General features: G+C 40.9%; 7 protein-coding genes, 2 long non-coding RNA genes and 2 pseudogenes across 39 annotated transcripts; 7 read left to right on the top strand and 4 right to left on the bottom strand.

The window, feature by feature from the left end:
• Positions 1-235,906: 235,906 nt before the first annotated feature.
• Positions 235,907-281,295, top strand: PODXL (podocalyxin like; the record flags this gene model as incomplete). Its single annotated transcript, XM_081283315.1, has 8 exons — positions 235,907-236,630; positions 273,642-274,229; positions 275,873-276,141; positions 276,413-276,484; positions 277,911-278,061; positions 278,292-278,353; positions 278,529-278,696; positions 279,961-281,295. The coding sequence occupies 8 exons, from the start codon at positions 235,907-235,909 to the stop codon at positions 280,153-280,155; spliced, it is 2,229 nt and encodes a 742-aa protein (XP_081139441.1). The 3' UTR covers positions 280,156-281,295.
• Positions 281,296-295,226: 13,931 nt separating this feature from the next.
• Positions 295,227-457,954, bottom strand: MKLN1 (muskelin 1). 2 transcript variants are annotated; one of them, XM_081283892.1, is made up of 19 exons: positions 457,696-457,954; positions 423,607-423,676; positions 414,559-414,701; positions 413,158-413,246; positions 406,253-406,362; positions 404,357-404,549; positions 385,595-385,669; positions 385,243-385,320; positions 381,992-382,057; positions 365,808-365,920; positions 353,655-353,867; positions 346,577-346,798; positions 344,110-344,239; positions 322,927-323,074; positions 319,770-319,884; positions 316,937-317,076; positions 312,124-312,226; positions 304,403-304,457; positions 295,227-295,576 (listed from the first exon to the last, which is right to left on the bottom strand). In XM_081283892.1, the coding sequence occupies exons 1-19, from the start codon at positions 457,791-457,793 to the stop codon at positions 295,455-295,457; spliced, it is 2,283 nt and encodes a 760-aa protein (XP_081140018.1). In that variant the 5' UTR covers positions 457,794-457,954; the 3' UTR covers positions 295,227-295,454. The 2 variants fall into 2 exon arrangements, with proteins under 2 accessions (XP_081140018.1, XP_081140019.1); XM_081283893.1 differs by lacking the exon at positions 385,595-385,669 and having other exon boundaries at positions 457,696-457,951.
• On the bottom strand, positions 339,908-341,084 carry LOC308645318 (succinate--CoA ligase [ADP/GDP-forming] subunit alpha, mitochondrial-like; annotated as a pseudogene). The gene is made up of 2 exons: positions 341,080-341,084; positions 339,908-340,707 (listed from the first exon to the last, which is right to left on the bottom strand). The product of its transcript is annotated as a succinate--CoA ligase [ADP/GDP-forming] subunit alpha, mitochondrial-like (transcript).
• On the top strand, positions 434,932-435,501 carry LOC308645014 (immediate early response 3-interacting protein 1-like; annotated as a pseudogene). The gene has a single exon. The product of its transcript is annotated as an immediate early response 3-interacting protein 1-like (transcript).
• A 3,385-nt stretch (positions 457,955-461,339) lies between the features above and the next one.
• On the bottom strand, positions 461,340-621,410 carry LOC308643752 (uncharacterized protein). 27 transcript variants are annotated; one of them, XM_081283914.1, is made up of 6 exons: positions 620,868-621,410; positions 602,403-602,508; positions 593,823-593,947; positions 476,412-476,577; positions 472,384-472,488; positions 461,340-462,034 (listed from the first exon to the last, which is right to left on the bottom strand). In XM_081283914.1, exons 1-3 carry the CDS (start codon positions 621,068-621,070, stop codon positions 593,903-593,905), a joined length of 354 nt encoding a protein of 117 aa, XP_081140040.1. In that variant the 5' UTR covers positions 621,071-621,410; the 3' UTR covers positions 461,340-462,034; positions 472,384-472,488; positions 476,412-476,577; positions 593,823-593,902. The 27 variants fall into 27 exon arrangements, 26 of the variants coding, with proteins under 26 accessions (XP_081140040.1, XP_081140039.1, XP_081140028.1 ...); XM_081283915.1 differs by lacking the exon at positions 472,384-472,488 and having other exon boundaries at positions 461,341-461,662; positions 461,937-462,034; XM_081283916.1 differs by lacking the exons at positions 461,340-462,034; positions 472,384-472,488; positions 476,412-476,577 and adding exons at positions 514,707-514,891; positions 568,128-568,218; positions 571,056-571,123.
• LOC308643753 lies at positions 480,982-503,449 on the top strand. The gene is made up of 3 exons (XR_014020803.1): positions 480,982-481,147; positions 502,355-502,491; positions 503,328-503,449. It is a non-coding gene; the product is annotated as an uncharacterized lncRNA (long non-coding RNA).
• Positions 621,411-621,505: 95 nt separating the features above from the next.
• LOC308643213 lies at positions 621,506-777,180 on the top strand. Its single transcript, XR_014020730.1, has 6 exons — positions 621,506-623,340; positions 651,228-651,330; positions 673,141-673,249; positions 721,405-721,461; positions 742,925-743,024; positions 776,986-777,180. It is a non-coding gene; the product is annotated as an uncharacterized lncRNA (long non-coding RNA).
• Positions 777,181-910,908: 133,728 nt separating this feature from the next.
• Positions 910,909-912,552, top strand: KLF14 (KLF transcription factor 14). Its single transcript, XM_081287687.1, has one exon. The coding sequence runs from the start codon at positions 911,116-911,118 to the stop codon at positions 912,097-912,099; it is 984 nt and encodes a 327-aa protein (XP_081143813.1). The 5' UTR covers positions 910,909-911,115; the 3' UTR covers positions 912,100-912,552.
• A 22,256-nt stretch (positions 912,553-934,808) lies between these two features.
• On the top strand, positions 934,809-971,932 carry TSGA13 (testis specific 13; the record flags this gene model as incomplete). Its single annotated transcript, XM_081283314.1, has 8 exons — positions 934,809-934,906; positions 961,015-961,093; positions 963,051-963,122; positions 964,053-964,259; positions 968,661-968,803; positions 969,638-969,765; positions 971,513-971,678; positions 971,770-971,932. The coding sequence occupies 8 exons, from the start codon at positions 934,809-934,811 to the stop codon at positions 971,930-971,932; spliced, it is 1,056 nt and encodes a 351-aa protein (XP_081139440.1).
• Positions 971,933-971,955: 23 nt separating this feature from the next.
• On the top strand, positions 971,956-1,101,549 carry COPG2 (COPI coat complex subunit gamma 2). Its single transcript, XM_081283661.1, has 24 exons — positions 971,956-972,089; positions 973,189-973,241; positions 973,813-973,893; positions 978,067-978,138; positions 981,146-981,225; positions 1,009,820-1,009,895; positions 1,012,010-1,012,102; positions 1,012,995-1,013,081; positions 1,014,924-1,015,081; positions 1,035,623-1,035,756; positions 1,036,651-1,036,718; positions 1,037,752-1,037,940; positions 1,044,584-1,044,679; positions 1,045,180-1,045,423; positions 1,047,755-1,047,830; positions 1,048,781-1,048,884; positions 1,049,443-1,049,568; positions 1,050,950-1,051,012; positions 1,051,484-1,051,623; positions 1,053,280-1,053,451; positions 1,098,820-1,098,917; positions 1,099,745-1,099,883; positions 1,100,172-1,100,270; positions 1,100,727-1,101,549. The coding sequence occupies exons 1-24, from the start codon at positions 972,053-972,055 to the stop codon at positions 1,100,855-1,100,857; spliced, it is 2,616 nt and encodes an 871-aa protein (XP_081139787.1). The 5' UTR covers positions 971,956-972,052; the 3' UTR covers positions 1,100,858-1,101,549.
• A 635-nt stretch (positions 1,101,550-1,102,184) lies between these two features.
• MEST (mesoderm specific transcript) lies at positions 1,102,185-1,119,173 on the bottom strand. Of its 2 annotated transcripts, none has more exons than XM_081287329.1 (12): positions 1,119,051-1,119,173; positions 1,110,710-1,110,864; positions 1,109,065-1,109,144; positions 1,108,571-1,108,648; positions 1,108,314-1,108,450; positions 1,108,075-1,108,133; positions 1,106,847-1,106,887; positions 1,105,999-1,106,069; positions 1,105,648-1,105,749; positions 1,104,266-1,104,342; positions 1,103,458-1,103,521; positions 1,102,185-1,102,563 (listed from the first exon to the last, which is right to left on the bottom strand). In XM_081287329.1, exons 2-12 carry the CDS (start codon positions 1,110,861-1,110,863, stop codon positions 1,102,446-1,102,448), a joined length of 981 nt encoding a protein of 326 aa, XP_081143455.1. In that variant the 5' UTR covers position 1,110,864; positions 1,119,051-1,119,173; the 3' UTR covers positions 1,102,185-1,102,445. The 2 variants fall into 2 exon arrangements, with proteins under 2 accessions (XP_081143455.1, XP_081143454.1); XM_081287328.1 differs by lacking the exon at positions 1,119,051-1,119,173 and adding an exon at positions 1,113,701-1,114,015.
• Between the last annotated feature and the right edge of the window lie 34,260 nt (positions 1,119,174-1,153,433).

Below are 1,153,433 nucleotides of genomic sequence, written 5' to 3'. Positions count from 1 at the left end.
TCCCCTTGTTTTTTTCCACATAATTAAGATCCGTAATGAATTGACCAATAGTTACCTTTTTGTAGGAGAAAATTTAAGAAACTCGTACATTTCTACTTCGCTCCAATAATTCGTGTGCTAGATAATTCCGATTCTGCCGGCCAAACTGCACCATTCATATAGAGAAGGCTGGTGTTTTGGATATTTGGACATTTTGCCACTTATTTCATTCCATACATTATATCACTTCACTAGTTCACACGATGCAAACAGCTCCTGGTGGCAGATATTGCTATCATTATTTGTTAAAAAATAAGGTAAAAGAAGTTGCTGAAATTTGTGATAGTAAGGAGATAATAAAAAGAGCAAACATTTTATTGAAAGTAAGTCCTGTAGGAAGTATTTTTTTCAAGCCTAAACTCATTTAATCTTTAAAACAATCTTCCATTTGTATTATTCTAATGTTTTTTTATTTTTTTATTGGTTGTTCAAAACATTACAAAGCTCTTGACATATCATGTTTCATACATTAGATTCAAGTTGGTTATGAACTCCCAATTTTACCCCATGTACAGATTGCACAATCACATCGGTTACACATCCACATTTTTACATAATGCCCTATTAGTAACTGTTGTATTCTGCTACCTTTCCAATCCTCTACTATCCCCCTTCCCCTCCCCTCCCATCTTCTCTCTCTACCCCATCTACTGTAATTCATTTCTCTCCTTGTTTATTTTCCCGTTCCCCTCACAACCTCTTATGTGAAATTTTGTATAACAATGAGGGTCTCCCTCCATTACTATGTAATTTCCCTTTTCTCTCCCTTTCCCTCCCACCTAATGTATCTGTTTAATGTTGATCTTTTCTTCCTGCTCTTCCTCCCTGCTCTGTTCTTAGTTGTTCTCATTATATCAAAGAAGACATTTGGTATTTGTTTTTTAGGGATTGGCTAGCTTCACTAAGCATAATCTGCTCTAGTGCCATCCATTTCCCTGCAAATTCCATGATTTTGTTATTTTTTAGTGCTGCGTAATATTCCATGGTGTATAAATGCCACATTTTTTTATCCATTCATCTATTGAAGGGCATCTGGGTTGGTTCCACAGTCTAGCAATTGTGAATTGTGCTGCTATGAACATCGATGTGGCAGTATCCCTGTAGTACGCTCTTTTAAGGTCTTCAGGGAATAGTCCGAGAAGGGCAATAGCTGGGTCGAATGGTAGTTCCATTCCCAGCTTTCCCAGGAATCTCCATACTGCTTTCCAAATTGGCCGCACCAGTTTGCAGCCCCACCAGCAATGTGCAAGAGTACCCTTTTCTCCACATCCTCGCTAACACTTGTTGTTGTTTGACTTCATAATGGCTGCCAATCTTACTGGAGTGAGATGGTATCTTAGGGTGGTTTTGATTTGCATTTCTCTGACTGCTAGAGATGGTGAGCATTTTTTCATGTACTTGTTGATTGATTCTATGTCCTCCTCTGAGAAGTGTCTGTTCAGGTCCTTGGCCCATTTGTTGATTGGGTTATTTGTTTTCGTATTGTTTAATTTTTTGAGTTCTTTGTATACTCTGGATATTAGGGCTCTATCTGAAGTGTGAGGAGTAAAAATTTGTTCCCAGGATGTAGGCTCCCTATTTACCTCTCTTATTGTTTCTCTTGCTGAGAAAAAACTTTTCAGTTTAAGTAAGTCCCATTTGTTGATTCTTGTTATTAACTCTTGTGCTATGGGTGTCCTATTAAGGAATTTGGAGCCCGACCCCACAATATGTAGATCGTAGCCAACTTTTTCTTCTATCAGACGCAGAGTCTCTGATTTGATATCTAGCTCCTTGATCCACTTTGAGTTAACTTTTGTGCATGGCGAGAGGAGGGGATTCAGTCTCATTTTGTTGCATATGGATTTCCAGATTTCCCAGCACCATTTGTTGAAGATGCTATCCTTCCTCCATTGCATGCTTTTAGCCCCTTTATCAAATATAAGATAGTTGTAGCTTTGTGGATTAGTCTCTGTGTCCTCTATTCTGTTCTAATGTTTTTTTAAAAAGTGGGGACATACAGCTTAGAAACAGGAAGCTAAGGCTCAATATTACATCACCTCCATGCAGAGAGGTAAGTCCAGGGGATGGATGTGAAAATGGCTCTCATATATCTTTGACATCAGTTCTGCATCAGGGCAGGGTGGGAGCCCAGACTTGTAGCCTGAGACCCCTGTTTCTAACTTCTCTGTGCCTTTTAGGTCCTAGTGGGAACAATCTATCTGGTAGTACAAATGATATTTTCAAAGAGATGCCAAACAAAATTGTTTTCAAAGCAAAAGCATTTGCAAAGTATTTTGGGCATAGCCCTCCTGTCACTCCGAGGGCCTGTGGGAGGGGGCAGTGGTGGGGCCCAGGTGGAGTCTGGGCAGTGATTATGCAAAGTCAAGGATACTTAGCAAGAAGACTGGCTTCCAGTGCCATGGGTGCCTTTCAGGGGCCCACTGGGGTCTGCATCCCCAGTTACCTCACCTGTCCAGTAGCTGCCGCACCAGCCAATCAGAGAACACGTGTGGACCTGACCCCTGGGGAACACACTGAGAGCCGATTTTACAGTTAGCCAACATCTTCTGCGGAGGAATGGGAGGCGCGAGCATCTTTACACTTGAAGGATGAGACCCTGACACTAGGCACTAATGACGCCAGGTGAAAACTCAGGCTCAGGCAGAGCATCTAGGATGGCTCTTCCGTGGGGCTCCCTGGCCCTCCACTTTGGGGTCTCTTGATCTCATGTCCCCTTATTGTTTCTATGTCAAAACACTTTATGTGGCTTTTGCCAAATGAAATATGTTTTATCATCCTAGTGGTACGCAAATTTAAATAGAAAGTTGGGAAATAGGGAGAAGAAAGCCAGCACTTTTCACCTAGACGGCTGGCCTGGGTGCTGTAAGTGGGGTTTATAGGGCACATGTGTAGGCAGAGGATAAACAGTCTGTGACTCTGACTGCCTCATGCTGGAAGGGGGCATGCCAGGGGTGGGAGCTGGCTCCACAGAGACTCTCCGGATGGAGACCTCATTCCTGCAAGGTGCCAAAACGTTGGGTCCGTGGCAACAGCAGTCACCCCTGGGTGGGATGGAACATCCGCTTTTTCAATTTCTTCTCTGTCTGGCAGAAAAGTTCTTTGGCCTAAAGATCAAGAGCCAGATGTCACCTGCCGCCAAGGCTACCACTGGTGACCATGACAGAGTGCACAGAACAAGGGTGACCCACCACTAAAGCTGAACACAGCTTCTCCTCTCTTCCTCCACCCTTACGCACCAAGACATAAGCCTGTTCACGCACCTGAAAGTGCGACTGAGGAGGAGACCTTGGCTCTCTGGCCTGGGCACTACGAGCTCCCGGGACACTGGGGATCAGAATCAGGATTTCTCCAAGATCCCCAAAAAGCCACCGCTTGCCAACGCAGGTCGCCCGGGAGCAGAAGCAAAGCATGAGAGAGCAGAGGGACACTGACAAGTTAATGGCAGAGCTCTCCCTGGCACTGCGACACACACCCACTCGCTACGTCCCCTCCCCCCAGGGCCTCTTGCTAATGAGAACAGATTTATAAGGCTGCTCCTGGGAGAGAGCTCTCAGCTGTCAACCTGGCGTCCCCGCCCCCAGGTTCTCAATGGGGCCTGTTGCCAGGGCCAAGAGGCAGGGATGCACTTGCTCCCCCTACAGGCAGAGCTGGCTAAGGGCCAGGTGGGTGCCGAATTCTGGGGACACCAGGACTTCCCCACTCAGAAGGAGTGAAACAAGCCCTTTGACAAGCTTCACACAAGTCACTGCCGACAGTCCTGTCCCTGGCAAACCACAGTCCTGTGAGGTGAGGGCCAGGTTCCATACAAGAGCTCCTCAAGATGGCACCAGGGAGCAAGCTCAGCTCAACCCTCCACTTGCCCCCACTCAAAGTCACACCATCTGTCCAGCTGGAAACCAGGAAGGGTGATGTTTCTCATCTGTCTCCAGAACACAGCTTTTTAAGTTGACGTTGAAGCTACAATCATGTATCCAAGAGAAATCTGGTGAAAATCGCTTCCATTTGAACTCATTTAGATGGCTGAGTCTCTTTTGGCACTGAAAACTCGTAGGCCTCCATAAAATGATGAAGTCAAAGCCAACTAGTGTCCGCAGCACCCGGGGTCAGTGCTGGACCATCCCCACCTGCCCCGCCCCACCGCCCACTTCCTTCCCAGGGGGTCCTGCCTCAGCCTCAGCCCCAAACAGCAAATTCAATGTTGAGCTCACAGCGGCTGCTCTGAAGGTGGTGGCGGCTGTTTTCCTAGGATGGAAAGAAAGGGATGATTGATGTCTGGGTGTATATTTCCCTGGGAGGAGTTGGGGAGGCCCCCTGGAGCCCTCCCCTGGGGCAGAGGTGGCAGGCAGAGCAGAGTGTTGAGAAAAGGCAGGCAATCGACAGGATGAGCAGACAGGTCACCTGTGATTGGCTGCCTAGCGCCTCCTCCCTGACCTCCACCCAGGCCTGCCTCGACCTATCTCCAAACCTCACCTACTCAGACGCTCAATATAGACATGTCACCTGCATCGCTCACCTGCCACAGCCCTCTTTCAAATTAGGTCAGTTTTCTTGCCCACTATCAACTTTGCAGTAAGTGCTTCTGTCTGAGAAGACCACGTTCCTGAAATGTTACCTCATTTTACCTCCTGGCCAAAGAGAAACTTGGAAAGGGAGGGAGGGAGGGAGGGAAGGAAGGAAGGAAGGGAGGGAGGGAGGGAGGGAGGAAATAGCAAAACAAAGCAACTTTACAGAGGCAGAATTAGAATCCAGGTCTCGAAACTCCAGCCTTCTGTGCTTCCCAGGGCCAGCCATGCACTGTCCACTCTTGTGCTCCCCTGTGTCCCTTCACCTCCATCTTCCTCTTTCAGAAGTCCAGAGGTGGCCAAAGTTGTGCCCAGATGCCTCTACGCAGTGCCCATCTATTTGTGATGACCTGATGACTTGCTGCAAGCCGTTCACAACTACGACCATAGGCTCTAATAACAGTTAGTTAAAACTTGTGAATTGTTGATTTCTGGAATTTTCCATTTAATATATTCATAACACAGCTGACCCTAAGTAACTGAAACTCCAGAAATTAGAACCACCCTTCAGGAGGGGACACTCTAGTTCTGCCTGACACTCGGAGGTCAACTTCCCAGCCTGGAAGAACCAGCACTTCAGTTAGGAGACTGGGCAAAAACTTGTCCACCAAGGGACAGGACTGGTAGATGATGGGCCAGAAGCCTGGGCACAGTGACCATAGAAAGAACCTTCTGCCACCAGCTGGACAGGGGATCCCATCAGGCTGTGCATCCCTGCCTGCACCCCTCTGCCCACCCTACACAGCCAGCGGTCCCACCTGGCTCTGCTCACACATCCTCTGGCTGCAAGACTTTGTTCAACAATTTGGGGGCAGCGGAAGTGCCAAAGAGCTCGCAGGTTCTGAGCAGCCCTCACTGGAGGCATAAGAGTCTCACTGAGATGCACTTCTGAGGCATCAGCCCACAGCCTCTCAGGGGGTCAGGGGGATGGAGCCTGGTGCCTGGGGCCCTGGCCATTCATCAACTGCCTCGCTGCCCCTGGGGGTGAGCTACACCTGAGCATGAGGCTTTTTCTGTGAAGCTCAGAGTGCCTCGTGATCCCTCTAAGAGGGTCACCCCCACTCCGTGAGGACAGAAGCTCGAGGGCCTTCCGTGGACTGAGGAGCTAGGATCCCGGGGCTGGGGGTGGGGGTGCTGGGGATTCTGCACACCGTCTGCCGCCTCTCCCCACTCCCACCTCCACCCCTCAACCTAATACCGCGATCCCTTACTGATATTAAAAACTGACAAGCAATTTTGCCACCGGCACCAGCATTTTAATATTGAAAGGTTGTGAAATCTAATAAGAGCTACAAGGAGGTTGATGGGGGTGGCATTATCTCCCCCCCCCCTCTTCCAGCTTCAATAGAACTGGGATTCAATAAGCAAATGTGACAGAATGTGTAATTTCCCCTTGATCCGCCCTGGCCAGGCATTTCCTGTTTAATAACCTTAAGCCAGCGAGCCCCCTCTCCCGAAGCGACCCCTCCCAGAACATCTCTCCTCTCCATCTTATCGGAATAATCCTTCATTTGAACGCAGCTCAGACTGGCACTTTGGTGGCACCTTATCGCCGCTTGAAGACACAAAGGGAGCAAGCTGAAATATTATTTTTTCCCTTAGTGGAAAGGTGTTAATGAGATCTTCCTGCCATCGCCCTGCCTGAGACGGCAGGGGATCCCCGATTCCAGCCATTCTGCTCAAATCCCAGCTTTAAAACCTGTTCCTTAAAAGGGGGGGATTCCTGGCCCAGCCCCAGGCAAGAGGGCGCCAAGAGGGAAGACGTCCAGCTGGACATTGACGGCAGTGGGAGGAGCCTCAGCCTGGCCTGGGAGCCTGGGCTCAACATGTCCCTGCCAGCCACAACCAAAGGCACATGTGACAGTGACAGCCCGGGCTCCTTCCTTGCATGCCTAGATTGCTGGAGCAGGAGGGACAGCAGAGCACTCTGGGAGGGTGCTGGGGCGTGCGATGAGCACAAAACAAGAGGCGTCCTATGGCCCATCCTGGTAACCTGTCCAGCCTCAGAGTGGGGTCCCCACCTGGGAAGGACCAGGTGGCACTTCCTGAGGAGCTGGGCCCTTGCAGGCATGGAGTGAAATCTTTAGGCCTGTTTCTGTTTACCAAAGGGCGTTTTCTAGTCCTCCAAAAAGAGATTTCTCTAGAAGCTGAGCACAGAATAAGAAAAGCATTGCCACACATTAACAGTCTTTGCTGATAATGCAAACATGGACACAGAGTGAGCACCTCCTGTGCGCTCCAGGTGCACACTAGGACTGCATATGCATTATGCTCCTCGCCCCTCACCGCCCCCTATGAAGCAGTTACAGTACTATTAGCCCCACTTCGTGCATCACCGAGTGGACAAGTGGAGGCTCAGAGTGATCTGATGCTTACTCAGGTGATAAAGGGAAGGGGCTCAAAACCTGATGCTCCAATTCCAAAGCCTGTGTTCCTAACAGCTAGGCGGAGAAGGACCAGCATTGCCCTCAAGCATTCCCAGGTTGGGACCTGGACAAAGAGGAGACCAGACACTGCAAGAATGGCCAGGCAGCTGCTTCTCTGGAAGCATGCGCAGGGAGGAGAAAGAGGCACGCGGTTGGTGACAAGAAGGTGAGGTTAGAACAATTAGGAGTTTGTGCTGTGGAGGTTGTTTGGGGCAGGAGGACCCTGAGCCTGGGGCTGAGGACCTGTAAGAAGACACAGCGCCTGCACTTAGGTCCTACGGAAGCAGGAAGGAGGGGTTAAGGGGACACCTGTCAGGATACAGCCTGGGATGGAGGGGGGGAGGAAGGAGCCTGCCTGAGTGTGGCTCTAGAGTCACTCACGGAGGCAGAACACTGATGCCTGACTTCCACCCCTGCTCGCAAGTTTTTTTCTCCTTTGTCCTCTATGGGCACTCCCCTCCCTGGGCCACAACCCCCCTTGTTAGACGTGGCCACCTCTTCCTTCTTCTCTCCCAGAGAACTCCATGCATCCAAGTCCCTAAAGTCCCACCAGCTTCTCCCCTGTCCTGGTAGCTCATGTGAAAGAAGCAGTCACAAAATGTTACAGCAGGGGACACTTCAGGGGTCTTTTTAAGGAGAAGACATTGAAACACTAGGCTTTGGTTTTTGTCAGGCAAAAAGGAATGCAGTAGGCTGAGAGAGTCGGTTGAGGGAAGCGCCTGGGTGATGAGCTTGGACTATTCGGGAAATGGCTGGGGCTTCTCAGGTGGCCAAGGTGTGTTGAAACAACTGGGAACACGGAAGGGGAAGGCTGGAAGGGAAGGCTGGTCCTCCCTGCCCATGCTCTTGAATGCCACCCAAGAGAGTAAAGCACTGGGATCTAATGAGCTGTGGGGGATGGGGAATCTCTGTTGGCTTTTAAAGCTGTCAAGGTCTCTGGAGCACTGGTCAGAGGAGACAGCTCTGACCACCACCTGGTGCTCTGTCCACCTCTGCTGTGGAGTGTGGTCGTTTGGGGCAAGCACTGCAGTCAGTCTGGCTGCTTTTACATCTGGGCCCTACTGTTCACTAGCTGTGCATGCTGCTTAACCTCTCGGTGCCTCAGTTAATTTACGAGAAGAACTCCCAATCGTGTTCAGCAGATACTAAGTGCATTAGTAGTCAGCAGAATCTTAATCACCCCATAGAGGACAGCTGAGCACCAGGCCATCCGAGCACCAAGACGCCAGATTTTATTATAATGGCAGTAATCACTACCTTCTAATGAGCACTTGAATCACTATAAGCACACTCTACTAGCTCCTTCAGATACATTAATTCCTTTAATCCCTGCAACTCTTGGGAGTAGTTATTATTATCCCCATTATATGGATGATGAAATTGAGGTTTAGAAAGATTAAGTAATCTTCTTTCTGTCACAGAGCTTAAAGCAGGAGGACTAAGACGTAAACCAAGTCCTGTGTGACCCAGAACCTGGGTTCAGAGCTCCCACAAAGCCCCACTTCTCCCTAGGATTGCAAGCTCTCTGGAGGGCTTGGGGTCTCCATGTGGACTCTGCTACCAGGGAGAGAATCACAGACCACAGAATCGCTCACCTCCTTCACAGTCACATTTCTCACTTGCATTAATAAATGAGCATTTGGGTTTGCAAGTCAGTCTCTTATGACCTGGGTTGGGGGTATGGTTCAGGGCCATAGCTGCACATTCGATTTACATTTTTAAAATCCCAATACTCAAGCCCCTCTCAGGACCAATTAAATCCAAATCTCAGGGACTGTGACCCAAGCATCAATATATTTTATAGCTCCCCAAGGCATGATAATGCATACCAAGGTCATGAACGCTGGTTTAGGGTGAACCCAAAAGGCTGCATCTAACAGATTCCTGCAAAATTAAGCACCTGATCCTGCAATATCCTGAGATTTGAAACCTGGTCACGATGGCCAGGTATACACTGGAGTTGACAACAGTATCGCCTCCCAGTTCGGGGGGCGGGGGGGACAGAGTGGGGGACAGAGGGAATGAGCACTAGGCTCACAACCAAGGCTGTGCCTCCCCAGCAGAGATAAGCCTGGGCTGTCCCTCCAGCCAGCAAGCCCTGTCACAGCATCAGGCCCTGTTCAGCCTCCCTGACTCGGACCATGCACTCGAATCTGGACATTTGGCTATGATTCACAAAATGAGGACTAGAGCTTTGCCTGGGATGTAATAAGTGGAATAAAATGTTATGGGTCTCCCTGTGGAGAATGGCAGGAGGAGAAGGCTGAGGGCAAATGGGTAGCAGCTCTGGGGTCTGTCCCCAGTGCTAGATAGAACGTTTAAACTAGAATCCTCTGAAGAATCTGGCAATCAGCAAAATTAGCATTCAAACTGCCTCCTTCAGACATCCGCTTCAGCAGCCAAGCACCCATCAGGGGCCGCCGGCTCTTATTCCTGCAATAAATGCGTAGGAAAGTGTGCTGCTACCAAACCTCTCGGGAGGCCGGGAGGGAGGGGAGAGCTGCCTGGCGATGTGGTTCAGGGAGCAGAAGGGTCCTGGAGAGAGTGACAGGCAGAGGGCAGCAGACTATGCAGAAGCCCAGGACCCGCGTCAACGCCCATGGAGGACCAGGGTGAGAAACTGAGACAGCCGCTCTCCGCTGAGATGCCACAGGAAGCTGGGCCTGAGTCAACTCTGGGAGCATCGGCTCCTTCTGGAAAGTAGGAAGAGAAGAGCTGCCACCCAAAAGAAAATGCTGCCGCGGTGCCACATGCAGTTGTCACCTCTTGTCACTAGTGATCAAGACAGCCCCCAGCCACCACATTCCCCTTGGCTTCAATGAACTGGGGATGGAATTTTTCCTGTCTTCGACCCTGAGCTCTCTTAGTGCATGTATGTTAGCAAACTCGCAGCCGTAGAGTCTCCCTCTGTCCCCCCACGATGGTAATGGCCCAGCCCCTGTCCCATTTCACCCCCCAGGAATACCTTTCTCAAGGGCCTGGGAGCCTTCCTGATGGTCTTCCTGCAATCAGGAAGGGCAGGAACCTACCTTCCATAGGGACAATTAGCAAACACAGATAGCCCTTAACATATAGATGCCCCATGAGATTGTGGCTCCCTGAAACCTCGCGATGATACCTAGGAAACACTGGAGGTTACACCTTTCATGGTCCATGTTCTACACAGAAGGTGGATTTTAGAATAAACATTCCCTCAAGTTGTTCCACCTGGGTTTGCAACAGAGCTCCAATACCCCCTGGGCCCTGCAGCTTGCCCCTCAACCCGTTAGATGGGAAGCCCCCAAGCCTTCCAGACGGCTGAAGCCCATCCTACTCCCTTTCTGAGTCTCTGTGGGAACGTGGTGGTGACGGTGAGGAGCAAACACCCCTCACTGACCTGACAGCCCTGTCTTCACAGCTTCTGGAAACATGCTTTGCTTCCACATCACCCCCGTTTTGTGTCCTTTCTGTTTTAGTACCATCTATGCTGGACCACAGCCAAGGATGACCTCAGAATTCCTCTCTCTCTGCAGCAGGAGGGAAAGCATTCTCCTTTCCCCAGTCCCACTACTGAAACCTCTAGCACAGTTTCTCAGATCCCAAAGGAAGCATTCCTTTGCATTTATGCTAGTTCTCTCTCCCTTCCAGGGTCAATTCAAACACAGTGTCATTATATCCAGGACTCGGGTCTTTTCTTTGGCTTTGGCCAGCCCACCACTACCAATTCCTTCCTTCCTTCCTCGTGATCTTCCCACTCCCACCCCAGGGATCCCACTGACCCTCCCTGAAATCTAGTTCTCTTTCAGGGTCTCTCCAGTCCACCAACAGAATCAGTGTAACTAGAGGCAAAATAGAGAGGGTCCCAGCAGTAGGGGCTGCTGCACCTCAAAGCCTCAGCGTCAGCCCCACAAATACTGGACTTAACCTGTGGCTCATGTTCACGCCAGAGGAAGTGATTTTCAAGGCCAGTTTACAGATTCTGGTCACATGACCTCCTTACCAAGTTGCTTTCAGCCAATTACTGCACATGACCACTGTCCCTCCTGAGATTGAAGTTTTCTCCATCCAGGAGTCCAACTGAATTAAAAAAAACTTACTTTATTAATATGTTTAATAAGAAGGTAAGAGACTAATAGTTATTAAATTTGCAAACTTTATTTCGCACTTCCAGTGTTTCAGCCACTGCATGCTAAACCCCATTTATCTCATTTAATATATTCAAAACATATGGAAAAGAAAACTAGAACTTAGAGAACTTGAGCTATCTGCCCAAGTTCGCACCATTTAGTCCTAAGACATGAAGCCAGAGCACCTGAACTCCTCTTTGCGCTGTGCCACCTCCTCACCATGACGCTTTGGGACTCCCTGCCCCTGGATTTAATTTCTCTCTCCCACCCAAACCCAAACACAACTTCTTGGTACATTTTCGTGAGCTCTTTATGCTGGGAGAAACAGCAGCTTCTGAAAGACTCCCTGTTTAGCTGGGGATTCACCAAACAGCAGACCACCGTTCTATGGTTGGTATTTTGTCAGTGTGTTGTGACCAAACCATTTATGCCAACTGTTTACCTCTGTGACCACATGGCCTGGATGTTCCAGACTAACCTTAATTTCAATATTGTCACCTATTTTTTTACATAAGCCACAGTAGATTAGAGAAATGGTAACATAGTCACCTCCAATAAGAGACCGCCCCCCTCTGCTTTTTGCATTCAAAAGGATGCAAATCCTTTGTCAGATTTCTCTTCAAAATTCCCTGGGCTCTGCAGACACAGCTGGGGTCTCATGTGCAAGCCCTCTTTCCTGATGAGGTAGTTTGAGCTCACTTGCTCGTGGCTGGGGCTAATTTACACTTTAGCAAAGTGATTGTGCCACATGGTGTAATCACCACAGCTGAGGCTGAGCCTCCGCAGTCACAGCGCTGGTGTTTAATTAGCCTCCATATACCTATTGACTGCCGCCATGGTCATGAGCCAGTCCTACCCATGATGGACTTCTGGTGGTAGTACTACTCTTTGACAGCAGCCTGATTTTCTCCCCTAGAGAACAGGCAGCAGATTGTCATAAAGCACTGGAGCAAGTCCTTCCCACTGCTGTGCCATGGCACGGAGCCCTGCATAAACCTGCCTGGATCACACAGACTGGAGGCCCCACTGGGGCCTGGAACACATGTGGCCAGGCATTCTGTTGGTCCTGGAGTTTATAGACCGCCCAGACCCTCGCCCGCCCGCCCATCCCCACACATGTGTTTACATAACCCTCCTCTGGGCCACGTCCAAGACATGCCAAAAGTATCCTTGGCCAGGGGCCACAGAGGCCAGAGTTTCAAGTGACTGATTCCCAACTGAAAGCAGGTGGAAGGCAGAGATTTACAACCTCTAACGACCAGTATCTTCCCTCCAGGTGGCCTCACGGCCACTGAGCCCTTAACTGATGTTGCCAGCTACCTAAAAGCTGTCTCCTTCTGTTAGACAGAGAATGATGCTCATGACGTGGGGTGGAGTAGGAAGGAGGGTCTGCCCTCTCCAATAACTCAGCATTTGGATCCATTTGAGATCTTCTGACTCTTTGATTTCAAGTGAAAGGAAGTTTGTATTAAAAATATATCCACACAGGTCAAAGCATTAAGTAAAAGTCCAAGTGTCCCTGCATGGGGGATGAAGGGGAAAACTAGCCAGCATCCAAGCTCTCCGAGCAAGAGCTGCAGACCTGAGGAGACAGGGGGCAGGGCAGGCAAACCGTCTGGCGAGACAGCAGATTGAAGCAGGCATGACTTTATTTGGCCACCGCTGATCCATCGCACAATTTCAAGTATGTCCGTCTTCTGCACACCCGTTGACCTGCATGGCCAGCTAGTGGAGCAAGACCACTACAAGCTGTCAGCAATGAGCCGCGGGTAATGAAGGCCAGACCAGAAGGTGAGCAGTATGGTCGGAAACCCAGAGAGCCACAGCAAGATGTCAAAGGCAAGTCTATGTGGCAGAGTGGAGTTCAGGGCCTGGTCATGGTCAGACCCCAAGGGAGCCAAACAAGAGAAGCCAAAATCCAGTGAGGGTGTGAGAGTCAAAGCCGGATCATTCCAGGTCAGATTGGCAGGAGCCAGCAGGAAATGAAAAGTACAGAGAAGAATCCAGAGACAGCCCAAGGAAGTTCCCCGAGGACGTGGGGGTAGTCCCTCTGCTCCTCATTAATAAGCTTTTAAATGTGTCTAATGTACATTCTTTGATTTGTAGATATTTCTGAAAAAAACAAGCATTGTGGTTTTGTATGCATGTATTCTCAATTGCAATAAATAGCATTGTGCCATAGATCTCCCTCAGCCAGCGCTTGGTGGTTACTATGTGTCTATCCTGTCCTCTGTGCCCAACTACTGCATGGGGCAAGTGTCCACCACCCTGCAGCATGGACCTCTCTGGTGAAGGTAACTGAGATTGCCACCAACCCGCCCCACCCACCCACAAAACAACAGGGTATGAGCATCCTCGCACACACCGCTATCAACTATGGTAGAATTTCCTGGAAATGTGCCCAGGAGGAAAATAGACAGGTCCTAAGGGAAATGTGTTCTTAATGACCTAATCGTGTGCGATGGGTCTGCAAAAGGGCTCACCACCAGCAGGGCAAGGCGGTTCCTGTGGCGGATGTGCTGGTCAAATTTTTGTCACTGTAACCAAAACATCTGACAAGAGCCACCTAGAGGAGGAGACGATTTGTTTTGGCTCATGGTTTCAGAGGTTCAGTCCCTGGTCAACCGACTCCATTTCTCTGGGCCCAGGATAAGGCAGACCATCATGGCAGAAGGGTGCCGTGGAGGAAAGAAAGCTGCTCAGGTGGCCAGGAAGCAGATCAGGAAAGGGGCTACAGGGAAAATGAGGGCTCCCAGGACACGTCCCCCCATGACCCACTTCTCCTGTCACACTAAACCTACCTCCAGTTACCACCCAGTTAGTCCATTCAAACTGGGATGTACTGATCCGGTTACAGCTCTCAGAATCCAATCATGTCACTTATAAATATTCCTGCATTGACACAGGAGCTTTGGGGGACACTTTATGTCCAAACCGTAATAACAGCCAAGGGTTCTCTTTTGAAGATCTGAAGCTCTGCTCCTTTCCGTTCATCTCCATCTATACCAGGCACCTAATAGCAATCAGACAGAAGCCCAAATACGAGTGGTGCTCAACTTCTTCCCCAGGTAAGTATTCTGCAAGAATGTGTATGTTTGTAAAATGCTTCTAGATGTTTCCTGTTCATTTCAAAGCACAAAATAACTAAGGTGTATGAGTTAGTCAGTTTCCTGTCACTATGACAAAGTATCTGAGAAAATCAACTTAGGAGAGAAAATATTTTGGAGATTCATTGCTTTAGGCCTATGGCAAGGCAGAACATCATGGTGAAAAAGTGTGGGAGGGGACAGCTGCTCAACACATGGCCACTAAGAGGAAGGGAGAGAGAAAGAGGCTGAAGACAAGTGCAATCCCCATGGACACATCCCCAAGGACCCACTCCTTCAATTAGGTCCCATCTCCCTCAATTCCCACCACCTCCCAATAGTCCATTCAGCTAGGAATCCACCAGTGGATTAATAATCCATTGATGAAATCAGAGCTCTTGGATCCAATCACTTCCCAAAAGCCCTACTTCTGAACGCTGCTGTATTGAGGACCAAGCCTTCAACACATGCGCCTGTGAGGGACATTCCAAATCCAAACAATAACAGCCTATTGTTAGGCAATGTGTTTTCAGCTGGTCCCAAGCTCTTTGGCCCACAAGGTCCCATTACCAACATCCATAGACACCCACAATACAGTGATGGCTCCAAAATCGGCTTTGCATCAACTATGACTTTGCTAGTCCAGTAAGATTCTGAGCCAATACTCTGTGCCCTACGTTCATGCTTCACTCGGCATGTTCTGATGTGGTTTTTGGTAGTGAGTTATCTATTCATATCTCTCTTACCCACCTTTGATATTTTCACTGGATCATTCTACTCTCTTCTAATTCAATACATTTAACGTGTATGTGAATAATGGCAATATATAGAGATATGACTCAGCCTCTGCTGCCCAGACCTTGAGGCATAAAACTATACCTTGAATCTATAGTCCAGGGACACTAGCTCTTTGTCTCTTCTCTTTTTATTTTCCCGCTTCTTGATTGCATTTCCTCCTGTCTAAAAGTGACCCCCATCCTGCCTAAAGGTGAAGACCAGTGTTCCTCATTTCTTTTCATGTAATTATTCTCTCACCAGAAATCAGATCGTTCCCAACAGCCATTTTTCCCATTTTACATAGGAATGGGATTGTTAGCTAAATTATAATAACCCCGTGAGGCCTGCATTTCCTAGCTTTCTTGCAGGTGGGTCTGGCCTTCGATGAAAATCCTTATACAACCTTCTTTGTCACCATCTTATCACTGGCTGGAAAAGGGGTGTGACCATGAGAGCTGGAGTGCCGACTTGGATCATGACATGGAAACCTAGTGAGGATGACAGAAACCATGTGGCTGGATCGTGGGTCTCTGATGATTATTGAGCTGATAGAGAGCCCAGGACTGCTGACCAGCCTTCCAAATGGGAAAAAAAATAAACTTCTTTCTTGAGTACACCACAAAAGTGTGTATTAGCCTAGCTAATGCATATATGTTCCAGGGCCCAGAAAGGTTTACTGTAGTAAATATTTCAGGCTTGTAAGGCCATAGTATCTCTGTCAACTATTCACCTCTGCCCCTGCCCCGGTAGCACAAAAGCAGCTATAGATAATATGTAATCAAATGGGTGTGGCTGTGTTTTTAAAAGACTGTATTTACAAAAATAGGCATTCTTTGGGTTGGATTTGGCCCATACACTACAGTTTGCCACTGCTCATGAACAGTATGGATTTACCTGTTTTTAAACATTATGTAAATAGTTTCACACTCTAGGTATACTTCTGCTACTTGATTTCTTTGATCAACTTTATGTTTTTGAAAAATAAAATACTTGGGACTCAATCTAACAAAAGAGGTTAAAAAAAAAGACCTCTACAATGAAAACTACAGAACACTAAAGAAAGAAATTGAAGCAGGCCTTAGACAATGGAAAAATCTCCAATGTTATTAGAGAGGCAGAATCAATACTTGCCAAAACGGCCGTACTACCAAAAGTGCTATACAGATTTAATGCAATTTCAATTAAAATTCCAGTGATATTCTTCATAGAAATAGAAAAGGCAATCATGAAATTTATTTGGAAAAATATGAGGCCCAGAATAGCCAAAGCAATCCTTAGTGAGAAAAACAAAGCAGGAGGCATCACAATATCAGATCTTCAATTCTACTACAGAGCTGTAGTAACAAAAACAGCATGGTATTGAGCTATAGTAACAAAAACAGACATGAAGACACGGAACAGAACAGAAGAAACAGAGACAAACCCATGAATACATCTCATACTATCTCATACTTGACAAAGGCACCATAAACACACATTGGAGAAAAGATAGCCTCCTCAAACAAATGGTGCTGGGAAAACTGGAAATCCGTATGTTGCAGAATGAGATTTATCCCCCATCTCTCACCCTGCACAAAATGCAACTCAAAATGAATCAAGGACCTAGGCATCAGACCAAGAGACCTTGTGCCTACTAGAAGAAAATGTAAGCCCAAATCTCCATCATGTCAGCTTAGGAACCAAATTACTCAACATGACCCCTAAAGTGCAAGAAGAAAAGCCAAGAATCTGTAAATGGGGCAGTATCAATTACAAAACTTTGATACAAAGGAAACAATCAAGAACATGAAGAGAGAGCCTACAGAATGGGAGAAAATATCTCCCACCTGCACCTCATTTAGAGCATTAATCTTCAAGATATATAAAGAACTCAAAACAACTTAACCCTCAAGAACCAATAACCCAATCAATAAATGGGCAAAGGAATTGAACAGACATTACACAGAAGAAGAGATACAGACAATCAATTAATATATGAAAAAATGTTCAACATCTCTAGCAGTTAGAGACAATGCAAATTAAAACTACACTCAGATTTCATCTCATTCCAGTCAAAATGGCAATCATCAAGAATACAAGTAACAACAAATGTCGACTAGGATTTAGGGAAAAGGTACACTCAAAAATATATACTTTTTTGCATAAAAAAGTGGGAATGCAAATTGGTGCAACCACACTGGAAAGCAGTATGAAGATTCTTCAAAAAACTAGGAATAGAGCCACCATTTGACCCAGTTATTCCACTCCTCATCTATAACCAAAGGACTTAAAATCAGCATACTATAGTGGCACAGCCACATCAATGTTTATAGCAGCTCAATTCACAAGAGCTGAACTATAGAACCAACCTAGGTGCCCTTCAACAGATGAAGGAATGAAGAGAAACATATATATATATATATATGCAATGGAATATTACTCAGCCACAGAAAAAAAGAGTGACTTTATGACATCTGGATGGATCTGGACATTATCATGCTAAGTGAAATAAGCCAATCTCCAAAAAACAAGGGCAGAATGTTCTCTCTGATATGCGGATGCTAACACACGATACGGTGAGAGAGAAAGACGTTCAGTAGAATAGACAACAAAGGAAAACAAAGGGAACAGAGTGGGGATGGGAACAGGGAAGACAGTAGAATGGATCAACATCACTTTCCTATGTACACACATGAATATACCACAGTGAACCTTCCCATTATGTACAACCTCAAGACTGGGATCCCAATTAGAACAAGGTGTATTCCCATGTTTGTGTACATATGTGCCACAGCCCGGCTGGCTGGGCAAACTAGCCAGGGGGTGACGAGCAACTTGTGTACATTGATACAGCAGGAGTGGGAGCCATTTATTGTAGGACAGGAGGGGTATATATACATTCCACACAGCTTATCTTAATTAACATAAACTCGATACAGCAGTCAACCAATAAGGAATCTCCACACTTAATGGCTCGCTGGCATTACTTCACAAACCACTCCCTCTGCAAAATGCCAGGCTCCATCCTGACTTGTTTACAGACTCTAACACATGTGTCAAAGTATACTGTATTTTCATGAATGTCTAAAAAGAACCAATAAAAATTTTTAAAAAAACATTATGTTTTTGAGATTTTTTCATCTTAGGCATGTGGATTTAGTTCAACCATTTCCATCACAAGAAGCCACAGCATGGAATGAGTATTTCACAACTTATTTTCTTTCACTTGATAGTCTTTCAGGTTGAAATAATTATGTTGAAGGTCTTCCCTGTTATTTCTAATTATTAATTTTCACAAGCAATGTCACAATTCATACTTAATGTAAATGCCTCCTGATGCATGTGTGAGAGTCTCTAGAATTCACACCTGGGAATGAAGTGACTGTGTACACACAGAGTGCATTTCCATCTTTACTAGCTGTTTCCAACTTTCTCTTCATGATGATATCAAAGAAAACGTCCAGTGTGTGATGGTTTCCCTTAGTCTACAATCTTACCAGTACTTGCTATTACCAGTCCATCTGGTGGGTCAGAAACATATCTCACTGTGACTTTAGTTTGCATTTACCTGTTTCCTAAGAGGCTGAGCATCACCAATGACACGAATAACTTCTCATACATTCCCTGGCCATTGTTATCTCCTTTTTTGTAAAACTCCCTGGTTTAATATCCCTTATGTCTTTTCCTCTTGGATTATTTACATTTTTCTCTTATTTTAAATACTAATTATTTATATTTCATAAACTGTAAAAACATCTTTTCCAATTATGAAACTTGACTTTCGACTCATACTTTGATGGATGAATGTATTTGATTTTAATATTGAAAAATCTATCAGAGTCCTCACATTGGCTACTGCTTTGGGCACCTGGTGTAAGAAAGCGTTCCCACTTCCAAGGTCACAAAGGCATTCTCTGATGCTTTCCTGGAACATTTTGAATCTTGGCTTTTCATGTCTAGGTCTTCAACACCTTAGAATCAATTTTAGGAGAGGTTTGGAAGAGAGTTTCTTCCTCTCTGGATTGCCGAGTATCCCCACGCTCTGCCTCAATAGCTCTGCATTCCTGAGAGAGGAGCAAAGAAACTTGTCACCTGTCAAATTCCCACATATTCATAGTTTTATTTCTGGAATGTCTTTCCTGTTCCTTTTATCTTTCTCTGTGCCGGTCCCAGACTGTCCTATTCCTCATAGCTTTAAGGGAAGTCTTTATTTCTGATCCATTCCCCTGATTATTATTATTTCTCCCCAACCAGGATATTTTGGGTCCTTCCTTTGTTGTCCCAAATAAAATTTACTATCATTTCATCAGTTTCTGTGAAAAAAAAATTATTGGGATTTTTGCCTTGAATTGCATCCAATTTATGGATTTGTCTGGAGATGATGGATATCTCTACAATACTAAGTATTCTTAACCACCGTGTCTCTTACAGTCCCACAGCACCAGATGAGAATAATTTGGGGCAAATTTATGGCCAATGCAGGGATGGTTGATGAGTGGTTCTGTGTCAATGCAGACAAAAGTCTCCACCGCCCGGATACACGTTTCTGTCCTTGGCCCTGTCCTTTTCAAAATCTCTCTCAATCAATTATTCAGATGTCACTAACTTGGTAGGGAGAGCCCATGCCAGAGATGATGTAATCAAAATTCAGAGTAGTCCAGTGAGCCTGGCCAAAACCAAAAAGATAAAACGGAACAAGTGTGACAGCCCAGCCCGGCAGCAGGACCGAAATCCACTTGTGCAGATGCAGAATGGCTGCAGAGAAAGTACCGATTTGGCAGCAATTTATACAAAATGGATTTTGTGGCCCAACTGAGGCTGCTACGCAGCCATTGGTCACAACCCCAATATGCAGCGAGGCGATGATGTGGCTGTTTAAAGAGCTCAAGCAATCATAGGAAGGTACAATATCCAGGTCGTGTGGATCGCTCTGGGGTAATCCGCCACTTTCGCCGTGCGTGCTTCATCTTTGCAGCCCCGCCACCCATCTCTCGGGGCTTCTGAAGGTGGATAAACACAGTGGTGAGCGATGTGGAATGCTCTCCACCGAGATCTGAATAAAGATGTGCCCAGGCTGCCACTGCTCTCCTGGCAAAGGAACGACGTGAAGGCCACAGCTGTCCCGCCCACTCAGGGGAAGACGGACTCACCAAGCGAGTCCCAGCAATGCACCGATGGGTCAGGCAGCGGGAGTGAAGCCCGCAGAAGGGGTGCGAGCAGATCACTGCCCAGGGCAGGAGCGGGCAGGACACCTACAGTGGGGGGAGCCCTGCGTGGGGAGTGGCCATGGCTGTAAGCTCAGACCCCCCTTCGGATGGGCACAGCCTCAGCTTCCTCCATCAAGACACCAGGAAGGAACAGAAACAGGCGCCCGCAGGCACTCAGAGGAGGGCACACGGCAGGTTTGCCCAGGCTAGGAAGGATCTCATCACCTCTATTTTTTTTTTAAGTCTTTATTTGTTCTTTTTTTTAGTCACATGACAGTAGAATGTGTTTTGACATACTGTATATATATGGAGATATGGAGTATAACTTCACATTCTGGTGATTGTACATGACGTAGAGTTACACAGGTCGTATATTCATATATGAACATAGGAAAGCTAGTCCAATTCATTCTACTGTCCTTCCTATTCCTACTCCTTTCCTATTCCCTCACTTCATTCCCCTTTGTCTAATCCAGTGAACGTCTATACTTCCCTAGCCCACTGCGGTGCTTATCATGTGTTAGCATCTGCATATCATAGAGAACATTTGACCTTTGGCTTTTGGGGATTGGCTTATTTCACTTAGCATGATAGTCTCCAGTTCCATCCATTTCTTTATGGCTGAGTAATATTCCATTGTGTAACTATAACACATTTTCTTTATCCCTTCATCTGTTGAAGGGTACCTAGGTTGGTTCTATAGCTTGAATATTGTGAATTGGGCTGCTATAAACATTGATGTGTCTGCATCACTATAGTTGGTTGATTTTAAGTCCTTTGGGTATAAAACCAAGAAGTAAGATAACTGGGTCAAATGGTGTTTCCATTTTTACTTTTTTGAAGAATCTCCATACTGCTTTCCAGAGTGGTTGCACCAATTTGCAATCCCACTGGTAATATGAGTGTACATTTTTTCCCCACATCCTCACCAACATTTATTGCTACTTGTATTCTTGATTGTTGCCATTCTGACTGGAGTGAGATGAAATCTAAGTGTTGTTTTAATTTGCATTTCTCTAATTGCTAGGGACGTTGAGCATTTTTTTATCTATTGGTTTACCATCTGTATCTCTTCTTCTGTGAAATGTCTATTCAGTTCCTTTGCCCAGTTTTGATTGGGTTGTTTTTTGGTGTTAAGTTTTTTTGAGTTCTTTATACATGTTGGGGATTAATGCTCTATCTGAGCTGCAGGTGGCTAAGATTTTCTCCCGTTCTGTAGGCTCTCTCTTCATGTTCTTGATTGTTTCCTTTGCTGTGAAGAAGCTTATTCGTTGATGATATCCCATTTAGTGATTCGTGATTTTACTTCTTGCACTTAGAAGTCTTGTTGAGGAATTTGGTTCCTAAGCCACCATGATGGAGATTTGGGCCTACTGTTTCTTCTAGTAGACACAGGGCCTCTGGTGTGATGCCTCGGTCATCGCCTCTTTTATTGAGACGAATGAAGTCATTTATGAAATATTTCAAACATTTTTAAAAAAAGATAGAGATAACAAAACAAATACCACCTATCCACCATGGAGAACTAACAATTTCTACGATTTTCCATGTTTGCTTAAAGTTTATTAAAAGAAAAAGACATTATAGGGATGGTGAAATTGACCGTACCTCTCCTATCCCACTTCCTACTAGAGACAGTTCTCCTGAAGTTGCATATATTCCTTTCATCTGTGTATTTGAGTCTTGCAACACACTTCCACAAAAAAATATAGTATAACTCTATGTTTTTAAAATAGATAAAAATGGCTTGATGCTTTTATAATACTCTGCAACTTGTTTACTAAGAAAACTATTACAAATAAGGCTGAAGCTGTCATTGCTGAACCCATCCTCTTGTCCACATATGACTGCTTCAGAATAAACCGTTCAAAGTAGCAAAGTCACGCACCATAAATGTCACTAGATTCTGCCTCACTGGTCATACTCCCCAGCATTATCAGAGAGTTCCCATTACTCCACACTGTTGCTGATACTTGGCATTATCAAACCTTTAGTTTTTGATGAATTGATAGGCATGAAATGACATTTCACTGTGGTATTTGAGGGGGTTGCATTTAGATACTAGTAAAATTAAATGAGAAAATTCTATATATATAGAATTATTTTCCTGTGAATTGCTTTATCTTTGTCCTTTGGTCATGTTTGGAGACGTGTCTGTAGTTGGTATGGAATTGTGTAATTGTTGATACACTCTGGATATTTATTCTCAATGGTCAGACACGGGCCAGTTATCTTCTACCTGTGACTGCTTTTGCTCTCTAGCTCTACGCTGACATTTTCTCCATTTATGCCTACCCAGTCCTCCCATGTCATCTGCAATAGTTGCTGTCACTAAGAAGGCATGGCTTTACCAGACGCATCCTCTGGCAGGTGGTTGCTTTTTTTCTTTGGCATGAAACTTGCAATTCCAGGAACTTCCATGGGGGGTGCTCATGTGTACCGTCTGGGAGTTAGGTTTAAAACTGAATCAGTTTTCATCTATTTAAGACATTACATTCTTAAACAATTAAGAATGTGAAGAAAGAACCCTGCAGAACAGGAAGAAATCTTTGCTAGCTACTCTTCTGATAGAGGATTAATACCCAGAATACATAAAGAATTCAAAAAGCACCAAAAAAAAATCATAACTCAATAAATGGGCAAATGAGTGGAATAGACACTTCTCAAAAGAAGTCCAAATGGTCGACAAATATATGAAAAAAATGTTCAACATCTTTAGCAATTAGGGAAATGCACATCAAAATTACTCTGAGGTTTCATCTCCCTCCAGTTAGACTGGCAGCTGTCAGGGATACAAACAACAACAAATGCTAGAAAGGATGTCGGGGGGAAAGGCATACTTTAACAATGTTGGTAGGATTGTGAATTATGGAAACCAATAAGGAGGTTCCTCAAAAGACTAGGCATGGAACCCTCATATGACCCAGCTATAATACTCCTCCACATTTATCCTAAAAAATTACAGTCAGCATGCTGTGGTGGTACATGCATCCCCATGTTTATAGCAACACAATTCCCAAGCACCAAGTTATTGAGCTGGCCGAGGTGTCCATCAGTGGATGAAGAGATAAAGAATGTGATGCATACACACCAGGGAGTTTTATTCAGCCATAAATAATGTCATTTGCTGGTAAATGAATGGAACTGGAGAACATCATGTTCTCAGAAAGACAAGGGGTCAAGTGTTTTCTCCCATCTGTGGAAAGGAGAAAGGAAAGAAGAAAAAAAAAAGGATGAATGGATCTCATGAAAACATGAAGGAAAACCAGTAGAGCCGAGGAAGGGAGCAGGATGAGGGGGGAGGGGAGGGAAGGGGGAGGTGCTGGAGAAAGATTGACCACATTATACTGTTAGGTCGTGTGCATGTATGAATATGTAACAACCAGTCCCACTGTTACGTATAATTATGATGCACCCATAAAGGGGGGAAATGAGGGGCTGGGGACATGGCTCAAGTGGTAGCGTGCTCCCTTAGCATACATGAGGCACTGGGTTCGATTCTCAGCACCACATAAAAAAAAATAAAACAAAGATACTTTTTAAAAAGGGGGGGATTGTTAGAGTCTGTAAACAAGTCAAGATGGCGCCTGGCATTTTGCCAGAGGGAGTGGTTTGTGAAGTAATGCCAGCAAGCCATTATGTGTGGAGATTCCTTATTGGTTGACTGCTATATCTAGTTTATGTTAATTAAGATAAGCTGTGTGTAATGTATAAATACCCCTCCTGTCCTACAATAAACGGCTCCCACTCCTGCTGTATCAATCTACACAAGTTGCTCGTCACCCCCCGGTTATTTTGCTGCAGCCGGACTGTGGCAGGGGATGACATGTCATTTCCTGTTTAAACATCAAAAATCTAATTAGGAGCAAATATTAAAAAATAGGACACCAAAATACAAGTCACTAACATTACTGACAACCCTGAGAAAAGCAATTGTTGATTCTATCTCCAGTTCTTTTTAATATGAATAACCTTGATTCATGCCAGCATTCCGTGCTCAGCAAGACAGACAGAGTGCCACCTAAGGCTGCCATCACACAAGCTAGGCTGATTTCTGGTCACCAGGGCTTTCTGGAGGAAGGGAGGGAAGAAGTCAAAGCCAGGAATTATGAGCTTGCTTCAATATCGTAAGACTGTTTCCATTCCTGCTTGGAGCTCATCCTGTCACTGTACAGAAACGCCTGTTGCAAAACTCAGCGGGTCCAGGAAGCTGCTGGTCATTGCACTCTGCAATTGGCCCACTGTGATGGCTGCTCCCCAGCTCCTGCTTCCCCCACTCCCGGAGGCCCAAGAGCATATTGAAATCATTCATCACTCTTTGGTGTCATTTGTTGGCAATCTCTGTCCTGGATCACAGGATTTTTTTGTTGTTGTTGTTCCAGGGATTAAACCCAGGGGTCCTTAACCTCTGAGCCATATCCCCTGCTCATTTTAATTTTTATTTTGAGACAGGATCTCGCTAAGTTTGCTCAGGGACTCAGTAAGTTGCTGAGGCCGGCTTTGAACGTGATCCTCCTTCCTTAGTCTCCTGAGCCACCAGAATGACAGGCATGCACCACCACGACCGGCTGGAACCACAAGGTTCTGGTGAGCACAAGTAGGTAGCTTGACCAGAGGCAAGTATGCAGGAATATCAGCAGAGTGCCAGGAGACAGGAGAAGCTTCCCCGATCAGCTACCATATTGTTTCCCACTTGGTACAGGGTGAGACAGGCTCCTTTGATGTTTTTCACATTCTTCATATGCGGGGTTTTTATGTTATCCAGACATTTTTTAAAAGATCCATGTCTCGGAATATTATTCACTCTTAAAAAAGGAAGGAAATTCTGACCCCTACTACAACATGGACAAACCTTGAGGACATTCTGCTAAGTGAAATAAGCCAGGGACAAAAGAACAGCAAGACTCCACAGGTCTGAGGTACTTCACAGAGATGGACAGTGGAAATGTGGCTGCCAGGAGTAGGGGAGGGAGAAGTAGGAAGCCATTTCTTGAGTATGGAGTTTCAGTTTTGCAAGAAGAAAGAGGTCTCTGGAGACGGCGGGTGAGGGTTGTGCAACAGTGTGAATGTATGTAATGCTACTGAAACTGTTCCCTTAAAGATGGTTACCAAAAAAACCTTATGTTACATATATTTTGCCACAATTTTTAAAGCCTGTTTCTTTGGTGGCTTCTCCAGGAAAGCCTTGCACCAGGAACATGATACTCCAGATTCTCACCAAGACATTTTTATCAGTCCTTACAGGTGTTTCCACATCATTAATTTACTTAACCCTCACAATGACCTTGCAAGATCAATATTTCAGTCAGATTAATAGGTCAGGAAACTGAGACTCAGTGACATTTTGAAACTTTCTGGTTGGAAACAAAATTAGAGGGATCCAGATCTCTAACTCCATGGAAAAGTCATTCCCATTTGTTGTTCTCTGCATTTATTTACCAACCTGGAGATCTGCAATCGAATCCTACAGGCTCAGACTCAGAGGAAGTGTTCCAGAAGCTTCTACAACATCAACAGCCGACCATACGTATTCATGTGTCACCACGGGTCAAGGAGTGTGACTGTGATAGGAAAAAATGACCACTTCACATATAGGGAGTGAAAACCCATGAACTATCCAACACCAAAGAAGTAGAGAGGTTTACCTGTAGCGCTCTGATAATGGGAACTAAATTAATCCAGCCATTATGGGAAACAGTATGGAGGGCCCTCAAAACTTAAAAATAGAACCACCACACGATCCAGTGATCCCAGGTATAGGATATATATCCAAGGGAAATGACATTAGGATCTTATAGAGATATCTGCTCTCCTATGTTCATTGTAGCACTATTCAAAATAACCAAGATATAAAAAATCAACCTGAATGTCCACCCACCCATGGATGAATGAGTATGTAGTACAGGAGATATATATATACATATACATATACACACACATACACATACATATATATATATATTTATATACACACACACATATATAGATATATAGATAGATACACACAATGGAATGTTATTCAGCCTTTAAAAAGAAGAAAATCCTGCTATTTGTAAAAACATGGATGAATGTAGAGGATATCATGCTCAATGACATAAACCACGGAAAGATAAAAACCGCATGATGTCACTTACATGTGGAATTAAAAAGACATAGAAGCAGAGAGTGGAGTGGTGTAGCTGCCAGGGACAGGGGAAGAGGGAGACTTGAGGGATGTTTCTCCATGGGCACAGAGCTCCAAGTGTGCTGATGAATATGTTCAGACGTACAGGACAGTGCCTGTGGTCAGCACGCTGTATTGTATACTCGAAATGTGCCAAGAGGATAAATCTTAAGTGTCTCCACCACAAAAAAAGAAAAAAAAAGTAACTACTTGTGGCGATGACTATGGACACAGCAATTAGCAGGACTGTGGTGATTTTGCATATATTTGCATATATTTCATATATACGTTTCAAGAATATCATGTTGTAAACCTTAAATATACACAATTTCTTAAATCAATCCTTCCTAAATGAAGCTGAGAAAAGAAGGCAGCACAGTCATTCTCAACACAGGCCACCAAGTCACAGCAGAACCGGCCTCCGAGTTGGTTGCCATTGGCAACGTAATGCAATTCAGTCCCTATGTCCTTGGCATATGGGTGGTTTGCTGTCCTCGGGCTTCATAGCCTGAGGCATCTTGCAGGGACCACAGCTCGTACAGAGAGGACAGTCTGCAGTCTGTCCTCTGGGGGTGCACCCCCCATCCGTGGCCATTTGAGCTTCGGGACAGGGAGCTCTGGGGCAGCGCCCTTCACCAAGGAAGCGGAAGGAAGAGAGACTGGAGAGGGAAAGGAAACAGCAGCCGTGAGCCAACAGTTGACGCTGGAACGAAGAGAGAGTGTGTGGCTTGAGAAGGATTCTTCTGGGGCCAACAATCTGACAGAATTCCAGAGGCCTCTGTTGCTGATATTAGGAGGTCATACCGTCACACCCAGCATCTCTGCCTGGTCACTGCCCACCGCCACCCTCACTGTTTACAGAGAGGTGGCAACTGGCAGGAAATTCTAGTTCTTGTTGTTGTTGTTGTTGTTGATGGTCTTTCCATTAATATTATAGTTTGCTCTAAAGAAATAATACAACCCCCTGGCCCTCCTTCTTCCCCTGGGATCTGTCTCCACTTCTCCATTTCCTGCTCTTGCTACCTCTTCTGTTTGCCTCCCTCATCTCCTGGACCTGAGGGAGAACCGCAGGGACAGAAGCATGAGCTGGAGGGGCAGGCGGTAGATGTCCCCACAGAGCAACAGAGGAGCTGGCTCAGCCTGACGGCCTCCTTCCAGCCTCCTCGGGAGCCGTCCTGAGTGGGAAGAAGTCAAGCTTTGCATTTCCAGTTAAACCCTGTGCCTTCACGTCCAAAGCGCGTCTGCACGAGTCTCACTCAACGGCTAAACACGTAAAGTCAGAAAAAGTTAAAACAAAGAATGACCCATCCCCCGCAAAACAGGGCTATTTCAATCGACAAGGAAATGCCTCTTCAGGCTCTCTAGATCTTTCCGTGAGGTCTCACACTTAGCTTGGACAGACGAGGTTCACGCACATAAAATGCATTCTAGTCACCATATTATGAAGGAGTTGTGTCCGTCAGGATCCAACCAGGGACCTCGGGTAAGTCGCTTCACCTCTCTGACGCTCAGTTTCCCTCCACCCTGCCCAGGTCACAGGAGATCATGGGTCTCTTCAAAAGCCACTGGAAAGGCGACCTGAGGAGCTTGGCCTTTACTTCTGAGGCCCGCGTCCCCTGCATCCCACCAGGCCCTGTTTAGGACATGCGTCACACGTCCCTGAGCCCCTTCTGTGTGGGTCTGGGCTAGACGGGGTCAGAGGGAAGTGGGGGGGAGGTGGAAGATGCCCAGCACAACTGAGCTCTGCAGAGGCACAGCAAGGTCAGTGTCTATAAAGAACGCACGAGAGGCGTGGGGTGCCGCACCCTCCAATACCAGCTCTGCTGTTCCCGTGTCCCGCCTGTTCCCCTCAGCTTCCTGTTGTGCTCCAATGACAATAACTACACAGCCTTTGAAGCTGGTCAGGACGAACCTCAGGGGGCAGCTTTGAAGCCAGGGTGCCAAGACAGGATGACGCTGACAAAGGCAAGTTGAAGCCTGGCTGGCAGGACCCAGGGGGCCGGGCGCCTCTGCAAACTGGTCCTTAGGGTTCCAGAACAGGACAGTGCAGGAGTCCCCGCCCCATGGCAGGCACACCTGAGAGCTGTCACTGGACCCTCAGAAAATGACTTTTGAACATTCCTTTCCAGCCAGAGGCCCCCGGGGGGGGGGGGAGCAGAGACCTTGTTCTGCACTGTAAAGGGCCACCTCACGCCACACCAAGCCACCTGCACCGCTTCAGGAATGCCTGAGGCTGGTCCACAGGGGGCTGCTGTCACTCAGATCAACCAGTTGGTTATTTTTGTTTGTGTCAAACAAGATTCCTGGACATGCCCTTTTCCTAGACAAAGAGGCATCAGAATCTCTCCCTCCTCGGGATGGAAGGGATCTTCTGGGGTCATCTAAGTGTCCTCCTCCCTGAACCTCGGTTCAAATGACTGCAGAACTGAAGCCTCCAGCCTGGGCCTGCTGGCATGCTCAGCCAGGACTGAGAAGGAAAGCAGGTTACCCTCCTGCCCCAGGAAGGAGGCCAGTTCTTTGCCTCACCTGCCAATCACAACAATAACAGCAGCCAGCGCTGAGGGAGCCTCTATCTAAGCTGTGCCATGATGTCTTCTGATTGCTTTTCCTTTCATGCATTAACTACCTAATTCTCACCCTGGTCTTCCTAGAGGTTCCTATGTCAGAAGTGAGAATACGGCTCCAGAATATTTATATTGTATCTTTTCTTAGAAGATTCTACCATCAAGACGCCCATGAGAAGACAGTTCCAAGCTTTCAGCTAGATGGAAAGGCTGACCTAGGTGAGGCCTGACGGGTGGAGGCTCTGGGGGTGTGCTTAGTCCCTAGCACCCCCTATATACTGTGGGCAGAAGCCCACTCTACCCATCTTGCCCACCCAGGGGTAAAAGGATTGCAATGATCACAGGTACCAGGTCATGAGATCAGGACAGGCGTGTATCTTGTGTTGAATCCAACCTAAACTGCCCCAGATTAAGGCCTGATGCCTATAAAAAGTCTGCTTCTGGCCTGCACTTGACCCACAGGAACACAATGCTTCCTCAAGGTGAATTTAAACCTAGCTTTTTTGGGTTTCTGCTGTTCTCTGCTCCATCAAGCTAAAAGAGCTGGCTAGAATGTTGCACATCCACAGAGGCCAAGCCAGCACCCAGCCTGCTGGCCCATGGCCTGGCCAGGGGTAGCTGGGTTGGCTCTAGGCATCCTGAGCAGGGCAACAGGTAGCTGGGCAGGCCTGGAAGTTGCCGTGCATCCAAAGCAGAGAAGGGATTTGTAGTTCTAGCCTGAGGGCTCAGGTGTGTGCGCTGGGCAGTTCCAGGAGCAGGGGATTAGTATGGCCCTGCTCTCTGCGCCTGTGGGCACAGCAGCCAGCTGTGGCCACAGATGCACACACAGAGACCTGAGGGATTCTGTTGCTGTTTTCATTGTTTGAAGGGACAACATCAAAGGTCTGCTGTCCAGACCCTCGCTGCCTGACCAGCTGATGGGCTGCCCCTGTGGGTTGAAAGAGCTTCACAGGAAAAAGACTAGGTGACCTGTGATCAGGTACTTGGAGAAACAGGTTCTTAAACTTTCTAGCAACATTACAAAATCCTCAGTGGGGTTTGTTTAAATATGCTCTGCCTGGGCCATTCTCAGAGGCTTGAATTCAGTAGATCTGGAGAAACACCTCCCTGGACATTTGTATGTTCATAGACATCCCAGGGAATTCTGCAGCACACAGCCTGGAGACCTGACTTTGAGAAGTAGCCTGGCCAGGGAAGCACAGAGTCTTCGCTCCTCAAAGAGTGGTCCTCGCACATACAGTATCTGCTCAGGCCCTGGCCCAACTCTATTGAATCTGAATCTTCAACTTAGTAAGATCCCCAGGTGATCCCTGTGCACATTGCAAGTTAAGAAGCCCTGCTCTGGAATAGTTCTCAAACTGGCACAAACTGGCAGAACCTGAGGTCCTGTCAAAGCACAGAGCACTGGGCCCTACTTCCAGGGCTTTGGATCCAGAAGGTCTGAGTTGGGGCAGGAGAATGTATGCTTCTTACAATTTCTCAAGAGATGCCGATGTTGCCGCTGGTTTGGGAACCCTGCTTTAAGAACCACTATGCTAGTCTAGAGCAACTTTTCTCTGCCCTGATGTCCATGGTCAGCATCCAGGGAACTTTAAAAACCACTGCTTGGGTCCCCCCTAGAGGCTGTGGTTTCACAGGTCTGGGACTAGCCTGGGCATCTGGAGGTCTAGAAGCTCCCCAGTTGATTTTAATGTAGAGACAAGATCGACAGCCATTGTTCCAGAGCCCAGACAACCCAGACAAAAAAATTCAGCTGATGGCCTAAGAAACGTCACTTGGACTCTTCAACCTTAAATTCCTACAAATCAAAGTTTCGAGAATTCTTAACTGTCTGGGTTCCTATGGAAATTAATGGTATAATGAAAGTAAAGTAAAGCAAAAAGTGCATTGTAGTTACTTAATTCCTATCCTACCAACTTCCCCCTGACACTGAGGAGCCTCTAACAACTGCCCTGAACCCCAGATTCCATCAACACATGCTCCTTAAGTCAGGCCTGCTGTGCTCCAGCACCTTCCCAGGAATTGGGAATACGAATGCAGAAGGGCAGACCTGATCCCTTAAAGACCTTGAGTTATTCAAGGAGTTTAAACTCCACTAGAAGAGGAAGGGGGAAAGGTTCACACCTGAAATTAAAATGTAAACGATCCCATGAAGGAAACAAGAGGCCGATCACTGGTCTTGGAAGGCCTTCCTTTTGCCTGATCTCCGACGGAAAGAAAGGGTCTCTCTGCCTTAGTGGCACCCTTTGATGGCAGACATAAGGACCCTTTAGCATAGAATCGGTCTCCCAGGCTAGATGCAATCAATCATCTCCTGATGGTGGCCGTGGAAAAGGTCGATGCTATAACACAGACGAGTCTGGGCAGAAAATTCTGACGCTTTATGAGGGATGGCAGTCACAGGCTACAGAGCAGAGCTAGTGCGGAAAGGACCACCTTCCTGGCCAAAGCTCGGAAGCCACTGAAGCCGCAGTCTTGAGGACACAGCAGATGCACCAAGGGCTGATGACACCGCCGAGGTCCACGAGGGGCCAAGACCCACTTGAAGCCTCAGCACAAGGTCACAACCTTGCTTCTCCAAGGTGACAACAAGCAGTCCCAAGCCATCGGGATTTCCCTTTCAGTCTGTCTACTCAAGTCCATTTATTTAAATCCTCAAATCCAGTCATGTTCCTAGCAAATACTGAGAAGCGAAAGCCCAGGACCCGTTCAGAAGGCACTGATACAGTCTACAGAGACAATGAGACCAAAGGCGGAGACAGACCCCAGCCTCGGCCAGTAGTCAAGAAAAACAAGCACTGCAACGTGCTCATCCTGAAACTCCACATGCCAAGAACCAGGCAGCCTCAAACACGCTCCCGCTGGGAGCCCAGATCCTCCAAACTCCACAGGCAGAGGCGGACTCACACATGAGGAACCCCAAAGTTGGGTGACTTGTCAGAAGTCCCACAGCCAACCCCACAGTGGTCCCCAACTTCCCTTCCACCTGTGTTGGGCTCTTTATACTGCCGTGTCCTCCTGCTGAGGTGGGGAACCTGTGGGTGGGTCCCTCCAGTCCATGTTGTAGGGCATGCTCACCGTCCAGCAGCTCTGGAAGGCTGCAGCTGCCCCTCTCCCACCCACAGTCTGACTGGAGAAGGGCCTCAGCCATCTACCCATGGAAGTAGTGGCTGGGGATGGCTCAGAGATTTAATCTACACTCTTCAGTGGGTCCCCAACAAGATGTCAGCAGGGAGTCTTTCTCCATGTCTGTGTCTCAGAGGCCTGTGGGCCAGCCTTCTGTGTGTTTGTCCAAGTTCACTCCTCTGACCCTATTTTAACTCCATATATCTAAATAAGAAAACTGACTTGGAGTGAGCGCTCATCATCCACCAAGTGCCTTAAAAAAAATCTCATTTAATTTCATCTTTGCAACAACCTTTTACGGTAGATATAACGATGGCTTTTTCCCCCATGAGGAAACCAGGGCTCAGAGAGGTCAGGTGACCAGCCCAAGCTAGTCCACCTAGAAAGCATTTGAATTTCAGGGTCAGGCCCTACAGTAGTCTTTGTTAATCGGCATACCACATTGACCCTCCTTCCTGAGTGGCTCTTCGCTGACCTCACCTGGAAGTTTCTGCAACACTGTGTACCAGAGAGGCAGAGGTCACCCCAAGGGCACATCCTACCCTCTTAGGTAAACCTGATCTTTTGAGCACCCCAGCCTTGCCTGAGATCCATGTTGGTTTATCATCATTCCTGGCCTAGACATATAGCTACCAACACCAGTAAGTCACATTTCCTGACATATCCAGTTGGATTTTTGTAAAGGCATCATAACAAAGCAGCTCTGCTAAGCCTTCCATGAAGGTGTAAATTGCTAATCTGATTTGAATGTGTCACTGGTTTGCTTGGGTCCCATCAAAAGGTTTTGATACAAAGAATAATAAATAAAAGTTTCTGATATGGAGCTCTTCTCATATTTAAGCTTGAAATGAATTCTTCGTTGACTGTTGTCAGAGCCAATTTCTGTGTTTTTAAAATGGGGCAGCAAGCAAGACAAGGACAAGACAGAAATGAACCAATAAAAACAGGAACAGGGATTAATTAAGGTCCTAGAGTTTGCCACAGAACAGCGACAAAGGGAGATGGTAATAGCGTTTCTTCCAAGAAAGACAAGTTAGGTTTTTTATATATATATATATATATATATATATATATATATATATATATATATAAGTTTCTGGAAAATAATTTAATTTTGACACCATCTCCACAAATCAACTGGGCTTATCTTTCTTCCATGGAGAGTAAAGATTGCCCTTTTTCTGGACAGAGGGGAATCTCATTTCCCCTCTCCTTATCATTTATTAGAAATCAAAATATTGTTTCAAATGGATGTGTTTAATATTTCAGACTATGTAATGTGTCCAGCACAGAAGGGCAGTCACTGGAGGCAAGCAACAGGGTTAGAGAGGAGACGAGCGAGATCCTGAATTCCATGACCGAAGATTTCTCGCCCATCTGTTCCTGCCTGTCCTGTGAGGCCTGGCCACTCCCTCATTCTTGCCCTCCCCTAGTCTATAGTCCAGATATGTCCCCACAGCGACATCCACTGTTGACAGCAAATTCCTTTTTCCAAATGACTTTGGACATCTAGAAACTAAAATGTGTCCCAAATGAAAACACCACCCCACACCATAGGTAGAAAAGTCTAACAAGGAAAAAAAAGTAAGACCCAGGTCATGTCTATTAGCAACATGGTCCAAATTAGCAGTTGGTTTTTCCTCTGGGTCTTTTCTATATCACAGAGGTCCCCATTACCACCACCTTCTCTCCTCTCTTCTCTTCTCTCCTCTTCTCTAAATTTCTGGGGATATATCACTTCCTAGACTCAAGCTCCCCATTTCTTTCTGGGTATTTAAAATTCCTGATGGAGCTGACCTACCTATTATGTCCCACGGGTAGCTATCCCCCTTGAATACCTGATGAACCCCAAATACCTAACATTCCTGACTCTGAGACAGGTAAAATGTAATCCCTCCACTTTATCAAGTTGGCAAGTTTGAAATTCAGTGCGTCAAGTTTACCTTTAATGAGGGACACCTCCACTAACCCAGATGACAGAATCAGCAAGAGAGATAGTGACAATACAGCTAACTCAATTACCAAGTGTTCTGGACGTGTGAAGTACTATGCGAATGCTAAGTAATAATGTTATGGCTTCATCTGAAAGATGTGCGTATCACCCAGGAGCATCAGTAAGTCAGTAACATAATTTGCAATAAGTCATCATTAATTAACGCTAAATTACCAGGCCCTTCCTGGGGAAGCAGCATATTAAACTGACATCAGTATGTGAAGAGTTCATTATGGTTAATGCGATGAGAACACAGACTGAAGGACTTAACCGTGGATTAGAAGGTGTTTATGTCCAAACACCTCAATGTGGGCTCCGCAGTTGCCATACTCCAGCGAAGATATTAGCTTATTGCTAAGGAGGATCATGGGAGACTTGGAGATTCAGGAGGAGGCTCCCCCAGCAAGAGATAATGAGGTATTTGAAGACCTGAGAGCTAGCTCTCACTCACCCCTTCTCCTGTTCCTTCCCCTTTCCACGCTACTTCCACCAGAGCCTGGTGGAAAGAAATGGACACCATGAGCCAAGAGGGGCCGGTGGCAATGGTCACCTAGGGCAGAGGGGAGGGCCAGGCTCACCCAGTGAGCAAGACAGGAATGGGTATGGGGTGGGGGTGGATAGGGCAGTGGAGGCCTGAGGTGAGTGTTTTGCTCCCCTATCTCCCCCTTCCCCACCCACTACTGTCATAAAGACTTAGCCGTGTTGCAAGTTATCACTGCAAACATAAACATGAAATGACCCAACATAAATGTGTGAGGCACAGGATGGTAAATTAACATTGGCAAAACTAATATCATCACTAATGGGTACATACATTATAAAAATGAAATGGAAGTCCCCACACAGTGCAGATGCTGATTCTCCAACACACGTACTTCAGTTGCCCCAAGACTCATTGCAATGAAGGGACAAGAACTTCTGAACCAGAGGCATCAGAATGCCACAAGCTGTCTCTACAGCCTTCTGTTCTCCAAAGCAAGAGGACGGAGAGGCAAACGCACTTATTCCCAAGTCTTTACTTGGAGGAACACTTCTTCTGTTACTAACAAAACATGAGTGAAGCCATGAAGTCTTGGTGTGAGGGGTCATTGGCTTTCCTGCATTCAACCTTCAGCAAAAGTGAGTGCTGCACAAGCATTCGGGACAGTGAGCACAACCAAAGGACTTCCCCTCAAGGCATTCTCTGCAAGTAGAGACACAGTGGAGTAGACAGACAATCAAATGGTTACAAAATAGGAGGAACTGAGGAGTTCACAAGCTGTGCACAGCAGGCAGCGGTATTTGGGGTAAAAATGGGAGTTCATAACCCACTTGATTCTAATGTATGAAATATGATATGTCAAGAGCTTTGTAATGTTGTGAACACCAATAAAAAAAAAAAATAAACAAGAAAGGAAGGAGGCTGGGAGGCCTCTCAGAAAGGTACAAGGGGCTGAAGATCATCTGGGAGTCAAGGTTAAGGTCATTCCAAGCAAAGAGCACAACCAAAGCAGAGACACAAGGGTACATTTCCTTCTCTACTTGGAGGAAGAAGCCCTTCCTATCACCAGCCTGTCCCCTCCAGCCAGCAAAGACTTGATGAGGGTGACATCAGATCAGAGCCCCAGCCAACCCTTTGCTCTCATTGGATGGGGAGACTAAAAAGTCACCTGTCCTAAAACTGAAATTTCAAGTGTTAAGCCTTCTCTTTAGAAGCCATTAATCCAGAGAAGTGAGCAGAAAAAGGCATGTGGGGAGGGAGCCGGGAAAGAAATAAGCACACAGAGAAGAATAGACCCCCCACCCCACTGGGACTTTGGCTGGGCACTCGTGCACAAGAGGCACTGGAGGGTCCTGGGTAGAAATGGGCTACCCTGCACCCTGGCACATGGTGCCCACTCCAGTGGCGATCTCTGCCCCCCCCCATGTTAAACACTGTCACCTGAAAGAAGTCAGAGGCCTGCAGCAAACTGATTGGATTAGGGACACAGGGGCTGGGTTCACCCAAAGATCTTCACAGCTACTCATCAGCTTTTCATAAAGATAAAATCTCTGAAGCACTAGCCTCTTCTCTGGAGAAAGACGTGAGATAAATACAAGGCATTGTTCACAAAGGTGTCTTTCTTCTTTATCATAGAGCTATGGGAAAGGAATTGCTTTCCCAAGCCATGAGGGAGCTGCAGTCCTATCTCAACAGGTAACCTTGAAAGTCAGACACAATAGCGGTCCCTTTTCTCAATTTACTTTCTTCCCTTTCCCACCATCCCTCCAAAAGCACACTTATCCATTCACAGCCTCTTTCAGGTAATGGTACCAAGGAGGATGCCTCCTTTGCAAACACCGAAGCTGCTGGCTGGGCTGGACCCTGCCCTGTCCTGTCAGCTCAGCGTTGCCTGTTCTTCCATGAGGACCAGCCTCCAGGACAAAGGTTCCATACAGCAATCTAAGGAATTCTGCTTTTGAAAGAACAAAGGAAAATCCCTCTTGTATTGCAGACTTTCTTTACAATTCTTTCTGTGAGGACAGAATGCTTACATCAATAAAACTGGGCTTCAACATTTCAGATGTGTATTGTCATCGGCATGTAGTCCTACAGGACATGGAGGAATTCTGAACCGAAATATCTGGCATGAGGAAGATGCACAAGAGGAAGGCATTTGATCCATCATCTTTGTGGAAACTGAGGCAAAGAAGCAGGGCCAATCTGCACTCAAGCGGGACTTGAGTGCAAATGTTTTCTTGGTTGATGCTCAGAAAATGTTTAGAAAAACTTCTTTAGACAAAAGCAGCAAGAACCTATTGTCTCTGAGCATATGATCCCTGTCTATGCCCTGACTCCCCAGCAAAAGAAATCCCCGATCCATGTGTGGAATCTTCAAGGGGATACAGGACATTTGGAAGTCCTGGTTCATCGAGAGCTCTAAACATGGAATTTGGGGTGGCTGAATGAATGGAATGCTCTTCAGACCTCTGAACCCTGACTGTGCCTCCAGTGAGACTGAGACATAGCAGTCTCTCATCCTAATCTTTCATTCCAGGGATGTTCCAGAAGAATGAGGCATCCCCTGCAGTCCACACCAGTGCTCTGGGTACTGGCAAAGGGGCTTGGAGTTGAAAATGATGCTAGAATCACCGTACACTCTCTCCACACTTCAGTATTGTTGCACAGGTGGAAACAGCCCATTGCTCTCTGGAGTTCTCCAGAATTAAGTTGTTCTCGTCTGCATCTTGCACATCAATGCAAGCGCTATATGAAGCTAACTTTCTATCTAGCTGGCCATGCAGGAGACATGGGACACTGTTCTTAAACTTGCCCTTCTGCAGAGGAGACTGGTACTTTGACCTATCCAAGTTCTCCAGGATAGCTCCTTGGGTCACATCATCTCCTAAAATTCATTTTGAAGTGAGCCTAGGTTCTGTGTTTCAACAAAAGTATTGTTTAGGAGACTGTGTATTTGCTATCTATAGCTGTGTAACAAAGTATCCCCTAACTCAGAGGTTTAATTAAAGCAACAGACTCTGAGAACCTCCCAGTTTCTGTGCATCAGGAATCCATCCCCTAGGGGTGGATTCCCTGGTGGCTTCTGCCTCAGTATGGCTCACAGGATACAATCAAGGTGCCACCAGGCTGCAGTCAACTCGAGGTTCAACTGGGGAATATCTGCTGCCCAAGGGGATTCACTTGGATGTTGGCAGGATTTGCCAACATCATGATGTTGAATCATGATGCTGCTGGTCAGAGACCTCCCCCACCCTCTTGCCATATGGGCCTCTCTATAGGGCAGTTTGCAAGATGGTACTTTTTCTATTAGAGTGAGCAAGTGAGAGAGGTCAAAGAAGTCTTTGGAAAGCCTCTGTCTTTTGGAAACTAACCCAGAAGTGACATCCCATTACTTTTGTTATGGTATATTCATTAGAAGTCAAAGTAGATCCAGCTCACCCTTAACAGGAGGGGATTACACAAGGCCCTGAGTCCAGGGAGGTAGGCCGTTATGGGGCTATTTTGAAAGGTGTTTCCTACAGACTCCAGAAGTTTTTCAGATTTCAGATTCTGGAATATTTGCATTGACTTTTCCTGTTGAGTTTCCCCAATCCAAAAATCCAAAATCTGAAACATTTTGAGTATCAAGTTTCAGATTTTAGAGCTTTGAGGATTTTTTTTTGGATTAGGGATGCTCAACCTGTACCTTCTTCACTTACATGTCTTTATCCTGAGGTTTGGCAAAACCACCACCACCACCCTGACCAGACTCCCTCTGCCCTTGCGGTGGTCCTCCACCACCACTGAGCTGTGCCTACAGGGCAAGACCAGGTGGTCAGGTTCCATACATGACCTCCCTTCAAACCGCATCCGCCAGGAAATCTGACCAAAGCTGGGCCCATCCGATTCCTCTTCAGGTAATGGGTCATTTAGTTGTGCCAAATGAAACTGAGTGGTAACGGAGAAGTGAGGACGGAGTTAACACAAGGTACTGAGCAAACCAATGCTCAGGAGGACGCTACAAGCCAGCAGAAACTAGGCCCCGGGCAAAACTCATAGAATAGTTTACAGGACTCTCCCAGCCCATCTGCAAGAGAAAAAAAAAAAAAAAAAAAAAAAGAGGTATTAAAGAGAGACACAAGGACAAGAGACCATAAGGCCTGAGACAGACTCAAAATCACATACAAACTTCCCTAAGTTTTGCTTCTTTTTATTGCCTCCCCTGATCCAGTCTCCATCCTCTCTTTGAGCCAGCCTTAGGTGGGGGTCGTTTCTTTGCAGTGAACCCCCTGACTCAGACAAATTTCCCCCAGCTGTTTCTTCTTCTGGCAAATGTTCAATATCAGTTCAATTTCACACCAGAAAGTGGCCTTTGAGAGGTGAAGTAATGTGCCCATTCTCAGCCAAGCACATTTTGGTTCAAAGCGTGGATGTGAAGTGATTCCTTTCAGCAGGCCTGTGTGGAGACGGAGGTCGTTGTCTTCCCCATGAATCAAAGGGAAAGTGACTCACCCTAAGTCAAACTGCCCCATGGTCATGAAACCAGAACCAGAAGGCCAATATGCTCGGCCCTCTCAACCCCCAGGAACTTACCCTGTAAAATCACATGTCACACATTCACACAAACATGCACACACACCTGCAAAGACACGCACGGTCACACACACACACCCAACTAACTAGGAGAACGAGGCCTCAGTAAACAGCAAGTGCGCTTCACTCCTCGCAACACGTCACAAGACAACATGTACCCCTTGAGCCGACTCCCATGTGGATTTGGTTTTCAGAGCACATTTCTTAAGCACTCAACAGTCTGTCAATGGAGAAACCGACTCACAGAGTAGTGTACAGGACTCCCCCAGGCAGTTCACGTAAATATTGCAAACAGCAGGTTTATGCTGCCAACTCACTGCAGAAACGCAGAAGAATGAGAGTCAACAAGCTCTCTTCCCAGAGGAAATCAGACCACAAACATAGAGTGAGTGTAGCTGGGATATGCTCCCTCCATAAAGCAACCTGAAAAAAAATATGGGTTTTTTTTTTCCAGATACATAATGGTTTTTTAAATTACAAAGGTAATACGTGCTCACCGTGGAGAATTCTAAAATACAAAAAAAAAAAAAAAAAAGATTCAGAGGAGAAAATAAAGCTACGTATAAATGCTACCACCCGAAGGCAATTAAGGTTTGTATTCAATGTGTTTCCTTCTAGTCTTTTTTCCATACATGTATGCATATAGGTAGCCATATGAGACATATATATAGTGTATCCACATGGAAAAAAGTTTTTCTTTCTTTTTTTTTGGCACCGGGGATTGAACCCAGGTGCACTTTGCCACTGAGCCACATCCCCAGCCCCTTTTTATATTTTAATTAGAAGCAGGATTTCTTTTTTTTTTTTAAAGAGAGAGTGAGAGAGGGGAGAGAGAGAGAGAGAGAGAGAGAGAGAGAGAGAGAGAGAGAGAGAGAGAATTTTTAATATTTATTTTTCAGTTCTCAGCGGACACAACATCTTTGTTGGTATGTGGTGCTGAGGCTCGAACCCGGGCCGCACGCATGCCAGGTGAGCGCGCTACCGCTTAAGCCACATCCCCAGCCCAAGAAGCAGGATTTCACTGAGTTGCTTAGGGCCTCACTAAATTGCAGAGGCTGGCTTTAAAATCTGTATCCTCCTGCCTCAGCCTCCTGAGCCTCTGGGATCACAGGTGCATGCCACCACACTCAGCAAGACTAGTCATTTTTATACACACAAATATACATCTGTATCTTTTATGAAATTATAATATCAGGTTTTGGGTTGTTTTATATATATATATATATATATATATATATATATATATATATATATATATATTTTTTTTTTTTTTTAGTTTTCGGCGGACACAACATCTTTGTTTGTATGTGGTGCTGAGGATCGAACCCGGGCCGCACGCAGGCCAGGCAAGCACGCTACCGCTTGAGCCACATCCCCAGTCCCTTGGGTTGCTTTTTTTACTTAATATTATATTGCATGAAAGACACAGAGAAATTACTAATGAGTCAATATTTCTTCTTGGTAACATAAAAATATTCTAAAATTAGACTAGGTCAGTGGTGGTACAACTCTAAGTAGACAAAAAAGTGAACTACACATTTTCAGCAGGTAAACTTTATGGCATATAAATTATATGTCAATAAAAGTATAAAAAATATGTCAATGCAATACTATTCTATCAGCATACGAATAGCTATGTAGTAGTAAAAACAAAAGCAAACCAAAAACTGATTTTAAAAAACTCTAGCCATTCCAAATACTAACATGGAGCAACTCATACTCTAATAGGGATACAAAATGGTGCTGCCATTTTGGAACAGTTTGGTTGTTTTCCTACAAAGTTAAGCAAACACCTACTGTACTACCTGACAATTCCAATCCTAGGTGTTTGCCCTAAAGAAATGAATGTATATGTCTAAACAAAAACCTGTACACAGTATCCATAGCAACTTTATTCAAGTTAACCTAAAACTTAGCATCATAGTGTCAACATCAATGTCCATCAACCAGAAAATAGATAAATTCAATGGAATACTACATAGCAATAAAAAGGAATTATTAATACAGGCAACAACACAGATGAACCTAAAAACCATTAGGCAGAGTAAAGAAGTTATACAGAAAAGACAAAATACTATATTGTTCCACTGAAATGAAATTCATAGGTGAAAATATTAGAAAAGAGAAATCCAATCTATTGCAAGAGAAATTGGATCAGTGGTTGCCTGGGCCTGAATAAGGAACAGAAACTAAGTGCAAAGAGACATGAGAGAATTCTGGAGAATGATAGAAATGCTCTGTCTCGTGATTGTGGTGGTAATTACATGGCTGTGTGCATCATTCTAAACTCATCAAGTTGTACATGTAAAATTGTTCAATTTTGTTACACGTAAATTACACCTCAGTGAAAGTCTTAAATGGGGAAATCGCATCGCCCTGTGTGCTTGAAGTAGGAGCATTTTTTGCATGTCAATTGTTTCTCAAAACAGTTGAGTTTTTAAAATGGAAAAAAAATATATACTACATTATGTTCCTTTTCACGGGTCATTAAATAACTTTCAAAAGTATCTTAAATTGAATATTATACAGTGAAACTACTCAATGTCATAGATGAGCCACAATTTAATTAGCTGGTGCATTACGGCTGAATACTTAAGTCATTTTCCTTCTTTTTCCCTTTCTCTCTTTCTTCTTCTTTTTTTTTTTTTTCACTTAAAAACAACACAACAAACATCTGTATGTCAAACTTCGTCTAAGTTTTACAAACCTAAAGAAACAATGGAGTTCAAGGGCAGAAATGTTTCCTAGGTTCTGGATACATTCTTGGCCAGGTTGATTTTCTTCACCTGCAAAGGGCAGGAGTGAAATAGGGTTGGTTCCTTTCTCTGCAGTGCCTGCCTCTACTAATGAAGAGAAGCACTTCTTGTGGTCTCCCCACAGAAGGAACATGAGCTAAAGGGAGCCTGGGTTCCTGTCTGGCCCCATCACTTGCTGTGTCACCTCCAGTCATTAACAGTAGTACCCCTTGTCTAAGGGGGTATGTTCCAGGACCCCAGCAGTTGCCTGAAACCATTTTTTTCCTATTCATACATATCAGTGATAAGGTTTAACTTATAAATTAAGCAGAGTAAGAGAGTAACAGCTATAATAATAAAATAAAACAACTATAGCAATATACTGTGATAAAGTTAGATAAATGTACTTTATCTCTCGACTTATCTTACTTTACTGGACTTACGTCCTCTGGTGGTGAGGTGAGATAACCCAGTGCCTATATGGTGGGATGAAGTGCAGTGGGTGACAGGAATGTATATTAGGCTACTGTGACCTTCTGACAACAGTAAACTTTTTCAAATTGATAGCATTTTCCATTTGATAGTTTTGGACTGCTGCTGGCTGTGGGTAACTGAAACCTCAAAAAGCAAAACTAAGATAATCGGGTGGGCTACTACACTGTTCATTTAATCTCCAGAATCCAAGTGGCCATGTGTGGTAGCCAAATATTTTTTAGATGGGGCAGAAAAGGCACTAACCATAAAATAAACAATTGATATCTGAAAAATGTTCAAGACTCGAATTTGTCAAAAGACATGATTGAGAGGAAAGACAGACCATACGCTGGAAGAAGTTACTCACAAAACGTATTCAACTGCACACTTATATCTAGAATTATTTTTTAAAGTAAGAAAAAAAAAATAAAGCAGACAAGAGACTTGAACATGCACTTTGTACACACACACACGTATTCATGTGAGCAAGAAATGGTACAAATGTACTCAATATCATTAAATGTACTCAATATCACTAGTCAAATGAGAAACACAAGTTAACACCAGGAGACATCACTACACATCCAACAGGATGGCTGCACCGTAAAAGGCTGTCAACAACGGCGTGTAGGTAGCAGCAACTGGATCGCTCTTATGTGGCAGGTGGGGTGTAAAATGATATAATCTCTTTGAAAAACTGGAAGTGCCTACTGAAGTTAAATTGGACTCAGCAATTCTACTCCTTGGTATGTACCCTGGGAAAACTCCCATGCAAGAAATCTCATAGCAATTTTATTCATTGTAGCTAAAACCTTAAAAATTCAAATGTCTATCAACAATGGCCCAACGTACTTTTTGGTCTCTGCTCTGATTCTGTTCCTCCTGCCTCCCAAGCCACATGCACTTGCTCTCTGAAGGTGTAATGGTTAACTTGAATTGTCAGCTTGATGATTAAGAGGTTTCTGGGTGTGTCAATGAGGGTGTGCCTAGGAATGTGCTGAGGGCCATTGCCAAGTAGGAATGACGCATCGAAATTTCCTTGTCAGTGTACCCCATGTTAAATGGATTTCGCTGTTGACATTGCATGTAACGTGACCTTGCTCAAGGACCAAGGCGGATCCGGGTTTAGAGCTGATCAGGTTTGAGGAAGTATCCCGGTCCTTGGGTTTAAGGCGTTCCCGGTTTAAGACAATAGGGGTTTTAGGGAAGTTGGAGGTTGAAGATTATTGCTGCTGGGATTAGGGTGTTCCTGCTGCTTGTTCCCGTTGAGTTCTCGTGAGATTCAAATGGGATTTTGGAAAAAAGCCTCGTGGAGTAGGTGAATTGGGCGGCAGCAGAACTTGGATTTCCCCAGAACGTGTGTAGAGGCCAGTGTGAGTTCGGGAATAAAGAATTGCTGTTTGAATCTACAAGGTGTGTGGTGGCTCCTGATCTTGTGCCCAGCCCAGACATTGGCAGGAATGATTGGCATATGGGATAGCCAACTGAAGTGGAGACCTTCCCTAAGCATAGGCAGCACTGTCCAATAAGATAGTGGCTTGGATGGAATAAAAGTTTTTAAGAACAAGGAAGAAGCAGCAAATGCAAGCTTAATTCTTCTTGAATGGGTTCTTGATTGCTGCTGCCATCACCTGAGGACATCAGAGGCTTCACTTCTTAACTTTTCCAAAGTGCACTCTGCCAGTGATTCTCCAGAGATATCCAGAAGCTTTTGGTTTAGGACTGGGGTAGCACTGTTGCTCCCTCTTGTTCTGAGGCTTCAGATGCTTGGACTGCGTAGCTACTGGTTCCTCCAGATGTCCAGCCTGCAGACGGCCATTGTGGACTATACAGCTTCTGATTGAGTAAGCTATCTAATGAATCGCCTTTTGATGACCATACTTCCTATTGATTCTGCTCCTCTAGAGAACCCTGACTGATTCAGCAAGATTAGATGATTTGCATGCTACCCCAGCCTTCCTGCCCTCACCTCCCCTGTGGTTGTGGGAACTCTACCTATTCTTTGAGGTCTGCAATGTGCACAAAGCCTGCCCTCATTAGAATCCATCATCCAAAGGACTTATGCATCCCTCTTGACCTTGACCTTGAGTGGCAGCTGTTTGCATCTGTGTATGTCTGTCTCCTTGTGTAAACTTGCTCTTTGTGAACCACAACTAGATACCATTTCCCACCATACTCCTCCCTTCTACCATGGTCCCTGTCACAAGTCAGTGCTCAATAACTGGATATGGGATTGGATTTTCTGAATCTGTCATTTAAAAAAAAAAGGAATGAAGGAGGAGGGGTGTGTATAGAGACCTGAGTGGATAAGAGAACAAAGAGCAAAAGCAGAAAATGCTTAGGAAATGCATCTCCCTCTTCTTGAGACAATTTCATAATCAAAAGGGAGAAAGGCTGCCAGTGCTTTCCTGGCTCTGGTGTTCCTGCGAGACGAGGTGACAGGGAGCAGAAGCCAATGGTGAGACAAGAGTGTGGAGGACAGGCAGGGGCACCCGTCTCCCTAACTCTGGCTCAGAGGCACTGGGGCACTTTGCTGAGTGAGGATCCTGCTACCAGCCCTGAGTGGCTGGCTTGTTCCCCTGCACCCAGGGGCCCGGCAATCAGCTCTTAAAAATCAGCAGAAGAAAGCAGAAAGACAAATCCTCCCATGGTTCTGCCTCCCCTGGCAGAAAAAAAAATGATGGCGATAAAAGGAAGAAGAATGGAAAGGTAAAGCCAATCTGAATCTGGATAAAACGCCCACGAGGCCTGAGACTTCCAGGTGATGGAGAGTCGGCAACCACCACACCAGTCTCCCTGGGAGGGGTTACAAAGTGAGAATAAAGAGGGGAGGGAATCGAATGGCTTTTTATAGCCCCTAATATCTCTTCTGACAGCAGCGAGCACAGCTTCCCAGGGCCGGGACACCGGGAAGATGAATGGATTTGTCTTCCTGTTAAATACCATTACCTGGAGTGCTGGGGAGGATGAAGAATGGGCTGCAGACTCACATTTGGGGCTCCATCTCTTTTCCCCTAATTAAGTAAAAAAAGCTACAAAAACAACTCCCAGCAGCCTCCGCCAGCCATCCCCACCAACCTCAGGGGGAAACAGGTGGCCCACACATTGATGAAGATCACCTCCCGGCACCATGCCCAGCACCCAACCAGCCCTGACCGGCCCAAGTCCAGCCCTCACGGGCCCAAGTCCAGCCCTGACCAGCCCAAGTCCAGCCCCAGCCCATCAGCGCAGCCTGGCCCACCCTAGGTCAATAACCTACTTCAAGATCCGCTAAGTCACCTGTAGGAGCCTATCGTCTTAAAAACCCAATAGCACTTTCCATGAAGAGGAATCACAGAGTTTGCTCTCTCCACAGGTACAAATGACTCCACTTGTTGAAGGAACTCAGGTGCTTTTGTGATCTGAGCCACACACACAATCACAACAAAGGAAAAAAAAGTAAATAAAATTGCTAGTGGTCTAACTTCTAACTTAGGAATAAATTTAGCAGTGTATGTAAGATCTCTACACTGAAAAACAAAAACAGCTGTGAAAAATGTAGAGGTACCTGGTGTCCAGTAATAGAACCAACAGGTGAACTTAGCAAGATAAAATACAAAGTTAATGTACAAAAATCAATTGTGTTCTTGTATGGTAATAGCAAATAATTATAAAAAGAAATTTTAAAATAATTTCATCTCCAGTGGCACCAAAACCATAAAACACTAGCAAAAACAAACAAACAAAACACTAGTGAAGTTGTCTAAGTCCCCCACGCAGACAACTATAAAACATTGTTGAAACATTACATGAGACCTGAACAGATAGAGTCCTTGTTCAGTATAGAACTCAGCACCGCCAAGATATTGATTCTTCCCAAACTCATCTATAGTATCAATGTAATTCCAATCAGAATCCCAGCCGGCTTCCTTTGTGGAAATTGGCTGATTCAGTATGGATCTGAAACATCACTCAAAGACCCATGTGTTAACAGTGTGGCACCATTGTGAGGTGGTGCACCTTTAAGAGGAGGGGCCTAGCAGGGCCTTCAGGTCCCTGAGACAGGCCCTAGAAGGGGATAATGAGACCCCAGCCCCTCCCTTTCCTTGTCTTTCACACCAGGGCCTTGAGGTGAATAGTTCTGCTCCGCCAGGGTGAGCTGCCTCAACCTAGGCCCGAAGCCAGAGGTCACTTGATCATGAATGGAAAGCCCCCAAACTGAAAGCCAAGAGGAAATTTTTCTCCTTAAAAGTTGACTTAGGGTCTGCTATAGTGACAGAAAACTGACTGACACACTGGCAAAGTGATTCTAAAATTCATATGGAAATTCAAAGGATTTCAAATAACTAAACTAATTTGAGTGGGGGATGCAATTTAAAGGATTTACAGTAAGGGATTTCAAGACTTGCCCTACAGCTACTATGATCAAGGCTGCGTTCATTAGTGTAAGAATAGCTACAAAGATCAATAGACCAGAATAGAAAGTTCAGAAATAGAACCACATATGTATGACCAATCGATTTGCTACAAAGGTGACAACATGATTCAATAGAGAAAATATAGTCTTTTCATATATGTGCTGGGAAAAATCGGATCGCCATATGGAAAGAAAACGATGAACCTTGGCCTCTCCCTCACACTGTACACTAACATTGACTTGAAATTGATTATGGACCCAAATGTAAATCCTCAACGATGAAATTTTAGAAGAATGCACAGGATAAAATCTTTACAGTTTGGAACAGACGGAGATTTCTTAGGACACAGAGAGCATGCGTGAATCTCAAAAGAAAAAATTGATAAATGGAACATCATCAAAATATTAAACTTCTGCTCTTTGAAAGTCATTATTAAAACATGAGAAGGCGAGCCACAGACTAGGAGAAGAAATTTGTAATATATGTATGATATATATATATATATAAATATAAATGTGAATGTAAATATAAATGTATTCCAAATATTCATCAAGAATATGAAGAACTATTAGCCACTCCACAATGTATACTACATCAAAACACCATGCTGTACATCATAGACACATGATTTTTCTTTGTCAATTTTTTAAAAAATGTTAAAGTATATGAAGAACTCTTAGAGCTCAATAATAGTAAAGAGTTCAATTTTTAAAAGGTAAATCACAAAAGAAAATATATGAATTGAAATAAACACATTAAAAGGTTCTCAGTATGATTAGTTATCAGAGAAATGCATATTAAAACCGAAATGAAGCACCACTACACACTAGAATACCTAAAATTAAACAGCTTGAAAATACCAACTTGGTGAGATGTGGAGCAACTGGTACCCTCAGACGTTGCTTGCAAGAATGTGAAGTAGATGCTGAACCACTGTGGAAAATAATGAGGCAGCTTCTTATAAAGTTAAACATGTGCTTTATTATATGAACTATCAAGTCCATTACTAAGTATTTACTCAAAAGAACTAACGTTCTATGTTCCCACTAAGTCTACATGATTATTTAAGCAGCATATTTATAATTGCTAAAAACTGGAAATAACCCATGTGTCCAAAAACAGGTAAACTAGCAAACACATTTTGTCATATTCTATATGACAAATAATGTTCCGTAATAAAAAGGAAGAAACAGAGACTCATGACACCACAAATTGCAAAAGCATCTTGCTGTGCAAAAGAATCATCGCACAACTTCATTTATATGGAATCCTAGCAAAGGATGACAGAAAGCAGGTTAGTTTCCTGGAGAGGGACTGAAAGAATGTTCTGGGGTGGTGCCAATGTTCTGCCTCGATTGTAGTGGTGATGGTTACATGGGTGTAAAAACTCTTCCAATCACATAATTTAGAGTGTACACTGTATTTTAAGGGGTGGGGTCTAGTGAGAGGTCATAGGCCATCGAGTGGCTGCCCTTGCAAGGGATATTGGGATCACAGACCCTCCTCTTCCTTTGTGTTTCTCACCCAGCCGTGAGGTGAACTGGCCTCCTCCTGGATGCACTCCTGTATGCTGTTGTTATCACAGGCCAAAGGCCATGGGACCAATGGGTCATGGATTGAAACCTCCAAAACTGTGAATCAAAGTAGACCTTTCCTCTTTTTAAGTTTATTTATTTCAGGTATTCATTACAGTAACAGAAAGCTAACTAACATATATGTAAATTATACCTCGATGAAATCGATTTTAAAATGCTGACATGTAAGTTCCAGTCCCACAGGTAATTGGTTTAAGAAGCATCTTGGGCATCCAAGATTTTTTTTTTTTTAATTTCCCCAAAGATCCCAAAATAGTGTCGACATACTGTCAAAATTGAGAACTACCACTCCAGGGGCTAAAGAGAAAAATGAATGACCTAGTGACCTGGAACACCAATGGAGGGTTATTGGCTCTTTGGTGTGAGCACAAGCCAATACCGAAGTCACAAGCCACCCACACAGTAGTGTGTGCACTACTGTTCTGAGGAGCCTTTGGTTTACTGCTGGTTCACAGACACTCTCCACAGAGCCAGGTCAGGCTAAGATATGGTGGTCATTACATATGCTACTTCACCACTGATCCCAGGATCCCGGAAGATGGTGCCTCTACAGACTGCTGATCTTACCTAGCAAGGAACCCAGGGAAGAGTCACTCCAGCATCCTGGCTGAAGGTGTGCATGCAGGCCGTGGGGCCCAAATGTGGCACCAAATACACAGGCTGGCCAGAGGGCCTCCAAGGGCCATCTGGTGATGCACTGTAGGTCTCCAAGGAAGAAGACCCTATTCTTCTGGTGCTAGGTAAAGAGAGACCTGTTCAGAGTGTAGCTAAGAAACTCAGCATGAATTCTTTTTCTCTTTGATCTCTCCAGTATGACAATTCACCCACGTGGTGACATGGCCAGAGCTCTTTCCCCACCCTCTTGGGAGGCCACTCAGCAATGGGCCACTGCCGATCTACCACAGTGTCCCTCCCACACCCCAAAATGAGATACCTGCCTCTCGGGATGCCCGGGTTAGACTTGGGTGGTTCTTGACCAAATAAAGTCACTGAATTGGCAACACTGAGCCCCGAACACTATGAAGACATAAAAGCTATTTGAATATTAAAAACTATTTGTCTCAAGGATCTGAGTTGCCTCGGGGGCGGTAAGGAATGGACGTATCCTGTGACATCCAAGAGACAGAGGGAAGCAGGGAACACAGACCACGGCACCCACAGCAAGCACGTGCGCATCTCCCCTGCGAGCCTGGCCTCCATGGGTGGGTCCTTTCCTCTCCTAGGACAAAACTCACCCTCTCTAGCACGGAACTCTAATGCCTCAAGTTGGCCGTGCTCCCTTCTGGCCGTGCGACCTCGGCCCACGCTAAACCACTCCCGGGCTCCCTCCACCACACCCTTCCTCCTCCACAGAACATCATCATCCCTCCCCTTGGCTCTTCTGGGTCACCGTGAGATGCAACTCAGGGAGCACCTCCTCGGTGAAGTCCCCCCCACTCACAGCCCTAAGTCAGGTGCTCCCTCCCCTCAGGTAAGTGATCCCAGCCCCCTCTACACATCGGCCTCTCCCCACCTCCCCCCACAGCCTGCTGCCTCCCCAGGGGTAATCACTGGGCCTGTCAATCATCTGTCATTCACCCAGTTACTTTTCAACAGCACTTAGGACAGACATGGGCCAAGCGCTGCTGTATACTCTCCAGACAGAGAAGAGTGGGGCCCTGCTTCCCTGGAGCCTCTGTGCTTTGGAGGGGACAGAGACAGATAGCAAAGTACCTAGATTCAAGCAAGTTCCTCAAAATCTCAGGAAGTGTGTGCACTGTGTTGAATGTCATTTACAAAAGGGGACGTGACAGAGGTGGCTGTGCGTTAACTTTGGAGTGGGTGGTTACGGAAGGCCCCTCTGAACAGGTGACAATTGAACAGGTGTAAACATAGGAATCTCACTCACACACACACACACACACACACACACTTCCCTTGGGAGAACAGGGGAAGAGCTTTCCAATTAGAACTCTTGGTGCAAAGGACCTGCTATGGACAGAGTTTTTCCCAAAATCTGTATGTTGAAGTCCCAGCCTGGCTATAATTGACATAAGGAGGTGATTAAGGTTAAATGGGTTATAAAATAAGAAGGAGGACATGGTGAGAAGCTGATGTTTGCAAGCCCAGAAGATGACTCTCACCAGAAGCTGAATTGGCCAGCACCTGGATCTTGGATGTAGTCTCCAGAATGGTAAGAAACAAAGGTCTGTTGTTTAAGCCACCCAGTGCCTGGCCTTTTGTTATGTGACCCTAGCTGACTAATGCAGGCCTAAAGACGAAAGATCTAGAACACAGTAAGTGCTCAATTTTTTTAAAAAAATGCCTAGCATGTGTGAGGCACTGGGTTCAATTCTCAGTACCACATATAAATAAATGAATAAAACAAAAATCCATCAACAACTAAAAAATATTGTTTTAAAAAAAATGCTTGAATATATGGCAAAAATAAATAAATAAGCTTTTTGCCGAAGTCTTTATCCAGGGCCCTTGATGAGTCAAAACCTAAGTAGCATCCCATTCTCTGAGTTTAAAATGGTGAATACTGGCCAGTTCTTTCCCCCTATCTTTATCACCAGATAGAAATGTGTCTAAGCCAAGCACAAGGGCACATGCCTGTAATCCCAGTGGCTTGGGAGGCTGAGGCAGGAGGGTTGCATGTTCAAAGGCAGCCTCGGCAACTTAGTGAGGCTCTAAGCAACTTAGTGAGACCCTGTCTCAAAATTTTAAAAAAGTGGAAAAGGCTGTGTGGTTCAGTGGTAAAGCTCCCCTAGGTTCAATTTAAAAAAAAAAAAGAAAAGAAAAGAAAAATTTTCTTACATAGCTATCAGACTCAGTTCAAAAATATTTTTAAATGACAATAGTAATGCCATCATGCCATTTGTCTTTCCAAAATACTGTCATATTACTATCTCATTTGAACTTCCCAGGAAACATACAAAATAGATATAGCAGGTAACCCAGGTAATGTATTAAAACATTATATGTAAAAGTTCTTTGAAATTGGACACTTGTTGAGCCACTTCTAAGGAAAACTGGCTCAGACCTGCTTGGGACCCTGCTAAACAGCAGTCTTAGCAATAGAGATTCATCCCCCCCGACCTCCCCTCCCCATCTGTGCATGATTGGAACAGGGATGGTCACCTGACCCAATGACAGCCAATCCATAGCTGCACAGTGGTCTTTCAGCAGCCTGGAGGGAAATTCTGTTCAACAGAGTCAAGACAGATTTATCAAAATTCTGGGTCTTAGAAGTTTGCGTTTAAAAAAAAAAAAAAAAGATTCTGGAAGCATAAATCGGCAGTCACTCTGGGAAGAACGTCTACTCAAATTTTAAAATGCACATCATCCATGACACAACAGGATTCTCCTTGATATTCACCCTAAAGAAATATACATCACAAAAAGACATATCTGAGGATATATTGAAACCAAATATTACAGTGTTGTCTGGTGGAGTTTCCAATATAGGTGGGTGCCATACATTTGTAGGTAGATGTAATATATATCACAACAATCACAAAATGGAAAGGGTAAAGGAATTCATATGTTTGTAAAGTCTCTGCATTTTACTTGATGTAGTGAAATCTAAATCCTAAAATATGTGTGTATAAAATTCCTAGAACAACCATGAAAAAAATAGAAAGATAAAGAAAAAATTAAATTGACATGGAGTACTAAAATAAATAAATACCCAAGGAAATCAAAATAAAGCAGGAAAAATAAAATAGGAACAAAACTAAAAGAGAATGAATAAAAAATAATAATAAAATGGTGGACCTAAACCCTAGCATTTCAACAATTACATGAAAAACAAGTGGTCTAGGGCTGGGTTGTGGCTCAGTGGTAGAGAGCTTGCCTTGCACATGCAAGGCACTGGGTTCAATCCTCACACCACATAAAAACAAATAAATAAAATAAAGGCACTGTGTCCATCTATAACTAATATAGATAGATAGATAGACAGGCAGACAGGCAAGTGGTCTAAACACAAACTAAAAGAGTTTAACAGACTAGACAACAACAAGGTCAAACTACACATTGCCTACAAGAAACCCATTTTGAAAACAAGCACATAGATAGATCCAAAAGTAAAAAACGTACCGTGCGAGCACCAATCTAAAGAAAGTTATCAAAGTCAACTTTCGGAAAGGATTATCACCCAGCACAATGAGTGGGGCTATGAAATTACAAAATGAGGTAGCTAGTTTCCCAAAAGTCTAGGGGAATGAGGATGGAAGGATGAGCACCCAAGGAGTCCCCCAAAAGACCCATGTCAATGACACAAGGAGATAAGAGCAAAGAAAACCAGCCCGAGTGGCAAAGTGGAGGGTAGGGAGGGCTGGAGCTGTCAGCTCTGTGCCTGACTGTGGTGTGCTGTCTCTCTGGCTCAAATTATAGACTGAAAATAGAGTGGGGAATTGGCTAAGAAAAGGCAATGTGAATTACCCCCTCATAAGAGAAGGTACTCTGCCAATAGCAAGTGCTCAGGGCCATTATCCAGCAAATACTCCACCTGGGTCTCCCTGAAACCAATTGGTTACAAGCCAATCCCAGAATTTTTTAAGTACATAGCCTGAAATATCATCTAGCCCAAACCCTTCATCTTAGAGATGAGAATCCCAAGGGCCAGAGCTGGTGAAAAGAAAAACCTGTTCTAGAAAACAATACTCCATTACTGCTAAACTCGAAAGCACAGCTTCTTTTACAAGAAGACTTCATGAGATTGGAGGAGGAAGAAAGTCAGAGACTAAATACTGTTTTCACCACGCAGAGCTGAATTGTTCACAAGCATATCAAATAGAATCCTGCTTCTATTTGACATTTGACAGCGAGGCTAAGGTGAGGGTGAATGTATAGGGAACCAGCACCCCAGGGTGGTGCCCACTGCATGTTAACCCCTGGGATTATTGGCATTTAAGTGCTCATTCTGTACCGACATCTGAGTTATGCAAGAAGCATAACTCGGGGTCCCTGCCCTCAGGAATCTCATGGTCAAGTTGGAAAGACAGGCAATAAAATCCAGGACATTGAGGGAACTATGTGGAACTGCTAAGGTACATGATCAGATGGTCAGATTGACCTAAGAAATTCTAGACGGGCACACTGAGGAGGAGAGGGGGTGGCCGTGCAATCTGAAAAGGGGCAGTGGTTATTGCCAGAGTTGGAGGAAATGTTCCAAGAGCTGAACCCTTCCAAGAGCAGTGGAGAGGACAGAAAAGAGGATCTGAGACACGCCGACATGAAGGACTTCATAACTGGGTGGGGAAAGGGAGCAATACACATGAGTCCCAGGTTTCCAGTTCAGCTTCTTCACTAGCTCCACACACCAAGTCAAAGAATGTAGGAAGTGGACGTGAAGGAAAGAGAAAGAGTCTGACTGTAAACATTTAGTCTCAGATGCCTACAGGGCATATGGGGGAGACATAGAACAAACTAGGAGGGGTCCAGAGCTGAAGGGGGAGATCTGGCAGGGGAAAAAATAAAGAAAAAGAAAAGCTTTGGTAGCAAGACACATGGGTTCCCTGGAGGAGACTGGTTTGAGCAAGAAGGAGGGAAAGCTTAGGGAGAACCCCCATTTTATTTTAAGGGCAGCAGGGAAGAGGCCTCAGTAAGGGAGATTTGATTCTGACTGGCCACTGGTGTACCCTAGGTAGGCTAACATTTAGTCAAAATTATCAGACAGTGGGCTGAGTAACAGGACCCTTGGGGTCCAAGCCTTTTAGGAGAACACCAAACTCAAATTTCTTTGTTGACTTCTGTAAAGGGAAAAAAATTCAGAAGTTCAACTCTTCTGTGCCTGAGGATTTCATGAGCACAAATCAAGTCTTACAAAGCTTCTTGGAGAAGGGTCGATACGCAATGAATTCGGGTGATCCAGGGAGACATGAGCCCAGAGGACCCAAACTGTCTACATTTGAGTACAAGGCACAGGAGGCTTCTTAACATAGAAATGTCTTTCCTTCAACTCAGGATCAATACTCACTTCCCCCCGTGGACCCAATTTCTGTGTATTTTTATTAAAAAGGAAGAAAACATAGCCCTAAAAGTCATGGTTCACCTAAGCATAAGCTTGAAGCTTTCAGAACCGTGAGTAGGAAATTACAGCCTCACACATCTTTGGACTCAATTATCATGGCCTAAGTAGTGAAATAAGATACCACCCAAGGGCCTCGAAAGTACTGCAGGAATCAAAGTATGCTCCACTGTCCTTGAAATCAGGGAGCAACTTCGTTAAAAGTTTTGAGGAAAGGACAAGCGGGCTATTTTTCAAATGAATGGCAGGACCTCTCTTCTGAACAACTCAATTAAGAGTCAGGAAAAGGGAATGGCAAGGACAGTGCAAGAAACCCTCATTGGTCTGGATCTAGGTCCTTGATGATGCTGGGAAATACCGCCATGCACACATCACCAATGATGGCTCCGTCAGAAATTCCAGCAGCTGCAATGAGGCAGAACAGATGCATGCTCTGGGCATCCAAAAAGAAAACTAACAATAATGATAACCTCACAAGTTACAGATCTGGAGTTCTGCTTTCAAGGAATAATATATGGAGATGATCATTCCACTAAAAAAAAATAATAATAATATGCATGGCAGATAGCTGGCCAGGCAGACATTGACATGGATGTGCTGTAGGCTTATATATTTATTTGCAAATTACAATGTAATAGAAATGGACATCATACTTTGCATTTATATAGCAACTGTTTCTCCAAGGACCTCAAAGGATTCTTCAGCCATTACTGGATTCATCGTTGTTACATGCTTGTAAAATGAAGGAGAGGTAAAGATTACTCATCCCATTTTATTAAAGAGGAAGCAGAAGCCCCACGGGAATGTGTGAATTGGCCAAGGGTATATTGTGACTCATTTATTTTCTCAAAACCATGTAGGGACTGAAATTAGTCCCAAATTGTACTTATACTTGCTAATTTTTACCTATAGACTTTTGAAAGGGAAATGATTCTGCCTGCCAGGCTTGTGTTTATATTTGGACCATCACATGGATGGTGCTGAGGGAAGGGTATGACCTGGGGAAGAGGAGAGGGTAGCAAGCGCTCAGCATTCCACCTTGCCTTCCACAGGCGACTGCTGGCCGCGTTCTTATGCACAAACTCAGAGCTCCTAACAGCATGCAGCATCAGACACGGCTCTGTGTTAGTAGTGGCCACTAATGACCATCCACCAGGCACACTCTTAATCTGTACTTTTTATACATTGTGCCATGTCTCTTACAACTATTCTGTGACCTGGGCATTATTTCCCTGTAAAAGTAAGAGACAGGCTCACAGAGCCTGGATGACTTGTCCATGGTCATGTGCCTAACCAGCTTAGGCTCAGGATTTGAATGTATGGAAGTGCACTTCCACCATGCCCTGCCCATGACTTCACCCCACACACAGTGGGGATTCTAGATGTATAACCTAGAGAACTGGAAGGAAACTGGAGCTTCTCACCCCAAAAATTATCCCTAAGTGAGGTCATGCAGAATCATCACACAATGTATAGATACCTCAAAATACACAAAATTTTATCTGTTAATTTAAAAACTAAATTAGTAATAGAAAAGGGCAGGAAGCACTCCGGATCCACACATGCACATTCCAAATGGCAGCCGGGGAGCGTGCTGCTATAGACATCTTTCCACTTTCCCTGGGCAGACCTGTGGGGTATGGCCCACCCTGGCCACTCTCATTGCCGGAATGGCTGGAGTGTTCCTAGTGCCAGATTCACACCTTGCATCTGACCCAGGCTTATGCTAGTGGCAGAGCCAGTGGAGCTGCATGAGCAGGGGACAGACAGGAGGGGAGATAAGGACACAGAAGCTGGCCCCATGCAGTCTTCTGCTCACCTAACATTACCAATCGGCACCTGGGTTCCCACCATGACTAGGGCAGGAGAGTCTGAATCCCCTCACGTCCTTCCTGGAGAGAGGAACCTGAGGCTCAGATTTGTCTGAAGTTCCCATAGGAAATCCAGAAATGCAAAAGCAGCCCTGAAGTTTTCTCTAATTTTGAGTTTGGTCACTAGCATGTGATATTGCACAGCTGTAGAGGAGTCATCCCTTCTACACAGAGGGTAGAAAACAGAGGACACCATCTTCAGTGGGACCTACTCTGCTCTGAGTGCTGTAAATATGACGCTTCATGCATACCCACAGCTCTGAGGTGCTGCCCCATTCTCCAGGTAAGCAGCACAGCTAACATGGAATAAAGCCTGCATACAAACACGGATCTCTGGGCCTGCTGCCCATTCATGAAGCCTCACCAGCCCCAAAGAGTTTGATGGATTGTTATTCTGATGATGTCATCCTCATGTCAGCAGGGGGCTTCTGGTCCTTCAAGAGGGGAGGGAGATGAATCATAATTGCAGACAGGGCCAAGTGCTGGGGTGCCCTCTGCCCAAGGCACTGCAGTCACTGGGGCTGGGGCTGAGATGTAGCCCCAACATCACTGTGATGCTCAGGTTTTGCTTTGCACAGAACAGCTCCATCCACAAATGCAAGTCACAGGTGTGATATTAGATCTCACATGAGCCAGGATGCAAGCCACATGTGTAACCTTCAAGTTTCTGGTGGGTTATATAACATTAGGAAGAAGAAACAGGTGACGTTAATTATAATAATGTTTTTACTTAAGTGGATATATCCAATAAATTATCTGGCTGCAGTGGTGCATGCCTACAATCCCAGCAGCTCGGGAGGCTGAGGCAGGAGGATCACGAGTTCAAAGCTAGCCTGAGCAATAGTGAGGCACTAAGCAACTCAATGAGACCAGTCTCTAAATAAAATACAAAATAAAGGGCCCTTATTTTGGTTGATTGCCCCTGAGTTCAATCCCCAGTACAAATATATTTATATTTGTATATATATAAATTATCATTTCTACATATAATCAATATAAAAAATATTAAGGAGATGTCAAGGGCCCTTTTTTTTAAACTAGGTCTTTTGAAACCCTGAGTGTATTTTCTACTTACAACATATCTGCACTTGGACGAGCCTCATTGTAAGTGCTTAATTGCCATAGATGGTTGGCTAATGGCTACCATATTGGATGGTGTGGGTCCAGAAGGATGGATGGATGGAGACTTGGAAAGATGAGAGTCCTGACTCAGCCAACCACCAGGTGACAATGTAGTGGTTGAGTCTGGACAGCAGAAGCAGGCTTACTTGGCTTTGGGTTTCATTTCATCATGGAGCAAGTTTCTTCGCCTCTGTTGCCTCCGTTTCCTCATTTATAAAAGGGAGATAATACAATGACCATTGGTAGGATTTCATGAGGATAAAATGAGAACAGTACAGGGTATGAGGTCAGCAACAAAAAGGCATTTGTTCCTGCTGTTATTATTACTATTATGTCCACTATGACTCGCTTTCCTTCTCTGCAAAATAAGAATGTTGCAAACATGATTATCAAGATCACTTCTTTCTCTGTTGTTTAGTGGAAAACTGGGGAAAGTCCAACTTCCGTGCTTTATGTTAGGCCGGGGCATTAGTAGTGAAGCACTGCAAGTTTTGCTTTACACAGAGCAGGGCCCCAACTCCAGCCCATTTCCATTAGGGGTGGCTTGCACGATGTTGCTATGACTGGTTGGGAGTGGGGCAGGCAGAAGGACTTGCCTGGTTTGCCCTCAGCATTAGAAACTCCTTCCCTGCCTCTTGGGCTCAGGCCAACTTGCTCCCTCAATAATCTCCACATTCTCACAGTTGTGCTCCATAGGCACACACCAAGTCCCCAATTATAATCCACCTCCCTCCATTGAATCTCTGAGCTAGAAGAAATCTGAGCCTGGCTTGCATTTGCAGCAAATCCTTCCCTTTCCAAGTGCCTCCAGCACAAGCCAATAGAAAATCCCCCCACCCCCTTCCCACCCAGGGATGACAACCCAGTGGCTTTGCACACCAGCCGTCCTTGGAGCCAAAGGTGAATAGAAAAAGTCAAAAGGCCAAATGCATGAAAATTGTAAATGAAGGGCCCCTGATCTCAGCAACAACTATTCCAGGGCTGCAGCTCAGAGAGTCCTAGCTGTCTGGCTTCTTTCCTCTTGATGCCAAACTGACAAGTTGTAGAAAATCGAAGAAGAGACAGCCTAGTGGGTCAGATGCCTCGTCTCCAGGGAGGCTGGCGCAGGACAGTGCATCTCCAAGTCATCTCCAGAGATGGCTCCAATCCTCTTGTAATGACTCAAAACCTGCAGTCAGTGCTACTTCTCTTAGAGAGAAGGATTCTGCAGGCTAATATGTCTCAGTGCCTGAAATTCTTCCTCCCCAGGATACCAAACAGAAGGATGACAGGGCTGCTCATCTTGAAACAGAAGAACAAAACCACAGCCCCTCCTGCCAAGCAGCAGCTCCCTCCCAGCTGTTCATGTCAATTTGCCAAGAGCTGCATTCACTCACATCAGCAAGCCCGTTCCAAGAGCCCACCCTGCAAAGAGAGAGGCCTCCAATTAATCTCCTGCAAAGAATTGGAAGCCGCAGGCCCATTCATGAGAAAGGATTCCAGACCAGTCACGGGGCAATCATAAGAGAGCACCACCCCAAGCCCCCAAGGAGATCCACACAGACCCTGTTGGCCACTTTCAGCACCAGATACTGACCCTTCTGCCTCCTCTAGGCTGAATAACCCTGAAACAGTTCAATATCCTCACCTGATGAAGTGCTGTTGCAGACTCAATGTTTGTGTCCTTCCAAAATCTATCTATTGAACCCCTACCCACCCATACTGTGACGGTACTAGGAGGTAGGCCTTTGGGAGGTGATTAGAATTAGATGAGGTCACAAGGGTGGAGCCCTCATGAATAGGATTAGTGCCCTTGTAAGAGGCAGGAGACAGCTTGCTTCTGCTCCCTGTTCTCTGCCATGTGAGGAGACAATGAGAAGTTGGCAGTCTGCCAAGAAGAGGACCCTCAACAGAGCCCACCCATGATGGCACCCTGACCTTGAACTTCCAGCCTCTAGTACTGTGAGAAATTAGCTGTTTATAAGCCACCTGGGTTACCATGTTCTGTGACAGCAGCCTGACTGAATGAGATGTTCCCCTCAGTGCTCACTGCTAAGGGACCTCATCCTCCCTTTGTGACACTGAGAGTTGTGTGGCCCCTGTGCTTCCTCCACAAAGAACTTCAGAATCCCCCAGTTTTTTTTAAAAAAAAATAGTTGTAGATGGACACAATACCTTTATTTTCTTTATTTTTATGTGGTGCTGAGGATCGAACCCAGTGCCTCACGCGTGTAAGGCAAGTGATCTCCCACTGAGCCACAACCCCAGCCCAGAATCCCCCAATTTAATCAAAGGGGCTGGTCCTGCACTCACAGAGTGAAGTTGCTGCCCACCATGTATGTGCCCCAGTCAGCACCCCCAGCTGACACCCATCCTCTCTACCCAGTCCCCACCCCCAGGAGAGCCAGAGTGACAGGCAGGACCCTGAAAAACGAGAAGTCTTCTTTCCTGCAGTAAACAGCATCACCCTGACCCAGGCAAGTCCCCAGGGGGGTCTCTGCCTGCCCTAGGAAGGTCTGACCAAGAAAATTTCTGTACTGCAAGAAGAACAAGAATTTTTCACTCTGAAACCACCTGTGGTCCCCAGTTTCAGTGCCTCTCTAGGCCCGTTCCTTCTGCTCATTAGTTAAATGTGCCAACACAAGGAGAGAAATCAAGGTCTGCTTAGCTTTCCCCACCGGCCCTGTCAACCGTGTGGAAGAAGACCCCTCCTGCCGCCAGGCTCAGGAAATGGGCCCAGAGGGCCACAGAGCAGCTCCAGCCCGTAAATGTATTTACACAGCACAGTGCCCGTCGGCAGCAGCCCACCTCTCCAGAGTGCCCTGGGGAAGTTTTATCACCTGGGAGGGCTTGTGCCAGGGTTCCCAGCACTTGTCCCTCCTTGATCGTTGAATAGACAGATTGGCTGTGTGGAGAGGCGGCCTCCCCCAGTGAGTCATCTCAGTGGCTGACAGAAGGTTCTCCAGCCGGCAGGAGCGGGCTGGGGCGGGCAGCCCGCAGAACTGCCTCGACACCCACCGCAGCACTCCTGGCTGGGCTCCGCCTCCAGCTAACGGATCTGCTCCTCTCCAGATGGAGGGAGAGACCAGGGTCCTCTTACAGCATCTTTGACAAGGGCAATCGTCAGGAAGGTCGGGGAATCAGGCAAGAGGGAGTTATGTCAAGGTCAAGGTCCAACAGGCAGGATGTCATTAAAAGGACCAGGTATTCCAGAGTTTCAGAGCTGAAATGGGAGTTCAGAGACCATCCAGTCCTACCACCCACTGCACAGAGGAAACTGAGGTCCAAAGGACGACAGAGCCGTGAAGAACAAGGGCTCGGGATCAGCCTGAACTTGGCTGTTGCTCCTGCTCTACAATTTCCTTGCTCTATAGCCTTGGACTTAATCCCCAGGAGTTTATTTTCTCATCTCTAAGGGGTGTGTGTGTGTGTGTGTGTGTGTCTGTCTGTCTGTCTGTCTGTCTGTCTCTACATATAACCTATCCCCTATAATTGGTGGTTTGTAAGGCTTACATGAGATTGCAAAGTAAATAAAGCACTTAACACCTGCTTGAGCCAGGGAGGGTACAGGGGAGGGTGGAGATAAGGTGGCTAATGAGTACAGGATGCAACTGGATATAAAGAATAACTTCTAATGTTGTACAGCACAGAAGGATAACTATGGTTGACAACAATTAATTGAATATTTCAAAACAGCTAGTAGAGAGGACTTTGGGTGTTCCCAACCCAAAGAAATCGAACATGTCTCAGGTGATAGATATACCAATTACCCTGATTGGATCATTATACATTTTGAACATGTATTGTAATGTCATGCTGCACCCCGTAAATATGTATAATTACTATGTGTTGATTAAAGTTCCTAGATCAGTGGTCACATTCAGGTGGTTAAAACAGCCTTTAAAGCTAAATCACTTTCTCAATCAGGAATTTCATGCCTCTAAGAAAAATGGTGGCTTAAAGAAATTAGGGTTGTACCTTCTCATAAATAAAACCAAATGTAAACAGAATAGCATTGGTAAAGGGGGCCCCATGAACCCAGACCCTTATTTTTCTGCCATCCCAAGCTCTTCACTTTCATCCTCAAGGTCCCGAGATAACTGCTGAGGCTCCGGCCTTCAGGATGAAATGGAGAGGGAGGGGACTATGGGACATTCCTTTGAGTACTGTCAGCCCTTTTAAAAAGATTTTCTGGAAGCCTATTCTATTACTTTTGCTTATAATTAGATGTTCCTGGTTGCAAAGAAATCTGGACAATGCCTGATAAAGCCGGAGTTTTGTTAACAAAGAAAGGGACAGTGGATATTACAAGGATCATGAACAATCTCAGCTTTTCAGCCTCACTCTCGGAGAGATCTGCTTTCCATCCAGAGTCCCCATATGTTCCCTATCTCTGCCTGTGGCTGCCCAAAGGTCTCAGTCTGGCCCACGACCAATGTCTTATTGTCCTGAGGCATCTGGCCCATGCCTTGTTGATCACTGCTGACAAGGACTTTGGAAACCAAGGAGGGCACACTTCAGGCGAGCGCTTAGTCACCCACAGCTTCCCCCGGCACCTGAGAGTTTACAGGCTGAACCCCTTTCGCTTCTCTTAGAGCCGAGCTGAACAAAACAGTGGTCATTTGTAAATCAATCTTTCGGTCAACTTGTCTCTTCTGTCTCTTCTGCTCCAAGTCCTCCAACCACTCTGGTTCTCTCCTAGGAAAACTTCCCAAGGGTCCTCTTCAGCTCTGCTCCCCTCCACTCACTGGCCACATCAGCCTCAAGTATGCCACAAATGCTCCAACTCAGGGCCTTTGCATTTGCCACTCTCTTGCCTGGAAGGCTCTATCTCTCAGGTACCCGAATCACTGTTCCATCAGCTCCTGCAAGGCTTTGTTTAAATGCCAGGTGCTTGGTGAGGGCACACTGACCACTGTGTTTAAAACTGTAACCACCTTGGCATTCCCAAAACTGACACCCTCCCACACCATTCTTCACCTTGTAACTGACGATCCACTTTATCCCCTTACTGTGTTTGATGCATTGAGATGCTTTTGATCCCTATTTATGCCTATATATCGATGTGTAGGAGGCAGGTGGGTCCCTCAGCTTCGTTCACAGCTGCAATCTTAGCAACTGCAACTGAGTCTGACCACACAGTGAGGGCTTAATAAATATTTGCTAAGAAATGCACATGTTAGCACAGATCTGCCTTGGGACAAGTTACACTCTTCAATTGGGACAGGCAGTTGATAAGAAAGGAACAGATAAAGAAGCTGGAGGAACCAGCAATAAACACAGAAAAGTCAGGTCAAGAAAATGAGCATTCTGAGAGAAGAAACGCAAAATCCAGGATCCCAGCTAGATAGTTCTCAAGCGTTCTTTAGACAAGTGGCAACACACCATTTGCTGGATGACGAAACCAAGTCCTAGGAGTGGCCAGTCCAGTGTCTCCTATGATCCTCCTAAATGACTCCAAGTTATAAACCTTAGCTCTAGGGGCTGGGGTTGTGGCTCAGCGGTAGAGCGCTCGCCTCGCATGTGCGAAACCCTGGGCTCGATCCTCAGCACCACATACAAATGTGATCCTGCAACCTGTACACGTGGAAAAATGAGAATTCATACCCTATTTGAATCAAATGTATGATATGTCAAGCTCATTGTATTGTCATGAGCAACTAATAAAAAATAAATAAACAAGTGAAATAAAGGTGTTGTGTCCAACTACAACTAGAAAAGAATTTTTTTAAAATAAATAAATAAATAATAATAATAAATAAACCTTAGCTCTCGTCCCATAGTCTAAATGGAAGCAGACCTATCTTCCAAACTGGCCGCTAACTGTTGGTTTTCCTCTGCTTTCAACTTTTTTTTTTTAAAGAGAGAGAGAGAGAGAGAGAGAGAATTTTTTAATATTTATTTTTTAGTTTTCGGTTTCTTTTATTTTTATGTGATGCTGAGGATTGAACCCAGCACCCCCGCACATGCCAGGTGAGAGCGCTACCACTTGAGCCACATCCCCAGCCCCTGATTTCAACTTTCTGCTGACAGTGATTTTCCTCCTGAGCCCCTCCCACTATGCACCTTTCACAAGCCCTTTGCCAAATCAGACCTCTGTGCTGTCAAAAGAAAAATAGACTCAACATGAAAGCAAATGTCCCTTTCCATTCGTGTCCTCTGCACCCACATCAAAGGGGTTGAAGAAATCAATTCTCCATCTCTAACTCAGTTAGAAATGTTTCTTCCCCCTCTCCTGCTGAATAATTAGGAAGTGATTTTGAAAATGCGCTGCAAAGAAAGCAGTCTTTCCCCCTTCTCACTTCCAGCCATGAAAATACACACTGCCAGAGCCTGATTAATGTTAAATATGACCTTTTGCAAAGTTCCTTGGCAGGTTAATTTATGATCCTTCCAGATTCGAACGTACCAGGCAGTGGCTGTTTATGTGTTTGATGAAGTATTCTTTGTCTAGAGTTGATATGTTTTACCAGAACTTCTGCAGCTCACACCCCATTTCTCTCTCTTGCTCTTTCAATCTCTTTGACTGTAACTTTGTGCTCGGGTATTTAATCAATCTTACCGGGAAGAGAACATGAATATATTTATGAATTCTCGGTCCCTAAGTTGTCATGCGCACTGTATTAGCTTATTACTGTATCTCCAAGATAATTCTTCCCTCTCATCTCCCTACACCTGTGCTTTAGAGTTCAGGGAGATCTCAGCTCAACCAAAATTACTTTTAATGTTTGGTTTGCTACAAAAGCTGCTTTGAGGGTTTCTGTAGAACAGGTGTATCTTTCTCTTTGCATCCTTATCGCCTTGCCCTTTGTTCTTCCCGTCTCAGAAAGAGAAATCCAGGGAGCTCGACTTGAGCCCCAAGAGGTTGTTTCAACCCAAGAATATAACTAAGCTTTAATGAGGAAGTCGATACAGTCCTGGAGGAGAGGCCCACCATCGTGCATCGGGCACACAGGGGACTGGGGAGGAGTGCACCCCTGTAAGGTGTGTCATGGAAGACAACCATTATATTACATGGAAGTTCCAGGATCTTAGAGATTTAGGTCTCCATTTTCCAGAACCTAGAATAGTACTTAGATCACAGTAGGGATTTGTGAATCCTCTATCAGGGGTCTAGAGGCCAGAGCTTGCATCCAGAAGGTGGTCTTTAGGTTTTGATCATGAAGACTGGGTGCCTTCTGGAATCTCCTCAATGGTTGCTCCCTGCAGAGCAGTTCTAGGAGTGAAAACACCTTTCTCGACCCTGCAGCTTGCTCTACGCCATCACACCTGGCGTGCGCATCTCTGAATGCATTGGGAACAGTTTTTCCTTCAACAGTGAAGGGCAGGAAGGGGCTGGCTACCAGAGCCCAGCAAAACCTCACTGAGCCGCATCGGGGACCCAGCAGAAGCAAGAGAAGAGGGCTCGGTGAGGAAGAGGAGGAGAGCCAGGGAACTAGGAGGCCTCTCCGGAAACGTTCAGCAGCCTGGAGAAAGAGATGGCTGAGTCTGTCCACGGTGAGGTCATCCAGGTAGGCAGAGCAGGAGAGCAGGGGAACAAAAGAAGGGACCCAGCCAGACCCAGCAGGAGCCAGGCTGTGCACAGAAGCAGGGAACCCAGGGCTGTGTGCCCTCGGCTACCGAGGGGTCTGCAAGTTCTATTCTGTATCGGGGAAGATATAAATCACTGATGAGGTGTTTTATTTTCCAGCCATTTGGGCACGGATTTTGTACATGCCCACTCTCCTCGTCCTCCCAAGGAGAGAAGTGAATGGAGGCAGGCGGAGCTTCCGTTCATATGACACACCTGTGGAGGCCACTTACCCAGCATGACAGTTACATTCCAGGACTTCAGAGCGGTGAGCCTCACTTGCGAGACAAAGAGACAGATGTCACCTCCATGGCGTGATCTGAAGGACAAAGGGAAAGCTGAGGAGCCTCCCTACCCCAGGCCTTCTGTCAGCCCAACACAGTGCCTCAAACTCCCCTATTATTCACCGCTTCGGTTTTCTGTGCGGAAACACTAACAAAGTGCAAGTGTAGCTGAAGGAGGTCGTGCAGCTGAAGCAGGACAAAGAACTGAGAGTCACCCCAAGCTGGGTTCAGACCCAGCCCTGACTCTACAACAGTGTGATGCCTGGCAAATTACCCAGCATCCCAAGGACTCCGTGGACTTATTTATAAAAATGTGAACACTGCCAACTCGGGAGGGTTATTGTAAGAGGGCAGCCATGTCTACAGCAACCAGCACAGAGACTGACACATACCGGGGATCCAAGAAACATTCACCCTCTTTATGAAAAAACTGGTGACGGTAGCAAAAATATAGACAAGAGTCAAGGGCCACAGGTCCTGGTCTGTGCTGTTCTACTAATGAGCTGTGTGACCTTGTTAAGGTCATTTTACTTGCTGGGCTTTATTTTCCAGTGGGGGTGGAACTGGAATCATTCAGCTACTATTACTGAGCTCCTACTATGTGCCAGGTGCTGTTTTCATGGGGTGAATAAATTGATAAATGTGTGTGTGAAATAGTGATAACAGGCAGATTAATTATAATCTGGTCTTATGATGGAGATATCCTGGGTGACTACTTCAGTGGAGAAATTAGGAGACCTGTGGGTAGAGGTGAATTTTATACCAAGACCTCCAATGACAAGAAGGGGCCAGCTATCTGAAGATCAAGGGGAGATGCTGGGCAGGCAGAGGAAACAGAAAATGCAGAGGCAGCCTTAGAAGAAAGGTGGCTTGTGAAGTCTTTTCGAGGTCCAGCCGTCTTCCTCTTGTGTTCTCTGCGGTCTGGATGGGACTTTTGTGGATGGCACTGGGGTAAGTCAAATGGCAGTTCTTTTAAGGGCTGATTACTGTCACAGAGAGCTGGACAGGGATGCACTTGGACTGGTTCTACCAGGGTCCAACTCAGCAAGGGAAGATCATAACCATGACTGGAAGAGAAATAGAACTAAAAGAACAAAGAAATGTTTGGGTGGTGGACGCAAAGGGATACCGTGGAGACTGGAGCCAGCTTCCTTTCAGAACACCAGCAGGCCCTGATCACAGGACCCAGAGGAACAATGATGGAGGCTACTGCTTGGATAGCTGGATGCTTTTTTTGAATGTTCTTCACTGAAGCTGCAGAAAGGTGAAACTAAGTGGGGAAGACACTCCCAGATGAACCTAGGAGTGAGGGTCTAGGCCAGGAATGTTCTGATCTCAGAGGACACAATAGAGACATTCATTCATTCATTCACTTGCTCATTCACTGATTCAACAAATATTCATTGAGGATCCCTCTTCTAGGCCTGTTCTCATTCATAGGACTATGTCACTAAAAAATTCAAACAAAATCCCCTAGAAAAATGCTTCTCTTCTGATAGGGGATACAAACAGGTACTGAGAGGTCAAGGTCTATAACCTGGACAAGTTTGGACCCTTTAATTTGCTCTCAATATTGAGTGCCCAATCTGTCTGGTGTGAGGTTGTTGGCACTATGTGACCCCCACCTAAGCGTGCAAACACATAATGACAGACTTATGGGGAGTTTCACAGCCCCCAAAGCGCTGATCTCGCATCCTCACACCACCCAGCAAGCTCACAAAAAAATGGTGAAGGAGAACCCAGGTCACCTGGCAGAGCAGCAGCTTCTAGTTACATTGTTTTGTTACTTGGTCGGACAGATATTGTCATGTGTTGAAGTTACCAATACAAACCTTTGTGTTCCAAGCAAGGACTATGAAGAGGCAGCCGTGGAGAGCATTTACTCTTCTGACGTGTGGTAGCAGTTATTTCCAGGAACCTGGGCAGCATCCGGTGTTCCTGGTGTCTACAAAGCATGACAGTGGCAGTGCCTGGTGACAGCAGCAAAATGCCTTCACTGCCTTAGTTTTGTGTATGATTTGGAAGATTGTTCCCCGGCAGGTCCTCCTGAAAATACTCTGAACCTCCCCAGATTCATTTTAATAAATTCAATTTTGCTTAAATTAACCAGATTTGGTTTCTGTTGCTTAAAACTAAGAACCATGACTGTTGGGCTTACTACATCCTTTCTTCCCCTTTACCAGAAGGATAGAGAAGGTTTTCTACAGCTCCAAAAAAAAAAAAATATATTGGTGGCTTAAAACAACAGTGGTTTCTTTCTTGATCACACTTTGTGCCTACTGTAGGTTGCCTGAAATTTCCTGAGACAAGTTTTTAAATACTTTGAACTAAATAAAAATGAAAACACAACTTATCAAAATTTGTGGATGCCATCAGGGCTTGGAGGGGAAATTATAATAGCAAATGCATATACGAGAAAAAAAGAAAGATCTAAAATCAGACATCTAAGCTTCTATCTTAGAGAATTAAAGAAAAGAGAGTCACAGAAACCTAAAGGTGCATAATAAAAGAAATAATAAAATGAGAGCAGAAATCAGTACAATTGAAAACAGGAAATCAATTAAAAAAAAAAAAAACAAAACCAAAATCTGGTTCTTTCAAAACAAATTTTTAAAATGATAAACGTACATTCAAGCTATAAATGACTAATACCAGAAATGAAAGATGAGTGGCGCACAGTGGCACAGACCTGTAATCACAGCTACTTGGGAGGCTGAGGCAGAAGAATTGCTAGTTTGAGGCCAGCCTTGGGCAATTTAGTGAAACCCTGTCTCAAATGTTTTTTGTTGTTGTTGATTGTTTGTTTTTCAAAGGCTGGGGATGTATCTTAGTGGTAGAGTGCTCACCTAGTATGTGTGAGGCCCTGGGTTCAATCTTCAATACTAAAAATAATAAAAAATGAAATAAATAGAAAAGAGGAGCCATATCTATGGATTCTATGGGCATTAAAAGCATAATAAAGGAATATTATGAAAAATCCTATGTCTACAAATTTGATAACTTATATGAAGTGGAATAATCCTTTGACAGATATAAACTAGTAAAACTCACATGGGGAGAAATGGATCACAGGAACAGGCCTACATCTACTGAAGAAATTGAATTAGTAGCCTTCCAAAAGAAAACACCAGGTCCAGATGGTTTCATTAGTGAATTTTACTAAGCATTTAAGGAGGAAATGATGCCAATTCTCTATAATTTCTTCCAGAAAACTGAAGCAGAGGGAACATCTCTTAACTCATTCCATGAGCTCATCATTGTCCTGATACCAGAAACAGATAAAGACATTACAAGAAAGAAAAGGAAAAACTTCAGACCATATTACTCATAAACACAGAGACAAAAACTTCAGCAAAATGTTGACAAATCAAATTCAACAAGATGGGGAAAGAATCATATGCCTGATCAAATGAGATTTACTCCAGGTATGCAAGGTTGATTCAACATTTGAAAATTAGTTCACACAATCCATGACCTCAACAAGCTAAAAAAGAACAATATAACATACATTCATATCAACAGATACAGAAAAAGTTTGATAAAATTTATTCATGATTTTTTTTAATTCCTCCTCAAAATAGAAACAGAAGGAAACATCTTTACTATTCTTGATATAGAAATTCTACAAACTCCAACAGCTAATATTATATTTAATAATGAGAAAGTAGATGATTTCCCCAAATCAAGAACAAAGATAGAAGTTCTTCTATCACCATTCTATTCACCATCATACTGGAAGTCCTAGATAATGCAATAAGACAAGAAAATTATATAAAATTAAAACATATAGAGGGAATAAAATAAAATTTCTTTGTCTGTAAATGACTTGGTTGTTTATGTTTAAAATCTCTTTAAAAAAAAAAACTTCCTGGAACTTTACACTGCTAACAAGTTTGCAGGATACAAGTCTAATATCCAAAAAATAAATTGCTTTCCTATATGCCTGCACTGAACAATTAGAATATGAAATTTAAGACACAAAATTATCTATACAAGTAACAAAATCTGAAATATTTAAGTATAAATCTACCAAAAATTTGAAATCCTATATGAGGAAAACTATACAACTCTCATGAAAGAGTCAAAGATATAAATAAATATAAATTCCATGTTCATGAATAGGAAGACTCAACATCATTAAGATGCCAAAACTGAACGAGGCTATAGCTCAGTTTGTAGAGTGCTTATCTTTTTTTTTTTTTTTAAAGAGAGAGGAGAGGGGGGGGAGAGAGAGAGAGAGAGAATGTATTTATTTATTTTAGTTTTTTTCGGCAGACACAACATCTCTGTTTGTACGTGGTGCTGAGGATCGAACCCGGGCCGCACGCATGCTAGGTGAGCGCACTACCGCTTGCGCCACATCCCCAGCCCTAGAGTGCTTATCTTGCATGCACAAGGCCCTGGGTTTAATCCCCAGCACCACCAAAAAAAAAAAAAAGTCAAAACTACCAACTTGATCTATAGATCTATGGACTAGATTCATAGTGAGTTATTTACTGTATGTCAACAAATGATTCTTAAGTTTATATGAGGGCTGGGGCTGGGGCTAAGTGGCTCAAGAGCACTTGCTTTGCATGTGTGAGGCACTGGGTTCAATTCTCAGCACCACATATAAATAAATGAATAAAATAAAGGCCTATGAACAACTAAAAAAATATTTTTTTAAAAAAGTTTATATGAAAAAGCCAAAGACAGAGAATAGCCAAAAATATACTGAAGAAGGAAATTTAAAAAAAAAAAAAACTGTTACCTGACTTCAAGACCATGAAGGTTCAAAAGTCAAGACAGCATAGCATTGGAGAAAGAACAGAGAAATGAAACACTGAAGAATCCAAAATAGATCCACACAACATACACCACCTATCTTTGACAAAGCAGCAAAGGAAATTCAGTGAAGAAATGACAGTCTTTTCAACAATGGTACAGGAATTATTAGACATCTCTATGCAAACAAACGAATCTAGGCTCCCTCAATACAGACTTTCTTTCTACTTCTCATAAAAAAAAAAAATTAACTCAAAATGGATCACAGGCATAAATTTAAACTTATAAACTTCTAGAAGACAATGTAGAAGAAAATTTCTAGGACATTGGGTTTGAAGATGAGTTTCAGCTACAATACCAAAAGTCTAATACTCGAAAAGATTAATAAGTGGAACTTATTTAAAATTAAAACTTCTTCTCTGCAAAAAGGTACTACTAAGAAAATGAAAAGACAAGCCACAGACTGGGAGAATATACTAACAAAACACATATTTGATAAAGGTCTTGTATCCAAAGTAGAAAAAAAACTCAAAATTCAATAATAAGAAAATGAACAAGCAAATCACCAAAGAAATTATACAGGTGGCAAATCAGCATATGAAAAACGTTCAAAGGCATATGTCACTAGAGAATTACAAATTAAAACAATGAGCTACTACTACATACCTACTAGAATGGCTAATTTAGAAAGAAAAAGCAAATATCACAAGGATGCATAATAGTAGGAACCTTCATTCATTACTATCAGGAAACCAAAATGGTCTGACCATTCTGAATGACAGTGTGGCAGTTTCTTACAAAGTTAAACACAGTCTTCCCATGAAATCTAGCAATCACACTCCTGAGCATTTATACAACTGAGTTGAAAACTTAAGCCCATATAAAACCTGCACACAGACGTTTACCACAGCTCTACTCATATTAGCCAAATGCTGGAAGCAGCCAAGATGTCCTCAGTAGGTGAATGGATAAGCAAACCATATTCTACACAACGGAATTTTGTTCAGGACAAAAAGAAATGAACTCTTGACTCATGAAAATACTTGAAAAAAACTTAAATGCATATTGCTGAGTGAAAGAAGCTAGTCTTAAAAGGCTATGTACATTCTATATGATTTCAACAAGATGACATTCTGGAAAAGGAAAATCTACAGACATTAAAAAGGTTAGCAGACTAGGCGTGGTGGAGCATGCCTGTAATCCCCACTACTCGGGACTGAGGCAAGAGGATTGCAAGTTCAAGGCCAGCCTCAGAAACTTAGTGAGATCCTGTCTGAAAATAAAAAAAAAAAAGATAGGGCTGAGGAGATAGTTCAGTGGTACAGCACTTGCCTCTCACGCATGAGGTCCTAAGGTCAATCCCCAATACCATAAAAAAGGATAAATAGGTGAAGCACAAAGAGTATTTCTAAATCAGTGAACTACATGGGACTGTAATGATGGATACATGACATGTATTTATAAAAATCCAAAGAACTATACAGGAACAAAAGTTAATAATAATGTGTCAATATAATGTCATTAATTGTAACAAATACACCACACTAATGCATAAAGTTAATGACAGGAGAAACTGGGCAGGGATATAGCTCAGCTGGTAGAGTGCTTGCCCCGCATGCACAAGGCCCTGGTTCAATCCTCAGCACCACTAATAATAATAATAATAATAATAGAGGAGCTGCCAGTGGGGAAGATATATGGAAACGCTGAACTATCTGCTCAATTCTACAAATCTACAACTGTGATAAAAATAATAAAGTTCAGAAATTTTTTTAAAAATTGGTGGCTTAAAACAATGGCTTCTTTCTTGCTCACACTAATGTCCACATCAGACCAGTTGCTTTTTCCTCATTCATAGAGGGGGGATAAAATGATGATACTGTTGAAATCAATTCCTGAATGTAGACATGTTTGAGGAAGTCCTGTCTTTGGACTTATTAGTTATACAGAGGAGTCCGTTCTTTTTGTGCTTAAGCTGGTTTGAGTTAGATTTCTGTCACATGCAAATCAAGAAGATGAAAGGTCCCCGTCTTGAATATCCTCAGTCGGTGTAAGATGAAGTGTAGAAAACCACACAATGGCTCTCAAAGAAGATGAACCATATGATCCCCAGTGCCACACACAAACAAAAGAAAGAATGAATGAAAAAAAAAAAAGATGCACCACAAGCTCACATTTCACTAAAAGCCAGTCATCCAGCCACACCTACCTAAGGGAGTGGGAATGAAATTCTATCATGTAGCCAGAGAAAGAAAAATCAGAATAGCAATCATTAGTCCTAATGACTACCACCCCTGCTTCCTGGCCCAACATCATCACCAAGGCGTGCGTGCACATGCACACACATGCGCAGACACACACACACACAAGGGAAACTGTTGTGCCAGCAGGTAGACAAACATGGCGGCTGCTCCCAGACAGAGGCTCTGCGAGCCCACTAACGCCTGTCAGTGACACTGTTATGCCTCAAGCAAGCTCCACCTGCTTAATTGCATCTTCCCTCTGAAATCCCTCCTGAAAAACCTAGTTCTTTTATGAAATTCTCCCTTGGCTTCATACTCTCGGTATCAATTTACAAGAAGGAAAGAGTCCAGAGAGCAACAGAAGGAAGGCTGAGAAAAGTGTGTTTCAAAAAGGCTTTGTAGGTGACGAAGATCAAGGACCTCAGTATCAGCTTTCCCTCCTCTGAGCATTGCTCAGCCAGCAGCTTGACCTGTCCCTTCACTGGCAGCCACAAAAGCAGATGGCAGGCTACAAAAGGACACGCTAGTTGTAAAGAATTATAAAGTCATGTTCTGTTGATGGTGGCCAAGAATGCCTTAAGCATTCTAAAGCTGAGATAAGGGAAAGAAAAGGTATTACTAAGGACTACTTGATTTGCATGTGACAGAAATTTCACTCCAACCAGCTTAAGCATAAAAAGAATGGGCTTTTCTGTGTAACCAAGAAGTCCAAAGACAGGCTCCTTCAAACATGTCTGCATTCAGGAATTGATTCAACAGTACCAACAGATTCTCTCTCACTCCTGCACACGTTCTCTCTCTTCTGTCTCTGTTTCCTCTCTCTCACTCTCTCTGACTTTGTTTTTCTGCACTGATTTTATTCTAAGGTAATTATCCCCTAGATAGCTTATGAAATTGGCTCAGTGAGTTAGATTGATCCCACACTTTCAGGAAGTTCAGCCTTTCAGAAAGAGAGACAGAAACACAAAGGCAGAGAAAGAAATACCTCAGCTACTTCCAGCAAGGGTCAGAAGAATGCTGAGCATTCCACTCCTTGGTATTTATCCAAAAGAACTGAAATCATTACAGCAGCACAAGCCACAATAGCCAACTTTTAGATCCAATTCAGGTGCCCATCAACAGATGAATGGATAAAGAAAATGTGGTATTATATACCAGTGGAGTTTTATTCAGCCATTAAAAAAAAGAATGAAATTATGGCATTTGCTGGTAAATGGATGGAACTGGAGAATACCATGCTAAGTGAAATAAGCCAGATTCAGAAAGTCTAGGGTCAAATGTCTTCTCTCATCTGCAGAAACTAGAGCAAAATAAGGGGGAGGGAGTGGGAAAAGATTCCGCAAAAATAGGGAGAGATCAGTGGAACAGAGGAAGGGGATAAAGGGTAGGATGGAGGATGGAGAAAGGAGGAAATGCAGAATGAAACTGACCAAGATTGTGCTTTGTACATATATGAATATTCCACAGCTAATGTTGCCTTTATGTATATCTATAAAGCACTAATTTGAAAAATAATAAATAAGTTGAAGGAAGACCAGTAGAACAAAGGAAGGGGAACAGGGAGGGAGGAGGGGGGGACGAGAGGAAACACTCAAGACGGAAATGGAACAAATCATATTCCATGCCTGTATGCTTATGTTGAAATGAACCCCACTATCTCGTGGAACTATAATGCACTCATAAAAACATGTTTATAAAACAGATGCTGAAGATCCTAATTGATTAGGGACAAGTGACAGTTCTTGAGCCAATCGCCATGATCCCACTGGATCAATGTGGAGTAGGCCTCTTGTTACAGAAGATGTTTGTTTCCAGAGGAGAAGAAAAGGAGAAGAGAGCTACAGCTTCCAGAGCTGGCCGTTAAAGGCGGAGAGGGTCAAGCAAAGGCACAGATACCCACACGCTTATGCAGCCCTTCCATCCTCAGACTGCCCCTCTTGGACATGAGCCTGGGTGGTTCCAGAACTGTCTAAGAAAGAAGGCAGAGCAGCTGGGGTTGTGGATCAGTGGCAGAGCGCTTGCCTAGCCTGTGTGAGGCACCGGGTTCAATACTCAGCACTGCATAAAAAGAAACAAAGAAAAATAAAGGCTGCTGTCTCTCTACCACTACCAAAGAAAAATTTAAAAAACAAAACAAAACAAAAGGATGAAGGCAGAATTACTCCTCCAGAGCTGCCCCCCCTGTGGCCGTCCTCCATGGAGATGAGATTTGCCTGAAGACACTCTTCCAGCACCTTCCAGGCTGAATACTCCCTTTGTAATATGCTGTTTTAGTCAATTGTTGTTTTTTGTTGTTGTTGTTGTTTGTTGTTGTTTTTTTGTTGTTGTTGTTGTTGTTGTTTTGGGTTTTGGGGGGTTTTTTTGCCATCGTGGCCACAAGACCTGACAAGAACAATTTGTAGATGAGGAAAAGTTTATTTGGTGCTCACAATTTCAGAAGCCTCAGTCCACACCTGACTACCACCATTGCTCTTTGAGGGGTGAGGCAGAACATTGAGGTCAACGGTGTGACAGAGGAAAGTGGCTCAGGATGTGGTAAGCAGAGCGAGCTGCACAAAGGCAAGTCCCCTTCGACCAGCCTCCTCCAGCCATATCCTACAGGCACCGCCCAGTTAATTCCTATCAGCAGGTTAATGCACTGATTAGGTTAAAGCTCTTATAACTCACTCATTTCACCTCTAAACTTTTTTGCATGGTCTCCAACAAGAACTTTTGGGGGACACCACATATCTAAACCATAATATATGCACGCCCACCTGTGTCCCATGAGTATGGTGAGAAAAATGCTGGTCTGGGTTTTTCTTTGCCTTTCACCACGTAGCACAGAAATGGCATTCAGCCAGAACTGGATAAACTCCTGGATCTAGGGATTCATGGATGGGCAGAATAAGAAGCTTCCAAGGAAGTACAAGATACTTTCCAGGACATTTTTATTTTGTCTAGCATGATTAGAAAATGTCTTAATATAAAAGAACAGATTTACAAATATAAGCCATGACAAGAATAGATTAACCATGTATGATTTAAATCAGATAGTGATTAGAGGGTGCCACGTACAAAATTTTAAACAAAGACAGGCTCCCACAGTTATGGAGTGCACTTAGAGACAGCTTTTGCTTCTTGTCATTTGTGCTCAAATCTTATTCATCATCAGTAATGTGATCCTCAAAGACAAGGGGCACATGGTGGCCCTCGGAGAGCAGCTTGGATTGGAAGGGTGCTTTGACTAGTGCAGAGAAACAAACCCTATGGCTTTAATTCCTGCCCACAGAAAAGTCCACGGTTCCCTGGCCACCAAGACTTCACTCATCTCCACTGTCCTCCATCTGGGGATTCGTGATACCTCCTCTTGCACGGAGTCAAAGTCCCTCCCACCCTTCCTCCTCTGACATATGCAGACTACACATTAGCATGGTAATGTCTCATGCCATTAGTGAGTAACGTGCTGAATAATTAGGCTATGAAAATCTAACGGCAGGGATTTTTGTTTTATTAGCAATTTTCCATCCTATTGTGTTAATTTCATCTCCTGTCAGCCAGCTTTCTAAGTAAACAATGATCACAGGCAGACATCATTTCCCAGCACATTGTGCTGCTCTGGGTGACTTAACAGACCAGAAAATGGCTTCAGTTGCCTTTTGTCTTGCAGCCTCTGCATTCTGTGGATGTCACATACATCTAGTCCCTGGTTTCTTGTGACCCTGTCATATTCATTTCCTCTTTGCCTGGATCTTTCCCTGTCTGTTCTCAGTCAATGTCCACATTCTTTCGGCCCCTCCTTCTCTTTCTGGCCTCTCCTCTCCCACACCTCTGCCTGCCCACCTACAACCACACTGCACTGTTCAAAATTATTCACTTCGGATTATAACGCTCATTCTCGCCTTCCCAGGCCCCTATTCACTTCCCCACCCACCCATCCTCCTCAGTTCATCGGCATTCCTTCCCATTTGACCATCTCCAGATCACTCCTTCCTCCCCCTCCTTCCACCTCTCATTCTTCCTAGCTCCTTAAGAGCTGACTCTCAGCCTCTTACCCTCACCTCCCCACCCCCAAACATACACACACACACACACACACACACACACACACACAATTCATTCTCTGATTCCTGCTTGCTGAGATTCCTGGATGACAGATGATTAATACTGGGCCCAGTTTTGTTGGAAAGTTTAATGCTAAAAAAGAAAGAAAGTTTAATGCTTTTTCTGTGATATCTCCACAGTCATCAAACATCGGCAAGTTTCTCCCAGAGATGAGAAAAAATTTCTTGTTACTTAATATATTATTGTTGTCCAAGTTACAAAAGCTGCTGCCAAGACCTGGAGAAAGATAGCAATGGATTTTACCAGTATCACCTCATGGGACAAATGTGGTTAGGGAAGAGGCCTGATTGGTGGCCCTTCTTCTGTTCTGCTCCTTTCTCTTGGACTCCAGGAGAGCACAATTTGGTTCCTCCAAGGAAGAATAATGTTTACTGGTTCTACTCAAATATCCAGGACAAAGGACTAAAATAATGACGTAATATCTTCTTCCAAAAAGAAAAGGATATAGCCAAATGCCAATAACTCAAGCACAAAATCTATGCATCCATAACCTGACAAGCTGTCATCTGGAGCAGCAGTTTAGGACAAGCCAAAGCAATTCATAGTTTTCATAATTAACCCACAAAATGCAACACAATTACCCTCCCTTCTAAGAGACACAAATATTGTCACTGATTCTTACCCACCCTTGCCTCCTCATCATTCAGTCACATTTCCACACCCCATTCTCTATCTATAATGCCTAACTCCTATACGGCTATTTTACATCTTTTAAAAAATCAATTGTTTAACACATGAGATTTTAGCCTAGCAAAAAACTATCATGGTTCTGATCAATAAGAGCTCCAGGAAAGACTATAAGAAGCTTTTGAAAAGCACCAAGACTCAAAAAACAATCTGAAATTTTTGCAAATTGGTCATACACCCATAACAACACAGTAAGAAGCACAAAAGAAATGGAGAATAACTTCTGTGACCTCAAGAAAATGTGAATCGCATAGTGGAATGGGAATAGGTAACAATTAGATTGTGGGAAATAAGCTCAGTATAAATTTGCACTTTAAAAGAGAAATAGTTAATGTAGCTTTGTGATGTCCAAGATGATTCAAAGCAGGTTTTGAACATTTTGGGGTGGGAAAACTAGACAACCAAAGCAAAAAGGTGACAGTGTGAAAGGTCTAGGATCACACCTTCTTCCTGTCTGCTTTTTGCTGTGTGTCCTTACTGATATTACACACACGCATGCAAGCTAACTGCGGCACTAGCAAAAATCACCCATCACAGACAACTTGACCTTGCCTTCCGAGCATCAGCATTCAGCACCATGGCCAGCGCCTGAGGCAGCTGGAGAGAGACCCGGAAGAGGCTTCCAGGAAAACATAATCCTTCTCTCCATCCTCAGTCATGGGGTACTTATTTCTTTCTCTTGTTTCTGATGCTTCTTCCCTCTGGGTTCACTCAGGACCACTGTGTCTAGGTGTCCATAAAGATCAATTAGGTTCTAGTAACATATTCACGGATTATTTGAGAAGGAAGAAAAGGAAAAGCAGGCCCCTGCTGTGTGCATGCACATAGCTCTCTCCCCGTCAAAGAAGCCAAATGCATTTGACAAATACCATAAACTCCTTCCCACATCCTGCCATTTGCTGACTGAGAAAAGGCCCTGCAGTCAAGCTCTCTGGGATAAGCTCTGCCACACAGTAACTGTATAACCATGGGCCAGTCATTAGCAAAATAGGAATGAAAATACTAGCTGCCTCATTGATTTTGTTATTATCGTTACTATCATACTGCTACCCGGACACACTGGAGGCCTTGCTATGGCTTGAACAGACTCCTGACTCCAAAGTTTTGCTGTTTCCTATGCTTACAAGCTTGTTCTCAAAATAGCCACATGGCTGGCTTCCTGGCCCCCTTCACCTACAGCTCCCTGATTACACCCTGAGGCTTCTCCATCTCCCCTGCTCCCTACCTACCATTCTCACTTGACTATTCTTCCTCAAATACATACCATCCAAGGTGCTAAAGAGTATCTTTGTGTTTTTATCTTCTCTTTCTCCTCTTAGAATGTAAGTTCCATGAGGGAATTAACTGTTTTGTTCACTTGTATTGCCATTCCATGCACCTGGGATATAATCTAGGTGCTCAAAAACACTGGCTGAAAATAGCATTATTATTACTATTATCAAAATGATTGTTCAGGGATGGTTTTCTCTTTTTGTAAAAACAGAAACAGAAAAAAATGTGATCCACCTCTAAAATGCAAGCTGACAGAACAGAAATGATGAATTGAGTCAATCCTTTAATCTATTTTACAACAGCCCATGTGGATGTGGTATAGGGAGCCACAGTCTGAGAAGGTCCCAGTACTGGATAACAGTTCTTCATCTTCTGTGCTCCACCCAGAGAAGGCTGCCGAAGACTGGCAAAGCTCTGGTTCAGTGGGTACCCCCAGAGGCACACTTAGGAATTCTGACTCACATGGGCCTTCCTGGCCTCAGACCTTTGATGTGGGGGCTCGGCCAAGGCTAGACAGGGATCAGACTGAGAAATCCATGCCACCAGGGTTAGATAAATCAGATTCATCTCAGTCCCCCCTCCAACAAAGCATCTCCACGAACCACCCTGCTCCTGAACCTCATGCTCCCCTCCTGCCCTCCTGAGACCCATACTCTGCCCAGAGCCATGTGTGAGGCACAAGGTAGGGAGCATTCCTACCTTGTGCTCTCCACATTGATAACCTGCATTTCCAAATCAGCCAGAGTTCCTAATCTAACCTGTTTATGTAAGTCTTTATCTTGGAGCCAGGAATAAGGGAGAAGATGAGCCTGACTTCCTCATGTGCAGAAATGCCTAAGCCCAGGATGAGGTCACACTAAAACCTTTTGGGCCAAGACTGTCCCAATGAAGAATGGACTCTCTGGAGGATAGAAAATTGCAAACTTGGGTTGGCAAAGCCCATCGGGGGAAGTTATTTTCTCCAAACACTGAGCCTTGGGGGTTAAATAAGAATACTCAGGACAAGGCAGGTTAAGGAATAAATGAGAAATTGGAAATTCTGGTTCTGCTACAAGATGGCCTTTGAAACTAGCCCCAGTCCATCAAAAGTGAATCCTGTGAGGGACAGAGTCACAAACCAGGTCACTACACCCATGGCAGGTGGAAGAGAGAGGACAGATCACCCTTAGGAGCTAGTCCTGACTCCTCCTGTGTTGCACCATGTACATCTTCATATTTATCTTCTTTGCCTTCTACTCGACTATGAAGAGAGTCACAGAAGCACAGAGACTCATGTGAAAGAAACCTTAGAGGCCAAACAGCTCAGGCGCCATCCAATACAAGTCTGCCTATCTCTCTGTTGTCCACTTCTCCCTGCTAAGCATGTGTCCATCCAGGGTCATCCAAATATGGTATGAACCTGTTTGCATTTATGATTAGCAGAAAGGCTGTTGATCCATATTCTAAAAGCAATAAAGCCAAAGTGAGGGCCTGGCATATCCAAGATCTGGCTGATAGATCTGCTCTCACTTCTCCAGGAAAGACTAAAAACAATATATGGCCACCCAGCCTCTCCCAGAGAATCCTGGAGACATACTGTGTTCCAGTAGACTATTGATGTCTTTTTTTTTTTAGATGTTGATGGACCTTTACTTTATTCATTTATTTATATGTGGTACTCACACATTCTAGGCAAGCACTCTACCACTGAGCCACAACCCAGTCCCAGACTATTGATGTCTTTTAATCTTGCTTTTAAGTTTTGCTTCTCCAAAGATACTAATACTAAGCAGAGTCACCTCTGATTTTAGCTCATCACTTCTAACCATGCACATGGGAACCTAGAAAAGTCATTGCTCAAAGGATTGTGTGGCAGGCATAGAAAAGAAGTAGTCAATGATTAAAGCCCAGTCCTTTCTTCATCGGGGCCTGCATCACTGCAGATGCATCTAATGCCCATGTACATGCTCTTTGGTACTCACCTAGGGTAGGGCCATGTCTGTTCAAAGTCACTAAAGTAAATCATGGTGGATCCTTCACAAATACTCAGTGGAGACAATATGCAAGAATCCAAGAGGCAGGGCTTCGCAGTCAGACTTGGCAAACTGTGGAGAAGCCATAGCTGTGGCTGATTTCCACCTGGGTCATGGGGGAAGAGTGTGGGCCACCAGAGTTGCTTCAACGACCCTCATAAAGACAGTCAATGAGCACAGGCATCACTTTAGCAGCCACCTTGTAGAAGAGCCATCTGTTGAGCATCAGACTTTTTATCCACCTTTCCCTACAGCATGCTAAGAGCCCTGGTGACATGGAGCCTCTCAAAGGAGACCTAAATTCAAGCTCCCATTACATTACGGAATTTCAGTGGAGGAGCAATGGCTTGGGATAGAGACACCTCATTTAGCCATTAACAGGCGATGATCTAATCTGAAAAATGGGGGAGGGGGAATGCCAGGTCCCCGCATGGCAGGGACAATAAATGAAATCATGCGTTCTCAGCCATCAGAACTCCCAGAAGAAAGTATAAAATGCATGCCAGGTGGTGTTATTAATGACAGAGTCAAGTGCTTCCTAAAGTCTGCATTTACTACAAGAAGGTAATGGTTAACTGTTTCATCTTCTCAGACTACACTATGCAGATCATCCTAGCATTAAAGGAATGACCTGCTGCTCTCGTCTTTATCTGGATTTCACCTTTGCATGGGCTTACTGATGACAGGAGATGCTGCTCAGAGAGTTAGCTCCAAGAATATTAATTAACTTCCTTATTTGGTGATGCTCATTTCGCGCTCTCTCTCTCTCTCTCTCTCTCTCTCTCTCTCTCTCTCTTCTCTCTCTCTCTCTCCATCCCCCACTCTCTCTCCTTTGTTGTTGAGACAGGCTACAAGTCTTCAAAAGCTGTTTCCCCAACAGCCACAGCACCACAGCAGCAGTAGGCCACAGCAGCCTCAAGAGCCGCAAAAGAGGCAGCCGAGAGCGGAGCTTCCAGAGCTTTCCTTCTCCTCATCTCGGGAAGCTGGGGAAGCTGCGCCAAGTGCTGGCGAAGGGGCTGGCTGCTCCAGAATCTCAGTTCTTCTCCAGGAGCCTGGCACTGGGGACAGCAGTTGCCATGAGCACACACACCAAACAGGGTGGCTTCCAGCTGGCAGGGAGAGCTGTATTCTTAGTGCTGTTGGGAGGAGCTGAGGAAGGAAGGAAGGACCAGAGCCAGCTCTGGCTAGAACTGAGACACAGCCGGGATACGAGTGGGGGATCTCAAAGCCATAAGGCAGCACCATGGAGTTGGACACCATCTCTAGCAAGGAAATCCATCTGTCCTTGAGACTCTGGGAGGGAGAATCCTTTCCTGAAGGTCACAGGGAGATGGAAAGGAAAGGCCAACTTTCCAAAGGACTCCGGCTCTGCGTCAGAGAGCTGGAAAAACAGCCAGCCTGTAAATCAGCACAAGACGGCAGAGCCAACAGATTCAGCCCTCTGGGCACCGCCAACCTGAGCCACACTTCTGGACAGGCATACGACCAATTTTACAGGTCCTCATGGTACAGAACATTTGGATACTGCATTAATATTTAGAACAGCCTTCTAGAAAAGGTTTTGAGTCTTGGTAGCTTTACCCAAAATTGCAGATCCTACTACCAGTGAGACATCTATCAGTGCAAACTTCAACCATGTCCCTGGGACACTGAGATGTCCCCTAACCCAAACCTGTTCTGGATTCCTCCTCTCCCCTCTCCCAGTAGACACTATTAAATGTCTGAGATGGGGTCCCAGAATAAGGCACAGGAAGAGAAGGGGGAAAGTATCTCTGATAAACAACCAGGAAGCCAAGGCAGGCAGAGCTGGAGAGGGAGGAACCTGGAGCCATACCACTTAGGTGCAAGAGCTGGCTCTTAGGTCCACCAGCACTGTCATCTCAGCCATGCGGAGGAGCTCAGGTGAGAGAGCAGGCAGAGGGCTCTGCATGGTACCTGGCCATGACTATTCCGTAAAAACATCACTCAGTACACCGGCGGGGAAGGCATGGCACTTCCACAGGACAGGTAGAGGCCTGGGGGCAAGGCACTATTTTAAACTGCAGGAGATACAGGGGACAAATCCATCCACTCAGCAATATTCCTGCAAAGAAATGTCTCTGGGAATGCACAGCCCCTATTGACTTGGGGGCTCTCACTCTAGCTGAAATGTGCCTTTTCTTTTTTTAAGTCCCTGAATCCTGGGCCAGAGGCCCCTCCTGTTCCCATAAGCTCCTGGCTCCTTGGTGGAAATCAGACTCTTCAGAAAAGCAGGCAAAAGAGGCAGGAAGGTCTTCCCTCCACCCCCGCCCCCAGTGCCCGCCGCTCGCGGCTCCTCCTTCCCCAGCTCCCTCAGGTCCCCGCGACACCTGTTGGGGTGAGAGCCAAGTGTGCGCTCGCGCCCTCGCGGCGCCGCCCCTCCCTGCAGCCCGGGATCTCCCTCCTGCGCGCGTCCCGCACCTGTATTCCTGTATTTGTTAATCAAGCCGCGGAGGACGCAGTAATTGCCCGGCAGAAAACACGGGTGCAGATGTTAGGGAGCGCCGGGGCAAAAGCACTAAATGAGATTCTTGTTTTCCAAACAGAGCCCGAGATTTAATTACAGCCTTTCCAAGTGCTTATTAAAAACCCTTATTTTTTTTTCCTTATTGTTTTCCTGCATGGCGCATATTGAATCAGCCGCTGCTGTTGTCTTGTTTGGGAGCGTTCATAAAAAGAACCGATGTGGAAAATTGCAAACACAGATTGTACCCAAACAGTCTCTTCTCCCTTTGCTTTCTCCCTCTTCTTTCTTCCCGCTGAATAACAATCACCGCTGAGCGCAGCCAGCGCACATCCGGGCTCTTTCCTAAGAGCTGGAGGGGGACTTTGGGGCGCCCCGAGACCATCCTTCCACCCGCGGGAGAAACTGCACAGAGGCCCCGCCGAGAGCAGGAACGTGGTCCTGTGGGAAGCGGGAGGGGACAGGTGCGCCCTGGACCTAGAGCCAGGCCATCCGGGCCACCCTCCCGCGGCAGGTGAGACCCCTGACCCAGAGAGGTGAAGTGATGGAGCCCGATTAAGCCGATTCTGTCCCCATGGGGAAGGCTCCGGGAATTCTCCACTAAACCACCCGGCCCCTCTTGATGAGTCTGCACCAGTGTCCACAAAGACCTTCGGGCTCTTCTTTTAAACCCATAAAGTTCTTCATTCGAAAAACGTGGTGTGCTTCCCCGTGCTTCTCAAATGGTACGCCCTCTGTTGAGGACCAGCTGTAGTCCCTACAAGTACCGTCACTGCTTCCAGGGGACCAGGGCCAGGGCCACACACAGAAAGGTGCCTCCCAGGGATGGAATATATGATTGCCGGCCTACCTCTGAATGATGCCACTATTAGAAAAGAAGCCTGTTTCCCAGGCTTTTCTCTTAAAGTTTCCACGGAACAAAGTCCTCAGGACACGCGGGGGTGGGAAAGATTAGAGCATCCCCAGGGCCCCACCAGAGCCCCCTCCTCAGGAGCCATCCTGGCCACCTTCTCCTGCTTCCTCCGCGTGAATCTGGAACAAGTTTTAAGCAAGAAGCAGCTCCTCTCCCTGGGTCATCTGTCCTCCTGCTGCCCTTGTGACAGGAATGGCGGGAGAAGGTGGCGATTAGTGCCAATTTAGGAAAGTGGTTCAAGCACGGAGAAGTTTCTCATCAATGTTTAAAACTCTGTTCTATCCCTCGGTTGCCTGCTCCTCATAATCCAGCAGCAGCAGCGTCCCCCCATCATCTCACATTGCCCTTAAGTGGGGACTTGGAGCCACCAGAGCCCCGATGGAACTCAACACCTGCCACTCTTATCTCAGGTCCCTCCCAGAGGAGCAGTCACCTCTGCTTAACTAAGGGGTCCATGTGACCCCCGAGGAGAACTCTTGGTTGCTCCCAACCTTCATTTTTTCTCTGTCCTTCAAATTCTATTCTTTGATGTTGCACAAGGCTGGGAGTTGGGGAGAAGGAATTACAGGAAGACAAGACAGTGGGTAGATTCCTTCATGACCCTCCCATCGGCAGGAGAACCCAAGGGAGGTGACAGCCCCACCACACCAGCCTGCAGGGTACCTTACCCCTTCTGGGCTGGGCACATGCATAGGGGCAAGCCAAGTGTGGCAAGACCGGTAAAAACCAGAAAGAGCTGGTATTTCTGCAGAGATTCTCCAGGTCTAATCTCCCCAGCGGCATGATAAAGACAATGTAAATCAGCAGCTTAGAACCACAAATTAAAAAAGCAGAACTGATGAGAAAAGTCTTGAAAGAATGTTCAGATCAATTCTCAGGGTCACCAATCTATCTCTAGAGAGTATGACACTGCCCATCCCTTCTGGCGGCTCAGCTCAGGATTCACACAATCTATGTCTGGTGCCGGATTTGGAGACTAGAACTCGAAGACACCCTCTTTCTCCAGAGGTGGGCAGCAGGGCAGCCTTTGTTGGTTGTGGCTGGATGTTGGGGTTCATGATCTTGCCACCAGTTTCAAGGGCATGAGGCATGATGGTGACAATGGAGACAACCATCATGGCAGCACTTTCCTGGCCTGGTGGTCTGTGACTCCTTGTTTCTGGCTCTTGCATTGATATTGTAAAGACCTAATTCTTTATATAAAATCCCTTTCTCCCTAAAAGATAGTGGTTTCTGTTCCCTACTGTAAACCCTGACTGATACAAAGGTACCCACTTTACAGATGAAATGCAAAAAATAGTTAAATAACTTGTCCAAGGTCCCACAGCAACTTAGAAGTCAGAGCTGGAGCCAGAATCAACTTTCCTCGCTGCAACCCAGAGCTCTTCAGTGAAAGAGGGGAAAACAACTTAACACTTAAATCCCCTTCTCCATCCCCCCACACCCTGCCCTCCCTGCCCCGGCTCAGCAGGTGTGTGTACATGTGAGTGTGTGTGTAAAGATACGGGCATAACCATATGGGCACCCTGACGGAGTGCTGTGCACCTCGATATTGAGGGGAAGTCCAGTGGCTCAGCTGCCACCTCTGTGCTGTGGCTCTATTAAAGATCTCTCAGGGAACAAGCTTTCATTTCATGGATGATTCAGAATCTCCGTTCAGAGGAAATTGATGTTTTGCCAGGCATTTTTCCACATGAGAGATGGTCAGAACTCACCGTCAAAGCAGATAGAGACAATGTAAGTCAGCAGCTTAGAACCACAAATTTTAAAAAAGCAGAACTGATGAGAAAGGTCTTGAAAGGTGATACAGCTACAACCTGTGTCCAGAGGGGAAGCTGCTAATAGCCTGTGGCTGGGCCCCCCGGAGAGCTCCACCAGCCGGCCAAGACCCACTCCAGGCCTGTGGCCCGTCAGCTGGCTGCAGTGAGCTCTGGGCTGGGTTTCCCAACAGGTCTCTCCTTGGGGCTCCTGAAGTTTCACCCAGGCCTTTGGCTTGACCAGAGATTCTTTCTGAAAATAGAAATTTCAGTCCACTCTTAGGGACAGGGCAATGGCCACTAGAACAGCAACAGCAGAGGGTCTATGAAAAAGGGAGAGGAAGGGAATTAGATTCCACAGCGGGGCACTGTATTTGACGTTCGGAGAGGACCTGTTATTTCCTCCCTCCCCACATCTCCTTCCCTGAATCTAACTCCTTGCTTATAAGAATCAATCTGTTCTGCTCTTGAATGTCCCCAGCCCTCCCAGCCTCAGGGGCCTTCTCTCAGCCCAAAGGAGCCTTCCACTTAATCCCTCCCGCATCCTGTCTCCATACCCCACAGCTAGGTCAGCCACACGGTCATTTGTCCCCAAAGCCAATCTACAGACCAGAGCTATCCATAGAGACATTTGCATCAGACTTTAGCCAAACCAAAAAAAAAAAGAAAGAAAGAAAGAAAGAAAAATCAGAATAATGCAGAAATGCATGTGTGTGTGTGTGTGTGTGTGTGTGTGTGTGTTGGTGTGATGTGAATCTATGTAAGGTTTCCAACTGACCTTTCTTGGGAAATTTTTCCTTTGTTCTGATATTTTTCCCTTCGTGGGAATAGTTCCTTCTTCCTGTAAAATAATCTTTCTTTTATGAATTGACAATAATAGTCACGTTGTTACTGTTTTAAGGTGGGAGACAGTTGTTTCTTTTCCTTTTCTTTGTTAATCTTATCATTCCACCAAAGAAGTCAACTCCCTCTTGTCGGCCCGGTGCTGGTTTTTCTTCTTTCTGGTCTACCCAGTGTGTGCACCTACAAGTCTACCCCTCTTCCCTCACCTTTGCAGGTTCTGCCAGTGGATCTCTGAGTTCTCAGGTAGTTGGAAATGACTCTACAAAAGCTGTTCACACGCCCCAAGTGCAAGATGCCATAGGCCACTCTTCATTCAACCCCTTTCAGGGTCAGCAAGAGCTCCAGGGGGACACCAGGAACACCTCCAAAGGCAGTTTAAAGAAAGTCTCTGGTGCTTTCTTCACCCTCATGGCCACCTTCCTAGGCCCACCGCCAGCCTTTGATGGCCTCTAGGGAACCCCCAGATATCTCTGAGGCTGATAGTTTAGGGACCACATGACAGCCAGCAGCCCATAGTGAGTCTCTCTGCAAGTTAGAAAAACGTATCCTGAGAGTGTCCAGAGCCCTGCAGATGCCCCACCTTCCACAGAATGAAGTTTGTGCTCCAACTTCCACTGACTTCCCAAACATGCACTAAACAGCTAGGCATTTATTTGAGGAAGAACATTCCAGATAGGAGGACCAGCAAGAGCAAAGGCCCAAAGCCAAGTGAGCTGGGAAGAGCAGCAGGATGTGAGGTCTGAGGGCCAAGGAAGGTGGTGGCTGTTCCCTGGGATGGGGCCCAATGGAAGGACTTAGGCAAAGAGATTACATGACCTGAATTACATATTAAAACATCACTGCAGCTCTGTGTTGAAAACAGTCTCAGGGGAAGACAGGAACCCTGGAAGGGCATGCAGTCACCAGGCCAGAGATGAGTATGACTGACGTGGCCAGGTGAGTGGAAAAGATGGGGGGGAAGCAGTCAGAACCTGGATATTTTGGAGGGAAAGCTGATGATTGAGTGTGAAGACTAAGGATTCTGGGAAGACTCAAAGATGACTGGCCTAAGCAATGGAGAGATGGAGTAGCCATGTATTGCCGAGAGGAAATTGCAGGACACACTGGTTTGGAACGGAAGGTGCAGAATTGGTTGGGTTATGTGCACTCTGGGATGGATGCCTTTAGACACCACAGTGAAGGTGTCAGTCAGTTGGATAAAAATAAACAACTGATGAAATAAAGGAGTGGTCAGCGTGGAGATGTACTTAAAGCCATGAGACTAAAGGAGGTCCCCCCAAGGAAGTAAGCACAGAGAGGTGATGTTGGGAGCAACATCATGTGCTGTCTCTCAGGGAACAACATGGATGATTCAAAATCCCCATTCAGAGGAAATTGATGTTTTGCCTTCCCCAAGGAAGTGAGTACAGAGAGGTTGATGTTGGGAGCAAAACCTGCCATGGCTGGAAGTCAGGAAGATAAGGAGGACCCAAAAAGGGTCTGAAAAGGAGGTTCACCAAATTCTACTGCCAGGCCAACGTGGGGAGGGGACCTGGCCACTGGGCTAGGCTAATACTCTGCCATTTTTCTGCTGTGTGGTCTTGGATGAGTTCATGCTGCTCTCTAGGCACCATGTCCTCTGTTTGTCAAATGGGGATGACATGGTACTCACCTCACTGGGTGGTGAGGATGAACTCTTATGTTGAAAATAGAAAATAATGTCAAGTTTCTGTCACCGTGCCTGGTACATGAGATACTCAGCAAATGGCAGCCAGGAGCAATGTTAGATCTTGGCTTCTCTCCCTTCTCTTTTTCACAGGGAGGAAACGAAGGGGGCAGGCTCCCTATGGATGACTTTCAGCCACTTCTGCTCCTATTCCTCAGGCTTTGGAACATTGTTCCAGAGCCTTCCCACTGGAGTGTCCCCAGAGCCCTTCACAGGATCTAAGGACCAAAGGAAAGGCAAGGACTCTAAGGCTGCAGGGGAATTTCAGCCAGGCCCCGGAGTTCACCTACACAGGTGACTGCTGGAGCAGGGTAGTTGAGAGGAACTGAGGCAGGTGTGCAGGCCGGATTGAAGGGGCCAGGAGGAGACAGGGGCTCCTGCACTCTGACCTATTTGTTACTAGGGAGTAGCAGATGACTAAAACACCCTGGAGAGCTGAGGGCCCAGTGTGTCTTGAGGACGTGATCCTCATGAGGGTGTGATTGGGGCCAGCACCAGGTGCCCCGTCTCCAGTGCCAATGCTCCATCTCCCTTCGGGCTGCTTGCTGCCCGCCCTGTGTCTTCAGCACCCTCCTCCCCTTGGGACCTCGGAGCTCATCCAACAAGGCTACTGTGTGCATCCCCAGGTGGGACCCTTAGGGGAAGACAGGAACACTGGAAGGGCATGCAGGCACACTCCTTGGTGACTTACACTCCGGTTTCCATGGTCAGCCCAACCCTCCCGATGGCTCCCGCAGCCAGAGCTCAGACCTGCCCCTCCAGGGCTGCCTGGCCTCACTGCCCTGCCTCACAGGGAGACGTTGCTGGGCATATGGCAGCAACCCCTTTTCAGCTCCAGGTCACTCACAAACCCCTTTGCTCACCACAGCGTCTCTGCCTTTATCACTTCTAATCTGCCAGGCCAAAGCCGAACTTGCTTTGGGTTGCCATGGCAACGCTCATCCCAATCACGTCTATCTTGACCCTGGCACTAAGAGACGGGGTCTGTGCTCATAAATCTTTGGGGATGGGAGGGCACCCACAAGGCTGGTAGGTACACTGGACACAGCGCTGCCATCATGGTGGAGGGGCTCCTGCTCTGTGGGGGCTCTTTGCTTTCCCTATAATACACCCCTGGAGGAACAGGCCATTCTCAACTCTGCCTGCTTCTCTTTGGGGCTGTCTGCCACTCACTCCACCCGACCACCAGATTCTCTCCCCTGGACTCTGGCAGACAGGACCAGAGAACAGTGAAGCAGCCTCCCCACTGGTCTGCCTGACATTCTGTGAGCGGGAAACAGACTGTATCTGCCCCTGCTGGAGGCTCACCAGGCACCCATTGTCTTCAGGTCCTCTCCTGGTGCCCTTCAAGATCTTGTCCAGCCACCTCTTCAGTACCATCTAGTCCTTTCTCCCTGACCCTCACACCTGCCTGCCCTCCATGATCCCGTGCTCCTGAGCTTCCTAGAATTCCCCAACATGCCAGATGTCCTCCCCTCTGAGCCTTTGCACATGCAATTCCCTCTGTCTAGATTGCTCATCTCCTCCGTCTAGCTGCCGGGTTTGGCTCAGTTATCACTTCTTCCGTGGTAGCCCCCAATCTGGGAGCCCCTGTGCTCTCCCCTTTATCCTCCCTCTCCTTGAGGCCATATCATCAACTGTCTGCTGACCTGCCCCTTTTGAGCTTCCTGAAGGCAAGGCAACTGCTTCTGTTCACCTTTGTACCCCTAACACTAAGCCCCTCCCAGGACACCAGAGCTAAGGAACTCAGGTGGGAAGGAAGGAAGAAAGGAAGAGGAACATGGGAGAGGAATCTGCATCTGTGAGACTCCTTATACCATTTCAATTACAGAAAGTTAATATAAGAGACTCCAAATGGCTTGGCTTATAGAATACCAACCAACGCCTCAAAGGGGAAAATAATAGGCATGAAATACTTCCCACATTCTTAAGGAAGCTGCCAGAAATTTATGAGAAGGCCCCATCTCCAGTGACGAAGCTCCATCCCCCACCTAGCGTCTACACAGAAGACAACAGAAAAGTCAAGATCTTTTCCAGAAATACAGGGATATAGGTCTGGGGCTGAGGGGTGCTGTGGGTTTTTCCTCCATTCCATCATGGGGAGGAGAGGAAGATGCCCATCTAAACTGAGTCTGGTGAACATCTGTAGAGGCAAAAGGTCCCTGTGAAAGGACATGCGGATCTCAGCCAGTCCAGCAGCAGGCCAGCTGGGCGTGCCCCAGCTCTGCTAGACAGCGTGCCCCAGTCCCCGGCCTCCAGGCACTGACAGCAGAGAGGGAAATCCTGCAGCATGGAGAGCAGCCCACACCCAGGACCACGTCCAGAGAGGCCCCAGGAAAGGCAGGAGTATGGATGGGATGTGGGATGGGATGCGAGATCCACCTGCACTAGACCTGACTTCTTTTTTAGTTTCTGGAAACGGCTGGGAAGCAAGGACTCTTGTCTGAGGTGTCACCAGGGGATGGCAAGGGAAACCCCTCCTAGCATCTTCCTATCCCTCTCCACCAGGCTGTTCAATAAACAGATTCTATCAGGAGAGAGGGATCTGGGAATCCTCTGGGTCTGGAGGAAAAAAGGGGCTGGGAAGCATGAATCATCAAAAAGTTCTTCTCGGGATCTGGAGATGAGCTTTTTGGCCCCTGCAAAGCCCTGGGGAAACCTCCTCCCTCCTTCTCCCTGCCCCATCACCTGCCACCCACGGAAACACTGTTTTGATGATACTGTGCCAGTCCTCGGGGTGGAGATTCCACATTGAAGTCAGGCATCCACTTGCGGAATCCACAACAGTGCTACTTCCATAGGATCAAAGATACAAATGGGTGCAACATCCGGCTAGGAGGTTTTCCTCCATTATTCATTAAAATGTGTGCTTTGGCATCCTAAAGGCACAGCATGCTCCCCAAACTACTTTGACTTAGCCAGCACACATGGCACCCCAGTCCCACTCAGCTTTGGACAGGAACACAGCTCACACCTCTGAATCCTGAAATCGAATTTCTGCCCCCGCCAGGAAGCCCAGGCAGCCTCACGACAAACCCAATCCAAGAGGAAAACTTAATTCCTTTTTGATTCTTAAAATGATCTGTTTTCCTCTCTTCCCCCTTTCCTGCCTCCAGCACCTTCTAAATATTTATGACGTCACGACTCTGACATTCCTCCCGGGACCCCTTTAATAAATATACTGAGGGGGAAGCCTCTGCTTGAATATTAAATATTAAATCTATTAGATATATAATCCTCCTAACTGAGTTGAATCTAGTTCTAGGCATTAGATTAGGAGAAACAGGAAAGGTAGACAAGGGATCCCAAAAGCCCAGAGAGCTCCTAGAGCTGGGCCATTTTTAAATTCTAGCTGCTGCATCCTCTGTTGCTTGGGACATTCAGGCTGATAGTATCTTTGGGACCAAAGCCAGGCAGCCAGGGAGGATGGAGGCAGGATTTCCTCCTTCCTGGCTGATCCCCCACACAGGGGCCAGACTCTGCTCTCACAGCCCAGCCACAGAAGAGGGACCCCCAGCAGCTAGGCCAGGCCTTACACCCCCAGCCCTGAGGCAAGGCCCCCTTCCCCAGAGTCAAGGCACCTCACCACAGAGCCACCCCTGCACACCCATTCTCTATGTGACTTCCCACCAAGTGCTCCTCAGGTGTCTGCAGAGGCAGGCGGCAGTGTTTTATGATGGAACTTGTCCAGAGCATCTTACTGACTTACGGCCTCCTCCTTCCTGGCCTGTTAAACACCCCTGCAAGCCATGTCCCTCCCATGGCATCCCGTCCTGCCCCTCACACATCCCTCGGGGGCCTGTGTCATCTACCCTGGTCTCTAGAATCAAGGGCTAGGTCCCCACATTTATTCACTCACCCAGGAGGTGCTGGTCCCTAGGACATGGGAGTCACCTTTCCATTCCAGAAGAAACACCGGAATGAAGAAGGTCGTGCCCTCTGAATGCTGGAGGTAACAGTGACCTCTCAGTGGAGAGGAAGGTGACATGTTACTTCAGGGCTGGAGACACTAGCCTCCTTCATGAACCACAGGCTGAAAGAGGAGGGACAGAGGTGGCTGGCAGGTGTAGAGAGACCCAGCTAATGTCCACGAGCCAAAGTCCTCACAGGTAGACACAGTGCGCTTGTCACTTCAGCCAGAGTCCCCTGACAGGAGAGATGATTAAAGAGGACCCATGACCCTGACCCCAGCAGTAAGGCCATTCTTGTTGGCTAGAGACTAAAGCAAATAAATGAGGAAGAAGAGAAGCTTAACATTTGTGGGGACCAGAGACCCCTACCATTGGCAGAGCCAGAGCCAGAGTACAGATCAGGGTTCACATAAAGTACCCTGGCCTGGAGCCACCTCTTCTTGTCCCTTCCCTGCCTCTTTACACACCCTGCAGGGTCCTTGCACACCTGTGAGCAGACACACCAGTCTTCACACCCAACCCCTACCCTCGCCTCTCCCAAACAGCTGGGTGTCACACTCAGGACAGGGCAGGGCCAGGCCTGACGTGCGTGACGAATCCTGGTGTCTTGGTTACGTGGAACGTAGTTGAGAAAGAGACTTCACTGTGTGGGGAGGGTCCTGGTGACGGGGACAGCATGAGCTGAAGGGGTTCAGAGCAAGGGCCAGGAGAAGGGAGGAGAGATTTCTAGGTTCTGGGAAAGTGGTACGGAGTCTGCAGACAAAGGGCCTGGAGACATTCGAGCTGAGGGATGAGCCTTGACCAGAGGACACAATCCACTCCCTCAGGGTGAAGTAAATCCCGCTCCGGGAAGCGTCACAAGGCGGAGTGGAGACACAGAAGGGACAAAAGTAGTGTCCTTCTCCTGTCTTGCAGAGCTTTCATCATGGCTGACTTTGTCAGGAGAAGCCCTGGCCACCTGTGCCCTCCTCAGACTCGGTGGGGCCTGGCAGCTGCTCTCCTGCTCATCCCTGAGAAGTGCTGCCTGCAGATGGTGGCCCTCGCTGGTAAGGTGAGAGTCACCTGCCTGTGGCCCTTTGTGTGAAGGGAAAAGGCAGAAAAGTGCCCTGAATCCCATTTGGAGAAAGAGAGCAAAAGAAGGGTGGGGGGCATCTAGGAGACAGAGAAGGAGTGGCTCGGCTGCCTCTGCTATGGGGAGGTGGGACGGAGCGAGCCTAGGTGGTCCTTGCTGCTCCGAGCCAGGTCAGGGGCAGTGCTGCTGAGCTCAGAGTTACGCCCAGGGATGGAGGACTGATGCTCTTCCAGGGGCGAGGGAGTGCAGGGGGAGCCCCATTTGGATTTGAACTTGAAACTGATGAAAAATGCCAGCTTCTCAGCCCAGGGAGGAAGGGGACTGGCCTGGTCTGCTCCTCCCAGAGCTGAGGCTCCCCTGCACAAGACACACCTGGAGAAGAGAGGCCCCAGCAGTGTGATCACAGCACCGCTTTACAAATGCACCTGGGAAAACCTGGAAGGAAACACCAAGTGTTCACCATGGCTATTTTCAGGTCCTGGAATGGGGTGATTTTTCATTTTCTTTTTAAAATTGAACAGATCTTCCCTCCTCAGCTCTCGCTCCCCCTTAATTACTTTAGTACTCTTAAGAGTCTGCTTGCTATGGGGCCTGCAGCCTGCAGGCCCTTGGCGCATTTGAAGAGACCAGTTTGAAAGCACATTATCAACAGCTTTCTGCGAGAGTCAGGAGAGGGAGACCGCAGGCTGTGACCGCAGACAGCAGCTCCAGACAGGCCCCTGGGAGAAAGAAACTGGTGGGTGAACCTGGGGTCAGCTGGTCAATGCCTTCAGAGCTACTCCCCCTAGCTGGAGAGAGCAGGTGGAAATTTCACCAGGAAAGGCAACATTTGCCAAGGTGGGGAGGAGCTAAGGAGGCCAAGAAGGCAAAGCATCAATTGTAAGAGATCTCACTTGACAAGAGGGTCCTCTGTCTAGGAAGGTGGGGACAGGAAGGGTGCAGAATGAAAGGGGCATATGGGGGAGACTGGGGTACACCAGGGCCCGATGGAGATGAAGCAGTAGCCCTGGGGAGGGAGGCAGCGTAGAGGCAGGGGAGGCCCAGAGCCAAGCTGAGCCTTTCTCAAGCTCATCCGTCAGGGATGAGCTGACTGAAGCCAGGAGCTGGCAAAGACACCCCAGCCCTCTGGCGTGTCCCCTGGTCTGCACCCATTGTGTTTGCTGATGTTCTCTGGGAATCACATTTTGGACTCCTGAGCTGGAAAGGATGAGGATAACAGGATTACAACACTTCCTATCCCTTCAGCACGTTCACACAGAATCACAGTGGGAAGGTAAGCACCCTAAGAGCCGTCTCTGAGCAACAGAGTCCCCTGCCCCTACAGCATCTTCCGAGGGACATATAACCTGCCATCTTCAAAAGCAGTGGCCTCTGCAATCATTATGCAGGGCTCCTGACTCCTCTCAGCAGCCCCTCCCTCATCCCCTAACTCTACCAGAAGTGATCTGACTTGATTTACTAGGACCTGGGCTTTCATGTAGGGTTTTAGGACCAAATCTCTATACAAGAATTAAATACAGCATATATGCGTGGGCTATATATTCAATGTGTTTCTTCCGACAGAATCTGGCAGGACAGTGCACAGATTGGCACTCTGGCTAGCTGGATTTCAGCTAATGTTTGCAGGAGAAGGCATGGCATGGGCAGGCCTATTTGGCTACCTAATTAGGAAACTAGGTGCTGGGAAATGGGTCTGTGGTCTCTTAGTGCCTGACAGTAAATATCACATCCACTTGCATTGGTTCCAGAGCCCCTCTGAAGCCCCAAGTGTAAATATTCAGACAAAGACATGATAAACCACAGCTCCCAGGAATCCATCTGTCTCTGAGTTAGACCTGCCTCCCCACACCCACTCCCTATACCAGGCACAGAGGAAACTCAGTCTCATTTGCTCCAACTCTCACCTCTAAAGTCTGCCACCTCCCCTGCCCCTCTTTCCATCCCACCATCTGCCACTTGCTGCTTCTTGGTCTGCCTGGAGCTGCACAGTGTAGTCAATACCAGCTTATGCGGAAACTGCCTGAAGGTCTTCATATCCTGCACATCCCAGAGAGGAGGTATGGAGGCAGGGTTGGATCTGGCAGTTATAACTCGATTTCCTCCTGAATGTCCACTCAAGAGATTCCCTTGGTTGGCAATTCAGTCAGCCCGGGCAGAGCCTCATACCAGAGGCCCTGGGCTGAAGCCCTGGTGGTGCTGGAGTGGCAGGAGTTACACGAGTTCCCATTTCCCAGGGCTGATCACAGTCTGCAATGCCCTTCTTCTGGGCATGCAAACTCCTAAAGTAACAAGGGGAGGGGTTACTTTAATGTAATCATACTGCATCCAGAAGTGTCCAACTCCATTATGGAATAAAAGTGTCCACATGCAGACTTGACCCAGGACAGAAGTCACCAAAATAGGAGGAAATGGCCCGGATAAACACCTGATTTTTGTCCTACATGCCAACATTAGTTTAGAGGTGAGCAAAGCTTTGATATTCACAAAATCTGAAGCAGCCTTTTCTGGATAAGCACTCTAATCGAAAGTCTGCTTGAGAACAATCCATAAATTGCTTTATTTATTTTTTTAATCTTTAGATGGCTTTATTTATTGTTGTTCAGAAGGGAGTGCAGGCTTGAGAGAACAATTTGTGTGCCCTAGATGCATTTAGTTTTTCCTTTTCACCAATTATTGGTGCTTTATATCTATGTATGGGAAATAGAGAAGTATGGCATGTACCTGGCCTTCACTATTTTTAGTTTTCAAACACATCAGTCAAGACTTTTTTTCAGCAACTATCCAAACTAGAGATTGGACACCATGTAGATTCTCCCTTAAAAAAAATGATTGATTTTCATTTCCAACAAGGTGGCAGATAAGATAGCCAGAGAAACTCCTGTTACCAAATGTTTGGCAATAGTGGGTAAAGACAGCCAGCATCCTTTAAATGCATCTCAGAAGGAAGCAAGGGAAAATCCACAGAGGAAATATAATAATAAAGAGGACGCTTAAAACCAGAGTGGCATGTGGTACCATGGAGCATGGGCTGGTCTCAATTTTAAAAAAATTAAAGAAACCTGGGGTTGCAGCTCCGTGGTGGAGTGCTTGCCAGAAGCCCTATGTCCAATCCCCAGCACTGCCAAAATGAAAAATTTTTTAAATTAAAGCAAAAGAGAAAATCGAGAACAGAAAAAAAAATAGAGAAAATCAGTGAAACAAAAACTTGGTTCTTTAAAAAAAATTAATAAAAGTGATCCATTTCCAGCTGTACAGAACAAAGGAAAAGAGATAACCCATGACTTGTAGGTGTAGGGAATAAAAAAAACTACAAACCACTGAATGAAACCTGAAGACTGTTATGTCTGTGCTTTTAATGAATCCCTGGTTTAAAACCTTTCAACAAAGAAAACTCCAGACCCAGATGGCTTCAGGGGCAATTTTTCCAAACAGCAAAGAAGAAATAATACCAATTCCACACAAAATCTCCAAGAACTTACAAGAGGAAATAACTCCCAACTCATTTTATAAAGGCCACCATTACCGGTGCACAAAATCAGACAAAAACACTGTAAGAAAAGAATATTACAAATCAGTCTGCTTCATGAATATAACTTCAAAAATCTCTAGCAAAATACTGACATGTCAGATCCAAAATTATCAAGGATAATTCATCATCCCTGAGTGAGTTTATCTCAGAAATGCAAGGGTAGTTCAATTACTCAAAATTAGTCCTTGTGATTCACCATATTAACAGGCTAAATCATCTCAATAAAAAATATAAAAAGGCCTTTGACAAAATTCAACATCGATTCCTGATGAAAAATAAAGCTCTTAGCAAACTAAGAATAGAAAGGAACTTTCTCAAGCTGATAAACAGCATCACCCAAACTCTATAACCAGCAGAATAATGAAGACTTCATGACATCATATTTAATGGTAAAAGAGAAAATGTTTTTCTGCTTAGACTGGGAATAAGGCAAAGGTTTCTACTCTCACCACTCCTGTACAAGCTCACACTGGAGGCCCCAGAAGTGCAAAAGGAAAAGAAATAAAAAGCACACCGATTTTAGAGGAAGAAATGTCTCTCTCTATTAACAATATGACTGGTGTTCTTGACAAAACAAAATCTACCAAAAGAGCTACTGGAAATAATAAGTGAGTTTATCAAGATTGCAGAACGCAAGGTCAGTACACAATATCAATTTATTTGTATATACTACCAATGAAAATTAGAAATTGAATTTTCAAAATGTCATTTACAAGCATACAAAAACACATGAAATACTTAGGTATAATCTTATAAAGTATGCACACAATCAGTATGCTAATCTCCATTAAATACACTTGGAAGAAAATAAATAAATAGAAGAGATGTCATGAACATAGATTGGAAGACTCGATAATAGTCTAGTGATTTAATATAATTCCAATAAAAATCCCAGCATATTTTTTGAATAAATCGACAACTGATTCTCAAATTTATAAGGAAAGGCAAAGGAACTACAATACCAGAAAAAAATCTAGAAAAGAGAAACAAAGGGTGAAGACTCGCTCAGCCTGATTTCCACACATGCCATGAGGTTTTTAGAGTCGAGTCCGTGTGGTTTCAAAGAAAAGATAAATCTACTGATCAATGGAACCCATAGGAAGCCCATAAATACCTACACATATATGGTAAATAGATTTCAACTAAAAGGCCAACATAATTCAATGGAAAGGAAATGATGGTTTCAATAAATGATACTGGAACAAATTTATATCCATATGCAAAAAAAAAAAAGAACCACAATCTATACCTTACATCATATATAAAAACCAACTCAAAATCAATAATGGCCATAAATGTAAAAGCTGTAAGTGTCAAACTAGAAGAAAACACAGGAGAAGATCTTTATGAGCTCAGATTAGGCAGCAATTTCCCAGTGACTACACCAAAAACACCACCCTTGAGAAGACACTGATAAGTCACCTTAACAAAATTTAAATTAATTTTTGTCTATGAGAGACACCATTAAGAGAGTGAAAACACAAGCCATGTGCTGGGAGAGACTATTTGCCAGTCACTTATCTGAAAAATATGAAGTTCTTTATATGAAGAATTTTATATGAAGAATATATTTTCAAAACTCCGTAATAATCAACCCAATTTTTTAACCCAATTGTTTTTTAATACACAAAAAGATTTAAATATACATTTCACCAAAGAAGATATGCCATTGGCAGGTAAGCATGTGCTCAACATCATTAGTCACTAGGAAAATGTAAATTAAAACCAAAAAGACATACACTGCACACGTATTCTAATGGCAAAAAGACAGACAACAAAAATAAAAGCCAAATATAGACATTTGGAACAACAGTTAGGCATTTTCTTATAAAGTTAAACATACTCTTACTGTGTAGCAATCCCACTACTATGTGTTTACTTAGATGAAATGAAAACCTGTGTTTACAAAAACAACAAAGAAAACCTGCATATGAATATTTAAAGCAATTTTGTTCATAGTATCCAAAACCTAGAATCTCACCAGGCATGGTAATTCCAGCTCCTCAGAAGCCTGAGCCTGTGAATTTGAGATCAGTCTGGGTAAATGTAGCAAGATCCCATCTCCAAAAAAGTAAATAAATTTAAAAACCTAGAATGTGCCCAAATGTCTTTATCCACTAATGAGCAAAATGTGACAATTCCATACCATGATAAAACAATATGACTCAGTAATAAAAAGGAATGAACCAGTAACACACAACCATCTCCAATGTATTACATTAAGTGACAGGAGCCAGATTCCATTTAGATGACATTTTCAAAAATACAAGTATAGGGACTATATTAGTTCTTCCCTTGCTATAATAAAATAACTGAAGCAGGGTAACTTAGGCGGGGGGAAGAGGTTTAGTTAGCACACAGTTTTGGAGAGGAGACTTCAAGTCCAAACAGCATGGTACTAGGTCTGGTGAGGGGTCCCTTGTCTGCAACAAGTCATGGCAGATGCCGTCCTTGTGAGAGTGAGTATAAGAGGAAGAGGTCACATAAGAAACACGATGCCGGAGGCCAGGGAGGGGCCAGTCTTGCTCTTCTATACAATTATTCTCACAAGAACTCCCTGGGGTCCCCTGAGAGCTACATTAAGCCTTCCACGAATATTGCTCCCAATGACTTCCCTAAACCCCACCTTTTAAAGGGACCCCTCACCTCTGGGGCAAATTTCCAACACATGAACCTTTAGGGGACAAACCACACCCAAATCACAGCAAGGACAAAAAAAAAAAAAAGAATCAGTGGTTGCTACGGATTAGGGGAAGCTTTGACTTCTAAGAGGCTCAGGGGAACTGTGATGAATTAATTCTACATTTTGATTGTGGTGGTGGCTACATGTGCATCTGTCCAAATGCAGAACTTAAACTAAAAAGCATGTTTTTTACTATATGTACAGTGATACCCTAATTATTCAAATAGAAACTATGAAAATGGTACTAACCATTGGAAAAGATATGTAGCCTTGCTCAAAAAAGACAACTGTACACTACACCACCCTAAATTTAGTTTCTCACCTCTCAGGTTGTCAGAACCCCCCAAGTATGACAACACGGCCTGTGGAGAGGCCATAGAGAACAGGCATTCTCGTGTATTGCTAGTGAGAGCAAAACTGTGCACTCTCATGGAGGTTGCTTTGTCAATAATCAGGAAAATTACATATTATTTATCCTTTAACTCAGAAGTCATTATTTTGTACATTTGAAAGGGGCATTGGTTAAAAAACTACAGAGTTCTATTCATTGTAACAATCTTTATAATAGCAAAATCCTAGAAGCACGTCAACTCTCCATCAGCAAAGAACTGGTTGAATACTCTTGTATCTTCACAAGTGAACTATTATGCAACTGCAAAAAAGGTATGGTCCTATCTAGTGATGTCCAAGACACATCGCTACGTGGGACATATCAGGTAGAGAAAAACAAGTATGGTATGCTAAACTTTAAGGCAAGAGGTTATAAACATTCATGTTCCCTATATTAAAAATAAATAATAGAAAGACATGACATAAAAATATTTCACCTATTTCCCATAAAGGGAGAATTGAAAGATGGTAAAGGAAACATGAATAGAAGCCAGACTTTACTGAACATGTGGAACTAGGTCAATATTTTGCCTTAGAAAATTATAAATAATTCCTAAAATATCAAAAGCTGATTTACATAAATAAACCTCATCTAGCTTAATCTGTGCCGTCTATTAGCAGCAAAAGCACAAAGGAATTCCCCAAGTGAATTAACTGAACAACCCTGAGAGGACATATAGACCCCAAAAAAGTGAGGGGCAGGGTGGGGGGCCAGAAAATCCTAAACTATTTTGTATTTATTGTGGAAAAATCAAATAAGAAACGTTGAAACCAAGGATCATGGGGTGGAAGACTCCAGGGGGCTGCGTAAGTCTGTAACCCTGAGTTTAACGGGAAAGACCAACATGAACTCACCATCTCTCCTTCCTCACAGAGTTCCTAGCTGGGTCCCCCAGAAAGGCTTAGAAACACGACTAATCCAGAAGCAAAGAGCACCCTGGCACCTGGAGTGCGGCATTCGAACGCTGTTGATCACTAGAGGAAACCGGGACTCCTCCAAGTGGCTGTTCGCAGTTAAGGCAGGACACGTCACCAGCTGGACAGGAGGCTTTTCATATGAGAAAGGAAGGACGCCAGAAAGGACTCAGGGGCCAACCTCAGAAGGCCACACTGGCCAAGGGGGAGCAGCCTATGCACAAGCCAGGAGGACACGGTGATGGGCGGAACCACAGAGACTTTAGGTACGTGCACAGGATTCCCTGCACTTTGGTGTTTCTGTCACCTGTCACCTGCGGAGGATGCCACAGAATCCAACTACTGTTTTGAAAGGTGATCAAAGGGGAAGAATCAAGCATTTATCTTACCTTACTGTGATTTAGGAAAACCAGATGGGTAAAGCGGGGACGTTTCTCTTCAGAGAGGCAACCCTGCTGATCAGTGAGGAAGACACAGTGGGATCGAGATGAACTCACATTTTGTAGCACCCAGTGAATAATATTCACATTTTGTAGCACCCAAGGGAATAATCACTAATTTCAGAAAATATCATAAAAAGAAAAGTCAGAAAAATAGGTGCTCTGTGCTTTCAATGGAGACAGGAAGGATCACCCATGAGTGTTGTTTTTGTTTTGTTTTGTTGGGTTGTTTTGTACCAGGGATTGAAGCCAGGGACACTTAACCACTCAGCTGCATCCTCAGACCCTTTTATTTTTGTTTATTTTGAGACAGATGCCCTAAGTTGCTGAGGCTGGCTTATGAGCTTGGGATCCTCCTGCCTCAGCCTCCCAAGCAGCTGGGATTACAGGCAAGTACCTCAGCGCCCAGCTCCACCAGGTGTCCTTGACAGGAACTTCTAATAGAAGCAAGCTCCAGACCTAACCACTAACTTACAGGTGATGTAGGAAACTGAGGAACATGGTAAGTGACATAATTACAATGAAATCAGCAAAGTCCAGACTATGAGAAGTTAGAAGAAGAATATGAAAAGAAGAAGGGGGAAAACAAGAAACTAAAAGAGATGTAAGGGACGTATGAATGAATTGCAGTTAGTCAATCTATTAAATTTTGATTCAAATGAAGAAAGTATAGAGAGAAAGAAAATTTTGGAAACTAAGTAGTGATAATTTAATAAATTTTTAAATTTATTAATAATGGTGTAATCATGGTGTTGTGGTCGTACGTTTTAAAGTGAATTCTTACCTTAGAGATGCATCCTGAAATATTAAAAAGAAAATTACATATTTTTATATAATCTAGAAGAATAGAGAAATAGGGATAAATATATCAATAAAACATGATAGCCAGGTTGAGTATGAATGTGGATCTATGGGACTTTATCATATTATTAAAAAATAAAAGTCATGCTCAATCAATCTATAAGAAGTTAAGAAAAGAGAAAAAGCAGAACAGGTAGAGAAAATGCAGCACAAACTATAGAAATACATGTAAATCCATATGTGTGAGTAATTATAATAAATTTAGATGAACTACATACTCCAGGTAAAAACCAAATATTATCAGACAGGAGTTTTTAAAAACCCAATTATGGGGACTAGGGTTGTGGCTTAATGGCAGAGTGCTTGCCTAGCATGTGTGAGGCTCTGGGTTCGATTCTTAGCACCACATATAATAAAGATGATTGACAACTTAAAAATATTTTTAAAAGACAATTATGATCTGTTTTCTATATATGCATCAAAAAATTACATAAATATCAAAAGGAAAAGGAATGGGAATTACATATCACACCAACGTTTACCAAAAGAAAACTACTATGGTTATACTGATACTGGGCAAAGCAAATTTTATGATGAACAAATTTTTAGTAAGTAAGTAGTTTCCTTCATAATATAAAAAGTATAATGAGCGGGCCATGATGGTACACACCTGTAAATCCCAGCACAAGAAGATGAGACAGGAGGACCACTGAGCTCCTGATTCAAGACCAGCCTGGGCAACAGAGTAAGACCCCATCTCAAACTGACCCAGAAGGACATAGAAAATTTAAACAGATCAATTTCAAGCAATGAGACTGAAGATGCCATCAAAGACCTACCAACAAAGAAAAGTCCAAGACGGGTTAGATTCTCAACTGAGTTCTATCAGACCTTCAAAGAACCAAGTCCAATCCTCCTCAAACTATTCCATGAAATAGAAAAGGAGGGCACCTTCTAAATTTATTCTATGAAGCTAGTATCATCCGGATTCCAAAACTAAAGACATATCCAGAAAAGAAAACTTCAGACCAATATCCCTGATGAACATAGATGTAAAAATTCTTAATAAAATACTGGCAAATCTCATATAAAAACACATTTAAAAGATATTGCAACATGATCAAGTGGGTTTCATTCCAGGAATGAAATAAATAAGTGCAATTCACCACATCAATAGACTTAAAGACCAGAATCACAAGGTTATCTCAATAGATGCAGAAAGAGCATTTGACAAAACGCAGCATCCATTCATGTTCAAAACGCTAGAAAAACTAGGTATAGAAGAATATACCCAAATATTTTAAAAGCAATATATGTTAAACCCAAGGCCAACATGGAGAAAAATGGAAAACATTCCCTCTTAAAACTGGAACAAGACAGGGATGCCCCCTTTAACCACTTTTATTTAACACAGCCCTAGAAACCCTAGCCAGAGCAATTAAGCAAGAGAAAGAAATTAATGGGATATGAGTAGGAAAAGAAGAGCTCAAATTACCATATTTGTTGATAGCATGATTCTATATTTAGAAGATCCAAAAAACTCCAACATAAAACTTCTAGAACTCATAAACATATTCAGCAAAGTAGCATGATATCAAATTAATACCCATAAATCAATTGCATCCCTATATACCAATGATAAATCAGCTGAAAGAGAAATTAAGAAAACTACCCCAATCACCATAGCCTTAAAAAATAAAATATCTGGGAATCAATATAACAAGAGAGGCAAGAGACCTTAACTTATACTACAGAGCTATAGTAACAAAAACAGCATGGTATTGGCACCAAAACAGACAGGAAGACCAATGAAAGAGAATAGAAGACACAGAGACAAGCCCACATAAACACAGCTTTCTTATACTAGACAAAGGAGCATAAGTAAACATTGGAGAAAAGAGCCTCTTCAACAAATGCTGGGAAAACTAGAAATCTATATGTAGCAGAATGCAATTTAACCCCAGTCTCTCACGCTGCACAAAACTGAACTCAAAGTGGATCAATGATTTAAAATTGATCACTTTTAAATCAATTAAATTGATTTAACTGACTTAAATCAATTTAATTTGAGACTCTGTACCTACTAGAAGAAAATGTAGGCCCAACTCTCCATCATGTTGCTGAGGAACCGATTTCCTCAACAAGACTCCTAAAGAGCAAGAAGTAAAATCAAGAATCAATAAATGGAACAGCATCAAACTAAAAAGCTTCTTCATGGCAAAGGGAACCATCAAGAGCCTGAAGAGAGGAAATCTTTGCCACCCACACCTCGGTTAGAGCAGTAATCTCCAGGATATATACAGAACTCAAAAAACTCAACACACAGGGCTGGGGCTGGGGCTCAGTGGGGGAGTGCTGGCCTCACATGTGTGAGGTCCTGGGTTTGACCCTCAGCACCACATAAAAATAAATAAACAAAAAAAATCAAGAAATGGGCAAAGGAACTGAACAAACACTTCACAGAAGAAGAGATACAAGTTGTCAACAAATATGTGAAAAATGTTCAGCATCTCTAGAAATTGGAGAAATGCAAATCAAAACTACACTGAGATTTTTATCTCACTGCAGTCAGAATGGCAACCATCAAGAATACAAGTAACAATAAATGTTGGTGAGGATCTGGGGAAAAGGTTCATTCATACATTGCTGATGGGACTACAAATTGGTGCAACCACTATGGGAAGCAGTATGAAAATTCTTCCAAAAACTAGGAATGGAACCACCATTTGACCCAGTTATCTCACTCCTCAGTATATACCCAAAGAACTTAAAACTACAGTGATGCAGTCACATCAATGTTTATAGCAGCTCAATTCACAATAGCTAAACTATGGAACCAACCTGGGTACCCTTCAACAGATGAATGGATAAAGAAAATGTGGCATATATACACAATGGAATATTACTCAGCCATAAAAAAGAATGACTATGACATTTGTCATAAAATGGATGAATCTGGAGACTATCATGCTAAGTGAAATAAGCCAATCCCCAACAAACAAAGTTCAAATGTTCCCTCTGATATGTGGATGCTTACACACAACAATGTGGGTGGGAGGGAGATAGAAGTTCTTTGGACTAGCAAAAGGCAATGAAGAGAAGGGATGTGGACAGGAATGGGAAAGGCAGTAGAATGAATCTGACCTAAGTTTCCTGGGTACATATATAACACACCACAGTGGGCGAGGGAAGATGGCGGCGATGGGAGTGCATCACCCCAGTGAGCCACGTCACTGTGCGGGAGAAAGACGAGGTGAAACGGCTGAAGGCTACCTTGTTGGGAATTTCCAGTGAAATTGAGGTGCTCCAGAATCTAGAGGACAGATTTCCATCGCGCGGGATTCGGCTGCAGGGGCTCGGTCGCGGGCGATTTCTCCGCACGGAGGGTAGCAGAGCCTGGTCGGCGGACCGCCCCGTGGATGGAGTCTGGGGCGCGCGCTGGGCAGCAGCGAGGTACCGGAGCGGGAGTACAGCGATGCAGATTCTGGGGGCTCCTGCCAGCGGTGCAATGGCCGTGCTTAGTGCTGAGTTCTGGCTTTGAGACAGAGGAGAGAAGCGGTCCAGTTCGATTCTCGACACCGGTCGGACCACGGAGGAGGACAGCAGCCGCCATCTTGGAGAGCGGATGTAATCATCCCTGTTTTCTACTGATCTCAGCTCATTCAACTACAGAACAGTACAGAACAGGTGATTTCAGGCTGGTATTTGCCTGCGTCTCGCAGACAGATCGCTCAGGCTCGGGACTGGAGAACCTGAGGAGAATACTCCTCGGGGCTCGCTCCTGGCAAGGCATGCACCGGGCTTTGAGCGGCGGGATTCTGGTTCCCCGGGCTGCTTTGGCCCAGGGCTGGGGAACCTGCAGGGACTGTGTGCTGAGGCCAGCTCCAAGTGGAACGTGCGCTGAGGGGCGGCTGGGCTCTGACTCCCGGAACAGTTTTGGCCCGGGGCTGGGGAGCCCGCAGGGACTGCGTCTTTGACCCTGCTCCTAGCGGAGCGTGCACCGAGCTGGGAGAGTTTGGAGCGGCCGGGCTCGGGCTCCCGGGGCTGCTTTGGCCTGGGGCTGGGGAACCCGCGGGGGTCGCTCTGTGGAGCCTGCTCCTAGGAGAGCGTGGCCGGGATCGGAGAGGCCAGGTTCTGGCTCCCGAAGCTGCTTTGGCCCAGGGCTGGGGAACCTGTGGGGACTGCTTCTCGGTCCAGGTCCTGCTGGGTGCTGTGGGGGCCTGGGGGGCAGAGTGGAGCTGCCACCTGAGCCCAGAGCAGGCCAAGTGACCCACCGGCGTGGTATCACGACACCCCAACTGCAGCTGGGGCCGAGGAGAGTAGCCGCCCACGCCTGGAACAGGACCAGCGACCCGACGGCGCGGTAGCCAACTCACCCCATTTGGAGTGGGGGCTGTGCAGAGCCGCCGTCTGAGCCTGCAAGGTAGGCAGACCTGCGACCCACTGGCAGGACAGGCCCGGCAGCCTGCCAGTGTGGTGGACAAGAAGCATCGAGGCAGTAACATCACACTGGTTGGAGTGGGGGTGGAGCAGAGCCGCCGCCCATGTCCGGAAAAGGCCCAGCGACCCGTTGGAGAGGCAGTCAGGTACCCCCACTGGGAGTGGGGGCTGAGCAGAACTGCCGCCCGAGCCCTCAAGGTAGGCAGAACTGCGACCCACCGGCGGAACAGGCTTAGAGGCCGACCAGCATGGTAGGCGCGTCACACCAATTGGAGTAGGGGCGGAGCAGAGCTGCCGCCCACATCCGGATCAGGACCAACGACCCGAGGGCGTGGTAGTTACGTCACCACAATTGGAGTGGGGGCAGAGCAGAGCCGGCACCCGCACCCGCAGGGTGGGCAGACCTGCGACCAACCAGCGTGGTAGATAGATCACCCTAATTAGAGGAGGAACACAGCCACTACCCACCCTGCAAGAGAGATCTCCCAACTATACAAGAGCAATATAAATAAATAGGGGGAAAATTTCAAAAACACAACAGTTTCACCAAGCAGAAAGAAACGCGAGCAGTATGAAAAGACAAGGAAAGAAAGGACCACAAGCAATGCAGGTCAACTCAACTTTAGAAGAGGTAATAGCTGCAACAGATGGAATGTCAGATAAAGAGTTCAGGATATACATGCTTCAGATGATCTGGAGTCTCAAAAAAGACATGAGACAGCAAAATCAGACAATGAAAGATCACTTTGACAAGGAACTACATAAACAAATCCAGGAAGTAAAAGATCAATTTCACAGGGACATAGAGGTAATAAAAAACAAACAAATAGAAATCCTAGAAATGCAGGAAGCAATAAACCAACTTAAAAACTCAATTGAGAATACTACCAGCAGAGTAGATCACTTAGAAGATAAAACATCAGACAATGAAGACAAACTATTTCAACTTGAAAAGAACATAGACAGCTCAGCAAATCTGCTAAGAAACCATGAGCAGAACATCCAAGAAATATGGGATAACATTAAAAGACCAAACTTAAGAGTCACTGGGATACAGGAAGGCACAGAGCTCCAAACCAAAGGAATACACAATCTATTCAATGAAATAATACGAGAAAACTTCCCAGACCTGAAGAATGAAACAGAATCCCAAATCCTAGAAGCCTACAGGACGCCGAATGTGCAAAATCATAAGAGATCCACACCTAGACACATTATAATGAAGATGCCCAACATACAGAATAAGGAGAGAATTTTAAAAGCTACAAGAGAAAGGAAGCAGATTACATTTAGGGGTAAACCAATCAGGATAACAGCTGATCTCTCAACACAGACTCTGAAAGCTAGAAGATCCTGGAATAACATATTTCAAACACTGAAAGAAAATGGGTTCCAACCAAGAATCATGTATCCGGCGAAATTAAGCTTCAGGATGGAAGATGAAATTAAAACCTTCCACGATAAACAAAAGTTAAAAGAATTCGCAGCTAGAAAACCATCTCTTCAAAAAATCCTTGGCAAAATATTACAGGAAGAGAAAATCAAAAATAACATTGAAAACCAACAGTGGGAGGTAAGACAGTAAAGGGGGGAAAGTAATCAAAGAGGAAAACAAATCAGGTTTAGTAATATTAATAAACAAATATGGCTGGAGGAACAAACCATATCTCAATAATAACCCTAAATGTTAATGGCTTAAACTCACCAATTAAGAGACACAGGCTAGTTGAATGGATCACAAAACAAGACCCAACAATATGCTGCCTACAGGAGACGCATTTGATAGGAAAAGATATACATAGACTGAAGGTGAAAGGTTGGGAAAAATCATTCCACTCATATGGACTGCGGAAACAAGCAGGAGTGTCCATACTCATATCTAATAAAATAGATTTCAAGCCAAAGTTAATCAAAAGGGATAAAGAGGGACACTGCATACTGCTCAAGGGAACCATACACCAACAAGACATAACAATCATAAATATATATGCCCCAAACAATGGTGCAGCTACGTTCATCAAGCAAACTCTTCTCAAGTACAAGAGTCTAATAGACCACCATACAATAATCATGGGAGACTTCAACACACCTCTCTCACCACTGGACAGATCATCCAAACAAAAGTTAAATAAGGAAACTATAGAACTCAATAACACAATTAACAACCTAGACTTAATTGACATATATAGAATATACCACCCAACATCAAGTAGTTACACTTTTTTCTCAGCAGCACATGGATCCTTCTCAAAAATAGATCATATATTATGTCACAGGGCGACTCTTAGACAATATAAAGGAGTAGAGATAATACCATGCATCTTATCTGATCATAATGGAATGAAACTGAAAATCAACGATAAAAGAAGGAAGGAAAAATCATGCATCACTTGGAGAATGAACAATAGGTTACTGAATGATCAATGGGTTATAGAAGACATTAAGGAGGAAATTAAAAACTTCTTAGAGTTAAATGAAAACACAGACACAACATATCGGAATCTATGGGACACATTGAAAGCAGTTCTAAGAGGAAAATTCATTGCTTGGAGTTCATTCCTTAAAAAAAAAGAAAAAACCAACAAATAAATGATCTCATACTTCATCTCAAAATCCTAGAAAAAGAAGAGCAAAACAACAGCAAAAGAAGTAGAAGGCAAGAAATAATTAAAATCAGAGCTGAAATCAATGAAATTGAAACAAAAGAAACTATTGAAAAAATTAACAAAACTAAAAGTTGGTTCTTTGAAAAAATAAATAAAATCGACAGACCCTTAGCCATGCTAACGAAGAGAAGAAGAGAGAGAACCCAAATTACTAGCATACGGGATGAAAAAGGCAATATCACAACAGACACTTCAGAAATACAGAAGATAATCAGAAATTATTTTGAATCCTTATACTCCAATAAAATAGAAGATAGTGAAGGCATCGATAAATTTCTTAAGTCATATGATCTGCCCAGATTGAGTCAGGAAGATATAGACAACCTAAACAGACCAATAACAATAGAGGAAATAGAAGAAACCATCAAAAGACTACCAACTAAGAAAAGCCCAGGACCGGATGGGTATACAGCAGAGTTTTACAAAACCTTTAAAGAGGAACTAACACCAATACTTTTCAAGCTATTTCAGGAAATAGAAAAAGAGAGAGAACTTCCAAATACATTCTATGAGGCCAACATCACCCTGATGCCTAAACCAGACAGAGACACTTCAAAGAAAGAAAACTACAGACCAATATCTCTAATGAACCTAGATGCAAAAATCCTCAATAAAATTCTGGCGAATCGGATTCAAAAACATATCAAAAAAATTATACACCATGATCAAGTAGGATTCATCCCTGGGATGCAAGGCTGGTTCAATATACGGAAATCAATAAATGTTATTCACCACATCAATAGACTTAAAAATAAGAACCATATGATCATCTCGATAGATGCAGAAAAAGCATTCAACAAAGTACAGCATCCCTTTATGTTCAAAACTCTAGAAAAATTAGGGATAACAGGATCATACTTCAACATTGTAAAAGCAATCTATGATAAGCCACAGGCCAGCATCATTCTGAATGGAGAAAAATTGAAGGCATTCCCTCTAAGATCTGGTACAAGACAGGGATGCCCTCTCTCACCACTTCTGTTCAACATAGTCCTCGAAACACTGGCCAGAGCAATTAGACAGACGAAAGAAATTAAAGGCATAAAAATAGGAAAAGAAGAACTTAAATTATCACTATTTGCAGATGATATGATTCTATACCTAACAGACCCAAAAGGGTCTACAAAGAAACTATTAGAGCTAATAAATGAATTCAGCAGGATATAAAATCAACATGCATAAATCAAATGCATTCCTGTATATCAGCAACAAATCCTCTGAAACAGAAATGAGGACAACTACTCCATTCACAATATCCCCCCAAAAAATAAAATACTTGGGAATCAACCTAACAAAAGAGGTGAAAGACCTATACAATGAAAACTACAGAACCCTAAAGAGAGATATAGAAGAAGACCTCAGAAGATGGAAAAATATACCCTGTTCATGGATAGGCAGAACTAACATCATCAAAATGGCGATATTACCAAAAGTTCTCTATAGGTTTAATGCAATGCCAATCAAAATCCCAATGGCATTTCTTGTAGAAATAGATAAAACAATCATGAAATTCATATGGAATAATAAAAGACCCAGAATAGCAAAAACAATACTAAGCAGGAAGTGCGAATCAGGCGGTATAGTGATACCAGACTTCAAACTATATTACAGAGCAATAGTAACAAAAACAGCATGGTACTGGTACCAAAACAGGCGGGTGGACCAATGGTACAGAATAGAGGACACAGTAACCAATCCACAAAACTACAACTATCTTATATTTGATAAAGGGGCTAAAAGCATGCAATGGAGGAAGGATAGCATCTTCAACAAATGGTGCTGGGAAAACTGGAAATCCATCTGCATCAAAATGAAACTGAATCCCTTTCTCTCACCATGCACAAAAGTTAACTCAAAATGGATCAAGGAGCTTGATATTAAATCAGAGACACGGCGTCTGATAGAAGAAAAAGTTGGCTATGATCTACATACTGTGGGGTCGGGCTCCAAATTCCTCAATAGGACACCCATAGCGCAAGAGTTAACAACTAGAATCAACAAATGGGACTTACTCAAACTAAAAAGTTTTTTCTCAGCAAAAGAAACAATAAGAGAGATAAACAGGGAGCCTACATCCTGGGAACAAATCTTTACTCCACACACTTCAGATAGAGCCCTAATATCCAGAGTATACAAAGAACTCAAAAAATTAGACAATAAGATAACAAATAACCCAATCAACAAATGGGCAAAGGACCTGAACAGACACTTCTCAGAGGAGGACATACAATCAATCAATAAGTACATGAAAAAATGCTCACCATCGCTAGCAGTCAGAGAAATGCAAATCAAAACCACCCTAAGATACCATCTCACTCCAGTAAGATTGGCAGCCATTATGAAGTCCAACAACAACAAGTGCTGGAGAGGATGCGGGGAAAAGGGTACACTTGTTCATTGTTGGTGGGACTGCAAATTGGTGCAGCCAATTTGGAAAGCAGTATGGAGATTTCTTGGAAAGCTGGGAATGGAACCACCATTTGACCCAGCTATTCCCCTTCTCGGTCTATTCCCTAAAGACCTAATAAGAGCATGCTACAGGGACACTGCTACATCGATGTGATGTTCATAGCAGCACAATTCACGATAGCAAGATTGTGGAACCAACCTAGATGCCCTTCAATAGATGAATGGATAAAAAAAATGTGGCATTTATACACAATGGAGTATTACTCTGCTTTAAAAAATGACAAAATCATAGAATTTGGAGGGAAACGGATGGCATTAGAGCAGATTATGCTAAGCGAAGCTAGCCAATCCTTAAAAAACAAATGCCAAATGACTGCTTTGATATAAGGGGAGTAACCAAGGACAGGGTAGGGACGAAGAGCTTGAGAAGAAGATTAACATTAAACAGGGATGAGAGGTGGGAGGGAAAGGGAGTGAGAAGGGAAATCGCATGGAAATGGAAGGTGATCCTCAGGGTTTTACAAAATTACATATAAGAGGAAATGAGGGGTAAGAGAAGAATAATACAAGTGGAAGAAATGATTTACAGTAGAGGGGGTAGAGAGAGAAAAGGGTAGGGGAGGGGAGGGGAAGGGGGATAGTAGAGAATAGGATAGACAGCAGAATACATCAGTCACTAGAATGGCAATATGTAAATCAATGGAAGTGTAACTGATGTGATACAGCAATCTGTATACGGGGTAAAAATGGGAGTTCATAATCCACTTGAATCAAACTGTGAAATATGATATATTAAGAACTATGTAATGTTTTGAACGACCAACAATTTAAAAAAAATAACACACCACAGTGAATCTCCCCTCATGTACAACCTCAAGACAGGGATCCTAACTGAAATAAGATATGCTCCACGTCAAAATAGGCTCTACTGTCAGGTATAACTAAAAAGAACAAATAAAAATGCAAAAATAAAAGACATTAGAAAGAACACAGCCTGGCAATTCCTTAAAAGTTACCCATGAATTTATAACCCATCAGTTTCTCTCCTAAGAATCTCCCCAAGAGACTAAACACATATGTCCACAAAAAGTCTTATACAAAAATGTTAATAGCGGCATTCTTCATAGTAGCCCCAAACTGGAAACCATCAGTGTCCACCTATTGGTGAACAGATAAGTCAATGTATATATGCACATAATGGGATGGAATGCTATTCAAAATAAAACAGAATGACGTTCAGAAAGGTCCAACTCATTAGAGAACTATAGCAGATTTAAATTCATAGGTACCTAACAACACGCCCACAAAACATAAAAACAAATTTGATAGAACCAAAAACTAAAAATAAACAATTACATGAACAGTGGGGATTTGTAACATTTATCTCAGAAACTTAAAATGAGCCAATAAATCAGTAATAATATAGAATAGTTGGAAAATTAAAATTAACAAACTTAGCCTGATGAGTATAGATGGAAAAGTAAGTATAAGATACAACTATTTTCACACATATAAAATTGGCCACATTGTGGTTATAAGGAAGAGTTCTATAAGCCTCAAAATCTGAGATAACATGGCACGTGTCCATGAGTGGAATGTGATTAAGCTAGAAGTCAATTAAAAACAAAGATAACTAGAAAAATCCCAAATGCATGGAAATTAAGAAACATGGTTCTAAATAACCCACAGGTCAAAAAAGAAACTATAACATCAATTTACAAATATATTCAAACTAATTAATTTGAAATGAAAATATGTTTGCAATGAGAACATACACATCAAAACTTCCACTAACCAGAGGAAAAATTCTAGTAGTAAATGCATATGTTAGACAAGCAAAGAGGATAAAAGCTTTATAACCACAAAACTGAATGCCTAAACAAACACATACTTTTTAGTAAAACTTAAAAACGCTGACCCAAGAAAAATGGAGTACAGAATCATGAAAGTAATTGAATCAGTGGTTACTGGTTTCATCAGGGGCAGGAGAATCCCCGGGCCAGACTGTTTTGCAAACATATTCTACCAAAACCATAAGAAATGATTTCATACTGTTTTAGTGAAGAGAAAAAGAAAGCTCATCAACTTATGAGACTTCCAAAAATGTGATTCAGACTATGATAGAAAGAGAAATATTTTCAGTCAACCTCATTTATGCAAATACATGATAAATGTGAAATAAAATTTTAACAAACTGAATAAAATAATGTGTAAAGTCACAATACATCAAATCCATGTGAGATTTACCCACAAGAGCAAGGGAAGGTCAAAAACCAGAATATCTACTAATGCCGTAAATCACATTAACTACATGATCAACTTAATAGTGACAGAAAACCTTTTGCTTAAAAAAGCAATAGAGTTATCAAATTAAAAATAAGTGACATCTTAATAGCATCAAAAACCTTACAAAAGATCATACTTAGAGTAAAATAAATTTTTATTTTTCAGTCAGGCAAAGTGCTGCACACCTGTACTCCCAGCAACTTGGGAGGCTGAGATAGGAGCAGTGCAAGTTCAAGGTCAGCCTCAGTGACTTAGCAAGATCCCATCTCAACATAAAAAGTGTGGGGGGGGGAGTCCAGGGGAGGGGTCTGAGGATGTAGCTCAGTAGTTGAGCACCCCTGGGATCAATGCCCCAAAATGTAAAAAAAAAAAAAAAAAAAAAAAAGCATTTTTCAAATCAGGAACAAGGTGAAGATACCACTTTCTTGCTTCCACTCAGCATTTTACTAAAAGTAAAAACTGTAATTGTTCACAAATAATATGATTTCCACATAAAACAGTAATGACCATTTTTAATAATTAATAAGAAAATTCAGCAAAGGTAGGGGATATAAAATCATTATATAGAAATGAACCATAATCCTGTATGTCAGCATCAAATAGAGCAATTTAGATACACTTGACAGTAGAACATAAAGCATCTGCAGCTGGGTGCGTGTCTATAGCACCTGACCAGCAGGTCTCAGCAGGCTGAGGCAGGGTCATTGGCCCAGAAGATGGAGGCCAGCCTGGAGAGCATAGCAATACCCTGTCTCAGGGGGAAAAAGAAAAGCTATAAAGTAAGACTAAATCTAAAGATAAGTGCACAAGACCTTTATGAATATGATATTAAACACTTCTTAATGCCATCAAAGATGACCTAAAGACATTGTAAAATGGTTATTGTTAAAGAACAGGAAGACTCAAAATCATAAAGATATCAATTTTCCCCAAACTATAGCATAATAAAGTGGAATTCTAATCAAAAATCCCAAAAGGATTTTTTTTCATAGAAATTGACAATTCTATGGGAAACTAAATGACCAAGAAGAGCCAAGACAATGTGAGAAAGAGAATTGAGGTAGCTAGGCTTGCCTTGCCTGAAATCAACACTATTAATAAGTATGTAGTAATCAAAACAAGGTAGTATTAGCATGAAAAGAGACGATTAGATTAATCAGAATAAGGAGTCCCAGAGAACCATGTATATAAAAATAACTTGACTTATGACAGAGGTGAACTTGCAGCTCTTAGGACTAAGGATATAATACACAGTGAACAGAACTATAGTGCCGAGATGATTATTGACGTGGAGATGTAATCTATTTGGTCCCAATCTTATATTATACACAAAATATCAATTGCAAATGAATTAAGACCTATAAATGAAAAGCAAAACTTAAAGACTTTTAGACATATTTGAAATGTATGAAAATATAATATTTAGGCAGGAAATAAAGTTCTCGGCAAGACATAAAAAGCACAAACTATCAAAGAAAACACTGACAATTTCAACCAGATTAAAATTGAAATGTTTTGGACATCAAAGGCTCCATAAACATGATGACCCCACAAGACACAGCCTTACCGAGGTTATTCATAATGCACATAAACAATACCGAAATTGTATCTATATTATAGGAAGAACTTCTGCAAAGAATGAAACAAACCACCCAATAGAAAAATGGGTAAAGAAGGTGAATAGGAAGTCATTAAAGAATATACCAAAATGTTCAAAAGAATGTATTTTAAGTGCTCAAAAATTACCAAAGACAGGGAATGCAAATTCAAACTACAATATAGTTCCATTTCATACCCATTTGATTGGCAACAATTTTGATATTACCAGATCCTGGCAGCCACGTGGCACAATAGTTCTCATATGGTGTCAAGAGAACCACTTTGGAGAACTTTTGGACAATACCTAATAGTGCTGAAGGTGCATGTGACCCATCACCTAGCAACTCCACCCCAAGACACAGCCCTCCAGAATTTCCACACATGGTCCAGGAGATGACTGTTGCAGCATTGGGTATAAAGGTGGAAAACTGGAAATATATAAATGTTCATCAAGGAAGTAGATAATTGTGGCAAATTGATTCAATAGACTACTAAACCACCATGAAAATGACTAAAGCTATACATAGATCCATTTGACAAATCTCAAAAACATAATTCTGTAAAAAAAAAAAAGGCAAATTATAGAAGGATAAGCACAGCTTGATAGCACAATCCTATTTAAATAGTTTTAAAATATGCAAAATAATACTATACATTATTTAAAGATGCATATGCTTATAGTGGGATATATATATATATATATATATATATATATATACACACACACACACACACACACACACACACACACAGACACACACACATGTATGTATAAATGATTAACACCAAAACCAAGATAGTGGTTTATCAGAGAAGTAGAGAAAGAGGAATGTGACCCGGGCGGTGAAGGAGTTGTACACAGGGAGATTTGTGATCTTTTTCTCCTATGCTGGCTGGGCACAGGGTGTATTCTGTATTCTCTGTCTTCTGAGGATGGCTGAAATGTTTTTCAGCTCTGCTTTTTTATTTTGAAATAATGACTGATTCATGAAATTGCCAACATGGTATAGACATGTTCCCTGTATCCTTCACCCAGTTTCCCCAGTGAGTACATGTTACATGATGACTGTGATACAATATCAAAACAAGTACTTGGCATTACAGCTCTGAATCCATTTACCATAGGTGTGGACGGATGTGACCTTTGCTGCAATCAAGGTATCAAACTTGCTTGGCGCAGTGGTGCACGCCTAGAACCCCAGCAGCTCAAGAGGCTAAGACAGGAGGATTGCAGGTTCAAAGCCAGCCTCAGCAACTGCGAGGTGCTAAGCAACTCAGTGAGACCCTGTCTCTAAATAAAATACAAAATAGGGCTGGAGATGTGGCTCAGTGGTTGATTGCCCCTGAATTCAATCCCTGGTACAAAAAAAAAAAAAAAAAAAGATATCAAACTATTCCATAACCACAAGCCTCCCTCATGCTACTCCAATAGAGTCACCCCTGACCTTCCCCACCCCCACCATCCCTAGCCCTGGAAACCACTAATGTTCTCCAATGCTACGCTTTTGTCACTTTAAAATGTTATACAAAGGCCAGGTACAGTGGCCCACACCTATAATCACAGCGGCTCAGGAGGCAGAGGCAGGAGGATCAAGAGTTCAAAGCCAGCTTCAGCAATTTAGCGAGGCCCTCAGCAACTCAGTGAGACTGTCTCTAAATAAAATACAGAATAGGGGTAGGATGTGGCTCAGTGATCAAGTGCCCCTGAACTCAATTCCCAGTATCCCCCCAAAAATGTTGTACAAATATCATCATACAATATGTAAACTTTTGAGGTGGGACTTTTTTCACTTAAAACAATGTCCTTGAGGTCTCCCCAAGTTGTTTCATGTGTGAATAGTTCCTTTTCCTTTCTGAATAATAGTCCATGGAGGGGCTGGGGATGTGGCTCAAGCGGTAGCGCGCTGGCCTGGTATGCGTGCAGCCCGGGTTCGATCCTCAGCACCACATACCAACAAAGATGTTGTATCCGCCGAGAACTAAAAAAAAATAATAATAAACATTAAAAATTCTCTCTCTCTCTCTCTCTCTCTCTCTCTTTAAAAAAAAATAGTCCATGGAATGTATTACCACATATTGCTTCACTGATTTATTCTAGAACATTTTGGCTGTTTACACTTTGGGACTGTTACCAACAACACGGCTGTGTAATCATACTAAGATGGTTGGGGTGGACGTGACTTTTTCTATTTCTCTAGATAAATGCTTAGGAGTGATTCTACAGAGTTACATGGTAAGTGTATTTTTTTTAACTGACAAACTATTTTCCAGAGTGGCTAGATCATTTTACTTTCCTACCAGGAATATAGAGACATATGGATTCTCCACATCCTCAACAGTATTTGGCATTGCTGATATTTTTGTTATTTAAATTTTTAGCTGTTCTGATGGATGTGTAATAATAGCTCATCTTGGTTTTAATTGTATTGTAAAGGTCGGGCGAGCGTCCGGAGGAAGAGACCACCAAGAGACTGTCTCATGCAACAGCAAGGGGTTTATTGGGGGTCCGGCATGCTGGGGCTCAGAGCTCACTTGAATAGAGCAAAGAGCCCCGAGTACAGCTTAAGCAGAGCTTATATACTTTCCTTGGAGAGGGCAGGGAGGGAAGTTCATTGACGGGTCAGGGCGAGTGGGCGGTTTGCGTGCAACCGGGTAAGAGAGTACATTCTGCAGTTTGGCAGTTGGGGACAGCACATTCTGGGAACAAGATTAGCAAACAGTTCTCAAGATTATTAACCTTTCAGCATACCCCTGACAACGATGATTTTGAACATTTTTTTCATGTGCTTACTTGCTATCAGGATTCTCTGATAAAATTTCTTTTTTTCCAAATATTTATTTTTTTAAGGTGGACACAATATCTTTATTTTATTTTTATATGGTGCTGAGGATCGGACCCAATGCCTCACGTATGCTAGGTGAGTACTCTACCACAGAGCCACAACCCCAGCCCCCTCTGATGAAATTTCACTCCATGTCTTTTGACAGTTTTCTTGTCTTGGTGTTTTTTTGGTTTTGGTTTTTTTTTAATGTTGAGTTTGGGAGTTCTTTATATAGTCTAAATATGAGTTCTTTGTCAGATATGTGGCTTGCAAATACTTTCTACCAATCTATAACTTGTGTTTTCATTCCCTTAGCAGCATCTTATACAGTGCAAAAGATTTTTTATTTAGATGAAGTTCAATTTATTGATTTTTTTTCTTTTTAGATAGCGATTTTCATGTCATATCTAACAAATATCTATCTCTAGGTCCTTTATTTTCTTCTAAAATGTTTACAAGCTTATAGTTTAAATTTAAATCTATAATCTTTTTAGCTAATATTTGCAGTAGTGTTGTGAGGTTAAGTCAAGGCATCTTTGGTTTGGGGTTTTGGAGTCTGGGTTTGGATTTTTATATTTATCTATTTATTTTGCTTACGGCTATTCAGTTGCTCCAACATTTTTGTTGAAAAAAACTTGAACTTCCTCTATTGAATTATTTCTGTGCTTTTTTTCAAAAACCAGTTGGCATGCAGATTTTAAAAAGAAAGAAATTAAACTGTCTCTGCTTGCAAAGGACATGATCATCTATGCATAAAATTTCAGGAAATCTATAACAAAATCCCCTAGAACTAGTAAATGAGTTCAGCAAGGTTGCAGGACACAGATCAACCTGCCAAAGTCCGTTACAATTCTATCTTTTAGCAATGAGCTCGCGAAAACCAAAAATAAAATTATAATACCACATACAATCACTCAAAAATAAATGAAATACTTCAGCATAAATCTAAAACAAAAACCAGTGTGTACAGGACTCGCATATTGAAAACTGCAAAACACTAATGAAACAAATCAATGATCTAATTTAAGTGGAGACACATACTGTGTTCATTGATTGGAAGACTCAACATAGTAAAGATGTCAATTTTCCTCAAATGGATACACAGTTTTAATGAAATTACTACCAAAATATCAATGTATTACAATTTTTTAAGTGTCTTATATCAACCAGTTTTTACTGACTTCAGCTGAAAGGGAGTGCACGCCTGTGTGTGTGTGTGTGTGTGTGTGGTGTGTGTGTGCATATGTATGCGTGTGTAAGCATCAGCTTAAGCCTCACTTTACTAGAATGAGATTCAGCCCATGATTGTGCTTAGATATTCATGGGAAGAAAACACATTGAAAATCTCCTCTTTCCAATTCAGTTCAGCTTGTGTGAAACACAAAGTAGAATCCCACATGAAATAAAGAAGATTGTAAGACTTTGATATGTCACATCTATGCTACTTCTCCTTCCTTCTTCCTCGCCTGAGACCCACGTGGGAGATACATCTCTCCCTTGTAGCTTGTCTCTGCAGGAAGCATGAGGTCCTCAGTAAATTTCACAACTGTCTCTCTGCCTGGTCACTTTATACCATGACTTTCTTCTGGACCCTGCAAAGCTGAGAGAGCCAGCATCTACGAGGGTCATTTGAAATCCATATCCTCCTCATCCCTGCATCTTGCCCAGCCAGAAATGCCATTTATTAGGGGGGGGGGGGTTGCTCTTTTTAGTTAGTTACATGGAGTGTCACTTCCCATTCTCGTGGGTGTACATGATGGGGAGTTACACTGGTCATGTATTCATATATGAACATAGAAAAGTGATGTCCGATTCATTCTACTGTCTTTCCGGTTCCCATCCCCCCTCCCTTTCCCCCATTCCCTCTGTTCAAACCAATGAACTTCCACTCCTTCCTCCCTACCCTGCACCCCCACCTACTGGTGAGTCAGCATCTGAATATGAGAGAGAACCTTCAGCCTTTGGTTTGAGGGACTGGCTTATTTCACTTAGCGTGATAGTATCCAGTTCCATCCATTTACCAGAAAATGCCGTAATTCATTCTTCTTTATGGCTGAGTAATAGTCCATCATGTGTCTATGCACCCCCCATTTATTCTTTTATCTTCTTCAAATGGCTGTTCTCTGCCTCCACCCTCCCCCCAGCACACAAGTGTCCTGCTCCCATTATGGAGTATTCATTAATATTCACCACGGGTACCCTCATGGGCATCCTCTTTACCCACCGATATGTCTAGACTTCCATGAATATCAGCACTGAGAAATGCAGATTAAAAACCAGTTGTGAGGGGCTGGGGATGTGGCTCAAGCGGTAGCGCGCTCGCCTGGCATGCGTGCGGCCCGGGTTCGATCCTCAGCACCACATACCAACAAAGATGTTGTGTCCGCCGAGAACTAAAAAAATAAATATTAAAAATTATCTCTCTCTCTCTCTCTCTCTCTCTCTCTCTCTCTCTCTCTCTCCTCTCTCACTCTCTCTTTAAAAAAAAAAAACCAGTTGTGAGTCAACCGGAAGGACAGAGAGCTCTGAAGTGGCGCTCCATGTGACTGGGTGGAGGGGGCCATCTGGAGCGTTTTGAGACTGGGGAACCATTTACAGGTTGGTGAGACAAACGATCCTATGAGAAAGTCAAATCCACTAAGCAACTGCTGTTAGTGGTGCTTAGGAGTTTTGTTGGTTGACATCGATATAGAATTCACTGGACTTCATTGCTCATATTCCAATCCAGAGGTCTGATGCTGCATAAATACAGCCATGGTTAGACTCACCGAGTCCTGCTACTCCGCTAACGTCAAGGCATCTCGAAATGCTAGGCATCTGACGTGGCCAAGATGTGGCCAAGACGTGGCCAAGACACAGGTTTGCGCTCCGCTTCCCGCGGTGCCCAGGGAGCACTGTAACAGGTCCATGGGTACTTACGGCCTGAGCACCCTCCAAGGGCCTGGTGCTGACCAAACACGTTGGTAGATAAAGTCAACCAAGGGGGGGCCTCTGCTCTCCACGATCTCCTAATCTGACGGTGAGTACGAGGTGCCTAGAAATGGATCCACTCCCCACGGTTTTCCCCAGAACCTAAGGTGACCGTTGCTGACACGTCAGTGAAGCCCCGTGCAGTCAGGGAAAGGAGGACTGGAGGGTGAGACCAGCTCAAGTTCAGGGTCAGGCCGCCTCAGGCCAGCGATCTTGCCTCTCCCTGCTTCAGGCTCTTTGAGACCAAAGACGGTACCAACCTCAGGACTGTCGAGGAGGAAAAAGAAATAACGCTTGCACATGCCTGGAACAGAGATGTACAACAAACAGAATAACTCGCTGTCTCGGACAGTCAGCACTCAGGGAGACGGACCCCCATGGTCCCCTTGACTCTCCTTCCTCCCATGTCCCTGGGCTTCCATCCCGGATATTTCCCTTCTATCTAAAGAATATATATATATTTTTAGTAGTATTACCTTTAGGATACGTCTGCTAGTGAAAAATTCTGGTTCTGGGCCAGGCCTGGTGGTGCCTGCCTGTAATCCCAGCGGCTCAGGAGGCTGAGGCAGGAGGATCGCGAGTTCAAACCCAGCCTCAGCAAAAGCAAAGTGCTAAGCAACTCAGTCTCTAAATAAAATACAAAATAGGGATGGGGCTCAGGGGTCGAGTGCCCCTGAGTTCTATTCCTTTTAACAAAGAGAAAAGAAAAAAATTCTGGTTTTGTTTGCCAAAAATATGTTTTATCTATTTATTTTTGGGTAGTGATGGGGAGAGAGCCCAGGGCCTTGCTGAGCAGTTTCCCTGCCACTGAGTTACATCCCCAGCCCATTTTATTTATTAATTTAAGTTTATCCCATTTCATTTAGTTTAAAACAGGATCTCGCTTAGTTGCCCAGGCTGGCCTCAAACTTCAATCCTCCTGCTGCAACCTGGGGTTGTAGGCGTGGGCCACTGTCTCCGGCCTCACCTCCACTTTGGAAGGATCTCTCCAGCGGGTGGGGTTCTAGTTGGCGAATTATTTTCTTTTAGCACTTGGAAGATAGCATCACATTGTCTTTGGCTTCCAACATGTCTGACAGGAAGTCAGCTGTTGGTTTTCTTAGTTATTTAAAAGGCTTGTGTCTTTCCCCTCTTGGATTCGTTTAATTCTTTTCTTCCTATATTTCATTTCTGGACCATTTACAGTGAGGGGCTTAGATATGGGGTTTTACTTATATATGGGGTTTTGTGTTTATTTACCCTTCCTGAGGTTCGTGGCGCTTCTTGAACTCATGACTTTTTGGTTTTCATAACTTTTTCAAAATTTTTGCTCATGACGTCTTCAGAAAGTGTTTTTACCCCATGATCTTTCTCCTCTCCTTCTGGGACTCCCATTAAGTATGTTTTTATTGTTGTTGCTGCTGGTGGTTTTGTGGTCCTGGGGATCAAATCCAGGGTCTAGCATATGCTAGGCAAGCAATCGGCCACTGAGCTACATCCCCAACTCTTCATTTTACTTTGAACAGGTTCTCACTGAATTCCTGAGGCTGGCCTCAAATTTGTGATCCTCCTGACTCAGCCTCCCAAGTAGCTGGGATTTGTATGCTTTTCTGAATTTTACTTATTTTCCCCCTTGCTTTAGTCTGGATATTTTCTTCAACTGTTTTCAGCTCACTATTTTATTCAAGCATATCAAATCCGCTCCACTGTGCTACATTTTTCAGTTTATTATTTTCCACCCTCTTGTTCATTTAGCTTCTGACTCTCTACTGAAATTCTCTACCTTGTCATCTAATTTCCTGAATATGTTTGTTCATTTGTTTTTATTTTAAAGTCCATTGCAGATCATTCTAAGGTCTGAACCTATTATGGGATTGTTTTAATACATTTCTGGTCTCGTCTCTGGAGGTGACTCACATACCCAATGACAATCCCCTCATTTTCCAAACTTGGTCCTTAACTCCACCCCTTTCTCTGAATGTAGTTATCTTCATCCCTTTCCCTACCAAGCGACGTTCTTATAGAAATTTATCAAGTTTAGATCAGGGTTCTTTAATCACAGAATTACGATGCTATGCTACTCCTTAGAGCATCCAAAATGGCATCGGAGAACCCGTCGATCCTCGTCTTTCTACCCTGCCCCTCGCACCTTCCCCAGTGCGGCAAAGGTGAACCACTTACCGTCGCCTGTTGCCTTACACTTGACCAGCTGTGGCCCTGTCTACCCGAGTGTACACTTTGCACTTATTTCAGGAAGTCCAATGTCCCTTTTCCCATGTGCACCTATCCAAGTCCTATCAACTAAGTCCCAGATTCAATGACATCCCCCAAGTAACTTTAATCCCATTTCCCCTGAATGCCACGGCCTTTCACCTGGATCTTATTTGCATCTGGCTCCTATTTTCACCTGCAGCTGCTGGTGGTGGCCACGGGCAGCCACTGCTTCTGCCACGGAGGGATCCCTTCTCCCTCCATTGGCGTGGTCATCAGCTCAACTGACTTTCCACTCAGGAACCACCTGGGCCCCCGACAGACTAGCCTCAGCGTCATACTGGACCGTAGGGGACGGTCAGGAGGGAGGGGTGTGAGAGCACAGCTTGTCTGAACCTCAAACCCAGCAGAGGCTCCTGCTCACTTAGAGCAGCCTGCAGCGCTCTGTGTAGGTCCGGTCCTCCCCTCACCTGCCTCTGATCCCCTCCCTGCTGTTCTTCCTCCTCCCTCCATGCAACACAGGCCACTCTGGGGTTCCTCCGCAGCCGGGCGGAATCCCACGCGCATGGCCTTCCTCTGTCTCCAGGACCAGCCTTTCCCCATCCAGTGGACTAACAGGTGGGGACTCGCAGGAGCCCCCGTGCAAACCTCACTTGCCTGGCGAGGCTCTCACAGAAAGGGCAACACCACAGGCCCAGGGCCCCGTGCCCTTCTTCCAGTCTCCCCCTCCTGTTTCCAAACCACTTCTTTCTCTTCGTGGAATCTACATTCACTCATTCGCACATCTACTTCTGTACACATCTAGTGCACAATGCACTGGAGTCCAGGCTCTGCAAGGGCAAAGGCCTCTGTCTGCTTTGCTCACTGGTCTCTCTCCAGCCCAGGACAGTCTCTGGCTCGGGGCAGGACTGCACAGGCCTACACTGACTGTCACATCACCTTGGATCATCGCAGTGTCCCTGCACCCAGCCTTCACTGGGTGCTCAGAAGATACTGATGTTCATCCAGGGGGGATGCTGCATGCAAGTTCCAACTTTGGGGGCTGCCACGGGCCTGGATCACGTCCGCTGTGATGGGCAGGGACACCTACACCCACACTGCAGCTTCCCTGCTCTCCGCGTCTCTTGAAGAGAAATTCTATTAACCAGGCAAAGAAATCAAGTCAGGGAAATGTGAACTTCCACCGGACCCTGGGAAATTGAGATTGAGCAGAAGAGAAACTCTAGGCAAAATAAATCTGTGGAAATGCAATAAAATAAATCGAGAGCCGTAGTAAATCAGAAGCTCAGTGTGGGTCAAATGGCTTCCTGATGTCAAAATGTAAATGCTGACCCGAACGCCCGCCCTGCAGCCGCAGCTCACTTCCTGTCCATTACTCCACAGTACCCTCAAAACAATTTTAAGAAACAATCATTCCCACCTGAGAAGATGAGGGACTGATACTGAGGGAGAGGATATAAACAAGGCCCCAGAGCCGTTGGTGAGGCCAGAGCTCAGAAATCAGGAGCCACAGGACACTTTCTCCTGATGGGTATTTGAAGTCCAGGGGTGTCCAAGGGTTTCCATAGAGCAGAAAGGGGATTCCAGGCCACGGCAGAGATGTGAGGTATCTCCCTAACTCATCAATCCTTTTCTTTCTTTTTGTCTTTTTGCTGTGTGTGTGTGTGTGTGTGTGTGTGTGTGTGTTTTGTTTGTGTTTGAATTCTGGAACTGAGGATTGAACCCAATGGCACTTTACCATTGAGCCACCTCCCTGATTCTTTTTCTTTTTATTTTGAGACAGAGTCTAAAGTTGCTGAGGCTGTCCTTGAACTTGCAATCCTCCTGCCTCAGCCTCCTGAGTCGCTGAGATTACAGATGTGCTTCACCACACCCAGCCCAAAGCATCAATTCTATTCCAAGGTTCATAGAAAGAAATAATACTATTTTCACATGAAAGCAAATATAAGCTTTATATAAAGCACATTAATTACTAAGATAAGAAAATTTGGCTTAACACACAATTCTATATTTACAAAAGTCAACTTAGGGCTGGGGTTGTAGCCTAGTGGCAGAGCGCTTGCCTAGCACACTGAGGCACTGGGTTCAATTCTCAGCACCAGGCTGGGGATGTGGCTCAAGCGGTAGCGCGCTCGCCTGGCATGCGTGCGGCCCGGGTTCGATCCTCAGCACCACATACCAACAAAGATGTTGTGCCCGCCGAGAACTAAAAAATAAATATTAAAAAAATTCTCTCTCTCTCTTTAAAAAAAAAAGACTTTAAAAAAAATTCTCAGCACCACATATAAATAACTAAAATAAGGGTCCATTGACAACTAAAAAATATTTTTTAAAAAAAAGTCATCTTAGAGGTCTGTAATTCACTTCTACCACCAAACCAGCTGTGTGGCTTTGGAGGAATTACTTGACTTCTCTGAGCCAAATTTTTCTCACCCCTACCACAGGGTAATAATGCCTGTCTGATAGGGTCATTTTTATGAAGATTAAATTGAAATACAGACAAGAAGCCCTGAAAACAGCCCAACGCAAGAAAAAAAGAGTAAGAAAACATTCATATTTTATCATAACTGGGTTGGAAGATTTTTTTAAACATATGGAAAGCAAGAAGCAATCGTTTCATTAACGTCCCCAAACTCCTAATGTGTCCAATTTAAAGTTTCACTTGAGAAGCAAGACCTGGAAAAGATTTAGAGGATAGAAATTGCAAAGATGATTAGGGATTAACGAGTAGGATGCCTGAGGAAAGGTTAAAGAAAAAAAACACTGGATTTTCTTTGAGCTTTATGAGGAACGGCACTGAGAAACAAGCTGCTCTCAAGAAAGAGGAGGGATGGGCTGGTGTCCTCCCACCAGGGCCAGACAAGGAGCCAGGCTGACTAGGCCAGGAGGGGTGAGTGGATCAGGGCGACTGTTGGAAATCACAGAACCCAGGAGAGGAGAGTGGAAGCCGTGGGCCTGGACATGTCCTCAGGTTCCTAAAACCCAGGGACAGACCCCTGGATGACGACGAGCTGGTCTCTTAGCAGAAAGCTTGGCCATCCACGTGGCCATCCGTGTGGCCAGCAGCAGCCTGGCTGATGAGTGGAAACCGCCCGTCATCCCTCGGCTCAGCCTGCCGCACACCTACATTCCTGCTGAACTTATTAGCTCCCCTGAACTACTCAAGGCTCCACCAGACAACAGCTGCCACCTGGGTGGAGGTGTTACCCACTGAGCCTTCACCAATCGCTGCTCCTCCTCCTCTTCTCTCTCTCTCCCCTCCAACCCAGGGTGCTGTACCACCAGCTCCCTGCCTCAGCCCTTTTCATTTTCTGGTTTTGCGACAGGGTCTCACCCAGTTGCCCAGGCTGACCTTGAACTTGCAATCCTCCCGCTTCCGCCTGCTGCTTAGCTGGGATTACAGGGTGCACCACGCCCAGCTGGGTCATTAAGAGTCTTTAATACTCCGCCCTGTGTTCCTCCAGCTCCTGTCAATCAGTAGAATTTCGGGAAAGGAATACAGAACAATTATGTCATGAAAATAAGAGCAGAGAAAGGCGGAGATGCTGCGGGGCTGAGGATCCCAGGGCAGACGCTTGGCTGCCAGGACCTGGCTAGTGGCCTTGGAGAGAGCTCAGCTAAAGCAAGAGAGAAGGAGGACCAAAGCCATTGCCCACAGTCCTCTGCTCCTCTGCCCCAGCCCTCAAGCAGGACTCCTTGAACGCAGGGCCTAGTCTTCACGATTTTATGCCCAGGTCCTCACAGGCCCATGGTCAGGGACGCTCCACACCTACACACCCGCAGACCCACCCACGTACAGGCTGCTGTCACCATCTGCAGGGCACTGGAGCTAGAGCTGTGACCTCAAGGTCTCCGGGGACCTGCTTCAGGGCTGCCAATGCCAAATCCAAAAACTCTCCGGTCCCCCCCTGCAGACTGCAACTGACTGGTCCTCTCTCAAGGCCCCTCCTGGCACGTCCCCAGCTTAGTCATGTCCCAGTATTTCCACTGCCATTTCTCCAGTGTGTATCCTGTTCCTGTCTTCCTCCCTCTCCCAGGTCTGACCTGTCCCTTCTGCCTTGTCCCCCCATCTGCCTTCCTTCCCGTCTGGCTCTGTCCTCTTCATCCTTGCTCTATGCCACCATGCTGTCCCCAGTAGTACTCTTCTGTCCTCTGGCTCCGTCCTGCTCTCCCCTCACCATCTAGCCATGCATCTAGAACCATAGCCGGTTCTCATTAGGAAGAGAGGAGCCAGATTACTCATGGGGCCCCAAAATGTGATGTCAGTCCTCCTCTCTCTCTCAAACAAAATTAGAGAGAGAGAAAGAGAGAACCTGGTTCATAGTAGGTGCTCAATAAATGTGTGAACACACCTTCAACCAATGAGTGAGGAGATGAATGCTTCTGAATGAATGACTTAGTATCAGTGGTACTGGGTCTCAGTCACTCTACCGCCCTCATGCCAGAATATTCTGCAACATAGAGCATTTCTCAGGTCTGAGTAAACATGGTTCAATCCCTGCCTTCAGGGGAGAGGAATCCTGTGAGAGAGCTCACCATCATGCCTGGGACGCCAGAGTGATGTGCAAGGCTCAACACAGGACTGCCTCTTGTTCCAGACAGGGGAGAGGAGAACGAGCTGCCTCCTACCTTGAGACCCTTGCCCCTTCAAAATTCCTCCAGGCAAACCCAATAGAGAACCCTAAGATCCAGGTCATACTGTCCCCTCCGCGTGTCAGAAGATGCTGGAAACCCTGGGCTGAGTCCTTTGCAGTAGTAAGAATCATCCTGCCACACCCCCCTGCGAGGCCCCACATGTGGAGCCAGGGAATCATCCCTTGGAGTGGGAACCCGAACCCGCCTTCAACCTCAACTCAGTGGCTCTTAGTCCTGTCCCAGAAATCTCTCCAGAAAGGACAGAGGCAGAGCACGGTAGCAGGGCTTCCAGGAGTCAGTCCAGCGGGGCCAAGGCATCTGCCAGAGTGGAGCTTGAGCACGATGGAGGGGGCTGTGCGAGAACCAGGAGAGGCCCAGGTCAGGACCAGAAGCCCTGACCACCTGGGCTCAGCAGAGGGCCTGGAGCGCTGGAGCGCCCGTCCAGGTGGGATCCACCTGCGCACTCTCCATCCCCAACTCGAGACTCAGCTCAGCCTTATCCAGGACCCTGCAGCCACAGAGCAGAGTGCAACCCAAGCAGCTCCGGAGGGTGACGTGGACCTCATGATTATTTAGCATCACTCAGGACAGCCCCCCTTCAACCTCTGCTCCTCCAGGAAATCAGCACATGGAGCCAGCCTGCTTCTCAGGGTGGCCCTGCCACATCAGGCCCATGGCTAATCCATCGCCCACTGCACAGGTCATTAAGACATTCTCGACCTGCCTGCCACACGCCATACACACTCTGCGGTGGCCCCCCTGGCCCAGACCAGAGCTGGGGCCTGGAAGCACCAGGGAGGAACCGAGGCATGAGGTGCTACTGCCCCCTGCTGGCAGCTCCCAGAATGTTCCAAGCTGATGTCAAAGGTAAGAAAGAACCTGCCAGAAGGGCAGGGTCCCCTTCTCCACTTTTCAAAGGGGAATAAATATCATTGACAGCTCTCTCTGGGGCAGTGGGACAGGCCACACTCAGAAGGACTGTTGGAGAAGAGGAAAGGAGAGAAGGGAGCTCCCAGCTCATCTGAATAACCCCACCACCTGCACCGACCTTCACACAGAACAAAGCGTGATCACAGACAACCCGCCTCACCTGGATGGCCCTGAGAGGCTGGGCAGGTGTGGCTTCTTCCATTTGCAGATGAGAGTGTAGAAGTCCAGATAATTGACACCCCTCATCCCCAGCCACACCGCCAGATGCAGAAGGAACACAGCACACGTGCCTGACTTGTCCGGGACCCTGACATGTGACATGAAACAGGCATTTCTAGGCTGGTGAGATGCACCCCAGAACCTGTACCTTATGAGAGCTTGTCCTGACGAGAGCTCCCTCCACCCCTACCCCAGACCCCGCACATCCCCTGGTGACGGGCAGGTGCCATCTAGAAGAGAATGGCCTGTGCTCTCTGGAGCCGACTGAGAAGCACAGAGATGACAGATCCTAGAAAACAGGCCTCTCAGAGCCCAGAGGATCCTCTCAGAGGGGCAGGCAGACCCCCTTAGGATGCCCAACTGGGCTCCCGCTGTGGCAAGCTAGTTTGGGCGATTGCTTGCAGGATGTGTTCTTCTGTCATTTCCCAGCAAGTGACCAGCATGGCCATCACCACGAAGGACAGAGGTCCTTAGATGAAGGCAGCCAGATCCTCTGGGCTCACCATGGGCTGGACTTCCTCTTTTCTTATGGAACCTCTTCCTCTTCCTCCCCAGGGCCAAATCATCCCCAGGCCACTGCCCTGACCTTTATCTGGCTTCTTCTGCCCCATCCTCCCTCGTTTGGTCTGGTTTCCTCCAGCCCTGCCCTGACCACTGTCAAGTGCTGCCATCCTCCTCTGCAGCCATGCCAGGGTCAAGGGCAGGACTGCACTGATGGGCAGAAGCGAGCCCGCCTCTCCTCCCTGAGAGTCAGCCACAGGAGAACACGGTGCATCCGCTGCTCTGGACCAGGGAGCAGGTGACAAATGGGCAACTTACGCTTCCTCTGGATTTTTTTTCTTTTTAATGCTTAGAGAAGAGAGGAGGAATATTTATTAGTGCGGAAATGAGACTCTTCGGAGCCTCTGAACGCCCCCACACGTCTGCTCTCCAGGAAGAAGAGAGACAAGTGAAGGAACTCAAGACCCTGTGAGCTAGAGAGCAATCTCAGGAAATACGATGTGCAGCCAAGCAGGGGCACCAACCAACTGCTCCTGCCAGCTGGAAAGGGGAGCTCCCCGAGGGAAAGGAGGCCCAGCTCCCAACCCCACCCTCAGCCTGCAGCTCGTGGGCTCAGTCTAGCGCTGGTCCTCCCGGGCCAGCCAAGGTCTCCCACCCTGACCTCTCTCTGCTTCCATGAGGCCAGTGAGACTATGGCATCTGGGGAATGGGCTCGTCAGACCCTAGAAATGCTTCCAGTAGGAGGCATCACCTTGTGGAGAGCACTGGGGTCTTTACCCACCACCCCTGGGCACCACAGCTGGGGACAGGTCAGGCCTGGACAGCTTTGAGATTCAGACTCACCGTGGCTCACTCCCTCATTTACAGGCCCAACCTCCCACCATGTGCCAAACAGTGCTCAACCCCAGGGGGTGGGAAGATGAGGAAGACACACACACACACACCCATCATCGCTGAACCTGCCTGCCTGACAGGGGTGATCAATGCCAAAACGTCACATGTCTGTGTCAGTTGCCTCATAAAAAGGACCTTTATGCCCTGATGTCACCACAGGTTCCCAACAGCCCTGGGTAACAGCCGGTTTTCGATTTTCCACTTCATGGAATAGGAAATGGAATCTCAGAGAGATGCCCAGTCAGAGCCGCACCCCAAGACTCCTGCCCACCACTGAAGGCGAAGGCAGGTCCTTCAGATACCTCCAGGGGTGGGTTTGATTGGTCCCCGTGGCAGAGACAGGGCCACTGGCAGGGTCCTCGGATGTGGTGGGGCCAGGTTGAGTGACTTCCCTCACAGACCAGCTGTCCTCTCGCAAGAGTGCCACAAGGGAGGGGACCCGTGATCCCCACTGCTGAACCGTGAAGCGAAGGGGGGCAGTGAGGCAGCCTGAACTAGAAGTCAGAGCCAGGGTCCTTCCTGGTGCCCTGGGGCAACCCTGTCCCACCACTTCTGCCGTGCTCTGTGTAGCACAGGGGCTTGGGAACATCTGTGCAGAGTCTTTCTTGGGGAGAACAGGAAGACTCAGGCCTAACTTTGCCTTCCCAGTCCTACCTGATGGCCCAGCCTCCTGGACAACACAGCCTCATGTGTGGGTCTCTCCTGCCCTCTGGTGGACAGACTTCAGCAGTGCAACCCAAAAGCACAAGTCACCTCCTCGTCCCCTACACTACCCCTTTAATATCTGTTCTTTTTCCCACAGATGCTGTATCTGGACCTGATTCCGCCAGGGCCAGACTAATGGTGGAAAGGGGGTTTTCTCTGCAGCCTCGTGCCCTCTCCCCTCATCTCCTCCCTCCGACCAGGAGCACCTCCTTTCTGACCCCAGTATTCAGGGAGTACCTCCCTACCATCTGGCTCCCTCGCTGTGGCTGGCACCCTGACCCAGATGCTGCTAGGCCTCCCCTGCACCTGACCCCTTCTTCCCAGGTACCCTGGCCAGGTCCTCATCACTGTCTGCCTGCCAGGCTGGTCTCACCCACTGAAGGCTTTGACCTCAAGGAAAGGCCAGAGACCCAGCTGTGGCCACCAGTCCCAAGGCTCTGGGGTGCCTGTTTCTGAGCCTCTGCTTCTCTGAGCCTGTTTGATTCGCTTCCTGGGTCTGGCTCAGCCACCTTCAATCTAATTGACGTTCACCGACACCCCTGCTTTAACAGAGGGGTTACCAGGAACGGCAAGCGTAACAGAGACGCCACAGATCAGTCCAGCAGGAAGGTGGACATGGGTAAAAAGCACCAGGGAGTTGCAGATGTTGAACCGGCACACCCTGAGGACAGGGCCTGAGGCCCCCCAGGATGTCTTCATGGGAGAGTGTCCAGATCCCGGCTGAGGACGAGCCAGCTCTCCCGAGAGGAGCCGCAGGGGAGGCTGGCCCTAGGGACTGCCACTCACCGAGCACTGTCTTTACCTACTGACTCTCACCCTTGTCCTACCCCGAAATTAAACCATGATCCCCTTTTGATGGATGGCCCCATCTCAGAGCAACAGAGCAGCCGACCTGGGTCCCACGGCCACAGTGATTTGAACCTGGTTCTGTCCTTGGTGCCATATTCCGCGCTTCTCCAGCGGACCCCAGAGGCCCCAGAAGCACGTGGGGCCGGACGGGGCGGCGCACCCAGGGGTGGGCGTCTCCAGGCAGCCGGAGGCGGGGCTGAGTGGGCGTGGCTTTGGGGGGCGGGACCTGCTCTTTCAGAATGAGGCAGCAGACAGATGGGGAGGGACAGATGGGGTAGTGCCCAGATGTTCCAAAAAGCCCTTTTTCCGTCTTAGTTCGTGGTCATCCAGGAAAAATGATAATAATCTACATTTACCAAGTGGTATGGTTGGTCCCCTCCAAAACTCAGGTGTTGAGATGTAATGGCCTCCTGGAGGGCAGGAATGGGCAGGGCCTTTGGAGCTGACTAGGCCACGTGGGTCCCTCCTCTGCAAGGGATTAAGGCCTGTGTAGAGACCCCAAGCATCTTTCAAAGAGTTCACCCTTCTGTCTTCTACTATGTGGGGACACTCTCGGTCCTCCCCAGAGGACACAGCATAAAGGTACCAGCTTGGAAGTAGAGAGCCCTCACCAGACAATGGAACCTGCCAGAACCTTGTTCTTACACTTCTCAGCCTCCAGAACTGTGAGAAATAAATCTTTATACATTGCCCAGTCTCTGGTATTTTGTTGTTGTTGTTGTTGTTTAAGTTGGACACATTATTTATTTATTTTTATGTGGTGCTGAGGATTGAACCCAGGGCCTCCCACGTGCTAGGTGAGCGCTCTACTGCTGAGCCACAACCCCAGCCCTCGGGTATTTTGTTATAGCAGCACAAATGGACTAAGACGCCAGCCTTCCTCACTGAGAGATGTGGCTAGCCATAGGTGAGTAGAAGCTACAGGTGATCTTTGTAAAGGAAGGAAAACACCTTCCCTTCCCTCCTTCCATCTCCTCCTCCTGGCTGGACTGTAGGAGAGGTGGTGAGATGGATGGCGTCTTGCAAACACTGCAGCAGAGCTGAGCATCCCCACAGAGCATGAGGAAGAAGGACCAGCATCACCTTAGGTGGACAGCAGAATGGAAGTATTTGAAGTATTTGAGTCACAATGTCCTTTCATTTTTCTCTGGCATTTCACTTCCAGATCTGATTTTTTTCCTTGTTCATCTACCTTCATATACCAAAAAAACATATTTTATTGAGAGACAGGGTCTCACTGAGTTGCTTAGCACCTCACTTTTGCTGAGGCTGGCTTTGAACTCACGATCCTCCTGCCTCAGCCTCCCCAGCCGCTGGGATGACAGGCGTGCACTATGCCTGGCATCATCTACCTTTCTTTGTGATTTTTCTTTTTTCCCAAAATGGTCCCTCTGCCAAGTTCACCTCTACCTCCATCACTCACCCCGCCTTCAGGGGGCACCTGCACCACAGCAAGCTTCCTGACTCCCTGAGCTGGGTTAGGTCCCCATCCTCTGAACCTTTCCAGCACCCATGTTCCCTTCTGTCCCAACGTTCGGCACACGACGGGTACCCAAGAAACACAGCTGTGCAGAGTTTCTCCTTTATCCCTGCTCCCCAAAACCATCTCCTGGCTCCCCCTCCCGCTGCCTCCCCCCCGCCCGGTCCCACCCATCTGAGTTGCAGCAGGAAGACAAAATAAAAGCCAACGAGCCAGCATGGAGAAATGAGACTCCCAGGAACGCGGGGCAGCCTCGGCAGCCCTCCTGGCCGTGCTCTGAGTCCCAAAGCGCCTTTATCATGAGGGAACAGGTTTGTGTAATCTCACTCCCCATTTGGGCAGAAGAGCATGCAGCGAGCCTTCCCGAGGATGTTTAACTTGAACCGTTCCATCCCTTAAACTTCAGGACTCCATTTCAGAAATGATGCAGCTCCAGATGAAAGAAGACAAATGCTGCTATTTTATCAAGAGAAAGTTATGAAACACCACGCACGTCCCATCTCCATATACCTCTTCCTCCTAATGCAGCAAAATGATACCTTTATCGCCATTCAATCAAAGGCTCGCTCAGTCGGCCCAGGGAGATGGGGCTGCAGCCGTAATCATCCATGATTCTGGCAACCCCTCACACCGATCCATCGCACGGCATCGCCATTACAGACTCATGAAAGCCTTCCTCCATCTCACTCCCCGTCATTATCGGCCACAACAGATATTTATTGACTGCCTGTTTCACGCAGGACATTTTGCTAAGTACAGGAAAAGGAAACTGGAAGAGAGATATCCCGAAGATTTTGAAAGCGGGGAGATCTGTACCTGAGCAGTCAGCGATCTGCCTTTGAAATGAGTCATGGAGAGAAAGAAGACAAATGCACAGGCTTTTATAATGAAAGTGGTCCGGAGAGTGAGATTGTTCTGTGTGCAATTTTTGCCAAATGCAAGAAAATGATACCATCATAATTCAACTGCACCGGAACCAAGTGAATATGGGAAGACAAAATCTTCCACAGAACATCTTTTCTGATGTTCTTATCTGATGCTTGCCCGGTTCTGCTGTTATGGTTTGGATCTTAAAGGTCCCCCAAAAGCTTGTGTGTTAAAAGTTTGGTACCCAGTCTATGGCACTATTGGGAGGTGGTGAAACCTTTAGGAGGTGGAGCCTAGTGGGAGAAAGTTAGGTCATTGGAGGTGTGCCCTTGGAGGGGATATTTGGACACCACCACCCTGCCCTTTCCTCTCTCTCTCTCTCTTTCTCTCTCTCTCTCTCTCTCTCTCTCTCTCTCTCTCTCTCTCTCTCTCTTTCTCTCTCTCTCTTCCTCCTTCCCAACCACCAGGATGTGCACAACTATTCCTCCACCCACTCCCCACCATGATGTTCTGCCTCACCAGAGGTCCTAAACTGTCAATCCAAATTAGCCTTTCTTCCTTATAAGCTGATTATCTCAGGTGTTTTGTCATAGCAACAGAAAGCTAACTAGCACACCTGCCAATACAAACAAACTAAGTATTTCCACAATCTTGTTCTCTGGTTCTGAAATGTGCACATTGAATCTCTAAGTGTTTTGAAGTTCAGAAGGTCTGCATAGGGCTCCTTAATGCCAAAATTTGTTACACAAAAAGTGAAAACAAATGTAATGGTGTTAAGGGGGAAAAAATAATTGTATGAGCACAAAACTCCCATGGCGTTTGTTTTTTTTTAATGCATTCAGAAAAATGATGGAAACATGGTCGTCATCCTGCAAATGCTCACTGAGTCACAGCAGGAATGTGAAGCCCCTATCAGTCATTTAAAATCTCTTTCCGCCGTCAAACCACTTAGCATAATTATTAGCAAGATATTAAAATTTACATGATTTTACTCATTTGTGCAAGGAAAATTTCTCCGTGTTTTGAATTGGGGGGTTTATATATCTGACACACACCGTTTCTTTATCAAGTATCTGTGCAGTTGTTTTTGTTTAATGCGGAGAAGGTGGGTGTCTATCCCTACTTAGAATGCAGAGCCTGAAAGCCACCAAAAACCAATTTCTTCTTTCTGAAAGATGAGAAGATTGAGGCCCAGGAAGGGGCACAGCCTGCACAGCCACAAAATATGATGCAAAGGGAGGATTTTATAAATGCGACCCTGAGACCTCACCCTGAGCTTCCCGGGCATTGAGCCAGCTTCAAGGAGTCCCCTCCCCAACTTCTCCACCAAGAAGTGCTGCACCCAAGCCCGGCTTCTCATGGCCAGTGGGTCTCCCGCTCCTGACCCCACGCCTATGCAGACGGTTACTGCTTCTCATGGGCCAAGGTCTCTGGGTGTTGAAGCAGGTATTTCCAGAAACTTTTTGGTACAGCTGGTGCTGAAAGCCACACTGCCCAGGGCCAGGCAGACTCCCCTTGCCTGTCACCAGACTGTCCTTACACTGATCCCACAAAGAGGCAGATCCTTCCCCATGTGGAGAAGGCCCTACCATGGGGACTGAAGCCACACTGCACATCCACAGAGTGCATGTCCCTCTTAGCAGAAACAGTAGGATAGGCAGCATCTGTACATTTTCTTTTTGTTAGCTTTGTATGTTTCCTTTTCCCACTCCCATCTCATAAAAGAACTCTATGTCTTAACCCATACTATGTGGCAATGTAGAATACGTACTGAGCTCAGTGGGTGGGCATCCAAGTGGGACCTCCCTGTGTGGCTGTAGTGACCATGACACGACACTTCTCATAGAGCCAGTTGGCAGCAGTAGTTGGGAAGGAGTTCCAGACTCCCAATCTGCCATGCTATTATAACTTACTATGTGTAGGCACATGTCACAGTTCTGGATACAGAGCCTAGAGGAAGTTATTATTTAACATTTGAAGCTCCTTAATGGGGAACACTCACAACAGGGCTAGTGTTTGAAATACTCTCATGGAAACCCAGCTTAAGAGGCAGCTGCATACAAGCTTTCCCACCAACTTGATTTCTGATCAACACGACAACTTTTGTTAATTAGTGTAATGGATGTTAGAAAATATTTTCACTGCTGAAGTGAGTGCAGTTTCAAGATGCATGTGTTGGATAAACATATTTGCAAACATTCTCATCCAAGTGTAAGTGGGCTGGGAGAAGCCACCAAAGCCAGTAGCCAGGTCCTCTGAAATGACACCCCTGTTCTTAGGCTCCACCCGGTGCTTACAGAGGAGGATCATCACCTGATCCCAACTAGAAGGTTAAGGTTATCTCCTGCTCAGGTTTCTTCATGCACTCAAGTATGCCAAGTGCTTAATTCAAGAGGCAAGGAGCTGGGACATCGTGGAGTTCACATGAGTGGCTTTTATGACCCTTACTGGGTCTGTCTGCTGATAAACTTTTGTGCATATAACAGAATTCATTTTGGAATTTACTTTCATTGGAACATATCATGAGGTATGTTTAGCAAGGGTCAGGGGAGAAGCCTATGTCCTTCACCTATGTCTATATAAGTGGCTGACATTAAGCAGAACTTCTGAGTGACCTAATGGCTTGACTAATTTGCAATACCATTTCTTGCTCTTTCCACTAAACAATCCTGCTCCCCTAGACTATCAGGCATCATCCCCCTTAATGAACAGAGTCAGGATTCAAAATCATTTTAACAAGCTAGAACATGGACTTCAGGCATCCAAATGGAATTTCACAGAGGTAAATGTGAAGTCCCATAGTGAAGGTCACAATATCAATTACAAAATTATAGGGTAGGAGGAAAGAGCGGGTTTGCAGCAGACTTGCATCAGAATCTCTCCGCACGCGGTTTAACAGATACACAGTCAACAGTGAGGATGCCCAGGAAAAACTATTAAGTGTTCAGATGACATCTACAGATCAAGGGAGAGAGTAATTTCACAGCATCCTGCCCTGGTCAAACCATATCTGGAATGTGATGATAAATTCTGGGTTCCATATTTTAAAAGTCATTTTGACAAATGAGATTATATCCAGAGGAGAATGACCAAAACGATAAGGATTCCTAAAATTATAAATCCCATTTAAACAAAAAAAACTCGTGTTCAATCCCAACACTGGAAAAAAAAAAAAAACAACTTGTTACGATTTATCCTGAAGAAAAGACAGCAAAGAGAAAATATATTTGAACACCAAATAGCTAAGGAATTATTATATGAAAATGTTTTGTAGACTAGGGAGTAAAATATTGTCTAACAGACTAGAGAATGAGAAATACTGATAAGTGTGTCCAGCAATGGGAAGTCTCGGCTATGAGATCATTGCTCCCCTGTGGAGCAGGTTTTGCCATTACTATCATCACTATCACCATCATCACCACCATCATCACCAAAACCACCACCATTATCAACAACAACCCCATGGTCATCATCACCACCACCATCATCATCACCATCATCACCACCATCATCACCATCATCACCACTATCATCACCACCATCATCATCACCACCATCATCACCAAAACCACCACCATTATCAACAACAACCCCATGGTCATCATCACCACCACCATCATCATCACCATCATCATCACCACCATCATCACCATCATCACCACTATCATCACCACCATCATCATCACCACTACCATCAACAACACCATCATCCCATCACCACCATCATTATCACCACCATCATCACCAAAACCACCACCATCAATACCACCACCACCACCACCACCACCATCACTGTCAACATCAACATCACCACCATCATCACCATCATCACCAAAACCACCACCATCATCAACACCACCACCATCACCACCACCACCATCACTGTCAACATCAACATCACCACCATCATCACCATCATCACCAAAACCACCACCATCATCAACACCACCACCACCACCACCACCACCATCACTGTCAACATCAACATCACCACCATCATCACCATCATCACCAAAACCACCACCATCATCAACACCACCACCATCATCAACACCACCACCATCATCATCCCATCACCATCACCACCACCACCATCACTGTCAACATCAACATCACCACCATCATCACCATCATCACCAAAACCACCACCATCATCAACACCACCACCACCACCACCACCACCATCACTGTCAACATCAACATCACCACCATCATCACCATCATCACCAAAACCACCACCATCATCAACACCACCACCACCACCACCACCACCACCATCACTGTCAACATCAACATCACCACCATCATCATCATCATCACCACCAAAGACAGCAATATTAAGACTAAGACTTAATAGTTAACTAATTCACCCATTGCATGTTGTTCATTTCTTTCAAAAGGAGAAAAATCCATTTCCAACAATAGCATTCTATTATTTTCAATTACCCAAGAAGTTTTTTCTCTTCTTTTCTTGACTGGAATGAAACAAAGGTGAGCCAGGGGTGCACCCTGAGGCCTTCTCCTGCTTCTGCATTGTAGCACTTGGTCTAAGATATTGCTTTTGATATGAGACTAACTAACAAAGTGCCCAATCTTACATTGTCAGTCTCGTGATGTAGGGCAAGTTACTTGGCCCCTCCGATCTTTACCTTCTCACCTGTAAATCAGGGTTTATGAAAATAATTTCCTCACAGAGTTGATAGGTGGATTAGCTGAGCTAAGGCACACATACCATCTCTAAGGTGCTGACACACAGTAAACTCAATAAACACCAGCCAATCACTGCCCTCCTCTAACATAAGGAGCACTGAGGTCACAGTACAGGATAAGGTTCTGACCCACATGGACTCAGATATAAAGATTCCTCTTCCAGAAAGCTGACCTCAAACAAATGACTGAGGGTCTAAAACGTTTGCAGATGGTGCACAGGACAGATGGCCTCTAGGGAAACAAAAGAAAAACACCTTTTCTCACCCTTGCAGAACCTCACTGTGCTGCATTATCCCTACATGCAGAAACCCAGGACACCAAACCAAAGAGCAATTTTGAACCACTGGTTTTCATGATGACAAAATACAGGATTCCATTTCCTCTTTGCAGGTCATGGGATTGCTCAATTCTTTGCTTCTCACAAAATCAGAGGGGTCCCTAATCAAGTTGTTAACTGATAGGTTGCTGAAAGTAATTTCTGATGGATCCTGATGCAATTTTAGGCTAAGTTAAGTAAGTTAGAAGAAAGCTAAAGAATTGAGTAACAGGTAGAATCAAGTTCCTATGCTTTTATTTATGTGAACAAAGTCATCCAGTACCTACATCTATAAAAATAAAAAATAAGAGCCAAATATAGATCAAATCCTGTCTCATTCATGCAGTAAGCAATATTGGCCCATGGGTACCTGACCCAATGCATCAGTCTTATCCATCTTATAAAATGATTTATTTCCATTTTCAAATTACTTTTCAAAATTTATATTATTTCAATTGATAGCATATTAATAATAATTGCAAAAACAACTCAATCTGGAAGAAATGTGTTCAACTTTTAGGGATTTATGATCACAGGAAATAAAATTTAATTCTATAAACATGTTTGTATTGCTATGAAGTAGGAGAGGGTGATCAATAAAACACTTTCAAAGGCAAAATATTACATCAGAGCAAAACTAGTTAGGAAGAAGTAGTGCAGAAAAATGAGTTAGAAGAGAAAAATGATGACAAGTTTCAAACTTTAAAGAAGTTGCATATGCATTTTTTTAAATGAATGGTGGTAGAGATGTGTGTTAGTCAGCTTTGCGTTACTGTGACAAAATACTTGAAAAAAAAAACTTAGGGGAGGAAAGATTTGTTTTTTTATTTTGGGAGGTTTTTTATTGTTGTTTTTATTTTGTTTTGGCTTGTGGTTTCAGAGATTTCAGTCCATAATCGGCTGGTTCCATTGTTTTGGGCCTGAGATGTGATCAGAACATCATGGAGGAAGGGAATGGTGGAGGAGAGCTGCTCACCTCCTGGGAGCCAGGAGGTGAGCAGCTCATCAATTATGGATCCATCAGTTATGGATCCATTGATGGATTAATCCACTCATGAGGTCAGAGCCCTCCTGATCCAAGGACTACACCAAAATCCCCACCTTTAACCACTGCTACACTGGGGACCTTCACCACATGAGTCCTTAGGAGACAGTCCAGATCCAAACCATAACAAAGGAAATCATTAAGAAATTTAGATTACATTGAACATATCTCTAAAGGGGATATAACCATTTTTTAAAATTTTTTAATTAATTAATTTGGGGGGGGGCTGTTGATGTACTTTTATTTTTATTTATTTATACGGGGTGCTGAGGATCAAACCCAGTGCTTCACGCATGCTGGGCAAGCGCTGGGCCACAGAGCCACAACCTCAGCCCCATTCTCTTTTTAAATGAAAATATTTCAACTATGTTGAGAACGATCTTCTGCAATTCTTTCAACTTATTTTGAAAATATTTTTAAGACATATTACAAGACATAAATGTTTTCCAAAATTCTTTCAATTGAAAGAAGGTAAAAAACGACTGAGATGACAACCATCTCTTTCAAAGAGACTATCTACAAATGCGCACAATCCATTCTGCTGCTCCCATGCCTTCTCCCCCTTTCACACGAGTATAATTTCTAGTCAGTAAAAAAGGAGTGTTTGGAAAACTAGATTCCAACAAGATGGAGATAAAAATAACCTAAATAATACTGAAAAAAACTAACAAAAAAAATTTTAATGATATTTAAATGATATAACTAGTTGAGCTCATAAGGAAAAAAAAAAAAGGGAGAAATTCCCAAGTGCCGGGAACAAGAGAGAAAAGAAATCCAAGATGCAGTTTTGGAGCCATGCCAAAGCTGCCCAGGGAGGCTGAGGAACCTCATCGGCCCCTCACATCTGAGCTGCTGGTCTCAGTGCCCAGCAGCTTCTTCTCCCCAAGTGTAGGAAATGAGACTTCGTAAAGTGAGGAGTTGGCACTAAGATCCCCGTGCAAGGGCAGAACTCTCAAAGAGACCTAACCTCAATAAAAGGATGGATTCAAAAAATGCATTTGCTGGTACAGGGAGACCACAGGAAAACTTACCTGTTCCGTCTGGTTTACCAGAGACATCTCCCCTGAGAATTCTAGACACCGAGTCTATGACTCACAAGCATTGGGGGTTTGGGATTGTACTACCTGTGAATCTGGGGATCCCAAGAAGAGAAATGAACATAAAACTGATCCTGTGGCAAGAAAGGACAGGGAGGGTAGGAAGCAGAACTACCCGGGAGTAACCTGCACAAGATCCCCAGGTAAAGCCCACCAAAGAGAAGAGATCAAAATCCACATCTCTCAAAACCAGAGCAAAAGGTAGCAGACAAAACAAACAAGGGTATTAGAACCCCAAAAATTGGAAATACAAGAAAAATTGATAGACTATAAAATAAGAATAATTAAGCACCAGGCATGGTGGCTGTAATCCCAGTGACTCAAGAGGCTGAGGCAGGAGGATCGAAAATTCAAAGTCAGCCTCAGCAACTTAGCAAGGCCCTAAGCAACTTAGCAAGACCCTGTTTCTAAATTTTACATTATATATACATATATATATATATATATATATATAAACACACACCTGTGTATTTGGAAAAAAATATATATATAAAATAAAGAAATAAAAGTAGAAAGGGAATACACTCTTTGAAAGAAGAATGAGCTGTTTTATGGAAAGATCCAAAGAAAACTTTTCTTAGGGATTAAACCCAAGGGTGCTTAACACTAAGCCATATCCCAAGCCCTATTTTTTTTAATTTTTTTTTTATTTTTTTCTTTATTTTTTTTATTGGTTGTTCACAACATTACAAAGCTCTTGACATATCATATTTCATACATTAGATTGAAGGGGGTTATGAACCCCCAATTTTACCCCAAATGCAGATTGCAGAATCACGTCGGTTACACATCCACAATTTTACATAATGCCCTATTAGTAATTGTTGTATTCTGCTACCTTTCCTATCCCCTACTATCCCCCCTCCCCTCCCCTCCCATCTTCTCTCTCTACCCCATCTACTGTAATTCATTTCTCTCCTTGTTTATTTTCCCATTCCCCTCACAACCTCTTATATGTAATTTTGTATGGCAATGAGGGTCTCCCTTCATTTCCATGCAATTTCCCTTTTCTGTCCCTTTCCCTCCCATCTCATGTCTCTGTTTAATGTTAATCTTTTCTTCCTGCTCTTCCTCCCTGCTCTGTTCATAGTTGCTCTCATTATATCAAAGAAGACATTTGGTATTTGTTTTTTAGGGATTGGCTAGCTTCACTAAGCATAATCTGCTCTAGTGCCATCCATTTCCCTCCAAATTCTATGATTTTGTCATTTTTTATTGCTGCATAGTACTCCATTGTGTATAGATGCCACATTTTTTTTTATCCATTCATCTATTGAAGGGCATCTGGGTTGGTTCCACAGTCTAGCTATTGTGAATTGTGCTGCTATGAACATCGATGTGGCAGTATCCCTGTAGCATGCTCTTTTAAGGTCTTCAGGGAATAGTCTGAGAAGGGCAATAGCAGAGTCAAATGGTGGTTCCATTCCCAGCTTTCCCAGGAATCTCCAAACTGCTTTCCAAATTGGCCGCACCAATTTGCAGTCCCACCAGCAATGTACAAGTGTACCCTTTTCTCCACATCCTCGCCAGCACTTGTTGTTGTTGGACTTCATAATGGCTGCCAATCTTACTGGAGTGAGATGGTATCTTAGGGTGGTTTTGATTTGCATTTCTCTGACTGCTAGAGATGGTGAGCATTTTTTCATGTACTTGTTGAATGATTGTATATCCTCCTCTGAGAAGTGTCTGTTCAGGTCCTTGGCCCATTTGTTGATTGGGTTATTTGTTATCTTATTGTCTAATTTTTTGAGTTCTTTGTATACTCTGGATATTAGGGCTCTATCTGAAGTGTGAGGAGTAAAAATTTGTTCCCAGGATGTAGGCTCCCTATTTACCTCTCTTATTGTTTCTCTTGCTGAGAAAAAACTTTTTAGCTTAAGTAAGTCCCATTTGTTGATTCTTGTTATTAACTCTTGTGCTATGGGTGTCCTATTAAGGAATTTGGAGCCCGACCCCACAATATGTAGATCATAGCCAACTTTTTCTTCTTTCAGACACAGAGTCTCTGATTTGATATCAAGCTCCTTGATCCATTTTGAGTTAACTTTTGTGCATGGCGAGAGAAAGGGATTCAGTTTCATTTTGTTGCATATGGATTTTCAGTTTTTCCAACATCATTTGTTGAAGATGCTATCCTTCCTCCATTGCATGCTTTTAGCCCCTTTATCAAATATAAGATAGATGTAACTTTGTGGATTAGTCTCTGTGTCCTCTATTCTATACCATTGGTCCACCCGCCTGTTTTGGTACCAGTACCATGCTGTTTTTGCTACTATTGCTCTGTAGTATAGTTTGAAGTCTGGTATTGCTATACCGCCTGATTCACACTTCCTGTTTAGAATTGCTTTTGCTATTCTGGGTCTTTTATTTTTCCATATGAATTTCATGATTGGTTTATCTATTTCTACAAGAAATGCCGTTGGGATTTTGATTGGCATTGCATTAAACCTATAGAGAACTTTTGGTAATATCGCCATTTTGATGATGTTAGTTCTGCCTATCCATGAACAGGGTATATTTTTCCATCTTCTAAGATCTTCTTCTACTTCTCTCTTTAGGGTTCTGTAGTTTTCATTGTACAAATCTTTCACCTCTTTTGTTAGGTTGATTCCCAAGTATTTTATTTTTTTTGAGGATATTGTGAATGGAGTGTTTTTCCTCATTTCCGTTTCAAAAGTTTTGTCGCTGATATACAGAAATGCCTTTGATTTATGCGTGTTGATTTTATATCCTGCCACTTTGCTGAATTCATTTATTAGTTCTAGTAGTTTCTTTGTAGACCCTTTTGGGTCTTCTAGGTATAGAATCATGTCATCTGCAAATAGTGATAATTTAAGATCTTCTTTTCCTATTTTTATGCCTTTAATTTCTTTCGTCTAATTGCTCTGGCCAGTGTTTCGAGAACTATATTGAATAGAAGTGGTGATAGAGGGCATCCCTGTCTTGTTCCAGATTTTAGAGGGAATGCCTTTAACTTTTGTCCATTCAGAATGATGCTAGCCTGAGGCTTAGCATAGATAGCTTTTACAATGTCAAGATAAGTTCCTGTTATCCCTAGTTTTTCTAGAGTTTTGAACATAAAGGGATGCTGTACTTTGTCGAATGCTTTCTCTGCGTCTATCGAGGTGATCATATGGTTCTTATCTTTAAGTCTATTGATGTGGTGAATAACATTTATTGATTTCCATATATTGAACCATCCTTGCATCCCAGGGATGAATCCTACTTGATCATGGTGCACAATTTTTTTGATGTGTTTTTGTATTCGATTCGCCAGAATTTTATTGAGGATTTTTGCATCTAGGTTCATTAGAGATATTGGTCTGTAGTTTTTTTTCTTTGAGGTGTCTTTGTCTGGTTTCGGAATCAGGGTGATGTTGGCCTCATAGAATGAATTTGGAAGAGCTCCCTCTTTTTCTATTTCCTGAAATAACTTGAAAAGTATTGGTATTAATTCTTCTTTAAAGGTTTTGTAAAACTCTGCTGTATACCCATCCGGTCCTGGGCTTTTCTTGGTTGGTAGTCTTTTGATGGCTTCTTCAATTTCATCCATTGATATTGGTCTGTTCAAATTGTGTGTGTCCTCCTGACTCAGTCTGGGCAAATGATATGACTTAAGAAATTTATCGATGTCTTCACTATCTTCTATTTTATTGGAATATAGGTTTTCAAAATAATTTCTAATTGTCTTCTGTATTTCTGTAGCATCTGTTGTGATATTGCCTTTTTCATCCCGTATGTTAGTAATTTGAGTTCTCTCTCTTCTTCTCTTCGTTAGCATGGCTAAGGGCCTGTCGATCTTATTTATTTTTTCAAAGAACCAACTTTTAGTTTTTTCAATTTTTTCAATGGTTTTTTTGTTTCAATTTCGTTGATTTCTGCTCTAATTTTAATTATTTCTTGTCTTCTACTACATTTGCTGTTGTTTTGCTCTTCCTTTTCTAGGGTTTTGAAGTGTAGTGTGAGTTCATTTATTTGTTGGTTTTTTCTTTTTTTGAGGAAAGAACTCCAAGAAATGAATTTCCCTCTTAAAACTGCTTTCATTGTGTCCCATAGATTCCGGTATGTTATGTCTGTATTGTCATTTGTCTCTATGAATTTTTTTATCTCCTCCTTTATGTCTTCTGTAACCCATTGATCATTCAGTAACATATTGTTCATTTTCCATGTGATGTAGGATTTTTCCTTCCTTCTTTTATCATTGATTTCTAGTTTCATTCCATTATGATGAGATAAAATGCAAGGTATTATCTCCACCCCTTTATATTTACTGAGGGTTGCCCTATGGCATAATATATGGTCTATTTTTGAGAAGGATCCATGTGCTGCTGAGAAAAAAGTATATCCATTTGATGATGGTTGATATATTCTATATATGTCAGTTAAGTCTAGGTTATTGATTGTCATATTGAGTTCTATAGTTTCTTTATTCAACTTTTGTTTGGAGGATCTGTCCAATGGTGAGAGAGGTGTGTTGAAGTCACCCACAATTATTGTGTTGTGGTCTATTTGATTCTTGAACTTGAGGAGAATTTGTTTTATGAATGTCGCAGCACCATTATTTGGTGCATAAATATTGATAATTGTTATGTCTTGTTGGTGAATGGTTCCTTTTAACAGTATATAATGTCCTTCTTTATCCCTTTTGATTAACTTAGTCTTGAAGTCAATTTTATTTGATATGAGGATGGCCACCCCTGCTTGCTTACGAGGACTGTGTGCATGGTATATTTTTTCCCATCCTTTCACCTTCAGCCTGTGTATGTCTTTTCCAATCAGATGTGTCTCCTGGAGGCAGCATATTGTTGGATTTGTTTTTTTAATCCATGATACCAGCCTATGTCGCTTTATTGGAGAGTTTAAGCCATTAACATTCAGAGTTACTATTGATATATGGTTTGTACTTCCAGCCATGTTTGATTGTTTATCCTTTTTTAAAAAAATTTAGTTTGTTTCTCCATGATTATCTTTCCCCTCGCCCTCTGTCTTTACCGAGGCACTTCCTACTGATGGTTTTGGTTATTGTTTTTCATTTCTTCCTCGTGTAGTGTTTTGCTCAAAATGCTTTGCAATGCTGGTTTTCTGGCTGCAAATTCTTTTAACTTTTGTTTATCATGAAAGATTTTTATTTCGTTGTCATACCTGAAGCTTAATTTTGCTGGATACAGAATTCTTGGTTGGCATCCATTGTCTTTCAGTGTTTGAAATACATTGTTCCATGACCTTCTTGCTTTCAGTGTCTGATGAAAAATCCGTTGTTAACCTTATTGGTTTACCCCTGAATGTAATCTGTCTCCTTTCTCTTGTAGCTTTTAATATTTTCTCTTTGTTCTATATATTGGATATCTTCATAACAATGTGTCTTGGCGTTGGTCTACTGTGATTTTGTGTGCTCGGTGTCCTGTATGCATCTTCAATTTGTATATATGTTTCCTTTTTTATTTCTGGAAAGTTTTCTGTAATTATTTCATTCAGCAGGTTACTCATTCCCTTGGTTTGAATCTCTGTACCTTCTTCTATCCCGACGACTCGTAAGTTTGGCTTTTTTATGTTATCCCATAACTCTTGGATGTTTTTCTCATGATTTTTTACCAGCCTTTCTGAGTTGGCTAGACTCTTTTCAAGATGATATATTTTGTCTTCATTATCTGACGTTCTGGCTTCTACTTGCTCCACTCTGTTAGTGATACTCTCAATTGAGTTTTTAATTTGGTTTATCGTTTCCTTCATTTCTAGAATTATTGTTTGATTATTTTTTATAATCTCTATCTCCTGATAAAGATGCTTAACTTCTTCTTTTATCTGTTTATGTAATTCATTCTCAATGTGTTCTTTGGCTGCTTGAATTTGCTGTCTTGTATCCTCTTTAAGGTTCCATTCCATCTGTCTAAGGTGTTCCTTGAGTTCTTTATATGACCATTTTTCTGATGACTCTAGGTCCTCCTGAATATTTAGGCTGTCCTGCATTGTTTGTACTCCTTTTCTTCCTTGCTTTTTGAAGCTGCTCATGTTACTTCTTGTTCTGTTTGACTGATGAGTTACTGTTTACTCCTATAAATTTATTAGATGCTTGGGAGGAAAGGTATTAGAAGGGAAGGGAAGAAGTCACTAAAGAGAATGAGAGTAAGCAGGTAGAATTCAAGGAAGGGGGGATAAGATAATTGAAAAGAAATTAAAAGACAAAAGAAGAAAAAAATAGGAAATAAAAAAAGAAAAAAATTTTTAAAAAATTAATAAAAAAATTAAAATTAAAATTAGAAGAAAAAAAATTTTAAAAAATTGTAAAACAAAATTTAAAAAAACAACAAGAAAGAAAAATGAAAATGAAAGAAAAACCCAAATCAAAAAAAAAGAGAAAAGAAAAAAAAACTAATAAATGCAGTCTTAGAGTTTGATTAACTTCTCTTCCAGTAGGTGGCGCTGTGCCCAGCAGGCCAAGTTTCTCCTGTCAATACGCGGGAACCAATCACTGTGCAGCAGCTCCTCCCAGACTGGGCGAGTCTCCAATCCTGAGTGTCTAGGGCCTCCTCTTGTGTCTAGTCACTTCCCACTTTTCCTCTAGCCAGGCCCCTCTCACCACAATACTGGCTACACGCCAGGTCTGCTGCTCCTGGGAGCCCTGTTTTCATGAACGACTGGGCACACTCTTCCAGTTTGCCATTCCCTCAGACCCTAAGTTTGTAGAGCTTGGGGCTGAGAATCCTCAGCGAATTTTACTTGCCCTCCGGTAGCCAGGCCCGTGGTAGCTGGTGTAAGAGACCTCAGTTGTCAGCACTGGTGGGAGCGGTAGCCGGGAGTTCCGCGCCGCGGGTCCCACGCCATGTCTGATTCCCTCGGTCTGGCTATCACGCTCACAGGAGAGCTGGGAGGGGCCCTTACGGGAGAGCTGGGAGGGGCCCTTAAGGTTTCCCGGATGTGTGGAGAGGGAAGGCTAGGGAATTACACACCTGTACCCGCAGGTTTCAATGAGGTTATCTCCTCCGCCGCAGTCTGATGACGTCAGTTCTCTGCCATGGTGGTATCTCTTGCAAATGGCGACAGTTCGTTTCCCTTTGCCGGGTGACCAATGCAACGGGTGGGTCCTGACTGTCTCTCCCAAGCCCGGTTTCAAACCTGTGGCCACTACCTATGAAGGCTCGGTAGGCATTTACCTCCGTAGGATGAGAAGGGCTGACCAGTTGTTTCAGCCCGATGGATTAGTGCTGAGTCACAGCTGTTTGTCTGCGGGAAGCAGGCGAATGGGAACTTGAATTCAGCCGATCCGGGCTCAGAGTGTGTTCTGAGAGGCCCAGACTGTTCGCCCCAGATCCACGTCAGCTCAGCATTGCCTAGTGATCCTGAGCAAACAGATTTAGGTTGTTTATGACTCCCTATGCCTGCACAGCTGAAGAGGTCAGAGACTTGATCTCTCTGCGCCCGCCGCCATGTTGGAATCCTCAGTCTTGGATTCCCAAGCCCTATTTTGTATATTATTTAGAGACAGGGTCTCACTGAGTTGCTTAGGGCCTCATTAAATTGCTGAGGCTGGCTTTGAACTCATGATTCTCCTGCTTAAGCCTCCCAAGTTGCTGGGATTACAGGCGTGTGCCGCCATGCCCAGCTACCCAAAGAAAACTCAAACCCAAATAATGAGTGATGCCTTTATGCTACCTTGTCTTGCACCTATTAGGACAAGCAGCCAGACAGGATCCCCAGAAGGTTTAGAGAACATGCAACCAGTTGCTGCAAGCCTAGTTGACTATCTAAAGTTTGCCCCCACAGGGCATAGTGGTGCCCACCTGTAATCCCAGGAGGCTGAAGCAGGAGGATCACAAGTTCAAAGCCAGCCTCAGAAACACTTAGCAAGGTCCTAAGCAACTTCATGAGATCCTGTCTCAAAATAAAAAATAAAAAAGGGCTAGAGCTGCAGCTCTGTGGTTAGAAGCCCAGCTCTGGCTTCAGAGAGACCTTGGACCTTGGCTCTGCTACTTGCTGCTCATGTGACCTCAGGTAAATGACTTAGCCACTCCAAACCCCAGGTGCTTCATCTATAAAACAAGATAATGAAAGATACCCCTAGGGATTCCTCTGAGGAGTAAATGAGATGGTACCCAGAAAATACCTGGCACAGTGGTAGCAGGAGCTTGATAAATGTTACCTCCCTTCACTTTGCCTCTTCCCCACGAGCAGGTACAAGTGAAGATTTGAAGAATGGACCAATGATGCTGCAGAAAAAAGTTTTGTACCGAGAGGAAACAGAGACCGCAGGAGGACTGGGCCAGGCGGATCAAAGAAAGAGCAGGAGCAGCACTGGAGAAACACTTAGCCCATTATCTCAAGGCAGTGGGGGTCTTGGGAGTTCCAGGGACTCCCCCTCCCCTTCTGCTCAGCCTTTATTCCACTCAGGTGTGACTGTCTGTTTTTCTGTGAACTGTGCCAATGCCAGTCCCGTAAGAAGCTCTTGGCTCCATCCCTGCTGGGGCCGTCCTTGCCAGAATCCTGAGCCCTGGCTGCACAGGCACTTGATGAAGGACGCAGGCGGGAGGTCCTTCTTTGTTCTCATAGTTCAAGTACAGCGGCTGCCTTGGCTGACCTGACCTCGACCCTGTCTGGCTGGACCTGGGAACTCACTCACTGTCTCCATGTCCACTGGCCTCTCTATTGGATTTCAGACCTGCTTGGCTTGCAGGCTTTATCCTATCTGCCTAGAGTCTCACTTCTGGTTCTTCCTAAGTGGATCTATCTATCCAATGCCTCCCGAGCCCTGGGATAACAAGTGGCAAGGCAGGCCAACTAGAATCCAACAGTGGCTGCCTTAGGTTAGAAGGACCAACACAAAGCCCATAAGGAACAATGATTCTGGAGGGCACTTTGGCAATATCAAGTAAAGCCAAAGACGTGCACACCCATCACCCACAAGATCTCTCCATATCCAACTAGGACAGTCAGACTGCAGTTAAGAACAACTCACGACGATCAGTAGCCTAAGACAATGCCCAGGCATGGTGGCACATGCCTGCAATCCCAGCTACTTAGGAGGTTGGAGTAGGAGGATCACAATTTTGAGGCCAGCCTGGGCAACTTAGCAAGACCTTGTACCGAAATAAAATAAAAAGGGGTGGGGATATAGCTCAGTGGTAGAGCACTTGCCTAGCATGTGCAAGGTCCTGGGTTCAATCCCTACTATTGCAAAAAAGAAAGAAAGAAAAATAACTGGCTAAGGCAGCAAAGGTCTATTTCTACCTCGGGCTACCTATCCCAGCTCTGCTGGGCTCTGTTTCATGGGTCCTCCCTCAGGGAGCCTCCTCATCTGCAACCTCGGCCGTCACTGAAGCATGGAGAAGGGAAGGGGTGAGCTGCCCACAGGCTCTTGGGGGCTTCAAATGCTTATACTGGCCAAAGCAAGTACATCGTACGTACTGGGGGGGATGCTTCTCTCTTCAAGGAGGAAGGGAACATCAAGCTTAGGCACTCACCTTGGGTTGCCCAGACCACTGACAAATGGGTGTTGGGGAAATGACCCCTACTCCCAGGGAAAGGGACAGTACCCATGCTCAGTTAACTGTATGGTACCCTCCCCCAGCAGAGGATACCCAAATATCCTATGAGCCTCAAGTTCCTTAAAAAAAATCAGGAAAAGCCAGCACCCCAAATCCAGACTGCTCAACACCAAGCATACGGTCTTCCTTTCTAAGAAAATCACTCTGATGCTTTCCTACAAAGAGGGGAACTGCAACATGAAGGAGCCTTCCACTGAATGACCCCAGGTCTCTCCAAGAGGAAGAGCCCTTGCCCTGCATCTCCGTCTTGCTGAGCTAGCTCTTGTGAGTCCCCTCCTCCCTCTCTCCCTCCCCCTCTCTCCTCTCCTCTCCTCTCCTCCCCTCCCCTCCCCTCCCCTCCCCTCCCCTCCCCTCCCCTCCTCTTCTCCTCCTCCTCCTCCTCCTCCTCCTCCTCCTCCTCCTCCTCCTCCTCCTCCTCCTCCTCCTCCTCTTCTTCTTCTTCTTCTTCTTCTTCTTCTTCTTCTTCTTCTTCTCTCTCTCTCTCTCTCTCTCTCTCTCTCTCTCTCTCTCTCTCTCTCTCTCTCTCTCTTTTAAGTAATGCCTGTTTCTTTAGGCATGTCTTGGGAGGTTGTAAAATTCACTCAACCCCTGGCATTACCAATATCAGCCCTGAGGAGCCACTGAGCCCAAGAGCCAGAGCTAGAAAGAGGAGAAGCAGAAATACTGGTGAATGATGCTAAAGATACCCACAGTCTATCCTCATCCAAAACCCAGTATTTGATTGACTCTCCTTCCTGCATACAAAATATACTCCACCTTTCTCCAAGGGAGACAGCCCAAGAGGCCCAAGCCAGCACAACACCAAGCTCAATGCCCAAGATCTTCTCTTTGACACAGTAATTTCTAAAGAGAGTGATGGGTAGTTATCTCTACATGGGGTGTCCCTGTATCAGGACACTGAAAAGACAAATTATCTTCTCCAGCATTCTGATATTTAATAAGGAAACCCAGAATAGGAAAACAGCACACACATACAAAAAAAATACTCCCATTCAGAAGAAAAAACAATGGGACATGGTAGGTATTCATCCATAGCAAATCCAAAATCACATTCTCCCCCAGAGAATAGATCCTGATTCCACCTCTAGAAGGCTCTCTGTGGCCTGACCTTACCCTTCAAGAGATCTCTTTTTTCTGTAATCTTCCTTGGCCAAAACCAAACTGGACAGCAGAGATGCAATATCCTTGCAGGTCAAGCATAATTCCTAGAGGACCCAGGATTTGCTCTAATCAAAGTCTAGATCAGGCCGGGGTGACAGCCTTTTACCATTGGATTCCAAGGAACACCAAGTGTCAAGTTTCTTTACACATAAATCTCCCTTTCACTGTATTTCTTTACTTTTTTGCTACCAACTCTGGATGTAACTGAAGGCATTGTGGTCCATACTCTATATTTCATTTATCCTGATGCATCTCATCTAACTGAATTAATCCAGATCTTTGCCAAAAGATACCTTCACACATCTGGAGATGTTTGAAGTGGTCCTCACTTTCACAGCCTGCAGTTAATCTAGGCTTAAAAACTGAGTTTTAATCAGCTTCTGTCTCCACCAAGCATTCTCAATTTTATCTTTTACTCTTTGGGGATGAGAAGCATTTGCTTCTTCCAGGCCCAAAAGGGTTGCACATTGCCCACCCTTTTCTGAACTCATCTCCTTCTTATAATACCTCGGTTAAAAGAAGCTAACAGACTCAATCAATATTCCACTTTACAACCTCTTCCCCTAAACCTACAAGTTCATTAGGTTAATGATGAACCTCCCAAATTCCTAAAAGTGCATTTTTACAAAATGTTCCTCCCCTGCTTAACGTGGGTACCCATTTCTCCACCTTCAGGCCATTCCCCGGGCACGTCCCACAGCTCCTGTGGCCCCACTACCATAGTCAGGCATTCAGTCATGGAGTCCCCTCCTTAGTACTGATCTTTGTTCTAGACAGACCACAAACGTTATGCTGACTTAACAAAGTAACCTACATCTAAGGGGTTAAAATCAGGGTCAGTCTCAGGGTGTTAAGGGGTTCAGCTCCACACTGCTCTCATCCCAGAGCAGTTGGCAGAGCCTCACAATCTGGAATGAGGCTGGTCATAGGGCAGAAGGAAGGAGCAGGGGGATCACACACTAGGTCTTCAAAGTATGCACACATGATGGCGTGTGCCACCGCACTTACATTAGCCACAAAAAGCTACCTAGCTAGGTCTAAATTCAAGGGAACAGTCAATGTGACTGAGTCTGTGCCCAGCAGGAAGAGAGATGGAAATATCATCACCAATGATTACTCCACTGTAGATTTGCAACTTAGAGAGCCTCCCGTGTTTGTGAACAGAAAGACTCACTACAAACTTCATGCATAGTTTTTAACAGCCAAAAGGAGCAGGGGACAACCTACCTGGACGTTATTGGGAGAATGGATGTTTTAAATTGTGTTATGTTCACATAATGAAATATTTTTTTACCAGATAAATGAAAAACTAAAGCTACAAGCATCAATGTGGCCAAAGCTTTAAAATATTAACATTGAGCTGGGCATGGTGGCACATGCCGGTAATCCTAGCAGTTTGGGAGAGTGAGGCAGGAGGATTGTGAGTTCAAATCCAGCCTCAGAAACTCAGCAAGACCCTAAGCAACTTAATGAGACCCTGTTTCTAAATAAAATATGAAAAGGGCTGGGGATATGGATCAGTGGTTAAGGGCCTGTGGGTTCAATCCCCGTACCAAAAAAAAAGACATATGTATATATGGAAGAGAGATGGAAATACACACACACAAACACACACACACACACACACACACACACACACACACACATTCACGTTGAGTAAACAGGGCCATTTGCAGAATACAATATGATGCTATTTATGTAAATTTTTAAACATGTGTGGCATTCTTACATACTGTTTATGAGGATATCTGTAACTTGAGGTGAACAAGCAGGACTCGTGGGTGTAATCAGAAAGCAGTTTTATTGTTCCCTATTAATGTTTCTTCAAGCTTATTTGGTTAAGCATGTTCATCCCTTGCCCCAGAATGAATTTGAGGCAGCTCTAGTCAATAGATAATGTTCTCCACTCAATTAATAATGTCTTCGTGTAATCATCATAATTTTAAATTGTATTTGGTTACTCCTTTATCAGCCCATTATTGCCATAATAGCAGTACGTGATCCACCTCCCTTGAGCTCAGTGGCACACAGAAATATGCATCAACTTCCAGCTTAGGAGTCCGGGATCAGCAGGTGGCTTGGTGGTGCAGGTTGAGCATGGCTACAACATTCATCTTGAAGAAGCTGTTTACTGGGTCATATTCCCTTGGTGAGGGCAGAATAGGAAAGGAAAGTCCCCAGTGCAAGCACATTGCAAGCCTCCATTCTCAGGACATCAGCCCACAGCCTATTGCAAGTGCCCAATGCCACAGGGCAGGGAAGTGTACTCCACCATCTTGGGTAGGGAGAAGAGGAAATGTCCACAAAATCAAAAGCCACTCTCCCACTGCACACCCAGGTCAGCCACAGAAGCCATCTAGTGGAAGAGGCTGGGTTCTCCCTCCTTCTCTACCTCCTCAAAGGAGGGAGAAGAAGAGAAAGGAGCGTGAGAATTCCTATATGACCAGTAGTGGCGCCACAGTCTCTGGGCCATGAATGGTCACTCTGGGCCAGTGGACACTTCCTGGTTGACCAAGGTCTTCAGGGATCTGCAGAGTTCCAATGTCCTGATGTTAGCCAATGCTCGCCCTGTCTGTCTGGACCCCAAGCATCTGAAAGGACAGGCAGCCCCCCATGAAACCACTTCTTCCTACCTCCACCTTCAAAGCACCTGGTCTGCCAGTGACCACCCTTTAGATCTCTCCAGTGAGGATCTGACTCCAGCCCCAAGAGGAAAGGATGCCCCACAAGACTCATGCTAGTGAAGCCAAACCCTTGTCCCTGAGCTGCAGAAGGGCAGCACTGGCCAGCCAGAAAGCCATTCACAGCCCACCATGCCAGAGGGCCTGAGGCAGGGCAGGCCAGCACTGAGGTGAACCAAGGTGCACTGACCTGTCATCCCCAGCAGCCCTCTCAGGGCCAGTGTGTGTCCCAGCTACAGAAGCCCACTCCACCCAGTGCAGGAACCGGAACCCCCAGCATCCAGGATCCCAAGACCTCAACCTGTCGCTTCCCCACCAGTAGGGGGGGGAAAGAGAAGTGGGGCAGAATGAATGGAACTGCAGGGCTGACCAATAGCGTTAGTACTTTCCCAAACTCTAATTAGCATAAATTTCAACCAATAGCATTCGCCCCAGTACCATATAAACCCCTAGACCAGAAACTCCTCTTGGGTGCCTCTTGCCCTGGGGGAGGATTCAATAAATCCTGCTCACACTCACTCATCCTTATCGGTGGATTTCATTCTGTGCATTCATGAGAAAACCCAAAAAGAAGAAATTGGCTGCAACACTCGAGGGCATAGCCCACCATTAAGACCTGAAATACATCCCAGGGCTGCAGAGGCCTGCAGACCCCACCTGCCAGCAGATGTTTCACTGGAAGCTAGGCCCCTCCCAGCCCTCCCTTTGGAGAATGGTGCATGTGACTTGGAGCTCAATAGCAACGTGAGCTTTATGCGACCATGTTTGTAAGCCTCGTTTAGTCCCTTTCCCCTGGCTAAGGCTTCTGCAGCCAGTCCTCCTCTGTAAGTCCCCCACAGGCTTCACACCTCATCTATTGCCTGAGGGCCTCAGTGGCAGCGCCTGACCTACTACACAGACACACAGACCTATTTGGATTTGTGCAATAAAAACAGGAGCATGAAAGAAACACTCCCGCTTCAGGATGGTTGCTATGCCCCTGTGGAGGGAAAAGGTGAGGAAAAGGGCTCGGGAGAGGTAATGACTGAACCTAGGACCTCACGCAGGCTCAGCACACACTCTACCACCGATCTCCTCCCCGGCTCCAGGATGGTAACTTTTCTGTGTCGACTTGGCTGGGCCGCCGTACACGTTTCATTAAACATTATTCGTATGTTTTTACAAAGGAACTTTTATATAGGATTAATGTTTTAATCACTAGGCTTTGAGTAAAGCACACTTGTGGGCAAGCCTCATCCAATCAGTTGAAGGCCTGAAAAGAATAAAGACTGACCTGCCCCAACCAAGAGGGAATTCTACCAACATACTGCCTTTGACCTTGAAATGCAATTTGCTTTATGATATTTGGTGGGGAAGCAATAGGTTGAGGTCTTGGATTCTGGTTCACTGGTCGCCAGCCTGCTGGTCCATTCTGAAGAATCTGAATTTACCAGCTTTCACAATTGCATGAGCCAATTCTTTGAGATGGGTGATAGATATATAGGTAGGTAAGTAGGCAAGTAGGCAGATAGATAGATATACAAACACACACACACATACACACACACACACACACACACACACACACACACACACACAGTTTTTTCTGTCTGTCTGGGAACCTTGACTAATACAAGGATTTAGCAAGGGAAGGTCAAAGTAGAGCACGAAGGCTATCAGGGTATCATAGTGTATACAAGTTATCATTTTCTTTTTTCTATTAAAACCTACAAAGGCAGTTCCTGACTTTTGCCACCGTGCATTTTATCCTGAAGTCAGGTTATGTTGCTCTTGGCCAATGACAGCTTTGAGACAAATGCATTCCTGGAAATGACATTGTAAATCCAATTGTCATAAAGCAAACTGGGCTTCCCCATGGAAACAATGACAATAATAGGAATAACACCCTGCACTTGCATACAACTTTGAGCTCCAAAAGCACTTTCATATATACGGTTGCATTTTATCCTGGGAGGTTGGCAATATATACTCTTCATTGTACAGAAGAAATCAAGGCTCAGAGAAGCACTTTGGTAGGGTCATACAGCTCAAAAGGGACAGACCAGGCATAGTGGTGCATGACTGTAATTCCAGCAACTCAGGAGATTGAGGCAGAGGATCACAAGTTCGAGGCCAGACTCAGCAAAACTTACGCCCTAAGCAAATTAGTGACCACCTGTCTCAAAATATAAAGGACTAGGGATATAGTCCAGTGGTAAAGTACCCCTGGGTTCAATCCCCAGTGAAAAATAATTAAATAAATAAATAAGGGACCAAGCCAGGACTCACTCCTTAAACATACAAGGTCTCAGTGTCAATCAAACAATGCACACAATGGAATACACAGCCAAATGCAAAGATTGCAGAACTCCAAGCCTCCACAATTGTTTAAAAATTAAAATAAATTTATAAAACTTTGCTCCTAAGTCACATAAGAGCAAATGAGCATATTGATTACTCAAGAGAATCTTGAACTATAAAGCGGATGTATAATACATAAGTAACCAGCTGAACCCACCACAAGCCACTTAATAAACCCGTTTCACTGTGCCACCACCCACCCCAAACACTTAATGAGCAGTCATTTACTCCACTGAGAGAAACACAACATTGCCTGGGGAACTCCCCAATCTATGCACCTCTCTAGCCCTTTATAAGCCCTTTCTAGCCCCTTGCATTCCTTTGATATTCCTGAAAACAAAATTCAAACTCATAATTTGATGAGTTGAGATGCCCTCCCATCTGGGGCAGGGTGCCACCCAAAGGAGCTTTCCACCTTGCCAGAAAACATGACCACGGCCTCCATCTACTCTCCCCATCTCTGCAGGCTGTTTTGCTGACCCTAGGAGACCTGCTTGCCCTCCTCTCTCTCCTCTCCCCCATCCTTTTTACATCTCTTTAGATTCAGCCAGGACCCAAGCTCTGTAAGGGTGCTGTCCCTGCTGGACTGGAAATGAAGCAGGTCTTTGGGGGCACAGCACTGGATCCACCTTGCCCTCATGGTGTCCCGCTTTGTCCCACCTCCTTGTAGGCTTCACTCTACCTCCATTTTGGAGGAAATGGCTGTGGTCATTTCTAGCTCATTCTTCTGGCTCCCCAAGACTGGGATGTGGGGATGCCCCCGCCTACCCAAGTCTGCAGTGGCCCTTGGCTAGCATGTGGCTTCCTCCACAGAGCACCAGCCAACTGGACAAGAACACTAAGACATCAGCGCTCCTGCTCCCTGGAGCTGTCCAGGCTTACTGACCCTTGGCTCTGGACAGCCCCCTGGAGCAAAGTGCCCGTGGGTGATAACCCGTCAGCACCCCTCACACCATCCCTTACCCTCACTCCCTGTGACATCAAAGAATGTTCCGCATCAATCCAGGAGCGAGGGAAGGCACCTTCTGCCCCATATAGCATGTCTCGAATCAAAAAGCTAGGCGGAGACTCAGCGCAGCAGCTGGAGGGGAGGAGAGGGGACTCGAGTGGAGGGAGCTACAGAAAACGGAAAAAAAAAGTAGCCGCACAAAATTCAGATGTAAACCACCAGCCCCTACCCAGGTTCAAGGGCACGAGGAACAGGGCTGCCTGGCCTCTCAAGCAGCCTCAGATTTTTATCCTTGAGGTCCACATGAATATCCCACATATTAAGAGAAGAATCAAGGAACTTAGTAACTAGTGCAGAGGATCACCTGGTGATCTCCCTGAGCCCCTGAGCTGTGAGGGTTCATTGCACGGGTCTGGGATTGGTCTAACCTGCACTTCCGAAATCAGCTATGCATGCAGAAAACTGACCCCAGCCAAGTCAGGACGTGTACTGACTACTAGTGTTGCTTGTAACCACACCCCTTAGGAGTCCTGGGGTGTTTCATGCCAGCTGATCAGCATTGTGCATGGGGAGCAATGATATACCTGGCCTCAGATAGATGTTCAAAGTTAGTATCTCTATAAGGAAATAAAACTCCAGATCAGTATTTCTCAAAGTGTACCGGGGGAATCCTTACACAGCGCAGCATTAAGCAAAGCCTCAGTCTTCACTACAGAGTTTTCAAAAATAAACAAAACCCCATCCCACAGTCTAAATTAACTGGTCTGGGGGTAGCCAGGGCCTGTGGATTTTCAGATCTCCCTAGGTGATTATGCAAGCAAGATGAATTCACCAGCATGAAAGCTTTATGACCCTTAAGCATACTGCCTCAAGAATAATGTAACCAACCTGTCATTCAGCCTAACACATCCCCAGTTTCAAAACTCAAATTTCCACCAGAGCACACACCTGTGACCCCAGCTGCCCAGGAGGCAGAGGCAAGAGGATTCCAAGTTCAAGGCCAGCCTGAGCAATTTAGGGAGACCCTGTTCTCAAAAAATAAAAAGGGCTGGGGATGGGCTCAGTGGTAGAACACCCCTGGGTTCAATACCTGGTACCACACACACCAAAAAAATAAAAATAAAAAACAAATAATAACCCTCGAAATCCCAAGTTCCAGGATTCTCCTCACTTATGGGAAACCAGAACTGTAAGTTACCCAAGTACAAAATGACACCTACATGCAATTAAAGATCAACAGGATACAAATGTGCTGTGTTAGGAACAAAGCAAAGGGCGGAGCATAATGGCTCCCAGGTGGGACACACACCCCCATCCTCCCCATCAGGGTTTCTCCAGTTGCTTCCACCAAGAGGGTTCCAGGGAATCACAGGTCTGCTGCAGGGCGGTGGCTGCCCCCACCCGCCAGCTCTAGTCCTGATTTCCTGGTAATTCAGAAAGCATTTCCAGGTTGGCCCAAAGTTTCTATTTCCTGCTCCCCTCCCACACTATTTTTAGGTCCAGCCGACATTTCCTGCCTTGGCCTGCCCCACCCACCTCATGTCTCTCCCATCCTCTGCTATTAGGGTGCATGTAGGGTGATCCTGAAGTCCCTGGTTCCCCCTGTCACAGTCTCTGGTGTCTGGGGAAGAGTTTAGCCCCCGCAGGTGGCACAGCTGCACCCAGCTCAGCTCCAACTTACTGTGTCCACAGACTTAGTTGCTTTCATTGTTTCCCTTATGAGCTTTAAAATAGTCTACGCCCATTTCCCTGGGACTGGCAGTACCAAGCTCCCTGTGTCTATATGCATAAGCCAGCTCTGCAGCCTTGAAGGCAGATATGTCCAAGGTGGCAGTGCGTGTCCAAGGTGGCAGTGCGTGGCCGTTGCTACGACTCGCCCAGCTTGACAGCAGAGCTTCAGGCCTGAAGGGCCATTGGTAGGCTCCATCTGAGGAGCTTTTTGGTTTGTTGTAGTGCGGGGGATTGAACCCAGGACTTCATGCCACTGAGCAGTACCCAGGCCTCTGTTTTGCAAACTCCTCCTGTCATTAAATCTTATAGTAATTTTTATATATGTACACACACACACACACACACACACACACACACACACACACGAGTTTATTTGTCAAAGCTGATAAATAAAGGCCATTGAAAAACCAGCCCCTACCTCAGAGCAAAGCCTGTCCAAGGAAGGGGGCGTGACCCTTGTCCTTGGAAAGACCCACAGAGCACCCCTAGGCACATACCCACCCTGCTGAGTTGTTTATCTACAAATAACAGGAGAGATCTGCAAAGTCAGGTGTCCATGACTCAGTCAGGCTAGGTGAGGACCCATAGCAACCCCCTAGCAGCCACCAATCAGCATGAGACAGGGAAATACCTGGGATGTCAGATGACCCTCCCAGTAGTTTATGGTGGTTGATAACGTGTTGGGAAACCATGTAGTTCAGCACGTACATGCCTCGTGGATTAAATCAATCAGTTCAAACAAATCCCCCTCTTGTAGTAACCAATCACCCCTACCCAACTTGTTCCCACCAGTGAATGTGCTAATTAGAGTTGTTGTTTGATTTTCCTGCGGTGTGTGATGATTTGCTAAGAGATGCTATGATGTATGTGGGGGTCCCTGCCTTCCCCAAAGAATGTATAAAACTGCTGCAAACCCTGGGCTCGGGGCCTCTCAGCGTCACCAGTTGCTGTGTGTGCGCGTGGAGGACCGAGCTAGCTCACAATAAGCACCTCTTTGCTGCTTACATCGATCTGGATCTCTGGTGGTCTTTTGGGGGTCCCAAATTCGAGCATAACAGCCATCTCTCTATAGATGAAGAGAGGCCTCCAGTAATCTAATTAGATGGCAATAATCTCTTTTTCTCAAGTAAGAAAGCTGAAGCTCAGAGAAAAACGTACCCCAAGACACACAGAGGAGAGTCATCTCTACGTCAACATTTCCCAGACTTTTCGCTTTCATAATTGCCCTCTAAAGGAGACTTTTTAGATATTTTTTCCGTAATATTCCCTCCATCAAGAAACTGCAATGCCACAGATAAACAGTATATCTGTGTATGGACTGGATGTGTATCTGTGCTCCTAAATAAAGAGTAAGATTTTCCACTCTTCAAGGACCAATTTCAGCTAGGTGTGGTCGCACATGATCATTACCCCAGCAATGCGAGGCCGAGGCAGGAGGATCGCAGGTTCCAAGCCAGCCTGGGAAACTTAGAGAGACTCTGTCTCAAAAATAAAGAAATAAATAAAAAGGGCTGGGGATGGGGCATTTGGAATTAATGGTTATGAATTGATAATATAAATTACTTTGAGCTAATGTTCCAGAACTTATTTGTTCAAATACTGCCATAGAGTTGCCTTGTTTCCCAAGATGAGTCTTTCATTGATGTTGGCCTATTGATTCATCTTCCTGGTGAGTGATTGAGACAGTGTGACTGAGAAGTGACTGAAAATCCCCAGAGGACACAGAGGGACCCAGTCACTGTGAGCTGTTCTAGCCATAACGACAGGGAAAGAAAGATATGATGAGGTCCCTAAACGTGGCTTTCTGAGTAAACAGCTATGGCCCCCATAGTGCCAGAGAATGAAGCTGCCCCTGGCAGGACCTCCAGGGTCTGTGTGGAGGGCCCTTAAGTGACAGCCATGAAAACCTGGTCCACAAACTAGACACGTGGAAGTGTGGTCCCCCAACCCCAGGCCAATCAGCAGCAGTGCCTGGTTACTTTGAGAGCCAGTCAGCTCCATGAAGCCATCAGTCGGTCACCTTGAAATCTGTTGCCTTCTCTCCACTCACCGGTCCTCTAGAGAAGGACCACAGACCTGGTCTTCAGGAGTATATGGAAATGTGATGCCCAGGTCCAGCCCCAACCTACTGAATTAACTTCTCAGAATATCGGGATGTGCATCTCACACCGATGGGTCAGATGAGACCTGCATTTGTGTAGCCCTGAGCCACCGTGAGGGACCAGAGTCCCTGCCACAGCCTTGTGGAGCATTTGTCCTGAGATGACCTCAGCCACCGGGGGTTGGGGTGGGGGGGGACTATGAGTTTTAGTCACCTCTTGGTCCCCAGCGCAGAGCACAGTGCGCAGAGCACAGGCCTGGAGCACGCTGAGCCTTCAGTTTGTGTTGACTGTACCAGCAACTGAGTGTGAATACGTGAACGGGTCACCAAGTGAGCAGGAGAGCCACCAAAGAGAGGGCCAGCTCTTTGGGGAGGAGGGATCGGTTGTTAAAACCAGCGTGTCCCTGCACAGCATACCCGAGACTGGTCAGGGTTTGCCTGGATTTTTTGGTAAAAATGCACAACCTGGTTTTGTTAGTTTTCCATAATCCCTTTGTGCGTTTGTTTTTAAAATTCTATTAGAAAAATGAAGCTGTTGGATATTGTGAAATACAAACATCTCACCTGTCACCCCATCACAGCTCCCAGGTTCTGTCGGGATGGAAACTGTCTGGAATCCTGGAGGGATTATTCCACGAAGTGCCACCTGACTTGAAACGTGTGGCACACTGACACTGACACTCCCACAGGGCCAGCCAGCCACCAAGTTCTCTCACAGACCCTCTCCTCGTCCAGGTCACCCCCGCAGCTGCCCTCGGAGGTGGGCTGCCCAGGAGGTGTGGCACCCATTATGGCCAAGAAGTTTGGGGAAACCCAGGGAGAAACTGGCACCCTTGGTGCAGAAGAGGAGGGGACGAGGTGGAGACGAGGGGCTGAGGGGCACAGGGACAGAAGGAGGAGGAAACAGGAGAGGACTCACTCCTGGAAGAGGTACCCCACCACAGCTGGGGATGAAACACCAGTCACCCTGCCACTCATGGCCACCAGGTGGCAGGCCCAGGCAACCTGACCTCACCGTTGTACTCAGGAATAGCAGCCCCAAGGACAACCAGGGACAGAGGCCTCACTGAAAAGGTGGGAACAGGCTGAGTCGGACACCCCACAACACACTTAATACACCATACAACACACACACACATACCCAAAACACACAACACACAGTGTCCTAAACACACCACGCACACTGCACCATCCACATACCCAACAGGACACAGAACACACCACACACACATGGCCTATGCCCCCTCCACCATTTGGGGGTCCACTTGCTTTCCCTTTCCAGATCACCTGTCTTTCATTCCCCGCCCTTTTTTTCCTGAGTATCTACAGCTTCCGTGCTTCTCTGCACCATCTTTCCCTGTCCCTGCCCCCTCTCCTCAGAGGGACACACCAAACCTCCCCAACAGGGCACTTTCTGCTTCACCAAGTGCTCGCTCACTTGCTCTCCCATCCAACGGCCTCAACACTCCTGCCACACAAATATTACCCTCCTTTTCTGATGAGGAGGCAGAGTCCCTGCCCTTGCAAGGTTGAGGCCCCCGTAGGCTCCTGGCCACAGCTGCCTGGTGCCATGGAGACAGGCGAGTGGCATTCCCAGAGGAGGTTTGACCGACAGGCAAAGGGGGTCCATCTAAGACAGCAGGCGACCCAAGACACAGTGTGGATCCTGAGGTTCAGCCTCTCTCCGGCTGATGCTCCCTTCCAGGGAAGCCCTCGGATCATAGGGCTGGGGACAGCTTCTCCTGGCCTTGAGCGTGCCTCTCTTAGGCTCAGCCTCCCGCCCAGTGCAGGGACTAGGGTGAGAGAAGCAAGGTGCTTGGGAACAAATATATAGGGCAGTCCCTCTCAGGGCAGGCCCTGGGCACCTCCCCGGGGCCTGCAGGACCTCTCCAGGCTGCGCTTCCCTCCTCCCCCAGGATCCTGAGAACCCCACTCCTCATCTGAAAAGCGGGGCTCCAAAACCTCACTCCATTGATGTGATCATGGAAGGAGATAACCCAGAGTTTCCCTAAATTTTTTTATTTAATTGGTTTTATTTTTTTAAATACATGACAGCGGAATGCATCACAATTCTTATTACACATAGAGAGCACAATTTTTCATATCTCTGTTTGTATATAAAGTAGGTTGACACCCAATTCGTGTCTTCACACATGTATTTTGGATAATGATGTCCTAACTTTTTTTAGATACAAAATGTGTCGCTGAGGGCTGGAGTTGTGGCTCAGTGGTAGAGCACTTGCCCAGCATGCACTGGGTTCAATTCCCAGCACCCATATAAATAAGTGAATAAAATAAAGTTCAAAATCCAAAAACAATATTTTTAAAAATGTGTCATTGACTCTTATTATATTTATTTTTTCAAATGTTTATTATTAAAGCTATAAGCACGCCAGCACGGTGGCCCACACCTGTAATCCCAGCGACTTTGGAGGCTGAGATGGGGGGATCCTGAGTTCCAAGCCAGCCTCAGCAATGTTGAGGCACTAAGCAACTCAGTGAGACCCTGTCTCTAAATAAAATACAAAATAGGCCTGGGGATGTGGCTCAGTGGTTGAGTGTCACTGAGTTAAATCCTGCCCCCATACCAAAAGAAAAGCTATAAGCACAAATTATGCATAAATGGCAAAGGCAGAAGCAGACCCAGGGATCAGCAAGTGGCAGAGTCAATCCGGTCCAACACTGGGTGTGGCTCCTTTTTGGGGAGGGAAATAGCTGCCGGCTAGGCAGCAGATCTGGGTTACTGGGCTTCATTTAGGGTTGAACGGGAGAGTACTGCAGTTCTTTGTACTGGGGCAGGCTGATCCGTCTGGGTGGGACAGGAATGTGAATAGGGAATTTCCTGGGGTTTGTTGGGGGTCAGGTGCCAGTCAGGTGTGAGTTCCTTTTGTGTTCCTTCCCTCTGCTTGAGGCCATGGCTTTTATATGACAGAAGCTTCAATTTCACCCGGACAAGGCAGAAGACTAGCAGGTGGGGAACAGCTGCAGATAGGGGAAATGTCTTTGCACTTATTCTCCATATCCTTCAAAAGTAGAGCAGGTTAGGGGCTGGGGGTGTAGCTCAGGAGTAGAGCACCTGTCTAGCTTGTTGAGATCCAGGTTTCATTACCAGCAACACACACACACACACACACACACACACACACACACACAGCAGTAGGTTCATAGCTAATCCTTTGTTCAAAAGCAATATCAAGACAAACATGAAGGGTGATCGGGGAGACAGGGAAGAGCCACAAAAACCCTACTCTAAGGGTCCTAAAAGTGTAAGACCTTCCTAATAATTAATATTCAGTACTAAAGACAATGAAGTCCTCCTTGGCATTCAGTGGATGCCAAGGGGGATCCAGTAAGGGCCAGTGGGATCAGGACCAGAACCAAGCTGGATGCTCCACAGATCCAAGAATGAATTAAAATTACAAAATAAATAAATAAATAAATCCAAGCATGATGGTCCCTGCATATAATCCCTGTGACTCAGGAGGCTGGGATCACAAGTCTGAGGCCAGTCTCAGTAACTTGGTGAAATCCTCTCTCAAAATAAAAAATAAAAAGGGCTATGGGATGTCGCTCAGTGGTAAAGTACCCCTGAGGTTCAATCCCTAGTATCACAAAAAAAAAAAGAAGGGGAGAAGAAGGTGAAAATGGTAAATTTGATGGTATGTGGGGTTTACTGCAATGAAAAGTCTGTTAATTTTTTTCTTTTTTTTAAGAGAGAGTGAGAGAGGAGAGAGAGAGAGAGAGAGAGAGAGAGAGAGAGAGAGAGAGAGAGAGAGAATTTTTAATATTTATTTTTTAGTTCTCGGCCGACACAACATCTTTGTTGGTATGTGGTGCTGAGGATCGAACCCGGGCCGCACGCATGCCAGGCGAGCGCGCTACCGCTTGAGCCACATCCCCAGCCCGAAAAGTCTGTTATTAATACATAAATGAATCCAAGTGAATGGTGGCCTGAGAGGGTGCTGGGTTGGAAATCTGCAAGGGTGCGGCTGGAAACAGCCTCTCCTCCCTCCCCAAGGTTTCACCCAGCTGAGACCAGGTTTCCACAAACAACCACACCAGCCTCAAAGGCAAAGGGAAGTCACAAAGAGCCAAGTGGAGGAGGTGGAAGGGAGTCTGTTTACATGCTGGTTGGGAGAATTTATGAGTCCGAGGTCCATTCCGGGAGTTGAGTTGAAGGTCGTTTTGAGCATCAGCTGAGTGATTTCTTCCAAGGCACCTCAAACACAGTCCAGCTCCCAAACTGCAGGGACCAGCCCTGCATGGGGTGCACCCTGGTGGAACAACCTCTGGAGCCCTTGCTCCCAGCCCATGCTAGCCAGAGGCACACAACCAGGGCTCCATGACACTCTTGCAGCTCAAGAACCCCTTGGTAGCATCCGCCCAGGCAGCATCAAAGACAGGTGCCAGAAGCCACCATTCAGATGTGAGCATCTTCATCTGGAAGTCAGGGTACCAAGTTCCCTGGCAAGGTGGGACCAGGTGCATCCACCAATAAGACCAGAGGTGAGGGACAGAGCCTAGGCACAGAGCCTAGGCCTGAGCTTGGAGAAGCTAGTGTGTCCTGACTTGGCTAGGGATGGAGGCAGAGCCTCCAACGTTGTGAGGATATGCTGCTTGAGCTCATGACATATGGCAGGCACTTTTATTCAGTCCTCATAGCCACCCTAAAGGAGGTGCTAATTGCTCCATCCCATGGAAACAGAGGCTCCCAGATGTGGACTATCCACTCACAAGGCCAAGGAGATCTACCTCTGAGACCTACCCCACTGCCTCCCACTTGAGCATTCAGCTACAAGGACCAAGTCCCAGCATGGTGACAACTTGCCAGACATGGTAACATCTCACCAGATCAGCTCACTCCTAAAGAGCGAATCTCCCAAACCAACCCTCCGCATAGAAAGTGTTAATGTGAGGGTCTCAACCCAGCCGCCAACACCTGTCCCCAACTCCTTGCATTTCCCAACCACCACCAGCTTCCACCAGTCCTGGCCCTTCCATTCCATCTACGTGAACTTTTGTTAACTTTCGATTCTAAATAGACTTTTCCTTCCTGCCTTGCTAGCCTCAGATCACCCCAGGCTTGGGGAAAAATTGACCTCACACTTTGCATCCTTGCCTGTTGGACCCTTCCTTCTGCTCCAGCTCTGAGTTTTCTGCAGTTCTTTCTCTTTTCTCCTTATCAGCCCTGAGGATTGTTTTATAATCTTCGTCAGAATATTCCTACCAAGATCAGATCTAGCCTCCTCAATCTCTTATATTCACAAAAGAAAGACAAAAACCAATCACACAACCACTACCAACAGAATGGGCGGTTGCGGAGCCTGGGAGCACCCCCGGGGGATGGACAGATGGACGTGGAGCCTTCTAATTCCAGAGGTGGGCTTGGGAAGGGGGAGAGACATTCCTGGGTTGGGGGCAGGGAGTTTAGGGTTATCTGGAGCTGATTGCACTTAAAAGTGCTTGCTTCACTTCAAAGGCACTTTTAGTGCTAGTGTTGGGGTTCTGGCCATCAGCGCCTGTCCCTCGGGCAGCAGTAAAACTGTGAGAAGGAACAGAAGCAGGCCCGCCCACCTCTCTGGGTCCCAGGCACAGAGTCAGGCTGTCAGGGAAGATTCCAGAGCTATTTACAGTCCTGCCTGTGAATCTTGTCTTTTTCCAGGTAGCCTCTTTTGCAGCAAAGGGACAGGTAGTGCCCAGTCCTCACGGAGTGGTGAGAACTCTGGGACAACCTGGTCTCTTTGCACCTTTCACAGCCCCCCACCATATTTCCTCCCTTAATTTAGGGTTCCTGCGAGTCCCCGGCTGCAGGGGACAGTACTGGTTCAAGGGGCCTCTGGGAAGATCCAGTGTCCAACAGGGAGACCAGAGTCAATGAAGAACTCTGCACACACCTCCTGAAGGGTCTGGGCTTTGGGCTGAGTCTTAAGAAGAAATTAGGAAAAGGACTTTAGTGAGCACTCCCACCAGGGGTTCTGCTGTGCACAGGGGCATTTTCCCCCTCGGAGCCCCCTGGTGAGGTAGAGGTTCCACCACTGTCCAAATTAGGAATGTGACTCCACATCAGTAATCATGAGGGAAATGCAAACCAAAACCACAATTGGAGCAGGGCACAGTGTTCCATGCCTGTCATCTCTGTCATCTACAGGGACTCAGGAGGCTGAGGCAGGAGGATCACAAATTCAAGGCCAGGTGGGCAACTGAGCCAGAGCCTTTCTCAAAATAAAACAGAAAGGACTGGGGTTGTGGCTCAGTGATAGAGCATCCTTGGGTTTAACCCCCATTACCCCCTCAAAAAACGAAGGAAAAAACCCACAATGGGCTGTCACCCCACACTCAGCAACAACAAAAAAATAATAATAAGTCTTGGCAAAGATGTGGCCAAATTGGAACTCTAGTGCACTGTTGGTAGGATGGTAAGATGGCACAGCGACTGCGAGAAGTACAGTGTTTCCTCAAAAACCTAAAAATTGCGAAAATATACATGGCTGCATATGTCTATGTGCCAGATTATGCGTTATTATATATATATGTATACACACACACACATATGTGTGTGTGTGTGTGTGTATTTGTGAGGGGCAGTGCTGGGGGTTGAACCCAGGACTTTGAGCACATTAGGTAAATGCTCTACCATGGAGCTACACCCCCAGTCCAAGAGTGAATTTAAAAAAAATAAAATAGAAATAAAACTACAGTAGGTTCAGCAATTTCACTTCTGGGTAATACCCAAAAGAATTTAAAGTAGGGACCTCAAGAAATACATATATATTCATGTTCATATATCATATTCATAATAGCTGAATAATTCATAGATGAGAAGCAACCCAAATACCTATTGACAGACAAATGAAAAATCAAAATGTGGGGATGTGGTTCATTGGTAGAGCGTGCTTAGCACATGTAAAGCCCTACATTCGATCCTCAGCACTAAAAAAAAAAAGAAAAAAGAAAAAAAAAATCCAGGAAAAAAAAAGTGGTATTTGCATATGATGGAATCTTATTCAGTCTTTAGAGGGAAGGAAATTCTCATATATGCTGCAACATGGATGAGCCTTGAAGACATTATGCTGTGAAATAAGCCAGCTACAAAAGATAAATACCATGCGATCGTACTTACACGAGTTACCTAGAAGAGTCACATTCATAGAGACTTAAGAATGCTGCCGGCGGCTCGTGGGATGGAGGAATGGGAGGCATTATTTAAAGGGTAGGGAGTTTGAGTTTTGCAAGATGAAAGGAGTTCTGGAAATGGACAGGGGCGATGGTTGCCCAGCAACGTGAATATACTTAAAGCCACTGAACTGTACACATAAAAATGAGTAAGATGGTAATTTTTTATGTCATGTGTATTGTATCATGATTTAATTTTTTTTTTTCAATGAGGAAAGTAAAGTAACCAGAATTAAGAGACTCTCCAATGCCAGGACTGAGAGTTGAACTCAGATCTACCTGGGGCCAAAACCTGTGCTCTTTACCACCCAAATCCCTAGAGCTGATGGCTCCTATGGGTCACCTACATTCCATGGCTCGTGCCCCTGATAACACAAACACACTTTCCCTAAAGACTTAAGGTTCAGCAGGTGTCCAGGACATAGCACCATCGACCAGCACCCATGTTCCAGTTCCATGCTGGGCATGAGGGTACAGTGATGACCAAGACAGGCTGGATCCCCACCCTCAAGGCACTTGTACTCTGTGAAGGTGAGACAGATAATAACTACCCAAACTAATATCCAAGAGACAGACAGGGAGTGATAAGATCTCTTAAGGACACAACCCATTAATGGGAAGAAACAGAACAGAGAGTTGGAGAGCAGTGGGTGACTTTAGCTGGAATTGCCAGCGGGGTGGGGGGGGGCCTTCCTGAGGAGGGGACACCTCAGCTGGGTCCTACAGGTTGAGGTTGAGGAGGCAGCATCACCGGGCAGGTGGGTATTGCAAACAGAGGACACAGTTCACACCAAACCTGGAGCCACAAATAAGCCCTAGGAGTTCCGAGAGGTGGCCAGGATGGGCTGGCCAGAGGAGGGGGGGAGCGACAGGCTGAGGAAGGGACAGAGGTAGAGAGGCAGGTAGGCTGGGTGCACCAGGGTCCTAGCAGGACTTGCTGAACGGCCTGGATTTTTCTGTTCCTTTGTTTGGGTTTGGGGGTTGGGGGAGGGGTTGTTTGTTGTTTGGGATGGGGATTGAATCCAAGGGAACTAAGCCACATCCCCAGCCATATATATAGCTATGTCTACGTCTCTGTCTCTGTCTATATTATCTATATAAAATTTATTTATTTTTTTAAGACAGGGTCTTGATGACTTGCTTAGGGTCTCACGAAGTTGCCGAGGCTGACTTTGAACTTGTGATCCTCCTGCCACAGCCTCCCCAGCTGCTGATATTACAAGCATGTGCCCCAGCACCAGGCTCAGCCTGGGTTCTCTAAAGCCAATAGGCAACAGCTGGAGGGGTTTGAGCAGGGGGTAATGTGACTCAATTTTTGCTTTAGAAATAACTCAAGTGTGGGGGTCTTAACCTATCCTTGGGATGCCACTAAGCCTCTCCTCTAACCACGGGGCTCAGGGCTCAGATAGGACCTCCCAGAGCGTCCTGAATCAAGTCCTCATGGCCTGTGAAACACGTGCACTGCACCCAGATCTTCTGCGCATCTGCTTTGTGGACGCAGGCTGATGCTGCCACAGGGACACCCTTGGGAAGAAGGGGCCTTGGAGACAGCAGCCCCTCCCCAGGAGCTGAGACAGGCTCTGCCCTGTGCTGCCGCCAGGGCTGGCCCTGCCTGCCCCCAGCCTCCGAATCCTGTTGGAATGTGGAATAGTCAGTGGGAAGGAGTGTCCCAGATTGCTTGTCTCTGAGAAATGACGACTGAAGAGGTCATGGCAGGAATTTCCCCACAATACAAGGTGTTTTCCCTAAAACGTGGAGTATTTTTAGCCTCCTAAGCAGCTCAGGATTGCCAGGAGCTGTTCACCTGAGACGGCTCAGTACAGAGACAGATGAGAACAGATGACAAGGCTCTAATCAGCTCAACCATGAAGACAGCCCCAGGTGTTCCGATTCCCCAGGGTGGCAGCCCAGGGTCCCTGGGGCCCCCACATCCACAGGAAGGAGCCGGTGTTCCCAGAATCTGACAGCCTCCTGGTTAGTGCACCTGCCATCCCTGAGGTCTTTTAGCACCTTCTGAACTCTATCAACTGCACTTCCTCCATCTGTCCCACGCCAGACTGGATGGGGAGAAGTAGGGTGTCCTGGTCCACAGGGCATCCAGTTCAGGACCTCTGGTTTCAGTCAGGCAGTGCTGACTCTGAGTGTGCTGCTCACCCCCTCTTCTCCAAGCTCAGTGCTCCCTGCCTCTGGGATACCGTCACTCGGACCCCTGGCCCTCCTGCTATCTCTGTTCTCTGAGTCCTGTAATGGCCACCACTTAAAAGTCAGGGGACTGCAGGTTCTGTCCTCACCCTCTGCCTGTCTCACCCACACCCACCTCTCTGCTGGTGGAGCCCAGCTGCAGTCCCCCAGGCCAGACCTAGTTCCCAGGCCCCAGGTTAAACAGGCCACGTGACCTCATGACTCTCCTTACAAACCAGATAGACTGACTCCAAAGTAATGATTTCCTTCCCCAAACTGGCTCCCTCTCCTGGGTTTCCTCTCTGTCACTCAGCAGCCACACGCCCAGCGTCTCTGCCTCTGCCTCTGCTCCCCTTGTGGGTTGGGTCTTGAGATGCTGGCAGTTCCAAAGTCAGCGGGCCTCTCCCCTCTGTCCTCTCCTCTGGCCCCTGGCCACAATGGCTGTCACTCAGGTTGGCATCATCTGTTGCCAGGGTGACCCACCGTGCATCTCCAATGTCTCCCGGACCCCCAAGGCCACCTCACACGGGCCACCAGAGATGTGTTTCCCAGTCGTGGGTCTGATCAGGTTCCTGTCTTCCTCTCCAGCCTTCCCTGGTTCCCTGGGGCCTTCAAGCCTTTCTAGCCTGACCTCATCCACCTCTAGGCCTCCGTGGCACCCACTCTCCAAAGCGTCTCCCCCTTCAGCAATCCCACTTGGCTCTCCTAGAAACGTGCCATGCACATTTGGGGCACTTTTTGCCCTGCCAATCCTGCAAATGCCCATTACTATACAGACCAGGGGCCTGTGCCAACCTGTACCACCACCCGGCGCCAGCTGTGCTGATGGAGGGGACTTCCTCCTTCTCCACTTGTATCTCACCTGGGCACTCCAGGTTCCCCCCCAGGGCTGCGCCAGCCTCTGATTGTGGACACCCATGCCACCTGTTTCTAAGGTGCCAATGTTTCTCTTTCCAAGACAGAGAGCACCGCCTGGCTAGAGAGGAGGCTGGGGAACGGGCCGCTGGAATTCCAGGGCTCCTGACCAAAACCATTTGACATCACTCCCCGAGCTGTACCAGGAACGGGGCGCCTATGAGAATGCTTGCTTCTCTAAACAGCCGAGTCCTGGGAGTCCTGGGTACAAGGCAGCTCCAGCCGCAGCCCCCGGCCGGGAGCCCCGGAGAGCTCCAGGCTTGGCCTTTATCATCCTGTCAGGCCAGCACCACCACTGGACCCCCAGAAGGAGAGGCCCGGAGGTGAGGGGATGATGGAGTGCTTTCTCTGCCGCTCAGGCAATTAAGAAGAAGTTAAAAGGGCCATTGTGTTATTCCACTTATGAGAGGAATGTGGCCTGGGGCCCTGGTTCCGTACCTGCTCTCAGCAGCTCTGGTTTTGCTCCCCTTGATAAGGAGGCTGGGGGTGTGGGGAGGTCTCCTGGGAGGCTTACCCTGAGCTGCCCGCAGGGGCCACAGCAAGAAATTCGGCAGGTTCACGGGGCCCTTCCCGTCTGGGGCTCCCACAGCAGGGCCCCAGGCTCCCTTGCAGGCCCCATCCTGCCTGCTCTGTTTATTCCCCATCCTCCAGGATGTGACCGAGCCCACCCCAGCCTCCACCTGGGCAGTGTGTACGTGAGGTCTGACAGACTGCCACGGCGGCAGCAGGGCCCATGCCAGAGCCGCCTAGAGGCCCAGGCCTGGGTACACGCTGGAGGGCTCTGAGGAGAGAACCTCATGCCCTGTCAGCGGACACCCCAAATTCCTCGCTTGGACGTGCATTCCTTCAACTTAAACCACGCATCTCCCAAAGTCCTCATGCTCCTTCTACTGCCCTCCTGCCAGGTGGCCACATGTCCCTTCCAAGGGCTGTTTCCCACCCTGGAATATTTGAGTCCTGGCCCAGAGAGGGCCATGGCTGCAGTAAGAAGCACAGCTGGGGCTGGCTCCTTTGGGCCAGGTGGTCCTGTGGGAAGGTCAGTAGCCCCAGGATCAGGAGCCAATGGGGCTGAGCTGTGTCAACTTGAGCAGGTCACTTGCTCTCTCAAGGCCTGTTTCCCTGACTCTAAGATGAGGAGGAAGGATCAGATGGCCGCCCAGCTCTGGCCCACTCAGCGGTGCATTTCCTGACCCTCTGGGACAAGGAAGAGGCCCAGGCCAGCACACCCTGGGGTGGACTAAACACAGCTCCCCGTCAGGGCACGGTGCACGCATATACTCCCAGTTACTCCAGGTGGCTGAGGCAGAAGGTTCTCAAAATTGAAGCCAGCCTGAGCAACTTAGTGAGATCTTATATCAAAATAAAACATAAAAATAGGCTGGACTGGGGATGTAGCTCTGTAAAGCACCCCTGGTTTCAATCACCAGTACAAAAAGAAAGAAAAGAAATGACTTCTCCAGTTCCACCTCAACTCATACCTTGTCTGCAGGAAATGTCCAATCATTTTTTTTTTTTTTTCTTGTGCTTTCACGAAGACTCTTAAAACCTAGTTTGGGGGCTTGACCCTACCTGTAGAATCCAGGGCACAGATGTGCTGCCTCTTAACCAGACAAGTATTTTCTTAAATCTTTCCACACAGGAATAGCTGGGATCTCTATCATGACTAGCCTGTTCTCCAAATTCCAGGACCCAGTAGAAAGCTCAGAGATAGGTTAGGAACAAGGAAGAAAGCATTAGCTGAGCAATCCCTGCTCTCAGAGACAGCTTCAGTCAGTTATGGAACATGATCACAAAAGTATTAGATAAACCCTTCAACAGATGAATGGATAAAGAAAATGTGGCATATACACAACGGAATATTACTCAGCCATAAAGAAGAATGAAAATATGGCATTTGCCAGTAAATAGATAGAACTGGAGACTCTCATGCTAAGTGAAATAAGCCAATCCCCCCAAAACCAAAGGTTAAATGTTCTCTCTGATATGTGAATGATAACAATAAGGTGGTGGTGAGAGGGGATAGAAATTCATTGGATTAGATAAAGGGAAATAAAGGGAAGGAAAGTGGGATAGGGAACAGGAAAGACAGTAGAATGAATTGGACATAACTTTCCTCTGTTCATATATTAATACGTGTACAATTGCATGAATGGGATCCTAAATAGGATGTTATACCCAAGAATGTATAATATGTCAAAATACACTCTACTATCATGTATATCTAAAAAGAACAAATAAAATTTTTTTTAATTAAAAAAAAGTTTTTAGATAAAGTCTCTCCATAGTGGACACTAAGAGCAAGGAGCAATTTGTCTCTAAATCCTTGATCTTGAAGGCTGACATCCAGGGGATGATCACCCCCAAACCCAGGGTGTTGGTTAGAAGAGACAAAGCCCACGTAGCCCAGCAGACCTCAGACCCTCACTGGTGGGACATCTAACATCCTCACGACACCCGAGACCTCCTGCCCGCCGCAGCCAGAAATTCCTTCCTGCAGATAGCCTTGACCGCCCTCCAGATGCTTTTTGCCTGGACCTCACTGCCCAAGTGCAGAGGGAGGTATTTTTTAATTTAGCTGCTTTCTGTTTCTTTGTTCTTCCCTGGGCCTCATTATCTTGAGCTGTCTTTAATAACTGAGCAGGCCTGGAACGTTCCTCCTCTGCTTCTCCCACACAGGCTTTTGCCACCCCCATGTCACGGAGGAGGACAACTGAAGTCCAGGGCTGGCGCTGGCCTGGGTCTCTCCCTCTAGAGCTGCTGGCTCACAGCCCCAGGGCGGAACCCGAGAAGAGGGCCCTGGAGCCTCCAAGAAAGGAGATTTGAGCAGAAAAGATGGAGGTCGGTCCACCAATGCTCCTACCCGACTCAGGACACACTCATGTGCACACACGTACATCCATGAGTCCTCCACCTGGGATGCCTAAGTCATGGTGCCATGAGTTGTTAGATGGTGAGGGTCTCGGGGTGAGGGCGTCCTAGGTTTACAATACAGAAAACCACTACAGAATATTCCAGATCTCCAAAATGCTTAAACCACCAGGTTTCCTGTCACTCCAGGGGGGATGAGAGGAGTTTGGGGTAGTTAAGGCCACAGATGTGAGCGCTGCACTGGACAGAGACACCAATCGGGAAGCCACGCCCCCACTGAGAGGCCCACAACCATACGCTATAGACGCTGAGCTCAGCTAGAGCATCGCCAGGTGTCCCATAGGAGGTGGCACCAAGCCCAGTGTTAGACTCCGAGTGATTCTGAGCCATCTCCTCAGGGGGACCCAGGAGCACCAGCCAGGTACCCACTGCACCCACTGCCACCAGGAGCAGAGGACAGCAGCCAAAGCACAAGACACCTAGCAAGGACTTCAGAGTACAGCAACATTCTAGTGACGCCACAGCCCCCAGAGCCAGGTGGCCTGGGTTCAAAGTCCAGCTCTGCCACTTAACAAGCAATGTAACCTCTCCTCACCTCCATTTTGTCATCTATAAAATCGAATAACATTTTCCACCGATTATAAGATGCTCAGTGTTTTCTGTTTGGGTTTTAACATTTTAACACATCTCACATCATCTTAAAATCATTGGCTCAGAGGCTGCAAAGACATGGTTGTCATCACGTATGCATGCAAATCAATAGTTGAAGAATCAGGGGTCTGGGAGCCAAGTACAAGGGCACGTGCCTGTAATCTCAGTGACTCTGGAGGCTGAGGCAGGAGGATCTCAGTTATCCTTCCTTCCCATTCCCTGCCCTCACTTGTCTTCTTCCTCCTCTTCTTTCTCCTCTTCCTCCCTTCTTTTCTGTACTTGTGATTGAGCCCAGTGCCTCACACATACGAGGAAAGAGCTGCATCCCCAGTCCTTTCCAGTTTTTTTGTTTGTTTTTGTTTGTTTGTTTGAGACAGAGTCTAAGTTGCCCAGCCTGGCCTCAAACTTGCAGCCCTGCCTTAGGCTCCCAGATCACTGGGATTACAAGTACAAAATACCACATCTGCATTAGAAGAACTCTTTCACTAAATATAAAATAGAAGCTCTAATTGACAAGAAAACATTGTGTTCTCATTTTCCTTTCTTAATATTACAGAAATGTGACTCTTACCATTGGTGGCATCTTCAAGTCAGTGACATGGGGCTATAACCACATAAACCTCATAAGCATGTTTGGAGGTCAAATGAGTTCATATTTATGAAGTTCTTAGGATGGTCCTGGAACATAATGATTCCAATATTCATGCTGCCAAGATTCATGGAGTAAATAAATGAAACCTGCTTTGTTCTTTAGAAACGTTCCTGGCAGGGCTGTGCGCTCAAGGAGTCGTCTGTGGGGGCACAGGGCTGGAGACCCTGGAGAGGGCTGGCAGAGAGGCAAGGAGAGCACCAGTCAGCCGTGGCCATGTGGATGGGTAGAAGCACTGGGCAGACTGGCAAGTTTGGGAAGGGCCTGTCACATGTGTGTTACAGGTGTACTGTGTGTCGAGGAGGCGGAGTGAGAACACCAGAGGTTTCTTCTGGCTGGGGCCGTGGACCGCTGCTCTCACCTGATGGGAGATGCAGAGAAGCAGGAATGGAAAAGTGAGCAAAGATCTCTGGGTGGGACATGTCTTCTGTGGGAGAGCCAGGTGGAAATACCTGTCAAGAAAGTAGAAATGAAGGTTCAGAGCCCAACAGAGGTTTCCAAGACTGTGGAAAGAATGGAGGAAGGGAGGGAGAGAGGGAAGGAAGAAGGCAGGGAGCTGACCGGGTGGGTGCCTGCCCATGACACATGCCTTACGTCATCCTGAGCTCTCACCTCACTCTTTGGAATATTTGAGTTATTTGTACGTGTCAGTCTTCCCCCATAAACGGTGAGCCAAGGACAGGGAAATTCAGTGCCCAGCCCAGAACCCAGCAGCACTAGCTACTCCATGAATTTTGTTGGATGAATGTGTCCCCCTGAGGAGCTACACCCTTCAGGGGCAGAAGCCTTGCCTCCTGGCTCGTTAACTCTTCGCAGTGCTCCTTAGTCTATGCCCTGTGACAACAGAACAAACCTGACTGGGAACCAAAATGGATCAGGGGGAAAGATGCAGGCTTCAGTGTTCAACTGGATGAGAAGAGAAAGAGAGATACTAAAGAGGACACGAGAAAACGACACAAGGAGACAGATGAACATGGAAGATAGAGGAGGGAGAAAAAGAACATTCCGAGGGGCAGCCGTGAGACCTCGTTTTTTGGTTTTTTTTAGTACAGAGGATTAAACCCAGGGGTGCTCTACCAATGAGCCGCATTCCCAGACCTTTCATTTCTATTTTGACAAAGAATTTCACTAAATTGCCCAGGCTGGGCCTTGACCTTGTGATCCTCCTGCCTCAGCCTCCCAAGTAGTACCACCACACCCAGCCAGCTGTGAGATCTGATGGCTACCCCCTGCTTCCTTTTCAGTGTTCCCACCCTTATGATTTACACAAATCACTTCCCACCCAGGAAACCTCACCCACTCAGCTTTCCCAGTTCAAGTTTTTCTCACCCCAAGCATTGTCTAAAGGAATGAGGAAAAAGCCCCAGGATCTTCTTCTAGCCGGGTCTGCTTGACCTCTCTGTGGCTGGATGATCCAGAGCCACGCTCTCCTCACCTCGCTGGGTGGGCTTCAGCTTCCTGTCCCCTTTGCCTCAGGTTCTCTCTGTTGGCACCTGGGCCTCCCCTCAGCTCTCCAGGAGAGCTGGCTGCACGCCAGGAATCTGCCTCCCTCCGAGATGCTTCCTGAGCACTTTCCCTGGTCTTGTTATTTGAGACTTTCTCCCCAACTGGGTCGTCTCTGTCTTTCGCAGAGCTGGGGATTGAACCCAGGGCCTTGCACGCGCTAGGCAAGCACTCTACCTCGGAGCTACACTTTTTCTGTTTTTGTTTTTAATTTTGAGACAGGGTCTCACCAAGATGGCTTTGAACTTGCCGTCTTTCTGCCTCAGCCTCCCGTGTCTCTGTCTTTTGGACCGGTTCCCCTTCTTCTCCCTCCTCCCTCCAGGCTGCAGGAGCCAGGGCTCTGCTGTGGGTCTTTTCCCAGGGTCTTTCCTGACTGTCCTGCTCCCCCCCCCACCCATGACCTGCAGCCCTGGATGTCACTCCCTGAATGTTCCCGTGGTCATGTCATTGTTCTGAGTGAGTCACTGTCCAGTTCAAGGAGAAAGGCTGAAAGGGAAGTTTGGGACCACTCCCTGTTGCACACCAGCCACCAGGACAGGCTTTCTGAGGGGCCCCTACTCGGAGGGGACTTGTCCAACCCTATCCTGAGGCCCTGCACTCAAGTTGAGAAAATGGACAGAAAGAGAGGCAACCCAGAGCCCAGGAACCGAGAGTCCTGATATTTACAGAGGAGAACTGGGAGTGGCCTCTGATCCAAGGAAAGCAAAAGAAGACAGGCTGGACGAGGTCAGAGAAGTGACATCCCACCCTGTCCACACCCCCACCCTTTCCAAGGACACCCTGGAATGAATTGGGGCAGACTGTGGTCACCGTGTGCTGACCCTCCCATCCAAAGCCCATCAAAGAGATGTTGAGCGTGTTCTCAGCCAGCGCCCACCCCTGGCCTGGCCTGGGGGTCGCCCAGAGGCGTCCCACCCTCCACTGTACAGGGAGACTCCATGGCAGGTCCCACTACCCCTCCTTGGTCTTCCCTTTCCCTGGCCAGCTGCAAGGGGACAAATCACATTATCTCATCAGAGCTGAAAAGGGGGAACTGAGACCGAACGATGAAGGGGCTGTGAGGAGGTCCTGGGGAGACCACAGAAAGCGGGAACCTGAACAACCCAGGGCTGCGACGGGAAAACAGTGGTACTTGGCAACTGCGAGAGTCCCCAGAGACCAAAGCCTTAGTAAGAAGACCCTGAAGCAGAATTAGGCTGGACGGTCCACCGACAGACAGAGAAGCCAGAGGCTGGAAACTGAAGTTTTGCAGGGTGGCCGAGGGGAACGGGGTGAGTGGGGAGTCTAGGGAACAAAACCCCCAAAAGACCCTGAGCTGCATGCCAGGAATCCTAGGAGGAGAAGGCGGGCATCTGGCATGTAACAACTCCAACATGCTTGCTGTCGGATAATGAGTGGCATCTGAGTTACCCAAGCTGCAGTGATTCGGAGGTGACAACCCTGGGGAAGGCCCTGAAGAAACGGAAAAAAAAAAGAAAGAAAGAAAAGGCACAGATTTTGGAGATGGGGTTTCCCTGGTGTGGAGGGGCACAGGAAGGAGGCAGTGTGTGATTGGGGCTTAGGGTGATAAATACAGGGGAAATTGACTTTTGATCTCCTGGGCATATGTCTTGTTGCTTGGTTTATTCAACTGTCAAATCCCCCAGTCCACCCAGGCTGGTCATGAGTGCCCCCAAGGTGCCTGCTCTGGAGGGTGGAGATATTCTTTTGTTCATCCTCTTTCTAGCATTATGATAATGTGAAATATGTAACTGGGGCATGGGTCCCCTCCTTCAGAACAGCTGTTCGCCAGCATACCATCTCCATAATTGTCAACTGGGTTTGCCACTGGGTTACAGAGTGCCAGGTCCCAAGAAATGTTTGTTGCATCAAAATGACTTGAATAAGCATCAATTTAATGAGGGGAAATTTTAGGCTGTTTAGTTAAGCAACTGGCTTGACTTAGGGACAGAGGTGACTTTCTTCTCCCTGAATTCTTGTCCTAATGAGGGCTCTCGGCTGGCACAGGGAGCTTGGAGCACCATCACGAGGCGGCTCTGCCCGCAGCTGCCTGCTGCTTCTTGCACACAGGCACATGGGGGAGCTGGTCCTAAAGCTGGGGCCAGCCCAAGGGGAGTAGCTGAGCCCTGCTGTGTTTTCAGAACTCAAGATTGCCTCTGGCGTCAGCAAATAGCACCACAAAGTCAAATCAGAAAGCAGGGACTACACAAATAAATAAAAAGAAACCAGCGACAGCTGCCTGCCATCACCCTAATTAAAAAAAAATACACAACTCACCACGGTCAGCATTCTACGGTTCCCTGGTTCCCCCTCCACACAGGCAGGTCACCAGCCACCTGCACGGGCAGGAAGGTCACAGCTGGGGAGTATAGCCCAGAGCCCAGAGGGGTTCTCAGGGTTGCGTGCGTGTGCCCCTGCAAGCGTGTGTGTGTGTGTGTGTGTGTGTGTGTGTGTGACCTATATGACCCCAGATCAACTGCTTAACCTGCACACACACACACACACACACACACACACACACACACACACTCCCCAGCTACTCTGGTCTCCCTGATTTCTTACGAGCTGGTCTCTACACTGGGACTCCCAGATGTGCTGTTCTTCACATCCAAAAAACAGTCCAGCCTCACGTTTTCACTGCTCACTCTTTCCCTCTTTCACCTTTTGCCCCCTACCTCTCTGTAGAATGGCCTTCTCTCCAGCCAGGCTCCATGGCACATGCCTATAGGCTCAGTGGCGAATGCCTGTCATCCCAGTGGCACAAGAGGCTGAGGCAGGAGGATCGCAAGTTCCAGACAGCCTCAGCAACGTAGCAAGGCATAAGAAACTGAGACTCTGTCTCTAAAATACAAAAAAACGGCTGGGGATGTGGTTCACTGGTTGAGTGCCCCTGAGTTCAATCCTTGGCACCTTAAAAAAAAATTAAAAAACACAGCTTTGTGCCATGGGCCCCCTTCTAGCCCCTTGTTGTATTTTAGTTGTCTTCAAAGCACCCATCTCTACATGAAGTTTGTTTTTTGTTTGTAGAGCTGGGGATGAAACCCAAGGCTTCACACATGCTAGGCAAGTGCTCTGAACTACACCCCCAGGCCTAAATCAGATCATTTTCCCTTGTTTTTACTTATTTGTTATCTGTTCCTGCCCCACCCCCTCCCCACCTCTGGCCCTGACCCTGAACATTTACCCACAGTCTGAGAAGCGGATAGTCTTTCTCCCTGTCATCTCCTGAACTGCAGGAACCACAGGTGGCACATAGGAAGCTTTCAATCAGGAGCTCCTGAGTGAATGAAATGTGAGTCCTTCCACACCAAGGTGACCCATGAGACTTACTATTAGAATCTGGGCTGCTTGGGCCCACATATTTATAATCCCAGCAACTCGGGAGGTTGAGGGGAAAGGATGACAAGTTCAAGGCCAGCCTCGGCAACCTGGTGAGACCTTGACTCAAAAATTAAAAAAGGATGAGGATGTCTCTCAGTGGTAGAGTGCCCTGGATTCACCCCCAGACCACAGAGGGAGGAAACAACAACAAAAAAAAAGCTGCTTTTTTCCTGTAAAGGATGTGGGGCGAGGAGTGTTCCTGGTCACTCTTGTGACAAGGACACCTACCAGTCTGGCTCCCTTGTGCCAGGCCCTCTGCTAAGGTCTCTGCATGTATTACATTGTTCGTTCTTTATGACGGCCTTAAGCAATAGGTATTTTTATCTCCACTTAACAGACAGAAACCAGGGCTTAGAGAGGGAACTTCAAATTCCCAACTTCATGGAGCTTATCCATGATGCAGTCAGGCTGAAATTCTGATCCAGTTGACTCCAAAGTTCAAGGAAGCTTTTCACTGGGTCAAAACGAGAGCGACTGAACCGTCCCTACTTAAAGCCTGCCCCTGCCCCTGTTTGCCCTGTCCCTGCTCCTTGGGGACTGTCAGCTGCCCGGGGAGGGCACATTTGCCAGTCTCCCACCCATGGCCTGAGAGTGCTAGAGGAGCTTGACTCCTGGCCCAGCAACCCCACCTCCCACCAGCTCCACCCCAGGGCCATTGGGAGGCAGTGAGCAAGAAGAACAGCGAGATGGGAGAAAGTTGCCCAGGTTGGGGGGTCCCGTGACCTCCTTTCTAAGTCCTGCCTGCCCGAGGGCTCTGGCTCAGAGCCTTGGCTTTCCCTGAACCTGATAGGCATCTCCTGGAGCTATCTCAGCCACACAAGGAAATGTCAGCCCAGCACAGCTGGATTCCCTAGGCCCAGGCTGCAGCCCAGGACAATGGGGCGGGGTTTCCGGCAGGGGGACGCAGCAAGAAGGGAGGCAGGCCTGGCTGGCAGTGGAAGGTAGAGAGACCAGGGAGTCAGAGGGACGCCAGGCTCCAGGACACCTAGCTGTTGACTCACCGCTTGTGTCAGGGGCAAGTCACTTCCCCTGAGGGTATCTTTACCTCCTCCTCAAAGGGACAGACCCATCCCACACCCACCCCTGGAGGACTCAGAGGAGATAGGCAAGGGCTAGGGCACAGAAGGCTAGCTCAGAACAAAGGGCCCTTTAAGAAAGACAGGTTTGGCAGCCGTAGGAAGTGTCCCCAGTGCAGAGCTTGTGGATGTCACCTCACCTTAGCCTTGCCCACATTCTTATTGCTCCCACTTTGTAGATGAGGACTCTAATGACCCACAGGGCCAAATGATCTTTCCCAAGCACATCTGGGCCACAGTTCACTGTCCAGCCATCCTACGTCCACTCCCAATGCCCTCAACACAACCAGAGACCAAAGTCCTCCAGGAACCTTCCCAAGAGCAGAGCGGGTAGTTCTAGTGCCAATAAGGATGGCTTCTGCCCATCTAGGCCACTTACAACATGAGCACATAGATATGTGTGGCAACACAGATTCGTATGGTCCTTCCTAACCCTGATGATACACTTCCTGCTTTATGTCACCCCTAGTTTCTGGGGCCCTTCAGTGACCAGAACCACCTCACCTCACACAGCCCATTACGTGGATGAGGACCACAAAGAAATCAGGAGATGAGTTCTGCTACTCACTGGCAGTGTGATCTCCACTGTCTGATGGTGGGGAACCTGCTGGCCCTTTAGGGAGTCTTTGCAGCCCCCCAGGAGCCCTCCCTGCTGAGCACAAGCAGCTGGTGCTGAGCTGATTGAAGACCAATCATTCAAGAGCGCCCTCCAGGAGTGTGAAGAAGGGTGCATGGGGCGTCGATACCCACTCAACACAGTCCTGCCGGGAACATTCAGGCAGAACCAGTGGCCAGAGAAGGTGGTCCCCATTCTGCCTCCTGAGCAGACACAGGACACAGAAGCTTGAGCTGGAAACCAAGGCCGAATCATGCGAGGGTCCAATCTGTCCAAACATGAGTTACACCATCCAGTTCTTTCCCCTCTTCAAGTGCAATCTCCTTAACCGTGCAATTTATCTTAGAACCTTGTACTAAATTTAGTGGCCAAAGCAGCTCAGTAAAGCCCACAGAAACTCTGGGACAACAGCAGAAGGAACAAGATGACCTCCTTTGTAAGAGAACATCAAGTTGCAGGGCGTCTTCTCCAAAGGACCTCCATGGGGACCAGTTTCAAGGGTGGCTGTTGATACTGGACGTTCAAGTTTGAACAGGACATGCGACAGTACCCAGACCAAAGGTCCAATTGATTTCTCGAAGTGTAATGCTGGGACCCCAGCAGATCCTATGAGGTTCCTGTCAACTCTATTTTTGTCACCATCTCTGGGAAAACTGACTGAATTTCCTTTTATTTGGAACCAAGCCCAACTCTGAAGTTGGGTGGATGTAGCCACATTTCCGCACCCAAGTTTCCGTAGGTTTGAAAACAAGGCTGGGTGTTGCAGAGAACAGCTGTGCTAACAAGTACGGCTCTTATCTGTCCAGGCCTAGTCCTGCCGGGGTGTCCTGGAGAGCCAGGGCAGTGACTGAAGAGTAGCCAGCCACACCCTGTGGGGTTGCAGGGGGCTGGGCAGAGAGTATGAGCCAAAGGCACACTGGAGCTGGCTCATCAGATAAGGAGCTCTGAGGAAACCCTTAAAGGACCAGAAGAGTTGGTTCACCAGTGTGAGGGACTCTCCTTCAAACTGCTTCCAGAATCTTCTGCAGAAACACTAGCCTGAGGATCCTGAACTACCTCCTTCCTCAGCATGCCAGAATCCAGTGTCCAAACTCACAGATATTGGGTGGATGTCACACTCAAGCCTGCACCCATCTCCATCCAGGTTCTCTTGCCAACTTTGAAATCAACTGGAAGACCTCAGAGAGGCATTTCCACACCCAGACACCCAGTGCAGCCTAAGACCATTCATACTCTTCCTTTGCCAATACCAGGATCTTTCTGCACCATGGCCTCAACGACTCTCAGCTCTGATTACGCACAGTCATCCAGGGACGCTGAGACAATCTTACTGCCACGAGCTTACCCCGAAGATTCCAATTCAACAGGTGTGGGATGCCACCCAGACCTTGGTATTCTTTCAAATATACAGACTGGGCTGATAACTCCCGCTGCAGAGTGTGGACACCAATGTGGAGCCAGCAATTCCTAATGCTCAGGGCTGGAAGGTTGGAATGGGTCGCCCAGGAAGGAAATGGAACAATCCCCTCAAGCCGCCATCTTTAAAGTCAAAGCAATCAACAAGGGAAGTGCCTCATTGGACAGAGGCTGCTGGCTCAGCAGAAGGAACTGGTCACAAAACAGAATTGTCCTCCCTTGAGAGCAGCAATTATGACCTCTAGGCTGGGGGATTTTCAAGGTACAGCCCAGGCAACGATTATTCAGAGCAGATCCTTGACCATCAGGACAGGTGCTAGCCAGACTGGGAGGGACCTGCTGAAGGTTCCCAGCTTCTGTGGCTCCTGTACTCATCCTTGGAAAGTCAGTCCCACAGTCGCCATTCAAATGCTCCACAAAGGTATTTTATAATTTCTAAATTTTCCTTTAAGACTATAAAAGTAGTATTTGCTCATGGTAGGAAATCTAAGAGGGCACAAAAATGGAACCCAAATCCTTCCCAATCCACCATCCAGAGACAAAATCCCCGCAAACATACACACCAAGTGCCTCCCTCTACCCTCCTTCCCAGGAGGCTCAGGCATGTGTCCCTGCCAGGTTCCTCCTTTGAGGAGCACTCTGTCCCACACACAGTCAGGGGACCCAAAACCTCTCCAGCTCTCTTTGTCACTGAGGGGAGTAGGAAGGGACGAGAACCTTGGTTCTGTTTGAAGAGAGACAGCGAGTGACCAGGATGGCCTGGGACCTAGAAACAGCAGACCCAGTGGTCAGCAAACACTCCTGGAGGGTCCCTCGGGGTAAGAAACAAGGTTCACCAGTCACCCTGGTCCCTGTCATTGAGGACTTCACTGTATAGGGAAAGACACCAGACAGACTTCCACCAGCTACTGAGACTAAATGAGTTAATAAATGTAATGTGCTCGAACAGCATAACACCTCGTATGTTCTAAGTGCCTGCTGATAATTTTATGTTTATTACATAAGACCTTTGGCATATTGGTGCCAAGGAGTGATAAAGATCAAAAGGGCTATTTATTCAAAGAGAGGAAAATTTGTCTGGGTTTTGGTGGTCAGGGTGATTTCCTGGATCCTGGGAATGGACCAACCTGATAGTCTATCAGACCAACTATCAGACCTCTTGTGGCTCACCTCTTCTGTATGTGGGGAGGGATGCAGTGAGGGGCCTTGTGCCCCCCTGGGACATGCAGGCAGCCACTGCTCAGCAGAATCCCTGAGCTCTGTTCTGGTTCCACTTGCTAGATGAGAACTGCCATCTGCAAGCTGAGGGGCTTCCCAAGGAGGCCATGGGGAAGATCTGGGAAAGGCCCCATCGCCTGGGAGTCCGGAGTGGTTTTCAAAGTCTGAATAAGGAGCAGGAAGGGAAGAGGAGGCTTGGCAGCCTGGTCTAAAGAACAAGGAAGCAGCAGAGAGCCGAGAGGTCTGGTGGGTAGGGAAGTCTGAGGCCCTGTGTTGCTGGGTGATTGAGGTGTGGCCTGAACCTCCCTTCCATACGTCCACAGGCTTCCAGGAAGATCCACATTTCCATTCAGGGCTCAGGGGTCAGCTTGCATTTAGAGGCTATGACGAAGTGCTGGCAGGCCCCCAAGCCTGGCACAGGACAGGCACAGAGGTCCCCACCAGGAGTAGCTCTTATTCGGGTTCTTGGACGTTGCTCTTGATCTTCATTTCAGGCCAAGCTGACTCCAGGAGATAATCCACTGAGGCAGCAGACCTGGAAGGGACCTGGTGGGATGCCGAGCATCAGGAGCTGTGCACAGGCCTCACAAGACAAATAGAAACACTGCCTGCCTGCTACTCTCTCCACTGACAGTGCATTCTGGGAAGAGCGCGTGAGAGGTGGGCCCACAAGCCGTTCCTTTGATCCATCCTTATCTACCCCAAAGGGGTGTGAGGCCCAGGGCTCCCGGCTCAGCCTCCTTCCTTGACGGGGCCAGGCCTATAATTCATACAGCCGTCCTCCCACTTGAGGGGGGCTTTGGTGGTAAAGTCCTGGTCCCAGCCCGTACCAGCCGCACCTTCCTCCAGACCCTGGGGATTAGGGTGTGGGGGCACTTGCATTCCTTTGACCACCTCACCTCCCACGGGCTGCCTGTAGGGGCCTCTCAGCCTTCTGTGGACCAGGCCCAGGGGTACCAAGGAAAGCTGTTCAGCTTGAGAAATGGGAAGTGAGTCGGGTTCTGCCAGACACCTGGGCCCGTCTCTCAGACAAGCCCCTTCTCCTGGTGTCCACCCCTCACTGCCCTGTGAATCCACCCCAGGGCTTGCAGCCAGGAAGCACCCTCCTCAGTGTCTGGCAACCCTGGCCAAGCCCCACAGGAAAAAAGGAGCCAGACAGCAGCAGCGGAGGGACAGTCACCGTCACCTACTGTCCTGGCCCCAACAAGCTTCTGTTTTCACTACTCTTAAAAGGTCCTCGGCCCAGACAAGAGCAGCCACAAGCTCTTTGAGGGTCTTTAGTCCCTACATCCAAAGGCTTAGCATAGGTCTCTGTTGAGAAGCATCTGCAAGGAAGGGACACTTCTGAGCTGGACACTGTGGCGCACACCTGTAATCCCAGCGGCTTGGGAGGCTGAGGCAGGAGGAGCACAAATTCAAAGCCAGCCTCAATTAAAAGTGCGGCACTAAGCAACACAGTGAGACCTTGTTTCTAAATAAAATATAAAATAAGGCTGGGGATGGGGATCAATGGTCAAGTGCCCCTGAGTTCAATCCCTGGTACTCCCTCCTCACACAAAAAAGGGGGGGACCCTTCTGGAAGGCTCCTCTCTCCCCAAGACTGTTTCCCTCCACCACCCCAATACTAGGGACTGAACCCAGTGGCTCCCTAATACTGAGCCAAATCCCCAGCCCTTTTTATTTTTAATTTTGAGGCTGGTTCTCACTAAGTTGCCCAGGCTGACCTGGAACTTGCCATCTCCTGTCTCAGTCTCCTGAGTGGCTAGGATGACAGACGACCACACCTGTAAGACTGACCTATGTCTTTTATCCTTGGCAGAATTGGATACTATCCTGGGACCGGAGAAAAGCTGGGAGTTAGAATCTCTACATCTTAGCCATTCTACTCTGCATCTGCTGCCTGTACTGCACCTGTGAGTTGACACCCACCGCAGAGGTGGTGAAGGAAGGTGGGCTGGGCCCTCAGCTGGGCCAGTGCACACCACTCTGTTGGAGCCTCCCTGGGCCAGCTCTACAAACAGCTGTCTCCCTTGAAGTGCTTCCAGTAAACATTTCCTCTCTGCGGGGATAAACAATGGGTCCCATAACATCAAGGGACCAACCAGTGCTTAAAGACAGGGAGGACTATTTAGGGGACCCTCTGAATTTGGTATCAGTAACGTCAACTCTCACTTTCGCAATGACCTTGAGAAGTGAGGAGAGCAGGCATTGCTGCCTCTGTTTCATAACTGAGAAGACTGAGGCTAAGAAGAGCCCTGTGGCTCCTCCCAGATTTCACACAGTGTGTGACAGCCAGATGAACCTCTAGTCCTGGCTCTTCGACGTGAATTGCACACACTAGGGAGGAAAAGTGGTCTAGCTCTATTCTCTCCTCTGGCATCTCCTGGAGGCAGGACAGAGGAGATTGTGGAACCCCAAGGATGGAGACGCACCCTAGCAGTCCGCCTCTCCCATGACAACCAGCCATTATTCCTCTCATCACATGTATGTTAAGGACCTACCTTGTCCCAAGTATTGTGTTAAGAGCAGGAGGTAGAGATACAGTTACATTCCAGTGGGAAGAGAGGACATGAAACAACTATTGAAAATAAGGCCCAGGGCCAGGGATATAGCTCAGTTGGTAGAGTGCTTGCCTCATGTGCACAAACCCCTGGGTTCAATCCCCAGCACCACAAAAATAAATAAAATAATAATAATAATAATAATGCCCAAGCTATGTGAGCCTGGTCTAGAAACCAGGGAAGAACTGCTAGAAGAATCCATCTAGATAACAAGATAACAAGAATAAACACTCTGGGGCTGGGGTTGTGGCTCAGTGGTAGAACACTCGCCTCTCATGTGCAAGGCCCTGAGTTCGATCCTCAGCACCATATTATAAATAAAAAATAAAGGTATTATGTCCAACTACAACTAAAAAAAATTTTAAATTTTTTTTAAAATCTTGTCTTTAAAAAAAGGGGGGGGGGCGGCTGGGGATGTGGCTCAAGCGCGCTCGCCTGGCATGCGTGCAGCCCGGGTTCGATCCTCAGCACCACATACAAAAACAAAGACGTTGTGTCCGCCGAAAACTAAAAAATAAATATTAAAAAAAAAAAGAATAAACACTCCAAATGGACAGGATGTGAGCAGGCAGGATGTGAGAGGGGTCTACATAGAGAATTGAAAGTGATTGGGCTGGGAACAGATAGCTCAGCCTTGCCATGCCCAGTGTGTAACAATCTCCCCCAAATGAGCAGATCCTAAGTTGAATCTTTCAATTTCTAAACAAGTTCCTACTTCCAGTTAAATTTAGCTAACCTAGTAAACCTTTTCATATGGAAATTCTAGATCCAGTGGCCATCTCTCTGAGGCTAACCATTCTGCCTAAAGTCCACCATCCCTCCTTCTGCCGCATACTCTCCCAGACTAGGTCTACCTCTGTCTTCCTCTACTCTGCAAGTCCAAGATTCGACCATCATGAGCATCCCATCTGGTTCTCACCCTTGTGGCTCCGTCAAGCCAACCAACCTCCTGGTTCCCTTCCCTTTCCATGCCAATCATATACCTGCTGCTCTCAGATTGGTTCTTAGCTCCACCCTGTCTGCTCTGTTCTGCTTTGTGCTGCAGGAGAATGATTCGGGCAAGCTCTGTTCCCCAGCTCTAGTGCAAACTGGCTTCCCAAACAGAGCTGTCCCATAAAGTTGGGGAACAGGAGAGAGCAAGCAGGGCCTCTCTTCCCCATCCTGTGGCTTTGGGTGGGCTCTCCAGCAAGAGCTTCGTGGCCTTCATATTTGCAGTTCCTGTCTGCCAGCCTTTGCTGCAATCCTGGTGGACATCTTTTACGATGCCAGGTCCTAAGGGCAGTTCCTGTGCATGGTCATTGGATCACCATCTCTTCCCTTGTTCCTGCAATCTCAAGGACAGTGGCCACCTTCCATGAAGCTACTCTGGGTTGCTGACCTCTGACCTTTCGAAATCCTACCAGTTTTGAAATTGGCTGCCTGAATTATGCTCCCTCAGTTGCAGTGGTTCTGGTACGATTTGGTCTCAGGATTTCAGGACTCCTTTACAATCTTAAATTTTATTAAAGGCCAGGCTTGATGGTGCAAGCCTGTTATCCCAGCTACTCTGAAGCCTGAGGCAGGAAGCTCACAAGTTCAAGGCCAGCTTCAGCAACTTAGTGAGATTCTCAGCAATTTAGCAAGACCCTGTTTGAAAATTAAAAAATGAAGCTGAGCACATGCCTGTAATTCCAATGGCTTGGGAGGCTGAGGCAGGAGGATCACGAGTTCAAAGCCAGCCTCAGCAACTATAAGGTGCTAAGCAACTCAGTGAATCCTGTCTATAAATAAAATATAAAAAATATATGAAATATATATATATAGGCCTGGGGATGTGGCTCAGTGGCTGAGTGACCCTGGTTCAATCCCTGGGCCTGCCCCCCCCAAAAAAATAACAAGGACTGGAAGCTTAATTCAGCAATGGAGAATATACTTAGCATGCACAAGGACCTGGGTTTGATTCTGAGCATCTAAAACTAAAGATAAATAGATAGATAAATAAGTACGTAAATAAATAAATAAATACACACTAGATGCAAACCTATTAATATATTTTAATTAAATGCATGTTATGCATATTTCATTAAATATAATGCATTAGGTTAATAAATCGGATATTTTACTAAATAATTACATTATAACAAAAATATATTTATGGGAAGAATGGTATTATTTTACCTGCCTGGAAATCTCTTTATTGTCTGGGTTAGTAAAAGACACCTGCTTCTCTTATCTGCTCTGTGTTCAATCTGCTGTGATACATTATTGTGCTTGAAGAATAGGAGAGAAATCAGGCTTTGCAGATTTGTGTAAAAGAAGAGCATTTTAATAACCATTTCCGATAATTCTGACTGTTCCTCTTTGATACCGCACCAAGACTCAACAAGTAGTCAGTTCTTAATGGAAGCTTGTAATCTGAGACAATGCCATTTCCCCCACCCGCACCCTGTGGTGCTGGAGAATGAACCTAGGGCTCTTCCCCTGCTAGACAAGCACTCCACCACCCCAGCTATACCCCCAGCCCTGTACCTATCAGTGAACTTGTGTGTGTGTGTGTGTGTGTGTGTGCTGGGGATGGAAATCAGGGGTGCTCTACCACTGAGTACAAATCTATACCCCAGCCCTTTTTTTCTCTTTTTTTTTTTTAAGACAGGGATTCACTAGATCGCCAAGGCTGGCTTTGAACTTGGGATTCCACTGCCTCCACCTCCTAAGTCACTAGGGTTCCAGGCATGGGCTGCTGCGCCTAGTGTCAGGGAATTTTTTTATACTCTGTCCCAGTGAAATATAAACTCATCTCCTGCTGGAGGCTCCCACTGGCAGAACCCAACCAGAATCCAGAGGGAAGCCCATTCAAACAGCTCATAGAAGAAGAAAGTTTTGTAGGAAGTAGTTTCCAAAATGTCAGAATGCTCTGAGGCCAGTGTCCCAGCATAAATCAATGCAATGGGGATGTCCTTGTATTCTTCATCCTTGAAAGTTTGTGTTTGTGTTTTGTTTTGTTTTGTTTTCCTTGCTAGGTATTGAACCCAGGGCCTCCCCTGAGCCAGGCAAGAGCTCATCACTGAGTTACATCCCAACCTCCTTCTCTTATATTTGAAATGGATCTTTTTATCTATGCATAATTTTGTGATCTTGTACATTAATGTTTTTAAAAAATATTGGTTCATTGAATTATAAAAATGTCTCACAATATCAAAAGCAACATGTATTACCCATCAACACCAATCTTATCAGAAAAGTCTTTCCATATTGGGCAGCCATCAAAAACATGGCAGATTCAAGTTTTGCAAAATTTCAATTTCTGTTTAAAGCTGAAATGTTGATAGGCAACAACAAAAAAAATCACCCATGTTCTCTCCTTAAGTCAACCATCATACTCCATGTTACTTGTTTACTTATTTATTTACTTACTTATTTTGCAGTGTGAGGAGCAAACCCAGGGCCTTGAATGTGCTAGGCAAGCACTCTGCCCCTGAGCTACACTTATATACTACAAGTTTATGCCTACTTCCTGCTTTATCATATGGAAAAATAAAAAGAATCATGGGTTAAGACTTAATACAATAGCTGGGTACAGTGGCTCCCAGCTGTCCTTGTTAAACTGAACTATGCTACCTCTTATGGGTCCCCCGAGCCCTCCCCACCTGTTGTGAGTTGTCCCTTTATTAAACTCTCCTCAGTCACCTCCTTTATGGCTCCACTGTTTTCTTGCAGGGACCCTGACTTGCCATCTCCCAACCTCACTGCCCAGGCTGTCATCTGACCTCCTGGTCACTCCTTCCCTGTCAGAGGCTCTTCACCTCCTTCAGGGGGGCCACCAGCTTTACAAAAAGTCCACTCCCGCTTTCTTCACTCTTTTTCTTAGTCACTTCCCTTCCTCCACACTTCCCTTGAGCTTTGATGGACACATAAGGAGGATGGGGAGAGTGGGTAGGTAGGCAGGAGATAGATTGATAGATAAGGCAGGAGGTAGAATGATAAGGCAGGAGGTAGATTGATAGATAGGGCATATAAAGCACCATCCTATTTTCAAAATTTGTATTAAGCAATTTTTTTTTCGATACTGGGGATAAAACCTAGGGCTGCGTGTACAAGACAGGTGCTCTACCACCCAGCTACATCTCCAACAGGTGCCCGCGTGCACACACACACAAAAATATATAAAAAATACTTTAATGAATACCCATGTATGAATGACTGCACTTAGTAAAGAGGACATCACCAACACAATTGAGGATCCTTTTTGTGTGTGGTGCTGGGGATTGAACCCAGGGCCTTGTGCGTGCAAGGCAAGCACTCCACCAACTGAGCTATCTCTCTAGCCCCTTCATATATTTTTAATATGTATGTACACATCCTAAAAAAAAAAAAAACTATTTTTATGTTTACTATTTTTTAAATTTTGCTAATTTTCTTTTTTAAAATTTGTTCTTTTTTGTTACACATAGTAGCAGGATATATTTTGACATATCATACACAGATGGAGCATTACTTCCCATATTTGAGGTTGTACATTGTGGAGTTTCACTGGTCGTGTATTCACATAAGAACATAGGAAAGTTATGTCCGATTCATTCTACTGTCTTTCTTATTCCCATCCCCTCTCCCTTCCCTTCATTCCCCTTTGTCTAGTCCAGTGAATTTCTATTCTTCCCTCCCCTGATTGTGCTAATTTTCTTGCCAAATTAGGTGACCCATGCTATAGTAATGAGCCATAAATATGAGTCATCTACCAATAAATGTCAGGTGGTTCTACTTTCAGGCTTTTCCCTACATGTGAGCCTGTCATGTTACACGTGTGCTTCCAAAGTCACTGTCACATCCCAATGATCAGAACACTAATGGTCCAGACCTAGAGAGTAGGATGTAGTCTTTCCATATACCTAGGTAGAAAAAAGTGAAGCAAGATTGTGGGGTCTCTGCCTGTCCCGTGCCTAAACATTCCCTGTAACACGTGAGGCTCTTTGCTCACTAAGGACATGCCCCTGTTTAGTACCCCTCTTCTGATGAGCACTGAACACATTTCCAGAACAGTCTTCCATTGATATCCATGGGGGTGGCTTCCAGAACCTTCCAGTCCACAACAGATACCAACATCATACCTGAGCACATCTTCCCATGTACCTGTACTTTATTTTATGTATTTATTACTTTTTGTGCATGATGCTGGGGATGGAACCCAGGGCCTACAACATACAAGCAAGCACTCTACCACTGATCTACACCCCCAGCCCTATCTGGACTTCAGATCACCTTTAAATTACTTAATTTACTTAAATAACCTAATACAACATAAATGCAAAGTAAATAGTTTTCATCCTGTGTTGTTTAGGGAATAACAACAACAACAAAAAAATGTCTGTCTATAATCAGTACTAATACAATTATTTTTTCTAAATGTTTTTGATCTGTGTTTGGTTGAATCCAAGGATACAGGACCTGCTGATTGCAGGGCCAACTGTCCCAGGACTCCCAGAGGAAAAGCTCATTCTGCCACTTCATGCTCCAGCGTGACCAGAGCTGAGGAGCAGCTTTCCTTCCCTGAAACCTCTGAATTTTGCAATATCTTTCCAATCCCCTGAAGACAGTAGGGACTATTGTTGAACTTCGTGTCTGGACTTTATTCAAGGATACAAACTTTGACCTTTAAATGGTAGATGCTCTTTGACTACAGAACAGAATCAAGGGAGAGTGGGAAAGACAGAAAGTAGGGCAGGCACAGCCCTGGACTATTCTGGGAGCCAGGACTGAGGTGCTGTAACTTGAGAAGTTGAGATGTAACCCAGTGGCTGTAAGCCTGGGTGACTGAGTCAGGGTCTTATTAGCTGAGTGGTCTCCATCTGAATAATGAGGACTTCCTCTAGGTCTATAAAATAGTTGATGGGAAGTATTTGGACAAAACTCACTGTGTGGCAAAAGATGAACAAGTGCAAGTTATTTTAGTTGTTAATTCTGTTCTATTGTTATCTCAATGGTGTTGTTCCTTTGGTTTGAGGATTTTTTGTTCCAGTGCTCGGGATCAAACCCACCACCTAACATCCAAGTGCTCTACCACTGAGATGCATCTGCAGCTCTGTTGTCCCTTATGTTTTGTACAGTGATGTATCACAAGAGCCTTAGAAAGCCTCTGACACAGAGTAGAATAGGGACTCAGTAAACGTGTCCAAGAATAAACAAATCAGTGATTTCTCCGCTCTGCAATGGACAGCAAGGTGATCTTCTTCCCCTCTGTGGGTCTCAGTCAGTTCCTCTGTATTACAAGAACAAGGACACAGGGTGGCATCATCCCTCCCAGGACCAATCGCCATGTCACACAGGGGCTCTGGCCACAGAAAGGTGGAACTGGGAGACAGAGACAGAAATGAACTCAGCACTCTGGACCGAAGGAGCGCAGGCATTGGTGAAGCAGGACCCAGGAGAGAAGGCCAAGGGCCAGGCAAAGGGCCAGCGGGTCTCCACTTGCTGAAGGCGGAGCCGGGGATCAGGGCTGTCAAGACCTTATACCTCAAAACCTTCCTCTGCCTGCCCTGTCTCCCCTGAGGGGCGAAGACTAGGTTGGGGAACTGCAGAGGGTTCCCCCAGCCTCAGGTGCCCAGGGAACGTCCAAACCCAGAGCACCCTCAGCTGGAGTGTGAGACTGAAGGTTTGGCCTCTCGGGCACTCCTCCATGCTGATCTGCTCAGCTGGCAATGAGTGAGCCAGCCTCTTCCCTCATTCCGCCCCAGGGGAGGAGGCCAGCACACACATAAGAAAAAACCTGATCAGTTTCTGGTTTTTCTAAGTACTGCAGAGAAAAACAGAGCCGGGGGCTGGGTAGATGGGTGGTTAAAGGAGACCCTCTTCTTCCATGTTGTCTTCTTCTGCCTGAAGGTGCAGGCACGGACAGCTGAGCAGAAAGCTTTGCTATAGGCCAGGCAGAGAGCAGAGGAAAGCGGGCAGGAAGGAAAGAGGAGAGAGAGTTCCCAGAGTAGAACAGCCTGCAGAGGCTGGGGGTGGGGTCCTGCCCTCCTTAGTTGGGTGGTTAAGGAACAGGAAGCTGCTGGTGGCCAGGGCCCCAGCCCTGTCAGCTACTTGGTGGAGTCCTCCTCTAGGACCCCAGTCTCCTCTCCATGCGGCTCCTCTGCCCCAAGCTTGTGAGACCTGGGCAGAGGCCTGGGCCCAGGGGAGGCCTCTGCAGGAGGGAGATGGATGCCCCAGGAATTACAGCAAACTATGGAGCCCCGAGATGGCCTGGTTGGGGTATCTATCTCTGGAGAAAGACTGAAACACAGCAGCACTCTCCCTGGAAACCAAGGGCCCCCAAGGTGAGGCCAATGTCATTCTGAAGGGTGGGCCATACGAGGCCTCAGGACAGCTCCCAGCTCCCCTGGGCCTTCTTCAACAAGCTTAGGAACAATCCAAGCTCCAGGGAGCCTAGTGTCACCATGGGCTGTTGACAGCAACTGTGCCCAGGAGCAGACACTGAGGAGGGCTTCCCCAGGGCTGCCAAGGGACAGGAGAGCTTGGATGGGGTGGGTCGAGCGACACTAAGAAGTCAGGCCTGAGGTGGGGGTGCCAAACCTCTCCGGCCCAGAAAGTCACCACTCAGCCTCTCCCTTATAACATCCAAGTCAACGTTTTAGTCCCCGCTCCTCATGAAGTCTTGCCTCATGCTCTCACCTGGGTGGGGCTGATTTGCTCATTGATCAGCACTGATTGAACCTTCCATGTAGCAGCCCATACAAAAATAAATAAAACAAAACAGTCCTTCCGTGGAGGGGATCAGATCACATTCCCGGGAGCTGATGGGAGGTAAGCATGGAGAGCGTGGGGCGTGCATGCATGTGCGTGTTATGTTCATCGACACATACCACACAGGCAAGCATATGTATGTATACATACATGCACATCCCATGCCCCGGGGAAATCCTTTTGTCCCAAGTCCACCAGGACAGTTGACCATTCTACAAGAAAACACAATGGGAAATGGGCAGAGTGGCACACACCTGTAGTCCCAGTGGCTCAGGAGGCTGAGGCAGGAGGATTGCAAGTTCAAAGCCAGCCTTAGCAACTTAGTGAGATTTATAACAGCCGCAGATCTTGGGGGAAACTATCTCTTCTGTCAACCTAGCAAGACCCTGTCTCAAAATAAAACACAAAAAGGGTTAGGGATGTGGCTCAATGGTTAAGTGCCCCACCCCCCAAAAAAGCCACCAGGGGTCTGGTCAATTCATTGATAACCACCTTGGTGAGGTGACAGTTGGCTGTAGGTAGATAAGAGAGTCATCTATGGGCAAGGGAAACCCTTTTCCTCTGGAAGGCACTATACCCACCATATTCCCCAGCAAATAAATAAACCCACCATCTCCCCGTGTGCAATGTCACCCCTTGGTCAACCCTGGACAGTTCCTTGTCTATCTGCGGCTCTTCCTCATGCTCAATGACCCTTTAAAGGGACACACACTGGGATTCTGTCCCCTTCCACAGGCAGAGGCACCTGTTACACACCCTTCTCTCCCAACCTCAGCCCCATGGAGTTGTGCTTTGCCGATGGCTTCAACCTTCTGCCTTTAACATGCCCCTGTCCACTACCCCCTCCATGCCCACAGCGACCCCTTCTCTCACTTACTGTACCCCTGTACAGCCTTGAATGTCCCTGGGGTGGGGGACATCAGGCTTTATCCATGCACAATGTGACTCTCAGTATCTTCCCTTCAAGAAGAGACCTCTGAGCCCCCACCCCCTGCCAAGGAAGGGTCAGGAGGAGCAACAATGTTGTTCTACCAATGCCACGGGTCCGCCAAAGCCCGCGTCTGCCTGCAAGCCACCAGTCACGCTCAATGCCATCTCTGTTGTGAGATGCCTCGTGAAAAGCCCTTGTGTTGTGGCTCCCAGCTCCAATAAGGGCTTCAGTACAAGGTCTCCATTCATGCCAGGCTCACCCTTCTTGGCCACACAGGCCACCCCTGCTCCCTGAGGACAGCTGCCTGGGTGTGGGGTGAATCTTCCTCCTTTGGTGTCCATGAAGGCCAAGCCCATGCTGACTGAATTCCCTTCCTCTGACCCAAGTCACCTTCTGGGAAATCCTGACACCAGTTCAAAGCACAAGGGCCAGGCAGCCCATGACAGCCACAGGTCTTTGGGGAAACTATTTATCTCTTCTGTCATTATCCAAGGTCCTGGCTTCCATGATGTGTCAAGACAGGACACTCACGCAAACAAAGCATGTTTTCTTCTGATAAGCTGAAAGGGGTGGCGGGGAGAGCTGTCTTAAAGATATCTGTGTCTAAGGACAGAATGGAGTGGCAGTTCTGAGGATGGGGGTAGCTGGTAAGGACCTTGTCAGTATGGAGAGCTAGATGATGGGCTTTTTGATGCCCAGGCCTCTCAGAAAGTTCTGTGCTGTTCATCAGACCTTTCATTTCTCAAGCAACAGAACAAAGCCCTTATTCTTACACCTGAACATGCAGCAGCAGCATCTGGAGGGCTTACTTACACACAGATTGCTGGGCCCACCCCAAAGCTAGTTTACTAGGAGCCAGAGAGAGGCTGGAAATCTGCATTCCTAACAGATGCTATGGATACCACCCGTCAGGGGACCTCACTTTGAGGACCCCTGGAATAGGGTCTCCCCTGACCTCAAGGAGCCTACACGTGGTTTGAGTTACAAATCAATACAAGCCTGAGATATATTCAACAGTTTCAAAGCAAAAACTCCCACTGAATGTGTGGGGAGCAGTGAAGTGGACCAAGGTGTCTGATTGCCTCATGGTTGTGGTGTGCTTGCACTAGGATTCTCCTGTACCAAAGGATAGGTTAACACTGCCCAGTTGCTGTGCAACACCAGCCCGTGGTCACTTTGTGCAGAAGTGCAGAGTTATCAGTTTTTGACCATGAATCTCAGACACTGGCTCTCAGGGATACAGGATTCTGAGCATAGCAAGATAACTATAATGTCTCGACAGCGCCATGAACTTCAAGCCTGCCTGTTTTGCAGAAATGTTCCCACAAATAGCCAGACATGTTGGTGTGGGCCTGTAATCGCCGCAGCTCCGGAGGCTGAGAGAGGAGATTGCGAGGAGTTCAAAGCCAGCCTCAGCAATGGTGAGGCACTAAGTAACTCAATGAGACCCTGTCTCTAAATAAAATACAAAATAGGGCTGGGGATGTGGCTCAGTGGTTGAGTGCCCCTGAATTCAATCCCCAGTACCAAAAAAGAAAAAGAAAAAGAAATTGTCCCACAAATAACTTTTTTTTTTTTTGGGGGGGCAGGTATCAGGAATTGAACTCACTAAGCCACATCCCCAGACCTATTTTGTATTTTATTTAAAAACAGAGTCTGGGGGGACAGGGATTGTGGCTCAGGGGTAGAGTACTCGCCTAGCACGTGTGAGGCCCTGGGTTCAATCCTCAACACCACATAAAAAATAAATAAATGAAATAAAGGTATTGTATCCAACTATAAAAAAAATAAAATAAAATAGCTAAAAAAAAAAAAACACAGAGTCTTAGTGCTTAGTGCCTTGCTTTTGCTGACGCTGGCTTTGAACTTGTGACCCTCTTGCCTCAGCCTCCCAAGCCACTGGGATAACAGGCATGCACCACTGCACCCATATAATAAATAACCTTTTGATGATAAAACCTATATAATAAACATACTGAGACAGCACTGGGTCATTGTTCTCAATTCAATTTCAGAATTCAGTTTCCCACCTGATCCCAACTTTCTCTCTCCATGTTTGTGTGTTTTTCTTAATCCCCCATCGACCCTTGCCTGCTTCTGAATTAATGGCTGTGTAGGTTGCAGCCTGAATTCATTAGAACAGAGAAGATTAAGGACAAAAGAGAGAGACAGCAGAGCATGGTGGTGCGCATGCCTGTCATCCCAGCAACTTGGGAGGCTGAGGCCAGAAGATCACAAGTTCAAAGCCAGCCTCAGCAACAGCGAGGCACTAAGCAACTCAGTGAGACCCTGTCTCTAGATAAAATACAAAATAGGGCTGGGGATGTGGCTCAGTGGTCAAGAGTTCCTGAGTTCAATCCTCAGTACTCCCCCCAACCCCCCCCCCAAAAAAAAAGAGAGAAAGAGAGAAGACGTTTTGTCTTGGGTGCCTACCACAATCCTGTCATTATCTCACTAGATCATAAATCACAGGCATTTTGCAGATGAGAAGAAAGAGGCTCAAAGGTCCCTCACTTGCCCAAGGGTTAGCAACTAACAAGAAGCACGGGGTTCTGAGTCCAGATGAGCCTGACACCAAGAGGGGGAAGGTTGGTCAGAGAAGCTTCCTAGAGCAAAAGCCACGCACGCTGGATGAGGAAAGTGGGAGTGAGGGAGGAACATAGGTTTGTGAGATGTCCCGTTGAAATGGGACGGGGAGGGCTGGGGATGTGGCTCAAGCGGTAGTGCGCTCACTTGGCATGCGTGGGGCCCAAGTTCGATCCTCAGTACTACAAACAAAGATGTTGTGTCCGCCGATAAGTAAAAAATAAATGTTAAAAGAGTTGTTGTTTAAAAAAAAAAAAAAGAAAAGAAATGGGACGGGGAGAAGGAACAAATGAGAGACATGGCACCTGACAGTCACGTTGAAGGGCGGTGAGGGGCTGGGGCAGAGCCTGGGAGCAAGCAGGGGCACCATGCTGCTGTGGAGCCAGACACGGGGGGGGGGCCTGAGGGTCCAACTGCGGGTTCTGGAGTTGGCAATGGCGGGACTAAACCCGTGCTTCAGGGAAGGTACTCTGTCAGCCGCGAGGTGCTCAGGCGGAGGCAATGGGGGTCGCTGCCTGGAGCAGCTCTGGGTTGTCCCAGATCCCAGATCCTGCTGAGACAGGAGGGGAGGGGAGTTAAACAGACAGGCAAAGCCAGGGCCAAGGGACGCCTGCCCAGACTGCCAGGAGCCAGTGTCCCTGTTTCCCAGGATGTCTCAAAGGGAGGAGCCCACCCAGTTGCTTTCTTCATTCCTTCTTATTTTTTTTTTTCTTCCTGGTGCTGGGGATTGAACCCAGGGCCTTGTGCATGTGAGGCAAGCACTCTACCAACTGAGCTATATCCCCAGCCATGCTGGCTTCATTCCTAATGAAACAATGAAAGTTCACTTTCTCTTTTCTTTCTTTGTTCTTTTTTTCCTTTCCTTTTCTTTTCTTTCTTTCTTTCTTTCTTTCTTTATTTATTTATTGGTACTGGGGTTTGAACATAGGGGCGCATAACCACTGAGCCACATCCCCAGCCCTTTTTTTTCATATTTTATTTAGAGACAGGGTCTCACTGAGTTGCTAAGTGCCTCATTAAGTTGCTGAAGCTGGCTTTGAACTCGCCATCCTCCTACCTCGTCCTCCCAAGCTGCTGGGATGACAGAGGTGGGCCACCACACCAGCTTCCTTTGTGCTCAAAGGCACCTGTGTCTTCTATTTTATTTATTTATTTATTTATTGCTTATTATTATTTAATGGTGCTGGGGATCAAACCCAGGGCCTTGTGCATGCAAGGCAAGCACTCTAGTACTGAGCTTCATCCCCAGCCCCTATTTTATTTTTAAATATTTATTTTTTAGTTGCAGTTGGACACAATACCTTTATTTTATTTACTTATTTTTATGTGGTGCTGAGGGTCGAACCCAGGGCCTCCCCTGTGCTGGGCAAGCACTCTACTGCTGAGCCACAACTCCAGCCCTTATTATTTTTTCTTTATTTTGAGACAGAGTCTTGAAGTTGCTTAGGATCTCACTAAATTGCTGAGGCTGGCCTGATTCGCTGAGATTATAGGCATGCACCATTACGCCTCCCTTTTCTTTAGCTTCCAATGGAAAAGGAGAAAAAAAAGAATTCTGAGACAAAGGAGGTTCCTCTTAAAGGCCTTCCTCAGAGAGTGCGTGTTCCCCCTGCCCGGGAGGGGCTGGGTGCTTCTCCACCTGCCACCCACTGCCTGTTGTTGCGGAGGTAAGCCAGCAAGAATGCCTTCTGCTCATGCAAAGGTCCCTGCCAGGGACCGGAAGAGCCACGCACATGGCCCCATAGACCACTGGGTTCATAGAAGTATCTCCTTACACAAAGACAAGTACAGGGGCTGAACAGGGAGGTTCCTAATTTCGTTCCTCTACAGATACAAGCTTTTATCAAGGGGGCAGCAGGCCAGGACAGGCAGAGAAGAAAGCCACCATTCCCATCTGCAGCGCCTGTGGAGCAAGGCCAGAGGCTGGGGGAGATGCTGTTTGAAGGAGGCACTTTGGAAATTCCTGACATTTTTGTCCTTTGTCTTTGGGCATTGAAATGGAGACCTGCTTCTCTCAGCTGAGAGTTCCCGCGTATCTCCTTTGCATTCAAAAGGAAGATCCCAGCAAAGCCCTGGGATTGAGGGGGGGGGGGGCTCCTTCTTCATCTCAATGACAAACTGAGCTGTTTGGAGGGTGGAGGGTGGCAGGGACTTAGGCTGCTTTTTTTTTCCTCCCCATTCTCGCATTCTCCTCTGTCCTCTGGCCCAAAGTCCTTAGGGATGTAAATACGATGCCCCTTTTGAGAAGAGCTGCCCTTGGCCCTCCCTGGGTTGGGAAGAGCTCCAAGGCACCTGTGTGCAGGTGGGGGGTCCAGGACACCTGGGCCTGAGGGCTCTGCAAGGCTCCTAGCCAACCCTGTGGGCCTCAAGCTGCGCTCTTTCTATCTCCCAATGCAGACAGGGGAGTGTGGCCCGTCCTCCCACTTCCTGTCACAGGAGTAAGGCCACAGAAGGCAACATGATCTCAGCAGGTTCGGTGTAAGCATGTTAATAAGGGCACCATGACTGAGTTCCATCAAGAGGTGAGCCAGGCACTGGGGATGTAGTTCAGTGGTGCAGCATGTGCTGTGATGTGTGAGGCCTGGGCTATAAACTCAGCACCTCAAAAATAAAGAGAGAAATATGTAAATAAATAAAAATAAAGAGGTTGCCCAGAATTCCCCTTTGCCCAGAAATTGCAGACTTCACACCCTGTCTGTCCAGCAAGGCTTTCGCAGCTGTTACGAATTCCAATCCCTCTGTTTCCAATTTGAGATATGGGTCCTTCTGCGGCCCCCAGGAATAGCTTGCCCCTCTCCCACCACATGCCACCTTGCACCCAAACCAACTGATTCACAAAACCTCCAAGATGAGGCCCTATTCCTCTGTCTGTGGACTTTATCGCTTCAAGGCCCTTCCTGCTCTGGGCCTCCAGATCACCTACACTCTGAAGGCCAGGTGTTTTCCCTTTTTTGTTGGGGGGGGGGTGGGGGTGGGTACTGAGGGTTGAACCCAGGGGCGCTTAACCCTTGAGCCACATCCCCAGCCCTTTTTATTTTGAGATGAGTTCTCATTAAGTTGCTTAGGGCCTCACTAAATTGCTGAAGCTGTCCTTGAATTCACAATCCTCCTGTCTGGGCCTCCCTGAGTTGCTGGGATTACAGGCAGGTGCCGAGATGCCCAGCTTCCATTGTATTTAGTAGTACTGAGAAGGGGGTCCCCTGAGTCACCCTGTCCCCTTTGTCACCGAAGTGAAGTCTTCCTTAGTCAAAAGGAAGAAAAATATCCTACGGCAAAAGAAGCAAAAATTTGTTGACAGTTCCTCAATACCTTCTCACAAACCCCCTCAAAGACCCTTGTAACTAGGTTTTGTCCCTATCCCAGCTCTGGAACCCTCCAAGAGGTAGAAAGAAAACTGACCTAAGTTAAAGGGCAGTGGCCTTGGCAAATGAGTTGCCAGGGCACCAGTCACTTATTGCAGGGCCTCTGGGGAGTCCTCGGGAGTCCTGCAGGAGAATGTGGGCAGCATACTTGTGTCCTACGCTGCTGGCCTGGAGGGAACCCCAGAGGTATTCAGGGCCAGCCCTTCTGTTTCAGAGGAGAAAAGTGATGCTCAGACTGGCCACTTCTCCAGTCCCTCAGGGACTCCTGCTTTTTTGGTGCTAGTTTTTGGTTTTTAAGTTAAAGGGACATGATTTCCTATATAAAGAGATTATATTGCCGGGCATGGTGGCGCACACCTGTAATCCCAGGGGCTCAGGGGGCTGAGACAGGAGGATGGTGAGTTCAAAGGCAGCCTCAGCAATGGCAAGGCGCTTAGCAACTCAGTGAGACCCTGTCTCTATAGAATACAAAATAGGACTGGGGATGGGGCTCAGTGGTTGAGTGCCTCAGAGTTCAATCCCCAGTTCAAGAGAGAGAGAATTGATTCCCCCAGCCACAGCACCTCCTCTCCTCCCCTGAGATGAACAGGGGAACTGTGAGGTAGCCTGGCCCAGGAGCTGCTAAGTACCTAAGACAAATTCTTCCAGATGCAACACAGAAGGGAGCCCTGTGGTCATCAGTGAGAGAAGGGATGGTTCAGTAAGTAGAGCAGAGACACAGGGGCGGAGCCGCATGGTAAGAGGCGTGTGTGTTGTCTTGCTGACAAGAAGTCGATTCCAGGGAGTGGACAGCCCCGGGACCTCTCTCACTGTGCGCCTTGGACCCCCAGTCTCTGGGCATTCAGGTGCACCCTGGGTTTCCATGGCACTCCTTACCAGGCCTCTGTATGAATCCCTGGAAGTCCTCCTCTCCCCCAAACCACACCCCATTCTCCCTGAGTCCAGCTCTTGCATGACCTCTGCTCCTCATGGCTGAGCAGCTTTCCCCCGTGGCCCTGGGAAGATGACCCTACTTTCCAGAGCCCATTCTTATGTGTTCTCCACAGAGGCCAGGATTGTGCTCAGCAGGATCTCTGTGAGGTGGGGGCCAGCGAGGCGGTTTAGGTCAATTCACCACATACAGCTGGGGGACATCAGCAAGAGGCTTTCCTCTACCATCACACCCTCCCCAGTCCTTCCCATGAGGGTGAGCCTTTCCTCTTCCCCACGCAGAAGGACCCTGAACCTCTCTGTCCTTGGGAAGCAAGGATCTTTTAGCCAGCTTTACTGCTGCGACTAAAGGACCCAACTAGAAAAACGGTGGAGGAGGAAAAGTTTATTTGAGGGTTCACAGTTTCAGAGGTCTCCATCCACAGACAGCAGACTCTACTCCTTGGGGCTGGAGGTGAGGCTGAACATCATGGTGGAAGAGTGGGGCAGAGGGAAGCAGCTCACATGATAATCAGGAAGGAGAGAGAGAAGGAGAGACAGAGAGAGAGAGAGACAGAGAGAGAGAGGTCTCCACACTCTGTACCCCAAAGCCACGCCCCCAATGCCCACCTCCTCCATCCACACCCCTCCTGCCTTCAGTTACCACTCAATTAATCCCATCCGGTGATTCATTCACTGATTGGGTTCAGGCTCTGGTAACCCAATCATTCCTTCTCTAAACCTTCTTGCATTTTCTCACACGTGAGCTTTTGGGGGATACCTCACCTCCAAACCATAACCAAGGATCATCCGTCCATAACCACCTGATATTTTGGGGAGGGTCCCCTGAGTCCCCTCCACCCAATGTGCTCTGCTCTGGCGGGCCCATCAGTAGAAGGAGAATGAAATCGGAGAAGAATGTGTGGAAGTTTGGGGCTTTCATCTCTTAAACAAATGGCAAATTCCTCCCGGCTGCCGTGGCTGGAATTAAACAATGATGTGTTCAGGGAGACTCTGAGGCGTTACCTTAGCAACACCCAGGCTGTTTCAGGCAAGATCTAGTTAAAGAGGAAAGAGAATAAAAATAATCGAGGGACAGGTCTGGACGGGGTCCAGGAATGAGGGTCTTTTGGCCGAATGTGTGTGTTTTGTGCTCTGATGTGTTTGCGGCCTTCTTTGGTCTGTTTCCTCTCGCTCCCCCAGTGCGTCCACGTCTCCACATCAGGAGGTTGGCTCACTGGAATACTAATGGACGCTGAGAAAAGAGAGGGGACATCACAGCTGGGACCACCTAAGTGGGACGTGATGCACAATTTTGTGCATCACTTGGTTGGTTCTTGAAATCACAAAGGTAAAGGAGGACCTGGCAAGTGAGAAGGGCTTGCCATTCTCCACGTGGTGACCGATGTGAGGGCCTCCCGCAGGGCAGAGGTCTGCAAGGGAGAGACCCCTCAGGCCCTTTGCTACCCACAGCATGGCCCCAGGGCCAACAGTTAAGGCCTCTCCTGGGAGCTTGAAAGACATGCAGCATGTCAGGCCAGGTGTGGTGGCACTCACCTGGAATCCCAGGCAGAAGGATCACAAGTTCAAGGCCAGCCTCAGCAATTTAGCAAGGCCCTAAGAAATCAAAATGGAAAATAAAAAAAGGGCCAGGGATGTGGTCAGTGGTTAAGCGCCCCTGGGTTCTATCCCTGGTGCACACACAAAAAAAGAAAATGCCTCTTGGCTCCTGCCTTCACAGGTTGAGGCCTGGGGAAGTGCTGTCAGAGAGGAAAAAAGCTGGACTCCTTTGCTAGAGGGGCCGGAACAAGTTTGGCTTCAGAAATCTGAAGTGGGGGTGTCAGTAGGGATGGTTCCTTCGTTGGGGCTCAGGGAGAGAATCTGCTCCGCACCCCTGTCCTAGTTCCTGGCCGCTCAGCATTCCTGGGCTGAGACACCCACACTCCAGTGTCTCCTCCATCATCACGTGGCCTTCTCCCTGTGTCTGTGTCCATGTTTCTGTCTTCTTCTATAAAGATATGAGTCATTGGGATAGGACCTTTTGCTAATGACCTTGTCTTAAGTTGATGACATCCATGAAGATTCTATTTCCAAGTAAGGTCATATTTGCAGGTAGAAGGGGAAGGGTTAAGACTGGAATATACCTTTTTGGAGAATGCGGGGGGGGGGGGGAGCACATTCTAACCCACAACAGTATCTAATGTCACCTCCTTTCATTATCAGCACCCTCATTATCATCATCATCATCACAGAGAATCAATGTTAAAAAGCAAACACATCAAGAACCCATCCTTAAGCAAACTGGATCATTTTATTTTGGTATGGGATTCTGCCACCTTACTTTGATAGTCCGCTTTGACACTAGAGAGGTGTTGACAGATTTGCAGGAACTAAAAGGGACAGAGACAAGGTCTAAACCACAGGCATAGCCAGGTACTGTGGTAGACACCCATAATCTCAAACTATTTGGGAGACTGAAAAAGAAGGATCACAAATTGGAGGCCAACCTCAGTAACTTGGCATCATGTAGGAGTTTGTGTTTGGGATTGGGGTCCCTGATGACTTCATGGCTCCCTCTGCCACCTTTCCTGCCTCTACACCTGTCTCCTCTCTATTATTTCTTTACAAGATCCTGTCTCCAAATAAAAACTCTTAAGAAGGGCTGGGGTAGTAGCTCAGTGGTAAAGCACGTGCCTGGAATTTGCAAAGCCCTGGGTTCAATCCCTAGAACACAAAAAAACAGAACCTACAGATATGCAGGCCTCACCAGAGTTCTGGACAAAATGCAGGCCTGGGGCAGAGCTGCATCCTCTCTCTCTCTCTCTCTCTCTCTCTCTCTCTCTCTCTCTGGGAATGGGGGAGTACTCAACCACTGAGTCAGATCCCCAGCCCTACTTGTTGGATTTTTATTTAGATACAGGGTCTCACTGAGTTGTTTAGGGCCTTGCTTTTGCGGAGGCTGGGTTTGAACTCACGATCCTCCTGCCTCAGCCTCCAAGCTGCTGATTACAGGCGTGCCCCAAGTGCCCAGCTCTTTCATTCTTTTTACTCTTTTGTGGAACTGAGGATTGAATCAAGTGGGCTCTACCACTGAGCTACATCCCTGTACCTTTTAAACTTGTTTAACTCTGGCACAAGGGTCTCTTGCTAAGTTGTCCAATCTGTGATCTCCCTGCCTCAGCCTTCCAAGTCCCTGGGATTTCATGTGTGCGCCACTCCACCCATCCAGAAGGCATCTTCTTCTGCTCGACAAGCAAGAAATGCCCTTTAACTTTATCCAATAGTGGTCCTGAGGCTACCATGTGAGGGCTGGGCCCAATCCAGTGCCCTGTCATGCCCCCTGGGCTGTAGAAATGACTCACACACAGGACTGACCACCTGCACATCCATCCCACAGCGGCCCGCTTCCTAGGATGCAGGGGGAGAGGGAGGGCTGGTGTCACAGGACTCACCCATCTGAGATCAGAGCCGCAGTCATCGCCACATCTGCATCCCATGGGCTTAGAGATGCCACTGTGTGTGTATCCTAACATGAAACTGGACACAACCCAAGTATGTATCCTACATGTTACCCAGAAGTTCAGTTTGAGTTGTCAGATGTCACCGCCATAATGACACTTTCCCTGAAGCCCACATCCCTCCCTGCTTTATTTTTCTCACACTATCCATAATGCTCCTGCTTATCGGCTTAATGACTTGTCTATTTCCTGTCTCCTTTAACAGGATGTGAATTCTGGTACCCACAACAGAGCCGTGTCCATGACAAGACCTCAGGGAACAATGGGGAGGCTGGGGGTGCAGCTCACTCGTATCACCAAGGTTCAATCCCCAGCACTGCAACACACACACACACACACACACACACACACACACACACACCAGAAAATAAGGAAAGAATAAAAAAAAAAAAAATCACAGCATAGCCGAGCATGCTGGAGCACACCTATAATCCCAGTGGCTCTGGAGGCTGAGGCAGGAGGATCACAAGTTCAAAGCCAGCCTCAGCAAAAGTGAGGCACTAAGCAACTCAGTGAGATAAATAAAATACAAAATAGGACTGGGTATGTGGCTCAGTGGCCTAGTGCCCCTGAAGTCAATCCCTGGGTACCCCCCAGACCAAAAAAAAAAACACCACAACATATTCACATAATAAAATGTTTAGCAGCCATTGAGAAGAATGAGTTGAGTGTATGTGGAATACCTACTTGGAAGGGTGGCCATATTTCTGAGGCAAGGGAGAATTTTTTTTTTTTAATACCAGGGTTTGCACCCAGAAGCAATTTGAAGAGGAATGGAGATTGTATGGTTCTTTCTTTGAAAAAATAGATACTCAAATACACATGGGATTTTGTGTGAGTATACATGTCAATATATATGTAGATGTGTATGTATGTAAATGAGTGTATGTGGAGAGAAAGAGAGAGAGAGAGGACAAATCTATACAGCTGCCTGTTCACCTCCTACATCTTGGAGGAGGAGCCAGGAGTCAGGCCCTGGCCATGCTTAAGGCCAACACAAGGCCTGGAACTTGCAGACAGATAATCAAAGTCAGAAGAGGGCTATGCAGGAGGGAGAACAAGAATCAGTTCTGCTCTCTGGCCCTGGCTCCAGGGATCCCCTTTTCTTCATGCCGGCTGCTGTCGAGTTGCACAGGCCTGGGTGGGGTGCAGCTTCAGGAAGCCACAGGGAGAGCAGCCCTTCTCTGCCTCCGGATTTTGCAGCTCTTATAAGGAAGTGATGACAAAGGGGTGAGAGAGTAGATCTGGTGGGTCGTCCTCATCCCGTCAGACACCAGGCTTTATCTTCCTGTCCTCCATGTGCATGACGAAGGTGACACACCCCATAACAGAACCAGGGTGGGGTGAAGGGACTCCATATGCCTCTCCCAACACAAAGAATAAGCGGGCATCTCTGGCCTCCAGGGAGCTGCAGTGTGACAGGGGCTTTTTTAAGACCAGCACTGGCCCTGCACCCACTGTGGAAGGACATGCCCCTCCCTGCTATAGCCCTCCCCTCTGGTGCCCCAAACAAGGCGGCCACTCTCCTGAGGCCCTGTCACAAGTTTCCACACCTGGCCAAACTGCTCATCCTTAGGCGAGTGTGGCTTTCCCACCTCTGACCAGCTGGGAAAGAACCCCTGAGAGAGAAACCTGGGCCCAGGCCCTTCATTTGGGCACATGGTCCCAAAGAGCAGGAGTAGGGGACTGCATAGAGGGGTAGGAAAGGAGGGCAAGCCAACCCCAAGCCAGTCCAAGGATGCATTTTCTGGCCACTAGCTGCTTTGAGCAGCTAGGGCTGGTGTTCTCTGAGGAGGAGGGAGAATAGGGCTCAGAATCATCCTGGGAAGAGGTTGGCGTCTGTTGTCCAGCTCCCACCAGCATTGGCCAAGGGTTATCCCCACCGCCATCTGTGAATGTCCAGATGCCCATCCTCATCACAGAGGGCCCCCGGCGCAGAAGGCTCCAGCTGTTTCCTCTGCCTGAAGCCAGGTGTGGTGGCACGTGCCTGTAATTCCAGTGACTCAGAGGGCTGAGGCAGGAGGATCACAAGTTCCAGGCCAGCCTCAGCAACTTCACAGGACCCTATCTTGAAATAAGGAATTAAAAGGTTCTGGGGATGCAGCTCAGTGGTAGAGCACCCCTGATTTCAATCCCAGTATTAAAAAAAAAAAAGCCCTCTGCCAGACCCAGGGATCTCCCCAGTTCAGCCCGTATGAAGGCAGCTCTGGGGCCTCCTACTCTCCAGCTGGGTTCTGGTTTTTAACTCTGCTGCCCTGAGTCCCTAATCTCCTAACCTCACTGTTCCCACCCAAAAGTTGTTAGAGCAGGTGCAAGCCAGGATGCAAGGCCATGGTAGCCACAGAGCACCCACCCTGATGCCTGGGGCCTAAAGATCTCCATGAAATGCAGCCGTTGTTATTATCAGAACGGTGCTTCTTCCCAGTGCTGGGCTCTGTGTGTGGGAAGGAAACCAAAGTGTCCCCTGCCAGCGCCAGCTGTCTGCCTGAGAGGTGAGCCAAACACGTGGGAAGAGAAACTTCAGGAGACCAAGTGTGGTACACCAGGTAGGGCCTCGGCCCCTCCTGCTCTCACCCAGTTTTGCCCAGAGGTCATCTGAAAGCACCCACCCTCTGCTGCCCCTGCAGCACACTAGCTCTGCCCCAGGGCTCCCCTGTGAAGAGGAGGGTCCTCTGGGCATTCACACATGGGATGGGACAATGCCTGGCCAATGCGGGATGGAGTTGGTGCTGTTCCCTTCCACTCTTCCCAGGATGATTGTGAGATCCATTTTCAGAGAATCCACGCCCTGGCTGCTCAAAGCAGCAAGTGGCCTGAAAACTCATCCTTGAATCGGCTCAGGGATGGCTCACCCTCTTTTTCCATCACTCAGACAGTCCCCTGCTCCTGCTCTGTGGAATCACTTGCCCAGATGAACTGCCTGGGTCCAGGTCCATCCAGCTCTCAGGAGTTCTTTTCCGGTAGGAGTGAGGCTAAGGGCACTGCAGAGACTCAGGGTCTGAACTGCCTTTGCCACTGGCCAGGCCCGTGAGCTGGGTCAAAGGCCTCATCTCATCTCATCTCATCTCATCTCATCTCATCTCATCTCATCTCATCTCATCTCATCTCATCTCATCAGAGGGTTGTTGTGAAAGTCAGCTGAAGAGATCCTGGGCAAATATGGTCAGCACAAGCCTAGAGCCAGACTCCTCCTGACTCTTCAACTCATTACCTGTGTGACCCTGGAGAAGTTGCTCAACCTGCCTGCATCTCTGCTTCCTCCTGGTATCAAGGGTACAGGAAGAGCAATCCCTCACAGCACCGTTATGAGGAGGATCATGTGAGTTAATGCAGGCAGTATCTAAAACAGTCTCTGCCTGCTATGCCCATGTCTGCAGAGCTCTATACAGAATATCTGTCACTTTGGAAAATAAACAGGCAAAAATGTAAAGCTAATACAAGAAAATGCAGGCCAGGCTTGGGAGCCTGAGGCAGGAAGATTGGGAGTTCAAAGCCAGCCTCAGCCACTTAGTGAAGCTCTTAAGTAACTCACTGAGACTCTTGTCTCAAAAAAAAAAAAAAAATTAGAAAGGGCTGGGCATGTAGTTTAGTGGTTAAGCGCCCTGGGTTCAATCCCCAGTACCAAAGAAAAAGAAAAAAAATGTAAGAGAATATTTTGTGTGGCTTAGGAATTAGAAGGCAGCTTAAAACTTCAAAAGCAGGGGCTGAGGTTGTGGCTCAGTGGTAGACCACTCGCCTGGCACATGTGAGGCACTGGATTCGATCCTCAGCACCACATAAAAATAAAGATATTGTGTCCATCTACAACTAAATATATATATTTTAAATATATATATATATTTATTTACATATTTATACATAAATATAATATGTTATATTTATATATAAATACATATATAATATATATATATTTTTAAAATATATATATATTTTTAAAAAAACCTTTAAAAGTTCGAATAGGTACTAAAAAAAAAAAAAACCTTCGAAAGCGCTTGCCATTGTTTAAAAGACTGAGTGTCAGGCTGGGTTTATAGCTCAATGGTGGCATGCCATTCCAGCATTCCTGAAGCCCTGGGTTTGAGCCCCAGCACTGCAATAAATTAAACATTAATTAATTAATTAATTAATTAAAGGATTTATTGCCAGTGAAGGATACGGTGAACAAAATTAGTAGCTAGATATGAAATGGGAGAAGCCGGATCTAAAACCAATGTAAAATTTATTCTACTATTTCATATATTTTAATATCTAGAATATACAATGGACTCTAAGATATCCACAAGTAGAGGATCCTAACCCAACAGAAAAGGGGGAAAAGATGGAATAGATTGGCACAGTGTGAGGTGCACCCCTGTAGTCCCAGCTGCTCAGGAGGCTGAGGCAGGGAGATCGCAAGTTTGAGGCCAACCTGGGCAACTTAGTGAGACCCTGTCTCAAACAAAAATAAAAAGGTCCAGGATGAAGCTGCGTAGTTAAATGCCCCTGGGTTCAATTCCCAGTCCTGGGGCTGGGGGAGATGAGTCTAGATTAGACAGCTATGGAGAGCATGTGAGGACGGCTCAGAGGCCATAAGCCAGAGAAATGCATGCTGGGGACACTAGTGGCATATCCCTTCTGGGCATTCTGTGACAGTCCTCAGGCTTCACGGAGCTTTTTGGCTGCTGAGTATCAAGAAACGCTCTCCCAGGTCCATGGGGCCCTGGGCCTGGATGCTCACTGCAGCTTTTCCCTGGTGGGGTCTGGAGTTGGAGGCCAGTGCTCTTTGAGGGGTTTCGTAGATTCAACCTCTGACCCTGAGTCTAAAAACTGCTTTTAAATATTTGCTGTAATTATTGTAGTCTAATCAGGGGAAAATAAAAACCCAATAAAAACTGTAAGGACATGGTGACACAAGAAGGAACAGAGAAGTCGTGACGGGGGTGGGGGTGTGGTTCAGCCTGGAGCAGGTGAGTGGCACAGGCCTTGGGAAGGTCAGGACTGAGGTGAGGTCCTGAGGGAATGATGGGAAATGCCCACAGCAGCCACGACCTGAGGTGAGGCCTGTCCTCAGAGTGAAACTCCCCAACTGTCCCAGACAAGCCCCTAGGAGAGGTCAGAGCTGCGCCAGGCCCCTGCCCCTGCTCCCTGGGAGTGTGGGCTGTGGTAGCACAGCACCCAGCCACACCCGAGCCCCCTGGGCTCACCCTGGGATGGATGGGGGTGCACACGGTGTACAGGAAGCTTGGAGAGGCGAGCCAGGGGAGGACCAGGGCAGGGAGTTGGCCAGCAAAGGAGTCTGGGAGCAGCCTTCCAAGACAGAGTCTCTTTTTAAGGTGGAGAGGATGGGCAGGGCCTCCCCAGAGAGCAAGTCAAGCAAATGGAGACCCAGACACAGGAAACACACGGCCTGCCTGAGGGGACAGGCAGGTCCCTGCACAGAGGCGGCTATGCAGGCTGTGATGGCCTGAGGTGTGGGGACCAAGATCTGAGGGAACCTGGTCCCCAGGTGTTCTGGGCTGGCCAGAGAGGCCAGCTCCACTTCCAAGAGAGACACAGGTAGGAGCTGGGTCCAAAGCCTGAGACGCCTAGGGCTCTGCTCCACTTATACAGCAGACACACAACACACCACGAAACACACAACACACCCACACAACACACAACACATGATACTCAACATACACCACACACAACACACCACAAAACACACAACACACACAACACACAAAAACAAGATACTCAACATACACCATACACCACATCCAGTACACCACACCCTACACACAACATACACCACACACTAACCCCACATACCACACACACACACTCTGACCCACACACACCTGCACACACATCACCTGTAACATACGCCCCTACCTGCCCCACCCGTGAGACACCTGAAAGAGCAAAACACAAAAGCCTCCGGGCTTTGGTGCCATTCTTGGGCATTCAGACCCCAAATAAGGTGCAGGGCTCCCCGAGTAGGGTGACTTGAGGGAACTCTGGTCTTCATCGTCCACTGGGTCACAGGACTCCGGCCAGCCATGCCTGGGCAGGCGCACACACTGCTCCTCCCCAGGGCCTGCTCCACCCCTTCCCACCCTCCCTCTGAGGCACTTCAGCACCTTCCTGTCCCCAAGGGTCCCTCTCTGCCTTCCTCAGGGATAAGGCAGGTTATCTGTGTGTCTGCTGGCTGGGCCTCTTTATCTTCTTAAGCTTTCTTCCTGAAATAGCCTGGGGTCATCTGAACTGTGGCGTGGAGGGCCTGCCTGGCGGCCAGCCCGCTTCAGGGACAGTGCCAGCTGTCCTGAAGGTCCTTCTCCTTTAAGACAGATCCAGGGGCTGGGGATAGAGTTGGTAGGGTGCTCGCCTCACATGCACATGGCCCTGGGTTCAATCCCCAGCACCACACACACACACACACACACACACTCACACACACACACAAGGTCCAGAATCCAAGCTGCAGACCTCCTGGAGAGGCCCCGGCAGCCCCCTCCTGGGGCTCCCCTGTTCACCAGAGCCTTCGCATCCTGACAAGGTCTCCCTGCAGCACCACTGCCAAGCCCAGGCCTTCTGCTTCCAGGTGGACTCCTCAGAGGAGTCCTCTGACAGCCTTTATCCTGGGCTCTGGGGTTCTTGGCCTCTACGCACGGCAGCCAGAGTAGACTTCAGCTGTCATTTCACCTGGCGCTTCCCTGCTCAAGAATGTTCCATGGCTCCCTGCTTCTGGCTGCATCAAGTCTGAACACGTTCATCTGGCACCTCCATTTCAACATCACATCCCACGACTCTTACAGATACGGCCCCTGGGAGCTCCCACACAAGCCTGCTCTTTGGGGCCTCCACGCTTCATCAAGACGTCTCCCTTCAACTCCCAGTTTTGTTAGACCTCCTCCATGCCTGCTGGTGGTCATTCATTTATTTATTTATTTTGATATCAGAGATTGAACCCAGAGGTGCCTCACCACCGAGCTATATCCCCAGCTCTTTTTATTTTGTATGTATTTATTTACTTGCTTACTTACTTATTTATTTTTGTGGTGCTGGGGATTGAACCCAGGACCTTATGCATCCTACACAGGTAGGAGCTGGGTCCAAAGCCTGAGACGCCTAGGGCTCTGCTCCACTTATACAGCAGACACACAACACACCACGAAACACACAACACACCCACACAACACACAACACATGATACTCAACATACACCACACACAACACACCACAAAACACACAACACACCACAAAACACACAACACACAAAACACAAGATACTCAACATACACCGTACACCACATCCAGTACACCACACACTAACCCCACATACCACACACACATTCTGACCCACACACACCTGCGCACACATCACCTGTAACATACGCCCAAGGCAAGTACTCTACCAACTGAGTTATATTCCCAGCCTTTTTTTTTTTTTTTTGAGACAGTGTCTCACTAAGTTGTCAAGGCTGGCCTGGAACTTATTGATCCTCCTGCCTCGGCCTTCTGGGTCACTGGGATGACAGGTGTGTGCCACTGTGCCCGGTTTTTTCAGCCGGCATTAACTGAGCACTTACTATAGATCAGGCAAATTCGGCAGACCAGCCCCCCCTTTGAGATGCATAGCAAACTTCTGCCACTCACGCGGTCACATCCTGGGTCTATGGTCCTCCAACTGTGTCATAAGCTGCCTGAGGGCAAGGACTTTCTTACATCTGCCTTGCTCCTCAGGGCAGAGCTCCTGGATGTGTGAAATTCACAAACACAAACCACAGCCATGATGTTCATTTGTGTTTGGAAGACCAACACAGGACTGCCAGCTTTTGTTTTATCAGACAAATACCTTCTTTAATCACCCCGTTGTTGCCATGTGCAACCATGTTTAACAGTAAGAAAGGAGGAGGAGGAGAGTCCCATATTAGAGGACAACTCTATGCTGAATAAAACTCAGCAGTATGGAAAATTCACATTTTTCTTTTTCTTCATTTCAGAACCTGATCTTAGAGTAAAAGGACCATCCTTTCAGTGGAATAAATTTAGCAAGATGAAAAATTCATCATGGTCTCCTTTTCTTCTGTTCATGGAGGACAGGTGACCATCTATCAAAGTCCATCCCAGAGTTTGGGCACCCTGTCTACAGCCTTGGCCGGGGCTGAGCGCAGCCCAGGCAAGAGGAGTGGTTGGTAGATCCATTGTTCAGTCATTGGCTGGAGCAGTTGTCTGGACTCTCCTCTGGCGGCCTCAAGCCCGTGGCCTCACCTCGAATATGCCTGGTACTTGCAGTAGGCGATCCCTATAGGCCACATCTATAGGGATGGAAGTGGCCTTAGATAGCTCTCCTGATTCCGTGCAGCTGGGAGCCGCATTCCATAGGCCTGCAGATGGTGGTGACTGACTGCATCCAACTTTTGCACAGCGGCATCCTTGGACTCAGAGGTGGCAGGTCGCACAGGACAGATCCCTTGGCACCATGGCTTACGATTCCTGGGGCATCAGGGCCCATCCGGGGGCCGCCTCTTGCCTCCCTGGCTGAGCACAACTCTGCAGAGCAGAAGTCCAACCTAAGTTTCCACTGCTTAGCCCTGGAGCCCTCCAGCCACTTCCATAAAAAGTCACTGCTGCTACGCGGAGAGAGAGGGAGAATTTTTCCAAAGGATGTATGTGCGCATTGTTGGGAGCAGCAAGCATTTCGGTGAACTCCGGGTCACGACACAGCCTGACAAATGGCAGGAAGTTGGGGACTTGGGCCTGACATTTTTTTGCACAAAGGCCCCATAGCACAGCCAGGTGAGCTGAACCCTGGGATGGACGCATGGGCCACCACCCGGCACTTCCTGCCCTTTGTTGGCCCATGTGACAGCCTTTCTTTTGTGCCTGGCTCCTGTTCTTTATTTATGGAGAGGAGCAGCTCAATATAGAAACGGGTGGGCCCAGGAGCCGGCAGCAGGATGTGGGAATGCAGACTGGCAGGATGCCCACCAGGGGCAGGACTGCCGAATTAAAATAATGTGGCCATATACACTCAATAAAAGCCCGTATGTTATTTATATACCTGCTCAGTTTTCCACCCGGCTCCTCTGGCTCGCTCTGGGGAATCCATTTGCCTGGACAGTAGCCCTGCTAGGGACCTACCACCCTGGGGTGCTTGTGACCTCTGCCTTTGCCTGTGAGTCTGGTCTGCCTGCCAGATGCTCAGAGCCCGTGTTCACCTTGAAGGAGGGAGCTGCTTCTTTCCACACAGGAACACCTTTGTTGTAGCTTCTGGATAACCAGTGTGTGTGTGTGTGGGGGGGGTGGCAATGGTGCACGAAAGATCACTTTACATCCCCAATCCTCTCTCTATTCCACTTATGGTGGAATTCTTTCCACAAGGAAGGAATCACACCTATCCCTATTGTCTCAGATAAAAGATGCCGTACAGAATCTGAGCTTGTGTTCGAAACTTAGGGTCTCGGCTCTGAGTCCTGTGTGGAGTAGAAGGATGATCCCTGATCAGAGAGGTCCAAGAGACCTGGGCTCCAGACCTCTCCTGCCTAGCAAGCTATCCAGCCTGAAGCAAGGCCCTCCACCTCTCTAGCTGCAGAGGTTGGCCTGACGACACAGTGTTCATCTCAATGTTCATCTTCTGCAGCTCCACGATTTGTTTAGGACCATGTGGCGGTCATACAGGCATGTCAATACAAAAATTATTGAGGAACATAAGGCCATTTGTCCCAAAAGCTTAAGCCGTGGCTGACTTCTTAAGTTCTCATTTCTGTGTTTGGTAGATTCTCTTTTATCCTATCCTTTTTCCTCTTTGTGGTATTGGGGGTTGAACCTAGGACTTTGCATCTGTTAAGCATGTGCTCTACCAACCCCTACCTTCTTTTAAGCTAATTTTAGATCATTAATTATGGCCTCATCTGTAGTGGCAACATTTTTTCTTTCCAGTGTGTGACTTTTGAATCCAAGGAGGATAACCACTGAGCCACAACCCCAGCCCTTTTCATGTTTTGAGACAGGTTCTCCCTAAGTTGCTTAGGGCCTTGCTAAGTTGTTGAGGCTGGCTGGCTTTGAACTTGTGATCCTCCTGCCTTAGCCTCCTCAGTCACTGGATTATAGGCTTGCACCACCACGCGCAGCTCAGTTTGTGACTTCTTAATCTACTCAAACTATGTGCAGGGCTGGGGTTGTGGCTCAGCGGTAGAGCACTCGCCTAGCACATGCAAGGCCCTGGGTTGGATCCTCAACACCACATAAAAATAAATAAATAAAATAAAGGTATTGTGTCCAACTACAACTAAAATATAAAATATTAAAAAAGAAAACTATGTGCAGAGTAAATGGTCCAAAGGACACAAGTGCACAGTTTATGTGTATCCTGTGTCATTTTTTGGACTAGTTAATGACTTTTTCCCTACCTAGTTCTTTTTTTTTAAAAAAAAGAGAGAGTGAGAGAGAGAGAGAGAGAGAGAGAGAGAGAGAGAATTTTTAATATTTATTTTTTCGGTTCTCGGCGGACACAACATCTTTGTTGGTATGTGGTGCTGAGGATCGAACCCGGGCCGCACGCATGCCAGGCGAGCGCGCTACCGCTTGAGCCACATCCCCAGCCCCCCCCCCCACCTAGTTCTTGCCCTTATTCTACAGAGATAAAGTTGTCTGAACCATGAGGTACTGTTCTAACTTTTTTACGTAGTTCTGTTAGGCCTTCAAGGAACACAGTAAGGCTAATAAATTACTGTTAGATAGGTTACCCTCACCTTCTACTCAAAAATTCACCTAAAGCCGGGCACAGTGGCACATACTTGTAATCCCAGAAACTCCGGAGGCTGAGACTGAGGCAGGAGGATTGCAAATTGGAGTCCAGCTTGGTCCACTGTGCAAGATCCTCAGTGATTTAGCAAGACCCTGTCTCAAAATAAAAGGTAAAAAGGACGGGATGCAGCTCGGTGGTAAAGTGCCACTGGGTTCAATCCCCAGTACCAAAAAATCACCTAAATAAAATTCTGCCTCATTCAAGTTTATCTGGGAGTTAAGCTGTGAGGTGTGAAGCTGGACAAGCCTATATGCTCATTTCATTTAACAAAATCCCTCTCCTCCCCATTCTTCCTATGAAACACAGTCTCCCCTCCTGTCCTCCCAACCTGCCTCCCGCCCCTACGGGAGCTCCAACCCTGAAGGAAAGAGATGAAGTATTAATTACACGTCACCTATCCTCAGAGTACAATTTGGAAGTCCAAGACCTTTTGAGAGGCCACACAGAGGCATTCCGGGGAGAAAATGCTCAGAAGAGGAGGATAATTAACATTTGCACCAACTTGGAAATTCACACAGGACTTAACACACAGTGATAAGCCAGGTATTCCATGATGGTCCCTTTGAAATTCCGTTGCCTACAGATATAGGCCAAAGACCATGACAGCACAAGGCATTCATTATGCATGTGTTTGTGGGGATGCTACTGTAAACAACCCACTGAGCCACCAGTCACATAAAAATACAGCACAGACAATTATGGATAGTGCGTAACACTTGATAACGACAGCACATGCCTGGGCTCTGGCTGCGTATTTACTGTATTATGCTTTTGCTGTTGTTGCTGCTGGGGATGGAACCTGGGCCAGGCAAGCGCTCTGCTGCGGAGCCACATGCCCAGCCTATACTATACTTTTTATTGTTATTTTACTTATAAAATAAACTTATATAAAATTTATATACTACTTATAAAAATAAAATTACTGTGAAATGGTATGCTCTTATCCTCTACTTATAAAAATAAAATTACTGTGAAATGGTATGCTCTTATGCCTAAAGCAGCCTCCCACACATTTACTTATTTATTTATGAGTTACAGGTGAACACAATATCTTTATTTTATTTTCGTGTGGTGCTAAGGATCGAACCCAGTGCCTCCCGCATGCCAGGCGAGCGCTTCACCTCAGAGCCACAACCCCAGCCAGTCTCCTGCATCTTGTGCTTACTGTATCTCCTAATTGCACCAGGAATCATCTAGATTTCTATAAGTCACTTCTATGATGAAGTTGCCTTAAGCATGTGTTTCTTAGAACTTTCTTAGGTGACCCATGACTGTCCTGTGTTTCACTTAACCAACTCCCCGAACCTGAGACGGTATTGCCCGCACTTGGAGGGCCTAGTAGGGCTGGGTTTCCATCCAGGATGCAGGTTTCATCCCAAAGCTTTTCTCAATGCATCCAACTCTCTACTGGAGAGGCTGCGGGAAGCCAGAAGGGGAGAGTTGGTGTCGGGGGCCATCCGTTTCCAAGGGGGCGAGGACAGAGTTTTCTTTGAGTGGTGGTGGGGGGATGAGGAGGCAGGAGAGCACAACCATAAGGTCCCAAGGAAGACCTGAGCTTCCTCATTAGAATAAGGGGGTTTGAAACCAGGTGTGGTGGCGCACGCCTGTAATCCCAGCAGCTCAGGAGGCTGAGGCAGGATCACAAGTTCAAAGCCAGCCTCAGCAATTTAGGGAGACCCTGTCTCAAAACATAAAAAGGGCTGGGGAGCCAGGTGTGGTGGCGCATGCCTGTAATCCCAGCGGCTCTGGAGGCTGAGGCAGGAGGATTGTGAGTTCAAAGCCAGCTTCAGCAAAAGCGAGGCACTAAGTAACTCAGTGAGATCCTGACTCTAAATAAAAATATATAAGGTAGGGCTGAGGATGTCAGTGGTCGAGTGCTCCCGAGTTCAATCCCTGGTACCCTTCCGAAAAGGTGGGGTGGCTAGGGATGTGGCTCAGTGGTTAAGAATTCGTGGGTTCAGAGGCTGGGATTGTGGCTCAGTGGTAGAGCAAACACGTGAGGGCCCTGGCTCTGCTCCTCAGCACCACATAAAAATAAATAAATGAAATAAAGGCATTGTAGCCAACTACAACTAAAAAATAATATAAATAAAGTTAAAAAGAAAAAAAAGAATTCTTGGGTTCAATCCCTGATGCGAAGAAGAAGAAGAAGGAGAAGAAGGAGAAGAAGGAGAAGAAGGAGAAGAAGAAGAAGAGGAGGAGGAAGAGAGGAGGAGGAGGAGGAGGAGGAGGAGGAGGAGGAGGAGGAGGAGGAGGAGGAGGAGAAGAAGGAGAAGAAGAAGGAGAAGAAGAAGGAGAAGGAGAAGGAGGAGGAGGAGGAGGAGGAGGAGGAGGAGGAGGAGGAGGAGGAGGAGGAGGAGGAGGAGGAGGAGGAGGAGGAGGGAGATTGTGGTGGATTTCAGGTCACATATTGCCATCAGAGTGCCCTGGGGGAAACCTGGGATGTGGGTTAGAGACTTGCCCTGGGCCATGGTGTTCTAGTCAGCTATTTATCTCACTGCTGTGACTACAGGACCCAACCAGAACAACTGTAGAGGAGGAAAGGCTTATTCAGGGGCTCATGGGTTCAGAGGTCTCAGTCCATAGACAGCGGACTCTATTTCTCCGGGCTCAAGGTGAGGCAGAACGTCATGGTGGAGGAGTGTGGTGGTGGGAAGCAGCTCACATCATGATCAGAAAGCAGAGAGAGACTTGCCAGATGTAAAATGCATGTCCAAAGCCACGTTCCCGATTCCCACCTCCTCTGGCCACTCGCTGCCACTTCAGTTACAGCTCAGTTAATCCCCAAAGGCATTAATCCACTGATGAGGTTAAGGCTCTCCCAACCTAATAATTTCCCCTCTGAACCTTCTCATTGTCTCACAGATGAGCTTTTGGGGGACACCACATTTAAAATCGTGACACATGAGCTCTGGCAGCCTAAACTTGTGTGTTTTCATTTGTGTTTTGTGATGCTGGGGATGGAACCCAGGCCCTTCTTCACGCTGGGCAAGCGCTCCACCCTGAACTTCACCCCAACCCCAGCCTTCAACTATTGACCTTGGCGATATTTAAACTCTGTGAGCTTCTTGTCAGTTCCCTTCATTGTAAAAAAGGAGACTGAAACTACAACAATAACAACCCAGCCACAGCCACAAGGTCTCAAGGTCAATGTGGAGATCAAGTGAGTTCGTGCATGTGCGCGGGCTCTTATGACTTACACCGTGATAGCTGAGCAGGCTTTCACTCGAGTTACAGATGTTTTTACTCCATTCCATGACGCCCTGGGTGTTCACTGATTACTCAGGTAGGCCCTGAGGACCCAGTGATGAAAGAAACGGAAAGCCACAAATGGTGCTTGTCCTCACAGGACAGATCTGCTTCCATTCCCCTGGTCCCTGTGTTAGTGCAGCAGGTTGGGACAGCTCTTTAAGCATTGTGTCATTATTTGCATAGCTGTTAGTCTAAGAATTAAGTGGCTTGGTTTACATGACACATCAGACACATAATAATGTCTGTCACGCTTAGCTCTTTCTCCAAAAGTGCCCTCAAGGTCACACTGATTTCTGAACAAGAAGACCTAGTCACTGGCTAAATTACTCTATCTGCTCAGTGCAGAAGCCTAAGATGCTTCCAGACTCCTTCCCCATGGGGCTCTGGATGTCACAGCAATCGTCCCGTCTCAGCCCGGAACATGCTTTGTGTTCTGCTTCCCCAAATAGACCGCAGGCTCCTGGGAGGGAGGGACTGACACAGCCAGTGGTGCCACTGGAAGGGTCAGGCAAACTGTCCACTCTCACCAAGTCGCTGAGGGATCCTTCCCAGCTTTAGGTCCTTTGGCTTCCTTTCTGGCCTGTCACTGACCTATGGAAGGGTCAGGAAGTGCCTCACACTCAAGGTTCAGGAAGCATCATTTAATAGCAGAAGGAACCAAACAAACCCAGCCCAAAGACTAGCCTGAACTGTATTTCCCTCCCTCCCTGAGTCGCAGGGCCACACCCAACACCTGTGAGCCACTCACCAACCCTCTGCCCGTCTCTGGGTTCTAGCCCCAGCTGACACCTCTACAGGCACCATGTTCTGGGCAGGCCACCTAACGGTGTGCCATGGTCCCTCAGGCCCCTGCAACGATGGCCCCGCTGGGTGCTGTTGATGTCAATATCTGCAGGGTCACTTGCTGACCACGTCCAGCTACTGCAGCCTGGTCACAAAGGTCGATCGCTGGTTCACCCCCAGTAGAGATGTCACAGAGGCATCTCTTTGTTCCTATTTTCTCCATGATCCAGTCCCCTTCCTACAGGAGCTAGCCCAGAGGACAGCCTTGGAAACAGATCCTGTCTGGCCTCAGCACTGAATCTGCTCTGACCTGGGCCTGTTCTAGGACATCAGTGAAGTGCCTGATTCTTTTGTCCCTTAGGAAGAATCTGCTGCCTGAGCTGCCTGAGCAGGTGCAGGCCTCCCCCTCTGGTAAGCACAACCTCTTTGCAAACCGGCAGGGCCCCAGCTTATGCACAGAGCCACATGGAGTCTCCGAGTGTTTTGATCTGGCCCTCTCAGGCCTAAAGGTGCATGGATGGGCTGCATGAACCTTCAGCCATGGGACCACCTGGGCTATGTTTTCTACTTTCAAACTTGCTCTTCCTGGTGGAAGATTCATTCAACCAATCTTCAACCATTCCCGAGTCCCAAACCTTACCCTCAATTCTGAGGACAAGCCAGACTTCATCCCTGGCCACCACAGCACTGAAGTTTACATGGGAGTGAGAGGGGCAGATAACAGAGTGTATAAATTATAACCAGACAGTTTCAGGCAGTAAAATGCTACAATGAGAACAGAGCCTGACGCTCTGTCCAAGGATGCATGGGGGACTCTGTCAATGTCCTCCTGGAGGCCTCTCCAAAGAGGTGAGATCTGAGGACCACAGGGTCAGTCATGGAATGGGGACAGCAGAGACTCCGAGGGCAGAATAGCAGTCAGAGGAGACTGGTGGCACTTGGGCAAGCAATCGAGAACGGACCTCTGTCTGTCCTGTCCCTAGGCAGCAGGAAAGGGTGAAGGGAAGTGGAGTCAGTCCTTGCTCTGGAAGGAATTCTTTCTGGAGCCCAAACCGTTCTCATCTCCACCAGCAACACAAACTTGCTGTCCTCTCTTTGAGTCTCTTGTGCACAGCTCACACCTCATGCATGCTGATCCTACTGCTCATGTGCCCTTCCACGCACCCCTCTGCCCTGGCAAACGTCTACTTAATCACTAAGATCCAGCTCAAAACCTTCCTCCTCTGAGAAGCCTCGGATAGCTCCTGCCTGTTCTGCATGGCACTTTTGCTTCAAGTGACATTTGAGTGGGCCCTGGAGGCAGACCCTACCCTGATTCCAATCCAAGAGCTGTGTGCCTTGGCGTATTAGTTTCCCAGGGCTGCTATAACTAAGTACCTCACACTGGGTGGCTTGTTTTGTTTTGTTGGTACTGGGGATTGAACTTAGGTCCACTTAACCACTGAGCCACATCCCCAGCCCACCCCCTTTTTAATACCTTTATTTATTTAATATATTTTAAATTTATTTAAATAAACACCTTTATATATTTAAATAATAAATACCTTTATTTTATTTATTTATTTATATGCAGTGCTGAGGATCTAACCCAGAGCCTCTCATTGCTGAGCAAGTGCTCTACTACTAAGCCACAACCTCAGCCCCATCCCCAGCCCTTTTTATGTTATATTTTGAGACAGGGTCTCACTTTTTTGCTTAGGGCTTCACTAAATTGCTGAGACTGGCTTTGAACTCTGGATCCTCCTGCCTCAGCCTCCCAAGTTGCTGGATTACAGTTGTGTGTCACCATGCCCTGCTCTAGGTGGCTTTCAACAATAGAAACTGATGGTCTCCCAGTTCTGGAGGCTGGAAATCTGTAATCAGGCTGTGGGCCATGTGGAATCTTTCTTGGGACTCAGGGAGAATCTTTTAGGTGCCTCTCTCTGGCTGTGGTGGCCAGCAATCCTTGGCATTCATTGGTTTGTCGACTTGGTGCTCCAATCTCTGCCTTCATTTCCGAATGGCCATCTTCCCTTGAGAGACTCAGTATCCTCACATGGCACTGCCCTCTGTCTTGAATCCTTGGTGACAGGGTTGGAACCCAGGGCCTCACACGTGATAGGCAAGTGCTCTATCACTGAGCTACAACTCCAGACCTCAAACTTTCTTGGATAAGTTTGTTTGTTTGATGGTTTGGTTTTTGGTGCTGGGATTGAATCCAGGTCCCCCACATGCTAAGCATGGGCTCTACCACTGAACCACACATCACCTGCCCCTCACAATTTTAGAGGTCTTTCTTTCTTTCTTTTTCTTTCTTTCTTTCTCTCTTTCTTTCTTTCTTTCTTTCTTTCTTTCTTTCTTTCTTTCTTTCTTTCTTTCTTTTCTTCCTCCCTCCCTCCCTCCCTCCCTCCCTTCCTTCCTTCCTTCCTTCCTTCCTGGAATAAGTTCTTAATGAGCTTTGGGCTCCTAATGTCTATCAATTTTTGTGAAATTATTAAGTCAAAATTGCCTCCAGGGGCCAGGGATGTGGCTCAGTGGTAGAGCACTCTCCGAGCATGCGGGAGGCTCGGGGTTCTGGTCCCCAGCACAAAGAAAAAAGGCCTCTGCAATCATTATCTCAAAATATCTCAAATTATCATATATTTTAAAAAAACCTTCCTAAAGTATATGGAGAGCAGAAAGAATTACTGTTAATGAATCTTTTAATTAATGATTATCATAAGTGATATATCAGGGAACATTTACGAGACAGCAATGCTGTGCTACATATTCATTTTATGGTTCATATGTGCCTTTTCCAGGGTAATCAGTGTGATTTGTACATTTTTAAGAGCTTCAGAGCATATGTTTATTATTTTAAGTGATTATGAAGGCTTATAGTTCTTTGCCCTTATAGCTCTCCAGTCACATCTGGATATTTTGATGTCAAGCTCTTATTTCAGAATGAAAGCTCCAACTACAGCATCATTTTTATGGAGACAATATGATCTGCTTTACGACGACTTACTTTCTGATTAGTTTCCCGGGCAGGAAATGGAGAAGAGCCGTTAATTCTTTTGTGTGTGTGTGTGTGTGTGTGTGTGTGTGTGTGTGGTGCTGGGGATTGAACCCAGGGCCTTGTGCATGCAGGGCAAGCACCCTACCAACTGAGCTGTATCCCCAGCCCAAAGAGCAATTAATTCTTAAAAAATTACTTTCACCCCCTCCTCTCTCTTCCTTCCCTATTCTCCACCGGATCCCAGGCATCCCCAGCTAAAGACCAAAATGGACCTGTCTCAACACATCCTGAACAGAGCTCCTTGCAGAGAGGGCTCCAGCTTTCTGAGATATTCATCTTGGAGGCCCAATTCCTAACAGATATTGTGCACATGATAAGCTCATTAAGTAGTAGATTTTAATTGATGGGCTGTTATATTATTGAATATCCTCATCCAAAGTCCACACATAAAAAATATATAAATATTTTGCATATATATACACACGTGTGTGTGTGTGTGTGTGTGTGTGTGTGTGTGTGTGTGTAGGCTTATGCATAGAGTATCTGGATACAAAAAACACTAAGAACATTAGTTGCCTATGGGGTGGGGAATGAGTGGCTAAGGGATATGATAAGAAGGAGATCAGTCATTATACTTCGCTTTTTGCAGTAGGTTTGAACCCAGGGGATCTCTACCACTGAGCTATGTGCCCAGCCCTTTTTATGTTTTATTTTGAGACAGGGTCTCACTAAGTTGCCAAGGCTAGCCTCGAACTTCCAATCCTTCTGCCCTCGCCTCCCGTGTTGCTGGGATTACACGTATGCACCACTGCACCTGTATTACTTGTACTTTTTGGATGACGTGACTTATTATCTATTCCAAAATTTGTTTGAAGTTGCTCTTCCTCCCCAGTCAACATCTAGATATGCATATTTTTGCCCTTACAATTACGTAGCTTCATAAAGCTTAGGTTTTGTCGTGCTTCAAGTCATGCATATGTAATTTCCCAGTTAGATCTTAAACGTCTAAAAAAGCCTGATATCACACTTTTCATTCACTCTACCCTCCCAACTATGCATGAAGCTCATCCTGGTCCCCAGAACTGCCTGTGGCTGAATCCAGCGCCTTAGTGTTCGCAGTGATTTCAATCAGCAAACATTCATGCAACTGCTTCTGGGAGCCGGGGAGCCAGCCACGGACATAAAGCAGAAGCATCCTCTACTTCAGGAGAAGGGGCATCAGTGTGGCTGCCACCATTTATCAGAGCTCGGCAGGAACCCGAGGTGATATGAACAGAGCTCCGAAGGGCGGGAAAATGCAGACTACTGGCTTTGCAATTGGGGCACTTTTAAGCCAGCCTTCAAAAACGCAGAGGGTGCCCAGCAAGAAAGGACTTCCACCTGAAGGGCACAGCTCTTCAAGCAGCCATGGCAGCGTGCTTCAGAGTGGGCTGTTGACTGTGTGGCTTTTGAAGGCTAACTCTGCCTCTCCCTGGGTGACTTGGGGCACATTATTTAACCTGATAGGATCTGGCTTTCTTATCTGTAAGTTAGGAAGACAATAGTTACTTCTTCATAGGTTTGTTGTGAAAATTAAATGAGATAATAGTGCCACGCAATTCAGTGAGCAAACGTAGCCATTATTAGATCATAGATTATCACCTGATGCATTGGGGAAAAAAAAACATCTGCGAGGATTGAGTCCAAGGGTAGAAATTTCACAGACAACTCCAGGCTAGCTAACTTTCTGTAGCCCCAGGAGTACTGTGAAGGGCTGGGGATGTAGCTCAGCGGCAGAGTGCTTGTCTCCCATAATCAAAGCCCTGGGTTCAAGCCCCAGTACTGTAGAAAAGAAAGAAAGAGAGGGAAGGAAGGAAAGAGGGAAAGAAACAGGGAATAGTTCTGGCAAAAGCTTGGGTATGCTCTTCTTCTGTCACTCCTAAGAAAGCTGACCTGTAATCCTAGCGGCTCGGAAGGCTGAGGCAGGAGGATTGCAAGTTCGAAGCCAACCTCAGCAACAGCAAGGCACTAAGCAACTCAGTGAGACCCTGCCTCTAAATAAAATACAAAATAGGGCTGGGGATGTGGCTCAGTGGTTGAGTGCCCCTGAGTTCAATCCCCAGCACATACACATACCCCCAAAAAGAAGGCTGTCACCTTGACTTAGGTCATCCCATGCACTCAGTGTGTTAATATGCTACAGTGTCCAAGTGAAACTTCACTGCCTTTGGTGGATTTTTGGCAAGACCCCATCTAGAAAGAAGGAAGGAAGGAAGGAAGGAAGGAGAGAGACGGAGGAAGAGAGGGAAGAAAAGTAAAGAAAAGAAGGGAGGAAAATGCTGGTGGGTCATGCAAGGAAGCTGAGCTCAGGGGTGGTCCACATGGCGGTGTCCTGGGGACTGGGAATGTCCAGGGCGCTGGGCAGAAGGAGGAAGCCTGGAGCCTTATTTCTAGGTAGAAAGCAACAGGCTGGGGCAGCATATCAACAGTAGCACAGACAGGACAGTCTTGATCCTGTAGTAGTCAGCTGCTGTTAGAAAAGCCAAGGCCCCTTCTGTCACCAGATGATCAAGGGGAGCGGGGCAGGGGAGGTGCAAGGAGATATCTTAATTAGCATGGGACCCAGGGTTACTTCTAAAGAGTCTGAACTATTTTACCCAGTAAATTTGCAGCCTGAACAGAAGAATTTGGGTGTAAGAACTCCTTGGAAGAGCTTAGATCCCTCCCAAGAGGTGAAAGAGTGCTTGCTTCCCAAGGAAACAGGGAGAGGAACGGACCCTGCATCTCAGTCCTTTCGCCCTCCTATACCCATTACCGTCTCTGTCTAGGGTGTCATGGGTAAAAGGCTCAGAGCAAAGAGCATGGAGAAGGTGCCTATAAACCCTCCCTCCCCCAAGGTCTGAAAGTTGAAAGAACAGCATCTTGAAGAGCTCTGGGCTGTAAGAGGCAGTGTCCATCCCTGGAGTTGGAATGCTTTGCCCTGGTCAGTATTAGAGAGCTACCTGCATCGAATCCACAAGAGACTGCAATGAAATAGTAACAGTCATATGAACAAATCTGATAGCTGCAAAGAAAGTTGGGTTTTTCAAATGCTTCAATAGTTTTACCTGAAGAGTTTGGTCTTGTGTTTCAAAAAGGAGTTAGGACAGATATTCTTTCCCTCCTTTCACAGATAGGGAACTAACACTTGAAGAGTTCCTGCTATCATAAGCAGGCAGATTGTGGAGCAGAGTACAAACACAACCTTTTTTTTTTTTTTTTTTTCTCTGCAATGCTTGAGACAGTATCCAGGGCCTTGTGCATGCCAGGCAAGTGCTTTACCACTGATCTACCCTGTCAGCCAAAAATGCAATTGGTTGGGGGTGGGTAATAGGGATTGAACTCAGGGGCACTCGACCACTGAGCCACAATCCCCAGCCTATTTTGTATTTTATTTAGAGACAGAGTCTCTAAATAAAATTGCTTAGCACCTCTCTTTTGTTGAAGCTGGCTTTGAAATTGTGATCCTCCTGCCTCAGTCTCCCAAGCTGCTGGGATTACAGGCATGCACCGCCATGCCGGGCAATTCAAAACACAATTTTTTCTTTTCTTCCTTTTTTTAGAGAGAGAGAGAGAGAGAGAGAGAGAGAGAGAGAGAGAGAGAGAGAGAATTTTTTTTAATATTTATTTTTTAGTTCTTGGCGGACACAACATCTTTGTTTGAATGGGGTGCTGAGGATGGAACCCGCGCCGCCCGCATGCCAGGCGAGCGCGCTATTGCTTGAGCCACATCCCCAGCCCATAAAACACAATTTTTTCCTTCTTAAATTATCTCTGGAGATTGCTCCATTTTTCCAGCCAGTATTTCCTGAGCACATACTAAAGCCAGGCACTGTGGTCGGGATGGAGGCAGGAACACAGACATGGCGGTGACCTTTTGTTTTGAGTGCAGTAGGGAGGACCGTATTGCACATACAGAGAGATAGATCTAGAAACGCATGCACCAGTCACGCTCTGAAGGAAGAGAAGGGGCTGTCCTGGGAGACCCCTTAAGCTGTAGGCTTCTCTAAGTCCGTGATCTTTCTTTCTTTCTTTGCATCCAATTCAGGGGCTTGCACGTGCTAGGTAAGCACTTTACCACTGAGCTCCAGCTCCAGCCCAATCAGTGATTTTGTTCAAACTCCTGAGCTATACAATTGTGAGGATTCTTTCCAATTTGAGAATTTTATAGTTCCTACTTGATCTCTGCAAAAATCAGGGAGTTCGCCCCCCCACACCCCCACACTGCTAAAGGCTGGCCTCTCCCAGCTGTGTCCCTGTGTCTTTCTGGTGAAGACAGGCAGCTCCCACCACTCAGCTGTGTGCCTCCGGAGTGCAATTGTTATCAAAACGCCCCTGTGACACGGGGAGGAACAATGCTTCAGAGGTTCATGAAGTCATGGGAACGTCCCCTGCTAAATCTGAACCTCCAGTTGCTGTTAATTGTCCCTATCTGGCCAGTGTGTTTACCTTTGAGGGTCTGCAGCCCTGTCCCCTGGGGCTCCTGGCAGGACTGCTGGGTGTTACTCCTTCTGAAGGCAGGAAGAACACCTGAACTACTGACTTTCCCCACGTACCCAAAGCTTCCCCAATGGAAAGTGTATACCCCAAGACGGAAGTAATAATGGGGCTACCTAAAACCTGGGTGTTGTTCACCAAACTACCAGGAAGGTGAATACAAATCTTTAACAATTACCAACCAAGTAAGACAGTTTAGAAAACCCCCCGGAAAGGCGAACAATAGCATGAAGACGTGGGGGTGCTGTGGTAATTTCTGATTTTTTTAAAAAATAGTTTTTTAGTTGTAGTTGGACACAATACCTTTATTTTATTTTATTTATTTATATGTGGTGCTGAGGATTAAACCCAGTGCCTCACACATGCTAGGCGAGCGCCCTACCACTGAGCCCCAGCCTCAGCCCGAAGCAATTTCTGATTTTTACTGGTGGAGGAAATAGCCTGTATCTGTGAAGGGTCCTGTGATTCAAAGCCAATTTTTTGCACTTTCTAACTTGGATGCAAGGCATGGTCTCCTGTGCATTGTGTGAAGCAGGTTAAGTAACGGCCAACTGTGAGGCTGAGCCATGGCCACTTTTATTTGGGTTGGGTGGGTTTTGTTGGGGATACAGGGTAGGGCTGGTGTGACTGTGTGCAAGGGAGGGGTGTGAAGGTCGGCTTCATCTGCATCCTATATTGTCTGCTCCCAGGGACAGACATTTCATCTTTTAACTGTTTATGAGACATAGTAGCCAAACAGTGGTACAATGAACATCAGTGTGCAGTTACAACACTTTCATTCACTCTTTGAATGGGAGTGGCTTAGAAGTCAGGCTGGAGGGGGTGAATCCTGACTCTGCTGGGTGATCTCAGGCACTTTCCCACGAGTGCCTCAATGCCCTATCAGTAAATCAGGATTAATGGTAGCACCTACTTCATGGAACTGTTGTGAAGATTAAACGGGGCTGTGTTTTCATCTGGCTTGGTGCTGGCACCCATGGTGAGGATCAATAAACTCCAGCTATTATTCACAATGTGATTAATAAGGAATGAACACTTAAAGAGTTTCCTGAAGCCCAAAGCAAGTGGATAGCTGAGCAAAGACTAGAAACACAACTACTTATTTATTCATTCATTTTTGCAGGGTTGGGGACCAGACCCTGGTGCGTGCCGTGGTTAAAACGTTTCCCCAAATTTCATGGATGGAAACCTAATCCCCAATGCAGCATATCCCCAGTGTTGAGAGATGAGACTCTGGGAGGTGATTAGTCAGGAGGGCCCTGCCATCATGAATGGATGAATGAGTTATCTTGTTGTCAAGTTGAGCTCTCTCTAGCATGCCTGCTCCGTGTTGCCCTGTGATGCCCTCTGCCATGCAATGGTGCAGCAAGAGACCTTCAACAGAAGCCCAGATGTCAGCACCTTTGCTCTGAAACATTCCAGCCTCCAAAACTAGGAACCAGATAAAATTGTATCCTTTATAAGTTACCCAGTCTCAGGGATTCAGATATAGCAACAGAAAATGGACAAAGTCACAAGTATTTAACTATCCAGAACTTATGTACCAGATGCTGTGTTAAGTATTAAATGCACATGAAATCAAGTGAGATTCTGCAGGATGCAGTGGTGCAGGCCTATAATTCCAGTGACTTGGGAGGCTGAGGCAGGAAGATCACAAGTTTGAGGCTAGCCTCAGTAACTTAGTGAAGCCTTAAGCAACTTAGTAAACCCTATCTTTTGTTTTGAATATTTATTTTTTAGTTGTAGTTGGACGCAATACCTTTATTTATTTATTTATTTATTTATTTTTATGTGGTGCTAAGGATCGAACCCAGGGCCTCGCACATACGAGGCAAGCGCTCTACTTCTGAGCCACAACCCCAGCACCAGTAAACCCTGTCTTAAAAATAAAAAATAAAAAATAAAAAGCAGACTGGGAATGTAGTTCAGTGGTAAAGAGCCTCTGGGCATTTATAGGGTATTTATAGTACCAAATAAATAAAGTAAGTGAGGTCCTTGCCTTCAAAGGAAGAACTAGAAGTCTGTAACAAAACATGTGAAGTCAGACAGTGGATTAAGTCACTAATAAAAGGCAAGGGTTACTCAGGTAGGAAATGGTTATTTCTGGCCTGAGGGGCAGAGGCCAGATCAGAACTGTCTACACCATAACTGCACCTTTGAATGGACTGGCATCTGCAAAGACTTGAGAATAAATCTCAAAGATCAGAGTTGAGACTCAAAGGCCACCTACCAGGCAATGGGAGGGAAGAGGGAAAGGTTAATTGGGGCTAGAACTTGGAAGGCCTTGAGCACCACATTAGGGAATCTGGGCAAGAGGAAAGTTGAAGAGTTGAAGAGTTTGAGCAGGTAATGAATACGGTCACTTCTGAATCTGAGGCCAACACTCTGGTGGGTTGGTGGCAGGTGAAGGGAAGGCAGGAGAGGAGAGAGGTGCAGGTGCAAGCACCAGGCACCGCCCAGAGTTCAAAGGGCAGCGGGACACGGCTCTTCCTCGAGGTGCTCAGAGCTTGTCTGAAGATGCAGCATCCCCACATCAACATCCAAGGAGGAAGCCACATGACAAAGTCACATCCACGTTCGGGTGCATGCCAGGGAAGTAAGGTTTTCCCTTCCTCGTCTGTATAACCAGGTAATGGTAACACATTTCCCTTTCTGGATTTATGAGAATTCCATCAAGTGAAGAAGTGAGGTGCTGCCATCCTGCCCAGGGTACAGGTGAAGCTTGACTCAGCACCACGTGGGTGCAGGCTCTGGCCTGGTCAGCATCCAGGGTGAAAGCAGCTAAAGGCAGGCCGTTTCATTCCTCTGCATGAGCACAGCAATGGGAAGGTGGCCCTGGGCTCAGAGAGTCTAGGGAGCAGGCTGGAGTGGACCATGGGGGCTGAGCCAGGCTCAGGCTTCTTTCGTTTCAACCCTGTGATTCCATCTCCACAGTGCACCTCTTTTGCTCCTGCTATCTAGACCGGGCCCCTGAGTATGCCGCACGGCCTCAGTGTCAACACGTTTGAAGTTGGACTCATCATGTTCTCCACGTTTCTTTTCCTCATCTCCGTCTCAGTTAATGCCATTCCCTCTCACACCCAACCTCGGCACTCAGATAATGCCCCCAGCCACCCATGCTGGAAGCCTGGACCCCTGAAGCACCTGTCTGCCTCAACACACCTCACACACTGTGCCCACTGTGCACATCCTTCTGCCCTCCAAATACCTCTCACATCAGCCCCTTCTCTCCTCTCCTGCCACCACTGCCCAAGTTCAAGGCCTTCAGGACTGCTGCCCTTGCTCACCTCCATTCTCTGGTCCCGAAGTCCACTGCAACTAGAATGATCTTGATCACATGGAAAGCGGGCTTTGCCCCTCCCTCTTTACAACTCTTTGGGGATTCCGGTCTTCAAGATCCTGCCTCCATGCACCTCTCCAGGCTCATTTCCCATTGATGTCACACCACCTGTGCTCGGATTAGGAAAAAATCTCTGCTGATCTCAACTCTTTGCTTTTCCCTGTGGCTCCACTTGCCTGGATGCCTTCCCATTCATTCTCTCTTCCCTTGGTGAAGTCCTCATCTTCCTCAGAGACCCATGTCCCTCCTCCAGGAGCCTTTGCTGATGGGTGGTCTTGCTCTCTGCTACCTGTGTGTCTGCCTGCACCATGGATCACAGCCCCTACCAAAAGCTAGCCATGTGTGTGTACGGGTGTTGCTTCTCCCTAGAGGTAGAGGCTACACTGCCTGTGTTTGCATTCTCAGTGTGGTGCTCAGACTTGGCATACTCTGACTGTGAGGGTAGATGTGCCTGAATAATAATGACATAGGGCATGACGTGGGGGGAGGTGTCCAGATCAGACTCCAGTTGATCTTCGTAGAATCACATAACTCAGCAGTCAGATAAAGCCCAATCTTGTTGATAAAATTCAAATACTTCTTCATCTATTCAGCTTTTTGTGTACTAAGCACCCTCTTGGGGTCAGTGACCTGCTGGGCACTAGATTCCAAGGCAAACAAAACACTGCTCTGGCCCTCAGAGAACTCCTATGCCAATGATTAGAAAGCCAAGGTAAGACCATCCCCTAGGGCTGGGAATATAGCTCAGTGACAGCACTTGCCTAGTGCTCAATCCCCAGCACAACAAAAGCAAAAGCATCCCTGACTTCTTATGAGTTAGGAGTTGATACATTGTCTTCTGGAGGGCTAAATGTGTGCACTTAACTTTTATTAGGGATGTGGTAGGGAAGGGAGGCTCTGTCTCACCCCAGTTGTTGTGATGGGGCATCAAAAGTTATTCAGGATGAGGTCAGCAACATCACCAAATTACACTTGTAGTCATGAGTCATGACCTCTAACACTGCATGCCAGAGATGATGGAAAACTATTTAAAGCCTTGTGCCATAGGTTCCTGTGTAACGTCTCCCATTCACACTTGCATCCAGTATCTATATCTTATATATGATGTGCTTCTGGGTGATCTGAGAAAGTAAAAGATAACCAGGAGGACCCCATGTAAGAAGTATTAAGTCTACTCAGGGAGTTAACACATGTATACAAATAACCGAAATGCAACAAATCCCAGAAAGATTGTGGAATAGCATCTATAAAGGGCTTTTTATTTCAACTACAAATTCTTGTTCTGGGCCAGCAAGCTCATTAGTTGGAGCACACTGTTAAATGGGGCCAGTGGCACAAGCCAATTACCTGGGGACAGCTCTGCTCACCGACCACAGGTGAACTCTAAAGCCAGACTGCCTCTTTCCTGAAGCTCTGTTGTACCGAAGCTGGGAGGCCTTTATGATCCCAGGGACGGTCCAGCACAGTTCTGACAACCTTGTCTTCAGATGCGGAGAGTAAGTAGCTCATTTACTGAGTCCAGATATCTGCTCATCTGGTCGTGAGACCAACCCTTAATAGTGTGTGGATTTTAAATGTTCCAAGTTTTGCAAAGTTAATGTGATCGTTTTTAGAGTTGATTCACCAGTGTAAAAACATTGCTTAAATCAGAGAGTATACGATTTAAAAAAAAAATTAAATCTTAGTTTTAAAAACGTATTGTTTGGTTTCAGATGAGAAGCGAGCCTTTTGTTGGCACGAATGTCAGAGGAACAACACTAAAAAAACATCAGATAACACACACACACACACACACACCCTAGGGTATTCAGAGGGAACACCCTTTGTCTTCCCCAGGTTTCCCATATGTGGCGTGGAAAATGGGGCCAGAACGATCCTGCAGAAACTTCCTGATGAAAACAGCCGGTCAGCCCTTCTCAAGCTTGAGGCCCAGTGCCGCCGAACCCCAGCCGGGGCTCCTGCGCTTCCTTAGTAGATCCATGGACTCGGGGCCCTGCGGGCAGCGGTTGCGCGCCATCGAATTGAGTAGCTTACAGAGTCCGTGGGACGCGGCCGGGTCTGGGATGGGCGGGGGGAATCCCCCCATTAGGCTCCGTCTGGCAGAGAGACTCGGGATTAGCAACCCAGGAGTCACGTGAGACAAATTTACGCCTTCCCCGATTCCAGTGTTAATCCCCCCTCCCCCTGCAGCTCTTCATCCGGGCGACACTGTAGTGCCTACTTTGCAGCAGGTTACTAGGTTTGCACCCCCCAAAGCAGTATTTTTGTTTTTTAAATGCAGCTGTGTGTGTGTGGGGGGGGTAGGGTGACGTTGGGGAAGCGGGTGGCTTCTTTGTTCTTTCGCTGGGTAAACTCGCCTTTATAGAATTCTCCAACTCCCACTCCCTATCCCCGAGTTTGCCAATTTCTCTCATCCTCACGGTGAACACGAGCTGCTTGTAGCTTTGAGGGTTTCCGTGTTCCTGGCCCTGGGCTAAGCGCTTTTCCTGCATTATCATATTTAAATCTCTTGGAGGTAGGTGTTATCATCCCTAGTTTTTGGATGAAGAGAATAAGTTGGCACACCTAGGGTTGAGCCCAAGTTTGGTTTGACTCCAAAGCCCTAAGTCTCTATTACTGCTTTTTAATTTTTTTTCCGAATTTTTTTTAGTTATTCATGGGCACAATATCTTTATTTTGTTTATTTATTTTTATGTGGTGCTAAGGATCGAACCCAGTGCCTCACATTTGTGAGGCAAGCGCTCTACCACTGAGCCACAACCCCAGCCCCTATTACTGCTTTTTTTTTTAAATACAGCAAGAATAACTTAAGTCTTATTGAGTAATTATTACATGACAGGTACCGTACAAAGCATTTCCCCAAACTACTCTCAGAGGCAGTCTGCCACTTTACCAGTTATGTGATCCGGAACAAATTTCTTAGCTTCTTTTTGACTCAATTTCCCTGTCTTAAAATTAAAGCTTAAAATAGGGCTGTTGTGAGAACAAGTGAATTAACGAATATAAGCACTTAGAACACAGATTGGCATATATTAGTCCCTAAAAATCTTGCCTTTTAAAAAACCATCACCCATTTCACAGGGAGGAACACTGGCTTGGAGAGATTAAGCAATAAATTGATCCAGATTGCCGGGTGCGCATCCTGCACCACACATCTGCTCAGAGGTCGTGCGGGATCGGGCCGCCTGCAGGTGAATTCCACCTGCCTAGTGGAAGACGCTCTTCCTGGGCGTAGCTGCAGCATGTGCCACTGCACGCGATGCCACTAGCTCACACTGAGGGCTGGGGGTCTGCCTCGCTTAAGACTTCCTGGGGTCCGGGAGGTGTGGGAGATCCCATTAGGTCCCTCCAAAAACTGCTCAGGATATCCCAGCGTCGGGGCAGGCTGCCCAGCGGGAACTCCCCGGCAGTACCGCACCCCCCACCCCCACGCGCTCGCGCACACGCACACACACGCACCCTCTGGCTACGGGCCGCCCGCCCGCGCTCCCCCTCCCGCTGCGCTCCAGGGCGGAGTTTCCTCCTCTGCTCATTGTTCGCGGCCCAGCGCCCGCCCAGCCACCGCCCCGCCCGGCCCCGCTGCGGCTTGCTGGCGCGCTCCTGGGGGAGGGGGCAGAGGCCGGCGCGGACGGGACCGGGCGGGAGTCGCCGCAGCCGCCGGCGGAGCAGCAAACGCTCAGACACCGCCCGGACGCAGCCGCCGCTGCTCCTCTACCGCTGGCTCTGCGCCCCAACCCGGCTCTGCGGCAGGGAGGAGGGGCCGCCGGAGCACGACTCCAGAGTGCGGGGCCACCGCCAGGCCTTGGGAGCCACCACCAGGCCTCCCAGAGCGGCGCCCACGTTCCAGACGCACAGACCCAGCGCCAACCCCGCAACCACCTGCTTCGGGCCCGGAGGCGAGGGCACGATGCGCTCCGCGCTGGCGCTTTCCGCGCTGCTTCTGCTGCTGCTTCTGCCGCCGGCGTCGCTCTCCCAGAATGACAGTGAGTAGCCAGCCCAGGCTCCGCTGAGACCCGTGCAGGGCTCCTACTCCCCCGGCCCGGCAGGGCTACAGGGAAACCCGCTGCGCCGCGTGGTCCGACCCCGAGCAGCCACTGTGCGCCCGGGCCACACGCAGAGCCTGACCTTGCAACATCCACGCCCCCTCCAAACCCAGAACGCCTCAGATGCCTTGAGCGTGGATTAGCTCAGCCTTTCCTGGAGCGGGCGTTGGAGCGTGCAGTGGCAAAACGGGCGCCCCGAAGCTGAATGGGTTTACGGGGAAGAGAAGGGAAACTTTGGGCATAGCGAGGCTCCACGCTACCGCGGGACCCTCAGGGTCGGATTACGCTTCCTTCTTGTGTTGGAGCGGGTAAGGGACAGAATTGGCAGTCGTTGATTCTAGGCAAAGCGGCTTGCTAAGCATTCACGAGGAAGTCCCTAAAGCAGGTGATAAGCTTCCAGTATGGGCCCACGCGGGCGGTGGCTTTCTGGCTCACGGATTTCTTCGGGTGTGCAGGCTCGACCCACCTGAGCCCTTGTTGGAGCTGGTAGAAGAGAGTAAGTGGACCTTCCACAGTCCCAGAATCACTGGTCTGAATGGGGACCTTGCCGCCCTGTTGCCAAAGGAACAGATCCCTTCTCAGTGCATAGCCAGAGTGGTGGGACTCCCTCTAGCCCCTTTGTGAAAACAGGAACTTCTCTCCTGAAAGAGGATTGAGCTGCTCTTACATACACCTTAGAGATTGTACAGGCTTATATGAAAGAGAGAATTGCATCTCAGGGACACCCCCACTGTGTTACTTCTAAAAGCAAAGTGTTACTTTCTTTTGGAGAGACAACAATGGCTGCAAACCCAACCATAGCAGGTGTCCCAAAGCCCCTGCAAATGGCCACAGACTCAGTCCAAGAGAAAGGCAGGGTTCATATTATTGTCACCTTAGCACTTGTTTGCAGGGAGAAAGAGTGGAAAGCAGACAGGATGACTTTGGTGACAGTCCATACAGGGAAGGGACTCTGCTGCTGCAGGTGCTTGCGTTTGGGACTAGATTCGGTGGAGGGACAATGAGATGGCAGTACAATGTTTCCTCAGCATCTCAGCAAACCTTGGAGGTGCGGGAGGGCTGGCATTCACATCATGCAGGCTTCCAGTGGTTGGATGGCTTTGGACTCTAGCCTGGTCTGAAATGGAAGGCCACCCCCAATCGGATAGGGTATATGCCCCTGCAGGAGGGGGCACATTGTGAGGAATTTTTAGGATGGCTGTCTCTGCAGATTTGCACAACCCTCAGGGTTGAGGAGTTGCTGGAGGGTGTTGGTTCCCCTTAGCCCTGTTCTTGAGGTAGTCGCTTGCAACCCTGTCGGAGGAGGGAGGCTTTTAGCACTACCTTAAAGCCAGATAGCTTAGTTCATGGTGCTTCTGAGCTAAGACCCCCACTGTTCTTTCTTGAAGAGGGAGATGCTTCAGATTATACTGCCACAAACCCTCCCCAAGCCCAGGATAGAGGTGAGCCATGGTGGGAGCTTGATATGTACACACAAAAATGCCCATAACCCCCACACCCCACCACAAACACTGCCATGTTTATTTTCAGTGTGCCTGGCTTTTCCCAGCCCTGGGTGCTCAGTCCCCCCAATGCCATTATTACAGTGTGAGGTGCTTGAGCAGTGCACAGTGGCAGGGGGGCTGCTGCTGCTGCCGTCGCCAATGTGCACACCAGGGAGCTGGGGAGGCTCCATCAGGCTGTTTTCAGTGAACTGGCATGAGCCCTGGAATTCTGTGATTTGATGCAAAACAACTGGTTTACAGTGGTGAGTCTCCTAACTAAGCTTGTCTCTCAAGCTTACCTTCCCATACAGGTGGATCATGGGGTCTCCAAGGTAAACAGCATTAAGCCCTGGGCCTTTTGCTTTGATATCCTCTTGATGTTGCAAGTCATACCTCCAAACCTGAGTTTTCTTATATGTGAGATAGAATAAAAATGGAAGGGATCTCGTTTCCCCATTATAAGGTTTCTGGGCTTCCGTGTTCTCCAAGCTGCTGAAAGAACAGCCTGATGAAACACCCACACTCTGATAGGCGTTTGATGGGTAAATTCTGGGCACAAGAAAGGGGTCAGACTTAGGGTCAGATGACCTATGTGGTTGTGGATAGTGAACCTCTTTGAGTCTCAGTTTCCTCCTGTAAAGTGACTGCAGACCTGCCTCGCATTTGCCCTGTCGGTGACAACCTGGACAGATTTGGCTCTGTGCTCAGCTCCTGGGCAGCAAAAGTAGTGATGATTAATAAAGTCTGATTATTGAGCGCTGATCAGTTTGAGGCACCTCAAGCATCAGGATTCTGCTGATTGTGGGTGTAGTCTGTACACAGTGAGAGAAACAGAAGCCCAGTGGAGGAGAGGGAGACCCCTGGGAAAGAGGGGTAAGATTGCCTGTCGGGACCCCTGGGGAAGAAGGGAAGGTTTTCTTTTTCTTTGTTTTGTTTTTTTTTTAACTTATTTTTTTTTAATGTGGTGCTGAGGATCGAACCCAGTGCCTCACACATGCTAGGCAAGAGCCTGGGGGTACGTAGCCACTGAGCCACATCATCAGCCTTTTTAAACAGTTTCTTTCTTTCTTTCTTTTTCTTTTCTTTTTTTTTTTTTTTTAAGAGACAGCTGAATTGCTTAGGGCCTCCATAAGTTGCTGAGGTTGACTTTGAACTTGGCAATCCTCCTTCCTCAGCCTCCTGGGATTACAGGCCACCATGCCCAGTGAGGAGGGAAAGTTTTCATATAGGGATTTTGATGTAAACAGCGCTAACCTGAGCTGGGAGACATCCTCCCAGGCTGACGGAGGGGAAATTAATTGTAGGATGTGGGGGAGATGCAGGTTAGGAGGGAATATGATGGGAAATCTTAAGGTGGGGTCAGTGAACTTCAGGAGGGCTTTGGGGAGAATTGAACTGTCAGAGCTGGAGAGAAGGTTCCATGGGATGAGGTGGCGGGAGGTGCACTGAGTGGGAGAGGGGTCAGGCAGGAGTGAGCAGACCTGGGTCAGGCCAGGCCGTAGGGGAGAGCGTCAGAAAGACACTGGCACCAGGTGGCAGTGTGGCTAGATCTAGAGGGGAAGGCCAGCAGCCACGCATCCCAGGAAGGGTCCCTAGGGGTCACCCTGGGCCTAGATCAGGCAATCCACAGGTGTGGGGAGAACCCTGCAGGCTGCTCCCGCGCCTGCCTTTCTCTGAGGAATCCACTTTGAAGCCACTGATTCTGATGCCTCTGCCCTCAGGAAGCTGAGAGGAGAAGGAGGAAGGGGCCCTCTGGGGTTAGAGTTGGCCTGGGCGGGAGGGCGGGAGGGCTGGGGGTGTCCTAGATGGAACTGCACGGTGTTCCATGGTGTTCCATGGTCCTCAAGGGTGGGGTCAGCTCCGTGTTCGTCTCCACCGACTTGGGAGTTTTTCGTGTTGGATTGTTGGACTGCCCCCAGCCCCTGGCTTCGGCTCTTGCAAGGGGCGCCCCGGCCAGCTTGAGTCCTGGGCGGTGGAACCTGGCAGGTGGGCTCCTTCTGCAGGAGCCAGAGTTGGCAGGAGCAGCTGCTGGGCACCAGGGCTTGTGGGCTTGGAACTGGGGCTGCCGTGACAGGGTGGCTGCGAGAAGGACAGTTCAGTGCTTCGCTCAGAACCCCAGACTCCAGGCAGGAGGTCTGAGGAGCCCTGTCTACAGCTCAGGCCCTTCTCGGGAAGGGGAGGTCAATGCCCTTTACCCCTCGGGAAAGTGGCCGTTCCGGCCTCAGGGCCCTCTTCAGGTCTGGGGAATGCCAGGTTGCGCTCTAGTTGGAGTGGAAGTGGCTCCCATAGAAGTGGACAAAGAGGCTGTTCCCTGCCCCTCACACGCCAGCCTGAGCCTGAGCCCCCTGGGGACTCTGCAGACCTGGGGCCAAAAGCTCTTTCCTCAGCTCCAGTCGTTTCCTATTTGTGCCCACGGGGTGTGAGGCAAGGCAAGGAGCTCGGCTGGTGGGGCTTCCTGTCACGTCCTGTTCCCTGGAACGCCATGGATTTGGACAGATCTCTCTTTTATCATGTGTCCCATACCCTTGTTGGGCCGTTAGAAGATCAGAAGAAGTAGCAGATCTGGGATGCTGACACTCAGGGGCCGCCTAAGACAAAGGTATTCTCTCTGTAAGAAAAGCCTTCGGGAAAATCTACATCACAGATCTATTTCGAGGAGCCTCTTCATATTTGCAGTAGGATTTCCCATAAGATTCCTCCCCGCAGCAGCCTGCTGGCTGTTCAGAATGGAAGCCAGTTGGCAAAGGGTGATTTCCGGACCATTTCTAAATGGGCCTGACAGCCATAGGGCACAGAGCTCTCGAGCTGCGGAGCCTTCTGGAAGTCATCTGCTGTAACCTGCTCCTTTTCCAGTTGAGGTAGAACAAGCCAGCAAAGTGGGTCACTTGCCCAGAGTTCCTGGTGGCTCCCAGATGTGTGTGTACAGGTGTGGGCAGCTGTCTAACTAGACACGGAGCCTGTCTCAGGGCCAGTCCTCTCCTGGGAGAATCGCAGTAATGAGGAAATTTCTAGATTGTGCAAATCTTTCCCCACCCCTCCACCATCATGGTAAACTGAGGCTTGGGGCCACCGGGTTAGAGCTAAGCTCCCCAAGAGCTCCTGGCTGCTGTGCCTTGTGACTGAGTCTCTCTCTCCCATCGAGGCCTGTAAGCCTGCAGTGTCCACAGTGCCTGCAGTAAGTAGGTGGTCAGGAACTGCTAGGGGATAATCAGCACACAAATACAGAGCCACCTGCAAGTTCAGGAGCAGCCCCTGCTCTCGCGTTCCACATCCCCAGCTCTTAGGTGGTCTCAGCCTTGACCCCACCCTGTACCACCACAGCAGTGGCCAGACAGAACCCCCCGCAGCTGGAGTTGGCCTCTGGGCCACCAGTCCTTTCTCTCCTCCCTGTGTTCCCACCCCTCTCCCTGACACATACTACCACCACCCTCTCTTCCTTTGTAGCCTTATTCCCCTCAGGTCAGCCACCTCGCACTTCCCTAGGGCCAGGGCATGGGGTGGCACCCCGTCCGCCAATTGTCATGGCCGGAAGGCTGCGTGCCTCAGCCCAGGGGAGGAGAATTCTGAGGAGTGGCTGAGTGTGGCTTGCATTCAGGCCTGGTTTGGGGTGCAGGGAGCCCTCCCAGAACCAGGTCCCTGGAGACCTGGGCCAACACGTCTGATCTCTAACCTTCCAGCTGCTTGACCTTGGTTGGGATAGATGGGACAGTGGTGGCAAGGCCAGGCCTAATGAGGGGGCACTTGTGATTGGCTCCGCGTGAGGTCACAGCCACCTGGCTGAAATGCACAAGAGCTTGGTCTGAGACACCAGGTCCCACAGTCTCCATCCAGCCTGATTCCCATGTCAGCCTGCTCGGCAGGATGATGGAGGAGCCCCTGTGCACTCGCCTGGGCTGGCACCAGGTTGCCATTGCATACGTATCTCTCACCGCCCAGTCCAGAGGGGGAAGCTGAGCACAGACCTGGGCTTGCATACCCCATACCACCAGCTGTTCTCCCAGGTGTCCACAGGGCTTCCTCTTTTCTACCTCTGCTTGAAGGCCACTTTCTCAGAAAAGCCTTCCAGGGCCGCTTTGCGGAAAACTCTTCCCTCCACACACCCTGTGTCTGTACTCTGCTTTATTTTCTCCCTAGCTACTTTTACCTGATGTCTGTGCATTTCTTTCTGTTTCCCCTACCGGCCCCCTGCCCGCCATTAGACTGTAGATTCCACGGGGGCAGGAACTTCTTTTCTTGACCTGACTCTAGATGAAGAGAGGAGGTGGCAAGCAGGGCTGCCCCTGGGTCTCAAGAGGAATGGGTGGTGGGCATGAAAGCATGCAGGAGACTCCTGGCAGAAGGAGGGCTATGGATTGTGCAGCAGGCTCAGGCTTAGGGTCCCTCAGTGGAGTATTAGGGCTGCTGTTTACTAGGACTTGATTTGGCTGCTTATAGTAATTAAAAACCAGCAGGAGGGGGGGCTGGGGTTGTGGCTCAGTGGTAGAGTGCTTGCCTAGCATGCATGAGGCACTGGGTTCAATCCTCAGCACCACATAAAAATAAAGATATTATGTCCACCTAAAAATAAAAAATAGTTAAAAAAATAAGCAGTGGATTAAACAAGACAGAAGTTACATTTCTCATGTAATGGGAGTTCAGAGGGCTGATATGGTGCTTCTGCATGATTAACATAAAGCCTCATGGCCCAGAATGGCTTCTGGGGTCCTATCTCAGGAAAAAGGGAGGAACAAGAAGGCTGCAGCTCCCTCTTGGAGGGTTTCTCCTAAAAACCACACACAAGTTAGGTTTTGTTGAACAGAAATTAGTTACATGTCCACATCTAGCTGCAAGGGAAGCAGGAAAGAGAACTTTCCTTAGAGTAATTTTTTATTTCAGGTACCTAAATACCTCACCAAAAATCAATGGCTCAGTTAGAAAGGAACATCAGACAGTGGATATTGGAGTGGATGATTGGCAAACGCTACCACAGAGCTGGTCCCTGAACACTTTGGGCTTCTGGCTGCCCTCAGTCCTCCCGTGGTAGCCAGGTCAACTCCACCCCTGCAGGAGGGTAACAGTGAGCAGCCTCCTCCATGGGCTGAGGCCCGCTTTGGTTGAGCTCTGCCCAGCTTTGCCCAGTATTCAGGCTCTGGCCTCGTGGCACTGAGGAGGCAGAACCTGGATTCTCCCTCTTGGTCCCTCAGCCCTGAGCTCCAGCCAGGGCCCTGGGGACTCCCCATGAGCCAGGCCTTGCCCAGGGCAGGCACTGAACAACTTAGGTTTCCCCGTGGGCCTCTGGGTAGGGAAGAAATGTCCCTGAGTCCCATATTCTCCTCTTACCCTCATGTGGGCCAGGTCAGGGCCCAGGGAGACACCTTCTGAGGAGTTGGGTCTCTGCACCCTTGGTGAGAGCCGCTGGGAGCAGGTGACTTTACCTCCTGGTGAAGGTGTATTGTGGAGGTGCCACTGAGACCTTGGGGTGCACTCTTGGGGGCAGTGTAAGAGTAGGACAGTTCAGGGGCAGGGTTCATGTCCACCCACTGGGTGCAGCCCTACCCTTCCCTGTTCTGAATTGTGCGTCTCCATGAAGAGTACCTTTGAGAAAAAAGTGCTACTGTCAAAAAGAAGAGAAGAGCCAGGCACAGTGGCCCACACCTGTAATCCCAGCAGCTCTGGAGGCTGAGGAGGCTGAGGAGGATCGTGAGTTCAAAACCAGCCTCAGCAAAAGCGAGGTTCTAAGCCATGGTGGAGTATCCCCTGTGACCTTGAAGGCTCAGGCTTTCTCCTTTGAGGTCCTTTACCATTTGGTTACTGCTCCATGGCCAGTCACTTGGGGGACCGGTAATTGCAGACCTAAGTCCCTGATGAGGGCAGCCAGGCTGTGCTCCCACCTCTCCCAGTCCCCACACCAGTGCATCTCACCCAGCTCTAGGGGGCGCTGCTCTCCGCTTTGGGCATTGAGTCACGAGGCTTTCCCAGCCTGCGCCCCTTTCCTACAGTCCTGAGGTTGTGCCATCACATGGTTCACTATTGTCTCACATTCCGTGGCCCTCCCCCCGCTGGACCAGTGCTCCCATAATGCCTCTGAGCTCCTCTGGCCAGGCCTGCTGCACACCTTGACCTGCTCAAAGGTCCAGGTATCTCCCTCTCCCTTCCTCCAAGCAGCTTCCTTCCTGGCAACGACTGACTCCACCTGGACTAAGGCACCAGATCCCCAGTGATGTCAAGGAGCCAGTCGGAGGCGGAACAGTGAAGGGGGACGGTGGCTCTTCTGCAGCCAGCTCCACAGTTTCCTCTTCAGGGAGGGGGCGGCCAGGGAGGAGGTACCTGAAACTACAATCTAATGTGGACCAGGGAAAGGAGTAGTTACTTACAGAGAAGTGGGAGGGAGCTAGGAAGGGAAGGTGGGAAGTATTCACAGATCTGCACAAACCTGGGGGGGACCTTGCTCTATGCCTTGGTTTACCCAAATAGTCAGATTTTGTGCTTTTGGGGTCTTTTTGTTTTTGATGCAGGAGATTGAACCCAGGGGCACTTTACCATTGAGCTGCATCCTTGCTTCTTTTTATATTTTATTTTGACACAGGGTCTTGCAAAGTAGCTGAAACTGGCCCTGAACTTGCTGCCTTAGCCTCCCAAGTCACTGGGATTACAGGTGTGTGATGCTGCACCCAACCCATATGGGCTTTTTTTTTTTAATTTTTTTTTTTTTAGTTGTCAATGGACCTTTATTTATTTATATGTGGTGCTGAGAATCAAACCCAGTGCCTCACACATGCTAGGCAAGCGCTCTGCCACTGAGCCACAACCCCAGCCCCCATATGGGTTTCTGGCTTTACTTTTATGCTCTGTAAAGCAAGTTGCATACCCAGCTGTCCAAGAAGAACAGTAGTACTCCTCAGGATTTTCATAGGCTCTCCATGAATGATTGATACATGAGTAAAAAATTGTTATCCAAATAAAAGGAAACAGATCCAAGAGTTTGGAAATGCCCTCTGCTCTTCCCCTTCTTGGAAGGCCAGTGCACATTGAGGTCTTCTATGCCCTGAGATGCCCCTGAGTAGGGCTGTTGCTACCTTTAACCTGGGGCTTGAGGCCCAACAGTGGTGCTGGTTTGCAGAGAGCCAGTATTAAAATGTTCTCCAATTCACTTTAACCAGGGGGCCACGCGTGTTTCTCTAGATGGTAGATTAACATCCTGGTTTTTATTTGTTTTGTCCTTTTGGTACCAGGGGTTAAACCCAGGGGTGCTCTAGCACTGAGCCACATCCTCTCCTTGTTTTGGGTACTGGGGATTGAACTCAGGGTCACTTAACCACTGAGCCACATCCCCAGCCCTATTTTCTCTCTTTTTTGTGTGTGGGGGATGGGTTCTGGGGATTGACTGAGGCACTCAACCACTGAGCCACATCCACATCCCAGCTCTATTTTGTATTTTATTTAGAAATAGGGTCTCACTGAGTTGCTTAGTGCCTCACTTTTGCTGAGACTGGCTTTGAACTTGTGATCCTCCTGCCTCAGCCTTCCAAGGCACTGGGATTAGGCACTGGGATTACAAGCATGTGCCACCATATTTGGCTTCTCCAGCTCTTTTTATGGTTTATTTTGAGACAGGGCCTCCCTACATTTCTGAGGCTGGCTTCAAACTCCTGCCTCAGCCTCCTGAGCCTCTGGGATTACAGGTGTGCACCACCATGCCTGGCTATTAATGTCCTCTGGACCACCATTGTGAAGCCCTGGTGCCCCCAGGACATTTGGGGGGAAATGCCCACATGAGGGAAGAGTGACCAACTGCCCCAGTTTGCCCAGGGCTAACAGGCTAAAACACAGACAGCCCTGTGTCACTGACCACACTGAAAAAGCATCCACTGGAAACTCACACCAAGGATGTGTCTGGGTGGGGTGGCCAAGTGAGACCCTGTTGAAATGAAAATGAAACCTCAGAGGGTCTTTTGGGAATGTATAGGAATCCCCATGGGAGGTTGTGGCCACTAGAAGTACTAGAGTCCAGTGACATTCAAGGCCTGTGGTCCCCTCATGGCTGTTAACGATGGTGTTTCTTCTCAGACAGAAGTTGGAGGTATTATTTAAAAAATTGTGGCTCTGAGTGAATGTGCTTTTGACGTTTGATCTCTGTGGTTCGTTGGTTGCTTCTTTCCTGTTGTGCCTCTGTCCCCTGCTGCTGTTGGAGTTCCTGACCCTGACAGCTTCTGTTTTAAATTCAGTCTGAGTCCCATCATCCTGCCATCTGCCTGCTGCCCCAGGAGCCTGGAGCAGTGGATTGCTGCAGACGCTGTCACCCTGCCCTGGCCCTGCCGCAGTCGCTCCATAGCCTGCTCAGCAGGGCTGACCGAGCAAAGACCCAAGGAACGCATGCATCTCACCGCCTCGAGGCTGTCCTAGTTCTGGGAGCCGCACGGTGGCTGCAGGGAGCCACCAGTTTGCATGCGCAGTCTGGCTGCAGTGAACACATGGGCACCCCTCCCCAGGTGGGACAGGAGTGAGGGGGGTCTCTTGCTTAGCTAGGTACAGCCCTGCATCCCAGCCCTAGGGAGCGCTGCTGAGTGACTCTGGGCAAATGCAGTGGCCCTGTACTGTCACCTGCACCCATTCCCCAGGCCTGTGCTGTCGCCTGCACTCTTGCTCCGTGGCCCAACTTAGAGCCCTCCATGAAGTAGCTTCTCATTTTGAGGGCACCTGATTTTATCTTTCCCCTGATCCTGGGAGAACTTGGAAATCGGATCCTGTCCACAGAATCACACCCGTGAATTCCACAGGCGCTTGAAGGCAGTTGTGTCCACACACCAGCCATCATTGCTCCTGGGGTCCCCTGGTATCCTGGCTTAGGGTGTGAGGTGGGGTGTGGGGACTGGCGGCAGTACTGGGGACGAAACGCAGGAGGGTCCATGCCAGCTGGGGTTTGAACTGCGGAGAAGGGAGACAAAGAAAATAGGTTTGCAGAAGGAGGTGGTCCCTTTGAACATGCTGGGTCAGAGGCCTCCTCTGCGGGCCTGTTTCCTCCTCTGTGGACGGGGTTCACAGATGGAGGTAACCTGGGAGGGGACACCTAGGAGGAGACAGTGCTGATGCTCTAGGCTCTTAGGGGTGGCTGGAGGGGAAGCTGTCCTCGAGGCAGTTGCCTGCTGGGGACAGCCAGGGGTACCCTGAGGTCCTGAATGACGTGGGAGGGCATGTGTCCCTGCCCCATGGTGTGCTCTCTCCTCTTCGTCTCCCTCTGTGTCCAGTGGCCAGGAGAAGAGGCAGGAGCGGAAGGCGGGTGTCCGTGGGCATTGTGCCCCAGAGCACAGCCACATTGAGGGTGGACATAGAGGCCAAGGAAGGGTGACCTAGCACTGACCCTCCATTGCCGTCTCTCCCTTATCTGGGTGGGATCAGTGATGCCAAGGGTCCCCTAGTTCTGGATGGAGAGGAAAGTCCCCCCCCCCCCCACTTGGTACCACACTCAGCAGTCTACATCTCTAGCCTTTGACATTTTTTCTTTCTTTCTTATACTAGAGACTAAACCCAGGGACACCTTGCCACTGAACTGCATCCTTAGTCCTCTGTATTTTTTTATTTTGAAACAATATGTGGCTAAGATGCTGAGGCTGGCCTTGAACTTGGAATCCTACTCCAGCCTCCCAAGTTCAGGTGTGTCCCGCCATACCCTTGCCTGTGGCCTTGAAGGAAGAGGGAGCATATTCAGCCACTGGATCCTGGGCGCTGGGAGTCAACCGCAGCATGGCCCTGCGCTCTCTGTAGCTCCGTGCCTGGCTCTGTCCCCTCCTCCCCCATCCTGAGGCATTGGTATCAGCTCTTCTACCCGGGTGTCTTCGAGCCTCTTGTCACTGTACCACAAGGACCAGGCTTAAGAGAAACAAAGGCAGGCTCCCTGGACCATGGTCTCCGGAGTCCTGTGGGGCTGGCCTGCTGCAGCTGAGGGGGGGTCTCGCTGAGGTACTGTTGCCACCTTTCAGATGGGACTCCAGGGCAGGAAGATGATGGGGACTTACTACGTACCGAGGGTCACCTCTCAGGGTTCTATGTAGGCTCCGTCCACTTTAGTTTCCCCTGCATGCTCTGGACCTGGGAGTGGCCAAAGGGAGAAGAGAAAGAAGCTGCTGCCCTCCCTCCTGCACCCAGTAGGAGTCTCAGGTCTGCTTTCAGAAATAGTCTCACGTGACCTAAGCTCGCCTGCCCCTTCCCTGACCGCCAAGCTAAGAGGGGTTTTCCCAGTGTCTGGAGAAAGACACACGTGTCATGAGCCTCCTGGACCACTTTTAGGTCATGAGTGTGAAGCTCTTTGGACACCTGGCTCCACCCAGGGCTGGCCTGGGACTCTTGATTCACTTCCTAGGTGGAGCCCATAGGAAGCCGGCTTCCTTGGCTGGCCCTGGCTCCCAAACAGGGTGAGACTGGGCTTTGTTTAAAAGGAACCTGCCTTTAACTTTCCTGGAGATGGGGGAGCCGGTCCTCCATTGTTTGGTTATATCCATTCACTTGGTTTGTTTGTTCTTTTTAAGCAACACCTCCGCCCCCATCTGTCCCTCCCCATCAGACCTCTGTTCCCCCAGAGCAGGCCCCAAACTCCACTGGAGTCACCAAAGAAAGCCAGATTTTGTGCACCCTGGGGGGCGGGCAGCCATGTTTTCTTCACCTACTGGGAACAGGGGGAGCTGGGGTCATGGAGTTTGGGCTTTATTTTTCTTACTTTGCCGAGTAAACGGGGTGATAGCGGTAGAGCTAGATGAGTCCCCAGCCTACCCTGAGCACACAGGTATTTAGCCTGGGGAACATCCCCCCACCCCACTGTGGATTATCCTGCAGTAAGGACACAGGTGTTATTTTGTTGGAAGGAGTATTGGGGATTGAACTCGGGGGCACTCAACCACTGAGGCACATCCCCAGCCCTTTATTTAGAAACAGGGTCTCCCTGAGTTGCTCAGTGCCTTGCTGTTGCTGAGGCTGGCTTTGAACTCGCGATCCTCCTGCCTCAGCCTCCTGAGCGGCTGGGATTACAGGCGTGCGCCCCCATGCCTGGAGACACAGGTGTTATTGCTGGAAGGAGAGACTGCTCTCCAGGATAGAACACACAGAGTTTGGAAATTTGGAAAGCCATACTTGGTGGCCGTGACCTTTGGCTTCCACCAGGTGGGAGCTGGCCATTCCCTGGGAAACTCACGGGCTCCAGTTCACACAGCTCTTTCCTAGAGGCCACTCTGGGTTTGGACAGCGACTATCCCACAGCCGTGAGTGTGGGGATTTCCCTCTGGTCCCTGGCCCTTGTTTGCTTCAGGCCCACAGTGGAGGCTGGCCTCTAGAGGTTTCCTGGGGCTGCTGAGAAAACTACACATCTGCCTCCTTTCATGGCTGCAGGAGGCGGGAGGTGGCGTGGGAATGACAGTGTGCTCCCTCAGAAAAATATTTACCAAGGTTGTTTTTGAACTTACTGCAAAGGGAAGAGCCCAGTGCCAAATGTGTGCGCGCCATGGCTCTGGAAGTGTGTGTGTGTGCCCGAGGTCGCAGAGCAGGCGCCCCTGGGAGGAGGGCTGCCTGCCCAGCCACGGTGCGGGGAGGGAGGAAGTGGCGCACTAGACAGCCTAGAGGTCCCCTCCTCCACAGCAGTGGGATCGTCACCTCCAAACCCAGAGTGGCCCCTGGGAACAAGAGAGAAGGTTCTGTGGAAGTGGAGCCTGTGAATTTCCCAGGGGATGGATTACAGTCCGCCTCCCTGACCTGGGCTATGGGGTCCCCCCTGGTCTACTCACCTGTGTCCCCAGTCCAGGTCTCCCGTCTGCACAAGGAATGTAGTAAAGACACCTCCTCACAGGGAGGGACTTGGCTCAGGGTCTGGGCCAATGTGGGAAGCCTCTGTCAAGTTGAAGAGTGCCAGTGATGGAGGTAGATATTTAACGGGTAAATGCATAGGAAATTCCAGTGTGTGAGCAAGAGCACATTGACACCTCTGCCCTGTGCTCCCAGAGTGGTCATAAGTGTAACAAGACAAACAGGTGGCCAGTGAAACTGACCTGAAGACAGGGCGAAGGGCACTCTGTCACCTCCCCCTGGTGCTGTCCTGTTGTCCTGACCTTTGTCCGGCAGCCTGTCTTGGCAGGTGAGGGGAGCTGGGGCAGCTGGCCACCAGCCTGCCCCTGCCCGCCTGCTGGCAGTGGGTTGGCTGCTCCTGGGCGCCCTGCCCGGCCAGACAGATCAGGATTCACATGGTCTGCAGCAGGCGGAGGGATTAGGAGGCCCTGGAAGGGTATTGTTTTAAGGAGGTGAGTCCACTCCTTCCAACTCAGGAAGACCCAGCCCCTTCCCTGGGCAGGCATTCCGTCAGCCCCTGGACAAAGCCTTGGGGACTCGGCCCCCACCTTTTGTTGGGACCATCCATGACAGGCATGGGCACAGGATGGGAGCAGAGGCGGGGAAAGGAGCCAGAGGAGGCAGGGTGAACTCAGCCCCAGGTAGCAGCAGGGCCCGAGCCTTTGATGGCACAATTGACAGAATTCCAAGCTCTCCTCTTGCCTCTCCTCCTCCAGCCTCAGAATTACACTAGTGAGCAATGCAAGGAATGTCTTTAGCAGCTTCCTGCTCAGGGGCTCAGGGGTGGGACTGAGGGTGGGGTTTGCCCCCTGTCGTACATTACTCTGTCACAGGGTCTGAGGGGAACAGGATGGGGAGGCATTGCCAGTCCTGGGCCTCTGATTATTTTCTAGAAGGCATGCAAAGGTCCAGGAGCCCCACCCCTTTCTGCAGTATGTGAAACTAGGCCTGCTGAGCTGGAGGGGTGGCCTGCTGGAGAGCAGTCCCTGGCCCCAGAGTGCTCTGCTGTACCTGTCACCAGAGTGACGGATGCCCTCCAGGAAGTGGGTCTGACACACAGAGCAGATGGAGCTGCCTGTGCAGGGATGGCCTGGGACCCTGGGTGAGGCCGACTGGAGCTGGAGCGCAGTGTGCACTGGACCAGGCTCCCGCCCCATCTCACCCCACGCTCTGCAGGACCACAGCACCGGGCCCTGCCCAGCCTTGACACTGACCTCTTTGAAGTACACATAGATGTTCCCCAAAGTCAGAGTCTGCAAGGCTTATGGCAGCCCTATTCATAATGGCCCTAAATTAAAAGCCACCCAGATGCCCATCAGCAGTGGAATGCTTCCCAGTGACATGTTCACAGAGGAGAATGCTGTACTGAGCACGAGCAGGCCCCAAGTGGAGAAGAACCAGTCACGCTGGGTGCAGACCACACTGGGTGGTTGAAACCAGAGCCAGAGGACTGAAGAAGACCAGGCTGTCCTTGATACAGAACTTAAAAACAGACAGAACTAACGTGCTGCTTTGTATCAGAATAGTGATTATCCTGGGGGATGGAGCGGGAACCTGGGGTGGGCTTCTGAGGTACACTCCCTGTTTTGCTATGATGTGCACTGTGTTCTGAATGTCAATGAAATGGTTTTGGTTTTTGTTTCTATGAAGTGGGTGGGCTGGGGAGGTGGCTCCGTGGTAGAACACTTGCCTGCCATCCTCAGCACGGATGGATGGATGGATGGATGGATGGGAAGGGGATGTTCTCCCAGGACCTCCGTGAACTTGTGGAGGCAGCAGATGCTCAATACGCACCATCAGGCTCCAGCCTGGTAGCTCAGGTGAGCTGCTGTGGGGACCAAAAGCAGGGACCCACTGAGGAGCAGGGAAGAGAAGAGCAAGCTGGGTGCTCTGACCTGGCTGCTGTGAGCCCCCGGCCCCGACACCAGCTGGCACTGGGCATTTCTGCGAGGCATCTGTTGGCACCGTCCCTGGAACACACTTATTGGCATCCACTGAGACTGGGTGCTGTGCAGGTTCCCAGGATATTAGGGGGCTGGTCACAGTCTCCTCTGCATCCCAAATCCTGAGCAGTGACCTCTATGCACAGAGGGGAGGGCACCTCTGTAAGATCTCCATCTTGCCATGGTCACTGCTAATGTCTCTTACTGGAAGTGGAATGTTTAGATTCGTGAACATATTTTTGCCTTTTAATTTGTTTTTGAACAGGTAACCATTTGGGGTGTTGTTTCCTTTGTTGGTGACATATTGTCTGCCATTTGTTGTCATGTGGCTGGGCTTCTCATGATAGGCTAGTAGGAGTGGCACTTGTTGCAGCTGGATAGAAATAGGCTTCTAGCCCCAGACCCCGGAGGGATCTTATATATCAAAGGTTAGCAGACGCCTGTAATCCCAGCGGCTCAGGAGGCTGAGGCAGGAGGATCTCAAGTTCAAAGCCAGCCTCAGCAATGGTGAGGTGCTAAGCAACTCCGTGAAGTGAGACCCTGTCTCTAAATAAAATACAAAATAGGGCTGGGGATGTGGCTCGGTGGTTGAGTGTCCCTGAGTTCAATCCCTGGCACCCCCCTCATATACCGCACCCTCAAAAAAAGTTAGTAGATGATTGAATGCTTGGCTGCCTGTATTTGTGAATAAAGTTTTATTGGGACAGTACCTCACCTGACAGTGATTGCCCTTGGGCTTGCAATGGCAAAGTTGAGCAGCTTAGACGAGCTAGTAAACAGACCAACAGAACAGTTTGCCAGTGCTTGTTGTACCTTACTGTGTCACGTTGTCACTGAGGGGGTAGTTCCTCGCCCACACAATGCAGGTGCAGAGGCAAAAAAGCCATTCACTGAGGCTGGTGCCCCAAAGTGACCCGATTGCCTACTTGCTGGGTGTTGAATAGGTCAGATGACCTTTCTTCACCTTGGTTTCTTTACTTTTTTTGTGGTCCAGTATTCATAACATAAAATGTACCATTTGACTTCTCTTTTAGGTGACAGTGCAGTAAGCAGCTCCCAGCCATCGCCAGCACCCACCTGCAAACCTTCCACCTGCTCAACAGGAAGGTCGCCCCCCCTCACACACGGCCCACCCCTTCCTCTAGCCCCAGGGACTCCTCACTTTCAAAATGGCGTCGCGTCACATACCTCCTGTCATTTTCAGAGTTAAGTGAGGTACTAGACAGAAGTACCTGGCCCTTCGGGATGGTCAGTATATTTTATTTATTTAATGCCTTAATGCCTTGCTTTTGCTGAGGCTGGTTTTGAACTTGCCATCCTCCTGCCTCAGCCTCCCGAGCAGCTGGGATTACAGGAGTGTGCCACTGCGCCCGGCCTATTTTAATACATTTTAGTTCCCTGTCTTCCCTGGAGTCACTTATCAGAGTCTCATCAACATCCACACTGCTTAAGAGGGGTGCGGGTGGTAGGTGGGGGGTTGGGGGAAGAGGCAGAAGAGAGTGAGTTCCGGTTCTCTGAACTGGAAGCCCAGGCCTAAGAGAGGTGCATCCAGGAAAGGCTGAGCTGCTCACTCCTGCTCCGTTCTGCCACCTACCCACGTGGCCCTGACCCAGGAGCTGGGAGCCCAGCTCTGACAGACGGAGGCCCAGCTGACTAGCCCTTCCCTGCCAGGCCTGGGGTCTGGGTGGTGGTGGGGGGCAGGAAGGCCTTCCCTGCCGACCCCTCCCTCTCCCCTGGCTTCTGAGGTGGGGAGGACGGACTTCCTGGAGCCAGGCCCCACCCAGGCCTCGGTTTCCTCTTCTTTCTGCCAGCAGATTCAGCCTCAGTCCCTGGTCTCAGTCTTTCGTGGACCACGCCCCCTGGGGCTGCCATCTTTTCTCCCTCAAATCAGTCAGGCTTCTCCTGAAACCTGGAAGGGAAGAGCCCAGGGGGTCTGCACAAGCCTGGTCCTCCTTGCCCTGGCCAAGGCCTGTGCGGGGGTGAGCTTCCAGGAGTGGGGCTCCTGTTCCAGAGCCGGGGGTGGGGGCTGGGGAGTGGAGGTGCCTCGCCCCCTCTCCCTTGGGCACCGCTCTGCAGGGAGTGGCCCACGTTAGCTGAGCACCTGCTGTGCTCCAGGTGCTCACAGGTATGAGTGGGCTGCTATGGGGACACCCCTGCCCACTTGGACAGCTGAGGAGGCAGGATGGAGGTTAAGACCCTTGTAGTAAATTGAGACACCTGCCTGGCCACCCCGTTAGTGGTGGGCTTGAAGCCGTGGTTGGGTTCTTCCCTGCTGTCCTCACTATTTTTGTGGAGATGAGGCAGGGACATGTGGCAGATTGGAGCCGGGGCACTTCAGGTCCCTGTGCCTCCACTCCCAGGTGCAGAGGACAGGGAAGCAGGAGGAATGGCGGCCTGAGGAGGAAGCAGTGTTGTGAACCAGGGCCTGCAGGTGAAGGGTGCCTTCGCGTCACTCAGCTGTCCCCACTCAGCAGTGGCATTCGGGATGTAGGTGGACAGGGCCCTGCCCTGGGGAGTTGGTGCCTGGCCGGCCAGCTGAAACTTACTGATGGGACAAACAGTTCCAGATCTCAAGAACGCCTGGGACTAGCCCCCTGAGGGGGCTGCTCGGGGAGGTGGGCCGAAGGGTGTGGTCCAATACACAGTGGACAACGGGAAGGGACAGGGCGGAGCAGGGCCAGAACCCCTGGCCACATGTGTCTACCTGACACTCAGCCTGGGTGGGGCTGATGAGGGCGGACTGGGGACCCGTCCCTCCCCAGACAGTGGAAGCTGCCCTTTTGATGGGCTCTACCCAGGACCCCCCTGCTGTAGCGAGCTCAGGTTTTGTTACAATACAACAAAATACTGTATCAAATAACTAGAGAACAGAATTTTTCTAGTCAGTTTGGAGACTGGAAGTTGATCACTGTGATGGGTTCTGGTGAGGGCCTGCCTCCTGGATTAGAAATGGCTGTCTTCTTGCTGTGACGTCACCTGACAAAGACAAAGTTCTTCCTCTTCTTAAAGGATATTAATCTCATCATGGGGTCCCACCTTCAAGGCCTCCACTAAACCTCATCACCTTCTGCAGGCCCCTCTTCCTAACTCCATCACTTTAGGGTAAGGGCTGTGACATAATTTGGAGGGAGGACATATTCAATTTGTCATACCCCTTATGCCAAGGAAATTGAGCAGGCCCATCTTTGGGCCTTTAGCCCAAGCTGGGGGCCATTTAAATAGTTACAGAGAGGCCAGGCGCTGAGATGCAGACCTGAAGTCCCAGCAACTTGGGAGGCCGAGGCAGGAGGATCACAAGTTTAAGGCCACCCTCAGCAACTTGGGGAGACCCCGTTTCAAAAATAAAAAAAAAAAAGAGCTGGGATGTAGCTTAGTGGTGAGTATCCTTGAGTTTAATCCCTAATACTTAAAAAAAAAAAAAAAAAAAAAACGGTATAGAGAGCCACACCAGGGGCAGTGTCCCATGTCCCCATTTTCCACATGGAGACCTATGGCACACCAGAGAAGCTGTCCAGAGAAGGCAGAAGAGAGACGTGCTGGGGGGATCACACAGTTCTGTTGTCTGAAAGCCTTCATGGTGACTGATGGCAGCCACAGGAAACTAATGCAAGGACCCACAAGGCAGAGAGGATCCAAGTGCCACCACCCAGGCTCAGTGCAGCCTGGGAGATGGCCAGAGCTGGGTGGCAGAAGTGAGGTGACTCAGTTCCAGGTTCCCGGCCCCCCACTCTGACTTCTCTCCCAGGGGGTCCTCTGCCGGTGCTGTTTCCCCAGACCAGAGCCCACCTCGTCGCACCAGGAGGACCTGCAGGCGGTGGGGGTGGGAGCTGGAGGCCGGGAGGGGGCCAGCCAGCTTTCTTAAAGCCCACAGATGAGTGGTTCTAGGAAGCGGATATAGGACTAATGGGATCCCCAGAGCAGAAACCTGGAACACACAGATTCTGAGGAGAGGATCTGCACTGGGCTGGAGGGGAGTCCAGAAAGACCTTTGGTAGGAGGAACTGAGTTATTTTGGTCATTTTTTTCATCACTGTGACCAAAAGACCCAACAAGAACCACAGAGTAGAAAAAGCTTATTTGGCGCTCACAGTTGCAGAGGGCTCAGTCTATGGATGGCCGCCTCCATGACCCTGGACCCAAGGCGAGGCAGAACATCTTGGCAGAAGAGGGTGGTGGAGGAAAGAGACTAAGCCAGGCTCCCCTGGATCAAAGTGTATACCCCAAAGAGACCAGTAAATGCCCCGGAACTTGCCTCCTCCAGCCGCGACCTATCTGCCTAGTTACCACCCAGTTAATACCTACCAGCAGATTTTAAATCATTTCACCTCTAAGCTTCCTTGCATTGCATCACACATGAGCTTTGGGAGGCACTTCATATCTAAATTATAACACGAGCTCCGTTCAGCAGAGAGGGAGTGGTGGGGAAGGAAGGAAGGCCAGACTGTGTGGAGACAGGGGTGCTAAAGACCCCCCTGAGGGGTGCTGACTTAAATAATAAAACCTGAGACGGGTAGACCACGTCTTTCAGAATGAAGGTAGGGGAGTGTGTGTGTGTGTGTGTGTGTGTGTGTGTGTGTGTGTGTGTGTTTGGCTGCACACAGTGGGAAATGGAGCCCTGGTGTACTGGCCTGGAGAAGGTGCTAGGCGGGCCTGCAGTGAGCCTGGGCCCCTCTCCCAGGCCATTCTTCTCTGCTGTCTTTGTCAGCTGCCACCCAGAACCTGGCAATAAAGAATGGGCCCTGGAGAACTGGGAAGGGCGCAACTTGGCCGAGCCTGGGACAGCATCACACCGTGTCTTTCCGATGACAGGAGCTCTGGGGAGGAAGGGGCTCACCAAGCAGGTGACCTGCTGGAACAAAATGTGTTGAGGTTGGGCAGTCCTCGGAAAAGGCTTTGCCTGAAGCCCCCGAGAGGTCCCTGAGCAAGCCTTCCGCAGTGGCTGTGTGGGGTGGCTCCGAGGTGGCAGCAGAAGCAGACTTACGAGTATGAATCATGGGTCAGGAAGTGCAACCACATCTTGCGGGTCCTTAAATACCATAGCCCACTTCACAGACAGTTTCCAGGTGCTGTGCCTAGGGCCTCAGGGGCTGAGGCAGATCAGGACCAGAAGGCTTGAGTCCCTCTCTCCCGTCTGTGTGCTCCCCTTGATCATACCCATCCTGAAGGACAGCAGCTGGAATCGCACTCTCTACTCTTGAAGTTTGAGGGTGCCACTTCCACGGAGATGACAGCTGGGGTGATGAGCTGGGCGTGAGGGAGGAAGGAGAGGCAGATACGAGTGTCCAGGCCTGGACCTCCCGTCCCCTTGCCTTCCTGCCTGCCTTCCACACACCCTCTTCCTGGGGCATTCTTTCGAGTTTCCTTTCCTGCTATTAATAGTCGAGAGTCAGTCCCAGGTCTGGAAATGGCCAGGGAGAGGAGGAAGCAGCCCTCATGGAGGGTTTAAGCAGTGCTCACCTCTCTCTGGAGAGGAGGCCGAGTCGGCCTTCTCCTCCACTTCCATCCTCCACCCTGCTGGAGGAACTGGCACACGGCTGGCTTGGCCTTCAGGACACAGTGTCTGTGTCAGTGTCATTTCCTCCCCGTGGGTGTCTGCGATTCTCCTGCTGAGCGGTTCATGTCGTCTTTCTCATTCTCAGTGACTTCAGGACCCACTGGGGTAAATGGTGGGATGCCCCAGCCTCTGTTTCTGGACTCATCCCATCTCTACTTCCCCAGCCACTCCCTTGTTGAACTTCATCGCCACCCCAGGCCGCACCACTTCTGAAATGGAGCGCTGAGAACTCTGTTCCTAGGTCACCGCTGCCCGCAGACCAACACTGGCCGGCGCACCATGCCTCAGCTTCTTCACTGCTGGGACTAGAAGACCCGACCAGCACAGTAACAGGGGAGGAAAAGTTTGAGGGGCCTGTGGTTTCAGAGGTCTCGGTCCATAGAAGGCTGGCTCCATTCTTAGGTACAGCAGAAGAGTGTGGTGATCAGCAGGCAGAGGGAGACTGCACTTCCCAGATACAAATATATACGCCCCCAATGCCCCCTCCTCTGCCACACCCTGCTTCCCTTCAGTTACCACTCAGTTAATCCCCATCAGAGATTAATTAACTGATTGGACTGAGTCTCTCACAACCCAATCTTTTCTCCTCTGAATCTTCTTGCATTGTCTCCCATGTGAGCTTTTGGAGGACACCACATCCAAACCATAGCACAGTCATCCCTAGTCATCCTTTGGTGTCTGCTGGAGACTGGCTCCAGGACCTTCCCCTTCTCACCACCCCACAGATACCCAGATCCACAGGTGCTTGAGCCCCCTGTATAAAATGGCCCAGTATTTGCATATCATACTTTAAATCATCTCTAGATTGCCTGCACTACCTAATGCAATATCAATGTTATGTAAATAGTTGTTATAGTATATTGTTTAGGGAATAATGACAAAGCCTGTGCATGTTTAGTACAGACACAGATTTTTATTTAAAAAAAATTTTTTTTTCCCCCAGTACTGGGGATTGAACACTGGAGCACTCTAATACTGAGCTACATCCCACCCTTTTAATTTCTTATTTTAAATCTTTTTTTTTTTTAAAGAGAGAGTGAGAGAGGAGAGAATTTTTTTTTTTATATTTATTTTTTAGTTCTCGGCGGACACAACATCTTTGTTTGTATGTGATGCTGAGGATCGAACCCGGGCCGCACGCATGCCAGGCGAGCGCATTACCGCTTGAGCCACATCCCCAGCCCCTTAATTTCTTATTTTAAGACACACCCTCGACTGGGGATGTAGCTCAATTGGTAGAGTGCTTGCCTTGCATGCACAAGGCCCTGGGTTCAATCCCAGCACCACGCCCCTCCCCTCCCCCGCAAAAAAAGATGACCTCAAATTGTGATCCTCCTGCCTCAGCCTCCTAGTAGCCTGGATTACAGGAATGCAACAATGCACCTGGCTCTCTTTTTCAAATAGTTCTAATCTGGTAGTGTAATCTGCAGATGTGAAACGTGTGGATACAGAGGGCGGACTTTGTACTCATATCACAATGCTTGAGCTCAAGATGGCCAGTCTGCCAGGCATGGTGGTGCACACCTGTAATCTGAGCTGCTCAGGGGGCTGAGTCAGGAGGTTCATGAGTTCAAAGCCAGCCTCAACAATTTAGTGAGGTCCTAAGGGATTAGTGAAACCCTGTCTCTAAATAAAATACAAAAGGGTAGGGATGTGCATAGTGGTTGAGTGCCCCTGAATTCAATCCCCAGTATCAAAAAGAGAGAGAGAGAGAGAGAGATGGCCAGCCTGTGGCCTTTCTCAGTCTATGACCTTTATTTTCCTCTAGAGCCATCCTGTATTTCCTAGTATGTCATCATAATCCACGTCTGACAGATATCCCCAAGCCCTCGCACCTCTCCTGCCGTCACGCTCACCTACAAAGCCCAGGGGAGCCAGCACCTCCATCTTCCATCCTCTGCCAGAGGAGACTCGCACAGTCTGGCTAATTGGATTTAAATTCATGATACCATGCCTCCACCTGGCACGGAATGCCACCTGGCACTGCAGTTTTATTCCTCAAGTGTGGTCCTCTGACCAGCAGCATCAGAGTCGTCTGGGAACTCGTTAGAAGTGCAGGTTCTCGTGTTCTGTTCTAGACTGGCTGACCCAGAAACTTTGGGGCTATACTATTTTCCAAGTGTGTGTACCAATTTATACCTCTCCATGGTTTTGCTGCTGCTTGTCTGACTTTAATATTTTTTACCATTCTGTTGGGTTTGAAATGATCATTCCTTCTTATTTTGCATTTCCCTGGTTACTAACATTTTTTTTTTAAGAGAGAGTGAGAGAGGAGAGAGAGAGAGAGAGAGAGAGAGAGAGAGAGAGAGAGAGAGAGAGAATTTTTAATATTTATTTTTTAGTTCTCGGCGGACACAACATCTTTGTTGGTATGTGGTGCTGAGGATCGAACCCGGGCCGCACGCATGCCAGGCGAGCGCGCTACCGCTTGAGCCACATCCCCGGCCCGTTACTAACATTTTTTGATGTTCATGGGCTATTTGTACCATTCCTCCCCGCCTATGAGTACTTGTTTAATTCTTCTGCTTTGCTTGTGTTACTGGGGATTGAACCCAGGGGGCCTTCTACCCCTGAGCTACCTCCCCAGCTCTTTTATTCTGTTGCTTAAATTGTTCCGGGTTTGGTCGCTGGGAGCTCTTTCAGGTGTGCCCCTTTTCCAGAATTGTGTCCTATGTCTTTTGAACTTGACTGCTTCTTGGGGTCTTGTTGTTTTGTTGTTTAGCAGTTTCTCACTTTCTGGCATTATCAGATATTCCGGCTCATCTTGCATCTTCCCCATGTCTACTGAAAAAAATTTCCCCTGGGGATTTGCTGAGACTCAAGCCATTTCTCCAGGGAGCCCTACTTATTTTATTGGAGAATGGTACTAGAAAAAAATCTGGGCACTTTGTGTGCTCTGTGCTGCTTGTTGATCACTGCTTCTAGATGCTCTCTGTGGACAGAGCTAGGAAGTACACGTTTTGGTACTCCACTGTAAGTACCCACATTGCTTTATTTCTGTCTCTCCATCTGTATGTAAGTTAAAACATGAGGCAGTACTGGCATCCTACTGTCATCATTCTTAGGTATCCTGGGTTCAGAAGCCTCCTCCCCGTCCCCTTGCTTATTTGTAGTCCATAAAGGTGGTGTTTTGACTGAATACTGTAACATAAAGATAAATAGCGACAAAATTGTTTCTCTCAAGGATAGGGGTTACAATTTCCCCAAGGATATGGGTTACAATTTCGTCTCAACCTCATGTGTACTGTAGGGTTGAATGTGAGGTATCTCCCAAAAGCTCACGTGTGAGACAATGCAAGACTTTTCAGAGTTGAATTGGTTAGGTTGTGAGAGTCTTAACCCAATCAGTGAATTAATCTTCTGATGGGGATTAACTGAGTGGTGACTGCAGGCTGGTAGGTGTGGCAGAGGAGCTGGGCTTTGGGGGTGTGGCATTGGGGTATATATATTTTATATCTGGCGAGTGGAGTCTCCCTGTGCTAGTGATCATCATGTGAGCCACTTCCCTCTGCCAACCCCCCCCCCCCGCCCCGCCATAATGTTCATCCTTACCTTGAGCCTGAGAAATGGAGTCAGCTATCTGTGGATTGCGGACTTTAAAACCATGAGTCCCTAAATAAACTTTTCCTCCCCTACAATTGTTCCGGTTGTGTCTTTTAGTCACAGCAGTGAAAAAACTGACTAAAACAAATGCATAATTAAACAAATACAGAAAACATGAGCCAGGTTTCTCATTATTGGAGGAAAAACTTACACACCTGCTACCCTGCCCTCCGGTGAGTTTATGTCCTACGTTGTGTGTAAACTTACTTTCTGAGTCTCCACTACATCCTGGAATTTCCTGAAGATCTCAATTGAGTCTTTTTCTAACTTTGTGTTAAGTGAAGCTAACTCTATAGGATTTATGATTCTGTGGGTTTTAACAAAGGTAGACCTGTGTCTATCATCCTAGTATGATGCATAGCAATTCCATTGTCTTAATAATAACCTTGTGTGGAGGGGTGGAGTTCCTCTCCCCCATCCCTTCACCTCTGGTAACCACGGATCTGTTTTCTAGTCCTATGTTTTTAACTTTTCTATAATATCATAAAATGGAATCAAATTACTACGTAGCCTCCCTGGCTTCTTTCACTTAGCAAAATACATAAATTTCCAGTTGATCTATGCTGCTATGAACAAAGATCGTTCCTTGTTCCTGTTGGTTACTTGTTGAATGGACATACCAGTTTCCTTATCCATTCACTTGTTGAAGGACATCTTGGTGGTTTCCAGTTTTGAGTGATTATAAATAATACTGCGATAGACATGTACACTTATGTTTTTTTGTGACCACAAGTTTTTATTTCTTTTCCTAGAATGGAACTGCTGGGTCACGTGGTAAACATATGCTTAACTTAAAAGGAAGCACTAGGCTGTTGGCAAAGCACTGTGCTAGCTGGCAATCCGAGCAGCCTTGTTTGAGAGTTCCTGATGTGCATTTGCTACTGCCCATTTGATTTTAGCTATTCTAATAGTTATATAATGGTATTGCATCGTAGTTTTAATTTTCATTTGCCTAATGACTGAAGATGTTGAGCATCCTCAACATCATGTTTGTCATCTGAATATTTTTGGCAAATTTTCCTTGTAGATCTTTTGCCCGTTAAAATTTTTTTCTTTTTTTTAATTGTTGAGTTCTTTATTTTTGCAATGCTAGGAGTTGAACCCAGGATGAGATACCACTGAACTATACCCCAGCCCTTTTGAGACAAAGTCTCACTGAGTTGCTGAGTCTGGCCGGGAACTTGCCATCCTCCTGTCTCAGCCTCCCAAGTAGCGGGGATTATAGGTAGGTGTCACAGCACCAGGCTTTCGTTGAGTTTTAAGAAAAAATTTCCCCCTCTGGAATTGGCCAGGACTTCAGTATAATGTTCAATAGCAGTGAGAGAGGGTATCCTTGTCTTTCCCCCAAACTTCAGGGCAAGACACTCATCTTTCAATAAGTGTGACACTGGCTGTAGGTCTACTTGGACACATCATTTGTTGGGTAAGGGAAGTTCTTTTCCATTGCTGGTTTTTATTTTTATTTTTATTTTTTTGTGTGGTGCTGGGGACTGAACCCAGGGCCTTGTGCTTGCAAGGCAAACACTCTACCAACTGAGCTGTATCCCCAACCCTGGTTTTTATTTCTTAAACATGAGTAAGAGAATGTTTATTTTCAAGTTCTGAACTGTCCTTGAGATGAACATCCCTTGGTCGTGATATACTGTCTTTTTTATATAGTGCCGGATTTGATTAATCATCAGGGAAACGAGAATTAACACTATAGTGAAGAACAACTTCATGTCCACTAACATGGCCATAATTAAAAGGGCAGATGAAATTGTTGGTGAAGAGGCAAGAAAACTGGACCCACAGAACACTGGTGGTTGCCACATCAAATGTGCAGCCACAGTGCAAAATAGTTTGGCAGTTCTTCAAAATGCTAAACACAGAGTTACCTTATGACTTAGCACTTCCACTCCTAGGTCTATATCCAAGAGAAACAAAAACATACGTCTGTGTAAAAACCCGTACACAAATACTCATAGCAACATTATTCAGAATAGCTTAAATGTTGAAATAACCCAAATGTTCATCAAATGTAGGCGATCCATATAGTGGAATATCATTCAGAGGATTGTGACACAGGCGACAACATGAGAGAACTTTGAAAATAAAAGGCAGAAGGAAAGCTTGCAGATAAACTGTCAGAAGACCCCATACTGTGTGATAACATGTACATGACGTGTCCAGGACAGGCAGATCTTTAGACGGAAGGTCCATCAGTGGTTGCCCACGGCAACCAGAGGCACTTTTCTTCTGCTGTGTCTTTAGTGTGGGTTTTTATTGATCTAGTCCGGGGTTGTGCTTGATGTCTGCTGTTGCTATAGAAACTTCAGTGCACCCCACAAAGTGCTTCAGTAACACCGCCCTTCTCTCTGCCTGGCTGTGGGTCTTTTTTGATGGTCCCCTGAGAGTCTCCCTTCTCTGGCTGCCCCCAGCAGTATCCGTTGTTACACACACTTGCTGGCGTTGTGGAGCAGGGGAGGGACATTCTCTGATGTTCTGATTAAGAGTCACTTAGGCACTGGTCACTTGCTGCTTGAGGGCATGGCCTTCACCAGCCTTCCTGCCTCTTCCCTCCATGTTCTGCTTAGCACATGACCCTTCAAGGGCTTTGTCACTGTTCCTTTCTCATCCCCGGCTCAGAGGGCTTCCACCTGAAAGCCGCTTCTCACCCTACCCTGCGCTTCTCAAAGGATATGGGCCTGCCTGGAGTTTCAGCAATGGCTTCCTTCCTTTTTGGGGGGACTGGGGATTGAATTCAGGGTCACTTAATCACTGAGCCACATCCCCAGCCTGCTTTATATTTTATATTTTCTTTAGAGACAGGATCTCGCTAAGTTGCTGAGGTTGGCTTTGAACTCACAGTCCTCCTGCCTCAGCCTCCCAAGCCACTGGGATCACAGGTGTGCACCACTGCGCCCGGTTGTTGGCTTCCTTCTCACGACCTGCTGGAAACCTTTTGATGTGCATGCTCCTAGAGCTTTGCACTTCCACAAGCCTGTGCCCAGCCTTTAGCTATTCATGTAAAAATTTACCTGGAGCTGGGGCGTTAGCTTGATGGCAGAGCCCTTAACATGCACGAGGTCTTGAGATCCGTTCCCAGCATCGCCGTGAGCGAAGGAACAAATGGAAAAATATTTTAGCTGGCTGTCCCTGGGTAAGCAAATGCTCTGGCCAGTTTTTCCTGAAGTCGCCCCCTGCCTCCAGTTTTCAGTGTAGAATTTTCCCTCATGACCTGAGTTCTCCAATGGGCTGAGGAAGAGTCATGATTCTTTTTTGGTTTCTCAGTCTTTTTTTTGTTGTAGGAATAAGAGTGAAGTTTTTTTTGTTGTTGTTGTTCCAGATCTCTCTTCTATTATTATTATTATTATTTTAGTACCTGGGATTAATCCCAGGACCTCATACATGCTAGGCAAGTACTTTGTGTTTTTTATTTTGAGACAGGGTCTTGCTAAATTGCCAAGGCTGGCCTCAAAACTAGCACTCCTCCTGCCTCAGCCTCCTGAGTAGCCGGGATTACAGATGGTAAGACCACACCTTGCTCGGCATCTCTGCTCTTGTTAGCTGAAACCTTACGTCCTGTGATTTCTTTTGGTGAACACAAGTTGTTAACTTCGATGAAGCCATCAGTCTCTTTCTTTGGCTTGTACTGTTCATGTTTTGTTAATGGTCAATCACTATCATTATAAATGGCCAATCACTATTATTATAAACTAATTCTTTTTACAGATATTTTACAGTAGAGCAGACTGGGTTATGGAAAGTTTGTGCAAGGCTAGAATTATTTGATCTTCAAACCCACTTTTGGAAAAGTAATGATTACCTATTCACTTTCTTTTCAATCATAGGACAAATTATTATTTCTTCTACAGTTACTCTGAAGTTTTTTTAAAGGAAAATGTCCATCTTTTCTGCCTCAAATTTATCAGCATTCGTTCATAATGACCTATGCTTTAAATGTCTGTTATTATTTTTACATCTTATTATTTATGCCTTTGGATTTTCCCCTTTGATTAATTTCCCCAAAGGTTTTATTATTTATTACCCTTAAGAAATCATTGATTGATGATTGATTGATTGCCAGGTGTGGTGGCACATGGTTTTGGTCCCTGCTACTTGGGAGGCTGAGGCAGGAGGATTGTTTAAGCCCAGGAGTTCAAGTCTACCCTGGTCAACATAGTGAGACCCAATTGCAAAAAGAAAAACAAGACCAAAATTCTTTTTTTGTTTTTTATTTCTGCTATTGGATTTTGGTTTCTATTTCATTGTTGATTTTTATCATCATTACTTCATACCTCCTGTTTTTCCCAAGGATTATTTTGCAGCTTTCCATTATCAGATTTAGCCTGAGTAGGTCCTAAAGAAAGACTCATGAAAATTCTAGGGTGCCTCGTATCCTCAGCAGGTGGCCCCCTCCCCTCAGTCCATTCTCCAGGGCCAGAGGGAGCTGATGTCTGAGGAGTGTGGAGGTCAAGACTGCTGTAGATGGTGTGGGATAACGGGCTGGTGCTGGCCACAGGTGCCACCGGTGGGCTGCTAGAGGATAATAGCCCTATTTAGGGGAGACCCTAAAGAAAAGGCTGGGAAGAAAATTCTTCCAATGGCCAGGACTTTGAATAGTGCGTTTCATGGCTGTTTGTTTATTTACTTACTTATTTTGAAGGAGAGTGACTCTGAGGTGAGGATGTGAGCAGGTTTACAGACAATAGCGAGTGCTCTTAGGAACTTGGAGGGAGCTGGAGTGGTACATGGGATTTAGGCACAGATGGCCTGGGTGCATCTGGAGAGTGTGGCTGTGTGTCACTCGGGGAGGCTCTGGGGAATCTGGTGGTCTAGATGGCTCCTTGTGTATGTCAGTTTCCTTCTTTCTCTGTCACCTCATGGCTGCTTGTCAGGTTCATGACTAAGTGGCCTTGGGGTAGGGAGACTGCTAAAGCCGAACCTTCTGGACCTGTGCTGGCCCCGCTCTACACACAGACTTGGAATGCCTTCCTTGTCCCCCACAGTGGCCCGCAGAGCACAGAGCTTCTCCATGGGACTCACCTCAAGGCAAAGTCAGCGGAGCACTAAGCTTTAGGATTTACTCTTCTTTTTTTTTGAAACATTTTTTTATATTTAATATTTTTAAATATTTTTTTAGTTGTCAGTGGACCTTCACTTTATTTATTTATCCGCAGTGCTGAGAATCCAACCCAGGGCCTCGCACGTGCTAGGCAAGCGCTCTGCCACTGAGCACAAGCCCAGCCCGGGTCTACTCTTCTTGCTGTGAGTCTCATGCTGCTAAATAATGAAGCAGGGAGGAATATGGATGGGACCCAGGGGATTCCCTGTGGTGCCCAGTCATAGAAGTAAATGGAGGGACCTCTTACCCACAGTGTCCCTGAGGGCTGCATCTCTCAGAAATGCAGTCTAGAATCCGCCTGCATGGCGTCAGTGGTGCTAACTGCAGTGCCCTGGTGGTAGCAGACCATGACCTCACCAGAGCAGTGTGGGAGAGTCTGGACACGGCTTCTGACTGAAGCCTGATTCTTTGGCTACCCCAGTGTTTTATTAGCTAACTGACTCTCTTCTTAATAAATTCACTTTCTGTTGAAAGCACAGAATTGGTTTCTAATGTTTGAAACTGAGACCCTGATTCTCGTAGAAGTAGGATATAGGGGAAGATTAGGAGGCTCAATAGTCGGCCCTGCAAGGATATGTTCAGGGCCCACCCTGACACTGTATGTTAGTTAGCTTTTTCACTGATCTCTCTAAAAGACCTGACAAGAACAATAGAGGAGGAAAAGTTTATCCGGGGGCTCACGGTTTCAGAGGTCTCAGTCCACGGACAGCTGGCTCCATTCCTCTGGGCTCAAGATAAGGCAGGACATCATGGTAGAAGAGGGATGCAGCTCACAGTGATGATCAGGAAGCAGAGGGAGACATCTCTACTTGCCAAGTACAAATATGTACCTCAAAGCCTTGCTCCCAATGCCCCACCTCCTCCAGAAACACCCCACCTGCCTTCAGTGACCACTTGGGTGATTAATTCACTGATTGGGTTAAGACTCTCCTAACCCAATCATTTCTCCTGAATCTTCTTGCATTGTCTCACATGTAAGCTTTAGGGGAACACCTCACCACTAAACCGTAATATTGTGAATTTTACCTTAATTGGAAATAGGTCTTTGCAGATGTAATCGGGTCAAGATAAAATTATACTGGATTAGGACAGTCCTCAAATCCAATGACTGGTGTCCTTATGTGGGGAGCGGCTGGGGGTGTAACTCAGTGGGAGACAATGTACATAGCACATGCAAGGCCCTGGGCTCAATTCCCAGAAATCCCTGGCCCCTTGCCATGCACAGAGATATAGAGATGCGTGTTGATGGAGTCAGAGATCGTAGTGATAACTACAAGCCAGGGAGATCAAGAAATGCTTGGAGGAGGTAAGGAAAGATTCTTCCCCAAGTTCCATAGGGAGCTTGGTCCTGTCAGTCAAGGGAGAAATGCACTTGTGTGGTATTAAGCCATAGCAACCTTTTGCAAGGAGTATACACGTCACTGAAGAGTCCTGGGAACCGTGTGAGTGACTGTTCTTTATTATCCTTCAACCCAGGCCTCATTTGCTGGGCCCATAGTAGGAACAGGACACCAGTGAGCTGCCCATCCATTTTAATCCTTAGAACACATGATTTTTTAGCTGTTGTTCAAAATGCCCTTGGTGGACTATTCTGTTGACCATGCTGGTTTTGTAGCTTTTCCCCTGGAAATTAAATTCTACTCTTGTCTCTACTACCCAAGTGGTTTAGTTTTCTCCCACTGAAATCAGCATTTCCTACTATCATCTGCCCAATGAGGAACAGCCACAGCAGAGATCTTACAATATGTTAACAGCCCTCCCAATTAGATCTCAAATTTAATCAAATTCTAATCACCATCAGTTATAAGATGCACTATTATTTTATGAACCACTTAGATTAAACAAACTATATCAAAGTGTGAGCTTCAATCAATTGCTGTCATCACTTCAGAGAATTAGAACTCATGAAATCCTTTATTTCTGAAAGCCTTGTGAATGGAGTATCCTTTGAGCTCTTTTAGGGAACAAAGAGAGAGTTTGATTGGTCCAATCATACAAGATAAAACACTCTTGTATCTCTCCAAGGCTTTGGATTTCTTCTAACATTATTGCAGGGAATTTCTGGTAACTCACCTGTTTCAGTCCATGTTGTGTCTCTATGACAAAGCACTTGAAGCTGGGTACTTTACTAAGAAAAAAGGTTTATTTGGTTCATGATGGGTGGGAAGTCCAAACAGCATGGTGTTAGTGTCTTGTGGGGGCCCCTTGGCAGGTGGTATCATATGGCAGGAGTGCCTATAAGAGAGCTCACATGGTGAGGGGTAAAGTAAGACAGAGAGGACCAGGCTTCTTGTGTTATGAGAACTGGCTCTCACAGGAAGTCATCCATTCCTGTAAGACCTAGCCCACTCCAGGAGACCAGCAATAACCCCCTCATGAGGGCAGTCATGACCCAGGCACCTCCCATCACATCCTGCCTCTTAAAAGTCCCACTCCCTTTCAACATTGTTATACTGGGGGTCAAGCTTACAGCAAGTACACCTTTGGGGGGCAAAGCACACTCCAGCCATGGCAGCAGATTGACTTAACGTGGGCTACCATGGAGGCCTGGTTTCCGCCAGCTACAGAAACAATTCGAACTGCTCCTAGCTGCTTGAGCCAGTATGTTGAACGTAAAGCCTCTGGTATGCGTTACCCATGTTGGTAAATACAGCTATGTATTGGCTAGATTTCTTCCTACAGGTATTTTTAATTCATTTTTTACCCGTGTATTATGGTTGTACATATTGCTGGGGTTTGTTGTTACATATTCATACATGCACACAATGTCATTTGGCCAGTGTCACTCCCCAGCCCTTTCCCCCTCCCTCCCTGACTCCCATCCTTGAACCCTTTCCTTTACTGATCTCCCTTTGATTTTTAGGAAATTCGCCCCCACCTTTTTCCTTTTTCCTTTTTCCTCTCTAGCTTCCACAAGTGAAGAAAACATAAAACCCTGATCTTCTGAATTTTGACTTTTTGCTTAACACAATCTCCAGTTCCATCCATTTCCCTGCAAGTGACATAATTTCATTTTTCTTTATAGCCGAATAAAATTCCATTGTGTCTATTTACCATATTTTCTTGATCCATGTATCTATTGATGGATGTCTAAGCTAGTTCCATGGTTTGGCTACTACAAACACGGGTTTGCATGCATCACTATAACGGGATTACTTTAACTCTTTAGGATAGATACCGAGGAGCGGTATAAGTGGATCATATGGTGGTTTGATGTCTTCTACTTTGAGGAAGCTCCATGCTGATTTCCTTAGCGGTTGTACTAATTTACCATCCAACCAACAGTTTGGGTGGTAAATTCGTTTTTCCTCCACATCCTCCCCAGCATTTACTATTTGTATTCTTGATGACTTCCATTCTGACTGGTGTAAGCTGAACTCTCGGTGCAGTTTTGATTTGCATTTTCCTAATTATTAATGATGTGAACATTTTTTCGTACATTTGTTGGCCATTTGTACTTCCTTTGAGAAGCGTCTGTTTAATTCGTTTGCCCACGTATTAATTTTTTTTAAATGTTATTCTTTTGATTCTTTTTTTTTCAAGAGAGAGAGAGAGAGAGAGAGAGAGAGAGAGAGAGAGAGAATTTTTTTTTTAGTATTTATTCTTTAGATTTCGGCGGATACAACATCTTTGTATATGGTGCTGAGGATTGAACCGGGGCCGCACGCACGCCAGGCGAGCGGGCTACCGCTTGAGCTATATCCCCAGCCCCCCATATTAATTTTTTGTGTGTGAAGATTTTTTGAGTTCTTTATATATTCTAGACATTAATCCTCAGTCAGAAAAGTAGCTAGCAAAGGTTTTCTCCCACTCTGTGGGCTCTCTCTTCACATTCCTAATTGTTTCCTTGACTGTGCCATCCCATTTATCAACTCTGGCATTATTTCCTGAACTTTAGGGGTCCTATTGAGGAAGTTTTGCCTGTACCTAAACAAGTGTTGAACCTACATTTTCTTCTGGAAGTTGCATAGTTACTGGACTAATTCTGAGGTCTCTGATCCAGTTTGAGTTGATTTTTGTGCAGGGTGAGAGATAAAGGTCTAGTTTCATTCTTTTAAATATGCACAACCAGTTGTGCCAGCACCATTTGTTTAAAAGGCTGTTTTATCTCCAAAATATATTTTGGGTACCTTTTTCAAGGATCAGATGACTGTAGATGTGTGGGTCTCTGCAGGTATTTTTAGTGTATAAGCATTCTTCTAGGTGAGACTGTGTACCTCTGGGTCCTACTAGAATCTTGACTGTCAATAGGTTTGAAGAAAATGAGAGTGGTTCGAATACTGAGGAGATTTGGCTTCTGCTCCGTTGATTGGGTGAGTTCTGCTGAGGTTATTGAGAGCCTTAAACAAGGTCAGAGCAACCTGAACAGATAGGAGAACGGTGGTTGAAAGGACTGGCAAGTGAATTCCATTGAAGATGGAGATTACAAGTAGTCTTCATCTTCATCCTCCAGGTCCCCACCCAATCAATCAAGGTTCTGTTTCCACATGGAGCACCGTGAGGCTGCAAATTAAATTAACACTGTAGTTTGCCAACTCATGGGTTCAAGTATCTGTCTTTTGGACTTTTCGGCCCTTTAGCTGCAAAGAAGAAGCAATCCCTAACTGGGCACAGTGGCTCATCCCAGCAGCTCGGGAGGCTGAGGCAAGGGGATTGCAAGTTCAAAGTCAGTCTCAGCAACTAAGCGAGGCCCTAAGCAACCTACTGAGACCCTGTCTCTAAATAGAATGTATATTTTTAAAAAGGGCTGGGGCTGTGGCTCAATGGTGGGGCAACCCTGCGTTCAATCTCCAGGACCAAACCAAACCAAACCAAAAACAGCAATTGATGATGGGATTTAGGAATTCAAGTTCCTCTTTCTTTATTTATACTAGTAGTTTTAATGGAGTAGTGTTTTTTTTTTTTTTATCCCCCCAGGGGACTTTTAGCAATATCTGGAGACATTTTTAGTTGTCACAGCTGGAGAAGGGTATGTGTGTGTGTGTGTGTGTTACTTGCATCTACTGGACAGAGGCCAGTGAGGTCGCTAAATGTCCTCTAATGCATGGGACTTCCATGGCAAAGAAGAATCCAGTGCAAAATGTCAATAGTTTTCAGCAGTTTACCACAGGAAGAAGTAACCATCCCACTCCACGATGCCCTAACTGTGCTGATACCTCTCATAGTATCTTTTAACAAAAGACACCATCAATGATAAGAAGCACAATACTTTATGAACTATAAGAAGGGGAGACCCCTGTCAAACAAGAGCTTCACCTTGAACCCCTCCCAACCCCTTAGCCACAAACAAGTACTGGAGATTGAACCCAGGGTACTTTACCACCGAACTAGTTGTTTCTATTTTTTATTTTGAGACAGGGTCTGGTTAAATTGCTGAGGGTCTCACTAAGTTGCTGAGGCTAGCCTCAAACATGGGATCATCCTGCCTCAGCTTCCTGAGTTGCTGGGATTATAGATGTGTGCCCCTGTGCCAAGCTTACATTGATTTTTAACATGCATCCTGGTAAATGGGCCTTTCATTCGTCTGTGGCAGATATACTCAGTCCCACTAAAACCACTTCTTGGACTTCTCATGCACAAGATGCCTTAGGATACCGGGTAGAGCCCTGTTACTTAGAATTCTGACTGCCTTGGGCCCCTCTAGGGGCTCCTGAGAAACTTCTGCCTCTCAGTAGCAAAGTGAGTGTGTGCCACCAGAGTTCCTCCTGGTCTGTGGTCTCTTCCCTCCCTAGCTGGCAATAGAGGACCCAACCGTGAGCTGCTGAGACATGCTTGTGCTTGTCCCTGGGGGGCTGGAGACGCAGGTATCTGGTGTTTTCAGCCTGAGAGAGGAGGCACTCGGGTGGGGAAGTGCCCAAGCAGAGGCAAATGGTACAGGTGCGGACTGGTTCCAGGGAGCAGCTCAGGTCTATGACCTCCCTTCCCACTAGGCCCTCCCTTCTGCTCACCCCAGATTCTCTCCTTCCTCTCACTTGGTGCATCAGCAAGCAGCCGATCTCCTCGAACAGTCACAGTCCCTCCTGTCTGGCTTGATCCATTTCCTCTGCAGGACCGCCGGAGAGCAGCTCTGAGCAAAGCCTGTGTCTCACCTGTGCACCTTCCTTGCCTTATCAACTTCCACGGCATCTTTACACAGAATAAAATCCCCAAATCCTTATTTGGACCTCTGAGCTTAGGTTTCATTTTACCAAGGGGACAGTTTTTAAGAGCACCTTCTTATACTCTCAGAAATGTCTGGTTTAGGGGCTGGGGTTGTGGCTCGGTGGCAGAGCACTTGCCTAGCATGCGTGAGGCCCTGGCACCACATAAAATAAAAACAAATAAAATGAAGGTATTATGTCCATTTACAACTAGAAAAAAAATAGAATGTCTGGTTTCAGCTGGGGATGGAGGTGCACTCCCATAACCCCAGTAACTTGAGGCTGAGGCAAGAGGACCACAAGTCCAAGGCCAACTTTGGTAACTGAGCGAGGCCCTGTCTCAAAAATTTCAGAGGGGCTGGAGATGAAGCTCGGTGGTAAAGTGCCGCTGAGTTCACTCCCTAGCACTGCAAAAATTCAGACACGGGCCCTGCATTTGTGAGGTCCCCTTGCCCCTCGCCTCTGAGCTGCGGGTGTGCACCCGTCCCCTTGGCCCCTTTCCCTCTATCAGAGACACTTGTCCTCCCACTTTCCACACAACATTCTCCTTGGATCCTTCAGGTCTTGGCTTAATAATGGTTACCTTAGGGCCCCCTTTCTTCACCTGCCCACACCCCTTTTCTGTACTGGTCACATCCCTCCTGTAGTGACCAGAATCTGACTTTTTTGTTCTGCCTGCCTGTCACCTCCCTGTGGGTGTGGGTGCTTTCTCACCAACACAGGACCCATCAGATCACAGGACCCTCCATAAATATTTTATGAAATCAGCCAATCAAAGGCTTTCCTTCCTGACCCCCCTTCCACTTGAGGTCAAGCCACCATGATGGACACAGCCCCAGACTCTGCGCTCTTCTTCCTTGGCGCAGGCCACAGCTGCATGGAGACGATCCTTGGCGTGACTCCCGGGGTCATCAGCTTCTCCTAGGTTGGGACTGACCTGGGAGAGTTGCAGCGGGACCAGGGCAGTTCAGGAAGCAGCAGTCTGGAATCTTCTGTGGGGCCTTGCGTTGGGTGCTGGGGGGCAGAGCTGTGGACCCGAGCCCAGGTGGGGAGGGAGGGATACCAGCTCAGCGTGCAGTCGTCCCGTCCCGCTGGCTTCCTTCTCTTCTGGGAAACCTCCTTTTACTTCCCCTGCTTCACTCTAATATGCCTGCTAGAAGTTTCTCGAATTCCAGAAAACTCTGGACTCATGACGGACCCAGCCAGGCAAATGGCAGGATAGGAGCAAGGCCGCTGAATCCCAGGGCAGAGGTAGAGGACGGCAGAGAGAAAAACCTCCCTCTGATCCCTGTCTTGATCTGTGTTATTTTGTCAGCAGCAGATAAGGACGGCTCGCCACCAGTAGTCCCGACTACCACAGTAAAAACTAGCACAGTCTCAAGTGCGAAGCTCCAAACTCCAGAAGCCATTTCAGACCCAGCGACATCCACCAAGTCGAACACAACCGACTCTTCGGCATCGGCATCCCGAGGGGGGTCCTTGAACCTGACTCAGCCAAGCACCCCTGCGGTGACTACAGTCTCTACAACCACCAGTGTCACAAAGAGTGGTAGTACTACGCCTTTCTCTCCCACTTTAACCAACACTGAAAAAGCATCCCTCCAGAGCACGGACAAAGGAATAACTGTCCCTGGATACAGCAGTAGGGGCCACATTCCCACAGCCACCCCAATTACTCACAGAACAGAGGTGTCGAGCTCTCTTCCTCCAGAGTCCATTACCACAAAACACTCTCCTGTGGTTTCATCTGGCAGCCCAGGCTCTCACCATTCAACCACTGTCACTGTGAAGACTCCAGAGAGCTCTACCAGTGGACAATACAGCCTTTCCTTGGTCCCCAGTGGTTCAAGCCCTGCGCCTGGCACTAGCAGCCCCACATCCAAGGTGTTGCCCACCACACAAAGTAAGTAGGGCCTCGACTTGTTACTGTTTTTCAAGCAAAAAGAAACTTTTCTGTGCTTTTTTTCCTCTATACAGTTTCTCTCTGGGAGGGTCATGCTGAGACCTGAACAAGAGGACACTCCTTCACTCAGAGCTGGTTTCCCATTTCTGATGAGCAAGGCCAACATTTGAGGGTTTTGGCCTGCCCAGGGTAAACACAACAACCGTCTACACACAGGCAAGACTGCGCTGTGGTGGTGGCAGCAGGGTGTTAGAATATTCTAGAATGGTGCTCCTCAGACTTGTTCGATGACAACCCATCATAAGAAACACACTTTAATACATCAGGGTCTAAAAAAACACATATAGCCGGGTGTGGTGGCACACGCCTATAATCCCAGTGCCTTGGGAGGCTGAGGCCTGAGGATCTGAGTTCCAGGCCAGCCTCAGCAACAGTGAGACACTAAGCAGTTCCATGAGACCCTGTCTCTAAATAAAATACAAAAAAGGGGTAGAGTGCTTGTCTTGCACATGTGAGGCAATGGGTTTCAAACCTTAGCACCACATAAAATAAATAAATAAATAAATAAATAAATAAATAAATAAATAAATAAATAAATAAAACAAAGGTATTATGTTCACCTTACAACTAAAAAAATATTAAAAAAAAAAATACAAAATAGGGCTGGGGGAGCTGGGGTTGTGGCTCAGTGGTAGAGCGCTTCCCTAGCACATGCAAGGCCCTGGACTTGATCCACATAAAAATAGATAAATAAAATAAAGATATTGTGTCCAACTACAACTAACAAATAAATATAAAGAAGAAATAGGGCTGGGGGATGTGGCTCAGTGGCCGAGTGCTCCCAAGTTCAATCCCTGGTACCTGCCGCCCCAAAAATAATAAATAAAAAAAAAAAAAACACAATGCATATAAATGAAACAAATTTCACTATATAGGACTTTTTATATAAGCTGATATTTTCAATTCTGTTCCATTTCCTTTTCCTTTTATTAACTGAATTCTCAAGTGCTCATCTTAACCTAGTAAAATAATTTCAAAATCTAGTGATGGAGCTGGGTGAGCTATTTTGGGAAACCGAGGCAGGAGGATTGCAAATTTGAGGCTGGCCATAGCAACTTAGTGATACCCTCAACAACTTAGAAACACCCTGTCTCTAAATTAAAAAGGACTGGGGTTGTAGTTAAGTGGTAGTGTGCTTCTGGGTTCAATTCCCAGTACCATCAAAAAAAAAAAAAATTGAGGCAGGAGAAAAATCTACAGATGGATTATGAGCTTCAAAATCCTGACCCATCTGGGATCTGCTGAATTGGAACTTCTGCTAGTGACTGAAGAATCTGGAGATCCAGGCATTCCCAGGTAACATAGATACATCTTGAAACAGCCCATCACACTGGGAGAGGGTGGCCCTCTTCTATGGTAAGAGGCTCTGAATTGGATAAATGCAACTCGCTGCTGTGCCACCTGCTGCCACATGACCTTGGGAAAATCATTGAGTCCTCCTGGACCTCTTTGACTTAGCTCTTAAACTAGCTTGTCCAGTGTGACTGTCCTGTAAAATAGTACAGGACACCACTTCATCCCCCTGCCTCTGCACATTGGAACCAGAAAAGACTGGACTTTTCTCTGCTCTTTTATTCTTCTAGCCTCTTCAGTCTCCACCATAGCACCCCAGAAGGAACACCCACCATGCACCCCAGAAGGAACTCGGCAGACCTCCAGCCAGATGCCCCCCAAGCCCACCCCGTCTTCCTCCATGACATCTCCGCTTGAGGGCTCTTCGTCCAGTCCTTCGTCAAGAACTGGGGCCACATCTACTGTTGGGGGAGGCACCCACTCCAGCACACGTTCGGCTTCAACTGCCCCCCAAGGCCTCAGCACAACCTCTTCCACCCTGGCTCCTGGGAAACCCAAGGTAATTCCAGCAAGGTGGGACAAAAAGAGAGCCCATGCTCCAAGAAAAGCTATTTCTATTTTCGCTCCAGCCAGGAGCAAAATGAGGAATACTGTCCATTTGCCCCATCTCCCCTGGTTTTTCCTAAGGCTTCCAAAGACATTCTTGACTTTAAACTGGCCCAACCGTGCCCCTAGCTTGCCACAAACTGATTACCACCCACGGGATGGAGGAGAACAGGATCCTTGGATGGATCTTTGGGCCTGACCCTTCCTCTCATGGCTTTTTCCAGGTAGACTGCATGCCTCCTGAAAGGCTGGATAAGAAGCTGCTCATTCTGAACCTCACGGAAACCAGCCCCTGTGTGAGTACTGCTCATCAGCCCTCCACAGCCTGCAGGCTGGCAGGGGAAAGGAAGCAGAGGGGACCAAAGTGCTCCATCTAGAACAGGCCGGAGGGTGTGTTCACCTAGGGATCAGCCCCTTGCCATCTTACAGAGCAACAAACTAAGGTTCAGACTTCTCTGAGGTCACACAGATAGGACTGCCACAGGCCAGAACAAGTTCCCAAGTCTCCTCCCTTTCACTGTGCTTACCCACAGTGGTCTGAGGGGCAGGAGGCCCTGATCCTGGTTGCCCTTTGCCTCTAGCTCTGGGTGTGACTTCAGACAGTTGGTCTGTTTGGAAATGGGAATTTAAGTCGGCCTCACTTCCCTTGTTCTCAAAGTGGCTTTGTTTCCTGGTCCATGTGTTTTCTGAGAGCCTCAGTGGTGGCAAGCCATTAGGGAGGGTCTCCTTCTTCAAACCCAAGGAGTTGCGGGGGTGGGCGGGAGATAAAACGGTCCTGGTACTGAACATAAGGGAGCCCCTGCCTGTAGTTGTTCTATTCTGAGTGATGTGTGGACACTGTATGAGCGAGAGGGCGACCAAGGACTTGAGCTGGGGATGTTCTGTTGCTCAGTGAATAGCTGTTGAGCCCTGTGAGTGCAGGTGGTGGCTGGCTCACTGCTGCCCTCTCCTGGCCAGTGCCTATTTTTGCACCCACTCTAGGAACTAGAACAGGATTTGGTTTCTACAGGTTGGAGAGCTTTTCTGCCGTTGTGCTTTTTCTTGGACATCCATTAGGCTGGCTTTTCTAGGTAAACCTTACAGAAGTATACATTTGACCATCAGGGTTTTAACCTCCAGGGGTAGCTTATGGAGGTCTTGTCGCAGGTCAGAGAAACATCAGCTAGGGGAGCCCACTGTATTCCTCACCCCGAGCCCTGAAGCCACGTTGCCATGTACTCTCTGCTTCTCCATGTTCTCTGCACACATTCAGTGGCTCCTCGCCTTCCCCATCAGCCTGTTCACTGCCTCAGTCCGAGCCTCAGAGGGACACAGGTGCATCATTCTGGGACTAGACCACCTTAAGTCCAGAGTTGAGGTCTTCCACTCCGGCGGTCTTCAAAAGGGGCAGGAGAGGCTGGCAAATGACAAGTTCAGAGAGCACTGGAGCCCCTGCTGCCAGTGATGGGGTGCTGTGCTGTGTTCCCCTGCCCACAGTACAGGGCACTGATTCCCGAGTCTCAAAGAACATGGAGGAGATAGGCCTTGTTACGTCCACAGTCTGAGGAGACTCGGGGCAGAGAAGCCAGGCGCTAAAGAATATAGACCGACTCCTGGCAGGGCTTGGAATGCACTGGTGGAGTGTGAAGAGGGACGCGGGTTAAGCAGGATGGCAGAGGGCAGCCCCACAAGCCTAGACTGTTGTCACACCCCTCTGCAATGCCTGTGTTCTCCTCACAACAGGCAAAGAGCCCTCCAGCGGATAACAAATTGATCACACAGCTGTGCCAAGCAGTCAAAGCCACCTTCAACCCGGCTCAGGATTCGTGTACAGTACAGCTGGCTCCCATTCAGGAAAGCCAGGCGGTGGCCCTCAAAAAAATCACTATTCAAAGTGAGTTGAAGGCAAGAGGGCCTAGGCCTGTGTGGGTGGGAACAGAATGGGAGGTGACGGTCCAGGAGCTGCTTGGAGTGTGGGTCAGGGTGGTGCCACTAGGAACTGTCAAGCCACGCATCCTCTCAGGGCCACCCAAGAGGCTGGGCCATGCAGAACACCCTTGTCTTGGGCTTCCTCTCCCTTGCCACCACATGGCTCTGAGGCAGCACCTCTCCTCTCTACTACAGCAAATCTCCTTCCTGAGAATGTGTATGCCCTGCTGAAGGACAAGTGGGATGACCTAAGAGAGGTAGGTGGGCTGCTCTGTATGCAGCCTCTCTCTCAAGTCCAGCGACCCCTCAGTATGGCAGGGCTGTTGCCCGTGCAAGCTTCTGCAGCAGATGGAAGAGCTCTCCATCCCGGGGGGTTGGGGGCGCGGGGAGCGAAGACTGTTCTCTGCCACATGATGTCTCCTACCTGGCCAGGTGGGAGTCAGCCACATGCAGCTGGGGGATGAAGGACCGCCGGAGGAGGCTGAAGACCGCTTCAGCATGCCACTCATCATCACCATCGTCTGCATGGCATCCTTCCTGCTCCTCGTTGCGGCTCTCTATGGCTGCTGCCACCAGCGACTCTCCCAGAGGAAGGATCAGGTGAGCACATCCCTCCTGACTAGGGAAGCAGTCCCGTCACCAGACGAGCTCTCGGCTTATCACTCCTGTAGTCCAGCAGGGGACAGTGAGTGGCCTTGGACCCTTCAGGCAGGCAGAGAACCGCCTAGGCAGCCGCCAGCTGCTGAGGAGGCACCATGGCCTGAGGCAAGAGCAGGACTTTTGAAGAAAAAGATTAGGTTGAAGCCCTGTTCTTGGTGTGACCTTGAGTCCATCATATAACCTCTTGGAGCTTCAGCTGTTCCCACACAGTAGAGACAGTTTCCATCTTGCAGAGCTGTTTTGGGGATTGAAATAAATGGCCCCGTGTGTGCTGTCTCACCAAACTAATCTTACCTGTTAAACTCTTATCTTTTAGTTCCACCCAGATTTGTGGTTCCCCCCCCCCCCCCCAGTGCCCCTTAAAGGAGCTTTGGGAAAATTTTCATGCCTAGCTTCCTCATGCTCCACCTGAAACCCAATCTCTGGGTCAGCGTGTGTTCGGAGCTGCCCAGGTGATTCTAACATACAGTCAGAGCCAAATCTGAGAGAGAGCAGGGACGGGATTGTCCCATTGCTGCCGCAGGGATGCCCATGGTGATTGCCCTACCTGTCTTGTCCAGGCTTGGAGAGAGGTCCTTGGTCACCTGGCCTGAAGGGAGGTCATTTTCTCAAAGTACTGCTCAATCCATGACTATGGGGTAATGTGGGTTCTTGGAGAGGTTTTGAGGGAAAGTAATGGAGGAGAGACGAAAATACTTCGAAGGTCCTGGAGAACAAGGTCCATGTTCGCTGACATCAGCGATTCAGACTTGCCCATGGGATGAAGGTGAAACCATTGGGGAATTTTAGGGTGTGAGGCAGGCCTGTAGCCAGGGTGGCTTCCTGGACAGCCGGCACCTACATGTGAGCAGAGTGCTTGCTTTAGTCAAATTGGGTTCCCTGAGTCGAAAGAGGTAGCACATGTTAACACTATGATAAGCCAGGCACCGTGTGCCACCTGTGATCCCATCTACGGGGGAGGCTGAGGCAGGATTGTAAGTTTGAGCTCGGCCTTGGCAACCAACTGAGACCTTGTCTCAAAATAAAATAAAAAGGAATGGGGAGTAACTCAGTGATAGAGTATTTGCTTAGCACGCTTGAAGTCTTGGGTTTGATCTCCAATATTGCAAAGGAAAAATAAAAAAAAGAAAGAAAGAAAGAAAAACTTAAGGGTTATAATCCTCCAAAATTACTCTTTCTCCCTGGGTCATCTTCCCCACGCTAGCAACGACTCACAGAGGAGCTACAGACAGTGGAGAATGGTTACCATGACAACCCAACCTTGGAAGTGATGGAGACCTCCTCCGAGATGCAGGAGAAGAAGGTGGTGAACCTTAATGGGGAGCTGGGGGACAGCTGGATCGTCCCTCTGGACAACCTGACCAAGGATGACCTAGATGAGGAAGACACACATCTCTAACCGGGTCTGCTGGTGCCTCGACAGTGCCACAGGCTCCAGACTGACCACCTGAAGTGCCATTTGGACAGAGGGGGAAAATTCCTCCATTTGAGGAGGGAAAGACTGGGGGAGGAAGAGTGGACTTCAAGGGTTGCTACCTCCCAATCCCCACAGGGCCTTAATTTTTCCCTTTTCAAGCCGATCATATCCTGTTGTCTAGATCCCTCTTGTAAAGTAACCCACTAGTGCCTGAGCTCATCGCTGCTGGAGGATGAGAAGGGAGATGGACGAAGAATCATGGAAAGGATCTCAGACTCTAGAACAATCCCCTCATTTCCCAAGTGAGATAACTAAGGATTGAAGAGGGCAGGCGACTTGCACAAGGTCACAATTACTTGGTGACATATTCCTCCCTTCACTCCAGGGCTCATCTGTACCAAGAACACTGCTCTTCACTTGTGCCCTCTCTCCAGAGCAGCCCTGGGTAGGGGAACACTCCCGATAGTAGGGGGCTAGGGAGGCGAGCTGGCCTGTACCCTTTTCAGTGGGATCTGATTATAAGGACAGGTCCCGTGTTTCCATCTCTGACTCCAGCTTCTCCTGCCAATACTCTTCTCCCTCCCCTCCTCTCACCCCTTTTCACTCAGTTTTCAGTCCCACTCTGCCCCAGGGCACCAGGGATCAGCACAGGTCATTCATCACCTTGAACCTCTTTTTCTGGATTCTGATTTCTTTGCATCCATTTAATGATGCAGAGGCCTCCCAGTGTGCTTGAGGCCCGCTCAAGGGAACAGTGGGCAGGTGAAGAGAGGAGCTCTTCGTCCCAGGGTTGCCTCCTCATGGCAGCTGATTCAGGGCTCAGAAATGACACTGGCCCATTACCCAAGCACCCCTTGAAAATGGACACTCTCCAAGATCTCCTTTGGCCTTCTGCTCCCACCAGGGATTAAAATCTGCAGTAGCCACAGAAAGTAAGATGTTTCTTTTTGGTCACTGCTCAGCCAATGGATGAATCCCGCAAGGCCCAGCCAGAAAGAGCAATAGTGGTAAGACAGATCTGTGCAGGCCTCCCACCCCCACCCCGATCAGCAGAGGTGTGCCTGAACAGACAATCGATTCATCAAACTGCTGGCAGACAGGTGTTACTTGTTTCACAGGATACTCAGGGACTTTTCAAGTTGCTGAGAGTTTTGTTGTATTTGTTTTTTTAAATTCAGCACTCCACTGTCAAAGGCCAAAGCTTCAGCTACTGGAGACTCTTAGTTAGCTCACCTCATGGATTCTGATGTCTGTTCCCCAGCACAGGGTTTTCTAGGCTCAGCAGTTAGCTGTCTTGTAGAAGACATCTGAGGATGGGGCATAGTGAGGCTTCATCTGGTTTTCTGAGAGGGGAACTCCTGCATGGAGTTTTTGAACTCTGGCCATGGCCTGTATGTTCCTGGGCATAAATTCCCTGGAACCAGCTATCTGCATTGGAACAGTTTATTTTAAACAGAATAGATGGGGGACAAAGGGGAAAGGTCTATCCTTTCCTAGCTCCCTGCGTCCTGGGAACAGGGAAGTCCAGGTGATCATGGATTGTACCCAGGAAGTGTTCCAAGAGCTAGAGAGATGCTAGGTTACCAGTATCCAAATGCATCTGCTCTGCTCTTCTGTCACTAGTATTTGGAGGTGGGCAGGATGGGGAACAGTGCCAATTTGAGGAGAAAGAGAGGGAATGTTCGGACAATGGAGAGAGAGGTCTGTTCTTCCTTTCTGCCCAGGGTTCTGTCTGTCCAGTGGGTTTCTGTCATGGCCTGTGAGAGGCCAGAGTGGATTATTGCTCTTTTGCTGATTCTGGGTCACATTCACTGGCGCTTTTGACAGACAGCAAATATTGTTTCTGCAAATGATCAAAGGATGCAGCCCCAGGGCCTCTTAGAGATGACGACTGTGAAGACTAGAGAGCAGAAACCATGCCTGGTCAGGGGCAGTGGTCAGGGGCAGTGAACACAGCTTTATCCAGGGAGAACCTGGGGAAGCATTGGGCTGACTGAGAGGTTCCTTCTTTTGGTGCATCCAAATTGTGCTTTTAGTGGCACTTCGGATCTGACACCTGGCGTTGGCTCGCTCTTGCTGCTAGGACCTCTATATCAACAGGCCATGCCACCAGCAAGTGTAAAACTCATCTTCCCACATGCCTGAGTCCGAGTGCTGTCTGATAATTCAGATTCTGGGACCAAGAAGAGATAATGGCAACACCAGAGGCTTAGCAAGACTCTGAACCAGTTGTACCAAAGAGAATTTAAGAACTCCATTTCAGTGGCAAACCACTGTTTCCCCATGCTGCAAAAACCGTGAATCTGATAATTCCCCAAGTTACAAAAACCATAGATCTGAAGATTTTGATTGGATGAAACTCAGTGGGCAGCATGCTGCATTGTGAGTGGGAGAGTAGCACGTACAGACAAATCTGCACTGGAAGGCGGAGTCCGGGTTTAATCTAGCAGACACCGGGCACGCCCACTGCTTGGTAAGAAAAACTATTGGAAGATTTATTTAAACCATTTTTGAGCTTTACCTTTTTTTTTTTTTTTTTTTTGACAACATACTGGAGAAACTTTGAAGAATAAGTTCAAACTGATATACAGATATACATATTTTTGACAGTGTAAATACAACAGCCATATTAATCTACCCTGCACTGCTTTTAAGTAAATACACTTTGAAAATAAATCCATTAGCTAAGGGAGATGGCGAGGCTTTTTTTTTTCTCTGAACAAGAATGTAAATGTCTATCTTACTAGAAATGGAAAGTTTTTGATTTCTTTTAACAACAACAACAAAGATTCAATAAGATAGGCTGGGGACAAAATATTTGTCTTGCAGATTGGGCATTTTCATTTTAAAATATGATCTCTTCTCCCACCAAGTGTCAGTCCCATCCCAGTAAGGGCTAGGGTCAGGTGCACTAGATGAAGAGTGATACTCTGGTCACAGGGACAGAGATGTAGAGATCTCTTCCAGTCTTTTTCCACAGATAAACCTGAAGCCCACATAGGTAAAGTGACAGAAACAGGATTAAAGCCTGGATCCATTGATGGTCCCATGCTGTGTGCCTCCAAAGAAATCAGGGAACTAAGGACTGCCACTTGCAGGCAGGTTGACACAGACACGACACCATTTCTTCCCCCAAACTACCCTAACAAGGCCAGAGATGCAGAGTGACAGCAGTTTTAACAGTCTAGTGATGTTCCTATTTTATGTCACTATATCATATAGGTCTAAGATGTAAATGAACAATTCTTTCTGCCAAGAAACCGTGTTATGTGAGCTCTCCCTTAGGAAACCTACTAGTAGATGAGGATCAAAGGGAACAAGTCAGGGAAGGCAGCGCAAGAGAAAACCAGAGACTACTTTTTGTCAATGTTGCGCTGATTCCCAACACCCAGGGAAAGCAGGGGATTACTATTTCATGGGGTTTTGTTTTTATTAGTGAATGTTAAAAATAATTTGCCCAGGAGACTGGGGGAGCATGTGTCTTAGTGGACAGGGGTCTGAAGTACACTGGAATTTACTGAGAAACTTGTTTGTAAAGACTATAGTTAATTATTGCATTTTCTTACAAAAATATATTTTGAGAAATTGTACACTGTCAATTAAAATGCTTTTCTGTAAGCTGGTTCAAGCCCTGGTATTTTGCTTGACTTAAATTCTTTAACTGAGCTGTCTCATCACGGAAAAAAACTCCCCTGCTCTTAGTGACACTGATCTGTGTGGGTGCAGGAGGGGAGTGGGATGAAGTAGGAAGGAAGGAGAGCATCCTAGAGGTGGCGAGTTCTCCACTCCACCTCAGGCCACCCTGTGGATCCTAAGAGGATGTCATTTTCTCTCAATCACTGTTGTTTCTCTCCCTCCCTGATGCTTATGCTTTGGGTACAGCTGAGTAACCACCAGGGAAGATCCCATGTGGGTTGCTGAGCCCTGATCAGGTATGAAAAACTGGCCAAGAGAAGAACACAAATATAAGTATAAAAAACAACCAACTCTGTTCAGGCCCTATTTCTGCCCCTTAGAGGATCTGCTTACTTGTCAGGAGAGACTTCTGTCTGATCTGCAGGTACACAGTGAAGGAGGAGGTTCAGGGAAGGCCTCAGATGATTCTGATTCTTTTCATCTCCAAGGGTGGTAGTGCTACAGCTGCACATTAGCTCAGGGCTTCATCATTCCCAGTTTATAGAACATGGCAGATAGATTTGGTCCGTTTGCCTCCACCATTCAGTTTACAGAACATTTTAACGTAGTGTCTAGGGAGCTGGCACCACTTAAGGAAATGAAGTGCAGAGATTTACACAGCCACTTAAATGTTAGTCTTAGGCCTAGACTACATCTTTTCTCTCTTCAGGCCTATATTCTTAACAGCATTCACGCTTGACTTCCAACAGTTTGTTTCTAGAATGTAGTATCTGTTAACAGGATTTTCCTTTCATTTGGTAATTCTATAAGGTCACGCCACCCTGAAGGGGTGGGTCAGAGTTGGGCCTGGGTATTTTGAGGTTAACTTCACGAATGTGCCAAGGATACTGGAAGAAGTCCAAATGCCAGGACTTCCTGCAGGTCCCTGGCCCTGATCATGGGCACACTGATCTGAGTGACTCAGAGTTTATCAAAGGCCACAAATTCTTCTAAGACTCCATTCTTCCTGAATAGGGCACTGACCCTGCTCCCTGCCTACCAAGAGGTGCTCTCAGTTGGCATTTCAATGGTATGCCTCTTTTGCCATTTACAACCTCCCTGTTCTGTAAGTTCCCTCCCAAACCACTCACTTATGTCTTGCATACCCTCCCAGCCCCCGCTGCCGGAGAAAAATAGATGAAGAATATGTCTGGCTACTCTAAGTGAGAATACTTGTGATAAATACGGAGTATTTTTCAAAGACCTTGGCAATTTATGGATAAGCAAAAATCAATGGAACCCTAGCAAAGACCATCTGCTGCCAATATTTACTTAACCAAGTTGAGACTTCTAAGGCTACCTGGAGGTTGGTGGTGGATGTGGAGGTAAACAGGATTCCTGGCTCCTTGACTGCCCATCCTATTGGCCAAGTTCAGAGGGTAGTGCTACAAATACAGCCAAGTGTCCTCAGCTCCCATTTTGAGTTTTGCCGATCATCAAACTTCCCTAGCCAAGCCATTTTTTACCTCGTTCTCTCCCCCGTGTAAGGAAAATATTTCTGGCAAGGCCATTTATCTGACTCCCCTTGCTTTTCCTGGGTGAGAAACCTAGCAGGAAGGTCCACTGCAGACATCAGAAAAGCTCACAGCAGCTTAACTCAAAGCACCCTGCTCTGCTGTCCTCTTCCCTGTGACAAAAAGCTCCACTCTTCCTTTTCTGCCTCAGACATGCAACAGGCAAAGGAAGGCGGGAGTTAAGTATGGGCATATAGGGCCCAAAACAGGAACTGCATGCTCACCGGACTGGTGCAGCTGACACCTCACTGGTGTTCAGCACCAAGTCTTTGCTCACTGCTGTTTTCCCACTAGAAGAGTGTGACAGATGTCAGGGGTGGTATCCTACAGTTTGATCCCTTTGTGTTAATTCTTTGGAGAATTAACCAAGGAAAGGTCAATTCCTTACCTTATCACAGCACCTCATGTTTTCCTGTTTTTAGAACACAAAGAAATGTGACTTCTGAGCCACACTTAAAGCACACCCTAGAAATGAAAGCTATGCAGTAAGATATGGCTTGATTTGTAAGTTGAGAAAACATAATCCCCATGGAGTGAATAGCTGACAACTCCAGAATGTAGGACCACAGAGCCAGACAGGAGATGACAAAGGCTGAGACCTCTCTGTTATTCTGAGGCCATACGGAGAGCTCACACAACTCAACCCAGACAACCTAGGGCCTTTATTTGGCATATTTCTGAGTTAATTTTTTCAAATTCAGCAACACTTGCAGGTTCTCTCTCTTTACTATTTTTTTCCTACAATTTTCTGTTTCAGTCCAGTTTTTTCTCTTAGTTCCTAATTGGTATAAGCATGACCCCTTAAGACTTGGGAAACAAGTCCAAATTCACAAAACAGACATACACAGAAAAATGTTTGTGGTTAAAACAACAACAAGAAATGAAGACAGGTGTGGCACATGCCTGTAATCCCAGCTGTGGGGGAGGCTGAGATAGGAGGACTGCCAAAGCCAGCCTCAGCAAAAGCGAGGCGCTAAAGCAACTCAGTGAGAGCCTGTCTCTAAAATACAAAATAGGACTGGGGATGTGGCTCAGTGGTCAAGTGCCCCTGAGTTCAATCCCCAGTACCAAAAACAAACAAACAAACAAAAAAACCCCCCAAAACCAAAAAAACAAAAAACCCAAATAAATAGACAAACAAACAAACAAATAATTTGCTAGATCCTTTACTTTATCGCTGCTGGTGTGCTTCACCATGAGCTATCTCACCAGCTCTTGTCACCAAAATCAGGGGTGTATACCACACTCTGCTCCACCAGTTTTTTTGGTGCCAGGGATTGAACCCAGAGGTGCTTAATTACTGAGTCACATCCTGAGCCCTTTTTTTAAAATTTTATTTTGAGTATGAATTTTCAAGATCATTGTATGGTCATGTGTAACTAATAAAAAAATTTTTTAAATTTTATTTTGAGATTGGGTCTAAGTTGCTTAGAGCCTTGCTAAATTGCTGAGGCTGGATTTGAACTTGCGATCCTTCTGTCTTAGCCTCCCAAGTTGCTGAGATTTCAGGTGTGCACTATGGTGTCCGGCTTCACCAGAGTTTGTTTGTTTTTTAAATGGAAACATCTCCCAGAAACTCTGTGAGCTCAGCCAATATTTTTTTTTGTTTGAGCAGTCTCTAAGGACAAACACCCAAAGGCCCTTCTACACTGTATCATTTTCCATTTCTGGAAAACTGAATAAAGCACCTTTTAAAAGTTGACTTCAAAGTAATTTTGGCAAACATAAGACATCTTGTGGTGTCCATATATAACTTTTTATTAAGAAAATGAACAAAATACATTCTTTCTCCATATGTACATTACATACAACATAATTCTACAATTGCAATTGTTCAGCAGATCACTCATATTTACTCACAAAGTAGTGATAACATATATACCAAACCTGGGATTAGAAAATTACCTGTATTAAAAAAAAAAATCCCAAAATATCCACATGAATTGGATAAAAGGCAAACCAGAAAGGATCACAAAAGGGATAGGAAAGACTATAGAATATAATATAACCCAACAATGTTTAAACAATTGATGTTAGAAGAGATCTGATACCCAAAAAAGCACTCTTTAAATTCTCCAAATAGCTCTTGCCAGCCTTCCATCTGATTCAGGTACTTGAGGATACAGTCTAAACCCATAAGAGAGGGTTAAAGGAAAGAGGAGAACCCAACAAGGTGTTTTCTCATACAATCTCATCTGAAATATTATGGAGGTGGAAAACTTGTTAATCTTAGCTGATGTTTAAAGAAATATGTTCATTGTCTATTTTGTTTTGCTCTGCAAAAAAGTAACTCTACCTTTTTGAGTGTGTGTTGAATTTTGGCCATGTAATGAAGTGTAACACAAACAGAAGGCTCCTCATAGTCTGAACAGATTCCATATATCTAAAGAGCATAAAAATTCAAATGAGTCTTAGGGGTGAAATTTCCAATGACCTGAACTTTTCAGGCTTAAAGATACTTATCAACATCATTATTTTCAGACTGTCCAGAAGATAATGCTTAAGGAAGGTAAGTAAAGGTGGGATATATCTTGCTGTCTGGGCCTTCCTACATGCAGGTGGTAGAAAACTATGAGAATGGCTCTGTTAACTTTTTTTTTTTTTAATCTTTTCAGGATGTTGCCATTTTTCATAATGGAAAAAAGTCAGAAAAGAAAGTGGAGAGGCCTCATCAATTAACAAGGGGTTTCCTTCTTTACAATTAGCAGTTTTCTATAATAAGCATATTTTTATAATCACAAAATCAATTCATGTTTTTAAAATGACATAAATGGCATTTAACACAGTCCAACTGTCAAATGAGCTGCTTGCTATCATAGCATGTTTCCCTGAAGGATGAGATTCCCCTGGTGATGGTGGAGCTTCATCTTCTCAATCTAATTTCCAGTCCAACTTTGGGTTTTGAAGATCTCTTTCTGTCTGAAGGGATCTTAGTTTCTGGCCACTAAGTACTTCTAGTTCATAAATAAGCTGACTTTAAAAAAATTTCTAACATCTTTCCCAAGCTGTTTATAAATATGTCATTTGGAAAGATGGAATACTGTATGTTCCCAAGACTAAGACAAAGAGGTTTTCTGTCATATTATTTTGAGGTTGAAGACTCCACTTTACATAGATTTTGAAGTGATGGTAAGGGAAGGAATCTTTAAAAAGAAATACACAGCACCACATAAAAATAAATAAATAAAATAAAGTATTGCTTCCATCTATAACTAAAAAAATAATAAAAAAGATAATTCATACTTCCTAATCTAATTTAATTTCAAAAGACATTTCACACAAGTCACAAAAGTAGGCTAGCTTAAAGAATAATACAATCAAAAGTATCTCTTGTTCAGGCTAAATGTAATGGGTAAGAAAGGTAATCCACTTTTATTTTTCTAAATAGAAGCTTTATAATTAAGGAAGAAAATCACTTATAACTGGTTACTCACCAAAATCATTTTTTTCTGGGAAAGGAAAAAAAATCTCAAAATTAAGTACATGACTTAAAAAAAAAAAAAGTCTTCCCCTATAGAAGACTTCTCCTCATATTTAATCTCATATTTGAGACCTTGATATCTTATCAAATTGGGGGTTGGGCTGACAATTACTTTCCTATGCCTTACAACTTTGTAGTTAGTGCTTTTATGAGCATAGCTAATGTGTATGTAAAACAGCAAAGATTTTACAAAGGTAAAAGTACCATGGGATCTCATAAGGATGCAATTCAAAAATATAAAGCCACCCATCTATGTCCTCAGTGGTCAGAAGGTAAACTAGAAATCCTCTGATTGAAATCTGATAGAAATCCTGGGTTGATCCCATGCACCACAAACAAATAATCAAAAGTAAATACGGCAATTACAATGCGACATGTTGAAGAGTCATTTGCAAATATATGCTTATAAGTTTAAGATCCACTCTTTTGATTCAACTGAATTTGTAAAGTTATGCCAGTTGCAAGGGAGTTGGGGCTTATTCTAGCTACCTAATCAATCACTCTACAGATGTGGAGAAGACCTAAAGAAAAAAACCAAAATTATCAAATACCTGTAATATCCAGGACTCATGTATTTCTTGGCAAAGCAGAACTGAGACCCCTAGGATTATATATATGATTAATTCATTTTAAAGCATGAAACTAATGTCATGTCAATACTGTATGGGTTGTAAGTTATACATGAGATAACAATTTTCTTCCTATTTTAAAAGCCTACGAAACGAATACCAACCTAATGACACTTGCTAACTGTAAGAAAGATTTTCTTGAGATAATAAAGGAAAGAAATAAAGCTCAAAATTGGCTACTTGAGCAACTTCTTAATCACACACACAGAACTGTTCCATATATCGGTGTATTTCTCCTTCTGCCAATTAATCTGGCATTCATGACTGAAAGTGAAGAAGGGTATCTCCTCAAGCTGGTATTTGTGTGGCAGTCACAATTCACAGCTCAGAATTCTCAATTCACTGCTGGGAATGCCAGCATCCCAGATGGTCCAGAACCATGTTTCAGCAAGTGCTTAAACTAGATGAAGAAGCAAGTCCTTTGGGAGCTCAACAACTGCATGTTAAAATATTTTACTGCTAGTTTTTCCTCTGGATACTTATCAAGGAATTGTCTACACTGGGGTTTCTGTTTTATCTTAAGATCTCCAACAACTACTTGAGAAGAGGTGAACAGTAACTAACAAAGACATGTTATTTTCCAAAGACTAGTCACAATAACTGAATATTCTAGACACATAAGCTTTGATTACTTTGATTCTTTTCCATAGTACTACATTATGAAAATTATTCACAGTTAAAAACGAAGAGTTTTCTGCTTTATTTAAATTCAAAACTTCAAACTCATGAAGTTACTACTATCTTTTCTAATATATCCTCACCTCTTCAGCTGTTTCTGAAGTTCAATACTTCAAAGTCAAAATGTCTTAGTCAAAATAGGGCATCACACGCACTTCATGCTGTTTCAACAGGAGACGAAAAGGAACATAAATGATCTCATAATTGTGATTTCTTACAACTGGTTTCCTTCCCTACCAAACACTCTCCTCTTCCACCACCATGTTTCGTTGACACTCTAGTTCTCAGATAACATCCACATAAAATTCTGGTTTTAAGCAAGTTTAACAGTGTTAGGGGGACATGATTGTATAAATAGAATTTCTAAATGATGACTCTAATTAGAAGATCAACCAGAACCATCCTGTTTTTTTTGTGTTAAGTAGTGACCTGGGATACAATTCAAGATGCTGAAGGGTCTTCTCTCATTTACTCTATCCTCTAATGACTCCTTAGGTTAAGGTCTACACAAGTTACTATAAGATGATTTCATCACTGGCTGTATGAGAAGGAAATTTGTCATTTGGAACTGGATCTAAATTCACATTCTTGAGGGGAAGAAATGTTATGTGGCCATGTTATTTTTATTTGGGGGAAAAAAAGAGAATACCCATCATTTTCATGGCAGTTAAAGCTATTTCTAATATTCAACTATATCAGGAGTCAAATGCCAGTTCTTAACCCAAATTCCAACTTCAACAGAAAATCAAAACTACTTAAGTGAAATGGGAACGGAGATAAAAAGGACAGAAATAAAATAAAAAGAAACTAGGCAAATGAAAATTCTGATGGCATGCCAAATTCCATGTGTTCTCTTATAAAATTTAAACTCTACCAATAGCTCCTCCATAAGAGCTGCCTTGCAAAGCCACCATTACTATTCCCCAATGAAAATGACACGTACATGTTTATAGCAATATCAAAATGTTATTTCTTTAATAATATACATTTTAAAATTTCACTACTCTCTTGTCATAAGCAAGGATAACAGAACATATCTGCCTCAAAATGATGTTGACCTGTTTTTTCCAAGCACTACAATTGTCCTAAGCAATGCATGGATATCAAGGATGTCCAGGGCTACAAAAGTTAATAAAAGTTAAATTAGCTTAGAAAAAATAAATGGAAACACAATTCACAGTATTTGGTGAGTAGGAAGAATTGAAGGTTAAAAAAATCAGGAATAAATAAAAACTCTGAAATAGGTCTGAGAAAAACAAAAAGAGCATTTGGTGAAGAAATCAACAGACTGTAATAATAAGTCCCCCATTTTGTGACTTTGGCAATGTCATTCAGCTGAGCTAGTTGGCTCCATGTTACTTCAACCAACTTGGAAACTATGACCCTTAAATGACATATTGCTAGACCACAAGGTTTGGATAGCCAATCAGCATTAAGACAAATCATACAGAGATATAAGCCACAGTCAAACCCACAAAATAATAATGTTATTTCTCTAATATGGAAAACAAAAACCTTTGTATTATTAAAGAGCCCAAAGATAATCTAACAGTATTGTTATATGCAGACCTCCATGATACTCCTCCCACTATAGACTTTTTTGGGGGAACCTCACATCCTAGACCACCTCCTAATTTCAACTTGGTGGAAATTTAGCCAGAAATTTTGGCAAAGGGGATGAGACTGTGGATCAACAAGGATTATTAAGAAGCATTAGAGAGTACATATTTTATAGCTGTATGACTTACAGTACACATTGTAATGCTCTCCTCCCAGAGAAATCACTTCAAACCATAATCCTCAACTGTTATGCACCATTCAGCCAAGGATTTCACACAACTTTCACTCAGGAAAAATCAAATGACTCACCAATACCAAAGAATTTCACGTAGTGTTAAGATTAACATCTTTATGTAATTACCACGAAATTAAAACTCAGGAAACAAAATCAGGAAAATACTTGTGCTTTTTGACCTAGTAAGCATTATTCTTAATCTCTCACAAAATGATCAAGAGTCTCAAACTGGTTTTCATTTGTAAGTTAGATTTTAAAATCTTGTTGTATTAAACAAAACTCTGTTAATGTGTATCTCTACACAGCACTTTCTTTTTTTGGCATTACTGAATCCAGGAAGCATTTTACTACTAAGCTATATCCCCAATACGTTTTTTGTTTTTGTTTTTGTTTGGACACAGGGTCTCCCTAAGTTGCCCAGACTGGCTTCCTCCAAGTAACTGAGACGGAAGAGTATGACAACACTTTTAAGGCAGATGTGAAGAGATCTACTGGAATAACAAATTGCCAGCCACTTATAAACGATATACATATTTCACTCACAAATGTAGCTTTTCAAGCTTACAGGATTACTGAGCCCTACATCCGACAAGATTTTCTGACAAACCAGTGACTTCACTTTTTAATGTTTTCTTTCAGATTTTACTTATTAGACATGAACAGTCACAACTAAAAAGATACCTTTGATAAAGGTTAACATTGTCAACTGCAGCACAGAGATAGGCACCCAATTATGAATTCCTTTGCTTGAATGAGAGTGATGTGCTCCGAATTAATCAAACTGTCCATGTGAGGTCTCCGTTATTTCACAAAACAAAATGCATTTGAGAAGTGACTTGCAAATCAAATCATTTCTCACAAAATACAAGCACTAAAAATGATATTAGAGATCTAGTTTATTTTTGGTTGAATATAATATATTCCACTGGGGAAAAGAGAATTGGGAATGAGGATAAAATTAAGCAAATTGTACCCTACCAATTAATGTGTCTAAAGCATCAGCCATGTGTTTGAATTTGGTACTAAGCTAGAGTGAAAGAATTTTTAAGTAATAGAGCATACATATTTGGCCAGCTAAATACCAAATTTGATTATTTAAATTATAATATAATGTTGGAATTTTGAGAAATGTACGTCGGTCCTCACTGAACATGTTCCAAACGAGGGTTCTGTTATGCAATGGGGTGAACGATGTATCGATCTTGAACGTGGATATTCAAAGCCCTATGTTCTCTACAGTCAATCCTGGCAGTGCTCCATTAAATTTCCAAGGGACAGATCCTAACTTATCTAGTTAGTTCTCTCCTCAGTAAGTCTATCTCACTTAGGCAACACAAAGTATTTCACTATGATTCAACAACATTTAAACATGTAACAACAACAACAAAAAAGGGGGGGAGGATTTTCACCTAAATATAAGAAAACATGAAATTAAAATAGGTATATATTTAAAAAAAAACTAGAGAAATATAGTTAGGAAAAAAGAAAGACAAAAAATCACTGCAATTAAGAACTAAACTTTCTCCAAATAATATGGAGACTGAGGAATTGATGAAAAAAAAAAAACCCCGATAAAAAAGGCACTGTTAAAACAAATGGTGGAGGGCAGCAAAATTTCATTTGGTAAATGTTTTAAAGTGCCAGAATTCATGCTAACCAAACTAGAGATTTTAAATTTTGGCAGTCTTATCAAGTCCAAGTTCTTTTCTGTTAATCTTCTAATTTGCATCTATTTCCACAAAATCAAATTCAATGTGCTATAATATTAGTGATATTAATATTTTATGTTCAGACTGTCACTTGGAATTATTTTATGAAACTGTACAAGTCTAACTAGAATAAATTTACTTGATTGTACAGTCAATGAATTATTGTGTATCTACATAATTTGGCATTTGCTGAATTACACAGTATACTTTTCACAAGATAAAGGTACAGACCTAAATGTTTAATAAATCACTATTATTTTTTGGGACACTTGAAAATCATAAAGTCCATGATTCAAGGATAAAACTAGCAAAAATATACTTCTGCTCATCCCCAAAATAAGGAAAACCAAGTAATAAAGAGAGTGAAAAGATATCTCAAAATCTCATTCCTATACATGATACTGTTTGAAAGTGCAGGTCAATTTCTTCCTTTTCTAGTGAGACCTCATCTTTCTACTCAGGGACATAATTCTACAAAGTCTTCCACTCTTTTAACAGCTGAGATGAACATTATATTGAGTCTGCTTTCAGCATGGTGGTATCAGTTGCATGAGGCACACTTTTTGAGCAAATGTGAGCCCTAGCTATATGTAGGTTTCTCATATTACATTCCACAACTTCTTATGGGAAGATATATACCCATTCCTGCACAAAAGTGGAACTATGGAACACCCCACCTATTATGATTTTGTTTCTGTTTAATTCGTACCATTATTTTCCTTTTCTCCACTTAAAAAAGCCTGATCCATGTGCTTAATAAAATGCTTATTAGCTGTATACTAATGAATAAGCAAAAATTATTACTCTTCAAAATACCAGTGTTTAGAAGTAGATGCAGGGAGATGCATGGAAAAAAAAATGGAAGTGCAGCTCTGGAAGCCTGCACTCCCAAAGGGAACTACTACATACAGACAGCACAAAGGAGAAAAGAGAGCCCTGGTTCTGCATAGCTCTACCAGAGGAAAGAGCCATTTTCTTTTAAAATTGCTAAAAAGATAGAATAAACATATTAATTACTCAATGGATCTCTCTTGCTGGTCATTTTTAGAATGGCTCTTAATGTTTTCAATTATAATCTTCTGTTTCAGGTTTCTGTGACTTAAAGCCAAATGCTACTATAATATCTACTATAAAATATATCATTATAGAAACATTATATACCAATCTCTGATAGGATACCTGGGTCAATCTTGAGTTTCTATGGCAAGAAGTGCAAACTGGAGCTCTCTATCCTGTCTACTGTTTAATGTAATACTAGACAAGTCAACATATTCACATATGTCACCTTAACGTACATCAACTGTTCTACAGAACTATATACCTGTTAAGGTCAACTAGTGACACCACTTACACGCAGTTGTACTATGTGAGGTAAAGTGAAAGAAGAGAAAGAAGAAATAAAGACCAAATAATCCAACAACAAAACCCAAAATTCTTGTAGTACTCAATCTGTTAATAATGCTGATCTCCCGATTAAAAAAAAAAAAGAAAAATCTGAAAAGGGTAAACTGCCTATTTTTTTTAATATTCATTAATTCTTAAAAGTTAAAGAAAAATATGTATATTTAAATGGAAAGTATACCAATTTCACTTTATTAGCCTAATTTAGAAATAAGATGAGGAGAATAGGGTTGAGGTCAAGTATGAAGGAAGAGGGTTAAAACTTTTGATGGCAAAGATCCCTTTCAAACTCCAGCACAGTCCTTAATCACTGCAGCTTCACCTCAGTCAACAGAGTTGCACTCCAAAACGCTGAAAGCAGACTCTCGTTTTCTGTTTCTGTGCTCGGGGACTCTTCAGTTACAGTGTGATGAGGTCTACCAGGTTGCCTTTAGGAGGAGTCATGCTGTCAGGAAAGAAATTTACTAAGGTGTCAAAGAGCTGAGTTCTTTGAGCATAGGTGTGATCCACATCCGAAAAGCCTGGTGAAGAAGAGATAACAAATTCATCCACTGTGTTTTAAAACTCTATACCTAATGGAAAAGTTAGCTGAGACCAGCAGCAAAGTATACTGGAAAAAGCAAAATCAAATCAGGCTTTAAAATCACAGAGACACTACTAAATGTGGTCTTAGTTCTGCTACCTGGCAGTGGTGTGGCAGTACCAGCCTCTCTCTGGCTTTTAGCACTTCTGTTTCCTCAGGTGTGAATCTGTGATAATCCTGATCACTTCATGAGATTATTAGGCAGATTAAATGCAATTCCCATGAAAAGCACCTAGCATAAAGACTGGCACTTTGGTAATTAAATAATATTGATTTCTCTTCCTTGCAAGATTTTTCCTCTGCTAGTCCACTGAGGAAATTCCACTCTTCTTTTCTGACTTTTTAATGCTTTTGATACATTAAATTTTTTACGATAAAATCACAATGAAAGGGATCTTCAGAAAGTGGTCTAAAATCACTAAGACCTTGAGAGCTGAAAGAACTATCAGAGTATTGAGTAAAAATGTAGACAACTGAGGGATTTTGATTTTTAATCTTGTCAAGAATATATGTGTAACAGTCAGAATGGTACCTAGCACACAGCACATGCCATACGTTGTGGTACTACATACCAGGCTCTACACTAAGCACATATTACAAGAATGATGAAGGCTTTTATCCACATAAATTTAGAAAGTGAACAATAATCTTAAAAGGTAAAAATGGTTAATCTAAAGGATCTCCCCCACTCTTAACCTCTAGTAGACATTTAATTTTCAAATTCACATCAACTAATGCAATATCCAGTTGGATGCCTCCTCCTTTTAGTCAGATAGAGTACTGATCTCAGCTGCTTCAGATTTCTTACACACCAAAGAGGTATTTAAATAATAAAATAAACAATCTTTTCATTCTTAAAATGGCTGAAACACGTGAGCCTTGTTGAGTGTCATCAGAAACAAAACTAGAGCCATACAGAATTATATATGCTATGATGGTTCCATGGAGACTGTTTCAAATCAGACTAATTTCCATTTAACTTAGAATAGTTTTAGGTTTGATCTGTTTTAGTCTTGTCAAGAACAGGAATAGAACATAACTGTCAAGGATACCAGTTTCCTGGAAGGAAATAAACAATGCCTTAAGAATGGTACATTTCTTTTTATTTAAAAAAATTAAAAATTATTTTTTTAAGTTTGAAGGGAAAATGTTTCCTTTTCTGAGCTGAACTTAATAGAATAGAAGGAAATACTCCAAAATATTAGCATAGCTTATACCTGGTAAGATTATCATCTTTTGTCCCCCTATGTTATGCTCTTCTGAATTTTCCAAATTGCTTTATTTTCAATTTTTTATTTGAAAAATTTCAAACTCACAGGAAAGTTTCAAGAAGAGTACAGTGAACACTCATATATATCCTTCACTTAAATCACAGTTGTTTTTGCCAAATATGTTCTTACTGTATGTATGTATATGCCCCACTCAATCTTTCTGTGGAACTACTTGGTAATAAATGTTATACATCTTTATTTTCTTGAGCTCATTTCAGCTAGGAACAAGAATGCCTACTTCATATCCATTATATATTAAATTAAGGAAATTTAACATTGATATCCAAATAACCATTTTTATAGTCATTTCCCCCCACTAATCTGAAATCTAAGCCAAGATTAACTCACTGCAGTTAGTTTTCAAGTCTCTTTAATCCAAAATAGCTTCTCAGTGCTTTGTTTTTTTATGATAGATTTTTCTGAGAACTTGAGTAGAATGTATTAAATCTGGGTTGTCCAATATGACGAGATACAGTTTATGCAGTATGGCCAGAATATTATAGAAGTGAGACTGTATGTCCTTAATATGTCAGCTCAGAAGGCATGAGGTTTGTTCCAATTATTCACTATGTCAACTTTTTTTGGCACTACAGAGTATTAAATCCAGGGGTGCTATACCACTGAGCTACATCCAGCACCACTAACACCCCACCGTTTTGTTGTTGTTTGTTTGTTTGTTTTGGTACTGGGGACCTTTTTTTATATTTTATTTATAGATAGGGTCTCACTGAGTTGTTTACAGCCTCGCTAAGTTGCTAAGGCTGACTTGGAATTCGCAATCCTCTTTCCTCAGCCTCCTGAACCACTGGAATTACAGCCCAGCTCTTTTTATTTTTTATTTTGAGACAGGGTCTTACTAAGTTGTCCAGGTTGAACCCAAACTTTTGATCTCTCTTTTCAGCCTTCCAAGTCACTGGGATTATAGGCATGCCCCACTATACCTGGCTCAATGATATTAACTGTTTTTCATGTGGTTGAACCAAAATTTCTCCAGTTTAAAGTTGTTCTTTTCTACCTTTAAATAAACTCTTTTTTTTTCTTGAAAGGGATATTTTTATTGACTTAATTATTTTTTATGTCTTTGTTATTCCAGATAACTTTAGTATTTATTCTCCCATAAACAGATTATCACTATGTGATTGGTGGCTAAATTACTTTGCTTGTGTAGCCTTTATTGAACTGACTGGACATTTTCAATCATATGTATGTTTTTACCTATTTCACTGATTTAAAATTTTGAAATCACCCTTTGTTCTTTTGCATAACTCAATTACTTACCATCATTTTTCACTGCCATAATCACTTAATGGTAAATTAATAAACTCTTGATGGGGAGATAGCTGGATACTGTAAAAAATATCTATATCTTGTTCCCTTCAATAATTTAGTAATCACTGATTATCCCCCTGCCAGCCTCCCCACCACCCCATGGAGATGCTGAAATTGAACCCAGGGCTTCACACAAGCTAAGCAAGATCTGAGACACATCCCTGGCCCTCAATAATGATTCTTGATGGTAATTTCTGAATTCTATAATTCCTTCTACAATTGTTACCTGACACTCTGCTATAAAGTGTTTTTTCTTCTACTCCTTCCATTTCATTTATTTTTGTTTAGATTAGTAAAATGTACTCTTAGATTCTTTTCTTATTCACTGTTATTACAGTCATCAATCATTTTGACACTCAGATTTGGCCAATGAGAGTTCTTAAAGGCTGGCTTTTGTACCTTCTTGAAATACACTCATTAATTTGAGGCACTTCCTTACTTTCTGATTCACCAAGACACCAGAGCTCACCTGTGTACAGCTCTGGAGTCAGGTTTTCTCCAAGAAGCCCTAATTTCTTTCAGTAGCAAATGATATTTAGAAACCCAAGATCAGTTATGCTAGTTGCCATGGTATCATCATTTCTAGGTCTATATATTTACATACTTAAACAAAATCATGAATTCATACTTTTATTGCTAATTTCATTTTTTAAAACTCCACAGGTATTCTTCTTCTTTTTAATCTCATCCCATATTTCCTTTCTTTGACCAGTATGACTCCCAGCAACACTATAATATTTACTCATTTGCTTAACTTAGAGTTCTAGAATTACTATGCTTGTACCACTTCCAACAAAGTATGTAGCCTAAATACCATACTAAAATAGTTTTTTCCCCTACTGTGAAATCATGTTACTAATTTCATGAAGAGGTTCGTTTTTGTATGTATTCAACTTTAGGGTTTTTCTCTTCTTTATTTTGTTGTGAATTTGTAAAAATACATGGTATGCTGCATTTTTAATAAAAGACCTTAATTCTGTAACAAAGTCTAGTGAAGTTAATACTATTTTCGTGATATCAAATGATATGAGAGGGAAACATTAAGTTACCCTATATGTTAGATACTTCATGTGTGACTATATTAAACTGTCACAAAAATAGTAAAGTACATATAAACTCCACTTTCAGATAAGACAAAGAGATTCGGTAATTTAATAAGGTCTCACAGCCGGTAAGGAAAGAGACAGAATGTGAATCCCTGTCTGCCTGATTCCAAAGCCCATCTATTTATTTTTATTAACTCATATTTATTGAGGCCTTCAATTGCAGGGCAATGTGCTATGCATCTCATTTAACCCTAAAAAGTATTCTTTAATTTTTATTTACTATTTACAAATGAGGAAATTGAGATTTATACAATCATTAGATGAAATAAGTAAATTATGGCAGGTCCCTATTATGGAATATGTATCACTTCACAAGAATATGAAGATCCACATCATTAAGTTTTATAAAAAAATTATGTTGCAAAATGCCTTGTTATTAACAAAAACTAGCACAAATACAAATTTATATGTGTGGAAATATATAGTCAATCTTGATGATTTAGAGTCTATATATGCAAATTCATGTAGTCACTAATATCTACTTGTAACTCTCAAATCAAGACTTGTTGCACACTTTTGTGGACATTCGTAGACATGTATAGAGCAACAAAATATCTGAGTCACCACATACACATCCCTAACTAAGGTGAAGTCCACATACACATCCCTAACTAAGGTGAAGTATGTGATATTCAAGTTTCAAGTCTCATACTAAACTCAAACGTCCTTTCACACTCTATGTGGTGACACATTTTTCAAATATGTATGATTTTGTTGGTGACTTTGTTGTTTAAAATGTCCCCCCCAAGTACAGTGCTGAAGTGATGTCTACTGTTTCTAAGTGTAAGAAGGCCTGGTGAAGAAAATACATGTGTTAGATAAGCTTCATTCAGGTACAAATTGTAGTGCTGCTGACCATGAGTTCACTGTTAACGAATCAACTATATATATATTATGAAAACTTTAAACAAAAACACATATAAGTCAAAGTTAGGTATTGAGCAGTTAAAAGACTATTTTGACCAGAAAGACTCATAGAAACCTAACTCTGAATTTTCCATAGGAGCAATGTTTCACATTCACTAAGTCAATGTTCCCTATGACTTCATAAACATAATTACTTTAAATAATGAGAATCAACTTTATCTACAATAGTCTCTTTATACAGATGTGTGTATGGAAAGATCTACCAGACGTGGCAGGAGATACAGTGATTATACCTAAAGGTAGGGGACAGAGCCTGAGGAAGTTCTTCAGGGAAAATCTTAAACTTTATCTATAGTCAATGTTTTGTTTTCTTTTTTAAACACATTGGAAAGGTAGTAACGCACTTTAGTAATATAACTCTTCTCCTAATCACTATTTTTCTCTCACTTTATTTTCACCATAAAATGGAAACAGGAACAATGGGAACTGGGAAAGCTCTATAAGAGACAGTAATAGTCTATGATTCAGAGAATGAACTCTGAAGAACTAATGATAGGGTTTGAATCCTGGCTTTGCTGCTCACTAGCACTATTTCTAAGCAAGTAACTTCAGCTTGCATTCAACATTTTGTACACTCAAGGGAATAACATACTTACTTCATAGAGTTACTGTGGGGGAATAAATGAGTTATGAGATGATAAATGGCTGGAATAACACCTGGTCCCATAGTAAATGCTCAATAAATATTAACTAGTTATCACTCTATGGCTGTACTATGACTGAAGACAATGACTGCTCTAAAAGGAAGATGATCTATTAGGAATATATTTTTAACACCCTACACAGACTGGATGGCCTTTCCTATTTATGGTAAAGAAGAGAATGTGAGAATTTTAATTCTTCCACTGGCATATGAGTATGTCTTTTCACCTATGTTTTCTATTCTAATAGTAAACTTATTATTTATATAAAAGCCCCTGTTAACATGTGGGTTACAGACAGGAGGCTGAAGAAAGTATCTGCTGAAATATAAGTTTGATAGACAGCAAAAATATAAAGATTAAAAGTACAAAGCAGGGGCTGGGGTTGTGGCTCAGAGGTACAGCGCTCGCCTAACATGTGTGAGGCACTGGGTTCGATCCTCATTACCACATAAATATAAAATACAGATATTGTGTCCACCTATAACTAAGAAATAAATATATTTTTTTAAAAAGTACAAAGCAAATGTGAATTTAAAAAAAAATTTTTTAGTTGTTGATGGGCATTTATTTATTTATGGTGCTGGGAATCAAACCCAGTGCCTCACATATGCTAGGCAAGTGCTCTACCACTAAGGCACAACCTCAGCCCCAAATGTGAAATTCTTAAGGCTTCTAATTCATAAATATCAATAGAGTGCCCCAAAGCTTGTACTTGAGGCATAAAATGTTTTAAGCATTTGTCTGGATTCTTATATGTATGTCATATTTGGACTGTAAACTTCTAGAGGAATGAAGAGTGAAAATGGCAACTTGTGCTATAAACACCATATTTTTCCTACTTGTCAGACATCTTGCTGAAAAAAAGCTCAATTGCTCCCATACTTTCTAGAAGAAACAGCTCTTCAAGTTAGCATAATAATTCTGTTCAATCTCAAATGTGCTTACAGTCAACAAAAGCTTTAAAATAAAGATCCTTGGAGGTTATCTGTCTCTAAAATCAGTCATTTTTCTAAAAATAAGATAACACCAGTTGTTTATAAATTACTTTCCATTTGATTATCTAAAATAGTCTGACAGAAAATGAATGAGAGCAAAACTCACAAACTCTAAATAGGCATGAAACCTTATAAAAAGAACCTTTTATAATTAACATATCAAATTTATCATTATTAAAATTTACAACCTGAATTTGGTATTTTACTATGATTATTTCCATAATTATTTCATTTAATTCTCTGAACAAATCAGGTAAGATCTCTCATTACCTCTATCTTATAGATAAAGAAAGTGATGATTAGAAAAATCAAGGTTGGGGCTGGGGATGTGGCTCAAGCGGTAGGGCCCTCGCCTGGCATGCGCGGGGCGCTGGGTTCGATCCTCAGCACCACATAAAAATAAATAAAGATGCTGTGTCCACCGAAAACTAAAAAATGAATAATAAAAAATTGTAAAAAAGAGAAAAAAGAAAAATCAAGGTCACCTTAGAGTGTACGTGTGTGTGGCAATGGGGTGGGGTAGGATGGAACCCAAGACTTCACAGTCCAGGTAAGGCCTCTACAGCGAGCTCCAGACCCAAAGTCACTTCTAAAATCAGCCAAGGCAGAGCTCATATCTGAACCTTAACTCTAACTGGTAACCACTGTGCTACAATCCAAGTTCCTCACCACTAAACTACGGCCTCCCTTCAGACAAGATAGGAAACAAAGTCTCACAGGAATTTTCCCTTTTTGTATTTTTCTCTGTTGTGTTTGTATTGTTCTCTGTGTATCTGAGGTTTGTTGAACATCCAAGTAAAACAAATTGTTCCTGACAAAATATATTAGCTGGCAGGGAAAAGGGAAGAGAGAGTAGAAAGGAGTAGAGCTGAAGGTAGAATATTTGCTGACGCTATCAAACATAATTCAAATAACTGTCAAGAAATTCTTGTTCCAAAAGCTAAAAATTAGCCAGAGACAATTTAGTACGGCTCACCAATAAATGAAAATAATGGCCCTGGGCTGTGGTATGCATATATAATAAGGCACACATTCATTCAAATTGGGTATCTGTGTGCCAAGTTTCCAAATCATGTATCACTAGATTTCTATTTCAAATAATGAAATTCAGAAAGGCCAGAGATTCTCCATCCTCACAGGGTTGTGATTTCTAGTAGTCTGAAGACCTTTTCAAAAAGCTTTTGAGGGGCTGGGATTGTGGCTCAGTGGTAGAATGCTCGCCTAGCACATGCCAGGCCCTGGGTTCGATCCTCAGCACCACATAAAAATAAATAGTTGCTGTGTCCAACTACAACTAAAAAATAATTTTAAAAAAAAGCTTTTGAATGTATGAGATAGTGTTAAGCTATTACCTAAATTCTAGGAGATCCTACTGAAGTTACATTTCACAGCAATCTGCTAGTTTAGTATTGTGGAATCCTACATATTCTGGAGTTAGAATTTAGGACTGGAGTTGCCTTGATCAGTAAAGAAGCCCCAATTACTTGTTATGGAAAAGAACAAGACCCCAAGGAATATTCTTTTCCATTCCAGTGAAAAGCACCAGAATTACATATGTATTAAAAACGGTGAGGAATAATTAACCTTTGAGAGAGAAAAGGCAAACAATGAAGAAATCAAAAACTGATATCCTCAAGTGTTATTTTATTCCACATATAAAAAGTATTTATGTTATATGTACAAGAAAATTCCAACACTACTGCCCAACTCTAAGGCAAATAACAACAATATTAGTATCAATAGAATTAATACAATTCACTGTATAACCATTTTATAATGACAAGTAGAGAGGTGGATATTCTCATTTCAAACAACTACTATGTGATGGTGAAAAACTGAAGAGACCAATAATGAGCTGAAGGTAGAATATTTGCTGACGCTATCAAATATTAAAAAATAATTCTTAAAAATTTACCAGACTAAAGCTCTTGGTTCTGGAATTTCTACAAACTCCTCAATTTACTACAATCTACTTGAGAAAACTTAAGAACTTATCTTGGAACAATTAAAATAGCAACAAACAAAAATTATAATTTTAAAGGAAGAGGTTATTCACTTTCTCTACTCTCATAACATTTATTTCATTGCCTTACCCAATTACCATTCTTTTGACACCATACAATTCCACAAAAAACAAACTAAAAGGAAAAACCATTCAACCAATAAGTGCTATCTCATAGCAAGTACAACATAGAGTGGACATTCCAAGCAGTATTAAACTAATTTATTTTGACCATGCTTCTACTGCCATCTATTGTATCACCAGTCAGTAGTGGCATAACAGGAATTACAGACTGATCTACAAACTGGCAAGGATACTTGGAAAGTAACCTTAAAAGCAAAAGCAGGTTATAAGAAATTTTACACCCTATCTTGAAACTTGTTCCACTTATTTGGATGAATATCTCTAGTACTGTTTCATTTTAAAGAAACCAAAGTCCAACCTTAAATGTTAGGGCATCTGACTAGACTTACTTACTTGATGTACTTACCTAGAGCTGTAAAATCAGAACCAGATTTGAATAGAGCTGAAGCTAGGAGCTGAAACTGCAAAGTAAAACAGAAGAAAATCAGATGGCTAGCACATTTAAGAATAATACTTTCTATAACTTTGACTATTTATTAGTATCTGTGTATTTTTGCACATGTGTTGCCCAAGTCTATTCAACAAATATTGGCAAGCACATCACATTTAAACAATATGCTGACTTTTCTACTGGACTGCTATTATTGTTTTCCTAAACATGAGACCAAGTACTGAAATTATTTTACTTAAAAATTTTATTAAAGTATATATTTACTAAGGAGCAGCAGGTCTACTGCCATAAAATAAAATAACTCATAAATAAAATAACTCACTTGGGACTTTGTCACAGATGAATAGACCGGTACCCTAGATGTAGTCACTGAATTTTTAGTGTAATGCACTCTTATCTCCAAACAAAACAAAACAAAACAACAACAAAACCATATCCCTATAAAACACCTGATATCTCTGCTGTGAGAAACACGCGGGTCCCCAAAAAAGTAGACTGGGATCCCACAATCATGTATAATTATATTATTAAAACTCAAAGCCCCCTTTCTTTCTTTTTTTTTTTAAGATGGGTTTCAATTGTATTCTTTTTTATTTTTTAGTTGTATATGGGCACAATATCTTTATTTTATTTATTTATTTTTTATGTGGTGCTGAGGATCAAACCCTGTGCTTCACATGTGTTAGGCAAGTGCTGTACCACTGAGCCACCACCCCAGCCCTCAAAGCCCCTTTTCAAATGGAAATAATATTGTAAACATTATCTGCAGGCTAGCCAGCTAAAGTTACTTTAAAATAGAAAATGCAACCAAATAATGACAAAATAGGGTAAGACAAACCATTGCAACACTGACAATTTAACAAATTAATAAAAATTTTTACAAAACTATATTTATCCTGAAGGAGGATGCTGGAAAAAAGGAAAGTTAAAGGAAAGACTAAGAGTAGACAAATGGGTAGAGTATCAACGGAATTACTTAGCACTTCTCAATGCTCAAGCAATTGATAGCACAATTTTCTCAGGATCTATGTTTGCAACCTTTAAATTTTCAGGTATTAATTGCATTAATATTTATAAGCCCTAACAGTCTTTTGAAGGTCATAAATGGTACAAATATTCCAGATGTATCTATCTAAGTACAAGTTAAAAAAAAGGGGGGATAAAAGGAAGAGTTAAAAATATATGGAAGTTTTATATATATTCAGTCAGATATCTCTACTGCAAAATACTGGTTAGTTTGTGGTTTGTCTATTTTCTTTTCTTAATGTCTTTTTAATTTTTGGTGGTACTGGGGATTAAACTCAGGGCCTTGTGCATACAAGGCAAGCACTCTACAAACTGAGCTATATCCCCAGCCCTCTTAATGTCTTTTAATGAGTAAAAATCTAAATTCTGTTGAAGACCAATAACAAGTTTTTCTCATTCATATTTAGTGCCTTTTGTGTTGTCTATAAAATCTTGCCTATTTTAAGGTTGTGAAGATAAATCTGTTTTCTTTCCTTGAAGCTTATTATTATTTTATATTTAGATCAGTAATCTACCTTAATTTTTTATGTAAAGAGTAACACAGGTTAAGATTACCAGTTAATCAAATCATTTGTCCAAAAAACTAAACAAATAAATAAACTTTCCTTGAATTTGGCACCATGGTCGAAAACCAGTTGATTATATATGTATATATGCAAGTCTATTTCTGGACTCTATTCTATTCTATTGATCCATTTGTTTGTCCTTAGACCAGTACCATGCTGCCTTCATTACTGTGGCTTTATACAAAAGACCTGATATAAGGTAGTCTAGCGACATCCTTTGCATGTCTACATAAATTTTAGAATAAGCTTGTTTATGTCCTCAACAACAACAAAAATCAAACTTCGCAGATTATCAAAAGAGACAGCATTAAGCTAAAGACCATTTTGGGGACAATGTGCAACTTAAAAAAAATTTTAGTCTTTCAATCCATAAATCTCTCCAATATTATAAATTCTTATAATAGACTTAGGACTACATATTTGACATTTCTTTATGCTAATATGATCAGTATGACTTAAGTTTTCATTTGCTAATTGTTTATTGCTATTATAAAAATATGGTTGTTCTTTTCTATTGACTTTGTATTATGTAAATTTCCTAAATTCATTTATATTGGTTTGTATATTATATGGGATTTTCTATAATACAATCAAGTTATCTACAAATGCAAAAAAAAATAGTTTTTCCTTTCCAATCTTCATGCTATTTCTTTCTTTTTCTTACCTTACTGCACTAGCTAAAACTGGTATATGTTGAACAGAGGTAAGGAGAGCATATATCTTTTCTTTGTCATAATCTCAGGGGAAAGAGGTTAATATTCTACAATTAGGTATGGTCCTATTACATGTTTTTCATAGATGTACTTTATGAGATTTTTGGAAGTTTCTTTTTATTCCTAGTTTGCTAAAAATTTTTATCATAATGAGTTTGAATTTTGTTAGATGCTTTTCTCCATTTATGGAGATAATCTATGGTTCTTCTCTTTTATTGTGTTAGTGTGGTTAGTTACAGTGATTTTCAAATGTTAAACTAATCATATAGTTCTAAGATAAAACTACTACTACTACTTTTTTTTTTTTTTTTTTACTGGAGATTGAATCTAGGAGGGCTTTATCAGTTACATCCCCGGCTCTTTGGATTTTTTAATTTTAAGACAGAATCTCATTAAGTTGTTTAGGGCCTCACTAAGTTGCTGAGGCTGGCCATGAACCTGCAATCTCCTGCCTCAGTCATGTGCCTCTGGGCCTAGCCCCTGGGATAAACTTATATTTGGTAATAGTATATTAACTACTTAATATATTGCTGAATTTAATCAGATAAAATTTTCTTAAGAATTTTGCTTCTACATTAATGAAGGATACTGTTTTTGTTTTTTTGTTTTTTTTTGCTTGTAATGTCTTTACCAACATTTTATATCATTTTAAACTACCTTCATAAAAGGATTTAGGACTCACATATGTCCTTCAGATTTCTGAGGTCCATGCAAAACTAGTTATTTTTTTTTTCCCTTCCTTAAATGGTTGACAGAATTTATTGATAGAGCCACGGCTCTTTCTTTCTTGGAACATTTTATTAAAGTTTTTTTTTAATATATATATTTTTAGTTGTCAATGGAACCTTATTTATTTATATGTGGTGCTGAGAATCGAACCCAGGACCTCACACATGCCAGCCAAATGCTCTACCACTGAGCCACAACCCCAGCCCCATTGGAACATTTTTTTTTGTATTTTATTTATTTATTTATTTATTTATTATTGTTGGTCGTTCAAAACATTACATAGTTCTTAATATATCATATTTCACAGTTTGATTCAAGTGGGTTATGAACTCCCATTTTTACCCCGTATAGATTGCTGTATCACATCAGTTACACTTCCATTGATTTACATATTGCCATTCTAGTGTCTGATGTATTCTGCTGTCTATCCTATTATCTACTATCCCCCCTCCCCTCCCCTCCCCTCCCCTCTTCTCTCTCTTCCCCCTCTACTGTAAATCATTTCTTCCACTTGTATTATTCTTCTCTTACCCGTCCTTTCCTCTTATATGTAATTATGTATAACCCTGAGGATCACCTTCCATTTCCATGCGATTTCCCTTCTCACTCCCTGGAACATTTTTAATTACAAAGTCAATCTCTGTAACGGATATGGGTTCCTTAATATTTTGTTTCTTCTTATGTCAGTTTTGGTAAATCATATCATTAAAGTATTGTCCATTTCATCAAGATCTTAAATTTATTACTCTTTAATGTAACATCGTGATTTCTACCTTTTATCTGTAATGTTGATATAATTTTCACTTTTTTCTTCATAAGTCTTGCTTAGAGTTTATCAATTTTATTTACCTTTACAAAAAACCAACTTTTCACTTTTGAATTTTTCTCTTTTGCTTGTTTCTTATTTCACTAATTTCCTGTTTTCTTATTTGGGGTTTAACTTGCTCATCTTTTCTAACTCCTAAGGTAAAAGATAAACTTAACTGGTTCTACACAGAGGAGGAGGAGTCGAAAACTTATTGTAACAATCTGATTAAATAAGTGGAACTGATATTTATTAACCTATGATTTTAACATATACCAAGTGACATTATAGACCCCTTTCCCAAACTCTGAACTCAAATATCCAACTACCACCTTATCTGGTTGTTTCATGAACATACCCAAAATCAACTTTCTGATTTCCAGTAAGAAGTCCCCACCTACCACCACAAACAACTCCCCTCAGAACCTTCTCATTTCAACTGAAAGTTAATTTCATCCTTCCAGTTTTTTAGGTAAAAAAACTTTGGAGTTATTTATTTGAATGTTACATTCAATTCACCATAAAAACTTGTTGGTTCTACATTTAAATATACTGAAAATTTGGTCGATTTTGCTTATCTCTCTATTGCTACTATTCTCTCTATTTCTACTATTTTGATCTGAACTTGAACAATTTCTTGCTTAGATTTCTAAAATCTTCTTTGTGAGTCTTTCTGTCAACATACTTTTCCCCCTTTAGTCTGTTGTCAATATAGTAGTCACAGTGATCTAATTAAAACAGAGTGTAGATCACATCATTCTTCTACACAATAAGCCCGAACTGACTTCTTCAATCACGCTAAAAGCCAAAGTCCTAAAAAGGCTTCGGAAGGCATTCACCATCTGTTTTCCCAGTCCTTGCTCTTACTCTGTGACCTCATCTCTGACTGCTCTCACTTTTCTTCTCTACTCTAGTCACCATGGATTGCATGCCACTCTTCTAAATCATGCCAGAATGTTTCCACCCTAGGATCTTTGTTCTAACCCCCGATTTGCTAGATACTATCTTTACCAAATTATCTGCCTAGCTCATTTCCTCAATCCTTCAAGTCTTTGTGCAAGTCTTATTTCTAATTGAGGTCTATTATGATCATCTTATTAGAATTGCCCAATTCTTACCTCTGATCCCCTTTATCCTTCCTGTAGCTTATTTTATTTTCCTGTAATGCTTATCAAATTCTATCATGCTATATACCTTGCTAATTTAATATGCTTACTGTTTATTGTCTCTCCCAAAGGAACATAAGAGCCTTCTGGGCAGGGATCTTGTTTTGTTTGCTGATGTATCTCCTAAGCCTAGAATGCCTGGCACATTGTAGGAAATCAAACTATTAAATGAATGATACAAGTACTGTGGAAACAGCGCAGGCACTATATAATTAATTCAGAACATGCTATACTGGCTGAAAACTACTTTTTTTCTTTCCTTCTCTATAAGTACCCTCTGAAAATGGTAGACTTGAATTTGGTACACATTTTTCAAGCCTTTTCTAGAAAAAAAATACTTAAAAAAATCAGTTTATAAAATTACTGAATTTTATCACCAATTCTGAAAACATGTTGTGGAGACTAGAGGAAACAAAGAACCATGTTCTAGTATATAGCTGGTAGTTTACTGTCCTCATCCTAATAATTGGCACAATGATGATAATCATATTGATAACCATGTGTACAAAATCCAAAAAACCTTTTGGTTTCTGAAAGTCATTTAAATAATGAAAAATTTGTAAAACATACAAATAGAACAAAAGCAAGCTACTACAGAAAATGAGAAATAGGCCTTTTGCAACGAGGGGAATGATCTCCTATAATGAAAAGTGAAAGTTTAGGTGTCTTACTGAAAAGTATTGCAAATATAATAAATACTCTGTCACTGGGGATTTTCTTCCCCAAAATGGATTACTGGAATATAAGAAGTTTTGAAAGTTATATCTGTTCACGCATTCTTAAACAGAATAATTGCCTTTCAGACCAATAATCCCCAATATCAAATGTGTTTTCTGTTTTTTGTTAGATATGCAGCCAGAGGAGAATTTGGGTAGGAGTACTGGTTTTGTAAAATTTTCTGAGGTAACTGATACTAACACACAGAATGCCATTTTATTTTATTTTATTTATTTTTTAGTTGTAGATGGACACAACACCTTTATTTTTATTTATTTATTTATATGTGGTGCAGAGGATGGAACCCAGAAATTGCATGTGCTAGGTGAGCACTCTACTGTTGAGTCACAACCCCAGCACCCAGAATGTCATTTTATTAACTTATAACAGGACCAAACAACTCTGGCTTAAGTTTTTTAGGAAATAAAATGGAAATATATAGCATATAAAAGAGAAGTTGTTACTATTTGAAAAAGAAAAAAAATAGAAATTAGCTACCAAAATTAATAAATGGGTCTATGTGAACTTGAAATTCCTCCCTGTCCTGATTTTTGCCTATTAACTTAGCTAAGTACAAACTGTTTTCTTTGGCCTACTTACAGCTCACACAGCTGAAATTATTTACTTTGAAATACTTTGTTTTGGTTTTAAAAATAAGAGGAAAATGACTGCCCAGTTATAGCCATTTTATATAGAATATGGACAGATCACAAGGATATCTATTTACAACTCTTAAATGCATGATCCAATAAAATTAACATTAATGTTCTCTCTGCAACTATGTAGAGTTGTAAGTAAAAATGGATTATACCAAACGTATTTTGCTTCTGAGCAAAACTAATAATTTCCCCTCTTTCAAATAGTTATCATGAATTGAGTAAGTCTCAAGAAAAGACAATTAAAATTAATTGTCCCCACACAGGGTTCTAAAGTGTGTTCTGCTGATTCTCTACCTACCCTGGGGTAATAACCAATACTGAGTAAGAGCAACAGGACTTATTTTCACAGCAGGATACTATGAAAGAATCTGTCTTCATTTTGGTGCTGAGGACATGGCTGGCTCTACTGATTTAAAAGTACAATGAACCTGGTGCCTGAAAGGGATTTGACATTAAATCTGAAACCACTTATACTGATGCTGAGGAGAGAAAAACACTGCTTGATATTGTTTTTACAAAGTCAAAGCAAAGCAACAGCTAAAAGGGAAATGGATGTAAAGAAGAGAACTACATATCATTAGTACAAATTCTATGAGCAGAAAAGCAAAATGGAATATAGTTCAGATGCTGCAAGATGGCTGGCAGAGAAAAAAAAATGACAAAAGGAATCTCAGCAGTTAGTGGGAAGAAAGACTATAAAATATAAAACCATGCAAATCATTGCAGGCACATTCACACAGTGGATGGGCAAATATGCCCTTAAGAATGTGAAATCTTTTGAAACAGTTGCTTTATCCCATGTAACAAAAACTTCAACAATCATGGTCAGCTATTGTTTCTCAGGCTTAGGAACTACTGTTGAATGTAGTAACCTACAGTCAAGCTATACTGCTACAACATTCATATAATAAACATTAAGACAGCAAGGACGCTACTCCCATAAACCTAAGTTTTGTTTACTCTTGAGTGATCTTAAATACCAGTAGAAAAGTTGGTACTGAACTATTACGTAATCCTTAAGCAAAAGAATCATGGGATTATGGAAAAAGTAAAACTTTGTTTTCTTCCTGAAAAACAAAACTAATGTCTAAGTTAAAACTTTATATGTGAGAATTCGAATGGGTTTCCTGTGTCACCTGAATTTTATCAAATGAAAATATGCCTGTTCAATTTTTAATTTACCTGCTCTGTTATCATTTTTAAGCTTAGTGTCAAATTTTCATTTTTAACACTCAAGTTAGAAAGACATTTTAAAACATACTCAATTCCTGTAGGTCATTACCACCTTTCCTTACCTCTTTTGTCTCTTCTGGATCTGAATGATCCACAGTTATATAAAGATCATTTTGTAAATATTTTAGAGCACTAAGGGGATCCATTTGAGCCTTTTCTTCAAACCTAGAAAATATAAATCAGAATAATAATTATTTTGAGTCATAATATAACACAAGAAATGTCTTTTAAGACCCAGAATGAAATACATTGTGTATAAGATGAGTTATTCTTAGTATCTAAAAAACTTGAGTCTGGGATTCCTGGGTAAGAATACAAACATGCAAATAGTGTAGATGTAGAGCACATAGAGACACAATGGCAATGCCAGGTGGCCACAAGCAGTTGAGATGCTAGAGAATACATCCTACCTAGAGAGTACATCCTACCCTTGCATTAAAACTATAACTGAGAATTAAGTTCACTACAAAACAGTCTCTATGTCATATATTTTGGATAACAGAACTCCAAAAGAGCTCAATGCTTTCATCAAAAACAAGTGCTTATAAAATCTACTTGCTTAGATTTGTACAATATATTTTCCCATGGAGATTTTTAATAAATACATTGGAAACTGAAATGAATATGGTCTCTTTTAATGAGTATCATTAACATTCAATATATTTTTTAACATTCAATATTTTTAATGAGAATGTTTCCATGTTTCAGTCATTGATTAAGAGTAACAAAGTAACAGAAAAACTGCACCAACCACTTAGCAAGCATTTTAAATTTGTTAGAAAATATGCCTATTCAAATTTTATTACCTGCTCTGTTATCATTTTTAAGCTATATCAAAATAACTCTATGATGGTGAAACATTTTTCAACAGGTATTTTTGTTGCTTTTTTTTGGTACTGGGGACTGAAGCTGGGGCACTTGACCACTGAGCCACATCCCCAGCCCTATTTTGTATTTTATTTAGAGACAGGGTCTCACTGAGTTGCTTTAGTGCCTAGTTGTTGCTGAGGCTGGCTTTGAACTTGTGATCCACCTGTCTCAGCTTCTTAAACTGCTGGGAATTCAGGCGTGTGCCACCACATCCAGCTCAACAGTTTAAACAAATAAATAAGAACCTGAGGCCTCTAAAATGAATCTGGCAAAGATAAGAGCTAGTAAGGAGCAGAAAAACAGAATAAAATACAGGTGGATTCCAAAACTGAAAAGGAAAAGAGTTCTCTTGCTCTGTTTTTGCTTGTTTGGGGTGTGTGTGTGTGTGTGTGTGTGTGTGTAAAAGAGAGAGAGAGAGACAGACAGACAGACAGACACACACACACACACACACACACACACACACTAGGGATTTAACCCCAGGGCTTTGGGCATTCCAGGCAACAGAAACATTCTCTTAAAAAAAAAAATGTAGTGGGGTACAATGGCACATACCTACAATCCCAGTAATTTGAGAGGATAAGGTATGTAGATTGCAAGTTCTTGTTTTAATTTTTTAGTTGTAGATGAACACAATACCTTTATTTTATTTATTTATTTTTATGTGGTGCTGAGGATCAAACCCAGTGGCTTACACATGCTACACAAGTGCTCTACCACTGAGCTACAACCCCAGCCCAGACTGCAAGTTTGAGACCAGCCTGGACAACTTAGGGAAACCCTGTCTCAAAATAAAAAATAAAAGGGCTGCGGATGTAGCTCAGTGGTAGAGCACTCCTAGGTTTAATCTTGTATACCATGAAGGGTGGGGAGAACACAACTATCAGGGTCTATTTAAATAAGATAATGTCCTTTTATTAAAGTATAATTATACATGCTTTAATTATGTATTTTATTTCTAATAAATTGTCACACTGTTCTAAATATCATAGACAAAGAAAATTCATATAATTTGCTTTGGCCTTTCCCAGAGGTATTCAGGCTGATGGCAATCTTAGTTGCAAGCTATCTGTACATTAGATAGGAGACAAAGACTAGGAAAATATCACAACTCTTATGTACCAGGTAATACCCTGAAAGGGACAGCCAAGCTGCTAGTCCTCAATGAGAGTCCCTTAGGCAGAGGTCATTTTACATTTTATTTACAACAGATTAAACCAGACGTTTGGCACATGAGCCTGTAAACAGTCTCAAGCTTGATCAACAGTTTATAAAGTGGCTTGGCAAAAGTCTTCCCAAAAGGGCCACTCTCTCCTAGGAATTCTTTCCAAGAATCAAAGGTGAGATATATAAGGACATGTAAAAGGCAAATAGAGAGGGCAATAAATAGAAGTCATGAAATGTTGGATCTAACCCTCTCTCTCCAGGTCCTGAAGCCAAGGGAACAAAATTAGGAGGAGTCAGTTAAATAGCAGAAGCAGACAAAGCAGCAGAAAAAAGTACAAAAAAAAAAAGTGACTACTGCAGCTCCTGGTAGTTAGAACTGTTCTAGTCTCCTAAACATTCTCCTTGGGCCTCACTGTTCAAATGCTGAGAAGGCGCCAAAGGTCCTTCCCTTTTTGTATCTCTTTGACCTCATCTCACCTAATCACCTCACTCATTTCACTTCTACCACACTACCCTTCTTATACTCCTCAAATAATCCAGGCATATTTTTTAACCTCAGAGCCTTGCCTTTCTGGAACATCTCCCACTAAATATCTACACAATACATTCCCTCATATCCATTAGTTCTCTAAGTAGAAGCAAATAAACAAAAAGTCTTTTTTTTTGGGGGGGGGTTGTAAGGTCTACCCTAATAATTTTATTTAAAATTGCATCTCCAAACCAGGTATAGTGGCACATTTCTGTAATCCCAGTGAGCTGGGTGACTGAGGCAAAAGAATTGCAAGTTTGAGGCCAGACTCAGCAACTTGGCAAGACCCTGCCTCAAAATAAAACATAAAATGGACTGGGGATGTGGCTCAGTGGGTAAAACACCTCTGGGTTCAATTCCTAGTACAAAAAAAACAAAACAAAACAGACAAACAAAAAAACAACCCTCCAGCTCTTTCACCTGTAACAATAGCTCTTAATCTGTTTTATTTTTTTTCCATAGTACTTATTATATAATTATTATTAATCTCCCTTTGAAGGCACGAACTTTTCTTTTTATTCTTCACTGATAAATCCATAGAGCCTAGGACAAAATCTAGTACACCATTTATGTGGTTGCTTTTGCCATTCTACAAATGAGCAAAGTGATCTCCAGAGAGGTCAAGACAGAAGACTTAAAATGAATACCAGGTCTATCCATCAAGATCTAGTCCTTTTTCCATTTAGACACTAGCTATCAGAATACAGGCAAAAAGCAATCATAAACAGAAAAGAATACTATGCTTCATATTTTTATGTTACTATTATTAACTTTAGTTGAAAACAGTTTATATGAATGGATAAGTTCTTTATATATTCTTAAATTCTCCTTTAAAGGTTTTTTTGTTTAAGTTCTGAGATAAGGTAACACATTTCTTTTCCCATAGTAGCTAATTTCCAAGACTAATGTTTCCAATCACAAACTTCCTATCTTTTAATTTCAATTTCTTTATTTCATAAATTATTCTCACACTCACAAGATTTGTTAATCTTTCATCATATATTTAAATGATTCATTTAAAAAAAATTCTTTATCCATTTTCACTCCTCACTTTGACTTTATTTTTCCTTTTTATGGGGTGGGGGTGTACTGGTGATTAAACTCAGGGGCACTTAAATCCTGAGTCACATCCCCAGCCCCTTTTATTTTTTATTTTGAGACAGGGTCTCACTATGTTGTTTAGGGTCTCAAGACTAGCTAGTTGATGAGGCTAGTCTTGAATTTGTAATCCTCCTGCTTCAGCTGCCCTAGCACTGGGATTATAGGCATGAGCCACTGCACCTGGCTCACTTTATGTCTTAATTAGGAAAAGTCACTAATAATGATGCAATGATGTTTGCACCATAAACTGCCATTTTACCTATCTAATGAAAGCATTATTATGAATACCATTATTATTTTGTGGTGCTGAGAATCAAACCCAGGGTTTCATGCAATCTTGGCAAATACTCCACGACTGAGCCACATCTCCAGCCCTTTTTAATGTTAATTTTGAGACAGGGTCTTGCTAAGTTGCTTGGGGCCTCCATAAGTTGCTGAGGCTGGCTTTGAATTTGCAGTCACCCTGCCTCAACCACCGAATCACTGGGTATACAGGCATATGCCACTGTACCCAGCCCCCAAAATATTTTTAAAAGGGAAAATAAAGTGACAATTAAAACAAAAACAAAACTTAATTGGTAAAGAAAACTATAACCATATTTTAAAGTTATATTGTGAAAAATCAAACCATAAAGATATGTAATCTAATATACCACCACATTCACTATGAAGAGTTAAGAACAAGTCAGGCATATATCAATACTCTAAAGCTGATCTGATTTGTAGTAGTTAGGACTTGAGTTATTCCAAAGTAGGTACACAGCCTTCACAAAATTTTTTTCTATTATTTTAATATTCACAGAATTTCACTTTCTCTGTATTAAAAATCTTAGCACTTTGCCTTTGAGAGAAAAGCAAAAAACAAGCATCTACAAAACAATATGATCTGCACAGTATTTATGCTATTTTCTTTCTTTCTTTTTTTGGTGGGACAGGTGTACTGAGGATTCAACCCAGGAGCATGCTACCACTGAGCTACACCCCAATCCCTCTTTCTTTCTTATTTTGAGACAGGGGCTTGCTAAGTTGTTGAGGTTGGCCTCATTCTCCTGCCTCAGCCTCCCATATCACTAGGATTACTAGTGTGCACCACCACATGTGGCTACACTCTTTTCTTTGTTAGAGTTGCAAAAACAAAGTCAGATCTCCAGAGTTAGCTACCAACAATAGCCAATAATGTTAAAGTTTTCAGTAAATTATTTTCATACCTGTGTTTTCTTATGAGATACTTGCAATGCCTCAATAAGTAATCTTTTGAAGGTCTACACAATTTCAGAGACCAGAAGTCATCAAGTCTCATCTTTGGAGAGCAAGATTTTCCTGGATTTCCACCAAATAAATAATGAACCTATGGTAAACACAACAAACCAAATTTTTAAAAATTCATATATTTCAAGAAACTATAGAAGCCCTGGTATAATGTTTTCATTTGGGTAGTAATATGTAATACTACAAATATAATTTTTACCAAAGACTCCCCTCCCCTCCTCTTCTACCCCCAATGTCCCCCAAACTTTTTTTTTTTTTTTAATAACTAGGAATTGAACCTAGGTCTCATGTATACTCTACCACTGAGCTATAAAGCACTATGGCTACTTTCCTAAACTACACTTCATACTGAAATAAGTTGTATTACCACAATTATAATGATAGCAGAAGACATAAAACAAAAACAATGATAGAAAAGAAACAAACAAATTCTTAGGGGAAGAATTTAATCCAAGATAAATTTATGGAAGACAACAAATAATAGGCATTATCAAGTTAATCAAGTATTGATCAAAATAGCAAATAATATTTTTTAAAAAAACTGACATACATGTTGAATTGAATCACTGAATCTAAAAACCTTATAAAAATGTTATCTTATTTTGCTTTAACCTAAATACCAAATATTAAATGGAACATATAATTTGTAAAATAGTTTTAAAATTATTTAATTAATACCAAAAAAGAAATGTAAAAGGAAAGCAATAATGATTTCACTATTATATTAGATGCTTTGTGGTCCGCATCCCCCCAACCCTTCCTGCCCCCTATCCCCCCAGTCTCCCCCACCCCCCAACCCTCCCGCCCCCTCAACCCCCCTCGCCCCCTAACCCCCAACCTCCCCACCCCTCCCCCAGCCCCCCTACTCCATCCCTCCCCCCTCCCCCACCCCTACCCCCTTTTCCCCCTTCCCCTCCCCCACCTCTACTAGGTATTGAACTCAGGGGCACTCAACCACTGAGCCACATCTCCAGTCCTATTTTGTATTTTATTTAGACATAGGGTCTCACTGATTTGCTTAGCACCTCACCATTGCTGAGGCAGGAGAATGAGGCTAGCCTCAACAACTTAGGTTGGCTTTGAATCTGTGATCTTCCTGTCTCAGCCTCTGAGCCACTGGAATTACAGGCGTGCACCACTGTGCCTGGCTTATATTAGAGTTTTAATGTTATTCTGTCAAAAGTTTTAAAGCATTTCCTGAAATTTTAAAACACTACAGTCAATGGTATTAAAGCCAAAATTAGACAGGAAGTCAATACAGATAGATAAACTGAGTCAGGTCAGATCAAGGAGGCCAATTTGAGTGAGTACTGGAAGTTGGGGACTGCTCCCTGAGGGACTGAAATGTTAATTCCTTCAGAGCCCTTCCTCCACCCTGATCAAGAACCTTAGCACAATCCTTAGCACAACATAAATAAACAAACAAACAAATAAATAAAGGTACTGTGTCATGTACAACTAAAAAAAAAAGAAAAAAGAAAGAAAGAAAAAGCAATCATGAAATTCATTTGGAAAAATAAAAAACCCAGAATAGCCAAAGCAATCCTTAGCATGAAGAGTAAAGCAGAAGGCATCATAATACCAGACCTGCAAGACATTGCTTTTAAGGCATTCTACTCTGCTCCAATCTATTGCTGAGGAACTGTCCCGGGTACCTACAGGGAGCTATAAAGTTGTTAATTAATGTGTCCCAGGGCCGCTCCATTCTGCCCTTCCCCTTTCAGTCCACCTGTTTCCCACCTTTTGGCCATCCCACTGAGCATATCCTGGGCTAGTCACAGGTATGCAGGAAGGAAAAAGGTAAGGGGAAGAAAGACATAAAGAGGTAGAACACATTGCTTCTTGGTATACCAGGATACCAGCTATGGCCCCCTTCTCCCTCCAGGGAGAAGTCTATATTACCTCTTTTAAAGTAAACCCTGCTTTATATGCTTGCCTCAGCATGATTCTCTACTGTTCAAACTTCAACATGTGAGGGAGCAGAACTTGTCACTGATAACGGGCAGTATCAGTATTATACCATAGAGATATTATTTCTGTTCCACATGTGAAATTCATTTAACCTTCTAAATTGGAAGACTCTAAGAGACTTTTATTCATCTCATGTATCTTTCACCTAGGGGTCTCAAACTATATAGCCCAGACTTTTAATCACCTATAGCTTTAACAGAAAGAACAGGGCTCTGTCAGTAAATTTCCATATAATCTGTGTCTAATCACTAAACTACCTGCTTAATTAAAGGCAGAAATAGTTAAAGAAACCACTTTAAATACTTAGTTACATTCAAACTTCAGAGTGCACGATGATTTTCAAAAGGATGGTGGAAGACAGGTCATTCATACAGAAAAATATAGATAAAATGGCTTCTTTACACAATGGAAAGTCTCTAAAACCAGGAAGTTACAAATCTATCTCCTCCTTTTCGTATCATTGGCAAAGGTACCCAAATACTCAAAACTGTACTTTTTTTGTGTGTGTGTGTGTGTAGCTAAGGATTAGACCCAGGACTTTATATATGCTATACAAGTGTAGAAGCAGCCAATAACAGTTTTCAAAAGAGAAGTGCCAAAAATTATAGCCTATGAAAAAAATAATTGTTCTCTTAAAGAATTTTAGAGAGAACTGATACTGAATATCTAATACACATACTACTATTTGCTATAGATCATAACTTTTTATTCAAATCCACTTAAAAAATCAGAAAGAGATATATTTGGAGGTTTTTTCAGATTAGGCCACAAAATATTTACAGGTCAAAGTAGTGAACACACCTTGTGTAACTCATCATAAACAAGCTGGTGGGCAAATCTTGGACATGGTTCTTCTTCCTGCAGACTTTTACTTGGATTGTCTTTTGCAGCTTGATCATTCTTATAGACGCAAGACCTGCAAGACATTGCTTTTAAGGCATTCTACTCTGGAAAATTTGCAGCAATGTTAATACAAATATAGCAAGCAAATTAATTGCCAATTACCAACAAAAAATCAAATTATATATTTGTTCTCATCAAAGCTTAAAGTTCTGATAACTCTCATAAAACAATATGCATTTGTTAGAACTGAGTTCTGAAATTCTTTTAATGGTCATCAAATAGCTCACTCTAAAACAACCTATCTCATGCTGTGAAACACAAACAGTACATATAAAGGCTCAAACTGAAAGTTGAAAGGGAGGCAATCCTGTTTATTATTCACAATAAAAAGACTCACAGTACACTGTTTTCATTCTGATTATAAATAAACATCCTATTTAGAAAACAATAAATCTCTTAGTTTCTGAGTACTACTATCCATTACCAAATGGAGGAAGTTCTTTGAAGTGTTTCTGTTCTGTAGAATATTCATTTCTGGTGCCACCACAGAATGTGACAGCTGGATCTTCTGGGTCAATATTTCCCAAACAAACTGTGCAGAACCAGTTTTGTGAGATGCTCTGTGACAAAGGGTCCTCTCTGGAAATGCTAAGAGTAATAATGTCCTCAATTTACTCTTGTCAAACTTTTACAGTTTATAAAAAACTAAGACCTGGGGACATTTAAAAAAGCTTGTTCTCTCAGTGATGAATCTACTGAAAGAGAAATTAGAAAAACATATTTCATAGTCTCAAAAAAAAAAAAACCCTTGGGAATCAATCTAACAAAAAAGGTGAAAAACCTCTACAATGAAAATTACAGAACACTAAAGAAAGAAATTGAAGAAGACCTTAGAAGATGGAAAGACCTCCCATGCTCCTAGATAGGCAGAATTAATATTGTCAAAATCGCCATACTACCAAAAGCGTTATACAGATTTAGTGCAATTTATATTAAAATCCCAACAACACTCTTCATAGAAATAGAAAAAGCGGACTGGGGTTGTGGCTCAGTGGTAGAGCACTTGCCTAGAACATGTGAGGCACTGGGTTCAATCCTTAGCACAACATAAATAAACAAACAAATAAATAAATAAAGGTATTGTGTCATGTACAACTAAAAAAAAAAAGAAAGAAAGAAAGAAAGAAAAAGCAATCATGAAATTCATTTGGAAAAATAAAAAACCCAGAATAGCCAAAGCAATCCTTAGCAAGAAGAGTAAAGCAGAAGGCATCAAAATACCAGACCTTAAACTATATTTCAGAGCCATAGTAACAAAAATGGCATGATATTGGCACCAAAACAGACACATAAACCAATGGTACAATATAGAAGACACAGAGACAAATCCACATAAATATAGCTGTCTCATACTACACAAAGTCGCCAAAAACTTTCACTGGGAAAAAGATAGCATATTCAACAAATGGTACTGGGAAATCCACAAAATGGATGTAACAAAATAAAATTAAACCCCTATCTCTCATCCTGTACAAAACACAAAGTGGATCAAAGACTTAGGCACTAGAATAGAGATCCTGTGCCTAATAGAAAAAAAAGTAGGCCCAAATCTTCACCACATCGGCGTAGGATTTGACTTCCTTAACAAGACTCTTAAAGCACAAGAAGTAAAATCAAGAATCAATAAATGGGATGGGGGCTGAGGTTGTGGCTCAGTGGTAGAACACTTGCCTAGCATGTATAAGGCACTGAATTTGATCCTCAGCACCACATAAAAATAAATAAATAAAATAAAGGCACTGTGTCCATCTACAACTAAAAAATACATATCTAAAAAATAAAAAATAAATGGGATGGGTTCAAACTAAAAAGCTTCTTCTCAGCAAAGGAAACAATAACGTGAAGAGAGAGCCTACAGAATGGGAGAAAATCTTTACCACATACACCTCTGATAGAGCATAAATCTCTAGGATATATAAAGAACTCAAAAAAGTTAATGCCAAAAAACCCCCCCAAATAACCCAATCAATAAATTGGCTAAGGAACTTTACAGATACTTCACAGAAGAAGAAATACAATCAAACAACACATTTGTGAAAAAATGTTCAACATCTCTAGCAATTAGAGAAATGCAAATCAAAACTACTCTAAGATTTCATCTCACTCCAGTCAGAATGGCAATCATCAAGAATACAAGCAACAATAATGTTGGCAAGGATGTGGGGGAAAAGGTTCACTCATACATTGCTGGTGGGACTGCAAATTGGTGTGACCATTATGGAAAGTGATATGGAGATTCCCCAGACCCAGCTATCCAACTCCTCGGTTTATACCCCAAAGACTTAAAATCAGCATACTACAGTGATGTAGCAGCTTAACTCACAATAGCTAAACTATGGAACCAACCTAGGAGTCCTTCAACAGATGAATGGATAAAGAAAATGTGGTATATAAACACAATGTAATATTACTCAGCCTTAAAGAAGAATGAAATTATGGCATTTGCCGGTAAATGGATAGAGCTGAAGAATATCATGCTAAGCAAAATAAGCCAATGCCCCCCCAAACCAAAGGCTAAATGTTTTCTCTGATATGTGGATGCTAATTCACAATAAGGTGTTGGGGGGAGCTAGGAAAGAAGAGGTTTACTATGGATTAGGTAGGGGGAGTGAAGGGAGGGGAGGGGGCCTGGGGCTAGGAAGAACAGTAAAATGAATTAGACATTATTACCGTATGTATGACTACACGGCCAATGTGATTCTACATCATGTACAACCAGAAGAATGAAAAATTATACACCATTTACATATAATGTGTCAACTAAAAAAAAAAAGCATTGTTTTCAAGTTCATACATCTATTTTGTAGCAGACTAAATATAATTCTCCTGACTCCCTGACAAGGAACTATCTACTAACTGCACAACACAGAATTCCATTCACTCAACACTCCTGTATACACACAGATTTTTATCTATGATACTGACATTATAAAAACACCGATTTTTTAAAAATATGGATATTTAAATTAACACAAACCTCTTATTTCTCTCATCTTTTGAATAAACCTCACATAAATATAACATTGGGACTACAGCACAATTAAGGGTTGCTTACCAACTATTCCTCACAATGTCATAGATCCAGAATGAATTTCTGACATTCTCTTCCCTTTTTTCCTTGTCTTTGCTGAGTCCAGATAAGACATGTATTTCATTCAGTTCTGGATCAATAGTTGCTCTCTGTGTGAATCCTGTCATCGGAACTATAAATTGGGGGAAAAAAAATAAGATGACCATATTCATGTTACATAGATTAGTACTAACTCTTTAAAATATTATACATCTTTATCCTGTTCTATGTATCTGCAGTACTTATCTTCTAACAAACGGCATAATCTGTTTTTTTAATATATATTTTTTAGTTGTCAATGATATCTTTTTTTTTAATGATATCTTTATTTTATTTATTATATGTGGTGCTGAGAATCAAACCCAATGCCTTGCACATGCTAGGCAAAGCCCTCCTACCACTGAGCTCCAACCCCATAATCCATTTCACTAAACAGTAGAAGATGGCTTATTGCCTTTTCCCTGTCTAGATGTAACCTCCATAAGGGCAGAGGTTGTTTGTTCACTATTTTGTTCCTAGAGCCTAGAATAGGGCCTGACATACAATATTTACTCAACTGTTTCTTTTTTAATTAATTAATTAATTCTAATTAGGTATATATGACAGCAGAATGCATTTTGATTCATTGTACACAATCACAGCACAACTTTTCATTTCTCTGGTTATACACGATGTAGCGCTGTACCATACATGCAGTTATACATGTACCTAGGGTAATGATGTCCATCTCATTCCACCATCTTTCCTACTCCCCTTCTCCCTCACCTTTGCCCAATCAAAGTTCCTCCATTTTTCCCATGTGCATCCCCCCCCATTATAGGTCAGCATCCACTTATCAGAGAGAACATTCAGGCCCTGTTTTTGGGGGATTGGCTTACTTCATTAAGCATGATACTCTCCAACTCCATCCATTTACCTGCAAACACTATAATTTTATTCTCTTTTAATGCTGAGTAATATTCCATTGTGTACACTATGGTTTCTTTAGTCATTCATTTATTGAAGGGCATCTAGGTTGCTTCCACACTTTAGCTATTGTGAATTGAGCTGCTATAAACATTTATGTGGCTGCATTACTATAGAATGTTGATGTAGTTCTTTGGGGATACATTGAGGAGTGGGTCAAATGGTGGTTCCATTTCAAGTTTTCAAAGGAATCTCCATACTGCTTTCCAGACTGGTTGCACCAATTTGTAGTCCCACCAGCAATGTATGAGTGTGCCTTTATCCCCACATCCTCGCCAACACTTATTGTTGTTTGTAATTTTTAAAAATATTTTTTAGTTGTAGTTGGACACAATACCTTTATTTTATTTATCTATTATGTGGTGCTTAGGATTGAACCCAGGACCTTGTGTGATAGGCAAGCACTCCATCGCTGAGCCACAACCCTAACCCCTGTTGTTTGTATTCTTGATAACTGCCATTATGACTAGAGATGGAATCTCAGGGTAGTTTCAATTTGCAGTTCTCTAATTACTATAGATGTTGAACATTTTTAAAAACGTTTTCTTGAAAGAATAAATGAATGTCACTATCAGAATGGAGCTAGAAGGAGAGAGAGGTATACAACGTAATCTTTTTAATCTGAGGTAGAAAAGATAATGCTTTAATTAACTTATTACTGGGTCAGTTTCATTTAAAAGTAGAGATAAAATATTCAATTTTTGACCTGGAAACAAAAAAACTTAGACCAAAAATGAGATATGTTTGTTTAATAAGATCAGGATCATTCAAATATCTGTTCATGACATATAATAATTTCTACAAAAGATTAAAAAATCTGAGGTATATTATGTCATTTTGTTTTCCTGAGAATCTTTTACTCCCCAGGTAGAATTTTTTTCTAAGGAATCCATTAAATAAGTTATGATCATTCTGCATTATCAAGTAATTTATAATACACTGATATAGCAAATGCAAATTTTTCTTATTATTTGGACACATTAGTTGTAAAGTAATTATATATATATATAGTTTATATATTTTATGGTCTCAGCAATTTGACAACATAATTGCTATGATATAAAATAATGTCACTGCTTCAACACTACATTTCTTTTAACCATGAACAATTATCAAATCCTCAAAAAGCTTAACAAACATCAGATTGAAGAAAAATACTTATATCAATCTAGAATATTATGGCAGGAGATGCTAGCTATACTGATCTTGATTTCTTTCTTTCTTTTTTTTTCCTTTTCTGGTATGGGGAATTGAATCCATTGTGTTCAATTGAATGAATACATCTCCAGTCCTTTTTTATTTTGAGACAGGCGTCTGGCTAAATTGCTGAGGATCTTGCTAAATTGCTAAGGCTAGCATCAAGCTTGTAATCCTCGTGCTTCAACCATCCCAGTTGCTGGGATTACAGGTGTGTGCCACCACGCCTGGACTGATTCTTAGTCTAATTTTGTACAGCCAAATACTGATTTCTTCTGAGTTTATTTAAATTCATGTGTCCTTTTACATTCCTATTCAATAAATTTGGGACATTTCAAAGACTATCCAAATGTAATCCACAGTCTATATATTACAAAATTATAAGCACATATAAAATATAATGCATAATTTGTATGCATCTATGCACAATATTTATATTTATTTTTATAGTCACTGATCTAATCTTAATAACAACTCTCACACCATAGTTTTAGTGGTTAAGTCTGGTATTCTGTTAAAAAAGTTTGGTAAATTTTCAAGGGATGTGCTGAGGTTCTAATCACTGTTCCTCAGATAATCCTGAAGAAAGATAAAACAGTGAAGAAATGGGACCTCTTTCCTAAGTGGTGAAAGTAGAAGATATAAATACCTAAATGTATTCCACTTAAATTTATCTTATTTTGTCTTTATAGTGAGTATATGAATTAAGAATTCTCAAACACACCTTGGCAAACTATGGTTTGATTTGGCCTGCTCAGTCATATCAGGCCATGTCCATTCATTTATATGTTACCTATGGCTGTTCTCACCCCAAAATAGAAAGGTTACTGCAAAGTACGGCAGGCAAAAGTAAAAATAATCATCACATCTAGCTCTTTTTTTAAAATAAATTTTTTTGGTTGTAGATGGACACAATACCTTTATTTATTTATTTATTTATTTGTATGTTGTGCTAAGGATCAAATTCATGTGAGACACGTGCTCTACTTTAGAGTCACAACTCCAGCTCACATCTAAGCTCTTTATATGAAAAGTTTGTTGACCTCTGTTCCACAATAAAACAGAATCATTAAGGAAGCATAATCTTAAACGAGCCCATGCAACAAATTATTTACCTTAGAATCCCTACATAAGGACGCACTGAAGGAATAGAAATTTGGAAGAGGAATGGAAATTAATGGAGAAAGAAAGAAAATCCAAATTCTATATAATGGTACAGTAGGGAGGATGCCATCAAAGAGAATGGATTAAAGAAACAATGGACTGAAAGGTGCATGTACGAGCATAGAAAGTATAAAATCAAATATTATACATTTCATTTTATATAATATCAAATTCTGCTTAGAAGAATATTGGTGGCAGAAGAGAAAATGAAAGGATTGCCTTGTGTAAACAGAAGCAGTGAGTAGGTTTATAATACCCAGAGAGGTAAGACTACAATGTTTATAAAGCTGTACTATTAGGTATTATTAAAAATTGGTTTTTGGGGGGCTGGGATTGTGGCTCAGTGGTAGAGTGCTCACCTAGCATGCATGAAGCACTAGGTTCGATCCTCAGCACCACATAAATATAAAATAAAGATATTGTGTCCACCTAAAACTAAAAAAAAAAAAAAAGTTTTTACCCAAAGCACACTACAAACTATTCATGTCCCATTTCTTTCATCTTTAATATCCAATATGACACTTATACTTCATATTGTTGATTTTGCCTACAAGTTTTATACTCAAAGCTATTACCTACTCAAGCTTTTTATGGCTTTAAAAAACAGATATAATTCACATACCATACAATTTACTCATTTAATATGGACACTGATATTTTTTTGTATAATCACATCATTGTGAAATGATGTGAAATCATTTCCAATTTTAGAACATTTTCATGACTTCAAAAAAAAACTGTAACCTAATTAATAGTCACTTTCCATCTCCTCATGCCCACACCATTTTACCATTTTATAAAGGTTCCAATCTTTCCACATCATTATCAACATATTGTTTTTTAATAACTTTTGTTATTGTGGTTTTGTTTGTTTTTTGCTACCACCTATTAAATCCAGGGGTGCTTAATCACTGAGTCACATCCCCAGCCCTTTTTAAAATTTATATTTTATTTTTTTGTTTACATACTTTGAACTTGGGATCCTCCTGTGCCACTGGATTTCAGGTATATACAACGGTGCCTGGCTATTGTTTGTCTTTCATAATATAATTATCTTAGTGTGTGTGAAGTAGCATTTTTATCATGGTTTTGATCTGTACTTCCTAATGATTAAGCAGGCTTAGCATCTCTTCCTGTGTCTATTTGTCTTTTTTTTTAATGGGTGCTGAGGAGTGAACCCAGGGCCTCGCATGTGCTAAGCGAGCACTCTACCACTGAACCATAATCCCAGCCCCACCCCTGGGTAGTTCTTAACTTTACTGTTTTCTTCCATTTATTACTGCTGTTAAACACTCTGATATATTCCTACCTTATTAGTCCAATATACGTTATCTGTCCTTTCAAAACTCTTTCAGAGTTTTTTCTGTGATATTCTTAATATGCTTAAGTTTGCATTTTTCCTTGTCTTGTCTGATATGCCACGAACTCTTTCACCAATAGGAAGCCCTTCATCTTTTTTGCATTCTGAAAATTTTACCTCCTCTTTTAGTTTTTTCATTTCCTTTGTCTTCTTAAAATTTTTATTTTTCTAACTGATGTTGGCATGTGTACAACTATTCTCTATATTTCTTAGTTTGTTTTCTCCTGGCGGCAGTGCTGGGAATCAAACCCAGGCCTCTAATAAGTGTTCTACCACTGAGCTATATCTTGGCCCTTTTTATTTTGAGACAGGATCTCAGTGAGTTGCCCAGGATGGCCTCAAACTTTCGATCCTCCTGACTCGGCCTCCTGATAGCTAGGATTACAGGTATGCACCACCACATGTAGCCTTTCTTTCATACTTTCTCTTTATTTTTCCCTACTTCTTTTTGGAAGTGTATTCATTCTAATTTTTCAAATGATTAATTCACTCACCCTGCTTACATTATTATTTTCTGGGGGAGCGGGGAGGGTACTAGGGACTGAACTCAGAGGCACCCAACCACTGATCCACATCCCCAGCCCTATTTTGTATTTTTTTTAGAGACAGGGCCTCACTGAGTTGCTTAGTCCCTTGCTAAGGCTGGCTTTGAACCTGCAATCCTCCTATCTCAGCCTCTCAAGCTGCTGGATTACAGGTGTGTGACAACACACCTAGCCTATATTATGATTGTAGCATATGTCCCCTTATAGCTTTAAGTATACAGAACTTGGTTTTTTTTTTTTAATTTCAATATTTATTTTTCAGTTTTCAGTGGACACAACATCTTTGTTGGTATGTGGTGCTGAGGATCGAACCCGGGCCGCACGCATGCCAGGCGAGCGCGCTACCGCTTGAGCCACATCCCCAGCCCTTGTTTTGTTTTTACACAGACTTTTTTGTTTTAATTATGCTATGAATTAATAGGGAATAGGTTCTAGCAGTTCAGGTTCCTTTCCACTGGTCCTCCTGATCATTTCCTTCATGCAATTTAATAAGATGTCATGAGTCTTAAGAGTACTTGATATGCTTAATAAACAAATTAATTCTCTTGGCAAAAATCTTGTCTCTATTTGCTTACAAAAATATCGAAAGAATTTTTGCTTTGTTTTTGGTACTAGGGACTGAACACAGGGGCACTTTACCATTAAGCTATACCCCCAACCCTTTTTATTTTTGAGATAAGGTCTTTCTAAATTATCCAGGCTGGCCTCATAGTTGTGATCCTACTGCTTCAATCTCCTGAGTCACTGGGATGACAGGAGTGGGCCATAGTACCCAGTACTGCTGACAGAATGTACACTCAGTTTTGCCATGATAACATTTGTTGCCATGTACCCATTCCTCTTTTAACAGTACTCATCCCCTTGAGGTCTACAGTACCAGTTATCATATAGATTGAGATGTATGTGACCAAAGGAACAACTCCATGTTTTCTATAATGCCTAGAGAACCTGTGTCAGGAACCTGTCCTCTTTCCCTTCGTGTTCCTCATTTTAGCAAACTACTGAAAGATGGAGGTTCTGGTTGAAAGGCAATCATATTTATTTTAAATTCTTGGTTTATCTACTCTAACAACACTGCTTTAGATCATATATATTGTAAATTTATGAATTTCTTTTGAGATAATTGTCTAGTTATGTTGGTCTGTGTGATACTTTTCAGGACATAAGCTATTCCTTCTGATAAGATACATCTCTGAGGACTCAGAAGCTAGGCTTGAACTGGCAACAGTACTAGTGAGTTTAAGGGAAATGAAAGGAAAAGTCATAGGGCAGTGATGCCCAGGCACAAAGAACCAGTTAATCACTTCTGTATACTAGCATGCCCCTATGTAAGGATTTTACACTTTTCAATCTTTGGGGAAAGCAGATGGCAGTCTCCCTGGACTTAAAGGAGGAATAGAAGAAGAAATAAAACTATTGAAAGCAGATATCAGTACATATCTGTATCACTTCTGAACTCCAATAGTTTCTGTGAGGCCATAATGTTGCTCTTTGCTTCTATAGTGAAAGGACAAGAAGTGATGTAAGGTGGGTGAGAGACAGCCTTCAGACTCCTTTAAAATTAATTTCTGAAATCTAGTTGCCTCTCAATTTTATTTCTGCAGTTTTGATTTTGGGTAATGGAATTAAGAGTCTATGTTAGTCTACTACATTGACAGAAGTATTTTATAGTAGTCTACGTTGTTTGAATTTTGCTTCACTAATTACGTGTACATTTATAATTACAATAATTGGTTCAATAAAAATGGTATTATCAACAACCAAAAAGACTTAAAGGCCAAAACCCAGAAAGAAGCTGTTATACTAACATGTCACAACTACTAATACAACCTTCAATTTAATAGTTTATAATGGGTGGGGGAGGAGAGAAAAAGGACAAATTTATAATGACTTTAAAGACTTCTAAACTCAACTGCCAAAAAGCTTGACTCAATGCCAGGAATCTTAAAAGAGTAGTTAATAAACTGACTCAAAGAAAAATTAATCAAGAAGATGAATAAATGAGATCATATGTTAACAATGAACACATTTTGAAAGGACACTTGTATGAAAAAACAAGAGGATGAGAATTATATAACAAACAACTATCACTGCCATCTGTTATTTTTAGAAATTTTGTAAGAAATCACAATAATAATCCTCTAATTTTCCTATTTCTTCTCCAGAACCTTCAAAACTTAAAATAGGACAACTAAAAGAGGAAGTCAAATAATATTTTATCTGACAGTCTGAATCATATTTTTTTCTCATTTCTTGATTTATCTAATAAGCAAATGAGGATGGTTGTCAGAATTTTTAACTTATAAGGAAATCTTAGAGGGGGGATAAAAATAGCAATATTTTTAAAGTCTTTTCAATTCCAAAAGAAGACACATTACTGCATTACACACCCCTCCTTTAACTTCATGGTCAAAATCCCATATTTATTATTGATTACTTTAGCATAGGAAAAGAACAAGCTTTGGAATTATCACAGAAATAAGAAACTTAATAAAAAGAGTTCTCTTTTTGTTAGGAATCAAGATAACCTAACATGGATTAATTAGCTCATATAACAAAATTTTGCATATCGGTCTCAGGACTATTTTGATAGTTCAACCAAAACATGGTCATGGTACTAGATTAGCATCTCTGCAATTATCTTGGATTTCTCCTCCCCTCATTTTTGAAAGTTGTCAGTATCAGCTCTAAACATCATATCCTTGTATGGAACACCTAACAAAGGGATGGAAAAAGACTCTTTAGCTCCATTTTCATTAGAAAGGACTTTTTTTTCTCCAAAGTCCTCCAGCTGAGTTTTCTATGTCTCACTGGCCAGAACTATGTTATATGGGAAAGATGTGAAGAAATAATCTGCAAAAGGGTAATAATGACTGGTTTAAACTAATTATGATTCATTCTCTGGGACTGGGTAACTTGCCATTAAACAAAATTATGATTTGTTTAATAAGAAAGAATCAATAGATAATTGGGTAGGCAAATAACAATGTTGCCACATTATTATCATCTAAACTTGGGATATTTTAAGTGTTGGCTAGAACCTTATTAAGCTCTAGCAACAATTCCAGTTTCAAATTATTATTATTTTTTCTTAAACCTGGGTTTCCACCACTCATCATTTATTTTTTGTAAAACTGTAACTAGTTTTTGACATTCAACAATATTGTATTTACTGATCTACCTCATTTATATTAAGCTACAAAACATTAATCTCATTCAATGGATCAACCATCTAACCAATGGTTAACCACATAAACTGGTGAACAATTAAAAGTTGTTTCCAGACTTTTTCCCCTTGCAAAGAGTACTGCAATAAATATATCTGTATATCTTTATTTACTTAGTTACTTCTTCATTCATTCATTTATTTTTTAAATGTAGCTGTAAATTATGTGAGTAGGATGAATTCCTGGGGGAAAAGTGCTTAGTTAAAGAATATATATCTCAATAAAACTCACACAGGTGCATTGAAATAGGTTGGAAATAATAATCTCAAGCTTATATATTATATTAATATTATAACTATATTCCTATTATATATTATATAATCACATGTTGTTCTATATTTAAGTTTTTAGCCCATTTTGCCCCATCACATCTGGGATGATGGGGCAAAATGGGTTAAGTGAAAATAAGTCAGGCACAGAAAGACAAACATTGTATAATATCACTTATTCATGAAAGCTAAAAACATTGATCTAGAAGTAGAGTAGAGGAGTTCTCACTCGAGGTTAGGAAGGGTAGAGGGGAGGGAATATAGAAGTTGATAAATTATACTTAGATTAGAGCAATAGTGCTCTGTAGAACAGTAAGGTGACTGTAGTTTACAACAGTTTGTTATATGTTTCAAAATAATTAGAAGAGAGTTCAAAAGTTGCTCACACAAATCAATGATGCATATATGAGGAACTGGAAATGCTAATTACCCTGATTTGGTCATCATACATTGTATACATATACTGCATTATATGTACCCCAAAAACATGTAAAATTTTTTTGTCAATTAAAAAAGTATTATAAAATAAATAAAGAGTATATATCTTTCATATTTTGATAAAAAGTATTCTCAAAAGACTGTACTAATTTACATTTCATCCAGAGTTAAGAGAATGTCCGCTTTCTCATGACCATACCAACATTCATGAATGATCTTTTAATTTTTATTTTAAAAATTATGAAGTTGAGCATCTTTATAGAAGTACATTTCCTCATTATTTGAATTATTTTTTTCTTTGAAGTATTTACTCAAGCCATGTGCCACTGTCTTACTAGAGGATTATCCCTTTTTGACTGATTTATTCTAAGAGTTTTTGTTTACAGTAAGATACTAAGTTTTATCTTAGTTGCTAGTTGGTCATTTACTATTTGATATTTAAGTATTCATATATAATTTTATTGATTTGCAAAATATCAAACAATCTCTCTATGATTTCTGGGTTTTATGGCATGTTTGAAAATATCTGCTCCCAATCCTAGATTGTTTTAAACATCTGTATTACAATTTTGGCCTTGTAACTGGTTTTGTAGTTTTGTGTCATTGGGCAGGTGAGTCAGCATAGTGGTGGTATGAGCATTTCTTAAAACTATTCTAATTCCTAGATATTAACAGAGTAACTGAATATGCAGAAGTGATCTCAATCCAAAAATATTCCAAAAATGTCAAATTAAATTTGTTTTAAACTAAATTTTGTCTTGGTCCAATCCTTAAAACTGTCTTCATGCCACTAGAAAGTTTCTTAAAAGAAGGGAAGAGGGGCTGGGGATGTGGCTCAAGCGGTAGTACGCTCGCCTGGGATGCGTGCGGCCCGGGTTCGATCCTCAGCACCACATACCAACAAAGATGTTGTGTCCGCCGAGAACTAAAAAATAAATATTAAAAATTCTCTCTCTCTCTCTCTCTCTCTCTCTCTCTCTCTCTCTCCCCTCTCTCACTCTCTCTTAAAAAAAAAAAACCACATCTTCTTAAAAAAAAAAAAGAAGGGAAGACAGAATGGAAGAAACAATACTCTTAATAGTTTATAATTAAAATATCTTGCTTTTGAAAAATTCCCACTTTTGAAAAGTCATCACTTTTAACACACAGTCCTATATGGTTGGAAATATATATATATATATATATATATATTAATTACTTGGCCACACATGTTAACTTTACATAAATTTTTATAAAATCATAGTCATCATACAATATGAAGAATGAAAAGCCCACTATCTCCATCTTCATTAACTGGGATATTACAGTGGTATCAATGGAATTAGACAAAAGAAACTTATGAAAAAAAAAGTTATGAAAAAAATATGATTTATAGAGATAAATATGCTTATCTCTATAAATCCTCCTTCCTTCCCCCCTTCCCTCTCTCCTTTTTTGTTTTCTATGCTTTTGGAGTCAAACGGGGATCCAGATCTTCATCTTTTCTTTTTAAAATGCCAACTCTTAAAGATTTATATCATAATCTACTTTCCCTCTCTGATTAGAAATGCCAACTTTACCATATACTAAATTATCAAACATATCTAGGGATATTTTAATGCTGTTATTCTATTCTGTTAATCTGTAACAAAGTGTAGCTTTACAAATATCGGGTAATGCTAGTACTATTTCATTATCTTTCATTTTCAAAGCTGTCTTTAGTGTTCTTGAATATTTTTAGATGAACTAATTCATTCACATATACTATCAAATAAGTTAAAATTATTATATTAACAATTTAAAATATTTTCATAAGCTTGTAACCAGCAAAGCTATACTAACAGGTAGAAGAAAAAATTAGGGAAAATTACTATTACTAATAGTTTTGAGAGAATCTGTTTTTATCAGAGGTAATAACATACCAAATATGAAAGATACTAAAGTCAGCAAAGAAGTAAGGTTACATTGAAAATAAGTATTATCATTCATAGCTCAGCAATATATTAATTATAGCAAATCATTAGGTCAAAGTCTTCTCTATAATGATAACTTGGTCTTAGTTAATTGCTAAAAGTCTAAAAGGGTCAAAAAACATAAAGACTCATTATGTTTTTAAAAACTGTTAATAAGTACATTCCTGGAGCCAAAATTAAAATAAGATTTTGCCTTTAAGATTTTCATGAAAATATATTTATAGATATATCAGTTCTTGCAGATGTAACTCACACAGCCCTTCAATGTTAGTTTTACAGCCAAACAGCAGAAGGGAATGAAATTAAATGTCAAGATTCTGGAGCTAGATGAAGTCTTAAGATCAACTGGTCCAATCCCCTCATTTTCAGATGAATAATCAGGTTCAGAGAAATTACATAAATTTGCCAAAGTTGCAAAGGGATTATAGGCAGACCCAGATGAATAGAGGCCAAATCTTTTGATTCTCAATTCTCCATTTCTTCAAATACATCCAATCTGCTAAAATGGTTAGAACAAAAAGAGTTAAAAGAATTTAAGAAATTTGAAAAGTAAACATATAACTATTATAGAACAGGGATCAGTTGTAAGAGCACTATATCACCAATGCTTGACTTAATGAAACAAGACCCCTTTGAATTTATAAACAACTACCTGATAACTACTGTTTTGCATCCCAACTTCCTGATAACTGCTCTTATTTCTTCATGCTGAGAACAGATGTCAAGGAATTTAAATTTGACATGCTCCTGGATTAACACAGCCTAACTTAAATCTACATGTGTCTAGTTCCTGCCCTTTTGTTCTACTCTTCCCCACCCCCGTAGGATTAGAGATTGAACCTAGATGTATGGTACCACTAAACTAAAACCCCATCCCTTTCTATTTTTTCTTTTGACCCAGGGTCTCACTAAATTGCAGAGACTGACCTAAATTTGCAATCTTCCTACCTCAATCTCCCAAGTAGCTGGGATTACAGGTAGGCACAACTAAGCCTGGTTTCTCCTTTTTTTTTTTTTTTTCCTCCTTTTTTTTTTTTTTTTTTTGGTATCTCCAAAAATGGAGATTTGAAAAATAAAAAGATCTCCTCTATTTTCCTCAAAGCTGGCTTTGAATAAATCTATTTTTCTCACCAACCTGTCTCCTGAGAGTTTCAGTGGAGTGAGAAGCCGTAAAGCTTTTCCCTCCCTATTACATTAGCATCTGGCAAATGGTGAAAACTCCATATATGTTACCTTGAGTGAATACAGATATGAGAAAGTACTTCTACTATAAAACAGGTTCTATAGCAAATCATAAAACTCTAGTGTTGTGACAGATCATCTTCTAAACATAATTACTGTTAAATACAGAGCTTACATACAGGGAGTCTGCTAAACCCCTTGTGTTCATGGTCATATTGCCAAAACTTAAGAGATAAACCCAAATTAGATATGCTGAATTTTGATGTAATTATGTATGTGTTAGACACAATGCTAATAAATCTCTTATTTCTAAGTAGCTGCCAAGTCCACTGATTTAAATTATAATTTCCTTCTGAGCGAAGGAATAAAAAAAATAAATAAAATAAAATGCATATGTACTTTTTAAAGTGAAGTAATTTCATGGAAGAACAGTACATCATAGTTTTGATATGAGGTTTTCTGAATCCAGTATGCTTTTTGGGAGACCTAGAATACTTAAAAGAATGAATCCTCTTTAAGAAATCCTGAATAAAGTATGATTATTTGGTCACAGGTTTTCACAGGTTTATATTGCCAGGGGCTGGGGCTGGGGCTGGGGCTCAGGGGTAGAGCACTTGCCTAGCATGTGTGAGGCACTGGGTTCCATCCTCAGTACCACATAAAATATAAATAAATAAAGTTTAAAAAAGATAATCAGAAAAAAAACCCACTGAGGAAAAAAAGATTATATTAGTAGATGATACCAATGACTGTGTTAACAATCATGGCTAGAGCCACATACTTGAATTTCTAACCTGGACTTAAGGAGTTACAGAAGAATTTAAGATGACAGCTATCTATAAGCTAAAAGAATAAAACATGAGTTAACTATATTTTGAAAGTAGGAAGGAAAGCTGGGGAGAACTGAATGAGGGAAAGTCCAAAAGCAAGAAAATGTATATTAACTATAAAAATTTAATATTTTATAGTGATCATGAAGGAAGAGTTGGTAGAAGAGAGGATGGAGAAATCAAGAATGGGACTGAAGAACTAACTAAGTTGGGGCCTGTCATGACTGAGTCAGGCTGAGTTTAAACTTAATCCTGAAGGCAAGCACAAATGATTAAACGATTTAAAGCAAGAAAGAAAAACCACCAGTTGTGTATTTTTTTAAAGATATTTTCTGATCTTAATTATCATTCATCAAAAGATAAGGTCAATTTATTTCCTTTTCCTCTCCATACATAACCATAAACTTCTTGAAAATAGAGCGCTTGTTCCAAGCTGCTTACCTACTACTTATTAGCTTACTGTCTGGCATCTAACAGTTGGCCAAAAATATCTATTGAATAAATGTGAAGGCATATGGTTCTATTCTTAATAGGTAAAACAGAACAGCTGTATTGTACATGCAATATGGGGAATGGGTTGGGGAAAATATGGAGTACGCAACAAGAGAATGACTAGAGTCAAACCAAATAGGCAATAATGTCCAAACTAGTACACAGTGAAACAGCAATGCTAACAGATGGAGTAAAACTGACATGACTTGATAATTACTGGACAGATCAGTATTACCTGAGGATAGTATTGATATCCTCTTGAGAAAACTGAGACATGTAACAATAACAACTCAAACTTGAGAGTTAATTCATCTCCACTCACAGAGAAGCCATGAGCAGGCACATTATTTTCCTTAAATTATAATTCTGGTAATTCACAAATGCAGAAACAAAGTCTGAGACCTTGGGTAATTTGCCTAAAGTGTCTCAACTAACAGGCTCTGAACAATACAGGGCAATATATCATAGTTCTGATAACTGAAATAGGTCCTGGAAAGCTAGAATAGTGAAGGGGAAGAGGGAAAAGGGTAAAAGGAAAGGGAGAAGAAAGGAAGGGAAGGAAAACAAAAAAGGAGGGAGATAGAAATGAACAGGGGAATAAAAAGGAAGACAAGAAAGTAATTTCAGTTTCACTCTATATCAACAGAGCCACTGAAGTTCCTCAATTCCAAGTATAACTGTTACAGTTTTTGGGGAGGGGATTTCCAATTAATCCTATGGATGCTCAACTCTGTCATAAAAATCTTCAGTATAACACCCATTATACACATAGCCTTTGATCAGTGCAACTCAATGAAAACTATCAAAATTAACCACTTGGAAAATGTATACCTAGACAACAGAGTGGTATTTTCAGAACAAATCAGATCAAGACACTGACATTAAACCTTTCTAACACTTTCTAATTTATTTAGAAACAGAACAAAATTTTTAGCATGTATACAAGACCCTCATATCTATATCTCTCATCTCATTTCATACCCACATTCCTCCTTTGCACCAGCCCATCTGTTTCTGGAACATATCAACTTCTTTTCTGTTTCAGGAACTCTGCTCTTAGTTCTTCATGTGGTTCTTCCTCATTTTCTACTTCTCATCCTAAATCTTAAAGAGTACCTCCTCAGACATGGTTTACTCACCTACTCTATCTAAATGAAACCTCAATGTTACTCATTAAGATAGCATCTAATCATTTTCTTTACAGTACTTTAAACACCACTGTAGGTTTCTTTCCACAAGAATGTGAATCCTCTGAGAGACTTTCATTCCCTAGGTCCACAGTTGACTCCCAAATGCCTGAAATAATACTTTCCATACAGAAGACAATGAACTATGTGGGAAAGGAGGGAATAAGAGAGACAAACCTAGATACTAGCAGACAATCAACAAATATTATTAATGAATTAAATTATTACATTGTGGTGCAGCTCACCATAAACCATTTAAAAATTGAATATTGCACAGGAAAAATGGTGATTCTGATTTTAGAAAAGGTGATTATAGTAGTAATTAGGGAATGAGTCCACTTGTCTTTTCTACTAATAACTCTAGTTCATGGTAATAAAACCAGAATGATGAAAAAAATTACAATTTAATGTAAATTTAAAAATACACTAGGGCTGGGGTTGCAGCTCAGAGGTAGAGCCGCTTGCCTAGCATGTGTGAGGCACTGGGTTTGAATTCTCAGCACCGCATACAAATAAATAAAAATAAAGGTCCATTGACACCTTAAAAAAAATACAGAAGACAAAAATTACACCAGATTTTATATAGTAAATAATTTTATCAAAGATTATGCCATATGCCAAAATGTTAATAGTTTATCTTAGATGGTTTGATAATTTTTATTGGTATCATTGTATATTTAAAAAATTCTCTACAATATTATTACTTGTAGAATCACAACAAAAACTGAAAAAAAAGAACAAGTACCATACTTTGTTAATTTTAAAACTAGTGATAACTATGACTAAAGCATTCAAATAAACAATTTTGCAAACTACTATCTAATTACATATTTAAAAATTTTTTCAGATGATAACCATTAAAGCCTACTTACTTTAGATTTTTTTTTAAACTACTATTCTGCCATTATCACAGTTAGCAGTTTTTTTTTTTTTTCTAATCTTGAAAAATACAGTTCAGAATGGCAGGAAAAAATACCCTCTTTCCATTATATTCTAAATTAAATTCAATTCTCATTGTGTAATGTTGAATATATTACTTAACATCAATAATTTCAATTTTCCAACTTGTAAATAACACCAACAATTGAAGATATTCTGGCATCCCCAACATTGTCTAAATAAAGAGTAGTCATTATTATCCATGAGAATATTATCTACTAGCTAGACTATTAGCACTTTGAAATATTATGATCTCCTTGTTTCACAACTGCACCCAAGTCTAACACTGAGCCAGCACATTTGTTGTATCAATTACTATTCACTATCTTTTTCAGTGAGAGCTATGGTCAGAACTGTAGGAGTCTTACCACTCTCCTCCTAATTATTCTAATAGAAAGTTTTTAAAAAATCAACCCCTTTCTCTCTCTCTCTCTCTCTGAGATGCTGGGAATCTAAATTAACTCTTAAAAGCCAGAGGAAGTAAAAGATTAAATCAGATGCCTCCACACTATCTTATGGCAACAGAAAATAAACGAATTTAAAAAAAAAGAGAGAGTTTTAAACAAGGTAATGTTACTAGCCATTTAGATCCATACTTCTAAATCATATATACTGAAGTTACTATTTTAGACATCACCTAATGACTTCCCGTTTTAAGATTTGTATGACACACCTTCCCACTAAATTTTAATCCCTTTTTTGGTTAAACTTATTGGAGTTTTTGCACAATTATGGTTAGAGAAATACTACTCACTTGTACAGCTAATAAATTTACTGTGATGATGTCCCCTTTCTTACAAATTTTTTCCTTTTTTGTGTGTGTGTTCCTGTCTTTTCTCAGATAATGCTAATTACCTAATTACCTTTTTATTCCAAAAGCTTAAGCACATCTTTTAGTCTATTTTTGTCTAGAAACCTCATATTTTTTTCCTTCCCCAAATCAAATGGCTGTCCCTGTTACACAACAGGTGAAAATATCTCAATTTAGGACATTCTAAAACTTTACTTTGGCTTCCTGTTTTGATGAAAGACCAAGGCCAGGCACAAAGGCTGACAATTGGTGGACAACAGAAGTAAACTTCAATGGTTCATAAATCTATCATGACTCATTCCACATTTTCAGGACCTTTTTGTTTTTTGGCATCTTCCTCTTTTCAAATTCCTCCTAGATGGTGGTATCCAGCTGTGCAGGAGACATGGTAACACAACTCCTGCACTCTAAAGAGCAGCAATCTTCTCTTTAGCTCCACTATTTCCTCCAGCAATAATTGCTCCTATATGAACCATTTTCCTGCCTGGAGGCAGTTAAAACAGCAATGAAGGACACTACAGGCTTGGCATTTGGAACTGAATTATGTTTTTTTTTTTTCAAAAATTCTGCAGCATTTTCTTCTGTATTACCACCAATTCAACAACCAATAGGATGTCTTTTGTGGCTGAATCATTCAAAAGGATTTTAAGGCAGTCAATAAAACTGGTTCTATTAAAGGATCACCCCCAATGCCAACACATAGATTGCCCCAATCCAACTTGTGTTGTTTGGTGTGCTTCATAAGCCAGGATGCCAGATTTGGACACAATACCTTTTCTTCCTTTCTTGTGAATATGGCCAGGCATGATGCCAATTTTGCATTCTCCAGGGCAGTTTGGCCCAATTAGCTTTGTTTTTCCCTGGTTTAACAGTTTGTGCTTGAACCTTACCATATTCTGTTGTGGAATACCTTCAGTAATGCACACAACCAAGGAGAGTTCTGCTGCAATAGCTTCATCAATGGCCACAGCAGCAAAAGAAGGAGGGACATACATGACAGAAGCTGTTGCTCCTGTCTGTTCTTTGGCCTCCTTCACAGTATTAAAGGCAGGTAAATCCAGATGTGTCTTGCCTCCTTTCCCTGGAGTGGTTCCTTCACTGAGTTTGGTGCCATGGTCCAATGCCTGCAGGCTAGCTATGAAAGGTGCCCAGCTTACCTGTGAAACCCTGGCAAACGACCTTTGTATTTTTATCACCATAGAGATGTCTTTAGAAAGCTATACTGGAACAATGCTAAATTGCATTCTGTTGCAGCAGAAAGGCACATGACAGCAGGCAAGTGGCAGCGAGGCAGCTGCTGCCAGAGGTTATGGTTGCGGTTGCAACTGCAGTGGCTCTATAAACCTCATTTTTGGTAAGGAAAAAAAAGGTCTATTCTCTGTTATCCTGCACTAGTTTGAACTGGATACTCATTAAGTTCACTGTGCAAGTGTCATCTTGGGATGCCCCTTTGTTGCTTTCCTGTATTGGATCTTCTTTTTCCCAGCTCCTATGTTTTCTTTTTGCTACTTTTACTGATTTTTATTAGTGTATAAGGTGTACTAACATCCCAAGAAACACTGCTTAAGACACCACTAACTGCATGATCCAATAGCCATTTCCAAACCACTACCCCCAGTGTACTACATGAAGACTGGAAATGCTAAATACTTGCTTTCCTAGACTTACTGAAGCCAGGTCTCACAGTTCTAGTCAATGAAATAAATGTATGCAGAGTACCACAAGGAGTTTGCTGGGCAGGTTTTGCTTTGTTTCTTTCTTTTCTTACCTGGAACAAAGGAATTATGTTTGAGGTAGTTCACACAACTTGCTGGCATGAGGCTACAGCTTCATGTTAAAGAAGAGCATAACAGAAACTGTTGAATCACTACATTAATGCCAGACAATCTAACTCTGGATTTCTTATTCTGTGAGAGAAATGATTCTATAATTGTTTAAGCCACTGTTTAATGGCTTTTCTTTACTTCCCCTTCTACTCCCAACTGGGAATGAACCCAGGGTCACTCTACCACTAAGCTACATCCCAAATTCTTTTTATTTTCAGACAGGGTCAACCTCCTGCCTCAATCCCCTGAGTTGCAGGGATTATAAAGCATGTGCCACCAGGCCTAGCATTTAATAGATTTTTCTATTACAAGGAGGAAAACATATTTCACTGATCAACCTTGCATGTATGAAAATAACACTTTTCCCTTTTGTTTTACTGTTTGTCTAGAAATAAATTCCAAGTTGATGATAATTTTCTCTCAAAATTTTCAAGAATGTGGTTTCCCCTTATCTTATAGCTTCTAATGTTGCTGAGAATTTCTATCGTTGTTAAGTCCTGTTCCTTTGAACCTCATTTTGCTCTAGAAACTTTTAAGAACTTCTCTTTATACCAGATAAATGGAACTGCACAATGCATAATGATATGACTTCATGGTAAGAGGACTTCATGAATTTATTCATTAAATTCAGTTTACTGACTTCTGTAGGAGAACATTTATAATCTGGAGGTCAATACTTTTTAATTTGAGGAAAATTTCTTTTTTTTTAGAGAGAGAGAATTTTTTTTTAATATTTATTTTTTAGTTTTTTTTGGCGGACACAACATCTTTGTTTGTATGTGGTGCTGAGGATCGAACCCGGGCCGCACACATGCCAGGCGATCGCATTACCGCTTGAGCCACATCCCCAGCCCTGGAAAATTTCTATTATTATTTTAGTCTCTTACATTCTTTTTGCTCACTGAAGAAAAAGTGGATTTTCTGGATTGATTGTTTTTTGGTGTGTGTTGGGGGGTACTGGCGGTTGAGCCTAGAGGTGCTTTACCACTGAGCTACATCCCCACCACTTTTTATTTTGAGACAGGGTCTTGTTTAGTTGATTAGGGCCTTGCTAAGTTGCTGAGGCTGGCCTTAAACTTGTAATCCTCCTGCCTCAGCCTCCCAAGGCACTGGGATTACAGATATGGGTCATGGTGCCTGGCTAGATTAATTTTTTTTCTCTACTTTAAGGGAGATTTCTTTCTATTAATCTCACAGTGTTTCTACTTTTTTATTCTAGCAAAACAAATTCCTTAAAAGCTATTTTTCATCTATCTCCAATTGTATCCTATTATAATTTAATGGTTATAATATCTTTTTCTCTAAGGTGATCTTGATTATTTTTTATTTATTGTGTCCTGCTCATTATTTCAGATTTGTTTAGGTTTTGTCTTTCTCTCATGGGCAAGGTCCTACCCAGAAGATGTCTAACAAACTGTGTGGCAAAAGTGAAGAAATAAAAACTTAATAGAAATCTGTGTTCACACAGCCCAGTATTCCTAAAGTGGGAAACACTTTAGGAATACTGGGCTGTGAACCCAGCCACTGTGTTGGGAACTGGACATCAAGATTAACCAATTTATTAGTTGTAGTAGTGAAGATAAATCTCTAGAGGGTGAACCTCTTGCTTTCTGTCTAGCAGAAAAGATTGGAGTAGAGTCCTCCAGTCAAACTACTCCACAGGTAGATTTTAAACTTTGGTGCTATCTTCTATTTATAGAAGAATATTTTTAAAGGTGTTTCTTCTTTAATATGAACAATTTCAAGAAAAAGATATTTTTTCTAGTTTTGGCTCTGTTTTAGAAGACTAATCAACATAGTATCCAGAAATGATATACTTAAGACTGGTGTTTTTATCCTCATTTTATCCACATTCAAACAACCAGCAATTTAAAAATCTATCTTGTAGGGCTGGGGATATGTCTCAGTTGGTAGAGTACTTGCCTTGCATGCACAAAGCCCTGGGTTCAATCTCAGCCCCCCCCCCCAATAATAATAAAAGATACACACACACACACACACACACACACGTATGTGCAATTTAAACCACTGGGCTTGATCAAAGCCATTCTATTGGGTATAGAAATCACAGGTAAATCAGCTATTATGTAGAGTAACCATAAACTATCAAAACAAGACACTTTTGAGAGTACAAAGGGAACTATTAATAATTATGACAGGGGCTGGGTTGTGGCTCAGCAGTAGAGTACTTGCCTCTTACATGTGAGGCACTGGGTTTGAGCCTCAGCACCACATAAAAATAAATAAAGATATTGTGTTCAGGTATAACAAAAAAAAATAATTATGACAGGGCAACATGCATAAACTGGGCAAACCAGTTACCCTATCACTAGGCTAATAACTTCTTAGATACTAAGCTTATAAACTTATCAGATGTTACCAATAACATGACTCTTCCCTCAGAACAAAGATATTTCCTACTATGCTGCTATCTAATCTATAGATCACTACAGTGAAAACAGAAGGTAGAAAGAATTAGCAAATATAAAATATTACAGTTTTTAAGATATTGCTTCTTGCAATAACCCTCCCCCCATAAGTGTGCATACACCCCCCCCCCCACAAATTGCTGTAGAAAGTCATATGTCTTTCTGCTTGAATAAAATAACAATAGTTATTCACATATTTTAAAAAAGATTTAGGGAGTTTCTTCCTCTTACTCAGAATTATTTCAATAAAAAACAGAGAAAGGGTTAAGGATGGTTTTTAAAAAAATGGGTTAGAGTGTTCTACCTAAAGTAACTAAGGCATGAGACAGGAAATCAATCCCTAAATGCTCTTACCCATCCCAGAGTCTTTCTTGGTGCCATCTGATATTATGTCTACATGATCAGAGTCCACATCATAACTAAAGAAATCATTTAAATAGGTCTTTGATCGCTGGCCTCCAAACACATATAAGCAACGATTTTTCTGAAAAAGAAAGGGACAAAGAAGGGAGAAATATGTCACTTCTGTGAAGAATTCAGAATGGTTCTTTTAAAATTTAAATCACTACAAATGTAGTTTATGATAGATCCCATGCAGTGAAGAACCATGCTGGAATAAAGAGCAAAGAGAAGTCTTTCTACATACTGCTAAGAGATGACCTCAAGGATACCCTGTTAATGTAAAAAGGCAAGATGCTAAATAATGTACACAGGTTGTTGCCTTTGTGCAAGAAACAACAAGTAATATCTGTATATGTATGAGAGAGCAAGAGAGAAAGAGAGAGAGAGAGAGAAAGAGAGAGAGAGAGAACGCGAGCGCACACTGTGTGCTTCAACTATGTGTATGTGTGCATTTGCTACTGCTTTTTTTTTTTTAAAAAAAAACAAAGGAAGGAGAAACCAAAACCTAATAAAGGATAGTTATTTACAGGGAAATGATCCTTTTTAATCCCTATCCAGAAAACAGGGATAAAAACCAGATCTCTCACTTGTATGTACCAGCCTCCAGAATTATCTATGAGAAATAAACTTCTGTTGTTAAAATGCCACTCAAAAAACAAAAACAAAAAAACAAAACACAAAAAATCCAAGATCTCACAGCCAGGTGTAGTGGTGCACACCTGTATTTCTAGTTATTCCAAAGCCTGAGGGCAGAAGGAAGGTTATAAGTTCAACGCCAGGCTGATCCGTCTCAAAATAAAACCGAAAAGGAATGTAGCTCTGATAGAGTTTAATCAGATATAAGTGGCCCTGGGTCAATCCCAAATACCAGGTTGGGAAGGAAGCCCTGAAAAACAAATAAAAGATCTCTCCAAAAAGTATCCTGACTTAGGGTTTTGAGTCCAGTACTGTGTATACGTTATTATTTACTCAGAACACAAAAATAAAAACCTCTGAAATTTGAAGAAAGAAAAAAAAACTTATCTGTACATAATGATCTGACCAAATGGAAACATCACTGTACTGAGAAAGTATTATCTGTAGTGCTTTTTAAAATCATAATTTTTTGACTAGTCATTCCTATTGTGCTAAATCCTAAACTGAAAAATAATCAGAAAGCAATCTCAAACAGTTCTCAGAAATTTTTGTTGTTAGCTTCATTATTCTGAAAATTGTTATAGATAAAGCAAGTAATACAGTATTGTTGCACGAAGCAGGTTTTAACCTTAAAAGATACACAGGTACAAAATCAAAATCATTAAGTGAAAGAAAACAATTTTCAATTTCAAGATTTAAAAAATATATATTTTCAACCCATGGATGGTTTAATCTTAGAATGCAGAACTCATGGATATGACAACTATATTAAAATAAAATACCTGAGATCTGCTATGTAACCCATTAAGTTCCAAGTTTTCAATTCTGCAAATATTTCAACAAAATTGACAAAGGTACGCTAAAACAGGTAAAAATCATAATCGACAGTTTACATAAATTATCAATCTTCATATTATAATTATAGTGTTAATATTGTTAACTATATTCTTAGTTTTATAACTATATTAAATGTTATATACTATGTTTCAGGTATTTATAGGTGCTCCATATCTATGAAAATGGGACAAAATACTCAAGCACAATAAAATTTAAGAATAAAAATCAAAGGCATATCAAGGAATGAAATTAAATATGGGCAGAGTAGATATGTGAGAAATGAACAGAAGAGTATTAATTACTGTTGGAACTCATGAGTATACAGAAATTTATAATTATACTCTTCTCTCTACTTCAAGAGAGAGAACTTGTTTAAACTACATGTTAAAAGACACATATGAAAAAAAAAGACACATATGAAATACTTTTTAATATTGTTTTAAAACTGTCCTTAAAATAAAGACTAACATTTCCTTAAAACATTTGAAAAGATTAAAGTCTAAATTCTGGTTTTACTGGTAAATTTTAATTCTAATTATATAAAATCAATTCCTAATTCTTTGTACTTAATGGAGAGTAGTAAAGGTTTTCCCTGTGCTATGAGAACAGATAAAAATATTGCCCTTCTAATTACTAAAAGTGAGTGCAAAGTCATAAGAAAGGGAAAGAGCTCTACTATCTAGATAAGCAATAAAATTAGACATAAAATTGTGTAGATTAGTATTCAGGTAACAGCTATTTAGGAGTTACTAGGTTGATGGAAAGAGTCTCAAATAATTTTCTGTTAAAGGAAATTTCATTTTTCTCTATCGTTGCTACAACTAATCACTTATTTCTAGAAAATTAAAAGCTTTGTCCTCTTAGTGAAGATTTAGATTTAACCACTTCTTTTCCTACAAAAATATACATGACAAAATAACACAATAGAAGCACAGAATATTCTTACTGAGTGGAATAGCATGCAGTGTCCTATGCGAGACTGGATGTCCTCAGGCCCAGCATTACAGGAGTCCTCTCGAAGAAGTTTCCAGGTTTGACATTGACAGTTGAAAGCAAACAACCCACTGAATTGTGGTTCACTGGCTCTGCTGTCATCTACGCTGCCATTACATGTCAAAATTCTACCACCAAAGGTGTAGATCATATGTTTTTCTGAGTCCATACACATCTATCAGAACAAGACAACAGATAAAATTGTTTTAGCTTCTTCTTGACATATGTGCCCAAATGAAACCAATGTGTGTGTGCAGTTTTACATTCTCAAACAATGACCACCACCACCTGAATTTGTCCTTAATGACACTAAACACCACCCCTGCCTATCATATGAACATACTGCAACTGTTTACAGCCTGGCAGAGATTCAGGATAAGAGTTATAAATACCTTTCCAGGTTTGCATTTGTACCAGTGAAAATAAAGCATGTTGAGTCAAAGAACTTTCTGCTTTCTTTAAACTGCATAATTAAAAAAAAAAATTTTAGTTGTTGATAGACCTTTATTTTATTTATTTATATGTGGTGCTGAGAATCAGACCCAGAGCCTCACACATGCCAAACAAGTGCGCTACTGCTGAGCCACAGCCACAGCCACAGCCCCAAAACTACATAATTTTTTATCAATGAACACAATATGTTGATTTATTCCTAAGAGTGAACCCTAATCATACTCTATGGGAAAATAGAAATCATACCCTCATTTTTATCCTCCTTACAGAAATTCCCTTCTTCCTGTTCTAGGCAACCTATTAATATTGCTTCAATTTAATAAGATAGCAAATATGCAAATAGAGTGATACAGCTAACTTCAGTCCTGCATTTATTTTATAAAACTTTAAATTTAATTCTTTTTGAATTAAGCCATGTAATTCATATTCAAAAGCCAATCTTGATGCTTCCATTCTTTCAATTAAAGATTACAGCTTTTCATAAAAATATGTGAGAAACAGCCATTTGTCACAACAGTAAGAATCAAATTCTATTTCAAAGAATATATAAGTCTAAGTTGGAAGTTAGGATATTAAACACAGTGACATTTATAAAGAATAAATTAGGGCTGGGGATATAGCTCAATTGGTTGAGTGCTTGCCTCACATGTACAAGGCCATGGGTTCAATCCCCAGGGTCACACCCCCCCCCAAAAAAAAGAAAGAAAGAAAAAAAGAATAAATCATGTACACAAAACATGGTATGATTTTCCTAAAATACAAATACTGACCAATACTGACCTTCAAGTATTCAATTTGCTCCTCCCACCAGATTGTTTTTGTCATTCATCTATTTTTTGTATTTTTAACAAAAAGCTGTTTGAATAATTGTAAAGTTTTTTAAAAAGTATTACTATAAAAAAAAAAAGATTCTCGGGGGTAGGGCAGTGGCTCAGCGGTAGAGCATTCGCCTAGCACGTTCGAGGACCTGGGTTCAATCCTCAACGCCACATAAAACAATAAATAAATAGATAAGTAAAATAAAGGTATATTAAAAAAAAGACTGTGAGAGGAAAATTTGTTTTGTATTCTTTTTTTTTTTTTAAAAAAAAGAAAGAAAGAAAAGAGGGGCTGGGGCTGTAGCTCAATGGCAGCGTGCTTGCTTGGCATGTGCGAGGCACTGGGTTCGATCCTCAGCACCACATAAAAATAAACAAAAAAATGAAGGCATTCTGTCCTTCTACAACTCCAAAAATAGATAGATAGATAGATAGACAGATAGATAGATAGATAGAAAAAAAGAAAGAGAAAGAAAGAAAGAAAGAAAGAAAGAAAGAAAGAAAGAAAGAAAGAAAGAAAGAAAGTCTAGCATCTCTCAATTTTACATAATACTAAAAGTACCTGTCCTTATTTGCCATTTCCCAGGTTTCTTGACTTCCACAAATTAAGATGTAAATACTGTTTTCCCAAGGGTGAAATCATAGTAATTCTGTTTGGAAAACTAAAGATGTCAAAGTTTTCATTTCACTGGCATTGCACAGAACATGTTCCTACTTTTTAATCTTAATTTATGATATCTTTAAAAACAATTCATACATTGCTGAAGACAATTCAGTTGGCCCCACTCAGATACTACACTCTGACTCAGGTGTCACTGAAGCTTGATCACATTACTCTATCCTAAGAACTTACTAAGGCCCAGCTCTCTAAATAACTGGAGATCATGCAGAAAATCTTGAGGGGCCCACATTAAGTGAGTTTGCTTCCATTTTCTTAAATTCACAGATACATACTAATGGCCAATCTCTGTTTACCAAGCCCTTATGATTCTATTTCATGTAGCTTTTTAAAAGGGGAGTGTTTCTTTTCTTTTGGTGATATTTAAGCTTAATTGGTCATAATTAATCTGATAATTGTAATCTTTCTTCAGATGTGGAAATTTTTGTTTTTTTCCTTGAGTACAACTTATTGAAATTTTTATTTCACTGACAAATATTTAATTCATATTTTTTTTTATTTCTTTTATGGAAGTGCATCTTTCAGAACAACTTTAAAAATATCACTTTAAATTAGTTTTCTTCAGTTTACTTCTAGCTATTTTCTTTAATCATTAATTTGTTGAGTTGGTACCCTTCTCTCATTAATTTTTCCCAAATAACTAGATTTGAGGGGTAGTCCTCTTTGTATCTGAAAATCCATATTCATAAAATCCATATTGCTATACTTTCTCGGGCCTGGATAGGGAGAAGAGAGACAGGATGCTATGAAGGTTCTTCAGCAGCCAGTGCCCTTTGCTTTGTCTTTCCAGCCCTTAACATTAGATAATTATCACTGCCAAGTGCTTACTTCGTCATACTGGAGAACACTCAGCTATTTAGTCACTAACTGATTATTTAATGTTTGCCCCACTATATAAACTTTGAAACTCAAGCTATGTCCTAGCTTTTGGTGCTATCTTAAGATGTCCTAGTTTCTTCTGGTTGAATCTGATCCTACCTGTTTTCTACCTTTCGGGAAAATTCCACAAATTTTTGAGGTTCTCTGAAGACACTGTTTTTCAACACTACTGCTAATGTATTCTTATTATTTCAGAGAATACAATAAGGAAGACATTATGTAACTAATTAAAACAAATAAAAAATAGAAAAAAAGAAAAATAAATAAATCTATTCTCTTTCTTCTTTAAAAAAAAAAAAAAAAAGTATATGTTCAGCTTGCCAATGACCCAATTTGGTCCAGGGAGAATGTCATTGAGCTGAGATCTTTAATTCTTTTATTGAAATTTTTTCCTGCTACTTTGCTCCCCATTTTCTAGTAATTTCCTCAAAATGTTGCTATTCAATAGACATTTTGGTTTAATAAAAAATCTTTGGCTTACACTGTCTTTTCTTGAATATTTTCTTGATGTTGTTTTATTGTCTTTTGACATTTGCTATGTTGTAGTATAGGTATTGTCTCTCCAAAAGGCCCATGATTTAAAGGTTTAGTCTTCAGGGTGGTGCTACTGGGAGGTGTTATGAACCTTCAGGAGATGGTGCTTTATGGAAGGTCCCTGAGTCACTGGGGAGTGTGACCCCCAACAGTGATTCTGGGAGAACAGCCCACCTTTTCTTTTGCTTCCTGGCTCATTATTGTAAGTAGTCTGCTTTGCCACATGTTCCTACCATGAAGTGCCATCCTTGCCAAGAGGCCCAAACAAAGACATCACCTTATCATAGACTAGAACCTACAGAACTGTGAGCCAAAATAAACTTTCTCTTTGTAAGTTAACTCTCCCAGTGAATGCAGATATAGAGAAATCTGTTATCAGTCTTATTTCAGTTCTTTTATAGGTGACTTCATCAGTTTGTCTAGTGGCTAACATACAATCTCTTTGTCTTTTAAATCTAATGTTACTACTCTATGTCTTAAGAGTTAAATGTCTGGGTCACTTTTCCCTAAATATAGTGTGCACATCTGATATATAGAGAAAGTCATTCTTAACTACATTTTTTTTGAATGTTATTCCAGTCCATTGTTTGATTTCTCTCCTTCCTTCCTTCCTTCCTTCCTTCCTTCCTTCCTTCCTTCCTTCCTTCCTTCCTTCCTCCCTCCCTCCCTCCCTCTCCCCCCTCTTCTCTTTCTTTCTTTCTTTCTTTATTAGGGATTGAACCCAGGGTACTTCACCACTGAGCTATATCCCAAGTCCTTATTATCTTTTATTTTGAGACAGGGTCTTGCTAAGTTACTGAGAGCCTCACTAAATTGCTGAGGCTGGCCTTGAACTCATGATCCTTCTGCCTCAGCATCCCAAGATGCTGGGGTTATAGGCGTGTGCAATTGCACCTGGTTGGTATTCTTCTTTAAGAGGGCTCCAATTATGTATATGCTGGCTTTCCTCTGTCTAATCTCTGTAATTTTCTGGCTAATCTTTTTTATCTCTTTATTTTTCTTTTCTTTTATACTACTTTTATTATTTATGATACTTACCTATTCTTCTTTATGCTCCTGTAGATTAGTCTTCATTTCCAAAAGGGATATGGTTTTCTTCAATTTCTTTCCTGAGTTTTACCAAGTCTGGTTTTACCTGCTTCTATTATTTAGCTATCTGGTCTGCATTTATAAATTCATGCTTTGTTGTTTTCTTTAGAGTTTCAAGCTTCATTAAGTCATTTAATTCATGTTAGGATACTGGGATATAATTTTCACTTGCTTTAGTGTGAAGGAAAGTCTTGCTGTTATTTTTCTTTACACTAGTCTTCTTTGAAATAGCTCTCTAAGGATTTGGTATTTATTGCTGTTCACAGTTTTTCATATTTAAGTGTGCTGATTTTCCCTGAACCAGAAACCTTTTAGAGGATTCCAAGTGGATTCCAATGGAAGGGGCATGATCTTTATCAACAATTTCTTCCTCTGTTGCTACTGAATTGAATGATTTCTTTAAAATGTGATGATTTCTTTAAAATGTCATGTATTCTCTAACTCTATGAGCTTCATCTGATTTCTTTAAAATGTCATGTATTCTCTAACTCTATGGGCTCTATCTCAAGCTTTGAGTTCCTCCAGTTCCTTCTTGCTATTTATCGCAAAAGGAGCCACTGTGCCCCACTGTCACTGTGTTTCCTGCACATTTAGACATTTACCACCTCGGGACCTTTCTGGTATTCTCCACATGTTAATTCACTGACCACCGTGCTGCTCAGCTCCTAAAACTTCCCACCACGAGGTACCATTGCTAACCTCCCTCAGCATTCCCAGTTCTCTTCATTGATTGTTGTGGGCTTCAACACAAGTTCTAAGTATTTTAGTTGTTTTTGGGTAAACTTATAAGGAATTAGGAATTGGGATTACCTTGTCTCCTAGTTTTGCTAAATATGTGTCGTGTGTGTGTTTAAAAAACAAAAACAAAAACAAAAAAAAAACCCTCTCTGTTTGAGTCTCACTGTTTCTGAAAACCACACAAAGCAACAATGTGGAAAACTTGAGAACTAAACTGTCATTACATTCTTCAGAAATAAAAAAAGTCTTTGAACTTGAAAATGGAGACTTATACAATTATGTTACTTGTTCAGCACCACACAGCTAGCTGTTAGCTGAAGTAGGACTAAAATCCTGGTTTCTTCACCCCAATATGCTGCAGTACCATCTGATTCAGGTGAAGACCAAGCATTATTTAATAGAACCCAGCTTCTAAGGAACATCCTACTTTATCAAATTCAAGAGACAAAGGCCAGCCCCACAGAACTCTACATGTACTATATATAGTCAGACTATCCCTATACTATTCTTTTTTTAATCCATAAAAATAAAAGACATCACCATCTTCAGTAAAAGAATATGCAGGAACTTGGGATCAAAAGAATAAACTGTTCCCGAACATTGTTATGCGCTGATGCTGTTTTAGAAGACCAAAACCAGACCGCTTTCTTGGAGTTCTTATTTTCTACACGAACACCACTGAGGATGTCAGCAAAGTGTGCACAGCTTTGAGGAACTCAGTTACATATAGCCAGCAAAAGTTCCACATTCATTCTGGGGAGTACTTTCAAGACTAATGTTTATGATTTACCACCTAATTCACTTCATACGCAATAATACATACCTCTCTCTTTGCCATTCTCCTATAAAAACTACATATTAGTATTAATATAGTATAGTAATAAGATAGCTTTAAAGTAAAGAATTAACAAAAATCTGAAAAGATTAAAAAAAAAAAGACCTGGGTTTTGACTCCTATATAAGATTTTAGACTTATGTTTGATTTTGTCATAAGTCTAGCACCACCTCTCATTTCCCAAGTACTAGATAATGCTACCATCAATAGTGTGACAGATCTTGAGTCTTTTTTCCCCAACATTCCAAAAAAACATTGCCAATGGGCTGAACCAAATAAAACTGCCTATAAAAATTCAAAGTGGTTACTGTTTTACTTGACTCCTAAAATGATATGGAATAAGTATTCAAAGATACCATAAGAATAACACTGATGGGGATGATGATGATGGCTATAAGCACATTAGTATCAAAATGGCTTCCAGTATTACTGCATGCAGTCTCCCTGTCTTAACACCATTACATGACTTCTATTGGTACTGAGTTTAACCTTAAACTAGCATATGTCAAATTCCTACCTAGGTTCCTAAGTTTCTGGCTATAAACAAAACTGAGCATATTTTACTTCATTTGGAAGAAAAGCTCAAGATTTCAAATTCCTGAACTCATTATAAATTGATTTTAAATTTCTGCCAGGTAAGATAAAAAAGATTAAAAAGGCAAGTTATTATGTTATAATTTGTGGATATTTACTATAAAACTAAACTTGTTTTTTCCTAATATTTTTCTATTTACTCTCCATACTAAAGTTCTTACGATTAGCAATAATGTTCTGAGATCTTTGAGCCTACACCAAATTCAGGATGTAGTATAAATTTGGTGTAGGCTCAATTAAAATAAAGAATAACATTATACATACTGAAACAATAATTATTTTTATAATCTGTCATAGGTGTTTATAGTGTTTACTATTAGACCATTCTGCACAACATCAAAAAAAGTAGTCTAAACGCTAAGAATTACTCATCACTAATTAATTCCACTACATATTTAACTGTACATCAAACCTGATGATCAAACACCAGTTTTGGCCCTCCATCAGCAGCAGTATCTTCGCTTAATAACATCCACGTGTTTGTGTCAATGTCGTAACGATAGAAGTCACTTTTCAGAGATTTGCTGTTCCTCACAGAGGAATCCAAATAACGTCCCAATGTGTAGATTTGCCTCCGCTGAATGTCAATGCACATTTTATGACATGATCTGGCGCTAGGACCATTCTGTAGAGGGGAAAAGAAGGGCGAGGGGGGAGGGTGATTCAAAGAATAACAAAAAATAAAATTAAATGCCCCTTTTGTTACTTTTCATTAGAAGTTTTTCTTAGAAACTAATATCAAATCAACTAATATGGGTTCAACATCAAGCATAAATCTCTGAAGAAGAGCAACAGAAGCAGTAGGAGACACAAATCTTATCCTGGAAAGGCTTAAAATATACTAGGAAAGATAAACCAAACTATTCTGTAAACTATGACACTCATTTGCAAATTGCATATGGCTTCAATCAGGTATTAATTGCATTTTAGTCATTTGTGATGTAGTTCAATTCCATACTACATATCACTTTTGTCCTTAAGAACATTTCTATATTTCTCACCAGAATATAGGACAAAACAAATATGGTCTGGGGCTGTAGCTCAGGGTTAAGGGTGCTTCCCTGGCATGCATAAAGCCTTGGATTCAATCCCCAATACTAGAGGGTAGGCAGTGGGAAAACAGTATTATCAGAACAATAATGTAGCAGTATTAACTTGACTAAAGGAAGAAATATTGGAAAGGAAAACAGTTTGACAATTAGTGTTATTAATCCAGATAGTATGTTGATTTGAATCTATACAATTAACTATTTTAAAAACTTACTTTTAAAGATTTTTGTCAAGATTTTAGAAGATAAAGAAGAAATTTTATTTAAGAAAGAACTGACTCCATGTGTCATCCTCAGAGAAAAGGAGGATAATAAAACACTAGGTACTGAAATGCCTCTTTGTGTTCCCCAAGAACCTGGTTAACTCAAGGGCTGAAATGTCCAGGTTTATTTTATCTTGATGGACACTGGTTTTCTCCCATGAATACTAGGAATTAAGGTGAGTTAGCATATCCTCCATGCTTTCTTACATGCAGGTCAAGTTCCTTGGGATGCCTAGTCATTCAAAGCAAGCTAAGCTAGCAATGCCACTGCTTCTGCAGCCTCACTTATAAAACTCCTCTCCTTAACTGGTGTGAAACTGAGGACACTTGTCCAGTCAGCCACCACTGGACAAGGCATCAGGAGAAATAGAATGCTATTTTCTGGCAAAGTAGCATGAAGGACAGAGGTGCTAGTCTAGCCTGTTGCCACTAGGCTTTCTGGAGTAATATCAGAAGGGATAGAGGCATTAGCTGGCAAAGCACTCTTAGGAATGGAGGTGCTATCTGTCTAGCCTGTCATCACCAGGTCTTCCCTGTTAGAGCACTCTCATGCAGTCTCTGGGTACTTTCTTTGAACTCTTGGCTGCCTATCCCACTGGGCTATCACAAACTGGGCTGTGGCCAGTACACTTTATAATTAACCTCAAAAATAAATATGGGATAACATCTAATAAATCTGTCATATTTCTGAGAATGTGAAATTTGAGATTTAAATAGAAAAGTTATCAAATTTTTTCCTTCAGTTCTTAAGTACTTCTAAAATGCTGAGCAAATTACACCCTAAGCACAAAGAAAAAAGGTAAAGGAAATTAATAGGATAGAAAACATTAAGAAATGGAGAAAATTAACAGCTGATTATTTGAAAGACTGACAGCATTCTATAGCCCTAACAAGACTAATTTTTTATAAAGGGAGAGAGAAATACAAATTGCCACTATCAGAACTGAAAGTACTACAGACTCTCTAAAAATTAAAAACAAAATAAAGGTCTATTAAGAAAAACTGGTAAAATTTGACAATGTAGATAAAATGGACATATTCCTTAAAAATATATAACAGTAAAATGAACTGAGATGAAAATGAAAAACATGAAATCCTTATATCTATTGAAAAATTGAATTTACAATTTAAAATCTTCCCATAAAGAGACTTCCAAGCCCAGATTTCTATCCTGGTATATTTTATCAAATACCTATGGAAGAAATTTCATCACTTTTAGACAAAATTATTTGGAATATACTGGAAGAAGAAAAACTCCATTTTAAAATCTATATTCTAGGACTAGGATTGTAACTCAGTGGTAGAATGCCTAGCGTATGTGAGGCACTGGGTTCAACCCTCAGCACCACATAAAAATAAATAAAATAAAGGTATTGTGTCCATAAACAACTAAAAAAATTAAAATAAAATCTATATTCTACTCCATTCCTAATTTAACATAACACTAAAATCAAAAGATATTACATATTACAAAGAAGAGGTGAGAGATAGCAGGAATAAGAGGAAAGGGGAAAGGAAGTCAAGAAATAATTTATGGGCAAGTATCCCTAAACAAAGACACAAAGTTAATCTTTTACAAAATATTTACAAATAGAATACAACAATAAATAAAAAGAATATTTCAAAACAAAAGGAACACAGTTGATTTTATATATAAAAATCCATCACAGTAATTTGTCATATTAACTGGATGAAGGGTAAAAATATGATTATATTAATACCAATTTAGAAAACAATTTGATAAAATTTAACACATATTCATAATACTCACATGCAATATAAATTCATGAAACTCACAACAAAACAGGAATAGAAATGAACTGCACCACATAAAAATGAAAACAAAATAAAGGTATTGTGTCCATCTACAACTAAAAAAAAAAATTAAAAAAAAAAAGAATATGAGAAAACCTGAACTCTAACCTGTCGTTTAATGGTGACATGCTGAATATTATCCTGCTAAGACTGAACAATACAAGGATGTCTTTCTCATCACTTCTGTTTAACAATGTGATGGAAGTCCAAGTCAGTAAAAGGAGGAGAAGAAATAAAATCAATCAATCAACAAATATATGAAAAAATGTCCAACATATCTAGCAGTTAGAGAAATGCAAATCAAAACTACTCTAAGATTTCATCTCACTCCAGTCAGAATGACAATCATCAAGAATGCAAGCAACAATAAATGTTGGCAAGGATGAAGGGAAAAAGGTCCACTCATACATTGCTGGGGGACTGCAAATTGGTGCAACCACTCTGGAAAGCAGTATGGAGATTCCTCAGTCAACCTGGAATGGAACCTCCATTTGACCCAGCTATCTCACTCCTTGTCATATACCCAAAGGACTTAAAATCAGCACATTAAAATGATGCAGCCACATCAATGTTTATAGCAGCTCAATTCACAATAGCTAAACTATGGAACCAACCTAGGTGTCCTTCAATGGATGAATGGATAAAGAAAATGTGCTATATATATATTCAATGGATCATTACTCTGTTTTAAAGAATAAATAGAGGGATGGAGTTGTAGCTCAGCGGTAGAGTGCTCATCTAGCATATGCGAGACCCAGGGTTCCATCCTCAGCACATAAAAATAAAATAAAGATACGGTGTCCAACTACAACTAAAATATTTTTTAAAAAGAATAAATAGAATAAAATTATGGCATTTTGCTAAGCAAAATAAGCCAATTCCAAAAAATCAAAGGCTAAATGTTTTCTCTGATATGCAGATGCTAATTCACAATAAGGTGGGAGGGGCTAGGGAAGAAGAGAGTTACTATGGATTAGATAGAAGGAGTAAAGGGAGGGGAGAGGGTCTGGGGCTAGGAAGGATAGTAGAATGAACCAGACATTATTACCCTATGTATGTATATTTATTACCCTATGCATGACTGATGTGATTCTACAACATGTATAATCAGAAAAATGAGAAATTATACCCCATCTATGTATGATATATCAAACTGCATAACTGCTTTCTATTGTCACATATAACTACTTAACATGAATCAAAAATTAAAAAAAAGAAAAAGAAAAATCAGCTACAATTTTGACATTTGGAAAAAAAAAGAAAGGAACAAAATAAAAGTGTCTCTATTCATATACACTACAACTGTTGTTTAAAATGTCCTAAAAATTAAAAAGATCTATTAGAAATAAGTTAACTTAACAAAATGACATGATTTTCCATACTGCCAACAAGTGAAAGTAAAAAACTTTCAAAATCCCACTTATAACACAATACACACAAGATAAAATACACTGGAATAAATTCAATTAAAATATCCAATAACTCTAATGTGAAAACCCCAAAGTGGAGATTAAACCATATTCATGGATTAGAAGACTTAATATCATTAAGACATTAATTCTTTCCAAATTGTTTTATAGACTCATCACACTCCCTGTCATAATTGCAACAGTTTTAGAAACTGACAAGATAACTCTAAAATTCATACAAAAATGTAAAAGACCTAAAAGAACCAAAATTATTTTGAAAAGAACAAAGAGGTCCCCAGCAGCTTGGAAGGCTGAGGCAGGAGGATCACGAGTTTAAGGCCAGCAACTTAGCAATACCCTGGCTCAGTGTAAATGCCCTAGGGTTCAATCCCCAAGACCCAAAACAAAACAAAACAAAGAGGACTTCACTCTTGGACCCTATGAGTTACTATAAAACTACAGTAATTAAAGGAATGCCATATTGGTGTAAATAGAGACCAAATATAATGAAACAAGATATAGAGAGTGCAAACAGAAACATATAAGAACAATTGATTTTCAACTCAGGTGTGGAACAAAGCAACTTTTTAGAGCAATAGGCTCCGATCAAAAGCCTCACATACCATTGGCAGGTGTATAAAATGGCACAACAACTTTGGGAAGAGATTTAACAGATTAATGAAAGGAGGCTAAAAAGGTAAGAGTTTGATGAATAACAGAATATTTTCATATTTTTAAAATGTTTACCACAAAGTATTAATTATAAAGAGGAGAGATCTGGTAGGCAGCTACTTAATCAAGTGATCAAAGCTAACTAACATCAGATGAACTGAAATAATGTGTCTGTCTCCTGAAGCCAATGTAATCCATGTGTTATGCCTGCTAAAAACGTGTAATGGTTAATTTGAATTCTCAACATGATTGGATTAAGAGATGTCAATGATTAAGAGGCTTCTGGGTGTGTCAGCGAGGGTGTGTCTAGGAATGGCTGGCATGTGGGATAGCCAACTGAAGTGGAGACCCTCCTTAAGCATGGGCAGCACTCTCCAATAGGATAGTGGCTTAGATGGAATAAAAGCTGGAAAAACAAGGATACAGCAGCAGATGCAAGCTCAATTCTTCTTGAACAGGTTCTTGATTGCTGCTTTGATTGAGGATATTAGACTCTTGCTTCTTCACTTTTCCAAAGGACTCTTCCAGTGGTGATTCTCCAGGGAGTTTCCATAAGCCTTCAGTCTTGGACTAGGGTAGCACTGTTAATCCCTCTTGTTCTAGGGCTTCAGTGTCTTGGACTGTGGCAGGTTTTGGTTCCTCTCTAGCCTGAAGACAATCACTATGGACTATCCAGCTTCTGATCGCTTAAGCCAACCTAATAAATCCCATTTTTATTTTTTGTTTATTTTTTTTATTGTTGGTCGTTCAAAACATTACATAGTTCTTAATATATCATATTTCACAGTTTGATTCAAGTGGGTTATGAACTCCCATTTTTACCCCGTATACAGATTGCAGAGTCACATCAGTTACACTTCCATTGATTTACATATTGCCATTCTAGTGTCTGATGTATTCTGCTGTCTATCCTATTCTCTACAATCCCCCCTCCCCTCCCCTCCCCTCCCCTCTTCTCTCTCTACCCCCTCTACTGTAAATCATTTCTTCCACTTGTATTATTCTTCTCTTACCCCTCATTTCCTCTTATATGTAATTTTGTATAACCCTGAGCATCACCTTCCATTTCCATGCAATTTCCCTTCTCTCCCCCTTTCCCTCCCACCTCTCATCCCTGTTTAATGTTGATCTTCTTCTCAAGCTCTTCGTCCCTACCCTGTCCTTGGTTACTCCCCTTATATCAAAGAAGTCATCTGGCATTTGTTTTTTAAGGATTGGCTAGCTTCACTTAGCATAATCTGCTCTAATGTCATCCATTTCCCTCCAAATTCTATGATTTTGTCATTTTTTAATGCAGAGTAATACTCCATTGTGTATAATACTTCCTGTTGATTCTGTTCCTCTGGAATACTCTAATATAAAATGCATAATCTAAATCCAATCCTAAGGAAATATCAGGCAAAGCCAGTTGAGGGATATTCTACAAGATGACTCCCTGTACTCTTCAAAAATGTTAGTCAAAAAGAATAGGAGACTAAAGAATCAAGAAAACAAAATGCAATGCATGATAATGGACTAAATCCTGGGTCAGAGGCTGTGGGGACGATGACAATGGGATGCTTCTAAAGGACAACTCTGGGTCATTTTGGGATAACTGTCTGTATCTGAATAGGGACTGAATTAGATTAAAGCTACAGTTCTCAGTACAGTCTGGGTTCTTCAAAGCACTTCAGGGAGTCCATAAGGTCAAAGTTGTTTTCATAATAATACAAGGATACATTTTTTTTAATGTTCATTCTCTATGAATGTTCTGAAAATTTCCAGAGGCTACATGATTTTCTGATATAGCAGCCTGAATGCAGAAACAGATGTATAAATTAGCTGTCTTCTATTAAGCCAAACATTCAAGAGGTCTAGAAAACGAAAAAACAATGCTATTTGATGTATGATGTTTTCTCAAGGAAAAGCACCTATGTAAATGTTTGCATTGCAAGCTGATAAAGGTGTTTTTTCCATAGAACTCTATATTTACTTGAGAGAACAACTAAAGTATGGTTATTTAAGCTGGGGTTGTGGCTCAGTAGTAGAGCGCTTGCTTAGCACACATGTAGCACTGGACTCAATACCCAGCACCACATTAAAAAAAAAAAAAAGAAAAGAAAAAAGGTAAACAAAATAAAGGTCTAAAAATATTTTTTAAAAAAGCCTGGTTATTCAGAGTTTGTGGTTATGTCAGACAGTATCTCAAAAGTGAATGAGAAAATCTGTTGCCAATGACGTCATATTTATTTTAAGCATGCCTCAGAATTTTAGAAAATTGCTACTGTGATCAACACTATCCCAATACCTACAACTGACAGTGATATTAACAAATGTGATTTTTTTGAATATTACATAAAAAGGTCAATATCTGGAAGGTCAATATCTGTAACTCAGGGAACCAGTATTTTTCAGATGACCAACACATTAGTTTAAAAAAACAATATGATATGTCAAATGCATTCTGTCATGTATAACTAAAAAGAACAAATTAAAAAAAAAGTTTAAAAACCATGCATGGATTAAAAAAAACATTCAAAGAGCAAAACAAACCAATGGATTTTAATGTAACAGAATACAAAAAAGTAAGCTGGTATGGTTTCAGAGTCTACACTACAACTACCTGTAAAAAACAATGACCTGTCAACTTAGGATATGGGATCAAAGAACATATGCAATTGTCTGAAAAAAGATATTAAAATATCACTCTCCTTCCAAAAACTGCTATCTGAGGTCCAACTTTCCTAAGTATTTCATGCAAAACAACATGTCACAAGAGAGTAAATGAAAAAGCAGATATATGAGAATCTATCTTTCATTAACCAAGACATTTATGAAAATTCAAAACAATGTTACTCTTCTTGCTAAAATTTTTGGAAAATTGTTATTTTTAATAAAAATGTTATTTATTTTAGTGTGTAATAGGTTTATTACTGCTATTTTAAAATAATCGACATAGAAATTTTAAAGATCTATTTTAATTTCTAGTATAGTAAATTTCAATAGATATAACCCAAATAAATTTCAAATTTCAATGAGTTTTGTATAAAGGAATCCTGGGGTCATAAAGTTTGAGAATCATTAGTATAAGTATCATCCAATAAGAGGAAGGCCCTGTCTAATTTCAGAAATGAAGTCAGAATTACGTAAGAAAGCAAAACTTTACTTTCAGAAAAATGTAAGTAAGGGACATTTTCCTACCCTGCTTTTATGAAAAGGTATAATCCAGTCTTTTCTAAGATGTCTCCAGCTTTAAATTTCATTTTCATTAATAATCATGGCTGATAGTCATATTACAAAATATTGAACTTTTATAGTTAGTCTACAAGAATATTAAAGGAACATGACCATTCCATCTTTGTTGAACACAGCATTGCTCATCATGCCTCAAATTTTTGTAATATAATGAAAAACGAACAAAGGTTCAACTTTTCTTTTTACTTTCCAAGACTTGGTCCCCAAAACTATGAACACATGACCAGTGAAACTCCACATCATGTATAACCACAAGAATGAAAAGTTATATTCCATGTATGATGTCAAAATATAGTCTACTGTCATGAATAACTAAAAAGAATAAATAAAAAAATTTAAAGAATATTAATGGAATTGGATTGGGGTTCATAAAAATATCTTTTTAATTAACTACTTTGAACAATAATACACTTGTTTCAAACTTATAAAAACTTACTTGCACATATAAACATTTAAAATAATTTTTTCTCCTTAAGAGCTGAGTCATTCTATTATCTTTAAATCTCTGAAATCTTTTATTAGATATACATTTAAGTAAATTAAGTTAATTTTGCTTTTTAATTATTTTTAAAAATACATCCTCTGGGGTATCATCAAACAATAATTTGTGCCTCGAGCCAGCCATGGGCTGTATGTGAGCTATGAGCATTTGAGCACTTGAGGGGACTGGAATGACATTGCTGATCTGACTGGACTGCGTTTCCTTTTTGCTCGCTCTGCCTTTCATCCCACACAGCACCTGAGATGGGTGTGGCTTTCCAAGATGTCAGTCAATCTGCTGACCACAAGACATCACCAAGCAACCCCCTGAAACCTAATCCCTTGCCTTATTGGGGTTGAACTTTCTCGAATGAATGTCTTTCTCCTCAATAAATAGGATGGATGGTTTCAGGCGTGTTCTCTCTCTCTTTCCAACGGACCCTTAAGGTCAAGAGCTGTTCCTGATTCCTGTAAGCAAAAGGTATTTCTGTGTGTTGCATGCTTCTTTTGCCATTTTCTCAGTCATTGATGTAGCCAGCTCTTGTGAACCCAGCTCAAGTCTAGCTAGCGATAAATTTGTACTCATTGGTACCAAATAAATAAATAAATAAATAAATAAATAAATAAATAAATAAATAAAATGAGATATGTGAAATATTTACTGCTCAGTTTTAAAAACAATGAGCAGTAGTCAGAGCCATGTATTACCTTTCAATTCACAGGTAGACCAACAAAAGACTTTTAGGTGTCCATATAAAGAAAGTAATAATAAACTATAATAAATATGAGCTCTATCTAGTACTAAGTCACCATGTTACTTATCTCTCTTACCTTCAAAATAACAAAAACAAAGTGTTTCCATCAAAATAACCTCTACAGTTTTTCAGCATTACTTTTAATTACTGAGTTCTAAATATTACTTACACCTGTGTAAACAGTATAAAAAGTAATAGAATGAACAATTATCTACACATTTCCCAGCCTTAGAAGCAGAATATATGATACCTCTAAAATCAACTATAAACACCCCCAAGAAGCCACTCTCCTGAATTTTGCATTTATCCCCTTGCTTTGCCCTAGCACTAACTTTTAATTTAATTCACCTCATCTGTTTATTCCCTGAGAGTAAACATACATGTCACACTATAATTACCAGACAGAAAACCACCAAACAACTAAATATATGAAACTATTTTCTACACTTTTGAAGAACTTTTTGTCATATTATTACATGAATCCTTCTTTATCCAGAGAGGAGAAATTCTAAGACCACCAATGATTGCTTAAAACTACAGACAGTATATAATCCTATATATGCTTAGTTACATTTTAAAGGATATGATGCAAACAGGATTATAAACGGATAGCAACCCATTCAAGAACTAAAAAAAGTTTAAGTGGCCACCACAGCAAGCTGAGGAAGTGAAGTCTGAACTGAGTTTAAAGAATAAGTAAGTATTTACTAGTAAATGCTTAGGGGGAAGACCCTCTGTTAATCTGAAACAGGGAAAACAACATTGCCAAATAAAACAGGTCAGAAAATTGAATAATTCCAGGAAGGCTAGAACATAAAGTCAGGAGATGAAGCTGGAAAAGTAGATGAAGACTAAATCCTGATGAGAAATTTGGAGTTTTTACTCTAAGCAAAATGAACAGAGGTAGATAAATAGTTTTATTATTGTTGTTATTTTGTGTCTATGTCTTTAACAGTGTTTCCCACCACATGCTGACTCTAGATCTTTTTGCTAAGGAGACAAGAATAAATTTGATGGATTGTTTACATCTACTTTACCCCTCTTGCAGCTTTGCCCTTGCCATGGTTCCAGCTATCCCAGAGCAAGGTAAGCAACTGTGCAGAACACAACCAAGTAGTCCCAATGGAAGGCATCCTCATCTAGCCAATAGATAGCTGAATCACTGACAAATAAGTGTGCCCAGCCTAAACCAAAAGAATGGCCTAGCCAACCTGCAGACTCATAAGCAAATAAATGCTTATTACTGAGGTTTTGTGAGTGCATATAATGTAACAGATAAAATATAATTGGTAACTGAAACAGGGACTGAAAGTAATCACAGGGCTTAAGCAGAGGCATCAGTGGATCAGTGGCCAAACGTGTTTTTTAAGACTGTGCTCAGGAATGGAGAACAGATCTGGAGATCATCAATAGTGAACAAAAAAGTTTAAGAAATTATAAAGATGGAATCAGCGCCAAAAGGAAAAGACATCTGAAATAAAGTATAGGATATTAATGTAACTTTGGCACAAATTATATACCCTTAATGGAGAAGGAGGACTTGAAGATGATCCTAGGCTTACTGCAAGAATAATTAGAGATGTAACCAACCTAGATTTAAAATCGTTGAAAAGAAGTGTTAAGTGTGTGCTTGTGTTTTAAAAATTAGATGTCTTTTCTTTTTGTTGAGGACAGAAATAATCATTTCAGAATATGGTACCTCTATACTGACAAGGAAAGGCCATTTTTACATACTTTTGTCAAGGTTACAAAACAGAAATCAGAATTTCAAGGTCTTTTTGAGAAAATAAAAATAACCCAAATGACTAATTGCTGAAACATGCTAAGTAAGCAAGAACCCAGTTTCCTAGGATTGAAGACACAGCATCAGATCTTTTGAAATGGTCTTTCCAAAATGAAAATCAGAGGGTCTGAATTAAATCTTTTTTCCCCCTCTTCACATTCAGCTTCTGTTATTTTATAGTTTATTTTTCAATTCATAATTTCAAACAGCCCAGATGGAGGATACAGCAATAAGTTCTATAAAATTTTTGAGAAAAATATTTGTTTTATTCCAAAGTATAATATAGTCATATAATTGTTTAATTCAAAGCCATAAAAGCAAATCATTTTATTCAGTATGGAAATGCCATGTATGTCTACATATCTACATATGGATAGATATAAAAATGCACATATATATGCAATTTAAAGTTTAAAATATATACATAATTTATGAAAACTGATACACAACTAGAAGTAGCTTAATGTTGGTGGCACATTCTAAGAAATGCATTGTCATGTCACGTAAAACTAATTAGAATAATACAAAAAAACCCCAAATACATTGTCATGCTATCTCATCATTGTACGAACATCATAGAATGCATTTATACAAACCAGCACAGGTATAATGTCACTAGGCAATATAATACTATTGGACCAGCACTACATATGTGGCCTGCCATTGATTGTAAGGTCATTATGCAGTGCATGACTATACAGTAAAACAGTGAGAGGCCAAAACAGTGAGAGAGAGAGAGGCTAGAACACCAAAAGTACATTTGCCAAAGGAAATTAAAATGAGACAAATGCTAAATTACAAGAGTAGAGGTGACAAGGACAAAAGGATGGTCATGCAATTACACTTCTGGGCTAAGGAGTGTAAAAATTCAATGACATAAAAATATCCATTTTCTTTCATCTTTACAAAACAGTCTTGCTTATGTGCCAGTAGTTAATAAACCAGGTATGGAAGCTAAAATGTAGGAATACTTAAACCAAGCTTGTATATGACAAACTCTTTTACAACTTCTGCTGATAAATATTAGAGAAGAAAACAATCTTGCAAAAAAGTGTATAACCATGCTTCTAATGCAATATGGGTGTAAAAAAGTCTGAAAACTTACCTCTTTCTCAGTGTCTCTAGAGATACATGTCCACTGGTTCTCCTTCACACTGTATGCCCAGAAGTCAGCAAGATCTTGTGTTCCATCCCAGCCACCAAACAAATAAACGGTCTCTATAAAAATCAGAAAAATATGTATTAAAAAAAAAAAAACAAGGGCTGGGGTTGCAGCTCAGTATTGGAGTGCTTGCCTCACACTCAAGGGTCAGATACTGGGTTCAATCCTCAGTACCATATTAAAATAACCAAATTAATAAAGGTATTGTGTCCATCAAATTAAAACAAAACAAAACCCCAAGAACTTGAGGAGAAAGTATAGATACCAGATCTAAGTCAGTTGTTTCAGATATTATGTAAGAAAGTGTATCTAACTAAATTTTTATGAAATTTTAAAAAACTGATAACTTTCAAAATGCATAGATTAGCATTTCCTAAACATGAGTATATGGAAAAGCTGCAGCAGATCACTATTGCAAGAGATTTATTTTAAAAAGAGATCACTAGGACATGTTCCCCAAGTTTCTGATTCCATACTTCTTTAATAGGTTAAAAAAGAAGAGTCTGGGGACTGGGGTTGTGGCTCGGAGGTACAGCGCTAGCCTAGCATGCATGAGGCACTGGGTTTGATCCTCAGCGCTACCTAAAAATAAAATAAAGATATTGTGTCCACCTATAACTAAAAAATAAATATTAAAAAAAAGAAGAAAAAGTCTATTTTTATTGTACCCAGAGGAACCTAATGTGCAGTCCAGTTTAGGAGTTTCTGAGTTAGGTAATGAAAAACTCACATTTATCAGTTTCTTAACAACGAAACCACTTTTTTATTTACTAAAGACCTATGACATTTTTTTCTTAGATTATAAAAATAAGAAATCTTGGAAGTATATGCATTATCAAAGTATAACATAAGGTCTGGGGTTGTGGCTCAGTGTTAGAGTGCTTGCCTAGCACATGTAAGGCCCTGGGTTCAATCCTCAGCATCACATAAAAATGAATAAGTAAAATAAAGGTATTGTGTCCAACTACAACTAAAAAAAAAAAAAAAATTACAACATAAGAACATCTAGCTATTTCTGAAAAAAGCAACTTTTAAAAAGGCTTTTAAATTTCTCTTAAAAAAACTGGCTGTAAGTTGAAGTTATTTATTTTAGGAATAAACTGATTTATAGCTTATAGCTTTCATGGAAATCGGTGAAATTTTTTTCAAATATACTGTGGAAGGTTTAATGCCTCATACATTAACATTTCAAGGTATCATTCTGGATATCTTGAAAATTAGGTTTCTTCTGTCTAAAATGTCTATTACATTTATGGACTTTATCACTGTAAAAAAATGGTGTCTTATTTGATGAACAGTGACTCTTTATACATTAGGCTACATCACAGATCCTTCCTTATACAATGACACTGCATTTTCATTTTCCAAATATTTCCCCCTTTTTAAATATCATACTTATGTGTACTGGTTACACAAGTCCACCATTTTTTTTTTTTAAGTTAAGTAAAACACCACAGGAAAACTGTAAAGCTGCCCTAGGCCTGTCATCTAAATGATGTCCCACCATGAAGGATTATATTTCAAAGTGCATGTGGAAATTAGGTTACACTATGAAATCTCTTGCCATTCACAGAGCTGAGCTGTCATATTTTAATATAATTTCAAATTCTAAGTAAATTTTCTAAGTGAAACATCCATTTTATCCCCAAGTAACTTGGAGATACAAAAACAATGCTTCTCTACTCTCTAAATAAGAATAGCCTTTTGGAGCAGGACTAAGTTCTAGTGCTAACTGGGTGATCAAGTACAGGTTATGTAACTTTCACACATCTTATTTTTTCATTTAAAAAATTCTGAGCATTGTGAAGTTCTTCAGCTCTAAGTTACATGAAAATATTCTAAAGGCTGTCAAGCATGAAGAAAATTTCCACCTTTATTACATGCACAAAACACCATCCTTGAAACTCTAGACAGAACAATTAAATAGGAGAAAGAAAGGGATACAAATAGGAAAAGAAGAATTCAAACTATTACTGTTTGCAGATGACATGATTCTATATTTAGAAGAGCCAAAAAAAATCCCACCAGAAAACTTCTACAACTTATAAATGAATTCAGCAAAGTAGCAGGTTATAACACAAACACCCATAAATCAAATGTGTTCCCATACATCATTGATGAATCTACTACCCCATTCACAATAGCTTAAAAAAAAAAAGACCTCTACAATGAAAATTATAGAACACTAAAAAAAAAAAAAAAAAATTGAAGGAGACCTTAGAAGATGGAAAACCTCCCATGCTCCTAAATAGGCAGAATATTGTCAAAATTGCCATACTACTAAAAGCATTATACAAACTTAATGAAATTCCTATTAATATCCCAATGATATTCTTCATAGAAATAGAAAAAGCAATCATGAAATTCATTTGGAAAAATAAAAAACCCAGAATAGCTAAAGCAATCCTTAGCAAGAAGAGTAAAGCAGAAGGCATCACAATACCAGACCTTAAACTATATTTCAGAGCCACAGTAATCAAAATGGCATGATATTGGCACCAAAACAGACACATAAACCAATGGTACAATATATAAAACATAGAGACAAATCCACATAAATACAGCTACCTCATATAGACAAAGTTGCCAAAAACATTCACTGGAGAAAAGATAGTCTATTCAATAAATGGTGCTGGGAAAATTGGAAATCCACATATAACAAAATGAAATTAAACCCCTATCTCACCCTGCACAAAACTCAACTCAAAGTGGATCAAAGACTTAGGCACTAGAACAAGAGATCCTGTGCCTAACAGAAGAAAAGTAGGCTCAAATCTTCACCACGTTGGCTTAGGATCTGACTTCCTTAACAAGACTCCTAAAGCACAAGAAGTAAAATCAAGAACCAATAAATGGGATGGATTCAAACTAAAAAGCTTCTTCACAGCAAAGAAAACAACAACATGAAGAGAGAGCCTACAGAATGGGAGAAAAATCTTTACCATGTGTACCTCAGATAGACCACTGATCTCCAGAATATATAAAGAACTCAAAAACCTTAACACCAAAAATCAAATAACCCTGTCAATAAGTGGGCTAAGGAACTGAACAGACACTTTACAGAAGAAAAAATATAATTGATCGATCAATAAATATATGAAAAAAATGTTCAACATCTCCAGCAGTCCAGAGAAATGCAAATCAAAACTACTCTAAGATTTCATCTCACTCCAGTCAGAATGGCAATCATCAAGAATACAAGCAACAGGGGCTAGGATTGTGGCTCAGCGGTGGTTGAGCGCTCACCTAGCACGTGCGGGGCCCTGGGTTCGATCCTCAGCACCATATAAAAATAAATGAATGGAATAAAGGTATTGTGTCCAACAACTAAAAAAATAAACATTAAAAAAACATTAAAAAAAAAAGAATACAAGCAACAATAAATGTTGGCAAGGATGTGGGAATAAAGGTCCACTCATACATTGCTGGTAAGACTGCAAATTGGTGTAACCACTTTGGAAAGCCGTATGGAGATTCTTCAGAAAACTCAGAATCACCATTTTATTCAGCTATCCCTCCCCTTGGCATATACCCAAAGGACTTAAAATCAGCATACTACAGTGATGCATCCTCATCAATGTTTATAAGCAACTCAATTCATAATAGCTAAAGTGTGGAAGGAACCTAGGTGCCCTTCAACAGATGAATGGATAAAAAAATGTTATAGCTATACATACACACACACACACACACACAGGAATATCACTCAGCTTTAAAGAAGAATGAAATTATGGCATTTGTTGGTAAATGGATGGAGAAGAATATCATGCTAAGCGAAATAAGCCATCCAAAAAAAAAAAAAAATCAAAAGCTGAATGTTTTCTCTGATACGCAGATGCTAATTCACAATGCACAGGAGGTGGGGCTAGGGAGGAATAATGTTACTTTAGATAAAGGGGAGTGAAGGGAGGAAAAGTGGTATGGAGGTAGGAAGGATAGTAGAATGAATCAGACATTATTACCCAAATGTACATATGTACTGGTGGGATTCTACACCATGTATACCCACAAGAATGAGAAATTATACTCTATTATATATGAAGTATCAAAGTGCATTCTACTGTCTACTAATTAAAGAAATTTTAAAGAAATTTTTAAAATGCACAAAAATTAAAAATACTCTGTGTCATTCCTAAGTATTACAGATGCAATAAAAATAGTATTACTGTAGGACTGGGGCAATGGCTCAGCAGTAGAGCGCTTGCCTTGCATGTGTGAGGCCATGGGTTTGATCCTCTGCACCACATAAAAATAAATAAATAAAACAAAGGTATTATGTCCAACTACAACTAAAAAATAAATATTAAAAAAAATGGTATTACTGTATCTTATCCCATGTCCAATTCAGCACCTAGAACCCTTTGACACTATATACATGTGAAATAATGGCAATTATTTTAAACTAGTCATAAACTGTCATATCTCAGAACTATAAAACAATCCATTGTCATTAGTAATGTTGTTTCCCAAATGGCACACAATGATGTCCAGACACAATTTTACAGGAAAAAAAATTTAAAGAATTTTTCATCTGGCTTAAAAATTATTTGCCAAGGCCTCACAATAAAGGCAATTAACCCTGTTAAATTCCGAAACTCAAGAGAAGGAGGGGGCACATAACTAAAATAGCAAGAGCAATTGACCTTTTGTTTTATGGTGTTTCTGGACACTCTCTGGATAAGGTTACCCTGGTTCATTAACTTTAATAACCCTTCCTCTTAGGCTCTGGGTTCTCAATGTTCTTTCTGAAAAGCAGGTCTCTTTGTACACATAAATTCTCACAGCAAAGAAAACCCACATTTCCACAACAGCCTCATTGATAGCTGAGCAAAATAAAATCTGGCACAGAGCACACATCCCAATGGAATTAAGCCAAGATGTCATTCCTATCCATGGAAGCTTTGTGGTCCCAGTTGAAGTTTTAAAGTAAAATTAAATGAATTGGATGGAAACTGGACCTTTTGACACACCTGAATAAAATATATAACAAAAATTTTCAATTTAATCATCTAATTATTTAAGACATTCAAAAAATAAATTATCTTGAAACAAACAGCAGCAAAAGTATTAATTAATGCATAAAATATATAAAAGACCTTTAAAGATTATGGTAATAATTGCAGAAAACTAGAGAAAGAAGTAGAAAAGAGAAAACAGAAAGCATTTCTTTACAGTGATGCAAAAGATAAACTGGTAGTAAACAGTCCTAAGATTTACTGGAAATTCATTCTATGCACAGAGATTCTGTAACAATTCATGTACATCCAAGGGCAGTACAATCTGTAAGCAATAATGCTTTCTTTGTTTTCTTAATAAAGGGCAGCCTACAGTGGTTCTCAATTTCTCCCAGCCCTTAGGGCAATATTTGTTCAATATCTTTTTAGTACAGATCTGAACTAACAAAGCAGCTTAGGGAATTAAAAAGAAAAAAGACATAGTCCTTATCCTCATGGAGCTTACAATCTAGTTAAGAATACAAAACAGGTTATATAAATGATCTTAGTGCAGGACAGACTAAGTACCATAAGAGACGTAAAAAGTACACTGGAGTTCAAAAGTGAAGAGAGTGTATATGTGTGTGAGGGAACTCCAGTACACTGGAGTTCAAAAGTGGAGAGAGTGTATATGTGTGTGGTTTCAGTGGCATTTATTCTATGCATCAGATGATGGTGGTTTTGTATTCATGTAGGCAGATTAGGGGACAAAAAAGGAGGATTTTTCAAGCAGATAATAAAAAACAAAGAAACATCTCAAACAAACAAAAACCCCCAAGGATACACAAATAGAAAAACAAATCAAGAATGCTTTAAAAAACATGGACTCTAAAATCAGGCAGATATTAGCTATAATATTCCTATCACCAGAGCTATATGGTCACCAGCAGGCTTCTTAAACCACAGCTTACCTAGAGTACCTACACCTCCTAAAGCTATCATGAGAATTAAATTAAGTATTGCAATTATAGTGGTTTTACTGTGTAATAAATAAATGCACTGTCTGTTGTAAAGAGACCACATAGGGAGTAGGTAGACATGAGGTTAAAAGAAAGTGGAGTATAAGATAAAGGATTTGAACTTGATTCCTCAGACAGTGAAGAAGTTACACAAGATCTTAAGCAGAGGTGTGACAAGGTAAGATCTGAATTTGCAGCCTATAAGACTAAAAGGAGAAGCCAAGGACTAAGAAGTATTGAAGATAATGTGGTCAATAATGTAGTCTATGTTTAAAATATCCAGCCATGTACAAATCCTAAGCTACTAAGTCAGTCAATCACCAATCAATCATTACTCATGCCACAAATACTAAAATTCAACCATATTCTTTGGTACAGAATATGTATTAATATTCTATACCAAAGAATGGTATCAGTACCAAATAACCTCTAGAACTATCTGCTACCAGTTGGACCAACCTATACATCTTATATATGCATTTAAAATAAGGTAGATATGTTAAAACATGAAAAAACACTTTTTCTATGAAGTGTTCAACTACAATATCCTTAGTTCTACTCTGATTCTCAGGGTAAATGAGACTGCTAATTGCATAATCCTCCACAAGGTGGCACACTATCTTCATAATTAAATCAGTTTTTCCACTTTGAAACTACATAGAAAGCTTATAGACATAGTCTAGGCCTAAAACACACAATTCATATTCAAAAAGAAGTAGTACCAGGGTTAACAGATTGGTGAAGGCAGTTAGCTTAATTCTTAATGAGACACCATGAAAAAAAAAGTAAAAGGAAAATCAACAAAACAAAGGTTTTAATAAAACACATTTATCTTTAAAACAAAAGAAACCCTATGAGGACACTGATATTAAGAGTTAAAATCTATAAAAGTATAGGTAAAACCTTCTCTTAAAATGAGAATTTTGGGAGAAAGGGAAAGATAATTTTATGTGTTCTTTATTCTTCCCCCTTTAGCCATTTCCCTGAACCATCATGACCCAGCAGATTATCAAGTGGGTGAAACCATGCCTCTTTTATATCTAGAAATGGACCTTTTGTATGAATTCAATGTAAAGTTACTTTCTTTGCTAAAAAGTTGCATTTTATGCGTATGACGATATACTTTGTATGAAAGAAAAAGATATAGCCACAGAAATACATTAGTAATTAATAACTAAAACTCATATTACTCACTTCCTTCAAATGTTTCTTTAAGGAAAACTACATGTGGCATCACATATAACAAAATGAAAACACTTTCACATAAGTGGTGCAGAAACAGTTCAAGGTCCTGATATCTACAGAAGGGCTCTTCCAAGTGGCAAGGAACTCCCTCTCAACTTCTTTGGTAGATGCCAACTATAAGGGCTTTGTCCCAGTCTTAGTACTTTTGGTGATTGAGGAGACAAATTAACAAAAACTTTTAACAAAGAGTTATACAAGAGGTACTTGCCTCACCCAATAGACATTTATATTTCTAACTCAAGACTACCATACTAAATAGACATGGCTTTTCTCTCTTTCCATTCTACTTATTTTATTTACCCAGAGTTAAAACCCAACTCACAGCTAGTAGAATACTGTTAAATGGCAAGGTGTCAGGACAGGGATTACAATCAATAAAGCTGTATATAAATCCAGTAGGACCAAACACTACATTCCTTCTCCTCCACTATGGCATGAATGAGTGGATTCCCTTAGGAAGGAAGACAGCTTTGAAAATTAAACAATAAAATGTATGTTATGAACACTTGTATGACAATATGCAAAAACAAAACCAAAAAACCTATCAACTGGAAAAAAGATAAGTAGGTATCACTAAATATTTAATGTTTAAGATGTTTCAGTAAGGTATGTGAAACACTGCGAAGCAATGTTTTTGAAATATAAGCCACATTTAATAAGATAAAAGAAATACTAGTTTTATTCTGGTGATGTGCTCTTAGTTTCTTGGGTTAAGAGACTCTTTGATAACCTAAGGCCATAGATTTTTGTCGTCCCAGAAAAATGTACAACTGGACAAAATGCTGCATCTAACTTCAACAGATGTAGAATCCTTGCTCTAGAAATCTTCAACATGCATATTTTGAAATGACTGGGCTTCTTTAAATTCTATCACTTAGGGAAAATCATTCTTTACTACTGAACCTACCTGTTTTGTTGTTGTTGTTTGTTTTCTTTTTGTTTTTAGGCCAGGGGGTGATACTGGGGATGAAACCCAGAGCTGTGCACAAGCTAGGAAAGTGTTCTACCACTGAACTACATCCCCAGCTCTATTTTTAATCAACAAAATTCTTAAATAAATTTTAATATTTTTTCTTAAAAATCTTAAAAGCATATTCCTTTCTAAAACACCAATTAGGGCATTATATATAAAAGACAAAACAAAAACATCAAAAGAACATAGTTTCTGTTTTGTGTTTTGGTACTAGGGATTGAACTCAGGGGCACTTCACCACTAAGCTACACCCCAAGCCTTTTTATTTTGAAAAGCCTCAGTAAGGGTCTCAGTAAGTTGATCATCAGGGCCTTCCCTAAGTTCCTGAGACTGGCTTTAAATTTGTGATCTTCTTGCTTCAATCTCCAAGTTGCTGGGATTATAGGTATGAGCCACTATGCCCGGCAGAATGTTAGTATCTTAAAATGTGGGACTCACAGGTAAATCACTTTTAATCTCAACACTGCCTTTCAAATTGTTCTAAACAATATTTTTCAAAAAAATATTTAATTGTTTAAAAATATTCCCATAGGGGGCTGGAGATGTGGCTCAAGTGGTAGCGCGCTCGCCTGGCATGCATGCGGCCCGGGTTTGATCCTCAGCACCACATACAAAAACAAAGATGTTGTGTCCACTGAAAAATAAATAAATAAATATTAAAATTCTCTCTCTCTCTCTCTCTCTCTCTCTCTCTCTCTCTCTCTCTCTTTAAAAAAAAATTCCCATAGTAAAATTTTATCTAATCATACAAAAATGCAAAGTTCTCTACATTTACATAAAATCCTATCAGAATGATTAATCACTATACATTGCAAAGTTAATACACTGCATATGTCTGTTATACAAATAGCATATTTTATACATAAGTAAATTATTTCATCTAACTCTCCTACCAATTTAATTTAGTATTCCCATTTTTAACATAACTCATTCAAGATTAAGGAAAAAATCAGTGGTAGTGGCAGGATTCAATATCAGATATGTGGGTCACACACCCCCATCTTCCCTCAAACTCAGCACCTAACCACTATATTTGATTGCTAAGTTATTAAGACTGATCTGGAAAAGTTCTCTCAAAGATTTCTGATAAATACAATCTCTCTAAAGATGACTGAAATAAATCTGATGGTAGCAATTATGAGAGAACTCTGGTATCTACAGGGTGAAATAAATACAGTATATGAAAGCACCTTAGAAAATAATGCAATTAATAGTCTTACAGTAGAGTTTAATATAAGAGTCTTATAATAGAGTTTAGTCAGAGAAGGTCCCAAGGATATACCAGTTTCTGTTCTTGAGCCCAAATTAAGGTCAGAAAGCACTAAATATTACTCTAAAGAATCATAAATATTTACTTGGAAATCATACTCACACATTGCTATAAAGCTGGATAGCAATGTGTGAGTATAATTTCCAAGTAAGTATTTTTCTTTCCACTTCAAGGGAAATGGGTTTTTGATTCAGTTGAATACATATTTAGAACATGTCTACTTCATGCCAAGCTTGGTGGCCATAAAAATAAATAGGCTAAATTCTTGTCCTTTCTTCCTCAATAAGTCCACTGAGATTAGTGAGCTGAAGAGATAGGATTATATACACAATAACTATGCAAGCAATTCTAAAGCCATGTGGAATTAGTGTAGTAGAAATAATCATATGAACAAAGCATTATGTAAATATAGGGAGGGAATGTTTATTCTTGACTGAACCTGTCTCCCAAACTCTAAACTAATATACCCAACTGCTTATGACGTTAGTTATCTATTTGGATGTATAAATGGCATCTCAGACTTAGCCTGTTTAAAATTAAGTTGCTAAAAAACTCAACACTTATGATCCTCATTTCACCCTTAAAGAATGGCTACACTGTTTTTCTAATTGCTTAGGTCAAAACCTTCGGAACAATCCTTCACTTCTTACACCCTACATTTAATCCATCGGCAAACCTTCTGTTGCTAATAACACCAAAGACTGGGTAAATTTTAACAACAAAAAGCCCACCTCTGAACACCACAGTTGAATTACTTTTCCACTCTCTTAATTCTCACAATGGGAATTATATTTCAACAAACGAACCCTTCAGAGACACACTCAAACCACATCCAAACCATAGCAGATTCTTTGAAAATACAACCAAAACCTGACCATTTCTCAACACTACACTACCACTCTAACAGTAACCAAATTCTTTTATCATTTCTCAGGCAGAGCTTCCTAAAATGGTTCTGTGCTTCTGCCCTTGATTCATTTTGTTTTGTTAAAATGCAAAGGCAGTTTATAGCATTTCTCATAACCCAACATGGCTCCCATCTCACTCTGACTATAGGCTCAAGTCCTAAACAAAGCCTACAAGATACAATACAATCTGTCCTCTCTTCTACTCTGACTTCATTTCCTAATCCTCTCTTTTGTACCTCTGATTTTAGCAACAAATAATCTGGAAAAAAGCTGATGATAACTTACTATATAATAATTTTATTTCAATAATGAATATCATCCATATGGAATAAGGTATTTATTTGAAATTTTATCTAAATACCTAATTGAGTATATTTACAATTAAAAAATAACAGATACTTAAAACTTAAAAATATAATGAATCTTCCCAGAAAACTTATACAATACAAAAACTTTGTATACTATTTCAAGACTGCTGTGGGCCCCCTTTATGGCCATTCACAAAACTTCCGCAGAACAGAAAAATGGATAGCACTGATTAGTTGAAAGAAAAGAATATGAAAGTATTATTTTTAAAAGTGTTTTGGGGTTCTTTTGTTTTCTCTTGATCAGAGCAGATTCCTGGATCACTGACCCTCACAACAAGACACCTGTTTAAATTTAACCAGAACCATAATTTCAGAGTCATTCAAAAGCTCAAAGCCTTCTCTATGACTTATTAAAGTCCCAGGGCATTTTTCCTTCTAGACACCTGAACCTTCAAAAGCTACCTCACTTCTGCCCTCCCTATTCAATATGGACCTCAAGCCTAGCTATCTCACCAATTCCTACAAATAAACAAACAAACAAATAAATAAATAAAAACCAACTCACAAATTAAGCTGGGCATGGTAACATGCACGTGAATTTCCAGCTATTTGGGAGGCTGAGGCAGGAGGATGGCTTGAGCTCAGGAGTTCAAGACCAGCGTGAGCAACACAGTAAGACTCCAGTTTAAACTCAACTCTCCCAAATCAACTTTAATACAGAAAAAAATCCAGGATTTTGAGGAGCAAAGAAAAAGTCATGTCACAAAGCATGGCATTCTGCAATTCTGCTGGCTACACTACTTTGCTCCTTTTCCTTTCTCCTATCCGAACAAACCAATTCTTTTCTAAAATCAGTTCTCCTGACTGTTTTACTTTGTTCCTAAAGAACATTCAAAAGCAAACACAATTCCCTTCCTAAAAAGAACAATGGTTCTTATAGTACATATCAATCATGGAAATGTTTTAATAATTTAAACATTTTAAAGAACATTTAAAGTCACTGGTGAATGCATCACACAGAAATAATCAACATCATTATTTTGGTATGTCTCCTTCAAGTGTTACCATCTATGTTACCATCAATAAATTTTAAAAGGGATCTACTTCTTTAAAAGGAATCCATGTCTATCCCAATTCTCATATCAAGATAAGAAAATGGGGATCTCAGCATCATCTTTCAAACACAAAATGGAGGAGGAATTTCACACAAAAATGCTTTACACAGCATCTCTCTTACTCCTACAAGGGTCACTTCAATCTAATTAAATCCTTTTGATCTTAACATTCATGTATAGCTAGTACTTTTTCTACCATCTAAGCAGAAATGTGACACAATGAAAAACAATTCTTTTTTTTTTATTGGTTGTTCACAACATTACAAAGCTCTTGACATATCATATTTCATACATTAGAATCAAGTGGGTTATGAACTCCCATTTTTACCCCAAATACAGATTGCTGAATCGCATCGGTTACACATCCACATTTTTACATACTGCCATATTAGTGACTGTTGTATTCTGCTACCTTTCCTATCCTCTACTATCCCCCCTCCCCTCCCCTCCCATCTTCTCTCTACCCTATCTACTGTAATTCATTTCCCTCCTTGTTTATTATCCCATTCTCCTTACAACCTCTTATATGTAATTTTGTATGACAATGAGGGTCTCCCTCCATTTCCATGCAATTTCCCTTTTTTCTCCCTTTCCCTCCCACCTCATGTCTCTGTTTAATGTTAATCTTTTCTTCCTGCTCTTCCTCCCTGCTCTGTTCTTAGTTGCTCTCATTATATCAAAGAAGACATTTGGTATTTGGAAAACAATTCTTTTTTTTTTTAAAGAGAGAGAGAGAGAGAGAGAGAGAGAGAGAGAGAGACAGAATTTTTTTTTAATATTTATTTTTTAGTTCTCGGCAGACACAACATCTTTGTTGGTATGTGTTGCTGAGGATCGAACCCGGGCCGCACGCATGCCAGGCGAGCGCGCTACCGCTTGAGCCACATCCCCAGCCCGGAAAAACAATTCTTAATATTAAATGACCACCCATGATTATGTAGCTATATATTACTCTGTTAAGTTTTTGATTCCTTTTAAAGGCTGAAAAGTTTTGTTTTCATCCAGAGACTTAAATAAAGCTTTACCTAGCATTCATTCAAAAAGTAAACCAATGGGGGTGTGGTGGAGGGGGACAACTTGAACAAAATGACTCTGAATAAAATGCTTTTATTAGTGAGATAAGTCTCCCACTTTTCTTTTCTTTTTTGGTACAAGGAATTGAACCTAGGGGCAATTCACCACTGAGCTACATCCTCAGTCCTTTTTAAATTTTTATTTTGAGACAGGGTCTCACTAAGTTGCTAAGACTGGCCTGGAACTTGGCAATCCTTCTGCCTCAGCCTCCCAAAGTTGCCAGGATTACAAGCATGCACCACCATGTTCAGCTCCTAAAATTTCTATTTTAGAAATAGAAAAAGAGTTGCTTAAAAATATATTTTGAAAGTACTTCTGTTACTTTCTATAAACTAGTACTAATAATTAAGTGTAGGTATGTTCTATTTCCCTTTCAGAAGCTACTAAGAGATTCCACCAGAATTAAATCACATGATTATTACAGTAATTTCTTACAATTACACTTTATATAGTAAGTCAAATAAGCAAATTACTAAAAACTCTTTTTTGCTCTCTGGGAATTTTTAAAAAGCAAGTAGAGGTTAAATTCTACCCCTAGTGCATAAAACAAAGATTATAGAAAAATATTTGAACCTATACTATTCTACTGTTAAAAATTTCACTTCAAGAATTTCTTACCTGATGTTAATTTTTAATCTTTACTTTGCTCACTCTAAGCTCTGTCATGATATTTGTTTGTCATTGAAATCTTTTCAGTTTATCTTCAAATTTCATGTATTGTTTTTTTAAAAAAAGGAAATAATTTTCTCTCTTTTTTTACCTATGTACTTTACCTCGTATACAGTCCATCTCCCATAAACAGCACGGTAAACACCACTTCTGCCCTCAGATAAGGTGGGCTTTTTTGAGGAGTGGGTTACCAGGGATTGAACTCGGGGGCACTCAACCACTGAGCCACATCCCCAGCCCTGTTTTCTATCTTTATAAGAGACAGAGTCTCACTGGGTTGCTTAGTGCCTCGCTTTTGCTTTGAACTCAAGATCCTACTGCCTCAGCCTCTCAAGCCACTGGGATTATAGGTGTGAGCCACTGTGCCTGGCTAAGGTGGGCTTTAAATGTTAAAGTTAACCATATTACTTTCACATTTAAGGAAAGTGCATTTTGCTTAGAAAATTTAAGGATCTTTTCAAATAAACACTGTTCTTTATTATAATATTAGCATTTTTTTTTAACAGATGAGTTTGATAAAACTTTCCTTATAGAACTGAGGGGAAACAAAAGAAAGATATTACAAATCCCACTTTGTTCAAGAGGGAAAAATGCTACTCCTATGGTTTGTACCTGAAATGTCCCCCAAAATCTCATGTGTTAGAAGTATGGTCCCCAATATAGCAAGTTTCAGAGGTGAGGCTTTTAGGGCTTTAACCTAATCAGTGGATCAATCCATCTGATGGATTAGTAATTTGAATGGGCTACTGGGTACTAACTGTACTCAGGGGGTGTGGCTCGAGGAAGTAGGTCACTGGGGCCATGGCCTTACACTGACTGTATCTTATCCCTATCTCCTCAATTTCCCTGTGCTTTCCAGCTGCCAAATGCTGAGCAGTTTTCTTCCACATATCCTTCTACCACAATGTTCTGCTGCATCTTGGCTCCAGAGAAATGAGTCATTAACTATAGGCTGACCCCTCTGAAACCATGATCCAAAATAAACTTTTCCTCCAATTGTTCTTGTCAGGTAAATTTTGGTCACAGCAACAAAATTCTGACTAATATGGCTACTACACACAATCTAAAAACAAAATTTTATGTATATTTATAAAACATCTAACTTTTCTATTATAAAGAAAACCATTTGTACATAAATCTGACTCTTCAATAAATAAACACAAGCACATTTATTAGATTCTCAGGCAGGGGAGAAAATGCCCAAGACTCTGTAGTAGTTTTGAGCCTATTTCTATGGATTAGATGGGTGTTTGGAGAGAGGGGCCAAGTTAGGAAGACGAATTCTTATACCTTGAAATAAACTTTTGACAAAGAGATCCTAACAATATTCTCAAACTGGCTCATAGGTTACTACACATATTTAGCAGCAAATGTCAAAGGAAAAATAATCTCTCATTGTTTTTAAAACCTTTATGAAAATATTCATGACATGCTATTACAATTTTTTCTTAATTATTTTACAACACAAATCTACAAAAACAATTAAAAAAAATTCCCAAAGGACTTTGAGTCAACATGACCCAGCAACAGAACCAAGAATTTATGACTCTAAGAAAAAGTAAAATATTCCTGGCATGGTGGTACACACCTATAGTCCCAGCAAATCAGGAAGCTGAGGCAAGAAGATCACAAGTTGGAGATCAACCTCAGTAATTTAGTGAGACCTCAAAAAATAATTAAGAAAAAGTAAAATGTGTCTACAGCAATACCACACTGAATCCACCTGACCTCGTCTGATCTTAGAGGCTAAAAATGGACAAGACTGGTTATTATGTGGATAAGGAAAAAGTAAAAGTCACTTGGATGGATACTGGCATTCCATGAAGTAACATTTTCTAAAATCAAACAATAAACACAATTATCCTAGATTCTTGGTATTATTTGTTTCCAAGATTTTAATTTGAAAAGTAGTATACTTTTGTAATGATTCACTAATATAATAGTAGTTAAGTTGTCCTAGGCTCTAGAAAAGTAAGAAAAACTTTTGATAGGCAAGCTTCAGAATAAAATTTCAAAGGCAGCAAAGAATAACACATAAAATAAATTATTTATATGCTATGAAGAATGTTAAACAATTAAAGATTTCTTAACACTTCAATACCTAATTTGATATCTCCCTAAAAATATAATTTAATTCTCTTAATCCCAACAATTTCCATACAGTTATATTAAAATAAGTGCACTGAAAATCCAGAAATACTTCAAAATTTTCCTTGAAAATTCAATACATGTAAACTACACACATACACACACACACACACACATATATATAAAGGTCTGCACATTAATATTTCTTTTAGGTTATCTAAAATCATTTGTGCAGCATCTCCTCTCTCATCTAGCTACTGTATGGTTTAGGTTATACCTCCAAACAGTGCTTATTTTGTTACTTGATTATAATCAATAACATTTAACCATTAGAATGAATGGAAAAAAGTATATTCATTTTATCTGACATTTTAAAATGTACGCTAATGAGGTATTAGTATCTATTACCTGAATTTACTATTGATGTTTAACATAATACTTTGACTTCTACAATTACACTGAGACCCTGAAAAAATATGTATAATTTTGAAAAAGATTCTGCTTCCATTACAAGTGTTACTCACCTGTTTGAACATCAATAACCATCTGATGGCCCCCCCTCATTCCTGGTCGGTTATCTTCTCCATCACCTGAAGCAGAAACATATTTTCTTTAAAAGAAATAATAAAAAGCAACTGCAAATCCAGAGTAGCTTAATTCATAAGTCTATAATGGATAGTGAAAATACCTACATTTATTCTTTCAAAATGTTAAAAGTAAGTAAAAAGACATCAACTTAAATCTATATTTCTAATAATTATTTTGATTTTTCTTCATATTGCTTTTAGGCTATTAACACAACTAGAAGCTATTTTCAATTTATTTATGAATAAAGCTATCAGTCAGCAAAGATTTTGGATATCTTATAAAAACCTAAGATGAAATCTCTAAATTACTTGAATGCCAAAGTAAAAATGTAAAATAATCTCAAAATTAGAACTCATGTCTATATTTCAGACATATTTTATTAGTATAATGAGCAATTTTAAGGTTTATAAAATGAGCCTTTTAAAACTAGGATGGGGCTTGGGATGTGGCTCAAGTGGTAGCGTGCTGGTCTGGCATGCATGGGGCACTAGGTTCGACCCTCAGCACCACATAAAAATAAAATATTGTATCCACCTAAAACTAAGGAATAAACATTTAAAATAAACAAATAAATAAAACTAGGATGTTATCAAGTTTTATATTAATAATTTCTTTATTGCAATTATTTTATGCCATTACTTCAGAAATCACTTCCCACATAATTTATTAGCTATTTTGAGTACCGACTGAGAAGATATAAGGTTTACTTCACTTTGATTTTTTATTTCTACTTGGATCTTAATAGATTTGAATATAATGAGTAAAGTTTTTAGAAACTTCTGAAGGAGAAAACTATTGTTCTACTTATATCTAATCCTAATTCACACCAAAGCTTATATAAATAAAGAAATAATTCATTTTAATGGTTCAAAAAGTTATAGGATTCTCCTCCTCCTAATTCTCTATTTTTCTTTGGTGGGGTGGCAGAGTGTTACTGGGAATTGAGCCAGGTCCTTGCACTTGCTTTGTAAGTGCCCTACCTCTGAGCTACATCCCTAGTTCTTTTTGTTTTGAGATAGGGTCTCACTAAGTTGCTGAGGCTGGCCTTAAACTTGTGATCCTTCTGTCTCAGCCTCCCAAGTAAGTAGGATTATAGGCATATGCTCTGTGCCCAGTTAAGGTTATTGGATTTTAATATCTTACTTGATATGACCAGAAAGTGCAAGGTTTTCTTGGCAAGTTTCTCATTAGTTGAAATATGTAATTTAGGCTAATTTCACTGATGTAAAACTGAAAATATCTAACTTTTTACTAATTTCACCAGAATTAGTAAAAAGGTACTACAAACAACTAAAATATCAGTGCTTAGACGGTCATGTGCTACTTAGGAATGGAGATAATTTCAGAGAAATGTGTATTTTTTTTTTTAAGAGAGAGTGAGAGAGGAGAGAGAGAGAGAGAGAGAGAGAGAGAGAGAGAGAGAGAGAGAGAGAGAGAATTTTTTTAAATATTTTATTATTTTTTTTAGTTCTCGGCGGACACAACATCTTTGTTGGTATGTGGTGCTGAGGATCGAACCCGGGCGGCACGCATGCCAGGCGAGCGCGCTACCGCTTGAGCCACATCCCCAGCCCAGAGAAATGTGTCTTTAGGCTATTCTGCCAATGTGTAAACATCACAGAGTACATTTACACAAACCTAGATGGTGTACTTTACTGAATACGTGGTTTTAATGGTAAGGCTTATTGCTTCTAAGCTACAACCTGTACTACAATCTTGTACTGAATTCTGTAAGCAACTGTAAGACAATCAAGTATCTGCATATCAAAACACAGAAAAGGCTCAGTGAAAATACTAGGTGATATGATTTTTCAGTTCCATTATAAGCTTATGGGACCCCCATCATTGAGAAAAATGTTGGGCAGTACATGACTAAATACAGAAAATAAAATGTAAAACCAAATCTTTTCATTACTAGTATATTCAATGGCTAATCATTTATAAGTTTCCTGCAACTTCTTTCTCCTTTCTAATACTTAGGGTGTTTTTTGTTTTTTGTTTTTTGTTTTTAGATTTTGCAGCTCATTAACACCAAAACTTTGCTGTTTTTTTTTTCCTTCTCCCAGTCAAAAGTGCCACTTCCAAGAACAGATTTCAAAAACACTAACATATTCATTTTCAGTATGTCTTCATTTTTCATATTTAATCCATAATTTGTAAATGCATCTCTGTCTTTGAAGAAAATTATTTCATATGTGACTGATAAAATACGAGAATCATGTCCATATATTATAGACAAAATTATGGAACTTCACATGTAGTTTCCCCCTGCATATTGTTTAATCCTATCAGAGAAAAGAAAGCTTTCTCACAGCTAAAGAAAAGGCCTTAGCAATATATGAAGATCATAAGGAAAAAAGCTACATATCAATAAAAGTGCTTCCTTTTACTGTTGGTAGTTGAACTAAAGAAATGCTACACTTTTCACTGTGTTACTATATGCAAAGCAATTAGTGCAGATGAAATATTGACAAAAATTTCCCCCATGAGAAAATAAGGATTAATGAAGAAGTCTAAACTCTAACTTAGATTTCAAGTTTTGATGAATACAGTCCCTATTAAAAGCAGCAAATGCCTTCAGGATAAGAAGGCATGAGTCCCAAGGTTTACAATTTAAATTCACTATGGTACTCAATATAAACTCCTTTGAAGATTTAACTGCACTGTTTTTATAATAATTATTATACTAGCTTTTAATAGTATCTATTTATAAAGTTCTATAGATTTAGAATGGTCTGTTCCTGATTTCTCTCAGAAGCTTCTGCAGGTTTAGAAAGCCATTTTGCCAAACTTAAGGTTTTTCAGGACCACCTGTATGGTAATACAACATAGCCTATAATTTAACAGTGTCTCCATAAAAGTAGTTTACAATATAGTCCATGCATCAAAACTGCCAATTTTGTGTTAGAGCAATAAAACAAGAGTTTAAAAGACAATAAACTAGGGCTGTGGATGTAGTTCAGTGGTAGAGTACTTGCTTAGTGTGAGGTCCTGGGTTCAACCCCAGCAGCACACAAACACATATAAACCCCATATGCATTTTTATAATACTGTCTGCCATCCAGTTAAGGAAACTTTGTATTATTTTAAACACCTGCTTCTTATTAATATTATAATGAAACTTGAGCTATCATAGGAACACTGAGACACTAATGAAGAAGCATCACATCTAGAATGTATAGTTTACCTTTGGTGCTTTTGGGAATGATTTGACTCCATCGTGGCTTATACTCCTGTTGACTGATATACTGATTGAACAGGCCATCTGCAAATATATATATATAAAAAAAAACAAGAAAGAATTACATCTTAGCAAGATTTTTTATCATAGGAAAGAAAAAAGAATTCTACATTAAGAGAAACTACTAATATGTCACTAATACAATAGCACACTTTCATAAAATGTTATCACTTAAGTTTCCTGTCATGCTACCCCAAACAGAAATTGTAAAGTGTTAGTTGACACAACCACATAAACAAACTGCATTAGTGGTAGCTCCCATTAAATATACTATGTTTCCCATTATTATTTCACTTACTAGATATAAAGTCATTACTGCACTCAATGGTCAAGTACATGACATTAACAGGGGTGGGGGTGTTTAAACAGAGACCTTGAAAGAAAGAAAAGGGAATTATCTGGGAGGGGGAAAAAAGGCAGAAAATTCAAGGCTACAAAATAGAACCAGTAGAAAGTAAAATAATTTATAAATAATCTGAGTAAGTGTTCCATATTATTGAAATAAGACTTGTACACCTTTTCAAAATTGTTTCTGTCCAAGTCCAGTGGCATATTCCTATAATTCCAGCTGAGGAAGGAGGTTCACAAGTTTGAGGACAGTGTGGGCAATTTAGAGAGACCCTGTCTCAAAATAAAAATTTTAAAAGGGCTGATATAGCTCTCAGGAATAGAGCATTCCTGAATTCCAGCTCTACTACTGGGGAGGGGGACAGTTCTGGCATTAATATAAATACAAATGGAAAGAGAAAAGGATAATTAAAGATTAAGAGTTATATTTAATTCTTTTATGTGATCTCCCAACACTCATCTTTATTTGAATCGCCAAACTTTTCATCTTTATGCCCTATAATGAAATAGATTCACTGCACTCCAATCCCTTTGAGTCCAGAGTATTCTGTGTCAGTACTTTGTTACCAGAATCCAAAAGAACTAGAGAAGGATGTGGGAGCTCCAACATACTTGAACTAGGGACTTCAACAGTACTTCTTCAGGGAAAGATAAAACTAACGCTTTAAAGTACAAATTCTATTATTACATAGTTTTCTTTGAATACAACTATTTACCAATAAGAGTACCAGCAGCAGTAACAGAACTATATTTATTGAATACTTACTAAATGTTAGAATCTGTGCTGTTTTATTTATCTAAAAACAACCCTAAGAACCAGGCACTATCATCTTCATTTTACAAACAGGGAAGTACATACTTAGACAAATTAAGTAACTTAACCAAAATCACATAACTCTTAAGTAGTGGGGTTGGGACTCAAGTTCTACTGTTTACTTCTGAAACATCAATAAATTCTTAATCTACTTCTTAAGAGGAGTTTCTACACTAGTTACTGTAATTAAATGAGACTGAATCCCCACATGCATCCATCTAACCCAAATGATTATCAATTGGTATGGAACCCTATTCCAGCTAATAAAACATGAGGAAACTCGTAAGGGACTTCTAGATAATGTTTTTTTACTTTGAAACAAATAAACACAGAAGAAAAAAAACTACTTTTATTCCTCCAGACATTGATATATCTGCATGCAATGTACAACTGCTCAGGTCAGTCTGTATGGGAATGAAATGTATTCTCTAATGACAGAAGAGAAAGAAATTGGAACATAGAATCAACCAACCATGAAATCCACCTTACCTCGGGACTTTAAGTGATAAAATATTTCCTTACCAAGCTTGGATTTTCTTTTACATGGAGCCAAAAAGATCATAATTTTTAGCTACCTTTACTATAAATTCTGTCCTTTGCCATAAACTTCAACCTGAGTAAAGATTTTCCTAGCTGGGGGGAGTGATGCCTATCTATAGTCCCAGCTACTCAGGCCACTGAGGCAGAAAGATTGCTTAAGCTCATGCATTAAAAGACCACACTGGCAAGATGGTGAAAACCCATCTCAAAACAAACAAAAACAAAAACAAAACAAACAAAAACCAGACTTTTCCCCAGTAGACATTGAAAGCAAAGACTTGTTCAAAGAATTTGTAAGTAAAACAGGTATGTTCTTCATGACTTATTTACTGGCCAGTGACCATGCAGTTTAGACAAATCTCCCTTATCCCCTTCTTTTCTGGATAATTATGAAACTCAGTTGTAATCGACCCTTTCAGCTTCAAATCTTTCATTTGACTTTAATGGGAAATTCCATCCTACACACTGATCCAATTTCTTTTTTCCTTTGCCTTTGGGACTTGTCAAAATTTTTGCCAAAGAAAAGTTTCTTTTTAAATTACACTCTAAATTGGCACTTACATTTAATTGTTACAGCAAGAGGAACAAAGAGATTCATAACTTACTTTAGTGAATTTTTATCATATAATTTACTCCCTCATGGACTTTTCCAATGACTTTTGCCCCATCCAGCCTACTCTGACCAAAACCTTTCTTCCATTATAAAAGGTGGGAACCCTTTTTTCTCAGATAAAATACGTGGGGCTCTTACTCATGGTAATAATATAACGATATAAAAATATTAACAGTAAATTTAGAATATCTAGAAATAAAATGCAGTAATGAACTTTTATTCAACTTTGAAAGGGGGACAAGAAAGTTTAAAAATGCTCCTTTAAAAAATTAAAGGTAATATAAAAGTATCCAATTATTCAAAGACCTAGATTTTTAAATATACAGTAAGTCCATGCAATAGCTGGGGTGAGGAAAGCAAATGGTGAAAATACATACAGAAAACAGAAGAAAATGAGGAAACTGCAGATGTCAAGTATCTTGGAATATAAAATTGGAATTTATTAGTTGGATGGGCCCTGAGGTTCCTTCTAAATTCTGAGATGTTTGAACTAATACATTTACTTGCACTCTGTGTGTATGCCTAATTCTACTTTATGTTTATCTTAGAAGAGTTATTATCTTTTCTTTGTCCTTTAAACCTTCTGTGATTCTTATATTAAAAGAGAAATCACAAATTTACTGGGGGAAATTCTTCTAAATGCTCACAAGTCAGTGATCAAAGCAATAGTTGTAATCAGATAAAGGATCCCACCCCTGATCTTTAAGTCATGCTGAACAGTACAGATAAAATTAACTGCTTCTCCAAGAACCCTCTATCCCCATTCATACTAGCCTAAAAAGTTTAATATACTCCACATATCCAGATCTCATGTTTATTTCTTTTCTATCAAACACAACTGTCCCATTTAAAACAAATGTAAGAACACACATTAAGCATTTATAAGGCTCTGGGTTTGATCTCTCTCTCTCGAACACACAAACACATCATGTACACACAAAGTAATTGGCCTAAAAAAATACTGTCAAAAATTTCAAAGCAAAAAAAAAAAAAAAAAACAAACTCTCAAACATGACAAAATTTTTGTTAAAGAATTCTGTAAATACATACACATGAAGATAGAAAAAAATATAATAGCATACATCAGAAAGGTAAAAGTAATTTCTTTGGTTGGTGGGATTAGGATACTTTTGGGAATTTTTTAACTTTTTTATTTTTCCAAATTTTTTGTTCCAAGCAGTATAATTACCTGAAGAAAAACCAGAAAACATATAAATATGTGAAACTATTTTTTAAATTTTAGAAGAATTTTATACCATATAGTGTTAACAAAAGTCCCTCCTTATCCATGAGGGATAAATCCCAAGACCCTCAGTAGATGCCCGAATCTACAGATAGTATATAATTTTCTATATGCTATTGTTTTCCCATACATAACATACCAAGGATGAAGTTTAACTTATCTCTGAAATGTCTCTTCTTCACAGTTTACTAAACATATCGTGTTTCTATAAGCAGTGCTTTGTACTTTGACATCAGCTTATTTAAACAAGGATAAAGAGAGCCAAATATATCCAAAGGCATTTACAATCAACCTGGCAGAGATTACTTACAAAATTTAAAACATTAGGTACTCCACATTTATCACATATATATCACTTATATATGTGAGATACATACATACATATATGTGTGTGTGTAAGAGATACATACATTTATCTACACATATCATATAGTAGTTCCTTAAAGAAAAAACTAAGATAAAATATAACTACAGATATGGTAATTTTACATATGCAAGAACATATGAAAAAGAGTTAAACTTTGGGAAACAAAATTCATTATTCCAGATCATTTTACCACAATATTAAGCAAATCCAATATAATAAAACAGAAATAAAGCTAAAATATATTACTTATGATTTAAAGGGAAAATGTGACACCTCTCTTAAAAATCTATTGGCTACTATGGCTGGAGGTTACATTTTATTTCTTCTTGAAAACACTAGTTTGGCATCATTCCAGAAGCATTCCTGTCAGGTAGAACTAGCAATGGCTAGTTTGAGAAGCTGGATATTCCACCAAACCACAACCAACAACAAACCCCAAACTCCAAACCAAACCATCTCTTATTTTGGTGAAATTATGACTTAATCTAAGATATACTCCAGTCTTCTCACTCCCCTATATATACACAGAGAAATAAAACACACTCACACCTCCAAGTATTGACACTCACTTTATAATATTAAATCATCAACCATGATGTACAATAAATATTACTTAAGACCTACGATAAACAATGTGCCATTTTATATAATAAATTAAAGATCAATCGCATATATGTTAATACATTTATTGCCTATTGCCAGGTATTATGGTTTAGACATGAGGAGTCCCTCAAAAGTTCTTGTGTCGTTAATTAGTTTAATTTAATAATTTCACAATATATACTAATATCAAAACATCATATTGTACCTCATAAGTTATATATAATTACTATTGTCAATTTAAAATAAATTACAGGGCTGGAAAAAAAAAGTTCCTGTGTCAATCCAAGAATATTCAGAGGTGAAATAATTAGATTATAAGAGCTAGACAGTTCATCATATTTGTATGGTACCCTATGCAAGTGGGGTGTGGTTTAGGAGGTGGGTCACTTGGAGCATTTCCTGGAAGGGTGCATCTTTCCTGCTGCCCCTTTTGGCTTCTCTCTCTGCTTCCTGGCTGTCAAGAATAGAGCAGTACTCCTCCACAATGTCCTTCTGCCATGATGTTCTGCCTCACCTTGGGCTCAGAGCAATGGATTTGCCCACCATGGACTAAACTTCTGAAATGGTGAGCCAAAATAGCCTTTTTTCTCTAGAGCATTCTTGTCAGGTATTCTGATTATATCCATGAAAAGGTGACTAACACACAAGGAAACTGGCTTACAAATAATTAGGTCAAATCAGATCTAAAGCAAACTACGTAGTTACTCTTAATGAAATGCCAAGCTTTATTTTAAAAAATATTCTTTTATACCTTCAAAAGATAAATAATAACACAAATGTTTATTAAAGACTTGGTAAGCAGTAAATCATTTCAAACCCATAAAGACATGCTAAAGAAACTATTTTGTAAAGTTAAATTTTTAGAAACAAATTTCCGTAAGCTTCAAATCTCATAAGGCAATCAATAAAAATAATGTAAATATTAAAGCAGGGTGCTTATGGTTTGGATGAGAAGTGCCTCCCAAAAGCTCATATCTTGAGACAATGCAAGAAGGTTCAGAGGAGAAGTAATTGGGTTGTGAAAGTTTTAGTCCAATTAGTAAATTAACTGAGTGGTAACTGAAGGCAGATGGGGTGTGGCTGGAGGAGGGAGGGCACTGAGGGCATGGCTTTGGGGTATATATTTGTGTCTGCCAAGTGTAGATTGCTCTTTCCCTGCTTCTTTAACATCATGTAAACTGCTTCCATCTACCACACCCTTCTGCAGTGATATTCCACCTCACCTTGAGCCTTTAGGAATGGAGCCTACTCTCTGTGGATTAAGACCTCTGAAACCAGGAGTCCCCAAATAAACTTTTTCTCCTAAAATTGTTCTGGTCAGATCTTTTAGTAACAGCAGCGAGAATGCTGACTAAAACACAGGGTAAAGACTTTTTAATACACTGCTTTCAATGCCTTGTTTTTTTGGTTGTTGTTGTTTTTTTGTTTTGTTTTGTTTTTTAGAGAGAGAAAGAGAGAGAGAGAGAATTTTTTAATATTTATTTTTCAGTTTTCGGTGGACACAACACCTTTTATTTTTATTTTATGTGGTGCTGAGGATCGAACCCAGCACTCCGTGCATGCCAAGCGAGCGCATTACCGCTTGAGCCACATCCCCAGCCCGTTACCTTGTTTTAATGTAAAAAAGTTTCTAAACATTTCAGGATCTAAAAACAAATAAAAAGCTAATACTTCTTACCCCAAATAAATGTACAATGTTCTCTATATTTCTAATTCTTAAAAGTTTTAGTATATTTACTTATAGATACTTTATGATTTGGTAAAAAAAAAAACAAACCTTATGTTCTCTATAGAAATAATAATGACAATCCCATCTATAAAAATAAAACAACACCCATTATCCTGCTTTGAAAATCTCAGAAACAATTTTTTTTTTCAAATTGCACCTGATTTTATTGTTTTTCTCTTCTAAGTCTTCATGGCCCCATTCTCAAAGTCAAAATATGAAGTAACAATGAAACAATTTGCTTTGTAAACTGTGGAGCTTGTAAAATATGTATAACATCAGCTGTTCCACAGGAGCTAGCTCCTATTTGCTGTTTTATTTGACTTCTAAAGGCAGAGGATGATTGAGATTTGCACTGCTGTTAGCTTGTCATTAAAGAATTTTAATTTTTGTTTTCATTGATCCAGAAACAATCCCTTCTTTTTTTGTGGGGTAGGGAGCACATATTGACATTTGAAGGAGCTCTAATAGCCCCTAAATCCAGCATGTCAAAAAATTAACTTCCAGTGTTATGATTCTTCACTCTTGCAGTCAGAGAACCCTTTTAAAGTCTGATGAGGGCTGAGTTGTGGCTCAGTGGTACAGCACTTGCCCAGCATGTGTGAGGCACCGGGTTGGATCCTCAGCACCACATAAAAATAAATAAAATAAAGGTCTAACATCTGATGAAAGTGCTGGATCAGAAACAAATTTTAAAATGAATTTGAAGATGCCTGTGAATCATATGATTTTTAAAAATTACATATGTTTCAGGACAAAGTCACTGTTAATATTTTGGTGAGCCTATTTTTGACAAAAATCTAAAGCAGGAAATCAGAAGAGTCTGATGAAAGTAAAAATATTCAAAAGAAATTAAAATATCATTCAGGATAAAGCACACTAAGAAAAAGTTGCTAACAGTTTTGAAACTACTTAACTAATGTCTCTGGATAAAATATCACCTCATTTTTTTCTATGAGTATAACTATACTAAATAAATATATTTTATAAAGTTCTCACTGGACAGTATGTTCTTTACCCCAACAGATATTCTTGTAAAAAAATATATGAGGAAGCTTTTAACAAAAGGAAAATAAAATGTTTAAGGGTCATCTAGGATCAAAATAAAACAAAAACGACTAAATTACTTCCATCAACTTTCATTTATCACCAAAACAAAGACTGCATTCTAAGAAAATAACTTAAAATATATTCACAGGTAAAAACTTATGGAGCATAAAATTCTTTTTGTTACCTAAAAAAGTTTTTTTTTAATTGAAATGGATTTTTAAAATATTATTCATTTCACCAGTTTGTTCAATTCTGAAAAGAAAATATGTGAATTATATCAGTTCATAATACATAATCAACATTGGGAAAATGAACTTATAATAATTTACTAGGATAGTAAACCATAGTGGCACAGATTTTGGTACCTGACTACCAGAGTTCAAATCTTAGTCCTGTCACTGATTAGCTATGCTGTCTTAGGCAAATTATTTAGTTGTTCTCATTCATTTAATGGGAACAACTAAAGAAGGTAGGTTTGAGAATTAAAGTCTATGACTTTAAGAGAATCGATGGTACATTATAAAGATCTCATAGTAAAGATCTCTACATCATTAACTGATGTAGTGTTTGGAACTGTATTTGGAAGAAAACTAACAAGACTTTTTAAAATGCACAAAATGGGAAATATAGCACTAAGGAAGGAACAACACACAAGAGAATAAAAAAAATCTATCTTTAAAGAGGTGACTGTGAAAAATGAATTTTAAGTAATGATTAAAAAGGAAGCAGCTGGCAAAGAGAAATGACATAAACATAGGCAAGAAGGCATGGGTTGGCAGGAACTATGGAAAGAACCATGTTTCAGGAGGCTGTCTGGCAGTCAGGTACCAGGGATAAAAAGAGTTTGCATTGGGGCTGGGGATGTGGCTCAAGTGGTAATGTGCTTGCCTGGCATGTGCGGGGCGCTGGGTTCAATCCTCAGCACTACATAAAAATAAAATAAAGATGTTCTGTCCACTGAAAACTGAAAAATAAATGTTAAAAAAGTTCTCTCTCTCTCTCTCTCTCTCCTCCCTCCCCCCCTCGCTCCCTCCTCTCTCCTCTCTCTTAAAAAAAAAAAAAAAAAAAAAAAAGAGTTTGCATTATCAGCACCACTGAGAATAAACAGCACCTTAAAGGAAAAGAAACATGGAGCTATCCTGGAACACAGCCCTAGTTCATGACTCACAAGAAGCTCCTTAAAATACCTAGGAAAAACTCACTCATTCAAAGATTAATAATAATAAAAAAGAACCAACCCAGGGTTTATACCAAGATATAAAAAGGAAAAGGAAGGAATTTTTAAAAAGTGCCAAATGAATATGAGATAAAGAAAAATGTAGTCATTCAATTGATGAAAATCTCCAAATACTTTCCCATTAATATAAAAAAGTTAAACAGCTCTCCTTATAACATAGCACAGAACAGAAACAGTTACAAGCAAAGGTAAGAACAACTGAAAAGATAAGAGTAAGATAACAAAAGAAATAAAACATGAATTATCAGAGTTGCAAAAAAAATAGAAAATATCAGAAAAATAAAATCAAAGTGTTAGGAGGAGAAAAGATGCTAATAATAGTGATGTAAATACAATAAAAGATTTGGGGAAGAATGTGCAGTTCAAAAGAATAACTAAGAAAAATAAAAGAAATGAAAGAGAGCAAAGGCAACACAGACTTAACTGAAAGAAAACCAAACTATGCAATAATGAAAAGGCTACCACACAGTAGGTTAGCACTATCAATGCAGACAGTCTGCTAATATAATTAAACAATAATCTAAAACAAACACGAAGTATTAAAACAGCTTGAGGAAAAGAGAAATTATATTCAAAGAAAATTACAGCATACTTCTCATCAGCAATAATGGAAGCCATGTAACAGGAGAATGATATTCAAATGTATTTGAAGAAAACAACTGCCATCCTAAAATTCTACATCCAGCAAACTATCCTTTCAGAAAAGAGACAAATATTTCAGACAAAAATAGCCGACCTTGGGGCTGGGGTTGTGGCTCAGTGGTAGAGCGCTCGCCTTGCATGTGAGAGACCCTGGGTTCGATCCTCAGCACCACATAAAAATAAATAAACAAAATAAAGATACTGTGTCAATGTATAACTAAAAAAAGCCAACCTTAATTAGAAAAAATTTTAAAGGATGTGCTTAAGGCAGAAGGAATACAATCCTAGACATAATATGGATCAAATATGTAAATAGTTAAGAAGAAAAAAATCAGTACATATTTGGGTTAACCTAGTGAACACTAACTGTATAAAATAATAATAGTAATACTTTACAGGGTCTACAAATGTGGAGTCAAAATCAATGATAATAACAGAGCATATGAATTAGGAAGGTGAGTTCCACTAAAACTTAAAGTCCACTAAGTCCTTGTATGGGAAGAGAGAAAAGGTATTGACCAATTTTATTAAGTTAATGAGGTATATTTGTTATAAGCATTCAAAAAAATATAAATGGAACACATTACAGCAAAGCAAATAGAAGGAAAAAAATGAAAAGTTTACAAAGCGAAAATGCGAGAGACCACAACCAAAAAGACAGATATGACAAAGTTTACAAAGTCAAACTGTAAGTTTGAATCCATTTATTTATCAGAAATTCAATCATATAAGTGAAATGTAAAATATTCAAATCAAAAGAAGACAGTCAACACTGGATATTTTAAAAATCCAACTAAATTTATAGAAGCTACTCTTTTAAAAGGATACAAAAAATTTGAAAATAAAATACTGAAAAAGATGTCATGCAAACACTCAATGAAAGTGGATGTTTTAATATGACAATTTATACTTTAAGACAAAAATATTACTAGAAATAAAAAATAATAAAAAGATTTAACTGAGCTGGGTACAGCTGTAATCCTAGCAGCTTGAGAGGCTGAGGCAGGAGGATCACAAGTTCAAAGCCAGCCTCAGCAACTTAAGGAGACTCAGCAACTTAGTGAGACGCTGTCACAAAATAAAACAGGCTGGAGATGCTGCTCAGTTGTTAAGCACCTTTGGGTTTAATACCTGGTGCAAAAAAAAAAAGATTTAATTGAAAATAATTTAAAATCTGTGTGTAACTAAACAATGGCATAAAATATATAAAGCAAAAATTGTGCAGAACTTTAAGGAGATATAAAAATCTACAATTACAGTGAAAAGTGTAAACACATTTTTCTCAATAGCTGAGAATCCAACAGATAATCATTACTGACAAAGATGTGTGCAATGTGATTTAGCAACCTTGACCAACTATATATATATATATATATATATATATATATATAGAGAGAGAGAGAGAGAGAGAGAGAGAGAAGAGAAGAGAGAGAGAATACTACCCCCAACAAAAGAATTTACATGTTGTTCAAGTGTGTGTGTGTGTGTGTGTGTGTGTGTGTGTATTGAACAAACTAAGCCATAGAACAAGTTTTATCAAACTTCAAAGAACTGAAATCATATTCAGAATGTATACTCTAACCATCATGCAATTTTGCTAGAAATCGGTTACAAATAACCAGAAAACATGTATGTATTTGCTAGTTTCCAAATACATACATGTTTTCTGGCTATTTTTTTACTGATTAAAAAAATACATTTTTTAATTTTAGTGGAAGGAGACAGTCATCATTATACAAAATTCATGTATGAAGATGTGAATTTGGTGTCAACATACCTTATATACAAACAGAGATTTGATAAATTGTGGTATAAAGGTGTATTAAGAATTGCGATGCAAAAAATTATAAATGTAATGCACTCCTCTATTGTGATGTATGTAAGAAATAATAAAAAATAAATAAAATAATTAAAAAATACATTTTTATATAATTATGGCTCATAGAAAACTCACTTCATTTCATAATGAAAATAATGAACTGGACAAAAATGGAAATACTCCACTGTACAACCAAAAAATAAGTAGAGGGAATTTTATATCCTTAAATGCATACAATTGGGTTATGAGAGCCTTAATCCAATCAGTGAATTAATTCCCCCAATGAGGATTAACTGAGTGATAACTAAAGACAAGCAGGGTGTGGCTGGAAGTAGTAGGTCATTGAGGTCATGCATCTTGGGTATATATTTTGTATTCGGTGAGTGAACACTCTCTCTGTCAGCATCTTGGTGGCCATATCGTGACTAGCTTTACTCTGCCAAACCCTTCCATCATGATGTTCAGCCTCACCTCAAGCTCCAAGGAATGGAACAGGCTATTTATGGACTGAGACTTTGGAAAACTGTAAGCCCCCCAAATAAACTTTTCTTCCTCTAAAATTGTTCTTTTCAGGTCTTTTGGTCACAGCAGCAAAAAAGTTGATTAAAACAATTCCCGAAGAAAGAAAGAAACAACAGTAAATACCTTAAATCAAGGGACATAGAAAATAACAGAAAGGATCAACAAACCATAAGTTGGTTTTCTCAAAATTAGACTACTGGATTTGAGAAATTTCTGAGTAATGGGGAAGGAGATCATAAATAGCCAATATAAACAACAAACATAAATAGCCAATATAAACAACAAAAAAGGGGCATCCCAGGAATTCCTGCAAATATTAAACAGATAACAGGGGATGAGTGTACTTCAATGCCCACAAGTCTGTAATTTTAAATGAAATAGACAATTTCCTTAAAAATAAAATTTTAAAGCTACCAAACAAGCCTGATTATTCTTACAATGTTTAAAAAAATTAAATAGGTTAAAAACTACTGCCACCAAGTAAACTTCAAGCACAGACTGCTTCTACCAAGTATTTCATTTCTATCAAGTATATAAGAATGAAATCCTAACACATTATGAAGAGACCAGGACCCATTATGTGAAATTAAGATAACACTAATATTAAACCTGAAAGGAACATAAGAATGCAAAAAAAGTCGGGGGAAATAGTTAGAAGAATGCTAAGAAAATATTAATCAATCTACATCCAAGATACACCATAAAAAAATACATGACAAAGCTAAGCACATCTGAGCAATGCAAAGTATGCTTAATACTAGAAAATCAAAGTAGGGAGTAAAAATCACATCATAAAAGTAGAGAAAAAATGTAAGACAATATTCCTTTATAACAAAAACTCTTAGCAATCTAGACATCTAACATAGAGCTTTCAAAAAACTCCAAATCAAAAATTATATTTTACAATGAAATGATGAAAGCATTTCATTTGAGATCATGAACTATATAAGGATATATACTATCATTATCTTCCTCAATCTTCTATTAGATAACTTAGCCCAAAGATTAAATACAAGGGGGAAAGGCTGGCAAGAAAGAAAAAAAAATATGCCTAAGTATTTTTTACTGAAATGAAAAATGAAACAAAGCATAACCAAATTTGTGAGACAACAACTAAAGTAGTGCTAAGGAGAAAATGTTTAACAATAAATGCCTCCTTTACAAAAAAAAAAAAAGAAAAGAAAAGAAAAAGATCTCAAATCAATGGCTTTGGCTTTCAAGAAAAAAGAAAAAGGAAAAGAAGAAAAAAATTAATAAAGAGCAGAAATCAAATAAAATAAAGTGCCATTTTCTTAACATAAAATGAGAAGACTTCTAGACAGACTTCTGATGTGATATAAAGACATCAAGAGGAAAATAATAAAATATTATGTGCAATTTTAAGTCAGAAATGGACATATTCCTCAAAAGACATAAACTACTAATACTCTCTTAAGATGAAACAATGAAAATAGCAATTCTTCTATTAACAACATTGTTTGTAGTTAAAAAACCTCATCACTACATGTTAAGTTCAGGCCCATTTGCCTTCTCTGATGAATTCTACCATGTTACTACTCATTATATATAAATATTTTCAGAAAATTGAAAAGGAAATAATTCTCATTTTATTCTTGAAGGCACCGGACCAAGACATGAACATTATAACAAAATTGTAGGCCAGTCTACAAAATACTCAGATATACATAAAAATGCCCAATAAATTTTTTTCAAAAAAAATCAAACACTATATAAAAATTAGAGTAAGACACCATTACTAAGTAAGTTTTTTTTCCCCACAGGAATGTTGGATTAAAAACTGAAAATCAACCAATATAATCAATATATTAACAAATGTCAAAACCAAATCCTTTCATCATCATCTCAAAAATTGCAGGAAAAGCAGCTGATAGAATGAAACCACTCATGATAAAGATTCTAGCTAAGTAGGAGCAGAAATTTCCTCAATCTAAAAAAAAAGGCAGGGCTGGGGATGTGGCTCAAGCGGCAGCGCGCTTGCCTGGCATGTGTGCTTGCCTGGCATGCGTGTGGCCCGGGTTCGATCCTCAGCACCACATACAAAGATGTTGTGTCTGCCGAAAACTAAAAAATAAATATTAAAAAATTCTCTCTCTTTAAAAAATAAAATAAAAACAATTTAAAAAGGCAGCTATAAAACACCTTATAACTAACATTATATTTATATATATTTAATGACTGCTTTATAAAGCAAAGACATCTACTCTCACCATTCTATTCAATATTCTACTGGTTCTAGGCAGTGTAGGAAGACAAGAAAAGCAAATAAAATGCATCAAGATTGGACAAGACAATGAGGCTGGGGTTGTGGCTCAGTGGCAGAGCACTTGCCTAGTACATGTGAAGCACTGGGTTCAATCCTCAGCACCACATAAAAATCAATAAATAAAATAGAGGTATAATGTCTATCTACACTAAAAAAATATTTTTAAAAAAGATTAGACAAGACAATTTAAAGGTGTTTTTAAAAGCTGATGACATGACTGAAAACTATGGGATCTACAAAAGCAGCTAGTAAAACTAAAGTCATAAATTTAAGGAGGCTGTACACTAGAAAAGCAATATACAAAAATCTAGTGTATTCTATATTATAACTGGCAATTAACAATTTAAAAAGTACTATTTTTAATAGTAACAGAAAATACAAAATTCTCTGCAACATATTTGACAATCATGTGCAAGACCAAGAAACTAAAAATTAAGACATTCCTGAGATAAGTTTTAAAAAGAACTAATTAATGAAGAATATGTATCACATTCATAAACACGGTGATAAACTGCTAAGATTTCAATTTTTGCCAAATTGATCTCTACATTTATTGCAAGCAAAACAAAACTCTAACAGGCTTTTGTTTTTTGGTAGAAAATGACAAGCAGATTCCAAAATTCTTATGAAAATTCAGCCTAGAATAGCCAAAATACATATGAAATAGAATAAAGTTAGAAGACTTTAACTACTTGATTATAAGATTTATGAAGCTATAGTAATCTAGACAGTATAAACTGATGAAACATACTTGATTTCCATATGATTTCTTAAAAATCTTACTGGGTCCCATATTCAAAAATTAAGTCAAACTGAATCATATAATTAATTATAAATCTGAAACCATAATACTTCTGGAAGGAAACAAAGGTCTTTGTGACCTTGGATTAGATAAGAATTTCTTAGGTCCAGTATCAAAGGTATGATGCGTAAACAACACAGTAGATAAATTAAGCTCCACCAAAATTTAAAAATTTATTTTTTTAATATTTATTTTTTAGTTATAGGTGGACACAATATCGATATTTTATTTTTATGTGGTGCTGAGGATAGAACCCCGTGCCTCATACATGGTAGGCGAGCGCTCTACCTCTGAGCCACAACCCCAGCCCCAAAATTTAAACATTTCTGATGTTCAAAAGACACAGAGGCTAAAAAATCAAGCCACAGACTAAGAGAATATATTTTCAAGTCCCATATGTATTTGATAAAGGGCTTGTAGCCAAAAACTATAAAGAATTCTTAATATGCAATCATAGGAAGACAAATAACTGAATAAAAAAATGGACAAAAGATCTGAGCAGGAAGTTCACCAAAGAAGACACCAAGGTATAAAATTACCAAATGGAAAAATGAGAAACATCACTGTAATTAGGGAAATGCAAATTAAAACCACAAGACCCCAATACACGTCTATCATAATGGCTAACACTTGACTGACTTTCGAAATACTGGCAAGGATGTAGAGCAGCTGGAACTCTCATACACTACTGCTACAAATATAAAATAGTACAACATTGAAGAATTGGTAGTTTCTTAAAAACTAAAATGTATACATACCATATGACACAGACATTCCATTCCTAAGTAACTACCCAGAAAAGCAAAAGTATATTTCCACAAAAAGATCTATACACAGGCTGGGATTGTGGCTCAGTGGTAGAGTGCTCACCTAGCATGCATGAGGCACGGGGTTCAATTCTCAGCACCACATAAAAATAAAATAAAGACATTGTGTCCACCTAAAACTAAAAAATAAATATTTTTCCTTTAAAAAAAGATCTGTATATAAGTGTTCATAGCAACCTTACTTATAATAGCCCCAAACTGTAACCAACCCAAATGTCTATCAACAAATGAATGCATAAGCCAACTATGGTATATCCACACTGTGGATTATTACTCAGCAATAAAAAGAAAGAAATATTGATGCATACAACAATATAGATGAAATTCAAAATAACTGCAATTGAAAAAGTCAGACAAAAAGAGTGTTATACAGTATGACTGATTTATAAAGAAATGAAAACTAATCCACAGTTACTTAAAGCAAATCAGTGGTTGCCAGGGAAAGGAATGGCAGCATTGAGAAAGAGGGCTGAATTACAAAAGGGCATGAGAAAAATTGGAGAGTGGTGACCATTGCTATGAGTATGGTTATGGTGTCACACGTGTGTGTGTGTGTGTGTGTGTGTGTGTGTATACAGGTATGTCAAAATTTATTAAATTATACAATTTAAATGTGTACAGTTCACAATGTCAATTATATCTCAGTAAAGCTCTGTAAAGTTAAATATAACTTCATCTATTTTTTTTTAACATAGGCAGTCAAACTCTTCTGTAAGAATTTTAAACAGTAAGAAAAGGAAGGTCTATGGTCTCTAAAAGCAAACTTATCTATTTAAATAAGATAAGCTACACAAAGGGAGTTTGTGTAAAACTTTCCTGTTTCTAGGTGATTATTTATGCCCATCATCAATAAATTTTAGATTGTCAGAAGTAGTAGCAGTCATTGGTTCAAGAGTCTTCTCTATTGAAGTTAAATATAAATACAGGGATATAGGCCAACAGAATAAAAAAATAAATAAGCCAGGAGATGGAGCTGTGGCTCAGTGGTAGAGTGTTTACCTGGCATGTGTGAGGCCCTGGGTTGGATTCTCAGCCCACATATAAATAAATAAAAGATCCATTGACAAAAAAATATATATTTTAAAAAAGTAAGCCTGATACTTTTAAAAATATTAACCATACTTGAAGATCATGTAAATTAATATACTGAAAGTAGTTTTTCCCCCTTCTATTATAAGAAGCTTTACAAAAGATGCTTTTGATTCACTAGACCTTTCTACTTAGTAGGCAAGAACTTCTTGTCCTTCTCTGTTGTTTTTAGATGAGCACGAGCCAAAAAACTGCACTGTTTACTACCTTATTTGTCCAACAAATCATCGTCAGTGAGGTTAGCAGCAAACTGAACAACCTTGGGAAGAGTGTTTATTAATGAACAGTGTTCCTAGCTGATTGGGGAAAGCCCACTGCAGTATAAAAATACGATTTGGCTCTAAGTTTCAAAACTAGAGTTACTATCAATTTTCCTAAACTTCCTACATTGAGTATCTGTAGCACTCTAAGATGCATATGCTTTTAACAGTTTTTCTAATCTGAGTATCATATCAAAGAGACACCTTTAAAAGGTTAACTATATTAGCTGGATGTGGTGGTACATGCTTGTAATCCCAGCAACTCATCCCAGAGTCTGAGGTAGGAGGATGGAAAGTTTAAGGCCAGTCTCAACAACTTAGACCATAAGCAACTTAATAATAATGACTGGGGATGCAGCTCAGTAGTAAAGTGGCCCTGGGTTCAATCCCCAGCACCAAAAAACAAAAAGGGTAACTATCTTTAGTACTGCATAAAGTTACCCATGGTTGCTTTATTTTCCCTTAACAAAATGATAGCAAATGCCTTAATGATAAAGATTTTAAACAAACCAACTGAAAAACATAAATCACCTGCTTCATTCATCCTGAGATAAAAAAAATACAGAATTCACTCTTAGAAATATTATATATGCATATATACTTTCACTGGCAGCATTTTAATGGTTTGGTAGAAAATTATTACATATATACTCTTTGCTTACACTACAAAGTATACCCTATTTCAAAAGTACCAATCATTTATTTTTAAACATCAATCATCATTAATTTAAAAAGGCAATAATAACAATGTGTAAGGCTCCCTGACAAGATTTTACATATAATATTATTATAATGTCTTTTTTTTTGGGGGGGTACCAGGGATTGAACTCAGGGGCACTTGACCACTGAGCCACATCCCCAGCCTTATTGTGTATTTTTATTTAGGGACAGGGTCTCACTGAGTTGCTTAGTGACTTGCTTTTGCTGAGGCTGTCTTTGAACTCATGCTCCTCCTGCCTCAGCTCCACAGCCACTAGGATATAATGTCATATTTAACAAATCAGAGCTGTAAGTAATTCATTCTTTTCATTCTTTAAATTTATAAATTAAAAAGACAGTATTATTCTGATTTCTTTAGTTATAAAATATTCAACATAATATCTGATAAATATAAATACCTAAAAGTGGATAATAACAATAGCAAGAAGACTAAAACATATAAAAATGAAGCAGTAACATCTGTTATTCTGGGGCTGGGGATGTGGCTCAAGCGGTAGCGCGCTTGCATGGCATGCGTGCGGCCCGGGTTCGATCCTCAGCACCACATACAAACAAAGATGTTGTGTCCGCCAAAAACTAAAAAAAAAAAAAAAAAAATACTGAAGTTCTCTCCCTCTCTCTCTCTCTTAAAAAACAAAAAAACAAAAAAACAAAAACATCTGTTATTCTTCTTTCTATAAAATGATACACCAAATTCAATTCTATAAGTTTTATACTGAACACAAGTACCTATTCTGTTCTTTGTCATTATAAAAGTTTCTGGGTTAAAAAAAAAAAAGGTGTTCTATCAAGCTTTAAGTATTCAAATGGGTGTCAGTCTCCAAAGCAGTTATTTATTACCTTGGGAGATTATACACATGTTCAAATATTTACATTTCTTTCAAGGTCAGATCAGGCTACATTAAGAAAAATCAGCAATTATTAGCGTTCACACCACACAGACACTATTTTTCAGTCATATTCCTTTGCTCATTATATTGTCTACTAATGATATTTTTTTAATATCCAAGCCCCCCCAAAATTAATTCTTAATATTTTAACAGTAAATACTGGCTAGAATACTGACAAAAATACTTAAAGGAACAGGCCTAGAGTATTGAAGAAAAGTAGCAACAAAAGATGATTTGTAACTTGGCTTATTCCTAGTTAAATAAATGATTTTCCATAATGACAGTTTAAATTTAGGTACTTAAATTTATGTATGTTTCTTTCTGTCTTTTCTTTGAGTCTCATTACATTTTGGACTATTGTACATGAAAGAATTCCTTCATTCACGGAGTTAACAGTCATTATACAGTAAAAAAGCAGGAAAAAAATGGGCTGGGGTTGTGGCTCAGTGGCAGAGTGCTTGCCTCGCACACAGGAAGCACTGGGTTCGATCCTCAACACCACATAAAAATGAATAAACAAAATAAAATATTGCATCCATCTATAACTAAAAAATAAAATTTTTAAAAAGGCAGGAAAAAAGTATAAGATTAATAAGCATAATGCTATATTCTTTTTGAAAAAGTTCCCTATATACTTGAAATGACCCTAAGAAAAATTTCATACCATTTACAGCTTTTTCAATCAGCTCTTCACAAGCATCGAAATCACCCTTCAACACCAGTTTGTCATGCAGATCTGTTAACATAGGATGTTCCAATGCAATCTTGGTTTTCTTTTGCAGTGATTCAAAAGCCTCTGTATAGTTGTGCTGTCTGAAGTGTTTTAGGCAAAGGCGAATGGCTTCCTGTTCACGGTACTACTAGAACACAAGAGAAAGTATGAAAAGAAGAGATTTGCTTGGTTGTTACTGCAAGAAATAATAAAAAGGGAAAACAAATAATCTAAACTGAACATTTAATATCTCCCAAGCACTGTACTAATCTTATTCATTAGATACCATTATATTCATCTTTCTAGTAGCGAAACTAATGCTTAGCCCATTGTAATAACGTGCCCAAGGTCACAAAGTATGTTGCTGAAGGAGAGATTAAATCAGATCTAATTCCAGAGTCTGAATTTTTTAAAAAGATGCAAGATATTATGTATTAAAGACCACTTCAAATTATAAAAATTGTAAATCCCATGACATCCACTAACCACAGTACAATGCAGGTCCTGAAAGCACGGACACAATGAAATAATATAAACAAATTATAAGCTTTCTGTTCTCGATTCTTATTGATAAACTACTACTTGAATGACAAGTATTATCAAATGTCGAGGTATTCTAAATTTGTAAATAGGTATGGTATGAAGAGACTAAATTTTATCATTTTCTAAGACTGGGGTACCTGATCATTTAAAGTAGATATTTCAATTAATGAGAACCTAAAAAGTAGGTACTCAATTTATAAAAATTTTCCCCTAACAGGATAAATGCCAAAAATATAAACTCATAAAAAGTGTTTTTTTTTTTTAAATCAACTTCAAGACTATGTCCTGGGATTATGTCAAATTTTCTAAGTATACCATTGTACAATTCAAATAAAACAGAAAACAGAGAACCACAGCATGATAATCAAACAACAATGATTTATTTAAAAAGCATTACCATTTAATAAAGCAAGAGAATAAAATTTGAAGAGTTAAAACACAAATCAGTTTACAATGAGCTGACTTCTTGATTAGTAAGTTATTAAACACTCCTTTCAGACTACAATTGCAAAGATTTAACCTTATCAAATAAACAAAGAATTATTCTGTACTCAATTAATTTTATATTAATAGCCTTTTAATTTTGCCTCTAAAAAAAGATTTACCTTTATTTTGTTTATTTATGGTGCTGAGGATCAATCCCAGTGTCTCACATGTGTGAGGCAATGGCTCTGCCACTGAACCCCAGCCCCAGCCCCAGATTTAGCTTATCTATACAAAAGAATAAAATTATATTAAATAATAACACCTGTTTATTATGTTGACTTTGGGATTCTCAATCATATTTACATCTTAAATTTTCCATCAGGCTATAAAACTAACCCACTAAAAGATATGTTGCATGTGTGAGACATTGAGTTTGATCCTCAACACCACATAAAAATAAAGGTACTCAAAAAAAATAAAAGGGAAAAAACCACTATGATCAAAGAGTATCAATGTAGGTTAAAAACAAAATTCATGGGCCAAATGGGTCTAATAAGATAACACCAGACTGTAGAGCCAGACTATCTGAGTTCATATATTGCCTTGAGTACTTCACCACTGTGTGGGCCAAGGCAAAATATTTAACCTCTCTGTAGTAAAATAATGAGCTTACAACTGTACCTATCTCATAGAATGATAACAATCAAGTTATCAGGATGGCTTAGAGGCTGGCAGACTATAAATACTTAATAAATGTTCGCTGAATAATCACTATAATTTTTATAATTATCCTCAATATTTTCAATAATTCACAATGAAGATAGAGATTGACATATTTCACCTTCTGTAGAGGTATGGGATTTTAAAATACAGTCCTACCTTGCTATACCAGTTGAGACAGGGTTGTACTACATCAGGATCATCAATACCACTGAGTTCAACATACCAGATGCTGAAGTTAAAGCTGGGCCCCCAGGACAAGAGTGGAACTTTAAGAGGGAAAGAGGGGGAGAAGAAAAAAATTAACATAATTCAAATAAAACTTCAGCAAAACAAAAATCACTATTAAACCTATAACCATTCATTTGACAAAATTTTCTGAGCATCTTCTATATGCCTAGCACTGTGCTAGGTGCTAAGACTATAATAGCAAAAATAACCATAGGAGGTTTCCTTAGTTAATAAAACATTATAAAATAAACTCAAAATTGTCATATTACCGATTCCAACTAAACACAACTAGTACTAGATAATTTAACAGGTAAAATTTATCAAACCTACATGCAGCAAATAGTTATATTATTTAAGCTATAACAGAGTACAGAAAGACATTACAAGTTCATTTGCCAGTAAATAACCCTAAAAACAAAATCAAAGAAAAAGGATTTTAAAAGAATTTAAGGCCAATATCAGTTATGAATATTTATCCAAATTAAAGGGGCAAAAAAGATGAAAATAATTCTACCAGATTTTCAATATAATCAAATGGATCTCATTCTCGGAATAGAATTGTTCAATAGGAAGTATATTAATGTAATCTGCCACTTTAACAAACTGCTAAAAGAAAAAATGTGCTCAATTACTTTGATATTAACAATAAGTTAATAAAATATATGTTCTGTTCACTTTTTTTAGGGGGGGGTGTACCAGGAATTGAACTCAGGGGCACTCAAACACTGAGCCACATCCCCAGCCGTATATTTATATTTTATTTAGAGACAGGTTCTCACTGAGTTGCTTAGTGACTCGCTTTTGCTGAGGCTGGCTTTGAACTCCTGATCCTCCTGCCTCAGCCTCCTGAGCCACTGGGATTACAGGCATATACCACCACACCCAGCTTCTGTTCATTATTTTTAAAAAATTATTTATACAATAAGGAATAGAAGGCAAGAGGACAAGTCTTTACCTAGTTTTTCTGAAAGTGTTACAAACCTTAAAAATGAAACTAATGAGGAAATATTAAATATGCTTACTGAAGTCAAAACAAGACCAAAAGGTCCAACATCCATTGCCCAACACAATATGAAAAGTCTTGGCCAGTGCAATAAGGGGGGAAAATCGTATCATACTAAGAAAAAAAAAATGCCACTTGATGACATAGCTAACTAAAAAATTCAAATTCAATTGAAATACTGTTTAACGTTTCTATACAAGGTAAATATGCAAAAATTAACTATCCTATAATTAAAATAATCAATTAGAAAATATGGCAAAAAGGGATGGAGATGTAGTTCAGTGGTAGAGTGCTTGCCTAACATATAAGGTTCTGACTTCAATTCCTAGTACCACCAAAAACTCCCCAAAAGCCCCTTGTTTGATAGTCCTCTTTATGATAGCAATAATGATAATGATAACAATAAAAAGCTGAAAATATTTCAAAATAAACAACCAAAAATGCTATCTTTATAATAAAAGAGGACATGAATTTTTACTGAAGAACTGAATAAATGAAGGAATATTCTGTATTCCTGGATAGGAAATGTCAAGGTCATAAACATGTCAATTCTCTCCATTTCAAATTCAGTATAATCTCAATCAAAATCCCAATGGCATATATCCATTTTTGGCCATGTAAATAAACAAGCTGATCTGAAAAGATAACATGAAAATATCCAAAATTATAAAAAATTATATAATACAAGTATACTACAAAGATACAATCTGATATTAGTCTGGGAAAAGGAAAGCAGATGAGTAAAACAGGAAAAGAAGAGTATCCAAAAATCTTGAAGTATTCAGAGGAATTTAACATGATGAAGATAAAATTTCACATCAATAATGACAGAACACAGAAGTTTTTAAAACATGATCCTTGAACTCTGGGGATCCCTATTACCCTTTCAGGAAGTTCTACGTCATCAAAATTCTTTTGTAATGACACTACGTGTTTGTCAGGCTTCTTTTAAAAAAATAATACTAACACTGTACAAAAGCAACGGTGAATAACATTACTGGCACTTGGTACCAAAGTAATGGCACCTAAAAGTATGAGTAGTCCTTGGTACACAACAAATTACACTGTATTTCTCACTACCATCTATACTTAATTAAAGCAAGTTCATTTGGGGTGCTCTTGATGATGCAGTAAAAATTAATGTTATTAAATCCCTAACATTAAGTAAATTAAGTAATCTTTTTGTTATCCTCTGTGTCAAATTGGGAAATACATATAAAGCATTTTTTGAAATATTTATTTTTTAGTTTTAGTTGGATACAATATTGTTAATTAATTAATTTATTTGTATGTGGTGCTGAGGATCGAATCCAGGGCCTTGCCCATGCCAGATGATCACTATTCTGCTGAGCCACAACCCCAGCCCTATATAAAGCATTTTTGCTGCATATCAAAGCATAATAGTTATCTTTAGAACTTGGTTACTATTTGAGTTGTGAGCTACAATAATCATTGCTTTTTCATGGTATTCTTATTCTTGAAAGAAAAATTGACAGACAACTTATGATTATTTCAATTTGAGTATCTGCTATATTTACCTGTCATTTCAAGAAAAAACAACTAATGATATCTGCTGTAGAGGATAAAAATTCAAACTTTCAAGAAAAAATTAGAATTTTGGAAAATAAGTATCTATCACTTTGAGTTTGGACTGCTTCCGTAAATTTTTCTGTCTGCAGGTGATATTAATGAACATGATTTTTAAAATACTGTATGAAATGTTACAAAGTTTGAAAGACCAATGAATGGCATTACAAAATGATGAATGGATTAAAAAGTATAGGATAGATCCTATAATTTTATTGTAACAAAATAAGTTCATTGACATGGTTTTGGAGTCAATAATGGAACTACCTATAAAAATCTAACACTTGCCAAGTTTTGATGAAATATCAAAATATTACATCCACAGCACCTCACACCAGGCCTACTGAGTTCCAGGTTCATTGCCTTTTTCAGTACAACAGACTAAATAAGGAGCTAGGATGTATTGGCTCAGATATAATGGGAGGCCATTATTTAAAGGAAGCTCTGTGAGTGAAGACAGGGATAGGTAGTAGCAACTAACTACATGGATATATGAAGAACCCCTGGGACATTTAATATAGCTTTCAGTTTCTATGTGCAACAAATAAAAATTTTAACAGGTTTTCTATCAAGAAATATTAAATTACTATCATTGTTTTGTTGTTCACTTTTTAATGTGGCACTAACATTTAAACGTATTACCACATCACACAGAAATAACCATCAAGTAGTCTGAATGAAAATAAGATTCAGGGCTGGGGATGTGGCTCAAGTGGCAGTGCGCTCGCCTGGCGTGGGTGCGGCCCGGGTTCCATCCTCAGCACCACATACAAAGATGTTGTGTCCGCCGAAAACTAAAAAATAAATATTAAAATTCTCTCTCTCTCTCTCTCTCTTTAAAAAAAAAAAAGAAAATAAGATTCAAAACTCAAAGCCCCAATAACATAGTTCTCTATATGTAACCAGATACATAACATTAGTTAGAGATTTTGAGGTCCAAGTTTAATAAATTAAAAGAAAGGAAGAAGAGATCTTCCTATTATATCTATTTAAGTCCCAGCAAAACATTCATTAATTAAAACTTTTTTACTTTAAACACTTGTGCTCTAATGAGATGTCCTCTGTACATGCAAAAGTCTTGAAAAAGGGGTTGGGGTTGTGGCTCAGTGGTAATAGCACTTGCCTAGCACATGTGAGGCACTGGGTTAGATCATCAGCACCACATATAAATAAATAAATTAAGATATTGTGTCCATCTACAACTAAAAAATTAAAATAACTATTTAAAAAGTCCACAAGACATACTTCTACAAAAAAAAAAAAAAAACTGTTCTAATTTTATATACTTTGTAAAGAACATAGGGAGGGAGGTAAATTATCAAGCATCTCACCATAAAAAAGTCATATAAGTCATATATTACAGATAAATGAACATATAAATTAATTTTCAACAGATTAAAGGGGTATGGATGAAATGAACAGAATGATGTATGCTCATTTCAAAATTACCAATGATTTTTGGTAGCATTAGCTACCTCAATAATGCATATTAGGTACTACACATAATATATAAGAAATCTAAATGTGCATTGACGCTGCAGCCACATATTTTAGGTTCCCCGATAAATCAAGCCTCTGCTCCCACCTTAAATAAAAAGATAAGATGCTCCTAATATACATCTCAAGATGAGGAGTTTCTAGGGTTTCAACCACCAGTTTTTCCTGTAGTACAACCATATACAAAAATGATCAAGATTCATGTTTGTCATCCTTTTTCATAAAATGGGATACATATAGCATGTAAGAACAACAGGCTAGGGCTCCTGCTACTCTAGAATTAAGGAGTCAATATCTTAACACAACAAAACAACTCTGTGACACATTCAATGTATTTTAACAATATTATTTGGGAACTTTTCCAGATGTCTAGCTAGTCATTTTAAGTTTCTGGAAGATCCTAAAATCTAATATTAACCACTTTGAAAGAGTTTATCTATTCTACTGTAGAATCAATGACCAAGCACACAGTACTTAGCATAATAACTGGTACATACTAAGAGTTCAATAAACATTAGCTTTTATCATTATTAGCCATTATTATTATATGAATTTTATTCCTAATAATATACTTTTAAAATATCACCCTTATATATATTCTCATAATAGGCCACACTTACCCAAGCAAACCTCGAGGATAAACACCCCCACCGCGACTCAGTACCCATCCTAGACTTCCAAACAGTTGAGATCCAAAATGTATACTGCATACAGTCAGAGCTAAACCCTCTCTCTGAAGCCCCCACAACTATTTAAACTGAAAATGACTCCTTCAAAGAAATCCATTTGATTCTATCTACACAAAACCAAGACTGACTCCAGAATCCTTCCAATCTCCTTCTTCCTAATTTCCTCATACAGTTGTTATCTTGGGTATGAAAGAGGATGTAAACTCTTCTAGTCATTTGTAACAGATACCCTCATTTCATTACATTTTAGATTTTCTCTTCTCTAATTTAATCTCATGAGGGTTTCCCTTCCAAAACTTCAATTAGAACATTTGGTATATAGAAGAAACCTCACTACAACACATTTTTAAAAGGTTTTTATAAATTAAGGCTTTGCTGGAAATTGAACAGAAATTATACTTTACACTACAAGCACTTTTTTTAAAAAAAATTTACGTTTTAGTTCTAGTTGGACACAATGTCTTTATTTTTATGTGGTGCTGAGGATCGAACTCAGTGCCTCATGTGTGCTTGACAAACATTCTGCAACTGAGCCACAACCCCAGCCCTCCACTATAAGCACTTTTTATTAGGATTTCAGATATTTCTTTGGCCTCAACAAAACAAACAGGCCTACTCTTGATAGAGCATTAAATGATGATTATAAAGAACACCGTTTGTTCCAAAAGAGAAATTTTCTCCCAAATCAAAATGTGAGATTCTGGCTTTTTATTATTCTTTGTGGGATCTGCCGCAGTCTGGCTGGGCACAGAATCACGAGCCACTCAAACAGGAACAAAACTTTATTTTTGAAAATGCCGCCAATACCCTGTACACGTCCGGGAAGAAGCCGGTCCACCCACGCGGTGGTGTTCTACAGAACCGGGAACTCAAGTTCCTCCCCCGGAATTCCCTCCTACTGTACTTCCCCAACCAATGGGAACTCTCCAGGAGTCCTGTAGCAGGCCCAGCAGCAGGAGTCCAATATCCATATGAATGCAAATCTTAACATAATCATATCATCTCAATGGCTAGCTGGCATCACCTTACAACCGAAAGTGCCATGCATCACATTACTCGGCTGTGGCTCTTAGCAGGATCAAATTCACTTTAATCCCAGTTGAATATAATATTTTCAAAGGTATGCAATAAATATGGAAATTACCCAGTGGCTCAGGAGGCTGAGACAGAAGAATCTCAAGTTCAAAGCCAGCCTCAGCAACTTAACTAGACTCTAAGCAACTCAGTGAAATCCTATACAAATTAAATAAATACAAAATAGGGATGGGGATGTAGCTCAGTGGCCGAGTGCCCCTGAGTTCAGTCCCCAGTACCCCACATAAAATAAGTAAATAAAGATGGAAATGTTTAAAAGACCCAAGTCCTCAACTTTCCTATATTCTAAATAATAAATCCTAAAAAAAAATAACCTAAAAAATATCATTTTGAGGATACATTACAAATACTTTCTAAATACATATAAGGCTTGAGGTAGTATTTTTCCAAATAGTAGTCTGTAACACATTAGTGAGCCATGAAATTGATTTAATGGGTTTGGCCAGCATTTCACTAGAAACAAAACAACCCCCCCCCCCACACACACACACACAGAAAATAACTATAATACACTGCCTTAAGAGATTCATCCATATTTGGTTTTAGATAGCTATAGAATAACTCATAAACCTTCCACGAGATGACTAAAGCAATCAAATCACTATACCTCATAAAATTTTCTAAAGAAACTTTCAAATGAGAAAAATAATGGAAAAAGTTCAACCTAAAATAACTATCACTTTAATAACAGACTTACAAAGCAAGGATCAGCAAACTTTTCCTGTAAAAAGCCAAATAGTAAATTTTTGGATTTTGTTAGCTATGTGATCTTTTTCAACTACTCACATTTGGAGCACAAAAACAGGCAAAGACAATATATGTAAACCAACCAGTGTAGAAATGTCCCCATAAAATTTTATTGAAAAAATAGGGAGCCTAAAGGATTTGATCTATGAGTGGCAATCTATGGACGAATGGCATAAAAAAAAAAAGTTTTATTCCAAAATGCTAAATAACCTTACCTATTTTAATGAAGCGACACGGAAACATCTGTTCATCAATTTTATGCTTCAAGGTGAATGTTTCTTTGTTATAATCATTCTTTAAGCCACTATGGAGGAAAAAAAAGGTTATCAAATCTGATTTCATAATTTAGTAAACACATGAAAACTCAGATTAATGCCAAACTCAGATTTTAAGTTTAAACCTATGTTCATAATAAATGACCAACACAATAGTAAGTAGTTGAACGTGGGAATATAGGTTAAAACTTGTACATTCAAATCAACTTCAATAAAATTGTATTCTCTAAATTATATATGAAAGCGGTTATACAAGAAATTATATAAGAAAACAGTTCAGTATTAAAGGATATGGCTACAGTGCATGGAAATGTGTGACAGAACCTAAGGTCCTTAATGAATAACTGAATGTAACATAAATTTACAAGCAGGAGAGAAATTTGGAAAAATTAAAGTCAAATTGTCTCAGATCTGACAACTTAGCCTGAATATTAGAATATATCAAAGAATCAAATTTCTTAATTCTGAGATGTTAATACTCCTTTTATAGTCCAAAAAAATTTCAGAGACAATCCTATTCTGTTGGTTTTTAACAACATCTTTAATCTTAGTAAAAATCAATCCATATTACCTTTCTACTTAAGCAACAAGGATTGATACAAGTACTTACAGAAAAATCACTTACCTTCAGACTGCCTTATATCCTGAAATACTTTCATGACTCAAATAAAATGCAGCATCAAAGTAACATTTACTTCTATGTACTATGTTAATGAACATACCATATCACAAATATATTCTAAATATATTCATGGGTTTGTTTGTCCCTTCCATTGACTACCTGATTTTTTATTATCTGGCAGATAATTTAACACTCCAGGTGGTCTGTTTTAAAACTCCAATTTACTGAGGTCTTTCCAGTAGTAGGCACTGCACTAGGAGTAGCCACATACTTTTTCATTTACAAAAACCTCCTTTTTTAGTTTCTAATTTCCAGTGAAGTCTTAGAATACCATTTCTGGATTAGCACAATGAATATTTTGAATAGGGTCTCTATTTTTATAGCAAAGACGACAGCAAAGGTTTTTTTTTTTTTCTTTCACCCTTCCTTTCCAATCCCTCTCTCTATAGCAATTAAAAGTTTAATATTTCTGAAGTCAGTAACAGTTCAAAAAATATAACTGAAAAAGAAATTAAATTATTCTTTTGATTCTTGTCATTAATAACAACATTAATAGTACTGGTGGCTAAAAAAAAAAAAAAAAAAAAAAAAGCTAACTCAAGCCACAGTATTAAAATAAGAAACAGGAGTAAAATAGGATAAATAATCTTTACTCCCTTAAGGGGTTGACTGCTGTTTGTTTAGAAGACAACCCTTTCTTCCCCATAACTGTAACTCACCTGGACAATAGCTCTGTCATATTTTCTTCATTCATGCCACCAAAGACTTTAAATTTCTTCAAATTACAGACATGAGTTTTCTCATATTTTCCAAATGTGATATTCTGAACTATAGCAGGTCTTTCAAGTTTCAGAATCAAGTACTAAAAAAAGAAACAATCAAATCATATTCTCCTCTGTTTAAAACAAATAGACAACTTGAAAAAATTTTTTTAATGTTTTGACTTGACAGAAGAATGAATAAGGCTCATCTTATAGTGGTAAGTTTTTTTTTTATTTAAGCTAAAGAATAGTATACAACAGCTTTATAAAGGCTCCCATAACATCACCACTTTTCATTCTAGTAAAGCCCAGAAACTACATTATCCTGCATGCTGTAAATGGAGGAGGAAAATAGAACCAGTGAGAAAACTTCTAATCAAGGGATAGTATGGAATAAAAGCTATCAGAAGACTCTGAATAACCAAACAACACAAGATTAGATCACAAAAATCACAATTACATATTCCCATGGATCATACTTTAATAGATAAATCAATGTTCAAAATCTGTGGTAAAATTTTAAATCTTGGGGCTGGGGTTGTGGCTCAGTGGTAGAGCACTCTCCTAGCATATGTGGGGCACTGGGTTCAATCCTCAGCACGATATAAAAATACAAATTAAAGGTATTATGTCCAACTACAACTAAAACAAAAATATTTTTTAAAAAATTAAACCTACTCAGACCTATTATAGATATGTCCAATATAGCTCAAGGTTTCCTACCACACACTCAATAAAATGAGATGTTAATTGTGAAAAACATTATGAAGACTGTTCTCAATTATAAAAATTAAGGAGAAAATTATCACTGATGGAATACATTTGCAAAAAGCTATTTAGAAAAACAATTCATATGTTTTGTTGGAGAGAGTCCACGTTTTATGATAACAATAGATAATATAGGTAGATAATGGTGGTAAGAATGAAGTTGGTGTTCCTACCTCTCACTATACACAAAAATTAATTTGGATCAAAACTGATCCAAAATCAATCCTTTTGGATCAAAGATATGAACAGAAGAATGAAAATTTAAAAATTTTACAAAAACTCAGGGATATAAATCTTCAATGACTTTTTTTTTGGGGGGGACATACTGGGGATTGAACTCAGAGGCACTCAACCACTGAGCTACATACTCAACCCTATTTTGTATTTTATTTAGAGACTGGGTCTCACTGAATTGCTTAGCACCTCGCTGTTGCTAAAGACAGAGTCACTGTAGATGATCAGATAAAATTAAGAATTAGATGAAGAACTAGTTACAGAGCTGTTAGAAATAAAACTTATTCTATGGCTTTGAACTTAAGATCCTCCTGCCTCGGCCTCCCGAGCTGCCTTTGCCACCATGCCCAGCTTCAATGACTTCTTGGATTCGACAATGGTTTCTTAAATATTGACATCAAAAGTACAAACAGAAGTGTAAAATTTGATTTCATTAAAATTCAAACTTTTGTAACAAAGGAACTATCAAAAAAATGAAAAGATAACCTAGTCTACTAAACAGAATACAGAAATAACTCTTAAACCTTGTCATGAGCAAGCTATACCATTAACAAAGACCAAAAACATTTGTGTCTTTCCACAATGTCAGAATCTATTGAACAATAAATTCAAAAGCTACACCACTTTCATCATTCACTATTCTTGGTGTACTTGTGGATCACCTGATAGTCATAGGTTGGGCAATCACAAGTTCTTTTATCAATGTTAATATCTTTAACACACAAGTCATGTATCATATTTTAAATATGATATAAATAGGTTATAGAAAAGCTAAGAAAGGGTTTAAGATGGCCACAGGGGTCTAGGAAGCTGAACTGAGAGCAAAGGCAGCGTCACTGGAGATGATCAGATAAAATTAAGAACTAGATGAAGAACTTGTTTGGGGTGCAGAGCTGTTAGAAATAAAACTTATTCTATGTCAGTGTCAGTCAAATGTCATTTTCAGAGTGTCAGCTTTAAGTGTCAGGTTGGAGTGGGCCATGCATCATAGTTACAGTCATGAGAAACGAGGCTGAGCTAAAGCATGGGGACAGAAGATCACCAGTTCATCACTGTGGTGATTCTTCTGTGCAAATGACCAGGTAACAGGTCAGTGTACTGTTTTGTCCAATCTTGGGGCAGGTATTCCTCCTTTTATGGATCTCAGGTGAGGGGACTGCTTCATTTGGTGATCTACTACGTGTGAAAAGCTCATGGGCCTGTTTTATTCTGAGATGAAGCTGATATGCACAATGCATCCATGTGCTTCTGATTTAATTTAAAAAGTTCATAGACAGTCATTTTTATTATCAATTAATTTATTTACTGGTTTGTGCCTTATGGTTGTGCTAGGCAAATAGTAGTTATTTAATTGTACAAATAAAGTGTAGAATCATTCTGCCTCAGCACTTAAAAAACTCAAAATGTAGTAACTCATGGCAAACTACTGCTCTGAGTTAGGCACAGCATGAAAACTGTTGTGCTAGTCATTATGGATTAACACAGAGCAGGGTACAGACTTCCCTCCGTACAACTCAATAAGAAGATAGACAACCCCATTTAAAAATGGGCAAAGGACGTGAATAGCTTTTTCTCCAAAAAAGATAAACAAATAGTCCAAAGACACGGATGGATGTAAAATGGTATATACACTGTATAATAGTTTGGCAATTCCTCAAGAAGTTAAAGAATTAATATATGAACAACTCTAGGTACATACTCAAAGGAAGTGAAGAAGTATTTGAACAAATCTGTATGTGAATGCTCAGAGCAATAGTATTCATAATAGCCCAAAGGTGGAAACAACCCAAATGTATATGATGGCTCCTGGTGTTTTCTGATTCACAGCAGCTTAACTCCAATTTCTGCTTCCATCTTCACATAGATTTCTTCCTGTGTTTCATTTCTTCTACTTTTCAGTGTCTAAATAAAGACACTCATCATTGGATTTAGGACCTACCCTAATCAAGGATGATCCTGACTGAAGATCCTTACCTTAATTACATCTGTTAAACCATTATTCCAAATAAGGTCACATTCAAGGTTCCACATAGCTCTCCCCCGACCCCCACCCCCGGGAGTGTATGCAACCATTTTATTTAGCCAGGCAAAAAAGAAACGAAGGCTTATGAAAATATCAGTGTTGTTAGAGCCTATAAGCGAGGCAAAAAACCTTAAGTATTGAGAATGAAGAGGTAGGCAGTCACCAGATCATAAAGTCTGTGCTACTAGGTGAAGTTAAAATTATAAATGCAGAGTGATCTACACATCAAAGGAAACAATTAGAAATATGAAGAGAGAACCCACAGAATGGGAGATAATCTTTGCTAGCTACTCTTCGATAGAGGATTAATATTCAGAATACATAAAGAGCTCAAAAATCTTTACACTAAATAATCAAATGGCTAAATGAATTAAATAGACAATTCTCAAAAGAAGAAATATGAATGGCCAATAAATACATGAAAAAATGTTCCACATCATTAGCAATTAGGGAAATGCAAATCAAAACTATATTGAGGAGCTACTATAAGGGATCTTCCTAGCAGAGTGGAGATAAAGGTCATGTGCACTGGACAATTTGTTGCCATGGGAGAGCAATACATAGTTCGTAATGCCAAACCTAAATCACCCTGGCTTCCGTACAGAGAGAAGATCCTCATGTAATTCCCACAGATACCTCAATAGTCTTTAAAAAGTGACTAAAAAGGTACTAAGAAAATGACTATGAAAGTCACAAAATGACAGAAAATATGCAGTATATAACTAAAAAAAGGACCTATATCCAGAATAAATGCAAACAACTCCTACAACTCAATAATCAAAAATTAAACAAACCTTTTTTAAATGGGTAAAGAATTCACAAAAAAAGTTTAAAAAAAAAAACAGCTAATAAGCAAATGGAAAAGTGCTTAATACCATTAGTTACTAGGAACTGTAACTTAAAAACCACTTCACATTAACAATAATCACTAAAATTGAGTGTGAATGGTCAGGTAATTTTGCATAAAATTAATATACTCCTTCCTTTTGATGCAGTAATTCTATTTACAGATATTTACCCCAAATACAGAAAATATGTATTATTTTTAAAACCTCATAAAACAATATTTATTTGAACCTTATTTATAATCACCAAAAACTGAAACACAAATGTCCAAAAAAAGAAAATGAATGAATAAACAAACTGGGTATCTGCATATAATAGAATAGTATTCTGCAATGTAAAGAAATGGAATATTAATGTACATGACAATATGAATAAACATAAAACACACATTGAGCATAAAAAGTCATATAATAGAAGTTTACTTTCTGTCTCTCTCTCTCTCTCTTTCTCTCTCTGTCTGACTCCATTTAAATTAAATTTTGGAATTGGCAAAAACAACCTACGGCAAAAGAAATTTGAACAGTGGCTGCCTCTGGGTAGAGGGTAGAATAGTTAGGGATTCTTTGCTAAAGAGGCAGAAAGGATCTTTCTGAAGTCATGGAAATGTTTAATATCATCACAGGAGTGTGAATTATACAGTGGTAAACATTTTCAAAGTGGATATCACACATACTGAAGGCTCACACATTTTACTGTATAAATTATATCAATGAAAACTGTATTAAACAATTTAAACAATGATCCTTTTGCAAACTTGGACAAAATGCACTTATTAAAAAAAATTTCTATAGCTCAGTTCTATAACATTCTTGTCATGGTTCATCAAACAGAAGGAATAATCTGAGGGTACTGCAAAAGCAAAAGCATACACCAGCCCCTCACACACAATTGTATTAAACAATCACTGAGGTTTCTTTGACCTGCTTAGTAGATTATAAAAAAGCAGGCCAACTTCAATTGCCTCTCTGGCCCCATAAAGAATATTACTTAATTTTATAATTCTACTTACACCTTTAGAAGGAGCATACAATCACAGTGGAAGAGTTAATGATTTAATCTTTCTTTAAGCAAGTTATCAAGACATCTGTAACTGCCTATACATCTTAATCAACCCTTAGAGTATTCACCAAAAAAACATATTTTCTATGGCAGTATCAATAATTTCTATAAAATATATCTGATGAGGGAAAAGGATAAAATTACTATCCTAAAGTATTTATGGGGTTTTTATTCATGCAACATTATTCTCTACCAGCAAAGATAATCCAGGACTAACATGAAATCTGTCTTTAGTGGGAAGATTGCTCAAAATTAATATTTTGCTATTATATTTTTCATTTCTAGAAGTTTTACTTGTTTCTTTTTCAATATGCTAGATCACATTTTATAGTTTCCAATTCCTTGAAGATATCTTCTCTTTCTTTTTAAAATTGAAGTAGTTTTTTAATTCTAGCATCTTTTTGTATTTTTAATTCTAGTATCTATTTTTTTTTTTAAGTTTTCGGCTAGTTCTTCAAGTGTCTCATTCCTGGATATATTAGGTTAACTTTGAGTGTGTACCCTTCACTTTTCTTCTATAATAATCTGTAGAGACTTCCTGAGGTTTAAGCAAGAAGGTAGCCACCTCCCAAGAGAATTTGTATTTGCTTCTGCTGAGAATCTTAAGAGCACTATTCATCCACAATCATACCATAAGATTTCATGGATAGCGAAGTCCTGAGACTTTGAGCACCAAATGTGAACAAAGAAAAACATATAGCTATAACCCCTCAGGGATGGTCTCTCTTTCGTTTTCTCCTTTTATTAAATACCAGTGCAACTCTCCCAGAGGTGGGGACTTCCACTGTTTTATCCTTATCCTGAAAATGAATCACTTTGAGGTCCTAGTTTTCACAAACTTTATGTATATATGTGTATATGTTTTTTTTTTCAATCCAACACTTCTAGTAGTTTTCAGAGCAAGATTCAGAAGTACTATAGCTCATAACCACTTATCATGCAAGATTCCTTACTACCTATAGAAACCAAAATTATATCCATTTTATCCAACCTGGATATTTTTCATAATAGGAAAAATAAGAATTATTTCCTTATGTTTTTCTGGTAAGAATGCTATCATTTGATATTGGCCACATGGAACCCCAGCTACACTGGGTTCTTAAATTACAATTAAGAAAATGGATTCCATATATTTCCAAAATAAACCCGTCTTAATTACAAAAGCTTTAGACTACTTCTCTAGGACTTACGCATTAGATATTAACTGATTCAGTATTTTCTTGCTTCATCAAAAGAAAAGATAATATTTAATTCACTGTTGAATTTCCAATGCTTAGTTAGCACCTCATGGATACTTACTAAAGTTTTAAATGAATAAACAAAAAACAAGTAAAAAAAAAAATCAAATTCTACTGTCCTTAAAATATAGTTCAAAGAGGAATTTCATAGTAAGGAGTTACCACAGTTTCAATTAAAACAGAAAAAAATTTTAAATAAAAATAATTCATTAATAAGCAAAGCTAAACAAGAGAAAAACACATGAAAACTTGGATATTCAAATTCAAATTAAAAAGTAAATCAAGAAAAACATGATTAAAAATGCAAAGACATTAACATATACAAACAGGCTTGAACAGGAAAAAGCAAAAAAAAAAAAATTTAAACTACATTGAGTCATAATGTAAGATCCACTAGACTGAAAAAATCTAAATCAGTCATAGAAGTGAAGAGGAGAACGTAATGCAACAGCAACTTTCATATACTCCTAGTCAGAGTATAAGTTATACAGCAACTTTGCAAATGGCTTTGCTTTAGCCAATGAAGTTGGATATATACATACCTACTGTATTAGTCAGCATTTTGTTGCTGTGACCAAAATATCTGAAGTAAACAAGGGAGGAAAGATTTATTTTGGCTCCTGGTTTCAGTCCATGGTCAGATGACTCCATTGCTCTGGTCCAGGGGGAACAGCTTGATGGAAAAACACTGCTCACTTCATGGCAGCCAGGAAGCAGCAGGGGTTTGGAGGAGGCAAGGAGGAAGGGGCGAAGGACAAAATGTAACCCCCAAGGACATGTCCCAAGTGCATAACCAACCATGTCCCATCTATCTAAAGTTTCCATCACCTCCCAGTAGTCCATTCAAACTATTAATTCATCAGATAGATTAATCTACTGATGAGATTATAGCTCTCCTGATCTCATTACTTCCTAAAAGACCTACCTCTGAATGCAGCTGCACTGGACATCCAGTCTTCAACACATGAGGCTTTTGGCGATACTCCCAATCTAAACCATAACACCTACCCTATGATTCAGTAATTCTACTCCAAGATATTTACTTTAAAGAAAACTCCAATAGCAAAATATTATTAAAAATCCAATGCCTCTCAACAGCATATTTATATACTGGAATACTATATAGAAGAGAAAATGAACAAACTACCATTATACACAACAACTTAATGTGTTGGCTTAACATCATATTAATAAGCAAAAGAAAATCAAGCTACTGGGGATGGGGTTGTGGCTCAATGGTAGAGTGTTTGCCTAGCAAGTATGACGCACTGTACTGGACTTGATCTTCAGCACCACATTAAAAAAATAAATAAATAAAAAATAAAGATAATGTGTCCATCTACAACTAAAAAAAAATTTTAAAAAAATAAAAAAGAAAATCAAGCTACAAAAGACTTATAAATGACTCAATCAATTTATATTTATATAAAAATCAAAGCCAGAAAAACTAAATCAAAGGGTATTTATAATACACATATATAATACTCTAAGAAAACGCTTAACAAAATACGCAGTAGTTACTGAGGACTGATTTAAGAGAGGGCTCACATACAGACTTCAAAGGCTATGGTCATCTTCCATTTCTAAAAATGGTTGATGAATTATCAAGTAGCCTTATGATTCTTTACCCTGAACATACAAATTTTGAATGTATAGTCTTTGGACATATATAATAAACATGTAAATACCAAGTGATCCAAACAAGTGTACAAACAGAAAAAGGAAAATAAGCATAGAGATTAGGTTTCCATGAATTTCATTAGAATAGAAAAATAAAGGTCAGGGGTTGTAGCTCAGTGGTAGAGCACCTGCCGCGCACATGTGAGACCCTGGGTTCAATCCCCAGCCCCACATAAAAATAAACAAATAAAAACGATATAGTGTCCATCTACAACTAAAAAATTTTTAAAAAGAAAAAGAAAGTTTTATTTATGTGTCTATTCTACCTATTACAACATTAATTTCCTTAAGGATATATATATATATATATATATATATATATATATATATATATATATGGATTTAATTATAAGCATGCTGAGTACATAATAAGCATTAATGCTTTTATAAATTCAGATACCATCATGACAGGTATGGCGGTGCATGCCTGTAATCCCAGCAGCTCAGGAAGGAGAGGCAGGAGGATCTTGAATTCAAAGGTCAGCCTCAGCAAAAGCCAGGCACTAAGCAACTGGTAAGACCCTGTCTCTAAATAAAATACAAAATAGAGCTGGGGATGTAGCTCCAGGGTCTGAGTGCCCCTGAGTTCAATCCCCAGTAGCCCCCCAATTAATTAATTAATTCAGACACCACTTATCAGGTAAAAGGAATTAGTCTAATTCCATCCTAATGCCACCTAAGTACATTATTTCAGTAAAATAACAAACTATATTAAGTTCATTTTTCCTCAAAGGCAAAGCTCAATTAACTAACATTTCCTTAAATATTTACAGAATGACCTGAGCACAATGAAACAGAGGTCAAGGTCACAACCTCTGCTCAGAATGGAACAGTAACGGCACCCTAACCAGTTCTTGGTTAACAATTTCCTTGGTTTTAACAATTTGGTTTTGCATCATTAGTAATATAGAAAATTATAAATTAGAATTTAAATCTTCGACTAGATAGAACAAAACATATATTTCATCAAATCCCAAACTATACTTATCTATAAAATCAAAATTCTTTCAAAATTCAAACAAAAGAAATAAAAGTTTATATCCAATCCAAAGACAGAATAAACTATTAATGGATTCCAGATAACTGATGTATCAATTGAATAAGTTCCTATCTGAATTCTGACTCTTAAATAGTATTAAGGGTTACATGTATTATTACCTGAGGAGGATAGTTGCTCTCTGAAGACCATCTTGAAGACTGGTCATTTGGTTTATCCACTAAAATATTCCTGAAATTAAAAAAAGAAAATTATAGCACTTAATTAAAATAATATGTGAACATGAAAGAACACAAAGAAAAATAATCTTGGGACTGGGGTTGTGGCTCAGTGGTAACGTGCTGGCCTAGCATGCATGAGGCACTGGGTTCGATCCTCAGCACCACATACAAATAAATAAAAAATAAATAAAATGTCCATCAACAACTAAAAAATATTAAAAAAAAGAAAAATAATCTTCGAAATGCTGAAATTATCCTAATTACATGTTTGAAATTTGAATAAGAATAGCACATGAAAGAGAATAAGCACAGAAAGCATCTACTATATATAAGATTTTAAAATACAATAAAAGTCATAGTTCAAACAATTGAGAAAGGAAACTTTCTATACAGCAACTTCTGTTAAAAAAGTTCTACTTTATACTAAATGACAAAATAGTCTTTCAAAGATATTTAAGAATTTAAGGTAAAAACAAAGTAATTAAAAATAAACATCATATATACATATTGTATATTTTTAATTATTACATTGCAGGCAGTTATGGTGTTATATAATATATTCACTACAGGTTGAGCATCCCTAATCCAAACATCCAGAATGTCAAAATCTTAAACTTTTTGGCCGCTGACATTATACCACATATGAAAAATTCTACACCTGACCTCACATGAAGTTGTAGTCAACACACAGGCACACTAAAAATATTGCATAAAATTACCTTCACGCTATGTTGTATATAGTCTATGTGAGACATGTTTAGACTTGGATCCCATCCCTAAGATATCTCATTATGCATTTGGAAATATTCCAAAATTCAACATATTTATAGTCCCATGCATTTTGAATAAGGAATACTCAACTTGTACATGCACCACATACTGTTTATAATAATACAATTGTGTAATACTATACAACATTGTGTATGTGTACATAAAATCAATTTTTGAATCAAGAATATTTTTTTGGGGGGGTCTACTGGGGATTGAACCCAGGAGCACTTTACCACTGTACTACACCCCCAGAAAACCCCCTCCTTTATTTTTTCTTGAGACGGGGCCTTACTAAATTGCTGAGGTTAGCCTGGAACTTGCAATGCTACTGTCTCAGCCTCCCAATTTGCTGGGAGTACAGGCATGCCACTGTTCCTAGCAAGGATTTTTAATCACAGCATCAAAAGCAGAGAAATGGGTGGGGAAAAAAATACTGAAATAAGTAGAAGATAGTACTTCTACTGGAAACCAAACTATACATTAACAGCATACTTTAATTGGTAGAATCATTTTCCTCAGGGATATGGATCAATTCTGAAATACTTCATATGTATCCTGGGGTTGAAATAATATGTAAATGTTTATGTATTCAAAAGTGAGCCAGGTTTCTCACTTTTGGAGTGGGAGAGATAAACATGGATATTTTGCTTAACAGAGATATATTAAGAGAGATACAAATACCAAAATAATTACAGATGTATGTATACACAAGTAGTCTTTTTATCTCTATCCACTGAGGAGGGACTAGAAACAGCAACACATCAAAGAGTCAAAAGCACACCCAGCCCCCAGATCTTGATTTCTCCATACCATTCTTCAATAAAAGAAAATGGGAATTCTTGGAGAAAAGGCTGATTGTAGGTCAGGAAAAGGGAACAGTAAATGAGCCTGGAGCCCCTTATACCAAAAGGAGAAAAATGCTCAAAAAAATTTTTTTAAAGGATGGATCATGTCAAAAGAACACAGAGAAGGCAAATGAAAGAATAAATGGCCAAAGCTAAAAAAATACTAGCATCAAAATAAAGAATGCAGCAATGGAGTACAACCCAAAATAGAAAACAAACATCCAACAGTCTTAATTGATATTAACCAGCCCAGTCTAACAAGGAAAATAAAAAATCAGACAAACCCAAATTGAGAAACATTTAACAAAATACATTACTCCTCCAAGCTCTCAATATAATAATCAACAAGGAAAGACTAAGAAACAGATGAGAAAAGAGTAAGGAAGCTTGACAACTAAATGAAATGGGGTATTCGGCATGGGATCCTAGGTCAGAAAGAGGACATTACAGGTAAAAATGGTGAAATCCAAAGAAAAGTTTGTTAATAATAATGTACCAATGTTGGTATCTTAGGTGTGACAAATGTGCCATGATAGCAATAGGGAAAACAGTAAGGGCATCTATGAATCTATAATTATTCTGAAATGAAAATAATACTTAAAAAATGTTAGAGGTATACTTGGCAAAGAGAAAGAACTTAATAGATTTGTGATTACAAATAGGTGAATAAAATTTTTTAAAAAGCCAACTATAAAGAAAAGAACTGCTTTTATGCACACGTTAAAAGATTTTGGATTATAATAACAGTTGTTGGTTGGTCAGAGCTGGTAAAATGGTACTCTCATGTTTTGCTGGTTAAGAATGAAACCTATAGAACTTTTCAGGAGAAAATTTTAATTTAATTTTAATTATATATATATATATATATATATATATATATATATATATATATATATATATATCTCAAATGTTCATTTCCTTAAAATAAAAATGATGGTGATACTAACCTTGACAATGTGTTCTGTTTGTCAGTTTTGTAAGTGCTTTCCATGTACATACTATTATCTTTATTCAAAGGTCAGCCTCAGCAAAAGCCAGGCACTAAGCAACTGGTAAGACCCTGTCTCTAAATAAAATACAAAATAGAGCTGGGGATGTAGCTCCAGGGTCTTGAGTTCCTCTTGAGTCCCTAGGGTCTCTGGGATTAAACTGAAAAAAAACTAAAAAGGCTTATTTTCCTTTTGAAATTTTTAGGCAACACATCATATCCCAAAATGTAAAGTCAGCTCCAGACTGCTTTTAATTTGCCCTCCCACAATGATCCTTCCTCAACCTTCTTCCACTCTCATGCAAGGCAAATAAGAAACTAGTTTAGGGCAGTGACTCTTAACATCAGTCCCTCACCAACAGTAACAGAGCCACTATTGCTATGGTAGCAGTCTATAAAATGTGCTCGTTATTATCATTCCTCTTATATTTTCCAAAGACCTATAAAACCTACCATCATTAGCAGTACAGAGTCTTTTCTTTTTCTAATTCTTAGGACTAAGTTAAAGTCATTAACCTCTCATATTGCATATGTCAATCATGATACCAGCTCATCTCTCCATTTTCTAAAAGGGGATTATTCTACTCACAGGCACAGGACAGTGCAAAAGAGGATTATTCTACCCAGAGCCACAGGACAGTGCATTTAAAACTTAAATTGTAACATGTTAAGTTGAAATTTAACACAATTAGAATTGAAATTTTGTAGTAAGACATTTTGCCTTACAACTATCTCAAAGACAGCTAATTTAAACTGCCTTCCTCTTATGGCAGGAGATGAGACAGATCAATATGAAAAAGAAAAAGAAATTATAAGACAAACAAATGTATAAATAAACAGAACCAATAAAACAGCTAAATGAAAAATAGAATAAGAGATATAAATGAAGGAGTAAGTCAGTCAGTAGCATGATAAAAATGTAGCAGACAGAGGAAGTGAAGAGGAAGATTTTGAAGACCATGCACTCCAGGGAATAGGAAATAAAAATCAATGGTTTCTTAATTCCAGTTTCCAGGAATCTCTGCTCTGCCAACTAAAACAATGTGGACACAACACCTTACAGGCATCCCATAAGTTTAATTTATACTACTGTCTAGAAAAATAAATAACCACAAAAAAGTTATACAAAGCACAATTCAGTGCCAAGGCTATAAGAATCAAATAAGAGTTACCTAGTAAGAGTAAATAAAATATCCATGATGCTTAAAATATTTACAACTCAAAATACAAATAACAGCTAAAAACTGGTTAAGAAGAACTGAAAAGGAGATGGGCTTGGGCTAAAATGGCTTCCCATTTTTATCAAGTTAATTTAAGTTTTAAATGTGCATTTTCATTTCATTTCATTGGATTAAAAACAGAAGGTTAATAAAAATGAACAATAATTTCATATTTGGGCACAGACTACAAAGATAAGGATATGAGTAGTTAAATCAATTTATTTTGATCATAAAAATTCATAGTGAAACACATGGGTAAATGAAAAATAGAATACAGTGTTGACTTTTTCCAAGTTAAATATCTCTATTTTTGCATATTTTTAAGTGTACAGTATCTATATATACAGTACCAATTAAATTTTAGAAACAAACTATTAAAATTCAACCTTAGAATTTATTGGCTGGGCATGGTAGTGCATGCCTACAATCCCAGCTACTTGGAATCTGATCACTACCACTGTATAAAAGTATTGAAATGTCATATTGAACCCTATGAATATATACAATTATTGTGTGTCAATTAAAAATAAAAATAGCCATATACAGCAGTACATGCAGTAAACCCTGCTACTTGGGAGATTGAAAAGTTCAAGGCAGCCTGGGCTAAGAGACCCTATCTCAAAATATTTTTAAATGGTCTGGGGACTTAGCTTAGTGGTAGAGTGCCCCTGGGTTTATTCCAGTAAAGCAAAAAAATAAACAGTTTATTGGACATTTTGGATTTAATTCAAGTCACCCAAATTTTTTCTTGATTAAACTTATGCTCAAATCCTATATCTGCTTAGTAATATTCAGATTACTGCTGTTAAGAATACTTAAATATAAATAGCAGTAGTTGGGGGAAAATGGAGCATTTAAATTGTTTCTGCTAATGGCTCTTCAGGTTTCCTATCAGAAAATCCTCCAGATTTTCAACTGACACTCAAAAACCACTTCTAATTCTGATATAAAGAAAAATCAATCATGTAAAGTATTTAAAAGAATGTAAAAGGATTCAACATAGGAATTCAACCTAGCTTTTTCCATGGTAGTTTAAAAACACTCCTAAAACCTGCATCCTTTCAATGAAGTGATAAAATGGAAGGATCTACATCTAAATGGAGATGTAGCTATAGCAACTTGCCTAGCATGAATGAGAAAGGCCCTGGGTTCTATCCCCAGCACCGCAAATAATAATAATAATAATAATAATAATAATAATAATAATAATAATAATTAAAATATAATAATAATAATAATAATAGAAAAATAAATCAACTAAGAATCATAAGACTTTGGATCTTGGCCACCAGTTGATTGGATAACCCATCACATGTCTCAGAGCTTTAATTCCTTTATCTATAGTGTGAAGGGAAAGTTGAGTTCCTTAATCTCAAATTTCTTCCAGCTCTAATCAGGGCAGTTTAGTTACATATTCTAGGAAACACCATTTAGGAAGCTAAATTAATAGTCTTTTAGACTTTGTTCAAAGTATCATGTATAATGTTCCTCCTACACATCTGTCAATAATAACACACACAAAACTAAAAAGTTTGTTTCAAAGTATAGAATAGAATAGTGATTATCCCAGCATGAGATAGGTGAGGGGGGAGAAAGAGATGAAGAGAGCTTAGTTAATGTGTACAGGGGGGCAGTTGGTTAAAAGGAATGACTTCTAATGTTCAACAGCAATATAGGATAACTAAGGTTGACAACAACTGAACATTTAAAAATAGCTAGAAGGAAGGATTTTGAATGTTTCTGGCACAAATGACACCTCTGTGGTGATAGATAAGCCAATTACTTTTATCTGATCATTATACATTGCATACATGTATAAAAAATGCCATACTATAGCCCATAAATATATATAATAACTATGTGTCAATTAAAAATAAAAAGTCAAGTACAGAGGTACATACATATAATCCCAGCTGCTCAGCAGGCTGAGGCAGAAGGATTACAAATTCCAGGCCAGCCTCAGCAACTTAGCAAGACCCTGTCTCAAAATTTGAAAAATAAATAAAAACAGTTAGAGATATAGTTCAGCAGTAAAGCAATTTATTATACTGGTTCAATCCTCAATGTTATAACAATAATAATCAAAACAACATTTTATTAAAAAGTCAAATTAGAATTTGAATGAAAAAAAGTAGCAGTAAAGAAATAACAAAGAATGAAAACAATGTTTTTCCTTAAAAAATAACAATACATAATCAATTGATTATGTAACAGAGCTTCCATTACGTGTAAATACTCTGCTAGATTAACAGTATAAAAAGGGAAGGAGATTACAATCTATTTTTTAACACATATAGCACAAAATTTAAGAGACACAAAAAAGTATACAATAAAATACTATAATTCAAAATGTAAAACAAGGATCAACTCTTAAGTCAATTTTAAATATCTACCTCTAGAGAGTTAAAGAGTATGCTAAAAATTACAGCTTTTCCCTAAATTAAATATTTGTACATAAAAGAGCTTTAGACTCACTTCCAAATATTTATCAATTTTAAGACAGGAGCACAGCCAGTAGAGGAGTCAACCATTTGCTGGAGTTGCTCACAGTCAACAAATATTCACTGAATCCCACCATATGCCAGTGTGTTAGGCTCTGGGAATACAGTGATATTTAACATAGACAAGGTCCCCAATTTGTGATACTAACATTCAAATGAGAAGTACAAAATAAGTAGAGTTAAAAACAAGATAATTACAGACAATGCTATAAAAAGAAATAGGATGCATAAAATTTCACACACACACACTCACACACCCTCCCTCCCTCCCTCCCTCCGTGTCTCTCTCTCTCTCTCTCTCTCTCTCTCTCTCTCTCTCTCCCCCTTAGCCTGGCAGGGGGAGATAAAAAGTTACTCGTGGGCTGGGGCTGCAGTTCAGTGGTAGAGTGCCACTGGTGACAGATTCTGGTGACAGGCGATGGGAGATTGGAAGAAATAGAGAGTCAACACACACAGATCTTGAAGATAAAACAGCTGGGGTTGGATGGAGGCGCTGCTCCTCTCTGATGAAGAAGCAGGTCTAAAAAATTACACCAGCAATCTTTATTATATGTGTCTCTAAATCAGATTAAAGACTATGCAAGCATTATTCTTTATATTCAGAAAAATTACAGAGTTAGCAACAGTATGCAGCTATTTCCTCAGTTACATTACAGTTGCAATGTGCAATGTTAAGAGCACTGTGCAGCTCTCAAGAAAGTCCATCGTTTTTGTTTTGTTTTGTTTTTTCAGAGAGAGAGAGAGAGAGAGAATTTTTTAATATTTATTTTTTAGTTCTCGGCGGACACAACATCTTTGTTGGTATGTGGTGCTGAGGATCGAACCCGGGCCGCACGCATGCCAGGCGAGCGCGCTACCGCTTGAGCCACATCTCCAGCCGGAAAGTCCATTGTTTAAAGTTACTAATTTGCAGGCAGATTCAGGAGCAGCAAAACTGGTGAAACATTGTGATTATCTTAGCAAGGAAGTTCCTTCATTCCAAGGAGCTGCCTGCCAGAGAATATTAGGTCGAGGCTGATAAGACTCTAGCATAGAGGATATCTCCATAGCAACTGGGCATCCTATGCCGTTGCACAGAAACTTTCTGTTTCTGAAATATTCAAAAAGTGCTAATTCTAGATTCTCCAAGTATGCCAATAGCCTTGAAGTCATCAGGGACTCAATCTCAGACACTGGTCTCCCAGTCACTGTCACTGCTCTCCACAGCAGAGCATTTGCCTAGCAAGTGTGAGGCACTGGGTTCAATCTTTAGCACCACATAAAAATAAACAAAATAAAGGCATTCTGTCCATTAAGGTGGGTGGAAGAGAGAAAGAGGAAAGGAGGGGGGGGGGGATACACTACTGTAAAAATGAAGGAAAAGTCTATTCTCCACAAAGGACCAACAAGTTCACATCCAGGCAATAGGAAATAATGTGAATAAAGAAATATGAGAACTAGGGAAAGTCAGATAATATCTTTCACAGACTTCAAGATGTAGGTAAACACAGAGAAGGCAAGAAATCTGTAAGGGAGCCAGAGATATTCAAAAAGTGCTAATTCTGGATCCTAAGAGGATTTTAAAACTATGCTCTCAATATTTTCTCACTTTCAGAAAGACAGAGATCCACCCAGAACAGAAACTGAAAGAGAGAGAGAGAGAGAGAGAGAGAGAGAGAGAGAGAGAGAGAAGGGTGTGGGGGGGGGGAGTCTAAACAAAGCAAAAAGAATGAGAATTTGGCCAAAGAGAAAGAAAATACATAGGTGAGAAGAGGGCCAAATGACAGAGACCTCAAAAAGTATCACAACAGCAAAATACTTTTAAAGGGGCTTCTTCCGAAAACAAAACATCTGGAAAACACAGACACAAAGGCAAAAGACTTTATTTATTATTTCTCAAAAGTTCAATTTTTAAAAATACATCACAAATGAGAGGGGCCTGGAGCCACAAAGCTCAAAAACTACCCTTGTCCATTCCTTCCCTACAGAAGTTTTTCCTTCTGTAACTACCAGAAAACCAACTGGTTTATATACTAGTAAACATAAAAGGAAAGCCCACACTAAGATGCTGTGGGGAAAACAGCATTGTAACAAATAATAAAAATACTGAGCAATGTAGACCCAAAGAAAACTATTAAATTTAGTATTGCAAAATGACCTAAAAGTAATGAAGAAAAATATTTCCTTTAGCAGAAATAAACTAAAACTATAACAGATCAAAAAAATAATAAGACCAGATTCACAAGTGAGGGATAACAGTTGGGTTTTTTCCTTTTCCCTAGAAACAAAGATCATAAATTACAAAGAACCCCCCATACACACACAGAAAAAGACCCCTCCCTTGAAAATAAGGCCAATAAGGGAAAAACAAAATAGAAAATGAACAAAAATAATGAAAAAGATATAAAGGAAAGCAACAGTAAGTAGTTGATCTTAAAAATATATACTTGGAAGCAGACAGATATTTCAGACTGCTACAAGGAAAACTTCAAATTAAAACTGCAATCTATACACTAAATGGACACATGGTATACTAGGTTAATTCAACCCAGAAGATACCTACTACAATTTTTTTTTAAGCTTTTGAGCATTCAGGTAAAAACATCAAGTCACTTATAAGGAAAAAAAAACTATATATAGGTGTATGTGTGTGTGTGTGTGTGTGTGTATAAAACTTAAAAGCTATGCTTTTCATACAATCAAACAGAAATTTTAAGATACTCAGGCACAAAAAATGTGAGCCAAGGACTTTATAGCTAAACTGTTCTTCAAGTTTAAAGGCATAGTTAACAACATGTTCCTTGAACTCTTCTGGAAAAAAACCACTAAAAAGCAAACTATACAAATCCCAAAATGACTTGAAAGCCCTAAAATGTGGTCATATGAACTAAAAACATGTTTAGCTACACAACTAAAATTAAGGATTAAGGTACAACTAAAATTAAGGATGAAGGTAAGTACAACATAATAGAATATAAATGTGTACTAAAAAAAAAAACGTAGAAAGGATAAATCAAACTAATGAATGGCAAGAATAGGTGCAAGTTAGAACATTCTTATTGATTTCATAAAAAATATTAACTGAATTCTCCTGTCATATATAACAAATTAGAATAAACTATTTTAAAAATATTAACTGAAAGGAAAAGACTATCACTTAAAATTAGATGCTAGGAGATAATGAATAAAGGCTAGAGGTCCCAGCTAACTTCCTCAGGTAGACTTAAGAATATGACATTAGAGAATTTTTAAAAATTATGATTAATATCTTAAGGGCACTAAAGAAAAGTAGACAAGATGCCAGACATGTGGGAAATGTAACAAGGAAAGAGTCAGTGAGCTTGAAGATATGTCAACAGAAAGTTCATAAACTAAAAAGAAAAAAAAATGATGTGGGGGAGGCAATATCCAAGGACTTTAAGAAAATCAAAAAGCCTAACTGCAATACAAGAAGAGAAAGAAAGAGAGGAAAGAAGGCACAGGAAAAAAGTCATTACCAGGGAACAAGGATAAGAATTACCCTGGAATTCACATAAAAATCCCACTAGCAAGAAAAATTGTAAGATGGGGCTGAGGATATAACTCAATGGCAGAAAAAAAGAAAACAGTAGGATAAAATATTTAAAGTTGCTGAAAGGGGAACCAAAAAAAAAAAACCCTAAAATTCTATATTGAGTAAAATTACCTTTCAAAAATGAAAAATATTTCCTAAAGCAAAAACTAAGGGAATTTGTTACCCATACCAGTAATAGTAAACCAACTGCTACTTACAGAAATGTTAACATAAGTTCTTCAGAGAGAAGGAAATTATATAGGTTAGGGTTATGGTTTAAACATTAGGTGTCCACCAAAAGCTCAAGTGTTGAAGTGCAAGAAAGTTTAGAGGTGAAATGACTGGGTTATAAGAGCCTTAATCTAATCAATACATTGATCTGGTACTAATTGTAGGCAGTTAGGGTGTGGCTGGAGGAGGTGGGTCATTGGAGGGGAGCCTTCCATGTATGTATCTTGTCCCTGGTGATGGATCTCTCTCTCTCTCTTTGCTTCCTGGTTCCACGTTTTTAACTGCTCTCCTTCTCATGCCTTCTGACAGAATGTTCTGCCTGATCTCAAGCCCAGAGCAATGAAGTAAGCCACCTATAGAATGAGACCTCTGAAACTTGAGCTCCAGAACTTTTCCTCTTCTAATTGTTCTTGACAAGTCTTTTGGTCGCAGCAGCAAAAAAGCTTACTACAACAGTTAAATACATGGATCTACATAAATAGGGTAACAGATTAAATTAAGATTTAAAAAAACTTTTTTCTTATTCTTAACTGACATTGGATGAGTACAGCATATAGATGAGTGAAATTCATGAACTACATTATGATAGGAGAGATACTATAGTTTGAAAAGTTTAATAATATTAAGAGGTGGGAACTTCAATAAATGGCTAGGTTAGGAGGGCTCTTGCCGTCCTTAATGGATTGAACACCATTATTGTGGGAGTGGGTTAAACAAAGCAGAAGTGAGTTCTTTATAAGAGTTAGTTAGGCTTCGTTTTGCAATCCTCTATCCCTCCATTTGTCCTTCTGCGGTGAAATGATGTGGCAAGATGACACTGGCCTGTAAATCCTAGGCTTCCTAGCCTCCAGAATTTGAGCCAATAAATTTCTGTTAATTACAAACCCAATCTGTGTTATTCTGTCTCAGCAGCACAAAGCAGACCAAAAAAGGTAGGAATAACAAATATTCTGATATAAGGTACCTGTACTAGCAACATACACATTTAAAGCTAAATTTAGATTAATCATAATATGTATTACAAACTTTAGCACAACCACTTAAAACAATTTTAAAGAAGTATAATTGATATGTTAAAAGACAAGAGAAGAAATCACATTGAACGTTCATTTCAAATTGGGATAGAAAACAAGAATAGAGCGGGGGTGGTGGCGGCACCACGTCCGCTATAGCAGCGGGAGAGGGTTCAGTTGGGCCTCGTGAAGGCTCCCAGTGACCATGGCCTTTACCCTGTATTCACTACTTCAGGCAGCCCTGCTGTGTGTCAACGCCATCACCGTCCTGCACGAGGAGCGCTTCCTTAAAAACATTGGATGGGGAACGGACCAGGGAATTGGTGGATTCGGAGAGGAACCAGGAATTAAATCTCAGCTAACGAACCTGATTCGATCTGTAAGAACTGTAATGCATGCGAGTGCCATTGATAATAGTAAACTCAGTTGCTATCGTACTGCTTTTATTATTTGGGTGAACAACAATGGCAGAAATGGAGACCCAGAAGAAGAGATGCCAGTGAAGTTATTATTTCAGTCATTACTAGAATATTCATTTCTTAGCAGGCTGATATTTCACTTGACAAAAATGTAAAATTGAAAATAAAACCAGAGTTTCTATTTATCTGATTTTTTTTTTTAAATACTACACTTGGGTTTAATTACAGAAAGATCAAGTCACCAGAGGTAGTCCAGGATTGAAATACATCTGATTGCTGGCTATTAATAACAGTTTGTGCTATGGTAAAGATTGTTTAAAGGGTACAAGACTCTCTCTCTGGGTTGTTTGTTTGGGTTTTTAGATGTTTTTCTCTCACTTCTCAGGGATGAATTTTTTTCCAAAGTTTTGAAGTTCCTCGTGACTTAGCTGTGATGTGAGAGTAATTATACCCCTAGATTAAATTTAAAGAATTTTAAGTAATTATCACATGTAAATGGTAAATAAGTAATTTGGATAATTCTATTTTAAACTGTTGGTTAAATAGTCTATATGGTCTTGTTATGAAAAATTAAGATTTATATATACTATAAAGGATAATACTCTTTGATTTCAGGGAAAATTCTAATTTTGGAAGTCACCTGATGATTGTGGTCTCAAGTTCTTTTTATGCATTTTATTAATTGACCTGAATAATGAGATCAAGCCAGTATCCGAATTTTCTTTGGTAGAAAAATCTGTACAGAAATGTCTGTACCCTTTTTACAATGATGATGACTTATTCTATAAAATCAGCATAAATATTAGCCTGCAATAGCAACCTAAATAATCACAACTAAACTATCCTATGTAAGAACACTGTTTATTGTGAAGCCTTTACCTCCCAAAATATTATCATGTTTCCATTTCTTGGTGGAGCAGCACATTAAAAAGTGTGATTCTTAATTCTTCATTCTGTCAATAGAGCATTCATGCTAGATGTTGTTTTTTATTTTTTGTTTATATGTCTTGAATCATCTTGTAAGGTTGTTTGCTTATCCCATAATATGGTTTTATGTAGAAAGGTTTAAACTATGTAAATGGTTTTTGTGAAAATTATCAGTTATTTTGAAGGGGTGGAATGGCATCTTTGTTGATAGAACTTTTGTAAATAAAGCTGAATTTTCAAATCAAAAAAAAAGAAAACAAGAATAAACAAAGACAAGTGCACTTAATAGAAAACAGTTACAAATAATGTAGACATCAATTCAACTGTATCAATAATAAATTTATATGTGAACAGTCTAAACAAACCAATTTAAAAATAAAGACTGAGTGGATAAAGAAAAACAAAGTTCAAATACGTTATCTATAAAAAAAAAAAAAAAAAAAAACTTACCCTAAAGACAAATACATGAATATAAAGAAATGGAGAAAGATATTATCATGCTTCAAATAGAGAACTTAGTAGCTATATTAATATCAGTCAGACTTAAGAACAGAGAGAATCATGAGGGATATAAAGAAAGGCATTAATGAAAAAAGTATTAACCCTCTAAGAAGACATTACAATCCTTAATGTGTCTGTGCTGAACAAAAAAGTGTCAAAACACTTGAAAGAAAAACTGACAGAACTGCAAGAAGCACTACTATAACTGGAGACACCAACCTCCTTCTTTTAGTAATTGACAGATTCAGCAGGCAGAAATTCAGAATACTACTGAAATGAACAGCAACATCAACCAACAAGATTTAATTGATATTTACAGAATACTTCATCCAACAATAGCAGAATATACACTCTTTTCAAATGCAGTAAGGGGCTGGGGATGTAGCTCAGTGGTACAGCATTTGCTTGATACATGGGAGGCCCTGGTTCAATCCCTGGCACAGGGGGGAAAAATCAAGCATACTATAGAACACATAATTAGTAACATAAAAGGACAGAATATTATGCAAAATATGAAAGATAATCCTAGAAATCCTAGAAAATCCTAAAATAATTGGAGTAAACAACGAATTTCCAAGTAACATATAAGTCAAGGAAGTCTCAAGACAAATTCAAAAATATTTTGAACTAAGTAAAAATGAAAGAAAATAGTCAGTAAAATGTGTGAGATACAATGAAACCAATGACTAGAAGGAGACTTACAACATTGAATACATGCTAGTTAATAAGATTTAAAAGGTTCCACCCTAGGAAACCAGGAAAGAAAAGCAATTTAAGAATAAATGAAGTAGGAAAAAAAATAAAACAAAAATTAGAGTAAAAATGAATGAAATTAAAAACAGGTAACACAAAGGGAGAAAAATTAAACAAAGAGTTGGTTACTTGAAAAGACCAATAAAACTGACTAGCCTCTAGCTCGGTTACCAAAGAGGAGGGGGACAGAAAAGATACAAATCACTAATATTTGTTGAAAAGGAAGCATCACTACTGATCTTAGATATCAAAGGATTATAAGATGAATATTACGAATAACACTATTCTCACAAAATTCATAACACAAATGAAATTGACCAATTTCTTGAAAGATACAATACTAAAACTCAAGGAGACAAAGCCAATAACTACTAAAGAAATTTAATCAATAATTAATAATCTTATTCTTCAACTGTCCATTAACATATTCTTAAATGTATAAAGTTATGGATTGACTTGTAAAGAGTTTTCACATTTAAGTTTCAGTCTTTTTCTTTTACTTCTGTGTCAGTGTATAGAATGCTACAATAATTAAAAACAAGAGATTGGGGCTGGGGATGTGGCTCAAGCGGTAGCGCGCTCGCCTGGCATGCGTGCGGCCCAGGTTCGATCCTCAGCACCACATATTAACAAAGATGTTGTGTCCGCCAAAAAAAACGAAAGAATAAATATTAAAAAAAAAAAACAAGAGACAAGGTTATTAAATTTCATGTCATTCAAAAAAATAATAATTAATAATCTTCCAAAAAAAGAAAGCATCAGGCCCAATGGCCTCACTAGTGATTTCTACCAAACATTTAAGGACAGTGATAATTCCAATTCTCTAAAATGTCTTCTACAAAATAAGCAAAGGAAACATTTCCTCTATGAGACCAGCATTACCCTAATATCAAAACCAAATAAAGACATCCTAAGAAAAATTTCAGCTCAGTATCTTTTATAAATATAGATGCAAAAAATTTACTCAACAAAATATTAGCAAATCAAATTCAATTCATAAAAGTAATAACAGCATAATCAAAGTATTCATTCCATGTATGCAAGGCTGGTTCAGCATTCCAAAAACAATTAATACATTCCATCAATAGGTAAAAGAAAAAAAGTTATATAATAGATACAGAAAAGGCATTTCAAAAAATCCAATATCAATTCATAATTAAAAACCCAAGCTAATTAGGAATAAAGGGGACCTTCCTTAAATTGATTTTAAAAAATTTACACATAACACCTATAGCTAACATTACACTTAATGTAGAAAATTAGATGCTTCACCCATATGATGGGAATAAATCACTCTTATTCCACATCATACCAGAAGTCCTATCTAGTACAATAAAATTTTTAAAAGGAAAGGTGTATATGTGTGTGTGTGTGTGTATGGATGGATGACATGATTGTCTACAGAAAATCCCAAAGAATCAACAAACTCCTGCAACTAGTAAGTAATTATACAAAGGTTGTAGCATTTAAAATTGATGTGGGCTAGGGATACAGCTCAGTTGATAAAGTGCTTGCCTTGCATGCACAAGCCCTAGCACCACAAAAAAAAAAAAAAAAAAAAAAAAAAAAAAAAAAAAAAAAAAAGAATGTACAAAAGTCAATTGCTTTTCTATATACAAACAATGAATAACTGGACTTTCAAATATAACCCACTTATATTAGTACTTGAAAGATAAAGTACTTAAGAACAAATATAATAAAATATGCATAAGATCAGTATGAGAAAAACTTCAATTGCTGATGAAAGAAATCAAAGATAATATAAATGAATACAGAGACAGTCCATGTTCATAGATGGGAAGATTCAATATTTTTAAGACATCAGTTCCTCCCAACTTGCTCTAATATATCCAATCCAATCATAAGCAAATCCCAACAAGTTATGTTACGAATATTGACAAAGCAGATTGTAAAGTTTATATGAAAAACAGAAGATTCAGTATAGCCAACAAATACTGAAGCACTAAGTTGAAGAAATGATATCACTTACCTTCAAGACTTAACTAAAAGTTACTACAGAGGTCAAGACAGTGCAGTAATAACAAAAGAATAACTGTACAGATCAACAGATTAGAATATAGGCTCCAGAAATAGATCCAAACAAATATAATCAACTAATCTTTGACCAAAAGCAAAGGCAATTCGATGAAGACAGAATTTTCAACAAATGGTACTAAATCACATATCTACCTAGGAAAAAAAAATCAAGATCTTACACATTTTATAAGAAATCAACTTAAATGGATCTTAGAAGTGTGAAACACAAAAGTATAAAACTTCTAGAAAGCAACATATAAATATAGTTTATATGTAAATATAAGAGACATGGGTTAGGCAATGATATTTCAGATACAACATCAAAAGTATAATCTATGAAAGCAAAAAAAAAAAAAAACCAGTTAGGCTGGACTTTATTCAAATTAAAACTTGTGCTCTGCAGACACTATTATAAGAGTAAAAAGATAACCCAAAGGTATAGAAAGGAAATATTTACAAAATAAGAAAACAACACAATTCATAAATGAGCAAAAGATGTAAACTTAAGAAGACAGAAAATGAACACTTGAAAAGACATTCAATATCACATATTATTAAACACAGCAATGAAATAGAATGGGGGGAGGAGGCAGTATCAAGTGCTAGCAAGGCAACAGTAACTCTCACTCACTGGTGAGGGGAATGCAAAATGTTTTGGTCACTTTGTACAACTAACTGGCCTTACTGATAAGCGTAGAGGAAAAGGTGCAGATCTAAGTGACACTGGAAATGAAATGGAGTTTATAAAACTAAAGACAATAGGATATGCATAAGAATACTGTACTCTGGTGGATAAAAGTGTGTCTTACAAAGTACAGATGAGCAATTTTAATACTGCTGTATACATATACTATAATCAATCAATGAATCAAATGTCTAACAAATAGAGTCCAGTTTTTTTATTACTGAGGTGAAAATTTACAGATTAGAAGGGGAAGAGCCTGGAATTATTCATGTGGTAAGAGATTAAAGTAGGAGAACTTATTTCACTCTTAATTGAATATAACCAGCAGCATACTTGGTCACATATACAAATATTTATAGATATGTATATATACACAGTTAGGATACAATCATTTTTCTTTGCTCTGCCAGTTGAAAGGGTCTGAAAGGAATAACATCCCAAAAGCAGTACACCTAATACCTGGATTTTGATGCTTTTCTCCAATAAAAGGAATCATAGTTTCCATAGAGAAATAAGGGCAGGAAATAACAAGATGGAGCATCTTGTGGTACCAAAAGTTAAGGAAGTGAAGAAAGAAAAGAAGTAAGGATACAGCCAAAGATGAAAACAAGTAAAGCAACAAAATAATTAGAATAGTATTGATTATAACTTAAAAGTATAAACTAAGTACCCATGAATCCAAACAGATACAAATAAATTACTAAATAAATTAATATGGAGGTGTCATACTTTTCATAGCTGAAAAATATTCCATTATGTAAATACATATCACTTGTTTTTATCCATTCATCTGTAAATAAACATCTTGGTTGATTCCATATCTTGGCTCTTGTGAACAGTGGTGGATGGGTGTGAAATAGCTCTTTGATATAATCATTTCATTTCCTTTGGATGTATAGGCAATAATGGAATTGCTGGATCATATGGTAGTTTTAGTTCGTTTTCTGAGGAATCTTCATTCTATTTTCCATAATAGCTATACTAACTTACATCCCACCAACAAGATAAGTTTCCCTTTCTAGGCAAGGAATTCTTACACAAAAAAACAGAGCCATAAAAGCAAAAATTGGACTTCAGCAAAGTTGAAAAATTGCTCTGAGAAAGACTGTTAAGAGAATGAAAAAGAAAGCTACAAACTAAGAACATATTTCCAAACTACATATCAGCAAGACTTACATCTAGAATATGTGAAGAATTCTGAATACTCAACAGTTAAAAAAAAAAGGAGGCAATTCAATTAGAAAACAGATAAGACATGAGCAGACATTTAACTAAGGATGCACAGATGGCAAATAAATACACAAAAAGATGGGCAACTTCATTCATCATTAGGAAAATCCAAACAAAAACCATAATCAGATGTCATATCTAACAGAATATCAAAATTAAAAAAAAAACAACAATGACACCAAATGCTAGCAAGTATTCAGAAAAACTAGATCATTCATATATGATGGTGGAACTATAAAATAGTATAGTTATTCTAGGAAAGAGTATGGAAGTTTCTTATAAAACTAACCACTTATCATACAACCCCAAAACTAGACTCTGGACATTTATCCCAGAGAAATGAAAATTGACATTCAAGCAAAAAAAAAACTGTACATGAATGTTTAAAACATCTTCATTTCTAATAACCCCAAACTAGAAAAAAATCTATATGCCATTCTATTGGTGAATGATTAAACAACCTGTGGATACATAAGTAGTTGCTTGCGTTTGCAAAAGGAAACAACAGAAGGATGGACCAAAAGCGAATAAATTGGCTACCCATATTAGAGGGGATGAAAAGTCTTAAAGCAACAGAGATGCAAGCTGTACAGTTTAAAATTTGAAATCAAGTTGATGTTTTACACAATGTAAAAGCACAGCAAACAAATGAACCCCTAAAAATTGAAAACAAATGAACTTAACTGCAAATCAAGTTGTTGACATGATCCATGAAAAATTAAAAGTTTTATTTCAATTACCTTAAAAACAAAATATTTACTATCCTCAGTGCACTACAATATAAAGAGAAGAGGGAGAAGAACCTGCAAAGATATGCAAACTTTACCCAGTAACAACACTGATGTTATTACATTTAAACTATGTTTTAAACCATAAAGGATCCTAAATCTCTACCCAAACTCTTAACTCTCATAAACTATGAGATATGTTCACCCCACACACAGAGATATGGCAAAACAGTAATCATATTAATGGTGATCTTAGGAAATATTTTCAGCATAAGAAAAAAATAACAAATGTTAAATGAAAGAAGTTACAATCTGGTAAATCAAATTTGAACTGGAAATAGTATAAACTCATAATTATTTTTTCTTCTAAAAAATTTTATTTCTCAGCTACATACCCTAGGAAGGTCCAAAAGAAATGACAATTTATAGTAGCAATAAGTGTTCCTAGTTTCCAACTCTGCATTCTAAGCATCATTCTCACACAAAAGTATTATACCAAAAAGCAAGAAAATCTATTAGAATGGGAATTATTCAAAGGAATACAGGAGTAACCCTGAAGGTGCACCTACTAGACAAAAAATGGAATATTCTGTCATCAAAAAGAATGACTATTAAAGTTACTTAAAACATAATAAACTCATGTTGATAATGTTTTTCTTTTAAAAATAAAATTAGATACTTAAAGAAATACACCAAATACCAGTTGGTATTTGAAATAAAACTTTTAATTTTTCATGGATCATGTCACCATCTTTCTAAAAAAAAAAAAAAATAAGCATTTATGTTCCCAGTACAACTGTATTTCAGAGTAACCAAAAAGCTCTAATTAAGGGGAAAACCTATACAGGAAAAAAAAATGCAACCAGTAAATGTGAAAGGAATGACAGAAACATTTGTTTTGATGTCTTTACTGAAATAGTTTATCTATAATGACTAAAAGTCTTTGGATAGTAACATCATAAATGAAAGATGGATGGAAAACTTCACAAAAAAAACTGGACTTTGTACATCCTGAATTGTTAAAATAGAAAGTACATGACACCACCTAGAGAGAAGTTATGAGAAAAAAAAAAGTGTTACAAAATCTACCCAGATCCATTTAATTCCAAGTACTGCTGTACATAAAGTATAACATTAAAGGAATTAGTCAAATGCAACTACAAAAAAGCAAGTGAACATATCCAGAAATATGGGAGCCTCTTCAGGATAAATGACATCATTTCTTAAAAAAATATCAATGGATTGAAAGAAAACTGGTAAAAAGATGGGAAGATTCTTCTTGATAAAAAGAATTTTAAAGTGAGTGGATATGATTCAAAAATACTAACTATAAAAAGACATTTTGGTAAAAAACAGAAAATTTAGTGAGGTGGGTATCAGTTGTTATTAAAATATTATTGCCACACTGTTAAGCAAAATAACAGTATTGAAGTTATAAGAAATGAAAAGTTCTCTAGAAGAGAAATTCAAAGATGGCTTTAAATGATCCCTATTCTCCTGGTATTCACACCTTCGTATAATTTGTTCCCTTCTGTGTTTGACAGTCTAGAACAATGGCAAAGGTGACAAGATATCATTTCTGGGCCTAGTGTACATAAAACTGTGACTTCCATGTTGAAGAGGCCCTCGTGGCAACAAGCTGAAGGCAGCGTTTGACCAAGGACTTGCAAGAAACTGAATCCTGCCAGCAACCACATAAGCTTGAATGCAGATCCTTCCCCATTCAAGGATTCAGATGAAATAGCCATCTTGACTATAGTCTATAACAGACTTAGAGTAGAGGATCCCTTAATCTCTACCCAAACTCTCATAAACTATGAGATAACAAATGCTTACTGTTTAAATACTTAAGTATTTAGGAATGAAATAACATAACTTACATTTACTTTAAAATACACCAGAAAAAAAGAAAAGCAGATAGGTGCAGATAAAAGTTGAGAAAAATAGGACACTAATGGCCTAGCAAACAGTAGACCACTGCAATATCTGCTTAACATATGAAACAAAACTCAAGTCAGCTTATTATCCCCAAGCACTTGAAAATATTTACACCTAAGCAATTATCTCTCCAGACTCAAAGTACTTTGGGAACACAAACCTAGGTACATACTCCACACAAATGATTAAGAGCAACCACTGGGAAAAGACAATGACAACAAAATAAACATTCCTCAACAGAAGGAAGAAGAAGATAGGAAATTCTTACTGGCCAAAAAACAAACTATAAAGCTCACTAAGATGACTTAGTGTATTAAAAAAAAAATCTGCTAAAACATTCAGATAAAAATAGTCCTCATTTACTGAATATCTCAGAAGGCTTAATCTTTTCAGAAATCAAATGACTGGCCCTTAAGATTACAATTCAAAACTAAAAACTACCCTTTTCCACCTAAAGCAAAGATTATTAAATTTGGATGTGATCTAGGAAAGGTTTACTTCTTAGAACATACATTCTTCAAACCTCAGACAAAATAACAATACATACACAGAGGAATTTTAAAAATTTAAAAGATCAAATTTTACAAGCACTCCCCAAAGCTACATTTATATGTAAATAAATTTACTGAAATAACTACTATCATCTTCTGACTTCATCAAAGTCTCAAAATATCCTTGCTGGACAACAGTTGAGTTTAATGAGTTTGAGTCTCTCACATACATGCACCTGGTGGTGGGGGGGAGGGTATACCTGCCTTTTAAAAATTATTCTGTAATATCAACTCTGTTGTATCCTGTGCCAAAAGATCATAAGTATCTAGACCCTCATTTGTATGGGAATAAAGAAACAGCTAAACGATTGATTTAAAATTACCAATTAATTGGTACAGAATTGGGATGAAAGCTCCTCTGTCCTTGTCCAGTGCTTCCACTATTTTACACTGTCTCAATTCTTCCATATTTTTTGTACCAGATAGAACTTTTTCCCCAGTACAACACAGTAATTTAAGTTATATTAATGAGAAGAGATCAAACCAATATTAACTAACCCAAAGATATTTACTTAATGAAACTGTCTATATTCCCCATCCTGCCCTATAAAATTGGAGTATATAAGTTTCTTATATAAGTTGAATAATGTTGAGCCACTGGGTAATCACACTCCTGTGATTTTCCTCCATACTGATTTTTAAATGCTGCTTCTCCTACTTTTATCTCTCAAGTCTACTCCAGCAAACTTTCAGAGGGTATAGGGGAAATTTCCCTTAGTCTCTACATTTTAATGCTCTCCATATAGATTATTGAAAAGTACAATATATGGCAAGTCACATTACAGTTCATTGACTATGAATTTGGAGTACTTTTCTGACTATTTAAATTAATATATATTATTGCAGGGTAGCCAGCACCCCACAGGGGTAGATTCCTGCACAGGAGGAGTGAGCCACCAGAGATATAGAAATTCTTAACTAATTAGTAAGAAATAGAGACAAAGCCAGAAATTACATAAGCTGAGCACCTAACAGGTCTTCCAATCCTGATGGGAGCTAGAACCAAAGGACAAAAAATGGCTCCGATTCTTTATTTAAGGGGGAGTACATCAAAACCAGGAATGAGGTTTCAGCGGGAGGAGTCTGGGGTTCTTGCTTCTCAGTGTGGCAGGGGTCTTGAAGCAAACAAGTTGATTGGCATTTTGGCAAGCCACATCCAGCTCCTAGAGGCTGTGTGTCTCCAATGGGTCACCCCATCTCCAATGCTAAGCTGAACTTTTTTTAACTTTATTTTTTTTAATTAATTACGTGGTACTGAGGATCAAACCCAGTACCTCACATGTGCTACACAAAAGCTCTACCACTGAGCCACAACCCCAGCCCTATGCTGAACTTTTGATCAAGCTAGGTAGGAAGCCACATGAACCAAGCATTCTGAAACCAGCAGGGTAGCCACTGGGAGTTGCCAATCCCAGGCTTTCCTGCCTAATGGCTTCCACATGGCTTTATAGTTCACACACAGTTCACGGATGGCTCTCGGCAATATATGAGTTTAATAATAACTTTTCAATCAAGTATATTATAGGTGATAATCAACTTTCAGAAAACTCACATTTAAGTATCTTAAGTGAGCCTTTGTTAAATTTAGGTTGTTTGATAAACCAATAGTTTATGCTACTATACTATGATGGTCCCACGTGGCGGCCTACATATCAATTTCCATCTTTATCTTTACTTCACTGTCCTTTATTGCAATTTCTTAAAAAAAAAAAAAAAAAAAAACAACTGTGTCTGTGTGTCTGGGCGCAGGCACGAGTGCGCACGCAATGGGGACTGAACCCAAGGGTGCTTTACCACTAAGCCATATTCCCAGTCCTTTTTATTTTTTATTTCAAGACAGGATCTCCCTAAGTTGCTGAGGCTGGCCTTGAACTTGCAATTCTCCTGTCTCAGCCTCCTGAGTTGCTGGGACTAGGGGCGTGTGTCACTGCATCCTGCACAATTTGTAAAATATTTTATTGCACTATCCCTAATATTTTATAATAATGAATGGGAAATTAAAATAATAATATTAATCAAATTAAAACAATAATGGGCATCAAATGGTTCAGAAGAAGAAAACTTCAGACATTTAAGTAAATTTAACCAGTTTAAGTATAAATTACATGCTGAGAAAATAGCTTTTAAAATCACATCAAAAGCTAACGTACAGGTGTGTCAGTTAATGGATTTATTGACTCTCACAACTAAATTCACCCTTTTTGAAAATGTATTTGAGCCCTTAAGTATTTTTCCTTTGCCAGGTAGCACAATATTATGCCTTGTCAATAGAGGGGTCAGTAGCGTCATACCAGGAACTGAAAGACATTGTTTTGTTGTTGTTGTTTTGCTTCTTAATTCAAGTATGCTTGTCCTGCAGACTCCTGTAGCAACGTGGCTTTTCCGGTTCTTGGCTCCTACTATACAAGTTTTTCTACCCTATGCCCAGCTCCTATGCTTGAGCAATTTCTCTAGCATCAGGTTTCTACATCACAGCACACTTTACAAACTGTGGATATTTTTGCATTCAGTTTCTTGACATTCAGCAGGCCTTTTCAAACAAATTAACTGAAGTGTTCTTGACCTCAGAGAAATTTTTCTCCATTTTCTTCCTCCCTTTTTTCTTTTTCTGATCTCTTTTAGATCTACTATTAGTCAGAAGATGCAGAGCTACTATATTTGATTATCTTCAGATAATCACTCTGAAGACTGAAAGCTAAAATTCAGCTATGTCTCACTCAAGTCCTACATCCAGGTCAAAAAGCATTACCCTGCTACACATGTGGTAGCCACACCTGTAATCCCACGAAAATCAGGAGGTTGAGGCAGGAAAATTGCAAGCTCCAGGCCAGTCTAATGAACTCTGCGAGATCCTGTCTCAAAATTTAAAAATAAAGGGGAGCCAGACCGGTGGCACACAACTGTAACCCCCGCGGCTCAGGAGGCTGAGGCAGGAGAATCAGGAGTTCAAAGCCAGCCTTAGCAACAGTGAGGCATTACGCAACTCAGAGAGACCCTGTCTCTAATAAAATATAAAAAAGGGAGGATTGGGGTTGAGACAGGAGAATCAGGAGTTCAGAGCGTTTGCCTAGCAAGTGCAAGGCCCTGGGTTCGCCTCTGCACCACATAAAAATATAGTTGTGTCCAACTACAACTAAAAAATAAACATTAATATATACATACATATATATACATACACACACACACACACACACACACACACATATATGGGCTGGGATGTGGCTCAGTGATTAAGCACCCCTGGGGTTCAATCCTTGGTACCAAAAAAAAAAAAGAGTTAACTTTTTTGGTTTTGAGTATGAGATTCTAAACGATCAAAAAAACTTTATTTAGACACTACTATCAATATCATAGCATACGTTAATCAAAATAATATATTATAAATTTTGACAGATAATGATTAAATATACAGCAAAATAGTACTAGAAATGATTCTCCAAGACATGGGTAGGTCTTTTTTTATTTAAAACAAATATTTCATATATATATATATACATATATATATATACACACACACACATACACATACACTCATATATACAAATGTACATATGGATAAATATCACTGTTGGAATAAAATGGGAATCAGCATTAAATCACTATTATTTTCATTTTTATAGATAAAACATGAAACTTTGCTCAAATAAATCAATGCATAGAAAGTTTCTGTTCATATTGTTAATTTTACTACCTTCTGCATTACATGTCAGATGTTGCATAATAAGCTATCATTAAAAAAATACTTATCTACCAAATGACAAGTTGATTAATTCTTCTTTTAATTTCTTTTTAATAAGGAACTGATGCACGCACAAGACCCTGGGTTCAATCCCCATCACCACCAAAAAAAAAAAAAAAGGAACCTAGAACCACACACTTTTTTTTTTTTTTTTTTTTTTTTTGTACTTGGGATTGAATCCGGGCATGCTTTACCACTGAGCAACATTCCCAGTTTTTTTCTATTTTTTGAGACAGGCTGTCTAAATTGCTGAGGGTCTAAAATGCTGAGGCTGGCCTTGAATTTGCAATCCTTCTATGTTAGCCTCCTGAATTGCTAGGATTACGTAAACTACCAAATCACCATGCCTGGCCCTATTCTACATTTCTAAGCACTAAGTAATAATGATACTACTGGTGAGTGGATCACACTTTGGAGTAGGAAGAACATAGGCAAAGCCAAATTCTCAGATCAACTTTAATACACAATACACAAGAATAATAAAACTCAGGAAACTGAATGCTTTAATGTACTCCGAAGGATAAGCAAGCCCCAATTTGAAGATGCTTAAAAGTTACTAAAAACTGAAATTATTAGGTCTTAAGAATATTAAAAATGTAAAATTCTAAGCCATAGAGGTATTTTATTCACATCACTTTTCTACTTAAAAGTGATAGCTTGATAGTTCCCCACTTTCCAAAAAAAAAAAATTCAAACTCACAAAGGAGATATAAGATCCTTTGTAATTTGTGTTTATAACCAAGCAAACAAATCACACAATCTCTATTTTTTTCTTGTTTGAATATAAAGTTGGTTATTTGCTAAAATGAAATAATATTTAAAACTTTGAGCAATATCAAAAGTAAAGGCATTTAGAAAATAAGAACTGGACTATAGGTATAGCACGGCAATACAGCACCTGCTTAGCATGCACAAGGCCCTGGATTCAGTCACCAATATCACAAAAAAAATAAAAAATGAATGAATGAGCTGGGTGTGATGGTACACCCCTGTAATCCCAGCAACTTGGGAAGCTGAAGCAGGAGGACTGCAAGTTCAAACTCAGCCTCAGCAACTTAGAGAGGTCCTAAGCAATTCAGTGAGACCCTGTCTCTAATAAAATATAAAAAAGGGCTGGGGATATGCTTCAATGGTTAAGTGCCCCTGGGTTCAATCCCTGGCGCGCGCGCACACACACACACATACACAAAAAGAATGAATGAAACAAGGAAGGAAGAAAAAAAGAAATTACATCTGTATATAAAGGAAGGCAAAGCTCATTTATCTCTTTCAAGAGGTCTCCCCTCAAGCTCTACTCAACAGTAGAAGCACCAGCCTCTGAACTTTGCTTCTACATTCTGTAGTTTTTACTACTTTTATCATTCTGAACTTCACCTTTGCTTCCTTACACTGAATCATTATATGTACAAGTAGTTAATCGCTAGATTCTCTCTCTCCTACCTTCAAATAGGCATGGCTATTTCCTGGAGTCAGCTGGCACCCAATACTTTCCTTAAAGTAAGGATAGCCAGAAAATTGAAAAGCCATAATTACAACTCAAATACCACAATGTATCAATAAAAACAAATTAAAAAACAAAATCTGCCAGACATTGCAGGTTGTTAAAAATGGAGATTTCAAAAGAAACAAAGACCTAGGATATATGAATATTCAATCATCTGAAATTCGAAGCTCTAGAAGAAACTAGAAGTTATTTTTAGCTCTTTAAAAAGCTATGGCTCTGCAAGGTATGGTGGTACATGATTGTAATCCCAGCTACTTCGGAAGCTGAGGCAAAAAAGAACTGCAAGTTCAAGGCCAGTCTGGGCAATCTTAAAATCTAAATAAACAGGGCCAAAGATGTAGCTCAATGGTAAAGCATGCCTGGGTTCAATTAAAAAAAAAAAAAAATCTATGCCTCAGTTTGTACCACAGCTCATAAACAAGTGTGATACCTTCCAAAATTATCACCTATTCAGTATTTCACACGTAAACAAACAATATAAATTTCAGGGGAAAAAAAAGAAAAACATCAACTATCAACTAACTTCCAGAGCATAAACTGCTTAGCAAATTATGTGTACACATATGTATGTTCTATTAAGTATATACATTGATAAGTATGGATAGATATCCTTGAAAATGAAGGTATGAGGGGGCTAGGCACATAGCTCAGCTTGTAGAATACTTGCCTAGCAGGCACAAGGCCCTGGGTTCAATCTCCAGCACCATCAAAACAAACAAAAAGGAAGGTATAAAGTCAATCCATCTGTTTATATATATGGATAACAAAGATAAAGGAACATAAAGAACAAAAACATGAAAAATTTATAGAATACATTGAAAAATTACAAATTATTTTCTGTTTTGAACTTGGCTAATATATGTCTCTGTCCCAAAATCAAAATTATATTTAAAAAAGAAAAATAAACAAAAATGGCTAGTTAATTCACTCATTTATTTATCTAAAAAATTTAATGCTTGAACTACAATGATGGGGAGTGGATTCCAAACTCACCATGGAATTTGTGGTCTAGTTGGGGGATAGCTATTAGTCAAGTAACATACAATATGCATAATTGCAAATTGCAAGAAATAAAATATCAGGTACACATTACTAAGAAAGCATTTAATCTCTAGAAATAGATATCAGACTCACTGGGGAAGAAAGGTCAGACAGAATTTCCTTAAAAAATGCCACTTCGGAATTAGGTTCTATAGCTCTTCTAATAGAACTACTTCAATCAAAGAGGGAAGAGAAAGAACAAGGATAATGAAAAGAAGGACAAAGGAGACATATCCAAGGCTGCTGAAAGTAAATTAGCATTTTTCTTTATAGAAGACAACTTCCTTAACAACAAATACACAGGTGATACAGACTATGCTAAATACCAGTTATGACATTGACAATAATCAGATATACTAAAGGAATAAAAGGATACTTTAAATACTAACATTTACAAGCCCCCTCCAAAAAAAAAACACTCAATTATCTTCCTTCTAAACATATGTGTTCACATAAATATAGTACTCCCACCACAAAAGTTCTAATAAACTAGTGTAATGCATTCTGCTATTGTCATGTATGTAAAAAATAAATTTTAAAAAGTTCTAATAAAGACATAGGTTAATGTAAAAATCATATTACAAGGAAGGGAAAATACTATAAACTTATAGCAAAGATTAACTCTCAATTTGTAGACCTCATAAGTGTCAAAAGAGATTTGCAGGTCACCAGCCAAACCAAAACTAAAATCTCATTTTAACTCTCAGACAATAAGCAACTGCTTATTGCTTAAAAAACTGCTAACAACGTGTTATTTATGTCCCTTAATTTTTCCCATCAAGTATCAGGAATAGTCAGTTCAGATGTCCAAATGCAAGATGAAGAAAAACTGAATAAGAACCCAAATAAATTCAGTGTTCAAGTCTGACATTATTATAATAACATAACCATGAGCAACCTATAGATTTACAAGACACACTAAATATGGAAAGAATTCTGCTTTTTGAGTACCACAGAATAGCCTAGAGCTGACCAACATTTCCTCCTAGAAATAGAATAGTTGTTTGTAAGGTATCAGAAACTTTCTGAGGCAGCTAAGACTTAAGGTGCCGAAGGAACTCATTGAATAGAGGGAGCTTCCCATTTTGTGCGATTTTCCCTGTCAGGTCTTTCCACCTATTTATTGGCACAAGACAATACGCTGAGAAGCTAGGAAAGAACAGCCACCAGGGGGTAAAGAAGTCAGCAAGCTTTTGGCAATTTCATAGGGGTACGGGTACAAAAGTTGGTAGTTAAGTGTTGCCATGAGGGCTGGGGATGTGGCTCAAGCGGTAGTGCGCTTGCCTGGCATGCGTGCGGCCCGGGTTCCATCCTCAGCACCACGTACCAACAAAGATGTTGTGTCCGCCGAGAACTAAAAAATAAATATTAAAAATTCTCTCTCTCTCTCTCTCTCTCTCTCTCTCTCTCTCTCTCTCTCTCTCTCTCCTCTCTCACTCTCTCTTTAAAAAAAAAAATTTAAAAAAAAGTGTTGCCATGATACCCATGACATCTTAAGGGGTCAAGGTCCCACAATGAAGGAATGCAGAGAGGAACAAGTCTGACACTGGGTACAAATTTTCCTTGAGGAACAATGTTCAAACCTCACAGATAAAGAGGCTAAAAAAGCCAGCAGAAAGCAATTAAAAGGAAAGAAGCTTTTTAAACTCTCATGCTGCTGAAAAGAAAAAAGCTAGAGAAACCCTAGAAACACCCAGTCTTTCAAATGGTATCACTGAATGGCTCCCATTCAAAGCAAACTAGAGACAAGTTTTTTTGTTGTTGTTTTTTTGTTTTGTGTGTGTGCGCTTTACATTTTTTAGACACAAGTTTAATAAAGGCCGAAAGCCCCATCTGAAGTCAGCTCAGTCCTTGACTACTGAAGTGATCTACTCTCTGCCTGCCTGAAAATGGGCAATCCTCTCTGCACAATATCATTAAAGATACATAATCTATCATTGTAATTTATAATTGTATCTAAAATTATTGATATAATGCTACTACATCAAAAGTTGCCAAATAATAATAACAGTAAACTATTGCTTGGCATAACAGACACAAAAACAAAAGAAAAAAAGATGATGGAAATAGACCTGCAGGTGGTCCAGACACTGGAGTCTTCAGACAGACTTTAAAGTGATTTGATTAATATGTTCATGAAAGATGGTCATGTAGAGATGGGGGGGTGTTAAATATATCTTTATTATTTCAGAATACTACATTGAGCAATGCTATAGAAAATGAAACTGGAGTATCTACAGACACAAACACAGTTAAGGCTCTCAGTACATGTGCTATTTACATACAATCAAATAAAAATTAAAGAACTAAATAGTAGTATAATTGGAATTAAGAAACAAGAATTGAAAGCAGGTTGGACAGAGTTGAAATAGAGAATTAGTGAACTAAAACACAGGGAAATAATGGAGGAATTCTGGATAGGGCAAAGAGGAGGGAGGGGGAAGGAGGGGGAAGAGGGGCAGGAAAGATGGTGGGATGAGATGGATATCATTATCCTAGGTATCATAGGTATGAAGACATGAATGGTGTGACTCTACTTTGTGTACAACCAGAGAAGTGAAAAACTGTGCTCTATTTGTGTACTATGAATCAAAATGCATTCTGCTGTCTTGTATAACAAATTAGAATAAATAAATTTTAAAAAACACAGGGGGCTGGGGATATAGATAACTTGGAAAAATGCTTGTCTAGCATGCACAAGGCCATGGGCTCAATTCTCAGCACCACAAAAATAAAAATAAATAAAACACAGGCAAGCACAACTTATCCAGATGGAACAAGAAGAGAAAAAAAAATACAGAAAAAAAACAGAAGAGACATATAGGACAGGACAGAAAGTATAATACTGATTTAATTGGGAATCATAGAGTAAAGGAGGAAAAAATAGAAAAGAAACAATATTTTATGAAATGTCAAGATTTTTTTCAAAAGTGATGAGAGTCATATCACTGACTCCAAGAGGTGCCAGAAACCCCAAAAAGAGCAAATACAAAGAAATATATAGGTACATCGTCATAAAGCTTAAGCTAAAACCCAAAGACAAAGTCTTAAAATTGCACAGTCAAGTCACATACATTCCAAGAAGCAGCAACAAGCCTAACAGCTAATTTCTCAACAAAAAAATTTCCCTCCTCCAGCTCTCCCCCTCACCCCCACAAGATTAAACTCAGGGCTCTGAACATCTTGGGACATATTGGCAATTGCTCTACCCTGAGCTGCATCCCCAGCCTCACACAAAACTTTTTGGGGGAGTTTCTGGAGATTGAACCCAGGGATGCTCTAACACTGAGTTATATCCCCAGCCCTCTTTGAGACAGGGTCTCACTAAGTTGCCCAGGCTGGCCTTCAAACTTGTGATCCTCCTGCCTCAGCCTCTTGAGTAGCTGAGATTACAGGTGTGCACCACCATACTTAGCTCACACAAGAATTTTTTAAGAGAAAGATCTTCCCAAAGTGCACTGATGTTAAAAGCTATTACTTATCAAAGCGGGATGGGGGGAGGAAGGAAGGGAGAAAGTCCTCCATATTAAGATATTTTTATACTGCTAGACTTCTCAGAAACTTATCTGACCACAAAACCTCTTAACAAGCAACAATCTCAGAAACCAGCCATTCACAAATACACAATGGGAAATCATGTGATATTTAATTCTATGAATTATCATTTAAATAAATGTATATTTCTTAATTCCCAAATTAGGTATAAATTCCAGGAAAAAAAGAGTAAAATATAGGGAAACTCAAGCATACTAAAAAATAAAACGCTATTTCATTACTTTCAAAGTACAAGTGTGCTATCTGTAACTAAACAAGCTTTAGCTTTTTTTTTTTTAAAGAGAGAGTGAAAGAGAGAGAGAGAATTTTAATATTTATTTTTTAGTATTTGGCAGACACAACATCTTTGTTTGTATGTGGTGCTGAGGATCGAACCCGGGCCGCACACATGACAGGCGAATGCGCTACCGCTACAGCCACATCCCCAGCCCCAAGCTTTAACGTTTTTAAGGTCCAAGTAAGTCTAAAGAGTTAAAATAGGAAATGTTTGTTCTTTCCACCTTTGAGAGAAGGAAGGAAATTCTAAGTCCTAATAAAGAAATAGAGATAGGAATTGTTTTTCACAATTTCTCATGTCTTTACCATTAAATGCAAGTGACTTCAATATAAGAATTCTTTCAAATATCTGATTTCACTACCTTTGTGCAGAAGCAGTAAAGCACCATGGTTAAGACCATCAACTGTGGAGCCACACTGCCTGATTCATATCCTTGTTTCACTGAGATATACGAACTCAGGCAAGTTTTAACCTCTCAAGGATCAAATGAGTTAAAATACCTAGTATGTTCAGAGTTTATGAAAGGTATATTATAAGCGTTTACCATTTTGTCATTGTCATATTATTGTCTCTCTCTCTCTCTCTCTCTCTCTCTCTCTCTCTCTCTCTCTCACACACACACACACACACACACACACACACACACACACATCCCAAAAACCCAAATTCATAGGGGAAAAAAAAAGTTTGCTACTTTGTTGAACAATTTCAACAAATGGCTATACCTAAAATGAGACCTATTTAGGAAGATCCTTAAGATGACTTCCACTGCCAGTAAAGATACAGCAATTGTCCTTAGAGGGAATTTTAGAGCAATGGAAAGTCAAATCCTTTCATCCACTTCCTATCATATAAAGTATACCATTCTTAGTTTCTAACAGAAGTGCAGAACCAAGAGCATTACAATTTAGGCATGGCACACACCAACAGAGCAGACACAAAAAGCTCAAATTCAAGATCCATAAAACTCAACTAATGCTCCTTCAAAGAAAAAAAAGTTCAGATTACTCAATTGTAACAGTTTATTTTTTTTCAGTTAAAATAGTTTACTGCTTTAAAATAAAAACTACACCATATCTACCAACAGAATATCATCAGGATTAAATAAAGCACAGTATATGAGAATATTTTCAAGTTTTATATATGTGTGTGTGTGTGTGTTTGTGTATTAAATACTATTTCTATCAATATACTTGAGAAAATTATACTGATAGGTTCCTCCAATTTCAAACAGTTGCCTTCTCTAAAACTAGTTTCTGAACACTTCAAATCAAAAGCCAGAATAACAAGACAGAAGTCAGATTAAAGTTGCCATTCACCAAATCATTTGCTGTTTAAAATGTACTCTAAAAATGTCTACACAACAGATAACTTGATAAATTGAGTTGTTATGTAGACATTTTTAGAAAAAAGTTATGTTTAGAAAAGAAGTTATCTGAGACCAGACATTTAAAGGAATGAGATCCTAAAATTATCCTATCTCGAGGCCAGAAAAACATCTTTACTGGTATTAGATCAAACAATGCCACCCAATCCCCAAATGTCTGTGATCCTAACTTGAATATAGAAAATGCTGATGCAAAAACAAGTTGGCCCAGAAAATCAGAGGTCAAGTACCTATGGACACATTTCAACTTCGGCTGAGGGTTAGAGTGTTTACCTGGCTCACTCTCAAACTGAAAGCTGGGTTCCAGCATCAATCAGGGACACTGCCATGCAGCAGCCACCGATAGGTAACACAGGCCAGATAAGACCACAGGTCACTTGGCATCTTCCACTGAGGCAGATCCTTCTGAATGCCTAACTGCCAACTGTTGACAGGAGGATGGGCTGGCAGTCAAGAGAATTACATTCTTCTAGGTACCCTTCCTTTTGAAATTCTTGACCCACTTGACTAGAGAAATCAAATTAAGGGATATGTGAAGAATTTTTGAAATATATAAGTAGAAAACTTTGTGAGTATGTTTCACAGATCCCGTCCTTTTATTTGTTTAGTAATCTATTATTAATTACTTGTTTTGTTCAAAAAACCATCTCTGGGCATGTGAGGTGACGGTCCACGGGATATCACCAGCACTTTTCTTCAAGATGTGCAGAGATCTTAAGCCTTACTAGGCCGATTCTCCATCTGCATGTAGAATTAGAGTTAGATCCGCTCCTCCCAAAGATAAGCTAAAGACAGAACTGGTTACGGAAAAGAAGGCATCTGCTACAGAAAAAATTAGGGTAGTGATACAAGGGATGTCTTTTTTAACACCTAAATCAGGGCTCCAGACCAAGTGGGTATTAAAAGTCAAATTCATGGAGGTCACTAAGCCAGACTTCTGTGTTTACATTTGAATTCCTGGGCGGTGAAAGTGCTGGGTCTCTACACATTCATCTTCTAATGAGCCTTAACGTGCTGGAATTCTTCTGCAAGATCCCTCCTCCCCACTCCCTCTCTTTTTCAGAACTTCCAGTCTAAAGAGAGACAGAGAGAGACCCTCTGGCCAGTCCTACAACTTCTCCCCGCGCCTGGCGAGGATTCCGAGTCCACAACTTCTCCGCCTCCCGTGACTTCGCCCACTTCTCCTGAGCTAATCACTTTTAGTGACCTCCTCAGATCTACTCTTCGTCCCGGCAGCAAACGACCGAACGGTCCCCGGCCGCCGGCCCGGGACGACTCCGCGCGTCCGGAGCAGTCCACCCGCGGGCCGGCCCCCGAGAGCCCCGGAGTCCAGCCCTGGCCCCAGGCCGCGGCCCCAAGACCTCGGCAGCCTCGACCCCCCAATCTCGGCGCAGCGCCGGGCTCCCGCGTCCCCTGCGCCCGACCCGGACCGCCACACGCCTGGCCGCCACCCCGAGCTCGTTCCCCGGACCCTGGCCTCTTCCGGGGCCGCGGCGGGCAGCGCTCTGGGCGGCTGGACTGAGATTCCGAAGGCCGCGCGTCCCCCTCACAGGCCCCGCCTGGGCCTCTCGCCTTAACTACCCTTCATTGCACCCCTGGCTCAGCCATAGATACGCCCTCGAGCGGGACACCACCAGCCCAGGGCCTGGCACTTACTCGGGAAGGTAGGTGGAGGAGAAGGAGCTCCACTTGTGTAGCGCGTAGGGCAGAAGCCGGCACTCGGGCGCCGCAGCAACAGCCCCACCAGCCGCCATCTTGTCAGCACCAGAGCGGCCGCCACCGACCGCCGACCGCGCAGGGAGGCTGGGCGGGGGCGGGGCCTGCTCTTAAAGGGGCCGCGGCCCGCATTGCCTCCTCCGACACCCGAGGCCAGGGCGCGCAGGTCAGCGGTCTCATCCTAGGGTTTCCCACACTCCCCGCGCCTTGATGGCTGATCGAAGCTGGTCCTGGGGTGTGAGCCCTTGCGGGGATTTGCGGTTACAGGAGTGACGCAAAGGACTTTTCTTACAAGCAGAGGTAAAGATAAAGCCAAGAATATTATGAAAAGAAAGAAATGGTAGTCATGAACCAGTAAGGTAAAAGGAGAAAACAGGTTTGGAAAAGGGACGCCCTCGCGACTTTGAAAACCACCTCTTTAGCCAGTTTGTAAATCCCTTAAGGAAACAGCACTGAAGAGAATTGGAATGCAATCACTAATGTCTTATGTCTTTTTCCTTCTGGAGTTGTCCTGCGAGGCGTGGGGGCAGGGGGTGAGTCACCGTGTACCCAAGTCAGATGGAGTCAGGTAAAGGAAATGCTAGTCTGCTGCCCTCGTAATCCGTTTTCAGTCTGTGATGCCCTTCACTATAAACATTTCTTGTGAGCCCTCTCCTACTAATCTTGTGCATTGGTTTGCTCAGGAATAAATAACGTTAACCCACAGACCAGGAAAATCTGGAGTTGGGGTGCTGGGTCATCATTTTCCCAGTTGGAAAGAAATTTAGCCCAAAAGTTCAGAGACCGAAAAGTTCAAGAAAGACACCTTGTCTTCTTAAAGGGAATCACAGCCCTTGTTCTGTGAAAACCATAAGGACACCATCCCAACTTCTTAGCACAAAAGGAACACTTGGTCTAAATATTTGGCAACTTTAGATAATGCTCCTATCAAGTACCTGTTTATTAGGATTAGGCATATTTATTATTTGGCGTAGCTACTACAGTTACCAAAGTCTGTGTTACTAATTGTCTAAGAGGTTGGACTCCTGAAAACCTGGATAGTATATATCATCATCTTCACCTGACGGATGCAGAAACGCAAAGAGTTTTTCCGTGAATATCCAGGTGACTCAATAATTGTATTTTTTCTGTTATTATCATTAACCTGTCCAAACTCCTCCAGTCCTGTCTTGACTTCCTTTTCCATAGGGAGAAAATTTTAATAGAGGCCTCCGTTAGGATGCCACATCAAAAATGCCAAGTAGAAAGAAAGGTCATATGTATAATAACCTTTCATTTTTTTTCCAAGTTGCTGAGCCAGGCCTCAAACTTGCAATCCTCCTGTCTAGGCCTCCCAAGTAGCTGGGTTTACAAGCATGCATCACTGCACCCAGTCACATATATTAACTTTTGATAGTGCATGTGTTCTGTATGTTGCACCATGTTGGTTCATTAATCCTTAAGGGATTACTGTAGCCCAGTGACTTTGATTAGGGAACTGCCTGAGAGACAGTGGAAAAGGGCTAGAGGAGTTTGGTGCCAGAGATGATCTGTGATTATCTTTGAGAAAAAGAAAGTGAATGAGATTAAGATGTAGACTCACTCCAATTAATTTGGGGCCCAAATTTTGCCAATGCCACCTCTTACCATAACATTAGGAAGTAAACTCATTATTTTTCATGATATAGAGTTATGGTTCCTTAGCAATCTTTTTTAAATCTATAAAATCTTTCTCCTTAGCGCTCTTGTCAAGCAACACTAAACCAGCATGCTGTATTGTTGCCTGTATGTTCTATGTAATCTCTCCCTCCAGTCCTGGAATATTTCCCACCATTTTTCTAGCTAATTCCTACTCATTAATCAGATTATTTTGTTCTGAAAAATCTATCCTCACTAGGCTTGGTGGCACATTCCTGTAATCCCAGTGACTAGAGAGGCTGAGACAGGAGGATCACGAGTTCAAGGCCAGCCTCAGCAACTTAATGAGACCTTGTCTCAAAATAAAAAATAAAAAGGGCTGGAGATGTGGCTCAGTGATTAAGCACTCCTGGGTTTGATCCCAGGCCTCCATATAAAAATATATATTCCTCATCACCTATTTTGAGATTACGTACATTACCATACCATCCTGAGTTCTCCTTCCTTAGCTTAACAAACATGCTTAATTTCTTCTTTAGTTTCCATTCTCCATAAAAGATAACTCTCATGGGTATCCTGTTCACAGCTGTATCTTATATCACTATGCAGGTAGATAGATACTAAATAAATATTTGTTAAAGAATGAATGAATGTGCTAAAAGAAAACATGAATTAGAGACTTGTGCATTGCCAAGGGAAAAGAATGCCGAAACTTCTCAGGCTGCAGATATGTATCCCTGTGGTATGACTGCCAGCATAGTATAAAGACCCAAGATAGCATGTCTTTCCTAGCACAAATTTCATAAATGGTAAAATAATTTAAAATATTCCTATGTCAACCTGAATCCAGAGAGAGGTATTGATACTGAGCTCAAATTTGTATAATCGTAAAGATAAAGTTGAAGATGCAAAAATTGCAAACTCTGTAGAAAGCTGCTAGTAGCTATACCTTGAGATCTCCTAGAGGTACATCTTTCTTCTGTGTTTGCAGCATGACTATAGGTGGTGCAGTGTATGGTAATGACACATAGGGAAGGCCTGGGAATCGACAGAAGCTGTATAGTCTCCCTAGTTCCCTTTCACTTCAAAGATGGGGACATATTGATATTCTCACAGAGAACATGAGGATCATCAATGGACCTCATTTTTTTCAGGGATCAACAGAGGTTATGGTGATTCAACGGCTCCAGTAACCCAGATATCTTATCAGCTCCCACAGACCTTCTCAGTAGGCTTCTCATATTAAATACTTCCCAGTGAGAGTAACTATGTTTGAGTTTTTGCTGTCCACCTTCTTTTGCTGCAGGAAAGACTAATTGGGAACCTGTGATATGCTAGACCCTGTCTTGGATGCTAGGAAGATAGGAGTTCCTTCATGGAGCTTACGTTCTGGTGGTGAACATATAATTAATAAACAACATAATTTTATTTTTCATTTTTTAATGCTAAAAAAGAGGATGAACCAGGGTAATCTTTTTTTTTTTTAGAGAGAGAGAGAGAATTTTTTTTTTTTTTTTTAGTTCTCGGCGGACACAACATCTTTGTTTGTATGTGGTGCTGAGGATCAAACCCAGGCTGCACACATGCCAGGCGAGCGCGCTACCGCTTGAGCCACATCCCCAGCCCAACCAGGGTAATTTTGATGAGATGGTAAAGGAAAGCTTCTCTAGGATGGTAATATATGAGCTAACACCTGTACAATGAAAAAGAGCTAGTTGTATGATTTAAAAATTTCAGGCAGAGACTAGGATACTGACTGATATAATAACTTATCCAATAGCTCTTCAGGGATCGAGCCAGAATCTCTTTGGTTCAAAAGCCCATTCTGTTTGTTCATATCACTTTTCTTCTCAAATGAGATGATATATGGGAAGAGATTTTACAAACTATAAAGTACTACTCCGCTGTAAGACATTGTCAGATAATAATAATAATAATAATGGCCACTAGAATTAAAAAGCAAAACAAACACAGCTGAATTTTTTATTTTCAGGCAAAGGAATATACAGTTGGCTGAGGGCAAAGAGTGTTTTTTCATTGTTAAGGAAAGTATCTCATAACTGTTATGCTTCTTAGTCAATTCATATACTGCCATGACAAAATACCTGAGACCGGGTAATTTATAAGGAACAGAAATTTATTTCTCACAGCTCTGGAAACTCACAATTCTAGAGGGTGGCAGTTCAAGATCAGTATGCCAGCAGGTTCAATGTCTGGTGCTGATCCAGTCTCTCTGCTTCCAAGCTGGCACCTTGTTGCTACATCCTCTGGAGAGGAGGAATGCCGTGTCCTCACATGATGGAAGAGATGGAAAAGAGAAGCCTAGCTAGTACCCTCCAGCCCTTTTATAACAGTGCTCATCCCATTCATGAGGGAAGAGCCCTGATAGCCTAATTATCTCCTAAGATCACCAATTCTTCATACTATTGCATTGGGGAGAAAAAACAAATAATAATATGCTGGAATAAATCCAGAGCTGTGTACATGAATGGGTAAAATAAGACCCATAATTCATTAGTCGGGGAAGAAGATTTTTCAGACCTAAGGATCTTGCTGTAACTCACCAGGATCACTCAAAGTTCATGGCTTCTTTAACAGCTTTCGGTGGTTAGGACAGGTGAAGTACAACACAGTATTCAATGTGCAATGGTCAGAGCAAACTCTGCTTTAAACGAAAAAAAAAAAGTGGCCCTTAACAATAGTATTATTCAGTAGATGAAGAAACTAGTACCCATATGTTAGCTGTCTTGCCTAAGTCATTTATACACTGCGTTGTTTGTAGATCTGAATCTGGAACCCAGGTCCTTAATTCTCCTTTTTTTTTTCCTAATGCACCTGATGGGAAATTTGGAGGTCTGTATCTGCATTATTCCTCTTTAAATCCTCTAAGGCTAACACATAGTAGATACTCAAGAAATCTTTCCTGAATTGAATATCTTAGTATCTCCCGAATTGCTTCTCACTTTTTTTTTAAGAGAGAGTGAGAGAGGAGAGAGAGAGTGAGAGAGAGAGAATTTTTAATATTTATTTTTTAGTTCTCGGCGGACACAACATCTTTGTTGGTATGTGGTGCTGAGGATCGAACCCGGGCCGCATGCATGCCAGGCGAGCACGCTACCGCTTGAGCCACATCCCCAGCCCCTCACTTATTTTTAATTAAAAAAAAAAATAAGGGGAGTTTGATTAGGGATCATCTGTAAATACGAAGACTAGGCAGAATTAAAGGCATGCGGCTGTTGATCCAATTTTTTGGTCAGTAAATGATGAAAATCACAAGGGAGATTGAAAGAGTGAATTTGTTCCATTATAATTCCCACTGAGCATTTTTTACATACCAAGAACTTATACATATTAACTATCTCAACCCTCACAACAGCCTCACAAGTAAACCAAGTCTCTAGGAGGTTTGGATTCACTGAGTTCATGTGTACCCTCTCTTTTATAAAATTCTCAGTTGTATGCATTCCTAACATCACTCAGGATTCAAGGTTCAGAAAGCCAAGAAAGGAATCTGATATATTCCTAAAACTAACAGTTCTGCCTCAATCTTATTTCTGTACTCTCCCCGTTCCTATACTAACTCATCAAACTTTGTTATTGTTGTCTGAAATAATTTCTTTAAGCATAACACTACCAAAAAAGGGCAAATGAAATACAAAGAATACCAATGTTTTGTTTGCGGAGTAATGAGATATGCCTTGTATTATCTAGGACCCAGGAATTTCAGCCCTGCACCAATGGAGTCTTTGCCCAAGTCACAGGTGAAAATCAGCGTAGCTCCAGGTATGAAGCTAAGGTTTGTCTTCTCCCAGGAGGTGGCAGCAGCAGCAGGCTCAGCCTGCTGGAGAATCAGACAGAACTCATCTGTTTTTCTGTTGGCATCCAAACCTAAAAATGCCTGGTTCCAGAGACCATTTTATCCCTTCTTCGGTTTGCTGAGCTTGGTTGGAGACAGAGCATAGGGAAGGAGCTGGCACAGATTCCTCTCTATAAGTACCTTTTTTTTTTTTTTTTGGTAAATATTTTGGTCTGGGCTGTGACCTTGAAGCATGTGTGAAGGAGGGTCAGGAAGTCTCTGGTCAGAGAAAAAGAGCTTCAGAGAGAAACAAATAGTAATTGAAACACTTACATCCGTACTAGCGTACATCCAGAGGACACCAGCTCACGGTTTGGTGCCACATACAAAAAAAATATAGACTCTGACCTCTTCCCAGCTACCAGCCAGCTGACCTTGTCATCGAATCTGTCGGAGCTGCAATATCCTTGTCCACCTACAGGTTCCTGATGAGAATATTAGCATAGGAAATATGCTGGTTAAATTCCCTCCTTCACCCAGTGTGGACCAGGAGATCCTAAAGCACCTGCTAATTCTTTTCTTTCCTTCTTTTTTTTTTTTTTTTTTTTTTTTTTTTTTTTTTTTTTTTTTGGTATCAGTATTGAACCTAGGGGGCACTTAACCATTGAGCAACATCCCCACTCCCTTTTTATATTTTATTTAGAGACAGGATCTCACTGAGGTGCTTAAGGTCTTGCTGAATTACTGAGACTGCCTCCTGCTCCAGCCTCCCCGGTTGCTGGGATTATAGGCATGCAGCAGCACCTGCTAATTCTTAATTTATAAGTTAATACACCTTTATTTTCCGGATTAAGTGGGGCTGGGTCTTCACCCTTTTAGTATTTTTAAAATCTCAGACACAACAAAGCTTTGCTGGTTCCAAGTTAATTCCAGTTGAGCACAAACCCTAGTTTGGCAGATTCTGCCAGCTGCATAGGAGGTGGGCAGAAATCCCAGGAAACGTCTGGACACCACACAGCTATGGACGAACTGTCAGCTGCTAGGTGCTACTTTGCAAATTACCCCATCTAAATGAAACTAACAAAATGATATTTCAAAAGAGCAATTAACACTGATTCCTAGTGTATTTGAAATTAAAAGGCCTTTGGGGAAGAGTGACATTGGCTCTAAAAAAAAAAAAAAAAAAAAAAGAGTATCCCAGCCCTCTGGGTAGAAATGTTTAGTTTAAGGAGATTGTTTAGTGGGGACCTTTCTATGCTTTTCTTCCATCACCACAGTCAGAGGGTCAGCCTGGTCTTTGTGAAGAATAAGATAAAACTAGTTCCTCTTTTTTCCCCCTACTTCATCCTGTTTGCTCTGATTCATGTTGCTTGCTTCAAACTCCCATTCAATAAACACTTATTAGGCACCTCCTATTTGCCAGGTTCTGGGAATATACCTGGATACTAAGGAGGTTAGGTGAATAGTCAGATACTATATAGAGAAGTAATATATATTCAGAAGGGGATGGCAAAAAAAAAACCCCATAATACTAGTGGTGGTAGAAGTAGCATTATCCTTGTAAGTACAGAGGCTGAATATAAGCTGAATGACAGCTATCTCTATGATATAGTAGAATCAACTAGAAATAATCCCATAATCCTACCAGGTTTTTCCCCTGTGGGTTTGTAAAGGTAATCTTTTCTTTTTTTTTTTTTTTTCCAAATCAAAGGTGTCAGAATCCCTTCTGGATTAGGAGCTTTGGCTCCCAAAAGCCACTATAAATGGAAACATGAATATATTACCTGGCATGAAAGGACCAGACTAACTGGGAAAGCTTCCTCCTCTACCTGTTCCCTGTAAGAATATTAGTACAGGTGATAGGCAGGTTAAATGTCTCGGTGTTACTAACCACAGGGAACTGTAGAGCAACAGAGATAAGAGAGCTCGGTGATGATAGCAGATTCCAAACAGCTCCACACTTGAATGGGGAACCTAGAGGGCAAATCAGACAGCAAGGGGACACAGAGCTGCCCAGGTCAGCAAGAGATGAGCAAGAACACTACAGCAAACAAGCAAAAAGGAAGCAAACCATGTCTCCTGGTTCTTCCACATGCGAGATCACTCTGAGGTCAACTGAAATTTGCCATCAAAAATATACCAGATGCCCTCATGTTGTTGGAATCAAATCATTTCTCAAATGCAAATTTTTATAGAGGGCTTTTTTATCATGTTGATAATTTTGATTTATTTTCTACGTGAACAATTTCAAATAAGTTCTAAATGATCTCCCATTCTTCCCAGCTACACAACCAATTTATAGCAAGGCAGTTACTAAATACATAGCACAAAGTTTGAGAAGCTCTGACCTTTGGCTTAATTTTATCCAACTTAATATTTGGGTTACTGCATTCATAGGCCAAAAACTAGCCAGCATTATAATGGAATTCTCTGGAGAGCACATTCAATAGTGAAGCGCGGAAGTAACAGTTCTCACTCTTAGCCCAGCATTGGAATCAACTCCCACATCACACCCCAAACCAATTTCATATTAGAGGTAGGGCTTAGGCCTTGATGTATTGTTTTGAAGATCCTCTAAATACTTCCATGTACAGCCAAGGCTGAGAATCTTCCTGCCTTAGAATGAACAGACAGGAAGCTGCTAGTTGCTTCTTCCATCAGGATTCTTCCATTATCAGTTTCTCCCAAGGAGCCAGCATCAGGAAACCAGGATGTCCAGCTTGGACATCACTTTCAAAGGTGTCCCGCCTCATTCACCAGCTCTACAGTGACATAAAGGGTTGTGAACAGGAGTTCATCGTGTTTCAGAGAGAACAATCGCCATGCTCCAGGGATCCCACACGGTCTTCAAAGCAAACAAGTACTTAAAAAAAGAAATCCTCCAAGCTTCTCTGTCTTTTCCCTCTCCTCCTCTGTACCCATCTTTCTCCTCCCCCTTCTCTTCCTACCCAGCTGTCTCCTTCACCTGCTCTGGAGGCTCATCACTGTCCTTCTGTGTCCTTCCTCTCACTCCTGGTTCATCCTCCACTGCTATCTGGGCCTCCCTCTTCTTTCTGTATCTGTCTCGGTTTCTTTTACTGTCTATTCTCTTCCCACAGCACACAACTTTCTTCTCTATTTTATCATCTTTCCCTTACAGCTCCTTCATTAACACAGAAAAAAAGGCCTTGGCAGATATTTATAATTATTAAGCTATTTTGTTAATTTTAAAAGCAGATAAGTACTGAAAATATATTTCACTCATCAAAGAGATAAAAAAAATGCTCATAAAATACAAACCATAATGTGTGTGCGTGCATGTGTGTGTGTATTTTTTTTCCAGTACTGGGAATAGAACCCACAGCCTCACACAGGCTAGGCAAGCAATCTACCACTGAGCCACATTTCCAGCCCTATAATAATTATTTTAATAACTTCCTATATTGGCCCTAGGTTACTTTTTTCATGTAGTTCATTGACCCTCAATAGAAAAATGATTCTCTGTTCTCCAATAATTCTGACAGCAGCAGCTGACATCAATATAGAAAGAGCAACAAGCTAAAAACAGTAGTTGAGTGTATACACCCTGAATTGCATATTCAGTTGCAAAATCATCATCATTATTATTGTAATTACAGAGGGGAGGCATTTCAATAATTGTTCAAAGTGTCTTCTTGAGGAAATAACTAAATCAGGGCCAGCTGTCACAAACCAATCTACAATAATGATCCCCGTATGTGCATCTTCAGTATTCATAGCAACGCTACAGTAACAGATTTGTGCATTCATCTAATGTCCCTAAACAACCGAAAAAATAGCAAACCTATGATCAGATCTGATGTCTCACTTGGTAGTTGACCTATGTTTCTAAACAGTGTCCCTGAATAACCTTAGACTCATAAATCGCCAAACAAAAATTGCATCATCAATTTAATTACAAACTAGGGTGGGTGGCCTAGCATCCACCTGCAACATGATGGCCCCAAACCTAGGTACATGGGGACAGTGGAAGGCAGGTAGGGAGATCAGCACACAACTAAAAATCTTCAGGAGAAACAGCCACCAAGACAGACATGTTTTATTGACTTGAAAATTGTAAACAAACGGGAACTATGAAGGCCTTGTTTTTAGTTTACTTGTGAAATCAGCCAAAAGTATTTGATATTTTCTCTTCCCAAGATACAGCTGTGAAATGACTAATAGGAATTAAGGGAGCCTGCACCAGGAACTGAATGTGCCACTTCACTGAGAACAAAAAAATGTTCCCCTGATAGAGGCTGTTCTCTCAGATGAATACCTTTAAGGAGGAGCAGTCAGGCATGGACATTGTGTATTTGTGAAACACCTTTGCAAAAATTTCCCATAGCTCAGTATATTTGAACCCTGGTTATATATTTAATTTCATGTTCCTAAAAAAAAACAAACTCTTAAAGAGAGGGAAAAAAGAGAAGCTGAAAGAAAATGTCTATCATATTACTTTTCCTTGCTGGGCCACTTTGGCTTTCCAAATCGGAGTCTTGCTGAAAGCTGGGCCTGAGCCACATAAGGGTCATGACCTAAAGGAGCTTGCTAACTGCACCGATGTGACCTTCCTAGGTTCGAGAGTCTGAAAATTATACTCCTAGTTGCAGTGGCTCCTATCATTTACATATTTGCATCTTCAGCTAAAAGCAAGTTAACCCCCACGCAACCTTATCTTGTTACTGTAATGAAAATGTTTCCTACAAACTTATCTGAAAGGGACACTGATTGACATTTTAAAAGTTGTTTATAAAGCACAATCTGTATATTTTTAACTGGGAAAGTAAGGCATGACCTTAATAAAAATAAACCAAAACTTCAAAAATGGTTTAAAATGGAAGGGGAAAAAAATTTCCTTCCCACTTTTATCATAGGGAAAGCACTGATAACTATTTCTTGTCTATTTTTTCCATGGAAGGATATATAATATATACAGGATTTTAACACAGAGCATATTGTATAATATGTACCCTGTACTTTATTCACTTAAAAATGTATCAAAAATATTTCCATGTCAGCACATATAGATCTTTGAATCATTGGATATGCCATGAATTTATTTAACCATCACCCCAATCAATGAATACTTAATTTTTTACACTTATACCATTATTATAAATAATGTTTCTATGAATATCTTTATATACCTATCATTGGTAACTTATATGACTTTGCAGGATAAATTCCTTTCAATGAAATTCTGTATTTTAATGTAAGCATATTTAAAGTTGGGTTAGTTGTTCCCAAATTGTAACCCCAATGAAGTTGTTCCAAATCACATTTCCATCCACTGTGTATGTTCCACTATAACTTTGCTAAAATTAGATTTTATCAAACTTTAAACTTTTTCTCATAGAAAAAAATTTTAGCATGCTGTCATGAATTGCATTTTTCTAAGCACTAATGAAATTGAGCATTTTTTCTGAGTAATTTTTGCCTTTCATGTTTTCTTTATGAAACATTTATTCATATTTTTTATCTGTTTTTCTGATTATTTTATCCTGGTAAGACTGTACGCTTTCTTTGTGCGATAAATAAATATGCACTTTTCTGTTGGATTGAGATAATTTTTTCTATTGGGCCGTTCATCCTTGGCTCTGTTGACCGTGTTTTCTTGCTGCTGTTCTTGTCATCATTTTTGTTTTTGCCAAATAAAAGTTTTAAGTGTTTTACACAAATGCATTTATCAGCATTTTCTTTTTTAGTTTCTGAGCTTTGCCTGTGTTTTAAATGTAAGCTGTCTTGATTTGGGTCTCTCTGCAGTTGTAGCTTGATTTGAATTCCACGACGTCACAGGGTATAGATGAAGAAATTAGGTTTCCCTGTGGAAAGAGAAGACTCCTCCCATTGTCCCCCGGCAACTAGCTGGCCTCACAAAATCCGGTTAAGTTCCATGGAAGAGTACTTTCCCCTCTTTTTGTCTCTGTTTTGTATATACAAGCTCCAGAACAGTCTTATCAGTAGAAGGAATAATCCGGCTATTTTGGCACCAGACAGCCTGGATTTTGGTGCCAGAGTTGTCTGGGAAACGCACACAAAGCTGCCCAGCACCTAGACTTTGGGTTCTGTGGGATATTACACAAGGGGAGAAAGGAGGCCAAGGGGTTCCATGGGAAGCTGAGTTTATGTAAAGTTCCTCAGGCAGGGAGAAGCCCCCTGCCTCAGCCCAGGCCTCCACACCTGGCTTGAGCTAGCTTATTGTTCAGGCAACACCAAATGAATGCTCAGATTCATTCAAAACAGACTGCTTCTTGCAATACGTTAGATTAATAAGGAGTCAGGCAGTAGAAATGTGATGTGCTCTCTCCCCAACCCCAGCTTTTATTCTGAAAAATTCCGAACCCACAAAGGTTGAAAGAATGACTCACTAGATGCCCCTATATCCCTCACCTCAATTCAGCAATTAACATTTTTCACCCTTGCCTTTTCTATTTCTGTAATAGCCATTCTTATCTATGGAAGCATTTGAAAATACTTATAGTTGATAGTTCATTTTAAATAATTCAGTATACATCTCCTAAGAATAAGGGCATCCTATATAACTATGATACCATTCTCAGGCCTGGGAAAGTTAGTACTGATTCAACAATAATCTTTTAAGTTTGTATTTAAATGTCCTCAATTTCCCAAATGCCTTACATAGGCATTTTTTTTCTTCGATCCAAGATCTTAACAAGGTCCATACATTGCATTTGATTCTGTCTCTCTAATTCAGTGTCCTGAGATGGCCATTTAGCAACATCTGGAGACATTTTTGTCATGATTAGGGGGGCTACTGGCATTGTATTAGTTTATTTTCTGATGCTATAAGAAAATACCTGAGAGTAGACACTTTATAAAGAAAAGAGATTTGTTTGATCCACAATTTTGGAGGCTAGAAGTCCAAGATCATATGGACCTATGTGTTTAACCTTGGATGAGTGCCCCCACGCTGCCTGCATCTCAACATGGCGGAGAAAAAGGAATCCAATATACAGAAAGGACCAATCACCCTTGGGCCATTTTGCTTTATAACAGCCTACACTTGCAAGAACTAACTGGGCTCTGACAAGCATTACATTCATTAATCCCTTCCCAAGCCAGAGCCACTAATGAACTAATCAACTTTTATTGGGCCCCACCTCTTAAAGGTTCTACCACCTCTCAACATCACCAACCTTACAACACAGGCACCTTTGAGTAACAAGTCTCATCCAGCCCATAGCAGGTATCAAGTGGATAGAGACCACCGGTGCCTGCTAACTATCCTATGATCCACAGCCTCCCATAACAAAGCATTACCTGTCCAAAATGTCAATTAATGCCAAGATTAGAAAACCATGTTCTAGTGTTATGACTGGGATACAAGGTGTCCCCCAAAATTTCCTGTGTTAGTGCAAGAATATTGAGAGGTGAAATGATCAGATCACGAGGTCTGTAACCTGATCCTAGTTTAAATAGTATAAATAGACTGACTGGGTGGTCACTATAGGCAGGTGGGGTGTGGATGGGTGCATCTGCACTTCAGCCCCTTCACCTCTCAGCTTCCTTCCTGCCTTGAGTTGAGCCGCTTTCCTCTACCATGCCTTGCCATGAGGTTCTGCCTCACTGCAGTCCCAGAATGAGTTACAAAGTCAGCCATCCATGGACTGAAGCTCTGAAACCATGAGCCAAAATAAACTTTTCCTCCTCTAAGTTGTCCTTGTCGGGTATGTTGGTTACAGCAACGAAAAGCTGACCAACACATCTAGTTGATCTAAAACCGGCTCGCAATTTTGTTGTTGTTTTTCATGACTCTGATCCTTCTATACCATCAAAGCCAGATGTTTTGTAGATTGTCCCACATGGTAATTTTTTTCTGATTATTTCCTCAGGAATAGTTTCCATTTAACTAATAGCAAGAATATTAAATAGATGACTATACCAGTTGGTTACTACTGAGTAATGAGCTACCTTCTGGGAGGACAGGAGATGAGAAAGGGGGAGCATTTATTGAGACCTATGCTTAGACCAGGCACTCTGGTCACTTCAACAGATTTTGTTGGCAAAAGCAAGTAACAAAGCCAACCCAGAGTGGAACGGTAGAGAAATACACTCTACTTCCTGTTGCAATCTATTTATCACAGTGATACTGAGTCCTCTTATTGCACCATACCAGTATGTATACAGTGTCATGTTGTCCCACTCTTAATGATGTTAAAAGTTTGATCCTTGGTTAAGTGGTCATGACTAATGTCTTCCATGGAAATCCTTATCTTTTCCATCATGTGGGGTGATACTTGGGTGCATGGTGTCAGTCCTTTTCCCCATTGTCTTGGCTTCCTGGGCCCATAGTAGCAAAGTACTTACAAATTGAGTCGCTGAAAACTATAAAAATGTATGAAGGCTGGAAGTAGGGGGGAAGTGTGTTCCCTTGGGAATCTGTAGGGGCAAAGCCTTCCTTGCCTTTCCCAGCATTTGGTAGCCCAAGACGTTGTGTGGCTTGCAGCCTCAGCACGGCAGTTCAGCCTGCATCCTCACGTGGCATCCTCTCGTGTGCCTGTGTTTTCATATGGCCACTTACCCTAAGTAAGGATACCAGTCATTTTGAATTAAGAACCTGCCCTACTCCCTATGGCCTCCTCTTGACTAATTACATCCGCATCAACCCTGTTTCCTAGTAAAAGCATATTATGGGGATTAGGATATCAAAATTGGGGGTAGGGGAGGAGATAATTCAACCGGTAATGTCCATCACCTTCACTCAGTGGTTTTACTATCCACTGATAGGACTTGCATTAGTTATCACCTTGCAGATTGCAGAACTGTGGTTTTTTTAAAGTTTCATTGTCTCTTCAACTTTTATTAGCTGGCATTTTTCCAAAGAGAAGAAGGTTTGTTTTTCCTATTTCTCATCTTTCTCTCCTCCTTTCTTCTCTCCTTCATTTTTAGAATCATTTATGTTCATGGCTTTTTGCTTTGTATACAATCATTTTTTTTTTCAATGCCAGAGATTGAATCCAGGACTTCGTGCATGCTGGGCAAGCCCTCTGCCACTGAGCTACTTCCCCAGCCCTGCAACCATTCTTTTTATACAACCATACAAACAACATTTTCATGATCAAATTGTCTCAAGACTTGACTAGTGAGAGTCCCTAAGGTCAACTCTTAGGAAAAGAAAGAACAAATAAGTTGTTAAACTTTTTCAATATTTAAAAATTAAAACAGAAATATTGAATATGATCGCTCCAACTCACCCACTTCTACAGGACCCTTTTCTGTCATCCAGCTAAGACAGGCTCTTGTTTTCCTCCCGGAAGTTATGCGATTGTTCCCCAAGCTGATAGATCACATTGTCATTCCTAATGTATAGCCATAATCAAAGTTGTCATTTATTGAGTGTTCTGCTTTACATGTATTTATTTGTAACTGTCACAGCAACTCTGTGCATAAGTAGTGTTTCTACATATTACAAATGAGAAATCTGAGACTTTTTAAAAATATTTTTTAGTTGTAGATGTACCTATATTTTTTACTTACTTATATGTGGTGCTGAGGATTGAACCCAGTGCCTCACACATGCTAGGCAAGCATTCTACCCAGAGCCACAACCCCAGCCCAGAAATCTGAGACTTAAAGTGAGATACTGGAAAGAGCATGGATTTTGGTAACTGATGGTTTGAATCCTGACTCTGTCATTTATTGGTGTGTGATTTAGGCCTCTGCAGCCTTGGTTTGTTTATCTTGCTATCAGTGATGATGACATTTGCCTCATAGGTTGAGCCTAGCAACTTACCTGACAGAGAGTAGGTGCTGTTAGTTTGCTGTTAGTTCTCTGTTATGTAGCCTGATGAGAGGCTAGGACTCTCGGTCCACCAGCAACTAAACAGGATTCATCTATCTCATTAATTCTGAAGGTGCTCATTAGGAATGAAAGGTAGTTTAACCTAAGTTTCAGCTAAAGTTTGCCTTTAAGTATCTTTCAAGAAACAAACAACAACAACAACAAAACAGTTCATTAATCATTTTCTTAGTATTGTAGAAAGGTGGGGCTGGGATTTAGCTCAGTGGCAAAGTGCTTGCCTTGCATGTGCAAAGCCCTGGATCTCCCCAGTTTAAAAAAAAAAAAAAAACTGTAGGAAGAATATCATGTCTATTCAACATAAGGGAACAACTTTGAGGAAGATCTTTAGCATGTTACATGCACATTAAGAAGCTCATATGGGGCTGGGGTTGTGGCTCAGTGGTAGAGCACTTGCCTAGTATGTGTGAGGCACTGGGTTCAATTCTCAGCACCACATATAAACATCAGCATCTAAAAAAAAAATTTTTTTTAAAGAAGCTTATTTATAGCCAGGCACGGTGGCACACACCTATAATCCCAGCAGCTCCGGAGGCTGAGGCAGGAGGATTACAAATTCAAAACCAGCCTCAGCAAAAACAAGGCACTAAGCAACTCAATGAGACGCTGTCTCTAAGTAAAATGCAAAAATAGGGCTGGGGATGTGGTTCAATAGTTGAGTGCCCCTGAGTTTCATCCCAGGCCGGCCCCCTCAAAAAAAGAAGCTCATTTATAAAATCACAGTCTTCAAAATAAACTCCAACTTTTGTCCACGTGGAAACAGTGGGTTTCATTTGTCCCACAAATAATGATGGAATACATTCTAAGAAATGGGAGGTTAGGCAATTTTGTCATTGAGTGAACATTACAAAGTGTTTTTACACATTTAGAGCTCACTGTGATGTCACTCGGTGGTAGAATTTTATGACACAGCATCATATATGCAGTCCACTTTTAGACAAAATGTCATTAGGTGGCCCATGACTGTAATATTGAGCGCCTACTGTGTTCCAGGCACCTGGGATACATCAGAGAATAAAACAAACATCCCTGCCCGCTAGTTGGAGGAGATAGGTGAAAAATAAACAGATTTGCAAATTAAATAGAGTGCTAAAAATAGGCGACTGCAAATGAGGAAAATAAACAAAGCAGGGAATGTATAGAGAATTACAATTCTAAATAGGACTGACATTATTTAAAAAGTGATATGTGAGCAGAGACTTGAAAGAAGTGAGGCAATTGGTCATGTAGCCATCTGGAAGAACAATAAATACAAAGGCCATTGGGCAGGAGTGTGCTTGGCCTGCTGGAGGCACAGCAAGGAGGCCAGTGTGCTGGAATGCAGTGGAGGAGGGGAAGGACTTTATCTAACAAACACTTCAAATAGCCTCTACTGTTTTAAGCACTTAAAAAAAATAGTAGGTAGGCCTCCCAAAACCTATAGGGTATGAACACTAATTTTCTCTTTTCCAGATGAGGAAACTAAGGCACAGGAAGGTTAAATAACTGCCCCCAAATCATACAGCTATTTTGTGATATAGCTGGGCTTGGAACTGAGTGGTCTGTTTCCAGTGACAGAGGCCTTTAAGCACCAGAGGATGCTGCGTTTCTTCTTAGTAGTAAGAGGTGAGGTCTGAGAGGTGAGGACTAGATCCCATAGGTCACTGAGGACTATTGGGTAAAGACTTGGTGTTTAGATGGGGTTCAGTGTCAGAGTGCGGTGTGGGTGGGAGAGGTCCTGGGTGGGAAGGGAGGATATGGCATTTACCCTTAATGGTATCTGTCTTAGAAGAGGAAAATGCATTTTTGCTGTCTTTTCAGAAATTTCCAAAGTATTTACATATTTTAGGTCTATATTACTCTTGGCATTTAATATGTTTCTAATAGATTCTAAAAGCTTTTAATTTATGGGAACAAAGAAAATATGATCTGTACCCTATCAATTACCATACATAAGGTAATCTCCTATTTTTAAAAATATTTATTTTTTAGTTGTAGTTGGACACAATAGCTTTATTTTACTTTTTTATTTTTATGTGGTATTGAGGAGCGAACCCAGGGCCTTGCACTTGTGAGGCAAGTGCTCTACCACTGAGCCACAACCCCAGCCCCATAATCTCCTATTTCTGAAGTCTCTCTAGAACCTCTATTACATGATTCTAATGACAATCGTGTACTCGGTGATGCTTTCTTGGGGGCACCAAAGCAAAGTATTTTTGTTTCGTATAAGATTTTTAAAATAACTTTTATTTATATATTTTTATGTGGTGCTGAGGATCTAACCCAGTACCTCACATGTGCTAGGCAAGCAGTCCACCACTGATTTATAACCCAGCCCTCAAAGCACAGTTTTGATTACAAACTTTTTTTTTCCTACTGGGAAGGGGAAAAAAGTATAAGAACAAATGGACCATTTAAGATATGTCCTATCTATATGCCAAAGGTGATGGGTTAATGTTGCTACCTTCTTAGGGAATAATATGTCAGTACCCTGGTTAGGCCCCTCTGGGGCTCCATGACCTTGAATATGGAGTGATCCTGATGCAAATGTCATTGAGAATAATTAAAGGACTCAGGCTCCAGCAATTCGCCCATTTAAGGAACATTTAGGAGTAGCACAGTAGCGTCCTTATGGAGAAGAGAAGGTTGGGGAAGATTACAGAGTCATCTAAGAATCATATTAATGAGCATCATAGTCATAATTTATTTAGCATTTTCTGTATTCCTGAACTTGAGTTACCTAGTATCAGCCTCAATCATGTTACGGGCAAGGAAATGGTGGTTTAGAAACATTAATTGGTCAAAGTATACATCGTGTGACTCAAGCATAGTTCTGCTGGTCTCCAAAGCCCATGTTCCCACTCATCAGCTGTGTTGTCTAGGAATACAATCCTCTATGGCATATGAATGGTTCCTCTGGAACCCTCAAAAACACGATTTTTCTAGAGTGGTTCCATCATTCTAGAGTGAATTTTCTTAATTTCAAGTGATTCTAGAGTGAATTTCCATAACGGCAAGTTTCCACCTTCGCCTTCTTCTCTCAGTTTATCAGCTACATCCTGGAGGCCTCAGCAGATGCTCTCACCACCATCTCACAAATCCTGAGTTGCTGATACTGTCTCAGTCACTGCTGCAGCTGACTTGCTCTGTTTGGGCCCACAGAGTCCTGCTGCCAAATCTGCTACTCTTCTGCCTGGCTCTCTCCCCCGGCTGTGCTCACCAGCTATCCACCACACTGGTTTCTCACTCTTCCCTCAACCGAGATTAAAAGCCACACCACAGAGCACTGGGTATGGTTTGCTGTGAGATTAACAGTGAGAACAGGGGCCAGGACCCAAAGTACGAGGAAAGTCCTTCCTACTGGGGGTGAACTTGGACCACTGGGAAGTAGATGAGAAGGCATCAAGAAGATGGTTCCTTGTCCTCTATCCTCTGAGTACTTACCTGAGGCATGGTGTGGCCATGCCACTCGCCTGGCAGTATTGTATATGGTGGCACAGATGTTCCTACTGCCTTCTGCTGATGACCCAAGCATCACAAGGCCGCTTCCCATCTTCTTCTGTCTCTCTTCCCTTTTTCTCTCCCCTCTTACTGCCTGGGATTGCATCTCCTAAATAAAACATTACATTAATTCTTGGTTTGAGTTCTATTTTTTCTAGAAAACATGAGCTAAAATATTCAGGTTCAGTTTCTCCCAATGCAACCATCACTTCCTACATCTTCTTGGCTCAAAGCCAAAGCTCCTAAGAATGTGTTCCAAGGGGCTGGGGCTGTAACTCAGTGGTAAAGTGCTTGCCTAGCATGTGTGAGGCACAGGGTTCAATCCTCAGCACCCCATAGAAATAAAAAAAATAAAAAGTATAAAAAAAAGAATGTGCTCCAAAAGATAGGAATACCTGAAGGTAATATTGTCCATATTATGAGGGGAATTTAAATATTTCATCTCAAAACAATAAAAAAAAGTGCAACTTGTTTGGAAGAAAAGTAATTAAAAGGGTCCTTGGCACTAAAAAGATACCGAGCTCCCAAATCCCCAAATCCTTTCATTTCTTGAGTGTCTTGAACTAGCTTTCCTCTTCCTTTCCAGGCCTGTCCTGGTTTGGGTCCCCATGATTCTCACTTAGTCTATTATAATTGCTTCCTAATTTGTCTTTCTGCCTTCACATTCTCCACTCCTGATTTAACCTGAATACCACTGCCACCGTCAGGTAAATAGTCTTAGAACTGATTTTATCTTGTTCCCACATGTCCTAAAACCTTTAGTAACCTCTCACTGCCCATAGAATAATGCCTAAAGTGCCCTCTAAGACTAAGCTCAGATGACAACAGCAAAAGCCAGGCACTCAGGACCTTCCATGCACTTTTGCGACCTACATCTGCAGCTATCAAACCAACTATTGTATTCCTCTATTTGATTTATGCCACCAGCTAACCTAGGAAGCTTACTTTTCCCTAAGTATGTATTTTCTTTTTCTGCTATTGATGTGGACAACAAATACACCTGTGGATCTTGGTAACCCACTCCTCTCCCCTACAAGTGTCACAATGCCTGTCCCACCCATAACCCCTTCTAGGGGTTTCTAATTGGACACTGAATTGTGCATCATCTTCTTCTGCCATCCCAAACAAAGCCTCGCAGGCCAGGAGGGGGCACCTGTCTGGGCATCAAGTCCATGCTGATGAGATGGATTGTTTAGAAAGCTCTGCCCGGTAGCCTGCACCTGATGGTGAACCGTCAAGCCAGTCGGATCCTTTCGGGGAGTAGAATATGAAATCCACTGGAGGGAGTCAGCTGTTAGCAGGGGTAGAAGCTAGAAGATGCACAGAGGGAAGGAAGAAAGCTGAAGTCAGGTGGCAGCAGACACCAAGAGGCAGTAGAAGCTGTGAGACAGAGAAAAGAATAGCAAGTACCAAGAGCAACAGCAGCCACAGCAGAGTCGCAGCAACAGCAGATAATCACAGTCCAGCGAGAGATATTTACTGTCAAAGAGCCCACAGGATGGCCCAGTTGCTACGGCTGTACTGTGTGCTGACCATCTTCCAGTGCCCACTAGTCATTGCTTGAATTTAGATGGACGAAACCTGAGTATCTCTGTTCTGAAAATTAAGTTTTTGCCTCTGGAATCTCTATCAGATCAGATCATGGCAGGAAACATAAAGGCACAATTGGCTGAAAAAATGTTGATGAAGACATATTTACAGAGACTAGGCATATTAAGAGGATATTCAGGCTCCCGAGGACTAGCAAGGGTAGGAGCCCAGGGCTGAGAGAAAAGGGAAGGAAATTGTTTGATCAAAGTTGGGAAAGAGCTGGAATTCTGGAACAGCTACTGCCAAAACCATTGTGCTAAAGCAGTGAGAAAAAGAGAAGAAATGTCCTGACTTCTTTTTCCTCCTACCCTCTGCTACTTGCCGACACCTCCCACTGGCAAACCCAACAGTAAACCAGAAGGCAACGGAAACCAGGTGACGTGACATGTGGACCCAGAGCAGGGCAGCTTAATCTCTAGAACCTAAGGATATGATCTTATATGATGAAAATGTAATTAAGTTTGGGATCTTCAGAAAAGAAGAGAAGAAGCAGATCCTATATCACTGGGGTAGGCCCTACCTGCAATCACACACATCCTTAAAAGAGAAGTAGAGGAGGGATTGGGGTTGTAGCTCAGTAGCAGAACGCTCGCCTAGCAGGTGCGAGGTGCTGGGTTTGATCCTCAGCACCACATAAAAATAAATTAAAAAAATAAAGGTATTGTGTCAAATTACTACTAAAAACAAGAGAGAGAGAGAGAGAGAGAGAGAGAGAGAGAAGCAAAAGGAATTTAAGAGAGGAGAGAAGGAGGACATGTGACCACCGAGTGAAGTGGCCACAAGCCAAGGGAAGCCTAGGACCAACAGCAACTGGAAGAAGCAAGGAACAGATTCTTCCCTGGAGCCTTCGGGAGCCACCGGCTCTGCCAAAACCTTGATTTCAGACGTCTGACCTCCAGAACTGTAAGACAATAAAATACTATTGTTTTAAGCCACCCGGTTTAAAGTAATTTGTTATGGTGGTCACAGGAAACCAACCCAGGGCCAAATGTACAATGGCCAGCCAAAATCTATTCATTTCAATGACTCAGTGACATATATCCTTGATCACATTAGCCGGACATTCTTGTTCCTACCTTTTCTATTCCCTTTGGTACTTGTCTTGGAACCACTCATACGGTCCAGATTATACGTTCCTAACAACAGTTAATTTTGCATACAAATAGCTTTTCATCCCAGTAAGATTATGACATTCTCCTTTACAACAAGAACCCTGTCTCACCAGGTTCTCTTTGGAGCCCATAAAACTCTTCACACAGTACTTTGAACAGAGTGGACATGCCATAATTGGTAAATGAAAAAGAAAGCTTCCATTTGTCTATCTGTAAATGGAAAATAACAATTTCCACTGACTTGGCTTTCAGAGATAATGATGGTAGTGTTTCCTGGAAACAGTTTCTGTACCTGTAACAGAATGATATATCGAAACAACCATTCCTGCTGGAGCAATTCCTTAGGGGAAAAAAATGACACTTAGTTTTTGAGAGTCTCTCTAGTCCATGCAGAGCTGGAAGGACTGAAGAAGGAGCAGGCAGGGGATAATTAAGAAAATAGAAGAGCCAAAGATCCGTGTTTATTCAGGAACTTTGATTCATTCAATAAATATTTATCAAAGAACTATCACCTATGTTTATCAAATATAGTCATAGAAGCCAAGGAGGCACACATACAGAATAAAGCATGATCCCAAGTCAGTAATTGTCACACAATGTGGATGAATGCTTTTTATAAAGGCAAATGCTATGGGACCAGAAAGAAGGCAGTGATTAACCCCAGCGATGGGAGTTTCACTCCCCCAAAAGTGACACTTGAGCTAGTTTTTCAGGACTCCATCAAGCAGAGGCAAAGTCAAGAGCATTCCAGAACCAAGAGAAATAACTTTGCCTGAGCAGTTGCCAAGCCAACCACGCCCTGCTCAGTCCCATTGTATCCACAGAGGCCTATTTTTACGCATTATCCTCCTAGCTACTTTTTAAGAGAAGAGAATGCCAGCTACTTCCCTGTTTCGAATCCAGGTATTTTGTATATCAGAGAAAGGAGACTATCTGGAGGGAAAGTAGAGGTCGACTCCTGGCAAGTCCAAATAGCTATCCAAGAGTGCATTTAAATGGAAACATACCTTTCCTGCGTGTCCACCTCATTTCTGAAAACTGAATTAGGCTGTCCTGGGAGAAAATGTGGTAGCAGGGCATTTAGAGCCCTGGGGAAAGTAGGCAAGGACTGAGAACAGCCCCTGTCCCACAGCCCGCCATCAGTAGGCCCTTCTTTGAGATAAACAGTCCTTGAAAGGGAGTCAGGTCTGAGGCCCCTTTTCCTCCCCTAGGCTGACCTTCAGATCCCCCCCCCCCCCCCCCCCCCCCCCCCCCCCGGGAGCAGCTCTGTCCCCGGCACCGCCCAGCTTCTCTCCAAGGCCAGCCCTGCCAGGCCTCTGAGACCAGAGCTTGTGAGTGGGAGGAAAACCTCTTGGGAAATCATCCAGGAGAGAGGAAAAGCCTGGCCAGGCTCCACTAAGGGGCCCAGGGTTCCCTACCCTCACCGTGTGGCTGCCACTGGAAGATGGGGACGCTGGGGAGTCGGAATCCAGGCCCCAGCGTCCCCATCTCTGGTGCCTGTTTTCTCAGGCAGCCTCTACCTTCCAGCCCCTGCCAGGAAGCCGGCGGCCTTTTCGTGAATCAGTAATAACAAGGACAGAGCGTTCCGCCTGCCGGAGCCTGCTGGCTGGTCACTCTTTCCACTGCCTTTTGTTTTCATGCATCATTCCCCTCACTGCTTCTCAGATTCCTCGGGGCTTTGAAAAAAGCCACAAATGCTCCACACAGTGACACCACCCAGCAGGCTGGCAGACAGCGCTGACAAGCGTCCTGCCCTAAGCGATCGCACAGACGCAAGCCCTGACAACCGACGCCCACCCGTATGCTAGTCAGAGGCAGGTCCGCTTCCAGAAAGGGCCCACCTCCCATCGGCCTCGCTGGCAGAGGCAGGACCGTAGATTAAGTACCACCCCGAGGACTGATAAATCACGTTGCTGTGGTATTAAAGTGCATCTGCAGTAGGCACCGTGGCGCACGCCAGTGATCCCGGAGGCTGAGGTAGGAGGATCACAAGTTCAAGGGTAGCCTGGGTAACCTAGTGAGACCCCGTCTCAAAATAAAGGGCTGGAGATAAATAGCTCAGAGGTAGAGCGCTGGCCTAGCATGCATGAGGACCTGGCTTTAATCCCCAGTAGGGCAAAAATAAATAAATTGATTAATTAAACGAATCCATCTGCAAGGTATGTTAGGCATTAGTACTTTTCCACCCTTCTTTCCTTAAAGCTCTAAATGCAACCAACGAAATACCAGAGTCTCTGTGGGCCTATTGACCTATTAGTCATACACACATACATGGAGCAGAGAGGCTCTCAATAATGTGTTTTAGAATTTATTTTCTTTGGAAATAAAAGCTCATTCTATGCAATCAGCCATCCTCATAAACAATAATCCTTTGAAAGTGTAGCCAGTTTCAAACCACAATCCGGTGCTACCCTATTAGAATCTACTAAAGTAGGACCCAGGTATGTGTACTGGTTCTTAACTCAGCAGCATTGGTTAGAATGTGGGGCAGGAGAAATTATCATATATCTCTGGTAAACATAAAGATTGGCTCAGCTACTACAGAGAGTAACCTGGAAAGCAATCCAGTAAAGCTGAGAATATGCATATCCTATTTGCTAGCAATTTTCATTCTAGATATATTCCCTAGAAGAATCCTCACATATGTGTCCAAAGAGACATACAAGGACAGGAATTGCATCATGGTTTGAAATAGCAAAAAACTAGACATAGCAATTATCCACTTATAAGAAAATAGAGTCTAAAATATTTATACATATGGGTGGGGTGGCTCATGCCTATAATCACAGCAACTCAGGAGGTTGAGGCTAGAAGATCTCAAGTTTGAGGCCAGGCCTCAACAACTTTAGCAAAACCATATCTCAAAATTTAAAAACAAATAAAAAGGACCTCAGTACAAAAAACAAACAAAAAAATAAATAAACAAACATACACACATAGTGGGATGATACAATATAGTACTTCCTAGTATAATATTACTATGTTATAAAGAATGGGTTGGCTCTGTGTTTCATGGATCAATCTCAAAATGGTGTTGAAGAAACATGCTGCAGAAAAATATGTATACTCTTTGTATATGTTTAAACTCTCAAATTTTATATATTGTGTATGTAAAATATGAACATATGCGTGGACAAGATTCCTACCATCTTTAAAAGAGATTGGTTATCTCTGGGGAGAGATGAGATGGAAGGGCCTTCTCTTGCAACTAAAATGTTTTCTTTATTTAAAAATATTAAGAAAATATGGTAAGCCGATATTATTTATTAAATCCAGATAATGGATACATGACTCTGAGGATCATGGACATGCATTGCAAAAGGATCTCTCTCAATGTTGGAAAATAAGTTTGTTCTGTGTAATCAGCCTTCCTCATAAACACAAAGGACGCTAGTGAGCCCTCCGAATTGTGTGCACTGGTTAAGATGTCTTTGGTTAGTGGAGGAGCTGTTGTATAGGTCCACTTATAATCTCTTACCCAGGTCCCTTGTGGTCTCCTAGATGTGTGAGTATCCTAAACAGTCAGAGGTACAAGGGGATTAAGATAGGCATTGACCCACATATGGAGATAATTATTATAATTATATCCAGAAAGTTCCAAAGTGAAAATCAGATAAAATTTTTAATGCAGTTGTCCATGCCCACACCATCTGAAGAATATGATACAGTAGTTCTGAGGTGAGGTTCTGGAATCTATTTTTAAAAGACTTGCCAAGAGAGTCTGATGACCAGCCAGGTTTGGGAAATGATAATGAACCACGGTTGTGTCTACTAATGTTTTCAAAGAAGTTGGGCAGGGGCCAGGGAGAAAAAGAAGCAAGAAAATTAAAGGAGGAAAGAGAGGAAGAAGGAATGGAAATAGGGCCATAGTGGGCCTTTCAAACCCAGCTCAAATCCTTCCTACTATATTCCCCCTGGACCTCTCCAGCCTTGAATTGTCTCTCATCCCCCTGAACTTTGCTAGAACTCTATCTGTAGCATTCATTTAGCAATTCCTACGTACTTCTCTGTACCTTGCTAAAACAGGCTATTGTTTATTTAAGAGGCTTATGTCTTATTTCTTAAATTCAGCTATGAGGTTTAGAACCAAGACCGTATCTTGTTCATCTTGGTGTTTTCTATGGTGTCGAACACAATGCTTCACATGGAGAAAGTAGTCAAGCATCATGATTACAAATATAAAGTCAAGAAGTTCAGAAATGTGCCAGTGGTGCACACAGTGGCGAGGGAGGCTGAGGCAGGAGGATCGTGAGATTAAAGCCAGCGTCAGCAACTTAGCAAGGCCCTAAGCAACTCAGTGAGACCCTGTTTCTAAATAAAACATTTTAAAAGGCTGGGGGTGTTAGTCAGTGGTGAAGTACCTCTGGGTTCAACTCCCAGTACCAAAAAAAAAAAAAAAGTTCAGAATTATGACAGGACACGAGATCAATATGTGAGACTCAACTGTATTTCTATGGATTAGCATTGAAGAATCTGAAAATGAAATCCAATGCAATTCTTATCAAAATCCCAACTTTTCTTTTTTTTCTTTTTTTGTAAAAATTGACTAGCTGATTCTACAATTCATATGGAAGTACAGCCCCAAATAGGCACAACCACCTTGAAGACAAAGAATGAAATGGGAAGATGAATGGTTAGTTCCTAATTTCAAAATTTACCACAAAACTACAGTCATCAGATATAAGGTGTAATGATACACATATATATCAATGAAACAGAATTTAAAGTTCAGAAATAAACCATCATATTTATGGTCAATCAAAAAATTTTTTCAGGCTGGGCTGTGGCTCAATGGTATAGCACTTGCCTAGCATGTATGAGGCACTGGGTTCAATTCTCAGCATCACATAGAAATAAATAAATATAAAATTCTATTACAACTAAAAAATAAAATTAAAATTTTTTTTTTCTGGTACTTGGGATTTAACCCAGGGATGCTCCACCACTTAGCTACACCTCCCCCACTTTTTTTGAGGCAAGTTCTCACTAAGTTGCCCAGGCTGGTCTTGAGCTTTGGATCCTCCTGCCTCAGCCTCCTGAGTTGCTGGAATCTGTAGGCATGCACAGCTTCATCCAGCTCAGTGGAATTCTTGACAAGGGTGCCATTTAATGGGGAAAGAAAAACTTTTTTTCAATAAATGATGCTGGGACCATTGGATATCCACATGTAAAAGAATGAAGCTGGAGCCTCCAAACACTATGCCAAAAAAAAAAAAAAAAACAAGTTTAACTCAAAATGGATTATAGACCTAAATGTAAGAATTAAAACTATAAAACTAGGATTTCACAAAAAGAAGGGAGAGACCAATAGAGTAGAGGAAAGGGATAGAGAGGGAGGGAGAAAGGAAGGATGTAGGGAAGTTCTAAGTACAATATCTACCAAATATTGCTATGTCCATGTATGAACACACTACAATGAGTCCTGCACATATAAAAATTATATATATATATATAATATGTTATATACATAATTTATATACACATAAATTATAATGCACTAACTAAAATAATAATAACAACAACAATAGAAGGGAGATCAGTAGAGAAGTAGATGGGGAAGGGAGGATGGGAGGGAAAAGGAAGGCACTAGGGAATGAGATTGTTCAGATTAGGTTATGGGCATTTATAAATATGGTATAATGAACCCCACTATTTTGTCTAATTATAATGCACCAATAATTTTTTAAAAACTATAAAACTGGGGCTGGGGTGTGGCTCAGTGGTAAAGCTTTGTCACTGAGCTATAGTCCCAGCCCCACAGCAGTTATTATTTACAATGGACAAAAAGTGAAAGCAATCTATGTCCCTTGACTGAAGAGTAAATAAACAAACTGTGGTATATCCATATAAAAAACAAATAATGTACAGATACAGGATACGATTGGATGTATCATGAAAACATTATGCTAAGAGAAAGAAACTAGTTACAAAATCCCAAATCATGGGATTCTACTTTAATGTCCAGAATGGGCAAATACATAGAGATAGAAAGTAGATTAGTGGTGGGCTAGAGCTGGGGGGGGGGGCTAGAGGGAGGCTGGAACGAGAAATGGTTGCTGATGGATGCAAAGTTTCTTTTCAGCATATTGAAAATATTCTAAAATCAGATAGTTGAGATGTGACACATTCTATGAAAATAGTAAAAAAAAAATTGAACCATGCATCTTAAATAGGACCTAATTTCATCACAACCATATACTTATGTCTATAATAATGTCTGTCCCACAGAATCCAATAATTTTATTAGATGTTGAATGAATAAATGGATAGTGGTTAATCTCCAAACTCAACTTAATCTCTAAATCTTCTTCCTAGCTACAAAATGGCATTATAATAACAATTATACTTAGCCCATTGCATTCTTGTGAAGAATTAAATAACAACATATGCAAAAACATAGCTCAATGTAGATGCTCAATAAATGTTAATAATAATTATTATTACTATTTCTACCACCACAAAAAACTAATCTATTTTCCTTTTTCTTTTTTGTGGTGCTTGGAATTGAACCCAGGGCCTTGTGCATGCTAGGCAAGCATTCTACCAACTGAGCTATGTCCCCAGCCCTGCCACTACTAGTCTATAATTAAAATGACCCAGATGTGGATAATTGTAGATAAATGAAAAAGTAATGTTTGGGTCCTGTCTTTAAGGTTGGACAAATGTTGTATTCAAGGACCCTAGAATTTGTCTCCTTCTTAAACTCACTCAATGAGTAATAGCTATAGCTTTGTTGTTTTTGCTGTTGGTGGTGGTGATTCTGGGGTTCAAACCCAGGGCCTTGTCATGCTAAGGGGATGTGCTCTATCATTGTCCAAGGCCAATATCTGTAATTATTATTGCAATCACTTGCATTATAAAGAAAGGACATTTTTAAAAAAGAAATGAAGAAGGAAAAGGAAGGAGAAAAGAGACTAAAGAAAAATGGCCATAAGAGAAGAGAGTGGGTTGATCTATGTATTGAGCATAATCTTCTTTTTGTCCACTTAGTTTACATTCCACAAGAATGTAGTATCTACTTAAGTAGTAGTCACTTAATTTTGCCTCTTCCTTGTTGATTTAAAAGATCCATGTCATGGAATTATTGAAGCATAACTGTGAACCACCTGAGGAGTGAGGTGGTTTCACATAGCTAGGAAGTGGCTTGTATTACTGATCAGCATCTATCTAGGCTTATCACATTTTTAGTAACCCTCATTAAAAGTCTGAGTCATAGAAAGCTGTGCTTTACTGTCTTTTGTGAAAGAAATGATATGTTATAGTGGCATATCAATCATGAAAATTATGGTTATGCTGCAAGAACAAATGACCCCCAAATGTCAGCAGCTTACAGCAACAGTATATGCCTCATTCACGCTACTTGTCCACTGTAAGTCAGCTGTGGCTCTGCTCCAGCTTCTCTTCATTCCGAGGCCCAGGCTGATGGAGCAGCTATCATCTGAAACATCACTGGTTGTCATGGAGAGGGAAAAGAAAGATGGTGAACCAAACTCTGCCCAGAAGGACCCACATCATCTTACCCACATTTCACTGACCAAAGCAGTGAGGGAAGGAGGCACAGTCTTCCAAAAGGGAGAGAGAACAGAAGGAAGAAACCTGGAAGGTTTAGAAAAGAGTAACACAACTTACCAAAGGTTGTCTTCACAAAATTTGGAACTCAGGTGTGGGTGGTGGGGATGGTGGGGGTGGTGACGCCTAAAGGGGTTTCTGTTTTAAGTTTCAATGATGCTCTTTTGGGTAAGGAAGAAAATAATAAGCACATCTGAAATGGGATTGCAAATACAACATAATAAATCACCATATATGTAATATGCTTTAGCGTTCCAAGATAAGGAATATAAACGTAAAACATACAAATAAAGGAGCAGAAGCCCTTTGAGAAGTCCGGTTTTCTAGAGAACGAGGCTTACACGATAACTCTCTCAGACCTCTGCGGATTCTTCTAGCCCTGCTGGGCTCTGTAGTCACAGGACAATTCCACTGACTTCTCTGGGGGCTGAGGCATCCTGTCTTTCAGGAAATAGGTGTTTTGTGCAATTGATGACTTTGGATGCTGGGAAAGAGCATATTCCTGTACTTGGTAGTTGTGAATTACAATAATCATGTCACTGTATTTCTAGGGGATGAAGAATTTGTTTACTATCTGGTGGCTAGGCTTTTTCCCTGAATTTCAAGCCTGCGACTACTTATGGTTTCTTTAAGGAGGTATAGTTGTAATGGGCTGAGTGGTGCTATCTTCGAACCCAGTATGTATTGAGGTCCTATCCCCTGATACCTCAAAATGTAATCATATTTGTAAAGTCTTTAAAAAGGAAATTAAGTGAAAATGAGGTCTTTAGGGTGGCCCCTTATCCAGTATGACTATTGTTCTTACAACATGAGGAAATTTGGACCACAGAGAGACAACAGGGCTGTCTCAGGAAAAAAACATGTAAGGACCCAGCAAAAGGCAACCACGTGCAATCCAAGGGGAGAGGACACAGAAAAAACCAAACTTGTTGACATTTTGTTCTTGGACTTCCAGCTTCCAGAACTATAAGAAATAAATGTGTGCTATTTAAATACCCATTCTGTGGTATTTTGTTATGGCAGCCCGAGCAAACTAATGCAGTGGTTCTTTGAAGTACGTAACGACATGATGCATTTTTAAAAGCCTATGCTTTGAATTGTTGCCTCTGTACTAGTGGTGGTGGGTGGCATCTTTGATCCCCTCTGTCAACAGTGATTAGAAACATGAGAAATCTCAAGCAGATCAAGTGGCTGCCTTGCACAGGCACGTGGGGGACCTTGGGAATGCCTTGTTCACCAATCTGAAATAAGGTGAACCCTTAGAAGGAAGTCTCTCCAGATCCTCAGGATTTTCATAAATTGGTAGAGATTGGTCCAGATGTGCTTCAAACCAGGGAAAATGTCATTTTAAATGATATTTAATTACTGAGAACTCTTAATAACATGGAGGGATGATTATATTGTAATTGAAAAATTCAGCATGCAAAATTAAGATGTATAGACAGAATCACCTTAACTGCATAATAATCTGCATAGAAGAAAGACTTTTTAAATATATAGTCAAAGTTAACATCAGTTTTTCCTTATGATGAGACTATGGGTTCATTTTGTTTTATTTTCTGTATATTTTTGTACTTATTTACTTTTCATATTGAGTATTATTATTTTTATAATCACAAAAAATATTTATATATTAAAGATTAAAAATGGGAGCAGAGGGTATATAACCTAATGCCAGGACCGAGAGGCAGCTCTGGGGCTCATGGTTAGACCTGGATGCCACTAAGGGCCTGTTGACAAACTTGTTGACATTTTGTTCTTGGACTTCCAGCTGTTGCCCACGCGTCCTCTTGAGATTTGGTCCTAGGACACTCCTCTCCTGCCTGGAAATTCCAACTGCTGTCTAGAACCCTGACCCTACCTTCAGACCTCTAACCCCTGACTCTGAACTTAGACTTTTCTTTCTGGATTCGAGTGTCCACTCCTTTCTCAACCAAAGATCTGACCCAATGTTCCCTCCCTTCCCGCACACTTTGCTTCCAGACTTTGGCTCTCTGAGGCTGCCTTCAGTGCCACACAGACACCTGCACTCACCATGAGCAGAAATGGCTGGAAAGTAACAGGCATCACATGAAGGTGAGGGGAAAAAGAAGGCAAATACTGATTTGGCTGTCTTAGTTCCCCCTACTCCTCTTCTTTTTCCTCTTCCTTAGAGGAATCACTAAATTTGATTGGTGAGTTTGCAAATACACAGAGCATGCTCAGCACGGTCCCTCTTCTTCCTCATGGGTATCCGTTGCCCACAGTGAGGATACCACCTGGATCTGCTCCTGTAGGGGTGCAGGGTCCCCTTCCAAACTCCCCTACCCCAGGGAAATAGGCCTATCCTGATAAAATGTTACCCATGAAGGAGTGAATTGTAAAACCTAATTGTGAAAATCAATTAGCAGTCCTATTAGCTCTCACAGCTTTATCAATAATCAACATTATTAGGGACTAATGACAACTCTCCCCAAATTTAAGCTAACCCCCAATGAGGTGATGGTATTAGAAGGTGCAGACTTGGGGAAGTGATTAAGGAGGGTGGAACCCTCATGAGTGGGATTAATGTCTTTATGAAAGAGATGCCAACGTTCTCTAAATCTTTTTCTGGAGTGAGAAATTAACAGTTGGTATCTAAGCCCTCACCAGAACCTGACCATGCTGGCACCCATCTTGGACTTCCAGCCTCTAGAACTGTGAGAAATAAATGTCTGTTGTTGATAAGCCACCCCGTTTTGGGTACCTTATTATAGCAACCTGAACATATCACCTACGGTAAAGGCAAGAGTCTCCTCTTTATCTGCTCACTGTTTGGTCTCTCATCTGGACTACAGCCCGAGATGGGAAGTGGGCAAAGGAATGCTATTAATGAGATCTTCTCAGGGACTCAAAAAGGAAATAATTAACCAGGTATAGTGTCAAAGGCCTATAATGCCAGAAATGTGGGAGGCTAAGACAGGAGTATTGCAAGTTCCAGGCCAGCCTCAGCAATTTAGCAAGACCATGTCTCAAAATTAAAAAAAAAAAAAAAAAAGGGCAGGGGTTGTAGCTCAGTGGTAAAGCACACCTGGGTTCAATCTCCCCAGCATTAAGAAAGGAGCTTTATACATGTTAACTATGCATGTTATCCCCACATCACCCTATTATTCTCCCATATTACATATAAGGAGACTGAGACTCAAAGAAGCATCTTGGCCTAGTTCTCACAGTTAATAATTGGCAAACATCTCTCTAATTTCAAAGCCCAAGCACTTTCCCTTCTCAAGAGCTTGTCCTGGGTGCTAATTCTTAAAGACTGAGAGAACAATCTTCATTAATACCTCATTATGATTAATACCTCTATTAATAATGAACTAAGATATCAATGGAGCAACCAACATCCAAAGGAAGCAAAGGTTACACAACCAAAAGACAAGGAACAAAGTGATCATCAAACTCCACAGTAAAAAAAAATCCAGAAATCTATCTTCCCCTGGATTTCTTGGAGACATTTGTACACATGGCCTCCCTTTCCCCACAGCTTGGGCTCTGGCTTCCCCAGTTGTAAAATAACTCAACAATACCCAGTCCTACTTAAGTCAGACTACATGTCCTGCTTCTCTGAGACGGGCCTCAGCAGGTTGCCCTTCACTCTTACTTCTCACTAAAAAACAAATGTACGTCCTATTGCCGCGGGGAGCATATGGAGCAGTCGTTTTAATCAATAATGGATCAGCTGAACAATATACGAAAACCAGAAACAGTGAATTGACGAACAGAAAATGATGTTAAAATGTTAGCCATAGGTGGCCGACCCACCCTTGAAGCAGACGAGCTGAAGAAGATGTTTGGATCTGACCTCTGAAGGACAGTCCGCTGGCCAGCGGAACCACAGTCACTCTCCACGAGCCAGCAAACTCCCCAGAAGCCAAGGGACCAGGCGGTGTTTACAAGAGCTCAAACCACTGCTACTTTCTTCTCAACAAAAACACAGAAAGTACAAGGGCATCCCACAGGCCAATAAGCACATTCCTCATTGTCCTCCAGGGAAATTTGATGCCGAAGAGATGGACCTTATCCAAAAGAATGGTTGGTTCAAGCCAGATGAGGAATTACAGAAAAGATGGCCATCCATGGAAAATACCCTGCTTCCAAATCCCTAATGTCTTCATTAGGCAACTGAAAACAGGCACACCAGCTGGTCTCAACTGCTTTGAAGCACTGTGGTACAGTAGAAAGAGCAAGGCTGTAGGGCTGGTGACAGGAGACTAGCCTTCTAGTCTCCAGCTCTGCCAAATTTCAGCTGGGTGATCTTGGCAAAGGTCCTTGACATCTCTAGGCCTCATTTGTTAAAGTGAGATTGAACCAGACCATAATGCCTTCTAGTTCTAAATCCCTTTATCTTTAGTCCTTTATCTAAAGTTCTTTCATCAATGGATTAGCATCTTACGTTTGGAGAAAATTAAAGCAGGTTCTTAAGTGTCATGTTTTGCAGAAACCCTGTTATTCCAGAGATTGTGCTCTCCATTGGCTTCCTTTCTGACACAAGATTAAACCAAAATTCTCCAGGGTGGCATTCAAAGTTCTTCATGATTGGCCCATGCTTATCTGTCCGGTCACGTATTTTATATTCTAGCAACAGGAGAACACTTGAACTTCCCCCACGATGTCCTTATTTCATTATCAAATATTTATTGATATTTGCACTCTCTATTAGACACTCGCACCTGTGTTTGCACAGTTTACTTGAATGTCGTATATTGACATATTAACCAGAATAAAGCTTTCTGCTTTAACATACGAGCTCTAAAATATTGGTAGGTGAACACAATAGAAGTTTCTTTCTTAGTCATGTCATAAGCAAGCCTTTCTCTCAGGGTCCCTCTATTTTCAACTCGGTCATCCTTTAAGGTTCAGAGTCTTTTGTTTCTAGAGTTGGCAGCTGGGAAAGAGAAGGAAACTCCCAGTTCGAATGCTATTTCCTTAGTATTTGCAAAGGCTGTTGGGTCCTCCTTTTCCTTGTCCACTGGACTTTGCACCTTTCTCTATTAGAACAGTCATCACGGGGGCCAGGTGAGGTGGTGCACACCTATAATCCTGGTGGCTCAGAAGGCTGAGGCAAGAGGATGACCAGTTCAAAGACAGCCTCAACAACTTATCAAGGCCCTAAGCAACTCAATAAAAATAAAATATAAAAAAGGGCTGGGGATGTGACTCAGGGGTTAAGGTTCCTGGGTTCTATCTTGGTACCCGCCCCATCCAACTCCCACCACTCCCCACCACCTGCAAAAAGGAAAAGGAATCTATCTTTCCAATAAGCTCCATGGGAGTAGTTCTTTGCTCCGACTCTAGCACCTAGCAAACTGTCCAGGACATGATAGGTACTCAACAAATATTTTGGAATGAATGAATGCATAAAGAAATGAATAAATTCATGAATGAAGACTGTACTTTGAACCCCAGGAGTCATATAAGTACATGACTTGGATTATAAAAGGAAAACATGGATGGATCAGAAAAAAAAAAAAGAAATTACCAGAATCACTGGGAAAACAGCTCAGAGTGCACATCAGGACCTTGCCACCATTACCTCGCACAGTCCATGTCATTATCGGCCTTATGTAAGAAGATGAACAAACATTATCTGAGGAAGCTAAAATCTCCAAGGGAATGCTAGCCTGTGAGTAAATGAGGACAAATGGATGTCTCTAAAACGGCAGGACCATGAAACAGCCTTTGCAAATTGGTTAATGAGAGAAACAGGAAGAAAGGACGCAGACAGTAACAGAGTCATGACAACTATGAAAAGCACACTGATCAAGAAAGACAGAAACACGTTTTAAATATTTTTTTGCAGAGGTATTGCTGTGGACTGACTGTTATGTCTTCCCAAGAGCCTTAAGTTATACCTAACCCCTAAGACACTGGTATTTGGAGCTGGGGCCTTTGGAAGGTGCTTAGGTAGTGAAGCTAAAGCCCTCATGAATGATCCCAGAGAGATTCCCTTACCTCTGTGCCCCGTGAGGACATGGAAAGAAGGCTCCACCTATGGACCAGAAAGCAGGTCCTCACTAGACACCGAAACTCCAAGTGCCTTCATCTTGGACCTTTTTAGTCTCTGGAACTGTGAGATACAAATTTCTGTTGTTTATAAACTACCAGTTAATGGTACTTGGGGATAACAGCCCTACTTGATTAAGATGGATCTGAAGACAGTCCTTTTAATATTTGTGACACATTGATTCTCCTCATGGGATGTTTGTGACAAGGTTTGGTTTAGACAGTCCACATGGAGATTACCTGACAGCTTCATCATGGGCACCATCTGATGGATGACAAAGGTAATGTGAGCCAGGTGTGGTGGTGGCGCATGCCCGTAATCCCAGCTATTCTAGAGACTGGGGCAGGAGGATCCCAAGTTCAAGCGTAGCCTGGGCAACTTAGTGAGACCCTGTCCCTAAGTAAAATTGAAAAGGAATGGGGTTGTAGTTCAGTGGTAGAGTGCTGGCCTAGCATGTGTAAGGTCCTGGGTTTAGTCCCCAGCACCACAAAAAGAAAGGAGAGAGGGAGAGAGGAAGAGAGACGGACAGGCAATGCAAGTGCAAGGGCAATTTACAATCAGCATCTCTGCATTGAACAAGTTCCCAGTTTTGACTGATTTGTGGTGATAATGATATTGGTGCTTCTGTTAGTGGATGGAATTTTTCCAGAAACTGACCAAGAGATGAAACATAGGTCTTAGGTATTAAGTAAACTGAAATAGGAGAGCACATTTACTTTGTACACCTTGGATGATACACAAGAACAGAACTATCTGCATGCCCCAAGGAGCCTTCTGTGTCCCCCTTTGGCAGAAACTACTCTAAGCGGGGCATTCAGCTAGCCCATATTTCCCGGCCTCTCTGGAAGTTGGGCAGCGTCATTAGCTGAGTTTCAGTCAATGGAATGAGGAAGTGGTGGATGCCAGTTTCTAGTTTCACCATTAAAAAGTCTCCTGTGCAATTCTCTTCAGGCTCTCTGTCCCCCTGGCTGAATAATAAGGACCTTTTGAACCTCAGGGAAGATAACCACAGGAGGGAAGAAGCTTATGCCCCTCAATTACGGGACTGAACTAATCACCTGTTCCCCCCACCTCCGCTCGTACCCATGTGTATTGGGCTGCAGAAAGAGCAGTCCAATACGTTTTGTGGGAGCAAACCACTGAGATTTTGAAGTCATTTGTTATAACAATGACCCTGTTCTGACCTATTGACCCTGTTTCAAAACTTTCCTGTTGGTCACAAGCAGGTAAAGAGATGAGTAAATTTTTTGGCATCTGAGTGCATAGCCTTAGATGATGGAAGTAAAAGAAGGTAGCAGAGACCAAGTTCAACATGCTGCATTGAGTGGATTCTGGAGTGAATTTTAAAGCCTTTAAATTCCCGCAGAGCTGAGGCCAGGCATGCTAGCCTCTGCTTCTCTATCCATCCCTCTGGACATTTTTATACTCTTAGGAGAACAGTGAATAACCGTCTCCAAATTAGTTGTTGTATGAATCCCCAACACAGCCTACTACATTTAATATGCTTAGAGTCTAGTCAAATAATTCCACATTTAAACCTCTTTCTTTCTTTCTTTTGCTAAACATGATGATAAAGAAGAACAAGTAAATTGGTAGGCAACTTTGTGTCTAGGAGTATTTTTAAATGATTTTTAAAACATTGTGGTTAGGCACAGTACTACAGTACTATTGGACAATTATGAGGGACCCAAACACCATGTCAGAAATGAGGTCTTTGGGTGCTTGCCTAAAGATGTTGTTGAGAAACTTTTTTGTTTACTTACCAGACTTTGAAAACTAGACTTTGAAATTTAAATCCTTCTTCAAGTAGCCTCAGGGTGTTAAGGACAATACATAAAAAAAAAGTGCTGATGGAAAACATTTAAAAAATAACTTCTTACAGCCTTTAAAATAATAAAGGATAAATTCAGCTTAAAACAGAATACATTCTCCAAGTTAGTCTGGCCTACCCAGTAGAACATTGAGCTTAAAAGCTGGATCCTACAGGCCACCTATGCTCCACCAAATAAAGTTTTGCAGCAGCCCAGGACATCTAGAAAATGTCAGATAGCTTCTGCCTGATAGAGGTTTACCCATGCCCAATAATGGAAAGATGGCAACTGATCTCTCTGTCTTAGGAGTGCCTAGAGAAAGTGCCCTCCCCTAGAAAAAGGGAACAAGTAAGAGGCCTAGGAGAAAGTATCATTTCTTAGAAGAGTCCCTATGGGACTGAGATAGGAGAAGAGGACAGTACTTTTCTCTTAAGGAGGAAAACAAATTCTATTGCCTCCCTTTCAAGTGGTGAAACCCAAGCCCCGATAATCCTCTCATTTATCTCATCTTTTCCACATCCAAGACACTCCATGTCATTTTCTTCCCACCCCAAATTCCAAGTTGCCTTAGACACTAAGGTATGCAGGAGCAGACCTGGTACTTCTCAAAACTCACTGCCAGGGCTGTGTCAAGATCACAGAGGAATCAAGCAGAAGAACAGGTAGCATAAAGGAATCATCACTAAGGCACCGTCAGGAAACTGAGTTTCTCCCTCAAGATACGATCCTCCTCAACCCAAAGGATGTGGGACTTCCTTGTACATCCCCAAGTCAGAGCCTTAGAATTGACATAAGATCTTAAGGAACACTTGATAGAGCCTTGTAGACCTATGTCAAGGGCATGCTTCCCAACCTCTTAATGGCCAGATTCATTTTTTTCCCCAAGAGTTACATGCTTTGAAATACTTCTTTCTACAAATTAATTACCTCTGTAAAAATAAATTAAGTATTTATTACTGTAGGTATTATATTAATGAATGATTAGCAGACATTATCTTGAATCTTCAAGTAGCCTGTAAAATAGAAATTATTGTTTCTCTTATACAGATAAGTAAACAGGGTTTGGAGATGTTGGGGAAATTGCCAAAGTCTTATCGCTGCAAACTAAATACTGTTTGGACTCACCTTCTCTCCTGTGGACTCCAGAAGGAGGGGACTCCATAGACAACACACAACCAATCAGAACATCCTAGTCTGGGATAGAGTCTTCACAATGAGGTGGTGTGGCATAATCTCCCCCACCTTCCAGCCCTTATCCTCCCCCCATCAAAAAAAAAAAAAGGAAGAAAGAAACTTTCCATCATTATTCTAGTTGATCTATTCAGGTTTTATTTTTTGTGGGTAAATATACGATATCTTCCAGGTATTTTTCAAGTACTGGACATAGTTTCACTAACTCCAATATTATCTGAGAGTCTAGGAGACCCAGCCTGGAAACAATAGCTGGCAGTTCAAAACAAATGGAAGTTGGCCAAAGGGGAGTTTGGAACACAGACCTAGGCACAGCATCTCCCTCCTCTGGGATTCTTTCACTCCTTGGCTTCTATTAAGTGTTCGTTGACATACCATGGGCTAATGTGACCAGGAGGATCCTACTGGCAAACAAATTTTGATAATGGAAATCGGGAGTCATTGAAGCTTACCAACATAGGCCAGAGTGGCAAAGAAAGGGAAGAAAAAAAATTAGATGGGTGACATGAAAAGGGACAAGGACAGAGGCAGAAGAAGAAACAAAGAGAGCAGAGGAAAGAGGGAGAGGAGGAAGAAGAAAAGAGATAAGGAGAATGAAGAAGGATGCTTTACACTATTTGGCTTGACTCACTGTGGGGTCTTCATCACCAAACAACTAATAACCCAAGTGGAGGTGACAGGCATGTGGGGTGGATAGGTCCCCTGGGAGGCCTATTGTTGAAAGATTATTTCCTCAAAGGGATTTTTATCAACACTCTTACCCAACTGGTAAATTTTAAGCCAGAAACTTTAAATATCATACTATAAATGTAGAAAAGGTATATGACTATTTCCAGTTGCATAATAAAAATTACAAGTTTAGTATCCTAAGTTTAAATTGTTTCATTATGCAGAAAACTCACAACTGCCCTAGCTAAAATAGAAAATAACAAAATAATCCTAAAAAAATAGACAACAATAATAACCATTTTTAAAAAACCCTCTGGGGATCCAGAAATCTAGGGTAATTTTGGGTAGAGTTTAGCTGACATGGGTGTTTAATTGCTCTACAATAAAGTATTTACTTGGAGATTAAAAATAACTCATTTTTCCCTTATAAGTACAAATTCTTAGTTTTAACAATGAAGTCCTTTAACTTCATTCTTTATATTTTCATTGAATCAATTGTTCAAGAGGTAAGCACCAAAGAGAACCCACGTATGCTGTTTTCTTTCCTTTGCTAAAATTTAAGTGGTCCTCAAAAAACATCAAAAGATATGTTTTTTTTCCTGCATCCAAATAAATATTCTTCCATATTTTTAAATTCTACAACCATGGACAAAAAGCTGTCTGTGCCATTCAATTGGGATTGGAACTCTAAATTGGAAACATGAGTTCCCTGTGGCAATACCCTCTGGAAGGTCAAACTCTCAAGGGCTAAGAAAGTGGGTGGCAAATGATGAGTGCTAGTGGTCATAATCTGGTAAGTCTAACAGAGGTGTTGAATATAAAAAACATCAAAAAGGAAGTTCAAGGGTGGAGAAAAGGGGCTGCGGTTGTAGCTCAGTGGTGGAGCACTTGCCTAGCATATGTGAGGCACTGGGTTTGATCCTCAGCACCTCCTAAAAGTAAATTTAAAAAATAAATGTTATGGGGGCTGGGGCTTGGGACTCAGTGGCAGAGTGCTTGCCTGCACATGTGAGGCACTGGGTTCAATCCTTAGCCTGCATACAAAAATAAGCAAATAAAATAAAGGCATGCTGTCCATCTACAAGAAATAAAACGGTTATAGAAAAAAGTGGAGAAAAGGTTTCAATCTGACCAGAGTGCAGAAATCTCTTCAGGGAAATTACTGCTCTCAGCTGTAACTAGTCTTCATTTACCTCCACATTCTCCCTCAAGGATTAATCTACTTAATCATACTGAAAGACTAGACAGTTGCATTTCTGGAAGCTAAACAGAGGGGAAAGGGACTATTTTCATCAAAGGCATTCTGTAAATCATTTCCCTTTTACAAATCTGTGCACCAAAAACAAATCACTAGCCTGCGTCTCTAGCAAAGCTCATCTCCATCCATATTTCTTTTCATGACTGACCTGCTGTCTAGTGTACCCTCACTAGAGTAAGCTCAGAAGAGAAAGGAAGAAGAGGGAAAACTAGCCACACATGTCACTAATAAAATAAATCTATGGGACTGTAAATAGATGGCTTTTCCTGCCCCAAATATCTGGTAACATCTGCAGTGCACGTCATTTATATCAATAATTGGAACCTTGCTATAAAAAACAAACCACTTTAATAATTTCTTTCTAGGTTAAAATATTACTTTAAAATCTTGAAATGTGTAGCTTCCTCTAATGGATCTTTGATTTGCAAGGAACTTTAAAGGTTTTTTATTCTCCAAGTCATTATGCTCATGTTTGGTTTGACCATATCTTTTTAACAATCTCTATCCCTATATCTCTACCAGAAAATCTTCCTCCCCAAAAAAGAGCATCTCATATTGTTTATCTTAGAAAGCTTTTATTTTATCTTTAGCTTTGAGTGATAACTTTACTGAATATGAGATTATTAATTGACTTTTTTTTTCTTTTTATAGTTTTGAAGAAATCATTCCATTGCCTCCTGGAATCTATTGTCTGTGTTGAGCAGTCAGATGTTAATCTTATTTGGGTATATTTTTTGCATGATGAGGTTGGCTGGGTTTGTTTGTTTTGTTGTTCTACCTTGTTGCTCTCAAGATTTTCTTTTTTATCTTTTGATATTTTTTCTTTGGTATATCTGGATGTGGGACTCTGTGTTAACTGTATTTGAAGTTCTTGATATATGAATTTGTTTGTATTTATTGTACTTGGAGTTAGTTGATTTGGGATGTGTTGATTAATGTATTTTATCAAATTCCAGAAATTTTCATCATTATTTCATCAAATTTATCCCCCTACCCACCCACTGCCGGTACTCCCAGTCTGCATATGTTGATGTGCTTAATAGTGTTCCACATTTCTTTGAGACTTTTTCTCCCCCATATTTCTTAATTATTTCTCTGGGTTGTTTGTACTGAGGATTGAAACCAGTATGCTCTACCACTGAGCTACATCCCCAAACCTTTTTTTTATTTTAATACAGGGTCTTGCTAAACTGCTTGGGTTAGCCTTGACCTTTTGATCCCCTTGCCTCAGCCTCCCAAAAAACTAGAATTATAGGCATACATCATTATGCTTGGCATTCTCTTGTCTTGAGAACAAATAATCTCTCTATATATTCAAATTTGCTTCTTCTGCCAGCCCAATCTACTAGTGAATCCTTCAAGTGGTTGTTCATTTCAGTTATTGCACTTTTCAACTCTAGAATTTCCATAAGATTCTTGAATAAAATAATTAATAATTCCCATCCTTTTATTGGTATTGATAATGTCTAATAAGAAATTGTCATATCTTCCTTTCTTCTTTAAGAATGATTTCCTTTATTTCTTTGAACATACTTATAATATAACTACTTTGTGGTCTTTATCTGATAAGTCTGATATCTGGTTCCTCTCACAGGCAGTTTCCATTGAGTCCTTCCCCTACCCCACCCTGGGCCCCTTGTGTGAGTCACAACCCATTTTATTGTTTCTTTGCCCTGTCTCCTAACCTTTTGTTGAAAACTGGACTTTATTTTCTTTCTTCCTTTTTTTTTTTTCTCCCCGTATGTATATATGTGGTTCAGGGACATTTTTGCTATTGCAGCAATATTGACTATTGATTCTATTAAGCTAGGGATAATTGCTGTTTGTTTCTTTGACAACTGTTTAGATTGTTTTAATGAATGCTACCTCCCATGGTCTAAAACCTCTGATGTTACTCCTTAGAAGATACAGGCTTGGTTGTATGCACAGTCACTCTGGGATGACAATACATTTAACAAAGTTCTCTTTGACTGTCTCCATTCCTGCTTGTTCTAAGTTGTCTCTGTTACTATGATCCCTAGCTGTTAGGTTCCACTGGCTCCCAGTTAACTGCTCTATTATTTTCTTTTTTTTTAAATTGCTTTTATTTTTTAAATACATGACAGCAGAATGCATTACAATTCTTAGTACACATATAGAACACAATTTTTCATATCTCTGTTTGTATATAAAGTATGTTCACATGCTCTATTATTTTCCACAATGCTCTGAGACATAAATTGCTACACAGTTTGATCCAATTATATTTAAGCATCTTTGCAGTGGTAGTTTTTGAGGTCAGTCTTTAAGGTTTGTTCTGAGCCCAGGAGGCTCAGAAAGTTCTCTCTTTCCCTGGTTTTCTCTGGTAAACTAGCCAACCTAGAGCTTAGCTTATTGCTGTCATGGAGCCACCAGAGTTCTATTAATTGCTTATCACCAAAATCTCTATTCTTCTCAAAAATTATCTTCAGCTTTAACTTCTCCACAGTCCAAATAAAATCAACTCCCTTACTTCAGAGCTCTCTGTTCTTATCATGAACCTTTTCTCTCAGGCAAAAATCTCTGAGACTCTGTTCTAGAACTTGGGGCAGTCTAGAAAAGTGTTCCATTTTTCTTGAAGAGATCTGGATGGGGACAGTAGCCTCTGATCTCCTTGGCTTGTATTTCCCCTTGTGGACACTGTACACCACCCACCTGTAAACTGAGTTACAATTTAGGCCCCAGTTTTATCAGTCTATTGGACCTGGGGGGGAGTTTCTACCCTAAAAGTGGGGGGTTGATGAAAGGATTGAGTTCCCCTCCTCTTGGCTGCACTTTAGTCTTTATGAAATGGAGTTATCTAGGATTAGATATGGAAATCCTTGACTGGTCACTGGGGAGAACATACCCTGTTTATCCAGTCACATATACTTAGATTAGAACTTCTATCACACTAACCTAGGTGGGAGGGGAGTGGAAGAGAGAGTACAGTTTTTGATCCAGTTGCCATAGACTCCCACTTTTCTGGAGATGCAGTAGATTTTCCTGAATAAATGTTTCGCCATTTGTTTTATGCCCTTAAGACAATTTTCAGAGACTTTAAATAGTTGTTTTCAAAAATTATTTCATCAGTTATGACTGTTTTGTTCAGTGTGGGTCTGTAGAGCTTCTCGTTCCACCAGGTATTATCTTCATAGCCTTCAACATTTCATGACTGCTAACAATGTTTTTCCAAGCTTCCATTCAGTTTTTGAGTTCTGATGAGAAAATCAATGAAATAAGAAAACTGAATTGCAGGTGAATTTGGAGATGAGGGGCTTATATTTTGACTCTCATCAAAGGCCTCCAAGAACCATCTCCCTTGTGCATTCCAAGCACAGAATACCACAGATACGGATCAAAATAAACCACTAGACCAGGTTATCAGGAAACACAGGTACTAATTTTTAGTTCTTTCTCTGGTTTTCTTGGTGAGAGTAAATTAGTCAACCTCCTCTGAGCTCCAGTTCTCAGGAGTATATCATATTAAAGTATTTCCCCAAACACATTTGATTTAGACTGAAATTGTAGTGAAGCAGTTTTCACTAAATCAACTCCACATCTTCTCTCTCTAGCTGTCATTTGTGACTAACACAATGTATCTGTGATATATCTGTTTGAACTTGAGGGTTGTTGCTGCTCTGGAGCTGAGAACACCAGACTAAGCCTTGACCTCCAAGAACCATGTTCTAAATACCTTGAGCTTATTGGATGAGCAAGTAAAGTCACCAAACCTTTTCTCCATCCACCCAAAATGTTTTGATTTGTGAAAGAAACGTAATTAGACTTTTGGTATTTCAGGTTCTGATCTTCTGGTCATTGCCAATTTTCTCCACCAGATTGATGTCTCATCCTCCCAAGCATTACCATATTTGGTAACTTAGAGTGAATTTAATTCTAGATAATTCCTCTCACAGTTATGTCCCACTATCTTTGGGACAAAGTTTGCCTCCAGTAGAATCTTTATGAGGGACTGTGGCCCTGACTTAGTTTTGCTGGCTTCTTCATAAGAACTGCCTTCAGCCATTTAAATACCTTGGAGGTCAAGATTAATAAGTTCCATCAGTCACTAAGATATTTATAATCAGTCTTCTTCCAAAGATTATGCTTATCAAGCTCATCAATAGGAGGAGAACCTTTTGGCCAACCTTTTCCCATTCCTGAATTGAGGGGAACTCATCAAACCAAAACCAACCCAGTTTTCTCACTTACAGCAGTTAAAAACCATCATCTTGCCTGCAGAGATTTTACAGCACAACAAAGTTGTTTAAAATCTTTGGGGACTGCTATGGTCTGGATATGAACCCCAAAGTTTCATGTACTAGAGGCTTAATACACAGTGAGGTGGTGAGACCTAGTGGAAAGTAATAAGGTTAGGGAGATTCTAACCTTTCAGATGGATTCACACTGTAAGGTTGGTCTTGCAAAGGTGGGTCTTGCAAGTGGTTTAGTTTTCTGCAAGAGCAGGTTGGTATAAAAAGACTGAGCCTGCAGCAGTAGAGTGCTCTCCTAGCACAGGTGGGACCCGGGTTCGATTCTCAACACCACATAAAAATAAAGGCATTGTGTTGTGTCCATCTACAAAAAAGATTTATTCTCTCTCTCTCTCTCTCTCTCTCTCTCTCTCTCTCTCTCTCTCTCTCTCTCTCCTCTTAAAAAAAAAAAAGACTGAGCCTGATTCCTCCCCAGTTTCTTGCTCCCTATCTCACCATGTGATCTCTTCCACTACTGTGATGCTATTTTTAAGGAGACCTTCACCAGACCAAGGAGACAACACCAGCACCATGCTTGAATCTCCAGAACTGTGAGCCAAATAAACTTATTTTCTTTTATAAAGTCCCCATTTTGTTATAATGATACAAAATGGATGAAGACAGGGCCCAAGGGGAAGTTGTTGCTTGATGGTTATAGAGTTCTTGTTTTGGTTTATAATAAAGTTTTGGAAGTAGATAATAATGTTGGATACAAAAGACTGTCAATGAACTTTTTTTTTTAAGGTGGTGCTGAGGATGGAACCCAGGACTTTGCATATGCTAAGCATACTCTCTACCATTGGGCTACATCCCCAGCACAAACTGTGAATATTTTTAATGCCATTGAATTGTACACTTTAAAATGTTCAAAATGGTAAACTTCATGTTATGCCTATTTTAAAATGCACACACATAACAAACATTCGGGGCTCCATTGCTGTTGTCTTTCTGTTCTTCCTGTTACTCAAATTGCTGAACAACAGCATTCAGTCTGGGGCTTTGCTAGCACCTGAGTTTTCCAAAGAGCTCCATAGGTTTCCCACATTACTGTCATTAGCATGGCGAATGCAAAATAAATTAACTTCCTGTATCTCTTCCTATTTCTCCAAACACTCAGAAGGGATATGCAGCCACTTAGTGTCCAGGGATGTACAAGGGCTTAAGATGGATGTCTGTACCTCTGGAGTTAGCCTGAATTGGCATCCACTTCCTTGTGTTCTCATTAAGTGGTACCCAAAATAACTAGCAGGATCATGAAGTGTGTTCTGCCAATACTTCTGAATTTTAGATTTAAATTAGAATTAAGGTGCTACAGCCCCAATTAATTGCCAATAGGTTTGAACATCCTTTTCTGATCGATCGTGTCTTTTTCCTGTTTATATGTTAGCCTGCTACAGCCTTGTGACCCAAGGCTCTGGAATGGATCAACACTCCTACTCCCTCTTGCGCAAGCCACTGCGTCTCCATGGAAACAGCTTGTCAGGCCCTGCTTGGCAGCAGGTACTGAAGACCTCTCATCTGCAGCTCCTGGCCTCCATGGATTTGGTCTTAACAAGCCAGGCAGGATGTTAGGAACTCTATCCTCTCTATAGTCGCTGGGGGTGCACCTGGAAAGTCCCCAACACCATCATATACAGGCAGTTATCAGTGGAAGGGAAGGGTTCTGTCCTAGCTTCCTGTTTCAGCATGAACTCTTTATCTCCCTCCAGCAAGCCTTCTCTCAGCATCACCCCGCACCCACCAAAGCTTAGAGCCACTGTGGGCTCTTCAGGTCCCATCTGTGGTGACCACCACTGTTAATTTGGTGAAGCTCCTTTGTATCTCTGGGACCCTCCATTCTCTGGATCCCCCTTGCCTCTGTGAAAGCCCAGACCCTCATTATTTCCTTCTGAAATTACTGCAGGATCCTCTGAACTGGTCCTTGTACTTTCACGTTTGCTTTCCTGTGTCCAATCTGCACACCACAACCATGATAAAATGTCCAAAAAAAGAGACTAGGCAGGGTGTGGCATGGGAGATAGAGACAGATAGGCTAACAGGTGCCAAAATATAGGTAGATAAGAGGAATAAGATCTAGAGTTCTCCAGCACAGTAGGGTAACTGTAGTTCACAATAACTTATTATATACTTTATAAAGTTCTAGAAAAGAGGAATATGTAGGCTCCAAACACAAAGAAATGATAAATGTTTAACCAGATGGAAATGCTAATCACCCAGATTTTGATCATTGCACATTATATACATATAACTTGTTACAGCATACCTCATAAATCTGAACAATTAAAATTAAGCTTTAAAAATAAGATAGTAGAACCAAACTGTCAGAATTTGATATTGTATATCACAGATTTTGCTCTGTTTTAGAGTTCTCTTGTAATCCTATGCAAAAGGGAAGAAATCAAAGTATGCCATAAACTACAAAATATTTTATACTTGGAGTTAAATATCAGGCATTATAAAAATAATAATGCCTAATTATTATTACTACTATTCTGTCTCTTTTTTCAGTAGCAGGAATTGAATCCAGGGATGCTTTCCCATGGAGTTATATCACCAGTCCTTTTTATTTATTTATTTATTTTTAAATCTTGAGATAGGGTCTCCCTATGTTTAGACTGGCCGTGAGCTTGTGATCCTCCTGCTTGAGACTCCCAAGTAGCTGGGATTACAGGAGTGTGCCACTGGGCCTGGCATGACCCTAATTGTAACCTAATTTGTAACTCCCCTTTGAATTTTTGTTTGTTGGGAGAGTCTGGATGAAGTAAAGTAGGAGTGTTAATCCATTCCAGAGCCTTCTAGAGTATTAGTCTTTTCAAAACATTAATTCCATTTTTAAAAAATAAAGTATTATTAATGGAAAATTAAAGGGATAATTATTTCATTGTTTCCCCTATAAACACAAGGTATAAGCCTAGGATATGGTTTATGGTGGAGCACATGCTTAGCACATGCTTGGCGCTGAGTTCAACCCCTAACTCCAAAACAACGATGACAATAAACACCCAAGGTGCAAAAGAAATCAAAGCAGCCCCTGACCTCTCCCCACAAAAAGTCAGTTGGAGGTTCTTGACCCTCGAGACAGACTTCAGACCCTCTAGCATGACGTACAAGAGGGTCCTGACCTCTGCTCCCCTCCCGAGCCTTACCTCTTGTCCCCTTCCCTGCCTATCTGACCACAACGGTCAACACCCTTTGCTTCTGCAGTGAGTCACAGTCTCACCTCTGTGACTTGGCCCTGCTGGCCCCTCCTCCTGCAGTGTCCATCTCCTGTCCCTTTATATAAGCCCTATGCACATTATTGGCTCTCCTGACTCTTCAGTCCCCTGTTAAGTGCCTCTGCTGTTTTCTTCTAATGCTTCCTGTGTCTATCTCCTTTCTGCTAAACTATCAACCCCTGGGGGGCAATGAGCATGCCCACCTCCAGCTTAGCACCCAGTACACTCATTCACACGTCTGTTGTATACGTGAAAGGATGAATAAGAAGTCTCTAGAATAAAAATGTCACCATATGCTGATGATAAGTACATTCTTTTCCAGAGTCTTCTTTTGTTGAGTGCCAATCATCCACCAGAATGGGCCAGCTATGAGTCTGTCACACTGCTGATGCCTGGTGACTTGCACTGCTGGCCACTGTCTTTGGGGACACTTCTACAATAGGGACAGTCGCCTCTGCTCAACTCTGGTTACTTCTGGTTGCCTCCTTTTTGTTAGTCACCAGGGAGGACTTTTCTGGCCTTGTGGCCAAGCCCATGTGGCTCTGTCAGCAGCTGGAGAGCCATTCCTAAGAGCTGAGATAGTGAGAGGGGACTCTTCCCATGGCCAGGGGAAGATTCCTTTCTCAGTGCTGGTGCAACCTCACTCTGGCAATGTTTTCCTTAGTGGTGTCCAAGATTTGAATCCCGGTAAGAGGAGAAAATGGCAGGTGATCTCAGGAATGGATAAGACCAGTAAGTATCTCCAGGAGACTGCATCTTACTTTTGGTTTTTGATCGGGGGTGGTGGTGGTGATAAATGACCTATGCTCAGAGATCAGTCAATCAGTCGGTCAGGGGAGAAGTGGAACGCATGTGGATCCTTGTTCCCAGGGAATGCAAAGCTTGTCTGGGAGAGAAGCCAGAACAAGAGAGGCCTTTCAGCAAAGGCAGGTGCCCACCCACGTGGGTACACAGGGTGGTATTAGGCAACAGGCAGCCTGTCCCACTCACTTTTTCCTAAATCAACGCATCTCTCATCTTCTAGAAATGAGGAACCAACTTTTGCCATGGAGCTGGATGAGATGAGAAAAGAGTGGGTTTTGTCTCACACTGAGTTCCCTTGCTCCCGGTGTAAGGCTGTCACAGACAGAGAAGGAAGGCCTGCGGCAGAAGGAGGGAGCCTTCAAAGGTGCAGTGTCACTCTCTCCTCCGCAGTCAGTAAGCAAAGGATCCATTAAATGAGAAAACGTAGGTGAAAGCACTTAGCACAGTGCTTGGCAAATGGATGGGATTCAATAATATTGACTTTTTCTTGTTTTAGCTATCTCAGTGGAGGGACTCAGAGGTATATTTGTGTGTGGAAGGAATAATGGGGGTACCAGCAAGGGTGGGGGAGCATTCTCAAACTGGATGATTGTTAAATTTTTGCCTTTAGAGGTTCTTTGCTTCGATACTCTCAGAGAACAAATACCCATCAGAGGCAAAACACATTGCCTTCAGGCATTTCTATTTATATATTGTATATTTATATTTTACCATTAATGGTTTTGTGTATATTTGTATTTTATTGTATTATATATTCGTATGTCACAGATAGCAAAATATAATATATAAATATATATATATATATATATGTATATATATATATATATATATATATATATATATATATATAATTTTTTTAAATGGACAATAGTGGATAGAATTTAAAGACATTGAACACTCTAGATAGGAGGGCAAGGAAGAGTACAAGGTTTCCCAGTAAAGTTAAAACAAAAACCTGTCAATCTAAATGAGAATACTAGTACTCTTATAACTTCTACTATAGAAATAAGTAATTTTAATAAAAGCTTCCAACAGAGATGAGACAGCAAACATGGGAACCCAGAAACAGCCAGGCCAAAATCTCAGTCCTGAGGCAGTTTCACAATTGGACGGCTCTGGTGGAAGAGGTTACCTGTTGATAACTGAAGGGTGGCCGGGGAGGCAAAAGGCAGACTGAAAGCAGGAGCACATTTGCACATACGACACTCTCCAGAAGCAGGTTCTGACTCGGCCTGAAGACTCTGAACAAGAACCTAAAACAAAACTCAGAGTTCTTGTAAGTGCTCAACCCATGTTTATTTAACCCAAACCAAACTCAAAGCAGAACAAAACAAAACTGGAACGTGTCAACACCAGGCCTCTGTGTCTCCTACTAGTTTCAATAAAACAATGGGATTAATACAACTCTGAAAATAAACTAACCACGTTCTGTATTTGTCCGGCAGGATCTCACGTGCACTTTCTCTTCACACTTCCCCAGGATGAGAAGTTAGACTTCACATTTATAGGAAAGGAAGAAACCATGTCACAACAGGAAAGGGGGCTTGCTCAGATTAACAAGAAAAAAATTAATGCTGGTCTAGAGACTACGATTGCAAACTCCGAAAGTAATAGATGAAGTTTAAAAAAAATGGAAAGAAAACTTTATTCTCTTTAATGTCTTAATAAAGAGAAATCACAACTTAATAATTAAGAGACAAAGACACCAATCAAAATAATTAGCAAAGGACAGGAATTGGTCCAATTGCATTGGTCCAATCATAAAAGGAGATCACTGTAATGATTAAAAAAATATTTTGTTGTTGGGTAGGTTCTGCCTCAAATGTGAGATAGTAATTTGAGATAGCCTAGATATCATAGATAAGATTGAAGATATATGAACCCTTTTTCTTGTCCTACACTTAAACCTAAAAATCTTGCAATTTTAACACCTACACTGGGGCTAATGATGAGAGAAAGCAGAGACCATTGGAAGAACAGGTCGGCATTGTTTGGGCCTCGTGAATAAATATCAGTGGCCGAGAAAGGAGGAATATGGAGGGAAGCATCCTTTAGCTTGGAGCCTGTGGGCCTCATGAGGTTCTTCAAGGACAAAGTCAAGCCTTGTCTGCCCTCTTGGACCCACCCCAGTACCAGGGGTTGGACCCCAGCATGCTCTACCACCAAGCTACGTCCCCCAGCCTTTTTTTATTTTTTATTTTCAGATAGGATCTCACTAAGTTGCTAAGGCTGGCCTCAAATTTGCAATCTTCCTGCCTCAACCTCCCGAGTGGCTGGGATTACAGGTGTGGGCCATGGAGCCTGGCTGAACCTTATCTGGTTGTATGCAAAGTCCCTATTTGCAGAGTCCCTAGAGTTTTGATACTCAAAAGTGTGGTCTGTGGGTCACAGCATGGATATCTCTGGGGAACTTATAGAAACACAGAACTCCTGATCCCCACCCAGGTTCCTGAATCAGAATCTGCATCTTAGCAGGTTTCCCAGGTGATAAGTGCACACAGTGACAGCGACAGGCAGAAGTACTGCCCTATGGCATCTGGCTTAGGGTTTGCTCCTCAAAGGTGCCCAGTAAATGTTGACTCATTGAGTGAAAGGTGGACAGGATGGTCTCTGGGGTCCCTTTCAAAGCTAAATCATCAGATTTAATGCAACTGTTGTAGTCAGCTGAGTAAAGCGTCACCCATTTTACAAAGGCTGTAAGTAAGATTAATGAATTAATAACAGTGCATTGGTACCGATGTGGCTACCGTGAATTTAGAGTTTCTCATTAGTATCATTTCACTGGGCTTCTCGGTGTGCCCAGGAGACACCAACAGGACATAACTCCTCTCTTTCGACCTTTCCAGTTCACCTTTCACAAAAAGAATGTAAAATCAAGTGAGCAGAGACGAGAACAAGAGACCTGAAAAGGTGGGAGTTTCAGTGCCCACCACCATAGGGAGGTTCCTCTTCCCGGCACTTCCCCAGAGAGTGGAGCCCCCAAGTTTTCACCTTCAACCCCTGAAGGGGGTGTGCGGGGACAGGAGAGGTGGGGAGAGGAAGGGTCAGAAGAGAAGAGACGGGACCAAGATCCAAGGACCCCTGTGCTGTCCTATAAACTGACACAGGCAGAGATGCCAAATCTGGCCACTCGAGTGCTCCCGAGGCGACCGTGAGCAACATTGTCCTTGTTCTGATTCCACTGCCAACCTCCTTGCTGAGCAGCCCAGCCTAGGAGCAGTCCAGCCCCTGGCTTCAAGGTTGTCTGCACCCAGACCCTAGGCTGCCAGGAAACCAGTTAGAAGAAGGGAGAGAAAAGGGATCTAGAGGATGAAGAGGCATTTTGAGTTCTGCTAATGAGTGAGGTGACTCACAGGCTGACTCAGACTCAGACCGAGATGCTTGCGAGAGGGAGGGTGGTGGGGGACAGACCTCAAAGGAGCCCCGCTGAACTCTTCAAATGGGAGCTAGGCGGCCAGGGACATGGTGTTATTTAGAGAACTGCCTGCTGCTCGGTGCTGGAGGGAGGGGTGGGTCCTGAAAATCGAGGGAGAAAATTACATTTGAGGCCAGAAGTGGAGTTATAATCTATAGCCTTCTGTGCTTTGAGAAACGCGTCACATTCTCCAGTGACACTGACCTGCTCTCTGGCAAATCACAGAATACGGACTCAATAGGAATTAATTGTCATCAGGTCCTTGGAGAGTAGAGGGGAAGAAGCAGGTACCAACGTTTAATTTTGTAATACTTTCAACTAGGAAAGTGAGCCTCTTGATTTTCATTAGTATTTTCCATTTGATCCAACCTATGATTAGAAATATACCTTAAAATTTTTTAAACATACGACGGAGGTACCTTCTCTCTAGTTAATGGCTAATTGAGGTTCTGAATTTGGAGATGCCAGGTTGCATACTGTTATCAAGGCTGGTAACAGCATTGCCCTGTATGGACCGCATTGAAAAGATATGAACAGACAAGGTGCTGGTACACATCTGTAATCCCAGAAGCTCAGGAGGCTGAGGCAGGAGGATTACAGTTCAAAGCCTCAGCCACAGTGAGGGCCTAAGCACCTCAGTGAGACCGTGTCTCTAAATAAAATACAAGAAAGGGCTGGGGATGTGGTTTTATGGTTAAGCGACCTAGTTACAATCCAGGCACCAAATAAGAAAGAGAAAAAAAAAAAAAAAGAAAGAATGTAGATAGGCCTTCTGGAGAGCATGTATTTGCAAGATGGCAAGATACAGGTAGAGAATACCTGGGTTTTCTCCATGTGCTAAATAACCCCCCAAAAATCAAACCCATGGTCTCAATCTAATTCAGTCAATGTGAATCAAATCAGCTATCTAAAAATTATTTTGGTTGATTACCTATTTCTATGTAATTTGATGGTCATTGTCTCCAGTGCACTTCACTAGAGTGGTACCATGCCTGGGAAAGGCACAGGTTCTTTGGCAGCTTGTCAACCTGTGAACTTTTGTGGAGATGAAAAATACAGAAGTAGTTCCTCTTCACCTGCTCCCAACCCATGGCAACAGTGGTTGGTTAAGGTGGTTTTAGTCTCCGCTAACTAGTTTTCTGCTACCAGCAGGTTTTCTGTACTCAGTGCTAGGTGTTTCATAACATTAATAAAGCCCAATAGGCCTGATCATTGCAAAAGCAATGAGAATGTTGCATATGCTATCAGGAAGAGGCTTATGATTATGATGATAATAAAGAGATCAACATGAATGTGGCAAGAATGTGTACCCTGAGGCTACACGTGGGTCAAATAAGCAGGAGTTATTCTTTCTGTGTTCTTTGCAATGTTAGGGATCAAATCAGTGCCTCTTACATGCTAGGCAAGCGCTCTACCACGGAGCTACACCCCCAACCCACAGGAGTGATCCTGAAAATCAAAGAGAGACTCAAAATATGTGAAAAACTTTGTCTAGGTTATGCAACATTGAACATCAGTTTGCAAGAGATGAGGAAATGTCATCCAAGATATAGAAACTAGTTTGGATGTGTGATTAGAGAATTGTCAACAACACTGAATGCCTATGATCCAAATAATTATTCAGATAAGGGCTAAAATTATATGCAAGCATTTAAAATCCAGGTATACTGCAAATACTCATTCTGAAATCTTTGCTGAATGCCAGGGATGGTTCCACAATAGCTAAGCTATGAAACCAACCCAGATGACCATCGACAGATGATTGGATAAAGAAATTATGGTATATGTACACAATGGACTATTACTCAGCCATAAAGAAGAATGACTTTTATGACATTTGCTGGTAAATGAATGTAACTGGAGACAATCATGCTAAGTGAAATAAACCAATTCCAAAAAAAACCAAAGGTCAAATGTTTTCTCTGATATGTGGATGTTAACTCACAATAAGGGTGGGGGGATGATAGAAGTTCAGTGGATTAGACAAAGGGGAATGAAGGGAAGGCCACAGATAGGAATAGGAAAAAACAGTGAAATGAATCTGACATAACTTTTCTATGTACATTTATGAATACAGCACAGTGAATCTCAACATTGTGTACATCTACAAGCCTGGGATCCTAAATAGAATAAAATATATTCCGAGTATATAAACGTATCAAAATAGATTCTACTGTCGTCTATAACTAAAAAGAACAACAGCAACAAAAAAAGACCTGTTAGATTACACAAAATTAAATTCCCTCTACACAAAATTAAATTCCCTCATTGGAGTTGCTAAGGAGTTTTTTGTTTTGTTTTGCTTTCTCCTTTTGCAGTGCTGGAGGTTGAACCCAGGCCTCACATGCATTAAGTAAGCACTTTACCTCTGAGCTACGCCCCCATTCCTTTTTACTTTTTATATTGAGACAGGGTCTCACTAGGTTGCCCAGGCTGGCTTTGAACCTGCTATCCTCCTGCCTCAGCCTCCCAAACTGTTGGGATTATAGGCCAGCACCACCGCACCCGGCGGAATTCTTTGACATTTGGCAAAACTCACCAAGTGCTGCTTTTTCCGATTTTCAACGTCTGTATGAACTAGTCTAGTTTGAATAAAGTAGCCCAGGAGAATGGATATCAGCAAGAAGGAGAGAACACTGCCTAGTTTTAAAGCTCTGAAGGACCAATGTGTCTTAGTTTATGCACTAACAGAATTCACTGTATTTTTTAAAAATCATGCCTTTTCACTGAACATTGATTTTTCCTTTAGCTTTTAGCTGGTTCTGTAACATAAGTTTTTTTTTTTGTTTTGTTTTATTTTGTTTTGTTTTGTACCAGGGATTGAACTCGGGGGCTTTTAAACACTGAATCACATCCCCAGCCCTTTTTTGTATTTTATTTAGAGACAGGGTCTCACTGAGTTGCTTAGGGCCTCACTAAATTGCTGAGGCTGGCTTTGAACTCACAGTCCTCCTGTCTCATGCCTCCCAAGCTGCTGGGATTACAGGTGTGCCCCCACTGTGCCCAGCTAACATAAATTCTTAATGGTGACTCTGTATCCCATTTCCGTATGTCACCTGATCCATCTTCTGCTTATCTCATAAGGATGCTGGTATTAATATCATTTGTCATAAATTGTTATGTTCCTCTGAATATTTTTTTCCTTGTATTTTAAGGATTTTTTTTCCTTTTAACTTTTATTTTATTTGTTTATTTTTATGTGGTTCTGAGGATCGAACCTAGGGCCCCGCATGTGCTAGGTAAGCGCTCTACCCCTAAGCCACAACCCCAGCCCCCCTCTGAATATTTTATTAGGATAAATTAGTAGAGTGAAGTTACAGGTTATAGTATGTAAACATGTTTAACATTTTACTATGTTCTCAAATTTACCTGTGGAAAGGTTTTGGTAACTAATATTTCTACCAGAAAAAACACCAATATTCCTATTGCCACCAATTGTTGATACCAGTTACTGTTTTTTATAGTCTACTAGGTACCATTTTTATTTTATATCTCTTCATTTTTGAGAAGAAACAAATAATTCTAAAGTTTATAAATTTGATTGTTACTTAGATCTTTTCCTATAAATTTCATTTATGTCTGCTGCCATTTTTTTATTGAAAACATTTCTATTAAAAAAATTGGCCAGGGGCTGGGGATATAGTTCAGTTGGTAGAGTGCTTGCCTTGCATGCACAGGCCCTGGGTTCAATCCCCAGCACCACCAAAAAAAAAAAAAAAAAAATTTGGTCAGGCTGGCGGTATAGCTCAGTGGTAGAGCACTGGCCTAGCATGTGTGAGGCCCGGGGTTCAACCCTAGCACCATGTAAAAATAAATAAATAAATAAAATAAAGGTATTGTGTCCATCTACAACTAAAAAAAAAAATGGCAACTGTGATTTGTAATAGTGCTTTACATATTGAGAGTTCTGCTTCCCCCATCTTTTCATTATTTTTTTAAAATAACTTTATTTTGTTTATTTATTTTTATGTGGTGCTGAGGATCAAACCCAGCGACTCACATGTGTGAGGCAAGCACTTTGCCACTGAGCCACAACCACAGCCCTTCATTAGATTTTTTAAAATATATATTTTTTAAAAAAATTTTTAGTTGTATATGGACGTAACTATATATATATATATATTATATATATATATAATATTTATTTATTTATTATTTATTTATATATTTTATGTGGTGCTGAGGATCAAACCCAGTGCCTCACATGTGTTAGGCAAGTGCTCTACCGCTGAGCCACAACCTCAGCCCTGATATGTATGTGTATGTATGTATGTGTATGTGTGTGTGTATTTTTTTCCCCCTTTTGGGTACTAGAAATTGAACTCAGGGTCATTCAACCACTGAACCATATCCCCAGCCTTTTTTTGTATTTTGTTTATTTACCTTTCCATGTGGTCCTGAAGATAGAACCCAGGGCCTCACACGAGCTAAGCGAGCGCTCCACCACTGAGCCACAGCTGCAAGCTTCATAAGGTTTTTTACTTTATCGATAGTGGCCACCATTGTTTTTGCTTCTCTAAATTTGAGGTCATACCAGTTGCAATTAATTCACCTGGCTGTAGGGTGTGGGGGCACATGCCTATATTGCCAGCAGCTCGGGAAGCTGAGGCAGAAGGATTGCAAGTTTAAAGCCAGCCTCAGCAACTTAGCAAGGTCCTAAGTAACCTAGAGAGACCTTGTCTCAAAATAAAAAAAAATAAAAAGGGTTGAGGATGTAGCTCATTGGTTGAAAGCCCCTGGGTTCAAAATGTTGTGAAACATAAAAGATATTTATCACATACTTCCAATGATCAGTCTACTCAGAATTAAAAAGCATTGGCCTATAATTCTGACATGAATTTGTAGACAATTGAACTCCTACTCTTGGTTCTGACAGAATCCTACAAAAACAAGATATTAATTTGAACATTAATAGTTATTATAAATTGCTATAATGTAGCAAAAAATAAAAATCTATGTATTAAAGGCTTGGTCCCCAGAGTGATATCATCTGGAAGTGGTAGAATCTCTGAGAGGTAGGGCCTACTGAGAGGTTCTTAGGTTATTGGAGGTGGACCCTCAAAGGAAACTGTGGGACCCCAGCTCCTTCTCCACCGTGTTATGCAGCACTGCCAGAGACCCAAAGACAAAGGGCTAGCCAATCATGGACTGGAATCTCCAAAACTGTGAGTCCAAATAAACCCTTTCTCTTTATAAATTAATTATCTCAAGTATTTTATTATAGTAACAGAAAACTGACTAACTCAGGAATGTTATGAAAATAAACAAAGATGTTGAATATGAAAGCATTCTAGACTTTTAGATGATTTCACATAAAACCAAGCTGTTGCATTAATATTCTTTTATTTTATTTCAAAAACTCTAATTCATCCGGTATAGTATAACAAGAAAGACACAGAATTCATCATTATTTATACCTCAGGCTCAAAAGTTATGTCCTGCTTACATTCCCAAGAAATTTTATTGTTGACTTTTCTTCATTTGAACGCAAAAGAGGTCAGTCAGTGAAACATTCTCCTGCAATAGAATAAAATTGGTTTTTTAAAATTATATATTTTTATAAATAAGTAATAAATGAGTATTTAAAGGAATACATAAACTTTCATTCCCACTGATGTCTCCATCCTCCCTCTGCCTTTATCCGGGTCTCTGTGGTTTCTTTCACTTTTCCAGTGTTTCATCATATGTGAAAACAAATGCAAGTAGTATTATTGCTTTCATTTTCATACACAAAGTAGCATACTCTGCTTCGTGCTCTACCTTGCTTTTTTTTTTTTTTTTTTTTTTTGAGCCTAACATTATACCTTGAGGGTTGGGGTATAGCTCAGCGGTAGAATACTTGCCTCATATGTGCAAGACCCTGAGTTTGATTCCTAGCACCGCTGAACAACAACAACCATAAGTAATAATAATATATCTGAGTAGAGACCTTCAATAGGAAGACATTTACTGTAAACATGGGACATGATGATACTGGCATTAAACAAGAAATTTTTTAAAAACTTTTGTCTCACAACAAAAAAATGATAACTGGGCTAGGCCTATAGCTCAGTGGCAGGGCACTTACCTAGCATGTGTGAGGCACTGGGTTTGATCCTTAGCACCGCATACAAATAAATAAAATAAAAACATTCTGTCCATCTACCACAAAAATGGTTTTTAAAATAACTATGTGAGGCAATGAATACGTTGATTAACATGATTTAACCATTTCCCAGTGCATGTATATATCAAAGCATGTTGTGTGCCATAAATACATATTTTATTAGTCAAAAAAGAAAATAAATAAATAAAAATAAAATCTTAAAATAAATAAATGGAGCACCCTGCCCATCTCTTCAGCCCCCCCGCCAACCCAAATTCCTTATCTTGGTTCTGCCACCAGACATTGAAACCAGTTTCTGCTCTTTTTTGGCAAAACAGCTCGACCAGTTGAGGGGTTTGTGTTTTTTCCCCCCAATGCTGGAGATTGAATCCAGGACCTTGCACCTGCTGGTCAAGTGCCCTGCCACTGAGCTACACCTGCCAGATTGCCTTTCACGCCTGCCTCCTGGTTAGGTGTGGACATGCAGCTAAATTCCATTGGATAGAATGGGAGGAGAGTATCTGAGCATCATTTCAAGGTCCAACTCATAACCAAAACCCCCAGATCCTCCATGTTCTCTCCCATCTATCAAAAAAAAATGCCAATGCCTAGAATGTCCCCCATAAGCTGCAAGTTGAAGATGACAGAATCACCAATTGGAAGGAACTGGGTCCTTGAATTACCATTTAGAAGCAAGACACCCACCATCAGAAATAACCATTTTGGGTGTATATGGTGAGGAAAAAAGCTTCCTATCATGTTTCATGAGCCACAAGACATTGTGGGGTTGATTGTTACAGCAGCCAGTATTGCCTTCATTAACACAGACAGCAATCTCAAAGTGCCTTCATCTAATCTTCTGTGCAAGGCATGAAAGCATGAATCTCTTCCACAACATTCTACATTACTGCTCATCCTGTCTGACATGCTTTGAATATTATGTGAATTTTCCTGTTGAGGTGGTAGAACCTTTAAAAGGTGGGACCTATTAGAAGATAATGAGGACGTAGGGTACTAAACAGAATAACAACGCTGGTCTCGTGGAATGGATTAGTTCTTCTGAGAATGGGTTTTTATAAAGCAAGTTTGACTGTCTCAACTCTCTGTCTCTTGCTTCCTGTCTGGCCATGTGTTCTCTCTCTCTCTCTCATTCACACTTCCACCGTGATGCCATCTGCCATGTTGGGATGTAATGCGATTGCCAGAGGCAAGCAGAGACTGGTACCGTCCTCTGGGACCTCTAGAACTGTGAGGGTATTTAAACCTCTTTCCTTTACCCAGCGTTGGGTACTTTGTTATAGTAACATAAAATGTACTAAAACACAATCCCTGCATATAAATGATCACAGAACCTCTACAGGACTGCAATTCCTTTGGAGGAAGTGACCATGTTAGTCATCTTTGTATCTTTAGTACCTAACATGTCTGGCATATGGCAGGTACTCAATGAATGCTTTTGGATGAATAAAGGAATATTGGAACAACTCCAAAGGTACAAAATTATTTCACTGTTGTATTAGTTTAATACACTTTGATCAGCTTAAATGATTAGAAAATTAGTTATATGGAGCTAAACTCCACCACCCTTTAACTTGTAACAATTTATGATCACTCTTTGTGGGCACATGAAATCAGTCTGAACCCTCTTTGAGACAGCACTTCAACTGTTTGAGGATACCCATTCCCATCTCTTCCATGACAGATCCTCTGGCCTTCAGGGTAAGTAGACTAATGCTCTTTAATTGTCCTAAGGTTACAGTTTCTAGAACTGTCATCACCATCTTTGCCCTCCTCTGAACACACTCAGGTTTGCCATTGCTCTTCCTTCAATGGGTACTCAGGATGGACGTACTCTTGACAGGCACCTGACCAGCTGGTATTGGAACCCATTGCCACTTTTGGACACCATCCTTCAGTCAAAGCAGCCTAATCTCTTAAGGCGGCCATATCACCTGTTAAATCTCGCTGAGCTTGTGATCAAGCTTTCTACCTCTCCTCTCTCCTCAAAACACCTGGGGGTGCACATCTTTTGACGTAGAATGACTCATAGCAGCAATGGGAATGTAAAGCTTCCCAGAAACATCAAGCTTGTCGAACAACATGAAATGGTACAGGTAATTTTTCTCAGCTGCACTAAGCTTATCCACAGGTATCTGAATACTGTGCAGTGAACTGGGATATACAGACCAAGGACTGTAGCAGCCAAAGAAAGAAAAAAATCAGGCACAGCACCAGCAAACAAGAACAAAACAGTGGGCGCTGTGTGCTTTTCTCCAAGGTACTGCCTAGCAGCTTCTTAAGCTAAGGGATAATGACCATGAAACAGAGACATGCATTTCATTCAACAGAAAAGCCTGGTTTGATGTGTTGTCAATTTCTTCATCTCATTTCGCACACTGTACAACCGCACCTTCCCCAAATACCCTCAGCCATCGGGTAAATAAATACTGCTTCCTGGGGGAATCAAATCATGTCTGTATGTCTCTTGCCCGTGATCACTTTCTTATAAAGCAGACATCTTATGTGCTTTGCGCTGATTAATTTCTCCTGCTATTTCTGCCCCACAGCTCTCAATCCATGCCTCAGAGGTTGGGTTCACCTCCCACCTTAGACCAAGATTCTGCATGTTATTATTTGACCTCCTTTGAAAAACTCTTTGCCAGCTTTATAACCCGATCCGGGCACACCCCCCATCGGGGCCTGCATTTCCTGTGGATGATGCGATGGTTTCCTAGGTGACAGTGGGAAGGAATAGACCTGTTAGCTTGTGGCTTCTGACTCACCCACTGCAATGGACGTCACAGAATCCTGGCTGAACAAGTGGATGCTGATAATAAGCTTGTGCTTAAGGTAGAAGCGGGGCACTAATGGTTAAAACAACCCCATTGTACCAGCAAGCCAACAGACCCACAGAAATGCCGGATCTAGAAAAACAAACAACAGATCTGAAGCCTCTCTGAACTCTCAGTCGTACATGAATTCACAGTGGAGTCCTATTTACAACACCAGTGTTCTGCTCCATTCCCTGTAGAATTTCCTTTTCTTTTCTGGAATGTAGAAATGTCAGGGTTCTCTAATGAAAGGACATATGGTATCTGGAGAGGGAGAGGTGGAAACAAGTCAAAAACTCATCAAAAGGCTCCTTATGAAGGTGACAGCAGCTTTTGAATTTTCACATTTTTTCCCCGAGATAAGTAAGCTCACACAGTGGACTAACCGATCATCGGAGTCTAGAATGAAAAATATATTCTAATGAGCAATAAATCTTCAGAAAGTTGATTTCATGAAGCCTGAGGAGCAGGACGTAGACAGACAGACAGACACACACAGAGACTGACTTCGTAACTACCTCTCTGTGAAATGATCCCAGGCATGCACAAGTCAAAGAAAGCTGTCTAGAATAAAAATCCAGAGTTCCTTTGTCCTTTGCATCAGCACCAGTGAAGACTGAATTAATTCTTAAGATTCTTGAATTCCTTAAATGACCAGCAAACCTAAAGGTTCCCAACTGGAGATAATGCATCTTGTTTTCCTCTGGGCCTTGAGGGATGCTTTAAATAGCATCAGCAAGCATCCAAATGAATTAGACAGCAAATGTAGGTTAGCTTTATTTAGACAGATAAAGACACGCAGAGAAAGTTGTCTGGTTCAAGGGCAGTGCAGCCTGACACGACAGCATTTCTCAGAGGAGGGGAAACTGCTTCAGGTGAGAAAGGTATTTTGGGCAAAGAGCAAAGTTCCTTGGCTCTCCAGGGGAAGAGAGGCTAAGATCCTTCAGTGCAGAAGAGCAGAATTTAAGAATGGCCTGCAACTCATTGACAGAAAGAGCTACAGATCCACGATGTTAAACAGAATGTAACATCTCGTAGTTCACACCTTGTCTTTCCTCCTGCCCATTCCTTGAGAACACCATCAGAAGAGAACACAAGCTGGGCCAGGGAGTTTGCGTAATTCCTCTGGAGCAATGTTTTAGATTTTGGGCAAATTCCAAGTCAGGAAATACCGTCTTCCCTTCATACCCATAGGGGATTTGTTTCGGGACCCCCTTGGGATAACAAAATCTAAGAATGCTCCAGTTCCTTATATAAAATGACATAGTATTTGCATATATCCTATGCAAATCTTTCTGTATGCTTCAAGTCAACCTTAGATTACTTAAAATACCTCAGCAATGTAAATGCTGTATAAATAGGTGCTATACTATATTGTTTGGGAAATAATGACAAGAAAAACAGTGTATATGTTCAGGACAGATGCATTTTTTTAAAAAATCAGACTTCGAATGGTTGAAATGGAATGGTTGGTTGAATCCAAGGATGCTGGACTGTGGACCCAGAAAGCCAACTGTATGTCCAGGTGGAGGGCCCCTAGAGATGTGGAAGTTCAGAAAGCAGAGAAACGGGCGAATGTGGGAACTTTGACTCGTTAAACAAAAATATTGTTTGAAAAAATGTTGCAGCCCATGGGTTTGGTCTTTCTCTCCCTCTTCCTTGCCCACTCCTTTGAATTATTTTCTAAAAATAAATGTTTATTTCTATATATTTTCTGAAAATAAATGCTATATGGAAGGTAGTGGATCTAGAAAAAATAAAACTTAATGCTTCAGTTTGTTTTTATTATGATGTTTATGATTTCTTCTCCAATTTTTTACTGGTTTCCTCTCAGTTGCAAAAGCCAAATGACATTTGTTATGATAAAATACAGCAGCTTGTAGCCCCAGTAGTAATTAGTTTTAAGAAGAAAAAGTTCATTTCAAATTAGTAGATTTTTATTATTTGAATAGATTATAGCCCTAAACATTTAATAATTTTATGAATAAACCTATTTTTTCCCAATTTGTGGATGTGTGTGTCTGTGCACACGTGTGTGATATGTGGTGCTGGGGATTAAACCCAGGGCCTTGGACATGTTAGGCAAGTCAACACTGAGTTACATCCTCAGTCCCCTAATGAATTTTTTGTTCCTAAAGTAACACTGAAAAAAAGATATATATATATATATATAAATTAATATATAAATATATAGTTTAATTTATATATAATAACCATATATATAAAGTTTATATACATAAATAAACTTTAAAAATTAAAAACTTAGTTTTGAATGTATTTTCATTTTTTCCCCCAACTAATTTTATAGATATTTTCTTTTTTAAAGAGTCTCACAACTTCTGAAAATCAAAAGGAAAATATGCTATAACCCTATCATGAAGCCAAATCTAAATCTCATTTTGAATTAGGCATTCAAGCTGCTTTCATTATACTTATTCCTTCACATATTCCATCCATTTCTTCCTTCCACATTATTAAAAAAAATTTTTTTAGTTGAACATGGACACAATACCTTTATTTTACTTACTTTTTATTTTATGTGGTGCTGAGGATCAAACCCAGTGCCTCATGTGTGCAAGGCAAGTGCTCTACCACTGAGCGACAACTCCAGCTCCCCCTCCACATTATTAGGGAGCACCCACTGTATATACACAGAGCAAATGGCATACTTGGTTGTTCCATTTCCTCATTTCTGGCTGCTTGTCTTTGTCTGATTGACCTAAGCTTCTTTCTGCATTTGCTAGTCAACTAGTGTATGTGCTTAAAACTTTATTCAGTTGAGAATTACTTTAGCCAGAGCACATGATATTTATCCAGTCCACTGCCAAAAATTCAATATACATTTAACTACTGGCAAAATTGGCAACTCAGTTAATCATTTGATGTCATTACAATTCTAGAAAGGTGATAGAAAGCCAATAACCCTGACTATACTTATAAAGAAATAGATTCAAAAAGCTTAGCTGAGCCCCAGATGCAAAGTTCATCCCAGAATTACATCACCTTTTTATAAAACCCCCACATCTTGGGGCTGGGGCTGGGGCTCAGCGGTAGAGTGCTCACCTAGCCGTGCGAGGCGCTGGGTTCGATCCTCAGCACCACATAAAAATAAATAAATAAAACAAAGATATTGTGTCCAACTACAACTAAAATAATTTTTTTTAAAAATAGAACCCCTACATCTAAAACCAGTCCTATATATATATTTTTTTTTTAAATGTGTGTAGTTATGAGAACCTAATCAAAAGGAAAACTATCCTTTTAATTTTTTCAGTAAAGGGACTAACATTTCTACTTTAACTGAAATGAAAAAAAGTAAATAACATCCCTGGGATCTCTATTTCTTGCTTTGATATCTTCAGTCACTTTGCTATTATTCGAACACCTTTATTAGAATTTCTCAGTTTGTGCTAATAGTAAGGAGACCTTTGAAATGTTCTTCAATAAGTCAGTTTCATAACTGGTTTTTAATAGTTTTAAGTGCTGGAGGAAAAAGAAACTTTAAATGCAGCTAGAGAGCAAAGTTATAATCAATCACTGAACCAAATAAATAAAATATGATGTATGTAATTTTTTTAAAAAATAGAGCAATTTTTGTTTGTGGGTGGCTCTCTCTGGTTGTTCTTCACTTTTGCCGCACAAAATATTATTTCGGTAATCTTATTACACACTGTAAAGAGGAAAACAGTGTAACAGTATTTGCCTAGGTAAAATAGGAATAGCACATTTTATTTTTATTTTATGACATTTGTGGCTCTTCAGCATGACATTGGCATTCTTCCTCTTCTGATGCAACTTCCTCCTCTGTTTTTGTTTTGGTCGGGGCTGTTTCAACCTCCCCCTTTCCTGCCCGTGAGGTCCTGAGCTGCCACTTTGTTTTCAGAATCTCCACTTCTGTTTTCAGTGGCAACACCTACATGTAAACATCTAGCCACCCATCCACAAGGACACACACCCACACGCTCTCAACTCACACAAACACCACGCACAAGTCACACATGCACACAGCCTGGCTCGTCCAGCCTCCCCCAGGGAGCTCAAACCGCTCCAGCTGTTCTCTAGCCCTGGCAACAAAAGCAGCAGCGGGCTCCCAGTGTCACTTCTCTGACACTAAAAATGCTGCTTCGAAGGAAGCTCTCATGGCCATTGGAGCAAGGAGAAGCTGGCTGTACAGCTGAAGTCAAAGATGGCAGAGCCAGTGCTGGAGGCTGCACATACGGATCAGAGGGGAAGGATCAAGGCTTCGTCCTGACTGGGCACATTCGTGTACGGATATTTCAAGACTCAGTCCAGGTCATCCTCTCTCTCAAGCTTTTCCTGCAGTGCCATCTCCTCCTCTGCACCCCTATAATCCTGGTTTAATTAGATGAGTTGCCCCAAGTCAACCTGCAGCAAGCACATTGGATTGAAAACTTCAAAACGCTGGGGCCTTGGCTGATTCATCTTTCATTTTAGCACCTGGCACCTGGTGGGCATCCACACTCTCCATCCATGGGGGAGATGGCTACCGACTTTTGATGGAGGGGGGAAAGGAAAGGGGTCCTCCCTGGCACATCTTCCTCTCTTTCCAGTTAAGATTGGCAGTGAAGAGGTGACATTACGCCATGGATGACATGTGACATTAACTGAGTAAAGAACACCAGCTGCCTCACCTTCACCCCTACCACTGAGAGAACAACAACTACTACTTCTTCTTCTTCTTCTTCTTCTTCTTCTTCTTCTTCTTCTTCTTCTTCTTCTTCTTCTTTAAATTTTTTTAGTTGTAGATGAACACAGTATCTTTATTTTTATTTATTTACTTTTTATGTGGTGCTGAGGATCAAACCCAGGACCTCACACGTGCAAGGCAAGCACTCTACCAGTGAGCCACAACCCCAGCCCATCTTCTTCTTTTTTAATTTTTTTTTTTAGTTGTAGATGGACACAATGCCTTTTTTAATTTGGTTATTTTTATGCGGTACCAGGGATTGAACCCAGTACCTCATGCATGCTAGGCAAGCGCTCTACCACTGAGACATAACCCCAGCCTCATTGAGAGAACTTCTAATGACCAATAAATAAGTCCAAAGCCACCCCCCCAAAAAATAGCCTTTCAAAAACTTGCAAGTGTGAATGAGAAGAAATGCTTCCATCAAGGAAAGCTGTGTGAGTAATGGGAGAACGTGGCACCTGTCTTTTAAATTGGTTAATAAGATTCAAATTGTTTTAACATCAGGAGAGGATAAGGATGAGATGGAACTATGTTAGGTTCTTTACTTGAAAGATCTCATTTTAATTTGCACAAAAACCCATAGAAGTCAGCTTATTGTGTTCATTTTACCTGCAAAGTAAAGGTGGGAAAGGATGGTGACCGGGAAGCAGTCCTAGTACTAACCTCAGCAGAACTTAGGTTTGAACCCAAATCTAATGACTCCCCAATCCTTTCTTCACTCCTTTTGGTTCCTCTGTTTTAAAAATATTGACATCTTTTCAGAGAGGCTGAAAAACAAAGATTAAATATTTATTGAGCACTGACCAGAGGGTCACACATGAGGATGGGGATAGAAAAACAAAATCACCCTACAACCAAAGAGCTAAGTATCAAGTGCAAGGCTGATGGAACAGGCTGAAAATCAGACAACAAAATAGGGTTACAGGAAAGGGGCTGGGCGTGGCTGTTGGAGGACTAAAGGAAGGAGGCTTGGCCCTGGTTGTTGAGGGAGGGTAGGAGACCCCACAGAACACAGGAAGATGGTTCTGAGCAGGTGCTAAGCAGGGCAGGGGTGGGGCAGAGGAGTAGGAAGTGAGGGTCACAGGAGTAGGGAGGAAGAGGTCACCTGAGTTCATCAGGGCTGGCATGGTGCAAGGTGAAGACAGAACCAGGCCTCAGAAGGTTTTGAATAAGACCCTGAACTGAAGACAGGGACACACTGAAGGTTTTTGAGTAGGGGAAGGCAATCATTCAATCAAATTCGTGACTAAAACATTCCAAGGTATTGCTGAATCCATCTGACACCAGATCATAAGTACACAAAGTACACAAAGCAGAAAAAGATAGAAAATCAATATTCTTTTTTTGTTGTTGTTGTTGTTTAGTTGTTGACGGACCTTTATTTTATTCATTTATTTATATGCGGTGCTGAGAATCAAACCCAGTGCGTCACACATGCCAGGCAAGTGCTCTACCACTGAGCCACAACCCCAGCCCCAGAAAAATCAATATTCTTAATCAAGACTCAAACAAATCAAAACTCCCCACAATTAAAAAAAATAGAAAAAAAAAAAAAAGGAAGGCCTGCTTACTTCTGAGGAATCACAGCAAAGGAGGGAATCTGTGCCTGAACACAGGAGCTCAACCCTGGCCTACCTCTCCCTGCTGTGATGGCTCCACATGGCCCCATTCTAATGACTCCTGAGACCATCTCAACCACCAAAACCCTGGGGCAGCAAGTCCAGCCCCATCCTCCCCCAGAGAAAAAAATTTCAGCAGGGAAATGACAATCCCTGTCACTTCCTTCCTATCTAGAAGCCGGCCCATGAGGACTGCTGCCCTGTTTCACCTGATCACACCAGATACCCTGGCTAGAATGGGAACCGGATCCTGCTGGCTTGATTGAGTTAAAAGGAACAGTGCCAGGCCATCTAAAAGTCTCTCAATAGCTTGATGGCTTCAGAGAGGCCTTCGTGGCTCTGAAAGGCCAGCGGCCTGTCTCAGCTCCCGGGGTTAGGGAGGAACAGGATGAATCCCCTAGCACAGAATCCAGAAGCACTGGAGGCCAGCAGTTCTGAAAGACTGCAGAGAGGGCTTGTTTACATTTTTCTCTTGGGCTGAAACCCATCTATTTAAACTTTAACCAGAGGCAATTATAAAACCGTGGTGAGCCAGAGAGAGATGGCAGCCTGCACAAGTCGGCAAGTCAGATGCCAGGAGTCTGGCACTAAGAGGAGGGAAAGAGAGGAGAATATTTTTGAGAAAGGGATCAAGGAAAAACAACAAAGGAGGCTTGGGAAGCAAAAGGTGTCGCCCAGGCAGCTGGCGTTCAGAAGTAGAGTAGGGAGGACAGAGGTGAGGGCAGGAGGTGGGAAGGGGGACGGGCCAGGGAAGACAGCAGCCTCTGATGGCTGTCACCACCCCACCGGTTCAAAAGTCCCTCCCGCAACATCTGACAGTCACAGTTCCACTGTTTGTTCCCTTTTTTCCCTCCTCTTGGGTCAAAAGTGCACTAACCCAGAGAATCAGCAGCAAAAAGAAGCCAGCCCCGGGGCAGGCACTTCCAGCCTGCCAGGACACAGGCCCTCTTCCCCGAAGGCCAAGTCTCCTCCTCTTCAGTTCAGGTTTTCCTGGCAGAGACCCACCTTGGAGCCTTGACGATCAGCCCAGTGACATCAGAGGAAATACCCCACTGGACAAAGGCCTCTACTCCAGTTGCCTAAACTGAACCCCATGCCTACCAGGATCTGGGTCCTAGATTTAGTGAATCCTACAAACCGGTGGTGGGGGCAGGGGACAGGGGGAGCACTGTGGCTCTAAAGTAAAGGTTTTTATTCTGGACTTGAGGACACCTGTGGGCCTGGCCCTGACATCAGGGCCAATTTCAGATGCATATCCACACATAGGAAGGTCTACTGGACAACAGCTGCTATAGACAGAATGCATTCCCCCAGATTTATATGTTGAAAACTTAATTACTAAAACGATAACATTAGGAGTAGGATTTGGGGAAGTGATTAGGTCATGAGGCCAGAGTCCTCATGAATAGGATTAGTATCTTTATGAAAGAAGCCCCAGAAGCTGGGTGTGGTGACTCATGCCTGTAATCCTAGTGACTGAGACAGGAAGAGCACAAGTTTGAGGCCAACTTCAGCAACTTAGTGAGACCCTGTCCCAAAATAAAAAATTAAATGTTCTGGGAATGTGGTTCAGTGATAAAAGCACTGCTAGGTTCAATCCCCAGTACCAAAAAAAAAAAAAAAAAAAAAAAAAATCTACCACCAACAGCAAAAACCCAGAATGCTGCTTTTGTCCTTTGACCATGTGAGGACACAGTGAGAAGATGGCTCTCTATGAACCAGAAAGAGGCCCTCATCAGACACCAGATCTGCCAGTGCCTTGATCTTGGACTTTCAGCCTCTAAAAATCGTGATCATAAACTACCTGGTCTCTGATATTATGTACTAAGACAGCAGACCCCGAAATCCCTCTCACGGCAGGGAACCTGACATTCCACTCCTACTCTTAAACTTTTCAGTTTTGATGTCCCCAGGAAGATAAAAATGCAATGTGCAGAGAATTCAGATGTTATAGCAGGAATTCACTTCCCACTACTTCCAGGCAGCTTAGCTTTGGGGCCCTGTGGGAAGAGGATCTAGGAAAAGCATTCTGGGGGCGGAGAAGGCCTTGGGAACTACCAGCAGGAAGCTGGCAGGAGGCATGGAAGAGCTGGAGACATTTCTCTGTGTATATCAGTGAGGCCCAAACACAAGTCAGAGGTTCACAGCAGAAAGACAAGTCACCCTGCCTTTCTGTAAATCCTTCTCTGCTCGCCCAGTTCTCACCAGGGAAACCAGCACCGGGAGGGACCTGAGGAAGGTCAGAGGACTAGGAAAGCACCCTGGGATGTTCAGGTCCCCGCCTGGAATCCCAGGGTAAGGAGGCCAAGGTCACGGGCTTCTCTCCAGACCAGTTTGCTACACTCACCGGAAGGTCTGTCCTCCAGCTCCGAGCCACTCCAGCCAACTATCTAAAAAATTCATGACCCTGTTCCCAAGGGCCTGGAAGACTCCTTGCAAACTCACCCTGATTGGTGACAGATCCCAAGATCGTATCCTTGTTTGTGTGGAGGCAGGGCACTTCATACAAGGATGAAGAGTTTGTGATGTGCTGAAATTTTATGTCTTAAAGTCTGTATGGGTAGAAATTGCTTCCTTATGCCCTGATTCTGGAAGAGAAAGAAAGTCAGATACTGAGGTCTCCTACAGAACGGACGCCTGTGAACCTGTGACAGCCAGCGGACATCCCAGGAGCCACGTGGACATTTCAGAGGGATGTGCACATTGCCCAACACCCAGCAGAAAGTGTTATACTTGGGGAGAGAGATTTTGTACAATCAGGCATGGAATCTCCAAGGGAATTCTGGGGAACTGTACATAAACCAGTATCAAAGAGTAGTAGGTTAAAAGAGTGGATGCAGGAGCCAGGCTGTGAGAGATTAGCTCTGTGATCATGAGCAAATCATTTAACCTTTCTGGGCCTGAGTTTCCTCATCCATAAAAATTCAGACAATAGTAGATCCCAAGTCATAGAGTGGTTGTAAGGATTAAATAAGTTAATATTTAGGGATTGAGTTAATATTTAAAACAGTGTCACATAATGAGAGATACGTAAGTGGAATGTTTAAAAAGTAATATAATCAAATCTCCACGCCTGGACACTGGTTGTTTCCTAATTGACAAAGTCTTGGGTGGGCTCTGTGCGTACCCTCCCATCATTCCAGCATGAGAAGGCAGAAGAAAGGCATCCGGACAACTTTCTCCTGCAGAAAAGGTAAGGCATCTTTGCTTCATTCTGACTTCTAACAATGTGCACACCCAGACCAAGGCCCAGCCAGAAGGAGAAGCTCTGTCCAGTGCGTGGACCAGAAAATGGGAATCCCCCCATCCAAGTCCCTCAGACCCTCGCCAGCTCCCTGCCTGTACATCGCCAAACGCTGCACACAGCTGTCCCCTATGGATACCCTGCACCAAGCCAGGGTTCCAGAACCTAAGGAGTAGCGCTCCGAGAACCTCCCATGGGACTCCTGGGATGTCTGCTGGCTGTGGTGGCTCAACAGTGTGCATCCCACAGAAGACGTCAGAGAAGGGGAGGAGGAGCAGAGAAGCCGGCAGGTGGCAGGAAGAAGGAAGGATCATGGCGAGAGGAAACCAAACATACCAGGGAAAAAAGTACAAAATCCTAAGTAAGTACAAGAAAACTTTTTTTGTCTCTCTATTTTTGGCCAAGTGAAAAAAAAAAAAAAAAACAAAACCAAGAGACTCAGAGCCCGTGAAGGGAAGGAACCAACTGACAAACTGCAGAACTGTGAAATGCATGCTAATTACCCCACCCTTCCTCCTGTGCCGGGCTGCAACCAGAGCCCACAAGCCTCATAATGATTTCATTTTACAGATTTCCTTCCACTTTTTTTTTTCTTTTTCCTTTTTCTTACAAAGGCCATCACAATTCTATTCTGTTTTGGGAAGTAGGAACAGGATCTATCTTTAGGAAATTTAAATGCCAAAGAGCTCAGATAAGCATAATTGAGAAGCAAAGCCTAGTTGGTGTGATCGAGACAAATATTAAATCACAAATATTTGAAATTCTTCCCCTTTGTGCCCTGAGGAGAGAAGTGCCTTTGTTTGCTGAACTGGCTCCTAGAACTACGGAACTACGTGGCCTTTGTCCTGCTGTGGAGGACACTGGGCAGGGAGAGACACCAAAGGAAGGCAAAATATTAGTCAAGTGCCTACGACGTATCAGGCCTTCTGCTAGAAGCTAGGAGTGAACCCTCAGGAACCCAATGATCATTTTCTTTCTTTCTTCTTTTTTTTTTTTTACTTAATAAAGTTGTGGTAAAATACACAAAATGTACCTTGTTAACCATTTTTAAGCATACAGTTCTAAAGTGTTAAGAATAATTCCCATGGTTGTGACATCTCCAGAAATCGCCCATCTTGTAAAATTGAAACTGAACATGCATCCAACACAGTAAACCGCTCCCATTTCCCTTTCCACCCCCAGGATCTCTACTTTCTGTTTCTATGGATTTAATTACTTGAGCTCCTTCATAGAAGTGGAGGCAGCCAGTTGTTTGTCTTTCTGTATCTAGCTTATTTCACTCAGCATAATATCTTCAAGGTTCGTCCACGTTGTAGCCTGTATCAAGAATTTCTCTTTCTTTTAAAGCTGAGCAGTATTACATCCTATGTGTAACAGACTTGGCCTGTCCATTCCTGACCGTGGATACTTGAGTTGCTTCCACCTCTTGGCTATTGTAAATAAGGCTGCTATGAGCACTGTCTTAGTCAGATTTTTAGCTGCTGTGATTTAAAAGACTTTACCAGAACAATCGTAGAGGAGGAAAAGTTTATTTGGGGGCTCATGGTTTCAGAGGTCTCAGTTCATAGACAGCTGGCTCCATTCCTCAGGGCTCAAGGTGAGGCTGAACATCATGGCGGAAGGGTGTGGCAGAGGGAAGCAGCTCACGTGATGATCAGAAGCAGAGAGAGAGACTCCATTCACCAGATACAAAATATATACCCCATATCCATGTTCCCAATGAACCACTTCCTCCAGCCACCTGCCTCCAGTGCCCACTCAGTTAATCCCATCGGGGATCAATTCACCGATTGGGTTAAAATCATTTCTCCTCTAAACCTTTTTGTATTGTCCCACACATGATCTTTTGAGGGACACCTCGCATCCAAACTACAATGAACACAGTTGTACAAACTTAACACTCTTTAAAGAAGCTTATTCCATCATATTTGTATTATTTGTTTACCCATCCTTTGGCCCACCTGAAGTTTTAGCTGCACAGGAACCTGTTATTTATCCAGGTATGCCCACTTCCCGTACAGTGTGGGCACATAGTAGGAACTCAAAAATATTTGTTCAACAAAATATTTTTACACTTCTTAGTCTCCAGTATCGCAGCTGGCTGCTTTACATATTTTAATAAATAAGTTTTGCAATTTTAATGAATGTTATTTTGATTATATTTACATAGTAAGCTAGTTTATATAAGGAGATAAGTATTAAAAAAAATCCAAATCTCAATCAAAATCCACTCTAGATGAAATGCCATTGACAGTTCCTTCCCACTCACCTTGCGTAAAACCAACTTTTATTCCTGTCTTTCTTCCCCTTTCTTTCCCTCAAGTCATGGCACCGTGAGATCCTGAGGGTATTCATTAGGGGTCCCTCAGACGATGGAACATCCTGTTGAATAAAGCCAGGCACGGCTTTGGAGTTTGGTTTACTCAGCTCAAAATCTTTCCCTGGGGTTATTTTGGATGAGGCACAGGATCAGCAACACCCAGCTCCATCTCTGGAGGAACTCACAGAATTATGGCTCTCTCTGCTTATTCCTGATTACTACTAAGTAAGAGACACTGGTTTTCTCAGGTACAGAAAATAGTGTTTATTTCCATTCCCTGTTAGCCAGATGACAAACAGAAACACAACTATAGTGTTTACAAAGCATAAGGAAGTTGTGAAAATTCTGTATTGTATTTGATGATTAAAAATGTACTGAAAGGGCTGGGGTTGTGGTTCAGCGGTAGAGCACTCACCTAGCTCGTGCGAGGCCCTGGGTTCATCCACAGCACCACATAAAAATAAATAAGTAAATAAACAAAAGGTATGTGTCCAACTACAATTGAAACATAAATATTTTTTGAAAATAGTATTGTATTTGATGATAACTACTATGTTAAGTATCAGCAGTGGCAGAAGCTAGTTCTGTGCCCCTTTAAAAAATACATGTTGGAATCATAATTTCTAGTCAAGGTAGGATTTTTGTACCTAAGCCTTTGATGCTCATGCTCATCTCTACACACAAAGCAATGGTTATCATATTGGTCTGTTTTACATTACCCTAACAAAATCCCAGAGGCTGGGTAACCTCATTAAGAAAAGAGGTTTATGTAGTTCACAGTTCTAGAGGTTCAAGAGCCTGCATGTGGTGATAATCTTTTTGCTAGCAGAGTCCCAAAGTGGCACAGGACATCATGCAGCAAGAGACAAAGAGTACACGCATGTGTGTGTGTGTGTGTGTGTGTGTGTGTGTATGTGTGTGTGTTGTGTACATGTCCTCTGGTCTCTGTCCCTCTTCTTATAAAGTCACCAGTATTCAAATGAGGGATCCACCCTGATGACTTTAACCAATCCTGACCACATCCCAAATCCCCACCTCTAAATACTATAGTCAGATTTTTCACCCTCCAGATACCTCAAAATGGGGATTAAATTTCAACAGGGAATGCTGGTCACATTCAAAACAACAGTGATTAAAATATGACAAGAAAAATTAAAAGGCACAGTTGGCTCAATGTATAAGCTTTTCCATGGATTAGAAACACAAAGCCATGAATGGAGCAGAAGATGGGGTTACTGGGTCCCAAATCTGAAAGGTGGCCCAGGATGCCAGCGTGGGCTTCTGAGGGGCCAGGGAGATGAGAACTGACTGCCTAGGGTGAGGAGGGTAGGTGGTAAGCCAGGTTCAGTGCACGAAACCACAGGCCACACTGAGCCCCCACCCCATACACTCAGACCACCCGTAAAGAGGCTGGAATAGCTGCCTGATGCCTGGTGATGGGCCTCCCACCAGGGAATAATGAGGCCAGGAGAAAGTGCACGTGACAGGCAACTGGACCAAGCAACCACAGGCCTCCCTGATGGCCTCTATTCCTTTACTGCAAGTCTGAGAAGGAAAAGAAACTCTTCTTATTGTATAATATAATTGTCTATGAAGAAACTCAAACACGCTCCATAGAAGTGGAAAAGAATTGTCTTTTTAGAATTAAAAGACAATTTGGCAAAGTTGATGGGTATAAGATCAGTTACAAAATTCAGTCTCTCTCTCTCTCTCTCTCTCTCTCTCTCTCACACACACACACACACACACACATACACACACACGTTGTTATTGTCGTGTTTGGGATTGAAACTAGAGATGCTCTACCACTGATCTACATCCACAGTAACTCCCCCTCCCCCGCCTTTTTTAAAATTTTGAGGCAGGGTCTCACTAAGTTGCCTTCAAATTTGCAATTCTCCTGCCTTAGTCTCCCCCATACCTGGGATTACAGGTATGCACCACTATGCCAAAATGTATAATACTTAATAGCAAACAAAAGCTACCAGGCTTAATAGAAATAGCATTGTGGCTAGGTATAAATATTTAAAATCATATAGATTTTTATGTATAAATAAAATGTAGATTTTATATATAAAATATTTTTATAGAAAGCACTAAAGAAGATTTGAATAAGTGGAGACACATACCATATCCGTGAATTGGAACATTCATTATTGTGAGATGTCAGTTCTCCCAAAGTTAACATTTACTTTTAATGCAAACTCAGTTTTTAAATTCCTGGCCTGATTGGGAACATGGAACAATGATTACAAAATTCAAGTGGAAAGTAAGGGGTCAAAAATCTTATTGTAGTTGAGGATGCATTTGCTGGACATAACAGAATATACAACATAAAGTGGTTAAGCAATAAGAGATTTGTTAGTTCAGATCACAGGAGATTACAGTTTGGGTTAATTCAGCCACACAATGCCATTGTCGCGACCTGTGACCTTTTCATCTTTCTGTTAAGCCACTCTCAGTGTGTGGGTGTGTGGCTTGTGCCCCCAGGGTGGCAAGATGACTGCCATAGTATCAGGCATCACATCTTCCTCCAACTTTGTTCAAAGAAAGGGATGGTAACTCTTTTTTCTTTTGTACCTTTTTAAGAGGAAAATTTTCCCATGCTTTTCCATCCTCAGTGTAGCACAATTCCGTATACTTAGTTCTCACTGGCAGGAGATGTAGCACATCCCAGGCCCAAAGCAATTCTGATAGAAGAGAATTGCCCTCATGATGAGCTTTAAGTACACACTAAGGGATAGAATCCAGGGATATCTGAAGACAATGAGGTTCAGTTAGAAAGAAGAAAGAGGTAATAACTATTGTTCAGATAACAACTATAATAGTCAAGTCAATTTTGAAAAAGAATAATAAGTTAGCATGTTTTTTTTCCACTAAATATCAAAACTTCAAACTGGAGATGGCATAACAAACCAGGAGAGAAAGGTTAACTATTCAATAAATATGCATTGAAATAATTGCACATGCATTTACTATTGCACACCACAGCAAGCTTAAGTTGGTTTAAAGGCCTAAAGGTGAACAGTAAAATATTATTTCTAGGAAAAATATAAAATATTATCTTTATTGAGGCTATTGAAAATGGGGTAGTAAAGGTGCCAAAAGCATGCATTGGAAAAAAGATAGCCTCTTCAACAAATAGTTCTGGGAAAACTGGAAATCCATATGCAACAAAATGAGATTAAGTCCCTGTCTCTCACCATGCACAAAACTCAACTCAAAGTGGATCAAGGACCTAGGAATTAAACCAGAGACACTGTGTCTAATAGAAGAAAAAGTAGGCCCTAATCGCCATCATATTGGATTAGGCCCCTACTTCCTTAACAAGACTCCTATAGTGCAAGAATTAAAATCAAGAATTAATAAATGGGATGGATGTGAACTAAAACGCTGCTTCTCAGCAAAAGAAACCTTAGATAGTGAGATGAACAGAGAACCTACAGCTTGGGAGCAAATTTTTACCACTCGAACATCAGATAGAGCACTAATCTCCAGGGTATATAAAGAACTCAAAAAGCTAAACTCTAAAAAAACCCCAAAAAACCAAAAAAACAAATAACCCAATCAATAAATGGGCCAAGGAACTGAAAAGACACTTCTCAAAAAGTGATACATAATCAATCAACAAATATATGAAAAAATGTTCATCATCTCTAGCAATTAGAGAAATGCAAATCAAAACTACTATTTCATCTCACTCCTGTCAGAACGGCAGCTATTAAGAATACAAACAACAATAAGTGTTGGCAAGGATGTGGGGGGAAAGGCACATTCAAACACTGCTGGTGGGACTGAAAAATGGTGCAGTCAATCTGGAAAACAGAATGGAGATTCTTTGGAAAACTAGGAATGGAACCACCATTTGACCCAGCTATACCTATAAGACTTTAAAACAGCATACTACAGGGACACAGCCACATCAATGTTTATAGCAGCACAATTCACAATAGCTAAACTGTGGAACCAACCTAGATGCCCTTCAGTAGATGAATGGATAAAGAAAATGTGGCAAATATACACAATGGAATATTATTCAGCAATTAAAGAGAATAAAATCATGGCACTTGCAGGTAAATGGTGTGAATAAATCTAAATGGATGAAGTTGGAGAATCTAATGCTAAGTGAAGTAAGCCAATGACAAAAACCAAATGCCAAATGTTTTCTCTGATATAAGGAGGCTGATTCACAGTGGCGTTGGGACGGGAGCATGGGAAGATTAGACAAAGTGTAGATAGGGCAAAGGGGAAGGAGAGGGAGGGAGGGGGTAAGGGGATAAAAAAAGATGGTGGAATGAGATAGTCATCACTACCCTAAGTATATGTATGAAAAATACACGAATGGTATGAATATACTTTGTATACAAGCAGAGAGATGAAAAATTGTGCTCTACATATGTAATATGAATTGTAATGCATTCTGCTATCATATATAACAAATTAGAATAAATTTTTTTAAAAAATTGTCTTTATACCTTTAGGATAGGGAAGAAATTAAATGAAGCACAGAAGTATAAGCATAAAAGAAAGTATTGGTGCATATTAGGACTTTAAAATAAAAGACATCAGCTGGGTGCAGTGGCACCCTCATGTAGTCCCAGTGACTCAGGAAGCTGAGGCAGGAGGATCATGAGTTCAAAGCCAGCCTAAGCAACTTACTGAAGCCCTAAGCAACTCATTGAGACCCTGTCTCTAAATAAAATATAAAAAAGGACTGGAGATATGGCTCAGTGGTTAAGCATCCTGGGGTTCAATCCCCAGTAGGGAAACAAAAAAAGAAAAGAACATCATCAACAAAGTGAAAAGCTTAGCCTGAGAGTTTTTTTCAGACATAAAACCATCAAAGTATTGGTATTCAAAAATTATTAAGAACTGCTATAAAGCAATAATAATGAAAAAAAACTAGAAAGAAAATCACATAAGGATATGAATAGGCAAATCTTATAAGAGAATCCCTAATGACCAATAGAGATTCAAGGACATGTTCCATACCACTAGCAATTAAGGCAAAACAAAATAAAATAATAGAAAGTTACTGTTTCATATCCATAAATTAGCAAAAATTTCAAACTCTGAGAATATCCGGAGTTAACAAGATATAGAGAAACAGAACTCGTGGAAGGCAAAAATGACAAAATATATTAAAATACATCCTAAAACCTAGTAGTTTCTTTCTTACTTACATTGACTAGATTAGTGTCCTCCACCAAGGGTGACTGCCCTGAGGGAACATTTGGCAACCTTTGAAGACATTTTCAATTGTCACACTGGGGACAGGGAGAAGTGACGTGACTCATATCTAGTGGGTAGAGGTGAGGGATCAGCATCTTATCCCACAAAAAAGAATTACACAGTCCAAAATGTCAATAAGGTAAGGGTGAGAAGCTCTGGCCTAGAAAAATCCTCACATAATGTGCTCCAGGAAACTGGTATTTAAATGTTAATGGGAACATTATTTGTTATGGCAAACAACAAACTAAAAATAACCTTAAAGCAAGAGAATGGATACAGAATGTGTGTATATTCAAACAAAGGAATAATATTCAACAATTTTAAGTAATGAGTTAATATTTCAGGTTGCAGTATGAATAAATCTAAAAAGTAATGATGCATTTTAAAATGGCAGCTGAGCACCATGGCTCAACTCAAACCTGTGACACAGTAGCTCAGGAAGCTGAGGTAGGAGGATCACAAGTTCAAGGCCAACCTGGGCAACTTAGTGAGACCCTACCTCAAAATAAAAAAAAATTTTTTAAAGGGTCGGGAATATAGCTCAGTGGCACAGCATTTGCCTAGCCTACTTGAGGCCCTAAATTCAGTCCCCAGTAACACACACACACACACAAGCAGAATGTTATGTACAACATAATACATTTTACTTTATAAACACAAAGCAATATTACATATTGTTTATGTAATATTGTTTTATATACATATAATATAAAAGTATATATATATAGTTTATATATATATAATATGAAAGTCTAAAAGCATGAATGAGAATAATTTATAGTAACTTCAAGATAGTGGTTACTTTTGGAAAAAAAGGGAAGGAAAAAAATTGAGAAATGAATGAAACCAGGGGTCGGTCAGAGGCTTCAACAGTACTGTTAAAACTTCTTATATGCAAACTGTAAAACAAATAAATCAAATATTAAGATTTGTTAAGGTGGTTTTTTATACATTGATGTTTTTAAAACCATTTTTCTATATTTTTCTATTTGAAATTGTACTTTTCTGCTTGAAATTATTTTATAACGGAAATAGGTTCAAACATTTAAGAGCTGCCATTTGCAAACATGATAATTCCTTCTGTCTCAGGAGCATGGAGTTGGTGGAGGAAGCTAGTGCTTCCGGAAGAAACGTAGGCCACTCCAAAGGAAGTTAGAGAAGGGAAGATTTACCTCAGGGTAAAGAAGTCTCTATGCAGACCCTCTCCCAGGGATTCTTGGCAGGAAGAGAACAGCTTTCCCAAGGCAGCAGTGATTGGTAGGCTGAACCTCTGTCCATGGTCCTATCCGGTGTCTCTAGCCCTAGAGCAATTCAGAGGGAGGTTCCAATTTGCATGGAAGGAAAGCACTGAAGGGCCACAGATCTGGCTGAGAAGCTGAGAGAAGAGGAAATGTGTACACAGCCGGTCTTGAGACTTTGCGAAGAAGCTCCTACTGTTTGCCATGGATGGCTGTTCTTATAATGAAGGAACAGCTTCCAGCAGTGAAGTGAGCTCTGCCCGTATTGAGGCCTGCTCAGTACAAATGACACTGTCATCTCCCTAGCTTTTCATATTTTTAACGAAAGCCTTTCTCATCCCAATGCTTTTCATCATTTCTTTCCAATATTCCTATAAAATCAGTCAATATTCTCCTCCGATTTTAAAGAAATGAGGAGAAGCTAGCAAGACCTCAAAGATGACATCTTTCTATTAACCAATATTTTGACCCAAACCACTGGGGATAAGTAAATGGTGAAAGTAAATCAACTGAGAAAGATGTTTTATGGGCCTCCTGGAATAATTGCCCATCTTTTAAAAAGAAACAACATTTCTTGGGATCCCAGGAGGTGTCTGGCACTACACAAAGTGATATGAGCATGAGAGTGCAGAACATAATGTTTGGGAACATAATGTTCCTTGGGGACTTAAAAATTAATGCAGATCCAAGACTTCAAAAAATACCAGAGTTGTTTGTAATAAATTAGGAGAAGACAAAGTGAAAGGTGTAGGGGCAAAAACCCCCAAGCACAGTGATAAACCAGGGAACACGAAAGCAGAATATGATGAGCCAATCAACCTCAGGAGAACACAGACTCACAGTATGGGCAGAATACAAGATACTTATCCTGCAGAGCCAATTTTGCAGATTCAGTTACTCGTCCACACAAAATCAATAGCTGTGTCTGATAGGGTACTGGCAAAAACAATAAACAAACAGACAACAACAAAATACATACATCTATATATTTATAAATATATATATATATTTTTTTTTTCTGTAGATAAAGTCCAAGCCATCCAGCACAGATAAAGTGTCTGGGGGGGAAATACATGGACTGGCAAACTTTTAATATATAAAACTGTAGATCCAGCAGTGGGTGAGAGCTCTAATGGAAAGAAGTGCAATTGGTTTTGTAGATGCTGATTTTTATCAGCAACCAGAACTGTGCTAAAAGCCCAATTTAGCCTATTTTAGGCTCCCTAGTAAGTTTTTCAAGGAGGGAATATAGCAATACATGAACACTGTAATATATAGATACGAAAGTGTCTTAATGAAAATATGTACTCTAGTTTAGGGCAATATTGCCCTGCCAAGATGATGGAAGTTACTTGGAAATGTAGGGACCCATTTGGTCTTCAGACTTTCTCTACCATACAGCTTGGCCATTCTCTTGGGGAGTTTTTTTTTTTTTGCTTTGTTTTTGTTTGTTTGTTTTGTTTTTGGTCCCAGGGATTGAACCTAGGGGTGCTCTACTACTGAGCTATATCCCCAGCCATTTTTTTATTTTTTTATTTTGAGACAGCATCTCACCAAGTTGCTGAGATTGGCCTCAAACTTGCAATCCTCCTGCCTCGACCTCCCAAATCTCTGGGATTATAGGTGTGCATTGTAGAGAGCCATTTTGCTGTGCTGCCTTGTGTGGGCGTGAGCCTAATTCTTGGGCTGAGACCCAGTTCTTTGTTTTCAGCCACTCCCTAGAATACAATGTATCAATTGTCCAGCTCCTGGAACAAACTGTTTTCAAGAAGTGCTTGTTGCTTTGCACAAGCTGGAGCTGGGTGTCTCTTGCATTATGTGCAAGTGCTGGGTCTATCATTCTATTGGCTGCTGCTGTGTTGCTATGCACTCTTTGTCCAATGGTGTACGAGCAGGGCTGCAGTTGAAGTATATAAGGGGTGGTTTTTTCGGGCCCGGGGCCCTTTTTCTCTCATCTATACCTCATGGAAGCTTCCAATAAAGTGTGTTAAAGAAGAATCCTGCTGTTGTCGTCTTTCCTGCCGGCGGGTAGACGCGACAAGTGGTGCCGAAACCCGGGAGAATCAGAACTTTCAGTCGACAGGAGTGGTGCACCGATCGTCCGTGAGTGGACCCCTCGTCCCTGAGTGGACCCCTCGTCCCGGAGTGGACCCCTCGTCCCGTGAGTGGACCCCTCGTCCCGGAGTGGACCCCTCGTCCCGTGAGTGGACCCCTCGTCCCGGAGTGGACCCCTCGTCCCGTGAGTGGACCCCTCGTCCCCGAGAGCGGGACCCCGTAGGCCTCATATTTTATTGCAGCTGCAATGTGTGCTTTTACTTTTGTTTTCTGTGTTCTTTTTGTCGTCTGTGTCTTTTGTTTTCTGTGTTTTTCTTGTTGTTGTGTCAGGGGTGCCGCACCTTCAAGTCCGCTTTTCTCGGCCCTAGATGGTCTGTTACGCTCCAAGGGCCTGAAAGTGAAGCATAGCACTTTACAGAGATTGGTGCAATGTGTTGCTTCGGTATGGTTCTCTGCTTGTGGTTTCTCTGTCGCCTTAAGGCCCGCAATGCTCATGATAAGGCTATGCTCACACAAGCTCTTGCAGCTTTAGAAAATGGCAACTCACCTCAAGTTTGGCTTGCGCAAATTAAACAGTGAATCTTTGACATGGTCGTTGCACCCCAAGTTTACGGACATTGCACTGGGAACGACATGTCTCTTCTTGCTATTCTCTTAGTGTTGGAAAGCCCTTGCACTCTGCCGGCTTTACTGCCATTGCACGCAGATGGGTTTCCACACTAGTGCTTTTCTATCGCTTTAGGACCCGTGCCTTTCTTTTAGGGTGTTGCCAACTTGTTTGTCGTTGTATTTTTATAGCCACAGTTCAGCCTCAGAGACCTAATAATGACTGGCTGAGTAGATACCATTAAACGCCTTGGCAACAACGAGCTGATCTTGTAGTACCCAGAGACGGGCAACTTTCACGCTTGCACTGCAACCTAAGACAGGGGAATGGGGCCTCCCCAAGGACGGGTAAGCAATGTAAGGGCAGTGAACGACCTAAGACAGGGGCTACTTGATTCCCTTTGACGTGCAACAAACAAAAGGAAAACACTGCTGGCAGTGGATTCCCCCCGGCCCCCAGGGCTTGGATCCAGCCCTGAAGTTTATGCACGTCAAGGAGGCCAGCTCACAAGGCCTTGTAAGATCTGTGGTGTCTGTTTTCATATTCAGCCAATACCGGTCATGCGGGAACGTCCTGACCTGCTTGGGTCTGATAAGGTTCCTGGTTGAAGGCTTAGTATGAATAATGGCAATTCACCTCTACTCTTGCCTGTATTGTTTTTAGAAAACAAAAGGGGGGAACTGTAGAGAGCCATTTTGCTGTGCTGCCTTGTGTGGGCGTGAGCCTAATTCTTGGGCTGAGACCCAGTTCTTTGTTTTCAGCCACTCCCTAGAATACAATGTATCAATTGTCCAGCTCCTGGAACAAACTGTTTTCAAGAAGTGCTTGTTGCTTTGCACAAGCTGGAGCTGGGTGTCTCTTGCATTATGTGCAAGTGCTGGGTCTATCATTCTATTGGCTGCTGCTGTGTTGCTATGCACTCTTTGTCCAATGGTGTACGAGCAGGGCTGCAGTTGAAGTATATAAGGGGTGGTTTTTTCGGGCCCGGGGCCCTTTTTCTCTCATCTATACCTCATGGAAGCTTCCAATAAAGTGTGTTAAAGAAGAATCCTGCTGTTGTCGTCTTTCCTGCCGGCGGGTAGACGCGACAGTGCATCACCATACCTGTCTGTACTTCCTGTTTTAAAAACTTCAATCTTGTTAACCTAACAAATGGGGGGAGTCAGTCTTACATATTGATGGTCAGATTCTAATTTGGGCTTCCTCATAGCCACTGCAAGTTTTTTCACATTTATATTTATCTTTTCATAGTTTTCTAGTCATATACTATATGATTCTGTCTATATATAGATTTAATAGGTCTAGAAACTTTTGTTCCACTGGTAAGAGAAGGGAAATATTATACAGTGACTTCCACAAGAAGATCTAATGGGCATCTCCAACTCAACACAGTCAAAGGAGAACCCTTGATTCTTTTCTTGAACCATCTCATATCAAATAACAACGAGGCTTAAACAAAATTTAATTTCTGTTTTTCATAAACAAGGTCTCTGGTGTAGGTTCAGCTAACTCCACCATATTATCCTGGATTCAGGTGATTTTTTTTCTCCTTTACCATCCTTAGCATATGGGTTTTTAATCTTCAGACCTTTCGTCTTAAAGTAAGAAGATATCTACCATAGCTCCACCCATTATGAGGGTGTTCCAGACAGACATATCTATGCCCAGAGGCTTTCACTGAGATTTCATTAGCCAGAAATAAGGCTCCCTTAGCTGCAAAGGAAATGGGAAAATTGAGTATCTAGCAAAAGGGAATGGGACTATTATGACTGAATTATACCAATCATGATTCATCACTTGGGGCTGGACATATTGTCATTCTAAACAAAGGCAGGGCTCTGTTAGAGGCAAGAAAGGAACAGTGAGTGGGGAGGGAATTAAGAGGGTCAGCCACTCTTCTTACTCCTATGTCACCTGCCTCACCAATGGCATCACCATCCACCTGGTACCTGAGCTGACAGTGGAGGCAATAGATTTGAGTCCTTGCATTTTCTTATATTTCACATACAAACCCACAGAGAGTCCTGTGGACTCCACCTTCTGCACCTGCCCCAGATACCAGCTTCACTGTTACCGTCCTAGATCAAACCACCATTCTCACCTATATGACAATTGCTTCCTAAAGACTTCCCGACTCAACTTCTTCTCTTGCTCTCTACAATTCTATGCCCCAACAGAAAATCACTTCCTTGTTTATGACCTCCCAATGGCTTCCCATCTGTCCAAAGTTGAAATTCCTTATCCTAGCCTGTCATGCCTAAATGGTCTAGATTCTGTCCACCTGTCCAACTTCATCTTGTGCCACTTTTCCATTTGCCAACGAGTTCCAGTCTCCCGGGTTCTCTTTCTCAAACTCACATTTCTTACTATCTTGGAGACTTCTGAGTCTTCTTTCCTCTCTACCTAGACTGCTGTTCTTTCCTATCTTTTCATGATGGGTTCCTCTCTGTCAGTGAGATCACGGTTTAATGTCATTTTTCAGACAGGGGTTCCCAAATCATGCAGTCTAAAATGTCACCAGGTCATCCATCGATTCACTATTTTTTTATTTCTCCCTATCGCTATCACTGTCTAATTTTCATGGCATTTACCTCTTCATGCATCATGTTATGAGACCTGTGTATTTGTGTATTATCTAACTTCCCCACTAGGACGAAGCTTCATGCAAGCAGGGACCTCATCTGTTGTGTTCATTGCTGGAAGTTTTCATCCAATATTTCTGAATGAACGAAGACATGAAAGGAAAGACTTTTAAGTGGAAAACTTTGTGAATCAAAATAACATCTGCAACATGTTATCAGGATCCTTAGAGTTATCCTTTATAGAGTAAAATCACTCAGTTAAAAAAATCTCAAATGTGTTTTGCTTTAAGATGTCACAATTAATAAGCAACATTAATTCCCGCCCTACCTCTTTCTTCCTTGTGTCCTCATATCCAAAGCCAAACAAACCACGTGTCCTCTGAACCAAATTGCTCTTTCTGAATGTCTTCTCCACTGACTTCTTTCTCTTTGCTTAATAACATGATTGCATTGTCTCACCATTTTCTGAAGGTTTGGGAGACTTTGAAAAGAAACATTTGGGGAATGTTTTGCTCCTCTCCATTTCTGGCCCAGGATTTCAAGGAAGGGAAAACCCAAATGTACTTGAAAGAGGAGAGAGAGATTTAGTTAGCCTCTGAAATATCTTGCCTTTCTCTTACATTTTCATATTTCTATCTATGACTTTCCAAAGGCTAAATTCATCTCCACTCCCTTGACCAAAATACTAGATTTTTAAAATTAGGTTATCCTCCAGGTATAATGATAAAATCAGAGAAATGAATACGCCATCTTCCTTCATCTCTCTTTCTAGGATCTTCTCAGTTTTTTCCAGACCTTCCCAATCCCAAGGTGATCCTGTGTAGGCCCAGATTTCTGGATCAATGGTCAGCTGGGACCAAGAACTCAGCCCGAATTCAAGACCTCCAGCACACCTGCAGGCCATGACTTATTGGGATTGTACAACAAAAAGTTTGGTAGCTGCTAGTGATGCTTATCCAGCACATTCCCAAATCTCCCTGTTGGGAAAAAAATAGATTCTCAAATTCTATTCACAAATCAATCTCTCCCTCTCCCTTTCCCCTCCCTTCCTCTGTCTCCTGATCTTTGAACTTCTGGAATTGCCTATAGAAAATAATAAGAGAGGGGCTGGGGTTGTGGTTCAGCGGTAGGGCACCTAGCACATGCGAGGCCCTGGGTTCAATCCTCAGCACCACATAAAAATAAATAAATAAATAAAATAAAGGTATTGTGTTCAACTACAACTAAAAGATAAATATTAAAAAAAGAAAATAATAAGAGAATCCCCATCCTCAACTGTCTTTAGTGAATATACTAAAAATAAGACTATGGGGTTGGGGACGAAGCTTAGTTGGTAGAGTGCTTGCCTAACATGGACAAGGCCCTGGGTTCAATCCCTGGCACCACAAAAAGAAAAGAAATGAAAAGACTAAACTATTCCTCCTCTGTATTCAGTGAAACTTTAGCCACTGTCCTTTCTTACCTATCAACACTGCTCCCCCACCATGCACTAGCTCTAGTCCTAGATAATAATTCTCAGATAGGCCTCTGAAACACGATGTCCCAAACCAGCCTTGGCAACGGGATCTTGACCATGCATCAGTGAAAAATATGGGGATATGCATCCCCCAAAACACATGTATTAAAAACAAACCATACATACATGTTTAGAAACAAAACAATAAGAGGAATAAAGGGAAAATTAAGTTATTGGACTCAGTACTGTTGAGAGTCTGTCTCCAGATTTTGTCTCAGATAAACTGGGTGACTATTTCCTTATGGCAGACGAAATTCTAAAGATGGCAGCCCCAAATTCCCATCCTCTGGTTATTCAGTTAGACTGTCATTGGGGTACAAGCTGAGGAGGGTTTTAAGTCCCAGGTGAGTTTAAAATATGGAGATTATTAAATGGGCCTGGCCCAATCCAGTGAATCCTTTAGAAGAATAGTTTTCTAGAGAAAGATGAAAAGATTTCATTTGTGAGAAAGTCTCCAGCGTGACTGCTGGCTGTGAGAATGGAGAAAACCAAGTGAGAAGGAATACGTGAGCATTACTGCACCAGAGTTCTTCCCCAGAACCTCTAGATGAGAGTCCAGCCCAATTCATCTCTTGATTTCTACCCTATGGGATCCTAAGCAGAGATCCCAGGCAAGCCCACCTGGACCACAGCAACCTATAAAACTATAGAACCTGCAGAATAAGTGGGATACTGCTCTAATCCTTAAGGTTGTGATAATTTTTCCATTGTCATAGAAAACGAATACATCTCTTCAGTTTTCAGACCTCTAAATGAAGTTAATAATGTCTGACTATGCCCAAGAAATACTCCAAACACAAATTATGTTGTTTTAGGTTTAATAGAGTGTATTAAATTATTTCCAAATGCTGTGATTTTTATATTAATTACAATATTCAAGGGTCAATCAAGGACAATTAGACTCTTCAATGCTGCTTACGTTTGTTTTGTTGGATTCATTGCAGTTGCAGGACAGAGCTAACTTTAGAAGCTACGTCATATGGGTTAGGGTGTGGAATTGTTCCTTCTGAGGGACCCGAATGAACCTGTAATCTTTTTTAATTTGCAAAACATTGTGTTGCATTTTATCAGTGATCCACTGGATACTCCGTCTACATGTCAAATATAGGGATCTTTTTCTTTCCTAGTTAGATTTCCTTTTTTGAAGAACTTGACCTTCACCTTAAAAAATCTTTTCAAATTTGGCAAGCTATTTCTACCTTGAGAAAATCCTGAGAGAAGAGGCATAAGAGGATCATACCTGTATTAATAAAATTGATTGGCCAGGTAAAAGAAAACCAGAAAGCAGGTCAAGAATGTTTTAAGCGCATAATCATTCCCTAAGTAAACCGAGATGTGAATGGTGCTGAACTTGTTAACCTGGATTTCTCCTCTGGAGAATGAGAGGTAACCATAGAGAACTCCCGTGAGCAGATCTAGTTTAAACAAAGTGATCTGGGAAAGAGCAAGAGGAAGGTAGCGGTTAAGGAAGCAGGGGGTTGTTCTCGGAGGAAGAACATTCCAATTTAGGAAGTAGACTTTCTGTGAAGGACCAGAAGGGAGGGAAATATACTTTGGTTGGTAAAAACTGCATGGCCCTGGGCAAGTGGCTCAAATTTGTTGAGCTTCAGTTGCTTGTGAGTCTACATCAAGACAGTTTTGAATGTTCTGAGCACCAGGCCTGGGACATGGAAGCCTCCATTAATGATGGCTGCATTTGTACCAGGCAATCTCATCCTCTTGTCCTTGTCCCAGAGTCCTGGATAATCATCTTGGTTCTAACAGGTACTAACGGCCCCTGCTGGCTAGACCTCTGTGTCATGTTCAAACCAAAAGACTCCAGACCAGTCAGTGGCTAGGCCAGAGGTCTAAAGCAAACACACCCTGAAGGCAGGGAGACAGGGAGAGTGGATCTAGATATGGGAAGCCAGTTCTCCAGGGACAGGACTTCCTATGGCCCCAGTTGCAGGGTACTATAGGAAAATATCCACAAATAAAAATCTCTGTCTAAAACAATCCAATTTTTTAGCCCAATCCATTGACAGTGACTTAGCCATCCAAGATCATATTTTTCCAACATGGTCCATTTTCTTGGCTTTCCTAAGTCATTAATTATGATCATGTTTTCCCAAATGTGGAAATTCCCCTTGCGCAGATGCAGCCGGTACTGGCCAACCCTCCTTTCCTGAGAAGTCTCCACACAGCACAAAAATATTTTTGTTTTCCCGAATTGCCCACAGGGAAAATTTCCTCACTCGTTTTTTTTTCCTCCCCCTCCTCCCTTAAAGTCTTCTGGCAATTTCCAGGAATCTAAGCAAACCCAAATTACTTAGATCACTGGAGAGCCTTTTAGATGTTCTAACGTGACAAAAGAGAATCTGAACTTTAAATTTAACATTATTAAACCAATTCTAAGAGTTCCATTTAATAAACGAAGTCAAGGCTACTGAAACCGGAATACCTCCCACTCTTGCCTAAGAATATGTTCCTAGGACTTGGGAGCTTACATTATAAACAGTGGTGGCCAAATTGATTAACATTGTGTCTGGATTAAACAGCATTATTATATGAGACATACTTCAAATATAGGAAAGTCTTATACAAACGTAGACATTTTGCAGCCAAGTGGGTCTACAATACAGATGATTATTCAAATCGTAAAAGTTTGCTAGACAATTCATCCCAGTTACTTTATTCAGCTTCTGGATTTCCCAAGGTGCCCTGTGCAGGGCTGACAGCAGCAGAGACACTCCAGAGATATTTTGTTCCTTTCAGAACATTCATCAAGAGGCATTTTTGTGCCAGAAACTAAATTTAGGTGGTAGAGAAAGGGTGGTAGAGTGATGAATCAGACTGGGTCTCTGCCCTCAAAGTCTTTATAATCTAATAAAGAAGGCCTGATACACACACTAACCACTGGTTCTCCATCAGGGGCACTCCCCTCCTTCCCCTGGGGACTTGGCAACGTCTGGAGACATTTCGGATTGTCAGACCTGGAAGTGGGGTCATTACTGGCATCTAATGGAAAGAGGCAAGGATCCTGCTAAAGCTCCTGGAATGCACAGAACAGCCCTCCACAATAAAGAATTCTCTAGTCTTAAAGGTCAATTGTGCCAAGGTTGAGAAACCCTGACCCAGCTGTGCTAGCTGGAACAAAGGACTTGTTGATCGATTGCTCTACTGATGGATTGGTGTTGGTCCACATGATAAATGACTTTCACCTTAAGACCCCAGTCATTTTGAATTTGTGCTTATATCCCATTATAACTTTAAAGTGTCTTTTGAATAAATGAGTACACGGAGACAGGTGCTGAATGAAGCATGAGATAAAATGTCACTAGGCAAAATGAATGATAATTTAGAGTGAATTGTTAACTTGAGGACAAAATTTTTTCTAGCATGATGCCAAGCATATAATAACTACAGAGTGAAGATGAGCTAAACATATTCAGCTCAATTAGCAGCATGAATTTACCTAAGGTTTAAAGAGGAATTTTATTAAAACAGTCTTCACAGTACCCTTCTTCTCAGAAATACTTCTCTATAGACTCCTGGAATTGCATATTGTACTGTGAGGTGATATAACTCTGTATTTTTATATCTTAGCATTCAAAATTTTCACTAATTCAAATTAGCCCTTTCCCTAAAGTACCTAATTAGTGAATGCTAATCAAGTTTGAAATTTTAAACCGTAGCTGGGCATACTGGTGCACGAGGGCAATCACAGTGACTCAGGAGACTGAGACAGGAGGATTGCAAGGTCGAGGCCAGCCTCTGCAATTTAACAAGACCCTGTCTCAAAATAAAAAAAAAAATAAAAGGGGCTGGGGATGTGGCTCAGTGGCACAGCACTTCTGGGTTTAAAAAAGGAAAGAAAGAAAAGAAAAGAAGGACAGTTGAGTGTCACTCTCAGTTTGGGATCAATTAAAAAATGAAGTCATATCTTTAAATTAGAACATGTCAGTGGAAAAATATGATTTAATTTACTAAAATTAGTTAGGACTTTTTTTTTCCAGGAAAAACAATCAAGTGGTCTAGTGTTTATGAGGTAAACAGGGCTATTATTACACAGAAATCTGTACTTTTGATTAGGCCATTACCATCAATTGTGATATGTGGGTTACCCAGGAAGTAGTGGCTTTCTTCTTCCATCTATTTGGCCTGTATTTTTTCAATGTAAGTTGGTGAGTAAGACAGGACCTGGCATCTAATTTTTGTATTACCATTACTCAAGTGTAAGTAGGATGGGAGAAGTGCCGTACAAATTTTAAACAGAAATAATTGTAATAATCTGCCATTTAGAGAGTTAGAAGCAATGTCCCTGAATGTCACAAAGATCATGGAGACCATGATGTTTCTGATTTTGCAACATAAAGAAGCAGAACTTCCTTTGAGTTTGAAAATTTCCTGTAATTTTTTTTTTTTTTGCCCCAACATGAGTTTAATGAGGTATATTTAAGAGCAGGGAAGTGTGCTTTTATTTATAAGGAAAAATTAAATAAACAAAAGTTACTTCACCTCTTCAATAGAAAGAAACTGAGAGGGACCTCCTTAATAAGTAGATGAAGTTAATAAGAGACATATTTATTTAATTTTTTTTCAAGATTTGTTTTATATATATAGACATATATTTTAAAGATTTGTCATGTATTTATTAATATATTCATTGTAGATAGACACAATACCTTTATTCTAGTTATTGTTCTTTATGTGGTGCTGAGGATTGAACCCAGTGCCTCACATAGGCTAGGCAAGCGCTCTACCACTGAGCCACAACCCCAGCCCCAAATTAGAAAATCAAAGGAATAAAAACTTGGGCTGGGGGTGAAGCTTAGTCAGAGCATTTGCTGCGTATGTGAGACTCTGGGTTCTACCCCCAGCACCCCTCCCACACACAAATTTAGCTCATGGGAATGTTTAGTATGGCCATATAACAAGCTATCACTAGTATAAATAGACCTTGATGTGATGCATTAGGATCTCCCCATTGTTGTATGCATTTATTTACAACAACAAGAAGTCTCCTTTCTTCTTGGAGGGAGGTAGATTTGGCCAAAGCAAAAAAAAAAAAAAAAACAACATTCTTAGGTAAATATTAAAATGGGGACTTTAGATTGAAGAGTATGTGTTTTTGCCTTAATGATGGGCATGAATTCATCATTTATTTATAATGATGGGCATGACTAGCTGGCAGAATCTCCTGTCCCAGGAATAATGTGATTTCCATAATCTTGGAACCCTGCTGAATTGAGCTCCTGTCACAGCCTTGCTGGTCACTGCTCGGACCTCGGTGAAGACCGAGGGTAAAATGACTGCCACCCGCCCTCTTCCTCAGATAAACCAAGGTGTTTACCATATGCCTCTCCATCTATCCACCTCTTCCCTACAGAAATCTATCGTCCTGGGAACAAAACGTATTGCTAATATGTGGAAGTATGAATCGGCACAAAGTTGTACTAAAAGAATCATAAGGTGGTGGTTTTGCTTCAGTATTTGCTCCAAAGGGAAGAACAGTGGGAATGTGGCCAGCAGATGAGAAGTGTGTATTTCAAACTTAAATTGCTAGACAAAATTATTAGGTTTTCCTCTATTTCCTATTTCAGGGATGATGTTCAAAATATTTAATAACTGTCTGGGTGTGGTGGTGCGCGCCTGTAATCCCACCGGCTCAGAAGGCTGAGGGAGGAGGATCTCGAGTTCAGAGCCAGCCCCAACAATTGAAGCAAGAACCTAGCCAACTCAGTGAGACCGTGTCCCTGTCTCTAAATAAAATATGAAAAAGGGCTGGGGATGTGGCACAGTGATTAAGTGCCCCTGGGTTCAATCCCTGGTATAAAAAAAAAAAAACAACAAAAAACTTAATAACTGTTATAGCATAGACAAGGACCAATCACAATGTATGTCCAAGGAACCAGGATAGACTAAATAAACTAGAAGGCCCAACTAGCATGCACCAGCTGACTGGAGCCCTGATTATTTTACAGGGTCTTGAAAGTCAGTATAAAGTTTATTTGTAAACTGAAATGAATTAGGGAAACATATCTTACCATAATATACTTTTGATGCAGCTGAATTGAAGGTGGATATACAGAAGAAATTAAAGACATTTGTTGATTCGTATTGAATTCACATTCTCAGAATTTCTTATAGATTCAAAGTTCTAATTAATACCCTTCCTCTCAAAATTGTTCAGAGTAAATAGATAATTTTTAAATGCCAGGTTTTGTGTCTGTTTCAATTGGGCCATAAATAAGGCCATGTTCAATTGCCCAAATATAAGTTGCCTTTTAAAATTCTAAAGTATCCTTACTTCTATAACTGAACTGATATACCCCTAACATTTATGGTGGTTATTTATTTATTTATTTATTTGGCAATGGGATGTAGGGTGGTTTCTTGTCTTCTTTGCATTCTTTTGTACTTGCATTTTTTTTACAATTCATTACAATAATAATCATTCAAAAACTCTCTCCTTTATATTTACTTAGACAAAATTATAGTTCACAGTATTCTATCCTCTCTATTAATGAATTGATTTTCCAAATTCAACCCCACTTTAATCATTACAATCACTTTAAAAAAAAAAAAGGTCTGATGACATAACCAATGTGAAAAGACAGGATATCCGGTGGCTTCCATAGGACCCCCTGTCTCTGAAAAATTTTTTTTGCTATTATTTTTCTTTGTGTTCTCATATCTAGTTGTTTCAAAATACTGCTGAACTCTCCAATTCTTCTGAAAGGAAAATCATAATATGTAAATTTAGGTAACTTGGAAACACACTACTCAACTTAGTCTTTGTAAATGTTGGCATATCCTTGAAGGCAAGATTCCTGGATTAAATAATTTCAGAAATTTTCTTTTGTTGCACAGGCATCAGGGAGACAAAGGGGGATGAATTAGAAAGAGATTTGAACAACACTCTGGTATTCAGGCTTATAAATAAATTATACAATTTTCCTTTTCTGGGTATTGTTCTCATGGTGTAATGGACACTCTGGACCAATAAAATCTGTGTCTTTCAGCCAAATGATTCAACCTCATTGCATTCCTTGTGAATCCTAAGGGGTTATATTTCCTTGAGACTGGGTTCTGGATCAGTAACAGAAATTTGAAAAAAAAAGCCGATTTTTTTTTAAGGATTAGGATTCATTTATTTATTTTCTTTCTGGCATTGTGGTTATAATGTTATTTGTGCTCTATCAACCCATCTATCAGGAGAAAAGTGGGGGCGAAAATAGAACAGTTTTTCATCATTGGAAAATTTCAAAGTCAAGCTGGATGACTACCAGGTACTCTCTAGAAGAAACACATTCATGAAAAGGAAACTTGATTAATATTAAGGTGACCTCTCATGTTCATCTCTAAATTCTATGGTCTGAAATTTACCCTCTTATTTTATGGTAGTGATGGATCATACTAGAAGAACAAGAGTCTCTTTTAGCTGTCTTCCTTGTTTTGTCTAAAATCTGCAGCTTTGTGAGGGTGTTAGCTCTGAGAATTAAACAGAAAGAGAAGAGGGTGGGTGGGAAAATACTGCTAGGAGACTCGGAGCTGTCCAGCAGTCAAAGGAGCTGTATCCATGTAAGTTTCAGCTAATGAGACATATTATGGCAGTTTGGAACAGGATTCAGCTAGGCTACTGCTAACCAAAAAGAGGGGCAGGTATACAGCAGTTTTCCCTCATCTCAGGTTTTGGCTACTTCAAATCAGCCTTGGTCCAAAAATAAGAAATAAAAAACTCTAGAACTAAACAATTTATAAGTTTTAAATCACTTGCTGTTCTAAGTAGCATGATGAAATTTCATGCCATCTTGTTTCATCCCACCTGGGACATGAATCACCCCTTTGTCCAATGTATCTATGCTGTATATGCTACCTGCCCGTGAGTCACTTAGTAGTCATCTCAGTCATCAGATTGACTGTTATGTGTCATGTGATTTTATTCAAGCAACCTTTATTTTATTTAATAGTGGCCCCAAAGCACAAGAGTAGTGGTACTAACAACTCAAATATGCCAACAAGAGACCAAGGAAAGAGGTGAAAGTTTTGACTTAATAAGGAAAGGAAAAAAAAAAACTATTCTGTGGTTGATGAGGTCTATGGTTCTATCTGAGAAAATCTGGACTAGCTTTGCTTCACCTCTAACTGCAAAACTCATGGCCATGTGCTTGATAAGTGCTTAGTTAAGATGGAAAAGGTATTAAATTATAGGGTTCAGTACTATCGATGGTTTCAGGCATCCACTGGGGTCTTGGAACATACCCGCTGATTTCAATGTGGTACTACCACATGAAAGTACTGTCCAAACCCATCCCAAGGGGATTTTTCTTTTTTAATGTATGGCTTTTCATTTTAAATGGCATTGATGGACTTCTAAATTATGTAGAGAAAAAAAGAGAAAGTAATATTGAACAGGGGAAGGATAAAGTAGAAGATAAAGGGAGAAAGGCAAAAATAGGACTATTACACTGTACAAGGGGTCTTTCAGCTTGTTAATTTCAAGCTACTGAGCAATGCACACACACTACATAAACATGCTCTATTGGTAGCAAGGTCCAAGTCTATAGCAGCTTCCGTATTTATGTTTTAATCAGTAACACAATTATTTTTGTACACTTTAAAAAAAAAGAAAGTCAAGTATAGTTTACAAAGGTTTCACAGAGAGCACAACTAAAATATTAAAAATAAATATGTTTGTCCTAAATAGGTTTTTTTAGTCCTTTTCCCATTGCAAGAGGTAAACTACATTCATCAAATGCAAGCCCACTTGACTGAGGTTTTGAAGAAAAATATAAAACTATTTAACCATGCTTGTATTCTTATTAAGTAACTTGATACTGAACTGTATTTTCTTATATTTCCTTCTACAAGGAAAAAGCAATGTTTCCACAGATATCCTGGGTTTGAGAAGAGGAAGGGAATTACAGAAACACCTCACCCAGCTTCCATGTGCTAGACAACTAAATGGTAACCTAATCTTACCAGTAAAACTATTGAATGTGGAAGGACTATGTGCTCCACAATAATTTTTCATAAGTTTAGAAAGCACAAATTTGGGGAACTGGGGTTGTAGCTCAGCAGTAGAGCACTCACCTAGCACATGCAAGGCCCTGGGTTCAATCCTCAGCACCACATAAAAAGTAAACAAATAAAATAATTTTTAAAAAGTAAAAAAAAAAAATTGTTTTAAAAGGCACAGATTTAAAAATTTTAAAAATCAATTTTAAAAAATTTAAATTTTGTATTTATATTTTATAAAATATAAAAATTGACAAAAAAGAAAATTTAAATTATTCTGGTGGAACTCTTATTAATATTCTAGCATATAGGCTCTCAAATACATATATGTTGGCCCCACATGGTGGTACATGCCTGTATAATCCCAGCTACTCAGGAGGCTGAGGCAGAGGATTGCAAATTCCACCCCTGGGTTCAATCCCCATGTTATGGTTTGGATGTGAGGTATCCCCCAAAAGCTCATGTATGAGACAATGCAAGAAGGTTCAGAGAAGAAATGATTGGGTTACAAGAGCTTGAACCCAATCAGTAAATTAATCACCTGATGGGATTAATTGAGTAGTAACTGAAGGCAGGTGGGGTGTGGCTGGAGGAGGTGAGAATTTGGGGTGTGGTTTGGGGGTATATATTTTTATCTTGCAAGGGGAGACCTCTCTCTAGCTTCCTGATCATCTCTTGAGCTGCTTCCCTCTGCCACACTGTTCTGCCATGATGTTCTGCCCGCCCTTGAGCCTCAAGGAATGGAGCTGTCTAAGGACTAAGACCTCTAAAACCATGCGCCCTCAAATAAACTTATTCCTCTACAGCTGTCCTGGTTGGGTCCTTTAGTTACAGCAGCCAAACAGCCCACCACAAAATAAATATGTAAATAATATGCCAAACACATATGTGGTCACATACACATTTCACACTCAACATTTCTTTCAGATTAATAAAGGGCAAGCCAGGCGTGGTGGTGCATGCTTGCATCAGCAGCTCAGGAGGCGGAGGCTGGAGGAGCCCATGTTCAAAACCAGCCTCAGCAACTTAGTGAGGAAGCCCTAATCAACCCAATGAGACCTGTGTCTAAATAAAAAATTAAAAAGGGCTGGGGATGTGGCTCAGTGGTTGAGCGCTCAAGTATAAAAAATATTAAAAAAAAAGAAAGAAAGAAAGAAAAGGAAGAAGGGCAAAATAAAAGAATTGTTGGCCCATCTTTCCCAAATTAGGGCTCACAGTCCAACTTTTTTTTTTAAGTTGTAGATGGACCCAATACCTTATTTTATGCAGAGCTGAGGATTGAACTCAGTGCCTCACACATGCTAGGCTAGTGCTCTACTATTGAGCTACAACTCCAGCCCCCCGACTTTTTTTTTATGCTGGGAATCAAACTCAGCATATTACACATGTGGCTGTACCACTGAGCTACGTCCCCAATTCTGCCTACATATTTCAATCATCTTTTTAAATGTGTTTCCCCTACCCTTGGACCCAGGGTGGAAAATAAGTTGTAAATGGGGTGCCAGATCTAGCAGCAGGGGTGGAGACAATTCCTTATCTTTCTTTTTCTAAATTGAGGCTCAAGAATTTGTAAGGGAAATAAATTATTGCAAAACAGCTTTATTTTTGTGAGATAACATTGGAGGTCCCCAAGTTGGACAGCTGCAGTCAGTCACATGCTTAACAGAACAAAGAGTTCTACAAAGGAAGAAGTTAACTTTAGCTTTGAAAATCCTTTTATCCTCCATGATTTTGATGCCTTTAAATTTGTCACCTGAATGCGATATTAACATAATCGTCTGCATTTCAACTAATGAATGCACCTGCTTCTAAGACTTTATTTTAGCAGTTTTAATGAGCTCTTCAAAAGAGTTTGCCTGGACTTACTGCACTGCTAGAGAAATACAGCTGTAAGCAAGTAACAACACATTCAGTATTTGAATCAAGTTCTATGAAGTTGTTAAACTTGAGAAGGAGTATCCATCCATCTGTCTGTGATAAGGGAAATGAAGTTGAGATATAGCTGAGGCATTTGGAAAAAGCACTAGTGTAAGTGGGTCTGACCAAAGGTTATTCCTTGTTAGGCCATAATTTATGGATCTCAGGCAATTCATTTAGCCAAGTGCCAATTTTCTCATTGTTTTAGTCAATTTTTTATCGCTGTGACCAAAAAACCTGACAAAAACAACTTAGAGGAGGAAAGTTTATTTTGGCTCATGGTCTCAGAGGTTCAGTCCATGGCTGGTTGACTCTGCAGTTCTGGGCCCAGGATGAGGCAGGCCATCATGGTGGAAGGCCATGGTGGTGGAAAGCAGCTGGAGACATGGCAACAAGGAAGCAGAGAGCAAGATCCACTTACCAAGGACAAAATGTAAACCCAAAGGCATGTCCCCAGTGACCTACCTCTTCTAGCTTACAGTTACAATCCAGTTAGTTAATCCATATGTGTAGATGAAGCCAATGACTAGATTCAAGCTCTCATCTGAACTTCCTTGCATTGTCATACACAGGAGCTTCTGGGGGGACACCTCATATCTAAACCATAACACTCTTCTATATAATAATGACAGTACCTGTTTATAAGTCTGTTGTAAGAATTACATACCTTGGGCTGGGATTGTGGCTCAAAGGTAGAGTGCTCGCCTAGCATGTGCAAGGCCCTGGGTTCAATCCTCAGCACCACATAAGAATAAATAAAATAAAGGTATTGTGTCCAACTACAACTAAAAAATAAATATATACATAAAAAATAATTACATGCCTCACCTGTTAATAAGCACTCAATGCTAAATTTTATTATAATTATTATGTTTATTGTTAAGAAGATTAGTCACATATTGCAGGAATCCACTTATCTGAACTATCCAGAATAGTTAAATCCACAGAGAAGAAAGTTTGTTGGTGGTTGCCAGAGAATAGGGGGAGAAGGAATTGGGAGACAAACTCTTCATGGGACTTAGGATTTCCTTTCAGGGATGATGAAGTTGTTTTAGAACTAGATACAAATGGTGGTCACACAATGTCATGAATATATTAAATGCCTCCAAACTGTTCACTTTAAAATGTTCCCTTTCATTCTGGAAATTCACCTCAAATCTATTTTAAAAAGTATTCCTTAAATATGTGGCATCAGGGCTGGGACTGTAGCTCAGTGACAGATTGCTTGCCTAGCACATGTGAGGTTTGATGTTTAGCACCATATAAAAATAAACAAAATAAAGGCTTGCTGTTCTTCTACAATTACAAAAAATTTTTTTTAAAATATGTGCTTTAGGTGGATCAAACAAATTCTATTTGATTGGCTGTAGGTGAATGGTGAATAATTGCTCATGGAGACCTAGAAAAGATCATCTGATTTCTTTTACTCAAGTAATCAGCATGCCTGTTTCAATGCTGAATCATGCCTTGACCCTACAGTGAAGATTTCTGAAAGAGAAGACATCAACCAACCTCTTGACGCCCAAACACCTAAAGCAATCCTGTATGCCGTTTAGAATTTTTAAATATCATGTGGCTGTTAGCATACTAGGATACTTATTTACTCTTAATCTATATTAATTCTTTTTATTATGTAATCAAATTCTTTCCATGCTTGTTACACTCTGACTTCAATCACATTTTCATGATTGTAATCTCCCTCCTCCTTTCCTTCCATCTGTTCCTCTGTGTACTTTTATTTGAAAAGTAAGGAGTAATAACCCATCCAGAACTCAATTGAATGGAAAATGAAAAATGGGACAAATGTTGCTTTAAAAATGTACAAAACAGACACATTACAGATCAAGTGAAAGTAACATCCTGGAGGAGAGATGCCATAGACTTTGATATATCTGTCTGTCTGTCTGTCTGTCTCATGTAGGGAGCTCAAAGGTGGGATAGCTATTAAGAAAATGAAAAATTCTCCAATTCCCTTTTTATTTTATCCCCCAAATAGTAAAACAAATATTTTGGCTGGAATGAAGGCAATTTATTCTCTGAGTGCTCTTTCCCTTCACAGGATTCTGACTGGTTCAAGAATCTTCATCAACTTGATACGGGGGTTTCTTTGGAAAGGCACTGATTTCTAGAATCCCCCAAATGAAATCTGCTAGAATAGGCAGCCTTCTGATAATGGCATGTGTTCCCATATTCTAGAAGTTCTACTGTATCCAGGACGGCACGGTGCATCTCTCCAGGAGACATTCAGTTCTACTCTGAGACCTCAGCTTCATAACCTGAGAAAACCACCCCAAAGGAGTTCACCTCCGGCCCCCTCAGGCAGTGCTCTGCTACTGCCATCACTGACCTCATACGGATGAGCACCTGTTGTCTATGGCCTTGCTATGCCCACACACACTGTGGTCCTCAGAAGGTAGGCCTCAGTGTCTCCTGGAAGCCAGTTAGAAACACAGACTCAGGCCCCACCCTAGACCTGGTGAATTGGACTCTGCAGCTTCACAGGATTCCCAGGTGATTCCCATACACAATTAGATTTAGGAAGCAGTGGTCTAAGGGATCTACCTAAGATTGCAACTCACCATGTCCTGCTCCAAAGTTGTATCCATCACTTTCCACTTCCAGTCTCTATACAGATTTCTGTGTAGGGCTCCAGGGCAAACTATCTCTTATTTTGGATAAGTTCCCAACCAGTGGGTCTTGCAGCGATCTGTATTTCTATGGTTTGGGTGGTCAAGTGCTTATATAGCGCAGACTCCCACTGGGCAAACCGAGCCCATTCCCCTCCAGGTCATCTTGCCCTCTTTATTGCCACAGCGCCAGAGTTACCATGTTCATAAATTATTGTTAAAGAAGGAAATTACCAAAAGAAAAAAAAAGTGTCTATAAACCTGCATAGTTTAGAGCTAAAGAATATGTTAAAATTTTCCATCGTGGAAATTTCCCAGCTACTGGGCTCTTTAGATTTTTTTTTTTTTTTTTTTTTTCAGAGCTGCAAGCAAAGAATGGAAATTTCCAAATGCAGCATCAAGGGCTGCTGTTCTGCTGACTGTCTTGCTCAGCCGGGGTCATCTGCTTCTCTAAGACATCAAGGAATGCCAAGGTAGGTCTGAGAGAACACATACACTTCCTCCGCAGGAAGGAGGAAATATCTTTGTGCTGCTACTGAGCCATGATGAGGGGAGGGAGGGGCAGGAGAGGGGACACGCCCTGCTCCCTCCAGCTGAACGTGAAGTTTGTTGATTGTTATCATCTATCAGCAGCTTATCCTACTTGACATTTTTCCAGGAGAAGCAGGCTGGCAGGATTCTTGTTTTTTTTAAGAAATCCCTAATTGGGTAGGAGACCCAGAGGGAGAAAGGGAACCAACATTTGTTAGGGTACTCCACCAGATAGTTGTGTATATTTAACCTTTCTGTGACCTGCCCAAGGTTAACTTCCGATTTTCTACAACCAAAATTTGAAGTGTCCTCTGTTCTTCCAAAGCCAACCCAACCCCCAGTGCATTAATTAGTTATCTGCAAACATCCGGGGGTTTTGTCTCCACCCTCTTCAATAATGTCAACAGTTCTGTTCCTTTTCACTGTATCTAAGTTGAAATATAGTCCCCTTCACAGCTGGTTCTGATGCCAGTCAACAGGAGTCTAAATAGTTCCTTAAATTCTGGCACATTCCTCCCCAGCATTTCTGGTAGTGGCATTTCTGTTGAAGTCTGAGTGTAAAGGCTTTGGCTTCTTGCAGACAAGTCCAATGACCCTGACTGGTTCTGAGCCAGAAAGAACATTTTTCAAACCCAAAGCTGTGTGATTTTTGTCTGAGTGGTTTGGGAGTTTTGCTTTTGTTTTGCTTTTAGATTTTCTGAAGATTTTGAGATAGTCTAAGAAGCAATGGCTACCAAGTTCCCTGTCTTTTTACTGACATCCCTAGGGGACCAGGAAAGGAACAGTGAAGGAGGTTTTCTGACATCACTGTTGCTATTTATACTTAACATTATTTATCGAGGCAAGTTTGTAATAGTGAAGATTTTTTAGCAAGAAATTTAAAAAATCATCCCATGGCTGGTGAGTTAAAAAAAAAAATTATCCAATTTTTTTTTGCCTTTTCAGTCACATCCAGAAACAACAGATAGCAATGTCCTCAGGGATCAGTTTTACCACCACCTGATAACAAAGGTGGAGGGGAATGGAAGGATTGGCAGTGATGTCATAGGTCAGTTTAGACTTTAGTGACAAAGGCTGTTCAGTTTGGTCATTGGTTATACCTGCTGCGTCTGGTTCCTAGTGAAATCTGTCAAGTGGTATTTGAGTACAGGTCTGGTTCAGGCTTCTTTCCACTCCTCCTCTGTATCTGTCATTAGCTACAGGATAATGGTCCTCTTAGTCGAAGACACTGATGATTCATATCTGTGGGTGGGGCTGAAGAGACATGTATGATGAATATTTCTTTCCACTTGAGACCACAGAGATGACTTTTTAAAAATGCGTGGTCAGGATACATGCTGTTTTAGCTTATGATTGATTGTTTGTGATTTTAAACATGGCCTCAATTCCATCCCTCCTGTTTCCCTTCCCGTGCAATGTGACTTTGCAGTTCCTCTCATCACGAATGGGAGTCTATTCCCCCTCCCCCTTGAATCTGGGCTGGCCTTTTGACTTGCTTTGGCCACTAGAATGTAACAGAAGTAACAGTGTGCTGCTTCCAAGCTAGCCTCAAGTCTGTGCTTCCACTTTCTCTCTCGAAACCTCCCACTCCTAACTGAGCAAGCCCAGGCCAGCCTGCTGGAGGACAAGAGTGTGTGCAGGAGGGATGAACTATCCCCCGCTGAGGTCACCCTAGACCAGCCAGCCCCAAGCCAACAAGCCAGCTGACCACTGTATGAACAAGTCCACCAAGATCAGCTGGACCACCCAGCTAACTCACCAATTCATAAGACATACTAAAGGACCGTTGCTTTAAGGCTCTAAATTTTCAGATAATTTGTTATGAGGAAATAGGTAACTACTAGAGGAACAATTCCTGTCTTTTAGTTTGTATCTGACAGCCAGGAGTCTCAGAGTCAAATCTGAAAGGTAATCCTAGCATCTATGTTTATTCATTTATTTTGTGTATATTTCATACTTTATGGCTAACATATTTGCAATCTTCTTGCTCCTTACTAGTGAATTTAAAAAAAAAAAAAAAACAACCAATAAACCTATTGTTTATCACACTGGTTCTCAACCAACCCAAGCCCTTGTTTTAAATATTGGTTTTGATTTATCAGATTAGGAAAACTGAATCTAGAGTAAGAATTGGCAAACATTTAGTGTAAAGGGCCAAGTAGGAAATATTTCAGGTTTTGCAGGCTGTACAGTCTGCTGTGCTGTGGCAGCACTGAAGCAGCCACAGACAACATGCAAACAAATGAGCATGGCTGCGCTCCAGTAAAACTTAATTACTAAAGCAGGCCATGGACCGGATTTGGTTCTCAAGCCACAGCTTGCTGACCTCTGATCTAGAGCAATATAGGACTATTCCAAACATCTTCACCTATACCATGATTCCATCAACTTTATTGTTAATTCACCTCTACTACTTTGAAAAAAAAATTAAAAGACAAATTGAGTGGACTGACTTCTTCTAGGATACACAACGGGACTGACTATAGAACGCTTATACCAGGCTTATACAATACCGCGTCACTAAAACTCCAGAGCCGCTTGTCCTTGTCTGGTTGTTTAGTTAATGCTAAAGGCCAGAATGATACAAGCAAAGTCTCCTTTGTTTTGTTTGATTTAACAGCCTCTAATCTCAACTACTCATTTCACAAACACAGGCTGTGTGTTACACTGATGATGGGGCTGCTCTTGTACTTTGCCTACTTGGAGTTCCCTGAATGTATTGTGCTATTTCACGCCTCTCTAACTGTGCACACAATGTTCCTTCTGCCTGGAACACTCCTAGCCCTCTTCTCTTACTGGCTAACGCCTACTCACTGATCAAAACCAAGCTCAATGATACAGCCTCTTGGAAGACTTCCCCGAGTGCACCTCCACCTCCTCACCCTCAACCTCCAGACCACACTCAGTCTCAGCACTCATGCTACAGAACTATTAATAAATAAAAGAGGTAATGCTTCTATGGGACCAGAACTCGTATATATACACCACACACTCGTATATACCGTCATTTAATTAAAATTGGTGGTATAACTTGCTTGTTTCCACAGGCCAATCACATTCAGAAACCCTGATTGAGCATTTTCTGACTCTTGGGCTAGGCTACACAAGTCATTAAAACAGCGATTTACAATACAGACTGTAGACCCACGGAGGCACAAACTGCCTATTCTTTGTTTTCACTTCTCAAAACCTAACAGTGTCTGGAGCAAAGACTTTAATATTAGATGAGCCCAGTACAGACTACGTTCTAACGTGTTCTAAACTCCGTATATTTCTAACCTCATTTAATCCTCATAACATCTTTATGGGGGAGCTGATATAATTATCACCATTTCACATACAGGGAATCGAAGACACAGAGAATTTTTAGATAACTTTCCCAAGATCACACACCCAGTAGGTGACAGAGCGGGTCCCAGAGGCCCTGTTCACACCTGTGGGGTGAAGTGAAAGCTAGTGACTGACTCAGCATTAACTTATTTCTACTCCTGGAAAAACGGCTCCAAAGGAGGCGCCTGCGAGGTCATGCGTGACAGTGGTTATATGCTTGGGCTTACAAGTTGATGGCACTGTGTTCACGTTGACACTCAAGTGCTCCGTGTGAGTAGGGTTGTGAGTAGCGTTGGCGGTACCTGCAAGGTCTGCTCTTGTTCCGCTCTTGCAGTAACAATTGCATTCTGAGCTGCAATCTGATTTCCCCCACCATCTTCTCCTCCCTTTGGGTGGCACTCACTGGCGCTTGAGGAGTGACTCCCAGGCACCGTAAGCAGTCTGTCTGTCTGTCTTCCCTGGTGGTGATCGTCCAGTAGAACCATCCATGCCAGCCTATTCCAGAGATGAGCTTAAAATCTCTGCGCTGGACATTGCTAGGTGTTGAGAAGATGAAGAGGATGCAGTGTCTCAGGGGCACCCAGCTTATATTACAAATTACTGTTAAGTTGCTGAAGCAAAGGGCATTTTGAGGAAGACTACCCAGGATTTCTACAATGCTTGAGAAGCTGGCACAGGCAATGTTTGGTAAAAGTTTTGGGGCCAGTCACTCACTGTGGCTCTGGAAGTCCCCATGGGGCCTCTCAAGCAATACATCAACTCCTGAGGGAAGACAAAGACAGTGACAGACAGGGACTGTCCCACAACTGTCTCTCAGCACAGGCTTGCTCTGCCGAAAAGACAAAAAACAGGTAGTTGGAATAGAATTTTGCTTCTAAAACAAGTTGGGATTTGAAAAGTGTTAGGTTTGAACATTAGGATAGTAGAACATTCAAATGATCACAGGATCTCCACAGAGCCTTGAAGTCCATGGTCCCTTTGAGTACAGAGCAAATGTATTCCATTTTCCTGTCTCTTGGCAGTTTTCTCAAAAAAAAAAAAAAAAAAAAAAAGCCTCTTTTTCTTTACTCCCTTTGCAAATTAGGTAAATAACAGGAGGCCAACTGGCCTTTCTCAATGGCCTCCACTGATGTTTTAGAGGACCTAACAAATATATCAAGGCCAGGACCAGCTCCTACAGACTTCCAGACCTCAGTCTGAGGCACAACAAAGGCCAGTATGAGGTCAGGGACTCAACCATTTGGTCCTCCAGTCAACCAAATGTCCTTGTAAAACTGTGCAAGCTTGTGATTGTTGGCTTTCCTCCTGGTCAAGAATTAACCATGGGTTGGGCACAGTTGCACATGCCTGTGATCCCAGTGACTTGGGAGTCTAAGGAAGGAGGATCACAAGTTCAAAGCCCAGCCTCAGAAATTTAGCAAGGCCCCAAGTAACTTAGTGAGACCCTGTCTCAAAATAAAATAAATAAATAAATTAAAAGGTCTGGGGATGTGGCTCAGTGGTTAAGCACCCCTGGGTTCAATCTTCAAAACCAAAAATAATAAATAAATAAATAAGAATTAATCATGGAACTTCTCCAGGAAAATGTTGATGGCCTATCTTAAAACCTTCAGAAATACCTATTCACATATTTTTTTTTTCCGGGCATTGAGTAGAATTTATAGCACCTTATTTTTCAATTCAAGTAATCCAATTGTTGTATTTATAGCCTGCGTACTACAGTTTAACACTTAAGGATTCTCTGCTTGTTTCATTATGAAAATTTGCATTTTCCCCATCTAAGATCATAAACTTCCTAAGGGCTGAGATCATGTCTTCACTTCTTTAGACTCCTTTGGAGAACCAAACACAGCACAATACCCAGGGGTGGAGGAAGAGTGAGCCCAGGACAGAGTGAGTGGAGACCGGGGGAATTTCAGTGCCCTTCCACTCTCTGAAGCTGGGTGTAAGGTCTTCAGGAAGCACTTAAGTCTGAGATGCAATTTTCTCATCTTCAGATTGCCTCTCTTCTCTCACTGGTTGTTGGGAGGATCAAATAAGATAATGCATGTGAGACTATTTTGTAAACCCAGATCTGCTAGCTACTGAAATGTAAGGAATCCTCAGAAGACGCACTTAGTAAATATCTGATTGATTTTTAATGATAAGGTATTGTCTTTCCCTTTCTCCTCTACATTCAGTTCCTTTGAGGGTTTTATTTCTCAGGATTTAATTTTATTTGAGTAGAAAAGCCACTCTGCGTCTTTTCTGATACCATGTAATACATTCCCTAGTGCATTTTACCCCATAGTTACCTTAACATTTGATTGAAATCCGAGTAAGCCAACCAAAAAAGTCCTAAAGCATGTCATGCTCACATCAATCACAAAGGATCATGGAGTTCAAGGCATTCATACCCCACTAGGGTGTCAGAGCCTTTCTTATGCTGCTAGCAGAACACTGAAATTGCACCCCAGGCAAGGATCCTGTATATTTTGTATTCCAGCACATCACTGATACATGAGTGTGGCAGATCATGGCTGTAAGCCAAGGCCAGCCGAGAAGAAAATGAAAAACATGGTACCTTATGTGGGAAATTTCACAAAGAGTTGACATTATAAAACAGACTCTAAGAACAATTAATTTGTTTATAGTCTTTATTTCCTATGTGTTGTTAGCAAAAAAGACAATCTCCTGTTGTAACAGAATTCTATATCATACATTGGAAAAATCTTTCCAACAAAATTATTTCTCAGAATGCTTCTAGAAAATATAAAATGTAGTCTCTGGACTCCCTCTCTAACTAGAGAGAAAGTAAAAGAGACACTAAGAGTTAAATTAAATGACATGTTCTAGGTTAGTTTATATAAATGTCTGATTCCCCATGGAGTTCTCTAAACCTGAATAACACGAAACTAGAAATATCTAGAAAACCAATGACTTGGCTTTGCTAAGTGTTGCCTTCTCTTACTAAGGCTTTTATTTATTTTTATTTTTTGGTGTTGGGGATGGAACCCAGGGTCTTGTGCAAGCTTTACCACTGAGCTATACCCCCAACTCCTCCTCAAGCCTCTTTCTTTTTTGGTACCAAGGATTGAATCTATGGGTGCTAAATCTCTGAGCCACCTTTCCACCCCTTTTTATATTTTATTTAAAGACAGGGCCTTCCTAAGTTGCTGAGGCTGGCTTTGAACTCACAAAGTTCCTGTCTCAGCCTCCCAAGTTGCTGGAATTACAGGTATGCTCTACCACACCTGGCCAAGTCTCATTTTTAATAGATGTATGAGTAGCCAGTAAAATTATACTCCCACTCTACACTAATACGTTTCAATGTTCAAACCTGATGACATGCTTATTTCTAGTTATATTTTTTGAATAATTTTATTTTTGTTAGGCACTTTTCTCTGTCCCTCTCAGACTCTTCCCCTTTGGGGCTGATGTGAGGCCAAGCCCTGTCATAGTCAGTAGCAGAATGGAAGTATCTAAGAAGAGGAGGAAGTGGGGATTTAAACTTATTAATTATTCTCTTCCTAGGATGCCATGCCCCTAGGAATGAGAGTTGCAGGAAGACAGTGATAATGGGAAGGGAGGCATTGCCAACAGCCCAACTGTGTTTTTGACCCTTGGCCACAACAGTAGATGGGGAGTGGCAGATACGTTCAGGGGCATCTCTGTGATTTTAATGCTGAAGGAAGGGAATGTGCTGGGGACAGGTATTATAACCCAAATGTTCCAGGTAGAGAATTTCTTGTATATAATATGTTACTTATTTATTTAATTTATTTCAATTTCTTGTTTGTAATATGTTATTTATTTAACTCATTTCATATATATTACAAATGTTCTGCAGAGTACAAATAGTCTGCAGCATAGAATTATTCTTCTAAGATTTTTCAAGATGTATAACAGTTTATAGTCAAATCATACCCAGAAGAGATCTAAAATAATTTTTAAAGAAAGAAGTAAATTAGACTTGTGAAGTTGGGTAGAAGTTATATGACTTTAATAAAACTTAGGTTTCTTCTTGTATATTGTTCCCCATGGTAAAAAGACCAGCGTTCCTATCTAAGTGGTAGCACTTGTACTATTTGCTTAATTTTAGGATCCTTGATTGCTCTTGGGAACAAGTATACTGCTGTGGCATGAAGTGGAAGGTATAATTTGGAGCCAGACAAGAGAAAAAAGGTTTCTTTGTGAAACAATCTATTCACCTAAATGTAGAAGCATAAAAAAATCAATAATTTTACCAAGTAATCTAAAGCTACATTTCATATGCAAGTTCCATACAGAGTTATAACAAACTTTGCTACATCCCCAGCCCTTTTTTATTTTATTTTGACCCAGGTTTCTCACTTAGTTGCCAGGCCTGGCCTCAAACTTGCAATCCTCCTGCCTCAACCTCCTGAGTAGCTAATATTACAGGTGTGTGCACCATTGTGTCCAGCTCAGACCTCTTTAAAAACAAATGCGGTCAGGTGTGGTGATATATACCTGAAATCCTGTGACTTGGAAGGCTGAGGCAGGAGGATCACAAGTTCAAAGCCAGCCTCAACAACTTAGCAAGGCTCTAAGCAACATAGTGAGTCCCTGTGTCAAAATAAAAAGGGCTGGGATGTGGCTGAGTGGTTGAATACCCGTGGGTTCAATCCCTGGTACCAAAAATAAATAAATAAATGCAATGTGGATAGCAAGCTATAAAATGTACTGCAGTCTTCTTGATATTTGCCTTGTCATCCATGATAACTCATTTTGCATTCACTAAAGAATAAGAAGTGTAAGGATACATACTTCCTATAACTCATCCCCATGTAGACTTTTGGAATTTGGGGATAATAGGTTTCCTTTTTTCTTAACTTGGTGGACCCTGGAAGGTATATGGGAAGTGCTGCTTGTTGCACCTTGGTCAACACAGGGCTCATTTCCAGCTCTACTTAAGAGACTTGGCAAGATATTTGTTGCTATCTGCATATGATATTGAAGGAAATGAGGAAAATGAGCTTCCTTAATTATTAGATGGCACCAGTGGCCTTGCCTATTATGTCACTATTGAAGAAATAAATTGCATTTCTTCCTCAGCATTTTCACGGTGAATCTCTGAGACACAAGGATATGGTTATGTCAGGAAAAGGCATTTATTTATTTAAGAGATGAAAGCACTTACTTAGAAGGAAACTTTTTACCTGATGGGTGTGGGGGGGGGGTAGCTTAACAAATGATCAAGTCAGTAAAACCTAATTAAAGAAGAAAAAAGGAAATAACAAGGAAGTATATAATAAATAGTAAAAACAAAACAATAAGAATAAAAAATAACATATGTTGAAATGCGTTGAATTTCCCTTGCAAAAGATAAACTTTCAGATTGGGCTCAACCACAAAAATTAAGCCATGGATAAGGAACTCAATTCAGAGAAAGTTTTAAAATAAACGATTGGGTAGATATACATCAGGCAAATCCAAAAGAACAAACAGCAATATTAATATCAAATTGAACACCAAAAGCATTAAATAGAAACAAGAGGACTGAATATTTAAAGGTACATAGCAGAGATTGGTAGATGCCTGTACCATCTATTTCTCTTCACCCTGGCTAACAAAATCTTAGTTTAATTAAGGACAGCAACGTGTCCAGACTTTTAAAATAATGATTTTCCCACCCCCTTTTATACTAAGTTGTAAGCAGAGGTTAGTGGGTGAAACCTGATGAAGTTCAATTCTGTGGGGAACTCTTCCTCTTGACCTTCCTCTTTTTCCTCCTTCCTGCCCAGAGTATGTATGTGATAGTGAGAGCTGCAGAAGCCATCTTGCAACTAGGACTTGGAGAGTGAACGCCACATATTAAAGGTGGCAGAATAGAAAGACAATTGCAGTTTAGATGACCATGAAGCCATTATACCAGTTTTGGTCTCCTTGCCTCCAAATATCTTTTATGTATGAGAAAAATACATCTCTATATATTGAAGCCACTATTCTTTTTTAAAAAATATTTTTTTTAGTTGTCAATGGACCTTTATTTTATTTATTTATATGCCATGCTGAGAATCGAACCCAGTGCCTCACACATGCTAGGCAAGCGCTCTGCCACTGAGCCCCAGCCCCAGCCCCCGAAGCCACTATTCTTTGAGTGTCTTTTTTTTTTAAATGAAGGGAGCCCAATTCATTTGGCATAAATAAAAATATGAACAAAAGATTTAACAGTCGTCAGCTATTATGCACTAAAAAACAAAGCACAAAATTTAAAAAAAAATATCAAAAGACAAGTAGCACTTTATGAAATGACAACCACGGGGATGGATTTTAATATACCCCTTACAGAACTTGATAGAATATGACATTAAAAACAAGCAAGAATACAGATGATTATAATTACATTAATTTAAAGCTTATGATATATATAATATGAGTATATGTATGTGAATAGTAAACAGAATATAAACTAGATATTTATCCCTTACAAAGAGAGCATATGCAATCTTTTTATATGGATATGGAATGTTGACAAATTCGATCATGTGTGCTCTGTAGCATGCCAGCAAAGTGACCTTGGGCGAGTTACTTGGCCTTTCTGGGCTTTGTTTCTTTATCTGTAGGGTAGGGATTGAAATAGTCCCAAATTTTCTCCTTCCTAATTTTAACCTCACCCAGCCTAGTCCTTTCCAGCCGATGGCCATTTACCTACATAATGTTGCTGGTGTGTAACCAGCTCTGTGAAGAGGGGCCGGGCTATGGGATGGCTGTCACTGCTCCATATTGAAAGGGCCAGCAGCAGACTGGAAGGTCAGCATTTCTCAGACTGGCCTCAACGGAACAGGGAACACAGGCTGTCTACCACCGAATTCAAGAGCACCGAAAGAATGTTAAATGGATGGATTGTTGCTTGCAGGGAAAGAAACAGGCACCATGTTTCCAATTATTCTTCCTTTCAGACAACAACTGGCTGTTTCCGCCGGCTGGCACAGTTGCTGAATGCGGAGCACTATAGAGTAAACCCTGCTGAAGAAGGATGAATGTGGGCAGTGAATTTTTTTGACACAGTCTCAGCTTTATTTCTGCTTATTGCTGGCAAAAGCTAGTATGAAGGACAGTCGAAGACAATCGACAAAAACTTTGTCAATGAGGGTTACAGGACAAGAAGTCTTTATAAGCCCCCCCCCCAAAATAAACATTTTAAGTTAACAAAGATTTTTGGGGACAGAAGATAGGGCTCCTAGATTGAGCTGTTGGTCAGAACAAGGAAAACACTGATATAAATCTTCAAGACAACCCACAAAATGTTGAAGCATTTAAAACATTTAAAAATAAGTAAATAGAGCTGGGTACAGTGACACTCGCCTGTGGTCCCAGTTACTAGGGAGGTTGAGGCAGGAGGATCACTTGAGCCCAGGAGTTCAAGGCCAGCCTAGGCAACCTAGAGAGACCGTGTCTGAAACAACAATAGAATAGGTAAGGAAAGGCGAGAACTTCCAGAAACAAGTACTTTAATTTATGAAAATATGTGCATCTATTAAGAATAACATTAAGTGTGTATTTTAATAAATTATTTATTTCACATAAGCAAATTATAAATATATGGGATATGTTACAAATTATAAATATTCAATATCTTGATATATACTTTTAATAAAATAAGCCATAATAAAAATATCAATTATATTAAAAATTAAGTTTTAGCCCTGAACTTAGAGGGCAAACAGAAATCCATTGAAGACAGTCAGCTCCCCAACTCATTTTAGTTCACAAACCCAGGATAAACTGACAAGTCATCTGGGAATGAATGGGGTGCTTGTTCCTTTGCTTCTGGGGATCTATAACAGCATCATCAGAGTAATGCTTGTGTTTTTGCATACATTTGCATGTTCCATCTCAAAGATGTGGATATACAAACAGGTAAATGGAGGGTGTTTTTCTCTTTTTGGTCCACAGTATTTCCTGTCTAGCTATTCCTAACAATTTGTTTTCATCGTCTTAGAGCCTTTATTTTTCACCAATCTCTACTCCTTTCTCTCTTTTAAACATTTTTGTGTGATTGCAAAACCAGTTCCTGTATTCTGCTTTGAATGACCTTCTCATTAATTTCTGCATTCATAAATATTCTTTCCCAGTCTCTGCTGAAGCTGTTGTCATTTACGGATGTTCCAGATGTAGGAGAACATCCAACTCAGGGAGAAGTTTCTTTTAGCTTCTGTTTCTCTCTCTCTCTCTCTCATATGTATACATATATGAAATGACTACTTTAGTGATAGATTTTAATATACCCTTTCATAATTTATACAGAGTATCCATTTATCAGGGAGGGAGAGAAGAGAAGGGAGGAGAAACAGAGTAAAGAGAGAGGAGAAAGACAGAGAACAGAACTGCCCAGTCTGAATTATTCTAGAAGCTTGGAGTCTACAGATTCTTAGATTCTTGTTTTCTGCAACCCTTTTAATTAACACAATGTTATCAGGACTATATGAGCAATTTTAAATTTAACTTGGAAGACAGAGGTAAATATTTGCTGTATTGAATTATCAATTCTTCTCAAAATCAGTGTCGAGAACTACATGAAAATGATTTGAGCCGAGCGTGCTGAGCATGTGGGGCACGCCTATAATCCCAGTGGCTCAAGAGGCTGAGGAAGGAGGATCATCAGTTCAAAACCAGCCTCAGCACTTACTGAAGCCTGTCTCCAAAATAAAATATAAAAAAAAAAGGGGCTGAGGATGTGGCTAAGTGGTTAAGCACCCCTTGGTTCAATCTCTGGTACCAAAGAAAAGAAAGAAAAAGAAAATGATTAGAAAAAAAATTAAGGGTCATTGTTTATTCTGAAAAATGTCATGGTACAATGTACATGTTTGTCTGAGCACACAAGGTACAGAGTCGTCTCGTGTTCCTGCCTTCTTCCAACATGCAGAGGTCTACCTCCTACTGTCCTCACCCTTGTGATAGAAAGAGATGCCACAAAATAAATTTTAAATGATTAAGAAAAGAGACAGCAGGAAAATGAAACTAGGAAACTCTCTTTCCATGTAATTTTGTCCCATTATTTGTTTTCCCATCACCAGACAAGGAAACTCAGCTTTGTCTCTTAAGAGTTCCATCTGCCTCTCTGAAAAAGGAGGGACAGCGTGGGATGGCAGAGTGGGGAACATGGGGTGAAGGATACACTGGGAATCACATCTTAAAAGCCTGAAGAAGGAGGAAAGTGAAAACTGACAACCAACTTCAATTGTCAGTTTCTTCCTCATATAGCACTTGGGGTTACCAGATCATTTCAGGAGATGCAGACTGCTTTTATAAACCTATCTCACATCATCATTCTGGGACTCTGATGTGTCCCTCCTCCACTTGGTCAATAAAGAAATTCATCTCCTCCAATCACTGGGAAAAGAGTCACAATGCATGACTCAAGGTTCAACTAGCTGTGGGATTTTTCCTCATATTAGGGTTGGTGTCCTCCTAGATGAGCCGGTAGGTCAGCTACTTCCCCACCCCAAGGTAGCCATAGATTTCTGCTGTATGAAGGAGTGTCTGCGTGTCTGTCCAAAATATAATGTGTACACTTGAATAGTACTGTCATTATAAACATAAGTTTAAATAAAATACTGATTTCATCAATTTACCCAAAGAAAGGACTAATTCACTAAAAGACCTGTGATAGAATACTTTGATTTTCATTTTTTAAATCAAAAAAATTTTATTTGACTTGCAGATCTGAATCCATCCTTTCTCATATGCTAGGGATAACATGTTCCCCCATACATTTGAATCATTCAACACGGATGTCAACTATTACATAAAGATTTATAGTGGAATTAATACTATGGATCAAGTGTAAGTGGCTGCTCCCCCATCGCATCTGACAACATTTTTATTTTTCAGTTTCTTGAAGACTCTACCAACAGGCTTAAGTCTCTCAGGCCTTTCTTGCTGAAGTTACTGTAGGAGACATTCTCATGGACTTCCATGGAGTCCAAGAAAGGTAGATTTGAATTCATGGATCTCACTTTGCTGGGTCTTCCAAGTGTGCCTGCTTATAAATTAACCTTTGTGTGGCCAGATTAATCAACCCCAAGCCAAGTCATCAAAGGCTCATCTTTGCTTCTGGTCAAAGGTGAAAGACTCACCTTCCCGGGTTCTGTGTTCACAGCTGTCCTCCACCTGACCCCAACCCACTGTCCTATTACATCCCTTTTCTGCAGGTCCCATGCTTCTCACTGATCTCTAAACACACCCTGTACATTGTCACCTGCAGGCATTTTTTCCAGCTGTTCTTCTCACCTGAAACAACCTTCTTCCTTTGGTTCTGTAATCCCAAGTCCTATCCCTTCAGAGTAAGTTCATATTTCCTAGTAATAAGAAAGAATGCATGAATACATTCTCACTGGAGACAGACCTAAACGATATAGAAATTTAAGAAGTGCCGTAAGAACTGAAAGTCCCTATGAATTCTAGTCCTTCCTTCCCCTCCCTCACCACCCACTAATTGCACATTCTCCCCACTTTGGTTTGAATGCATTCCCTCTAGAGTTGAACCCCAATTCCCAATGTGTCTGTGTCAGGGGTGGGAATTGTAGGAGGGTCTAGAGGGTTAATGCCCTCCTCTCAGAAGTGAGTGAGTTCTCCTGGGATTGCGCTCATTATTTCAAGAGTTGTCGAAAAGAGCAGGTTTGGACTCTTCTGCTCTCTTCCTGCTCCTACTCTCTTGCCCTTCTGCAGTGTTATGCAGCATCTAAGCCCCTACCAGAAGGTGAGCAAATGTCAGTATAATGCTCTTGGGCTTATCATGAGCTGAAGAAACTTTTTTTCCTTTATAAATTAATCAGTCTGTGGTATTGTTATTATAGCAAAAGAAAACGGACTAAGGCATCTCTCCTTACTTGCTAGGTATCCTTCTACACACATACAAGTTGGGGTGATACTGTATACTCAGTGCTGTGGGTAGCTTCCTCTTCTTCAAGTCCTATGATAAACTTCTCTCCATTGCTTCAGCATCTGCTGACTTCCTCCCCATCACCCTGCCTTGGATTTCAAACACTTAGTATCCAGGCACTCTGCTGGCTTCTGATTCATCTCTTTCTGGTGTTGGGCTGTTTAATTTTGTATGTGGGAGTGTCTTACCACTGCAGTAAAATCTTTGAGAGCGAAGATATCTTGATCTTTGGCAGAGTTTAGAATTGTATTGTGCATAAAATGGGAATTCAACACAAGCAGGTTCCCTGCTTCCTGATCTAAGGTGGAAAAACTCTGCTCAAACAAGAGAAAGGTGACAGTGTACTAGGATGAGTCCTTTAGAGTTCTCATGGCCTCTCTGGACAATTTTCTTAATCTGTTGGAAGATTTTTATGAATCAGCCGAGCAACGCAACAGCCTTGTGAGAAGTCAGGGACCCCAGGCAAGACTTTCCTCTTCTGACCTCTCAGACCAAGGACAGCTCCAGCAGTCACACACCCAAGAGGAAACCATCTTACAGCCAGCCAGAGCAGGAAGGAGCCAAGAGGGAAGCACAAAATATCCAAAGGAAACACACGCTTTCAGACTTTTTAGACTTCTAAAATCTGAACTCTCACTGAACCAATTCTCCAATGGAATTAATCACTGGCATATAAGAACTGCAGTAATTTAAAAAGCCCTTCACTTTTCATTTTCACATAAAAGCTATAGTCTAACTTAACATTCCTTTAAAAAAAAATGTTATTCACTCAGCATGACAGAGAAGGCGGCACAGCCAATATAACATATCTGGTGTTTTATTCAGTATGGACCCTTGAACAAGTTACTTAACCTATCTATGCCTCAGTTTCTTTGACTATCTATAAAACAAGTATAGCACTTGTGCCTGTTTTATTGGATGCTGGACATTAAAGTGAAATAACTAAGTTTAGTGTGCCGCAAATTCTGGCCCACAGAAAGTTTTCAAATGGCTGGGACAGTCCTGCTATGGCTGCTCATATCTATGTCAGGAGCTGAAGGCATTTCTATGTAGGATTTTAGCCAAAGAAGCCATTCAAGAACACTGCTAGGCTGGTGAACATTATGAGTGATATTTCCTGGGAAATTCAATTCAATTCCTTCTTTCATCCTACAACAGATTTGTTTAGGGTCTTTATTAAACTTTCTGTTGCTTGAAATAAATGGCTTATTGCATGGAAAATCTCTTTTTGTTAGAAATTTCCTCTGAAATAGTATTAGTTATAACGTGCACATTCCTTTTGGCATGGTATATGTCTCCCATTAATAGTCTCAATTCTGAAGTCCAACTAACCATTTTTAAAGGCTCCCACTTAATATTTAATAACTAAGGATTTTGTTTTATCAAAATAAGTTGTTGTTTGTCCCAAGGAAATCTGCTAAATCCTTCAAAAGAGGGCATCAATCAAAGCAGATAAAATTAAGTTTTATCTAATAACTAACTGCTTAGAATATTGTAGATGACCAAAACAGTTAAATACTTTAAATTGTTAATTTTAGAGTCTCGGATAGTTATTGAAGATACCTTGGACATATACCAGGAAAGTTTAAAGCATCTGACTGGTTAACTCAGACATAAAGACACTTAGTATCCATTGATGATGAGTTTTAGGTTGAGTTGTTCAGTTTCTCAATTGTTTAGTCTGCCTGGGCAATGTCTACATAATATACTAACTTTGGCCCTTTCAGTAATTGATACATGTTGCTCAACATAACAGCTAAGGCAATGGAATTTGAGGTCAGAAAGATGAGGATTTATTTATTTTTTAAATATTTTTTAAGTTGTAGTTGGACACGATACCTGTATTTTATTTATTTATTTTTATGTAGTGCTGAGGATTGAACCCAGGGCCTCGCACATGCTAGGCAAGTGCTCTACCACTGAGCCACACCCCCAGCCCCAAGATGAGGATTTGAATTCCAATTTGGTAACTTCCTTTGTAAGGAAGCAAATGACATAATGTCTCTAAGCATCACTTTCCTCATCTCTAACATGTAGCACTTCTTTCTCTGGCTTGTAAGGATAAAATGAGGTCATATATACAAAGAGTTTACCTGGTGCTTAGTGGGTAGATATTGGAATATTATTATTCTTTTAATAACTTCAGTTTCTCAGTCATGATAATAAAAAGTAAATATATAATATTTCAGCTGGTGATCAGCAATATGGAGGACAGAAAAATGGGTACCCTAGATGTCTACCCAGGGGTAGCTAAAATAAGAGCCGTTAATAAGGTGGTGTAGCCTAAACTCACGTGTATAAATGTCATCAAGGTGCATGGGGGCAAGTTGTGTTCTTTTAGCCTTTATTGTTTCATAATTGTGAACTTCATAATCAGAAGAACACAGTCTGATGTGCAGGGAAGGAGAGCCCAGGAAGGAGTCAATTTGAGGGGCACTGAGATGTGGAAGGCTAATAAGTGGCAGGGCCAGTGGTCTATGTGGGTGACCCTTGGTGCTAAAGGCAGAGTCCATCAACCCGGAAGCTCACACAGAGCACTGAGACCCAACAGTGCAGTCTAGAGGGTGAGCTGAGTTGTAGCCACAGTTTCTTTTGAGTGTTTTTTAAAAAAACAAATTATTTTTAAAAATCAAATAACCACGTTACAACAACGATATAATGTAAATACAGAAAATCCAAAAGATTTAGGAAAAATAAGCCATCTGGAATCCCATGAGCCTAGCACATTTGATAGCAGTGTTTGGGTTAATTTCTTCCTCATCTTTTTTAGTATGCATATTTAAAGAAAACTGAAATCAAAATCACAGGGTATACAATTGTGGATCCAGTTCTTTTAAATTATCTCATGAGCATTTTCCTTGTTGCTAACCAACTTCTCATAACTCTCCTTTTAACAAGTGAATAATATATCATTAAGCAAATGAACAGTAATTTACTTAATTTAACTATCTTATATTGTTAGACATTGAGAATCTTTCCAACTTTTTGGATATTATAAATATTTCACATTTCAGTCGACATTTTCCTGCCCATTTTCTTTTCCATGCTTTAGATCACCTTCTTAGAATTGACTTTCAGAATTTCCAAAACAAAATGTTCCAGGACATAAACATTTTATGAACTCTTCATACTTACCTGCCAGACTGCCTTCAAATTACTTATCATCCCAGTCCCAAGAAGGGTGTGTGGAAGTGACAAACCTCACGGCACCCTTGAAAACACTGGATTGTTTCATTATTAATTTTCTTTTTACAACTTCAGTTTCCAGGCTGTGATAAGAAACCAGTAAACATCTAGTATGTCAGGCGGTGATCGGTGCTACAGAGGAGAGGAGAGTGGGGGACGTGGCTGTTTCAGACAGGACGATTCAATCCAGGAAAGGCCTTTTTAAAAAGTTGACATTCGAATGAGAGATGAAGGAAATGAGGAGGAAAAGAAGGAGAACTGTCTGAGGAAGGAGTTTCAGGCAGAAACAACATGAAGGCCCTAAGGCAGATCCATGCTGGGCCCATATGGCCTGGTAAGAAGATGGGAAGGTGGAAGGAGATGAGGTCAGAAGGAAAGGGGGCAGCAGGGCGGGTAAGGATTTACTGGCCATGAAAGATTCTTTTCCTTCCAGTAAAATGAGAAGGCACAGAGGTGTTTGAGCAGGAGGAGCTGGGAATTGGCTCGCATTTTCTGTGATTACTTTAGCCAACGTGTTCAGAATAGACTAAACATGCCCCAAACCAAACTCAGCATCTTTCCTAGTGACATCCTCCTTTCTTGGCAACTCTATTATCTGACTCAATAATGTTCAGAGCCCAGGTCATGGTCATCTTTTATATCTCAAAATTAATTGTCACCAAGCCCTGTCAACGTTGCCTCCGAAAGATCTCCTGCTTCTGCCTTCTCCGTCCAGTCCTGCTGCCTAGACGTGCCCTGACAGTTTTTTGACTGGTCTCCATCCCAGCTCTCTCTTTGCTCCTCCACTCAGGCTACTCTTGCTTTCAGAACTGTCACTCTGGCAAGGCTAATAGTTCACTGGTCTGCTCTTCACCTTTGCTGTCACCCTGCCCTGCACCAGGTTCCAATTCTTCAGAGTGAAATTCAAGCCCTACCATAATTCCATTCTAATCTAGTAGTTAAACCTTATCGCCCGTTAATACTCAGAAGGAACTGCCTTCCTGTCTAACAAGTTTCCTGAACCAGCTCTGCACACCTTTGCTCACATGGTCTCTCCTTCCTTGAACCTTCTATCTAAAAGCCCCTTCCTACCGGCTGCACTGGTACACACTGGAATCTCAGACTCGGGAGGCTGAGGCAGAAGGACTGCAAGTTCAAGGCCAGCCTGGGCAATCTAGTGAGACCCTGCCTCAAAAAACGAAAAAGAGCTGGGGATGCAGCTCAGCAGTAGAGCACCCCCGGGTTCAATCCCCAGGATGGCCAAAATGAAACAAGACAAACAAACAAACAAAATTCTCCCCTCCCAGCCCCACTGAGAAATTCTACCCACACTCCTAGGACCACCTCAGATACACTCCTAATACCACCATTTCACAAATCCATCTCCAATCTCCCTGGCTGCATTTTTGCTTGTTTCTTTCTGTGCTCACATAAATTGGGCATTACTCACACACTGGGCACCATGTAGTACCCCAGTTTGTGAATGTGCTGTCTTCCCTAGTAGGTGATAAATTCCTTGAACATCTTTATAGCTCCCGCAACACTTATGACAATCCCTTGAACATACTAGGTGTTCAATAAAATGTTGGTGGGACTTAATGTCCCCAAGGCCCCATTGCTAATTCATTCTCACAACAGAATTAGAATTCAGGTCATCTTGTTACCAGCTCCATATACCTTTCCCAACACCATTTTATCTTTCTGGCTTCTTTCTAGAGTTCATTGTTATCTCATCTGAACTACATCTGAAACCGCTAAGTTATTTTAAGGAAGAATGACTTAGCAAAAAAACAAATGCTGGGATTTATTTTCCATGTAGCTATGTAAGGCAAAGTGAAAATTTAACTAAAAACTTGAATTAAAAGGGGAAAACAAACAATGAAAACACATGCTGCGTACACACCTCTAGAAAGTTTTGGCTTTCTAGATTTTGATTTTTGAGTTGCATTTATAGGAATCGAGTTGCCAGTTTGTGTATTGTAAATTTGCAGTCTGGGGGGAAAAAAAGAAAAGAAATAAGCATGTGTGAGTGTGTGTGTGTATGTGTATGTGTGTGTGTGTGTGTGTGTGTGTGTGTGTGTGATTGTTTTCCTTTTCCTTTGCTTAACAGCTCCCAGCAACATTTCTAGCCCCTAAAAAAATATGAGAAGGGTTTCAACATTTGGGAATGAGGTTTAGTGGCCAAGTACAATTCGCCATTATCCTAGTCCCCCGTTTTCCCAACTTGCAAAAATAGTCAAAGAGCTAATGTGTCCTAAACTGGGTTTCCTCCTTGGAACTTTAAATAAGCAAATTATACTCCTGATACATGCTATACACCAGTATAAGTAAAAAAGCAAATAAAATTAAGTCGTAGCATTTAAAAAATAGTAACAGCTAGTATTAACGATGCACTCACGAGACTTTGTGAGTGAGGAACATGGAGGCCCTTAGGAAAGGAAAGACGTGGCAGAGTTAAGACGTGTGTTTGAGAACGTTAAAGGAACAAGAAGGGCTGTCTGCTTCACAGTTTTCCCTTCCCACTGCAACTAGAGGAAGGCAGGGCTGCTGTGAGGAATGTTCCATTGACATTTGAATGAAACAGGAAGAAATGAAAGCCTTCTGCTTTGCTAGAGGCAGGGATGAAGCTGCAGCACTGATCCACCCCGCTGTCTGCCCTCTCCCTTGGAGGGCAGAGCTGCGGCCACCTGAGCGTCCAAGGAAAGCCAAGGTCAGAGAAATGAAAGGAAGGTTCCGGAAGCTTTACCTCTCTTCTGTCCTTGGCAGGTGACCCCACACTGATATAAACAAAGAGTGAGCATTTAAGAAACCTGCCCATAAGCAATTCCCCCCAACTAGCTTTGAATTCTACCTTACGGAATGGCACAGGCCACTCTTCTTGTACTCTGTAATGGAGACAGCTTTTTGCCATAGCTAATGATCATAACTGTTTCTGTGTTACATGGGTTGTATTTCTGGACTGGGGGAGACAGCACAGAGGAATGGGTAAGATTTGAGGCTTGGAGACAAACAGATTTGCGCTGAAGCCACAGCTGTGTGATCACAGGCAATTTACTTAAGCTCTCTAAGCCTCAATTTCCTCACCCATAATGTGGGGATGATAATACCGTCCAGCTGATCAAATTACTGTGAGGAATAATCTAGAACAAGGGCTGTCCAATACAAATATAATGCGATCCGCAATGTGAAACACATGGGTAATTTACATTGTTTGAGTAGCCCACTAAGAAGAGGCAAAAGAAACAGGTGAAATTAATTTTAGTGTTACATTTTACTCGTGTCCACATTATCATTTCAACTTGAACGAAATATTAGTGAGCGACTCTAGGTTCTCTCCGAGTCTCTGAAATCCCACATGAACTTGACCCACATGGCATCTCCCCACTCAGACCAACCATATTGCCAGCACTCAAGAAAGAGCCATATGTGCCTCGTGGCTACAGTATGGAGAATGTGAATCTATTGAAAAAGCTGCAAAGTCCTTAGCATGATGCTGGACATCTAGTGAATGCAAAAAAATATCATCAATATTAGTCTGAGTTCTCCGGAAACGTTTCAACGCTTCTCCAGACTGATCCTGTCTACGATGCTCTTAGGAGCCTTGAAGAGGCTGGTTTCTCAAGCCTCAGTCCTCAGATTACTTTTAGGGGTGACTCCTTAAAGTCACTCCCCATCTCATGTATGGATCTTTATGGAGAATATATCCAGTAAACTCCAGTGACCAGTACTAACTCATGAAACCCCAAGAAGGAGGCACTACTAATCTGTCACCTTCTCATATAAATATGACATGAGAAGACATTTGTTAAAGCCATCACCTGCTCCTATATTTTTCCTTCCTCCACGTAGTAGGGTGTTAAGCAACACACTGTGATTAAAAGTTGATTTGTTGGAGCTGGGGTTGTGGCTCAGTGGTAGAGCGCTTGCCTGGCATGTGTGAGGCACTGGGTTCGATTCTCAGCACCACATATCAATAAATAAAACATAAAGGTCTATTGACAACTAAAAAATTCTTAAAAAAAAGTTGTGGTAAAACCAAGCAATTTCACTAGGAACATACTCAAGAGAATCATAAAAGATGTTAACACAAATTCATGTACACAAAGGTTTCTTACAGCATTATTCATAACAGACAAGAAGGGGAAACAACTCACATGTCCACAGGCTGATGAATAGATAAACAAAATGTGGTAGATTCATAGAAGGAGTATTATTCAGCCATAAAAAGGAATGAAGGAACTAATAATGCTACAACAGGGATGGATCTTGAAAACAAGTGAAGAAGCCCATCACAAAAGGTCAGGTACTGCATAATTCCACTTATGTGAAAAGCTCAAAAAGGGGAAATCCATGGAGAAGAATATAGATCCATGGCTGATATCATTGTTAATTGAAATGGTTAGCCAGGGGTAGGGGAGAACTGAGAGTAACAGGTGTGGGACTTTCTTTCCACATTGTTCTGAACCAGAGAGTAGCAATGGTTGCACAACACTGTGAATGTAAAATACCAATGAATTGTTGAAACAAAAAAGTTGATCTGTTGTCCTAAGGAAACCTGGTCACAGGTACAAGTATTGCCAGAGCCCCAGAATAGACATTTGTAGGACTTTAAAAATAGAAGCAATTACTCGTGACCAAAATATTGTTTGATATCATCTTTAACTAAAGCCTATGTAATAGCAAACCTCCTTCTTCTTTCCATAAATGAAAATTGCTTTAGGGCTGGGGTTGTGGCTCAGTGGTACAGTGCTTACCTAACATGTGTGAGGCACTGGCTTTGATCCTTAGCACCACTTATAAATAAATAAAAAGTAAAGGTCCATCAACAACTCAAAAATATTTATTAGAAAGAAAATTGCTTTAAAGTTTAGCATTAAGTTTATTGGCCAACCTAAAGGACAAATTCATGTACAGGTACATAAACAGGTAAGCATGTGGCGTGTCAGGATTTTCTGAGCAAATGCACCTGTCACTCCTGTGTTCACCCACCTCACTCTCAGGTCCAGCCCCACTCCTCTTCAAGCCCCCTGCCCTATTGTGGGGCATGGAGAGCAGTGGTTAGGCCCAGAGCCAGGCAGCCTGTGTTAAAGTCCAGGTCTCCCTACTTGCTAGCTTTGTGACTTTGGATACCTCCCTAACTCTTCTATGCCTCAGTTTCCCTTTACAATGGATGACAAGAGTTCCTGGGCTTGTTGTGACGAGCAGAGAGTTAACAGATGTCAGGTGCTCCGAAGAGTGCCTGTTCTGTGAGGCTCTGCGTTTTATAAATGAAAATCAAACCCTGTCCCCACGCCATGTGTAACTTGCCCGCTCTTGTTCTCCTGGGGTCTGGAACACCCCTCTCCCACAGCAGCTCTTTCCCTCTTCTCCTTCCGGACTTTGTTCAGTGTGGCCTCGGTGACTTCTAACGCTGCCCCCACCTTTGCCCATTTCTGTTTATAGCACTCACTGTTTCTAGCATGCTCTATGATCATCTGATCACATGTCTTGTTGGTGGCCATCGACTCCTACTAGATGGCAGGGACCTGACTGTGCTGTTTGTGCTCGATCCCAAGCACCCAGAATTGCTTAGCAGGATGCAGAAATGGTGGGGACCTCTGGGCCGTGGCACTGGGAGTGAGATGGATGTACCTTTCACTGAATACCCTGTGCACCACTTTATTTTGTACCATTTGCCTATGTCCTTTCCATAAAGATGAAAAATAAAATATAGGAGATAAAAAGATCCCTGGACCTGAGGGAGAAATTGGTGGCCTTCTCTTCAGTGACCACCTGAGGGTTCTGGAAGGATGTATGAGGATGTCACTGCAGGCCACCCTTAGACGTCTAACCTCTTAGTTAAGAGTGGAAGGACACCTCAGAAAAGGCACTCAGAGCCAGGCACAGAGGCACATACCTATAATCCCAGGGTCTTGGGAGGCTGAGGCAGGACGATAACACGTTCAAAGCCAGCCTCAGCAACTTACTGAACCCTTAAGCAATTCAGTTGAGACCTGTCTAAATAAAATACAAAAAAGGGCTGGGGATGTGGCTCAGTGGTTAAGTGCCCTTGGGTTCAATCTCCAGTACCAAAGGGGGAAAAAAAGAAAAAAGAACAAGTCTTTGGGGGACTGTGGGCATTGCACAGGCTGGACAAGTGTTCTACCGCTGAGCCACATCCCAGCCCCCCACAAGAAGTCTTAATAAGACCGTTTATGTTGTACAATTCGAGTCCTGGGCTTATGGGTACAATAAGGAACTTTTCCATGGCAAAAGGCCTATTTCCAGGCACAGTAAACATAAGAGACTGTGGAAGGTTGTTTGCTACTTCTACAAACTTGGCTTAATAAGCAGGTGACCATGGGGTCTGGGAGTCCTTGGGCAGTTGGTGTCTGCAGTCTGCTAAGAGGGAATTTCCTCATTCCCTCTCAGGCCTCTTGGAATCCTAAGAAAGATCCCAGGATCTCATAAAAGAGTACTGGACTTCAAATGAGCTGTTTTGAAAACTTATCCCACCTACTCTAGGGGAAAACTCAGCTTGAATAGTCTTTTGGGGTCTCCCACCTCTCTTTGAGATCTCCCTTCCTTTCTTGCCTTTAATACCTCTCTGCTCACTCCTGTCAGGAGGAAAACAACTAATGAGTCACTAGCCCCAAGGGTAATGCAACATCCCTTCCCGGAGCTTTTGCATTAAAAAAGAGGTCAACAGAGAGAAAGAGAAGTAATAGCGATACTGTTGTTAATGATGATATTAATAATACCAACAAGGATATCAGTGATGGTTGAAGGTATCAGTTATTTATTGAATATTTACTATGTGTTAGATATTCTGCTAAAAATGGATGCAATTTGCTGGGCATGTTGGTGCAGCCTACAATCCCAGTGGTTTGTGAGGCTGAGACAAGAGGATTGTGAATTCAAAGCCAGCCTCAGGAATGGCGAGGTGCCAATCAACTCAGTGAGACTCTGTCTCTAAATAAAATACAAAATAGGGCTGGGCATGTGGCTCAGTGGTCAAGTGCCCCAGAGTCATTTCCTGACTCTGAAATGGATGCAATTTACCTTATTTATTTCTCTAAAATACTATAAATAGATATTATCACACCCATTTTGAAGATAGGGATTGAAAAATCACATAGTGAGCAAGTGACAGATGAGGGCTTAGAAGAACTATCTCTAAGAAATTTTGCACCAAGAAATTTCATCATAGTGTTCAAAGTGGTAGATTTCTTCTTCTCCTTTTCCTTTTCCTTTTGCAGTGCTAGAGACTGAACCCAGGGTCTGGTATATGCCAAGGCAAGTTCTCTACCACTGAAGTTACTCAAACAAATGGGTTTCTAAGGTGTCACTTTGACCTTGTAGGGAAATAACTGATGAGACTCAGTCAATCACCAACCCTCAATGGCAATGCAATCGATAGTAGAGACTTGAAACTTCAAGTGAATCAGTATGTTTATGTCTGCCCAGGTTCAAATCCTGAGTCTGACACTCTGGAGCAACCTGGGGCAAGTCATAGAACCTCCCTGCATTTGTGATTATGAGGTAATGCAAATAAAGTGCTTTCAACAGTGCACAGAAATATATACATATATAGCATATATATAATATATTATTCAATATATTATATATACATATAATATATGGCACCTGAATTATACAAACACATATACATATACTATATATAACATACAATACATTACATAAAATATATGCATTATATGCTATATAATATGTATTTTATAGCATATATAATATGTTACATATTATATATGCTATATATATTATATGTATGTGTGTATATTCAGATGCCATATATTTTGATTACTATAAATCCCTCTTAAATATTAGAAACACCATACTTTATTTCTATCTTCTCAAATATTACTATATTTTATCTGATTTTACAATGTTGTTATTGATCCATTTTCTATAAGTTTTTTTATTGAAAATGTAACATAATTTTGAAGATAGACACCCAAATTCCAGTTCCCTAGCACAGTGGCTACTCCCATTTTTGCACACTGCCTTCAAGATTTGCTCATTCTGAGAAGTTACATGAACAGGGCACTGCACTCAATCAGATTTGGGTTTTTGTCCCAAAGAAGCTGTGTGACTTTAATAAAGTTACATAACTGCCCTTTGCCTTAGTTTTCCAAAGTATAAAATGAAAGGGTTAGACCAGATGAACTTTAAGAGGTCTCTAGCAGCAGCAGTAGATGATTTTGTCTGTAAGCTACTCTTTTTTTTTTTTTTTTGGCTTTCATAGGTGATTGGGAATAGTGCTAGGGAATTGTATGTATAAGATATATAAAACAGTGTTTACATAATTAGTTAACTTCCTAAACTATGTCTGGGAAATAAGTTTCACATATAAAGAGTTCTGCAAAAATGAGGTTACAATAAAAATCCTCAGGAATTTCAAAGATACCTACCAAAATTACCAAAACTTTATTATAACAAGTCATATCTTAATACATTTGTAATGTGTACTTGTACAACTGAAGTATAAATTCAAAACATTAATGATAAGTAATACATTAAGTTTGAAGAGACCATTTAAATCTCTGTTGATACATAATTATTAATTCACAACATAAATATAAGAGTGTTATGTCAATATGGTTTTTCATGTGGCATTTATAATTTTTTTTAAAAATTCTTTACAAGAAAAACCAAAGAGAGGAAGACAAAGAAATACAGGAGTAGTTCTAGCTTACTTATCAGATTGACGGAAACATGTTGGCGTAAATGTCCAAAAATTATCTATCACTGTGAGCACAGTGACTCAGTCACTCTCTCCCACCCTGTCACGTGGCATGGAACCTGTTATAACTTTTCTAGAGGCTGTTTGACAATCAATTTGACAGTCAATCAAGAGCTTCAAAGTGTTCCTACCTGCTGGGCATTTTCATCACTTACAGAAATTTGTACTTAGGAAATAAGAGATGCACAAAGACTTTGTCACATCATTAAATCTAAGTGTAAAGAACTGAAAAAAAGAATAGCTAAATATACATTAACTATATATGTGAACATAAATTTATGACGTGTGTTTATGTATACAAGTGTTAATATTTTTCTAGCCTCAGCCAGATCATAATATAGATACTAGAGGTGCTCACTGCTGCTGGTTTTGTTTCTAGGTCTTTTCAGTGAACAGAGGAGCTGGGAAATATATCTATATATAGACATATATATTGTCAGTTTATATCAATAACTTCTAATTCAAATTCAGGCCTGCAGGGTTGTATCTAACCTCTTCTATTTTACATCTGTATTCCTGTTCTCCCAGGTGGATCCTGACTCCCAAGGACACCAAGAATGATATAATAGTCCTTCATATTAGCTTATCTCATGTTTCCCAGAATAGCAATATTGACACTACCATCAACAATATGATTACTAAAAACTTATATTTTGGGGGGAGTACCGGGGATTAAACTCAGGGGCACTTGACCACCAAGCCACATCCCCAGACCTATTTTGTATTTTATTTAGAGACAGGGTCTCTCTGAGTTGCTTAGTGCCTTGCTCTTGTTGAGGCTAGGTTTGAACTTGGGATCCTCCTACCTCAGCCTCCTGAGCTGCTGGGATTACAGGCGTAATCCCACCTGTGCCCATGCCTGGCTCATAACTACTAAAAACTCTTTAAAAATGTTTTTGCCTTTTCTTTAGTATATATCCAAATAAGGATATATAGCCAAATTAGGCTGAGTTTTTTGTTTTGTTTTGTTTTGTTTTGTTTGAGACAAGATTTTACCATGTTTCCCAGGCTGGTCTTGAACTCCCAGACTGAAGCAATTTTCTTTCCTCAGTCTCCCAAATAGCTGGGACAGGGACATGCTGTGTGTGTGGCTTAAATTAGTATGTTTTGAATTCACTTTACATAGTTCCCTGTAGGCCACCAATAAGATACACAAGGTCTTTTTAAAAACATTTAGGAACTGCATTTTTAAAATAAATATTTTCATAATTATGTAAAATAGTTACATGATTTCAAAGTCAAATCTACAAAGTAAGGAAATTCAAAGCTGTCCAGTTTTGGTCCCTATTCCCTCCAATTTATTCCCTTCTTCTCTATAAGTAACTATGATTTTTGTGATGTTTATCCTTCCATTGTGTTTTTAATATAAGCAAATATGTATACATATATGCATGTATATGTTTGTGTGTATATTTTATACACACACACACACACACACATATGTTCATTCTTACATATGTGGTAGTATCCTTTACTTACTTTTCTCTCCTCATATTTTTTTCTTTGTTTGTTGGAGACAGGTCTCACTATGTTTCCCAGGCTGGTCTGGAACTGCTGGGCTCAAGTGATCCTCTTGCCTCAGCCTCCTGAGTAGCTGAGATGACAGGAGTGTGCCATTCTGCCCAGCACTCCCCTGATTCTTTGCTTACAATACATCCTGGAGATCAGTCTATAATACCTATATTTAAAGATTCCCAGTATCTTTTTTTTCCAAGTACTGGGGATTCAGCCCAAGAGTGCTTTGCCACTGAGCCACATTTCCAGCCCTTTTTATTTTGAGGCAAGTTCTCATTAAGTTAAGGAAGGTCTTGCTAAATTGTTGAGGCTGACCTTGAACTTGTAATCTTCCTGCCTTGGCCTCCCAATTCCATTTTATAGCTGCAGAGAACCCCATTGTGTGGAGTATTATAGCTTATTCAACCAATTAATGGACATTTGCTTCATTTCTAGTCTTATTATAGAAGGTCCTTTCTGCCCTATGGCTTTTGAACACACACACCACACACACCACACACACACACACACACACACACACACACACTCTGAAGTTTTGAATACAAACATATTTTTACTATGTGGAAATATACAAGGTGAGCCGAGGTCATCTTATACCAATAGCAGGGCAGCTATCAAAGACAACCTGGAGCTATGTCAGAAGGAGTCAGGAGACAGTCTGAAGTGCTATCACAGACCAAATAGGGATCATTTGAGCAATAAGTAGAAGAAATGAGCACAAGACCCTGGGTACAATCCACAGTACCATAACAAACAAACAACAACAACAACAAAACTAGAAGAAAAAAAATTAGACCTACTGTAATACATTAAGTCTGTTTCAAGGAATGAGTTCTAATGATAATTGAGAAACAGAAACAAAAAACAAAAGCTTTTTAAAACAACCAAACAACAGAAACACTATTGACACATGCCAAAGTATCAACTCGAAGGAATAAGATTCAAATACTACCATTTTCCAATCCTTAATGAACTAGTGGACCTAGGTAACATCACAAATGAAGAGCTCATTAGACATCACACACATCCTAATGACAAAACACCACAACCTGTGAAGCAAATAAGCAAAAAAAAAAAAAAATGAATCTGGTAAAAGCTGTAGATGGTTACAGGAAATACAAAAGATGGAGAAACATGAAACATGTTAACTATACCATGAGGATGTAGGCAGGAAAATCCATCTATGGGAAACTACAGGAGAAACAGCCAGGTTTGGTTTCTTCTCTTTTCTTTCTCCTTCTTCCCTTCTCTTCCCATCCCCATCCTCTTCTCTCCACTCCCCACCTCTCTTGCATATTAGGCTGGGAATGTGGCTCAGTGGTAGAGTGCTTGTCTAGCATGCTTAAGGCCCTGAGTTGATCCCCAACACTGGGGGAAAAAAATGAATGAGAAAGACAAAGGGTAAGACAGACTGAGATAGATAGACCAGACAGATAATATCAACCAATCTTAATGTGTAAATATATTTGAGTCCTGCTTCAAGCTTCAAACAAGGAAGCTGCAGGCTACACTTGGTGGCCTGCTCACCTGTAATCCTAGTGACTCAGGAGGCTGAAGCAGGAGTATTTCAAATTTGAAGCCAGTCTGGGCAATTTAGTGAGGCCCTAAGCAACTCAGTTGAGACTCTTGTCTCAAAATAAAAAAGGGCCAGGGATGTAGCTCAGTGGTAAAGTGCCCCTGGGTTCAATCCCCAGTACCCAAAACTTCAAAACAACAAAATAAGCAAGCTATAAAAACATTAGGAAATTAATGAGATAATTTTTGAACACTGAATATTTCATACTTTTAAATAATTCATTAATTTAGATGTGAAATGGTGAATTTTTTAAAAGTTCTTATCTTTTAAAGATCTAGATTGAAATATTTATGGATGAAATGATACAATATCTGGAGTTTACTTCAAAATAAGATGGCACGGTGGTGCAAGCCTGCAATCCCAGCTATTCGGAGGCTAAGGCAGGAGGATCACAAGCTTGAAGCCAGCCTGGGCAATTTAGCAGGGCCCTGTCTCAAAATAAAATGGTAAAGAGGACTGGGGATATAGCTCAGTAGCATAGCACTTGCTTACTTTGCTCAAAGCCTTGGGTTGGATCCCCAGCACTACAAAGAAAAAATAAGAACACGAGAGTAGAAGGGGTTCTTGATTGGCAAGCGTAGGTTGATAGGCACATGGGGTTCATTATGCTGTCAACTTTGGTTTATGTTTTGAAATTTCTATAATAAAATTTAATATGCATTTCATATAGTCAGTATTTTGAGGCTTGCGCATTAGGCACATGCCAGTGCACAGACACTGCATAAATACCATTATAAGGAAATGCTACAAAGTTTTCATGGTGATTATCTCTGTATGATAAAATTTTGAGTGATTTGGTGATTTTTATTTTCTTTATTTTGCTGTACTGTATATTCTACATATATATTTTACATTGCACCTGTATTCCTTTTTATTTTCTGAGGCCGGGGACTGAACTCAGGACCTCATGCATGTTAAGCACACGCTGTACCACTGAGCTACACCCTCAGCACCCACATGCATTCTTCATGATCAGGAAAAAAGTTATTTTAAAAGAGAAATATTTTGTTTAACAATATCACTTTTACAATTCAACTATAATTCAACTCTGACGCCATGAATAAAATAACTTCATATTTTATAAATATAATTAGGCAAGGCGACTCATTTAGTATTAATTATATTTAGTTTTGAGTGGGTACAGGTAATAGTTTATGAAAATCTATCCCTAACATCAAGTTTGTGGCTTGGAAATTCTGTCTTTTGGCGTAACAGAATCATCTTGAATTTATAGCTTGGAAGTAAATGGTTATTTTTTTCCCTTCCTTTTTACGTAACATAGAAACAACTGATCCAGTTTGGCGCAAACTTTCTCCTCGAAAGTCACCTTTGTGCTGAAATATGGCACCTCAGATTTCAGTCAAATAACCTGCAGATGAGCAAAGGTTTCCTAACAAAATTTCTCTGTAATTTTGCTACAGTGTTAGTTCCTGACAACGTGGGAGAGTCTTTTTTTCAGGGTTCTTTTTCCTATTTTCTGATATGCAGTGAGAACAAACACTTATCAAATTGAATTGCTTCTTTTGTATCACTAAAATTAATGTAGGCCAGGACAGGTGCAATGAAAGAAAGATAGTTAATGGATATTTTTAGTATATTAAAAACTAATATGAAGTATGACATGGTTAGTCATTCAATTAATCTTTTAAAATCAATCCTTTCAGATCAATAAAACTTTTAATAACCAAGGTTGATATCCATCTATTTTGGTTGTGAAAACAAGGTACCCTGCTCCCCCCACATCCTGGGAAATGTACAGGAGGTAAAGATGACTCAATAGCGGAGCAAAAATGTTGCTAGCTGAGGTGGAACATGCTCTCATGCAAAATCAAAGTCAAGGGTCCAGGAAGAGGGAGAGGGCAATCTGTTCTCCACAAGGGCAAAGCAGAGCTAGCCTTCTGCTTTGATCTTTTAGCAAACTTAAGAAAGTTCAGACATCTTGAAATCTAGGCATAGACAATGTTTTGATTTAACGATGAATGAGCTAAAGGTCAACCTGAGAAAATTGATTCTTGTCATATTTCCAACACGGGTTACTTGTTTCATCCCCATGGACTCAAAGTTTGGAATCAAAACTCTCACTTTTAGTAAATTATATGTTGAAAATACCGAGAGTTCTAATTAGAGGTACATCCCAAATGCTAGCAGAGCCCCCTCTATTCATTTGCTCTTAGCTTTATGAGAAACTGTGATGTGGTTTTTTCAAAGTAATTTACCTTCAGGCTTAAAGAATGGAATATATGAGAAAAGAATTTTCCAAGTTTTATTGATTCAATAATGAATTGAAAAAAAAAATGTTTATAAGATTAACAGCTACTTGGTAACTCAAAAATAATTGATCTAAGAAACTTGAAATTTCATATGCTAAATGCTACATCCAGTGATAAAATTCAATGTTCTAGCTACTGTTATTACAGAATCATCCTGATGAGCATTAACGGGGGAGCCTCACATCAACTGTTCCTATAAGGTCACAACGATTATTACCAGGAACATTTTATCTGTGGAGACATAAAGATGGGCTATGAGATAGACACCTTGGAAGTAGACTTGAACTAAGGGATATTAGGAATCAATTGGAACAACAAAAATAAAATATGTCAAAACTCGCTCTCCTGCCACTGGTGGAACAAATGTTTCCAGGGACCTACAGCCAAGAAAATAGAAATCCATAAACACAAAGGCCAAGATAATCAGCCGAATCTACCAAGTTTCCATAAATGACAAAACAAAACGCTAAAAACCAAACAAACCAAAAAAACCCCACCTACTTTGAAGGAAAGAATGCTGAAGAGCTTTGACCTTTTCTGACTGCCGCCTACCACAGAAATCCCGGCCTGCAGCTGATTTTAAAATTACCACATCTCCAAAAAATTATGGGAGATGGGTATCTTAAAAACACAATAGCTTTGATCTCATAGGTCAAATCCACATTGGCCTAAGTGGTAATTATTGAGGAAGGGGTAATCTACTTCATTCATTTTAGTAACCAGTTCTTTCTCAGTTAGATTTGCCACAGAGCCAGCCCAACTTAATTAAGAAAGCACAATAATATCGGATTGAACTATTTTTTTCAACCCAAGAATTTTTATTATAGAGAGAACGCTTGGACAATTTAAGCAATTCTATGCTTTATTTCTCCTTAGCTGTATCTCCATTCTTGCTAATTTACAAGGTTTTGAATTCAACTTGCTTTATTCTTAATATTTTACATCTCGTCTTCTTCCTTTTAGAAAAATTTAAACTACATTTCAGAAGGCTGCAGGGTAAGTGTTGGTGGCTAGTTTCTATGAGTAACAAATCATATGCCCCGAGAACCCAGAGCACTGTCCTGGGGAACAGCAGGCCAAATTCTAAATGCCATGAAAAACCCTGCAGACCTAACACAGAAAGTCTAAAGCTTGAGCCATGCTACTGGTCAGTTGTTGGGTCAATGTACCTTCTAGATTTTACCATATGGCTCCCGAAATACCAGGAGAGTACAACCTACATAAACCTCTTTGCGTCCACATTACCACCGTGTGTTAGGAGGGGGTTACTGGGGATTGAACCCAGAGCCTCCTGCACACTCTTCAAGCATTCTTGCCACTGAACCAGAGCCCCAGCCTACCACTTCTTCTCATTTAGATGCAACAGCTGCTAAAGAGCCAGGTACTGGGAAAGAAAACTGAACTTGCAGTCAGAGTCCAAATGTGTGGCTCCAGCTCTTCAGGGAACCAGTCAAAGTGTTTTAGAGCCATGGGCTAGGGTGTGCCCGCTGAAGCAGGCTATGCAAGTGCCAATCCGACTTACCCACTTTCTAGCTATGTGACTCTAGGCAAGGTTTTTAAATCTTGTGCTTCAATATTCTCATTCATAAGCCAGCAATGATGTCAATAACTACCATACCGAGTTTTTGTGAGGCTTCAAGATTCTAAAAGGGCTTAGCACAGAGCCTCAGCCCAGAGTAACTATTAGTACCAGCTGCATGACCTTGGGGATCACATTGACCCTCTCTGGGACTCCATCTCATCTTCTACACTAGAAGGGATCACTGTCTCGTGTGGTCTTCAGGAAGACAGAATTAATTCAAACGAGATAACATATATAAAAGTTATTTTTAGGGGCTGGGGTTGTGGCTCAGCGGTAGAGCGTTCGCCTAGCATAAATGAGGCACTGGGTTCGATCCTCAGTACCATATAAAAATAAATAATAGGGCTGGGGATGTGGCTCAAGCGGTAAAGCGCTCGCCTGGCATGCGTGCGCCCCGGGTTCGATCCTCAGCACCACATACCAACAAAGATGTTGTGTCTGCCGAGAACTAAAAAATAAATATTAAAAAATTCTCTCTCTCTCTCTCTCTCTCTCTCTCTCTCTCTCTCACTCTCACTCTTTAAAAAAAATAAATAAAAATAAATAATAAAATAAAGGTATTGTGTACAACTACAACTAAAAAAAAATTTAAAGAAGTTATTTTTAAAACATAATCAAGTTTTAGACATCTTGTTCAACCAAGAAGAATAAGTTCCTTTCTTTTGTTCTGTTTCCATGATACTTAAAACATATGCATGTGTGCACACATACACACAATAGTGATCTGTTTACCTGTCCACTCCACTCCCCAACCAACAGTGTATCTGAGTCACCTCTGCATCCTCAGTACCAGATAGTTAATCAATTAATTTTTATTCAAATGAGCCTTGTCCAAACAACGGAGCAGGAATTCTTGAGGCCTTTTGCTGGATGGATTGTCACTTTTGCTTGGTGTCTTCAGTAGATCACACAGGAAGCGCTTGTTTTTCTCCAGTTAGAATGTACTGAGATTCTGCCAATCTTATGAGTTTGCATTTGTTTATTCTTTTCACTGAATAATTATTGAGCACCTGCTGACTGCAAGGTCCAAAGCTGAGCTCCGTCCAGTGTGCCAAGAGTGGCAAATGCCCAGATGAATTTAGTCCCTACGTACTACATGTAGAAGAAAACTACTTGTTGTAGAATCACCTACTCTTTGAAATAATAAACTCCTTGGTTTGATGACTATATTGGATTGGATTACAGGAAAGAATGGGTTCCTAGAAGTAAAGGTCTTTATAGAATAATAATTAAGGTAAGTAATCTGACTGCCTGAGTTCAAATCCTGGATCTGGTTTGCACCAAGATGTAAGAACTTGAGAAAAATTCCTCTATGCCTCATTTTTCTCATCTGTAAAATGGAGCTAATAGGATTGGTAAGTTAGAAAGAAAACTCCTGGGAATCTTTTACAATGGTACTTGCCACATAAACAGCACACAATGTGTGCTCTCTGTGATGATTAACCCCACTCTCCCTGCTCCCTCACCCCACTGTTTGAAATTCCATTGCAAATTTCCATTGCAAATGGGGCCTGGCTACCCCACAAGGGTCAGGAATTTACTACATCCTATGCTTGTCCATTTGGCTGCTAAGCAAATTGAGTTGCTGCTAAGTTTCAGGGAATTGAGCTATTCATTCTTATATCTTCCACTCATCGGTCTTCCATCCATCATTTGGGATTACCCAGAAGAAATCGAATCTGTCCAATGTGGAACGGTCCCTGGAACTTCAGAAGGCAGCTATGAACTGCCAGTTCTCACCTTCCTCTCACATGCCCACGCATAACTTTAGCTCCTCTTGCTATTTCTGATTAACACTGTTTACCAGATTCTTTATAATACTTTTTACTCTTCTTGAATAATCTCCTGATTTTCAACATCTGAATGTCTGAAGTCCAGCATTCATAAAATAGAGCAAATGTGGTCTGATCACCAGAGAGTATTAGAGAACTAGTTCCCTTTTGAACACCATATTTCTATTAACACAAAAGATTGATTTTTTTTTTTTTGAAGCAACATCACACCAGGTTGACTCATCATCCACTCACAATCAACAGGGGACTAAATCTTCGTGACATGTGCAGTTATAAGCTATCCCACCCCCACTCTATACTTGTATAATTGAATTTTGGGATCGTTGAGCACTTTATATTTGTACCCATTAGCTTTAGATTGTTAGATATGAGTCATTATTACATTTGTCAGGAGCTAGGGGGAGGAAATCCTGACTGTTGTGTGTCATCTGTAACTTTGTTCAGTATGCCCATCAATGTCACCAGCTTAGTCATCAATAAAAGTGTTAGGGAGCACATGGTTACAAGCCAGACCTGTACTGGATCTAGAAACCTGGGTATGCACTGCTTCTTAAAAACAAGACACTTTTAGGGGCTGGGGTTGTGGCTTAGCGGTAGAGCGCTCACTTTGCACGTGTGAAGCCCTGGGTTTGATCCTCAGTACCATATATAAATAAATAAATGAAATAAAGGTATTTTGTCCAACTACAACCAGAATATATATATATATTTATTTATTTTTTTAAAGACACTTTTAAAAGACATCATTTAGGCCTGGTATGGTGGTTGACAGCTGTATTTCTAGCTACATGGAAGAACATTTTACATGGGAGGCTGAGGAGGGAGGACCGCAAGGTTGGGACCAGCCTGGGCACTAGTGAGATACCATCTCAAAAAAAAAAAAAATCATTCATTCAATCATCAAATATTTATTGAGTGCCTTCCATGAACTATTCCAAGTGCCGTACAAAACAAAATCTCTGCCCTCCTGGGGCTTACGTTCTAGAAGGGGAAATAGACAATGAAAAATAAGAAGATATGTAAGTTGCATTCAATTTTATGAAAACTGAAAGCAAATAAAAGACTAGAGAAGTTGGACAAAGGGATGGAGGTGGGGACTGTCTACAGGCTGTATGGCTAAAGCAAAATGCGCAGGTCCTGCATTCCCGGTATGCGTCTGACCCAAAAGTTCTTCCCAAGTGGGCAGCAAGTCTTTCTGATTTCTCAACACCCCCCTTTCTCTATATGGAATTATATTAGAACAAAAATCAATAGAGCAATGATGAAGAATTTAATTAGTCATGAAACAAAAAAAGAAAATTTGAAAGGACTTCCCATTTCTCTGTCCACATAGGATATTCAAATATCTTAAGAACAAGTGGAGTTGCCAGGAAGCCAGTCACATCTCCTAACAAAGACTCCTGAGACTACAGGCACAATACATGGTTGAAAGCAAAACAATAGAGGAAAAAGCTGAAAAGCTACTGCTTACCTTATTCCAATCCCCATGTTCTCAAGAGTGGAGTGAATTCCAAGTCCAATAGCCTGCGAAGAATCTGGAGGATGGGGTACTTAGGTGACCCCAAAGCTCGGCTCGGAGAGTCTGCACATTGAATTCTGGAAAAGAAGTCCATAGTGACAGATTGGAAATCTGCCTCTATCAACTGCTCTCTGCTCATGATTTTAATGTTGATTATTCTTCTAAAATGTGTGTGTGTGTGTGTGTGTGTGTGTGTGTGTGTGTGTGTACTGGGGATTGAATCCAGAGGTGCTTGAACACTGAGCCACAAATCTAGCCCTTTTTATTTTTTGATTTTGAGACAAGGTCTCACTAACTTGCTTAGTGCCTTGCTAAGTTGCTGAAGCTGTCCTCACCCTGTGATCCTCCTGCCTCAGCCTCCAAGTCGCTGGGATTACAGGTGTGCCCAGTTCTTCTAAATATTTCCAATCTTTCCATCCCTCTGTTATTAAGGGACTTGATAAATTTTTGTTTATTAAAATTCTAGTTGTGCCGTTTGGTTGGAAATTCATCTTATACCTCACAATGATACCTTTGGTATTTACATTCAGTCATCTATTTTGTACCACATACTTTGTTGGTGCTGGGAATAGGATAAAATATGGTCATTGCTTCCAGGAAGCTCACAATAGAGAGGGAGGTAGAAACAGGAAAGCCAGCTCTAAGGAAGCAGTGTGTTGAACAGAGAAAAGGATGGGAAGTGGGAAGTCAGTGACTTCTAAGCAGAAAGAGTTAATCCTAAGGAGGTGGCATGTCCGTTTCAGGTAGAGGCACAGCACACGCTGTGGAAATAACAGAACGGAACGTGAAGGCCAGGTACCAGCCCTGAATGCACTTCCATGCAGGTGAGGCAGAGAGAATCAGGCAAAGTGGTCAGGGATGAGACTGGAAAGGTAAAAAGGACTGCATGATGCAGAAATGTGCAAGCCATGTTATCGAGGAGGTACACTGCACTGGAATGGTGATTGATTACATGTTGACTTTTCAAAGAGGGAGAAGTTGAGACTGCAGATCGGATTTTGGGCTTGGGCAACAAGGTGGATAGTGATGTCTCTCATAAGACAATGGAAAACATGAAAACGACATGGACAGTAGGTGGGGGAGCAGGTGACCCATTCAGCCCTGGATGGGTTCCTTTCTGATGCCTGGTGAGCAGTCAGAGCAGCAGAGGGCGGTTGATCCAGAAGTCAGAAGACACAGGTTTAGAAATCATCAGCATGACCATAGAATCCACAGTGAAGCTCACAGTGTAGGCAGAGGAAGGACCCTGAGAAGCAGATAGAAGGTGCAGCCAGAGAGACAGGGGCGACAGGAAGCAGAGCTTATCTCAGAGGATGAGGGGAAGCACATTTCACGTACACGAGGGTGGGGGGCAATAAAGGCAGACGCTGTCAAGAGATAAAAATGCTCACCATCTCTAGCAGTCAGAGAAATGCAAATCAAAACCACACTAAGATACCATCTCACTCCAGCAAGATTGGCAGCCATTATGAAGTCAAACAACAACAAATGCTGGAGAGGATGTGGGGAAAAGGGTACTCTTGTACATTGCTGGTGGGACTGCAAATTGGTTAGGCCACTTTGGAAAGCAGTATGGAGATTCCTGGGAAAGCTGGGAATGGAACCACCATTTGACCCTGCTATTGCCCTTCTCGGACTATTCCCTGAAGACCTTAAAAGAGCATGCTACAGGGACACTGCCACATCGATGTTCATAGCAGCACAATTCACAATAGCTAGACTGTGGAACCAACCCAGATGCCCTTCAATAGATGAATGGATTAAAAAAATGTGGCATCTATACACAATGGAGTACTATGCAGCAATAAAAAATGACAAAATCATAGAATTTTCAGGGAAATGGATGGCACTAGAGCAGATTATGCTTAGTGAAGCTAGCCAATCCTTAAAAAACAAATACAAAATGACTTCCTTGATATAATGAGAGCAATTAAGATTAGAGAAGGGAGGAAGAGCAGGAAGAAAAGACTAGCAATAAACAGAGACATGAAGGGGGAGGGAAAGGGAAAGAAAATGGGAATTACATGGAAATGGAGGGAGAGCCGCATTGTTATACAAAAATACATATAAGAGGCTGTGAGGGGAATGGGAAAATTAATAAGGAGAGAAATAAACTACAGTGGATGGGGTAGATAGAGAGGATGGGAGGGGAGGGGAGGGGAGGGGGGATAGTATAGGACAGGAAAGGTAGCAGAATACAACAGTTACTAATATGGCATTTTGTAAAAATGGGGATATTTAAATGATATGATTTTGAAATCTGCGTTGGGGGTAAATATGGGAGTTCATAACTCACTCAAAGCTTATGTAAGAAATATGCTATGTCAAGAGCTGTGTAATGTTTTGAACAACCAATAAAAAAAAAAAAAAAAAAAAAAAAAAAAAAAAAAAAAAAGAGATCAAGTAAGAAAGACTGAGAAGCACCCACAGGTGCACCAAGGAAATATTTGACCATTTTGGTAAGGAGCTGGGCTGGTGGGGACAGAAGTCAGGTCACAGTGAATTGAGGAGACCACGGAACCGATGAATTCAGACAATATGTCAAAAGTTTGCCTTCAAAGTGGAAGAAGACATGATCCCTAGACCTTCTTCCCAAGGGAAGGAAATTGAGTCCTGAGGGAGGCCCATTTTCAAGGATTTTTATTTACACTAGCTCAGCTGACCACTGTGGCAATGCTCTGGGCAGACATGGTCCAACCACCAGCCCCAGACTAGGCCAGAACTGTAAGGTAAGCCATTTATTTATAATTTTATGTTCTCCTTGTAGGTGTTCCTGGGCCAAGGCCTGCTGAGATGCAAGAAGGTACGCTGACCTCTCTGAGCAATCCACCAACGACATGACTTACAGAGGGACAAATCTGGTCAGACACGGTTCTCACAGTCATTATCTCTGACCTATTGTCATGGCTCATGTAATGGGAGCAGCCAGGGAAGGGGAGAGGAGTCTGGTCACCTTGGAGTCAGGAACAGGCAGCTGGCCCCACAGCTGGCCAGGCAGCTATGCAAGCAGGGAGTCTCTCTGAGAGCAAAATCCAGAAGCCAAAATAAGTGGGTCAGGTGGAAAACAGATGACCAGAACGGCAAGCCATGCTGAAGGTTGGTCCCAGGGAGTGAAGGTGAGCCAGGACATAATGGATGGATGCTAGAGGGGCTTTGGATGCTGCAGGAGTCCAGGGGGCCATGCAAGAACAGGGACCAAAGAACCAGAAAGGAAGTAAAGCTCAGAGGCCCGATGCGATTACGCTGTCCACCTGTCCACATCTCCACCCTGCATGCTTCTGAGGCCCTGCTTTAGTTCTCAGGCCTTCATGATACGAAGTTTCTGACATTCACAACAGTCCCCCAGTTTTAACCCCCCCCTCCTACCATCATGACCCTGTATTCTGAGGAGACAGCAAAGCTCTGGCCCAGGAGCTGCTAAGGGGGTGCCCACAGGCATTGGTGGTCACCAACCTAAAAAGGTCATAGGAATGGCTCTCCCCGGGGAGGAAACAGGCCTGACCGTTGATTTAGTCCCTGAGTGAATAAGAAAACTACCTAGTGACTTGAAAAGTGGAAACGTGATTTCTAAATTATGATCCTTCCGGGACATCTAGGTTCTCTAAAGTGCACACTGTGAGGAAACCGAAAGGCTTAACTGTCTTCAGTTTGTGATTAGAGCTCAGAAAAGAGAGAGAACACTAGTAAACAGCACGTATTAGCCCAATATGTTTGGTTAGTGCGCAGAAGGCCAACCGAGTTTTCAGCTGAAGATTTTTTTTTGTTTTTGTTTTTCCATTTCCCTAAAGTCAATCATCATTTACCTGCTAGATATTGCTTAAAGCAGAATTTTCATCTAATTCTCATTTGAGGGGACTGAAAAGGAAAAACTAAATAATACCTCATTTGTGTATAATGCTTGTCTTTTACAGAAGACACCCTACCCACTTAGGACTATCTGCTTTAGAGTAACAATGCTTTTATAATGTAAATACTAGTAAGGGCTATTATCATTTTATAAATGAGGCATGAAAGAAATCCAGGGAGGTGGGAATGAAATGACTGGTTCAATATAACTTCCATTTAAGAGGTGTCATTGCTGGTTTATTTTTCACTTTTTATTAACAATGAAGCCACATTTTGGATAAACATGTTTATTAAAGGTGTATCTTGCCCTTATATTTGAAAATGAAAAATCTCTTAGGGAGAAATAACAAGGACCAACATAGTCACGTGCTCCTCAGATCCAGCTGCCCTCGTGAATCTAGAGCTAACCAATCAACTCCCGGCCAACTCTGCTCATCCTCAGCAGGGCTCTCAGCACCACACACACCACAAGCCACTCTGGTGTCATCCCCTCTCTGTGGGAGTTACATCATAATGGTCTGGTTGCCTCGACCTGGGAAGCGCCATTACCTATACAAATTTAGCACATACGTAAAGCACTGATACTCTTGTTCTTTCATGAGCTTCAGGTCAGAGAGTTTTTCTGATCTTTTAATGTATTTATTCATGTTTTCATTCCCTCACACTCTCAAGCATTCATGCATTCATTTGACAAACATCTTGTGCCCAAAATGTATTATTTTAGATATCAAGCACTATTCTAGATGTTAAGGATAAAAACAAAATCAAAGACTTTAAGAAACGCACAGCCTAGTAAAGAGCCAGATTAAACAATTGCTGTTCATTGTGGAAGGTGAGGAGATAGAGATAAGCACAAGAATAGTTTGGGGAGCACTGAGGGGAAATCTGGCTTGATCTATATGGGGTGCCCACAGGCATTGGGAGTCACGAACCTAAAAAGGTCAAAGGAATGGCTCTCCCTGGGGAGGAAACAGGCCTGACCCTTGATTTAGTCCCTGAGTGAATAAGAAAAGGGAAGGCCTTGGACAGAGGTGGTCTCAGAGCCAAGCACTCCTGGAAGAGGACCTGTGCATTCCGGGTATGGGGGACAGCATGTGCAATGACATGAATAAGATCACTCTATGCATCTGGAGAACTGCAGAAGGTTGTATGATGGCGGGTGCTTTAGGTATTCTATGACTGGTCCTGTTTGCCATCTCAGGCCTTGAGATCCTCGTAAATGACTCTATAAAGGGAAATGTCTTGTCTGCAGTAGTATAAGTAAAAACACTTTCTATGTGGATCTGTACTCACTATTTAAGGATTATCACAGACAGAAAAGCACACAGTCAAGGTTTCTCTAGTCTCCCCAAGATTTGTATTATCCATATTTCATTACTATCATCCTCCAGGGACTAATAGAAACAGCGGACTTTTTCATCAAATATAGGTGGTCTCTTAGCCCATTTCCATTATATTTTACTATAAAAATTTTGTATGTAGAAATACTTCAAAATACAAGTGGGTATTGAAAAGAAAGTGACCACAACACTCGGAGCAACCAAAAGATCTTTATTGCAGCAGTGCAACAAAGAGAAAAGAAAGAAGGAAAAAGAGAGAGAGAGAGAAAGAAGAGAAGAGGAGAGATGAAGAGGGAGAGAGCAAGAGCAAGAGAGAGACAGAGAGCGCACGCAAGAAAGATAAAGAGCAAGAGAGAGAGAGCAAGAGAGAGGGGGGTCTGGCAGGAGGGAGTTTTTATAGCCCAAATCTAATGGGGCCTCTGGGTCTGCAAGCTGCCTTGTTGGCCCAAGGGGGGGTTAAGTGTTCAGCCTTGAGCAGGGTTGAATGTTCAGACTTGAGGCAAACAGGTGATAAAGGACCAGACAGAGGGGGGTTTGAGTGTGTGGGCTATCTTGCAGCCAACATCTGTTTAGCCTGCCCTGCAGACAACACAGGTCAGCCTGCTCTGCACCCAACAGGTATGGTGGTTTCACATGTGTAATTCCAGTGATTTTTGGAGGGGAGGGAGTGCTAGGGGTTGAACCCCAGGACTTGTGCACGCTAAGCAAGCACTCTACCAACTGAGATGTATCCCCAGCCATCCCAGTGATTTGGGAATTTGGGTAGGAGGATTGCAGGTTCCAGACCAGCCTGGGCAATTTATGAGACCCTGTCTTAAAATAATACTCAGTGGTAAAGTGCCCCTGGGTTTAAACTCTAATACCTAAACAAACAAACACCTCATAGCATTTTCAAATGCATGGTTGGATGAGGCAGGTTTTTCCTCTTAACCTCTTTCAGACTGTTCAGATTGGAGCTGCCCAGCCTCCAAAAGGACAGAACCAGCCTTATAAATTTCTTATTGGCAACACCAGGAGGAGGTAGTTGGAAATGGCCTCTAAAAATTCTATACCAAGTCCCTGTAGTGACAGCTCTTTCCTGGGACCCCATCTTCCCCTCTGAGAAGGCTGGCATGGAGGCCTGTATGAACTGAGGTGAGAGAGAGAGAGACAGAGAGAGAGAGAAGAAATACAAACACAATAGAATTCACAAAGAACTGTCCTTAGACTAATCGACTGCCTCAGTGATCATACTCTGCATTCTCTTGTCACTTGTGAAAAACTTTGACCCTGAAATCACACCCTTTTTTGTACTTGGGAATTTTTCAGCTACTTTAAGAGTTCAAAATAATTCATTGATATTAGTTCCAAATTCATGGGATCCTCTCTGACATATCATTTCTTCATTTATCCAGGCTTCACCCATTCAAGAAGCATCTACTGCCTCATCTCTATCTCTTGAAGCCAACCCCATCAGCCTTCTGCTCCCGTTACTCCATTAAACACACAGCTGGGAAGTCTCAGTGACTTCCATGATGTTGATTCCGATGGTTTGTTTTCAGACCACATCTCAACCCCTCTGTAGCCTCTTAGCACAGATGATTGGTCCCTTTTTATTGACACTTGCTGTCTTCTTTCCTTCTTGTTCTTAGTCTCTTGCTGGGCTCTTTCTGACCTCTGAATGTTGGAAGTCACCTTGGGCTTGCACCTCCGTCACTGCCCATTCAGTCTATTGCTTTAAATACCACACCATGGAGGCTGGGATATGGCTAAGGGTAGAACTTGCAAAGGGTTCATGAGACCTTGGGTTTCCTTCCTAGCACCACAAAAATAATAGACAAATACCATCTCTGTCACCCTGACCTGTCTTCTGAAGAGGACTTCTTTCCCCAGGGGTGCTCAAGTTTGGGCTGGGCCCTGAAGGAGGAGAGATGAGTTGGCCAAGAGGAGAAAGTAGCGTTTTTTTTCCCCCTTAAGGGGAAGAGGATGAGAAAAGAGGGCTGGGTTGTGGCTTAGTGGAAAAGCACTTGCCTTGTATGTGTGAGGCACTGGGTTCAATCCTCAGTGCCACATAAAAATAAATAAATAAAATAAAGGTATTATGTCCATCTACAACTAAAAAAATTTTTTTTTAAAAAAAAGGCTCAGTTGGTAGAGTGCTTGCCACACCTGTGCAAGGCCCTGGGTTCAATCCCCAGCACTGAAAAATAAATAAATAAATAGGCTCAAAGGCATGAACAGAGAAAATGTTCAGAGAACAGGAAGCGGTCTGGTGCAGGTTGGAGATGATTGGTAAGTAGGTTCTAGGTATGTTTCAAGAACTTTGATGAACAGCTAAGGAATATGGACTTTACACAGAAGACAAGAAGTAATTCTTAGAGGTCCTTAAAGAAGGGAGAGACATAAGTATTTATGTTTCAAAAATAAAAATATGAATTTTGGCAGCAAGATGGAGGCTGAACTAGATTAAGGAGAGAACGTGGCCAGGAAGGTCAATTACGAACCCACTGAAACAGTCTATAAAGAAGGGATTAAGGTCTCTATGGCAACAGTGGAATGAAAAGTAGTGAATAGCCAGGTGAGGGGCACACAGCCATAATCCCAGCTACTTCGGAGGCCAATGCAGGAGGATTGCAAGTTTGAACCAGCCAGAACAGCATATCAAGACCCTATCTCCAAATTTTCGGGACAGGGATTGAACTCAGGGCACTTAACCACCAAGCCACATCCCCAGTCCTATTTTGTATTCTATTTAGAGAAAGGGTCTCACTGAGTTGCTTAGCGCCTTGCTTTTGCTTAGGCTGGCTTTGAACTCAGGATCCTCCTGCCCCAGCTTCCCAAGCTGCTAGGATTACAGGTATATGCCACAGCTCCTGGCTTCAAAAAAAAAAAAAATTATAAAGGGGTGGAGGATGGGGAAAGAACTAGTGATGTAGCTCAGTGGGAAAACAGCCCAGGGTTCAATACCATGTATTGAAAAAAGAAAAGAAAAAAACGTAGTGACAAAATCAGGGGGGATTTAGAAACAGCATCAAATACACCATGATTGATTAGGTGTAAGTCTGGCAAGTCTGTAAGTACCGGAGACAGGCCAAGGTTAAAGTTTAGTTACATTCAACACAGGGATACCAGGTGCAGAGGGGATGATTAATAGCATTTTAAGTTTGAAGCAATTGCAGGGTGTCCAGTATGAATGAATGACAGGTCTGCAGATGAGGAGAGAGGTTGGACTGACTGCACAGATTCAGATAAGCCTTCATAATGGATAGGATGTCCAGGGGAAGACAAACCACGAGCCCAGAATGAAAGCATGCAGGCAGCTGTCAGGAGAGAAGAAACAGAGGTTGAGGTAGGACTAGAAACGAACCTGCAGAGAGGTGGCACAGGAGCGGGACAGAGTAAGGTCAGTCAATAGAGGGAGAAGCCACCTTCTGAGAGGTAATGATGGGCCAGGATGAAAGGACAAGGAGGTTCTGTAATTAGAAGATGAGACAAACAGTTAGAAGCTGGTCTGCAAGGGACCTAGCTAAGCCTCTTTTTTGAAGTGTGGCTGGGGGCAGTCCAGGTAGTGGCGGAAGAAGGTGGAGCAGGGCCAGGTGTAGGGATGGGAGTTTTAAGTACAGCAGGTGGCTGGCCATCCAGCTTCTGTCCACAAGACAACCTCTGAGTGTTTGCACAGCCAAGCATTCTATTTGGTTCAGCCTATATTCATTGAGCACCTGCTGTGTCTAAAGTAGCAGACCAGCATTGCAACGTTCAAAAAGACATCCCAGGTGCAGTCATGTTTTGGCTTTTCATTTATCAGCCTAAACTTGCCTTCTTCTGACCACAGCTCTCTGTCCTCTGGAGCTGTACCTGATGCAACAAGAGTTTCTTTCAAACAGCAGTCCTTTTGCTAACTGAAGATTCCTCTCCCCTGCCCCCTTGGGGATTTCCCACTTGTTTCAGTTTTGCAAAATAATCTGGTCTTTTCACATGTGTATGTTTGTTGGTAGATAGGTATTTTATTATCAGCTGGCTGCTTCTCCTCAAGTATCCATAGCTAATCTCTTTTAAAGTTGCACTCATCTAGGCATGGTGATAAACACCTGTAATCCCAGTGATTTTCAAGGCTGAGGCAGGAGGATCTCAAGTTCAAAGCCAACCTCAGCATTTAGCAAGGCCCCAAACAACTTAGTGATATCCTGTCTCTAAATAAAATATAGAAAAGGGCTGAGAGTGTGACTCAGTGGTTAAGCATCCCTGGGTTCAATCTCTGGTACCAAAAAAAAAAAAAAAAGTTGTATTCAAAGTTAATTGCAATTGTCCTCATCTAGTAAAGCAGTGTACAAACCAATAGGAGCATCCTTTCCCTTGTTCAGGACATGGTCTCTGTGGTCCCACCACCTGAGATTGTAGATTGTATATGTGTCCTGAGGCCATACAGCTGCCTCCAGCTGTTTCACAATCAATATCCTGACATCTTTTGGATGTGAAAGTTTTACAAACTAGGTCTCCCAAATCTTACACTTTTAAAAGTCAATTGCAGGATTTAACATTTTTTCCTTACTAAGTATTATGTTTTTACATTGATTTTTATTAGCTAAGTAGTAAAAACAACAAGGGTTAACCAGGTATGGTGGCACATGCCTGTAATCCCAGCAGCTCAGGAGGCTGAGGCAGTAGGATCATGAGTTCAAAGCCAACCTCAGCAACAGCAAGGTGTTAAGCAATTAAGTGAGACTCTGTCTCTAAGTAAATACAAAATAGGGCTGGGGATGTGCCCCTGAGTTCAATACCTGGTACCCCCCTGCACCTTCCCACCTCCACCCCACCCCCTGCAAAAAAAGAGCAAGGGCTTAGGAGTCAGGCATTCTACATTCAAATTTTGCTTTTGTTAGGTAGCCCACTGACTTTGAATGTGTCATGTGATCTCTCTGAGTCTCAATGAGCTTAACACTGAGAAGAGAGCTAATCCTGTCCACATTGCAAAGTGGTTTTGAGGCTGAAACAAGCAGGGTAAAATATCTGCTGAGTGCTCAGTATATTTTGGTTTTCTTGCTTTCCTTGGATTCTCTCAGCTTTGTGTTCTTAGTAGATGTATGCCTTGCTACTCAAGATTAAAAAAAAAAAAAAACAACTTTCTTTTAATAAAAACAAAAGCCAGGCACAGTAGCACATGCCTATAATCCCAGTGACCCTGGAGGCTGAGGCAGGAGGATAGTAAGTTCAAAGCCAGCCTCAGCAACTTAGCTAGACCCTAAGCAACTTAGCAAGACCCTGTCTTAAAATTAAAAAATAAAAAGGGCTGGGGATGTGGCTCAGTGGAAAAATGCCCCTGGGTTCAATGCTTGTTAAAATGAATAAATTAATAAAATAAAATAAAATGTTGACTATAATAGAAGCCAAGGACCAAAAGAAAATACTTTGGCATGACGGTTAAGCAAATGGGTTCTGCACCCAGATTTTCTGTGATTGGATTCCAGCTGCTCTACTTACTAACTATGAATTTATAAACCACTCCGAGCCTTGTCCTACTCATCTGTAAAATGAGGATATCAATACCTGCTTCTCAGATGTTAGGGATGATTAACAAAGGTGATGACAGAAAGCACCTCTGCCCGGAACCTTCAATCCAATAAGTATCAGTGAGTGGTATTATTATTATTACCACTTAGAAACCTCCATATAATCATTTCATCTACTAAATATACTGTATAATATTGTCCCATTATATTGTCCACCAGGATCCCTAGAAAAATCTCTACAATGTCAGGTATGACAAATATGCCTCTACTCTTTGGACATAGGAACCTTATCTACAAAACAAAACAAAACCAAAAAACCAAACAAACCAGGTGTAGGATTTTGGGCAAATCACTTAACATCTCTGACCTGTGGCTTCTGCATAATGGGAATAATAATGATGCCTATTCTGGAGGTCTGGAATAGGGACCTCATGACTTGAATATGGAGATAAGGAAATGAGGGTAATTTGCAGGTGTTTAACTTAAGTGAACCCATGCTGGCGCTTACTTATACGGGTTTTCTTTCCCCAAGCATCCTAAACTTATCAGTGAATAGGTTCTAGAATTCACTTTTCCCCTTTTAAAAACTGGCATAATTGCCTAACCTCAGGCATATGTACTTCTCTCTTCAGTGATTCTTCACAATGTGTCTATGATCATATCTGGAAGTATTTTTTGTATCCCTAGATGTAGTTTATTTAGATCTGAAGATTTGAATTCATTTAAATTTGAATCTTATCTAAATTTAAATTTTATTTAAATTTACACTGCCATCATTCACCTTGGGATCCCATTTCATCTTAATTTTTCTTCTTCTTCTCTCTCTCTCTTTCTTTCCTCCTTATCATTTTTCTTTTTGCAGTACTGGGGATTAGGCAAGTGCTGTACCACTGAGTCTAGCTGAGATAGATTTAGAATATACATAAGTCATGAAGAAGAAAATAAAATCAATTTGAGTTCACTACCAAGATATAACTACTGTTGCTGGTGCAATGGCAAACACCTGTAATCTCAGTGGCTGGGGAGGCTGAGGCAGGAGGATCACAAGTTCAAAGCCAGACTCAGCAAAAATGAGGTGCTAAGCAACTTAGTGAGACCCTGTCTCTAAATAAAATACAAAATAGGGGTGGGGATATGGCTCACTGGTCAAGTGCCCCTGAGTTCAATCTCCAGTAGCCCCTCCCACCAAACCCAAAAAAGATATAACCACTGTTAATATTTTACTAGTCTTTTTTCCTGAGAAAATATATTTAAAATAAATGACCAACATTTTCTGATGCCATGACATCTTCCCAAACCCACTTTTTGTTGTATACATACATTCCATCATAGGAATATACCAATATTATGCAATAATTCTTTTTGACACTTAGATGTCCAAATACTCAATTTTAATAAAGAATGTTGTACTAGCCAGGCTAATCCCAGGAATTTGAAAGGCTGAAGCAGGAAGATTGTCAGTTCAAGATCAGCCTCAGCAATTTAGTGAGATTCTGTCTCAAAAATTTAAAAGTAAATAAATAAAATAAAAAGGTCTGAGGATGTAGTTCAATGGTAGAGTGCCCAGTTCTGCAAAAATAATATAATAAAATATAATAAAATAAATATTAAAAGACTGGTATGCAGCTCAGAAGAGAGCCCTTGCATTGCAGGTGTGAGATTCTGGATTCCATCCTCAGTACCACCAAAAAAACAAAAAAATGACACTAAATGTTCTTCTACATTAAATTTTGTGAGCATTTCCAATCATTTTCTTTGAATAACGACTTAAAAATGAAATTACTATGTTAAATGGTTTGTATATTTTAATTTTTTAAAAAGTATGTTCTTATTTCCCTATTTAAAATTTTTTTTTAATTGTCAATGGATCTTTTATTTTATTTATTTATTTATATCTGGTGCTGAGGCTTGAACTCAGGGGCCTCACAATTGCCAGGCAAGCAGCAAGCACTCTACCACCAAGCCACAACTCCAGCCCTATTTTAAGGTTTTTTAACATTCAATGACAAATTGCTTTGTGGAATGCTTATATCAGTTCAGGCTTCCAATATAATAGGAGTGCAATTATTTCCCTGAATCTTTATCCATGCAAGAAAGCATCTTATAAATGTTTTTGACCATTTGCAAGGCTCAAAGGCATCTGGCTGGTTTTTTGTTTGTTTGTTTGGGGCAGTGCTGGAGAACCCAGGGCCTCACACATGCAACCACGTGCCCTACCTCTGAGTCTCACCCCCAGTCCAGGCTTTTACTTTAATTTGCATTTTCTTTAATTACCTGTGAGACTGAATCTTTTTAATCTTTGTTGAGTATTTGAATTCCTTTTTTCTTTTTGTCCTTTCATGTTCTTATTTATTCTTTTTTTTTGGGGGGGGGCCTGGAAATTGAACCCACAGGGAATCTACTGTGGAGCTACATGCCGGTCCTTTTTATTTTTTTTAATTTTGAGGCAGCAACTCACAAAATTGCCCAAGTTGACCTCCAAACTGAAATCTAAATCCTCTTGCCTCTGCCTCCCGGTTGCTAGGATTGTAGGTGTGGCCCACCACCAGGCCTGGCCTCTTTTCTCATTCTTTTGAGATGTTGTGTTTTTCTTATAATTGTGTAAGATTTCTTTCTATGTTAAGGACACTACCCTTTGTCATAGCTCTATCTAAAGTCCTAGACATGTCATTTGCCTTTTGATTTTGTTTGTGATGCTGTTTTATCTCCATAAATTTAAAAGTTCTAAGTAATCAGATATATCAACATTTTTCTTTTAGAAACCAACCAAGCTTAATGTTATTGTTCACGAAGGCCTTTTACTGCCTGCGGATCAAGCAATGCCTGTGGCACTCTCCTCTTTTCAACGCATGTCACTTTTCTTATGTGGGTCATTTTCCACAATGAACCCCTTAATTCATCTGAAACGTATTCCATTCCTTCTTAACTGTGTTTGTTCCATCCTATTGAACCAGAGACGATGGTTCCGATGGTTCCGTTTCAAGAAATAGAAACCTAAACTTGAGGTGTCTTAACCAACAAAATAGAATTTTCTGGCTCTTGGAAGTGAAAAGTTCAAAGACTTCAGGTCTGTTTGGTCAGGTGTCTCACACAATGTGGACAGGACCTGACAGTTCTCACTTCATTTCTTTGCTTTAGCCACTGGTGACAGCTCCAATCTCAACAGACTCTCCTCTTGTGGTCCCTTGATGGTGCCAAGAATTTTCAGGGTTACTTGTTTGTGTATTAACTTCCGGAAGGAAGCATCTTTGGTCTAGCATTCCCAGCAAAACTCCTGACATTCTCTTTGGTGAAATTGACTTAGGTCTCATACCCATACTTGAGTAAGTCATTAAGTCTGAAGGGATGTTATTCACTGCTTGGCTTAACCTGGCCACGTGCCTGCCCCCTGGAGATGAAGGTAGTGCTGGAGAACCCAGCTTTCCCAGAACTTTTCGGGGAAGGAACAGTTGGAAAGGTGGAAAGCAAGTAAGATGGCAACTCACGTTCTATTTTAAAGGATCAATATCATTTTTTTTCATGGAAAATGACAGATGCCCTGTCATTCAAAAGCTGGTTTGTCTTACCTCTATTCATACTCATAGACACTAGAGCTCAGATCATGAAAAGACATGGCCCCTTCCCTTCATGTTCAAGATATATATGGACCACCTGGACACATTGCAGTTTCTAGAGGTCTGATCAGATGTGGTTGGAACAATTTCCTCCATGGTTAACTGATCTATAGGTTCTCTGAATTCCTTCTTTAACATGGACTTCAAAGATGTGATACAAATAGACAACAGCCTCAACTCTCCCCTGAATTTTTTTCTGGCCAAGTCTCTGTCTTCTGGCTACCTGGTTCTTTAGTTATTTGGACCATTCCTTGTCCTATTTATTTGCCCAAGTTTCAATCACTTTGCAATATCTTCCCCTGTTTTGTGTTCCCCGACCTCTAAATACCTTCTCAGAGGAGACTTCCCTTGGGTCAGTAGAAGCTGAGGACATCAGGGTTTAAAGTCAATCACCTAATTGGTTCAGAAGAGGAAGGACATAGTGGTACCATGTGCCAGGCACAGTTCAAAACATCCGGCCCAGGGGAAGCCATTGTCCATCTAACCCCATATTGAATATCTGTATAATTGTTTATCCTTTTCTGTATCTTAACTCCCTTGGCCTTTTCAACATACATTCCCTGTCTCCATTCAGACCCCCTGTGACAAGTTCAGTGACTTGGCTTCTAAGGGATGACTGTGGTGTCCTTGTCTTTAGAAGGTTTTGAATCCCATTGGCCTTTCTGGGTCCTAGTTTTTGCCACTCTTATTACTAGTGCTCATCCAATCCTGTATCCTTCGTGGAATAACACACTTCTGAATGTGGCGTCCAAACTTCTTTCTGATGCTTTCCTATCTTTCAGTGACCACTAACAGCACTACCACTTTCAGGACACAAAGTGGACCCCTTATCTGTTGAGTGCAATTAATACTGTTAGAGCTAAAATAATAAAATTCCAAATTTCCTGTATTCTAAAATCAACTTATGGTAGGATGCACCACGCTTTAATGACTGCCTCAAGATCTTCCAAAACACAGTACCACATTACAGGTGCTTATTAAAAATACATTCTGATTTTAGAAATATTAAAAATGTGGGAATAAAGAACCTGTACCTTGGGCTGGGATTGTGGCTCAGCGGTAGAGTACTCGCCTAGTATGGGTGGGACCCGGGTTCGATCCTTAGCACCACATAAAAATAAAATGCATTGTGTTGTGTCCATCTACACCAAAAAATAAATATTAAAAAAAAGAATCTGTACCTTAGAATCTAGGGAAGGCTACAGTTGAACCGTTCTGTTTGTTTAATTAACTATTCACATCAGTCAGTCTGCCCCATTCAATAGCCCTACCCCTCATTCTTTATTATTCTTTATTATAAATGTAAGCAAAAGTAAACATGGAAAACAATCATTGTCTTCAATACTATTCCCAGACTCCAGCTGCCTCTGGACATGAACCCCTCAAGCATTATTCTCATGGGCCCTTCTTACAAAGTAGTTCCCCCTTATCTGAGGTTTTGCTTTCTGCAGTTTCAGTTACCTTTAGTGAACCATAGTCTGAAAATATTACATGGAAAATTCCAGAAATAAACAATTCACTAGTTTTAAATCACTTTTCTTATAATATATTGTCATAATTTTTCTAGTTTAGTTATTGTTGTTAATTTCCTACTGTGTCTTAAATTGTAAATTAAACGTTATCATAGGTATGTTGTGTATAGGAAAAAAACATAGTTTATATGGATTTGGTATTCTTCGTGGTTTTGGGCATCCACTGAGGACCTTGAATATAACCTTCCTGCAGATAAGGGCAGGACTACTGTACATCCTTCCTCCAGTCTTTCCTGCATGTCCTTTATAAATATGAGCTAATGCTGAGCATGGTGGTGCATGCCTGTAATCCTAGCAAATTAGAGGCTGAGACAGGAGGATCACAAGTTCCAGGTCAGCCTCAGCAATTTAGGAAGACCCTGTCTCAAAATAAAAAGGGCTGGAGATATAGCTCAGCCCAGTACTACAAACAAAACAAAATACCCCCACCCCCCAAACCCACAAGTTTATCAGATCACTTCTTCAGCAAGCATTCTAATGTTTTCTTTTTCTTCCTTGAAATCATTGATTTTACAAGAACATACATTTCAAGTCATATTTCTTGAGCTTTTATTCCCTATTTCCTGCCCAGTCTCATGTACATATGATGTCTTTGTCTTCACATGAGGTTAGTGAATGCAGTTGCCTTCTCTGGCTATTACAATTTTAAGGGTGCTGTGGTCACTTACTTCAAGTTGACTGTCACTTCTACTTTGCTAACACATTCTTTTTAGCTGGTTAGAATCAGGCATAGAATAGTATTTCTTCAATAAGCAATTAGTTTAAATTTAAATAGTGCCAACTTTATTTGATGCTCGCTTTTCAACAGAACAATATTGTCAGTTGATGATGTCAGATCAATTGAACTTCTCCACTACACTCCTATGCCAATAATTTTGTTATCTTTACTTGGAAAGCATTATTGAATGCTGCCATAACGGGATCACAGGCCTGCTAGAACTAGTTGACAGAATATGGCCAGTGGAGAAAGGGTGTGAGTCAAGACCAGGGTGGGGGTATTCCCAGGGCCAGGCTGTGAATACAGGAGCTGGCCTGGATTAGGGAAGCTAGGCTGTGCAAGATCTGGTGTCCCATACCAAAGTAAAAATTCAGAAAGCTATTAATACCAAGCAGTCCAGACTTCTTCCAGCAGCAGGTTATCCATGAAGGGTAAGGGACCTGAGTCCATGGTCTAAGATGATCACAGCAAGACTGTGGGTAATAGAATATAGCCCCCTGGGGAAGAGGACTGGTCAAAGCTGAGCTAAACAAGACATCAAAATCATGGTGAAAGTAAGTTAGGGACCAGGACAGGCCCCCACATCTCAGGACTGAGATCTAGATGCAAGGCACAATGGCCAGAAAGGAGTGTGTCTTGTTGGAGGCCAAGAATTGGGCAAACACGGCCGGAAGACATAGTAGGAGGGACCTACATGTGTCCCAGGCTCACAGCTGACCTGCCTGGAAGGAAGCAAGGTGGTAGGGGCCCTTATCCTTGATGCACTTTCTTCCAGTTAGAACTGGCCTCTCAGTGTTGGCAGGCTGGGGAGTCAGACCTGTAGGTGGAGCTTCTTAAAACAATCCAGCTGCTGGTTGCTAGGGAAGTCAACTGGCCTGGTGCCTCATTACATATTCCTGGGACAATGTCACTTCTGCTTTTATTTTCACCCAAATGTTCTCTACCAGGTGTCAAACCTCAGGTTTGTGGGTTTCCATATGTATCCATGACTTCATTACTGACAAGTTCATGCTCCCCCACCTCCTACTGTGTTTTCTGGGTGAACAAGTGATATATCCTCATATTGCTGTAATACAACAATGACTAGGAGTTATTGACTGCTGATCACGTCCCAGGTACCATGCTAGCTAATTTACATGTTACCTTATTTAATTCCCACAACCTCCTTTAGAGTAGTTATTGTTACCTCTATTTTTAAAAAGAGGAAACTAAAGCTTATATGGTTTATATAAGCAGCCCAAGTTCACACAGCTGAGATGCAGAAGAGCTCAGATTTAAACTTAGCCTTTTCTGTCTGCTTATCCACTGCTTCAAATGTCTACATTTATACAGTGACATGCCCAAACCATTTTCACTAAACTTATAAGTCACTAGTTTTTTTTTTTTTGTTTTTTTTTTGTCTACTTACCTACCTACCTCTCAGGAATCTAACCTCTTTAACTCCATATTACCACGGATTGCCCTATGCAAGAAGTAGATCCTTAATACATACTTACTTACTGAATGAATATAGTTCGAAATGTGATTAACTGCACCACTCAGTTCTCTCTTGATTTGGGTATTTATAAAGCCAACTAGTAAGAATTCTTCATTTTGCTCTATATGAAATCATGAGTTGCTTAAGGATGGGAACACATTCTGAGAAATGTGTCCTTAGGTAATTGTGTCATTTTGCAAACTCCTAGAGTGTACTTATACAAACCTACATCATATAGCCTACTACCCACCTAGGTTATACGGTGTATGTGTGTGTGTATGTAGATATGCAAGTGTACTTGTGCATTCGCACACACATATGTAAGATAGCCTATTGCTTCTAGGCCATCATAGAAGAAAAAAGACTAAATCAAATATGAGAAAAAGACGTATGAAACCGATGCTGGTGTAACAGCAAACTCTTTTACTGTAATTTTTTTAAAATAAGAAATATACTCAAAAATAGTAGTATAGTATAATAGATACATAAACTGGTAATGTAGTTGCTTCTCATTACGAAGTATTGGTACTGTACAAAATTGCACGTACTGTACTTGTATCCGACTGGCAGGACAGTAGGTTTATCTACACTAACGTCCATGAGTAATACGGTGTTCTGATGGCTGCAACATCACCAGGCAACAGGAATTTTTCAGCTCTATTATTATAATCTGATAGGACCACCATTGTGTATGCAGTCTGTTGTTAACCAAAATGCCATTTTGTGGTGCAAGGCTGTACTATAACCATGAACATGTCCATTACCAGGAAGAGAAAGCAAAGCATTACTGAACTGAAGAGACACACTTTATTACCAAATTAAGTCAGAGGTAGGCAAATGTGTTTTTATGTTCAAGTAAATTTGAGAGTTTAAAATAAAGATAGATATATACATATATACACACACAACACATTATTTTCTTAATAAGTCCAAATCTGAATATTGTTCTCATCATCTTCATGTGTGTCTAAACCAGATGTTGCTAATATACTGCCCACAGTCCAAATCCAGCTCATGCATTGTTTTATGTGGCCTGTGAGCTAAGGATTGTTTTCACATTTTTAAAACAGTTGGGGGTAAAAAAAATCAAGAAAAGAACTATACTTCATACCATGGGGAAATTATGTGAAATAAACACTACAGTATACATGAATAAAGTTTTATTGAAACAACTGGCTTGCTCATTTACCTATCACTATGGCTATTTTCTCACTATAGTGGCAGAATGGAGTAATTGAGAAAGACTGCATGGCCAGGAAAGCCTAAAATACTTCCTGTCTGGCTCTTTATAGAAAAAGTTTGCTGTCCTCTGGTCTAACTAAATAACACAGGATGTCACAGCATTTTTAGTATCGCTTAAAGTACATGTATTATTTTAGTTTCTAAAATTTCTACTTCAAGGACACTTTGTTGTAGATTTCCATGTTCTCCCAACCAAGTCAACCTTTTTCTCTGTGATATTCTTTATGGCTTCTGCTGATAGCAGCCAACACCTTTATGCAGAGTCAATAACAAACTGAGAAGCTGGTGGCTTCTGTAAGAGGTTCTTACAGAATTTAGGGCACGGAAATGGATTCCCCAGATTCCATCAACTGATTCAGGGTGGTGTGATGGGATCGGATAGACGAGGGAAAGCAAATTGCTCTTTTTGTCATCACCCAGGACCTAAATAAAGATAAAAAAATGACTCAGATTGACCAGGCACAGGTATCACCTATCAAAATATTTTTGGAAGGCAACAAAATGGTACTGTGAACGCCCTATCCCGTGCCAGCTTGAGAGCAAACAAAGAGTGCAGGACTCCCTACTGCCTAAGATCAAGTTTAGTTTGTGGTAAACTTCAAGGGAATCTGTTTTATTTGTTTATTTTTTAATTTTTAATTTTTGGAGATCCAAACATAAACTCTTTTGTCTTTCTGTATGTCTGCTTTTCTCTCTGTGCATATATTTCTTTCCAAAATTTAACACAAATTTACTGATCATTTATCATGTGTGATGTATAGGGCAAGGCTCTGGGATACAAAAATATATAAAATAAGCTCCGGAAGCTTAAAGTTTATAACAGAAATGAGTTGTGATGCTCCTTCTTGATCTTCATCAGTGAATAAGGACAAGTCCATCCACCTTAACACTCTTGGCTTCTGTGGCATTGTGTTCTCCTAGTTTTATTTTTTGGGTTTCTGGGGTCTCCAGTGCCAGATCTTTCTTTTCTATTCAATCTCTACATGTTCAGGGCTTAGTCCTAGTGCCACTTTTCTTTTGATTCTATCTGCCCTCCCTAGGCAATCTGCTCCCAAATTCACCTCTCCAGCAATTCTTCTGAGCTCCAGAACCATATCTACAAGTCTACAGTGGACGTCTCCACTTAGACAGAACTTCTGATTTTCCCCTGCAATTCTGTGACTGACCCAGGACTCCCCATCTTGCCAGCAGACACTTCTGCTCATGTGTCCCATCATGGAAGAATTCTTAAGCCCACCATAACAGTAACTCCTTCCCCCTACCACCATCCCTACACAGTCATTGAGTTCTTGAAAACAGCTGTTTGACTCTAATCATTTGTTCCTGTGCACATCACTGCTTTTACCTGAGTAACCATCATCTCTCACACAAACCACTAGAGTGCCCTTTCAACCAGTCTTTCTACAAATGCTCCTGCCCTATTGTATTTGATCTTCCCACAGTTAATGTGTTTTTGTAAAACTTCTTTCAAAAAGATACAGTGTTAGTCAAGTATGTGTGTCGTTTTTAACTTTTTTACTTGGTAATGTATTGTGAAGATCTTTTCACATCAATATAGCTAGAATTGCCTCACAAATTTTAATAACTGCCTACCTTTCACTTGTATAGCTCTACTATCATTTATTTAACTGCTTCTCTATTGATGGCTGTTTTCAGTCTTTAATGATTATAAAGAATGCTTTACTGAAGGTTCTAGAAGAGTCATCCTTCAAAATATGTGTGAGCCTATTTATTGGATAAATATATAAAAGTAGAATTGCTAAGTCCAAGTCGTTGCATTTAAAACTGTGATAAATATTGCTAAATTGCCCTCCACAGAGGTTGTACCAACTTTTCCTCCACCGAATATATAAGAATGTGCCTGCCTCTCAGGCTGGCCAGCCAAGTATGTTATTAAATGCTAAGATTTTTGTCAACCTAATATATAAATAATATGTTTCAATGCAGTTTTAAGTTCATATCTATAGGTATGAGAAAAGGTAAGTGTTTTTACATATTTTTAAGATCCTTTTGTACTTCTTGAACTGAAATCTGTTTATCACACCGTTGGCCCAGTTTTCCAGAGTTTTTTATATTTTTCTTATTGGTTGATGGAAATGCTTTGTTCTAATCTAATTTCCAGTTCCCATCAGATATCCAGGTGTTTTTAAAAAGTTACAATTTTGTCCATTTTTAATTCTAATAACAAGTAATTATCAAGGGGGTAAATTCCACGATGAGAGGCCCAAACATAGAGCTTATGAATCCATTTGTGCAAGTACCGACTTCCTGAAATGGCTTGACAAGACCACAATGTGTGTCTGTCCACTCTACTTCATGTCGTTCTCCTAACAGCTCATGGAGACATGTACTATTATTAACCATAAAGTGAAGTTCAGAGAAAGAGAATATGCAGGGTCACACAGCTAGTAACCTTCTCTTCTGAAATCTTCAAAGCCTAGCAATCCATCATCACTGGCCACTCCTCAGCACACCAGACTCTGTTTCTTGATGCTTTTAATTTCTCCTGATCTGTTCACTTTCTTTCCTTCTACAAACATCCAGTGGACATTTTAAGTACCTACTATGTGTCAGGAATCCTGAGGGAGTTTATATTTTAAAGGAGTCCTCAACCATAACCAATAAAAACAAATGGTAATAAAGTCTCAGCAATAAAGTTGTATTACTGTGAAAAAAAATTCATTGGATGGTTGGAAAGGTGGACAGAGAAGGGTACTTCAGGCAGAAGTGGTTAGGAAGCGCCACTTTGAGTAGATAACATGTAAACAAAGATCAGAAGGACCCAAAGGATATTCCAGGAAGAGTAAGTCCTTTTAAACAAGAGTAAACTCAGTGTGTTTGAGGAATAGAAAAAAGGCTGGTGTGATTGGAGTCAGGGAGAGTGGTTGGGGATGAGGTTGAAGAGGTGGTCTCAGATGCCACGCAGGGCTTTGGAGGCCGGGAGAGGAGTCTGGACTTTATTTCAGGTGCAATCAGAAGACACAGAAGGATTCTAAGAAGAGAAGCGAAATAATCTGATTTATGTTTTATGACGTATGATTTATGTCTCTAGCTGTGCTGTGGAGAATGGGGACAAGCGTGGAAGCAGGAAAACCATTTAGAAAACTATTACAGGAACACAGGAAGGAGATAATGGTGGTCTACATCCGGGTGGTAGCAGTAGAGATAGAAATGCTTTGGAGATAGAATTGACCTGAATTCCTCAAGGACTGGACATGAAAACGGAGGAAAAGAGAAAAACAAAACAAAAAAAAAAATCTACTTCTTGTCTAGCTTGAGCAACTGGTGGATGGCGAAACCACATAATTTGAAGATGGCTAAAAGAATCTGGAATTCCATATTATTTCCCCTTTTTTCCTACATAGCCTGAACCTCATAGACTATGAGTTTAAAAACAAACAAACAAACAAAAATACTCCCAAATATCTTTATTTTCCTTTCCTACTTGCCCTTTCGTCCTTCTTATCTAAGAGAACATCCTCTAGCCACTTCCTCTGCTCTCATCTATTCCTCAACCCACTGCAATCTGATTACTATCCCCTTTTATCAATAGAGTTCTTGCCAAAAAACCAATGACCTCCTTGTGCTAAATCCAAGACTTTTTCAGTCCTCATTTCTCTTGGCCTCTTTCTAGCATTTAATACTGTTGGTATTTCCTCCCTTGGCTCCTGAAGCTCTCCTTGCTCTGGTCCTAGCTCTCTGGCACATGTTAGACAAGTACACTACCACTGAGTTACATCTCGGCCTGTTTTATTTTATTTTGAGACAAAGTCTCCCTAAGTTGTCCAGGCTGACTTCAAACTTGCCATCCTCCTGCTTCAGTCTCCCAGGGAACTGGGATTACAGGTGTGCATCATCATGCTCGGCTGTTCCCTACACTTCTAAATGTTGGTGTTTTCCTACGGTTCTATAGCAGGTCCTCTTATTTTCTCTCACTATCCCTTCTGTCTCGGGATTTCATCTACTTCTGTGGAACTATACTTATTCTGATGACTCTCACATAGATCTCTCTCCTGAGTTCTAGATCAATCTGTTCAATTATGTAGAAGACAGCTTCACTTTGACATCCCATGGACACTTCAAATGCAACATGTTTAAAATTAATTACTTTCCTTCCTCAACCTGCTTTTCCTCATAAGGTCCCCATCTTGATGAATGATACCACTGTTCTCCCATTTACCTAAGCCATAAATCTCTCCTTATTCTTTAATCCTGCAGATATAATCAACAATCAAATTCCCTGACTCTATGCCTAGAATGTTTATTGAGTCCTTTGCTTCTTTCCATCTTCATTTTTGCTGCCTTAGGTTAGATGTCCATCTTTTCTTTCCCATAGTGTTAAAATAACCTCTTAACTAGTCTCCCTGCTCACAATATTACTACTAAATTCTGCAAACTGGTGTGCTCTTTTTAAAATGAACATGTGATCACTTCATGCTCCTTAAAATTAATTGATGGCTTTCCATTGGCCTCAAGATAAGGTCAAATGTTTGAGGAAGATAAACAAAATCTTTCACATTACAAAACTGTGCTGATCTTTCTGGATGCATCCTTCAGGATTTCTGCCATGCATTTGTACAATGTGTTCATTGAGAACCTTTTACCTGCTGGGCACTGGCCTTTGCCTTCAAGTCTTTGGGCACACCTTTTTACTTTAAGGTCTTCACACAGCACTTTCTTTGCCTGGAACATCTTCCCTTTGACTCGCCCAGGTGTCTGGATCACTTCTACTCATCCTTCCGTACTCCTCTCAAGATTCATCTTCTGAGCTTGGGTACCTATGAGCCCTCCTGAAGAAACCACCTCCCCGTGTACTCATCTGCCTCCTCATTATGCTATAAGCTCCTGCAAGTCAGAGACTGTAGTCTTATTCATCTTTGTATTCCCAAGGCCTAGCCCAGTGCCTGACCCACAGCAGGCACTCAATAATGAATAGATAAAGGGGCAGAGTTGGGTTTCAAAGTCATGATTTTTCTTTCTGCCACAAATCTCACATTTCTTCATGCTATTTCTTAATATCTCAGATCTGAAAATTCTAAAATCTGAGTCACATATGTTTTTACCTCATACAAATTAAAATACAGGCAAAATCTCCATGAGGATTCAGCTAATTATTTCTTTTTTTTATTTTTTATTTATTTTTTAGTTTTTGGCAGACACAACATCTTTGTTTGTATATGGTGCTGAGGATCGAACCCCGGGCCACACGCATGTCAGGCGAGCGCGCTACCACTTGAGCCACATCTCCAGCCCCTAATTATTTCTTATATAGCTCTTTCTCTGTCATTCCACCACTTTATTCATCAAAGTACTTTGGCTTCACTACATCTAAAATAAGGAAGAGGCCTTTTTCTACACTTTTATATGTTTTGAACTTCCTACCCTGGTGCTTCCCTACCAACATCAGGCAAAGAGGGAATAAATAAGTCAGGAGCAAGGTAGTTTCTATTTATCTGGCAACTGACACTGAAGTCTGATGGATCAGCAGGGAATCATTCCCATAATCATTTATCTCAGTGTCTCTATAGATAGGTATTAAAGGTTCAGTGCTAAAATTTTAACTTTGCAAAATGTAGCTAAAATTGAAATTATGTAGTGAGGTCAAAGAATTTTGTAAATGCAAAGAAACTTAGAGGTCCTTTAGTCTAGCACTTTTAGTTATGCTTCCATAAGAGAAACTCACTGAAAGAACTCTAGTAGCTAGCCAAAATTCATTGAGTTTGTAGAAGTGGGAGCAAGTTTCCCAACTTTGAGTGGGCAATCTTTTCTTCATGCCACATACAACTTTTCCAAGGGGCTTTTTAAATATATCAATCACATCAGAACCCAAGTACTTGCATAGTCTTATGTTTATGATATTGCCTTTGTGATACCGTTTTTATAAAGGGAAAGGAATGAGATGGGAAAAATCCACAAAACAAGGTTATCTTTTCCAGGGACATAGGAGACTTGGTAAAAGAGATGATTGGTACACAAAGTGATGAGGTTTCCTATTGATAGTGTAGTCCTGTAATTACACTTTGTTCTCTGAGTGCCACAGTGCTAACCCTAATTTATTTGTCCTTCCTGGGCCTGGATTCCATTCAGTTCTATGCCTTATTTAGTCAAAATGACTTCCCCAGTTTCCATGTGTATTTTTTTGTGCTTCATTTTAGAAATATCATATTTAAATCTGTTTTCTACTTGAGTTTGTTTTAGTTCCAATGCTGAAGACTGAAGATTCTGGGTAAAAGAAATAAAGATGATGTGGGTTTTTTTTTTGGGGGGGGGCTTTACATTTCAAGAATGGTTTTCTTAATAAAGTAGGTTGGCAGTCTACCTTATTCCTCAAATGATGACGTTTTCCATGGGAGTTAGCATTTAATTGGGATAATTTGTTTTCAACGGAAAGCAGAGGTTTCTTTCCAAGAGGACCAGTTTGATAATGTTTTACCAGCTAGTGCTTTGAGACCAAATATAAACCAGTTCTGAGAAACAGGAAGTGAACCTGACTGGTCTAGTCTGAGTGTCCCTGGCAGTGACGCAAATACAGAAATCAAATTAGGAAAACAAGATATGTGGGTGTGAGGCAATCGATAATAATCCAGGATGCTACAACATAGCAAGAAAGTCTTTACCAAATGCCATTCATTTTAATAACACCCTGAGCAGTTTGATTTCCACCTAACATGCTGGTGATTAGAGAGCAGGATGAGCTTGAGTTCCCTAGCAACCGCATGTGCTTTTGAGACAGTCATTAGCCTTTCAGTTAATCCCGTCAACCCCTTACTTCTAAATGTATGACTGACATTTAAAAAAAATTATGTTTCAGAAAGTGCTTTCTGAATTTTCTAGAAATGAAATGGAAAGGAATACTAGTACTTACAATAATAAAATAGTTACCCTGAGAATTGTATGGGGTGTGGGGAGTGATGTTCCTCTGTGCCCAGCCTGGCCCTACATTTCGCTGCTGTCAATGCTAGGTTTCTGAATCCCCTGGGGGTAAAGGGCAACGGAGATGAAATCCTTCAGAGTTTAAGGCTGTCTCCTCCTGCAACATGGAACAGTATTGAAACCTCTCTCAGAAGCTCAGCTCTGAAGGTGGGGTGAGCCAGGGGTGTGCTGTTTGCAGTTTGCTTGATGAAGAGGCTGATGGGGGCGGGGGCTGGGTGGGAAGGAATGTAACAAATTTTCTTTCTCCTTTAAACCCAAAGAATTACCCTGGTCGAAGGAGCCTGGTGAAGGAGGGCGGTGAGGGGAGTGAAGCTCTTTTCCTATTGATTGTTTAATTGCACCAGAGGTTGTTTTTTCCAGGGCCATTGGCCAAGAGCATTATTTTTGTGGCTAAAGTGAGGTTGGGCAGGTTTCCCATCCCCTTCCCTAGTTTTCAATAAGACAACCCAGAAAGCGCAGCAAGGCTAGGGGAATATGGGGTATGTTGGCTTTTGCTACTCAGCTGGACCCTAAAGCGCCAGGGCTGACGGGATGATATTTCTCCAACCCTGAATCATTGCCTCCAGCTTAGCCCTGAGTTCAGGATGCACAACTCCACCCTCTGTGTAGCCAGGACCAACTAAGGGGCGTTATTCGAATAGTAATTATTGCTGCGTTTGGCTTGCCATCCTTATTATGGCCTGGGTCCCTTTCAGCTAGACACTGGGCTCCTTCAGTTGGGCCAGGCTACCTCCAGATGCTCCCGCCGCCCCACCTAACCCCACTGCGCGCTCCCTTCCCAAGGCGACCACCTGCGCCGCCCGACTTACCCTCGGCCCCGCGGGGAGGGCCCCTCGGGGTAGCGGAGCCCTCCCTGCTCCCGGGCGGCTCTAGGGGAGCTCGGTGTTTGCCTCCAGCCCTTCGCTACCGGAGGATCAGGTTCCTCCCCTCCTCCCACTCCAGCTCCGGCCGCCGCCGCCTCCTTCTTGCATGACACAGCAGAACCGCAGCTGCTGCAGCAAGTCCAAACCATCCGCCCAGGAAGCGCCGCAACCGGGACTCGGGAGGGGTGGAGGGGGCGAGGCAGTGGCCCCAGCCCCGGGGGACACTTGGCCCCACTTTACACTACACACTCCTTTCCTAGGCCAGGGGCACTCGAACAAAATACAGCTCAAGCTGACCAGGCCGAGCCGGGGAGCTATGCTGGGCTTGGCCGCAGAAGGGTTAGGACCAGAGAGGAGGGTGTGAAGGAGACCCGGGTAAGGGGCAGATCATTTCAGGTAAAGAAAGGTAAGAAGGCCCCGAAGTCAAGGGCCAAACTGTGAAGGAGAGGAAAGGAGGTCAAAGAGAGGTAAGGAGGTAAAGTTGCTGAGAAGAGAGACCAAATGGGAAAGGGGTGGGGGTTGGGGATCTGCAGGGTTAGGAGGACTGGGAGGGAGTATCTGGGGAGGCCTGAGCTAGGCGCCCAGGAAGAAAAAGGGCTGAATTGGGAGGCAGGAGCAGAAAAGGAAAAGGAGGAAAGAACTAGGCATGAGATTGGAAGGTAAAAATTGGGGGACTTATAGAATTAGAAGGGAGGTAGTGGCGATCATTTATCATAGTAGGTAAACTGATGAGCTGGAAAGGGAGATAGTTAAGGCAAGGCCAGAAGAAAGGATGATCTTCCATCTCTCTGTTAGGTTTCCTGTGAAGTTTTTCTCCCCCATAATTGCGCCAACCCAGTTTTCCTTATAAAATGGAAAATAATGAACCAAAACGCAGAAATAGCTATCTAGCCTAGATTTATAGGATAACATCTCCTGGTCCATAAAAACTTTTAAGACAGAGACCTGGAATTTAAGGTAGAAACTCCTAAAAGGTTGTGAGTCAATAATACCAAGAGTAGGTACTCAAAAGGGCTACAGTTTCCACACATTTAGGACTTGAATAAGTCTTTCAAAGTTGTTTGTCAAATACTTAAGTTAAATGCCAGAAATGAGGAAAAAATAAATGGTTCAAAATATCATTAAAATGCACATTTTTCTCTCTCTGCACACACGCACACACAATTTCTACTGTATAGCATGTACAACATGATTAAGGGATAAGTATATTTTTGATTATTTCCCACTAAACACGCATCTTACAGCAGCCAGAGTCTTCTTGTCACCATTTGAAAGAATGTGGTCAGAAAAGTAATGCAAAAACTGCTAGTTTGGTTTTGTCTGTACCTTCCAGGTCATATCTTCATACCTCACTTCCTGACACAAACAAGTTTTTACTGTTGTCAGCAACAAAGCCCTAATATAGCTGCGGAAGAGAAAAACTGCATTGCATTTGTCTCCTGCGAGCATCGACACAGTTACCAGAGGAATGTAATTCCAGAATGCTTTAAAACTGGTGATGATGGTAATTATGTATCAAATGCCTGGTTCTATTTGCTATTATTGTTTTGGCATTTCTGTTCTCCCACTGATGTTGTGACTGAACTTGCAGAGAGACAAATCCGGTTTTTCTTTCTGACTTTGTACTATTCAGTTAGGCCTGATAGAAAACTCATTGCTCTTGGGGGAAATAAAGTAGGAGCCACGAAATGTCATTTTAACAGAGCGTGGGTTTTGTGACTGTAGGAAAGGATTTAAGGACGCTCCTTCTGTTCGGCTTGCTATGTAATGAGCACGGGCTCCACGCACGCACCGACGCCACAGCTCCCGGATGCTGTGGCTCCCTTATCTGGGCTTCTGCAGCGCCAGAAGCCCCTTCGGGATGCTGCGAGGGGCTCCCGGTGAGTGGTGGTACAAACGCTGCGGCCGCCGCCGCCGCCAGTCCTGCTGCTGTTGTTGCTGCTGCAGTCACGTGGGAGCCCCTTTAAGTTTCCATAGAGAGGCCTCTCCGGTGTCACATGATGGACATGATATAATGAAACAACATTGTGGAGAGGAAAGCATTAGGGGAGCCCACGGCTACAAAAACAAGTGAGTGAGAAGAGGTGGGAGGAAGAGAAACTACGCCACCTCCCCTGCAGCCGAGCGCACGCAGCAGCCTGGCGTGACAAGTGGGCGACGCCGGGGGGCAGGGAACCGGGGGTCCTTGGCCCTGGCCGGGAACCTCGCCGCCCACCAGCGGAGAATAAGTTTTAGCCGGCAGCCCCAGCCAGCCCTGCACCTGTCTCCAGCGTCTCCATCGCTCCTCGTGATCATCCAAGGGAAATTCTCGAAGAATTTGCTTCACAAATCTACGTGCGCATCATTTTCTCCGCCGCGTCTCGTTCGGGAGGAAGGAACGAGAAAGGGATTCGAGCGGCGGCGGGCGTTCTGCCCAAAGGTAAGTTCGGTAGGGTGGGGAAAGCCGGTCCAGCAGGACTTGGAGACGAGAATTCTGTTCTCTATTGCGATCTCAAGGGGTGTAAAAGGGGTCCCCAGAGTCCCGGAGAGGCAGCTGGGTTTGCTAGTCAATTCGAGATATTTCCCCCGTGGAGTCTCGTTAATTTCCCCCTTCGCACGCCCCGCGTTCCCACCCCCGCGCTCCCCTGGGCCCCTTCGCCGGCTCGGGAAAGGGGTCTGCAGTTCCCGGCCAGGATGTTCGGCTGGCGAGCCCGGGAAGGTAGGACTGTGGCGTGAAACGGGCATGTCGGAGCTATTTCGCCATGTTTGTGTTGCTAAGAGCACTTTTTTCCCCTTTGCGGTGGCTGGATGCCACATGGCTCCTCCGAGCTGCTGCCGGGTAGAGAGCGAGTGTTCTTTTTTTTTTTTTTTTTCAATGTCCGCATTCCAGCTAATGTTGCGCAGATAAAATTCAAACTTGAGGTAAACAGAAGAAGAGGAGGAGGAGGAGGGGAGGGACCGCGGCGGGAGGGGGGGCTGTTTCCATTTCGAGATCCCACCTCTTCACTCCGCGGAGACCAACATCCCGAACCTAGAGCTAACTCTAGCCTTTCTCCCACGTCCCCCACCTTTGCTGTCAACAAGAAATAAGGCGGGGGGCGTGCTCACTGGAAAGGACGCAAGGTCTTGGTTCTCCGGAATAAAAGCACCCCCTTGGAACCCAGACCTTTGACTCGGTCCGGCTTTTCGCCGGAGGGACGCAGGATGGCTCGGTTTGCTCTGGAGATGGGGGACGGGAGGCTGCGAGCGCTCCCGGGTGGGGCGAGGGGTGTCTGTCCCCGCGCACTCCCGGTGACTTCAGGATACTAGACCTTTTCACTTTCACCCCACCCCAGGCGCAGGTCTCCCCGCAGGCGGGGTGGGTGGGGCTCCGGGTTTCCAGAAGACAGGTTACCTAGCAGGTGTTTGGGGTGGGCATTTCTTGTCCGTAAGTCTTGCATTTGGTAGGACTGACGTGGGGAGTCTTAAAGCGAGCGTTTGAGTAGAACTGCGTTTTCTGTCCCCCCCCCCAGGTTAGGGAGAAAAATCAAGATGATCCCCCCCTCGCTTTAAATGTACGTTTCAGCGTGCAGCTCGGCTGCTGCGTGAGTGGCGACGGTGAGGGTGAGCTTCGTCATGTGGAAAACTGTAGGCTTCTGACAGCTTGGCGCTGTCTCCGCGCCCCCCCCTCCCCGCCCCGCGCCCCAGGCGGAAGGTGTGGGTTGGGTGGTCCGAGAAGGGTGACGTGCGAGGCGGGGTGGGGACAAGCTTGGGATCCCTCAGAGCGCCGGGGTCCGCAGCCCAGGACGCCGGCGAGCGCCGTGTCAGGGAGGAGGCGGCCACGTGAGGGGGTCTGCGGAAGCGCTGGAGCTGAAAGCTGGGGGCGAAGTGCGTAGCAGAGTCGTGACGGGGGCTGACTCGCAGCGGCCGGGGCCGCCCCCAGAGCGCGGCGCGGCGGGGTTGGCTCGGCCGCTGGGCCGGGCGCCTCCCCCGCAGGGCCGGCGTTCGCGCCGCGGGTGGGTGCGCACTCGCGGGCCGGCTCCCCGGAGACCGTTTCCGGGCGAGGGCCGGGAGCGCGAGCGCGGGCGCGGGCGGGGCCGGGCAGTAAACAAGGTGGCGCCCTCTGCCCTCCCGCCCCCGGCTGCCGTGGCGCGCGGCCGGCGGCGCCCGGAGCGGCGGAGGCGCGGCCGCGGCGCCGGGCAGTGGCGGTGGGGGCGCGCGCGTACCCGCCCGCTCCCCGGCACCCCCGCGCGCTCCCGCCGCCGGGCCGGCCTCCTCTGTTTTTGTTTTGATGGAGACCGCGTGCAGCTGGCGCGTGTCAAGTCACGTGTTGGGGCGGGAGGGGGCTGGGCGCGAGGAGGGGTCGACGCCCCCGACTGACCCGGCCGCGGCGTCTCCAGGCAGGATCTTCTGGAACTGGTCGCAGTTGGTCCTCGGTGACCGGTATTTGGGTTCGTCGTCACAGCCTCCACGCGGGCGTCGCCCACCCCTCCTCCGGGCTGGACGCTGGTCTGCGCTGATCGACATAGAAATCCAGGGGACCTCACAGGTGTGTGTTATTAGTGAGGACCTAGAGAAAAATGTAGTTCTTAACCCTGACTGCACTTAAAACCAACCCGAGAGTCTTAAACATAATTCTGACACCCAGGCAGTCCCCACATCAACCGAACCCAAATCCAGGTGGGGCCTGGGCAGAGTGTATTTTTAACACTCCCACCCGTGATTCTGAGAACTTAAAGAGGGAAGAGCTGAATGGACTACATAGGGAAGAAATAGTAAAATTAATGAAAGTAATTAGCAGTTACTGATATGTCACCAAGGGGGGTCCCTCTCTGCCAGGCACTGTAGTTGTCCCTGTTTTACAGCCTGGGAAAGGAAAGCTTAGGAGGTTAGGTGAGAGTTGATCTGGAAGGACACCCTGACTAGTACCCAGGGAGGCTAATCTTGGAGCCCATGCTTTCAACCATGAATCCAGAGTTTAAAATGTACTTTTGCAGGGGCTGGGGAATTAGCTCAGTTGGTAGAGCACTTTCCCCATGTACTGGTTCAATCCCCAGAACCACAAAACAAAAACTAAAAAACCTACATACCTTTACTTAACTACGACCACGTGAGTTTTTACACACACGTTTCCACTGTTAAGGGTTTGGTCTGCAAAGTTTTACTTGTTTGCAAGGGAGGGATCACTTGGTGAACTCTTTAAGGCCTGTGGGCTCTCTTTTCTAGAAGTATACTGTGAAGAAGGGCAAGAGGATCCCAGTAATTTGAGGAGAATAAATTCCCTGCAAGTATAGTTTTCTGTTTTTGAACGTATGTTTTGAACGTATGTATAAAACGGAGGGGAGGAGTCCAGAAACTGCAGATGCTTTCCAAGCATTTACATGAGTAGAAGGTGTGGACACAGTGTGGTTTTGGTGGTCACAGGATGGATGTAGCCCCAAAGTGCCATGCAATGTACAGAGTAAGAGAAGTTCTGCCATGAAAGTTTTGGATGGGGGCGGAAACCCCAAAACAAACAAAAAACAAAACAAAAACCCAACTTCTTTGGTCTTGAGTAGAAAAAATTCACTTCTCCCCTTGGTTCATTTGTTTCCTTGCCAGGCAAACTCTTGGGGGAACATGGTATGTGTGTGGGGTGGGGATGCGTGATTCATTTGTTTTGAAGTGTATTCATTGATATCTCCTCGGGATATTTCAAATAAAACAGAAAACAAGTTTCTCTCTGAAAACAAAGGATTTTAGTTTGTGTTAGTCTAGTACTGTGTCTTTTAAGAATTTTCCTTTGGTTCTTCTGATTGCTATCAAATATTGTTGGTCGTATGGTATATTAGTTATAAAGCGTTAAGAACTGGTTTTCATGTTGTTTGCAGTTTTGGTAAGGGACATTTAAAGGTCCGCCCAAGCAGACCAGACATGAATGTGAGTATCTGAGGTCTGGGTGGGAGTAGGTGACCAGCCTGGGCTCCCTCTCTCCCTCCCATCCTCTTATTACTACAACAAGTTTCTTCCAGCCTTGCCAGTCCACGTGGGGTTCATTTGCATAGCTCTGCTTATTTTGCTCTTTCACTTTTGGGTACCTCCTTGAGGAAATTTTCTCTGGTTTCTCCTCAGAAACCATGGAAAAATATCTTCTCCATATCATCTTTATTTCTCCGTATCTACCTCATATTTATCCCAGCATATGGTATTTTTCCATGTTGCACACCCCTTCTAAGTTTGGTTCTTTAAAAGGGGCAACAGTGATTTTTTTTTAAATCTGTGTGTCACTGTCACAAAACTTTTATTGCATCTGTCCCAATTGAATTTACTTCCATTCAAGTTATGTTATTGGTATTGGTATTTGCTCATGTCACCCATCTTCATTCTGAACTGTTCTCATCTCGTCCTTGTCTTTGAACTACTTAGCTAAAAGCACATTCTTACCCAGGATGAGAATACAGTGCTACTGATACTCTTTTAAAAGGAATAGAAAAGGGGGCTGAATATAATGTTTTTCTCTTGTTTTCTAATTTTACTCTTCATCTGCCATTTGGACAGTGTGGATTTTCTTGGTGAGATATTCACTGTTGATACTACTTTTCACCTTATTTGGGCAGGAAGAAATGGTACTACATTAACTGCCATAGCAGAGACCACAGATGGTTCATCATATTTCATTAACTGTAATTTTCAGGTTCAGTATACAGAGGTATTTGTAGAGCAGCACCATCTTGGAGAGCTTTCTGGGATGATCAAAATGATTTATAAAGCTACACCACCTAGTTTGTTAGCCTCTAGTCACTTGAAGCTACTAAGCACCTTAAATGCAGCTAGTATGACATAGGAACTGAATATCTGATTGATATAGCTGCTAATGTTTTGGACAGCTCTATTACAGAGGATTTGCTTATTTTTAAATAAGCAACTACTTAACAGATAAACATTTAAGCTAAGATACTCTACCTCTAAAAGAAAGATCTTGATTCATCTTCTAGGGTTTAACACTAATATTTCCCCTTCACAGACCGTATGGTGCTTGCTGAGTGATATTTTTGACTTCTGCAAGGCCAACATTTGTCCCTTCTCTGAGCTGTTCACAAAGTTCATGTCTCTTTTTCAGGAACACAGTGGGGAGGTTGGGAGTAATTATGATTATGAGCAGTTATTTACAAATGGACATGAGCCCTTGTTGTATAAACAAAGTGAAAGTGCTGTAAGTTGAATTAATAGTTTAATCAGACTGTGAGGGGCAGGGACAGTATTTGTCTTGCTGGTCATTGAGTCTCCAGTGCCTAGTGTAGTGTTTGGCACATAGGAATGCTCATAAATATGTGTTGAATCGAATAATGTTCAAGTAATTTAATCCCTGCAGTTTAGCTTCAGAGGGTATATTGCATAGTTGGTGGTATGGCAGGTTCCCTGGAAGTATTGTTTTCTTTTTAGAGTTGAAGAAAAGGCTGAAGGCCAGTAACTACACTGACTCCCCATTTTTTGGAGAAGTGTGAACTCTCCAGGGGCACTGTCAACTCAGTGACTTTGATTTCTTTCCTGTAAGATACATAGCACAAGTTATTACCCTCATTTGATGACAGATTGAAAAATAGTCACAAGAAGATCTGGTGCTCAGGTCATACAGAGTGTTGGAAGTATAAATCACAAATTTCTATTTGTGCACTAGGCCATGATACTTCTTCAGGAAAAATACTTCTTCAGGAAAAATAAAATCACACACTAAACTACGTTAGTTAGAAATTTTGATTTGTAAAATCAAAGGTAATTATATATTTCAATGGATTCTAAAAGAGGACTGAAAATATTAGCTCTAGAATGGCATGACATTGGGAAAACAGCTTTAGTATGAGGAACAGGAATGGAAATGTTTATTTCTTAAACCTTCAAATCGAAGTCTGAGGTGGTCCTAACACCCAAGTCATAGATTTCCCCACAAGGATATTTAACATGTAAATAGAAACAGATGTTTAATTGTAAGATAACGACTTCTAGACTTTGAAATATTTATAAAAAAGGTATATGATACATCAAACATCTGTTTCTAACAAGAACCCCAAAGCTGAAAATTGTAGATTTTATTAAATTTCATGGTAGTGTGGGGGTGTCAATGTAGGGCAAAAGATGGTTTATGTATAGTGGGTTGAGTGTTTATGTATAGTGGGTTGAATTCAGGGGTACTTTATCACCGGGCTACATCTGCAGTTTTTTTTATTTCTCATTTTGATACAGGGTCTCACTAAGTTGCTGAGGCTCGCCTGGAACTTGTAATCCTCTGCTTTAGCCTTCATCTGCCACAGCTTGTTCCTGTGACACATGCTGTTTTCCTATCATTCTACCACTGCATGTTCACCAACGAAACTAATTTTTTAGTAGAGCACGTAAAACACAACTGGAGGTACATATCTATTGTCAAAGGAAAAAATTGGTCATGGAATACATTCTAAGACAAAATGTGAAGTTTTGAGGGGAGGGACTTCTCTTTTAACCAATTTCTAGTCCATGTGTCCTTTGTGATTACTTTTTGTTGGGGCCAAAAATATAAATAAATAAAACCCCCAAAACAAACTGTCAACCATGTGTCTCATTAATTCCTACTGTTGCCTTTGAAACCAAACCAAAACACAAGGATAACAAGGCAGAGCCCAACACTGCTAATGGCAACAAAAGTTAACCAAGCAAACAAACAAACAAACAAACAAAAAAGCCTGTGGGATTTGACTTGTTACTTTTGTGGAGAGCTCAGTCCTGTGAAGGCTTTTTTTTAGGTATTCCATCCTAAGTTACATAGGACAAAAAAAAAAAAAATTATCTGCCCATATGTGAGTATCTAGTAATGTTACTAGAATTAATACTGCAGACAGGGCTGGGATTGTGGCTCAGCGGTAGAGTGCTCCCCTAGCACGGGCGGGACCCAAGTTCGATCCTCAGCACCACATAAAAATAAAGGCATTGTATTGTGTCCATGTACACCTAAAAAATAAATATTAAAAAAAATACTGCAGACAATCAAGATGTCTCTTGCCCAGAAGATCTGTAGGACCAACTGCTTGGGTTCAGGTGTTTAGTTTAAGAATTACTTTGAAAGGCAGTTGAGAATGGTTTATAATGACTAGCTTTATGGAAAAATTTAAGGAAGTTACTGGCTTCATGTCATTTCTTTCATTTCCGGGGAGTGCAGTTGGATTGGACCAGTGGTTCTTAAGACTTCCGTGTGTATCAATACCACTGAGGGCTTATTGGGCCCCACCCAAAGTTTCTGACTCAGTGGATCTAGGGAGGCTCAAAAATGTGCATTTTTTTACAGGTTTCCAGGTAATGTTGCTGTTAACTGCTCTGAGGGCCAGGGTTTAAGAACCATTATATTAGGTAATCTAATGTTCTTTGCCCCTCAACCCCTACCCTTTTTCAAGTAGCAGCACCTATCATTGCTTGATTTCTCCAAGGTTATGTTATTTAAATTTTGCTGTGGTAAACTGAGTTTTAAGATTCTTTCTTTTTTATTTATTTATTGTTGTGTTTTGTTTTGGTGCTGGGTATTAAACCCGGGGCCTTGCATATGCTCAGCTACCCAACCTACATTCCTAGCCCCGAGATTTAGCAGTTTAAAATAGATTTCTTTTAAAACTCCAGTTGGGTATTCCTGCTTAACTAAACAAGTATCCGGTAAAAATATATTAAAATATTAATAATATTGTTAAATGACCAAACTGTTTGCCATTCCCTTAAACTTTTAAAGTTGTATTACATCTAAACATGTGCCTTTTAGCCTTTTAAGATACGGCTACAGAGTATAATGTAGCACATTATATAATTGTGGGCTTACTAAATAAAAGGATTTATGAGAAATAGGTTTTTTTTGTTGTTGTTGAAACTTCATGGGTCCATAGCTGACAGCTGCAGTGTTTAGTCAGACATCTCTTAGGATAACTGCTCCCTGGAAGAGCCATGGTGTGTAGGAAGGAGATGCCCAGAGGGGATGACCTGGACATCAGATACAGTCATTCCCTTTTTATGCATTTTGGGAAATCATATAGCTCTGAAGGACTGGAATCTCTTGGAAGGGGAATGGAGGTACAGGAGACTTGTCTTAAAGCATCCCTCGCATAGCAAGATATGTATTCAGCAAGGTGGGGCTGGTGGAGAGCCCAAGGCCTGTGAGAGGTCAGGTAGTGCTCTGGAACTGCTGTGTGAAGTCTTGACTCCTAGGGACCAAGAGGCAGGTGGACTCAGGGTCTGAGGCAGTTGAAGCCAGTGGGCTTGACCGTGTATGCTAAGGTGAGTAGATTATTGGAGAGGAAAGATAAGGAAGACTTTGGGGGAGGGGGGACATGTATAACCTTTTCTGAGAGTAGGGAAATACAGCTGAGCAGATGAGGAGTAGGGAATGGGAGGAGAAAGAGGAAATGTTTTAAGTTTTAAAATGTTTTAAAACTTTTAAAAGACGTATTAACTATATCAAGATTACTTTTAATAGCATAGGCTTTTTTGTTAGAAAATAATAAATTAGTGAGTTTTCCTTTTTTATCTCCGATGAGTGTCACGAGATACTATTATTTGACCTATGTCAAGGGTTTTCCAAATCTATGCCCGGAACTCAGGCAGTGCTTACATTTTTAGATGGCTTTAATAATGGTTAACTTGTCAAATCAGATTTCTGAAAGGCGCATATGATACTTGTTCCTGAGTGTGTTTTAGGGATTAAGAAGCAAACCATTTGGGCAGCATAGGCCATAAAGCTGGACCAAGGCAGAGACTCGCTGCTTTTCACATCCACATGTTTTAGTTTTGTCTTGAAATTCTGTATTTTTAAGCTGCTTTTATGAAATGGTTGAACCTTAAAACTGTGGAGTTGATGTAGTATGCATGTAATTGATTTTAAACTAGGTTTCATGGATATAGTTCTAAATTTTGATCTGTTTGTTACTTTGAGAAGAACTGCATGTGATTTACTACTGAAGTCTGCAAGTTTTTTATTTTATTTTTGGTGGTAGGAATCAAAATGCAGTCATTTCTTGAATCATATCTGTGACATAATCTTAACATCTAAATCTGCGAAGCTGTTTTGAGTTCTTTCGACTTGACAGTTTGGGGCTGGAGTTGGCAGTTTGAGTGAGTGCTGAGACAACTATGAGCCAATTGTCACTGTGTGGTTCCCTCCCTCTGCCCTCCCTGGGGTTTGACCCTCTGACCCCTTCCTTAAGACCATTAAGAAGTCTCCTATGTTTAGAGAGTTAACATGTTGAAGACACTTTATGTGTATATTTTTTTCCTTTTCTCCCAACTCCTGAGGTTTGTTTCTCAGTCAGGCATTTGGTTCTCCTGTTGGCTGCTTTTGACCGAAGTCCCCCATGTGGGTTTCCTTTAGTCCTACCTCCACATTTTCCTCCTCCTCTTTTCCTTTCAGAAGTTCTTTTTCTGTTCTTCGGCAATCTTAGTTTGGTGAAAATAGAACTGAGGTGGAATTGTGTTAGTCACCTTTAACAGTGATTAATGGCTGCTTGAATACTTTGCTGTGTGCTTCAGTCTTTCCATGAATTCTGGTTTTCACTGGCTGTGGGAGTGCGTCTGTGCTCCTCTGTAAGATGAGGACATGGATGGAGAAAAATTTTTCTGCTGCCCAGATACTAGATGGAGTTTACTAACATGGTGATAAGGTTGCAGACCCTCATAGGAGCACTGTAAATTTCTGAAGGATGCCTGTGAATGGAAAATGGGGAGATGTTTTTGAGGCTCAGTGTGAGAAGACCCAGGACTTGAACCAGACTGTTTGCAGTGTGGCCAGCCCTCCTCCTTCTGGAGTTAGAGTGGGTTGCACAGGCACCTTTCTGCCTACTGTTGCCATCTGTCTTGAGGCCACAGCAGTCCAATCTGAACCCACCACTTGGGAAAAGTTGCCCACCCTTTTTTTAATATTTATTTTTTAGTTGTAGTTGGACACAATACGTTTATTTCATTTATTTTATGTGGTGCTGAGGATCGAATCCAGGACCTCACTCCTCGCTCGTACTAGGCGAGTGCTCTACTGCTGAGCCACAACCCCAGCCCAAGTTGCCCATCTTGACCCACTCAACTTGGAACATTCTGCTGCCTTTCATCTCCTAGCAGGAGGCAGCCTTCTTCTATAGACATCCTTTCAGTGGTGGTATTTAAACCACTTGGGGAGTTTCTGGGAACTTGCTTAGCACTGGAACTACCATGTGCATGTGTGCATGCACACACACACACAGATATTTCTCTTGCACAGTTGTACATGCCTGTGACCTTGAGTGCTTGTGTCCTGTTCTGAGAGGAGTTTTTGTTAGAAGGTACTGAGAATATTTTTGTTATGTTCACAACTACGCCAGGCTGCTTATCTCTCCACTGTCAAGGCCAGTGGCAGTTGTTTTTGCTTTCTGATTTATATTGATGTATTATGCAGTCATTGCACATACTGTTCCGTTTTTTAAAAAATTTGTGATTAGTTTTTGTTTCCAAAGAGTTTAATTATTGCTGTGCTAAGATCATTTAGTAATCCTTTTCCTCAGTATGATTCTATTTCTTTAACTTTTCCTATTTTGTAGCTTTTCAGAATTTTATTATACTACTTTATATAGGCTCTATCACAGAAGAATAGTGATGGCTCTTCAATCTTAGTATTTCTTGCCTGAAAATGCAGATATTTGGTAGGAACAAGTGAAATATATGTGTGTGCGTATGTCGTATTATACACACACACACACACACACACAGGTGTGTGTGTGTGTGTATATATATATATATATTATATGAATGCCATCATAGCTTTTTTTGGGGGGATTTTATCTTTGAAATATGTAATTTATGCCTTTTAGTTTGTGAAGTTTCTGTGCTAATGTATGTATATGCTTCTCCTATTTTCATGGGAAGAGATACCAAATTTTCCTTTGCTCCCACTCTAAATTGAGATTCCTTCTGTTGCTAATTTAATTCTTTTTGAAAAGGAACAAAAGGGTTTACCTTTTGCCATTTTATCTCTATTACTACCTAAAAAGCAGTTTGCAACAAGGACTTTATAGGCTTAATGAGTGAATCAGTACCCGCATTTAATCATTCTATATCATCTGCAGAATATTTTCTAGATTCATGTTTTTCAGAAAGATCAGAACTGGAGATGTAACTCAGTGGTAGAGGATGTGTTTAGCATGTGTGAGGCCCTGGGTTCCATCGCCAGCACCACAAAAAATAAATCAAAGATTTGGGATTCCAAAAAGTGGAATTGCTCTAAAACTTTCTAAAGATCACCCTTGTAGTAACTGCAGAGTGTTTGCTCTTGTGTGTGGGACATAGTGGCAGCATGATATCCTGGGATAATTCTTGTCCCAGTGGTTACAGCCCCTTAACCCAGACAGCAGCCCTACATTCTTGTGGAAAGCCACAGTGGCATCCGGAGAGTCTACTGGAAGTGCCTGTGTTCTGACAGTATTTTTGTTGTTATTGGAGGGCGGTGTTTGTTTTCGAGCAAGGACTTGGAATTTTATAAGTATACATATCATTTGCTAAACACATTTTCCCACCAGCATGCTCTTTTGGAGTAAGAGACCTGAGTAAGAGACCTAAGCACTGGCAAGATTCCTCAAGAGGAACATGCAGAGTCGTGGATGTTACAGGTAAACCATCCAGCATATTTTGGTTTGTGGACTCTGGGTTACTTTTCAAGTGTTAGAATCTTCCTGATCCAGAATTGAAGGCTAAAAGCAGACACAAGTAAACATGTTCCTACTGGGTAAACTTTCTATCCTAATCTAAACAAAAAGAAAACAAATAAAAACCTTAAAAGTATCTGAACTCTATCTGAAAGTTCTGGGGGATGTTGCTATGCCCTCGGTGCTGGCAGCCAGTTTGGGGGCATTCCTCTCCTCATTTATTCTCCTTTTTTTCTTTTGCAGTACCAGGGATGAAACCCAGATGTGCTAGGCAAGCGCTCTGCCACTGAGCTGTATTCCCACTTGTTCTTTTTCTTCTTCCCTCACTTGGTTTCCCAACTTCTTTCTTTGTTTTTTTTTTTTCCCCCTGTTTCTCTGTTCTCCTTTCCCTTTGGCTTTTGTATTGATGGCCTAATAACAACCTACCTTTTTTAGCCTAATGACAGTCCTAAGCTAAAGACAACTTTTACTCTGATGTTGAAGATTGTAGTCTGTGAAACTCTATAAAGGTACAAAGTATTTCTGAAGAGTTTAGTGTTTATGTAACAGTTTCATGTTGAATGGAATATACATGTGAAATGTAGAGTTCCAAGGTCTTTTGAATGTTTCAGTAGGTATTCCAATAGGTTCAGATGGAAGTTTGAAGGCCACTCTGCCAAAATTTAGGTAATAGTAATCATGTAGATAATGAATTTCAGGATTTTTTTTATGTATTTTTTGTGGTACTGAAGATAGAATCCAGGTGTAGTTCACATCTAGCTACGTCCCCATCCTGTTGTTTAAATTTTGGAGAGGATCTCCCTAAATTGCCCAGACTGGCTTTGAATCTGGCATCATCCTGTCTCAGTCTCCTAGAGTCGATAAGATTACAGGCCTATGCCACCGTGCCCAGCTAGGATTCTATTTATGAAAATTTTCATAAACAAAAAAATCATTTGGATTACACTAATGTTTTTTAAATTGCTTAAACTGTAACAGTTTGGTTTCAAAATGTAATAGTCAAATTTGTGTTAAACAGGAACTATGATTTGTGCCATAAGCAAGGATCATAGAATAGTCTAACTTCAGAGATAATTGAATTTGGTCTTGTTTGATAGATGAGACAGTTTACTTAAATTTGCACACCTGGTTAGTAGCATAATTGACTACAGTTAGATGTTCCCCTCCTTATCCATTGTGCTTTTGGGGCAGAGGGTCAAAGTTAGGAGATTTAGATATAAAATTGGCAGAACAGCATGAGAAGAGCATTTGAGTAATAAAGTAGCTTTGATTTCAACATTTTGTAAGTTACAAGATGTTGGAATAGGGGTTTAGACTCTTTGGAATTGAATTATTGGAAGGTTGTATTTGAGGGTGCCTCCCAAGTCTATGATGTGGCCAGAGGTGGAAAAAAATTAGATTTAGCTGCTGCTTGTTGTGTATTAGTGCAGTTTGTTAGTGTTTTATCTTCAGTAGATATCATTCCTATTTTTTAGTAGAGAGCATTCTTATTCTGAATTTTTTTGGTAGAGAAGACGGATGCCACAGTCAAGAAGGATAGGATAGGGGCCTAGGGTTGTGGCTCAGTGGTAGAGCACTTGCCTAGCATGTGAGGGACACTGGGTTCAATTCTCAGCACCACATATAAATAAATAAAATAAAGGCCCATCAACAACTAATAAAAATATTTTTTTTTAAAAAAAGAAGGATAAGAGACTTAAGATGCATTAATAGTACTAGAAAAAGCTGGGTGCAGTGGTGCATACCTATAATTCTAGCAACTAAGGAGGCTGAGGCAGGAGGATTGCAGATTTGAGGCCAGCCTAAGTAATTTAGCAAGGCCCTAAGTAAGTTAGTGAGACCTTATCTCAAAAGAAAAACTAAAAAGGGGTGGGATTGTAACTCAGTGGTAAATTACCGCTGGGTCCAATCTCCAGTACCAACCAAACAAACAAAGCATTGGAGAAGAGCCCAGGAGACTGGAGATGTTCTCTGAGAAGATATCATAGTGAGTTTTGAGACCTGCTTCCCATTGTTCAGGAATATAGCCTTTCTTTAACTGTTTAAAATAACCCATTATTCAATAAATACTTCCTTTTCAGTGGTGGGGGTGCTGGGGATTGAATACAGGTGTGCTCTACCACTGAGCTCCACCTCCAGCTCTTTTTAGTTTTTTCTTTTGAGATAGATTCTTACTAAGTTGTTGAGACTGGCTTTGAATTTCAGGTCCTCCTGCATCAGCCTCCAAAGTCACTGGGATTATGGGCATGCACCACCATGCCGAACATCAGTAAATACTTTTTTTGAACACACCTGTCATGCACCTAGCATTGAACCAGATGCTGTGGGTATTACAAAAGAATTGCTCATCTAGGGCTTTTTGTCTACGGTATAGTCATTTCCTCTCTAGTGGGGTTCTCAGTGCACAGGCCATGAAATGGGAGGTTCAGTGAATGTCTGAGAGCCCCAAAGGGTGTTGTAGGCAAGAAGAGAGAAGGGAGGACCATGGCAGTAGGGGAACACCCAAGAACCATGACATTTAAGCAGTTTGAAGGACTGGTAGTTAAGAACAGCTGAAGAACAGCAGGTGCACATTTCCTTTGGGGAGAGCTCAGGGATATGGCTGGGCAAGGTTAAGATTTAGGCTCAGGAGTTGGGAAAAGAACATTTTATGGTGTAAGGTGCACACAAGGAGAATCCCTTGGAAATACCACGGAGTATTTATTGTAAACACTTAAAACTTTAGAAAAATAATACTGTAAAGACCTGTATACCCTTTATCCAGATTCACCAGTAGTTACCATTTCACCATACTCACCCACACTCATGCTCTGGGTGGGTTTCCAGAACATGTAAATTCAATGTGGCAAGGTTGTACATTTATATCACTGCCTCACTCACTACTTGAGTGCTAGCTGCAGACATCACATTTCACTTTTAAACCCTTGCTAAGGAGGACTTACCTTCACAGGTGCAACAGTTACAGCACCCAAGCAGCTTCATGTTGCTGCTGTAATATGGCTTAACATAGAGAAAATGTTGAAATTTGGGGAAGGTGTATTTTTTTTTAAATTTAAAATAAAGCAGACTAATTTGGCACAATATATATTGAATGAATTGGTGGGACCAGAGACTAGAACCACAGAAACCAGGTTATACATATTTAAAGAGTCATATGTAGCTATAAAAATGGAAAGAAGCAGCTCATTGTATCCTGATATGCTTTCTTGTTTAAGATAAAATCTTAAGGAAGAGCAAGGCAAAGGAGAATGTGCAAGAGAATTTATAAACATTTGCACATAGAGGGTTGTAAAATCTCTGGAAGGATAGAAAATGAATTGTAGCATCTCATGTCTTTAAGAGAAAGAATTAGGTATTTGGGGGACAAGGAGATTTTTTCCTGAATACCATTTTTTACCTTTTGAATTTTGTTTTACTTTTTGAATCTTGTAATTATGTTACTTTAAAAACATAAACAGTAGATAAACAGGTATAGACTTATTATGATTATTATTAGTTTTGTAGTGTGCAGCATATTTCTTATTGTATCCTAAACAAATTTAGGGGAGATGTGAAGCTAAGAAGATGGAGGAAAATTTTTATTTTCTCAGTTTTATAAGGTGTCCTAGTCCATCCGGGCTGCTGAAAGAAACTACCACACATAAGCTGAAGGGCTTATGAACAACATAAATGTATTTTTCACATTTCTAGAGCCTGGAAGCCCCAAATAAAGCACAGTTAGCCTCCCTGTCTGGTGAGTGCTAGCTTCCTGACTCATAGATGGTGCCTTCTTGCTGTGTCCTCAAGGTGGCAGAGAGGAAAGGAATCCCAGAGTCCCATTCATGAGTGCTCCACCCTTGTCACCTCATCTAGTATGCATTACCCCTCAAATCTTAATCATCTTACTACCATCAAAGGTAAGTTTCAACGTAGGAATTAGATGTTGACACAGCATTCAGTCCATAACAAGGGAAATTTGCTGTTTGTAGAAAGAATTCTTAGTGTAGGAAGATATTTTTTGGGGAGCTGCTAACGGGGAGAGGGAGATTTGAAGGAGCTGATACCCAGAAAGTCATAGAGAAAATGTTGAAATTTGGGGAAATATAGAAAGGAAGACGAAAGCACAAAGGAAGATCTTTAAGAAGAGTTGTTTTTATATTCCTCTTGTAGAAAGGGGTAAGTCTATCTTCCTCTAAAAGCAAAGAATTTTGTAGTTTGTTTTATTTGTTTATTTTTGTGGTGCTTAGGGGATTGAACCCAGGGCCTTGTGCATGTGAGGCAAGCACTTAACCAACTGAGCTATATCCCTAGCCCTATAGTTTTATTTTAGTTGAAAAGTATAGAAGATGGCAAATGGGACTCAGTTTACATTTAAGATGTAGTGATACTAATTTGATATTGAGGTAATTAGTATTTTTAGAAAACATAAGATAAACATTTAGCAACAAGTGGGTACTTTCCCCTTTTTTTGGAAGACATAGTCTCGGGTTTCACTGAAGATTATGTGAAGGTCTTAAAAGAAAACCTTATCAACCAGGCATTGTGGTGCATACCTGTATTCCCAGTGACACAGGAGGATCACAAATTTCAAGTCATCCTCAAGAACCCTCAGCAACTTAGCAAGACCTTGTCTCAAAAATGAAAAGAGCTAGGAATGTAGCTCAGTGGTAAAGTACCCCTGGGTTCCAGTCCCTGTAACCCCTCTCCTTCATTCCAAAAAAAAAAAAAAAAAAAGAGAAAAACCTTAGTGAATAAATACTAGAATGTTATGTTATTAGTAAATTATTTATGCATTATAGCAGTTTGTCTATATGATAATTTTTATACATGGTCAATCCTTGCTATCTATGGGTTCCTTACCCATGGATTCAACCAACATGGATAGGATATACCTGGAAAAACAAGAATCACATCTCTACTGAACTTTGACTTTATTTCCTAAACAACATAGTAGAACAGCTGTTTATATCACATTAGGTATTATAAGTAATCTAGAGATGATTTAAGTACATAGGAGGATGTATAGAGAGAATATGCAGATATTAGGCCTGGGTATGTGTTTGGTACTGGGTTTGAACCCAGGGGTGCTCGACCACTGAGCTATGTCCCAAGTCCCTCTTTTCTTGTGAGACAGGGTCTTGCTAAGTTGCTGAGGGTCTTACTAAGTTGCCCAAGATCAAACTTGGGATCTTCCTGCATCAGCAACTGGGGTTATAGGTGTGCACCACTGTTCCTGATTTTAGGCTGTGCTATATAAGAGACTTGAGCATCCATGTTTTTTGGTATTGGGGGTTCTGTAACCAATCCCCTATGGATACTGAGGGACAGCTGTAATTATATAGTGAGCTTCTAGGATATTCGAATCCTTTAAAATTACTCTTTTTGAGCATTTTGAGATAATGTTGCATGAAAAGCTAATTTTAGAGTTAACTCAGCCACAGTTTATTTTCTGTTTTCATGTGACTAACACAAAGTTATTGATTGGTTCTTAGTTCCTCTTCTCTTGAAAGCCACTGTTAATCTTTGAGTGTTGAATTACTCCAGTGTCCCGTTAGTGATCTTGTGGTTAATGAAGACAGATGGTTCACTTATAGATGCTTCTGGAAAGTTAACATTTCAACACTGATTGCTCAGGCAGTCTTTCAAAAGGAGAGGAACCCTGTACTGTTTCATCAGGAGGCCCAGGTGTGACTTTGCTAGAAAAGAGATTGATTTTATCAGTTCCTTCAGGGTTGGTGGGCATCTGTGAGACTACAGGAGTCTAGCCAAGCCACGAAAGCTTATGGGAGATGAAGTACTCCATGTTCACGTGCAGTAGAAGATGCTCTGTGGCTTGTTGAAGATTGCTGTGGGGTTTAGAGGGGCAAGAATTGAATATTCTCAATGGATATTTCCATCAAAGAGAATTTAATCTCTAGAGAGCTCTTTGCATTCAGAGGCCATTCTGCCTAAGAAACTGGGGCCAGTGGTCTGAAATCAGAACTTATTTATGGTAGTATGGTGCTGGATTCTTCTAGTTCCCTTTGAAATCTGTTTCTAAAACCCCATAGTTGTATGTCAGATATGTTAGAATATAATTGGGAAATAATGATGTGTTGGGCACTTGGATAAAATGTTTTTCTTCTATATTCCTTTTAATCTTTTCAATAACAACTCTAGGAGGTACAAATTATCATTTTCATTATATGGGAGAAAAAAAGTCAAAGCTTAGGAAAGTTTAGGGCTCAGACCCCCAAATAAAGAGGCTCACACAGCCTGCCTCTAGAGAAGGCTACTATGCAGAAAGATTTTTTTTTTGCATGTTTCAGCTTATTTCTGTTTGTGTTTTTCTTGAAATGTAGCATGGTTGTTTTTGGGACACCTCTTTCAAATGTATACTTAGGGAATAAAGTTATTGTTAATATATTTAAGCTCTCTTAGTTTCTTTTTGAAGATTTCTGATCTTATCTATTTTATGATAATTGTGAATAGCTTCATTTAGAGGATAGCCATTAAAAAATGATGTTTGCCAAAATGATGTTTTACCCAATTTCACATTAACATTTTCTCTGTTTATTATTTGTGTGTGTTCTCTTATTCTCTCCATATTTCTGGGTATTTGTTTACTTTTTTTCTGAACCATTTGAAGATACCATAGCCCTTTGTTCCATAATATTTCATGTGTATTTTCTAAAAATAAGAATATTCTCTTAAGTTATTACTTCATGGATTTATATTGTTTAAGTATTTCCATTTAAACCGCTATTCATGTTGTGATTTTGTCAGTTGATGTAATAATAAAGTCTTTAATAACATTTCCCCCTTGGGTCAGATATAAAAGTCTCAGATCTAACGTCTTTTAATCTGCAATATTTCTATATGTCTAGGTCTTTTGTCAGATTGACATTTTTTAAAAACATAGTACTAGTCTGTTAAAAAAATAATAGGAAGTTCCTCATTTTTGTGTTTGTCAGCTGTTTCCTCATCTAATGGATTGATTCAAGGTTATACATTCTCATAGAACACTGCATAGGTAGTGTTGTGTGTCTCAGGCTATGACATCTGGAAGCACATGCTGGCCATCTGTCCCTCTCTGGTTATGCTAATTTTGATCACTGGGCAAGGAAGGTGTCAGTCTGATTTCTCCACTGTATAATTAGTGTTTTTTGTTCCTCTTGTGCAACAGTAAGTTGTGTATAGGGAGACACTCTTAACGAGCAAATATCCCTCACTTATTTTCCTATTTACTATTAGTATATTTTCATGGATTCCTATCCCCTCATGGTTTCATAAGGTGCTTAATTATTTTTGCTTACTTACCATTTAGCCAGTGGTAGCTCCTTTAAGCTGGCTTGTTTTTCTTTGTGCCAAGTACCCATTGGTTTTTGTTGGTTATTGTTACTGGTTTTTTGAGCTCTCCTGATATCATAACATTCAAGGCCCACCCCCAACTTCTTTCTTTGCAGTGCTAGAGGTAAAAACCAGGGTCTCACATATCTAGATAAGTATTTTACCAGTGAGCAATGCAATACCCTCAGTCCCATTAAGGATTATTTTGTAACTACCTATCCCAGCTCTGGAAACAATTATTTCTTTGAGCCACCTGGGTTCATTTTTTTTGGGAGAATGGTATTAGAAACCCTTTGAGCAGACAGAGCTAGGACGTGTGTGTGTGTGTGTGTGTGTGTGTGTGTGTGTGTGTATATGTGTACACACAAGTCAAAGTATATGTATACATAAGAACATGTGCATACAGATATGCAGTTATACATATTTTAGGAATAATGTTTTCACATAGTGGGTGACTTTTGAAGAGGTTACAGTCTTATTGTCCTATTTTTGCCATCTGACATTTGATTTAAATATGTAATAAACTTTTGGGAATAGAAGTTGTCATTTCAGCCAGGGGTGGATTTGTTTATTCATATTTAGGAAAACTACTGTCAGATAAGTGGAAATGAATCCTTTAACACCTTCACATCTAGTTATTCTCATTTAACATCATTTCACAGTTACTCATTTTAAAACTTAAAACATTACAACATAATGTTGTTCTGCAAAATCCATATTGTGCATATTATGTATAGTCTAAAGAACAATAAAATTGAACATCAATCTCCTTTAAGAAATAGCATTTTGCTAGTCCCTTTGCAGCCTCATGAAAGCCCCTTGTCAGGGTCCTCCTCTCTTCTCCTTTGCAGTTAACAATTATCCTCAAATTTGTATTATTAATTTCTTCACTTTAATTTATTAATTTAATTCTGAATTACATATCTAAATATAACAAAGGTTTTTGCTTTGCCTGTCTTTGATCTTTATGTAAACAAGACACACTGAATTTATTCTTCCATTTCTTCCTTATCCTTTTTAAAAATTTATTTATATTTTTAGTTATAGATGGACACAATATCTTTATTTTATTTATTTATTTTTGTGTAGTACTGAGGATTGAACCTAGTGCCTCACATGTGCTAGGCAAGTGCTCTACCACTGAGCCGCAACTCCAGTCCCTCTTTCTTTTTAATGTTTTTTAATCAACATTAAGATTTTAGTATTTAATGATGCTGATGTGTGTAGCTGTAGTGCATTCATTTTCATTGATGTATAGTTTTCCACTGTGTGAATATGCCACAGTTTCTCTTTTTGTTTGCTAATATTTCCTTTGTGAACAACAGTGCCATGAACACTTCTTAAAACTTGCCTCCTGGAGGACCCCCTCATAGTTTCTTGAGACTATATTATTTGACTTGGGCTATAGCTCAGTGATAGAGCACTAACCTAGCATGCACAAGGCCCTTGGTCTATCCCTAGCACACCACACACACACACACATACACACACACACAGTTTTCTACAGAGAAAAATAATTTCATAAACTTCCATCTTAACAAGCTAATGTTAACATGAGATTACTGGTATGGAATTATGGACTTAAGCTAATTTGTATTAAATGAAGTCTGTTGATCTCAAGTTCTGTCTTGAACATTTGAGAAATCACAAAAAACATAAAACATAAAAGATAGTAACCTCCCATAATATTGTCAGTTTATTTTAGAACTATAAAACTGGGGTATAAAATTTTTGTTTTATTCTTCTGATCCTGTCTTCTCCTATCCCATCTCCCAAATCCCAACTCCCAAATCCCTACTTAGGAGTAATTTATCACTATTATCAATATGTATACTTTTCATCTTTACTTTTATTTAGAAAAGTAATCTCTTTATGTTTGTATGTAACTTTTTAAAGAATAGCTACTGAAAATCAAGACCATACCTTGATTTTTTCTCACACCAGTCAAAATGGCAGACATCAAGAATAAAAACAATAATAAATTCTTGAGAGGATGTGTAGGAAAAGGAACACTAAATTTAGTATAACTCCTGTGGAAATCTGTATGGAGGTTCTTTTGAGAAAGTTTAGGGATGAATCCACTATATGATCCTGCTACACCACTTTTTAATATTTATCTTAAAGAATTAAAGTCATTATACTGCAGTGATACATGCATAGCCATGTTTATAGCAGCAGAAGTCATAATAGCCAACTATGGAACCAGCCTAGGTGTCCATGTGGATGAATGGATAAAGAAAATGTGGCATACATCCACAGTGGAGTTTTATTCAGCCATAAAGAAGAATGAAGTTGTCATTTGCAGAAAAACAGATGGAACTTGAGAATATTGTGAAATAATCCACAAAGTGAGGGTTCATATATTTTCTATCATGTGGAAGCTGGAGAGGAAACAGGAAAAGAAATGTGTTGAGTTAGAATCTCATGAAAACCAAAGAGAGATAAATAGAGTAGGGGAGAGGGAACAGAGGGGGTGAGGAGGGGAGGAAAGGGAAAATACTGGAGAGTGATATTGGCCAAATTATATTATTATATTGTGTGCATGTACAAATATATAATGATGAATCCCACTGTTGTGTACAGCTATAAAGCAGCAATAAAAAATAATTGGAGGAGAATAGCTACTGAGCCAGGTGTGGTGGCACATGCCTGTAATATCAGCAACTCCTGGGAGACACATACAGGATTCCAAGTTCAAGGACAGCCTCAACAACTTAGCAAGACCCTGTCTTGAAATAAAATAATACTTTTTAAAAAAAAGGGCTGTGGATGTGTCTTGGTTGTGGAGTGCCTCTGGGTTCAGTCCCCAGTACCACCGCCGCCACCACCCCCCCCCCCAAAAAAAAAGGCATATATACCCATTTTATTACTCCCTTCCTCTGTTTCAAAAATTAACACTGATACAATAATAATATCTAACTATAGACCTTATTCAGATTCTGTCAATTATCCTTAAAGTGTCCTGTTTGAAAAATTTCTCAGAGCATACATTATATATAGTCTCCTTTCATCTGAACGATTTTTCCGTATTTCTTGGCATTGGCATTTTTGAAGAGTACTAGCCAATCATCACGTAGAATGTCCTTCACTTTTGGTTTGTTTGATGTTTCCTCATGGCTGGATTCAGGTTTTGCACTTTGAGTAGAAATGCTGCAGGAGGAACATGGTGTTCTCAGTGCATCGATTTGGAGGCACATGATGTCTTTGGGCCCAGTCCTGATGTTAACTCTGGTCCTTTGGCTAAGGCCAGGTTTCTCTAGTATTGTCTCAGAAAAGTTGCTCCTCTCCGCTTTCCAACTAATAACTATTATGAAGTGAAAGAGTTAGGTTTTATTACTATCCTTTTCCTCTTTGAATTTCGATGCCTAGTCCTTAGATAGAATCCATTGATGCCCCTTGCCTGAATTGGTTATTCTTATGATGGGTCACCTAGTCATGATTTTAGAATTTTCATCGTTCCTTCATTATTAGTTGGATTTCTTCTTCAAAGAAGAACTTACTCTTATCTCTGATTTGTATATTTATGTCAGTGTAGACTCACTTTCTGTATTATTGTTTTTAAAAACACTTTTAGTTGTAGATGGACACAATATTTTATTTATTTATATGTGGTGCTGAAGATCAAACCCAGTGCCTCACACTTGATAGGCAAGCAGTCTACCACTGAGCTACAACCCCAGCCTTCTAATAAGTTATCTTTTGATGCTCAAATTGTCCCACATTGGCTGGCTTCTGTGTCTCTTCCACACATCCTTGTCAGTCTTTGAGCATCTCTTTCCTTTTCTGGAGAATGCTGCTTGTGGTGTTCTTTTCCCTCCTCAGCTTTAGAATGACCATGTTTTCAAGCTTTGTGTGAGAGAGCTGTTTTTCCATAGCCTGGCCAAGAGATATATATATTCTGGTACCGGGAATTGAACCCAGGTGTGCTTAACCTCTGAGCCACATCTTCAGCCTTTTTTATATTTTGAGACAGGGTCTCACTAAGTTGCTTAGGGCCTCATTAAGTTGCTGAAACTAGAGTTGAACTCATGATCCTCCTGTTGCAACCTCCTGAGCCTCTAGGATTACAGGCATGCATCAGCACACCTGGTAAGAGCAATTTTTTTAAAAGATAAATGTTTTTTTAGTTGTACACAAGAGCAATTTTTTATACTGACAAATTTTGCCAATCTTAATAGTTGAGAAATAGCGGGCTGGGGATGTGGCTCAAGCGGTAGCGCGCTCGCCTGGCATGCGTGCGGCCCAGGTTCGATCCTCAGCACCACATACAAACAAAGATGTTGTTCCCGCCGAAAACTAAAAAATAAATATTAAAAATTCTCTCTCTCTCTCTCTCTCTCTCTCTCTCTCTCTCTCTCACCTCTCTCTTTAAAAAAAAAAAAACAAAAACCTCACCTCTCTTTCCCACACACCCTAGTTCCAATTCATGATCAGGTCTACCTTCAGAGCACCTCCAGAACTGACACTCCTCATTTTCTCCACTATTCTGTTCTAGTCCAAGCCTGTCATCACTTCTGGGATGGTTCTGGTAGGCCTCCTCACTGGTCTCCTGGCTTTAAAAAAAAAATAGTTGAGAAATAGCATCTCAGTATAGTTTTGATTGCATTTCTTTTTTTTTGTTAAAGTATTTTTATTAGTTATTGATGGACCTTTTATTTATTTATTTAATTGCTTGTATGTGGTGCTGAGAATTGAACCCAGTGCCTCACACATGCTAGGCAAGCACTCTACCACCAAGCCACACCCCCATCCCACACATTTCTTTTATTATGAGTGAAATTGAATGTGTTTTCATGTGTTTAAATGTGTATGTGTATACATGTTACATATGTGTGTGAAATAACATTTTTTCTTTTGAGGTAGTCTTCTTTAATTTTGAGACTTCTTTTTTTTATTGGTTGTTCACAACTTTACAAAGCTCTTGACATATCATACTTTATACATTAGATTGAAGTGGGTTATGAACCCCCAATTTTACCCCAAATGCAGATTGCAGAATCACGTCGGTTACACATCCACAATTTTACATAATGCCCTATTAGTAATTGTTGTATTCTGCTACATTTCCTATCCCCTACTATCCCCCCTCCCCTCCCCTCCCTTCTTCTCTCTCTACCCCATCTACTGTAATTCATTTCTCTCCTTGTTTATTTTCCCATTTCCCTCCCAACCTCTTATATGTAATTTTGTATAGCAATGAGGGTCTCCCTTCATTTCCATGCAATTTTCCTCATCTCTCCCTTTCCCTCCCATCTCATGTCACTGATTAATGTTACTCTTTTCTTCCTACTCTTCCTCCCTGCTCTGTTCATATTTGCTCTCATTATATCAAAGAAGACATTTGGCATTTGTTTTTTAGGGATTGGCTAGCTTCACTAAGCATAATCTGCTCTAGTGCCGTCCATTTCCCTGCAAATTCTATGATTTTATCATTTTTTATTGCTGCATAGTACTCCATTGTGTATAGATGCCACATTTTTTTTATCCATTCATCTACTGAGGGGCATCTGGGTTGGTTCCACAGTCTAGCAATTGTGAATTGTGCTGCTATGAACATCGATGTGGCAGGATCCCTGTAGCATGCTCTTTTAAGGTCTTCAGGGAATAGTCCAAGAAGGGCAATAGCAGGGTCAAATGGTGGTTCCATTCCCATCTTTCCCAGGAATCTCCAAACTGCTTTCCAAATTGGCCGCACCAATTTGCAGTCCCACCAGCAATGTACAAGTGTACCCTTTTCTCCACAACCTCTCCAGCATTTGTTGTTGTTTGACTTCATAGTGGCTGCCAATCTTACTGGAGTGAAATGGTATCTTAGGGTGGTTTTGATTTGCATTTCTCTGACTGCTAGAGATGGTGAGCATTTTTTCATGTACTTATTGATTGATTGTATATCCTCCTCTGAGAAGTGTCTGTTCAGGTCCTTGGCCCATTTGTTGATTGGGTTATTTGTTATCTTATTGTCTAATTTTTTGAGTTCTTTGTATACTCTGGATATTAGGGCTCTATCTTATATTTGATAAAGGGGCTAAAAGCATGCAATGGAGGAAGGATAGCATCTTCAACAAATGGTGTTGGGAAAACTGGAAATCCATATGCAACAAAATGAAACTGAATCCCTTTCTCTCGCCATGCACAAAAGTTAACTCAAAATGGATCAAGGAACTTGATATCAAACCAGAGACTCTGCGTCTGATAGAAGAAAAAGTTGGCTCCGATCTACAGATTGTGGGGTCGGGCTCCAAATTCCTTAATAGGACACCCATAGCACAAGAGTTAACAACAAGAATCAACAAATGGGACTTAATTAAACTTAAAAGTTTTTTCTCAGCAAGAGAAACAATAAGAGAGGTAAATAGGGAGCCTACATCCTGGGAACAAATCTTTGAGACTTCTTTATATATTATGGATTGTAGTCCTTTATCTGTGATGTGCTGCAAATATTTTTTGCCATTTTTATCTTTTTTTGTTTTGTTTTTGTCATACAAAGGATTTTTAAAAAATGTTTAATCAACTGATCGGTCGTGTGTTTTTCCTGGTTTCAAGTCATAGTTTCAAGCCTTTCCTTACATTGAGCTTAAAGAGGAACTTACCATTTTTTCCTATTAGTACTAATATGGTTTCATTATTTTATGTTTAGGTTCTTGTTTCATTGGAGTTATATTGTGATGTATGGTTAGAGATGTGAATCTAATTTTATCTATTTGCAAATGGCTAGACAATCTTTTTAGCAGTTTATTGAGTCAGTTTTTTGTACCAGTGATTTTAGATGTTGCCCTTTGTTATGCACAGTCCTAAAGCTCCATTTCTACATGGGTTTGTTTTATCGACCTTTCTGTATTAATCCATTGGTTCGTCTGTCAGGACCATGCTTTCTATTACCAAGGCTTTGTAGTATAATATAATGTCTGGAAGGACTAAGCCTGATCCTCTAGCACTTCAGCGTTTTTTTGGCTGTTATTGCTCATTTATTTTTCAATATGAGGTTCAGTATTAATTATCTACTTCATTACAAAATTGTTGGTGTATATATGGGGATTGCATTCAATTAACAAATTAACTTACGGTGGACTCACATTTTTATAACATGAATTTATTCTGTCCAAACTAAGTCATTTATTTGTTCGAGATTTCATTTGTGTTTTAAAGTTTTCCACATTTCTTTTAAATTAATATTTATTTGTTTGTTTTCTGTCGCTGGGGAGCAAATCCAGGACCCTGCCTATGCCAGGCAAGTGATCTACTACTGAGCCACATCCTCATAAATATTTCATTTTCTTTGTGCAACTTGCATTTTTTTTTTCCATTTAGCCATGGATATCTTAACAGGTTACTACTCGTTGACCTATTTCATTTTAAAAAATAAATCCATGGCAGTCTATTGTGCCCTAATTTGATTGAAGTTTTCCTCTGTTATCTTTCTGTGGCTTTTAATTTTCTCTCTTCCAAATGATATTATAGGGAATATACTTGCTTACTCATGGGCCATGTGGGTTTGGGGTAATATATGCTGCCGTATTCTCTCTCTAAACTATATGACATGGTTTTAAAGTCACAAGATCTTCAAAGTTTTGTTTAAAGAAACATAAAAGTTAATTAAAATTTTCTGTGTGTCCATTAATATGGGAAATATAAAGGTAACTGAGGCTGGGGCTGGGGCTCAGTAGTATAGCACTTGCCTAGCCATGTGTGAGGCACTGGGTTCGATCCTCAGCACCATGTAACTAGAAAAAAATTTAAAAAGCCAAACAACTAAAAACAACAACAACCAAAACCCTGGAAGTCATACTTTTACCTTAAATGATGCAATGTAATTTTATATATTATATGTGTGATTATTTATGTACACTTAAAACACTAAAAATTCTCTGGTAAGTAGACTTTGAATTGAGCCTAGAAGGAAATGCTGGCTCTGGGTTAGCAGAAAGGATCAAGAAGGCAAGTCATGTCATTTTAGTTGAGGTCAGTGAAATAACTGGCCTGGACTGAAGTCGTGTTTGTATTCAAGGATAAAGTAAGCGCAGTTAGTGGATAAATGTGTGGGCCCAACGGAAGAGTGTGGGTTGGATGTACTTGGCAGCAGAGAGCATTCTGAACTAGTCATCCCCTGACATGTAACAAATTACCCCCAAATTTAGTGCTTTAAAACACCAGTAAGCATTTATCATCTCTTAACAGTTCTTATGGGTCAGAAATATGGGAGCAGGTTGACAGGGTCTTAAAGACTTGGTCTTGTCTGATGATGAAGTCAAAATGTTAGCCAGGATGCAGTCTTCTGAAGGCTTGGTGGGGGCTTCAGGAAGCCCTTACAAGATGGTGCCTCACATGGTTGGCAGGTTGGTGCAGGGCCATGGTGGGAGGCCTCAGTCCCTTACTTCACTGTGTGAGTATTCTTATGATATGGTAGCTTTGCTCCCCAAATCGATCAGTGCAAGGAAACTAGGCAGCTCCCATGCCCTCTTCAACCTAGCCTTTTCCTCAGAAAAGCTATAAATTCAGCCCACAGTCAAGAAGAGGGAAGCTAGGTTTTACCTTTTGCAAAGGGGAGTGTTGAAGAATCTGGGAATAGATTTTAAACCACCATACTGTATTCTTTTAGAAGAGGGGTGATGGTATGATGTTGAAAGGGTACCTAGAGGAAGATGAATCTGGTAGCAAGGTCAAATATGAGTTGAAGAATAGAAGAAATAGGAGGTAGATTCCAGGGAGGAAGTCAGTCAATTGATGATGGATGTAGTTGGGTGTAGTGAGAGGGGAGAGGTAGGACACAGAGACCAGGGCATACAGCACAAGGACGAGAGGCAGGAAGAGGGTGAAGAGGATCTGCAGAATGATTAGTACAGTTGTGGTAAGATGGACCAGTTTTGAGGGGATAAGGGTACTTGTTTGGTCTTAGACATTCCAGGGAAGCTCCTAAGGAGTTGAAAATGCACAACCCTGAAATGACTAACCAAAGAGGCTCTTCTTGCCACTCCAGCAATGATGATTCAGTTTTTCAAGAGCTTGGAATGTAGAGAGAGCAGACTACCAAGGACCAGGCCTTGAGTGGAAGCATGGCTTTGGAATACGATTAGGGAGGGGAATCAGATCTGTAAAGGTAGAGAGAAGGAAGAGCCAGCTGTGTTCCTGGCAGGAATGAAAAAAATGGAATGATCAGAGCATCAGATGTTGCAGAATCTGAAGAGAATGATGTATGAAATGAACGCATTTGCCTGCAAGATTATTATAGGTGACAGCAGTTTAAGTGGAGTAGAACAATTTTGGAAATTGGATTATAACATTTAATTCGATGATTAACTTTTTTAAAAGTGCTTGAGGTGGGAGGATGAGTGGCTGGCATGCCATTCATCTCTTGGATTTTGAGATCTTACATCTTCTTACCTCTTTTTAGCATCACCAAGCATCCCAGGAATGCTACTTCTGCTCAGTTCTTGGATGGAGAGGAATGGAGGAGGATTTTTGCCTCACTTGTGTTTTCAGGGAATCTTTTAACTGTAAGTGAAATCTAGTATTTTCTTTTTTTTTTTTTAACCACTCAGATACAGTTTTTAGTTATCCTGGGCTCCCCCTCCCCTTCACTCCTTTCCCCCAGTCAGTGTGAGTTTAAAACCACAAGGTTCCACCTCACCTATTTTTCCTTGTCTTTACCTCCTGCCTTCAAGCATGACTCTATTATTCATGGTTTGCTAACTGAACTTGCAATGAATACATATTAAATATTATTAAAATGGTAATGACAAATGTAAGTACTAAATTGAAATATTTTATGTTATATACCTATTCATGTATGTATAATGAGTTTTCAAATTAGTAAAATAATTAAGATAGAGCAAAAATATGAAAATATTTTAAAAGTTTTCTTATGTGACATGAACATATCTTGAGGTTTCTATGAGGATTTGAGATTAAATGGACTAGGAAATTGTATAATAAAACACTGAAAAACTCAGAAATTAAATTGAGTTTTCTTCATTACATGGTGTGGTGATGATGATTTCATTTTATTTTTTCCCATAGAGTTATTTTTCTTTTAAGAAAAAAAAAACCCTTTGGCTCTACTAAAGACTTAGAGAAACGAAACCACAATTGCAATAATTACTATGGTTCCAAATTAAAGAGTAATCTTTATGCTGCCATCAAAGAACTTTTGTTGATAAGTTCCTTTTAGCACACATACAAAAAATAGGCTTGTTCTCAGTCAGATCATCTTTGAATAAGTAGGGCAGCCTCAGATGATGTCTAGCTGCAGAGTGCTTGGGCGGTGAGCATGGGAGGAGATGAAAAGGGTCGGGTGGCAGAGGAATAGCAGAAGGAGGGAGGCTGGGGAGCAGCACAGTTAGCCGCAGCAAGGGGGGATGCGAAAAGAGGGGTGCTGGTGCCAACTGGCAGTAATGCCAGGTAGGTTCTTAGTTTTCATTATGTAGGTATTAAGATTTTCCTTCATGTTTGTGAGTAAGAGTGGGACAGGAAATAAAAAGGGAGTGTTAAATGGCTATGTTGTTTATTTTTACAACTGGAGATCTGAATATACTTGCAAAGATTCTCTTATCATGACTTTTATTACTTGGACTTGGGCAGTGGACAAAAACTTTAATTTGGTTCATATATTTTCCTTTTCTCATCTCCTATCATCTTATCACTACCTCTTTCCTGTACATTTTCTTTGGGGCATCATTAGCCTTACCTCTTCCATTCCCAGTGCCATACCCTTGCAGGGTAAATTGTCCTCTTTCATGCCTCTCTGTCTCTAGAATATCCTGGGATTCTCTGTCAATAGACGTCTACAACGTGTTTCTAATACCTACTTGTAGCTCCTTAGAAGGAAAGGCTGAGCCATCCTTGACAGTGCATCCCCACATCTAATAAACGTGAACCAGTGAGTGATGTTCCCAAGCCTCATAGTGGATACTCATGCTGTCCCTCTGAGTGCAGTCACTCAGCATTGAGGCTTGGAGACCTGCAGCTAGAGAAGACTGCACCAGCCATAAAGGAAATATCTGGACCTGACTGAAAGCAGAGTAAGGCAGAGTTCTGATCATGTTGTGCTTCATAGGGTAGGTTTTAGTGATGGGTTTGGAGCAAGAAACAAATACGAGCAGTGCCATGTGGTCAGCATTGAGGAAGTTTGCAGTTCATTCATCTTGGGGAGGGCTGGGAAGATTGCCGTGTGAGTCAAGTCCTAAATGGAGATGACTAGTGTGGAGTCACACGGTGTGAAAGGGCGAGTTTACCCAAGGAGAGCTCACTGAGCAAGGTGAGGGAGTGCCACACAGAGGACTTGGGGACACGTCGACATACAAAAAGCACACAGGAAAAGAACCACCCAAGAACAGTAAAAGGCGAGGGGAGGGGGTGGTCATCTGTAATACAAGATGCTACCAGGGGGTCAAGATGGGATGAAAGGTAAAAATGAGACCAGGGTCAGAGGCTAGAAAAGTTGTGGCATTAGGAACTTCATTCCAAAGGCTGAGTGCAGTGGATGTTAATGAATAGAGACAATGAGTGTGCATGACTTTTTTTTTTTAAGCAATTTGAAATAGGAAGTCAATTACAGATGATTACAGATGAAGAAAGGTCTTTATTTTAGCATGAGGTGGTGTGAACAGTAGTAATAGAAGAAGAAAAAATCATAGACCAAAGGAAAAGCATGTTCCCAAGGGTGGTGAGAAGAGGATGAGTCCAAAAATATAAGGGAAGTAAATGTGTGAACTTCTCTTCAGAGGCTTAGAAATGGGCTTGCTGATTTTTGTGAATAGTTAGGTTTGAAGTGGCTCTGCAGAGAGTTGAGGGAGAATCACCTGTATGTTATCAGCAGGGTCATTGGCAAGAGGAGGTAAGATGGGTTGTTTAGAGGGTTTGAAAAAATGCTTGGGACAGCCATTGTAGGGACAGAAAGTTGACTAGGGGAAGGTAGTGGATTACTTCCCAGCAAGGAGGGCCTGGCTAAGATAGGGCCTGAGCAGTAGAATTCTCTGGTTTTTCTCCCATAGATTCCTCTCTGGCCTGAGGGCTGGAACAGGTAAACTGCAATATGATTACTTACAAATAATTCTTTTAAATACACAGCGCTGTATTTTGTTTCTGTGTGTGGTAAACTATACATAATATTTACCATCTTAACCATTTTTAATGATATAGTTCTGTGGCATTAATACATCCCCGTGTTTGTGTGTCCATCACTACCATCCACATCCAGAACTTTCTCACTTTCCCAGCTGCAGCTCTGCCTGTTTAGCAGCTCTCCATTGCCTGCCCTGCAGCCCCCACATGGCACACTGCACTTTCTGTTTCTGTTTGGCCACTTTAGGGACTTCTTATGCTATCTTAACAGGAATCATGCAATAATGGTCCTTTGGGGACTGGCTTATTTCACTTGGCATAGTGTTTTCAGGTTCATGTGTTTATCATATATCAGAATTTCTCAGGTTTTTTTTTAATGCCCAACTGGGGGTCAAATTCAGGGTGCTTTACCACTGAGTTACATCCCCAGCTCTTTGTTTTTTATTTTGACACAGGGTTTTGCTGGATTGCTGAGGCTAGCCTTGAATTTGAGATCCTCCTGCCTCAGCCTCTTGAGACTCTGGGATTATGTCACCACATCTGGCTCTTTTCAGTATTCTTAAGATATTTAAACACAGTTTTGTTTTGTTTTCCCCAAGAACACAACTGTTCCACAACTATAAAGAAGAGTTGGGAGAAGGGAATTTGTATGTTTACATATGTCCCATTTACGGTATATCAAGAGCTACATTGGTTGCAAATATTTTGATGCATTGGATCTTCACCACTTCTCTGAGGTGATATTATTATTATCATTTCATAGCTGAGTAAACTGCCTTTCAGAAAGCTCAAGTATAGCTTGTGTGGGCTCTCACAGCTGGGAAATAACGGAGCCAGGATTTGAATCCTGGACTTCCTGACACTAGACACAGCATTCTTTTTATGACCTTTCAGTTTTCCATGTAGTCTTATGTCTAATTATGACTTTAAAGGAGTCAAGTCTCTTTGCTTTCAATTTAATGAAATTGTGCTTCTTAAGATTTTCCTAGTGCTCAACAAATGTACAAGGCTCTTCATGACATCAGATGATTTTTATTCAGTATTTAACTTTTAAGAACAGAATTAAACATGTGCCCAAAGTGGAAAGTTACGTTTGTTAATTAATTCAGTTCATAGTTATTTGTTTAATGTTGTCTGGTGTATTTTTCCAACTATATTGATCTGGGGATAGTTCATAGAACTAAACTGGTAGATTTATAGGATAGATTTCTGAAGGAAAATGCTGTCTTGAGTAAGAGTCTATTTAAATAATCACAAATAGAAAGGAGAAACTCTAAAAGTGAAAAATATATGACCATTCATTTTTAAGGTTCTCCTAAAATCCAAATATTACTCAAGTAATGTGACTATTATAATTGAAGCCAAAAGCTACAGTCTGAGATTGGCTTTGCTTAAGCACTGCTCTTGTCTTTCTATTGTTGTTTTTAATCTACAAATGTTTCTCTGAATTCTTGAGTCCTCTCCTCTATACTGTGCCGGTGAAAAAACATTTTTGTTTGAAGATCTAAGCAATGACTGTGATATATCAAGGTTATTTGAATAGATGATCCTGAGAAGTAATCAAAGTCATTTACAGAATGGTTATTTCCAGAACTCAGGACCTTCGTGGAGGTATGAGGGAGGCCTTTGTTGTGGCATGAAGACGGAGTTTATCTGCATCTTGGTTCAGTGCATTGCTCTGAAAGCTATGAGAGCTCTGGTGATGGTGAGTTTTGCCTTCATTTTATGACCAGTTGTTAGAGAGACCCAGCATCTGAAGTCTGTGTTGACTTTAGAAAGGTATTCTCAGAAGCCCTTTCTTGGAATGAGTTTAAAGAAAGAAGAGAACCAGAAGCCAGGTTCAGTCTTGCAGGGGATGCTTTGGAAAAGGACAAGTGATTCTCTGGGATCATCAGAGTGGATCAGATCACATTCTACTGTGGTGATAAAAACAAAGAACAGTAAATCAGAGGGACTGTAAACCATCCTGAAATCTCCCTTCAAGCAATAATACCGAACAGGGAGGATAGATGGTGCTTTCTCTCCACTTTCTTTTTCATTTTTCCTTGAAGGTTAATAGGATTAAAAATTTTACAACCCCCACTGTGGTTCATACTCAGGTTTCAGTTTCCAGGTGGGTAGCTGGTACAGACCTCCTCTGACTTGAGGCTGTTCTCTTGTTCATTCTGCATTAATTTAAAAACAACTAATTAACGTCTGGTTAAAAAAAAATTCTCATCTTGAAAGTCAGATAAAAGAGAGCATTTGCCTGCCTCATGCTAAGGGACTTAAACTGTACTCGAATGTTCATGCACTGTTGTTTTATTCAAATATAAAGGAATAAAAATGCTCAAGATATAGCAAAGGATATTTTTAAAGTATGCAGTGCATGTGATTGTTGATGAGTCAGGTGAGTGGGTGATTCTGGGCAGAGTGGTAGAAAAAATTGACTTTCAGCAGGAATGAGAATCCATGCTAAACAGAACTGGGTAAGACTGAGATCATGCTCAGGGAAGATTCTGGAAGAGAGAAGCCCGAGTTGCTTAGGGATGGGTCCAGCAGCTGAGGAGAAAGCTTTTGACCTGAAAGATCTGGGGTCCCCAGGGAATAGGATTTCTCTCTGCCTCAGAGAGAGTGAGTGGAGCTTTAGAGGTGGAATGGCTTCACCAGCAGCATGGACTTGTAGGAGTTGGTGGCCAGAAAGGGGGAGGTCAAGGAGGCTCGAGAGAGTCATTTTAATAATTCAAACCTACAGTGATCATTGAGTGGTAAAGATAGTAGTGATAGTTCAAATAGATAGGATTTGTGTTGTGGTCAACCCTGACTAAATTCTCGGCCTGTTTTTTTACTGCAAGGGATTCTTAGTAGCAGACTAGAGAAAGCAGAATGTGATGTCTTCTTTGGAGAACATTCCTGTGAATTTAATTAAGACTGGGTGACAAAACCCAAGTGTGAAATCATCTCTAGGGGACTGGGCAGAAAGGTGGTCTGTTTTTACACAGCCTTCTGTCCCTAGTGCACAGCTGGGGTTGGCCCACTTGACTTCAGTGGGTCCTGGAGTTGATACAGTTCACAGAGTACAGCATGTGCAGGTTGATACTGTTAGTGCTTGTTCTATAGTGGAGTTGAATCTTAAAAGCTGGGAGAAATTTGAGATATAGGGATTGCATGACTCTGTTTATGTTACTGGTTTTCATCTTAATAGTCTATACCATTATTGAGTTTTATGAAACATAGTCTTTTCTAGTTTAAATTGGAGCAGGAATAATGACAAAAATAATGATTATTATTATTCCTGCTCCAATTTAAATAATAATAGTGAATATTATTATACTGGGGATTGAACTCAGAGGTGCTCTACCACTGAATGTTGCCCTGTGGACCCACTGAGCTTCATCCCCAACCCTGTTGTATTTGGAGATAGGGTCTTGCTAAGCTGTCCGTACTGGCCTCAAACTTGGGATACTCCTGCCTTAGTCTCCTGAGTAGCTGGGATTATCCATGTATACCAACGTACCCATCAAGTAATTATTATTTAAAAGGAGATTGCTCTTCATGTAACTTTCTAACACAGAATATGTTTGGTCAACAGAAGTGCTGACATGTACTAAATGCAAGCATATTACATGTTTGGGGAGGAACAAAGAGGAAATGGTTACAGACCTTATTTTTAAATTGTCTGATCTAATAGGAGAAAATGGACCATCATTTGATAGCTGAGAATTAGGTTCTACAGTCAGACCCAACCCAGATTCAGTTCTTGGAGTTGATGTGTGCTAGATGTATAACCTCAAAAAAGGTTTTCATTTTGTCTCAACCTGGCAAAGTTTCGTCTCTAGCTCATCTAAATATCAGAATTGGTACAGTTTTATTAATGTCAGAGGGGTGCTGGAGGCCTAAAGGTACAGACACTCCAGTACCTGACTCCTCTGTAGACAGTGACCACATATGTAGATAAACAGAATGCTGCCCTATGGACTCAGGGGACAAGGTTTGGGGAGTCATCTCTGGAAGCAGTCACTCAGATTATATGACGCTAGACTACATTGCCAGAGGCAAATGTCTAAAACAACAGGCACAGAAGTTTATCTTGTTATCTGCAAAATGGACTAGAAATTACATTTCTTGTTTTCTTTGATTTAATTTGTATAACTTTGTGGTAACTCAGATGTAGGGGAGTTAAATCAGCCTCCTACTGATAAGAGGATAACATACTGGGTATTGAACTCAGGCACTTGCCACTAAGCCACATCCCCAGCCCTATTTTGTATTTTATTTAAAGATTGGGTCTCACTGAGTTGCTTAGTGCCTAGCTGCTGCTGAGGTTGGCTTTGAACTTGTGATCCTTCTGCCTAAGACTACTGAGCTGTGGGATTACAGGCATGCACCACTGTGCCCAGCTCATCAGTTCTTATAATGAAACACAATTTTTGAGCCTGTTACATGCACCTGTCCTACCCCAGGTTCCTATCCTAAGTCTGGAGTATCATGATGACTAAGGAGCCATCTAGTTGGCTCTCAGGTTCAGGAGTTTGGCTACTATGTGGCTGTAAACATTTGAAAATTTTCAGGCAAAATGAATAAAACTACTACATGATAAATTTGATAATAAAGAAGTGGTGGAGTTGCGTTTCCTTAGCTCACTATTTTGCTCAGTCATTGTGGTCTCAACTTACTTAAATATCTCTAAATATTTAAATAGATCACCGGCTGCCTTGTGATGTACTTTATTCTTGAAAAAAAAAAAGTTACGTAATATGTGAAATGAAAAAGTTTATATAATCCCGTATAATTAACAGAATAGCATCAATGTATTGAAGCTGCTAGACAAGGACAACTTCAGTTATTTAGTGAAATATCATAGATTGCTAAATGTGTCTTGGTTCATTAGGAGATAACTCTTGAGAGTCACATTGGTGCTTCCTACCAAGAAGTGAGGGGTCCTAGACCTGGCTCATCAGGAGGTTCAGAAAGAACATGGAGCTGAGGAATATGAGGACAAGCTGGAACCTGCCATTGTCCATTGTCCGTATCTAGCCACAAAGAGAGTGATGACCTTCGAGAGAAGTGTCTGCTGCTGCAGTTCCTCCTTACACTCTCAAGGAAATTTCTCTTATGGTCAACTCTAACCAGTGCCACAGATGAAAGGGATTCTGCAAAGTGTAGTTACCCCCAATCAAACTGATATTTAGACGCCACACTTGGACCTAAATACATTTATGTGCACATTTGTTGAAATGGAAACAAGAGAGACATACAAATCTGCTTAGAAAATATCAGGAAAGTTACATAAGATAATAAATTCATTTAAAAATATTTAACTTGATTAATTGGTTTTCTTTTTCACTAAGTCATATCTATTTTTAAAGCCATGAATAAACTTAAAAAACAGGAATAATTTAATCTTACCTCCTTCTCTTGAAATAATTCTTTTAAGTTGACAAATCATTTTGAATGTCATTGTGTTAAAATTTTTGTTTTTTGGAAAAAATTATCCAGTACAGTGCCATCTAGTGCCAAATTACTTAGTTGCTGGTTATTGAAAATAGTTCACTGTAGCATTGCATTCTTGATAAATCAGGAACTTCACTTTTAATCATATCTAATTCATTAGACATATTTTAAAGAACTATTTCTAAATAAAGCAAATATTTGTAAATAATTAGAAAAGTAACTTAGAAGAAAGTATTAGGACTTCTTCATCCTCAGATTTTATTACACAGACACACATACACACGAGTAATGAGTCAACACTGTTCATGTGCTAAACATCATTTGTACCTAAGAGTAAAATCAGTTTGTTTTTTTTTTTGCTTAATAAAACAATGGGGTTATTTTTGAAATGTGTATATGAATGCACATGGGTTTTAATATCAGATAGGCATGAGCTTATCTTTTGGGCCTTATTTTTCTTATGATCTGACAGGTAATTACTGTCTGCCAGGTGGTACTGACCCATTAAATATCCATAAGCTTTGACCTCTCATGAATCCGTCTTAAGCACACTGCCCTATGTGCCTAGCTAGCCCTTCTCTCTTGTCACTGTTGTAATTAAATTTTGAATGGTATTCAGCATTTACGTTATTATTTTTAGACATTTTCACAGCTGAGTCATGTAATCTATAGATACTTTTTCTTTTCAGCACAACTTTTTGTTTTCCCTGGTATTAATGTCTTTTTTATTGCTTGCCTAGATTTCAGGTACTTACCACTTATTCATTCCTAAACTCTTTCCAGACTTAGCCATTTGTATCTAAAATGTTATGATTCCATGAAATGGACTCTGGGATACTTTGTGCTGACCCCGTCCTTAGTGGATGACATTGCCAACCAGCACTCAGCCTAGTCTCTGTTTGGGTTGGTGGGAGCGTCTCTGTTGCTCCATTTCTGTGTGACTAAGCCTGCTTGTCAACAAGAGTTCAGTCAAGTAGGAGTCTTCTGCAAGGTATCAGCACTAGCTACCTACTTTGTATAGTGGCTAGTCACACTGTTGATGTGCTAAACATCATTTGTACCTAGGAGTAAAATCAGTTTTTTTATTTAATAAAACAATGGGGTAAGCAAAGTTGTGAGGCATGCCATGAAGACTAGGTGGCGCACAGGATACTATCAGACATCAATGAAAATCTTGTTTGACACAAACTAAAATAAAGCAGAAAAGAGTCCTTGAAACTAGCTTTGCATGGATTGTTACAGGAAGTGACAATGTTGGAGATGGAAATGTTAATAGCTTAGCTTTGTAGATATTCTGTTTGCCTCACTCAGACTTGGTATCATTGTGAGTAGTGTTTGAGATGTTCCTTTGGGGAATGTCATTATCACATGTGTAAGGAAAGTAGAGAATGGAGGAAGTCTATTAGTCAATAGAAGTATTCGCTCCTGAACTGTCTCAGGTGTTAAATACACAAAAACTGTCATTCTGGATGGCCAGCTCTAGGAGGCCACAGAGACCACAATTCTGGTGGACTTGAGTTTTTATCCTACATCTTTTCCATGGGACTTGGAAAAGAAACCCAGGAAAGATATTGCAGTTGAAGTTCTGTGCAAGTTTTCTTGAGATTAATAAGTTAAAGATGTACTGTTTTTCTCTTTTTTTAATTTTAATTTAAAAAAAATAACCTTTGTTTTATTTACCCATTTATATGTGGTGCTGAGGATTGAACCCAGGGCCTTACAACATGCCAGGCGAGCGCTCCACCACTGAGCCACAACCCCAGCCCCCTTGTTTCTCTTAATGCAGTGACAAATGAGTTTAAAATACACCAGAGTACTTCTTCAGATGCATGTGACATTCTTTATAAGTAACAATAGGCAAAATACTTAGGCAGCAAACCATTCATTGCCTTTTAGAATTGTACTTCCTTTTGGTTTTCAGTGAGCATGCCTGGATGCTTCCATAGCCTTATGATCAACCACACTCTGTCTCATGTTGCTCCAGTCCATTCTATTAATTGAAAACAGGAGTTTTCATCAGAACAGTTTGGGTTATAGGTGTCTTCTGCTAAGAAACTATAGGCAACTTCAAGTCAAATAGTATTCATATGGAAGCCTGCATTGCTCCTGCACACAGTCGGCTACTCGGCATGGGATAGATGCCAATGATGATTTAACTCCTTATCTGTTGAGCTGTGAGCACCTTGCTGGATGGTGGGTGTCAGGATGGTCGCTGTTTGTGCACATGCATCTCCTCAGCATTCGCCACAGAGTCTCTTACAGGTAAACTGACCTGAGTTTTTACTTTTGTGCCTTTAAATACAAATTAACTTCTCTGTCACATCATAATTCTCTTTTCAGAACTGCCTGTGGGTTACCCACCTCTGTTGCTCTGTGATTTCCTAGCCCTGTGTTATTTAGTTCCCAGTATATTAACTTCAGTTATTTGTAATTTTTTTCTATTACAATTCTGAATATGTGTATGCTGTTGCTTAAGGACGGTGATCTCTTATTTTTGTGTATCTTGTTAGCATCAAATGCAGTATCATAAGCAAGGGAAATATCTCTTTCCTGGCTTTTTTTTTTTTTTTTTCTCTGCAGCTCTCCACTGCCCTCTTTTAACAGTTTGTTCAAAAATCTACTCTACTCTGCATGTCCACACGCTCTGCATACTTGCATGCTTTGGAGAAGGTGGGCTCAGGCCCCAGTCTTCAGCTATCAGGAAGATTTCATCCTTGGTTGATTACTTTGAGCATGAGCACGGGACCCAGTTCTGGGCCATGAGGCACATGGAAAAGTCTGTGGGAGCTTTGGAAAAGGTTTTTCTTCCTGATAAGATAGTTCCGTGGGAAGTTCTTCCCACTGTGGGCTGAGCACCAGCCATCTTGCAGCCGTGAAGGGAGCTAGGCAGATGCCAGTTCCCACACTAAGGGTGGAAGAACAGAAGGACAACTGGGACTTGTGCCTATGCTGGCAGTGTTGAGCCACTCTTCCTTGGGGTTTCTTGTTATGTGAAGATAGTACATCTTGCTTGACTGGAGATTTTGTCTTATTTGCAGACAGAGGCATCTGGCTAACTCCTATCCTTCAGGCCTGTTTAGATTTCCCTGATGGCCCAGCCCTCTTATTTATTTATTTGTCAGAACCACAGTTGACTATGAGCTCTTTGGGAACAGGAACTCTTGTTCACCATTCTGTCTTTAGGAACCAACATAATACCTGGTGACTGATAATTTTAAACTATGTTTACTGATGTTATTGATAGTAGACAGTTTCTGGATCTGGGATAGATGACGATGATGATTTAACCCCTTATCTGTTATATGGGTTTTCTCCTATTCCTTAGTTGCTTTTCACTCTGTTGATTAATTGTTATCTAAACATTTATTGGCATTTTACTTTATTGTTTCTACTTTTGGCATTTTATATTAAAAAATCATTCATTATCCCAAGGAAACTTTTCTGTGAAAATTTTCAAAGTTTTATTTCCATATTTAAGTCTCTAATGAGCCTGGAAATTATTTCTCTGTGGTATGAAACAAGGATGCAGTTTTCTTTCCTTATGGATGGCCTGTGTCTTGGGAATCCCAGGTCACTCCTTCCCCACTGATGGGCATTTCTTCTGCTGTCACGTATCAGATTTCTGAACACTTATGGGTCTTCTTCTGTGTGCTGTATTGTTTTCCATTTTCCTTTCTATTTTATTTGCCATGGTTTAATATGTATCTCAGATACCTGAAGGGCAAATTGCCTGACTTTTCAAAAATTTTAAGGATATCCTTGGCCCTTCTTATGAATTTTAGGATCAACTGACTATGATCCATGAAAATCCCTGTAGAGATTTTTGATTAGTATCATACTGAATTACAGTACAAGTTAGGGATATTTACTGTCTTTCATCCATAAACATAGTGTATTTCTTGACTTGAAATTAGGCTTATAGTTTCATTTGACACTTTGAAGTGGTAGTTTTTCTATTAAAATAACAAACTGACTTTTGGCTTGACGATTACTAATTTTCATATATTGAGCTTATATTCAGTAACATTGATGAACTTATTTTTTATTCTAGTAGTTTTCCTACATAATTCTATAATAAACAGTTAACACTTAAAGGTAAAGACAGTTTTATTTGCATTTTTATATTTCATTTTTTTATTATATTGACTGAAACTTTTATTACATTATTGAATTAAAATATAATTGTGGTCATCTTCATTGAATTTCCTAGCTTTTAAAAGAAATACTCCTTTATTTAACAATTAAATGTGATTTTGTTAGTTTTTTTTTATGAAGCTAACCAAGTTATTTCCTATTTCTGATATTTTGGGTTTTTCTTTCAATATGAAGGTGGCCAAAGAAGAGAAAAACCATTTATCATTCTGTAAGGACAACTTGGATGAACTTACTACTCATTCCCTCTGGCTGGATAAAAAGGGAAAGTCAGCCATGTTGCTAGGCAACATTGTTGTGGTAAACTGTGACCTTTATTGGGTAAATGTATCTTGAAGTGGGAAGAACTGTACCTGAGTTAGAAGCTGAGCCTCCCTGGGTGTACTCCCCTTTCAGAAGTGGGTGGTATGTCTTTTGTGGGAACTCTGGAAGCTCTGCTGAGACCATCAGATGGTGTTGGTTTCTCTTTGGGATGTGAGGCTTTTAAGCTGGCACAGCTGTGCACCTGAGTGGCCGTCTGGATGCCAGAGAAATAGTTACTGGATGGCCTGTTGATTTGGTAAGGTCTCCTCCAATGAGGAGAAAAATACCAGAAACTGACCTGTTTTTATTCTGTTTTCTTCTGTGTTTCCTGAATAGGTGGCATAGATAAGTGTGGCCTTTGGTAATTGGGTATCTCAGAATGTATCTGTAGTTTGAAGTCCCACATATATCTACAGTTTGAAGTCCCACATGGCCACCAGTGCCTGCAAACAAAATACAGAAAAAAATGTTTGTGTGGGCTGCTCTGAGGTTAAAACTCTGACATATCACCCTCAATCTCTAATTTTGCCCATTAGAAGAATATTCATTGGGCTGGGGATGTGGCTCAAGCGGTAGCGCGCTTGCCTGGCATGCGTGCGGCCCGGGTTCAATCCTCAGCACCACATACAAACAAAGATGTTGTGTCTGCCGAAAACTAAAAAATAAATATTAAAAAGTTCTCTCTCTCTCTCTCTCTCTCTCTCTCTCTCTCTCTCTCAAAAAAAGAATATTCATTTTCATCAGCCATACATAAATAATATCAACTGTGAATATTAAAACTTTGAACATAAACATGCCATCTTTTTAAAAAAATTGTCATATTCTATTATACATTTTCCAGCATCAAAATAGTTTTTGCTACTGAACTTAAAATTTTAGGCTCTACTGTCTAATGGGTAGACATTTACTATTCTAATATGACTATGAAAATTAAATAAAATGAAAAATTGAGGGCTGGAAATATAGCTTAGTGTGGTAGTGTGTGAGGACCTGCATTCTGTCTCCAGTATAAATAAATAAATTTAGTTTCTTAGTCACATTATCCCTGTATGGTTCCTGGTTATTATATTTGATGATGTTGATACAACTTTTTCACCAATATAGAAAGTTCCAGTGGATGGACTCTAGACTTTTTATTTTATATCTAAGTTATTAGGGTTTTCTATTTTTATGGTATATGCTCTTTACTGTAAGAGACTTCTGGATGGACAGTATATCTTTCAGGGACAATATTGAAGACCCCAGATTGTTGCTTATAGAGTGATCTGTTAGAAAAATACTTCTCATATTTGAGTACCAGGACAAGTTATATTTCTCCCCTATGCTTATCTTCCCATCAAGTACAGAGTTGGTTTCCGTTTTTGCTTTGTCTACAAGAGAATGTAGTGTCAAATTTATGACTCAGCGTAAGTAGCCCTCTGTACTATAAATTTTTATACTTTTTTTGTTTAGATTTTTAAGGCTCTGATTTAACTTCCTACAATGCTTATTTTCTTATCTGAAGTTTTGTTGTGATTTTATTCTAATTCTTGAGGAGGTGGGGTATACATATAGTATAATGAATAAATACCTTCAAGATTTTGATTGACACTCATCTCTTTAGTCCCTAAGAATATCATAGTTTCAAGGACTAGTCATTCCTTGGCTGCTGCTGCTCCTGACAACAGCCACCCAGGTAATCTATACTGGGTTGCTGTAGAATGTCTAATAATGCACACCTGTAATAAAGCCAGTTTAGGTTTTTCTAAAATGTTTTTTAAATTTTCAGAATAGTGTTTGAAGAACCTCTTACTGATGCAGTTTGTAAAACCTTTCAGGATTTTCAGTGTTGCTGGGGAAAGTCAACCAATGAGCATGTTTGAGTATTTTATCCCAACTAACAAACAGGGTTTGAATAAAGATAGTAGAGTGCTGTTTTGTCTCTTTATGGAAGAAGAGTTCTTTTGGGTAACAAAGAGTATGATTCTGAGTGTGTGTGTGTGTGTGTGTGTGTGTGTGTGTGTGTGTATATATATATATATATATATATATATATATATCTTTGTGAGGAAACACCACAATGCTTTTTTCTTTCTTCCATTTATTTTGGAACTTCTAAATGGGTCAACATTGTATATATTTTTTTATATTTTAAATTTTGCAGTTTTTCATGCTTGTGAAAACAAAGTAATTTGTGCATTTCTGCCAGAAGGTGAATAACATTATAAAAAATACGATCACCCTTTACCAGAAAAGTCAAAGGACTAAGTGTTCTACGTGGATGTTGAAAAGATTTGGACAGTATATCAGATTCTACACTTTTTTGTTGCTGAAGCAAGGGAAAGGAAGAAGCACAGAATTCTATAGTTTTCCTGTTCTGACAACCAGAAGCTTGTAAACATCTGCAGAAACCAAACATTTCCTGGAACTAAACTTGAGCAGAAATTTATCACGTGGATCTTTTTGTTTAACAAACCTAGTGAAAAATATCTTCAACCACACTTGCGTAAAGGCTCTAGGAGTGCAGCTCACGTGGATTAGGTTCTCTGAAGGCACAGTCAGGAGGTGCACGTTCCAGGCACGTGGCAGGCGAGTGGAAAGGAGTTCAGGGGGCTGTGAGTCCACAGCTGTACTGTTTGGTGCTTAGAAAAAGTTTAGAAAAGAGTTTAGAAAAAGTTGCCCTTGTTACTTGGACTGTTAGGTTTTATTTTCTGCAAAATATTAGATGTTTTCAATATGGTTTTTGAATGGGGGCCAGTTTTATTCTGTTCCCCTTCAGGTCCTCTAACAAATGACTACAGTAGAGATATTTCATTTTGATGATAAATGTGAAGCTTTGAAACTTGGAAGGAAGCAAACAACATTTTTCATGGAACTTTTGAGAACTGGGCTAATATTTTTGCCCACACAGAAATCTACTTCATGTTCAGAGTGAAGGGCAACAATAGAAGCTTTATTTTTTTCAGGGTTTGTGTTCATTAATACAGGTTTTTATAATGGGAGTAACTTGTCTTTCCAACAAATGTGACATGGAAAAAACAGCTTGTGCCTGAGATATTTGAGGGACAAATATAGCCAACTATCTGCCTTTCCCAAGAAAATCTAAACTGAAAAACTCCAATATGGTCATAGTAGTGCAGTTTCTGCTAAGAATGCTGTGTTCCTTTGGCCTACTAGGGTGAGTTAACAAGAAAATTACAACTTCACTTGCCCTGGAGGTTTAAGATTGATCTTTACATGTATACCAGATACAGCAGTTCTAGTAAGGTATTAATTATCATCTGCCCATACTGGTAAAACCTGACCAATAATTTCTGATTTTTAGGCCAAATCACAGCTATCCAGCAATATAAGATGTGCTCCTGGGGTTTAGGGAGCTGACTTGGGTAATTTTGAAGTGTGATGATATATACCTATTATCATAAAGGGTTTCTTATGAAGATTAAATATGATAATGTGGATTAAGTATCTGGGATTTTAAAAGTTTAGTTCTTCATCATTTCTTATGTTATTGATAACATATTGTTCTTCTAGAATTTTTATACTAGGTCCTATAGATAATATTTTTATGTGTTCTGGGATCATAAATATTTCCTATCTTAATTTCCTTAGTGTTAATTTTTATCTATGCTTATTCATTAAACTATGGGTTGATGATAATTCAGAAAAGAATGCAAATGATTTTCAATCCTTTGTGAAATGAAACAAGGTTCAATAGTGTTCAAGAGTAAAATGTTTGGGCCAAAATCCAACTTGCTCCAGTTTTACCTGTGAAATTTAGTTGAGCACGCAGAGATTGATAAAAAGATTGATAAAATGTTTTCATTGGACACTATGGATTAAGAATAAGTGGAGGCTTAGAGTCTGGGGGTTAAAGGTAGAATGCAGACTGTCTCTATGTGAGTGTCATGTAGCTCTTGGCAGATGGTCTTGGTTGTGAAGAGGAAGTTGAAAACACTAGGCTGTGGAGCAGTTGTGCCTCGAGGAGAGTTCAGACAATTAGAGCTGCACTCCAAGGGCCAAAGAAGAGCCTTGCAGAAAGAATACAGCCACAGCTAGACTCTCGGTCACTTTTCTTCCTACAGCCTTGTTTAAGCATCTGCATAGCTACAAAGTCTCTGTACAGACGGTGCAGCAAATAATAAGAGCAGTGTGAGCTCTGGTGTAGCTCTATGACCATACTTACAGGCAGCATATTTTTTAGGTATTTTTTGTTGGTGGTGGTGCATTATGATTATACATAACAGTGGGATTCATTGTTACATATTCATACATGTATACAATATTAACAATATAATTTGGTCAATATCATTTCTAGCTAGTATTTTCCTCTCCTCCCTCCCTCTGGTCCTTTCCCTATACTCTCCTGATTTCCCTTTGATTTTCATGAGACACCCCCCCCCCCCCCCCCCCCCGCTTCTTTTCATTTTTCCTCTCTAGCTTTCACATATGAGAGAAAACACATGACCCCTAACTTTCTGAGTTTGGCTTATTTCACTTAACATAATGTCAAGTTCCATCTATTTTCCTGTAAATTACATAATTTAATTCTTGTGGCTGAATAAAACTCCACTGTGTGGATAACCACATTTTCGTTATCCATTCACTGACAGACACCTTGGCGGTTCAAAAGTTTGTTTATTGTGAATTGTGCTGCCATAAAATATAAGTATGCATGTAGCACTATACTAAGCTGGCTTTAATTCTTTAGGATAAACACCAAGTAGTGGTATATCTGGGTCATAGGGTGGTTCCATTCCTAGTCTTTTGAGGAACCTCCAGACTGATTTCCGTATTGGAAATCAACAGTGTAGAAGTGTTCCTTTTCCTCCAGTGTTTCTAGCATTTATGATTGTTTGTATTCTTTTTTTTTTTAAAGAGAGAGAGAAATTTTTTAAATATTTATTTATTTTTTAGTTTTTGGCAGACACAACATCTTTATTTGTATGTGGTGCTGAGGATCGAACCCAGGCCGCACACATGCCAGGCGAGTGCGCTACCGCTTGAGCCACATCCCCAGCCCTGATTGATTGTATTCTTGATGGCTGGTATTCTGAATGAAGTGAGATGAACTTTCAGTGTAGTTTTGATATATGTTTCCCTGATTGCTAAAGATGTTGAACTTTTTTTTTTTTATAGATTTCTTGGCCATTTGTATTTCTTCTTTCAAGAAGTATTGTTCAGCTCACTTTTCCATTTATTAATAGGGTTGTGGGATTTTTGGTGTTAAGCTTTTTTGACTTCTCTTTATATTTTGGATATTGATCCTCTGTCAGAACCACAGGTAAAATATTACTAAGTAGACATACACCTCCCTCCAAGAAGGAAGCAGTCAGGCAATTGTGGGGTAAGTTGAGAATGTTAAGTGTTGATCATTGAGACCTGAAGGTCATATTTTAAAGTGTTCTACTTAATTCCTCAAGTTAGTAGCATTCTTGTAATATAGGGGAAACTAAAATTCGAGAAGCAGATATAATCAACAGTGACAAGACTATGTGCAATTATTGCACAAAATTTGTAACTGACGTGGTCTGTGCTCTCCAGGAACTTGCTCGAACAGTAGGTCTGGAGACAAGAGTTGAACTGCCTACCCATGGTAGGATTAACACATCATTTCCAGCCCTTTGTTACTGAATATGAATCAGGGACCTGTTATGTGCTAGGCATGTTCTTGTCACCAGGGGGATACAGGATTGCATGAAGCAAAAAAATGTTCCCCTTGAGGAGCTTAAATTCTCCATAGAGAAGAGAAAAGTGGGGTGGGTAAGAGAGAGACCTCGTGGAGGGAACGAATGAGTGAATCTAAACAACAGGAAATCAGGGTTAGGGAATGTAAAGCATGATATGCTGGTAAAGGGAAGCATGTAAGAGCGTGGCCAGAAAAGGCTTCCCAGGGAGGTGGGCACTGGAGCTTGGCACCTGAAGTGGGTGAGAGTGGGCCATGCAGGTGTCTGTGGATAAGCATGTTCTAGAGAGAGCAGCATGAGCACAAGTGTGTCCATATCCTCCAGGAGCTGCAAGAAGAAGGTGGTGGGACAGGAGTGGGATGAGCAAGGGAGAAGGCAGCATGGGGCCAGTCATGTGCTGTTGGCACGACTGTTACTGTAAATGAGAAGGAGTGCAATTGGAGAGTTTCAAGCAAAGGAGTGGCATTATCTGACTTCGTCTCTCCAAGACCAGACTGGCTTTTCACTTTGAAAACAGTGTACAGAAAGGTAAGGGAAGAACCAGCTGGAAGGCTCTTTCAGTATTCCAGATGGAGATGAGGGAAGTGCGAATGGCAGAGTGGGTGGAAGTGGGGAGGAAGAGCTGGGATTTAGGTGTATTTTAAGAGAGGGAGCCAAAGAAAAGTTCAGGATGACTTGAGGATTGAACTGTCATTTACTGAGATGGGGAAGCCTGTCATAGTGTGTCAGCCCAAGGGGTTCATCTGCAGTCTGGCCCTGTGTGATGCCTAGTGTGGAATGTCTTATTAGACACCTAGGGAGATGCCAAGTAGGTGGCTGAATGCGTGCATCTTGAATTTGGGAAGAAGGTCTAGGCTCTTGTGGATGGTATTTAAAGTGATGAGACTTGTTGAAGTGACCAGGAAGGGGAAGTGTAAGAAGTGTGAGGACTGGGAGCTCTGGGTCATAGTATGCAGAAGTTGGAAAAATGAGAATTCTGGCTAGGGAACAGACGGTGAAGTAGAAGGGAATCAGGAGAACGAGGTGGCCTGGAAACCAGGCAGAGAAAGAGTTCAGAGAGGAGAGTGGTCAGCTGTCGGTACCACTGAAAGGTCTAGTAAGAACTGGAAATTGACCATTAGGTTTAGTGAAATGATCTGAGCTGCTTTTTGCCCAAGTGGCTGTGAATGAACTCATTGGACATTTCTTCTGGGTAACAGTGGTATCTGCCTCATAATGGTTGTGATGAACAGTTTAAATTGATGAAATTAATTCATTTACAGTGCTTGTCTTCCTGTCTGGCTGTTGGGTATTTCAAGATGAAAGTCATGGGCCGTTTTAACAAGAGTACCTGCAGGCGGGCAGTGGGGACAGAGGCCTGACTGAAATGAGCTCATGTGAAAATGGGAAGAGGTACTGAACTCTTGAGCTTCCTATAAAATGGGAGAGTGAGCTTTTGGGGGCCAGGGGTGGAATATTATGGTTTGGATGTGAGGCATCCCCCAAAAGCTCATGTATGAGACAATGCAAGAAGGTTCAGAGGAGAAGTGATTGGGTGTGAGTCTTAACCCAATCATTGAATGAATCCCCTGATAGGGATTAACTGAGTGGTAACTGAGGGCGGGTAAGTTGTGGCTGAAGGAGGTGGGGCATTGGGGGTGTGATTTGGGGGGTATATATTTTATCTGGCAAGTGGAGATATCTCTCTCTCTCTCTCTGCTTCTTGATCATCATATGAGCTGCTTCCCTCTGCCATGTTGTTCCACCACGATGTTCTACCTTACCTTGAGCCCCAAGGAATGAACCCAGCCTCCTATGAATTAAGACCTCGGAAACCATGAGCCCTCAAATAAGCTTTTCCTCCTCTACAATTGTTCTGATCGGGTGCTTTTAGTTATAGCAGCAAAAAGCTGGCTAAAACACTTGAGTTTAAGTTTCTATTTACTTACTTGCTTTGTGGCCTTAGGCAGTAATTCCTCTAAATGCCTCTGGTAAATTTGGAATTAATACAGTATTTGCTTCATTGGGTTACTTTTGGGATTAATGTCACAGCATAACAATAAATTTTTTAGCTGAGATACTGACACACAGCAAGTGCACAATTAATTTTATCTCTGGTCATTAAAAAAAAGAGATGGCTAAAGGTATGATCTCTACATCCTCATGAAGTTTTTCTTTTTAATATTTTTAATTATGGATGGACACAGTATCTTTATTTAATTTAATTTATTTTTTTTATGTGGCGCTAAGGATCAAACCCAGTGCCTCACATATGCTAGGAGAGTGCTCTACCACTGAGCTACAACCCCAGCCCATGGAGTTTTTTAAACATTTTTTTTTGTAGTTGTAGATGGACAGAATGCCTTTATTTTATTTGTTCATTTATATGTGGTGCCAAGGATCAAACCCAGTGCCTCACACATGCTAGGCCAAGCAGCTCTGCCACTGAGCTATAGCCTCAGCCTTATGGAGTTTTTATAGGTTTTCTGTAGGTTTTGATGAAAGTTTTATAGAAAAAATATAGAATACTTTGACAGAGGAAAGTAGCATGGTATAATTTAAATTGGGGGTATAGGAAGGCATCTAGGATAAAAAGATAGTCCTGACTGAGAAGGTCCTGCAAAAGCCCTGGGGCAGGGGAGAAATTAGTGCTTTGAGGGATTTGACAGCAGAGCACTGTGTTCTGGGAGGTAGGAAGGGACCAGGACCAGGTCGGAAGGCCCTGTTAGGGATTGTAGATTGTAGCCTCAGAGCGAGTAAGCCTTTGAAAACTTAAGGGAAGAATTGATAGGGGGAGATATGCATTGCAGGGGACAAAACTACCTGTGATGAAGTATGTTCTATTGAATGGATCGGAGGGGCAAAAGTGAAGAAAAACCTACCAATTTATGCAAAAGACATATCTGAAAATAATCTAAGCTGAAATATTCCATTTTGGTACAAATGTGGAATTGAGATTATCCTGTTTAGCAGTTTGCTTTGAGCTTACAGTGATTCCTCAGTACCTGTCAAGAGCATCTTCTTGTTAAAGATAATGCCAGTAGAGACATAAAGTTGCATTCAACTAAAGTGAAACTTTGAAAATATGTGGCAACTTTGTGATAAATTAAACAATGAGAATATACTAATTATTTTTCTAGGAAAAATATTGGTGATATGACATGAGAGACAGATTCTGTGTTAAGAAAACTGATTATAGTGCATGACTATATACCAAGATTAATCTGCTTATGATGTTTTTAGTGCTCGTATAATAAAAAGAAACATTTAAAATTTGCTTTAATGTAGTAATCACACATTTGCTTTATTTTTTAGAATAAAATCAACATCATCAAATCAGTTTACTTGGTCAATAAGTAAATTTTTTCCCCTTTCCACTTTCAAAAGGGTCTTAGTTTGGGTCATTAGTTACTTGGTTATCAGACTGATAGGAAATCCAACAGGGCACAGTGCAGGATGCATATTTTATTGTGGCAACTTAGGTATCTCCCTGAGATTTCTTAAAACAGAAAAACAGTTGTGATACCAAGTGTTGCAGTACCGGGTCTCCCCAACACTCCAAGGCCATGAATTAACTTACTCTGAGTCCTCATTTTAAAAAAAGAAAGAAGAAAAGGAAGCAGAGATTACTTCCTATCCAGATAGTCACTTGCTAGAAGTCTGTCCAGCAAGTTTTCTTTCTCATACATGCATTTTATTCATGCTTTTCAGGGTTAGGAGGATTGGGGTGTTCGCTATCTGGAGTTTCTCTGCCTCATGGAGCCCAGCTCAGAGCTGCCAGTTTGCAGGAGATGATTGATAACATCTTATTCACAGCCCCGTGAGTAGATGCTGCTTTTTAAAAAAGTAACATGTTATAAATTTAAAGTTTTAAAATCTAATGCACTTAATTGGGTTCTTTAAATTTACTTGTAGAAAAATGGTGGCAGTTACACTGATAATTCTTATTGAGTATTTATAAATAATGGGACCCTGGGAGAAATTAATCCTCTGATAAAAAAGTTATGAAAATATTTTCTACACATAATAGTTCAGCTTTTAAGAAACATAGCAAAGACTCAAATGCATATATTAAACACTTCAAAGCAATCTCCTTAGTGCTTTATTTCACTTACTTTAAAAGAGTCTAGAGGTCCAATATATCAGTAAGGCAACTTAATTTTTTTTAACCGCAACTGTATTTCTATAAAGATTGTCTTTTAATGAAGGATGAGTTTTAGTTAACCTAGTTTAGTGGAAATTGCATTTTAATAGTTCTTTCTATTTGAAGATAGTGGTGTGTGTGTGTGTGTGTGTGTGTGTGTGTGTGCGCGCGTGCGCGCGCCTGCTAATGTGGGTAAGATTATAGACTCTCTAGATTTAACTCTGCTTCTTAATGGAAGACTAAAGAAGAAGGCTGTTCATTCTTACTAGTCAAAACACCCAGGTGAGGTGTAAGGCACTCAGTCAGTTAACTTGATGTAAGTGGTTTCTCAGAATAAAAGCTATTACCCTTTTGCTATATCCTTTGAGACTGTTTTGACAAAACTAGTATACCCTGAGGTTGTATCAGAGCCTTGTTTTGGAATCAATTTTTAAATAATTTTTTTCTTTTTAGTTGTTGATAGACCTTTATTTTATTTATTTATAAGTGCTGAGGATTGAACCCAGTGCCTCATACATGCCAGGAAAGTGCTCTACTGCTGAGCCCCAACCCTAGCCCTGGAATCTTAAAAATAGTGGATAAATCTATAAATAATCTATACCACAATGGATTTATTTAGTTGTGGTTCAGATCTATGCTGTCTAATATGGTAACCACTGGCTACACTTACTTATCGAGCATTTGAAATATGGTTAGTACTACTTGAGATATACTGTGCATAAAATATATACCATATTTGAAAGACTTAATATTAAAAGACAATCATATTTTATTAATATTTTTTGAATTAATTACATGTTGAAACAATATTTTGGATATTTTGAGTTAAAACGTCACTAAAATTAATTTATCTGTTTTCTTTTGCTTTTTCTATGTCTCTGCTTTATAAAATTAAAATTACTTATGACTTGGTGATACACACCTATAATCCCAGCAGCTGGGGAGGCTAAGGCAGCAGAATCACAAGTTTCACAAGTTCAAAGCCAGCCTCAGCAAAAGTGAGGTGCTAAGCAACTCCGTGAGACCCTGTCTCTAAATAAAATACAAAATAGGGCTGGGGATGTGGCTCAGTGGTCATATGCCTCTGAGTTCAATCCCAGCATACCCCCCAAAAATTACTGTGACTTGAATTATGTTTCTTTTGGATAGAATTGGTCTTATTATGATCAACATCCTTAGTCATACATTACTTAGCAGTCTGTATTCCTTCAACTTTGTGGTCTGCATATGGATCAATTAATACAAATCCATATTGTTTTAAGAATATGAGTCTTTGCTTGACCAAGTATTTGTTGAATACCTGCCACGTCACTGGTGATATGGTAGCAAAGTGAACAAAGCTTCCTGCTTTGTGGAGCTGACCTTCTAGCAGGGAGACACTAAGACTAAGAACAAATCAATAGGTAAATGTACAGTAAGTACACTATAGATTAGAAATGTCTTCAGAAAAACATGAGGCAGTCAAGGGTTGGGGACTCGGTGATAAACGGGATGTTCAGGGAAGGCTTTACTGAAAAGGTGATATCTGAATAAAACCTTGAAGAAGGCGAGGGAAAGAGCCTGAAGATATTTAGGGGACAGTGTTGGAGGCAGAGGGAATAGAGAGTGCAGAGACTTCAGGGCAGGAGCTTGCCTGGCCTGCTGGAAGATGAGGAGGCGGGGGATGGGTGGTGAGGGACATGAGAAGAGGAGAACGTGAGAGGAAATGGATGGTCACATCATATAAGTAGTGGTTGTTGTGATGGCTTGGACTTCGAATGAGATGAGAAGAATATTTGGTTTTAGGAAGACAGTGACTTGATCGTTTCTTTGTTTTTTAAATATATATATATTTCTAGTTGTTGCTGGACCTTTATTTTATTTGCTTATTTATATGTGGTGCTGGGAATTGAACACAGTGCCTCACACGTTTGAGGCAAGCACTCTACCGCTGAGCTGCAATTCCAGCCCCCTGCTCTTTTTTTTTGAAGCTATGATTTGAATCCTGTGGGATAGGAGCATTTGCAAGTGTGGAAGCAGAGTGACACCTGATTCCAGGCTGTTGCTGTGACCAGGATGAGAGACAGTGGTGCCTGAGGTCATACAAAGGGGTGGGATGATAATGATGGCCCTTTCTAGTTATATGTTGTGAAACTGGATATGGGATGAGAGAAAGGGGTGTCAAGGAGGACTGAAAGGTGTAATCTGGAACAGCTGAAGAGTGGAGTTGCCTGTTGCTGAGATGGGGCAGGGAAAGGGGTTTGCAGGAACAGTTTGGAATAGCAGTAGGAGCAGTTGGGGCCACATGTAGTTTAAGATGCCTCTGTAGATATCTGAGCAGAAACGCCAAATAGGCAGAGTCTGGAAGTCAGCAAAGGGTCAGGGTTGAAGAGGAAACTTGAAGTCATCAGCACTTAGCTGTAATTCAGAATCATAGGAGGGGTTGAGACCACCAAAGGAATGAAAGTAGATAGAGAAGAGGGGCTGCCTGTGACCTGAGGCTGGACATTGAGTGGACATTCTGATATTCTAGACACCAGGGGAAGGAAGTAGTTTTGATTTGTGTTTCTCTAATTGCTAGAGATGTTGAACATTTTTTCATATGTTTGTTGATTGATTGTATATCCTCTTCTGAGAAGTGTCTGTTCAGGTCTTTGGCCCATTTATTGATTAGGTTATTTGGAATCATATTGTCTGCAAATAGTGATAATTTGAGTTCTTCTTTTCCTACCTGTATCCCTTTAATTTCTTTTGTCTGTTTGATTTTTCTGGCTAGAGTTTCAAGAACTGTGTTAAATACAAGTGGTGACAGAGGGCATCCCTGTCTTGTTCCATTTTTTAGAGGGAATGCTTTAAATTTTTCTCCATTTAGGATGATGTTGGCCTGGGGCTTAAGCATAGATAGCCTTTACAATGTTTAGGTATGTTCCTGTTATCACTAGTTTTTCTAGCGTTTTGAACATGAATGGATGCTTTATTTTATCAAATGATTTCTCAGCATCTATTGAGATGATTTTTATTTTTGAGTCTACTGATGTGATGAATTGCATTTATTGATTTCTGTATGTTGAACCAACCTTGCATTCCTGGGATGAACCCTACTTGATCACGATGCACTGTCTTTTTGATATGTTTTTTTATTCAATTTGCCAGAATTTTATTGAGAATTTTTTTCATCTATATTCATTTAAAATATTTTCTTTCTTTGATTTGTCTTTGTCTGGTTTTGGAATCAGGGTGATATTGGCCTCACAGAATGTGTTTGGAAGTGTTCCCTCTTTTTCTATTTCATGAAATAGTTTGAGGAGTATTGGTGTTAGTTCTTCTTTAAAGGTCTTATAGAACTCAGTTGTTTATCCCTCCGGTCCTGGACTTTCTTGATTGGTAGGCTTCTGATGGTGTCCTCTATTTTCTTGCTTGAAATTGATCTGTTTAAATTGTATATATTATCCTGGTTTAGTTTAGGCATATCATATGCCTCTATTTTCTATTTTATTGGAGTACAAATTTTCAAAATAATTTCTGATTATCTTCTGTGTTTCTGTAGTGTCCGTTGTAATATTTCCTTTTTCATCACAGATGTTAGTTTTCACTCTCCTCCTCTTCATTAGCATGGCTAAGGGTCTGTCAATTTTATTTATTTTTTTCAAAGAACAACTTTTTGTTTTTTCAGTTTTTTTCAATTGTTTTTTGTTCAGCACTGTCAGTCACATCCTATAATTAAAAATCTAAGGCAACATGTATTAAAACTAGTTCTCTTCAACTGAAAGTATTGAAAAATCTGGTGTTTCAGGGCTAATTTTTTTCCTTCCTTTTATTTTAGATAAATTTTAGAATCATATTTATCTCATTTTTCTCTTCCCTAATTGAGTTGTATTTCTGGGACTAAAGGACAAAAACAAAAAATGGTCCCAGGCAAGCGAGATAAAGAGGATTTGCAGGCAAGTCCAAGCCCAGCTATACAGAGAGTAGCTAGGGAAGGCACCCCACCTCTGGGGAAAGCTCTGACCCCAACAGTTTTCTTTAGTTTGGAGTAGAAGGCAGATTCTGGGTGGCCCTGAAGAATAAAATGTGCTTCTGTTATCTTTTCCTTACTTTGAAGAAGTTACTGAAACATTTGAAGAAATTGAGGCAGAGACATATCCAGAGTTACACAATGAAACATTGTTAGCACATCTAGATTTTAGACTAGTATAGTACAGCTCCAGCATGTGGAAGCCTAATAGGTGTAGGATGTGTTGGCACAACTACTGCCCAGATCACTGGCTGACCACTAAACTATGTAGGCACGACCACCAGTAGTCACTAGGGAAGGTCAAAATCATAAGCTATTGCTATAGATGATTGGGAACTCTTAATCCCTCTGAATTTCAGTACCAGCGGGATAAAATGAAGATAATATTTGATCTGCTACCACATGCAGCCTTGAGGAAGATCAAATGAGGTATCAGGTGAAAAAATATACTCAGCTGTAAATCATTGGTTTGTAACCAGGAAGGAGTGGTGTTAAATGCAAGTGAGGCTTGAGGATTTTGTCATTGTATTTGAAAAAACTGGGGAAAAGTAGAATGTGACAGAATCTCGGTTGAGTAATTATAGAACAAAATAATGCTAATAGAATCTGCAAAAATTTGCTTTTTGCCTGTGTCAGGCTTTGGTAATGACACCACAGAATTCATCCTGTTGGGGCCATCATAGATCCTTGTGGTCAAGAACTTTGCCTGAGGTCCAAGCAATGAATCAGTTTATCTCCCAGGAGCCTCAGAGTGACTGAACATTGGAATATTTGGTACTTTAGTGTAGTGTTAGCATGCTGATACTGTGGAAGAGTTGCTGTCTTAAAGGAAAATATTCAAGTTATGTTTTGTAGATTTCAGAGACCTGGAGAGCATTTCTATATTTGATATTTTAAGTGGAATTAAAGTCACACTTTATTTTTGTATTATAATCCTACTTTATGTTAGTGTAAATTTAGAAGTTAAAAATAGGTAGCCAAGGTCATCTTGTCCACTAATGATGACATGAAGAGGATGGATGGTTTTCTTTCACAATAAAACAAGTAGAAAACTGAACAAGATTGTTCAAAACTGTTATTTCTGAGCACTGGATTATCGACCAGAAAGGAGGACAGTAAATTGAGAAGTATTACGAATATGCTAGAGCTTTTGAGTAAGAAAAATGGGAGCATATGTGGCCTTCTTGCTTGGGGCTCCTGCTCTCCTCCACCCCCTGCCTTGTTTAATGAAAAATACAGTTTTACAAGCCAACATAGACTCTGTTTGGAGTGGGGTTGAGGGTTGTTTGCTTGTTCAAAATGGCATGCTCAGTTCATAATGGAAAACCTACAGATTTGCTACAACCAGAAATTTAGTAGGCTGATTCTGGAAATGAGAGAGCCCTAGGAGGACTGAGATGAGCTCTCTACCCCTTCCTTGGCAGCTCAGGTCAGGAAAGTCCAGCAAAAATTGAAAGCCAAGGATAAGTGGGTACAACTTGATGAATGCTCTTATCAACCCCAGTACAGCTCCATCAGCAGAGCATGTGGAAGCCTATTAGGTGTAGGATGTGTGGGCACAACCACTGCCCAGATCATTGGCTGACCACTAAACTATGCAGGCACAACCACCAGTAGTCACTAGGGAAATGTAGGTCAAAATCATAAGATATTGCTATGATTATTTTTCAATCATGGGAATGGCTGAAATTCAGAAGACGGAGAGTACAAATGTTGACCAAGATGTGGAAAATCCTCTCACATTGCTAGCAGGAGTATCAAGTGGTACAGCCATGATGAAAAAATTTCTGGCAACTTTGTAAAAAGTTTGACACACATTTAACATAGGATTCAATCCATTCCTTAGTAGGCTGTCAGGAGAAGTGACAGTTTATATTGAGACAGAGGTTATGTACAATGTACATAGCAGTTTTACTGGTGATTGTCAAAAGCTGTACAGAATTTAAGTGTCTTTTAGAAGATGAATGGATAAACATGTTTTGGTTTATCTGTACAATGGAATGCTACTGATAACAAAAAGGAGAAAGACCATTGATACAGATAGCATTGCGTGTGGATCTCAGGATAGTGATGCTGTGTGGAAGAAGTCAGATGCCCTCCAGAAGCATCATACTGTCTGATTCCATTTAGATAAAGTTCTAAAAACTGTAAACTGATGTGCAATGATGGAGAACAGATAAGTAGTAGCCTGAGATGGCTTGAGAAAGAAGGGAAGAGGATTCCCAAGGGAGGAATGCAGTGAAACATTTGGGAGTGATGTATGTCTTCATTGTCTGCATTGTGCTTGTCATTTCATGGTATGTAATAAGTCAGAGCTAACTGAGTTGTATATTTTTGATATATGCCGTTTATTGTTTATCAGTTATATCTCAAAGTTATAAAAATTGTACCCATTCAAAAACCAAATAGATGTTCACAGCAGTGTTATTAACATTAGACAAAAACTAGAAGCAGTCCACATCCATGAGCAAGTGGATGGATAAACAGAATGTGCTGTATTCCCATGTCAGGGGAATCGAGTCCTGGTCTGTGATGCTGAATGTGCAGCGTGAATGAACCTTAGAAACAGTATACCAAGTGAGGGGAGCCAGACACAAAAAATGACTGGCTGTGGTACACCACTGACCTGGAAGTTTGAAGACACGCCAAACCATGGGCCGATCAGTGGTCACTGGTGCTGGTACTGGTGGTGGATTGGCTATAAATGGGTGTGGAGAGGAACTGTGGGAGTAGAGAGAGCATCCTGATGGTGACTGTACAGCTGTTAACTTAGAAAAGGTCTTCAAATCCTACCCTGAAAATGGCTGGCTTTTATGGCATGTAGGCATTCCTCAATAAAGTCACCAGAAATGGGTAGCTACTCAAATACTTAAAATTCTGTGAAGGATGACCATTCAGGGAACTGGGCTATATTGCTAATTTCATTGTAGTAGGTTGCTTTGATATACTTTGTTGAGACTCAGTGAATGACGGTTCTATGTCAGATACTCACCAGATTCTACGTTTTTGGTTTTTTTTTTTTTTTTTTTTTTTGGTGTGTGTGTATACCAGGGATTGAACTCTGACATACTTAGCTGCTGAGCCACATTCCCAGCCCTTTTCATTCTTCATTTTGAGACAGGTTCTCACTAAGTTGCTTAGGGCCTCATAAGTTGCTGAGGCTGGCTTTGAACTTGTGATTCTCTTGTCTCAGCCTCATGAGCTTCTGGGATGACAAGTGTGTGCCACTGTGCCCCACTGTATTCTAATTGTAATACAAATTGTTACTAGGTGTCTTTCCTAGGATTCAGGTTCCAGTGATAGCTATATTTCCCATGCTGTGAACGTTGGTGCAGAATGATGGGTATCATGCCTGGTAGCTGCTAACACTCCTCAAAGAAGGAATGTAGCCTCTTAGATTTTGATTCTATTCTATTTATTATTTATCTGCTTTTCTGGGGATTGAATTCAGGGACACTGTACACTAAGCCACACCTCCAGCCCTTTTTATTTTTTGAGACAGGGTGGATTTGAACTTGTGATCCTTCCACTTCTGCCACCGAGCTTCTGGGATCACAAGGCATGTGCCAACATGCTCAGATGATTCTGTTCTTGTAAAATAGTTCAGATTTGTGGGGGGTGGGTTATCTTCCACCTTTCAGTTCTTCAGGAGAAAATTGATGTTGGCTTAACACCTTTTACTTTTTAGACACAGAGAGGCGTGCCCTTGGGTATCCACCTATCTGTGTACAGTCCCACATAACATCAATAAGGGGCTTAAGATTCTTTAGGGAGACTAGAGTGTACCCAAGGGAAACCTTCAGGACAGTTCCTGCTGAAGCTGGCCATTTTCTGCCCCAGAGCAGAAATGAAGACTCCTTGGAGCTAGTGATTGTATGACTTTACACCTAAATGTCCTCATACCTAAAGTAGGAGCTTGAATTTCAGTGACTTTCTGATAGAAACTTTCCTAATTTTAGTGAAAAATTAATGACTCTAGAACATTATATTCATGATTTTGCCCAAGACTAATGGAAATGGGGGGGGTGTAATCTGTTTTGGAAACAAGCAATTTTTAATAATTTTTTAGTTGTCCATGGACCTTTATTTTATTTATTTATATGTGGTGCTGAGAATCAAACCCAGTGCCTCATACATGCTGGGCAAGCGCTCTACCACTGAGCCACAACCCCAGCCCCAGAAATAAACAATTCTTTGATGAAATTCCTAAGCCATTTTTCTTAATAAAGTACCAGCTATTTAGCCAAATTGCACTTTTTCTCCTTTTTCCTCCCTCAAAGCAAGTCCATTATTCAACAGAGATTTATAGGGCACTCATATTTGTTAGGCTCCCTAAAGATAAAGGTGAAAGGATGACAGAAGCATGGACTCGGGGAGGGGACTGGTGTCTCACCTCCCTGAGTGGAGAGGAGAGTGTGCATATGTGCAGAGGGGCTGGGGGCCTTGGACCAGGGAAAGTGAGAGCTGAACTCCCAAGGATGATAGAACTTGGCCGTAGTCTAGGGTTGGGAGGGGGATTGTTGAGGGCTTTGTTGAAAGCTGTAGTCTTAGATTTAAGAAGAGAGAATAGAATCAGGATTCAGTAGCTAGGAGTGATGTGACTCTGTGAATGGTGGGATATGGAGAATATAGGAGAAAAATTCAAATTCTGCCTTGGTTTTCTGAGCAGGTGGTGGTATCCTTCACTGAAGTGGGGAATACAAGATACCCGGGGGCTTTGTTCTGCTTATTGACTTAGGAAAGCACAACTCACTTTGGAGTTCTATCAGGGGAGTACAGCATATGAGTGAGCTTTAAGGCTGATCTTCCTAGGCCCACTTGTTTTCCAGCTTTGGGGAGGATATACACAGAGCATTGGGAGGAAAGTGGCAGCTAGCATGGTCTACTGACATGGCAGTCTGGTTAGGCAGGATCAGTTTCACAGGTGAAGTCATTGTTGGACACTTTGGGATATTTACAGAGTAGAAAAAAAGATTGTGAATTTAGTTATTTCCTTTTAATTTTTTTCTCTACTTGATTTTCCATCTCCATAATAAAAGGCATTTTTGTATTTCTTTGGTACAAAGAGAATAAGAAGGGTAAATATTAGAAAAACCTCCCTAATCCTTTAGCTAATTTAACTTTTAAAACAACCTTTGGGGGAGGTTCTTTTATTTTTATATATTCATGAGGAAGATGTATAGGTGTTCAGAAATCGGTGAGTTAAAAAATTTTGGCACAAGCCATTAATACAAAGTATTAATCCCCTTGTTCATATCCATTGACATGAGGATGTAAATGAAAATGACTTGTTCATTACTTTGGAAATTCTAATTATTTCTGCCTGCCCTTTAAGGGCGTACTTTAGGAACAAGTAGATTGGTGATATACAAAATAGAATCCTGTTCATATACTTTCTGATAATGTTGGAAAAAGAACTTTCTTATGAACATTTTGCCCACTGTTCACTTTCCTGTTTTGTTAATGATCACAGATATGCTGTATTAAACCTGGAAATACAACTGAAATAGTTGCTTTGAAACTACATCAAGACTGTAGAAGTTAAAATTAGGTTCTCCCTGTTGCTTCAGGTTTATGTTTTAGTAATATGTAGTTAATATCTGCTTTAAATGTCATCTTGGAAATTTGGTATCAAAAATTACAAGATGAATAGACCCTGTGGTCAGGAGCTATGGTGGGAAGTGAACAGCCTTGAAATGTGACCCAGTTCTCTGGTTGATGCCACCAGGAAACAGGTTGCTTGGCTTCAGGTGGCTGTTTCCTTTTCTATAAAATGCAGATAGTCAAGGACTTGGTTCAGAAGTAGAGAGGAAGGATTCCCTTGGGCTGGAGTACAGCATGATCAGGCAGTTTCTTTTTCTACCACAAGAGGGTGTGCCTGTGTTGTCTTAACCTGAGCTGAGGTTTGGATTCCTAAGAAGTGGCTGAAAATTGAGAAATGGAAAGATAAATGGGAAAACCGGAAATAAAAAGAGTTGTTTTTTGTTTGTTTGATTGGTTTGTTTTTGACAGTGTTATACCTGGAACATTACAGCGGTGAAAAGAAGATGTTTAATTTTCAACAACAGTTGCTGCTTATGTCTGAGAATTTTGACTTTTTTTTTTCTTATTCTCCTTTGCAGTTCTTGTCTATAAACATTTTATATCAAACATACGGTACCTAAAGTTTAATTTTTCAGTAGTTGGTTCTGAATAACTAATGATAGGCTAAACACAGATTGGTTGTTTGTGCTTGATGCTTTGGATATCTATATAAAACCTGTTTGCCTCAAATTAGTAAGTTAGAAAAAGCACCTTTGAACCTTTTCATCCTGTCCCACCACCCCACCCTCCAGTTTTTATTCTCTTCTTTTGAGCTTCTGGATCCTCTCATGTGATGTTTTGATGTCATACATAGCTCAGAAGGTTGGGTGGGAAAGAGGAAAAATGCTGTTCCTATGGCCCAACCCTAGGGCTATGGAACTCATTTTATTACACAGTGAAATTTTAAAATTTGAAACCAAAATTAGAGCTCAACAGTGAAGTTGGCCATTGCAGAATTATGTAGTAAACGTGGAGAAACATTCAGTTATGTCTCAGTTATGTTAATATTCATGTGAATGTGTTCTTTAATTGAAAAATCTCACGCAGTCTCTATATTTTGTTATTTACATTACACATAGAAAAATCATGAGCACTTTGTACTTTATACAACTATATTATACCATAACACGTTTTTGTATTGAAACATGTTCTAAATTTAGAAAGAATAATTCTAGGCATCTCCTTTTACTCTTGAATCCTACTTTTTAGAAGTTTTCTCCATGGTTTGTTTGTGGCAATTATGTACCATACAAATTCAGAGTCAAATGCTCTAGTCAAATCATGGTGCCATTATGTGTAAAACTTGACAGAATCAAAGTTGTCCCTATAATTTCACTGCCATTTACTTGGAATTCAATAATTTCTTGAGGAAAAGAAAGATAAGTGGAATTGCTGTGGAAATTATACGTGATTTCCGTCTAGCATCCTATTTCAAGTGATCTTTGCTGGTACACCATGAGGCGTTGCAGATTTATAAAGATGCTAAATAATTTTCAAGATTGCCACATTTAAAAATGAAAGAAAGGAAAAAATAACTCTTTAGCTCTTTAGCACTCTCTCTCCTGCTTTCACCAAGAGATTCGTTCTTGTTTCAAATGCAGGAATACCTTGAGACTCTGTTGCTACTGCATGCCATCCACTTGTTCATTGGAGCAGAAAGAAGGTAGATGCTGGTTGACAGGGGCACACTGCTCCTTCTCAGTGATATTTTTTAAAAATTATGGAATATTTCAGGAATACAAAGAAAGCATAAGGAATACTGTAACTAACATATGTGTGTACATTATCCAGTGTAATAATTAAAATGGTATGCAGTTCTTCCAGAGATGAACGTGCCCCTGCATGTTTTTATATTACTAATTGTGCATTTATTCTCAAACACAAGTGGCAGTGTTTCACGGCAAGCTGTGTGCTGGTTTTTAAAAATAAGATGTGAGTTGTATTTATTGCAAGTCAGTTCCAGGGAAGCACAGGCTATGAAGATTGAGATGGAGGAAGGTTGTTGAGAGATGTTGGGACTAATGCTTGTAGAAGAGGAGGAGGCAGGGTAGGGCAGAGGGAGAAGTTGGGCTGCAGTGTGGCCACAGGAAAGGCCTCTGGGGAACCTGTAGGGAGCCTCTGAGGATCCCCCAAGCTGGGGTGGGAGCCAGGCCTCATGGCCTCACCTTGACTGTTGCTGGGTGAAAGCTGCCCCCGGAGAAGAGGTGTGAGATGCGGGGGACTCTTCCACAGAGGTCTCTGGGTGCAGCACTCCTGGAAGCTGGGGGACCCCAGCCGCACAGCTATGCGTTCACCCCAGTGCTTCCATGTTCTACATGTTGTCCCAGTTTGTGTTTTTACCCAATATTATGATTTTGAGAGTTATTTATATTATTAATATCTATAACTCTTAATTCATTCATTTTAATTGTCTTCTTATAGTATTCATTTTATAAATGTCACTGGTTTTAAATACATTTTCCTAATGATAGACTTAGCTTCTTGCAGTTTTTCACTATTGGAAAAAATGTGGGGCTAGAACCTCACCCCCACACTGGCACCAAGACCGAATTTGGGGGCCAACAGAAGTGAGGCAAAGAACCTCACCCCCCCACTGGCACCAAAGCCAAATTTGGGGGCCAACAGAGGTGAGGCAAAGAACCTCACCCCCCCCCCCCACTGGCACCAAAGCCAAATTTGGGGGCCAACAGAGGTGAGGCAAAGAACCTCACCCCCCCACTGGTGCAAAGGCCTATCCACAAGTATGGCTGTATGCTGGACTGGTAGTCAATGACGGGTAAGATCCAATTACCATGGTACCAACCTAAGACAGGAGGCTGACGCCTTGAGGTCAGCTCATCTGATGACAGGTAAGGACCATATGTAGTATTGGACAACCTAAGACAGGCACGGTCCCTAAGCCACGTTTGTTGTTTAATTAAACAGAAGTGGGAGATGTTGAGAGCCACAGTTTAGTCGGAATGACGCCTGGCATTTTGCTAGAGGGAATGGTTGAAAGGTGTCCCTGCTCTGGGAATAGGGCGGCTCCGGGATTAGGGCGGATCCTGATGCCTCTACTTTTGGAGTTCCTGTTGAGTTCTAGCGGGGGTTCGGAGAGAATTGGCGTGCGGAGCCCGGTGGAGGGAGTGTGTTCCCGGGAAGTGTGTGTAGAGTGCCGGTGAGAGTTTGGGAATAAAGAGTTGCTGTTTGAACCTACAAGGCTTTGTGGCGGCTCAGTTATTTGTGCCCAGCCAGACTGCGGCAGGTTTTAAATACCTTTTCCTAATGACAGACTTAGTTTCTTGCAGTTTTTCACTATTGGAGAAAATGTGGGGCTGAGGAGTTGTGGGAATGAGTTTGTGTGGCAGAGAGCCATCGTCATCAGTGGTAGAGTGCTCACCTAGCACATGGGAGTCATTGGGCTTGATTCTTAGCACTACAAATAAATAAATAAATAAAGGTATTGTGTCCATCTTCAACTTGAAAAAAATATTTTAAAAAATGTGGCTGTGTTCATTTGTTCACATTTCCCTCCTTATTGCATGTACCAGAGTTCATCTGGGATATATAATCAGAAAACTCCAGGGTCTTGGGACATGTGCAACTTCAAATTTAGTGACCCTGAGGAAGTTGCTGTCTGAAGAGATTGTATCTCACCCAACAGTCTTGTGGACACTTGTCATTGCTGGACTTTAATTGTGTCAGTATTACAGGTATGAAATAGTATCTCATTGTACTTTTATTTGGACTTTTCTTCATTCCTGATAAAATTGAGAATTTGCATTAACTAGCTATTTGGGTACGTGTGCTAATCATGTGACCATTTTCTATTGGTATCTCATACTTATTAATTTGTAGGCAATATTTTTCTATTCTGCATATCAATTCTTTGTTGTCTGTATGTATACAAGTACCTTCTCCAGGTTCTAGACTTGGTTGTTCAATTTTTAATAATGTCTTTTGTTGAATGAGATTTTCCTTTCAATGCAGTACAACTTATTTATTCCTTTTTGTGGGCATTGTTTCTTTGTGTCTTATTTTTTAAAATTATTGTTTGGGTCAAAGTCATACTATATACATTATATAATATTCTCCTCCCTCTGTTTTCTACTAAGAGTTATGAGGTTTTGCTTTTTGCAGTTTTTATCCACAGTCCGTGATGTGTGATTGATTACCTGATGCTTCATTCCTTTCCACTGGTGCATCTGCCCATCCTAGATGACTGCCATGCAGTTTTAATTACTGGAGTTGTAGAATGAGTTTGTGTGGCAGAGAGCTGTCATCATTACTGTCGTTATTGTTTCTTTGGGATTTTTTTTCTGCATCTTTTTATTTCTGCATCATTTTTCTTTCAGATGAGCTTTCAGATAAGTTGGCCAAGTTTCCAAAAAACTATTATGATTTTGATTGACAGTGTGTTGATGTTCTGAAAACATTTAAAGACATTTGTTTTAATTTTCTGGCCTGATGAGTGCTACATACATGCTACATTCATCTAGTTTATAAATTCTGGAACTTTTTGGTTAGAGCAGATAAATCCCCAGATTTTCTTTTGGTTTGAAATTCAAGGCAGTTAAATAAATCTATTGCACCAAACATTATCTTGCCACGTTTGTTCTGTAAAGACAAAATATTTTTTCTGTACCAATTAGCACTTAAAGGCTCACCACCTCCTTACAAAACATGGTGAAATGGTACTACGCATTTCCTGACCAGACAGTCTTAAAAATAGATAATTTATGTCACATGGGCTACTTTCTTCCATAAAGCTTTAAAAGAATTGTGTGTCCCTACTCCTGATGTCCCTTATGGATGGTAAAGAAGTAGGATACAGAGCCCTGTGTAGTCAGGGTCACTTCTTCGCACCTGCTTGGATTCTGGCAGTGGTATTTGCTAAGTGAAGTCTGAAGGCTGCTTTGTCATGTGTTGTCACTGATGGCCTGTGGCCAGACTGTTTAGGCTTTGTCTTTTTTGTTGTTGTTGTTGCATAAAATTGCCTGTTTTTCACTTCAGATGGAGGTGTGAGGCAATTCTGAGATGTTTGTTCTTGTCGTATGCACAGCCATCTGTGGTCTCCTGGATCTAAGACAGGTTTCCAACTTGGCCAGGGTGTCCATTGGTCAATATGCAGAACAGTCAGGACCCCAGTCTGGGCCTGTCCCTGTTGGTGTAACCAGTGCCGCAGTGCTCATCTGAAGTACCGTACATTGGTGCTGCAGGTTGTTTCTCAGTTTAAATCTATTACATGAACTATTTTAGAATAATTACAGATTTGAAGAAAATTTGCAAAGATGATACAGAAGTTTCCATATGTCTCTTACTCAGCTACTCCTATTGCTGACTTTCACATTGTCACAATACATGTGTCATAAGTAAGGAGCAAACTCTGGTATATTACTATTAACAATCCACCCTCAGACCCAAGGGAAACATCCAGAAGCTCTGGGTAGTATCTGTTTCCTGCTCCGGGATCTCTTCTCAGGATATCTCATTAGAGGGAGTCATCATGTCTCTTTAGTTTCCTCTGGTCTGGGGCAGTCTCTCAGGGGTTTGTTTTTGATGACCTTGTCAGTTTTAGGACTACAAGGCAAATATTTTTAGAATGTCCCTTAGTTTGGGATTTTCTGGCGTTTTTTTTTTTTTTTTTTTGGATTATTAGGCAAGGTGTGGGTTTGGGGGAGGAAGACCAGAGTAAAGTGGCATTTTCATCACATCCACATGAAAGTAGCAACCTGTCTGTGTCACTTACCTCTGTGGATCTTGACCTTGATCTTTTGACCAGGGTTTAGTGTTTGTAAATTTATTTTCTCCACTTTCCATACTCTACTCTCTGGAAGTCACTAAGCACAGTGTAATCTCAATTTAAAAGTTCTTGTTAATTACCTGTTGGCACCTGTAATATTTTAGACTATGCCTAATTTTTTTTTTTTGGACTCTGAATGTATAGACTTTATATTTAAAGCCTTAAGCACAAAAATAGATAGACATTGCCCAGACCTCTAAGAAGAATTTGAAGTAATTAGTAGGTACATTGACTCTTTCTTCCAGTCTCTGTACCTTTGGTTTCTTAGTTTTACATGAAAATCTTCATAATTTGCAAACTGCATCAGCTGCTCATTCTGCTCATATGGTTGCACAGATTGTTCTTCTGCATAAGAAAGCCGCACATTTCTCTCACTGTCATGGGCAATAGCTAATCAGAACACTTATCCATTTCTGAAGCTTATCTAGTAAACACCAAAATATATTTTTTTCTAATTAATTTAGTGGAAATATTTCTATGAATAAAATTATTTTGAAGATTTATTAGTTTAATGTTGCCTGGCCTGATTCTGACACCATAGTAGTTTAGCCTGCTGCACGCCTCTTCCACCTTAAAGTGGTTTAACCTGAGGAGCTAAGATTTCAGAAATCTTGCTGTTTTAAAATTGTTTCTGAGGTGAAATTCTCAATGAAGTCATTTTTGGTCTGATAACTCTTTTCTGTGCAAATGACTTTATTTATGTTTACCTCAAATCCATTCTCGGTAAGAATGAAAGAATAGATGACTGTGTTAGCATATAATCCGAATACTCTTGAAATGATGTATTTGTTTATTGTACCATCATTTTATGTGTTTTGGGAAACTTAGTGTTTCAAAAAACCCTGTGATATTCTCTGTGATAAATTTTGTGATGCCAGAGATGGCCTGTTGGTAGACATGCATTTCACATAGTTGTGAACATCATTAAGGTGGACTGGTTGAAGTGTTTTTTCAGAGCATTTGAACCTAATGTGCCCTCTTATTTGTGTTACTGTGAACTTATTGCAGACATTTTAAGGGCATTAGTGTTGTTTGTCTTTAAGCCAATCTTATAATCCAGTACCAAAGGAAAAAATTCACCAAAAAAAAAAAAAAAGTTTTAAGAGGTCTTCTGCTCACTTCATGACCACTTGGTAAGGCAACTCAAAACAAGAATCATGTTTTTAATCAACCACAGGGGAAATCCTTTCCTTGGCCTTCAGTTCTACTTTCGGTCAGTCAAATTATTCTTTGGTGCATGTGGGGGATTCCCACATGTACTATAATAAGTCTCTCTTTCTTAGTTTTCATATATGTGTAGAATGTAGGATATTATTGCATGTTTTATATCTTAACTTTATGTCCCATGTACCATTACTTTGTTTTAATATTACTCATTTTTTCTAAGTATGGATGTGCAAGAATGAGTATCTTCAGGTAAGCTATAGAAAAATAATCACTATTCTCAGATAGGTTAAAGGCCTGTTAATTATGAGATCTTGGATATTTTCTGGGTCTGTGTGTGTATATGTGTGCATGCACACTCCCAGCAAGTAAAGAACTTTGGATACAAAATTTCTCCTAACCTACCTTTTAGCAAACTAACTGAGCCCTCTCAGGTTAGCTGCAGGTTCTCCCGTCCTTCCTGCTCATGGGTCAGGACATGTTTTTACTGCTCCAGTCTGGCAAGTATGCTTCTTACAATTAGTGTTGAGGCCAGTTTCTAATACCTTGAAGTCATCTTCAAAAAAAAAAAAATGATAAAAGTTGAGCCATTCTGGAGGAAATATGCTGAATTAACAGCTGTGGTCTACCTAATAATCATAAAATTGATCATCCTGAAATTAGTATAATATAAAAAAGTTGGAAAACATCTGTGAGTACCACCTGTGCTGCTCCAGACATTTCTTGAGTTTGTGAAATGACTTCTGAGAGACTGGGGTTTTATACTTGGGTTATTCAGTTATCCTATTCTGTCCCTCCAGGGACATGTGACACAAACCCTTTTGAGTAGTCAGGAGCCTACAAGCCCACTTGCACAACGTCCCAAATGGAAGTTTGCCCAAATGAGAAGAAATTATTAATTGACCTATGGAAAACGGTGTCCCTGGATGGTCTCTGCCTGGTCCCCAGCACCACGGCCAGTCCTTCATGGGCCTCTGTTCTTCCTGAGAACATTCCAAGAAATATGAAATATCAGGGAAGTTGGAAGGCAGCTGAGACCGTCTCTTCAGGCATTTACAAGTCCTTCCACCCATCTAAAACCTGACAAACAACAACCAACCATTAAAAAATAGTTTTTTCCTGAATTTTCCTGGTTGATCCTTAGACCTTTTTGTAAAAAACTTACTTAACATGACATTTCCATGAACTAACAAAATTTTTATGTTACCCAACAGTGAATTATATAGAAGGCACATGCTGTTATTAAGGTGTGTGTGTGTGTGTGTGTGTTGTGCTTTTTTTCTTTTTGACTTTCTCTGAATGGAATGCTTTCTATGTACATTTTATGCTGGCTTACTTGGAAAAAAAGAACTGGAGTTATTGCTCAAAGTGATTGCATTTCCACTGTTAGGAAGAGCAGGTATTAGTTCCCCTGTACCTGTGTCCAAATTTGGTGTCATGAATAGATCCTCCAGCGTGTGGAGAAGAGTTTATTAAGTGTGTTTCTTCTTTTCATGTTCATGCTTGAATTTGTATTTATACATTTCACTTCACCTCAGGTTGTTCTGAAATTTACTGTCCCCTGGAAAGTGTAGAGGGGCCATCATCCATGGGTAAGAATGAGGGACTCAACAGTAGAAATGACCTCAGTTTGCTAAAGATTCTCCTCTGACTCTTCACCTCAACCATTTTATATGTGTTTCTACTTGGTTGACCTTAGGGTGCGATAAAAACCTGGGTTCCTCTGACAAACACTAGCACACCCAGTCATTAACTTGGACATTCATTGAATTCCATTTTGGTGACTAAGATGTTTGGTTTTTTGTTGTTTTTTTTCCCCAAGTCCTAGGAAAAGAGGCCAGTCTTACTAGCTGTTGATAGACTCATTTTCAGTGGGTTTAGAAATAATACATATCTGCAAAGAGCTGGAATATTAAAATATTAGCAGTGCTGATTTTGAATAGGATGAGGTTTTTGGTCCTAAGTCAAGACAAGCTATGGAAAATGACTGCTTTCTATTGGAGAACAAGGGGGCCACCTCCCCAACCCACCCCCATATCTGAGGGCTTGATGAATAATAGTTAGTTTGAAATTTTTTGTGTGTCCTCGTTGTTCCCTTTCTGTCACCAACGACTTTGAGGGGTCTCTGCTGTAGAATGGTGGCAGGTTAAATGGGTGTGCTTTGTTACCGTTATTCTCTGCCCTCCTCCCTAGATACCCTGAATCTGTGAAGGAAACTACCATAGCTGACTCTGGAGCCAGGCTCTAGATTTTTTTCTATAGCAAAAGTGAAAATTTTCTGTGTCTTGCGTTTAAGTTACATAGTTCAAACATCAGGCTGTACCTCTATGAACTGTCTGAAATCATTCTTCAGACAAAATGAATATAAATAAGGTAGTACTTGGGTTCATTATTTTTAATATACATTTTCATTTCCTTTGTGAGATAAAAATTGGTTGGTTCCTTTTTTAAATTTTTTATTCTTTTTAGTTATACATGACAGTTGAATGTATTTTGACATATCGTACATACATGGAATACAACTTGCCAAAAAACTGGTTGATTCTTAAATTCAAACTCTGAATGTCTCCCATTTGCCAGTCACTGTAGTAGGCATTGAGATTAAGACCTAGTCTGTATCTTGAAGGTGCTAACAAATCCAGGAAGAGAGACATGAAAATAAATATTATAATAATGGCAAACATTTCTATAGCAGTTGATGTATGCCAGGCATGATTCCAGTTATTTTCCAGGCATTAGCTCATGGATTGCTGAAAGAGCCTGATGAAGGTCTTATTATTTTCTTCATTTTACACATGAGTAAATTAACCAGGGACTTAAGGAGGGAGGTAAGTACTTGCCCAAGGTTATGAAGCTTGTTTTGGTTGACATTCCAATGTATGAAGTGCAATAACAGAGCTATTCATAGAGTGTTCTAAAAGAACAGGGAACATCCTGCTGGGAAAATAAAAAATAGAGATGTGGATATAAATGACATTTCCCAAAGGAGACAAAAAGCCTATTCAGAGGAGTAGAAGAGCCACATTTCTCTATGAAATACTTCTTCAGTAACATAAAATGCTGCATTCTAAGCCAGGCACAGTGATGCATGCCTCTGCTTACTCTCAGTGACCTTCCAGTGACTTGGGAGGCTGAGGCAGGAGGATGGCTGGCAAGTTTGAGGCCAGGGGTGGGGATATAGCTCACCCTAGTACCACAAAAACAAAAATAGAACTGCATTATGTATATGAGTCCATGGGTTGAATCAGTGATGAAATATTGGATGATGGGGAGATAGAATAAAAAAAAATCAGATCCCTGCATCTTCAATACAAATGGCAAAGTCATAGATTTCCAGTTTTCAAGCAAACCCTTGTTTCCCGTTAGTATAAGATATAATAAAATCTTGTTATTTAAAGATTTAGTAGAAATATTAATTTACCCTGAAAGTGTGTAGATAGATGTGTGACCCACTTTGAAAGTTTAAAATGAATTTTTCACTCCCCAAAGATTTTTTTATTGGGAAATCCGTGGTAACCTTTATAAATAGACCACTAACAGGACACATTGATAGGAATTTTTCAGATTAAAAATTTGCTGGAATTACCTGCTTAGGAGGACTGGTTTTACCAGCACAGACGTGTGACAGTTCAGAAGGTAGGATGGGGACCTGTGTGTGGCATGGCTGTGGTGGGTCACTGTTTTTCCACTTTCATGTAACAGTCTGCTCTTTGGAGCATCACCCTTTTGCCCACCTTGTAACTAGTAACCTGCTGACTTTCTCATTTCTCCCACTCACCATGAATGCCTACCTCATTGTCTGCTCTGCCCCAACTTGATTGGATTTTATTGCTCCATCTATTTCTCTGACTGCTTGGGGTTCTGAGTGCCTCTCTGCCAGTGACCTTCCCCACTCACCCCAGACCCCCACTCTGTAGACCCCGTCTGTGTACGTCCCATGGGATCCTTTGCTGCTTACTCAGGTGTTAGTTCCCTCCTTAGCCAACTTAGATTCTGTGGGTCACATCTTAACTCACTCTCTTACCAAGACCCTCCACTTCCTGACCATTTTGTCCTTGTGTTGTCTCCTGGGCTGCTGACCATTGCTGGAGAAAGTCACATGGCAGGGCAGACTGGGACCTGTTCGCATAGTGCTGGCCGCCTGGGTGCTCCCTAGCAGGTGCACCGTGTTTCTCTGGTTCGCTGTCAGTCTTTTGTAGTGACTGCTGCAGGCCTAGTCCATGCGTTTCAAAATTCTTCCTGCTTCTGTTTTTACTTCCCTTCTGCACATGACCTACTTTCTACTTCACAGAGCTAACAGAGACCATCACAGGGACCCCCCACCTCTGCCATTACACCCCCAACTTAAAACACCCGCCCCTGCCCTTGTCTACCCACACTTGCTCGTCTTCATCTGATGGGCCATTTCTGCTTTTCTTCACAGGCCTGCATGCTGAAGTGGTCTCCCCAGGGCATCTGATCCTCCCTCCTCTTTCCACTGCATTCCTGCAGTAGGACCCTCTTTGCCACCTGCCAGCAAACCCCTTTCATAGCCTGGGAACTTTTTGGATTACTTTCTTATGCGCTCACTGCTTGCTCTTAGTCATCTTTGATGTTTTCATCTCTGTCGGACTTGTCAAAAGGTGATACAGATGTCTATTTTTTAAGTGCAGGGAAATATTTTCCTTTTGTTTCTGAGGTGCTGGGGATTGAGACAGGGGCTGCATGCATGCTAGGCAGGCGCTCCCATTGAGCTACATCCCCACCCCAGGAAAACAGTTTTGAATGTGTGTCCCTTTCCTTCTGTGAGGAACTGGTGTTGGGTGGCATGCCCCTTCCCTGCTCTTTTGTATTGCAAGCATGTAAGTGTCGTGTGCTGGGTGGCCCTGGGCTTTTCTGTGTGATCTGAAGCTAGCCGTGGCACCAGGCTCACACAATAACTCTCTCCTTTGACTGCCAAATTGCTCTCTGCACTCTGCCGAAATAGCCCCTGGGGTATAGTCTTCAGATAATACAGGGGACAGTTTAACTGCAACTCTCTGGTTAGAAATGAGCAGAAATTTCCCAGATAGGTCAGCTTTACTGTTAACAGTGTTCTGAAGTGTTGTCCTGAGCGTGACTCATCAGGGATTTTGTGCAGTATTGAGAATTTGTGGGTGGCAGTTTGTCCTGTTCCTTCCTGGAGGGCTGCTGCCCACTGCCCACTGGCCCCTATTGAGTGCTGCCCCCACCACTTGCTTGCCTTTTTGCTCTTCTCAGTATTTTCTCTTCCATTAGGCTTAACTCTTCAGCTGACTTTGACATAAAACTAGGGACATTTTGTGAGCATAATTAATTCATTTGTTATTTGGCTCCAGAGTCAGGCATTTGGGATGCCAAGATCATGAGAGTGAACCAGCATTGCCCTTCTGGCCATTAGGGAGAGACACCTAAATGGGTAACTCCACTACAACATCATACAGGTTATTAGAGTCTGTACTGAGCATTTTATTTACATTGTTTCATGTTATCTTTAAGAAAACATCCTGCAAGGCCGATACTGTCTTCCTTTTACGAAGGAGGAAATTGAGGCAACGAGATGTGCAGTTATTTGCTCAAGGTCACTTAACAGCAAGTCATAGCGTGGGTTTGGTGGAACTGCCAACTTGAGCTCTTAATTACTATGAGTAGTTTCTCTGTTTTCTCCTGACTTCCTTCAGAGGGCTGCTCATATGCAAAATTCAAAATATAAGAACAAACTCCATATTAAATATTAGCCTTAAGTGTATAGTGAGATGTTAGAGAACTATCTACCTAAAAACCATATGTTGTGCAGTAATTTTATTTCTCCAATGGTTACAGAATGATTTCTGGTATGGCAGTATCTCTAATCTGCCTGCAGCTCATACAAGTGGCATTCAGTATGTAATGCATTTATTATAACTATGGTTCTCATATGGAACAGACTTCCACCAAAATATTTTATTTATTCCACTATTATCACTAAAATATTTTATTTGCCTCACTGTTCCCTTCATAAAGGCTGGCTTCAAACATGTGCCTTAAAACAGATTTAAATTTTTAGGTGTCCTACAGGTAAAGGGGAAAATATGTAATTATCTACCATCAAGACCATACAGGAGCCACTTTTGGATCACTGAAGATAGCAGCTTTGTCCAGTTTGCTCTCTTGCAGTTGGTCAGCCCCCTGCATCTTCTGAGGAACCTGAGTCGCTTATCTCCTGGGCTGGACACTGCTGATATGAACCAGGCTCCAGTTTTGTATATTTTTACCCTAGTCATTTCAGGTCTCCCAGGTCAGCTCCTTTTACCATAAACAAGTAACTCACAGATGACTCCAAGAGACTGTCCTATGGGGTTGACTTATTCGTGTGTTCCCTAGGTACTTACTGGGCATTGTTACTAGCTGGTCTTGCCCTGTGTGCTAAAGACACAAAACAACATCCCTGCCCACTTGGAGCTCTTGTTCTAGTGTGGGAGGTGTCAGTTAAAGCACCAGAAGAAACATGATACCAAGTAGAGGGGTTAAGAGAGAGGGGATGTCAGAGCAGACTGCTGTTAGACTGTCCCCAGGTCTCAGTGAGGAGGTGACAATCAATTGAAGTGAGGATGAGCATTCCAGGCCCAGAGAATTGCAAGTTTAGGGTCCTGTTTCAGTTCATTTTTTGATGCCATAACAGAAAGCACAGAGTGAGTGAGTGATAAGAACAAAGATTTACTCATCTGATGGTTCTGGAGGCTGAAAGGTCCAAGGTTGAAAGGCTGCATCTGGTGGTACCTTCTTGCTGTTGGGGACTCTGAAGAGTCCTAGAGCAGCACAGGACATCACATGGCACAATGGGCACATACAAGAGACAGAATCAAACTGAAATTTTCTAACAGAGATAACTCATTAAACCCAATACTCCATTATCCAATGAGTGGATTAATCCACTAAGCAGGATCTAGTCCTTAAGATCTGACCACTTCTTAAAGGTCCCACCTGGCCCCACCTCTTGTTACCTCATAATGTGGCTTAAATTTCAACATGAGTTTTGGGGGGCACTCAAATCATAGCATGCCAGGAGGTGAGAACAGGTGAGGCAGCATTAGAGCATTTGGAAATGAAGTTGGAGAGGTAGATAGTCAGTGGCAATTCATGGAGGCCTAGTAGGCCCTGATAGGCAGGTGAGATTTGGTTGCTATTAATTGCCAGTGGCTTGGGACTTTTCTGAATAGGAGAAGATGTGTTGGACTTTTTAATTTTCAAAGGTCATGTGCTGCCCTGTACCTGTGGGAAAGAAGTGTTGGGTTTTCAGTTTTCAAAGGTCATTGAGTACTGTCGGGTGGCAGGCTTGGGTGGCAAGCAAGGAAAATGTGTGGTACAGGTGAAAGGTGGCAGCAGCTGCTGTGACCAGCTAGTAGAGGGGGAGGTGGGAGAAGTGTTGGGTTGTGGACACTGAAGGTACAGATTGTTGACAGATGGATTGTGAGGTCTAAGAGAAAGAAGAACCAAGAATAATGTCAAGATTTTTAGATCAAGGAACTAGGTAGAAGGATGTGCTATTTAATGAGATGGGGAAAGGGAGGGATGAGAGGGTTACTAGTGGGAGATGTCAGTAGATGTTCTATGAAAAAAGGGTTTCACAGTCAGGAGGCTGGAGTGGAGGTGGCAGATAGGGTCAGGAAGGGCTGAAGAAAACCATTTGTCTCTGTTCCTTTATTTTTGCCTTTTAATCTAATTTTCCTACCAGGGTTTCTGTATGATGGTAAAATACCTTAGAGAAGTCAGCTAACTCATCTAATCCAACTGTTTGTCAGTTTAGTCCAATAGTGGCCTCTTCAGTCCATTGACTATAGTCATGATGATGGCACTGATGTCCAGAGGCAACCACCCTGTTTGGTTGAAGCCAGGGTAGTCAAGGGGGCAGTTTCCTGAGGGATCTCCTCAGCACTGTGGAAAAGGAACATGGCATCTCCCTCAATGTGAGATTTCTGTGGAACACTGAGTGAGAGTTCTTGGGGGAGTCGGGGGTGGCATCCAAGATGAAGAAACATGAACAGAGGCTAACTTCTAGAGCAGCAGATGATGGAATTGGGAATGCAGAGTGTTGGAGAGGTCAGGCTCAGACCTGTTGAAGATGGGTTCCTTCACAGCCTTGAGGGTTCAGGATGAGTTCTGGAAGGTTTTGTTAGGGGAAAGAAATCTCTCAAGCTTGGTTGAGAAGAATAGGAAGGAAGGGGTCCACCGGGGCATCACCCCACAGAGAGGTGAGTGGAGCCAGTGTCTGCTCGGCCCTCTGTGTGGTTCCGTGTTTCAGTGGTGGCTGTTGGCCTTCCTCCTCTCTTTTTAAGGAATTTTTAGGTGAAATTCACATACATAAAATTAACCCTTCGCTTGCATGCTTGTTGTCTGTGTGCTGTAGGACTCAGCAAACCAGAAGGCAAGGCCTCGCCAGGCACTGAGTCTGCTGGCCCTTGATCTCCTATGGAGGCCTCCAGAACTATGAGCAATAAATGTCATTGTTTAAGCCTCCCAGTCTGTTTTGTAATAAATACATTCAGTGTCTTTTGTAGTATCAACTCAAGAAGACACCTCCCCTTCCTGTTTGTTTAATGTATCACATATGCCAGTTGTGCTGAACTCAGTAATCCAAACAATTCAGTGGTATATAAAGTTTAAGTAAAAGTTTATTTCCTTCCACCCATCCTAGTCCCTTGGGCAGTAGCTGTTTAACAGCATGGGGGTTTTCCTTCTAGAGCTGTGCCATCTAATAAGCCACTAGCCACTAGGGGTATTAAAATTAATTAAAACTACATAAAACTGAACATTAACCACATTTCAAGTGCCCAATAGCTGGTGGCTGCTACACAGACAGCCCAGACACAGGGCATGCCCACCCTTGCAGAGTGCTATGTCGAACTGGTCTCAATGGCTTCTATTCATAAACAACACACACACACACACACACACACACACACACACACACACACAGTTGGCATAATGTCGTGCATACTGTTTCGCAGTTTGTTTGTTTTTTTTCACCTAACAGAAACTGTTAATTTAATGTAATCCACATTGCAACGTCATGCCAGGAAAAAAATTAAAACCGAGTGCATAATCAAATGAAGAATTTTGGTAAATTTAAACTATTTTAATTTCAGATTTTAAAGATAATTGCAGCATATCTTAATGCCTGTTCCAATTTTAACTAAATTATTTTTGGAACTAGTCCACTCAGCTTTGTGTATGTTAAGAAAAGATGGTTCAGAAGATGTACTTGGGCTCAATCCTCTGTGCTTACCCTGCATAGTCATATACGCACAGTTTTTATTGTTTCTCTGTTTTATAACAGGGCTTGATGTCTTTTCCTGTCCTCTAGTCTATTGCCACCAGGCACATGTAGCAGTTGAAATTTAAATTAAATTAAAAATTTAAAAATTGAACCCTTCAGGTGAACTAGCAGCCAGATTTCGAGGGCACATTAGACATGTGCGGCTGGGGGCTGCAGTGTTGGGCTGTGTGGATGGGGACTAGCTCCACAATGGCAGAAGGCTCTGTGGACAGTGCTCCTCTAGACATTTGGTTCAGTTGCATTTCCCATGAATGAGGCATAGTCAGTGTCCCCAGGAGGACATTGGGATTTCTGGGAGTGAGTGAAGAGCATGCATTTTCATACCCTTCTCTTTCGAGGTTCTGATACTTTCCTCTAAGGTGCAAGTCTTCTAACTGTTGAGAATTAGTATTGCATAGTTAGTTAATTGTGAGAAAGAAAACTGGTGCCTATGGCTTTTCAACACCAGAATATAACTTGAGACTGTAGATGTCCATACATGGTTAAATAGCACCAATCTGAAACAGTAAATGCCACTGTTTACTTTAGACTAGAAAGAGTGTTGACAAAAAATTACAAAACAGAATGCAAAACAGGATGTATTTATGCCACTGTGTACATTAGGAAATTCATGATGTGGAAGGATTCATAGGAAACAGTAAAAATAATTTCTTCTGGGGAGGGAAAAAGTGAAAGAGGGAGATGGGTAAAAGGATTCTCACTGTGTACCCTTTTCTTCATGTAACCCATAAATATGTGCTTGAATTACTTAGTAAAAAAGTTGATAAAATAATGAAGAAAAAAAATTAAATCCTTAAAATAAAAATCAAGGATACAGTCATTTTAGGGTCTCTTAGGACAGAAAGAATCAACACAGTTGAGTAAGAACAGGGCTGGCTTCCTGTGATTGTCACTTGAGTCCTGATACTCCCTGGTATACAGGGACTTGGGTCTGGCACACCTTTGTGTATGGGCAGGTTATTGAATAGCAGAGAAAGCTGTATAAAACTGTTTTTCTTTGAAAAATTTAATGGATTTTAGGGAAAAAAATGTCCTTGGTATTAAATTACTTTTTACATGCTGCATTTTTAATATCTGTGGAACAGAACTTAAGGAATGATGTCTTAAATTATTGGAAATAATTAGAACAGAAAGATGAAGTTGACAAGAAATTGTTCAAGGTCTGGGGCACCCTGCTTCAGCTTGTCTTGGAAGAAAACAAGCCCTGGTGCTGATGGGGCCTGAGTTGGGTAGTGATACCCTGCAGCTTGCTGACACACCGCCCACAGTCACTCCCGTGGCCTTGGGTCCATCCTGCCTTTTCTCCTCAGCCATCCTTGGCTCACAGCTCCTTGCAGTGACAGAGGTGGGAAGGGCCAGCAGTGTGGGAGTGTGGACAGAGTTGCTTTTATCCACTGCCAGGTCTCCGTGTTTCATCTCTTCCCGGAGAGCACAGCATCAAAATGGAGTGCCCACAGGGTAAAAATGAAGCATCGAGTTTTGAAAACTGAACCCTGTAATGCAACAAAATTAATTTCTTTCTATTAAAGCAAATAGCCAGGATCTGTTATTTTGAGTTTTTTTTTTCTTCCCCCAGGAAAGAAAACTAAGGGGGGGTGGGTGACCAGTTAGGGAAAATCGTATCCTAAACTGCTTAGACTGAAAAGGACATACTGTTTGTTTTTCTTCGAAAAATTTAATGGATTTTGGGGGAAAAATGTCCTTGGTATTAAATTACCTTTTACATGCTGCATTCTTCATACCTGTAGAACAGAACTTAAGAAATGATGACTTAAACTCTTGGACATATTTGGTACTCTCAGGTAGGGTTCTCTAAAGGCAAGGATGATTTTCACAGAATTTAACCACCTGTACAGCTCAGGAATCCAGCCTTTCAGGGCTGAGTTACTCCTGGAAAGATGCAGCCATTTCACCCAGGTGAGGGGCCCGTACTGGGTTTTGTGGCTGAGCCTGCTGGCTGCCTTAGTACCCACACCCATCCTGATACAGGAGCCCATCCCTACTCCACAGCAGGGTGCTTGGCGCTCCTTGCCAGGTGGATGAATTCTGGTTAACAGGATGTAAGTTTCCAGGAACTTTCCTCAAGGGACAGCTTTTTGACCTTTATTGTCCCTTTCCCATTCTGCTCTTTGGAATGTGAATGCTACTGAGACCATGAAGTTAGACCATGAAGTTAAGTAGAGTGAAAGAGCAGCAGAACAGGTGGGGTGCCCTAACAGCTTCCTGCACTTTTACCAGAGAAAGAAAAACAGCTCTTGCTTAAGCTGGTAATATTTGAGGTTTCCTATCACTCTTAGGCGAATCTGATGCTAACAGATATAGGTTCTAGTCTGCCAGGCAAATTTGGCTTTACCTTATTTAAAACTCTTAATAATCTCATTCAATAGATTAGGAACTATGGTTAAAGAAAACTTAAATAACTTGCTCCAAAACCTTTCCAGGTGGAGCCGGCCTTTGAATCCACATTTGATCTTTCAGTCTTCACACCCCTAAAAGCTCCTTCCTTGCCTTAGTAGTTACTGTGAAATCTAAAGAAAGGCCTGTGGCCCATGGTTTTGTAACATTCACATTTTGGCAGAGTCCCAATTTTGTGGATTTTTTTTTTTTTAACAGACCTTGGGTTTTTCAAAGAAATTCATTTGTGGCTTTTTAAAAGTGACAAACATGTTAACTGTATTTCAGTCAGTAATATCAGAAAAACTTTGTTCTTAATTTCAAAGAACCTGTATTGTTCCTCTAGTTTTCAGTATTTACTTAATTGCATTTGCTAATTTAAGACATTTCTGTGAAAAGAGAATAGTCTGAAGAGAGTGTTGAACTGTCTCGGTTTTTTTCCAACAACATCTACATCAAAGAAAATTTCAAGAAAATTTGGAATATTCTTCTTAAAATGCAGTAACTCTAGAACATTCCCCATATTTACTACCTGATATAGAAATTAGGATGACAGTGGAAGGAAGGTTTTGTTACGTGGTAAGTCACGCGGGGCAGCTTCTGCAGCCAGCATTTCTGAGATCCTCAACATAAAAGAGATCTGAGATGGCTGTGGCTGTGTGGCAGGGCTTGGGTGGCCTGGGGTGAATGGAGGCTGGCGGCCAGTGCCCAGAGGGCAGGTGGGGCCCAGCAGGTCTGGGGAGTGCAGACAACCAGTTGGCAGCAGGACCTGCAGTGGAAATGGGTATCTGGATCATCAGCCAAGGCTCCTTCTGGTGGTGCCCAAGTGACCCTTCATGTCCTTTCAATTTCTGTCTTCGGAGAGTGGAGCACTTAATTGATCAGAACAGAAACCTCCCAGTATGTTCCTGGGAACACTGGATCTGCAGGATTTGCTTTATGAAAAAGGATTCTTTGTTAAATAAATTTGGGGAAATTCAGCATTCTAATATCTCTCCTGGAAATTCACAGTGCACACTTAGCACTTTGAAAGTCTAAAGATGTCGAGAAATCAATTTAATTTTATTTAACCCAGTTTTTGAAATGTATCTGAAAATGAAATTGGATCTCTAAATTGATTCTTTCTCTGTTTTATTTATTGTCAAAATATCACTTGACATAATTTGTGTGAAGTTCTCTCTTGAGTATTTTTTCTCAGGTTTTTATGAAATACTGTTCACAGTCTTCCAGCGAAATGGTGCTATTTGTTACAACCAAAACTTTGTGTTGACAAGTCTACGTTTGAAGTTGCTGCAATCAGCATGAAAACTCTACATTGGACCTTATTCAGGTTTTCTTCCCAGGGGCCTGGAGAAAGGAAGTTATCTTGAGGCTGTAGCACTGCCTTACTTTCTGTGAAATCATTCTTTCAAGGATAAACTCTGGGGCACAATTTCCAAAGTCTAGTTTCTGATGCATCCTCTCATCTCCCATAGAGTTAGGAGAAAGGATTTGCCTTAGCAGCCAGACAGTAGTAACTCAGTTAATTGCCATCTGTTAGTTAGTTGGAACATTTGGTCTACAGTGCTTACTTAGTCTATAGAGGGAAATCAAATAATATTGGAATGCTGCAGATATTCAAGTTAGGTGTATGTGCATTGCCTCGAGTAAGAACTCAATAAATATTTGGTGACTAGGAAGGATCAGGTAGTGGCCTTTGCAGTTGGAAGATGGGGATTTTCTGTGGGGGTGCCATCCATACCCCCATGCAAGCCTGTACCTAGCTAAAGGACTCCTGAGGCCACGTTGATCAAGGCAGCATAGTAGGACCTGAGGATCCCTTATCAAAAAGGGGAGGCAGGGTCATATGATAAAAGCTGAGTCGAGTGTTAAGTATTAAGGGATCAAATACAAGTGGGACACTGGGGAATAAAGTCAGAAACCAACAGGAACTGGAATTCAAGACTGGATTCTAATTCAGAAGCAATTCTGACTGAGTGAGATATAGGATTGTGTTGTTTAATATGAGTTAATCTTTACATCCTGCCTTTCCAGGTTTATGCCCAAGACAAACTTTAGAACAGTTTTATAAGGAGACTAGTACAGGAATATACCACTATCTAATTTTTACAGATAAATAAGTAGCAAACATACAAAGACGTTCATAGGATTGGTAAGCACTAAATTCAAGAGAGTGGTTTGATCCCAGTTTTTCTTGTTAATGTATGATTGAGTAGGACTGATTTGGAGATTGTCTTTTGAGAAGACACTGTCTACAATCTGGGTTCTTATTTTGTGTGTGAGTGTGTGTGTGTGTGAGACAGAGAGCGAGAGCGAGCGAGAGAGAGAGAGAGAGAGAGAGAGAGAGAGAGAGAGAGAGAGAGATTAACCAGTAAGCTTGATAGAAATATCAGGCTTTCCTGGAAATAAAGAACATGGTGTCTCTCCTTTTGCTGTTGATGAAACTGAGGTACAGGAATGAAAATTCCAAGTTTCTCTTGATAGGACTGGCATTAAAACTCAGGTCTTTCTGGCTGACAGTTGAGCATTCTCTGAACCACACCATGGACCTCTCCTAAGGAATAACCTTTTTATTTGTGTCATGAGAATTTTTGAATAGAGCATTTCAGAGGACTCAAGGGCCGTCACCAGGTCACCAAATCTTGGGTACATCTTCTTTGAAGATCACTTTCGATCTATCCACATTTCTTTTTCCTTAATAGATATTTTGTAAGTGGGCACCACTATTTTTGTGGATCATTTGTTCTTGAAAAAAATCTTCACAGGACAAACTCTTGGAAAATTTGAAACCCCACATTGCGAAAAATTTATACGAAGGCCACATTCAGTTCACTTAAAACTTGATGATCACTTTGAGAATCCACATTACCACAGTGTGGCCTGAAAAGGCCTGTCTCCTCTAGAACGTGGCTCTCTTGTATCTGCTTTTGTCAAGCCCCTGTATAGCATCATGATCCAAAGAAAGAATTTCTGTAACAGAATATCAGTGTTTCTTAAATTCTGTTTGGTGTATCAACAACTAAATAGAACAATGAAGACAAAATAAATCAATGAAAAGAATAAATGGGCTGAAGAATGAGTGGACTGGATGCTCTCAGGCCTCCCTCTTCCTTTCCCCTTGTCGTCAGCAGATGGCGTCTGGCTGTGGCCGGCCTCTCCTGCCTGGTGGGCCTTTTTATTCCACCACTACTTCTCCTCCTCCCCCAACACCCTTGGCAAACATTTGTCACAAGGATGGATGCTGTTATTAAAAAAAAAAAAAAAAGTCTCACTGTGACAAGTTGTCTTTTAAAAAGGACAAAAAGAAAGGAAAAAACAGGTTTTCATTGCTTAAGGCATATTACAGCTGGCTCGGTTTCTCTGCTGACATATTTGCTAGAGAAACAAATTTTCCTTTAGAAGTAGATCCAATATTTTGTTGTAATGTGAAGTTTGCCTTTTATATTTTTATTCATGTTGTTCTGCTTGTAGATGGTTCCTCTTATCTTTTCTCTTGAATAACTGGGCACCTTTCCTTTATTTGCCTTTTTAAAAATATGAAGGCGTTTTTTAAAGAAGAACCTTTCAATGTATAGGTAAACAGATTAAAATAAATTTGTATTTAGTTTGGGAGTAAAACTGATAAGACTGTGATTCTGTCTGGTCACTTGGAATATGAAGTACACACAAAGTTTTATGATTGGGCAGCGAATACCTATGACATAATAAAGATCATTAATGACAGAAGATGATCTAATTAGCATGCACTGTAAACCCAGACTGCTCGTGGAACAGTTATGTTTGAGCCAAGTAAATATTTTAAGAAATGCTAAAAGCCCTACTCCATTTTCCCCTTTCAGCATCCTTTCATAAAACACAAGTACATGAACTTGCCATTGTTGTCAGGGATACAGATCTTACTGAATGTGATGTATTAGTCTACTTTCCTGCTTTAGAGTGAATACCAGGGTGAGCCCAGTTTAATCTTCCTCTTGGCGTTGCTGCTCAACTCTCCTTGGAGTTCGAGCCGCAGCTCCAGTGCCCATCTTCTTCATGGTTCTCTCATGTCTACTCTACTTCTCTCTTCTCCCCTTCCCCCACAAAAATGACCTCGTACTTCTCTGGGCACCTTCCACATTTATATGAACTTTTCTTGGACTTGTCACTTTCTACTTTTTAGAATAGTTTTTTATATTATAGTTATTGAACTTAAAGCACTTTCTCAGACTGGCCAAGTGCCTCCATGGGTTCTTCGATGCCCACCTCTTTGACCCAAGCGTAGTGGCTCCCACCAGGGATGTTTGAAATGAGGAAATAGCTTCGAAGAAACTTTGCCAGGTTTACAGGACTCCAACTTGAGAGCTGAAGTGGTATATTTCCCATGAATACAGAGACTGGACAAATTATCTTGGTAACCATCCCTAGAGATAGGTTAGCAAGAAGCTTTTTGTCTCAATGGTTGAATAATCAAATATAATACGGAAAAGCTCCTTACCCTTCTCTGTATATAGGCTTTTCCTAAGTGCTTTGAAGTAGAGGGGGAATCAGAGAATCTGGTACTCCTAAATCATGCAGAACTATATAGAGTGCCTTGGGCTTGGTGGGCAATTTTATCATCTGAATTTAATTGGACCTTCACCTCCAGTCTGTGAAACTAGCATCAGAGACTTCACAGGAGCAGACAAGAATATCCAGGCTAGAATCCTGAAATAAGGGCCATGGTAACTGCTGCTCCTGGAGAGATTTTTTTTTTTTTTCTCTGAAGGAAAGGAGTGGTCCCAAGAAGCTGAGTTGGCGTTTCATTCCATTTTTCCTCAGCCATAGCCTAGCTCTGTTGCTCTGAGAAGACTCTGTAAGAGCTAGAAGAGGGGCTGCACTCCTGGGAGGAAACCCATCAAGAGGGTGTGAAATCCATTGCTCAAGATTTGTAAAAAGATGGATTTCTACATAGAAACGCAATACTGTCTTACTTGGAATGTTTGACTTGTATATTAGCCCATTCTGGTGACTGTAAGAAAATAGCCAAGGCTGGATAACTTATAAAGAAAAGAGATTTTCTTAGCTCACAATTTGTGAGACCAAAAGTCTAAGATCAAATGAACCCATCAGTTCAGCCTCTGGTCGGGGTCTAATGGCAGATGGCATCATGTCAGGAGCATGTAAAAGGGATAGGTCACATGACTAGACAGGAAGCCAGAAAGTAGGGAGGGGCCAGCCTTCTTTTTCTTGACAGCCTTCTACCAAGAACTAACCAGGGTCCCAGGAGAACTACTTGAGAACCACTTGGCCCCTTCCAATGGCAGTGCCCTCTGTCAGGCTCCACCTCTAAATGGTTCCCCACCAACTCCCAGCATCACCACTTGGGACTAAGCTTCCTACACAAGATATGAACCCTTGGGAACAACCACATCCAGACCGCAGCAGCGCGTTCTGTAGAAAGGAGGCTCCACGGGCCACTACTTGCTTCTGCCTGAGGCAGGCAGGGCTGCTCTCTCTGGGCCCTTGGTCTTTTCTCTCCCACCTTTAAATGCCTTTCCCCATCTTACCCTGGGTAAATAGGGAAGTGTTTCCTTCCCCCCAGGCCTCAGCAGTCCCATTTTTGGTTGTAAATCAGAGTCAGAAGTGGGTTTGGAGGTATGACCTCTGAGAGAGAGGTCTGTTGATGGTCCTGTCGGTTGCCACCCACGTGCTCTCAGCTCCTTTTCTGACGACAGTGAAATCCGGCTAATAAGACCTGTTTCACCAGACGATAGAGATAACTCAGCTAGAGTCTGTGGACGGTCCTGCTAAAACTGCGTCTGTGGTCCTGTGTTTCTGGGGCTCTTGGCTTGATTTTCTTGATTCTCACAAGGGTCTGTGACCCCTTTTCCCCAAAATTAAGGATCTCAGCCTTAGAAGTTAGTGTGCACTTGCTAGGAGAGAGTAGAAAGTCTTCGCTGTCGTGTGAAGATCAGCCCTCTTTCAAGTACATGAAAATCAGTCCTTACTCAGACCTGATCATTAATCTTTCAGCACTTCCAAGAACTCCTTGATAAGCCAATTCCTCTATTTTTGCAGTGCCTTCCTCCCTCCCCATCCTTTCATCTCTTCAACTCTTGTTAAGGACTTTGATTCCCACGATTTTCTTTTTCTTGCTTTTGCTGTGGTGATATTTCAGGCCCACTTCTTTATTAGTAAAGTTGAATTTTCTTTTATGAGTAAGACTAATGATTAATTCACTTATCTCTTAGTTGAACTCTTTTTTTAAGTACGGGCTTCTCTTTTGTTTGTCACAACCAGAAAGTAGGGGGGCGAGGGAATCACCCTTGACCTCTTTCTCCAGTGAGTTGTAGTCTGAACCAGGTAATTTATAGCTGTTTGGATGATCTTCTACTATATATAACAGACTTTCCCCAAATCTGTTGGATTAACACGCTGTGGAACACTGCCTGTGCCAGTCCCTGATTGTCTAGAGGGGTGGCCATGAGATGGTGGCTGGGGATGGAATATCCAGGTTGGCCTCCTCCTCTGAAATACGAAAGGCCTAATAAATTATTCAAGTCACAGAACCAAGAATTGACTGTACTTAAACATATTATTTCTGGTACTGGTGACATACTGAAGCACAGTACTCTCAAACTGCCCCATGTGTGCACATTTCCTAGGACCATATAAATGCAGGTTTGGATGCTGTTGTGCTGGGCAGAGCTGACACTCTTTGTTGCTGACACACTCCCAGGTCATGTGGATGCACACATCTTTGGTATTAGTAACACTCCCAAAGTCTGTACCCAGGAAAACTGCTGAGGGAAGTCTGCTTGATCCCTTGCAGGTTGGTACTGGCCTTTCACTTTTGCCATTGACCTCCAGCAGGATAAATAGAAGGCCTTTTAGCATCCTTTCACATTTAACTCCAGCCATTTGTCTCATGAGTAGGAAGTACATCATAATTTAAAACGACTGACTTTGGGTGGTGGCATTAAGTCACTTGTGGAAATCTGGACCACAGTAATGGATGTAACTTGAAAATAAAAAGCTCTTTGATTTATATCAAATTAATTAGTCCTCGGAGATTTCTCATCAAGACCCTCATATCTTAAGTATTGATAAAACTTGTATCAGATTTACCTTCAAAGCTTAGGTAGGTAGAGACACCAGCAGGCCAGGTTTGGCTGAGTGCCAGCTAGTGGACATGGGGATTGCAAAACTGCATAGCTGCCTGAGTTACTCATAGGACTTGACCCAAACGAGCCACCTTTTATAATTCCTTATGTCAGGTCTGAACAAATGTCAACAGATGCTGAAGGCTAACCTGAATTGTTATTTTTTTGTGTGTGTGCAAAATCTTCATATTGGATTATAATCTCCCAGACATTCGTTTTATGGAGGGAAGAATAGTAAATGCAGTCCCATTGATCTGGCCCATTCGAATAATCCTGCCAAGAAATAGAAATTTTCACTTAGTAAATATTAATAATTGAAAAAATTATGTACTGATTTCCTCCTGAGAAGACTCTGCCAGTGACCCACTGTTAGTGGAACTCATGCTTGAACAAGTGTACTCTCGGAGGCAGCATGGCTCACCTCAGTGAGGGCTTTGGGATTAGGTAAACTTGGATTTAAATCCTAGTTGTGCTTTACTAGCTCTGTGACCTTAGGCTGAACCTGATTTAAATCATTTTTCTGAATCAAATCAAATCAGGTGGGGATTCCCAGCTTTTAAGGTGAGTGGAAAATCTCTCACCTTTGTTGGGGCCTCTCAACCCCACTCTTGGGGGTGTGAGACTTAGGGTTGCTGTTATTTTGAGACAGGGTCTCACTAAAGTACAGAGGTTGATCTTGAACTCTGAATCTTCCTGACTCAGCCTCCTGAGTCGCTGGGATTTCAGGTATGAGCCACCACACCTGGCTAGCCAGGAAGAGGGACTTCTGACCCATTTGTGGTTGCTGCTCTACACACACCTGCCCAGTACCCTGGGGTCCAGTCAGAGGGGAGGCTCTGTTAGTGACCCTGTTCCACCATGACAAGCTCATCTGGAGCAGTCTTTGCAGAATGACAAAAACCATGTTTACTGTAGTCTCCACAGAGAGCCCTGTCAGTGTCTTCATTGGGAATCCTGCCTCTGCTCTTCTTACAGATAATTTAAATCATAGAAGAGTTTTTTGTTTGTTTATTTTAAATAACTTCAGCATGCTATACTGACAAGGCCACATCAATGTTTGTAGTAGCTCAATTCACAATAGCTGAACTATGGAACCAATCTAGGTGCCCTTCAATAGATGAATGGATAAAGAAAATGGGGTACATATACATAATGGAATATTACTCAATTATAAATAATAATGAAATATGGCATTTGCTGGTAAATGGATGGAAATAGAGACTGTCACGCTAAATGAAATAAGCCACTCCCGCAAACCCAAAGGCTGATTGTTCTAATATTCCGATACTGACACACAGTGGAGCAGGGGTCAGGAAGAGTGGGTTCACCAGATTGGACATGGCAGAGTGGGGAGGAAGGGGGGAGCTGGGAATAGGAAAGACAGTAGAATGAATCAGACATAACTTTCCTGTGTTCATATTTGAATACCCACCAGTGAAACACCACATCATGTATAATCACAAGAATGGGAAGTTATACTCCATATATATTATTTATATATATATATATATATATATATATATATATATATATATATATATATATAACTAAAAAGAACAAATAAAAAAATAAAAATAAATAAGTTGCCCTCAGATTTCAAGATTCTTCTTTGTCCACCCAGTCTCAGGAAATGCTTGTTTCAAGACTGTAACCTTGTGACTAAACTGAGGAAAGAGTCATTCACAGTCCTTATCAGAGTCACACAGGAAACATCTCATTCTTAGAATAAATATTTGCCCTCCCTCAGGTGGGACCCTGTCACAAAGGACTTCTTACCGCGCCACGAAAGCAAGGCCCTGTGGATGCCCTGGACCTTGGCTGGCACTAAGGGCGGCCCTCACTGAGGCGTGTTTTTGTGTTTGCCTGCTTGCAGGACTGAGGCGCAGCTCTGCACACAGGTGTTTTGCGCAGGATCCAGCCAGGGCTCTGGCTTTCTTATCAGCGTTACAGGCACAGAAGTTAACGTGTGTGCAGCAGGCGGGCAGAGCAGCCTCCTGGGAGGGCAGGCGACCACCCTGTGGGCTCACGGGCACCTGCCACATTAACGGGTAATGATATGCAGTTCATGAAAAGTTCACCTGTAAATTGCTTCAGGGTGAATTTCTTATAGCTTTAAAAAATAGCTAAACTGTGTTTGAACATTAGAAACAGGTGTTTGTGGTATCCTTGGGGTATTTCTGTAGGAGTATTGACTGGGCACCTGAGTTACATTAGGAAAAAATGTTTGGCTCTATATAGAATACAGGGATGGAGTTGGGGACCAACTGAAAAAAAAATATGACAATGAAAAAAATAGTCATGCAGAGTGTGCGTTTGTGTACAGAAAGAAAGAGCAACCTGCCTACCAGTGAATATGAGGTGGTCGCTTCCCTGACTTGGAAGTCAGGGAAGCTTCCTGGAAGAGATGGTTGGGAGGCCTCTAGGAACTCATAGGAGTTGCATATGAGACTGTTAAGAGAAAAGATTGGTGTCGTAGGGCATGTTGCATTTTGCGAGAGTATGATTTCAGGGGAAAACGTAGACATATCATTTACCTTCCTAAACAGATTCCCATCTTCATTAAACATAGTAGCTTACATGTGTCTTAAAATGGAATCCATTTTTAAGCTCAAAAAGTACCATTTTCCACATTAAATTGTTTAAACACACTTGAGACGTCTTTTTAGAAATTAATACTGACAGTAATTTACTTGCTCCGATTTGGACTTTTTGAGTGATAACTTTGCCCAACTTGTCTGCTCCTTTGATAACCTGCATGTGTTATGAGTTTTCCCCAAAAGCCCACATCTGAAAGAATCACAGCCATTCACTCAGCCATTCATTCATTCGCCCATGCTAGCTATCTTGAGAACCCACTTCTGTGCCAGGTCCTGGAGAGTTCCAGGCACCCTGCAGTGAACAAGTCAGAACTGGACACAGGTGCACAGCATGCCTGGAAACCACCGAGTTCTTATCACTAGTCGTTTTTAGAAAGATAATAGTGCTGCAGCCAACAGCACAAAGTGTGTAGCTCCCAGCAGCCTTACTCTCTACCAGGGATGGAAGCTTTGGCTGGATCCTAATCTAGCAGTTTGTAGGCTCCTAAATTTTGTGGTTTATGAAGTGGCAGGATTGGTGCTGTGCTGTCCTTTCTAGGAATATTGTGTGTGTGTGTGTGTGTGTGTGTGTAAACTGGAAAGGGCTGTTGTTACAATTTTGCCCTTTTGAAAGGCAGGACAGCAGGGCACAGAGAGGAAGCATAGAGCAAGCACAGTGCAGATGCAGAGCCTGCCCCGTGCAGTAGCTGGGCGGTGGTGCCCAGGTGAGTCACTTAGCCTCTGTAAACTGGCGTGATGATGAAGGTAGTACCCACTCAAAGGATGGCTGAAGGTCAGATGCATACAGAGCACTTAGAATTGTGTCTGCTACAAAGCAAGCATTAGATATCAAAATTAGCTACTATTTCTTTTAGCCACGCATTTGCCAATTTTCTGACTGCAACAGCAGTGAGGTAAGAGTGGATAGGAAGCTGGATCACATGAAGGGTTAATTCCTTCTTGCCCTCCTCATTCTCCCCGCCTTCCTGCCCCGTGGACCCCAGAGTTATTTGTTTTGTAAGGCTTATAGCACCAAATTTGAATGTATGACCTTGAAAAATCCTGATTAAGTAGTTCCGGGCAAAGCTCTTAAATGGCTGGAAAATAACCAGGCCTCCCACATGTACCTGCTCAGCCAAGAATTTGTTTGCCCCAGAAGCTGTGGGTGGGCGGAATGGAAGCAAGAGCACGCCCAGGCCCATGTGGACTCGGTTCTGGCTGGAATCAGCGCTGTAGCCCAGCCTCAGCTCACCAGTCTTTCTGGTCATTTCATTTCATTCTCAATTCTAGACACACATTTTCATATTAAAAAAAAAAAAAAGACCTTTTCATTCTTTTCCCCAATTAAGGATTGTGCCCCCTTCCCTGTTGGTTTATTTTCCAAAGTGCTCCTTGTTTCCCTTGTGGTGTGTACATTTCTGCCAAGCCCAGGAGGGCGACCCACAACACAAGGCGATGATTTGTGGGGTGCCGCACTTGATGGGGAGGCCCTCTGGAAGGGGCCCTGAAGTCTCTTTTGGGTCTTGGGGTCGGGAATAGAGATCTCTTCCTTGCCTTCACCCTGGGGCACATCAGGCTCTGGCCTCAGCTTCACCAGGGTGAGGGGTGGCTGCAGGGCATCTTTGGTCTGTTTCCCAGGGAGATGAGGCACTGCAAAGAGGGGCCGTGTTCCTGAAGTGGCAGCTGCGTCGGGCTGCTCCCCGTTTAGTTACTGCTTGCGGCTTATGTAATGTTTTTCTTGTTTACAGTTCCTGTTTAACACTGAATCCTGCTGTCCTAGTTAAGCCCTCTCCTTAGAGCAGGTGTGCAGGGTGTTGTCTTTGCAGAAGAACAGGTGTGTATCAGGCCTCTCCTGTGTGAGGCAGTGTGGGATGGGGTGGGCAAAAGCTGAACCTGTTCTGTCAACCTACCCTGTCAGTGTGTCTCCTCCATGGGGTGCAAGGAAGGTGAGCAAGCAGCTATGTGGGACACAGAGAGGGGACAGGCCTTTGGGGGCCTTTGCCTTATAGGTGGAATCAGGTGTTCTTTTTCCTGTAGCTAACTGAGAAACTTGGGAACAGCAAACACTCACCTTGAATTGTGCCACATTATTTTCCACTAGTTTCCTTTAATAAGGGCTGGAAAAATTTAAATATGTTTAGGGGCTGGAGTTGTGGCTCAGTGGTAGAGAACTTGTCTACCATGCATGAGGCACTGGGTTCGATCCCTGGTACCACATTAAAAAAAATAAAATAAAATAGAATAAAGGTATTGTGTCCATCTACAACTAAATATATATATATATATATATATATATATATATATATATATATATTTTTAAATTAAGTGTGTTTAAAAAGGTTTCATTTTGAAAATGAGATCCTCTGTACATACAGCCTCAAATCTAGAGTAACCCCAGATGTCCTGTTCCTCAGCACCAGCCATAGTCTGGTTAGGGATTTTTGAGGCTTGGCATGAGTAGCTGTCAACTGGAAGCAGATTTGTGTTCTCTGTCACTCAGCCCAGGCCACTTTAAAACCTGGAAGATAAGAAGAAAGCCCTATGATAAAAATGTATGTGTGGCCAATTGCTGAACCATACTGCCCATTTCTATTTTACCAGTACAGTGTGTTTTTAAAATAGGTGTACTAAAATAAGTTTGAGATAATTTAGAAAACCGATGTTAGGCTACAAAACTTGAGCAAACAATTCTAAAATGTATATTTTGAAGCTATTCTTAAAATAAGTCTTATAAAGCAAGATAAAGGCCTTCATTAACTCTTCCCAGATTATGCCCTTCTCTTATGGAGAATGCCCACTGAGCTCAGGGTCTGGTGTTTCATATGCAGGTGGACCTGCCACCCACTGTGCAGAGGCCTCAGCCTCTTTGCTGGGCATTGCCCTGACACCAGTCTGGGTTGGCTTGGACTTTACAGAGCCCTGAGACCATTCTGTTGTCACCCCAGGCAGCAGCCCAGAGAAGGAAGGGGAAGTAGAGGGACAGGCTGTGTAGGAGATAGGATGGGCATGTGTTTCTGGCCCCACATTCAGGAGGAATGGGGAGAGGAAGGCCAGGTGGCCAGTGCTGAAGTGGACACCCCACAGAAGCAGAGTCACACACACAGGTCCAAGTGTCTGGGAACTGTGCTTAGGGAAGTCCTTTCGAATAGTAATTATTGTTACTAGCAGTGGTTCTGTAGTTCCCAGATTTATTCAGTTGTCTGTCGCCCCCCCCCCCCCGAAAAGTCCCAGGCAGAATGGCTCTTCATTGAAGTCAGCACAGAACACATGTTTGTCATTTTTTAGAATTGCCATTGGTGGGCTAAAAAGGCAGGTGAACTGGATGTTAGATTCTCAGAAAAAAAAAAAAGAACAAACATTTAAATAAAATTTCCTCTGCACTAGTTAGTAATGAGAGCAAAGGCTTGCATGAATTAGGGAAAGTGTCAAGACAGCGTGCTTTCTGGGATGTGGAGTTCTAACATGCAGGCTTGCAGAGGGTTGCTAGGATGCTTTGTCAGTAGATTCTCGACCTTGCTTTAATGATATTCCAGGCTTTAGGGAAATGCTGTGGGCACATTTTCTGCAGGCTTCCCAGTAACTACAAAAGATAGTAGTTTATTTTTCATATAAACTTATAGAGAAAATTATTTATATTATTAAGTAACATATGTATAGTTATGCATAAATTTAAAGCAAGTTATTGGGACTGTTTCTGAACAGGCAGCTACAGCAATAGATTTAAACATATATAAAATGATAAACCTTAATGAAGGCATTAGTAATTCCTGTCTTTCTGTGTAGAATAAGCTCAGTCAAATTAACTTCCCTCCCAGTATCAGAATTCCTTCCTTCTGCAGTATACATGACAAATGATAATTTAGGCATCATTGTCTCTTTTGGCCTTCTTCCTTTTGTCATCCAGTGCATGCTGTGCAAATCACTCTGGTCAGTAGTGTAGCTATACAGGTAACTAGCACGTGCCCCTGCCCTCCAAGATCCACTCTTAAGTATCCACAGGAGACAGAGATGGTGCCTGGAAGGAACATGTCGAAACCACCTGCTCAAGGAACCAGCTGTCCATCCTCTGCTCAGAGCTGGGATAGTGCAAAATTCACGGAGAAGCTTGGGTTGAAGCCAAGTTTCCAAGCCCTGGAAATAAAAAAGAATTCTAGAGACATAAAATTGTGAAACCACCTTTGGGGAGGTGACATGCAGCGTGGTCTGTGTGCTGGAGAGGAACAGGGTAGTAGGGCAAGGCTATCTCCTCAATGATGGGAGTTTGTTACTTTGCAAAGGATTTCCTTATATTCCACCCAAGCCTGTCTCCTTTTCTGGTTCAAATTGCAGGAGCTGTAGAAAATGAATCTGTTCTCTGCCATGTACCTTTATGTGTAGGTGGTAAAGTTTGCCCCAAGCTGTGTACATGTTTACCCTTAATAGATTATGGTTAATAGTTTTTTGGTTTTTTTTTTTTTTTTTCTGTATACAACCCTCTGGTAATTTCAGTTGGTCCTTTCATAGTCTGTAAATGATTGATTGTATGCTCGGAGATTTATTTCCAAAACCTGTTTCTGCCACAGTACCCTCCCGTCTGTCCTGGGGCTCCTTTCTTTTGGGTGCCCCCCTCTCTGGTTTTGTATTCGTGGAGAGGGAGGAGGGAGCAGCCTGTCCTTCACTTGAGGACTGCACTCGGCCTGTTTCTATCACACCAGGTTCTCTTAGCCATTTGAGGGCTTTAGAGAAACAAAAAGTTTCTAAAGGGCTGCCCTAGAAATATGCTGGTGGTCCTTGTTCTAAAGAAATAGTATTTAAAAAACTCACCACTTTTACTCTTCAGAAGCAAACTAAGAAATATATGCTGTGAAATATTAATCAATATGAATTAGGGTGAACTAATAGCTCAGAAGTTAAGAGTTGAAGTATGTACATAATTATACATATTATATTTTCACATGAATTCTCTGTATCAGAATCTGCGTTTTTAACAAGTCCCCCAGGCAATTCACGTGTACATTGAAGTTTGCAAAGCTCTGCTGTAACGTGGCATGTAGTCCCTGATTCTCCAGGAGCAATTACCTGTCTTGCCACAGTCTGAGGGAAACTGAACAAATAGGACACATTAGCTGAGGGAGTTTAATTGAAACTCAAGAGTTTAATTTGGTTTTGAGACCAGGCTAACCAAAATGGTTAAACTAGGCTGTTTGGGGAAGGATTTGTTACTGAGCTGGTGAGATCCTCCATGGCTTGACGTCAGTGGTGAAGGGCTGAGTCCCTGTCCTAGAACAGAACGGTTTTCATGACAGTTGTGTGCAGGGACCTCCCTGAATCTTTCTTTTTCCCCTCCCATTCATCAACAGACAGATTTTGGAGAATTTCACCATGCATTTTACTTTCCATTACAATCATCATGCATTCCTCAGGGACCAAGTCTTAGTGCAGAAAAGTGTGGCTTCCTTAAGGATGTCCCAAGCGTTGCTTTTGAGCTGACCCCAGACTGAGACAGCCAAACCATTTCAAGATTAGACCATATGGACCTGATGCTTGGTGACTTCTGTTTGTTGTTTATTCTGCTATATGTCCCTTGATGTTCAAGGGGAAAAATGTGTGTTAATGGTGTTGTTAACCACCATGGCCAGATGACTAGAATGGTTTTTCTCCTTAGATAGAGAAGAGGTCTTTTATTTTTTAGAATTAAAGAAAAATGCCAATATATAGTGATGACCCAATATAGGAAGTACTTGTATGTTCAATTCTTTTATGTGAGATTTTTGTTTATTGTTGATCTCTTCCACTATCTGTGATAATCATGTATTCTGTACTAGATTAAAACCTTTTTTTTGGTAAAAGTGATAATTAAATACAACTAGTGATTGTGTTAGCTAGCTTTCATCACTATATCAAAATGCCTGAGATAATTAACTTACAAAGATAAAAGGTTTATTTTGACACAGTTTTGGAGGTTGTAGTTTATGATCAATTGGCCAAATTGTTTCAAGTCTGTGGTGAGGCAGCACATCATGGTGGGGTGGGTGGGCAGAGCAAAACTGCTCACTTCACTGTCAGGAGGCAAAAGAGAGAAAGAGGAAGGGGCCAGGTTCCTACAGTTCCCTTTAAGGCACACCCCCAACATCCTAAGGACCTCCCACAACGCCCCATCTTTCAGAGGTCCCACCACTTCGCACTAGAGTTACCCTGAGGACCAAGTCTTTAACACATGGGCCTTTGGAGACCAAGATACAGACTGTAGCAGTGATGAAAGTATGAGGACCCCTGGAATCAGCCCTTAAGGGAGTCAGAATTAGCCCCAGGGCATTTCCTTCAGATTCCAGGAAGAGCCCAAGGACTTCTAAGGATCCCCTTGCTGCTACTGTAGCCCAAGCCACACCCATCCCTAACTCCTGGATTGTCCCCATAGCCCAGGGAGGGGTCCTACTGCTTCCTCCCTTGCCCTCTCTTCAGTTTGTTCCCAGCACAGCAGCCAGAGCTCACGGTGCCTCTGCCCAGAACACCACAGCTGCATCCCAGGGCTCCCAAGACAAAAGCCAAAGGGTTTGGGGCCATGGTATTACTTAACCTCTGACCTTACCTCCTTCGACCGATTCCTTTGTGTGCTCCAGGACAGGCAGACCTCACTTCAGCCTCGTGGTCCTTGCACTTGCTGACCCTTCTGCCTTGGAACAGTCTTTCCCAAAATATCTGCATACTGTTTTCAGGTCTTAGCTCCTAGGGCAGTTTCTCATTTAGGCCTGCCTTGATCATGACTAAGTGTTTATCCCTCTACACACACACACACACACACACACACACACACTTTCTCTATCTATCTATCTTTCTCTGTCTCTCACTCCCATGTGTCGTCCTCTGCTTTTTTCTTTGTTTCTTGTTTTTCAATGCTGGGGATTGAACCCAGAGCTCCTACAGAGTAGGCAAGCACTCTACCATGAGCAGCACCCCCAGCCTTCTTTAAAGTTTTGTTTTGAGACAGGGTCTCATTATGTTTCCTAGGCTGGCCTAGAATTTTCCTAGGCACAGTAGGGCATGCCTGTAACCCTAGCAACTTAGGTGGCTGAGGCAGGAGGATTGCAAGTTGCCAGCTAGGGCAATTTAGTGAGGCCCTGTCTAGATAGACAAAATCAAACCAACAGGGCTGGGATGTGGCTCAGTGGTAGAGGACCCCAGGTTCAATCCTCAGTACTCCAAAATCAAAACAATCCAGCCTGTGCTCCCCTGCCTCAGACTGGAGGCAGCTAGGATTGTGGGTGTGCCCCACCCTACACAGCTTGCTTTTCTTCATAGCACTGTCAGCTAACATGCTTTATGATTTTTCTACAGATTCATTGTTTGTCTCTTCCCAGAATGTTACCTCCAGGGCTCTGTCTTGTTCAGTGTGTCCCCAGCACTTAGAACCATGCATGGCTTATTTGAAGTACACACTGTTTGTTGAATAAATGAATGGAATTGGCCCTCTTTAACCTCATGACTAGATATGAATCTTAGAGCCCCTTGCATTGTGGGGTTTCTTTCCACCAGTTGTGTTCTCATTCCATCTCCTAAGAGAACTGAAATGTTAGGAGGAACAGCTTTTAAAAATTAGCCACAGCTGTGAGCCATTTAAAAATTCTATGCAGTGAGTTGGGAAATGCCAATTAATTGTTGAGTTGTAAGGCAAATGGATAAATAGCGGAGTCAGCATACCCCAGTCTCCTGTGTGCCATGCCCTGGGGAAGGGGGGGGGTGTAGCAAAGGGCGCTTCTCTAGGGACCATCACATTTCCCCTCTGCCCAGCCCCTCAGTTGTGGCAGTGCCTGAAGCAAACTTTCCTGTCCTGCTCTGAGAGAGTGTGCACATCCATTTGCCAGTGTTGTCTTGTTAAGGGCTTCCTTTGGCTGATGTGTGTGTTTTCTTTTTTGTTGATGGTGTTTCTTAGTAACCCACTGCCAGAGTCCCCTCTGCAGAGTTGCTACTTAAACGTGTCTTGAACCCTGTGCAATTTCTCTTTTAATAGCTTAAGATTTACTTTGCTCATCTAGGTATAGGAAACAAAAAATCTATATAGACATCAGTGTAGACAGAGCCTATCTCATTACCAGTGCTCCTGGAGTGGGCACAGTGGGGAGGATGGTGCCCACTCAGCAAAGCCCACATGGTCTGCTGGCAGAATTAGCCCAGTGTTGGTGATGGAAACAGTGGGTTCTAATAGCCCAGAGCCGTATGTGAGCCATATTGAACAACCGTGTTGTGAGCCATGTTAATGAAATAAGTTCAGCGTCATCCTCATGGAGCTGCTTACATATAGTCTAGTGAGATTGATAAACTTAAGTAGTTATGTAAGTATGTATTATGAACTGTGATAGGGGCTACAGAGGAGGAGATCAAGGCCCTCTGAAGCTTAAAATAGGGTCGTTTGTCCCACTTGTGGGATCATGTACTTTGAGCTAGGATCTGCAGGTTGGATACTAGGTAGGCATGTGGGGGGATTTTGAAGGAATGGTAGCAGAGTATGTGAATAATTTCCAAGAAGAAGAAATAAGGGGTGCAAAATCATTGGCGTGGAGGGACCCTTGTGTCTCATGGGAGCAGTAGTAGTCCAGTGTGGCTAAAGTGAGAGGGTGTCCAAGGAGAGGAACATGAGGAGGAGCTAGAGAGGCAAGCAGGGCCAGATTGGGGCTGAGTGTCAGCTCCAGTGAGTTTATCAGGAGACACACACAGAGCATTGGAGGGGTGTAGGCAGGGCTGAACCATGGTGCATTTTATAGTTTAAAATGTTTTCTGTGGACACACTGTGGATTAATAGATGGGGAGGGAGAAATGTGGAAGCTGGAAAAACAGCTGGAGGTGTTTTGTGTTTGTCCAGGAGGAGGACAGGAGCAGCTTGGACTAGGGTGGCCGTGGAGGAAGAGAGAGGCCCCAGCACTGAGCTGGGGGTTGCTCCAGTAGTCTCACTAAACAGTCTGCTGACATAGATGGGCCTAGTCTCTGACTGTCCTGGGATTTGCTGGCCCTCAGGAAATTATCTTTTGACTGAAGAATTGGGAATCTATTGATCAAACTAGATGGAGCAAGTGTCCAGGCTGCCTTGACAGTTGCATTTTCTTTCTTTTTTTAAACACAATACTTTTATTTGATTTTTACATGGTGCTGAGGATCGAACTTGATGCCTCACACATGAGAGGCGAACGCTCTACCACTGGGCTATAACCGTAGCCCTGACCGTTGCATTTTCATTGTAAATGAATACATAGACATTATGTCTTTGTCAGTTCTTATGAACTTCATTAGCATGAGTAGGTATTGATAAACATGATCAATTCTGGAACTTCAGTGAGATAGACTTTTGGAGCCTGCAGAGGTATGGGGTAGAGCCTGGATAGTCCTGAGTTCTGCAGGATGAATGTCACCCAGAGCAGTCTCTCTGAACAGGTGCCTTTCCTAAAAAACACCCCCTTTTTTGAAAAATGCTTTCCATTAGAATGTTTCTAAAAAATTAAGCAAATTTTAAAAAATGCATCCACCATTTGGTCCTAGCTTTAGAACTGCAGTTATTTCAACTGGGGATGGGGAGGTGTTGCTTACCAAAAAAAAGGAATTTCAGAGACAGTATGTCTTGAAAAATTGTATTAAACACAGAAGGGTCCAGAGTCAAGGGGGATCTTATTCTAAATTGTTTTTCTGTGCATCTAACTTTTTACCATGTCAGCTTAATTTCCATTGAAGCTCTAAGGTGTCTGATTTTCAAATCCCTTGTTACTATACATGCAGGGATAATGTCTTCATAATGGTTCTAGTTAGAATCTCAGTAGCATGATACAGCTAGAATAATGGACTGTAGTTTAATGCTTCCAGATTTGGAAAATAGCAAAGTAGGATGTGAAATTTATGCATTTGTGCTGGCCACTAACAGTATTCTCCTTGTCTTTTCCAGCTGAAAAATGAAATAAGTGGAAGTACTTTTAATGGAACAGAATAAAGCACTGAGCAGGTAACCGAAATTAACAAAGAGTTATGTATATATTTGTTACGCACATTAAAATATAGCCAATAGTATATAAATGTTTGTTATTATTCTAATAAGTTCTTTTAAATATACCCAAACCCCAAACACACCAGTTATACTCACACACACATACCCAGAAACACACACAAATTCCCAACAAAACCATGAACTTTGCCCCTAAAGCCATGAACATCACTGGAAGTTCTGACGTGGCCCCTCTATGGCCTGTCGTAATGATCCTGAGAAACTTCACGTCTTGATCTCTGAGCACCCACTTGCTTTTGTTTTTGAACATCCACTCATGATGACCTTCTTAGTGTCAGATCAGATTCAGTTTTGAAATAAAACAAGGTTCTTTAAAATTCTTAAAGTTAACTATCATTGGAAAATGGAGCAGCTTAGTTTACAGGTGCCCATGGAACTTGCATAGGGATGGTCACTAATGACAGCAAGGGTGACATTAAGAATAGCACTCCGGGCTGGGGATGTGGCTCAAGCGGTAGCGCTCGCCTGGCATGCGTGCGGCCCGGGTTTGATCCTCAGCACCACATACCAACAAAGATGTTGTGTCTGCCGAGAACTAAAAAATAAATATTAAAAATTCTCTCTCTCTCTCTCTCTCTCTCTCTCTCTCTCTCTCTCAAAAAATAAAAATTTTTTTCAAAAAAAAAAAAAAAAAAAAGAATAGCACTCCCATTTCTCCTGAGGGTGGCAAGGGATAACTTGGAGTAGGAAAATGCAAACTGTCGAACCTGCCTTGGTAGCAGCTTCATGTCATAGAGCTATTAGTGCCAGTGAGACCTCCTGACACGCTCAGCTAACACTAACAAGGGGCACACCATGTGTCGAGTACTCCTTTTGGTAATGGGATTTAATGTTGAATGCTGCCTTTCTCCTAATTCTGTTTGACATCTCTTTGGATTTGTACCAATTCCTGCATATTTTTGGCCTCTGTTCAGAGACTTGGGTCTCCTGCCCTGGGGAATGCTGCGGATGCTGCCGTCCCCTCCTGTCCAGCCTTTCTGCCTTCCCTGACCCCTCTCCTTCAGCATTTCAGCATCTCTTTACTTGGAGTGGGGTACAGATGCTGGAAGCAGGACCCATGGTCTGACATGGCAGTTAGATGTTTGAGGTCTCCCCTTCAGCTGTTAACTTGTTTGGAGATTTCATAGTGGATGAGATTAACTTAGGGGAGGTGGGCCTGGGGGTGCACTGAATAGGTTGATGGCTCTCAGGCCTTTCTTCTAGAACCCACAGGAGGAACTACAGGTTGCCTTAGGACCCAGCACATACATTTATGCATATGGGGGTTTTCTAGTCTATTGTATTCTGTCACTTTTTGTCTTTTTCTCTCTTCTGTGGCGGGTCATAACATACACATTGTACTTCATACTCTTCAGTGAGTTGTCCTTTGACGGACTTGTAATACTTTAGTGCTGTGGTGGGAATACACACTTTCATGCCCTTCTGCCCATGTCCTGCACCAATGTGCTCAATCTGTGTCCCCCACACTCCTCAGACCTGCCTCAGCTCTATTTGTGCACTAAACTCTTTCCTTCCTTTGGTAACAGAAACAGCTTCTGTTTCTATTTTCTCCCATACCAGTCCCTCCTCAGCCTTATTTCTGTTTGAACTTTGATGTTCTCCTCCTGACCAAGAGCCAAGAATCTTGTTACTTATCATTTAAATGAAATAGATCCGTCTGTACTGTTAGGTCTTGCATGTTAAATAGCATTTTCAAAACTCATTTTTCATTAAGTCCTATAATGTTTAGATCCTATACTCAGTTTCTCAGAAGCATAACTCTTCTGATGGACCAATCTCATGATCCATGCACTTAAATGTGCAGGTATTACAGTTAGAGCAACCATGGGGTCTATATTGGTTGGTGCCATGGACTGCATAGAGACACCTGCTGGCCAAATGTAGTGTTGCACTACTTTTCTGTTCTGAATATCACATTTTAGGACCTTATGTTTTCATAGTATGTTGATAAGAACTGAGACCACATGGGGCACTGGGGACAGAGGAGGGATACCATAGTAAAACCTTGAGTCCTGTGCTTCATATATTTGTAATGGGACTATGAAATAAAACACTCACAGGCCTGGATTCATTTAAAACTTTTGGAAATGATACTTTACTCTTCCAAGATAGTTAAGAACTTACTTTTTAAATGGAGTAGCTTTGCAGCTTGATTTGTTGTAGGAGAGGTCCATTTTGGTCCTAGTTAAAAGTCTTGTGCTGGAAAACAAAATATAAAATCTATTGCTTCTTGCTCAATTCACAATAACTGAACTAGGGAACCAGCCTAGGTACCCTTCAACAGATGAATGGCCAAAGAAAATGTGGTGTATATATACACAACGGAATATTACTCAGCTATAAAGAGAAATGAAATTATGGCATTTGCTGGTAAATGGATGGAATTGAAGGCTATCATGTTAAGTGAAAAAGCCAATCCCCAAAAACCAAAGGCTGAATGTTCTGTCTGATATGCAGGTGCTGATTTACAATAAGGGGGAGATAGAGAGAGTAGAAGTATTCTGGATTAGACAAAAGAGGAATGAAGGGAAGGGAGTGGGAATGGGAATAGGAAAGATGGGAAAGTAAGGTCTGATTCATTCTGTTCATATACGAATACATGACCAGTGTACTCCACATCACATACAATCACAAGAATGGGAAGTTTACTCCATGTGTGTATAATATGTCAAAATACATTCTACTGTCATGTATAACTAAAAAGAACAGAAAAAAAGTCTATTGATTCTTTACTTCAAAGCTCTAGTCAGAATATCATAGTAATTTCTTTGCAGTACCCATTTAGCAAAATTCTCAATTGATTTCAAAGGTACATTTATTCATAAAGGAATTATAATTATGCATACCTAAGATTACTCCATGGGCTCAACAAATTGTAAAGATTATATTGTGTAAAGTGGTTCTCTTAAGCAAAACTAAACCAATAATTCACCTGTTTTTGAGGGATAGTTCTAAAGTTGACAGAGAGTAAGCAAGACAGTATACCCTAGTTTTCTGTTCTAAAAAAAAAACCTCATTTGAGTAGTCATAGAAGTTTCTACAAATTTTGTTGTTGAAGCCAAGCCAGAGTTGCTCATTTGGTCTTCTCATATGCTCTCATTTTACTTATGATTAATAAAGTCTTTCTGTGTCATTGTAAATACAGCAGATTCACTGAAAATTAGCCAAGTATTAGTGCTAATGACGAACACATTACAATTGGATTACTTTGTTACACAGTATCTCAGATTTGGATGTATTTTGAGAGAAGAATAAAGCAGACTTGATAGCTGCTAGATGTCAAGATGTCTGTATCAAAATCATTTGAGGAAAAAAAAAGCTGGGTGTGATGGCACACACCTGTAATCCCAGTGACTCTGGAAACTTGCAGGTAGATTGCAAGTTTGAGGCCAGCTTTGGCAACTTAGCAAGACTCTGTCTCAAAATAAAAAGGGTGGGGGTTGTATCTCAGTGGTAGAGCACCCCTGTACCCCTAAAAATTCTTTGAAAAACATTAGGATTTCATTTTGATTTCCCTCTGATTTTTAATGAGACAGTTTTTAATGATTCATGAATTTTTTGCAATAAATTAAGGGAATAGAATAGTAAAATTTTCTGACATTTTCTTCTTATCTTTGAAGTAAGGGATGTTAACTCCTTGGACATCTCTTCCCCAGGTGTATTCTTCCTCCTTTGCTCACCATTTACCTTGACGATTAACTGAACCAATCCATTGTGTAAGGTCTTCTGCATTTATGTAGTTTGTCTTGAGATACAGACAGTGCATCGTGTCTTCCTGGAAGAGGGTGTAGAAATGTTTGGGAGATGCAGAGGATCTGGCAGTTGGATCATTTCAGGGCAGTTGGAAGACAGTCCTAGGAAAAGGCCAGAGGAGCTGGACTAACAGGTGGTTGAGAGCTTCTGTCGAGATGAGGAAAAACAGAAAAGGGAAGAGTTTTGCAGTAGTGATGATAAGTCCTGTCCTCAAAGAACTAAGCAAGCAGCTCTGATATAAAAGCCTTGCAGACAGACCTCTCTGCCCTTCCCAAGAGGGCCATGTGCCTCGCCCCCATGTTGCCCTTGAGCTGGAACTTCTCAGTTCCTTGACCTTGTGATGGCCACTGCAGTTCATTCTTCTCTTCCCTTGGCATTGTCTTTCCTCTAGCCTTTTGAGACACCCTTCTACTTTTTCCTCATACTTCTCTGATTACTTCTTCCAAGTAATTTAAAAGCTACCCTAAAATTTTGGTATTAGCTGTGGGTCATTCTTTTGTCCCATTCCATTCTGGGTTGATGAATTTAAAAAATAGCACAACATAGGTAAGAGCCAGGTGCCTGAGAAGTAATGTTAGAGAGATTTCAAATACATACTTCAAAATCACTTTATTTGTATCCCTAAATGCTGGAAAAAAACATAAGAACTTCTAAAAAGAGTCTTTAGCTAGATTTTTTTTTTTAATTTGAAAGGATTTTTTTTTGTGTGTGTATGCTAGGGATTGAACCCAGAACTTTGTGCATGTGAGGTAAGCACTCCACAACTGAGCTGTATGCCCAGCCCTCTGGACAATATTCTAAGAGTGACCTCCAGTCCTATGCCTAACCAAACCATAAGCAGCAGAGAAGCACCGAGGATGTCTGTAAGTCCCCTTTGCCAATAGTGTTCAGAGCATACAGAAGAGGGAGCTAAAGCCTCACCCCTGCTGCAGCTCTGGCTCAGGAGCCTTTGTCTTTTCTCTGCTCCACACGAGGAGGTTGAGGTAGGGATGGAGGGACAGGATTGCCCAGGCTTCAGAGCATGGCAGGAGGGCCAAGGACAGGAATGGTGATTCAAGGGGACAAATTATGGCAGAAATCTACACCATATTTGGGAACATAAAATAAGTATTCTTGAGTTTAATAACCCCAAACGAGAATAAAAGCACATATTTTTAAAAAATATTGTAAACTTTTCCAACTTTTCCGGCCATTTTCCTTCTTGTTCTGAGAAGGAAACTAAAGTGAAAATAGAAACTGTTATTCCTTTTACCAAGAAACCTACTAGAGGAATCGTGAAAAGTACAAAGACCTCATCAAGTAACTTTTTTTAAAAGGAAAAAGGGTGAATAAAAGAAAATAATAGCCCAAAACCAGATGAGATGGTATATTAAAAATTGCTGCTTTTGAACTTCAGTGCTTAACAATGCTGAGATCTTAAGTATTTATGTTGTTTCTCTGAAATAATGTACTTTGTAAGTACTTTTAATACATTGTTACTCCTGTGGTTGCTGTATACAAAGGTACTTAAAGTACTCAGTGAATTCTGGTAGTTGTTTCTTATGGTTAGGGGTTTTGATCTATTTGACATTTTTTTTGGTGGTAATCTGGCAAAGAAAGCAATCATGTTGATAATATTTGGTGAATATATCCTGTGTGCTAGGCATTGGCTGACAGCATAAGGAGAAGCCCTACTGTCATCCCAGTTTTACAGACCCCTGCATGATATGGAAAACTGTTGGGGTAGGTTATACCTATCTGGGAATCAAATCATGACCATAGTCTCATCAGAATCTGGTACTAACTGGCTCTAAATAATATTGTGACAATGTTTAAAGTTTTAAAAAGCTTTTGGTTTTACATAGCTGATTAGCTGTGATAGCCATACAAAGATAATACTAAGAAGTCATAATAGGTTTAAAAAAACCTCTAGTTTTCCTAATTTCAGAGCATTATCTTAATAATTTGGTATTAGTAAGTATTTGCAGTTTATGGATCTACTGTGTAGTCCTCAGAAATAGAATAATTAAAAGTATCATTGCTACTTAAAATGCGTGTAACCAACATGGTATTTGTGCATCAGTATATCAGGTGTGCCTACGTTAATGATTAGGAAAAGTATATGGAGAAGGGGAAGTGCCGTATCAGATGGTACCACAGCATATTTCCCATCAGTACTGCACGAGGGTTCCAATTTTCCCATATCCTTCTCAGCACTTTTTTTTTTTTTTTTAAATAAAAGCCATCCTAAAAGGTGTAAAAGGGATATCCCATTGTGGTTTTGCTTCATGTTGCCCTGAAGAACCTGTCAAGCACCTTTTCATGTACTCAATGGTAATTATATGTCATCTCTGAAGAAATCCAGTCCTTTGCCCAGTTGTCATTAGGTAGGCTTCTGCTGTTGAGTTGTCGGAGTTCTCTATGTGTTCTGGACAGTAGCTTCTTATCAGATATCTGGTGGCCTTTTCGTGGTCCTGGTTACCTCCTTGTCTCTGCAGGGCTTTTTAGCTGGGTCGGGTCCCACTTGTCTGCCTTCACTTTCATTACAGAAGCTTTTGTTGTCATATATTTTAAAAAAAATCATCACTTAAACGAATGACATAAAACATTTATCCTATGTGGTCCCCCTAAGTGTTTTATGAATTCAGGACTTACATTTAAATCTTTTAACTCATTTTATTTGATTTGTGTGTGTGTGTGTAGAGTGTAAGATGATTCTAAGTTTTGTTCTTTTGCATGTGGATGTCCAGTTTTCCCAATACCATTTGAGATTGTTCTTTCTGGGTTCAGTTGGTTATGTGTGTTTGGGTTATTTCTGGCCTTTTTTCTCATCCACTGGCCTGTATGTCTGCTTTATTGTTTTGACTGTCCACTCTAAAATCATGTGTAAATACTGTATGTCTGCCATATTGTTTTAATTGTCCACTCTAAAATCATGTGTAAATACTGTAGCTTTGTAATGCATTTGGAGGTCAGAAAGTGTGATGCCTCCAGCTTTATACTTTCTCAAGATTGTTTTGACTATTGGGGTCTTTTGTTGCTCCATTCAAATTTCAGTGTTTTAAATATGGGTTGCATTAAATTTGTAGATTGCTTTGGGTAATAGGAATTTTAACAGTATTATCTTTGGATCCATGAACATAGTATATCTTTCCATTTATTTGTGCCACCTTTAATTTCTTTCATTAATCTGATATAGTTTTCAAGTACAAGTATTTTAAATGTTAAGCTTATTTGCAAGTGTTTCATTGTTTTGGATACAATTATAAATGGGATTCAGTGATCCCAATGTGAGTATATATCCAAAAGAATTAAAATCAGGATCTCAAAGAGATCACTTCTGTGTTCACTGTGAATCATTTACAGTAACCAAACTATGGAAGAAACCTATATGTTCATCAATGAATGAAAGGATAAAGACAGGGGCTGGGGATGTGGCTCAAGCAGTAGCGCGCTCACCTGGTATGCGTGCGGCCCGGGTTCGATCCTCAGCACCACATACCAACAAAGATGTTGTGTCTGCCGAGAACTAAAAAATAAATATTAAAAATTCTCTTCTCTCTCTCTCTCTCTCTCTCTCTCTCTCTCTCCCCTCTCACTCTCTCTTAAAAAAAAAAAAGGATAAAGACAACAGGGTATGTGTATCCTCCCCATCCCTGCCCTGCACACCCAGTGGAATATTATTCAGCCTTAAAGAAGAAAGTCTTTCCAAATGGGACAACATAGATGAACCTGAAGACATTATGTTAAGAGAAATTAGCTAGTCACAGAAGGACTACCTGATTCTACTTATAGGATGTTATCTAAAATGGTCAAACTCAGAGTAGAATGGTGGTTGTCAGGGGCTTAGAGGAGAGAAAAATGGGGAGTTTTTGTTCAATAGGTCTTAACTTTGTTAGGCTAGATGAATAAAGTCTAAAGAGCTGCTTGCACATCTGTAATGTCCAAGACTGCAGAAAGTTAACACTTAAATCCATTTTGACAAGCCTTCTCCCCCACTATTTTCACACACACACCCCTTTTAAAGTGAAATTAATGTAAGATTAGGTCAAGGATATTTGAGAGAGAAAATAAGTTACAGAATAATTTTTATATAGCCATTTAAGCTTGGACTGGAAGGAAGGTGAGAGGATGTTTAAGCTTTTCAATTTATAGACAAGGAAACTGGGTCTCTGAAAAAGATGGGACTTGCACAAGATCACAGAGCTATGAAAGGGCAAAACTAGTACTGACCGGTAGATAGTACCTGCTCAACTAGAAGTTTAGTAATTTTCAAAAATGAATGTTAAGGCTCAGTCTGTTCTGCAGTTTTTAAAAACATACTGCTTATAAAGTGTTCATTTTAGCAAAGTGTTAGAGAAAGCAAAGCCTACCTACTTACACCCGGTTCACTGATTTCCACTCAGCTAGCTTGAGGACAGCTTCACATGTGTACCAACAGGAAGACAAGCCCCCACTTCGCCTCAGTGGTAGTAAAGGTTGTATGGGATCATTTTTAAGCCTGGAACAACTTTCTTCTCTAATAGTGAGAGTAAATATACACACTGAGCCCTTGCTTCCTGAGACATTCCCTGTCTTTTTCAGTTGTGTGTACCCTTAATTCTACTCAGAAAACAACAACTCTAATTTCTATATTCTAGAGAGGCCTCTGCCAAGTTCCTTCAACTGACAAAATGCTGCTGTCTAGAAGGTTACTGTCTGCATCACTTTTTGCTGGTATAGCTGCAGTTTTGATGCTAAACACTAATGTGTTGTCTGAATGCATTGTGTTTGCCAAGGCTATGGTTTTGCATTTGATTCCCCTCCCCCTGTGCCATAACCATTGGACTGTCTTACAAGTGAATGCTCCTGCTCTCCAGGGCCCTAATGAAACAGGGTGATGGGAGCAGGAAAAACCAAGCATTATCATCATCATCAAAAAAAAAAAAAAGTCCCAGTGTGTTTCCACCACTTGTAAAACGTTTTGTATTGTTAAGTGCAGACATTACCATTCTTATCCAAAGCTGACTGACTAGATGAGTACATAATTGAATCATCCTTTTATTTTTCAAAACCACAGAAAATGTGTCCCAGCCATGCAGAAAGTATTGGTTTTAGACACAATGAATACTTGGTAGAAATATACAGATTAATCTGTTCACTAAAAGAAGTAACCTAAATATACCTAAACAGTATTATAATGGTGGACAATAGCATCGTATTTGCTGATGCTGCTTCTCTTTTGTTGGTACTGGGAATTGAACCCAGGGGTGCTTAACCGCAGAGACACATCCCCAGCCCTTGTCATATTTTATTTTGAGACAAGGTCTCACCAAGTTGCTGAGGGTATCCCTGAGTTGCTGAGGCTGGCCTTGAGCTTGAGATCCTCATGCCTCAGCCTCCTGAGTGGTTGGAATTAAAGGCATGCAGCACGGCACCCAGCTCTTTCTGCTTCTTAGATGACTTTGACATTGACATGTAGACAGTATTGTTCAATGAGAAATTTTATTTTGACCATACCCTATCTTAACTGTATCTTTCAAAAGGAATGTTGAACATTCTTTGTATTCAATATTAATAGAATTATTTAGAGAGTGTGTATATAAATATGTAAATAAAGTATGGTGAAGCATTGTCACAGTCTACTGAAGCCTCAGATTTTTTTAATTATTTGAATATTTCATTAAATTTTGAAAAAATTCTGAATTACTCTAAAATTTAATTCTCCATGTCACAAGGTACAAGCCATTTTATGCATTAATTTTAATCATAACAAGTTTGAAAGACGTTATATTTGGCTAAAAGGTGCATTCATGAGAAAATTTTCAAATTTTGTGACCAAGGTAGTGGTCAGACAAAAAATGAAAACCCAAGTATTGATTTCCTTTTGTTCCAAAATTTATTGGCTCTGGCCATTTTTAACTTGGCTTATACAAGAGGCAAGTGCTTATTATATTTACTCAGCATTTAAAAATTAAGGTTCTTATTCAAGGACCAGATTTCTCAGAAAGGAATCAGGCTACCAACAATAGTGTTGATTTTTGCTTATTTTCCTATCTGTGTAGACCCTGTTATAAGGTTTACTATATAACCTGAAGACAAGGGTGGGTGGATGAGACTGGAAAATAATCTTTGGGCACATATCTTTTCATATTTTTATGAAACATGGTGAAACACTTGTCTCAGTATATTTTATGCCTGGAATCCTATTTGAAACCACTAAGAAACATTGCATGGGGAAAGAACAGAGGTACCCTTAAGAGCTCTGTATGGCCAGACTAGCTGCAGTTGCACTAGCTACAGGACCACTAGTCTGTAAAGGTAAGACCTGAAGGAGATGCTGAAAATGATTGACTGATATGAAGTTTAAGAACCAAACCTGAATGAATGCCTCTTATATCTTAAATAAGAGTTAGGTTTACCACAGGTCAGTAAGGGCCCATAACATCTTATAAATTTTCTAGACAGGGAAGAAGGAATTTGAACTACTTTTTGCTGGGAAGCATGTTCAGAATGCTTCTGGGAACAATGTGGCAAAGGCTGTCTTGTGTTGCATAGACTGCGTGTTGTATGTCACTGGTGGAAGGAACAAGGCTGGCTGGCAAAGCCCAGGAAGTAGTGCTTCATGTTCTTCCTACCAGTGCTCAGTCTTCTTGTCAGTTCTGCATGAGTGTGGTATTAACAGCCCAGGATACCATGCAATTAAGAGTAGAACTCTGGGTCCGGACTTCCTGGGTCCAGATACAGACTCTGCCTCATAAGTAACTGACTTCATTCTTAGGTTCTTTATCTGTAGAACAGGGATAATGTTAACATATACTTTTCTAGGATTATTGAGAGGATAAAATGAGTTAATGATGTGTGAAGTGCTTAGAACACTCTTAGGTACACAATACACAGTACATGTTAGCTATTATTATATGGCTCTAATAATATTTAATGGATTTGAGGCGGGGTGTTTGGTTTTTGCTTCTGCATTTTCGATTTTTATCCTGTCTCCATAACCCCTCAGGGATGGATCAATGAGTGAACAATGATTTGCGTGATATCTTTAGAATTGTTGAGAAGTGTAATGCAAATGAACCATGGTTTGTGGATTAGTTTCTAAGATAAGGACCTATGGCAGAGCCCCAATTAAAATCAAATCTATACATGATCCACCCACCTCATTTCAAATATGATTTTTAATCTCTCCTGATAGACCATTTTCTTTCCTATAACTGGCAGAAACGACTATTTTACATCATGAAAAAGTACACACAACACACACAAATGTAGTTACACTGAGTGTGATAAACTCTTATTTTTTTGTTTTAATTCTGCTGCTTTTAGTACACTGAATTTATTTTGCAACCCAATAATGTATTACCACATATTAGACTAATTTGAATATTTTCAAGAACCAAAGGGGAAAGGATACCTTCAGTTATAGCCCAAATCCCTTCCTTTTCATTATGTTACACACTTTGCCCTGCTTGTAGAACTGGGTTTCACCTGCCTGACATCCCCACCACACAGATTTTTAAATGTCATCCATCTATTTTGTAAGATCAAAGCCTATATTGTCACTTTAAAAATCTTTAAATATTATTCTATTTCAGATTCACTTTGGCACATTCATAATATTAAAAATACATAAAACTAATAAAACTTATGTTAATGGTAACAAAAATTTCAGAATTGTGATAGCCTCTATCCCTCCCATTCCTTCCAATAGAGTTTGAGAATCTCGTGCACAAGAATGGCTTTATTGTTAGAATGGAGCTCTGGAGGGCTTGCTTCTTTACTCTGGGCTTCCCTGGGGTTTGGCTTGGCCCTTCTTGACCAGTGCTGTGCATTTGGGAGCTTGCTTCTTTTCACGCTCTCAGACCACGAAGCTGACCACACACCACACCACACCTAACTCTGGGTTCTCACTCAATGAGTCACCAGCCAGTCCAAATAGCTATTTCTTTGCAAGATTGATGAGCAGATTTTACCAGGTTTACCACCCGGAGCTTCCCAGATCATAGATGCTGCCTTGCACACAATCCCGGTCACGCATGTGGCTGATCTCACACTGTCTGCTTTTGGTCAGCTCCTGGTAGCTTCCACCCCACAAGCAGTCAGGCTACCCTGGTTCAGGTCATATATCCAACACAGAACCTTTTTTGTCAAATTGGGGGAACTTTGATTATTACATTCTCTTTTCTGCCTCTTGTAGTCTTATTCATTCTAAAGCAATTATATACTTATCACATTTCTTATATATTTTTAGTCAATCTTTCTAAGCTTTTTTTTTCTTCTTGTTTAATTTTGAAGCACCTTCAAAGGTATCTGCAACAGCTTATAAGTCAAGAGTAATGATGTCATCATATTAAGAGAAAAGAACACAGTGTGTTTGGGGCAAAATAAAGCGTAAATACTAGCATCATCAGTTTGAAAGCTCTTAAGAGTCTCAGTCTGGTTCATTCTCCTCTTACTAAATCCTCCTCCTCCTTACAGTTGTAAACAGAAAGATCATTCATGTTTCTAATATTTTATTCCTTATAGAATTACTAGTATTGCACCATGGATACAATATGCATTTCATTTCACATATATGGTATTACATATACATTATAAGTGAAATCATTTTGTGTAAGGTCCTGATTATTGTTTTTAGCAGCAGTATTCCTGGGGGGGGAGTGACCTCAGTCCTAAACCCCTGAAGTGTAGGTGTGTTTTGAGTAGTTGAGGACTACTTTGATGCCAATATTTCTCTTAACCATGCTTCTAGAAAAAAGTTGACTGAGTAGCTCCCCATAGTTTCACTGTCCTTGGTTTGTAACTTGTAGTCAATTTAGTCTGAAAATATTAAATGGAAAGTTCCAGAAATTAAGAGATCACATTCACATAGCTTTGTATTATAGTATATTGTCATAATTGTTCTGCTTTACTGTTAGTTCTTAGTCTTTCACTGTGGCCCAAGTTAACTTTACCATAGGTGTGTGTGAATAGGTAAAAACAGAGTGTACACAAGGTCCCCTGGCCTGCCACATCAGTCAGGAATGCTCTGCTTTCATCTGGACTGTGCAACAGGGGAACACAAAGGGCCTCAGTCCTAATGCAAAATTTGAGAACACTACCCTGACAGATGCAGTTTTTTTTGTTTTTTGTTTTTTTTTTTTTTTTGTAAAGCACAATACTTGGAACACCAAATATACTAGATCAACTCATACTAAAGAGTTAAAAGTCAACTTCCTTCCTTTTTGTTTAAGGATGTCAGAGTCCAGAATTATCTTTCTTAAAACAAGAGGGGCATTTGGAAAAATGTTCATAAATACACTGTTTTCTAAGTTGAGCTCCCCTTATCCAGAAAGTTTCTTCAGAAACATCATGCCTCTTGGAAAAAGATTAAACTCTTATTATTTAAATGAAAAACTATTTTCCTACCTGTTGGTGCTGTTCACATCACATTTTCCTATCTGTATTTTAGTGATGAGGTTTTTGCCCAGCACTTTGGACTTGAAATGAACTGGTTTAAAAGGAGGGGAAATGATGTAAAGCTACTCTGAAATCTGAAAAGTCACATAACCTTAGACTGAACAAAGAAGGCATGAGAATAAGAAATATGGAAAGGTGCTTCCATTCCAAAAACATTTCCATATTTAAAAATCCTTCATGGTTTGTTGGCTGTTGAGGTGAGGTTATGCAGATCCAGCTGAGCCCTCTGTGGAGAAGGCAGCCCATGTGAACCTGCTGGCGATGAGGCACCTGGTCTATGCCACTGTGCACTTCTGGGCAGGGCATAAAGTTCCTGATGCCAAGCCTGGAACAGGAAGTAGCCAGCACCCCCCACCCCGCCCTTGTCTTCCTTTTATTTTGGCAGTATGCTTTGTGTTTTCCACTTGCACTATCCCTTAAGGTGATGCTTGTGTTCACTCATTCATCCTCAGGTGCTGCATCTTCCACTTTCCTTCAGCTTGAGCTTCTCTCTTCCCAGAGCAGTGGGGGCTGGGGTGATCAGGCAGACCCAGACTGGCTGTCCTTTTCCCTGGAGTTACAGCCACAAGTTGTTCTAAAGAGGTTCTATAGTTTTTGTTGCTCCTGATTTCAACAGGAATCAGAAATGTGTGAATAATTAAAAAAAAAAGATTGAGATAATTGTTCAGTTCTAGCAACAGGAAAAGGGAGTTCTCAAACTTTAAAGACAAGAACAACCTGAAATGCTAGGTGCTACCTCAGAGACTCTGAGTCCAGTCATAGGTAATTCTAATCCAGGTGGCCCACGGATGGCATATTGAAAACCTCCAATTGTAGAAAGATCAGTTACACTATTCTTTTTTTTTTCTTGTAATCATCAGCATAGTAGTTTCCTTTTGAAAGTTTTATCATCTTTTGGCAGAGTTAACATGGAGCCCCCAAACCAAGGCTCACAATTCTTGGCGTAAAATCATGCACCTATATCTGAGCAACACGAACAAACTTTGGCAGTGGTATGAGATTTATTTGTAAATTGCCAGTGTCAACATCACATTTCTTTTTTCGCTGGCGTTGCCTGTTGAAGGAGGCAGATCACTCTGTGGTTTGTTCTCCTCGTGGTTTGTGTAGAATTCAGGAGAATGCCACAGGAAAATGAACCCTCTCTAGTTTTGACTCTCTTGGACGTAGTGTATCCATCCTCTTTCTGAGATGGGTTATAAGAGGCTTGCCCTGAAGGTGGCAAATCAGCTTTGTGCACGCCTTGTCTCCCCTTAGCCAATAGCCTGCTCAGAATGTGTGTATCACCGTGCGGTTCATTCATCAAGGGGATTTCAGGCTCCAACTGCCAGCAGCCTGGAGTTTTCTGTGACTCCTGGGCTTGCATTGACTCCTCCATGACCACAAATGTGTGCGTCTGGCCCTGAGAAGAATTCTTGGTGATCTAGGTAAGGATAAACCATAGAGATCATTCTTTATTTTTCTTCTGGGTAGATTTGAGATTTTGGAAGAACTGGTCCTTGACTAGGAAGAACTCAGAACTGTCTTTTAAGTTTTTCTATCCAGACTGCTTTATAGGATTACCCAGTCTCGCCCTCTTCATGTGGAATCCACTCTCTTAAAAATGTAGTTTCAGTTTCAAATTTTAAAGTATAGGATTACCTTTTCAAAATTTTAGAAATTAAATAGCCATAGTTGCTGGGATGCTAATGACACAGAAGTTCCTGGGTTAGGACTGAGGTTTATATTATTTTTTAGGACATTGCTCTAAAAGCTAGGCAAAGAGGAAATCTGTTTGTATATGATTTGTGAAACAATGATTGTAACACATCTGTCAGACTTTTTCCTGAGTTGAAGGCCAAATTTTTGGACATACCACATAATTCATTCTGATGTGAAGCTATGTGATTGACCCCCAAATCCCACCCACACACACACCACCCCTCTCTCAGTTTGTTTTCTAATCCTGGAATCAGCTCATCTTTCTCCTTAGGCATGTGGTTTAGTCTGTGTACATTCAGTGCAGTGGCATTTTTCTTGAAGACGTGACTAAGCCTTACTTGGATGAATCCTGCCTTTGAAAGAGATGGTGGAATTGCATCAGAAGGCATTTACAGTAAACTGCTCCCCCCTTCCTGTAATGACCACATGTGAAAGAATGCACTAAGTCTTGTTTGGAGGAAATGAGCATTGTAGAATTCTATGAAAAACTCCCTTTTTGTCATTAATTAACCAGATTTGGATGTTAACAATTTTCCAACTGGAGCAACTTTACCCTATCTAAATAAAAGTCAGAAAGCTGGAACTTTCTGCTCTATATTCTGCGTGGTATCACTAATCATCCTTAATTCAACAGAAGAAATAGTGTTGAGTATGGTGACAGTTATTGAGGTGAATCTAAAACAAATGAACTTCCTCATAGACATTTTCCATGTTAAATTAACTTGTTTCTCAAGTGTGTTACTGACTTGTCCTTCAGATTTGATGCTCAGTCTGATTGGGTAGGAAGGCTGGGAGCAAACTCCAATGCCCTGTAGCCAGGGCTTCTCAAGGGCACAGTGCCTCCCCAGGAGGACGTGGTGGAAACATGTGAGGGTGTTCTGGTCATAAAATCATGGCTGTTGAAGGGGAGGGAGCCAGAGATGTTACATGTCCTGCAGCGCAAAGGATACAAAGAATTGCCCTGTATCATTCTGTGTGAGTTTCATTTGTCCTGTTGTATAATCAGTGAAAAATAGTTTATCATTTTTTAAGCCTATATTTTACTCCATTTTTACATGAAACACAACTTTGCATGCTTTAAAGTGTACAGTCAGGCTGGGGATATAGCTCAGTTGGTAGAGTGCTTGCCTAGCATGCACGAGGTCCTGGGTTCAATCCCCAGCACCACAAAAAATAACACAAAAGAGTATACTCATTTTCATTCTGTTGTCCACCTATATCTCACCTCTTTCCCCCCTATACTTCTAATATGAAAAGCTTCCCTGAAATTCAAGAAAGTTAAGAAACATCTATATTAATATGTAGTTAATTAGACCTGAAAATTGTTTACATATGAAATGGGAAGTGTTGTTTATATTATAAATTGCTTTTCTTTTAGTTTCTCCTAGTTTACCTTACATCTAGGGTATTGATGTTTTAAAAGCTGTGTCCACTTGTTAATATTATCATTGAATTTTATTTTAGAGTAGTAAATGGGACATGACAGGATTTTATGTTATACAAAGGGGCTTTGGGACTAGGAGCATTTCAAATCAGTGATCCAGTCCCTCTCTCTACTTGAAGAAGGACAGTATGCAAACCATCCAGATGGAAGGAATATTTATCTTCTTCGTGAAACTCTGCAGGGAAGATTTCACAAATGTCCATTACTAGCCCACTGATATGGGTTAGCATTTGGAAGTCTTCCCCTTAAGCTGTTTTAGACTTTGCCCATTACTTCTTCTTTATGGGAGTCTTCATGTATCACTTTGAAAACATGACCTTTAGTTACCTTCTCTCTAAAGGCAAAGTGAAAACGGGTGTTAAGGGAAGTTTACATGGCATGCTGTAAGCTAGCAGAAAAGGTAAAAATAGACTCTGGTTTTCTTAGCAGTGGGGCATTGTGCCACTGCTCTTGCCACAGACACATTCTGCACGTGCCATTTCAGATTTCTGACAGTGGTATAGAACAGTACATCTTAGGTAAGGTACTGTCTGTCAGGTAGAATTATTAATCAGAATTATAGCTGTGAGATTAGGGAACCCGAGCACATGCACAGAGGGCTCCCTAAGTGCTTGTTTTTTGGGGGCTCTTATTTCTAATTTCACAGCTCGCTCTTAGGTCTTTTTCTTGGATTGTTTCTGTTGTCGTCATTGTTGAGTGGATGTAATGATTGCCTCTTAGATGTTTTTAGGGTTACTAATAAAAGTTTTTGTTTGTTGTTGGTTTGTTGTTTTGTTTTGCAGTGCTAGGGATTGGACCCAGGGCCTTGTGCATGCTAGGCAAATCCTAAAAGTTGCTTGAGTTTAAAAAGAAAAAAAAGAAAAAAAATTGCTCCCTTGGATTTTCTATGTCTTCCAAGGTCTTTTTGTGTTTATTTGAGTTTTCTCTTCCATATCACAGGCTTTCTAAATCTATATTTGTCTTTGGTTGTTCATTCACATTAAAAATGAAGTGATGTTGTGGCTGACTTGAATCTGTGTGTCTGGGGTGCCTCTTGTCCTGAGCAGGCTTTGCCCTGGTGGTACGGGGCCTCCAGAGCCCTGGCACTTAGCAGTTGTCAGAGTGAAGAGAGCTTGATTTGGGGGCTCTCATAACCACACTCACTGTTCAGTCCTCACCAGACATTTATCTAGCTTCCTTAGAGAATCATCTGCCTTTTTTTATTTTTATTTTTTGCCTGGAGACATGTAAACCTAAGTCTTTTCTTATAAGCACAGGAAATGGGCATGGAAGGAATAATGGCTTATATATTTTCAATTAATCTCTTTTCTATCCTCCTTGTCTCTTCTGTCCTGTTTTGTATTTGTTTTCTTTGGACCTCATTGGGATTCTCCTGAATACAGTCACTGGTCTGCCTCCACAGCAGCAGTACATCTGGGAAAGCCCACCAGTGTGAACTGCCTCTGCTTATCTCATCAGGCAGTGCTCCTCCCTCATCTTTCCGATATCCAGATATTTATGGAAAGCTCCTTTGCCCCTGATATTTTTTTTTATTGTGGTGGATTGATATACCTTTTTACAACTGTAATGGAGTCTTCCATATGCCCTGATCACCATCTTGAAATGAGAAGTTCTTTGACTAGTTGATTTATTAGAAGTATATCAAAGCAATTAAATCTGAAATACTTTTTAGCCAGGTGTATTAGTCAGCTTTCAGTTACTGTGACAAAATATTTGAGAGAGTCAACTTAGAAGGATGAGAGGTTTATTGTGACTCATCAGTCTTAGAGATATGTTGACACGTTGGCTTTTTGGGCCTATGGAAAAGCAGCATGTCATGGTTAGAAGTGCATGATAGAGAAAGCTTATCACCTCAGGGTAGAGAGAGGTGGGGGCCAGTATCACCTTTAAGGTCAGTTCATTCTTCCTTTATTGCCAAATATTCCTCTGAGTTGATAGATCTAATTTGTTAATCCTTTCTCTTGTTGACCAGCATTCAGATTTTTTTTTTAAATTTCTTGGCTGTTATAAACATTAAGCTGCTATCAACAAGTTCTCTTTACCCACATTCCTTTTTAGATTTAGGTTAGGTTTAATTGCTAATAGTAATTGTATGTTTACCTTTATAAGAAATCTTTAAGTCATTTCCCAAAGCAATTGTACCATTTTACATGCAATAAGCAATGAGTAAGATGCTATGCATGTGGGTTCTAGGTGCTCCAGTTTTTATAAGCATTTGCATAATGGTTTTTCTAATTTAGGTCATTCCACTAGAGATGCAATAGCATCTCCATTCTGTGTTTTTTTTTTTTTTAGTTTGCATTTGCTTAATAGCATGTAGTCATTGACCATATTTACATATATTTTTTGATGTGTCTATCTAAATCTTTTGCTTGTTTTTTTTTTTTTTTTTTTTTGTCTACATTCAAATTGCATTGTTTTCTTCTTAATTCTAATTAGGCCTGAGGATGTAGCTTACTGGTAAAGTGTTTGCCTAGCATGCATGAGGCCTTAGGTTCAAGCCTCAGTGCCACCAAAAAAAAAAAAAAAAATCTTATTGATTGGTAGGAGTCTTTGTGTACGTATTATGGATAAAATTATTTTGTCAGAAATTTTCATGCAAATATATTTTCCCAGTCTGAAGCCTACCTTTTCTTTAAGTGACTTTTTTTGGTGAACAGGTTTGAGTTACTATCATAGTAACTTAATTAAAAATTTTTAAATTTTCTTTGAGTATTCTTTGTTAACCAAATACTGTTTATTTTCTCCAAGTTTGTGAAGCTATTCTGTGCTTTCTCTTAAAATAGTTACAGTTTAGCCTTTATGTTTTGGTAGTGATCCGTCACCAGTTAATTTGTTAGGTAGAGGTCAGGGTTTGTTTGTTTTTTTTTTTTCATATACTTTCTCAGTTGATTTGTTTAAGGAACTTCACTTTCCTCATCGAATTGCTTTGGCACCTTTGTTGAAAATCGGTTGTCCATGTACATTGGTCTATTTCAGAGGAACTGAAAAAATGTATAGATCACAGGTCTGAACATGTGGAAAGTCTAGGAAATAACAGTTCACGTAGGCCAGCCTTAATAAGCCTCAAGTGACTGGCATAGTCTTCTACTTGTGTATCATGGAATATTTGTGTCTAACGTTACTGACAGAAGCTGGGTGTGGCGGAAGACATTATTTTGCTTGTTTTCTGAAGCTAACCGTGCTGAGGCCCCCAGAAGTTCCAGCATTCCCATGTTAGATATGATGTTGTTCTTATCTGCACAGAAACCTATCATAAAAACTAAGGTCCAGCCTGAGCTTGCAGGCAACTTCAAGGAAAACTAAATATTTTAACTTTATTTTTCATATTGGAAAAATTGGATATATACAGCTTTGAAAAATGAATGATTTTGAATTCATTCTAAGTAAATGTGCCCAGAACAAAACCAGGACACTTAGAAAATACGTTTTTCCTAATGTAAAGAAGCTTGTGAGGAAAAAAAATTGTTTTAATGACATATTATATACAAAAGCAGATCTGACTTTAAACAAGCCTTTTCTAAGGGTAGAATTTCTACTTGGAAAAGTTTTTGTGTATAGTTTTACTTACTTAAATATAGTACAGTTTTTTAATTTGAACATAAGAAAATTTTATTTCTTTTAACAGATGCCTTGATTTGAAAATCAAAGGATTAAGAGAGTAAGAAATATACCACTATTATTCTAAGAGTGTGTTAGTTAACTTTCTGTCACTGTAACAAATGCTTGTGATAATTATAAAGAAAAAAGATTTATTTTGACTCTCAGTTTTGAAGGCCCCACTAATGATCAGTTGGCCTTATTGCTTCTGGGCCCATGATGAAGAACCATGTTATGTTGGGAACCTATGGCAGAACACAACTGCTTATGTCACAAGCTAGGGAGTAAAGGGAAAGAAGAAAAGGCTAGAGTCCCATAATCTGTCTCAGGGCATCCCCTTAAGGACTTTTCCCACAAGGCCCCGCCTCCTGCAGGTTCAGTTGCCTTCTAATAACACTACCCTGGAAGCCCAGCCTTTAACACATGGGCCTTTGGAGGACGTTGAAGATATAATGATAGCACAGAGGTAGGGTAAATGATGATTTTTCTCTTCTGACAACCAAAATTTAGAATTTGAGTGGTAATTTTGTGGTATGTTGGTGTGGTGAAGTGGTTAGCACAAGACTCTGGGACTGGACAGCCTGGGCTGGCACATGTGCTCTGCTGCTGGCCAGAGATAAAGGAATGACCTCCGTGTGCTTCTCTGTTAGTGGGGAGAAGAAGGAGAGTACCTGCCTGCAGGGCCGGTTGGAACAGGCAGAGCACTGAGAGCCGGGCCTGCTTCACTGTACATGTACCTGTTGGCTGGTACCACTATCCCACTTTTATAATAAAAGAACACAAGAAAATGAATCTTTTAAAAAAGGTTCATGAAAAGCCAAAGAATCACACTACAATTCAGAGATCTCACTGTTTGTGGCAGCGCTCCACAGTTGGCTGAACTGATCTGGTTTTACTGTTGTATTACCATTCTCACCCAAAAGGATATAGAATTAAATGGTTTTCTGTTGAGTTCTTTGCAAGATGTATGTCTTGAAAATACCAGGAGTGATTTATGTTAATTACAGGAATTCTGTCTCTACAGAAGGATTTTATAAAGAAAGATGTATTTCACGCCTTTCCACACTCAGGAAAAATACAACATCCACTCACTTGAAATGCTGCCTTCCCTAGCCTGTGTTTGGACTTGCATCGTTGTGCTCAGCTCCTGGCCTCAATTCTGCTCTCTCGAGCATTTCCTGGCAGGAGCAGGAATAAGAGCCGTGCCTGAGAGAAGTGGCCATGGCCAGGACAGGCCTTTCCCCATTTGACATCTCTGCACCGCCCTGGCAGGGGGACGAGTCTGGCCTTCATAGTAGTTACGCCTTCACATGTATCAGGGTTGATGACCCCAGAAACAAAAACCCAACTCAGATCAAACCAGAAGTTCCAGCGAGCATGGACCATGAAATCATGCAGCCTTGGTTTCCCATACACACCAGCTTGACTGAAGACTGTTGTCTTTCTGCACACCGGCACTGGACACCTTGTCTTTGTTCTGTGTAGGAGGTGAGAGGCTGAGGAAAATGGATTTCCTGATGACAGCCGGCTTGCCAGATCTTACTGTACTGAAGAGGAGACTTCTCATGAGGCCTGCTCAGCGCAGGTGAGTTTTTCTTTATTTTCTTAGCGTTTGGTAAATACCACACAGACACATGGAGGATGGGATGTGGCACTTGTGATTTGACATGTGGGAGAAACCTATTCATCACGGTAACTTCTTGTCTGTGGAGGCTGATCAGTGCCAGCTGGCCCTCTCTCATCTAGTAGCAGTTCCACTTATGTGACCCATTCTTTGACACTCATTTTCGGTGGGCGATTCCTCCTATGCCTCAGAGAAAAGAGGATCCAGAGGATGAACCCGCTAAGGTTCTTCAACTCGGCATGGTTTGTCTGCAGCTGCCTGTTTTTCCTTGCCTGCTCTTGTGTTTGCGTGTGTGTTGGCCCGGGGGTGGGACGAGTGTTCTTCCTCATCTCAAGGCTCTGGACCCCATCCCCATCTGCTTCCAATCTCACCTTCTCAAAGGTTTTCCTCTCTGACTGTACCCCAGTCATCCCCATTGACTTTTTCCTTTGAGCACTGAAACAACCTCCAATCTTCTCCATTTTTAAATATTTTAACCTGTCATTATCACCCTGTTTTTTATTTACCTCTCCATTTACTTCTGCCAGGCCTCCACTTTGGGAAGAACCATCTCTCTTTTTTTTAAATTTTATTTCTTAGTTGTAGATGGACAGAATACCTTTATTTTATTTACTTATTTTCATGTGGTGCTGAGGATTAAACCTAGGTCCCCAGACATGCCAGGCAAGCACTCTACCTCTGAGCCACAACCCCAGCCCAGAACCATCTCTCTTGCTATCTCCGTTTCTGTGCTTTTGCCCAACACTCGGGCTGTTTTCCTCTGGCTTCTACACTTGTGACCAAATGGATCCTGCTCTAGCCAACCTGGTAAGCTCCCTAAAGTGCTTCCTGTTGTCAGATTGTTAGATTAGGGTTATCTTCCATGACCTCTTTGTAATAATCAGTGTTTGATACATTCTCCTGGTCTTCCATGACCCTGTCCCACTGCTCTGGCTTTTTCTGCCCATTGCTCTTTGCAGGTTCTCTCTGTCCATTCTAAGCTCCATGCTTCTTTTTAGATGCCATTATGATACCTAGCATGGCACCTCATATTCAACAAGTTCTAAACTGATCCAAGTTGGTGACAATGACTGCTCTTATTATTTAAAAAAATTTTTTTTATAGTTGTAGATGGACAGAATGCCTTTATTTATTTATTTATTTATTTACTTATTTTTAATGTGGTGCTGAGGATCGAACCAGCGCCTCACATATGCCAGGCAAGCACTCTGCCACTGAGCTGCAGCCCCAGCCCCGTGACTGCTCTTATTATTGAAACATTACTACTTACAGGTTTCCGTCGTCAGTCTAATCAACCAGATTAGAGCCCCTCTTACTTGTGCAACAGCACGCTGTACCTCTTTTAACTTGCAGTTGCCCATTTGCCAGGAGAATAGCAGTATCTTAGGCACCATCCAGCACCTAGCTTAGTTTCAGAGGGGTAGTTACGTCCTGTGAACTCAGTAGACATTTTTTTGAACAAAATCAACTAAGCCAAGTGACTTGTAGAAAGAACATTCCAATTATTCTATGTTTCTTACCTTTAAAATGTTACCCACATAAGAGATAAACAGCAAAACATGACTAATCCTCCAGGGTGTGTCTGAGTCTTGTGTTACTGAGCAACCTTGAGCAGCCTCTCTGCTTGTTAGATCCTGAAACCTCTCTACCCTAGGACCTTTGTCCAGTTCCAAAGTCCTTTAATTCTTTGAGAATAGTGTACCATGGGTGTAGGTTATATTCTCGGGACACTCAGAGTTTCCCTCGTGCTTCTGTTTTTTCCTGATGATGTTGCTTGGATTTGTAGGTTCTTTCCAAGTTGCGGGAGTTTTTCAAGCTGGCTGTAATGAGAGGGTCTCATAAAACCACAGAGAACCATGGTATAGTCTTCTCAAGTTAAACACAGTGTTCCTTCTTATTTTCACTTTTGATCTGTGTTTCTGGGCTGACTTCTATAATTACATTTTTAAAATTTAAGCATCAGAAACGATATCTATTTTGATTCCTGTGCCATTGATATTCTTCAAACTTTCATGTGTGCCAAATCAGGAACCTCCTGCAAGACTTTGACTTCTGATTTCTTTCTTTCAGATATATACATACATATACAAATACATGCACATGCGTGTACACACACTTTTTAGAGTGTTTCTTCATGTAAAAAAAATATATATATACTTTTAAAATTATTTCTAACTTTAGTGGTAAAATTCACAACATAAAATTTACCATTTTAACCATTCTTAAGCGTGTAGTTCAATGGCATTACTGTGCAACTGTCATCACTGTCCATCTCCAGAATTCCTTTCGTCTTGCAAAGCTGAAAATCCATATCCATTAAAATACAAATCTCCATTCCCTCGTGGAAGAAAGAAGAAAACACCATTCTTCTTTCCTTCTCTATGAATTTGACTAGACTGGGTACCACATGTGCTAGAATCACACAGTATTTGTCTTTTTGTGACTGGATTCTTTCCCTTAGTATAAGGTCTTCAAGGTTCATCCTTGTAGCATCTGTTGTGTGTTTGATGAACGCTCAGGTTGCTCTACATTTTAGATACCATGAATAGTAGTATCACTATGAGTGGGGGTGTACAAAGTGAGTTCCAATCTTCAAATTCTTTTGGATCTAATGACTTTTGCATCTTAATCTCTTGATATTTCTGTTGCTTTCATGGACTCCTGCCTTTCTCTTTTGTCCATTTACTACTTTTTGCCTGTGACCTTTGGGCCATTTTCCCAGTACAGATGCTCCTCCATTTATGCTGGTGCTCTGTCCAGATTCACCCATCAAAAGCTAAAAGTACTGTAAGTAAAAAATGCATTTACTACCCCTAAACTGCATAACATTGTAGCTTAGCAACACAGTGCACTGGAGAGTAGAGGTACTCCCATAATCGCATGACTGACAGGGAGCTGCAGTGCCCAGCTTCACCAGCGCCCGGGAACAGATCAGAATGCAAGAAGAATGGTTTCCACTGAATGCATTTTGTTTTCACACTATCATAAAGTTGAAAAATGGTAAATTGAGTCATCGTAAGTTGGAGAGCATCTGTAATGTTTCTACTATCAAGATTCTTATGTTTCAGTAAGACTCTTACTGAACCGCTACATGGAGAAAACAGTTTGACAGCTAAGAAATATGATTTGTTCCCACCTCCTACACACCCACCAGTTCCTACTGTTTTCTGAAGGTGTGTCATGGGTTCCTCTAAGTTGAAGAAAAAAAAATTTATTGGCAGTAGGGCAGATTTTTGTGTCTACTGATATTCTGTATTTTGAAATTTAACTATGAGTAGTAAAACTTCTTCATTTAGCAGTCCTATAATTGTGATTTTGTGGGTTTTTTCTTATTATGAAAACAACATGACAATTATAGATAATTTGTAAGGTATAGAAAAATAATGTACACAATAGCACTGCGTAAAGGCAACCACTGTTTATATTTTAATTCATATTCTTCTGTTTTTAAATGTAAATTTTACATATTAAATATCATATAAGCATACCTTGTCACACACACACACAAAAAAAAATAACAACTTTATGGAGCTGAGAAATATTTATAGGATATTCATTAGTTTACATATCCTTTTTCCAATTATAAAAAGAATGTTTCTTATAGGAAATATCAAACATCTCAAGATTATAAAGGTTAATGGAAAATGTAAATTCTCTTTTCTGCCCCTTCATAAACTGTATTTATTTATTTATTTGCTGTTATTGAAGCTGGCTTTGAACTCGCAATCCTCCTGTCTCAGTCTCCCAAGCCACTGGAATTACCACATCCAGCTTCATAAACTTTTTAATGTATTATTTTTCATTCTCATCTCAAAGCTAGCTTCTCTCCTTCTTCTGTGCACTCCTTCCTTCCTGGCCTTCTTCCCTCCTTAGCACCTTCTCTGTTTCTCTTCCTTCCCTCCCTCCCTCTCCCTAATAATATTGACATCACATTTATGTGCAATTTAATACCCAGCATTTCCAATATCATTAAGTGTTCCTGGAAAACCCCTGTTTAAGCATGTGGGTTTACTCTGATGTATTTTGTCCCGTACGTCCCTCCACTTTTGGATGTTCAGGTTGTTCTCAGTTTCATGTTGAAGTACATTCTTGTTATTTCCCTGCGTGGCTGTGGGTGTTTCCTTAGGTGATATTTATTGATATGTCATGAGTCAAAGCTGTTTTGGGCCTTGGTGGTCTTTCTTTCCTTCAGTGGCTTGCTCTTTCTGGTGTTCATCTTTGTGAATTTGATTGATGAAAAAAATCTTGGTTTTTGCTAGTGTATTTCAAAGTTTTTCCCACTAGTTGACTTTTTGTGTGAATTTTTGTTAGCATATTTTACCTTTGCAAAGACTATATATCATCCATTACAGGTATGTTACTTTTTGCTCTCCTTTTGATTGTGTTTGCTGGATTTTAACATTTGTAGTAGGTGACTCAGCTCACTTTGCCGTGTGCTGCCTTTTCCACTGCAGTTTATAAAGCTGAGTCTAACTTTCCCATTTAAATTCAGAAATGTTTCCTTATACTTAAATAGTTTCCTTTCTGTCCTTTTATATTTAACTTTTTATTTATTTTTTTTAATATTGAGTATTGAACCCAGGGGTGCTTAACCACTGAGCCACATCCCTAATCCTTTTTTTTTTTTTTTTTTTTATTTTGAAGACCGCGTCTCACTAAGTTGCTGAGGCTGGCTTTGAACTTGATCCTCCTGCCTCAGCCTTCCCAGCTGCTTGGATTACAGGCATGCATCAGTATGCCCAGTTTACATTTAACTTCTTACTCTCAGAATTAGTTTTGGTGAATATTATGAAGTGGTAATTTTTTTAATATTATTTGGTTCTTGTGTTTATCCGTATTTCCTATACAGCTGTAGTGTGAACTAAAATACGTGCTCTTCCTTATTTTAGTGCCTTGGTTGTTCCATTGGGGAAAATGAGGTGGCTGCGTGAGGGAGCCAGGCAGAGGGACTGGAACCCTCACAGTTGAACAAGCTCTCCCTTGCCCAGAACTTGCCCTGCTCCTCCTGGCCATGATGCTCAGCATGGACCAGGAGGTAAAGACAGGAAGGAGGGTCCGTGGGCCTGTAAAAGCTGGGGACTAGGCGAGAGTGGGCCAGAGTGAAGCTTTCTGTCTTGACCCCACTTCAGTTATTAATGAGAGAGAAGTATCCAGGGCTTGGCTCATTGGTAATTACTTGAATCTCAGATCCAAGTTGTAAGGCAGCACTTGGTGAAAAGAACACCAGCCCAGAAATTGAGAAATCTTGAGTCTGGTTTCAGCTATCAGTCAACTATCTATGTAACACAGCAGAATCTCCTAACTTTGGCAGTTTCCTGACTCAAGGAATGAGGGAGTTGATAAGAATACTCTTTCAGAACCATTCTGAATTAAAGTCTAGGCAAGTGGCAGAGCTAGGTTTGTGGTGATTATTAGGATGTTTCTTGATGACCAGTTCATCTTTCTTTAATGAGGTCAGCAAGTATGATACCAAGTTTAGTAAGATGATGACAGATGTTATTTAATACCCCACCTTGGAAGAATCTATGCTCCTTATTCCCTGACTTTTCTTGATCTACTGTAACATTGTTCTCTGTAAGATTACTGTATATGCTGATAATTTCTTTGCTCCAGCCACTGCTTGTGTTTAAGAATTAAAGGAAGATGAACTAATAATCAAGAAAATTCAGAATGGATTCATTTCCCTGACCTTACCCTGTCACTTGCCCAGAGCTGTTATAATTTTTTTTAAAAGGCTAAAATAAAACTATGAACACTACTTTGAAACATGCATTAAAGTGATAACAGTAATGACTAGAAGTTACAAATATTTGTTAAATTTTTATTATTGGTATTAATATATTATTACTTATTAACATATTAGTAACAGAAATTTCATTGAGAAAACAGCCAGAGGCCAAAACTTTTAATTTCAGTATACTTTTATTAATATATTCTGTTTTAGAAAAGTAGCCCAAAATATATCTTAAGTAGTTTCTGTAATATAAAGTTGTCTATCAGCCAGTCAGTCCATTACACTTGTGGTGTTTTAACCTTTATCTCCCACCTTTTGATTTCTAGTGTAGACGAACGTACATGGTCCAGTTTCGGCACCACAACTTATATAACTCACAAGAATAATTCAGACTGTCCAGGGGTGGTCTGTCACAAGCTCAAATGAAAATTTCTAGGGCTTTTACATTTTCTTCTTGAGAACATATTTGCTAAATATGATACAATGACCTTTTGAAATTTGTAGAACTTAGTGTGTAGTCTGGATAAAACTAAGCAGTTTTTGTGCTGCAGGAATTAATACCACTATATGCTAAATAAAGCAAAAGTGTTTATATGTAGCTGCAACTGTTTTATTTAATGATGTTATGTATCATATGATCTGCAGATAGCATTGAAAAGTAGCATTTAACATAAGCCTTGAGTGGATATGATCTTCAGAGAAACAATTCCTTTGATAATTAAGCTTTAATTTCTCACTGAGCACTTCTTTGATCTTGTAATATTTTTAAAACAGTCCCGGGGATTTATTTTCAAGGCTTCCAAACAAATTATTGCTTCTCAAAAGCCATAATATATTCATGGGTTGGTATTTCTTTAAAAAATCCTATTTTTAAACTCCTATTAAGTTTTATTTTTTCTTAGTGTACTTATCTGGGGCATAATTTTCATTGCTGTGGGTCACATGATTCCTCCTGTCCATAGCACACGCACTTAAAATTTTCACTTCCTGATTGAGCCATCAAGATTACGTAAACTGTAAATCAGCCTAAGTACCTCAGAGCAGGGATTTTAAGGGGAAAATGATGTTTTCTTTTCATCTTCACTGTTAACCCCTAAGCATCAGAGTGAGTGTGTGCTTGCCCATTTGTACTTGGCGATGAGAGGCTATTAGAGGTTTTTGTTTTGTTTTGTTTTGTTTTGTGTTTTTGGTTCCTTCCCTTTCAGATTGAGTTGGACTTTGCTTTCATTATAAAAAATAATGTGCCGGCTAGATAGATGGCGGGGCGCTAACAATCACAGGACTGAGAGAGTCATTTACTTGCTACTCTTTTCACAAGCCAAGTGAAGAGTACAACAGCTCCCAAAAGGTAACGATCTGATATTTTAGATGCACCAGTGGCTGTGGAATCCTCTTCTGTCTGGTCCTAGTGACAGTAACTTGTAGCAAGCAGGATGACCCGTTTATCTCCATCTTACAATCGTATCACATGTACTCAAAGCAGTTTGAAGTTGTCATAGTAACAGCATGACATTTGGAGGGTCTTGTTAGTAGTTCTTTAGCCCGAATTAATTGATTTTATTAACCCTGGTATTTTTCCTCCTCTCTGACAAGGGCTATATTTGCTCAAAGGTGGATTTTATGTTCTTTATGTCTTGATGACTGCAAGGACTTAGTGGTTTCAGTACAGGAACAAGATTGCCATCAGTTGATATCAGATAGTTAACATAGTCTGATTTTATAGAGTAATTAAAAACCTATCACTGTAGGACCGAGATTTTGTTTTACATAAAGAGGAAAGTTACAGATATTGCCAAGATGTAATTGTGACTTAATTCCAGTGGCTACAACTATCCTTTGCTTTGATTTAGACATATTTAGATTAAGAATTGGGGATGGCAGAAGAGAGAGGTGTCAGACTTACAGGAGAAAATAATTTCTTTTAAAATGCAACAAAGATACAGCTCCAAAATCACGTTCCATAAAAGGAAAAATATCAGTAAATTTGGATTTATCAAACTGAGAAATGCAGTCCTCTTTGAAGCTCTAAAATATAATAAAACAAATTCTCCTTTAGAAAAGTTTGAGGGAGTTCTTTATTGTTGAAAAGTAGGTCGAGATCCTCTGTGAGGAAAGCTGTGTGGCAGGAATTCTTGCCAGTCATGGTGAGTGGTGAACAAGGAAGTCTGTCTCTTGGGCAGGGGGAGGGTCAGGAGAAAGAATGGCTGGGACTAGGTTTGGATGCTGGGGCTTAAAAAGTATCAGTTGTATAGTGCTTTTGTTCTCCTGTAAAAGTGGCCAGGGAGATGAGTTTTGTGGGCTCATGGCTAATGCTACCGTCCTTACTGTTGTGTGGGTGTTTGCCGTGGGCATGAAGAGTGGGGTAGCAGCATGTGCGGCCAGCAGCCCGAAAGGTGCTAATGTGCAGCCAGTGATGTCAGGAGTTACGAGACAGCAGTTTCAAAACACTGCAGTAAACAAGGTCAAAGTGTCCCGTTTTGCTGGAAAAGAAGGTTTGTTTTTATGAGCTGGACAGTACATGGATGAAGTAATTTTTCAAAACAAACTTCACATTTATATGTGTGTTGTGTGTTTTAAGATAAAAAAAAATAGATGAGATTTAGTACTGCTTAACATCTTTAAGCAGAACTGTCTTGGGGTTTTGATTTTTTTTTTCTGTCTTTAGTTGATTTTTCTGTTTTGTTTTTTTTTTTTTTTGACCCCCGCATACGAAGGAAATAAGAATACTTCTGATCTAAAGTTCTTAAAAGTACCTTGAGAGGGCAAGATGGGACCCAGTCTTTTCAAAGCACAGCACATAGCAGTCACAACCAATAGTGAGATAGTCCCTTGAGTTTTATACCTTTGGTTCTTATTTGGACAGGCGTAAACAAGAAAGTTAATGGCGCAGAATACTGCTGACTGCGTGGCTCTTGTCTTAATGCGTTTTCCAACCTTGAATCTGAGAATGCCAGAGACTTGAGTCTCTGGGCATTCGTGATAGCAGTCATCTGCTGGCCGCAGGGTTCCAGAGGTAACAAGTGGGTGTCCTGGGTGTGTGTGTCAGTGTAGTAACAACAGCAGTGGTGCCACGTGGCACCCAGAGGTCGTCTTAGTCTGCCCCAGGGATTCCTGGTCCCCAGAAGAATCTGCAGTGTCTCTGAGATGAACTGTGAACTTGGGGCATCTGCAAAAGCGCAGGCGCTGAGTCCCAGGGCAAACCTGGGTGTGAGAACACACTGAGCTTTTAAAACGAAAGCAGGGGCCTTGAGGAAGGAATTGCCGTCATTTTATGCCCAATCTGCTCACGGTGCTGGAACGCAAAGTAAGTTTTGTTTGTTTCTTTGTTAGTCTTCTGCGTGTTTTTTCTTGCTAACGTTGTTAGACATTTAATATCTGGCAAATGCCAAGTTTTTCCCCCTTCATTGGAAAGTGAGAAATGGAGTTTGTTAAATAGCTAATGACTTCTTTTATCTTTTCTCTCTTTTCCCACATCTAGCATGCTGGCTTGCTTTTTATAGATAGCAAGAGACTGAAATGTATTATCAAGGAGAAAACAAAGTTTTTTTTCTTTCCTTTTTTTTTAAATAACCCAAGAACTGTGTCATTAGATAAATGGCAGGGACACTGTCAAGACTGTTTTATGGCCAGGAACTCCTTATCAACACTGCCCCAGTTTGCCACTCTGATTTCCATTTGGAAGCAGCAAGGATACCTGTCCCCGGGGCAGATGTGAAGGCAGAGGGGCCCCAAGTGTAAATTGTGCTGAAGCCAGGTGCCAAGGGGTCACGGGCAGGAGGCTGGAATTAAATAACCTGTTAGGAAAAAGAAAGGAGCAGAGGGAATATACATTATATAATGATGATGGGGAAAAACACTTAACCTAAAGATGGGACAAAATGTATAGAGATCTAAGTCAGCAGAAACTGAGCTTTATGTCAGAAAGTTTTGTGAATTGTAGATTGATGGAAAGTGTTCATTTGTCTTTAGAAGATAAATAAGAGGCTTCTCACCTACACAGATGTTCGTTAGCCCCAGCCTAAATATGACACTCGGCCGGCTTCCATTCTCTTTGTTTTTTGTGCTGATCCTGTCTCCGGAGATGTTACATGCCTTCTATAATTTTTAATACAAAGTTCCGTGGTTTTGAAAATGCAAAAAAAATAGAAATGCAGAGTCTTTGTGATTTATAATTAACTTATCTTTCCTTATAAAGCAGACTGATTTTGCCACAGACTGTTCTTGAATTTTTTCCTGTTTGAATAATAATATTGTGAAGGTAGAAGGAGCGGCAGCATGACTTGGTGCAGAATCAAGAAGTAGAAGCAGGGGTCTTCTAAATCCAGTGTGGAATGTTGTGTGGATTTAAGTTAGAGTGTCAGTGTCAGAGGGATTCACCTTGTATCTCAAAGTCGTGGTGATAGGACCTAGAGTAGCTGTGTTTCATTTGAATGTCCCTAAATTATTAATTCAGCAAACGTCTTTAATTATTTTTTTAATTTTAATATACTGGTATGGCCAAAGCTATTTTTTAAATTTACAGAGATTCAGTTTGTAAATTAAAGATCAAGAGCAGTTTGAGGCAAGGGTGAGTGAGCAGAGCATTACTATCGAAACAGTCTTATTAAAGATGGTGCCAAGTGCGCAGGGCTGTTCCCTTGTGAGCTGCCCCTCCTAATTAAAGGGGAAGGTGGCCGCCATCTGTCTTCTTTCATTCAAGGCAGTAGGGGGTCTGGGGTGGAAGGAAGCACACACCCCCCCCTATTTTTCTCCCACTCTTTTTTATAGCCAGCTTTCTCCCTAGTCAGTGACCCAGAAGGTCATTGAAGATCTGCCTGTCTCAGAATGAATAGTAACATAAGCATGCATGGCACTTGTGACAAAAAGTTTATAACGTGCATTTATCCATTTAGAATTCCACTTGAATTAGGTCTGAGAGTATTGTAATCTCTGTGTTGCTGTCTCTGTCCCTTTTGTTACCGAGGACACTATTGGCAGGGAAAGTGAGGAGCTTTACTTTTATTGATTTTACTTTTTCATGGAAAGATTTTCACATTCCTCTGGGTACAATTGGAAGATGGCAGCATATGGTTGTGTACAGTCCGTGTGGGGGTGTACAGGAATATTATTCTTACAAAATCAAGGGTACCTGTTAATTTACAATACATACTGCCATCTCAGGGGAGAACCTGGGCAAGGATGTGAACAGATGTCCAAGTTGCTCGGTGCTATGCTGCAGCTTCTCGAACCAATCACCGGAATAATTCACATTGTTTATTCTTCAGTTAAGCAATAAGCCTTTTAGCCACTGTCTCATGAGAATATGTTACAGGAGAATTTAGCCAGCTTAGGGCCATGTCTTAATTGCTTTTGAGAAGTAGAATTCTCTTAGCAAAATGAAAAAAGTTTTCTTTCCTCAGTTTCCCCATCAATGGAATAAATATGTGCTGTTTTTAGAATTAGCTAGTTACGAGAATATGAAGTAATGCTTTGTCTTCCATAAAAACTGTATTGGAACTGAAACATTCTAAAATTTTTGGATATTTTTAATTTCAGTTTTTATATACTTCTGTAAAATATGGAGTCATCTAAAATGATTGAGAGTCTCTCCATACTCTGCTAGCTCCCAGGCAATAGTATGAACTTGCCACAATATGCCAGATCATAGAACTCCTGTTCATGATGTGGAAATGTGATATTACTTAAACCCATTACAATCTATGTGAAACAAAATGTGAGAGTTCTGTATGATTTCATTTAGAACCCTTTTTCCCAATTTTTTACCAACTTGTAATGAACTTTCTTGGAAACATAGATATACTTGTTTTGAGTCTGGGACAGGCATGTGCAGGTTTCTGAAGATGTTGGCGCTCCATTTGTGTGACTGATGACACTGGAGATGTGGGTTTCCCTTGGTGAAGGGCACAGTGCTGAATAGGCAGGTCTTCCTGGCATTTTTATTTCCTTTCATGAAATAATGTTAGATATTTAAGTAGATTTTTGACTGTCTTTTTTAAAGATATGATTAAAGGGATTCAGTTTTTCCTTTTGTGTTTATTTCAAGAGTACTAAATAAACTAAAGTGTGATTCTGAAGTAATACCGTTAACTCACATGGCAGGAGACAGACAGACATGCCAGTGAGTGTTGGCTGGGAAGAATTTACTTCACCACCATGATACTCCCTCTTCCAGGAACTCATTGAGAAGTTTACATCTGCTGTAGCTTTAAGAGTCTTCCATCTTCTCTGTTAATCCACAATAGTGGGAAACTTGGTCCTCCAGGCAGGAAGGAGGAAGGAGGATCCAACAGTAAGCTCTGATGGATAAGATAGATGACCCAACCACAGAGTTAAGTCACTGATGATTTTTTTTTTAAACTGGTGATTGAACCTAGGGTTGCTTAACCACTGAGGTACATCCCCAGCCATTTTTTATTTTTTATTTTGAGACAGCGTCTCCCTAAGTCCTTAGGGCCTCACTAAGTTGCTGAGGTTGGTCTCGAACTTGCAGTCGTCCTGCCTTAGCCTCCTGAGTCTCTGGGATTACGTGTGCCACTGCACCTGGCAAGTCACTGATTCTTGTCAGCGTTCCATGGGCCATCTGCTCCATCCCAGGAGTAAGTACCTCGCTTGGGCGTGTGCAGCTCATGGATGTGTCATTCCAGGAGCATGCCATGTAGTGGAACAGATTACATATATGGAAGTAACACTGCAGGCTGGCTGACAGGTGCCACAGCAGAGGTCAGTACCGGGGTGTTCCTAGAACCAGCTGGTGTGAAAGTCAAATTTTAAGCCTTGGTAGGAAAATACAAATTGTATTCATGATTTTTAATGTAGCTTTTATAATAGAATTTTGGAAATGAATGCCCTCAAAAATTTCTTTATTTTAAGGTTGAGGAGACTAGGATTTATTTCTGAAATTCTAATTCTCAATCCACTGAAAGGCTTTCGTTCCATAAAAAGAAATCATGGCTACATAAAATATGAGGTCCAAAAAGGTTTTGGACATTATTAGAATAACTTTGTATTCTCCAAGGGAGATTATTTTTTGAAAAAAAAAAAATTTCAATACTGGGAATTAAACCCATGGTACTTTTTACCAATGAGCTACATCCTCAGCCCTTTTTATTTTTTCCTTTAAGATAGGGTTTTGCTAAATTGCCAAGGCTGGCCTCCAACTTGAGATCCTCCTTTCTCAGCCTTCCAAGTTGCTGGGATTAAAGATTTGTGCCACCACACCTGGAAAGTTTAAATTGGGTACTCGTTTCAGGCCTGGTGGTACCTGCCTGTAATCTCAGCAACTCAAGAGGCTGAGGCAGGAGGATCACAGTTGAAGGTCAGCCTCAGCAATTTAGTGACGTCTTATTTTAAAGTTAAAAAATGGGGGCAGGGCTGGGGATGTAGTGCAGTGGCAGAACGCCCCAGGATTCAAATACCAGTACCCACATACACCAAAAAGAAAAGAGGTACTTGTGTCACACTAAATACTTTACATGCTAAGATGTATAGTGCTTGCAGAGATAGTGAACTTGAAGGTATCTTGCATCTCTGGATGTAGGGGAGAAGGCATCTTCTCATCTCCCTTTGTTACATTCCAGACAGACAGAATTTCTATCCTATGGCTTAGTTGGCATTCCTTGTGGATGACCTCACTTGAGTGTGGCTCAGTGCTGGGCACCATTGGAAGCCCGTGCTGCGTGACTGCAGACAGGGAAGGCTAGTGCACAGCAGGAGTCTGGGGTCCATAGGTGGACCTGCATGCCTTTCCACAACAGGACCTGTGGACCAGGAGCTGACACTGCCCTTGAGAGCGTGAAGCTAAGGTTCTGTGAACAGAGGAAATAATTAGAATGCGGGCAGAGGAGGGGATAAATGTATAATAAAAGGTAGAAGAAAAAGTTAATGCCTGACACAAGTTTGTAGAAAGGAAATCGAATCTGTAGCAGGAAGATGTAGAAATGCCACATGGATAAGGAACATTCGAAGCAGACATTGGAAGAAAGGTAGTTGAAAACCTGGGAGAGAATGTCCCTGACCAAGGAGACCTGAGCGGAGGCATCCATAGGGACAGGAAGCACTGGCATTCAGAACGGGCAGTTACTGACCTGGAGTTGCTGGGCAGCAATGTGTAGAAGTGACTAAGAAGACAATCAGATAGATGGCAGATGTGTGCAGAGGTGAGCTCTGGGAGGACCTTAAATGTCAGAGACTAAATGATCTCAGCCTAATAAATCCCTGGGGAGCAGTTGAAGAGTATGGTTCAGGAGTTGCAGTGGGCTTTCCCTGAAGAAGCCCAGCCTGATGTCCCCGTGTGGGTAGCATGGTCAGTGAATGGCCAGAAGTGGGGAGTCTGCAGAATGTCCTGATAATGCAGGTAGGAGGGGAGCCACACCTGAATGAGTGGACACTATGGGTGTGGAGAAGCTAGAGAGATGCAAGAGGTGGGACATGGGAACTGCCTAGAGAGTCGTGGGACATTGGAACTGCCTGGGATGGAGTGGCATGGGCATACTGGGATGGAGTCCACTGTGACAGGACAGTGGACTGGGCAGCCATTTTAGCTGGGGGTGCTCTCCTGGCTTTACAACCCACCTTTCCTGTTATCTACCTGACACTCACAGCACTGTGCATGGACCCTGGTTCTGCCCCTTGTCTTTCCTGGGGACTGTATGCATCCTCCCAGTGGCTCATCCTACTGCCCAGAATCAGCATCCTCTGGATGCTGGTTTGAAGCATTCTGCAGACTTTGAATTCACCTCTAAGGAAAGTGCACTTCACTAGACTCTCTGACCCCAAATATTATCTGAAACAGGAAGTGAAGTTTCTTTATGGTCAAAAGTCTTTGTCCTCAGTACCTCTTCTTTTGAAAAAACAGTGTGATGGCTGATTTTGTTTCAGCCCAGCTTGGTCATGCTACCCAGATATTTGGCTAGATGTTTCTATGCAGGTGTTTCAAAAATGAGGTTAACATTTAATAGACTTTGAGTAAAGCAGATTACCTTCCCTAGTCAGTTGAAGGCCTTAGGAGAAGACAGAAGTCCTATGAGGAGGAAGGAATTCTGCCTCCAGACTCACGATTGCAGTGTCAGCTCTCCTGGGTTTCTGGCATGCCCTGCAGATTTTAGGCTTTCTAGTCCCCGTAATCAGATGAGCCAGGTGGATTCCTTATAAGATAAATGTTATCTCCCCCCCTTTCTACATAGACACACACACACACACACACACACACACACACACACACACACCATTGGTTCCATTCTGGAGAATCTTGACTCATACAGATAAGAAGATGTAGAAATTTGAATTATGTACAGTTGACTGTCCCTTATCTGAAATGCCTATGACAAGAAGTGTTTCAGGTTTCAGGTTCCTTCAGTTTGGGGATACTTGTATAGACTGTAACCCTCTCGAATATCTCCAATTTGAAACTCCAACATGGTGCTCAAAAAAAATGACATTTTACATTTTTAGATTAGAGATGCCTAACTTGTACTAGCAAACGGCTGTGTCCACTTCTCCACGCATTCTCCGTGTACCTGTATATTGCTTGTTGTGTAGATGAGAAAAGTGAAATTAGAAGGGACATGGTATGCCCACAGTGATGCAGAAAGTTGGCAAGAGAGCCAAGAGAAAGTGTGAGGGTCCTCTGGTGTAGTTCAGTTGATTTCTTACTATTTGTGTCCCATGTTTTTATCAGCAAGGTAATAACATTACTGGGTTTGCCATGCATCATCATTACTAATACAGAATTTTTGCTATCTGTCAAAGATTGTTGTAATTAAGTTTACAGGTGTTAGTAATTTTAATTCTTAGAACTACCCAATGAAATAGGGACTAACATAATAACATAATCCCCATTTTATAGATTTTTAAACACTGATACCCAATAGGCAGTGTGGTCTTCACTGCAGAGCAGGGACTGGGTGGGGAGGGGACTCAGGCAGTGTGGCTGCAGAGGTTGTGCTCCTAACTATACCACTCTGCTACTGCTCAGCTTAGGGTGTCCATCTCTCCCTTTGGAGCTATGTCCAGAACATTCATTATGGTGCAATAATGTGTTAAAGAAAACGCTGTAAGTTATTTTTGAAGAGGCTGCCCACTGCTACTTCTCTCCTTAAAAAACAACATTCTTATTACAGCAGCATTGTAGGCCTCCTGCTGAGGTGTGTTTTGGTCACTGCACTTTCCTGTGGCTGACACTAGTGGTCATCTAATGCCCAGATTCAGGTAGTAATAGGACAGAGTGGTAATGTGGGTTGGCTTCTTGTCTCACATTTTTGGGGGAAGAAGATAGCAAAGTTCATTTGTGTCCCTTGGTTCTCTGGCATTTATTAGGTCTGTTGTGTGCCAGGTATCATTACAGGTGCTTTGTAAACATCTCCTTGAGTCTTCTCAACAGCCCAAAGAAGGTAGGCTGATCCCTCCCCGTGTTATATAAAGCAAGCAGTGATTGGGGAGTTACATAACATTTCCAGGCTAAGTAGCAGAACAAGGAGTTTCAACCTCATGGGAATGACTCCTAAGCCAGTGCTATGCCCCGGTGTACCTCCTGGAGCCCACTGCTCTTGCCTGGTAGAGCCAGGCTCCGTGAGGGTATGGACTTTGCTCACTGGGTTCACTTCTATCAGACGCAGTGCCTGGTACGTTATCAGTGTGTGTGTAGAGTGACTGATGGGCTCGTCGTGCCTTCTGTGGTCATGTCCAAATGGCTGTGTGTTGGAACACCACATCCCTTCTGTAATTCACTGCAGGGCCAGGGAGAGTGCACAGACCTGTGAGGACACTATGGACTCGTGGGGATTTAGCCCTCAAGCTACAGTTTGAGGACATTTTTCTTTTTTTTTTTTTTTTCTTGGGTAAAAGAATTTCTTTTTTTTTTATTGTTGGTTGTTCAAAACATTACATAGTTCTTAATATATCATATTTCACAGTTTGATTCAAGTGGGTTATGAACTCCCATTTTTACCCCGTATACAGATTGCTGTGTCACATCAGTTACACTTCCATTGATTTACATATTGCCATTCTAGTGTCTGATGTATTCTGCTGTCTATCCTATTCTCTACTATCCCCCTTCCCTCCCCTCCCCTCCCCTCCCCTCCCCTTTTCTCTCTCTACCCCCCTCTACTGTAAATCATTTCTTCCACTTGTATTATTCTTCTCTTACCCCTCATTTCCTCTTATATGTAATTTTGTAAAACCCTGAGGATCACCTTCCATTTCCATGCGATTTCCCTTCTCACTCCTTTTCCCTCCCACCTCTCATCCCTGTTTAATGTTAATCTTCTTCTCAAGCTCTTCGTCCCTACCCTGATCTTGGTTACTCCCCTTATATCAAAGCAGTCATTTGGCATTTGTTTTTTAGGGATTGGCTAGCTTCACTTAGCATAATCTGCTCTAATGCCATCCATTTCCCTCCAAATTCTATGATTTTGTCATTTTTTAATGCAGAGTAATACTCCATTGTGTATAAATGCCACATTTTTTTTATCCATTCATCTATTGAAGGGCATCTAGGTTGGTTCCACAATCTTGCTATCGTGAATTGTGCTGCTATGAACATCGATGTAGCAGTGTCCCTGTAGCATGCTCTTATTAGGTCTTTAGGGAATAGACCGAGAAGGGGAATAGCTGGGTCAAATGGTGGTTCCATTCCCAGCTTTCCAAGAAATCTCCATACTGCTTTCCAAATTGGCTGCACCAATTTGCAGTCCCACCAACAATGAACAAGTGTTCCCTTTTCCCCGCATCCTCTCCAGCACTTGTTGTTGTTGGACTTCCTAATGGCTGCCAATCTTACTGGAGTGAGATGGTATCTTAGGGTGGTTTTGATTTGCATTTCTCTGACTGCTAGCGATGGTGAGCATTTTTTCATGTACTTATTAATTGATTGTATGTCCTCTTGAGGACGTTTTTCTATCCATTCTTCAAGTTGAGCGCACCTGCCTGGGCTGCAGTCAGGGAGTTCTATGCCCTGCCATTAGCTCTCCTTCCCAGGAGCAGCCCGGGTGAGGCCTCTCCACAGCTCCGTCCCACAGCCGGATCCATCTTAGCTCCTGTACTTCTCAAGATAACACCTAAGTGATACCAGTGCTTTGACGAAATCCTCAGATTATATATTTTTTAAAACATTCCTGAAGTTCTCTCTCCTTTTGTTATTCCAAAATCATCTCATTACTTCTCCTCACACACCCATCCTCCTACTTTATTTTGTCACCAATTTCATAAACATATCTCCTTGCTTTTAAAACAAAATATATGACAATACACAGGGAGCCATATAAACTGAAATTTGTATTGTTTATATTTTGTAGCATTTTTTTACCCTTAAATTCATTTTTTTTATTCTCATAACTGGATATCAATGATAATTCTCTTCAGTACTGTGATATAAGCTTATTTTTTCCTCTGGGAAATGATAAATTATTATTAAAGTTTGACCAAAAAAATGTAAATCAGAATTAGGTGGCATTCAGTGTTTACTCTCTACTTTCCTTATATTCTTATCTTTAATTGTGCAAGTAATGTGAAGATGATTCCTAGCAGAGCTACAGTAAATAATGTGAATTTCTTTTCCCTGTAAAAAAGATGGCATGGTCTAGAAGAAGAATAGTTGCTAGGCTCATGTGTTTCCTTAAATACATGAATACATGGGTCTGTGTACATAATTATTCTGTTTCATTTATGCTGCCTTTTATAATGACCAAAGTAGCTATAAACTCCATCATTATCAGTGTGAATCACCTTGAAATTGATATCCAAACCAAAGCCTTGCAGAAACTTTAGTAAGAACTCATTACCAGCCTGTTTTATGCCTGATGGCCACCTTTGTGGGCTTTGAGAAGCTTCAGAGCAAGGCCACTCATGATTGGTAATGACCACTCAAAATAGTGAAACCGATGCAGTTGGAATGTAATTTGTAAACATTTAAATGAGAGGTGGTAGCATATGTAGCCAAACGGAAGGCAATCTTATTTCATGGAGCTATAAAATTAATACATTGGAAAACGTTCCCTCCTAACTTTCCCAAACTCAGACAGAATATTTGCTGGTGCCCCTCTTTTTGAATTTTATTCTGGATTTTAAAATTTATTTATTAGTAAGGAGGGAGAGAGATTTCTCTTTAAGAATTCATTATAAATTAACTTCACCATTTGATGTTCATTCGAATATGGTGAAGACAGATTTGAAAAGACGGTGCTTGATTTGGTCAAATGTGGAGGGAAGAGGAAGCCATTTGCTCGGTGGCTCTCCCAGGAAGCTGATCTGCCATGATGGAGATAGTGTTGCTTTAATTGTAATTCTTTCATTCCCTGCCTTGCCAAGCCCAGTCGCTTCTGTTTTAACATGTGGCAACTTCTCCCTTGGAGACTAACTCAGTCCAAGTTACCATAATATTTAGGACCAGCTACAAAGACATTTCTTCTCCTAAACCACATGCCAAATCTAAACCAAACTATCTCCTCCTCCCTGGCCATTCACATAGATCCAACTCTTACATAAAAAGGAGAAGAAATATACGGCCCTTTTTTGTTAATGCCTGTTCAAACAGATCGATAAACAAGGCACATCATGCCTGGTGGGTTTTTTTGTTTTGTTTTGTTTTGTTTTGTTTTGTTTTTTGAGCTCGGCCACTTCCTTTAAAATCACCTCAGATACTGTATTCATTTTAAGAATTGCAACTGAGATGTTCTAAAAGGAACAGAGGTTTTGCTGTAGCAAACCTCTGCAGTCAGTGCTAATGGAAGAAAGAAGAGTAGCTTAGGGACTGGCTTACACCAGGGCACCAGGGCTTCTGGGCGGGCGGCCTTGGCCTCCAGAGGGCCAAGACCAGCAGTCCAAGTCCATCTGCCAAATAATACTGAGCAAGTAGCACCAGTTAATTTTGCTTTTAAGAAAGAAAGCCTTGCAAAATAGGGGGAAGATTCTGAATTAAATACACTTGTTCTGATCTGTGAACCTGGTCATTTTTTGTTGTTGTTGATTCACTTATTATGTTTTATTCATCCTTGCTAAAGTAATGATATTGTATCACCAATTGATTAGTATAATTAATTTCCTCATATTATTAAGCAAGAGTTACTTTTTTTTCTTTTCTCAGTTCATTGTTTTCAAATATGAGTTACTTTCAGTACAAATTTTGTGAGCAGCAATTCTTTGTAATTTATATTTGGTATATACATACAGAAGATCATAGGTAACATATAAGTGGACGCTCGAGGTAACATGGACCGTAAAGCATAATTCAAAAATGTATGTCAGCAAACCACTACCTATCTAAGAATTTGCACATTATAGATTCTATCATTCTCCTGCTTTTCCCTACTATATAAAATTTTTAATTTATTTATAATTTTCTTGATCTTTAAGGAAAATATTTTTATCACATAAATATGCATTGCTAAAGATACTTTGAGATATGTAAAAATAGTTTTATTCTATATTGTGGACTTTTAGTAGCTTGAGATTTGTTCTCCACATTACATTTGTGAAATTCCTCTGTGTTGTTGGTATAGGTGCAGTTCCTTCATCTACATGGCTGTAATTTTCTAGTATATGACCATGTTCCAATCTATACACTATCTTACTTATGGGAAGAGGGAGAGAAAAGCAAAGTGCTGTGCTTTAGATATGCTGAGCTTGGGATGTCTGAGAAATCCAGGAGCATTGTTGAGTAGCAGGTGGCTGCTCAGTCTGATTCTGGGAAGAGTTCTGGGGTGGTAGTATCAGCACGTCGGCAGTGTCTGATGCATTCTCTCTCTAGCTGTTTCTTGACTGCTGTTAACCCATCACTTACAGGTTTTGTTTTGTTTTATAAACAGGGATTACATTTTATTTCTTAAATGTGTTTGTTTGCATATCTGCACAGTCACTTTGCTGAAATGTGACATACAAGGGAAGAAATGAGAATAGGAGCTTCTAAGAAAATGGAGAAAAGTGTGGGGTGAAGGTTAAGTATTCAGATTAGTATCTATTTCAGGGAGTTTTGTGAGATCCAGATGAAACCATGTAGATAAATTTGTTTTGTCAAATGAAACGCATAGGGCATGTAATTATTATATTTTATTATAGTGCTTCGTTAGCTTTTAGCTATTAGCTAATGTTTACTGAGTACCTACTTTGCCTTTGTTAACTGTTCTAATCTTCAGCCAATCTGTGAGAAGTATGTTCTGTTTGTTCATGATTTACAGATGAGGAAACCATAGCTCATAAAGGTGGACCTGGGATTTGAATCCATGGGGTCAGCTTCTAAAAGCTGTGTCCTTGCTCCCGTGTGGAATTGCCATTCTTTAAATTCTTGGCTTACCCCAGGTCCTTCAGCTTTAAAAGTTCAGACATTTGAGATCACATTTTAAGTTTTTCTACCTTGAACCCAGCAGAGGGCTTTGTCTCCATGGTACCTAGTCTTGCTGCTGAGCCCAGCCTCAGTCCTCATGGGGCACGTCCTCCCTACCTGGTGCCCACTCTGCACTCATTGAAAATGGAGTCTGCCAGTTTATGTTCTTGCCTGCAGCCACCCAGTGAGTGGGCATGTCTTTCAAGTGTCACATTTGTTTTTTGTTAATAAACCATATATCTCCAGGGGATCTGGCAGAAATTTGAAAGTACTTAATTTTACTGCAGTAAATACTGAAGAATCCTTTTTAAAGCAAGGATGCCAAGCCCCAGCCAGGGAAAACATGATTTTTCTCTGAGGGCCTTTAACAAATTCATGTGGGCACTAGGATTAGGTCATGGACTGCTGGCCCCCGATCCTATCTCTCACCAGGGTGTGCCAAAGGGTGAAGCCTGTGCTGTGGCTGCAAGGCTGCAGCTACAGCTGCAGCTGGGCTTACAAGGTCTCTTGCAGACAAAGCTGGAATGCATGTATCCTTCCCTGAGTCTGCAGCTCTCAGCTAACTGCCACTGGGAGGGTGTAATGGGGAGGTGACATTTTGGTGACACTGTAGTGATTCAGGCCAGGACCCAGGTGAACTAGCTCAGCCACCTGAATTGGCACCTTCCTGTCCTTCTTGCTGTATGATGGAATTAGCGTCCTGCATTTATGAAAAAGCCACATTGGTCAAGGAAAAGATGTAAATATCCAGGAAAAGAAAGAAGAATTTCATGAGTTATAAATTGCTTGAGGACAGAGAGTGTGGGCAGTGGTTTATCACCTTTCTCACCAGAAGATTGCTAGACAGACTCGTCCCTCAGCCAATGATACATTCTGATGGGTTGATTGAGAAACATAACTGAGAGAGGAGTTTCAGCAGAATGGAAGCTGAGTGGCCTGGTGTGGTTTGGATCCTTGAGGGAGGGTCATCATAGGAGACACCTAGTATCAGGATTCTAGAGAGCATGCATTCTTGCCGTTGATTCTCATGATTCCCAGGACAGCCACAGATGGTAGAAGTTTATGTTCCACTACCTTGACAGAGGAGCATTAGGTAGTTGTGAGAAGACAGGTGACATTGATCCCATTTCATTGATGACAGTCAGTTGCTGAGATTTGCTAAACCATGTGACATTGGCCTGGCCCAGGAGTCTTCAAGTCCAAGCCTTTTTTTTTTTCTCTCCTTTAAGTTTTTGTTTATTTTGAGACAGGTCTCACTAAGTTGTCCAGGCTGACCATGAACTTGGGTTCCTCCTGCCTCAGCCTCCTGAGTTGCTGGGATTACAGTTGCACACCACCACTGTGCCTGATTAAGTGACGAACTGTGTAAGCTTGGGCCAGTCAAGTCACCACTTTCTACCTCCAGTTCCTTACCTGAAATGCAGTAATGGGTTGTTTGTTGCAAGGATTAATGATTTCTTACAGTTTTAATGATTAATTAATGACTAATGATTTCTGTGATTGTAAAGTGCTGTTGGTTTTGCTAGGGAAAGAATACAAGCCAAGAAGCCAGGAGGCCTGGGCAGGTCCCTTGACCTCTGATCTGGCTCTAAAATCTGGATAGGGAGGACATGGGACTCATTGACCTCTGAGGTCTTTTTGGCGTGGTTGCCCTAGTCTCTGACGTTATAGCATATGTGGTTTGACGAAGAACCCTTTGCATATTACGTTTCCCCCAGAACCTGGATTCCGGGGATTCATGAGCATCCTCCCTCAGTGACATGACCTATCTTAGTGACCCTGCTCACTGGTAATAAAGTGACTCCCAATTGAAAAGTGTCATTACCAGAAACCTCTGTATATATAGATGGTAAAAATGAGGAGAATTGCTTACGAATGAATTCTTCCTTTGCAAAATATATCCAAAGTTAAAGTCTGAGCTTTGTGTTTACAAGACATGTTGAATGAATAAAAATGGAAAAAATGCTGAATATGTATCACAGCTCCTACACACGGTCCTGTGTTCACACCAGAGAACTTGATGGGGCAGTGCAGAACCTGGCTGCTGTGGTGGGTGCTGGGCAGGTAAAACAAGAAAGGCCTAGGAGTGGATCATTCATTATTTCTATGCCTCTCTGCCATAAATAAGGATTTTATTTTAATGTTAAAGGGTCATGGGTTATGACAAGTTTTGATGAGTTTCCATAGAAATTTAAACTGTAGGGATGAAAAACCGATGAAACTGCAAAAGTACTCCTGTTTACTAGAACCAGTGTAGTGGCTGCTCTGCCTTTCTGTGCCTTCCTCCTTCCCTCCTTCTCCGTTCTTTCTGTCCCCTGCCTCCTACCTTGCCTTTCCCCTGCCTCTCCCTCCTTCCATCACACCTTCATGAAGCGTGCAGAGGAGCGGAAGAGACAGGCCGCAGACAGCAGCAGCAGCAGTGATGACAGTCAGGAGTGGAAGGCTCACCCACTGCCAGGCCTGCGTCTCGGTGAGCCCAGGGATCCTGGCACCTGTCAGCTACGCGCACATCCACAAGCCCAGGGCAGTGTGGCTCTTCTATTGTTACCTACGAGGGGTAACGTCACAGGCAGAAAGACTTGGTTCTGTAAAGTGGTCTACTGTGCAGTCACCCTTGGAAATTGGTACCATAGCGGGTTTTGTTTTGTTTTTGTCAAGTACATAAAGGATAGATAAGTAGATAGGTAGTTTCCCTAACACACTCAAGTGACAGACCCTGCAAACAAATTTCTCATGTGTGAATTATAAGATTAGATGATGCCTTGGGTGGGGCATGAGAAAGAGAAGGAAAAAAACTTTCTAAAAATCATTTTTTTTACAAGTAAGTTGATCTAGAATATAATTATCTCTGCCATGTACAAAAGAGGTATTGGTACAGGGAGAGCTCATTTATGTGGCATTTACAATGCCTGTCAGTTCTGAAAGAAAATTCACAGGAAAATCTCTTCAGTGTCCTCAGCCTGGAGATGGGTTTGAGCCTGTGTTCATGCAGAACTGGCAGTAAGAGAACATGTGATGTAAGGAAAGCCACCAGGCTGCCCTGGTGAGGGGCCCTGGACAGCAGGTCAGCTTGCCCAAGCCCTCCATGTGTGCTGGAAGTGGCTTGGCACAGCACATTTCCTATTTCCTGTCACTCGAAAAGAGGATTATGGAACTCAGGCTCTTCTCAGTCCCCAGGAAAGCAAGAGAAAGCAGAGCTTTCAGTAAAGGTTGCATGTCCAGGGTATAAATTCTCAGGGTCTGACTTTGGGTCCCCTAGGAACAAATCTCATCTTTTTTGGTTCTTCTGACTAAAAGCAGCTAGCACTAAGATCCAAAAGGAGTTACAAATGAAGAGAAAATTAGAGCAGGAACTTGTTAAAGCTGAAAATGATCTTTGCAGCATTTCTCATGAAGGGTGAAACATTAGAGCATTATGTGTCGAGGTTTGTAATCGATCAGCCTATTTATTTATTCATTCTTTTATTTATAATTTTTTAGTTGTTAATGGCCTTTTTTTAAAAAAAAAATTTATATGTGGTGCTGAGAATTGAACCCATTGCCTCACACACACGAGGCAAGCACTCTGCCACGGAGCCACAATCCCAGCTCTCAATCAGCATATTTAAATAATTTTAAAATAAACCTTTCATTTTAATATTACCAGTATATGTCACCACCATCTTTTCCATGGGGTTCTAGGACTTCTGGTCTTCACATATTAAATATGTTGCTTGCTTTATGACATGAATCAAATCTAGATCCCAACCATGGTTGGCACCTTCTGAACACCCAGATGGCCACAGTGTTTGCCTTGGAGTAAAGACGTGTGTAGGGTTTTAATCACATCATGTTTTATTTTTTTTTTCCGCTCTTTGAAATATCTCCCTTTCAGCAGTTGCTTCTTAATGAATGTCTGCTTGTTTACTACAGTTTATAACTAAGAATTTGAACATTAAAAAATACTAATCAGAATACAGATTAAAAACATTTTTCCCCCTTACTGTCTTACCTTATACTAGAACAATAAAAGCAAGTTGTCCCCCCTCTGAAAACATAATAGTTTGAGAAATCCCATCATTCTCTTCTTGAAAACTTAGGTTTAATAAATCAGTTCAGAGGAAACTTAATTATAGTTCTTAAACTGTAAAAAGCTCTTATAAAATAAAAACAAGGGTTTGGCTACAGTAACTTGCCTCTTGAATATAATAGCCAAATAGGGCTAGAATAAGTTTAACCTCTTGAGTATAACAACAAAAAAAAAGGTCATTTTTGCTTTACCTTCTCTATTGTTTAATCGCTGAACATACTCGGATCTTTTTAGATAGCAGGAACAGGACAGTGGTTTGCTGCTATCTACCTAGGTAAAATCATGTGAATCCAAAGGCCAAACACCTGTAGGCCCCAGATACCTATAGAGGACATGGGTTGACATGAGCACCTGGAAACAGCAGAAGGGTAATACTCTGTTGTAGGCCTTGTAAGAAAGAGTCTTGGATAAGAATTTTATCTTCTTTTGTTTCGAAAGTGTGTAAGTATCAATAGCAGATCATTCTCATGAAGCAAGATTGACATGATGACCTTAGGAAAAAGTGATTTGGGAGTGCTCATTTAATTAAGATAGGAAAGAGCTGATAAAAGGGGCCAAGTATCTCAGAAGCCTCGTTCCTTTCACTGAACTTCTTGAAAGAGCACAGAAGTGAGAGCAGGTGCTTCTACGGCCTCTGGGTATGTTGTGCTCTATCCCCGCTCCTCCAGCATGGCGCGCATGAGTCCTCACAGACATCCCTTTCAACCTCTGGTTTTTCAGTAGAAGTTGTCCCAAAGAACCCTGAGCACTGTGGGTTTGGGTTTTGTGAAAGTTTCTAGTGCCCCAAAGATAGACTTAGAGCACATATGTGGCAACAGAAAGTTCTTTTCTGTTCCTATGAAACTTTGAGATCCAGTCCGCAGATTGTCAGGATGCCTAGGGTTAGCATTGCATTTGTAATGGAAATAAATTATCTGTCACTCATGTAGCCAAAAATAATTTGTAAACATACTTTGTAATCATACTTTTCAAACTGCTCTGGTGACTTATACAGGCAACTCAACGGTGGACAAGGGTGAGGGGAGCCTGCCAGCATCCAGCATCGCTCACCCATTTGTTCAGACACCTGCAGTTGGGTGCTAATGCACATGTTCATGTGCTCAAACTTAAATTATAAAACCTCTTAAAGGATGTTTCTATCCTAGTCCTGCAAAGACTGCCTGCTTTCATGAGCTCCTGTGTTTCCAGGATGCTTATGTGCCAACGCTCTTAAAAGAGATCTGCTTTTAAATACAGGAAGTTTAGCCTTCAGGGAAAGTGCCAGTGACTGAACCATCAGCAAAATCCCACAAGCATTCCCTGGGAAGTCTGTGCTGTCTGAAACAAGTTTAATTCAGGAACTGTCATTGATCCAGGTTTCGAAGGCAATTAGCACTAGCCAAAGGTCTATTTCACCAGCCCAGAGACTGCCTTTATGTGTAAGCTCCAGGCCTTCATCTCCACTCATGCCGACACTGCAGCCACAGAAGGTATCAGAACAAGATTAAAAGGGCCCTGCCACTGCAACAAGAGCAAGGCCCTTTTGGCTTGTGCCTTGTTATTTGTCCCTCTAGTAGTTCCTAGCTGTTGTGACGTCAAGGCTGCCATTCAAAGCAGAGAAAAAGGAAACCATGGCCTCTCTTCAGTAGCCCGGGCAAGCTGTTGTTTCTCAGGCATCCACAACGCTCCCTGTCTGGCAGAGCTGTGCATTCCATGCCTGGGTGACCTGGTTAAATGGAGGAAACCCAATGCTGTCCGCTGAATGGTCTCCAAAACAAGCATTCCACCCAGAGCGTCTCAAGCACAGGCTTCACTGCTTCTAGGGACTAAATGGAAAGGCAGTCCCACTCTGCCCTAGCTGTGTGCACATTCAGTGACTGTTCAGTCTGCAAAGGGAGAATACCATTATCGGTGGCCATGGTTAATAGACACTTCAACAGCATCATTATACTGCCTGTGGGTCAGGGCTACACAGTTCTTTTTTGGAAAGCCAGTGCTGTGTTAAAAATCTTTTGGAATCATGGTTAAAAGTTCCAAATTGCCAAGTAGCCACCTCTTCCTTGGCATCTCACTTCTGCTCCCTCAGGCTCCAGTTTCAGATTTCTAAATCCCAGAAAGGCTTTCACATATGTTTACAGGTGAATTTTGCACTGATCAAGCTATACAAAGGACATGAAAAGGATTCAGAACTATAGCATGTGGATCACAGCTCTGGATTTTTCTCAACAAGGAGTAATACATTTGTTTTTCAAAGGGGGAGCCGTCTTACAGTATCAGAGAGGGCCTCTTGGGGAATGAGGCTCGCTGAGAGTGTTCTGATCACTTACAATGAGTGCCTCAGAATTTACTGACTTAACGCTGAGTCTCCTCAAGGCATGCCTCCTTGGGTTTCTTCCTGGCATGGGAGACTAATTTATTTTTTTAGATTAGGTTGTAGTCACTAGAAAAAGCAAGCTTTCAACAATCACACTTTATATTCCAGAGTTGTCTTTAGTTAAGTCAGAATTCATTTGAGGTTTTGCGTTACATATCCCATTAAATCTTCCTCAAAATAGCCCTTCTTGAACTTTTGATTGAAGGAATATTTGTAGAAAACAAAAAAACATTTAATATATACACAAGTGTATATATGCATGTTATGTCAGCAAGGATCTTGATACAGTGGGGCCTTTTAAAAGTGGGTTATTATGCTGTGGGGGGAGAACACTGGGGCCCATGGGAATTAATGTAACCCCCTTGGAGGTTACAAGTCTTGTGGCAGAGCTGGGCCTAGAACCAGTCTTCTACCACCTAGCGCATCTTCTACCACACATTTGCTCATTGTCACAACTACCCAGGAATAAAGTGACAGAGGTCTGAAATGATTATAGGAAGTAGGAATGGGAGAGAAGACAGAAGCGGCAGACATTGACAAGTGCGGCTAGACTGGGTGGCAGGTTGGCTTGGCTCAGTGAAGGCAGTCTCCAGGGTTTGGATTCTCAAGCCTGGTTGGACGGCTGTACAGTAAAGGTAAAATAAATAAATATATGTTTTCTTGTTTCTTGATGAGCTTAAAGGGACTTTCCTAGTCAGATAGAAGTGTGTTAAAGATGGAGAAGAGACTAGTGCTGCAGACATAACTTTGAGACTAATGCCACAGAGGAAGGAGAGTTGAAACTATTGTACTGTAAACAGGTGTGTGGCTGTGTATGTGTATTATAAACTGGAATGTGTAGTATATTCCCAGTGCAAGCCAGAGCCACATGACTGTATTGTAGCACACTGCCCAGGTGAACCACACCTATGTCAGAAGGAAGAGCTGCTCCCTGGGCTCCTGTGTGTTTGTGTGTTTGTTTTGCTGGATGGATACTGCTGTGGCACTAAGAGACAGACTTTGCTGGGCCCTGTTTTGTAAACAAATCTGTTCAAGCACGTTTTCTTCTATCATTGGTTGTATACACTGGCTCAGCTTTTCTCACTGACACACACACAGAAGCCTAGGAAGCCTGTTTTCTTTAAAAAGTAGGCAGGCATCAGAGAAAAATGTGCATGTGCATTTTAAATATGCACATCGACACTACAGAAGTCTTTAAATCCTCATAATATTAACTCTGGGCCATGGACTCTGCAAGTATATTGCAGCTCAGTCCACACACTACCCTGGGAGGCATCCTTGAAAGCCTCCACAAAACCATGGACTGAGCTCAGGGTCAAGTGCATTCTGTGGGCCATTTGTGGAATTAGTCAGCTACAGTGATAAAGCATTAGTGCTGGTTTTCCCAAGGGTGGGTGATTCACCTCTTTATTAGAGTGGATTATGAACTTAATATATCTACGTTAAGTCACCTCCTACCTGTAGGTTTTGAATGTTTTATTTAGTATTCCAGCCAGGTTCAAGTTTTTATGACAGGAAGTGTGTGAATGGTTATGACAGGAGTAAATAACATTTGATTTTATGATTATAGTACAGGAAGTAACTTTTCACACCAAATAAATCTTTGGGGGGAAAGTGTCAGCCTATAAATTCAACGTACATAAATTTTCAATTTATACAATTGCTTTGCTCTCTTAAATGATACTTTCTTTCCCTGATTTTTCTTGTTAACAAATACCTTTGAGTTTAAGAATACATTTTTAGGTGTTTTGGCGTGACTCAACATGATATAGAACACTAAAAAGTATTTTCTCTCTTTTCTATTTTTTATTATCATCGTCATTATTTTATTTGTGGTGCTATGGATTGAACCTGAGGTCTTGCTCACGCTGTAGGCAAGTGTTCTACCAAAAATTCTAAGTAAAAATAATAAGGCCAAACCCAAGTGTGGAGTAAATAACATTGAAAAGGTTAGAAGATCCTATAAGAAATGACTTTTTTTCTTGAAGATTGAATGGTCAGTGAGTCCCAGGAGGTCGCTAAGGTGGCATCTGATGTAGATTTCTTCCTATGACTCTACAAGCACTTGGGAAGGACAGTTTGCTTTAACATTTAAAGGATGTGTATGAGCAAGTTAAGAGAGAAAGGGAGTTATGTAGAACTTTAGCTATGTTCACCATAGGTAGAACTTAACTGAGGCCTCATTTTTCCTTGAATAAAAATAAATACACGGGAAGAAAAAGACTTTTTCCTCTTTCTTTTCATCTTAAAGCCTAAGAACTTGTAGTGGAGAAAAACTGATAACTAACACATTTCTGAGGATTAGTATTACACACACATCACATGAGTGATGGATCTCTGAGTCCTCGGGGTGCCCCATGTGTTCATAACCACTGGGGGCTGTGACACAGCAGGACTTCACCAGGCAGGGAGCTGGCTTTGCCAGGAGCCTCACTTACCCTCCTTAATTGAAAACAGAATCTCTGAATCTCTTTTACCTGAAAAACTCAGTATCACAGATTGTGCAAATGAGTAGTTTGCAAATTAGTTCAAACTGTTTTCAGAGGACAAACTAATGTGGTAGTTTTAGAGTTATTAGTACTTAGTTATTACAAAATAATCTTGAAGAAAGTGAGTATATTTGCATGTGACCTGTTTAAAAATCTTCCTTAGTTGTAGCAGCTTTGCAGCTTTAGAAAGTCATTCCCTAAGTGCTGTTATACTTACTGGGTACCCTTGCTGGTTATAACTGGCGGTTCTACGGATGGCAGGCTTTGGAGCACACTGGTCAAGGTTAAGTTTCCTGGCTTTGAATCCTGGCTCCACCACCTACTGATTGTGCAACCCTGGGCAAGTCCTTAAGCTCCCTAGGCCTCCTTTCCTTATCTGTAGGATGGGGATAATAATAGAACTTACCTGTAGGGTTGCTGTGAAGCTTAGCTGGGCAGTGCCCAAGCCAGCCCTGTCTCAGCTCCCTGTTATCACCCATGATTAAGCAGGTTTACAGAGGTTGGGTCATCTTCCCAAGGGCAAATCAGCAAAAGGAAGAGCCCGAACTTGAACACAGGGCCTTTGGACTTCCCTGAGGTCTGGTGCCTTTCCAGTGTGAGGCCACTCTTCCTCCTGTCTATTAAAGTGCCACATGAGAGTGTGTTCCTTTCTGTTGTTTAAAAGAAAACTTTGAGTAAATGTTAAACATGAAGAACGTTTGAGGGTTTTATTTTATTTGGGGAAGGTGGATTCTATACACTTGAACAGTGTACACAGTGCACAGCAAAGGACAGCAAGGCCTGGGTTCTCAGAAATGGCCCCCAAATGAAGAAGCATTTCTAAAGGAGAGTAGTATCTTTGCAGCTGCCATGAGTGTTAGGTCTGAGCCCTGTGCTTCCCCCAAGCATCTGTTTATGACCTTTTGGTGGTTTCTCTCTTCTTTTCCTTTCTCTTTGTGACACCTCTGCATTGGCACCCCGGACTAAAGAGGAACTTTATCCTGTTAATCAGTCTGAAGTGGGCACAGAGCGCGCAGAGGTGGCATTGAGAGCTATGAGCATGGTTCCCGTGACTCAGTGGGAGAGGGAGCTTCCTTTTAGCAAGAGAGGAAATGAGCGAGTTCAGCAGTTGAGTAGTTGTCAGGCCTCTAATCAGTGCTTTTTCTTCCACCAAATTCAGTATTGACCGGATTTTTTAAAGTTGTAAATATTTAAAGTTATTCTCGGTGTGGAGTTCCTGTTTGTTGAGGACTACAGTGGAATATTCCTTTCTGTTAGATTCATAAGGTTTCAAGGGTGAGGTCAGAGGGGATGATTGTGATGTGTAGTTGATTTAAGTTAAATTCTTACCTCCAGTTATAGATGCTAGTTTTACTCATCCTCAATTTGAAAATTATATTTATATCTCAAAAATGATTTCTATAACTCTTTATTCTTTCCTATGATATAAAAAATAGCAGTGTGGTAAAAACTAAAAAAGTCACACTAGTGAAAATTTTCTTCTAGAGCAGATAGTTTTATTATATTTTATATATATCTTTATCTAAGTATGAGAAATGGGGGAGTCTGGGTGCAGGTGGCCACATGTTACCATGTTTTAAATTCAGAGCCTAATAATACCGTGGAACAAATGCAGGGGTAGGTTTGGGTTCTTCTTCTGCAGCTCCCCTTGAGGTCAAGGATGTGTTTTCCCTGCCCTCCTTTTCTCAGCTCCCTGTGCCCATGGTTCCACCAGGAGGGAAGCACCCTCATAGCCTGGAAGTGAAGGGCAGGCTTTAAAGACTGCCCTGTTAGCTGCACCTGTGCTGTTCTACTTAAAAAATGAGCTGTCACCATTGATACTCTTTTTAGAGTGAAATAAAAGCAGTTTTTCATACTTGTTTTGCCCAGTAGTCAAAAAGTTCTATTTTCTGTGTCATAAAGTTAACAAGTTTGGCTAAAGCCAAGAGAAATACAAAAATATCATATCTTGGCCCTTAGTGGACAGTTTTGAAGGGAGCCTTGGTGTGGACACCACGTGGGCCGCTGTCTATAAATGTGACCATGTCTTACTTTTCTGTTCCTGTTACAGACAAATCTGAAAAATGCTTTCTTTTCACAAACCCAGGGATGGCAGTAGAGGCTGTGTTTTATGGTGTTTAATAGGGAAGATTATTTCCTTATTAGAAATTTGAGTACCAAAAAAGAAAGAAGAAAAACAAACAAACAAACAAAAAACCTCTCTTTCCTGGAAGGGTTAATGCTCTAACCAGCTTCAGATTGGTTCACTTGAATCTTAAAATTACTTTTCTGGTCACGCTCACAGAAGGTCTAAGCATTTGTGAGATACCCCCCCACCCCCAAATGCTGTTCTCTTTGGCTGTCTTAATTACACAGGGTTGAGAAACCAAATTAAAACTCGGCGTGTCTGGTAAATAGTGATGTCCTTGCATGCTTTCAGCTTTGCTCGTCAGAGTTGCTTTTCCTCTCTGAGTAGTTGTCTTCCCCACTTTTTTCTTTTAAAGGAAATATCATAAAGTCTTTTGGAAATACTCACAGGAAGTGGGTCCCCATATGCTAGTTACTCACCAGCCACTGAATGCTGACAGGTGGAGAATGCTGCTACTGCCCTCTAGATTTATGTGAAAATGATCCTCAGAGCCGAGGGCTTGATCAGGGGGGGCACAGAGACCAAGGAGGGTTCTTCTGCCAAGGGAGTTACAACAGGAAGCTGGTCCTTGCAAGTCATGTGGAGAGAGGGTGACAGAGGAAGCCATATGGGGTCAGCACGGCACGTGGTGGCCCTGCCGGCTCCAGAGCGGGCTGGCTCCTAAAAGTTAACGCTCCCTCCACCCCCAACAAACTGATTCTTCTGAAGTGAATCACTTCCAGAAATGAATAGCCACGGTTTTTTGGAATGAGCGTTGTGAAATCCCTCGCTTATAATGGCAGGTTTTCAGTTGGTGGTTTGATCAGTCAGAATTTCTCAAGATCAAAACGAAACCTTGTCTTTAAAAAGAAAAGTACTGTGGATACAGAAAGCAAAAGTGTCTCTGGTCTGCTACTGAAGAACTGTCACAGCAGATCTCTCGACTCTTATTTAGAGCTGTACGTCCCTGTATTTGCCTGCATGGGTGAGTTCTTGGAATTATGGATCCATTGCCAGTAGCTGGTGATTTCCTATGCAGAAGGTCGTTAACTCAAGAAGTGTTATCCTCGGTGAGTAGGTGGTAGTTTCTGAAGATGACTGCTAAAACAGTGTTCATCATCTTGAGTCATGAATATAAAGACTGCTAGCAAGCTTTTACATACTTCAGCTTCATATAACACGGTGTGTGGAACCGCAGGACCTCAGAGGACCCTGAGGGTTTTTTAAGAATGTGGATTAATTGAATAATTATTCAATCTTTTGGCAACTGGATCTTTTAAGAAGGAAGGGGTATTTTATAGAAGGAAGTGGTTTGCGGGGGACTTTTAGAGGTATGGGTACTGCTTTTCTACATTATTTTTAAACATAATACCATCCTTTTGTGTAAAGGAAATAGATGACTGCATGGTCTCAATGGAGAAGTTACTGCTGACCCGTTCTGAGTGAAGAAACTTCATCTACACGTCCCTCCTATCTGGATCTTTTGCCTCCTAAGGAAAAGAAAAACTATCCCAAATTCCTGATGATCTCCATAATGGGTCTCCTTTTGGACCCAGTGGTCCAAAAGATTATTGGGAGTGCTTTTATCCAGACGCAGAGAAAGGGAACTGAAGGCTACTGAAAACAGGGAGTGTAGTTGGAGGGATTGTTCTCTCTCCAGAGTGGGTAAGTTGTTTGACCTACTGACTCATTTCATAGGAATTAGGAAAACAACCTAGTGTGGTTTCTATTGTTAGTGCTGTAGGATTCCAGAATCAGTGTGCCTGCAATTAAGATGGGCTGGGAAGGGTAGTACTGGCCCTTGACACTCCTACTAGCCTGCTCTGCTAATGGAATTCAACCCTCTACTTCCAGGACAAGTCCAGCCTGCGCTTGAGGATCCTCGGGTGACTGCTCAACTGTGAGTACAGATGACAGCAATTTCCGACGTTCAATAGTGTTTGCTTCTAAATTCCTAAATGGCATTTCAAATAAGGAAAAGCTTTAAGGAGGATTTTTTTATTATTATTATTCACCTGTAGAAAATACTTGGGGTATGATCATAAATGTATAAAGTAAATAACCCATAGACAATCATGAAAGTTTTGATTTTTTTTTTTTGCATCATATTGATATAATGGAGACAGTTTGGGTTTTGATATATTAAATGACTTTTTTATAATGTTATTTAAAACACAAGTATGAAAGATACCAGTATATTATAGCAAAAATAATATGATTATTAACAGTGAAAAGTATGTATTTGGAACCAATAATATTATGTGAAGAGAAATCATGATTCATGATGTTTTCTACCAGTGTTACTAAATACACTTCAGAAGAGGACAAGACAGTATATTGAGCTTAGATAACAGTTCTCAGTTTCTGCTTTTATCAATACTACTTGATATTTGAAGTGTTAGATTATTGCCTCTGTATAATGTCATTGTGCCATTATACCCTCAACTTACGTTCTTAATTAATGCGAAAAGGGCTTGATGTGTAATTATCATAGACTTTCTCATTTTCTTAGGAGGCAGTTAAGTAAAAGGTTGAGTATGTTGCACTGGTGCTATTTATTCAGCTTACTACTTTTTTTCCTGAATGCCTTAGAGTCAGAGTTCTTAACCTGCACAGGATGCTTAGGCCCCTTTGAGGTTATGATGGAAACATGAATTCTTTCACCACACCTGTACAAAAAACATTTTCCTCCATTTTCAAGGCATTCACAGACCCAGTGAAGCTCATCCATATGCCCCAGGTGAAGGAGGCTGACCTGGACATAGAACTTCACATGATTAAAACACTGTTCATAAAAGGGGAAGTGGCCAGGTCAAAAGAAATCATTCTCTGTGGTTGCTAGGGTGGGTGCACAGCCAGAGAACAGGACAAAGGGTGGAGAAAATACATGACTAATGCTGACTAAATAAAGAGAATAGTTAATATTATCAGAAGCTCCAAATGGAGAACCTGGAATCCCTAAGCATTTAATCACGCATGTTTGTTAAAGCAAGTGTGATTCGGGGAGGGAGTTGTAGACCCAACAGTAAGCCACCAGGGAGAATTTTCCTCAGGCCTATTTCTGCCTATACTTTTTGCACAATATGAAACTGAAATCTATCTCCTTTCTTTTGTTTTTTCCGTCAGGCATATTACCTTAATTAGGTAGGACTGGAAACAATGATAACAAACTGAAAAAATGATTCTATATTAGCAAAAAAATGTGGTGGGGATATGCACGACAGAAGGTGATTGAGTGCAAAATAAAAGCCTTTACTGCTCATCAACTAAATTAATACTGGAGACTGTTGTGTGTGTGTGGGGGGGGGGGAGACATGATTCTTGGTGTATTAAAAGCAAGATATAAAGGGTAAGAAAAGTAAGACTTTATGTTAGTCAGACTCATTATGTCCAATATGAGTCACACTTGAAAAAAAAAGACTTTGGGCAATTGTGAGGGGCTGATACACAAGCAACAGAAGTTCCACACCCTTCTAGGAAAAGATAATGTAACTGAGAGTCTTAGTCCAAAAAAAGGCTGGGGAATTTCTTGCTGATTGTCTAAGAGTAGTAACCGTCTTTATCCTGACAACCCTGGGGCCTACCCCACTACCTAAAGCAACCTCCTGCTCTTTGAATGGCCCCTGTGTTTAGGAATGTTAGCAACACTTTTGTGATAGACTTACCAGGAGTAGATTCAGATAAAACCAAAGAGATACTGTTATGACAGAAGGAATACAATTAATAAATTTGCTGACTCACTGATAGATAAGATAGACTCTCTCAATTGTCAGGATGATAAAATAGTTGAGCGGCTTGCTGAGGAAAGTTTCGAAACCTTTGGTAGCGCTTCCAGGATGAGAGTAGGAACTCTTTTTGAGTGGTTGAAACATTGGATGGTGTGATTAGTGCTATGGGGACATAAAAGTAGCATGCTATGTGGACTTGCCTGAACACCTCCTAAAGGACAGCCCTTGAGGTTAGCAACACAAGAGAGGGGGAAATAGGGTCCAGGCAGGAGGCCCTGGGAGGTGTGGTGGGCCATGGGCAGGGATGATGAGTGGAAGCTGAGGAGCCATTGCTGACACAGGTCTAATGTGCCCTGCTGTGGTTGCCTGAGGATTTCTAGCCAGGAGAATGACAGGCAGATGTGGGCTTTAGAAAGATCACTTGGGCTGCAGTAAAGAGAATGACTCTTTGTGGGCCAGGGAGAAGGGGACAGGTCAGGCCAGAAGAGGAGACCAGATGGAAAGCTTCAGCTATAATCCAGGGGACTCTGATGAGGACACTCTGGTGGTAGAGGATTCAAGAGTAGTGAGGTGAAAAGGCAAAGTCAGGATGGCGGGGCTGGGCTCACCAGTACCATTCACCACAGAATGAAATGTCAAAGCAAGTGCAGGTCCATTTGGGAGTGCTAGAGTACGTAGAGGTAGAGAAAGTGAAGGTGTGGGAGGAGAGTGAGCAGGAAGTCAGTTTACGTGGACGTTGACTTCAAAATTTGATTAGCAGCTATGATTCAGAGGGCAGTCCAGCTTGAGTGCCATCCTCTTTCCAAACTGATGGATTACTCTTTGAATTTTTCTGTATAGCATTTTAAATTTCATTATATTTGTCATAAAACATTTATTTTTATTGCATGTATTTAAGGTACAAAATATATTTATACACACACACACACACACACACACACATACATTCACTACAATTAAGCCAAATTAAACCATATCATATAGCGAACCTTTTTTGTGTTAGAGCACCTAGAATCTACTGTTAGAGAATTCTGCACAGTACAATATTATTGTCCTCATGCTATACTTTTGATTTATTTATTCCATATAACTGAGACTTAGTACCCTTTGACCTACATCTCCCCGTCCCCTATCCACCATACTACTCTGTTTTGTTTTGTTTTTTCAAGTATTTTACTTTTTTGTTAGGTTCCACACATACAGAAGTAAATTTTTCTCTGACTCCCAAAGCTGCTATTGCAGATTATGTTAAGGTTTTGTGTATTTCTTTCCATTAGTTTCCTACATAAACACTCAGTGCATGGGAGAAGCATCATTCTGTATAGCAACATTCTATATTCCACTTTTTAAATAAGCATCCTTCATATGCTTAAAAAGTCCCTTAAAAACATCTTTAACACCATGCATTACATTCTCTAATTTGGGAGGGTTTATTTTGTTTCCATTGTTTTTTTTTCATGGCAAAAATTTTCTTGGTGGCAGTTAGTACCTAAGTCAGAAAATATTAATCACCATAAAAGAACTCAGTTACTAACCATGTTACTGATCCATAGAGACTGAGGTACACTGAACCAAATGAGTGCTGGGATGACTGAAGACAGCCAGGACTTTTTGAGAAGTGAAGACGTAGCCAGCTGATGCAGGGCATATGCTGTTAACCCAAGTGTAAGAACTGCAGGGATCTCTGTTCGGAAGGCACCAGCCACCCACTCTTGAGATGCACTGGAATCCCAATATCCTCCTGAAACAGCTTTTGTTTCAAAATGCCTGTGGGAAGCAGGCCTCGTGGTCCTCGGCAGTCTGATGAGGAGCCAGCAGACTCCAGCATCTTGGCTCAGTTGCTGTCTGTCCACCAACCACAACGGCTAAACACCAGGCTGTGTTCATTTCTGTAAAGACCATTTTTTAAAAATGATTTTTTAATTCCAATAATTATTATTTTAAATACATGAATCTTAGGCATTTGTTGAATGATTTCCTTAGGGTAAAATTTTTATAATGAATTTCTTGAATCAAAAGAACTAAACTTTAAGATTCTTAATACATTTTATAAATTGTTTTCTGAAACGCTTTTGTACCAAACTATACACATTTTATCAAGTTATGAAATGTCCTTCTCACCGTCTTTTTATTATCTTTATTAGCATTAAGTATTATCAGTTTTTAATCTTTAGACAAACATGTTAAATTATTTTTTGATTAATTTATTCAATAGCCATGTAATGAATGCCTGTTCTGTGTCAGGCACAGGGCAATAAAAATCAACCTCCCCCCCTCCCTCCCTCTCGATGCGTATTGAACTCAGGGACACTTTACCACTGAGTTACATCCCCAGTCCTTTTTATTTTATTTTAAAAGAGGGTCTTGCTAAGTTGCTGAGGCTGGCCTTAGACTTGTAATCCTCCTGCCTCAGCCTCCCAAGTCTCTAGGATTACAGGTGTGCACCACCATGCCAGGCACATTTTTTAATTTCTAAACTGTGAAGTTAACTTTTTCCATGTGTTTGAGTCCATTTTTTTTCTTTTCTGAATGTTTGGTGAATATTTTCTTTTGTCCATGTTTATTTCAGTTTTTCTGTGGGAATATGAAGGTTGCTCTGTAAACAGACCTTATAAATAAGGTTGTATATAAGATACTTGGGAAATATTCTTTCTAGCTTCTTTGACTTTTAATTTTGCTTATGGTTTTTTTATGATATAGAACCTTTAGATATTCTTTGTTGGGTAAATAACACCTCCCTTCCTGCCCCGGGGCCCAAGCCTATTACCCTGGACTTGGGAGTTTCTGCCTACTTGGAAATTTGACAGTATTAATCTAATTATTTAAATAATTTCATTTTTTAATGTTAAACTTACCAATTTTTTTGATCACTTAACTTTTTGATTTACAAAAATTCAAAGGGTTTTTTCACATAGTAAATCCCCCAGCCTTGCGCATTGAGTCATTGGTCTTTCCCCAGGTAATTTTTGATGTTTCCTCTATTTTCTATTCTACCTCCTTGACCTGTTATATCCAGCTGTAGGCCATGAATCATTTTGGATATCATTTCCTGAGTGGGGGATTAGTAATAATTTTTGCTTACCTGTTATTATGAAAAGTTTCAAGCATACAGCAGCATTGAAAGAATTTTGCAGTGAACCCCATATACACACCAGCTGAACTCCACAAGTAATATTGTACTACTTTTCCTTGACCATCTATTTATTTATGTCATAATTTTAAACCTCTTGAATCATCATTTGTATTACAAAGTAGAATATCAAAAACATTTTCCCTAATCCTTTTTTTTAAGTTTATAGGTTGATTTCCAGGAAGATCTAGGTATTTATATTATTTATATTATTATTAGGATAAGATAGTGGCCTATGCAATGTATACCAGGAAAAACTGCTTTTCAAAATATATTTTGGTCATTTAACTTTCTGGTTTGATTTTTTAATATTTATTTTTAGTTGTAGTTGAATACAATACTTTATTTTATTTATTTATTTTTATGTGGTGCTGAGGATAGATCCCAGGAACTCGCACATGCTAGGCGAGTGCTCTACCACTGAGCCACAACCCCAGCCCTCTAGTTTGATTTTTTTAAGAGTTATGATTTTACACAAGATTAATTTGTTTTTCAACATAATCAAGAACTCATCCTCTAACATTATGGTTGTTTTTTGCTCTTGTGGCAGAAACTGAAGGGGACCTTTAAGAAAGGGCTAGAAAGGCAACAGGAGGCACTGAGATGCTGTAGCCAAGAACTAGCCAGGGGGCTGACCGTCTGGGCTGGGCACAGTGTTGGGGCAAGGCAGCCCCAGGAGCAGGCTTTCAAAGATGTTTGGCACTTGGGCCACTTTCCCAAGTGGCTGCTGTCATGCTCTGCCAGGAACCCCTTAGCAGGAAGGCTGCTTTGATAGGTCAGACATTACTCCAGACTTTCCTACAGATGCCTTTCTCTGAGTGTCCCTGGTTCACAAACAACCTGCATAGTGAGAGACAAACCAAACAGATATTAGAGCAAGGAGCTTTACCACCACTTTCCAGCCTAAATGATGAGTACACTAATTCGAGGTGGGGATAGGGGCTGGGAATAGAACCCAGAACCTCACTGCATGCTAGGCATGTGCTCTGTCACTGAGCTACCTCCCTGGTCCTTTTATTTTGGGAAAGGCCCCACTAAGCTGCTCAGGCAGGCCTTCAACTCATGATCTTCCTGTTTCAGTCTCAAGTAGTTGGGATTTCAGGTGTGCGCCACCATGCCCGGCTCCCATGGGTTTTTGAGGCCTGATGGCATCCCAACATGGAGATAAGTTTGCAGATGTGCCTTAACAATTAACTGGCCCCTGCATTAGCCTTAGTGCAGCATACACCCAGCCCAGTGGGAAAATTCACAAACTTCTTTGAAAAACTTGCCTTTTGTCACCTAAGAAATTACGTCTGGTTTAATTTTTATACTTGGTTTTCTTCACACATCCAAGTCTCAATTTCCTATCTGTAAAATATGTTGGTTTTATTAGATTACATAGAAGATTCTTGTCTTTATCCAAAATCTGTGATTTTAATCTAGAACACTGAATGTAGGTCAGTATCCACCCCTTTCTCAGAAATATGGGAAGGTGGTTATTTTTTTCAACTTTTTTGAGTAATACTTTACCAGGCTATTACAAACACTGATGAGGCTCCCTAGACTAGAGATCTAGGGTGTAAATTCTAAATCCATACAGCTCCGGCCTTACTGGCAGGAAGCTGGGTGGCTGACCGACTTCTTCCTGAGCACATTCCTGCCTTGACCCCTGGGACACTTGTGGTTCAGTGTCACCTAGATTCGAAATTCCCTGTTTCTTAGCCAATGCTACTATCACATTTTAAAAATCTAGCCAACAAGTACTTTGAAATTGAAGGATAACTACACTGAAGAAAAGTTTGATATAACCTAAGTTGATGTTTTGGTAGCATCAGTAGTCAGAAGAGGCATTCTGTTTGAGCGAATGGTTCCAATCAATCAGTCAATCAATCAATCAATAACTGTGGTCTTTCTCCTGCCACTGTCTCCTTCTGCCTCTATGCTCTAGGAATTGCCAGTGTGGTGCTGGGCACACCCACTGTGCCTGTTGCCTGCCTTTGAGAAGGCAGCTCCCTGCTCCTCTCCCTGTCATCCACTTCTTGCTTGGGTAATGGCCCATAGGTCCCCATTATGATCATCTCTCTCTGCCCAGGGCTGCCTGCCTGCAACTTTACAGAGATGCAGATATTAAAATATTGCATTTATTTGGCTTTTATTAAGTGTGCCAGGAGCAAGGGAGGGTAGATACAGCACACTTGTCTAACCTGTCATTTTCCTGACTGTTAAAATGTAAAGAAGACTGCCTAAGAACCCCCTCCTTCTGCCAGTCATCACCATGGTATGCATAGGGTATGTGAATCATCTTCTCAGTCCACAGCTAGTTTTCAGCTTCCAGGCTAGATCTGCAGGAAGAAAGATTGTGAGATCATAAATGCCATGGAGTGAGGATGATCCCAAAAGTTATCATGGGGAACCCTGCGGAGAGCTTTAGGAATGCAGCTTTTTCAGCTGAGTCAGACTTGTGTGGAATGTCTGTCTGCCTAGTGTTAACATGTAAAAATATGAAGAGCCTCAAAATGAGTTTAGATTAAAACAAAGTTTGGATTTATTCACAGATGGCGGGGTTGTATAACAGTTTAATAAGGCAAGTAAGAGAGATTTCAGGTACGGCCTTAACGTCGGGATGAACATGCAAGAGAGAGCTCCAGTGAAGTGCTGTCCGGCCTAACTCCCTGTGATGGAAGAGTAGAGGGTCCTGAAGGGTGTTGTGGGCAGGTGGAGGACGTTTCGCAGCATGGCGTTTTCAGTGTGCTGGTTTGACTGCCAGTGCTCCCATGTGAAACTCAAGTGTCACCACCATGTGCTAAAGTGTCATTCGCTGTTACCCACCATGTGCTAATTGTGACTCACCCGGAGCTCAGGTCCTTGCAGTTGTGTTTCCTGTGGCCTCTTTGTTCTGGCATTGGAGTTAACGTGGATAAGAGAGAGTGGACGTGAGTCAACACAGGTGCAAGGGATTAGTAACAACAGCCACAGTGAGCCAGGCACTGTGCCCAAGTATTTCATGTTGATTATCCTCTTTATAAGTAAGACCATACCTTAGGTACCATTTTAAGATGCCCATTTTATAGATAGAAAACCAAAGCTTCCAGAAGTCAAGTCATTTCCCTGCCAATCACACAGCTAGTAAGTGGAGGAACCAGAATTCGCATCACAAAGGTCTGCCTACTATGCCCAATTTTGAATTTGTATCCTATTTCAGCTTTAGAACTCATATTTATATTAGAGGCATTTTCATACTTTGGGGCCATTCAGTTTGGTTTAGTCATGTATATCTTGCGGTGGTTTTAATGTTTTAGGGAAGAATGGAGGCATCCCCCATCGCTGGGCATTTTCATGCTGTATCCTATTCTAGACCATCAGATGACAGCCTATTATTAATGGTGCATATTACTACCAGCTGCCCACATGACTCCAGCAAATATCCTATGATCACAAGAGAATATTTTCAAACAGGCAGTTAACAAAGCAACTATCCCAACCACCAAGGGGAAGAAGCTCAGTGTGGCCCAAGATGGAATCCCCTTTTTTCATTGTTAAAAATGAATGTGCCTTGCCGTAAGTTCAGGTCCCATCATTTAAATGTACTGTCAAGACCCAGAAATCTGTTGTCTTGGGATATTATTGTTGGCTTGGGTAACTACATAATGCCTCAGTCGGGACAGCTGGTTCCACACTGATAGGGCACAGGAGACCGTTGGTGCTCTGGTCTCATGGCTGGTGACTTCCCACTCCCCCATACTCCCTCTGCCCCCACCCCAACCCCTCTTTGATGATCTCTGGTCCAGCTCTGTGAAGCTGGTGGTGTTCTCTCTTTGCCCAGAAGCTCTACTCTAATTTTCCTGGCCAGCCACTGCTGCCCCCACAGAGCATTGCTTCAATGAAGCATCCTCCAGGCAGCCTCCTGACTCTCCGGGCTGGGTCAGGGGCCCTAGGGGCTGATGCGGCACAGCACCCTCTATGCACCCAGCATAGAACATTGGACTTCCTGGGTTTTTTTGTTTGTTTGTTTGTTTGTTTGTTTGTTTGTTTTTGTCTTTTTCCCCTGACTTGCACTGCACTCTTAGGAACCAGGAACTGGGACTTGTTTTCTCTTGGATAAACACCCAATACCCATTACACACTAAATAAATGTTTGAGAGAAATGATATACTTGGTGACAGTAGAAACTAATTTTATATTGTCTAGTCCTTAGAGTTTATGAGATCCTTTCACATACGTGACTTCTTTTAACTCACACAGCAACTCTGGGAAGTAGACTTCTTTGCCCCTGTCGTGCTGAAGGGCACATCAGCTTGCCCCAGGAGGTTAGCCAGTGAGGAAGTCAGGGCCAGTGCCCCGTGCCGTTATGTGCTGTGGCTATTCCAGGGCAGATTTGTACATAACTTTCACAAAACACGGTTCATCCTTGTCCTCATCAACTGGACTCAGGAGAAAATGAATAGATCTCCATTCTTCTCCCTCTGTCTTCCCTTCTACCCCTGTTCATTTCCTCCAAAATCTTAACTCAGTTCTTCTCATGGTCCCAGATGTGGAACACCTATAAAAACTTAAATGAGCAACACACAAATCTATTTTAATGCACCCGGGTCCCTGAAATACTGGCAGAATTGAGCACTGGGGACTTGGCGAGTTAATGAGGCCCTAAGTATCCTTTCCAAGTTTCAAGGTGTCAACAGTGAACCTTTTGTACTGAGCCAGGTTGATTGTTTCCTTTCTTTTCTTATGGGGAGAGCTTTTGGGAAAGTAGAGAGCCAGGCTGCAGGGAGGGTTTCAGGTAAAGTGCTTGACCAGTTGAATAAGCAAGATCCAGTTGTTAGTGAGCAGTGAATGGGGTGGGAGGAGGGTGGGTCTGGGCGGTGAGAAAGTGAGCAGGAGAATGTGCGTGGGCGGCCAGTGTGGTTGGCCGGGGGAGGCCACTGAGAGGTTGCTGGCTGGGCTGGGCTTGGTAATTAAGCAGTTGAACAGAGCTTATTAACAGCAGGGTGTGCTCACCACAGGCCTGTAGGGAGCAGGATGGAAACAAGTGAGCTAGAAGCATCTTTGGACACGTGGAACTGGGTATGAATTTTCTCAAGCTGGTGATCTGAAGAATATACAGTATAATCAGAGATTCCAGGCAACGGTTTTTAAATGTTGAAAGAAAAAAAAAGTCAGAACAGTTGTGTTTTAGGGCTCCATGGCAGTGTTGGTAAAAGAAGGAATTTTTATTCTCATAGAATGAATTTTGTCCCCATAGTACAACACAACACCCAAGTCATCAGCCTCTAGGGATTATTTGCAGTGTCAGTCTGAACTTATCCTTTTCCACTTGGACCCTTGCAGTAAGAGGCCCTCCTGAATGTGGTTCTGTTGGATGGGAAGCTGTGGTCAGGAAGAGAGAGAGAGAGATGTAGTCAGAGATCCCTTCTCCAGGAGGTTCAAAGATCAGAACAACTCCGAAGGTCAAGGTGGGCTGACGTTATTCTTCCATTCATTGAGCACTTCCTGCGTGGCCGGCACTGGTTAGCGTTAAGGTGATGATAGTCACCATGAAACATGGTCTCTGTCATTGTAGAATCTAAGTGAACACACAGAAAGGTGGCCCAGTGAACATCATGTTATGGGGGTGAGAGAGTCATGAATGAAGGGCCCTCTCTCAGGAGATGATTTTTGCTGTCAGAGCTAAAGGTTGGGAAGGGATGTGGTGGAGGAGGAGGAGGAGGAGGAGGAGGAGGAGGAGGAGGAGGAGGAGGAAGGCAGGCTCCAAGTATAAATGAGAAGCCCACACTGAGAAAGTCCTGGAGGTGGGGATGAATTTGGCCAAGTCAAAGGCAGGAGTGGCTGGGTGGTCATGGCCTCCATTTCAGAATCTCCTGCAAAATCCCTGGGAAGTTTCTGGCCTCTTAGGATAGCCCTGCCCCAAGCAACCTGCTACTTCCTCTTCCTATGAATGTCACTTATTGAGGGGAATAAACAAGATAAGACGCTGGAAGCAAATATAGGGAATTTGAAAGCAGTCTTATTTTAGTTGCTGCAAAGTGTGACAGTATGCCCAGGGGACTCTCACCCTGTTTCATCAGAGATGGCCTGGCTTGCTCTACCGTGGTTCACCCAGGCAAGTGTGCAGAGGCCGAAGAAACATCTTGAATAGGAGGAGGCAGGCTGATGGCACAAATGCTGGTTATTCCTAAAACTGAGAACCTGCATCCCTGAACCCCAGCCTTCTGGGGAATGTTGTCCACCAGCTTAAGGAGAGTTTCTCTGGACTGTTATCTGGCCTCAGCTTCCACTCAGCCTCCCTGAGTTTGGAGCCCCTCTGAGAACTACAAGGTGGCTTCATGCAGTGGCCTGCTGTCATAGCCTCCTCACAGAGGACCCCTCCAAGGGGATCCTTGCCACTAGGCCTCTTCGTGAAAGCCCCCTACTGAGCACCTCAAGGCCCTTTCTTCTTTGTGTGCCCTTGGATATTCTCTCCCTCCACTTGAGCCGCAGTGAACTTCACCCTTGTGGGGTAGGGTCAGGGACTAGAAGGAAGAGAGGCCCAGAAGTGTTGTGTCAACACTGTAGTTCTGAGTGTCTAATCTTTTACTACCTGTAGGGACAGGTGGATGCAGAGGAGCTGCTGGCAGGGAAAGCCAAGTGTTTTCAAGGTCGTGGTTGTGCAATAGTGTAAAATATCTTTGAAGCTGCGGGAGGAGGTTAGAGCACCTTGTTCACAGGCATATCACGCAGAAGTTTCCCTTTACATGACCTTATTTGCTTTAGTTTAGGGGTTTCTGTGCCAACATTTCAATGGGTCTCAGGAGTGAGTTGTTATAGCCAATCCCTATTTAAAATAAGCAATTATTTTAAAAAGGACTCTTCTTTTTCAGTTTTCCTGAGGTCCAGTCTAAAGTAGTTACCTTTTGTGGCCTTTTGGAATAATCTTCTGGTCTGTAACTTTGGTACTAATGTCTCAGGGAGAGAAAAATAAGAATGAGAATATTCTCTTATTATCCAATTAAGACGTGAAGGTAAACAGCAATTCAACAGGTAAAATGGATGAGGCTGTGCTGAGCTTGCGTCTGGGACAGTGACCAGACAGAGGAAAGAAGCAAAGGATATTTTTAGCATATCAGGACTGTTTTGAAACATTGATTCCTCCCCGTCTCATAATTCCAGTGGGAACTTCAGCAAGTGCTTTTACTCTGATTCAGTGTGTAAAACATCTTACTTCTATGTCACACTTTAAAATATTCATGAGGAACAGTGAATTGTAAAGTGAAGAAGCAGCCGCTTTGAAACCCACATCTCTGGGCATGGTGTCCATTGTCCCTTCATTCAGTCTGAATGTGTGATGTGACCAGAAGTTCCCCAGGAGGGCTGCGCTGTCTTTCCAGGACCAGGGACCAGTCCTTCCCTCAGAGCTGTTGTTGCCCCAGGAGCCTAGGGCTGGAGGACTCCTCTGCTCCACTTCAGTCAGTCCCCAGTTATTTGCTGGTGCTGAGGTGATTCAGGAATGCCTTGAGGCTCTGAGGTCCAAACCGTTGTGACCTCTGTAGTACTTTGGTGTGCCAGCTTAAGCCACTAGTAATGTTGATTAAAAACTTCAGTGATGTTTTATAACAGGTACAACTTAAAGGGATAAATCCAAGGGACCCTGCCTGGGAACTTTAGGCAGATTCTAGAATCACTTTTGAGGGTAAAAATGCTTTTGCATGTGCCGGGAAGAGTGTAAACTAATTTCCACACATCTCTCCTCTCTCACCTTCTGTGTAGTGGCTGGTCAGGCTGCCCCTCCTGGTTGCCCTAGGAAGTGGCACTAATGAGAGTACAGGAGGACCTGCCAGGGGTGTGGAGGAGCCAGCTGCAGTGGGGTCAGGAGGCCCAGGTGCACTCCTCCCTCCAGCTCCCCCACTGCCTCCTGAAAGTGGCTGTGATCTGGGCAGGTTCCTGGACCTCTTTCTCCATATCTTCAGGCCCAGTGCTGCCACATTAAAATTAAATATTGCCTTTGTGTCACTGTGAAGCAGGGATGGTAATGGTGCCCTCTTGACAGGGCTGTTGGGGAGTGAAAGGGCTGTCTGTGTGCAGTGGTTTGCTTCTCTGAGGGCGAGTCCTAGAGGCTCCATGCCATGTGATGGAATCTCTCACCCTTCCTTCCCTCTTAAGGCAGCTTTGCCCCTGCATGGTGAAGGGGAAATGCCTGGCATGTTCACGGGAGAGCAGGAGAGAGGAGGGGCCAGGGAAGCCAGAGGGGGCAGGTGGGCTGTGGAACCAGGCTCCGGTCATCGTCTGTGATGGCACCCCTGCATCCTTCCCCTCTGTGTAGACCGCAACTCTTGCCTCACCACAAATAGTGCCTCAGTGGCACAGCCCAGCATCTCCCTGGGATGCCCTGTGTGGCAGCATGGGCAGGGGTCCTCTGGGAGGCAGCCCTCTGTGACCTGAGGTCGGCCAGCTGTGCAGCACTCCCAGGGCAGAGGCGCTCCTTGGTCAGCCAGGCCCTTCCCTAGTCTTCCTGGTAATTTTTCACTGGAGCATCTTGGGCTCAGCTTGCTTTGTTTCAGAGACTGGGCTCTCGGAGGAGGCAGAGCTGGCCTCCTTTCACATGACTGGAGGAGTCAGTAACGCCGCTTGTGTTCATGCTCCTTGCCCACGTCCATGGACTTTTCGTTGCTTCTTGCAGGGGCTTAGAGTGGGAGAAAAGTGGGTTTATGGGGCAGGCTTAGAGAGCGTATGTCTCCTTTGGAACCCCTTGGAATTTATGTAGTGGCTTTGCCCTGTGTGGTGGCCGGCCCCATTCTCAAATTTGGATGGCCCTAATCTTCCACTGCACTGGCTGTGTGAGGCTGCCACCCAGTGGCCAGCTTCAGGTAGTGCGTTCGTAACTTGCTCCATCCTCTGTGTGAAATATATTAATTTTAAGGGCTTTTAATAGAGATCTCCATGATTGTATGTGTTGTTCCAGCTCCAGAGCTTAGCATTTCTGTGTTGGCGTCTCTCTGGTCACTTCCTTCCCTTAAGCTCTTCCATTCTGCCTCTGGAGTGCTCTTTCTGAAACATAAATCGGATTATCTTTCTCCTCCTTTAAAAGTTTGTCATGGTTTCTCATGTTCCAGGCTCCAGCTCAGCAGTCAGAAGCTCCTGAGCAGGCTCCTCTGCCCCCAACTACACGTGTGCCTCTGCTCTTCTGTCTTTCCCTGTTTTACCTGGCTAGCAGCTACTCATCTGAGAGTTTCTCTCTGGTGCCACTACCTCCAGGAGTCCCTCCGTGTTATCTCACTTCCCTCTTACCCAGCCTTGGCTTGCTTCCCTTAGTATGTATGCCTCAGACCCCTTTTTTGGAAGAAAAACAAAGACGTGGAAAACTGCTGCTACTGGAAGGAAGAGAGGGAGGGAGGAAGGAACTATGAGAGAATTTAACACTGCATTATAACCAGATACTTTTCTTCCTCTTTCACATCAAGAAGTCACTCAAGAGTGGAGACTGTCTTTTATCTCTTTGTCCCCTGTGTGACAGCATTGTGTCTGGCGTTGACTATTATTAATACTAGAAGGAATAAAGAGGGGAATGAAAGGAGGCAAAGATCCTCTTCAGCATGATGAGGCTCATAGGAGAGCTGCGGTGAGCTCACAGACCCTGGAGGAAAGGTGCTGCCTGTCCATGCACATCCAGAAACTCTCACCTGGGTGAGCAGTGTGTATAGCTCTCCTCTATTCTGCCGCAGTCACTTTCTCCATCTGGCCTTCCGTGCTGTCAGGTTCCCCCTGTTTAAGCTTCACTCACTCCCTTGCCAAAGCTCTTCTGGAAGAAGAGTTCCCAGATTTACTCCAGGGCCTCCACAGAATGACCCAAACCCATAGATGTTTTGCACCATCTTTATATGTGTAGTAAATACCATTCATATCTTGGGACTTGGTATTTGCTGATGAATTTAATTTCTTATTTGACAGGCAGTTTGGCAAAAGTACATCCTAAAATTTCAATTAAAGTGTCATGTTGAACTGCTTTTATTGTAAGGTGCTGTGCTTGTCACCAGGGGAGCCCTTGAGAAGCTTTCTCTGCTTGTGAAGGGCTGATAGCCCCCTTGGGAAGGGGACAGAAATGCAGGAGCAGTTAAAAAGCACAAGACAGCAGAGAGGAACATGTCACAGGGCAGCGTGTGATTAATTGCCAAGTAAATGGCTCGTGGAGGTGGCGCCATTAAACCAGACAGCGCAGTGCAAGTGCCTCCTGGTCCAGAGCGCTCCTGTAGTCCGCCCCTCTCAAGCTGCTACCTGCCAGACCCTGATTCCTCAGCCTGTCAGGCAAAGCCCTTCATGACAAGGCCCTGCTCCCCCTTCCCAGCCTCCCCAAGCTCTGAATCTTAAGCTGCAGAAATGGCAACGAGAAAGCACTGTGCGGCTTGGCATATGCAGGCCCCAGACACCACTCCTCTCCTCCGTGCTTGCTGTCTGACCTGTTCTTCCTAAAGAACGCGGCCCCAGAGCTGCAGCGTGAAGCCTTCTCTGATGCTGTGGGTAGAATGAGCCACCCTCCTGGGAGCCTCACTCTGCCTGTCAGATGAACACTTCTTACTCAGGAAGGTGATGTCTGTCCTCTGTGTGACTGACATCTGCCATGAGGAACAGCTCTTTTTCTTCCGTAGACCTAGCACTGGGATGATATCAGACATGTGGTACCTGTCCTGTGAATGTTTGTCATGATGGAAAGCACTTAACACATCATAAGGCCAGGGAACATCTCTTACTTGAAAACATGAAGGCATTTAACATTTGGGGACTCAAGGGTCCAGGGGTTTTTCATAGAACAAGTAGGAATTACTAGAACTGGATTGGAAAGGCTTATACTTTTAAAAAATGGATCAAACAATAAAAAGAATTCAAAACGGCCCAGCATCGAAAACTGCTAGCAGCTTGACCAGTATCTCCCAGACAAACAGAATGGGGAAGGGAAGCCTGGGGCCTGGGCCGTGGAGGTGGGTTGTCTCCATGGGAGCAGAAGGTTCACCTAAAGGAAGGCAAGGCACACGCTGAAGGTGGCCGGGCTTCAGTGGTGAAATGCATTCGGTTGTCTTGTTAGCAGTGAGTGGCGTTTATTAATTTAGAAAACTATGATGATTTACCAAAGTAGTGTTTTAGAAGTATTTTCCAGGGTCCTCTTTTCCCCTTGAGGCCGGAGATGCCCTGTGGCCCTGCCTTCCCTTCCTCCCATGGTGCTGGCAGCCCATTCTTCCCTGTGGTCTTGTGCTCCTGAGGTAAACTGAGAAGCTTGGGTTCCAGGTGCAAATCCCCCTCAGCTCTCATTCCACACCTCCGGGCCAGCTCTCTCCTTCTGTAAACAAAGGCTTTCCTTCTGGCACTGCCCTTGACCTGGCTCTGAGCTTTTCTCTGATCCGCTGGGTCCCTCTGCCCTCGTGACTGTAATGACCCGGAAGGTGGCCACACCCATGTGGCAGGTGGTCCTCCGGAGCTGAGTCACTGCCCTGGGACCAGTGCCCTGCTGAGGCTGTCCCAGGCAAACTGGGACTGAGCAGAAGAGAGGGGACCTCTCCATTCAGCCTCTGGGTCTCTGAGGGCACTTTCAGCATGACAGAGCAAAAGAAGCATGGATTTTGGCAAAGCACAGAGAGCTTTCCCACAGCTAGAGTTCCAGCTCATGGTTATCATTCCATGGCAATACACCAAAATCACCCATCTTTTAAAAATGGGAACAGGGATTTTAAAATGAGTTTTATGGTTGAATTTGTGAATTAGAAGAGTTTAAGGAGTAACATGACAGGGAGAGATAGATATCTAAGTCATGGATACTCTAGGTCTGGGTTAATCTTTAAATCTTATTCACAGGCACTCTGATGCATGTTTGTGTGTGTATGTGTGATGGTTTTTGTTCATTCCCAGAGAAGAGAAAAATGTAGTGTTACTTTTGAGTAACAAAAGGAGATGGTGTTGTTTTTTAAAATTCATCTAGCTTATTCACCACACCAGTGAATAGAGATGACCTCAGTCTAAAATAGCAAGCCTGACAGCAACATTTCTTTTTGCCTGGGAAAATGAGCCTTTATCAAGCTGAAAAAAAAAAAAAATGTGCGGGGCTGACCACCCCGTCACTTTCAGCTGATGGGGTTTTCCAGAAAACCAAACAGGCAGCTTTCTGCACTTCCACAGCTCAACAGTAACTCTTAGGAAAGACTACCAGCTTACTCATTTCTAATAAAGCCTTTAAGAAAAAGTCTGGTGACAATTAGTCAGTTGCCCGAATACAAATGTTAAATGTGATTAACTACATCGTCACCACCGGGATCTTTCAAAAATGGGAGAAGTTTGTACCTCGTTTCTTGCTTTTCGAGTATGAGGCTTTTTAACCTAAAAAAGCAAGCTGAAGTTTTTGACTCCACACATCATAAACCAGTTCATTCTGCATAGAGGAAGTATCCCTAGGGCGGGGGGTGGGGGACCCTGTCACTTTCAGGAGCAACTTTTCTCAAGGCCTAGGGGTATATGTATACTCAGGGGCCAGCCCCGCCAGCCACTCTCAGTTGCCAACTATGCTGTAAATTGTGACCCAGGAATTGAGGTTTACTCCTTTATTTCTGTTTACTTTGAATGAGTACTGTTACATATAAAAAGAATAGCCTAAAGGTTCCTGGTTTTTCTAAAATTCTAGAATCTAGAACCACAACCTGATTCTTACAACAGTTATGATTTCGGATCTATAAAAACTAAATCAAAACACATTTGAAATTTAGAGGTCATTTGATTCTAGAATCCTTTCCAGTTGAAAGATCTCTTGACTCACTGGATTGGGGAGTATGGTTTTGGGGAAAAAGACATTAAAGTGAGAGAAGTTTTATTATTTGTAGCCAGTGGGGACAGGTGAACCTACCTGCTTTTGGACAGAGGTGGCAAAAAAGCCCATCTTGGTGACCATGCACAAAGACTAATGAGCATTTGGTGCTGAATGAAATACCCTGGGTCTTTGAGAAAGCTGTGGTAAGTGGTCTGAAGGGACAGTATTGCCCACTGAAGCCTTGCAGGTCCTGGGGATGCACTCAGGCACTGATGAGTTAAAAGGCAGAGACGTCCAGTAAGCAAGTTCCCGCTGGGCACGGGTTTGTTTATCCTGCCTTTCTGAAGTTGGAGCCAACATTCTTAATGGTTTTGAATGATTCAGAATGTTCCTTTTTTTGACAGAGCTGCCTTCTACACATGGGCTTATGACTAAAACTCCTTAGGTGAGGTCCAAAGCCAGAAACCAGCCTTGCCCTAAATGTCATATTTTAGTATCATCTTATTTTAGAGCAGAAGGAGAACTATTAGGTCCAGCTTGCTCATTTCAAACCTGACAGGACGGCACCAGGGTGGCCTGGGCCTGCCAGAGGTCACAGAGCTGGAAAGAGAGGATGGCCAAGCCAGGCCTGTGGGTCCAGAGCCCAGGACTCCTCCTCCTCCATCTCACAGCTCCCAGTCCAAACCTCAGGCAGAGGAAGTTCCAGAATGTCCTTGGCCTCCCAACTGGAAGAGGCAGCTAGCTTCTTGAGGAATGTTTAGAAAATTACTGAGGCCATAAAAGAGAACGTCGATTTTACACAATAAAATAAATCAGTGATGTGCCATAGGCAGCTTTTTCAAAACCTCCTTCATGAGTGTGTTATGAACTTGTTAGCTTCTAGATAGAAATGTCCTTATTGTTTCTATCTAGATACCAAAATAAGCGACTTGATGTACCTTTTGTTTTTAAACTGGATGAGAATTGACTTATGCCACACAAGTTCTTAATAAAACAAACTTTGAATCCTTAACCACAGGAGAAAGAATTAAGCAATGTTCTAAGAACATCTTGTACTTTTTGGGACGCTGAGTAAATATAACATTTACAAGATGCTCTAGATGCTTGAAAATGCCTCTTGGGAATAGAGCAAAGGGGAAATGGTGGAAAGACCTAGAGAGAGGAGCTGGAGCAACTGGAAGAGGAGGGCTTGGAAGGGTACCCGACCGGCTCCTTCCTACTCATCTGAGGACTCTGGGGAGTCCTTCCTACTCATCTGGACCTCCACAGGGCAGGGTAATTTCCTCATGAACCAGGAAGAGGCCAGTGCCACTGCTGTACAGGATTTGCCAGCCAGGAGGGATTTTCCCACGACCACAGGCTGTGTCCACAGAGCCAGAGTCCAGCCAAGCATAGCATCACCTGAAAAGGACTTGGGCAGGTAGTTAGCACCCACTGCATGTGGTGATGGTGTACAGCCTTTTGTATAAGAACAACAACCTGAGGCAAGATTAAGGAATTTGTCTGAGGGGGAAAAAAAAAGTCAAAGAAATGGGATTTGCACCCAGATGCCGCTGCCCACGGAGCCCTTTTGTGGAGTCAGTCCTCTGTCTGCTCTTGCAGGCAGCATTTAAGCAGCTGTCAATCGTCACTTTGCTGTATAATGGCATGATTATTTTAAAGCCTATCTGCTCCCCTCAACATCCCTGCCCCAGAATGTAAACCAACCGTGTCATAAGTACCAAGGGAAGCATTTCCAGCCGATCCTTTAACAGGAGGAACCGGTAAGAGCTGGTACCACTTCTGCCCTCTTCCAACCCCTTAGAAACACTGCAGAACCACAGTCATCGTCTTCAGCTTTTGGCAGTCCTTTTGGAGATGAATAACAAGACCCCTCCACCCTGTACCTGTATTGTCTTCTTTCTGAGGCGGGCAGTTTATCTTAAAAAGCACTGCTAAAGTGAAGAGTGGCTGTGCTAGGGCTATGCCTGTCCATCATGGCCTTTCCTGAGGTTCCCCTCCTGGGAGGCAGGGCCTCTCTTTGGGGCTCCTTTTCTAGGCTGCAGTGAAATGGAGAGTCATGGCAGAGGTTGTTTAACTGAAACCTTGAATTTTCTTTTCTTCTTTCTTTTATTTACGAATACTTAAAAAATTACAATATAAGAAATGTCTAAATTTAAGCCATGGGTAAAATTTCCCTAACAGAAAATCACACGCTAAGCTGGGAAAATGGAATAAAAGCAGTATGCATGGTTTTCTTCTTAGGACTTTCATATTCCTATTGGGTCAGGATGCCCTAGCCCCCCTTGCTGGCTGTCTCCTGGGCTGGGGGCCTGTGAGACAGATTCAAGTATGGCCTTTGTGTGCTTCTGGGTCCCTGCCTCCCCCTCCCCTACGGTTCTCTGCTGGTCATGCCCAGTCTTCTGTGCACTTGCGTCCTAAAGAAACTTTGCATTTGACTGTGTGTCTCTCCAGTGGCACACTTCAGTGAGTGTGATGCAGGGTTCCTATGACATGATCATCATGGATCTGCCTTCTGAAGGAGTCAGGAAAGGGGAAAGGGACTCATGCTGATCTGAGGAATCCTCCATCCAGAGCCAAAACCATGTTCCAGACAAATGGCTGCCTCTGCACCTTGTTCATAAAGGAGACCAAAGAAAGGTGCTCCCAGCCACTCTGGGATACTCAGAAAGAGCTGAGCCACCCCCATTTCCTGTGGCCCTTAACTCTGTGGAGACATAAAAATAGCAAGCACTTGAGAAAAAGCTTGTCCTGATCCTCAAGTCTTGTCCCCTTGTGCCCCTATCCTAGTGTTTACACCACTGTACCAATAATTGTTTATTTGTCTGTGTGACCTGCTGGCTTATAAACCCCAGAAGCACATGGTTTCCATCGCTTAGATCCTAACAAATATCTGTTTTTTCTATTCCTCATGGAAGTTGTGTTTCTTCTCACCTCCTTCCACACCTGTGCCAGAACACCCGGAGGCGGGGTGTGCACAAATGTGGACTGTCGCTCACATACCTTTTGCTATCCTGTGCCACCTCCAGTCCCTTGCAGTCTGACTTCCTGGAGGCGGTGGCTTTTCCTCGTTCTCCATTGTTTTCATGCCCTGTACCTTTGACAGTTTTGCCATCGCCTCCCTGAAGTTCGGACTTTTTCCCACCTGCCCCAGCAGGCCCTTAGCCTCCTTGTAGCATCCCCCGACTAATCTACCACCCCCACCAGCCCCCCAACCCCCACAGACTGTTGTACTTGCCACCCACGGGACACACTCTGGCACTTCTTATACAGTGAGAAGTCGTAGACAGTACGTGGAAGACTTCTTCCCACAGCCCATCACAAGGTCAGGAACAGACACATCATGTAGGTATTTTCTAGCAGCCCAGTGCAGCTATGGACTCTTAGGGGATAATCAGTGAACTACCTCCTGGTGGATTGTGAGAAATCTCTCTGATCATGTTGAGAAGTAGCTTGTAGCTCCACAGTGGCTGTAGACCAATCTGTCCATGAAAGATGTGGCCCATTTCATTCCTCCCGTGTATGTGGCTCACAGAGGCTCGTGTACCTGTGTTTTCATTTGACACCTGTTCCTCTGCCTGCTTACATATTTCCTCACACTGGACTCACCTCTGCGGTTTGGTCTCATATCTCTGAGGCTCGCACGGCTCTCAGTGTGTTATGAATGCAGTGAATAAGTGGTGACCGAGTGGACAGACGGAGGTGTTTGGGGTGTTCTAATCCCAGTTTCAGACCTTATCTCCTTCCCCCGACTCTTGACTCCTTCCTTTGACATCCCTTAGCCTGCCCTTTCCCCACACCCACCCACAGTCTCTCTGTACTGAGGCCCAGTATCATTTTAGTCTTTCACACCAGGTTTAGCCTACTGACTGTATGGACCTTCTGGAAACTTTATCCAAAATGCTTGATGCACCACCCTGCACAGGGGACGGGGATGGAGGGAGGGCAGGAGGGAGGGCGGGGGGGGGGGCAGAGGTAACACACATTGAAAACTTACTACTTACTGTGTGCTTTCTTCAGTTGGTTTCACAGCCACTCTGGAGAGTAAACATATGTTCTTTCTGCTCTGTTCTGGAAAACTAAAGCACTAAAAGGGTCACGTGGCTTCCCCCAAAGCTGTGTAACAAGTCACAGAGGAGAAATTTAAATCTGGTTCTTTGTGATCCCAAAGCCTATGCTGCTTGTCTTTCTAATTCCTATTTAAAGGTGCTGTTAATTGGGAGATCATTTAATAGCATTTGACATTAAAACGGCAGCATATGAGTGCTAGGTAAGCTGGGCATGTGCGGAAGAGTGAAAGTGAGGAAAAGATTCTCATATTGCTAGATTAAATTCCGAGTGGAGATTGGTAGAGGTAAGCATCCAAGTAAACATTCCAAAATTCAACTCTTACATGCCCAAGAGGTGTCCCTTAGAAGGCCCTGTGACAGAGGGCTGTCGCCTGAACGTGTATATTGATCCCTGGCTCCTTGCCAGAGGAAGCAGAAATGCCATTAGAGAGGGATACTGCTGTCCCTGCCTTCCCTGGTAGCAGGTTGGGTACATGCTGCTGTTGAAGGTGCAGTCTTCAGCCTCTGGGGGCGGTAGGAGGCCAGTGGGGGGCTAGCATTCATTTGTCAAGTCACATCCTCCAGATTGAGGAACTTTGTCACTCATGTTTTTTCTCCACCAAACCTATGCCTTGCTTTTCTGCACTGTAAATGATACACTAGCACCTAGCGGTCACTGCACTCCCACATTCTCTGGGGCATTGGCAGAAGGGATGGAGGCATGCTCGGCAGTTAGGTTTTATTATAGGCTTCTTGAAGAACAGGTTCGTCCAGTACCTTCCAGTAGCTTAAATGGAACGAGCCACTTTTCCAAAGACTCTTAACCTCCCAGATGGCAGCAGACTGGCGTTCTTCAGTCTGAAAAGCCTAGCTTCCCTCACTGCTGGACCATCTTCTCATTTGATCACCAGTTTTGGAAACATGCTTTTCTCTGATGGAGTTGCATATTCCAAGGTCCCATGGGATTTAATTGCTGCATGTGCTTTGCTTTTCACGTTGACCCTGGTGCATCTTCCCTTCCTGTCTGTACTTCTGGATTTGATTTTAGAAATATTTTTCAGTTAGAAGATAGTATCGAATATAATTGTGGCTTTTTCTGACCATTTCTTATACTGGTCAAAATCCTCATGAGTTTTAATTTCAACTCTCAAAAATCCTCCCTACAAACCACATTGCTGTTTGGGTAACATCTCGAAGGGCCTGAGCCTCACAGTCACAAGAGCACGTGGCTTACAGGTGGCATCAGTGAATCACAGTTGATCTTCTTCAACTTGGGGCTCCAACCCACACATCTGGAACTTGTCATCCCCCTTTGCAGATGGTGGGGCATGCTCTGGGACCTTAGCTGTGTTCTGGCTCTGCAGTGACATTGTAATCATTAACTTAGGAACCTGCAGTAGGTGGTAACTTGACAGAACAGAGTTTTCTTGATTAGATGCTGAGTCACTCATTCTCTTGTTCAGTAAAATGTAAGTTTTTGAGATTTAAGCCCCTTTTCAGGTGCCCTCTTTGGAGCTACCATGAAAGCATCCCAAGCTGACGTGAGGTAGCTCACGTCACCAGGACAACTGAAGTATGAACTGGAATAGTTGCAGATAAATGAAGACCTTTGTGGCGTTGGCTTTCTGTCGTGTGACATGGTGAAAGATGTGTTCCAGCCTCAAAGTTAGACCATGTAGGGCAGAGTGTAATGTCATTTCAATTCCAGATTGCCTGATGCCTGGTGCTGAAGCAAACAAGGAAGATGGAATCTGCACATGAACCTCCTATAGTCTGTGCTGCTGCAACTCGAGGCTGCAGAGTCAGTTTTTAAAGTAGAAACCACCTCTTCTCTCTGCAGGATGCCCCCCTGCATTTCTGCTATGATTGGATCTATAGGTTTAGAGGGCTTTATTTCATAAGGCAACTTGCTGAGTGAACCTTGCTGATCTGCAAAACACACACCTCGTGTTGGCAGGTTGCTTCCTTAGCAACGGCCACACCTCGTGTTGTCTGCAGCACAGAGTGAACAAGGCGTGTAGGCATACGTTGCTCATTGTACAGGAACTTTCACAACTTTTGTGTCTTAAGCAGGAAGTAGAAGATCCCTTATATTTTAAAAATATATTGGTCACTGACTGTGGTGGGGTAGCATGGTGAAAAGAAAACCTGACTTGACTTCTACTGATGCTTTGGATTCATGCTGTCATTTAAATTTTCAGGTGCTACTCTTCTGAACAGATGCCTCTAGAGGATTTCCCCACCTAGAAAACATCTCACGGCATATGGCCTTTATATCGCTCCGTAAGTAAAACCTTGTGCTTGCAGGTCACCCCAAAGAAGTTTTGTTGTATTTTGTTGCTGGATGATTCTCCAGTTAATTTTTGAAAAATTATCATCAGTATTTGATTTCTATTCTTCTTCAATCCCCAACTCCCAATTCACTATCAGGAAAATATATATATGTATGTATGTAACATGAACTTCTTAAAAGTAATGGTACAGGTTCCACATGCAGGTCTTAGGATGGGAGGAAATGAAGGCCGAAAAAATCAAAGGTCCTCATTTCAGTAAATGCAGATGGTGCCCTTCAGAGACCCAAGCCAGTTTTAGTGTTGGTCAGGCACCTCGCGACAGTCAGCTTCCTTGGAAGTGTCCATGTATGGCAAAGAGAGCCTTCCATTTACAAGCAGTGCGGATATCTTAGCCACCTTTTCCTTTATCTGGTGCTTTACTTTTGTTACAGCTGTTGTTCTCTGCTATCACTTTTCTCGTTTACCTGATTTAGTCCTCACAGCAGCTTTATGGGTGGATACTGTCAGTATCTTCATTTCACAGATGAGGAGACCAGGGCACAGAGAGTTAATGTAATTTACCCAAAGTGGTGTGGGTAACTGGTGGCAGAGCCTGGCACCCTGACTCCATTTTACCCTCTTACCACACTGCCTCATAGAAATGGGAAAGGGGGCTAGGGGATAAACCGCCAGCCTGGATTCTAGAGAAGGGATCTTAGTACTGTGTCATAGTCACATGTGATCTGTGGGACCAGTCCGGATCCTCTGTTGACTTGAGCTTCTTTGAGATTAGTGGGTAAACAGGATTTAGAGGAGTGGGACTTGGCTTAGGTCATACTGCAAGTCAGAGTGTGACTGAGGGTCCAGGGCTTTTACCATGCAATGTGAGATAAAACTCGTTAGTTTCCATGTCCTTTCTTCCTTGGTGGCTCCTTTGGTACTGCTTCTGCTGTCAGGTCCAATTCTAGTTTTAATGATTTGCTCATTTGTTTATGGGTGAAACCCAAATCTTGGAGCTGGAGGGTATCCCCTGTGGCCACATGAGGATGAGCCATTACCAGAACCTAAGACACCAGGCAGCAAAGAGTGAGGGCTAGAAGCCTAGGCTCAGGATCAGGCCAACTGAGGTTAGATCCCCAGTCATGTAATTCCCAAGCTCTGGGACCATGAGCAAGTCATGTGATTTCCTCACTCCCTGGTCCCTCATCTGAACACATCAGCCCTATTAGGTGTTGTATCAAGAAAATGCATATAAAGCGCACACAGCACAGCATCTAGTCAGAGTAAGCCTTCCAGAGACCAAAGCTGTGATGATCTGGCCTAGTGCCCTTCCCATCCACTTCTTTACCTGGCCCTCACCCTGAGAGGATATTCCAGAGTTCAACCTGTCCAGTAAAACACCAAGTGCTCATGTGATACTTTAAAAGTCACTGGCTGTTTCCATGTACTACATTGCATTTGACCCTAACAGTCACTGTAGTGCAGGACTTTCTCTCTCCATTCTCTGGATCAGGACACTGAGGTTCAGAGAAATGAAATGATTTGCCCAAAATCACTTAGTTAGTACACGGCATAGCTAGATCCCATAGGTCCTGCTCATCTCCTCCTTGCAAAAAAGTATTCACTGAAGGCATGCGGGTAATCAGAGCATGACTTAAAAATGTGTGAGCCCTCACCATAGCAATGACAGTTGCATCCATAGTCTGGACAGAATACTCAAGTTAGTGTCCCAGTGTCCATAACATTTGGAACCTGTGTTCTTAAAGAGGTGTCAGAGCTAGATATAGTCCTCCTTGTGAAATCCTCAAGCCCTGAGGGAAGTTGTCTTAATGCTCACACAAGAACAGACTGGCCTCTCACGTCAGGGGAAATGATGCACATCCAGTCTTCTGCCTTGCCACACAGGAGTGTCTGCTGGGGTTATTGACTCATGTCCCAGGTTCTAGCTTCCCTATCAGATTTGGAAGAAAAAGTACCAAGAAGGGCAACTTGCAGAAAAACAGCATGAAGGTGGCAGTGCCAACTGGATTTTGAAATGGAGACACCGTGGCTGAGAAAAGGAATCTGTTCTTGGAAAATGATGATTTTAATGCAGGACATGAAGTGTGTGTTCTGCATGTGAGAAAGAGTTGATGTTTTCCCTTTCATATATTGTGGTACCTTAAAATTGTTGGCTGGTTAAAAATACAAACATCCTGGATAACAGAAAGTCAACCCTACCGCATGCTGGCCTGAACACAGAAGAATGCAGTTGGTTGTTAGAAAGTAGAGAATAAAGAGGAAAGGAAACATGCGGATGTTCCCTGAGTCATGGCGTTCCCTCATGGTAGGGTTGTCCTTGCAGTTGAATGTGCTGAAAGACTCAGCCAGTAAAGCCGTGTGGTGGCTTGCCTTCACTCTGTTCCCCTGTGCATGTCCTGGAGAGAGAATGGACGAGTGCCTCTTAATTTATCCACTGGTTTTTCCATCTCTCTGTTAGTGAACCGCAAAGATTTTCTTTGTTAACTGGGCAGCCAGTCTCCTCACACACACCTCTTTTATTTACAAAGCTGGCTCTTGCTTTGAAAACGGGGGCCCAAACTCAAGATCTCTGTCTCAGTGCATTTTTTTTAAGTAACTTTACATCCACTTAGCTCAGTACTTCTTGTTCTTTCCAAAGACTTGAAAAATGTGGGAAAACATATGGAATGACCAATCTTTGCTCTTCTGCTTTGCTGAAATGTGTTGTCAATTGGGCTAATATGATGAGACATAGATACAAAAGAATGTATCTGCCTTTGTTGTTCTGCTAAATTTAGAGAAGCATAATTAAAGATAGCTTAGAAAACAGTTGCCTCTGTGAAGGGCACAGATGTATAGGGTGGTATATTTAGGTGCATGTCTGTACATATGTGTGTGAGGTATATTTGGTGTATAAGGTATATTTGTTCTTATGAGACATAAGTACAGGGAAGAAATCCGTTCTTCAGAAAAAATGTTCCCCATAACTAAAGTGCCAGTCATTGACAAAATCTTCTAAAGGGTGATAGACAAAAGCTATGACTAGTAATTTGTGTTTGGATTTTGGATTTTTTAATTAGAATAATCTGCTTCTTGTGTATTTTAGTCACTGATGCTGTGAATTACAGTTGCATGTTCAGAAGGATGCAGTGGACGCCTGAATGAATCACAAAATTAGTGAAATGGTTATTTGAGAATTCCAGTGATTCTTCTGTCCTGGCATTTTTTCAGGTTTAAATGCTTAAATTTACAATCCAATTGAAAGACTCCACAGCCCATTACTTTACAAAGTGTTTACGATTCTCCTTCAAAGCCTGTGAACTCTTGGATCTTTGATGAAGTGAGCATGACCCATCCCTTGTAGCCCCTGGTGTTCTCATCCCTTCACAGAGATGAAGAAACCAGCCTCACAGCAGGAGATGTGTGCTGTGGATGCTCTTCTGTGATAAAGGTTGAGTTTGTGTTGGGATCGCCTTAGGAAGAGAGACCTGGCCAGGCCTAGAGGAGTTGGACAGCCTGCACCTCCAGGCTGGTCAGCGTCTGAACCCACTTGAAATCATCAACCACAGGCAATTGTAATAGGAAGATTGCTCAGTGCTGCTGGTGACATTGTAAAATGAGGATGATGTAGGAAGAAGTTAAAAAGAGAGACCAAAGTTCAGTAAGTGTACTGAAGCCAAGAGAAGATGGTAAGTGAATGATCATCAATTTACTTTCAAAGAGTTCTGCAAAAAATCATCTATTAGTGATTACATATAGTTTGCATAGCTAAAACAAAACATGGTAAGAATGAATACTTGGGGGCTGGGGTTGTAGCTCAGAGGTAGAGCGCTCGCCTAGCATGCATGAGGCATTTGGGTTCGATCCTCAGCACCACATAAATATAAAATAAAGATATTGTGTCCACCTATAACTAAAAAAACAAATATTTGGAAAAAAATGAATACTTGTTGAATTTTGATGGCATGAATTTAAGAATTCATTTTATTATCAAAGTTAAGGGAAAATTTCAAATACAAGTTAACAGTGTTTTAAAAAAGAACATGCATCCCTTTAGTTAGGCAGTCTAAAAACATTAATCTTCTTGGATCCCTAGAACACTAAAGGGAATGATAGTGAGCTGCTTATTAAGATAATATCAAAAACTGTGACAAATAATAATTTGTCAGGGAGAACTAAGACACAAAGCTCTACTTCTGGAGTGCAAGGGAGGGGACTCTAAAGCTAACAAAACTTCCTTTCAGAGAAAGCACTGGGATCCCCCTAGCATCAGTGCATGACTTTGCCTCTGGTCTGGTCCATGTCCTCCTCTGATCCCCAAGTTACAGTAATCCTTTAAATCAAAATCATCTTGAAAAAGTACTGGGTATAGAAAAGTGTTTTCTTCAGCTTCTATCAGAAAAGAGCACTTGCTGACTTGGGGCCATTTGTATGTCACTTATAAGGTTCTTAAGCACCACCTTCCAGTTTTCTTTTACCTGCCTGGGTACTTGGAACACAAGATGAACTTTAGGTCTCCTTCTATGACTTCTTTACTCAAGTAAAGGATCTTCCTTGAGTTTCCACCCGGAAGTAATATGGTTGACTCATGCCATTGCCTCTAAATGATCAGGCAGCCCTTGGGCCACTCAAGGTTAGAGTCACAGGCATGCCCTCTACCTCTGACACCAGATTTGGTGATGTTAGTATATAAATGTTTGAAATTTGCAAAAAATTTATTTAGACTGCTAAGTAAATAACTCAAAACCAAGTTTCCACTTTTTCCTTTGTAGGTTGTCTTTTGTTTATTACAAGAGCATTCTGAAAGAAAAGATCATAAAGCTTCTTCAGGAAGCTGGTTTCATATGGTGGTTTAGATTTAAATAGTGATTGTCTAGCACCATTTGAAATCAGTGTTCTTGGAGGAGACCAACTGCATTGCCAACAGCAAAAGAAATGAATGGGACAGCATTGAAGTTTTTTATCTTTAATTTTAAGTTTGAATTTATATTTTGAAATGAAAATGCAAAATAACCAATTTTTACAAAATTTCACACAAGAATACGCATTAAGATAACACTACATGCTACATGCACTTAGAAAAGGTTGATCAATCTAGTCAAAACAATTGGCTGTCACTTTAAAGGTGAGTTCCTTTCTTTTGAACAAAAAGAAAACTCATGTGAAATGAGCTCACTGAGAGCCAGTGAAACCTGCCTCTACTGTCAGTAATGGCTCAGTATCTCCATGAGCCAGGAAACAGATATTCCAGGCTCCTTACTGGAACAGTTTTTCTGTGTGCACAGGAGGACTCTAACTGGATTCTTCTGAAGTCCTGAATACAGGGTTCTTTTATTTCAGCTAAATTTATAAAATGTTACCATTATTTTCCCTTGATTGTAAACTGCAACAGAAAATAACACGCTTGCAAATTTTATTACAAGTTGTACCATGGTTTTTATCATGACTCTCACCACCTTGGAAAATCTCCACTTCAGAAGTTTCTGATTTGGTTCAAGTTCTTACGTGGCAACTCATGCCTGGGGGCATTCAGCTCACACACCTGTACACGTATGAAATAAGCAGCTGGAAGTGCTTTTCTGAAGCTGAGTCTACGGCTCTCCCCACACAGAATAGGCTGTGCCGTGTATCCCAGGCTCAAACCTTCTTCTCTTGGATTAGAGTGCCCAGCTGACCATTTACTCTTCTTTCCTTTTGTGTCACTGTTTATTGTTCAGATAGTACTTTAGTATGTTCCCTGTAGCGTTTCCTGCACTGAAGTACTTGGTGACCCGTTCCTTGCCTCTGCCAGCAGTGGTGTCAGACATAGCATGTTAATTATGTGTGGGGTGTTTCATAACTAGAATTCTTTAATGTAGACTACATTGTTCCTGGGCTAAAGGGCCAAACATTATGGAGCTGTTAAGGATCGGTCCTTTCTGACTCTCGAAACCTCTTGTGACCCCTTAGAGGATGACTGATTTCTTTTGGTGTTCAGAGTCAATATAATTTTCTAGCACCATCTGAAATCGGTTATAATGATTGGGGAAGAGCACCATGCAGCTGCCTGACAAAAGAAAATATACTGGTGGTCTTTGGGCCATGAATTAAGAGCTAAGAAAACTGAAATACAAAGCAAAATGCTAAGGTGACTTTTTTTCTATTTTTAAGTTAAATGTCATTGCCCTGAATTACATGTGTTAAGATATTAACAGATGGCTATTTGCATATTGTTGATGGTTGTATTTTAGAGAAATGGATATTTTTGTTGTGGTGATAGATATCCAAGGAAAAAAACCAAAGGCAAAATCAGTGATTGCCTGAGATGATTTGAAAGGAGCACTGAAGAGGTTCTGTTTAACTTGAGAGGCTCACATCAACTCACCTGGGAGCTGGATCATCTCCTGCCTGGCCACAGAACCTGTTCTGTGGTTAACCACCAGACTCAAATGGTACAGATAACTGGGTTTCAATGTCTAGGAAGAACCAAGTTAATAAGGTTTCAGTTCAGTTGAGGAAGCAGGAACTTCTACTTGAACTGTTGTCCTAAACACCCCTTCTTACTAGAGGTGAAGTTGTTAGACTGGAAATAATGCCGACTTCTGAAGAAATGGCAGAAGAATGAGCCATCCAGCCGCTCTGCCTCTGGGGTGGTTTCTGCCACAGGTGCTTATGTACTGATAAGTCCACCTGCTGCCACCTGCTGTCCCCACATGGCATTCTGGAGAACTGAAGGGCACCTGAGGGAATTCTGGCCTTGTCCATTTCTCTCTGGCCTGGTGAAGCCGTGTGACCATCCAGCAATGTTCACCACAGCTTTCTTGCCCTTCTCATACCCACTCCCTACCTTTTGACCCTTCTGCTGGAACATTCTCTGAGAAAGCTCTTTTCACCACAGGGCCAAGATGGACATTCCAGCCACCTTACAGATCAAATGGGGATCGGTATCATTTCACTAGTTCTTTTTGTGTCCTATGGTTATTTCCCCAGAACTCTGTTTGCTTTTTCCCTACCCTCTGTTTTCCCTGAGTTATCTTAGCTGCTCCCCTGGTCAAATACATTGTCCGTGTGCTGATTTCCCTCATACTGGAGCTCTAGCCTCAGATATGTTCTACAACTTTTGATTTCCATATTTTCAGAGTCTCCTAGAGGTTTTATCCTGCTTTTCTAAACCTGTATTAGTGTAATATTCCAAAGTCAGACCCGTGACCTTCTCTCCAATGCTGAGTGTCCTGCTGTGGGCCCATGGCTAAAGCAGGACACCTTAGGGTAGTGTGCCTTTCCCCCTTCTTCCTCTCATCCACATCCGCGCTCAGCAAGTCTTACCCTTGTTCCCTCAGACGACTGTTTGAAATCCATCCTTTCTCTGCATCCTCCTTAGCCTCCAACGGCTTCCTGGACCCATCCCTCACCTTTAGTCCAGCTTTGAAATTCTGCCAGCTATCTTGGTAAAAGTACATGTGTGACCTGGTTTTTCTACCAGACCTTCCAGTGAACTCCATCTTGACCAGATACAGGATGCTGCAGACTCCCACCCTGCCTGCATCAACACCCTCATCTGGCCACACCCCTCTGTTTCCGGAGCTCATCCAGTGGCTCACTGCTGGGAACATTCCAGGTCCCACCAAGCCTGTGTGTGTACACTGCTTGCTTTGCCCACATGTGCCCTTGCCAGTCCTCCTTGGCCTAGGAACACGAGTTCACCCTTTAACCCCTGGCTCAAATGTGTGCTCACCTGGGAAGGCTTCACTCCTGGAGAGAGCAGCACGTAGCTTTCTTCTCCCCGCTCTTGAGAGCCTGATTCAGTGCATGTTGGACTCTGATTACTTGTCACTTTTTCCAGCCTCTCTATTAGGCTGTAAGCTCTGGGACTTTGAGAAGAAGGCATATACTCTGTACCAGAATTTCATAACAAACTTACGTACTCTACTACTTAGTAGTTGTAAACACTTTGCAGTATTAAACTCTGTATAAAATACTTATTCCCTAATTGCTTAAGCATTTAACTGAAGTATTTTGTAGCATTTCCAAGTGATACTTAAAGAACAATCCATGTACAAATAAAATTCTCAGGAAAGCATGAGTGGTATTGCTTAAAAAATTGCTTCCTACTTTCTACATATAATATACTCTTTGATAAAGCTTCAAATCAGCTGTATAACTGAGAAAATCAAGTAAGTAGCTATCCCTTGATATATCCTAAAAAACCTAATGCAAGACAAGATTTTAAACCTTTTGGTGACCTAACAAAACACCAAAACACACACACACACCAAAAAAAAAAAATCAAATTTGAACTCTGAACATACACACGACACACACACGACTCCAGATCCTGATGGTGGAGATTTGCTTCTTGTTCTACAAGCTCTTCTTTGTAGCCAGCTCTCCTGATTGTCCATAACTGAGTATTTTAAAAGACTGTAGCAGATTTTGCAGGAGGGATTGCCTCAGGGCAGAGAAATGAAATTTAATTGGAAAAGTGGAAGCAAAATACAATGTAAGTTTATTCACAAGATATTAGTACCCGGAACCCTGAATCCAAGTTTTATGCTCTTTGGTTTTGAAATGAAATTATCAAATGACCAAAAAGTAAGCTGTTAGGTTTACTGAAGAACTGCATACATAAATAACTGCTAATACTATGCTAAATTTTGAGGTTAGTTCATAATTCATTTCTTTTGTATCTAAAGTATAACCTTGACTGTTCATAACAGTGACAGACCCTGAATTAATATGGAAATTATAAATTATTAGACTCACATTTGATTTATCATCCTGTGCTTAACTAAAGCAGAAGAATGTATAGAGACCTCTGAATAACTTTCATTTAAAAGAAACTAAAATAGAATCTATACACTTTATGTAGAGACTGCATTACACAGTGGCATTCATGTTTTTATTATTGAGTAAAATTCAGATAGCATGAAGTTTACCATTTTAAACCATCTTAAAGTATACAGTTCACTGGCTTTTGGGCCATTCACAATGTTGTTGCAACCAGAACATTTTCATCACCCCACAAAGAAACCCTGGACCCATTACATAGACACTCCTCATTCCCTCCTTCCTAACTCCTGGGAAAATCTGCTTTCTAAAGAGTTTTGTATTCTGGACATTTTGTGTAAACAGGGCGGCCTTTGTGTCTGGCTTCCTTTGCTCAGCATGACGTTTGTGAGGTTCATCTGCATTATGGCTTGTATTAGCACTTCATTTCTTTTTAGAGCCAAATAATACTCAATTGTATGGCCCAACCACATTTTGGGTTATACACTCATCAGTTTGATTGGCATTTTAGTTGTCTTGTTCTTTAAGTTGAAACTTTTATTTCTGCGATGTTAGATGGCCCTGAGCCTTACAGGATCCAGCAGCTCTCTTCTGCCCCTACCCCTGTGTTCCCATCACTTTACGTGTAGGCTCACTTCACTCTTTCTTCTGAATACCTCCACTTTAAAATGCCTGTTTTGCTGTTCCTTCATCCTCACTATTTTTTTTTAACTGTAGGAGGTGAGAATTTAGCTCTCACCACCTCTATAAACATAACTACTCCATTTACCTTCACAATTTAGTTATAGCCCAGTTTGGGGTTAAATCAAGAATTACTGTTGATAATTTTTTAGATGCAGTTTAAAATTCTGCAATGAATACAGTTTTTAAGTTTAATTTCCTATGTATTTAATAATATTTTTCTAGTTCTGATTGCAAGAACTGTGACATCCCTTCTAGCATGTTCCAACCCAGCATGTGGTCCCTGGGCTGCAGGAGTCTGGATTGGTGGTCTGTCTGCCTGAATCCAGCCACCTGCCCAGGGCTTACCTTCACTACCATCCTAGAAATTCCCTTTCTCACTCTCCTGGGTAGGACCCACGCCTGGACCCTGGGCTCCTTCTTGCTTTCACTCTGACTCCCCCACCACCACAGCAGGTGGTGCCCACAGTGAGCACCTCCACACATGTTCTGTGGTGGTTTCCAAAAAAAGAGTGTTGGGGGAGGGGGGTATTTCCTTTAGGTTTTTCATTTTACTCATATTAAAACAATTTTACTTACGGAATTCCTAATTGGGAAAAAATTCCCCTTTGTTTTTTATCTCCCAATGTTGTTGAGAAGTCTAATGCAATGCTAATCTCTGGCCATTTTTCTCTAGACCTTTTTAGGAGATTCTGTTTATCCTCTGGGTTCTTTAATTTTCATTTGTCATGTACCATGATAGAATTCTTTTCATTTCTTTGGCCAGACATTTAAGGTCTTTAACATTCTGGAAATTTATGTCTTTCAACTCTACATAATATTTCTGTTATTTCTTAGATCACATTTCCTTTTTGTTTCCTTGTTTTTGTTATTCTTTCCTTATAGAACTATTACTTTTCATAATTTGGACCTCCTACTTAATCCTGTAATCCATAACCAGCCCCTACTCCCCTCCCCACCCTTCCTTGCAGTTTTATTTTTTTAACCTTGTTGTACTTTTTTTTTTACCTTTTTCTACTTTTACTTAAAAACTTCATACTTATTTTCACTGATAAGTTTTTAATATGTTAGAGGGTTTTTTAGCATTTTTTGCTGTTTCAAGGATTTACAATTTCTTTTTGAGTTTTTTTTTTTCTTTTTAAAGTTTTCTGCTCCCTGCATGTTTCTGATTCTTCCAGGCTCCGAGTTTCCGTTTTTACCTTGTCTTCCATGTTGCAGGTTTGCTCAAATGTCTGGTGGTCTTTGGCTCTCCGTTCATATTAAAGGTAGGGCTTAAGTGTTGGAAGGTGTCTACAAATTGCCAGGACTTAACAGCTGGTGAGCCCAGTCATGGGGTGTGATTGGCAAAATAGTGGCCCTTTTCTCACACACAGAAGATGTCGATGTCCCAGTCACCAGAAGCCATGACTTAATGTGGGCTTTGCAGCTGTGATTAAGGTTAAGCACCTCTAGAAGGGGAGATTATCCCAGTGGGCCCACTCTAATCACATAGGTCCTTAAAAACAGAGAACCTTTCTTAACTGTGGTCAGAGGGAAGACATAACTATGGAAGTATGTCAGAGAGATGCAACATTCCTGGCATCAGAGATGGTGCAGGAAGGCCAAGAAAGGCAAGAAAATATAGATATTCTCCCCCTACAGCTTTCAGAAAGGGTCTCAGCCCTGTTGACACCTTAGTTTTATCCTAGTGAGTCCTCCATGTGAGTTCTCGCCTCCAGAGTTATAACAATTTATCATAGCACCAGTAGAAAAATAATACAGCAGGGAGTGAATGGAGATGGAGGTATGTCATTGGAGGACTCCCAGCGTTATCACTTAAAAGTATTTTGTTTTCCAGTTGACCTAGCTTGTTTCCTGAGATGAATTCTTCAGTCTCCTGTTAGGTATTAGGTCTATTAGGGTCAGTCCACCAAAGTCACTACAGATAAAGAATGAAGGGTTTGCTGGGAGGTGCTGAGGAAATAGAGTTCCTGAACGCTGTAGCCAGAGGGCTAGAGAAATTGTCACTGGAATCTCCAACCTACTGTGCTGAAGCAGAAGAAGCTGGAGGTCGCCAGAAAGTACAAGAAGTTTCAGTGTCCCTGTGGACTGGTGGTGGGCTGCCAAGTGGAAGCTGGGAGCATTCTGTGAAACTGCCATGTCTGCTAGAACAATGGCATTCACATCCAGTACACATTTTGCATCTGAAGCAGGTTCCTCTCACTGGCAAACTGGAATCAGGAACCATGCAGGTAAGAGGGTGCTGGGAAATGTAGTTCAAACCTTAGATGTGCACGGTGATGATTTTGAGCTGGATAAGGGATAAGCCTGGCTGTGGGATTGTGGAGCCATGGAAGGGGCTGTGGGTCTCATTGTTGAGAATGTGGACTTAAATTTACCCCATTTTTAGTATAGCACCCAACACTCCTTGAGCTGTGCTTGATGTCTCCAAATGTAGAGATTCTCTGGTTGAAGCTCCTCAGAGAATGAAACGTGTGTTGGGGAGGCCCAGGGAGAACACTGGGATTTAATTCAGCCTTCATGCTTATATCCCAGGGACTCTTATCTCCAGTCCCACCCCTGATGAGCCTTCCAGTCCTTCTGTGCAGGTATCAGATTGCTTCTTGTGGACTTTCTTCTCTGGGCTCCCAGGTATCAGCAATTTCTGCCATGCTAAATTGAATTACCACATGCTGGCCCACTTGCTAAGATTTTGTTCACAGCTCGTATCTACTGATGTCTGTGCTCTTGTTTTCTGTCCTCATTGGTTCATAATCCTTTATTATCATGTAAGTACAATTTCAAAGAAAAAAGTCAAGCCATTTATGTTGACTGTGTCTGGCTATAAGATTTTTGAGGGGCTGGGGTTGTGGCTCAGTGGCAGAGCACTTGCCTCGCACATGAGAGGCACTGGGTTCGATCCTCAACACCACATTAAAAAAAAGTGAATAAACAAAATAAAGATATTGCATCTGTCTATAACTAAAAAATCTTTTTTAAAAAAAAGATTTTTGAGATATGTCACTATCTAAGAATGATCTAATGCAGAGAGTTCAAAGTCATGTATCCTAGGTCTAGTTCCAGCCTTCTCTTATGGAACCTAGTTTTCCTCATTTTTAAAACAAATTGATCCCATTAGACTCATTAAGCTATTTTCCTTTAAAAAAAAGAAAAGAAAGAAAGAAAGAAAAAAAAGTACAAATGTACAAAAGTCAAAAATTGCAGAAAGTTTTTTTAGAAGGCTCACAAGGTCTCCCATGGACCCTACTAGACTACCCTACCAGACTATTAATCCTCCAGTTCAGAACCCCTGTCCTGGAGTATCTTTGAGATCACTTTAAATCTGACATTCTGGTTCTCAAAAGTATGCAGTTTAAATACAGTTGAGGTCAAAGACAGTATTGTAAACTGCCCTTTTATAAGGTCGCCTAGTAATGGTGGTAATATTTATGAGAAAATGAAAAAAGGCAGAGTCCAGATTTTAGTCTGCATTCAGTGTAGCAGAGTCAAGGGACTGGTGGAGATCCCAGTGGCTAGTGGAAGGAGAGTGACCAGAAATCAAACAAACTCTCTCTCTCATTTGTTCACTGTGGAGAACGCCATGGAATCAAGGCAAAAATCTCAATGGGTGCTGAGCAGTCAAAGTCCAGGCCACTTCAGCAGTGGCCTCCCTGACAGTGTGTTCAGTGCCATCCCCTTTGCCTTGGTAATTGAGTTCTTCCTCTTCTTTCTCTTGCAGGCTACCAGGTGAGCATCTCTTACCCAGAACACTTGGGAGCAGAAGTGTTTCAGATTTTAGATTTTTAAAATATGTGCGTACGTACAATGAGATATCTTGGGAAAGGGACCTAAGACTAAACATACAATCCATTTGTTTCATATAGACCTTGGGCACATAGTCTGAAGGCAATTTTACAGTATTTTAAAACACCTGAGTTTTGACTACACCCAGCACATGAGGTCAGGTGTGGAAATTTCTACTTGCTGCCTCATGCTAATGCTCAAAAATCAATTTTGGAAGACTTTAGATTCTGGATTTTCCAGCTAGGGGTGCCCAGCCTTCACTGGGAGTACAATGAGGCTGCTCTGGTGTGTGGGTGCCGCCAGGGAACTTTGGACCAAGCCATGCAGACTCACTAAAGCCAGAAAAGACAGGAGGGCAGTCAGTGTAGAAGCCTTCCTTAGGGGAGGTAAAGGGTCTGTAGGTGGATGAGGAACTGTGTAAGAGCTCTCTTTAGAGAGTTGAGTCTTCTGAGAAAAAGTTACATTTGGTTATTTCATAGAGCATTTAGTTAAAGTAGCAGATCCACCCATCATTCATTCATTTACAAAGAGACCTTGAGGTGGATTTTTAGCAGAGCTCATCTCCATTTACAGCTAGTAGGGTAGAAGCAGCAGAAGGGACAGCAGTTCTCAGGACTTACAGTTGGTGCACGTTGGAAAGAAACTCTAGTGACAAGCCTAGCCTGCTCCATCTGGGCATGATGGCTGCCCATTCAGTGGGCTTTGATTCCGCCCCCCCCCCCAGGAATGGAGCTTAGAACCCTAAAGGATTGTGTGTTGATAGTGAGTTATCTAAGGGATTTTTTTTTTGCAATGATGTTTAATTCCCATGATCTTCTAGAAGAGCTTCAAGTAGACCCTCATTTACTCCCTACAAGGCCCAGGAACAAACTTTAGCCAACTATTTGAGAGCCAGCCTGTTTTGAAAAGGCTTTTTCCACCCAAGTAGCCTTAGTGCCTGATGGCCAGCCCTGCAAGCTATGTGGGAACAATAGATGAGTGCCTGGGCAGGGTGTACACTGGCACTACCCTGGTATGTGGGTGCGGTCTGGGAGCTTGGGGCCAAACTATGCAGACTTGCTGTCTCAGAGTTAGCACTTGCTAAAGTGAGAGGAGGCAACAGGCTCAGGATCTCTTCCTCCTGGGAGGTGAAAGGGTAGCAGGTGGACAAGCAGCTTGTTTATTAAGTGCTTAGGAGGAAGTCAAAGAGGTGGGAAGGAGTGAAGAAGGATAATGGGTCTACCACTCCTGCAATTCTGCCACATGAAGATGAAGTCTTTGAAATTGTGGCCTAACACCAATCTGTTCAGCCCTGAACATGTTGGCCACCACCGGCTATGGGTTGGGCAAACGATGGTGCAGGCCTGGCAGAGATTGGGTAACCAATACTGTGCCAAAGGCTTGATGTGGCAGGAGGCGACAGGACAAAGGCATTAGAGTGTGCCAGTTGGGCACCAGCCTTCTTTGCTGTCAGAACTGGTCTTGGAGAAAAGGACAGCCCTTGGGTATGCTTTTAAAGAAGGTGTTTTGATTTCTTGCAAACAGCTGCCTCTCCTGGCGGGCTTCCTTCCTTTGACTGAACAGGCCAGAGGACAGGCCAAGGGCAGGAAGGAGAACAAGGATGAAGGTGTAGTGTGGGTGGTAGATAGACCTTGTTCTAATCCCTGTCACTGCCGACTTTCTGCATATGTTAAAACAGAAACAGAGGTGGAGAAACGTGAATCATAGTAACAGAACAGGCAACAGATAATGAAGTTCTTGGAGGGACCCTACTTCTAAATGACTTTGAATTGGCCTTGCAAAGGGTTCTGCTGCCAGACTGACTGATGGCATGAAGAAAATACTAGCCTGATTTTCCTTTTAGACGGTAGATCAATAGAACTCAGGGTCTGGAAAGTAGAGAGCAGGTTCTCTAGAGAGGAAAGGGCTCATGAACATGGTGTTGACCTTTTCATCTGAAGATGCAGTGGCTGGTGAAGATAGGATGGGTTCTGGGTTCTTGGGGGAGGTTTTCTTGAGTGCAGCCTCTGTTCCCACAGCAGGGGTTCCTCGGTGCTCTAGAACGTGAGGTCAGCCAAGTCACCAGTCTCCCCAAGGACCAGGACCTGTGATCAGCAACTCCTTGTTCTGGAGTACCACATCTGCTAAGAAAACAGCTGTCACCCTTTCCTTTGGTTGCTCAACAAGAATTTGGTTGGATAAACGTTTATTGAGCATCTGTAGCACTTTCTAGGCACTGAGAAGGATTTTCCTTGTCATATTCCCGGACCCTGCTCCTCAGGCCACTCCCACCTCAAGATACAGGATTAAGCAGTAACTGATGGCAGTGCCACCCTTTCCTCCTATTCAGAGCCATGCTGTTCTCTACACAGAGTTGATGCCTGGCCCAACATGCCATAACTTTGTACATATTTTGGCTTCTGATAAAGGGACCTCAAGAAGGGCAGAGAAAAACTTAGATGAAAGACCATCTGGTCCTTTCTCCCAGGTCAGACAGAGGACAGGCTCACTGTGTGGCCAGTTCCTCCTGAACAGATCACTGCATGTCCCTTTGTTAGCCTCTCTTCACATACTAATCTCTCTGCCTGTTTGCACACAGCTGGTGGAAATGGAACTGCAGTTTGTGTCCATGGGGCACAAATGCTGTCTGCCCCAACCTGCCTGGGATTATCCTCTCAGTGGCTGACAACAGTCTTCGCAGCAACAAACATAGTCCACCCAAGCTCCTAGCAAGCAGGAGTCCCAAGATGCATGAGCAGGCTCTCATAGCAAAAGGGGAATTTATCTCCAAAACCACATTTATGGTTGACCAGCCCCATCTACTCAGATATATTTGTCTAAAATGGAAGGTGAATGGAAGGTCAAATCCAGAGCTCAGAACTCGATTCTCTCCAGTCAGGTTTCAGAGCAGAATAGGCCACTGTCCTGACACCGTGGCTCTCGACATGTGGCATCTCTGGTAATGCATACAGTGCTTTCTGCTTTGCTTCATAATCACTGTTACTCGTGATCCCCCCGCCAACAGACTCTGAGCTTCTTAATGTTAGGACCCTATCACTTACTTAGCACCAAAGTGCTACTTCCAAAACCCCTGTAGAGGATGGAGAATTATCCTGTGATCAGACATCATGTGAACACAAACAACCATGGGATGTCAGCAGTTGAGGCAGCAGCACACTGAAGTCGGGAACACCCAGACTGAGAAGTGGAGTCTTCTGTGGTGATTGTCTGAGGAACTGTGACTTTCCTTATTATTCTCCATAGATGGAAAGATACTGTGCTGGGGCCACCTTCAGTGTACTTTGGAGTCAGATGGTTTTCTGACTCTTCAAAATACTATTCCTACTTAGATGGTATTTAGGAACTGGGAGCATCCACATCTCTACATTTTAGCCAGAAATTCTCTCCAAATTTTGATCCTCAGAAGGAGAACAAGAGAGTAAACACTTCAGCTTAAATTCATGGTTACTAGTACCTCAGAAAAGAGGAAGGGCCTCTGCACACTCTGAGGTTTCTTCCAAACCACCCCCCAACTGTGAGAGTCAGATCTGCAGCCACTATAGGAGTTGAATTTTCAAGATCAGAGCATTCAGCACCATGGTCAGAGCCAAAGATACAAGTAAATTTCCTCTGTAGTCAGAAATTAAAGGGGGAATATTTAGGAGATGAGTTTTCCATCTTGTCTACTCTGATGGCCTCCAAGCCAGTGCTCAGGTCAGCCAGAGGGACAAAAATCCTAAATCTCCCCAGTCATATTTCATTGGGTCCTCATCTGTCTTCAGGTGTTACCTGGACTGGGACCCAGACCCACAGTCATAGAGTTCAGCCTGAACTTTTCCCATCAAGTATCTTTCTGACTTTGGAGGTAAGGGCTTTCCTCATGCTGACTTTCTGGTTTTTGCTGGTTTAGGAAATGGAGAGAGCCATTGTGTCTCCTAGCTGTGTAACCTAAACAACTGAGTCATCCTCTACTACACAGAAGGCAGGGGCCTGACCTGCAGGGCTATGGAGGAAGGCCTTCTGGTCCACCCCTATGGCTTCTCTAAGAGAAAAGGCTAAACCCACGGAAGTACAGCAGCTGGCACTGGAGGATGAGAGGGCAGGGCACCAGTGCCTGCTGAGCATGCTGTGTGCCAGGTGTGGAGTGAACTGCCCATCTCATCCTCACAGCAGCCTTATGGGAGAGAGTTGCTGAAGCTCCCTTTCACAAGTACCCGTGCACAAAGGTGAGGCAGTGCACAGCCCAGGAGAGGAAGGCCCTTCTTTTTTTTTTTTTTTTTTTTTTGGCTCCTTAATACCTTGATTGATATGTTTTGTTTACTTTCCTTTTTTTAAGTAAAATGTTTTTATTTTAGAATAGTCTTAAATTTCAAAAGCTAGTAAAGATTGTACACAGTATTGCCATATCGGAACCATATTTCCTTTTTATTAATATCTTACATTAGTATGATATATTGGTTAGTGAGCAAACACAGATAAACTGTTATTAAGTAAAGTTGATTCTTCATAACTCCTTTGATTATCCCTAATATCACTATTATCTTACAAGAACATTTGTTTTTTTTTTTTATTGGTTGTTCAAAACATTACAAAGCTCATGACATATCATCTTTCATACATTTGATTCAAGTGAGTTATGAACTCCCATTTTTACCCCAAATACAAATTGCAGAATCACATCAGTTACACATTCACATTTTTACATAATGCCATATTAGTGACTGTTGTATTCTGCTACATTTCCTATCCCCTACTATCCCCCCTTCCCTCCCCTCCCATCTTCCCTCTCTACCTCATCTGTTGTTGTTCAGTTCTCTCCCTTGTTTTTCCCCCCTTTCCCCTTACAACCTCTTATATGTGATTTTGTATAACAATGAGGGTTTCCTTCTGTTTCCATGCAATTTCCCTTCTCTCTCCCTTTCCCTCCCACCACTCGTTCCATTTTGAGTTAACTTTTGTGCATGGCGAGAGAAAGGGGTTCAGCTTCATTTTGTTGCATATGGATTTCCAGTTTTCCCAGCACCATTTGTTGAAGATGCTGTCCTTCCTCCATTGCATGCTTTTAGCCCCTTTATCAAATATAAGAAAGTTGTAATTTTGTGGATTGGTCTCTGTGTCCTCTATTCTGTACCATTGGTCCACCTGCCTGTTTTGGTACCAGTACCATGCTGTTTTTGTTATTATTGCTCTGTAGTACAGTTTGAAATCTGGTATCGCTATACCTCCAGATTCACACTTCCTGCTTAGAATTGCTTTTGCTATTCTGGGTCTTTTGTTTTTCCATATGAATTTCATGATTGCTTTATCTATTTCTACAAGAAATGCCGTTGGGATTTTGATTGGCATCGCATTAAACCTGTAGAGAACTTTGGGTAATATCGCCATTTTGATGATGTTAGTTCTGCCTATCCATGAACAGGGTACATTTTTCCATCTTCTAAGATCTTCTTCTATCTCTCTCTTTATGGTTCTGTAGTTTTCATTGTATAAATCTTTCACCTCTTTTGTTAGGTTGATTCCCAAGTATTTTAATTTTTTTTGAGGATATTGTGAATGGAGTGGTTTTCCTCATTTCCATTTCAGAAGTTTTGTTGCTGATATACAGGAATGCCTTTGATTTATGCGTGTTGATTTTATATCCTGCCACTTTGCTGAATTCATTTATTAACTCTAGCAGTTTCTTTGTGGACCCTTTTGGGTCTGTTAGATATATTATCATATCATCCGCAAATAGTTCTTATATATATAATTTAAGTTCTTCTTTTCCTATTTTTATGCCTTTAATTTCTTTCGTCTGTCTAATTGCTCTGGCTAGTATTTCAAGAACTAAATTGAATAGAAGTGGTGAGAGAGGGCATCCCTGTCTTGTTCCAGATTTTAGAGGGAATGCCTTCAGTTTTTCTCCATTTAGAATGATGCTAGCCTGAGGCTTAGCATATATAGCTTTTACAATGTTGAGGTAAGTGTCGTGGGCCATTCTGACACGTGATTGGGTGACTCCCGTTAAGGGCCTGAGGCGCTCTGGCTGTGTCGGAGCTTTCCCGACCCTTTCCTGATGAGAGAGCCCATCCGTGTGGGGGTGTGCGTGACCACTGACCCTGGAGACCCAATCACTGACCCTGACCTTGGAGTGCAGCCCCCCCTCAACCTTCATTGGATGGAATTCTCCCCCGAATCTCTTGTTCCCCAAATAAAAGGCTACTCCCAGGCGTGTTCGCTCTCTCTCTCTCCTGCTAGCCCAGAGTAATCCTCGCTGCCCTGCTGGGCGGCTGGAGGCGGGAACCAGGGAGGTGAGCCGTCTCGGACCTAGCAATATAAATAAGGTAACTGGTTTGTGTGTTTTATTTCGATCTCTTCTAACTAACTTTATGCCTAGAACCTCATTAATGAAACCACTGCGCAGGCCGCGTGGTAGAATTGGCGCCCAAGAGGGGGGCATTCTAGATTAGTTAGATTGAGTGGGAGCGCGCGCTAAAAAGATAAGGAAAAGAATAAAGATAAAGGAAAATAAGGAATAAAGATAAAGATAAAGGAAGAGGTGACATTTGGGTCACAAAAGTACCTGGTGATATTGAAGGAAAGAGACGTTAAATTACTTAAAATGGGAAATTCTACTTCTTCGGATAAGGAAATGTATCTGACTATTTTAGACAGTATAATTAATCAGAAAGGAAAACAGATAAAGAAAACTCAGTTATTACAATTCTTAAAGATTGTAGGTGAATATTGTCCTTGGTTTTGTGACCAAGAGTCTCCAAATTTACTTACTTGGGAGAAATTAGGAAGAAAGTTACAGAGAGTCTGTCTTTCTACTGAAATACCTGGAGGTATAGAAAATATACAGAAAACTTGGACAGCCCTAGAAGTTTGTCTTTTTGAATATATGGGCCAGAGTTCGTGGCCCCCTGAAGACCTTTTAAAAGGCATTCACAGAGCTATTAGGTCTATTCAAATGGAAAATCAGCCTGAGGCTAAGTTAATTTCCTTTCCCTTGAGCCGTTTAAAAACAAAAGCGCTAGGAGCCAAGACAAAGGTTAGAATTGTGCAAGCTAGCCCGCAGACAGATTGTACAGAACAGCATGATACAGGAGAAGCATCTCTAATCTTAGAGAGCCCTCCGGAAGTGGTAAACGATCTTCCTAGAGAGGAAAATACAGAAGAAACTCCTAGAAGGGCTCAGGTTTCTTCTCAACCACGTGAGTTAGAAACCCAAATTCCAAATGGCGATAGTGCAGAGTCTGACTGCAGCTCACAGTCTGAGGAAGAATTAGACATGGAAACTCAGGACTTAGAGAGAAATTTTAATAGATTGCATTTAGCACCACCTGCCCCAGCTTTTAAAATTCGGCTGGTACCTGCTAGAAGGACCAAATTTAACAGGTATGCTGAATTAAAGATGACTTTTCTTACCCCAGTCCAACAAGGTATTAGGAAGGCTCAAGAAATGGGAGAGGATACTACTGGTTTTCACCTCTTTTCCAGTTTTTGAGCAAACTAATGAACAAGATCAGAGAGTTAGAGTTCATGCTGTAATCCCTTTTAAAACTATCAAGGAATTGAAAAATGCATGTGAAACGTACGGCCCAAATTCGCCTTTTGTACAGAGTCTGATAGAAAATATTTGCTCTCAACCCCTTCCTCCTAGCGATTGGATTTTTTTAGCCAGATCTTGTCTCAGCGGGGGAGATTACTTACTTTGGAAAAATTATTGGACTGATTTTTGTAATGAACAGGCAGAAAGAAACAGAAGACAGGGCATAGAAACGCCAGTAACGATGTTTTTAGGGACTGAAGATTTTGCTGATTTAGAAAGACAGTTAAATTATGATTTTGTAGTGTACAATCAAATAACTGATTGTGCAAAATGCGCTTGGAGGCAAATTGTCCCCAAGGACCAGTCCGATTTAGTTCTTACCAAAATCAGACAAGGTGCCAGTGAGACTTATTCAGATTTCGTAGCCCGACTGTATCAGGCTATGAACAGGTCCATCGGGGACCCAGGAGCTAGCAAATTTATCGTTAGGCAATTGGCTTTTGAGAACGCAAATAAAATTTGTCAGGATGTTCTCTGACCCCATCGTAAAAAAGGAACAATTTCTGAGTACATTCGCTTGTGTTCTGACTTAGATTCCACTCAGTTGCAAACGGTGGCCTTAGCAACAGCATTAAAAGAAACCTTGGGGCCACAAAATTCAGGTCAAAAGTCCCGCAGTAGGTGTTACGTTTGTGGAAAAAACAATCATTTTGCCCTTGAGTGTCGCATGCGCAATTTTAGGTTTAGGGCTCCATCTACTGGCGATAATAGATATTACAGGACTCAGCGCCACGCGGTAGATTCAGGTGGCGCGGATGAGCCCGCCTTCTCGCCGCGGGCATTTCCTCCTAGCTAGGGGACAAAAAACTTCCGTTCGGTCCCTCCCCGGGCCCAGCAACAATACGGGGAATTCCAGGAACGGTCGCACAGTGTGACATCACTAGCAGCGCCGACCAGGACAGTCCGCGATTTTTACCGGGACAGGGACAGGGATCACAGACAGTTTTCTTAGGACCTTCAAAGACAGTTGAATTAGATCCTGAAACGGGGCCGGAACAAATTCCTACTGGGATTTTCGGGCCACTTCCTGAAAATACTGTAGGTTTAATTTTGGGGCGTGATAGTTTAAAAGGAGCCATTGAAGTAATACCTGGGGTGATAGATTCAGAATTTAAAGGACAATTATATATTACTGTAAGATCCAATTATGCCCTAAGGCTCACCCCAAAGGATATTTTTGCTCAATTAATATTATTGCCTTGTGTCTCAGAAAGGCACCTGCCGGTAGATTCAGTTTCTAAACCACCGGACAGAGTATATTGGTCCCAGTTAGTACGACAAGAACGCCCTTTATTAAAACTTAGAATTAATAATAAAAATTTCCTAGGCATCATAGACACAGGAGCTGATAGCTCGGTATTGTCCAGTCGGTTTTGGCCTAGGAACTGGCCTTTGCATGTAGCACCAGCTAACCTAGAAGGAATAGGACAGGTTTCACAGCCTGCTCAAAGTGCCAACTATCTCCGTTGGGAAGATTCTGATGGGAACAGTGGAGTATTTAAACCTTATGTGTTAGAGTCCTTACCAGCTAACCTATGGGGAAGAGATATTTTAGCCAAAATGGGATTGTTATTAGTTACTCCAAATTCTATAAGGTCAGTTGAGGAAGTTACTCAGAGGTATTTTCCTGGAGATGATAAGGAGACCTTTCAGGAAGAATATCTGTTTACAAGCCAGTCTCCACGACAAAGATTAGTAAATACTCCAAACCAAAATTTTTACTAGGGGCCCTGAGTACTTCCCCGATCCCTAAGACAGCTGAAAAAATCACGTGGCTCACAGAGGAGCCTATATGGATTTCTCAGTGGCCCATCTCCGGGGAAAAGCTTAAAATAATTCATAGATTAGTTGAGGAACAACTTCAGGCTGGTCATATTGAACCAACACTTAGTCCTTGGAACACCCCTATTTTTGTTATTAAGAAAAAGTCAGGAAATTGGAGATTACTACAGGATTTAAGGGCAATAAATCAGGCAATTCAGCCTATGGGATCATTACAGCCAGGACTTCCCTCCCCCACAGCCATTCCTTTAGATTATAGCTTGATGGTAATAGATTTAAAAGACTGTTTTTTTCTCTATAAGGTTACATCCTGAAGATTGTGAAAGATTTGCTTTCACTGTCCCAGCAATTAATTTTAAGGAACCTGTTAAAAGATATTGCTGGAAGGTACTTCCTCAGGGAATGCGTAATAGTCCTACACTGTGCCAAAAATATGTTGACCAGGCAATAGATCCCATTAGAAATAGCTTCCCTGATGCATATATTATTCATTTTATGGATGATATATTATTGGCTCATGCTAATCCAGAAGTACTTTCAGAAATTTTTACTCAGTTAGAGACTTCACTTACAGCAATGGGTTTATGCATAGCTCCTCAAAAAATTCAAAAGGTATCTCCTTTTCAATATCTAGGCCAGATAATTCAGGGACGTACAATCCGTCCTCAAAATCTTCAGATAAGAGTTAAAGAGTTACGTACCCTTAATGATTTTCAAAAACTATTAGGAGATATTAACTGGCTAAGACCATCTTTAAAACTAACTACTTCTGAGTTAAGTCCTTTATTTCAGATATTAAAAGGAAATCCTTCTCCAACCTCTCCACGTCAACTAACTTTAGAGGCCAAGGCAGCCTTAAAGAAAGTGGAAATTGCAATTAAAAATGCACAGCTTACTAGAATAGATCCTAAAGAAATAATGTATTTATTAACATTTCCAACTGAGCATACCCCAACAGGAGCCATATGGCAAAGATTAGGAGTTATTGAATGGATTTATTTATCTCACTCCCCTCAAAAAACATTAATACCTTTTCATGATTCTATAGCTCAATTAGTAATTAAAGGTAGAACTAGGATTTTACAATTAATCGGATCTGAGCCTGATATCATAATTATTCCATTTTCTGTTCAACAAACTAATTGGCTTTTTCAAACTTCTAGCTCCTGGCAGATAGCTTTTGCAGATTTCCCTGGCCAGATAGATAGCCATTATCCTCGTGATAAGATTGTACAATTTGCATCATTAACATCACTTTTTTTTCCAAAGATTGTACGTTCTCATCCAATAGAGGAAGCTTTATCGGTGTTCACGGATGGTTCCAACTCTGGTAAGGCAGGTTTCTTCAGCCGTGTTCACACAGAGGTAATACAAACTTCTTATACTTCTGCCCAAAGGGCAGAGCTTCAAGCTCTGATTTGTGCCTTAGATTATTTTTCAAATGAGCCTATTAATATCTATTCTGACAGCTTATATGCAGTCGGAGTTACCAAAAATATTGAAACCTCAGTTATTGGATTTACTTCATCACAGGAGTTATTTGAATTATTTCATAATTTACAAAAGACAGTGCTAATGCGAAAGTACCCATGTTTCATAGGACACATCCGTGCCCATACTAACCTTCCTGGACCTCTAGTTGCAGGTAATGACAAAATCGATAAATTAGTAGCTTTTTGTCAACAGATGTCTTCGTATGATTGTGCACTAGCTTCCCATTCCTTGCATCATCAAAATGCTTCTAGCTTACGTAAAAAATTTAGTATTACCAGAGAACAAGCTCGTCAGATTGTAAGCCAATGCCCTAAGTGTGTTATTCACACTCCATCTCTGCCATCAGGGGTAAATCCCCGTGGATTAAAACCAAATCAAATATGGCAAATGGATGTAACTCATATTCCTCAATTTGGTAAGCAATGTTATGTGCATGTCATAGTGGACACTTATTCTAGATTTATTTTTGCTACAGCGCGTACTAAGGAAAATACTCAACATGTAATTTCTCATTGCTTAGCAGCTTTTTCCGTTTTAGGGTGCCCTATGCAGATTAAAACAGATAATGTACCAGCTTATGTAAGCTCTTCTTTTCAACAATTTTGCCAAGAGTTTAAAATTAATCATAAAACAGGAATTCCTTATAACCCCCAAGGTCAAGCCATTGTGAAACGAGCTCATTTATCTATTAAGCTTCAATTACAAAAATTAAAAAGGGGGAATAAGATTGTGACTCCCCAAAATAGCCTTAATCATGCCTTGTTTGTTTTAAATTTTTTAAACTGTGATGCAGAAGGTCACACTGCTGCTGAGAGGCAAATGTCTCCCTCAGTAACAGGCCCCTTAGGCAGAGTTCTGTGGAAAGATTTACAGACTGGTCAGTGGAAGGGTCCGGACCCGGTAATAACATGGGGCCGAGGCCATGCCTGTATCTTCCCAGAAGGTGCTTTCCGTCCTATTTGGGTGCCTGAATGTGCTATCAGACATGGAGGAGATAGAACCCAGACTCAAGCGACTGAGGATCGACCCGGAGGAGCCACTACCCAGAAGGAGGAGATATCGGAAAAAGATGAAGAAAGACCAGATTGAACCAGCCGAGAAGCTGATTTCGTGGAAAGATGTGAAGAAATTGACAACCCAGGCCTCCCAAATACTTCGACGCCTAGGAAAGAACAGGACCCCAGTCTTGGTGGTAGCGACAGTAATTGCCCTACTGGGCTGTCAGGTAAAAGGGAATCAAGTAGACACTTATTGGACTTATTTCCCAGATCCACCCCTGGTACACCCAGCTGTGTGGACTGGAGAATCTATTCCAGTATTTACTAATGACTCATTCATGATGGGAGGATTTATAGATACTCATGTTACTCCCAATCATGTGACTAGATTTAATTATTCTGGCTACAGTGCCCAATTACCTTTATGTTGGTCACATGATAAACATGCTGGCTGTCTGAAAGTATCATTTGAAGAAAAGACAGCGATTGGTAAACCTAGACTGACAAATAATTCTATTTATGGGGACTTAAAACCCAATACTAGATCAGTAATTAAGATGAGACTTTCCCATAACAAGCCAGTCATTTCTACAAAACCTCCACAGATACACCACTGTCCAAATAGTTCTACAATTGAAATTGGCACCTTTCCTAAATGGATGGATTGTGTAAATACCTTTCCTGTACAACATAAGGTGTCTAAAGCTAGTGGGTATATTTTAGACTGGTCTCCAAAAATTGATAAGAGACAATTACGAAGAAATTCTGCTATGACACCTGCAGGATTTGTTAGTAATATTTTGACTTATAGTGAAGGAGGTGTTCAAAAAGATATTTGGCGTTTAATTGCTGCCTCAGAGTATTTACATTTTACAGATAAACCTTTACCAAAATTTGTCGGCAAGAACTGTAAAGAGGGATCTTGCTAGGGCTTAAGAGCCTGTGTCCAATCTCCTTATGCCTTAATTATTGGAAATGTAAAAGTTAAATGGATGGAAGATAGATATATTGTTACTTGTTATAAGTGCAACCTAACTAATTGTATTTCTAGGTATAATAGAGGAAAAGGAGTGCTGATACTTCATCAGCCCTCTTTCATTTTATTACCTGCTAATATTTCAGAGCCATGGTATGCTGATGCTGGTTTACAAGTCTTGCAGCAAATTCATGCCCAGCTAACCAGACCTAAACGTGCTATTGGAGTCATAATTGTTGGTGTCTTAGCACTGGTCTCATTTATTGCCTCAACTGTCTCTGCATCTCTGACATTGTCTCAGAATATTCAGCATGCAAAATTTCTTAATAATTTAGCTCAAAATACTTCCAAGGCTCTGCGTAATCAAGTAAATATTGATGAAAGGATTGAGACTAAATTAAACGCCTTAGAGGCGACTGTCATAAACATAGGTAATGAACTTTCAGCCTTAAAATTTAAGGAAAGGCTTAAATGCCATGCTAATTATAAGTATGTATGTGTTACAGCTGCCAAGTACAATGCTTCTCTCTGGGATTGGGAGAAGATTAAAAACAATTTATTAGGTATTTGGCAAAATAGTAATTATAGCTTGGATATTCTGGAACTTCATCACCATATCCAAGACATTCAAAATAATAGAGCTGATTTTTCAAATCCTTCTTCTTTGGCTAACCAAATATTGAAGGAGTTAAATGGATTCAACCCTGGAAATATTCTTAAACACTCTGCTTGGTACATTATTGGATTATTCTCTTTGCTGTTAATTCTCTTTTGTATTGTAACTATAGGATGGCGATTCTTCCAATCAAGAATCCAGGAACTCCAGAGAGTGAACCGCCACCTCATTGTTAAGAAAAGAAAGGGGGAATATGTCGTGGGCCATTCTGACATGTGATTGGGTGACTCCCGTTAAGGGCCTGAGGCGCTCTGGCTGTGTCGGAGCTTTCCCGACCCTTTCCTGATGAGAGAGCCCATCCGTGTGGGGGTGTGCGTGACCACTGACCCCGGAGACCCAATCACTGACCCTGACCTTGGAGTGCAGCCCCCCCTCAACCTTCATTGGATGGAATTCTCCCCTGAATCTCTTGTTCCCCAAATAAAAAGGCTACTCCCAGGCGTGTTCGCTCTCTCTCTCTCCTGCTAGCCCAGAGTAATCCTCGCTGCCCTGCTGGGCGGCTGGAGGCGGGAACCAGGGAGGTGAGCCGTCTCGGACCTAGCAATATAAATAAGGTAACTGGTTTGTGTGTTTTATTTCGATCTCTTCTAACTAACTTTATGCCTAGAACCTCATTAATGAAACCACTGCGCAGGCCGCGTGGTAGAGGTAAGTTCCTGTTATCCCTAGTTTTTCTAGTGTTTTGAGCATAAAGGGATGCTGTACTTTGTCGAATGCTTTTTCTGCATCTATCAAGATGATCATATGGTTCTTATCTTTAAGTCTATTGATGTGGTGAATAACATTTATTGATTTCCGTATATTGAACCATCCTTGCATCCCAGGGATGAATCCTACTTGATCATGGTGCACAATTTTTTGATATGCTTTTGTATTCGATTCACCAGGATTTTATTGAGAATTTTTGCATCTAAGTTCATTAGAGATATTGGTCTGTAGTTTTCTTTCTTTGAAGTGTCTTTGTCTGGCTTCGGGATCAGGGTGATGTTGGCCTCATAGAATGAATTTGGAAGAGCTCCTTCTTTTTCTATTTCTTGAAATAGCTTGAAAAGTATTGGTATTAATTCTTCTTTGAAGGTTTTGTAAAACTCTGCTGTATACCCATCCGGTCCAGGGCTTTTCTTGGTTGGTAGTCTTTTGATGGCCTCTTCTATTTCTTCCTTTGTTATTGGTCTGTTTAAATTGTGTGTGTCTTCCTGACTCAATCTGGGCAGATCATATGACTTAAGAAATTTATCGATGTCTTCACTATCTTCTATTTTATTGGAATATAGGGTTTCAAAATACTTTCTAATTATCTTCTGTATTTCTGTAGTGTCTGTTGTGATATTGCCTTTTTCATCCTGTATGTTAGTAATTTGAGTTATCTCTCTTCTTCTCTTCATTAGCATGGCTAAGGGTCTGTCGATCTTATTTATTTTTTCAAAGAACCAACTTTTAGTTTTATCAATTTTTTCAATGGTTTTTTTTTTGTTTCAATTTCGTTGATTTCCGCTCTGATTTTAATTATTTCTTGTCTTCTACTACATTTGCTATTGTTTTGCTCTTCCTTTTCTAGGGTTTTAAGATGTAGTGTGAGTTCATTTATTTGTTGGTTTTTTCTTTTTTTTTTGAGGAATGAACTCCAGGAAATGAATTTCCCCTCTTAAAACTGCTTTCATTGTGTCCCATAGATTCCGGTATGTTGTGTCTGTATTGTCGTGTATCTCTAAGAATTTTTTTATTTCCTCCTTTATGTCTTCTGTAACCCATTGATCATTCAGTAACATATTGTTCATTTTCCAGGTGATGCAGGATTTTTCCTTCCTTCTTTTATCATTGATTTCCAGTTTCATTCCATTATGATCAGATATGGTGCATGGTATTATCTCCACACCTTTATATTTACTGAGAGTTGCCCTATGGCATAATATATGGTCTATCTTTGAGTAGGATCCATGTGCTGCTGAGAAGAACGTATATCCACTTAATGATGGTTGATATATTCTATATATGTCGGTTAAGTCTAGGTTTTTGATTGCGTTATTGAGTTCTATAGTTTCTTTATTCAGCTTTTGTGTAGAGGATCTGTCTAATGGTGAGAGCGGTGTGTTGAAGTCACCCATAATTATTGTGTTGTGGTCTATTTGACTCTTGAACTTGAGGAGAGTTTGTTTTATGAACGTTGCAGCACCATTGTTTGGTGCATACAAATTGATAATTGTTATGTCTTGATGGTGGATGGTTCCTTTTAACAGTATATAGTGTCCTTCTAGATCCCTTTTGATTAACTTAGGTTTGAAGTTGATTTTATTCGATGAGTATGGCCACTCCTGCTTGCTTCCAAGGGCCATGTGAGTGGTATGATTTTTCCCAACCTTTCCCCTTCAGCCTGTGTATGTCTTTTCCTATCATATGAGTCTCCTGAAGGCAGCATATTGTTGGATTTGTTTTTTTAATCCAGGTTACTAGCCTATGTCTCTTGATTGGTGAGTTTAAGCCATTAACATTTAAGGTTACAATTGAAATATGGTTTGTACTTCCAGTCATGTTTATTTAGTTATTTATTTATTTATTTTAGTTTGGCTAGTTTTTCCTCTTTGGTTATTTTTCTCCCCCTTTACTGAGATACCTCCCACTGTTAGTTTTGGGCGCTATTTTTCAATTCCTCTTCTTGTAGTATTTTGCTCAAAATGCTTTGCAGTGCTGGTTTTCTTGCTGCGAATTCTTTTAGCTTTTGTTTATTGTGAAAGATTTTAATTTCATTGTCAAATCTGAAGCTTAATTTTGCTGGATACAGTATTCTTGGTTGGAATCCATTATTTTTCAGCGTTTGAAATATGTTGTTCCAGGATCTTCTCGCTTTCAAAGTCTGTGATGAGAAATCAGTCGTTAACCTAATTGGTTTACCCCTGAATGTAATCTGCCTCCTTTCTCTCGTAGCTTTTAATATTCTCTCCTTGTTCTGTACGTTGGCTATCTTCATAATTATATGTCTTGGAGTTGGGCTTTTACGGTTTTGAATGTTTGGGGTCCTGTAGGCTTCCAGAATTTGGCAATCCACTCCATCTTTCATCTCTGGGAAGTTTTCTAGGATTATTTCATTTAATAGGTTGTCCATTCCTTTGGTTTGAACCTCTATACCTTCTTCTATCCCAATGACTCTCAAGTTTGGTTTTTTTATGACATCCCAAATCTCTTGGATAGATTGCTCATGAGATTTAAGCATCCTTTCTGTGTTAACTATATTCTTTTCAAGTTGATAAACTTTGTCTTCATTATCTGATGTTCTGACTTCTACTTGATCTAGTCTATTTGTAATATTCTCATTAGAGTTTTTAATTTGGTTTATGGTTTCCTGCATTTCTAGGATTACTGTTTGTTTTTTTTTTTGTTTTGTTTTTTTAATGTCTATCTCCTGGTAAAGCGCGTTTTTTGCAGTTTGAATTTGTTTGTTTAATTCGTTTTCAAAATATACTTTCATTGCTTGGACTTGCTGTCTCATGTCTTCTCTAATATTCCATTCCATCTGAGTTAGGTATGCCTTGAGTTCTTTCCCTGTCCATGTTTCTGATGCTTCTAGGTCCTCCTGTAGATTTAAGTTGTCCTGCATTGTTTGTACTCCTTTTTTCCCCCTTGTTTTTTCATGTTGTTCACGTTACTTTCCAGCTCTGTTTGACTGCTGTGTAACTGCTTTCTCCTATAAATTTGTTTTGGTTTTGTATATCTCTGTTGTCTCTCCTTTGTGGTGGGAGATTATGTCTAGAAATGTTGGGCTTTATTGTACTTTAAAGCTGATTCATTCAATTCATAAAAGGCTTCCGGGTTCTGTATGCATATTGTGATTAGTTGTTTGTTCTTAGGACTTTATGTTTAGTTTAGGTGCTATGATGGTATGAGGGTTAGTATGTCTTGGCTCCTTTAGAAGATTGCTCTACTGAAGGGGGATACTAACAGGCGATTGGATCAGGGTGTTGGTAGTAGCTAGGTATTTAGGAGCCCTATAGACAGCCTCGAAACATTCACCTATTTGCATTTAGACAATTGCACGTAATGGAAGACGTAATGCTTGGGATGAAAGTTGGGGGGTAGGGGAAGGAAGGTGCTCTTAAAAACAAAGGAGAGAGAGAGAGAGATTAGAGGAGAATGAAAAGAACAATAAAACCTGAAACAGGAAAGAAAGAAAGAAGGAAAAGGGGAGAAAAGAACAGAGAAGAAAAAAAAAGAAAAAAAATTGAAGTCTTAGAGATCCATTTTCTTCTCTTCCAGTAGGCAGAGCTGTGCCCTCTAAGCCGAGCTTCTGCCCTCTACAGGCCGATAGCAATCCCTGTAAGGCGGCTCCTGGGAGTCTCTCAATCTTGTCAGTCCAGAGCCGTTTCACTTCTCCGGCCCCTCCCCCCTTCCTCCTGTCAGCCGGCCAGCCAGGTCCTGTTCACTGGAAGCTGTTCCCCAAAGATCTACTTACACTTGCAGCCCCACCCCGCGTCCCATTTAAGCCCCAGTGCTGTGGTAAACTGGCGGCTAAGACCTTGGGAGTCGCCGCTGGTGATATGGGGAATTGGGGGTTGGGAATCCCCTCTGCTTCCCTACAGACATGCCCCCGGAGAGATCCCTGAGGTTTCCTGGCTGCTTGTATCTGGATGGGGTGGGAGTCACATACCTGCTAAAGTGGATTCCCCTGGGAAGGAATTCCGTCGGCCCAACTCCGGTGACGTCACCTCTCTGCTATGGCGGGTCCCAGGCTCCTTGCCGGAGTGTCCGAAGGGAGGGGTGGGACTGGTCCGTCCCCGGTTGGCCTCAGTTCCCGGCTCGCTGTTTCATGAAGGCTTGGCTAAAGACCTCTTCCTGCCAAGCTGCGTCTCGGAGGCTAGCCACCCAGTCACGGTGGCTACGGGAGGGTGGCCGTGCTGCGGCGCGCAGACAGCGGCTGGCGGGTCTGCACCTCTGCATCTCATGGCGGGGATTCACTCATCTGGGGCAAACTGTCAGTCTCTCTTCAGTGGAATTTGGTAGGAGATTCTCCGCAGGTAGAATCTAAGCGTATCTATGCGTCTCTCTGACCCCATCACTGAGGGGGTACTGAAAGCGCTGCCTCTCCGCCCACTGCCATGTTGGATCCTCACAAGAACATTTGTGATACCCCATTATATTTAATTATTGTTTCTCTTTAACCTTCCCTTGATTGTTACAGTATTTTAGAATTCGACATCCTTATTTTTTATAATTTGAAGGCCCTTCTTGTTAGTAATCTGTCTGCCTCACGTGATATGTGCATTCTTAAAGAGGCATGTGAAGTTGAGCCACAGATGAAATCCTACTAATTTACATTTTAATTTTAGACTTGCTAGTCTAATGGGAAAATTTTTTTTAAAACCTGACAATTATAATATCTGTCTATCTCTCAAGCACTTAGTGATGCCAGGCATGGTGCTAAGTACTTTACCTAATCTCACTTAATTCTCACAACAGTCTCTGCAAAGCATATATATTATTACCCCCGTTTTCCAGGTTCAGAAATGGAGATTTGGAAAAGAGCGAGTAATTCACTCAGGGTTGCACAACTACTAAGTAGCAGAGCCAGGATTTGAATTGAGATCTGTCTCATTTTGGCAGATCTGTGTCTTCAAGCATAAGGAAAGTCTCAGTGGAGAAATTATTTGTTACATATTGGAAGGAAAGTGGTTTGTAACAAAAATAAAAGCAACCAGGCATGATGGTGCACACTTGTAATCCTAGCTACTCAGGAACTAAGGAGGTTCACAAGTTCTATGCTAACCCTGGGCAACTTAGTAAGACCCTGTCTCAAAACAGAAAAAAAAAGGAGTCAAGGGGAGTAGCTCAGTGGGGGAGCGCTTGCCTAGCATGTGCTAGCCCTGTCTTCAATCCCCAGTACTGCAAAATGAATGAAGGGATGAATGGATGAATGCAGTCCACATTACTGTATCACATCACATCAAAATTTCTGTAACCAGAGAGACAGCCAGTGCTGTATTTTATTCCTTGGTTTTTCTGTTATATCACTGCCAGATGTATGGTTGCATTGTCTTCTAAAAAGAGGGGGGGAAAACATGGAATAGATCAGAGAACATAGAGAATGTACTGATCCTTTTTTTTCTTTCTTCAGTTTTAGAATCTAGCAAAGTTAGAAGTGAAATCTGTCTAGGATCAAAAAATGTTAAAAGAAGTAGATAACTAGTGGCTTCTCTATTACTAATGGCCTCTATTAGTAGCAATGTAAGATGGCAGCAGTCAGAGTACCACAAGCACATCTACACACTCAGCCTCTCCATGTATGCTGATGTTGACACACGGCAGGTACGCCCCCAGTGACAGGGTTTTCCTGGCAGGTAGATCAGTGGTGATCTCCGCAGCTCAGGCACTTTGCAGAGGACTTCGGAGTTGCCCAATATTAACCACTACCACATGCCTCGGTGCTTTCTACAAGGCTGCTTCAGATCCTCCCTTTCCCCCTTTTTATTCTACTTGGCAAGTTCCAAAACCAGATGCTGCTTTTATGGAAAAGTCTAATTGCTGTGGAATCTAATGTATGTCCTACTTCCTTATCCAAGTCTCCTCCTTTCTGTTCTGCTGACAGCCTTCCTGTGACTCATCTCCAGATTATGGGTAGTAAAGAACCACACCTCTCCCGGTCCTGCCTGCACACACCACTTAGTGTCTTGGCCTCTGGAAGAAGACATTCGTGAATTGTGTTAATCATGAGTTGTTAATAGAGACCTGCCTTAGAAACACAGAACAATAAATGACAAATTAGGTTTTCTTTCAGCCCCATGTGCTTGTCCCCCATATCCCACAGCCTAAACAATTTTTGTAAGTCATGTGGCATGCGGCATGCCTGGAAGATTCAGCGTACAGTAGCCTGTGCCAGGTTCATTTGTCAGCTCTAACATCTTAAATTGGTTTTGAATCATTAAAAAGAGACAAAAAGAAGCAAAACTTAGGTGCTTAACAGGCAGTGGCGAATGAACCAAATGGTGACAAGATGTGGGAACTGAGCTTTCTGCACTTTTGACTGGTAGATACTTGTGAATGAATTCCTAGTGTTCATTCAATTTGATGCGACCATGAAAAAATAATGCCTATAAAATCCACATGCCAAATAACTCTGAGGCAGACACCTCCCTTGTTCACATTTCCCACTATAACAGGATGCCTTTTCTGTTCAGAGGATGAGAAAACATATCCTGCTAACATGCCTGCCTCACACACAGGCAGCCTCGTGACACAGGTCAGGCTGTTGATATTAACAAAAGTCTTCTGGGTATTTATGTGGAAGCTCTTGTGCTCCTGATATGAGCAGTGTTCCTTCCAGATGATGACAAGCCTAGAGCTGTAGCAGCCATCTTACAGTCATGAGGCAATGAGCGTAAGCATTGTAGCTTACCGCTAAAGATGGCAGAGAAAGATGGTAAGGACTGTGTCCAGAATGGCCCACTGCCTCCTTTGCTAGCCCCAGACTTCTTTATCACTTTGACTAAACATCCCATTTGTTTAAGTCAGTGTTAATGTGGTTCTTTGTAACTTGAAGCCAAAGGCAATATGACCTTAGCTTCTGCTTCTAAATCCCCAAATTAAAGTTGTATTCTTAAGTTTAGAGAAAAGCCAAGTGACCATCTTACACTACTTTGGGTTCTGGATTTTGAGGCTCTTCAATAGCCTATTGTATTTCTTACAGTCAATACTGATGTGATTAAATGTAAGCAAATGAAACAATAAACACATATGTAATTATACATGAACAGTTACTGGATCTCAGAATAAAGGTCAACTATTGCATCAATGGAGTTATATTACATCAATGGAATTATACCTTTTCAATTGGCCAAAATTGAGTCTCACAATACCAAGTGTCTGCAAGATCATGGAGAAATGGAATCTCTCATACTGCTGGTGAGTGGGTGAGCTGGTGCAGCAACTTTGGAGATGAGTGCACATGTGCACCAGTGGTAAGCAGAAGAACATTTGCTGTAACACTGTTTTATAAAAGTGAAAACCTAGAGACAGCCTAGGTGTCCAGTAGGGGAATAGATGAAAACACTGCAGTGCAGGCTAAAGGCCCTCAAACAGAATACAAGCAAAACCCTGATGTGCACATTGATATGGGGAGATTTAATGGTACCCTTGAGCCAGCACATGAGAGGCAAATGCTAAAATCACAGGAGTTTGGCAAACTGGTTGATACCACATCTGTAGCTGTGACAAGTACTTACAATGTGGAAATTGGCAAAGGCGATAGATAATTCCTTTTCTGTCCACAAGAGATGGTGGTTAAATATTTACCTGCACATTGCATGGATAGATTTCAAAAAACAATATTTATTTTTAAAGGCAAGTCTTGGAAGAGAAGGAAATAGGGAGTTGTTGAATTGGTATCAAGTTTCAGCTATGCAAGATGAATTCGAGTTCTGGAGATCCATCTAGCATAGCATAGTCAACAGTACTCTATTCAAAAATCTGTAAAGAAGGTAGATCTCTAGTTCTACATAATAAAGGGACACAAGGAAATTTTGGAAGTGATGAATATATTTTATTTTTGGGTACTCAGGATTTAACCCAAGGACGCTTAACCACTAAGCTACGTCCCCTTTTTATTTTTTTATTTTGAGATGGGGTCTCACAGAATTTCTTAGCGCCTTGCTAAGTTGCTCAGACTGGTCTTGAACTTGAAATCCTCCTGCCTCAAGCTCCTGAGTCACTGGGATTACAGGTGTCTGCCACTACACCTGGCTGTGGATATGGTTTTTAATCTGAATTGTGGTCATGGCCTCACAGGTGGGGCATATGCCCAGTTTCATCAAATTGTATCCATTGCATATACACCTCCAAAAAGCTATTTTTAAAAGTAAGCTACAGAATAAACAACAGTATGATGGCATATGCTTAAAGTTTTAAAAACATGAAGAAATGTTATCTATTGGAAATATTAGTGAATACTAATAAGACATGATCTAAATGGATAGATGCTAAAACTGTGATAATCATTATCTCTGCAGAAAGCACTATGATTGGGATTGTGAAAGGAAGAAGGTGGCTTGAACACTTTGTTACTTTATTTTATTATTTATTTTTGTTCTTTATTTTATTTTAAAATATCTGGAGCCAAGAAAAAGTGTTAACACTGGTTGGGTGGTAAGTATAGACTTATCCTCTTTACTTATTTCTGTTATTTAAATTTCAAAATTAAAGGGCAAAAAAAGTGGGGAGTCAAAGAAAATCTGCTCATCATTTTTCATGGATGCTGTTGGTGGGACTGTCACATGGTAAGCCACTGAAAGAAAGAGTTTGGCCAACTCAGAAGGTCAGGGGTCCTGTGTTTCCTCTACTATGTAGAAGCTAGAGAGGAAACAGGAAGAGAAAGGTGGCAGAGAATCATATGAAAATTGAAGGGAAAAAAGGATCCAGGGGAGGGAAAGGGGAAATCCTGGGGAATGACATTGGTTAAATTATATTGTTATACCATGTGTATCTACAAAGTGTGTCACGACAAGTCCCACCATTATGTACAACTGTAATGCACCAATAAAAATAGGGGGGAAACATTTTTAAAAAATGAAATGGTTTGACATGTCCTCAAAAAAATAAATAGAATTACCATATGGCCCAGCAAATCAGCTGTAGGTATATACCCAAGAAAATAGAAAAAATGTGTTCAAACAAAAACTTGTACATAAATGTTCATAATAGCAAAACTCATAAGAGTGAAAGAGTGGAAACAACCCAGATGTCCATCAGCTAGGAATGTGATAAATAAATTCAGTTTATAAACTAGGTTGGCTGGAAGGAAAAGTAAGTGATGGTGAGAATCTGAAGAAATTGGAACCCTAGTGCATTGCTGGTGGGAGTGGATAGGGTGCAGCCACTTTGGAAAATAGTTTTGCAGTTCCTCAAAAAGCTAAACATAAAGTGGCCATATGATCCAGAATTTCCTCTTTTCCATATAACCCAAGAGAAAGCATACATCTTTAAAATGTTTAAACTTCTACATGAATCTTCATGGCAGCATTATTAATTATAGTATGTCCATATTATTCAGCCATAAAAAAGAGTGAGGGACTGATACATGCTACAACATGAATGGACCTTGAAAACATTCTGCTAACTGAAAGAAGCCAGTGGCTGAAGATCATATGTTGTATGCTTCTATGTTCTATGATTCCATTTACATGAAATTTCCAGAATAGGCAAATTCATAGAGCCAAAAAATAAATTAGTGGTTGCCAGGGGCTGGGAAGAGAGGAAATGGGGAGTGACCATTTGATTAATATAAGGTTCCCTGTTCCAGAATTAAATAGTGATAATAGTGAAAAATTCTGTGAATGAACTTAAATTTGCTGAATTGTACACTTTAAAATGGCTAATGTGAATTTTTATGTCATGTGAGTTTTACTTCTATTTAAAAAGCCATTTAAACTATGATGCATCATCTATACTAAGATGATACTACATTGTAGGAAAAAATGTGTCCTTAGAGTTGATGAATGTGATACATATTTGATTACCTAGAGATTTGAAGTTTTTATATAAACAGGTTAGGAATTTTGTTTTTGTTTCAAGAAAGTTCTGATATGAACAGGGCCCATGAGTTATCTCCAGGGCTCAAGAACCCAGAATCCTGTATATCCTATATTCAGTGTTTGGTTTCCATCCTCAGAGTTACTTGATGGTGCAGAGATGGCTGCTGGAATGCAAGCGATCATTTCACATCACAGGAATGCAGCAGGAAGAGGGAAAGGACACAAATGCCTTCCTCCCAGGTAAGTTAACTCTCTTGGACCAGAATAAAAGTATGGTTAAATAAATCATGAGCACAATCCGTAAATGGGAAAAGCTCTATGAAAACAGCCTCCTTATTTGTTTCATTAAAGTGTGAAACAGGACCTAGCACAGAGCACATTGAAGGCACTAAAAGAACAATGTGGGAAATGACTATACCTGCAAGGATATGGATAATGTATCATACAACCTTTTAATTGTTTTCAAAAATAATAAACAGGGAAATGTTCATTATAATGTGAGGAAGTAGAATATTAAAGTATACTTCATGTAGTCCCAATTTTATTTAAAAAGCTACATATGCCTCAAAAAAAAAGGTTTGGAAGAAATATAATTTCTTAAGTGATTTTCTAAATTTATGGTGAAATTGCTTTGGCATTTAATTATTTCTGCCTACTTGTGTACTTTTCCAAATTTCTGCAATGAGTGAAAGTACTAATTTTTCTATTTAGAAACAAATCAATAAGCTTAAAGCCAACTAGAAGAGGTACACGACAAAGAGGGCACCAACAGCCACTTGAGCCATGAAGGGAGCGAGCCCAAGCACCTGCTTTAGGCTTCCTTCCCAGCAGCTGTGCTGTAAGGCTGGGGGGAGATGCTGGCATGTGAAGCTGTGCTGGCCCCTGCATTTTGGAGTAGTAAATTGTTTCTCTCCTGATAGCACACTTTTTTCCTTCAGCCTAATGGATGTTCAAATAGATCTCATTCTTTCAACATGAAAACAGTGTTACCACAGGGAAGGTTACCCATCCATCAGAGTAGACTGCCCCTCTGTTCCCACATGCATCCACCTGATCACTTCACATGATCACATTGATTACTGAACTCAGGACTTCTTAGCATGGGATGCACCCAACTCTATCACCACACCCCAGAATACCTGTTCCTATTGCTGTGGCTAAATTGTGTCCTCCTCTAAAAATTCAAATGTTGAAGTTAGTATCCCAGACTATGACTGTATCTGGAGACAAGGTCTTTTCATTGTATTTTTCATTTTTAAAAATTTTTTTAGTTGTAGATGGGCACAATACCTTTATTTTGTTTATTTGTCTTTATGTGGTGCTGGGTAACAAACCCAGTGCCTCACCCATCCAATACTATACTACTGAGCTATAGCCCCATCCCTTATTTTCATTTTTTGCAGTACTGGGAGTGAACCCCAGGCCTCACACATGCTAAGGCAAGTGCTCTAACACTGAGCTTCCTCCCCAGCCCAGGGAGAGGGTCTTTAGAGAGGAAATTAAGTTAAAAAATTATTAGTATGGACCCTAATCCAGCATGGCTAATGTCCTTATAAGAAGAGGGCATCAGTAGACAGGCATGTACAGAGGAGGACCCTGTGGGGACAGAAAGGGAAGGAAGCTATCTGAAGCCACAGACAGTCCTTGGAAGAAACCACCCCTGCTTCTGGAGACTTCTGGTCTCCAGAATTGCAAGAAAATAAATGTCTGTTATTTATTGCCACCCAAAGATTCTTTGTTAAGCTAGCCCTGGCAAACTAACATTATAATCCATCATGCTGATGACGTTTGGTAACTGGTTAAAATTGAGTCACCTTGGCTAGATTCTGGTGCTCAGTTGTTTGGTTAAACACCAGTCTAGATGTTGCTGTGAAGGTATTTCTTAGATGTGATTAATATTTAAATCAATAGAGTTCAAGTAAAACAGAACACCATCCATAATGTGGATGGCCTTGTCCAGTCAGTTGATGGCCTCAAGTGAGAGGACTGAGTTCTCTGAAGAGGGAGAATAATGCATCCAGTCTGCCTTCAGACTCCAGACCACATCAACTCTTGATAGAATCTGCAGCCTGCCATCCAACCCCAACTCCCCAGGCCGCACAATCACAAGAGCCAGTTCCAGAAAGATCTTGCTCTTGCTGTCTAGAGCTCTCTTTCTCTCTCTCATGTATGTATATACATACCCACACATATACATGTGTATGCATATATGCAGGTGTGTGTATATATGTGTATATGTGTAAACCACGTGACACCAGCCCTTGGTCACTACAGCAGATTTCTCCAATGACTACTGCATAATATTCCGCATACTTTACTCTGTGCTCTTGCACTCATTTTATGTAAGATATATATTTACTTATTTCCAGATTTGTAGATGGAAGAACTGGCCAAATTCTTGCATCCAAGTAAATTAATTCCTCGACTTGCAGTTCTCTTTTAGGTTTTCATGAATGGTACTGGGTTTTGCAAGAGGATCTCACAGCTGAATGCAGAGAAAAACAGAGAGGGGGCATTCATCCAGAAGCCTCACCATCTACACCACAGTGTGCTGACAACCAGGAAATTCCAAGAGGATGAACAATTACAGTTATAATTTTCAACTGTCTTTGTTATGAGCATCCTGCCTTTGCCTTTCGGTCCTGCCTAATCTTGTTTTACCCTGTACATTTACTGCCTCACTTCCTTCTTCAGAAATGGCAAGTTTTCTTTCTGCTCTGTTAAGTATGTAAATATCTTTAATGCAGAGAGATGAGGGAGGATAAGTGAGCTACCGATGTGGAGGGTTTGTCCAGGAGAAATGCAAAGATGGGAGACAGGAAAAAAAATCAGGCAGGTCTGGGGAATGTGGAAGCCTGTGAACTGCCCGTCGGGCAGGGCATGGGGAGGAGTAGCAACGATGAGAAATGACCTTCACTTTCTCCTGTGACCAGGGACACATTTGTGATGGAAGATAGCTGTGTCACTTACGGGATCAAGTGCTAAATAAAGCTAACAGAACTACATAGATTGCACTCGAGATATGACTTCTTGTCCCCTCGCTCTAAAAGTTACTGTACAAATATTTTCTTTTCCTAATGTGCCTATGAATTTCTAAATTTGAAGAGGACTTCTGTAAAAGGGGGAGAATGTGAAGACGAGCGAGGGCCAACAGTTGTCCCTGAAGAAGGTTCAGGTGCCTGGGGAGAGCCAAGGAAGGGCTGGTCTTTGCCAGGTGAGACAGCCCAAGGGCAGAGACCAAAATGACTTAGAGTCTTGCTCCCCATGACGCTAAACAGCACTGTCCACTAGACTTTCCCATCTGCACCAACCAGTCTGGTGACTCCGACTATCTGTGGCTAATGAGCACCTGAAATGTTAGAGCAACTGAGCAAATTTGTCCACTGAGCTATGGAACAAATGACTGTTCAGTCTCATTTTTAATTAAAATTCAGTTATTTAGCCATGGCTGTGGGTGCCATTTTGATCAGCACAGCCACCAGACTTCATGACACATTGACCAACATGTCCCCCAGGGTAGTTTGGAGAAGGAGCACTGCAAACAGATGAGCTCGTGATCCTCTTGCCACTGTGTGCTCCTCACCTGCAGTGCTGAAGAGGTGGGAGTGAGAATCGAACCCTGGCCGAGGAGCTAGGCCAGGGCAAATGGTGAATCAGCGCATCCTGTGCAGGAAACACTACCAAGTGTGCTCTCACAAATCCCTGACTGGGAGTTGCTTGGAACTCCAGAAGAAAATCAAAACACCCCACTTTGACTTTTCTGGAAGGTGGGATTCTTTTGTGTTTACTTCAGTTTTTGCAAGATTTAAAAGAAAATCCCTCCAGCTGTTAAGGAGCTTTAGAAATAGGAAAAATTAACATTCGTCATGCTCATCTTCTGAGAATTTTTTATTCAAGTAATTAGAAGTGAGCTGAACCTCAAAAGTCCAAATACTTCATTTGATAGATTGAACAAGCACGTTTGTCATTTGGTCCCCAGCTCACGTGTGTACCTTCAGCCCCATTCATGCTTGCAAGGAGGGAAATGTGCTTTGCTGAGCTAAGCCACAGGCTCAGAAGCTCTGAGGCAAAACCCTGCCTCCTCTCCTTAATGACAGGAGGGACACCACTGGGCCTCCACAGGCCTCGCCAGGATCATGTAGACAGCTGGGGGAGAGGCTTTCTTGGGGTTTCTTTGAGGAAGAGGATCAGAGTTATTAGAAAGCATTTTTAACAAAGGAAAAGTACCTCCAAAATCAATCATAATGAGTTACATATTTGATTTCCCCTGTTTTCGAGGGAGAAAAACTCTTGATAATCTCAAGGTAACAAAAGTGTTGTTAGGTTTCACATGTCCGTTTTTAAGAGAATTATTACAAATTGAAAGGGAAGTGAGTGGCTGCCACAGACACTGTGACCCATTTTCAAATAATGATTGTGACTTGAGTCATTTCTGAGAAACAAGTTAACAGATTCTTCCATTTTGACCACCGGGTTATATTGCTCAAGTCCATTTGCTTGTGCCCATTGGAAGACTCCACTGCACATTATTTTGGAGATGGTCATCCTGAGTCAGACTGAGTAATCGTGGCTAAGAAGTTTGGTTTCCCTTTTGTCTATTTTTCACTCAACGTTCTGTATCTACCCCATTTTTTTCTTTTCTTCACTGAGCCACTTAAGCACATGAATAATATTCTTAAAGAACAAAAAGGAAATTTCCATATTGTGAAGGAACTCCACTCAGAATAGAGTGCCACATAATTTATTATCCAAACTGAATGTAATGGTTTGGATGTGAGGTGTCCCCCAAACAGCTCCTCTGTGGATGCAGGCGTGTTTAGAGGTCAAGTGATTGGACTGTGAGAGCTTTCACCTAGGTCAGCCCATCCTAGTTTGAGTAGACTGGGTGGTGACTGTAGGCAGGTGGGGCATGGCTGGATGACGTGGGTCACTGGGGCTGTGCCCTGGAAGGGTACAGCTTCCCTGCACACCCTCTCTTGATCCTGCCATGAGCTGAAAAGCTTTACTCTGCTGGACTCTGCTCATCATGATGTGCCACCTCTCCTTGGGCCTAAAGCAGTGAAGTTGGCCATCTCTGGACTGCCAACTCCTAAAACCATAAACCTCAAATAAACTTTGCCTCCTCTAAGTTGTTCTTGTTCAGTATTTTGGTCACAGCAATGAAAAGCTAACTAAAACACTGAGACATGTCAGAGAATGAAAGGAGATCATTTTATTAATTATACTGGGGCCACAAGAATAAACTAATCACCCTAAATAAAGACATTTTTTTAAAAAATATGTAAAGATGATCAGTCTTATTGGTTACCAAAGCAAATGGGGCCATCATATGCCCACCAAATGGGTAAAAATTTAAAAATACAACAATGTCAATGTTAAAGACTTGGAGCAATTGGAACTCATCTCATGCTGTTGTAAGTACATTTTACAACCACTTTTGAAAACAATTTTTACATCATCTAGTAAAGATGAACGTGAAGAAATTATTACCCTATGATTCAGTAACTTTACAACTGGAATACTCAAACTTCTTTATGAAAACCTAAAACTATAAATAATACATTGAAATGGGCACCTTTAAATAATAGCTACATTCATCAATATCAATAAGTCAAACATTTAATTTATTGATAAAAGGAAGTCAAAATACACAGCCATTTATCTGAGTACAAAGGAACTAAACAAGATGCACACTTGGGTGGTGAGACGATAAATAAAAGCCTGGGTGTCTGTGTTGGTCAGCTTTCCGTTGCTGTAATAAATACCCGAGATAATCAGCTTGGAAAAGGTGTTTTTTTGGCTCATAGTTTTGGAGGCCTTGGTCCCTGGATGGTTGGGCCCCGTTGCTTTTGGACCTGTGGAGAGTCAACGCGTCATGACGGGAGCAGGTAAAAGAGCAGAGCTGTTCACGCCGGGGCTGGGAACAAAAGGACCAGGATGGCCTTTGAGGGCACACCCCCAATGACCTAAAGGCCTCTTGTAGGCCCCACCTCTTAAAATTTCTGTTGCCTCCCACACTGAGGACCAAGACTTTACCACGGGGACTTTGGGGAACACATAAGGTCCAAACTACAGCAGCAGGATTAATTCTAAAGTTGGGACGGTGGTGGCTCCTTGGGGAGGGAAGACCACAGTAAAGACGCCTTCTAAGGTCTGGAAATTATTTCTTAACCCCAGTGTTGGATATGGATTTATTTATCCCTCAGAGTGGGAAAACACTGTGTTAAGTTAAATGAGGAGAAGGATGGCCATTAGAGCTGCCACCCTCTGGGCTCTTTCTGCCTCTGTGCTTGAGCAAGGCCTTGTAACCAGTTCTGGCTGAAGACTTCTGAGAATAATGATGTGTGTCATTTCCAGGCCAAGAACTTGTTGCCATTGCTGGGCCCATCAGAGCCTTCTTTTCCTCAGGCGTGGTGACTGTCATTGCTCCAGATTGGCAGCTGCTCCACCAGCCTGGAGTGAGGACAGCATGGATTGGGGTCCTCTGCCAACCTGCAATATGTAGAAAGAGCAAGAAATAGGCCTTCATTGTGTTAAGCTACTCCGGATTGTTAGGATGCTATAAACCAGCCTTTCCTGATGACCTAGAGAATGACAGTGGTGGGTTCTTATCTTAATGCCATAAAAGTTGATCATGGAAAGAGTGGAAGAAAGAATATGTCTTTTTTCCACATTTTTGTACCTATTGGTGGGATTTGTTGTTACATATTCATATATGATACAATATAACTATATAATTTGTTCAGTATCACTTCCCAGAACTCCCCCGCTCCCTCCCCCTTGGTTCCTTTCCTCTACTGATCTTCCTGTGGTTTTTAGGACATCCATCCCCACCTTTCTTTTCCTTTTTCCTCTCTAGCCTCCACATGTGAAAGAAAACATACAATCCTTAACCTTCTCATTTTGGCTTATGTGGCTTAACATGATGATCTCCAGTTCCATGTGTGAGAAAGAGCATTTGTGACCAAGGAAACGTCCCAGTACAAGGGCCTTGAAGTGGGACTGAATTTTGAGGAACAAGAAGAATGCCAGAGGGGAAAGGGGTGAGAAGAGGAGAGATCAGTAAGAAACGTGACCACAGAGGCTAGCAGAACTCAAGAATTGTAGACCATGGTCAAGAACTGATGTCTATCCCTAGGCAGCCACAGCTGGGCTTAGGTAGGAGGATGACATCATACAGATCTCATTTTAAAGAGGGTAATTCTTGCTGTTGGGGGAAAGATATAGGCGGAGGGCAAGCACTGACCCACATAGCCCACTTAGCCACCATAGTGAGAGATGGATGGTGGTACCTTGAACTTCAGTGGTGTCGGGCAAAGCAGAAGTGGATTTTTTTTTAAAAAAAAATGAATGGGCACAATACCTTTTATTTGTTTATTTTTTATGTGATGCTGAGGATCGAACCCAGTGCTTCACACATGCTAGGCAAGCTCTACCACTGAGCCACCACCCCAGCCCCAGAAGTGGAATTTTTGAAAATGTTTTTTTTTAGATGGATCTGACAGAACTTGCAGAAAGATGGGAAATGGAGATTGAAGGAAGGAGAAGGCTCACAGTTGACCTTCATGTTCTGGGTTGACAACTGTATTTAAGATGGGGCCATTTATTGAAAAGGGAACAAATGAGAACAGATTTGAAGACAGCAAGTGGAGGTTGGCTTTGGATATCTATTGGCATCCATGTGTATATGTTCAAAGGAAAAAAAAAACAACACTAAATAGAAAATGTCACCTCTCAGAGGAATGAGCCAAAGATGTCAATGTTTGGAAGTTAGGATTTAAATGATATTTAAGTCAGGAAATTAGATTAGATCATCTCTAGAGAGGTTATAAATAGCAAAAAGATGTAGCAATGAGAATAACCCAGCCAAATATATGGACATTGGAGCCAAGAGAAGCAAGTGCATTTTGATGCTTTGGAGAGGTTGAGTGAGACACGCGGTGGTGACAGTGTCAGGCACCCGTAGGCCACCAGTGACTTCCACAAGAGAAGCCGTGGTGCAGTTGTGCAATGGAAAGCCAGACAGGGAGAGCTGAGGAAGGAATGGAAAACAATGAAGAAAGAGAGTACAGAGAATTTTCATGTTAAGTGTCACTCTGAAGGGGAACAAGGTAGGCTGGAGGAACTCTGGGAAAAAGCAATTGTTTATTTTAAGATGGGAGATGGGTCTGGTGGAGCCCCAGGAGTGAGGAGCAGATCGATGACACAGTAGATTAGCACGTCCATTCCCAGGAGAAGACATGGGTCTGATCCAAAAATGAGAGATTCTTCTTCCAAGGATGGAAAACACAGGTCTGGGTTGGTTTTATTGGTCAGAGTGTGCCTGGGCATGTGGCAATTTTCATTGACTTAAGAGACAAAATAAATGAAATAGAATTTGGTGGAATTGAACAAAGGCTTGAAACTGCATGTTGAAAGGATTTCATGAAACATCGAATTAATGGAAACCATTAGTCAAGCCTTATACAAGTCTTGGTGAATAGGGAAACTTAAGGATGAAAAGGAATCCTCTCAGCATGTTAGTAGAAAATAAAGTTTACAAAGGGACAGTTAGGCTGCCCTTCTGGTCTACCAGGACGAAAGAGCTCCTATCAGATTAATTCTTATGGAAACAAACTATAAAAGATGTACGATACCATTTAAAATATCAGGAGAACATGTCACCAGGGCAGGATTAGAGGAACTGATGCCCAAGACGGGGACACTATGAGGTGGAGCCACATTTACCTGGCTTTTCCCTTCACTGCCCTTGCGGCTTGACGGTACTGCTGGGAACACAGTCCTGTAGAGGGCCGGGGGAGAGCGACTATATAACTTGCGTATGTGGGAAATTCAAAAGAATTAATAGATGCATTGTTAAAATTAATAAAAGAATATAAAGTCCGTGTTAGAAAGTCAATCTTATTTTTACATACAACAACAACAAAAAAATAAACAATGGGATTTTTAAAAACCAGGCTGGCTTCATATCCTATTATGATATATGGTATTAGAAAATATAAGAACATTGTCTAATAAGTTTTGAGGGGAGATGTTTATGACCTGGTGAATTTTCCATGAGATAATAGAAAGACAGATGTGCCAGGTGGTGCTGGTTTGAATGGTGAAACGGAGGAGCACTTCTTGATGGTGGCTATTTTCCATTAAAAGTTACTTGATCCTCTACCTCAGCCACCCACAGGATGAATCAAGATAAAGAACCCATTGTTAACCCCGGGCGATTCTGAAGGCTAATACAGGAGAATTTCCAGTCAGAGGTCAGCCTAAGCAACTTAGCAAGACTCTGTCTCAAATGAAAAAAGGGCTGGACTGAATGATGAAGTTGATCAAATTATGTTAGAGCATGTACGGATATATCACAATGAATTCCACTGTGTTGCATAATGCACCAATTTAAAATATTTTGGAAATTGCCAGAGAGTTAGAAAAAAAGTTAAAAAGGGCTAGACATGTAGTTCAGTAGTAGAATGCTTCTATGTTCAATTTCCATAAATGCAAAAATAAAAATAAGAAAAAACACTTCATGAATGAGGGAGACATAGTTTGAAAAGAATGGTGGCAGTTAGCATTGGATTATTTGAAAATGAACAATCTGTAAGATACTTTTAAATGCATAACATACTTTCTAGGCATGTGTGCAAAATACAACTTTTAGGGTAACAAATGGATCAGAGTAGGTCACAGAATTGGAGTGTAGAAGATAATTTTCTTAAATATGACAGTGTCCCAATGGTCACTGGAGAATTATGGACCTAAATGTTTATTTAGCTTTTTATCAAAGTGTAATATTCATACATAACTAGGCCCATATAGTAATTATACAGTTCATCAAATGTTCACAAAGTGAGCATACCCTTGCAACTATCATACAGATCAGGCAATAACATGCCAGAATCTGAAGAAGTTAGTATTTTTAATTAAAAATAATAGCTAGTAGAACAAAATTAAAAGACAAAAACCTCCCTGGTCCAAAAAATAATAATAATAGTGTATTAAAAAGTCACAGTTCTTCTAAGTGAACAGAAGAGGGTGCTCTTGAGCCGTGAAATGCAGTAAGTCTTCTAAGATCTTTATCCTTGCCAGTTATTGCTGGTCTAGGAGAAATAGAACTTTGTCAAATAAATGGGATGTGGCAGACAACATCCAGAGTCAGTAGGAAAAGAGAAACAAAAGTAAAAACATTTCAGCTGGCAAAAATCCCCCTAACTGATAAAAAATTCTGAAGCAGAAAGAAATGGATGAATATTACCAGCCTGACTTAAACTTGTGAGATATGAAAAAACACATCTAGAATCACAAATTCAAAGATCCAGAGGAGAAATAGATTTTAAAACAGCAAACAAAAACCCAAGGAAAATATAAAATGAGAATCTTGCAGTAATGTTGGCAGAACTTCTTTGGAACCCTCTTTTTGCAAATGGCAACCTTAAATTCCACGCAAAATATTTTTTAAGACTACTTCAAAAAAAAAAAAACTACTTGAAGGCATTAGAGGATAAACAAAAAGAGGCAGAGGTACATGGGGAACAGACACTTGGCAGAAGAGAATAACAGCAGTGTGTCAGTTTTCCATTCTTATGGCTTTTAACCTTATGTCCGCCCACGGTTATTCATTCTTCATAGAAGTGACTAAAACTTGGGTGGAAACCCACACTCTCATAGCTTCAAGAATCAAAGGACAGAGTGAGAGGTAACTACCACAGATTTAAAGATACAGGTGGTTGTGTGCTGTGTCCCCCAAAGGTCATATGTCCTAACCCCCAGTACCTTGGAATGTGACCAGGTTTGGAAATAAGGTCAGCAGATACACTAGTTAAGGTAAAGTGTTACTAGAGCAGGTGGCCCCTAATCCAAAATGGTGGGTGTCTAAAAGGAAGCTTGGCACAGGCACTCACAGGGAAAATGACCTGTGAAGACTGGAAGACCATATAGCACCACTTTTTCAGAATCTTACACACATGTAAAACATGTTTTAAAGAATAAAAAAAACAGACTACACAGCCAGTGTATTAAGTTAAACACACAGTAAATATAAAATTAAGGAATTTATTGACTTAATAAAAGGCATCACTTGCTGCAGTCCGGCTGCAGCAAAATAACCGGGGGTGACAAGCAACTTGTGTAGATTGATACAGCAGGAGTGGGAGCCGTTTATTGTAGGACAGGAGGGGTATTTATACATTACACACAGCTTATCTAATTAACATAAACTAGATACAGCAGTCAACCAATAAGGAATCTCCACACTTAATGGCTTCCTGGCGTTACTTCACAAACCACTCCCTCTGGCAAAATGCCAGGCGTCATCTTGACTTGTTTACAGACCTTAACAATCACTCGTTTCCATACTTGAAATAAATAGAAATTCACCTCCTAAAGGAAAAAGACTTCAGGTTGACTCCCAAAGCAAAATCCTTGAATCAGTGGTTCAAAATTTTTAAAAACACATACATAAAGGTGCAGTGGACAACAAGCGATAAGAAAGCAGATTGTGAAAATGAAGCCAGAAGATGTTGCATCTAAACAAAAAAATCTTTAAATGAGACGGCAAAACCCTCACATCAAGAACCATAATTCATGATGATAATATGTTACTTACAAATATATATGACACACGTATCACGGCAATTGTCATTATAAATCAAACTTATGGATATAAATGAAGAAATACACAGAACTACACTAAAACTAGGAGATGTCACATTTAGTTCAAGACAGGACTCAGGTTGAAGATTACAGAAAATCTAACCAGCATAATCATGCATTGAATATACATATGTTTAATAAGTATAAAGTTTCCCCTTCTCCCCCATAACAGAGCCCCACATCAAGGGCATGCCAGATATTTCTGCTTTTCTGCCTCAGAGCCCCCTGGAAGTCAGATACTCATTGTCAGAAACTGAAAGCACAATTCTGATATTGAAGCCTGAAGAACGGTATTTGGAGATGGGGACCTTGGCAGAGAATTAGGTTCAGAGGTGGCCCTGAGAATGGGGTATTCATAGTAGGATAAGTGCCCTTATAAGAAGAGGAACATTTCTCAGAAGATGATATACAATCAATTGCCGCAGTCTGGCTGGGCACAATTCAGGAGCCACTTGTCAAAAGAAATGAACTTTATTTTTAGAATCACACAGGCCAAACAAAACAGCTCCTCAGGAAAAACCCTCAGAGCCCAACTGCCACCACCAGCTTCCCACAAGCCTCTCACCCTACACAAGCCTCTCCACCTCCCACAATCCTCCTGCTCTTGAGGCCGATTGGCTGGGTCGTGTGGGCGGAGCCAAAGAAATCCCCAATGAGCAGCTCCGTGGTCTGAAAGGGCAGGGAAACAGCCCAATGAGCATCACCGCAGAGGAGCCAATCAGCTAGATGTTGCTGGGGCCGCTGTGAGCCAATCATCAGCCAGCAGCTGGAAGTTTGCTGGCAGCTGCAAGTTTGCTGGGGCCCCTTTGGCTGTGGCTCTCAACATCTCCCCCTCTCTGTTTAAACAACAAGCATGTGGCTTAGGGACCGTGCCTGCCTTAGGTTGTCCAATACTACATATGGTCCTTACCCGTCATCAGATGAGCTGACCTCAGGGCGTCAGCCTCCTGTCTTAGGTTGGTACCATTGTAATTGGATCTTACCCATCATTGACTACTGGTCCAGTATACAGCCACACCTGTGGAGAGGTACCAGCAGGGGGGGGTGAGGTTCTTTGCCTCACCTCTGTTGGCCCCCAAATTTTAGCTGAATGATCATGACAAGCAGAAGGGAGGAAGATACACCAAGCCAATTGATGGCTCCTTTTGGAAAAATTGTACCACCGATGACATCATCAGCAAAAATACCCCAACACTACCGCAAGTCGCTGCACCAACAGATAGTTCACAATGCATACAGGTGAGTTCACAATGCATACGAGTGATACATAGTCCAGGCAGTTCAGTGATGGCTATTGCAGAAGCTGTAGATTGGTTTTATCTTTGTCTTCACCGGCACTGGGATGAAGATAGGAATTCTGGCAATAATGGCTAAAGAAAAAATTATGTAACATTCCAGAAGGCACTAAAAGAAAACAATTTTCTTAACAATTTACATTGTCTTGAAGAGAATTATTAAATATAATGAAAAGGAAAGGTGAAAGTAAACAAACAGATCTGTTAACCTCCTTTTTTGTTCACATATTAAAACAATCTTCAACAGTTGTTTACCCAATTTAAATTAAACCATTTAAATCATGTGAATAAAAAAAAATTTGGATCCATTTTTTCATGAGCGCTCATCATATATGATATATGGACATACGTACATTCAAACATATAACACAAAACACAAGTGTGCACACATAATATAATACATACAACACATAACATAATAGTAAAGGCCTTATAACTTTTTACAGGTGAAATCTCCATTGCAATGTGTAAAAACTCTATAGTAAAAAAAAATAGAACTGATCAGCAAAACATTAACTAGGTCTGTATGAGCTCAAAAAACAAAATAGAACTTCATGATATGGGAAAGGGCAATAATAAAATAGATATTGAAAAAAGCATCCTGGTTCTGTCGAAGATATAAGGATAGCCAACTTGGAGTTTTGGATATCAGCTGTTATGGATTTGAGCCAAATCATCTTCTTTTTGGTCTGTAGAAATAGCTTTAGTTAATCTCTCTGGAATCCAAATCGGCTGCTGTTCTCCCTGTGGAAACACACAAACAGACCCCCGACTCCAGACAATTACTGGGTCAGGACCTCTCCATTGTCCTGTTAGAATATCCTTCCAAAGTACCTTGGGTTTATGCACATTTTTTGGACACATATGCCTTTCCATAGCACTAAGTCCTGATGAATCCAAATTTTAAAAGTTTAGAGTAAAAAGGGTTATTTTAAGTTTATCTTTGGGGAATATATACCCCTTCCCAATTCCGTCTTTTTGCTTTAATAAGTACATTTTAATAGTTTGATGAGCTCTTTCAACTATGCCTTGTCCCTGTGGATTGTATGGGATTCCTGTTATATGAGTAATGCCAAATGATGAGCAAAATTGTTTAAAAGAGGTAGAAGTATAACCAGGGGGCATTATCTGTTTTTAACTGTTTTGGAACGCCCACAGTGGCAAAATTTTGTAAGCAATGAACTATAACATCTTTAGTTTTTTCTCTGGCATGAAGGGAGCCCATCAAAAATCCAGAAGAAGTATCAACTGTAACATGCAAATATTTTAATTTTCCAAATTCTGGCAAGTGTGTGACGTCCATCTGCCAAATATGGTTAGGTACCAATCCTCTAGGATTGACTCCAAGATTAACTTGTGGTAAAAAGGTCACACAATTTTGACATTGTTTTATTATTTGTCTAGCTTGTTCCTTAGTTATTTAAAAATGCTTTTGTAAAGTATTAGCATTGACATGGAACCTTTTATGAAAATTTATAGCTTCTTCTAGTGTAGAGAAAATATGTACGTCATGTGTAGTTTTATCTGCTAAATCATTGCCCAAACTAAGGGCTCCAGGCTATCCTGTATGTGTCCTGATATGTCCTATAAAGAATGGATCTTTTCTGTCCCAGATTAGACTTTGTATAGTGGAAAACAAAGAGAAAACAGTAGAAGAAGGGGAAATCCTACCAGCATCTTCAAGGGATACTATAGCATTAACTATATACTGACTATCGAAAAATAAATTAAATACAGAATCTTTAAACATCACAAAAGCTTGTAATACTGCATTAAGCTCTACCTTTTGAGCTGATTGTTTGGGTACTAAAAATGTAAAAGTTTGATCAGGTGTAACTATTGCTGCTGTACCATTATTTGACCCATCAGTGAATATATTTGGAACATTCATGATAGGTGTTTTTCTTGTCATTTTTGGAAAAATTACAGGATGCAATGACCAAAAAGACAATAAAGGATTAGATGGTAAGTGGTTATCAAATGAAACATTAGATTTGCACATGATTATTGCCCAAGTATTTAACTCATTAGCTAACTCATCAATTTGATTCATAGTATATGGAGTAATAATTTTATTGGGAGAAATTCCAAACACTCCCTTTGCTGCTTTTATTCCTTTGAGTATTAATTGTCCTACAGCCTCAGGATACCTAGTAAGAATAGTGTTAGGAGAATAAGATAAATGTATCCATAATAATGGATCTTCTTGCCAAAATACTCCTGTAGGAATATTTTTTGTTGGTAGTACAATAAATAATAAAGGCAAACTTATATCAATTCTATCCAAATGCATATTTTCCATATATGTTTCAATGATTTTTAATGCCTTTCTTGCTTCAGGTGTTAACATTTGGGGTGAATTTGGATCTGATGGACCTTTTAGGATATCAAATAAAGGTCCCAACTCTCCTGTTGGTATACCTAGATAAGGCCTTATCCAATTTATGTCTCCTAATAACTTTTGAAAGTCGTTAAGTGATTTGAGTTGATCTACTCGTATTTGAATTTTTGGTGGATGGACCATGGTTGAGGATAATAGAACTCCTAAATAATTAATTGGAAAATTTAATTGTACTTTATCTATTGCTATCTCTAGATTATAATTTTTTAATAAGTTTGTAAGTGTGGCATAACATTCTAGCAATGTGTTTTTAGCTTTGTGTGCTAATAATACATCATCCATATAGTGAAATATTTGTAGTTCAGGATTTTGATTTCTACATGGCTGGATTACTTTGTTAACATAAATTTGACACATAGTTGGGCTGTTAGCCATCCCTTGAGGGAGTACTTTCCATTCATATCTCTGATCAGGACCTTCATGATTCAGTGCAGGGATAGTAAATGCAAAACGTGGACTATCCTCAGGATGAATTGGAATTGAAAAAAAAACAATCTTTAATATCTATAACTAAAACATACCAAGTTTTTGGCAAAGCAGACAATTGAGGAATCGCCGATTGAGCAGGTCCCATAATAACCATCTCATTATTAATGGATCTTAAATCTTGCAATAATCTCCATTTACCAGATTTCTTTTTGATGACAAAAATGGGAGTATTATGGGGAGATACAGAAGGTTGTATATGTCCTTCCGCTAATTGTTGTTTGACCAGATCATGGGCTGCTTGTATCTTTTCTTTAGTCAGGGGCCACAGAGGAACCCATACTGGTCTTTCTGATTTCCATGTAATTTTTATTGTCTCAGTGGCCCTTTGTGAAAATCCAACCCATGTCTGTCTGTTCCTTGATCTATTTGTATTGATGCTGCTATACCTTGTTCTTGTTTTTCTAATCTTTTTCCTTTCCTAAAACCTTGTCTAGCCATAATAGTGGGTGCATTTTGATTGATGTTATTTGTTAATGTTAAGCCTAATTGATCTAGGACATCTCGTCTCCATAAATTTACGGGAAGATGATCCAATACATATGGTTGTATAGTTCCTTCACATCCTTCAGGATCCTTCCAATCTAATACCATTGCACTTCTATGGGGATTAGTCACCACTCCTAGGCCTCGAAGCGTTTGAGTGGCTTGTTGTAATGGCCAATGTTTGGCCATTCTTGACGAGAGATGATGCTAAGATCTGCACCTGTATCCAGTAGCTCATTAAATTCATGTCCTTGAATATTTAATTTTAGCATGGGGCAAGAATCTAAATTTAAAGAAAGCATAGCCCAATCTACGCCTGTGGAGCCTAATCCCTTGGAACCTCTTTCTACAGCACGACTGGAAAATTTATCATGTAGGCTTGGTATTTTTAGTAACTGTGCTATTCTACCTCCTGGTGAAATTACTGATATACCCTTTGGAGAACTGGCTATAATTTTTATTTCACCTTCATAATCGGGATCAATTACCCCAGGACTTATCATAAGTCTTTTTAGAGTAGAAGAGCTGTGTCCCAATAATAAGCCTACTGTTCCTTTGGGAAGAGGTCCTTTCACCCCTGTGGGAATGATTTGAACTCCCATCTCTGGAGTTAGTACTGATCTGGCGGAGGCACAGATGTCCAACCCTGCGCTCCCTCTGGTTTGTCTGATGAGGGATCTGATGGACAGTGTGTCCTGGGCACTACCCTGATGGGGTTGCTGGGTTCCTCCAGTGCTCCATATATTTGTGGTTTTGGGCCCCGGCGCATTGGGCCCCCCTGTCCATTTTTTGGCAATGGAGCCCGATGCCTTTCTCCACGATTTTTAAATGGATGTTTATTTCTCCCATCCTTATGCTTTTTTTTTAGAGAAGGCATCTACAATTAGGGACCTTTTTTTAGAGAAGGCATCTACAATTAGGGACATATTGATTACAAAACCTGTAATTCCAGAGGCCCATTGTGACCAAAAGAATGCAACTTTACAAATATAAATTAGGCAAGAATTAAAATATTATTTAAAGTGATAAAATAACCATAGTAAGTTATAAAAATTTAAAGAGCTAAAAAACATCAGCTAATGTTTTTATTAGTTTCTGTCTGACAAACCTGTATAATATTTTTTCCTATAGATTTTGGTTTTGGTTGAATGCTTTTTGATCACCTGTTTATGTGACAGTCATTTTGCAATACACTTTCTATGGAAAGATAACTCATTCTTCCAACATAGTTGGTAAAAAAAAATTCTTTTTGGAATGATTGGCTGTTGGGATGAATAAAAAGTTTATCCTCAGAAGCTGTTGTTTGAGGTTGTGCTACAGATTTATACCCTGGGAACAGTCTTTTATGTGATTGCCATAAAAATGTATGGTAAACTTTAAATACATTCCTGGTAAAAGAATGCTTTAATTTTGCCTAGGAATCTATGAGAATCAAATCCTGAACTTGTAATAAATGTCTAACAAGACATATGAGAATTCCCTGTGGACTAACTTCTGCTTCCACACATTCCAAAACTTGTTCTTGTGCCACTACAAACATAATATTGGTACTGGGCACACAATCCTTTTTCAACAGGACCATGAGCCCACACCCTATGCCCTGATGTGGAGTGAGTTGTCTCCTGTACCAGGCTTCCCAGTAATCACTAACTCAACAGAAATGGCAGCAAATCACATAAATATATTACCAACCCCCAACTAAATGAATCCTCAGCTTCACTTCACCTTCACCAAATCCAAGGTCACTGTTGTGGTTTAGATGTGAGGTGTCTCCCAAAAGTCCATGTATGAGACAATGCAAGAACATTCAGAGGTGAAATATTAGATTATGCAAGCCTTAACCTAATCAATGCATGAATCCACTGATGGAGTAGCTAAATGGAACCCTAACTGTAGGCAGGTGGGATGTGGCTGGAGGAAGTAGGTCGCTGGTGGTGTGTCTTTGAGGCTTATATTTTGTTCCTTGAGAGCAAAGCACTCCCCACCCCAACTCTCTCATTCCTGGCTACCATGTCCTAAGCTGCTTTCCTCAGCCACACCCTTGCACTATGATGTTCTGCCTTTCCTTAGGCACAGAGCTGTGAAGGTGGCTGACCATGGACTGAGACCTCTGAAACCATGAGTCAAAATAAATTTTCCCTGCTCTGTGTTGTTATTGTCTGGTATTTTTGTCACAGGAAGCATGTGACCAAGGGTAAGCTGAGGAAATAGCACCCCTGACTGTGATTTAAATAAATAGCACTTTTACAAATTCTGTAGAAGCATATGACATTTGAACACATTGCAGTACCTCTCTCCAGATCCCTGGAAAGGGTCTGTATAAGTGTGTGGTTCTTAAGATTACTTTCCTTTAAATGGGTTTTCTGTCTCTAATCCTTTGCTAATGTGGGCACCTCTTGAAATCATGCTCCTCTCATTCTAGTTATGCAGTAAACCTCAGATGTTTCCCTTTCCTCCAAGAAACTCAGGCCTGTGTTTGATAAAGGGGTTGTCCAGTTCCTACCCTCCCCACCGAAAAAATGCATGAACAGGTCTTCCAGCATTTATCTTTTCTTGCCATTCATCATTCAGAGGATGCTAAAGGAAGCAAACCCAGGTGTAGCACTTGCACTGACAAACCACAGCGCCCTCTGCAGGAAATGGAGACCATTCTTGAGACAAAGGGACTCTAGGAAACAATGTTGATGAGTTAGTTGGGTCTCCAAGGTTTTGCTCAATATCACCCATTATAGGGAGAGATGAAAGGAGAAAACAGCTAGGCAGAAGCTTCAAAGGTATATAGAGAGGTACATGGGCATGGAATCTAGAAAGTCACTCATTCTTCCTGTGAAATATCTGCATGGAAAACTGCAGTCTATTTTTCCTGTGATGAGTATAATTTCTTAATGTCAAGAAGAGAATTTGCTGCTTCAGACCCTTCTGGTGCAAAGATATAACGAATGTTGTACATAAATTAATGAAAACATACATAAACAAAAATCTGGTTCTAATCAGCTCTCATGTCCTCGGAGAGTCAGTGTGTTAGGATGCAAGTGCACCAGACAAGTACAGCAGCCCTGGGTTTTGGTTGCTGCTCTTTCACTTGCTTCTTTTCTAACCTTGGGTATGTTAATTAACCTCTCTGGGCCTCAGTTTCTCATTTGTAATATGTTGGTAGTAGTACGTACCTCACTGGGTTGTTGTGACAATCAAATGGGATCATAGGTGAAAATATGTGGAATAACATGTCACACAGTGAATATATTTTAACTGTTGTGGTCATTGTTATTATATGGTTTAGAACTTGGGCTAATGATATAACCTTTCCAATATGCAATTCTATCTTACAAATCTTTTAAGGATTGGAGATAATGTGTCTATAAGTATTATATTTGAGACGCTTATGTTCTTTTTTTCTTAATTTTTTTGTAGTTGTAAATGGACAGCATGCCTTTATTTTATTTGTTTATATTTTTATGGGGTGCTAAGGATCGAACCCAGTGTCTCCCACATGCGAAGCAAGCGCTTTGCCACTGAGCTACAGCCCCAGCCCAGAGATGCTTATATTCTTAAGAACAGAAAACCCCGTAATAAATAAATAACCCATTATTTAGGATGGAGAGAAAACCATGAAATGTGGCCTGGTCTGGCTAAAGAGAGGCATGTAGTGCACAGATGTTACTGTTGATCCCTCACCAGCTGTTTCCAACTGGAGACATTTGACAAGGGAGAAGCTGGCAGTGAAATAGGACATAAATTTTTGAAGACCCATGTGGTAGCCAGCTTCCAAGACAGTCTCCAAATGCTCCATGCCCCCTGGTATTTACACCTCTGTGTAATTGTATCAGGATTGTATCAGGGTTGAGCTCTGTGACCAAGAGAATGTGGTAGAGGCACATCACTTTTTAAATTGAGCTGTAATTCACATGCATAAAAGTCACCCATTTAAAATGTCCAGTTTTGTTTTAGTGTAATTCACAAATTGTGAAGCCACCACCATTATCTAATTCTGAACAATTTCATCACCCCACAAAGAAATCACACCTCACCCTCCTCTTTCTTACAGTCACTGATAACCACTAATCTGCTTTCCGCTTCTATGGATTTAACTGTTCAGGACTTTTTGTGCAAATGAATGCTTGCAATAAATAGCCTTTAGTATCTGGCATATTTCATTTAGTATAATCCATGTTGTAGCATATATTATAAGCACTTTATTCCTTTTGTAGCTGAATATTATTCTGTCATATGGACACACCACATTTTGTTTATCATTTATTAGTTAATGGACATATGGGCTGTTTCCTCCTTTTGACTATTGTAAATAGTGATCCTGTGAACTTAATTCATTTTATTCTTTGCTGTTCATCTACTTAGTGTTTAGGACAGTGAATTTTTCAGATTTCTTTTTCTTTTATTATTTATTTATTTTCTACTCATTAATAGCTTAATTGTACCATGATTGGAAGCTGGGTATTGCCACTTTTTCAGTAAAATTTCTTTGTGGCCTAGTACCTGGTCAATTGTGAAAAATTTTCACGAGCCCTTAAAAGCAAGATGAATTTTTGGTTTCAGGTGTGGAGTTGTGTATTTCTTAATCAAATATAATTTTTAAATTATCTCAGTCCTATTTGACTGCAGGCAACAAAAAATTCAGACTGGCTTAAGTAGTAATGAAACTAACTGGCTCATATAACCAGAAGCGCAGAGATGTGGTGAGCCTCCAGCCGACCTAGCCAGGGCTCCAGTGCCGGACAATCCCTATGATGCTCCTGGGCTACCCTCTCCTGCTCATGGAGTTCAGGAGGTGCTTTTCAAAGTGGCCGAACAGTTCCATAACTGAGTTCCACACAACAGCATCCAGAAGAGACTGTGCCTTTTAAGGAAGCTTTTTCCAGAAGCCTCATTAAATTTCCCCACTTGTTAGCAATAAGTCAGGTTATTTGGCCATGTGTGTTCCTGGGTGACCATGGGTAATGCTGCGCAGTACCTGGCATCCACCTTGCTTCAGAAACAATCATGGGCAAGCCAGATGAGAAGGTCCCGATGCAGGTCACACAGCGAGGGCCTACTCCTGAATGCTGGATGGGATGAATCCCTCCATCATCACCAGCTTTACCCCAACCCTGGCTCCCACTCCCTGGGGAGGGTTAAAGCAATATTGGAAAGACACCCACAATGCTTGGTTCTCTGGCTTTCTAAATCCACTTATCTATCATGATTCTCCAACAGGCCAATTAAGGTCTTTCCATGGTGCTTTTGGATTTTAAAACTCGTTTAGATGTTTTATTGGGTAACTAAATGATCAAGACTACTGTGTCTTTACTGTAATGGCAACTTTGCCTCAATGGATGCTCTTTGCCTTTAACTCACCGCTGTCTGATATTGAAACCCTGCTCTCTCTAATTTGCCTTTATGATGTTTTCTATCCTCTTATTTTCAGCCTTAGGAGTCACTTTGTTTTAAATGTGTCCTTTATAAATTGTTCCATTTTCTGTTCCTGTGTATTACTTTCTTTATATGGAAAAATTGATCCCACATTATTGATACAGTGCACTAAATATTCCTGTACCTCAGATTTGGATTTATATTGGATTCCAACTTTGAAAAATAAGAAAATGAATGTAGTTCTATGTTTTTTGCCTGATCATACACCTTTTCATCCCCAAGGCTGGCTAGTCAATGTTACTGTTATACCTTTAAATAATACACTAATATTTCTCATGCTGATTTTCTGGCTTTGAACAGTGTCTGTTTGACATGGAACTATACCTTTCTATCATCTTTTTTAGATAAATTATTTTTCTAACTTGAGATTAAAACTTTATCCGATATTTTCTGATCATTTCCTCAGCTGGTTGGCCTTGATTTTGCATTTAGTGGGTTTAATACCAGCAGCTATTTTTTGAACCAAATTTTCTATTTGCCATTTGAACTTCAGTCTCTAATAAATTATTCAAGAAATACACCAGGCAACTAAATTTGAAAATACCTGCCTTCAAATCTGGATAAAAATTTGATTAAAAATATTCACTTTTTATACTGTCTAAAATACCAAATGCTGCCAGATAGAAATATGAAGCCAAACTGATTCTCCTTTTTAAATTCCTTAATTTCCGCCCCCATACCCATCAGATTTATTGTGTTTGACATCTTGGAAATCTTTGTGAACATGTTTTCATTTATTATGGTTAAAAATCTAGGATTCCTCATTGTATGTTAATTTTCTTCCCCCCACTTTTCTTTTTCTTCAGCACTGGAGATTGAATTCAGAGCCTGGCGAATGCTAGAAAAGTGGCCTACCACTGAGCTGCACCCCACCCCTTTTTGTTTTGAGAGATGATCTTGCTGAATTGCCCAGGCTGGCCTTAAACTTGGAATTCTCCTGCTTCAGCCACAAACTTGAGATCTTCCTGTAAGAGATCTTCCTGTAAGCCTCCTGTAAGATCTGGAACTACAGGTGTACCTCAGCACACCCAGCTGAATGGTAGGTTCACCTCTAACTCTAAGAAACTGTCAAGGTTTTTTCCCAAGTGGCTACACCATTTTATGTTTCCAATAGCAATATATGAATAACACTTGGTATTGTTCTATTTTAATTATAGTGTTCTGTTAGGTATAGTGTCTCATTGTGATTTTTAATTTGCATTTACCTAAGATGTTAGGTACCTTTTCATGTGCTTATTAACCATTTCTTGGTCTTCCTTGGTAGAAATGGGTATTCAAATCTATTGTTCATTATTTAATTGTACTGGTTGTATTCTTGATTTACAGGTGTTCTTTATATATTATGGCTACAAATGCTTTATCATATATAATTTTAATATATTTTTTCAGCTTTTAATTTTATTTTTTTCTTAATATCATTTGAAGAGCAGTAGTTTAAAGTTTTGATGAAGCCTGTTTTTAAAAACTTGTTCTTTTAGGGCTCATAATTTTGGTGTCATATGTAAGAAACCTTTACTCAATCCAAGACCACAAAGATTCTCTCCAAAGTGTTTTAGAAGTTTGTAATTTTAGCTTTCATATTTAGATTTATGATCTGTTTTGAATTAACTTTTACATGCTGTGGGTTAAGAGTCTAAGTTTATCTTTTCCCCTCAGGACTATCTGTTGTTGAAAAGGCTGTGTTCCCCCATTCAATTGACTTGACATCTTTGTTGAAAATTGGCCAAAAGTACAAAGTTTTATTTCTAGTGATTCTCAGTCCTATCTTATTAATATCTACATCTACCCTTACACTAAAACTACATGTGTCGTAAATTTTAAAAACACACAACCACTCCACTGTCCTTGTGTTTTTGCCATTTCATGTCCTTTGCACCTGTATATGTTGGGAAGAGCTTGTGGGTTTTTTAGAATGCTTACTGCTGGGAGGGAGATGGTATTACACAGAATGGATTGCCTCCTTAACAACTTGGAGTCTTCCAGTTCTTGAACATACAATGTCTTCCCATTTAGTTATCTCTTCTTCCACTTATCTTAGCAATGTTTACAATTTTCAGGGTGTTGGTCTTAGAATAAATTTGTTCCTAAGTATTTTATTCTTTTTGATAACTATCGTGAAAAGAATAGTTTTCTTGATTTCATTTTTAAAGTGTTTTTTGCTAGCATATAGAAATACAATTGATTTGTTTAAAAAATATTGATACCGTGTCCTGAACATACTGAGCTCATTTATTACTTTTAATTTATTTTGTTAGGCACTTCAGAATTTTCTCCATACGGAAGCATGCCATATGGGAATAAATACTTCCTTTTCAACCTGTGTGTTTTTAATTAATTTTTATGTGTTTATTGCTTTAATTAATACAATGTTAACTAGAGATAGCAAGAGGAGACATTCTTACCTTGTGTTTTATTTTGATGTTAGTGGCTGGGCATTGTGGCCCACACCTGTAATCCCAGCTGCTCCAGAGGCTGAGATAGGAGAATTGCAAGTTCAAAGCCAGCCTCAGCAACAGGAGACACTAAGCAACCCTGTCTCTAAATAAAGTACAAAATAGGGTTGGGGATGTGGCTCAGTGGATGAATGCCCCTAAGCTCAATCCCTGTGACCCCCCCAAAAAAAATGTCATGCTAGCTATAGCCAGTTATGGTGGCACACACCTGTAATCCCTGCTACACAGGAGGCTGAGGCAGGAGGATCTTAAGTTTGAGACCAGCCTCAGCAACTTAACAAGACTCTTGTCACAAAATAACATAAAAGGGCTGAGGCTGTAGTTCAGAGGTAGGAGTGCCACTGGGTTCATTTCCCAGACCACTAAATAAATAAATAATAATGTCAACTGCACCTTTTGGTGGGTAGGGGTAGGAGGCTGTTTGTGAGGTTCCCTTCTACTATTTTGTTGAGAATTTTTATGAATGATTGTTGGCTATTCCTGTTTCTATTAAGATGATCATAATCTTGTCCTTTGTTCTATCTGTGTGGTGTATGAAGTTATAGGCACATCTTGGAGAAATTGTAGGTTTGGTTCCAGATCACTACATTTAAGCAAGTATCACAATAAAGTGAGTCATACATTTTTTTTGTCTTCTCGGCACATGTAAGTTATGCTTATTCTACCTTGTGGTTCATTAAAAGTTCAATAGCAGGGGCTGGGGCTATACCTCAGTGGTAGAGCTCTTGCCTAGCATGTGTGAGGCACTGGGTTCCATCCTGAGCACCACATAAAAATAAACAAATAAATAAAGGCATTCTGTCCATCTACAACTACAAAAAAAAAATTGTTTTTAAAAACGAGTGCAATAGCATTATATCTAAAAACAATGTAGAGGGCTACCAGCCACTCACTGATCAGGTTGGTGGCTGCTGAAGGCTGGGGTGGCTGTGGAAACTTTTTAAAATAAGACAGGATGGTTTCCACGTTGATTGACTCTTCCTTTCAGAAAGTTTACTCTGTCACCTGTGAGGCTGTTTGATACCACTTTGCCCTCAGTAGAACATCTTTCAAAAGTGGAGTCTCAAATCCTGCAGCTGCTTTCCCAGCCAAGTTGATGTCATATTCTAAATGCTCTGTGGTCATTTCAACAGTGTCCATAGCATCTTCACCTGGAGTAGATTCCATCTCAAGAAACCACCTTCTTTGCTCATCACCAGAAACAGCTCCTCACCCATTACGATTTTTGATATGATTGAAGCAATTCAGCCATCACTTTAGGCTCCACTTCTAAATCTAGTTCTTGCTGTTTCCGCCATATCTGTAGTTGCTTCTTCCACTGAAGTTTTGAACCCCTCCAAATCATCAACTCCTAAACTCCTAGTAATGTGGATCCTTTGACCCCACCCCTGCCATGAACCATGAATGTTCTTTTTTTTTTTTTTTTTTTTTTTTTTAAAGAGAGAGTGAGAGAGGAGAGAGAGAGAGAGAATTTTTTTTTAATATTTATTTTTTAGTTCTCGGCAGACACAACATCTTTGTTGGTATGTGGTGCTGAGGATCGAACCCGGGCCGCACGCATGCCAGGTGAGCGCGCTACCGCTTGAGCCACATCCCCAGCCCCCCATGAATGTTCTTAGTGGGATCTAGAAAGGTGAATCCTTTCCAGAAAGTTTTCAATTCACTTTGCTCAGATCCATTAGAAGAATCACTATCTAGACATATATAGCCTTATAAAATGTATTTTTTATTAGAGCTTTATGGTCTACATAGTAGTTGAGTTCATCCTACAAAATGTATATCTTAAATAAGACTCAAAAGTTAAAATACTTCTTGGTGCGTGGGCTGCGGAATGGATGCTGGGTTAGTATTCATGAAGTCTTGTTGCATGTCTCCATCGGGGCTCTTGGGTGACCAGGTGCATTGTCAAGAGGCAACAAAATTTTGGAAAAAAAAAATCTTTTTTCCCCCTTAAACAGTAGATCCCAACAGTGGCCTTAAGATACTCAATAATTCATCTCATAAACAGATATTTTATAATTCAGGCTTTGTTTTTATCCTTACAAGCACAGGCAGAGTAGATTTGGTATAATTCTTAAGGGCCCTGGAAATTTTGAAAGATAAATGAGCATAAGCTTCAACTTCAGGTTGCCAGCTGCCTCTGTCCCTGATAGGAGAGCCAGCCTGCCCTTTGAGTTTTTGAAGCTAGTGTTGACTTCTCTCAAGCTGTCAGAGTCTTACACAATGTCCTCTTCCTCTAGTGGCCTGTTTTGTCTACATCGAAAGTCTGTTGCCTGGTGTGGCCACCTTCATCAGTGACCTTGATTGGTTCTGGGTAACTTGCTGCTTTGTCTGCACTTTAATGTTATGGAGATGGATTCTTTCCTGAAACCTATGAACCAACCTTCGCTAGCTTCAAACTTTTCTTCTGCAGCTTTCCCTACCTCTCTTAGCCTTCACAGGATTGAAGAGGGTCAGGGCCTTTTAGGGTTTGAGTTACAGGAACACAGGGGCTGGTTTGGTCTTAAATCCAGCCCATTACAACTTCTCCATATCACTAATAGGTTGCTTCACTTTCTTATCATCTGCATGTTTACGAGAGTAGCACTTTTAATTTCCTTTGATAATTTGTCCTTTGCATTCACAACTTGGCCAACTGTTGGTTGCAAGAGACCTTCCTTTTGGCTTGTTTCAGCCTCTGACATGCCTTTCTTTACTAAGTGTAATCATTTCTAGCTTTGGATTCAAAATGAGGTATGTATGACTCTTCCTTTCACTTGAACACATAAAGGCCATTGTAGGATTCATAATTGGTCTGATTTCAATATTATTGTGTCCCCAGGAAAAGGAGGCCTGGGATGGAGGGGACAGCCAATTGATAGAGAAATCAGAACACACACACATACTTACACACACTTACACACACCATTCATTAGGTTCACCATATGGATATGGCTCATGGTGTCCCCAAACAATGACAAGAGTAACCTCAAAGATCACTGACCATAGATCTCTACAACAGATATGATAATAATGGAAAAGTTTAAAATACTATAAGAATTATGCAACAGAGACCTCAAGTGAGAGCACTTTCCACATGCTGTTGGAAAATGGCACAGATGGACTTGACAGATGCAGGGTGGCCTTGACCTTGAATTCACGTGAAACACATTATCCATGAAGAGCCACAAAGCAAAGTGCAATAAGACAAGTAGGACTGGAATTGGTTCTTAGATGTTAAATCAACCTTGCTTTCTGGAAAAACCACATCTGGCAATGGCATATAGTCCTTTTGACAGGCTGTTGGATTTTGTTCACTCATATCACATGGTTTTTTCATGTCAATGTTAATTAGGGATGTTGGTCTGTGGTTTTCCTACCATGCCCTTGTCTGGCTTTATTATTAGGGTACTACTAGACTCTGAAGCAGTTGGAGAGCCCTCCCTGTCCTGTATTTGCTGAGGGAGTTGGTGTGGGGTTGGTATTGTTTCTTCTTTGACTATCTGGTAGACTCCATCAGTGAGGCCCTCTGGGTCTGAGCATTTCCTGGTAGGAAGATTATTAGATACAAATTTATTTTCTTGGTTATACATCTATTCAGACTTTCTATTCATTCTTGAGTCAAATTTGGAACTTTGTGTTCTTCTAGGAACTTACCCATTCCACCCATTTATCTCATTGTTGGTGCACAATTAACATTTCCTTACATTCTTTTTATTTTTGTGGGGTCAGCAGGGGATGACTCCACCTTCATTCCTAATTTTGATAATTTTTGACTTTTTTTCCTTGGGCAGTCTAGCTAAAATGTATCAATTTTGTTGATCTTTTCAAAGAACCAAATTTTTCTTCCATTGATTTTTTTTCCTACTCTTTTTCTGTTCCCTAATTTCACCTATTTCCACTCAGATACGAATTGTACTCTTAGGTTCGATTGATTATTTAGGATTTACTTTTACTCTTCTTTTCTGGTTTATTAAAATGGAAGCTTAGCTTATTGATCTGAGATCTTCCTTTTTAAAAATGGGCATTTAAAGCTACAAATTTTCTTTACATATGTCCATAAATTTTTATTTTATTTTTCTTGGTGCAGGGAATTGACCCCAGTCCTTGCACATGCTAGGCAAGCTCTCTACCACTGTATTATTGTTTTTGTTTTAAGTTCAAAATATTATTAAATTTTAATTGTGGGTTCTTCTTTCTCGCATCGGTTATTTAGGAATATATATCGTTTAATTTCCAAATATTTGTGAAGACATTCCAAAATTTTCTTTCCTCTGTTGACTTCTAATTTAGTTGAAGTTGGGCATTGTATTATCTTAATCCTCTTTAATTTGCTGAGTTTCATTTTAAGACTAGCTTGTGGTCTATTCTGGAGACTACTGTTTGTACTCGAAAAGAAGGTTTTCTGCCATTGTAGATAAAGTGTTTCCTAAATGCCGGTTAGATTAAGTTGGTTAATGGTGTTGCTCAAGTCTTCTATATTCTGGCTAATTTTCTGTCTAGTTGTTCTATCAATTAATTGAGAGATGAGTAATGAAGTCCCAATTTTAATGGTTGAATTGTCCATGTTCCCATTCAATTCTGTCAACTTTTGCCTCAATATTTTGAAGCACTCTTTTTTAAATTTATTTTTTGTTTGTTCTAATTATTTATACATGACAGAATTCATTTTGATGCATCATACATAAGTGAAATACAATTTCTCATTCTTTTGGTTGTACATGATGTAGAATCATACCAGTCATGTCGTCATATAGGCACATAGGACAATAATATCGGATTCACTCTACTATCCTTCCCACCCGCATGCCCCCTTCCCTCCCTTCACTCCCCTCTGCCTAATCCAAAGTGCTTCTATTCTTCCCTAACTGCACCCCGGCATTGTGAATTAGCATCCATATATCAAAGAAAACATTTGGCCTTGGTTTTTGGGGATTGATTTATTTAGCACAGCATGATATTCTCCAGCTCCATCCACTTACCTGAAAATGCCATAATTTTATTCTTCTTAATGGCTGAGTAATATTTCATTGTGTATATATGCCACATTTTCTTTACTATTGAGGGGTACCTCGGTTGATTCCATAGTGTGGCTATTGTGAATTGAGCTTGAACATAGATACGGCTGTGTCACTGTAGTATACTGATTTTAAATCCTTTGGGTATAAACTGAGGAGTGGCATAGCTCAGTCAAATGATGGTTCCATTCAAGGTTTTCTGAGGAATCTCCTTACTGCTTTCCATAATGGTTGCACTAATTTGCAGTACCACCAGCAATGTATGAGTGTATTTCTCCACCTACATCCTCACCAACATTTACTGTTGAAGCATTCAAATATACATGTATATTTTTATAATCATCATATCTTCATGATACATTGGTCCTTTTATCGTTATAATGTTTCTTTTAGTCTTAGCAATACTTTATGTCTTAAGGTCTTAAAGTCCATTTTATGTGGTTCAAAGACAACTATTTCAACACTTTTATTATCATGATTTGCACAATATTTCTTTTTCCAATATTTTACTTGTAATCCATTTGTGTCTTTCCATCTGAAGTGTGGATTGGCCTCAGCACATAGTTAAATTTCATTTGTTATCCAGATGGACAGAATCTGCCTTCTGATGGAAGCATTTAGTTCATTAACATTTAATGTAATTATTCATACATTTGAATTTATACCTGCTATTTTTCTAGTTGTTTTCTGTATATTTAACATCTTTTTTGTTACCCTATTCCACTTTTACTGCCTTCTTTTGTGTTAAATGGAAATTTTAATGCAAAATCTTAATTCTTCTGTTGATTTTTTACTATTTAAATTGTCTTATTAATGATTTCTTAATATAATTGAGAATCTCATTCAGGTTAACACTTGTGATTCTGGTAAAACACAGACTTTACTACAATTTAGCTTCATTTCGTTCTCCCTCTTTACATATATACATCTGTAGATGCTATTTCTATATTTATATTTGATATACTTATATTTCTACTTTATATATTTATATTGATATAACTAAGCCATGCTTATTTCTCTCTCTACATATATGCTATTAGGTCTATATATTATAAACCCAGCAATAGTATTGTACTATCACTTTAAGCAATTTTAAATAATTTGAGAAAAGAAAAAGAAAAATTTATAAAATTATTGATCTTTATCCACAAATTTACCATTTTCAGAACACTTTATTGCTTCCTATGGATTTGAATTTCTGTCTGATATCACTTTAGCCTGGGAATTTTAAAGGTATTTTTATAAGGCAGGTAGGCTGATGTCAGTTCTTGCAGGCTCTGTTTATCTGGAAAATAGTTTATTTCATTCTCACTCTTGAAGGACAGTTTTTTGGTTGTAGAGTTCTTGCTCACAGCCCTTTTCTGTCAGCACTTTGGAGACCTCTCCCCACTGCCTGCTGACTTTCATTGTTGAGGGTCAGGAGTCAGCTGTTGGCTGCATCTCCGGAACCTGAGTCCCTTTACTCTCACTGCTTTCATGACTGACTCTTTGTCCTAGCTTGACTATGACATATTTAGGTGTGACTGTCCTTGTGTTTATCCTCCTTGGCATTTGTTTAGTTTCTTAGACCTGTAAATTTGTGGGGAGGGTAAAAATCAAATTTGGATACTTGTTGCCATTATTCCTTCAAATATTTTTCTGTCCCTTTATTTCTCTGTTCCTTTTCTGGGACTCCTATCACACATATGGTGGAGAAAGAAGAGAGAGAGAGGGACAGGGAGAAAGAGAAATAAAGGAAAGAAGGGGAAGGAAGGAAAGGGGAGAGGAGAGGGGAGGGAAAGAAGGAATGTGTACTAGAAGGAACTTCTCCTTGTCTATAGCATTGAAGGATTTCAGAAGTTTGGGGCTCACGTTGACTGTAACAGAAACCAGACTGCCCTCAGATGTGCAGATATATCATTTAGAACTTAATTAAAACAGCTGGGGAATGCCTTCCTTTAGTGAGAAGATTCCAAAGACCTGCATAATCCTATTTTTCTGAGCATTGACATCAGCAGCATAATACAAGTGTATTTTAAGGAGCAAAAGCATCGTGCAAAAAATTTCCGATCTCAAAGCTCTGTGGTTTAGATTTGAGTTCTGGACATCATGCTTGCATTTAGAACATACCAATTCAAACTTAATCTTAAATCTGATTACACGTATTTCAAAAACTTGCCTAGCCCGAGTATAAATAGAATACCAGGCAGCAGTGAAATTTCCACATCAGTTTTTCCCTCCATTTTGTTCCATTTGCAGCAATAAATAATGTGGTTTCTTGTTTTGTTCTTTTTTTGGTAGGCATATATTTACGGGTTCTGCTCAGCTGGAGAAGCCCACACTTCAAGTTACAAGGCGAGTTATTTTAAATATAAAGCAGATGTTCTTATATGCATAGAAAGGAAACTAATAGTTACATCAAGGAGAATTTTGATTGATATGTTCTGACAGAGTTCCTGGATTGAAGGCTTGGGGACTTTTATAGCTAAGGAGAAAATCTCATTATCTTAAGTTGTGGGAAATGGAATTTGAAAGAACATGTTTCTGGTTAAAAGTTCTGAGTTTCTTGCCCCCAAGTAATATAAGACCCATTAGCACAAAGTGGCTCCCCATACCTGGTTGTTTTGGGTGCCATTGTTGTGCTTATAATATGAAACTGCAGCTCTAGGCCTCCTTTCTGTCTACTGACAGCTGCTCTGAAATTAGTAGGGGATGACAATTTAAAGCAATATTTTTGACATAGCTCATATAAGTCTGGTCACAGGCAGTCTGACTGGAACATCACTAAAAAATATGTCCTGACTCATACAGGCTGCACTATGGGCCCAGATCTAGCATCTCAATTCAGTTTCCAAGATGATAGCCATAGAGATCAAACCTGGTCACCTTCATAATTCCTCTGGCTCTGATCTGCCCCAGAGAGAATGTGACAACTCCAAAGCACTTATGATTTTGTTAAAAATTATGAGTTATTTATTTGTCTCAGTTTTCTTTCTCAAGATTTCCAAGTATGTTTCAGAATAACTTTAATGTGAGTTTAAACCCAATTATATTATAATGGTAAATTCCTTATCCACCCAAAAGAAACTTCCAGATTTATCAGTATCTTGCTGTGCTATAAGTCTAACTAATGTTGTAACAGAGTTTAGCCTCTTTTTTAGTTCCTCCTGAACTTTGAAGGTAGTAAGGAGGTATAAAAGTTTGTTAAACATTAAAATAAATTTATTGCCTGACCCACTCTTTCCAACAATGGAAATGGGTCATTTCTAATGAAAATTAAATCATTCAAATGTATCTTTATAAATGCAAATTCATTAACTCTTTTATAAGAACTTGTATCTATATTCTTGTATCCAGAATTAATGAAAACACACACACACACACACACACACACATATAAATATTATAATTTTGGAAATTGAATAAAACTCACTAGGAAGTTTAGGAAAGGAGGATCCAAGGTATTTTCACAACTGTCTTCCCAGGATTCTTTACATTGTGATCATCAAAAAAGGCTCAAGAGATCACAGTCTTGAGAAAGGCAGTTTATGTTGAGGACAAACAGATGTTTCTCAGGTGATTTATCATCCCTTTTTTTCTCACTAGCAGCTGAGGTCATCCTTATAAAATGTAAGATGGAGAATAATCTGCAGGGCACCAGGCAACCATCTGGTGTATGCTCCAGATTATTTATTGCAGTAGTTCTCAAAGGTGGTTTCTGGACCAGTAGCCACAGCATCACAGGGAGCTTGTTAGAGATGCAAGTTCTACCTTGTCCTACCTCAGAATGACTGAATCAGAATTTCTGGGTAGGGGACCCCAATAAGTTCTTCAGGTGACCCTGGTGCATGTTAAAGTTTTGAGTACCACTGCTCTGTGGCACCTTTTTCTGATTCTTGTGTCTAGGTTTGTAAATTCGCCATATCTCAAAGACAAAACAGGGGGGAAGTTGGCTTCACTTAAAAATTCAAACAAAGGAAATAACAGAACTATAGGATTAAAAGCCACAGAGGCAGATAATGCATTTCATTTTTAGATGTCATCAGTTTTTTTTTTCTTTCTTTCCAGTCTCAATATCTTGGAATTAGTTTTTTTAAAATATTTATTTTTTAGTTGTAGTTGGGCACACAATACCTTTATTCTTATTTATTTATTTTTATGTGGTGCTGAGGATCGAATCCAGTGCCTCACACATGCTAGGCGAGCGCTCTACCAATGAGCCACAAACCCAACCCGAATTCATTTTTAATGTATCAAAAAAGACTCATAGTCACCCAGAATGCACTAGAACAACCCACAAACCAGTATCTGGTCTGACACTTCAAGTTACTAGCTGGCATAGAAGGCTTTACACATATTCATTCTCTCTCTCTCTCTCTCTCTCCCCCCCCCTCCCCACTCCAAGGGTGTGGTAGAGAATATAGACACATGGAACAACTAGTACCTTAGAATTCAATTTATAATTGACATACAGTAGACACAAAAGATAAAGAAAGAAAGTATCAGATAGGATCCTGAAGAACGAAGAATTCACTCCAGATGATTCAATAGAGACCTTGCAAAGGGAAGATTTGAGAGGTGTGGGCAGGCTCAAGGGAGTAAACAGAGTAAAGTCAGGGACTCAGAGACCAGCAGGAAGGCAGAGCCACTGCTATCTCTTGCAAGAAAGAGATAAAGGGAAAAAATATTGTCACTGGGGAGAAGGTCGCCCAATTGGAATTGCTTTCTTAGAAGGATACAGTTACTGCTCAAAATATGACTCTAAAGCAGGAAAAAGAGACTTCTCTTTCTTACTCACTAATGTCCTACCTTCTGTTTGTCAAACTCGACCAGAAGCCAATGGCAGGGGAGCTTAGATAATCAGCCCACTCCCAGAGCACAGAGCAGAGGGGTGAGATTCAGTGGGTTTGAAAATGAGTAACAAGAGTAACAGACAATAGGGCTTTGAGCTTTGGCTCTCACATAACTGTTTTGGGGTAACAGGTGTGTCATTATCTCTTATGAAAGGTAGCTTTGATTTTGAACTCTATTTTTAAACAAGGGCTTTAAATAAACATTTACTGTTTCAACTTTATGTTATATCAGCTTTCATGATTTCAGCATCTGTGACCAAATTAATAACCAGAATTATCAGAGTCTTTTAGAAGTTTTGATAGAGAATGTCATTGGAACAATTTATGTAATTAAATAGCTTTAAAACATTGCTTATATTCCACAAGAACGACTCATAAAAGACATTAGCATATTTTAATTAACACATTTTAGTAGCACAATTATATTTAAATTACATTTCCTTATCCTCCTAATAGCTTTCCACATAATTTTCAGATACATTTGAATTTCTGCCCAGAGGGTTTTAATTTATATAAAACAGTCAAAGGATTTAGCAACATTTATAGAAAAATTTAAAGCATATCAAGCTTGAGGTGTGGATTCTTTGGGAATGTATAATGAGTACAGAGGAGCAACACAAAGTCACCTTTTTATGGTTGTCTGTACTTCATGAATAGGAACCAGTAAGACCCGAGAGCACAGGGCGGACCTGTGAGAGCTGATTCTGTGCGTCTCTTCCCAACTCCTCCTTCACTGATGCACTTTGATAGTTCAGAATCTGCTCGATGGGAATATTTACACCAGGGAAATGGACGAAAGATAAAGAGAAGACTTCCCTCCTTCCCTCCCTCCCTTCTTCCCGCCCTCCTTCCCACCCTTCCTTTCTCCTTCCCATCTCCTTCCTTCCTCTGTCCCTCCCTCCATTTCTTCCTTCTTTCCCTCCTGAAAACACAGAAGCCCACCAGGCATTCAGCCTGTCCCTGGGTAGAGGCCTGTAATGAATTTTCTTTTGCTGTCTGGGATCTGCTGGGGCTGATTCCTGCCCGCATGCTTCCCGGGGACTTAACCGTTTGACTGAACTTTGTTGGGGCTGGTAATACTGAAGCTTTCGTTTTGCGTATCCAGTTAGTTCCTGCATCGTGATGGGGAGACCTTCTACCTGGGTCTTCAGCGGCGCTCCACCCCAGGCCCGTGAGCTGTCCATCTCAGGAACAGGCCACTTCTTTGAGCATACTTCCCCTCACCTCTGGCCTGCCCAGGGGCCCACATGCAGCATCTGTCCCATAAGATTTTCTCCTGCTTCTCCCAGTGTCTGTAAGTGGCCCTTGTCACCCAACTAGGTCTCTTCTGGGTCCTGGTGCCAGAGGTGCCAATTTTCACTTTTTTAATAACACATACTTTTCTTCTTTGATTCCTACCATTCTTTTACCTTCCTTTTCCATACTCCTTTTGTCAAAGGAAGGAGGAGCACAGTGCAGTCCACCACACTTTCTCAGTTCAGAAGCCACATGAGTATGGCCACAAGCCAAGATCCCAAATTAACCTAGACCACAATTTTTCTCCTAATACCGAAACCTTGGCAAGGTCTGGGCAGTATGCCAGATGCCTTCTATCTTAGGCTCTGAAGGCCATCTTTACCTACATAAAATTATGCCTGAAACAGAGAAGTCAGCTCGTTTAACTCTTCAGTGACATTTTCTGTGTGTGTTGTAACTTAGTACCCTTGTGTGCCGCAGTCTCGGCTGGGCACAGAATCACGAGCCACCACACAGCTTTGTAGATTCAAACAGCAATTCTTTATTCCCGAACTCACACCGGCCTCCACACACGTTCTCTCGCAATCCCAGTTCTCCTGCCACCAATTCACCTACTCCACGAGGCTTATTTCCCAAAATGCTCTCTGAATCTCACGAGAGTTCAACAGGAGCTTAGGCAGCAGGAACGCCCTAATTCCAGCAGCAATAATCCTCAACATCGAACTTCCCTAAAATCCAAGGTCTTAAACTGGTAACGCCTTAAACTTGTCTTAAACCGGGAACGCCCTAAACCCAAGGATTGGGATACTTCCTCAAACTGCAGGATACACCCTAATCCTGGATCCACCCTCGTCCTTGGGCAGGGTCACCTAACATGCAATGTCAACAGCGAAATTAACATGGGGTACGCTGGCAAGGAAATTTCCTACTTGGTAATGGCCCTCAGCACTTGTGAGCTATGGAACACCTTGATAAGAATGATGAAGCATAGATTTAGCATTTTCTTACTTACCCTTAACTCAAGTATGCGGTCTTTCCCGACTCAGATATAGGTCAAATAAAAATGTAAAGAAACTGCTTTATGTGAACTTGACTGATATAAGGTCTATGTCTACTTGAATATAAGCAGCCACACATCTCCTCTGCAAGTCAGTTTTATAATTCACAAAAATTTTGAAAAACCATTCTGGTTCCATAATGAAACCCAACTGGGTAGACTCAGATAAGACCCAAAATAGAGCTTGCACAGAACAAGTATCTAAAACATATTAATCATTGTCTTCATAATTATTAGGGTGATATTAGTGTGAAAGTGCCTATGTCTTCGTTCCATCTAAATTTTAGCTCACCTTGATTGCACAGGGTTATTCTGAGTTCAAAGTAGAGCTTTTTCTAAATCTCCATTGGTGTTTTCCTACCTAGAGTGGTTTATTATTGTGTTGTATTGTTGTTTATTTTCATTTTACTTTTGTAAAGAGAGATACATTAAACATTAAAGATACATTAAAGAGAGAAGCATTAAACCTGGGGCTGGGGCTGTAGCTCAGTGGTAGAGTTCTTGCCTCACACATATGAGGCACTGGGTTCAATTCTCAGCACCACATAAAAATAAATAAATAAAATAAACATATTATGTCCACCTACAACTAAAAAAAATATTTTAAAAAAGAAGTATTAAACTTATGAAGAGTAACTTCCTTTTCATATTATACGTTGGTGACCGTCTAGCATGAATATCACAGTTTCTTTGGACTCCATCCAGTCTGCTTTTCTTGGTAGAGTTAAGAATGTATTGAAGAAATTGCTATCTGAGGGGATGGAGAGAAGAACTGTGGAGTGGTAGTGGGATAGAGAGAAACATAACCACACAAAGGCTTTTATAATGAGAAAAAAATTGATCACCCTGATGCTTGCCCTATTGTTCTTCTGTAGAGTGTTCTCCTTTTCTTATAGTAAAATAATATGAAAAGTTCAGTGGGATCAGAGAGAACATGGATGGAGAAGATAGAGAGAGTGGGGAAGGGGAAGGTGTTCTCTCACTGACGAATGAGTGCACTTAATTATCAGGACTGTATCTAATCTCCATTTGATTATTCTGCCAAATTTAGTGCACTACACTGTCAACATTTAAAATTTCTCTAGACATTTCTTCATGTAACAATAAATAAAAAAAAAACTAATGGGTAAAAAGAACCAGCGTTCCCCAGACATCTGTACATGGATTGCAACTTAAATTTTCACATATCTAATAGATCTGATTTCTTCTAGTAGCTTTAAAACCCTGTAAGAAGAAGTTTAGGATGACAGTGCATTAAATACAAAACAGGAGCATGCATGTCCACTGACACTGGTCATAAAAGTGCTGAGGCCAGGCTTTAGGGTTTCCTTCCGTTCACTCCAAAAGGGAGAGTTATCATGAAAGCTGGCGTTTTCTCACCTAAACCCTGGTCCTCCTAGATCTAAAATGAAGGCATCTGTCCCATTTCCCTTTCCAGATTAGGATTCTTAATCGCTTTAGAACTTTTTTTCCGTTTTAAAGCTGCACGAGGGTTACACTCATCTGCATTTTTATTGTAAACGATTCATTCAGTCACAGGGCAATTGAAAGCATGAGCTTCCTAAGCCTTTGAGATACAAAACAAATTGACCTGAATCTAATAACCCAGGCAATGGGAACTGTAATTTGGAATTATCCTCCATAAGGAAATACCAATCAGCCAAGTATTCATTACTTCTATGATTATTCTGGCATCTCATACATGGTTTTTTTTTTAATTCATCCCCTATTTTCCTTAATCTTTCCCTCCACCCCTAACCAAACTCTATTAAGAGCATAAATTCCTGACCTCGAGGGAGATTAGAATATGAAGGTTTGTGATGGCTGCAGAACAAGTGCCTCCTATCACCGCAAAAACTGGGCAGAAACTTCACTAAGTTATAGCTCCTGTCACTGGGACAGGACCATCTCTCATAGGAACTTGGAAATTTTGCAGAAAAGTCACTTTCCACAATTCCCATGAATTGACCTATTTGAAGCAGAGGGAAGGAACTATTATTAGGATGCAAATAAGCCCACCAGTGCTTTTCAGGAACAACCAGAAGCTACCAAGATGACCAGGATTACAGAGTCTTTTTTTTTTTTTTTTTTTTTTTTTTAAATTTTTAATATTTATTTTTAGTTCTCGGCGGACACAACATCTTTGTTGGTATGTGGTGCTGAGGATCGAACCCGGGCCGCACGCATGCCAGGCGAGCGCGCTACCGCTTGAGCCACATCCCCAGCCCGGATTACAGAGTCTTGATAGCCACGTGGCAGGGCAAGTCCCTTTGGTGGATGGGCCCAAGCTCCCCTATCCTGATCTTGCATGTGCAACAAGCCACTCTTGACCGACACCGAGAGCTGTACAGACTACAGCCTGCACTCGGATGTGCAGATGTATCATCCAGGGCTCTTTACCCGAGCTTAGAACACTCCTTTGGTGAGAGAGCGACTAGGCTGGGGCCTTCTGGGAAATTGAGGCAGTTTGAAGACATCCCTCAAATCCTGATTTTAGCAATCAAGTCAGGAGTATTTCAGACATGTCTCTCAGAGTAGCTAGGCATGAGTTTATTGAAGGGATAGGAAAAGGGAAAAGGTATACTCTTCTGGGAGAGAGTGGGTCCACTCAGAGAAGAGAGGGACAGCTGCCTCTCCTGCTCTCCAGTTTTATTGGGAATCCCAAAGAAGTTTCCAGAGAGTCCTGCACAGGTCCACCTCTTGACTTTTGACTGACAACAGAATGACATTAGACTTCCAGTTCCCCACTGCCATGACAACTCTGGGTCACTTTGACCCATGCTGACCCATTCTAATTGGGTTATTAATCATAAATTCTTCCAGTTTTTATAGTTAGGAGGAATTCTCCTTATCACCCTGAGTTGTGGGATCTGGTTTGTGAAAAGGGTCTCAAAAGTCTCCCCCTTTGGATAACTTGGGTTCCCCTTATCAACATTATTTCAGGCCTGCATTTCTCCTGTGGACAATAGGTAGTTTGCTGAGGCATGTCCTGTTCACTTAAGCCAGGCAAGGTAAATTGCTTCTGGAAAAGAGAGCACGTGGGAGGCTTTGAAAAAGAAAGCATTCAGGCACATCTTTCCTCAATTAGCTATGAAATGGAAAAGCTCCATGGGAAACCAGTCACTTACCAACATACCAGCTATTGTATCAGAGGCTCAAGAACCAGAAATATCTGAAATAAAGCCTATGGCTACTGTTCTACCTTATCCACACTTTTATGCCAGGTCCAAGATGGACTTGGAAGTTGTTTTCACTCAAAGTCCTTACATGCCTTTGAGACCCCAGGGCGGTTATTACTTTCTGACATTCCACTGCTGATTGCTTGTTGCTTGGTGCATTGTAGGTTTCATAAAAGCTGAGATTTTATGTGTTCTGGCACATTGTAAGCACCCTGTTAGTGTTTATTGAGTGGCAAGTGCAGGAAGGAGACCTTCTGCAATATAGATTTCTTATATCCCATCCGTAAAGCCTCAAGAGACTCTTCAGTCATCTGGCCACGGTTGGCATTGATTGGGTGCTCCATGAATGCTCACCCTTGGTCCAAATGCAGAGATGTCTCCAAAAGAGAGCTTCTTTGATTGATGTCATTCCTGTTGTGAACCCTGATAGCAGGAAGTAAATATTGGACAAAGTCAATATTTGTTGTAACAAAACATTAGTTGCTCATCAAAGAGGAATGTAGGATATTGGGATTTAAAGGTGTCAAAAAAATAGTACTGCTCTCTTTCCTTCTCAAGAGGGATTTTTATTTTTAAAGTCATAAACCTAAAACAAATGAAATTCAAAGTCCACATTAAGCTTCACTGGAGAAGTGACTGAACCATGAGGTCACTGCTGGGCTTTGACTTCTCCATTGTCCAAATGGACCAACAGGCTTTCACTTCCTGCCTGCAGAGGTAGAGGACCCCTGAGAGATAGACTGCTAGTGGCCATCAGAGTGCAAGCATCCCAAAGGGTCAGCCATTCAGACCCAAAGCTCAGAGAGGGTGGGTTATGTGTGCCCAGTTTCTTCTCTACTCTCATCAGTCAGATAAATCCTACCTACTTAGGGGATAGAATGAAATCCAGAATCCCTAATACTGTTTGTTCCCTGGGAGTGGAAGTTCCCTCTTGAAACATAAGAGAAAGAATAAGATTCCCCACCAGATAGTTTGTGGTACACCCAATGTTCTATTGTGCATCCATTTACAAGCAGAGTCTCTTTATAAGCTAATTATCTCAGGCATTTTGTTACAGTCACAGAAAGCTACCTAAGGATTATGGATTAGAGGTAATGGTGGTAATCTTTGGAAGGCAGATCACAGGAGATGTTTATTATCATTTTGATCATAATATAAAGGTAGTTCTTCTATAATCAGGAAAAATAATAAAGAGTAGGTAAAAGGGAATTACATTGGAAGAAAAGTTTTTTTCTTTTTCCTCCCTAAAACACTGGAGAGCAAGAGTAATAAAGAAACTGAGAATATATAGAAGGATTGCACTGTGCAGATGGGCTTGTACCTGGTTGAGGGTGGGGGAGTCCTGATCACCCTGTCCCTCTGGTGGCTTCTCCACACTGTTCTTCCTCCTTGCTGGGCCTTATGATCCCATTCCACATCCCTCCTGGGGCATGGTCACAGTAAACCACAGCCTGGGGCCTAGACATTACAGCCCAACGAGGGCACAGAGGGATGAGCATGAGCTTTGACGGCCAAGGCCCAAAGCTGGTCCTGCGTGTCTTTGGCATGTCTGGGCAAGTTCCTGGACTGCTGACCTTGGTTTCTTCATCTATAAAGTGAATTCATTAACACATAACTAGTCTCTCTTCCCCTGATCATAATTTCCAGTCTCTCTTTTTAGGTCAGGGTGAGGTGGAACATGAGGGAGACACAGTATACAGCACATGAAGTATTTAACTTCCTGGAGTCACATACACACACTGGGCACTGGGCACAGAGAGGGGGAACCGAGGCCTCAAGATTCCCTAGGCATGGAGCACAGATCCCTATCCAGAAACAGCAGGAAGAGTGTACAAAACAAAGGAGCACCTCAGTTTCTCTGTCCTCTTGTTAGGACAGTCAGCCTGCCCTTTTGGGTTCTTCTAAGAGTTTGGTTTTGCCCTGCTGAATGCCTCCTTTTTTGTACTTGGTGATGTGCTTTAACATCTCTCTTCATGTATCCAAAGATGAATTGGCTCTAACTTTCAGAATTCTTGCTTCTTGCTGTGGTGGCACAAAGGGAAGCCTCTGCACTCCACCAGCACCTCATTCAGGGTGGCCTTGAAACAGCAGGCTTTGGTCGTTAAAATGGCCATGGTCACGTACTCTTCCACATGTTCCCTGGGAAGCACTTGGTGGGACCCTGCTTTTCATTTCACATCATCCCACACCTGCGTTCTTGAGAACAGCTGGCGTGTGGAGTAGGCCTGGCTCAGGGCTGCTCTCGCTAACAGCTCCCTTATTAGTTATCAGACCAACACTGTGTGTAACCCACAGTGAACACTGGAATATTCCGTAAGGGTATCACTGAAAACCTGGTCTCCACTATCAAGGTTAAGAAAAGAGCTTCAGGGCTGGGTTTGTGGCTCAGGGGCAGAGCACTTGCCTAGCATGTGCGAGGCACTGGGTTTGATTCTCAGCACCACATATAAATAAATTAAGAAAAAAAAAAGATCCATCGACAACAAATAAAAATATATTAAAAGAAAAGAGCTTCAGGAACATGCCAGAAACAGTGAAGGAAAAGAGGTGGAGAGACCCAGAGACAAAGCCAGAGGGAAGGCAGGGTAGACCATAAGAGGAACCAAGCCAGGGTGGTACTGGGATAAGAAGTAAGTAGAATAAGGGGTCCAGAAATGAGCCGTGTGCATGTGGGCAGTTATTTACCATAAAGAGGCCACTTGTTTTAGTCAGCTTTTCCACTGCTGTAACCAAAGACCTGACAAGAACCACTTTACAAGAAGAAAAGTTTATTTGGGGCCTCATGGTTTCTGAGGTCTCAGAAACTCCCTCACTCTGGACCTAAAGTGCATGAGCATGTCATGGCGGAAGGGCATGATGGAGGAAGCCCCCTTCCAGTCACACCCTACTTGCCTTTGGTTGTCACCCAGTTCATCTCTATCAAGAGATTAATGCACCAACTAGGTTAAGACTCTCAGAACCTAATCATTTCACCTCAGACTTCCTTGTATTGTCTCACTTGAGCTTTTGAGGGACACTTAATATCCAAACCCTAACATCACTGTGATTCAATGATAAAGGAATCATTCTTTCGATAAAAAATTAGACTAATGGGTCAAAGAAGAAATGAAAAGGAAAAACAGGCTTCTGATCCCAGAAACTCAGGAGGCCAAGGCAGGAGTCCAGTAAGTTCGAGGACAGCCTCAAAACAAAAAACAATAAGGCTGGGGAGCTAGCTGGTGGTAAAGCACCCCGGGTTCAATCCCCAGAATGAATGAATGAATGACTCTCAGGACAGTTCAACATGGAAGCACAACACACCAAAACTTACGCAAGAACAGCAAGAGGGAAGTCTGTGGCAATAAATACCTACATCACAAAAAAACAAATGTACCAGATAAACAACCTGACACTACACCTCAAGACCTAGAAAAGGAAGAACTATATAAGCCCAACATTAGTAGAAAGAGAAAAATAATAAAGATCAGATCAGAAATACATGAGTATCAAAAAACAATGAAAGAAATCAGTGAAGCTTTTTTTTAATTAACAAAAAAGACAGACTTTTTACTAAAATAAGAAAACCTTTGTTCCCTAAGACAATAGTAAGAAACAGAAAAACAAGCCCAAAACTGGGAGGAAAATATTCATTATAAGTTATTGATATATAAATATATATATTTATAAAATTCATTATAAATATATCTTAAAAAGGTCTTGTCGGGGCTGGGGATGTGGCTCAAGCGGTAGCGCGCTCGCCTGGCATGTGTGCGGCCCGGGTTCGATCCTCAGCACCACATACCAATAAAGATGTTGTATCTGCCGAGAATTGAAAATAAATATTAAAAAAAAAAATTCTCTCTCTCTCTCTTCTCTCTCTCTCTCTCTCTCTCTCTCTCTCTCCTCTCTCACTCTCTCTTTAAAAAAAAAAAAAAAAGGTCTTGTCTACAATATGTAAAGAACTGAAAATAAAAAATTTTAAAAGAAGCCAGGTATGGTGGTGCACATCAATAAAGATGGTGAGTTCAAAGCCAGCCTCAATAAAACTGAGTCACTAAGCAACTCTAAATAAAATACAGAAATAAGGCTGGGAATGGGGCTCAGTGGTTGAATGCCCCTGAGTTCAATCCCTGGTCTCTCCTGCAAAAAAAAAAAAAAAAAAAAAAAAAAAAGTTTTTTTAAAGAACTTATTTGACTGAAGACATACTTCAAAAAAGTAGCTATACCAATCTGGGCCTGGTTTCACATACCTGCAATCCCAGCAGCTCAGGAGACTGAGGCAGGAGGATCACAAGTTCAGAGCCAGCCTCAATAACTTAGCAAGGCTCTAAGCAACCTAGTGAGGCCCTGTCTCTAAATAAAATATACAAAGGGCTGGGGATGTGGCTCAGTGGTTAAGTACTCCTGGGTTCAATCCCCAGTGCCATAAACAAAAAACAAAAAACAAAACAAACCCACAAAAACAACAAAGAAAGGAAAACAAAAACCCTACCTGGATCCACAGCTCCATTTCTAGGTATTTGTCAAACTCCCCCCCAACCCCTAACCCCCACCCCCACCAAAAGGAAAAACATATGTCCATACAATGATTTGTTCATGAATATTTGTTGAGAGCCACAGCCAAAGGGGCCCCAGCAAACTTCCAGCTGCCAGCAAACTTCCATGCCAGCTGATGATTGGCTCACAGCAGCCCCAGCAACATCTAGCTGATTGGCTTCTCTGCGGTGATGTTCATTGGGCTGTTTCCCTGCCCTTCAGACTGCCAGCTGATGATTGGCTCACAGCGGCCCCAGCAACATCTAGCTGATTGGCTCCTCCACAGAGCTGCTCATTGGGGGACTTCTTTGGCTCCGCCCACACGACTCAGCCAATCGGCCTCAAGAACAGGAGGATTGTGGGAGGTGGTGAGGGTTGTGTGGGGGTGAGAGGCTTGTGGGAAGCCGGTGGTGGCAGTTGGGCTCTGAGGGGTTTTCCCTGAGGAGCTTTTTTGTTTGGTGTTTGTAGTTCTAAAAATAAAGTTAGTTTCTTTTGACAAGTGGCTCCTGAATTGTGCCCAGCCAGACTGCGGCAAATATTTATAGTGATTTCATTCATAACAGCCCAAACCTGAAAAAATCTAAAAGTCTGTCAGAAAAATGGGTAAATGCGCCGCAGTGTGCTCATGCCATGAATATACTCACCATCAATAAAAGCGCTACTGCTGCAGGCAGCGGCTCTGACCACCTCACAGACATGCTGAGTCTAGAAGCCAGACAGAGAACACACGGTGCGCTTCCACCTTATGATGCTCTAGAGTAGGCAGAAGGAATCTATGGGGGAAAATTTTTCCAAAAATGTTGGCCTCCATGAGGATGAGGAAGGAGTTGTCTGCAAAGTCACTACAAAGAGGCACAAGGGAAGTGGGGAGGGGGGTGGATGACAGGAGGGTAGGAGTGACCCAGGTATATGACTTGGTCAGAACTGAGAAGCTAATCAAACTGCAGTTCACATGGGTGCCTTTATTCCATGTGAACATTGTCTTGATAAAGATTTTGTTTTTTTATAAAGGAAGTCAGATCCCACTGCTCCTCAGAACATCGCCCTAACCCCTACCCCCTTTCACAGGCCAAAAGCCTAAGCCCTTATCTGGTCCACAGGCCCTTCGCCAGATGCACTCTCCTTCCACCTTCTGAACTCATTTCCCTCCATCAACACATCTCCCCCCAAACAAGCCTCATCCTGCTACCTGAGAACCCTGGGCTGGCTCCTTCCACCTGAAATGCTTTCCTCCAAATACACTTCCTCTCAAATCCCATCTTGTTTGTAAGGTCCATCTGGACGATCCTAATTAAAATGATACCCGCTTTCTCCATTCTGATCATCACTGGTATCCTGATCCTCTCCTAACTGTTGGTAGGACTGTGTATTGGTGGAGCCCGGAGGAGGGACAATTCAGCCTTGATATTCAAATAGGAGATAATCTTGCCCCTGAACCTCACACTGTTTCTGTGCTAGAGAGAGACTTGTACATGTTCATAAGGAGGCAGGTATTAGGATGTTCATTGCAGTGGAGTCTAAGATAGTCAAAGGCTGGAAATAATTTAAATAACTCATCAGCATAATGCAGACAGTTAATTATTGAGGGACATTTCTACTATGCAGTTCTTTTCAGCATTTAAGCAGAAGTTGTCCGGGTTAGTACATGTATGAACATGAAGACTTTTCTAAGACATATTGCTGAGTGGAGGAAATTAAAATTTTAATCAAAAAACAAAGAATGGGTGTGACTATACAGAGTAGTTACCAGAGATCTTTGTGGTGATAGGTTCTTAGAAAACTTGCATCTGTGATATGATTACATAGAACTATAGGCACATAACAAAGTGTGAAACCTGGTGAATTCTGAATAAGTTCTATGGATTGTACCAAGGTCAATATTCTTGACAATGTACTATAGTTAGGTAAAATGTTACCAGTGGGAGAATTTGAACTAAGGGTGTATAGGGCCTCTTGTTCCCTTTATATAACTTCCTGTGAATCTATAATTATTTCAAAAAAAATTTTTTTTAAATTCTCAACTCCTTTTAAAAAATATTTTTAGATGTACAGAGACATGATAACTTTATTTTATTTATTATATGGTGCTGAGGATCAAATCCAGTGCTTCACACGTGCTAGGCAAGAACTCTATCACTGAGTCACAACCCCAGCCCTCAAATTTTTTTTTTAAAGTTAAAGTAGAAATTAAAATAAGTGTGGATGAAGTAGAAGATCCAATTTGATGATATCAGTTCTCCCTAAATTGCCTAGCAATGCAATCTCAAAACTTTTTAAAAGTAACTTGACAAACTGGTTTTCCATTGTATATGGAAATGCAGAGAACCAAGCATCACAGAAACACTCGTGAATAAGAACAAAGGAAGAGAATTTGTTCTACCAGACATGAAATAAGCAAAGGATCAGTGACACGTGGAATGGAGGAAGAGGATCAAGGGCAAGGTGATTATTGGTTTCGGTGGAAACAGGGATTAACAGTTGACATGCACAAGAGATCTTTCAAGGGACATGGAAACATTCTAAAACTGATTTATGATGTGGGCTGTACCTCTCAGTAACACTACCAGGAATCATTGTATTATCCATTTGTCGTGGGTAAATGTTATGTAAAGTTACCACAGCACTACTGTTTTAGAAATTACTTAATTGTGTAAAAAATCAAGTGAAAAAAATCTACAGTAAATCAAACTCAAAAAAGATAAAACAAAGAAAACATTAGTAATGATAAAAGAGACAACATCCGAGCTCTAGGATCCATTTTAAAGTTACTATAAAAGCAACTCTTATTATAACTCTTTAAGTTTTAAAAAACCTAATTAAAATGGGCATTTCTTTTCTTCAAGAAGGAAGTCGGAAGAAATGACAGAAGTTGAAAAGTGGCCGTATAAAAGCCAATAATGATGAAGCATAGGAGCCACTGATCCCGCCTTGAAAGGTGGGCAGGCCCCGATGATCCAACACAGTTCTTCTGGGCATTGAGACCACACACTTCCAGGGCTATCTAAATTTTTCCAGAAGGACATAATTCATTTTACTTATCTAGCTTCACTCTGCTCCACACACCAGATAAACTAGTGAAAAGAGACCAAACTCACTTTCAAATGCAGATGCAAAAAAAAAAAAAATTAAAATATTAATGGCAAACTTCAATGTTATATTAAAAGAGTAATATAGTATGACTAAGTACAATTTGTTACAAGACTAGAACAGTCCAATGGGAGAAAAATCTATTAATTTCATGCATCATATGAAGTTTATTTGACTAAGAAGTATGCCTTAAGCTTTCAATATCAGTCGATGTGTCAATCTCTGGGGATAAGATGGGATGCTCCAAAGGCATGACCCCTACTTTCCTGGGTGTGACTTTGCCATGAAGAACAGCAATTAAATGATATGATATGGTGACAGACGTTCAGGGGCTACAGAAATCACACTCCACGCACACGAGCATTTAACTTGAGTCTATTGAACCAGAAACAGAGGTCTTTAAGCTGAGATTTAAAAAAAAAAAAAAAAAAAAAAAAACAGGATGAGGAAGAATGGGGTTGAGGAAAGAGCTTTCTTTTGGGAGAGAGAAAAGAAAGAAGAGGGGACAGGGGATAGAAGATATTGTTGTACTGAAGAAATCAGGATACTTTTCTTTATAGATGACGCAGTGGGTTGAATGGTGGCTCCTACAGAAAATATGTCCACCAGGGATAGGGGAATGTGACCTTATTTAGAAAAAAGATTTTTGCAAAGGTAATTAAGGATCTCAAGATGAACTCATCCTGGATTATCCAGGTGGCATCTAAATCCAGGACCACATGTCATAAGACAAGAAGGCAGAAGAGAAGGTGATGTGAAGACAGGCAGCTACCGGGAGTGGTGTGTCCTCAAGCCACGTAATGCCCAGGACCGCAGGCAGCCATGAGAGCTGGGAGAGGGTAGGGAGTGAATTCACCCTCCAACCTCCAGAGCTGTGAGAGAATACCTCCTGCTGTCCACCCAGCTTGTGGTAAGTTTTTACACAACCACAGGGAATGAATACAGATGCAAAAAATGATATTTAATCCATTTAGTACCCATTCCAAATAAAAAAACAATTTAGCAAATGAAGCATCATTTAAAAAAAAATCTCAAGTAAATAAAGTAACAGGCAATGCAAAAATGGCAAAACAAGATAAAATAAAAACAAGAGATTTCCCCTTTATTACTTAATATGAGTATAGATGGTCCTATCAATGCTGTAGGTAAGAAAAAATAAAAGAGGATTAGTTTTTTTTTAATTTTGTGAAAAATTGTATTAAAATATTCAGACCAAAGAAGTTAAACTTTTAAAAAGTTGAAATAAGTTTGCATCAAAGTTTGTAAAATATTTAAAAATATGTTGGATCCCATGTCTTTATCCATAATAGTTCATTAGGAAAATAATGAGAAAGATCTGATTGCCAAATCAACATAAATATGAGTACCAAGGGGGGAAAAAAGCCCTTTAAATTAAGATGCTGGAGGAGGATTGTAAGTTCAAAGCCAACCTCAGCAATTTATCCAGGCCCTAAGCAAGTTAGTGAGACTCTATCTCCAAATAAAAAATAAAAAGGACTGGAGATGTGGCTCAGTGGTTAAGTGGCCCTGGGTTCAATCCCTGGTTCAAAAAGAAAAATTAAGGTGCTGGACTCTAATTACAACATTTGAGTTATAATTATAAATGAAAAAAAATTCAAACAACTGGAGGAAACCTTCTATCTTCTAGATAAAATAGGATTTAATTTATTATTATGAAGATAAATTCTCCTCAAATCTCATTTCTCACAATATAATCACCAATAGAATTTTAAAAACTAAACAAAATTATCCTAAAGTTCAGCTTAAAAAACAAAAGTGGGAAAACAGCCAATACTATTTTGAAAAAGAGTAATAATGTTGCATTAGTGTATTTAGTAATACAAAAATTTCAAAATATATTAACTTGTTTAAGGCATATTACAAAATGTTATGAGCATAGTTTCTCTAAAAAAAATAAATTATATATAAAAAGGGGCTTGGAGTAGACATAGTAAAACAATTATCTGGGTGATAGAATAACGGGACGATTGTTTTTAGCTCATCTTTATTTCCTAAATTTTCTACAATGCATGTATTTACATTGTATAGAGGGAAAAGTAAGAAATATTTATTTTTTAAAACTCAGATACATCTTTACCCCTTGGAGAAATCTTCCCTTATGTAACCTCATCTCTCCAGATCTGGGCTAGGTGGTTGCCCTTTGCCATTCTTACTACTGCAGATATAGTATGTTGTAATTCTTTGGCCTTCTTTATTCTATCCTTGTGAGCTCTTTATAAGTAAATCAGTGTCTTTTGTCTCTATATCCCTAAAACAAAGACAAGCATATAGCAGATCCTCAATAAGATTTATTGACAAAATGCTTAAAAATAAAATAAATACACAAAAGAGAAAAATTGCAACTCCCTCTAACACCACTAGAGGGAACCATATCTCCACCAAGATAGCTCTAGGAGTTTATGATTTTTTTTTTTTTTTTGACCAGGCTGTTCCAATCTTAGAAACCTTCCAGAAGAAGGCAATATCAAGCCCACCTGAGGGGACCTGAATTTAAACCATTCCCAACAATGAAATGTCTATGTCTGTACTAAGATTAAATGGTCCCACGATACCCCACCTTATCAGAACTCATTCTGTTCCATCCATTTTGGCACTCACGGAAAGCAGATTTACGGCTTATCAAATTACATCCCGTGTCCGTGTCTTGCCTCCACAACGAGACGGAGTGAGTTTATGTTTAAAGTCGTTTCTCTCTCAATCGTCAGCTCAGTGCTAGTCACTAAAATTGTGTGAAAAAACTCATTTAATTGAACTAAAAGGTTAACATTCTCCCTTGAATTGCAAGTCATTCCAATGAAAATCCAATAGGCAAAGTTCCAGGCTTACAAAACACAAAAATTATGCGATGATTCTAAGGACACTGTCAGATTTATTGAAGGTTTCAACACAAAGTCACAATAGCAAGCTGCTTCTGATACACTTGAAATGGGATTGTGTTTATAGAATTAAAGTGGCAGCCACTCTTACAAAGGGCATGATTTAAAGAGTGACAAACTGTTACTGATGACAGTGGAGGCCAGACAAGTCCATTCACAGGGCAGGATGTCTCCAGAGAAGGATGCAGTTTGATGTTTAAAACAAACAAACAAACAAAAAAAAAAAAACCGGGGTGACAGGAGCATCTACTTAATTGCAGCACTGCTATCTAGAAAGCAAGGTGCTGGTGGTAGTAGTCTCCACTTGGTCTCCGCTACTGTCCCCGAGGGGCCAGGTGGTCACCAGACCTCCAATCCCAGTTCCACCACTTACTGATTTGTGTGACCTCTCAATGCCTCCAATGCTCTGTACAAAATATGAGGATGCTGATCAGAACCCAATGAGGAGGATTCTCACCAGGACTAAGTGAGGTCACTGTGACAAGCGCGGGGAGGACCTGCGCAGTCCACACTGCTCGGATAACTCACTTGTCAGCACACTCAACAAGTCACATAGAACATTTTTAACCAATTGTGCCTAGCACACAGTAAGCGCTATATAAATGTAGGCTGCTATTATTTTATGCAAGAAGGTCCCTGTGCCATCTGTGAGTTTGGGGATGCCCTTGAAAGATGCCCTCCTATCCTGTGAGACTCCCCCAGCCTCAGGATCTCGTGGTTCCCATTCTGATTCCGTATGCAGTAAGTAAACTGTGACTTAGCATTATTCTACGTAAACATCTTGCCAAGGAGAAAATATACTGGCCAGCTGGTTTTGATATGACTAAGAGGCCACCCTTTATTAGTTTAGGATACAAAATAAGGTTACATTTCCACTAATGTTCAATTTAGAGGGACTTCAAGCCCCTTCCTGACCAAATTAAGTCCTTCTTTGACCAGGAATGAAGACTTTCCCCATGAATTAAGACTTTCCCCATGAATACCCTTGGGGAACAGGATTTGTTAGATTCAATCAACAAATATTTATTAAGCACCTGCTGTGTGCTGGGCACAGCTCAAGGCATGGTAGTTGAGCACTGAGTCCACATGGTCTCTGCTCCATTTAAAGGGGAAGGGCCAGTGATTGAGGAGAGTTAAATAATATCAAGTCTGAATAGTGATAAGCACTAAGAAGAGCAATTCAGCCACAGGTGAGAGGAATCTGGGGGTGTGGGGGTGAGCAGGTGATGCAGTTTTAGAGAAGCCAGAAGTGTCAGCAGCAGCAGATGAGGTGGGTACCCATTGGTCTGAGAGCCAGTTGACTGGCTGGCAGGGTGGGGTTCAAATTTCCAGGTCATCCAGGGCATCTTCCACCTCTGCACACCCTACACTACCCTTCTGTTGAACTTGTGGGCATCCAGGGACACCACCTGGTGGCCAGGATCCCCCTCTCACATGCAACCTCTTCATCCCTGTGGGTTGGTGGTCCAGACCTCCTCTGCTACTGCAGACTCAGACAAAGGCCACAGAGGCAGCAGCTCCTCCACAGGGTGGGGCTGGTCTCCCACCCCAGGATCTCTTTGGCCTCTTTGTACCTCTGAGTTAGATCCAGTGATTCAAAACCCCTCCCCACTCTCCTCTCGATGCCAGCATCAGCCACCTCCTAAAACAGCAGGCGGATCCCAGTAGACAGACCTCAAATAAAATAGCACAACACCAAACTATTTCCTGAGGTCCTGGGGTACTCCATGCCAGCCTTGGTCACCTGTCACAAGCATGTCCTGACCAGGGGTTAGAAAACTTTCCTGCATGGGGCCAGAGAATAAGTATTTTAGGCTTGTAAGCCCATATAGGCCTTTTGCCACATGTTCTTTGTGCTTTACAACCAATTTAAAAAGTTCTTAGGTTGGAGACTATACTTAAACAGGCCTCAGTTTGACAATCCCTATCCTGACCATTTATTGATCACTTACATTTATTTATTTATTTAGGGTACTGGGGGTTGAATTCAGGGGCACTCCACCACAGAGCCACACCCCCAGCCCTAGTATGTATTTTATCTAGAGACGGGGTCTCACTGAGTTGCTTAGTGCCTCGTTTTTGCTGAGGCTGGCTTTGAACTTGAGATCCTCCTGCCTCAGCCTCCAGAGCTGCTGGGATCACAGGTGTGCACCTCCAAACCCGGCTATTGATTACTTACACTTAAATTAATAAGTTGTTCTCATGGTTGGTAAAGCAGCCTTTTGTTGGCTCATTTTTGATGATTAATTCAGCATTCATAGTATAGAAGGATCTGCTGCATCCGATAATATCTCATTTTGTAAGACCCAGCACATAGTAGGCACTCCATTTGTTGGAGGGTGCACAGGGCATATTTTTGGACAGCAGGCTGGCTCCACAGCTCCTCTTCAGGATGGAATTGTCTTCCTTAAGAGGAGACCTTGATGGAGCCCCTCGGCTCCTTGGCTGTGGAGGAGGCAGTGCATGGTGTGGGTGGGAAGGAGCCAGAGAGACAGAGATCTCCTGCAGTGTCTCTGCAGGAGACACTAGTGAGCAAATGAAAACTGAGGGAAAGCAGATGGATGGGAAGAGGAACAGAGGGCACAAAGAGGGTGGACAGACATTGTATGAGGTGACTGATGCCCAGGGGAAAGTTGGACAGAGGCAGTCTGTGGCAGAGTGGACAGAACCTTTTTTTAAATCAGCAAAACAAATATCCCATTTTAAGTTATTGGTACTTAAATCCCTTCCAGATCCCAAACCTCCCATCGGTGAGCTTTTCTTCTTCTTCACAAAGAAGACTGTGGCTAAGCTTCTAAGCAGCAGGATTTATTGGAAGATAGGGAGCAGATCAAAGAATTAAAGGATAAGTTGAAGAAGGGGGCTCGGAAAGGCAGTGTCAGTGTCCAGCTAGTCTAATCGGCCACTCTCGAGTCAACAGGCAGTCCCTGGCGCCAGGTTCAGAGACCAGGAAGACAGATCCTGACTGGCCCAGCTCTTTGGCCTAGGGCTGGTGAAATACCTTGTCATCCACTGTGTCCACTTCCTCTAGGCAAGGGGCAGCGCCCCAAAACAAAGAGGGATTCTAGGACCGGGAATGGAGGGCTGAGCTGCAGGACAGGCAAAGCCACAGATGTGTGCCATGTCCACCGCACACCAGCACTCCCTATGAGTGGAGTGGGAATGAGGAAAGGGGGTGAGGAGCCTCATTCTGGTCATGTGCAATAGGAAGAAGGGAACAAACTCAGAACTAAAGGAGGAGAAATGAGCCCCCAGAGATTCACGGAAATCTTTAGGAGGTCATTGGAATTTTCCCAGGAGACTGGAAGGAGTTTGCGTACCCTATTAAAAACCTGGATTACACATTATTGTGTGACTCTACTGAATCTATGAGATGAACGATCAGGTCTCACCATGGGACAGGGCCAGCACCTCTGAGGTCATCGACCCAGCAGCCATTTAAATCTAATAAGGGGCCCATTTCCTGTTAACCCCTAAACCAGAGAGTCCTTCAATACAGGGATCCTAGGATTTGGAATGAAGAAGGGGTCTTTGAGGTCCTCCGGGCATTCACTTTATTTACCTGCCCATAGGGCTTCACAGGTGTGTTCTGCAGACCAGCAGCAAGCCCAGCAGGAACTTGTTAAAAATGCTAATCCCGACGCACCACCCTGAGCCACCACTTCAGGCATCTGGGAGGGGGAAGCAAGCACCATCAATGTATTAGCATCCCCCACCCCCACCAGGAGCTTCTGATGCAGGCTCTGCTTTAAGAACCACTATTCTAAGGGATTTGCTCCAAGTCACAGTTGGTTTGTGAAAAGCCAGCGTTCACTTCTCTCTTCTGTCTCATGTAAATCTCTCTCCTGAAATCCAGCCCCTTTCCTTCCTTCGTGCACTAAGTAGTAATATTTCATTTTGATTAACCCTGTATCTCTATCCCGGAGGAGTAGATTTCTGCGCTCTCCCTCTAGAATCGGGCCACTGTTGCAAAGATTTATTTTTTTCCTTTTTCCACAAATTCCACTCTGGCTGTAGTGTGGACAGAGTCTTCCCCCTTACTTCCTCGGAGAAGAGGTTGTTGTCAGGGTCTGATCTCTTCCTCAGCCACTGCAGTTTCTCTGCCCTGGTATTGGGGACACCTCTTAAATTCCAGTGCTTCAAAGTTAACTCAGAGGACAGAGGCTAACCTGGCTCACAAAACCTGGGACCGTTTCTGATCTCACGATGTTGCTACCCAGCATCATGGAAGAGGCAGTGTCCACCCAGGGCTTAGTTCACAGGAGTCCATGTCAACCATGGCTTATGCAAATCAGGAGCCACATGTCCCACGGCAGCGTTTTCCCTGTTTTTCTCCTAGTGTGTCCCCTTCTCAGCACCACAACAACCCAATCCCATGAGAAGTGGTGAAGATGTTCTCATAGAGACAGAGTAAGCCTTCCAATGGCAGCTCCAGGACCAGCACAGATATCTGTCCTCAGAGGAAGCTATGGTCGTCTTGTTCTTCTCATTGAATCCAGCCCCTTGTGACCTGCTGTGCTTTCCCACATCACCTAAATGCTTCTGTATCAACCTGGGTCCCCTAATAACCTGGGACCCCTCACAGGATACCCCACAACATCAATATTGTGGAGGAGGGCTGTGGCTCACCATGATTGACACCGGCCACAGGAAAAGGGATAACAAGTCACCACCACACAGTTACATTAAAAGGATCACAAAAACAGGTGGTTGAGAGGCTGGACAATGAGGGACAGAAGCTGATTTACTGAGCATTGTGTCCTCACATATGATGGGTGGGTCTGCTTTGGAGCTGCTTGTCTGTCTGTCTGCCTCCATACCACCCACAAGGGCCAGGCTTGACACTGATTCTTTGGTCCTTTTCTCTCTCTCTTTCTTTTCTTGCAGGGGGTTGAGGGTTACTGGGGATGAACCCAGGGGCACTTAAACACTGAGCCACATCCCCAGTCCTTTTTTCATACTTTATGTAGAGACAGGGTCTCTCTGAGTTGCTTAGGGCCTCGATAAATTGGTGAGACTGGTTTGGAGCTCATGATCCTCCTGCCTCAGTCTCCCGAGCCACCGGGATTACAGGCATGTGCCACTACCCCTGGGTTTTTCTTTTTTATAACATGTTAAAGCTGAGATCATTTAGTAATAACAGTATATAATCTGTTTTCATTTCATAATTTATAACATCTATTCTAGCCATTGTAATATCTTCCTACATTAGCAATTTATTGCCTGTTTAGACTTTCATTGTACATAAATATGTACTAAAATAAAACTAACCATAATGTAACTAGTCCTCCATTTGGACCATTTATGTGCTTGAGTCTGTGGCCTTCACAGTGCACTCCATCATTTATCAATACGGAAATAATTTCATTTTTCCCATTTGATATTTAGGTCCTGAATTCAATTTTGTGTGATTTTAATATAGCATTGACACACACAGGCTCTCACTCATGGCATTTACCTCTGATATTTTTGCCCAAATCATTATCTTTCAACCTTCTCTCTCAATTTCATTTTGGGACCAGTTTATGGCTAAATTTCATTTTTTTCATTCAATCTAAGAGTCTTTTGGTTTCTGGTGGATATTTCCAAGCCATTCTCTTCCAACATGACTGAAGTAAGTTACACTTGATCTTTGTTTTGTCCATTTATTTTATGGTTTAAATTTTTAATACTTGATTCTTTCTTTTTTTTCATACTAATCAAATTTATATTTCCCCCCATTCATGATTTGGAAATCACTTATCATTTTGTTTTCTAGTTGGGCTTACTTAATTAAAAAGTATAAATGTATTTGATGATACCTCTTTATTTCATTAATTTAAAACAATTTACAAGTAAAAAAAAATACATTTGCATTTTTAAAGTTCAAATAAAAACAAAGTGTATAGAGTGAAAAGCTTTCTTCATGACCCGAAATCTTACCATGCCCCACCCCACAGAGAAGAGTACCTTAACTTGTCTTGTAGTCATCCAGAGCCTTTCAATGAATGTATGTGAGTATGTACAGATTTGTAGATGTTTAAAAACATAAATAGGATAAACATGTATACTATTCTGCTATTTAATTCTTTTATTTAATAACAAAGTTCATTGTAAATAGGCACACTACTATAGCAATACTTATATAAGAGTCATTTTTATTGTGTTAGCAGTCCATTATATGAATTTATCTCATTTATGAAACTACTTCTCTGCTGATAGATGTTTAATTTGGTTACTATTTTTCAATGCAATAATGTTCCAATCAAGAAATCTTTTACATACATATTTGTAAACTTGTACAAGTACTTTCGTAGTATGAACACTCAGAAGTGAAATTACTGAGTCAAAAATATGCACATTTAAGGTTTTGATAGCTACTACAAAATTATCCTTCCAAAGTGGAATCAGTTTATACATCTAAAAAACTCCATGGGAATACTTATCGCCTGTGCCCTTACTAATGTTGGGTTTTAACAATCTTTAAGAACTTTGCTGATCTGAAGGCTGAAACTGATATTATGTTACTGCCTTAATGGCATAGTGGTCTATTGACAATGAGTTTGTGAGTCTCTTCATATTTATTGACCCTTTGGATTCTGTGAACTCCCTGTGCCTTACACTGTACTTCATGGACTTTACCTACTTGTCTATTATTTTATTTATCATTTTTTGAATTAATTTGTAGACACACTTTGTATTATGGGTATTAATCCTTTGTCTGGAATATTTGATGGAAATATAAATTCACTAGTCTGTGGCCGGATTTATTAATTTGTTTGTGATAGGTGACTTTTGTCCTACAAAAGTTTGATATTTTGTAGGATTCAAATCTGAGAGTCTTATCCATCATAGCCTCTGAGATTCATGTCTTCCTACTGTAATAACAATTATGGAGGTAGTCTCTACTTTTTTTCCCACAGGAATTTTGAAATTCACATTTTGAAATTTTACATATAATGAAATTCTCTTTTGGGGGTGTAACCACTCTATGAGTCTGAACAAATTCATATAGCCAGGTAGCCACCACCACAAGATATAGAACAGTTCCAGAACTCCCCAAACTCATTTCTGCCCTTCCTCCTGACCCAGCCTGAGGTAACCCCTGATCTGTTTTTAAGGCATTTCTTGTATAAACGGAACCATAAAGTATATAGCCTTTTATCTGATTTCTTTCTCTTAGCATAATACATTTGTGGTCCATCCAGGTTGTGTGTATCATGATTTTTTTTCCCCTGGTACCAGGGTACCAGGGATTGAACCCAGGGGCACTTAACTACTGAGCCACATCCCTAGCCCTTTTTTATATTTGTTTAGAGACAGGGTCTCCCTAAGGTGCTTAGAACCTCACTAGGTTGCTGAGGCTGACTTTGAACCTGTGATCCTCCTGCCTCAACCTCCCAAGCTGCTGGGATTACAGTCATGTTCCATCATGCCTAGGATGGTTTACCCCTTTTAATCACTTATTAATGCTGCATTCCATTATATGGGAAGTACCAGTTTGTCGATCCACTCACCAGCTGAAGGATTTGGGGTTATTTCTGAATTTTTGGCTATTATGAATAAAGCCATTCCTGACATTTACATAAAGGTTTATTAGATGAATATAAGTTTTCGTTCCTTTTGCCTAAACAGGAGAAGGATTAATGGATCACAGGGTAAGTGTTTATTTAATGTTATAAGCTGTAAAACTGTCTTCCAGAGTGGCTATACTATTCTGCATTCTTTCAGTTTTCGAGGGCTCCAGTTACTCTGCACTTTTAGCATTCTGTTATTTTCTTTAAAACATATTCTAATAAGCACATAGTGCTAGCTCATTGTGGGTTTAGTTTGTATTTGCCTCACAAGTAAAAAAGCTGAGCATCTTTTTTTATACTTATTTGCATCCTCATATGTCTTTTGAGTGAAGTGTCTGTTCAAATCTTTTGTTCATTTTTTAAAACTGGGTTATTTTGTATAGAATTTTCAAAGTTCTTTACTTTTTTTTGAATACAAATACTTAGTCGTATATGTATGTACTTTGTAAACATTTAGTCCAATCTGTGGCTTGTCTTCTCATTCTTTTAGTCCTTTGCAGAGAAAATTTTTATTAAAAATTGTCATTATAATTATTAATGAAATCTAATTTTTCTCTTATAGTTTATGCTTACAGTATCATACCTAAGAGATCTTTGCCTAATCTAGGAACACAGGTGTTTTTTTCTCCTTTTCTGGAAATTTCATAGTTCTGGATTTTATGTTTAGGTCTATGATCCCTTTTGATCATAATGCTGTAGGAGGTGCAAGGTATGAATTGAGATTCAGTTTTTTGCCTATTTTTGGATGTCCAGTTGTTAGAGAGCTGTGTGTTGAAAAGATGATTCATTTTCCATTGAATTGTTTTTGCACATTTGTCAAAAAATCATTGGCCAAACTGATCCATTTCTGAAATATTTCTTCTGTTCCTTTAATTTGTGTTTTCATCAGAACCAAACTGTACAGTGCTGTTCTGCCCTGGTCACTGTGGCTTTAGAATAACTTTTGATATCAAATAATTTGCATGCTCAAATTTTGTTCTTTTCCAAATAATTTTGATTATCTTAGTTACTGTGTTTTTCCCTATCAATTTTAGATATGACATCTACAAAAGTCATGGTTCTACTAGGATTTTGATTAGGACTGCACTGAAGTTATGTACCGTACCAGTTGGGAGAGATTTGACACCTAAACAATGTTTATTTAGGTGTATGCCGACATCCTTCAGTGTTTTGTCGTTCTGTGTACATAGATAATGCATATTTCATTAAACATATACTATTTCTTTCTTTGGTACTGGATTTGGTGGGAAATAATAGTTTGTTTTTAATTTTGATTAGTATTTGTTTATTATAGTATACACTACTGATTTTTGCATATTGACTTTGTATTCTGAAGCCTTACTAAAATTATTTTTTAGTTCTAATAACTTTTTTGGTAGATTCTTTGGGATTTTCTAAATAAATCATGCCTGAAAAGAGAACCAGTTTTATTTCTTCCTTTCCAATCTGGATGCCTATTCTGTAGTCTTCTTGCCTAGTTGACCTGGTTAAAATCCCCGGTAAAGTGTTGAATAAAAGTAGGCAAGTGAACGTCCTTGGCTGATTTCCAATATTAGGGGAAAAATCATTCCAGTTTTTGGCACTAAGTACAAGGTGGGTCTTTTCATAGATGCCATCTTATTCCTAGTTTTCTAAGAGATATTAATCATGAAAAAAATCTTGAATTGTGCCAAATACTTATTCTACATCTATCAAGTTTATTATATCATGCTTTAAATTGTGCTTGTATGCTTACCTCTCCAGTCTCTCTGGAATTTGTCTTTCTACTTTGTATGTGAAAGTGACTGAACTTCATTTTCTCCCAAACGATTAGCTAACTGCTGAACATTCTTTAACAAATTACCTGTCATTTTCGCACTCATTTGAAATGTCACTTTTATTGTATACTGAATTCTCACATGTAAGTGGCTCTGTTTCTGGACCATCTCTTCTTCCACCAATTTATTGGACTATTACTATGCCAATACCACACTGAATCAATTACTAAAACTTTATGATGTTTAATATCTGCTAGAAAAATGTTACTCCTGCTGTTTTTCTCTTCCAGAACTTGAATCACCTTGCCAAATTCCATTCAGAAACCTGTTGCAATATTGAATGGGAAAGCATTCAATTTATAAGTATTTTATTAACTGTTGTTATTTCAAAGCACTGAGTTTTTCTGTTAAGAAAGAGAATGTGTTTCCTCATTTACTCAGGACTTTGTGAATTTCAATTCAGTTGAACACTTTTCTTCATGAAGATGCTTATATAGTTAGTTGCCTACCAATGTCTTATTCCATCTAAAATTTTCAGACATTTTTTTCCTTGGAATTTTTTTAAGTACATGGAAATATCAGCTGCAAAAAAAAAAAATGAAAGTTTTGTATGTGCATTGCATTTTATCAATTACTTTTTGGGTTACTTACTGAGATAATTATCTTTTCCTCTTCAGAGATTATAGTTAATTCTATATGTAGTCTAATGTATTTTCTACTGTCCAATTGGGGAAAATTCAACAACTTGGGGTGATGAATTATTCTTTTAATGCATTGCAGATTTAGACATTTTGTACTTACATTTATATATAAAACTGTCCTCTTTTTTTTCAGTCCTGTCTGTAACTTATTTTAGAACCAAGGTAGTAAGTAGTTGCTACTTCTGAATGTAAAAGTGCCCCATCTATTTTACGAACTATAGCCATTTATTTAACATGGGAAGTACCTGTCCCTTACTTTGGGTAGCTATAGAATGAAAAATTACTTGGGGTTGGCTCTTTTTTTCTTTTTCTTTGTTTCAAGTAGAAGTTTCCTTATTTTTCTGTTTATTTTTAGGTGATAGTCCACACACAAAAAAATTCCCCATATTGAACTAACTTTGGTGATTTGTGCTTTTATGGATCAAACATTTCAACTTAATTGTAATTGTATTTATTTAAAGTTGTACATAGTAATCATTCAGGTTTTTCCACATTTCTTGTTCCTTACATTATTCATCTCCTTTCCATTTTTTCCCCTTAATCTGATTTCCCACACATTCATCTAGTTTAGGTCTTGCCAAAGAAGTAGTAATTGGTTTTATTAATGAAGCTGAACATTTTCAGTTTTTTTGTTTTGTTAATTCCTACTTTTATTTTTTTTTCTCTTCCGCCTTTTATTTCTTGGGGTTTATTTTCTCTGTTCTTTTTATAGCTCTTGAGTCAAATGCTCGGTTTGTTTATTTTCACAATTTCTGTTTTCTACAAGCACTCACGGCTGTAAATCTTTCCATTTGCACCACTTTGGCAGCTCTCTGGGATCTTGAAATGTAGTGTGCACATTTGTTCATTTCGAAGTAGTTTGTAATTTCAAATTTAATTCCTCGGTAATCCAAGTTAATTAGAAATGTGTTTTCTCATTTTCTAGAGGATAGTGGTTTTTGTCTTTGTTGTTTTTTACTATCTTTTTGTTGCTAAATAGTAATTTTATGCATGTGGTAATGAATGTAGGTCGTACAATTTCTGCTTTGCAGAATCCATTGAAATTTTCTTGAAAATACTCCATGCAAATTTAAACAGAATCTATCTTTGTTATTTCTTGAGCATAAAGCTTTTTAATAATGTAATTAGAATATTCTTATTTTTTCTACTTGAAATGTTAAAAAAAATAGCATTAGCTTGCATTGGTGACATTTGTACAGTATGTCTATTTTTATTAATTTTAAATTCACAAGTAATTCTGTTTTAGGTGTTTTTGGTAAATAGCTTATAGCTTGTTGGAGCTTTAGGTTTTCTGCCCCTCCTTATTCATTTATTTTTTTTAACTTCAGTCATAGGGACTCTGTCTTTTGTAGTGTTAGTAAATCCACGACCTTGTGCTTACTGACACTCCAGACCAATACTTGCATTTTTTTCTTTTTTCTGTTTACTGTATTTTGTTATCGTTTCTCCTTTCCCCCATTCTTCCTTTTTAAATGTTTCCTTTATTGCAATTCTTTTAATATGAAGTTATACATCTTATGTCAATTTTTCTGGGGTTACCCTTTAATTTTTAAGCACCTATCTAAACTTTTTAATAAAATCAACCTCTTCAATTATTCAGTAAACTAGCTTCTCTCTAAATAAAATCATGAAACTTTTCATGCCCTACTTTTCTACTTTGCCTTCTGTTATCTCCTCAATCAATAATTATTATAAGTTTTTCTGTGTTTGTTTATTTTTCTTGTAAATAGACAGAATACTTTTATTTATTTATTTTTATATGGTGCTGCTGAGATCAAACCTTGCTATGCAAACACTCTGCCACTGAGCTACAACCCTAGCCCTGTTTGTTTTTATTTTTGCTGTATTTTGTCACCAAATTTCATATCCCTCATGCTTTTGCTCTTTGATTCATTTTTTATTTTCCCAGAATCCATTGTTCAATTCTCCTTCCAAGTAGATTGAGTGGTCTATGTTCTGAACCCACACATTTCCAAAAATGTTTTTATTTTGCTCACACTTGAATGATGGGCTCCCCTGGGCATAGAATTCTAAGTCCAAATAACTTCATTCAGAACCTTAAAAGCCTTATTCCACAGTCTCCCTGAGTCTACCATGGCTGACTGATAAGATGCTTTCCCTCCTAATGGCCACATGCCCTGCTGCAGCCCCTAGCGACTAGACAGCACTCTAAAAGGCAAGTTGGGCTGGACCTTCCCAGGACTACCTCCCCAATCCACACCACTCCCTAATCACTCACTCATTTAGCAGATATTTGGTTTGAATCTAATGTTCCATTTCTCTTCTGGGATTCATTTACATTCTTCATGCACACAGAAGAGTATGGAGAATAATACAGCAATCAGCAATGTACTCACCACTAATAAGGACAGATCTAATCACTTTGCCTCATTCCCTTCACATTAAAAAAAAAAGAAGAAGAAAGAAACCCTTAAGAATCAGTGGAAACTCCATTCCCTTTCTTTTCCTTCCATACCAAAGATTACCACTACTCTTAATTTGTAGCATATCACACCTATTAATGTGTCATACTTTTAATGTGTGAATATACAATATTATGGATATATTTAAATAGATAATATGTAGATAAACAATATAAAATCATTAATAGTAACTAATATACTACACGCCTACATGTGGTATGATCACATTACATATATTAACTAATTAAGTTCTCATTATAACCCAATGAAGTAGCTACTATTATTGTCCTCTTTTCACAAATGAGGGGAAGTAACTTAATCATAGTCATGTAACTGCTATGTGATAGAACCACTACCCAGCAATCTGGCCACAGTTTGCACTATTAACAAAATACAATGTACTGATAGGTAGTAATTGTCATGTATTAACCAGATTAAATGGTGTCAAATTAGACACCTTCTTCCAAAATCTCGGAGTATTTTCCTACTCTGTTTACTAAACAGAAAACAGTATCCATGATCTAGCTAGTTTTTGTTCATTGTTGATTTAAAAATATATATATTGTTGATTTTTAATACTATGTAGCACTTCCCTGCATTTTTATGACTAGGTTGCTTAGAAATATGGCAGAAAATGCTGCACTGAACATATTTGCAGCTGTCTCCTAGGGCAGATTACAAGAGCTCCTCTAAGGCATATAACTAAGATGAGAAATCTCGAAGTCATAGGGTATGCACATTGTCACCTTGGCAGGGTATTGTCAGGTTGACGCACGAAGTTATATTCCCTCCACAGGGAAGAGAAAGGTTCTGTGTCTCGTTTGAACCTGGCTTGTTAAACTCCAAAGTCACAACACATATTGCTGAACTCCTGGGCAATTATTCTGTGGAATCTTACTGTCAGCCACTTTCTTTCTGTCTTCATTTAGGCACCTTGTCTGGGTCTTAGCTCTCAGTCTCATGTAAAAATATCTACTAAGTATTTACTATTCTCGTTAACTGTTTATAGTAATTTTTTAAAGCTGACAATACTATAGGTACTGAAAATATTTGAAAAAAGTTAAGCAAAGGCTCATCTATTTTTGAAAGATATATTCTTATTAACTATAGTCATTGTGCTGTTCAATAGAACCCCAGAATTTACTCCTCCTAGCTAACTGTAGCGTTGCACCCGTTGACCAACATCATAAGGTCAAGTATAGTTCACTTAGAATTGTAAATTAACATGAACCTGAATGGAACACAAGGAAGTTCAGTAGGATCTAAAAGAAACCTGATGGCTAAGAACACTGGGGTTTCACCAATCAAATCTAAAAGATTAGACTTAAAGTGACTAGATTTCGGGGGTAGGGGGTGTAGTCCAGTGGTAGAGCAGTTGCTTAGTATGTTCAGGCTCTGGGTTCGATCCTCAGCACCACATAAAAAAATAATGAAATAGCTACATTTTCTAATGTTGAAAGTTTTGGTTTTATAGTTTAATACTGAATTACTAGTTTTAATAATACTTAAATAATATAATCATCATGCTAAATATCATTAAATAATTATTTATGGCATTTTGAGAAAATGTACTGAGAGTTAGAATTCCTGTTCTTCAGAAACATTCATATAAGAATATATAGCTTTTTAAAAAAAAATTTTAAAAAGCTCTTTTATTCTGTTGCTCAGTCAGGGATGCAGCTGGACTTCAAACTGCAAAAGCATCCATTTCATGACTCCAATAGCTACTTGGTGTCTCTAATTTTTACATGTCTAAAAGGCACCTCAAATTTTCCAAAACCAAACTTTCAATTTCCACCTCCTATGCCCTGCGTCTTCTAAAGTCTTCACTATGTCAAAACAGAAGGTCTCTTCTTCAGGTGGCTGGGCTATGTCCTTGCCCTCATGCATGAGTCCTCACCTTCTCATACCCCACAGCTAACACATCAACAGATACCCCACTCTACACACAGCACCCCCACTCTGACCACCCACCTTCACTGCCACCATGGTCCAAACACCATTATCTTTTGCTTGGATTTCTGCAGGAGCTTACTAACTCATCTCCTACTTCCATTCTTGCCTGAGCTCTTGCCTATTCACCATGCAGCGCCCAGAGTGAACCCCTAAACTGCAATTCAGATCATATCACTGCTGAACATCCCCCCAAAGACTTCCCATCTGGCCCTTTACATTTTGTCTGCAAGGTGCTCTCTGACCTGCCTCCCACTCAGCCCCAAGCCCAGAGACTTCCCTGTGCTTGGTCTGCTTTAGGCTTCTGCTAGGCAGACTAATGGCTCCCGGAAGTTACCCAAAGCCTGTGAAGTTGTTACATTATGTGGCCATGTACAGTTCAGACAGCAGATGGAATAAAGGTTACTGGTCAACTGATCTTGAAATGGGGAGGTCATCCTGGGTTATTCAAGTGAGCCCAGTGCAATCACAAGGGTCCCTATGGGTGAAGTGCTAGGTATGGTGTATGCCCATCAGCGCTGGCTCTATAGCTGGAGGAAGGGGCCCGGGAAACGGCTGCCTTAGGAAAGAATAAGGAAACTACTTCTCACCTTGAATCTGCAGAAAGGAATGTAACCCTGCTGAATCCTTTATTTTTTTTAGACCACTGAGACTCATTTTGGACTTCTGAACAACATAACTGTGAGAAAAGAAAAAAAAATTGTTGTTGTTTCAGGCCACTAAATTTATGGTAATTTGCTACAGCAGCCATAGAAAATTAATGCAAGCCTCTAAGCTGCCCAGCACCTTGACATGCTTCTGTCTCCAAACTCATGCATTTTCTGTTCCTGCCTCAGATTTTTTCAGAAGTTATTCCTTCCAGTTCACCTCTTCAGAATAGCTCCACTGGACCACCCTACACAAAATATTTTCTTTCAGAACTCACTATCTTCTTCTTCTTTTAAAAAATATCTTTATTTATTTTTATGTATTTATTTTTATGTTTTGATCCTAGCTGAGGATCAAACCCAGTGCCTCACACCAGTGCCTCGTGGGGCAAGTGCTTTACCACCAAGCTACAGCCCCAGCCCTCAGAACTCACTATCTTCCTGACCCTGTTAAATTGTTCTCTTATCACTATCTGAAATATTATAAATTCACTTACTGATTTGCTTGTTATTAGCCTTCCTCACTAAAATGGAAGCTCCATGAGAGCAGAGACTGTGTTGCTCACTGCTCCATCTCCAATGCCTCAGACCGTGCCAGGTGGAGAAGAGGCGCCCATTAAACACTTGTGACATTGAGACATACTTTGGATTGGGGCTTCTTGGAAGAGGTGAAAACAAGTGAATGAGGCCTAAGTATTATTCATGCAAAGGGTGAAAGAAAGAGAAGACTAGGTCAAGGGAAAAGCCTGAGCATTTGAGGAACTAGTGTTTTCAAAGGTCAGTGGCAGCAGAGACGGAGTAGGAGATAAGGGGGAGAGGTTAACAGGAGGCAGAGCCTTGCTGTTGTTTGGAGCTGTGACTGGAAGGTTTTGAGGACGTAGCACCTAGAAACTATATAGGGAAGAGACTGGAATAGAGCAAGAGTGAAGCAGGAACCGTGGTGGCGCATGCCTGTAATTCTAGCTACTCAGGAAGCCAAGGCAGGAGGATCACAAATTCGAGGTCAGCCTCAGCTAATTAACAAGACCCTGAGAAACTTAGTGACACCCTGTCTCAAAATAAAAAATAAAAATAAATAAAAATGGGCTGAGGATGTAGCTCAGTGGTAAGGTGCCATGGGACTCAAATCCCAGTACAAAAAAAAAAAAAAAAAGTAAAGCAGAAGAATTAATTAAGGGAGCTTAGTATCACTGTAGTTTGACCAAAAGAGAGTGGCAGTTAGTAGTAGTATGGCAGGAAATGTATTTCTGGTAATTATGAATGAATAGTGATTATAACCTGTCAGTTTACAAAAGTGAATAGTCAAGATATATTGTGTTATGTATAAATTTTGTATGTAGAATTAACCAAACTTGAAGATGAGTAAATATGGGGGATGAGGAGAGAAATGAATCTCATCAAGAATGACCATGTTTTCCTGGATAGATGGAAGTGCTTGATCTAAGACAGGAAAAAATTCAGGAAGATTAGATTTGGAGTTAGTAACCAGGAGTCAGCTTTTGAATCTTTTGAGGTATCTGTAAGACATCTCCGGAGGATTGGGAAGTTATCAAGTGGTTAGATGATACAGGACTACCTCACATCTCTGGAAAAGAGATGTGGGCTAAAGATCATAATTTCAGAAGTATCCAGGTATACTTAAATCATGGGAAATGTTAACAATTACCTAGAGAGAGTGGTTGGAATTGAGAGAAGATGTCCTAGGACAGAGCTCTGTAGAACTTTAAATTTTAGAGTTTAGGTAAAAGATGGAAAATGAATAATTAAGACTGAAGTTGTTAAGGAACAGTTAGAAAGATGAAGAAAGCCCAAAAGTATGTAGTATCACAGAAGCCAAAAGAAGAGAATGTTTTCAAGGATTGCTCAACTGCTCTGAGAATTCTAGTTATATGAGGATTAGATTTAGCAACAAGGGGACCAATGTTAATCTTTTTTCCCCTTTTTTAAAAAAAGAGGGTTTTTAGTGTGGCAAAACATGCATAACAGAAAGTTTACCATTTTAACCATTTTTAAACATCCAGTTCAGTGGTAGTAAATACAGTCATACTGTTTTTTATCAGTTTTCAATCCTAATAAGAAAAACTTCTGTAGCAAACTGAGAGCTAAATATTGGAGCAATTGTTTAAATACAAAGGGGTAAAGACGCAGTGGCAGAGAATATATTCAGCACTTGAGAAATGTGCCTTTGAAGGGGAAGTATCTATGGCAAAAGCTAGAAGAGAATGGATAGTCAAGAGAGGACTATAGAGGGAATTTTGAATTGAAGCTATTAGTCCATTATTGAATGTTGATTCAAATTATCCTATAAAAAAAGGGAACAGAAGATGTTGGAGAGAGAGATACAATTAATTGTGGACCCTGAGAAAGCAAAAGGTGATGGGGCTAGAACAAGAATGGACGGCCTTCTGCCTAAAGGTGGGAAGGCCACTGGCACAGATGTATACAGGTTTGCAATATTTCCGGTAATGATGAATGAATAGTGATTATAACCTGTCAGTTTACAAATGCACATTCGCTTAGTCTTTGTATATCTCTAGAATGCCTACTGTGTATGTATCTGCTCTCAACCACTAAGGGACAGACAGTTCAGGAACTCGAGGCCTTCAGGAACATCGTTTCGAAACTGATCCCGAGAACTTCTGAATGGGCTTGAGACAGAAATTATTTTGGTAACATTTATTTCAAGGCCACACAGTATACACCACACTGAGAAGTTACCCTTATTCTACTTTCCATTTCAAATAATCCCCAATTATCCTTCCAGAGCCAAATCCCGAGAGGTTACACAGTGAGCACTGGTTACAGAAGAGCTCAAGTGATATAATACCAGTGAAATCCAGGAAAAGCACCCTTCTGAAAATTTAATGTTTAAGAAATCGCAGTGGAATTATGAAGTATTTAGAACTGAATGGCAATGAAGGCACTATTTTGAAAACTTGTAGGCTACAGATAAAGCAAGAGAAATTTCCCTTCAAGAGAAACTGATAGCACTAAATTAATATCAGAAAATAGAAAGACAGGAAATTAACATTAGATATGTATTTAAACTGGAAAGCTTACCCCCTTTCCCCTTCATTTTAAGGAGTAACATGTTAAACTTAGTGAAAATGTCAAGCATTAATAAAAATAAACACAGAAATTAAGTAAATATATGTTTGAAAAGAAACAGATATGATCAACAAAGTCTGCCCATTTAAAAAGGCTGTAGACAAATGTTTACAGGTTTGTCCAAAAAATGTAAACTTTTGTTAAGAAAAAAAAAAAGTAGAAAATTAAAAAATACATCAGGAATAAAAATTAGAATATTAGTACAGAAAATAATGTAGTATATATTAAATTAAGAGCATATGGACTCTACCAAAAATTTGAAGGTTTAAGTGCAATATCTAAATTTTTAGAAAAATGTGAATTACCAAAATTGATTAAAGAACTAGGAAACCCAAACTTTTAAAATATGACGGATTCACAAAGAGATTTACCAGACATTCAAGAAAATAATACCTATCTCATGCAAGCTGTCTCAGAAAATAGAAACAGAAGGAAATTTTCAGATGCATTTATGAAGGTAGCATAAACCTGATCCCAAACACAGATAAGGACAGTGCAAGACAGGAAATTTATAAGCCAATATCACTTATGAACAAGATGCTAAAATTTTTAAGAACTCGAAATTATATGAAGCAGTGTACTAAAAACTGATAGCACATTAATGGCAAAGCAGGCTTCCCCTGGAATTCAGTGACAGGTTCCCATTAGAAAACTCTAATGTGACCTGTTGCATTCACACATCACAGACAAAATCTATAACCATCTCAATAGTTTTAGGAAAAGCATTTAATAAAATTTCAATATTCATTTCATGGTTTAAAAATATTCCTCCTTTAAACACAACTGGGATAGAAGGGAACTACACTAACCTGATACTGTTTTCTGTAAAAAACATAGAGATACGATGACACTTTCGAAACATTCTCAGCAAGACAGGAATAGGCAAACAGTGCTTCCTCTCACCCTTCTTATTTGATATATTGGAGGTTTCCACACATCCAGTGAGATAAGAAAGGGGAAAAGCTGTCAGGAGTGTTATTTATAGGCAGTATGATTACCTACACGAAAATATGAAGAATCTACAAACTAACTGTTTAATAAGAATTTAAAATGTTTTGCCTTTTAAACAAGATGATTCAATTTCCAAACAGCAGCAATAACCAATTAAACATTTTCATAGAAAAAAAAGACCACACTTATAATAGCAACAAAAGCTGCACAGTATCTAGGGGAAAATAGCAAAGCAATATGGGCATTTTGTAAACAAACTCTAAAAGGATATTTTAAAAATAGAATAATATTCATGTGTTGGAGTATTCAATTTTATAAAGATGTCACAGGTCCCTAAATCTAACCTTAAATTTAACTCAGCAAAAGACTAAATAAAGTTTTTCTTAGAAACTTGACAAACTGACCCTAAAGTTGGTATAGAAGAGGATAAGTCCCAAATTAGCCAGACCCATTTTTAAAGTGGACAGAGGGGCATGCCCTTCTGCACATCAAGTCTTATTATAAAACCATAGTAATTAGTGTGGTGTAGTAATTAGAATTGGTTTGATCCACAGAAAAGGACAAACTAGGAACATATCCATGAATATATGGAAATTTAATTTGCAGTCATGGTGGCATTACACATTAATAGGGAGATGAAGACTGTTCAGTAAATCAGGTCACAATAGCCTTTCTATATTGGGGGAGAAGGAAGGAGTAAAATTAAATTCCTGTTTTACACCATTTGTAAAGATAAGTCCCAGATGGATCAATTTTACATGTGGAAAGCAGAACTTTCAAACACTAAGGAAAAAGATATAAGAGGCTGTCTTCATACATTAGGTGTAGAGAAGTTTCTTTAATAATATACAAGTGATACAAACTATTTAAAAAGAGACATCAATGAATAGGGCTACATTTAATTTTTTCTATGGCAACAAAAGATATCAAAAGTTAAAAGACAAACTACAGACTGACACAAAATATTTAATGTTTATGCACACAAACTCCTACACATCAAGAAGATAAAAGATAAGAACACATACAGCTTACTGGACAAATGAAGGAAGACTGTGAACAAACAGATCACAAATTCAGAAATGTCAACAGTCAATAAATATATTGAAAAAAAAAAAAAGCTCAACCTCACCAGCAGTGGGGGAAACTCAAATAAAACAAGATACTGGGTTATTTAAAAACCAAATTGGCAGAAATAAGAATCTAGACAGTATTTAATGTCATCTGAGGGAAACACCTCACCTATACTCTGGTGGGTGCACAAACTAGAATACCATTTGGCAGCCTGATAAAACTGAAAATGTGTGTGCAGCCCAGTAATTCCCCATCCAGGTAGAACACATAGAGAAATTCTCACATATGTGCAAGGAAAACATGTACAAGTAATACCAAGATGCTGGCAGCAGCTGAAATATTCATCAATAGGGGCATGAATAAACACGGCACATTCATATGCATGGATCTACAATATAGCAATTAAAATGAATGAACTGGATCTATATTTATGAACATGAAGAAAAAAAATACCATGAAGAAGAAAAAAAAAGCCATAGAAGGTCATGTATAGTGTAATACCACGTATGTACATTTTAAAAATCATTCAAAGCAATATTCCATATGGATTCACATGCAGTAAAAGTGTAAAACATAGATTGGAAAGTTGCATACCAAATTCATGATAGTGTTTGCCTTTGGGGAAAAGGGTGGAGAAGGGTACCAGGGAGGAATGCAAGGGGACTTTGATTTTATCAGAAATGTTAAATAGTTCAATTAAAAAACAGATCTGAAGCAAATAAGACAAATGGTAACATTGATTAATTGTATGAGACAGGTACATGGGGACCTATAATATTATCTCTGCACTATTAAATATCTTTAGCTTTTTCTAAATAATAAAATCAAAGCAGCCAGTAAAGAATCCTATCTCTTATAAAATTTTAATGTGTAGGTTGTTAATCATCTGAAAATTTGAGGCAAGCAACTTTAGCAAACATTTTCAGTTTTTAAAGTGGAATCTCCTTAAAAATAATAGACCTAACAATACTATTTTAAAACTGATGAAATGAATAAAGTAAATCCTATAGATGTTAACCTGGCTAGTTCACAAAATCACATTGAGGGAGAAAAGCAGGTTACAAAATGACATGTACACTACTGTCCCATTCATTAAAAAAAAATTAAGTACATAAACATGGTCATAAATATATATATTTACATATATAGGTAACTGAGTAATAAAAGTATAATAACAAATGCTGACAGAATACATACTTTATAATACTGATCACCTAAGGAAATAAAGGGGGTAGAAAGGTGAATGTGACTGGGGAGAAAAGTAAAGTGACATGCAACTCTCTAATGTTTAATATAAATTTCAAAATCTGAAGCAAATATGACAAAAATATCACATTTGATTAATCTGATCAGTAAATAACATGAACATGTGTGTTATTCCTGATGCATCTGTATTTTTTAATTTTCAAAAGAAAAAGTACTGAAGAATTACAAATAAAATGCACATAATTCAATAATATAAAAGTAAAGCTTGTACACAAGCCAAACTGTGATATGACTGTTTTTAGAAATGATCCTGTTTGTTTTCTATGTGTTTTTTAATTTTAAAGACTAAAAAAGAGGAAAGCAAATGAGAGCAATGAACACAGGTAAAAGAAATTATTCACATATTTGATTATAAAAAAGAAAAGCCTCCACAATCATAAAACACCATATGAGCATTCTATATCATTTGCTGTGTTTTCTTATTCTTAATTTTTGCCAAAAGAAAAAATACAAGATGTTGCCTAATTGGAAACGTGACTTTCTATTATTAAAATTGTGGGAGTCCATTTTAATGTGTTTATCTCGCTGCTAGTCTATAATTTATATTTCAGCGTGGAAATTTGTTTGTATGCCTGTGACAGGTTAATGCAGCTTAAACATGCATTTTTCTTTCGTTGGTTGAATAGTTAAATCGTTACTCAAAGGATTTTAAGTTTCAATTTCAACCATGAGAGGATTCTTCGCTTTTCCAAGGTTAAAATGTTTCTGGTTCAAAATGCTATTAATTAATAGCTACGTAGTGGATCTATTTAGGGAATTGCCACCGACCCTGGATTAACAGTTGAACTGCTAAATGGGAAAACTTTGTTTTTTCCTTGATGCAGACTTGGGGATATTTTCAATTTGGTCTGAGAGCGGAGAACGGGAGTGAAATGTAATTCCAGACCACTTAGCCAACAATCGCAATTATGAATCGAAAGACAAGTCAGGTATTAGCATCTTTTTTCCCCTTAAAAAAAAAGTTTCTCGGACTCCGCCGGACACCCAGCTGGCGGAGGACCAGCCGGCGCGGGGGGGCCAAGCCGGCAGGCTGCCCAGAAGTTACGATCGGGGAGTTTTCGCTTTATTAAAATTACCTGGCTCACCAGCAGAAGAAAGAACGCGAAGACAAGATAATTTCTTAGGCTGTTAAAAATGACTTAGCCCGGTGGGCCGCGCATTCCGGGGGTGTCCTGCCGGCCGGGGCGGGTCCCCGGCGCCCCCGCGGGCTCCGGTGCGTCAGGGGCGCGTCAGGCGGGGCGGGCTCGGCACGGGCGGCGGCGGCGGCGGCGGGCGGCGGGCGGCGCGCACCCGGCCTCCTGCTTCTCGCTCCTAGGCTGCGGGACGGACGCTCCCGGGAACTCTCTCGCTCGCGGCCGGCCGCGCTCTGACGGCGCTCGCCGGCTGCCGAGCGGTCCCAGCATGTCGGCAGCCGTGGCGTGCATGGACTACTTCGCCGCCGAGTGCCTGGTGTCCATGTCCGCGGGCGCCGTGGTTCACCGCCGCCCGCCGGACCCCGAGGGCGCGGGCGGAGCCGCTGGCTCGGAGGTGGGTGCGGCGCCGCCGGAGTGCGCTCTGCCGGGTCCGGGGCCACCAGGGCCCGCGTCGGTCCCCCTACTCCCCCAGGTTCCCGCCCCCAGCCCCGGCGCGGGTGGCGCCGCGCCCCACCTGCTGGCTGCAAGCGTCTTGGCTGATTTGCGCGGCAGCTTTGGGGAGGGCTACGGGGAGAACTCGGGGGAAGCTCTGCGCGACTCGTCTGGCTCCTCCGACCCGACCCAGTGCTCCAGCCCGACCCAGGGTTCCGAGCCGGCCTCAGCCTCCGGTGCAGACGCGTTCTCCGAGCCCGCGAGCTCCTCCGGCTCGCCTGCCATCCCAAGTGCGCCAGCCGACCCAGGAGCGCTCGACGACGACGGAGGGGTGTCTGGAGGGGCCCCAGAGGCTGGCCCCGCACCCGCAGCAGGTCAGATGTCCCGGAGAAGGCCAGTAACACCTGCTGCCAAGCGACATCAATGCTCCTTCACTGGCTGCACCAAAGCCTATTACAAGTCATCGCACCTTAAGTCCCACCAGCGTACCCACACGGGTGAGCGCCCTTTCTCCTGCGACTGGCTCGACTGCGACAAGAAGTTTACGCGTTCCGACGAGCTGGCCCGCCACTACAGGACGCACACGGGTGAAAAGCGCTTCTCCTGCCCCCTCTGCCCCAAGCAATTCTCCAGGAGCGACCACTTGACCAAGCACGCTCGCCGCCACCCAACTTATCATCCTGACATGATTGAGTACCGGGGACGTCGTCGCACTCCCCGCGACTACCCGCAACCCACCACCGTGGTGGAAAGCTCCTGCTCCGGCTCTGGCTCCGGTTCTGGCTCTGGCCAGGAGCCCAGCCTCCCTACCAGCCTGTAGGACAGTCGTTGCTGTCAGTTATCCCCCCCCCCCCCCCCAGGACGATCTCCCAGACCATTTCCCCTGCCTTCTCTCTGCCCATCCCTCTTTTATCAGAGTCATTAGACCAAGGCACAGACTGGTTCCTCCGCTCTGAGGGTGGTTCCAGGTGGGCATGTTGGACTCTGGGGAGGGACTGGGAGCCAGAAAATAACGGGAATTCTTGCAACACAAATATCATCCAAAAAGGAGGGGTTGATCAAGACAACCCCCAGGAACTGGTGAGAAGGGATGAACTCTGGTACTCTCCAGAGTACTGAAGATTCTCTCTTCCCAGGAACCAGAGAACTGAAATTCTCAGATGCCTGAGGAACTCCCAGTCTTAAAGGACTCGGGTGCCTCACCCACCCACCAGGGCGGACCTTGGAGAGGGTGACAGGGGTGGTGGTCTTGGAAATGTCCAGGACTGGGATGGTGAGAGGCCTTTGGAAACAGAAATGATTTCTATTTCTGTAAACAGCAATGTTTACTAATTTATTTTTAGTATCTTTTAACCAAGGATTCCAGGTTGATGGGAGGCGAATGTCCTCCACTTCCCCAATTGCTCCAGCTATCTCTGCTAGGAGAGGCAGTGCAAGTGTCCAGTGGATGAATGGTTGGGAGATGATTCTTGGTGTGTGGGGAGTGGTGTGAGTCTGTTTGTAGGTCCTCTAGCATAATTTGGAACCCTCCACTTGCGCCATAACCCTTTTCCCCATTTGAATTCTTACTTGGGGATGGTAGCTTCCTGGCTCACTCTCATGATGAGATTGCTTAAACAATTTGGAAATAACCATAAAAACACAGAAAGAAAAGGGTGGTACAAACTAGTTCCCCCTTTTCACCCAGATGGCAAACCTAAGCAACTTTTGATGGGGGCTGGTCCCAAACAAGTACTTTCAGAACAATTGATAGCATTCAGGGAAACTGAGGCATGTGATTCCAGCTGCCTCATCCAAAGCAATCTCAGGGGTGATAGATTCTGTTCATTTAATAATGGCTAACTAGGGTGGTTTTTTTCCCTTCAAGGTCTTTACACTTTTGTTTTTGCTACAGGTGAGTTGGTGTTGGAGGGTGGGTGTGAGAGACTGATTTCTTCCAAAGACCTGGCTGCCTTTGGATTTGGGGAGGGAACAGCAAAGTGATAGCTATTATCAAACAGGAGGATCCTTCTCCTCTGACCATGAAGTCCCTCCAAGTTACATCTTCAGGGCCCTTCTCCTCCAATGATCGGAACAAGGTATCAACAATATTTATTTTTTCTATTATGTGTCCTTGCTGCTTGGGATGAAATCATTAACTACTCTGTTTATATATGTGAGAATGTGTATATATGTGACTCTTTCATTAGAGATGAGGCTGAGGGCTGGGGATGTGGCTCAGTGGTAGAGTTCTTGCCTGATAAGCATGAGGCCCTTTTGTGGCCCCTTGTGGGGGGATGGGATGGGGGGTTGGTGGGGGAGCCAGCGTGGGTGAGAATGGTGTGTGGCTGAAAGTTGATTCCTTATGATGAGGTCTTCCAGCCCCCTCCTCAATATCTTAAAATTATATCCCATCATTCACAAATGTGGGAGATGCCATAATATTATAGGACCATAACAGGCACCTGGTTAAACAAACCACTTGCCCCTATTTTACAGATGAAGATACTGAAGTCTGTATCATCTCAAAATCATGCTGAGTTACTGGCAAGAGCTAGAACTAGAATTAGGGTGTCTAACCTTCTAAGTGACTCTTTCCCTCACACTTGGTTTCTTGTCATCTCCCTTCCCTGGACCTTTAGATAAAGGACACCACTCTACTTTTCTTCAACCAGGATCCCCTCCCACCCTATCCCCTATAATTTCTATGTCTCTTTAAATGTTGGGTCTTCCCTTGAACCCTTTGCCTATTTTATCTAACTCAAAAGCCCTTTTTCTTAATATGTAAAGTCCATTCCCAACCTTGCATACCATGTAGAGTTAAAGTGAGAATGGCTTTTGCTTTCTGGGAGAGTCTTTTTCTTTGGGCTTGCTAGATTAATTTTCATTGCCAGTTCTCTTCTTTGTCTGGTCTTGGGCATTCCAGTGTCCTTGAGAGCTTAAATTATACAAACGTAGCATTGGAATGATACCAAGTCCTCCTAAACTGTTAGGGGGGCATCTTTAGAAAGGACACCCCAAAATGTGGCCTGTGTCCCTGCTGACAGCTAAGCATGACAGGTGGGGCTGTCCTTGAGTAACATGTGGACAAAGGAGGCCCCAATTTAAGGAGGTGATTTTTGGTAGCAGGAAAAGTCCTCCTTTGGTTCTATTTGTTCCCTCAGCTGGGGCTGAATAGATAGGGCACTGTGGGTCCCACTGAAGGCTAGAGCTTACTCCTTTTCCCCACCTAATAGAAGGTTGGGTAGATGGACCAAAGAAACTAACAGGAAAGGAATTCCTATCAATTATTCTGGAACTGGACTCAAAAAGGCCTGGCTTTTTCAACCATCCACTGATAAATAACTTCTCTCTATTCCCAAATAGTGTCCTTATTTGGGTTCTACCTTGAGAATTTTTGTCTGGGGATGGCCTCTTGACAACCAACATGTGATACATCTTTCATTGACAAAATGATTACTCTCAGGTCTTATAGTGGTGGGGAGGGAGACACCCAGGACCCAGGAGTAGGTAGACAATGGAAACAAGATTTTTAGGTGGTCTTTTTTGGTCTAAGTATTGCTATTCTTTTCACTCCAACAGCCAGACGATTCTTGAAGAATACTTAGTACTGAAATGCCTTGGAGGGGGCTTTCTAGATATATTGGTGTTTCTTCTTCTTTTTGTTAATCAGACAGACCTCATTGAGTGAATGTGTCTTGTGATTGGTTGGGATCAGCCTGAACCTCTGGGTCCTTGTCCCACCCTGACATTCTAAGATCTAGGAATGACCTAGTAATGCTATTTATAATAGAAGTCTTCCAGAAATCTGGGTTGGAAGCTGGGAATGAATTCTGGGTCAGATCTGGGGTGTGAGGGAGATGGATCCACTCCTACTTCTGGGAGGAAATGAAGAACAAAGGCTTTGTCCCCACCCATGGAGAGAAGAATCTGTCATTTGTCCCTATTCTCTATTCCTCAAGTGGGGAACCATGTTGCCCAAGGCCTTTTTGCCCTGTCTCTAGGTCACATTTCTCCCCTAAGGAAAAAGATTATGGTATTTGATGGACACTTAGGGAAGAAGGTCATTGTGCACATACATTCTACACTCCCTTATCTCTCTCACATCTACCTGCATGCTGCGCATCAGCACTCCACTTGGATTGGATCTGGCTCTCATATGGTAAGCACACCTGCGGAGATCCAGGTCTATCTTCCAGAGGCAGATTGAAGAGTGCCTTTCTTTTGCTACCTTTGGGACAGCCAAGCCCCTTGCTGTTATCCAGGTAAGTGTTTATTTACATGTTGTCCTTTGGGTGGGTCATCCCAAGACCAGGAATTGTGATGTTGTATATTAGAAAGTCTTGATCATAATACAGCTTCATTAGCAAAATACTGATATTTTAGTGTTCATTATTTTGGTTCCTTGGAGGGAAAAGGAATATGATTAATTTTTTTCCCTTAGACCTATCACAGCTGTTTAATATGGAGGAATAGGCTTTCCATCTGAAATTGAGGAACCAAAGTAAGATGTGTAGAGAGGTTGGACGTCTGGTGTGCCAGACCGCAGGACTTTAATACTTAGCAATCTTGGACCTTACAAGTCTTTGGATTTGTCATGTTTAAACAGTTTATGGTAGCTAGAATCCGTCTGCAAATGACTACTTTTTAGAGGCACTGGGCATAGGCTTTTACAACAGTGAGCTGTATGGGCCACTGTGACTGATCTTGATTCCCATATATAGAGCTGAGACTATATATGGGAATATATAGAAAGGGAAAGCAATGTACCATCGAATGGGTCAATTTGTGTAACCTTTATGTTATCAGCCAATGGCACAAGTAGCATATATACTTAGGAATACATGCTGGGCATGCTGGTGCACACCTGAATCCCAGCAGCTCAGGAGGATGAGGCAGAGGGATCAAAAGTTCAAAGCTAGCATCAGCAATTTAGTGATGCCCTAAGCAACTTAGAGAGACCCTGTCTCAAAATTAAAAATAATAATAATAAATAAATATAAAAGGCTGAGGATGTGGCTTAGTGGTTAAGTGCCCCTGGATTCAATCCCTAATACCAAAAGAAAAAAAAGTACAAGTTTAAGAGATTGTAGTGCTTAGATTGTACTTTAGATCAGTTTTAACCAATTTGGTTCCCTTTTATCTTGATTTGAATTGCATCCTTTTTAGGAGTAGAGAGAGAGCAATTTCTTTATTTCATATGGGGTAGAGACACATCTTCTATTTTTGTTCCTAGTGCTGGTAGATTTGTTGAGTACATAAGCTCTGAGAGTAGGATTTCAGGGACTTAATTGAAATTCTCTGTGTGTTCAACCATAGAGGAATGATGGATTTTACCATAAATATATGAAGAGGAATGGAAGTATTTGTTATATGGGGGGTTGAGGAAGAGAGAGGAATCTATTATGATTCCAAAGACAGAAGGGAATTAAAAAGGGCTAATTCCTATTAGGAATCAGCTTTATCCAGGAAATCAAGTAGGAGCCATATTTGTTTTAAATATATATTTAGAACTTGAAGTCAAAAGAGAAGCAGTAGAATGGTGGAAAATAAATAAAATAAGGAAGGCTGATAAAGCTGGGGGAAAATAAATATTTCTTTAAAAGAAAAGCTGCTTTCTTAGATGACAATATTAATAATAAGAAAGGAAAAAAATAAGAAAAACCAGGAGATAATGAATCTTAAAGACAGGATTATAAAAAAGGGGTGGTATTTTAGTCATTGCTAAATTAGAACAGGTGATTGGAAAGAGATGTAACAGAAGAATGGAAACAAGCTTTCAGAGAAAAGCAGGAATGTCTACTTCCACCAGAGGTCTTAGGTCTAAAAAAATGTAATATTGAGAAGTACCTACCTGAATGGGAAGTCATCCCTTCAACCTTGAAAAGGTAGAGAGGATGGTTACAAAGAACATAGACAATATTTCCAACCTTTTTGGTTTAGTTTTGCCATTGTTAGTGGGAGCACAAGAATGACTTGGAAAAATGTACAGGATTAGGTCTCCAGGAGAAAGCGTAGAAAGATGAGATACATGAATACATAAATAATACATTAGTGTTAAAATAATCAAATTAATTGAAATAGGGAAGAAAAAAAGGGTATGATCATGTCAATAGGTTCCCAAATAAGTCTTTATTAAAATAAACACCAATTGTGATTTAAGACACCTTAGTAAGCCAAATGCAGTGGCACACACCTCTAATCTAGCAACTCAGGATACTGAGACAGGAAGATGTCAAGTTCAAGGTCAGTCTGTGCAACCTGGCAAGACCCTCTCTCAAAATTTAAAAGCTAAAAAAAGAGAGAAAGAGAGAGCTGGGATATAGCTCAGTGGTAGAGCACTTCTGTACTCAATCCCCGTACCAGAAATAATAATAATAATAATAATAATAATAATACAACTTAGTAACCAGTAACAAAAGATAATTTCTTTTTTTTTTTTAAAGAGAGAGTGGGAGAGAGAGAGAGAGAGAGAGAGAGAGAGAGAGAATTTTTTAATATTTATTTTTTAGTCCTCGGCGGACACAACATCTTTGTTGGTATGTGGTGCTGAGGATCGAACCCGGGCCGCACGCATGCCAGGCGAGCGCGCTACCGCTTGAGCCACATCCCCAGCCCAAAAGATAATTTCTGAAATTGATAGACTATCTACCAAAAGCCCACTATAAACATCAAATTTGGATAGTGAAAGATTGAAAACATTCCTGTTGGCCATATGGTAAAATAGAAAGTCTCAATAACCTCCAGATAGGTAATAATATAAAAATAGAACAAAATATCACTAAAAGGTCATACCTTGGGAAATGTAGACGCAAACCTCTACATAGCTCAGATAAAGAAGGCAAATTACAAAAATTTAGAACTGAGTGACAGAGAACAGATAAATTCAATCTTTTATAAATTGTTCCAAAACAATAGAAAAAGAAAAATAGCTGATTTTTTTTTTGACGTAGCTAATCCTGATAACAAAACAAGCAAACGAGAAGGAAAAATTGCACCAATACAACTATAATGTATGGGTGGGAAAATCCTGTAGCCATCAAAAGCACTAGAGGAAGAAATGTAGTTTGAAGCCTTGAAAATTTTTATTTGAAAACAAAATATCAATTGAAAGTGAGTTAATTAAGCTTTAACTCTAGAAGAAAAGGAAGACAGCCCAAAGAAAGTAGACAGACATTATCATGAACCATGCCTCAATTGGGAAGATATTGACACCAAAGAGCAAAAAGTTGTTTGTTTGTGTTTTGTAGTGCTGAGGGTCAAACCCAAGGCTTCATGCAGGCTAGGGAAGCTCTCTGCCACTGAGCTATACCCCAGCACTTAAAAGCAGGAGTGGAAGTATAGATATCACAATGATTGTGACCTCCAAAAGAGCATGGATATTGTACATAAATAAATATTAAAATAATAAAAATATTATTCATAAATATTACATAAATATACGCTTTATTTGTGGTTTAAGATTTTATATGGTCAGGGGGCAGAGAGCAATTAGAAAAAAATCTAAAAACAATAGTAAAGTGATAATAATAAAAAATTGGAAAAAAAGAAAAATTGTCATAGATAAAATTAGTAAAATAAAATGAGTAAAAAGTTGAGAAAAACGCTTTAAAAATACTAATAAAATTGATTTATTTGGCAAATATAAATTTAAGATAAGACAGATGACACAAAGAAGTTATCAAAAATGAAAAATAGCTAAAATTATATAACACATGAGCAGATTTTTTTTATTATTATAAGAGAATGACACAAACAGCTTTTTTCAATCAAGCTTAAGACTACATAAGATAGGGCTGGGGTTGTAGCTCAGTGGTAGAGCTTGCCTAGCATGTGTGGGGCACTGGGTTTGAGCCTCAGCACTTAAAAATTGATTCTTAATTAAAAAATAGATAAAATAAATAAAAATAAATAAATAAAATAAAAGTATTGTGGCCATTTACAAATTTTTTTAAATAAATAAAAATAGAATACATGCATACTTTATAAGAAAAATATAAAATTTCTTATAAAAATATAAAATTTCAAAATGGTCTAAGAAGATGTAGAAAATTTGAAATTGAAATAGTAAAGATTATCCCCCCCCCCCAGGCACTCTGTCTGGGCAGTTATGTATGCAAGTTCTGCAAGCCTTCAAGAAATGACTTCCATCTTTTATAAATTGTTCCAAAGCATAAAAAGATGGAAAATTAACTAATTTATTTTATATAGTTAATTCTTTTACCAAACAAAACAGAAGAAAAATGCACCAATTTAATCTATAATTAAGGGTACAAAAATCCTAAATATTAGAAATTCTAATTCAGTAGTGAATGAAAAAAAAATAATGTATCATGATTTTGTGAAGTTTTTGTCAGGAGTGCAAGATTAATTCAAAAATAGAGATCTATCAGTATACTTTACTATATTAATAGAATAAAGAAGAAAATCAATTACTTTCTTATATGCCAGCAATCATCAATCAGAAAATGTAATAGACTAAGTGATTCCATATATGGTAGCAACAAATGGCATAAAGAATCTTTATGGAGAAGACTATAAAAACTTACCAAATGACATAAAAGAAAATATGACTAAGTGGATAAAAATGTATCTCTGGATGGTAAAATCCAATACTATAAAGAATGTCAGTGCTTCCCTCAAATTAATCTGTGTCTAATGCACTTCTAAACAAACATCAGGGCTGGGGATGTGACTCAGAGCACTTGCCTAGCATGTGTGAGGGTTCAACCACATGGGGGGAAAAAAGAAGAAGAAATCCAAACAAAATCCCAAAATGATTTTTCATGAACCTTTTAAAGGATACATTACAAAAGAACTTGGACGTAGGAAAGAAAATTTGTTTTACCAGATATCAAACTATTATAAAACTATAGTTATCAAAACATTGTGGTGTAGTGAAGAAACAGATGTATAAGTAAGTGGAGTTGAATATCAAGAGCTCAGAAATGGACCTGTACCTGTAGCATCTGTGGATAAAAGTGGTGACACTTCATATTTGTAGGAAAAAGGTAGACTAATTGGTAGATGCTCTTCATAAGCATTTTTTTTAAAAATTGTAGACAGCAAATGCATAAACATTTTTAAGCTATGAAATACATTAGTCAAAAATGCTGGCAAATCTATTATCACTGAACAAGGAAAATTGTCTCGTTTAGGACACAAGAATTTTAAAAACGAAAATTTAAAGAAGAAAAGGACACTTAAATGTATGAAAATTCAATAATGTTTCATATGAAAATGTAAACAAAATTAAATATCAACCTACACTCTGAGAAAAAAAATTAACAGGCACAGAACTTCTGTCCAGAATATATCATAAATTCAAAAATTCAAAATTCAAGAATTGAGGATGCACAAAAAGATGGTCAAAGGATAGTGATAGGCAATAGTGCGTTCATTCTTTAAAAGGAGAATGTCTTCATGTATCGCTTGCATATGTTAAAAAGAATAATATTTTAAAAATATTTTAAAGGAGAGAAACAAAATACTATTGATTAAAAAGCTAAAGCAGATGGCAGGGTAGGAAATGACATACCAGGCAAATGTAGATAAAAGTAAACAGGTGTGACAAGATTCATATCAGAGTCAAAATACAATTCCAAGCACAAAACAGTGGGGCAAAGATATACCCCCCCAAGGCACTCTGTCTGGGCAGTTACATATGCAAGTTCTGCAAGCCTTCAAGAAATGACTTCCATCTTTTATAAATTGTTCTAAAGCATAAAAAGGTGGAAAATTTTATTTTATTTTTAGGTCCTGGGGATTGAACCCAGGGATGCTTAACAACTGAGCCACATCCCCAGACATTTTTATTTTTTATTTAGAGACAGGGTCTAAGTTGCTTAGAGCCCCACTAAGTTGCTGAGGTTGGCTTTGAACTTGTGATTCCCCTTGTCTCAGCCTCCCAAGCTGCTAGAATACAGGCATGCACCACCATACTGAGCTGATAGATTATTTTATATGGAGAAAAGTGTAGTACATTAAGAATCCAAAATAATCAAGAACATTTTTGCTTCTATATGCAGTATGGGAATGGCAGCTCAGGAGCTCTGGTGCCTAGTCTAGGTCTTAGGCAGGGGGTATCTGTCTTTTCTCATCCCTCATAAGAAGGTCAAAGGGCCAGTCCTATTGTATAAAGTTTATCACAGGTGGCCAGATAGAGGGGTGCCAACACAGGTTAAATCACACAGGCACTGAATTTCCCCAGAATTCCTTTGGGGAAAATGTCATCCCTTCCTTTTCCTCCAAAATATCCTTTGTCCTTATTTTTTCACAGTAATTCTTTTATTTATTAGTTATAGTTGGACACAATATCATTTATTTATTTATTTGGTGCTGAGGATCGAACCCAGGGTCTCACACGTGCAAGGCGAGCGCTCTACCACTGAGCCACAACCCCAGCCCCTCACAGTAATTCTTTTTTTAAAATATTTATCTTTAGTTGTAGTCGGACATAATACCTTTATTTTACTTATTTATTTTTATGTGATGCTGAGGATTGAACCCAGGGTCTTGAATGTATAAGGCAAGCGCTCTACTGCTGAGCCACAACTCCAGCCCCTCACAGTAATTCTTAATGATCCAAAGTTTTTTTTAAATATATTTTTTAGTTGTAAATGGATCTTTTGTTTTATTTATATGCAGTGCTGAGTATCAAACCCAGAGCCTCACACATGCAAGGCAAGTGCTTTACGAATGAGCCACAACTCCAGTCCCTTAATGATCCAAAGTTTGATCCAGAATGCTAGCTCCCCCTCTTACAATATTGTAGCTTGGTAAAGGGGCAGACGAGCAAAACAGACAGAACATGCAAACATTTACAAGTCAATTTGAAAGAAAAATTTGTAGTGTTCTTTATTATGTACATCTGCTTGTGTCTTATTAATAAGCTCCCACTCCTGTTTAATGACAGAGGAAAAAGCTAAGCTTGTCAATTAATATAACTTAATTATATTTCAGTAAGTCATTTTCAGCTTGAAATATTCCCATTCAATTTAATTTGGTGTTTTTGAGATATTCAATTCCAAGTTGAGATTCTCTGCAGGAGCTGCCTCCTCCCAAGGGTCGCCCCTGCCTACCTGCCATGGTTTCTATGTTCCTAAGAGCAGAAAGAACAGCAGGCTCAGGGTCCTGCTGTGCTGTTGTCTGAGTCTTTGCTCATCCTCCAGGCTAGGCTGACTTTCTGGGAGTCTCTGTGCATACCATGCTTGTGTCCAAAGAACTGTGACAGGTCTGGGGTTTTCTTTGGTGCCTTTTTGGCATTTACTGCGGGAGTCTGTGGTCTTGCTGTACCTCTATTGTGAGGTCCCTGCAGGGAGTACAGTCTCATCCCCAGTGTAGATCTCTTCTGAACCTGAGATTCTCTCAGTATTCTGAACCCTTACACCAAGACATGAAATATAGTATGGTTGTCCTCCATACCACATCAAGGTCACAGTTAACTGGGGTGCAAACATAGGGCCATCTGCCTCCTTCTTGGCTATTAAGAACTACATCTTGAATGGCACCATGTTGCCACAGTACCTTGCTGAGTGTGGAGTGCAATTGAAAGACTAGCCCAGAAGTTCTGGATTCTTCCTCAATTTATACAGGGTTCCTGATGTTCATGTTCCTCTTCCCCATCCTGGCCTAAGGAATGGAGCGGCTGATGGGTTCCTTCTCAGGGACCCAAGCACCCAAGTGAGTCCACTCTCAGGCCCTCTAGCCTTCCCCCTCTCCTGGGCTCTTCCAACCGGAAGATGACTTTACTTCCTCCTTTGATAGGTGGCAGCTCCCCTCCTACTCCCAGTTTGCTCTACCTATTGATCATAGTGAAACTTGATGTCCAGGCTGCATACCTTACTCTTGATATTTAAGAGATTTGGGAACTTAGAGCTCTCTTTTCATTCCCAACAAACCTTTCAAGTCTGCTATTAATAATGGGCTTCAAAAGTTGAACTAGTCATTATTTACCTTCACATTTCTGTCATAATCACGATGCTCTCTGGAGAAAAAGGATGCCTCTGATTGAAAAGGGAAAGGTCATATGGGAAAAAAAATAAGAAAAAAAATCATAATAACATTTTTCAAAACAGATGATCTACCTCATGCCAACTTTTCACCTGGTTAAAGATTAAGTTCTTGGTACTGAAGGTAGACCAAAAACGGGGTTTTAAAATTCATTTCCCCTCTAACTAATTCCTTATAAGACATTTATCACATATAAATAAAACAAAAGGAAACTTTATCTGTCCTTCTGCTGGCCCCTGGAATTAGGAAGAGCCCAAGGGAGAGGAAGGATTATAATTATTACTGCTTCATGCAGGGGAGGGCACAGAAGATGGCAGAGGGAGTGTTTCCAGTGTCTCATTGCTCTGCTGGTCCCCAGAGAGTTCTAGATCCTCTCTTCTCATCAAGGGAGGGACAGCAACTTGGTCAGTGAGTTCCAGCAGGGGTCAGCAATGGATTGAACTGGAATGCACAGAGCAGCCCAGAGGTGTGAGAGAGGCTTTCCTTCTGGGGCTGTTGGATAGCCAGGGCTTTGATGTTTGAAAACCAGGCTTTCCTGAGCTAGGGCATGTGACTCCACCACCATTTACTGAGCCCTTGCAATGTGTCAGGCACTGTCATCAATACTTTGGAATATATGAGTGAATAAAACAGAGGTCCCTGCCCTTGTGACTTTATATTCCCACAGAAAGGACATGAACAAGAAATAAATGATGTTAGGTAGTAGAAGATAATAAAGCAGAGTAGTGGGTTCAAGACTGGGTAGAAGTAGGGTTAGATTGAGGTAATAGGTGGGGTGATTTGCTTGGGCTTCATTGGTCACTAAGATACCAGCAAAGACTTGAAGGAGGTGAGGAAGTCAACCAGCAGAGACCTACGGGAAAAGTGTTCTAAGCAGAAGGCACTGCTAAAGAAACAATGCTGTGTTAGTCAACTTTACGTCACTGTGACCTGACACAAACCACTCGGAGGAAGGAAGGTCTGTTTGGCTCATGGTTTAGGGGTTTCGGTCCATGGGCAGCTGGCTCCTTAGCAGTGGGCCTGAGGTGAGACAGAACATCATGGTGGAAGGGCACGGCAGAGGGAAGCTGCTCCATTCATGGCAGCCATGAAGCAGAGAGAGAGGGAGGGAGGATGGGGCCAGGGACAAGATATGGTCCCCAAGTACTCACCTGATGTGACCTACTTCCTCCAACCATGCCCTACCTGCTTACAGTTTCCATCTCTTCCCAGTATTCCATTCAAGTTCTTAATCCATCCAATGGATTAATCCACTGATGAAGTTAGAGCTCTCATAATCCAATAATTTCCCCAAAACCCCACCTCTGCACATTGCTGGATTGAGGACCAAATCTTCAACACATGAGCTCTGGGGGTACATTCCAGATACAAACCACACATGGTAAGGTCAAGAAAAAAAAAACATGGAGACAAATATGGTTGGAGCAGACTTATGGTCAGAAGGAAGAGGGGATATCAGATGATATGGATCTTAGATGCCACTGTGGTGGCTTTGGATTTTTATTTGAATAAAATGGAGATCCATTGAGGACTTTGAGCCCAAGATAGTGTTCTGTATGTTTCAAAGGATCATTCTGACTTCTGTTTGAGGCGTTAAGCAGAGAGAACTGCTGGGGCAAATCATTAATCTAGGTAAGAAACGATGGTGGTGGGATGGAGGCTTGGACCAGAGTGATGGTAGAGGGGATGGTGAGAAGTGGTCAGATGTTGATAAATTTCAAAAAGAAAGGAGAGTCAAGGTGACTCAAAAGACTTTGATCTGAGTAGATGGGTGGGTGGAGTGCATAATTGAGAAGAAGGCTGGAAATGGGGCAGATTTGTAGAAGAAAAACGCTGCTTGGCACTCACATGCTCTAGTTCATTACTCATTAGTTTCATTTTTGGACATGTTGAGTTTGAGATGTGTATTAGATAGCCCAGTAGAAATTTTGAATAAATCATGAAATAAATAGTTCTAGGATCTTGGGAGAGAAGTCTGGACTAGAGAGGAAAGTTAACAACTTATAGATGTTATTTATTTTAATTTTTTTTAGTTGTAGATGGACACAATATCTTTATTTTATTTATTTTTATGTGGTACTGAGGACCGAACCCAGTGCCTCATATGTGTGAGGCAAGTGCTGTGCCACTGAGCTACAACCCCAGCCCCTATAAATGTTATTTAAAGCTATAAATCTGACACATATCAACAAGACTGAATACAGAGGGCCAAGGGGAGAAAGACTAAGACTGATCCCTAGAGCTCTCAAACAGGAAGAACTGTGAGATGCCAGGAGGAGTCCGCAAAGGAGACTGAGAAGGTGTGACCAGGTATCAAGACAGGAAGAAAGTCAAGAGCATAGTTTCCCAGAAGCCTTGTAAAGAAATCCAAAAATCTAAAAGGTACCAGCCTGCTTTGTGGGATGCTCATGCTAAGTGGGCTAAGGCTGGGGAGCTGCACTTGGCTCTAGCCACCAGGCACTCACTGGCACCTTAATAAGAGCAAATGGGGTAGCCTAGTCGAAGCAAATGCCTGAGAGCAGGGGATTTTAAAAAGAATGAGAGGAAAGAGACTGGAGATCATGGGAATAAGACACTCATTTTTGAGACATTTTCTGTAAAGAAATGGAGTAGAAATTGGCAGGGAAAAAAACAGGGTCAAGAGAAATGGCTGCTATTTTTTTTTTTTTTTAAAGAAGGGAAAGAAAACAGCCTGTTTCGAGGGAGGAAAATGGTGTTAATGCAAGACGAGAGACGGAGGAGAACTGCAGAAGCAGTATCCTTGAAGAGGCAAGCCATGAGATCCAGGGCCGTGTGGAGGGGCTGATTTTGGCTAGGAGCATGGATAGTTCACTGCAAAGCCACTGGAAGGGCTTAATACGTGGGGATAGACCCTGGTAGGTGGGGAGAAGCCATGCGAGAGTCTGAGGAAGCTCTTCCTTAATTGCTTAGAATTTATCAGAAAAATACAAAATAAGGTTATCAAATGAGCTTGAGAATGGAGCATGGGCTATTAGGATCTGAAGAGAGGAAAAGGTGTGAAACAGTCCTCTAGGATTTAAAGAGAGGAAAAGGTGTGAGATAGTCCTTTAGGATCTGAAGAGAGGAAAAGGTGTGGAACAGTCCTTTAGGAGTCCAGGAGAGTAATGAACTAGAGCATGTGAGTGCCAAGCAGCCTTAAGAACTCACTCGAAGTTGTAACTAAAAAGAATGAATAAAAAATTGTAAAAAATAAAAAGAATTCACTCAAGGGCTGGGAATAGGAGAGGGGTTTGCAGCTCAGTGGGAGAGTGCTTGCCTGGCGTGTGTGAGGCCCTGGGTTCAATCCCCGGCACCTTAAAAAAACAATTCACTTGAAGTTAGTGATCATGAATTTAAAATGACAGTAGTCTGTATGTGCATGTGCGTGTGCGCACAGTGTACACACCCACACATATCAGCCTTATTTGGCCTCTGGATTTGGAAACAGATGGGACAGAAAACCTGAATTAAGAAACGTTTTAGTTTTACCAAATAGAAATGAAAGGAGGCGAGGGGATCCAAGGTGTGTGAATGAAAGTGCTTATAAGATGGACCACGAAATTCCAACTGGATGAGGAGGGAAGTGAGATATAAAGGACAGGAAAGAAGAGTGGAAAAGAAACTATTGGCACAAATGGAATGGTGTGTGTTTTATGGAAGATGGTTTATTGCTTTAAATAATGATAGGACCCTAAGTGTTCTTTCTTTGTGTCTTTGATACACTCCTTGTCTTCTACATTACCTGATGTGACTTTGATAAACACACACACACACACACACACACACACACACACACACACACATGCACACGCACACATACACATACACATGTCCCTATCTTGAGAGAATATGTAGTAGATAGTTTGATTGCAGGATGCAAAGGTTTATCAGGGTTAGGGAGTAAATTAGAAAGTTAAAAGAAGGTGATAAAAGAGTAAAACATGAAATTGAAATTGTGGAGAGGTTACAGCTGTAAGTAATAATGAGATCTAAGTTACGGCCATGGAAGTGAGTAGTGGAGTGTGCAAAGAAGATTATTGGAAAGGGGAGGGTCAAGAGCTGAGAGGACGAGGTTGATTACACATATATGGCATTCATGAAGGTTAAGAAAAGGGTTGTAATGGCCAAGAGGTAAAATCATTAGGAAATATGAGGGAATAACCCACTGACATTCTTAAAGTAAATCACTTAATTAAATTTAGTATTTGAAACACACAATTCAACAAAACAAAACATTGCTGAGTAATATTTACTTAAAGGGTACAGGTCCAGCAAGGAGAGATTTCCCCAGGGACTCTGTCAGTATTTTCCACTACTTAAGGATTTCTTTCTCAGAGAGCCGTGCCTCTGAGCTGAGATTCCTGCTTTATGCCAGCAATGTCAAGAAGAGAGACATTTTCTATTTCAACAGTACACTTCTTAGTTCTGTTTTTCCTTCCAATAACATGTAATGATTCATACATTGTAAGTATTATTCCTATAATTACCACCATATATTATATTTATTTTCAAAAAAAAAATCACATCAGGTAATACAGAAAACATGGATTGTGCCCAAACCAAAAGGTAGCTTTGTACTGTTTCTTCAAGCAATAAATTGACTCCTGCTAACACAACAAACCTTTCCATTTGCTCCAGTGATTTATTTATGCCTTCATTTTATTATGCCTTCATTTTTTAGGGAGATTCGGGTGTTTTTTTTTCCCTCTATTAAGGCCTGTTCTGCATTACACTGGCCCTTAGTTACTTGAACACTAGTCTAAAATGTATGATGGGACATCAATCAGATAGGACCAAGAGTTTGGAGGCGTTTAGACTTCCAAATTATTTGCTATAGCTTTCTCCCTAATTTCTTGTGATTTCTTTTCCCATTACCATTTCTTTTCTTGTTTTCTTTTTCTTTTTTCTTTCTTTCTTTTTTTTTTTGTACCCACTAAGTCACATCCCCAGCCATTTTTTGTATTTTACTTAGAGACAGGGTCTCACTATTCCTGAGACTGGCTTTCAACTTGCAACCCTCTTGCCTTAGCCTCATGGGCCACTGGGATTACAGGCTGTACCACCATGCCCGGCCCCCATTACCTTTTTTTAAAACTGATGGGGCATTTTGATCTCCTTTATGACTGGAGTGACTGAGACAAACTGGGTCTTCTACTCCCTTTGGTAACAGTAAGTCCATCTGGCCTTGTCACCCAGGAGACCCTGGACAGGTGGAGGTTCACTGTGATGGGCCCATCCTGATATAGCTCCTGTGATGCAGAGATGGTTTTGTTCTCAAGTCCTAGCAAATAGCCTACCTTCCCATCTTTCCACGTTTGTACAGATACAGCAAAAACATGTATCCCCAGGCAACAATTAGATTAATGGATTTGGGATCATTAAGAAGGACACAGTGATATTTATTCCCAAGGGATATCTGTGAGATGTCTCCTTAGCCCCTCAGATAAGCTATCCAGGTCTGGGATTAGAGGGTCTCAGCATCCACTTTTGATACTTCGGTTGAGACGTGAGGCACAAGGTCCTCATTGACTAAGGAGCCACAGGTGAACCTTCCTGACACTTCTCAGAACAGTCCTCGGGCATGAAGAGTTCGCCTCACAGCTTCATTTGGCATGAACCCCTTGAATCCTTTGAGTATACTTAGGGGAACATGCTCCATGGGAGGAAAGGAAAGTTGTGCTTTCATTCCACTTAGTACCATTGGTTGGGTTGTTTGACTGCAAGAAGCCTAAGAAACATTCTTGAAGGTCTTTTTCTAGCCACCCCACTTTGTTCAACAAGGAAATGTAGGTCAACATTGCAGTTACTATGGGGCAAAATTCTTTTCTTTTTACTGGCCCACCAAGCTCTGAGTACATGCCCAGCCTGGGCTGCTGGATGAGCTGCTCTGGGAGGCAGCACCCTTGTTCACAGCACAGACCAAATTGTATTTCGAGAAGCTGTTCTGGGAGAAGTGAGAACCTAGCATCTTGGTTGCACACCGACCTTCCGTGGCCCACAGCTGGAAACCCCTGGCAAATTCAAGTTGGGTACTAAGAGTAGAGGCCAGTCCTATTATCTCCTAGTGGGAAAACGAGTGTGATTATCATTCAATGCTATCATTTTATATTTGCAACTGCATCTGTTCGACTTTCACACGAGAAAATGTAGCTTACCAGCTAGGTCCCATTAGTCTTTAAAGTGCACCCCTTGGCCATATCAGAGTCAATTTAGGATTCAAATCCTTGGAAAAGGATGTATTAGAAGCTTCTGTCCCCCTGGTGAACATATATTTAAATTCTTAATTTGGCTCAAGCACCTGTATTAGGTATGATTGCTTTGGGCTGCAAACAACAGGACACCCTACAGTAACTTAACCAGGAGAGGTTTATTTTTCTTCTATAATAAGAAATATGGAGGGAAACGCCTGTAGAATTTGGTCAGCGGCTCTGTGTCAGCGTCTCTTGCTTTGCTACATCAGGGTTGCAAAGTGATCAAACCAGCTCTGTGCCTCTTGTTCAGGTTTAACACAGGAAGAAAGGGAAGGTAGAACCACTTGTGTCTCTCCCTCTTGCCGGAAAAGCAAAGGCTTTCCAGAATCATTCCCACCTGCCCCAAGCAGTGGGTGATGATTCTCCTCACCTCTTAAGGGAAAGAACTGGGTCATATAAGAACGTCTAGTTGCAGGAAATTCCGAACAATTTAGGAAGGGACTGTTATAATGGAATCAGCCTAATTATGATCCATAGTCTCGTGCCTTCCTGAAGAAAACCAAGATTCCTTTTGCAATAAATAAAGGAGGAAAATATATATATGAGAGAAAATGAATGAATCTGCTTAAGCATCCTGTTGCTCTTTTGGTGGCATCATGAGTCACTTGTGTGAAAGCCTGCAGTCGTCCTTTATCTTGCAATAGGCTAGAATCTACCCTACCACCAAGTTTTAGGCTCCCATGTACCATAGTAAACTCCTACTCCATTTCAAAAATTGAATATATTATAAATGAATAGGAGCAGAGATTTGATCCCTTGATTCCCTAAATACACATATTCACTCAAATTACCCTTGCAATTTGAAGCACAGTATTTGGTAGATTGTCAAATCAAACAGGTAACAGACCCGCTGTTTGGTTATTACAGGAGTTAGCATCTGAGCTGTCTTTGTAATTGCACATCCTATCATTGCTACAGATATCAAACAATAAAATCTTTACCTTTCCCACACTCTACTATGCAAACAAGGAGCAGGAGGATGGGAAGGGGGAAGAATATTTATCTTAGTTTTAGGGAGTCTCTAAGCTAAATTATAAGTGGCTAGTCCTACCTCTGATACCCAGCCAATGTTGTTTGGCTCTTATTTTTAACCTCTCATTTTGGGGGTGGCTTTGGGGTACCCTAATCCAGACTCTTTGAGATGGGATTTCTTATTTTTAATTGCTGACTTACACTGGTATCTTTATAAAATAGCTCTCGATCTTTGACTCATCTTTAAAATTTGTGAGAAACTTTTTCTCTTTTTGTTTAAGAGTGTAGGAAAAGCCGGGTGCAGTGGTGCACGCCTGTAATCCTAGCAGCTCAGGAGGCTGAGGTAAGAGGATCACAAGTTCAGAGCCAGCCTCAGCAACAGCAAGGCACTAAGCACCTCAGTGAGACCCTGTCTCTGAATAAAATATGAAATTGGGCTGGGTTTGTGGCTCAGTGGTTGATTGCCCCTGAAATCAATACCTGGTACCAAAAAGAAAAAAAAAAACATATATAGGAAAAAAGGAGAAACAAATCTTTAGACCAGGGCTGGGGTTGTGGCTCAGTGGTCGAGTGTTTGCCTAGCATGTGTGAGGTTCTGGGTTCAATCATCAACATCACATATAAATAAATACAGTCCATTGACAACTAAAAAATATTTTTAAAAAATCTCTAGGCCAATCCATACACATTAAAAGGTGGATAGGGGATGGCATTTCTGACAAAGTTCTGAGGGACCCTATCAACGAGGCTTGGAGGTTATGCAGCTTCAGAATCTAAGGAGGCACAATGACAGGAGTCCCTAACACATAGAGCCCGGTGTTCCCCTTTGACCTGGCTTGATGCTCAGAGGAGCCAGGTAGGAGCTGGTGGCGGCAATGTGCACCTGGGTCAGCTGGGTCTGCACTGTGTGGGCAGATAGAGCCCCAGGAGATCAGGCAGCAGGTAGAGATTGAAGAAGCACTTTCCCCATTAATGCTGGGTGCTGGAGAGTTCAGGGAGCCATTCACCAGGTACCGTGGCCTCGTATCCAGAGCTGAATAGAGGCAACAGGGCAATGAAATCCTGGTTACCAGAGAAGATACACAGGTGTCATGGCATGCCATGGAGAGAGACCTCACCGCTCTGATGGTAGGAAGGGCAGCCTTACAGGGAGAGTCAGCATGGAACCCAGAAAAAGAGCCCTCTGGGAATAGCCAGGATAGGGTTCTCCAGAGAAGTAGGAACCAAATACTGTGTGTGCATGTGTGTGTGTGTGTGTGTGTGTGTGTGTGTGTAAAGAGATTTTCCACAAGGAATTGGCTCACACCATTACAGAAGCTGACAAGTCCTAAGATGTGTAGTGGGCAAGCTGAAGACCCAGGAGAGCTGGTTGTGCAGTTCTAGACCAAAGACCTGCAACCTTAAAACCAGTCTAAAGGCTAGAACAACATGGATGTCCCAGCTTACAGGCATTCAGGCAGGAGGAGTTCTCTCTTACTCAGCTTTTTTTTTTTTTTTTTTTTTTTTGGTCCTAATAAGACCTTCAACTGATTGAATGAGGCCCACCCACATCAGAGAGGGCAATCCACCTAACTCAGTCTACCCCTTTGAATGTTATTCTCATGCACAAGCACTCTCACAGGCACACCCAGAATAATGTATGGCCAATATCTGTGTGCCTCATGGTATCATCAAGTTAACACATAAAATTAACCATCTCAGCCAGTGTGTTTTATCCTGAGAGGAATCCAAGAGTCCAGGAAGGTACACCCCAGGCAAATAACTCATGGATATAGTCACATAGTGTGGACTCTACAAGGGGTCACCTCCCCAGCAAACCCTTAAGACATAAGATCCTTCCCTCACCAGGAAAGTTCCCAGGGCCAGAAAAGTATAATCCCCGACTTCCATGTCCTGGAGGGAGTAGAGATCACTGAGCCATTAGTGGCCCTGGCCAGGACAGCCTCCGTTCCCATAGGCGGCTGTGGGCAAGGAAGGGCCAAACCTGCACCTCTTGAAGATGTATGGGGTGGCTGGCCAGTGCCTCGTGGAAGTGGGAGACTGGTAAGGCCAGGCTTGTCCCTGTCCTGCCCAAGTCCACTGAATAATTCAGAGGCCTTTATGGCACGTTGATTTGGTTTTCTGGTTCCCAAAAACACCCAAGAAAGAATGGAAATCTTTGGCCCTGGGATGGACATCATGGCTGAAATAAGGATCCTCAAATTCCACAAGATTTAATAGTTGTTTTTTCTCCAGAACAGTAATTAGGAGCTGGTGATAGCAATATGTACATCCAGATGTTTGAAGGTTCATTTTGAAAGAAAAGAGTCCAGTCTCTTCTAGAGTTCTTCTCTTCTAGAGACCTGGCAGCTAATGAGGAGGCTGCAATGGTCAGAGGCCAGTCAGAGTGAATGAGACCTCAAGTCCAGAATGACAGTACTCTCCTCCTATGCACCGACTTTAGAGTCTGTCCTGCTTCCTGGACTCCCCACTCAAGGAAGTCCCAGGGTAGAAGACACAGAGGTATGTAAATAATAGTAAATAAACTAACAAGGTATTACATCTCCTTGATAAAACTCAACTTCAGCAGGAAACCCTGTGACACCAAGCAGTTTAATGCTCATAATTCAAAAGGACACTGAGATTCTGGAGCTTAGAAGAGAGCCAATGGAGAGGGACACCTGACCAGTGCAGTGTTCTTGCAGTAATGGACGAAGCCAACTTGTAGCAAGCCTGCAAGGGTGGACCCACCCCCCCAAAAAAATACCCACAGCTGATTTTTACTCCCTTCCACGGATTCTGGTTGTTGTTATTGTTCCTTGATCGCCATTGGCCAAACCCAGTGAAGCCAGAGAACATTTTGACTTTGTCAGACTTCTGAGGAAGAAGAACAGAGAAAGGTGGAAAATGAATATGGACTGGTACCCAGAGAGCCAGCAAAATATCAATAATTTTCAAAGGCAGTAGGAATGTGAGGAGCCCCTTTCAATTACTTGTTCCCTCTGTTTTGATCACAGAACAAAACATCTACTCACTCAAAACAGGAAATCTAGACCACACATTACTAAATCCAATGTCAAGTTGCATTCCCAGGAAGAGCAATAGGGTTATGTGGTTAGCATGCCAACAAGATCAACTTTGAAAAAATATTGCCTTTTACTAATTTATAACTTTAATGTTCTTTCATCCTTATCACAGAGCAAAGGCAAAACATTTCTGTTGTAGAACAACTTAAAATATAGATAAGCCAAAAGGAGAAAATAAAACTGTCTTGTAATTCCATGTTAGCAATAACCACTGCTAATATTATGGGATGTTTTTCAAGTGTCTTAATCTTACCTTACATGTGTGTTTATATATTTTCCAACTTTTATTTTGACATAATTTTAGACTAACAGAGAAATTGCCATAATGATACACAAAATTCCAATGCTCCTTTCAAAATCACTCTCCAAGTGTAAAGAATTTACCACATTTGCCTTACTTACCTCTCTTTACATTTATGTGTCTCTTTACACAGACACACATAAATATAATTTGTATGTACATATATGTGTATCTTTTTCCCTAAATCATTTTAGAGTAATCAACTTTAAAATTTTAACAAAAGCAAGTTGGGCCAATAATCTCTAAACCATCACTATCTCCAATTTTAATAGGCATTGCCCAAAATTAACAATAAGAGAACAAGAGGGATACAGAACTCTTATCAAGAAATTTCCATCAGATCAGAACATACTTAGCTGGAAAGTGAGCACCCACAAATTTTGTAAATACCTGGAGTGTGATCGCCATCCTGAGACACACTGGGAAGGGTCCTGTTTGAAAAATGCCCAGTCATGTTCCTATTTGGGGGTGAAACTTTTTAAACTGGGGTAGCCTAAGAGATCCTAGGTAGCCCTTCAAGAGCTCAGAGAGGAACTTCCAGGTTACCTGTGAGGGGCTTTCTGGAGGTAGATCATAGGCAACAGGACAAGGATCTTCCACTTCAGGGACATTGTCTTCTGGCGTCCCATCTAATTTAGAAAGTAGTCCATCACTTTGGAGACATCAGTTCCAGGTGTCCACTTACAAATGCTCCTCCGTATAGAAGACAGAGGGAACAGGTTTGAAATTAGTCATTCTGGCCAGGGCGTAAACAACCTCCCCCCACCGCAGTGGAATCACTAGGGAAAGGATAGAAATTAAGGCCTTCTGTTAGCTGTCAGGTGCTGATTTGGGACTGGGTTAAATAATTTTTTTCAGGCATAGAACATCACCTTGAGTCTTGGCATAAAATAGAGCCAGATGCTAAAGTGCCTTGCTGGTTTGTCATCCCCAGAGACGTGCAGCCAGGATGGTCAGGTTGTCCACGCTTCTGAAAGCTGAACAGGACAGACTTAGCAACAGAGTCAAAGCACTACAGATTGACATTAAGCTGCAGGTCAGTGGAAAGTGAGCCAAGAGACTCCAACTCAGGCCTCTCAAGGACAGGGCAGGACTATCTGATTCCAGACTTGGCCACTCAGCCCTGGTTGGTTGGTTTGTTTATTTATTTATTTATTTAGCAGTCCTGGGTATTGAACCCAAGGACACTCTTCCACTGAAGTCCTCCCCAATCCTTTTTTATCTTTTTGTTTTGAGGCAGGGTCTCACTGAATTACCCAGGGTGGATTCAAACTTGCAATTCCCTTACCTCAGCCTCCCAAGTTACTAGGATTACAGGCCTGTACCACTGCACCTGGCTTGGCCCTCTTTTTAAAGAGAAATTCTGTTTTCTTCCTTACAGACTGAGATTTTTTATAACTTAGGAGACTCTTTTTCTTTCTTTCTTTTTTCTTTTTGTGGTGCTGGGGTTGAACCTAGGGCTTTGTGCATGCAAATCAAGAACTCTACCAACCAAGCTGTATCTCCAGCCCAGGAAACTCTTTCTTAACCAACAAGAGAAAAACTCATTTTAACATAGTAATTCCTAATAAAAGTAATTTTCATTTTATTTTATTTGTTTATTTAATTTGAAGAAAACTATCCATGTCCTGTGAGAGAGGCTGCTAGGTGGCACTCCAGGTGAATGGAAGGGACCTGCCCCTACACCTTGAGATCAGGTAGAAAATGTAAAGGGGAGATAATATGGTTGGGCTTTAAAAGAGAGAGAGAGAGAGAGAGAGAGAGAGAGAGAGAGAGAGAGAGAGAGAGAAGCAGCCAGGATTACTCCCTCACCAAGTCCCTGGCTTCTAGGAGAAACAGCATGTGGAGGTCTCCTAAAGCCTGTGGGCCCAAGTTAGTTGCAAAGGGTGAATGGGATCTGGGGCTACATCTTGCTGAAGTTGCTACCGTGAGGCACAGATGTGCACACACATGAGGAAGGGGATGTGTGGACCCCAGCTGGAAGGTAGCCACGGGGAGAATGGCTGGGGTGGGGGGTCTGCTGTGCAGCCTGTTGGAACCAGCACCTTGTCCACACCAAATCCATGGAAACTGAACCAATAAGAGGACCTTACTCTCTCCACAGGCAATCCCACAAGAAATTCCCTTGCTATCCCTCTTCCCTGCTCCATCCTCCAAGGGGCCCGTGTAGGGGGCTACACTGCCTCTCTCCACTCTAAGTTGCCAGAAACTAGGTTTGTTAAGGGGCTTAGGGGGACGCTTTAAAATTATATAAGATCTAAGTTGTAAAATGAACAACAGCAAGGAGTTATAAGAACTGAAAATGATTGTTACAATAGATGAAAGTTATTGGAAAATATTGAATTGATAGGAAGGGGAATTTCAAAAGAAAACAGATAATAGTAGTCACTGGGGGAAAATTTTTCACTTTATACCAATAGTTGAGAATCTTCTCTGAGACAATGACATTACATGTGCAGACGTTTATCTCCGCTCCCTGCTAAGAAAGTTGGACTCCATCCACACCCTGCCCTCGGTTCTTGCCCTTTTAGCACGGGGACAACTATATATATAAAGATATTGTATTACTGAATGAACATTAAAGCCAAGGATGATGCAAATGGGAGACCATGCAGGGAAGGCAAGGGAAACACGCTCCCGGCCCGAGTGTGTCTTCCATGTGGGAAAGAGCACAATCCCATTTATGGTTGAAGGGATTCAGTGTGACTTATCTGCCACCACTTGTCTGACTGGGAGGGCTGAGCACTGGTTGCTGCTCATGGGTTGTTAACATGAAAAGGAAAACGGATCCATGTTATTAAGACTCTTCATAAAACTCCATCTGCCATTAATACACTGTGTTCATGAGCCCATGAAACAAGTTCTCAATGCTGGGAAAGAGGCCGGCTGACATCTACAGAGCAGGTCATTTTATCTACCTGATACTTCAGCCTGCTCTGCAAAAAGAGTCTTTGACGGACAGTCACGTGAAACAAATATTCTTACATTTGGGGATTGTTCGGAGCAGTGCATTCATGGGTTCGCTATCACTCAGGGTCTAAGCAGAAACAATGGTACACATAAATTAAGATATTTCAAGGAGGCAAAGAGACTTATTTATAAAAGGCCACATATAGAGAAACCACAAAGGACAGTATAGTACTCTAGTTTTTTTTTACCATGCCAGACTCCAAAATCAGAGGGAAAGAGAAATTTCCAGGACCCAGAAGGAGAAATTCAAGCGGAGGGCCACCTATCCCATTCAGTTGAGGTGCCCAATAGGGAGAAGTCAGAAGAGGAATAATCTCCTTATTCCACTTATTTCCTGTTGGGGTTCCTATTTACCAAACCCAACCAAAAGCCATAGGACAAAGAGTGTGGACCAAACAGGTTAGTGTCCCAGGCAGAGAGCAAATGGGCAGACATGGAAATAAGTAGAGTGGATTGAGCGAGGCACACAGGAGGTAGTCAACACGTAATTCTTCAAACAGCACTTCTCAAATCACCTACTATGTGCAAAACACTATTCTGAATGCTGAGGACAGAGCAACCAAAAAACAGACAAAGCGCTGGAACTGTAAAGCAAATAAGAGACCTGCCTAAAACATGTAGTCTATTGAATATCCACAGGTAATAATGAAATAATACAACAGGAAATATTGCATGGGAAGGAACTAGCCCCCTCTTAAATAAAGTAGCAGAGGGGGCTCTGAGAAGACCTGAAGGAGAAAAGGAAGTGAGATTATAGGTTCCCGGGAAAAAGAAACCATGCAGAGGAAAGAACAAGGGGAAAAGCCCTGAGAAGTGAGCCTGCCTGGGGTATGTGAGGAACAGAGAGAAGGCTAGCGGGTCAAGTGGACTGAGAAGAGGGTCGGTATTAAGAGATCATCAGAGAGATGAAGGAGTAGGGAGGCAGGGCAGAGGTCAAACCATGTAAGACTTCATGGGACATCATTAGTGAGTTGACAAATTAGGGGGATTTGAGCAAAGGGGCAACATGATCTGACATGTGTCCACAGCTCCCTTTTGGTTGCTGTGTTGAGATGGACTGAAGAGGTGAGGGGGAGGAGATGAGCCAGCCGGGAGGATAGTTTAGCAACGTGGCCAAGGCAAAATGATGCCTTAGACTGCTTGGGAGCAGCGCGGGAGGATGGTAAATGTGCTGAAAGATTGGCTATTGGTGGAAAAATAGTAATTGCCATTCCTGAGATGGGAAGGATCACAAGAAGTCTAGGTTAGATGTATATGTGTCACTGAGTAGGTATGACAAGACTATTTTTGGATGTGTTGTTTGATATCCAAGAGGAGGTGGGAAGATGTTGTGTGGATATATGAATCTGGATTTTAGGAGGGAGGGAAAGTTTACAAATGTATCTCCCTGGAGACCAAGAAGAGGTGATGAGTTATGAAAGGTGTGGCCAAGAAGTTAAATAAGATTTGGATTGAAAATTCCCATTGGAAGAAGTAATGCAGATAAAATTTGTAATAGCAATTTTAGCAAAGTGTTAAGGATGTCTGCTGGCTCAAAGTGGGCTAAAAAGGGGACAGGGACATTGGACATACTACAGACCAATCTTTTGAGAAATTATGTTGTAAGGGGAAGGAAAGAAATGGAGCTATAGCTAAAGGAGGAATGAGCTCAAGAGAAAATTCTTAAAAACAGGAGAAATTTTAAAATCCTTTTTCTTAAATCTTGTTGTCACCAAACCTTTAATCTTCTTCCTTCCAAGTTCCTATGTGACCAAACCATCAAGCTCCACCTACAAGCCAGTGTGAATCCTCTCCTCAATCGTTCGTTCATAAGTGAACAAATTGTTCAGCTGTTCATGAAATCACAACATACTGTCTCATCTTCAGTACAGAGTAAGGCGTGAGATGATGGGCTTTTCTGCTTGCAAGTCCTACCCATCTGGTCTATTTTCCTATTTTCTTTTCCTTTTTGGTTATCCTTGAGAGGGATGGCAATGCCACTATATTCTGTTTCTGTCTACTACCATTGTGAAGCACCACCTATATAAACAAGGTTCACATGTTTCCTTCTCAGTTAACTGTTCATAGAGAATTTCTCATGAGATCTGAGCTGAGGCAGGTCTCCAGGATGGCAGAAATTTGTGGGCACAGCTAAAGGGATCTTAGGCGGAAATTGATACTTATAAATTCACATATCAAGAAATAGAAAAGTCATTCATAAATAAACAGAATATCCAAGTGGCTGAGAAATAAAAATTATTTCAACTTCACTAGCCATCAAGAAAGTGCCAATATGAATATAATCAGATGCAATTACAAACTTAACCAAAATAGCAAACATGAAAAAAAAATGGAAAACACCAAGTGTCTAAGAAGATGTGGAGCAATTTGAACTCCCACCCATGCTGTTGATAATATAGATGGTAAACCATTATGGGTAATTTTTTGGCTGTATTCACTAAAGCTGAACATACACAAAAGCAGGAATTCTACTGCTCAATATACACTCAATAAAAGTGAGTATTTCCCAGCAGCTCGAGAGGCTGAGGCAGGAGGATTGCAAGTTTAAAGCCAACATCAGCAAAAATGAGGAACTAAGCATCAGTGAGTCTGTCTCTAAATAAATACAAAATAGGGCCTGAGGATATGGCTCAGTGGTCAAGTGCCCCTGAGTTCAATTCCTGAGGTCCCTCCCACCAAAAAAGTGAGTATATATGTTCATCAGAACTTCAGTTAGAATGTTCATAGTCACACACTCTATAATTGTTTCAAACTGGAAACTACTTAATGCCAATCAGCAATAGAATGGATAAAAATTATGGTATATTTTCACTATATAATATTATAAAGTGAAGTGAATGGATATACAACTATATGCAAAATATGAATGAGTTTCACAAACATAAGTTGGAAACAGAATAGACACAAAAGGATACATAAAATATGATTCTGTTTAAATCAAATACAGAAGCAGACAAAACTATGCTGTTGGAAGTCAGAAATATTGATTACTCTTGGAGATGGCTAGCAGGATAAAAATACATGCACTATGTACAAAATTAAAGAAGTTGACAAAAGAGTAACATTGTAAACCCAAAAAATAAGAAGAAAGAAAATAGCTGGGTGCTGTGGCATAGGCCTATAATCCTAGCGGCTCAGAAGGTTGAGGCAGGAGGATCAAAAGTTCAAAGCCAGCCTCAGCAACTTAGTGAGGCCCTAAGCAACTTAGTGTGACCTTGTCTCTAAATAAAATGTTAAAAAGGGCTGGGGATGTGGTTCAGTGGTTAAGCGCCCCTGGGTTCAATTCCCAGTACTAAAAAAAAAAAAAAAAAAGTGGGAGGAAGAAAATAATAAAGACAGAAACAGAAATCGGTGAGTCAGTGAGTTAAGTCAGTGAGGACAAAACCAAAAAACTGTGTTAGTTAAAAGCATTAATTAGGTAAATCTGTGGTAAGAGTATTCTATATAAAAAGATCTAAAATATTCAGAACAAAAAAGGAGGCTATAGGGCTGAGGTTGTGGCTCAGTGGCAGAGTGCTTGCCTAGCATGTGTGAGGCACTGGGTTCGATCCTTAGCACCACATATAAATAAATAAAATAAAGGCATTCTATCCATCTACAACTAGAATTTTTTTAAAAAAAAAGGAGGATATAGAAGACTTTTAAAGTATCTATTTATCAGTTCCTAGAAAAATGTAAATTTTTAGCATTAGCACAAGGAGAAATGGAGATGTTGAGCACATAAATAAATATTAAATACAAAGTACAAAGGATTCCCTTCCTCTCCACCAAACTCTCAAATCCATGTTTTTCACAGGTCATTTCTATCAAAATTTCAAAGAATAGTTTATTTCTGTCTTGTTTATGTAATTTGTTCCAAAAAATAGAAATCAAGCAATCATTTTTTGAGGTTACTGTAATGGGAAGAAACAAAATCAACACCCCCAAAGCTGAGTAAAACACAGAAATGTATAGGCCCATTTCATCTACAAACTAAATTTAAATAAAATTTAAAATAGATCATTGAGTCTATAGAGCATTAAAAATAATTCATCATGGGGCTGAGATTGTGGCTCAGCGGTAGAGTGCTTGCCTAGCACAGGCAGGACCCGGGTTCGATCCTCAGCACCACATAAAAATAAAGGCATTGGGGCTGGGGATGTGGCTCAAGTGGTAGTGCGCTCGCCTGGCATGCGTGCGGCCCGGGTTCGATCCTCAGCACCACATACCAACAAAGATGTTGTGTCTGCCGAGAACTAAAAAATAAATATTAAAAATTCTCTCTCTCTCTCTCTCTCTCTCTCTCTCTCTCTCTCTCTCTCAAAAAAAAAAAGAATATTAAAAATAAATAAAAAAGGCATTGTGTTGTGTCCACCCACACCTAAAAAATAAATATAAAAAAATTAAAAATAAATAAAGATTTTTAAAAAGTTTTAAAATATACATCATGATCAATTAAATTTTATCTTAGACATTGTGATATGACTTTATGTAGGAAAATCTATCAACAAAATTCCCCACATGGATAGACTAAAGGGATAATGAAGGGAAAGAGCTTGCAGTAGCAGGGGCCAAGACATTTGTTATACCTCAACACTTAACAATGACTTCAGTAAAACTTTCAGAGCACATTCTAGTGAAAATTCTTCAACATGATAAAGTTGATATGTCAAAAACCAATGGCACCAGGTACAGCGGTGTGTGCCTGTAATCCCAGTAGCTGGGAAGACTAAGGCAGGAGGCTGGCCTCAGCAACTTAGCAAGGTCCTAAGCAACTTAGTGAGACTTTGTCTCAAAATAAAAATAAAAAGGACTGGGGATGAGGCTCAGTGGTGGAGTGCCCCAGGTTCAATCTCTGGTACCAAAAAACAAAAATCCTAAACCAAACAAACAAAACAATGGCAAACTTTATTTATTTATTTATTTATTTTTAGTCATAGATGGACAAAATGCCTTTATTTTATTTTTTAATTTTGTGTGTGTGTGTGTGTGTGTGTGTGGTACTAAGGATCGAACCCAGTGGTTCACAAGTACTAGGCAAGTGCTCTGCCACTGAACCTCAGCCCCAGCCCGGCAAACATTATTAATGCAGAAATTAGTTCAAGAAAAAGAAAAAGATCAGGAGTAGGATCCCCACCTTTGCTATTGTTCATGCTCAAGATCCAGGCCAACTTTGTAGGGGAAGAAAGATGATATAAGTGGTTGAAAAGAGAAAGAGATGTAATTGTCTTTATCTGCAGAGGATATGGAAAAAAAACTAACAGGATCAACAAACCATTAAGAACTAATTTAGAGTTGGGGTTGTAGCTCAGTGGCAGAGTGCTTGCCTAGCACGAATGAGGCGCTGGGTTAAATTCTGAGCACCACATGTAAATAAATAAATAAATAAATAAATAAATAAAGGTCTTTTTAAAAGAAAGAACTAATTTAAACCAATAACAACCAACTAGAAAAGGTAGGAAAAAATAAGACACTATTCACAGTGGCCACAAAACCTATGAAATAGCTTTGAATAAATTTAATCCCAAATGCAGAAGACTTGTATAAAGAAAACTTTGAACTTCCAATAAAGGATACAAAACTATCTAAATTTTATACTCTTAAATGGCATAACTTGGTAGTATAATAACTTATTTTTGAGGGAAAAAAACTACTAAAGACAATAAAGAAAACCTAAATAGAAAAAAATTCATGCTTTTATATGGTACAGCTTTATGGTATTTTCTAAATATTTTCTCTAAATCTCTAATTTTGATTAAATCCAACTAAAAACTAATTCTAGTTAGACATTTTGGGGAAAACAACAAACTGACTCTTAAGTATGAAGTATGAATAAAAGTCAACTTTAAAAACATTCAATCTTAAAAAGAAAAAAGAATATTGGAGTTTGCCCCAGCTACTATTAACAGGTTTGGGCTCAAGAACAAACAGACCAGTGGAATAGAAAAAAAAATTATTTATGTATCTGACTTTAATATATATTTAAGGCATAAAAATTCCATTAAGAAATTGTTTTCTAGAAATTGTGTTGTAAAAACTGGTTCATAGGTGGACCAATATAACTAGATTATGACCTGATGCCATATCATTATTTTGTTGAAAAATGCTAACTGAATCCTTATATAATATCAAATACAAAGAGGTATTCTAGATAGGCTAAAGACTTAAGTGTATAAAGATAAATGCCAATAAAAGCAAAACAAAACAAAGAAAAGAAAACAAACCCCAAACAGAATATCTTTATGTTCTAGGAGCTGAGACAGACTTTTAAGCAAAACTTAGAAAACACACACCATAAGGCAAAACACTGATACATCTGATTGCATCAAACTCAGACTCTCCAACAACTCAGTGAGGTCCCACTTCACACCCACTAGGATGGCTATAATTTCTTTAAAAATGGAAAATAGCAAGTGTTTTCAAGGGTGTAGGGAAATTGGAACCCTCATACATTCCTGGTGGGAATGTGAAATGGTTCAGTTACTGAAGAAAACAATTTATTGGTTCCTAAAAGATAAATAGAACTATCCCATATGATTCAGAAGTTCTATTCCCAGGTTTATATCCAAAATAATAAAAAGCAGGTGCTCAAACAAGCATATGTGTGTGCAAGTTTATATCAGCACTATTCTTAATAATCAAAAGGTAGAAATAGCCCAAATGTCTCTCTATGGAAGAATGGATAAACAAATTATGGTATTCTGTATTTGAATATTATTCAGCCATAAACAGGATAAAGTACTGGTACATGTTTATATATATAAATAAAATAAAAGAATATATATATAACATTTTTAAAATCTCTAAAATGTTCTGATAAATGAAAGAAGTCAGACATGAAAGGATACATATTGTGTGAGTTCATTAATATGAAATATCCAGAATAGACAAATCTATAGAGATAAAACACAAATTGGTGGTTGCCAAGCATTCCTAGGGGGTTGGGGAGAATGAAAAGAAATTGCTTAATGCCTAAGGAATTTTACTTTGGATTGGTGGAGATGTTTGGAACTAGATAGAGGTGGTAGTTGCATAATATTGTGAATGAAATAAATGTCAATGAATTATCCACTTTAAAATGGTTAATGAAAAAGTTTTTTTGATGGTAGCACTAAAGAAAAAAGCTTTCTATTCAGGGAGAAAATTGATAGATAATAGAAGCAAAGAAGATTACTTGTCATCTTTAAAAGGAATAATGGACTAATATCTAGGATGCACAGGAAAATCTTATAAATTAACAAGAAAAAGGAAGCAATCTTAGTAAGATAGTAGGTAACAGATATGAAGCAGTATTGGCAGATATCTGATGCCAAACATTGATGAAGATATAATGAAATGTTTCAATTTATTAATAATCAGAGAAATTCAAATTAAAACGACAGGGAGGTTAATTTGCATCTAGAGGAAAAATTAGAAAGGGAGATGTGTCTTAGAGCATGGGTCCCAGAAGCTCACCTTAAGGCTTGGATTCATTTTCAAATAATTTATTAAGGAAGTCATCCCAGGATAAATAGGAAAGTTGGAGACAGAAAAACAGAATCAATTAAACAAAGATGTATTTCAGATGGAATTCTGGTCTCCACCTGATCCTGTGGGGGAGTTCTGAGAAGAAACTACACCTCCATCTGGACCATTCTAAGCCAAAGGAGCTGGACTTTCCTACTTGCGCCGCAATGGCTCACTGACTGCAGGGTGTCCCAAGATGCCTAACCTCCCCAGCATTTCCTCAGTTCAGGGTCAGTACTCTAAAGATCTTGGGTGTGACCAGAAGCAAACCACATAGAAACTAGGCGATGGGCCCACAGAATCAACGTAAGAGATTTCATGAGTTCCTGGCCGTAGCAACAATGATGTCTATTGCAAGATGTACAAGAACACAGGAAGCTCCCTGGACGACCAGTGGGCACGAGATGGAAGCAGCCATCATGGAGTGCAAACTGGCATTTCTTAGGAAAAAACGATAGTAGACAAACACGTATAACCCTGAATCCTCATTTTGTATCCCAAAGGAATTATAGCCTGGGTTCACAAAGAAAATATTTAGTTGCCCACAAGGGCATGGCTTTTGTTCTAAAACCCTAGGGGTCACTAATGTCAGCCTCCTTCAAAGGCTCCACACAGGCTCCATTCACCGTCCTGACCATTCAGCTTCATTGGATCTACTGAATCATGACAGCCAAGTGTTTGCAGCCTGAATCAGCTGAAGAATCTTTTCTTGTTTTGGGGCCCCATTCAAATCTAGCCATTTTTCAAAGAGTCGTCTGTTGAATTTGTCAATGCAATACACCCAGATATGTCATTTGTTGCCACCCCCAAATTGTGCCTTTTTCTTAATTTAAGAAAGTCAGTCCACTTTGGGAGAGATATCCCATATACCCCCAAACTGGACCCTCTACAATAACATTAATATCAAAGTTCTCATATTTCCTGCTTCCTGGCATATATATGTTTTACCACAAAGATATTTCCTGCTTTCTAAGCCCTCAATGTAGTGGACCAGAAATAATTTTTTTTTTAAAGAGAGAGTGAGAGAGGGGAGAGAGAGAGAGAGAGAGAGAGAGAGAGAGAGAGAGAGAGAGAGAGAGAGAGAGAGAGAGAATTTTTAATATTTATTTTTTAGTTCTCGGCGGACACAACATCTTTGTTGGTATGTGGTGCTGAGGATCGAACCCGGGCCGCACGCATGCCAGGCGAGCGCGCTACCGCTTGAGCCACATCCCCAGCCCCAGAAATAATTTTCTTTCGTGTCATGAGAGGATCGAGGTACTTGTACCAGTCAGGGTCCAGTCAGCATAGTGGAAGCCACAGTGGCTATTTCAAGTGAAAGATATTTAATAAAGGGAATAATCGACACAGGTGTTAGAACACTGAATAAGCAAAAAATAGAGGTAGAAGCCACCCGAAGATGAATATCTTTAGAAGCAGTTATCACCTCAGGGCTAGAGGAACAAAAAAGAGGAAGCGGTGTTCCCAGAACACAGAGAGGAGGACAGCTGTACTGCTAGTGCTCAGGCGGCTAAATGGGTGGAGGCTGGACCATGTTAAGGGCAACGGCCTAATGGATCCAAGTCAATGGGGGGTTTGGCTGCTACGAGCATCTTAATGGACCAAAGTGGGATTATTACTGGGAGTTGTCAGAGAAACTAGTGGCTGGAATCACAGCTGTGTGCTGGAGCTGGAGGGTATGCAAAGCCAAACTGGAAACTGGGAGAGACTGCCTTCCCTCCTCCACTTTCAGTTCTTGAAAGTGTCTCCAGTTTGGCAGAACCTATGGGAAGGTAGCTAGCCAGGGAATCTGGAAAGCAGCGTTTGGAGCATCTAGTTACAGCACCGTCGTGCAGAGCATAGAAAGATCAGAGTGAATGCCTGAACACATGCAGCAAAATGGTGAAGCTGTACTGTCCCTGCCAGATGAAAGAGGCTTCTGGAATTTATTGTTTATAGCCGACATAACCTAATACTTGCCTCGATCCACCTGGGCATCATCTAGCTTCCATTATTGGCTGTTTTTGTTGGGGAAAGACACATGGACAACACCTATAAAATAGCAATATTATGGCACAGGAGGCGAATTAGATGGAGGTAGGGGACATTTAAAAGGAGGGAAAAGAGAAGGAAAAAACTCTCCTTGGACCACATTCCTTTTTCAGCCATTCTGCTATTATATATGAGTCCTGTTCAAGCAAAGAGTACATGACTGAATGCTTTAAAATCTAACCCGAAAATGTCTTTCTCATAAGTGAGTTTAATCCATTTATTTATTGTGATTATTAATTTATTTGATTTATTTTACTTTAATTTACCATCTTTGTGTTTTCAATTTACCATGTTTTGTCTTTGCTTTTATTCTTTTTCCTTTCTTGACATATTCCATTAATCTTTCCTTAGCCCCTTGTATTCACTCGAAAATTATAAATTAATTTTGGGGCATCTCCCACTTAAGTCAATAATCCTTTCCTGAAAACCAAATGTTATGTATGAAAATGTTAAGAGTATATTTTCTATCATTTAAAGTGGAAAATGTTATAATGGGTTGTATGTCAACAAAAATCCCCCACTCAAGTTTCTAAAACAACCAAAACATCTATATATCATTAACAAATTATCGTGTTGGAAAGAAAAATGCTTTAGAATTACACTCTGATCAGAAACAATGTAATTGTTAACAAACAGTTGATTTGATGCAGTAATTTGGCCTCTCAGCACCAGTAACATCTGAAATTCATATCCCTTTGTCAAAACTTGGGCTTTGTAAAGTGACTACAATATGATTTCCACATTCTACTACAATTGTACTTGGAACATAAATCAAATTATTACTTGTACATCTTTAAAATGCATGCTTTTAAAGTTGTATTGAATTTTGAGAACATCAATACACATTTTACTTAGACAATAGACGGAAAAAAGTTATATGGAGAGATATATTTCTATAAAATGAGTATTTAGAAGCCAGGACACATTCACAATATTAACAAGCAAGATATTCTGTGAGAAGTATTCATACTTTCCTTTGGTAATTACCTTTAAAATTTCAACATGCAATATTCCCCAAGTTCCTTTCAGCTGAGTAGGAAGAACTGAGTTCATTTTCCCATAATGTCCTAGACCCATTTTGTTGTGCTACTGTCTGTCCCTTTCTGCAGACCTCCTTTCAGTAGAGTCCTGACCTCACACATTCCCTGGACTATTACCTGAAGGTGCTCCTCATGGCATGTGCTGGTCATGCTGCTCCACCTACAAAAGTCACGTCAAAGTGAAATCAGAAAAGAATGCCTAAAGTACTCTCTGATCAGTTTGGGACTCTTCTTTTCTTAAACCTATCTAAATTTTCTCTAACCATCTTGGGTATTGTCCCCATCATCCAAGTCCCCCAGTTGCTCTCATTAATGACTTTCTACTTGTCACCATCAGAGGGCGACTTTCAATAGTTTCCTGGATCGAGGCTCCCTCTTGGGGTATAATTCCAAATTGTTCCAATTTCTTTCCTCTTCCATTAAAACTCTCTGGGTCATGCTATCATCAAAAGCATCTCCCCAACCCTTCCCTCACCTACTCTTCCAATATAAAGGCAGTTAGGTCCAGATATAAAATCAGAGACACCCTTTTTCTCTTATGTGACTAGTTTGGACATTTTAGATCTCATGTCTTCCCCAAGTATCATCTCTCTTCACTCATCTGCTGATCTATCCTGAGTTTGCTTTCTGTCATTTTTCTAAAGCTAACAATCTCAAGTCCGACTTTTCTGTTCATCTGAGCCACCCCAAGAGGTTGGCCCTGCCTGCTGGTCAAGGCCCTCCCACTGTTCCTGGGCCAACCTGACTCCGCACTGAGGGCATAACAGAGGCAGGCTCCCTTGAGCCTTTGGAATGACACTGTTTTATTCTTGCTGTAGGAAGAGGAATCTTTATCTTTCTCTGGCCATTGCTATATTGCCATGGCACTCATCATGTGATTAGACCGTAACTAAGGGACATACCAAGGTCAACTGAGAGCATAGAACAGAGGGTGGGTAGGTTGAAATGCCTCAGAGAGGTTGGAGATAAGCCACATAATCCCCTGGATAGTGGTTCGACTGCTTTTTCCTAGGATCTAGTATTTCTTCTTTCAGGATGGGATAAAAAGGAAGAAAATTTGGGATGGCTATCAGGTAGTTCCAACAATAAATCAAAATAAAAAATCTCAAATGGAACTTTTCAGTTAAGTTTTTAGTCACTCTTTCAATCAACAAATATTCTCCGTGTGCCAAGTGCTACTGCCCCAGGCTCCTGGGGATTAGTAGTGAACCAAAGTCTTTGATAAATGAACAAATACATTAGGGATAAATCTAAGGACTTTGAAGAATAATAAAGCAGAATAAAGAGAATATGATTGGGATAGAGTATTTATTTTAAAAGTCCTCCCCCCTTTTTATATTAGAAATTGAACTCAGGGGGCTGGGTTGTAGCTCAGTGGTAGAGTGCTCACCTTGTATGTGGAAGGCACTGGGTTTGATCCTTAGCACCACATAAAAATAAAATAAAGATGTTATGTTCATCTACAACTAAAATATATATTTTTTTATTTATAATATATATATATATATATATATATATATATATATATTTCCATCCTTTTATATATAAAAGGATGGAAATGTAGCTCAATAGTGGAGTGTCCCTGGGTTCAATTTCTTTATATATATAGAAATTTATTTTGAGACAGGGTCTTGTTAAGTTGTTGAGGCTCACCTTGAACTTGCAATCCTCCTGCCTTAGGCTGCCCAGTAGCTGGGAAAACAGGTGTGCCCCACCACTCCCAGCTAGGAAGACCTTTCTTGTAAGGGGACATTTGAATAGAAAAATGAATGAAGGGAGTAAGCTCTAGGAAGTTCTTGAGAATAGAATTAAGAAAGCCCTAGAAGGGAATGACTTTAGCATGTCTGAGGAATAGCACAAAGCCTAAAATGGCAAGAGTGGCTGACAGGCTACAAGACTAGCAGAAGATGAAGTTGGGAAGGGGCATGGAGAAGCCCCAGGATCTTAGGATAATAGGAATGTATTAGCAGATTTTGAGCAAGAAAATCCTGTGATTTTTTTGTATTAAAAATAATCTATATATAGAAATACATTTCTCTTCCCTTCTGTGTATTTGTTCCACTGTGAGGCAAGCACAGCTTGCACACTCAAGGAAATGACATATTTAGGCTATAGTTCATAGATTTTTCTTCAGGGCTTAAGAAAGATCATTTGGAACTCTTTCTTATAGAAGTCTATAATTTCTTAAGGGAAACAGAGCAGATGAGAACCTCTAACAGGCAGTTAACTGCTGCCTGATAGAGTCCTTACTCCCTAACATCACTTCCATTTTTCTCTCTTCTAGTAAAGAGCTTTATACCAAGGAAAGAAATGACTGTGTTTAAACATCCCAAAGCAACAGGAACTTTGGATTGGGCAAGGGTAGTTGAAGAGTACCCTTACTTCAAATTTGTAATACATTTGAAGATAGAATTAATAGGACTTGACAATGCACAGATTGGGTGTGTAGAATTAAGAACAGGAGGGAGTGACCCATCAGAATGACAATTGTCAAGAACCCAAAAATAATAATAAATGCTGGCAAGGATGTGAAGAAAAAGGTTCACTCTTACATTGTTGGTGGGACTGCAAATTAGTACAATCGCTCTGGAAAACAGTGTGAAGAGTCCTTAAAACACTAGGAATGGAACCACCATATGACCTAGCTATCCCACTCCTCAGTGTTTACCCCGAAGATCTAAAATCAGCATGCAGAGTGACACAGCCACTACATTTAAAGCAGCACAATTCACAAAAGCCAAATGATGGAATCAACCCAGATGCATGTCAATAGATGAATGGATTAAGAAAACGTGGTCTATAGGTGCAATGGAATTCGCTCAGTCATAAAGAAGAATGAAATAATGACATTTGGAGGTAAATGGATGGAAATGGAGAAAAACGTGCTAAGTGAAATAAATCAGAAAATCAAAGGTGGAATGTTTCCTCTCATGTGGAAGCTAGAGCAAAATAAGGGAAAGAAGGCAGTGGGGGAAGGGACAGATATCATAAAGATACAGGGAAGGTCAGTGGAGTGGATGTAGGAGAATGAGAGGGAGGAAGGGAGGGAAAGGGGAAGGTACATGGAATAAATTTAACAAAATCATGTTGTATTCATATATAAAGATACCAAAGGGAATTTCACTTTTATGTCTATGTGAAAGAAAGGAAGTTTAATAGAGTAAAGGAAAGAGAATAGGGGGCGGGAGAAAGGGTGGAAAAGAGGGGGTGGGAATGGGGCTTAAAATTAAATCCCTTGCATGTATGATTTTGTTAAAATGAACCCAATCAGTATGTATATTTATAATGTTCTAATAAAAAATGAATAGGAGGGAGTGAGATAAATCAGGAATAAACTTCAAAGTTTTTTTGTTTTGTTTTGTTTTTTTTTTTGCCTAAGTAACAGAATGAATGGCAATGTCACTTTCTAAGAGAAGTAAGACTGAGGGAAGAATGGGTTTGAAGGGGAGGTAAAATCAAGAATTATTTTGAACTGTCAAGTCTGAGCTACCTATTAGACACATCCAAGAGCAGACATAGACTACTCTTGCAAATAGCCCCTACCAGGAATGCAAGCCCCGAGAAGACAGGGACTTGTGTCTCTTTTATTTACTGAAGTAGATGCTGGCACATGGTAGGTATTTAATATTTGTTGAATGAATGAATGAATGAATATGAGTCTGGGGCTTTGTGGTTTGAAGTTCTGGCCCGTGGCCCGCGCTAAACAGAATGATAAAAAGAAAACTGGCAACAAAGACCATTTGTCAATATTCCAGATGCCCAGAGAAATTGTAGATGAGCCAGCTGGTTTTGCCTGAGAGATGCTGACAAGAACTAGAAAACAGGAAGGACTTTTTTTTTATCCTTCTACACTCCAATCTTCCACTGGTCCCCCTTCTGGCAGAACCAAATAGGTAATCCATGGTGCAAGGGAATGTGGGAAATGTAGTTTGCATTTCAGAGTGGAGTTTACAAGGTGAAGTTTGGAGCTGGAAAACAATAGGTCAATAACTGGCATGGGCGGCTACAACAAGAAGCACAGCATCTAAGGGGCATCCTCCTGTCATCTGACTGAACCCGAATGCTTGGCTTAGCCTGCCATGTAAGAAAGGAGAAAAAGAGAAGAGCTTGCCAGAGCCTTGACAGAGGAATAAGCCAAACCCTCTTACATGAGCTCTTAAGTGTCTAGAGACCACCCTGAAGAAGAAAAGGAAGCCCAAATAGCAATACAATTTTCCTCTTGAGAGAAGCAAAGTGGGAAAGGGAAACAGAAGAGATTTCCTCAAAATCCTCCTCCTCCCCACTCCCATCACCTAACTCCACTGACATTGATGTGTTTTAAAGTTTTTGGCACTTCTGAAATTTAATGAATGGTTTGGTATGAAATTTTAATACATGAGGGATATATATAATATATAGTTTGGCACAATTATGTATTATTCTTTATCACTGTTGCTGGTTATAACTGCATGCAGAATATGGAGTTATTTGGACCAACTGGAAGAACCAAAAAACATTTACAAAGTATGAGGGTTGGGAGGAAGCTTCTTGGTTTCAATATGTAAATTACTACTAGTTTCTGGAATGTACCCATTATGAGTTACTCAATGGTAACTCTGTTGTGACACTATACCTCCCATATGGGGATAGAAAGCTACGAGATTAACAATTTGCCTTCTTCATTAGGCATCTGAACTGATCTCATCTATTTCCTAAATCACTCTGTTTTACAGTTGAGTCTTTGATATTTGGACTTAAAAGCTAAGAATCTGCTTCTTCTGTGGGTGGCTTCCATGAGCTATGTTAAGCACCCTCTCTCAGCCTTGAGCCAATAGGGTGTTGGTCCGGCATTGCACGCAGTAGGCTTTGCAATGCAGGTGACCTCCACCTTCAGTCCGCAAAGAAGTTTTGCTTTCTCATGGCTCTAGAGCTGGGTGTTACCCATTGGAGCTTGACTAGTCCACCCCCTGCCTTATTTGGTGAAAAACATTCTATCAAAAATCCTTTGCTAATTTCCCTATACATACAGGGATTCCGTGAGCATGAGCTCTCTCGCTGTCTCTTGCCTTCCAGAGTGATTGCAGGACTTTAAGGTCGCAGAGCTGTCTTACCCCCCGCTTTGTGAAAAAATTACTTCCAAGTCCTTGTGGTCTTTTCACAGCCAACCCACACCACGCAGAGGGATCCCGATTCCACGGCCCGCAGGGGACGTGGGCGGTGTTCTTCCTTCCATTAAATTAGATGAAGGGAAAGGCTCTAAAAAGACAAGAGCACATCAGATTTTGGGGAGGTGCCTTGAGAGGGAACAGCAGCACCTCCTTTCCTTCCTTCATATATCAGATTTGAAACATTTAGAAATTTTCCATGGTGGGCATCTTCAGCCCCTAGGTTTTTTCTGAGACCGTCTTCTATCCCTTACTGTGTGTCTGGTATATTTAAAATCTCATTTCTCCCCTTTTTGTTTCTCTTTTGTTCCTATCCACCTGGTACTCCAATGCTAAACAACGGAAGTCACAGCTTCCCTTCTCTTTGGAAGTAGACTTCCCACTTTTTTAACAAACACACAAATGAATTTCATGGCCTTGATTCCCAATTTTCAAATTACCAATCTTCTGCTCAAATCTCTGTATTCTCCATGCCTGCCAGTCTTTCTTGGCTTCTCAATTATGCTACGCAGGCAATTGCTGCTGCTGTATTCATGTCATCATAAAATTCATTAACTGTGAAAATCATTTTCCATTCATTCATCTCTGAATAATGCTAATTCTATTTAGACTGCATGTTGGTAAACAGAAGAGGTGAATGAATTTATAAACCCCGGTTCTACTTTCTGCCTATGGATGGAAGGCATGTTGCTAGGCAAAGCTCCTTACCCAGTCTCCAATTTCTAGCAAGTTTTCATTTTTCCTTTGCTAAAGAGATAATTTCTGAAACTTCAGTTTCCTTATTCTGTGGTACCTGAACCAATGTAGAACATGAAAACTATAGCAGCCAAGATGTTAAAGTACCAATCATGTCTCTTATCCATATTGGTTCTGAGGCAATTAATAAACACATTCAAGTATCAGGTAAGTTCAAAAAATCAGGGTTTTCTTTTTCTTTTTTGCTAAAAGCTGCTTTGGAGACTGTGGCTGGGTTGTGAACATAAACTGGGCTTCCTAATACATACCCTTAAATGGAACTACTTGTCTAGTCACTAATAGAAGTTTGGCCTTGGGCTATGGTTGTAATTCAGTGGTAGAGCACTTGCCTATCATGTGTGAGGCACTGGGTTCAATCCTCAGCGCCACATAAAAATATATTTATAAATAAAGTCATTTTAAAGAATCTTTTTCTGTTTAAAATAAATAAAAGTTTGGCCTCCCTGATAAAGGAAGAGTATCATACGTTGTTGGCAGCTGTTTGAAAAAGAATGAACCAAAAATGAAATGTGGTACCTGTGCTCAACATTATGTGCCACCATTTTTTCTTTGCAGAAAGAAAGGATGATTCTTCTTTTCACTCTTTCTTAACTTTCATACAAATATGTGCAAGAGGGTAGGTGTTTCTATCTTATGAACAATTAGAAATGAAAGAAGAGGAAGAAAATAGTTCTATAAAGAGTTCTTCCTGAGGCTGGGATTGTAGCTCAATGGTTTTGTTTGGTTTTGTTTTTTGTTTTTAGAGAAAGAGAGAGAGAGAAATTTTAATATTTATTGTTTAGTTATTGGCGGACACAACATCTTTGTTTGTATGTGGTGCTGAGGATCGAACCCGGGCCGCACGCAAGCCAGGCAAGCGTGCTACCACTTGAGCCACATCCCCAGCCCGTAGCTCAATGGTAAAGTGCTTGCCTAGCATGTGTGAAGCACTGGGTTTGATTCTTAGCACCAAAGATAAATAAATAAATAAATAAATAAAATAAAGGTCTGTCAACAACTAAAAACATTTTTTTTTTATTTTAAAAAAAGAGTTCTTCCTGAACGTGCCCTCACCTCCTGCTCTTTGCTCCTGAGATCATCTGTCCTAGAATGCATTGAACCACCCCTAAGATCCCATCCACTGATACCTGGGTAGTGAAGTCTCCAACTGAATATCGAAAGTAATGGAGGTAAAGGGATGAAAAGGAATTATTGTTAAGTCCTGACATAGATCCACACTCTAGTTATAGGAGTTGTAGGAGGGGAAGACTACCCTGAGTTTTGGTTGAGCTGCTCTTGTGTCTCTGAAAAGGTTGGGGAGGGGAAATATCAATCAATGGGTATTTACATTATCTTTTATTACATGGTCCCTATTTCTGTGAGCAAATCCTGGCTTTTCCATCTCAAGCCTAGTAGGTTTTATCAATCTCTGTAAGATTCTTGCCTGCCTTTTAATTGGTAGTAGGTTGTTAATTAAGCTTTTGGTCATTTTGTGAGTTTTAATCCATTTCTGTTTCTTCAGAAATTACAGTTCAGATGCCACATTAAACTAGATGTTTTCCTTATTTTAATATGACATCATCTCTTCCCATAACTTAAGTGGCTACTTTCTCCTGGTTCTCCTCCAACTTGTGATCTCTGTCTTCAGTGTTCTTCATACCATCCACTTATGATGCTCTTCCTTGGATGCTGGCATGGTCCAGGGCTCTGTCTTTGCCACAGTCTCTTTATAACCATCCACCATTTTTTCTATTTGATCTCATCTACTCCAGTGACTTCAGCTAGTACATATAGTTGGGGCTGACAACCAAATATAAATTCAATACCAAATGTTTTAGTCTGTTCAGATTGCCATAACAGAATGCCATAAAATGAGTTACATATAAACAACAGAAAGTTATTTCTCACTGTTCTGGAAGCTAGAAGACCAAGATCAAGATGCCAGCAAATTCTGTGTCTGGTGATGGTCCACTTCTTGGTTCATAGATGGCCATCTTTTTGATGGCTCTTCTATGACAGAAAGAACAAAGATTCTCTCTGGGGTCTCTTTTATAATGGCACTAATCACCTCCCAAAAGTTCCACCTTGTAACACCCTAATGTTGGGGATTAGGCTTTAACATATGAATGTGGGAGGGGGGACACAGAAAAGCCCAACCTATAGCACCAACATTATGTCTCCTAAACTCCAGACTCATCTTTTAAACCATTTACTAGACAATGTGCCCACCTATCTGTCATGCTCAACTGACAAGAACAAATTCCAACATTTATCGTCAAACTTGCTCCAACTCCTTTTTTCTCAATTTGGTAAATTACATTTCCATTTGCTCCAATAAAAAAATTAAAAATGTGATTCCTTACCATGGATTCAGTTGGTTTCCAAGTCTTAATTCTACTCCCTCAGATCTTTCACATATCCTTTTATCCCTCTTCACTGCTACTGCCCTGCTTCAGAGCTTTTATCAGTGTATGTGCTTTATTTAGGTTGCAAGCCCCAGAGACAAACCTTTTCATTTCTACTAACTTAAGCAAAAAGGGAGGAGGTATTTGAAAGGATACTGGGAAGGCTCAGAGAATTGAAAGGAAAACTGAATAACCATGCTTCAGGGAGAACAACATCTGGGGCAGCTCTGGGCCCTCAGCAAGAGGTACAGATGCAATTATCTTTCAAATTCCTGGCAGAAAGAAGTCACCCAGGACTAGGACACAGGGGGTGAATGGAATAAGTATGTGACAATTACAGACTCTTACTATTGCTCAGCCACTCCTCAGTATGGCCATAGCCTTCTCATCTTGCCTCTTTTCAATTTTCTAATCTATAATTATTTTTGGTACCAGAAATTGAAATGGCCGGGGTGGGGGGGACTTAACCTCTGAGCCACATGCCCAGACCGTTTTAGATTTTATTTAGAGACAGGATCTCTCTGAGTTGCTTAGGGCCTCACTGTATTGCTAAAGCTGGCTTTGAACTCGAGATCCTCCTGCCCCAGCCTCCTGAAACACTGGGATTACAGGTATGCACCACCTTGCTCGGCTCTAATTTGTAATTCTTCCATCTTTCCAATCTAGAGTTTATGCCGCCACCATTTTCATAGTTCTGAAATATGTATCATTCAATGGGTCTCTGTACTTAAAATCCCTTAATAGCTCTTCATTACTCAGAGTAACCTACCAGCTTCCTAGCAAAGACTGCATTTCAGGATTTGAATTCTGTCTACCTCTCCACTCTCACCTATTTTACCCATCCCCATAAATTTGATATTCCAGACATTCTGCAATTATTTTAATTCCCCTAAACAAGTTGTACTTTGTTGTATTCTTGTGTTTTTTCTAGATTGCCTATTCATCACAATTCCCTGTGATGAACAGGCAATTGCTGTTCCCTCTTTCGCAAGTGTCCATTTTCTGAGTTCCTTTCCTGGTCAACTCACACTGACCTTTGCAGGCTCAGTTTAGTATTAGTTCCAAGTCTTTCCCAGGCTCTTCTTGTCTGGGTTAAGTGCTCTTCCTCTTTGCTTCCATAGCATCCTGAACTCATCGATAATATAGGCATCATACGATTGTGGTCAATACTTTTCTTATCTCTTCCTGGATAAACTCTTAATTCCTTAAAATAGAGGATTACAACTGAGCTAGGCATGGTGGCACACACCTGTAATCCCAGTGGCTCTGGAGGCTGAGGCAGGAGGATTGGGAGTCAAAGCCACCCTCATTTAGCAAGGTCCTAAGCAATTTAGTGAAACCCTGTCTCTAAATAAAATATATGAAGGCAGAGAATGTGGCTCAGTGGTTAAACATCTCGGTTCAATCCTGAGTACCAAAAAAAAAAAAAAAAAAAAAAAAACAAGTGATTTATCCTGGTTCCTAACATGTCATACATGTTCAGTAAAAACATTGAAATAAACAAAAACTGACTTTGAATGCTTAACATACAAAGCACGGTGGAGTGCAAATATGCTTAAATTCCTATTTCCATTTTTAAAGAGCTGACTGCCTCGGGGACAGACAAAATCTGCATAAAAGAAAATTATAAGAATTACAAGATACTATATTCATGCATGCATGCATGCGCGCGCACACACACACACACACACACAAATAAATAAATAAATAAAATCAATGCCTATAAAACAGAGTTTGGAAAGTCTTCTTTCAAGAATCTTGATCTGAATAGTAACATAAAGAAAAAAATGATTCAAATATTTAGGGAGAGTGTTTTAAGTATGAGGAATAAGAGAGGAATGCTCATTGTGTTTATAACACTCTGAGGAATGGGGTGAAAATGTTGGCTAAGGTAGAGATGGATTAAGAGATGATGATCAGGTCAGTGTATATGGTGTGTGCAGGGGAAGCCACAGGGTAGAAAAATAAAACGGAGCAGATCATAGCAGATTGTGTTTAAGTAGGTCTTTGTTCTCACAATTCTCAGTTTTCAACATAGAACTCCTCCACATTCTAGATTGCCTGTTCATCACAATTCCCGGGTCTCCTCCAGAATCCACGAGAGAATCATTAAGATATTTTCAAAATGGAAAATTTCCATATCAAGGAATTTTATCTACTTCCCAAATGTCCTCAAAGGTATTGTATGCCAAATATTTCAGATCTCTCTCTCTCTCTCTCTCTCTCTCTCTCTCTCTTTGGTGAGATGGGAGGGGGGTCTCGCTCTGTTATATAGACTGACCTCAAACTCCTGGGCTTGAGTGATTCTCCTGCCTCAACCTCCCAGGTGGGTAAGGCTACAGATACACACCATCACACACAGCTAGAGATATTTTAATTTTGAGGGTAGTTTTTGTGTTAGTGTGATTTTTTTTTCCCAGGCTGGGCTGTGCATGAGCCACACAACACAAACTGTAAGTCCCACTTGGATAGCTCCTTTTAATTTTAGCTTTAATATATACTCAAACTGAATTTACAATTCCAAAAAATAAAAATAAAAAATGAAGGGGGGAAAAGGATGTTAAACTTATTAGTCTGTTTCTTCAGATGGGAACTTCAGGATTAAGCTCAGTCTAGTTCCAAACTGTGGATCATCATCTTTAGGATTTATTACTACACATAAACCCTAAAAAAAAAAAAATCACCTCTCAACATGAACACAGACCATTGTTCAAGTCTGGGGTCTTTATAGGAACTTGGACTATACATTTTATCAAAGTTCTCCTTAAGAGTCAAGGTCTCCAAAATGTGGTTCCACCTTGTCTGCCTACCTTTATTTTTTACTACTTAAAACAACAATCACCTTCCGGGGAGATGAAAGGTTTCATACACCATCCTGCAAGGAGGCCTGGTTCAGGCTTCATATCTTTTAGGAAGCCTCTTCCCTCAACCTAATTGACCCCTTATTTTTCTCTAAATGGTACATTCCACGTCATCAGCCTCTATCTCCACTTCTCATTGCCTATGCATAGCAAACCCCACCCCCTCCCCTGCAGTACATATCCACACTTTTTTCCAGCTTCTTAGGCCTAATCTATGGATGGGTATGGTTGTGTTGAAAGGAGATATAAATTAAAAAATGGCAATTCCTCCAACTTTCTCTCACTACTGATACATGCAAGTTCATTTTTATTTAAGTTCATGTAGGTAAATCTCTCCACTATTAAGGAATTAGAATGCCATCTTTAAATCATTTGGTTAATGCCCTCCACTTTCCAGATGAACAAATTGAGGACCTTCCCCCAAGAGATGAAGTTCATTTCATTAGCATGTATGTGTCATTATTGCTTCACAATAATCATCTCTGCTCCTCCCCATTGACCAAATAAACTTAATTTATTGCAGAAAAGGACCACTATTTTGTATTTTCTATATCTATAATATTGTCTATCAGTCTTCTCTTATTTTTCATACAGGATGAAGAAGAAGGCTGGGTACACAGTGTGTGCTAAAGAAGGAATGTTTGAATTGAACTGAATCCCTGCAGAACGCAGACCATTTAGAGACACTGAGTTTGGAGTTGGTTGAATACCTGCCTTAGGTTGGCCCAATTAGCAGTGAACAAGAATGGACGAAGAGAGATATGGCAAGTGGGTAGTCTTGTTTGCTTAACTAAGTTACAAATGTTGTTTTACACTAGCTTACTTTTTATCCCAAAGCACTTTGAACAGTGCTAATCACAGAGTAGATTCTCATTAAATACATTTTAATTAGCTGTTTGCAGATCAAAACACCAGAACTTGGTCTTTGTTTCATATAGCAACTAGAGCCAAAAAAGAAAGCATTAGAGCACTGTTAGACTAAAGAAATATTTTTCATGTAGTTTTAGGCCTTACATGGGCCTTGAAGAAGAGTATCTGGGATCCTATGCTGCTTTTTAGATACCAAAGAATCATTGGAAAAAGCACTACAATAAAAATTGTGTTATTTATTATAACTTACAGTAGTAGGCCACATCAAAAGGGCACAAATTTCCAGATGTTAAGTTGAATTAATTTATTTTGATCTATCCACAGTGGATGCCCTCCCCTTGGGATCATTTCTAAGAGCTACTGCCTAAGTTAATAGCAGAATTGGTAGCCAGTAATAAATGGAAGTTATCATCCCTGGATGGGATTTGATCCTGGATTCAGGATTGTTTACACCATGCTGTAGCCAGTTGACCTACCAACTACATAGACTGGCTATTTCTACTTTTCTTACTTTGGACTTTATTCAGCTAGCCTCATTTTCAAAGGATAGAGGTGTAGTGCTTGCAGAATTCTTCTGAATTTAAGCTAGTTCAACCCCGGAAAAGAATTCTGAGGAGGAAGAGAACCATTTATTTGAATCATTAACCTACTCTTACTGATGAGTACCTTTTACTATATTCAGACAGTTGAACGGGGTTACAAAGAATCAGTCAGGGAATCCAAAATACTTTATTATTAGATATTGCAACTTCTGCCCTTTCCCCTACCCCTTTCTGCCAGAGAGAACAGGTGTCTGGTGAGGTATGGGAAAGTGAGTTTGAAAATATTTGCCATTAATGGTTAGTTTTACTACCTTAGTTCTAGGAAGACAAACTTTTAGATGTGGTTAGAAAGATCAGATAGACAGTAATCCATGCAAGGTCAATAAGAATAGGAAATTTAGTCAGGCATGGTGGTGCATGCCTATAATCCCAGTGGCTCAGAAGGCTGAGGCAGGAGGATCACAAGTTCAAAGCCAGCCTCAGCAAAAGTGAGGTGCTAAGCAACTCAGTGAGAACCTGTCTCTAAATAAAATATAAAATAGGGCTGGGGATGTGGCTCAGTGCTCAAGTGCCCCTGAGTTCAAGTTCAAGTGCCCCTCAGTGGTCAAGTTCCCCCCAAAAAACCCAGGAAATTTAGTTGTGAAGTTCCATGAACTCTGTACATCATTGGCAAAAACAGTGCCACTTCCTGGAAGTATAGTAGGGAGGCATTCAAAATAGGCATTCAGAGTCTTTAAGGGTATCCTGAGGGTCTAGCTGCCCAAAAGAATTTCTTTAGAGAGTCAACTAGAGCACTTATTTGGGTGATTTAAAACTTCTATCTTAGAAGAAAACAATTAATCTGGATGTTAGTCAATCTCCTAGATGTCTCACAGTCAACCCTTTAAACTAGAATTTTCTCCAGTATGAAGGCTGAATAACAAATATGATTCTTTACTACATATTCAATTTGTGATCACCTAATTAATAATCTAAATTAGGCTCCTAAACTTAGTTGAAGGAGACTGAGAACATGCAAAAGGCCAGGATGCTGAGTCAGCAAATGCTGGTGGATGTTCTGTCTCTTTTTCAGGTTTCAAAATGGCAAACCAAAGACTTTATTGAATAAGCCAGATAAGCCTGAGAAAGGAATAGCTGCTGATGGTGAAGAGGTAAGGAAGAGCAGTAGCACGCATTCACGTGTAATCTTTGGGTTTGCTTGGAGTGCTTACCAGCTGGGGCTACAGACTTCTGGTGGGAAAGTAAAAAGGGGTAAAAGCTGATATACAGAACAACATTAATTTATCTTCATTTTGTGAAAGACAGAAGCATAGGGAAAAAAAAAAAAGAGAGAGAGAGAGAGACAAAGAAACATCAGCAACAAATCAGGGCATGGAACCCAGGAACCAGAAATCTATCTCAGGGAGTGAGGGAGTGTTAATCCCTGATTTACCTGGACTTTATGGCTGCCACTTGTAGCAGAACTCTTGGTTGCTTTCCCAGCTTTATCATATTCAAGTGAATTTACCAGGCCAGCTTTTATTTCATCAGCCAGCAATAATGCAAGTCAACATTATAAAACTAAAAACATATTCCAATTTGGACAATCTTGTGGGTTTAGTCAACCACTGGAAGTTAATTTGGAACAAAGTTTCAATTCCTCAGAAAAATTCAGGAGTTAAAAACATTTTCAGGGGCTGGGGTGTGGCTCAGTGGCAGATTGCTTGCCTAACACATGTGAGGCACTGGTTCAATCCTCAGCACCACATAATCAATAAAATAAAGGCATTCTGACCATTTACAAAAAAAAAAAAAAAAAAAAAAATCCCCAGGGACTTTTCCTCCTCAAAATATTTTTTAAAAAATCTTTTAAAGAAAAAAAGTCTTCATACCTGTCTCCCCAGTAAACTTTTCTTAGACTTCTAATAGTTAAATGTTACATATATTTGCAGAACAGGCTTTTCATAGTATATTTTTGTTTTGAACAAACAGATTTAGGTTTTCCAAAAGATAATACAAATTAAATAACTGTATCTTTGGATTTTTCCCATATTTCATCTCACCCTTCCAAAAGTGGGTCCTCTTCCAACCCCCAAGAATTGCAATATTCCTCCCTGAGGGGAGTAACGACTCCTCTCCCAAGTTGTGTCCCATTCTTGACTTCTTCCCTCTTCTCATTTTGCCTTCTTGCTTTATGCACCTTCCCATGCTTGTCTCTTTTCCCCTGCGCCACATTGAACCATATCACCTCCCGGTGGGTGAAGCTATCTTTAGAAATGCTGATCCAAAAATAGGATCATGCTCCCTACCTTTTTTCCCCCCAAAATTTCTGACTTTGCCAAGGCAAAAGAAGGTAATTCGGAGCTTTCAACTCCTTATATTCATACACAATGCACTCCTTGTGTTCCTCCCTTGGGTTCATACTTAAACAACCTAGGGCTAAGCAAGAAGGAGGTAGCACTGCTGGGAGCAGGAGGCAGGGGATGAAGGAGGCTCAGCTCCTCTACTACCAGAGGAGACGCTAAAAAATCCACAAATAACCAGCTCGACCACCACCAATGCAAAGTAGTAGAGAGAGCGATACTAAAATTCAATTACTTTTTGTAACGTTTTTGGAAGAATCATAGAGAGATGTTCAAAAATGAAAAATGCACTCTCTTCTCCCTTTCTCTGTGTGTTTGTTCCCAGCCCTATTGACAGACTTGTCCTGATGGCCCCCTAGCATCCACAACCCCCGGTTTATTGCCCTTTTGTAACTTGCTTTTCTCCTTCAAGATGGTCCTCCAGGTTGATGGCCACTCCATCTGACCCCTATAGATAAGGAAAAGGCAGAGCAAGGGGTGTGATTCCTTGGGGATTTGTCCCTGTCTGAGCGTGGATGCTATGCTTATCTACTTCACCTTGAAAGAGCCTTACCTGACATTTCATAAGTCTGGTCTTCATTTCCTTTACAAACGTCCCTCTCAGACCCCTGCTCTCCTTGCTGTGGCTTTCATTCCAGAAAACCAGGGTGCAAAACATGAAGGCCAGTGTTTTAGATTAGTGTGCATTGGACAGCCCTTTTTAGTGAGACTAAAGTGAGATAAGGAGGAGTAACTTGAAATCAATATTTCTTTTTATTGCCTTTAGGTTTTTGATTACACCGGGCAATCCAAATTTGTCCTAAAGAACCTTCGGTATTACTCAGTTCATCCAAATTTGGTAGGTGGAAAAATGTTTCTCCAAGAGATCTCTAAGGACAAATTTAGCAGCAGGGCAGAGGCCCACCACACAGTACCCCTAATTCCCTGATAACCTCCCAATGCCATGGTCCCCTTCCCAGGACAGGGAGGCAGAGCAGCCTTGGAAATATAAGGTTTGAGGCAGAGCTCGGATCCTGGTGGTGAGGTGGGAGGGGAGACCTGGGCAGAAAGTGGTCCTCGCATTTGGTATTTTTTAAGTTGAGAAAACATATTTATAATCAGGGAGAACACATGTATAATCCAAGTTCTCCCCCTCCCTTCCTCTCTCTCTAATCCTATTGCTGGAAAAGCAAATTTAGTGGGCCGGCCCTTGCCCTCCCACGCTTTTAAGTGACATGCTGTGTGTTTCTTGACTGTCTTTTCTTTCTAGTTGTGCTTATGAAAGCCTGTAAGGGCTGCTGTGCCAGGGGAGAGGTGTCTGCAGGTGGGAAGTAAGGGAAGCTGCGCATGCTCCTAGAGAACTCCCTGAGCAAGGGGCTTGAGTCCCTGGTTAAACTCTCTGCCTCAGAGATGGTGGCTGAGACAGGACCGGTAACATTGAGTCACAAAAAAACTTCTTGGTTTGCCCCACTGTGCTGAACACTATGTTACACCTTTTTTTTTTTTTTTTTTTTTTTTAAAGAATTAAATCATTTTGTTCCTGTTCCTGTGTGAACATTTCTGTTGCCTTGCCTCAGCCCCTGGGCCTTTTTGCAGGGGAATTAATACTCTGAAGGAAGTCAGGGACAAAGAGCTTCCTGTGGTTTTGGATCAACAGTTTTGGGGACAGATTTTCCCAGTCACTGCTCAACCTCTCACTCTACCCCACAGAGAAGAAAGATGAGTCAATTGGTTTGCTAGTCTTCTCTTGATCTAATCTCTTTGTCTCTCTGGAAACCTATCTGCTCAGGCCCGGTACTATGAACCTTTGAAATCCACTGTACTACAGAAATTCCTGGATCAAAACAGGAAAACCACCAGCTTCATGTTAAAAGTAACCGAGTTTGATCAGGATTTGACCTTACTGATTATGACCAATAACCCACCTCCCTACTCAATCAACCAGCAGGAAAAGGATGGCACTCCAAAATACTTTTCCCAGAAGTTACTGCTCGAGGTAAGGCACCCAGGGATTTTCCTGGCAACTCAAGTATGAACTCTGAAGAATTAGAAATTAATTAATTAATCTGGATTAAGGAACTAACAACATGGAGAATGGTACTCAGGAAACTACCTCTTCCTTCTCATTTCTGGATATATACTTCACAAAACAGAATCTGGAGGGCCTGGAAAATAGGCAGAATAGGAATTCTATCAGCTTAAGCCATGAAACTTTATTTCAGAGAGAAGATGGGGTGTAAATTAGAAAGTGTTCTTCCTGAGTATTTGGTCAAAGACATTTGTAACAAAGGGGAAACTGTCCACTAGCTTTGTAATCAAGAATAAAATAGTAAAAGATGAATCAGGAAATGAGTAATGAAGAAAAGCGGGTATCTAAATGAGAAGAGAGTCAATAAATTATACCCATTGCTTCTGGATGATAGGAGAGAGGAAAAGGAAATTAACCATTACCATAGATAGACATTTGGAACTCCATTATAAGTTAAAGATGTTCAAATGCCATTCAATAAACAATTGAATATAAAGATGGATCACAGGACAGTTTCTATCTTGAAGGAAGTTGGAATCCAAAAGATCAAAAAAAAGTGAGATATAAAAAAGTAATTCTAACCCACCAGGATATATGAATAATTGAAGAATCGACAAGATACAGAAGTAACATAGAATAGAGAACAGTACCTCTGTTGGGGAAAAGGGAGTAATCAAGGAGGTGACTCACGACAAAAGAATAGGAGAATGTTCCAATCAGAGGGAAGCGTGTGGAGGCATGGAGACGTGAGAAAGCCAGGCACATTCAGGGAGATGTAGAGAGTAAATGGTAGGAGATAAAAGGATGTAATCAAATTTGCATTTTAGAAAGAGCATTTTGCAGGTTGAAGAAGGTGCATTAGTAATCCAAGAGACAAAAACTAGAAAGATTAGTTTTCATGTTACTATAATAGTCAAAATGAGAGATACTGAATATTTGAACTAAGTCAATAGCAGAGGAAATAAAGCAAATTGATTTAAGAGATATTTAGGCATCAGGATCTAAGAAAGATCTTGACAGCTTTGAGAGAGGGCTTAATCTAACAGGAAGAAATTAAATGAGATAAGTGAAAGTGCAAACAAAAGAATCTTGATAGAAATTAGATTCTGGAAATGCGGTATCCCAAGAGAGACACTTATAATAAAATGTGGTGCATTTGGAGTCAGTGTTTCCTTAGTTCCTAGATGGATAGCAATCAGAGTATCCTCTTCAAGTAGAAGATAAAATGTTAATATCTAATGGAATATACTGACAAAGGAATTAATGAATTCATTGCTTGTGGTCTCTCGGGTGCACTTTGAAAGTAAGTGCAGAGGTCATTTCTCCTGTTAATGGATATAATGTGCACTGAGAGAGAAATAAATGCCAGGCTAGGATTGCCCTGCTCAACACAGAGAAGGAAATACAAGGCTAACATGCAAGCTGGTGCAGGAAGAGCTTTCTTCCAACAGCTGGTTAGGTGCAGAACCTGATCATATTCATGAGCAAATTGTGGAACTGACTAAATTGAATTAATAGACAAAGTTAGGCTCTGATTGTTAAAGACTGATTTTGCAATATCTACAATGGCTCTTTAATATTCACGCTGCATCCTCTCATTCCCTGACTGGGAAAGACAATCTTTTGTGAATTTAGGATTGTATACATGAAAAGCATTCTTTTACTATGCCCAGGTCCATGTAGAAGAAGAGTGTGGGTTCCAGTAGGCAAACTGTAGAATGATATTAGTGTGTCTATCACAGTGATGACTGTTACAGTCCCTTTTAAGTGAAACGGCTCTTCCCACAGTCTCCTGAAGAAGGGAATATCCCCTATTCTATTTTGTACAATTTGACCTATCTCTACTTCTAGCATGGACCAGAGAAGGATACTGGACCCAGTGAAGCATAATGTTAGTGATCTGTGGTATGGATTGGTACCCCCAAACCAAAATGAACCAAAACAAAACAGAAGTCAATCAGCTTAGTAATAACTGACATTCCTGAGCGACTCAGATTCTTGTTTCCAGGCACCTGAATTGGGAAAGCAGTAAGAATGAAAGCAGAAAGGATTCATAGAGTAAAGCCATGACCCAAAACATGAGGAAGAGGGGTACTGCAGGGGCCATGAAAGTAGGGTATGGGTGGGTTGAAGTTATAGGAAAATAGAAATACAGAAGGAGAGGGTGGGGGAAAGAGAGAGAGGAATGAACAAGGTAGAGAAGAAGGAAGCAGGAAGAAAGTAGGAGGGACATGTTAGTGATATGCGAGAGTCAAAATGGTGGTCCTTTTATAGTGCCATTTTGGACTCCAAATATCTTTTTAGTTTTTTTTTTTTGCCATGAAATACAGTTCTACTAAGGTTTCTGCTCTTTTTATGGCTGAGTCATTGGCTATGTCTTACTTCCTAGACACATTTGCTCTTTCACTAAAACACCTATTAGTTGAGGTACCTTGAATAGATTTTAATAAAACTAAAACCAATTAAAAACAATGAATTCAGAATTAAGAAATCATGGTTCAGCAGCAGCTTTAAAGGACTTAACATTCTGAAAGAAAAAGCTTGACATGTCAATGAATAGGTTGGTCATTCATTCATTCTTTCATTCATTCAAACAATATTTGTTGAGAATCACGAGCCACTCAAGCAGGAACAAACTTTATTTTTGAAATTGCTGCCAATACCCCCCTACGCTCCCAGGGAAAAAACTGCCCACCGACACATGTGGCGGTCTCCCAGAACCCAACAGGAAGTCCCTCCTCTGGAATTCCCTCCTACCGTACTTCCCCAACCAATGGGAACTCTCCAGGAGTCCCTTAGCAGGCCGAGGTGGACAGCAGGGGTTTAATATCCATAAGAATGCAGATCTTAACATAATCATATCATCTCAATGGCTTGCTGGCGTCACCTTTCAACCAAAAATACTACTTGGCTATGGCTCTTAGCAAGAACCTATTATGTGCCAAGCACCATTAGAGGTACTAGCAATATATTAGTGACTAGATGGGCATGGTGGCACATGCCTGCAATCCCAGTGGCTCAGGAGGCTGAGGCAGGAAGATCACAAGTTCAAAGCCAGCCTCAGCAATGGCGATGCACTAAGCAACTCAGTGAGACCCTGTCTCTAAATAAAATACAAAATAGGTTTGGGGTTGTGGCTCAGGGGTTGAGTGCCCCTAAATTCAATATCTGGTCCCCCCAAATATATATTATAATATATATATATATATATATATATATATATATATATATATATATGTGTGTGTGTGTGTATATATATATACACATACATGATTAACCAGTCTTTGTTTCAATGAAGTTTAATTCTAGCGAGGTAGACAGACCATAAGGAAGTAAAAATCATACAGAAAATGCATAACATGATAGATACCATGCCAAAGCAAGATAAATGGATGGACTGTGAATGACAACTTTAGATAGTGTAGTTAGGGAAGGTTATCAGAAGTGATAATGATTTTTTAGTAGACACTTTAAATGGGGTTGGTGATGCAATCCCTAAGGCGAGAGTATAGTTTTTATTTCAGATTGCCACATGTTGGGGAAAAATATAAATTGTAACTTTCTCAAATGAGATAAATCAGGAGAATAAGGGAAACAAAACCATGTCATACGAGGAAAACTTCAAGATATTGGCAATGTTCAGCCTGGAAGAAATAGAGCTTAGGAGGAACATGACAGATTTCTTCAAAAATTTGTCTGTGAAAGAGGCATTAGATTTGCTCTGTTTGGATTACTGGGTAAAAGTTATAGGGAGATAGCTGATCAAAGATGAAATTGTTTTATGTTTTGTTTTGAAGCATAGGAAGACTGATCACTTGATAATGAAATTGAGGGGATGAAAGTATCAGATGAACAGTTATACTGGATAACTTTTAAGACTGAAAATCTTCAATTCTATGACCTTTAAGAATGATGAAATTATTACCTCACAAAACATCCCATTCCATGGCCCTATCCCTGTAGATGGAGAAAGTAATGTGGATAACATAGCCATCTCCAAAAAAGGAAGGTAGAGTTCCATATGGGATCTATTTCTCAACTTGTTAACAAATTCACTAATAGAATCCTTCTCCAAACTGGGCAACTTCCCCTGCCATTCACTTCCAAGGGCCAGTAGGCAAGTTTGATCAATTGCTTAGGAAACTGACCAAGCTTTGGACAAATCATTTGGCAATGAAAGAATACATATTATCCAGCTCAGGGCACTGCTTCCTATGGTTCTGGCTTCTGAGTTTCCACTTCCCACTTTGATATATTTGGTTGCATAGTTTTAGGGGAATCATAACTTAGTCCAGGAACTTGGTTCAACCTTGAAGTTCCAAGAGACTGGGCCGACTTCCTCACTTTCTCTTCTTTCCTCTGCCACAGGAAATTCATCACAATCAAAAACCCAGTGAGAACTTCTTCCTGCCCCTGATGTCTCAGAAAAAAAAGTTAAGATCCAGACCAAAACCAATCTTCCCTATGAAACGGCCAGACGATCCTACATCCAAGCGAGAACAATGGTTTAGGTGAAATTCTGGCTCTTTTTTTTTTTTTTTACTTAATTTCTTTCTTATCTTTTCCTTATTTGTGTTACTGTCTCTTCTCTATACAATTTAACAAACTTGAAAGGGGGCTCCAAGGGGCTTGGGATAAGGTTGTATGAAAAAGGGGGCAATAAGAATGCTTGTCGGGGCTGGAGATGTGGCTCAAGCGGTAGCGCGCTCGCCTGGCATGCATGCGGCCCGGGTTCGATCCTCAGCACCACATACCAACAAAGATGTTGTGTCCGCTGAGAACTAAAAAATAAATAAATAAATATTAAAAAAAAAAATGCTTGTCACAAAATTTTGATTGTGGGAAACACGTCTAATAGCTTCTTGACATGACCTTCAACTTTATTTCCATGCTAATGGAAGAGAAACAGTAATGCATAACTAAAGCTTTCCACTGAAAAAGACTTCAAGAGTGAAGGAAAGTGCTGTATTCTAATCTGTGTTTTGAGGAAACCAAAGACATGGACCCGTAGCACAAGTTAAGAACTATAGAATAAGAGCAAAAAGACAAAAGAAGTTCTCTTTGAAATTAGTTACTGGAGCAACCTTTATCTAGTTTTCAGAGAAGAAAGAGATTTTGAAGTTACTTCCAAGTTAACTTGGCAGCAATGGTTATGGTGCTAAGTAATATAAATGTCCCTTGCAGCTGACTAATACTGCCTCTCTGTCCCTATGGGCAGTCTCTTGGCATTGTCCCTTCTTCTCCCACAGAATCTCTGAGGATGTAGCCAACTTTAAAGTGACTGGTACCATTAACCTCTTGCCCTAGGGTCTACTAAATGAATTTCTGTTGTTGTCGTTGTTAAGGTTTTCCACTGACAATGACTTCAAAAGTGAAGGAAAGTATTCAAAAGTGTTTGCTTTGAAGAAACAGAAAAAAATGTACCCTCAGCTCAGTTTTGCTCCAGTCTGTGAAAGGGATATGAGGAAAAATGGTAAGCTCTTTTCTCTCAATGCTGTGGTTTACTGGACTGAGATGTGGGCTGGAGGTAGAACCTACAGGGATTAAGAGATATGGGCAGATTGGCACCTGTCATGGTGGTTCTAGACATTGTTTTCCCTTGTAGCAAGGAAGCTGAGAACTAAAAGAAGTTTAAATCCTCAAATTTCAAGAAAGCACTAGCAGTTTTTTCCAAACTCTATCATCTACCACTTTCATAGTTTTTCACATATTTATGTATTATTTGTTCCATTATTTACTTAGCAAAATCCTTCCCCCACCCTTTGGCTGATGGGGATTGAACCCAGGGACTACTGGTGCATGCTAGGCAAGCACTCTACTTCTGAGCTATACCCCCAGCCTAAGGATTTAAAATTTTTTGTTTTGTGAGCATGGTGGTACGTGCCTGTAATCCTAGTCACTCCACTGGCTGACACAGGAAGGTCAGCCTGGGCAATTTAGTAAGAACCTGTCTCAAAATTAAAAAGTAAAAATGGCTGGGGAATATAGCTCAGTAGTAGAGCACCCCTAAGCCCCTGAGTTCCATCCCTAGTACTACCAAAAAAAAAAAAAAAAAAAAGTCCTAAATTCTATGTCTGCTTTCAGTCCCAGAATATTTCAGATGTACAAGTATCTTTTCTTTCAAGAGAGAGACTTCACCTGGAAAGTATGGTTTGAGCTTTATAAGTCATATAAAACAAATATAATAGTTAATATAGTACATTTAGTCAAGTCGAAGTTAAATCTTAAATGATACCATATGTAGGATAGAGGCAGTTCAGCTTAAATCCATATGTGGGGGAATTTCTCTAGAATCTAACCTAGATTAGAATTCCTCTAATTTTGCAAGAGCACAGGATGCATTTACATTATAAAGAGAACTCTTTAATATCTCAGTATGTAGCTTCTCTTTAGATTTAGGGTGACTTTTCAGTTTTCCTAATAAAAACACATAAATAAAATCAAAGGATACTTAGTCTGCTTTTGTACACAAAGTCTGTCATGATGCATTTCCTATACAAAAATGAATCTGCTGGAGAGTTGAACCAATATTCCCACTTAAAGCAAAGGAAGAGCTAATATCTCCGCACCCCCCCCCCCCCCCCATAATGCCCCTTGTTTATCAGGCATCCAAATCAGGAAAGAGTACACTTAGAACAGTTTGGGTGGAAGCTGTGAAATCTAGTTAAGGAGGGTAAGAGGTCAACCATAGGACCTGAACCAAGGTGAGAGCAGCTTGGAATAAGCGTACAGATTCAAGGGATATTTACAAGGCAAAAAGTGTCCAAAAGTGGGGAAGGGCAGAAGCAAGAAGATCCCACGATAGAAACTTGCAAAGAACAGGTGGAGATTGAAAAAGAGCCTGACTAAAGTGGTATCACTGAAGTCAAATGAAGCAAAAGTTTGTCACAGTCTCAGACAATAGAAAGCCAACATACATTTTGAGTAAAGGCCTTTTATGCACATGAATGAGTGCATGATAATAATTGTGACTGAAGTGTCAATATAATTGCAGAGGAAATCACTTAAAAGGGGTGGGACCAAGCAAAGAAGATCCTAAACTGACAATATGGGTTTTGATGAAGAGTAAGGATCCAGAATTATAAAGAAGGTTGGAAATGATAGTTACTCTTGATAAAGAGTAAAGACCAGGTTTCTGGACCTTCCATGCCACTCAGTATGTATTCCTCTACTACTTTTGGAAATGCACATTCATCAAGGTGTCCTGTGCTTTGTCGTAGTTTCCAAGAAGTCTGTGAATGGAATGCTGACTCCCCAGATGCTTTGGGAACCACTCACATTTTCATCGCTGCTAGAAGAGAAGCCCACCAGAATTGTGCCAGGGGAAAGCTCCTTCCGCAACGGAAAGGCTCAACAGTGGATTATCAAAAATGCCACTGTCATTAAGTGAAAAAAAACCTCTTAAGGCCTCCCGCCTAGTTCTCCAGGGATAGGAGGAGTCTGCAGAAATCGCTGACCAAATAAAATCACATTGCAGCTGCCCCAGGCGTGGGCTGCGAAGGCGCGAGCTGGGTGGGCGGGACAAGCCCCTGGGGCAGCGCCTGGCCCCGCCCCCGCGCGGCCAGGGAGGGCGTGGCTACGTCCCCAGGGGGCGAAGGCGGCCACGACGGCCCGGGAGGGCGGGCCTTGGCCCCGAGTGACGGCCTGGAGGCCCAACCGGCGAGAGAACACGGGGCCGGCCTTCCTGCAGCCTCTTCCGCTTGCCGGCAGCGGCGCCTGGGACGGTTGCTGTGGGTCTGGGCGCTGGGAAGTCGTCCAAGATGATTAAAAAATTCGACAAGAAGGACGAAGAGTCTGGTACGCGCGGGGCTTCTGACTCTCAATCTCAGCCTCGGGGGTCCCCTTCCCTCGCTCGCCGCCACCTGCTTTCCGGAACGGCGGGGCTGGGGGCGTGAGCGCCGCCGTGCGAGGGGCCGTCCGCTCCTGCCGGGGGCCTGCTCGTAGCCCCTCCCCCGGGTGCCGGGGCCTCCCCTTGGGCCGCGCGCTCCCGCTTCGGCGCGCGGCGCTGCCAGGGCCTGATGGGCGGCTCCGCCCCGGCCCCTGTCCCCACCCCCGTTCCCGCCCCCGACGGACCCCCTCCGTACTGCTTCCCGGAGGGCCCCTGGCGGGGGCTAAGGAGTGTGTGCGCTGCTCTCTGCGGCAGCGTGGGGGTTGCTGGTGGGGTTAGGCTCGGAATGGGAGCGCCCTGTTCTCGGGGCTGGGGTCGACGATGCAGCGTATGCGTGTATATGGACTTTGAGGTGTCTGTACGTTCTAATCTTCCTGGGGGGGGGGGGCAACCTGCCCCGTGGGACACTGATGGACCTAATGCTCAGGCATCCAAAAGTGACTTGCATCTTTATACCCGCTTGTGGTCCAAGGCAAACCGGGAATATGCCAAGTCACCTCAAAAAAGAAAAATATTGTCAGTGTTGATGGCTACTCTCACGTAGTGCGTTAAGAGGGTTGGGGTAGTTAACCTCCACAGCCCCATCCAACTTTTTGTTTATGTAATTCTTTGCAAAACTTCCAATTCTGCCTCTCAGTAAATGTTAAAAACACATAAAATAAGGCTTTCTTTTAGGAAAATCAAAAGTTCCCTACCATAATCTCATTAATCTTGGTTGTTGTGGAAATGACACATATTTATAAACATTCATGGGAATAAAAAAGAGGGTAGAGAATGAAGACACTCCTGCAAAAGAGAAGTCCAACCTCTTACACTGCGTCAAATGACAGAACTCGTATCAAAATCAAAATGATTTTATTCAATTTATATACATACTAGTAATGACTATCACTGTAGTAGCCAAGTGAGGTCTCACTTAGGTGAGATTTCTAAAGCATTCAGTACCCTTCTCTAGAAAATAAGTATGTAGGATAGCTACTGAAGACATTCTTTTGTTTTATGCTATAGGTAGTGGTTCCAATCCTTTCCAGCATCTGGAGAAGAGTGCTGTCTTACAGGAGGTATGACTTGGAATTACATTGTGCTGCCTCTTTTCTGTTTTAGAATGGCGGGCAGAGAACCTCTGGGATACTAGTCAGGACCTTCGAAATAAATATTAAGGAATGTAACTGATTGCAGAGCATATAAACTGGAGGGAGAAGGAAGAGGACTTAACTTGTCACAGGAGAATTTAGAGCTGAGAGAAGTGCAAAGACATGCAGGCTCTGCCATGTGTTGGTAATATTAAATAAAATGTGAAAAGAGGTGTTTAGTGCAAGGTTGTTAGAAGAAGTTAGATATTGAGCATTTTGCATTCCTATGAGGTAGGTAAAAATTCTCTTTCTTAACAGATAAAGCCCATAAAGTTGTAATAGACCTTAGGGAATGAATTAGAAAATACAGACTGGAAAATCAAGGCCGTATCTAATAATTTATCAGCTACCATAGTAAACTGAGGACTAGAGACAACTATATTCTTTGGATATTGTATTTTAAAAGTCTTCATTATTAAAGTTGATTTGTTGTATTCTGATTTAGAAAAAGGTAGAAAATACACTATATGTAACAGTAATATTTTGCTTGTTTCTGTAGGCTCGTATATTCAATGAAACCCCCATCAATCCAAGAAGATGTTTGCATATTCTTACAAAGATTCTTTATTTACTGAACCAGGTAAATTATTTTTATTTTCCTTAGATTTGTGTCCTAGAATAGAAACACATATGTAACATACAGAAACTACTTTCTGGAAAGTATAATTATTTTTTTACAAATTCATTTAATTTTAAAATCCAAAATGTTTATTCACCAGAACAATGTGTAAAACTTCTTGAGCAAGGGACTATGAAATCTATTTATTTTTATATGATGAAGTATTTAAACTGGCTTTAAGCATATAGTATATTCTCAACAAATACATTGATTTGAATTTAATAACCACTAGTTAGCACACATTGTTTACATTTATCTAGGGGTCTTTATGTCTCTCTGAAAATATACTGTAAAGTCAGACAAATTTTAGATTTTTTTTTTTTGTATAATAGTGATGTTTTAAGGCTTTGATTTTTAATATTCAGATTTATACTTATTATTCTTATTCCACTACTCATTATTAATGTAATATTCAATATTACTACTGAATATTCATATTCAATAATCTGATTATGGGCAAGTAATTTAACCATTGATTGCCTTAATGTCCATTTTTGCAAATTGGCATTATGATAATATCTGTTGTATAGAATTATAATGATTAAGTGAAATAAATATCAAGCAATGGGAATAGTACTGAACCCACAGTAGCATTCAAGAATGATTTTCATTGAGTCACTCAGCAAATATTTATTGCATGCCTACTGTGTCCTATGCACTGTTCTAGGCACTAGAGTTATAGTGGACAAAATAAACAAAAAAAAATTGTAGTCATAGAATGTAGATTCTTTTTTTCTTTACTTTTTTTTTTTTTTTTTTTTTGGTGGTGCTGGGGATTGAACCCAGGACCTTGAGCATGGGAGGCAAGCCTGCTACCAACTGAGCTATATCCCCAGTCTCCAACTTTATTTAATTAATTAATTTATTTATTTTTATGTGGTGCTGAGGATTGAACCCAGGGCCTTGCACATGCAAGGCAAGTGCTCTACCGCTGAGCCATATTACTCAGCAGTAAAAGAGAATAAAATCATGACATTTGCAGGTAAATGGATGGAGTTAGAGAAGATAATGCTAAGTGAAATTAGCCAATCCCAAAAAATCAAATGCTGAATGTTTTCTTTGATATAAGGAGGCTGATTCATAGTAGGATAGGGAGAGGGAGCTTGGGAGGAATAGATGAACTCTAGATAGGGCAGAGGGGTTAGAGGGGAAGAGAGGGGGCATGGGGTTATATATGGTGGTAGAATGTGATGATCATTATTACCCAAAGTACGTGTATGAAGACACGAATTGGTGTGAATATACTTTGTATACAACCAGGAAAAAAAAAAAAAAGAATGTAGATTCTTCTTTCTAGTATTATTAATTTTATTATTTATTTACTTTTTTGCTTCAAACTGTTTAAAAAACATGAACCTTATGATTTTGTTGATCATATGATCAAAATCATAGAGCCTTATGATTTTGTTGATCCCATATATGTGTGTGTGCCGGATTTCTGTTCTCGCGACTAAAAGGCTCAGGGGTCACTCTAGTTAAACTGGGCTAACTGGGCTGCACGAAATAACCACACAAGAGACACAAATACCTTTTTCTTTGGAGTTGCTGTGAGGGCTCCTCTGACCTTAAGGGTCTGCAGAAAGAGAGAGAGAGAACACGTGCTGACCCCTTTTATTGAGGAGAAGCTATTCAAATGAGGCAAGGGGTCAGGTTTCAGGGGGCTGAGTCTATCTTCATGATGTCCGCTGTCAGCAGATTGACTGACACCTGGGTAGGCCACACCTAAGGGCACAGTAAGAGGAGGGGACACACACAAGGCACTTCCATGGAAGATTCTATCCTAAACAGGGCAAGGGGTTATATTACAAAGGAACAGGTGAACATAGCTTCACCCATGGGGCTGTAGGAAGACACACCCATTTCTGTGACTGAGGGCCTCAGCACCCAGCTGGGGAGTGTAACTCAGTCACCCGTAAGGTTGGCCTCCCACATGTGTGTGTGTATGTTTGTATTATGTATATAAGTACATGTATACACTCGCATATAGTATACCATATGTATCAGGTAGTTTATATATGATGCTAAGAAAACTTAGCTTCCAATTTGAATTCTGAGAGAATATTTTACCTTTACTGTTTTGTAACTGAAAACCTCATCCAGAGATTTAATGAAGCTATATTTTTTGCAAATGGAGCCTGGGCAACAATCATATAGTTTTAAATAAAATATATTTGTTCACAAACAGCATAACCCCTCTTTGACAGCATATTAGAAGCATTTAAGCCATAGTCAATTTGGATAAATTTTTGTAGCATACTTTGTGTTCAAATTGGTTAAACCTATTATATAAATAATTTAGAACAAAGTTGATTCAGAGTATCCATATTTTTACATTGGCCAATACCAGTTTTAATAGGGCAACTCATGTTGAAACACTGCATTATCTTGATAAAGAAATTATCAAGCATAGCAAAACACAGCTAACTACATAAACAGGTTTGGGAACATTCATTTTTATCTTTTTTCCTTGTTCTTATTAGAGCTTTATGGAAAAATACTTTTCAGTTTCTACTGGAGTTGACAGACCCATATGTTCTCTGAATTTCAAGTCAAAAAGTAGGTTTAACCAATTTGAACACAAAGTGTGCTACAAAAATTTATCCAAATTGACTATGGCTTAAAAAAGTAGGGATTTAAGGTTTTCTAATAGAACTATAAAGTACATGGGCTTCTAGGTATTCAGTAAATATTTATGACAGAAAGAATGTAATCTCTTGCTAATGAGCAAGTTGAACACTCTGATTTAAATAATTGAAAATTCTTATTATACTTTGTCTTTCATTCTAAACTTTCACTGGCTTTCAATTTGTAAACCACATGGCTATTTATCCACTTCTTACTTAAAATAATTCAGTATCACACACTTCTAGAATAGTGGTCAAACCTTTTTTACTTTTTTTTTAAATCAAAACTTTTGCTGGTTTTTTTTTTTTTTTTTTTTAATCAAAAGTTACTCTTGGGCTGGGGATGTGGCTCAAGCTGTAGTGCGCTCGCCTGGCATGCGTGTGGCCCGGGTTCGATTCTCAGCACCACATACAAACAAGATGTTGTGTCCGCTGAAAACTAAAAAATAAATATTAAAATTCTTTCTCTCTCTCTCTCTCTTTAAAAAAAAAAAGTTATTCTTAACACCCATGGTAAATAGATTGAAAACTAGCTATATTTGATGTGAAATCTGAAGCTCTGAAAAGAGATTTAGCCTAAAATTTTATATAAATTGCTCTTAATGAAGAAATTAAATATTGAAATGGCATTATTTCAGATATTATATGATATGAATGGTTTGAAAATTAGTGACAGTAGGTTTTCTTACACCTTATTACTCAATATGATTCCTGGATCAGCAGCCTTTGCATCACCGGAAGCTTGTTACAAATGCAAAAATCTCAGCCTTCACCCTAGGATTCCACTGATTTGAAATCTGCAGTTCAAGTTTGTAAAGCTCTGTTCTGAATCATATTTTTAAGGTTTGGGCCAGTGTCTTCAGATCTCTAGCAGCCCTGTAAATCTTATTAATATGACAAATCTGAGTCTGACCCTTTTGGTTGGATCCCAGTTTGCTGTGTTTTCTGGGATTCCTCATAGACAGTTCTTTACAGTTTCATATTTATTATGCTCCTATCATATGTCAGGCATTGTGCTGGGCATTAGATTATAGAAATGTATAAGGTATGATCTCTGCTCTTTGGCAGTATAATAGTAACATTCTATTCTGATTAGTAGCTGTACTTGCCTCTTGGTAAATCCTTCTTGAAGGAAATAAAAACAATTTCTGCTGAAAGCCTAGAGAACACTAATCTAGAACTTTTAAGTGTAGTGTGTGATATTGAATTATTTTAAGTAAGAAGTGGTTAAATAGCCATGTGGGTTTATAAATCGAAAGCCAGAAAAACCACCAAGAGGCAGAATGTTTACAAAGGATTTTTTTTTCCTGAATTCTGAAAGATTTTTGCATAAGAAAATATCCTAAAAAAAAATCGTGTGTGTGTGTGTGTGTGTGTGTGTGTGTGTGTGTATGTGTGTGTTTTGTGGGTGTGTGTATGTATATGTGTGTACACACACAACACACACACACAGACACACACACATACACACATACATATTTCAGTTTAAATTGTTTTACATTTTACTTAGGGTGAACACTTTGGAACTATGGAAGCTACAGAAGCCTTCTTTGCAATGACCCGATTGTTTCAATCTAATGATGTAAGTTCTTTTTTTATTCTTTTCAATGAAAAAAACTTTTAATTTGTTTTTCCCAGGGAACTTAGAGTGTTCTAAATTAGGGGAGGGTTGCTTGAAATGTTTAAAATTACTGACAAACTGTCTTTATAAAACTTTTTAAATGCTCATTAAAGGACATGTGAAAATGAAGGAATTGAGTTAATAAAGTATATAGTATTATAGCTATTCCTCCACAGATCTACCCTGCAGTCATAAAAAACAGTTAATATTCAGTTTCTGCCATGACACTGCAAAGGTGGACTGGTATAGAAGTCAGTGTGCAAAGCTACCACACCTGTCAGTTCTTAGTCAAGTTTCTGGAGTACTTGAGGTTTTTGGTCAGCAGGGCTGCAGTAAAGAAGAAGAGCTGATCTGTATTTGGGGTAAAAATGGGAGTTCATAACCCACTTGAATCTAATGTATGAAATATGATATGTCAAGAGCTTTGTAATGTTTTGAACAACCAATAAAAAAAGAAAAAAAAAAAAAAGAAGAGCTGACTGTGGAGTAGAGAAGGGGCAGGGGATAGCAAAAGAGAAGAGTGAGACAAACTAATTCTGCCAGCAGTTCTGCATCTGCCTCTCATTACCACAGACCACCCAACCTTCAGAGAGTAATGGCTGCTGCTTTTCTTTTCATGTAAATGTGGCACATATTTCTCTTCTGCCCAACTCTAACACGGAAACATACAGAAATGTGATCTAGGATATCTCTCTCTCAGCTATTAGCATAAATTGGCCAATCTTTTAAAAAAATTTTTTTTCTTTTGTAGTTGTAGATGGACAGAATGCCTTTATTGTATTTATTTTTATGTGGTAGTAAGGATCAAACCCTCTGTCTCACACATGCTAGGCGAGTGCTCTGCCACTGAGCTACAGCTACAGCCCAAGCTGGCCAGTCTTGCTGTTCTTTTCATATGTATTGCATATTAGCACAGGTCATGTTTTATGTTCTATCCCCAGGATTTCCTGGGATTTGAGTCTGGTCATGTGTCTAGATTAAGGTAAGGTTGTAGGAGTAGGTCCTTAGGTAGATCAGCAGTTCCCTGTAAGGCAAAGGGGGACTAATTTCCTCAGACATGAAATGAAGAACTGTTTCTGTTGGCAAAGAATGCTTGGCAGAATTTAGGAATTCTAGGTACTCACCTTTATCAGAATCTGTCCATGTGTCCCCATCTCAATTTTCAAGGCCCTCTTGCCAGTCAAGGTGCTAATTTTAACATAAGCTGCTCCTGCAAGAGTTTGAATTAAATTTGCATTGGAATTCAGCTACCTGCAGGATTTGCCTTCCCATTCTGTGGCCACTTGACATTAAGATAGTTATAGAAGATTTTTGATCCCTTATACAGATCTTGAGCTGTGCATTTAAAGCTCTAAGCTTATCCTTTTATTTTACCCCCATAATAGCTTTCCATTATACTAAGGAACAACTAGTTATTTCATTATTTTTATTGAGCAACTTATAATAAAAACTTGTTTTGTGGTGCTGAGAATTGAACCCAAGGCTTGTGCATTCTAGACAAGCACTCTACCACTGACCTACATCCCCAACTCAACAACTTAAATTTTTAGCAACTTATTTTTACTAAATGTTCTCTGATGTCATCAGCTTACTTTGTCTTTCATAGGTCCTTGACTGCAGATGGTAATTTAAATATTTTGCCTCTGTATACCTTAGACTACTTGTGTTTTACCACTGGAAACAGAGTCATTAATGCTTTTAATCAAATCAGAGAAATAATCTTAGTTCATAGCAGGTACTGTTTCCCTTTAACCTCTTTCTGTTCCAGGAATTTAGTGTTCAGTCAGGGAAGTGGAATCACTAAGAATATTATGGGATTAAGTATTTATTAGAGGCATGAGACTAGAAAATGAGGCATTTTACACTGTTGGAGTGGATCTTAGAGGGTTGCTGTTATAAAAGTCATGGAAGGCTGTTGCCTCTGTGTGGCTCTGATTTTGCAGCCAGGTTTCTGGTGATAGGCCTGATTGGGTCAGCATAAGTTAATAGGATCAACAAATTGTAGGACATGGTGGAATGAAAAGAATGGTTGGATCAGGAGTGGTATTTGGGGAGTGAGTTGCTTGGAAATAAAATGGAAAGGGATACTCTCAATGATATAGGTTGTGACAATGGAAGTGAATGATTTTTTATGGGAGAAAGGACAGGATCATTAAAAGGAGGTCAGGAAATGGAGAAGTCAGAGTTTCAGGGATAAGGTCTACATGGCTGGTAAGATCACCAATTCTTATTAGAGTGACAGTGAGCAAGGTAATAGTGTGTATGTGTGTGTGTAATTTTTTTTTTTTAAATAAGGAAGTAACCTGGAGTCTATATGTTACCAGATATGATGGTAAAAATGATACATTTAAAGCATAAGCTTTAAATTCAGAGTGTTTTTAGGGAAGGAGGAGACAAGTGAAAGTTGGCACAAATCATTTATTATTCAGGAGAAACACTGATATACACTGAAGAGAGGCTGAACATTTCTCCATATGTGTTTTTTTAAGAATTGTAAAAATACTTCTTCCATGACAAGCCTTTAACACTGTGATGAAAACTATGTCTTTGAACTAAAACTATCAGAGTCTAAGTTCAGAACTCTCTGTAAAAAGACCCATATAACTGAATTTTTCAGTTTTTCTTTTTTCCCAGGGTGTCTAGGCATCAAGTATTTGTGCTTATAAAATAATAATATTCTCTCTTTTTTAAATACCTTTATTTTATGTATTTATTTTTATGTGGTGCTGAGGATCGAACCCAGTGCCTCAGCCTGCAAGGCAAGTACTCTACTGCTGAGCCACAACCCCAGCCCTGGAAATAAATATTTTCTTACCTAGACATTTTGTTAAAAGATTTTTTTTTTTTTTTGGTAGGTAAGAATATGTTTAAGACTCTATAAATGTTTGTACTAGGAATCCTTACTTTGGAAATTAAAGAAAACATTTCTTTCTGAATAACCTGTTACCTTCTGTAAATAATTTTTCAGCAAACATTGAGGAGAATGTGCTACCTTACCATCAAAGAAATGGCTACCATCTCGGAGGATGTGATAATTGTCACAAGCAGGTACGTGACTACTAGTATCAAAATTTGGATGATATATTTATGAACTATTTTCTGTTCTCCTTTGTTGACTTTCCTTTTTCTTTACTGTAAGGAAGCCTAAAAGAATATTGTGTTTTAAAGCATTCTTTTAAAAAAATGCAGATATCAGCATGTAAAAACCACCCCTCATAAATAAATCATAGAGTAATGCCAATAGAATTTATTACCTTAAAAATGTTCATAAAATATATAAATAGCACTGAGAAGTAAATGAGACACTGAAATAAAATATTTACAGTATAACTTCAAAAGGCTACCATCCATAATATATAAAGAACTCTTATTCTTAAAAATAATACCAAGTATTAAAATAGCTAGTGTAAGGGATCTTAATATCTTTAGATAGTCACAAAATTTTTAGTGACCAAAAAAATGTACATTAAAAATTCAACAATTAGTTAAATATTTTTACTCATCAAATTGACAAAAAAAAAAAAATCAAAAAGGCAACATTTAGTAAGAGAGACTGATATTCTTGTATACAGAAGGTAGAGTAATGAATTGATTCAGGTTTTCTATAAAGCAGTTCGGTAGCATGTATTGAATGACTAAAAAGATTTTATTCCCTTGGCTCAGTAATACTACATCTCTGCAACTATCATCAGAAAATGATCAGAGGTAGCAAAACTGATATACAATAGTGTATGTTGCAGCACTGTTTACAGTAGCAAAAAGGATAACTTATGTGTTTTATCATTGATGATTTAACCATGTTATAATCATTCTATGAAATATTTTTAAGTTTTTGAAAATATTTTTAATACATCTTTAATGATACAGAAAAGTCCTTGCTAAATTTAGTGCTGAGAGTTGGATTCAATCTATGTATTCCATATAGTCTCACTAAAAATATTTTATGTATGTATATAAAAATCATGGATGGAAGTATAGTGATATGTTACCAGTAGGTTATCTCTGGTTTGGGGATTGTGGCTAACAGTCTGTTTTTCTCCCAAGCTTTTGATAATTTCAAAATGTCTTAGAATGACCATGTACAATTTATAGTTCTAAAATGTATGATAAATGTTATTTTTAAAAGTTGCCTTTTTAATTATTAATTATAACTTATTTAACTGGGTATGGTTTTTGGACAACAAAATACACTTTTGGAGGAGGGTGCTTGTATTTAACCAGCAGTATATAGTTTCATTTAGGAAAGATTTTAGCTGAAGTCAGGAAAGCAGATGTAAACAGTGATTTAAAACAAGATGAGAGTTTATTTTTCCTCATATAACCATGAGTCTGGAGGCACAGACTAGCTGGTGTTGGTTCAGTCATTCAACAGTGGCAGGGCTGGTGTCTCTTGAGTTCTTTTGGATATGTTCCATTATTGCAAAATAGATGCCTGAATTACTGGCAGTGCACCACACTCAAGGCAGGAGGGTTACTGGGAAGTGGGCCAGGGAGTGCCAGCACCATCTGCCTCTTTATCAGGAATGCAATTGCTTTTCCCAAGGCAATTTTTAGATTTCATTTGGCACAACTGTGTTATATGACTATCCTTAGGAGGCCAGGAAAGTGAGTATTTAGCTTTTATAGCCCAAGTATTAGGGGCAGGCAAGGGAGAAGGGATTGCAAATGGGTATTGGATTATTCAGCTAACAGTGTCTGCTGCAAGTAAGAAACAGAAAACAGTTATATTGCTAGATTCACTAAATATTTGGAAAGTTTAATTAGTCACCTGCTTTTTGTTTATTTCTTTTAGTCATTAGTACTTCTCTGAGTGTTACTAGACTACCTTGAATTATGGTTTACTTCTAGTTCATTTTAAGTGGTTACTAGATATGTAGGTAGAATAATTGTCCTGTAAGGGCAGGGATCCTTAAAAATGGAGGTGGGAGGCAGAAGAAGAGGTTCAGTAAAGAGAGTGATGATGGAAGTAGGTCAAAGAGATGCCATTGTTGCTGGAGTTGAAGACAGAGGAAAGGGGCCATGAGCCAAAGAGCATGGGTGACCTTTAGAAGCTGAAATAAAAAATGGATTTACCCTGTTGTAGTCCATTTTCTATTGTATAAAGAAAATGCCTGAAGCTGGGTACTTTAGAAAGATTGGTTTATTTAGTTTATGTTTTTGAGGCTGAAAGTTTAAGATCTGATAGTCCCATCCATTTGACTTCTGGCAAGGGCCACATGGTTAATGACATCACAGTGCCAGTAGTATGTGCAGAAGAAATCATGTGGTGAGACAGGAAGCCAGAAGGATTCAGAGCCAGGCTTCTTCTTTTTATAACAACTCATTCTTTCAAGAACTGATTGAGTTCTGAGAGAACTACATTAGTTCCATCTGAAGGTGGTTCCCCCAATGACCTAACCTACTTTCTACTAGGTCCTAATTCTGGAAGGTTTTACCACCTCAACATTACTACTGGGCACTAATCTGCCAGCACATGAACTCTTGGGGAACATATTCAAACCATAATAACCCCTATAGTCTCCAGGAACGAATGCAGCCCTGTAGATATTTTGATTTTAGACAAGTGAGACTTACTTGGGACTTTTTAACTCATACAAATATAAGATAAAGAAATGAATATTATCTTAAACCTTTAAGTTTGTGGTATTTTGCAGCCATAGAAAATTAATGCAAGCCAGGTATGGTGGTACACACCTGTACTCCCAGCTTGGGAGGCTAAGGCAGGTGGATTATGAGTCTAAAGTCAGCCTCAGCAATGGCGAGGCACTAAGCAACTCAGTGAGACCCTGTCTCTAAATAAAATACAGAATAGGTTTGGGGATGTTGCTCATTGCCCCTGGTTGAGTGCCCCTGGGTTCAATCCCTGATACATACATACACACACACACACACACACACACACACACACACACACACAAAGCTAATGCAAATTTTTGAACCTGGAAGAGGGGTGGTACCATAAAAAGTACCTAAAAATATGGAAGTAGCTTTGGAGTTAGACAATGAGAACAGACTAGAAGCATTTTGGGGAGATGGTAGAACAGTCCTAGATTGTTAACAAAAATATGGATGTTAACGGCTATACCAGATTCAAGAAGTAATGAGTGGGATAGAGAGATCAACATTTTAGAGATGACCTAAATCATTGTGAACAGAATTGGTAGAAATACGGACACTACAGATGCTGCTGGGGTGACTCAGAAAAATGAGGAAGTGTTGGAAACTGGAAAAAAGGGGACTCTTATTATTATAGCGACAGAAAGCTTAGCAGAATTCTCTCCTGAGATTATGTTGGAAGCAGGACTTATAAGCAGTGAACTTGACTATTTACCAGGCTTCCAAGAAAAGTGTTGAAGAAGCACTTGGTTTATTTTTGCTGCTCTTAGTAAAATTTTAAAGTAGAGAAGTAAACTGAGAGGAGATTAAAGAAAAAAGAGTTAGGACCTCATAATTTTGGAAATTAGCAGTCTACCCAAAAGGCAAAGGTGCTTAAATCAAAAGATTCACAGCCAGGAAAGTGTACTTTTAGAGGAAAAGCTAAAGGAGTTGCTGCACAACCTTTTGCTGGAACCTCAGATCAAAAGTTCAGAGTAGTTACTCACACAGAACACTTAAGAGATCAAGGATGAGACTCATAGATTCCCTTAGCATCTAAGCAGAAGCCGAAAATAGAGATGGGATTATCTAGGCAAGATCTGTACAGGAGCCTCTTGTGTAATGGAGTGAGTCTCTGTACTTTTATGGTAGACCCACAAGGTTCTTGAGAATCTTATGCCAGCAGAAATTCTATCAGCTTAGACACAAAGTGAAAGAGGATGAAGTGAAAGAAAGTTGTCAACAGCCCAGAATTCTCCAGGCAGGAAATAGGCTACTAGAACTACTCAGCTTTGAATACATGCAGTCCACCCTTTATGAAAAAGGAATGGTGGTGACTCCAAGGGCAGAAGCACAAGCCTATGGGGTGGCTGTGAGAACTCTGTGGAGTTCTGCCCAGGCAGAATTTTATTCCTGTTTGCCTGGCTGGATTTTAAAATAGGGACCAGTGATTTTTTTCTTTCTATTTTGTCTGTTTCTGAATGGGAATAATTCATAATGCTATCTTACGGTTATTCTCACACTGTATTTTGGGAGCAGGCAACTTGTATGATTTCACGGGTCCAGAGATGAAGAGGAATGTTGCTTTAGGATGGCTTATATCAAGAATCTCACTGTTGGGGGCTGGGGATGTGGCTCAAGCAGTAGTGCGCTCGCCTGGCATACGTGCGGCCTGGGTTCGATCCTCAGCACCACATACCAAAAACAAAGAGTTGTGTCTGCCGAAAACTAAAAAAATAAATATGAAAAAATACTCTCTCTCTTAAAAAAAAAAACAAAAGAATTTCATTGTTATGGTCCCCTAAAGAATCATGTGTTAAAGGCTTGGTCCCCAGTGTAGCAGTGTTTAAAGGTGAGGATTTGGGAAAGTGATTGGATCATGGAGGCTCTGACTTCATCTAAAATAGATTAACCCATTCAGGGATTCATATTTGATGGTAGGGCCTAGTTAGAGGAAATTCTTACTGGGCGGTGGGGCTAGAGGAAATAGGCCACTGGGGTACTTTTGAATCAGTGAGATTTTGGACTTTGAATTCATGCTGCAGTGTGTTAAAATTTGGGGAGATTTTGGGGTTGGGAGAGTGTATTTTTGCATGTGAAATGGATACAGGTCTAATGACACAATGATTTTTAGCCCAGTGAGATGTTGGACTTTTATTCTACAGAACTGTAAAATAATAAATTTATGTTGTTTAAGTTCCTAGCTATAGTAATTTGTCATAAAAGGAATAGAAGACTAATATTGTAGATGACCATTCTGTATACATAGACAGCTGTGTTTTATTGCAAGAAACTATAGAGATTAAGGAAACCAGAAGGCAGATGTTTCACAAAAGAGAATATTTGAATAGACAATAAGCACATGAAAATGTTCTCAACATTATTATCCCAGAAAATATAAATAAAACCCTTAATGAAATATCATATTACACTGACTAGAATGGATAAAATAAAAAGGCTTGACAATACCAAAATCAAAAAAGTCTGTTCTAGTATAGAGTATTATGTAGATCAGTTGAAACACAAATTGTAGATAGGAAAGAGGCTTGGTCTAACTACCTTAGAAAAGGTTTGGCAGTTTCTTATAAACACATACTCACCCTGTGACAAGTAATACCATTTCTAGGTATTTACACAAAGGAAATGAAAACATAGCCACAAAAAAGACTGTACAAGAATTTCTGATCACTTGTGATAGACCTCTATGTTATTGGGAATCAAAGGTTCTACTGCTTACTGCTCCACTAGAGCTTGGGAGACAGAGATTGAAGGAGAATAAGTTTATTCAAAACCAGTCTTGGGGAAGATAGAGGCTTTTCTGTCCCAAATCTCCATCTTCAGGGAGCTCATAAATTCAAACAGCTTTTATAAGAGAAGGGGGGATAGTGGAACAAAAGGCAGAAAATGTACATATTTACAGAGAACATGTCACAATTCCTTTTTCTTAATCTTTGTGGGTGCCACTTGGGCTTTGGGTGTAGTTTCTTAGCTTTCATTGAGATGGAGAAAATACTAACCAGAAAGTTGGGGGGAATATATTTTAGAGCTTTTAATTTCAAAGGGGCTCTGTTATATAAACTTCAAACCACCCAAATGTTCATCTGTGGAGGAATGGATAAATGAATTATGGTATACTCATGCAGTGGACTTTTACACAGTAATGAAAGAGAACAAATTCCTTATTCAGGCAACAACATGGATAACCTTCTCAAACATTATGTTGGAATAAGAGAAAAACACATAAGAATACAACCTAGATGATGTAGATTAGAATAACCTAAATTCATCTGTGATGATAGAAACCAGAAGTCTGGTGGGTTAGAGGAAATAGTCTAGAAAAAGACTGAAGGGGACTTTCTGAGGTGATGGAAACGTTCAGTAATTTATTTTGGATGGAGGTTATATGGGTAATCACAATTGCCAAAACAACATATGTCTGTTTCTATTGTATGTAAATTATAACTCAGTTAAAAAAAATAACTTGAAGAGATTTAGTTAGTGCCTTAAGAACTGAAAGAACTATCAAGGCTTGCTATCGGAGAAAATGCCCATTTATTGAGGAACAGCTCTGCATATTTATAGAGCCGGGGGCAGTTTGACAGTCATGACAGTTTAATGGTTGAACGGTTTGACAGTTGGCTGGGGTGCTTTCTGATTGGTGACTAAGGATCATGTGAGCCAGCAGGGCTAGTCTGATTGGTGACTAAGGATCATGTGAGCCAGCAGGGCTCACCATTGGACAGCAGGATCATGTGAGCCAGCAGGGCTCACCATTGGACGGCAGGATCATGTGAAGGTTCTTCTTGGGGGATGGGGAAGTTAGTCTTTGGAGCCAGGGCAACTCCCAACATTCCCCCCTCTTTGTTATTAAATGAGAGTGGGTGTCTACTCATTCTGGCTGCTTCTTGCTGAAATGGGGCAGTGTGAGAGAGAGAGAGGAGGGAAGTAAGACGCCCCCACAGGAGGGCAGAGAAGACCGGTATCAACGAAGGTTCCTTGCCACCACAGATCATGATGATGTCAGTCCATTTGGCATAGATCTCGACTGGAGGTATCATCAGTAGCCAGGAGTTGGTAATTCCTGAGGAGAAGCTGGAGTCTGAATGAACTTTACGATAAAGGGAAGGAACAGGCACAGGGAGTTTTTATAGCCCAAATCTAATGGGGTCTCTGGGTCTGCAAGCGGCCTTGTTGGCACAAAGGGGGTTAAGTGTTCAGCCTTGAGCAGGGGTGGGGGTGGGGGGTGGGGGGTTGGGCATTTGAGCTTGAAGCAAACAGGTGATAAAGAACCAGACAGAGGGTTTGAGAAGCCAGGTCATCCTGCTGCTAACTTTGTTTGGCATGACCTGCAGACCAGCCTGTCCTGCACCTAACACCCTCAATTCCACTCTTCATTCCTAGTCCAGTCTAACTCCCTCCCCTTTCTATTAAGGCTGCTCTTCAAACTTTCTCCTAACTGGGTGTACCAGCTTGCTTCTCTCTTTGCTTTTCTCGAAGGCGGCCAAGGGCCAAGGGAGGATGGTGGCCCATTGTTACCATATTTCCCTTTGAGAGCAGTCAGATCTCTACAGGTTTTATGTGAAACACCTCAACTTTAATTACTGATACTTGAAATTCTTACAAAACTGGGAGGGTAAACAAAACACAAATGTTCCTCCTTAGGCCCAGAAGGCAACTGGTAAAGTGCTCTCTTATGATCACACTTATTCAGGGGTCACCATGCTCTGGACACCTAAGTGGTTTGTCAGAAGGACAACACACAACGGTCCCACTACCGGCCAGATCCAAACAAGTAGGGGGTCTGTAAGGAAGAGAAGGGGGTCTGGCTGGAGGGGGCCCTTAGGGTCACTTGCCTTGAATATAGGGCAAAGAGAGGACCCAAGAGGGGCCAGAAATGAGGGGGAGCATTAGCAGAACCCATTTATGGAACATTGGGCTAAGAACAGAGACACGGGAGAGGCAGAGCTTGAGGAGATCTTGTGGGGAGGTATGACAAGAGTACTTAATGACAGGTGACGATCGTTGGCTATTCTGATGAAGGTGTAGGAGTGCTGGGCTTAAGCCTGGAAATGTGAATCCACTGGGTAAGTTGGTTATTAGACAGCTTGAGTTTGGTCACCGTGGGAGTGCACATAGTCAGTCACCTGAGCAGGACTTTCCCATTTTGGTTTTAGAGGGACTTTTCCCCTGGTGGGTAATAGTAAACAAGTTGACCAGGTGTTAAGGAGGTAGGGTTTTGAGAGAGACTGGGATCAGGAAGGAGCCAGTCTTGATAGTGCCAGAGTTCAGAGCATAGATGGAAGAGGAGGGGCAGGGCATAGGTTTCGGAAATGGGTAGGGGTTCTGTAGGCAATCCGGGAGGAATGAGGGGACGGCCATACATGACTTCGTAAGGTGAGACATTAGAAGGCTTCTTCAGTGTAGGTATAGACACAATAAGCTGTTTTCTGTCTACTGTAATGGCCTTTTTCCCTTGAGAGATAGAGAACCCTAGATACATGATATTTGGGCCTTTTGTGGAGAGGCTCGATATCTCTTTAAGGCCAAGAAATTAAGTAGGAGGACTGCGTCATCTGTTGAGCACCCTTTGGACGGGCTATCGGGTATCCAACTTCAGACGGGCTATGCAGGGGCTTTGACCGTGATCGTCCGGCAAACCTCTGACGCCCAATCTGGAGGAGAGAATGCACCCCACCATGACCTTCAAGGTCACGGTGGACTCTCTGGAACCCAGTTCATGAGTGAGAGGTCCTGAAGGGTGGAAGAATAGGCACTCCCCTCCCTCCCTCCCTCCCTCTCTCTCTCTCAACCAACCTTGTCGTCTCCTGACCTATGGGGGCCTCTTCTTCCCTCCCTGCAGACTCCCCCTTATTAAATTCTGCACACAAGATTGGCCTTACTATCAATTAGACCATCAAAGTCAATGGCCCCCAGGAGGATCCCTAGAGCCCACAATTCTCAGAGATCTGTTTAACTTCTTCGAGCGCTCGAAAAAGTGGAAGGAGTTCCCCTATGTTGAGGCTTTTTCTCTTCTTCATTTTCACCCCTACCTATCCGGCAGATGAACCTCCTCCCTATTGACACCCCCCCCTCTTCCCCCGTCCGCTCTGTCCAGCCCCTCAGGTGCTCCCCGTGACTCGGCCAACACCTTTAGTCCCTCCCAAACTAGGTCCCGCCCCTAGTCCCACAAACCATGGCCCCTTTAAGAGAGGTTGCTGGACCTGAGGGCATTATCCGGGTACATGTCCCATTCTCTGTGAATGACCTCACGCAATTCGAGTGAAGGTTGGGCTCATTCACCACAGAAGATAGTTTCAATGGGCCCTCTAGGCTTATAGCCTCACTTATATGTTATTGGCTAATACTCTCCTTCTTGAGGAACATACCAGAGTCTGGGAACTTGCCAGAGCCCATGACGATGAAACTCACCGAGTTAATCCCAATCACCCTCCCAGGCCACTTGCTGCCCCAGATCAAACTCCCGACTGGGATTATAATACACAAGCTGGCATACAGAGTAGGGACCGATTCTCCGCATGTTTTATTGCTGGGTTCAAAAAAGCGTCACGTAAGGCCGTCAATTTCCAAAAATTACAAGAGACCCCATTGGAATTTCTGGATTGGCTTACGAAAGCCCTTCAGCACTAACCTAGATCCTGAAACCCCAGATGGCCGTCATGTCCTTATGACATATTTCCTCTCGCAGAGCTACCCCGCAGACATCTGAGCCCAACTAAAAAAGCTTGAACATGGCCCTGCCACCTCCCAGACTGAGACATTTCAGATGCTCGCCCAGGCCCTGCAGGGTGCTTCCCCGGGTCGCCACCCATCATTGAAAACCCCCCTGGGTGTCTGCTTCAAGTGTGGCAAGGAGGGACATTGGCCAGGGCATGCCCCACAACACGCACTCCGCGTACTCTATGACCTAAATGTCAACAACAAAGTCATTGGGGCTCTGACTGACCTAGATCCCGTAGGAGGCCTATGGCCAGGGAACCCTCCGACCTTCTGGGCATGGCAATCGATTGACGGTGCCTTGGGTCCTTGTCCCCAGCCGTAACGATCAATAGACAGGAACCCAGGGTGCGGATTCAGGTGGATGGACACAAAGTTGACTTTCTCCTTGACACCAGGGCTACCTTCTCAGTCCTGACAGAATTCTGGGGGCAAACAGTGCCGTCCACCTCTCCTATTGTCAGGGTAGGAGGAAAGACCATCTATCCAAGAAAGACTCCCCTATTTCTCTGTTCCATAGACAACTTCCCTTTCTCTCAGACGTTCCTAGTTATGCCCCAATGTCCAGTTCCTTTGCTCGGCCGAAATATTCTCTCTAAATTCAATACAACAATCAACACATGGGCTCCTGGCATCAGTCAGGCCCCAGAATCGGCCTGTTCATCTTTTCTGGCCCTTTTGGCAGAAGACTGGCCATTCTGCTCCACTTGTGAGGCTGACATGAAATACCATACTAACCTGGTTGACGCGATTGTATGGGATACCCACACCCCCTCCACCGTTTCCTGCCCACCAGTTAATATTCATCTCAAAGATCCTAATACCTTCCCAAATCAGGCTCAATACCCCCTGTCCACAAAAGCTCTTCTGGGCCTACAATCTATTATTCAGGACCTTCTTAGCAAGGGGTACCTCCATCCTGCTCATTCCCCTTACAATACTCCCATACTAGCGGTAAAAAAGCCCAATGGGTCCTACCTACGACTCATCAACACCTCCATTAGGCCCATACATCCTTTGGTTCCCAACCATACACTCTGCTGTCTCAGATCCTCCACACTGCCACCCACTTCTTGGTCATAGATTTAAAGGATATCTTTTTGCCTTTAACCTGGACTGTCCTTCCTCAGGGATTTTGAGATAGTCCACACCTCTTTGGACAAACCTTGGCCTCCCACCTCCAATCTTTTCACCCCTAGTGCCCCGAATCCACCTTCTTGCAATATGTTGATAATCGTCTGGCAAATCTCTTTGCCCACCTGCGGGAAGGAAAGCACCCCACCACAGCCTTTAAGGCTTCGGTGGCCCTCAGGGACTCCTTCCTTGGGCAGATTCGAAAGTCCTAGTCCTCTCACTTTAAGACTTGGCCACTAGAAAGACACTTACCCTCCCCTTCCTCTGCCCTCTTTCTGGCCCTGGGAGTATCCGGCCTCTCCAGGAGGGGTCCCGAAAAGCCTTGGCCAAGGTCTCCCATGTCCCATGTCCAGGACAAGAGCTTCGACTCAGGATTCGGTGACAACCAATCTCTGCAGATCGAACCTGCTACTTAGGCACTCCTGATTTTTTGGCTCTAGCAGGGACACCCCTTTTGCCAATAAATCAGTTTCCTCCTTCTCTGCGTCCTCTTCCCTCCTCCTTACATGGGTAATGTGTCCTCTCTGCCGGTCAACTCTCCCCTACAATGCCTCTTGGATCAAATATAGCACCCAGGCCTGGCCCACTTATCCCTTAGACAACCAAAGCAGATGGCCCCTTTTTGGGTCCCTGGATCCCTCCATTCTAAGGGATCTCTTCCAGGCTTTCTTCTTGCTCCGATCCAATCCTGCTCTCTGCACCCCTTGCAAACCTCTACAAATTCTTCTAGCGCATCTAAAGGGCACTCAATAGATGACATAGTTCTCCTACTTAATTTCTTGGCCTTAAAGGGATATCGGGCCTCTCCACAAAAGGCCCAAATAGCATGCATCTAGAGTTCTGTATCTCTCAAGGGAAAAAGGCCATTACAGTAGAAAGAAAACAGCTTGTTGTGTCTATACCTACACCAAAGACCAAAGTTGACTCTCCTTCTTGGGTTTGGCTGGGTACTTCAGGGCCTGGATTACTTTTTAATTTCTCCCTCCTTGCCAGACTGCTATATAATCTAGCCAAGGGCCCCCAAGATGAACCACTACCCTCAGCTGTAGGGAAGCCCTTTACAAAAAGACCCTCCTCTGGGCACCCGCCCTGCATCTCCCCGACCTCTCCCGACCCTTCACCCTCTATGTACATGAAAAACAGGGACAAAGTCTGGGCGTTCTGGGTCAGGAATATGGCCTCACATTTGCACTAGTGGCCTACCTATCCAAACAGTTCGACCCCACTGTCAGGGGCTAGCCCCCATGCCTCAGAGCCCTAGCAGCAGCCCATGACCTCCAGAAAGAAGCACACAAGCTTACCTTTGGCTCCCCACTAACCATCTCATCTCCTCACCATCTAAAGGATTTCCTCACTTACAAGGGGCTACAGTCACTTCCTTCTTCCAGGGTTCTAAACCCTGCCTCCCTCCTCCCATCTTCTCCCTCACAAGATCCCGTTCACAAATGCCTGGAGGTATTAGAGACAATTTTACCCTGCCCTACCACCATTTCTGAGGGATCCCTGCCCTCTTCAGACCTTGTCTGGTTCTCAGATGGTAGCTCCTTTATACACAAAGGGGTTAGAGTGGCGGGGTATGCTGTCATTTCCCTCTCATCCATCATAGAGGTAAAACCTCTCCCACCCAATACCACCAACCAACAAGCTGAACTCATAGCTGCCACAAGGGCATGTGAGCTAGCGGAGGGAAAAACCCTCTCCCTATATACAGATTCCAAATATGTCTTCCATATCCTGATCTCTCCACGCAGCCATTTGGAAAGAAGGGGGGCTACCACCAGAGGGATGGCAGTCATTAATTCCACACTTATTTCTGGCCTACTACAAGCCTCTAGGCTGCCTTCCCAACTGGGAATAATCCATTGCAAGGCCCACCAAACTGACTCCTCCCTTACTACTATGGGGAATTCCAAGGCCCATCAAGCGGCTCGATCAGCTGCCCTACAGAGCTTTACCTCCTCTCTGCTACTCTTCGTTACCACCAGGGATCAGCCCAAAGATCCCCAACAACTCTTCCAGTTTCTTCACTCTATTCCATTCTAGTCCACAGAGTCTCACTAACTTTCCTTCACTCCTTTTTCACCCTTTCCCCATGCGATAAGACCCTCCTACAACAGATCACTTCGGCTTGTCAGATCTGCCAGAGAACCAATACCAATACTCCATTAAAACCTAAACCTTTCCCTTCTCATCGGGCCCGCGGTCATACCCAAGCTGCAGAATGGCAGATTGATTTCACCAACATGCCCCGAGTAAAAAACAAGCCTTTCTCACTTCTAACAAGCAGGCCTCCATGGTAGTTGACTCACATAATCCCCCATTTTGGGATGCCCACTTCTATCCAATCAGACAATGGCCCAGAATTCACCTCGCAGGTAACTTAGGGACTGGCTCACATGCTATCACTCCCTTGGCATTTGCATTGCCCTTACTACCCCCAGACTTCCAGAAAGGTTGAAAGGACCAAGCTCACTGGGTAAAGGTGCTCCCCTTGCTCTCCCCTTGCTTTATTGCGCGTTAGAGCCTTGCCAAAGAAGCCTTGATCGTTCTTTCAAGGACAATCAAGTATATTGAGCATTCAATGATACTATCCTATCCATTACTAGAAGGACTCACCCATTGAAAGTCTACATCTGAGGAGTGCTTAGATTCTGGAAGTCTGTTCTCAGGAATGATCCTTCACTCAGAAGTATTGTTGTGGGGCTGGTTGGAGGGGTGGATATCAATATGTGGTAAGTTGTATTCCACATCTCAGTAAAACAGATGAACAGTTCCTTAACCATGAGTTGGGACGAAATAAATGAGTTGTAGAGATTGTCACCAGGCACAAAGTTTTGAAATCATTTGTGGGATAATGTGTGTGTTCGGTATGGAATGGGGGGTAGGTGATAGAGACTTTGAGATTCCTGAAGGAACTAAAGCCAAATCCATCCATTTGGGAAGAAATATAAAAGCCTGAAACAGTTTTTCTCTTTGAAAGGTGCAGTTGTCCCTGAAGAATTGCTTCTGAGGAGTGACTGCCAGGATGTGGTTTTGAACAAGAAAGGGAGTGAGACATTATAATCTAACTTAGCCTCCACTGTAGTGAAATTCCCATTCAAGGATCACACAGTGTTTTTTTGCTTTCTTTCTTTCTTTTTTAAAGACTGTAACCTTTATTTTATTTATTTGTTTATTGTCATTTGTTTTGTTTTTTATGTGGTGCTGAGCATCGAACCCAGGGCCTCACCCGTCCTAAGCAAGCACCCTACCACTGAGCCACAACCACAGCAACCCCCCCGCCCCCCCCCCCCCCCGTGGTCTTTTAATTGCAAGATCCAAAAGCAAATTTCCAGTCCACATTTATCTTGACTTCTTTCATAGTTTTAAAAAACATTTCCTGAAGTTCTATAATTTTGTGGCTTCCAGAAACCATTGTCCTACTTTTCCTCCCATCTCTGATGATCCTGTTTTACTCTTCTTTAGAAGTGGTTACTCTTCTGCCTGTCATCTAAATATTGACATTCTCGGAAGTTTATAGCAGTGCCATTGCTCTTTCTCAAACTTCTTATACTATTTAATACCCTGCACATTTCTCTCTGTGCCTGGAAGTATCCTATTTCCTTTTCCACATGGCTCATTGTATGTATTGACTTCTCTGTTCTTCTTGACAGAAATACCTATCTTCACACAAACTTTCCTAGTCTTGACAGGTTAGTTGTTATTCCCTTTGTTGTTCTCATAATAATTTTCTTCTACCTATATTCTAGTACTTTACTCTACTGCAGTTATTTGTATATTTGACTGCTCTCTGTACTGTTTCTTGAGAACAAAGAACCATATCTTATTATAACTTTGCATTTTTAATACCTGGAAAAGTTCTTTTCCTGTATGAGACATGCAACCAAAGTTTGTTGCAGGAGATAAACATGATATAATCCTTTTTCTCCTTCAAGTAAGGAGTTGGAATCATAAGGAATCATCGAGGATATCTCAAGAAAGCACTTAAACGTGGGCAGAGTGCAGAAAGTGGTTTCATTGATGGGTAATGAGAAACCTTTCTGTGTCTTGCTTCCCTTTGCTTTTTCCTGCCTTGTCTGCAAGCCAACTGACCTGAATTATTTGGATTAATAGTTACTCCCTTTTGAAATGAAATTGTAGCAGACTTTTGAGGAAAGATAATGAAATGATGCCACATCGTAAAACTTCCTTTCTAAGTTGTAATGAAATGAGCAATAGTGAATAAAAGTGAAAGCAAGGGACTTCTAGTTTCAGCTGACATAAAATAAGGCCATTACAGCCCATATTTCCCAGAAACTACAACAAAGATCCGTAGACAAAAATATAACGATGACTATCTGAGGCCTCCAGAAAGTAAATAGGAGCAGATGAATTAGGGAGAATAAACAGTGCTTAATGAATGACTAATATGGTAACAGTGAGTCCCATGGTAAATTATTCTTTATACCTGAGATTTGACCCAAGGGCAGGCTGAATCCTGAACTGTTTAGTGGGCAGGGTCAATAAGAATCAAGAGAGAATTAAATTTCTTTGGCCTGTACTTTACTTTGGTTGGTTTGGTTTCTTAAGGACCCTGCAGAGCATGGAGGAGAATTCTCTTTTTGTTGTTTGTTTTTTTTTTTCTCTTTTGCTCTCTTATTCCTGTCCTGAGGGTAGCCCCTGCTGTAGAACAACTTCTCTGTGATGTAACAATGGTGATATGGTCACCTAAAATCTCGAAATTAAAAACTATTTCTGAGCAAAGGGACTCCTGTTGTATGAGCATGTGTGTGGGAATCCAAGCTGTTATCATTTCTTTTTTTGTCGTCTTTCTTACCTATTTGTCCTGAGGGTGAGCTTGTGTAGAATTGTGAGTAGCACAGTGAGCTAAAACTGTGAGAGAACCCCATATAAGAAGAACTTGGAAAAAAAAGGTCGTTGACAACCAAAGAATATAGGAGAAATGACATGAGGAGACATTAGAAAAAATGGATGCCTTACCAAAGCAGCACATGTATGGAATACACCTGAAGGATCACCTTGATTATTGAGAGAAACCAAAAGCATAACAAAAGCTTTGAAATATGAACTGATATTGGACTAACATATACAGGACAGGTGTAACTTCCAATCTGGAACTAAATGAGTTGATTTCTTTCTAAAACAACAAAGTAAACATTCAAAAGTCTTTTAATAGGACCCAAAGTTTCAAAATATACTTAAATTGTCCAGGATTCAATCCAGAATCAATCAACTAGGGAAGTCTGGCCAATCCTCAAGGGAAAAGATAATCAATAGATGTCCTCTCCAAGAAGACCCAGTTGTGATTAGTGCTGCAGCTGTGCTTCATAAAGGTGGACACTCTTAAAATGGAGAGAAAGAAAAAGAGAAGAGAGGGCTCAACAAACTAGAAAGCAATGGATAGAAATAATCCCAACTGAGAATTGAGAGTAAAGATTGAAAAGAAAAATAAATAGCCCCACTGACTTTGAGACTGTATGAAAAAGAGCATAATATTCATGTCATTGAAGCTCCTGAAGAGGAGGAGAAAGGGATTGTTGCAGAACAAAATATTTCAAGAAGTAATGACTAAAATTTTTCAAAGTTGAGGAAATATATAAATTTACAGATCTAAGAAGCTCATTGCAATTTACACAAGATAAATATAAAGGAATCCACACTCAAACACATAATGAAACTGCTGAAAACCAGTTAAAGGAAAACTCCTGAAAGCAGCTAGAGAAAAACAAAATATTACATATAGAAGAACTTCAAAATAAATCACTCTGGACTTCTTATCAGAAAACATGTAAGTCAAAAGACAGTGGACACCATCTTTAAAGCACTGAAAAGAAGAGAAACTGACTACCCAGAATATTAGATAGCACCAGAAATATCTTTCAGAAATGAAGATGAAATTAAGAGTTCCTCAGAATAAGGCAAACTAACAGGTTTGTCACCGGAACACCTGCTCTAAAGGAAAGATTAAGTGAAGCTTTTCATGTTAAAAGGAAATACTAGAATGATCTTTAGAGAAAGGCCCAGAGCAACATCTTGATAACACTAAAAGAAAACAATTAAAAACAATTGCCCATCCAGACTTCTGTGCTCAGTGAAAACAACTTTCAAAAATGAAGGGGACATAAAGGCAACTTCAGAAATACAAAAACAGATTAACATGCAGATATTAAAGGGAGTTTTTAGTCAGAAGGAAAATGATGACTAAATGAAAATGTGAATCAACACAGAGGAGTGAAGAGGGCTGAAGATATAAGAAAATTTTCTAGTTATTTAAATAGCTAAATACAAATCATAATTTAGTTTGGTTTTTATAATTTATGAATGATAATAAAAATATGAGGCCAAGAGGAGAAATGGAATTTTATTGCTATAAAGTTTTTACTTTGTGTATGAGGTGAAATAATAGCATTTGAAGGCAGTCTGTGATAAGTTAAAAATGTTTGTTGTAAGCCCTAAAGCAAACACTAAAGTAACAATGCAGAGTTATAACTAATTAAAGCCTACAAAGGAGATAAACTAAATCATAATAAAACACTCAATCCAAAAGAAGGGGGAAAAGAAAAGAACAAAAACCAGATGAGATGAACACAAAAGAAGCAACAAGGTGATAATTTCAAACCTAACCACACCAATCCTATTAAAGGTGAATACTCTAAACACCCCATTTCAAAGGCATAGGTTGTTGGACTGGATTTTCTAAAAAGCCAGATCTAACTGTGCTTTTTATAATAATATAGTTTAAATATGTAGAAACAAATAGAAGTAAAAATTGTAAAAAGATAACAACATGCTAACTCTTAACAACAAGGAAGCTGCATTCTTTGTATTGATATCAGATAATATGAATTTTAGTATAAGTAATACTATCAGGGATAAGGGTTTCATTTCACCGTATAAAGAGGACATAATACTCCTGGTTGTTTATGCAGCTGTTAACAGGGTTCCAAAAACTGATAGAATTGCAAAACTGATAGAATTTGAAGCAAAAACTGATAGAATTGCAAGAAGAAATTGACAAATCCATAATTATAGTTAGCAATTTTAATACTTTTTTCTCAAAAATATAAGGCAAGTACACAGAAAAATTATTAAGGATGTGAACACTTGAACAACAAAGGCGATACTTGTTTATTTGCCTGTGGCATCTATGTAGAAAATTGGTAGAATCTAACAAAAGCTACAAGAAGTAATACGTGAGTTTAGCAAATTTGCAGAATATAAGATCAATATACAAAAATCAATTACTTTTCAATATATTAGCAAAGAATAATAATAAATTATAACTTAATACTATTTGCAGTAGCATTAAAATGTGAAATACTTTGGTGTAAATCTGTTGGAAGATGTATCACATATGTACACTGCAAACTATAAAACATTGCTGATACAAATTTAATAAGATAAATGGAGAGGTTAATTAGTTATAACTTTAATTAGTTATAACTCTGCACAATATTGAATGGCTCAATATTGTTCAGATACTTATTTTCTCCAGTTTGATCTACAGATCCATCAACAAACATCCCAGTAGGCTTTTTTGTAGAAATTGATAGTACTGATTTTAAAATTCATATGGGAATGCACTAAGGTGTTTATTTATGAAAAGGAAAGAATACAAATGGATAAATTAAATTCTCAGCTAAAAAATGAGATAACAAAATAATTCAAAAGAAGACATTGGGTAGGAAATATAGATCAAAGCAGAAATTAATGAAGAAAATAATGGAAAAATACATCTAATAAATCAAAATTCTGCTTTTTGAAAAGTTAACAAAATATGAAACCACTAATTAAATTGATAAAAAAGGAAATAAAAATAAAAGAGAAAAAGCACAAACACAAAATAAGAAATGACAAGGAAGAAATAATGAATACAACAGAAATGTAAAAATCCTAAAATAGATTTATAGAGCTCTTTGAAATAAATTTGACATCTAGATGAAATGTATAACTTCCTAGGGAAGTACAAATTGCTAAAAATGACCCTAATATTTTTCAAAAGCAGGGAAATACTAAAGTTATTTGCACTAAGGTCAGAAACAGGGCAAGAGTGTTCATTATCTTTATTGCTATTCAGCATTGTACTAGAAGTTTATGCAATGCAATTAGGAGAAACCAGTTTGAAACATAGAATGAATTAAGGGCTGGGGTTGTGGCTCAGTGGTAGAGCACTCACCTAGAATGTGTGAGGCACTGGGTTCAATCCTCAGCATCACATAAAAGTAAATAAAATAAAGGTATTGTGTTCATCTGCAACTAAAAAAACCAATTTTTTTAAAAGAATGAATCAATAAAGAAGTATAAAATTTCTTTTTAAATGATGTAATAGAATTCATGGAAACTCTAGATACTCAATAGTAAAGTGAACTCAAAAAAATTTAGTAGCAAGGTATAAAATTAACATAAAACTCAGAAGATTTCATATAGACACACAGAGGTCATAGTGATAGACCTTCCCATTTACAACAGGAACCAAACAGATTAAATACTTGGGAATAAATTTGATAGTACAAATATAAAACTTCTAAGAGGAAAAACAATTTAAAACCCCTTCTAGGGTCTACATGATCATGTCGCCTTAAATTCATATTTTTTCAGTTCTAAACCCCAAAGTGATCTTCACTTGGTAGAAGAGATTAGCTAGCTCTCTGTACTCTTTTTAATATTTTTAAAAATAAGGGCACTGATTCCAGTCATGAGGATTCAATTCCATGATCTAATCACGTCCCAAAGGCTTCATCTCTAAACCTTATAGTCAGATTAAGTTTCTACCCTCTTAATACCTTACAACAGGTATTAGATTGCAACACATGAACTGTTGGGGTACACAATCAAACCATTAGCAATCCATATCTCATACACACAAATAAACGGTAGATGAATAAGGAATATAAATTTTTAAAAAATGAAATTATACATATTATACTAGAAGAAAACATGGATATATTCCTCTTTAATAGTCATCTAAGGTAAGTTTTTGTTACTTATGACTAAAATTCCAGAAATAATAAAAGGTTGATGAATTTGAATACATGATTTTTGTAAAAGCATGTCAATGGAATATAAAATGAACTAAGGGTTTTTCATAGGTCTAAGTTGTGATACAAACAGCTCTTTTCAATTATTGTCATGGTATACTGCTTGACCTTGCCACCCATTTTATGATACAATAATGTGACAGTGGACTCTTGACTATGAGATACAATTGTTTTATCATATTCTATTTCACCTAGGAGAAGGCAGCCTAATGGAATGGTAATATAGCCTATCAAATACTCAGGTGAGATACCTGGTTGGAGATGGGACCCTGTGATTGGTTGGGGAATGTTCCTCCATGATGCAGTATATACATTGATTTGATGGCAAGTATATGGAAATGTCACCAATAAATACATGAGTCTAGGAATTAAGAAGTGGAAGTAGGACTGGACCATCTCACTCTCATTCCAGTGACAGAATATATGTATCTGCTATGGTTTAAACATTTGTGTCCCTGCAAAATTCATGTTGCAACTTAGTTCCTCATGTAATAGTATTAAGAAATAGGGCCTTTGAAAGGTGATTAGGCCATGAACTCATGAATGGGACTAATGCTTTTATAAAAGAGGCTTCAGAGAGCTGCCTTCCTCTCTTCCATCATCTTTTTGGCCATGTGAAGACACCTAGATGGTGCGATCTATGAAGAATGGGCCTTCATTGAATCTATTAGTGCCTTGATCTTGGACTTCCCAGACTCCAGAACTGTGAGCAAATAATTTTTTTTTTCTTTATAAATTACCCAGTCTAAAGTATTTTATTATACAAGCAGAATGGACTAAGGTGGCATATAATTGCCACCCTGAATTGAGATTAGAGGTCTAATTTCCGGCGGACAATGTTTTTGAGGGATGAAAGGGAAGATGCATTTCACTCTGGGCTCCTAGTTGTTGGTTGAGGAATTTTTCCAGCACAGAAATACCTGACACTTCTCCATTATACATGCCTAAGTGAGAAGTTGTCAATCATAGGCATCCCACACTCCCATGTCAGAAGATCTAGAGCAGGAAGTGAGCCAGTTTGCAGATCTGGAATTATGACTACTATTGGGTCACTTTGGATTCATGATGTTAGTGAAGGTAAAGAAGGTGCTACTATACTCATAGAGGTAACTAATTGATCTTGATTCCAGTCAGAAGCTAGGATTATTTCTATATATGGTGGTAAGGAGGACTTTTTCTAGAATTTACTTGGGTATATTTTAGTTCTTTTCATGCCTGTGACAATGGTGTATAGGGAATAAGGAACAATCAGTGGTCCAACTTGGGTATCAGATCCTTTAGGGTATTTGAATCAGCCACTGGACAAGTAACCAAGACTAGATGAAGTGCTGACTAAGGTTGAGGGAAAAATAGTATAGGTGGTTATAGGAAGGAGATGAAGTTTATCCAGTATGGTCTTAGAATTGCTGAGTTGTAGCAGCAAGGATTATACCAAGTTCTATTTATCTTCCTATCTTTAGTCTTCTGGTGGTTACTACCTTGAAACCTCAGTGGTAGATTGGAGTTAATGAAGGACATGTACAAATTTGAGGGGTGCACAGAATAGACTGTTTTAGATGCCTTTTCTGAGCCACTTTGCATGATCTCATCTTTGACTCAAGCTATGATGTGGTGAGCAATTCTTTGCAGGGTTCAGCCCACTCACGTTAATAGGGCCTGTGTGTTTGTTTTCCTTTGATGTTCATTACTCACTTGAAGTTCGCATTTTACTCCTCAAAAGCATGGAGGAATTGACATTCTGGGGTTAATATTCAGCCAGGGATCAATATCTAGTGGGTCTGAAATGTATTTCATAAAGCTTCTGAGAAGAATGCTTATTAAACAACCAGTTGCCTGTACCAGTGACCCACTCAAGAAAACTTCTTTATGTTGATTTTATTCCCTTTTCAACATCCCTGTGCTCTACTTGTCCTCTGAACACATTCCTAAGTAAAAGTCTTGTAGTCAAGCCTTTGCAGCTAGGGCAGCCCAAGCAAAGACAGAAGTATGGAGCATGATTAGCAAACTATTGCCCATGGCCAAAGCCACTACTAATTTTGTAAATAAAATTGTATTGAAACACAGCTACACACATTTTTTTAATGTATTAAGTATGCTGTATTCATGCTGAAGGATTGAATAGTGTGGAGGAGACATATAGCCTACAAAATTGAAAATATTTACTAACCAAACCTTTCTGGAAAAAGTATGCTAACTCTGTCTGCAAAATTATAAAAAAAAGAATGAGAGCCAAGAATAGTATAGCTAAGCAAGTTATCTTTCAAGTATAGGGAAAGCAATCAGGCTTTCAGAATTCAGGGACCATAATACCTATAAGCTTTTCTTTAAAAATTAAAAATTCAAATTATAGTAATCCAAAAGTCAAAAGAATGAATTCTGCAATAGCGAGAGTGTAGGAAATAAGTTAGCAGTAAACATTAAATTTATTCAGTTACAGAATTAGGTTAAACCACTTTCGGAATTATGGTTAAAGATAGAATTAAATGTTATAATGTGCATAATTATAAATTTTTTTCATGATAATACTAAAAGAATGATATTAACAAAAATAGAGAAGGGAGGGCAGATGAAAGAGGAGACATTGTGCACTAATTTTCTTGGCTTTCATAGGACAACTGTTTTATCTAAACTTATTGCAACCACAGAAAGAACTGAAGTTAGAATGTAAGTCTTCCACATTTCAGAAAAAAAAACCCCACAACACTGCAAAACACAACACAACCCTTATTGCTGTATTATCCAATCAAGTAGCCCTTAGCTGTATACACGTATGTGTGTACTTAAATTATAATGAACATTAGGGCTGGGGTTGTGGCTCAGTGGTAGAGTGCTTGCCTAGCATGTGTGAGGCACTGGGTTTGATCCTCAGCACCACATAAAAAATAAACAAAATAAAGTTATTATATCCATCTACAACTAAAAATAGAAAAGCATAATGAACATTAATTAAAGTTAAATAAAATTTAAAATTCAGTTACATAGTTTTGCTTAGTATATTGTAAGCGCCCAGTAACCACATCTAACTATGGCTACTGTGTTGGATAATGTAGAACATTTCCATCATAGCAGAAAGTTCTATTAGTGCTGCCTTATAGGAAAAAGAAGTGTTCAGAATAGTCCTAACACAAAACAAATCAATGGAACTAACCCTAAACATGCCCCGTAAAAGAAATGCAGATTAGTTTAAAAATTAAAATACAACTAACTAGATACTATATACTGTAAAAAAGGTCATGAAGTCGGAATGTGAAAGGATGTATTGAAAGGAAGCTCAAGTGATAATATTAGGAAACTGGTTTTAGTGCAGAAAAGTTTTGAATGAGGAATACATTATAAATACTCTACCACTGAGCACTCTTACCACTGAGCCACAACCTCAGCTCCCTGACTATTATGCTTTATGAAGATTAATTTTTATGTAACTTATACCTTTATAATAGAAAAGTTACCTTTACAAGTACATTATAAATACCCAAAACAAGAATAGAACTATAATGAATTATTATTTACCAATTAATGTAGCATCAAAGTATAATCACCAAAAATCACACAAAAAAATATAAACAGAAACAAAATAGTATCAGTCCCTGTTAAAAATAGAAGGCAAAAAAAAAAAAACAAAACAAAACCCAACCCACCAAGGGGTAGAAAGGATCTGACTATTATGCTTTTTTTAAAATATTTTTTTTAGTTGTAGGTGGACACAATGCCTTTATTTTTATTTATTTATTTTTATGTGGTGCTGAGTATCGAACCCAGTACCTTACCCATGCTAGGTGAGCACACTATCACTGAGTTACAACCCCAGCTCCCTGACTGTTATGCTTTATAAAGATTAATTTTTATGTAAATTATACCTTTATAATAGAAAAGTTACCTTTACAAGTGATCATGGAAAACTTGTTAAGTGTTTAGCATACATTCATCCCCTGAAACTACTTAATTTCAGAGATTGGAAATATAGTAGAGACTATATTGTTTGTTACAGTGGAAACTATAAATTTATTTGAAAAGGAAATAACAATATTAAGGTACATAAAAATATACATAAAAATAAAAAAGAGGCCTCATCTTTTGCCTGAGTATAAATGAAAATTGAAATTGCAGTATATTTAAAAAATATGAATGATCAAAAGCTATTATTTCAACTAAAGTTATACTCAAAAGAATTTTTTTTTTTTTTTTGGTTATTGATAGACCTTTATTTTATTTATTTATATGTAGTGCCAAGAATCGAACCCAGTGCCTCACACATGCCAGGCAAGTGTGCTGCGCTACTGCTAAGCCACAGCCCCAGCTCAAAGGAAAATTTGCAGTTATTAGCACTGAAATTACTAAATGAATGTATTCCTTAGGGTTCTTCATTGACCATAGAATCTAGTTTGTAGACTTTTTAGAAGTCTAAAGAACCAACCTTGCATCCTACAGAGCCAGAAAGAGAACATAGGGGAAAATAATTCACACTACAGAAGTGTTTTAGCAACATACTGTTGCTGTGGTCACCTGCTAAGCACTGTAATACGTTCAAGAAATGTCCAAAGTTCCACCTCAGTCACACTAGAAAAAGCAGCTGTCTCTAACTAAAGTTCTTATTTCCTGGGGCTGGGGTTATAGCTCACTGGTTAAACACTTGCCTAGCATGTGTGAGGCACTGGATTCGATCCTCAGTACCTCATAAAAATAGATAAAATAAAGGTTGTGTCCATCTACAACTAAAAAATGAAAAAAAAAATCTTATTTTCCTACACATTGCCTACTTCTGTATTTAAATGGACTTAGTTATGTCTACATGGCAGACTTAGGTCATATGTGTGTATCCTAGCTGCAGAGAGTTTAGGAAGTTTGATTCTTAGTTTTCCAGCAGAAAAGGAAAGCAAATGTTAAGGGATATTTGAAGTATGTTTGTTTTCAGTGTTTCAACTTATAATATTCTGCAGTGAGAAAATATGAAAAGCAATGAATTATGTATTTTATTTATGAAGTCAGAAAAATTATAAAAGCCCAGGGAAAGCCATAGGAAGATGTTAGCAATGGTAATCAGAGATGAATAAAAATTGATTGAGAAAAATAATAGATAATTCAGAGCAATTTTTTCTATGAAAACATAAATTATCAAAACTGACCCCCAAAGAGACAGAAAGCCTTAAGTAGACCATACTGGTAAAATAAAGTGATTGCACTTAAAGGCTTATAAAAGTGTTGTATAGAAAACTAGAGAATGATATTACGTATCATTTCTAATAGAAAGGTCTTAAATAAAATTTTGACAAATAGAATTTATCACAATATAGAGGGCTCATTTCAGGGATTCTTTAATGTGAGAAATTTTTCAAATATAGTTTCTTGTAGTAATAGATCAAAGGTAAAAGCCACATAATTATATGCCCAGAAGATATTTGTCAATATTCAATACCTGTTCTTTTTAAAAAACTCTAAGAGAAAGAGTTGTCATAATTAAAAGAAAGCATTATAGTTAACTGGAAACATACTTACTACGTCAGGAACAATATGAAATAACCAATATTACCACTGTTCTATACATATTAACCAGTAACTGCAAGATAGAAATAATACTGTAAAGAAAGTGGCAAAATTATTATTTAACATGATTGACTAATATAACAAACTTTTTGGATTTGAATTCCCCTACCCTTTTGCTTTCCAGACAAGTTATTCTGTGTTTTGGTGGTTTTTTTTTAATATTTATTTTTTAGTTGTAGTTGGACACAATACCTTTATTTTATTTATTCTTATGTGGTGCTGAGGATTGAACCCAGGGCCTTGCACATGCTAGGCAAGCACTCTACTGCTGAGCCACAACCCCAGCCCTGGTATTTTTTTTAATCTATAATAGTACTAATCCCTTCTCATTAGGATTTTGTGGAGATTAAATTAGTAGTATTCCTATATTCAAATGCTTATTAGAACATATAATAAAAGGTACAATTTATAGTGGCATACAAAAATGATGAAATATTGAAAAGCAAATTTAAATGTATAGGGCCTATCTCAATGAAACTTAAAACTATTGAGGAACATTTAAAGAAGGCTTGGAAAATTGAAAAAAAAATCCATCCTTTGTTAGCCTATGTGTTAAGTACAGGACACTTCCAAGTAAAAATTTTTTTTTTAATTTTGGTTTTTAAAATTTGTTCTTTTTAGATATACATAACAGTAGAGTGTATTTGACATATTATACATACATGGATGTACAATGTCTCATTCTTGTGGTTGTATATGATGTGGAGTTACACTGATCATGTATTCATATATGAACATAGGAAAGTTACGGACGATTGATTCCATTTTCTATTCCCATCCTGCCTCCCTTCCCTTCATTCCCCTTTGTCTAATACTTGAACTTCTATCCCCTCACCTTATTGTTTGTTAGTACCTGCATATCAGAGAGAACATTTGGCCTTTGTTTTTTTTGGAATTGATTTATTTCACTTAGCAGGATAGTCTCCAGTTCCATCCATTTACCAGCAAATGCCATAATCTCATTCTTCTTTATGTCTGAGTAATATTTCATTGTGTATATATACCACATTTTCTTTATTCATTCATCTGTTGAAGGGCATCTAGATTGATTTCATAGCTTAGTTACTGTGAATTAAGCTGCTATAAACATTGAAGTGGCTGTGTCACCATAATATGCTGATTTTCAGTTCTTTGGGAATAAACTGAAGATTGGGATAACTGGGTCAAATGGTGGTTCTATTCAAAGTTTTCTGAAGAATATCAATACTGTTTTCCAGAGTGGTTGTACCAATTTGCAGTCCTACCAGCAATGTATGAGTGCACCTTTTCCCCCACATCCTTGCCAACATTTATTGTTATCTAAGTAAAATGTTAATATTTGGCAAATGATTCTAAATCTCATCTGAAATAGTCTGACAATAGCCAGGATAACTTAGATAAAGAATGAGGGCAGGGAAAACCTCTCTCAATTAAAAAAAAAAAAATTGTATGGTGGTATAGTAGTTAAAATAAACTTCCACTGAAAAGGATTTAAAAAAAAAACCCAAACAAGAGTAATATAAGAGAAAGTACAGAAATAAACCCAAATTCACATATGACTTTAGTATATATATATTTTTTTTTAAAAAAGAGAGAGTGAGAGAGGAGAGAGAGTGAGAGAGAGAATTTTTAATATTTATTTTTTAGTTCTCGGCGGACACAACATCTTTGTTGGTATGTGGTGCTGAGGATCGAACCCGGGCCGCACACATGCGAGGCGAGCGCGCTACCGCTTGAGCCACATCCCCAGCCCTGACTTTAGTATATAAAAGATGGCATTGCAGATTATTGCTGGAGTCTGATTATATAAGTGCTCATATGAAAAGATTTTCAAGTTATATTAAGTAAAAAAAAAAAAAAAGTGAAAAAAACCCCCAACATTCCCAATCAGTGCAAAAATTTAAAAAAGAATTATTAAGCTGGGATAAAGGCTACCATTTGGGGGGTGGGAAAAGCAATATGGATTTCTATTCTACAAGTTTCACAAAAGTTAACTCACTATTTTACTTTGATCCTATGCATATCTATTTTCCTGACAATCTTTTACCAATAATTTTAGAATTCATTGATATTACTTGCCTGATTTTATTATTATGGTGGTTGAAAATGGTCATTTTCCCCCCATTTTTATCATTTATTGCTTGACGTTCTTTAAAAAATAACTTTATTCCCTTTAAAAAAATGCCTTTAAAATTTTTTTTTTTTTGGTCATCAGTTTGGAATCCTGGACTTTTATTCTTTCTGTTATAAATCATTTCTATCATTATATAATTTTGTGATGCCATGTTATTCCAAATTTGAGTAATAGAAACCTCCATTTTAAATTTAATTGGAAAACTGTAAATTTTGTTTAAAAAGAATGGTTAATAAATCATTTATATGTAAACAATGTAAATTTATACTGCCACTAAAAAGATATTTTAGAAATATTTATGTGTTTTAGAAATATTTGTATATTTTAAAATACATGGATAGATAGTAAGTGCTGATATGGAAAAATTCTCATATTATTAAGTAAAAAAGGAAAGGTGTCAAAGGAGTGAACATCCATTGATGTACATTTTGATAATGTGTATACCGTTTTAAAAACTTCTTTAATAAAGAACTGTTCATAATGGTTGTTTCTAAGTGATATTAAAGGCTAGGTAGGTGGGCAGAGACTTAAGTATTGTTTTATACTTTTCTGAATATTTTAAAAATGTATTGTTAAATGAATTATATTTATAATTTTGAAAAGAAAGAAATCAGAGGACTCTCGGTTACTCTCAACTTTTTCCTCTGGTGTCCTAATGCTTTGAGTTGGGCTATTTTGGATTATGTAAGAGGAGTTGAAGAATGGGGAATTGATAGTTTGGGGATAGTGTAAGTGCATGGAAGACAAGAGAAGGGAGAGTCCTCCGTTAAAAACCTTCTTAAAGTATGTGTGTAGAATTTTGTTGCTCAGTCTTCATGTCTATACCTGTTTCTAAAGCTCAGCAGAAATATCTGAAGCTGTTGATTATTATTTTAGAAAGTTGTACAGGAGGGTGAGATAGACTTCATGGGTTAATAATTTTTGAGAGTTGCTTATAAAAAGTTCTGTCTACTAAAGGATTTGGGTGGATTTCAGCCTAGGCCTCTCAGTACTGTTGTCCTTATTTTATTTTTTAATGCAGATTTTCAATATTTTAAATTGTGTTTTTTTCCCTTGTTATTGTTTATGTGATTTTTATCTCTCTTTCCACTGGCATTAAGTTCTGTGAAGGCAAAGGACTTTGTTTTATCATTGTATTCTGTAGCTTAGAATAGTCCACTTCTAATAGATTTAGCACTTACAAAAAGAATATACTCTGCAGGGGCTGGGGTTGTGGCTCAGCGGTAGAGCACTATTCTAGCACATGTGAAGCCCTGAGTTCGATCCTCAGCACTGCATAAAAGTAAATAAATAAAATAAAGGTATTGTGTACAACTAAAAAGTAAAAAATAAATATTTTTTAAAAAAGAATTTACTCTGCAAACATTTGTTGATTCAGTAACTGTGTTAAGATAACTATGGGAACAATTGAGAATTAGCTAGGAGTGGACTCCTTAGGAAAGAACATTTCAATTGATGTCCATTTAACTAATTTGGTTTTTTTTAGTCTGACTAAGGACATGACTGGAAAGGAAGATATATACCGAGGTCCAGCCATCAGGGCTCTCTGCCGAATCACAGATGTAAGTTCTCTGCTTTACTGAGTTACCTAAGGGAGCTTTTTAACTGCTAATGATGTGTACATTTAGTATGATCCCCTAGTTTGACTTGGTCAATCTTCTGTGTAAGAGAAACAAGACCACCGGAAAGGCTTTTGTGATTCCAGGCTTTTTTTTTTTTCCTTTCAGTTTGTTTTTTCCTTTTTATTCATATTAGTCTATTTTGTCTGTATTTGCCCTCACAAACTTATTGTAATTAGGGCACTGTTTTTATTTAGCTTTTTAGTCACTGTGACCAAAAGACCTGACAAGAACAACATAGAGGAGGAAGTGTTTATTTTGACTCTTGGGTTGAAAGGTTCAGTCCATTGTCAGTTGAATCTATATCTTTAGGTATGAGGTGAAGCAGAGCATTATGGTAGAAGGGCCTGGAGTAGAAAAGCAGCTCAAGACTTGGCAAGCAGGAAGCAGAGAGAACTCTACTCACCAGGGACATAATATAAATCCCAAAAGCACACTCTCAGTGACCTATTTCCTCCAACCGCACCCTACCTGCCTACAGTTACTGGCCAGTTAATCCATATCAATGGATTAATCCACTTATTAGATTATACCCCATAATCTAATCATTTCACCTATAAAAATTCTTGTATTGTCTTATACATGAACTTTTGGGTTACCCTCTCATATCTAAACTATAACAGGCACATTGGTTATAGGAAACAAAAACCCATTCAAATTTCATTTTAAAAATAAAAAACTTTATTATAGGACACAAGTGTTTCAGAATTAGAGGCTTATAACTAGTCACCAGAACAAGAAATAGAAAGCTCTAAGGGAACTAACTCAGCAGTAAGATTTCTCAGATATTTACTGTGATGATCTATCATCTACCAGATTTAGGTCCCCTTGTTCAAGATATTTAAGAGAATCTCATTATCCCTTAGTAAAGCCAGTAGTTTGTATCCACTTGGGTCTGAGTCAGGTGATTAACTTTGATCTAGTCCATTGTGTCTGGAAGGATTGGGTCATATAAAGTACATCAGGTTATTCCTTTCTAGGAATTCTGAGTAGAAAAGATTAAAATGAAGGTAGGCCAGCATTGCCAAACAGATTGAATAACAGCTGTACTATAATTCATGCTTTGATATATCTTATGTGTATCTTTGCAACCTTCTCACATTTTAAACTTTGGGCCTGATCAAATTGTAAATTTAGTAAATCTGGATTATAGAACAAATAATATGAACAGGTTAATTTTTTTGCTGCCTTTTTGTTTCATTGTGGTTGTTTTTTGTGTTCATTGTTTGATTGGTAGCATAAGATTTGACCATGCCAGAATATTGATCTTGGTTCACTCATTTTTATCTGTCACTACTGTATTACCACCTTCTTACTGCTCACATTTTTCCCAGTGAAGGTTAAAAAGAATTTTATTTCTCAAGACTTCCATATTGAGGTTTTACTATAGTAGGATATTACAATTACACATTTAATTTCTTATATGTCTAAGATAATCAGGAGTTACATTTAATTTATAGGACTGTCTGGGATTCACATATAATATATGCACTTCACCTAGAAGTATCTTCAGAATTTAAAACTGGCCTTTGTCCCTATACAGAAATTTCTTTATAATATCCTTTACTTATAGGTTTAACTTCTCTATTCTCTTTAAACTGTAATTCTCCATTTTGAGACTGTGTATTTCATTGTTGAACAGTTATGTTTTCCTACAAATAATCTTAAATTTTTTTTTAAATTGGGGTTGAATCCAATATTGCTGTAACTCTGAGCTACATCCTCAGGCCTTTTTATATTTTATTTTGAGACTAGGTCTTGCTAAGTTTCTTTGCCTGGCCTCAAACTTGCAATCCTCTTTCCTCAGTCTCCCGAGTTACTGGAATTACAGGTGTGCACCACCATTCCTAGCTACATGTTCTTCCTTGAAGCTTCTACTGGGTTGATTGGGTTCTTCCCTCTGGAATATGATTACTGTGTTACATGATAATTCCTTTAAGGCATCTGGATATTTGCACAGAAACAAGTATATGACTGGTTTTTGTGAGTTATTTTAAAGTAGTAATTTTGCATGACATGTTTTTCTTCAACAGCTTTTTCTTTTTGAATGTTATTAGGGAACAATGTTACAAGCCATTGAAAGATACATGAAACAGGCCATTGTGGATAAAGTCTCCAGCGTGTCCAGTTCAGCACTAGTGTCTTCCTTAGTAAGTGAGCAAACATCTTCCTGATTCTTAAGTATGATGTAGTTTCTAATTGCTAAAACATAACATTACTATGATTTTCTCATAAATGAAACAGATAAAAAGTACATACTGCTTCTCTGTTACTTTATCCAACTGTGTTTTATCTAGAGGAGCACTGAGCAGTAAAAACTGAAACACATTTGAAGAGTTTTGGGAATCTGAAAATTGTGTACATAAAGAAGATGGGGGAGAGGGAGGAGACAGCAAAGTAGGAGACAGCGAAGAAACTGAGGGCATTCTTTTTTAAAAATCTTCCTTTATGACTTGCATACTACCTCTTTGTCCTAGGTGCCCTGTCTGCACATGTTTTTCAATCCCAAGTCTTCTGTCCCAAATCTGAATTTCCTCTAAGGAAGTAGTTTTTGTTTTAATAACAGCTTTTTTTTTTCTCCTTTTCTTCAAAATAAACTGTATTTATTAAAACCTGTTGCATTGTATTTGATTAAAATCAGTTTTCAAAGTGTGAATGCATTAGAGCAGCTGAATCACAAGACCTCCTGATTTTGGAATGTCATTGGTCAGGGTTTTTTTTATAGCAGGGGTTACACTGTATTCTATTCCTTCTTCCAAGGGAGTTTCTTGGAAGTAAAGCAGGTTAACATCCCATTCCTTCCCTTTATTCCCCTCTTATTATTTCCTTTTACACACCCCTTCCAGCTTACATGTATTTACCTTTGCGAAGGGATGTTGAAGAAAATACCTTGGCTTATTGTTTTAGGAATAGACTTACACAGTTACAGAGTTTTCTTTTTTTGTGAAATGTCTGTTAGTAATTTTGCAAGGAAATAAATTTGTGCTTCTAAACTTTAATGATCATGCATTTCTATTCTCATTCCCCCCCCCCCATATTTAGCATATGATGAAGATAAGCTACGATGTGGTTAAACGCTGGATAAATGAAGCCCAAGAAGCTGCATCAAGTGACAATATTATGGTCCAGGTACTATCATTTAATCACATTAGCATGTCTCAGAATCAGCTTTCTTAAAGGGCAATGTATTGATTCTCCAGCATTAATTAAAGGCAAATTCTTTGGCATATTAAGCTGACTACTGGTGCATATTCTCAAGTAAGTGTTTCAGTAATCATGATTAATGCCATAGGCCTTTCAAATAGAAGCTAGATGACCTCATGTTTGGGAACTAATCTTATGTTTTGTAGTAGATTGAAATGCCAGTCTATTTCATAGTGCATTACAGTCTTTTATTTGAAAAATAATTTGAGTAGAAAGATATTCCATCCCAAATTTCTCAAGCCTTGATTATAGACATCTTAAAAATAATAAAGAGCTACTTTTAAAATTGTTTTATATAACATTGGTTTTTAATTTTTATTAAGCATATACACCAGCATGGCAATTGAAACAACTTATAAGATCATGAACCAAAAAGGAAAGACAAAGAGATTACAAGGGCAGCTTTGAACAGAATTCATTCTTGCATCAGTTTTAGTATTAATCACATAGTAAGATCATCTGCTTAATGTTCTATTATTTAAGTGTTGTACTAAGTGTTTTGTGAGAAATCTAGACTAAAAGTTTACACAAAAGTTTTTTTCCAGGGGTGGGGTTGTAGCTCAGTGATAGAGCGCTTGCCTTGCACGTGTGAGGTTCTGGGTTCGATCCTCAGCAACACATAAAAATAAAAAACAAAATAAAGGTATTGTGTCCATCTACAACTAAAAAAAAAATATTAAAAAAAAAAGTTTCCAGATTCTGGAGCTTCTTGTTTCATTTTAGTTAGTTTTATTTGGAATCACTTTGAAATTAGCTAAAATTGAGATTTTATTTGGAACACTTCCTCTTTCCCTAGGTTGTCTCTTCTCAGCTCCAGTGAAATTATAGAAAATCAATTTTTAAATTGTGTTAAATTAAGGAACAGTGATTTTCTAATTATGTAATTCACTTAAAGTACTACAACTCACACAACATGTAAAGATATTTTCAGTGTTCTTGTTAATTATTAGTTTATGAAATTTAGAAATCATTTTGTCAAAAAGATCTCCTTATGGTATTTATTAAGCTATTTCTTATTAAAAGGAACAGGATTAAATTCATAACTGGCAGTTTTATGTACAATAATCCATGTGTATTTGAGAAGATATTTATGTCTTTTTGATGTTTATAGCTTCTTGTGTTAGCATATTTAATCATAAGAAAAGAGAGTAGTAATTTTCTCTTGGAATATACTCTCGCTTTCCTAACTTTCATTTTTGTGTTTTTATATAAAGTGTCTTGATAATAATACTCCTTTAGCTTACTTTAGGAGATTAATTCTAGACCTCCTAAGGTGGTCACAGATGATTTAATGCCATTAAAAGAATTTTGTAGCTGGACATAGTGGTGCATGTCTATAGTCTGTCACTCAGGAGACGGAGGCAGGAGTTATGAGCTCAAGAAGTTGAGACCAGCCTGGGTAACATAACCATGTCTCTAAATAAACAGACAAAAGAAATAAAAATGAATAGATAAAAGAGACTTGTAACATTGGTAAAGCTTTGAATCTGGAGCTGTTGAACCTGCTAGAACCATCTTCAGGTTGTATGTCACCTCCTTCATACTACTCTTTCCATCTGAATTTACAACTTCTAGGATTATTTAAAACCTCTTCTCCTTTTAGTCTTGAGTATGTTTAGTTCAGTATGAAAAAGATTCTGTTCATGTACTTTTGACTTGAGTATCCTTTTACTAAAAATATTAATAGTTCCATGTGATTCTGTTTTCATATTAAGTGTTTTGACTTCTGTCTAATCTGCATGCAACATTCTTTTTCTTGTTCTTCAGTACCATGCATTGGGAGTCCTATATCACCTTAGAAAGAATGATCGTCTTGCTGTTTCCAAAATGTTAAATAAGTTTACTAAATCTGGCCTTAAATCACAGTTTGCTTACTGTATGCTGATCAGAATTGCTAGTCGCCTACTAAAAGAAGCCGAGGATGGGTAAGTTCTTCATGTAAACCTGAGTTATTTTCTATTTGCAAAGTAATACACCTTAGAGTTTATTTACTTTATGAATATCTTATGGCAGTGCTGACTTTAGTGATAAGTTTGATGCTTTCCAAATTAAAAAAAAAATTAGAGGATTCCAAGCAATACAGTTTTTTTACTTTAATATAGATTTTTGTATATGTACTTAATAGATTACAATTGCTAATAATATACTAATAAGCTGATATTGAACAAAATAATTATAGATTATAGGATATACAAACAATTAAATAGGAAAGCTGGAAAGACATTAAGAATCATCCAGGGTTGTAGCTCAGTGGTAGAGCACTTGCTTAGCATGTGTAAGGTACTGGGTTCCATCTTCAGCACCACATAAAATAAATAAATAAAATAAAAGTATTGTGTCCTTCTACAACTAAAAAAAATCATCTTAGATATCCTTTATTCTTATTAAAAAAAGTTACTGAATTAACAATCTTCTCAAGATCATTCTGCAAGTCTGAGGCATGTATGACCTTACAAGATATACTTTAGTAGTCTTTTGGAGCCTTAAGAAAAGAACAGGAAGAGGAGAGGAATCTTTCGTGGTACAGTAAGCTGGAGCTGAATCTAGGGAGTAAAAAAGGCCTTCTTCCCCTGTGCAAAGGATTATGGCTTAATTTATACTTAATTACATTACAGTATGGTGAATATTCTAATCTTATGAGGATGAATGTTGTAATCACTAAAAAGCCTTAAATGTTAACAGAGGCTGGATATAGTGGTACACACCTGTAATCTAAGCGTCTTGGGAGGCTGATGCAGGAGGATTTCAAGTTCAAGGTTGGCCTGGATAACCTAGTGAGACTTGCTCTGTTTCAAAATAAAAAAGGGTTGGGGATATAGCTCAGTGGTAGAGCACACCTGGGTTTAATCCCCAGTACTGCAATCAAGTAAATGAATAAATAAAGCTAATGAGGAGATGAAGTAGAATATTTAAAACATTTGAGTTTCCCGTTTCTTGTGCAGTGGTGTGACTTGGTCAGATTAACCCTTCTGCAAAAAGTGATTATATCATTAGTGTAGAAATATGCCTCTAACAGTTGAAGGAAACCCACAAGAATTTGAAAGTGAATGGTGAAAAGCAGGTAACAGTTAATGCCTAGAAGACAAAAACTATTCTGGGTGAAGTTCATTTATGACTCTTTTTCTGAGATCATTCCACAATTCCTGGGTATGAGATGACAGAAAGCTATAGTATTTACTGGACAAAGTCAGAACACAGCTTGAGGTTAGAAGAGTGACTGAAAACATAGCATGGAAATTCTGAAAAGAAGTGAGTTTCAAATTCAGTCTAAACTCTAAAGAACCTTGTTGGTTGACCACTGAGTGTGCATGTACAGGGGAAGAAGTTAGGAGCCTGGATTAGAGCAGGAACTGTTAAGGTAAAAGCACTGAATGGAGAATTCAGTTGCAACTCATTGTGGAGAACATGAAGTTTAGAGTTCTGTCTCAATCAATATCATGTTTTACAGTCTTTGCACTATATCATTCACCATGTCTAATATATAGTGAAAAATTACTAGAGTGCAAAGAATTTGAGAAATGTGAAACTGACTTTGATATTATCTGGATATTAGAATTAGCAGATAAAAACTTTAAAGGATCTCTTATCAATTTGTTTAGGACTAGGGAAATAGTTATTTTTGAATGAACAAGGGAAATGGAAACCTAAAAAAAAAAAAAAAAAAGTAGAAAGAAGTTCTAGAGCTTAAAAGTACTTTGTCAGGATTCAACCAGAGAAGCAGACTCAGGATATAAATACATGAAGAGATTTATTATAAGAAGTTGGTGCATGTAGTTTGGGGGCTGACTAGGTAAGCCCCAAATCCGTAGAGGAAGCAGTCAGGAAGGGAACATCACAGGTATGGTGGAGTTTATTTGGAAATTACCTCAAGTAAATGTCAATTTCATCATTTACAAGTTTTTGGGTTTTTTTTCCCAAATAACTTCAGGACACAAATTCATTAAGCTTTCTGCTAGAACACACAAAGGATCCACCTTACTCCAGTTTACAAGAACGTGTTCTTTACTTCCTTCTGAGTCCTCACTTATAGTGTCCTTCAAGTTCAGGTTTCCATGGACAGTCTGTGAGTCCTCACCACCAGTTGTCTTAAAGATCAAATTTCTAATAGATCTGTTCATAGCAGTTTAGGCTTTGTCCATTATGCTCCTCAAAATCCTTCTAGCTTCCACTGCCCAATTCCAAAGGCATTTCCATAATTTTTAGATATTTGTTAACAGTAGCACCCTATTTACAGGTACCAACAGGTACTTGTTTTAGTTTTTTTATTGCCGCCATAACAATTTCCCACAAATGTAACAGCTTACAACAACATCCATGTATTTTCTCACAGTTTGGAGATTAAAAGTCTGACTCAGGTCTCATGCGGCTGAAGTCAAGGTGTTGGCAGTGTGCCTGTTACTAGAGATTTTGGGGGAGGAATCTCATTTCCAATCTCATTTAAGTTGTTTTCCAAATTAATTTCTTAAAGGTTGTAGGTTGTAGGTCCCTGTTTCCTTGTTGCCTTTCAGGCAGAGATTGTTCTCTGCCCCTAAAGCTGTCCCCATTCTTCATACTTTGAATGAACAGCTGAAGGCCTCTTCTCAGTCCTTTGTGTGTTAGCTCTTCCTCCTTTTCTTTCACCACATCTCTGTTTTTAAGAGCTCATTTGATAGATTGCACACCCATCTGGATAATCCAGTTGCATAACCTTAATTATTAAACCTGCAGAATTCCTTTGCCATGTTATGATGTAACATATTCACCAGTTATGGAGGTGAAGGCATTGACATTTTCTTTGGGAGAGGGGTTGTACTGCCTTCATAAGGACAGTAATTAGAATGAATAATTTGCTTCATTAACTTAATAATAAATTAGAGAAGACTGGTAAAAGAGCGAATACATTAAAATTAATGGAGATATAGCAATAGAAAGTAGTTAATTTGAAGAACAGAGAGAAAACAGGTTAAATAAAGAGAGCCTCAAAGAATTGTGAGATAATATCAAGTAACCTAACATATATGTATTTGGAATCTAGAAGATATTTGAAGAAATAATGGATATTTCCCAGTATGGGCTTATTTTAGGAATATGGTGTTTTTTTAACAGTCAAAATTCAACACAACTATACCTCATTTAAAAAATGAAGGAGAAATGTCTTAATGTTTCAAGGGGTGCAAAAAAAGAAAAAGATAATTCCATGCCAATTTGTGATTAAAAATCTGTTTACAAACCAGGACTGGAAAGGAACATCATGATGCTGGCAGTTATACTATTAAAGATTTTTCCCTTGAAATTGTGAATTAAGATGTCTGCTATTTCTGTTTTTTTCCCCCCTTGTAGGGGATTGAACCCCAGGCCTTGTACATGCAAGGCAAGCACTCTACCAACTGAGCCCAGCCCCTTGTTTTTTTTTTTTTTTTTAAGTAGTATTTTACTAGTAGTTCTCCCTGGTGCAATAAGAAAGGGAAAATAAAATGTCTGAAGATTTGAAAGGAGGATGTACCACTCTCTTTATTTGTAGATAACATGATTATATATGCATAGAAACTATAAGATAATCTATATTATCTATTAGAATTAAAACATGAATTTATCAAGGTTGTTGGGTACAGGATCAGAAGCAATAAATAAAACTAAAACAGATTTTGGTACCTGTAAATAGGGTGCTACTGTTAACAAATCAGTTTGTTTCTTATTCTAGCAACCAATAAATAACATAAAATTTTGGAAAGATAGTACCATATTGCAATCAAATCCTTAGGAATAAATTTTCCAAAAATTGTGTATAAATATACAGAAAATTACAAAAATTATTTGAATAAATGGAAGCATTTATCATGAATAAATGGAAGCATATATCATGTTCTTAGACCAGAATATTCAGTATTACAGAGATGTCATATCTTCCTAAATTGACCCATGGATTCCATGAATTCCTTCCCAAACAAAATCCCAATCAGCTTATTTTAAATATCAAAGAAAGTTTATAGGACAATTTATTAATAATAACCCAAAGGCGGAAACAGTCCAAATTTCCATCAGTGCTAGAATAAAAAAATATGGTGTTAGTATGCAACAATGGAAATGAATAAAGACAACCATGTGGATAAATTTCTCCAAGAAGTTATACATAAAAGAATACATTCTGTATTTATATTAATTTCAGACTTAATAAACACAAAACTAATTTGTACTGGAAGTTAGGATAGAGTTGAAAGTGTGCCTCAGGTAGAGCTCTTGCATAGTAGGTGTGATTCTGGATTCAATCCTCAGAACCATCAAACAAACAAAAAAATAAGTAAGGATAGTGTTGTTGTTTTTGAGGTAGGATCAAGGTTAGTACTCATGAGGGAAATTCTGGAGTGTTTGAAATATGTATTTTCTTGTCAGGTTTATTATAATTCATTTATGATTTGAGTATTCTATTATCCATTGTTGCATAACAAATTGTTTCACAACTTACCATATTAAAGAACAATAAACGTTTTTTTCTACATCATTTCTGTGGGTGAGAGATTTGGGAATCTTAGCTGGATTGTTCTTGTTTGTGGTATTCCAATCAAGGTTGCAATCAAGATGTTGGCCAGGGCCGAAGTCATCTGAAGGTTTAATGTGGGCTAGAAAATCTGCTTCCAAGGTATTCTCTGGTATCTTGATGTGGACTGTTGACAGGATATCCCTATTGCTTGTTATGTGGACCTCTCCCTCTGTAAAGTTTCTTGAATATCTTCACAACATTGTGACTGGCTTTCCCTAGAGTGAGTGATAAAAGAGAACATGAATTTTTTCTGACCTGGTCTTGGGGCCACATGTCATCATTTCTGCAATATTCTTTTGAGTAAAAAGTCCAGCTATATCAAGGCAACAAATAGCAGAAACCAAGAATCATTGGAAGCTATTTTCAAGTTTGGTTACTATATTCTTGAACTTCCATAACAAAATACTACAAATTAGGTGGCTTAAATGACAGAAATTTATTTTCTTAAATAGGTTGTGGTGCTAGTATGCAACAATGGAAATGAATAAAGACAACCATGTGGATAAATTTCTCCAAAAAGTCATGCATAAAAGAATACATTCTGTATTTATATTAATTTCTGGTGGTGAGGGATCTTCCCTTGGATTGTAGATGGCTGCCTTCAGTATTTTTCTGGGGAAAAACACAGGGACAGAGGAAGAGAAAGTGCACAAGTGCCCTCTCTGGTGTCTTTTCATAAAAGGACACTAATTCTGTGTAATCACCTGTGTAATGAGGGTCCCACCTCATTCAACTTTAATTATTTTTTTGAAGACTCCATCTCCAAATATAGCCATACTGGGGATTGGTGCTTCAACATATAAATTTTAGGAGGCCACAGACATTCAGTCCTTAAAAGCTACTGTGTACACTCTTCTGTATTTTTGATGTAATTTTAGTACAAGGTTAAATTTTTTAAATGGCCAATAATTTCTCAGACTTGTAGAAAGATCTAAGATTGAAAAAAAAAACGTGCTGAGTAAAGTGAAGGACAAAGATAAGCGCATTTGCACATTGATTTTTTTTTCAACATCAAGAGTTAAGAGAAAATTCTACAAGTCATATGGAAATAAAGATATTGACCTGTAGTTATACTTCGGAGTTTTCTCAGCTTCATCGAATGCAAGAAAGCAGTAGAGCAATGTCCGCCTAATGCTGTGAGAAAATAACTGGCAACCCAGAACAGCCAAACTGTTATTCAACCATGAAGGTGAAAGATGTTTTCAGACATATAGGTTTATCATAAATAGTTTACCAATCACTTTATAAGAACAGATTTTCTGCAGCAAGAAGAAATAGATATCCAGAAGGCAGTGATGAGATTTAAGAAGTAATACTGAGCAATAGAATTATTATAAAATCAAATTCTATATTGATGTTTTGTAGCTCTTAAAATTTGAATAATAAGGTCTAAAGTTCTAGAGGATGGCAACATGATAAACAGTATTGTAGATGGTGATATTGGATGTAAAAGTAGACCTTTTTTTTGGTGTGGGAGGAAGTTATTATAATGCTTAATATTTAACTTTGTCAGAAAAGTATATCAGTTATTAATTGCTTAACTCATTTTCTGCTGCTATAACAGTAAATTATAAACAATAGAGGTTTATTTGGCTCATGGTTCTGGATACAGGAATATACAAGAGCATGGCACTAGCATCTGGTGAGGGCCTTTGTGCTACGTGTAACAAGGTAGAGGGTATCACACATGAGAGACCATACAAATGCATGAAAAAAGCAGGAAAAAAGGGGTACAATTCTCCCCTTTTACACTGAGATCACTCCTGTGATACAGCCCTAATTCATGAGAGCAGTGCCCCTATGAACCAGTCACCTAAGTCTTAAAAAAGTCCTACCTCTCAACACTGTTGCTCTGGGAATGAAGTTTCTGATCCATGAATTTTGGGGGGCACATTTAAACTACAGTAGTATTAATATAAAATGAATGTAAAGCTTTCAGAATGTTAAAGAAAAAAAAAGAAAAACATGATTAAAAATTGTTAAGGAGAAAAAATAAGTAAAGCATGTAAATAAAAAGCAAAATAAATTGGGTGGAAGTTGTAAATGTATTAGGTCTCACTCTCTGTGTGGCAAATTGGCCTCAAACTTAGCTGCTTATAATAAACATTTATTGTCTCACAGTTGCTGTGGTCAGGAATCTGGGAAGGGCTTAGCTGTCTGGTTCTGGCTCCTGGTTCCCCTTGAGTTTGCAATCATCTGGGACTGGAGGATTCGATTCAAATTTCACTCTCGTAGTTGTTGGCAGACCTCAGTTTCTTCCTGCTTGTTGGCCAGATGTGTCAATTTCCATTTTAGTGAGACACTGTAGGGTATCTTAATCTCCAAGTAGTATGGCAACTGACTTCTCCCAAAACAAGTGAATTGAGAGAGAACCTGACATGGAAGCTGCAGTGTTTTATGACCAAACTTGAAAAGCGACATGCCATCATCTTTCATGTATTCTTGATCACATTGGCAACATTGGTATAATGTGGGAGGGGACTACATAAGGATGTGCTTATTCAGAAGTTAGATTTGTGGGGGCATCTCAGAGTCTGACTAGCACATGTAATATATTATTTATTGAAATGAATGTAAGTGGATTTACCTATGAAAAGAGCTCAGATTGAATAAATGAAAACAGGAGAACTATTATGCCTTTATAAATACACTGCTAAACAAAATGACAAACATTTATAATAAATATTCACAAATATGTATTAGGTACATATGCACAAGAAATAATATAATATAGCAATATTAGTAAGCCAGAATAAGAATCAGTATACAGCGTTAAAAATAACAAAGTGAGATTTTTTATTTTGACAGAACAGTCTAAAAAACAATATAATATGAATGAACTTGTTTCAAAATATATAAATTAAATGAACTTGTTTCAAAATATGTAAATTAAAATCATAAATAAATATAGGAAATTTAGTCCTCTGCATTTCTTCCTAGGAGGCTTTAACACATCCCTCTCAGAAATTGAGCAGTACTTAGAAAAATGTATATCACTGATCACAAAACTGACCTTGTATTTAGAATTCTGTATCCAATAAAGAATATGCAATGTTATTTAAACTTTTTAATTGAGAAAAATAATGTACATATAGAAAAATATATAAAGCTCACAGGTTTTTGTGCATTATATGTATAAAATTGCTACAAAAATTTTATTTAATGATCACACACATTGTGATCATTAGCTGTCTGGTTCCGGCACATTTCTAGGATCCCTGAAATGCTTTATGTATCCTACTTCATCACAAGTATTTACCTCCAGAAGAAACCATTACCTTGACTTTTAAGGTAGTTGTTTCTTTGCTTTAGCTTTTTACACCCTATGTATATGTCCTTAAACAGTACAGTTGTGTCTTGTTTTGAACAATCGTAGAATCATACTGTATTTTGTGTCATTTTTTTATATTTAGTATTTTATTATAAGAGTCACTCTTGGTTTTGCTGACAGCTCGTTTATTTAAATTTCCTTGATAATTTTCCAGTTTATTTATTCATGTTCTATTAATGGACATTTAGGTTGTTCTCTGTTTGGGGCCATTATGATTAAAAATGCTACAAATGGCATCACTGTGCTAGTACCACACTAATCCTGTCTTACTCCATTTTTTTTGTTGCTATAAAAAATACATATGGTTTCTGACATATGATACTTTGATTTAGGATTTTTCAACTTTATGGTGGTGTAAAAGCAGTATGCATGCAATATAAGTTATACTTTGAATTTTGATCTTTTCCTAGTTAACAAGGAAACATAATAAATTACAAATATATATGGGTATATATGCACAAAGAAATACAGTATAGCAATTTAATAAAACAGGTTTATCAGGACATAACCCCATCATAAGTAAAGGAACATCTCAATCTGAGACCCAGAAATTTATAAACAATAGTCATTTATTTGGCTCAGTTATGAATGCTAAGACTCTAGTTAAGAGTATACTCCAAGCATCTACTCAGCATTTGGTGAGGGACTTCTCATAATATGGTGGAGAGCAACACATGGTGATACAGATCAAATATGCTGCTTCAGGGGCTGGGGGTATGACTCAAGTGGTAGCACGCTCGCCTAGCATGCATGAGGCACTGGGTTCGATTCTCAGCACCACATAAAAATAAAATAAAGATATTGTGTCCACCTAAAACTCAAAAATAAATATTTAAAAAAAATATGCTGCTTCAGATGTCTGGTTCCTCTTCATATAAACTCAGTACTGCCTTTATGGGGCCCCATTCTCATGACCTCATGTAATCCTAATTACCTCCAAAAAGGACCCACTCCACATACCATTAACATGTGAATTTGGGGATTAAATTTCTAATACTTGAACATTTAGGGGACACCTTCAGACCCTAGCAATTACCATAGCTTATCCCTGTATATAAGTATGCCTTTCTCTAGGTATGGGAGTGCTAGATCATTGGATATGCATCACTTCACTTTATATAGGTAATGCCAGACTTTGTTTTTCTTTCTTTTTTTTTTTTTAGAGAGAGAGAATTTTTAATTTTTTTTTTTTTTTTAGTTTTTGGCAGACACAACATCTTTTATTTGTATGTGGTGCTGAGGATCGAACCTGGGCTGCACGTATGCTAGGCGAGCGCGCTACCGCTTGAGCCACATCCCCAGCCCAACCAGACTTTGTTTTTCCAAAGCGATTGTATCATTTTACATTCTAGCTAGAAGTATGAAATTTCCTGAGGCCAAGACTTGATGTTTGTAAAATTTAAATTTTTTTCTAATCTAAAAGGTATCTTGAATGTTTTTTTTATTGAGATATAACTCAGAATCCATAAAACTCACCTCTTTAAAGCATACAGTTCAGTGATTTTGTATATTTACAAACTTATGTCACCATCCCTACTAATTCCAGAATGTTTTCATTATTCCAGAAAGAAACCCCAACCATTAACAGTCATCTTCATTCTGACCTTTCCTGTTTTTTAATCTGCATGGATTTGCCTATTCTGGACTTTTCTTATGAATGGAGTCTATATAGTACATGACCTTTTTTTTTTTCCTGTATTCCTTCACTTAATGTAATGTTTTCAGGGTACATCTTTGTTGTGGAAGTATCAGTATTTCATTTTTTACAGCTGAATACTATTACATTTTGTAGATATATCACATTTTGTTTATCCATTCAAGCATTCAGTGACATTTGGATTCTGTCCACTTTTTAACTATTATGGACAACGCTGCTGTTGAACAATGTGTATAACTTTTTATGTGAACTTCGGTTTCAGTTATTATGGGTACTGATAGGGTGTATGTGAGGTGTCCCTTAAGCTCACATGTGAGATAGTGCAAAAAGGTTCAGAGGAGAAATGATTAAGAGTCTTAACCCAATCAGTGAATTAATCTCCCGTTAGGGATTAACTGAGTGGTAACTGAAGTGGTAGGGTGTGGCTGGAGGAGGTAGGAATCGGGGCCATGGCTTTGGGGTATATAGTTTGTATCTGGAGAGTGGAGACCCCTCTCTGCTTCTGGATCATCATGTGAGCAGCTTCCCTTTGCCCCACTCTTTTGCCATGATGTTCAGCCTCACCTCAAGCCTGGAGAAATGGAGCCAGCCTTCTGTGAACTAAGATCTCCGAAACAGTGAGCTCTCAAATAATCTTTTCCTCCTCTAAAGTTGTTCTGGTAGGGTCTTTAAGTCATAGCAGTGAAAAAGCTGACTAAAACAGGTACATACCTAGAAGTAGAATTGCTGGATCCCAATGTAACTCTGTATTTAAACTTTCCGAAGAACTCATCATTATTTTTTTTTATTATACCCACCCACATAGGCTTTTTTTTAAGAGAGAGAGAGAGAGAGAATTCTAATATTTATTTTTCAGTTTTCGGCGGACACAACATCTTTGTATGTGGTTCTGAGGATCGAACCCGGGCCGCACGCATGCCAGGCGAGCGCACTACTGCTTGAGCCACATCCCCAGCCCCCCACATAGGCTTGAATAGGTTGTGTGAATCAAATTGTGGTTTCAATTAGCATTTCCCTAAAGGTTGATGATGTTGAACATCTTTTCATGAGCTTATTGGTCATTTTTATACCTTTGGAGAAATTTTTTTAAATCTTTGCCCATTAATAATTTAGGGTTTTTGGTCTTAGTATTATTGAATCATAACAGCTCTTTATATATTTTGGATGTAATACTTTTATTAGATATAGAGTTTGAAAATATTTTCTCCCATTGCTTGGGCTGTCTTTTCACTTTCTTGATAGTATTGTTTAATGTTAGGAAACTTTAACTTTTCATCAAGTCTTAATTTATCTTTTTTTCTTTGTTTGTGCTTGCAGTGTTATGCCTAAGAAACCATTGCCTATCCAAAGTCACAAAGATTTGTTTTCTTCTCAGAATTTTATAAATCCATTCTGAGATGATTTTCTTTTTTGAATGTGGAGTAAGGTGGGGGTTCAACTTCACTTTTTTTTGCAGGTATATAATCTAGTTGTCTTAGCACCTTTTGTGAAAGACTATTTTCTATTGAATTATTTGGCATTCTTATCTAATCATTGTGGTTTGGATTTGTAATTCCCTAATGGCTAATGATTTTGACAACCTCTTTCTGTGTTTATTACTCATTTGAATATTCTTTCTATTGAAATACCTGTTTGAGTTTTGCCTAGTTAATTATTTGGTTGTTTGCTTTGATATCCAGGAGTTCTTTATGTATTCTAGATGTGAATCCTTTGTTGGATGTATGTATTATAGATAGATTTCCCTATATTTTAGCTTGTCCTGTTTTATGGTGTCTTTTGATAAATAGAACTTCATAAATTTAAGAAAATCAGATTAAGCAATCTTTTACTACAGGGATTATATTTTTGTTGCCTTGCTCAAGAAATCCTTTCTTAGCCCAAGTTCACAATATATCCTTTGTATTTATTTTATTTAGGAATTATGGTTTTTATTTTCATGTGTTAAGTCTATAGTCTACTTGGAATTGTTTTTTGGATATGATATAAAATAGCAGTTTAATTTCATTTATCCCCATATGAATGTCCAGTATTCTCTGGGCCACTTGTTGAAATATTTGTCTATACCCACTGACATACAGTATCAGCTTTGTTATAAATCAGGTATCCTTACATGCATTGTTCTGTTTCAAGGCTCATGTTTTCAACTGCTATTTCTGTTCCTGAACCAAAAATATACTACTGCCTTATTACAATAGTGTAGATATATGCTAGAGAAAATCTCCTTACTTACTCTTCTGAAAAGTATTTTCCAGCTCTTGTTTTGCATACTTATTTCTGTGTAAGTCTGTATAATTTTATCAGGCATTGTTTAAACTTCCATTCAGGGAGTTTGTTCCTTCTTGGGAAACTCCCACCAAAGCCATTAATAACAACCAAGGAGTTCTAACATGGGCATATTAACTTCTGGACTTTTCCTTCATTGGTACTTTAGGGCTATTTCCCACAGCAGTTAATTACCAGGCATCCCAGTGAGTTACTATGCTGCCAAAATGATTCTTTTTTCGTTCTCATTTTTTTTTCTTCTGTACTGAGGATTAGTCCTTGGGATGTTCTACTACAGGGTACATCCCCAGCCTTTTCTTTGAAATGAGGTCTCACCAAATTGACAAGGCTGGCTTTGAACTCACAATTCTTTTGCCTTTGTCTCCTCAGTAGCAGGGATTATAGGCATGTGCTATTGCTCCCAACCAAAATGAATCTTTCACCTCTGATTCTTTAATTCACTTTTAGAAAATGACAGTAGAAACCCAACCTGATTCCCAGTTTTCTGTGACAGTTTCTGTGCAACTAAACACAATTGGCCAAGCAGAATTCATATAGAGCCTATTGGACTATCATTGCATTGGATGGAAACTCCATCCAATGCAATGATAAGAGAATGGAGTAATGCCAGATGCTCTGGTTCCTCTGTTGCCTGTTCATTCTAGTCACTTTACAGAAGCCTAGCAGGGCAGTTTTCACACCCTGACAGGAATTAAGACTCTTGTGTTTTGAGACTTTTAAACTGCATTAAATATAGAAGTTTCAGTTATTGTGATCAGAGGTGAGATGCAGAAGCAACAAAATGTGGCAGAACTTTGGCTTCAGTTCTGTTTTAACAGCCTAATATAAATTTTGAGGCACAGTAGCTCCTCCTGACATACTCAGGGACTAGAATTTTTTAATTTGTGCATTATAATTATACAGAGCAGTATTTGTCATATATTTGTACATGCATATAACATAGTTTGGTCAATTTCATTCCCCAGTACTTAGCTTTTCCATCCAATCCTCCTTCTCCTGGTCCCCTCTCTCTAGTTTATTGGTCTCCCTTCTGTTTTCATAAGCTCTTCTCCTTTTTCTCTCAAGCTTCTACATATAAAGGAAAACATACAACCCTGAACTTTATGAGTCTGGCTTATTTCTCATAACATAATGCTGTCACGCTCCATCCATTTCCTGCAAATGACATAATTTTATTTTTCTTTATGGCTGAATAAAGCTCCATTGTGTATACATACCACATTTTCTTTATCCATTCATCTGTTGATGAATACTGAGGCTGGGTTCATAGCTTACCTGTTGTGAATTGTGCAGCTGTAAACATGGGTACGCATGTATTGTTATATTGTGCTAATTCTTTTGGATAAATACCGAGGAGTGGTATAGCTCTGTCATATGGTAGTTTCAGTCTGGTCTTTTGAGGAATCTTCTGATGGTGGTTAATAGGAAGCAAACTCCTTTAATGATGTAAGGGGCAGCAGATCACTTGGATAAAATGACTCTGTCACATGTTAAACTCACTTATTAATACTCATAATTCCTTTGTAAGTTATTTTGGATTTTCTGTGTATGGTCATCCATTGCTTAATGATGGGCCTACATTCGGATAAGTGTGTAGTTGGGTAACTCTTGTTGCATGAACAACAGTATATTTACCTAAACTTAGATGTCTATGACACCACTAGATATAGTCTCATGGATCTACATATGCATTGTATATGCGGTCTATCATATACGTGGTCTATTGCTCATGAACAACTAAAATGTTGTTTTGGCACACAAATATATGTTTTTATAAATGGTATTTAAAAAGTGACATTTTGGTTTTTCTCCCATAATTTTCTCCCCCTTTCTCTCTCTTCCCTTTTTAAAAATTTTTATTTATTTTTCAGTTTTTGGTACTGAGAATTGGACCCAGGGGTTCTTTACCCACTGAGTTATATCCCCAGTCCTTTTTTTTTTTTATTTTTAATTTTGAGACAGGGTCTTGCTAAGATTCTGAGGGTCTTGCTAAGTTGCCGAGGCTGGTTGAACTTTCCATCCTCTGTCTCAGCCTCCAGAGTTGCTGGCATGTGCTACTGAGCCTGCTTTCCCCCCATCTCTCACTGAAGTGGCTAGAACCTACAGCATAAAATAATAGTGGCATCTACATTTCATTTCTACTCTCAAAAATAATAATTTCAGTGTTTTAGCACTAAATATAATGTTGCTGTATGTGTGTATTTTATTAAAATAGTCTTCATCAAAGTAAGGAAGTACTTATTTTTCCTAGTTTGTGGAATTTTTATGACTAATAGAATTTTAATTTTGTCAAAATGTTTTTCCTGAAATTATGAAGATCAAATGATTTTTCTGTTTAATCTGTTAATGTAGTTTAACCTTAATCTGTTCATATAATTTTCTAATCTGTTGGTACTCTTGAGTAATTTAAATCTCAGTATTCATAAGAATACATTGTAGGTGAAGTAAAAGCCTAAATAAACAACCCCAAAATTTTACCAATTAAAGTTAAACATAAGAAAAATACTTTGCCACCTTTTGGTAGTCAAAAATATTGAAAAATATAGATAAGATTTACCACAACAAAAAGTTAAATTCTTTTATGATGAAAAAGATCTCATAGAGTTAGACAAAATGGACTGGAAGCAAATATTTGCTACACATGTATCTGATATTCATGGAAGAAATTATCCAAGTATATAAAGAATTCCTACATATCACCAGAAAAGATAACCAAATAGGAAAATTGTACAAAGATTATTAACAGGCACCTTTAGATGAGGAAACACATTTGCAATACATTTATTTAAAAAGTACCACCTTACTATCAGAGAAATGCAAATTAAAACAAGATTTGTTTTTTTACCCATCAAATTGGCAAAATGTAAAATGTTTTTTGGAATCAAATATTGGCTAAAATGTGGATATTCACATACTACCTTGCTGAGAGAATAAATTGGTACAAGTACTTTGTAAAGTAATTTGGCTGTGTCTTTTAAAGAGTACATATATTGCCTGTGATCCAGCAGTTTTTCTTTAAGAATCCACTACAGTGGAACACTTATACACATACATAAGTAGACAAATAAAAAAAATCATTTCTGATATTATTTATAATGTAAGAATATCAAGAGACTCTTTAATATCTATTCAATAAAATATTGAATAAAAAGTCTAGATATAGGATATTAATAAACATTTAATGAGAAATCAATTACATTTGTAATGGAATTTATAACCATATATATTGTTCTATCTTTTTAAAATATTGAAAAAAACAGGATAAAGTAAATGTGCAGCTGAACACCCATTTCTATAAAGGAAAGAAACACTAAATAAAATTCTCATGCCAATACTACTCTATGATGATTTATTTAAGTAAGATTATATAGTTTTTATGTAAAATTATATAGTATTTATATATTACTATATAATTTATAAAAATTTTGAAGCTAGGAAATAAAAGTTTTTCAAAATCATTTTGAATACTCTAGGTTCTTTGCATATTCATGTAAATTTTAGGAATAGCTTTGAATTTCTACAAGAAAAAGCCTACTTGCATTTTGATAAGAATTGCACTGAAAAAAACAGCAGATGTATTTTAAATAAATGAATGTGAGACAGTGGCCATCTTGATAATAAAGAAGTTTCTAGTCTATGATTAGTTCTTCATTTCGAATTCTCAGAAGGATTTTGCATTGTGCAGCATGTCTTATGGGTTTTTTTAATATTTATTTTTTAGTTGTAATTGGACACATGTCTTTATTTTATTTATTTTTATGTGGTGCTGAGGATCAAAAGCAAGGCCTTGCACATGCTAGGTGAGCGCTATACCGCTGAGCCACAATCCCAGCCCCATCTTATGGGTTTTACAAAATTTTTATTAATTATTGATGGACTTTTATTTACTTTTTGTTTATATGTGGTGCTGAGAATTGAACCCAGTCCCTCACACATGCTAGACAAGTGCTCTGCCACTGAGCCACAACCACAACCCTACAGTTGATTTTTATTTGTTGATCTTGTATACTGTAACTTTGCTATGATCCTTTATTAGTTCTGGGTATGTGTGCATATGTTTGTTTGTATTCCTGGGGATTTTCTGTGCACAGGATCATGCCATCTGTGAACAAAGACAGTTTTACTTCTTTTTTTTCTCCCAAACTAGATGTCTTTAATTTCTTTTTGAGCTGCATTGCACTGGCTCAGGCCTTTAACACAGTGCTAAGTAGAAGTGATGAAAGCAGACACTCTTTTCTGGTCCCCAATCTTAGGAATGCATTAAGCATGATGTAAGTGTGGATTTTCTGAAGATGTGCTTTATTCAGTTGAGGATATACCTTTTATTTCTAGTTTATGGGATTTAAAATAAAATAATGAATGGGTGTTAGAATTTGTTAGTTGCTATTTCTGTATATATGAAGATGATTATATTTTTTATCCTTTAAATTACTGTACTATATTACATTGTTTTTCTAGCGTTAAACCAACTTTGTATTCCTCTGATTAATACACTTACCTATGGTGTATAATTTTTATGTATGTTACTGGATTCCATTTGCTGATATTTTGTTAAAAATGTTTTTGTCTATTGAAAGGAATATTATTCTGTAATTGTTTTTCTTGTGAATTTTTGTCATACTGACATCATATAGTTAGTTGAGTTGTATGTATTCCCTTCTCATTTCTGTTTTGAAGGAGTCTGTGAAGGGTTGGTATTATTATTTAAATATTTGATAGAACTAACCAGTGAAGCCATCTATATCTGTATTTTTCTTTGAGAGGTGGGTTTTGTGTGTGTGTTGTACTGGGGATTGAATCCAGGGGCATTCTACCACTGAGCTATACTTCCAGCCCACCCTTTTTTCTTTCTTTAAAAAACAAACAAAACAAAAACGTGTAAGTTGCCTGAGCTGGTCTTAAACTTGTAATTCTCATGCTTTAGCCTCCCAAGTCACTGGAGTTAGAGGGGTATGCCATGCCAACTTGCCTGACTAAGGGGTGATTGGGGGAGGGGTATGGTACTAGGGTTTAAATCCAGGGGTGCTTAACAATATCCCCAGCCCTTGTTTTGTTTTGTTTTTCTTTTAATTTAGAGACAGGGTCTCACTAAGTTGCTTAGGGCCTTGCTAAGTTGCTGAGACTGGCTTTGAACTTGTGATCCTCCTGCCTCAGCCTCCCAAGCTGTTGGGAAGGCAGATGTGCACCACCATACCAGCTAAGGGATGATTTTTTAATAATTGACTCCGTAGAAGTTAATTTAGACTATTTCTTCTTGAGTCAGTTTTGGTGGTTTGGTATTTCTAGGGATTTGTCTCTTTCATCTAAGTTACTTAATTTTTTGACATATAGTTGTTTATAATATTTTCTCATGATTCTTTTAATTTCTTTTGGATCAGTAGTGATAGTCCTCTTTCATTCCTATTTGTGTCTTTTATTCTTTTTTTCTTGGTTAGTCTAGATGAAGCTGTGTTGATCTGAAAAGATAAACAAAATAGAATTTTTAAAAAGTATTGAGAAAAAAAGAGACATTTCACAATGATAAAGAGGTCAATATATCAGGAGGGTATAACACAAGGATAAACATACATACAGAACAACAGAACCTCAAAAATACATGAAATAAACTTGACAAAAAGAAGATAATAATTTAATAATAATAGTTGGAGTTGTCTATATCCATCCAGTAATTGACAGAAAAACTAGACAGAAAATTTATTAAAGATTCAGATGAACTGAACAACACAACCAAATCAACCTGATCATATAAAACAGTCAGTCTGCTGGGCACAGTGGTGTATGCCTTGCCTGTAATCCCAGTGGCTCAGGGGGCTGAGGCAAAAGGAAAACTTTGCGTTTCTTTGATTTTTGTATGATTTCTGTCCTTATGTGTTGAGTCTTGTTTTGTGACTTGGCATCTAATCTGTCCTTGGAAAAGGGTCCATATGCACTTGAAAAGGTGGTGTGCTTTTATAGTCATTGCATTGACTGTGGATTTTTTTTTTTGTTGTTGTTGTTGTTTTGTTTTGTTTGTACTTGAGATTGAACCCAGAGATGCTTAACTACTGCGTCACATCCCAGCTCTTCTCAAAAATATTTTTATTTAGAGAGAGGGTCTCTCTGAGTTGCTTAGGGCCTTGCTAAGTCACTGAGGCTGGCTTTGAACTCTTGATTCTCCTGCCTCAACCTCCAGAGTCACTGGAATTATAGGCAAGTTGTACTGCCACCACACCCAGCAGATTGATTGTTTTATATGATCAAGTTGAGTTAGTTATGTTGTTCGGATCATCTGTATCCTTGATAAATTTTCTGTCAATTACTTGAGGGGGATATAAACAACTCCAGCTATTATTATTAAATAATTATCTTCCTTTTTGTTTTTAAATATATTTTTACTTATAGTTGGACATAATACCTTTATTTTATTTATTTATTTTTATGTGGTACTGAGGATTGAACCTAGTGCCTCGCGAGTGCTAGGCAAGAGCTCTACTGCTAAGCTACAACCCCAGTCCTGATTATCTTCTTTTTGTCAAGTTTATTTCATGTATTTTTGAGGTTGTTATTGTTGTATGTTTATCCTTATGTTACACCTTTCTGATATATTGACCTCTTTATCTTTGTGAAATGTCTCTTTTTGTCTCAATATTTTTAAAAATTCTATTTCATCTGGTATTAATATAGCTATTTCTGATCTCTTATGGTTATTGCCTGTCATATCTTTTTCCATTTCTTACTTTCATTCTACTACTGGGACTTTAAATCTAAAGTATATGTATTTACACAGGAGGAATGCTTTTTTAAATTGTCTGACAATCTCTATCTTTTGGATGTTTTAGACAATTCATAGTAATATAATTATTGATATCATTGGATTTACCCTTGCCATTTTGGTGTTTGTTCTCTGTAAATTTCTTGTTCTTTTTATTGTTGTTCCTCGAATCCTCTTTAATTACTTTTTAAGTGTATAATTTCATTTCAATTCCTGTCAGTATTGTAACTTTTTAGCTTTAATTATTGTTTTTTAATAACTTATTATTAATTATTTTTTATGTGGTGCTGAGGATTGAACCCAGTGCCTCATGCATGCTAGGCGAGCACTCTACCACTGAGCCACAACCCCGGCCCAGTTTTAATTATTGTTGTAGGGATAATAATAGGTATTTTAATTTATCATAGTTTACTTCAGATGGACACTAATATAATTCTAGTAAAATATGGAATCTTTGTTCCAATGAAGTTCCATTCCCTTCTCCCTCTTTCTTGTTTGCTGTTATCACTTATGATGCTTGTATATGTTATAAATCCACAATAGTGTGTTATAATTATTGGTTTGTACAATTTTAGGTCCTTTAAAATAGTTGAGAAATGAGAAAACTTCTGAATTTTGTGTCCCACATTTCTAGTGCTCTTCTTGTCACTAAAATCAGTCTTTTAGTCTAAAGCATTCTTCTTTTAGTATTTTTTGTAAAGCAGTGAATTATCTTAGTCTTTGAATCAGTGTTGGGAAGTTTTTGTTGATTCTTTGAATATTCTTTTGCTGCTTTGTCTCTCTCTTCCTAAGATTCCTATTATGCAGAGTTGGTACCCTTGTTTATATTACACAGGTCTTCAAATCTCTGTCATTTTCCTTCATCTTTTCTTCTTTATTTCCCTCACTGGTTAACTCAGATGACCTATTATCAAGCTTACTGGTTCTTTCATCTGCCAGCACAAGTCTGCTATTGAACCTCCCTAGTTAATGTTTTTGTTCCAGTCATTGTACTTTCTAAATCTATAATTTTACTTTCTTTCTTTAAAGAAATCATTTGGGGCTGGGGTTGTAGCTTAGTGATAGAGTGCTCGCCTAGCATGTGTGAGGAGGTTTTATCCTCAGCACTACATAAAAATAAATAAAATAAAGATATTGTGTCCAACTACAACTAAAAAAAAAGAAAAAAAGAAATCACTTGTATCTTTTTGATGATAGTCTCTCTGTGGAGCGGTATCATTATTATATTTCCCATTAACTCTTAGACTGGTTTCCTTTAGTTTCTTGAATGTATTTGAACTAACTGACTTAAAGTTTTACCTAGTAAGTTCAACATTTGGGCTGCCTTAGGAATAATTTCTGTGGATGGCTTTTTTCCCCAACATATGCACCATACTTTACTGTTTCCTTGTATGGCTCAGAATTATTTTTTTTCTCAAAAAACAAACTCTGATTTTCATCCTTCGTAGTATTAATGTGGCATATAACATGAATTGATTTTCTGTTGTTAAACCAACTTTGCTAAGCTTCTGGTTTTCATAGCTTTTGTGGTTCTGAGGCTACTGGTTTCCAGGGCTGCAATGAAACTGGGAAGATGAGAATAGAAATTGGAAGTAGGGTAAGTTAAAACACTAGAAAGCTTATCATTCTAATCAAGACTCAGCTGCTTTTTTCTTTCTTTTAATTAATGCTTAAAGGATTATTGCAAGTATTTGGCTGCTAGAGTTTTGAAAATGCTGGTTTAGATAAATTTTTTGGTCATTGTTTTTTGGAGAAGTGAATTTTCAGATGTCCTTCATCATTCCAAAAGTGTATCTCAGTCTATCTGTGCTTTTAGCCACTATGCTTATTGTTTCTCTATTTGATATCTAAATAATGACACCTCTGTCTCTCTCTCTCTTCTAAATATGTGTTTTTATATATATATATATTTTTTTTTTCTTGGCAGCCATGACAGTCCACTTTTTGATTTCATTGAGAGTTGCTTGCGAAATAAACATGAAATGGTTATTTATGAAGCTGCTTCTGCTATCATCCATCTTCCTAACTGTACTGCAAGAGAGTTGGCACCTGCTGTCTCAGGTTAGTTGTGTATTTGATAACTGTTTTTATGGTCTTAAGATTTTAAGTTTGATATCTACAGAATAGGTGTTAAGAATGATTTTTAAAAAAATATCTTTTAGTTGTAAATGGACACAGTACCTTTATTTTATTTATTTATTTTTATGTGGTGCTGAGGATCGAACCCAGTGCCTCATAAGTGCTAGGTGAGCAGTCTACCACTGAGCCACAACCCATCCCAAGAATGATTTTTGAACCTTAACTATATATAGATGTAGCCTTTTCATTTTGATAACTTATGTGTAATTTATTTGAGTTGTTCTTTATTACTTTTAAATTTTTTTCCTCATATAAAACTTTTTTACTTAGAAGACAAATAACTTTAATGTCTTCAAGTTTTCTTTAATGTTTAGAAAGTCCATTTGCTCCCATAATATGTGTGTGTGCACGCACACGTGCATGTATGTGCATGTATTGCTGTGGATTGAACCCAGGTCTTTGAGCATGCTAAACAAGTGCTTTGTCCCTGAGCTACATCCCAGTCTGTAATTATCCATTTTTCTGTCATTTAAATTCAGATATTAATGAGTACAATAATTCTTAGAAGCAAACTTTATTTTATAGTACAGTTTAATAGCTTTTCCTATTTCTGATATAATACATTTTTTCAAATATATATTTTTAGTTGGAAATGGACAGAATACCTTTGTTTTTATGTGGTGCTGACAATTGAACTCAGTGCCACATGTGCACCAGGCAAACGCTCTACCACAGCCCCAGCTCCATTTTTTTCATATGAATTTTTCATGCTGTAATCTAATTTTCTTATTCATTTTTTGAATGATTCATTACGTATTTTCATCTAAACGTATACAATGAAATGAACAATGTAAGGATTTTGTTTGTTTGTTTTAGTTCTTCAACTTTTCTGCAGCTCACCTAAGCCAGCCTTGAGATACGCAGCTGTAAGGACCCTTAACAAGGTAGGTTTCCTTTTGCTAACTATGGACTTACATCACTGATTGAGAAACATTAAATGTGATCATTTGGCTTTCTTTTCAAGGTTAGTATATATAATTTATGGTCTTCATTTCTACAACACCTCATTTGGATTTGTAGCCCTAGGTATGGCCATTTACACTACCATTCAGCAGAATATTATAATTCATTTCTCACTTTTATGCACTTTAAGTTCAAGAACTACACTGTTGAGTATGGTAACTATTTACCACAGTGACTATTTAAATTTAAATTACTGCAACATAAGGCACACTAATATTTCTGCACAAGACTTATGATGATCCTTGTTAAGTAGGACAAATGAAGATTTAGTTTTTCATTAATTTGGGTAATGTTTTGCTGTTAAATGAATTTTAATGATAGTGCTTTGCAGAGCATTTTCACATTTTCAGAGTTGTGAGTCAGGGACTCTGTACCAATCTGAGATAGACAGAGAGGTGGAACAACATCAACAAAAGCAAGGAAATGGGAGAATGACAGACATGTTTTAGTGACCATGGGAAATGCAGTTTGGCTAGAATTTGCTTGTTTAATTACAGAATTGTTTTCTAAGTGATAATATATTAATATCTGTTGAGCATTGTTTACCATGGTGGATATTGTTCTCAGATCTAACATCTAGAAGAGTAGATAGATATAGACACATGTACTATAAAGAAATGCAGGTCAACTATAATAAAAGACTGTGATATTGTTTTGTTATAGGGCAATAAGAGAGTATTGTGCTATACTGTAGCAATTAATCATTTAACAAATCATATACTATACCTTATTAATTAAAAATAATCCTTAAACAATTACTTTTTTTTTTTAATGATGATTAGTGAACCCAGGGCTTTGCATACACTAAGCAAACACTCTACCACTGAGCTACCAGAACAATTACTTTTATCCTTTATTGTCCCCTTTAACTACTGCTTATTTTCATTAAAATTTAAGTTTTAGCCTTTATCAATGTCAGTATGCTTACTAATTTTTTTCCTGCCCTTCCACAAGGTGGCAATGAAGCACCCCTCTGCTGTTACTGCCTGTAATCTGGATTTAGAAAACTTGATCACAGACTCAAACAGAAGCATTGCTACCCTAGCCATTACTACACTGCTCAAAACAGGAAGTGAGAGCAGTGTGGACAGGCTCATGAAGCAGATATCTTCTTTTGTGTCTGAAATTTCAGATGAGTTCAAGGTAAAAGTTCAAACATGAACATGTTTTCTCCCAATCTGTGACTTATCTGTTTCTTTTCTTAACAAAGTCTTTTGAGGAGTAGAAGTTTTAATTTTTAAAAAGTCCAATTTATCAATTTGTTTCTTTCACAGTCATTAAGCATACAATCTAAATAACCTTTATCAATCTCCAAGTCATAAAGATAATCTCTGCTGTTTTATTCTAAATGTTTTATGGTTTTAGCTTTTATATTTTGGTCTATGACCCAACTTGAATTAATTTTTGTATGATAATTTCAGTGTTTCTCTCTACTGATGTACAGTTATTCCAACATAATTTATCTGAAATACTTCTTCATTGGAGTGCTTTGGCATCTTTATTTGAAAAGCAAATAACCAATTAATTGTTTACTGGTAGTATATAAAAGCTTTTTTTATTAGTTTTCCATATCAATTCCATATCCTTTGACCTTGTTAAGTTCCCTTATTGGTTATAATTATTATTATATACATTCCTTGGGAACATGTACACAATCATCTCATCTCTGAATAGAGACAGTTTCACTTTATTTCCAATCAAAATATCTTTCTTTTCTTTTTTCTTGCCTTATTAAAATAGCTAGTATTTCCAGTACAGTGTTGAATAGAACTAATGAGAGTATATTAGAGATAATTTAAAAAAAACAATAAAATTTCAGTTAAGAGAATGAAAGTAGAAAGATTTTATTGTTTTATTCTTACTTCAGCCATTTCATATAATTGACCCTATTACTCTCTGCACTAAGTATACTTCTAAAATTTTAAACAAATAAGCTAAGCCTATATATTCTAGTGGGCATTTTGAATCTTTGGAGAACCTTAGGAGGTGATGACAGTCATTTTTGCAGCATTTTATAAAATAAATTGGGATTGTGAAGGAAGTAAGTTTGATAATGGATGTTTTAGAATAGGAATTGACAAACTTTTCTTTAAAGGATCATAAAATAAATATTTTAGGCTTTCCCTCCATTATCTGTTGCATAGTCTTCCTTTTTTTTTTTTCTTTCTTTACAACTCTTTAAAAATTTAAAAATCAACTTAGCTGTAAAAAATGGGATGCAGACATCCCATTTACTGGCTTCAGTTTTAGAAAATCAAAAGGCTTGTACACCAAAAAGTACATCAAAATATTGTGTGTGAGGGTTTGGAACAATGGAAATTTCTGTATATTCCTGTATGCAACTACTTTTGAAAATAATCCAAAAACTGAAGATGATATTTTCTGAAAAAAAGAAAGAACCCATAATTCCACTTGGGAACCATGACACCATTTCAGTCACATACATTAATTTTGCAAATATCATGTTGAGCAAGTTACAGAAGATTATATACAATACGATAATATTCATATAAATATAAAACACCGATACATTTGGAAACTGAAGTAAAGTGAGGAAATGGTTAAGGTAGTGAGGAGAGTATTTCTGGAAAGGAATCAGTGAAGTGTGATCAGAGGAGCTAGGGGGTATACAGGAATTTCAGATAATAGAAATCTTTTTTAAAAAACTGTATGGTGGGGCTAGGGTTGTGGCTCAAGTGGTAGAGTGCTCACCTAGCACGTGTGAGGCACTGGGTTCGATCCTCAGCACCACATAAAAATAAAATAAGGATATTGTAGCCACCTAAATCTAAAAAATAAATACTAAAAAAAGAAAAAGCTGTATGGTGCCAGGTGTGGTGCTGTACATCTGTAATCCCCCCGTGACTTGGGAGGCCGAGACAGGAGGATCACAAGTTCAAAGCCAGCCTCAGCAAGTTCTCAAGGTCCTAAGCAACTTGGTAAGACCCTGTCTCAAAACAAAAAAATTTTAAAAAGGGCTGGGGATTGGTTCAATTGTTAAGCATCCTTGAGTCCAATCCCCAGTACCAAAAAAAAAAACAAAAAAAAAACGTATGGTAAGTACATAGGCATTTGTTTTTTTAAAGGTTTGTTAATATATATTTATAATATGTAGTATGAAATATGTCATAAGAAAAAGTTTCAAAAACCCATTTCAAATTTTCTAAGGCAAACTCCTCTACAATTGGCACTATCCCTTCCTGTGACACTAATTTGTCTAGTTTTTTAACCCTATAAAATAAATTTTATCAAGTTCTGAAAAATTAAGTGTTCTTATTTTCTTTGACTGTGTGGAATTTTATAATATAAAGGAATTACTAAAAATGCCAAGACCAAAATCTGCATTTTCTAATTTCAAATGCATTCTCTACCCCAGCCATTCTGATTCTTTTGCTGATTCTTACCTAACATTTTAGTGTTTATGTCCTTTTTATAGAGGGTCTGTTTAAGACTTTGGCCTTTGGATTTTTTGTTTGTTTGCTTTTAATTGTCTGCCTTTTCTGACATCTTTGATATCAGGTAATGATTGTGTTAAGATGAAAATATTATTAAAACAATATGAAGGGCTGGGGATGTGGCTCAAGCGGTAGCACGCTCGCCTGGCATGCGTGCGGCCCGGGTTCGATCCTCAGCACCACATACAAACAAAAATGTTGTGTCTGCCAAGAACTAAAAAATAAATATTAAAAAAAAAACTCAAAAAAAAAAAAAAACAATATGAAAGTTTATCAGTTGGACATTCTGACGGGGAAAAAAGTAAATCCTAAACCCTACCTCATACCGTACACAGAAATTAGTTCCAGGGTACATAACATATCTAAATATACAAAGCATAAACAGTAAATGTTTTAGAAGAAAACTTAGAACATCTTCATGATTCTAGAGTGAAAAAAATATTTAAAAGTAAGACACAAAGGAAATTTTATAACCTAGACCTGGTTGAAGAATTTCCATTTTCCCCCATCAGGGCATACCGAGACTGTGGCTTTTGAAACACCTCTTTAAAAACTCTTTGTTTCTCCTGCTGGGAAGAATCACACTAGCAAAGCAAAAACAAACAAACAAACCCTACTTTTTCTATTTCCAAAGAAAGGAAAAAAAATTTTCCATTTATCAAAACAACACCATAAAGAATGTGAAAAAACAATCCAGAGATTAAGAAATATTTGCAATAACATATATAGTTAAGCTTTAAAAGGCTCAATTTGAGAATATATAAGGAACTCTTAGAAATCATAAAGAAAAAGATAATAAAAACATTTTAAATAGTACAGCCAAGCATGGTGGCACACATCTGTAATCCCAGCTACTTGGGAATGTGAGATGGGAGGATTGCAAATTTAAGCCCAATCTGGGCAATTTAGTTAGACCCTATATCAAAATCAAAAATAAAAAGGCTGTAGATGTAGCTTATTGGTAAAGTGGCCCTTGATTCAATCTCTGGTGCTAGAAAAAACAAAGTGCAAAGTCTTTAACAGTCCTATATTAAATGATAGAGAGATGGCCATAAAATGAAAAAAAATTATCATCAAGAAAATGTAGCTAAGACTATAATGAAGTTATAAGAAAGATGAAAATGAAAAGTCAGAAAATAACAAATGTTGATGAAGGTGAGAAAAACCAAAACTTTCATACACTGAGTGGGAATGTAAGTCACTACAGTTTGGAAAACTGGTAGTATTTACAAAAGCTGAATGAATGCATATCCCACATGACCCAGCAATTTCACTCCTAAGTATAATCTCAAGATAATTGAATACTGAAGGTCCATTTTAAATGTTTGGACAAGGATTTAGGAGTTTTAGGGGCAGTCTGTTTTATTTATTTTATTTTAAAAAAATATTTATTTATTTTTTAGTTGTAGTTGCAAACAATACCTTTATTTATATGTGTTGCTGAGGATCGAACCCAGGGCCTCACACATGCTAGGTGAGCGCTCTACCACTGAGCCACAACTCCAGCCCCAAGTCTGTTTTAAAATACAGAAGTTTTGTAGTCTGTATTAATATCTATTAGCACCCTCATTACAGTTCCTTATTTTCCTGGCTATTCATGCATGTTTACTTTCCTTATGAACTTAATAGTATTAACTTTTCTAGCTTCGTAACAAATCTCATTGGCATTTTTATTGGGATCGCCTTAAATGTGTAAGTTAACATTAGGGAAAAAGAGACATCTTGATGATATTCAGATATCCTGACTAAAAACAAGAGATGTCTTTTAATTTGTTCACATTCTACTTTTGTGCCTTTCAAGAATTTTCATGGGGCCAGAATTGTGGCTCAGTGGTAGAGTGTTTGCCTAGCATACATGAGACACTGGGTTCAATCCCTGGCACCACATAAAAATAAACAAATAAAATTAAGGTATTGTGTGTGTCTACAACTAAAAAAATTTTTAAAAAAGAATTTTCATATTGGATTTGAATATTTTCTAAGTGTTTGTTCCTGAATATTTTATTCTTTTCACTGCTGTTATAACTTTTTAATTATTTTTCATTAATGTGTGATAACTCTACATTTATGGGGTACATTATCAAATTTCAACACATGAATATAGTATATACTGATAAAATCAGAGTGGTTGGCATTTTTCATCTCCTTATTATTCTTTAATTTTTATTTATTTATTTATTTATTTATTTATTTTAATAGAGAAAGAAGCCAGATAAAGAGTGGTTGGAAGTTAGAAGAGGGCTGCAGGTGGGAAATTGTCTTTTTTTAGAGAGAGAGAGAAAGAGAGAGAAATTTTTTAATATTTATTTATTTATTTTAGTTTTCGGCAGACACGATGTCTTTGTATGTGGTGCTGAGGATCGAACCCAGGCCGCACGCATGCCAGGCGAGCGCGCTACCGCTTGAGCCACATCCCCAGCCCATCATTCTTTATTTTTGGAGGCTTTGAATTCCTCTCTTCTAGTTCTTTGTAAAATATATAGTAGGTTATTTTAAACTATACTCACCCACTCTGCTTGGGAATATTAGAACTTATTCCTTCTATATAACTTTTGGTACCCATTATTTAGCCTCCCTCTATCACCTTTCCCCTTTTAATCCATTATGTCTTCTAACTCTTCTAACTGGTTGTTATTCTTGTAGATAAATATTAATGTTTTCTATGGTAATATTATATTCTGCTCTCTTGCTGAATATTTTATTTACTTAGTTTTATCATTGATTCTGTAAGATATTCAAGTATTCTATCATGTCATCTGAAAATAGAATTTTGTCTTTTTCCAGTTTCTATTCCTCTAGTTGTTTTCTCTTATTAATTGCATTGATTATTATCTCCAGAGTAATGGCAAATAATAATGTAGGTAACGGCATCCTACATTGTTTCTGACCTTACTGGGAATTCCCCTGGGCATACTGTATTAAGAAATATGTTGGAATTAGGATTCAGATACATATAATTATGTTATGGAATTATCTAGCCATTCCTATTTTTTTGAGATCTTTTATTAGTGTCAGATTTTATTGAAGGCTTTAAAGCATTTTGGGTATAAACATACACCTTTTCTTCTTAGACTCATTAATAAGATAATTTATATCAGTCTTCTAATGTTGAACTATTTTTGCATTCTTGGTATAAATCCCATTTCCTCATGGTTGTATTATTTTCTTAATGTAGTGTTGGAGTCTCTTAGTTAACATATTCCTTAGAATTTTTACATTAATATCCACAAATTATTTCAGTCTATAATTTTTTTCTTTCCATGCATGTATACGAAATTTATTAGGATTAAGTATCTTTGCTTCATAAAAAATAATGGACATTTTCTGTTTTCTGAAACAGTGTGTTAGATATAGATTATGTGCTAGCTTGTTGTTGGGAGACAATACTCACTTCCCCACCAATCTCACTGTATTTCTACACACCTTATAAGTTATGTGCCAACTGCCCTATGTTTCTGCTCTCCTACCTGTGTTTTCTTTGTATAGCACAAGGTATCTTCCAGCCTTAGAAGATAAAATATCCTGCTAAAGAAGAAGAAGGTTTCCTTACAACTCTAGAAAAAACAGTGCTTCCTTCTGGAGCACAAAAGCAGCATATTTACTATCTAGTCTAGTAATGTTTTCCTTCAATCCAAAGTGTAGGCATACTTATTGCCAATTATAAAATCATCAAATTCCATGGGTAAGGATCCTTATGCTGTGACACAATGCACTGTGGACCCAGGTATTATCTGAGTTTCTTTGCATTTGCCTTATACAATTTGGGGCTGAAGCAGCCAGCTCCAAAATGCTGATACTCTTGCTATTGCTGTTGTTATAACATACTATTTTTCATCTCTGATATAGGAGTCTTTTGCTACTATCACCTAAGAAATTATGAAGGTTAGCTCCAAAGAGGGTAAAATCTCACACCCTTCACAGTTCTTGACACTGTCTTTAAAGTTGTGATAACATTCCCTAAGAAACCTCTATGAAATAGTTCCTGGGCTTTCTCGGTTTCCTCTATGAGAAATCAGACTATTCAAGCTTTTTATCTTTTACTGCTTAATTTAAGAATTTTATGTGTTTGGGGGAGAAATATTGGATCCCTTGAATGAACTTCATTTTTCTATTATATCTTATTTCCTTTTGGGGTCTCTCTGCTTTCTTGAAAACCCATTATTGTCATTTTAGGTAACTATAGCACCTTCTTAGGTTGCATTAAATCACAGGGAAAATATGCCCAGTTAAAGTTGTGAAGATGCTTGTCTTGTGTTTTTTTTTTTTTTTTTTTTTTTTTTTTCACAGGTGATGGTCATTCTATGGTGAATATTCTGTTTGTTTTTCTGCAGGTGGTAGTTGTACAGGCAATTAGTGCTCTCTGTCAGAAGTACCCTAGGAAGCACAGCGTCATGATGACTTTCCTCTCCAACATGCTCCGAGATGATGTAAGTAGACTGCTTTTAACCCAAGAAGTTGCTGTCTTAAATTCTCATGAATGCCATTAAATATCAGTATTTTATGCAAATTTCTTTATCATCATGGTATGCCTCTCAAGATTCTGGTTGCTACTTTATCATTACTAAACATGATATTGTTTCCTTTCTCACTTGGAGGAAAAAACACTTGGTTCGTTTTTCTTTTTAAATAAAGGGAGAGTTATGCACAGTGCTGCACACCTGTAATCCCCTCCCCTCAGGGTTGAGGAAGGAGGATTGCAAGTTTGAGGCCAGCTTGGGCAACTTAGTGAGCCCCTGTCACAAAATAAAATGAAGGGCTGGGGATGTAGCTCAGTGGTAAAGTGTCCCTGAATTCAATCCCCAGAACCGCCCCCCCCCCAAAAAAAAAAGAAGGAGGAAATTAAAATTTGAAGATTATAAGTCTTAGAGTATAAACATTTCTCCAGTACCTTTAGAATGAATGACAGTTTTATCTTGTCTTTTGCCAGGGAGGCTTTGAATACAAGCGGGCCATTGTGGACTGCATAATCAACATTGTGGAAGAGAACCCTGAGAGTAAAGAAGCAGGTCTAGCCCACCTTTGTGAATTCATTGAGGACTGTGAACATACTGTTCTGGCTACTAAGATTTTACACTTATTGGGCAAAGAGGGCCCTAGAACACCTGTCCCCTCCAAGTACATCCGCTTCATTTTTAATAGGGTCGTCCTAGAGAATGAGGCTGTCAGAGCTGGTAAGTTATTGGAACACTGATGATTATATAACTGCTGGACTTTTGAAATACTGAACTCAGAGGGTGGTAATGAAATTGGAAAATGAAGCTGCAAGACTTATTTGATGGTGGGATCTTGGAGCATACACTGGGCCTGTATATGTAGTTCTAGTTTCCATGCAGAGTTTTGCCTTAGATTGGCTTTCAGTAAGATAAGAATATTATCACAGGCTTCTCCATTTTTTTCAGAATTATAGCAATAAATATGAATGCATATAGAATTTATGTGTAAATACGTCTCTATTAACTAATATCTCATTAAAAATGTAAGCCCTCCTATAATCCTTTGTCTCTCATTTAACTACCTACTACACTTTTTTCTTCCCTCAGAGATAAATTGAAGTAGCCATTACTAGCTGCTTTCATGAACTAATTTTCCATTTTTTCTTCAGCTCTATGTAATTTAGCCCTTTCCCTTAAAAATCTTTGATAGCTGTTTTTTATTTAATTACCTAAAAACTGGTTGAAAAATCAGGTTAGACACTTTAAAGTTCTTATCTTTGTTCACCTCATTCAGATCAATATAACTAAACTCTTCATGAAGTCCTCTCTTGATTTCTTAATAGCCTGCATTTTTCTTACATTCCTTAGCCTTATTTATACAAATTCTCTTCCTAGATCTATTCCTTAACACAGTACTTATCCTTAGGGTTTTGTTTCTTTCAACATACACATTCTTCTTAGTGATCATTTTTAGAGTTCTGTTAATATACTGTGACATTCAAGTCAGGTCTGTTTCCTGAACTTTTGTGTCCAGCCTTCCTAAGGTACTTCAAATTCAATGTGAAATTCAAAGTAACCCAAATTGAAATCTCCACCTTTATTGTACATTCAGCTTTGAAAACAGAAACTTATTCTACTATTTTATAGCCTCCATCTGTTCTTTAGCAGAGACCTACCAGTTTCATTTCCTTACCTTTTCTTCATTCTCTTATCTGTTGTCATGGGTACTCATTTAGGCTCTCACCACATTTCAGATGCCTAACTGATTTGATTGCTGCAAGTCTCACACATATCCAGTCCCTTTTCCACACTTTGCTAAAAGAATGATCTTTAAAATATACAAATTTATTCTTTCTATAATGTTTTTGCAATAACAACTTTGAGGCTAAACCATATCCAGTTTTTGTTTGTTTTTTTGCTACTGGGGATTGAATCTGAGGGGCACTTGACCAACTGGGCCATATCCCCAGCCCTATTTTGTATTTTACTTAGAGACAGGGTCTTGCTGAGTTGATTAGTGCCTGGCTGAGGCTGGCTTTGAACTCTCGATCCTCCTGCCTCAGCCTCCCGTGCACCACTGGTGCCTGGCCCATATCCACTTTTTATCTTTGGTTTCTCACTTGTCTCCTTTGCACTCCAATGTGAGTCCTGTGCTCAGTCTTGTTCACCTGGGTTCAATAATATACTATGCTTTCTGCTCTGGGCAGAGAGTATTTGGATGTGTTATTCACTCTGCCTTAAATGCTCTTTTCCCTCTAGCTAAAACACTACTTATTCTTCAAAATTTAGCTCAAGTAATAAGGGTCAACTCCTTGTCTTTCTTTTCCACCACCAATTCTGATTTAAATCTCCTTCTCTGTACTCACCCAACATTCTGGATATAGTTCTACCAGGGTCTTACTATGGTGTGTTATACGTATCTCTTTACTTAACCTGTCTTTCCTACTGCAGTATAACTCCTTAAAGTCAGAGACCATGCCTTTTATCTTTCTACCTCCAGCACCTACTACAGTTCTTGACAGAAGTTAGGTAAGCTATGAATTATAATTGAATGAAAGGAATTGTAAAAGTTTTTACTAGTGGATTTTAATTATATGGAATAATGTGTTTAATTGTGGCATATTTGTACATGCATATAACATTTTATCATATCCAACTCCTGTTACCATTCCTTCCCTCCTCTCCTCCCTCCCCCATCCCCTTCCTTTTTACTAATAGTCAGTGAAAGGAATTTTAATAATAGTGTTTCTTTTTATACTTAGGCCTTATTTTGGATTAGAACTTAATCACACCAATGAGATGTAGGAAGTTGTAGTGAAGCAAAGATAATTTTTAGAAAATGTACATGATTCTTTATCCTCAATTCTTTGGGAATTTTCTCTTTAGAGCTCTCAAGGGCCTTCAGAGTTCTGTTTATACTTTAATGTATTAAAGAAATAAGATCAAGAAACACTCAGTAGTAAAACATGAGACTTCACTGAACACGGATCGCTTATCTAATTTTTTTGAATGATTGATTAACTCTGAGAAGGCAGTATTTATGTTGCTTTATTTTATGCTTCATAATAGCTGCTGTGAGTGCTTTGGCAAAATTTGGGGCTCAGAATGAGAGTCTTCTCCCAAGTATCCTTGTACTCTTACAAAGGTAAGTAAAAGAATGACTTTTTAAAAAAAATGGCTAAGTAGTGATTTATTTGAACCATATTATATGCATTATAGGGCCTAAGAATAGAGCTCATATAGTGAATCAAGGGCAAATGGCATTTTTTTTTTCTTTCTGATAATTACATATGTGCTAGATACAAATAAAATTTGAGTTTGGATTTTGAGAAAGTAAACATAAATGTACTTCAATTTGTATAGTAGACACCAACTTTTTAAAAAAAATATTTTCTTTAGTTGTAGTTGGACACAATACCTTTATTTTATTTATTCATTTTTATATGGTGCTGATGATTGAACCCAGTGCCTTGTACGTGCTAGGCAAGCACGACTGAGCCACAACCCCAGTCCCAGAAGGCACTAATGTTAAGGAGATCTTATGTGATTCATATGCAGAGTTGAAAATATTAGGTTTTTGTGGTCTCTATAATGCCATATTTGATAAGGAAAAGATTTGCTTTAGTAAATGCTCTGTGATTGCATTTTAATAATTGAAGCAGATAAGTCACAAGTCAAAGGCTGACTGATTTTAAATGAAACAAATTGTTGTTCGAACAATAACAATGACTGGATTCGGAATGCTATTTATCTTTTTAGTATCCTGGGAAAGTATAATATTTCTATTTTGTAATTATACAGAAGTGTGTAGTTGCATATGCAAGAATAGATTACCAACTGCTGTCTCATGTTATTATGTTCTTTGTAGTTCTTTTAATGCCTCCCTATGTAGTACTTCCGATTCACTATGACAGTATTTCTGTAGTAATTCAGATGAATTCCCAAGATTTGTGGAGACATTAGGAGCCAATATTGGCAATTACCAAATTATTTTATAAAGGTAGTATCAGATGACTTGAATTGTGTCCTTTTGGTATGGTGGTAAACTATTATAAATCTTTGAGGTAACATGCCTGTTCTTTGTCCTCTGGTCAGATGTATGATGGATACTGATGATGAGGTACGAGACAGAGCTACCTTCTATCTGAATGTGCTGCAGCAGAAGCAGATGGCATTAAATGCCACATACATCTTCAATGGTCAGTGAGAGTCAAGAAATAGATATATTTTAGTTCCCCAGTGGTATCTGGAAGCATATTTTGTGATCTCTGTGTTAGCTGACTCCACTAGGTAAATGCTTGGTTTTTGTCTTTGAATGCACTTCCATTTCTAGGGAAACCTGTGTGCTCGAGGATATTTTCTAATTTGGGAATGGAAATTCCTGCAAAATAATCTGTGAGAATGTATTTCTTAAAGCATGTAAGGGCCCAAAGAATATTGCTTATTCCTGGTTCTTCTTGATCTACCTCTTGAATGTGTTGGCTCTTTTTCCCTTTCCTTATGCTCTCACTGCTCTAATACAGCTAAAATGGTTTCTTTTCTGAGAGGTACTTACAGTTTGTTGAAAAGTTTTTGCTCTGTTTTCTTGAAAGAAATCAGGCAGTTTATAAGTTGATAAGGAAGTTTATCTAGTAACCTTCATTTTTACTTAGGTTTTAAAGTCTGTGGTTTTATTTTTCTCTTCCTTCTGAAAGTTTACATAAACATTATCAGTCATTGGCTTGGGTTATAATGCTGAGATTTCTCTGCATTTACAGGTCTGACAGTCTCTGTTCCCGGGATGGAAAAGGCCTTACATCAGTATACATTGGAGCCTTCAGAAAAACCCTTTGATCTGAAATCAATTCCTCTTGCTATGGCTCCTGTCTTTGAACAAAAATCAGGTAATTGCAACAGCTAACTCTGTTAGGTTTTTTTGTGTATAAATAGGTTTTGCAAAACTAGTAAATATTAGCATATTTTCTGAACTAGGAAATAAAACTAGAACTTGTTTGTCCATTGAAAACTAAGATAGATGATTTTGTTTTTGTTTTAGTTGTAGGTTAACACAATATCTTTTTATTTTTTCATGTGGTGCTAAGGATCAAACCCAAGACCTCACACATGCGAGGCAGGCATTCTGCCACTGAGCCGCCATCTCGGCCCCTAAGATAGATGATTTTTTTTAAAATATTTTTTAGTTGTCAATGGACCTTTACTTTATTTATTTATATGCAGTGCTGAGAATCAAACTCAGTGCCTCACACATGCTAGGCAAGCGCTCTACCACTGAGCCACAACCCCCAGCCCTAGATGATGTTTTTATTAGGAGGTTTTTTTTTTAAACATCTATTGCTTTTTGTGTAAGGAGCAAGAATATTAAACATGTCCCAAAATGAAAGTTTTTTTCTTTTTTTAATGCAAAGTGTTAAACAGCATTTGAAATTAGTTGCCAATATGTATTTCAGAGCAGTAATAGTAATAACACTGTGACCACCTATTTTTATTTTCTGAATTGTGTAATCTCTTACTTAATTTTGCTACTGGTAGTTTATCTTGAAAGAATATAGGGCAAGATCATAAAAATAATTTCTAAAGAAACTAGGTGCAGTGACACGTTCCTATAATCTGAGCTACTTGGGAGGATGAGGCAGGAGGATTGCAAATTTAAGACCAACCTGGACAACTTAAAGAGACCCTGTCTCAAAATAAAATAAAGAAAAGGACTTGGGATGTAGCTTAGTGGTAGAATGCTTGCCTGTCATATTCGAGGCCCTGACTCATCCCTGGTACTACCCCCACCCCCAAAAACAGATATATTATACGTGTGTATGTGTGTATGTGTGTGTGTTTTAACTTTAAAACTCAAAAAAAAAAAAAAAAAAAGAAAAAGTATTTAGTGGTTATGAACACATAAGAACTGGGAATGAAAGATCTTATGCTTAATTTTCAGGTTTTTTTAAGGAGTTCTATACAAGTATTATTTCCTGTTTGGATCATAAGAATTGTTTTATAAATTATTTTACCTTTTATAAGTAATTTTTTTGAATCTTGTCTATTTAAGGCAAATTCTATATTTTTAGGACTTACTTTATTATTATTATATAAGATTTTGTTCATTAAATGCATTGTGAGTACCCACTTCCCTCAAACCGACAGAGAACCTTATTGGTATGATTTAGCAGTAGCTCATTGTATAGCTACCAAAAGTTTCTGCCCTCATCTCTTTCTGTCTGCATTGTGAGCTAATAATGGAAGCTCACTTGATGGCTCTTATATTTGTAGAAATCACACTTGTGACTCCGAAGCCAGAGAAGTTAGCTCCCTCCAGGCAAGACATTTTCCAAGGTATGTTGATTTTACAGGTAGAAGTAATATTCTTTAATCCCCATGCATTGTAAATAAAATGAATTTTATTGCTTTTATTTGGTTTGATTAATTCTCAGTTTAGAATGTCTGTGTATGGCTGAGGTCATATGTTATAGTTACTGGACTATGTACAGTCTATGGAATTTTCTAGTTTTCAGTTGCTAACTACTCTGGGAATATTGTTCTTACCTATGCCTTGTTGCTTAACAGGGAACTGAGATTCTAAGAAGTTAGGAATTTAGTTTCTTTTTTTGCTTTTAGTAATTCAGTAAACTCACTAACTTAAAGATGCATTCACCTGGGAACATACTAATTGAGTGTTCAACTGTTAGTAAGGCTATAGGATCTGCAATATATTTCCATTTTGTGGAAACTAAAATATTTTAGTAAAGCCTGTCCTTGTCCTCGTCATGTCTTAACTTTCTTCCTACTTTTCTTTTTTCTTGCTAGAACAACTGGCAGCCATTCCTGAGTTTATGAATTTAGGACCCTTGTTCAAGTCGTCTGAGCCTGTTCAACTTACAGAAGCAGAGACAGAATATTTTGTACGATGTATCAAGCACATGTTTACCAATCATATTGTGTTCCAGGTGAGATAAGTACTCTTGATTCCTGTAGGGAATTAGTATAAACTGGTATGTTTGGAGACAAAGTTGGTTCCCCTTTAGTTTATGATTCTAGCTCATTTCATTTAATTTTATATATTTATTTTTTGACTTGTAAATCGGGCATTTTATTTCTGTTTTTTTTTAAATATTATTTTTATGTTTTTATTTTATTTTTTTGGTTTTTTGCAGTTCTAGGGATTGACCCCAGGGTCAACCCTTTTAATTAATTTATTTTTTTAATTCAATTTGGGACAAGGACTGCTAAATTGCCCAGGCTGGCCTTGAACTTGCAACTTTTGCCTTCCAAGTAAATGTGATTATAGGCACAAGCCACCATGCTAGGTTAGAATGATGCTATTTTTATCTATCTTATCTATTTGCACATGTTTACAAATCTCTATTTTGTCCTTTTTTTAAAGATATACATGACAGTAGGGTGTATTTTGACATTTATATGTACACGGGGTGCAACTCATTACAATTTTGATCCCATTCTTGTGGTTGAACATGATGTGGAATTACACTGGTCGTGTATTCATAAATGAGCATAGGAAAGTTATTTCTGATTCATTCTACTGTCTTCTCTATTCCCATCTCCGCTCCCTTCCCTTCCCTTTGTTCCCCTTTGTCTAATCTAATGAACTTCTGTACTTCCTCTCCCTACCCTCCTTTGTTGTGGGTTAGCATCCACATATCAGAGAGAACATCTGACTTTTGGTTTTTTTGGACTGGCTTATCTCACTTAGCATGATATTCTCCAGTTCCATCCATTTACCAGCAAATGCCATTTTATTCTTCTTTGTAGCTAAGTAATATTCCATTCATCTGTTGAAGGGCACCTAGGTTGGTTCCATAGCTTGGCTATTTTGAATTGTCTAGTTCCTTTTATAAAGAATTAATTTAGCAGCAATTTTAGTTTTCTTTTCAGAATTACAGAGATTCCTTCATATGATGTGTAACTTTTGATGGTTAAAATCTTTTAAAGAACATTAAACTGAAATATCTGAAGAAATTAGACAATATAAAGTCTTAACCATTTTAAAAATTAACATTTAACATCAAAGTAAGCTGGGCATGGTGGCGCATCCCTGTAATCCCAGCTACTTGAGAGGACAAGGTAGGTGGATCACCAGTTTAAGGCCAATACAGTGAAATCTTGTCTCAAAATAAATTTTTTAAAAACATTTTCAAATTAAAAAGAGGGAGCTAGAGATACAGTTCAGTGTTAGAGTGTTTGCCTAGTATGCACAAGGCCCTGGGTTCTATCTCCAGTACTGGGGGATGGAGGAAAGTTAATTAAATGAGCTGGGAACTTAGATTTGACAGCCATCTGATTTCTGCCATCTTGTTTTGTAGGAATCAGAAAGAGAAAAACTCATGAATGATAGAAATAGATGGGGCTTGGGTGTGGCTCAGTGATAAAGGACATATCTAGCATGTGCAAGGCCATGGGTTTGATGCCAAACACCCCCCCCCCCCAAAAAAAAAAAAAAATCTTAGGAGACTTATAGTGCTGTTTAGAGAGGGAAGTTGTACTGGGTTCCAGGACTGAATCTTAGATTATGTGAGAGGACAGGAACAACTTGATTGAAAAACATTTCTTTTTCTTCACATGTTTTTCATTTGCTGACTTTTTAGTTTGACTGTACCAATACTCTGAATGATCAGCTTCTGGAGAAAGTGACAGTGCAAATGGAGCCATCAGATTCCTATGAAGTACTGTGTTGTATCCCAGCCCCCAGCCTCACCTATAATCAACCAGGAATATGTTACACTCTTGTTCGTTTACCTGATGAGGACCCTACAGCAGGTACTAACTCACATAAGGCAGAAGATACTTATGTGATTGTGCATGCATTACCTCTTGAGCTCTTAAAATGTCTGGACAAATGTTCAAGGTTCAAGAACATGATTCTTTTCCTTAATTTAATAATAATGATGTATGTGTGTGCGTGTGTGTACAGTGTGTGTAAGTGTAAAAATTTGACATTCCTGTGAAGACATGATCAACTTTTTCCTGATATTTCTTTTGGGGGCATCCTAGAAAAACTCATTTATTTAATAGATGGTTGGCATTTTAAAAATACATTATTTTTTTAAAGGTCTTGTAGCATAAAGCTTGTGGTTGTATGTTTCAGCCTAATGAGTAGCTTAGCCAACCACTGTGTATTCATATTTGAGAAAAGCTTTGTAATTCTCTACTTTTATGAATATAGGGGTAAGGGATGGACCTTAAAAGAGAGCTAATTGCTACTGCCAATAATATAGTATTTATAAGATTTGTGATCTATCACTTATAAAGGTCAAGTATCTATTGTATTTAATTTCTTTTTTCTTCTCGTTTCTTTCTTTTTTTTTTTTGTACTTGATTTCTTAATCTTTATTCAGTTTTAACAGAATAAGCACACATCACATTTATGTTTTGAACAATTTTTACTACTTGTAAGTACAGGAAAAGCAAAGGTTAACAAAGTTAACAAATATTGGGGAAGTTACAGAGTTACAAGAAATCATAAAAGTACTAGTAAATAGTTATCCCTGGTCATCATTCATTAACATTTGAGACTTAACCTGCTTTCCTTTAGCCTCTCTTCTACGTCCCTTCTTTAATGTTGGTTCCTTGGAGCCCCTTTCCATTCTTATCTGTGTGGGTGCTAGACCAGGCTACTCAGACTCTGGCACGAGGTAGATTCAAGTTGGCACCATTGCTAAGTCTGAATCCCAGGTTGTTCCCTCTGGTCTTGGGTGGAACTGTACTTTCATTCCACAGCCACCCTGGATCTATAACCTCCTGGGTGGGAAGGCACTTTCCTATCTGGCCTGTGATACTTCTCCTTTGAGCTTTAGGCCATCTGGCTTTCTCCGTTGTCCCTTTGTGAGGTTCCTCAAGTTCTATTTCCTTGTAGCTTCACTTTCTCTGCTGCTCTGTTTTCCTTTCCAGTTAGATATGCCTGAAATGTGTCCACTAGCCAATAATTAAACTGGCTGTACTCTTAAGTAAAGCTAGATTTATTTACCCTTATCCAAACTAGTATCTGGGCCCAGCCTTGCTTAATGTAGCCCTGTGGCTTCTGCCATCATCCTGGGAGTCTCTACATTGTATCATTCTTTTTCCAGTAGCCATCTGTTCTTGCTTCAAAAATTCCTCTCCCATTGTACTTCTCACCAAATTTCTGTTTTTTAAGGGATGCCATTAATTTGTCATTTAATTTCAGAGGGAAATGAAATGCTGAACTCACTGAAAAATCTAGTCTTTGTCAATTGAGAATAATAGCTCCTCCCATTCCCCAGGTTTTCATTTTGATAACTGATAACACAGGTGCCCCATACCCCAGGGAGTGGAATTAACAGAATACAATAAGTACAATTTTGCAATACCAAAATACACAATACAATAATATTGAAGTTACAGAAGTTACATATATTATAGGAGAACAACAACATAACAACAATAACAGAAAGCAGTTCCACTGAGAGGAAGAATGAGGAAGTTTTCTTGCCCCTCTTCATTAAGATGTTTATATTTCTTTTTGAAACGGATCTTACAAATTAGCCCAGAGGTTTCAACTTTTGGTCTTCTGGCTGTGGACTCTTTTAATTTTCATTGATAAAAATGTGGCAATTAGAGAATTTTCTTTCTTTTATGTTAAACTCAGTGATAGAATGTGGTTATAAACTCTTACCAATGCATCTAAAGAAAAAAAATTTGGAATCTTGTCTCAATGTGTAGACTTTAAAATTTGTGCTAGTTATTAATAATGTCTGACCCATTACAAACTCCTTTCTATTCTTTAGTTTTTTGTTTTTTTTTTAATCCATGGCCAATCCAAAATATTTGCTATATTCAATGAAAAAAGTGAAATACCAGGGCATAGATGGTAATGAAAGTCTTTTACCCTTCCTTCTTTCTCTCCCTCCCTTCCTCTCTCCTTACTATTCCTTCCCTTCCTTCCTTCTTTCTTTTTTCCATCACAGTTACTCCAATTTTACCAGTTACATCAAAATCTGTCACCTCTACATCTCATCTAAGAAAAATATTTTCCTTATAGTTACAAGGGAAAAAAATAGAAATACTTGGTCGTGATTTCCTTCAACTTGAAAACAATATATAGGTTTTGATTTCTGGACATGTTACATACTGACTTTTTGACTTTGGACAAATTATTTTGTCTGTGTAAGCCTATTAAGTAAGGTACTTAACATGGTGCTGGACACCTAGTAAATAATAGATGCTATTTTAATTCTGGAATTATTTATTTTCTCCCTTTATCATCTTTAAAATCTAGTCTTCCACAGGTGAAAAGACATACACCCTTCCAGTATCCTCCAGAAAGTTGTTCCTTCAATTATACCTTTCTTCTCTCAAATTTTAAACTTCCTTGCACCCCCTTACTTCATAAATGTACAAAAATTACCCTATCTGAAAAAAACTACTTTAATCAAGCATCATGATATTACCATAACACCTCCTTTCAAAGCTTAGGTAATTTCTTGAAAAAGTTATCAACCTCGTAAGTTTTGACTCAATTACTCCTACTTACTATCTTTTGTTCTCTTACTCATTTACCCACTGAGGCTTAGAAAACCTTTCAAGGCAACATTCCTTTTTTGCATCCTCATTCAGCAACTTTCCTTTCTTTCCCTTCCTTTCCCTTCTCTTCCCTTTCTTTCCTTTTCCTCCCCTCCCCTTTCCTCCCCTCCCCTCCTCTCCTCTCTTCTCTGTCTGTCTCTCTTTCTCTGTCTCTGTCTCTCTCTCTTTTTTTTTTTTTTTTTAATCCTGGGGATTAAACCCAGGACTTTGCACAACTTGTGATCCTCTTGCCTCAAACTTCCCAAATAGCTGGGATTATAGACATGTGCCACCATGCCTAGCAAATTTTTTTTTTTTTTTTTGCTTTCCTCTAAATAATTCTTGTACCAGTTAACAATATATTGTATATATGCAACATCAATCAGTTACTCCCCATTTTGGCCCTACCTCTTGACCTTTTTATTCTACTACCTATTCAGAACCATTCTAAACCCTGTATTGCTTTTGTTATTTTGCTACCAGTCCTTATTGTATCATATTTCTCATTATCTGGAACCATTTCACAATTATAAATAACTAATTTTAAAAACAGTCTTTGATACAAAATATCTATTCTAAATCAATTTCCAACAGTACAGGTGTGTGAGTTCTTTTCTCTGTTTTTCACTAGGGGATACTGCCTGCCATATAACAACACATGATGTTTTCATATATACTTCAACTCTGGACTTCCTGCCCACATGTCCTTGAAGTGCCATCTTGACTTAAGCTTCCACTGCAATCTGATGGACCCAGAATTCTTCTTTGAATCTATAGCCTTCCAACTCACTGTTTTTTGTTCTATATTAACCATATTAACTCTTAGCATTCTGTGTGAATTCACAACTTCAATTAAGTAATATTTACCTTGAAATTTTTTACTTTGACTCACCTCTATTTACTCACTGGGATCTACATTAATAACCCATAATGAAACTTTGCATTCTTCCATGCTAAGCATTTAATCTGAGTTCTTGGTCAAATACTGAAAGATCATGTTTGATAGCACATTAATATTCAACTACCATCTCCTCTGTTTTTAACTCGAATTTGTGTAAGTCAGGCCTGAAACTCAATATTTTACAATTGGACCCACTATGAGATCTGCCAGTATTCCCAGGATCTGACTGGATTCCTACTGGAGAATTTATTTTTCATTGTTTCATTTATCTTTACTCAGCCTGCCTTTCTTTAAACTCACTGGAATTTTCTTTTCAAGCCATCTTCCTATCCTATTTGATATTCCCTATTTGAAATGGTTCCAGATGATGAGAAATATAATGATCCCATCATTTCGATGTCATTAATCTTTACTGCTGACCTTATTCAGGTGATCCCATATCTCCAGAATGAAATTTAAACATAGAGTACACATTCATTTAATCTTTTTGCCTTAGTGGAGAAAACCTGATCTATTGATCATAGAAATGAGATTCCCAATGTGAATATGTGTTAGCTTACTTACTAACCTGCTCTCAGTGACCAAACATCTCTACCCTTTTACCTTCCAACACAATCAGCCTGCACCCTTGGTTTTATGAGGTTCTGGTCAGGCTCTCCCTTCAGATTCCACTTCACAAATTTATCTCTATATGTGCATTTATTCTCCTGACTCTATTCCTTCATCAAGTGATTATCTGATGGAACTTTCAGGCAGCCACCAAATTATCTAGGGACAATTTCTTGTTTTCTCTTTTTCTGTACTTAAAGCTTAAAGGGAAATATTATCTATTTTATCAACTCAAAATTTCCTAAATAATTTCTGTAAGCAAAATTTCCGGGAAAATTTTAAATGAATATTATGCCCTCAACCCAATTTTGACTTTAACTAATATTTGTCTTTTAACCAGGTTAATTATAATGGAAACCATGTTAAATGTAACTCAACCTATGTTCAAATCTCATATATTTGGGAATTTTATACTGAACTCTGTTCTTTCCAATTCCTGAACTCTCAATGATTTCTGCCACTACCTTCCCTGTAAGTTAGCCTTAACTGTATAGAAATGTATAGTATCCTCCTATAAGTACATTTTTGTTCTATTTTCTGAACCAATGAAGTAATTTCTGCAAGACATTGCTTCCCTTCTAGACACTAACTTCTCTGCCTACACTATACCTATGGTCTGTCCTTGAAATCCTGCATGTCATTCACTGACTTATCTCCTAAGATGTGAGAACACCTCCATGTTGAGAACTCTATTCTACCTCCTGCTTTTTCACACTGACCCCCTTAGTGAGGGTGAGCACCCACAAATTCAGGAGGTTCTGTACTGTCCAGTCTACTTCATATCCCATCAATTCACCTGACCTATCTCAATTTACAACCATCACTTTCTTTTTACTGCTACCTACTGTAATGTCTCTTCCCACAATGAATATGGAATAAATCCTTGTGTGAATCATTCCCTACATTTTCTTCCACTGTACTTTTCCAGAGATCCTCCTGTTCCTCCTAAACTCCAGACTTCTTGGCCACCTTGTCAAAGTCGATATAATTGCTTAGGAGTCTTTTCCTTGTTGTCTTCTTTCTTCCTGGCCTATACTCACAGCTGCCAGTAGCCATCCTCTTTGTCTCTAGAAGGCTGTACTCTCTCTGCTATGTGATTTCATCCTTAACCATGCTACCTTGTCAGTGCCACCATATTTACAGGTGCTTTGCTGTTCTCTAAAGGACTTGCACCTACTACCTGTTATTTTGCATGTCTTTGGATAGCATTGTGGTCTCCAAAATTGTCAAGGTACCCAATAAAATAGAGCCCCACTCTCCATTGGCTTCCTCACATCTCTCCTTCATGCCCTTTTGTCTTACCCATGCTATGTTCTTTTCTGCTTGCCTTTGCTCACCCAGATTCATCACTTTCTCTCCCTCCTCAGTCCTGATGCGCCTTTCTTGGTGCAGTACCTTCCCCAATCTCTCAACAGCCTTCTCCTCTCCCAGCTGCTGGGCTCCTTCGTCTGCTCTTTCTCAATTCTTCTTGCCCACTGCTCTGCAACATGTTGCAAACCCCTCACCTCCTCTGCCCTCTCCTGGGCCCAGCTGATCCTTTCTCCTGCTTTTGTCTCTACTGCATAGCAAGGGCCAGTCATCTCCTCGCCATCTGCCATTCTTTCAGCTGCCATCTGTGAATCAGCTGGCTGATCCAGTAGTCCTCCTGTGTGTGCACACCCTTTTCAACCTGCCCTTCACAACCACTGCTCCCCCACATTCAGTGAGCTTTGCATCACAAAGATTGTACCAGACCTCCATGTTCTACCCAGCAGTCCCTGTGGCTGCAGGCTGTGGGTTCTATTTGGAGCTCTAGGTCCATGAGTCCCTGAAACTTTTCAGGTGGCCTTTCACATTCTTTCTTTCACATTCTGAAAAGGCTCTTAAGAAGTGTCTCCTGATTCACCTACCTTGTTCCTGCCCCCCCCCACACACACACACACTTGTCTCCTGCCCTCACTCCTGCCCTGCACTTGCCACTATATCCCAGTGCACACGCCCCCATTCTCAAGCTGACTTGACACTGGGCCTGACAACAGTCTCTTCCTGGACACTGCCATCCATCCCACTCACTGCCTCTGCTCTTTCTGTTCCTCGTCGACAGTCAGCTCCTCCATGAGCTCAACTTCAGTGCTGGCTCCACTCCCCTCTGCCTCTTCCTTCCCTGTGTGCTACTAGCCTGCTCCTCTCTGCCCACACCCACACATCGTCCTCCTGTGTGCCACCCACCCCTCTCAGCCTCACTCTTCCACCTCAGTCCTCAGCTGGAACCACACTGTTGGTGCTGCTGTCCCTGCCCTTGGCAGAAAACCCCCACTCAGCATCCATCCTCCCAGGTGCCTCTCTGCTTCATCCATTTCCCTGGTCTGATGGGCCTTTCCTCCCATGATTGACAGTCATATCTCTGATGCCTCCACCTACCCTGACTCACAGGTGTCAGGTGCTCACCCTCCCATCTCTGCCGCATCTCCTTTCTCCCCCCTCCACCAGTGATTCCCACCCGGGGATGCACAACACCCAGGTGGCCTATCAGAGTCATCTTTGGGTCAGTTTGTTGTTGCCGTTTCTGTTTGTGAGCAAATCAGTGCTCCCCCTGATGCTCTGATAGGCCTACCTGGGGGCCGTGCCCACAGCCCCCCCCTCGGGTGGAATCCACCCCCCCCCCCACCCCCGGTTAAGAATCACTGGTGTGGACGCCACCCGTACTCTCTGGACTTCACTCTCCTATCTCCTACCTCAACCCTTCCTCCAGTGGTGACCATTGGAGGTCCTCGCTCTAGGATCTCAGCACTTCCCCCTCTGATTTAGACCTGGCACTCTCCACTGGGGTCCACCCCATTCCCCTCCCTGCCTACTCATTCCCCTTCCTGATCTAGGATCTGACCCATCCCAGCGTGTATGAGAGAACTGTTCTCTTGAAGGCCCTACCTCACCCCAGCCCTCCTGGACCACAAAACCCATGAGACTACAATGCAGCTATCAGTATATTTGACCCAAATGTGGTCCTCTGGGAGAATACTATTGCCCTTCTCTTAATCACTCCTTTCACTTAAGGTTCCTGGACAAGTGCTCCTCCACATACTACTTTGATCTTCCGGCCCCTCTGCCTTCCCTACACACCAGCCCCTTGCCCTCCCTTCTACTCTCCCTTAGCTACTCTTGTTGTTCCTTGGGTAGATTCAGTAGTCTTCGCAGTCTCTAGTTGTTATTGAAAATGACATGGAATCATTCACCAGCTCACTCAGTGAGGGGTCTTCTCAATGTCTGGAGCTAGGCTCGTGTCCCCATCCTGAACTTCACTGTTCCCCAACTCTCCCCTCCCAGTCCCCATCCATTTCCTGTTCCAAGTTCCATCCTTGTGAGCCTCCCTTCCCTGCCAGTTCCTTAATAAAGAGCCTGGCACAAAATGTGCATGCTTGGAAAAATGGTCAAGGCTCTAAGAGCATGTGTTCTTCCCTGCCATTTGCTGTCCACCCTGGTTTCTTCCTCAAGCCAAACCTTGCAGGCTGAACTGAGCACTCTTAATTGCCTTCATTCCAACTCTGAGATCACCCTCTTCTTGATCCCTATTGTTTTCTAGCCTGTCCCCCTTCCACCCCATTTTCTACTCTCCATCCTCCCTGGGGCATCCTTTAATCTTCTGTGTGTGATGTTCCTATGCATTACAGTACCCTCTACAGTCACATCCTTTTTTGATACTTTTTGGCTTGTGACCTGTTTCTCCTCTGCCTCCTTGGCCAAGAGTAGGCTTCATGGCTCATCTCTTTGACCTGTATATCTCTCAGCAACCTAGTCCCTGCCATGTCATCATATTCACTTTGTTCTTCATAGGGGTCTGCTCCCTTCTTAGACTTGCTCTTCTACTCAATCACTCTACCTCCCTCTCTCACCTTCTCTTATTTAGCTGTTCATTGTCACTGGTCTGAATTTTCCATTTATTCCACCTCTTCCTTTCATTAGATGCCTTCTTCATCTCGCCCATGCCAACCTTTCTCTTTTCTCTAACCTATTTCATTTACTAGGCTGATGTAAAATTCTATCCAGTCCTCCCACCGCTTGCTCTTCTTTTCTCACCTCCATTATTTGCATTTGCCCTCTAAGAGGTACCATGGAGAATACAACCCTGCCTGTCATACTGACAGCCCCTGTGGCCCTCTGGTGTTGCTGCTTTTTTCCTTATTACCATTTGACCACTCTACCTTCACTTTACAACATTATTTTTATGTAGGTAGCATCCACACCCTCTTTTTCATGTCCTCCATCACCCTCTAGATAAAGCCTGTAGAAGAAAAGCCCCCATTCTATCTATCCCTCAACCCTTGTGTTCTGGGCCAGGCTCCTTCCGACTGTGCCCATTTGTTACTAACCTAACCTCTACCTCTAAACCCATGACACCATACTGGGTTGGAAGGTTCTCCCCAACCCAGGCTTCACTAAGTCCGCTTGAACAGCAGAAGAACAGATTCAGTAGTCACTGTGAAATGCCTGTCACACATTGATTCCCAGTTCCTCTTCTGCCATTTGCAAGCCTCTTTCTCTTACATACTGAACTCACTCTGCATGGGTCCACTCATGTCCCTGAGGTACCTATAGTCCTGTCTGTGTAGGACCCATCTTAAAGTGCAACACCACCCAGTTTCTTCTAGTTAACCTGAGTCCCTTTGGCCCCCCTCCCTACTTCTTCCTAAGGGCCCACTTCTACAAGTGCTTCTCTTCCCTGCTTTGCTCTTACAGTGGACATTGATACCATTCATCATACCCACTTATTCCCTGAGATCTGCTGATGCCCTTGGTTTGGGAACTAAACATGCATTCCATGTGCCCCCTTTTTCATATTGGCGTCTTCATGTATATTGAAGCCAATAAAGTCTCATGAAATTATCTCATGATTAAAGTGCCCCCTTTTTTCCCCATCACTCCCTGGACACAACTTGAAACCCTCATATTACCTTCCAGTGGCACTCCGATTCCAGTGTCTCTCATTCCACCTTTGCCAAAACATTCCTTGTTTTGGGAAAACAAAACATCTCCTACTTTACTTATCCAGGGACCCTCTGCGTCCTCCTCAATATCCAGTCATAATTTCCCAATACCTGCCAGTCAGTCCACGGACTCAGGAGTCCCTCCTTCTTTTTCTGTTCCCTTATTGATCTGCCCTCACTGCTGCCATATGGCCAGCCTCTTGGTGCCCAGTATGCTTTTATCACTTCATCTGCCATCTGAATATACCACTAACAATCCTAGCCTCTCAATTCCATTTTAGGAGAGACATTCATTTTGGTCTGAGACTTGTGAACCCTGTGAGCTTTCATCATTTGCCATGCCTCTTATTGATACTAACATTTCCTATATGTCAAAATCACTTCAACCTCATTACTTTTGGCATCCTCGCACCTCTCCTTCATGTCTTACCCGTGCCATGTTCTTTTCTGCTTGCCTTTGCTCACCCAGATTCATCACTTTCTCTCCCTCCTCAGTCCTGATGCGCCTTTCTTGGTGCAGTACCTTCCCCAATCTCTCAACAGCCTTCTCCTCTCCCAGCTACTGGGCTCCTTCGTCTGCTCTTTCTCAATTCTTCTTGCCCACTGCTCTGCAACATGTTGCAAACCCCTCACCTCCTCTGCCCTTTCCTGGGCCCAGCTGATCCTTTCTCCTGCTTTTGTCTCTACTGCATAGCAAGGGCCAGTCATCTCCTCGCCATCTGCCATTCTTTCAGCTGCCATCTGTGAATCAGCTGGCTGATCCAGTAGTCCTCCTGTGTGTGCACACCCTTTTCGACCTGCCCTTCACAACCACTGCTCCCCCACATTCAGTGAGCTTTGCATCACAAAGATTTTACCAGACCTCCATGTTCTACCCAGCAGTCCCTGTGGCTGCAGGCTGTGGGTTCTATTTGGAGCTCTGGGTCCATGAGTCCCTGAAACTTTTCAGGTGGCCTTTCACATTCTTTCTTTCACATTCTGAAAAGGGTCTTAAGAAGCGTCTCCTGATTCACCTACCTTGTTCCTGCCCTCACCCCACCCCCCCCACACACACACACTTGTCTCCTGCCCTCACTCCTACCCTGCACTTGCCACTATATCCCAGTGCACACGCCCCCATTCTCAGGCTGACTTGACACTGGGCTTAACAACAGTCTCTTCCTGGACACTGCCATCCATCCCACTCACTGCCTCTGCTCTTTCTGTTCCTCGTCGACAGTCAGCTCCTCCATGAGCTCACCTTCAGTGCTGGCTCCACTCCCCTCTGCCTCTTCCTTCCCTGTGTGCTACCAGCCTGCTCCTCTCTGCTCACACCCACACATCATCCTCCTGTGTGCCACCCACCCTTCTCAGCCTCACTTCCACCTCAGTCCTCAGCTGGAACCACACTGTTGGTGCTGCTGTCCCTGCCCTTGGCAGAAAACCCCCACTCAGCATCCATCCTCCCAGGTGCCTCTCTGCTTCATCCATTTCCCTGGTCTGATGGGCCTTTCCTCCCATGATTGACAGTCATATCTCTGATGCCTCCACCTACCCTGACTCACAGGTGTCAGGTGCTCACCCTCCCATCTCTGCCGCATCTCCTTTCTCCCCCCTCCACCAGTGATTCCCACCCGGGGATGCACGACACCCAGGTGGCCTATCAGAGTCATCTTTGGGTCAGTTTGTTGTTGCCGTTTCTGTTTGTGAGCAAATCAGTGCTCCCCCTGATGCTCTGATAGGCCTACCTGGGGGCCGTGCCCACAGCCCCCCCCTCGGGTGGAATCCACCCCCCCCACCCCCAGTTAAGAATCACTGGTGTGGACGCCACCTGTACTCTCTGGACTTCGCTTTCCTATCTCCTATCTCCACCCTTCCTCCAGTGCTGACCACTGAAGGTCCTCTAGGATCTCAGCACTTCCCCCTGTGATGTAGACCCGGCACTTTCCTCTTGGATTCACCCCATTTTCCCTCCCTGTTTAGTCTCTGATCTAGGACCTGACCCATCTCCTGTCTCCCTCAGTGTTGTTCTTTTAAAAGCCTGTCTTCTACTTTTAATGCCTTGCCATCTGGATATGTTTCCCTGAATTCCTGATCAATCTTTGATCCCAGTCTTGGCCTTGTAAGATTTTACTATTATCTCTTTTCCTCTATCTCTTTCCAGTGAGAGATGGGGTACTCCTCCAGAGCTTATCCCTTTTGTCTTCAAAACCTCTACTTAACCTTTGCATTTCCTTGCATTTTACCTGAAGTTACTCTCTTACTTTTTTCCATGGAAACACTTGTCTTTTTCCTGACTGTATTCATTACCCTGAGCACTGACTGGCGGAATCCTCTACTGCCATACTCCAAGAAGATTGTTTTCTAATTTTCTACAACTTGTCTCATCTCCTTCTGCCATACCCACCTACCACCATGCCCCCCCCCAATTCCAAACCCCTCTGCTTACAAATCCTGCCTTATCAACCCTGATCCAAACCAGAAATCCACCTCAGCTCTCTCTCTCCCTTTTCAGACCCATAATAAAAACCTGGCTCAAACATTCAATAAAGAGCATGGGCAATGATTTACATCCTTCCCTAATGTTGAGGGCTTTACAACCCATGTTCCTTGCTTCCTGTGTTATGTACCCTTTTTCTGTGTTTGCTTCCCCAAACTGAGACTTGCTTGAGTACTCTAAGTGCCTTCTTTCCAACTGTGGAACCACCCTCTTCCCATTGCTCCTCCTGTTGCTCTCTGTATTGTCTCACTTCTTCCAACCTGCTTTCTGGGCTCCATCCTCCACTCTCTGCTTTTTCCACCCTATCTTCCATGGGGTATATCTCCTCCTGCAATGCATTATTGTCCTATAGTCCCACAGTTGCTTACCAGTTGTATATGTCATACCCATTTCTTCTTTTTGCATCATTGATAAAGCAGTTTTCCTTCTTCACTGTGCCCATATTTTTCTCAAATACCCTGTGCCTGTCACTTTGAGGTGGTCCCATTTCTATACAGTTGTGTGCACACTTCTTTTACCTACTCTCACAATTGCAATTCTTTCCAACCTCTCTCTCGTTTTCTCTCATGGAACAGTTGGCTGTCACTAATTTGGAATTGCAATCATTCTGGCCTTCACTTTACTTTTTTAGGCTGTCTTTTCCTTATCCATTCCACTCCCACATTTCTTCCTCTTCTCTCTTCCTGTTACAACAAGTTAGTTCTCACAAAACTCTACAGGCAACCTGGCATTTCATTCTCTTCATCCTTTCCGTGCCCCCATCCCTTCCATTTCCCACCATAGACCCCACTAAAGAAATGCACCGCTGCCCATCAGAGTTGCTCTCTATCTACCATTTGAGGCTGTCCATATCTCTCTCTTTTCATTTTCTCTCTTTTCAACACTGTCTACACAAAAGCCATATTCAGATATTAAGACCATCTTCTTCTAAAGGGACCACTCTCCATCCTTAGTGCCGGTCAACTTCTCTCATCATCTGATCAAGCCACCCAAAAAGGAAGAATTCATACTGCTAATATACCCTCGCCTGGCCTTGTTCTCTCCAACTGTGTCAAATATCTGCTTCTCTAAATTTCTTCCTCTAATTCTGCACTTCCACAGTTCACCGTCTCTCTCACCCTCACCCCCTGCTCAGCTACTGTAGTATACTACAAAGATATGTGCCCACTAAATCTCCATTCTTTCATCAACCTGGAACTGTGGAAGCACAGACTTACTGATGATGACAAAACATCTTCTCTGCATTTGTTCCTTCCCACTTTGCTGGCACTTCAGGTCTTTTCCTTTCCACAAACTATATTCAGTCTACATGAGTCCATGTTGTTACCTGCCAGTGTTGTCTGTAAAGGAGCCATCCCAGTGCGCAACACTGTCCAACTTCCTCTGTTGAACCCAAGTCACACTGACCCTTCCTGGATTCTCCATGTTCTGTCCTTCCGTTGTGCAGTGCCTTTCCTATTTTCTCAATAGCCCACTCGTCTTCCATCTTCTGGACTCCTTCTTTGGCTCTGTCTCAATCTTGCCTGGTGGACCCACATCTGTCATGCTCTGCCAATGTGTTACAAATTCCTCACTTTTCTCCTCTGGGCCCTGCTGAGGCTTTCTATTCATTTGTCTCTACTGCATAGTGAGGTACAGTCATTCTTTCATCTGAGAGATTGTGTTGTCCTCTTATGTGTACTCCTATCTTGACCTGTCCACAGGCCCCTGCTCTACCACATTCAGTCATATTTACATGACATGAACTATACCAAATTTGTGTGCTCTACCCAGCAAGCGTACACTTATGTCCCTGTGGCCCCAAGCCATGGGTTCATTCTGACTCATCACAGTCATAGTTCCTGTAACCTTTCTAGTGTCCATTCAGAAACAAATTCTAAAAACATGCTGGGGATTTGTGCCCTGATTCGCCTACCACTCTTGTCCCCACATGGCTTTTGTCCTTGGCCCTCTTCCTGATCCATACATGCCCATAACATACCAACATATTCACCCACTCTCAACCTGACTTGCACTGGACCTTACAACTCTCTCTTCCTAAACACTCATCCCACCCATCGCCTCTACTCTTTCTGTTCCTTCATTGGCAGTCAGCTCCTCCATGAGCTCACCTTCAGTGCTGGCTCCACTCCCCTCTGCCTCTTCCTTCCCTGTGTGCTACCAGCCTGCTCCTCTCTGCCCACACCCACACATCATCCTCCTGTGTGCCACCCACCCTTCTGAGCCTCACTCTTCCACCTCAGTCCTCAGCTGGAACCACACTGTTGGTGCTGCTGTCCCTGCCCTTGGCAGAAAACCCCCACTCAGCATCCATCCTCCCAGGTGCCTCTCTGCTTCATCCATTTCCCTGGTCTGATGGGCCTTTCCTCCCATGATTGACAGTCATATCTCTGATGCCTCCACCTACCCTGACTCACAGGTGTCAGGTGCTCACCCTCCCATCTCTGCCGCATCTCCTTTCTCCCCCCTCCACCAGTGATTCCCACCCGGGGATGCACAACACCCAGGTGGCCTATCAGAGTCATCTTTGGGTCAGTTTGTTTTTGCCGTTTCTGTTTGTGAGCAAATCAGTGCTCCCCCTGATGCTCTGATAGGCCTACCTGGGGGCCGTGCCCACAGCCCCCCCCCTCGGGTGGAATCCACCCCCCCCACCCCCGGTTAAGATTCACTGGTGTGGACGCCACCCGTACTCTCTGGACTTCACTCTCCTATCTCCTACCTCAACCCTTCCTCCAGTGGTGACCATTGGAGGTCCTCGCTCTAGGATCTCAGCACTTCCCCCTCTGATTTAGACCTGGCACTCTCCACTGGGGTCCACCCCATTCCCCTCCCTGCCTACTCATTCCCCTTCCTGATCTAGGATCTGACCCATCCCAGCGTGTATGAGAGAACTGTTCTCTTGAAGGCCCTACCTCACCCCAGCCCTCCTGGACCACAAAACCCATGAGACTACAATGCAGCTATCAGTATATTTGACCCAAATGTGGTCCTCGGGGAGAATACTATTGCCCTTCTCTTAATCACTCCTTTCACTTAAGGTTCCTGGACAAGTGCTCCTCCACATACTACTTTGATCTTCCGGTCCCTCCACCTTGCCTACAAACCAGCCCCTTGCCCTCCCTTCTACCCTCCCTTAGCTACTCTTGTTATTCCTTGGGTAGATTCAGTAGTCTTTCCAGTCTCTAGTTGTTACTTAACACAACATGGAATCATTCACCAGCTCACTCAGTGAGGTGTCTTCTCAATGTCTGGAGCTAGGTTCGTGTCCCCATCCCGAACTCCATTACTCCTCAACCCTATCCTCCCATCCAACCAGTCAACCCCAAGCTAGTTCCTGTTCCAAGTTCCATCCTTATGACCCACCCTTCCCTGCCAGATCCTTAATAAGGAGCTTGACACAAAATTTGGAGCCCTCTAAGGACCTTCATTCTGATTCTGGTATCGCTCCCTTCTCCCTCTTGCTCCCCATGTTGCTGACCAACCTGTCACTTTCATCTTGCTCTCTGTTTTCCATCCTCCCTGTTCTTTCTGCTCCCTGTCTCCCTCCCTTAGGTGACTCCTGTGCTCTGCATCCTCCTATAGCCACACTTTTTGCTTTTTTTTTTTTACTTGTGATTCCCTTTTTTAAATTTAGTTATAGGTAACACAATATCTTTAGTTTATTTTTATATAGTGCTGAAGATTGAACCCAGTGCCTTACACATGTTAGGCGAGGGCTCTACCACTGAGCCACAACACCAGCCCTCCTTTCTTTTCTTTGTCTTCCTGGCCAAGGGCAGGCTTCTTGCCTCATCTGTGACCTATACTTATCTAGTGACCTAGTGTCTTGTACATCATCAGATCCATGCCTGCCCCCCCAACACACACCCAGTAAGGGACTGCTCTCTTGAACTCACCCTCACTGCTCAATCTCTTTCTTCTTTTCCATATTCCTCTGATTTTCTAGAACTATCAGCTGTCACCAACTATATCTTTCATTGATTTTGACCTAGCCTTCCCCTAGGTTGCCTTTTCCAATCCAACCTTTTATTCTTTTCTCTTCCTGTTCCATTAGGGTTTTGCTGGTTCCCTCAGAACTACAACCAGTCCTTAACTTCCTGCTCTGCATCCTTTCCTCTCCTTTGTCACTTCTGTTTGCCACCAAGAGGGCTCATGAAGCAAAGTACACCCCTGCCCATTGCCCTGGACGCCACCTGTCTCTTCAGTGCAGATCTCCCATTTCTTCATCCTTTGTTACTGTCATTAATTTCAAAGCACTTGCGTTCAGTGTTTAACATTGTCTTCTTACATAGGGCCCACTCTCCAACCACTTCCTTCCTCTTTTCTCCTCTGAACCATACCTTCCAAAAAAGAAGCCAAGCCCCAATCTGTACATTCCCCACAGTCATTGCTTGATTCTGCAGTAATAGTTGGCTCTTTCGCCACCTTCTTGCATCAAAACTATAATACCCCTTCACCAAGCAGATCCCCCTATGGGTCTGTCTGCCAGACACTCCCTTTCAGCCACCCTTGAACAATGGAAGAACATGTTTAGTGGTCAGTGCAAAATGCCTGTTTCGCACTGGTTCCCAACTGCTCCTCTACCATTTGCAAGCATCTTTCTCTCATGTATTGAACTTACTCTGCCTGTGTCTACCCCATGTCCCTACAGTACCTATACTTCCATCTGTGTAGATGTCACTTAAAGTGCAGCACCATTTAACTCAACTCACTTTGTCCCTTTACCCTCTTTCCCTAAAGGACCCGGATCTGTAAACACCTGGACTTTTGATTCTTTGCTCTGCTTTGCTCTGCCTATAAGATGGGCATTAATAGCCCCCATCTCAAGAACTTGCTTCATGGAATCTGCTGATGCCCTCAGTTTGCAAACTCTGCATTCTACTTTCCCCTTTTCCATATTGGCACCTATACCACACTGACCATTTCTAATGGAGTGGTCCTCTCCTGTCCAGACCATCTCCCGTTCCTTTTTTTTTTTCTTTCCCTTCTCAAGTCCCTCATACCACCTTCTTATGGCAGCCCAATTGCTGTTTCTTACTTTCTACTCTAGATGTGGATTTACCACTTGCCAAGCAATTCTATTGTCTTCCAGAGACCCTCTACTTCCTCTCTACTGTCCAATTGTACTTCCCTACATCCAAGTTAGTCCATGGGCTCAAGGTTCTTTCCCTCTGCATTTGCTTCCTTCCTGACTTTTGCTCACTGTGGTAACCATTGCCAGCTGCTTTGTCCCCACCATGCTCTATTAAATCTATGTGTTTTCCCCTAAAAATCTACATGCTGGAAACATTTAATACCCCTCTTGGAGTTGTTCCCTAGCCTTTCATTATGTCAATATGCCCTTCATTGAACATTGGTCCACGATATTTCTAAGGGGCCACTACTTGTGCTGATTTGCTCTCCTTTGGCCTCCTCTCATCTCTCTTGCATCCTCACTTGTCTTACTTATGTCATGTTTTTTTCTCATTCATGGGTTTATCAGGTAATTTGCCAAAGTTTGAGAGAAGAGTTTCTAGATTCTTAATGTTCACACCCTCTCCTTCTTAGCCTTGTTTCTCTAGGTGCAGTCCCTTCCCTGATGCTCCCAACAGCCCTCTTTCACAGCATCTGCTGAGACTTTACCTTCTGTTCTTTCTCATTCTTCTTAGCCAGCACATCATATTGCCTCTCTTATGTCATACCCCCTATGGTCTGTAAATTCCTCATCTGCTCTCATTTGAGCCTAACTGATCCTTTTTTCCTGCTTTCCTTTGTACTGCCTAGCAAAGTACTGTCATAACTTCCCCATCTGCATTCTTTCAGCTAATATTTGTCAATTGCCCAACTGATTCTATAGAACTCTCAGGACTATTCCTTTCTTTGCCTCCACCCATACCCACTATTCCACCATATTTTAGCATCTTTGTGTCAGACAGAATAGCAAATCCACATACAAATGGTGATGTCCCTGTGGCTGTAGTCTGGGTTCTTTCCAGCTCCTCCCACCTAAGCTCCCGGTAATCTTCATGTTTCCTTCATATTCTTTCTTTCAGATCCTACTAAAAAATCTCTTGGGAAACATATTCTTGTTTCACCTGCCACAATTTGCACAACATACTTTTTTCTTCTGCCTTCACTCCTGCCCCACATACCTGCAACACATTCTCCCACTTTCAACCTGACTTGCCTACCCCTGACAACTGTCTCTTTCTAGACACTCCCATCCATCCACCACCTCTCCTCCTCCTCCCTCCTCAATACTCATCTGCTCCATGAACTCACCTTCAGTGCTGGCTCCACTCCCCTCTGCCTCTTCCTTCCCTGTGTGCTACCAGCCTGCTCCTCTCTGCCCACACCCACACATCGTCCTCCTGTGTGCCACCCACCCTTCTCAGCCTCACTTCCACCTCAGTCCTCAGCTGGAACCACACTGTTGGTGCTGCTGTCCCTGCCCTTGGCAGAAAACCCCCACTCAGCATCCATCCTCCCAGGTGCCTCTCTGCTTCATCCATTTCCCTGGTCTGATGGGCCTTTCCTCCCATGATTGACAGTCATATCTCTGATGCCTCCACCTACCCTGACTCACAGGTGTCAGGTGCTCACCCTCCCATCTCTGCCCCATCTCCTTTCTCCCCCCTCCACCAGTGATTCCCACCCGGGGATGCACGACACCCAGGTGGCCTATCAGAGTCATCTTTGGGTCAGTTTGTTGTTGCCGTTTCTGTTTGTGAGCAAATCAGTGCTCCCCCTGATGCTCTGATAGGCCTACCTGGGGGCCGTGCCCACAGCCCCCCCCCTCAGGTGGAATCCACCCCCCCCCACCCCCGGTTAAGAATCACTGGTGTGGACGCCACCCGTACTCTCTGGACTTCACTCTCCCATCTCCTACCTCCACCCTTCCTCCAGTGGTGACCATTGGAGGTCCTCGCTCTAGGATCTCAGCACTTCCCCCTCTGATTTAGACCTGGCACTCTCCACTGGGATCCACTCCATTCCCCTCCCTGTTTACTCCTCATCTACAACCTACCTCACCCCAGTGTGTATGAGAGAGCTGTTCTTTGCCCAGGCACCCACCCTCAGCAGTCCCCATGACCCACCTGATAGATTCTCAGGCATTCTATCAGTATATTTGGTCCTAATCTGATCTTTCTGTTTGCTAACTATTATCACTTTTTCTTAATCCCCCCTCGTTTTCTGTCAGAGACAGGAGCCCCTCCAGAGCCTTCTGCTTTGTCTGCAAATCTCTTCTTCCTTACTGTAAAAACCAGCCCCTTACCCTCACTTTTCCAGTCTTCCCTACTTAAAGCTACCCTGTCTTCCCAGAAGGTGTCTGTCTGTCTGAACAGTGGACGTGTTATTGTCTCTTAAGATTGGAACAACAGGTTTAATTTCTCAGTGCCTGGCACTTGACTCGTGTCCCTGACCCCAAACCCCACCCCCACCCCTGCCCCAACCTCCCGCCCCACCCCAGTTCCCAGCCCCACCCTCCCCACCAACCCAATAAACCCCAACCCTCCCCACCCACCCACCCACCCACCCTTCCCCGCCGGATCCGTAGTAAAGAGCCTGGCCTAAAATTTCAGACATTTCCCCTTGCCTGTTGCTGTCCACCCTTTTCTGCTTTCCCTTCCCCAAGCCAAGCCTTACAGGCTGACCTGAGCACTCTAAGTGCCTCCATTTCACCTCTGAGAGCACTCTTCTCCTTGTTCCCTCTGTTGCTGTCCAGCCTGTCTCCCTGCTACCCTACTCTCCATCCTCTGTCGGGGCCTTCTGCAGTCACATCCTTATTTCCTGCATTCATTTGTGACCTGCTTCTTCTCTTTATCTTCCTGGCCAAGGTCAGGCTTCCTACCTCACCTTTGCAGCCTGTATTTAATGATCGAATGCCTGCCATGTGATAACATTCACTCCTCTGTTCTCCAGAGTCTTCTTCCACCCTAGACCTACTCTGGCTACAGAAACTTTCCATTCCTGTCCCTCCCTCTCTCCTGCAGCCATTCATTTTCATTAGTCCAGATCTTCCATTCATGGAACAGTCCCTTAGGTGGCCTTTCCTTCTATTCTTGCATGGCAACCTTTCTCCTCCTTTCTCTTCCCTTTGCATAAACAGACTGACACAACACCCTACAGCCATGCCTGCACTTCTTGCTAATCTTCCTTTCTTCTCATCTCTTACTTCCATTTCTCCACAGAAGGGCCCCATAAAGTGACTGAAGTCCATTGTGATTGCCTCTCACCACCCATTTGAGGTCATCTTGTTCTCCCATTTCCTTCTCTATCAATACTGTAATATCTTCACAACATGCATGGTCACATTTTAAGACCCTCTTCTTCCACAGGTACCACTTTCCAATCTAATCTGCCTTCCTCCTCTCTTATCTCTAGATCAAGCCACCCAAGAAAGAAGCCTGGCAATTGTATACTTAAGCTCCCCAGAGGGCCTTCCTCTCTTCCTCTCAGGGCCTTCCTCTACTTTGTACTACTATTTCACTGCCTTCCTTTCTGTCTCCCCTAAGTCTGTGAAACTCACTGGGTTGGAAGGTTCCTTCCATTCCTGGCTTCACTGTGTCCCTGCAGAGTCTCTGTTGCATGGTATACCTCTCTCCTTTTAGCCACCCCTGAACAGCAGAAGAACAGATTCAGTGGTCACTGCGAAATGCCTGTTCCGCATTGGTTCCCAGCTGTTCCTCTGCTATTTGGAAACCTTTTCTTCCATATACTAGACTCACTCTGCATGGGACCACCCCATGTCCCTGAGGTACCTGCAGTGCTATATGTACAGCACCTGTCTTAATTAATATAGTTGCCAGTTTACCATCATTTTACCCAAGTCACTTTGGCCCTTTGCTTTACTTCCATCATACGCCTACTCTGAAAACACCTGTGGTTTGCTTCTCTTCTCTGCTCTACTTCTGAGTCTGGCCTTGATAATGCTCACCTCACCTCCTTATCCATGAGATCTACCAACACGCCAAATTTCAGAACTCTGCAGTCTCCCTACCCCCCATCCCATGCTGGTGCCACCACAAATATAACATTCACTCATTATCAAAGTGCCTCCTATCCCTTTCTTTTCCTGTTAATTCCCCTGAAACAGGACATGTCCCACATACCACCTTCCCATGGCAGCCCAAATCCTGTGTCTCTTTCCACCATTGATGTGAATTTAACCATTACTAGGCCATCCCCTGCATTTTCTCCCACTTTGGTTTTCCAGGGATCTTCTGCTTCCTCTTCATCATCCAGTTTTCATACTTCTCCTGCCACCTCACAGTCATTTCATGGGCTCAGGAGTCTTTTCTTCCATGTCTATTTCCTTCCTGACCTGTCCTTACTGCTGCCACCATTGCCAGCTTCTTTGTTCACAGGGTGCTCTACTGAGTCCATCTGCTTCTGAATTCACTCCTAACCATCTTAGCTTCTTGTTTGCACTATTTTGGTGACAGTCATCTCCTCTCTTAGAGTTGTTCCCCCTGATTTCTGTTCATCTTATCATTTTTTTTAAGTTGTCAATGGACCCCTATATTTTATTTATTTATATGTGGTTCTGACAATCAAACCCAGTGCCTCACATATGCTAGTCAAGCTCTGCCACTGAGCTCAACCCCAGCTCCTCAGCATGCTCTTTGATGACATAGTGATCCCAGCCTTTGCTACGTGCCGTGACTGCTACTAACTCATTCCCTTTATGCCCCTCCTATCTATTTTTCATGCCTGGCTTTCCTATCCATGTCATGATCTGTCTTCTCAGTGGACTTCCCTAATACTTTGCCCCATTTGCAGGGAAGAGGCTCTGAATTCCCCACGTTAATTCCCTCCTATATTGTCCTTGTGGTGGCTCTAATAGCACAGTGCCTTCTCTGGTCTTTTCAACCACCTCTTATCCCTTGACCACTAGGCTCCTTCTGGTCTTTCTCATTCTTGTCCACTGAATCACTGCCCCTTTTATGCTTTCCATGGGTTATAAATTCCTCACCTTCTTTCCTAGTGCACAAGTGTATAATCATTTCTCCTGCTTTCCTCTTTGACTGCATAGCAAAGTACTGTCACCATTCCCATCTGTAATTCTTTTAGCTTCCATCTGTGATTTGTCCAGTCGTTCAGCAGTCCTTTCTAGTGTGTACTATTCCTTGATCTGTTGGCAGCTCCTGAAGAGTCAAACTATTCATTCCTCCTTCCATTACACACAGTGTACCAACTTCACATGCTCTACTTGCTCATGTCTCTGTCTCCAAGATGTGTGTTTTTTTCTGGCTCAAACAACAAGGGCTGCCTGTAACCTTTCAAGTGTCCTTCCATTTCATGTCCTTTCTTTCATACTCTTCTAAAAACGCTCTCAAATGTACATATGCCTCTAATTTTCCTACCACATTCCTGTCCCCACTTGCTTTTGCCTTCTGCCATCACTCCTATCCCACATATGCCCGTCAACATCCCAGCACATTCACGCACTCTCATCCTGCATAGACACTGGGCCTGACAACTGTCTTTTCCTGGATACTCCCATCCATCCACCACCTCTCCTCCTCCTCAATTTCTCTCCTCCTGCCACAATTTGCACAACATACTTTTTTCTTCTGCCTTCACTCCTGCCCCACATACCTGCAACACATTCTCCCACTTTCAACCTGACTTGCCTACCCCTGACAACTGTCTCTTTCTAGACACTCCCATCCATCCACCACCTCTCCTCCTCCTCCCTCCTCAATACTCATCTGCTCCATGAACTCACCTTCAGTGCTGGCTCCACTCCCCTCTGCCCCTTCCTTCCCTGTGTGCTACCAGCCTGCTCCTCTCTGCCCACACCCACACATCGTCCTCCTGTGTGCCACCCACCCTTCTCAGCCTCACTTCCACCTCAGTCCTCAGCTGGAACCACACTGTTGGTGCTGCTGTCCCTGCCCTTGGCAGAAAACCCCCACTCAGCATCCATCCTCCCAGGTGCCTCTCTGCTTCATCCATTTCCCTGGTCTGATGGGCCTTTCCTCCCATGATTGACAGTCATATCTCTGATGCCTCCACCTACCCTGACTCACAGGTGTCAGGTGCTCACCCTCCCATCTCTGCCCCATCTCCTTTCTCCCCCCTCCACCAGTGATTCCCACCCGGGGATGCACGACACCCAGGTGGCCTATCAGAGTCATCTTTGGGTCAGTTTGTTGTTGCCGTTTCTGTTTGTGAGCAAATCAGTGCTCCCCCTGATGCTCTGATAGGCCTACCTGGGGGCCGTGCCCACAGCCCCCCCTCGGGTGGAATCCACCCCCCCCCCACCCCCGGTTAAGAATCACTGGTGTGGACGCCACCTGTACTCTCTGGACTTCACTCTCCCATCTCCTACCTCCACCCTTCCTCCAGTGGTGACCATTGGAGGTCCTTACTCTAGGATCTCAGCACTTCCCCCTCTACCTACCCTTAGGCCGCTTTTTCTTTCATCTCTCCCGCTCCACTATAGTTACTTCTCTGTTTCCTTTCCATTTAGCAGGTTCTACAGAAGTTATGATACCTCCTATGTTTCCTTTCAACCTAACCTCTCCTCTGCTCTAGTGTTTCTCTTTCCCCTGGATAGGGTCTCATACACTACTGGATAGGGCACTCTCCACTGGGATCCACCCAATTCCCCTCCCTGTTTACTCCTTATCTATGACCTACCTCACCCCAGTGTGCACAAGAGAGCTGTTGTTTGCCCAGACAACCACCCTCAGAGTCCTCATGACCCACTTGATAGATTCTCAGGCATTCTGTCAGTATGTTTGGTCCTAATCTAATCTTTCTGCTTGCTAACTATTATCCCTTTTTCTTAATCCCCTTCTTTTTCTATCAGAGACAGGAGCCCCTCCAGAGCCTTCTGCTTTGATTTGAAAATTCTTTGTAATTACTTTTGCTTTTCCTTTCACCCTCCAGGCAGCTAGTCTCTTTTTCCTTTTGGGGTAAATTGAATATTATTGCCAGCACTGGAGATGGAACCTTCTTCTGGGTCAGATCAATAGCATTCTTTTCTCAATGCCTAAAGCCTGGCTCATGTCTCTTATCCTCCCTCACTCCCTTTCCCCACTCTCAGCCCACTGTTTCCAATCTTGCCCTCCTATTCCCCAATAAACCACAATCAAAATCCTATCGCTGCCACCCACCCTTCCCTGCCAGATCTGTAGTAAAGAGCCTGGCTCAAAATTTCCATCCTTGCAACAATGCTGAAGCTTCGGGGCATATGTTCCTTCCTTTCTGTACTGTCCATTCCTTTTTTGCTTTTATTTTCCCACTCTGAGCCTTGCAGGCTGGTCTGCACATTCAAGTACCTTCATTCGGACTCTAGCACCACCTCCTTCTTCAGGCTTTCCTTTACGGTCCAGCCTGTGTCCTTCCACCCCATTTTCTGCTGTCTGCCCTCCCTTGGTTTCTCCTGAATCCTGTCTGTCTTCCTTAGGTGACTCTCCTATTGTACTGCATTACTGTCCCATAGGCAAATTTTACTTGCCATTTTTTGCTTGTTATGTACACCTTCTCTGATGCATGAGCCTATAGAAGGCACCCTACCTCATCTCTATATCCCATATTTCTCTCAGTGACTTTTAGGACTCACCTCATCATCAGATTCACATCTCTTTTTTCATTATAGAAGCCTGCTCTCCTCTTGAACCTTCTGTCATGCTCAGACTGCTTCCTCCTCCTACCACCTTCTCTTTTGCAACCATCAGCTGTCACTCCCCAGATTGCCCATTAATTCTGGCCTCTACCTACCCTTAGGCTGTTTTTTCTTTCATCGCAGGTTCTACAGAAGTTATGGTACCTCCTATGTTTCCTTTCAACCTCTCCTCTCCTCCAGTGTTTCTCTTTCCCCTGGATAGGGCCTCATACAGGAAATGCACCACTGCCCATCACAGTTACCCTCCCAGTACCGAAGACTGTCCAGGACTGCCTTGTTTTCTCTTTCTTACCTACCCTCGCTGCTGCCTTCTCATACAAACTAATGCCTCACTGGGTTCTGGTTTCTACCTCCCTGTGGCTTTACTGTGTCCTCCGTTGAATCTCTTTGTTGTATGGTACACTTCTCTCCTTTTCAGCCACCTCTTAACAGCAGAAGAACAGATTGGTCACTGAAAAATGCCTGTTCCGCATTGGTTCCCAGCTGCTCTTCCTCTTTTGCAAGCATCTCTCCCACATACTAGACTCATTCTACATAAGTCCACCCCATGTCCCCAGGGTATCTGCAGTGCTATACATATAGGACCCATCTTAAAGAGCAACACTACCCTGTTTCATCTGTTCTATACAAGTTGTTGCAGCCCCTTGTTCCACTCCTTTCTTAGAGCCCCACTCTGCAAATGCTGACTTTTGATTCTGCTCCTAAGGCCTGGCCTTGATACTGCCCATCCTACCAGCTTGTCCCTATGACCTGCTAAAATCCTTGGCTTGGGAACTCTGCATTCTGCCTGCCCCGTATTCCATATTAGCTCCCTTACCTGTGTTGAGTCTACCACAGGCTCATATTCTTTTATGTCCAGAGTGCCATTCTTCCCCATCAACTCCCCCAAAACAACTCAAATCAAAGATACCACCTTCCCATGGCAATCCAATTCCCATGTCTCTCTCTTTCCATCCTGGATGTGGATTTAACCCTTGCCAGGGCATCTCCTGCATTTTCCCCACACTTTTTAATCTTCCAGGGATCCTCTGATTCCTTTCCATCATTCAGTCATATGTCCTTGGCCACTTCCCAGTCAGGCCATGAACTCAGGAGTCCTTCTCTCCACATCTGCACCTCCTAACCCACCCCTTCCTGCTGCCACCATCGCAAACTTCTTTGTTCCTAAGGTGCTCTACAGAGTCCATCTGCTGCCTGAATTCACCCCTGAAAATCCTAGCTTCTCAGTGCTGCCACATTTAGAGAAGTTGTCCCCTTACTTGGAGCCACTGCCCTTTCATCGTCTCACCATGCACCTTGTTAAAAAGTGGTTCCCAACATTTTCAAGGTACCATGATCACTATAGCCTCATTTTCCCTAGACTTCCTACCACCTCCTCTTCATTCACCCCTTATCTTGCCCATGTTGTTTGTCCTTGCTGGGCTTTCTTATGCTCTTTCCCTAAATTAAGACACAGTTCTCATATGTTTATTCACTCACATGTACATTGTCCTTGCCATCTCTCCCTTAGGACATTACCTTCTCCAGGCTTCTCAGCATGCCTCTCCTCTCCCAGCTGTGGGCTCCTTCCTTTTCTCTTCACATTTTTCTTACCCAGTGGACTATAACAGCTACTATCATGCTCTACCCTACTGGAAAACTCCTCACTTCTCTTCCCTCTCCTGGGCCCAGATTGATCCTTTCTCCATCTTTCCTCCTTTACTGCATGACAGTATTATTGTACCCTCCACATCCACCATGCTTTTGGCTACTGTCTATGAGTCCTCTGATTCTGTAGTCCTCTTTGATGTGTACTCCCTTCTCAACCACATTCACTCAACTTGCATAACACTACTGATGTACACCTGTTACTCAGACTCTCATGGTCACTGCCTTGTGGCCCAGCAATGAAATCTTTCCAGCACCCCACATCCAAGAGTTCAGGTGACCCATCACATTGCCTTTCACATCCTTTCTTACACTATCTTCTGAACCATATTCCTGATTCACATACCGTGTTCCTACTCCCTACACACACTTGTCTCCTGCCCTCACTCCTGCCCTGCACTTGCCACTATATCCCAATGCACACACCCCCATTCTCAGCCTGGCTTGACACTGGGCCTAACAACAGTCTCTTCCTGGACACTGCCATCCATCCCACTCACTGCCTCTGCTCTTTCTGTTCCTCGTTGGCAGTCAGCTCCTCCATGAGCTCACCTTCAGTGCTGGCTCCACTCCCCTCTGCCTCTTCCTTCCCTGTGTGCTACCAGCCTGCTCCTCTCTGCCCACACCCACACATCGTCCTCCTGTGTGCCACCCACCCCTCTCAGCCTCACTTCCACCTCAGTCCTCAGCTGGAACCACACTGTTGGTGCTGCTGTCCCTGCTCTTGGCAGAAAACCCCCACTCAGCATCCATCCTCCCAGGTGCCTCCCTGCTTCATCCATTTCCCTAGTTTGATGGGCCTTTCCTCCCATGATTGACAGTCATATCTCTGATGCCTCCACCTTCCCTGACTCACAGGTGTCAGGTGCTCACCCTCCCATCTCTGCCCCATCTCCTTTCTCCCCCCTCCACCAGTGATTCCCACCCGGGGATGCACGACACCCAGGTGGCCTATCAGAGTCATCTTTGGGTCAGTTTGTTGTTGCCGTTTCTGTTTGTGAGCAAATCAGTGCTCCCCCTGATGCTCTGATAGGCCTACCTGGGGGCCGTGCCCACAGCCCCCCCTCGGGTGGAATCCACCCTCCCCACCCCCAGTTAAGAATCATTGGTGTGGACGCCACCTGTACTCTCTGGACTTCACTCTCCCATCTCCTACCTCCGCCCTTCCTCCAGTGGTGACCATTGGAGGTCCTAGCTCAAGGATCTCAGCACTTCCCTCTCTGACCTGGCACTCTCCACTGGGATCCACCAAATTTCCCTCCCTGTTTATTCCTTCATTCAGGATCTGTTCCCACTCCAGTCTACATGAGAGTTGTTCTTTTGAAGGCTCTGTCTCCCACTCACAGGTTTCTTATCAATCTGATCCTTTAGTGTTGTTAATATCTCTTTTCCTTAATCTATCCTTTCTAACCAGAAAAAAAGCCCTTACAGATCCTGCCAGTTTGGTCTCCAAATTCCTAGTTTTCCTACAGACCAGCTTCTTACCTTTTTCTTTCCTTTTTCCCTACTTAAAATTCCTCTTTCTTTTCTGAGTGGACTCTGGTCTTCCCTAGCCTGAATTCATCACCCTCAACAACAAAATGGAATAGTCCACCAGCTTGGTAGAAGATGATTATTACCTCTCTATGTCTGAGGCCTGCCCGAAGGTCCAAGTCCACTCCTACCTTCAATACTAACATTTCTTCTCCTAAACATGTCCTCCAGTACAACCCAGTATACCCCAACCGATCTGTCTGAAACCTCAATCCCTATATCCACCCTCAATCCCTATATCCACCTTTCCCTGTAATAGAGTCTGGCCCTAAATTTGCACCCATGCAACAACATTCAAGGCTTTAAATGCACATATTCTTCCATGCCCAACCCTTTTCTGCTTTCCATGCAGGCTTGCAGTCTAGCCTGAGCACTTAAGTACCTTCATTGCAACTCCAGGACTGGCCCATCTCCCTACCACCCCTCTCTCTTCACTCTATCCTTTTTGAATGTCTTCTGACCCTACTCCCCCTTTTGATGAATCATTTTACATCCTTCTTTTTTTTTTTTTTTTTTTTTTTTTTTTTTTTTTTTTTGGTACTGGGAATTGAACTCAGGGGCACCTGGACTACTGAGCCACATCCCCAACCCTATTTTGTATTTTATTTAGAGACAGAGTCTTACTGAGTTACGCTATCACTTTTGCTAAGGCTGGCTTTAAACTCATGATCCTCCTGCCTCAGTCTTCCAAGCTGCTGGGATTATACCACGCCCGGCACCTTGCTGCCTTTCTTTCTCAGACCATTTCTTCTCTTTCTCTGCCTGGACAAGCGAAGGATCCCTGCCTCATCTCTATGGCCCATGCTTATCTTAGAAACCCTTAATCCCTAAATTGCAGAACTTTGCTTTCTCCTGCATTGTCATTTGGCTACCTCCATTACTTTCTCATATTAAACCCATGATGCCTCACTGGGTTTCACTGTCAACTTTGCACTCCACTCTAACTTCAGCATGAACTCCCTATGGTGTGGCCTAGTGCCTGCCACCTATTTGAATTCACTCTTTTCTCCCTATGAGTCTTCTCACTTCTTGGATGTGCTCTCACTGCTCAAACTCTTTATATTCTCTCCCTGTCCCACTTTGTCTTTCTGAACCTTTGACCTACCATTTCTTCCTTTGATTCCCTCCTCTTACTTTCCTTAAGCTTCCTGTTCCTACTTCTTTTCTGCTATAATTTCTTTCTCTTCTTTCTTCCCATTCCATCAAGCAAGTTCCCACAAAACTCTACAGTCAGTCCTGCTACTTTTTCCTGTTCCTCTTTTTCTCCATCATTTCCATTTTCCCCAGTAAAGCGTCATTGACCAAATGCACCCCTGTTCAAAGAGTTTGCCCTCATAGTACCTCTAATCATGTCCAGAGTCCACTTGTTTTTTTTTCTTTCCCTCTTGACATACAACCTTCACATCACTCATGTTATTTTTAAGAGTCTCTCCTTATGCAGATACTAACTTTCCATCCTGTTCTCCTGCCTTCACTCTTATCCTCTGGATGAATTGACCCAAATTAGAAATTCTTCAAATCCCAAAGTTCCCCAACTCTAAAAACTTGCTTTCTCCTAAATTGCATTTGGCTGCCTTCATTACTTTCTCATATTAAATCCATAAAGCCCCACCGGGTTCCACTATCAACTTCTCACCCCTCCCTGACTTTAGCATGACTCCCTGTGGAGTCAGCCCCCACAGGCCACATGTCCAGCCTTCTAGCAACCTTGGAATGGTAGAAGCACAGAAACAGTGAACACTACAAATTGTCTCATCTACATTTGCAAGCATCTTTCTATCCATATTCTGGAGACCCATCTGCATGGATCCATCTCCGTGTCCCTGAGGTTACCTGCCAGTTCCATCTATGCAGGAGCTATCTTAAAGTGCATTGCTGCCTGGTTTTGTCTGTTTCACACAATTCACTGTGGACCATTGCCCTACTACCTCTGTAGGGCCCCATTCTGCAAATGCCTAGATTTTGATTCTGTGCTCTGCTTCTAAGGTCAGACCCTGACACCATGCATCCTACTGACTTGTGCCCTGAGATCTGCCAAGACCTCTATCTTGGGAACTCTACTTTGTACCTGCTCCTTTCCTCACTAGCTCCTGTTCAAAACTGACCCCCTACTACTTTATGAGTCTCTGTCCCCATCATGTGCCTCCTATTCCCTTATTATTCAGCTGACTCTTTTACATAACAGATATCTCGTATACCATCTTCCCATGACAGCCCAACATCCATTTCTACCTCTCTCCACCTTGGATACAGACTTAACCCTTGCATAGCAATCCCCTGTATTTTCTACCATTACTTTTCCAGAGACTCTCTACTTTTCGTTGTCATCATTCCTACTTGCCCTGCCACCTGCCAGATAATCCATGAAGTCATGAGTCTTTTCTTTCTGATGGCTCCTTTCTTGACCTGTCTTCACTGCTACCACCATTGTCAAACTCTTTGCCCCCAGAGGGCTCTACTGAGTCCATCTGCTGTCAGATTTCATCCTTAATACTCCTAGCTTCTCAGTTCTGCAGTATTGGAGATAGTCATTTGCTATATCAGAGTAATTCTCTCAACCATTGATCACCTGATTCCAAAATGATACAAGCACTAAAACTTCATTACTTTCGACCTCCTCGCACCTCTCCTTCATGTCTTACCCGTGCCATGTTCTTTTCTGCTTGCCTTTGCTCACCCAGATTCATCACTTTCTCTCCCTCCTCAGTCCTGATGCGCCTTTCTTGGTGCAGTACCTTCCCCAATCTCTCAACAGCCTTCTCCTCTCCCAGCTGCTGGGCTCCTTCGTCTGCTCTTTCTCAATTCTTCTTGCCCACTGCTCTGCAACATGTTGCAAACCCCTCACCTCCTCTGCCCTCTCCTGGGCCCAGCTGATCCTTTCTCCTGCTTTTGTCTCTACTGCATAGCAAGGGCCAGTCATCTCCTCGCCATCTGCCATTCTTTCAGCTGCCATCTGTGAATCAGCTGGCTGATCCAGTAGTCCTCCTGTGTGTGCACACCCTTTTCAACCTGCCCTTCACAACCACTGCTCCCCCACATTCAGTGAGCTTTGCATCACAAAGATTGTACCAGACCTCCATGTTCTACCCAGCAGTCCCTGTGGCTGCAGGCTGTGGGTTCTATTTGGAGCTCTGGGTCCATGAGTCCCTGAAACTTTTCAGGTGGCCTTTCACATTCTTTCTTTCACATTCTGAAAAGGCTCTTAAGAAGTGTCTCCTGATTCACCTACCTTGTTCCTGACCCCACCCCACCCCCCCCCCACACACACACACACTTGTCTCCTGCCCTCACTCCTGCCCTGCACTTGCCACTATATCCCAGTGCACACGCCCCCATTCTCAGGCTGACTTGACACTGGGCCTAACAACAGTCTCTTCCTGGACACTGCCATCCATCCCACTCACTGCCTCTGCTCTTTCTGTTCCTTCATTGGCAGTCAGCTCCTCCATGAGCTCACCTTCAGTGCTGGCTCCACTCCCCTCTGCCTCTTCCTTCCCTGTGTGCTACCAGCCTGCTCCTCTCTGCCCACACCCACACATCGTCCTCCTGTGTGCCACCCACCCTTCTCAGCCTCACTTCCACCTCAGTCCTCAGCTGGAACCACACTGTTGGTGCTGCTGTCCCTGCCCTTGGCAGAAAACCCCCACTCAGCATCCATCCTCCCAGGTGCCTCTCTGCTTCATCCATTTCCCTGGTCTGATGGGCCTTTCCTCCCAAGATTGACAGTCATATCTCTGATGCCTCCACCTACCCTGACTCACAGGTGTCAGGTGCTCACCCTCCCATCTCTGCCCCATCTCCTTTCTCCCCCCTCCACCAGTGATTCCCACCCGGGGATGCACGACACCCAGGTGGCCTATCAGAGTCATCTTTGGGTCAGTTTGTTGTTGCTGTTTCTGTTTGTGAGCAAATCAGTGCTCCCCCTGATGCTCTGATAGGCCTACCTGGGGGCCGTGCCCACAGCCCCCCCTCGGGTGGAATCCACCCCCCCCCACCCCCGGTTAAGAATCACTGGTGTGGACGCCACCTGTACTCTCTGGACTTCACTCTCCCATCTCCTACCTCCGCCCTTCCTCCAGTGGTGACCATTGGAGGTCCTCGCTCTAGGATCTCAGCACTTCCCCCTCTGATTTAGACCTGGCACTCTCCACTGGGATCTACTGGGGTCTACTCCTTCACATACAACATGCCTCAACCCCAGCTTAAATTACTCAATTGATGTTTTCTCCCCTTCATGTTCATCTTTTTTTCCTCAAAATCATTGTTTTAGAGAGTCAGACAATTCCTTTTTCCTTTTAACCTATGTTGTAAGCTTTATCTTTCTTTTTTGTGTACCTCATCCATTGTGCATTTATACTTCTTACATTTACATTGTCATTATTTTCTAAACTTTTATAAAAACCCAGAATTCTCATGGAAGCCTCCATGAGTTGCTGTGCCTTGTTCTCCCATTCCTTTTTTTTCTACTTCACACTCACACTCTTATAAGTGATTCCTCTAAAATATCTAGGTTGTAAACTTGACCTTTCCAGAAGCTTAGATAGATAAAAGAATATGGGCAGCATTTATCTATCTATCTATCTTATATATATATATATATATATATATATATGTGTGTGTGTGTGTGTATGTCTATGTATATATATATACATATATATATATATGTATATATATATACATATATATATGTATATATATATATACATATATATGTGTGTGTGTGTATATATATATATATTTTAGTTGTAATTGGCCACAGTACCTTTATTTTATTTATTTTTATGTGGTGCTGAGGATCGAACCCAGCACCTCGCTCGTGCTAGGTGAGCGCTCTACTGCTGAGCCATAACCCCAGCCCCAAAAGCTGCCCATGTTCTTAATTCCCTTTTGTCTTGTACTAACATTTTCTGTCTTTAAAATTATGTACCATCCAGTGTCACCAGATCCCGCATGTAGGACCATCCCTTACTGTCTACTTCTATCCCCATCACACATTCTTTTTAATGCACTGTAATATGGTCATTATCTACATTCTTCCTGTTAATCTACATGTTTCTTTTTTTTTCTGTTTTTTCTTTCCTTGTGTATATTGATGATATTTTTCTTTCTTGTTTTTCTCAGCATCTACTTTAATCCCAGACTTAGAAAATCTAACATTCCACTCTGATACATATAGTTGTCTTCTCACTTTAGTGTCTCTCACCTCCACTCTTTTCTTCTTGGGTAACTTTGGTTTCTCTTAACCCTATTCCGTTTTTTTGGTTTACGCCCTTGTTTTACTGACTTCATTGTTTCTAGGTTTCCTAATTGTGATGCTATCAGCTCTATATTTATTCAAATTTCTCCAAAATGTTATCAAGTCCATACACTTTTCATTTCACTTAGTTTCCTCCTATATTTTTTTCTTGCTCCATTTGTTATAATTACAGTGCCAAATCTTGGCAATATGTCAACCTTACATGACCTTTATCTAAAAGTAAATTTTACATTGCTTATCCACTGGTTTTCTTCTGTTTTCCCTATTTAGCCTTGGAAAAACTATTTTTATTAACACCTATATACTCTTGTATCACCACTATTCATTCACTGGTGTCTTCCTGTTAGGTGCCTCTTTTTCTACATTCATTGCTTGATCCATTTCTGAATCTCTGCTTTCTCATATACTGTGCTGAGTTGCTTTCATTCTCTCTTTGTTTCTGATAAGATTCCTACCACTTGCCTTGTTTTTTATCCACTTCACTGAACTTGTCACCAACTTTTCTATTGATTAGACTTTTCTTTATAAATGCATTTTCTTTTCATCTTTCTTTAAAAACAACCACACTCCACAGTCCTCTTCCTGACTTAACTGCCATATGAGCACAGGAAAGTTTGAATATCCTTTGCGCTTAAATAACAGTTTTTGGTAATAAACATTTATATTGCATTATCTTAAATTTTAAACAGCTCCAATCCATCTCCCTTTAAAAAAACCCAACATAGTTTCCAAACCATCATTAAAACACTGATGAAAACTTTCACAAATTTCTTGGTTATTTTAAAGGACACCTGCCTCATTATCTTACATACATTTCATGAATAGTAGACATGTTTGTGTGTGGTACAGAAGTTCCCATACTAAAATAAAGATCATAATTGCATTTTCCTTTTACACTGCAAGGAACAATGACATAATTTCAAGATAAATAACAAAAACGTATTTTTAAACGAAATATATAAAGAAAAAATGTGGAAATGTTTACTTACCAATTAACGAGTTGCTTAAGTTGTCCCACTCATATTTTGGGGAGACGACAGGAATATTGCACATGTTTAAAATCCTTCAGCATAGGAAGCGAGCCTACTGATAGAAGAGCTATGGCCACAGCAAAAGTGTATCATTTCAAGCAGGCTTGTGTGCAAGCAATCGTTTTTGTTAGCACAAGAATGGTAACTCGCTGTACCAAATTTTCCAAGCACATGATGTTTTATATATAAGAACTTTTCATGTTAAGCAGTATTTAATTTGTGTGACAGGAGAGCTGGTGATACCTGCATTCTTCTTTCTGGTCTCAGTCTTATTTGCCATATGGTACCTTGCAGATTCCAAACCAAACCTAATTCATACATTTCCTCTTTACCCAAACATCTCTTCCTTCCCCTTTTCTCTCTCTTTTTAAAATATATGTTTTCTTAGTTGCTTCTCTCACTTTTAGCCAGTCTTGACATGATTCCTTAAACTCCCTTTGATCACTTGCCCTACCCTATCTTAAACATTCTGAACTTCTTTCCTCCACAAACTCTGATACATCAGTGAATCTAGATTGATCTCCTGAGTTTTACCTCATCATGATTCCAGCCATCCTCAACTAGTAGAACTTATTTGTTATATCAAAACACTCTCTCATGTCTACTTTAAAAAAGATTAATCCTAATGTTTTCAAGGCTTCCAGCAATGGTTGCTTCAGGCTTTATCTTAATTTCTGACATTTCCTAGCAAACAATCACTCCAGTCACTGAAGATTTCCCACAGAGACCAAGCACCAGCCCATGTAATCCTTAACGCTTTTTCTGACCCCTGATCTTCTCCATTCTACACAGTTCTGAGACTGACAGCTTTGTCTTTTTAATTCATGCCTAATCTATAGTCTTGTCATTCCACCTTCTTTTTATTTTTTTATTTTTATTTTTTTAGTTGTAGTTGGACACAATACCTTTATTTTATTTATTTACTTTTATGTGGTGCTGAGGATTGAATCCAGGGCCTCACATATGCTAGGTGAGCTCTCTACCACTGAGCCACAACCCCAGCCCAGCCATTCCACCTTCTTAAAAACTGCTAATTCAAACAATGTCCCTTTGCTTAGTGACTAGCCTCTATTTTTCTTCTGTCATGACCTTTGGCCTAAGTATGAAGCAACAGCCATTTGCCTCGTCAAACTCTGTGATGGTTCAAATAATGTCATTCTGTCTATTAACAACTTGGAACATGGCTCTTCTTTTCTCTTCTTTCTCCTCCTTTTGCTGCAGACCCTTACATTTCCAAAATTTCTTATTTCAGCTAGATCATTCTAATGGACATAGTCTTTCTTTTGGATATGTATATTCAGCACTATTCAGGCTTCTTCTGTCTTCCATGTAGTCTGGACTTTGCTAGGATTCCTGCTCTGATCCACATTAATCTCACTCCAACTTCTCATTCTATTTCTGCACCAAGTGCTTCAAATCTTTTTTCCAGCAAGACTTTCTGGGCAGCCAGATACCATTCTTCATTTCTTATCTTGCCATTTTCTGCCTTCCTCTCATCTCCCTTGGTTGATATCTGGTTTCAGAGACACCCCTTTTAGAACTTTGGTTCTGCTATCCTTCGGTGTGTCTTGTCCTGGTCCTCCTCAATACCCTAGGTATTCTAACATTTTGCAAACCTTCATGCTATGCACCCCAGCCTAAATCCTAGGTCCCCTTCTCCTGACTTACATTTCAACTTCCATCTTTCTCTCTTCTCTCTATATATGTCTCAGTAGTTTCTCTTACACTCAGTTCTAACATGACACTTTGACTTCTGAACAAACTTGAACAGTTCTTCCTAGTTATTTTTTTCAATTATTTGCACTATCTCATATCTATAATCATAGTAATGAATACATTATTCTTCTCTAGGCATGTACTTTTGAGGTGCACTCCCTTAATGGTACCACTCAGTTCTTACGAAGTACAGATGATCCTCTTACCAAATAAACTACCCACTCACACTCTCTAGTCAAGTCAATGTCTTTTACATTGCTGTCAGTATTTTTTTATCAAAATTCATCCTAATCTTCCCCTATAACCTTTCTTATCAGCCCAACTCTTAATAATTAAGTTTTAATTAAAACCCAAAATTCATAAAACCTACTGCCTTACTTCATAACTTAGTGGTATTTGTTTCAGATCTTTTTAAAAGAAATAAAATATTGCACATATAATCGAGACTTCCTGTCTTCCACTCCCCAAATCATTTACCACTTTCCTTTCCAAGAGAAATTCACTATCTTAATGTGCTTCTTAAATTAATCATTTGTAATACTGTCTTAAGGGTTTTAAATTTATATAATTTTTTTAAAATTCCCATCAAGACTTCAAGAACTAAACAGAAAGACAGTAGAATGAATTGGACATAACTTTTCAATATTCATATGTCAATACACCACCAGTGAAACTCCACATCATATACAAGAATGGGATCCTCATTAGAATAAGTTATACTAGGTCAAAATACACTCTACTGTCATGTATATCTAAAAAGAATTTTTAAAAAAAGATATCAAGAACTAATCTACTTTCCAGAGCCAGATTTTTGCTCCTTTCATTATCTACACCACTCACTCCCTGCAATCTATAACACCAAACATTTAACCAGTTATGCCCCTTTTGAAATCTGACATATTTCTCAAGAACCCTCTAGGTCTCTTAAATCCATAGCTTCTTTGCCTTTTTACTGCTCTGACTACCCAGAACCCCTTCTCTAATTCACACTTCTTCGTCTTATCACAAAAGTCTTTCTCTGTTTTCTTAATTATACTCTACCATAGCTCACCTGTTCATTTTGACCATCATTTCATCAGAGCCAAGGATATAGTATTCTCCTGAGGTACAAGTCCCTCATGATTCACATGATTCCTCAAGAAATAAAATTATTCTTCTCTACAGACAGACCACTCACCTTGTAGACGCCCTAGCTGGTTGATCCTGATGTATGTTAATGTTGCTAGCAGTACTTGTTTAGAATTTATCTTACTAAAATGCCCGTAAACTTTGCTCTTAACCAAAATTTTAATTAAAAATGTATCGCATCATGAGCTAGTCTACTAGTTCCCATTCTATCCAGGTCCTTGAACCTCTGTTAGATACCCCATTCATTACCATTGAGCCTTCCCATTCAAGTTGACTAGCTGGGCCTAATTTGAGATCTGATCTACCTCACTGCCCCTCCATGAACTCTTTTGTATTTTGTACATCAGTCCTTAATTCAGCTAATAAACACTTCCTTCTTATTCCATCATAACCTAGGTTCAAATATGTGCCATAACCCGTCAGTCTATAACTTCTTCCCTTATTCAAATCATTCATCTTACTTTGTTCCTCCATTTCTTTCCCCTCTGTTTCTTATTGTATCCTAGAGAATTATGCAGCCCTATCCTTTGACCCTCCTTTCAGCTACCATGTACATGACATTCTTACAGATTCAATTGTTTCCTCTGGATACTTGCCTTATGTTGAACCCTCCCTGTGCAGTGCACTGCCATCTCCCCTTGTGTCCTACTTTCTTTACTGTATTTGCTTGTACTCATAGTTCAGCCTAAAATCTGGTAGGATCTTGCTACTGACCTGTTTTTTATGCCCGTCCTACTTAGCCTCTTTCTTACCTCTCACTATATTGACCACACAGATAACCTCTAGTATTTTTCCAACAAAGCTTTCTGGACAGCAAAGCCTTACACCTCTGCCACATTCTTATCTCACTGTCTCTCCTTGACAAACTTTTAATTCCCATTTCCTAAAGTTGCTGTTCAGCTCATTTTCTATACTGTACATTCTGCTTCTAGCCTAATTCACACATCCTCTCTCTTTATTTAGCATTCAATGTCCATCTTCTATTCTTTACTTCTTTACTATTTTTTATACAAATCTCCTCAGTTGCTTCCCTCACTTTTGACAAATCTTAACATGTTAATTTCTAAGTACATCTTTGATGTTCCTCTTATAGAAGGTTCTTCTAGATTTCCTTTTGGAGATTTTCCAGGTATATCCTAACCTTTCATAATGAAGGATATATATTCTTTTTGAGGTCTCCTCCTCTTCATGTCCCCACTCTCCCCTTCACTCAGAACCAATTTTCTGTCTTTAGATGTGCTTTCCCCTTAGATAGCATCTAACTTTTCCTCTTCCTTTTCCATCATGACTTTTGGCCCAAGTATTTTGCCAGATCCTTCCAGTTAGTACATATTCCTCATATTCAATTCAGCCATCTTCCTGGATTAACATAAAATCAGTCTTCCGGACTTCCTTCACCCCTTGCCTGTGTTCTTCATCCTGTCACTCTTTAATGCCCTTACCCATTTGCCATTTCAGCACACTACCAGTTGCACCCTCCAGGCTCATCTTTTTGCCATTTTTAGCCTTCATCCTCTTCATTCTCTCCTTCTCTCCTATCCTTTCATACAAGTTTCCTCAGTTGCTTCTCCAATTTTCAGCTAATTCTAATGACAGTTGCTAGAAAAGGTTCTATTTCAGAATTATTCTTAATCTGCCTTTGTCTAAAGCAGTAGTCCCCAAACTATAGATTACTAAAGCTCAAACTGACAGGGGCTACTCTGAGTTTCTGATTCAGTGGGTCTAAGGTCAGGGTCTGGGGAAAAAAATTATACTACTAACAAATTCCTAGGTAATGCTGTCATACCACATTTAAGAAGCATTGCCATTAACTTTCCCTTCAGCCAAATCCTTTAATTAAAAAGTTTCCACCAAGACATCAAAAATAAGTCTACTTTTGATGCTTGTTGTTCAGGTCTTTGTTTTGCTCCTATATACTTATCATTGTAATCTGGCCTTACACCTAGCAAATCTGACTACGCAGGCCACTCTGGATCTTACTGAATTCTCTGTGCAAATCTGACTATGCAGGCCACTCTGGATCTGACTGAATTCTCTGTTCTGGGAATCTTTATGGTGCTGTGGCCTTTCTTATTACCATTCCACCTCAGAATCATTCTCTAGGTTATATAGTGCTCCTCTAGGCTTTAATCCCTCTTCTATGTTTTTTGGCCCAAATGAGGCCTTCTCCCTCCAGTCAGTATCTGGCAGCCTTCAGATGATCTTTTCATTTGTTGCTTTCCTGTTCCTGTCCTTCTTGATAACTTATCCAGGGACCCATGCTTGAGCTATAAAGTGTAAACAACAACAAACAGGAAAGGAAAGGGAGGAAGGGAGGAATGAACTAATGAAACGCCTTATTGCCAAGCTCCCTTCATTTAGAAACCTATGTTTCATTCAAATGGATTCAGTCTACTTTTGAACAGTACTCCCTATCCAGCTTCTCTCTCTAGGATCTGACTTTGATTTGCCAAAAAATCCTTCACATGATGGAGTTACTGCTTTTTTTTTTTCTAATTCATTATATTTGCAAAACTTATTTATGCTTTCAGTAAAGTTTGTTTTTCAAAAAGATAATTGAATTAATGAGAAGGGAAATTTAATATAGTAAGTTTTAAATACAGGTTCAGATGATTTAAGGTGTTTAACATTGTAAATTGGAAAAATTATTATGTCCATTGGTCTCCTGTACAGCAAATGTTCCTGTGGTTCCAAACACAAGGCATGATTGTACTTCTGAACCTTTTTGCTGGTTGGTAGGCAGCCATATGATCAATTCTGGCCGTCGTTATCACTTCCAAGCTGAAACTTTTTTTTTTTTTTCAACTTAAAAATTTTTTTTTAATTGGTTGTTCACAACATTACAAAGCTCTTGACATATCATATTTCATACATTAGATTGAAGTGGGTTATGAACCCCCAATTTTACCCCAAATGCAGATTGCAGAATCACGTCGGTTACACATCCACAATTTTACATAATGCCCTATTAGTAATTGTTGTATTCTGCTACCTTTCCTATCCCGTACTATCCCCCCTCCACTCCCCTCCCATCTTCTCTCTCTACCCCATCTACTGTAATTCATTTCTCTCCTTGTTTATTTTCCCATTCCCCTCACAACCTCTTATATGTAATTTTGTATAGCAATGAGGGTGTCCCTTCATTTCCATGCAATTTCCCTTTTCTCTCCCTTTCCCTCCCATCTCATGTCTCTGTTTAATGTTAATCTTTTCTTCCTGCTCTTCCTCCCTGCTCTGTTCATAGTTGCTCTCATTATATCAAAGAAGACATTTGGTATTTGTTTTTTAGGGATTGGCTAGCTTCACTAAGCATAATCTGCTCTAGTGCCATCCATTTCCCTGAAAATTCTATGATTTTGTCATTTTTTATTGCTGCATAGTACTCCATTGTGTATAGATGCCACATTTTTTTTTTATCCATTCATCTATTGAAGGGCATCTGGGTTGGTTCCACAGTCTAGCTATTGTGAATTGTGCTGCTATGAACATCGATGTGGCAGTATCCCTGTAGCATGCTCTTTTAAGGTCTTCAGGGAATAGTCCGAGAAGGGCAATAGCAGGGTCAAATGGTGGTTCCATTCCCATCTTTCCCAGGAATCTCCAAACTGCTTTCCAAATTGGCCGCACCAATTTGCAGTCCCACCCCAAGCTGAAACTTTTCTTTGCCAGTGTGACATACCCTAGTGCTTTCTTCCCTACCCCAAAGATGCTTGCAGAGAGAGCAGCATTAAGAAAAAGAGATTCCACCCAAACAGGAGGGTCTCTGAGTGACTTACAGTATAGAGGTCCTCAATGACTTAAGTTGGACCTGTCATATGACAGTTACTTCTATGAGTAACCTCAGTGCATCATGTAAAGAGCACGTTACATGATATTCATTTGTTATCTCCCTTTGGTGACCGAGGGTTCCCTCCAGTGTCTTAATTATATATAGCGTAAACTCATCTCCCATCTATACATGGAAATAACAAATGAAGTTTTACTCTTTAGTTACATTCCCAGCATGATCTCCAGACACTCTTGTATGGTAATCTATTCTACAGAAAAAAAATACTCAGAGCTCTCTCCTGGTTCTTTAATTCATCTTAATTCTTGTCTTTCTGATCATTTTAATTAAAAATCTCTCACCAAAGATTGCCCTAACTGGTCAGACCCTTGTTCTCCCATTGCATATGCTGCTTTTTGAAGTCTGGCATTAAGAGCCAACATTTGACCAAAAGACTCACATTATAAGGTCTTACAGGGTCTCCCACTCTGGGAAACACCATTTCTCATCCTATCTCCCCATGCCATTCCTCCTGCTCTTAATTACTCTTCATATAGTGCTCCCAAAACTTAGTTCCCTGTCTTCCCTTTCTTACTTAATTGTGATCTTTAGTATAATTATCATGCCATATCCTTCTTATCAATACCTGCCAGTCTTCAAATGACTCCATCTTTTCTGCATGCTCTTCCACTCTTTCCCGATTGACCCTAGTGAAACCCTTGTTACCTACACAATTGCTTTTTTCTTCAGCTGCCATCTTTAGGTCATTCTCATGGATTTGATAGTTCTTTCTTTCATCTCCCCTGTTTCCTACATTATTCTGAATACATTTGCATTCTTAGTTTAGTCCAGACCATAGGAGGGGTTCCTGCCACTGACCATGGCTCAGATCCATCCCATTTAAACTCCTTGGCCTTTCAGTCTATTAATCATAATTGTTCTTTGAAATATAATTTAAGCAAAGATTCTCACCCTCATGACAAAAATTCTTATTTAGCCATTTTTTCTTCACATGCTTTCTCCACCTATAGTTATAATCTAGCTTAACTCTCACCTACATATTCCTCATATTCAATTCTGCCATCTTCCCGTATTCTTCATTTTGGCCCTCTTTAATGCCCTTCCCTACCCACATTTTGTATTATACCTCCCAGACTAAATCCTACTTCTTTTCTCCCTTTTAGCTTCTAGCCTCCATCTTGTCCTTTGTGGTATTCTCCCTAGGAAATGTGTGTTGCTTTTAGCCTGTCTCCCCAAAGCAGGATAACTTTTATGAGCAACTTTAATGACACACACTATACAGTAATCTACAATATCTTAACCACCTGTCCTACTTTCACATACCATCTCGCTACAAAATAAATGGATGCAGAGTTCTTCTCCTCAGATACATTTCCTTCCTCATAATCTTCAATCATTCCCCATCTGATAGCAGAAATCCATTCTCTGGACAAACTACATATTCATACTCTTGAATAAGAAAGCCCAATATCTCTGAAGTTGTCAGCAATAACTTTCTATTAGCAAATCATTTAATCATCTTCCTTATAAACTTTCCTTTCAACCAAGTCCTTTACTTTAACAGTTTCTCTCCAAAGTTTCAAGACCTAATCTCCTGCAGCCTCCTAACTCAAGTCCTGTCTCTCACCCTATTTATTTCCCATTTCCTTTGTGCGTAAAATGTGACCAACTAGACCTAGTTTGAGCTTATAGGATGCCCCATTTGAGATCTTTATTCTATACCTGGTTTGCCTATAGGCCTCCCACTATATATTAGTCCCTTCCTTTGCTTCCATTCTCCCTTCTTTTTTTTTTTTTTTTTTTTTTTTTTTAGTGTAGATGAACACACAGTATCTTTATTTTTATGTGGTGGTGAGGATCGAACCCAGTGCCTGACACATTCGAGGCAAGCACTTTACCACTGAGCTAAAGCCCCAGCCTTCCCTTTTCTTTCTTATTTCCTCCTGACTTTTGGCCCAGGAATGCTGCCTTATCCTCCAAGTCATCTGTCATTCATTAGTAACTGACTCCTTTACAGCGGAGGGCAACTTTAATGGTGTTTCCCTGTACTGTTCCTCCCTTCCTCCTGTTTGTCCTAGAGAAAAACCTTTTAAGTACCTTCAACAGCCCTCCTGCCATTTGTGTAGCATGCCCAAGGATGGAAGACTGTCTTCTGGGTAGGTGTCTGCTCATTTTGGCACTCACTGCTCAACATGCTTTCACCCTCCTACAAACTACACTGCATCTATCTGTTCCTTCTCAGTTCAATCCAGATCTATGTGGATTGCTGCAGCTGGCCTGTTTTAGATCCACCCTTTTTACCCTCTTCCTACTCTTTGCCCTATTAACACAACCCTTTCCTTTAATTATTATCCCTACAAAGCTTTCTGAACTCTTTTCCTAACCCCCCCCCCCTCTTATTCTGTCAGTCTTCCCTCCACTGAGGGATACCACTGGTTGAGACCTGACAGTTTCCTTCCAAATTCCCCACTCTGACATTTGCTACATGATATGCTGTACACCCTAGCTCACTTCACATACCCCTCTCCTTACTTAATTTCTAGCATCCATCTTTTCTCTAACTCTGCCTCCTCTTCATACAAATCACCTCAGTAGTCGCCTCTCATTTTCAGCCAGCCCTCATAAGAGGAGACTCACTTCTGAAAATAATTTTAATGTAGCTCTTCAGGGCATACTTTCCTTGTTCCCTTTGGTTATTTGCCTTTCTTATTTATTAAGTGCTCATCTTGATATTATGGTGGTGCATTTGGTATTGTGTTTTTGCCCTGGAAAAGCCACTCTTAACCTCCTTTCTTCATCACCCAGTGTCAATCATCCTTTCTGACTACACTGAGATATTACTACCAGTGGTTTTTATTGGTGTTCATCTTAAATTCTCTGTAGCTTCTCATTGTATCAACCAAACCATTTAATTAAAAAAAAAAAAAAATTGCCACCAGACAGGCATGGTGGTACATGCCTATAATCCCAGTGTGACTTTGGAGGCTGAGGCAGAAGGAATCTAAGTTCGAGGCCAGCCCTAGCAACTCAAGTGAGACCCTCAGCAACTTAGAAAGACCCTGTTTCTAAATAAAAAAATAAAAAGGACTCTGGGGATATAGCTTAGTGGCAAAGTACCACTGGGTTTAGTTCCCATTACCAAAAATAAATGCCATAAAAGTTTCAGGAACATTTTCCTGACCAGTTTTCTGTCTTTACTTCCACATTAAATTCAATCAGTTTTGTCTCCAGTCTGTGATCTAGCATTGTTTCTGGTTTTGTCTCTTATTCCCTTTCCTCGTTTGCCTATAGCCTCCCTGCTTAATATGAACACATCTCATTATTACTTATTGTGTATCCTGACTCTTCATACTTGATCATGACCTTTGTTCCTACCATAGTCCTCTCTCTCTCAGCTGACCTGTGCTAGATTTGTGTTAACATACACTTCTCTCCTCTTCCTCTTGAAGAAAATCCTACCTAATTTAACCAGTCCCAAGAATTTGATCACCCCTTATAATACTGAAACAGATTCTGCACTCTTGATAAGTATACTCTTTCCTATATGGGTCAACTCACTACCATCCTCTATTTTCTGCATTCTCCTGAAACCATCAGACTCATTCTTAAGAGTCCCACCAGTGGTTTGAATTAAGCACTCTCTTACCTATCTTGCCTCTAATCTTTCAGTCTCAGCTGCTCAAAGTCATCATAAAATAATTTTAAATGCAAGGTATTTCACAACTTGTTCCTAAACAAAATGGTTGCCAACTACCCATGGACTTTTCCCGCCTCTTTACTTTTGCTCTTCTACCAAGTTTTGAGATCCAACTGAACTGTTATATCCTGTCACTTAATCCTGTAAGCTCACACAGCACTTATTAAAATTTATATTATAGATAGATAAGTCACACTCCCACAAACCACACTTATTTAACTACAGCATAATCAGTTTTTATAGAGGTCATGCCTCAGCCACCTTTTTTGTCTGAAGTGTCTGCCACATTAGCTTATACCTTTATGTGTAAATGTCAGTATGTTGGATGGATGAACTGATGGATGGATGGAGTTTAAAGTTAAGACTGAGTAGATGAAAGTCTTACTACCCAAGCTGTCATGTGTAATCTTTACATTTGCATCTATTCTCCTTACCCATCCCCCAAACTAGTTCTCCAATTTCTAATATTTTTTGTACCTGTAAGCCTTTCCTAAACCATGGATTAGACCCTAAGTGCCTTCTGCCTAAATTCCCTCCTTCAAACAGCTTAGACAGTCCTATTTTCCTGAAGACTTCACCTTCCAAAAATGTGCCCACAACTCCATTTCTTAATACTTTCACCAGTCATCTCAAGCATAAAAGTAAGATGCCCACTCGCTTTTCCATTTAAAGACATTGACTTTATCAATATTAGAACCTCGTTATTGACAGTAATTACTAACTGTAGGTTAAAAGTTGACTTTTACAGCAAGTTCATTCTGATGATCTGTGGACTCCCTGTCAGTCCACAGTCTAAAGATCGTATTTAATACTGAAACTCTGATGTACTTGGTTAGTGTAAATTTGATGATCTGTATGCTTTTTACATCAGAATTTTTTGCTTTGTCAGGTCCCAGAACACTGGTTGTTTTTATTTTTCAACATACACACCCTTTTGACAGGCATGGCAAAAAGCCCCCAAAAGTATCTCCCCGGCTGCTTTGTTCACATCAATATAAAAACCGTTTGCCCATGTCATCTTTACTGTTTTAATCCATAGCATCATACTCAGTGAGACTGCCTTTTGGACCCATTCATTGCAGGCTGCTTTGATAACTATAACTCTAGAAAATAGGGCATGTGGGTGTGTAACTTGAAAACGTGGAGCACAGTACTCAGTATGGATGGTGCTTCCTAAGTAGTGATAGAAACTTCAAACTTGCACTACCCACTGATGTGGGTTTGCCTGCTCTTTCTCTCTCAGTTGCAGTCACATTTAGCTGCACCTTGAAGTTTACAGTCCGGGACTGTGACCCTAACACTGGAGTTCCAGATGAGGATGGGTATGATGATGAGTATGTGGTGAGTCGACCCTGCAGAGCTTTGACACCTTTACAACACTGACTTCTGCCTTGAAGTGTTTTTCTAGGAACAGCTGACATGAACCCATGGGCTTCCTGTTATTAAACAGATTACAGCTGAGGATGACCTGAACTAATCCTGTTCTCTAATGGGATTGCATTATGGCAAAGAGAATTAAAATTGACCACTTCAAGATTAGTTAAAACAAAGAAACTCAACCCCTTTTTCCCTTATATCTTGGTGTTCAAACTAAAAATGGTTTGGTTGATACAATGAGAAGTTACAGGGAATTTAAGGTGAACACCAAGATATAAGGGGAAAAGGGATAATTAAGAGATGGAAATAATTATATGATTTTTTCATGAGATTATAATAAATGAGATCAGTTTTATTAAAAGTGGATTGTATTATTTCTGCTTCAACACTTTTAGTTTGCTTACTGCCAGATCAGGGACTGAAAAGCCTTCACAGAAAGGAGGGAAAACTTTAAATAAAAAAACAAAAAACAAAAAAAACCTGTTTTTGAATGTAATATTTAGAAGGTACTGAACAACCTGAAATGCATAGTTGGGTGTGGCAACAGGACTGCTGTGCACTTTAGGGCTACAGGTGGTGATCTGACAGATGTCCTGTTTTCTTACTTGCTTGTGTTAAGGCCTACAACATTAGGTTTATACAGACTACATAACTTAAACTGTTGTGGTAACAGAGTTTTTCTTAGGCCCCAACAGGGATTTAACATAGAATGATAAATGATTATGTTCCTTCCCTCTTTGTTCTGTACCAAAAAGGATTTTTATTTATCCATCCTTGCTTATTACCCCTAGCTGGAAGATCTTGAAGTGACTGTGTCTGATCACATTCAGAAGGTTCTGAAACCTAACTTTGCTGCCGCCTGGGAAGAGGTGGGAGATACCTTTGAGAAGGAGGAAACCTTTGCCCTCAGCTCTACAAAAACCCTTGAAGGTGAGAACAACTTTGCTGCCAGTGTTATTGCCTGATAGCAGTATCAACCTAATAGACATATATATTATTCCAGAACTCCTTTTTCTTTAAATCCTTCATAACTCATCTACTTAAAAGGCCAGGTTCCTGTCTTCATCATCTAATTAAGTCAACTATTTTCTAGGCCAGTACCCTCCCTATGTGCCATCTATACCCCTGTTTACCCCCAGCTCCCAAGACACCCCAGAACAGCGGCAGATCCCTGTGCTGAACTATTCTAATACTGTTGCATAAACCTTCTCTACACAGAAGCTGTCAGCAATATCATCACATTTCTGGGCATGCAGCCATGTGAGAGGTCAGATAAAGTACCTGAGAACAAGAATTCCCACTCACTCTATCTGGCAGGTAAGAGACTTGGATCACATTTCTCTTAAATTTTGTTCCAAACTTAATAGGAAGGGATGTGGATGAGCATCCTGTGCCCTGCTATTGTCCATCATCCCATTATGTGAGCAAGAATTTGAAGTACAGTCAAAATGAATAATTTGTTTTGCATGCCATTCTTAGGTTCTTTTAAGATGTATATCTGGCCCAAGATACTGAAGTCTCACACAGCTACCAGTGCTGCCTCTCCCTCTGTCTTTTGAATACTCCAAATCAATATTATTCAATGCCTTCTCTGTGCCTGGTCTCATGGGACTATTGTTAAAAAATAGAATTTATATGAAGGATTCAACTCCCACAAATTTCTAGAAAAGCTAAACTAAAATAATAGAAAGGAGATGTAGGCAGAGCATGATAAATTTCATTATTTAGAGCTTGAGTTCTTAAATGTGGTTTTCCTCACTTTTTTCCTCTCAGGTATATACAGAGGTGGCTTTGACTTATTGGTGAGGTCCAGGCTGGCCTTAGCAGATGGAGTGACCATGCAGGTGACTGTCAGAAGCAAAGAGAGAACACCTGTAGATGTTATCTTGGCTTCTGTTGGATAAGTTCTTACTGGGCAAGATGAAGTTGATGTGTATGTATGTACATCACTGTCAGAGAGCTTTTAGGCTAGCAGCATGAATTTCCCAAAATCACACTTTAAACAAACTAAGTGCTTGGCTCTAAGCCAGCAGATTAAGCCAATGTCTGTCCTTGTGCATGGGTTTTGGTGTTCCTTGGTTTTGGATTTTTCCTTTCTCACTTGGTCAGCTCTGGTATGACAGTGCAGCTTTGGGTAAGCTTGAAAATCAAATATTATCCTATATTCCAGCTGCTTAACTTCATTGTATTCTTTTGTTTAATGTGTGAAAGCTCCTGGCAATGTTGGAAAATTTTATCCCAAAGGGGTGGTGGGGGAGGGGAAGCCAGAATCCACTTTAGTCACAATTCATTTTTATTAATAGAAAATAAACACTTATTCCAGTTTCAAAGTTGTTATACTTGAAGTTCCTAATTTTTAAAAAACGAATTTAAAATTAATCACTTAATAATCCTACTTTGACTAAGACAGTGAAACTGTGGCTTAAAAAAAACTATTCAGCACCATTTGCTTATAGGTCTTTGAGAATTTGTTCTTAAAGTGTCTGGGAACTATCCTGTCGGCTAAGTACAGGAACTGCTGAGCTGCATGAGAAAGCCTCTCTGAGAGAGCCAATGGAAAGCTAAGCCACCATCACCAGAGGAGTCAGTGTACTTCAGCAAGTATACAAGGGTCCCCTCCCTACACTTCAGCCCAGGAGGGACATGCTTCTAAGCACTGAGGTATGAGTAGTTAGACTATTATTTGCTGTTAGAATTTATCTTTCCAGCTAATAACAGTAAATCTCTGGCACAGATGCAATTGATTCTTAGTGTCTGTGATTTTAGGAAATTCTGTAAAAATTTGGATTTAGTTTACTCAGAAATTACACGTTTAATAAGGTCCACTACTTTGGCAGAGATAAGGTCTGCCATTTTAGTGTCCTTATAAACTATATACAATGTGTAGGCATATCATACTCTTATACCATACTTTAAAATACTGCATTACTAAAACAAATATTTTAACAAAAAGTCTGTAATTTGAAGCAGCTGATGAAACTAATCCAAAGTATGACAGGGATATTCACTCTCACTTAAACTATGTTGCCTAGAGAACTTTAAAAACCATATACTCTTCAAGCCGTTCAAGGAGAGATAACAGTCCCCACTCCTCATTCTCTACTGTGGAATTCCAATTCGGGTTGGGCCAGAAATTAGCACTTTTAGATACTTCAGGAAAGTTCCACAGAAGTGTTAAAAAGTCTTCTAAGCAAAAGAATGTCTAATGCCTGTCTCTATGCATCTATGAGAAATCATGCTCATCAGAATTTCCTAATAACACGAAGACAAGTCTATATACTTCATCAGACGTCAAAGGAATGAGGTGGACTATTTTGTCAGAGTTTCTGCTGCCTTTTTTCTATACTCTGATCCATCAATGTGAGTAAAGTGGACTTTTGTAAGAAAACAGTGTTTGATTGCCAGGACCTCTTTTGGGCATTTCTTCCTAAGTGGAATACACAACAGATACGGGAGTGGGGGAGATAATACAGGGAAGCTACTCTTTCCAGCTCAGAAGGAGTTGATGAAGCCCATATATGCATTCAAGAAGCCCATGGGATCCTCTAGCTGTGGGTAGTGGCTAATGTGGTCATCCAGAATCGACACTGTGGACCGCGGCAGCGTTTTCCTAGTGGAAGAGAACAGCACGTAGGTGAACTTAAGGCTGGAGGGAAGGGAGGAGGTAAGCCAGTGGGAAGCCCCAGCAAATGCCCCTGCAGATATATACCACACTAGAAGGAACCAACAAAAAGCTTATTCGCCTTCTACTTTGGAATTATCTAAGGCAGATAAACTTGCCAATTCCACTTATGCAGACTAGTTTTTAATTGTTCATAATTCAACACACAACAACTTGAAAATATAACACTTTTGCAACAGTTGCAAAACAGGATGACTTTCAGCTCTTTAGAGAAGCATGAAGCATGGAACAAGTGGATCACTCAGCAACTCACTGCCTCAAGCAAAGATAACCAAGGACCTTCCTTAATCTCAGGAGGTGATGAGAGAGGGGATTTTGACTAAAATTACAAGCAAGCCATCTACTACTAGGCCATATATGTCCACTAGGCTATATGAAGGTATGGAACAGTCTTACATGACATAGTCAAAAGATTTCATATTCCAACACCTTCCAAGTAAGTACCCAGAGAGCATAACAACTAATGAGAAGGCACTTTTCCTCTTAATCTCTCCTATCAGTCTGCTCAGTTTAGGTCAACAAACTGGCTTTACAGTCAGATTAAAACAAACATTTAAGATATATCCACTTTCATTCCTTGGTTCACATGATAGCTTTTTCTTATCTCTATACCTAGGAATATGAAATAGCCGTAATAGTGAAAACAGGCTATACACAATAAGAGAATATATAACTCAGTTTCTTGATCTTTCCATGATATGGTTTCTGGATGAACAGCCAGTGAGGTCAGAGACAATAGCTAGTGCCAACAGCCTCAACAGGTAATTCTGTTTACCCCTGTCAGGATGAAATACTGACAAAACACCTCTGAGCAAGACTCACCTGTACAGCTCCAAAAACTCTGGATAGGGATTTATAGGATCCAATGGCCCATAGATAAAATGAACTAAGAAACAGAAGAGGGATGAATTACCAACAGCTCTATTTCTATTTTCCTACTGCCATCCTAAAATTAACTCCCCTACCTCAAAAAAAAAAAAAATTATTTTCTGCAAATTAAACAAATTTTTTTCTGATAGGAAACCTAGCTTCTTTTAATAGGTAAACTACAAAGAAAATGGGAACAAGTCAGTTGTTTCATTTGGCACACTTTCTCCTATATACAGCCATTTTATCCTTCCAGGTCTTCTGTTCCTGGACCAAAAAGAATAAGCTTTCAACATTCTCATTTTGTAAATCCAAGATATTGTCATAGTTTAAGTCTCTACAGTTATTTGAAATCAACCAATAATTTCATGAGCACTAACTACTGTATGTGAGGCCTATGTCAATATTTTCATTCTGTGAGAGTGAAGACACCAATGAGCTCAAACCACCTATATCCTCTTGATTAGTAATCTCAACAGCCTCCTGTCACAGTAGTTCAGCAATGCCAACTACATGTTTCAGTGGTTTATACATTTGACTCTACATACATCACTGGTGTTCCAGATGTTAGAAGCAGTATTGCTAATGAAATAAAAGGACACCAAGTTAATTTTGAATTTCAGGTAAAAAACAAAAATTTTGGTTTTCTTTGTTGATACTAATTCTCAAAATATAGTTACTGTTTAGCTAAAATTCAGATTTAACTGAGTTGCACTTATTTTAGCTTAAGTTTTCCTATCAAAAGTAATGTAAGAATACTCACTGGGAATAGTTACAGAGGCAAGAGCTCCCACCCAGCGTCTTCTAAACTTCTTCCTCTGATTAATGTACTGTAAGAGACTATAGGACAGGTAAGTCAGCAGGAGCAGAACAAGAAACCTTGATTATTAGTGGAACTCCAAAGCCTGATCTGAGCCACAAGGAACACTTTTGCATCTGGAAGCAACTTAGATGTCCTGAGAATGGCCCACTTTATCCATTTGTATTAAGTACCCTCTGGCTACAGCAGTGATCATACCTCTCATATCAACAGAAGCACAAATGGGCCTATGCATTTATTAAGCAGGGAATGAGAGCTCAGGAAGGCTGAAGGTTGCTTTGGAGCATATGTGACTAAAACCTGGACTTAAGGTTCTGATTTTAGCTCCACCACTAACCAGCTCAATGACTCAAAGTTATAACACACATTTTCTGATCTCAGTTTTCTCTTTTTTAAAATAGGAGGAATGAACTACATGATCTCTAAGTTGACATCGTCCTCTAAAATTAAGTGTAGAAGCTCATGAACATAAAATGTCATCTCTGTACTTCATCTGATCACAGACAGAATGGGGAGAATTCCTTTTCCTAAAGTGCAAAATGTTGTAGCCACATTTCAGCTCTCAGACTCATGCACTGTTCTTCCTGGCAACTCCAGGATGATGATGATGATAATAATAATTATTATTATTATTTGTGAACCCAAATATCACCTCTTATTATTTACTTTTTTGAAGAACTTTTAAGAAGATCATGTTTGTTCTTCAGTTTTTTTATATTAAAACTAATCTTGAAGGATTTCACAGGGACTTATGTTAGGAGAGGAATGACTCCTGCTAACACACAATCCCAGCAAAGCCATCAGTTAAAACACTAATGCTACTTGACCCCACTGATAAAAAAGACAGGGCCTCAAGTAGTTATGGATATCACCATCTCTAGGTCCCTCAGTGAGAACCAAGGCATGGCAGTTCTTGGTAAAAGACAGAGAAGTCTTGCTTCTCATTCCCTGTTGCTATTGAAAAGATATGCAAAAGAAAGAGCCTTGATACTTTTTTGAGAGGTACTAGGCTCCTTTCACAACTATGTCTTTTTTAATGCTTCAAAATGTCCAATCATAGTGTATCAGTCAATTAGCATTAGAATTCATAGCTATTTATCCACCCTTCTTGCACCAAATGGTTAGCACAGGGCTCACCGTATCTATTTATTTCTTATTTATTTCTTTTTGAAAAGCAGAGACCAAGACCAGTTTTCAGTTTGCCTCATAGGTCCTAACCAGCCTTTTTGTGATAGGAACAAGTCATCAAATAGAAGCAATCTTGCATCTTGCCCCACTTTCCAAAAGAGCCTCTCCAGAACCCAAAGGAAAGGTTTATTTCTTACCTGTCAATCACCAAGTTCCCGTCATTGTTTCGGATCCCTGCCCACATATCCCACAGCTCACTCTCGGAGGGTCGAGTGTATGGTCCAAAGACGGGAGTAAGACTGAAAAGAGGCCAGAATGCAGGAAGATAAGTGTGGAGAGAATTCAGAATGTTAAATATGGCTGGAACCTCAGAGGTCATGAAGTCTGACCCTTAACTGATTTATGAATTCCTTCTACTACTTTCCTGGCAAGTGGCCAACACCTTTGCCTGAATATCTCAAACCCCAGGATTTGGCCCTGAATTGTAATGGCAGCAACTTTTCACTACAGCGTTCCCAGGCCATACTCCATCTTTGATAAAGACTTACCCTCGAGAAAATACAAAGAAGTTCATCAACCTCGTGAGGATGGGTGACAGCACACCTCCATCTTTAAGTAGCTGTAGATAATAAGTGAAAGTAAAAATCAAGAATCCAGAGAAACCAACTCATCAGGACAAAAAGTTTTATACTAGGAACTAAAAAGCTCCCCCTGAAAAGTTCCATGGTTAGCTTCAGTTTTGTTTTGTCTACCCACATTATTCTCTCATAGAAGACAAATATATTTCTAATTATCATTACAATTACACTTCTATACTTCACTATACCCCTAATATGCTTTTTTCTTTTTAAAGAAGCAGTATCTCAGGCACCGTGGTGCACACCTGTAATCCCAGTTACCTGGGAGGCTGACGCAGGGGGATTAAAAACATAAGGCCAGTCCGAGCAATAGAGTGGGACCCGTCTCAAAAAAAGAAAAGAATCAGGGTTTATGTTGCCCAGGCTGGCCCTAAATTTCTGGGCTCACGACATTCTCCTAGCTCAGCCTCCCAAGTAGCTTGGGACTATAGGTGTACTCCGTAGCACCTGGCCATAAATCCTTAGGGCTTTTAACTTTTGTGTATTCAAGCTTAGACTAGGATCCCAGTTTGTTCAGATATCATACTTCATACTTGTGACACAAATCTTTACATAGTTCATCTATTCATCTCTCATTCTCAGAAATAGTTTTCAGTTTTATGTAGGAGCCACTTCCACTGCTTTGTTTGCCTAAGAATTCATAAGGAGGAGAAAATTAATTGTAGCTCATTACAGCAGGTATAACCCTTAAAAGGTTTACTTTACTTAATATCAACACAAGCCTTAAAATTGAGGACCTATTCAGGGAAGTAGCCAACCTTTTGGAGAAGGAGAGGCCGGTGAGTCTCAGGAAAGATACCTGTAGAAGAAGAGATTTCTCTTAGTCATTTACCATCAACTCTTAAGTCAAAAGAAAGACTGTTATCAGAAAGTATCCACCCTATCCGTTGTCACCTTTTGGGCCGTTAGCCAAAATGGATACACAAATAAAACTTAGTACAGCCACGCACTACATAACAAATTTCAACCAATAGCGGACTGCATATATGTGTATCCCCCTCGTTAAGCAAGGCATGACTATTATTTTCTATGATTACTTCTCCAGAGTGTTTTGTGTTTACCTAATTAAATTATATCCTACTGGAATTTTTTCCCCCATTTTAAGGGTAGGAAAAATGGGAAAAATAATTACACAACTATCCATAATGCTGATGACTAGGCTGACTCCACTTAGCATTTCCTCCCACCACATAGAACACAGTGTTGTTAATGATTTGGGCTGCAGAAACACAAGATTCTTTCAGTAAGTGAAGGTCCTAAAAGAAAATGGGGGGGGGGGGGGACAACTAGTTTTTTCTTTTCCATTTCTCTCCAGAATCAATGGAAGAAAGACATAAATATTGCTGAAAAAGGAACAGACTTAACTCTTCTCCCAAGCTGCCCTTAAGGCATTCAGGGGACATTTGGATATTCATGGATTTAAAGCCGTGCTCAATGGCACACAAAGAAAAAGAAACATTTCCAAAAGTTCTAATCTGGGGCCCACTGATTTCCTCCTGAAACTTGGTATTGCCATCAAATAAGAATTTTAAGACTCTAATACTTTTACCATAGATATATGGTATCTATGACTTATTTTTTTCATAACCTGCTATAGTCATTACAAATACATCAAAGCAGCACTTACCCTCCTCATTACTTCTAATCAGAGTGCTACCAGACCCACCATTAGATCTCACTGTCTAATGCACTACAAAAGCAGTACATATTACTGTGATACAGGTTCTTACTGACTGTATGTCAACATAATCACTTTCCTTTGTAAGCCTATTTATTTTTCTATATTTAAAATCATCCTTTTGAAAAGGGGTTCATAAATGTCATCAACCACCAAAGCAATTCACGGCACAAAAAAGGTAAAAGATCTTCAAGATTGTGTCTGCTTGCAGTATCATCAGATTATACTTAGATGTCCCTATATCATCTAAAGGTGGCCCTCCTAGGCTATGCCCCACTTTTCCACCCTCTGCCAAGACAGACAGTTACCTCCATTTGATAGACAGAGACTCTTTATAGTAAGCCGGCCAGATCGATTTTGCTTGTACCTGGAGCAGGGGATGAGGAAACACACACACTTAGCTGAGCAGACTGACACCAGCGAAGCAGCCGATCACAGCCCCCCCCCCCCCAAGAAAAGAATAGCAGGGGGCCAGGAACAATTTACTTTCCCAGCATCTTAAGCTAGTGTGCAGCCTGTGAAGAGGCAGAAATCTGGCTTCACTGACCTATACAGCAGCTCCTGAGCAACAATGTCTCCATAGTCGTGAGACAACAGGTTGATCCTACGGTTCTGGAGTCCTAGATGGCGCAAAAGCGCCTCCACGATGCTGGCCTGCTCAAATATGGAATAGTGGTGTGGTCTCTAAGAAAAGGAAAGGCCAGATACACAGGATAAAGTCACGTACAGGTCTCTCTGCCAGCCTGACCCCTCCATCCACATCCTCCCCAGTCCCAATACTGGTTCCATATAGGTGCTTCTCACCGGTTTGTCACTGAAGCCAAAGCCTAAGAAGTCAAGGGCAATCACTCGATGAAACCTCAGGGTCAGACCTTCCCATATCTATAAGAAAGAAAGGATGATTTGGATTTTCTGCTTCTGCGCTGCGCCTCCCCTCCCGTGACCCATAGCAGCACAGAAGCTTCATCCCTATCCCAGCTTTACAGATGGACTTTGATAAAGTGAAAACCTCATGAAACTACCACTAGCCACCCCCGAGTTGATCCTCCTGGAAAGTGCTTGATTCCTAGTGATTAATCTATTGAAGGTGAAGCTCCAGCATTGTTAACTTCGCAATGAGCCTTTCCAGACTGCCAAAGTGTTTTTTACTCCCTTACAGTAAATGAGAAACAGTTAGATGTTTAATGCTATTTCATAAAGTGATTTAAATTTTCAAGAGCCTTGTAGTGCTAACAAGAAAATCCTTGATTTTTGTATTTTTTAAGACATAGTAGGACCTAGAAATCTGACTTCATTACCTTGTACCAGTCATAGCTGGAAGTTGGAAAGCCATGTAAAAGCACAACTATCTCAGGACTGCCAACCACACCCACAGAGTCTGGAAAAAAAGGCAGATCGATTAGGCCAACTCCCTATAAAAATAACTTTGAATATGTTAAAATCTTAACTAATATGGTACAAAGGACAAAAATCTATAACCAAGTTAAACTGATATATTGCTTTTTAAAATGAAAGCTAATCGCTTCAAGTAATAACAGGCACTTTTTCTTTTAATCTGTATATTGAAAAATTATAAATAGGATACTTCCTGTGAAAATATGAAGGTAGCTTGCTTTACTTAAATTTCCTTTGAAAGGCATATCTATATCTCCCTTTATTTTATATTAAATTAAAATACAAGCTTATTCACAGTAAAAAGTAAACTTTCCCAGTTAAAAATGTATCATCAACACATAAACTAAAAATTTTTTGTAATTTATTAGTAACTTATTACAAAAATTCTATAATACTGAGCAATTCTTCCTGTGAGCGCTTTATAGTTTTAGGCTGTTTTAGCAGAAGAAAACCAATCTGGTATCAAAAGCATAATGTTCAAACTATTATACAATTATATCGACTACAAAAAAGCATTAATCAATACAGATAGGAACATTTTTTAATGCATATGATACTATGGAATAATTATACATCTTTCAGATTAGCCAGATAGACAATAAAATGCCTTACTAATAATACTGGATTAAAATGAATACATTTATATACTGCCTGTGGCATGAAAATTCAGTAATAAGATTTTTTTAAATAATTTACAGCAATTAAAAATGTTATATACTTTAGCCAAGGGAATTATTCTTAATCTGTACAAATAATCTGTGCAACAACAAATATTGAAGATCTGGAAATAAACCAAACCAATATAATATATACTTACTTAATTGAATATAGCAAATGAGAGGAGGTCAGGAGCAATAATGAAAAACGGTTTATGACAAACATTTTTCGTTATTGCTCTTGACCCCCGCCCAAAAGAAATCTTTTCCAGTCTGTTTCCCAGTTTCTTCACCTATAAAATGAGATTAATGGCACCTATCTCCAAACACTGTTGTAAAGATTCAGTGAAACAATGAAGGTTGAAAATGTAACTCGATGCTTGGCATATGGTTATTACTATGTAAGTACAGTCATAGTAATTATCATTAGCAAATTAATTTATACAACAGTATAAGACTTAAATCACATTTAAAAATCTTTATAGAAAACAATTCAATAAAATTAAATCAGGAATTGGGGGGAGAAAAACAATGGTAGTTACATCTCTGAATACTGTACATATAACCTGACACTAGGGGTGCTCAGAAGAGAAAACTAATATCTGAATACAAATCAAGCCACACCAAAAAAAAATACTTACTCAAAAGTCGTATACAGAGATTGGACTCTTAATTCCAACCCCCACCCCCACAGCTTTCTGAGTCTCCCGGCTCTCCAGGGAATGAGGGGAATTAATCCACGCCCCTCATTCCTTCAGGGACACTAAACAGAGAAAGGGTTACTCCCCTCCATCACTAAGGGGCAATAGAGACCAAGGGACACAAAATAAGTACCTTGGCTGGGACCTACGAGGATCACTCCCATAGGGTATTCCAGTAATCCAGTTCTTACCCTGGTAGAAGATGCGCAGTCCCTTGTAGGTGAAAAACTTGCCAGAAGTCTTCCATGAGTGCAGCGCAGGAGAGAGCTGAGGGGGTGGGATGTGCAGGTACGCGGCCAGCAGGGGCACGGCCAGTAGCCCCACCTGGACCCACCACTCCCTCATCCTGTGGGAAAAGCAGTTGGGGTAATATGGTACACTTCCACAACCTGAGCTGGGAGCATGGAGTGGGAAACTTTTGTACCATACAGTGACTATATTGCCCACCAGCACCCCCACCACCACCAAGGGCAAAAAGTTTATCAAGTAGAATTAAATCACACCTCTATGGCTGTGGCAATCACCATAATTTGCTCACCACTCTACTTTTAAGGGGAAAATATATTATTTGAGTATGTAACCTTCTACCTACCTTCAGCCACTTTAACCCACACACACACACATACCTTTGTGCTCTTCCTGATATCTGCTAAAGAGGTTTCCCAAGGAAAAACATAACTTCCTGCATATTCTAAAAACTCTAACACCTATTCAACAACCCCTAATGTTTAAAATACATATACATGCTACTAATGTCTTAAAATGTGTGTGTGTGAGAAAGAGAGAGAGACTGACTTATCACATGTCCTTAAATAGAGAGCTGCTTCTGATTTTAAATACTTGTCAACACTCTGATCCAAGTGAAGCTCCCTTTAGCACTACTGTCCAGATTTGGGCTGAGAAACCATTTAGGGTAAAGAGTCTGTAAAAGCAACAAGACAACTGCTCCACTGTATATTCCAACATAAGCAGCTTTGTTATGAGCCTGCATATCTAATCTCTTAAAAATAAGTCTGGGCAACAGATTATATTCCTCCTTTTCTTAGCAGACTCTAAGTACTCATTTAGTTAATTTCATGACACCCCCCACCATCACCAAAACCCCTCCACCACCCCAAATATGATAGACCCAGCATGTGAGAATTGTTTTTTTCTCTTTGGAAAGAAAGCACTGGTTTCTACACCCAGTCTTGCTATGCCCAAAACTTCAAAGATCCAGATAATTCATGCACACTGAATTAGAAACCTTTTCCTGTGTCCAGTCTTCGACTCCCCATGGTCACCAGGGAAAGAATTCCCAGTTGTTTTATCAAACAGCCAGAATGGAAACAATACCCTCCAAAACTTAAATAAGAGATGTCAATAAAATTGTCATTAAAATAGCCACAAATAAAGGAGATCAATTGTTCACACCTTGGTGAAACCGGCTATGCGTCTATGCGCTCACCCTGCCATTGTGTTACCTGTAATCTGGCCACAACCCCTACCCAACGTGAGCAAATCCATTCACAAAAATGCCTTTTTTTTTTTTAACTAAAATATATACCCATGATTCCACTATGCTAAAATAACCATGTCCCTTAAGCTCAGTTCCCTGCATATGGTTTTTAGCCATCACTAGAGTAGTCTTCCCCGCCCCTGAAGTACCTGCCTATAAAACAGAAACCAAGATTTAGTTCTACCTTTCATGGTAATAATAGAAACGATTGGAAAAGTGCTGGAACAAGAGGGTTATATCACAATCTGCGCCGCGCAATAGCGGCAGGCTACATCCCAGTACCGCCTCCTAAATAACAAAAAAACAATTGGTTTTCGTTATCATTTTCTCAGTGCTATCTGCCCTATACCTCAATTAATTTATTTTTCAAATCATCTCTCCTGGCATCCATTCACAGTCCCAGCAGCAGAATCTGCAGTGACTCAGCAAAGCACCAGGGAGGGGCTCCTTTGGCAGCAAACCATGGGGCGGGGGGGTGGGGGGGGGGGGGCAAAAACCCCACGCCAGATACCCACATTGCGCTCCTGCACAACCCACCGCTGGCCCTCTTTTACTCTGAGAAAGCAAATCAGCCCCTTAGAGAGTTATTCTCTGTCTTAATTGCCTCGATAAAATTGCTCCACCGACATTTTAGAATTTTTAGTAGTGAAGCAAATACGTAGATAAAATGGATTAACATTTTAATCCATTTTTTGGTCAAATTCCCATTATTTGATGGAGTCATGATTCAGAGTATAAATTCAACAAACTCCAGTAAAACCTATGGAAATTAACCTCTCTGAGCCTTGATTTCTTCATCTTGTACATGGGAAAAATGCATTTGTCTAATATTACCTGATGGCATCGCTGTGAGAGGACGAACTGCTCTGTAAACCCGCTAAATCAAACACTGCCGGTTATAGCACGACAGTTTGGTCGCATCCCAATTACCCCTCGCACGTCTCGTTACTGACCTCTGAACAATACTTAACATCTTGGAGATACGGCGCGGCAAGTTCTAGTCACACCTTTGCGGTAACACGCCACCGAGACGCCAGGATCTGGAAATCTTAAATTGCGCTACTGCAATAGCGGGGTCTAAATCACACCACAACAATACCAGGGATCTGGAAATCAAATCCAGCAGGGCAATACTGGGGTCTAGAAACCCCAAGTCACAAACCAGTGAGGGTCGGGTCTAAAAATCCCAAGTCACACCGGGGCATTACCAGGATCGCGAAATCATAAGTCACGCCACAGCAATGACTACATCTGGAAATCCTAAATCACACCACGTCAATGGTGGGGTCTTAAAAATCGTAAACCACACGAGTGATTCCAGGATGTAAAGGTCGTAAGTCACACTACAAAGATGACCGGGTCTAAAAATCCTAATTCGCAGCAAGGCGATACCGGGGGTCTGGAGATCATACATCATATTGGGGTGAGCTCATGGTCTAAAAATCTCAAACCTTAACTGGGCGACCCCGGGGTTTAAAAATAAGCCAGAGACCCCAAATTTGAAACATTCTACGGCTGACAGAAGTGACCCCAATAACACAGAACGGTGGCCGGCTGGGTGGGGTTTTCTTTACAAGGCAGCTGGGCACTGCCAGGCAGAGTCCCCAGCATCGGCCAGCACCCGAGACTAGGATCAACCGGCCACACCCCCACGCGCCCTCCACCGCAGCCCGCACGCACCCACCTGCGGAGGCGATCTCGGCGCACCATGGCCGCGTTATCCCATGCCGCCCGCCGCAGGGTTGCAGAGCACTGGGCGCGCTGAGGCGCCTGCAGCTGTGCAAGATCGGTGGCGGCAGGAACGCTGCCCACCGCCGGCACAGGGCAGCCGGCAGCGGCGGCAATGAGCGGCCACTTGGGAGATGCGGCACTGCTCCGGCTGGCGAGGCGCGGCTGCCGCAGAGGAGGTGCCCGGGCTGCTGCCGCCTGCCAGGAGGCGCTGAGAAGTGCTGGTGGCCGCAGCAGTGCCGAGCGAGCGGGCACCGACTTTTAGAGCCCACCCGCGCCCCGCCCCTGGACCGCCCACCACACCGCAGCGCCCCACCCGAGCGCGCCAGCCGCAGAGCCCCTCCCTGCAGCCCTGCCACCGCCGCAGTGGTGGGGTGCCCCCCTCACGCGCCTTCAGAAGTGTGGATCGCCCCCAGCACCCCACCGCTTCCTCGCAGACCCCCAAACCCTGAGTTCGTGATTCTGCTGCAGAACCCTTCCTTGGAAGTTAAGACCTGAGGCAAAGATGGCAGACCCCTGAGACCCCAAAACTCCCCTAACAGTAACCACAGGCCCCAGCCCTAGAGGGTGGCCGATTGACCTAAAGGAGAACAGGGCTGTGGTCCTTGCCGCGGCGCCTGTTTGCATTCAATGCCCAAAGTGTGGATGCCAAATCCTATGAGTGCCCATGTCCGAAAGAGCGGACCGCGAGCACCCAACATCTCCCAAGTCTCTAAGTATGGGTAATGACCAAGGGAACCATAAGCTCTGTGGGACTCTCCAGGTTAGGGGGAACATATAGGATGGCTGCTACGGAGCAAAGCAGGCCAAAGTTGCACAAAGTGTGGTTTCCTTCGGGCAACCGCAGCAGTGCGGGACACGTTTCCTCTACAGCAGTGCGACGTGGTTGGCATGCCGGAGGCCACCGCAGCGCGGATTCCGCGCGCGGCACTGGACCTGCCACACAATCAGGGCAGCAAGACCCCCTTTATGTGCAGCAAATCACAATGCAGAGACACCAAAGGTGCAGGAAAGAGGAAAGGGATTTTCTTTAACCCATAGTCCTTTAAAAGGCATCTATTACACCTTTGAAAAGAGAAGTGTCGAGCATCAGAGTATCTACATACATTTTCTGGCTATAAATTGAAATTTTGATGGCCGCGATCAGGCTGAGCGTTAACATGCGAGGCAGCAGCCCAGAGCCGGCCGGTCCAGCGGGGGCGCTGCAGACCTCTGTTCCGCACTGGGCAGAAGCCTTTCCAATACTTCGCGGAGTTTTAGGCCAGCAGTGCAGACAGCACCACTCGGCAAAAGGCTGGCCACAGGGCTAGCCGAAGCTGCCGGTATCTAATCGCACCAGGAGCCTAGGGCCACCCACCAGACTCTGTAGACCCCAGCCTTAGGAACATGTCATCAGAACGTGTGGCGCGTAGAGGGTATACCTACCAGGGTCTGATTAAGAGGGGCATGAAACAAATGCTTGTTTAGCACGTAGAGTGCACTAAGAGCCGGGTACAAAATAAATGAGAAAGGGCTCCTGCCCCAGAGAAAGACACTGGCCATCTGGAGGTGGGGGGAGAGATAAGAATTGATGCTTTTAAAAATTTCCTTTTGATTTCCTAGCAACATTTTGTTACAGATCGGCGCCCTCCTCCCCAACCGGTAAGGCCCTCAAAGACCAAACCCAAGTGTTATTCACCTTTTGTATCCCCAGAGCCCGCCACGGTGCCAGTCACAAAGCAGGCCCCTAACAAATACTGCATGAATAAGTACAAAAATTTGAGGGCGCAAAGGGGAGGAAGTAATTAAGAGGAGGGGGGAAGGGTTGTCTTGAATGATGAATAGACATTTACCGGGAGAGACAAAGAACATTCCAGCCAGAGGGGACTGCATTCGCAAAGCATGGGAGGCTCAGGACGGCACAACCATTGGGGAAAAAGGCACGACCTTTGGGCCCCAGGCCCCAACGGACAAAAAATTAGGCTAGAAAGAGTAGTCCATCGGAAAGAGGCTGGAATTTGTCCTAAAGAAAAAGAGAAGCCACAGATGGATTTAAACCCTAAAAGGCCTTAATTGGTTACTTAACAAAATTTAAATGAGTCTCTTTACAAGTTGAGGATTACCTATACTAACTAGCCACTGCCACTTTTTAAAGACTGAATTACTTAGCAAGATTTAAACTGGTCCTTTCAACAAAGTAAGGACATTCCTATTTTAACTATTGAAAACAATAGCAAGAGCCTCTGCATTATATATTTCTCATATTTATCCTCAATGGAACCTTTGAGACCTACAAACAATTCCATACTTTCATTCTCACAGGCCAGAAGCACCAGCATCCAAGATGAAGGCAATTTTCTAATTAATGGACTAAGGGCCCCACAAAGGATCCTATTCTGAAGGCCACAGAACATATCTACCCACATGGAACAAGTGTGTAGACTGGGGGAGAAACAGTGTAAGCTCCTAGGGGAAAAAGGAGGGCCAGGGAAAGCTCCCAAAAACTAACAGAAATCCCAAATCTGATGGTGAGGAGAAATCCTCCCTGCACAGAGTGACTAGGAAAAACTTCTTTGGAGAAGGGGAATGGAGATCGATAGCCATGGAGCCCAGAACTTGGTTAAATAGAAAAAGCATTCCAGTTGGGAAAAGTCTCTGCACAATAACAGTGAGTCGGAAAAATGCAGAGCATGCTATGACAGATCAGCTTGGTTAAAGCCGGGAATTTGCCTTCGGAAGTGGAGGGAGAAAATGCTGACCATGATGCCCCAGGAGTCAAAGAGTTAATTCCAGAAGGAAGCTTCTCTGCAGAGGGAGAATCTGGCCCGAGGTATATAACCCTTGGAAGTGCCTGAGAAAACAGACCGTACATAAATACTAAGTCAGCCTCTGGCTTGCTCTCAGGGCACCCCTTCAGTTCTTCCAAAGGGATCCTATCTTGACCAACATCACATGCAGCAGTATTTCCTCAGACAACAGCTTATCAGACATTCCTATCACATTCCAACTCTATCACAGTAAGACCTCAGATTTGTGCAAAAATTAGTGTAGAAAGCTCTGCATTTCCCATCTCATTGATGCACAATAGCGTTAGGAAATCGTCAGGGCTGGTTCCAAGGGCTCAATAATCATACTTTTCTAACCTCAATTTTAGACCCAAATTCAAGGATATTTACAAAAACAGCATAGAACTGGGGCTGCCACTTTTAAGAGCAGTAATTATAGATCTGAATAAACTAAAAAGGTGCAAAATGGAAGAAACCTGAACAGCAGCATTTTGTAAAACTTAGGATTTCAGTTAACAAAAAAAGTTTAGTAAATCAATGTGATACCGCTCCAAAAAAACTACTGATTGTAGACTATAGAGAAGTATTCAAAATAAGCTAATCCTACACTGTTCCGCTAGCTAGACCTCACAGAGAGTATTTTATTCTGTTCTATAGAGCAGATATTAAGACAAACAGACAAACAGCAGTGTGTTCAGAGATCAACTAAAATATACTGCAAATCATGTCATAAAAGGTGTAACAGCTCTCATACTTTAAGCCCCTACTATGAGCATGGATCATCACCCAATTTATCCCTAATCCTCTCGGGAACCCAGCTAAATGAGTACTTTCATTCACACATCTCAGAGAAAGATATAGCAGCTCAGAGCGCTAAGTGTTAGTATGTGAAGGGACTGGGAACGGAATCAGATGTGTCTGGCTCCAGAACTGACGTTCTTTCCACTGCCCCACATTGCCTCCCTGTTTGAAATAACTGGGCATGTTTAGTTTGAAGAAAAGAAGCCTTGTGGAGTGAGTGGAAGAAGGAAATGTGTTAGCAGTCCTCAAATATTTGTGGAAGCAGCATTAGACATTTTACTCTGTATGGCTCCAGTGAGTGCAAACTGTGGAGAAACAGATGTCGATTCAACATACAGAATTTTCCAACAGTCAGGAAGGAGTGTCTAGAGGGATGAGGTGGCTTGGCCATTTTGGGACATGACAAATTCCCTGTCACTAGAGGCTGGGTAACCCTATGGAATGTATGCAAGCTCTGGGTACCTGGCTGAATGACCTTTAAGTTCTTTTCCTTCCTGATAGAAACATCCTCTCTCTCAAATTTAACCAACATATTCCTAAAGTGACTATTGTCTTTCTCCCTCTTTGGAACCATATGTGGATAACAATCTCTGCAGGAAATCTCCAAAGGTAATGGTAGAGGGAAACAACACAGCTGAATAACCCTGTAACCAGGATCAGATGAACCAAAAAAAAAAAGACAGATACTGTAGTTGTCTCCATATATTACAGAATTACTGGGCACCCCTAAATTATCTTTACACACCCTTTACATTACTTCACACACCCCACAATCCCAGTCCTGGGACTACTACCCCATAATTCCACTCCTGAAGACCATTTTAGCCACTCTAACGGATAAATAGGTTGAAGGATCCTAATAGTATCTTACACGTGTACAGCTCTTTGCCCTTTCACATATCTCATCTGCCGCTCACCACAGCCCTCTAAGAAAACCTTCTTTCTGATAGGCAACTTCTTCCTAGCTGCCCGGGAAGAAAGGCTACAGCACACGGCTCCTTCTCGTTTTCCCCCCATTACTTTCCATATTAGATTATTCCTCCTAGCCTGGATGAGTCAACCCACGAGCAGGTGTTTCGGTTTTCCTCAACTGCTCTCGTCATCTCACACCTTCCCCAGCTGTACTGCCCCACCGCCGCCTGGCAGGGCCCCCGCCCACGCCACCAGTGCAGCTCTCCTGCCCTGGGCGCCCCAGCCCGTCCCATGCCGCCGCTGCAGCCGCAGCGCTCGCCCCGGGAAGCCCCCGCGCGCCAGGCTGCCGCACACCCCCGCTCCTTCCACCTCCCACCCTGGCCCCCGCCTCGCCCTCCACCCCTCGGTCACATCGGTGTGCCTGCGACCTCTCCAGACACAAAGGCCGATCCCAAGAGGGAAAACGCAGCCCCCCAGGGCGCCCGGGAGGGCTGGTCAGGCTGCCCAACGGAAAGGGGAAACGCTGGAGGGGAGCCAGGCCTCGGGCAATGGCTGGGGCCCTTTTGGGTTCTGGTCCAGGCCGAGATCTGGGAGACGACGACCGAGGCCCTCGCCCATGTGGCAAGCCTCGTGCGCGCACCCACACACCCCCGGGCACCCTGCGCTCGCCAGATCCTCGCACCCTTAAGCCACTGTCACTCAGCTGGGTCCCAGGACAGGCGTGGTCCATTTGCACCATCCATTTACCCCAAGTGGGGCCAGTCCCACTCTTGGGTGGGCTGCGAGGGGGAGGGTGGAGGTTCCACTCCTTTCCCGCCCGTCTCTTACCTGACTCAGGTAAGACCTGGGCTACAGGACTCCATGTTTGGGGGACCGGGCGCGCATGCGCTCCTTGGGGCCAGAGGTTCTCGGCCTTAACCCAGTCCCCAGGGAAGACTCGGCCAAGCCACCGAATATCAGGCTCCGGGCTAGAGCGTCGCCTCCTCGGCACTCAAGCCCATCGCCCCCGAGCCCAGCATGTGCTGCCGCCTTCTCCCTGCCAGGCGTCAGCGCCACCTATTGCAAAGGGTATGAAATGGCAGGCCATGCCTTGGACATGGGTCTAAGGCGTGGATAAAGGAGAATAGAATTATATAAGGCCTGATCTGAGTACTTTCCGCGTTAGATTATTAAAGCGAAGGCCCAAGAAGCGATATTTTGATAGTTACTAACTAGGGAGAGATCCTGGTGAACCTCCCCTACCTCACCCATTACACTAATTTCATAGTTACCTCAAGACTATCATTTTTTTTTTTAATCCCCAGCCCTACCCTCTTCCCCCACACTATAGATCGGAATTATTTGCCTGCCTTCTCTTTATCTTCACATGACAACACACAAACTTTCATAACTCAACAATGGCTAGGTAAAATTCACCACTTTTTCTCCACCCGCTCTTTGCCACACCACAAACTGACCCCTGTCTCCAGAATCTTTGCTTCCTTCAATATTCTCTGTCTTGACTAATGGCACTACCATCCACTCAAGTTTCCCACACAAGATCGCCAGAACTCAGGGCATGATGGAATGAGACCCAGAGTTCAGGCTGTCAGTGATTTCAATCTTCCTGGTCCTTTTCATCTGACCTCCCAAGTCTCTCTTGAACTCCTCTTGCTGCCCTCCAATTCTACTGCCATCTGCACTTCTTCAAGCCTCTTTATCTCTCATCTGGACTATTGCTTCCTGATTGGCTCTCCACCATGACACCTTTCTAGTTCATCATTCACACACTGGGCAGTGATTTTTCCAAAATGCAAACCTGAGCACACCTCTTTTCTAAAACTTTCTACTGACTTTAAATTCAACCTTTTTATCTTGATATGCAAAACACTTCAAAATCTGGCCCTTGCCTTCCTCCAGAATCTTCTCTTTCATTCCTTCCATCTTGTCCATCCCCCAAAACTTCATAATTTGACTTCATGTTACTAATTCTAGTTCCTCCCAAAACACCATCCGGTTTTCTTTCTCCACATTTTCATGCCCTTTTCCCTGACCTAATATCCTTCCCTGCTTTGGCTACCTAAAAAATTCCTAATCAGTCTTCAAAAGTCAATTTAGTTGTAATGTTCTCTTACGTGACTTCCAGGAAATCTTCTACAGAAAGAACATCTCCTTCCCTGTGCACTCTGTCCCTTGGACACACTTACACAGTTGCACTTATGCTGTTTTACAGTGATGTTTGCAGGTCTACCTTGTCTCTTCTACCATATGACTGAGCTCCTTGAGAAAAGGGACAGTGTCATTGATTTCTGTGTCCCTTTTCTCAACCTAACATTTTATCATGGTGAGAAGAATGAACAGCAAATGTTTGTTGATCACTTTATGCCAGACACTGCACCCAACTCCTCGTGTATATTAGTTACTTCTGGTGATTACCCTACAAAAGAAGAACTGTTATTATACTAATTTTGCCAACAAGACAGCTGAAAAGGCTTTGGCAGATTAAGGAGCTTAGCCAAGATTGTAGGGCTGGTAAATTGTGGAGTCAGGATATGAATCCAGATCTATCGCCTCATGTTTATCCATTTATTGAAAAGTATGGTAGAATTAAAATGATATTTGAAAAATCACAGATCATTTCTTGAAAGTATAAATGCTTACAGAATTAATTTATCTTTTAAGGGGAAAGCACATAGCTATTTTAGTCTAGTAGATGGAAATAAAGTGTTCTAATTTAAACTAATGGCATATAAAGCCAAATAAATATTCTTGATGTCAGGCTAAATGAAAAGACAATCCTTTTATTATTCTATATCATGACCTTATTATATAAATGTTATAAATGTTATGAGTATGTTTGCTAAGGGACTGATGTATTGTAAACCAATACTTTTTTTTTTTTTTTTTTTTTTTTTTTTACAAAAAGCTCTGGAGGGGCTGGAGTTGTGGTACAGTCCTTGCCTGGCATGTGTGAGCCCTGAGTTCAATCCTCAGCACTGCATACAAATAAATAAATTAAATAAAAGATCAATTAGCAATTAAAAAAAATTTAAGCTTCTGGAGAAGTGGGACAAGAGGAATCTAAGTTGAAAGTCAATATAGACTTTTCAAGAAGTTGCCAGAGATGGTGATATCAAGATATTGTGAAGGATATGTGAAATCTAGATGATTTAACATATGTAAAACACTTCAGTAGAGTGCCCAGCACATAGGAAGCCCTCTATTATCACTCTTACTGGTGTTGTTAAGAACTTCAACTAGTTTCCAATTCAGGGTAGAGATAAACATATAGCTGACAACAAGCAATGTGAAAAGTGATATAATGCATCCATGATGGAAATTCTGTGGGAATTTCAAAGAGATGAGGATCTGTCAGGGAATCAGAAGAATGGCAGGGAAACAAGATGGTAGGCAGAGATCCCATGATTGAAGAATAAGCAAGTTGCTAGAACCAGAGAAATACTATCTAGCTTTTGCAAAAATATTTGTTAGCAAAATATTGTACTACAAGAGGCTCAGTTTCTTAGAAGCCATCAGGTTTAAAATGCCCACACCATTCCAAGCATTCCTTTGTGCCTGTCAGGCAGGAGGCTTGGCCACTGGGCTAAGGAGAAAGACTTTCACCAAGATGATATGAGATGGAAGAGGTCACATAAGCTTATGGTGGTGTATCTCAGTACCCAAAGAAAGTTCCAGCCCCACAGGGTAGTCTAAATGGGAAAATCAGACTCCATGAAGGGAAAGTACATTCCCATCCCCCAGGCTCCAGTACCTCCCTAGAGAAGAGAAACAGTGAGCACAGACATGGTGATGTGTACATTAAGCAAGAGGAAAGGGGTAGGCTGTGGAGGCTGTGGTCCAACTTGGCAAGCACGGCCCAAGAAGGCCCACCTCTTTCCTTCAAACCCATGCCAGGTGTCTAGCACACTAATCCAGTGTTTCCCCAGCCAAACGACATGGAAGACTGCTTAAAAGTCTACATTCTTTACCACAGGCCATTAACTTTATGTAGGCAAAACATATTTATGTTCCTGTAGTTCTTCAATAAACAGAGTAAAGAAACTTACTGTGGGTAATTCACTCTGGCCCAGGGAAAAGAGGGCAGCTATTCTGATGGGAATAACTAATGAGACACATAAGGGGAAAAAAGTTCAAAATTAAACAGAGAAATACTGTTGGTAGAATTCAATAGATACTACTTTTTTGGAGGGTGTTTTGGCAGTGGTTATCAAAACTGACCCAGCAATCCCACTTTGCAAATTATCCCATGTGTATACTCCCTGACATGTGTCCAAGGATGAACAATGCTGCAGTATTTGGAATTTTTTTTTCTAAACTAGAAATAACCTTGATGTCCATCTATAGGATACAATTTATGATCCAGTATTTAATACAAAGTAATCTAATATGGAAAGCTTCTCAATGTTACATGAAAAAGCTAAGTTCAAAACTGTATGTATGGGCTGGGGTTGTGGCACAGTGGTAGAGCGCTTGCCTAGCATGTGTAAGGCACTGGGTTCGATCGACCGCACCAAATAAAAATAAATAAAATAAACGTCCATCAACAACTAAAAAAAAAATTTAAACTATGTATATTGCAATCCTGCTTGTGTAAAAACATGTATGTACCATGTTATCTAATATCTGTGTCTATGTATATATATTTGAAATGCCTGGAAAGACCTAGAAGTAGAAAATTGACAGTCCAGGAAGAAATGTCTGCAGGAAGATTTGTTTGATAGGTTGGTTGGTTTTAGATTTAAATTTGAATACCTTAAGGAGGAGCCACCTTGCAGTCCCTATTCCTCCCTATTATCTTATACCCCCTTCTTCCCTCAGTTGTATTTGGTCTCTAAATTCACAGGAGAAGAGAAATGAGGGTGTGAGGGCAAGTGAAAGTGTGCGTCTTAGTCTTTACTTTCCATTTCTATTCTGCAAGCAAACATGACTTTTGTACCTTTAGGGAGTGTGGGGCAGGAGACTGCCATCTTTGCCCGTCAAGGAGATTTGGTACCGGAGGAGAATAAAGATCCTGAAAAAGAGGTACTGGTTTAGAAGCTATTGCGATAGCCCAGATAAGGAGCAAAGAGTACCTGAACTAGCTGGAAAGCAAAGATAAATTGTGAACCCCAGATTTGAAACCTTTAAAATTCTTTCTCAGCTGCTGTAATTAAAAGAATGTCTGGGCTCGCTGTCCCTTCCTTCTACCCCCTGGAAATTATATCCTGTAGTTTATCACCTGAGTCATTGGGCAGCTCCCCGGTGCACTGTGGGAGGCCCACTCTGTCTGATCCTAATCATCCCTGAGACTACCCTCCCAGGAGTGCTCCTGCCTGGGAGTTCATTCTTCCCTCTTTGCTCTGTGTGCACCAGCTGTATAGGAAGTGGGCACTGTCAGCACCCAAGGTTTGGTTGAAATCAAAGGGGAATGACCCTGAGTCAAGGTCTGCTCATGTTGTCTGGAAAAAAGAACCAGTGGTTTCACAGTTAACTTCAAGATAATGAAGAAAAAAAGCAACAACAAAAACTCTACAGTCTGCAAAGATTGACCTTAACTTTATTCTTTTTAAAATTTTTATTTTTTAGTTGCAGTTGGACACAATACCTTTCTTTTATTTATTTTTATGTGGTGCTAAGGATCAAACCCAGGTCCTTGAACATGCTAGGCAAGCGCTCTACCGCTGAGCTACAACCTCAGCCCCTACCTTAACTTTAAACTAAAACAAAAAAACACTTCCAAATAAAACATCCTCTCGTGTGGGGGGTAGCAGCGAAAAGACTGGTGAGATCCATACTATGCATTTCATCCACTGAAAATTCTTCAGTTGAGGGGCTGGAGTTGTGGCTTAGTGGTAGCACACTTTCCTGGCATGTGTAAGGCCTTGGGTTCGAGCCTCAGCACTGAATGTAAATAAGTAAATAAATAAATAAATATCCATTTACAACTAAAAAATATTTTAAAAAGAAAATTCTTCAGTCGAATTATATTATTTATTTGAAAAGATTTCACTGAAAGGAAGTTGGTATGTCAGAGACTTTCTCATCTGTGGTCTGAACAGTGGGGAATTTAACATGGCACCAAACAGGAAAGACTGAAACATGAAGAAAGCCAGACCCAGGATTTACTTATCTCTTTGACTGTTTCATTTCTCTGAAATGAACATAGAAGGGTTAGTTCCCATCTATCACTCAGTCCACCCCCATTTCCACTATCTCTGTCCCACAACACTGCTTCTCAAGAATGTTCAAGTCCTTTAAGTCAAATCCACTGAATGTTCATGAACTGATAAGTGGATAAATAAAATGTGAACTATCTGTACAATGAAATATTACACAGCAATAAAAGGGATTAAAGGGAGCTGGGGCTGTAGCTCAGCGTGCACAGTGTGAGGCACTGGGTTCGATCCTCAGCACCACATAAAAATAAACAAATAAAATAAAGACATTCTGTCCATCTACAACTACAAAAAAAAATTTTAAAAACAGGGATTGAAGGACTGATGGACACTATGTTATGGATACATGTTGAAAATATGCCAAGTGAAAGAAGTCAATCACAAAAGAACATACTTTGTATGATTCCATTTCTATAAAACAACTGGAAGAGGCAAATCTCTAGGGACAGAAAGTAGATTAGTGGTTGTCTGGAGTTGAAGGAGAAACAGAAGGGAGTGATTACAAATGGATACAGGGATTTTATGGAGCTGGAAAATATTCTAAATTGATAGTGGTGATAATTATGCAACTCTGTAAATATACTAAAAAACATTGAATTATATATTTTAATAGGTGAATTACATGTAAATTATATCTCAATAATAATTTTATTGAAAAATAAAATACCTATACCAAGATAATTTAAAGAGCAGAAAAGCATAATTGACATTTAAAATTTTTCAGAACAAGGAATACTACCATGGATAAAGAAAGACTTCACAATAAAAAATGGAACCAATTTACCAGAAAAAGAAAAGGAGAATCCTAAAAATGTATAAACTTGTGACAATATGACACTAGACCGCAGATTAACTGAAGCAAAAACTTAGAGAAAAAAAAGTAAATTCACAATTTTAACTTGAGCAAAGTAAACAGAAGAAAGGAAATAATAGAGAAGTGATGAAAAAGAAAACAGGAACTCAATATAAAAAATCAATGAAAATAAAAGCTAATTCCTTTAAAAAATCAATAAAATTAACAAAACTAGTTGGACTAATCAGGAGAAATAAAAAGAAAATTACTACTATCAAGAAGAAAAGAGGTGTTGGAAGTGTATCTCAGTGGTAGAGGACTTGCCTAGTATGCATGAAGTCCTGGATTTGATCCTCAGCACTGAAAAATAAATAAATAGAGAATACTGCAGATCCTCAGACATTTAAAAGGTGAAAGGGAAATTTTATGGACAACTTTACACCAATAAATCTAATCACTTTAATGAAATAAACAAATTCCTTGAAAAATACAAACAAATGAAATTCATTCAAGGAGAGATACACTGAATATCCTTATATCTAACCAATAAATTGAACTCATAGTCAAAAACATTCCCATGAAGAAATCCCAAGCCTAAGATGAGATTTCATTCGTGAATTCTACCAAACATCTCAGGAATAAATGATCCCAAAGTCTCCTAGAAATAGAAGAGGAGGAGATACTTCCCAACACATTTTATAAGGCCAGCATTATTTAGTTACAAAAAAGGGCATTACAGGAAAAGAAAAGTGTATGCCAATATTCTCATGAACATTAATTCAAAAATCCTTAACATTTTTTTTTTGGCAAATTGAATCTAGCAATATATAAAATGAATGATAAATCACCACTAAATGGGGCTTATCTCAGAAATGTCAAAATTGTTTTAATATTCAGAAACCAATTAATGCAGTTCATCACATTAACAGACTGAAGAAGGAAAAACACCTCAATATATTCAGGACAGCATTTGGCAAACCCCAAACTCCATTTTTTAAAAAAACTCTCAGCCAACTACAAATAGAGGGGATCTTCTTCTATGTGGTAAAGGATACCATCTATGAAAAACCTACAGCTAAGAGGATTCTTAATGCCTTTTCTCTAATATAGTGAATAAGGCAATGATATCCACTTTTCATACTTTAATTTAGCACTGTATGGGAAGCCTAAACAAAGGAATAATGTAAGAAAAAGAAATGAAATTTATGCCTATTGTAAAGGAGGAAGTAAAACTGTGTCTATTACATACAACATGATTGTGCATGTTAAAGTCTCAAAAAACCTATGCAAAAACTTCCAAAACCAGTAAGTGAATTTGATAAGACTATAGAACACAAGGTTAAACAAAATTAATTGTGCATCTGTTTACCAACAAGGAACAATTGATAATTGAGTTTTAAAGAATATCATTTACAGTAACATCTAATAATATTGAAATACTGTGAAAACATTAAATATTACTCCAGTCTGAGGGGTAAAGATTCACTCCCAAGATGTAGGCTCTCTATTCACCTCACAAATTGTTTCTTTTGTTGAGAAGAAACTTTTTAGTTTGAGTCCATCCCATTTATTGATTCTTGATTTTAAATCTTGGGCCAAAGGAGTCTTATTAAGGAAGTTGGGGCCTAATCCCACATGATGGAGATTAGGGCCTACTTTTTTTTCTATTAGATACAGGGTCTCTGGTTTTATTCCTAAGTCCTTGTCCAGAGATATGAAAAATTGTGCTCTATATGTGTAATAAGAATTGTAAGAATTCTGCTGTCATATATAAATTTTTTAAAATAAAATAAATAAATATTACTCTAGCCTGAAAACATTGCTGAGAAAAACCAAGGAAGATCTAAATAAGTGAAGTTATGCCATGTTCATGTATTAGAGAACTTGACCTTGTTAAAAATGCCAATTCTCTCAAAATTGATCTATAGATTCAACACAATCACCATAAAAATAACAAGCTGATTCTAAATTCTATGTGAAATTCAAAAGATATACAATAGCCAAACCAATTTTAAAAATAAAGAACAAACTTAAAGAATGTAAATTATCTTATTTCAAAACTATAAAGCTATAATAATTAGGAAAAAGAGATGTGGATATGAAAATAGACAGGTAGGACCATGTCACAGAATTAAGAGCATAGGAACAGCCCCACATACATATGATCATTTGATTTTCAACAAAGTTGCCAGGGCATTTCAGTAGTAAAAGGATAATATTTTTGGAAAATGGAACAATTGGATATACATATGCAAAACACACAAAAATGAAAAAATACCTAAATTACAAAATTTAATTCAAAATGAATCACGGACAATATTAAAAATATATTCAAAATGAATCACATACCTAAATATTGTAAGAACTGTAACTATAGTAGTTACAAAAGAAAACTCTTACTGGGCTTTAGTTAGGCAAAGACTTCTTAACCAGAACATAAAAATATTTTTAAAAACACTTTGGTTCACTTCATTATGTATTTCTATAGTGTTAAATCTGTGTACAAAGAGACTTCTATATTAGTCAGGATTGTTTTGGTTACTAATAACAGAAACCCAAAATGAATTAACTTAAGAAAAGGATGAAGTTATTGCTTCATGGGCCTGAAGAGTCTGGGGTGGATTCAGACATAGCTGAATCCAGGGCCCCTGATAATTTTTTTGCAAATAAGGCTTTACCCATCTATTGTCAGCTCTTCCTTCTGTTCAAGTCTTCATTCTCCAGCTGCTTCTCTCCCCCTGTGATGATGACAGAGCAGCCAACAAGCTTGGAAACCCCACAGAAGAACATATAGAGTAAATTCTGAACCAATTCTTAATGGCCCAGCTTAGACACATGCCCTTCCCTGAGCACTGATACTGATGGACAGGCCCAAGTCACAGGACCATCCATAGCTGAGCAGGAACAGGGCTGAATCAGCCCCACACTGAGGAGTGGTTTCCAAAAAGCAGCGGGTGGGTAATAAAAGGAGGGTCTGATATCAGAGTAGGCAGCTTGTCAAACAGAGGCAGCAGGTAACTATTCTAATCTACTAGTTTTGCAATCAGAAAAAAAGAATATTATTTTTTAAAAATATTTGGAATAACTAAGCCCAAGGCAATATCCTTTGGTGATCTTAAGACAGCATATCATAGATGGGGAGGGATTCGCTCTTCAACCCACTTACCAACATTATCTGAAATGGATCGGAAAAGATGCCCTCCAAGGGGAACTCTTTTCTTACAGAAATGGAAGATAATTTGTAGAAAGAGGTGGCCATACGACTGAGCTTGGAGGGCATTAGTAGAATCGTCCCTTGAGGGAAATGACACAGAAAGTTAGCTCTATAGATGAATAAAAGGTCTCTGAGCCAAGCTGAGTGTGGGTCAGATTGTATGAAGGAATGCCCTGGGGTGTGGGGATGGATGGGATGAAATACTTGTGGGGTCACTTCTTATGCCATCTGCAAGAGGTACACTTCTGAAGGTCACACCCATTTTGCCTGATGATCAATCATTTGAAACTCTTTTAAGTAACACGAGTAGAAATATATTATGAAGGCAAATACAAATATTGCATGATTTTTAAGATCAAATATGCATTTCTTTCTTTCAATAACCCCTTCAGATTGCCTTTCACTCTCCCCTTCATGTAAATTCAGGATGTTCTCTGCTGTCATCTGGAAGACTTTGGGGAAACATTTGAGAAGTACCTCTTTAAGGAATAAGGAATAAGGGCTGGGGATCAGGGATGTTCTTGGATTTTTGTTGTTGTTGTTTTGTTTTGTTTTTTACAGTGTCCAGACACTTTGCCAGAAGAGGAAGCCAGGCAAGGATTCAGAAGGAAAGGTTTGGGATTTTGAGGACAAGGCTAACATCTGGCTGCTTTGGCAGAACCAATATGAGCATATGCATAAGGGACTGAGGTTTGGGGGCTGCTCACACAAACCCTCAGAGCAGCTGCATTCCTGGGTGACATCTCATGTGGAAAGCATGGGATCCTGCCCTGGCTGAGGGTCTGGACGAATGTCTCTTGGTAGGAGTAGGAATCTAGTGTTCTTGGAGAGGCAGATTCAGTTCTGGGGTCAGAGAAAGTTCATCTCAAAACAAGCTCTAGTGAGCCGGCTCTTAACTTTAGAATTGGTGGAAGACAGAGATGGAGCCCAGAGGCTTTGAATTCACAGGTTTAATAAAATATGGGAACTCCACAAAGGGTCATAAAAATAAAAATAAAAAATCTTAAGACAAAATGGAAAGTGATAGTCCTTCCCCAGAAGAAAAAAGTCCATTAGCTGACACCTGGCCTTTTCTTTTCTCTTTCTTTTCTTTTCTATTACACAGGCCACACACAAAAAAAAGAATCTTTATTATAGATCACATCATGCTGAAGGATGGGAGTCAGTGACAGGATGAGTTCTCTCTTCATGCACTCTGGGATGATATAAAAATTATCCCAGGAGGACTGTATTCAAAACCAGGCTGACTCATTGATTAACTTGCTTAAATAAAGATTTGCCATACCCCATTTCTGTATTTGAAGTACTTATTGAACCTAAAGACAATTACTGTTACTAGTTTGTATGTTAATTGTATTAATTTAAATAAATTATAAGTTAAACATATAATAAAGAACTGTATTGTATTTTCAGCTTAAAAAACAAAACAACAACAACAACAACAAAACCCTGGGCATGGTGGTGCACACCTGTAATCCCAGCAACTCGGGAGGCTGAGACAGAAGGATTGCAAGTTCAGAGCCAGCCTCAACAACTTATAAAGGCCCTAAGCAACTTAATGAGACCCTGTTTCTAAATAAAACATAAAAAGGCCTGGTGATGTGGCTCAGTGGTTAAGCGCCCCTAGATTCAATCCCTGGTACAAAAAAAAAAAAAAAGCCAAAAGACCAATTCCTGGAAATCAGCATGAAATCTGTGACCACAAGATGTCCAAGGACACTGCCAATTCTGTCTCTCTTGGTTGGGGGTCTTCTGAAAATTTTAATCAATAAATCTTGATTATCACCGTGTATTTTAAAGGACAGAGAATAGGAACAGGTGAAGTTAAGTGGGAGAATTAAATTGGCAATATAGCTTCTTTGACTGAGGTGTTGAAAAAATTAAATAATTATAAACCCAAAGGGGGGAAAAGGAGGGGGAAGGAGGGGAAAAAAAAAGACAATCAGCTTCTACCTGGAACATTAGGTTCTAAAAATCCAATTTGCACATAGTGGAAGGGCCTTTGCCAAGGAGGGGCCAGGGCTGAGGACTCGCGGGGGATCAGACGACCGTTGCCCTGGAGACAGTCTCAGCTTGGAAATGGCAAATAGGAAAATAACAAGGGCTTAAGGGAGAAAGAAGAAGAAGAAAAAAAAAAGGCACTACTTAAGATGGTTGAACTCTTAGAAACCAGACGAGACTACATGAAAGAAATATACTTAAAAGGACAAATAGAGATTTATCTGCTTTGAAAAATGAAGTTAGGAAGAAGGAAGCTGTTTTCGTTGTTTCCATTTAGTGGTGAAGATGGGTGATCAGACACTCAAGTGATTTAACAGAAGGGAAAAGGGAATCTGCTATGTGCACAGACTGGGATCTACCTGCCTATCTCCTTCCTCCGCCCCAGAGCATACCAGCAGAATGTGTTCATGGGAACCACTGATAGAAAAGTAAGAATAAAAATAAATTCCAGCACCTTGTCCCTGATACCCACAATGATAATCTGAAGTGGCAGATGAGAAAGGAGGAAATTGGGAGCTAATGTGAAATGCACTGATATTGGTTGGCCAGTTTGAAGGCAATGATTCATGAGAAATGGCTTGGGAAAGTTGGTCAGGAAGTTTGTGTTTGGATTCATTCAGAGTTGGTTTGAACAACACCCTGCAAGGTGGTTTAGGGTTTTGGTACTGAATTGAGGACCCTGAGAAGCCAGAACCAGAGAAGGGGATCCTACCTGGGTAACCTGGAAAAGGCAGAGCCAGAGAGACAGGTCCAAGAGCTTAGAGATAAGAGAAAAGTGAGAGAACAAAGCCTGAGAAAGAGCACAAAGGACAGATATGGAGCTGAAAACAGTAACAATGACAAAGGGAAGAGCAACACGGAGGTTGGATAACCATCAAGAAAGGCTGTGGGGAAATTGGGGTTGTGACTCAGTGGTAGAGCACTTGCCTGGCATGTGTGAGGCCCTGGGTTCGATCCTCAGCACCACGGATACTCAGTTCCCCCCACATCAGCAACTCTGGGGTCAAAACCCAGCAGTAATCTGTGTTGAAAAGCCCTCAAAGTGATTCTGATATACTCCAAAGCTTGAGAACCACCCTATTATATAGCAGCCCTGACTGCTGGGCTCAAGATAGCTGAGGGGCAGGACTCCCTTACAACTCCAGACCAGCCAGCACAGTGACACACACCTATAATCCCAGTACTCAGGAAGCTGAGGAGGAGGATCACAAGTTCGAGGACAACCTAGGCAGCTCAGTGAGAACCTGCTTCAAAATAAAAAATTAAAAGGGTTTAAGCTCGGTGGCACAAGGACCCTGAGTTCAAGTTCAGTACCTAAAACAAAAAAAGCAAAAACAAAAAACCAAACAAATAAACAAGGAAACACTCTGGGTCGGCTTAAATAAATAGCAAGACTCACTAACTGGGAGCCTCAAGAAGCAGAGTCTGGGTTTGACCCAGGTGTTGGAGCGACAGGGGAGACAGCAATTAGCCCAATCATAGAAGAGAAATAGACAGCACCAGCTTATGCAATAGGACTTTGGAAAGAGTGACCATCTCTCCCCTTTAGAAGAACTAATTATGGAAAACTAAGGGTTTGTAATGAAAGGATTAGTGAGCCCAGTAACAGAAAACAAACAAAGGTGACCCGTGATCTTAATATGGAGCAGGTCTACAGATGAGAGGCCCATAAAAAAAAAAAATGGAAAAGGAACATTTTCAGCTTGGAGTGATCAGGTAGGAAAGCAACAAGAAGTTTCAGACATCAGGAACCAAAAACATGCAGACATAACAGGATGGGGTCAGGGCACTAATGGAGAAGACTGTAAATGACTGTCATTTTCAGAACTGTGAAGCCATAAATTGCGCTGGGAGAACTGCCTGCTATTAGTGTAGCACTCTATGCTCTCAAGATGAAGCAGCTGGAAGCTGTGGAATTGGTTAAAATGATTCCTGGAAAAAGAAAGAAAATTGCATATGAAGGATTAGAGGTGGGGCCCAAAGTCCTGGATACAGGGGGCAGAGACCATCATCAGAAGTGAGACTGTCTTCTGCAATCCAAGGATAGAGTTTTACAGCTAAAAACTCAAGGGCATTAAAAACAAACTACCTGTTCTTGTTACTATTCAACTTTTGGGTTCACATAGATGTAGTAGAAGGGCACAGCCAGTGGGGATAGGGACTACAAACAGGACATACATAGGGAACAAACACTTGCTCTGGAAAGGGTCTTAACTTTGGAAACGAGAGAAGGCAAACTAAAGACATAGTGGGGGCTTAGCAAAAGATTGAAGAGAGTCTTCTCCAAGTTCTAACCCTGTAAACTGCTGACACTGCAATAGGAAATAGAAGCTAAGACACAGAGCCAAAATGAGGGAGGATCAAGGCCCCAGGAAATCCAATGATGAGAACTGGGCAAGTGGGAAAGCCAGAAATGGGTGACTGCCAGAGAATAAGTCCATCTAAAGCTTTTCTCAGCCCTCTCTCCACTTTTTTTTTTTTGAGTTTTTAACAGCTGTATGGAGAAATACCTGAGGTATAATAAACCACAACTATTTGGGCTGGGGGTGTAGCTCAGTGGCAGAGTCTAGTGTAGCACTCTATGCTCTCAAGATGAAGAGCATCTTCATCTTGAGATGAAGCCAGACCCTTGTCTGCCATGTGTGAGGCCCCAGGTTCAATCCCTAATACCTCAAAGAAAAAACACCACATATTTAAAGCTATGTCATTTCATGAATTTCAGCATGTGTATACGTACTTCGGAAATCATCACCATATTCAAGGTAATGAATAAATCCATCACTGCTCCCCATGATTCCCTGTTTCCTTTATAATTCATCTCTTCCTTTTGCCCCACCTTTTATCTACTATCCCTATCATTGGTGATCCAAATCCAATTGCTGTCTTTATAAATTAGTTTGCCTTTTCTAGAATTATATATATAAATGAAACCATGCATTATGTGCTTTTTTTTTGACCCATTTCTTTCAATTAACATAATGGTTTGGAGTTCCATCCATGCTGTTGTGTATATAGCTTACTCTTTTTTATTGCTGAGTGTATTCCATTATGTGGAATCAATTATATAGCCATCAACAATCTGTTCATTTATTCATTTATTTGGTCACTCATAGACATTTGGTTGTTTCCATTTTAGGATATCATAACTAAAGACATTATTCAACATTCATGTGCAAGGCTTAGTGCGGACATATTTCTCTTAAGTAAATACTGTTGATTTATTGTTTAATTTATGTTCAAGTTGTTAAACCTTTGTTAGGAATTTTTGTGTCTAATCATGTACAACCACAAGAATGGGAAGTTATGCTCCATGTATGTACAATATGTCAAAGTACACTCTACTGTCACGTATATCTAAAAAGAGCAAAATTTAAAAAAAAATTTTGTGTCTATGTTCTTTACAGACTTTGGCATATAATTTTCATTTTCTTATAATACTTTTGTCCAGTTCTAGTATCAAGGTGATGCTGACCTAACATAACAAGATGAGTTGGGAAGTGGTTCTTCCTCTTTCAGTTTATGAAAAATTGTGTGTAGAACTGGTATTATTCCTCCTTTAAATATTTTATAAAACTTGCCAGGCATGTTGGCACATGCCTATAAGCCCAGCAACTTGGGAGGCTAAGGCAGGAAGATGGCAAGTTTGAGGCCAGCCTCAGCAATTGAGGAAAGACCCTAAGCAGCTTAGCAAGACTCTGACTCAAAGTAAAAAATAAAAAGCGGTGGTAGAGCACACCACGGTTTCAATCCCTGGTACCACAAAATAAATAAATAAATAAATAAATAAATAAATAAATAAATAAATAAATAGAAATTTTAAAAAGAATTGTTAAAACTTATCTGTGAAGTCATCTCAGCCTGGAGGGTTTGTTACTATTGTATGTTTTTTGTTTGTTTCTGTTGTTTAGTTTGCTTTGTGGAGGAGAAAGGTTTTTAGTCTGCAAATTCAATTACTTTGCCTAGCACAGCAGTGCACACTTATAATCCCAGCAACGTGGGAGGCTGAGGCAGGATGATCACAAGTTGGAGGCCAGCCTCAGCAACTTAGCCAGACCCTTTCTGATTTCAATTCTCCATATAATAATTGAAAACAATTCAATTATTTTAAGAAAGGTATATAATAATTCAGGTAACCCATTTCATCATGAGTGTGTTTTGATGGTTTATATCATTATCAAATTTATTGGCATACAGCCTTTCATAACTGTTATTATCCTTTCAATATCTGTAGGAGTAGTAGTGATATCCTCTCACTCATTACTTATATTGGTACTTTATGTTTTCTTCCTCATCAGGATGATTGTAGCTTTATCAATTTCATTGGTTTCCAAAGAACAATGAGCTTCTAAAACCAAGATTCCAGGAACCTGGGCCATTATTCCCCCTTATCACAAGAGCATTCCAGTCTAGTATCTAAAGGGACCTACCTAATTGGTACCATTAAAGTAACTCAAGTTGTTATGAAATTATGCTTGAATATAAATTTACTATCTATCTGGATATATGAGTCCCCAGAAGGATCAATAAGATTGGCTTTCCTGATGCTAAGAAATCTAATTCTAGTCCAAAATAAATATTCTACAGGTATTCTTAGACTAATGTTTGAGTTCAGTGCATATTGTATAATGTTCTAGGAATGTCAATACTCTTTGAATGTCCCCCAAGTGACCCCTCTCTGTTAAAAAAAAATAACCAAGAAAAAAGGGAGCAGATACAAATTACCAATATTAAGAATAAAAGAGGAGAAATCCCACAGATATTAAAAGAATAACTGAGCAATTTTACAAATAACTCTATCCCTTCAAATTCAAAAACTTTGATAAAATGGACCAATTCTTTTAAAGACTACAAATACTTGCTACAGAAGAAATAGATATAGTTCTGATAACCCTATATCTATTAAGGAAATTAAACTGGTAATTAAAACTTTTCCCCATAAAAAGCTCCATAGCAAGATGGTTTCATTTAATTTAAGGAAGAAATACCATTAACTTTACACACTCTTTTCCACAACATTAAAAAAAAAAACAGAAAAATCCCTGAGTTATCATTATGAGGCCAGCATTATCTTAAACATAAAAACTAGAAACATTACAAGAAAAACCACAGACTAACACCTTTCATAGACACAAAAACTCATAACAAAATATTAGCAAATTGACTTCCTCAACTTTTAAAAAGGATAATTCATGTGGTTTAAGTGAGATACATATTAGAAATGCTAGTCTGGATCAAAAGTCAAAAATCAATGTAATTCACTGTACTAATAGACTAAGTGAAGGAAATCACATAATCAAATCAGTAGATGTAGAAAAAACTTTTGGGAGAAGTCAACATTAATTTATGATAAAACTCTCAGCAAACTAGGAGTAGAATAAAACTTCTTCAACCTAATAGCTAAAAAAGAAGAAAAAATAAAAGCTCTATAGCTAACATCATACTTAATGGTAAGAGATTGAATATCTTTCCTCTAGGATATAGAACGAGGAAAGGATGTCCTCTTTACCACTTCTATTCAACACTGTAGTCTCAGCTAGTAAAATAAGGTAAGAAAAAGAAATAAAAGCTATAAAGATTAGAAAGAAATAACTAAAGCTGACTTTGGTCACATGTAACATGATTGCATATATAAAAATCCCCCAAAAAATCTACATTTAAAAATCTGTTGAAGGGCTGGGGATGTGGCTCAACTGGTAGCGCGCTCGCCTGGAGTGCATGCGGCCCGGGTTCGATCCTCAGCACCACATACCAACAAAGATGTTGTGTCCGCCAAGAACTAAAAAATAAATATTAAAAAAAAATAAAATTCTCTTCTCTCTCTCTCTCTCTCTCTCTCTTTAAAAAAAAAATCTGTTGAAACTAACCAATGAGCTTATAAAAATTGTTAGGATCCCAATTTAACACACAAAAGTCAACTGTATTCCTATAGTCGGAGAGTGAATGATTAGAACCTGAAACAATGAAACAGAACAAAACAGTACCATTTACAATAGCACCTTCCCATTGTGGTGGTGGGGGGGGGGGGAGAAAGAAAAAAATGGACTTAATTATAAATCTAACAAAATATGTGCAAAGTCTATATGTGAAAAAATAAAAAAAATGATGAAAGATATAAAAGAAGATCTAAATAAATGGAGTGATATACCATGCTCATTGATTGGAAGACAATATTAAGATATTAATTCTAGCCCAGCACAGAGGCACATGCCTGTAATACCAGCAACATGGGAGGCTGAGGCAGGAGGATCGCAAGTTCAAAGTCAGCAATTTAGTGAGGCCCTAAATGACTTAGCAAATCCCTGTCTCAAAACAAAATAAAAGGGGCTGGGGATGTGGCTATGTGGTTACAGTATCAAAAAAAAAAAAAAAGGTATCAATTCTACCAAACATGCTCTATAGATTCAATGAAGTCCCAATCAAAAAAAAAAAAAAAAAAAAAAAAAAAAAGCTAGGTGTTTGGGTTTTTTTTTTTTTTTTTGGTAGCTTTTAATATATATTTTTTTAATTCACAAGGAAAGTCTCAAGAATTAGAATTGTCAAATAATTCTGAAAAAGAGGAACATGTTACCTGATTTCAAGACTCACTATTGCTGTAACACTACAGAAATCCTGATAGTGATTAGATGTAGATACAGATAAAGATCAGCCAGGTTGTTGGAGGAATCCGAGAATGGAATGTCAACTATTTCAATAAATCTAACTGTACTACAAATATATGACAAAACCACTCTTCACGGTGTAGAGAGAGAGAAAAAAAATAAAAGAGCTGCTGAAAGTAACCTTGGAAGTTTTAGCTGGAAGTTTAAGGCTAGAGACAAAAGAAACTGTATATAAACACTGTATCCTAGATAGTTAATTAATTTCCCACTGGAGTACAGATTAACAATTCTGAAATTGTTCTACATGTATAGGAAAAAAGAAAAATTAAGTAGATGGATGGTGGATGCTGGAAACCAGGTTTCTCACTGTTGGAAAGGGAAGTGACAGAAAAGCAAGACAGAAAAGGTGGAGTGGATTCTGATGCTGGATGGACAGGCATCAGTATGGATTCACACACACAGATGGAAAAACAATTAGCGGTGTATTCGTATTTATGAATTTACATACATACATATATTTTCTAGCTTTGTCTACTCAGAAAGTCTAAAAACAATGATAGCCTAGCAGTAACAAAGAGATCTATTGCTCAGATTTTGGTTTCTATGTAACATTTTCAAATTAAAACAAAACTGGACTGGGATATACCTGAGTGGTAGAACGCTTACATAATATTCATGAAGCTGCGGGTTCAATCTACAGCTCTACAAAATAAGAATAACAATGATAATTAAAATGAAGTAAAACAAAATACTTATCTTGAAAAAAAAATACTGATTCTAAGGGCTGAGCAGGGGAAAATCCAAGGTAAACCTGGAACATCTTCTTGTAACAGAAATTAAGAAAATACTCAAAATTTCCCAAAATAAGGCCCTGCCAAAGGAACATAAGGTATCAACCCTAAAGACCTCCCAACTCCCCAAAATCAGGAACAATTTGAGCAATAACACAAATCAGCATTGAATTATAATCCAAAGTACAAAGCAAACATATTGGAGTCCCTAATGATTAAATGAATTAATTAAATACATAACAAACAAAAATAAAATAAAATGAAAGCAAAGAGATCAATCTTCTTTAGATATGAAATAAATAATGTGTTTATCTTTGAGGACAGGATACCTTTAGGCTGGGAGTCCCTCCTCAGGTGGGTTGGCCAAAACAGCTTGGATCCAAGATGGCTGCCAGAGTAACCTCCAGACAGCCTCTGACTTCATATAATTCCATCTGCAAGCTCAATGACACACCCCTCAGCACCACGACAGTGGACAATTGCCATGCCAATGACAGGAAAAAAATACAAAAGGAACAAAAAGCAGTAGCACCTGAATTCCTGGAAAATCTCCACTCATTCCCAGTAAGGACCTGAATATTCCTCTCTTTGATTAGTCTATCACTCCCCCTCATTTCTTTTACCCTGTACCTATAACCTCCTGACCCCAAAAGGGTTGAGAAATTGATCTGTGAGTCTCTCTCTTGATTCTCCTATTCTTGACTAAGAATAAAATTCTCCTGGTAGAGTGAAACCAAGAAAACAGGCAGCTTCTCAGTAAGGTGAGTTAAAAAAAAAAAAAAAAGGCAGGGAACTTCACTGGAATTTAAAATTGAACAATCAAAGCAGATCAGGGATTCAGGAGGTTGGATATAATAAAATAAGGAGAAATTCCCAGCAGCACAGCCACTTCTTCCTTCATAATCATCACATCCATATCACTTTTGTTCTCTCTCTGTCCACAATTTGAAATCATAAACCATTTTTCAAATGTACTGTTTTCATTGTAGGCAATAAGCAATCATATCTTTTCTGTTTATTGTGATAATTAACACTGTAGATGTTATAGTAGGAACTATTTGGTTTAATGCTGTATATTGTTTGCATTGGTTGTTATTATTTGTCTTCCCCTAAACAGTGGGATACTGGAAACCTTCAGGGACACTATAAGTTCACAAGGTAAAAACTCTACTGCCTCAGATCCATACTGTTAGATGGGTAGACACATAAAGAACATGAAAAGGCAAGGGAACAAATCACCCCAAAGAAGCCAAGATACTCCAATAACAGAATCCATCAACAATGACAGTGGAAGAAATGTCAGAGGAGGAATTTAGAATGTTCTTAGTTAACCTGATCTGCAAAGAAAAGGATGGTCTAAGAAATGAAAATACAGGAAATGAAAGATCATTTCAATAAAGAGGCAGAGATTCTGGGGGAAAAAAAAAGCAGAAACTCTCAAAATGAAGGAATCAATAAAAGAAATTAAAAATTCAATAGAAAGCATCACCTACAGACTAGACCACTTGAAAGACAGAACCTCAGGCAATGAAGACAAAATATATAATCCTGAAAATAGAGTTGACCATGGAGATAAAATGTTAAGAAACTATGATAACTTCCAAGAACTATGGGATAATCCAGGAAGATGGAGTGCATCACCCCAGTGCGCCGCGTCACTGTGCGAGAGAAAGAGGAGGTGAAACAGCTGAAGGCTATCTTGTTGGGAATTTCCAGTGAAATTGAGGTGCTCCAGAATCTAGTGGACGGATTTCCATCGCGCGAGGTTCGGCTGTGGGGGCTCGGACGCGGGCGATTTCTCCGCACAGAGGGTCGCATTGCCTGATCGGCGGATTGCCCTGCAGCTGGAGTCTGTGGTGCGCGCTGGGAAGCGGTGAGGTGCCGGAGCGGGGGTGCAGCGATGCGGATTCTGGGGGCTCCTGCCAGTGGTACAATGGCCGTGCTTAGTGCTGAGTTCCGGCTTTGAGACAGAGGAGAGAAGCGGTCCAGTTCGGTTCTCGACACCAGTCGGACCATGGAGGAGGACAGCGGCTGCCATCTTGGAGAGCTGATGGAATCATCCCTGTTTTCTACTGATCTCAGCTCATTCAGCTACGGAACAGGTGATTTCAGGCTGGTATTTGCCTGCGTCTCCCAGACAGATCGCTCAGGCTCGGGGCTGGAGAACCAGTGGAGAATACTCCTAGGGGCTCGCTCCTGGCAAGGCATGCGCCGGGCTCTGAGTGGCCGGATTCTGGTTCCCGGGGCTGCTTTGGCCCAGGGCTGGGGAACCTGCGGAGACTGCGTGTTGAGGCCAGCTCCAAGTGGAGCGTGCGCTGAGCTCGGGGCGGCTGGGTTCTGACTCCCGGAACAGTTTTGGCCCGGGGCTGGGGAGCCTGCGGGGACTGCGTCTTTGAGCCTGCTCCCAGCGGAGCATGCACCGAGCTCGGAGAGCTTGGAGCAGCCGGGCTCTGGCTCCCGGAGCTGCTTTGGCCTGGGGCAGGGGAACCCGCGGGGGTCGCTCCTTGGAGCCTAAAGAAACGCGAGCAGTATGAAAAGACAAGGAAAGAAAGGACCACAAGCAATGCAGGTCAACTCAACTTTAGAAGAGGTAATAGCTGCAACAGATGGAATGTCAGATAAAGAGTTCAGGATATACATGCTTCAGATGATCTGGAGTCTCAAGGAAGACATGAGACAGCAAAATCAAACAATGAAAGATCACTTTGACAAGGAACTACATAAACAAATCCAGGAAGTAAAAGATCAATTACACAGGGAGATAGAGGTAATAAAAAACAAACAAATAGAAATCCTAGAAATGCAGGAAGCAATAAACCAACTTAAAAACTCAATTGAGAATACTACCAGCAGAGTAGATCACTTAGAAGATAGAACATCAGACAATGAAGACAAAGTATTTCAACTTGAAAAGAACATAGACAGCTCAGCAAGACTGCTAAGAAACCATGAGCAGAACATCCAAGAAATATGGGATAACATTAAAAGACCAAACTTAAGAGTCATTGGGATACAGGAAGGCACAGAGCTCCAAACCAAAGGAATAAATAATCTATTCAATGAAATAATACGAGAAAACTTCCCAGACTTGAAGAATGAGACAGAATCCCAAATCCTAGAAGCCTGCAGGACGCTGAATGTGCAAAATCATAAGAGATCCACACCTAGACACATTATAATGAAGATGCCCAACATACAGAATAAGGAGAGAATTTTAAAAGCTACAAGAGAAAGGAAGCAGATTACATTTAGGGGTAAACCAATCAGGATAACAGCTGATCTCTCAACACAGACTCTGAAAGCTAGAAGATCCTGGAATAACATATTTCAAACACTGAAAGAAAATGGGTTCCAACCAAGAATCGTGTATCCAGCGAAATTAAGCTTCAGGATGGAAGATGAAATTAAAACCTTCCACGATAAACAAAAGTTAAAAGAATTTGCAGCTAGAAAACCATCTCTTCAAAAAATCCTTGGCAAAACATTACAGGAAGAGGAAATGGAAAATAACATTGAAAACCAACAGTGGGAGGTAGGACAGTAAAGGGGGGGAAGTAATCAAAGAGGAAAACAAATCAGGTTTAGTAACATTAATAAACAAATATGGCTGGAAGAACAAACCATATCTCAATAATAACCCTAAATGTTAATGGCTTAAATTCACCAATTAAGAGACACAGGCTAGTTGAATGGATCACAAAACAAGACCCAACAATATGCTGCCTACAGGAGACGCATTTGATAGGAAAAGATATACATAGACTGAAGGTGAAAGGTTGGGAAAAATCATACCACTCATATGGACTGCGGAAACAAGCAGGAGTGTCCATACTCATATCTAATAAAATAGATTTCAAGCCAAAGTTAATCAAAAGGGATAAAGAGGGACACTACATACTGCTCAAGGGAACCATACACCAACAAGACATAACAATCATAAATATATATGCCCCAAACAATGGTGCAGCTATGTTCGTCAAGCAAACTCTTCTCAAGTTCAAGAGTCTAATAGACCACCATACAATAATCATGGGAGACTTCAACACACCTCTCTCACCACTGGACACATCTTCCAAACAAAAGTTAAATAAGGAAACTATAGAACTCAATAACACAATTAACAACCTAGACTTAATTGACATATATAGAATATACCACCCAACATCAAGCAGTTACACTTTTTTCTCAGCAGCACATGGATCCTTCTCAAAAACAGATCATATATTATGTCACAGGGCAACTCTTAGACAATATAAAGGAGTAGAGATAATACCATGCATCTTATCTGATCATAATGGAATGAAACTGAAAATCAACGATAAAAGAAGGAAGGAAAAATCATGCATCACTTGGAGAATGAACAATAGGTTACTGAATGATCAATGGGTTTTAGAAGACATCAAGGAGGAAATTAAAAACTTCTTAGAGTTAAACGAAAACACAGACACAACATATCGGAATCTATGGGACACATTGAAAGCAGTTCTAAGAGGAAAATTCATTGCTTGGAGTTCATTCCTTAAAAAAAGAAAAAAACAACAAATAAATGATCTCATACTTCATCTCAAAATCCTAGAAAAAGAAGAGCAAAACAACAGCAAAAGAAGTAGAAGGCAAGAAATAATTAAAATCAAAGCTGAAATTAATGAAATTGAAACAAAAGAAACAATTGAAAAAATTGACAAAACTAAAAGTTGGTTCTTTGAAAAAATAAATAAAATCGACAGACCCTTAGCCATTCTAACGAAGAGAAGAAGAGAGAGAACTCAAATTACTAGCATACGGGATGAAAAAGGCAATATCACAACAGACACTTCAGAAATACAGAAGATAATCAGAAATTATTTTGAATCCTTATACTCCAATAAAATAGAAGATAGTGAAGGCATCGATAAATTTCTTAAGTCATATGATCTGCCCAGATTGAGTCAGGAGGATATAGACAACCTAAACAGACCAATAACAATAGAGGAAATAGAAGAAACCATCAAAAGACTACCAACTAAGAAAAGGCCAGGACCGGAAGGGTATACAGCAGAGTTTTACAAAACCTTTAAAGAGGAACTAACACCAATACTTTTCAAGCTATTTCAGGAAATAGAAAAAGAGGGAGAACTTCCAAATACATTCTACGAGGCCAACATCACCCTGATGCCTAAACCAGACAAAGACACTTCAAAGAAAGAAAACTACAGACCAATATCTCTAATGAACCTAGATGCAAAAATCCTCAATAAAATTCTGGCGAATCGGATTCAAAAACATATCATAAAAATTATACACCATGATCAAGTAGGATTCATCCCTGGGATGCAAGGCTGGTTCAATATACGGAAATCAATAAATGTTATTCACCACATCAATAGACTTACAAATAAGAACCATATGATCATCTCGATAGATGCAGAAAAAGCATTCGACAAAGTACAGCATCCCTTTATGTTCAAAACTCTAGAAAAATTAGGGATAACAGGATCATACCTCAACATTGTAAAAGCAATCTATGATAAGCCACAGGCCAGCATCATTCTGAATGGAGAAAAATTGAAGGCATTCCCTCTAAAATCTGGTACAAGACAGGGATGCCCTCTCTCACCACTTCTGTTCAACATAGTCCTCGAAACACTGGCCAGAGCAATTAGACAGACGAAAGAAATTAAAGGCATAAAAATAGGAAAAGAAGAACTTAAATTATCACTATTTGCAGATGACATGATTCTATACTTAGCAGACCCAAAAGGGTCTACAAAGAAACTATTAGAGCTAATAAATGAATTCAGCAAAGTGGCAGGATATAAAATCAACACGCATAAATCAAATGCATTCCTGTATATCAGCGACAAATCCTCTGAAACGGAAATGAGGACAACTACTCTATTCACAATATCCCCCCAAAAAATAAAATACTTGGGAATCAACCTAACAAAAGAGGTGAAAGACTTATACAATGAAAACTACAGAACCCTAAAGAGAGATATAGAAGAAGACCTTAGAATATGGAAAAATATACCCTGTTCATGGATAGGCAGAACTAACATCATCAAAATGGCGATATTACCAAAAGTTCTCTATAAGTTCAATGCAATGCCAATCAAAATCCCAACAGCATTTCTTGTAGAAATAGATAAAACAATCATGAAATTCATATGGAATAATAAAAGTCCTAGAATAGAAAAAACAATGCTAAGCAGGAAGTGTGAATCAGGCGGTATAGCGATACCAGACTTCAAACTATACTACAGAACAATAGTAACAAAAACAGCATGGTACTGGTACCAAAACAGGCCGGTGGACCAATGGTACAGAATAGAGGACACAGTAACCAATCCACAAAACTACAACTATCTTATATTTGATAAAGGGGCTAAAAGCATGCAATGGAGGAAGGATAGCATCTTCAACAAATGGTGCTGGGAAAACTGGAAATCCATTTGCATCAAAATGAAACTGAAGGGGCTGGGGATGTGGCTCAAGTGGTAGCGCGCTTGCCTGGCATGCGTGCGGCCCGGGTTCGATCCTCAGCACCACATACAAACAAAGATGTTGTGTCCGCCGAAAACTAAAAAATAAATATTAAAGTTCTCTCTCTCTCTCTCTCTCTCTCTCTTTAAAAAAAAAAATGAAACTGAATCCCTTTCTCTCGCCATGCACAAAAGTTAACTCAAAATGGATCAAGGAGCTTGATATTAATTCAGAGACACGGCGTCTGATAGAAGAAAAAGTTGGCTATGATCTACATACTGTGGGGTCGGGCTCCAAATTCCTCAATAGGACACCCATAGTGCAAGAGTTAACAACTAGAATCAACAAATGGGACTTACTCAAACTAAAAAGTATTTTCTCAGCAAAAGAAACAATAAGAGAGGGAAACAGGGAGCCTACATCCTGGGAACAAATCTTTACTCCACACACTTCAGATAGAGCCCTAATATCCAGAGTATACAAAGAACTCAAAAAATTAGACAATAAGATAACAAATAACCCAATCAACAAATGGGCCAAGGACCTGAACAGACACTTCTCAGAGGAGGACATACAATCAATCAATAAGTACATGAAAAAATGCTCACCATCGCTAGCAGTCAGAGAAATGCAAATCAAAACCACCCTAAGATACCATCTCACTCCAGTAAGATTGGCAGCCATTAGGAAGTCCAACAACAACAAGTGCTGGAGAGGATGCGGGGAAAAGGGTACACTTGTTCATTGTTGGTGGGACTGCAAATTGGTGCAGCCAATTTGGAAAGCAGTATGGAGATTTCTTGGAAAGCTGGGAATGGAACCACCATTTGACCCAGCTACTCCCCTTCTCGGTCTATTCCCTAAAGACCTAATAAGAGCATGCTACAGGGACACTGCTACATCAATGTTCATAGCAGCACAATTCACGATAGCAAGATTGTGGAACCAACCTAGATGCCCTTCAATAGATGAATGGATAAAAAAAAATGTGGCATTTATACACAATGGAGTATTACTCTGCATTAAAAAATGACAAAATCATAGAATTTGGAGGGAAATGGATGGCATTAGAGCAGATTATGCTAAGTGAAGCTAGCCAATCCTTAAAAAACAAATGCCAAATGACTACTTTGATATAAGGGGAGTAACCAAGGACAGGGTAGGGGCGAAGAGCTTGAGAAGAAGATTAACATTAAACAGGGATGAGAGGTGGGAGGGAAAGGGAGTGAGAAGGGATTTCTCATGGAAATGGAAGGTGATCCTCAGGGTTTTACAAAATTACATATAAGAGGAAATGAGGGGTTAGAGAAGAATAATACAAGTGGAAGAAATGATTTACAGTAGAGGGGGTAGAGAGAGAAAAGGGGAGGGGAGGGGAGGGGAGGGGGGATAGTAGAGAATAGGATAGACAGCAGAATACATCAGACTCTAGAATGGCAATATGTAAATCAATGGAAGTGTAACTGATGTGACTCTGCAATCTGTATACGGGGTAAAAATGGGAGTTCATAACCCACTTGAATCAAACTGTGAAATATGATATATTAAGAACTATGTAATGTTTTGAACGACCAACAATAAAAATTTAAAAAAAAAGAACTATGGGATAAGATGAAAAGACTAGGGCTGGGGCTGTGACTCAGCAGTAGCACACTTGCCTGGCATGTGTAAGGCACTGGGTTCAATTCTCAGCACCATATATAGATAAATAAAATAAAGGTCTATATAGAAAATATTTAAAATTTTTTAAAAAATGAAAAGACCAAATTTAAGAATTATTAGGATAGATGAAGGCACAGAGATAGAAACCAAAGGAATACACAATCTTTTCAATGAAATAATATCAGAAAATTTCCCAAACCTAAAGAATGAGTTGGAAAATCAAATACAAGAGGCTTACAGGACCCCAAATGTACAAAATTACAACAGGCACATTATAATGAAAATGCCTAACATACAGAATAATGATAAAATTTTAAAGGCAACAAGAGAAAAATATTAGATTACATAGGGGGAAAACAATTTGGATCTCAGCTGATTTCTCAACCTAGACCCTCAAAGCTAGGAGGTCCTGGAATAAAATATACCAAGCTCTGAAAGAAAATGGATACCAACCAAGAATCCTGTATTCAGTGAAATTAACCTTCAGATTTGAAGATAAAATAAAAACCTTCCTTGAGAAACAAAAGTTAAAAGAATTTGCATCTAGAAAGCCTGCACTACAACACTCTCAACAAAATATTCCATGAAGATGAAAATGAAAAAAGAAGAAGGAAGGAAGGAAGGAAGGAAGGAAGGAAGGAAGGAAGGAAGGAAGGAAGGAAGGAAGGAAGGAAAGAAAGAGAGAAAGAAAACCAGCAAAGGGAGGAGCTACACTAAAGGACACTAAAGGAATAGTCAATCAAAGGAGAAACTAATTCAAATTAAAAACTACAAGTAAATTCAAATGACCAGGAATACAAATTAGATCTCAATAATAACCTTGAACATTAGTGTCCCAAACTTACCAATCAAAAGACACAAACTGGCAGATTGAATTAAAAAACAAGACCCAACAATATGCTGTCTCAAAGAGAATTACCTCTTAGGCAAACACATCCACAGACTGAAGGTGAAAGGATGGGGGAAAAAAAAACATATTGTGTGGATCACGAAAAGGAGCAGGGGTTTCTATCCTCATATCAGATAAAGTGGACTTTAAGCCAAAGTTAATCAGAAGGGACAAAGAAGGACATATACATCAACAAGACATAATAATCATAAATATTTATGCCCCAAACAATGGAGCATCTACTTACATCAAACAAACCCTTCTCGATTGCAAGAATCAAATACACCACAACACAATAATACTGGGTAACTTTAACATGCCTCTGTCAGCACTGGATAGATCCTCCAAACAGCAACTACTAAAGAAGTTATCAAAACAAAAAATACAATTGATTATTTAGAATTAACAGACATATGTAGAATATTTCATCCATCAGTGACTGAATACACTTTCTTCTCAGCAGCACACAGTTCCTTCTCTAATGTAGACCATGTATGTAAGCTATCACATATGTTGGCATACAATTGTAATATTACCTTAATATTTTTTTAGCATCCATAGGGTCATTTTGATAGCTCCCTTTCCATTGATGTTAATTTTTGTGCTCTTGCTTTTTCCTTGATTAGATTTGTTTGATTTTTTTACTCAAATTTTGGCTATATTATTTCTTTTCTATTTTATATATTTCTGCTCCTACTCTTATTTTTCCTTCATATTACATAACTTGAAAATAATTTGATTGTTATTCTAGCTTCTTTCTGATACAAGTATTTTAAGTTATAAGTGCTCATATGAGTGCTGTTTCATCCCAGAGACCCTGGTATTTTAAACTTTTATTATCACTTAGTTCAAACCAATTTTTATTTACTTTTCTTATGCTTTCTTCCTTGACCTCTGAAATATTTATAAGTGTGCCATCTAATTTTGAAATAGTTGACATGTGGGGGTGGGTTCTATATATCTTAAGGTGATTTATTTCTTTTTTAAAAATATTTTTTAGTTGTAAATGGATTATTTATTTATTTATTTATATGTGGTGCTGAGGATCAAACCCAGGGCCTCACACATGCTGGGCAAGTGCTCTACTACTGAGCCACAACTCCAGCCCCAAGGTGATTGATTTCTAATGTAATAAATCATGCAGGAAACACAATCTGAATGATTTCAAATTTTAAAAACAGTAATGGAGGACTGGGGTTGTGGCTCAGTGGTAGAGCACTTGCCTAGCATGTGTGAGATACTGGGTTTGATCCTCATTACCACATATAAAAAATAAAGGTCCATCAATAACAACAACAATAAAATTTTTTTAAGTAATAGAAATGCTCTTTATATTCATTGTATTGGTTACATACATGTCAAAACTGATCAAATGGCATACTTCAAATATGTGCATTTTACTGTACTTCAATTTTACCTCAATAAAGCTAAAAAAAAAAAAGAATTAGACCATCTATTTCCATGCTTTTATAACAGGGTAATTTTAGGAAGCAACTTAACCTCTCAGAACCAGTGTTTCTGAATTTGTGAATTAGAGAAAATCATTCCTATTTCATGATTTGTTGAGAGTTAAGTCAGATAATTCATGCAAAAGCATTTAAGCCAATATCTTAGTATGTGGCAGGCATTCATTAAACATTTAATTCCCTCAAAATTATAGCAGGTGAGAGGATAGTAGGACACAAGGTACACATTTTCTATGTCTTCACCAACCTTGATTTTATATGACATTTCATCAAAAAAAAAAAAAAACTCCTTTGCTGATTAAAAAAAGAACCAAATAATATATATAATAACATATATAGACGCTCTCAACTCCAGCAGGATGAAATTAAGCCCTTCTTTCCTTTACTTAGTGACTCACTACTAAAAACAAAAATAATCAAGTATGGAAAGGGAGGAATATTGAGTCCACCACAGAGAAACCTACAAAATACTGATTTAAGCAAGTCATCAAGGTTAATATCACCAGTGATGTCATGTAAAAATGATGTGCTTCTCAGAGGATTCAACCAAAAGGGCTCTTGACCTCTGTGGCCTTCCTTCCAAAAACCCATGGCCCTCATCCAATCAGGAGAAAAATACAGAAAAACCCTGACTGAAGCACATTCTGTTAAAAAAAAAAAAAAAAGAACACACACACACAGTCACCATTGCTGTTCAACATTGTCAAAGTAATACAAACAAGGAAAGACTGAGAAACTCTCTCAGACCAGAGAAGACGAGGCACACATGACCGCAAAATGCAATGTGGTAGAGGGAAAAAGAAGACATTAATTGGAAACTGCTGAAATGCAGATAGTCTGGCGTTGAGTTATTAGAAATGTACCAATGTTGGGTTTTTCGTTTTAACAAATGGACCATGGTCATGTAGTGTTAATCATAGGAGAAATGGTCAGGGACGTAGGGGAACTCCCTTTTATTTCAAAATAGGTTTTAAAAATGAAGATGAAATAAAGATATTTTCAGACAAACATGAAGCTAAAAAAGTACGTCTCCAGTACTACCAGACCTCAACATTTGTTTATGAAAGTTTTCAGTCTGAAGGAAAATGATTCCGTCTTGAGGAAAGGAATGTCAGTTCTCTACCCACAACACACGCCCCTCCCCCCCCCAAAAAAAAGGAATCAGTAAGTGTGTGGGTCGAAATAAATTTTTCTATTTTTGTAATTTCTTCAAATATAATTAACTAACTGCTCAAGCTAAAGTAATAGGAGTGTTTTGTGGATGTATGTGTAGAAGCAAAATGTATGAAAATAAGAACATAAAGTACCGGAAAACCCTCCATAATGTACAATTGCATACTTAATATGACGTGATATGACTTGAAGATGCCATGTAGTAAGTTAAGTATGGATATTGTACGACATAGAACCTCGACTGGAAAATAAAGCAAAGAGCCACAGCTAGTAACACAACAGAGAAAACACTAAAAAATATACAATCAAAGCAAAAGAAGGTGGACAGGGAGGAAAGGATCAAAAATTTGATGAAACAAATACAAAATACCAAGGTGGTAGACATAAATCAAACCACACATGTAATTAAATTAAATGTAAATAAATAAAAATAGCTGGGTGCAGTGGTGCAGGCCTGTAATCCTAGGGGCTTGAGAGGCTGAGACAGGAGGATCATAAGTTCAAAGCCAGCCTCAGTAACTTAGTGAGGCTTTAAGTAATTCAGCAAAATCCTGTCTCTAAATAAAATATAAAAAAGGGCTGGGGATGTGGCTCAGTGTTCAATCCCCAGTACCAATAAATAAATAAATAAATAAATAAATTCAATTATCGAGTATAAATTATCAGAGTGCATGACAAGACTCAAATATATGATTGCTACAAGGAACACACTTGATATATAGACTAAAATAAAAAGATGAAAAGAAATATAACATGCAAATGCTAATCATAAAAAAATCTAAGGTGACTACACAATATCAGAAAAAGTAGACTTCAAAATGAGGAGTACTGCCAGAGATAAAGAAGAATTGTAGCTGTTTTCTATTGCTCCATAATAAATTACTACAAGCTTAGTTGTTTCCCATGCGTGAATTCAGAGTTCTGCACATGGCTGGATTTTCTACTCAGGTTATTACAAGACTGAAATCAGCCAAGTTGATCTTTATCTGGAAGCATACTCTTGTTGTTGGAATAATTCGATTCCTTATGGCTTTATGACTGAGTTCCCTATTTCTTTGCTGGCTGCCAGTGCTCTCAGTCCTGCCATTCTTGACATGTGGTCCCCTCCAAATGCAAGCCAGTGACAGGACACTGAATCCTTCTCATGCTTCAAATTGTTGACTCCTTCTGTGATGTGCTACCTTCAAGTGATTAGATCAGACCCACCAATAATTCTCCCCCTCTTAAGCTCCATAGTGCCTTTCTAACATAATCTCATCCTGATATTAAAATCCATCGTTTAAGAGTCCTGGAGATTATTCAGGTCATGTCCACTAGAGGGGCAGGACATTTTGTGGGTCATCTTAGAACTCTGTCACAGACATTTCATAATGCTAAACTAATCAATTCTTCTCATCAGCAAAACTTAATGTGTTTATACCTAACAACAGGGCTTTGAAATACATAAAGCAAATATTAATGAAACTAAGAAACACATTTTCTCAGTAATTAGTAGAAAAATAGAAAATTGGTTAAGATACAGAATACTTGAATAACACAATTAACTAGACTGACCTGACGTTCTAGAACATATTCCCAATTATTTTAGCATGCCCATTCTTTTTTTTATTGATTGTTCAAAACATTACAGAGCTCATGATATATCATCTTTCATACATTAGACTCAATTGGGTTTTGAACTCCCATTTTTACCCCAAATACAGATTGCAGAATCACAACTGTTACATACTCACATTATTACATAATGGCATATTAGTGACTGTTTTTTTAAATATTTTTTAGTTGTTGATGGACCTTTACTTATTTATTCATTTATATGTGGTGCTGAGGTTGGAACCTAGGGCCTCACCAAGGCAAGCACTCTGCCACTGAGCCAGAGCCGCAGCCCAACATGCTCATTCTTTTCAAGTTAACATAGTATATTCACCACGGTAGACTGCATGTTGGAACATGGAAATTTTCAATAAATGTGAAAGGATGGAAATTACACAGAATATACTCTCTGGCCACAAACACATTAGATTAGAACTCAATAAGAACCTGTTATAGCAATTTTACCATGACATAGAAATGCACCAGCTTTATGTTTGGATGTCAACTTGACAATACTCCTTTGATATAATCAAAGGAATATTAATTACTCACATAGAATAGAAATCCCTGTGTGAGTGGCAGAAAAGATGGCTTTCTGGGAGAAAGCTCAGAACACAGAAGAAGCGTGCACAGGGAATAGGTGACATTTTATAAAGGAGAAGTCCTGCCAACATGATATCCGAAAGAGGTTTCACCTCGAAGGAGATTTCAGAGAGTAGGCAAGCAGATACATGTGCCTGTGGGACCTAGGGGTACCTGAACTTTATCACGATGCTGCAGAAGGCAACCAACCCAGGCAGGAAAAAACCCTTAGTGGTGTATAGTACTAAGTAAAATACCAATAGTCTTTCCTATGGTCTTCATAACTAAGTCGAAAGAAATTAAATGAGAAAATTTATAATAAATTCATGAATCAAGAAGGAAATCACAAAGAGAATAAGAAAATAATTTGAGCTGAATGTCAATGAAAATGCAATATATTGGAATTTCTGGAATGCACCTAAGGCAGTGTTCATAGGGAAACAGACCCGACCCAAAGGAGAAAGACCTGAAATCAGTAACCGCAGCTTCTGCCTTAAGAAACTAGAAAGAGAAGAGCAAAGGCAGCTATAATCCACAAAAGTAAGAACCACAAATTAACAAGGAGAGAAATAATAAGGTAAAATTAAACAATGTAAAAAGGAACTTCTATAAAAGCATCAACAAAACTGAAACACCCTTAGCTAGATGGATCAAGGAATAATGAACACATAACACTAAGATCAGGAATGAAAAGAGGCCATCACCACAGATCCTATAGACACTAAAAGATTTAAAAAAAAAAATGGCTGAGTGTGCTGGTGCATGCCTGTAATCCCAGCAGCTCAGAAGGCTGAGGCAGGAGGATTACAAGTTTGAAGCCAGCCTCAGTAATTTAGGGAGGCCCTATGCAACTTTAGCAAGATTCTGTCTCAAAAAAAAAAAAAAAAAGGCTAGTGATGTGGCTCAGTGGTTAAGCACCCTGGGTTCAATCTCTGGTACAATAATAATAATAATAATAAAATAATATCATCAATAAGTTTATGCCAACAAATTTGAAATGCAATGAAGAAAGTCCTGAAAAATAAAAGTTATAACTAATACCAAAAAACAGTATTCACAACATAGATCTGAAACAAAGGACTTATGTTCAAAATGTATATAGAACTCTTTTTTTAATATTTATTTTTTAGTTGTAGTTAAACAATACCTTTATTTTACTTATTTATTTTTATGTGGTGCTGAGGATCAAAACCAGGGTGTCGCACGTGTGAGGGGAGCATTTTACCACTGAGCCACAATCCCAGCCCCAAAATGTATATAGAACTCTTAAAAGTCATGAAAAAGAAAACAAACTATCCACTTTAAAAATAGGCAAAGGATTGAAGAGATCTTCACAAAAGATGATATACAATTAGCCAATAAATACACACAAAGTCCACAATATCATTAGTTGTCAGAGAAATATGAACCAAAACCATAATAATTTACCACTATTCAACCACTAAAATGAAGACAGTTTTAAAAGATTATAATAGTAAGTGCTGGAGAAGCTGTGGAGAAATTGGAACTCTCATATATTGCGGATGGGAATGGAAAATGGTGTAGTCACTTTGGTTTGTCGGTTTCTTATGAAGTTAAATATACACTCACCATACAAACCAGCAATTCATGAGAGAAGTAAAAACATAGCCAGGTACAGTGGCACACACCTATAATCCCAACAGCTTGAGAGGCTGGGGCAGGAGGATCTCAAGTTCAAAGCCAGCCTCAGCAAAAGCAAGGCACTTAGCAACTCAGTGAGACCCTGTCTCTAAATAAAATACAAATAGGGCTGGGGATGTGGCTCAGCGGTTGAATGCCCCTGAGATCAATCCCTAGTACCAAAAAAAAG

The sequence above is a fragment of the Spermophilus citellus genome (assembly GCF_964194105.1).
Source record: "Spermophilus citellus genome assembly, chromosome: 3".
In the NCBI taxonomy this organism is placed as follows: domain Eukaryota; kingdom Metazoa; phylum Chordata; class Mammalia; order Rodentia; family Sciuridae; genus Spermophilus; species Spermophilus citellus.
The sequence above is the reverse complement of the archived record's forward strand: the minus strand, read 5'-3'. Positions and strand labels throughout refer to the sequence as shown.

Coding starts and splice junctions, on each gene's coding strand:
- MKLN1 (XM_081283892.1), bottom strand. CDS start 457,793: ATGGCGGCTGGTGGGGCTGTTGCTGCGGCGCCCGAGTGCCGGCTTCTG. Junction 404,550..406,252: donor GTCTCAACTGGTATAGCAAG/GTAGGACTGTAT, acceptor GTGTTCTAGTAG/TACCGTGAACAGGAAGCCAT. Junction 385,670..404,356: donor GATTGAAAAAGCTGTAAATG/GTATGAAATTTT, acceptor CTTTCTTTCAAG/GTCTCTGTTTAAACACCCCC.
- LOC308643752 (XM_081283914.1), bottom strand. CDS start 621,070: ATGGTTTGGACTTGCTGCAGCAGCTGCGGTTCTGCTGTGTCATGCAAG. Junction 602,509..620,867: donor CCCTCCCCGCGGGGCCGAGG/GTAAGTCGGGCG, acceptor TTCTAATTACAG/AACCTCCTTGTCCTTTCATC. Junction 593,948..602,402: donor CCTGTGCCACCTCTCTGCAG/GTTCGTTTCTAG, acceptor CTTCTTTTCCAG/AATTCAATGTGCAGACTCTC.
- KLF14 (XM_081287687.1), top strand. CDS start 911,116: ATGTCGGCAGCCGTGGCGTGCATGGACTACTTCGCCGCCGAGTGCCTG.
- COPG2 (XM_081283661.1), top strand. CDS start 972,053: ATGATTAAAAAATTCGACAAGAAGGACGAAGAGTCTG. Junction 981,226..1,009,819: donor GTGATAATTGTCACAAGCAG/GTACGTGACTAC, acceptor GGTTTTTTTTAG/TCTGACTAAGGACATGACTG. Junction 1,051,013..1,051,483: donor CAGGCAAGACATTTTCCAAG/GTATGTTGATTT, acceptor TTTTCTTGCTAG/AACAACTGGCAGCCATTCCT.
- MEST (XM_081287328.1), bottom strand. CDS start 1,113,726: ATGGTGCGCCGAGATCGCCTCCGCAG. Junction 1,110,865..1,113,700: donor CGCCGAGATCGCCTCCGCAG/GTGGGTGCGTGC, acceptor CTTTTCCCACAG/GATGAGGGAGTGGTGGGTCC. Junction 1,102,564..1,103,457: donor GAGTTTTTGGAGCTGTACAG/GTGAGTCTTGCT, acceptor CTCTTCCACTAG/GAAAACGCTGCCGCGGTCCA.